General features: G+C 44.5%; 8 protein-coding genes and 2 pseudogenes across 12 annotated transcripts; 5 read left to right on the top strand and 5 right to left on the bottom strand.

Annotated features, from left to right (window-relative positions):
* Positions 1-58,759: 58,759 nt before the first annotated feature.
* CRIPT (CXXC repeat containing interactor of PDZ3 domain) lies at positions 58,760-65,247 on the bottom strand. The gene is made up of 5 exons (XM_040993208.1): positions 65,080-65,247; positions 64,107-64,172; positions 63,379-63,433; positions 59,981-60,084; positions 58,760-59,608 (listed from the first exon to the last, which is right to left on the bottom strand). The coding sequence occupies exons 1-5, from the start codon at positions 65,093-65,095 to the stop codon at positions 59,544-59,546; spliced, it is 306 nt and encodes a 101-aa protein (XP_040849142.1). The 5' UTR covers positions 65,096-65,247; the 3' UTR covers positions 58,760-59,543.
* A 101-nt stretch (positions 65,248-65,348) lies between these two features.
* Positions 65,349-99,529, top strand: PIGF (phosphatidylinositol glycan anchor biosynthesis class F). Of its 2 annotated transcripts, none has more exons than XM_040993204.1 (6): positions 65,349-65,436; positions 66,955-67,201; positions 68,655-68,746; positions 69,958-70,074; positions 89,922-90,030; positions 99,201-99,529. In XM_040993204.1, the coding sequence occupies exons 2-6, from the start codon at positions 66,974-66,976 to the stop codon at positions 99,312-99,314; spliced, it is 660 nt and encodes a 219-aa protein (XP_040849138.1). In that variant the 5' UTR covers positions 65,349-65,436; positions 66,955-66,973; the 3' UTR covers positions 99,315-99,529. The 2 variants fall into 2 exon arrangements, with proteins under 2 accessions (XP_040849138.1, XP_040849137.1); XM_040993203.1 differs by having other exon boundaries at positions 65,349-65,445; positions 66,961-67,201.
* RHOQ (ras homolog family member Q) lies at positions 93,721-129,686 on the bottom strand. Of its 2 annotated transcripts, XM_040993207.1 has the most exons (6): positions 129,670-129,686; positions 129,012-129,154; positions 128,422-128,480; positions 103,091-103,255; positions 102,748-102,843; positions 93,721-99,887 (listed from the first exon to the last, which is right to left on the bottom strand). In XM_040993207.1, the coding sequence occupies exons 2-6, from the start codon at positions 129,151-129,153 to the stop codon at positions 99,732-99,734; spliced, it is 618 nt and encodes a 205-aa protein (XP_040849141.1). In that variant the 5' UTR covers position 129,154; positions 129,670-129,686; the 3' UTR covers positions 93,721-99,731. The 2 variants fall into 2 exon arrangements, with proteins under 2 accessions (XP_040849141.1, XP_040849140.1); XM_040993206.1 differs by lacking the exon at positions 129,670-129,686 and having other exon boundaries at positions 129,012-129,247.
* A 14,407-nt stretch (positions 129,687-144,093) lies between these two features.
* ATP6V1E2 (ATPase H+ transporting V1 subunit E2) lies at positions 144,094-144,953 on the top strand. Of its 2 annotated transcripts, XM_040994000.1 has the most exons (2): positions 144,094-144,368; positions 144,459-144,953. In XM_040994000.1, exons 1-2 carry the CDS (start codon positions 144,094-144,096, stop codon positions 144,772-144,774), a joined length of 591 nt encoding a protein of 196 aa, XP_040849934.1. In that variant the 3' UTR covers positions 144,775-144,953. The 2 variants fall into 2 exon arrangements, with proteins under 2 accessions (XP_040849934.1, XP_040849933.1); XM_040993999.1 differs by having other exon boundaries at positions 144,094-144,953.
* A 16,658-nt stretch (positions 144,954-161,611) lies between these two features.
* Positions 161,612-168,689, bottom strand: TMEM247 (transmembrane protein 247). The gene is made up of 5 exons (XM_040992750.1): positions 168,576-168,689; positions 168,452-168,460; positions 167,662-167,979; positions 164,662-164,899; positions 161,612-161,946 (listed from the first exon to the last, which is right to left on the bottom strand). Exons 1-5 carry the CDS (start codon positions 168,687-168,689, stop codon positions 161,612-161,614), a joined length of 1,014 nt encoding a protein of 337 aa, XP_040848684.1.
* Positions 168,690-187,309: 18,620 nt separating this feature from the next.
* On the top strand, positions 187,310-191,282 carry LOC121164631 (annotated as a pseudogene).
* Positions 191,283-254,201: 62,919 nt separating this feature from the next.
* Positions 254,202-324,013, bottom strand: EPAS1 (endothelial PAS domain protein 1). Its single transcript, XM_040992749.1, has 16 exons — positions 323,958-324,013; positions 291,455-291,645; positions 282,740-282,891; positions 282,275-282,359; positions 280,147-280,265; positions 279,815-280,020; positions 269,362-269,468; positions 263,349-263,496; positions 262,585-262,799; positions 261,116-261,306; positions 260,806-260,916; positions 258,679-259,169; positions 258,013-258,130; positions 257,656-257,830; positions 257,377-257,553; positions 254,202-256,312 (listed from the first exon to the last, which is right to left on the bottom strand). Exons 1-16 carry the CDS (start codon positions 324,011-324,013, stop codon positions 256,161-256,163), a joined length of 2,694 nt encoding a protein of 897 aa, XP_040848683.1. The 3' UTR covers positions 254,202-256,160.
* Positions 324,014-361,655: 37,642 nt separating this feature from the next.
* On the top strand, positions 361,656-362,599 carry LOC121165309 (annotated as a pseudogene).
* A 62,264-nt stretch (positions 362,600-424,863) lies between these two features.
* On the bottom strand, positions 424,864-898,591 carry PRKCE (protein kinase C epsilon). The gene is made up of 15 exons (XM_040993202.1): positions 897,430-898,591; positions 723,252-723,315; positions 602,888-603,047; positions 600,592-600,626; positions 598,884-598,969; positions 594,958-595,087; positions 583,550-583,692; positions 581,157-581,253; positions 577,910-578,106; positions 574,621-574,794; positions 506,917-507,071; positions 454,949-455,087; positions 449,913-450,101; positions 447,299-447,445; positions 424,864-428,060 (listed from the first exon to the last, which is right to left on the bottom strand). The coding sequence occupies exons 1-15, from the start codon at positions 897,775-897,777 to the stop codon at positions 427,914-427,916; spliced, it is 2,211 nt and encodes a 736-aa protein (XP_040849136.1). The 5' UTR covers positions 897,778-898,591; the 3' UTR covers positions 424,864-427,913.
* Positions 898,592-935,077: 36,486 nt separating this feature from the next.
* SRBD1 (S1 RNA binding domain 1) lies at positions 935,078-1,114,742 on the top strand. Of its 2 annotated transcripts, XM_040993200.1 has the most exons (21): positions 935,078-935,135; positions 940,874-940,953; positions 943,716-943,938; positions 945,378-945,743; positions 955,093-955,259; positions 960,021-960,138; positions 961,699-961,837; positions 967,722-967,818; positions 969,592-969,727; positions 971,511-971,614; positions 974,803-974,910; positions 979,674-979,831; positions 981,287-981,377; positions 982,163-982,270; positions 1,022,378-1,022,469; positions 1,028,939-1,029,021; positions 1,084,833-1,084,939; positions 1,086,958-1,087,134; positions 1,090,608-1,090,790; positions 1,109,528-1,109,712; positions 1,113,850-1,114,742. In XM_040993200.1, the coding sequence occupies exons 2-21, from the start codon at positions 940,874-940,876 to the stop codon at positions 1,114,137-1,114,139; spliced, it is 3,012 nt and encodes a 1,003-aa protein (XP_040849134.1). In that variant the 5' UTR covers positions 935,078-935,135; the 3' UTR covers positions 1,114,140-1,114,742. The 2 variants fall into 2 exon arrangements, with proteins under 2 accessions (XP_040849134.1, XP_040849135.1); XM_040993201.1 differs by lacking the exon at positions 1,086,958-1,087,134 and having other exon boundaries at positions 935,097-935,135.
* The last annotated feature ends 313 nt before the right edge of the window (positions 1,114,743-1,115,055 follow it).

The raw sequence follows: 1,115,055 nt of genomic DNA, 5'->3' as shown, positions 1-1,115,055 counted from the left end.
TTGACTTGTGACATTGGTGACCATTTTTTCATAGAATTGTATTTTCCCAATTATGCCTTCGAGTAACTCTGTTAGCTCACTTGCTACAATGTTTCTTAAAAATCCATCTTTCCATTCTCACTTCTTTTTATACATATTTGTTGCCTTTATAACTAGTCACTTTTTTTAAATCTCTGAAGAAATGAATTACCCATTATTAATTTTAAATGCTATTAAAAATTCCTCAACAGAGAATGTTTTAGACCCTTTTGTTCCAACCCTATTCTAGGCGTTAGACATATGGACAAAGAGCAGAGATTTTATGATTCTTAAATTGTAGCAGGGAGTTTGGAGAGGGACAAAAATCACAAGTCATCCAATAAGCATTGGATGTGTGTGTCTAAAGGTGCTACAACAGCGTGGAACTGGAACAGTGCTATAGCCAGAGTGGGCAGGGCCAGCCTCCCTAGGAAGCAACGTTGGAATGTTGTAGTCCAAAAGAGGCAAACACACCAAAATCCAGGAAGAGCATTCCAGTTAAAGAGATGAGCACACACAGAGGCCCTGGGACCAGGGCAGGCAAAGCAGATGTTGAGAACATGAGGGAGTCACAAGTGGTGGTAGTTGCAGAGGTGTAGACTGGGGCTGAATCACATGAGGCTTTGAGGGTCCAGAATGTTTCCACTTGATTCTGAGTGGGTTAGGAAGCCTTTGAAGGGTTTCAGCAGGGATGTTATATGGTCTGATTTGTTTTTAAATGCACCTGGAGGATGCCTTCTGGAGGCAGTGGGAGGGAAGAGCAGAAGCAGACTTATGGTGGTCCAGACTACAGATGGGAGTGATCTGGATTAGGGTGATGTGGCTGAAGGTGGGGAAGAAGAATATGTTACATTGATGGATTTAGTGGGGGTAAATGACAAAAAGGCACTAAATAAAGATGCCCTAAGGATTTTAGCTTATGTAATCAGGTGGATGAAAGTTTGGCTTATAGAATACCAGTTCTGTAGAAGACTTTGTGCTCAAGTCTAGGAATATGAAGCAGAGTAAGACTTTGCCCTTGGGGAAGGCATTTGACCAGTCAAGATGCCTGTGTCCTATATTGGAGAGCCTCAGCCCACTTCCTGGTTCCACTTATGATTCCAGCTTCATGCAGATGCATACCCCAGGAGACTGCAGGTCATGATTCAAGTTCTTGGCTCCCTGCCACCAATGTGGGAGATGAAATGAACTTCCAGGCTCAAAGCTTTGGCCTGATCCAGACCTGGCTGTTGGGGGCATTTGGGAGCTTTTACTCTGACTATGCCTCTCTGCTTTTCAAGTAAGTTAACTGCTTAAAATGAGTAAGATACCTCCCTCGTTTTCCTAAAACTCACCATCTGGAAGGAAATACTACCTCATAGCCTGATCATTTCTAAGGAGTGTTTTCAGCACTGTAGCACAGCTAAGCTCAGGTTGCAAAGACGGCATCAACAGTGAACCCCTAGCCCAGCCCAGCTAGATGAGCCAGGAATGTCACCCTTTAGGAAAGGTAACAAGGGAGCTTCCCTGGCATTTATGGGCATATGCATTGATAAACACTTTAGGTAAGGCTTTGACCTAACTCTTTACTATAAATGAAGGATAATCGTTGTCAGCAACATCTGCCAAGATCTCTCATCTATTGTTTCTTGTTAAGAGAAGAAGAAAAAATAATATTAAAAAAAAAGCCAGAACACTAAAGATGGTAAACAGTGACAAAATACTCACCTAATGAAAATGGGAAGGCTCTGAGCTTCTGTTGCAGCTGGTCACTCCTATGGATGGTATGCTTTGATTCAACATTATTGTTTCATTAGTAACTGTTTTTCTTTTAGTTGCTTTATTTACATTCATTCTATTTGAAAGGGAGAGAGAGAGAAAGACTGAGAGATCTTCCCTCCACTGGTTCAGTTCCGAAATACAAGAGCCAGAACTGGGCCAAGCTGAAGCCAAGACCCTGTCACTCCATCTAGGTCTCCCATCTGGAGGGCAGGGACTTACGTACTTCAGTCATCACTTGCTCCCTCCCAGAGTGCGTATTAGCAGGAAGCTGGATGCAAAGCAGAAGAGCCAGGGCTCAAACTGGGCCTTCCAGTATGGGTGGTGGGTATTCCAAAAGGTGATGTAACTACTACATAAGTGACTTCTGAGTAACTTCTCAAGCTTTTTTCTTTTTTTGTAGCTATTTGTCTGAGCAGCTGATAAGGCTCACATGTTGTACAAATAAAACAAAATAAAAAGGTAGAGTGAAATGTCTTCCTCTTCTCCCTGCCCATCCACCTACTACCTACCTACTCTCTGTAGGTAGAGTAACAGGGTGCTGTGGTTTGGCAGTGGCTTGAGTGTGCCTCACAAATGTTCACATGTTGGCAGCTCATTCCTCTCTGCAGCCACATTGGCAGCTGGTGTGGACCTGTAACAGGTGGAGCTGGAGGGAGGCTGTTTGGTCACTGAGGGTGTTGCCTCAGAAGGCAATAGGATAATTTTGCTAGGAACCAATGGTTGTCAGAGTGAGCCCCGTGGGAGCTCCTCCCTGCACATACGCTCCTGTCATGGGCAGCTGCCATGAGGTGACACAGCCAGTGGGGGCCCTCACCACAGTCTACGCCATGCTGTTTAGACTTTCAGCCTCCAAAACTATGAGCTAAAAACAAAAAACAAACAAAAAGTTTCTTTTCCTTTTAAAATAGCCTGGCCCTTCTTTCATGGGGATAGTACATTGTGTCCCCCGATCTGAATCTTGCTTTTTCCTCTAACACTGTATCTTAGAGACCTTTCCTTTTGGTACTGAGAGAGCTTCCTAGTTCTTTCCAGCTGCCGCAGAGCGTTACACTGTGGGGTATGCCCCAGCTTGTTTAACCATTTCCCCTACTGATGAATACTTGGGTTGTTGCCAGCCTTTGTTATTTGTTATAAACATTATTGTCACGAATCAACTGCACATTTGTATGCATGTATGTCCTGAGGACAAAACCCCTCAAGTCTCCCAAACTTCAACAAACTGTAATAAAATCTCCTAAAGGAATGTTCTAAGATGATGTAACTAGGTTTCTAAATCAGAAATTCAGCTTCCCTAGGATTAATTTTTACAGTCCATTCAGAGTAGTTCCTTATTTTTTTTTTTTTGGCTTATAAATATATATCTGTATTTTTTCCAATGACATTTTTTCAAAATATACTATTTCTCCTGTATCTAGCAATGATTGACATGATGTTTTAAAAATAGAATAAAAGTTGATTTGATTGTATTACAGTTAATGAATTGCAAGCACCAGAAATAACTGAGTTTTTCTAATTCAACTTACAGAAGCATCTCTGGAATGAAATCTCTCTTAGGGATGCTGGGTTTGGGGTTGAGAACATGTAATTGTTCCTGCCCTTGTGTTTCCTGATCTACATCTGCTGCTACACTAGTTCTGAGTTAGACCATTTTTTGTGTTTGTTTGTTTGTTTGTTATGTTTCTTTAGTAGCATCCCTTTTCCTTTCTATTAGTAAATCCTTATTTTCACATATTTCCTTGTGGAAAATATGTTTAAGGACTTCATGAAGTGACAGGCTTTTCAAAGTGTGCTTTCCAACAGGCCATGAAGAGTTAATATTCTTTATACCGGTTTCCCTGCACATACTCCAAAAGATCTTTCCTTGTTTCTTAGAGCCAAATTATAAAACCAAGATGAAATAATTCTAGGTTACTTAATTAACCAGAGGTCTTTGGAAGAATATGTTGAGTTGCAGAAATATATATGTATCTATAATTGATAAAGCAGTGAAGACTGCCTTTAAGAATTTTTTTCTTATTTATTTGAAACGGAAAATGACAGAGAGGGAGGAGAGACAGATCTTCCATCTGCTGGTCACTCACAAAATACCTCCAAGAGCCAGGCTGAGCCAGGCAGGAGCCAGGAGCTCAGAACTCAATCCAAGCCTTCCAAGTGGGTGACAGGAATCCAATTATACGAAACTACCTCCCAGGGTAAATATTAACAGGAAGCTAGAATCCAAACGGCCAGGCCTTGAACCTAGGCACTCTGGTATGGGATATGGGCATCCCGAACAGTACCTAACTGCTGTACCAAGGGCCACATGCAGCTTCTTTTTGGTTCTATTCTGTGTATGTAGAAGGTTTCAGTCCTTCCTTGTTTAATTATAGCATAAGAGAAAGTATTTAAAAATAAAACATGAGGTTAGCAAGGTCCTGCAAATAACCTTTCAGAAAGCTTTTCATAGCATCAAGAATCTCTTCCTCAGGAATCACACAGTCTACACATTGTAGAATTGCTCAAACTCCGAAGAGTATCCTTGTCCCAGCTCTGATTAAGACCATCTTCCATGTGTACATCATCTCACCTAAACCCTCTATAAGTCCTCTTTGCCCTTCCCTGCCCAGCCCCCTGCCTTTTGTGCTTAGCAGGTTAAGATTTAGGCCATAATGAAGATATATCCAGGTTTCTTTCTTAAGTGAAAAATAAAATTGAGGCAATTACTTGTCGTGAGTGTCTGTAGAGAGCACCAGCCAGCTGACCACATCCACATTTTCTTTTGGGGACTCTGCTCTTCCCTTCCCTGGGCTTTGAGGCAGAGGGTGGGAGGAGCAGGAAGGGGCAGTGATGTCTCCATTCCTGGAAGACTTGAAACATTTGATCTTGGTCTAACCTACCCTATTCCCTTGACCGTAGTCATCAATATTGGACCTACTAGAAAAAGTCAACTCTAGATTTGATCTTGAGGTGCAAATAGTCTGCAGGGCAGCTTATGTCCATTCCAGGCACCCAGGAGAGAGCTTGTCTGAGATGGGAACCTGTAGAGTTAAGAAATGGAGACAGAACAATCAGGTATGGGATCACACTGAACCTGACTCGGTGTTCACCTGAACCAGACACTTGCTCTGTAGTGCTCAGTTACAGGAGTCCATCAGTTGACATTTTTGATGAAGCTCCTTTGGATGGTATTTAAAATTTCTGGCAACCAGATTTTTAGTTGGTGTAACATCTTTCAGCAAAATTAGACTGAACTCATGTTCCTACATTTGACAAATGATTTCCACACCTGGTGTCCAGAGCCTCTGTTGCTGGTAGGAAAAGTACTCCCATTGCTGCATGCCATGGGCTAAACAGCAAGCCAAAACTCTCCTCCTTCCCCAAGGACTCTTGCAGTTGTATGCTTAAACTCAGCCCACTGGTGAAGTTAAGGAAGGAAGGAACAGATGGCAACCTGAAGGAATTAAGCCAATTTATTTTGAGGGTCAGATCCAGGTCACTTTCACAGTGAATGAAGTTGTTTGCATCTATTTCTGGCTCAGGCAGTTCATCTGAACTGTTCTAGAATTCTTCACATGGGAAAAATATTTGAGGATTTAAAGTTTTGTTTCAGTTTGGGAGAGTTAGTAACATGAACTAAAGTTATACCTGTTGTATAGGCTTTTTGTATTAAAACAGGTAGCACATAGGCAGGATAAGGTACGACTGATAATAATCTAAAATATGTAAGTCTAGACTGCACCCAAAATGGCTAGAGTCATAATGCCTAACCTTTGGATATGTTTTTTGATAAAAATTAAAAAAAATTTTTTTGTAAGATTTATTTGTTTGTTTGAACGACAGGGTTAACAGGGAGAAAGAGTGAGTGAAAGAAAGAGACAGATCTTCCATCCACTGTTTCAGTTCCCAAATAGCCACAACTGTCTTAGGCTGTGCCAGGTCAAAGCCTGGCACTGCTACTGGGTCTCCACATGGGTCCAGGAGCCCAAGCATTTAGACCATCTTCCACTGCTTTCTGTGGTGTATTGGCAAGGAGCTAAATCAGAAGTAACACAACCAGGACTTAAACCAGTACTCATATAGGATGTTGGTGTCACAGATGGAGGCAGGCTTAGTATGCTGTGCCACAACACTGGCCCATTGATAAAGTTTTAAAATTTTGTTCATTTTTAATTGAGATGCAGAAAGATGTAAAAGAGAGTACTTCTGCATACTGGTTCTTTCACCAAATGTCCAGAGTGAATATGGCCTGGCTGGGCTGGGCTGGGCTTGGCTGAACCAGGGGCCAGGAATTTAATGTATATCTCTTAAGTGGGTGGCAGGGACCCAAGTGCTTGAGTCATCATTGCTGGTTCTTATTCAGCGGAAGCTGAAATCAGAAGCGAGAGCCAGAAGTCAAACCCATACACTCTGAAATGGGACATGGGTCTCCTAAACATTGTCTCAACTACTAAACACAGCATCCATCCCTGGATCCACTTTTAGTATTTCTAATCCACTTGAGAACACATTTTGAAATACATCATATTGTATCCATCAAGTTAATAAAATATGGGTTAAAATATTTTGTAATATTGCTTGTTTTAGAGGAGCAAGAGTTTTATTATTATTACTATTTATTTTTATTTGAAAGGCAGATTCACAGAGAGGAGAGACAGAGGAAGATCTTCCATCCACTGGTTCACTCCCCAAACGGCTCCAGTAGCCAGAACTAAAACCAGGAGGCTCTTCCAGGTCAAGCACCTGTATGGAATGCTGGCACTTGAAGGTAGATGATTAACCTTGAGCCATGCTGCCAGCCTCCAGAGGGACAAATTTTTCAGTAGGTGAAATATTCTAGCCTTTGTTTGAAAACGATTTCTATTAGTTATGTTCTGTCACTGTTTTAGTAAGACTTTAGTGAGTAGTCTTAAGACAGAATTATTATTCTCTGTAAAATGTCATTAAAAATGTAGGCTCTGAATATCAATTCTATCATTTTTTAAATTGCTTCATGTCATCTAATAGATACACTGAAATAGGAAATGTCCTTTGTCTCATTACTTCCATACTTTTATGTCGAAATTTAAGACACTTGGAAAATACGTAACTCATTGCAGGCTAGTTTTTGTGAGTAGGTGGTATGCAAACAAAAGATTGACTGACAGATGCCATCTGCATACTTTACAGAAACGCTGCTTCTGCATGTGTAAGCAGTGGATTTGACAAAATGAAGAGATGGCTTACAGATTGCGCACGTGAGCAGGACAGGTCTTCCCAAATAGATGGTGCTGTAGAAGCAGCAGTCGCACCTGTTCTGCAGAGATATTTATCCCTGTAAATGTTGGGCCAGACCTTCACAGTGAGAGCCCAAGGTTACCTTGTCTCATGCAGCTTTCCATTAGTACAAGGGATACTACGGCCACCAAAAAATGGATTGTGTATCTTCATCTGGTTCTTTTGAGACATTTCTGTTTCCCCTGGCTGTGTGTTATTTGAAATTATAGTTTAATATTTAAATCCTCCCTACTTGGTCTTCAAAAAAAATTGATCATAATTACTGTTACAGCATGAAATGTATTGGCAGTGTGATTTGGAGGGAATAAACTCACAGTCTGCAAAAAGGGCTTGGATGTACAGAATTTCAGTGCTTCGAATGATGTAATTTTCTACATTATTTAGCCTGCCATTTTTAGATTCATTTTTGAATAATAGGAGATTTCGAAGAAAAAGCTAAAGAGGCTAATTTTCCTGGTAGGGCTTTTGTTTCTTTTGTTATTTTAGAATCTAAAATTAACCACCATGTGCAGTGTCAACAAGGACTCCATATGGTATTCAAGTTTGTACTTTTCCTAAATAATGCATTTGAGGCAATGTAATCTGAGAGGAATGCTGAGGTAATAATGAATATAGTGCCTGCTATTGTAGAACGTTTTATAGTTTCAGAGTGGTTTAACAACCAGGACCTTATTTGATCCTCACAACAACATGAAGAGGCTAGGAGAGCAGGTATTTATAGTTTCTGTTGGAACAGAGGAGAATAAAGAGTGACATGAGTATTGAGGAGGCATGACTGTCTGTGGTCAGCAAGCCTGGTGCTAGCACATTGAAGATGAAAGCCAGACCACCTCATTCTCAATCCTGAGCCCTTTCTATTAGGTTTTTGGCAACCCATGTTAAAATAGCTTGTTTTTAGAAGGACAGAGTCCCTAATCAACATTTTAAGGAAATAAAGAAAACTCAATAGTTTCTGATCTTCTACAGTGTAATGGATTTCATTTGCTCAGTGAAATTAGTAGACAGGTTTTTTTGGAAGTTCATAGAGGGGCCGGTGTTGTGGCAGAGTGAGTTAAACCGACACCTGTGATACCAGCATCTCATATGGTCGCTGGTTTGAGTCCTGGCTGCTCTGCTTCCAATCCAACTCCCAGCTAATGCACCTGGGAAGATGGCCTAAGTAATTGGGCCCCTTCCACCCATATGGGAAACACAGAAAAAGTTCTTTGCTCCTAATTTTGGTGTGCCCAAGCCCCAGCCATTGCGGTATTTGCAGAGTGAACAAATGGGTGTTCTGTCTTGTCATTCTGCCTTTCAATAAATAAAATAAGTATCTTTTTTAAAAAGAAAAGTATATTCTTTTTTTAAAAGTTGGTCTAGTCATTCTTTGTAATTCCCTGTTTTACCTTTAAAAGTTACACTGAAACACATTTCTTCCTTGTGAAATTATACCTCATATATCATTATTTGTTATATCTAGAAAATTAAAAAGTCTTTCTGTAAGTTTTTCTCTCATAGAATATATCATGGGATATATTCGCATGTAATTTTTAAAGTCAACTTCGATATTATTTATCTGTCTTATGAGATGAAGTAGATAGAATAGATAAGCTGGTGGAACTGCCATCCACTGCTTCATTTCCCCAGTGCCTGCAGTGGTAGGGACTGAGCCAGGAACTGGGGGCTCAATCCAGCTCTTTCACAAGGGTGGCATGACCCAGTTCCTTGAGCCACCACTGCTGCACTCATGGTCTGTGTAGGCAGGGGAGCTGAAGTCCAGGGCCAGTGCAGAGAATTGTACTTAGGTACTCGGACGTGTGGCATGGGCATCTTAACTGTTTGACTAAATGACTGTCCCCTTTGTTTTGAAACATTCTATTTCAGTGTAAATTTCTGTAAATTTCTCATGGTAGCAATCATGTAGGATTTTTGAGACAAAAGGAAAGTTGTTGATATTTAAAATATGTATTTCAAAAACATCTTGTGTACCCAGTGTTATGGCTCAATGGCTAAATGCTCACCTTGGAAAATGCCAGGATCCCATATAGTGAATCTGGTTCATGTTCCAGTTGCTTCATTTCCCATTCAGCTTCCTGCTTGTGGCCCGAGAAATCAGTGTAGGATGGTATAAAGCCTGGGACCCTGTACCTATGTGGGAGACCCAGAGGAGGTTTCTGACTCCTGGCTTCAGATCGGTTCAGCACTGGCTTTTTTGGCCATTTAGGAAGTGAATCAGCAGATGGAGGATTTTTCTCTGTGTGTCTCCTTCTCTCTATGTATCTGACCTACCTTTCAAAAAAAAAAAATACTTAAGTCTTAAAAAAAACCCACCTAACTTGTGACTGAAATGTAGGTGTAAATTTAGCATGACCCTCAGCTTTTTTTAAAGTGAATAATATTATTTGTAATCCATACTGCATAAAAATCTCTAGCTATGTAATATTCAGAGGTAGCAAAAATTTAAGTACTTCCATTTCTTGAAAGTTTAAGGCTTAAGAGAGTTGGTGATACCAAAGATGCTGGTACCTTCCAAAATTGACAAGGCACATAGATCTCCAGCAAGTAGAAACACAGGACTATATTGTTAGAGACAGTGGGAAGCAAAAAGTTCAATTCTGATCTGGCCTCGTCTATGCTGCTGTGGAAGAAAAAAATTAGTCGAGAGACAGAGATTTCCCACATGCGGGTTCCTTGCCTTCAGCTGGTCTCACCAAATGCCGAACCTAATGACTCCTCTTGCTCTTGTACTTGAATCTCCAACACTGTGAGTTATGTACAGCTTTTCTGTTTCTGAAGCTAGGTGCCTGGGGTGTTTTGCTGTAGAAGTAAAAAGCGAATATGATCATTTCCAGAGATCATCTGATCTCAGAGAGATGGTGAATGCAGAGATGGGGCAGAAGGCAGTCGCATGAGGAGGGGGCGTCAAGCTACCACAGGAATCAGACTGCTTATTTTTTTTTCTTCATTCAGACTTAGTTTTTGACCTCTCCTACCCATCATTGCCACAACTCTGGCCCTTGCCTCCTGCAAGAAAAATATGTGTTCCCAGGCTCAATTTTGTGTAACTTAGTTCCCGTTTACTCACTGAGTGATTTGTGGAGATCCTAGCTGGTAATCATGATGTATCAATGACTTCAGCACTGATCAGTCAGACTTAGAATGATAAACTTTTCCTCCGACTCAGAATCACAGACCTCTCTGTGCTACAACAAAGTGATGCCGCCCCGTGGCTGGGGCTGCGGAGTGGAACGGATAAGAAAGTGTTGGAAGGGCTGATGCACCTCCTACAGTCAGCCAACCCTTTTCTGCCATTTGGCTGGGGAAAAAGCAGCTGATAATGTCAAACCATGTTAGCCAATACCTGCATTGTCTGCCTAAGTTACAAAGCATAATCAGTACATTGTGTTCTGCATTTCACTTAGAAGAAAGAGCTTGGGGAAGTACTGAACCAGGCCTGTTACAGACAAGATGACTGGACAGCTCAGGGCACTCCATTGGAATGTGTCATTTGCATATCAAATACCTCCAAAATCACATACAAAATCACTCCTGTGACCGTCTTTGCCGAGATGACTCAGTGGAGTATCTGGAGGGTCGGAGCCCCTTATTCTCTGGGTTCATGTCTTCTTGGAGTTGCTGAGAAAGCAAACAAACAAAAATGGAAATATAAAAATGTCTTTTGAAATTGTGTTTTGCCATCACTGCTTGCTACTATTGCGTGGTGGGTAAAGAGTACTTTTCTAGTTCACGGCTGTCCTGCAGCTGGAAAGGGGATGGGACCTCAGAGCAAGTGAAAAGCCACACACAAGGGCTGCCAAGTGTTTTGATTTCTGAAGTTGCTTGTTTGATAGTTCATGTCTTCTCAGCAGGAGACATATGACCATATATTTCCTATTGTGGCTTCTCAAGTTATATATTTTAGGAGAAAAAATATTTTTTAGGAGATTTATTTATTTTTATTGGAAAGGCGGATATACAGAGAGGAGAGACAGAGAGGAAGATCTTCCGTCTGATGGTTCACTCACCAAGTGAGCGCAAAGGCTGGAGCTGAGCCAATCTGAAGCCAGGAGCCAGGAGCTCTTCCGGGCCACCCATGTGGGTGCAGGGTCCCAAGGATTTGGGCTGTCCTCAACTGCTTTCCCAGGCCACAGGCAGGGAGCTGGATGGGAAGCAGGTCTTGCCAGGATTAGAACTGGTGTCCATATGGGATCCTGGTGTGTTCAAGGTGAGGACTTTAGCTGCTAGGCTACACTATCATGCTGGGCCCAGAAAAAGTAATTTAAAAAATTTTTTTTTTAAATTTTATTGGAAAAGCAGATTTACAGAGAAACGGGGAGACAGAGAAGGAGTTTCTGTATACAGGTTCACTCCCCAGGTGACTGCAATGACCCTCTGAGCTAAGCTAATCTGAAACCAGGAGCCAGGAGCTTCTTCCAGGTCTGCCATGCAAATGCAGGGTCCTAAGGCTTTGGGCCATCCTTCACTGCTTTCTCAAGTCATAAGCAGGTAGCTAAATGGGAAGTAGAGTAGCTGGGACACCAACCAGTATCCGAATGGGTTGCTGGCTAAAGATTAGCTAGTTGAGTCATTGCGCCAGCCCCCCAGAAGTATTATACATATATATATGTATATACATATATATATATCTTTTAATTAGTATTCTTTTATGTTCTTTTCTATGTTTTGTCTGTGTTCTTGTCAAACCTATGTTCCTGACTCAGTTAAATTAATCTTTGGGTCACTGTATTCCAAACTAAATAAGTTTTTCAAAACTTGGAAAATAAAATGGGATCAAAATTCTTTTTCTTTTCCTTCTAAATTCTTGCATAAAGTCAAGCAGTCATCACTTTGTGTATATATGTGGGAGGGATGTAGTGAATCCCTCTTCTAATTGAAACCCTCCTAAATATGGATGACCTATGTTGCTTCAAAGAATTTACTAATGTGAAGGATTCACACACATAATCCGGCCTTCTTCCTGTACAAACTACTAAACATAGTCACATGATATGCTTCTTAAAGCAGAATGTATTCCTTCTTAATTAAATGAGAAATGAAAGGAAGTTATGCACAAGCTTTCAGACCAGTGACTACAATATTTTAAAAATGTAGTTCTAGCCAAAAAAAAAAAAAAAAAAGGAAAAGAAAATGTTGAGAATGTTGAGGAAGTTAGCAATATGATGTCTGACTCAGCGAGGTCCTTATGCTCTAACCAAAAGCTGGATAATTTAAGAAAAGCTTTAAAGAAAGGTGTGTGGATGTTAACAGGAGAGAAAGGCAGAGGAGTATGGAAAACACATAATAACAGTTTAGGATGATTCTTCACTAAGTCACCTTCAAATTAAAGTTTTCAAATCAAACATAGGATTGAAAAAAATTCATTGCCAGGCAAGGTAACAGAATACAAAAAATTTTAAAGCCAATTTTGATGTAAGAGCCTGCAGAGACAAGGTTGGCTTGTTGGAAAGGAGCTGAAATGAGGAAAATCAGCGCAGATGAATGCGCTTGCTCAAACCCAGGCTGGCTTGGTGCTTGGTTCCATGTGCCAGGTAATGCTCCCAGAGGCAGATCTCTTTCCTTCTGTGTTCTGCTTCCAAAGGGCAGTAGTGGTTCTGTCAACCACAGAAGTTACATGTTACTAAATAACAAGTATCCCACGCTTAGGCTTATGGCTTAGGAAAACAAGGCATGCATTGTTTCTGTGTATCAGGAATCCAGGTGCAGCAGAGCCCGTCCCTCCCACCTAGGTCTCTTAGAAAACAGCAATCTAGGCATGGGGTGGGGGAACAGGTGGTGTGTGTAGAAGTGGGTTGGAGGAGCTTAGTTCTCTCAAGGGTTGATTGTGACAGGAAATAATTCCCTCCTCCCTCAGGTCATCAACCCCTATGGAATTCAGTTCCTCACTGGTTGTTGGCCAAAGGCTGCCCACATTCCTTGCCATGTACCATAAAGGACTTTCTGTGGCTCCCCATAGATTGCTCTGATTTCTCTCAGAACCAGTGAGAGAAAAACAGTGTGTGTGGGAGAAAGAGCCAAAAGAGTGTGCAGGAAGATGGGAGTTGGTTTTTGGTAAGCTCATCTCAGAATTGGCACACCATCGCTTTGCAATGTTGCATTTATTGGAATCAAGTCTCTGGAACCAGCTGTCGGTCAAGAGGAAGGGACTTGATAAGGTGTGACAATCAGGAAGCAGTATCATTGGGAGCCATCTTCAAGGTTGACTGCCACATCAACCCATTTTATTGTCTCCTAGAAATAATTAACTGCTGCCTTTAAAGTCAAACATACTCTTCTTTGGAGAAAAATTTTTCAAAGTCTCTGTGTTTCATTTGACAGGCCTCCAAAAATAATTATGGGGAATGTGTGTTAAGAAAACAAACAAGCAATGAATAGATTTCAATTTTTTTGCATTAAAATTAATCTTTTACCTCTACTTTTCCAGGAAAATTGTTGAAGTACCTTCATAGCTCTTATATTCTTTCATAAATGCCTTTATTTACTTACGTGATTCATATTCTACTTAACTTTCCAGATTATCTCAGCTAGTAAGTAAATAGCAGAATGAATGAAGAAGTGTTCATTCATACATTCTGTTGGAAAGTAAGCGGGCAGGAAGGCAACGACTCTGTCATGCTGTCTGCTGTGTCCCTGGATAGAACCTGTGGATATTCAGTAAATGGCTGTTGGATAAATGATTTCAGCTTTATTTATTGTGCATCTGTCCTATATGTTAGCCACTTGACTATGTTGCTTCAGAAGAGGGGTAGCGGAAGTGTTTGCAATTGTATCCAGAAGAGAAGGAAGAAACTTTTAGGATTTGGAGTTTCCAAAAGCAGTTCCAATCAGTTCCCAACTTTGTAACAATTCCCTCCTCTTTTCTTTCTTCACCTTTGCCTGATAAACACAGTACTTCAGTGGACATGGCTACCTTTGCTTACCTGGGGAGTTAATTGAATAGATAGGGATGGGGAATGTCCAGTCCGTGCGGCAGTTAAGACCTGTGACAGCACCAGACCAACCAAGTTCATAGAAGGCTAGTTTTTAAGTTGGTAATTTTATATGGCCCATGAATGTTGTTATAAATATCCAAATGGCCCTTGGCAGAAAAGTTTTCCTATTCCTGTTTTAGATAAATCCCTACAAGTGGAATTGCTAAGCCCAAGTGTATGTGTATGTCTTGAAGTTTCTTTTTATAATAAACCACAAATACAAGAAAACAAACAGAGCAAATACAGGCCCTCATTAAGTGTTATAGAGCAGAAACTAGACTTGAAACAGCAGCTGTTGCCTGCTGCACCGTAGATGCCCCAGGTGCTCTGCTGTGGTCCCAGTTCCCCCAGCCTTGTCCCCACCTCCATCAGTAACCATCATGAGGACTTCTCTAGAAGCAGCTGCTTCTTCGTAATTTGTGTGTGTGATTTTACCGCCCATTTGGCACCCATAATGTTTGATGTAGTTTGTTCTGTCCATTTCTGAAAACTTTATCTTCTAAATGGCTTACACCAACAGTTCGCTCCAGGCATACTTTTCTTTCCTGTACAATTTATCTGTCAAAAAATCCAGAGCATCTGATCTGTCGTTTCCTGTAGCCTGGAGGCTGGTGGCTCTCTCTCAGCTACAGGAAGCTACTCTTTGTGACTTCAGCAGACTCTGATGTTCAGATACCAGGATTTATTCGTTCTTGTGGGGTACAGAGTAGCACAGTTCTATCATTACCTTTCCGCTTACTGTTGGAAGTAGTTATATAAAAAGATACTTCCCCCTCGGCTCTTATTTGTTTAAACAGGTAGGGAAGGCCAAGTATTTGCTTGTTTCTTTGTGTTTACTTACTAGCTGTCAAGATAATGTTTCCTATAGCTTCTTGTTTTAACATCTTGAACTCATAGGTTCATACAATTATGTTCAGCTCATTTTTAAGTTTTCCAAGCCTTTACCAGAGCCTGTTACACCTTCACTAGAGTCCATTTGACATGATTTCGGTAACGCTTACTAGTTTCCTTGCTGTATAAAGCAGATAGATGTTCAAGGCTTATCTTTGTACAACTTAGACCCTAGACCCAAAATCTGTCATTTCTCTAACAAACCCCATTTTGTTTTATTTTTTAAAGTGGCAAGTAGTATTTTGCAACAAAAATGTAAGCACTGAGTATGCTCATCTCACTGTGTAGTTGCTATATTATCAGTGGTGAGGGCTAGAAGATGGCTATTTATTTTCACAGATAAAATTCCCCAGGAGTTCATTTTGATATTCTACTTCCAATATAATACCCTAGGTTTTATAAACAAGACATGGTTATTAAGATAATACAGTTTTTTATTTGCGCTTTGCATTTGCTTCTGTGTTTAAAAATAATTTCTAACCGTATCTCCATTGTCAAAATACATTGTCATTGGCATGCAAAACATTCTATTAATTTTACAAGTAGCTATTTATTTAATGTTCGCCTCTAGTCTTCACACTGCTATGTCTCTGTGGTTCACAGGAACAATATTCCCTGGGTTTTTAAACATTGATAACAGTTTGTGTCTTTCATATTGAAAAGTCAGTTCCTTGTATGTAAAATCCTCAGCTCATATATATTCTCATGTGCTATAAATATGTTGTTCCACTTCCTTCAGGCATGGTGTTGTAGAAGCATCTCATGCTAAATTAATTTTCTTTTCTTCATAAATCACTGTCTTTTAAAAATTGTGTGTCGGGGGTAGGAGGGGAATGCCAGTACCTATAAAACTGTATCACATAATGCAATGTAATCAATAAAAAAAAAAACCTGAATAAAAAAAAATTGTGTGCCAAAGGACATTTTTCCTTAAACTTTGGTGACTTATTTCCAGGTACCTGATGTGCTCTCTTTACATATGTAGTTTAATATGTATTTCTTCATTTCAGGAAAGTTTCTTGGATACTTTAAAGGAAATATTTGTTCTGTTATCGTGCTTTGAGTTTCTTCATAGAGTCCTATTATTTTGTGTTGTATCTTCTTTATCATTATTTTGTAACTTTTTCTGTAACCTTTTAAATTATTTTTTATTTCATGTAGATGTTTTCTGCTTTTTACTTTATATTTTAAGTGTTATTTATTGTACTTATTTATCCTAGTGTTCCTTCTAACTTAGTTTTATTTCTAAATAAAACTTTTATTTGTAGCTCTTTCTTAAGTCTGTCTTCTCATTACTGAGTCTCTCTAATTTTGATTTATGTTTTTCTCCCATGTGGGATATAACTTTCCTCATTTTTTATTTTATTTTGAAATGGCACACTGTAATTTTGATCTCATTTTGGAATTTGCTTTATTCAGCAGTTATTCTCTTTTGTCCAGTACTGTTTGCATGGAATTTCACCTTGATCTTTTCCTATTGTTCATTTCTATGTAAAATTATTTCCTGAACTTTTAGAAGGAGGCATGGTTTAGTTAAAAGGTATGGACAGCTCTGAAGTTAGAAAAGCTAAATTCTCGAGGTTCCTATTGTGTAGTTTGTAAAATACTCGGAAACAAAGCAGCTGATCTTTTGAAAAATTTCTTGACTGTGTTCTTGTCTTCCTTTTAACCTCACGTTTCTCCTGCTTTGTCTCTGTTGTTGTAATTCAACTCAACTTTGGTCTTACTCACAAAAACTTCTCCTTTGTTTGCAGTCCTGTCCCAATGCCGTGCTTTTCAGCCTTGAGCACTGCTACAGACTGGACTGCTTCTCGCTGTGGGCTCCATGCCTTCATCCCCTCTAGGACAGGACAAGGTCCCTCTGGATCCCACCACTGTTACCACACAGGCTTATTGTGCTCTCCAAGGCTGCCCTCTTGACTGCTGGGCTTTCCTGTTCCCAGATACATTAGCTAACATTGCTCCTTCCCTTTACCTCCTCCTGTATAGATGTGAATAGCATGCGAGTCTTGTGGTTCTCCCCTGTGTGGTATTTTGACGCACATAGAAATACTTTGTCTCCCAGCTTTATCATAGGTATTTTCAAGAATTTTTTTACTTGGGCCCAGTGCAATAGCCTGGCAGCTAAAGTCCTTGCCTTGCACACTTGGGATCCCATATGAGCGCCCATTCAAATCCCAGCAACCCTGCTTGCCATCTAGCTCCCTACCTGTGGCCTGGGAAGGCAGTTGAGGATGGCCCAAAACCTTAGGACCCTGTTCACATGGGAGACCAGGAAGAGGCTCTCTGGGCTCCTGGTTTTAGGCTCTCAGCTCAGCCCCGGCCGTTGTGACGACTTGAGGAGTGATCTGTCTGAGAGGAAGATCTTCCGTCCAATGATTCACTCCTCAAGTGGTCACAATGGCTGGTGCTGCACCAATCCGAAGCCAGGAACCAGGCACTTCTTCTAGGTATCCCACATGGGTACAGGGTCCCAAGCCTTTGGGCCATCTTCAACTGCTTTCCCAGGCCACAGGCAGGGAGCTGGATGGGAAGTGGGGCTGCCAGGATTAGAACCGGCATACATATGGAATCTAGCGCTTTCAAGGTGAGGACTTTAGCCGCTAGACCAGTGCACCGCAAGCCCCCCCCCAAAAAAAAAAATAAATCTTAAAAAAGAAAGAATATTTTATTTTACTACCTATTTAATCTTCTTTTGATGTAGGCGTGTGTGTGTGTGTGCTGCTTAATTTAATTTAAAAGAGAGTGGTGGAGGCAAAGAGGGAAACAGACAAATCTTCCACCTGCTGGTTCACTCCCCAAATGCACAAAAGAGCCAGGACTAGGCCAAGCAAAGCCAGAACTTGAAACTCCGTTTGGGTTTCTTACATAGGTGACAGGAACCCAAGCACTTGGGCCTTTATGCATTGCCCTGCCAGGCACATTGTCAGGAGGTTGGAGTATAAGTGAAGCAGCGGGGACTCTGACTAGCTCTCCAGTGTGGAAGGCAGTCAAGCTCACGTGCCCCAAAACCTTTCCCTCTAGTTAGAAGGGATCAACACCAATGATCCTTCCTAAATGGTGCTTCCTTCTCTCTGTTTTTTCCAGTAGCTTCTGTTTACTTTAAAATTTGAGAGACAACTCTCGACGTTTTAGAAAGATGACATGCTTCCTGTGGAATTTGTCTTAAATTAATAAAGATGACGTATTCCTGAACACCAGATGAAAAATCTGTAAACTTCCCAGGAGGACACTGTTCATACTGTGTATTTTCCTTCTGAACCAAAAGCCTGTGCATGGGTATCAGAGAGTTTTAGAAATACATTCTGTGTAATACACACCACGTCAAGATGGTTAACACAGCTGCAAGACAAAGGCGCATGCTAACTTTCAGAGGCCTGGCCAGGAGGCAGATGCCTGCGAATCCCTCCGTAAGCCATAGCATCTTTGAAGCAGAAACTACAGATCTCTGTTAGGCCAAGCTTGGATCTAAACTGTATTGGAGGAGTTTATTTAGGGATCTCTCAAACTGCAAGACTCATGTCTGTGTTGTTTCAATTTTGTTCAAAAATTAAATCAGCTGGAAAGGACAGTTGGTTTTTATTATAGTCCCCTGTTTCAACAGGCTTCTCACTAACAGCAAGCAGCTTCTGACAGGGATTTCTAATTATATTCTCAAAAATAAATAAAACCTAGAGTTTTTTTTTTTCAGGCCTCCAATTCATTTTACACATACATTATAAAAATGAGTCTAAGGCCTCTGAAATTAGCAACTGACATTGTATTTGTCTAGTCAGTTGGTACAGATGTTTAAGGTATAATGAGAAAACACTCTGTTGTTTGCCTTATCTTTCCTGACTGGTGAGTGGATATGCTTCTAGACATCGACCAATTACATATTCAGGAATATATTAGACTCAGCAATCTCCTTCCTTAAGTGTGGGTCAATATTTGTCCCCGTGAATTTTATGTTCGCTTTCAACTCATTGAAATGTGGTCACCTATTCAGTGGCTCGATTATGTCAAGGTGAGGGTCCCATCTCCATCCCCATGCAGCCCCTTCTAGCATGGAATCTGTCAGTAAAAAATTTCACAACAGAACTCAATAGAGGCTTTCTTTGGTGGGTGCAGGAATCTAGGCCCATGAAACTTCTGTAGAGGCAACTAAATTAAAAGTACCGAGAGTGTGCCAATTCAGTAAAAGATTGAAGAGCCTCTGGAAAACCCTTTACTGTCCGCTTTTATCACTTTTTTGGGGGTTTGTTTCTCCCAGGCAAATAGGCATGATATGACCTTTTTTGTAGGCAATGGAAACACTAAAAAAGCATCAGTTTTTAGAGCTCACTAAATTAATTAAACAGATTGCTATCAAATTTATGTGAATTCTGCAGAATAATAGTCTTCAGATCATCTAGAAGGACTCAAAGTAACATTATTTCCAAAAAACTTAAAACCCTATTCCTCATTCATCTGTGATACCAAACATCTTCATCAAGACATAGAACTTATAGACTGTATTTTAGGATATTTTCATGTAGTCAGTAGAGCATAGACCAGTTAAATATTTACTATTATTTTCTATACATAGCCACCATGATAAATTATGTCCAACATTATAGAGTCTTCTTTTTGAAGTAGTAGCTAGTATGTAAATACGAATCTTACAATTGGCATTTGTGAAATATAGAATGTCAAAAGCTACATTTTAAAATTTCACACACATAAGATACTATTAATTGCTGAAAACTTGTTTCAAGATACCCACTTAATTTACTCCCAATAGCATCAGCTAACCCATTAGATGGAAAATGGAAATTCTTCCATTTTGTTGTTTTGCATATATATAATGTGAAAAAAAATGAGATGATACTCCTGCAGACCAGAAGGAAAAATGAAACTTAGTGAGAGGGTAGATGTAGGTTAAGGAGAAAACAGCAACCTGTAGGGGATAAGAAGAGAGTTTGCTATTTGTTGTTTTGCAGGAAGAAGGATCTGTTATATTGTTTTGTTTTGCCTGTTGTTTTGAGCATATAGATGACTGCTTGTGTATATACAGAAAGTCAAAATTAGGTAAGGAAGTGTAGCAACAGAAAAGGAATTCGAAAGGAATGGGCTAGACAGGTGTTTGTTGAAGGAGGGCTGTTTTGGTTGCTTTTACAATAAGGGAATTCATACAGTGATGGATAAGAAACATGAAATTAGTGAAAACTGCTCATGTAAAATACTGACATGTTCATTACTACAGAACTCTGCAGACATCAGACTGGATATATATGGAATCATGGTGGTCTACACCTTGCCTGCGTATTGCCTGCTTTTCTAGCAACCATACACGCCAATCAAAGTGTGAGCTAGAGAAGTTCCAGAGAGGCCTCAGAAATGACCTAGGCATATGATGACCTACTCTACTACAAGGCATAAATCATTTTGAGAGGAAGACTGAAGAGCAACATGACTGAATTATATGGAAATAAGAAGCTGTATTCTGTGTGATCAGGGAGAGCTCACCAAATTATCCAATAGTAAAACTAAAAGAGAAGGAGCTCTTGAACTCTGACAGAACATGTAGGAGATAATTTTACTGTACTCTTTGTTACAGATTCATCATATTAAGAAGCGCTTAAGAGCTGAACATAAATACTGGAGAGATTTCAGTAACTGCATGATGTATTAACGATGAGTTGTTCAAGAGAGTTAGAACTCGTTAGATGGCCCTTGCAAAGCTGGTGTCCTAAAGATTTCATTCATCCTACAAAGACATTCTTGGTTTGTCTACCACAATAGTCTTCTTAAAAAAATTTTTTTTTAAATTTTATTTTTCATTTTGTTTGCTTTCAAAATAGGTAAAGAGCAAGGGATAGGACTTGATGCAGTTGCTTAGTGGCCAAATACTTGTCTTGCACACACCAAGATCCTATGTTGGTGCCAGTTCCTGTCCTGGCTGTTCCACTTCCCTTTCAGCTCCCTCCTTGTGGCCTGGGCAGGCAGTGGAGGATAGCTCAAAGCCTTGTGACCCTGAACTTGTTTGAGAGACCCAAAAGAAGCTCCAGGATCCTGGCTTTGGATTGGCTCAGCTCTGGCCCATTGTAGCCATTGGGGAGTGAACTACTAAATGGAAGATCTTTTTCTGTCTCTCCTTCTTTCTGTAAAATCTGCCTTCCCAATAAAAATAAGTATTTATTTATTTATTTATTTATTTATTTTAAAGATGTGTTTATTTTTATTGCAAAGTCAGATATACAGAGAGGAGGAGAGGCAGAGAGGAAGATCTTCTGTCCGATGATTCACTCCCCAAGTGAGCCACAATGGCCGGTGCTATGCCGATCCGAAGCCGGAAACCAGGAACCTCTTCCGGGTCTCCCACGTAGGTGCAGGATCCCAAAGCACTGGGCCATCCTCAACTGCTTTCCCAGGCCACAAACAAGGAGCTGGATGGGAAGTGAAGCTGCCGGGATTAGAACTGGTGCCCATATGGGATCCCGGGCGTGTTCAAGGCGAGGACTTTAACCACTAGGCCACGCCGCCAGGCCCAAAAATAAGTATTTATTAAAAAAAGAGAGAGAGAGAGAGAGAGAGAGAGAGAGAGAGAGAGAGACAGGCCTGCAGCAGGCAGGGCTAGGCTAGGCCTAACAGGAACCTGATCACCAGAGCTACTTTCTATTACCTCCCAGGGAACAGTGGAGTTGGGACTCAGCCCCAGGCCCCGGGAGTTGGACCATCCTTTCAGCTTTCTCAGGCCATTAACAGGGAGCTGGATCAGGAGTGGAACAGATGGAACTCAAATCGATGCTCATATGGAATGCTGGCACCACAAGCAGAGGTTTCGCCTGATACACATTGGTGCTGGACCCCAACACCAAGATTTTTATTTAAATTATTTGCTGTCCGTAGATGGTCACTATATGAACTTTCCATACATGCAGAAATAGTGTGTTATTTCTCTGTGTACATTGTCCAGCCCAGTATGGCAGAGAGTGCTTAGTTAATGCTTAGGGGAATAGCAAATAGATGATTAAAAGATTAACATTGGGTCACTTCCTCATTGCTCTCTTTGGTTCATGGATACACCTTTAAGAGCACTCTATTCTCTTATTCCTCATGATGAGATCAATTGAAGTTTATGAAAGGAGGAGGCATCCTTGGGAGCGACTGCTCATTTCATAATAGCCAATAGCACAGGTTCAGTTTTTCAAGCCCAAGCATTCAGACTATTCTGTTCTTTCTAAACAACTCAGTAGGCGTTGAGTTAGTTAGCACCACATGAAACAGCCTAGTTTCAGCCATGTCTGGCTTATAAAGAGGCTAATGATAGTGGAAACTGCAGTGCTTTTAGCATGACTTGGTGGGGAAAAATCCTTGGGAATCAAATATTGTGATTCTGAACTCAAGTCTCAACATTGCACAACTTTGGAGAAGCTACTTCTTCATCCCATGTCTCATTTGCTGACTGAGTAATAGCAAGGATATATTACATTGCAAGACCTGGAAGAAGGCACTAAGGTGCATAAAACACAGTGTTTTTCCTTCTTCAGGTTCGCAGTTTATTTGCGGAAATAAAATTCACATGGAAAGCACTAATCAAAGGCAGAGTAGGATGGTGCCAAAATATGCTCTTTTTCATTCCAAGCAAGAGAAATTACTTCCTGCTGCAATAATCAGGAAGGCATTATGCAAGCGAGGACAGTTGAGCTCAGGATTAAATGATGATTAAGTTTCATTAAGCAGAGAATTGAAGGAGGGCAGTTTAAGCAAGCAACAGGGCAGGAGCAAAGGTGCAGAGGCTGGAAAACACATTCTATTTTGGTATGGGTGGACAGATGGTTTGTGTAGGCTGGCTGTGGGAGATAAGACTTGAAGCCTGTTTTGTCCCTGGCATGCAATAGGCACTTTTTCATCTTAGTTGCTACCCTGGATAAATGAAATGAGGAACATTGGCAGAAGAACCCCCAGAATGGAAATCAGAAGACCAGATGTCAATTTTGTCACCAATGCTCTGGACTCCTTGGACAAGACACTACAAGGCTACTGTGTCCTCAGCTGTCAGGGAGAAGTGATTTGATAATGAATCTTTGCAAGGACAAAGTGAGCAATCAGAAAAGGTTTAGAAAAGGGAAGCTGTTGCCACTCCTCCAACATAAGTTGCTATGGGTTAGAGTTAGTTAGTCTTGCTAGCAACAAGCATGTGTACCTTCTTAGAGTTTTTAATTACATGATAATCTAGTTTTGTGTTTAACAGGCAAGAGGAGATGGAGGAAAAAAGCCCAGCTTCTGATTACTTAGGTGAACTAAGAATGTAACAAAGTCTGTTAGCATGCACAGGGTCAGTGTGGAAACAGCTATTTAATATCAAATACAAAATCATAGGCCCATGTTGGGACTTATAAGCCAGAGGAGAAGCCTCCTGACAGTAGGTGATTGGATGAGAGAATTCATGGAGCTGTAGGAATATTGTCAGACAGCATTGATCTGGTATCTTTCAAAGTCTACACCATACCCTGGCTCCAGCAGCTCATGACTCAAGCACAGTTTGTGGAATCCATACAGGAAGGAGCACTGTTCTGATGGCTTACCTGGAGCCAGACTACTGCCAACCAATCACCCAGGCAGGATGGAAATGCCTGCATCACATCTTGCTGGAAAAGTCTTGTGTTTTTCAGACAACTTTCTCCAGCTCTTAGATTCCAGGTTAGGTTCTATCAGAACAGCTCCACCTTTCCAAAACAACATTGGGTTTGGCAAATTCTCTTTTATTAACGTAGATCAAATAATGTGCCTGCTGAGATAGTCCTTGTGCAGGTCCCAGTAGCCAGGGCTTCTTTGGTGTTTATACCATGTTCGTGTATACCAGGTAAAAGGCTCATTCATCTCTGTGGAATTGCCACCAAAGCTGCAGGGAGGAGCAAAAATCTTCTAGAGAGTTTCCCTTGACACTTGTGATCAAAGTCACTGCCATCCGTTGGGTCAAATGCAGTGAGTTTCCCTAGAAAATCTAGATCAGATCTCCAGACCCTTTAAAAACTCCAGCTTCTGTCATCGAGTAGTTCCCCAAATATCTGTTTTCTAAGCAAACATTGGAGCTTAAGTCTTTGATTGAATTAATGGGCAGTTCAAGGAAGGAAATGGAAACTGGGTGGTCATGAAATATGGGACTGGGAAGAGATGTAGGGCAGCTACTGTTTCTGTTCCTTTTGAAAGGCAACTTGGGCCCGTTTCAGATGACTCTGGGAGTATCTTAAGCTCCTTCACCCCACCTTAGCCAGACTCTGGAGAAGACGTCCATCACAAGGGAATGCACCTAGTATCGTACAATGGAGCAATGTTTCTAGTTACCAGTGCAAGCGAAACAAGGACAGCAAATACCACTCATGTACAGAACTAGAGTAAAATAACAATTGTCTACCCTTTAAGAAGAATCAGGAGGTTACAAAACACTTGTCATTTCCTCGTGTGCCTATCACTTACAACAATATTATTTTAGAAGGATTGGTGGGTGCTCATGATGTGTTTCTGCCACCACAAGGTGGATGAGTTTCAGAAACATACTGTTTATGGCATTCAAGCATCTGTCAGTGTTTTATTATAGTGAAAGAAGATAAGGGTTTGATTCCAAGTCAGCTAGCTTAGAGTGCAGTATGGAGCTGTTAACACGACTGGTATTTCACAGATCTGCCATGAGCAGAATCAGCAGTAATTAGTAATGTCTTGGCAAGCAGCCGAGAGTGGTTTGGCAGCCTAGAAATACCCTCATTGAGGCAGGTGAGGGTCTGTTTGATATTTGGAGTTGAAGGTTTTCATGCTAAGGCATTCATGAGGACCCAGGTCACATTAGGTCTTTGGATAGTGAGGATACTGTTGTATGATTTCTGTAGGCATAGATCACATAGTTACAAGTTCATGGATATGCTGTGTAGGGAGAATATAGCACCTCATATTTGCAGCACATAGGCTTATGTGTTTGATCAAGCGTGTCTTGTTTCTATAAAACAGTATATTTGTAGGTGACATTTAGGCATTGAATAGTATTATTTTCTACCAGTGTAGACTATGCTACCAATTTTCAGAACCATGTTTTTATCATCATTGATAGTTCATGGAGCTTGGAGAAACAGAGTAGTCCTCTGGGTGCCTGAACCCACTGGTAACATCAAAACCTATGTACTCATAAGCAGTGTGATACTAGAACAGTTGATTTGAATCCTGCGATAGCCACTAAGTGACTAACAGCATGTACAATGTGGAGCAGCAGAACAAAGGTTTGATCTGCTCCAAAAGGCAGAGCAGCATGACAACAAGATAGCATCATGCTACTCCACACACCATGCAATTTAAAACTTCAGAATTATTATTTCTGGAATGTTTTCATTTAATATTTTCAGACCAGCATTGGCCATTTATCTCAGAAAAATGGAGCCACAAATAGAGGGAAAGGGCAAGTGTACACAGAAGTTGTTTCCACCTATCAAGTAAGGCCACTTGGGGGATTAATTGGATATGTAAAATCTGATTAATCTGTGAATCATACCTTCTAGATGTGTGTCTAAAATCATTTCATTCATGCCAGATTGTGAAAGCAAGGCAATAGAAGTTGAAGTGGTTGGGCAGAGACATTGCCCTTGCTTCCTAGGTGAATGTCTATGGAGTAGGGAAGGGATTTCTCTCTTCTCTTTCTCTTACTCCCTCTCTTATAGATTTATTTATTTGAAAAGCAGAGACCAATAGCATGATAAAGTGAAGTGGGGGTTGGGAGACCCTCCATTAACTGATCTACTCCCAGTGAAGTCAGGAGCCTGAATTCCATCTATTTTACCCATGTGATGGCAGGGACCCAAGAACTTGGTCCATCTCCTGTTGATTTCCCAAGTGCATTAACAAGGAGCTGGATCATAAATTGAGCAGCCAGATCTTGAACAGGTGCTCATATGGGATGCTGGCATTGTAGGCGGTGGCTAAACAAGTTGTTCCACAAAGCCAGTCCCCAGGGGTTTTCTTCTTCAGCAACTTTTTCTTCCAAATAACTCCAACTTGTTAACTTCTTTGTAGTGTCCTTTCAATAGATATGAACTCTTTTCCATTGAAATCATTCTATACATGCTGCTCTGATATTATTATTGTCCAGTAAGCCAGAAATGCCAAAGCACTGGCACCTGTTGCCTTGTAAACTGGGGTTTCCTGAAAGTCAGGAAATTTTCTTTCCCATTCCACCATGAATGATCATGCAGCAGAGGTGCTTTCTGTCTCCCTGGCCAGATCCCTCAGAGAAGAGAATGCTATTAGTCTACTGAACTCGGGTTACCATTCAACGTCATGGTCCCAACAGGACTGCAGGCTGAGAGGCCAGTTCTGCACAATGAAGGCATCTGTCAGAGCAGAGCAAAGGCACAGAGCATGGTGCTCATTGGGAATTTTCAAGTGACTCATTGGGCTGTCCCTGCTGTGCCCTTTCACGTGCCCACCGTATCCCTTCTGTCTCATGTTTATTTTCTGTAACCTAACCGGAAAGCCTTGAACAGGGAAGAAAAACCTTCTACATCTGCCTTGTACATTTTACACAAGCTAAAAATAAAATGAAAAAGTAAAATACACTGTAAAGTCCTGGCCTTGCCCTTAAGTCTCTATAGTTGGTGGCGTCATTGCTAGCCAGTGAAGTTGGGAGACGGGCAGGGCAAGGGGGATTATATGTATAGTAGAGGCTTTTGGAACCCACTCTCTGAGCTCCACTGTATCATATAGCTCATATAGCTCAAAATTATTTGGATCCACTTTTGGGCAACTGTTTGCTTGGCCAGAAATTGTGCCCCAAGTGCTTTTTTATTTCTCCTTTTTAATGAATTGGCTCTATTTAGTAGACTAAAGTTAGTGTTTTTAATAGCCTGAGAAATAATATCCAGATGCTCAATACAAAGGAGGGGGCCCTTCCCGCTAACTTAGTGCTGCCACAGTGATCCTGAGCTTGGCCCTTCCCATCTGGACAGCTGCCCTGAGCTCTCCGGGGGGCTACCTTGGGAGACTGCCCAGGAGCTCCAACTGGCCTGAAACCCAAAGAAGGAAGGCGAACCATCTGGAATGCATTGTCCGGATCGGCTCCACATTGCCCAGGCACCCTGACAGCTTTTTGGGCCCGTGTGAGACTTGGATTGAATCCACTTGCCTCTCTGTAGTCAGAGACCTCCAGACTTCTCTTTGTCTCTCCTTCCTGAATCTGGATTGCACAGAGGCACAGTTAGACCTGCTAGTCCTTTCCAAGTATAGCTGTCTTAGGAAAAGGACCAAGGTGTCCCCTGAGAGAAAATTTCCAGCAGCTCTTGGACCAGGAGCAAATAAAGGAGGGAGAATGGTTTTAGCAAGGCCTCCTCCCTCTTTGCACGCTCCCCAACATGCCTTCAGTTGCACAGAAATATTCCCAGTCAGCTGCATTGATTGACACTTATTTGAGAGGAGAAAGAAGGCTTATCCGATTCCAGAGTGCTTCAGGGAGGCTTTGTGAAAGTGGTGACCTGGCTTTCCACATCATCTCTCCACTAAGCAAAGCCTGGTTGGGAGAAATAAAGAGATAAAATCCATAGGGTAGGAAGAGGTTTGGAACTATCCTCAAACCAAATTGTAAAAAACACATTGAGGATTTAAGGTGTTTTTTTTTCCCCTCTAAAAACCATAAGCCCAACATTGAAAGAAAGCATAAATCCCTGTGAATTAGCCATGGATCTTATTGCCAGTTGCTTTTTCTGAGGCAATGAATACTTTCTGGTATGTGATAAGTACTGAGTCAATCATTTCTTTACCTCCTCCTTGTCTCTAGTCCGGATTTGTTTCTTCAAATAGGAAAGAAAGTTTTACCCCAAGTCCTTGACCTCAGCAGCATAAATTCCAAGTTAATTGGATCTGAATGAAAGAATCTACTGTGTGTTATTCCAGACTAGTTCTGTCAAAAGGCTAACGTGTAGTGACCCACATAGGATCACCTAGCACCTCCATCTCAGGGTTGTTTCTGAAATCTCCTGCAGGCCTTGCAAACAGGCTGTGTTGCACATCCCAGCCCCAGTTGCCTACCAGGCAGTGGGTCGATTGCATCTTTCTGTTTCTTCCAGCCCTATTCCCAGCTGATACTCATTCCACTGATATTCCCACCTGACACTGGCAACTTGCAGCTTAGAACCAGAAGATAGTGCTGCTGGCTACGCACAGGTCTCAGCAGAGGTGAGTGGAGCAGGCTGCATTGCAATATTATTACCCTGCTGTCACCCCTAGGGCACTGCCACAAATGCTATACTGGTGTAGAAAGATTTGGAGCATGGAAGAGGTCAGGCTGTTCCACTACAGACAAATTCAAATTGAGCAATGAAAACCCCTCCCGCCACTCAGTATCAGGGATCTTTATTGGCTGTTTTCCCCACCTATGTTCCCAGCTCCTTTAGTGTAACTCAAACTTCTCCAGTTTCTCCAGGTTATTCTCCATTTTCTCCACAACCTTCAGGAATAAGCAGCTCTTCATGCAGAATGATTCAGTCCGCTCATTCCAGACCTGCACCTTCCATGTCAAAGAAACAACAAAAGCATTAAAGTCAATTTGTCTGGGGTTCCCCCACCCCCATCCAAGCACACACACTGAAGAAAACCCACTCAAAGAAAACACTTGTCATAGCAGGACACCTGTGTGCTCTATCCCACAGGGCAAGTGAGGGCTGGTGGCTAGTTCGAGATGGAGCTGGGGGATTAGCCGATACACAAGTTGGTCCTATGACAGGCAGACAAGCAGCTCAAGGCCAATCTTAGCTTTGATCTCATACCATGGTGAGCCAGAGGCTTCCAATCAAGCCCTGGGGAATTTGAGAAACAGTCAGAAGATTTCCATGCGGCCTGATACCACCTGGGAAGTTTGAGCCCTGGAGTCAGGACAAATAGAGCAGTTGCTACCACAGGGTTGTCATTCAGAATGGTAGCAAGAGAGACTTAGGTTCTAGGTAAAATATTCAAGTGAATCTCAGAGCCCAAGTTCAAAGAAGAACAAGAAGTGTGGAATGAGCTATTCCTTGGGGCCCATACATATGCCTGGCAGTCACTGCAGAGGTCTCAGATCTCCAGGTCCTTCATCGACATGGATGCTGGGGAATAATGAAGACACTGGACCCTTCAGAGTATGTGCCTGACTATGGGAACATGATTTGACTATAAACTCCACAGATGGTGGGTGAGTGAGCTGGGCAGGCTATTTCTGTTTTGTGCCAGCAGGCCAGTGCTGTTGGACAGGGGAAGGCAGAGGAAGAGGAAACAGAATGGAGACTGGTACTCTTCACCCATAAAGGATAGCATGTTTATTATTAGCACAGCACCTCCCTGACACCCTGGCCATGATCCAGTCTGAAGCAGAGGGGAAGGCACCTGGGCACCAGGAATCTTTATTCTAGCCTGGTTTCAGCCAGTAACCACTTGTGAGCCCTGGCATGTGAATATCCATTAACGGCGGGGTTTTAGTTTTCTCATCTGTGGAATCAGGAGATTGGGCTCATGCAGTGTTCCAAGTATTGCCCTCATATTGGCAGTGCTATGGGCAGGAGAACCCCTGGCTAGATTTTTCCCAAATTCTTCCCTCCACATATGAAAGAAATCAAAGCGGAGGCATAGGAGTGTTCAGGAAAGCTGGACTTACTTTAAGTCAGAGTGGGGAACATCTGGCCCATGGGCCACATAAAACCTGTGAAATCATGTGGTTTGGCCCTGCTAAGACAACCACAGGTGGGACTTGAAATTCAATAAATCTATAGCAGGCTAATTTTTAAGCTGATCACTTTGTATGGCCTGAAAATGATGTTATAAATATCCAAATGGTCCTTGGCAAGAAAAAGGTTCCCCACCCCTAACTTAAAGCAAAGGCACAAATTCAAGAAATAAGTGCAGGCCAGCTGGTGAAAGAGAGAAAGAGAGAAAGAGAGAGAGAATATGACCCAAAAGCCAAATCACAAGATTACTTCAACAAAAGCCCACACAGCAACCTCCCTCACAACAGGGTTGGGATGTCCTTGCATACCATTGGGTGGCATAAGGGACAGCATCTAGTGAGGAGCTTAATTGAATATTCAAAATGGGTGGAGTTTGTGGTGGGGCTTAAGTACCACACATTTCTGTGCCTTTTATGGAAATACTCAAAGTGTCATGGCATCAGGTGCATGATGCAAGTGGGCATGAAAGCCCTGGTAATGTTATTAGGACATTATAAGGACCTAAAGGTCATAGCAGGCATGTGTCCTATAATCGTATCAGGTAGTTCCAGCTAGTGCTGGTCCTTCACAACACGTGGAACTTGAAATTTCTGCCATGGGAAAAGAAGGTAGGCTTTGATGATGCACAGGTAATTCTGGATGGTTCACAGAAAGGAGATTGTCACCTACGCCAGGCCAGGCTATCATGCAGAGGCTCCTGGTCAACTGCAGGAGCCTTCCCACAGCACATTGCACCAGAAGGGCCAAACAGAAGTCCCATACTGCTGCCTGGGTTGCCTGAAGCTGTGCTTCCTCTGTTCTTCTCTCCAGGTCCCTAACTGCCCCCAATCAGTAGCATTAGTGTCCCCTGGTTGCTTGTGAGAAGTGCAAATGCAAAAGCACAGTCCTAGATGTAGTGAATCAGAAACTGTGACACCCAGCAACCTGCTGCAACAAGCCTTTGGGTGATTCCTGTCTAACAAAGTTTGAGAAGCAATGGCGAAGTAACTTCTATGTCCGTGCATGCTCAAATGCTTTGCATTTGTGAGGAGACATGAAATCAATCTTTTCTTCCTGTGTGTGTTTGTGTGTTTGTTTCTGTCTCTGTTTTGTTTGCCTGCACACCCAAATATACACAGACCTCACAAGCTACACATAGCTTGGCTGGTAAAAAAAAAAAAAATCTTCCAACCTCCTAATTAAAAGCTCCCTGAGCTGCTCTTGGCTGCGCATAGCAGAGACCCCCCACACAGCCTTTTCCTCCGCAGCCTGCCACTAACATCGGAGCCTTGCCTCTGCAAGGGATATATTAGCATGCCAGTCAGCAGGTGGCAAATTGTACAGTAAATCCTTGTCTCCTCTACCTCCTGCCCAATTAGCCAGAGGAAAGAAAGAAAGATTCCCTCTGCTTCGCAGGCAAGGTCACAATCCTAAGGGCAGCCAGTTGCCATACTGGCTCTTCCAAGGCTGCCGCAGCCGATTGGCTCATGGGCACAAGGCTCTGCCTGGTAGCAGGGATTTCATAGGCAAAGCAACACAGGGAGGGGAACCAAAAGAGGAGAATAGCTTTGCTAAAGCCTGTTGCCTTCTGCTTAAAAAAAATTGTGGATCTATTTATAACCTGTCTTGCTATACAAAGGGTTTGGGTGGCAGCCTTCTTGTTGGAAAACTCCCTGATGCCCATGCTTGCCATCTGATGAGCTGGACTTGCTGGCTTGGGGCAAGGGACCAAGTCTTCTTTGTCCCCACAGCCCTTGTGGAGGATATCATTGCTGTCCTGGGCAGAGTGCTCTAGAATACACAGCTTCTTTTTGCCCATCGCCACAGAGGCACCATGGTGACCACCAGCCTGTTTGTGTTTAAGCGGCATTACCTGGCTCCTGTTGGCTGTGTGTTTTTCTGCTCAGGCCGAATAAACAGAATCCACAATGAAAATGCCAGAAAGCCCAGTCTGAGCAATGCTTGTCAGAGTCTGCACAAAAGCAAATTCTTTGCCTTTCCTTGGTGACCCTTCCTTCAGGACTTGCCAGTCAAAAGCGTTCTCTGAGTTGACTGAGTGGAGGGTATGGAGGCATTTTGAGTTGATGAAGACGTTTTAAGTGCTCAGAGGAAAACTAGCCCTGTAGTAGGTACTCAGTGAGTGCTACGGCAAACATAATTAACCCCTGCTGTGGCGTGGCTTTGTAGTGGAGCCATTCTAGTCTCCTTCGGAGGATGTGGGCTGCTGTTGAGGGCTCATTGGAGTGTGTCTCCTTCCGGTGTTATTGATCATTGTTGACTCTGAAGCCCCCAACTCTGGCCTCATTTTCCTTTTCACACATATCTGTAGCCTGGAATAGTATTCAACACTTCACCCATTCCTGTTTTCTTCTCTGTTATAATAACAAATTCCAGTTCTCCAATAAATCGCCCCAAAGGATGCTTGTGATGAAGGCTTGATACATCTGTGGTCCTTAGACCACTGTGCTCTTTTCTAAATAAGCCAAATGTTTAAAATCAAAAAATTTCACAGGGCTCAGCCAAGAAAGGACTAGCAAGATTGTTCTAATGAAGAAAGGAGCCTTATCCTGGCACATATAAAGATTTATTTTATTTATTTATTTATTTTATTTTTACTTATTTTTGTGGACTCGGAAGAGAGACATACATACACGTACAGACAGATAGAGAGATTGATCTAATCTGATGGTTTAGTCCCCAAATGCCCTCAAAAGCCAGAGCTGGACCACCTGGCAGCTAGAAGCTGGAATTTAGTCCAGGTGCCCTGAGAGGGTAAGTGCTGCCACCTGCTACTTATAGCATGCATTCTCAGGAAGCTGGAATCAGTGTGAGGCCAGGACTTGCAGCATGCACTCTGATATTGGGATGTGGGTGTCCCAGCTAGCAATCTAAGCTGGTATCCCAGAACTCCACCTGGATCTCCTGTTTGGGAGCAGAGATCCGTTGAACCATCACATTGAACCAGCATCTGCTGCCTCAAAGAGCCTGTGTTAACAGGAAGCAGGAAGCAGCAGCAGAGCTGGGATGTAAACCCAGGCACTCTGATAGAGAACATAGGCATCATACCCACTAAACCTACATGCACAGTTTTATTGGGCCCCTTCTTTAATGAATTCCCCTTAATGACCCACTTTGATGTGCCATCTCTTTCTTGCCAAGGCCTTGATCTGTGTCATGTCTCAGCTCTGCTCCTCATTCCAGCTTCCTGCTAATGCAGATTCTTTGCGTCAGTAGGTGATGGTTCAAGCAATTGAGTCTCTGCCACCCACATGGGAGATCCAGATTGAGTTCTGGAATACCAACCTAGATCTGACACAGCCAGAGACTGCAAGCTTCTGAGGAGTGAAACAGTAGGTGAGAGCTCTGGGTCTTTTTTTTTTTTTCTCTCTTTCTGTCTCTCAATAAATACATAATTTAAAAAATGTGCTAACATAAGAGGTAATGCATACATACTGAGAAAAATATCACCCCAAGGGAGAAAATTAATTGTTGGGAAGCAAAACAAAAACAAAAAACACCAATTTTCATATATAAAACAGAGACATGCACAGTATATGGACAGATTAGCCCATACGTGTGATGAGCATTTCATGACAGGAGATGATTAGGGACAAAAAAGGCTACAAATGCTACCGAGGGGGAGTGAGGAACAGTCATTCAAGGGATCAACAGGGATTGGTGCCATGCCCAGAGCTAGCAACACATTTGGAAGTTTGCCCGTTCTAGGCCTGAAGGCGCCAGGCAGGGCAGGAAGAGGGCAGATGTATGGAGAGGGAGAAGGCTGCCTGCCAGAAGCCATAGCCTTCACAGCTGAATGCAGCCAGCTGACAACAGGCGGCTCAGCAGGGAGGGAACAGTGCCATCAATGCCAGGACCTTGTTCTCAGCCCAGACCAGGCCAGATCTGCTGTCAGTGCCTCACACTGGCCAGTGCCCCCTGGTGCAGGCCAGACAGCTCGCCTTGGGCAGGATAGAGATCGGAAGATGGGTCTGGAGGAGTGGTGGAGATGCATAGCTTCACAAAGGGTGAAGGAACCAGCAGTGCCCATTTCAATGCCCTGGGGTCCTTCTGGAGGTCAGGGAGCACGGCAGGCTGCAGCTAGAGTGGGGCTCTCAGGGGCCTCATTAGCATGGGTACCTTAATTTGGGTACTTACAGGTGCTTGTTTTCATCTTCAAATATGGAAGATGTGTATACAAGGGGTCTTCTGGAAATTCCGGTGTAATGATAAAACCATGGTTTCCATGGATTCTAAAATGAGTTTCCACCCAAATGCGTTGATCTCTTAATTCCATTTTCCACAAATGCTTTGAAGTATCTTCGTACACATTGTATTCATTTGCAGACATAATCCACTTTGTCTAATATTTTTCGAAAGCTGATAAGGCAGTAGTTAGGAAAGAGAACAACAGAGCCCCCAGAGAAAGGAAGCTAGTTGGGAATCCAGGCTTTACCATTGACCAACTTATATTAAAAACAAATAAGTTAGCTGCTTTGGTCAGGGTCTAGGGAACCACCCAGCTCCTCCACAGGGTAAGTACTGCTACAACTGGCAGCCTTCTGGGTACATGATCCTTATCTGCTCCTCAAGTTAATAGAGGTTTCTCACATGGTTGTTATGATTCAATACAATGACACACAGTGTGTGAAATCACGTGCTACACCAAAGGCTACCTAGTAAATATTTTCTCCTCTTCTCTATCCCACCTGTCCAACTCTGTATCCCATAGTGTTTATGCCTTTATAGGCTCCTGTATTCTGACTAACCCTCCACCCCTAGACTCAGCCAGACTCTACCCCACTTGACCCTGAATCCAAGCATGGGTCTGTGCCTGGTGTCCTTCCCTAGCCTGGTACTTCCTCAAGTCAGTCTGCCTGGCTCAAGGCCACCTCTTCAGGAAGCACATAATATCTCTGTATTCTGTTATAAACCAGATGCTAATGCAAAGAGGAATGGAGGTATCATAGAATCTCTTACCAATGCAGTTAGAACTGCAGTAGTCCCCCAACATCTTTGAGGAGTACATGCCAAGATCCTGGAGGACTGCTGAAATTGGGATAGATAGAACCAAACTCTACAGACACTGCTTTTTTTTTTTCTTCCATATACAAACCTGTGATAAGGTGTAATTTATAATTAGGCACAATAAGACATTAATAACTAATAATCCAGCAGAATAATTATAACAATACCCTCTAATCAAGGTTATTTAAAGTTATGAGTTCTTGTTTCTGGGATTCTTTTAATCTAATATTTTCAGACCATAGGTAAGGTAATTGAAACTACAAAAGTGAAAGGACTATTGTATTGTTGGTTGTTTCATTGGAAGGGTTAGTCAGAGCAGAATGATAACCAAGAGCAAAAAACACAGCCACTTTCCATGCCTTATCTTATTTTTTAAAGATTTATTTGTCTGTCAGGCGAAAGCTGGGAGCTAGTTCAGTCTGGGTTTCCCATGTGGATGGAATTAGGCTATCATCCACTGCTTTCCCAGTAGCATGAGCAAGAAGCTGGATCAGGAGAGGAGCAGCCAGGACTCAACCGAACATTGTAAGCAGTGGCTTAGCCTGCTGTACCTCAACACAGAGCTGCACCACCTGATTTTAATTGAAGACACACAGAGGCCTCTCTTTCCCAACCTTCCTGTGAGAAGCCAAGGCCTTTTCTTTGAATGTGAGTTCCTTCTTGTCTTTGCATGGTTGCAGTTTCTGTGAGGTGCAGCAGCAGCACAGTCACAGAAGCCCAAGGTCACAGAGCTTGCAGCAGACCGGGGACCAGAATGACTGTGTTGGTAGGCATGGCAGCATGCCGCATAGCGTCTATAAATTCAGGTGAGCTGCACAGAGCTGCTTGGCTGGGTGCCTGGGGAGGACCTGGGTGGGAACAGAGAGAACAGGCTATGAGAGGCATCAGGGCCAAGAAAAACCCAACTTCACTTCTGACTGTGACTATTTCAAAGTCTCTACTTGGCCCTGGAAGCCCTGCAGGTTGCAGCAGCATCAGAGATCAGAAGCCACCTCCTGGGGCCTTGCATGTCCGTGGGAGACAGTACACATATACACGTCGTGTGTTCTTGTGTGGAATGTGGAGTGTGAGCCTTCCCCTCACTCTCACAGAGTAAGGACATGACCTCAGTGTGGCCCATGAAATTGCAAGATGGGCACAGGCTGCTGTGGATGCCAGCGCCTCCTATGAGTATCATTCCCCTGCAGAGACAGGGCATCCCGGGGGAGGCATGGCAAACAGGGGCCCTTGCCATAGTGCTGGTAGCCTGCTGTGAGGATGCCCTTGGGCTTCTCCCAGAACCATGACAAAGTCACCATCGCACAGGCTATGAGAGCAGGGGAAGGAAGCCTGGCCCCTTCACTACTGTGCTTTCTTTTGTGCCGATGAGGAGTTGGAGCATGCAGGAGAAAGGCAAGTCACCCAGTTGGTAGTCTGTAAGCAGCAATCATTCATTGTCCTAGAGAACCTTGGGAGATGTGGGCTGGGCAAGAGGAAGTCCTCTCTGGAGAACAAGAGCAGCCCATTTCTAAACCTTTATTTGAAAGACAGACATGCATGAGAGGAAGAGGGGACTCTGAGTGGGGCGAAGGAGATACCCTTCTGTGAGAGCAGAACTCCTGAGAATGCCACTGACAGGAGGGACACTCAGCAAGGCCAATGATGATCAAGCAACTGCCTGAAAGTCCTGGAGGAAACCAAGCAGGTCATTGAGGCTTCATTTCCCAAGGCAGGCATGTGTGCAGGGGGAAGGAGGATGGGTTGCCTGGGCAGGAGACCAGAGAGGGACGCCTCCACCTTTGCAGCTTGCCAGCCCCCTACACCAGCCAGACACTGCTCTCTATCCATCATCTTCCCATTATATTCCTGTGCCATAAATGCTTGCCAGGAGGGGACTGGTATAAGAAGTGTTCCTATGCAGCACACCTGAAAAGCAGAAGCAGGTGTTGTGGCACGTGTCATCCGGTGTTCCTGTAGCAGCAGTGGGAGGCATGAAGCTTTTGTTAACATGGCAAGCTCTGTGGGACCTGTAGGACACAACAGAATGTTGGAGGAAAATATTGCATTACTTTTGTACAACCAGGCCAGGTAGTCACTCAGGACAGAAACACGGCCCTGAACACTAACACAAGTGTTCACATCCAGGCGAAGTGTGGAGCTCTTTTAGAAGCTTTCCCAACGGAACCCTTGGAGATACATGGTGACTTTAGCTGTGTCTTTCAAGGTCACATATACCCTGCAGAGTCATCCACTGTGTGGGTTCTCAGGCACCACTTTCCTCGCCTGGGCTCCACTCTGCTGTAGCAGCATTTGGCAGCAGGCAAGATGGAAGATTCTCGGGTAGAAACACAAAGCATCAATGTCCTTATCCACATTGTACACACACTGAGTGCCCCAAGGCCTTGGCCTGAGACAGGATGTAGCATCCAGCCAAGGGGACAAATATGGTTTGCCACAAACTAGCTGCCAATGACAGTTAACCTGGGACTGTGTAGTCCAGCCACAGATCCATAAGGGATTGAGGGAGATGGAACCCTGTTTTCAGGTGAGTGTGTCATTGTAAGAGTTCCCTGAGGGTGACACCCTTGCCCCAGTCCCTTGTAAAGGAGATGAGGGGAGGGACCAAGGCTTGGCTGAACACTCGTTGAGCCCTGCTGTTTCTGCCACTGGCCTCAGCCCTGCTGTTTCTGCCACTGGCCTCAGAAAGGGTTCTTATTGTCTGCCTGCCCATACGGTTCTCACTTCACTTCCAAAATGCAGCCATAGGCCCAATGCAATGGAGAATGTGGAATAAGACCCTGAGCCTCTACCAGGAGTCTCTTAGTTCTTCCCCTCACTGGTCACCAGTCATTTCTCATGGTCCTTAAACTCCCTGGATTGGGACTGGTGGGAATGTCTTGGCTGGGATCAGGGCCAGATGGAGAGGGAAGGGGAAGGGTTGAGGTCAGGAAGCCAAAGCTGAGTCTAAAAGCAGGAAGTCAGGGAGTTATTGCCAGCCAAACAGTGGATTCAAGCTGGGAAGCAGGAGGGTGGCCCCAGCTGGGACCAGGACTCTGCTCAGACTTTGGGCAGTAATAGGTGAAGATGAGCAGCACTGAGGAGCCTGTGCCCAAGGGTCTGTCATTCCAGGTACTCCCACTTTCCACTGTGGGCTGCTGAGGGCTTCTTGCCAGAGCTGGGGCTGGCTTCTGGGCCTCCACTTCAGCTAAGTAACACCTGGAGGTTGGGGCCCATTGTGAACCCCTAAAGTCCTCTTCACCATTCCCAGCAAGGCCCACAAGCTCTCTCGTGCACATGGGACTCTTTAGGCTTGGTTGCCCTCCTGTTTCCAAGTCCCCACAGTGTAAAATGTAACCAGTTGCACCAAAGAATCACACTAGTTTGCTTGTTGGACATTATCTTTAATGCACAATTTCCATTTAGATACTAACAGCGCGTGTGTCTTACCATTGCAGTAACGTGGGAAATTACTTTAGCACTCACTGTGCTGCAGAGTGCTTGCCCAGAGTGTTATAGAGCACGTCTCCTCTCAACTGCCCAACAGTCCTGTTGCTGCTAGGATGTCCTCACTTCACTGGGTGCCGCCTGAGATGCTAGCGCCTCAGTGTGCTGAGCAAGCTACAGCCGTTCTGCATCTTACTCGCCTCACCTGCTCAGTGGGATGAGCAACAAACCCTACTACACAGGATCGCTGAGACTCCAATGAGCCAATAGGTGTAACGTGCTCATTTGTATTTGTTCCATAAATGAACAGACATCATTCTGCAGAGCTGATATTACAAGGGGTTTGGTTCTGCAGCATAAGTTCCCAATGGTTGCCTGTGACTTCTCTCTTTGCTGAGTGTGTGCTGTGTTGTGTTTCTCCTGGGAGGTTTAGCAGGGATTTCAGTGTCCATTTTACAGACAAGAAGACTGAGCTACAGAATATAGGATCCATCCAGGGCCAGACTCATTTCATCAGAGCACTCCATGGTAACCCAGAGACTACTCTGAACATTTCCCACATGTTAACTAAGATAGCTTAACTAGTGTTCTAGGATTTGAGTGAGTTACTCATCCTATATGACAGGGAAGAAGGCTTTGAATTGGTGACTCCAGGACTGAGCCTAGGAAACGCGTGCCTTCTTCTGTCCCACTTCTTCTGCTTTGACCTGTGACCAGGCCGTTGGCTGCGATAAAGCCAAATTTCTGTCATGGTCCTGGCCTAAATTCCGTGGGTTGATCAGATCCTCCCAGTCTGATGCATTGCTATCCACCAGCCATCATGCTTTGCCAGGAATGCTTTGGTTGTAAAGGGGTGTGTGCGTGTGTGTGTGTTCCTCTCCTGGTTACCATGATCTGGCAGCAGCTGCAGTGCACGTGAAATCACACAAGCACAGGGAACACGACTGGGGGCACTTTCTCTGCTGCTGAGGACACCTCTCAGTCTCTTCCACTACCACAGGAGTAGGAGCCACACTCAGCCAGCAGTTTCCTCTCTGCCCATTATGCATGACCCACTGGTCTTTTTTTTTTTTTTTAAATCTTTGCTCATTCCTTTCACAGGTCTGTTCTCTGCAAGCACTTCTCCTGCTGACTTCCTTTCAGCCAAAGGCAAGCAGCATCCAGCACAGGCTTGGCCGTAGACAGCATGAGTAGAAGAAAGAGCATGGATTTTGCAGTCAGAAAGATGCGGGTGTGAGTCTTGTTTCTGGCATCTCATTTTTTTTTTTTGCCTACCCCTCTGAGCATCATCTGAAGTAGGATGAGAACATGAGAAAATCAGTGAGGGGCCTGTGAAGTGATGGGGATAGACACTAAGCGGTTGATGCAAGAGGACATATGGAGAGTCCATGACCTGCAGGATCTAGATTCCATAGGACGCCTACTGTCCCACAGACATGTTCTTGAGTGGCTGCTATCCCCCTGATGTGATTTCTTAGCCAAAGTCTACTCCTCTTGTCCCAGGGGAGCCTCTTTGCAAACTCACAGGAGTCTCTCTACCCATTCTTCAACTGCTTTCCACAAGCTCTCTGCAAGTTTTATTTGAGTAATTATTTACTTTCTATCTGTCCCACCTGACCATTACTCCCTAAAAGCAGGGACCATGTCTCTGTTATTCACTCTTGGTTGTAGCTTCAGCAGCCAAATCGGGGCCCAGCCCCCAGTAGGCGTTCTGTAAATGCCTGTGAACCACCAGGTGGCGCACATGGCCTGCTGCTGAGCTGTGCACCAGCCTTAAATTGGAGCCACGGTTGGCTGGCAGGCTGATGTTAACTTCCGTACTAAGCCATTTATAGTGCATTATGGCAGCTCTTACAACGAACACAGAACGAAGTGTCCCATTTTATAGAGGAGGGGAAAAAATCCCAATAATTTTAAGCAACTTTTCTAAGGACACAGAACTTGCGGGTGATGCTGTAAGTCCCTGAACCCCCAAGCCTGTGTTCTTTTTACAAAGCTGGGGTGCTTCTACCTGAGTGGCCTAATGTGTCCAGGAAGCTTGCTTCCTGCTGTGACAGAACCTTTCCACCCTTCAAGCTGGTGGTCATCTTATCATAGACAATATTAGAGCTCTCCACGTAGACACTGATTAAGTCAGGGAGGATCCATCCGTCAGGAGGGACTCAAGCTGTTTTACCCAGAGGGTGACGTCTTGGGCTCATTGACAACAGCAGAGCATTTTAGGGAAGGAGAAAGTAGTATTCATTGTCAGTCAGTTATCAGCAGCTCTTCACTCAGCGCCTGTGTTGCACACCTGTGCATGCGCAGACACCAATGGGCTCACGCTCTGGGTGGGGATCGAGGACAGGTACATAGGCTGTGGCAGCACACAGCAGTGACTTGTGGGTGAGACATATGTTCTTATTATAAACATAATTACATATGTAGGGCCTGGTGCAATAACCTAGTGCCTAAATCTTTGTCTTGCCTCCACCAGGATCCCATAGGCACCAGTTCTTGTCCTGGCCTCTGCACTTCCCATCCAGCTCTCGCTTGTGGCCTGGGAAAGCAGTGGAGGACGGCCCAAAGCCGGATCTCTGCACTCACATAGGAGACCCGGAAGAAGCTCCTGGCTCCTGGCTTCGGATCAGCTTAGTTCTGGCCATTGCGACCACTTAGAGAGTGAACCAATGGATGGGAAGATCTTTCTCTTGCTCTCTCCTTCTCTCTGTAAATCTGATTTACTAATAAAAACAAATACATAAAAGTAACTATATATGTATAAAAACACACACATACATGTACACATACAGAGAGCAGTAAGAATTCAAGAGACCAGGATTCCTGCGACCAGTTTGGTCACACATTCTGAAAGCCAGGACTGACAGTCACAGAAAACACTTTGAGGGAGACAGCAAGCAGGCTGAGGCCTAGCTGGAGGGTCAGCAGCAGCGGCACTGATGCTCCACAAGGGCTCATTCGAATTGCAGGCTCTTGCATCCTGCCTGATCCAGGCCTCCTGCTCTGGAATCTGAATGGCAACAAGATCCCCAGGTGACTCGCTCCTGTTTAAAAAGACTTCCTGGGACCAGGTGTGTGCACTCACATGTCTTTGAAATGAGCTAGTGCTCCTGAGTTTCGCTGTTGAGTTTTTAATGTAGATTTTGCATTGGCTTTTAAGAATGATGCTATGCGAGCTTCTACCATCCGTCTCTAGAAGCACCTTGGAATCTTTTGAATAACTACATTTTCTCTGGCCAGTTAACTTATTAGCTGCAAGGACGATTCTTATCAGAAGTATCCTTGCAGGTGCTTACACAACAAGGACTGCTGTTGTTCAAGAAATGGGGCCTTGAAAACTCATAGAATAAATGTTTGAATCACTAAAGGAAGTTTACCTAGTGTTCCCTCTGGTTGGAGGACATTCTAATTCTTTGCAGATGGCTAATTCATGTGTCTTGCACGAGGAAATCATAACCATAGATCAAAGGTCTTCCCAGTCACTGTGTACCTCCCCATGGTGAATAAGTGACAGTTGTTAAAGTGTGGACTCTGTAATAACTCTGGAGAAAAGCAGATACCTAAGACCTCAGTGCACCAACAGGAGCTGATTTAATGTCTCAGAAACAAGTGATGGTGGCCCTCGGTCGGCCAGTGTCTGATGCGCTTATTCAGCATGGATGTTAGGTGAGTTCATCCGGAAAGACATGGCGTACAGAAAAGAGCACTGAAAAACTGAGACTGCTTGGATTCAAGGATGACAATGCTACCTATGTGTGCAGTGTGACTCTCTGAGTCCAGGGCGCCTGTCTGGAAACATGGGCGGTAGAACTCTGTCATTATTAAGATCCGTCTCTGGTCTAGAATTACAGGAGCCTAGTTGCCTAGGAGTTGGAGCATGGATGGTTATTCATTAAACCTAGAACATACAGTCCCAAAGAGAAACTGCCCACACTTGCCTTACTTCCAGGGGTAGAAGTTGAAGAATGCTCATTGCCATAGCAACTCACCTTCGCGGAGTCAGTTAGAAATTCGGTTTTGTGAGTGATAATATTACGTCCTGGCACCTGCAGAATTCCATAATGTCTTCATTGCTTCCATTCTTGTCCCAGGCTTGGGTGCCAAGAATTGTCTTCAAAGGAAGAAGCAACCCAGGTTCTCAAGCCGGTTTTGGTCTGCTGGAACAGAAGGTGCTGACAGGGGTGGGAGTGAGAAGGTAGGAAGGCCTCTTCACAGTTTACCCATCCTGCAGCTGCCCTGCACAAACGCCCACAGATATTTTGTGATGTTGCAAGGTATTACAAGAAGTGCAAAGCAAGCTGTGATTCAGCTGGTGTGTAGACTTTGCAAACAACAACAGAGTGATCTGGCTGGCAGGCAACTCTTTCTTCTGCAGGAGTCGGTGGATAGGGGCACCCACAGAGACATCCCTGTTGATACTTTTGTTCCACCCACTGGATTTCCCAAGTAAGACCAACTCAAAAACGAGTTGGTCCATCTGGTCCCAACACGTGGCACTCAGGCCCCCGGAAGCTGTGGAGTTGGCTACCAGGCAATCTAGAAACCCCTATGCGTGTTCTGATGGCACACCGGACAGGAAAGGGCCTGGTCCCAGATAACTTTCCAAACATGCGTTGTGATGAAGAAAGACAGCTGATACTCCATGTCACTAAAGCTACCTTAGCTCTTCTTTATTTCCCTGATACTAAAATATAGAGCTAATATCATAGTTGAACTTAAAAGGATTTTTTCATGTCGAAATGTAGTTGCCATGCTTTTTATATATTTATTTGAAAGGCAGAGTTATAGAATGGGAGAGGCAGTCTTAAGCCTTTCCTCTTAAATCTTTTTCCTCCCCTGAAACCAAAACATAGGAAGATATTGCTAATGCTGTGCTACTTGCTATCTCAACTCTTCTTTGAGAGTGAACATAAAGCAAGCAACCTGTGTGGGTTAGGTGAAGGAACAAGCAGAGTGAAACTAGAGTGAAGCATCCATGGATGCTATTCTGCTATGTAACACCAGTTCACAGAGAGTTCATGGATCCAGGGCCTGCAAGAGGTCAGCCCCACGTAAAATCAGATCAGAAACTGAGATCAGCGCTATTGGGCCCTGATGCTGTTGTGCAATAGGCTCTTAACACTTCTCCACAGTGTGGTCCTAGACTTTTGGACACAGCAAGGCAGAAATTCTGGGATCTTTACTGGAGGTTGAATAAAACGTGAAAGCTCTATCAAGTCCCATGAGCACTGCAGCCCATCAGCCTGGAGCCTTGGCAGAGGAAGGATGGCAGGGAAGGAAGTGAAAGGAGCTGCTCACTGCCAGGGGCAGGCATCCCTCCTTCCGCTCAATCGCTCTCTCTCTCTCTGGAATTTCCCTATCTCAGGGGAAGTTGGCAAGGCACCTGTTTACAACTCCACAGCTTCTGTCCCAGCCAGGTCTGAAATCCCTTCATCATTCATTCATTCAACCCCACTGTATTCTGATGGTGAGTTACATACTTGGGGGAGACAAAGAAGCCTATTTTAGCTGTGTAAGCCTTATTTTAGAGAGTCGTGGATCAAAAAATCAAAACAAAACAAAAATCCATATAGTCATTGGATTTAAAAGTTTTAGAATTTAGTTGGAGCAAAAATTTCAGGGAAAGATAAGTGAACGGCTTGTCTTGGAATGTTATGAAGGCGAAAAGACTGGTTTATAGGGGATTTTGAGGCAGGGCACCTAGCTAAGCTCCAAAGTGTCAGAGAAGGCTTCCTGGGTAGGTCAAAAAGGAATATGGATGCTTAAGAGAGAGTTCCAGAGCTAAGGGGAGCAGGCCAGTTCCAGCATGTCAGCCACTGGCTAGGCAGCTTGTTATCTAGGAGAGGACCCACGGAGCAGTGGCTGTGGCTGTGAGCCAGCCCCAGATTTCCAGAAGTGATCGCTGTATGTTTTAAATCTGCTGATTATGAACACATTTTTCTTATTCCAAAGAGCTAATTGCTGCTTGCCTAGGCAAGACGGTCCCAATTTCCATGTTTCTGAACACGTGCTGTCTGAATCAGGAGCCTGTGGGAGGAACTTAGCGGGTGGAGGGCCCGTACAACAGGAAAATCACGGATGATCTCCCCCGCTCCTCACCCTCGCCTCTTGGAGAGCGTGGCAGCTGCCTCGGAAGACCTTATATTGCAGGCCAGGAGGAGTTTGTTGACAAAACCAAGTAGGAGGCACCAGGATGCTAAATTAGAGCTAGCTAGCTAGCTTGCTTGCTTTCTCTCTTTCTTTCTCTCTCTCTCTTTCTCTTTTCCTTTTCCTTCTTCTTCTTCTTTTTTAACAAGCAATGTGTTTTTATCACTAACCTCTTTGGCCAAAGCCCATCTGTCCCACACAGCATGCCCTAACTATGCTCACACAAATATGGGCAGAGCACCTTAAAACTGCAGTTTTGTTGCAAATGACCCTCTATAAAACCAAGTAGTTAACATTAAACATATAAAAAAGTATGATGTGAGAAGGTGGGAGGCTCCTTGGCCTATTGCATCGTGAGCTCTGATCCTGTTTACCCAGCTGGGAAAAGTGAAGATTAGCATGCTGCTTGGGGAACCCCAACCACATCATCTCCAGGCCACCCATTCTCCTGATGACACAGGAAGCCATTACAGACTATTGCTCCTGAGTGAATGCAGCAAGAACATGTAATCCTTGAGTAAATAGCCAGCATGGATTAAGTATATCTGTGCTGAACTGTAAATAATCATCTAGATCAAACCACTTAATATTCTAGTCTGTGAATGTAGAGTAATATGTGCCATAGCTTATGCCAATAAAACCATCTTTAAAGACATCTGAGTGACATCTGCTCCTAAACATAATCCATAAAGTGATTAAGGAATTAAGAAACAACAAAAATAGCCAGGGAAAGCATTGTACCACCACTGTGCAGCCATTAACCTTTGACATGATGCCAAAGACTCTCAAAGCACCCTGAGCATTTCTAGAATTGTCTAGAACAGGGGTTAACAAGCTTTTTCTTAAAGGGCCATGTTGTCAATATTTTATTGTAATTTTAGTTACTATTTAACAGATTAGATGCAATTCTAAGAACACAATGACATCCCTCCCCCCCCTTTTTTCTTCCCTCCCTCCCATGCTTCGTCCCTCTCCCGACTACTCCATCATTTGTTTTAACCTGTGAGATAGGAAACTCTAACACCACAGTAAAAAGTTTAATACTTGACCAAATAAGAATTTTAACAAATAAAAAGTTAAAAGATTTTAGTTTAGTGGAAACACAGATAATGGCTATAAACAACAATTTAAAATGACCATTTCACTCATATACAGTAAATTATAAAGTAACAACATACCACTAAACCAAAGTAATATAACATCCTTAATCTTACACATTTGAGAAAGGTATAAAACAATGCTTTATGAAATTATGTTTGCCACTTAATACTGGCACACACAAATATTTTTCTGTTTTTTCTTTCTTTCTTTCTTTTTTTTTTTTTTAATTTCAGCTCCCATATATAAAGGAGAACATGCAGTATTTGTCTTTCTAGTTCTGGCTTATTTCACTCAATATGATGTTCTCCAGTTGAGTCCATTTTACTACAAATGATAGAATTCCATTCTCTCTTTTTAATATCTGAGTAATGTTCCATTGTGTATATATACCACATTTTCTTTATCCATCTGGCTAATGATGGACACCTTGGTTGATTCCAAATTTTGGCGATTATGACCAATGCCACTATTAACATAGTGGTGTGGGTATCTCTTTGATTCATTGTATTCAAGTCCTTTGGGCATACACACAGTGAGATTGCTGGATCCTATGGAAAGCCTAGCTTTTTAAAGAACTCTCCACACTGTTTTCCATAGTGGCTAAGCTAATTTACATTCCCACTAACAGTGCATAAGTGTTTCCCTTTCTGCACATCCTCACAGCTTTTGTTATTCTGTGGGTTTTGAGTTTTAACAATTCTGACGTGGGTGAGGTTACATCTCATTGAGGTTTTGATTTGAGTTTCCCTGATGGCTGGTAATGTTGAGGATTTTTTTTCTTTCATGTATTTGTTGACCTGTAGGAGGACATTGTGAGCCTGGAAGGCCAGCGAGCACAGGTTTGCAGTTCATTGGACAGTATTTGCATGGCAATAACCAAATGGCTACCTTTGGTATAAACAGCATGTAAATGAGAACATCTAGCTTGATATACAAGACAAAAGGAATTCCAATCTAGAGTGTGAAAACAGTTGATGGTTTTGTTTATGAGCTTGATACTTCCTCCCCTACCCAATACGGACTTTCAGAGTATAAAGTCTGATGCCCCTAATAAACTTCGGCTTTGACCATCAGTCAGGGTCCACGCGTGTTATTATCAGCTCCGTGCACCAAGTCCGTCGCTGCGGGACAGCGACATTGACCATCTTTTGAAAATGGTTTGTTGAAATCCCTTGCCTGTTTCTCAGCTGAATTTTTTTTTATTGAGGCCTATAAGTTGCTGATATGCACAAGATATTAACCTTTTGTCAGGTAAGTGGTTTGCAAACATTTTTTTACATTTTGCTGGGTGTCTCTATTGATTATTTCTTTTGCTGTGCAAAAACTTCTGAGTTATATAGTCCCATTTGTTTAGTTTTGATTTTGTTGCCTGTGCTTTGGTGCTCTTAACCAAGAAGTCAGCGCCTACCCCAGTGTCTTGGAGTTTTTCCCCTTCATTTTGAGGTGAGGCCACTTGGTTAAGCCAATCCCATAACACCTTGACACTTTCACCTTGATGATTGATTTCTGAGATGGCATAGGGATTCTGTATACCAGTTTATTCACCTGACACCAGCTTCATGAAGACAGGTCTTTCACTTGGATCTGGGTAGGTTCATTTTCCTGCCATATTCATGGTTCCTGGTCAAGAAACGTTGCTGGGTAACCCCCTCCACGAACCCATTCTCTGCTGTCATGGGCTCCTCACACTCATATAGCTTGTACTCATTTTGAAAGATGAAGTTGGGCCCTAATTATCTTTTAGTAGCTGAAGGGTGGAAGAGAAGGTGCAAATGGTGGCAGAGCTGTGGCCAGTAGAGTTATATTGCCTCAGGGATGGAATAGCCACCGATTGGTGTTACATAAGATGTGGTCCCCGAAACAGTAGAAGTAAAATAGAGAAAGTACCTTCTTTCCAGGTCTATGATCCAAGGCGGTTAGTTGTTATTAAGTTGTTATTACATTCTACTAAGACCATTCTGAATTTGTAAGGGCCTCTCTTCCCCTTTCCTTAACTAGTGACTGACTGCTCAATATGCATTCCAAATCACATTGTGGCCATGCAACATTTTATATGAGTTTTAGATCTGACATCTGGTGAACAGCGGTTCAACTGCGATCTGGTTTAACCTCTATATTGTCTGGAGGCAACAAATCCTATAGAAATTTCTTCACCGGTGACAGTTCATCCTTGCAAATAATTTGTCCTTCCCATGCCAGCTCTTCCACTGTGGTCTAACACCTTTTCCCTGCTACCTGGGTTTCAGCCACTGGTTCTTAGAATCCCTTCACCACCACTTACTCCCTGTCCCTGGCATCTGTTGTCAGGATTGTTATAACCTACTGTCCACAAATCACCTTTTAGAAGAAAAGTCCCTGATGCTTTCCCGTTGCCTTCTGGGTTCAATCTCAGCTCTTCATTTCAATTATTTAAGCTTTCGTAATCTGGTCCCAAATAATCTGTTTTATTCTTGTTCCCCATAGGAGAATTTCAACTTCAATCAGGGTGATTTTCCATAGCCTTTGTTACTAACTCTTCATCCCCACCTCTGTCTCTTTCACTTATTTTTGTCCCCATTACTTCTCAGAGTATCTCCTTTCAGTGTCAAAACCTAATTATAACATTGTCTATGGGCAAAGCATGAGGAAGACTGGGAAGAAAGCAACAGTTCATCCATTTTCTTCTACCAAATATGCCACATTTCTAAGTAACAGCCAATATCTGCTGATCATTAGAAACATGACAAAACTATCTAAAAATGTCAGAAACAGAGTTCTGAGAAGGTTTAGTAGAGTAAACACATCAAATTTTTATCCTTCTCAGTTGACCCCAGTGAATTGCCATCAGAAATATTTAGGAGGTGGCAGGTGTGCAGCACAAGCCATGAGGATGAATAGAATGAACGGATGTCAAAGGAGCCCTGTTTCAGGCGGACATAGCAGCAGAACAAGTGCTAGTAGACTCAGGCAACTGAGAAGTGAGAAGCCACACTATGAACGGACTTTAAGGAAGCAGGAGCAGGTTCTGTGTACATTCCAGAATCCTCAAAAGGCTTAGGAATTCTTGGCACCTCCAGGTGGGAATGAGGAGAGCAGGGATGTTGAACTAGGAGACCGGTTCAATGACAGTCCGGGGAATGTCTGGATTTCTTTCTACCCCACTCTGTACTACCAGTTGATTTCCCCTCCTGCACTCAGGCCAAAGAGTGCTCATTTATATTAGAATTGTTCATACATGTTAAGTAGTTGGTTGATGGGGTTGGTGACCGTGAAATAAAATAACATGCAGTGAGTTACGTCTCTCAGCTCAGCAGAGGTGGCAGGAAGTCCTGAGATGGATGGACATGAAAGATGCAGGGGTGTTAAAAGACCCAAGGCACACACACTTTCACACACACACACACACACACACACACACACACACACACACACACACACACACTTCATATAATTCCATGAAAACAGTGTTCACACTGTCCTGGTGACCACCCCTCCTTAAGATATCTTGAAATGTCCCATCTGTCTGATCCCTCCAGCTCTAGATCTGATGGCTGCTCTGGGCAGTAACCACTATAATGTCAGCTCTGTGAGGAAAGAGAGATGGTCCTGTCCACCGCTGTACCCCTGACATCTGTCGCAGGGCATGGCAAATCCTCATCACTCAGACATCCCTGAGTCAGCGGTACTGAGGGAAGCTGGGTTTCTCTGTGAGTGCTGTGAGGGCAAACGTAAAGTTGACAAAGAGTTCTATAAAATTTGAAACATGTAACCTCATTCTTTTAAAAAAATTTATTTTTTTATTGCAAAGTCAGATATACAGAAAGGAGGAGAGACAGAGGGGAAAATCCTCCGTCTGATGATTCACTCCCCAAGTGACTGCAACGGCCAGTGCTGTGCTGATCCAAAGGCAGGAGCCAGGAACCTCCTCCAGGTCTCCCATGCGGGTGCAGGGTCCCGAGGCTTTGGGCCATTCTCAACTGCTTTCCCAGGCCACAAGCAGGGATCTGGATGGGAAGTGGAGCAGCCGGGACTAGAACTGGCACCTATATGGGATTCTGGCACACTCAAGGCGAGGACTTTAGCCACTAGGCCACTGCACCAGACCCCATAACCTCATTCTTACATGTTCTCTTAATGCTTGCCATTCACATCTAGATCCTTCGTTTGCTTTTTATATGAGTAAGCGAGACACCAGGGATTCAGTTAGACTTTATTGAAGAATTTCCCTAGTGATCTACATTGCCGCCTGTATGTGCCTTGCATCAGCTTTCATTGCTGTGTGTATCAACTCTTGGTCTTTGTTTCCTTGTGTTGGTGGCATGCTATCCTTAATACCTCGGCTTTAAATAAGCTGTGCTTCTTGGTAGAGCAAGTCTCTCCAGCTTGTTATTGTTTCAGTGTCTTTTTGCCCTTAGTTCTTCTATATAAACTTTATTATTAGCCTGCTGAGTTTTATCTTGCTGAATAAAATTTTACAATTATTTACAGAAGTGACTTGTAACCAGAGGGGACTAAAAACAGTGCTCTGATATGGCCTGCTGGTGTTACAAGCAGAGGTTTAATACACAGTTCCAACCCTGATAACATTTCTTAAATGATTATAGGATCTTTTGATCTTTAAATTTTTGTGTTTTTTTGTTGTTACACATTGATAAAATGTCACTTTAATAGGAAAGTACAGAAATGATCTGTTTATGCATACTTACCATCAAAGCACCTATTTATATAAAGCAAATGTTGATGGATCTCAAGTGGGTAAAAGGATAGCAGCACAATTGTACAAGATTCTAAAGCCCAAGTTCTAGAACATATAGATCATACAAATGGAAAATTGATAAGGCAACAAAATAATTAAATTGCAAAATAAACCAAAACAACTCAATGTCCATTTATAGAATATCACACAATGACAGCAAACTACATGTACTCTTTTAAAATTTTACTTCTTTTTATTATTGTAATTTTATGATATAGTTCCATAGATCATGGGATTTCCCTTATCCCCTCTCCAATTTCCTCCCCCCTCACTGAGTTCCCCTATATCATTACTATAGTATAGTTCTTCATACACAATCATATGTCCATCATTGCAGGCATGGACAATGGCAGAGTCCAGCATCCTATTGTCAACATATAGTAAACAGCTTCATTGGGAGTCCATCTTTGTCTGAAGTAGAGATGCATACTGCATTGTATCCTCACATCTGGATATAATAGTCTCCATTACACAGCTACTATACATGCCCTTAAATGAAAAGCCACAAAACATAATCAACAACAAGAAGAAAAAAAAGAAATTAACAGTACCATGAAGTTAAATAACATGCTACTGAATGATGAATATGTCGCTGAAGAAATGAAAAAGAAAATCAAGAACCTTCTTGAAGAAAAGGATGCTACTGTATGATCCATGAGTCATTGAAGAATTTAATCAGAAGAAAGTGCTTTGAAGAGATGAAACTAACAAAAAAATCAAAATTCATGAGATACAGTTTCTACTTATCTTTGTTGGTGAAATGTGTCTCCTGTAGGCAACAAATAGATGGGTTTGTTTTTTCAATCCAGTCTACTAATCCATGACGTTTGACTGATGAGTTTAAGACATTTACATTTAAAAAATGATGCTACTGTATGATCTATGAGTCAGTGAAGAATTTAATGAAAGTGATTTAAAGAGATGAAACTAACAAAAAATTTTAAATCCATGAGATAGTTTCTGCTGATCTTCGTTGGTGGAATGTGTTTCCTGTAGGGAACAAATAGATGGGTTTTGTTTTTCAGTCCAGTCTACCAATCTATGATGCTTGATTTATGAGGTTAAGCCATTTACATTCAGGGTTAATATGAATGGGTGGTAATTTGGTCCTGTCATTTTAGCAATGGGTTGTTCATTGATTTAGTCTTCTGTTGTTATTATACTGGGATGTTCTTCACATTTGCTTTTGGTTTTAATAGGTGCTATTCCTTTTCTCTGTGAAGAGAGCATCTTTAAGTATCATTTGCAGGGCAGGTTTCTTCTTTACTGTGGAAGAATTTTATTTCATTTCCAAAGGCAAAGGAATGGTTTGCTGGGTACATTATCCTGGGCTGCCGATTTTTGCTTTTAGAATCTGTAATATGTCGCTCCATCTTCTTCTTGCCTGTAGAGTTTCCTGTGAGAGACCTCCTGAAAGTTTAATTGGCATTCCTTTATATGTCAGTTGATTTTTTCACGTGCACATTTAAGAATCTTTTCCTTATGTTCAATTGAAGAGAGCTTGATTATCATGTGCCATGGTGAAGATTGCTTTTGGTGAACCCTGTTTGGAGAGCTGTGCTCCTCCTAGATGTTGTTTCCCAATTCTTTCTCTAGATGCCTCCAGTTCTAGATCTAGAACTTTTCCCTTATTATTTCATTAAATACATTTGTAAAGCCAGCTTCTGTTTCTGCACCTTCTGGGACTCCCATAACTCTTGTATTTGGCCTTTTAATAGTGTCTTTCAATTCCTGAATACTTTTTTAGCTTGACCATCTCTGCTTCCAGCTTTTTGTTTGCTTCCCCTGGTGACAGGAAATATCTTCCAATACTGAAGATTCTTTCCTCTGCATGATTCATTCTATTTTGGAGATTCTCCACTGTACTTTTAATTTGCTCCACTGTATTCTTCATTTCTGATATATCAGCTTTCATTTGATTCATTTCCTGTGTGACATATTCCTTAAATTCCTTGGACTCCTACATTACATGCTTCTTGGTGTTGATAAGAAGCTATATAACAAATGTTTTGAATTCTGTATACCCTATTTTCTTGACATTTTCCTTAGTGAACTCTGAGCTTGGCAAAGGGTTTTGCTCCTTTGCAGTGGAGTCTTCAGTAATATTCATTGTGCCTTTGTTTCTTCTTTTGCTCGTGGTCATTGTACTTCTGGTTAGCAGATTCTTCCCCTTGGAGCAGATTTCTAAGTTGTGTCACCCACAGGTCTACAGTTCGATTTTACTTATTGCAGTTGGTACATGGCTCTTTGTTTGCAATCACTTGTGCCACTCCCTCCAGCGAGTTCCAGGTCTGGGTTCTTATGTTAGACTTCCACCATGGTCTCTGTATCCCCAGCTCCAGCTCACCATTCACCACCTTCTGTGGTACTGCGTTGAGGCTGCACCATTGTCTGTACAAACTTTCTCCTACTTCCTGTTAGAGTAGTTTCCAGGATTAGGGAGACACTAGGTGTCCTACATAGGTAGGTTGTTAGTGGTGCTGGTCTTGCCGGAACTTGTTGAACATTAGGTCTGGAGGCTACATGGACCTATTTTGACCTGTATGATGCCGAAGTTGGTATTATTTTCCCTGTGGGACCAGTGCAATGCTGAGCTCAGTGAGTTCACTCCCAGCTTAGCACATGTGCAGCTCACTATTGTCCCTGCAGTCTTAAAGCCTTTGCCACACTGTACAAAATGACGCTCAATGTGCCACTACTAGAGTTCTTGATCTGCTGGCAATCAGGTCTGAGGGCTACCCAGACAGATCTTGGAATGGAATCTGTAGGATGCCACGTTATTGTAGTTCACTGAGCTAGAAATGAGTTCACACCCAGCTTTATGCATGTGCAGTCCTGCCCCATCACTTTTGCCTCCTTAAACAAAATGGCACATGATTCGGCTCAGGGGGTGGACTTGTTCGTGAAATCCACCCTGTTTCCGCACCACATGGGATCTGCTGCTTTGTCTCTGCTCTTGGTTCAAATCAAACAGACCATCAGGATGGGCAGTTTTTTTTGTCTGAGTTCCATTCTGTACTATGTTTCAGATATTCATTTTGAGCTCATTTCCATCTTTCTGACATCTTTCGGAATGCCCTTTAGTGAAGATGTTAGTTGTGAAACCATTTAGTTGCCTAAAAATGTTGATTGCATTTGCTGTTTGAAAATTCACTGTTGCAGCCCGGCATGGTGGCCTAGTGGCTAAAGTCCTCATTTTGAACTGTCAGTATCCCATATGGGCGCCTGTTCTAATCCCAGCGGCCCCACTTCCCATCCAGCTCCCTGCTCGTGGCCTGGGAAAGCAGTCAAGGATGGGCAAAGCCTTGGGACCCTGCACCTGCCTGGGAGACCTAGAAGGGGCTCTAGACTCCTGGCTTTGGATCGGTGCATTTCCAGTTGTTGCAGCCACTTTGGGAGTGAATCAACAGATGGAAGATCTTCCTCTTTCTTCTCTGTATATCTAGCTTTCCAATAAAAATAAAATAAATCTTTGGGGAAAAAAAAAAAAAGAAGAAGAAGATTCACTGTTGGAACCAGTGTTGTGGCATAGTATGTTAAGCCTCTGCCTGCGACGCCAGCATCTCAGCATGAGTTCAAGTCCTAGCTGCACCATTTCCAATCTAATTTTCTGCTAATGCACCTAGTAGTGAAGAACCTAGATTTTTCTGCCTTTTGCAATTCCTGCCTTAATTGGTTGGCTGGGGGCTGTGTGAACTCCAGGCCTGATAGTCTATGTGACACCCGGCAGGACACCTGGCAGGTCACACAGGCAGACCACTCCTCAGGAAGCAAGTACCTGGTGTTTGATAAGATTCACCACCCTATAGCTCATCGATTTGTACTTTTTGAAAGTTACTTGCTTCAAACCCACCAATAGAAGCCTGCTAAATCATGACTGTATAAGTAATAGCCTAAAATGTATAAGAACGCTGGGCTGCTCAACTGGGGCCTCTCTCAGGCTCACTCTCTCTTGCTCACCTTCTTTTTGTCCTCCCTGCAGATCCTGCAGCAGCCTCAGTTGTGACTGCCCCTGCCCAGCCATGCTGGGCTGGGGGAGGTGGCTGGGAGACCTAGGTTAACCTGAATAAACCATCTTTATGCCTTAGCACCGACTTCAGACTTGAAGATTTTCTGGGGATTTCAAAATCTGGCACAACAGTAGGACAGTGGAGGGTGGTCCAAGTGCCTGGGTTTCTGCCACCCAGGTGAGAAACCTGGATGAAGTTCTAGCTAGTCCCAGCCCTAGCACTTGTGGCCAATTAGGGAGTGAATCAGCAGACGAAGCTCTATCTCCCTCTCGCCTCTGTAACCGTTCTTTCAAATAAAAATAATTTTTTAAAAACCCACTGTAAAAAAATTTGAATGTAAGCAAAAAGAGAATAGCTTCTTTTGGAAAGCAGGATGGCATAGACCCTCTCCCCTCCACTTTTTGTCTCCATTTCTTTTTTCTTTTCTTTAAGATTTATTTATTTTTCTTGAAGAGGCAGATTTACAGAGAGGAGAGACAAAGAACTTCCATCCGCTGGTTCTCTCCCTAGCGGCTGCAACAGCCAGAGCTGAGCCCATGTGAAACCAGGAGCTTCTTCTGTGTCTTCCACGCAGATACAGGGTCCCAAGGCCTTGGCCACCCTCTGCTCCTCTCCCAGGACACAAGCAGGGAGCTGGGTGGGAAGTAGAGTAGCCAGAGGACAAACCAGTGCTGGGCCATGTCTCATTTGTCTATCTATGGATGTTTTCCTGGTTTTTTGTTTTGTTTTGTTTTGTTTTTAGATTTATTTATTTATGTTGGAAAATCAGATATACAGAGAGAAGGAGAGACAGAGAGGAAGATCTTCCATCCGATGGTTCCCTCCCCAAGTGGACACAATGGCTGGAGCTGAGCTGATCCAAAGCCAGGAGCCAGGAGCTTCTTCTGGGTATCCCGTGTGGGTGCAGGGTCCCAAAGCTTTGGGCCATCCTCGACTGCTTTCCAGGCCACAAGCAGGGAGCTGGATGAGAAGCAGGGCCGCTGGGATACGAACCAGCACCCATATGGGATCCTGGCGCGTGCAAGGTGAGTACTTTAACTACTACGCTGTTGTGCTGGGCCCCCTATCATATTTTTGAAAGAGTTTTTACCCTGTTCCCACTCTTTGCCAGGGTTTAAAGTGAAAACTTGGAAGTTTCTATCTTTCTCTATGTGTCAGGGGTTATTCCAGTGAACCCACTGAAGCTGTTGTGCATGCCTCTGTGATCTGACCTGGCTGGCTGCTGTCCCTGATTCTGTCTTCCATCTGGTGATGCCATTTCAAACAGCGTCAGAGCCTGAGGATCATCACGCACCCGAGGCGAGCACTGGCGTTGGCCATGCCCTGCCCTCAAACGCTTGTCTTTCTGGCCTCTGAGGATCATCGTTGGCATTTTAATTATTTATATTAAGTTTTCTATATATGTAGATTTTATACACATGCATATTTTCCAGCCTTTTGATTGCTGTGTGTTAAGTTTCTCTGACTGTCACACAGTGTTAGGAACCTAAGCCCCATCACTTGACCTTGAAATTGCTACAAATGCAAATCTCTTAGCATGAGAGGGGATTACTAAAAGAAAGGACATTGTTGCCATCTGGTGGAGACACCTGTTGGTACATCTAAGTCAGACTCAGCATGAAGTCCCTCATGGCTATTGCATTTGCTCCTCACTTTGTTGCTGAGTCCAGCCACATCTTCTATCAGGACTTTCAAATCTGTCCTCTGGCATTAGGAGTTTCCATGTTTTCTTTTTTCCCGGAAATCACTGCTGTATTTAGAATTTTATTCATTTGAAAGGCAGAGTGGCAGAGAAGGATCACATGCATACATACATACGTATACACATTCGCACACGGGGGTGGGCAAGGGGAGAGAGCTGCCATCTGCTACTCTACTCCCTGAACATCTGCAACCGCTGGGGCTGGGCCAGGCCAAAGCCAGGAAACCAATACTCTGTCCAGTTTCCCCAATGCGCAGCAGGAACTCAAGCCCTTGGGCCACCCTTGGCTGCCTTCCTGAGTGCGTGAACGGGAAGCGGGTGAGAAGCAAAGCAGCTTGGACTCTGGCACCTTTGTGTGGGCATCACAAGCAGCAGTGTAGCCCACTGTGCCATGAGGCCTGGCCCTAAAAGCCACTGCTTTGATCTCATCTTTTGTCCATAGCTGTTCTTTTTTTTTTTAATATGTTTTTATTTTTTAATTGTTAATAACACTGTATTCCATAGGTGCTTGGATTTCCCCCCATAGCTGTTCTTTCAACAGCTTTTCCCATACTTACTATCACATCTATTTTGACAAATTGTGCACTATTTCCATGGGTTGCATGTGTATCAAGTTGTTGCTTTTGTACAAAAACTTTGGAACCAGTAACAGCCATCTAATTAGGGTGAAAACAATTTAGAGGTCCAATCAATGTTTATGGAATTAGAAAAAGGGTCTAGCGCCATTTGCTCACTTGGTGAATTATGGGGGAGTAGCACAAACCACCGGAGTCCCCAAGCTTTAGCTCATAAAATGACAGATGGAATCCACCTGTGTAACTCTCTGGCGGGCTCACTCAGGAGTTTTTACTTTTAATTACAAAAGGTAGACATACCCAATGTTAACAAAGGTTCACAGCTCTGCTAGGAGCAGTTACCATGAGGTTGGGAGCCAACGTCCTCACTGTGGAAGAAGCGCTTGAAAAACTTGAAATGTTTTGAGTTGGAAAGTGTGGAATTCCTCAGACTAAAATTCCCAGGGTAAGCTTGAAAGGTCTCCCACAACCCAGTGCAACACAATTAGATGTCAAAAATAAGACTGAAAGCACAGGTTGGGTAACATTAACATGAGAAAAAGAGATTTTCTTTACAGTAGAATTCTCCCTAATAAACACAGAATGATACAACTCGAAAATCGCCAGTCAGCAATCACTAGATTGACAGTTAAACACACAAACATCTCTGAGTGCTAAGTATGTGGAAGTTTGTTGAGAAACAGAATATGGTTTCAAGTCTCCACACCAGATGCTTATTCATTTAATTGGAAAAAAAAACTTTATAGAGAAATTAGGGGGAAGCACTGTGGCACTGCTGGCTACGCTGCCAACTGTGATGCCAACATCCCATATGGACACGGATTTGTGTCCTGGCTGCTTCACTTTTGATCCAGCTTCCTGCTAATGTAGCTGGGAAAGCAGCAGAGGACAGCCCAAGTGCTTGGGCCACCCATGTGGGAGACCTGGAGGTCATGACAATAATTGTAATACATGATCCACAACGGGATCTTGTAGCTGAAAAGAAAAAAAAAAAGAGATCTGAAAACCACATGAAATTGGGACAGAGGCTGTATATTACTGTTCCAGCCTTTAATTCCTAGACATGGTCACTGTGCTTAGGTAAGACAGCTTGTTACAAAGGATACACGTAGCATTCATTACACATAAGAGTAGAATGTTTGTAAGAAACATTTAAATGGGTCAAGGAAAAAAAGCAAATGGTGAGAGATGATAACATCAGGGAAACTAACAGGTCAAAGTATAGAACTATATATAGTTTTTCTTACAATTTGTAAAACAAAATTTCATGTAAGTGTGTACTCTGATTATATAAAATTATTATAGCACTTCATGCTACCCCAGATAAGGGAATGCCAAGCTGAAAGCTATTAGGGGGCTGGCGAAAAGACATAAAGGGTTGAGTCTCTCTTTCAACTCTTAGATCAATTCCGAGGAAAAAGATGCTGAAAATGGCAGTGTTTACCACATGGCTGCACAAACTCCAGCACACATATGTAATTCTCCTATCACTTTGCTGACATATATTCTAACATATACTGATTTACTTAAGCATTCCATCAGTTGATTCTAATGTTTTAGAAATATAATTTAGCACAATCTATCATTTTGATATAAAATCTCACTTTTGCATTTGCTTTGATAAAAGCATTTGATTTTTGTCTTGGGGTTTTCCTTCCCATCTAGTAACTACTTCTACCCAAATCTGAACAATTGTACCATGTAGAGAACATAAAGAGGTATGGTAGTTGGTATTCTGAGGTGTAAGCACCCGAGTTGGACTAGCAATCTCTTCTTGGAAGGTGGCTACTCAAGGTACCATGTGGGTTGTGCAAGACCAGATGCCAGCTGATCCCTGAGAAACCTGTTTTTCTCCTCACTGAACCCCATTTTGATGGACCTGGGGCACTCACTGACTGGATCCTATCATGTGTTTCTTGGCGGGATTTTAGTTGAAAATCTCAAACTGATTAAAATGTAAAAGGATAGCTCTTCCCTGCCTCCATCCTGCACTGGAACGCCCAGCCTTGGCCCTTCACTAGCTTCCCCCAAGCACAGGCCCTGGAGGCAGAGCTGATGGATTCTTGACACCTAAGGACCAGACTACATTCCCAGTTCCTGGACTGAGACCGCTGATGTTCTGGGTTTTGTGGGGATCTAAGCTGTGAGCAAGTGGATGAGAGTGATCTGTTTTTTCCCTGTCTCTCAATGTTTTAAAAAATGAAAAATAAGTAATTTTTAAAAGTCACTATTTAAAACACATGGAAAATAAAAACTTACATACTTTTTGTGGCTATTTTAAGACAAATAGAAAACAGAACCTACACCACGTATATGATCACATCTACAGTAGATCTTACAGTGATAGTATGTCTATGCATTTACTCATAGGAAATAGCAGCCTCCCTACCTCTGTGGTCTCCCATAGTAGGTTGTAGGATTGAAAAGCAGAAATCCTGAGTCTCTTAAAGTAGCATAAACAAAAAAGGAGTTGGGATGTTTGCTTTGTTTTATTTATTTCTTTGGGGCTGGGGAGAGACTTAAAAAAAAAAAGTTTGCTTTTGCTTCAGTGTTTCCCTAGGAGTGGAGAATTCATTTTCATGACACATCAACATGGATGAACAGTTTTCATGACAATCTGAGTTCAGTGTCCTCCGTGCAGTATGTGTTTCTGAAATCCAGCATGTGCATATTCAATTGGACATAAAGGTGTTCTTTGTTTTCTTGTTCACACATAGAAGGCGCTGCAACTCTGGCTTTAATAACACATTTCTTTTACAAAGTTCTTGTCTTTGATTTGGTTCAGAACCAAATTTCTAAGGAAGCACTTGGCAATAATGGCCTCAAGCATTTAAATGTCCCATGAAACAGCAATTAATGAAGTGGCTGCTGACTTGAAGAAATATAAATGAGGGAAGAATTAAAAGTTTGAATGTTAAGTTCAGAGCAAAGTATCAAGAACCTCCACCTCTCTTTTATAACATCTATGAGTAGAGGGAGGGCATAGAACTCCATGAATAATGTCACGTAAGCAGCACACACAGGCCTGGGAGGGTCTGTTCTCAGCAACTTTGTCACTGATTCTAGTTCAAAACAATGCTCTCAGGCTGCTGTTCAGTACTACTGAGTTAAAGCCTGAATAACAATCAACTTCCTTGGTTTAAAGTAAATTATTTCTTTTAAAACATGTTATTTTGTAAGCTGAACATCTGAACATCCTGTTTTCCCTTGAAAACTCAAACAAGAAAGTAAAATTACAAAGTCATAAGCTTCATCAACAGAGCTAGACGGACGTTTGCTTGTAGTTTTTGGTATCTAAAACCTTTTTTCCACACATTGCACAGATGCCTGAAATAAAATTAAAACATATGAGCAAACAAATCATAGTATCAATTGTTTGGTTTATTTAAATAAACTCGGCCACTTAAAACACCAGAGAAAAAACACATTTAACTGTGCGCGTAATTTAACTTCTATTTTGTCTTATAACAAAAATGAATTTGGTGAGGAAAATGCAAAAAGTTTGTGGAAAGTATATATTATGTCAAAAAAGGAATGACTGGATTTCAAATTTTTTGGTATCAAAAAACATGCATTTTCCAGGAACTGTTTGACGCAGCCTTGAGGAATTATTAAAGGCTATTCATTTTCTGTTACCCAAATCACTAGTAAATAAAGTGGTTTGTGTATGAATAGAATATGGCGTTAAAAGAGACTTACCCTTTTTGTAGGCACAGCCCTGGCAGTAATGAGAGCCTGGCTGGTGCACAGAACTTTTACAAATTCTGCAGGTGGAGAATTTATTCTTTCCATATGGATCAAACCTAGAATTTTTTTATAAAGAAAAACATATGCTGTAATAGAAATATTCCCAGGTACCCTAACATAAGCAATGCTCAGATTAATCCATTCTTGCTATTGCCATGCCCTCTCAAACTGCACTGCCTCATCTGCCTGGAGAGTGTCTAAAAGGCACCCCCCACCCCTGCTCCCTGGAAGTTGTATGCTTACGAAGAAACTGTACTTATTGCCAATCCTGTTCCTATCAGTCCTATGTGCTGTTCTGTTTGTGTGATACAAACATTACAGAAGAAACCGATGGATTCCATGTAAACTAAGTGACTGCTGAAGGATGACTGGGTAAATGCTCGATCATCCCAACCACTACTGAATTACAAATATGTAAGACAACCGTTCAAAACCAGGGCAAAGTCACAAGTGGAAGGAGTCCACACTAAGTCTCAGCTTTAAAAAAAAAATAACAAAATATATGAATACCAGTTATGATTTGTGAAGGAAAATGCTAAAGAGCTTGTCAGCAGGCTCATACCAGGCCTTTTCTCAATACCAAATGACCAATGACTAAATAGGTATGTGTCTTAATTTAAAATAAAATAAAAGATATGTATATTTTAAAGGTTGCCTGTTTCAATTATATTCATTTTATTGTCTCACTTTGGATCAACAGGTTTCTACTATGTAAAAATGCCATCTTACAGTGTCTGCAGTGCAAAGTAATTCCAAAACATTTCTCCTGAAATTGGCAGCTCTCTGATTCAAAACTGCAAAGTGACTTTCAGTAATATTCTCACACTGAATTACCAATACGGTCCTACACTTGGTGTTTTCCTTTATATAGTACAACAGCCCGCTTGCAAAGGGCTAATTTTCCAAGCCCAAAACAAAATCACTTTATTCCTGTAAAAAAACAAACAGAGATACAAATCTTCCTTTCAATAAACTCAATTTGTTTAGACCTATAGGTATGAAGACTAATATTTGTAAAAAAAAACATACTTTACTATCCTAAAATGAATGGTTCAATCACAGAAAACTTGCAGTTAATTAGCAGAGTTTTTTCTTTGTTAAAGTAATAATGGTGCATGATATAAACATCATGGGTTCAATGCACTATAGCTGTATACTTTCGAAAGCAAGATACTTAGAGCACTCCAAAATCCTAGCAACTTTCTAATGATACTTGAGCATGTTTGCAAACAAAAGGAACTAGAACTATATAAACCAGTAATCTGTTCCAATAACATCTTAATAAAAAAACCGAATGGTCATGACTGTCAATATATGCTGTGACACTGCACTGAAGAGTCAGTCTACTATGTTTTATAAATATTACTTAATAAGCACCTATGATGTGAAAAGCAGTGGAAGCTTTATTTTATTTTAAATCTTTGGGACAATGTTACAAAATAGGTACAGTACATCTGGTACATATATATTGAGTGCCAACTATATGCCAAAGATGAACATGGAACACAACACCACTACTCTCCTCAAGCTGATGTTCTAGGAAGGCAAGACAATTTAAAACAACAAGCTATTCAGACAGTGGTAGGTGTTACAGAGACAACTTAAGCAGGATATGTGGCAGAGAGGAAGAGGAGAGCAGAGGAGGCTAGTCTGATGTTAGCTCAGAGTTCCCTCTGAGGAGGTGACATTCCAGTTGACACCAGCGATAATAAGAAGGAACCAAATCCGTAAGTTCTGAGGGATGCACCCCGGGAAGCAGCAAAGTGCACAAACCTCTCCAGAGGAAGCAGGCGTGGCAAATCGAGTAAGACTAAATGAAGAATGAGGGCAAGTGTGGTCAACAGGGAGTCAGGGGGTGGGTGGCGGGGAGGGTGACAGTCTCATCATGGAGAGCCATGTAAGCACACGGGAGGGAGCTTAGCTTTGGTTCCATGTTAAAAAGCAACAGCAACAAACAAAACGGGGTTTTAAGCAGAGAAATCACATACAATGACCTTTTTCAGGGACTAGTCTGGAGACTGCGAGACAACTGTAGGAAATCAGACAAGCAGGGAGACAGAAAAGTATTTAGGTAATGAATAATTGGTGTGGGGCTGGCATGGTGGTGTGGCAAGCATCCCCTACATGCACCAGTTTGTGTCCTAGCTGCTCTAGTTCCAATCTAGCTCCTTGCTGATGGCCTGGAAAAAGTATCACAAGATGGCCCAAATGTTTGGCCCTCTGTCACTCATGTGGGAGACCAGATGAAGCTCCTGGCTTCAGCCTGGCTCAGCGCTGGCCAATGTGACTATCTCAGGATTCAACCGGCAGATGAAAGACCATTCTCTCTGTAACTCTTTCAAAACAATTAACTAAATCTTAAGAGAGAGAAGGAGGGTGAGATAACTGGTTTGGAATAGCATAATAGCAGAAGATTCAAGTAATGTTTCAGAGATAGTTTCAAAGAAATTGCTGATGGGTCTGGGAAGTGAGGAAAGGTAACAATCAGTGAGGAATCCTAGCTTTCAGGCTTGAATACCTAAAGTGGACAGTAATGCTAGCTACTGTGAAGAGATGGGAGGGGAAAAAAAACAAGTGTCCTGTTAAAGATATCAACTAAGGTTACTCAACTAACCATGAGATATACACCTGGAGCTCAGAGAGGTCAGAACTGGACACATCTTTGGGAACTGTGAACGCATAGTTTGAATTCAAATCAGAAAGACTAAAGCCACTTTTGGAGACTTTATAAGAAAAAGAAAAAGTTGAGTAAGGGTTGAGACACCTGAATGAAAAGGAACAACCAGTGCAGTGCCCAAAAAGCCAGGGGAATAGAGTGGTCAGACCAAGTTAGTAGAGATCAGGTAATATAAGAACAGGGAAGTGGCCATCTGTTTTAAAGGTCACCCATGATCTGGACAAAAGCAGTTTCAGCATGATGGGGGATAAAATGACAGCAGAGGCTGAAGGAAAGAATGTGGTTTAAGGACACTGACGGCGTGTCTGGGTAAGGCTTTTGAAAACACTGCTGTGAAGGGAAGCAAGGAATTAGGGTGGGCAACAGAAGGTTTTCTGGATGTTTTTACTTTTACCTATTGGAAAGACAAAGAGATGAGTGTGAGGGCAGATGGAGGGGAGAGAGAGACAGAAACAAAGACATTGGCCATGTGCTAGTTCATGTTTTCTGGTGAAATTATCAAGACAGAGGTCTGATGTCTTCACGGGCTGACCCAGTGGGGAGGATCAGTGTTCCCTGGCAGGCTGTAACAGACAAGTTGCATGCTCATGTTGTTTCATCACAACAGTGTGGTGACCATCAGGTTCTCCAGTGAGTGGACAGCAACATGACTGTCCTACAGACTCTTACCCACCTTGCTTTTTTTGAAGTCAAAGCTTTATTTTCATTCAGCTTTCTTCCTCCACTTTCTGTATCAAAATATGTAAGTTATTTATGGACATTTAATAGCTAGTCATCCATTGCAAAGTTCATTCATTGACTTTCTACCCTTAGAAGAGCTTATACCAAACATTCTTAAACTCTCATGAAATAGCTATGTTTTTCAGATGTCACTTAGAAAATATTAGGGAGACAATAAAAGTTTGTACAAAATACAGTGACTCAGCCACCAGGCAGTACTTTAGGGAGGAGTTCACATTTACTCTACCCAGTGTAAAACCCACGAGCCATCACTTCAGGAGCACAGACACGGAGTCCAGTGAAACTCCCATTTTCTTTCCTTTGAAAACAAACTTCACTAATGAAGGAGAAAAACAGTTCAAGTGATTTTTTTCCCCCCAAGATGATAAAAACAAAGGGAGGAAAGGGGAAATTAAATACACACTATAAGGTGTGGCATAGTCAACACTTGAAAATGTTGAATCAGTTTGCTGTCTCCTGCTTAAATCACATTAGGAACCTATCACGTAACAGAAAACTAGATGGAAGATACTAAATCCCAGGGGTCCTAGTATGTTCTTTATTGGTAAGATGCCTCAAAAACAAGACATCTCACTTTACAAATCAACGTAAAAGGCAAAGGATGATCCACAGGTTGTATTTCATTCCACTTCTATTTTCCAAAAAAAAAAAAAAGAATACCTGTAGTATTCCTTGCACCATCCTTCCATGTATCTGGAGTGATAACAGTACCAAGTTTCTTTTCACCTGTTAAAATAGTAAAAGGGGAATCAATTTACACCGCATGCTCAAGGTACACAATGTGATCAAAATCATATTACAGTGGCAGCCTGTCAGTGCCGGGTTAGGGGCTAGCAGACTGACTCAAGGTTTAAGAAAATCTTTTATTTGTTTTAAATGCAGGGGGCTGGGCAATGGCCCAGACTCGCACCTGAAGACTCAGACCCAGGCACTCTAATAGGGGATGCAAGTGTCCCAAGTGACAAATTAAACACAAATTACAGACAAGGCCCATGATACAGATTAAAGAGCTGTTCCTAAGAGGCTTTTGATACAAAGCTATTTAATTCAGACTTAAACACAACTAAGTCCAAACAACACCTTATATGCAAGGATTTGAGTTAAAGGTAGACAATGTCAAAAAAGCCGCATGCATCTTTTCTGAAGTGATGGGTAAGTTCCAAATGTGGTCATGACATTGCACGACTCCGTGAAGACACCAATCTCCACCATTTACATGGACAGATCACATAGCATGTGAATTGCATCTTAAGTGATGTTTCTCAAAGCTTTAAGCTAAGACTACAACGGCAAACGGGATCATATCTACAGAGAGAAGCATCTGGGCCACTCTGCTGTCACTCTTGGCGAGACACGTCAGAGAGGACCAGAGCACTTGGCATTGCTTGGACATTACCCTTAATTCTCAAAAAAAAAAAAAGGAACCCCCCATGGGTTATGCCATACTCCCATTTTACACATAGGAAACCAGGGACTGAGAGATACCTACTGACTAAATCGAACTACACAGCAGCCTTGGGGTGCGGGTAGGACAGGGTGTCATGGAGGACCGCGGGGCACACAGGCTAGAACCGCAGACCCGAGGGGAACGGAACAGCCCTCCTCGTCCCGCAGAAGCAGCCCCTGGACTCACATTTCTCGCACACCATCTTCCCGACGAAAACTCTCCTTCTCCGCTGGAGACGCCGCAGCCACCAGAAAACATCAACACTGCCGCCTGCGAAGACGGTCTCTTCCGGGTTGCGTCACTCCACTTCCGGCTGCGAGACCTCCGTTCCAGCCAATCCTACGCCTGGGACGCCGCGGGAGGAATGAAAGCCAGCGGGTAGGCGGGGCTGCCTCGTTGGCCCGCTCCCTCCCTTCTGCGATTGGCTGTGCGGCGGCGAGTCTCCGCCCCACGTACCTGCGCCTGCGCCAAGGTCGGGGCAGCCGGTCAAGCCTGATGGTGGGAGGCCGAAGGTCTCCTTCCCTCCGCGGGCGGGAGCGTTAGGTAAGCCCCGCTGGCTGCACTCGCCTCGGGGACGGGAATGCCAGCCGCCTCCGCCGTCTTCCCGAGTAGTCGCGAGGTTGCGGCGTGCCTCCTGGCCGGCGCACCCCTGGCGGGCCTCCCGGCCGGCGTGCACCAAAGGCTGCATGATGGACCGGTCCGCCTCAGCCGCGTTCCTATTGCCCCTCCTCCCTCACTCTGACAGCGCCGCTGGGCGCGGTCCTGGTCGGCTGAGGGACAGGGTCGGGCGGTAGGTGGGGTGCAGGTGTAGGTGGGGTGCAGGTGTAGTCCGCGGCTCCTGCGCTGGGAGCCCTCGCAGGTGTCTGCTCCCGGGCGGCCGGGCTCGGGGCGCGCCTGGCAGGTGTCCCCGTGGGCACGCGGGGCTGCGTTCCCGGCGAGGGCACACACTTCACCTGCCCGGCTTCCTTCTGTGAGGAAGCGCTGGAGCCCGGGTTCTGCCCCCTACGATTGCGGGTGGCCCCGAGGAAGGCACTAGAGGGCGAGGGGTCTGTTGAGAGAGTGGAGTTACGATGTCCTTGCCCCACCGATCCCCAAGCAGCTCAGAGGAGAGTCTGCGAAACTTTCTCTGTCCATTCCCGGCATCCCGCTTTCTCTTCCGGATACCTCGCGTGCTCCTTTAGGGGACCTTGCAACAGGTCTTCTGACTTACTTTTTTGTCAGTGGAATACTTGCCTTTGAAAATGACCGTATGAATCAAATAAGAGATTTTGGTCTTTCACACTGTTGAGCTCCATCCTTCCCTACCCACCTGTGTTTTTTAGAAAGTTTGTGTTTCATGGAATGTAACACGTTGACTATTAGTAGTCCTAACATTGTAGATAAAATATATTCATTCTCTCTTTGGTTACTGATGTGTTTAGAAACAAAGTTTTTTCTTCCTGCGTGTTCTACTTTTGATTGGAATCCAACTCCTGTAACAGATACAGTCATTTTGGAGTTTCTGGAGTCTTGGGGTCCCTTGGTTTAGCATAATGCCCTGAATTCTCTGAATTGCAGAGGCTGCCATTGAATTATTCAAGTTTGTCCTTAATAGCACTTGGCATCCACTGTGAAGTACTATGTTAGCAAAGGGGGGAGGGGGAAGAAAACAATTTAGCTAAAAGAATATTCATGAGGTTTCTAGACTGTATAGGTTACATTTCCAACAGAGGCAGATCATTTAATCCATGCAGTTGATTTTTATCTCTGATCTTCACCAAAAAAGCCAAATAAATGACTTAGTTGTCCCTAGTCTGTGACTCCTGGCACAAATAAGTCACAGATACTGAAGAAATTAGTCAAGGGGTCCTTTTGAGTCTGACATATTTGTAAAAAAGGTAAAGGTAAAATGGAATGTTAAATTGTCACAGGCATTTACGTGCATGCGTTTTCCGGTGTTTTGAAATAATCCATTATCCTCAGCAAGTTGGCTTTCGTTTATGGATGATTTTTTGAGGTTGAAACGTGGAGGATGGGGAAAGTTGCTCTGTTGCCTGAGGTTGTTTCCTTGTTTTTCCTTAGACGAAGCCAGGAGAGCACCATGAAAGATACTGACATCAAGAGGCTGCTCTATGCCCATCTTTTGTGCATATTTTCCATTATCTTGAGCACTTTTGTTCCATCGTTCTTCTTGGAGAATTTCTCTGTATTGAAAACTCACTTGACCTGGTTGTGCATCTGTTCTGTGTTGGTAACCGTTTTCAATCTAGTGTTGTATTTAGTCGTGAAGCCAAATACATCCTCTAAAAGAAGTTCATCATCACCCAAGGTAAGGCCTACTACTTCCTTTTTAAAATAGAACACATTTCTTTCTTTTAAAAGAGTTGCAGAGTTCCATAGTTTGCAGAGACGGGAGTGTTTCCACCTGTCGGAAGTTGCCCCAGATGGGCGCAGCAGTCAGTGTTGGGCCCTGTTGAACTCAGGACTTCTTTCTGGTTCTTCCAGCTGGGTGGCAGGGACTTCAGACAGTTGGATCATCTTCTGCTGCTTTTCCCAGGCCACTGTCTGGGAGTTGGATCTGAAGCAGAGCAGCTGAGACCCAAAGGGGTGCTCATGTGGGACGCTGGTGACTCAAGGGGGTTGCTGTACGTGCTATGCCATAATAGGATCTTGGTAACTAGTTTGAGGATGGTACCAGTGTTTCTTTTAAAAAAAAAAAAGTGTATGAGTCAAGTTCCCAAGTTTTATTTTTTTCTAGTCAGTAAACTTACATGCTGGAAGAATGCCCACAATAGTTATTAGTTTCTTGCCATGCGTGGAACTGTGGAATTACCACTGCTTCACAGGTAGCATAGCATTGTGCATTTGTCCAGTCTTTATTGCATGCCACCATGGAAGATTACATGTGGCAGCCTGTCTTTAATCCTTCCTTTATAAGACACAGCAGTTTGTTTTCATTTACCTTTGCATTTTTGAAGGACACTTAATGGGTTTGTCAATAATTGCAAAATCAGTCTCCGAGGTAATTGGTGTTTTGAACAAGGCTGTTTTTTGGGAATAGTCACTGTAGTATAATACTTGCCTCTTCCGTGAACCAAGTCCTCACTTAACATTTTTTAGCACTCTGTGTAAATGCTCTGTCAGCTCATCAGAACTCTGGTGCTGTTTTGGGCTAGGGTACACTCCACACATGTGGTTTCCAAGGAGTGTTTCCTAAGCTCGGAATCAAGTAGGTAAAGAAGCTTGTTTGTAGATATCCAGGTCTTTTCTCTCTCCTGTGGCTCAGAATAACTTGGATGTGATGTAAAGGTTTTTAAAAAAGAATTTGTTGGTGTACTTTTTCCAAGAATTTTGTTTTAAACTAATTTTTATAAGTCATTATTTCCTGTAGGTATTTGAGGTTTCATCACATAGTAATCAGTGTGATGTATTTGTGGGGTTTTCTGTACCCTGGAACTCTATTATCAATGACTGTTTCCTGAGTGTTGGTTAACAGTATAGCTCAGTCCACACCCTGGACACAGAAATCGCCGTTGGCTTCAGTGTTGTGGGCGAGTGTGGAGTACGGGAGAGTATACGTGTAACCCTGACCTTGGAGTGTGTTTACAGCCTGTGAGAGGGCACAGGACACGTGATCTGACTGGAGGGAACATTCACATTTACACAGAGTGCTAAAAAATGTCCTCTGGCAGGGGAACGTGTTGTATTTGTAGATAAGATTGAAGAACCCGTTGTTCTGTAGACCTTCTCTTGAGTTTTCAAATTATTCATCTCTCTTTCAGGTAGCCAGGTTTCTGAAATGCTGTATCTACTTTCTTATGTCTTGCTTCTCCTTTCATATAATTTTTGTGCTATATGGAGCGCCGCTCATTGAGTAAGTTTGAATTTTCCTACACATTTATATTTTATAGTACTCACTAAACGTTGGGCTGACATTTTTGAAATTAGAGAAAAATTCAGACATGTTTAATGAGTCAAGTAAGGATAACAACATCATTGTCCTTTGTTAGCACCAGTGTTATTTTCACAAACAGTGGACTAGCTTAATTTACTAAATGCTACGCTTGCCTAGCCTTCTGTTAACAAGTTGTGTGTTGGAAGCAGGGAGAGGAGATGCTGCAGCACGCCAGTTACCGTGCGGCCGGTAGGGAACTGACTATAGTGCCCTGAAACATTTCAGTTCTCGGTGAATGTGACTCTGAAATTACTGAAAACGTTTTTGTTTTATTTTGTTTTTTAAGAAGAGTCGATAGATTTTTGTAGGTTTGTGTACTTTATAAGTCAGAGTTTGTAGTTTAAATGTAAAATCTAATTCAATAGTTGTTCCAGATGGTTTAATTTCAGACCGGTTGAAACCAAGTTCACAGTTGTTTTCTGTAATGTCTATTATGGATTGCCAAATTTCAGTGTAGCAGGGGTCAGTTGTCACAGTGAAATGAGTGGTGATAGATATATATACAACTGTGGGTACCACATACTTACATAATCTGTACATGATTGTATGAAGACACATAAAACGGAGAGGGGATTTTCTAGATGGGGAGGACAAACCCTGGTCTAGGAAGTGGTAGCATCCATCTAATCTTACCTAGAATGCGTATCTGGGGTGATAGCTCTCAGATGTCTGGTCTTGCAACCAGCAGCATCGCGTTTAGGCAGAATGCACAATCTCAAGCCTCAGTCAGAAACTTGGTAGGTGGGACTCCCAGATCTTTAATCTTGCTCTCCTGGTGGTTCCAAATAAGTTAAAGTTGAACTACTGGCTATAGAGAAAGTTCTAGAGACTCTAGTGAAAAAGTTAATGTGTAGAGATGGGATTTCTTACAATAGAAATGTCAGAACGGATCTTTTGGTTTTTAATACTTCTGAAAACAATAATTAAAGGCCAACAATTTGCTAGGTTGCTTTTCAGGGCTCTCATTTTGCTAGTGAAATGGCTTACAGTCATTTTGGGGGGACTAATATCTTTCAAAGTAAAGTATAAGAAAATATTTTCATATTAAGTGTGTAACTAAGATTACATATGTATATGGCTGTACCTCTAACACTTTGTAAAAAAATTAATAGCGGTTTTTCTCTTTGTAGGTTGGTGTTGGAGACATTTTTGTTTGCAGTGATTTTGTCTACCTTTACCACTCTGCCTTGTTTATGTTTGTTGGGACCAAATCTCAAAGCATGGTTAAGAGTTTTCAGTAGAAATGGGTAAGTTCTAATTTTATATTTTAGTGATATTTGAAATTAATAATAATGTTGTGTGTGTGTGTGTGTGTGTGTGTGTGTTTTTCTCTTTGGTGCAGGAGGTAGATTTTTTTCCATGAGTGTTTCTAAGCACGGTGTAGTTCTTAAAGGAGCAGATAGGCTTCGGGGAGCCCTACAGGTGGGGAGTGAGAGGAGTGGATGGAAGGCTTGAGGGAGACCCAAGCAGGCAGAACTATAGGCCCTTTCCCTCACTTCCTCAGGATGAGCTCTGCTTTTTCTTTTTTGTATGGTAGAATTCTAATTAACCTCTTGTTGGAGAAAAGATTTCTACTACCAAAAGAAGGCTTTGAAAACCGTTGTTCTGGAATAAGGCCCTGTGATCATTTGTCATAAATGAAATTGCTTACACATACTTTAAAATGTAGAAATGGAGTCCATAATATAAAATATTTTGTATAGCAACAATTTCATACTCAGCTTTTTTTGTGTGTGTGGTGACACACACAGTACAAGTGTTATAGGATTTCATTTCCCAAGTAGCTATGTATGTTTTTAGCATAGTTAATTAAAAATATTACCGTCTTTGTAAATAAATCTTTGAAAATGTATATTTATTTTGATGTCCTTTATTTCTTAAATATTTACTTATTAGAAAGGCAGAATAACAGGGAAAGAGGGAGAGATCTTCCATCCACTGATTTACTTCCCAGTTGACCATAAGAGCTGAGACTGGGCCAGGCCAAAGCCAGGAGCCAGAATTCATTCTTTCTCTTCCTTCCTCCCTCCCTTCCTCCCTCCCTTCCTCCCTCCCTCCCTCCCTCCCTCCCTCCCTCCCTCCCTCCCTCCCTTCCTTCCTTCCTTCCTTCCTTCCTCCCTCCCTCCCTCCCTCCCTCCCTCCCTTCCTTCCTTCCTTCTTTCCTTCCTTCCTTCCTTCCTTCCTTCCTTCCTCCCTCCCTCCCTCCCTCCCTCCCTCCCTTCCTTCCTTCCTTCTTTCCTTCCTTCCTTCCTTCCTTCCTTCCTTCCTTCCATCCTTCGTCTGTCTGTCTGTCTGTCTGTCTTTCTTATCATAGCTGATCAGGGTGGAAAGGATCGAGGGTTAGGGAGACATTGGTGAAATCATTATTTCCAAATTTGCTGTTTCCTTCTTGTTGTTTCTGGGGGAAGGGAAGAGATAAAGGGGAAAGCCACATCCGGCTTCCCAAATATCCCAGTACCCAGGAATGGGAGACAGCCACCCAATATCCACCCACGGTCCCGGTGTGTGCATGTTCTGAGGGTTCTGCTCAAGTGGTTTGGATAGTTCTGAAATGCCGTTAATTTCACTGATCCAAGGATGATGCAACCATCCCAGTGTCCATTGACTGACATGGTCAGCCCCAAGCCTCCATTAATCCAGGTTTTTGCTGTCATCATTTGGCTGGAATGCTCGTCCAATTTGCTCTGTTCTCATTCTTCTGCTATGGTACCAAATGGGCTGCTATATTCTCCATGCACATCAGGGTCTGTGTCCATTGCTCCACCGTTTTCACTGAGGAGGGCATATTCTTGGAGGGGAGTCCAAGACCTATGCCAGGCAACCCAAGGAGCCAGAATTCTATCTGAGTCTCCCGCAGAGGCCAAGATGGTTGGGCCATTTTCCATTGCTTTCCCAAGGGCATTAGCCAGGAGCTGGATCTGAAGCAGACCAGCTGGGGCTCCAGTTAATCTTCTGATATGGGATGCTGCTGTCCAGGTGGCAGTTTAATCCTCTGTGCCACAGTGCAGGAAAATTATAGACAGTAGCTGTGATGTCTGTAATTTTGTTCTATTTACTGATCAGAGATTTTTGGAAGATTTATTCTTTGCACCATGTTATGCTGTTATGCTGAGTTCTATATGGATTCTGAAGTATTAGGAAGATTTCTTTGGCTGAATATCTTGCATGTTCAAGGATAAGGAGGGACATAAGCAAAGAACAAGGAGACTAAAATTGTGTAAACCCACTGCAAGTATTATAGCAACCCAGAGGACTAGGGGACCATCTGGAGTGTGACAGAGGAAGGCAATGACCTATCATAGATGTGTATTTTCTCAGTGACACCAAGAAGAAAGAGAAAAGACTTTATATGTCAGGAATATGATTGAAGGCATAGAAACCAACATGAATGTGATATTTTTGTGTAATTGGGAGAAGCACAACCCATGGAGAGCAGAGGATACATGCCGGTCAGCTTGGTTTCATGAATAACAGTACACCTTTTGAGCTTAATAGTTCATTCTTTTACGAACTATCTACTATTCATTAAGTCTCTAGAAAACAGAAGTGTAACAACCAAAAGCTTTTTTCCCACATTTTTAATCCCAGATGGGATTAATTTCTTCTACATTTAGTTAGAAATAGTTAAACAGTAAAAACTGGTCAGAATAGTTTTATTGGAATTGTTGATTTCTCCAGCTTTGAATTCTGTGTGTAATACTAATGGTATATTTGCGGGAGACATTGCAAGAATACATGGCTTTAATCTGGTGTTCCCAGAAATCATGGTGCCATTCAAAATTGGGCAGTAAAAGCCACAGAGCCCAGGGGAGAGATGGAATTAGGGCATTGCACTCAAGGGCCTCTACAGTGACACTGAAGGAGGGGGCTCGGACTTAGAAAAAGTGATAGCATGGTTTTACACGTGTTAAATGTTAAGGAATATATATGCATTTTAGTAACTGTAACCCTTTGCTTGGAGAAGACTTTCAGTTTGGTTTTGGAAGTAGATGTGGGAAGGTTTGCCCACATCTAATAAGTAATAAGTTGAGTATCCCTTGTATAAGTTTTAAGATTTCAGATTTTGCAGTAGTTTCATATGTATAATGAGATTTAAGCACGAAGCTTGTTTATATGTCATATATACCTTATATACATAGCCTGAAGGTAATTTTGTGTAATACTTGTAATAATTTTATACACGGAACAGAATTTCATGGTATGGAATTGTCCATTTGTAGCATCATGTTAGTTCTAAAATGGTTGCAGATTTCACAGCATTTGAAATTTTGGATTTTTGGATTAGGGATGCCCAACTATTAAGTGCCAAAAAATGGTAATTGGAGATTTGACCAAAAGATAGGCCACATGAGGACGTATGTGGCTCGTGATGCCTGAGGCACACTGAGGCAGCCAGGAGAGCTTTATGCTTGTGCTGTCGTTCACATCACCTGTTTAAAGTATCCACACTATAATGGCCTTTAGTTTATCACAAATCTAGGTAACCATCACCAGTCATCATCAGGAACATTTTATCAGCTCTTTAGCTACGAGTTCTCTCCGGCAGTACTGTTGTCATGGCTGGTTGGTAGAGCGTGGTGGACACCTGTGCTCTGTGGTGTGGCTGGGTAATTTACACTCACACTGAGTATGTCTCACAGATCGAGTCATTCCTTAATCAGCAGTCCAAAAATCACAGACTTGAATCTTCAACACAAATATTCTCACAGGCTTGACTGTCTATTTAAGTTCCTTTTGCTAGAATGTAAGTTACTAATGTTTTAACATTAAAAGATATTAAATATTAAAACTCAAGAGAAATAAACTGTTCCTAATTGTTCAGAATATTTTATCATAAGTCTTGCTTACTAGTTGGTAAATATTTTTTTTCACTTATTGTATAGTTGACCTTTTAAATCTGAGATTTGATGAGTAAATCCTTTGCATTTTGTTCTCATATCTTCAGCACTTTATCTCTCTCAGAAGGCTCTGTAACTAAAGTGAGATGGAAAATTATACGAAAGAAGATTCGATATTTTAGTTAGCAGATTCATAAAATTAGTAAGTTTGATAAGAGGTAGTGGAAAGGGCTTGGAGTAGAAAGCACCAGCATCAGTGTTGAAACTATAAAGTGTAAGGTGGTCAGACTCTGTGAAGGGCTGTTAGTGATAAAGTTGACTCTCCATATATGTGAACTCCACAGCTTATTCAACCACTAGAGACGACAGTGTTTTAAAACATGGCATCTGCACTGAACATGTGCATATTTTTTCTTATATTTCTTAAATAATACAGTGTAACTATTTACAATGGATTAGGTATTAAAAGTAGTCTAAAGATGATTTAAAGTGTACAGGAAGATATGCGTAGGCTACGTGCACAAGCTATATCATTTTATATAAAGCATTTGAACATCATGGACTGGGGCATCTGTAGGGGGTCCTGAAACCCTTCCATTCTGTGCCAAGGGACAGCCCTGTCTATAAAAGTTACAACTGCACATCTTTGACAATCCTAGGATATTACCTAGGAGGCGCACATACTTGCATACCTGCGAAAATGTATATAAGACTATAGATTTCAGCCTTAGTAAAAACCCTAGATGTCCTTTAGTAAGGGCTATAGTTTTTGTTTTATTTTGTTTTGTTTAAGATTTTTTACTTGAAAGGCTGTGTTAAATACAGAAGGAGAGAGAGGTCTTCCATTCACTGGTTCATTTCCCAAATGGCCACAATGGCTGGAGCTGAGGTCGCAACGGCCAGAGCTGAGCATGCTTGAGGCCAGGAGCTTCTTCTGGGTCTCTCAATGTGGGTTCAGGAGCTCAAGGATTGTCAGCCTTCCTCTACTGCTTTCCCAAGCCTCAAGCAGGGAGTTAGGTAGGAAGTGGAACAGTCAGGACATGAACCGATGCTGCAGGTAAGTGTTTAGCCTACTGTGCCAAGGTGCAAGCCTCTTAAGTTAAATTTTATAAAGAATTATTTATTTGATAAGTGACAGAAACAACAAGTAAGAGAAAAGATAAAGAGATTCCATTTGCTGATTCTGCAATTGGTCACACAGCCAGGTGAACTATGTTGAAGCCAGGAGCCAAGGACTCCATCCTGGTCTCTCACATGGATGGCAGGAGCCCAGGTACGTGGTCATCCTCCGCTGCCTTCCCAGGTACATTAGCTTGGAGCTAGATTGAAAGTGGAGCAGGTGCGACTCCCAGCTATTGCACGTATGGGATACTGGCATCTCAGGTGGTGGCTTATATTGCTTTACCATATGTCGACTCATTAAGTTACTCATAAGATACTGTGCAGCTGGAAAACTACATACATACACACCCACACACCCACACACTCGTTACTACTCTCTGCTAAGTAGGAAAAAGCAAGGCAAACAAATGCCGCTATTTATGTAATACATTGGAGAGGGGAATGGGTAATGCCCGTGTGTCTTCAGAAGGGTTCATCGAACCTTGGTTGCTTGGTTGTCTCAAGAGGAATCAGCAAAGCCAGAAGCCAGGGCGGGGAGAGCTTGCACTGAACACCCCAGCTATTGTTGCTAAGTGCTTATTAGTCAAAATTGACATTGTGGATTTTGCTAATACATAAGTTACTATTTGCTTACTGAAAGTTAGGCTTGTATTGAGAAGTTGAAAGATCTCTCTGATGCTGCCTAAACTTGATAGACAATGAAGATTATTCTTCTAAAAGTTCTAGTTCAGTTGCTAGCGGACTTCTTTTTTTAAAGATTTATTTATTTTCATTACAAAGTCAGATATACAGAGAGGAGGAGAGACAGAGAAGATCTTCCATCTGATGATTCACTCCCCAAGTGACCGCAATGGCCGGAGCTGCTCTGATCCGAAGCCAGGAACCAGGAACCTCTTCCGGGTCTCCCACGTGGGTGCAGGATCCCAAAGCCTTGGGCCATCCTTGACTGCTTTCCCAGGCCACAAGCAGGGAGCTGGATGGGAAGTGGGGCTGCCAGGACTAGAACCGGCGACCATATGGGATCCTGGTATGTTCAAGGCGATGACTTTAGCCGCTAGACCACCCCGCCAGGCCCCGCTAGCAGACTTCTGCTAAAAATAACCCATTTGTAATGCAAAACAGTAGAATTTGTATTACACTGGAAAGGCATAATATGCTAATGCAAAATATATTCACACTTTATAAAGCATTATTGTATATTTCATAGTATTTCTCAGAGCAATCTCGTGAGATCATCCTGTTGCCCTTTTCTAGAGTAAGGTTCTAGAAAACTGCAAATGATTTTCCCAAGCTCTGTAGCCAGTGAGTGGTAGGGCTGGGCTTGAGTCTGGATTATCTGACAGTTTAGAGATTACAATTCAGGGGCAGCAAATGGATTCTTTTCTTCACTATATGTAGGCCAAAGGCTCTTGAACATGCTGCCTAACTTCATGGTTCCACAGATGTACTAATGCGATCAGCAGATGCTGCACTGCCAGTCCTGACTGCAGTGTTTCTCCTTCCTAATCCTCTGGATGACGGATCGACATGGGGAGAGGGGCAGCTTTTTTGCCTAGTTTAATGTGGGGTTCATTTCGCTTTTGCCGTGGAAGGGAAACTCAAAGCTTCATGTTTCTATCATACATGTCTATTAATTCAGTTTTTCAGGAGCTTATACAGAGCATGTCACATATTGAGTGAGCTTGAAAATAGCTAATTTAATGAATTAACTAGCTTAGTGTTAGAGTTGGCCTTCTTAAATGTTCACTTATTTGCAGAAATAGAAAAAAAACTCAAAAACCTCATGATCCTGTAGTGATAATCTGATATAGCCACAGAAATTACTCATGTTATATTGAAATAATTTCAAAATATAGTGTAATAGTAATATTTTACCAAACTCTTAATTTCAAATAATCCTGTAACTTAAGTAGAGTATCCAAAATATATGACCAATACATAATTTTTCATATTAAGTGATTGAGTAGGAATTAAAGTTTAATTTGAAGTTCCTGTGGTATAGTTATAATTTATGAAGATTATTTTAAAATATTGCCAAAAATATTGATTAAGGATTTTTGAGCTTTATTTTTGGTGTTCATGCCATGTTTAGGAAATAAAGTGCATTATGGATTTTTGGTGGGTGTTTCAGTTTAAAGCAAACTCTTTTATATTAAAATATGTCTGGGGCCTGGCGTAATGGCTCAGTACGGAAATCGTTGCCTTCTGTGTACTGGGATGCCATGTGGGTGCCAATTCCAGACGCAGCTGCTCCGGTTCTCATCCAGCTCCCTGCTGTGGAGGGTGTCCCACGTGGCATCCCACATAGAAGAAGCTCCTGGCTTCTCACTTTAGATGGGCTCAGCTCTAGCTGTTGTGCCTACTTGAGGAGTGAACCAGCAGATGGAAGATCATTTTTTCTGTCTCTCCTTCTCTCTGTAAATCTGTCTTTCCAATAAAAAAGAAAGAAATCTTAATAAGTAAATATATCTGATGATTTTCAGTGTGACTGGGCCAACCTTGAATTGACATGACAGTGAATATAGTGTACAGCAATAGAAATGTGTTGCTATATTTAGCAGAAGACTGTATCGATTTTTAACGTATTTGCACACTGATAGACAATGGAATCCTGAGATGATAATCATGCAGGCTGAATACAAAAGCCTTGAGCTTGAGAATGGTGTAGAAGTTACATACTGAAAAGGGTTCAATTTTGGTACTGTCGAATTTACTTCACAGTTAAATGGCACTGTTTTAGCAAGATTTTCCTTAAAGTAAACCTAAAAGTGTTCCAGGAAATCAAAAAGCTGAAGAATACTGTTATAAGGAAAATTGAAGAAAGAAAGGTCATTTGGTTTCTTAAAAGATTGTGTCAACATCTAATGAATGTATTTAATGTTAAATATACTACGTTTGTGTTATTTCAGTTTCTTTTTTGCTTTGGTATTTGTGATTTTTTTTTTTTTTAAGTTTAGTTTTCCTTGTAAGGCGAAGAATAATAATTGGACCTCTGTCGGGCTGTTTTTCATAAAGTTTTCTTTCCTGTTTGTCAGTTCTTTAATGTTACATGAATATGTGAGTTAGACTTCATCATGTTCATTAAACTAAAGAACCAGATACAAATGTGTAGTGATTTTGTCCAAGGGAAAATGACCCATTTTGACCTATTTGTATGGATGAACACAACAAGCCTCTTGCCACTTTTGTACTGAAATGGATTCTATATGGAAAAAATGATTCTGAGCTATTTATTCATATGAAATGGTAATTAAACCTGAATGTGGACACAGAAATGTATTAGTCCAATGGCATTTATTCATTGGGAAAGGGTGTAGTTTTAGAATTCTGTAACATCTCATCACCACTAGGGGGAGTAGTACCATGTCTCTTTTTAGATCTTTTTTGATCCTTTAGATCCTCTTTTGATACTTTACAGCTCAGCGATGTAAAGGATCAAATTCTTTTGAACAGTATTTTGATGGCTGTATATCCAGACCACTAGTGTTTATGTTTTGTTTTTTTACACATTTATTTACTTTTATTGGAAGGTCAGATTTACAGAGATGAGGGGAAACAAAGGTCTTTTGTCCACTGACTCACTTCCAAGTAGCCTCAATGGCCAGAGCTGAGCTGATCTGGAGTCAGAAGCCAGGCGCTTCTTCTAGGTCTCCCTCATGAGTGAAGGGTCTTAGTGCTTTGGTTCATCCCCTCCCGCTTTTGCAGACCACAGTCAGGGAGCTGGATGGGAAGTGGAGCAGCTGGGATAGATGGGATCCTGGTACATGCAAAGTGTGGATTTAGCCACTTGAACCATTGTGCTGGGTGTACCAGTGTTTACTGTGAACTGCCCTTAGGTGCCTGGCACTGTGGCTAACACATTGTGGACACTAAAACGATCTGGTTATTTCAATTTTTTATTTTTTCAAGGTTTATTTATCTATTTAAAGTCAGAGTTAGAGAGATCTTCTGTCTTCTGGTTCACTCCCCAAATAACTACAATGTCCTGGGCTGAGCCAAACAAAAACTGGGAGCCAAGAGCTTTATCTGGGTCCCCCAGGCAAGTGTGCAGGGACCCAAACATTTGTAACATTTCCCACACTGTTACCAGGGAGCTGGATAGGAAGTGGAGCAGCTGGGACTCAAACCAGTGCCCATATAAAATACTGGCATCTCAAGAGATGGCTTTTCTTGCTGTGCCCCAACACTGGCCCCCAGTTAATCTTGATAGAATGAATTGTAGTGGAGTCCAACAATTTGTACTTGGCGCTTGTTGTCACGGAAATTGATTTATAACACTAGTCAGTTTTCAAGGTTGTTTATAGTAGCACAGCAAGCCATACATTCTGCTCTCATCCCTATGGACCTTGTGTTAATGTTTCTTAGTTGTGGAAAAAATTATCCAATAGCATAGAATTTAGGTGACATAGAAATTTACAAAACGGTAATAGATTAATGCCAGTGTGGCCATGAATTAGTTAATAGAAAAGAATTTACCTGTTTTCTTTTTCTTCTCAACATTTCTGTCAACTTCCAGTGAAAGGACAGAGATTCTCCAAAGTATAATGGTGTTTACTTGGGAATAGCAGAGTATGCCGATGGGGATATGCATGCCATCGGAAACTGGGCATGTTCAAACAGGTGGAGACGAGGAGGAGTTTTTAAAAGCAAATTCAAGGAAGGCTACATTAATGTTATGAAAACAGTGGTCTTTGGCCACAGTGATTGATAGTGAGGATGGCATTGGTCTGTGGCTAACAGTTTTTGGGCAGATGTCCTTGTGGACATACTTTTTGCATAAAGTTTCTGTGACCTGCGTTAGGCTCGTGGTCCTGGAAATCTTTGCAGTAGTTACTATAAGGCAGTCATGTGTAAGAACCCTTCCTTCGTAACCTCCTGGCTTTGTTTAATTATTTATTTTGGTTAGGGTTGACACAAATGTTCTAACTTGAATCTGACAACTTTCACATTACAAATGAATGTGTTTATATATAATATATGCGGTACATAAATGTGTGTATATATAACTAAGAGGTATTTCCAGATTTCAGATAATTGCAGAAAATAGAATATTAAGGATCTTAATTCTGTCAGAGACAATAATTACTAACAGATTTTATCTGTTCTATTTTGTACATGTTACATATCTATTTTTTCCCCATATTTCCATCTATTTGAAAGGCAGAGCAAAAGAGAGAGAAGCAGGGTGGGGGTGGGGGAGAAAAGGACAAAGAGAGAGGGAGGGAGAGAGAGAGACACAGAGAGAGAGAGAGAGAGAGATCGATCCTCAATCCACTCATTCACTACAGCATGGCCAAGCCAGGCCAAAGCTGAGTTCTTCCGTCTGAACCTTTCACATGAGTGGCAGGTGCGCAAACATGAGAGCCATCATTTGCTACCTCCCAGGATGCAGTAGGAGAAAGCTGGATCAAAAAGTACAGTAATCAGGACTCAAACCAGCACTTTGATTGGGATGCAGATATGCCAAATGGCAGCTTAATCCACTGTACCACAGCACCGATTCCCATGTCTGTAATTCTGAAACAAAATGGTTAGTCACTACTTTAATTCAGTTATTTATTTATAAGACAGAGGCATATATCTTCCATCCAGTGATTCACTCACCACCCAAGGTTGTTCTGGGCCAGGTTGAAGCCAGAAACCAGGAACCCAGTTTGGGTCTCCATTAGGGGTGGCGGGGGCTCAGCCACTTGTCATTACTACTGTTGTGCCGGTTTTTGAAACCCCCAGATAATCATCAAGCCTGAAGTCGGTGCTGAGGCAAAAAGGTGGTTTATTCAGGTTAGCCTAGGTAACCCAGCGACCTCCCCCAGCCCAGCATGGCTGGGCGGGGGAGGGGCAGCTGCAGCCGAGGCTGCAAGGAGGACAAAAGAAGCGCGAGCCAGAAGAGCCAAGGGCAGGCCCCCGAGCCCAAGCCCCCCAGTTCTTATACATCTTAGGCTATTAATTATACAGTCATGACTTAGCAGGCTTCTATTGGTGGGTTTGAAACAAGCAACTTTCAAAAAGTACAAATCGACGAGCTATTGGGCTGTGAATCTTATCAAATACCGAGTACCTCCTTCCTGAGAAGTGGTCTGCCTACGTGACCTGCCAGGTGTCCTGCCGGGTGTCACGTAGACTATCAGGCCTGAGGTTCACACAGCCCCTAGCCAAGCCATTAAGGCAGAATCACAAAAGGCAGAGAACGCCTAGGTTCTTCACTACTGCCTCCCAGACTGCGCATTAGCCAGAAACTGGACTTGGAAGTTGGGCCAGAACTCAAGCCAGAGCACTCCAGTAGAGCAAATGGACATTCCAAGCAACATCTTATTATTATTATTATATATTTTTTAATTCTTGAAATTTAGCATATAATTCTGTATAGTCTGAGATTTATCCCCCCGTTTTCCACCCTCAGTTGATTTTTCCTACAGTGTTACAATTTCGTAAGTCTGCTATTCAGGTGTGCCCTGACATTTAAGTACAGACAATGTCAGACAGTCCATCATCCCATTGTCTAGATATGTCCAACACTTTCGTTGGGAATCCACCTATTGTTTGGAAGCAGAGATGCATGGTGCATTGTGTCTTCACTTCTGGATATAGTAGTCTGCATTACTCCACCACTATACATTCCAATTTGCATGATGGATTCCTTATATTAAAGAAAATATATGATATTTCTGTTTCTGTGATTGTCTTATTTCACTGATAAGGGTCTCTAGTTGGGACCATCTAGTTGCAAATTGTATAATTTCATTCTTTTTAATGGCTGAATAATATTCCATGGAGTAGATGTACCACGATTTCTCTAACCACTCCTCTTTGGATGGGCGTCTGAGTTGTTTCCGTGTCTTTGCTATTGCAGATTGTGCCCAAGCAGCATCTTAACTCTGTGCCACAGGCCTGTGCCAAACAGTGCCTTGTAACTTTTTCCTGCTGGCCTAATAGGAACATCTTTACCTGTGTGGCTGTTACAGTTCCCTGCAGCTGCATGCTATTCTTAGTGTATCTTGAAGTGTGCGTCCACAAAGCTTCAGCTTACCTTGCTTGTATAGTCAGGAAACTGATGATCTTGCTGAACAAGGTTGGGCAAGCAGGACATAGCTGTTTATGCTTATGGCGAGAAAGGTTGGGGTCACCATGTTCATTTGATCTGATCATGAGTGCTGAGATGAATATCAAGCAAGTTGTCATTTTTGTAATTATCCCATCTGTTGAATTTCCTGTGGAACATTAGCAAATTTTTGTGATTATAATGTTATAATAGAGTATCTTTGTTTCATAGAAATCTTTATATTTGTACCAAGGGTTTCTATAAGCTAGAATCCTGGAAGAAAATTGATGGGCACTGTCAAACTGAAGTTCTAATTTTCAGCACCTGTAATATATTTTTATATATAAGACTACTGTAGGAAGTTGAAGAATTGAATAGAAAGATGTTTATTTTAAGGTGTGAAAATTTTGGAACCCATGCAAATGAGAATGTTTTCAAAAAGTTCGCAGAAAGCTCACAAGAAATCATGCATGAATCTCAAGATTTTTTGCAGCAAAAAATGAACTTGTTTTTTAATTCTTCTTTTCACAAACTTTGAGGTACCCTTGTGTGTTCCTATCAGAGACTGCTGGCTTCCTGACTGCCCATCAGGACTGTTTGTTTTTTAATCAATCTCCTGAGGCTCTTGCCTTCAGGGGCTCTGCCAGGGGGCACTCTGCGCCCTGCAGTCTCCTCACCTGATTCTTAATTGAGTGCATAAACTGTGGGCACTGCTTTTTAAAGATGCAACTTGTGGGACCACAGCTTACTAAATTTCAGTGGGCACTACTGATTAAATCTCAGAGTTAGCAGTTCCCCTGCCCCAGCCTTCAGTCTTTCCCTCTGGCTCCTGTTGGTGTAAACTGGATAGAAAATGATGTGCAGGCTTCAAAAAGCAGCTTTGAAACAGGAAAGGTTGGGGCCAGCTGAGCTCACCAGACATTTCCAAAGATAACTTGCTCATCCTGTTTGAACAAGTAGCCTCAGCACCCCGACCAAGTGAGGGGTGAGCAATATGAAGAGAAATGACCCTAAAACTCACTATTGGAGAAGAAAAATAGGAGAATATGCCGCACCAGGAACCAAACAGCAGTTCACACAGGTGACCACAGCAAAGTGTTATCCAGAGCACATGGACCTCCTCCCAATTCCAGCTTCCTGCTGGTGCGTCTCTTGGCCTTGGAAGGCATCAGTGATGGCTCCAATAGTTGTAAAAGAGAGATCAGGGTGTAGCTTGGGCCTTCCTGGCCTTGTCCCTGTTTAGCTGTGGCTGCTGTGGCTATGGGGTTCTGGAGAGTGGATCAGCAGATAGGAGTTCCCCTTGTCTCTCTGCATCTCAAATAAATATGTTAGTGAAGATCCTGCATTCAGTAAAGTAAGAGCAATGATGAGATAATGAAATAAATAAGTTGAGGAATTACAGAATTAGCAAAATTATACAACTAATGAAATAAAATAATAGCCACACTATTAAAGAAACATCAAGAAACAGAAACACAGATAAGTCAGAAAATCAAGTTTTAGTATGTGTGAAGGTTTGCACCAGCCAAAAAGAATGAGAAAGGATTTATGTTGTGCTGCAGAGTGGCTCCCTGCAATACCAGAATCCCTTGTGGCTGCAGTTAAGAGTCCTGCCTATTCCACTTTGGATCCAGTTCCCTGCTAATGACCTGGAGAAGAAGGGGGCATGCTCTAAGTACTTGGGCTCCTGCCATCCAGGCGGGAGACTCAGTCCCCAGGCTTCTATCCATATGGGGAATGAACCAGTGGATGGAAGATCTCTATCTCTCCTTCTTTGTAACTTTGCCTTTCAAACAAATAGTAGATCTTTCAAAATAACAACAAAAAATGAGCAGTTTGGGAGGCTAATGGGAAGAACAAAGCAGTTTAAGTAGATGGGAGAAATGCAGAGAAGAGACAAAGGAAATTCAAATGGAAGACTAGTTAGTTCTCTGAAAATGCAGACAAGCAGATAACTCAAAGATGTGCTTGAGGTGGGTACTCTTTCACAGATGCTTAGGCTGCCACTTGGGACATCGGCATTTCTACCAAGAGTGCCCAAGATCAAGTCCAGCTTCCTACTAATGTGCAGCAGGTAATAGCTGGAGTACTTGGGTTCCTGCTCCCCGTGCAGGAGACCAGGCTGACTTGTTGGTGTCTGGCTGGGCGTGGCTCAGCCCCAGGTATTGTGGGCATTTGCAAAGTAAGCTAACAGATGAAAGATACCTTCCTGCCACCAAAGTGTCCCTGTCTCCATCTCTTTGCCTTTCCAACATAAAAATAAATTAGCAATTTTTCAAAAAGAGACAATCTAGAAGATATTTTCCTCAAATGAATGAATTGTTCAAATTTGCATATTAAAGGAGTTCGCTATATCAAGAAGATAACTGAATGAATAGGACTGCAGAACGAACAGAATATACATGAAGTAAGGGAGAGGTAGAGAACATGTTAATTGTATCCCTCCAAATCCCCAGTTATTCCGACTGTGCCTGGGTGCTTAGCCTGTTAGGTGTGGCCCCTTTGAGGAATCAGGCTGACATGACATCTGGGATGGGGTCCACCTCTTCTCCAGTTTGACCCAGGATGCTGGCAGCCAGGTTTATGCCATCCAGGTAGGACATCAATACATTTCATTCTGGGGGAACTACACTTCATTCTGGGTGCTGGCATGTGGGGGTCCTCTCGGGAAGGGGCAGGGACCCAGGCAGCTGCTGGTGCTGTGTGGCCCACAGGTTGAATCATTGTATTGAATGCACAGTGAACACCCAGTCAGCGGTTTTGTGCTTCACTTTGTTCTAATTTTTAATAGCTATATTGAGCTGTAACTGCATACCATAAAGTTCACCCATGTGATGTGTGTAACTCATTGGTTTTTAGTAGACATTTATGCAGCCAGACCAGAATCTAGTTCGGGATGTTTCATCATACCGAAACCATGAAACTGTTGTCTTTGCAGCCATTCCTCGTTCTTACCATTCTCTCTCATCCACAGCTCAGGCAGCCACTACTGTGTTTTCTCTTTCTAGGTTTGCCCATTCTAGACATTTCCTATGTGTCATTTTAAACAGAAGAGAAAACCACCAGACATTTATGGACTGCCTCAAATGAAATCCAGAAAGGAGACTGTAGAAATAAAGGCAACACAGATTAAAACAGAACTTTAAATAAATCATATTTTTTATATCTATAAAATGTGAAGAGGAGGCAATCAAAAGAAATATTCAGAGAACAAGAAAGCTCTTGGGAAATTAAAGTACTATAAAAATTGAACAGAAGTAGAGAGTTCGAAAAGATGCTATAGGTCAACAAATAGGCAGATAGGGAAAGTGAATTAAAAACTAAGCTACTGCAGAGAGTAATTCAAAACAGTAGTCCAGCAAAAGAGTGAGGAAAAAGATTCTTAGAAGATTTTAGGCAGACATGAACCTCAGTAAGGTAATTATCACCATGAGCCCAGTAAAGCTGGTTTCCATGTACCTGTGTCGTGAGTGTTCGCGGAGCTCGGGGACAGGACGGGCGTTGTGGTATAGCAGGTGAGGTCACCACTCGGGACCCCCTCCTCGCTTAGCCCAGTGTCTGGTTTGAGTTTGGGGCTGCTCTGCTTCTGAACCAACTTGCTGCTAATGGATCCTGCAGATGATATTCCAAGTGTTGGATTCCTGTCCTGTCTCCTTGCTCCATTGCAGGGGTTGAGGGTGGGGGGCGGACTCTGTCACAGTCCACAGTCTGTTGTGGGTCTCTCTTTGCCTCTCAGATAAATTCATTTTAAATAATTAAGTAAAGGGGGCAGTGAGAAAAAAGAAAAAGGAAGAAAACCAGAAGGAAGGCATGTTGGAATCCAGGAAATAGAACTGAGAAGCAAAAGGAATTTACAGGATGGTAGTGTAGGGCCCTGCCAAGACTACAGCAGTGAATCAGGCCCAGAGAGCAGCCAGCCCAGGGTGGCTGGGGCCCGGTGAGGAGCCTGCAGAAAGCATTTAAACCTACTGGGAAGGTTCATTAAAAATGGTTTAGTGGCAGTAACATTAGCAGAGGGTATGTATGAAGGGATAGGAAGCAAGGGTTCTTTGTTTTTAATGCATATGAAAGGCAGAGATAGAGACAGAAATTTACGTTTGCTGGTTCACTCCCCAAAACGTCACAGTGACTGAGACTGGACTAGGCTGAAGCCAGGAGCCAGGAACTCCTAGGTCTCCCAAATGGGTGCAGGGGCCCAAACACTTGAGCCTGTCTTCCACTACTTTCTTAGGTTTCGTTAATGGAGCAGAACTGAAGGTGGAGCAGTTGGGACTTGAACTGGGGCTGTGGTGTGAGAAACAGGTATGCAAGTGGCTTAACTTTCTGCACCACGATACTGCCTTCAGGGCAGTTCTTAACATCCAAGGAAAATTGAAAATTATGTTAACTGTGAGAATAATTGTGAACTGCAGGGCTCACTGTGATGAATAGTTTCATGGTCATGATAAAGTAGACCTGCTGTTTATGTGGCCAGTGGGAAAGGCAGTACTGGTGAAAAGGGGGTTGTGAGTTGGAAGAAAGGTGGAGGCTTGTGGGTGCTGGGCCTTCTCCGACAGTAGAGCACATAAGGTAACTAAGCCTTGAAAAAACTCTGCTTAAATTTGAAGGCAATAAAAACATGAGAAAAAGAGGTTGGAGATGTCTCAGGAGCGGAGAAGGACACAGAAGACAACTACTGGTTTCATTATTTGTGCTCTTGGTCAAATTGTGGTTCTTGATTTTAAAGATAGCATATCTTATTTTGAAACATTGTTTTGTACTTTTAAAAAGACAGTCTGCAGAGTTTCTGTTTTAACTAGGTCTTTCTTTTTTTCACATTTATTATATGGAGGATCATAATGTGTCCACCCTTGGATACACTAAACAAAATAGAGACGACTTCTTGGAATAGCATAAGATAGCCACAAATGTGCAGGAACAGGAAATATAACCTAGATCTCGCTGCTTATCCCAAGGAACATGGAGTTTAGAAATTATACACACACATATACATAATATACATATATATATATAGTTTTGTTTTGTCTTTGTTTCTTTTCCTTTTTTTTTTCTTGGAAAGTCACATTTTACAATGAGAGACAGACAGATGGATCTTTTATTCTCTGGTTCACTCTCCAATTTGCCACAGTGATTGGAGCTCAGCCAGTCCAAACCACACGGGTGCACAGGCCCAGGGACTTAAGCCATCCTCCACTACTTTCCCAGACCATAAGTGAGGAGCTGGATCAGAGGTGGAGCAACTGGGACACTGACTGGCACCCATTTGGGCTGTTGGCTGTACAAGCAGAGGCTTAGCTACTGCTACCTGCGGTGCCAACCCCCAGAAGCTAGATAATTTCTAAAGTTAGATAATGCATATTAATCCTTTTGAGACAACTCTAATCATTTTACTGCCCTTGATTTAAAAAAAAAAAACCTTTTATGGCTCCTTTAATTTGGCGCTCAAGACTTTTATAAAATCCTAATGCTAATCAGCCACAGTGAGATACTATGATGAAAAAGGAATGACTGTAATCTAAAAAATATTGGCAAGTGTTAGGAGGATGTAGAAAAGTTGGAGCCCTCATACATTGCTAGTGAGAATGTAAAATGGTCCAGTCACCTTGGAGAACAGTCTGGCGGGTCCTTGAGTCGTTAAGCATCAAGTTAACCATGTGACCAAGTGGTTCCACTCCTTGGCTGTAATTCCAAGAGGAATGAAACTGCACGTCCACATAGCAACGTGTACATGAATGTCCATGCCATCTTTATTCATAGCAGCCAGAAAGCTGAAACAAGCCAAATGGCCTTTTGCTGCCAGATAACTAAAATGTGCAATGTCCGTCCACAGGAACATGAGTGAGCCAGAAGAGGAATGAGGCATTGATGGGGGCAATAACTTGATGGAACTTGGGCTTGCTATGTTGAGTGAGAAACAAAGGCAGTTCCCAGTTACTGCCTGCTGGATGAGTCTATTGGTATGAAATTTCCATAACAGACAAATCCACAGAGACAGAGAAAGTATGGTTTTCTGGACCTAGGGAAGTAGTTGGGGATAGGGTGAGGAAGTCACTGCTAATGGTTGGAAGTTTCCTTTGGAGTGTTGTGAGGGTTGCACAACTCTAAATATACTATGTAACTTTGAGTTGTATACTTTGAGTGAATTGGATAGTTGGAAAAAAAAATTCCTGAGATAAGTTTTAACACAGTAAAGCTGATGTTTTAGACCTCCTATCTCTAACCTCCTTTTCCAGCCTTATGAGCTCAGTTTTACCCAAGTTCTCTTAGCTGCCATGTCACCTTTAATGCAGCTCTCCATCCCCACACCTGGTACTACCTGTTTCTTTCAAAGCCTGCTGAATGCCCCGCTCTGCCACAAAGCAGAAAGGTGAACTTGAACAGAGAGCGTAAACTCTGCTCTTCCCCCACCCACACGGTCTCTCCAGGGACAACACTCTGTACTACAACACAGAGGAACTCTGTATTAAGTGGTGCCTGGTGAGCGTTCGCAGCCGTGAATAGTCAGTCACCCTGCAAAATCCTCAGAATTACCTGAGCAGAGCAGTTCTCTTTGTATGTTCAACTTAGCCAGTTTTCTCCCTCCAAGATGAGAGCAGGTCTCTTTTGTTGAATCCTACTTGAAGAAACTGACTTGCATAGATAGTTTATAAATTTAAAAAGAATAAGAAAATACAGCAGACACTACCTATTTAGTGATTGGCTCAAACCTCCTGTCTCCTCTGTTTACCATAGAAACAAATGAGGGCTCTGACGTTTGTACAGGGGAGGGCATAAGATGGGCAGCTGATAGCAGGATTGGTTTATCAACTACAGTATCATTGGGAACTTATTTTAATTCAGTGTACATTTTGTGTGCAATAGTTGGCCTATTTCTAATGAAAGGAAGCATCCAACAAAGCAGACAAATGTTTTCTGGCTAGAACATCCTGCTTTTCATTAACTTCACAATAATTCCACTTTGCATCTTCAAGCAGTCAAATGCTAGGATCCCACTCACTGTGTTGGGGGTGGAGGGTGGGGAGTTTACTGTACTGCACCCAGCCTCTTCTTACATATGACTGCATGCAAGGGACAGGCCACAGCCAAAATCTGCTGAAAGAATGACAGACTTAGGTCTTTTCACCTTTGCACTCTTAGATTCATTTATTGCTTTAAAGATTTGTTTATTTGAAAGACAGAATTAGATCTTGCTTCCACTGGTTCACTTCCTAAGTGGCTAGAGCCAGCAACAGGAAACTTTATCTGAGTCTCCCTTGTGAGTGGGTGACAGGGACTCAAGTGCTTGGACCATTTTCTGCTGCTTTCCCAAGCTCATTATCTAGCAAGGAAATGTATTAGAAATGAGGCAGGTGAGACTCAAAACCAGCACTCAAATGGGATGCCAGTGTTTGAGGCAGAGGCTTAACCACTAATGCACAACACCAGCCCTGGATTGGTACTTTTAGTACATGGATGTGGAATGTAAAATCACTGAGTCTTTTGAAATCTTTTGTTGTTCTCCACCCCTTCCTGGCCTCATCCAGTTGGTTGTTCTAAGTGAAATGTATCATAAGAAGGAATAGTTGAATAAGTGAGTACTATTGAATAATTGAGTGAAATATTGTTGTAGCTGTTAACAAAGAAAAAGAAAATCAAAGTTGTGTTTATAATGTGATGCCCTGGAGTTTGTTTGGAAGGATATGTACGTACGCACATTGCACTTCTGCAAATAGGAATGTATCCTTCAAAAATGAGCCTGTTTATTTGTACATGCATCAAATATTGTTGTAAGCACATGTAACAGTTTGGTAACAGCAGCTGCCTCTGAGGAAGGAAACCAGGAGTTGATGATAGCAGTGTGCGGAAGACTCAGTTGTCACTGCAAGTACTTTTGCCTGTTTGACTTGTATAGAACATGTGTATCATGGAGGTAAATTTATATTTTCTCAAGAGGAATTAATTGTTAATAGTTCTTGGTAAATTGCTGTCTGTGAGTTGGAGTGGTCATTGTAACTGAACAGAAAACGTATGTTCACTTGTGTTATTACTTGTTTAGTCTACAGCAGTTAAATTACCCAAGCACACCACTGATGATTTGCATATTTGTGTTTTACAGAGTTTCATCCATTTGGGAGAATAGTCTGCAGATCACTACAATTTCTAGTTGTATGGGGGCGTGGCTTGGAGCATTTCCTATTCCCCTGGACTGGGAAAGACCATGGCAGGTTGGTCTCAGTTACTTAAAGTGACAATGTACCTGTTTGCACAGTGATAGTAAAGCTTTCTGTGTTTGATTGTTCTCTCTGACTTGCTCTGTCGTATTTGAGGCCTCTTCCTTGGGACTTGTCCCACTGCCACAACATCTAGGTGGCCTTGTTTCTACTACTTGCATTATTTTTCCTACCTGTATACAGGAATAAACAAGCTTATTTTGTGAATACCCAGTAGAGGTTATTAGGGTATAATTTGCAGAAATTCCCCAACTTTTATGTCCACTGCCATTTTGTCTTAGGTTTATATTTTCTTGATTGATGATCAAATTGAATGTTAATCTTGAAATGTTACTGTGATAAAAACCACTGTACTTAGCATCTTTGAACCTATAGCTTTCTAATTGTTTTCTAAGGGTGATTCAATTTTATAGAAAATTGAATCAGAAGGTAAGTTTATTTTGGTGCAAAAGATTTTGAAATCTATGCATTAACTTGTGTATTTTCCATGAACTTTTTAAAGACCCTTGGTAGGTTTGTGTTTTTAAAATTTTAAGGACTATCAATAGTTATAAAGAAGAAAATAAGAACTACTTTTTTAGGAAACCCTTATTTGTGTTTTGATAGTTTTTGCAGCTCCATCTCTCCCTCTGTGTGTATAACTAATCAATGTTGTTTATAATTACTTTTTTTCTCCTTTGATGACAGTGAAAACATATATGTAATATTTCATTATTGGATAAATTGCTATCCCAATTTTATAAATGGATATTTAGATTAGTTCCAATTTTATTTTGGTAATTATGCTTACTGCCGTCCTTAAATCTACATTTTGGCACACCTGTCCAGTTTTCTCCTTAGGGTGAAGAGTGGTAGGATTAAATCTTTAACACACACCTCGCTTGCCAACTTTGGGATCTGGGTTGTGTGCCTTTCTTTGCTTGCACTTGGATCTTGGGCACTTGGATCTTGGGATCTAGGGCAGCCAAATTATCCCTTGCTGTTCAGCAAGTCTGGTGGGTTTGCCCTTCCTTCACTATGTTAGAGAGACCCATAGAGGTCTGGGATGTGCGATGTCACTGGTACCCTTCTCAAAGTTGAGTGCTGTCAGAAGGTTTCCATTTTATTTCCCCCGTGGTCACTGGGAGACTGGGGTTCATCTCTAGTCCAGTGGACATAATGGGGGACAGCACCTGCGCTGAGTCTCTTCATCAGAGTGCCAGTGATGTGTAGTCAAGAGGGCACTCAAGGCCTGAAGAGCATACCTGGACATTTGTTTTACATGGTTAGGGATCACTACTTTCCAATTGTGCAATTAAATCTCAAGACAGGTTATTGACAAATAAAGGACATAAGCCTGATGGATTTGGTGAGCTCATGTATAATTAGTATATCTGTGTGTATACAGATGGTACATTTCACATTGTAGAAGTTTGGTATCTTAGATGTATCTCAATCTTGTGTTTCCAAGTATATACAGGAGCAGAAACTGAATCATGGGAATAAATGTGCCATGAAAAATGTGGGTGTAGGCTTGCTTAGAAAATAGATGTTAATGACTTACAAATCAATTGTCCACTTTTGTTCAGACCGTTAGCTATCGATTCATTTTTCTACCCAATGTTTATTTACAGTGAAGATGAGCTGTAACCAAATCAATATTAGCTTTTAAAATTAATATGAAGTTCCACTTGAATTATTTTCTTCAGCTAGCTGATGTAAATATGTAACAAATGTTGGTCTCATCAAGAATGTTTCATTCTATTGGAAGAATACTGGCTGTGTAATCATCTTAACTGTTGGGTTGTTTTTAAGAGTATTCCAAGTTAATGACCCACTTGTTCACTATAATCTGTTTTAATTACGATACACACTGTTGGGGGAATGATGGAATTGGTGTACAATTAAACATCTTTTATTCATCTTGTGCTCATCTGTCAGTCTTTTAGCAGATACATACTAATCAACTAGAGAAATGAGGAGGCTTCATTCTTTTCCTTCAGCTTTTGTTTTTAGTAAACTAGGTTGCTGTTTTTTATATTAGTAACCCTCTCTGCACAGAACCAGTGCTCAGTGTGGTCCTGATGGTGACAAACTCAACTAGAGAAGAAGCAAGATGAGAGAATCTGGTGTTTCTGAGAAGTGAAGATAATGCCAGAGCCAAATTTCATGAGAAAATATTACTTTATAAACCTTTTTATCTAAAATATAACATGTATTTTAAAAGGCTTTTAGTTCTCCGTGCTTCTTGAGCTAATACATACTGGTTTTTGGTAAGGCAAGCATTTCTGGATTGTGGCCTGGTTTTATTTATAGTCTAGTCAAAGAAACTAGAGTGTGTGGTTAGTAGTTACACTTTCTTTAAGGATATACAGTAGCCCCAACAACTGTTACATGCTTTTATTTCATTTTTTCTACCTTAAAGTAAGATCTGACTATATAGTGTTCCAAAGGCCAAGCAAAAGATTGTTATGGATGAGAAATGAGAAATTCAATAATGAGAACACAATTGAACATTTTTGTATTTTAAAAGATGCTTTTTCATTGAATGATGGAGAAGACCCATTGAAATATATTTTCTCAGTGGAAAAGTTTCTCTTTAGTATGATTTTTAGATTATTCTAAGTAATGACCAGTGCTGAAAGACACTAGGTGTCTGTGTGGTTGGGGAAAGCCTTTCTCTGTAGCATTTGGTGCTACCTGTCTATTGTTAGATATCTCTGTGGATGACTTAAAATATTTTAAAATCTTTTGGTTTCTCTGCATTAAAAATTTCAGTAAGATAATAAACTTTAGGATTTCTCATAATCCAGGTAGCCATTTTTACTTCTACAGAGTCCTTAAAGTTATTGGTAAAATAAACACTGGGACCACAGAAAACCTTTGTACATTAAAACATGAATCTTTATCTGCTCTCAGTAGCTGACCAACATATACAAGTCATGTACAAAGCATATAGTATACATAAGCATAACAGGAGTTGAATTCTGATAGCAGTAATTTAGATTCAGATTGTTATGTATTTTATAATAAGATCTAATATGCTTTAAATATTTTGTAGAAAAAGTTAGCTATGAGCTTTTCACCTGGAAAGTATTCTTTCCTTTATCAAAACACAAGCTAGTATTTCATGTTATAAAAGGAAAAAAAAGTGAGGTGAGCAGTTAAGAAATGTTGATTATTCTGTGCAAAGGAAATTGACCATGAGGTTTTAAACTCACATGTTTTATTAATAGGTACTCAGATAACATGATGATGTAGAGCTCTGGCAGAAGATGGCAGGGTGCCCATTCTGGCTCTGCCCAGTGCTCCTGGAGGAGTCAGTAACAAGATCCGTGTAAAATTCTGAGCTCAGAACCTGCCGCTTGGCTTCTGTGGGCGCGTGTGCTCTGCAGAGCTCATTAAGTAACTGCGTTCCAGCACCCCTTCCCCACACGCGGCTTACCTCAGTTGGGTTCTCCTGTGTGTTGTCTCTACATGTTTTATTTTTTGTGCCCACCAGAGCTTCAGTGAGCAACGTTGACGGTTCCTTTGTTGATTTCTTGTGAATTGTTTTACCAATTCAGGGTATTTGAATTCCACATAATGTACAATCCTGTCTGACATCTGAGATGACAATACAAAGCGTAGCATTTGTAGATCGATGTGTCACACGTGGGGTTTGGCACTGTCCCATGGGCAGCTGCTAAATGCTGACCACTGTGGTGCAGGGTTTCGTTCCCACTCTTACATCCTAGAAAGTCAAAGTGTGGGAGGGGAGGAGTACACGTCTTGCTCAAAACTACTTGGCTGGTGAGATTTAGGACTCCAACCACAGCCCTGCTGCAACATGGTCCTCATTGCCAGAGACTGAAAATAGCTTTTGGTTTTTCAAGGTAGTTATTATACAGCTTTTCTTTGCCTTATTTTGTCCTTTAAATGCCATCACCACCATCATTGTGCCTGTATTTCAGGCCACAGTTTAATATATCTGTGGTCAGTGTATTTTGCGCCCAAAAAACCCACAAATGTGTTTGGATTTCAATGTCACTACCTCTAAAATGATTTGGACCAGCTAATTAGGTCTCAAGATACTTATTTCTTACAGTTAAAATCAGAATAGATTTAATAATAATAATTTGTTACAAGTCCATTTGAAACTTTTGATTATAATCGTTTGATATTATTTTTGAAAAAAATTTTGTTAAATATTTATTTGTATTCCCATATATCAGATAAATGAGGCATTGTCACATTTAGATTTTTCCCTCCAATTTTACCAGAATAAAAATGTAATATTTGCCAAACATACATATTAATTCCTTAAATCATGGATGGCAGATAATGAGTTTGTATTGAATTTGACATCATAGGATTATAACTAAATGAATCCTTGCCAGTGCAGAAAGGAGGGATAAAAGGTTATAGAATTGGTTGATTGAGAAGTTGTGTGTTTTTAGGTTAATTAGTATTTCTGCTTCCCAAAGGGTTATTACTGTTTTATACTCAAATAAAATATTAATTTATATTCATATGATTTATGTTTCCAGGAAGCGGGGTGCGCATAATCCTTAAGTGACAGGCCTGGCCTGAGGGTTGTAGATTTCAAAGCTGCTCATGATAGTAAGCACGTTGCTGATGCTGTGCCAGTGGGACTGACATGTGAAGGGATAATGCCAGCCACGTGAACCCGACTACATGCACTGGGCCCAGCACCAGCTAGTGAGACCCGGAGAAGCATTCTGCCTGGGAGACCCGTGCGTAACACTGCTGAGCTCTGTGTTCTGGCCTTTGAGACGAGGAGTAAACCATGCAGTTCACAGCCAGAAAACTGATAGATTTCATCTGCACATATGCAAGGGGACTGCAGGAAGTTCATGCACAAATGGAATTCAAAGATGTTTATTTTGGCACAAAATTCTTTGAAATCCATGCAGATTTTTCACAGTCCACATTTTTCATGAACTTTTTCAAGACCCCCTGTTTCCCAACACCATTATTTTAAGAGAATAGTGGCCTTTTTTGGCTTCAGGGATAGAAAATATATCACAGAGTCAAGAGGGAAGACAGTGATAATTCTCTCCCAACAGGATGCCGTCCTCTCTGGTTTTAGAAGTTTCTTTTTCATAATATTTTTCTCATTTGTACCCATTTGTGTTGTGTTATATTTTTATGAAACATAGGTTATTCTTTTTATTGAATAATTTTTTTAAACCATTATGCTTTTTAAAAAACTGAATGAAAAGGTTCTCATTTTGGTGGCAAACATTTGTGAATGACTTCCTTTCCCTGAATGTCTGTTCAAACTTTGTCCTTACTAAACAGAATTTGGAGAAATATTTATGACAATGCAGCTGAGTGGTGTGTTTGAAGCCACATATATTTTTAAATACCATTTGTGGCATGAAGAATACTGAATAGAAAAAATTTCCATATGTTAGACATGAAAAATTTTAAGATCAAATTTTATTGTACTCTGGTTAATTCATTTAAAAGGCAGATCTCCTAGCCACTAATTCACTCTTCAACTGTCCATTTGCTGCACAGATTGGGTCAGACTGAAGCTGTGAACCAGGCACCCAATGTATGTCTCTCAATGGGTAGCAGAAATCCAAGTATTTGAGCCACCACCTGCTGCCTCCCAGGGGTGTGAATTAGCAGGAAGCTATAAAGGAGAATGGAGCTGGGACAGAACCCAGGCACAAGTTCATAGGAGTTTTATTGCCATAGTGCAGTTTTTAAATCTTTGAAGCAATAAGAAAGTTGAAAATTGCTCAACCAGTGGTTATTATTAGGCAGTCTCCCTAGTGCTGTTCATTGAGCTGCTACTTTTGCTATTTTTTTAACTTTGCTCTACAAAAAGCAGGACTGTTCACAGGGGACAGTGGTTAAGCTGCCACATGGCATGCTTGCGTCTCATTTCAGAGTGCCTGGTTTTGCCATTTCCGATCCTTCCTGCTAATGAGCACCCTTGGAGGCAGCAGGTGAAGGCTCAAGTACCTGGGTTCCTGCCACGCACACGGGAGGCAAGGATTGAATGCTGAGCTCCTGGCTTTGGCCTGGCCTAGTCCTGATTCTAGCATTTGGGTAGTGAACCAGTAGATTAAAGATGCCTCTTTCTAAAAAAATCTCTTTTAAAATATCTCTGTTACAATCAAGGATTGCCTATATCAGGAAAGTCAAGAGAATATTCTATCAAGTACAAAGATTTATCCATCATTAGCAAACAATCTTAAAAGTCAGTTCTAATCCAAAGGCATGGACCTTTGGGATTTATATAATATAGAATATAAAGGATGTCAAACATTTACCACTCATTAGACAAAAATGTTTTAATACATTGCTTTCAGTTCTGGCAGCCGGTTGGAGGTAAAATAGGGCGATTTAAGTATGAAAGTATGTGTGAGAACAAAGAGCCATGCTGAAATGACAGTGATGTAAACAGCATCCAATAGCCCACACTGGAATCTAGCTGAATTCCCCCGGCACTTGGGCAGTGAGCTTGCCAAGGGAGGGCAGATAGTCATTCTAGGCCAATGACAAGCAGAGACACAGAGGAGAAAGGAGGAAAGAATATTCTTTCAAATGTTTCAATAAGGTGCTAAATACAAACTAAGAAATTCAATGGTATACATAGGAAGTAAACTACACATATTATTTTATTTGTAACCCCCTGGGTTAAGGAGGGACACTGTTAAAGTATCAGTCACTTAAAAAAAGCAACAACCAATAAACCAGTACTTAATTTGTTATTGAAAACTAATACCTAAAAGTCAATTGGAAGCAGTATATGGTAAATTAATTAAGGTAATTCATAACAAAAACCATCAGTTCAAGCTCTGCTTATTGGAAACATGGTAATCCAACACAAACTAACCTAAAATGTAGCTGTAGAGATAGAATAAGTGTAGAGCTTAGCAAAGTATTAAGATTTCAGGGAGTCCTGAAAATTGTTTAAGAGCTGTACATCTCAAGTGCAAAACTGATTAACTGCCAATTTGCATACATGACCTTATTTGAAGCAATGCATTTGCATTCACTAGCAAAGTTCATGTCAATAAGGGATTTTAGAAATATTTTATTTCCCACAGTTCACTAATTTAAAATAGCCATTCTAGTGGTTAGCTTGAATTTCTCTTAAAGCATAAGCCTTCAGTGAAGACATGCTTCTAAAAATAAGGCAATTTTTCTACAATCTGCTTATGAAGAAAAAAAATCTTTGGTTTTTTAGGTAAAGTGGCCAGAAGGATTTTTGCAAAGCTGAAATAGCAAGGAGCCAAAGCAATCAAAACATTCTTAATAAGCAATGGGAAACTCCAAACCCCATCCAGGTCGGTAGAGTACCTAAGGCACCGCAGGTTCGGATGATACAGTCACCTTGCAGAGAGTCCCGATCATCTCAACGGATGATTTTTACCACCCTGAGAACGTGAGACCAAAAGGTCAACGTCCAACAGTGATTACTGTGAATAAGAAAGCAGAAAATCCTAAGGCCGAGTTCTGCCTCCCACTTGTAAAAGTTGAGGAAACAGGCCCAGCCAAGAAACAGAGGTGACACCAGTTTGAACTTTCAGCTTCCTAATCAATTTCTTTTAGAGTAGGACAGATAGATTTTAACTTTCATTAGCTAGTCAACCAAGTGTAGAGGGTTTCAGAGATGTGAATTTGGAAGAAGAAAAAAAATTCCATCAAATTCCCAAAGACAAGTTGGAAATGTATAATACTTTACTGTCTTAATTCCTTTATAGCATGTGTTGTACAACTTAGCTAATACGTCAATTGATTTATATAGTTTTTTTCAATTCTATCTAAAAATATTAGACCAAAAGTAAATGAGAAAGTTACATATAAGATTCCATTTGAGCACATATAAGGCCATGATTCTGAATGTGAACCACCACATTTGGGGAGAAAGAAGACATCAAAAGTTCAGTTTGAAGAGAAAGTTCCCAACAAGTTATCCTGCAGACTCTGTCCACTCTTCACTGGGGAAGATGACGCTTGTTTTTAAAAATCTCTACAAAGCTCACACATGACAAGACAGTACATCCTAGGTTTGTGACTGATAGGAGCACTTAAGGCTGTCATTTTCAAGTATAAAAGTTTAGTGTTCCATTACCCAATCTGTGCAAGAGACATAGCTCTAAGCTCAAGTCAGAAGAATTATCAGAAGCCCACCAAAGACATACAAAATAAATGGTGATTTAGGCAACAGCAGGTTGAAATGTAGGAAAGGCTGGAAAAGAAAACTTATGGATTAGAGGATGCTTTTCTGTGCTGCACTATGCAGTTCAGACAAAGTGTGGCTGACACTGTCGTCTTTTACACAGCATTTGGAGTAAGGCAGAGCTTTACAGCAGAACAAACGCGCAGCTGATCAGGTGAAAGGACTGGTGATTAAGATGGTTCACTCCTACACAGTTCCGTGGCCTGTTCCCCCATAGAGCAGAGAAGGCTCCAGTCTGCCATACTCATCTCCAACTGTGCTTCTAAGCAGAGCCTTTTTACCAAGTGATTAACACGCACTGTTGTGGATGAAATGAATGAACACTATTTACTTCTAGCTTGATGTCACATTGTGAAATGTGATGTGGCTGGAGGAAACTGGGTGTTTGGAAGCTAGTACTGCGTACAGTCTGGGCACTGTGATAATGATCTATAGGTTATAGCCACTAATTCCAGTACTGCATCTGAAAGGTAGCATCAGTTTCACAGAAGCAGCTGCTCTGCTGGAAATCCCACAGCATGCTTGAATTCTACATCCTTCCTCTTTAGCAACATTCACATATGTCTTGGTCTGGTCAGCATACACATTTCTCATTTCATTTCATGTACACAGCTGATATGAAATTCCTTTTTTTCTTTTTTTAAATCACCAACTAACTCAGAAAGCTAAATTGAGTCCAGCATTATGGCAAAGTCTGACCCAAAATTTTAATTTGTAATTTTAGCCTGTGTCTCATGCAATTTGGGGAGCAAACTAAACCTACAATTCCTGGAAGCCTTGATACAATTGAATGCGCACTAACTAAAATGCATACAGTGTTTTAGTGTTCATAATAAATGCAGGTATGACCTTGTTACACTTTTGGCATTAAGAAAGCACAGTAAGCCTTAATATAGAAATATTTAGATTACACTTGTAACTTGTGCTCAAGGAATAATAAAGACATTTGTTCTTTCTGAGTCTCACATTCTTTCTGCAGGTATGGCCCATCTCCTGTACGCTTGGAGCAACCTTTGGCTACATGGCTGGCCTCATCATTTCACCACTCTGGATATACTGGAATAGAAAGCGACTTACATACAAGAACAATTAATAGGAGCCAAGGGGGAAAGATAATTCCTTTGTGCAGATTCCATAAGGGCTGTGCAGAAATGTCCATGGTCAGAGCCAAGCAGTTCATTTACAGCACTGTTTTTTTTTTAATGTAGTTCACAACATGATTGTGATTGTAGCTTTTTAAACTATGAAACCCCTGAGAGATTGTATCTTCTAGTTGAAATAAAGTATTTATAATAGATTGTGGCTTCAGATGCTGTTTGCTGCTGCTTCTTGGACCTTTGAGGAAAATTTTTCATAAACTTTGTAGAATTCTGAGTACAGGCTTTCTCTCTTTTTTTCCCCCTTTCAAGTTTGAAGCTGCTTCCTTATCTGTGAGAGGTCTGGGTACAGCTGCGGCATTGCACACATATTCTCCAAAGTGGACAGTCTCCTTTGTCATGGCAGGCAAATCTCACGTGATCAAGCAACAGTTTATACATCGTGAGCCTATTCTTTTTTTTACTGTGTGTTTCTTTGGAGTTAAAATGGCTATGATAGCCTCATCGAAAACAGTCTTCAATCCCTTCTGGGTTAAAGCGGAACATTCCACATAGCAGCATGCTCCTATCTGCGAAGGAGATAGAAGGAACAGATATTTAAAATCTCTACTATATAGTTGGTATAGGATACAAACACATCATAAGCAAAATTATGAAATACATCTACACAGAACGAGTGAATAAGGGCTAGCTGACTGTGTAGCCCTGCCTACTTCCCAATGACAGGCTGATTCATTCATCACAGGGTCCTTGCTACACATCGAGCACTCTTTAGGTGCTGGGGGCCTGTCAGTGAACCAAACAAAAGGGCACAGTTAACTGTTAGGGTTCTCCCAGGAGGAAGCTATTGAGCAGCTGGAGGGACCTATGAGGGAAGAGAAGTCAAGAGGGGATGATGGGGGCAGAGGTATTGGGAGAGGGGTGAGTGAGGAATGGAATGGAAATCTGGCAGTTGGCTTCAGGGAGGGCCTGGACCCTCACCTCTATTGAGGGGACACCACCTGGCTCAGTGTGTGAACACACTGGGCAATCATCATGCCCCTCGCCTCCTGCAGCTTGCTGCACTGCAGAGAGTTAAGCCCTGGTTAGGGAGTCTGGCTGAGGGCAGATGGGCAGGAGCACACGGGAAGGAGGTCGGAGTACAGGAGTCAGTGCTCTGAGGCCAAAGCACAGCAACACCCTGATCTAGCCTGCTTCCTAGGGCCCACTCCAGCTACTGTTCCCATGGCTCCTTGCGAGTGCACAGTCAGGTGACGGAGTGACCCAAGCCAAACTTGGGAAAGAACAGGGGAATATGGCAAGGAGGAATCAACTGGATTCTGAGTGTGGTCTGAAGGTAGAGCAGCAAGTTTTGCCCAAGTACAAGACCCTGGGTGATTTTGGAAAGTTGGACCTGAGCAGCTGGGAGGATGGGCTTAGGATGGGAGAAAGGACTAAGAATTCTGTCTTAAATATGTTCATGAGCTTCTCAGCCACGCAGGTGGATCTGTAAGCGAACTGCTTGATAACCTGGTCCAGAGTGTGGGCAAGAGGTACAGGCTGGACAAAACCTTGGGAACTTCAGCCTCAACACTGTCTAAGCCACACAACCACTGGAGGCTCCCTATGTCTTGAGCTAGAAACATGGTTACATTGACAGGACTGTTGGGTCGAATGGGAGCCTGAGGTGGAAGGATTTTGTATGTTGTCCAGATTGCTTTTATTCAACAAACACAGTGGTGATAATTCATTTCTCATCTGCTTTCAATTTGATAGATGGAAATTCGGACTTAAATAAGTTAGAGCATATGCCCTACCTAGGGCAAACTATAGTTTTCATTGTTCGTTCTATTGAGGTTACAGCTTTTTTTTCTGATTAATTCCTATTTAAGGGATTCCTGTATACTAAGGATGCTTAGGTTTTTTTTCACTATGCACATGAACTTGGTTTATGTGCCTTCTAGTTTTACTCCTGGGATTGGGATTTGATGTGATAGAAAATTTTTATGAAGGTAAACCTTCACTATCTTCATTTATGACTTTCACCTTTAAGACATTAGAAATTCTCTCCTTACAGTTACAAAACTGAGTATGTGGAATTCCTAAAGCAACAGTGGAACCATTGACACCTGCTTTAGGAAAAACTGTCCTCCAAAAAGCTTTCTTCCTGTCTTCAGCCTCCTATAAGTCTGTTTTAAAAGCCTTTTTTAGATTGTTTCCACAAAAGCCCCCTATTGACGTCACAACACTTGGAAAAAGTAGAATTCAATGATGTTAGGGCCAATGGAGAAAACAGTGAAGCTAGCTCAGGGGTGAGGAAGGTTGTGAATGAAGATACCGCACAGATCACCATATGTACTTGTTGAGAATCCTTATGTTTCCAATCTTCCATTCATAAAGTGATTGGAGGAAATTTCAACACATTTCTTTCCAAACACAGCCGTAATTTTCTGTCTTTAACCGCAAATTAAATGTCGTCCTCTGGCATGCTTCTGCCTAGCACAGTGAGTCAACTAAAGAAGCTGATTTGGCACGGTACAAATATGTACGTAACATGAGTACCACATCAGCACCTGTTTCTGTCGTGTCGTTCTATGCAAAAGCATTTCAGAAACAGATGGAAGACAGAATTAAAAGCTGAGTTTACTTTGGTGCAAAAAGCATTTGAAGGACTGGTGCTGTGGCGCAGTGCATAAAGCTGCCACCTGTGACAGCAGCATCCCATTTGGGTGCCAGTTTGAGTTCTGGCTGCTCCACTTTCCTACCAGTGCAACTGGGGAAGCAGCAGCAGATGACCCAAGTGCTTGAGCCCCTGCACCCACGTAGGAGACCCGGAAGAAGCTCCTAGCTTTGGACAGGGCCTGTTCCAGTTGATGTGGCAATTTGGGGGTGTGAACCAGCAGGTGGAAGACCTCTCTGTACTCTCAATTCTGCCTCTCAAATAATAAATGAATAAGTTAAAAAATATTCTGAAATCCATGCATATGAGATGGTCAGAAAGTTCATGAAAATACATTTTATGAAAAAGCTGCATAGATTAAGAAACAAACAAAATAATCTTATACTTTTATTCCATTTTTCCACAGAATTGTGAAAAGATCTTCGTGTGTAATTTTTGAAGGAAATACTGTAGGCGCTGTAAGATGTAACAGCCTCGGTCCTGGTGTGCCCTGTGTGGGGGGTTCTGGACTGAACTCCATGAGCTGTCGGGCCTGGGGCACATCACTGGTCACCTCCAGGTTTATTTATCTCTGGACAGAGGGGCACACAGTTGGGCTTTCCTTCTGAGTCAGTGCAAGGACTCAGTGAGGCCAGCTCATCAAGCATTCAGTAGAGGGCCTGCGTGGCATACACGAGCAACAGTAATTTCTGTTGCTTTATGCTTATTTTGATACACTTTTGTGAAAGACTTCTTTTATGCTTATTTTTAAACCCTGTAAACATCCATACCTCTTTCGCTAGCTTCTGTCCTTGCTCCACACAAATGGGTTTTTCTTTCATATCATTCAGTCTTGCTAAAGTTTTGGGATCATCTCGGAGATCAATCTACAAAAGATCAATCATATTCCATAATATTATCCTCCCAAAAAATCAACAAAACACTTAAATTTTAGAGCTACTACGTTAATTGAATTCTTTGAGCACTATGCTTTCCAGAAATAGGATAAAACTCAGTCACTTGTGAGATCAAATGCTTAGACCATCTGATAGCCTTGGGAGAGTTTGTCTGATAGCAACCACCCCTGCCCCGAACAAGAACAGGCCATAATACTTGGATAAAACCCAGACATACCTGAGTTCCTATTAGTAAAAAGGGTACATTTGGTGCATATTCCTTAAGCTCCGGCACCCACTCTTCTTTGACATTTTGAAACGAGGCTGGATTTACCACGGAGAAGCATATGAGGAAGACATCAGTCATTGGATATGATAAAGGCCTCAGACGGTCATAGTCTTCCTAAGGAAGAGAAACAAAGCTCAAAGCTCGTGGTTTCCCTGTCGGTGTCTGTAACTTACCAGTCAGCTGTACATCAGGTTCAGCGTTCCACTGCAGCACTTGTTCCGCCATCGTAACCCACAGCACCTCACGTACAATCGTGGTGACTGCACGTGTCTGTCACTCTTGAGGGTCCGGTCAGCAGCAGGGTAAAAATAGGTCGGTATGGTTAACAATAGCAATGGGAACTCAGAGACAGCACCTTGTGGTTCTTCACACTGCTGCCAGAAGCTGTGTATTACAACAAAAAACAGATAGTCACTGCTTTCCCTGCGGCCGGTACTGGCATACTCTTTCACAGGGCTCTTACTTTATCCCTGTAACAGCTGTGTAACGTACACATCCTTTACTCCTGCCTTCATTTCAGTAAACTGAGGCACAAAAAGTTATACCACACGTGGAAAGAGGCACAGCTCTCCAGGGAAGGAGCTGGGATCCAAACTCTTGACCCTACAGCTTTGCATCTCATACTCCTCATTTATTACTTTTCTTGAGAATGTGCCGGTGGGAGTTTAAAGATAGAAACATTAAGGGCATGCCCATCCCTGCGTTCCCTTCTGAAGTCCTCGCCTTGGCCAATGTTTTCCTCATAGCTGTTCTCCAGGGACCTGTGTATCTACACCGTACACACACACACACACACGTCTGAACCCTAGGAGGCCTGCTCTGCTCTACCCTTGCTGTGCCCCATTCATTTCTCTGCAAATCCAGGTAGGGTCTCAGGACTGCCACACTTTCCTGGCTTTGTGCCTCCCTCCAACCACAGAGGAGAAACACGTGGGATGAAGAAATGAGGTTTTGAATGGCATCAAACCACAGAAATGCAACTGAGGCCCTGCATTAGGCCTTTCCCTCATTAGGGAAAGAAACTGCATGCCTTCTCTAAGGGGACATGACAAGAAAGAAACTGAATCTAAGGTTCTCTAGGATCACTTAACCATCTACATCCAAATATTCAGAATGCATACCTGCTACGCAGAACCCCTGCACAACCAGCCCAGCTTTGCTCTGCGACAGGCTAGTGGCCACAAAGGCAGCCAATCTGACCCACGACGTACCAACCCCTGTTCCGTTATAACTCCTGAGAAAGAAAGTAATTTGCTAACAAGGTGTATACTCCTTGGGAAAAGATTTCCAAATCAAACTCCTTCTAGCAACTGGCAGTTACTTCATACAGAAGACCTTTCTGCTTGCATGTAGGCTGAGTTATTGAAATTTAAAAGTACACAAAAAATTTACAAAATGAATTATTCCCTGTAAACACTGTGCCCAGCACTGCATAAGACTTTGTATCCTGGATGAACGCAGGGTGAGAAGTTGGAATTTGAGAACAAGCAAGTGGGAGCAAGAACTTGCTCTTGCCTTGAGCTGTGTAACGGGGACCTGCTCCAGCTTTGAGGTGACCACATGCCCAGCCAATTCTCCAGAGACCTCCTAATCAATAAGCCAGTTCTATCTGCACTCTAATGGAAAAGGAAACGTTGAAACTTATCTTCCGCATCACTGGAACTTGCTGAAGAGCATAGAAGGCAAGGATCAGATGGCAAACCCTTAGGCAACAGGCTGGCTTGCTAGGCTGCCTGGCAAACACGTCAGCTTCTTACCATCTGGTTAAGGACCACAGGTGTGGGTTTCTAAACAGCTGTTCTGGTGGCTCTGTCCACATCATTGATAATGTGCTTGGTCGAGGAAGATGACTGCCTCAGCCCTTGGAACACATCACTCTTGTCACTTGACAAGAATCCATAGGTGAGAGGAGAACAGAGAGGTGCATTCAAGCAGACCCAAGACTGAACTACAACACACAATCTTGGCAGATGCCTGCCATCCCAAGCTCCCAGTGTGTGTCCTGCCAATGGACGCCCACCAGCCAGAGCCACCTGAGCATGTCCCACGGCAGATGCCCACCAGCTGAGCCCCTTGTATATGTCCTGCCATGGACATCTACCTGTCAGAGCCGCCTGTGTCTCACTGCAGATGCCCACCAGCTGAGCCCCCTGAGCATGTCCTACTGGGACAGCAGTGTCCAGGAGCCTCTGTGCTTCGGCTCTCACCCTCCTTGTGTGGACCTGCCACCTCGGTGATCTCTGTGTTACTTCTTACAGATTCCAATCTGCCCAGATAGCTCAGTTGGTAGAGCACGAGACTCTTAAAATACCCCAAACCTGGATTTTACAGGAAACAAGGGACACGGGGAAGGGCCACCTGGGAGCAGCAGCAGGGCTCCATGAAGAGTGCCATGGGGGTGCACAGGCACCTGTAAGGGAAGATCTCTCATTGCACCTGCTGAGGCCTGGGGGTGAGGTGGGAAGCGCAGACAGGTGTTAGGTCTCTGTGCACAGCAAGCGCATAGGAAGACAGTCAAGGTGCGTGTGACTATCACTGTTAGTGAAGAGGTTGGGAAATACCCACAGTGATGATTAGGGGACGCGAAAGGAAAGCCTATCAAATGAGACATTTGAATTGAGCCTCAGAAAACAGAGAACTTGAACACTGGTCATCACTGTGACCCTGGGCAAAGCCATGTGCCCTGGACCCTCAGCTTCTCTGTCTGCCAAATCGGAGGTCACTGCCAAAAGCTTTGAAGACCATCTACCACTCTCAAGGGTCTGGACTTGACCCTGGATTAGTTGCTTCCCAAAATCTACGAGTGCTTTTCTCCCTAACAACTGAGCATGAGGAAAAGTGGGGCCACAGAGAATTCTTCCAAAGGTGAGTGCCTCAGCCTTCCCAAGCCTGGAACAGCTCCCGACCACTTTGAGATAACATGAAACCAGTGACAACAGAGCTGGTGCTAACAACTGGCAGCTTCGTGGTGTAGGTTGCGGTGCCTGTCACCTCCCCACATGGTGGTCATCTCCCTTAGAAACCTGTCTTGAGGGAGAAGCCCCAAACTGACACCAGCATATCCCTGGAAGCAACCCCATCCCCACCCCCACAGCACCAGCATCCATGGCTGGACACTGGCTTCAGCAGGTGGCAAGCTTGACCAGAGTGGCTGACCAAACCTCTTGTCCTTTTTGTTGCTTACTTGCCACATCTGGGTCCATCTCATATTTCAGTATGTGAAATGGAAACACTACATCTCATCACCTTAAAAAAGAACTGATTTTTCAAGGCAACTGAGTTGCATCCCAAGTGGAGACACTGTGATAAGTTTGCTACAAAATCTTCCACGGGTTTAGTGAATTTGCCAACCATCTCTGCCACTGTCCCTCTGTGGATGAAGAAAATTTGGTGAAAATAAAAATTTTTTAAAGAGCTGTGAATTCCCGAGAGGTTGTTGGTTTTCTAATTTCTGCTGTCTTCTTTTCCATCTTCAGTTTGGCTGGGAAATAATATTTATGTGTATGTCACCGGCCTGATTAGATCTCAGTAAATTAAAAAAAATCTTTTAAAGGATTTATTTATTTGAAAGAGTTATAAAGAGGCAAAAAGGGTGAGAGAGAGAGGTTGAGAGAGAGGTTGAGAGAGGAGAAACAGAAAGGAGATTGGGAAAGGGAGGAAAGAGAGCTAGAAGAGGGGAGAAAGAGGATGGAGAGAGCACGAGAGAGAATATCTTCCATCTGATCTGCTGTGTCACTCCCCAGATGGCCACAATGAAGGCAGGGCCAGGCTGAAGCCAGTAGTTGGGAGCTTCTTCTGAGTCTTCCACATAGGTGCAGGGGCCCAAGAACTTGAATCATCCTCCACTGTTCTCTCAAGGTGCATTAGCAGGGAGCTGGACTCGAAGTGGAACAGCCAGGACATGAAAAAGTACCTGCAGATATTGTGGGCAGTGGCTTTACCCACATGCCACAATGCTAGCCCTAAATAAATTGTATTTTTATGTATTTGAAAAGCAGATAACAGATAGAGGGAGAGACAGAGACAAAGATCATCCATATGCTGGTTCATTCCTTTCATGGGCTCATTGGCCAGGGTCGGGTCAGGCCAGGTCAAAGCCATGAGCAGCATCCTGGCTCCCATGTGGCTAGCAGGGACCCAAGAACAGGTGCATTGGGAGAACTCTTGAAATTGGAGATCTCAGCAACTGTCATTCTGCTCTGTTTTAATCAGTTTTCCAATTAATTTAGCAACTATAGAGGAGCTGGCTGCTCTAATCCTGGGTTTCTTTTCCATCACTCCTTTCCTTTGGGTAACAGCTCCTGTTTAGATTGGCAGCAGAAAAAGAGGAGAAAATTTACGTCTGTCATAACAGGAAGGCACCCCGCGACAGGACTGGCCCTCTCTGCTGCCTGACTGCCACACTGCGGGAACAGTGCCTGTGCTCCCACACTTCACCCTGGGAGCAGCCCCAGAAACAGATTCCACGTGGGAGGAAGCTCAGCCTCCTGGCTGAGACTCAAGTTCTGGGCTTCTGTTGTCTCTAAGCCGACCCCATGAGGCAGAGGCCCAAGACTTCGCTAAATATGGCCCTTGGGCAAGCTGCATTTCCCCATCAGTGGAGGCAGAATAAATATAGCACACACATGTTAAGATAAATGAGAGCTGGTCAAGTGTTCTTTAGGCCGGCCGGCAAGACTTTCCAAAAACAGACAAACCACAGGTTCAGCAGTGGCACTGTTTCTCTGGCTGCCTGAGCAGTGCAGGTCCAGCCAGCGTGTCCCTTTGTCTGAGGCAAGAACTGCTAGTCCTTCCCACTTACTCTGAGGCCACCTGTCCCATGGCACACAGAGGCCACACTGCCATGGAATCCGCTCCTTGACAGGTGTCTGGCCCAAGCTAAAGGCATACTTGCTCATTCGTTTGTTCATGTATCCCAACAACCATCTGGCTTTGGGGCTGTCCCATTGGTAAAAACCAGCCTTGGCCCCAGCCCTATTGGAGTTCAGGGTCTAATGGAGGAGTAGGGAGAACTACCCTGCAGCTGAAGGAGTTTTTGGAAATGGAGCAGGGGCTTTGTCAGCTAAAGGCAGGAAACCCTCCTGCATGGCAGGGAGGAGTGGGAGAGGGGTTAGCACAGAGCCAGTGTGCTACACAACCCTTGGTCCCACAGGATCAGTCACCGCAAAGCAAGGCACTCCCAGCAGATGTGAAAACCCTGCGAGAATTACTCAGATGAACCTGACTCTGCTGCATTATATCTGTGAATATGCGCAGTGTTCAGTTTGTTTATGTCCACAATTTTGGTAAATTTCCTGGAAAGGTCATTTCAGTCCAGATAAAAGGAGAGACAGGTGTTGCTGACTACTGTAGCACATTACAGGCCACTGGCAATGAGGCTCTTAGTACCCAAATCACTAATAAAACCCAGCTCCATCAGTCAACAGCCTTTGTCCTCACAGGCATTCCATAAACAGGTACAGGAACTGACTTCTTCATGGCAATTTCAAGATTCCTTGTGGTCCTGGGAATTTAGGTATTAAATACTCAAATCTTCTATGATGAATCACTTTCATTTTTCCTTCATGGTACAACTAGGATGCTACACTTAATTAAAAGTATATGTCTAGGGATGTTTTACCTGTGGAATTCATGTAAGGATAAGGGGAAACGGTGGTTCTGAGAAGAGGGCATGGGTTTGACAAGGTGCAAGTACTGAATCAGACATTAATGACACTGGATGCAAATCAGGACAGATCCTGCAATGAAAGGCAGGAAGTGGCAGGGACATATCCAGGAAGACTAGTCTCAGATTGAGCAGCTGGGAAGGACTGCTCTGGGGGCAATATGGAGGTAATGAGCTGTGGCATAGTTGAGAAGCCAGACACAGGGCAGCTCAGATAGGTCCCTGTAGCTTCTGGCAGCCACGGGGCCCAGGGCGACAGGTGGGGTTGAACAGAAAAGTCACCATGAGGTGAGACCAGGTTGCTTCCCAAGGACAACTCAGTGACCTGTGGGGCCCAGGGCAGCTTCCCATTAGACAGGCTGTGTAGCACCTTCCCCCTATGCATTATTATCAACAGCACCTCCCAAAGTCTCCCAGCTACCCTGGTTAAAAAGGCTCCTACAGCAGCTCAGGGGAGGGAAGAAGGTGGCAGTAGTGGGCAGGCAGAGAAATGGGGCATATCTAAAGCAAATCCTGACCTAGGCCTGGGCTGGAGATAAGGCTGAGGGATCATGTGAATCCCAGCTTGTGCAGTTGCATGCAGAGTCCTTGTCTCTCTTACGCAGATAGGGAGGGCTGAAAGCCAGGCCTGAGCTGTCCCTTAGCACATGCGAGGTGCTCCCTGCCTCTAGTTTCAGGCCCAGCTTTTGACTTTCATTGGGGCTGAACCACAGGCATCCAAGATCCAGCAAGTCTCAACTGGACTTATATCTTCTCCCTCCTAGCCACTAACTCCTCCAGTGGACCTCATCTCAAAAAGCTCTCACAACCCAGTCAGGCAGCACAAGCCGGGGGATCCAGTGGTCCTCACAATCACCTCCAACTGACACCAATAAACCACCACAATCGTCTCACTGCTCCTTTTCCCTCTCCACCTGGGTGGCTCCCACTGGTCTTCTGGCCTTCAATTTAGAAGTAGCTTCATCTGGCAAATCTGACCCAACTCAAATAGAGCATCCTCCACTATGTGCTTGGGTGTCACTGTGGCTTCTCCTTCTCTTACTTAGTAACACAATAGTATCTTGTCTTATCTGTGTCCTCCACAGGACTATTCCTTGGAGCTTAGCCCAGGGCAGCAGCTTATTCAAGTCATGTTGAATGAAAGAGAGCATTCCGTTGGAAAGGTAAGTGGCTTGCATGTCCCCAGACTGCACCTCCTTCATCAACTACAAAGCTGGGGTTCCTGGACCCAGCGTTTGCATCCTCTGGCTAGTTTCCCAGGCTGCTGTGTTCCCATGGTGCACCATGGTCCAATCCACCTGCATGGATTATGTAGGCTCCAAACAGGATGGCCTCAGAGACTCAACATTTTAGTTCCTGCTATTTTTCACATCAGCTGTTTTTCATTGTCCTGAGATTTTACCTAGGGACACAGAACATTGTTGAGAGTTGGCCAGGCATCCTTCTCCTACTTCCTGTTTTCCAAAACCCTGATTTCACTTGAGACTCACACCCCTCCTCCAGCCAGACATGTACCCAAGGACTCCCACCCCATTTTTGGCAACAGAGAGCACCTGTGGGTGGATTAAACCAACCACTGAGGTTTACTCACCTTTCTGGCAAAGTCATTGGCTCGTAAGGAGCACATGACCTGAGTTGTCCAATCAGAAGCAAGCATTCCCTGGATGGCAGCAGGTAGCTCATTCTTCCACTACTGCTGCTCCTGCTGTTGATGGTCTTCCTATTTCTCTTTCTCCCTCCTCAGCTCCTGGTATCTAAGGATTTACCACTCATGGCTCCCACCTCTGAGGCTCACAGAGACTGTTCAAGGCCCTTCTTGACCAGAGTCAGGGCTTAGTCTCCAGGGAGGTGGGGTGTGGGGAACTGGGAACATGTAGTAGCTTGTCCTAGAACATGTACTGACCCCAGGATGGGCTATGCAGAGGGAGGTGGACACAAGCCCCAGGCGTGGCAGCCCTCCACTCCCACCTCCCTGCAGCCACCTCATCCTTTTCCATGCAGGGGCTATGCAGGTAGAGGTCTCCCTCTGCCATACACAGGCTCTCACACCCTCTGCCTAGACTGGGTGGCGGGGCAGCCTAGAAAAATCCCTAGGAGCCGCAGGCACCCTGCCAAGGCCTCAAAGGCTGCCATTCTTCTTGGCCAGCAATGGCCGCCGAGTGGCATGAGGCTGTTAAGTTATGTCTGCCAAATCCATCCTAGACCCTAGCTGCTTGAGCCACCCTCTACTGGCCAATCACACTGGATCCCACCTGCCAGGTGGGGTCAGGAAGGCTCCAGGGCAGGTAGACTGGGTCAGGAGGGCCTGATGTGGCTCACACACATGCACAGAAGAAGCACATACCAATGCTGCTGGGGTCATAGGAATGTTCTGGAACTAGGTAGGGATGAGGTGGCACAGTATCATGCCTGTACGGATGCTGCTGGATTGCATACGCCCATGTTACATGTATGCTGGGTAAGAATTTTCTTGCATTAAAAAGAAACACTCATGAACCCTGGGTATGCAAATAGGTGATGTGACTGGTACTTGTGTGTGCACGTGAACGCACACACGCACACACACACACAGGCACACACTCATGTAAATGTCTCTGGAAATTCAGAGAGGTGCCACCCCACAACACAATCACCCTGCAGGAAGTCCCGGGGGCCCACACCAGCATTACTCACCACTGCACACTTCCCCATGGGTAAGCACAGCACATGGCTGATGACTTCCCGCGCCTGCCTGCTCTGTTACTTCCCTTTGTCTCCCCCTTAGGCTCTGGCCTTTCCGGCCCTCTTGAGGTGCCCAGCGGAGCTCTTCCAGGCATGCAGCATGCCTTATTAAGCTGCGGTGGCTTAGTTCACTTCACAGCCCCATTCAGGATACTTTGCTCTTGCTCCCCCATAGCTTTCCCCTGGCTGGCCTTTCACCATTACCCTGTGAGACAGAGCAGCGCCCACTTTATGGATGTAGACACTGAGACTCCAGGCAGCTCACATCTGTGGCCTCCAATCCCATGGACAGCTGGGCAACACAACTGGAACCAAGCAGGATGTCACTACATTAAATGAGGACAAGGGCTGAAGCTGGGTATTTTATAAAGATACCTACCAAAGACTGCAGCCAGGCTCTGGGGCTGTGCTGTGGTGGATAGGGCTACTGTCTGTGATGCTGGCATGCCCTATGGGTGCTGGCACATGTCCCAGGTGTTCCACTTCTAATCCAGCTCCCTGCTAATGTCCTAAAACCAGCAAAAGGCTTGGGCTCCTGTCACCCAGATGGGAGATCCAGGTGAAGCTCTTGGCTTTGGACTGGCTCAGCCTTGGCTGTTGTAGCTGTTTGGGAAAGTGAACCAGCAGATGGAGACGTGAACTGCACCACCATTGTCAAAGATTTGGTGGTGGGGGAAATACTTCCTGCTGTGGGGCTGGAAAGGAGGAGTCTCCTAGGTGGAGTCAGGAGTGGGGGAGAGCTATTCTTGAATGCTTTCCAAGGCTATAAGCAGGGAGTTGGATCAGATGTGGAACAGCTAGGACATGAACCAGAGTCCATATGGGAACCTGGTGCTTTACAAGGGGAGGATTAGCCAATGAAGCCATTGTGCCACTCCCTCAAACAGTAATTTTAAAAAGACCCCAATCAACACACCTCAAGCCTGTTTATAAAAAACTAGGGTCCCTGGAAGTGAAAGGAGCCAGATGCACCTGGATCCTGTTGTGACCTTGAACCCTCTGTGGTCCTGCTGCACAGATCCACGAGCAGTGTCCAGCAGCTGGCTATAGAGCACTGGCTGGACACGCGTGGACACCAGCACATTCTGTGCTCCAAGACAGTACCTTGCAGCATGTGTTTCCCCAGGAGGAACTTGGCTGGGGACGGGGGTAATAACCATGAGCCAATGAAGTAAAATCAAAGCGGAGGACCGGCATCTAGGCACTGACTCAAAGCTCTCTGAGTTCGAGGTGGCAGAACTACCCTGGCACAGTGGCTGGGAGGGTAGGAGCAGAGTGGAGTGGCCTGTGCTGCAGAAGTGTGCCTGGACACCTGCTGGTTGCAGCTGTCTGTCGGCTCTGTGCCTTGTTGCCCTCAGTGAGCCTCAGCACAGCCTGCCATTTGGAAAACCCAGCAGCACTGCTGTCCATCTCCCTTCAAGGGGCCTGCCAGACACCTGTAGCAGGGGCAGGGGGAGCCGCCAGAAGCATGGGATGGCAGGGGGCTCCCAAGCCAGGGGCCCCAGCCCAGAGTCACCTCTCAAGGGCCTGTAGAAGTTGCTTTGGGGCCTCAGAGCCTGATTCCTTATCCGTTAATAAAATAAATAATTAAGATGAAAAAGTCAGGGGACGGCTGAAGGACATCTGTTCCCTCATAAGGTCATTGTTATGATGAAATGAGTAACCAGGCCCAAAGAGGCCTCAGAGGCTGCACAGGACCTATGACGAAAGACAGACGCTAAGTGTCGCAGGAATGCAGGATGCAGGGCACCAGTGCAGCCTGAGGACCACAGAGGCAGATGGGTACCAGCCGGACTTTCCTTACCATGGCATTGTGTGGACCACACAGCGCCCTCGGCACCCTCTGTGGAGTCCAGAGTCGCAGTCACCACCCCTCCACCGCCTCAGCTCTGGGGCTGCCTTCCCCTATCCCAACTCTGGTTTCCCCAGCACCATCAGTGGACCTGGGCTGCATCTGTGCCTCCCGCCCCCAGCCTCCTGCCTCTGAAAGCCTCGCTCTGGCCTCTTCTCTTAGCCTGTGGCACTTGGTCTTAACCTTGTCCACCCCAGCCCTGACTCCACCTAGGAGACTCCTCCTTTCCAGCCCCACAGCAGGAAGTATTTCCCCCACCACCAAATCTTTGACAATGGTGGTGCAGTTCACGTCTCCAGGGAGACCACAGGACGCCACCTCATGGGCCAGGCTGGGGTTCCAGTTTGAGAGTTAATAGTCATCACTCCCCCACAGTGGGTTGGTCTGAGATGACCGAGATAGCTGGACACACCCACATCCAAGCCAGGCAATCAAGCACGGAGCGGGCGTGTGGGGAGAGCCCAGCCCTCACGCAGTATGTCTTGGACTGCCAGCGTTACAGTCTAGACAGCTTCCACGGTGAGCCCAGCCGAGTGGAAATCACTTAATTAGAGCAGCCCCAGTCAGCCGGCTCTGTCCAGTGCTAAGACGCCACACCAGGCAGAAGCAGGTCTGTAGGCTTGGAAGCCACCTGGAAGAAAAGGGGCCAGCGTGAGACCCCAGGGCCGCTGCTGAGGGAGGCCAGACCTCCCCCAGGTCTGTAATCCCCCTTCTGCTCCAACGCCTCAAGCCCAGGAGGCTGGTGCTGGAAAATACACATCCACCACCATGACTTTGTTCTTGGTGTTTATATTTCTAATTATACAAAAAATGGGGAAAACTGCAGTTAAATACCAGCTGACTAAACACATGCATTTATCTCCAATCGCTCCAAAACTCTGACACAGACAGCAAGTTTTAAAGGAGGGCATAAAGCCACAAGAAGAAAATGAACAGGAAAACAGACATCCCAGGGACAGGGTGGAAGCCAGAAGGCCAAGGAACAATGGACCCCTGAGGCAGCAGCCAGTTTAAGGCAGGCCACCAGGCAACAGGCTCCCTCCCACACCAACAGCCCTCCAGGATGTCCCAGCAGGACATGCTGACCAGCCCCTCCAAGGGCGACAGGCCATGCCCATGTGACAGGCCCCGCCCACAGCAACAGGCCCCGCCCATGCAGACAGACCCTCTCCCAGGCAAGGCCTGAGGAGTAGGGTCTGGGTCCAGTGCACAGCTTACTGCTCAAACGCTTTCCCTATAGGGCAAACTGTCTCTCCAACTGTCATGAAAAGCGAATACTATTTGTTCTCAGGAGAGGGCAGAAGAGGGCTCCCAAAGGGAGGATGCAAAGCCTACATGTTGTGTGCCTGGCTGGTACATGCTGAACACAAAAGGCCAGGTCTTATGTTGCCCCCTCCACCTGCCAACCAGCATGCTGGCAGCTGTGTGCAGGTCCATGAGGCAGGCAGATGGGACATTCATGAGTGCATGACTAGCCAGGAGCACAGCTTCGTACTGGCTGGGCTTAAATATGCCCATGAAAAGCTCAGCGGGGGGCGGGGGATGGCACATTTGGCACTACCTGGAGACATTTTTTCCCTGGTCCCACCTGAGGGCCACACCCGGTGGGAAGTGGCCAGGAACACAGCTAGACATCCTACAGTGCCATGTCCTATAGCCTCACACTGAGCGATGCTGACCTGAGGGGAAGCTGAGGGCCCCAGCCCGGATCTGGCTCCTCACACGGCTGGGCGAGGCTCTCGCCATGAGGAGTTATCCAAAGAACTAACCATAAAAAAGTCAAGATGAGAAACTAGCCTCAAGAAGCAAGCCAGACAAAACCTAGATGAGGTTAAAGCAAAAACCAAACATCCCAGAAAACAGAAAAGGCTCATGTGTTATCAGAGTCCCACAGAACTGGGGGGGAGATAACACAACTGAGGAAGTCTCCCTGCAGGGCAAGTGAAGGACCTTTGGTTGCCTCCCAATAGGACTTTGCAGGACTGCTGGCTCTTGAAGCCATCTGCATAAGATATTACTTTCACAGGCAGACCCTCAGACCATAGGCGGACCCTTGGACCATACTACACCCCAAAGCCCAGCAGGTCCACAGGCAGACCCTCAGAGTTTCCAGGAAGGAGGAGAGGCAGGTTCCTGATGATGAATTGGGAGATCAGGGAAGCAGCAATACCATCCAATGATACATGACAGTGCCTGCAAATTTCTGAAGGAAAAAAAAAAAAAACTTCCCTTCTATTTTCTAGTTGTCTATTATGACACCCTAAACAAAAAAGTTGTCAAAAATTTGCCTACAATTAATCCTTCCTCAGGAAACCCACATTCTACCAAGGTAGAGAAATGAAATCAAGAAGGCGAGAGAGCCTAGAGACAGATCTACAAGCTGAAGCCATTGGCGAAGAGAATCCTGAGGCAGACGAAAGGGAGCCCGAGGGCCACAGCTGGGCGTTTGGCTGGGAGGGGGTTGGCACCGGCCCAGCCTACAGCAGGCAGGCAGGCAGGCTCCGGAGGGCTGTCCCCACTCTCCGGAAGGAGGAACTTAGAATACACACAATGGAAACTGAGTCAGAAGAGAAGCAAGATCATCCTCCACTCTAGCGAAGCAGCAAGTCCTACAGGAACACTAATCAGACGCAGTGCACGGCTCGGCTGTGACCACCAGGTCACATACAAGGGAACACTGAGCCGGGTCGCTTGGAAATAATCACCGACTCCAGGCAAAGGGTAGATGGGAAGCAGAATGGGCACGTGAAAGAGAGCTGAAGCCATCCCCCCACCCCCACCCATGGTGTGAGAGCAACACCTGTGACCTCTGGGCACGGCTGCAGGTGCAAACGGTCCCCAGGGCCGAGGGACAGGCCCTCCTGCAGGGCAAGTGAAGGACCTTTGGTTGCCTCCCAATAGGACTTTGCAGGACTGCTGGCTCTTGAAGCCATCTGCATAAGATATTACTTTCATAAAAGATTATTTTAGAAAAAAAAATATTTTTATTTGAAAGGCAGAGTTAGAATGAGAGAGAGATCTTCTAACCACTGATTCTAACCACTGGAGTTTGGCTTATCTGAAACCAGGACCTTCTTTTGGCCCTTCCACATGGGTATAAGGGCCCAAGCATTTAGGCCATCTCTGCTGCTTTCCCAGGCATATTAGCAGGGAACTAGATGGAAAGTGGAGTAGTCGGGGCTCGAACTAGTGCCCATACAGAATGTAGGCACCAACGCAGCAGTTTTACACACTGCCACAGCACTGACCCCAATGTTAATGAAGCTGGGGGAAGGGTGGAGACAAAATACATTCAAGGCACTTCTGAAATTATTCCCTATCCCCTCCTAGAGCCACCACTTCAACATTTATCTTGCTCTGCTTGGAGTTTCCCTCTGTATACCATACACGTGAGTGTTCTGCAGAGCTGCAATGATGCCATGTACAGTTCTGACACCTGCTTTCTCACACTCAATACATCATTGGCCTTTTCAGTGTGTTTTCAAAAGCACAGTCCTTAAAGGCTGCTATTCTGAGACACACCATGCTCTGGTTGAACAGGACCCTTTGTACCAGGACCAATGTGTTTATAATTTCCCACTACCACAAGCAACACTGTGAAGATTATTGTTTGCTGTAGATCCGTGTGCTCTGATGGTCTTGGCATATATTCAGAAATGAATTGCTACAGATTGGAGGGTCTCCACCCACATTAACCCCAGACTTGTTGAGTCTATTGTTACTCCTAACCACAGCGCAGGCAATGTGCACCTTCCTGTCTCCTGGCTTTCGATTTTTTTTCCCTTCTTGTCCAATCTGATGAAACTTCATTTACATATTTTTCCATAGTGTGCTTTTATTGGATGTTACTTTTCTTCTTTTGTGAGCTATTGGTCTCTATGTGTCTTGTCCATTTTTCCACTTGGGCCACATAGTAGGTTAGCCCTTTGGCAGCCTCATTTATACTTGGATCTTTGATGAGTGACCATGGATCCAGAATCTACGGAGGTTCTGATAAAATCCTTGCCCAACCAAGATGGCCCCATAGGGACACTCCCTTGTCTGTGGGGTGGCACTTTTCTGGCTGTTCACACTATCATTTGTACAGCTCATTCCATTTTCTGCTGGATGGAGGCCTGGACAGAACAAGAAGGGGGATGGGGAGGGGGAGACCGGCTCCCAAGCCTTTTGGGAGCAACAGTTGTGGCAGTACAAGAACTCTGTGATGATAGATCTGCACCCCTAAAAGGGGCCACAGGGCAGAGGGGACAACAGCCATGGTAGAAGCAGAACAGAAAGAGAAGAATTACTGTGGCAAAAAAGAAAGAAATCCTACATGTGTGCTACATCATGGAGCACTCATGAAAACATTACAAGGGAGGGAGACAAATACAAAAGGGCTAGTTGTGCAGGACCCCATCTCTGCAGAATCCACAATGGGAAAATCCATCAAGAGGCTGATGCTGTGGTTCAGTAGGCTAGTCCTCCTCCTGTTAGCACTAGTATCTCACATGGGTGCCAGTTTATGTCCCAGCTGCTCCACTTCTCATCCAGCTTCTTATTTATCACCTGGAAAAACAGCAGAGGATGGCTAAAGTTCTTGGACCCCTGTACCCACTTGGGAGAAGCTCCTTGTTCCTGGCTGCTGGCTTCTGTGACTTTCATCTTCATTTTTTTTTTAAGAAAGCAAAGATGAGGGGTAGGGTTGTGGCATAGTGAGTTAAGGGGCTGCCTATGATGCCAGCATCCCACATGGGTATTGCTTAGACAACTGGCTATTTCATTTTAGATCCAGTTCTCTGCTAATGGCCTGGGAAAGCAATGGAGGGTGGCCCAAATCCTTGGGCCCCTGCAGCCACATGGGAGACCCAGGTGATACTACTGACTCCTAGCTTTGGCCTGGCCCCACCCTGGCCTTGGTACCATTTGGGAGGTGGGCCAGCAGATGGAAGATTCTCTCTCTTTCTCCAACTCTGTCTTTCAAATAAAATAAATCTTGTACAAAAAGGGGAAAGATGAAGAAATTGACAGATCAACAGCTTAGTCAGTGGGCATACTGCTGAATGGCCACCTTCTCACTAACACCCACTTGACTTGTGCTGATGCTTATTTGGGAAGCAGAAGGCATCTAGGTCTACCTCCTGGTCAAAGGGAGGCAGAACCTATCAGCCACTCCAGCAAGTGTCCAACTTCCTCTTTGTCACAGGCTGCCACAGGCCATTCTCAATGCACAGGGGTCCTAGGTATAGCATATGCCCAGGATTCCCACAGGCCTGGACTCACCATAGCAAAGCACCTGTCCCTGGCCAGGGGTTTATCCCAACAGACCCACAGCCTTTCCCATAAGAGCTCCCTGTGCCTGACCTGCACACCCCTCAGCGACAGCTGGTAGATCAAAGGAGCAGAGAGAAGCCGACACAGAGAGGACACAGCCATGGGAGAGGGTCTTCCTGGAGTCACCTGGCCAAGAGTCTCCCCTAAATTCAGCATACCTAGCTCCTACAGATGCTGTGGGCCACAGGCAGTGTCCCCTCAGAGCCCCCACAATCTGTGGGGTGAATTAAGACTTAACACGCAGCCTGGGAACAACTGGCTCTGTGACAATTTAGAGACATTTTAGCTGCAGGGGGCTGCAGTGACAGTTGAGATGGCTTTGGTCCTGTGGTGACCTTCTCTGTTTCTGCAATCAAGCCGAAAACCTGAAGCTGCCAACTGCCTGAGCAGCAGGGCCCTGGCTCCCTCCTCCTTACCCATGCCCTCACACTCAGTCCCTTTGCTGTCCCTGCAGGACAGACAGGTCCCTGGAACCTCCCAGCCCCACCCCCTACGCAAGGCGGGGGGAGGAGGGTGAATGCTGCACCAGTTAGCTGATCTGCCAGTAGCAACAAGAGGAACTGAAGTGCCTTGGACAGGCGGCAACCCTGTGCTGGGGCACAACTCACCCACGCATTAACAAAGATAATCACAAACATTACACCATCTGAGAAGGGATATTTTTTCTAGACGGGGACAAATTTGAACAAGAAAAAAAAAAGGAAAGAGTGAAAGGGGCAATGGGTAGATGACTGGAGGAAGAGGGGGACAGTGCACCAAAAGCTGGGATCAGCATGGGACGGCATGACCCCTGCCCAGTGGGCCTCTTCCCACCTGGGGAGTTTTAGTTCAAAGAGGAGCCTTTGGAATGAACTTAGCACACACCACCCTGCCATCCTGCTGGGGGCAGTGACCAGCCAGTCCTCCTATTTCGCTGCTTAATATGTAGTAGAGAAAATGGCTTGACATTAGGCCACATCGATAAATACACATGGAGCCTACTGTGTGCACAATCTTAGGACAGACAAAGCATGCAGACGGAGCCAAAGCATGCAGCACACAATTCTGCTCTATCTTGTCCCAAGAGTGCCTTGGCCCATGCCCACCTGGCAGGCTGGGGAGGCAGCTCCCATTGACTGAAGAGTCCAGTTCATCCCGACCACTGTGGAGAATCCCAACCACAGGCAAAGAATAAGGGGCAGGGGTGTAGAGGGGTGGTGTTTCATGGGATTAAGAAGAGGAGATTTTAGAAAATAAACAAATCAAGTTCCCTGAGTGCTGGAGACAGGGTATAAGGTATGAGTGCATGGGATGGGGGGACAGAGGGAAGGAAGGGCAGGGGCCATGTTGGGAGTAGGGACGGGGGCTCAGCGCATGTGACTGATTCCGTGGCTCTGACGCCACAGCTTGCATCAGAATCACTTGGGAAATACTGACATGCAGATTCACCGAATCTTTGAGGAGACCTGGGTGTGAAACCTGAGAGTGGAGATCCCTAGGTTCCTAGGAGGCTACACTGTAAGGGTTGGGGGCAGGGAACAGATGGATTCCTGAAGAGCATCTGGTACAGCTCAGTCTCCAGCCTGAGCCCCTTTTCTCCCTGGAGCCCATCCACAGGATTTCCTTCTAAACTGAGTTCTCATTAGCTGTCCATCGCCTCAGCTCCCACTCTTTCTTTTTTTTAATTATTTTATTTTGATAATCTTTATATAATTGTTTAGGGCTCAAAGGGTCAAGGGTTACAGCAAAGTGGGTAGGACCACTGTTTCCACATTTTTGTGTGTATGTATCTGGGGTAAGGAGGGAGATAAATGGAAAAGCCCCACCCGGCCTCCCACCTCATCCCTGGGTCCCCAATGTGGGGCATGCTCTGAGGGCACTGCTCAAGTGGTTTTGATAATTTAACAGTTCTGAATTGTTGCCCATCTCGCCATTCCAAGCACGATGAAACCTCTCCAATGGCTGACATAGTTCACCTTAGAGTTTCAGTTTGCCCAGATCTTCACTGCCAACACATGAAGCACATACTCTTGACCTAACCCCTTCACCTTCTGGCAGCAAAGGAGAGGCTGGCCTTGTGCCTGTGTGACTGTGCCTCTGTCCCCAGCATGGGCCTCAGCCCCAATCTGATGTCAGCAGTGTTTGCTAATGGACTGGATGGACGCTGTTTTCTAGGCTTGAGATTGGAAAACCCATGCAGGAGGATTCAGGAGCTCATTGGGGCAGGAGCTGGATGGGGTGGGCTGGGAAGGCAGGTGAGCAGTAGCAGGTGGCAGTGGGAGTTTTAGGGGTTGGTTCAGGAAATACTCAGATGACAGAGGGATGGGCATTGTTGAAAGAGGAAAGAGAGGCCTGCATGGCTCTTGGGAATAGAAGACACCTGCCACTCGCAGACAAAAGCTACATTCCTGATGTCGGGTCAGGGACTGGACACTGAACATCCATTTAGAGTTCAACACAGGACATTTCCCTGCTCCTCCTGCCCCCACACACTCATGGGTAACATGGCTGTGTGAGTCACCTTTTAAGGAAGAATAGTAGGACATGGACAACTTGACAAGGCACCTTCACTTCAGAAGAGGCAGAAGTTTTTCCAGAAGTCACTTGGGCAACAGCCCCATCTGTAAACCTAATCCTCCAAGGAAACAATTCCTTGGACTCATCCAGAAAAGAATATGATGTGTCTGGAACACTCTATAGGAAACGTTCAACAGTGGGACGCATACCACGGGGAAGGAGGCATGTCCCATGGGTCAGAGTTGCCACACAATTTAACACAAAGAATCCAGCACTTGGACTTGGGTGGGGGCAGGAGCAGAATGGCGGTGGAGAGGAGTGAGTGGCTACCTGTCATCAGGGCTGGGCAGCCTGAAACCTCCTTGAGCAAGCAAATGCCACCTCCTTCCTCCTGCTACACAGCAGGTCCAAGAAACAAAGCGCAGTGCACTCAGAGTGGCATTTGGTGTGGAGGGCATTGAGGGTTGTCCTTGAGCCCCAGTATCCACCCTAAGTCAGGAAGGAGCAGGTCAATCCAGGTATCTTGGAGAGGTAGCTGGCTCACTGCTCACGAAGGAATGGCGACAATCTTAAGGCCCTTCTTGTCTTTCTATTAAAAATTAACAAGCAACACCACACCAGATTAATCTCTCTCTAATTACTAAGTTGTCAGTCACTGAGTGAAAAACTCCATAATTTAGAGATCAAGACTGTTTTGTATGCTGACATCATAGCAGGCATCTGAGGCCTGTAAGGATGCCCGGGGACAGCTGCCCTCCCAGAGCTGTACCCCTCCGTGCCCCAAGGCCTCCTCTAATCCAGTACTGCCCAAGCCTTCACTTCCTGGTCCACAGAGCAACTTCTGGCCCACACAGGATGGTGCCAGGAGTAAGGGACAGAAGCAAGACTGCTCATGCTGGAAGGAGCAGCCCAAGCCCATGGAGTCTACTTTGAGTTTTGTCTGGAAAACCCACTTTATATTTAAGGAGACTGAGGTTTGGGAAAGTCAAGCCTCTGCTTGGGAAGTAGAAAGCTGGACCCAGCAAGTCCCAAATTGGGACTCACACTCTCCCCAGTGTACTACTGCCACCTGCCAGTCTGAGCCCCATGAGGTCCACGCAGCCCTGGATTTCACAAGACAACCACTCCCAGGAGTGCAGCTGTCCCACTTCCTAGCACTCGTCCCTCACAAAGGCTGGATCACCTAGAAGATGCTGAGTGAACAACAACTGGACCAGATGGGCTCGCAGCCCCCAATTAGATCTGGCCTCAGTAACCAGAGGGGGCTCCAGCCACAGTCTCACTACACAGGCGACCTCAAATCTTTACAGCTGTTCCTGTAAGGCAAAAAATCACTCCCATCTCACACAGAGAGGTAGGGCAGGCCCACAGTCTCACAGCTGCAAAGGGCAAGCTGGGATTCCAAGGTCATAAGAAGAACCCCAAACCCACACACTCCAAGACCAACATGCCTTCTCTCCAGAGATGCTAAAGCCTGCTCCAGAGGAACAGTGCTGGGTGATGCCCGCCGCATACCTACATGCCTGGTACTCCGTGGACCTTGGACTTCCCACTGGGAAAGGAGCTGTGCCCCAGGCCACAGTTTAGCCCTTGCTTAGCCTTGAAGAAAAGCAAGACAAGAGTCAACTGAGAATCAGCCATGTGAAGAACACATGTTATATGCCTACCATGCATCAGTCACCAGGCTGAAAATATGGAGAATACTCCCTACTTTTCCATACACCAGGAGCGCTGAAAGCCTAACAGGCCCCAAAGTCCCAGAGAACTCTACCTAGCCTTGGCTGAGAGAGTTGTTGCCCCAGGCATCCTCTGGGCCAGAAACCCAAAGCAGAACAGCAGACAACTGAAGGCAAAACACGCTCCCTGACCAAGGCCAAGCACTTAGCTCCCTGATCAGAGCCTGTCTGCTCAGGGCAAAGCCACGGCCCATGGCGAGAAGACATTCAGCAGGCATCCCGTCTGCAAAGCCCAGGCTGGTGGCTGTCTTGGTCTCATTAAAACTGCACTGCACCCCACGCCAGGCCTCTCTGAAGCACCCCTGCTGCCACCATGTGAGTCCTTGCTGGAAACCGATTGCAGTTTTAACACCACAGGAGTCCTCTCCTGAAATTCTTAAAACTCTACAACAAAACCATAAAAGCCTGTGGCCCAGGAGACTGAAAGTGACATGCTCCCCCACCCATCCCCTGGCACGACATTCACAGCAAATGATCACATGGGCTCAGCCCCTTGAGACTGTCCACTCCCTGGAGCTCAGGGATGGCATCTCAGCAACCCCTGGCACATCCAAGGGCCTGGGAGAGGAGGAGGGTCTGGGAGAGGAGGGTGTCCTGCCACGGCACAAACTGTGGCTCTGCCCCTGCCACAGTCTGTGCTGGCATATCCCAAGCTCACATCTGACTCCCACAGAAGGGGTGCCAAGGTTCCGCTGGAACAGCAAAGGCCATTCATCTTCCCCCAGGCAGAGGAGGAAGCCAGCATTTCCATGGAGGGATGGAAGCTGCTTTGGAAAAAGGTTATTGAGATGCACAAGACGACAGGTCTGCAGCAGGTTACCAAGGGAAACGGGATGTTCTGTGGCAGCATCCCACCTACCACAGCCCTAGTCCCCCCTACCTGTGGGCCTCTAGGGTGGACAGGGGGCACTTCCTAAGACCTTTGCAGGCCATTTCTTTTGAGCACTTCTCTGTCTGGTCCTCTGAAGTCCACGCCACCCCCACCCCACCAACTTCCTCTTCTGGGCATAGTCTGCCTGGAAGCGAGCTGCGAGCAGTGAGGACACCCAGCCCAGCATGGTACACAGCAGTTCCTTCGCCTTCCTCTTCCCCTCCCCATCACAGCAGGAGCAAACTCCCTTCTATGGGGGGTAGGGTGGGGGGAAGCGCCACTCCGGGCACCCAGAGGGGCCCCACAGCTGCTGGGCTGTGTCAAGTGTGAAACAAGTCTCACTTTGCCACTGCAGAAGCCAGCCCAGGAACACTAGAGTAGAGGATATTTATAGCTCTCATGCATGCATCCCTGAACTCGTGTGTTTGAGTGGACAGAAATAGCAACAGCGTGCTCCAAAAGACGCACACGGATTTCCATGCACTGATGCGGTGGCCCAGTCTGCAACTCTAGAGATCCTGGTCTCTCAGCCATCAGGCTCCTGAGGGTGAACCCTGGGACCAGGGATAAGCTGGGCTCCAGGCCTTCCTATGCCAGAGTATTCAATTCTGCCTTCCTGCCAAGGATTAAGAGGCCAGCCTGGAGCCTGCAGCTAGAGTGTGGCTTGCCAGGCAGCTCCCTGCTGGCCTGTCTGGACTGCCAGGGAGAGAACTCTTTTCACTTCCCCCTCGATCCCCACAGCCTAGAGGCCGCAGGAGGGGGATGGACTGTTAGAGGGAGACCCAGCCTCTCCAGGCCCTCCCAGAGCTGGCAGCAGGGCTGTTGCTGGAAGGAGAAGCTCCAGAGGCAGGAAGCCAGCACTCCCCATGAGGCCCCAGTGAGAAAAGGGCCTTCTACCCCCAAACCACGGCTGCCCTCATACCAACCATCAGGGCTGGGCCAGGAGAGGGGAAGGCTTCCCTGGGCAGGTACTGCGAGCTGCTGAGCGTGCTGGGGATGCTGAAAGAAGCCTCTGGCAGAGCAGAGCATGAGGACTGAGCTCCACACACTCCCCCCATCAGTACCCTGCTGATAAACAGCAAAGGGCAAATGCAAAGCAGCCTCATCTGGCAGGCAAAAGGGCATCTCCTAGAAACATTTCTCTGGCAGATTCCCTAACATATAAATGAGCCAGGTGGCTCTGACCTTCACAGGGGTCCATTAGGAGACCCAGAGGAAGCATGCAGATGAGAGGTCCAGCCCCAGGGAGGCAGTCTGCTGCCACCAATGCACTGGGTCCCTGGGTAGACATTTTAGGAAGGGAAGGAGTAAAGTACAGTCCAACGACACACAGAAACTCTCCTCTTGTCTCCCTGGAAGCAGAACCGTGGGGAAACTTTTACTTTACACGCCTTAAGTGTTTCTCACACTCTACCCAGACCTCTCAGTGGCTTCTCTTAACTTCCTGGGAGGTGGAAGCTTGACACGCTAAGAGCTGGCCTTTAATAGAATTTCCATTTGTTCCAGGCACAGTACACGTTGCTCGGCCACCTGTGGCCCCTTTCCCCACACAGCTGCCGTAGCACCGCATGATGCTCCAGTGCACTGTAGAGTATGTGGATGCCTGGAGAACCGCTCAGCTGCCTGCACACGTGCTAAAGAGTCTGAGCCAGCCTACAACCTTGCAGTGTACTCAGACAGCCACAAGTTTCTCTGGATCCCTCAGAAGGCAAGTAACAGCTAGAATCACAGACTATAGCAGTGAACTGAACACATACTCGCCTAGTCCTAGAGCCCCAGAACTCTTTACTGCTGCCTATTAGAGCAACAACTTCTCATATACGAGGAATCACCAGAAAGTTTCTGGAACATGCATATGATGGGAAGAAAAGCCCCTATATGTGAATTTAATAAAGTTTTGGTATAAATTTCTCTGTATTTTATTTATTACTTATTTATTTTCATTTTATATGAAAGGCAAAGAAGACAGAGAGATTGATCTCCCAGCCACTGCTGTTTTACTCTCCAAATGCCCACAACAGCCAGAGCTGGGCCATGTCAAAGCCAAAAGCCTGGAACTTCCATGTGGGTGGCTGGGACCCAAGTCCATCACCTGCTGCTTCCTGCACATTAGCAGGAAGCTGGAATCAGAAGTGGAACTGAGCTTTGAACCCAGGAACCCTAGTATAGGATACAAATATCCCAAGCAACTCCGAATTGCTGTGGCAAACATGCACCCCCTAAACTTTCTGTTAAATCTCATTTTTCCATGAATCTCTTGAATTCCCCATATAGTACATGCATGTATTCCTTTCTCATTATTAGTATTACGATGCTGACAAGAACGTGACACCGATTCACATAGCACGGATTCCTAACGAGCAAGACCAATCGGAATTTCCTGTCCATACATACAACAGGCACCTGATGCGGACACCTTTAGCTCCTGTACCTACCAACATGAGCAGAGGCAGAGCCCTCTCTTCTGCAGTCCCCAGGAGCTCAGCATGGGATCAGGTGCACCTGCAGGTAGTATCAGCTCAACAAGGGCCCACTGGTCTCCTCATTACTAAGCGTGCTCACTCATAACCCTTCAACTGCTGACAGCTGAATCATGATGAAGTCTAACCCATAAGCAAGTCTAGGCACTGGGAGAAACGCCAGGGGGACCTAACATACCCCTTGGCCAGCAGAGCAGGTGTCCCACCTTGGAGTGCAATCTTATTCACAGTTGGGTGCTGCTTGGCATACACCTTAGAGTTCTCCATGGAAAAGACAACACTTCTGACCTATGAAAAACTTAGTGGAGCGGGTTTAACTGTAGTGGCTCTCTGACATGTTCTGCTGTGGAAAGGTGACGCCCCACCTTCACTCAGCGCTAAAGATTCTAAGTACCGTGTCTGTGGGCACACAAACCTCCCAATGAGCCTCGCATGCTGTTGACAGAGACCTCCTGCATGCAAAAGGCACTACCTCTCAAAGTGGAGTGGGCTCACCCAACTGCACCCCCGCCGCTGTGGGATTGCAGATCAGCCCTCTAGCTTCTTCGAGCTTGTTCCCTCATCTGCAGGAATGTAATGCCACCTTCGCACAGGGTGGCTCTACAGAGGAAAGCAGGTGCTGGCCTGGGGCTGCCCCCTACCCGTTAGGTGGAAGGGACTCAGTGGAGATCAGCTGGGCTGGAATGGCACACAGGACGACTGTGACGGAAAGGTGATCACAGAGGATCACAGTGAAAGCCAAAGAGATGAGCAGAAATAAGAAAGTTAAAACAAGAGGCAGATTTGTAAAACTTCCTGCTGGTCAACCAATAAGATATCTGGTTCCCCATGACCGAGTTCTGCCTCTGGGCTCCACACTTTCCAATGAAAGTAGAAGCAGCAGCAACCACCACAAGGCATGCAACGAGAGGGGGCTGGTACACTGAACACTGGCTGGACTAGACCTGGGTCCTTCTTTTGAAAGGGGGTGCATGGCTTCTGGCACCCAGTACTCGGGCCTCCAGCTTAACCTGCTGAGGACCCAGAGGCAAGGCATCCTCTGGCCAACAAGACATTTCTCAGAATCCAGCACAGACTCTCCCCCAGCATCACAGCACTGGCAGCCACATCCAGGTAAGTTCCACAGAGTACCTGCTGTCTTGAGCACCTGGGGTGTGCTGTGCTCCCATTTGGTGCCCTGCAAAAGGTTGGTGTTTTTGTTGTTGTTTGATTGGGTTTTTTTTTTTTTTTTGCCAGTATGTCTTTAGGCCCTTGAGTCTGCATGGCCCATGCAAACTTCTGCCTGATTCTTAAAGTCCAAGCGCTGGGTTATGCAAAACTTCATCACATGCCACTATTCTGTTAGCCTCAGGGCAAAAGTGGACCTGAGGAGAGGGTGGCGCTGGGACAGACAGGCAGAAACAAGTCTAGAGCCCTCCAGGAGCCCAGCCCAGCCCCTCCCAGCTGCCCAGTGGCTGGAGGCTGTAAGGAGAAGTGTGCCTTTTGCTTCTCCACAAATCTCTCCCAGGACAGTGTCACCTAGCGCAGCTGAAGGGGGAGGGGGAAGCTCAGCCTCCCAGATGTACACTGAACTCTTCACCCTTCCTCTCCAGGGAGTGGCTGGGTGCCTGCGTCTCTCTGCTTTTGTCCCCATGGCCCTCTGCTAACACTGCAAGTGACGTTTTCAGGGACCGGAGTCCCAGGGTGCAATGATGTTGTAATAAACACAGCCAGGACCAAACGCCTTCCCCTCATGTTCGATGATGCCATTTCCCACCAATCAGGCTCCTCGGGCAGGCAGACCACTCACCAATGAGGGTCCAGACACAGGCAGCCAGGGGAGACCTGGTCAGTGGCAACTAAAAATAAGGGTGCTTCAGGATTGGCCGCCGCCACTTTGCAACAGGAGTTGGGACCCACACAGAAAGACCCACGCCGGCACAAACTTTCACAGGCCCAGGGCCCTTAACACGCACGGGCTGCGCTGAGCTTGCTGCGTTCATGTTCCTCATTTGCTGACTTTAATGAAAGGCACAGGGCCCAGGTCCAGAGGGAGCCCCCCTCGCAGACACACCCTCCAGCCCACAGCCTCTCTCTCCAGGGTCTTTCGCAGGCCCGCACAACTGGAATATAGGAAGGGTGGCAGCCTGCAGCCAAGGCCACTCACCTGTCCCGCTGTGTCATAGAGTCCCAGGAGGTACTGCTTGCCTCCAACGGTGACGCTCACTGCAAGGACAGAGTGGGGGACAAGGAGAGAGGCTCAACGATGACCTGGGCTTTGGGAGTCCTTCTGTTCCCCTCCCTGCCCAGCCAGCCAGCTGGCAGCACGTTGGGCATTTTCGTCCCCACCTCCTCCGGAGACCGGAGACGTCACCCCTGCTCCCTGGCACCAGGCTCCCTGGGAAGCGGGTCCCCAAGTTGTCCACCCCCTCCCGTGGCTACGTCTTGTCTTCTGTTTCCCCAAAAGTCCGACCCTCTCCTTCCCTCCAGGGGCTGGGGCCCGAGGGAGGAGGCGATGAGAAGGTCAAAGAGGTCGGTCCAGGGCATCGAACCGGGTCGGAGGGCGCAGGCCAAACGGGATGGGTATGCGACCACGGGGTGGCCAGAAGAAGAGCGCGGGGGTGGGGCCGGCCTGCCCAGCCGCGCGCGGCGGGGGAGGGGCGGGAGCGGCCGGTTGGGGAGGCGGCTCGGGGGCTCCGCCAAAGTTGCTCCAAAGTTCCGGCGGGAGCGGCCCTTAGTCAGCAGTTCCCGGCTCACCTGCGTAGTGGTCAAAGACGGTGGGCACGTACTCCTCGGGGAAGGCGTCGTTGGCATAGCTCATGAGCAGGCACGTCTTGCCCACCGCCCCGTCGCCCACCACCACGCACTTGAGCATCAGTGCGCCGGGCCCGTGAGCCATGCTGCGGCCGGCCGGCCTCCGGGCATGGTCCCCCCGGAACCCTCGCCTCGACCCCGGGCTCAGCTGCCGCCCGCCGGGGGGGTCCTCCGCCGCCGTCGCCGCCGCCGCCGCTCGGCACAGCTGAGCCGCGCTCCCGGCCCCATGCAGCGGCTCCCCTCGCGGGAGGGGAGAGGGCGGCGGGCCCGGGGCGCTGCCGCCGCCGCTGCGCTGGCCGCGCGGATCCCCGCCCCGGCCCGGGTCGCCGCGCCCGCGTCCGCTGCCCCCGGCGCTCGGCGCCCGCTGCTGCTGCTGCTGCTGCTGCTGCCCAACCCGGCCTCGGCGGGAGGATCCGCTGGATCATAAGACTGTCCGGACCCGGAGGAGACGGCAACTTTGGGGCGGGCGGCGGAGGGGAGGGGCCAGCGGCTCTCCCCGCCCCGCCCGGCGCGGCCCGAGGAGGAGGAGGAGGAGGGCGGGCCCGGCGCCTCCCGCGAGTGCGCCCGCCGGCTCCGCGCCCGCGCCCCGCCGCCACCGCGCGCGGCCCTGCCGGCTCCGGGGAGCCTGGCTCCGGCGCGGCCGGCCGAGGGCGCGGGGGAGGAGCCGGCCAGCGCCCGGGAGGAGCCCAGGGCTCCTCGCGCAAGTGTCCGCAGCGCCCGGAAGCGTGCGGAGGCGCCGAGGCTGGGAGCAGACGCGGAGGCCTCCTGAGGAACCGCGACGACTTCCACGATGACGCAATGAAGTCATGCAACATTATCCGTATATATTTAAACTGACCCCGGAAGGCAGGAGCCGTCCCAGCGGTTTCTAAGGGCACAACGAAACTAGACATCAGGAAGACCAGGGCAGCTTTAGTAATAATAATGGTAATAATAATAATAATAGTAATAATAATAATAAAAGGAGTACGAGGGGGTGGGGTCGCTAAGCCGGGAGGGCAGGACTCCTGGCTAGCTGCTTGTCATCCCCAACCGTGACGCCACGCCTTTCTCAGCGACAGCTGCTGTCCTTTGCTGTGGAGCCGGGGATAAGGGGAGCACAGCAGTGAAACCATTGGCGCGGCCCCAGCCCTCTTCCTGGGGAGACCCGCTGGCCCTGGTCCCAGCGAATGCACCAGCGCTCTGGTGGAGGCGGCATTCTCCGAAGCCTCCTTCCAACCCCCGAGTGGCCCTTGGAGGAGTTCACTGGGCTGCGTATCATGGAGGCCTCGGCCTCTATGCTGTCTGTCCCGGAGGTCTATTTTATTTTGGACCCCGGGTTTGGGGCGGGCTGCACTTCACGCTTTGGCCTCACCCGCACCTCCAGCTCGCTAGCCTCTCGTGGATTGCACCTTGGAAAATCTGCTTGGAGAGGCTGCTTCGAGGTGGGCTGGGCCTGCCCTGAGCTCACCAATGGCCAGAGCTAGGCAAAGAAGGCATCCTGAAGGCTTTTCCTGTGGGTCACAGATGCAGATGTGCTGCTTTGGCAAATCCCACTGTGACACCACCATACCCCCGGCCGTGTCCCGTTCGTTGCTTGTCATTTCTCAGAGTTGAAACTCTGAATCTGACTCTCCTAGGGAACTTCCAGGGTTCTTGGAAATTCCTTGTAGATTTACCCTGAGCATTTGCCCAGACGAGCCCATTGCCTTTGAGCGTGGGCATCTGCATTGCACTTTGGATGGCGCTGTGGGTCTGGAAGGTACTTGGTGTGTTATGATTGACAAACTGAGGTAGGTAGGGCAGAGTCTTGAGTCAGGACTGGGTTTGAGGGTCTTCTCTGCCATTTCTTCCTAGAGGCTGAGACAGAAAGACTTGTTGTCCCTTACCGTGCCTGTAGGACCCTTTCCAGGGGTAGCATTTGCTGGGACTCGGGTTCTGAAAGGAGTTTGAGAAGCCACTGCGGGGCGCCCAAGCCCAGAGCACTGACCCTGGCCCCAGCTCCCACCCCACCTAGCAGCATTGCCTGGAGTGTGTCTCTTTGTCTCTCCAGGCTACGGATTGCTCATCTGCAGACGTTTGCTCATCCGACAAGGACCTCCCAGCTCTAGAAGTTCTAGGAGGAGCTCTGAGAATGCCAGAGCGCTCTGGGTGAAGGATGAATCACACGGGGGTGACTTCATCAGTGACAGCGACCTCATTCCTTTGGACCACAGAAATGCCAAGCAAACAGCCAGGAAGGCAGTGACCTCGGGGGCCCTTCCCACCCAGGGTAGGTGTGGGGCCGGGAGGAGGTGCCCTTACCCCGAGCCCCTGAGTGTTGGAAGGAGATCAGCAGTTTTCCTATGGAGAAAGACAAGAATTCTTCAAGTGGGAAAAACCAATTCTCAAAAGGCAGATCATGGGGACAGGAAGTAGCTGGGTCCCTATGCACCACAGAGGCTGTCTGCTTGCTTTTTTCCTTTTGTAATAACCAGAGACACCAGTATAGACCCAGGTCTGTGTGAGAACAGTGAACTGGCCACTTAGTCGTCTCCTGTTTTTCCACCCCTCCCTCCTTCCTCCTTGTTAGTTCCTTTCAGTATTTCATTTAACAAGCATCGATTGAAAGGCACGATTCACCAGGCTTTATTCCTGCGCAGGGGCAAATAGCTGGCAAGTCAGGGTCCCCGGAGTTGGGGAAGTGGACAAGAACCGATGCACGAGTGGCCAGTTACTATCCAGTGTGCCTAGAGAACCCAGCCCAGACTCCTGAAATTCAGCCACCCGCTGGTACACAGCTCTGGCGATGCTGAGGAGGGGCATGTGGGAGCGGGTATCCTACACCCAGGGCTTAGGAGGCTCCTAGGAGTAGGGCAAGAAGGCCTGGTAAAGACAGAACCCAGCCCCCAGGGACAAGAGTGTGGGCAGGGAGCAGGCTGACTGGTGTGCGGACCTGGTTTATTGTTCATTAGGAGTCATGCAATGCAGATGTCATGTTTGCTGCACAACACGAGTGTGTTGGCCTAAGGTATTAACAGCTTATACGTTGCAACAATTTCTTGAAGTTTGGTGATCCCTACTGATCAGAGTGATAAATCAGATGGACTCCGTTGGTATTCATTTCCAGTTACATCCCTAGATCCCAGTATCTAGATCCCTTTTTCTGACCATTATTTACCCAAAATTCCAAAGTATGGTCCAGTCTCTGGGAATGTTGGCTTAAGCACCATTAAAGCTATTTTGACATCTTTATGATTCACTGTCTTCTACTGCACATGAGATCAGATGACTCCAGGCACTGCCAGCCAGTGCTAAGCTTTGGAGAGGACACTTTGAGAGAAGCGTGAGGATTGTGCTTGTGACCTGGGAGTGGCCCCTCCCCCAAGGCTCCAGACTGGACACAGATCCCTTTGCCAGAGCTAATGTTAGTGGTTTTACTCAATGCTGCAATCCTAAGGATGCCAGAAAAGCACCCAAGACTCACTTGCTCTGCTGTAGAGGGTGCTCTGGCTCCTGTGTGTAACTGCCATGCTGTGAGTTTGGAGAGCTTTCTTCCTCTCTAAGTGAGAAGAAAAGAGCATCCTTTACATCAGCTGAAAATTACAGACTCTGGCTTTCCTTGTCATACTGAAGAGCTTATGAAACTAGGCATAAATACAGGGCACACTCTTTCTGGAAGTTGCAGCTTCAGGGATATGCAATTCAGCCCCTAACACGTGAAGTGGCACCTCAAGAATAGGTGGCAGTAATGGATTGCTATAATTGAGTTGCTGGTTAAGAAGTGACAGCTGTACACATGGCTTGACGGAAGTTTCGTGACAGTAATGGTACCAGAGTGGCTTTCTCATCACAGTAGTTCCTGAGGCATGTGATGGGTGGCAGTGTTCCTATCTTGAACAGCTCTAGCCTTTAAGATACCTGTTGAATCAGCCGTACTTAGCTTCTATGACTTGCAGCCCAGCATCTTAAGGATTGGAGAAGCAGAGTGTGATACTGAAAGAGCACGATACTGAATGTAAGTAAAGACATTATATGTACTACATGTATAGTATATATAAAACCAATGTTTGCAGAAAATGGACAGCACATAGCACGGGATTGAGAGCAGAGGAGCAAAGATAAACTCTCCTACTACTCTTTGTGCCGGCATCATTTTCTGAGCGTTGGAACTGTAAACCCAAGAGGATAAAGATGGTCTTATTGGGTAGAGGACACAGCTGGGAATAACTTCAAGTCAGAGGGTCAGAGAAGAGGGTATATAGCAGCACAAAGGGCCCTGAGATTGTTTGAACCCATTGCTGCGTGCTAAGTTGCATATGCCTAGGGTGAAAGAACCACCAGACAGCTGGGAGCTGACTGAGTCCCGGGACTCGATAAGACTGGGAGATGTTTGAGTTTCAGTGGGCCAGTGTGACATGATTTTATCAAATGTCCAGAGAATTCAGTAGGCTCTCCTTCAACAGAAGAGCTAAAGCAGCTGTAGAGTACAATACTGGACATCCCCCAACTTAGTTGTGAAATAAACCTCAAAAAGAATAAGTTCATCCACTAGTGCCATAACTGCCAGCCAAAATTTGGCATTTTTGAAAGGACAGTAACATTCAACACCAGAAAATTCAGTATGTAAGAATTACTGGATATGCAAATAAGAGGGGATGTAATTCAAAATCGAGAGAAAACTTAGTCAATAGAACCTCAGAAATGAAAAAAAAAAACCTCAAATGACAGAGGCATGAATTTCATATACAAGGACTTAAAATGAAATTTAAAATGCATGCAAGTCTTAAAGGAAAACATGGATACAATGGAGATAAAATGGATGATAGAAAAAGGAGCAAATGAAACTTCTGTGGTTTAGAAATGTATATGTGAACTGAATGACTCACTAGCTGAGCATAACAACAGATTGGACATTATAGAAGAAAATATGCTTGACATTGAAAACTTAGCAGTAGAAGCTGTTGAAGCAAAGCACACACACAATGCAACATGAGATTTCAATGATCTATAAGACCAAATCAAATGATGCAATATGACTTACAGTTGGATTCCTAGAAAAGGACTGAGGGTGGCTAGTGATTTGAAGACATGGTAGCCATAAATGTTCCAAACTTAATGAAAATCACTTAACTCACAAACTTAAGAAGTTCAACAAGTCCTAAGCAAGAGGAACACAAGTAATATCAAGAGTTCTTCATAACTAAATTACTGGAACCAGTGATAAGTGTGGACCTGAAAGAGAGAAAGATGTAATAGATACAGGGGTACAAAGATAGAAATTACTGCAGACTTGTCAACAACAACAATGCCAACTAGAATTGAATGAGATAACATCTTTACAGTAAGTGATTAGAAGTAAGAAAAAAAGGCATTGCCAACCAAGAATTTTATATCTAGCAAAACTACCCTTCAGAACTGAAGGTTAAAATAAGGTGTTTTTTTTTTTTTTTTTCAGACCACAAAGGTTTAAAGAGAAACTTCCCTGCAAGAAACATTAAAGGAAGGGCTAGGGTTAGAAAAATCATGAGAGCAGATGGAAACGTGGATCTTACAAAGAAATATAGAAAGCCAGAGGGGGAAATACATGGATAAACAGGATACATATTTTCTCTGTTAAACATTTCTATATAAGATAATTTACCACTTAAAGCAAAAACAATAGCCATATATTGCCCGGCTCAAGTCTCAACCCCTCCACTTCTGATCCAACTCCCTGCTAACGCACCTGGGAAAGTAATGAATGTAGCTCGAAGTCTGCAGACTGCTACTCACCACGTGGGAGACCTGGCTAGAGTTCCAGACTCCTGGTTCAGCCACTGGGAGACTCAAGCAGTAGATGAAGATCTCTCTTTCTCTTTTATTCTGCCCTTCAATTAAATAAATAAACAAATACTTTACAAAAAGATATGGCTCTCTAAAAGGATGTCTTCAACAGTGATTTTCAAAGATTTTGGACTGTAATTTACAGCACTAAGTGAATTTTTCATTGTAAACTGCATACGAATATCACGCAGATAAGAGGCATTTAAAATGTTTACTAAAACGGATGTTATTAAAAAAAAAACACATGGATTTCAAATAAGGACAAAGCAATACTAAATTCTAGATTTCCATTTGGCTTCATTTCTGCTACTACAGAGTGATTTCACAGATTTGTTTTCCAGCCAAGCATACTCGCTGGCAATTGCAGGCTCAAGACCATAGAAGGCTAAAGAACTACATCTCAACAGCAAAAACCAAACAATATGGCCTGTGTAGACACTGAACTGAAAAGACATGCCAATTGCCAGTAAGCACAGGAAAAGGTACTTACTATCACTAATCATTAGGGAAATGTGAATCAAAATAAGTAGATACCACATCATACCTACTTGGATGACTCCTACCAAAGCAAGAAACAAGCAGAAAAGGCAGAAAATAAGCATTGGCTAGGACGTGGAGACGCTGGAAAACTTTGGCACTGCTGGTGTGACAGCAAAATAGGCCTGTGGAAAATGATATGAAGAGCCCTCAAATTATTTTCCTAGCCCATTTAGGGTGCTATAACAAAATATCCTAGTCCAGATAATTTATGAAACAATACATACTTCCTTCTCACCATTCTGTAGATTGGAAATTCAAAGTTCCAGGCACTGTCTTCATATATGGTAAAGGCCTGCTCTTCATCTGTACATGATAAGGAGAAATGAACCATCTTGAACTTACTCTAAAAGGGCAGTAATCCCACTCAGGGGGCTCTGTCCTAATAACCTCATCACCTCCTAAAGACATCACATCATTGAGGGTTAAAGTTCAGCAGCCCATATGGGGACATCGTTAGTGAGAATACAGCACATAGGACTCAGCACTTCTATTTCTGGCTCTATCCCTGAAAGAATTGTGAGCTCATTTTTTTTTTTTTACTTTTAAGATCTAGTTTATTCATTTGAATAAATGGGAGTCACAGAGAAGAGTTACAGAGAAAGAGAGAAGAGAGAGATCTTCCATCCACTGTTTCATTCTCCAGATGGCTGCAATGGCCAGGGCTGGTCCAGGCTAAATCCAGAAGGCAAGAGCTTCATCTGGCTCTCCCACATGGACACAAGGACCCAAATACTTGAGCTATCTTCTGCAGCTTTCCCAGCCCATTAGCAGGGAGCTGTGCTGGAAGTGGAGCAGCCAAATCATGAACCTGTTCCCACATGAGATGCTGGCATTTCGGGTTGCAGCTTTGCTTGGGGCCTGTGCACAGGCATTTCCAGATATTTGTACCTACCTGGTTTAGTAGTATTAGGCATTAAAAGGGAAAAAGATCTAAATAAGCTCTGGAGAAAGCAATGCCCACAGGGGAAGGCAAGTAGTGTCAAGGAGAGTGCTGGGAGGGGAAAAGGCACATTTCTCCATCAATAATGTCCCTGAAGAATGTATGACTTCTCTGACACCTGTAGGCAGGCTGCTTCAAAGCAGTGGGAAGGTTGAAAAGGGGATACTCCCTTCTTGCATATGTAATATTTGAAATCCCCAAAAGCAGTTTCCTGAATCTCCTCACCCACTACCCAGGCCCCACGCATTGCCTGTGCTTCCAGCTCTGGAAAGCCCCTTCCTCATTTTGCAGTCTCCCCTCCTCCACCACAGGTCTGGAGACTCAAGTTGTGTGCTGTTTCCTTTCTGCTAGGAGAAAACATCCCATCCCAGGCATGGCTGGCTTCAGACTGGCTTATGGCTCCCAGCTGGAAGGAATGGCAATGGTTTCAGAGGCTGGGCAGGGCTGTAGGCTGGCAGGCTCCTTTCGTCCACTAAGCACTCCTGCCACCTGCTCCTCTCCCACAGTGCTGAAGATGCTCCTCCCCCAGCAGGCACGCAGGCTCACCAAGCGAGGTCCCCAGAAGCCAGCTTCTCCCTGCTCACTCTGCCTGTCAGGGTCCTTCCTGCACCTGAAATGACTGGGTTTGAAGTGCCTCCTTCCTCAAGGCCACAGAAAAGGACTCCTGGGAAGCTGGTGAGGAAGGTATTTGGAATCACATAAGACTGGGTCTCCTAAAGGCAACAACTCAGAGTAGCAGGAACCATGAGCTCTGAGTCACATCCGTCAGGGCAAGGTCTGCCTTGTCTCATCTAAACCTTTCATTCTGGCAAGGTGACGCTGTTCCGTGTGATAAATACCTCAAACAGCACTTATCCCTGCTCCTCACAGTTTGTCTCCAGGACTGCATGACATGAAGGAAGTAGCAACCCATCCGCTGTCAACAGGATCCATATGCAGTCAGGAAACTGCAGCCACTACCTTGATGTAGTCCCTGCTTTCATCCCTCCAGTTGTCCTCCCCAGCCCTCACACGGGGCCCTTTCAGAGCCACCAGAGAACATGCTCCTGGGCAGCCATCCTCACGGCCACTCAGATCGACTCCCTATTCTCATACTCTGTCTCTCAGCTTGCTTTCAGGGGCGGACAATGGCAGTGTCTTCTTTCTTGACATGTGCATTTGCCTCGTAATCATTCATTATGTTCTCATACTTTATCCTTTGTGTCTTATGTTTCATAATAAAAGGAGACAAGAGAAAAGAAAGCCTCCTCGCCAACTCTGAGTCCTTCGTCTAATCAGCCCAGGGTTGGCCAATGCTTTTGCACCCCCATCCTTGCTCTGTGGTAGAGACCCTGCTCCTGAGGAGTCTCTTGGAGCAAGTAATCCCTGAAGCCAGTTCTGAACTGTTCCTGGAAGACAGGCCATGCTGTGGTCATCTTGAGGAGAATCTTAGCGGCCTGAAAGGTGGTAGGACTTCAATTAAGTCTGAAATGTGAGTGGGATGTAGATCGGGGAGGGAAGCAGAGCAGGATGCTTTAGAGTAGAGATATGCATGCATTGAAGATGCTAATCAGAGCTTGGCTAATGTATCTGGGGAGGCAATGGAGAGGACCTGGTCCTGAGTGGTTGTGGGGATAGGGATGTGGCTTGGAAGGCTGTCCCTACTGCCCCCTGTCCTAGCCCTCCGTGTAGGGGTCTAAGCTCTCAGGCAAGAGTGGAAGTGCAGACTTCACATTTCTGGGTTTGTTTGTTGTTACTGTGTTCCAGCCACCGGCTTGTGTGGGCTCATAACCTTCTCCCAGACAGACTGGAAGGTCCATCTGCCAGTCACGTGAGTTTCTACAGTGATACATGCTCAGGCCTTGACTGGATCCTGCTAGCCCTGCAGCTGCTGCTGCTGCTTCTTTCTTCTTCTTCTTCTTTTTTAAATTGGCAAGGCAGATCAGATTTATGGAGAGAAGATACAGAGAGAAAGATCTTCTGTCCACTGGTTCACTCCCCAAATGGTGGCAATGACCAGAACTGAGCTGATCTGAAACCAGGAGCCAGGAGCTTCTCCCAGTTCTCCCACATGAGTGCAGGGTCCCCAAGTTTTGGGGCATCCTCAACTGCTTTCCCAGGCCAAAGCAGGGATCTGGAAGGGAAGTGGAGCATCTAGGACATGAACTGGTGCCCATATAGGATCCTGGCACAATGTAAAGATTTAGCCGTTGAACCATTGCACCAGGCCACTTGCCTTTGAGCCCCTGTACTAACAAATTGCTTGGTGGGGAGTGTGCAGGGAAGGGGCACTGCACAGGTAGGCACAGGGGTAAGTGATGGGCTGTCAGATGATCCTACCCTTTCCTAGCCAAAAGCTCTTGTGATTTTGATGCTCCATTTTCCATTACCAAGGATGTGGGCAAAGGTACCATGAAGTATCTAAGTTTTGTACAAGGAATCAAGACTAAGATATGCTCCCATCTGAGAGAATGGAAATCAAATTGCACATGATAGAGTGGCAGTCACAAGGAAGGAAGCCCAAAGCAGAGGAGGGATGATCATACTTAATTGCAGGAAAAATGGTGATGCAACCATCAACCATGACAATTATCCTCTTTCACTTAGCCCCCACCATACTTTCATAATGTGGGTGATAGCATTATCTCCATTATATAGGTGAGGAAACTGAGGCTTCCAGGGGTCAGCTGCCTTGTCAAAGTCATACAATTGGTCAGTTCAGAATCAGGCTGCAAACTCCAGCACCGTGGGAATAGCCATGCTCACTCAACCCTGTCTGGGCACAGAGAGATGCCTTGTCTCATAGACAGGGCACAGTAGCACCTGGGGTGGGTATTCATCTGGAGAATTTTCCTTGTGCTGATGTCTCATTAACAACCTTAGAATGTGGCTCCCTGTGCCATCCAAATTCAAAGAAAGGAGGCCAATGTCCACCAACCTGACACCTGACTTTTTCATGAGTACACCAATAAACCACCCGGCTGGGAATACACACATCTATTCAGGCAATCCCACCCCAGAGCTGAAGTCAACTGTGAGCCAACTTAATTCAAATTCCAAGTGTGCGAGGAGAACCCCCAGCCAGGGTCCAGGTGCCAAGGAAATCCCTCTTGGCCTCTTCTTGGCAGACTTGGCCAGCCTTCCCCTGTGACAGCCTGTCTCTATGGATGCCAAGTTGCCTGGTCAGACTGTGAGGGTCGTCTGTACAAAGAAGAAAGCAACAGCGCCAGGCTGCAGTGCGTGTTCCAAATTCCACATTCTGTTGTGGACTCCTGGCGCCAGAGCAAAGGAAGGCTGCTGGCTGGGGGCACTGGTAAGGGTTTGTGTTTTGTGCTTTTCCCTCTACGCGCATAAGCTAAGGGCTCCTGTGTCTGATACTCTGCTTTCACAGACAGGTGCTCCCAAGCCTGATGATAGCAGAGTTATCTAAGGACATTCGCATGGTGACCATTTCATTGACTTATTTAGGAATAGAGGATCGTTTGCTGTATTGACAGAACTGTAACTTTTTCTTTTTAAAGTATCTCCCCGGAGAGGGGATAGGCTAAATGATGTTCCTGTAAACTTCTAATGGCAGCTGTGAGGTGGAGCCCAAGGACGTGGCTTTTGTTACCAATATTGGCTTGTGTTTCGCCTTGCTCGGGGTGTGCTATTAACACATCGTTTTGGACCAGGATCCTTTTCCCTCTTTTTGTGGGGGAAGGGTGGTAAAATCACGTGACACAAAAATTTCCCTTCTAAGCATATTTTTAAAGTGCAAAGTCCTGTATTGCCAACTCTAAGCACTTTGTTGTCTAACAGATTGCTGTCCTTCACTCGTCCAGCATGACTGGAACTCTGTGCCCACTCCCTGGGAGCACCCCATCTTCCCTGACCTGGCCCCTGGCCATCACCATAGTGTCTTCTGTCTCCCTTTGACAGCTGCTATAACGTAACCTCCCATATTTGTCTTCTTATGACGGGCTTGTTCCACTTCACATGGTATCCTCAGGATGGACCCATGTTGAAACACATGAGACAATTTCCTTCTTACTGGATCATACTCCCTCGTTCGTATGCACACACCACATTTCCTGTGTCTGTTAATGCATCAATGAACATTTTGGTTACTTCCACCTGTTGCCAAGTTGTGAATGACCTGGCAATGAATATGGGTGCGTAACTTTCTTTTCAAGATTTTGCTTTTGGTTCTTTTGCATAAATACCCATTAGTGGGACTGCTGGGTCATTGGTATTTCAGATTTGTTTGGAGGAACTTTCGTGCTGTGTCCCACAGCTTTGAACACCCTCACTAACACGGATGGTGGTCTTTTTTGAATAATGATCATATAAATAACTGCGAGGTGACACAGCACTGTGTTCTCACTGGCATTTCTTTGGTAATTAGTGATGATGAGAGAGCCTCTTCATGTACCTACGCATCTTCTAGGGAGAAATGGCCATGGCCTTTGCCCATTTTCCTAATCAGGTTATTTGTTCTTGGTTTTTGTTTGCTTGCTCCATTGAATCACAGGAGTTTCTGTTATATTTTGGACAGTAACTTCTTATCAGATATATTGTTGGTAAACATTTTATCCCAATCCTTAGATCATTTTTTTTTTCACTTTGCTCCTTGTTTGCCATCACTGAAGCTTTTAAATTTGATATTATCATGTTTATTTTTGCTTTTTTTTGTCTGTGCTTTTGGTGTAAAATCCAAGCAATTATTGCCAAGACCAATGTTTATGAACGCTTTTCCCTTATATTTTCTTCTCAGACTTTTATGATTTCAGATTTTATGTCCAGCTATTTAAGAATTGATTTTTGTGTATTTATATGATAACAGTTCAGTTTCATTCTTTTGTATGGATATTGAGTTTTTCCAACACCATTTGCTAAGGAGATTATCTGTCACCATTGTATTTTCTTGCTAGAATCACTTGGTGAGTTGATTTCTAGGCTCTTCATTCTGTTCCATTGTTGTTTATGTTTGTCATTTCTAGTCATACTATTTTGATTACTTTATATTTTTACATTTATATTTTAATTAGCAAGTACAAAGTCTTTAATTTTGTTGTTCTTTCTCAAGGTTGTGGCTATTTGGGGCCGCTCGACCAAAAACACCATTGGGATTTTGAAGGGAATTACATTGACTTTGTGGATCATTTTAGTTGATATGTTCATTTTTAACAAGATTGTCTTCCAATCAGTGAACTTGGATTTTCCTCTTACATCTTGCAGATTAACCCACCTCTCATGTGCACGCATTCCACATGAGTGCTGGCTCAAGTTCTAGCTGTTTTGCTTCCAATCTAGTGCCCTGCTGATGTACCTGGGAAAGCAGTGGAAGGTGATCCAAGTACTTAGGCCTCTGCTTCCATATGGGAGACCTGGGTGGAGTGCTAGGCTCCTGGCTTAGGTTTGAATCAGCTTTGGCCATTTTGGTCATTTGGGAAGTGAACCAATGGATGGAAAAATTTCTCTGGTTTTAATTCTGATTTTTTTCCATTAAAAATATTTTATTTTTACTGGAAAGGCAGATTTACAGAGAGAAGGAGGGATAGAAAGAGCTTCCATTTGCTGGTTCACTTCCTAAGTGACTGCAACAGCTGGAGTTGAACTGATCCAAAGCCATGAGCCAGAAGCTTCCTCCGGGTCTCCCACACAGGTGCAGGGTCCCAAGACTTTGGGCAGTCCTCAACTGCTTTCCCAAGTCACAAGCAGGGAGCTGGATGAGAGTAGAGCAACCAGGACACAAACTGACACCCATATGGGATCCTGGCATATGCAAGGGGAGGATTTAGCCATTAAGCCATAATGCCAGGGCCTGATGCCTGATTTTCAAATAAATACCAAATGCCTGATTTTCAAATAAATAAATACACCTTTCCAAAAAGGAAATATAACTAAGTTCTGTATGTTGATTTTGCAAACTACAATTTGGCTGAATTTACTTATTACTCCTACCACATGTAATAGTGGAATTATATATATATATATATATATATATATATATATATTTATGTAGGCTGTGGAAAAATTATGTTTCTTTTTATTTTGGTTGTCTGATGAATTTTTTTGTTTGCCTATTTTTCCTACCAGGGATATTGAGAAACTGAATAGAAGTGGTAAAAATGAGAATTCCAGCTTTGTTCCTAATCTTATAGGAAAGACTTTCACTTCTTTTCCGTTGAATATGATGCTGGTTACGGACTTTCATATTGGCCTTTATTATGTTAAGATCATTTCTTTCTGCACTGAGTTGTTTTTGTTTTTGTTTTGTTTTCAGTCATGGAAGAGTATTACATTTTGTCAAGTGCTTTTTTGGAATCTATTGATCTGATTTTTATTTCTCATCTTGCTATCACATGGAGTGTATCACATGACTTTTTATCCCAGATTTGGGGGGATTGTGACCATTATTTCCTCAAAAGTTTCATGCCTCTTACTATTTTCCTTTTTGGACACTAATTATGTACTCAATGGTTCATTAGATGGTGTTCCCCAAGGCTCTTAGATTTTTTTCACTCTCCCTTAATGCTATTTTTTCTCCTTTGGCTGGATAATTTCCAATGACCCATTTTCAAGTTTGCTGATAATTTCTTCTGCCTGATTAATTATGTTGCTAATCTCTTCTAGTCAATTTTTGCCATTATTATATTCTTCAGCTCCAAATTTTGCTCTTCTTTATTTGAAAAAGGGAAAGAATAAGACCAAGAAATACAGAGAGACACAGAAAGATCTCTCTTGTATTTGTCAGTCACTCCCCCAAATGCTGCAACAGCTGAGGCTAGCTGGGCCAAATCCCTGAGCTCAGAACTCAGTTTGGGTCTACTACATGGGTGGAAGGAACTCAAGTTCTTGGGCCATTATTTGCTGCATTCTGAGATATTGTATTAGCAGGAAACTGGACCGGAACTGGAGTAGCTTGATCTTAAATTGATCACTATGGTATGGGAGGCGGGCATCCCAACTAGTGATTTAGCCACTGCACCAGAAACATTCCCTGGTTCGTTTTTGAATATTCTACCTCTCTATTGCTGTCCTCATTTTATTCATGCAACATTTTTTCTGAGTTCATTAGGCATTCTGGGGAGATTTTTCTAAGGTTCTGGATCTCAGACCTTGTTGGTAGAGATTATAATCTATTAGGTATGGGGTAGGCTTGGAAAGATGTAATTTTTTAAAGATTTCTTTGATGATTCAGGTGTACATTTTGGGATTGGAAAGCACTTCAGTGTTGCCTTCACCCCCTCCCACTTCCCAGCTCTCTCCAAGGTGTCATTACCTGCTTGGGTCTACCACTTCACGTCATTTGCACGATCTCAAAATTCCTCCAGGTAGCCTTTCTGGGTTGAATCTTGCCTGATCATGAGTTTTTGTTGTTGTTTTAATGACTCTCCCCAGCCCTCTAGCTTCAGAATGAGCCTGGGCTTTTCATTTACGGATTAATTTGATATTTCCTCCTTTTTTGGGGGGAGGGGGGTGTTTGCTATCATTGCCTAGATTAGATCTGTTCTAACTAAAAAAACATGTGAGTCTGGCAGGGGTGGAACCCTGCTTCTGGTTTTTCCAGGGGGTGGTCTTGGACTAGTTGCTCTCCCTTGCTGAACGCTCCCCCTTCCCTATCTGTGATATGAAGGGTGTCTGGATGACCCTCATGATTCCTGCCCATGGGCTCCAAGCTTCTCTTTCTTCCTTGTGTGCATTCCACAGGGGAGGAGTAGAATCCTGACACCCTGCCCTGCATCGCAGCCACCCGAAGTACACCAGCTCCTGCTCTGCCTCCTTGCCAGTGCAGCCATGGCCCTGAGCGATGTGGACGTGCAGAAGCAGATCAAACACATGATGGCTTTCATCGAGCAGGAGGCCAATGAGAAGGCAGAGGAAATAGATGCCAAAGCCGAGGAAGAGTTCAACATCGAGAAAGGGCGCCTCGTGCAAACGCAGAGACTAAAGATTATGGAGTACTATGAGAAGAAGGAGAAGCAGATAGAGCAGCAGAAGAAGATCCAGATGTCCACGACGAGGAATCAGGCACGGCTCACAGTGCTGAGAGCCCGAGACGACCTCATCTCCGAATTGCTCAATGATGCCAAGCTAGGGCTTTGCAGGCTTGTGGAGGACCCAGAGGTTTACCAGGAGCTTCTGGACAAGCTGGTGCTGCAAGCCCTGCTCCGCCTCCTGGAGCCCACGGTGATTGTGCGCTGCAGGCCCCAGGATGTCCTGCTGGTGGAGGCTGCGGTGCAGAGAGCCATCCCTGAGTACGTGCTAGCCTCCCGGAAACCCGTGCAGGTTCGGCTTGATGCGGAGGCCCACCTGGCTGCCAACGCAGCTGGAGGCGTGGAGGTATATAGCAGTGATCAGAGAATCAAGGTTTCTAATACCCTGGAAAGTCGGTTGGAACTGTCAGCCCAGCAGAAGATGCCGGAAATTCGAAGGGCCTTGTTTGGAGCAAATGCCAACAGAAAATTTTTTCTGTAAGCTGCTGCGAAGTGATGCTTGCGCGGAATTGCTGAACAACAGAGGCAAATGCTCTTGGGCAAAGGAAACGGGTCTCGGGTCTTCCCCTTTGATGCTCTGATATTATCCTGTCCTCTATTATGAAATGCCCTCTGGACATTAGCAAGTATGAACTTTGGAATAAAGCTCAGCTTAATGCTGAGGAATTGTATGCCAGTTCATCTACCCATCCCACAGCTTCTGATCCATCCTGCACTCTGGGACAGAGAGAGTGATGCTGGCTGCTCTTCAACTTGGCTTTGGGAAAAATTTGAAAGGTAACCCTGTGGATCTGGGTGCTCACAGATTCTTTCACATGCTGCTGATGTGTTGGGTTTCACTTACACACATAATGCCTTGAGGTTCAGAGGTTTTCCTTATGTATACTGGGTCAGTTTCCTGGGTGTATGGCCAGTGCAGTCACACAAGGGTCTATGGGCAGAATAGCCCAACACTGAGAATTTAATGCTCAGCAGCCAATGACTTGAGAGTTTTGATTCTCTCTTTGAATGTACTTTTTTGGAAGTGAAGCCCTGATGGGATATTGGAGCATGCATGGTTTTGGCCCTTGAGGTCCAGCCCACCCCATCTCAGCCATTGCTGCCCTGTGCCTCTGGCAGGGAGGGTCAGACTGGGGTATGTGTGCTCCCCAGAGACTGACGGCCAGACATGGGAGTGGTTGTGCCATTCCAGACTGGGGTGCCGTAGGGCACTTTTAGTAGGCAACTGATCCTGTCTCCTGCTGGATCTGAACATAGCTTGGTGTAGAGGGTTGAAGACCCCAAGTCCCCTGCGTGTGTTGCAGGAGCCAGTGTCCACTGGGCTTCCCTGATTCTGCCCCTACATGCCTGGCACAGGCCTGGCAGCTGGTGGGAGGTGAGTGAGAGCCAGGTCATTCTAGTGTCACTGTGTAGGGGGACACATTAGTGGACAGAGGTCTGGTTAGGGCTTTTATGGGCCTCAGTAAACACTGATTACTCATTCAGCTCTGTGCAGAGGAGGTGAAAGTCACAGAGGTTGGGAGAGATGAGAATCAGCAACCTGTCCTGGCCTGTCCAATCCTGCTTCTCTCCCTGCCCCACCCCAGGGCAGTTTTCCACTGGTCCAGGGCCTCTGGGGTGGGCAGGCTGTTGGCATCTTGCTGAGCTGTACCCCTCTGGGAGTCTTGCTTTAGGGATGCTTGCCCCAGGCACATTCAGTGATGCCTGGGATCTTGTCTTCCTTCCATTTTAGGATGAACACCTTGCCCTCTGTAAGCTATGTTCCTTGTGTAAAAGCCTGGATTCTCAGGAGCTCAAAGAACAAACTGTTGCTACCACAGGCAGGCACAACTCTTCCACAAAACCATTCTCCTCATTAGCACTTCCTCCGGAGGTGCAAGGGAAACTGTGGCTGCTGACACAGAAGCTCTGTGCTTGGCGATACGTGGCTGCTGAAGGCTCCCTCTTCTCTGCTGGAAGACAGCAAGGGGACCTGAACACAGCAGGGAGGCCCTGCCCTGCACAGAAGCTGTCATTCCTCCCTGGGTCACTGGGGGAACAAAAGCATCACTTTGGAGATGCTGTGCCCACATGGCAGAACCCTCAAGAAGGTCTGGAGACCAGGTCTGAAGGACAGAAAGGGTTCCATGGCTTCCTCTGGGTCCCTGGGTTCAGGGGACCCCAGAAATGGGCTGGCAGGTCTGGCCCCAGCTCGGTCTCTGGCAAGTACCTGTGGTCCCTTGTTGGATTCTCTGAGGATGTTGCTCAAAGCTTTGTCTTGTTCCCTCCTCCAAGTCTGTGCTCTTGTTAGTGTTCTTCTCTGAAGCCTTTCCAATTCACAACCTCACCTCTGACGTCATAGCTGTCACTGACGGCACCAGAAAGGACCCTGACCTCTGCCTCCACGAATGTTCAAACCAAGACAAACCCCCACTCCCTGTGGCACCTCACGCCATGCTTGCTGCTGGCAAAGCTCACAGCTCACCCAGGAGTCTTTTCATTTTAATAATATTTTCCATTTTATTTATTTGGAAGGTGGAGTGCTCTCATTCACTGGTTCACTGCTCAAATGCCCATATAATGGCCAGGACCCAATTACTTGAATCATCACTGTTGCCGGCTAGGATTGACAAAAGACTGAGTTTGGAGCTGGAGCTGAGAATGTGACCCAGCAATCCAACATGAGATGAGAAGAGGGTGTCTTAGCCCCTCAGCCGAACTTCTTGCCCTATAGTATAGCAATTCCCTTCACTGGGAGGTAGGTTATTCTAATTCCCTGCAGACATGGCCAAGGGGCACCCTAAGAGACAGTCCTGGGAGGCTCCTGTTCCAGTCACCCCCATCTTCTGTCTCCTCCCTAGAGTCATGGAACTGAGCATGTTGTTCCATTCCTGGGCAGTGAGCCCACCCTGGGTGCTGTGTGATTTTCCCTGGCTACTGCCACACCACATTAATTCAGGTCCCTGGGGATGATGGAAAGCTCAGAACTCAAAGCAGCCTTGGGAACCATGTGTGGGTTGGAGTTTGAAGCTGAGAGGAAGCCAGGAAGTAGACCAGGGCCATAACCTGCTAACAGAGCTCCTGAGACCACAAGCAAAATGCCTGAAAAGATGGGATTGTTGTCATTTTATGAAAAACTTGATGTAGTGAGGAAGCACGGGAGCTTTGGCTCCTGGAAGGACAGATGCAATAGCAGATGCATTGCTACAGCGGGGACCTTGGAGACCTTCCTCTCTGTTTCCCACATGTTCCAACTCTGGGGCTGAGTCATAGCAAAGACCCATAGAAGAGGGGTGTGGTGGGTTACAGCATGAGGGATAAGACTTGAGGAAACCCAGGAGAAGACAATGTGGAGTCAGGGCTCTGGCATTGAGTGAGTGGGAAGAGGGGATCCAGCACATAGCCCTTAGCTCAAGGCTGGCTCAGGATGGGTGCTGATGAACTCAGCAAGACAGAGAAAGAAGTGAGCTGGGGCTCCACTGGTGACAGAACAACAGGAAGTACCTAAAGATTCTCCTTGGGAATTTGAGTCCTGGGTTTTACAAGGTTACATTGAAATCAACAGACCTCTTCATTCATTCATTCATTTATTCATCCCACAAATATCTATTGAGTAGTTTCCAGGTACCAGGCACTGTGCCAGGCACTGCATTGCTGGGGTGGACAGGACAGGCAAGGTCACAGACTTTGCCAAAGAGCATTCTCATAGAGATGGCAGAGGGCAGGGGAGAAGGAGTCAGGGCTCAGGAGGGGACACTGCCCAAGTAGATAGCAGGGTGATTTGGAGTTGGCCTACTTGCTAGGGAGAAGTTATAGTCCAGCAAGTCCTCCTATGAGCCCTGCTTCCAGGGCCCCTTCTTAATTCTTCCTGTTGGAAGGATGAGGTGGAGCCAGCCACATAAACAGAGTGACAGTGGGAGATCTGGGGGGTCTGACATGCATTCAAAGCAGAGGGAACCACAAGTACTTCACCTAGTCAGTTCAGACTAATATGGGAATCCCTTCATGGGGGTAAATTATAAAGAGCAGAAGTGTATTGCTCACCATCTGAAGGGGCTACAAGGTCAAACCCAAGGTCCTGGTAGGCTCCGTGTTTGGCGAGCACCAGACCCTCACTGATGGTAGGTGAACTCCTCATCTGTCTTCCTCCAACCCTTTTCATAAGTGCAGAGCCATCCTCCTTGTCCCTGGCTTCTCCATACTAACATGTTGGGAATTAAGTTTCAACTTGAATATGAAAAGGAGACAGACGCTCAGATCAGAACCACAAGGGTATGTTGGGAAGTTGGGCAGCAATGGGTACCCACAGAAGGCCCAGGGTGGGTTCTCTTTGGGACTGGTGGGGGCAGTGAAGGCATTTGCCTTCATTCTAAGTGCACGGGAAGCTGTCGCTGTCCCACAGAGATGGATTTGGTGCACGGAGCCGATAATAACACGCATAGACCCTGACTGATGGTTAAAGCCGAAGTTTATTAGGGGCATCAGACTTTATACACTGAGAGTCCGTATGGGATAAGGAAGGAAGTATTGAGCTCATCAACAAACCCATCAACTGTTTCTCTACTCTTGATTGGAATTCCACCAGGTGTTCTCATTTACATGCTGTTTATACAAAGGTAGCCATTTGGTTGTTCTCATTCAAATACTGTCCAATGAACTGCAATCCTGTGCTCGCTGACCTCCCAGAGTCACAATGTCCTCCTACAGGAAGCCACTGAGAACTTGCAACCATGAAAAGCACAGGCCTCGTTCTGCTGTGAGGCCTTTTTTGTCAGGCACCCAAAGAAAGCCCTTGACCCACCCTTGCCTTTCTGCCTCAGAAGAAATGCCTGTTGCTCCCTCTACTCCCAGCACACAGCTCTCTCTGTAGATAAGGCTCGTCTTTTTCCCTGTCACATCTCCAGGAGAGGGCAAGCAGGGGACATGGTTGTCACTCCAGGAGGGGACAAATGCTGGCATGGACGATTGCCAGAAGTCCTTTAGGTTCATAGATGACCTTGTCTGGGCATTGCCACCTGTTCTTCTGCTTGGGCATACCCTGCCCTCAGGCCAAGCCCCTGCTCCTCCTCACTCTATCATGAATGCACTTGTTTTCTGTTCTAGTTCCCTAGGTCTCCCAGTCCTCCAGCCTTCCCAATCACTAACTATTCTTTGTTACCTTTGTCCTGTCTACCCAGCCAACTTCAGTGGCATGGGCTTGCCTTGCCACTGGGTTTAAGCACACTCTAACCTTGGGGGTCTCTGCTCTTCTTACCAAGCATCTTGTACCCTGAGGGTGTGAGCCAGAGTGAATTCTACATCTGGCCTCTGTATCCATGGGCAGGGCATGTTCCCCGGGAGAGACAAAGGTGATGTACATGTGTGGGTGAAGGGGTGGCTTTGGAGGGTGGCGGGAATGCTTTAGGCCTTGGGCATTCCTACTCTGAAGACAAAGAACAAGAAGATGGGTGTGCTTCCTGCCCCTGGCTTGTGCCTGGAGAGAGTTGCCCTTGGGTCCTAGAGTTGGGGAACCTGATCATAGCAGTTTGTGTTTTCCAGGCAGCATCACACAGTCCTTTTTGTCCAGGAATCAGTGTGGTGTATGGTCCCAGCGCAGGACTCCCAGGCCTGTAATCTGGTTCCAGGGCTATCAGTCCTTGTGGTTTGCTTCAACTCACTCACTGTTCCTGTACCTTTCTGAGAAGCAAGAGAGGACACTTACTTCTTCTGGTGAGGTGTTTTGGCAATGAAATGAGACAAAGCAGAAATCACTCCAGGAAGGTTGAAGAGATTCCCACGTGTTCCATGCTAATTTTGATACTGCATGCTAATTCAATGACATCATTTTTATTGCAATAGAAAAATGTTGGCGAAGTTCAAGGGTTTTTCAGAAGGTTTTTTTTAATACCTATTTGAAAAATTGAGAGAGAGTGCAAATGTTCCACGTTTGTTCACTCTCTAGAAGTCCCCAACAGTCAGGTTGGGCCAGGTTGAAGCCAGAAGCCTAAAGATCCATTCAAGCCTCCCACATGTGTGGCAGAGACTCAGGTGTCTGAGCCTTTCTCTGCTGCCTCCTGGGGTGCACACTAGCTGGAAGCAGGATCAAAAGGGAGAGCTGGGATTTGATCCTAGGTAATTTAATATTCACAGTTCCAAGCTGTGGCTTAATCTGCTGGGTCACAATGCCCACCCTGGAGAAACATTTTTTGTTTTTAATTGTGTCTGGGGGCCAACTTGTGGCATAGCAGACAAAGTTACCTGCTGAGATGCCAACATCCTGTAAGCCACCAGATCAGGTCCTGACTGCCACACTTCTAATCCATTACCCTGCCACTGTGCTTGGGAAAAGCAGCAGAAGATGGTCCAAGTACTTGATCCCCTGTGTCCATGTGAGAGACCCAGAAGAAGCTTCTGACTCCTGCCTCCAGATTGGCTCAGCTCTAGCCACTATAGCCGTTTGGAGAGTGAGCCAACAGATGAAGATCTTTCTGTCTGTCTCTTCCCCCAACCCCTGCCCTCACAGCTCTCTGCAACTCTTTCAAATAAATTAAAAAAAAAAAATTGTATCTGTACTGAGAACAAATATATTTTCCCTTGTCATCACTCCACAAACCAAATAGTGTAAAAGCTATTTACATAGCATTTACATTGTCTTGGGCACTATAAATAATCCAGAGGTGACTTAAGGTGCATAGTGAGATGTACACAGGGTTACATGCAAATGCTATTCCATTTCATATAAGGGACTTAGATAGCCGAGGCTGCTGCTGTCCTTGGGGGTTTAGGAACCAATTCTAAACACATAAGGAGGGATAACTGCATATTGCTGTTTTGTTTAGTCTCATAATTGGATGGCTTCAATAAAAAGGCAATGGGTTTTGCTTATCTGGAGCCTTTGTCCTAGTTAGGTTTATCTTTATAGGTGAGCATTGTAGAACTGGAATTAACTGGTTAAAGTGTGGTGCCTTTTAAAAGACTCCTGCCAGATTTACTAAATAACTGACCAGAAAGGTTCTTAAAGAACTGGCCTTAAACACAGTTTCCAAACCACAGAAGCAAGCGCAATCTTGGACTTTTCTTCCCTTTGCACTCCTCTCAGTTTGCAGCTTTCCGAGCCACACCTTTCAGATTCCTAGAGTTTTGAGATGATCCCTTGGTAGGAAAGGGGCTGGCTGGAGGCAGAGGAGGCGAGAGCAGGTTTAAATGTCACAAACACCCCTACTGTCTTAGTGATTGTATCACGATTGACAGATGTGCCAGTGATCACGTGGCACAGGGAGCTATGAGCATGACCTCATAGCTCTGGCGGACCCAAAAGCAGCAGGAGGAGGGAAGGGAGGGCATTTCCGTTACCCCAAGTTGGCAAGTTACTTAAAGGGGACCTGGCAGGGGGCCTCCCAGGAAGCCCAGCTTCACTAGCAGCTGGGAAGCCAGAGACAATGTAAGCACAGCATTAGCAAGTGTTGGCTAATTCCAGGGACTCAGTTCTGGCATTGCTTCTCCCTGCATGCCAGTGACCCACTTCCCACTGCTGGGGACACCGAGGCAGGTGCAGACAGACACAGAGAGGGGCTGCCCTGACCTGACTCCCAGCTGAGGGATGCTGAGAACACAAGGGTCCTGAAATGCGACCAGCTGCCGACTGGGAGAACTTCCGGGAAGAAGGCAGGGGTGAGGCAGGCTGGCAAATCATAGATCAAAACTCATTCTGACTTGCCAGAGTCTCTAGAGTGCAGAGAATGTGGGTTTAGAGGATCCCTGAGAACAAAACAAGGGCACAAACAGCAATGAGGAAGTGGTGGTGGTGGGTTGAGGAAGCCCTTAGCTGGCTCCTTGCCCATCAGCCCATCCCTGGGGGAGACATCCCCAACAATGAGATGCTCCTCGCTCTCCTGCCCGGAGAGATGGAGACATGCAGAATCCAGGCACACGCCTCCGATTCCCATGCTATGAATATTTTTCTTGTAGACTCCTAAAGGAATTTTGAAAACTTGTGTACCCCCTTTGCACATTTTTAGGCTCAAACATTTGGCTCCACAGAATTGACTCGCCAGTATTTTGCAAATATTGACATTTTGAAATAACACTGTTACAGTAATCTGAAGCATGTTTCTAAACGCAACACTCCAGTGATGGCAGGATCCCACCAGCATCCCGTTTAAAAATACATGAATGTGTTGGACACATTTCATCTTTCCTTTTTTCATCTACTTTAATTTCCATTTCTACTTCCCCTACAGGATTTTAGACTTTTGTATTTTTGTGATTGAAAGTCTTTCATATGGCCCCCATCATACTTCTCTGAAAAATCTATACAAAGTGAATTTATTTGACATGTTTACTGTGACCATAAACTCTAGACATTAAGAAACACTTTGTTGGAGCAGGCATTGTGGCAGAGTGTGTTAAGCTGCCATCTGTGACACTGGATCCATATTGGCTCCAAGAGTCCCAGCTGCTCTACTTCTGATCCAGCTCCCTGATAATATACCTGGGAACACAGCAGATGCTGTCTCTGCTGCTCGTGTGGGAGACTTGGATCAACTTCCTGGCCCCTGGCTTTAGCCTGGGCCCTACCTTGGCTGTTGCCACCACTTGGGGACTGAATCAACGGATGGAAGATCTCTGTCTTTCTGTCTTTCCCTCTCTGTTACTGCCTTTCAAATAAATCAACATTTAAAGAAAAGTTTGTCTGGTGATCGGTACCATCATGACCAGTTTGCAACCAAAACAAATGCTATTACAAATTATAGTAGATAAGAAGCATAAAAACAAAATTTAATTTGAAATTCATCTCCTAAAGCAATCAAACTTTTCCCCATTTCCATGAATTCACACATCTTTGGATGACTATTGTTTATTACTGGAAGGGGCCAGTTTTCAGCAGTAAAAAAAAATAATTGGTGCAAGAGCTGGGCTCAAAAACTTTTCCCTTTGCCTACAAAAGAAATGCAAGGAGTTCTGGTGGCATATTATCAATTGTACAAACTCCTTTTGAATTACATCCCCTAAGTCACAGGGGCAGATGATTCAAAATCTATTAGCTGACAGCTAGCATTGTTTCTCCATTTTTGATGACAGCAGACTTGGCAGAGAGTTGATTTGCACACACCTGTTCTCAACCTGAGCACAAACGTTTAGACTATTCCCTTGTTGCTTGGGACAGGGCCTCCCTGCTAAGCACCTGCTTAGCTTTAGGATGGGTAAGACACATGCCTGTTTTTGGGAGAAGGGAGAAAAGTGACAGGGGCAGGCAGGACTGAGAACTGGTAGCATTTTCATCACACACACACATGCACAGCTGGGATGCACAGCTGGGATGCACAGCTGGGCCACCTGCCCAAGAGGACCTTGGCAGAAGGTGAGGACTTATTGAAGTCTCTTCAAATGACTGGAGCCAAAGCCTGCACCTTTTTGAAAAATCTCCACATGTTCCCAGGAGACCGTCCCTTGGTCTGATAGGCCATTGCTGAACCAGTGAGCAGAGAGGAAGGTGATGGGGCGGGGCATCCATCAGGTTCTGAAGGTTTGTTTTGTAACAGAAGATGTGGCCTGCAGAGTGACCAGCAGCCTATCCAGCCCTGTGGCAGGCCTTCTCTCTGTCTAGAGTGGCCCTTGCTGCTGCTCGTCTGCTCCAGTGCCCACTCCCCTCTCAGAGCCTGCCTTCTTCCAGTTCAACTTGACTTGAAAGAATCCCTCATCCTTCGCAGCAAGGCTCCTGAAGAGCAGGGTGTGGTCTGAAGCAGGCGGTGAGAGAGGCATAGACAGCTGTCAGCTGGAACCAGTTCTGCAACACCCCCTCTCCCAACTTGCTGGCAGGCCTCTCCTGGCCATCCTGGGACCACTCCTTCTTGGGGCTTCTGCTGGCCTCTGTGGTGCCTTTGTGTTGTTAGAAAACGGTCTTATTTGGAGCAAAGGCAGCACCGTGAGCTCAGGGGCTGGAGAACATAAGACCACCTTTGTCAAGAGGCTGTGGAATCCTTGGCGTGGCTCACAGAACCACCCCAGCTTCCAGCCACACCTCATTACCTGGTCTAACCTTGGCATTGAATTGAGAAGATGTTTAGTGGAGAGGAATCATTAAAGGTCAAAGTTGGAGGCAGACATGTGTCAACTTTCTCATTAGCCTGGAGCAAGAAAATCTGTGAGCCCTGTCTCTCTGATCTGTGAATGCAGTCTGAAAAACCTTACCCTGCTGTCACTAGAAAGCAAAGATTAATTCAATTTTTTTTTCTCTTAAATACAGCTGCCAGACAACCAGCTCCAGACATGGGTGGTACCCAGGGTGGGAGGGTCACCAGCATGTGTTTCCATACGTTGTGATTCTCAAAATGGACAGTGCAATGTTCCAGCCCCATGTCTTAACAAGGAAATGCTAATGAACTGAAAGGTCGGGTTTGAACTTGGAGCTCTCACACTCCTCAGATAGCTAGCTGGAGCATGGTGGTTGAGGGGAGGCCCCAGCTTTTGCCTCTGTGCTGGGCGCCTGTGCTGGCTGCCATACCTCTCTGTGCTTGTTTTCCTGAAGTTCATGTTCTGCGGGTGCCAAAGGGCTCTGCAAGTGGGACTTTGGGGCAGTAAGTAGGATTGCATGAGGTCTTGAGGGTGGGGCCCTGTGGTGGCACTGGTGGCTTTATAAGACCAAGGAGAGAGAAACAAACTAGTGGCTTGCTGTGTTGCCATGAAACATCATCTGCCACCATCTACCCACACCAGATGCTGAGCAGATGTGGATACTGGGCCTTTGGACTTCCCAGAACCATGACCCAAAGAAAATTCCTTTCTTGACTAGTTTCTCAGCCTCAGGTATCGAGGTATAGCAGCAGCAATCCCACTAAGACACCCACTCTCCTCTCACCGCCGACTCTCCTTCCACCTTGTGGGACCTCCCCCTAGGGTTCCAGATCTGTTTCCACTTTCCAAGCCTACCTCTTATCTGCTCGCCAGCCATTCAGCCTTCTGTGGCAGGATGGACTTGGAAAAGAGAACAGCTAGAAACAGGTTCTGGACTTTTGAGGTGAGGAATTTCATCATCTGGCATTTGGTCTGGGAGGAACGGTGTGAGCATGAGTGGACAGTGACATGTCCCTGGGAGCCTGCTAGCTCCTTGCCCCAGGAGGAGGGGTGAGGTCACAGGTGAGCCGGAGTGGAGGCCTTTGGCAATGCCAGCCTGAGCGAGGTCCCTCTACTATAAGTGAGCCTGTATATTTCAATCTTCATCCTAGGTTCTTGCCCCCGCTGAGATGAGCTCAAAGCAAAGGCATCCTACGGTGCACAAGCGAGAAAAGGATTTGTTTGAGAGGAGTGAACATGTACTCACACGTGAGTGAGGGCAACCCCCAGGGACAGACACTCATCAGAGAGTTCTGAGGAGAGAGAGGGAGGAGGTCAGAGAAAGCTCTCTAAGCACGGTCAAGAGTGAAAAGGGGCCCCTCTTCTATTTAGGTAGGTAGCTTCACTGAATACATGAAAAGAGTACAGTTTAGCATACATAAGGCCTTTTGGGATTTTCATGGTGCTTCCACGTGCAGTTTAACTACCATGTAGCCATCGCAGTGTCTCCTCCTTCTAGGCCCTGGAGGAGACACAGCTGCATCATGGGAAGGTAGGCATATTAGAGTGGTAGGTGAAGGATAAAGGTAGAGTTATAATGCGGGGTTGTCAGAAATTCTAGCTCCTCTAACTGGAGCTGTCTGACTCTTGCCCCTGCCTGGGGACAGCACTGCCTCCCAGGGTGGCAGCTGAGACATTGTGACATGCTGTGCTCCAGGCTTGCTGGAGGCTGAGTCACAACTTTATTGAGATACAGTTCATTTGTTGATAGGTACAATTGCATGACTCTTAGTATCAGGTTGCACAATCACCATCATATTCAAGTTTAGACTGTTTCATCAACTGAAAAGAAACCCTGTACCTCCTCACTGATAACTCCCCTGCAAACTCTTGCTCTGCTGAGCCTTGGCCCTCACTAATCTTTCTGTTTCTCCATGTTCCTGTTCTGGACTTTTTAGGTAAATGTCACACAGTACCTTTTGTGACTGGCTTCTTGGGCATAGCGTTTGCCACTCAGCTCTGCTGTAATAGGAATCAGTACTTCATCCTTTCTATGGCTGGATAATATTTTGCCATATTGACTGCCCACATTTTTATTTTCCACCCATCAGTTAATGGGCCCTAGGATTGCTTCTAGACCTTCCCTAGACCCTCTGAGGAGCACAGTGCTCAGTGTGTTGGCAGGGCTTAGCATACTCTTGCTTGTGGAGTTTCCCACTTGTGGTGTCCCTTGCCAGTTCCTTTTGCCCCTCCCTTGTCCCTCCCATCAATGATCCATCTCCTAGAAGTTCTAGAACGGGGCTGTTTTCTCCTAAGAATCAGAGACCTAACTCCCTTCCCTGTGTGTGAGCCTAGTAGCTCTGCCTCTCGCTATGTCTCCCAAACTCCCTTGTTTTGCTGGATTTCCACATTATTCTCCAACAAGCAGATGTCACATTATGTCTTCCATTTGCTCCTGTGACCCCAAGTGCCAACTCTGGAAGAAGTTTTCTACTGGGAAAGCCATCATGGGATTCAGAATTCTTGGTCCCAGTTGGAGGAAACCCAATCTAAATCAATATTAATTGGAAAGCTGGAAGCTGCAAAGCTGGGGTGTCTCTTACTTTAGGATCCAAGAGCTCAGATCACATTCTTCCCCCTGGCTGTGTCTTCTTTTCTCTTGACTCTGCTTTTCTTGGTGTCAGCTTTGTTTCAAGGTTTGCTCTTTCCCAGCAGAACCAGACACCTGCCAGCAGCTCTAGACTTGGGTTCTGCTACCTCAGTACCCCAGGGGAAAAGTTTCTATCTTTCCCAAGAGTTCCAACAAGAATCCCAGGTTGGAGACCCACTAGTCAGACATAGGTGATATGTGTGCCCAGGAACCAATTGTCTTAGCCAGAAGATGAAATTCTGGTTTGGCCAGGGCTTCCTTTGTCCTGGGCCTGCGCTTAAATGGAAATCAACTTACCTGAACTTTATGGGCTCGGACTGTGGGGGAGGGAGCTTCTCCAAAAGAAAATCAGGGGGAACTGCGTGCTGTACACACATTGCTGTACAAACATTGCAGAGGTCATGCAACTGTTCTGGGGACCAGCCTGTCCAGTTATGCCCGGGCCCTGGGTATGAACCTGCCCAGGCTGAAGCTGAGATTGTGGTTAGCTGTAATTACTAATCTTCTCCCAATGTTCTAGAAACTGATAGCTAAGACAGTATTCTTCCTCATGAAGATTTGTAATAGAAATAAACAAAACCTGAGTCCAAGATATGTTGCCCTAGTAGGGGGGTTATAGATTTAATGGCAGGGCAGTGGAGAAAATCTTTTGAATCCAAGAAGACATTTGGAGATCTAGAGCCTCCTAAGCAGGTACCCACTCATTCTGCCTACACTCAGGACCCGCGTGTCCTTGACTTCATTTCAAAGTCATTTATCCATGGCTGGGCTGCACGGTCAGAAGCAGAGGGAGCCCAGGTAAAAAGGAGAGAATTGGTTGTGGGCAGTAAAACAACACAGTTCTTCCCTGAGGTCCCCTCTTCACTCTTTTTTCCCCCTCTCTATCTCCTTCTCCTCCTCTCCCATCACCATGGCAACTAATGATGCTCCCTGCTTCTCTTCCCTCTCCAGCTCCCCAGTCCTCACTAGTGTTTGTCTGATCAACCCTGTGGAGCAGCTGCCAGCCTCTCCCTACCTCACCGTCTGCCTTACGCAGCCTGGGCCCCCACCTCACGCAGGCCAGGCCCCCACCTCAGGCAGCCTGGGCCCCCACGTCACTCAGCCTGGGTCCCTGCCTCACGCAACCCGCCCCCACCTCATTTTCCTGCTCCCAGGCCTTGCACTTTCCTTAACCTTGATGCAGGATTTTACTGAATTTCTGTTTCCCTTCAAGAAACTGCATGGAAATGAGATTTTGCCACTCTAACCTGATTTGAAATGCATTTAGAGTTCTGTCTCTCGAAACACCTCAAGGTGAGGCAGTTTGCAAAGTGAAGAAGCTTCTGTGCTCACACATTGCCTGGGGTGTGCCACGTGCTTTCTTGCACCTGAGTGCACCCCAACATCTGGCAAGTCTCTGAGTGAAATGGAGACTCTCTCATGAAGGAAATTACATCCCAAGTTCAGAAACTGTGAGCTGGGAGTCCTGCAGACATTTCAGTAAACTGAAAGGATCACTTGGCCTTCTACCAGGCACCTGCTCCTTTCTCAGAATAAGCCCAGGCCTTTTGGGCTTCAAAGAAGAAGTCAGGCATGGCTGATTCAAGAAGGAGACCCTGGGTTCAAGTTATACTCTCTTTCCTGGGATGGGAGCATCTCATAGAGAATTGGGGTAGAGTGGGGTGCAGAGGAAGCTGTCCAGGCATGAAATAGGTGGCACAAAGTGTGTTAGGCAGGACACTGTACCCCTGGGAATTTGGTAAAGGTGAGGTCCCTTCTCCAGAATCCTCCATAGGATGCTCTTGCTCATATGGCCTTTCTCAAGCTGCTCTTATATCCAATGATTCTCCCTTATTCCCTGAACACTGATTGAGCTTTTGTGGTCTCCCTGTTGGCTCCCAGCAATGTGGTGGTCCAGAGAGCTTCACTGTCATCAACTCTGTGTGCTCCAGAGCTGGCTTCAGAGAGTTACATCTTGGGGGCAGGCAGCAGGTGCTGGGGTGGAGGCGAAGCTCTTGAAGGACGCCCGCCCCCAACTCCTTGCTCAGCACTTGCTGCATGGCTTCCTGGTGGCTGGTTTCCAAGGTCTGCTCTGCCCCAGGACCTTACAAAGGCTTCTTTGATGACAAGTTGGAGGCAAAGTGACTGTGTCATTTGATACAAGAGGCTCACGGGGGTTAAAGCACGCTTTCTTCTCCTATTTTTGGCTTTTTTTTTTTAATTTTTTGTCCGGAGGGGGGAAAATGGTCAGCTGAATGGGGCTGGGGCGGAAGCCAGGAGGGAAAGGAAATGCCACCAACTTGGAGACCCGGACTTCTGTTAGTTTCGTGATTAGCAGCTGGAAATTTGGAGTGTGCCCTGCACATTAAGAGCTGCCTCCTGCCCAGCCACACTCTGCTTCCAGAGCTGGGTGGTGTGCTAGAGTTCCTTGACCTTCAGGAGACCTTGCCCATTACCCCAAAACTTTCCAAATGCACATGACCTTCCCCTCCCTCCTGCTGTAGGAGCAAGGACCAAGAACAACTTCTCTCAGGCTGGGATTTGAGAGGCGGAAAGATATCCCTGGGCCCGCCTCCAAGGCTGACTCCAAGAATAGCGCACAGGGACCCACACTTGGTTACTACTTTGTTGTCACCATAGTGGAATCCTTAATATATTTGAAACAATGGACCGTGCATGGCTCCTTGGCCTCAGGCTTCACACATTCTGGAATCAGCCCTTCCCCACCTGTCCCAGGTCTGGGAATGCAAGCCAGTGATTCCTTCACTTCTCATCTCTTACTAACACCTCTGACCCATGAACACACTAAATTGTCACCCAACTCAATGAGGGGCTGGCAGCTTCAACTTGTGGCTGTCTGCAGAGATCTGTCCAAGAATGCAGGTTTTTGGATCCCACCTGACTGCTCTCTTTGAGAGACAAAAATGTCTTCTTCCTGACATTACTCTTGTTGAAGTGGAAATCCCTAAGTCTGGGCTGGCACTGTGGGGTAGTGGGTAAAGTCACTGCGACACTGGCATCGTACATGGGTACTGGTTCGAGCCCTGGGCTCTCCTCTTCTGATTTGGCTCCCTGTTAATGACTTGGGAAAAGCAGTGGAAAATTGTCTGAATGCTTGGACCTCTGCCTCCCAAGTCTCCATAGGAGACTTGGATGAAGCTCCTGGCTCCTGGCTTCAAGTTGGTCCAGACTTGGCCATTGTGCCCTTCTGGAGAGGGATGCAGTAGATGGAAGATCTCTCTCCCCCTCACTCTGTGACTCTTCCAAAGAAATCTTTAAAAAGAAATCTCCCTGTCCAGACTCCACTTTGGGAAGCCCACCAGCCCTCAGAGGTTGTTTAATAAGTCCTGGCCACCAACCTGCACCTGCTGTTCCTTCGGCTAATTAAATCTAAAGAAGTCAGACTCTATAAATTATGCAGTAAGCCTTGGCCAGAACAGCTTCAAAATGGAGGAGCCATACTTTTCTGCTATGCCCTGTGGAAAAATCCCATCTTTTAATCATGCTTAACCTTCCTGAAGGAACAGTGGCAACCCTTAAATAATGAATGAATGAATATTAGCAGGAGTTGCCCAGAGCTATAGCACAGGAGCCAGATCAAAAAAGAAGACAGAGGCTGACACTGGCCTAGGAGGTCTGGGTCTTTCTGGGGAGTCCCAGGTGCCAGGTGCAACGGCTGGGTTTCTTAGCAGCTTCAGGCAAGGACAGAGGCAGCAGAGGAAGAACCCAGGCAGGAGCAGGGGCAGGGGCAGTCCTGTGGAAGCCCTGGATCCCCTTCTTGACAGTGCATGGGAAGTTCAGCCACCCTGGACCTGTGTCAGATGCTGATGGGAGCTTCCCCTACATTCTCACAGTCACACACTCAGTCATTCTCTCTGCCTCTTCTGCTGCTTCTTTACTCCCCCAACAAGACTGTCTAGGTCAAGAGCATATCTTCACTACCAAAGGTCAGCTGAGCTGAGTCCTGTCACATGGTCCAGGCTTCTATGTACATCCAAATCCTACTGAATGTCCAAAAAGCACCCGATTCAGGGCTCTGAGTGGGGCTAGGGATGCTGCATATCTAGGAGGCTTCCTAGGTGGGATGCTGATGTTGCTGGCACCCAGATCCCCGGCTGAGCAGGGTCAAGTCTTAGAAGTCTCCCTTGGTCAAGTCTTAGAAGCCCATTAGGATGAACCAGGGTGCTTTGAGGGTGTGGAAGTCGACCCTGGATACCATCTCAGTTCAATGAAAACTCACACTTGGTTGTGGGCCTTTCTCATGTATTTCTACTGAGTTAGAGGATAGATCATTCAGAGCCCAGGGAAGCCTGGAAGGTGTAACTGACTTGCTAGCAGCCACTTGCTGAAGTGGATTAAAAGCAGGAATGGCGGAGAAGTGGCTCTGGAATCAAGCCTGCTGCCCCTGGCCCCAGTGTAGGTGTCAGCAGCCTCTTCAACTCACATCCCAGCCTTGGACTCCGGGCTAGACCCTAGAAAACACCCTTTGGGGAGCAGGAAGTTACCTCCCATGTTTCATACCTTAAGCCTGAAGCTCAGCCAAGCGCACCTCCATTGGGAGTCCCCCGCAGCCTAGAAAATCAAGGCCTTCCTTCTGTGGTGTGTGGTCTGCAGGGCAGTGTTGGGCCCTGCTCAGATTGGCTACCGCCCGAGCTCTACCTGACTACCTCAGCCCTATTCAGCATTCAGGCCTGCAGCTGGGGAAGGAGCTTTCAACATGGGGGGTGGTGAGCACGGTTATTTGTTCCTTTATCCCCTCTACTCGCTGCCCTCCCCTCCTCCCACCGACCAGCAGAATCTTGATTTTCTTCAAGGCTGCCACAGAGTCTGGGTAAAACCTAACACCTGAGATGCTCTGCACCAGGGAGTAGCCACCTGACCTTGTCTGACCAATGAGACGTAAGCACACAGCGGCTGGGTGGGGCTTCTTGGAAAGCGTATAAAGGGCGGTTTGCACCTGGCGCTGCCGAGTTGGTGTTAAGGTAGCCATGTTGACGACGACGGGGGTTGAGGCTGTTGAGGCAAGGGGGAGACCCAGGCTCTCTGGGACTTGGCAGAGCAGTTCCAAGGACGGACCACTCGGTAAGTGAGGAATCTTGGTCTCCATGTGGGTAAGCCACTGAGGCTGGCTTCTTTCGCAGCTGAAAGCAACTCTCAAGCTCAGGCTCTCTGACACAGTATCTCTGCTGGCCGACAGGAGGGAAGGTCCAGGCGAGAGCAGAGTGGTTGGCAGGAGAGGGTGGAGGTGGCCTGGAAGGCTTCCTCCCTCACCCTGGGCTCCCGGGAGCTCTCCACCTTTGCACTCCTCACAACAGGGGAGGCTGGTTTATTCACTACTTTTTTTTTTTTTTTTTTATCACTCTCCTGGGCATTCTGCTTAGCTTTCCTGGAAGGTCGTGGCTTCTCAAGGCAGGATCTTTAGGAGCCTGGCAAGAGCCCAAGCTTGCGGTCCGGTCCGTCCTGGGATGAACCATGGCCTTGGGCCTGTCGGTTACCACTTAGCACCTCAGTGTCCTGATGTGTGAGATGAGGTTTTGTCAACAGAGTTGCTGTGAGCATTCAATGGGGTGCCTGTGCCCTGGAGTGCCCGGGACTGCCTGGAAGGCTGGCTTGTTGCCTGGTTAGCTGTGCTGTTCTCCTATCCTCTGTATCTTTGGCCCTCCTGATTGCTGGCTTTGCATTTGAACCAAGACACCTGTATTACATTTGGGTGGCGTGACCATGACTCGTGTGCTTGCAGGGTGGAGGCGGATTTCATGGCTGTAGCTAATTATGTGAGAGGAGACACGAACTTAATCGCTCGAGGGAGTTAATGGAGTCTTTCTCTGAAGATCAGGAAAATGCCAGGTTTCATCTGGCAACAGTGGGACGGACTGAACTATCTTCCGGCTCAAACTCCCTCTGCGTGCTAACTGCGTCAGCAGGCAGGCCTTAAGCTTTTTGCCAGTCTCATGTCGTCCTCTTTCACCTCCAACTCATGGATCAATTAAGATGCTTGTGACAAGTCTCCCATAGCAAGAAGTTCTAGCACAGAAAGTCTAATGAGAAAAGACAGCTTTATTACTTCCATGTTGAACACCTGCCACATGCTATGCATGGAGGTGGATGTATTGAATCCTGTGCAAAATGAGAAGTTGCTCTGGACTTCAGTGGCATCATAATGTGCTCTGACACTGAAATCCCCAGGTAGACTTTCTCCCCGTGGCTTCACTGAGCATCAGCGGGCCCAGGGGAACAGAAACACATTCTTTCTCTTAAAGGAGAGCCCTAGCCAGGAAAGGGGAGGCCTCCGGATGGGTTGGGTTGATTGCACAGCTGTGTCTAGCCTCATTCAGTTGGCCCTGCTAGCGCTAGAATAGTCTCCTGTATGGGTCAGCTGCCTGGGCTTCTGGGGACCAGCTGACAGTTTGTGAGGGGTGTGTGTGTTGCGGGAGGGCTCCGGAAGCTGGTGACTAGGGCAGCTGAACTTTGTTCTCTGTGAGCTGGGGGACTTTATTTTGTACCTCCCTGTGGTTCCCCCGATGTTCCTTGTAGCTATTTCAGGGTGTATTTGGGAACTTGTGAACATCTCTATTGTGGACAACTTTGTGTGTGAACTGGCATGTTTGCTTTTGGGTTAGCTTTCCAATCAGGCTAGTAGATGGTGGGTGCAAAGGAAGTGGGTGTATGTGCGTGTAGCTTTGAGGGTTGGGTTGTTTGTGTCTACTTTTCTCTTCCCACTTTTCCAGTAAAGTAGCCTTGATGACATCTTTGGGCCAGTTCAGACATTTAATTCCTCTTCCCTCTTCTACCTGCTTCCCCCAAAGGATGCACTATAGTGCACTGGGAGAAAATCCCTTGCTACAAGGTCCCGAGAGGCCTGTTTTGGGCTCTGAGAGCTCTGATGGATCCGATGGGGGGAGTCTACCCACAGCCCCCAAGTCTGCATGGGTGGGGGGTTGTGGCTCTGTTCAGGTCCAGCGCTACGCAAAGCCTTGTCAAGGTAACATGTTGGTAGGAGCTCAGGAGTCTCATTGCTGGCACTGGCTTCCCGTGGTCACTGTGACAGACTGGTATGAGCCATGATTTCTACTCTCCCAGCTGCAGTGCTCAGAGATCTGAAAGGGACCTGCAAGATTGGATTCCTTCCTGAGGTGTTAGGAGAGAATCTGGCCTCTTCAGGCATCAAGAAGCTTTCCACCTTCCTTGACGTGTGGCCTTGCATGACTTTGTCCCTAGAGTCCACAGTCTCATCCACTCTGTCATCTCAGTCCCTTCTTGTAAGGACTTTGAAGATGACATTGGTCTTTACCTGAACAATCCAGGCTCAAGGTCTCTAACAGGGAGGTAACACATGCATTCCCAGTTCTGGGACTGGAGCATCTTGGGGATAGCATGGCAGTTTAGCCCCAGGTCCACCACCATCTTTCTACTCCCAGAAGACCTACAGACATGAGTGTTTGTGGTGGTAGAACCCATGCCAGCTCAGCTACAGTAGGATCGTGTGACCCTGGAAAGCTTTGTTACCCCCTATTCCCCACAGGTGCCCCTCTAACTGGCCACCTTCTTATATCCTCCTCTTATGGTACAGCATGGTGGTATAGGGACCCTCCTACAATGGGCCTGCACGTGTTTCTTCACACTCAGCTGTCATTGGCTGGCAGCAGAGCCCTCTTTGACAGCAGGTTCTGACAGAAGGGAGGTACAATGTACAGGAGCTGGGAGGGCTGGGACTGGTTTGGGTCGTACCCCAATACCACTGGCATGGTGGTTCCCAGGGTAGAGAAAACAAAGATAGCTGGAAGTAGGACCACAGCGTTTTAATCAAACAGAGCAAGATGGCGGCAATACAGAACAGGTAGTGCTTGGAGAAGAGAAAGAAGACCATCTCCTTGGTGACATAGATTGTATGAATAAAGATGAAGCAGTACAGGAACATGACAAACTGGTTCTGAGGGAGGAGGAGGTCCTGGAGGCCTCCCTGGAACTGTGGGGGAAAGAAGACAGTGGAGCTGGCAACACCAGGGCTGCTGCCAGACCGAGCTGGGTTCAGTTCTGCTCTGTCCTTCCCTGCGTGTGCCCTCGGGCAGGTGGGTGTCCACACCTAGGGAAAAGGTAATAGTGCCCCACTTCACGCGATCGGGAGGGAGACAGCCCATGAGAGCTTCCTGGGAAGTGGCTGGCCCACAGAGGGAACTTGTTGTTACTGATTTTACTTCTTGAACCTGTTCTGACCCTCTGCAGACTCACCCTCCCCTCATCTGAGTTACCCATGTGGCACTCTCTCCCTGATGCCAGGTTCCCTGGATTGGGGAAGCTGGGTCCTAGAGTCTTCTTTGCCCTGACACTCCACCTAGTTTTCTGGATACTGGCCCTACAAGAGGCATTAAATGTCAGTAACCCAGTGGCTCTCAGGGTATTGTACATGTCCCCATGAACTAGCCCCTGGTCCTTCAGCCCAGGGTTTGGTTTCCCCTGGGGACAGGTGCCAAGAGGTCTTTTAAGTCCCAAGTGCTCCGAGTGTATAACTTGGGGGAAAGCAGCTTGAATGATCTGGCTAGCTCTGCCTAGGAATTGCTCTTTTCTGAGATGTATATAATTGGGGTCCAGTAGACTTCATTTAACTGTAGAAAGCATAAATGCATATGTAAGGGGAACACTGGTATAGCTATGCTGAGCTATAGTTAGGAAGTCTCATGGCAGACTTTGTTTCTTAAAATATTTTGAAAAATCTTGCCACATTTGCTGAAAGAAGCCTCAGGCAGAGACTGAGATGTGCTAAACATACTGAAAGGAGTAGTTTCAATGCCACAGAGTCCATCCACCCATCCAGAAGAGAGGAAGCCTTCTAAGCTCCAAGCCAAGCCAACTCCCTTATCTTTTAGTATATGCACAAAAAGTAAAACACTTGTGTAAACTCGTAGCAGAGGCCAAGGTCTTGCATATACTGCTGAAAGCATCTTGTAACATGGGCAGGTGACTAAACCTGAAGGGAGGGGCAGCAAGAGATTCCAGTTATGTCAGCTGCAAGCGCATGGCCAGGCATGTGGGGGACCAGAGAGGGGAAACCCTAATGCTCTCCTGGGAACAGAGGGCTGGAGCTATCCAACAGGACTCCATGGGCTAAGTGTGTCTCCAGACGCACAGCTTCTCTGCTCCTTTTGCCATCTACCTGTGCTTGGTGTGAGGTGCTACTTGGGTGTAACTGATTTTGGGAACAATATGCACATGGGAAACCTTAAGACTTTTCAAAGCTACTTGTTCAGTGTGTGTGTGTGCTCCATCCTGACCATCAAGTTGGACACCTTCCTGCACCAACATAAACGTGGGTTTTCAGCCCACCTTTCTGCAAACTTTGAAATGCCCTTGCGCACCATACCGCCTGAGGAGGACGGCTTTCAAATGACCAAGGTGGAGGAAATAAGCTTGTGTGGAAGGAAACCCAAACCAAAGGCATGGTTGCAGCACCATTTCTCTTCCAGTAGTCTCAGGCTCCAATGAATTCTCTATTATCCAAGGATAATTCCCCAAGGGAAACCCAAGTTTGGAAATGGAACTTATCAGAATTAGAAAATCCCAGGAAATATGCCAGAATTGAGAAATGGACAAACTCCAGCTTTGCAAAATTGGGGGCTGGGGGGAGGTAGACTCTGAAAATCACTCAGGATACGATTAAGCAGGTAATTGTTTTGTGAACAAGAAAAAATATCACTGCTAAGAAGCCAGCATGTGTTCATTGAGAGCAAATCATCCAAAAATGAGCCCTTCCTTCATTCTGCTTCCTTCCTCCCCACCCTTTTTTTAAGGTGACTTGTCCATTGGAGAGAGGCTGTGGATAATACCTTCATTCCAGGAAGCTGTCTGACAGTGTGTCTCATGCTACTTTTTGACCAAGGTGGAGAAACGTGAATGGGGTTAGATGTAATTTGAGGGTGCTGGCTGATGCTAGTGGGTAACCCTGGTGAGATCTTCAGTAATGTTTACTTGAGATCAACATTTACAGCAGTGACTGGGATAAAAGACGGAAGGCGAGCTTCTCAGAAATGACCATGACTCAGAGTTGGGAAGCTAATTCGTTACAGTGCAAGTGAAAAGTGATTGCCCTTGGGTGGAAAAGTGGACCACGTGATAAGGGCCAACATTTATCGAGTGCCTACCTAATGGGCTGGATTCGATACAAAGTGCTTGGCATGCACAATTTCTCTTTGCTTCACAACAACCACCCTGTGAGGTCCTCAGAGGTTGCAGGGCTCGGAGCCCAGTCACACAGCTTTTGAACCCAGAGCTGCCTGACTTTCAAGCCCAGGAAATCCCGAGGTGAACAGTAATACCTGGTGGGAGCTAAGTGCATACGCTGCGTTACCTCCAGGGGGCACTTGTATCCCCATTAGGGGAGCTGGACCGATTTTGTGAACAACAGGCTGTTGGGGTAGGCTACCAAGAAGGGCAAACCCACCAAGTCGCCACAACCCTGCGGGGAGGCAGCATCCGTGGACTGCCTGTGGTGATTGTGGGGGGTTCACAGGCCTGGGTTTCAGGTTACCACTGGCCAGGACAAATTGAGAACAATGGAAGGTATTGGAGGAGGTGTGGACAATTTCTCCTTAAGCTATGAAGAGTGTTGTTTGGGTGTGGAGACCTGTGGTGGCCCCAAGAGAGTGGATCTCAGCTCCACTCATCAGGACTATGTGGGGGCACCTCAGGCAGGTGGCCCCTGGATGTACAAGGCAGAGCCCCCTGGCCACCTACCTGACGCACGGCCACCTGCTGCTGCAGCCTCTCCATGGCCTGCTGATGCTGTCGCTGCCGTTCATTCTCTGCGTGCAGGTACTTGAGCCGTGTCAGCTCAAACTCCATGCGCATCTTCTCCAGCTCTACCTCGGCCTTGGACTCCACCCCTGGGGCAGGGGCAGGGACAGGGGCCAGCTCCACTGCTTCAGGTCCATCGCCCGCCTGGCCTTTGGTGGTGGGGCCAGCCTTGGGCTGCCCTGGGCAGCCTCCGTCCTCGCAAATTTCCATCTCCTCCAGGTGGTCATAGGAGGAGCCGGGCTTCAGGGACTCGGCCTCCTGGGAGGCGGCACGAGATCATAGGGGAACAGTGAGAACTCAGGGTCCCCACAAATCCCCTCCCCACCCTCTGGACAGTGGGGTATTTGGAGGAGTTAAGAACAGCAAGGACCCACCCCGAGTTCATTCTGGAAGCACAGGTGCAGGGTGGGTCGGGGTTTGAGAGTGTTTGGAAGGAGCTGGGAAACCCACGGGGGACCAGCACCCTGGAGCTGACCTCCATGGGATGTCAGGCTTGCTAGGGGTTTTCAGGTCTCCCTGCTAGTAACTTCCAGGTCCCAACTTCTAGGCCAGCTAAACCCCAGTTCTTCTGGAAGGGGCTGCAGAGAAGGGAGAGTTGGGAGAACCTCAACCCACAGGGACCTGTGGAGTGGGATGAGGGGAGGCAGGTCCCACCCATCCACAGAGACAGGACAGGGCTGTGCTGGGTAATGCTAGGCAGGCTTTGGGTGTCTTCCCAATTTTGCAGGACCCGTGGGTCCTGGGCATAGAGGGGACACTTGTTGGGATGCAGGTCCCCTGTCCTTACTGACTGTCCAGGACCTCACAGCACCCTGGCTGCAGAGTGGGCAATGGGAGGACAGTCCCCTTACCACAGAGGCCCTTGGCTTCCCTTCAGGCACGGGTTCTCCTTGCAGCGGCTTGGGGAAATGGGGACAGCTCTCTCCTGCTCCCCGGCTTTCCATCTTCTCCCTGTCTTCCGTTGCCATCCAGGGAGCCCCAGCGCTGCCAGCTGGGCCCAGGGGACATCTTTTGAGACACTGATGTTTGGCCTCACCAGGTGTTGCAGCCTGGCTTCCATCACAATCCCCGTCCTCATAATAACCCACATTGTACCAGTTGCTAGGGCTCTTGGGGGGGGTGGGGCTTGAGGGGACAGGGTGGGGGGGTCCTCTCGGAGTGTGGGCTCAACCCTAACCCTAACGACTGCTTTGGTAAGGGGAACAGACACTTGAAACCCAGAGTTTTTCTGATCTGAGATCCCTGCCCTTCCCTGGCTTCTCTTTCAAATGCAGAATGTTGGGGGGAGCGGAGGGGTGCGTCACAGTTGACTCCTCAAGCCCTGTTGCCCATGGAGTACCCTTGATTTACCTAGGGGAGTCCTGACCTGTAGTTTCTCAGCATGTGGTCCCTTTGGAGAGGTCGATGTTAGAATGAGGCCATAGAGTGTGGTGCAGGGAGTAAAGCCACCATGTGGGACATCCGAATCCCTCCTTGGAGTGCTGGTTCTTGTCCTGGCTGCCCTGCTGACCCAACCTCTGCTCACGTGCCTGGGAAGCAGCCGATAGCGGCCCAGGTGCTTGGATCCTTGTCATCCACATGGAGGCCAGAGTGCAGTTCCTGGGCCCTGGATTCAGCTTGGCCCACTCTGGCTATCGAAGTGGAGGAACACCGTGTTGGCTCCTAACTGTTGTGGAGACTTGGAGAGTGAGTGAATCATGAATTAGTAGCTGGGAGATCTCCCTTCCCCTCTCTGTCACTTTGCCTTTCAAGTAGACAAATCTTTGAAAAAAAAAAAATAAGAACACCGAGTACTGGAATGTATAATAGGTGCTAAGGGTGGTTGTTATCAGTTATCAAACAACTGTGAAATCTCTGTCCTCCAGTAATAAATGCTTGTTTAACTCACATGTCTGCAGATCGGTGGATTGAGGCAGCATTCAGCGGGGGTTGGCCAAGGCAGCATTGTTCTCCAAGTGTGTGTCTCGTCTCCTTCCTGGGAACAGGGAGCCAGCCTGAGCGTGCTGTCTTTCAGCATTGGGAGAAGCACGAGAGAGCAGGGAACCAGCCCACGATCACTCCAGTTTGATACTTGTATGCACAGATTTCAGATTTGTTTTTAAAGTTTTTAAATTGGAAAGGCAGAGTAACAGAGGAGGAGACTCAGAGGTCTTCCATCTGCCAGTTCACTCTCCAGAGGACCTCAACAGTCAGAGCTGAGCTGATCTGAAACCAGAACACAGGAGCCTCTTCCAGCTCTCTCTCTCTCATGGGTGCAGGGGTCCAAAGCGTTGGCCATCTTCTGTTGCTTTCCCAGGCCAAAAGCAGGGAGCTGGGTCAGAAGTAGAGCAGCTGGATACAAGCCTTTGAACACATGGGATGCCAATGCTGCAGGTAGAGGCTTAGTCTACTATGCCATGGCACTGGCCCCTGATTTCAAAAAGTTTTCATACCAAAATAGACTTAACAGGTTTAGAGAACAGGGGATAAGAGGTGTGTGTGTCGGGGGGATGTGCTTCTGTCTGCTAGTTCACTCCTCGCATGGCTACAGTGGCTGAGACTAGGCCCCAAACCAAAGCCAGGAGCTTCATCTGGGGGTCTCCCCTGTAGGTTCAGGAGCCCAAGCACCTGAGTTATCTGCTCAATCTGACCAAGACACATTAGTAGGGAGCTGGATGGGAAGTAGAGTAACCAGGACTTGAATCAGTGCCCATATGGGATACTGGCACCACAGGCTGCAGCTTTACCGGCTGTGGCACAGCACCAGACGCTTTCTTTCGCATCTTTTGAAGTACACTTGTGCAGTTCATCCAAGCCAGTCATGTCACCAAATGCAAAAGAAGGCAAAATGTGCTGTATCCTTTAGTGAGTGAAATTGCAAAACCATAGGAGCTTAACAGGCAGGCTACCGAGGAGGCCAAGAGGTCAGCGATGACATGGTTGGAGGAGCTGGGGAAAGTCTGGGGAGAGAGGTGATGAGAGGTGGATGGGTGGGCTGGGGTTAGGGGAGAGGATTTTGACGGCACCCATCTCCTGCCATTCGTTGCTCCTCACGCTTCTTCTGCCGTTTCCCCGGTAGGCTCTCCTCCAGGGGACAAAGCAGGTATAGGTTCTCACTGCCCCCTTCCCACCTGTTCTTCAGGAAGAAGTGCCCCTGCCTCCTCCCCTGTGCTCAGAGGAACAAGGGTGGGCCACGGGGAGCCCAGCTGCCAGGAGCTGAGCCGGCGCTGCCTCGGGTGTGCGGAGGGGGGCCACGCTGACTCAGGACAGGGCTGGTGCACCTTTCCACTCGCTCTGTTGGTTCTGGAGTTTCTGCATCTCTTCCTCTCGCTGCTCACCAGCACCCATCCTCGCTTTTTCCCCCTTCCATCTCCGTTTCAAGGAATGCAGTTACTACTTTCTCCCAGCATCAATTTAACCCTCACTTCAGCCCTGGTTGCGTGGCTTCCCCACGTGCGTACTGTGCGGCTTGTCCAAAGGAGCCGAGTCACTCTGGTTTCCTCAGATTCTTAAAAAGAGGGAAGAATCGAAAGGATTCACGGTTGCTCCCTGAGGACAGAGCTTTCCAAACAGGACACAGTGGAAGAGCCCAGCCCACTCGAATCTGCAAGGATGGGGCGGCAGGGGTCCCGTGGTACAGTGCCAGCCTCAGATCCACCAGTGGGAACTGCAGGGAAGTTGGTTTCCCCAGAAAGGTAGTGGGTGTAGCCATGCTGAAGATGGATGGGGTGCCTTCAGAGGGTTTATATATATAGGTTTGGCAGTTAGCCAGATGGGAGACTGTGTGAGTACAGTCCTCACAGGTCTTTGTGATCTCATTGTGAGGTCATTGAAAGCAGGTGCAGTTCCCGCTGCCTGAGAAACCAGGCATGTGAGTCACGCAGAGAGGAGGTGATTTATGTCTGGGTGCAAAGGCGTTTGGCTGAGCCAGAACTGGTTTCCCCTCTCTACCGCCTGTTTGGTTTTTGTTTGCTTGGCTTGCAGTTGTTGTTTAGTCTTCTTGCTGCTTTTATTTGTTTGAGACAGAGGGAAGACTCCCGTTCTCTGATTTTCTCCTGTGAAATGTCTGTAACAGCTAGAGTTGGGCCAAGCCCGAAGCCCAGAGCTAGGTACTCAATCCAGGAACCTGAATCTTTGAGCCATCACCTGCTGCCTCCCAGAGCCTGCATGAGCAGGAAGCTACAGTCGGGAGTGGAGCAGACACTGTCCTTCCCCCTTTCTCCTTCCCTCTGCGGGTTTTATGTTAGACCTTAAGCTAGTCTGCGGAGTTCCAACTCTTAAGAGGTGAGGTGGGGTCATAAAGAACAAAAGCCAGCACATGCTTAGAGATTTTCCACAGCACTGTTTCTGGGAGGAGATTGGGTATCCAGGGTTTGCTTGGGAGGAAAGGTGATCACATCCTTGGGGCTGTGCCCGCGTCAAGATTACCATGCAAGTTGTTAAGACACAGGAGTAATGAACAAAGGAAGGAAGCTGCATCCATGCCAATATCTTTTTCCAGGACAGTTATTGAGAAGGAAACACTATCACGTATGAAAATATGGAAACCTGTTCATGGTCAGATGGTGCCTGGAAAGGCATGGGCCCTTGTTGTCTGCAGTGGGGAGCCTGAAGGGTCTGGTTCCCCAGGGGAAGGGGGCCTTGGTGTGCACCCGTCTATGCTCTGGCTACAAAGCAATGTGACATTTTCCATTATATTAACACATCACATTCATAGGTTACATTTGCTTTGTTTTTTAATTTGCACATAGAAATAGTGCATTCTTGAGTTGTGGCACAGCAAGCTGTTTTCCTCCTGCTCATCTGAGCGCTGGTTCAAGTCCCAGCCAAGGCATCTGTGAATCAGCACCTGCTGATGCATCTGGGACCTTGGCCCTGACACCCATGTAGGAGATCCTGAAGGAGCTCTGGTTTAAACATGAAAGCTTCTTTTTCTCCCTCTCCATCACTCTTTCAAATAAAAAACTTGGATGCCATGTGCAGTTTGGGTACGTGCACACACTGTTGAAATCAGTAAACACATCTACTCAAACACTTTGCAGTGAAAACATCCAACATACTTTCTCCTAGTTTTTTTCTCTTTTGGAAAAAAAATACTCAGTATATTGTCATTATCTGTAGTCACCCTGCTGTGAGACAGAAGAGCAGAATTTTTATTTCTGTCTAATTATAACTTAGTGCTCATTAATCAACACCCCCACCTACTCTCCCCTCTCCCTGGTAACCACCATTCTACTTGCAATTGCTGGAAGATTGGCTTATTTAGACTTCATATAATGCCACCTTGCAGATCTTGTCTTTCTGCATCTGGCTTGTTCCCCCTAACATAATGACTTCCAGTTCCATTCCTGTGGTTGCATATAACGAGTTCACATCCTTTGTGATGGCTGCCTGGAACCACGGATGTGGGCCATATTTTCTTACTACATTCATCAGGGTCTGGACGCTCAAAGGTTCTTTTCCTTTGTTGGCTGCGTAAATATTGCTATGATGCATGTGGGTGTTCTGATGTCTCTTCATCAGACTGATTTTTTTTTACTGTTTTTGCATGAAGACACAGTCCGGGGATATTCTGGGTCATGTAGCAGGTCTGCTTTTAGTTTTTTGAGGAATCTCTGTACTGTTTTCTACAATGGTTTAATAATTGATATTCCTATCAGAAGCGTGCTAAGGACCCCTTTTCCCACATGCTTGCTGGTACTTTCTGTTTTGTCTTTTTAAAGTTGATTTATCTGAAAGGCATCATTACATGGGTGGAGCATGGGTGCCGTGGAGACACACAGGGAATGAGATGCCACCTGCTGATTCAGTCCCCACATGGCTGCAACTGTCAGGGCTGGGCCAGGTAAAAACCAGGAGCTTCATCCTGGTCTCCTGTTGGGTGTCGGGACCCAATGACTTGATGCCTCTGCGGCTGCTGTCCCAGGAGCCATGCCACAGAGGCTGCCATGCCACAGAGGCTGCCATGCCACAGAGCTGGATCAGGGGAGTGCAGACGTTGCAGTGACTGCTTGGCCCAGCATGGCGCAGTGCCACTCCTCCTGTCACTTTCTTTGCAGAGAATTTGGATGAAATCTCAATTGCCTATTTTTGCTTGGGCTTCCTCTGCTCCGGGAGTCTGATCCTCTCCCAAAATATTTGCCCATTCCAAAGTCCAGGAACATTTCTCCTATACTTTAAGTAGTGTAAGAGTGGCAAGTCTTATCCTTAGGTCTTTAATCCATTTTGAGTTGATGTTTGTACATGGAGAGAAACAGGTGTCCAGTTTCCGCCTCCTATAAGTGGAAAGCTAATTAACTCAGCACCATTGACTGAAAAGTTGTACTGTCCATTGTTCCTTTTTAGGACCTTTGTCCAAAGGTTAGTTAAATAGAGATGTGTGAGTTTACCCTTGGACTGTCCGTTTTTTTGTTCTATTGGTTTTTTTTTTAAGATTAATTTTTTTTTATTGGGAAGGCAGATATACAGGCAGGAGGAGAAACAGAGAAGATTATAGTCTGTCCACTGATTGACTCCCCAAGCAGCCATAATGGTTGGAACTATGCCAATCTGAAGCCAGGAACTTGGAGCCTCTTCCGGGTCTCCTCCTGGATGCAGGGTCCCAAGGCTTTGGGCTGTCCTAGACTGCTTTCCTAGAGTGCAAGCAGGAAGGTGGATGGCAAGTGGGGCTGCCGGGATTAGACTGATGCCCATATGGGATCCCAGCGTGTTCAAGGCGAGGACTTTAGCTGCTAGGTTACCACGCTGGGCTCCAGTTTATTGTTTTTATGCCAACACAATACTGTTTTGATTGCTACAGCTTTGTAGTGTATTATAAGTTCAGGCAATAGTATGCCTCCTTCATGTTTTAAACTTTTCTTTCAGCTTAGTGTTTCTTTATGTATTTGGGATTTTGTGAGTTCCATACAAAATGTATGTACTTTGAATAGTACATTGATATCAATATGTACATATGTACATTGATAGTACATTGAATCTGTGCATCATTTTGAAGAATTGCCCATGGGATTCCTCTAGTGAGGATAGAATGTCCACCTATTTCTTTGTGTCTTCAGCTTTCTTAAATGTTTCATAGCTTTTAGAGATCTTTTATTTTGCTTGGTGAAATGGACTCCTGGGTGTTATTTTTGTAGCTGTTGGACATGACATCGGTTTCTTGATTTTTTTTTTTTTCAGATATTTCACTGTTGGTGTATAGAAATCCTGCCGATTCTCACCTGTTAAATTTCTTATAAATTACATTTTTATTTTTTTAGTGAAAGCTTTCAGTGTCTAAAAGAGCTCTGCACAACACAAGAAGTGTGGAGCTTGAGCTGAGAATGGGCAGGGATCTCCTCCAGGGGACACGTCATTCTTCCCATTCCTGTGCCCCTCTCCAGTCTCGAGTGGCCTTGACCCCACGCAAGCCTGGGTGTCCACTGAAATGTCCTGCTCTCTTGCTGGTAGCTGCGGCTGCAGACTGTCCTGGAACCAGGATTCTTTGGGGGTGCTGGAGCGTTGGGAGGGGTAATGACGGGGATGATCTACCTTCCAGGCCTGGAGGAGTTTGGGAATATCGTTATCTCTTTACAGAAGTGGAATCTTAGCTATAGAGAGGCTTAGCTACCTGTCCACGCAGCCAGGAAGAGAGAAAAGGAGTGCCTGCTTAGATCCCCCCAGGAGTACTTAGGGTGGCTGCCAGGTATTGGCTCTTTTTTTAAATGCATGAAGTTGGCTCTTTGATTTACCCAATCAGGTAAGGAGCAGAATAACAGCTACCAACCAATCAGAGAGCTAGAATTACAGCCAATCAGGAGGCAGGAAAAAGATCCATTGGAGGGCTTGAATTGGCAATCCTAACTGGCTGCTAATGCTAAGTGTTGCTACAGGCTCCTCAGGGGAGAAACAAGAGCTTTGTCTACTCTTATGGGATTCTTCCCCCTCTTCCCACTAAAAAACTGATCCAACAGCCCATTAGCCTGACCAAGTCCCCACATGAGAAAACCTGCCGTGAATTCCATCGGGAAGGGTAGACACTGAAGAATGATTGGCAGTAGGAAATGGACCACTTAGGGAGCCCAGGAGTTAAATGACAGAGAGGACAACACAGGGAGAGGGCTGAGTGTTTGCTGAGGTCGGGAACTGGGCTGGCAAGCCTGCTGGGAACCCAGCAAAACTCGCTGGAAATTTGCCTAAGAGGATTTTGACTTTCTAGGAAGTCACTGGAGAGAACTACTGCTGGGGGGCTGGGGAAGCTGCAGACACTCCTTGGAGGTCAGTGCCCTAGGTGGTCCAGGTGCCCACCCAGCATCGCAGCCAGAGAAAGGGGAGTTGGTCCCCAGACCTGGAAGGGAAGCCCTGCGCCGGCATGTTTCTCTAGCGCCCTCTACCGACAGTTTAGCATTGTGCAGGCTGGCAAGGGAAGTGCTGGCAGGACGGTTCTCAGCTGGGCAATGAGCGGTGGATGAGCAGCCAGAGGAAACACACGTGTATATCAGATACACATGTGTGTATCTGCAGGTCAGTTCCCTTTCAGTGTCCCCGTCGTGTTGCCCAGGGGAGTATCCTGCCTTTTGAGACATCCATTCCAAAACAATATGCCAGCCACCCCTGCTGCTGCCCCACACTCAGGTCTATGCCCCTATGGTAGCCACTGTGGAGACACCCAGCACAGGCATGCATGGTAGCATCGAGGGGGAATTTTGGACACCTGGTACTTGCCTCATGTCCTGCCTTCCTGTCTCCTTGCTTCTCTCTTCAGCCTGGAAAACCCCCTTGGCCCAGGCTCCTCCTGCAATCTGTGGTCCCCGCCAACCCCCAGTTTCTGCCACCTGTTCACCTGGGCTTTGCCGGTTTCCAGCTGCTTTGTGGTCATGTGATGCAGTGCTGTTTCTGCTTCCCCCTGGGTGAGAGGCAGGCTGGGCTGGGTACCAGTATCAGGTGAATCAAGCCGGTGGGAGCGACACAGGCAGACCAGCAACTGGGTGGCAGTGCCTGCTCTTTACCTTGACACAGCCAAGAGAGCTCGGGCCTCGCTTCCAACACACGTTCCTTTTTTGGTTCTCTGTCTTGTCGTGGGTGACCCTGACGCGAATGGACTCTCACAGAGCCGGAAATGACTGAGAAGCCGTGGAGTCTAGCTGCATTTTAAGTGCAGAGAATAGCAATGTGGTGGGTGTGGGAACTGTGCTGTGGAAAGGAAGCTTGCATACTTTAACAAAGCTGTTCTCCCCCAATTGATCATTTATCGTGCCTGCGGGGACACTTACACTGCTGCTCAGATCCGATGCCCTACTGCCCAGGTTCGAGGCCCAGCTTCCTGCCCGCATGCATTGAGAAACAGCTGCATATGCTTCAGGCACTTGGGTCCCTGGCACCCATGGGTGGAAGAGGGGACCTAAATTTGGGTTGGCAGAAGCAACCACTGGATGGAAGCTCTTTTTTCTGCCTTTCAAATAATAACAACAATGGTTTTAAAGGTGCCTCTGTATCCGAACCAAGTGGGGTCTCCCAGAAGAGCCAGGTATGTCAGTGGTAATCCTGGGCTGTCCTCATTCAGAGGGGCTCTGCCTGGGCTCTGGGGGCTCTCAGTGGCTGCTTACCCATGGACCCATCTGAGGTGGTGAGCGGTGCCTGCGGCAGGGGGTGGTGCAGTTGAGACCGTTTGTGGCAGGGCTGGGAGCCCAGATGCTGTGGCCTCAGCCCCTCCATGACCTAAGCTAAGGTCATTGGAACATTCGGGGTCTACAGGTGTGCCCTAGGTCCTAAGCCTTGGTCACTATTGGTCCCTCTGGTGGTACATGGGTTCGCAGTGTGCCTGGGCACCTGCTGTGGGTGCTGCTCCCATGGGTGCCTTCCGTTTCCCCAGCCAGGCCGACACCCACAGTGGATGGTCAAACCTTCTATTCTGACACACTATTCAATGTCGTCTTGCTGTGTTTTAGGGGTGCAATGTGGTATACCAGTCTCCTAGTTTTTCATAGTCCTCAGTGCTCAAACTACCTCATGGAGGTGATCTTGGCCGCTGGTCTCTCTCTCTGTGGTGTGAGAGTAAACATCAGACACACAGGTCCGCCTTCAGGATCTATCCTGTAAGGTTCCAGCCACCCGACCCGGTAACTCTAGGGCACACCGGGCCCTCCAGAAGCTGCTGTTGGCCAACACTGCCCCCTTGTGGCTTTGATTGGTCTTTGCAGGGAGGTTCTTGGCCCAGTTTTCCCTGGGCAGACACGTGAGCCCTCACGACCCTTGGGAGATTTTGTTTTTGTCCCAGAGAAGGCCTGGTGGTGACTCCGATATGTGCCCCTTCCTGTGATGAGGGATGTGTCAGTATGCCAGGGGGCAGGCTGAAGATGGAGAGGGGTGATGCCAATTGGAACACTAAGGACTGAAGAGGACAGGCATGTGGCATTTGGACATTGTGCAGGAAGCAGGCAGGTGGCCCCTGGAAGCTCCTTCCAACAAGCGGGTGGCATTGGCGATCTGGACAGCGGTCATTGGGATTTGTCCTTAGGTCTGGGCTAGGACGTGAGGCCCTTGGAGGAAAATGGGGCTGAGAGCTGGGGGGCTTGTGGGAGAATGACAGATGGGACATGGAGGCAGGGGATGGGAGGGTCTGGCAGGAAACGAAGTCAGGGATTGGGAGATGAAGTGAGAGGATAATAGTGGGTGTCTGGTGTTGGACCCGAAGTGGGTGGGGGTAAGCTAGAGTGGCCCTGGCATTGAGGTGTACCTGGGTCCAAGGTGCTATCTGATCCTGTAGGTGCCACACAGGGAGCTGAACTCCTCAGCAAGCATTGAGGAGCTCTGGCTGGATGCCAGGGGCCATTACACATTTCAACTTTTGGAACCTTCCGCCTGAGACATGAGCTTGGCAAATGCTGGAATATTTAGCGTGTATGTCTCCTTGGCAGGCCCTGATTCCTTCTCTAAGCTCACCCCCCTCACCCAGAGCTTCGGCCATGATGCTGGGGCACAAGGGATATTGTAATCCCAGAACCACAGTGGGCTGCAGGCACTGGCTGGCAAAGCTGCAACGTGCCCCTCCACCAAGCTTGCTTGCATCAGAGCTGGTTCAGAGGCCTCCGAACCTCATGGGCAGAAGCAACTGGAAGGTTCCCTGCACCCCTCATGGCATCATAAGGTTGATGAGCTATTGGCTTCAAATGCAAGCCCTGGATGTGGGACCTGTCTGCTGCTGCCAAGCATTTCCTGGTTGCATGCAGGGTCAGGAATGGCTTGCTGTAATGGGGACTGGGTTATCACTGGGTGCTGCATAAAGTATGTCTTAGGAAAGCCCTGTGCGGTGTGTCAGTCTCACAGTTCCCGTTGCCAGAATCAACCTGTCTTTGAACCCGCGAGGTGAGGTGTCAAGCTCAGGGCAGCGTGTCCCAGGCAGCCAGCCCCGAGGGACGCCTGTTGAGGGGGAGGTTTCTATACTCGGAGATGTGTGGGAAACACCGTCCTGCTCCCCTTGTCAGGAACCCACAGCCTCGAGTGGCCTGTTGCGGGGCTGGGAACCTGATGGGATGTGATTTCTGCACGGCCCCAGGTTCGCTGGCTGCAGCCTCATTGTCCCCTGTAAAACCAGCTTCCCGCAGAACTTGTGGCTAGCCTGTCTTTGTGATGTTGGGGTCATGGCTAGATGGAGCTGCCACCTGCAGAAGCTTCTGGAAAGCCTGTGACCTTTGTGTACACTGCACTGTGTGGCTTCTGTGGCTGCCCCAACCCAGAATCTCCTTGGCTGCTTTTGCTCAGAGCCCCTGTGTGGCACTGGGTATAGGGCTCAAGGAGGGTCAGTTATGATAGTCCTGGGCAGTATTGGGCAACTGTGTTTGGGAGATAACCGGAGATGTGTGGGGATGGCTGTAGGAACAGGTGTATGCCAAGCCCTCGCTGGAAGACCCATGTCCGGTAGTGAATTGATCCAGACTCAGGTGTGTTGTAGTCTGAGGGCTGGATCTGTACTTGACCTTAGTGTTGTCCCATACCTGTGGGCCATGCCAGTGAACCTGTGGGCCCCGTAGGCTGCCTTGGAAAGCATCACATGACCCTTTGGCCTCTCTGTGGTTCCCAGGGACAGGTGTGCTACTTGGCTTACCAGCGTGTTCTTCACGTCCTTTGCGGTTTTACTCAAAATCTTGGGTCCTTTCTCCTGGGCGCAGTACCGCCTCTGTCCAGACGGTGGCGGGCGAGGACAGTAGAAGTGACCAGGCATCATCCTTCAAAACCTATAGATGTGTCCACCGGATGAGGCATGGCAAGCGTGGCTGACCCCAGCGAGAAAGGGGTCTTTGGGAGAGGTGTCTGTGGGGTCCTGAGGAGGCAACCCTTCCCAGGCCTCTGAGCGACGTTCCTGAGGCGGCTCCCGGGTGCACTTGTGGGTCCTGGCCCCTGTCACCAGCCTTGGGTACCCGCTTGTCCTGAATGGCGTTCCCAGCCACTGTCATAGGTGGACGTGAGGTGTGCGCCCCTCTTGGAGCTCAGGACAGACTCATGACCAGAGCCGATGGCTCAGAGGCAGTGGCCCAGAGCCTGGCCAGCGTCCCTGGTGACTGCTGAAGAGAGGCTGCTGACGCTACAAGGCATGCGTGGGTCCTTCCCCAGTCTCATGCTCAAGCCCATCTTCAGAGGTGGCCACCCCCGGCCCCGTTTCCCTTCTGACCTACATCTTCCCTGGAAGCCAAGCTGGGCTGCTGGCCAGGCGGGCAGTGCTGGACAAAGGCGCCCTGTCCCTGGGAAGCGAGGCCTGGCCCGGCCCAGCCGTGGAGCCTTGTTGAATGCAGGCCCGCGGGTGGGTCACCCTGGAGTGTAAGCGAGCGGGGAGATGACCTCAGGCTTCCTGTTGCTACCTCTTGGAATGGGGGACTTTTTTTTTTTTAAAGATTTATTTTTATTTTTATTTTTTTTATTGGAAAGGCAGATATAAGAGAGGAGAGACAGAGAGGAAGATCTTCCGTCCGATGATTCACTCCCCAAGTGAGCGCAACGGCCGATGCTATGCCGATCCGAAGCCAGGAGCCTCTTCTGGGTCTCCCACGTGGGTGCAGGGTCCCAAAGCTTTGGGCCATCCTCGACTGCTTTCCCGGGCCACAGGTAGGGAGCTGGAAGGGAAGTGGGGCTGCTGGGATTAGAACCAGCGCCCATATGGGATCCCGGGCGTGCAAGGCGAGGACCTTAACCACTTGCGCCAATCGCGCCGGGCCCAGGAATGGGGGACTTTTATCTTTCCCATTCCTTCTCAGGCTCCCAGCTGCTCTGCCGTTGGAACTGCAGGTGTCCCAGAATGAAGGGGGCTGAGCCGGGGACAAGGAAAGGGCCTATTGCTTCCTAGCAAATTGGGACAACATGGCCTAATGGCACCTGCAGCCATACATGTGGGGCCAGAAGGAAATGGCCCTGCATCTCATCTTCCCAGGGGAGATGCGAGAAGTTTAGGAGGTGCAGGTTATGGGCGAGGCTGGCCTATGTGGGCTAGTGGTGCGAGCAGTACCCCCAACCACAGGAATCCGTGGGATGTTTCCACGAGTGGGTGCGTTCCCTTCCTGGCTGTTGAAAGCTGCTCATGTGCACACCCCCGTGAAGTGGGTGGGGAACTTAGCGGTCTGATGGCAGAGGAGCCTGGGGTCTTGACTCATGGGTTGTGAGACGGTGGTTTGTTGCCGGGCCGGGACCCACAAAGAGCAGTGCCCGGAAGATGAAATGGCTGAGGATGGGAGGGGGCAGGCAGAGTGCCGGGGAGGGGCATGTTGGGGTGGTGACTCTGTCCTGCACCGGAGAAGCTAATGTGGGCGACAGAGCCGACACTGGGCAGGCCTGTTCTGCAGAAAGACACATCTGAGGTGGAGAGGATGGGAGTTCTGCAGGGGTCGGGGAAAGGGGAGGAGGCTGGGGAGGAAAGCCGGGTGTGGGCAGAGGTGCAGGGCCACCCCGGGTGACTGGATGGAACATGAGTGTATCGCCTAGGAAGGGAGGACAGCCGCGTTTCCTTGTCTCCTCTCAAGGGGCTCACTCCCCTGGCTACACTGGACCCGATTTTGGACTATCCATCTGTTTAGGCAATGGAGCTGCTGGCCTGACTCCCTGTTGACCTTTGACTTTGGCCTCTAAACCTGGCTGCAATGACCCTGGAGCCTGGGGAGAACTCTGTGTCCCTGAGAGTTGGTGTCCTGCCCCTGCAAAGCCAGGTAGTTAGGGGTACAGGTGGAGAACTGGACCACGGTGGAAGAGCAAGACAGGATGGTATAGGACTTCCTGGGCATGCCAAGACCAGCAAGAGGCATCAGTCTCCTCCAGTCCCAAGATCCCCTGTGTACTGTGATCCCATCCCAGAGCTGGGGTTTGTGGGAAGTGGTGGTGAGGAGAGACTAGACTGGCTGTGTGCACAGGGTGGCCTCCGTTCACCACCTCGAGTCCCTCAAAGGCTTTGGATTGACACGGACAGATTCCTGGCCCCATGGGCCTGTGCAGAGCTGCAGTTCTTCCAAAGCCAGTTTAAAAAAAAAAAATGACTTCGAAGAGTGAGGGTTGGGGGTAGGTTACATCCAAGGAAAGCTGGAGGGAAGTTGAGAGAAGTCAAAGGCACTGCTGGCCACTCTGATGGAAGCTCCTAGAACACATTAAGCTGTGCCTCTTCTGGCCCAGCAGACTGCAGGCCCAAAGCAGTGTTACCTGACATGGCTGACACCCAGTGACAGACATGGGGACAGGTGCAGGCCCTGGTCCTGGTGCACATGTTGCTATTGGAGGCAGAGCATGGATTCTGCTTATGTGTGCTGCCATTCACGGGAGAGACCACACCATCACTGCGGTCTCTGGAACACTTCCACGCCCAGGGACTTTTCTGTTTTGCTCATTTCTAAAAGACGTATTTATTCGAGGGGGAGCGTGAGACAGAGGGAGACACATAGAAAGATGTTCGAATCTCTGAACCACTCCAAATGGTGACAGCAGTCAGGGTGGGCCAGGATGAAGCCAGGAGTCTAGAATTTCATCTGGTAGTGCCACGTGGGTGGCAGGGGCCCAAGCACTTAGGCCCCCTTTCCTCCAAACCATCAGTGGGGAACTGGATAGAAGCAGCCTGGACTTCATCTGGCACTCTAATGTGGGATGCTGGCGTTGCAATTGGCAGTTCAGCCCACTGTACCACGGTACTGTATCACGGTACTGGCCCTGACCAGTGTCTTTCAGCAGTTCCTGTAGGAAGTGCCCCAGGGCTGCTGGTCTGTTGGATCTTTACTAAAACAAGCCATCACATAACCAAAGCATGCTCTTGCCCTCTGAGTGGAACTTTCCTACCATAAGCTGCAGAGAGCTCAGGGACCTTCCCTCCACTGGCAGGGAGGGGAGGCCAGAGATGAGCACTTGGGCTCCCCTGCAGACCCCTTCCTGTGGTCCTGCCCCTGAGTCTCCGCCATTGGGTCAGCTTGCAGCAGGAGCTGCACAGGAGGCACCCACGTGGAGTACAGGCCATCTCCACGCTGTGCTGGCCCTTGCTGGGGACTGGCGTGGTTCTGGGGCAGTGACAGTGACCGATGTCCAGCAGCTTGCTGGTGGTGTCATGGCAGACACCCGTAGACACCACCTTGACTCTGGATCAGGGCATGTGGGGCTGGGTGTCCACACTTGGGTGAGTTGAGCTCTGAGTCTCTGCCATCCCGAGACAGCAGAAGTGGCGGTGCCCTTGGTGGGCGGTTGGGTTCGGGTGATCTCTGCTGAAGGCCTCACCAAGCCCTCCTTTCCTGGTGGTCTGTGGTTGACTCTGTGGGTACCTGGCTACCTAGGTGAAGTTTTTCTGCTACAAGAACAAACAAGAGTGGGTTTGGTTTCCTGTGTATGAACCCTGTCTGGGACATTGCCCTCATGGGGATGCTTGGGTGACCGGCTCTTTGTGTAAGGTGCTGAACCTGTCTGGCATCCATTATAATAATTTTGTGGCATCTATAGTGTAATGATCAAATCATGGTCCTTAGTATTTTCATCTTCTCAAACACCTCATTTCTGTGTTGGAAACCTTTAGACTTGTAGTTATGTTGAAGTGCAAATTGTTGAGAACCATGGTCCCTCTGCTGTGCTATAAGAACACTGCTCTGGGGCTGATTGCCCCTGGCTGTGTCTCACCTCTCCTCACCCTTCCTGTTATTGATATGAGATCTCCATCAGATAGAAGATCCTCTCTCTCATCTGTGTTTCTTCCTCTCATCCCCTCTCTCTTTTAAGTAGATAAAAATAAACAAATGTTTGAGGAGGCATGCACTTGTTTCTGGGATGACCAAGGTTGATGGACATGGAGCAGGTGTGCTGCCAAGGAGCCAGTTCCTTGAGGTGGGTGATGATGGACAGGTGCACCTGAATACTGAGTATCACCTCCAACAGGGTGGAGGTAGCACAGAGCGTTCCAGGGCGGAGGTAGCACAGAGCGTTCCAGGTGCACTGGCAGGGGCAGGCACTTGAAGTGTTTTTGTGCAAGTGTTTCTGTGAACTAAGAATCGGGGGCAGCTGAGAGGAAGAAGTTGGAAATTTGGACAGATGCAAGAGTTCATGTATAAAAGATGTATGTTTAGCTTGTCCCAGGATCAGGAGTTTAGGGGTGGATAGCTATGCTGGATAGATTTTAGGATATTTAAACAAAGGTGATTGACAAGGCAATAATGGCAGGCAGGGGAACCCTCTAGGTTCTGGCTGGATGTGGAAGTGAAGTCAGGAGGTTGAACTTGAATGGTGAGCAAATTCTCCATGGTGTGAGGTTGGGAGTTTGAGGACCTGAGGTTGGGGTGTTCCTATTCACAAGGATGCATCAGTCTCCTAAGGTGGTACCAGGAATTGGGGTGAGATGGAAGGAAGCGTGACTGATGCACATCTCCGTCTAAGGTGTGGAAGGTGCAGACAGCCCTCGAAGACTGGGGAGTGGAGGCGAATGTGATGCTTGGCTTGGCCACCACCAACACAGAGGCTTACCCTGAAGCGGAGCAGCCCAATCAGCCCACGCCTCTTTGTAACCCCACTGATGTCCTGTACCTATGTGGCCCCCTCCTGTTACGGGTGTCTGTCTTCCACAATATCGCCCAGTCTTGGAGGACAAGTGCAATGTGTTCCCACCATGTAGATGCTTGTATTGGTGAGACAGCGCGAGGCTGGCTAGGTTGTGATGGACACTGAGGACCTTGCTTGAAGCAGACAGGTGTGATGGCAACATTTTGCCTCTGTTTTTTTGCAGTTTGATTGGGAGCTTCCCATTCCCCAAGGGTCAAAGTCTGAGCACTGCTGGTCTCACGTGGAGAGTGAGAGGGGCTAACTCAAGTGTTTGTCCCCTCCTGAGACCTTGAGATCTGCAAGAGTCTATGAAACAGATGCTTGCTCAGGCCCCCAGTGACCTGCCAAGTGTGAAACACAGAGACCACAGCCTCCACTAGAGGCTTCTTTGTGCAATGACCAGCAAACTATGTGTTAAGGCCAGTATTTAATTTGAAGTGAAGCTTTACTTTCTTTCTACCAGAGTAAAAGAGACCTCCGATCAAAGCCTTTGGAACTAATGGACAAAAATTAAGTTAAGTATAATTAATGTGCCATTCAAAGACTCCTGGGAAGCCACTTGAATAGGTACAGGTCCCTCTGAGTGCGTTCTCTTGGTTGAGACAGGTGCCTGGGGAGGAAGGGGTTGAGCGGGGTAATTGTGTTTGATAAACTCCATCAGCACTTCCCAGCCACTGTCACAGATCTGCTCAAACAGTGGCAAAGAAAGTGCCTGTCATCCCTTTGATGGTCCAGGTGAACAGAAGAAACAACAATGTTTCTAGACTCTGGCAACTTCAAGGCAAGACCAGATCCTAAATGATGGAAGATGCTTCTGGTTTCAGTAATACATGTGCGTTGGGGGGACCCACGTAGCCTGCAGGTGGGCAGCAGATACCTTCATGCCAAGGTCAGTCTGAATGCCAGGGACAGGGGGTTACCGGTCAGCCCCAGAAGGCAGGTCTTGCATTGTACACTCTTCAGTATGCCCCTGCCCTGAGTGCAGGTACTGAGCACTGAGGAACACTCTGTTTTGTTGCCCTGAGGAAGCAGGTCTTAACTGTGTGTGTTTGCATCCTTTGTATCTGTGGTTGCTGTGTCATCGTCTTTGGAGCAGTTCTCAAAGGCACAAGTCCATTCCATGTTAGCTCTTAAAAAGATGCAGGTCAGTAAGGAGTAGTAAGCAAACCAGAACAAGGTCCAGCTTATGCTGCAATGTGTTATGGCCAGGATTGGGTTCATGCTATTCTCACAGCACTGTGAGTTCCAGGAACTACTTGCCTGCCTGTTTCTAAAACCCGGCTCTGGGCCCCAGCTCTTAGGGCTCACACTCCCAGCTGTTGACTTGCAGCTTTCTCGGCCACTGGGACTCAGTCTTTCTTTCCTTCTAAACCATCCCCTTCATCCCACTGTCTTCCCAGCCCAGCTCCTGGGATTAAACCAGGGTCCTCTTGTCTCTCTGTAGTCTAGGTTAGCCACTTCACTGCCTCCCTCAGCCTCCCTCCCTGTGTTTGACCATCACTCGTGTACTATACACATTTCCTTGTGGCCTCCTGGACACCACCTTTTGGCCAACTCATTATCTGTGCTGGTGCAGGATGGCTCTGCAAACAAAACATACCCCACAGGGGTGGTGCAGCCCGTGGTCCTGTGGTGCAGAGCTGGGTTTGGGGGCCTGGTCTTGAGCCCCATAGCTGCTGTACCCTGCTTATGAACCATGGTTGCTTCATGGCTGACACAAACTACGCAGGTGCAGTGGGTGGTGGTGGCTGCTGGAGAGAGTGGGTGAGGAATGTAGTGATGGTGTTGGCCTTGGGAAACCCCTCTGCACTGACCATGGCTGCAGCCTTGCTTGCCCCGGTGCACTGCTGCAGGGGCTTCTGGGAATTCCGAGGAAAGGCACAGTGTGACTTATCAGATCTACTTTTGCTTCAGTTTTTTTTTTTTTAATATTTATTTGGAAAAGCAATTTACAGAGAGGAGAGACAAATTTCTTCCATCTGCTGGTTCTCTCCCCAGATAGTCACAGCAGCTGGAGCTGAGCTGATACAAAGGCAGGAGCTTCATCCAGGTCTCCCACACGGGTGCAGGGTCCCAAGACTTTAGGTCATCCTCCACTGCTTTCCCAGGCCACAGGCAGGGAGCTGGGTGGGAAATGGAGCAGCCAGATCATGAACCAGTGCCCATATGGGATCCTGGTGCTTGCAAGGGGAGGATTAGCCAACTGAGTTATCACACTGGCCCCTTGTTTTATATGAACATTTTAAATGGAAGAGCATGAGTTTTCTTTTAAGCTTACCACACATCTCATAATTCTATTAATATGGCAAGCTTTTAGAATCCACTTTGAGGGAGGTCTGTATGATTTTCACTAAATTATTCAAATTACTTGAAAATCCAATTTTAAGTGCTTTAACAGATTCCTCAACTCCATCTTTTAAAGTAGTCACTTTAAAAGCAAATTAGACATAACTATAATAGCTTTCTACATTCTTTATAAATTCTGGAAAGCATTATTATAAAGTGTAACCTTAGGTACTAAGTGTTAAAGTAGCATACGTTTTCAATTAAAATTGACAGTCTTGATTTGTCAGAGGCTCATATGCAAATTGTCTCAACCATGACGTAGGTTGGGGAATTAAATTGATAGATGGTTCCTCAATGTAGTTTTACTTTTAGACAAATTTGATTCCTTTAGTCATTACTTAATTTAAATCTGCTGGGGTTAGAAAAGCATTTATCGGAAAAGCCGAGTTGCTGTTTCCACCCGAATAGCTTGGCTTCTGACTCTGGGTTCCTTACTGCTCGGGGGGTACCCTGGCCAGCCATAGGGCTTGTCTTGCTGCTGAGGGTGGCGCAGGGCCCAGGTCCAGCTCTACAGGTGGGCACCGTAAGCCCACACCAAAAAACCAAGGCATACGTTGCTTGGTTTTTGGTGACCATCTATGACACAGGAAACAGTGGTGTCGGCTAGTACTAAAGTTTGTTCTCACTTCTCTGGTTTGCTAAAAGTATTTCAGAGTATTTTTTCCTTGGCTCTTGAAAGTCTCCTAAGATCATATGATTGGTTTGGGAAGCAGACCAAGCCCTGTACTTCTTACTCCCTTCCATGTTTTTCCCTTGGGGATGCCTACCACCATGAGCAGTTTGGAAACGCCACTCAGCTCCTTCCCGGTGTGGAGTAGCACGGACAAGATTGACCAATTGGAACAACTAAACATATGAGCAGAATCTGAAACAGTGGCTCTCAGGACTTTGATATCAAGCAGCAAAAGATGGGCACCCCTGAGTGCCAACAGTCAAGTGAGAGGCCCATGATTTCTGGTTTACTACCTGGAGAAGAAGAAAAAAACCCTTAGAAAACACGCGGCGGTGGGGGTGGGGGGAACTCGGGAGCTGTGTCTGCGTCTCCCCGAGTTCAGTGGGCGGAGTTAGGAACCTGGGGAAGCTGGGCTGGCTGGATCTGAATAGGAATAATAGGGAAGAAGAGAATTACTCGGAGAATTCTAGAGCTCTGGAGAGGGTCTGCTCAGTGAACGAATGTGAAGAAGCTACCTGAGGCCTGGGAGATCAACCTGAAAGGACCAGAAGGGGTCAGTGGCCATGGGTCACCCACAGGTGAAAATAGTCCCATAGCTATCCTGAAAACCCTTGTAACATACAGGGTTTTGGGTTGGCTAAGTAGATGCCTCCCTTTGAAAATGGGGAGAATGAATCCTAGACTTGGTGTTGCTTTGGTGCGTACAATCAAGACCTATAAAGAAAGGGTCAGTGTCTTCAAACCATTGTGTTGGAGAACAAAGCTTAGGAAGTATAGGGAGACAAAGATCAGATTCACAGTGTTTGCCGTCTCACCCAAGATTCTCAGGCATGTTCTAAAAATACACCAGGAATGTAATTCATAATGAGGAACGAGATCACTCAGTTGAAATTGGGGAGTGGCACAAATGAAAGCATTAGTGGATGAAGATAAAGCAGTTATTGTAGCTGAATGTCATGGTCAAAGCTAGAGAAAAGATTGAATATATTAGAGACATGGAAGATATTTTAAAGATATAAATTGAACATCTGGAAAGGAAAGATAAACCGATGAAATATATACTAGAGAGAATTAATGACAGATTAGAAATTCCAGCAGAAAAGATTTGTGAACTTGAGATGCCATATTAGGAATGATTCAAAATGAGACAGAGAAAAAGGGTTTCAGAAATGAACAGAACATCCGTGAACTCTGGGAAAACTTCTAGTGCTCAATTATAAATCCAGTTGACATCCCAAAAGAGTAGAGGGGGAGGAATCAAAATATTTAAAAGAAATAAAGGCTTTAAAAGTCCCAAACTTGGGGTGAGCTAATGGCCTGGAAGAGGATGCAGGTTAAAATAGTCATGTCCTGTACTGACATGCCTGCCTCCACTTCCTACATCCACTCGTGATTCCAGCTTGCCACTTAATACAGACCCTGGAAGCAGCAAGTGATGGCTCAGCTAGTTAATGGATGATCCCATGGAGAAGATGGATTGAGTTCCTGGGGTTCCTTGTAGATATCTGGGCAGTGAACCAGCAGATGCAAGTGTGTTTCTCTCTCCGTCCCTCCCTCATCCCTCTCTCTCCACTTCTCTTTCTACATTTGCTGACAATTGTAAATCCACAGACACTCAATGGACTAATTGCAGGAAACGGACAAAGTTAGAGTAAGATGTATTATAATCCAGTTGTTTAATACCCATGATAAAAATTGGACTCAGGGGAGAGAGGGAGACAAAGATCAGAATGACTGAGTTTTCATTGGAAACATTTGAGTGAGAAGACCGCAGAGCCTCATCTTTAAACTACGGAAGTTTTTTTTTTTTTTAAGTGTCAGCCTTGAATTCTGTACTGGTGAGTGACAGTATCCTTACGAGCACATGTGAAGCAAAGGCTTTACTGGTCCTAAAAATCCTGAAAGAGTTCCCGACTCACTTGTGGAGGGACAGTGAGACCAGGAACCAAGGGAAGGGGAGGAACCTGATGGCTTTCTTCCTTATTTAGTTCTCTTTAAAAAAAATCTTCTAAAGCCAAGTTAGTGACAACATAGTGAGGGTGTTACAACACCTGTGGAAGGTGAAGAGCCATCCATGATGACGCAAACAGCAGGAGGGAAGTGAAAGTACCATCAGCCCTTGGTATCTAAGGGTTTCACAACCATGCATTTTAACCAACCACAGACAGGAACTGTTCAGAGAAACATCGCACCTGTGTTAAACGTGTAAAAAACCAAACAAAAATTCTTAAATGCTAAACCCAGTATAATAACCATTTGCATAACTCGATTCATGATTGTAAGTAGTCTTTAAAGGCAAATCTGAGGATGTGCCTAGGTCAAATGCAAGCAGTATGCCATCTTGTTTATGGGACTTGAGAACCCACAGATTTCGGTCTCTGTAGGGGAGCCTTGGAACCAGTCCCCCAGAGAGGGACGGCTGGTTATCTGCTGTCGTAGGGCTGCTTTGTTCTATGTGAAGTATGAAGGGGCCTTCCAAAACTTCATGGGGAATCAGAGAGTGTTTTTCATAAATTTGAAGCCCCATCATAGCTTTACAGCCTTTCAAAGAAGCAATGTATACTTTTAACGAAAGACAAGCTGTTTTCTTCCTTCTACTTTCAGTATTACTAGTATCAGGTGTGTGTGTGTGTTCGTGTTCGTTCCCCTCCTCCCCCATCAGACCTATTCTCCAATTCTCTGGATGCCGTCTAGGTGTCCCAGAATTCAACGCAGTCCTCCTATAGTCTACCTGGAGTTGGTGTTGACCCCACAGATTGAGGATCAGGTCTCAGCAGCTTGCCCCCGCCCTCTCACTGCCTCACTGATGCCTATGTTGCCTGCTTCACCATACTTCTCTTCTGAGTTCTGGGGGACCAGAGCAAGAAGTGGGGATCGTGTCCCAATGCAAGCCAATGGCTCTCAACTACCAAAACCTTAAATTTAGAACCTCTGCTGATTGGCTGGGAGATTAGAAATTTAGATACCACAAGACCAAAGATGGAGGGAATTTAGAAGCATCCACAGCTGTGAGTGGCCCAAAGTTCTTTGGAAAGTTTCTTAGAGATGTTAACTGTCCTTTCAAGATTCAAAATTGACAGGGAGCAATTTATTGGCTTCTTGGTTTAGCTGTTAGACTTGAATATGAAATTAAGGTTGAAAAATATAAGGAATTAGTACCTGATAATGCAGGGAAAAAATGCGACACGGTAACTAGAAACAGAGCCACTGGTCAATTTGGGTGCAGTAATCCTGATTTCAAGCCTGGCTGATTTTCAGATTCAACATCATGATTATTACCTGGGGATGCTTAATAGTTTTGGGGTCAGGAGTGTCTGACACAGGATGCAGCTGCCAAAGCAGACCAAACAGAAGAGGGCTATGTGTTGCTTGAGACAAACCATATTCTTGGTTTTGACAGAGGAGATGCAGTTCTTGATGAAGCAGCTTAGATTCTGTAATTGTTGCATACAGAGTTTAGAGAGCTACAGACAAAAATTAGGTCCTAGTAGCTTTTCAGGCAGTTATTGACGATTCACAGACAGACTGAAGGCTGGGGAAAGTGGGAAGATGAGTGTTTGAGGATTTCATCATTTCCGCTCCTTACGTGTGGAAACTACATAGACTTCTAGAAATTAAATGCTACGTGTTTGTGGGAGGAATCCCAGGAAGCTGTGTTCCAGAGATTTACACCAGCATTTTTTTCCTTCTGTGATGAAGTTTTGGAAAATGAAAAACATATTGTCCCTAACTTTATATGCTAGCTGCAAGTGCTGGGTCCCCAGGTTACAGCCAACCGCTGACTCAGCTATGGACCAGAGGTTCCCACGGCTCCTACTCAGGCTTGGTCATTTGGCTGAATGAAAGATGTCCGGGAAACACTTAAATTTCACCAACCTACAGCGGAAGGTGTGAAGCAGCAGCTGAATGGGAAGTATTTAAGGTGAGGTCCAGATGGAATTCCAGTGCAGGGGCCCTGTTTCTGTGGGGTTGCAGAGTGCCAGTATCCTCCTAGCTGGTGGAATTGTGCCCCAGCCTTGGAGCTTCACAAACTGTCTTAGGGATTTTTAAAATGGAGCTTCATCATTCAGGTATGATCGATTAGTAGCACAATTTCCAACTCCTCTCCCCTTTCTGGAGGATGAGGGGGTGGGACTGAAAGTTCCAAGCTTCTCACTATAGCCAGAAGGCCAGCGAGAGTCACATCATTAGAATGAAAGAACCCTTAGTACCTGGGAATTCCTAAGGGTTTTAGGACCTCTAAGTGAGGACTTGGTTACTAGCCAAATGTCAGAGCAAAAGGTGATCTCGGTGATGCCCTAGTGCTTAGGGAATCCCGAGGACTTTGGGGGTTCTGTCAGGGGCTGGGGACAGAGACAGTTCATGCAAAGATTGTGTTAGTTCACAGTGCAGGTGAAGACCGTAGCAACCACTGTACGTATATGAAACTGATCCTAAAAGGAAGTAACAAAATCTTACAAATAATCCCAAAGAAGCAGAAGAAAGATTGCAAAGGCAAATAGAAAGCAATCATCAGCAATGTAGACTTAAACTCAACCATCTCAATGATCATGTTGAGTAGAAATGCAGATATTGTAAAAAAAAAAAAGCAAGACCCAATTATATGCCGCACATAAGAAAACAACTTTAAATGTTTAATCATCGTATTTAAAAGTGAGCTCAAATATTTGAAACCTGAAAACACAAATAGGTCCAACTATACTTGCTAGGTTAACGTCAGGGTAGATTTCAGAATGATGACTGTTAGAGATAAAATGATTTCATAATGAAAAAGGGTTCAATTCATGAAGACCACTATAAACACCTGTGTATAAAGCAAGACATGGAAAGAATTGCAAGGAGGAATAGAAAAACCCACAAAATAGAAAATAAATAAGGATATGGGAGAGTTGAACAATATTATCAGTGAACTTAATTGATAGTTTCTAGAACCTCCACGTAAGAATAGCAAAATATACATTTAAGTTTTGAAAATTAGCAAGTAGAACGTATTCTTATCCATAAAATCTCAATACATATACAAGGATCCAAGTCATACGTAATACATACTGAGCATAGTGGATTGAAATTAGAAATCATTAAAGATGTTGGGGAAGTCTTCAAATAGTTAAACTGTATAAGATGGCTCCCAATAACACATGGACCCGATAGGAAAGTCAGTCTGAGCCTGCGAAAGGAAGTCAGTAAATCGGCACCCTCGGAAGAAAGCAATCCTAAACGATCATTATCAGCTACAGGACTGGAGTTCATACTCCCATTAGGTCAGTAAGGGCCCGTTAAGGAGAACTTTTAGCCTATGAACTTGGCAGTTTAGATGAGCTGGACACATTGTTGATAGATGTAAACAGTCTTTTGTTAAGAAGAAATGTTATAGAACGAGTTTGTGCAGCTGCACACAAGAACCACAGTTTTAACAATATGGAGGATTCCAATAGGCTGACCTTCTTCAACTTGAGTGTGCAGTTATACATAAATATGCAATACTTAACCATTTTTAGAAATTTTCTCTTTTTTAAAGATTTATTTTTATTGGAAAGGCAGATATACAGAGAGGAGGAGAGACGGAGGAAGATCTTCCGTCCGATGGTTCACTCCCCAAGCAGCCACAACGGCTGGAGCGGAACCAATCCAAAGCCAGGAGCCAGGAGCTCTTCTGGGTCTCCCACACGGGTGCAGGTTCCCAACGCTTTGGCCTGTCCTTGACTGCTTTCCCAGGCCATAAGCAGGGAGCTGGATGGGAAGCAGGGCTGTTGGGATTAAAACTGGCGCTCATATGGGCTCCTGACGTGTGCAAGGCAAGTACATTAACCACTACACTATGGTGCTAGGCCCGAAATTTTTTCTTTAAATATGATTCTTTTAATGGCCGAGTTAGGGAGACAGATATTCCAGCCACTGGTTCACTCCCCAGATGGCTATAATGGCTTGAACTGGGCTAAGACAATCAAGAGCATCTTCTAGGTCTGCCGGGCAGGTGCAGGGCCCATGCCCATGGGCTACCTTCCACTGCTATCCCAGTGTATTAGCAGTGAGCTAGATTGAAATGGAGCAATTGGGGATGGAACTGCTGCCCATATCAGATTCTGGTGTCACAGATGGTGGCTTAAGCCAGGATGCTGGCATCTGTACATTTGTTTTCCTTAAGACTGTCGAGCTTCTGAACAAAAAGGTTTTCTGTGAATGCCAAGTGTTTCAGGGGCGAGGTTTGTCCTTTCGAACAGAGCTGCAGGTGCCACTTTGGAGGGTCCTGTCCCTGGAAACAGCAGCACCTAAGTCACGAAATCACCTTTGTTGACAACTGTTTGCTTCCTGGGTATTTGTTATGATGGAGACTGTACTTCTGTGAGTGCCCATGTGAGGGATACTCCAGGGCACCTGTGAAAGGCCCAGCCCAGTGACAAGGAAGCACCCATATATCCACAAGTCTCTGCTCTGCCCCTCGAGGGGGGGTGGGGGTCTTCAGAGCTGAGATTACATTGAAGTTCCAGCGTGATGCAGGTGGGGCTGTTTCCCCCAGAGTTTTGAGCATCTTGAACTTGGGACCTCTCCATCTGTTCCAATTCAGTCAGTGACGTTCCTTCACTCTGGGTGGTTGCTGACTGGAAACCAGAGTCAAGGCCAGGCTGAAGTATCATTTAGAATCCTTCAGATATGTGTCAGCAGAGAAATAAGGGCATGGTTCGAGGAAGAGACCCAAAGGAGGCCACCATGAGATGCAGCCAGTGAAAGAGATGACAGTGGATTTGGGGAAGCCTTTGCTCCTGGGCCAGGGAGGGGAGGGTCAGTGGGTATCCAGGAGCTGTGGGTGCCCTCAAGGCAGGGACCATGGGGCAGAGTCCATGCTGCCTCTGTGCTTTTGAGACATGTGCTACGTAAGATTTTGTGCTGTGGTTGGAGGCCTCATACTGTATTTCAGAGATGTGTTGAACTGGCAAGGAGGAGTAGGCCAGCAGCTGCATTCCAGATGCTAATGCCTATACAAATTTGTGTGACAAGTTACCTACGGGTGTTGCGGATAATCCCACAGATGCCAGTCCTGTTGGATTATGAAGAATTGTTGGGGTGTTTGATCATATTCCTGTCCACGAGTTGCTAGTGAGCCTATGCCATGTGTCTTCATCAAAGCTGGTGTTTCTCTGGGCTTTGGCCCATCTCTTGGTGAACCACACCCTGTTCTAGTCCAGTGGTAGATGGGACTAATTGGAGGAGAATCAGAAGCACATGAATGACCCTCCCTGGCTTCCCCCTACAGGGAGAACCTGGAGCAGACACAGGGCCAATGTGGGCTGGGGTTTGGGGAAGGACCAACTTCAGCTGAAGAAGGGCAAATCTTGACCTACAATGTCCACTAGGCTTATCCACATTGACTTTTGTGTGCTACAGGGTCCTGCAACTTCTCTGAAACTTGGCATGAATTATAAATTCAGCTGGCAGTGCTCTAGGAATTTCGGCTGTGTGGTGCCCTCCGTGAAGCACTTTGGGGAACATCAATGGAAATGGCACTGGCCCTATGGGATGTGAACAACTTCCCTCCTGTGGCACTGCTGTGTCCAGCAAGTCGGAAGAACCATACCCAGGCACTGGTCTGTAGCACTGGTTACTGGTGAAGTTCCTTAGGTTTTCTCAGTGTTTGGAAGGATCTTTGTAATGATCAGACTGTGGGGCCATTTAGGGTGACAGCCACTTAGGAATTTCTTGGAGAGAGGAGTGCTGCTTGGAAGGCCCAATGGCCACATGTTTATCAGAACTGTGGACATCTCTAGAACCTCAGCTGAAGGAGCTCATCTGAGCACATGGGTCTCCAATCCCATTCTGGGAGCTGCCTTGAGGGTCTCTGTCTTGGGCATGGGGTCAATTGGATGTGAAAGCATGAACAAGAAATGGTGCCTGCTCCTTTCCAAAGGAAGACCCAACTTGGGGCACGAAGAGAAGGGTGTATGTGTTGGCATTGGTGTGAATATCCAGGCTGGAATACCTCTTCTTGTTGTGAGGAGTTGACAGAATGAAGTGTTTCTACCATATGCAGAACCTGCAGAGGGAGCTACCTGTGGCAACCTCAAATGAAGATCAGGTTAGCTGCATCAGTGCAAGTTTGTGCACGATATTCTTGGGAGGAAGGAAGCTTTCCTCCAAGAGCTAATGTTGGCAGTTGAAAAGGGGTGTAGCTGAGATGCTCAAGACATGATTGACCTGAGTTGTTTCTATGTAAGCAACCTTAAGAAATGAGTGGGAATTTAAATATAGGCTGGTGGGGAGGGGAGGGATTGGAAGAACTTGCTCTTCAAAAGCCTCCCCTAATCCAGTCTACTAATCTATGACGTTTGATTGAGCTTAAGCCATTTACATTCAGGGTTAATATGTATGGGTGGTACTTGAGTCCTATCATTTTAGGAATGGGTTGTTTATTAGTTTAGTCTTCTGTTGTCATTTTACTGGGATGTTTTTCCTGTTTGCCTTTGGTTTTGGTAGGTGCTATTCCTTTTCTGTGTTTATTGTCTGGAGGAGACACACTTCAACAAAGATCAGTGGAAACTAAATCACATGGGTTTTGTTGTTTTCTGTTGGTTTCATCTCTTCAAAACGTTTTCTTCTGATTAAATCATTCAATGACTCGTAGATTGTGCAGTGGCATCATTTTCTTCAAGAAGATTCTTGATTTTCATTTCTCCAGCTACACATTAGTCATTTAATAACATGTTATTTAACTTTTTGGTGTTAATTTCTTTTTTCTCCCAGATGTTGATTTTGTTTTGTGGCTCTTCATTTAAGGGGATGTATAGTAGCTGTGTAATGGAGACTGTCATATCTAGTAACATGTCATTTAACTTCATGGCATTATAAGTTTCTATTTTTCTTTCTATTGTTGATTTTGTATCATGACTTTTCATTTGAGGGGATGTACAGTAGCTGTGAAATGGAGACTAATATCCAGATGTGAGGATGCAGTATAGAATGCATTTCTGCTTCCAGACAAAGATGGACTTACAATGAAACTGTTCACCATATCTTGACAATAGGATGCTGGACTCTCTGCCATTGTCCATGCCAGCAATGATGGACATATGACTATGTATGAAGAACTGTATGTTAGTAATGATATAGAGGAACTAGGTGGGGGGGGAGGGATTTGGGGAGGGAATAAGGGAATATGGAACTGTATCATAAAATGATAGCAATAATAAAAAAAATGTATTTAAAAGTAAATAAATAAATCTTAAAATGTCCCCAAAATCTCCCCTAATCTTTTCAATTATTTGTCTTGACTTTTTTTTCTTATTTGATCATTGTACACATGCATGTACGAGAAGATCATGACCCTTATACAGTTTTTTAAAGGGTATTTGAAACGTAGAGAGATACAGAGACGTTCTGCCCATTGGTTCAGTCTCTGAAAGCCCACAGCAGGAGAGCTGGGTTAGGCATAAACCTGGAATTCAATCTGTGTTTCCTGTGTGAGTGGTGGAGACCCAAGTACTCTGTTACCTGATGCCTCCTAGGGTGTGTATTAACAGGAAGTTGGATCAGCAGCAGAGCTAGGCATGGGATATGTGTCCCAAGTGGTGTCTTAACCATTGCACTAAATGCCTGCCCCTGTGCAGTTTTGCTGCTGCTGCTGCTGTTAATCTCGGAATTTCTACAGTTATTTCAGGGTTGCAAATGATCCTGGCTCACAGCCGCCTCAAGTCACAAAACATGAGAAATAGAGTGTAGTGAAAGGTTCCTCTTACGTTGGAGTGATGTGCTTGCCTCCATTAGAAACAGTATTACTATGGAAAGATTTCTTGAATAGCAATATTTGGGGGTGCAAATTAAGGACTGACTGAAGAAGAGAAAGGCAAGGCCAGGGTTCAGAGGGTGGGCGTAGAAACCCAAACCACCATAGCTGAGGATCATTGCTGATTATTAGCTACCTTCCTGGGTATCACTGAGGTTGTATACACTACTGACTGCTGTGCAGCTTGCTCAAAATCCCCTCAGGTCCACTAGGACTTTGTGCGAAGTGATTGTTTTATTCTACATACTAAAGATGTACAGGTTCCTCTCTGTAATACTTTGATCTGAAGAATCTGCAGTTCCACTTTCCTAAAGGATAATGGGCTTTAAATAATTATCTCCATTCCCTCTACAATTTTTATTCTGGATCACACTGGCAGAACTTGTAATGGGGAGAGGAGTGAAAACCTGGGTGACGTTAAGCCAACGGCCTGGGCATCCTTCCCTGTTTTTTGAAGTTCTACAGAAAAGCAGTAGCATATACCCACACATCAAAGCATTTGGCTTGCAGCAATTCAGGCAAGTTTTAAAACAAAGCAGGTGCATGCATTTGCCGCAGTGGTCAAGATGCCATTTGGGATGCCTGCTTCCCACATTGGAGTTCTGGGGGGGGGCAGTTCTGGCTCTTCTCTGATCCAGCTTCCTACAAATGCACATCAAGGAAAGAAGTAGGTGATAAGTCCTTCACACAGAAGACCTAGACTGAGTTGCAGGTGTTTGGAGGATGAGTCAGCAGAGGGAAGATGTCTCTGTCTCCCTGCACTTGAAATCACTCAGTCAGTATACAGGTAATTTAAAAACAAAACTGCTAGAAAGTACGATGTGTGCATGGAATTTATCTACTCCCAAGCGAACTCTACAGTGGAATCATAGGATCTTCAGCCCCTTACTCTGCCCACTGTATGATCCCAAGGTGTCATAGCAGAGTGCCATGGGTCCTGTTGGGTTACAATTATTCCTGAATAGGAAGGTCAACACTCCCGGGAGCTACCTTTGCATGCTCTAATCCTGGGTAAGCTTTTCCACTTGCAATGTCACCTGCCTTCTTGGAGCTTCCTCTGGTAGCTTTTAAGTCTGCCCCCAAGAGCAATATCAAACAAACCCCTGAGTCCTTCCTTCTGCTTCTTGTGGGCTCCTCGTGGTCTCTCCTGTCCATTGCTAATTGTTCTTTTTTGTTTTAAAGATTTATTTTTATCAGAAAGGCAGATCTTCCATCTACTGGTTCACTCCCCAAATGGACAAAATGGCCAGAGCTAAGCTAATCTGAAGTCAGGAGCCAGGAGCCCCTTCCTGGTCTCCCACATGAGTACAGGGCCCCCCTGCTTGTTCTTTATCTGACAAAGTTCTGGCTGGTCTCCCCTGAACAGAGTCCAGCTTGCTAGTGTCTAGCTGGAAGTGCAGAATCCGCTATGTTGACGAGTTTAAAACTTGATGACAAATTCCATTTAAAGACTTGGTGGGTGGAGGAAGCATCCCTTTAGTGTGTTTTTCTTCATGAGAAGTGAAAGTAACACAAAAAGAAATCTCAACTCAGCTGTAATTATTCATCGGTGTGCTCCTAGTGTGCTCTGATTCTTGGATCAACAGCAGTGAAGAGGAAATAGGGGAAGGAGCCCTCACAAAAGGAGATTTGGGCTTGACTTGCCTCTTTGGAACACTTGAAATAGGCACTTGTTTACTTGCAATTCTAAGATGTGAGGGCTGCAGGATTCTGAGGTCACTTCCATCAACCCCTTGAAGTGCTTTAGACAAACATCATGTCCAGAGAGGTTATGCGATCCTCCCAGCATTGTGGCAAGATTAACCTGAGGCTCTCAGCTAGGGTTTCTTCTGTTCCTTTTTGCAACCTCTTAAACCTCTTCTGCCTGTTCTTAGTCTCTCCTTCTGCACCTCCCACAAGCCCCTTTGTCCATTATCCCTCTCGCCATTATTCTTACCTGAAAGCTGCCTTCTGAAAGCACAAGCATCAGAATCCTAACATGCCTTGGCACTCTTTTTTTTTTCCCATGAGAATCTTCTGCACTGTGGTTTATGAAGGAAGCTGACTTTAGTAATCTAGATGATGTGGTGGTTGTTGAGAAAGAACAGTGGCCGTTAAGATAATATATATGTCTAAATATGTCAGCAGGTGCAAAAGCTGTCTTGTCCCGCTGGGGCTACAGGAAATGTATTCACTCAAATGTGCAGGTCACAGATAGGTCAGGGAGATAGCATAGTACCAGAGGTCACACCAGCCACAGTGTGGTTTCTATAACTACATGGTCTCTTTAAGGTCAGGGGAACAGAAATGCCCATCTCCAGAAAACCACAGAGTGGAAACATGGGCACCCAGAGGAGAAAGCTCATTTAGACCGGAATATCTGCAGTGTCAGAGGCGAGCTTTAATTTCAGACTCTGGTCTATTCGTTGACTCTAGAATATTTCTTGAATGTTCTGATTTGTTCTTTTGTTTCTCTGTTTTTCCATTTGTTTGCTCACTGACTTGTTCAACAACATCTTCACTTGATCTTAGCCAAAAGGCCAAGAAGCGATGTTGAAGAACATCTTGAGTACCTCCTTTAGGCCAACAACCCTCCCTCTTTCCTGCCTAGTCCAAATTCTGCTCTGAATCCTATATGCTTCGTCTAGAATCCCACATACCTCTGTTGTCCTCTGCAGCCCATGGATTTCTTCCTCTATTCTTTATACTTCCGTACCCCTCTTGTGCTCTGGGCCCTCCATGGTCTCATGTGTTGGCTTTTCCATCTGACCTAACCAGTAGGGAAAGTTAAGTGAAACGTGTGTAGACATTTTCAGTCAGTCAAGTTCATATGCATTGTGTTGTTCACCCTTACGACATTCATGTAAATATTCGTATCATTTTCATTGCAAAAGTGAGAAGACTGAGGGCTCAGAAAGAGGAACAAACTAGCTTGTCCTGTAGCTAGAGGTGATGGTACAAGACTAAAAACCCAAGTTGGTCCATGTGACTCTAACCTCTCTACTTTCTCTCTTACTATACCTGCCCAGACTTCCCTTTATTCTCTGTTGGGTATTATACATTGTTGGCACTTACCTGCGTTTTCATCGATTGAATTGTAAAGTTTTTCTGCTCTAGCTTAATAGATACAGAAGAGCGTATTCACATGGGAACCATTCAGAAAAATGTGGAAAGGTTGGAATTTCATGTTTTTCAATATTTCTGATGTTATCTCAGTTTTTTAGGCTGAGGAAGATGAAATATTAACATTGCTATTATGAGGCATTTTATTAGTCTTTAACTTCAGGGCTCACATCATGCCCTTTCCATTCCATAATGGAAGTTTGGGGTAGAGGGGAAGAGTATAATCCAATTGGTCTGATCAGAACATGTGGCTAGATCTGTGACATCTAGTGAAATTGTACACTTTTCATTTAAGTGCCTAAAAACATGAATTCAGCTCATCTTTACATTGGGAGTTGGGCTTTGCTTAATCTGTAGTGTGTGTATGTAGACTCTATTCTAGCAGGAGCTTAAGAAATTAAATTGATTATTTTTTAAAAAAAGTTATTTTTTTTATTTGAAAGGCAACATGAAAGGGCAAGACAGTGATCTTTTACCTGCTGATTTACAACCACAAATTGTTGCAACAGACAGGTCTGAGCCAGGCAGAAGCCAGGAGCCTGATCCATCCTGATTTCCCCACGTAGGTGGTAGAGGCCCAAGTACTTGGGCTATATTTCTCTGGCTTCTCAGGTACATTGGCAGGAAGCTGGATTGGAAACAGAGTAACCAGGAATTGATAAGCATTGTGATATGGAATGCCAATGATGCAAGCAGGACGTTATCACACAGTGACATATGCTGGTTTCTAGCCCACACACTTGACTCGCAGTTATGCTATCACATTAGTGACAGAATACAGTAGGTGCCATATTGATCATATTGATGCAGATATTCATACCATCCACGGAAAAAGGTAGTTTCCTATTTCCCTTCTTGTCTGTATACCTTCCCTCTCCCCCCCCCCCCACCCCCCTTTATTATAGTAGCTAGGACTTCTAACAAGATGTTACAATGGAGTGGTGAGATTGGACATTCTTTTTTTTCTCCTCTTAGGGGAATAAGCACATTAAGTACATTGTTAATGGTAGATCTTTTTGTAGATGCTCTTTCCTAAGTTGATGAAGTTCTCCTCTCCTAGTTTTTTGAAAGTTTTTTTTTTCAAAGTGTAAATAGGCATTAGATTTTGTCAGTTGTTTTTTTAGATTAGTTGATACAATCAAATGACTTCCTTTTTGCTTGTTCACATGTTGGATTACACTGATTGTCTTTCAAATGTTGAATAAAACTTGCACACCTGGAATAGATCCCATTTGGCTGTTTTATAGAATAATATTTTTTTTGCACCGTTTTAGGTTCTCTATGTCAGTGTTTTAGAGATCTATTTAAGCAAGAGCAGTGAACAAATAGCTGTTTTCCTAAAAATCCTCAATGACTTCAAATGCAGTCAACTAAGATCCAGATTGCCCAGTCATTTTCAAATCTCTATAATCTAGCCCCAATGTGACTTTCTGTAACCTCTCCCACTACTTTCTGTGAAGTACCACTATTTCCCCAAACATATTCTATGTTTTCTTACCATATTGTGTTTGAAACACCCTGCTTGTTTATTTAGTACTTGGCATAAATTTTTCATCTCTGTTCTCTTGGGGAAAAAACCCTTCTAACATGTTGGAAATTGTCTTTTTAAAAAAACTCTCTTCTGAAACAGAGTATCATACATTAAAGTACTTGATGTACGTTTTTTTAAATGAACCTTGAACTGAACCCTGATGTTATTTCTCAGAATCTTTTATCTATGCTTTTAAAATTTTTGAAGTTGAGATAATGTGGTCCAATTTTTCAACCAGAGTAGCAATCCTCTTTACTTTATCTTAGTTGCTTCTCTGACAATCTGTTCACTTAGGGCAGAAACTATAGCTGGACTTTGTTAGGTGGCTGTGTGTAAACCCACATTTGTCCACATTTGACTTCCTTTTTTGATAGGACACTCACTGGAGGAACTCACGTCAATCCTGAAGTGTCAAGAAGAAGCAAGCCAGGTGGAGTGGGGAGAATTAGGTGTTAGTGTTGGGCAGTCTTGGGCTCCAGGTCTGCTCTGTCACTTTCCAGTTAGATTCTTAGATGGACTGATGTATTTGCTGGAGTCTTGGTTTCCCACATTAAAAACAGGAACCTTTCTAAGAATGTCATTAGAATAAATGACCACATATATGCATGAAAACATTTATGTTAAGTGTCAACTATGGTTAGTTTCTTGAGTAAAGTAAGTATTAGCTAAAGGATAACAACTATTATTAAGCTCCCTTGGCATGTACTATACTCTACCCATTGGCCTGGGGATGGGGGTCAAAAGTAAATAAAACAATCCTCTGTTTTCAGATATTCAGGGCTAATTGGAATTGTGTCCCTAATTGCTACAGGAGATCAAAGGCAGTTGTCCAAGAGTGAGTCTAGCATGCTATGACTTCCAATAGCACCAATGTCATCATATCTTAGGATCAGAGCTGGCAAGCTAGAAGTCATTGATCAGTTCAGTTGAATTTCTCAGTGGTAGTTTGGGAGGCCAAACTATCAGTGTGATGCTTGTGTGGGAGGAAGAAATGAAACAGACCCTCTGGGTTTGTTGGTTGGTTGGTTGGTGAGATGAGTGAGTTGTAGACAGTGGTGCAAAGGGGAAAACAAAGAGTTCCTTAGAACTTTCTTTTCTCATCAGAAGAGGACTTTGTGGGGATGAGTAACATTTTCAAAGCCAATAGTTTATAGTGATATCCAAACCTCTTCTAAGCATAGAACTCTCCCCATCTCATTTTTACGTTCGCACTCTTGTTTTATGATTGTAGTGATAACTGTGTGTTACTCATTTGGACTAAGCTTTGTGATTGCTTTTTGTACCTTTTCAACAGGTGATCATTTTCTAATATCCCAAGCACTTTATTAAACTTTTTTGTTTTAATGGGCAATCAATAAAGGCAGTTTTGAACATTTCCTAAGCTAACTGTTGCTCTACAGACATAGCTTTTGAAACTTTGTCACAGGTTGAAGTAGATGAAGCACTAATTTCTGTGGGAAACTTTGCAGGAGCTCATGGACCTTCATGCTGGCTCCCCTCCTGATTCAACGACCCCTTCCTTTGGCCTAAGGGGACCTGAGTCCCACCCTTTACTTGGTTGATGGCCCAAGCTAATCCCGTCTTCTTTTAACAGGAACAATAGATTATATGAATGTCAGGCTTATGTTTGATAGTGTAACTTTAGGCTCTGCAGCTCTCATTAGAAGCTTAGTTTTAATGTAATGTTCATGGAGGATTGCTCAAAGGATAAGCTATTCATCTCTCTGCATTGTAAATATTATTTCTGGGTCAAGGAAGACTATCAGATGGCTGTGGAGTTGGACTATGGTGTCTTGATCTTTCAAAAATTCATTTTGGTGAATTGAGGTTTAATTTGTGCAAATGAAATCTATTGTATTGCTTGTGAGGCATTCGTGCAGAATTCATTCCATACCACTATATGCAGGTAGGAAGAAAATTCTCCTTCCTTATGCTGTCTCACCTGGCCCTGTTCTTGTGTTTTAGAAAGTGGGAAGCTTGTAACCAGTATTATTCTCTAAATTGGCACGGGGAAGCACACTATCAAACAGTGGACTTCCCTCTCTCTGGCATAATGTCTTGATTTTGCTTTATCTCTTGTGTTTATTTTTCCTTTAGATTGAAGCAAAACTTGAATTGTACTATGTGGGTATGCTGCAAATCCCTTTAGGAGTGAGTCAGGACACGTCTAGATGGTTAAAAGCCCATTATCCTGAGGCAAGGGTCAACATAGCACAAGGGGAATTCCAGAGGAGAGATCAACAGGGGGCATGTTCTCCTTAGAGAGCAAATGTTAGCTACTGTTTGCCTGTCTGTCGTGCAAAGCCCTCTTCCTACCCTCACAGATTGCAGGCGGGATTCTCAGAATGACACATGGTTCAGCTTTCTCAAGAAATCATGGAGGTGTTCCTGAAATGGAAAGTCCAGGCCTGTTCAGCAGAAATCCAGTCATACTTTCTGGGTGACCGGGTTCATAAGCAAAGCCCAAGCATGTCCATTGTTAAGAACCCACAGCCCAGAGGCCTCCCATCTGGGAGCCCCCACAGATGCTCTGACCACAGCCAACTTGTACAGCACATTTGGGAGTGTCTGATGCATTGCATTGTCCTGGCTTTGCTTCCATTCTCAGGCTTGCATTGATTCATTTTAGTTCACCCATCCAAGAAACCAGGGAGCCTGAGAGCTCAAGACAATCCTGACAAAGGGGTGGAGGTTCTTGGAATGACTCCTGGGAGGGGTCAAGGATTCCTCAAGCTGAAAAAACCGTTCTTAGTTGTAGCCTTTGGTGGTCTCTTTGCATCCCATGCTCAGCCGACAGTGGTCTCTCCACTCCTCAAACATTGAAGTATTGTCCTCCCAGGCCTTCCAGTTCTCTCCACCAGCCACTCTGGTCTTTGGTCTTGATCCTGCTTGGATGGTCTGTGGTCAAATGGTCATTCTCTGTTTCTACTGCAGCTGGACGTTGAGCATCTAGACAACAGGGTGTGTATGTCTTAGCCTTAGTCTTAATTTTTCATGGCTACTAATAGGATTCTAAGCGGAAAAGTAAACTCTAATATTTGCCTTCCTTATTCCCATGTGGCTTTTCGTTGTCCTCTTCCTGTTTGTCCTTGACAGCTGAGGGTGGGACTGGAGCCAACAGCTTTGCTGTGGTGACAAAATGGTCCTTACAACTGCAGCAGCTGATCAGGAACATAGAGGCTGCTCGGCTGCTCCCCTTCTCCATGTGTGTTCTTTTTAAGAATCCTTGATTCAGGATGAGCCATGGCCAATAGAAAACACAAGGAAACTGGACAAAACTTTCACATTGCCCCAAGCTATTTTCACTGTCATTTCCTTTCCATTCCTTTGACCCAAACAAGTTAGTCACATGACTGAGACTGATGTGGGCAGGAATGTATATTCCATCAAAAGGGAGTCAATCAAATCACATGGCAGTGGGAGGGATTTATGATCATTTTTGAGGACTGGAAGCTAAGAGTTGGAACAGTGAAATAATTTACCAGACTTGTTCTGGAATCTCCTAGCCATGCTCAATGCCTTAAATATGGCAATGTGTATTCAACTTCAGGTAGAATAATTGTATGAAATTACACTGTTGTAGTTGTATTTTATACCAAGGAAGCAAAACCTTAGATGATTCAGTCAGTTTATGAAGGCCTGTGCTACTTTATGTGTTTCCTGATCACTAATGCCAAAGGTCCAGCAGTGTTTTCCCCGTGCAGAGAGCACTGTCAGAATCAGCCTTAGGATTTTCCCAGGCACCTGACAGAGCCTTCGGTAAGCTCGTTATTAGTTACTGCTTAGACGAATGGAAGGTACTTCCGGAGATGCTCTTGTCCTTAGAGGTGAATCTGATGGAAAGTTCAAGTACCAGCCACATGTTAAGACTAAGAGGATCTTTGACATTCTCCCACTGAATGTCCCACATCACTGGTCCAAAGCATAAATTGTTCTTGACTTTAACGGGTCATGAAAATGTTTTTTACAAACTAAAACACAGTATAAAGTACTAAAATTTATTTCATGTGTAGAAAGTTAAGAATTTGCATCTTCGTAATATATAGACGGTTAGGTAAAATGTGATTTTTAATGAACTGTCCTCAAAGGAGTTTTGAATAATATCTTCTTTATAATGGTAAATTGGGTGTATGTTTTCTGAGACCCAGTGCAGTAAATATAAAGCTGTCACCTGTTGGTCATTTAGGTTACTCCAAATATATTGCTGTGACAAACACAGAGACATGAACACCTTGTGCACATGCTTGTTGATTTTAACAACCTGATTTCCCAAGAATGAATTCATCAAGGTCAGTTTTAGGAATTTGGATGCTCGTTGCCCAGCTGCTTTTCATAAGAATCTTACAAGTCTCATTATGATGAACCTGAATAAGTGTGATCATTTTCTTGCCGTGTTGCCAGTGTAAAGTCCAATATGTCACTGTGGTTTCAGTGTGACATGCTGAGAGCCATCTAGAATTGCAACGTGATCAGTCTGGATCAAAACCCAACATTAGCAAGCTGACCTCAGTAGTCACCTAATCTCTCAGGGCCCTGTCCACATTTGTAAACTTGGGAGAATAGACCCTAACTTTGCAAAATTGTGCTAAAGACCACTGCTAACTGCATATGGTATTGCCACGGATGCTCAAAAAATGTCTCCCTGTGACACGGATCCTGGAAAATGCCATCTCTTTGGTAAAGGATGAGAGGGAAGATAGGAAATGACTGCTTCAGTCCAGTCATCCTAGTAGGTTTCCTCTGGCTGCCTACCATGCTGGAGGATATGGTGTCACCAGAGAAAAGCATGGCAGGTTTATTGTTTGACAGCCAAAATTACCAGACTGCAGGCAGAAATGACAGTACCGAGCAGAACTGTGTGGAAATCTACAACAGGGCTGTGAGTGTACCCTGAAGGAAGGGAGTGCCCGGGCTTTGGGACTAGGAGTGGAAGGCATTATGAGACTTTGGGTAGGCTATAGGTGGACAAATGGTGTGTGTAGTAATGGGTGTGTTGGTGAGTGGTGACAGGAAAGAGCCAAGAAGGGAGAAGACAGAATCAATTCTGAGGGAAACAGTAGTGTGCAGGAGCAGGAAGAGATTGGTGCAGGAAAGCAGGAAGTTGAAGGCTGGTAGAGACAGAACAAGGAGATACAACTAATCCTGCAAATGTAGTTTTGCTGTTGTCAAGTTTGGGGCCAGACATTTGGAAAGGAATTGATAGCTTACTGAGTGGATTAGGAAGCTGTTATGAGCCCAGATCACAGGGATTCCTATGGATACAAATGTCAGAAACCCAGTATGTACAGCTGTAAGTGAAAAGAACAATTATTACTATTTATTGTTTGTGAAGTGAAATATAGACTTGCCATAAGACCCAACAGTTTCACTCCTAGATGTATACTCAGAGGATTGAAAATAGGCCCAAACAAAAACAGCCATGCAGTCATAGCAACGCTATTCACAACAATAAAAAGATGGGAATAACTCAAGTGTCCATCAATGGATGAGTGAATTTAAAAATGTGATGTATATCTTTTTTCAGAAATTCATGGAACCTGCATATTATAAAAAAACTAGACATAGGATTTGCACTGTAGTGCAAGAGGTTAAGCTGGTATCTGCTATGCCAACATCCCCTACAGGCACAGGTTCAAGTCCTGGCTGTTCCACTTTTGATCCAACTCCTCTACTAATGGACAAGGGAAAGCATTGAAATATGGCTTAACTAGTTGGATCTCTACATCCTCATAAGAGACTCAGGCTCCTAGTTTGGGTCTGGACCAGCCCGGCTATTGTAGTCATTTGAGAAATGAACTGGCAGATACAAGATCTCAATTTCTCCATAATACTGCCTTCCAAATGAAATAAATACATCTTAAAAACTAGACATGAAATTCAAATGATTTTTTGCCTCAAAATTTATCTTTGAATTCTACTTTGCTTGAACTTGTTGAGGTTCTTTCATATAATATTCAGGCACAGCAGAAGTATTACTGAGTATTGAAGAATCCTGACGAGCTTATGGTACATGAAAGAAGCCAGACACAGAAGTCACATGTGGTGTGATCCTGTTTATATGACATGTCTAGGAGAGAATTCTTAGGGACAAAAGGGAGGTAAGTGGTTACCAAGGCTAGCAGGAGGAGGACAGAACACTTAATGGGTGCAGGCTTTTCTTGTGAGCTGTGCAGTGGGAGTGTCTGGAAATCCCATAGAAATGTGGTTGCCCAATGTTGTGACTGTTCCAGGTGCCACTCACTCAAACACTTTGAAGTGATGACTTTCATGGTGTGTGAATTTTGCTTCCTTTTGGGTCACTCACACAGGCTCAGGGCCCATTGCTGGAAATGGGCTCAAAGGTGTGTGTGAGGTTCTGTGTTTCCTGCTGCTACTTGCTGTGTGTTCTGCTCCACTCTTGGTGGAGGAACTCAGCAACTGACAGGTCCCAAGTGTACAGTGTGGCTGCCTCACAGTCTCTGTCTCCATTAAAATGCTTCTTTATGGGCCCAGCATCAATCAGCTGTCCAGTCCTGGATCTTTCCAGTGCATCTTGGGTGATGACAAAGAAACCCATGGGAATAATGCTGGGTTGAGGTCAACCAAAGCCCGTATGTAGATGAGATTTCCAAGGGAGAATAAAGAGATCTCTCCAAAATAAGCCCAACTTGCAATTTTAACACAAACCAATTCAGAGTAAAAGAAATCTTTTAGAAGAACATGGAATATTTTCGTCTGTGTCCGTGAACATGATTGAGCTCTATTTTTCTTGCTTACGATAGTCTAGTCAGGTTTTGACATGATGATTAATTATGTCCCTTTTCCGCACTGTTGACCATTTGAGATTTCTCTTTCACTTCAGTCATCTCACTGTCTTTATTTCTCTGTTCTGATGTGAAGGTCTGCCCCAGAAAGCTGTGGAGATTAGGACAAAAACACAAATGGAGGACACACAAAGATCCATATGTAAATATGTATAAATGAATATGTTATATACATATATGGCATGCATATGACATATATTTACCCTACCTTGAAAAATAAAACCATGTGACAACAAAATTGAAACTATGTGAAAGCTATAGCTTTTTTATAGTCAAAGCTGACAATATATCAGAGAAAATTTATATTTTGCATAAATAATATTCTGTATGTTTTGATGAAAATTTCATTTTAGTTTCCCTCTTAAAAATTATTATGTTTTTAGCCAAGTTTTCACATACTTTATGCTAATTGACAGCAATGTCAATTATACTTTCCCAAGTCTTTGTGGTGATTAATTTAAAACATTAAACTAGGAAAACTTCCCTTTGCTTGGTGAAGAGGAACTGAAATTATCAATACAATACTTACACTACTTTGATCTGGAAACTAACTTATGTATAGTACAAACACAGTAATGGAGTTGCCTACATTTGCTATTTTTGAAGCAATTGAACACAGTACTTTGATTTTATGTAAAAAAAAGTTCTTATTGCCAACAATGTAAAGTAATATCTAAATCCCCTCAGTAAATTTTTACCTATTCAAATATTTAGATTTGATAAAAACTTAATCACCTTTTATTTCTTGGTGTTTTTGAAGTTTCCAATCAAGACTGTATAGATCTATAACTGTCAGAAAGCAGACTATACAAACTACTTGGGGGCTTATTTGTAGATTCTGTCCTTTATGTAAATATTTTTGCTTCCTAGTTTAAATTTCTTCACAATTTATTGAAAACTCGTATTTTTGGTCTTTCATGAAACTTCCTTTGACCTTGCCTTGTCTTAAAAGTTGTAGAAGTTTTTAAATACATTTTAGAGTATACTAAGCAAATAGACCTTTTTGAATTTTGGGTAGGTTTTCCTGCATTATTATTAGCAAGAAAAATTCATTCCAAATAACTAATCTGCAAATTGAAAACTATTCTCACCTTCCTGCAAAGATCATAGCTCTTTCTTTATTTGAGGATCTTCTAATGTTTTAACTTATTCAATACATTTCATATCTTCTCTAGATTGAGTCTATTCTAAGAAAATCTATGCACCGTGTCCATCATGTGTCCCACAGTGTCTAGAGATCAATTTGAAATGTGTTTAACCAAGCTTTCTACATAGAAAAAAATTTCAGATCATTCATGGGAAATGTGTACTATGAAAAGCTATGCATGAATCTCAGCATGTTTTGTAGCCAAATAATATTTTAAATGATTTTTTTGTGAACTTTTAAAAGTACTCACACAATTGAATGTAACTTTGAATTGTTCTGAAGAGTGTCGTAAACTGTTAGCACAGCTGAGTCCGTGTTTCGTAGAAAAAAATTTGAACTGTGTTCTGCATAGCTTGTCTAACGTTCCTAGGCTTTTGTACAAAATTCTGGCTTATGATGTCTTTCTGTTTATCAAGCAGACAGTGTGGTGGTTTCAGGCTTGCTCATAGCAAGTTTGGCAGTCAATCCTTCTTCACTGAAAGCTGTTTCTGTAGTTTCCTTCTTAAAATCTGTATTGTTTCATAAAAGTTGAAAATTTTGTCCTAAATATCCCTCTTTGGGTAGTCTAAAATACAAACCGATGATGTTCAACGTAGCTTTTGTCTTTGTTACAGTGCACACTTTTATTATATGCACTCTGTATATATCCAATGAACCTATTTTCCCTTCAATTTAACATCATTTTGCATTCTCTAACTTAGATGGACTTTTGAAAAAAATCATCTCATAGATGTTTCAGCTCCAAGCTCCAAAAGCATTTTTGACAGAACTGTAATGTTTCTTTAAGGATTGTACCATTACTTTAAAAGCCTTAACGTAACTGGTTAGAATAATGAATTCATATGTCTCAACAAAATATTGGTGAGATCTTTATACTAGTGCTCACGTCCCCTGATTGAATACTATTCTTGATCTAGAGTTTATTATTGTATGACATGCAAGGTAGGGATCTTGTCTCATACTTCCATACATAAAGATCCAGTTTTCACAACGCCACTTTTAAAAGACTGTCCTTTCTACAGGAACTGATTGTAGGTTGTGGATGTGTGAATCCGTTTCTGGGCTTTGGACTCTCGTCTACTAATCTACATGTTAATTTTGTGCCAGTATCAGGATGTTTTGATTGCAACTGCCCCATAGTGTGTCTTGAGATCTGGTATTGTGATGCTTCTGGCTTTGTTTTTATTAAGATTGCACTAGCTATTTGGGAATCTTTTATGCTTCTAAATGAATTTTAGCATCTTTTTTTTCTAGCACTGTGAAGGACGTTGTTGGTATTTTGATTGTGATCACATTGAATCTGTAAATTGCTTTGGATAGTATGAACATTTTGATAATATTCTTCCATCCGCAAACATGGAAGATTTTCCTATTTCATGTTTTGATAATTTTCATTGCTGAGATCTCTCACATCCTTGGTTAAAGTTTATTTCAAGGTTTATGATTTTTTGGTAGCTATTGTGAATAGCATTGATCTTACAAGTTCTTTCTCAGCCATTTTTTGAATAATCTGTTTTTACTGATATTTTCATGTTGATTTTTTTGTCCTGCAACTTTAACAAACTGTTTCATGAGTTCCAATAGCCTGTTAGTGGAGTCTTTCGAGTCCCTATGTATAGGATGATGTCATCTGCAAACAGAGGTAGTTTGACTTCTTTCTTTTCAGTTTGTATCTCTCTCGTTTCTTTCTCTTGCCTAATGACTTTGGTTAAAACTAGAAGTATGGTACATAGCAATAGTCGGAGTGGGCAACCTTGTCTGGCTCTGGTTACATTTTAACATTGGTGCAAATGCTTCCAATGTTCTCTGTTCAATTTCGGTTATTTTGAATAATTTAAGTAGAATTCTAATTAGTTGTTCTTGAAGTTGGGTTGAATTCAGCAGTGAAACCATCCAGTCCCAGGCTGTTCTTTGTTGGGAGGTTCTTTATTACTGCTTCAGTTCCTATCTTGAATATTTAGACTCAGTTTTGGTAGATTTTGTATGTTCAGAAACCTGTCCATGTCTTCTGCATTTTCCGATGTGTTGACATACGGCTTGTTGAAGTGCTTTCCGATGATTCATTTTCTCTGGTATCTATTGTCATGTCTACTTTTTCACCTCTGATTTTATTGTTCTCACCCTCTTTTTAGTTAGTTGGGCAATTGGTATATCAGTTTCACTTATTATATTGAAACAGCCCCTTTAAAAAAAGATTTATTTGTTTTTATTGGAAAGCCAGATTTTACAGATAGAAGAAGAGACAGTGAGATCTTCCATTTACTGGTTCACTCCCCAAGTGGCCACCAGTGGCCAGAGCTGAATCGATCTGAAGCCAGGAGCCAGGAGCTTCTTCTGGGTTTCCCATGTGGATGCAGGTCCCAGGGCTTTAGGCCACCCTCGACTGCTTTCTCAGGCCACAAGCAGGGAGCTGGAAGGGAAATGGAGAAGCTGGAGCATGAACCAGCACCCATATGAAATTCATATGGGATTCCGACACATGCAAGGCAAGGCCTTTAACCACTAGGCTACTGCACCAGGCCCTAGATAGTTCTTAACTGATCTTTTGCATTATTTGTTGTGTCCAATTTTGTTTATCCTCCAATTTTAATGTTTCTTTCATACTAGTTTAGGATTTGGTTTGTTTTTGTTTTTGTAGGTCCTTAAACTGCCTTATTTATTTGATGCCTTTCCAATTTCTTGATGTGGGGACTAATTGCTCTAAACTTTCCTCTTAACATTGATTTGTTATATCCTATAAGTTTTGATATGTTGTGTTGTCATCTTTATTTATAGGAATTTTAAATTTCTTGTTTTTCTTTTTCCCACCATTCAGGAGCATATTATTTGGTCTCCAAGTGTTTGCATCTTTTGTGAATTATTAATTTTCAGATTAATTTCATTGTGGTCAGAAAAGATACACGGTATGACGTCAGTTTTTTTGTTTTAATTTGCTTGGGCTTGCTCAATGGCCTAGCATACAGTCTATCCCAGGGAGAGTTCAAAGCACTGGTGAGGACAGGATCTAGTATGCAGCCAAGGAATAGAATGTTCTGTAAGTATCAGTTAGCCCGTGTATAGAGTTCTGTTTCCATGTTGACATTTTTTCTAGTTAATATGTCCTTTGATGAAAGTGGGATATTGAAACCACCCATTATTATTGTATTGGAGTCTATATCGCCTTTTATATCCATTAACACTTGTTGCAATACCCTGGGTTTGGGCACATAAATATTTACCATAGTCATATCTTACTGGTAAATTGATCTCTTAATGATTACATAATTCCCTAAAAGTCTATTGTGACTGACTTTAGGATGACTATTCCTACATTTTTATCTTTCTGTTGTCATGGAGTATTTTTCCATCCTTTCACTTTGTTTGTATCTATGATGGTCAGGTGTGTGTTTTTGCAGGCATCAAAAAAAAAGGTCTTTTAAAAAAATCAATTCAGCCAGTTTTAATTTTTTAATTGGAGAATTTTGGTCATTTACATATGGAGGTATTACTGATAATGATTTGGTCCTGTCATTTCCCCATATGTATTTCTACTGTTTGCCTTGAATTTCTGCTTCCACATACTTTCATAATGATGACTGTCTTTGTGTCTACCACACCCGTAAGTACCATTAAAAGGGTGGACAAGTGGTGACAAACTCTTTCAGTTTCTGTTTTGTAAAGTTTTTATTTTCACTTTCATTTATATATGAGTTTTGCAGTGCTCTGGGATGACAGGTTCTTTGTTTTTCCTCTAGGATTTGGACTGTGTCTCGTTCTCTCCAGGCTTGTAGGGTTTCTGATGAGAAATCAGCTACCAGTTTAGTTGGAGAGCCTCTTAAGGTGATTTGTCATTTCTCATATGCACATTTTAGAAACTTTGTTTTGTTGTTGAAAACTTGACTATCCTTTATTGTGGTGAAGAGCTTTTCTGGTCGTATCTACTAGAATTCTGTATGTTGTCAGTTCTTGGATGTCCCTTTTTGTTCTAATCAGGGAGGTTTTTTTTTTTTTTTTTTTTTTACTATTATTTCACTGAGTATCCCTGCTAATCTATTCTCTTTTATATCTTTAGATCCATATGTTAGATTGTTTGTCCCATAAATTTGGAACACTTTTTAATTTTTATAAATTGTTTGTCTCAGATATATCCAAGGATTTATCTTCTAGCTCAGATAATTATTTACTTCATCAAGTCTGTTGCTCAGACTTCCCACTGTATTTTTATTTGACATATCAAATTCTTCATTTTTAATATTGCAGATTGATTTCTTATGAATATCTTTATCAGCAAAATTTTCCATCCATGTTATATAGGGATTTCTTTAATTCATGACTTTGCCTCTCATTGTTTTGAATAAACTTATGATCATTCTTCTGAACTCCTTTTAAGGCATTTTATCAGTCTCTGTTTTTACATTCTAATGTTGAAGTGTTGTGTTCCCTTGGGAGAGTCCTGCTGTCTTCCTTCTTTGGGTTTCTTGTATTTTTATATTTATTCTTAGGTATGTGTGGAACCACTTGTCATGGTGGCTTTTACCTTTATAATATGCCTTTCTCACTGGAGTGTCTGTTCTTTCAGTGGATATTCAGACACGTGTGCTGGGTGGGGCCAGGACACTCCAGTCAGTTCTTGCGAGTGGTGCAAAAGCCAGGGTGCTGCTCAAGTTGGGGATGTAGATCTCTTCTGTTTTCAGCAGAGGGGAGGGTAGATCATAGCAGCTGCTGTGAGAATGGCCTCACCTCCTCCATGCCAAAGTAGTCAGTGCCTTGAATGAACCCAGAGTGGCTACACACATCATCCACGCAGATGCATGAACTGCACAAAGGATCTGTGTGGCTCTCAGGATGAGCACAGAACCCTGTGCCATGAACCGCCCCAGCATCCAGGCAGCTCTTAGCGCTGGAAGACAGATACAGGGATGTTGAGAGACCCAGGGACGCCTTATGACCTGTCATCAGAGGGGCGCAGAATTCCCACAGTCACAGTGCTCAGGACTCTGAGTAGACACAGAGAATCTGTTCTCAGTCCCAGGGGCCTGCTCCATCCATGGAGACAGCTGAGGTGTTCCCAGAGCGTGCTGCCTGTTCGTGTTGCTCCCAGATTGTGTGAATACGGTTGCTCATGATAGAATTAGAAGGGAGCCTCTTAGGCTTCAGTAGGAGTCCTGTATCCTGCCAGCAGCCCAGGCCAGACTCTAAGTCAGCATGTACCATGGATGTATCCCTCAGAAAAAATCCTCTACTTGCATGTGCATAATGCACAACTGCCTGCACCCCTGTCAAGATTCCGCTTTCCTGCTTGTCGCTGGGAGGCCTCATTGGTGACATGGGAAGCAGGCGATGTACTCTATTCATTGGGTGAGATGGGACACCCTGTCACCTGCCAGCACTCCAGGCCAGACTCAAAGTCCCTGTGGTTTGCAAAGTTCTCTCTCTGAGGCAGTGTCAGCATTTGACACAGGTCACTAAAGGCTTTCCTCCTCCGTGTGTGTGTGTGTTTTAAGACTTAATTTTGTTGGAAAGGCAGATTTACAGAGAAGAGAGACAGAGAAAGACTTATCTGCCAGTTCACTCCACAACTGACTGCAGTGGCTGGAACTGAGCCGATCCAGAGCCAGGAGCTTGTTCTGGGTCCCCCACGTGGTTGCAGAGTCCCAAGCTTTTGGGTCATCCTCAACTTTCCCAGGTCACAAGCAAGGGGCTGGAAGGATAGAAGAGCATCCAGGACATGAACTGGTGCCCATATAGGATCCGGGCACATTGAAGGTGAGGACTTTAGCCACTAGGCTACTGCGCAGTTCCCTCTTCCACTACTATGAAGCTGTTGTTTGCTCCTGACTGGGAACATGGCACTCTGCAGGAGTTGGGGAGGGGAAGGATGCAAGGCCACCTCCCTGCTCCTAGCCTGGCAGTTGCTCAGACTCCAGGCTAAAGTACAAAGAAGTGGGTGATTGTGGGATTTAATCTCAGCTAAAACTGAGAGGTGGGGAATGCAGGAATAGCTGCTGTCTTGTGTGTCTGGCTAAAGTGGTATCTCTGTCTTCTCTTTTCCCACAGAATCATTTTTTTTTTCACTGCTTTGCAAAAACTTTGTTAGATCCCTGGAACCTTGGTCCTTCCCTTTGTTCTTTTTCATATCCCAGAGCAACTGAAATTGATATGGCTACACCCGATTCAGTCATCTTGGAAGACCTGGAATTGTTTATGTGAATCTGAAATCTCCCAGTTTTAGCGTTTGTTCCCTATGTAGTTGCTAATATGAAGAAGTGGAATTACATTTCATGCATATCCCATTCAATAATAACATGAATGAGTTAGTATTGTAAAATACTGAAAGTGGTAATTGGTATACTGATTAAAATATGAGAACATCAAGAAAGTGGACCCCTGATACTACCAGGGGATAATTCTTTTATGGACTAATCTTTTGAATTTGTGCTAAGGCTGGCAAATTAATCAATCAGTCCTTTTACGTCACTGGTTGGTTACTTAAGTCCTCCCCACATCCTAAAGAAGTCTCCATCTCTGAGACTGGCAATGACAACACCCATGCAACTTCGGGCCTTCTGCTGAAGGGAAGGGGGTGGAGGTTTCCTGGGTCACGCGAGTGCATGTTTAGCCTAGGAACTGTTAGAGCCCCGCTCCAGCTCTGCTGTGAATGTGGTGACTGTGCCCTTCAGTAAATGTGCAGTGTGTATGCAGGAAATGGGTGAACGGGGTAGGGGATGTGGAGGAGGCAGGGATGGAGAACTACTTGTTCCAGCATGGTTTGTTATTGAAGTGTGCTTTTCCTACCCAACTATATTTCCATTTTTGCAAAAAAAAAAAAAAGTTCTGTCTCTTTATGAAACTCTCTGTTGTTACATTCTAATGTTCCATGTTTCTATTTTAAACAATGTCCTCATTGCTGTAGTTCATTTCTTGAGAGGGAGGTATATGACACAGTGGTTGTAAGACTGCATTCCATGTTGGAGTGCCAGGGTTCAAGTACCTGCTCCGCTCCTATTCCAACTTTCTGTTGAAAGGTGCAAGTGATAGATAAGTTCTCAAGTCCCTGCCACTCGCATGGCATCTACAGATGCACTTGAAAGAATTAACATCTAACTGATACTGAGTCCTCTGTGTACAAACACAATATATCTCTTTATTGAATTTCTCAGCATATATTCAGTGTAAACTTTGTAAAATTTATTCCTATTTTATATTTTTGTCCCTAACAAGAATACCTTTAAAAACTGTTTGAGAGGCACAGGGGGAGACGGACATACAAAGAGAACACCCACTGGGCGATTCACTCTGTAACTGCTTACAATTGCTTGGACAGGACCAGGTTGAAGTCAGGAAGCAGGGTTTCAGTCCAGATCTCCTATTTGAGTGACAGGTACTCAAGTACTTGAGCCATCATCTGCTGTCTCCCAGGTAGACCATCAGAAGGAAATTGGCATTGAGACTGGAGCCAGGACTTAAACCCATACACTCTAATCTGGGATGCAGATGTCTGAAGTGGTAGTGCATAAGGCTCACCCCAGTCGAACTTTTAATGATGAAGTACTGGGGTCTACCATATCCAGATGTGGGAGTACAATACAGCATGCATCCCTGCATCCAGACAAAAGATGGATTCCCAATAAACTGTTGGAAATGTGTAAGCAATGAGATGCTGGACTGTTTGACATTGTCTGCACCAGCAATGTTGGGGCACACTTAAATAAGAGACTGTTAGAGTTATGATTCCTTATGAAGGACTATACCATGGTAGTAAAATGGGGAAAATCTGTTGGGGGAATAGGAGTTTGGGGGGTGGGAATCCCAGTCTATATGGAAAAAGAAAAAAATAAAAACTGAAAAAAATGTTTTTATGAATAACACTAATCCATGCTTTCCTTCCTTTCTTTTCCCTTTCCCCTTCTTTTCCTTTCTTCCTCCCTCCCTCCGTCCCTCCCTCCCTCCCTTCTTCCTTCCCTTCCTTCCGTCCGTCCATCCATCCATCTGTCCGTCCGTCCATCCGTCCATCCATGTCTTTGGTTTCAGTATTAGAATGATGTTGGATTCCTTTATAATGAACTGGGAAGTATCCCTTTTTCTTCAAGTTTTGGGAATAGATTTTGCAGAATTGCTGTGATTCACATGTCGGGTGGAGTTTATCATTGAAGACGTGGGTAACTGGAGTTTGTTTAAAAGGCCTAAAGCTATGCAGTTTGTTTCTTCTTAAGTAATCTCATATTTTGAGTGTTTCCAAAATTTGCCCATTTCATCAAATTTTAGCTTGTATAAAATTCTGTTGAGTTATCCTCTTAATACACAGAAGTTATAGTACTGTCACCTCTCATTGCTGGTATTGGTTGGTCGTTTATGTCTTCTCTTTCATTCAGGATGGATCTGGCTTAAAATACACTCATTGTATGGACTTTATGAACTAGTTTTGAGCCCATGATATTCTCTATTTTCCTTATTTCATTGATTCCTAATATTATCTTTCTTTTATTATGCTTTGCTTTTAATTTTCTAAGTTAAAATATTTAGCAATGCACAAATATTCAGAGGAGGAAATAGTGGTGTTATGTGAATGTATTGTAAAGATTAAATCAAGCCAGTTGACATATTCATCACTTTATTTTGTATTTTGAGAAGAGCTTTTAAAATGTGTTCATTCAACGATTTTGAAATATATAATGCATTGGTAACTGCTGTTGCCACGTTGCACAGTAGATGATTAGAATGTAATCTTCTCTTTTTTAACTGAAGCTGCGCTCATTGACGGTCGTTTCCTGTCCCCTGTCTTGCCAACCCTCTGCCTCTGGTGAGCACCGTTCTGCTCTGTTTCTGTGAGTCCGGAGTTTTGAGATCCCACAGATAAATAAGACCACACTGCACTTGTCTTTCTGAGCCTGGCATGTATTTAAAATGAAGGATTGGAAAGAGAGATGGATTTCCATTTTAACACTTATCTGCTTAATCCATTTTAATAAGACTTGTGTATGATGTAGTAGAAGGAGCTGCTGTCTTTTTTTCTACATGTGTACGTCTATTCTCCCTAGCATCATTTATTGAAGACTGTTTTTCTGCATACTGTGTGTACTTTGTTGAAAGTCAGTTGCCCAAAAAAGTAAAGGTATAAGTCCAGGTTTGCTACTCTATTCCATTGTGTGTGTTTCATTTTTTTTTTCATTCTGCCCTTACCACAGTAATTTCTTTTCTAACATGTATTGCTTTTACTTAAAAGAATTAGAGGAAGAGGCAGAGGAGGGAGAGAGGGAGAGAAGGCGAGTGAGCAAGCAAGTTGGGATGGGCTGAAGCCAGGAGCCAGGAGGAGCTTCTTTCCTGGTCTCCCAGGTGAGTACAGGGGCCTGAGGACCTGAGCATCCCCTGTCAGAAGTAGAGCAGCTAGGACTCAGACCAATGCTCATATGGCTGCTGGCACCACAGAGGACTAGCTATACCACAGCCCCTTTGTGTCTGTTTTCAATACCAGTCCTATAACATTTTAATTATAATAGTCTTATATATTGAAATTAAAAACTGACACCACTTCGTTTGCTATTTTTGCTCACGATTGTTTTGGTTACTCAGGGTTCTTCCATGGTTTTGTATTTAATTTTTAGAATTAAAAAAAAATTCTGTGAAAAATAACATTGTAATTTTGTTAATACAAAGAATCTGTAGATCACTTAAAATAGTATGGGCTTAAACAACAACAACAAAAAAAGATGTATTGGGGCCAGTACAATAGCTCAACTAGCTAATCTTTCACCTGCCAGAGCCAGCATCCCATATGGGTGTTGGTTTATATTCCAGCTAATCCACTTCTGATCCAGCTCCCTGCTTGTGGCCTGGGAAAACAGTAGAGGATGGCCCAAAGCCTTGGGAGCCTGGAAGAGATTTCTGGCTCCTGGTTTTGGATTGACTCAGCTCTGGCCATTGCAGTCATTTGGAAGGTGAACCAGCAGATCTTTCTGCTCTCCTCTCTCAATAAATCCTCCTTTCCAATAAAAAGAATAAATTGTTAAAAAAAAAGGAGATTTATTTGTTGATTTAAAAAGCAGAATAATAGACTGACAGATCTTCCATTGGCTTGTTCATGCCCCAGATAGCCACCACAGCCAGATTAAGTTCAGGCAAAATTTGAGCCAGAAATTCCATCCAGTCTTCCACTTGGGTAATAGCGGCCCAAGCATGTTGGCCGTATTTTGCTTTTTCTAGGCACATCAGCAGGAAACTGGATGAGAAACAGAGCACCCAGGACTTAATACTGTTCTCTGAGATGCGATTCTGGCACACAAGCAACAATCTAACTTGTACCACAAGCCATATCCTGGGCATTTTAGTAGTATTCATCCAATCCATGAACACAGGCTACCGTTTCAAGTGTTTGCATCACTTTTACTTTCTTTCATCAATGTTTTATAGTTTTTACTTTATAGATCGTAGATTATTTATCTTTGTTAAATTTACTAAGGTTTCTTTTTTTTTTTTGCTGTTATAAATGGACTTATTTTCTTATTTTCGGATAGTTTACTGTTCATATATAGGAATACTACTGGCAGGTGAATTGGCAGGGAGCTGGATTAGAGGTGGAACAGCCAGAACTTGAACTGGCACTTGAACCAAAACGAGATGCTGGCATCACAAGCAGTGGCTCAACCTACTTCATCATTGCTAGCCCCCTTTGAGATCTTAGATTTTACATATTTTTCTTTTCCTGAAATGCATTTTTAATGGTATAGATTGGTAGATTGATGTTTCCCCCCTTTTAGCCCTCTTTTAGTATTTCCAGGATTTTTCTCCATTGGATCTTAGCTGATAGTGTAATTATGATTTACATTGTAATTCTGATGTAATTCTGTTATTTTATATATCATATATTTTCCCCCTGCCCAATTTTAAGATTTTTCTGTTTAAGTAGCAATTATGAAGCATGTTTTGGAAGTAATTATGAAGTCCTTTGGTTAAGTTTCCTTCTCACTTTTTGGGGTTATTTTGTGCAGTTTCTTAGCATATTTTAAAATAAAATTTATGTAAAAGATAAGGAAATCATAGATAACATGAGTTGTGCTCAAGGATGTAGTAAGCTTGGAGGGGAAAGGCGGAAAAGAGGGATGTGTTTCTACCTTCCATGCTGTCTGTGGGAAGATTACCTCTTCCTGTTGCCAGAATTCTTATGAGCCTGAAATTGAGAGTGTCCGTAAGATACTGCCCCAAGACAAACGTGCCCTCCTTCACTGCTGGTGGGAGTGCAGGCTAGTACAACCACTGTGGAAATCAGTATGGAGCACACTTACAGAATTGCAAATAAACCTGCCATATGACCCAGCTATCCCGCTCCTAGGAATATACCCAAAGGAAATGAAAACTACATATGAGAAGGGGATCTGTAATCCTGTATTTACAGCAGCACAACCTAGAATAACAAAGACATGGAAACAGTCCAGATGCCCATCCAAAGAGGAGTGGTTAGAGAAACTGTGGTACATCTACTCCATGGAATATTACTCAGTCATTAAAAATAATGAAATCACCTCAGCTATATGTTGGCAGCAAAATTCTGGACAAATGGAGACTGTATGATGGACTATGTCAATCAGTGGATTCTTCAACAGCCTCATTGTGCCTGGAGTGGCGAGACTGGCAGTGATTCATAACTGTGAACTATCAAAACCACTTGAGCAAGGGATCAGAGTATGCCCCACATCCGGGACCTGGGGTGGGTGGGAGACTGGGTGGGGCTTCTCCCTCAATATTCCCTTTACCTCAGATATATGAAGGAAACAATAGGGAAATAGTGGTCTTACCCACTTTTCTATTGCCCTTGTACATTTTTACCCTAATTAACAATGTAAAGATTGCCAAAAATATAATAGTAAAAAATGAAATCATACCATTTGCAAGTAGATGGTCCCAGCTAGAGACCATCATGTTCAGTGAAATAAGTCAAATCCAAAAGGACAAATACTATATATTTTCTCTAATATAAGGAAATCATCATGCAAGTTAGGCTTTGTGTTTTCGTCACCCATGTGTTATTCAGTGGCGTGTTTTTTTCGACTCTGTGGTGCTGTATTTTTTTTGTTTTGTTTTTTGTTTTGTCGACCTTATTTTGTGGCTTCTCACTTAAGGGAATGTATAGTGATGGAGTAATACAGATGACCATATCCATATATGAAGGTGCAGTGCAATAGGCATCCCAACTTCCAAATCAAAGATGGACTCCCAATAGACAGTGTGATTCTGGACTGTCTGACACTATCTGTACCAGCAATGTTGGGAAACACTTAAACAACAGACTGATGGAGTTATGACTCCTTATGAAGAACTATACCGTTGTAACAATATGGAGAAAATTAGCTGGGGGTTGGGATTTGGAGGGGATGGATCCCAGACCCTACATAATTGTACCATAAATTAAAAAAAAAAAAGATACTACCCCAAGTAGCCAGGTCAGGCAAGGTATGTGTTAGAGGAGGGGTTATTTGATTGACAGGTAAGCAGATGTCATTACATAGGGCAGAGCAGGAAGTGTGGCTTCAATTCATAACTCTAATCTTGCTACCTAATTGTTTTATTTCACTCTCACCCCCTCCCCTGCCCTTCCTCAGAGGTTTCTGACTTTAATCTTAAGGGTTGCTGAAGGATGCAGATGCTATATTTTCTGTAGCTGCTTCCTGCGGATTAGGGAGTAGGGCTTGCCTGTTCTGAGTTCAGAAATCTCTCCCTATCACATCTAATGGATCAGTCTCATGAACCAGAGAATTTCCAATTGGTACCTATGGCTTCACCTCCTGCATTGTCATCTTTACACGGAGGAGGTCTTAGCTTCTGAAACAAATGAACATGTAAGAAGTGAATTGTGGGTGGTGTGCTCCTAAGGGAAGATTGTATTTTATTGTTTCTCAAATACTGGGTGATGATAGATTGTACCTGTGCAGATTGCAAAACCATCTAGCTTCAGTATAAAGATTTTTAATGTCCCTTTCAGATAATGGATTACTGTTACTGTGGAGGTGACAGATTCCACCCATCACCACACAGGCTCCTCCTTGTTCTATAAGGATATTTTCTCAGGGCTGTTGGTCATCCATAATTACCGAAGATAGATTGATCACAGGTTAGGTGACTTGTGGTATAAGTTATTTGAAGAGTAGGCCACGTTGCCTACAGGAATAATCAGGTTTTTAATAATAAGCTTATTATGATGTACCAATATCATCTAACGTTTTTTGGAAGCACTCACTAAAGGGTTCTGCCATTAGGAACTTCCAGAGAGGATGGAGAGAAGAAGTAGGTTAAAACATGTCTATCTTCAATGCAGTAGCTCCTATATGTTGAATAAAGTAAAGGCTGGGGGCCCAGCGTGACAGTGTAGCGGCTAAAGTCCTTGCCTTGCATGCACTGGGATCCCACATGGGTGCTGGTTCTAATCCCAGCAGCTCCACCTCCCATCTATCTCCCTGCCTGTGGTCTGGGAAAGCGGTAGAGGACAGCCCAAAGCCTTGGGACCCTGTCCCCATGCGGGAGACCCAGAAGAAGTTCCTGACTCCTGGCTTTGGATCGGCTCAGCACTGGCTGTTGCGGCTGTTTGGGGAGTGAATCAGCAGACGGAGGATCTTCCTCTCTGTCTCTCTTTTCTGTATTTCCCACTTTCTAATAAAAATAAAAATTTAAAAAGTAAGGGCTTTACTCATCTTTTCACCCTTTGAAGAGGCACTTGAGGTCTTCAGTTAGTTCGCTGGAGTGGGCAGACTTCTTCATGTATACCTCCTCCTCTTTGCGCAGGAGTCTGCAGTGGAGGTGTCCTAACCAGCAACGTGTGCACTGAGGCCAGGCCACACATCCGCCGTGTTAGTTCTTGACACTGGAGAGCTCTGCATGTCTGAGGTCATGCTGGCTGTAGACCCCTTGGCCAGTCCCAGCCTGGCGCCACATGAGTAGAGCCCTTCATGTTTCTTTTGCTTGGAGTTCATTAGATTTTTGTAACTGTGGACTCATTTCATCATTGGTGGACGTACTTCCTCAAGTAGCATTTCTTATCTCCCCTCTCTAACTACTATAATGATTTTATTCACTTAGTTCATGAATATTCTGCTCTTCCTATTTCCTTATTCTAAATCTTCCCTTTCAGTTTTAATTGTTACATTTTTAACTTTGTCTTTTCTACAACAGTGTCTGATTTTTTCTTTTCTAGTGTATATTGCAGTGTATTTTATTTCAGTGTCTATTTTTTTGTTTTATTGAGGCCTTTGTTTTCTTACATTTCCTTAAGTCTTAATATTGGATCTTTACCTTCCTTAACAGAAAAGATAATGATTCTTTTAACTTTGTAAGGATTATTTATTTTTATCTTAAGGACAGAGTTACTGAGAGTGAGAGACAGGGAAAGAGACAGAGGCAGAGAGATCCTGCATCTGCTGGTTCGCTTCCTGAATGGTTAAAACAGCTGGGGTTGGGCCAGGAGCCAGAAGTTTCATCTGGATCTCCCACAAGTTGCAGTGTAGCCTGTGGCGTCACATGCTGGCTCCCAATCGGAAATCTTTTCTACTCGGCATTTTGTAATATTGCATTGACTGTTGTCAAGTTATCCTTTCACTGCTGTAGAACATCAGAAATGCTGTATCCTTGTTTTCATTAACCAGTCTCTCTCCATCCCTCATTTCCTTACGTGCTTCTTAGGTTGTAATAATCATGATTCTTATCTCTGTTTGAGATCAACTTTTTTTGCCCCAACACATGAGTGGTAACGCGTCTCATTTGTCTTCTGTGCCTTTTTCCATTTAGTGTCCTTCAGTTTCATCCATGTTACCTTAAAACACGGAGCTTCATTCTTATGACTGAATGTTATTTTACTGTGTATGTGTGCCACATTTTCTTTATCCATTCTCCACTGCTGCACAATGTAGCTGAAACACACAAGTGCAGACGTAGCTTTCATGTACTGGTTTCAGTTCCTTTGCATAGGTGGCCAGTTGTGGTATTGCTGGCCAGGCAAAGGGTCTATTTCTAGTTTGCTGGAGGTATTTTTATACTATTTTCCGTAGTGACTGTACTAATTCACCTTTCTACAGTACTGTATGAGATTTTCCTTTTCTCCACATCCTTGGCAGCATTTTTTTTTTTCCTTTACACTAGCCATTTTGACTGGGGTGAGGTGGTATTTTCATGTGGTTGTGCTTTACACAGCCTTGATCATTACTGATGTGAAGTACTTTTTCATAAGTTTTGGCCACATGTGTCTTCTGTGGAAGTATCTATTTAGGCCATTTAACTAACTTTTAGTTGCACTATTTGTCGTGATATTGGGTTCCTTGTATCTTCTGTATGTTAATCCCTTCTGGGATGAATAACTTGCAGTTATTTCTCCCCATCTTGTGTTGTCTGTTCACTCAGCTGAGTATCTCCTTTGTTATGCAGACTTTTTACTCTGATGTCATTCTGTTTGCCAATGTTACCTTTGCTTTTGGACTCATATCTAATAAAAGATTTGCCCATATCAATGTCCTGCAGCATTTCCCTATGTTTTCCCCTGACAATTCCATAATTTATATCCTACTTTTAAGTCTTTGATCAATTTTGAATTTTTACATAGCTGCAGTTGTGTTCTGCAGTTGTATGTCTAATTTTCCCAACACCATTTATTGAAGAGATAATCTTTTTTCTAAGGTATACTCTTGCTAATTTTGTTGACAATTAGTTGGCTGTAAATAAAAGTAAATTTTTAAACTGGACTCTCTATTCTGTTTTATTTGTCTGAATGTCTGCTTTTATGCCAATACCATATTGTTTTAATTGTTGTTGCTTATAGAATGTTTTGAAGTCAGATATTGTAATGATTCCAGCTTTTTCATTCTGCTCAGGCTTGTGTAAATAAAGGTTTGTTTATTTTTATCTTTAAAAAACTTGATGTCATTTATTTTTTAGGGAAGGCTTTTAAAATTTTTTCTTATGTTGAGCTTTGCGATTTCTTTTCTTTTGGATTTGTCTTTTTAAATGATTTCCTAAGTTGTATCAGTAGGTCGTTTCATGGAAATATTTAGATTTTTTTTAATATAGATGTTTACAATCATGAATTTCCCTCTTAGTACTGCTTTTGCTGTGTTCAGTAAGTCAGTGTATTGAGTAATTTTTTTCAAGAAAATTTTAATTCTTTTGGGTTTCTTCGTTGGTCCATTAGTTTGAAAAAATGTTCAGTGTCCAGTAGTGCACAATGACTACAGTTCCTCTTGTTACCGCTTGCTAGTTTCAAAACCGTGTTCAGAAAAGATGTATGCTATCATTTCCATTTTTAAATGTTTTGCTATATTTTTGTTTCTTTGTATGCCTGGTAATTTAAAAAATAATTAGATACCAGATATTATGAATTTAACCTTTTTTGGTATGGGGTATTTTTGCAAGCCTGCCAGTACTCTGGGATTTTGTCCTGGGACGCAGGTAGATGTCCGGAAGCTTGGTTGTTAAATTTGGTAGCACCATTGTAATTCTTAGTGGCACTGAATGTCTCTGCACTGCTGAGATGATACCCTTCAGCATGTCCCACTTGACATGCCTTGATGTGTATTTTCTGGATGATGATAACAAGAACAACAATTGGCTCTGTCTGACCCTAGAAGTTTATTTTCTCTCCTCCATGAGTGATTCTTTCCTCTGCCTCAGGTAATTTTCTTACTTGTGTGCACTAATTTTTCTAGTTTCTGGCTGAAAACCCGAGAGGATTTTCTCTAGATCTTTGGATCGCTGTTCTACCCATAAAACAGCTATGCAGTAGGAAAATGCATTATGATGAATTACACACCCAGGGCAGGGCAACTAGCAGAGGATGGAGCTGAGACTTGAGTCTGATATAAACATTGAGCAGCCCTGCTTCTCTGTGTTGGTGGGTTAGGTGGTTTCTATGTTGACATACTCCAGGTCTGGTTTTTGCAGCTGTGTGTTTCAGAGTTCAGGTCCAGTTAGCATACTGGTTTTCATTTGATGGCCAATTGCCACTGATTATGCAGAACAGCATTCTGGTGGATCCCTGGTTTCTCAATGGTCAGTACAATTCCCCAAGAAGATGTCTTGCCCCTGGCTATCGAAGACCACTGAGGATGTTGGGATCCAGTTCCTCCTTTCCTTTGTCCCCTCTATAGGCAAGTTCCTGTCTGGTACAACCTCATCTCTTTGTGTTTTGTGAAGACTTATTTATTCGAAAAGCAGAGTTAGGGAGAGGGAGAGAGAAAGGGGGGTGCTGAGGTAGGTGCGTGGGTGGGACAGACAGGCAGAGAGACACACACACAGGAAGAACTATCCATTGGTCTACACCCAATGGGGCTGCACACCAGGGTTGGGCCAGGCTAAAGCCAGGATCCTAGAACTCCATGCATGTCTCCCATGTGGGCTGCAGGGCCCAGTAACTTGGACCATCATCTGCTGTATTCCCAGTTATTTTAGAGGGGGCTGGATTGGAAGTAGAGCAACTGGAACTTGAACCCACACCCATTTAGGTGGTGGCTTTACCTGCTGTATCACAGTACCAGCCCCACTTCATCCTTTTTTCAAAACTAGTTTTCTATCTCCCCAAATTATCCACAAGTTAACTGAACTTCTGTTCTAATGGGTTCCTTGGTCCATTTTTTTTTCACATACAGTCTCCAGGCACAGTTTTGCTGTTTCAGACCATGCCTTGGATGGAAATCAGGACTAGACTATTAAAAATGAGGTTCTGGGTATGGACTTCTGGCCAGGAATCAGTCATGAGCTGAGTTTATTGGCACCACAGTGGCCATGGCTGAGTAGAGAGACCATCTGAATTTTCTAGTTGATAAGCGCATTGGGACCTGTGCTGTGCTGTGTTTTCTTTTGCTTGATCCACTTGCATTCCCATCTTAAGCTTCTTGGTAGATAAATTCCATCTACATCAGGAAGATTCCAGGAAAAATGTCTTACTATATCAGCTTTCAGAATCATGATTACAACTGTTTCCTTCTTATTTATATTGGTTATTTAAAATTCCTAAATATAGGGGCTGGTGTTAACAGCGTCGTGTGTACATGCATACATGCTGCCTTTAGGGCTGGCATAGTTCGAGTCCTGCCTGCTCCACTTTTAATACCACTTTCTCCTAATATTCCTCGGAAAGCAGCAGAAATGGCTCAAATCTTTCGGTCCCTGCACCCAATGTGGGAGACCTGGGAGAAGATCCAGGCTTTGGCCTGGCCCAGCCTCCAACATTGCAACCATCTGGGGAGTGAACCTGTGGATGGAAGACCTCTCTCTGTCTCACCCTCTCTCTGTGTAACTATGACTTTCAAATATAAATTTTAAAAAATCCTACATATAAAAGCCATTGCCATTTAGTTATAAATTATATAATTAAAAGTCAATAAAAATAAACATACTAAAATAGTTCTATTTTAGATACTACCTAATGTATTAATCTGATTTATTTTATGAGATGTCAAAATAACTTTTGAACTCAAAAAGTCACTATAAATCTGTAACTTTTGTTTGCAAATCATAATTTTAATGTTTGTATATGACTTAGAACAGCTTTTGTCCAATAACCACAAGTTTCTCCCTGCCCAAGGATGGGTATTTTTGCTGAAAACTTAAGGGAAATGTCAATATTTGGCTAGGGAATGAGGAATTTGTATATTTGTTATTTGCACAGTGGGCTTCTTATTTGAATGGTTTAAACATGAGAATGAAAACTCTTGGCTTCCTCTCTCCCTGCCCTTTTTGGGCTGTTCATTTGTGTTTGGCAGAACAGTGAACTTGGAGGAAGAAGCTGCCCAAATGTGTGACCTCGTGGTCTACTGTGGCTGAGCAAGATGGAGGCTCTCCAGGGATGCTCAGCGGTCATCCAGGGACATTCATGGGGGGATAGAGGGTGCCCACCCACCACAAGCCTCTCCCACTGTTGCCCTGGCTCTCACCAGCTGGGCCAGACAGATGCTGGATTTGGTTACAGGACGTGTTGACTTTTACTCCTAAAACTTGGAGGTCAGGGAAGCAAGGACAAAAGCTGTGCTGTGCAGTCTCAGGAGCCTGAGGACAAGGTTGGGTCTGGGCTCTGGGGTTCCTTGTTGGCAAGATCAGGGCCCTGCTGAGCTGACACCAGCTCAGAGTGAGGGTGCAGTCTGAAAGCAAAGGCAGTGTTAAGGAAAGGCACACACTTGGAAGCTGGAAGGTCAGATGGGAAAGATGATTCAGGGACAACTGTCACAGCTCAGAGATGTGTTATCCTTCTGCATGGGGGGACATGTGGGGTAGAGGGAAGTGGGGCACAGAGGAATCTATCTGAATGCTGGAGACCCAACAGATCTGTGCAGGACAAGAGGAAGCAGATTCTGGGTTATCCAGCATGTTTTTCCAAACATGCCTTGGATGTGTTTTGGAATAACCATCAGTCATTCTTGCTGACATGTCCATGGCTTGGCTTCTCTGCTAAGACCTTACACTCAGTGAGGCAGGACTCAAGTTGGTTGGCTCTTAGCTCCTTTGCTACTACTCGTCCCAAGAGAAGTGAGCTATGCCCTGTGGGGAGATGGCCTTAGCAGGAGTCCCAGCTGCAGCCGCACTCCTTCCTGGCTCTTGATTTGACACCTGCCTCCTGTTCCCCAGTGTATTTCTCCAGCCTCTTGGATTGCACCCCATCCCTGGGATGGCATTCCTGGACGGGGGAGCATTCTGGTCATTATTATATCTCTTCCCTAGGTGATTGGATTGGGTTTTTATAGATCCCTTCTGCATTGGACCAGAATCAGTTCTTTATGAGCATTTTCATTTCTGTGTCAATGACTAAGTCCTCTTTCAGTCAGGCCAGACTCTGATCATGGCAAATTTGTTGAGAAATGCCCAGGCCACCCCATTCCAGGAGATCCTTTGTTCCTATGTCCATCCATCTGCCAATCTGTCTCTCCATCTTTGCATTCTCATCTAACAGGGTCAATTTGGCTGCGTTGGTATCTCTGAGTCCTGTGAGGACAGAGCCAGACCTTTCCTCATCACCTCTGTGTCCTTAGTAGAGGTGTTCAGTAATCTTTGGTAAAGATGCATTCTCAGCATTTGTGATTCCTGCTGTCCAAGAAGGTCCCAGTTAACTCCTTTTGGGGATGACATGGTCTGAATGCCACCACCTGTTGGCTATGCTGAGGGAGCTAGGGTATGTGCCCTGGCCAGCTGTGGAAGTAACATTGAAGTCCTTTTGTTTGATGAAGGTCAGGCAGAGAGGTGATCATGGATTCACAACCCTTGATTCCTGGACAGGTGTGTTATGAGGGGAACTTAGTATCCTGAATGCACAGTTCATCAGTAACTTTCAGCCGGAAAAATTCTAGCCTATCTAGTAAAGTTATACACAAAATTTGTTTTTTAAGGCCTATTTTCAATTTTTCATGGCTTCCACATGTATGTGTGACATATTTTGAGGGTTCCAAACACTTGAAAGGCACAGGGAATAAATGTGTTGGCTAGGTAGCCTGAAGACCCTTGAGGAGGAGGTTGGGGGGGCACTTGCTTTAGCCACTTCCAGGGGTGGACATAGAGTGAGGCTTATGGGCAATTTGGCCTCTTCAGGTCATCCTTGCTTGCTGTCTGTGTGATAGAGATAGGGAACTGAGTGGACATTTGAGGGCCTGGGTCCTGCCCCTAGTTTGTCATTCACTTAGAGTGTCCTTGGATAAGAAGTTTTCAGCCAGAAATGAAAGGGGTGGAACAGTGAATGCCTCGAGGATACACACTCTGTGTTCCATGATCCCATGATCCTCACCTGTCCATGTCTGTTCCCTCTTTCGTTTCTGTCACCAGAGTAGAGGACGAAACACGGGCCACTGTGAGATTGGATCTGCAGTGGTGGCCGGGCAGTAAGTGGGGGCTCTAGGGATCTCTCTTGTCTCCTCTCCTCCCCATTTCTCCCTTTCATTTCTACTGTCTATTTCCTCCCCTACTCTCTTTCCCCCCTTATCTCCACTCTCCTATTTCCTCCTCCCCTAGCCCTTCCCACTCTCCTTCACCTCTTCTTTTCCTTTCTCCCTCTCCCCCTCCTTCTGCACCCTCTCCTCCCCTACTGTCATGCTGGAGGAGAAAGTGCAGTAGACAGCTTGGGAATTGATGAGACTCCCTAAGTGACTCACAGAACCCACTCTGTCTCCTCACCTCTGACAGCCAGGTGCTTCCTGTGACTTGGGCTGGATGTGGGTGACTCAGGGGGCTGTCTCTATGGGAGGTCATGTGTGTGTGTTCATTCGTTTGTGGGACAGGACCCAATGACATGCCCAAACAGGACCAAGACCAGTGGGCTGGCTGCAGTAGTAGCTGAGGTAGACTGCTAGAGTCACTTTTGGCCACAGAGCCCAAGCCCTGTCACAGGTAGGTTAGGAGACAGCACTGGGACTACACACTGGCAGGCAGGGCTGTTGTGCTTCACCATGCTTGGTGCCTCTGCCTGAATCTCCTTGTTTCACCTAGCCTTTGGGGAGGAAGGGATGTCCTTCTACCTTCCCTGGGTACTGCCGGGTTATGTAACGGGCTCTCGGCACCTGAGAGGGTCAGGCCTGCCTGAGTTCTCTCTGTGGGTGGCAGGGAGGATGGGCAGGGCAAGAGGCCTGGTCCTGGGGCTGGAGAGAGGGACATGGAAGGCGCCTGCTGGGCCCTGCCTCTCTGCCAGCCCCCACTGCCTGTCCAACTCCTTTCCTCCCCTGTTCCCATGCTCTCGCCATGAGCTCATCCTCCCAGGACTGGGAAATGTACCTGGCTGCCACCCAGGCTGCCCTCAGCTCTGGAAGTCACCATGGAGAGGCACTACATCATGGCTCTGATACTTATAAACTTTTCCATCACCGTAAGCCTCAGTTTTCTCATCCATGAGTAGGGATAATGACTGTAACCTGCTGAAAGGGTCGATGTGGGGTTTCACGTCTCACACCACATCTATGATTTGGTCATTCCTCTCCTCCCTGTCCCACTCTCCCTAGTCCTGATTAATGCTCAGTGTCTTGTGCACCCAGCATACTGCCAACCCTCACACGTGCTTTTCCCAGGCCCTGGAACACTTCCCCTCTCCATTTTTGCTGCTACTCTGCTGGTTTACAGCCTTTTTTCTTTTCCTTTTTTCCTTTCTTCCTTCCTTCCTCCCATTCTCTGTCTTTATTTCACAAGGTCTATTTATTTGAAAGGCAGAGCCACAGAGAGACTCCGTTTGCTGGTTATTTCCCAAAAGAGCACAACAGCCAGGTTTGAGCCAGGAGCCTGAACTGCCAGTGATACAAATACTTGGGCCATGTTATGTTGCCTTCCAAGGCACATCATGGTGAAGCTGTACTGGAAACAGAACAGCTGGGATTTGAACCAGGACTGATACAAGATGCTGGCATTGCAAGGGGCAGCCTAACCCAGTGTGCCACACACTGGCCTTCTTTGTTTCTCTTTCCTATCACAGTAGGCTCTGAGCTGGGTTCCCTCCAATGCCACCTCCTCCATCCAGTATGGCTGTCTCGTAGTCTAAACACTGCATCTGATCATTTCGGACAGGTGGCCAGGAGTACCCTCTCAGCTACAGAATCAAGTCAGTTCCTCCCACCCCCTTTTCTGGCTTCCCTTTCACTGCATAGACCCCTCTGACTTCCCTTTTGAAAACAGGAGAAACTAAAAGCCCCATAGGATGCACAGCTTGGCTCAGTGTTAGGAACTGGGGTGGGTCCAGGTGATTCCAGCAGGTGGCTGTAAGGCCTGGAGGGAATTCCTTTAGCTAAATAAGCACAGACATTGGGCTCAGATGGTGTAAGCTGGGGCAGGTTCCTAACACCCTGAGGCTCAAGAGCTTTGCTTATGAAAGGAGGAGGGGGAGGATCCCTTTCCCTTGACTTTGTTGCTGAAGCTATTTGCCTTTGAATCTGGATTCTCACTAAGTCTTTGTCCTGGGCTTTTTGGTTTCCACTTCCCCTTTCTTCATTCTCTGTCACCCCTTCCCATAAAGGATCAACTTGAGTAGCAGACAAAGTAAGATCAGAGTTCCTTATTTCCAAAAAGGGTTTATTTAGCACACTGGCTGTCTGGACATGTGGGTGGAAGGAATTACAAAAGGGCACTGGGAAACTTTTGGGGGTAATGAGGATGTTTTCTTTCTCAGTTGTGGTGATGGCTTCATAGTGCTGTCATGTCAAATAAATATGTGCAGCTCATCAAGTGTCCATCAAATCATGATAAATAGGGATGAAACACTCAGAGATACTTCAAATAAGCACCAAGAACAAAATGTGCTTTCATGCTAGATTCATCTTTCATGAACCCCCACAGAACATTTAAGGCTACCTTTGTCAGCAGATACCACAACAGAACATGCCTCTGTTTTAATGAGTTTCTGACACAGCAAAAATTCAAATACAGCAGGGTGTGGCCCTGCTCACTGGTACTCATTGCAGAGGCAACTTGGCTGCTGGTTGCTTGCATGCCCTTCTAGAACCATTCCTGTATGTGTAAACATGGACTGTAGCTTTGAGGCTCAGGCCAGGCTTGGTTGACATTCATTTGTATGTCTTAAACATTGATCTTCCATTGTTTAAATGCACCCTAATTTATTCAAGCCTGACAGGCTTAGAAACCATGCTCTATGAATATCCTTGTATTTTATCTCTGTGAACAAGTAGATATATCACTGTAGACATCCTATTAGTAGAATTGCTGGTTCAATTTGTATTGCCATGGAAAATTGCCTTTCAAAGATAGTTTCAATTTTAGCTTCCACCAAATACTAATAATGTCTGTCTTCTTATATACCTATGTCAATATTTAATTTTTTCCATTGAAAAAATTTTATTGAGATGGAAAAGTCATATAGAAGAACGCACAAATTGTGAAGTGCTTAGTTGCATTGATTTTCCTAAGCTGAAACATATCTGCACAAATACCTTCTAGATCAGGAAGGGCGGGGATAAGTAACACCCCAGAGAGGGAGTAAGGAGTGTGGAAGGGGAAATCCCTGAGCCTAGGGGACTGTATGAAACTCATCCAGAGTCTTGCATGTGTAGTCATTGGTTTATTTTCATTGTGGGAGTATGGCTTAGTTCTTGAACATGTCACTGTTTACCTGTCCGTTCTACTGGTGAAAGACATTTGAATTGGCTTTACTCTAGAGCCACTGGAAATAATGCTGCCCACAGGTTTTTATAACAGTCGTTTGCAGGGCTAACCGATTCATTGTTTTTGGCCCAATAAAGGAATATGCTTACGTTCAACTTCCCTACGTTGTGGGGTCTGGGAACCTGAGTTTCTTCAGGTTGTCTCTAGGACTTGGTATTGATAACCTTTTTCAACTTTGGCCTTTCTGAGGGTAGTGTTAATAGTTTATCACTATGGTTTTAATTTTCATTCTCCTAGTAACTACTGGGTTTGAATATTATTTCATTTTCATTGGCTATGAATACATTGTAAAGTATCTATTAAAGTCCTGGACTCTTCCTACCTCATGAAAAAAAAGTCCTGGGCTCTATTGAATTGACTTTTGTTGATTTATTTATAGATCCTTAATACGAGCTGTAGGCCAGTTGTAAATATTGAAAATATCATTTCCCATCTGTTATTGGCTTTTCATAGTTAAGTAGTCTTGCCTACTTTGGGGTCATGAAGCTGTTATTCTATATTACCTTCTAGAAGAGTTATCTTTGACATTTAGCTCTCTAATTCATCTGGGAATTGTAATGTAGGGTGAGTAGCCCAGCTCTGGCCTGTGCTAGTCATTTGGAGAATGAACTAGTGTATGGGAGGTTCTCTCTCTCTCCATTCTTCTCTATGTTTGACTTTCAAGTAAAATGTGTAAGTCTCTTTTTTTAAAAAAAGATTTATTTATTTATTTTTATTGGAAAGGCAGATTTACAGAGAGAAGGAGAGACAAAGATCTTCTGTCCACTGGTTCACTCCTCAAGTGGCAGCAATGGCTGGTGCTGAGCTCACCCAAAGCCAGGAGCCAGGAGCTTCTTTTGGATCTCCCACGTGGGTGCAGGGTCCTAAAGTTTTGGGCCATCCTCTACTGCTTTCCCAGGGCACAAGCAGGGAACTGAATGGGAAGTGAAGCAGCTGGAACACAAACTGGCACCCATGTGGGATCCGGGCACATGCAAGGCTATGCCTTTAGCCACTAGGCTACTGTATGGGGCCCAAAATATGTAAATCTTTTAAGGTTTTTTTTTTTTTCCCCATGTGACTATCCTATTGACTCAGTACACATACTGAAAAGACTGCCATTTCCTCATTGCCCTGCAGTGTTACCTCTGATGTATAGATTGTCCTTGTATGAATGGGCCAGTTTTCAGACTGTTCTATTTTCCATCAGTCTATTTGTCTATCCTTTAACAGTACCAAACTGTCAGAATTATTTGATGTATAGTACTGTAAGTCCTTCATTTTTTGTTGCTTAGTAATTTGCTAAAGAAACTTTTGGACTTAACATTTCTGCATAAACTTTAAAATGATCGATTCAGGCACCAAACAGTATGCTTATCGGGACGGAACTTAATATATAGCTAAACCTAAGGAGCGCTGAGTTACTAGGCGTGTTGACTTTTCTTGTCCATGAACTTAGACTAGTCCTGCATTTGTTTTGGTGTTTTCCTTTTTTAAAGTTTTTTTTTTAAAAATTGTTTAATAATCAAGTCATTTTAATGTATTTATGTATTATAGTCTTTTATATCTATTTATCTTATCTATTTTTATTTTAGTACAAATTATGATTTAAAGGAGGAGTTTATGGTGGGGCCAGCATTGTGGCATAGCAGGTAAAACTGCTGATCTCAAGGTCAGTGTCCCATTTGGTTGCTGGTTTGTGTCCTGACTGATCTACTTCTGATCCAGATCCCTTCCAATGGCCTAGAAAAAGTAGCGGAAGATGGCCCAAGTGATTGGGTTCCTACTCCCCACGTGGGAGACCTGGAAGAAACTCCTGGCTCTGGCCTTGCCTAGCCCGGCAGCAGTAGTATTCAGAAGTGGAGCCAGCTAGGTCCTGAACAGCTGCTCACATGGGCTGCTGGCGTCCTAGGTGAAGGCTTGACCTGTGCCACAATACTGGCCCCAATGATAATCTTTTCCCTCTTGTAATCGTCATACCATTATTTTTCTGGTTTTGCACAGATTAGGTTCTCTAATGCTTTTAAGAATGTGAAATATGTACTCTGGTCTTCATTGCTTTCCTGGTAGCTACTGAAGAGCAAGTCTTCTGTGTGTTAATGATATACCTTGGGGCTGGGGAGCCCTACACAGCTTCATTATGAGCAAGTTTGGACTTTTCAAAGTGTCCAGAAATGAGAAGCTGAAAGGTGCTCTCATCAGGGGTGGTCAATGCTTTAATGCATCAAACCTAACCAGTATAGAGCTTCCAGAAGGTCGACATGTCTAGGCTTAGGAAACTTTAGGGTAATTGAACACATGGAGCTTCCTGGCAGGCGACATGCTCAGAGAGGGAAGTTCTGGACCCCTTCCCTTCTCCCATGTTTCTTTTCTATGAATCTCCTCATTTGGCTCTTCATCTGCATTCTTTGACACATCCGTTTGAACAAATGGGTAAATATAAGCAAAGTGTTTCCAGAGTCCCGGAGCTGCTCTAGCAAAGTAATTGAACTCAAGGAGGAGATGGTCAGAACCTTTGATTTAAATAGCTGATAGATTCCACCATGGGGGGAGTGGTTGGGGGAATCCCAGAGCCTATGAAACAGTGTCACATAATGCAATGTAACAAATAATAATAATAAATAAATAAAAATAGCTGGTAGATCATATGTATACATGGCAGCCTGCTTTCTGAGATAAAGTTGCAGGAAGCCTTGTGGGACTGTCTTCAACCTTTGGGATCTGATGCACATAATGTCAGACATGAATTGGATTGAATTATATGCTGGCCAGTTGGTATCTTCAGGGAAATTGCGGCTGATGAGTAGGAAAATATTGTACAGCTGATGTTGAGAAGTGTGGTGTAAAGTGAGGACAAGAGTGGAGACTAGGAGAAACTGACCTTGCCTCTCCTACTTGATTGAATGTTGCAATAAGGACAGTTCACATCCCTTTCTTGTTTATCTTGGGGAAACTTCTTGGTATTTCATCATGAAATGTGATGTAGATTTTTAATAAATGTTTTTGTCAGGTTGAGGAAGTTACTTTTTGTTCCTACTGTGCTCAGTACCATTTAATAATGCATTCAGATTTTATCAAACACTTTCTTACATCTATTGATGTGAAGTATCCAGCTGTGGAATAAACTACATTGATCAGTCAATCCATGTCCAATTATTGTGCTATTCTTGTAATAGAGCCAGCTGTTTTGGTGTGTTACTAGATTTGATAGGGTTTTTCTTTTTAATTTTTTAGCTGTGTGAATTAATGTTTATGAGAGACATGGTTTCTGTGGATCTCTTTGGATCTCGGGATTTAGGATGTGGGAGCACTGTTACATGAAGCAGACACAGGAAGCCAAGGATCAGGAGTCTAGTGCAAAAAGTTTATTGTAAGCTTCCCTTACAGCTATTCTATCTTGATCTCTAAACAACTTTCAAGCATATAGGCAATCCTAAGAATATTTTGGCTTCATTTATTTTCCAAGGATTAAAAGCAAGCCTAGCGGGGAGTGGCCAGAGAGCACTGCGGTGGAGTCAGTACGATACAGGTTCCAAGGGGGCAGGGGGCTCTCAGTGCTTGTCTCCAGCCTCCCCCACCGCCCCCAAAGACTGAAAGTACTCCCAGGGTTCATGGCTGTTTCTCAGGTCTCCAAGCCCCTCTCGGCTACAGACTTCCTATGTTTCCTTTCTTATGTGCTTGGCAAACATTGGTGTAAAGGGTCTTTTGCATCAGAAATGAGTTCATAGTATTCCCTGCTTTTCTAAACCTTAAATGTATTTGAGTGATATTTCTGAAACATTTGGGAGAATTTAAAGGTGAAGCCATCTGAGACTGAAGTTTCTTAGTAGAAAATTTTTATTTAAGCATTTAATTCTTTAAGAAGCTTAGTCATATTTTCCATTTCTTCTTGGGTTCATCTTTGTAAGTTTAATTTTTCAAGAATCTCATGTATTCCATGAAGCTTAATAGCCCCCAATTATTTCTAATACGTTTCATAACCTTTAACTCTAATTCTGGATATTAATAATTTGTTCCTACTCTTTATTTTCCCAATGAATGTTCTATTTGTGTTTATTAATATTTTCAAGATGCTAGATGTGGTTTTGCTGATTTTCTTGTATATTCTGTTTTTAAGTTTTTCTAAACCTAGCTTTTTAAAATCTAATACACAATTTCAGTTTTTATTGAATACCTTAAGAGCATAGGAAAACAAACATCTATTTCAAATTTGATAGAAATGGAAGTCTTTAAAAATGTGAGGTAATCTTAATTTTTCCTTTTTTTTGCTGAATTTTTAAATTGTTAATACTGTTTTCCATGATACCGTTTTGTAGATATAGGTTTCCACCCACCCCCCCGCCTCAATTTTCCCCTCCCACTATTTCCTGCATATTATTACTGTAGTATAGCCCTTTGATAACAGTTTCAGGTTTAGCATCCTGCTCTTTAAGTGTGTCATGGCATTAGAGGTATTGACAAAGACAGAAAATCTCATGTGCTGTCAAGGCATACTTAACAGTTTCATTGGGAGTTCTTTTATTCAGGAGTAGAGATGCATACTGCAGTGTGTCTTCACTTCCTGGTATGTTAGTCTCCATTATACAGTTAATTTGTGAGAATATATGTATATACTTGTTCACCTGTATAACTTTCTGTTTTGTGTTTTGTATGAAGGCTGCCTTATCTAAGCATAGCTTTAAAAAATTAATATAAAATGGAAAATGCACATTATATTGCCATGCATATTTAGGAACTTACTTCCTGCCCCATCCCCCATGCACCCTTCTTTATCCTCCTCCTTTTTAAAAACAGCATGCTTATATTTCCTTTCACGATCACAGGTCTGATATTCCAATAGGCAAACATATCAACATGTGGCAAGTAGAAAATAACAATAGGGGCTGGTGCCATGGCAAGTTAAGCCTCTACCCACAGCACTGCTATCCCATATAAGTGCTAGTTCAAATCCTGAATGCTCTGCTTCCCATCCAGCTCCCTGCTACTGTGCCTGGGAAAGCAACAGAGGAGGCCTAAGTCCTCCCATGAGAAGAGACTTAGAAGAAGCTCCGGGCTTTGAGCAGGTTGAGCTCTGGCCATTGCAGCCATTTAGGGAATGAACCAGCAAATGGAAGATCTTTCCTCTGCTTTTCAACAATAATAAATCTTTTCAACAAAAATAAATCTTAAATATATAATAACAAAACAAATTTCAAAAGAAAATAAAAACTATTCCTCAGATGTATAGACAAACTATACATAGCAATCCCAGAACGTCACGCTTACATCTATAGACTAAGTTTTTGTACTGTGTTTATTAGTTATCATGATACTCATTTGGGGGGGGGGGATTGTCTTACTTCACTAAGCATAAAAGTTTCCAATTATTCATTTAGTTGCAAAATGTAAGATTTCATTCTTTTTTATGGCTGAGTAGCATTCCATAGTGCATATATTCCAGATTTTCTCTAACCACGCATCTGTGGATAAAGCATCTAGACTGATTCTGCACCTTAGCCATTGTGAATTGAGCTTCTATAACTGTGGGTGTGCAGATGACTCTCTAATATGCTGACTTAATCTCATTTGGAAAAAAGTCATAGGAGTGAGTTGGCTGGGTCATATGGTGCATCTATTTTCAAATCTCAGAGGAATTTCCATGCCGTCTTCCATCATGGTTGTACTAGTTTGTATTTCCACCAGTAGTGAATGAGGGTACATTTTCTCTCCCACGTCATCCCCAGTATTTATTTATGTTACAATTTTCAGAGAGTCATTCTAACTGTGGTGAGGATGAAACCTCATTGTGGTTTTTATTTGCATTTCCCTGATGGCTAGCAAACCTGAGCATTTTTGGATGCTTGTTGGCTGTTTGAATTTCTTCATTGGAGAAGTGCCTGCTTGTGTCTTTTGCCCATCTCTGGACTGTTGGTTTTATTTTCACTGAGTTTCTTGAGCTCTTTATATATCCTGGAAATTAATCCACTATCAGTTGTGTTCTTTGTAAATATTTTCTCCCATTTTGTTGGCTGTATCTTCACTTTGTTGATGGTTTTCTTTGTGGTGCTGAATTTTCTTGCTTGATGTAATTTTACTTATTTTTGCCTCAGTTACCTATGTTTCTGGGTTCTTAAGAAGCCTCTGCCAATGCCTATCTCTTGCAAGTTGTCACCAATATTTTCCCTTGGTAATTTGATGGTATTAGGTCATAGACCTGCATTCTTGAGCTATTTAGAGTTGATATAAGATCTAAAAGATATCTTAAGATGTAAGATATGAGGTGGTGGTCTTGTTTCATGCTTCTGCATATGTAGATTGAGTTTTCCAAGCACCAGTTGTTGAAGAGATATACCTTTCTTACTGGATTGATTTTAGTGTGCTTGTCAAAGACTGCTTGGCTGTTGATGTGTGGTTCATGTCTGGGATTTCTATTCCGTTGATCTTCAGCTCTGTTTTTATACCAATGCCAGGCTACTTTGATTACAGTTGCCAAGTAGTATATCTTGATGTCTGGTGTTTGATGTCTCCAGATTTGTTTGCTTTATCTAGGGCCTGGTGTGATGGCTCAATGGCTAAATCCTCACCTTGCACATGCTGAGATCCCATATGTCACCCATTTGTGTCCCAGCTGCTCCACTTCCTATACAGCTCCCTGCTTATGGCCTGGGCAAACAGTGTAAGATGGCTCAAAGCCTTGGGACTCTGAACTCACATGGGAGACCCAGAAGCTCCTAACTCCTGGCTTCAGAATGGCTCAGCTCTGGCTGTTGCAGCCATTTGGGAAGTGAACCAGTGGATGGAAGGTCTTTCTGTCTCTCCTTCTCTCCATAAATCTGAACTGCATTTACAATAAAAAATAAATCTTTTTAAAATGCTGTAGCTATTCATGATATCTTGTGTTTGCATGTGAATTTCAACATCAGGTTTTCCAGATCTGAGAAGAATGTTGTAGGTAGTTTGAGACTGCACTTAATCTATAAATTGCTTTTGATAGCATAGGCATTTTAATGATATTAATCCTACCAATCCCTAAACATGTTAAATTTTCCCATGTTTTGCTGTCATCCATTTCTTTAATGTTTTATTATTTTCATTGCAGAAATTGGTCACATCCTTGGATTAAACTTTAAAGGTATTCAAAATTTTTTGCAGTTACTGTGAAGGGGGACTGGACTTACAAGTTCTTTCTCAGCCATGGAACTCTTTGTACATACAAAAGCCATTAATTTTATGTATTGATTTTATATCCTGAAACCTTGTCAAATTCTTACAGTTCCAATAGCTTCTTAATGCAGTTTTTTGGTTCCTCTACATATAGAATGTCACTTGCAAACAAGGATAGCTAGACTTCCTCCTTTCTAATTTGTATCATTTTGATTTCTTTTTCTTGTTTGACTGCTCTGGCTAAAACTTCAGGATAATAATGAATAGCAATAGTGAGCATGGGCACCCCTCTCTTGGTTCAGGTCTTAGTGGAAATGCCTCCAGCTTTTCCACTTTCAGTATAATTCTGGTTATGAATTTTTCACATGCTACCTTAATGTGTGTCGACCAACTATCCTTTTGTACTCAATTTGCTTAAGGTTTTTATCATGAAAAATACTGCTTTATCAGAGGCTTTCTCTGCATCTGTTGAGATACTCATATGGTTTTTATTATTTAGCTTGTTAACGGGATGTATGATATGAATCGATTTATGCATGTTGAACCATCCCTGCAGACTAGAGGTAAACCCCTCTTCATCTGGGTGAATGATCTTTCTGTTGGACTTAATTAACTAGTATTTTGTTTTTGAATTTGTTTTTTGCATCTGTGTTCATCAGGGATATTAGTCTATAGTTCTCTATTTAAAAAAAATCTTTTTCTGGTCTTTGAATTAAGTTATACTGCCTTCATAGAAGGACTTTGGGAGGATTCCTTCCCTTTCCATTGTTTTGAATAGTTGGAAAAGAATTGGAACTAGTGCTTCTTGAGAATTTTCATTGAGGGCCTAGTGCGATGGACTTAGCGGCTAAATCTTCGACTTGCATATGCTGGGATTCCATATGGGTACTGGTTCATGTCCTGGCTGCTCCACCCCCCATCCAGCTCCCTGCTTGTGGCCTGGGAAAGCAGTAGAGGATGGCACAAAGCTTTGGGACCCTGCACCTTCATGGAAGCAAGACCTTGAGTAACCTCCTGGCTTAAGATTGGCTTAGCTTTGGCTGTTGTGGCCACTTCGTGAGTAGACCAGCAGATGGAAGATTTTGTTCTCTGTCTCTTCTCTGTAAATCTGTCTCTTCAATAAGAAAAAATCTTCAAAAAATGTTTTTAAGGGAACTTTGATAGAATGTAGCATCTTGGTTTTTAGTGGGAGGGTTTTTATTATTGATTCAATCTTTGTCTTGGGTATTGGCCTATTCCTATGTCATCAAAACTCAATTTATGCAACTTGTATGTGTGCAGTAATCTATCCATTTCTTGTAGATTTCCTAATTTGTTGTCATAGCATTTTGTAGTAATTTTTGATTATTCTTTATATATTCGAGGCTTCCATTGTTATGTTTATGCTTTCATTTCTGTTGCTGTTGATTTGGGTTTTCTTCCTCATTTTTTTTTTATTAATTGGGTAATGGTGTGTTGATTTTTAAATATTCAGATGTGTTGATTTTGATTCACTTTTTTTTAAAGATTTATTTTTATTATTTTTTATTGGAAAGGCAGATATACAGAGAAGAGAGACAGAGAGGAAGATCTTTCATCCAATGATTCACTCCCCAAGTGAGCGCAACGGCCGATGCTATGCCGATCCGAAGCCAGGAGCCTCTTCTGGGTCTCCCACGCGGGTGCAGGGTCCCAAAGCTTTGGGCCGTCCTTGACTGCTTTCCCAGGCCACAGGCAGGGAGCTGGAAGGGAAGCGGGGCTGCCGGGACTAGAACCGGTGCCCATATGGGATCCCGGGCGAGCAAAGTGAGGACCTTAACCACTTGCGCCACTGCGCCGGGCCCGATTTTGATTCACTTTTTAAAATCAGCTCTTCAATTTGCCCATCTATATATCCTTTTTCAGTTTCAATTTTGTTTATGTTCTAATTTTAATCCTTTCTACTAACTTTTGGGCTGCTAGAAACACTTGTGGGTTTTTTTTAAAAAAGACTGTGTTTGTTTAAAAGGCAGAATGATCAAGAGAGAGAAGAGATAGGGAAAGAGATCTTTTACTCACTGATTCTCTTCCCAAATGGCCACAGTTTCTAAGGATGGTGAGGCTGAAGCCAGAAACCAGTAACTCCATCTAGGTCTCCCCTGTGGGTGGCTGGGGCCCAACGTCTTGGGCCATCACTTCCTGCCCTCCTAGGCACATTAGCAGGTAGCTAATTGGAAGCAGAGCAGCTAGGACTCAAATCAGCACTCCAATATGGGTTCCCAGTATTATAAGCAGTAGCTTAGCCTGCTGTGTCACAACACTGGACCCCAAAAGTTTGTGTAATTTTTCTGTGAATCTAAGTTTCACTTCTTTTGGGGACACACTTTAGAGTGAATTTGCAGCATCAAGTGGGAATTGCAACTTTTCTAGAAATTGCCACATAGTTTTCTACAGAACTATAATGCATTCCCACTACAGTGAAGGAAGCTTCCAACTTCTCCACATCTTCACTAGTACTTTTTATTTATTGCTCATGGTTTAGATCTCAGTCATCCTAGTGGGATATGAAGTGGGATCTTATTGTCATTTTAATTTGACTGTGAACATCTTTTTATGTGTATATTGACCATATACATCTCAATCTTTTAGCTATAAGTGTTCTTTGTATATTCTAGGTATTAGTTTCTTTTCAGATACTCCATTTATGAATCTCCAACTTGTCAGTGGTGTGAATGCAATATTTCTTCAGTAGAAAGTGCTATGTTTTTTTTTTTCTGGGCTAGCAATGTGCAGTGCTCTCATAATACTGGTGGGAGAGAGCCACTGCTGTCAGACACAGGAGGAAAGGACAGACTTCGCAGAGGGCTGTGTTGCCAGTGCTTTTTAGATACAGGTTTTCAAAACATCATATGAAATATTCAGCACCTTACTAGAAAACAGGCTTTGGCTAGGTGACTTTGCCCTGCTGGAGGATGCTGTACAGGTGCTGAGCGTGTTGAGGCTGGGCTCAGCTAAGCTCTGTTGTTCACTAAGTTATGTGTATTACACACATTTTTTACTTAGCAGTTTTTATGACTTACAGTGGACTTATTAAGAAGGACTATCTGTATGTGATCTGCAGGGGTTTTCTTCCATTTTATGAGTCGTCTTTATTTTTTCCTGTTTCTTTTTTTTTCTGTTGATGTGATTGAGTGAGGTGTGTTAAAATCCCTTGTGATGATTAAGATTTTCTATTTTTCTTCACAGTAGTATCAATTTCTGATGCTTATTAGGTTATACCAATAGAATTTGAATCCTTCATTATTTTGCATTAGTCCTTTGTTATATTTATTGTTTATTATAATATTATAATTTTAATATTTATTATTATTTATATTGTTAAATGTTGTGCTTTTCTTGGCTATCATTTCTTCCTTAATGTCTACTTGGTTGATAGCTGTGTGCTGCACCCGTGCATTGGGTTAATGTTCGTCTATTAGGTATTTGCATTCTTCTATTTATCACCCATCTAAATCCTTATGTACTCCAAGAATATCTTCTGTAAGCAGCCTATACTTTTAACCTGATCTGATAGCATATGTCACTTAATGGAAATATATGTATATAGTCTGAACCATTCTTATTTCTTCTTTCTTGTCTTTCTCGAAATAATTATGTATGCTTTTGAAGATTTATAAAATTCCCTACACCATTATTTTATAACTTTCTAATGATTTTTCTGTTGATTACAGCGTGTATTCTTGGTTTAAGTCTAACATAATTGAGTGCATTTATCACTTCCCAGACAATAAGAATATGAAAAATCATTAAACTCTGTTTGCCTTTCCCGTTTTTGGGCCATTGGTTTTGTGTACATGAATTCCACATTGATTTTAAACCTCATAATTACCACTGTTTTAACAAGGAAGATCCATTTGAATCCACTCATTTGTGTGTCCCTTTCCTTGCTATGTATTTATTCTATTCTTGTATTTATCTATCTGGAATTATTTAAAACCAAGCTATTCTAGTTTTAGATTTGCAAAAAAAAAAATCACAAAGATAATATAGAGTTGTCATTTCCCTCTATTCCAGTATTCCCTTTGACTAACATCTTATACTGGTATTATATATTTCTTCCAAACAGTGATTCACTATTGTTATCTCCTTATTAACTTATGCTTATACTGTATTTGAATTTCCTTGGTCCTGCCTATTGTTTTCTGTTAGAGATCCCAACTGAGAAACCATGTCATGTTTCTAATGTCTGCCTAAGTTCCTCTTGACCAAGATAGTTTCACAAAATCACTTATAACCTTGACACTTTGGAGGTATCCTATAGAGTTCTGCAGCATGTCCCTGAGATGAGATGTGGCTGGTGTTTTTCACATGATTAGACAGTGATGATGGGTTTTGGGGGAGGAAGAGTAATGGAGGTTGAGAGTCATTTTGTTGTATCATGTCAGGGCATATACTGCATTAACATGTCCCTCCCAGGGTGGTGCCACCTCCACATATTCTTAGAAATGGCCATATGTTTCTGAGCAGGATGAGAAAGAAGCTTTGGATCAGAAGTTTTGTCCCCACAAAGCTCTCAATGAGTGAGCATCTTGCTGTGCTGGGTGCAGTTGTATTCAAAGATGTGTGTCTTCACACAAGCTCTAGACAGGAGTAAGCAAGCTCAACTACTCATCCAAAGAAACTGCCATTGTTCCAACCCTGGGGGAAAGCTGGTCATGCTAGACTGAAAGTGGAGTCATTCGCTTGGCCTGGGGGCTCTCCAGGGTAGCTCTGATTCAAGCATTTATCCATGGAGATGATCTGTCTTGGGTAGCCTGGCTTTCTCCACACAAAGACCCACATCAAGGATTTGAAATTGCATCTTTTCTTTACTTTTACCAGATCACCTTAGAGAGGCATCACAGCTTCTTTGTGGTGAAAGGGAGAGTGTTGTGTCCCAGTTAGGCTGAGCACACTGAAGCATCAGGAAGGTCGTGAACTTGGTTCTTGAGTGCACTTGCCCTGAAATGGACTTTGTCCTCCTGTACCTGCTGGCCTGATTCTGTCCCATGGCTCTATCCAGGAAAATTCTACCCAGTGAGCTTCCTGCCAGGTATTTAAAAGTGGCACTTCAGGGTCCTCTGGTTTTATTTTCTCTGGGACAAACTCAGCGACTCCCACTAATCCTTGTGACATCGCTGAGTCCTTTCACCTTTTATTCCCTCTTTAAAAAAAATCCCTATTTGTATATATCAATTAAAATATGGTCTAGGAGAGAGACAATATGGATTGGAGTACAGCTTTTTTGCTAAGATCTAGTGTAAAATAGACTGAGGTTGCTTCCCAGCCTTTAGTTTTATTAGTTCTCAGCAATGTTCTGTTAATGTAGCTTATAATGTCACCTTATTTCTTTTTTTTTCTTCTTAATTTTTAAAAGTTTGATTTATAGAGTTGAAAGGCAGTGTTACGAGGGGAGGAGGAGGTATTTCTATGCTCCTGTTCATATCCCAGATGGTTGCAACAGCCAGGTCTGGGCCAGCTGAAATCTCCTACATAGTCTCCCTTATAGTCCTTCATGGGTGGCAGGGGCTCAAACACTTGTGCCATCCTCTGCTGCCTTCCCAGGTGTACTAGCAGGGAGCTGGAGTGGAGGTACGACAGCCAGAATACCAACAGGGGCTCTTATGTAATACTGGAATTGGAGGTGGTGACTTAACTCCATCATAATTTTAGCCTCTTCTAATTTTACAACACAATGAGCATCAGCCTGTTTTTCACAACCCCAAAAAACTTTGTGAAAAGGCACTTCTTGGAGTGGTGCCTGCGTTTTCTCGTTGCTGGTTTCTTCAACTCCAGGCAGGCATAATGGGACCACTGTGAGGAGTGGAGCTCAGTAGATGGCGGAGTGGCTGGCTCCTGCAGTAGCCTTTCCATTCTGAGTTCTGTCCCACTGTTCTTGCTTCCACCTCTCCACCTCAGTCCTACTCCTTGGGGTTGATGCCATGAGGTTTACCTGAGGGGATGAGAATCTGCCTTCCAGGAGCACCTGTCTGTTTTCCTTCTTGTTATAAATGTGCCCTCTACTGGCCCCATGGGATGCCTGCAATTCCAGCCTTCTGATTCATTACTGGGCTATGTCCCCAGCCCCCCACGGGTCTTGTAAGAGCTGTAGCAGCCAGGAGCCCAAACCTGAGGCCTCCCATCTCTTTCATAGCTCCCCAAGGTGAGGGGATGAGTGATTGGGGAAAGGAGTGCAAGGGTCTGTTGGATAAGGAGGGACTCAGAGGGCAACTGAAAAACAAAACCAAAAACAAAAAAAACTGTGCGGTTTTCTCCGTAAGTGAGCAGCCCATGGTGAGTCCTAGTGCCTGGCCCAGCCTGACGAGGCTCAGAGTGGGTCCTTGGCAGGCAGAGACACGGGTGATCCATTGTGCCTTCCCCAGTCTGAGTCACAGTTCTGAGCTGGAGCTCAGCCTCAGCCAGCTAGCAAAGCTCCCAGAAGGATGCCAGTGTCCACGCTTGGCTGCTCTTATCTCAGGCAGGCTAATGAGGACAGCAACTGTCCTTTGCTGCAGGCCAAAAGGGACTTCCAGCTAGAGTTGTCTGCCTACCAGTGCTGGGCTCACCCACAAGCTTTCATGCCAAGATCAGTACAGAGCCAGGGAACTGTCCTGCATGCGGTTGAAAGCAGCAAACATATATAGGCCCACTTTGCACTGGGGTGACAGCGGCTGGGCATACAGGACAAGAAGTGGACTGGATAGGTGTGTCTACCTCCTTTATTGCCCACCCCCAGGAGGCCACGGGGAGGCTTTGCCACCTTTGCTCTATCTAGAGTCCAGGCTACCCACTGGCCTCATTCTAGAAAGATCTGCACCTGTACTCATCTGTACCTCCCTGATCCTGGAGGACGGTGGGGGGGATGGAGGTAAAAATCCTGACCTGGAGAACCTCCCCCTTCTCTGGTTGTGTTTTCACCGTGATCCTTGGCTGAAGCCTGCCTGGGCCCATCCCTGGGGTCCTTAGTTGCTGTCTCCTATGGGTAGGTGTCAGGGCCTGAAGGTGAAGGGCATATTCCTGGCTTTGCAAGGCTGCTTCCTTATCTGCCTCCCCCTCCTCCCTGCCATGTGCCTGGGTCTTAGAATATTTTCTTTTTCCTAAAAATGTATTAATTTTAAAGGTAGAGTTGGAGGGAGAGACAGAGAGGTAGAGGTTGAACTTTTGTATGCCAGTTCACTCCCCCAAAAGCTGCAATAGCTAAGCTGTACTAGTCTGAAACCAGAAGCCTAGAACTCGATCTGGGTCTCTCTCATGGGTGCAGGGGCCCAGACGCTTGGGCCACTTTCACTGATTTCCCAGCAGGAAGGTAGACCTGGTGTTCATATGGAATGCTGGAGTTACACAGTGGCTTAATCCTCTGCACTGTGATGCCCTTGTCTTAGACCCTTGATTTTACCCCCAGGCTGTTGGCTATGGCCTCAGCTCACTTGTTGGCATGACTTCAGTCATGCGACTGCAGCACTCACTGGGGCACCTAGACCACATCCCAGCACCCTCACTTCCTCAGACCCCTCCATCCTCGAAAGCTGCTCTTGTTCTGAAATCACTGTATATTTGTGCACAGTAAAATCCCATCTCTAGGCTCCTGCCTGCATTGCATAGTGTGCGATTGCTCAGAGCCCAGCCACTGACAGGCCCAGGCTATGGAGCAGCCCCCAACAGAACTCCCTGTGGCTTCCCTCCACATCTCTCTCCCTGAGCTTCCATAAGAGCGGGCTCTGCTCTGTTCCTGTAGCTGCACCTTGCCCAGTGAAAGGGTCCAGGCTGTGGAGTTTTTGCACTTGGTTGCCTCAGTCCAGCATTCTGGTGACACCTGCTCCAAGTGGCACTCCCCGCATGTCGACACACAATGGGACTTTCTGCCTGGACCATGTTGGAAGCACGTGGGTTGTTTTCGGTTCTTGGTGACTGTGAGTAATGCTGCTTTCAGCATACGTGTGTGTGGATTTTGAGTGAACCTGATGTCTTCCCTCACTCAGGATCAGTACCTAAAAGCCACGGGGCCAGCCCATGTGGGTGGTGTATGAGAAATCTCCACTTGAGTTCTTCTTCCACAGATCCTCTCTTCTCATGGTTCTCTTTCTCTCACCATCGCTCTGATCATTCATTCATTAGAAACCTCCATCTCACAGAGCCTACCATTTTTCCATGGGCCAACAATCTTGTAATGCTTCCTTTTCTTCTCCCAGCACGAAGCTTTCATGGCCAACCTTAAAAGTCCTCTTCGGACAACCTTCCTGACTTCCTCTGATGTTGATTGTCCATCCTCAGTGTGCCTCAGGGTGGAGCAGACAACTATGCCAAGGGGGTCAGCTTGTGGTCATCGGTTTCCCTTGCCCTTCTGGTACTGCCCGTCAGGCTGGCTGTCTCCAATAACCGACCTGTATTACAAATCTGTCACTAATGGCCATCCTCACTCACCACAGAGGAAGAGATCGGATACAGGATAGCACACCAAGTGCACCTGAGTGACCACATCCACATTCTATGTCCTGCTTTCCCACCTTTAAAGTGACAAGCTGTCTCTCTCTGTACACAGCCAGCCCCTTCCCAGGGCACTGGGCAGCACAGGTGCCCATCCTGCATTTCCCACAGCTTTCCTCCTGCCATGAGCCCTGCCCTCTACTGCCTTCATTAACATCTCCCTTTGCCCTCACCAAAGAAACATTCACCTGCATGCCTATGGCTCACCTTCAACAACCATGTTTCCCTTCCCAAAAGATGATTCTTCACAGAGCAAGGTTCCCTCAGCCTAGTGATCAAGGTAATGTCATCAGGGTTGTTGATCACTGGTGACCTTGATAGGGTGCTGTGAGAATGAACTTGATTTCTGTGGTCTTCCTCCCCGAAGCCCAAGGCCCTTCTGAAATCAGAACATCACCAGGCAAACCCAATTAAAGGATATGCAGCAAAATACAAGGGTTTGTTCAAACGTTCATGAGGTAAAATGGAGCTAAAAGATTTATTTCATTGAAAAAATGGAAATGCTTGCATTAATTTGTTTGTAACATGCGTTTTCTATGACTTTGGAAAGAGCCTCTCATACTGTGTTAATAAGGGGCTGTGGGTGCAGGAACTCTGGAATTCTTGCACCTTTGTTAATCTAAAGCTATTCTAAAATTTTGTTAACTATTCACACAGACACTAATGACCCATGTCTTCCTCTAACTCCATTTCTCTGCTGCTCTTCACAGGGAAACTTCATCATGGAGTTGATGTATTGTGATGGTCTCTATTGCTTTAGCCAGGTTGCTATCTGATCCACCTCCTCCCCCTGAGCAAGCTGCTGTTCTTAACTCCCCACCAAAGCTGCTCTTGTTAAAGTCAAGGATGACCTCCACATTGGCAAAATCCACAGGGAAGTTTTTCTGTGTTGAACCCATTGGGTGTGGTGTGACTCTTCCTGCCTTCCTGAAGCATCGTGCCCTCTTGAGTTTTGGAATACTGCACTTGTAGCTTCTTCTGTCGCCGGCTCCTCCACTGCCTGCCATGGGGACATGAGTGGCCTCAGGATCAGGAACTCTGATCTCATTGGTGTCTCATCCCATCCCGGGATTCTGGTTCCTATTGCTGCTTTTCATGCTTGTATTTCCAGCCATTACCTTAAGGGGTCGGTGTTATGACCAAGCTTATCATACAAAGAGCAGGTGCAGACTGTCTGACATTAAGGGGTTCACAGAAGGTTGCACAGCTGGAAGCAGCAGAGTACAACTTTGAATGCAGGTCTGATGATGGCCCCACTGCCCTGCATCCCTCTTGTTCCATCTCAGCCCCCTGGCCTGCCTGCTGCTATGGCATCCTCCATGTGCTGAGGCTCACCTCTTTGATCTCCCTGTTCCCCTCTATCTCTAGTCCAGTCCAGTTCTGGAGGGGCCATGTTGATTCTTCTGATTTCCTCCAAACTCCTGTGGGACTGGGGTCCACCATCTGCATCTACAGCATAGGTAGGAGACATCTGGTCCATGGGCTATATAAAGCTCGTAAAACCCTTTGGTCTAGCTCTGCCAAGGCAGCCGCAGGTGAGACTCAGGATTTAATACATCTGTAGCTGGCAGGTGTTTTTTGTTTAATTTTTCCCCACAAAGAGATTATTTATTTGAAAGGCAGAGTTAGAGCAGAAAGAAACTGATTGCTAAGTCTCCCACTTGCTGGTTCACTCTCTAAATGGCTGCAACTGCTGGGGCTGGGCTAGGCCAGGCCAAAACCAAGAGCCTCGAATTCCATCAGGATCTCCCATGGAGGTGACAGGGACCAAAGACTGGCCTCTGCCCTCTGTGCTGCTTTTCCAAGTGTATTAGGGAGCTGGATTGGAAGTGGCACAGCTGGGACTTCACTTGGTTGCTTACTCAGGCTTAGCCTGCCATACAATGCCTGCTCCTGTGCTAATTTTTAAGTTGATAACTTTGTGTTATCCATAATTGGTATCACAATGCAAATAGCCCTCAGTAGAGAAAATCTTCCCCAGCCCTGATCTATGGTTACAGCACTCTCTGAATCCATGATAGGAGTCCTTTGTCAAACACAGGGGTGTGCATGGGGCACTGGAGCACAGGGGTGTGCATGGGGCACTGGAGCAGTCTCTGACTTGGACTGGGTGGGAAAAGGGGGTCTGGGAACTTCCAGCATGGATGCTGTGGCACACCATGTTCTCAGTTATCCAGGGCAGTCTCTAGTGGTATTTAAAAGGTCAGGTTGCCTCTGCATTTAGCATCACTTGTGTAGAAAGTGAGAGTCTGGGAGGCCCCAGAAAGTTCACTCTGAAAGTGAAGGAATTGAGGTAGAGACTTCACAGGGGTTTCAGACAGGCCAAGCTGTTCCCACAAGAGTCACTGAGTTCATAGAAATACCTTAAGAAATGGGGCTGATGTTGCAATCATGATCATTCTAGAAGAACTGAAACTGCCCTGAGGGAAATGACAAGGACAAGGCCTCAATATAACGGAACTGGGAACTGACCTTGGGCACAAAGGACATCATCTCCTTTCGCTTAGCTGAGATGCTGATGTGTGTTATACCTCAGTCCTCTCACTGTGTGGCTATGGCCAAGTCACTATTTCCATGGGCCTCAACCTTCCTCATCTCTCAAAATGGGTTAAAATGAAGTGATGGACTTGGTTATAGTGTTTTCAGGCTGTTTGTTGGCAGCAAGTCGGCTTGAGATGATGGCTCTGGGGTTTTCTGTGTGACACCCCCCAGCCCAGTCTGGAGTGGAAGAGTCACCAATCATTTGACCACTCACACATGGGCAGGTCCTTTTTTCTCACAAAGCCAAGGGCAGGCAGAGGTCCAAGAAAAAACTGCAGGTAACTGAATTTCACATGCCATAAAGGAAGTGGAAGTGCTCCAGGAAAAACCAGTTTGTTCCCCTTCCCAGGTGACACAGCAGCGGCCTTTGTCCTGTTCGGGTCCTGGGAGGCAGAGCTGACCTTTGTCTAGCGGGGATGCTCTCCTGGTGCTCCAGCTTGGCATGTGACTCCCTGAGGATCTCTTCTCTGGAGGCCATTAACCAAGCTCAATGCTGAGAAGGTTGTCAGCCCAAGCCAGGGTTTGCCAATCAAAGGGAAAGGAATCTTGAGTCAGAGGGGAATCCCAGTGGCTGGGTAACTACCAGCTGTGCCAACTGCAGTGTGGAAATGAAATATGAGGTCCGTGGAATCAACCCAAGGTCTTCACTGGGTAGCCAGAGATGAAACATAGAGGAACAATGGCTTGAGTGGGTCCCAGTCCTCAAGCCTGGGTGTTCTGGGAGAGGCTGAGCTCCCTAAACCTGCAAGGAACAACAATTTTCAAGTGGTGTGTCCCCTTGCTGGAATTAGAAGCCAAAGGAGCTGAGTGCTCCTGACTGCCCCTGGGGCTGGAGGGTACAACTGCAGCCTTTAGTGTGGTAAAGGCCAAAGGATTTTTCCCAAGGCAAGCACTGTGGATATATATTACAGGTAAATCAGAGTTGATGGGAGGCTAAGATGGCCTCCTTCCAGGCCTAAGCCTTGAATTTTCCAGTGTTCTGAAGGGTACAGAACAGCTTCAGAAAAGAACAGGGTGAGTTTTTACTCCAAAATGGTAGGCAAAGGAGGGTAAGAACTGGGTGCAATCCATAAAATCCAACCTGAAGGTCTGGGTACCAAATAAAACCATCAGAAAGGAGCTACAAGCTAGAGTAATAAATTCAGGAAATTGCTGTTTGAACTTGAAAACAAGGCCCTATAAAATACACCTCCCAGCCAGCACAGGAAGATAAGAGAAGGGAGAAGCACAGGCCCAGACTGGGCTCAAGTTCAGTCTCCCCTGCAGGCAAGCTGGGACTTGAGTAAGTAGTTCTATACAGTCTGAGTTTCCGCTGTACAGTAGGTGCTCACAGCCAGGAAACAGAAGGACCGAAGCATTAGGCAAGCAGAGCACGTGATGCCTGGGTGGCTGGTTCTGGGATGGATGGTGCAAGCAAAAGCTGCTGCTGGGGTGCTGCCCTGACACTACCACCCCACCTCCATCATGCCATGATGGCAGCTATCTGGTCAGAAGCATGTTACAGTTTAGGAAAGTAAACCATGAACTTCAGAACTGCTGGGCGATCCTAGTCTTCTTGCCATCAGCTGTCTTGGGTTGAGGTTACACAACCAGTCACAGCCCTCACACTGCCCAGTGCTTTTTTCCTTTGGATTCCCCACAGGACGTGGAAAAGGGCCCTGGAGCAGCCAGACAACGGACTGGAGAGGGACAGTGTGGCCTTCCAGGCTTTGGCATTTTCCAAATAGTCAATATATTCTTTCTTTCCTTTTCCAGTCTCCCGCCAGTTGGCTTCAGTTGTCTGGGCAAGGTCGGTGGCAGTGTTGTGTGAATTTAGAAATACCGCATTTTCCTCTGGTGTGGCCTGCGACAAACCCACAGGAAGTAACAGACTCCAGCAGGTAGGATCAGAATACTTTAATAAGATATCAGTGTCAAAATACATTTCTTTATAAAGTTAAGCTCCCATAGTTATAATGTTGTCAGTAGGAATTTGACAAATATAATAATATTCATGAAATCATTACATAGACAGGCAAGGTTAATACAAAGCTTGGAATATTTTTCAGAGTGTCTTAGTACAACCGCAAGGGTAGAATGCCCTTAATGCTGAGGCAACACACACAGGAAATCAAACACCAGTGCTGACCTGTCAGTAACCCTTCAAGTTCTGCTGCCACATGTCAGGCAAGGCTGTGCTGCTTTTGTGTGCTCTAGGAAGCACACAGCCCAGTCCTTTTCCTCACATACTTTGAAAGTTACTTTGTAATTGGCAGTTTGTCCATCGGGCTTACCAGGTTCTTGGTCTGATGGGCTTGTGGTGTGTGTATTATATTTTATTGTAGCAACTGTACAGTGAAGTTCCATGGGATTGGTATTTAAAAACCAAAAGGTGCTGTCCTTCTTACCCAGTGAGTTACAAAGTGCTCTGAGAACACTATTTTCAGTGCTTCCTACCTATACACATCACTTCAAGTGACAAGGAGATCCCTAGCCAGGGTCCAAGGCTAGGGGCTGGTCCTGGAGGTCTGACTGCTGCATGCCAGCAAGGGGCACTGCCTGCCACCTGGGCCTTGCAGGCTGGGGGCTGATCAGGACCCACTGCCCTCCATTTGGTGCCCTCGCTCAGTCCAGCTCTAAGGTCATGAGCTCAGGAGGACACGGACCAGGTCACTACACCATTTCCAAATCCTGACTTTCTTGCCTCAGCTTCCATCTGAACCATTGCATGACAGTTCTGGAAAGAGCCCAGTGTGCTATGTGAAAGGCTTTTAGAAGTCATGTAGCTCAGTGCACTTGAAGGGCTAGCAACAAAACCTTCCCAAAAATGAAAGCACGTCCCTGCCCCCAGGATGTGGCCCTTGTTGGCTACCATCATCATAGATACACAGAAATGCAGAGCAATGGCAGAAGACAGTGGCAAGTACAATCCCCGGGTGGCCCGTTGTCCCCCTGTCACAGAGGGAGGAAAGGGGAGAGGAGAGCTGTAGCAGGGTTAGTCCAGGCCCATGGGATGACTGCTCAGGGCTGCAGTGTCAGCAATAAAGTAAACTGAACAGCCTGAGAGCAGCTGCCTGAGCCAGGTTCCATTTATAAGCTTTTAGTTACCACAAAGTACCCATATATCTCATAATAAACACTTCACCCAGATATAAATTTTTAAAAAGTTCTCAGTTATGTTTTTTAATAATAACGATTAAAAAAAATCCATCAGAGTGGACAGGGAAATGCCGCAGAGTTTAGCAAGAACCACCCTGCATAACTTTCACAGAAAACCACATGCCAGAGTCCACCTTCACATCCCTGCATTCCTCAGGCAGAGCCCAACTGGAGCAGAGTCGGCTTCAGAAAGACTGTAAAAGCTAATCACTGTGTTGTGAATTTCAAAGAAAACATGAGGGATGCTAGAGGGAGAAGCCACATTTTGGATTGTGAAATCCTTTTAGTCTCTCTTTGGCAACAACAACAACAAAATCTTTTTAGTCCACTGAAGCCATAGCTTTTCCTACAGGAGAGCCTACGTACGCTGAACCTGTTAGAGTGGAGACCACATGAGAGGGAGGGAGATGGAAACCTATGGATAATATAAATTAGAAGTCATTGGAGGTGGGCTGGAAAACAAAAATCTTACAGAATTAAAGAATGCTTTCTTTGTAGGTAAAACGATGTTGTCTTTAAAACAGGGATAGCAGAGTGGGCATCTCAAAGGCCACTGCTTGGTGACCTGGGCAAACCTGCCAGGTAAGTACATCTCATCAAAAATGTGCTGGTGTTAGAAATACCTAGTTGCAAAAAAACAGCCGTAGAGAGTGAATGAAGCTGGCGGGACGGCGTCGGCAGGGCTGTGCCCTGCGGGAGGCCCTGGCTCAAGTGGCTTGGTCCAGGGCCCTCAGCAGGTCCCCTCCCTGCAGGAGCGTGGAGCTTCCAGGCACAGGAACGTTCACCTCACAGTCATATCGGGTCAGTTCGGGCAGCAGGTAGGGCTCAAACGAAGGCCCGAGCAGCCGGCTCGCCAGGCCTGCAAGAGGGAGTGGGCATGCTGTTTATAGGGGCCTGAGTGAAACCCCTGGGAAAGCAATTCCTCCACAGGAAGGAGTAATGTATGCATGGAAAGAGACATATCCAGTCCTTGTGGAGGCTGGCACGGACAGTGGCAGAGGGGATGATGCAAGGGACCCTTAGGGAGGGCACAAAGCCGACCCATCTGGCACCACACGTGTTATGTCCACAGAAAATTGAACTAACAGGTGAGTTTAGTGCAAGATAAATGGGAGAACCAAGCATGTTTTTGCCCTGCATTTCTATGCATTTCCAGGGTTTTCGCCCCTTGCAGGTGCGCACACAGGCCTCCCCCAAGAGTCTAGAGCCTGAGGCATCCCATTCAGCTCAGCACCTCCTTCCCATCCCAGGGACCTTGTGGTTGTAGCCTTTGCTTTCCAGAGCCAGCTTGCTTCTGGGAAGGCCCAGGTAAAGGACAGAGGCTCTGGGCCTCTTCTCATGCAATGGCTCTGGCTGCTTCCCTGTCCAGCGTGAGGGACACATGGCCTCTTAGCCCCTGCTCACTCCTCTCCAGGTAACCACCTTCCTACATCAGCATCCTGGGCCTTGCAGGGAGCCAAGAGTTGCCACCTGGAGATCCTTGTCTCCTGAGCCTTGTCCTTTGGCAGCCCTGCTCTGGCAGTCCATGGCCTTCAGTCTACAATGCAGAACGGTTCTGGGACAGGAGGGAGGGGGCTAAAAACTGAGCAACCTCTCTCCTACCTTAACTTAGTCCCACCTCTCTGCGTGGCTGATGCACTAGAAGTGGGCGCATGGCAAACCCTGGGAGGTGGCTCACTGGGTAAGTCACAGCCCAGGGGCTGCATGGTACCATGCAAGTCCTGAAGGGGAGGTGGGTTGGGTTGTGAGAAAGCCAGCACTGCTGTCTGTGGACAGCGCCTGCTGAGGTCACTGGGCAGAGGTGCTCTTGAGAGAAGTGTTAAAACAGACTCCTGTAAATGCTGGGTTCTCCTGTGGGGGAGCCAGTTTCTCTGCCCTGTGTGTTCCCCCCACCCCTGGGCTGGGGGCCTCCTGAGCACATACCTGGCATCTTGTGAGTCAAAGGCTGGTTGTTGTAGTCCTGGTACGGGGGTGCATAACCCTGCAGGGGGAACCCGCTCTTGACATTCTCCCCGGAGCTCAAAGTGGATGGTGGCTGTGGGGGTGGCAGGTGTCTCAGGGGCTGCCCCAGGCCCCTCAGCGGGTTTTGGATGAACTCATCTGAAAAACCCAAGATCAAAGCCAAGAGTGAGAGGAGCCAGTGTGATGCCTCCAGCACCTGCTTTCCTGCACGAGAGGTGCTTGGAGATGCCTGATGCCCACCTGTTAGAACAAGGCTCTGGCAGGCAGTAGGGGAGCTGGGGTGGGCCCTGAGCCCTCCCCCAGGGGGCATGTTTGCATCCAGCAGCTTGTCCGGCAGCAGAGGGCAACCCCCTCCCCGAAGGCTCTTCATCCGTTTCCACATCAGATGTGAAGCGCTGCTGCCCGGCGGGTCCCCCTGGGTGTAGGAAGGCCAGAGGATAAGGTTGAGGGCCACTTTCCCCCCTCATCTTTCCCAGCACCAGCAGGGGCTCCCCCTCCCCACTCCTAGTGGGTCTGCCTGTGTATGGGAAGGCCACCAACCTTCTGCCCCCAAACCCAGCCCTGGCAGGAGCTCCCTGCCTCTCCTCCCCAACTCACGTCCTGGAAGCCTTGCTTCTCATATTCCAGCTGCCGCTTCAGCTTCAGCTTGTTGGAGAGGGCTGCCACAGCTGGGCTCATCATATCCGCAGCCCCGGGCCTGAAGCCTTTTGCAGATCTGCCCAGCCCAAGAAACCGTGTCATGAAGGGCCAATCCCCAAGGTCCGCCTGCCTGCCTGCCCCTGTTGTCTTGAGTTGGCAAAAGGCTGAAGAGTTCAAGCCCCAGGTATTGCCTACCCACCCAGCCTTAGGGGTGACCTCTCCACCAGGTGATGCTGGTCTGTAGTTCACTCCTGCTCACTGCAGCTTTTCTGGGGTTCTCCTGAAGTTCAAGTGGACACCTGGGAGCCACCCCTGATGACCGAGCCCAGGGGGCTACCATGAGCTTGTTGGGGAGACTGGCAGGGGAGGGAAGAATGGGCAGGGAGGGGATGTGTTTGCTTTTTCTCAATCAGGGTTTCAGGAGAGAATTGAGAAAGGTGCCTCCTGGCAGCTTCCTGTATTCTGGGGCCCAGGGGCCATAGTAGACAGGTGAGTCCAAGGCCCTTTGCCAGCTACTTCTCCCTCTTTACTTCTTTATCCACCCCTCCAGCCCTGAAGCTTTTCAGACAGTTGTAGAGGGATCAGCTGCTGCCAACATTTATCCTGCCTATCCCCACCACTCACCTTGTCTTAAACATGGAGACGTGAGCCAAGGCATCGGGGGGTCCCAGTGGCACCGCTCCCAGGGGTTCTGTGTGCTGAGCCCCAGCAGACCACTTTGTTGGCCCGAACTGTAATGGTGGATCCGGAGGCCATTGGGTGTTGGATCTGCCCCCCATGGAAGACAGAGGGGTGCTGGCCTGGCCACAGCAGGGAGGCATGGCTGTCTTGCGCCCTGCATCAAAGAAGATGGAGGACATGGGGTGGTGCTCAGGCTCTGTCTTCTTGCCCTCCAGTGGCGGTGGGTACTTGTCCAGCAGGAAGGTGCTCTCAGAGGCTGTCGGGACCAGCGGCTGGAAGATGTTCGTCATGGTGCTGAAGCAGTGCTGGGGAGGTGGCTGAGGGCTCTCTGGCACGACTGGTTCCTCGGGGCAGATGGGGCTCAGCTGGAAGTCCTCCCCATCCATGGGGATGTAGGGTGCCAGGGTTTCCAGGTCCAGCTCGTTGAAGTCAGTCTGAGGGGAGACAGAACACAGGGCCGCCAGAGGGTGAGATTGGCTGCCAGGCCCCCTGACCTCCAGCACAGCTTCATGGAGGCAATCCCTACTCTCACCTCCACGGCTGCCTAGGCACTCCAGGGAGCAAGGTCTTCAAGCCACACACCTCAATTCTGCATGCTGGAGTTAGCTCCCCAAACCTCTCTAAATTTTACCTGTCCAAACCTTGCCTTCTTTGTTGCAGCCAGGGAGGTCCTACCTCTTCCACAGCATCCCCCACCATCTGTTCCAGTTGTTGCTGGTATGCCTATTCTCCTGCAATGTGAGCTTGGGGAGCCGAGGAGAGCTTGTCCTCATCATCCACATTGCTTAACAAATAGTTGGTGCCCAGGGATCAGCTATGGTTCTCAGATGGGCATGTGATAGCAGAACATCCACTGCAATCAGCTGCCATGTAGGTACCACTAGGAACACTACCAGGCAGGTGGGGGCAGACAGTGATGACAACTGTGTGAACAGGCCACAGCACGTGGCTGTGGTGCATACCAGGTGAACTTGGTGCCAGAAGCTGCACTCAGGCCCCACTGTGGAACCTTATGAAATGTGCATCCAATCACCACAGCCACATACATGAAGACAAATGCTCTAGCAGATGCTGTTCAATAAATGTGCTCTTAAATGTTGTAAGCAAATGTGCTTGTCATTATTTACAAATGCTTTTCAAATAAGTGGTTCCTTAAAGGAGCCCAGGATGAAGGGACTAACAGTCTTGCCTGATTAGAAATACTTTGTAACACTTTTTCAATGTGAGACTTCCTGCATTGAGGGTCAAAATAGTAGTACTGGGGTCAGCACTGTGGTGTAACTGGTTAAGCCAGAGCCTACCATGCTGGCATCCCATATGAGTACCAGTTTAAGACCCAGCTGTTCCACTTCCCAATCCAACTCCCAGAAAATAACCCTAGGAAAGCAGCAAAGGATGATCCAAATCCTTGGGCCCCTGCACACCTGTGGGAGACCTGGAAGAAGCCCCTGACTTTGGACTAGCCCAGCTCTGGCCATTGTAGCCATCTGCGGAGTGAACTAGCAGATAGAAGACCTCTCTCTGCCTCTCCCTTTAACTCTGCCTTCCAAATAAACTTTTTAAAGGACTTTTATTGGAAAGGCAGATCAGATTTATGGAGACAAAGCAATAAACATCTGTATGCTAGTTAATTCCCCAGGTGGTCACAATGGCTGCTGCTGAGCTGAACTATAGTTAGAGCTGCTTCAGGTCTCCACATGAGTGCAGGGGCCCAAGGCTCTGGGCCATCCTTGACTGCCTTCCCAGGCCACAAGCAGGGAGCTGGATGGGAAGTGGAACAACCAGGTTACAAACCAGAGCCCATATGGTATCCCAGCACTTAGAAGGTAAGCATTTAGCCATTGAGCCATAGCACTGGGCCCCCAAATATATATTTGTAAATAGAAGTGCCGGGTGTGACGTGAGAGGAGGGGAGGAACCTGTGACTGCACTGCTCCTGCATTATAAGGACCTGGACTGTAAAGCCTCACCAGTCTTAGCAATCAGAGGGCAAGGCTGAAAGAAGGGACCTAAATCATTCTTCCCTGCCACACAGCGCCATCCCCGTCCCCCAGGTGCAGGGTCCCCTACCTGGGTGCTGCACTGGTCCTTTGCCTCAGTATCCATGGCAAAGAGCTTCTCGATCATCTCGATCTTCAGGTCATCCTCCAGAGAGGTGTAATAGTCTTCAGGGCTGCTGGGCTGGGGGGGAGAGGGGGCAGGGAGCAATGGGAGCAGGTCAGGGCCATGGCCCTCATCTCCCTGAAGGCCCAGCAGGGAAAGAGTGACAGATCCCACCGTCCTGCCAGGTGGCTCCATCTGAACTCAGCCTTCAGCCACCTGGCAGCAGCGAGAGTAGGAGCCTACCCACACTCAGCATCCAGACGGGCTAGGGGCTCACCGTGGAGCAGCTGCTGTTGCTGCTGGCACTGGGGGTGGTGCTCCCCGGGGCGGCCACCTGGGGCACGCTGAAGGCAGGCAGGCTCCCAGCATCACTCTGAGTGCTGTGGCTCCTCACCTCCGCAACCCACGGCTGGCCTGGGGGTAGGACAGCCTTACCATAGGCTGAGGAGTCCTCAAAGCTCTGATTCCCTGTGGAGACAAGAGCATGGTTGGTGACTGCCCATATGCCACAGGATCACACCCAGAAGGGAAGAAACCCAAGAGTACACAAAAAGCCCTTAAAGGGTTGGGACAAGCCTGCCTGGAGTTAGACCCTAGACACCTTGGGGCTCAGCTGGGACTGGGAGCCATGGCCAGGGCTCCAATTCCATATGCAGACTCCTTTTGTATCTTCAGAAACTATTAAAAGCTATTCTTTCCTAAGAAACAATCTAGAACATAGCCAAGGAAGTTCCATAGGGTGATTTGGGTCATCTGCCTCAGCTTGAGCATACATATAGATCCAAGCAGTCCAAGGGCCTGCACCCTTTACAGTTCTGATGTTGAGACCATTACATGACATCTTCACATATCCACAGGGATTAGCACTGTGGCATAATGGGTTAAGCTGGCACCTGCAACACAGCCATACTATAGGGCGCCGAGTCCAGACCTGGCTGCTCCATGTCCAATCTAGCTCCCTGCTAGTGCACCTGGGAAAGCTGCAGAAGGCCCAAGTCCTTGGGCTCCTGTGACAAGGTAGGAGACCCGGATGAAGCTCCTGGCATTGGCCTAGTCAAGGCCTGGCTATTGCAGCCATTTGGGCAAAGAACAAGCAGACATAAGCTCTGTGACTCCGCCTTTTGCATAATTTGCGAGGGACACGGTGGCAGCAGGTGGGTGCCTCCAAGGTGCGGTTCAAGGTGGTTTTCCCGGATGGGAGTGGGAGGTGCATACTGAGACCTGCAGGAGGTCACAGTACCTGCATACTGCTAGAACAGAAAATGCTTTAATGAATTCATGCATTTGGGGCTCTCACTACACCTGAATTTGTTCTCCATCCATATTCCAGAAGCCTCTTGACACTGTTACTACCTAGCCCTCCATCTAACAGGCAGCCTGTCCTTTGAGACCCAGGTGGGGAATCTGGCTTCCTTCTAAGAGGTCTTTAATCTTTCCCTCCACCTTGGCTCAGATCTGCAGCACCCAAGGTGAGAACCTGCTTTTAGGAGGGCAACCCTCATACTCAGTTCTTGTTCTGCACTTGGTAAAGGCAAACTTGGGGTAGTCTTAGAGGCAGATGCACACATGGGACTTTGGTGCCAGCAGAGTCCGCCAACTAACAGTGATTAGCATGACATGGAGGAGGTCTGGTTTAGGCAAAGCTCAATCTGGGGAGACCAGTTATGGCAAGAACATTCACCCCTGCCACCCCACCCCAACTGCTAAGAGGATTCTGTGAGCCTGGTTCAGCTAAGAAGCACCCACCAAAATCCAGAGAGATGATGGCATCGCCAGGCGTGGGAGCCAGTTGGGCCAGCTCCTCTGGCTCCTCCTTCAGCTTGGTGAACAGGAGATCACTCTTGTCAGACACAACCACCTCACCACTGTTGTCGAAGATGCTGTTCATGGCCATGAGGTGGGGCTTGAATAGGGACTCAGTCTGGTCCATGGAGAACACCACGTCATTCTTTTCGATCTCACTGGCAGGACAAGAGAGAAACTTTTCACAATTTCTGGCATGACCTCTTTTCCTTCCCCAGACATATGGAAACTCCAATGGCTAAGTCTCATGGATAGAAACAGGTGAGGGGCCACTACTGGGCGTTCACAGGGAGTCACGCAGGTGGCAGTAGCAGTGCCCTGCACACACATGGGCCTGACTGAAATGCTGCCTCACTATTGCACTGGGGCTGGCGGTGCCCACAGACCTGAAGGCTTTAATGCTGGTGTTTGTTCCAGCAACAGTTTCCTCCAGAGCTTCTCTCCATGGTGGCAGAGAATAGGGTAGCATATATTTTCTGGAAAGCATAAGTGATTTTCTTTTTTTCCCATTCTGAAAATATGGGTTAAAAGTGATGGCTGTATGCCATCTGTCCCTCATCTGGGTCAGAGATATGGCATAAGGGGCAAGGGAGAGTTCCCAGGGTCCTAAAGATGTATGCTACCGTGAGCTCCTGATGGGCAGCCCTTTCCTGAGCCTGCTTATCCCTCTGTGTACCAGGTCTGGCCCCAGGATCCTCTCTACTCACCTCAGCACGTAGTTGACACACATGATGCACTGGGGCTGCAGGTTGCGAGGATTGTAGATGACAGTACCCTGAGTCTCCAGCCACACGTAGCCCCCGTGCTTTGCTAGCATGCGGTACTGGCCACTCACCACCTGACCCTTGGTGCACACTGCAGAAAAGATACAGAGCTTGGGTCAGCAAGATGGGGCACAGTGTGGGCTGTGGGCTCAGGGTGCACACCAGGGGCAGGGTGGGCTGCCTGCAGGTGGACACAGAGAACTGGGCATGGACAGCAAGCACTAGGGAAGATGGGCTGGCAGGGAGCTCAGAGACCATTTGGACCAGCTTCCCACTTGAAGGAGAGGGCAGAAGAGCCTGAAGGTCTTGGTCAAGGCTGTCCAGGCGTATAGGCCTGCTCCTCAGTGGGTATCACCATGAACAGTCCCTGCCCACCCTTCCTTCCTTCCTTGTGGGGCTCAATGGGAGGAAGTCCCTCCATGGCCGACACTCCAGGTGGTAGGGGCTACAAGCAGCTGGCAGAAAGCCTGACCTCAGATATGCCCTCCACAGTAGCAGCACCAACCCTCAACCCTGCTTATAGGTTAAAAACAATAAGCTTTGTGTGTACTTTTAAGAAACAATATTCTTAATTTTTGCATATCACCTGTGGAGCCTGCCCCCTTTGGGGCCACTGAAGGCTTTTATGACCTCCCACATAGGCAGAGCGGGTCACCCTACCTTGAAGCCGGGGAGCAGAAAAAGACTGGATGCCTAGGAGTCTGCACAGCCCTAGGATAAGTCTTTTACCATTCACTTCCTGCCAAATGCCTAGCCTGGCTGCCTGCTTTCATCTTCCAGGCTGATCTCAGTATCCATTTAGCACACATTCTTACAGTGCAAGAACAATGGGGAAGAGGTCCTACATCCCAGCCTTTCCTCGCCTGTCTAGAATGCTCCCGGTGCCACTATTCAAAAGGAATTGATACACTTCTTACCTTCACATCTATTCATGTTGGAATCTCTAGTATAATTTCCTGAACTGCCCATTTCCTATCATTCCCTGGGCATTCATTCTTTAGAATTCCAGCTCAGAAGCCCCCAGGACTCAGGGAATTGGGAAGAGGCATGCTGGAAGGGCTGGGAAATCCTGCTAGCTTGAGGATTCTAGGAAACAGTCTTTTCTGGACATTGTTTCCTCTTCTGTGAAACTGAATACCAATGGTACAGGTAGTAATGCTGACAACCACCATGGGGAGTCACCCAGAGCACCTCGGCTATCTGCACAAAGGATCCAACGTAACTGTCTGGCCTATTCCACACACAAACACTGACTGCCTACCACTGGCAAATACTGTAGAGGCCAGCCCCCTCCTTCCCAAAGCTGCTAAGAGGTCCTCAAAACATTCATGGACATGCATTATATGTAGAAACTATACCTGGACTTAAAACATGTTTTTGCATCAAGACAAACATCTTCATGAAGTATCTTTGCACAGTTCTCAGCCCACAGATGTGTTATACACTTGCAGATAATGTTATGAGGGGTCCTAGGGGACAATTTTCAGGTTCTCTGCCAACACCAAGAGTCTCCTGTCCACGGTCTTACATTCATGGGACACTTCCCTGGTCCCCAGCCTGGCATGGTTGAGGAGCTCAGCTTGGTTCATACTATTGCTGCTTGTCATTCTTTACAATTAGGTTTTACTTGCACATTTTACCCTCTTAAAGAATGTAATTCACAGTGATGAAATGCAAGGAAACTAACTGCCCATCAACTGATGGAGATTAAAAATCCCACACACATAACAGAACACTCTTCAATTATGAAAAAGTAGGAATCTTGTCAGCTGCAGCATGGGTTGGAGCTTGCCATGTTATGTGCAACAAGCCAAGCACAGACAAGGACAACATGACATGTTCCTAAGTGGAATGTATATATGCTGATCTCACAGAAGTTGAGAGCAGAATGTGGATCACAAGAGGCTGGGGGGGGAACAGGTGCAAGGGGAGGAGAAGGAGAGGTTGACTAATAGGTGCTAGTCATAGATCCGAACGAGATTTTCGTAACTACTGCACAGTAGGATAACTATAGATAATGATAATATACTGTACATTTTCTTAGAATACACAAAGAAAAAATGACTGAGGGGACAGATATATTTACCCTGATTTGAACATGACACGAAGGGTACATGTACCAAAACAGCACTTGGTACTCTCAAATCTGCACAGTGTTCTTGCATCAAACATCAAATTGCACAAGTCAAAATGTACCAAACACCTGCGAGGTGTAGGAATTCCTATCACATGCCTTGTAGTTCCTGTACAACGCTCTGCAGTGTCCCGAAAAGTGTGCTACGATGGGGTCATTCCTGCACAGCACTTAGAACCGTGCCTGGCACGTGATGCATTCAGTGAGGATTAGCAGCATCATGGCTTCATTTTGTGAGCGAGAGCAAGGCTATCTGGGATGATGCCCACTTCAGAGCCAAAGAAACTGAGGGATGGACCATTGAGCGGTTTGCTGAGAAGTCCCTTACAGACAGCATGAACAGGGCTGGACTCTAAGTCAGACTCTTGGTCTAAGCCATATTCGCTTATTTCTCAATGTCAACCAAGATCTAGTTTTCTTTTCACTAAAAACATACTTATTTTCAACACACAGTCTAATGGGTTTTAACAAGTGTATGGAACTACACCACAGTGTATGGAACTAGCACCACAGTGAAGGCGTACAGCTTTGCCCACACTGCCTCTGGGCAATCAGTTTCTATCCCCACCCGATTCCAGGCAACCCCTGGTCTATTTTATGGACTCTATATCAAAATGTTCTCTTCTAGATTTAACAAGAATATGTGCTCCTTTTGTTATCTGGCTTCTTGACACGAGCATGTTCCTGATACGCACCCATCATGTTGTTGCAGCCATTCTTTTTCCTTGCTGAGCAGTATTTCATTAGGCTTAGGCCCAGGTACTGTTTCATTTCCAGTTTGTCCATTCACCTGCTGCTGCGTGTTTTCTGCCTTTGATGATTGTAACCCTGCCATCAAGACCTGTGCACAATTCTTCAAGTGAACATTTGTTTTTATCTACCGTCTGTGGTAGGAGTTCAGCTCTGTGTTTATTCGGTAAGTGTTTGAACACGCTTACAATATAAAAAACTGCCAAACTGTTTGTCAAAGTGGCAGTATCATCCTGATCCACTGCTCTAACAAAACCCAAAGCCACAGGGAGGACAGACATCGGCTTCTAAGACTAAGCCAGTTGAGGGTGTGATTGGTTTAACATCCCACAGGACAACAGCAACCATCAGGGTGACAGTTTGTCTCCTGGCCACCAGTGCATGGCACTCTTGCTCTGTCACCTGTAGCCAGCAGCCACTATCCCAGCCATCATGGACTCTTCCACTGCACCACTGAGGGCCCCTGCTACAGTAAAATGATTCTTGCATGATTTCAAGTGCCTGGTGTTAACTTATTTAGATGGTTCTTAATGCAAATCAAATTCAGGGCCCTGACTCTCTCTGATGAAACAGTGCAATGAGCCAAGGTTTTAACTGCATTTCTAGCAATTGCAGGCGAGGGTCTGCTCCTTCAGGGGAATATAATTAATGCCAGCTCCCTAATCATCTGCTCATTAATGCCAGCCTTGGTGAGGGCTCTGGTCCTCGCAAGAGGCTTTTTATGGCCTTTAATCTTATTTTCCTAAGAGCACATAATGTCCTCGCACAACAAAGAGAAACCCCTCCCCTGCCTCTGAGAGCCACAACGTTTGAATTATTCATCCATCTGGGAAACGTGGCTTTCCAGTCTAGGACTGAGCCACCCCAGACCCTTCACATGTATGACACACACGTATATGTCAACTGACCCTGGGTCAGCCACACGCCCAAGCCTCTTGGTGCTGGACGGGGGAGTGAGTCTAACTCAGCTGTTTGCAGAGTGCCAAAGATGAAAAAAAAAAAAGAGGGGCATCAGTCACAACTGAAATGCACCCATTTCCTATCCTCACAGTGTCCTCTGTGGCCTGGGGCCAGGACCCTGAGCTCAGACTAGCTGTTCCCAGCTCCATCAGGGGCAGGAGGCAGCCTGAGCTTCTGATCTGTGCTACAAACTTCAGTGCCATAAAAAGTACCATATTTTTATGGACCATCAACAGAAAATAAAAAATTTTTCATCCTGGCCGTGTTTATGGATCTATAGTGTCCTAAGAGGAAGGGAAAAAGCCTTTCTATCTGCCTAGTGAGAGTTTCCTTCTGACAGTGGCTCCTTCTGCTTCCCCAAGCCAGAGGATACAGTGCGATTCTGTCCTAGAATTCTCAGAAATGCCTGACATTTGGTCCTGCTTTGGTTTGTGCCTTGACTTCAATGGAGTGTTTGGATTTTCTCCCAGCTTTATATCTAAAGGCAGGAAAGTTGCAAAAGCCACACAAGGTAGGCCTTGGGAGACAGCAGCAGGCTAGGCACCTCTAAGACCCTGGACCTGTCTGGCTGTATCCATCTGTCCTCAAAGGCACATATGACCTTCAGGGAGGGCAGAGGCTAGATCCTACAATCTCAGAATTGGGGCAGACCAGGCACCCCACTCCCCATCATATTTCCCTCCCTCTATTCTTGGGCTTCTAAACAAAGTTTAATCTAGGCTAGGTTTGGCCAGAGAGGAACATCTTTGGGATACAATCATCAGGTTCCACTTACTGTCAGACAAAACCCAAGAGCAACAGGAGAACCAAATGACAAAGTGAAGGTCTCTCTCTCTCTGAGTTCCCTGAGCTGGCATGCAGCTCATGGGGCTGCCTATCTGAGTCACCCTTATCCTTGGCCTCAGAAACCATGGACAGAGCCACACTTCTGCTTTCTGTCATCTCCAGCAGAGCCACCAGGCACCTCTCCAGGCTCACCTTGCCCATCCGTGACCCTCTAGAGTCTCTCGTCACTTACCTGTGTGCAGCACCACAAGCACCTGTTTTGAAGCATTCTTCCCCAGGTCAGTTTTTGCCTGTGAATTCACGATCTAGTCAGTGCTTGCACTGTGCAAGATGCTACCCTAGAAGCTAAAGTTAAGGTGGGAGCCATCTTGCTACCTTGGTCCCCTTTAATCCTCAAGATCCCTTAGGGTGAGGACCAAATCTGCTGATTTCTCCTGTCCCCAGTGGTTCAAGTGCACAACTACAGGTTCAGAGTCCTTGCATGTAAATGGGTTATATAGATTCAAGGACTCTATCTTGGTTCTCCTGTAACTGGGACCCTGAGTAAAGAGTCCAGAGCTGCCCTGTCAGTGAGGATGGCAGCCACAATCTGAGTGCAGGCATTTAAGTTCACATTAAAATTAAATCCCTCAGCTATCCAGGGGTGCTGGCCCTGCTCAGGCTGCAGCAGGCACACATGGACCACATAGATAGCAAGCATTTCCATCCTGGAAGGGTCCACCAGATAGCACTGTTGTGGAACCCTCTAGGCACACAGGTGTCATTCCAGTCCTAGAGCCAATACCAGTGGCCGGATATGAGGCCTGCAGAGCTGTTTCGCAAGTTCTCTGTGAGACCTACAGCTGCCTCAGTGCCTGTACTCTAGTTACCCTCCCTCTCTGCCAAGCTCCAAGGCCTGATCCAAGGGCCCTTTCCTTTTCTTTCCTGAACTGACCTAGCCCTCCTCCTCCATCTGCAGCACAGACCTGGGCTGATTATGCTGTCCTGTGTTTTTCCACATGGGGCAACACCATGTTGTGCAGGCTACTGACTGCATGAGGGTGTGTGCTGGAGTAGGGACTGAGACTCGGCCCACCCTCCATGTCACATGCCTTGGTGGGGATGCATTTCCCCAGAGGAAGCGTTCATTTTCATTGACAGGAAGGCATCACACAAGGCTGCTGGTAGCCTTGGTTCTCCACCCATCTTGGGAGCCCAAGTCCCATGTGCCACACAAGATGTCCGTTCTGTGAAGGAAGTAACCCAATTTTCTACTTCACCAGTCACATCCCACAAGGCCAGCTCCCACAGTCATGGGAAGCTGCACATGGCATGCCTGGAACTTACAGTTCTGGTGGCTTTTGGTCATGTTCTCAGAATCCAGGGCATGATAGAACTCATAGGCCGAACGTCCAAGCAACTCCTCCGGGTGGTAGCCAATCAGTTCTGTGATTCTGCAAAGAAAAGCACATCTCATGAATGGAATAAAGACTGGGGCAGAGCTCACAGGCAGGGGCCTGAGGTGGGAGGAAATCTGAGGACAAAAACCAAATGCATGCATTTGGAGGAGTGGAACCCAGATTGCCTGGCTGTGCCATTTATCTAAGCCAAGAACACCATACTCAACTGACAACTGTGGGTCCGTGCAGGCCCCAATCTGCTCCTGCCCTTCCTAAAATCAAGCCTGGAGGGCGGGTAAAGCACCTCTCCTAAGGAAGGCTCTGTACCAGACCCACTGTCCACACCACCTGCTCCCCACATCTCAGACTTGCAGAAGTGGGGGCAGAAAACCAAAGAGGGCAAAGGCTTAATGTTCATTGGGGTATTTGGGGACAGAGCAAGGACAAAAATTGGGCCTCTTCCTGCTGAGACCAAGCTCATTCTAGTCAAAGGGCTCACATAGGAAACAGCTTGTAGAGCAAGCAGGAGTTACGCAGGGAGGGTCTAGCCCAGCCTTCAATCTCCACTCTTAAGCTGGTTTCTTCCCTCCAGGAGCCACCAGTGGCTCTAGGAACATCAGGGGTGTCTCCCATGGCTTCTCCTTGGTCTCTGGCCATCCCCTTTCAAGCAAAGAAAACAGTACATCTGTGGGGAGCATGAGGAACCACTTCACCCTGGCAGGACCCCACCTGGGTGCTGGCATCATGGAAACCATCAAGAACCAGCAGGTGTGGCTGCTATTCCTCTGAGGAGCATTTCTCCAACTCTGTCATCACACATCCCATTTCTCACACTTCAGAGCCTAGTTTCCTGGGGCCTGTCACAGTGAGGAGAGATGTCTGGTGTTCATCAGGACAGACCCTGCCCCAGAGGATGTGTCAACTGGGGGTCAGCTTTCCCTGAAGCCCCACTGGAGAGGAAGGCAGAGGCTGAAAGCAGACATGGGGGTGGGGCTGTGTGCTTCCCACCTTTACTGCCCCTACATCCCTTTAAGCAGGCTATGTGCATATGTGTGTCAGACCACATGGGCCCTGGTCCTACTCCATCTGGCCATTTCCCTACTGAAGCATAAGCATCAGGCTCTCCCTTGCACCAGCCACATTAAGAGGGAACTCTGCCCCCCTTTGACCTCTACTCCTTCCCACCCCTGCTCCTTCAGCTGCCAAGTGCTTGCCTGTTTACCTGCTTTACAGCCTTTGTTCCCCACTAGCTGAGGTCCCCAAAGCAGGCAGACTTATTCTGTCTATAGGTTCTTGGATCTTCTCTTCACCCCTCTTCTGCAAGCCCCTATTCTCACAGGGTTCTTCCTGGAGACCTAAACAATATGCACAATGTCATGGAGAAATCCAAGGCCAACAGGCCCTGTGCTCAGGGATCACATTCTCCTTCTACAGTGAGGCCCCAAATACCCAAGCAACCAATCCGTGGTTGGAGTTTCTCTTTGGTCCCAAGGTATGAGCACAGCCCTGCCCATCCCTGCACTGCTTTACAGAAGAGCCTGGTACCAAAGCTCTGCCTTTGAGACACTGAGCGCCGGCAGGGGGCACACCCACAGCCTGGACGGGAGCCCTTGTGAAGTGCAATATGTCCCATCCACCACTCTGCAAGGAGTCTGTCCAGCTGAGAGGTGGGCAGAGAAGCGGCAGGTCCTTAGCCAGGGTGAGAGCCATGGGTTAAAGCCTTGGAGCAGCTCAACGGGGCTGAGAGGCTTAGGTCTCAGCTGATTCAGCCCCAGGGAGATTTCCCTGCCATTCAGCTGCAGCCTCAGGGACAGAGGATTTGTCTCCTGGCTGGGCTCTGTGCAGTAACGTCTAGGAAGTCAGTGATGATGAATGTGGTCTCCCATTTAAATCCTGGGGCCAACACACCAGGGTGATGGGAGAGGGGGAAAACAACAAGGAGACATACGGCCACCCTTAAACCACCTTCCTGCTGGGTCCAACGCCTTAGCCTGAGGGATGCTTACCAAAGCCAGCTCCCCATATCTGAGTATGAGTGAGTTCCTACTGCTGTTTCCTTAGCTCCCTGCTAATGCACCTGAGGAAAGCAGCAGTAGATGGTTCACATGCTTGAACCCCTGCATGGGGGAACTGGATGAAGCTCCTGGCCCCAGCCTGGTCCAGACTGGGCTATGGTGGCCATCTGGGGAGTGACCCAGCAGATGAAGATCTCTCTTTCTCTCCCCTTCTTTCTTACTCTGCCTTTTAAGTAAATAGAAAAAAATGGGGTAAAAAAAAAAAAAAGAATGGAAAAAGGCCTTCGTCCAGGGAGTCAATCCCCATTCCCATTCCCCCTGTTGACACTGTGGTGAAGGTTGGGCAGCCTGGCTTGCGAGATAAACTGTTTCTCTTCCTGGGCAGGTCTAGAAGTTTTGAGAGATCCTCAAAAATGAATCTACAGGTATTCTGGGATGATAGAACTCTACTTCCTAAAGGAATTAAATTTCCTTCTCTGATCAGAATCTCTAAATGAAAATGCTCAAGGTAAATATTATAATCAGTCTCATAACACATTTCTTTTAATCTAATGCATGTATCATCCATTCAAAGGCACACAATGGGCTTGTCTTGGAAGCAGCAAACAAGCTTAGACTTCAGAGCTGGCCCGATCACTTGCCGATGGCAGCTGGCATTTATCTTGTCAACTAAAACAAATATTTAACATCTCATTCTTCATGCCTTTAAACAGAAGACTGTAAAACTGGGAAGCACACATACCCCTAACACAATCCAAGAACATTGGCCCTGTCAAACTTCACAAAGCCAGGAAATCCCATCAAAAAACTCCTGGTCACTTGCCCTCACTCGCCCCCACAGGCAGGCCTGGAGACGCCAGTGGGAGGTGAATGAACTGTGCTTGTTTATGGGGTCAAGGCAGTGACAGTACGAAGGGCCTTGCTGCTCCTTTCCCTGCCTCCCAAGGAGCAGCCCCCAGAGCCCAGCTGTGATAACAGCCTCAGCTCCTCTCTCTCCAGCAAGGGCCAGCCAACTCTTATTATTATTTTTTTAAATTTCTAATTAAGGGTACCTGAAGCACTAGGGGAAAAAACCACACTATCTGGGGGTCACCCATACATTTAAGAATCAACTTAGAGAAATGGGAAAAGGCCTAATCAAACAGGCTTCAAAAATGAAGACAGAGGTGCTCTGTAATAGCAACATGGGAAAGGCAACCAAGACAGGACAGAGATTCAGAGAGAGCTGGCCACTCAAAGGCACAAGAAAGAAGTGGAGAGGGTTGGTGTGAACCCACATCAAGGTGGACACTGCTCCAGCTCCAGACCCTGCAGTAAAAAGTGCCTTCAGAATGCAAAATGAGGGGGCCCATCCTCCAAGGCTCCACTCTTCTCAACTCCCGAACCAACCTCCTGAGCCAACATTGCATATAGGCAGTGGTTCAAGTGTCAGCTGCTCCACTTCCCATCAAACCCCCTGCTAATGCGCTCCCCGGGAAAGCAGCAAAAGACAGCCCAAGTCCTGAAGCTCTGGCACCCACATTGGAGGCCCACATGGAGTTCCACCCCTTTCCTCTGTAACTCTGCCTTTCCAATAAATACATCTTTTTAAAAAAGGCACAGTGAGTTATTCTTGGCTCCGGCTGCCCTTCCATCTAACAAACTTTGCAGCAAGCTCCGTTCACAGTGTCTGATCTGCAACTGAGTGCTAGGAGGACATCTGTTCCCTTGGTTACACAGTTAGCACCAGTACCTCAATGGGCAGAGGCAGCCCGGCCACAGCCTTGGCCTGCAGGACCAGCATGCAAGTCCCTAGACTTAGCCAACTACTCAGGAGACCAAGACGGCTGCAGAGTATTTAAGTGATCTAACAGGATCACAGCTTCAAGTACTATGGAAACACCTATTTGTTTTCTAAAGAGTAAATTTGCCAGGCACGGTGTGGCAGCCTAGTGGCTAAAGTCCTTGCCTTGCATGCTCCGGGATCCCATATGGGCGCCAACTCTAATCCCGGCAGCCCTGCTTCCCATCTAGCTCCCTGCCTGCGGCCTGGGAAAGCAGTCCAAGACAGCCCAAAGCCTTGCACATCATATGGGAAGAGACTCTGGGCTCCTGGCTTTGGATTAGTGCAGCTCTGGCCATTGAGGCCGCTTGGGGAGTGAATCAGTGGATGGAAGATCTTTCTCTCCTCCCCTCCATATATCTGATTTTCCAATAAAAATAAAGTAACTTTAAAAAAAAGAGTACATTTTCCACTGAAAACTTACAAAAGCACCTGTGTTCCCCTCTCCTCTCCTGGGAAGGGCCTTGTCCCGGCAACCCTCCAGTCAACTCATTTTGGTTTCCATGTGATACAGCTTTATAAGCATTTATACTTGCGTTTCTTACATTATATAGTCTTTTCACCAAATCAGATTTCAATGCCTTCTGATAACTTTAAATAGGAAGGTGTTTCAAAATGTTCATGAAGATATGGAATTCAAAGATGCCAAGTCTGTTTGGGTGCAAATAAAAAAAAAATCTGAAATCCATGCTTATGAGGTCTTTACCAAAAGTTGATGGAAAGTATATGTATTTTTAAAAACTAAAACTAGGTATGGATTTTTCAAAAGTTTTCACACCAAAATTATCTTTGTGTCCCATGTTTCCACAAACTTTTTGAAGCCCCCTTGATATGACTGTCCAATTTGTTTACTTCAAACAACTGTCCTTAAGCCTTATGTCTTCATCAAATTTGAGATTAACAGCTAAGGATTATAGTTGTATGAAATCCTTACAAGGTTCTGTGCAGTAGTGGAAAGCATTCTGTTCACGTCAACAGGGCACATGTGGGGTAAATTTATACTAGGAAAATGGCCTAGCTCAGTGCCGGGCATAGCCTGTTCCGGGGCCACCCTATGCCATGGCTGCCTTTTTTTATCACTCTGATGCTTACAAGCACAAAGAGGTGAGTTGCTTTGAATTTCTGCAAGAGAGAAGCAGACCATGCAGAAGGAATATTGTTTGAATTGTGAAGCCTGGAAAACCCTGAAATAAAACTCCACAGAGAATTTATAGATTGTCTTCCTCCAGGAGAATTTTGGCAGACTAAATTGGGCAGGAAGACATTTGAGCACTAATCCTTGGGTATTCAACCTCTGGCAGTGCTGACTTCAGAACGCCACAGTCAAGGAGAAATGGGTGCACATTGGGGGCACTGAAAGTTCTTCCTAACTCCAGGATCTATAGAAACACACTCAACTCAGTTGAGATGTATAGAGGAAGGCACATACGTATGCCTGCAAAAACAGGATATTTTGACACTATATGAAAAGAAGATGCATGTGATATATTAATCTGAAAGATCACCTTCAATTTAAGGTTGCATCCAGCCCTTACAAAGGATATTTATCTATTATTAGAGCTCAGCATGCAAAGAAAACATGTAACTGTCTGCTATCAGTTTTCCTGAAGTTAAAACACTTTCCAGCCGTGTTAACATGTGTGCACTTCACAACCCAGTGGATTCTCTGTAATTGTCTTTATTCCATTCTCTTTATGCTATTTGTACTTTCCCATCTTCTTTGAAGGAAAGGAAGTCATCATGAGTTTCAGCCACAGGACGTGGAATGCAGGCACCTAAACTTGTTTCATGAACAGCCATGAAACAGGACTGCTCTCCAGTCCTTGGGTGTAAGGATCACATGACCCAGTTTGTCGCTGAACACTTTCACGCTGAGCTTTACATCTTTCCCTCTCCCAGTGATTCCTACTCCTAGCCGTGTCATTTTTTATAACTTACTCCTATGACACAGGAAGACTCATAAAACTAAGTCCCAGTAGGATGACATGAGAATTCTGGCTTCTGCCCCACTCCTGGATGGTTTGCTTCAGTTATTTCATTGCCACTAGATGGCATCATTACAGGAATTTAAGAGCCAAACTGCTTGGAAACAATTTCTGTCTTGCTTTTGGATGAATGGAATGTTCTAGGTTCTACTATTTACTGTCGTTTCATTAAGTTGCTTGTGTCATCTTTTACCTTGATATGACAGACTCTCTGGCACAGGGCTAAATGGGGAGCACTCTGTGAATAACAGCTCATTAACTGGCTTCTCAGGATGTGAGAAAAACACTTTGGTTTGGCTTACAAGTAAGATGTCACCAATGACATGGATTGTGGACACTATTTCTCAACCTTCCTATCCAATTCTAGTTTCTTTCAGAGCTGTCAATCATATACAGGTTCAACACCCTTACTCAGAAAACAAACTCCAAAACTCTACTAAATGTGTATTTGTTTTCACATTTTCAGATTATCTATGCAAATATTCCAAAATGTACTTGCATTACTAGACTTGTAGAGGTAGTTAGTATGCCTCAAATCATTAATACAGGATTTACCATGATTGTTAGGGTTACCATGTCATTATCAAAGGAATGGCAGATGCACTCCTTCATTCAATTTCCTGTGCTCCCAAAGACATTGGCTTCAGTTTAGCTGTCTGTGGCCTCAATGTAAGCTAAGCCTCAGGATCGGGTCTGTGGATTCTAACTGCCCTTCCTTAGATTCTTCTTGATATTCTTTATAGGAAAACAGGCCCTTTCGTGGGAGGTCATAGTTTGTCTGGTGGGTCAGAAATCAATAAAACTAGAGAATCCTTAGTTAATGTGGAGAGCCTGTCTGCTGTGAGCTATCACAAGTAAGTAATGACTTTTAAAGCACTTATCTCAGAAACGTATTCACTTATGTGTAGGTACACACATATGTACATGTGCATACACACACATTCCTCTCCCCAAGCTATTACAAAGAGTAAAAACAAAACAAGCTACCAAAACAAATCAGAAAAAAAAAAAAACCCTCAGTCTTCATCAAGGCAATTGAGAAGTAGCACTGAAGGATTAAGAACTTAAAATAGTCACTTCATAAACTGTCTAAGCCACATCTGTGCCCTCATTAACTAAGCTGCTAATCGGTTAAACACAACTTGTGTGTGGCGCAGCAGTCTCTGTCTTTGGACGCCTGAACTACCCCAACAGCACCACAGTCAGAGTTGGGGCCATGCAACCAGCTTTCCTGCCAGATTGGGCTGCCGAAGCAGCCTGTCCCCTGAGCCCTAAGTCACAGTGCCTGGGAGCCTGCACCCACACCACGTGCCAGCCCTGCACCCAACCAAGAACCGAACCCAGTGTCCTTGAGGGACCCGATTCCGGCATTTCCCACCTCTTCTTTTATCCAAATGTGAGTGTTTATAGAAAATCATCTGAAACTCACACAATCCAAAACAGTGAATAAGTGATGACCTTGCATTACTTTTTCTAGGGGATGTTTTTTTCTCCTCTTAATGAGAAGTAGTCGTTAAGCTCATCCCCTACCCCTTCTTTCTATCTTCAGGCCTGTGGGGGCTTTCCAGGGCCTACAGAGCTGCACTGTGGGAGAGCCTGACTCTCAGGGGCTCCATCCAGCTTCCCCCACCCACTCCTCCCAACCTGCAAGGTTGAGGTCTCCAGAGCACCACTTCACCTCCAAGCCTGTACCACGTGGGCTGCCCATGGAGTTCCCCCAGTTCCCTCAGCAGTTCACTGAGAGGGTGCACAGAACAAAACCCTATCATCTGCCTAGAAAGTTAATTTGATAAACGTAACAGGATTCCTCTTGCCTGCCCATTGGGAGCTTTTCCTCTGATCACCGTTGTCATCATCACTAGGTAGCAGCAGGGATACTAACCACCATTAAGAATTGTTGATTGTGTTGAAGTTCCAGGATGAGAGGACAATGTCCCTACAGGTGGCTTTACCCCCTCTGACATCAGAGTATCTTCTCCTCTTCCTCCTCAGAGAACTACCCACTCCCTCCAGCAACTCTCAGTCCTGGCCATATGGCAGTCAGAACTGGGAGACAGAAATGACTCAAGGTTACTTTCATCTTTGCAACGGAGCCACTAGTGGTAGCTCATTTCACCAACCAGCAGCAGGTCAGTCTAGAATCAGCAAAGAGGGACTCAGTCTCCCTGAGAAGCAAATTAAACAGCATAAACACCGGGATGCCTGTGAGGCTTCTCGCCACAGCTCCAGTATTATCTCCACCAAGCTATATCCCAACTAACCCCAAGGAGCTGAGATTACTACCAATGGCATTTAGCAGCTGGGGCTGGGGGGAGGAAGAGAGGTCACCAGCAAGAAACCTTGTCTCTAGGTGCCCAGGGAATGGCCGGCTGGCATGGAAGAGGGCCAGGTGGGCCTGGCAAAGCTGCCAGGAGCTGCACAACTAGGGTTGGAGGCTTCCTGCCAGATGGGAGGACAAGGTAGTTCCTTGCTGGTGACCTCTCATGGCCCTTCCAGGCCAAGCAACTGAATTCCTTCAGAAGTAATTGTGGCTCTGAGTGTAGAGATTGGGCTCCAGAGGTGGTCAAGAACAAGAGGCTAACACAAACCAAGAACAAGGAGCCTCATGGTGTTAACAATGTGCCCATTTTCCAAAGTGCCCTCCCAGCCAATACATCATATCTGTTTTAAAGAAGGGGGCCCTGAATAAGCTGATTGGGGTGATGGACGCTGCTGGACCCTATACTGGCAAACTCACACAAGAATCAGGGTCGGAATAATCTCAGATGAAGCTTCTTTGGAGATCCCTCCAACTGAACTGCTGATCTCAGAACCCCAACCATGAAGAGACTATGTCAGCCAGTGGATTCTGAGTAGGTTTCATTGCGATTGGGATGGTGAGATTGGCAACAATTCAGACCTGTTGAACTATCAAAACTGCTTGAGCAGGACCCTCAGAGTGTGTCTCACATCAGCAACCTGGGATGGGTGGGAGGCTGGGTGGGGCTTCTCCCTTTGTTTTTCCCCTGATCCTAGATACAGGGAAAAAGAAATAAAAGAAAAAAAATTTAAAAAATAAATAGGGAGAAAAAAAAGCGACAAGCCAGTGCTCACAGCCTAAAAATGTGAAGTATTTCTTCTACTCCAAACTCGAGGCAGGTCTCTGTCCTACCCCTTCTAGGGAACTTTGGGGTCGGCACACATTCTCTAGGGTGGGGTCATGCTGGGAAGTTGTTTATAGGGGATTGGGCTCAGCTCTAGGATCTAGTCCCAAGTCCCCAGCCTGGCTCAGGAATGATCAGGTATTTCAGGCACGCCCAGGTTAAATGACAGAGGAATTTTACTGCAGGGGAGGGAAGAGTGGGGCGAGCAGAGAGGGAGAGGAATGGATGCTGAGATGGGCAAAAGGTCTCAAGGGCCTTGAAGATCTGATCTTTAGCTCTCCCGAGTGTTCAACATCTTCAAGTTTAGATCTATGTATATGTCAATATATTAAAAATCCAAGAAAAAAAAAAGAAGAAGAAGAAGGGGGCCCTGAGATCTCACTCAGAGGTTCCACAGGATGACCTCTAGGAGGTGACGGGGTTCAGCTCTAAGTTGACTAAGTTGAGCTCAGCCTGGAGATCACAGCCCAGGGACTGCACTTGGCAGCAGCCTGTGTGGCATTCACCCCCATTCCCAGTGGATCCCAGGCCCAGTCTACTTTCCTGGCTTTTCCCTCGCCTGACACCAGTAGCTGCTCGTCTCCTGCTCTCCCTGCCTTCCCTTTCCCACCCCGGATCACTCTCCTCACTTTCCTTCCCCTAGAGAAGCAGGGCAGTGTGGGAGGGGACAGCAGCTGGGTTGCAGTTGAAATGACCTTTCCCATGTCAACCTCGGCCTCTTCCCTAACTGGGTCAGCCCTCAACATGGCTCCCCTCCATGAGCTCTTTCAGCAACTTTAATTAAGTACAACTATGAGTAACAGCCAACACAAAACAGTTAATACTAGATTGGAACCTAGGGTGCCCACCCCCAGCATCCACGCTCTTGCTGCCATCATGTGGCTTAAAGAAATTCCATTTGGATCTGGCAATAGGGGTTGCAGTTTGGCTTAGCTCCCATCATCTGAAAGTCTTTGGAACTAAAGACTGGACCAAGACCAGAATGGAGTTGCACACAGGAGGGGAGAAGCTCAGCCATAGGAGAGGATAAGGGACACTATGAGGCTTCCAGGCCAGAACCCAATGTGTCATCTGGCCTCTGGCTTGGAAGCAGTGTTGGCAACCTCCTAGACCCTTGTCTCCTGGTGCAGGGGAGTGCCCTGGAAATGCCCTTAGGAACCCGGTATGTACACAGAGGAATACATACACACAATGAGGATGACAAAAGAGCCAAATACTGAAACAACACTGCAGACTCTGTCAAATGAAGACCCCAAGTATGGCGCTGGGGACCCCTGAGGTGCTCCAACAAAATCAAACAACACAGGCCTACCAGCTTGCACATGGCACCATAACACCTGCAACCCAGTAACATTCCTGCAGCACAGGCACAGCCATACACAGATGCAGGAAATCTCATCCTTGCACCCACCACGTGTACACTCACAGGCCCTACCTATCATCGCAGTAGGTGAACTTCATGTCCATGCTATGGCGGCTCAGGAAAGTCTTGCTATCCAGGGGGATGTCCATGTGGGATGGGTGCTGGATCGGTTCACACATGATGATGAGGCAAGACATCAGGGGCTCCTTGTAGCCACAGAGACTGTTGTGGGGAGGGCAGTCACTGTAGACCTTCACCTGGCCAGTGCAATGTAAAACCTGGGGGCCAGCAACAGAGGGTCAGACATGGGGCCAAGAGTTCTGGAGGGGGGTGGTGAGATGGTGCTTTAGGTGCCTCCCTGCCCTACGGTGTGGACCCTGCCCCCTGGCCTGATGCTGTCCTACCTTCCAGGTGGCCGACTTGAGGTTGACAGTCCGCCCTCTGTTGGTGACTGTGCACTTCATCCTCATGAAAAAGTCCCGCTCCGTGGACATGTCCTTATTTTTCTTCCCAAAACCAGATCCTGCAAAGGGAAGCAGAAGGGAGTGGACTTAACTTTCTATTTCCATTTACAACAGGGACCTCACTACATACAGTTTTCTGGGCAAGTTCCTGTTGTATCTCCCATGGATCTGCTCTCTCAGCACCTGTAACCTGCTCAGGACACTGAGCCTCATCTCATTTCTCTTCTCCTGCTTATCTTCTCAACCAGAGACAGCACAAACTGCTGCAAGGCAGGAGCTGCCCTGTCGTTTCGTTTCCCCTGCATCTAGCACATTGTCAGTGGTTACTTGATAGTGGCAAGGAAATGGGCTACTATTCGCCGTAATCTTGGCAACTCTGGAGCAGGCTGGGTTCTGCCAGCATGGGTAAAACCATAGTTACTCAAAAGGCACATACGTGTCAGGTTAGGAGTACCCCTCAGATATCCTTGTTTTGTCTTTATAAGGAGTTTCAAAGGAATGTGAAACCTCTTGCTCCCCCCTGCCCCCGCAATAGCTGCATTCAGGATATTAGGCCATGTCCTAGAGGAACATCTTTCAAAGCTTAAGAGAGATCTCAAGGGTGGCTCTCCTAGGATTTAGTGAGCAAGTCTGCTTTGAAGATCAACTCAACAGGGCCTATAGCCTCTTCTCTAAGCCAAAATTAAATAGATCACCAGGATCAGTCATATAGCTTCTCTCTTATAGTCTACAAAGAGTTGGCCCATTCACATCATCTACTTTCTGTAAAACAAAAGGAGTGAATGTGGTGCCAGCAGTCTCTCTTGTTCATTTCTGAAGTCTGCCTACACCAACATCCCTGGCACCCTGCCTAGCATCACAGAACAATCCAGATCTTTGTTTCAAGCAGTCACATCCCTCCCTCCAGGCAAAACCATCAGCCTCTGCACCTAAACCTCCAGACGGCCTTGGTTGATTGATTGATGTACTGCCGCAGAGCTGCGTGCCAAGAGCATGGTAGCATCCCTGAAATGAACTTAAACGCTATGTAGGGAGCCCACTAAGGAACAGATCATATGGTTCCTCTTTTGAGAAGAGAGAAAAAAATTGTTTCCTTGTGCTTATAGCATCCTCTCTCCCATCCTTACTTTCCATTTGCACATTCACAGGTAGAGTTTGCCTAGAATGCTAGGCACCTCTCTTCTTGGGGCCCAGGCCCACTCCCAAGAACAGCCCAGGAGTGAGCTATATATGCTGGGATTACTGCTATGGTCTCCTGACATGCTAACCTCCAGCTTCTCCCCTTTCTGACATCTGCTTATTCTTTCCCAATATGACTCCTAGGTCACCCCAACGCTGGTCAAGAACTTTCATTAGCTCTCCACTGTCTACAGGCTAAAGACCAAGGCCCCCTAACAGGCTTTCAAAGCCTTCCGTTGTCTTCCACATGGCAGCTTTATCTTCCTTCAGGAACCCACAGGAACCCTTTGCTTCTAGGTCACTAGTCCACCCTCAGGCCGGCACCGTCAGTGACCACTGGCTGACTCACCCTGCTTCACTGACTTCCCTGATAGACAAACCAAGAGATCTAAGGTGCTCAGATAACCAGAGTTCACTTGGCTCTGAATCATGGCACTCAAGAGCAGGAAGGTCCTAGACCTTGCCTAACCCAATGCCACCAACTTGGAACAGAGAAGTGAGGGACTTTCTACAGGCCACAAAATCACACTGTGATTGTAGTCAATGGCTACACGGAGCCTGAGACTGCCCCCCACCCACCCCCAGGGCTAACGGGTTCCTGGAGCAGACAAAAAAAATCAGAGCTTTTCTTTCCTAGGCTTGGAGCAATCACTTAGAAAGTGATCCAGAAAGTCTGGCAGCCCCTTGCTCACAGAAGCAAATATTCTGAATGGCACAGACCTTCAGGTCACTTAACTCATGGTGCTGGCAGTGGGAGGCAGCTCTCTGGGCTGGGGATGCTGGGAGAGTAAAGGGGTTGGAAAAGGAGGTTGTCACCCACCCTCCACCTACAGGTAAAGGGAAGGCAATGCTTCCCTGCCCACTGGGCAGAGAGGAAACAGTGTTTTACCGCTTTTGAGGGTCAGGTTCTCCCGGATCTCCTCGTGGTCACAGGGGTGAGTAAAGTCAAAGATGCTGTGCCCCGTCAGCTCCACCTGTTTGGAAAACAGCGTCAGGCCTTGCCATTCCCAATACTGCAAAGACTGCAGGAGACGGCCAAGCCACCTTCCAGAACTAGAGTCAGGGAGAAGAATGGCACCAGTCTTCTCAGAAGCCAAGGCCAGGGTCATCATGTCAGTGAGACCCAAGTCTGAGCAAGGATGGCAGAGATAGGAAGATGGCCATCAGCAATGCCAAATCCAGGGCCAGGGAGTGGCAGGGTATAGTATGGAGGCTCACAGCCTGCAGCTAGGCAAGATCACATGGGCTTGGGTAGGGACAGGTGGTAACCAGCATCTGCTGCTGTTTTCCACCCCTTCCTTCACCCCAGTCATGAAAACATTTTCCCGTATTGAGACATGGAGGAGGGCATCACCTGTGTGAGTCCCATGAACTTGCTGATGTTTTCAGACAGGAAGATCATGTCACCATCTTGGGTTACCACGGCAATGAATCCCTCCAAGGCTTTCAGGTACAAGTTGTCCATCTGCTGGTCAGCCTCGGCTTCAGACTCATTTTCAGAACACACTGGAAAGAGAGGCATGGGCATGAATGGGGTGCTAACACAAACACATGACTGGCATGGACAGATACCTAAAGGGAGATCAAGGGCACTGTGTGGACCTTTTCGGAAATGCACAGTGTCCACTAAGGCCCAGCTCTGGGTCTTGAGTGAGGACACCTGATGAAGGCATGGCAGACACTGTAGTGCCATGGAGCAATCGTGGCAGAGTAGTGCCCTGGAGTCACTACAGTTAAGAAGAAAAATTTAGCTGCTGGTGTATACCAAGTGATTTTACCCATCAGATAGTAATGAAGCATGCTTTGTTATCACAGTGACCTACGAAGTAGGTTCTATCCTTCCATATTACAGAGGAGGCATACAGAGGTGAAGCTATTTGATCCTGGTTGGAAAGGCTGGAAAGGGAGGGGGTCTAGGAAACTGAATCCAGAAGCCACACTCAACCACTAACAGGCTTTGAAGTCAACACTGATTCTTTCACTACATCAGTCTTCTATCAAGCTGTGACTTTGGGTGAGTAAACTTCCTCTTCACTTATCAAGTTCTTCATCAGCTAAAGGAGAGCATTTCTACTGTTTTAATTGTAAGGACTCAATAACAACATGAAATGCTTCAGACAGCATCAACGACTTTGAATTTTTAAACTTGTTTTTGTTTTTAAGGATTTATTATTTTTATTGGAAACACAGATTTTATAGAGAGGAGATATAGAGAGAAGCAGATACAGAGAGAAAGATCTTCTGTCTGCTGGTCTACTCTCCAACTGGCTGCAATGACCTGAGCTAAACCAATCCAAAGCAAAGAAGCCAGGAGCTTTTTCCAGGTCTCTTATGTGGGAACACAGTCCCAAGACTTTGGCCCATCCTCTACTGCTTTCCCAGGGCACAAGCAGGAAGCTGGCTGTGAAGTAGAGCAGCCAGGATACAAACTGGTACCCATATGGGATCCCAGCACATGCAAGGCGAGGATTTAGTCATTAGACCATCTTGTCAGGCCCGATTCTGAATTCTTCCTCTCTTCTGCCATCACAACACTCAAAGCCCAGGCAGGGAATATGAGATTTAAAACCCCAGAGCTGGGCCCAGCGCGATGGCGCAAGTGGTTAAGGTCCTCGCCTTGCATGCCCGGGATCCCATATGGGCGCCGGTTCTATCCCGGCAGCCCCGCTTCGCTTCCCTTCCAGCTCCCTGCCTGTGGCCCCGGGAGGGCAGTCGAGGATGGCCCAGAGCTTTGGCGCCCTGCACCCGTGTGGGAGACCCGGAAGAGGCTCCTGGCTTCGGATAGGCATAGCATCGGCCCGTTGCGCTCACTTGGGGAGTGAATCATCGGATGGAAGATCTTCCTCTCTATCTCTCCTCCTCTCTGTATATCTGACTTTCCAATAAAAAAAAATAATAAAAATAAATCTTAAAAAAAAAAAAACCCAGAGCATCACAACTGGGTACCCAAGGTGGAATGCACACACTTAGGTGGGAGGAGGACTCATTCCAGGGTGACCAGATGTGAGAAGGCTCACAGAAAGCAACCTCACCATGGCTGGTGAAAGCAGCAGGTTTTTCTGTGCCTGACGGAGTAAGCAAGCCCTGGCCAGCACGCAGAGCAGGCTTCCTCTGAGGCCTGAGCTACAAGATCCTACTTCCTAGTCTCAGGGTTAGGTGTGGTGAGTAGCTCCCCTGCCAGACAAAGAAGCATAGCACAGCAAGCACAGATGGAATCTCTACTCAGGGCCCTAGTCTCTAGGTTTCTATCCTGAGATATGGGATTTATTCCTATCTTCTGCTCCCTAGTTCATGACTTGACTCCAAACATACATTTATTTACTTATACACATTCATGTTCATACAGGGTGTAAGCATCAGCCCAAGTATACCCAGAACAAAGGGATTAGAGAGTTATTGGCACCTATCAAACTTAATATTCACTTTAAAGGGGGGGGGGTTCTCAGAGGGAGACTCTTCTAGGGGATGCAAAAACAAGACCAACTATGTGGGCTACTTGACCAGCAATGACTCAATGCTGGGCAGTGTGGCTCAAGTTCAAGGACATTTAGTCTATTCAATTCAAGCTTCTAACTTGAAGCTCTAGACTACCTGCCATGACCCCCAAAGCATTTTAGTTGGGATATATTCCATCCCAGGGGCTTCACTGGCAGCCCAGGGGAGCAGTCATCTTTCAGAGCACAGGCTCAGAGGTTAGGCCAAGTCTCAGCCTCATCGCTTTCTGCAGAGAAACACCACAGGGTGGGCCAGCCCTCAGCACTGGAGCCACTGCACTGAGTTGTACGGCAGCAGCTTGCTCTCTGACTACTACAACATGACACAAACAAATGAGGGCAGGCCTTTCTTCCTCACACCCGGGTTCAGGAGGCCAGCCTTCTGCATAGGAGTCACCTTCCACTCCCTGCAGAGCCAATCCCCATTCAGGGTCTCCAGCTCACATGTCTGCTCTGTCCCAACTGACTGGTCAGCTGGAGTGATACAGAAGCCATGGTAGTTCAGGGTTGGGTGACATGGCAGCTGCTGTTGATGCTCCCAGGTAACGCACATCTCACAAGGGCTGTAGGAGAGCCAGGGACTCAGCCCAGAGCCTTCATAGGTGACTGGCTCAGGACAAGAGCATGAGGGCAAAGGGAACACACGTAGGACCTTCTGTGGAACAATCTACACAAACCCAGGGCCCCAGGAAGACAGAGGTGAAAGGGTCCTATTGCCAGGGTGTCCCATTCAATAAGCCCAGGTGGCCCAGCCAAGTAGCTCCCAGGACCACAGCTGAGAAGCCCTGCCTTCACTCTGGGTCCTGCAAGTGACCCTGATGTTGGGAAATTCAGCTTAAGTGGAAGGTGGTCATTATTTTGGGAACTGGGGAGGAGGTGTGTTGGAGACCATTTCAAAATCACCCTAAATAGGTGACCACCTTCTCCAGACAAGGAGAGGCCAACCAGGTAGTTTCTGGCCTACGGGGAAGATATTTTCTCTCTGATTTCTTTGATCTCAGTAGTAATGCTGACTTCAAAATCTGGACTCATCCCAAAACAACACTGTTTGGGCTAACAAGGCACACAGGAAATAGTTCTGCTTAACACTTCCTGTTTTCAACAGTTCCAGCCCAACCAAACTGGTTTCTACTTGTGCCTAGCATATTTGCTTCCAGGAGGTGGCGAAATTGGTTCTACCGGCCAGTCAGCCCAGTTATGAGAGGGCGGGAGAGGGGTGTGCTGGGGCCAAGGAGGGAAGCCCAGCATTGTGGAAGTGAGGTCACAAGAACTGCAGCCCCGGGGACCGTAAGGCAGCAGCACTAGTGGCTCCCACAGAGCCTGGCCCTTTGGCAGGGAGCCCCACATGAATGCTGAGAAGCCAGGGGGCAGAGCCTCATTGAGGGGTTCACATCATATCTCAGCCTCTTAATCTGTGAACACCCTGTCTTCCTGTGGCTTTACTAGCATCTGAAGTGTCAGACACAGGGGCAAATGCCTCTCTCCACTGTTGTCAAACATCTAGAGCGTGTGTGCTCTGTGGCGGGTGTAAAACCACCTGTCCACTGTGTCAGTTCCTCTAGCCAGGGTGGGGGGCAGTGTCGCAGGGGCACAAAGACTGCTGGAGGTTATACAATCATCAAAAGTGAACCCTGAGTGCTGAATAAAGCAAGCAGCCCATGCTGGGAGCTCAGTCAGCCGCTCATGCGTTATGAAACAGTCCCAGGTTCTGGGGATCATTGCCTTGCTTCCCAAGCCCCTTCAGGATGTCCCAGTGAGGAGGGACAGCCATTCACCCAGGCGGGCAGCACCCTGCTCAGCATGGGGAGCTCGAGACACTTTCATGCTCAAAATAGGCCTGGTAAACAGGCTTTGATGACTTTCCACAGCCAGGATATGCGCGGGCTGAGACTTCGGAGCACTTTTTCCGGAGTATCACTCATTTCCTTTAAGCAGCACCACCCATATGCGGCGGGAGGGCATGGGCAGAAGGAGCTGGGCATCTGGGGTGAGCAGGCAGCCAGGGTAGACACCTCCCACCCAAGTCTCAGACCAGCCTGCTGCTGCCCAGGCTGTCCCAGCAGGACCCTTCCCCCAACCCCTCTAGTCCCAGAACTGTTCCAACTCTCCACCAAGCCTTCCTGTTCTAAGATGTGCCAGCAGGTAGTCAGTCACTACTTAGGCAGCATTCCCAGTAGTTCTTTTTGTGGCTTTGTCTGAAGCCATCCCTTCCCCAACCGCCCCCTACCCCCCACCATCAAAAAAAGAAGAAGAAAGAACTTCTCACAGGCCTAGACATCTGCTTTTCCTACCTGGGTGTGCCAAATGCAAAAACAGGGTTCACTGAGAGCCCAGGGGAGACAAAATAATTTGGAGATGACTTCCTGGATCATCAGACTGTCCCTCTGGTTCTCCCCCCAGCCCTGCCAACCAGCAGGTGTGGGCCATGATCACATCTCAGGCAGAAGGTATGGGAGCCATCTGATTCAGCCCACCCTCAGAGATCATGTCTGCGCCCTTTGCGTGGCTTCTGACTCTATTATCCCCTCTCCCTGCTGGGAAGTCGTGGTGCAAGCCTGGGCCAGGGAAGTCCTACTAATGATCAGACTTGTGTTTTAACTTAGGGAATGATCAGAACCAGGCCGGTATCTCTCCAATATATGTAGCATTCCCAACCCCTGACACCCTTGCAGGAGGCAGCTTGCAGGTCTCTTCCCAAACAGAAGGGGAAAGAGCCTTGGTGTGCAGAGTGAGTGGGGTAAGGGGCTGACATGGTTCACAATTAGGGGCAAAAACTTGAATTGGGGTTTTCATGGGCACTAGAAACCACAGTCCTCTCTACCACCTCACTCTCTTCGCCTCACGTGCTCTGCCAGGGAAGCACATGGCAAAGACGGTGCAAGTGCTTGCCCTTCCTAGGCCTGTCATCCACCAGCCATCACCTCCCATGAAGACTGCGGTCCTCTCCAGGCAAACACCAATGAATCCAACATGCACCTGCCACTGCTCTTCAGAGACCTTGCTTCCTGTCGGTCCCCCAGCTCCCTTCCTGACAGATTGTTTCACTGGGTCTGAGTGCTGCGAAGCCCATTTGACAGCAGAAGGCAGCTTTTGCACAGGCATCACTGCCCTCAGAGGACACCTGTGCTGGTTTATGGGTTTGAGGGCTCCCCCTGGAAGAGGACAGTCTGGTGGGGTTCCCACTGAGGTTCCCGTAAGAGCGTGCTCTGGGCCACGAGTGACATAGGGCTATTGTTTCGCTGGGCTTCCTGAGATACGGATCTTGCTGGGCCGCCCAGCCCTGCAGCCTGCCTTTCTCAGTGCTGAGGCTTCCTCTCCAACATTCCCACACAGAACAGCCCACTGTGAGAATCAAAGGAAAGCATGTTACTAAGTAAAGCAGCAGTGCAGCCCAGGCAAAACCTGGCACTGCTCGGCCTTTTGAACTCTGAGCTAGGCGCACAGCTATTTCCGAGCATGGAACCGACTGACGTGGGTGCTCACCTTGGTGGCAGAGGCTCATCTCACACACCTGGACCTGCCTGCAACTGGGAAAAGCTGAGGGCCACTGCATTGGGACAGGAGTGGCTGAGAGACAGGTGCAAGGACAGCAAAGGGGGACCTCTGGGTTTCCAGCGATGTCGGCATTTTTCCAGCCATCAGCATGCCTATTGGTATCATGTTTGTTCTAAGCTCGCCCTGGCTGAGAGCCAGGTGGATGGTGAGAGCTGCAGGCCCTTCCTCCTCCAGGCCATCTCAGCCTTCACTTGGCCCTGCAGGGCAAGCACGCACTGTCCCTGTGAGCAGAGGAGGTTTTTACAAGGCTGCAAAGAAAGAAAGCAGCCAAACCTGGACCCCAATACAGTTCTATGTGCCCATAATCCCATCTACCTTCTCATTAGGCTACATGCCCTGGAAAAACAAACTATGTGTATTGCTGAAATGGTGTTGTCATTTTTAAAAAGAGTCTGAGTAACCATGTCAACAACCAACCTGAAGAAACATGTGGCAAGAGCCTGAAGGTAGGTGAATAAGAGGCACAAGCAGCAAACCCTGCCCCCACTTCACCATGTTCAGTTCCTGAGACCCTGCCTTTCAAGGACATCAGGACCAGAAGGCCTGAAGCAGAAACTTTCTTTTTGCATCACTCCTTTCCTGGGACAGAAGCCCAGAGCTGCCATGCCCAGGGCTCTGGGCAGGCAGGGGCAAAGTGCAGACAGATGTCAGGCAGTCTGAGTCCATAACTCAGAGGAGCTCCTGAGCTGGGAGAGCTAGGACAGCCCCTCCTGATCTCCACGGGTGTCTCCAGCACACAGGGCTCCACCAGCACACAGGCAGACATGCCTGATGGCTCAGCCACCAACTCTCCCTCTCCCTCAAGCCATCCTCTGGACTATGGAAAAGGAAGACTGGGCTGGGGTGTGGCCAAGCATGGCCCAGGCAGCCTGCAGCCACAGGAAGCACAGAAGCAGGTCTCAGAGTCTGAGCATCTCCTCCCCATCCTGCTGCTCAAGGCCAGCCTGCCGAGTGGCCTCCAGCTGACATTGTTGCCCCAGCCTTCTCTTTTATGGCAACCCTCAGGCTTCATCAACATTCTATTCTGGCTAGTCTACAGAAGGCACCCGCTGTCTTCTGTGTGTCTTTTTTATGAACTTGGCTGTCAAGGGCAGATGGACCATGTGCTCGGTGTATGACTCTGAGCCCCCTTAGCTTCTCTGGGAAATGAGAATGAACACCTAACGGGTCTAAACGCAGTCAGAAAGGCATGCTAGGATCAACAGTTTGGATCTCCAAGGGGTTTCTGTTGGCCAAGGGATGGGAGAGCTGGCTATAAGCCCCAAGGAATTCACGTCCAAGAGCAGGCTTTCAGGTATCATCCGAAGGAAGCAGAAACTAGACTCTGGGTGTGGAAAAGGGGTGTCCACCTGGTCAGTCAAGACTCCACTGCTTACTATGTATAAAGATGGTCCCAGGGCCTGGCATGATGGCCTAGTGTCTAAATCCTTGCCTTGTACATGCTGGGATGCCATATAAGCACCAGTTCATGTCCTAGATTCTCTACTTCCCAGCCAGCTTCCTTCTTGTGACCTGGAAAAACAGTAGGGGATGGCCCAAAGCCTTGAGACCCTGTACCCACACAGGAGACCTGGAAGAACCTTCTGGCGCCTGGCTTGGGACTGGCTCAGTTCTGGCCATTGCAGCCACTTGGAGATTGAACCAGCAGATGGAAGGTCTTTCTGTCTCTCCTTTTCTCTGTATATCTGCCATTCCAATAAAGTAAATAAAATTTAAAAAATATGGATCCTGCTCTCAAACACAGTAATGGTAGATGAATCCCTTTGAAAGAAAGTGCTCTGAGATAACTTTTGTGGTCCTTCTTAGATGGAGCAACCCCAGCTTGGCCAGGGAGTCAGCCACTGCTGCTTCTTTTCAGAGCACCTGTGACCCCTGCTCTACCCACTGGAAAGCATTCACAGGGCATCTGCTGTCCTGAAATGCTGTGCACCGAGTCTCCATGGGTTTACAGCACAGCTTGCCCTGCAGCCCTGGGGTCCATGGAGCTGTTGCCTGCTTAGTTCCTCCCATATCCTTCCTGTGCTGTGGGGCCTAGAATAGCACATGCCGATTCGGAGTCCCCTTGCTTGGGGCCACTGTCCCAGAATAGTCACTGCAGGAAAGGATGTCTGAATGGGCCCTTCTGCAAGTATCTCACTCAATGAATGTGGCCCGCGACAGACCCTCTGCTCCCGGACTTGCCTCCAGCATGCCCATTCCCTCACATGCCACCCATCTGGGGTGGGGCTGGGCACCCCAGTCTTAATAGAACTGCGACAACTCAATGAGCTGGTCCCTGGGAAATTTCTGAAGCCACCTCTTTCAGGTCAGGCCTAACAGGAAATGGCGTGGAAAAGGATGTTAACTTTTAGGAAAAAACAGTGCTTGGTGAGCCCACATGCTGTAGACACTGGGGAGGCTGAGAACTCATCAGTTTTCTGGGGACAGGCGATGTTTTATATGATCACCTGCCAGGGACTCTCCTCATAGCATGAATGAAGGCAGCACGGATGCATCCTGGCCCTATCACACACTCACCCTGGGCAGTCTCATCAACACCACAGTGCAGCCAAAGAGAACCATCGCTCAGAGACCTAGTGGCCTAGCCAGCTGGCAAAGGATAAAGACCAGTGATTGCCTTCTCTGCCATACTTGACAAGCAGTTAGAAGTCAAGACTAACACATTTCCCACAAGTCAACCTGCTTTGTCTAGGGGTCTTCTAACGAGGGGTGGGCAATGAAACTGGGAAACCAGCCAAAACCATCCTTGCTTGTTCTCCAAGACCTTTCTACCCTCCTCAGCGTCCAGGTGCCCATGCACTTGCCTGGTTCTGCCCTTGCCCTCATTCTGCAGCTTTGTTGGTTGCAGAGGTCACCACAGGATGGAAGATGTTGGACACGCAGGGAGGGAGCACTAATGGCATTTGTGCAGGTGCAGGCTTTGCAAGTGGGTTTCATGGCTGGAAGACCTCCATTTCTGGCACAACAGGAACTTCCCTGTGTGTCAGAAATACCAAGGAGGCCTCACCTGCCAGCCTCACCTGAGCTGAGCAGCTTGTGTGTCCGCAGGAAGCTGATGGCCAGCCGCATGATGGAAGCCTTGTCCAGGTGGGAGCTGACACTGTGGGGCAGGGGCAGCTCATGGGCCAACTCGTAGAACACTTCTGTCTCCTTGCTTCGCCGGCACCTTGCTGCATCACGGGACTTCTCCTTCCTCCTCTCCGAGCTACTCCTAAGGTGAGAGAGAGGTGGTTAGTCCCTGAAAGGCCACTGCCATCTTACTGGTCCCCTTCCCCAGCACCATCAAAGCATCTCTAAGCCCACAGTGCAGCCAGAGCCTCCCCTGGGATTGCTCTGAATTTCCCTAAGTCATCGGAACTCCACACAACCTGCTAGCCACCATAAGTGTACAGCGTCTTTGCAACTGCACACCTCCTCTTCTGCGCCTAGAGCCTCCAGTGTGGAGCTTCAAGCAAATGACAGTGCAGCAAAAGACTTGCTGATTAGGTTAACGGACCAGGTCAACTGTGGACAGGGTGAGTATCGAGGATAGGCACCTGCATTCTGTTGCACGGTGCTGTTTCTGGGGAAGACTCACTCAGAAGAGATCAAACCCAGTCCATTTATCCCAGAGACGATTTCCACAGGGAACATGGAAAATGCTGCTGGCACCCAAGAACAGACCCACCCACCAGCCTGGAATCCCATGGCACACACTGTCCTGGTGAACTAGGGCAAGGCCAGACACACTTTCCCCCCAAACCCTTTGAGACCAGGGTTGCCACCCTCTCATGCCCACCTTTCTCAGTGTTGCACGGCATGGCACAGAACATACCCCATACCTACCTCCCTCAAGAAGGTCTACAGAACTCCTGGGTTTTTCTTTTTATGAATCCACGCCACATCCTAACATGGGCAAGTTTAAAAGCCACACAAATGGGCTGAAATTTTGACTTCTGCCCTTGCCAGCTCTATGAACCTCAATCACTGGGACTGTTGACCCCCAATTCCTCATCCAGCATGTACTCCACATTGAGCGTAAGGACTATGTGTCAGCTCTAACAGGACAGCTTCAGCACTGACCTGTGCCACCTGCTGGAGGTTGCTGCCAGAACCCAGTCACAAGATACCTGTCCCTGCAAAGAGTTACAGAACAGTCCTGGATCATCCCCTTCTCAGAATATGAATTCCACACACTAGCGTATAACACAGGAAAAGAGCTGTAAATACAAGTAAATAGCCATTGCTGTCGCTACCACCACCACCCCTCCCTGTGTGTGCATGTAGCGTGTCCTGGCATCTCTTGTGCTTTTTCATGCGACACCACAGTGGCCTCTCCCAGCGGAAGCAGGCAGTGTTATTGTCCCGACAGTCAAGCTGAGCAAAGGGACCCCCCAGAGCCTCCAGCAGAGAAATAGCGATTCTGGGTTTTGCAAGGAGTGGGGATTCCAGAGCCCATGTGTGCCTCCTTAAATGTTGTTCCTCTCTTAAAAATCAGTGTGAGGGGCTAGAATGGTAGCCTAGTGGCTAAAGTCCTTGCCTTGCATGTGCTAGGAACCCATATGGGCACAAGTTCATGTTCCGGCTGCCTGCTTCCCATCCAGCTCCTTGCTTGTGGTCTGGGAAAACACTAGAGGGTGGCCCAAGGTTTCAGGACCCTGCACCTTTATAGGAGACCTGGGGGAAGCTCCTGGCTCCTGGCTTTGGATCGGCTCAGCACTAATCATTGCAGCTACTTGGGGAGTGAATCAGCTGACAGAAGATCTTCCTCTCTCTCATCCTCTCTGTATATCTGACTTTCCAATAAAAATAAATCTTTTTTTAAAAAATTAAAAACCACCAGTGTGAGCCCTGGCAGGATGGAGAGGTGAGTTTTTAATTCCTCAGTGCTTGTCTTTATCATCTGATGTACCCACAAATAACCCCCGTTGGGTATGCCATCAAGCAACAGGTGTATGATTCTGCTGTTTTACAGAAAGGCACCATGGAACTCCTGGTACTCCCAGGGCGCGAGTCCCACCAGCTCCCTTCAGCTCCTTTGTACTGTCCTGCCTTCCAAAACTGCCACAGCCAGTGCCCACTTCTGCCTTTTGTTTATTGGGCAGCCTGCTATCTGCACAGAAAGTCCATATTCTGGGATCCCCAGCAAAACACCTGTTGCATCCCTTAAGGGTTGAGGCAGAAGCACTGTTTGCACTCTACAAAGACAGGAGGGGGCAGCTGCCTGGGCGGATCAAGTGTGCATACCCGAATAGCAGTAGGGCTATCCTGTGGCTGAGGGTGGCCAATGAGAGCCTTCAGTGAGATTAGGAAATAAGGGAGGTCATTTTCCTTGTCCCGACTCCCTTTTCTGTTTCTGGAATCCCTGCTTCCTTCTCACCCTGCTTTCCAGCTCTTATCTTACGCAGCCCCATCCTCTCTAGCCCTTCCCTCAGGGAGTATGTGCTTTTTTGGGTAAATCTTCAGTGGAAGCGTCTCTATTAGTTCCTTCTGTCTGCATTAGTCCTGACCTCTCTGAGGGAGGCAGTGGTAGGTGTGTAGGCTCCTCAGTGGGGGAAGCAGGCAGGGCATACATTTAGGTTAACAGAAATAGATTTCAAAAGCTACTGGATTCTATTCTCTAGTACCAACCCTTGTATGGCCCCACAAACACATCAACACACAAGTGATCCTCGGGGCATCTACAGAAGCCATGCTAGGGGAGTCTCACCCATCCTATGGCAGTAATGGCAACACCTGCCTGCACAAAGCTTTGCTTTGTTTCAGCCTCCCCCTAGAGGAGAAGGGCCAATGAGGCAAAGAGGAAGAGCCAGGGAGCGGAAAGGCCATCTGGAGGCAGGTGTCTGGTCACGACACTTGAGACTGAAGGGCTGCTGTGTTCCTTCAATTGTGTGCCTGCCTTGTGTCTTGCATGTATCATGTCATCACAAGCATAGCCACAGTGCAGCACAGCAGGTGTTGCTTGCATGATTTACAGAAGTGGAGACTGAGGCTCAGCCATAGAATGACATGTGCCCAAAGGCACAAAGCCAGGGTCCACACAAGCACATCCACCCTTGTCGGGCTTGATAATCAAGGAACAGCAGACATGTTGAAGTCTTAAGATATAGGGGTGCTCCCCATTTAATCTGTTCTGACAACCACATGAGGTGCAAAAAACAGGCTTTGGCATTTTCTACATTTCATGCTTTGGGAAGCTGAAAGCCAATCACTTTAAGGGACTTGCCTTGGACAATCCAGCTAACTAGGAGCAAAGTTGAGGCTAGAACTTCCTTTTTCCTAGGCCAACATTCTTTTCCTGATTTACAGGATTGGAATTTTTTGCAAACAGTAAAGAAACAGCAACATCTTAACAATTAGGAAAAAAAGTAAGACTGAGGAGGGGGGCATTGTTGGGAAGACTGAGTTTAAAAGTTAGGAGCTCCATTATAGCTTCCTTGTTTTTTGATAGTTGCACCCTGCGACTAACATGACATTAATTATATTATCCAGCTAACCTTGACACAGCCCAGAGATGTGTCTGATGTCAATTCTGGAAAGAACAGGCAACAATCTGCAACACTGCCATCACCTAATTAGCAACACTGAAGAACAAAAATCATTAACACCAAGTGTGAAAGCAGGAATCACCATCACGCCTGAACCCCTCAGATGGGTATGCACACTTGCTCCCTATGAAAGTAATCACAGACAGCCCAGGCAGGGAGAAGTGCTAGTGTTTCAATTATTAGACACAGGCACATCTCACTGTTTCCAGCCAAGCAAATTTATTCTGCAGGGATTGAAAGTCCCTGCCTCACTCGTGAAAACAGGAGAAATCTTAAGATCAAAGGAGATGAAAGCAAAGGCTGGAAGTACCAGAAAGCTCTCCACCAAAGCAAGCTTCACACCAGCAGCACTCGTGGACTTTTTTCTGGCTCTTCAGGGCTCTGGTCACACTGAGATGTGGCCCAGAAGAGCAGGTTCCCCACTCAGGGCCAGGCATGCGCATCAGGCATGCAGAGCCTTTGAGTCATGGCTCAGTCTCCCAGCTCAACCTGCTTCACTTCTTAAAATACTTGCTCTTTGCCTTCTCTCCTCAGATGGGTCCTTGAATTAGCTACGATAGATCAATTTTGCTAATGATAATTCTAAAATGTACATGATAGTAGAATCCTTTGCCTTATCCTCAGTTTTCAAAATTATGATTTTCTATTGTTATCTACACACTTCCCCTCCTGTCTTTCATGGTGGCCCTGGGGTTCCCACCCGGGGTCCTGACCACATAGGCCACACAGAGCAGGCAGCATAAGAGTGGACCTGGTCCAGGCGTGTGTACTGAGCTGAGTTCACTGAGGAGAATGACCAGAGGCTCACTGCTTGTTCTCTGTGAGTACACAGCCTAGGTGGGGAGCCAATTATGTGAAATGGCTCCACTTACCGCAGCAGCCAGTTCAGGCAACACACACTATAAGAGGTTAGGACAAGAAACACGTTGGTATCATCAACAAGGCTAAGGAAGACTGTTCAGGAGGCTGGAGAATGGAACCTAAGGGATGAATAACAATGTCCTTGTACGGGTTAGGGGTTCAGAAAGCTCTTTCTAGGAACACAGGTTCTTACTTGATTCTCACAATAACCCTAGGCAGTCAGAGAACTCTTTAATACTCATTCCAGGGTGGAAAGATGAAGATTTGGAGAGAACATATAATTTTCCATAGATATTTGTTTCCAACCTGGGCTAAGAACAAATTGTTTTCCACTAGCAGCAAGAGCTACTGCTTGTTGTACAACTCTCACATGCCCATGTCATGTTAGATACCTTCCCATGAAATGGTTGTATGTATATATATATATATATATATATATATATAATATGAGGTGGGTTGATTTGAATATGATGCACAGACAAAGACTCTGCATTTCTGTGTGTGTGGCAGGGTAAGGGAAGGCCCTGTCACCTTCAGAAATGACCTGGAACCTTAGGATTAGCATTAAGAACCACTATTGGAGATCACATGGAACATGAGGGGTAAGAGGAGGATCCCCTGACACTGGCCTTCACAGGTGCACCTCTGGCCAGGCAAGACTGCTTGTGAAGGGTGTGGTCAGATGCCATAGAGCACTCTACACACAGCAGGTCCTGGCCTGCACAGTGTCTATCACACTGCAGGTGCAAAACAAGCCGTTCCTGGCATATGTAACAATTTAAAAAGGTGTTTTATTTATTTATTTGAAAGTCAGAATTAGAAATCTTTCACCTGATGGTTTACTCCATAAATGGTTACAATAGTCAGAGCTGGGCCAGTTGGAAGTCAAAAGCCAAGAACTTCTTCTAGTTATCCTATGAGGGTGCAGGGTCCTAAGGACTTGGGCCATCCTCTGCTGTATTCCCAGGGCATGAGCAGGGAGCTTGACTGGGAATACAGCAGCCGAGAGTCAAACTGGCACTTATATGGGATGTGGGTCCATGGGCAGAGGCTTACTCTGTGATGCCATGGTACTACCACCTACTTTCTTTTCTTTCTTACATTTTCACATGCCCAAATTTACACTTACTTATACGTTGGAAACCTACATTCTGAAACACCCGGGGTCCCAAGAAAATGAAGCAGCCACGTTCAGATCAGGCAGCCAGTTGAAAGCCAAAACAAAACTCTCCATCCAGAATGTCAGCAGACACCAAGGTGATTCAGAAAATTCATGGAAAAGCAGACATTCAGCCTGGTCACGTTAAAATGTCCATGTCCTACACCAAAGTGCCTGGGTCTTGTGTCTGATGGCCAGCTCTGGCTCCTGAATTCAGCTTCCTGCTGGGAAGGCAGCAAGGGCTGGCTCAATTAGATGGGTTCCTGCCACCCACATGGGAGACCAGGTAGTCATCCTGGGGGCCACCTTCAGCCCTGACCATTACAGATATTTGGGGAATAAACCAGGGATGAGAGCACTTTCACTTTCTCTTTCTCTCTCTCTCTCTCCACTTCTCAAAAACAAAGTTAAAGTAGTTTGGGGGGGAGGGGTGGGACGAGGGAGAGTAGCATTAGTTTCATAACTGGACCTATAAACTACTTGAAACCCGTTATCTTTACATTATTAAAAAATTTAAAAATTTTTAAACTTTGTGGAAAAATGGAAGTTAATTTTAGTGTGAACATTTGAAATTCATGCATAAGTTCTCTTATAATGTACATTTTCCAGGAACATTTCCCTCAGACATGCTACAACTCCATCAGGAAAAATCTGTGCAAAGTCCCATTATCTTACAGACTTCTTGTTTGGAGTTATTCACTTCCAGGGCAGCCTTGGGATCCTGATGAATGTTGTCAACGTCACAAAAGATGTGCACTTGGTCGAGGTGATCTTGGTGTCTGACCTCCAGGTGAACAGCCGCCCAAGAAACCAGCAGCAGGACCAAGGAGGAATGGCTGCTTCATGAATTCTAAGCTCTTGCCCTTCTGGGTAATTAAGAATCATGGGTCCATTGCCTTGCAGAGTTAAATTCCAGCAGATCAGGGAGACACAGCACTAAAGCTATTGAGCCAGCTTTTGGAGATGCAAATACTTGTGCATATTCCTTATCAATGGTGTCAGAGGAAGAGGAAGTTGACATTTATTGAGCAGTGGGGTAAGCTAGGCACGTTTCATAAACAATCACTGGACCCTTATGTAAACCGGGCAGTGTTCTCAGTTTCATTTTTTGCAGAGCTCAGGCTCACAACTCAGGCCTGCATCCCAATCCCATGGTGGGTTCATGCTGAGCCTGCAATCACAAGTCATGAGTTGGTTGTGTCTGTACTCTGCCAAGGTGGCTACTGTTCCTTGTATTTGGGGAGGTCTTTTTAAGAAGTGCTATAAGAGCCACACAAGAAAATCAGCTGTAACACTTTCTAGCGCACACTGCATGTGAAACCCTGAACAATATGCTCCAGCTTACCCACCCCTTTAGTCACCAGACTTGGCTGCAGATGGGTGGTGATTGTTCGAAAGAATAAAATGTGCTCTTGGGTGATAAGGCCTTTTGCCACAATGGAAGATATTCTAAAGAATGGTTTTTGGCTCTCAGGACAATCCACAGGATGGCAAAAATGATTTAGATGAAGAAGGTGTTCCAGGGGCCAGTGTCCTGGAAGCACCCTGATGATGGTCCAAAAGCAGTGATTAGCAGGGGGCTCTATGATAGGAGAGGGAAGGGAGCAGTCAACAAAGGAGACATGACAAGATCAACTTCAGGAGGGAGTAGGCACCACAGAGAGAGCTTGGAGAGAGAAAACCAGCATCAGTGTGTTCATGGTCTGTGTGCTTGTCCAGCTGGGAGCTACGGGCTGGTTTGTCCAAGTCTTAAAGGAGGGGACAAAGAAGAGGCAAGACAGTTGAGGGCTGGAATGTCTCAAACAGGAGCAGATGCTTTCACTCCTTCCCTGGAGGAGCACTCCTGGAAAGTGTCTCAACCTCCCAACCCCCACGCCCTCCCCTCCTGTGTTGGGCCCCCAGCTTTCTGAACCACACCGAGGGTCTGGACTGCATTCAGAGATGACAGTAATGTCAGGTGCCCACCCAGCGTGGCCCTCTAATGGTCAATTCTGCTTGGGGCACACTGGAGATGCTTATCTGCAGCCTTCTCTGCTCCAGGCAGCTGGAGAGGAGATGGCAGAAGATTCAATTATCACACAGCCCATCTGGGGCTCCAGATAGCGCAGCTCCTTTTGTAATTTGAGGACAAGTGGAGTCCCTAGCCCTGCTGTGAAAAGCTGTGCGTGTGAAGAAGTAGTTGTGACCAACTGTCCCCGTGTCTAGCTGCATGTGCACAGATCTCAGCAGGTGCTCTGTTCTTTCTGCTTGTGTCTTCCTCACCAAAAATTCCTAGGTTGAAATCTTCAGCACCAGCGAGATGGCAACTGAAGGTGGAACTTTCTAAAGGTGCTTGGGTCATGAGGGAGGAACTATCTCGAAGATTCTTAGGAGATCTAAGACAGATCCTTCATACATACTACTACCTGGATCCATCTATGAACTACTGCAAAGCAAGTCCTACCCAAGACCACCTTGGTCCTGAACGTCCCAGCCTGCAGAACTGAGAGGAGTATACCTCTATTGCTAATAAGCCACTCCACAATATTTTGTAAAAGACATCTCCTTATTCTGTACATTCATGAACTATACCACCAAACATCTGCAACACACATTGCAGTGTATGTGGCCTATTATAAGTGAATCTGTAAATATTCAAACCATCAATCTCCCACAGCAGGGTAGGAGGGGCAGCCACCATCACTACCATTTTAGAAACTGAGAAAAATGGAGACTTGGAAAGATAATGGGGATATAGATGGAAGTGGAGCAAAACCCCTGGGATGCTACTTTTTCAAGGCCACATGAACAGTCGGTGCTTGACAACCAGCACCAGAGACGTAATGCTGCAAGCAGACCTCCATTAGGTCTCTTCTAACCTAGCATTTCCTAACATAATTGTTTTCTTTTCAATTTTGCTTTGGTGGAGATAAGAACAAGGCATATTTGGTATAGGCAGCTTTGAAAACAAAAAAGGTGCAGAGGAAACAAGCTGAGACTTTACTGAAGGATCCTTATTTGGCTCCTTTTATTTAGTATTGTCACATTATTAAGATTTCTTTTAACATATCCACAATAACCAGCAATGTCAGAATGTATAGGCAGTTCACAATGCATTCTACTATTCCCTTACTATTACTCCAGTATGGCTGCCAACGTTTAGCTGTTCTAAATGACGTTGTGTTGATGGCCTCTGCATCAGATAGATATTGCTTTTACATTACTACCATGAAAAATGATACATGTAGCTTGCTGCTGGTTCCCTGGAGTGACCTCACCATGACCCCCTCTGAGAGCTGGGCAGGTGGCTTTGACAGCATCAGCATCTTCAGGGCCACAGACCCCATAGCAAGTGTGGGGCCTGGGAGAGGAGCTGCAGAGGGACACATGGGAAGGAAGGAGAAGGCTGCCGCAGTCTCTCCTCTTTTTCCTGACCCAGGCACCAGCTGCCTTAGCTACCTTTTCTCATGCCATGTGAAGATGAAAACATTTGGGAAAGAGATGATCAATGTTCCTGAACTTGGGAGATTTCATGAACTCTGATCTCATCTAAACAGTGTCTCCCAACCTCCTGCCACCACTACATCCAGAGTAGTGGTGCTCAGGGAAGACTTCATGCATGTACACCCAATGAAGAGGGAGACAAAGCAAGCAGGAGACATCTGCCTGGCTGTCCATAGCTCTCTGTAGTGACCCCTGACCCTATGTACACTCCAGCAAATACACCAGTGAATCCCAGCCAGCCCAGAGTCTGCCAGTGCCGCCACTAGCACCACAGACAATGCTCTTCAGTTCATCAAGAACTGTCATCTTATAGCAATCCTGTGAGGCAGGCGTGATACCACCTGTGGACCCCAGAATGTAATGATGCCTACATCATCACCCGAGCCACACAACAAGATTCATTCCTCCATCACTGGGGCTTAACTCCCACACCCTAGGTGCCAAGAGGCTCTTTATGCAAGTTCAAAAGGTGCTGGTGCATAAACCAGGTGTGTGGTAGAAGCGGAGACCTTTAAGGATACTTAATATAAAGAGTTTTGGAAAACACATACTCTCAGTCTGAGAAGCAACAAAGAGGGCTTCCCTGTCCAGCCCCCTGCTTTAGATCATGGCCTGCCACTCACTGGGATAGCGCTCCTCTGCTGGGAGATGTGTGTCTTTTTACAAACTCTCACTTTGCTGGCAGCGTCTATGGATGCCCGACTCAAGTGCTTCAGTCCTGTCAGTCTTCTCTGGGGCCACTTCTCTGGGATTAAGGGCATTTCTGTTGCCAGATCTGATTCAGGGCTTCCACCTTGCTAGCAGCATTCTTCCTTTGGATTCCACAAGTTTCCAATAGCACTACCTGCAGTTTGGCTCAAACTGTTCTGCATATGCCACCCTCCTGTTCTACAACCCTGCCCTCAGCCAAGAACACACACTGAAATTGTACAGCAGTAGGATAAAGAAAGTCTGTGCCTGGGATGTAAGAGGGACTCTCCAGCATGAAGTGTGCAGTGGTAGAGAGGGGAAAGCTAACTGAGCCCCCTTCGTCTCTCAGTCTAACCTCCCCGACTTCCTGCTGCCATCCCTCCCCAATGGCCTTGGCAGAATACACTGCAGCATCCCATCTGGCTGTCTACACCACACTCACTTTTCTTTACCTCACATCAGCAGCGTGTCATCTGTGCAGACTCTCCCTCCCCCCAACACCCCACTTGAGAGATGCCACACTGCCCACTTGGCCCTTCGTTTCACCCTAACAAGACCATACTTTCTGCAGAGGACCTGACTCTTCTGATGTGCCCGAGAGCACGTAAGCAACACTGAGGGCCATGAATTGAGACCTGGGACAGAAGCCACTTTAGTGATCTCTGCTCTGCAAATTCCTCCAGGCCGTTCACTGTTCTAGATAGAGCTTCCGTAAGAACTTGAACCCGACTCTTAGTGAAATAAAAATTTTCATCTAGGAAGAGTCACTGGGTCAGAGAAACCCAAAGTGTGTGTGTGTGTGTGTGTGTGTGTGTGTGTGTGTGTTTTAACAACTCTTTGAATCAAACTTAGGCTGCTGACAATTTCCTGGAGAGACAGACACCAAACACACACACACACACATATATATACATATACCAGTACTACTCAACCTTTCCTACGTATACCAGTCACCTGGGATCTGTGACAATATGGGTTTCTGATGAGGCAGATCTGGGATGGGGCCTGAGACTCTATTTCTATCCAGTCCTCCCCCCACCCCCGCCCCATGATGCTAATTCTGCTGGCCTTGTGAATTCATGCTTAGAGGAGAACAAGGGATCCAGGGGTCCCTGGGATCTTCATATCAGACACACAACAGAGATGGCATCTGGCAGGGCTGGTGCCAGAGGTTGCTAAAATGCAACAAGTCAGCCCTTCTCTTTTGCCAGAAAGATGCCTACTGGCTTTGCAAAAGCCCTACTGTAAGCCCCTCTCCTCCTTCCCCTGTTCTGCACTTGTATCACTGCACCCCTTCCTGTTTCTTAATGCCTTCTCCATGGCATTTCCTGCCACATGACTCACTGGCCCATGTTAAAGGACTCCCAGCCTTGCTGGCCTTTCTCTGCAAATGTCTTGCTGCTATAACTGGACTTTGAGTTACATGGAGGCCAGAGCGTGGGAGGTTGCAAATACATCTTTTACTTGTGTGTATCCTTCATAGGACCTTGGGTCAGGGCAGAGAAACTGGGTAAATATTTGCTCATGGACTGTAAGGACAATTCAAGTGTGCCCTTTACTCTCCTCCTTTCCCTCTCTGGGAGGAAAGAAAAAGTGATCGCAGCTGCCTTGGCCTCCAGCCCCAGCCCTGGGCACGCTCCTCCCCTGGGAGCTGCAGCTGGGCCAGCTCCTGATTTAATGTTGTACTCTGTAGCTCCTCTTCCTTGAGGGAAGAGTTAAAGCCTGGGGAAGGTCGCTTTCCACTTGGAAATCTCCATTTCCTCCCGCAGTGCGAACAAGAGAACTCTATGGACAGAGGCTGAGAGAGCCAAGCTCACAGGCAGCGAGTTGCTCTGAATGGGGCTGTTCTAACACTGGCCAAGCAGAGTCATTAAGATGCCATCCCTGAGGTGCAGCCCCCAGCGGCACCTCTGGAGAGCTGTGTCTTTGAGCCTGCCGGCAGGGCATGAATGGCAAGCACAGAGCTGGAGAGCAAGCAAGCTCTTTCACGGGCAGGGCCTTGAGGCGGGGGTGGTGCGCTGCATTGGAGGCAAGTGCAGAGCGGGCCTTCCTCTTCTCGCCCACTGTCTCCTCCCCATGGCATCAACTCTCTGGTTTACATGGAGTTGCCCAAAACCCAGTGCTTCTCCTAAGGCCACTGAGGGGGTGGGTGAGTAACAACATTAGAGAAAATATGTGCCATGCCAAAAATAACCCCTGTGTCATGAGAAAGCAGTTGAGCTGCCACAGGGGCCAGCGCCAGGCACACTAGGGAAGGAGGGTCAGAAATTCCCTAGGCAGCGTTGGATGCAACGACATGAAATGAAACACACTGGGATTGGAAGGAGGACAGCAGAGAATGCATCTTCCAGCAGAGATGATGATTTTAAGGGCCCATGCTCTCTTCTTTCACTCAGACACTTCTTAATTGCAAAGAAAATCACAATGGTTTCATGTTTTTTTCTTAAAGATTTATTTATTTTTATTACAAAGTCAGATATACAGAGAGGAGGAGAGACAGAGAGGAAGATCTTCCGTCCAATGATTCACTCCCCAAATGACCACAACGGCCAGTACTGCGCTGATCCGAAGCCAGGAACCTCTTCCGGGTATCCCACACGGGTGCAGGGTCCCAAAGCCTTGGGCCATCCTTGACTGCTTTCCCAGGCCACAAGCAGGGCGCTGGATGGCAAGCAGGGCCACCGGGATTAGAACCAGCGCCCATATGGGATCTCGGCGCATTCAAGGCGAGGACTTTAGCTGCTAGGCCACACCGCCGGGCCTTGATTTCATGTTTTTAACCAGGAGTGAGGCTTGTTCGCATACAAACAGGGAACAATCGCAGATCTTACTTGTCCCACAGTGAGGCCAGGACATCTAGGGCCTGGTGCTTCAAGGCCTTGGAAAGCAGCAGACAGGGAGGAGAAGCACTGAGCCTCTCACTCTCCTGCCCCTATCCCTCAGCCAGGGGTGGAGAATGCCCAGCCTGAAGGTGGTCTAAGGCCTGGATGATCATTTGGTGTGGCCACCCCCACCAAGGCAATCATAGGCAAGACTTGAAATTCAATACATCTATAGCAGACTAATTTTTGAGTTGATCATTTTCTACGATCCATGAATGATGTTATAAATATTCAGATGTCGTCGGGTAGAACAAAGGTTCTCCAGTCCTTTCAGCTTCTCCTTATCTTATTTAAAGAGACAGAATCAGAGAGCCAGAGAGAGAGAGAGAGAGAGAGAGAGAAAAGAAAGCAGAGGAAAAGGAGGAAGAACAGAGAAAGGAAAGAGCCCACAGAGATGCTCTCCTGAGGGACCTTGTCAAATAACGTGAAGTTGCAGTTTATCCCACAGCCACAGGTCCCGCACTGTGGGATCTGATTCATGGCCACAGCCTAAGCACCTGCCTTCTCCTAATCCCACTCCATCTCACCCTGATGTAAAGCAGGATGCCCAACCAGTGAGCTCTACTTCACTCCTGATGAAAGCTTGGGAGAACAAAGTGTACAAGGCTAGAAGTGAGCAGGATCTGAAGGAAGAGCAGGACAGGGGGAGGCACTCAAGAGGGCAGAAGGGATGACAAGGTCAAAGACACAAGGTGCCAGCTCACAGCGAGAACAAACTCATTATTATACAATGCTGAGCATCCAAGAGGTGCCAAGCCCAGCAGAGGGCTTTAAACATCTCAGGGACAGTAGACCAAGTTAGACAAGGGGAGACTTGCCTCCCTTGTGCCCAAGTGGCTAGGCGGTAGACAGTATGAGAGCCCTGCCCTACCACTCTTGTCCCATGTTTTGGCCACCCTGGACAGCAAGTGTGAAAGCCCCACTATTTTTGTTTAGTCCCAAAGCCAGGAGATACAAATCTCTTTGGGAGAAGCTCTAAATATGGCAGCAACACTCTGGGCTGCCATAGACCAGGCGCCGGCTTAGTCCACGGAGACTTCAGCCAGGCATTCCTGCTGAGTGGCAACTCAGAACTTTTCCCACGAGATGAAAAGCCAAGGCGGCCTTCTGCTTACGCCTCCGTGAACTCTACTCCTGCTTCTTTCAACACACCCCAGCCCCTTTTTCACTGCTGATGGAGAGGGCAGTCTGAAACACAGCCTTTAGCCCTCTGCTCTTCCCTTAAGACCACATATGGGGTATAACTGCCCTTTACAAAACCGGAAGTGGTTCTTGATGCCCTCACCAGTGATCCTCTCTCCCCAGCCCAGACTGGCTGTCCAGATTCAATTCCCAGTAAGTCCAGAGCTCCACACCTGCTCCAGCCAGGCCATGCTATGTACTACATCCTCCTCCCACTCCATCTACCACCCAACTGTGTGCTGCCCCTGAAGTGCTCCCCTTCCATTCTGACCTTCAGAACCCTGTGTAGGCCTGGCCCCTTCACCCAGCCCACATCAGCCCAGCCTCTGCACCCCTGCTCCAAACACTAGACAATTAACCCATGCTGTTGAAATCCAGGTTGCCATTGCCTTGTTATTCCATCTTGAAGGGTCTCTCCTTAGAGGGCACAGGCAAAATGGCAAGCTTTCTCATACATCATAGTCTGTGGCCCCAACTATCATGGCATCAGGCAGCTCTTTCAGATGTGCTGGAGGGAGGTGGAATGAAGAGGAAGCTGACCAGAGCACCCCAGGCTCCTCTACAGGTGCCATGGAGGCTTAATGCTTAGTGCTTTCCAGGGGAGAATGGGCAGGTAGTAGCTGCATGGGTCACTACATTATTTATCCACTCAATGAGCCTCATGCCCACACCAAGGAAACAGATTCCCAGACCCTAAGAATGTTCACACACAACAGGCTGGGCCCACTGTCTACATTACAGGTGCATGCCATGAGCCAGCTGCCATTTGTGCCCATGGACACAGGTGAGCAGGCTCCAACAGGGACCATGCCCCACCTACTCCCTGGGAGGCCAGGGCAATTTCTTCCTGGGACCCAACCTCCTTTGCCCAGCACCACCCACAGCCCAAAGTGCTCACACCACATGTGTAGGTGCCATTCTTGGAGTCAAATTTCTGTCAGGGAGGATGCTAGGGCTTGGCTGGGTTTCAACCCCGCTGCTGATGCAACATGGAGGTTCAAAAATGGGCCAAGTGCCCCACCTCTAGAAAAGCTGTCCAACACAAAAAGCTGGTGAAGCAAGTGGAAAATAAAGCAGGAACCCAACAATGACCCTCAAGATCTCGAAGCAAGTGGGCTTCAAGCATGGCCCACACTTTGGAATAAGACATTCTGCATTAGCCCAAAGTTCAGTGGTAAACAGTCTACTCCCCCAGCCAGGAGGCGGTTAACAGAAAGCCTGCTGCTTGGTGCTCTTATCTGGTGAACCTGCTAATGGCCAATCTCTGCTACTGAGGTTCTGTCAGTGATTTCTGCAGATCGCTTTTATTAGAGATAATGTCATTTTTACTTCATTATCCAGCCCAGAAGTCAAGGAGAAAACAAGCCGGTATTTTCTCTGGGAAACACCATGTCTGTCCATTAATGCTGACAGGTGATAGGGAACCCATGCCGTGCGGATGTTTTTCTCTGGGGGTTTTGGTCCAAAGGCTAGACATCTTCTTCGCTATTTCCTATACTGGGCACAGCACACCTGGCACCTCTTCAGGGGCACCACTAAGCCAATGGCTGCTTCTCTGCATGTATGTGTGAAGATCACTGCCCCAACAGCTCAGATGCTGGCGACACCACGGCCAGCCCGCCCGCGCCTCAGCAGATAAAGCGGTTGTATAACACGCAGGAGCACTGTTAGTGCGACTCTGTGGAAAGCAATAATTAACGTGTGAGTCAGCAGTGGAGAAAGACTTTAAGCCTGGGGGAAAAACCACCCCAAAGTCCCCTAGATGCAAGGTAGTGCTGTACCCAATGAAACCACTTAGAAAGTTAGCACAGGGGTGTGTGACTGCTGTGTTATCCTTCTGCTGTGGCTGGATGCTCCAAATCCCGCAGGAAAAGGTTTACTTCTCCAGAATCGGCTAAGAAATGCCTTTTCTGCTTCCCAGCCTTAATGATTCTGGAAACATCAGAAGTAACTCTCATTTCCTGGGAGTGGCTTTTGACGAAGTTGAAGATTCCAACAAGGCCTTTCTTCCTTCTCTGCCTCCTCCCTTCTCCCTCCCCACAGGCCCCAGTCTGCTCATCCCCACGGCTTCAAATCTCCTGGAAAGCCAGTTCTAAAGCACTGGAAAGCACTGGAAAGCAGTGCTCTGGAGAGTCACCCTTCATTACCTCAAAAAATAACCCTGCTCCTTGGTATTGCTTCAAGAAGCGTGGCTCCTGCTTAGCCCCACCCTGGCTGGTCCCACCATTGGCTTACAGGTACCCCTGCAGAGGTGCCAGGTGTGCTGTGAACGGGGAGCTTCTATGTCGCTCAGTGTGCCAGGAGCAGGAGGGACACCAGTGCTCACAGTGTGGGCCGACAGAGCTCTCTCAGCTGAGGTTTACAGCATAAAGGGAGGTGGACAGACAGCTAGGCTCAGCCTGCCAAGGCCCTGATCTCACCATGTGAGGCACACCTCCACAGCAGTCCTGGGATGTCCCAAGGTGCCCTCAGCCGGAAGCAGAATCCCGGGTGAGCTGAACCATGGGGCAACTCTATTGTGGTATTTTCTCCGTTTCTGCATTCCTTGCACTTTGACAATGAGATGATTGTGTGGATATTACAAGAGGTGATTATCTCCACTGGCACTGAGCCTGCTCCAGTGCAGAGACCTCGTGCGCCAGAGCCAAGACTCTGAGGTCACAGCTAAGTTGCCCACTCCACAGAGCCTCTGACAAACCTCAGGGCCACCAGGGAGCTGTGCTTTGCAGGGTGCCTTACGTTAAAGGATCAGTGACGTGAGACAGGGATTAAGCAACTTGCAGCCCAAGCCCAAGACAGGGTCGATGTGGAGGTTGGGGGTGGGCAAGGGGAGGAGAAATGGCAGCCAGAGCTGTCAAGCTCCCACAGCTCAGAAACAGGCTGGAGCTCTAATCCCTTTCTCCGGCTCTCTGTGAGAAAAGTTCATATCCTCAAGGAGCTGTTGGGGCAGTTTCTTGGACTTTGTTGCCATTAGAAGCATGAACATGGAAACTTGGAGGAAAAGTTTCACCAAAGGGGAAACAAAATGTTACTGATTCTTCTCTGTGTTACAATAGGGAGTGAGAAAATATGCTGGAACTTCAATCAGAAAGTTTGCCAGTAACAGTTACATACTTGAGCTGTGCTTAAGTCATCCTGTGAATGATTCATTCTGGTGCCTACAGGTGACCAGTTTAGCTGCGAGCACAGACTAGGGAAAGGTGTGTGATAATCCATGAGGCAGGGGGAGGTCAGACAGGTAGCCACTGGTGCTTCTGCCTTGCACAGGTTTTTTGTTTTGTTTTGTTTTGTTTTCCCACAGAAATATTCCAGAGATCAACAAAGGCCAATGAGCAGGCACCGTCTCCAGGGAAGTAAAATGTTGATCATAGAAAATTCAGTCTTGGTACCTTTTGGCTGCCAGCTTCCCTTTAGTATCTTTCTGTTGTTTTCTTGCTCTCTCCTTACCTCAATCTAGGAGCACCCACAACTTTCTTTTCTGCTTTGAAGGAATCAACAGAAAAGAGCTGAATGGTAAGAGTGTTCTAGAAACGGCACCTCCCATCCTGCTGTTGCCTAGCACCCAGACAACAATTCCTAAACCAGGGTCAGTAAGTAGCCCTGGGTCTCGCCTTTCCGACACGGCCTAGTTGGTCAAGACGGATTTCTAGAACTAGCCTTATTAAGGAAAAAGAAATGTAATGCATGTTCCAACCTAAGAAACCCAGGGAGTTCTACCACTCTATCAAGTTCCTAAGACGTTTTCTTTCCTTCATAATCCTCAGCCAAGTTCAAAGGTGAGCATTTTCCCAGAGCCTCATTAAGAATGATGTTTATCTCATACATGTGGAGATTGTAAAGTTTGAGTACATCTTGCTTATTTAGAAAAAGACAAAAAAAAAAAAAAACACCTTTTTTTTTCTGATCCAAAAGGAGGAGGAAAAGAGGGATGAGACAAGGGTAAACTCTGGGAGAAAGGGAAATGGTGCTGGCAGCACTGTTGGGTCAGCAGACTGCCCAGCAGACCCCACCTTCATGTGGCTCGGAAGGGTCTTCTTGCTCTAGTCACTGCTAGCTAGCAGCAGTCACTGCTCCTTGCAGTATCTGGGACCTGTCTGCCCCAAGCTGTGCTCTCTGTGGGTGTGGGTATTCATAGAAGGTGTGTTTTCATAGCAAATGTTGGATATGCGCCTCTGCCGAGGGTCCTTTATAAATAAAACATCTCACCAGACCATTGAGGGTCTGATTAGGGTAGGGAATTCAGCAGAGAGCTCTATAGGGCTGAGGTTAGCTGACTGAGCTGGCCCATCTAAGCCAGGCCACGGCCAATTCCTCCCAGGTTGAAGGGGGGTTCTCAAAGAGGGTAGAGTTCCTGTACCTCATCTGGCATTCTCATCTCCTTCCTCCCCCAGAGTAAAGCCCCAGGCTGAAACAGACCTGCCAGCTCCATGAGTGTGGTGAGTGGAAGCGCTGGCACTAGCTGGAACAAGGGCAAGTAGTTGGTGCCTCTGCCTGTCTCATATGCAGCAGTGGCCCCCCTCAAGCCTCTGGCTCGCTCATTCCAAAAGTCCCTGGTTGGGGTGGACTCATTCTCTTTGGGCACTTAGCAGTCTCAGCCAAGTATCATTAAGCCCCTCATTGGCCTCCGGTCAGCTGAGGTCACTCACAGCCCAATCTGCATTACAGACCTTGAAGCGCTAAGGCACAGTCAGACTACAACAGGAATGTGAGGTTACTGCCAAGTTCCAGCAGAAGCACACATTGCTGGGGACTGCCTGGAGCCACTCTTAGGTGGGAAACCTTGGGGTGAGTGTGGGCAGGGGACTCCATAGGACCCCCACAACCCCTGACTCTGCATACTGCCCTCTAGAGGTGTGACTAAAGTATCACTAGGGTGGCACCCTGTTAAAGCTGAGTGGCATACGACCCTGCGGTTCCCCACATCTTTCTTCTTCGGGACCCACTCCGTGCCAGACACATGTTCCCAGAGAATCTTAATCTAAGAATGTCTGGGATGAAGTCAACTTGAGCCTTTGGATTGGTTCAGCCCACACTACGATTCTAGGCAAGGAGATTTATAAATTCAGTCTCACCTAAATCCAAAGGGTATCTTGTTTTTCTACAGGCCACTTTAAATATCAACATCCATGCTCTAGGCTTCAGGATTCTGGAAAGGATTAGGTTGGGGCTCCCGTGTAAAGCCTTTGTGCTTCTAAGTATTACACGGGTATTTTGGAAGTCCCAGAGTGTTATTGAATACCCACTTCCTAGATCCGCAGAAGTCTTTGCACAACCATAGAGAGTTAATGAGACACCAGAAGAAAACTAAAGAAACATCAGAGAGGTTGCTGAGTGCTGAACTCCTACTCTGCTCAGGTTCTCACGGTCTTCAGATCACGGCTCCTGGGGGCGGGGACCTTCTGCTTCCTTTCCCCCCTTCTCCTTGATGCCCAGTGCAGTGCTTGGGTACTCAGCAGCCACTTCATACAGCTTCCATCATGGAACCACAGTGTGGCAGAACAAACAAAATGTTAGCCTTAATCCAGCCCAAGCCCTTTATTGTTCAGATGCAGATACTGAGGTGCAGAGGCTGTGAGGCACTGGTTCAGGTCCACACCTTCCCTCCTTCTGCTCTTGGTGAGCACTAACACATCACCCTCCAACGTAGGCATTGCAGGGAGTCTCCTTTTGCAATTGGGAAGACAGAAACACAGTGTGTGTGAATGACATATTCAAAATACCACCAGCAATGGTAGGCCCAGGGCTTGAACTCCAGGCGCTCTGGCAGCTGCAAGGTTTAGCACTGCCCTCTGCTGCTTCTCCTCTCCAGAAACCCTGGACCCATCTCCCCATTTCCATGGCCTGGTATTCACTCTCCTTTGCATGCTTGTCTTATCCCTGCTGGGACCTCCACTAGGTTCTGGCCCCTAGGTGGGCAGGAATATTGGTGTCTCATTAACTCTGCTCTTGAGCCAAGCACAATCCTTCCAGAGGGTGCTTAGCAAACAAAACCCCAAGGAAGCATTCTGGGGAGTAAGGCCATCGATTTCTCCCTCCCAAAATGGTGCACAGATCTTTTAATACTTGTTTTTCCCCATGGATGAGATTAGGATCTATTAGGAGTGCAAATGCCTTGCCAAGGCCTCTCCACCCTGGCCCAACATTGCCTAATTCTTGCACAACCATGAAATCACATGCAAGGCACATCCCCCAGGCAGGTGTTTTAGCCACTCCTTTCTGCACCCATTCATGGTTTTTAACTTCACCCCCATCCTCCCTTATTCTTTTGCTCTGCACTAAAGAATTCATCCAAGACTCCCTATGCACTCACCGTGGGAAATCTTGGTTCCCTTGCTTTTAGGTAGTGGGAACTGGAACCCTAAAGGGAAAAAGATTCCCCACTTTGCAGGCTTCTCCCAGGATCCAAAGTCGGTCCCCTGCTGGTGAGAGTCAGCAACAATGACAAAATTCCCGGGTTTCCCAGATTCACTTTGGGAAGAAACCTGATCATTCCAAGGGACCACCAATGCCCATCAGGAACTACCCCCACCACAGCACCACAGCATCATTTCCATCTCAAACTGAATGTCATTCTTTTTTCAAAAATTCAAAATAGCACTCAGGCTCTGCCTGGGCTGCCCCTGATGAAGAATAACTCAGCCCTATAATTACAGTTTTCTTTGCAGGAAATCACTACAGCTTGGTTATTTTCTCTCTGGGATTTAAATGGGGGCTAAGGGGAGGGGCTGTCAGTAATCTCTATATAGCAGCTTTCTGTGTCTTTCATATTTTGAGTCCTTGTTTTCAAAACAGAAAATCCTCACATGAATTCTGAAGAGCACCATGGCAGTGCAAGGTCAAGTCCCGCACCAAACTTTTCATCCACACAGCGGCAGGAGAGAGAAAGCACACTGGAAGCAAGGGGCAGGGGGCAATATTCTATTATCAGCTGTCAGGGCCAGAGCAGGAATTTATGGGATTCATTCCCCAACACCTGCGGGACCCTAGCAGCACACAAGCCAGAATGCTCCTGCCGAGCACCTGCAAGGGGGGCCAGTAACCTTGAGCACCTGCAAGGGGGGCCAGTAACCTTGCGATTACCCTCATCTGACCTCACTAGCCAGGATTCTTGGCTGAAAGGCGAGGAGGTCAGCATCAGCGTGAGTCACATCATCGCTCACCTGCCCAAGGGACATTCTTACAATGAGGTTATTAGGACTTTTCCACTGGTGGCCTCTCCCTGTTCCTCAGCCCCAAGCAAACAACCACATCAGCAGAATTTTCTTTAGGCTGTTTTGCATGCTCCTCCCATCTCCTTCTCCCTTCAGATCCTACCCGCTCCCCACTAAAGGAGCTATTAGAAAAACCCCAGAGAATGTCAATACTCTAACAGAATAATGGCTCTTAAGACCCTTGTTATTTCAGACTCAGGTCTCGGACATGTAACACCTCTGCTGAAGGCCAGGGGGACCTGCCTCACAATGTCTTTATTTAGGGAAGGGACTCCTCCCAGGGGCCAGAGCTGCTAGGGAAGGGCAATCAGGTGGGGAGTGGAGGTGGGAACCTCCTGGCTCCCAAAAGGCCAAATGCATCTTCCTTTTTCTCTTTCATGTTAGAACAGCAACATAATCCATCTGAATACTAAAATCCTCTGCCCACCCCTGGGGCAGTGCCCACTCCAGAAGTCCCTGAAGGCCTGGACCAGGACTCAGCAGCCCATAAGGCAGGCTCTAAACCCAATCAGGTTTCACTGCAGAGGAGAGACCTTAACCGCTTTGGCATTCCTCTGTCCTTGACTTTTAACCCAACAGCTCCAAATGGAAGACTCCGCGTCTCCTGGTCAGTCAGTTCCAACGTACAGTTTCCCACTGATCTAACAGATTTATGTGCATGTTCTTCTAATGTGCTGCAGAAAAGCCTTGGCATCTGGAAACTGCCCAAGGAGGATCATTTCTCACTCTAATCATTTCACCCCAGTCTTGTCCACCATGGGGCATATCACAGACAAAGCAAGTCAAATCACGGCCAAGGCTGGGCATCAGGGCACTCCCTCTAAATGCGTTCTGTCTGGCTAGAGACAGCTGTGGGCCAATGTGCTCTCATGGGTACTTACCTTCAACAGACATATGTCTATGCTTTGAATGTTCATAAATGAATGGTGTATCTTCAGTTGAGGAGTTTTTAGTGAGCCTCTGCTACACACAGGTCTTCCTTGTACTGTAGGGAGCTTGAGGCATCCCACCCTTGCTTTGAAGCTACTTTACAAATACCAAATTAGATAAGGAATCGCAGCAGACTAAGTGCTTGTTGTTGATGCTGATGAGGGCCAGGAACACATGAAAGATAGCAGTGGGTTCTTTCAAAGATGGGAGCATCACAACCAATGCACATGGTTTCCTTGCCCCACTCCAGGACACAGATCAAAAAATTCCTGATCTGTAGAGAACTCCATCTCGGTTTCCATTAGTTCCATGTGGAAAACAGACAAGGGCATCTTCAAAAAGTTCACGGACAATGCGGAGGATGAAAGAAACTATTAGAAAGATCTCAAGTGTTGGCACCTAAACTCTCTTCATTTTTCTACAAATTGTTAGTCTCACATGAGCAAGGCAAACAAAATGCTCCTCTTGATGAGCTGGATCAGAACACAGAAGAGAACTCTGCCTGTGGATGCTGCTGGGACTCAGAGATGCACCACACACCCCGAGGGTGGCCCCTGGCTCAGCCTTGCTTGGCTCTCCCGTTCACTGGTTAAAAGAACACAGCGCGTGCATGCGTGTGGACACAGCGGCTTCTGGCACCTGCCTCATGTTTGCCTTTCTTCCCAGTGTTTACTATGCACTATTTTATATCTGTCACCAAACATCATGCCAAATAATGAGGTTTTTAGAACAAATATAACTGATGTGAACTAGGCTCAGTATGGCAGCTTTCAAAAAAAATTCTCTTGATAAACTTCAAAGGATTTCAAATTCTGTCAGAGTAAGGACCCTGTATTGCTCAATGAAGACTACTTCTAGCCCAGGAGATCCCAATACAATCTGAGAGCAGGGTGCTTTTCACAACTCCCAATTCACAGCCATTTTCCTCTTAAACAATTCTACTTCTAGTGTACATCCCCAAAGAACTAAAATCAGGGGTTCACACACATGCTTGGAAACCCACTCTCCTAGCAGCCAAAGGTTCAAACAGCTCAAATGTCCCTGATTGGAAAGCTGTCCATACCAACATTGGATCTACAAGCAATGGAAGATTATGCAGCCTTTAAAAAGACTGGGATTTAGGTTCATACAGTTACACCAAGGAACCCTGAAATAAGACAGACACAAAAAGGCAACAGTTTCATGCTTGCATTCATATGGAGTGCTTATAACAGTCAAAATTGATAAGGAACAGTGGTTACCAGAGGCTGGGTAATAGGGAATGATTGTTCAGTGAATATAGACTCTGAAATTAAAAATATACATAGATATACAGTTCTGGAGATGGAAGGTGGTGGTGTGCACATACCTAATGCCACTGAGCTGTACATTTAAAATGGTTCAACTGCTCAGCTTAATAATATACCTGTTTCGCCACAATACGCAGGAAGAGTAGTTAACAACCTTAACTCTGCCCTCACCATGAAGGAAAAAAAAGCCACACATTACAAAGCTTCCATAGCACTCAAATCAAATCTTAAATAAAGAGCAATCTGGAACCTTTGCCAGCTTGAAATCTAAAGTGAGCTTTCAAGATAGCCAGCTCTCCCGACTGACTTTTGCACACCAGCCTTCAAACACATCTATTGCCTTAAAAAAAAAAAAATAGAAGCCCCTCCGTTGGGAAACGGAGCAGGGGCTGTGTGCTCAGTGGTCCCACAGCCCTGTCTTTCTGTTAACGAAGGTTTGCTTGGACCTTTCCATTAGCCCACAAATTACTATTAAAAAAAGCCATTTATCAAATTAACACTGGGGACTGCAAAAGTCATCTGCAGGCAGCGTGCACTTTTCCACGTAGGAGTTGCCATGCCGACCGCGGCTCCATGGTCGTCGTACAGAAGTATCAAATTCAACGCAGTCCTGTCTTGCTGCTGTGAGGACCGATTCAATCTCACTGTTCTTCCCCTCTGCTCAAATGTGCACAAGCTGCATGGTCCTCACTCAAATCAGGTAAAGACCAAGTAAGGGAGCAAGCACAAACTCAACTTGCTCAGCTTCTACACTCTGAAAACTTTGGAAAGTGGGCAAAAAGGATAATTATTTCCTCTCTTATCCCTCTATCCTAAGACCTAGAGAGTCATGGAATTTCATGTAATAACTGTCTTGGCAGTGATTCTAGAAAAAGAAAGCTGGTATGAATAAATTGAAGGAGAAACTATAATTATGCAAATTGCTGTAATAGATCATTTGCTTGGAGCAGACAGCTATAAACAAAATGAAGTAAAATCCTTGGATTTGACCAGTACCCAATTTTGCTGCAAATTTTAATTTGACAATATGCTTGAAAGCTTGTAAATGGATGTGATTCAACGGCCTGGCACATCATCACGGTTTTTTATTCTGACAGACTGAACCAGAGAGCTCGGGAAAGCAATCTGTCTTGACTCAAAAGTCAACCTAAGGAACTATTTCCAACCGCAAGCAATCACCTCCAGCTTCACAGGCAAGCTTCTGATTAGATCAAGGAGAGCTTTGATCCAGTGTGAAAATGATTTGGAAACAATAAGCAAAGGCTGGAGTCATCTGTTTCTGAACTTCACTTCATGTTGAAGTTTACTGTAGATCTATGTGTGGTGTCCAACCATAACCAACAATGGAAAAGAAAAAAGCCAGTGGCCAGCCTTAAAAACATACAGCTTTCAGGGATGGGACTGCAGCTACCTAACTTGTGAATTTCAAAATTCATTTAATGCTAACCAGGTCTGGGTGATATTACAGAGATGCTCTGAAGTTTCTGCAGTCACAGGAACACCACTACACACAGAAAAAAAAGGGCCTTTCAAACACAGGGATTGTGTCATGGACTTGCAGATGGGCAACAGCCAATTAAATGTTAAATGGAGCTTATTTAAAATATTGGGCACAGGAATGTCACAGAAGACAAACTTGTTCTACCGGCAAGTGGGTCCTTGCCCAAAGCACCCACAGGGGCCACACTGGGAGGTCACTGTACCCAATGTGAGACCTGGCCCATCCCTGGGAGCTGTCATCATCACAGCCTCTTCCTATGTAATCATGTGAATTATTCTAAGCCCAGAGAAAGGCCTACATGGAAACACAACCTTTTATTTAGCAGTTATTTCTGGGACAGCCAAGCTCACATGCTGGTCAGAAATATAAGAGCAATGCTGTGCTTCAGGTTTGAAAAATAATCTTTGGGCTGCTTACAGCTTGTTTTCTGGGCCTAGACTTGTCGATGAAGAGGACTTTCAACATGACACACCTGGAAGTGAAACTTAATGCAACCATCTCTTCAATCCATGTGTGGGGAGAGCTAGAGACAGTACCCAAAAGAAACAGTTCCCATATAGTGCCACACAAAATGCACATTCCAACAGCATATTACTGGATAGCATTCTACCACTGCACGTCAGTATTTACTATATGGAAGGAAATAGGTTCACCCAAATGTTAACAGTAGTTACCTCTTGAGGTGGTGGAATCTTGGTGGTTTTTATTATGCCATTTTGGGGGAACAGACACTTATCATCATAAGAAAACATGTACTTTAAAAAATAATTGTCTAGGAGGCGACTCTTGAAGATGTGTGGGGGGAGGAAGGGAAGGATTGGTCATGTGCTTGTGGGTCTCTTTAACTCCTGCAGAGCTAGAATCTTTCAAACATTTGGGGTACCTTCCCATACTGCTCTCAGCCCTGAGGGCCCAGAGCACCCTGGGCGATGCCTAACCCATCCTTCCTCCCACATGCTGCTCTCGGTCCAGCAGCATCGGGGAGCTGCCCCCGCGCTGGGGCCAGCCATTCAAGGAGCACGGAAATATTATGCAAGAGCACAGGAAGTCAGAGGAGACAGGATTCTGGGCAGGCCTGGCAAGGAGTCTGTGTGAACTGGAGTGAATAAGCGGACTTTGCTCAGCAGGGCCGGAGCCAGCAGAGCCTTCCCAGGTCTGCAAGGCCGAGCTGTCCTCCTAGCGTCTCTGGCCAGAGGGTGGCTATCCAGAACGTGATGTACCTGATGGGAGGCAGATAAACCCTGCTCCCACTATTTGGACTTTTTTTGGCCCCAGTTCAAGGTGAATCCCCAAGGCTGCTAGCCCGTGACTCACCTCTGTCCCACATTCTGCACCCTTCCCCCTCTCCCCAGTACAACATGACTTGATTCAGTCACTTCAGACTCACAGCCTCTCAATGTCATGGCTTTCCAACCCGGGCCTCAATTCCTGCTTGGGAATGAAGGAGGCAGCAGCTTTGGAGCTGGCATGTGTCCATCATCTCCAGTCAGCCTCATTCAGAGACAAGGGTACTTCAAAAAGTTATGGGGAAATGGATGGATAGAAAAGCTTATTTGGGAACATTTTTTTTGCATTTTGTGCAAAGCTTTTTCACAATATTCATTTTCCATGGAAATTCTGAAGCATCCAGTAAGCTTGGTGACTGTGCCTGACAGTGATTCGCACAGCTTGGCCACACCCCATGCTAACACAACCTCCTCTTAGAGGTGAATTACAAAGCCCTCTCTTCGCCTTTAACTTTCCACCTGCCCTCCCTAAGGGAGCATCTGGAGACAGGAGTCAGACTAGGTTCCATCCAAAGTTGCCCCTCACAATAGAGCTACAATCCTGCAAAGATCTTTGAGCTTCTCTGGTCTGGTTCCCACCAACTAGCCCATTTTATTTATTTAACTTTTTAAAGATTTTTTTTCCTTTTTTTTTATTTTTTGGAAAGACAGATATACAGAGGAGGAGAGGTAGAGAGGAAGATCTTAGGTCTGTGATTCACTCCAAGTGGCCACAATGGCCAGAGCCATGCCAATCAGAAGCCAGGAGCCTAGGGCCTCCCCCAGGTCTCCCATGTGGGTACAGGGTCCAAAGATTTTGGGCAGTCCTCGACTGCTCTCCCAGGCTACAAACAGGAAGCTGGACGGGAATCGGTCATACAGTTGAGCAGCCCCTACCCTTCCTGGCCACCAAGCCATAGGAATCCACTCGACACATCCACAATTCATTTTCTCAAGCAGATAGATAGGCAGGGATAGGCATGGAGATGGTACTCCTAGCACCCACAATCTCCTCTGTGCTTCAGTGGAGGGGCAGGCAGTGGGAGTTTCCATGCATAGAATTGGCTGTAGAGGGAGAGACACCCACCCAGCCACTGCTCCTGGCCTGACAATTGCTAATTGTGGTTAAGAGCCAACAGTGGCATTCCCTGGGGACTCGGTTGTGTATTTCCAGACGCCACCAATTTCCAGACACAATGGCCCCTACTCCTCCGGTGTAAACACTGCCAAATAAGACAAACAATAACATCACCAGGGCAGAAAAACAAGGGTGCCAAGAGAGACAGTATGGGTCCATGGCAGGGGTCTGGGACCAGGATTCAGCACACATAAGTGCTGCCATTCTCTCCCTGGATGATCACCCTTTCCCCCCTTAATTATGGTATCTGTCTGACCAAAAATGACAACTGCTTCAATCTACATCAAGAGCTTTCAAAGAAAATCAACCACTGAACAGATTTAAGAAATTATAGCATTGACGATTAAAAGCCAGCAACTCTGGATCATTCATTTTAGGTAGCAAACATTTAAGATGCACTCATGACAGGCAGATGGTGTCCTAAACACTGTGGACTGAGCAGAGGGGTGACACAGAGGGCAGCGCAGATAACTGGCAAATAGATGACAATGAGAAAACTGGAAAAAAAGAATAGGGGTAACACTGACCTCAGCAGGAGGCTGGCACAGGATTCCTCAAAGGGCTGGCATTTAAGTTAGGATCTCAGGCTAAAGCCAGCCTGGCAGTGTCAGAGCAGAGAGAAAAACAAGCTGGAGCACAGAAGGTTGTAAGACATATTGCAGGTGACGGACCAGAGGCCAGAGCTGAATGGCCTTCCAAGTCCCATGGGCAGAGTCAGGCTTCCACTGTTGCCAACTCCTGGAAGCTTGCTTGGGCCCTTGGTTACCAGCTGTGATTTCTTCACATCCCAGTGTGTGTGGGAGTGGTGGGGTTAGACTCAAGCCTAAATCCCTCGTGGGCAGCAGCCTGGGCATCTGAAAGGCCTATGGCCAGGGCATTACTTTTCAGTTCTTCTGAATTCCTTTGGCTAGGACACAATCACTTCAAAGTGATAATGTGCCGAATGATCACAGCACTATACTCACCAATACCAGTATCTTGAAGGTCTGCACTTTATACTTTTCAAAGGTCCTTTTATTGAGATAATGCACAGTTTTACCATAACTCAAGCTCATTTTGATCTCACCATATTATTCTGAGAAAGCAGTGGACTGTCCAGGTCTCCAGCCCCTCTCTTCTCAGGGCTGGCAAACAAGCAGAGACAGGTTTACTCTCCTGCACTTCAGACTCTCAGGGAGCCCTCAAGAGTTTCTCTGAACTATATGGGCAGGCTAGCTTTACCAGGGACACCAAAGAAGAGAAGGTAGCCTGGGAGCAGTTAGGATCTGTTTGGCAAGGCAAAGCTAAGAAACACATAACCCTTGTGGTCACCCTGACACTAATTTTGGAGGGAAAGGAATTTGAGTGGGTGAAAGTTTGTCCCTCTCTAAAATAAATACCCTGCCCTGGCCCTCAGGTTCTAACTAAAGGAGAATTCAATTATTATCATCACCCTTGTAATAGCTGGACTGACCTCTACAGGGACCTTCTGAAGTCCAGAGTCATAAGGCTTAGGTCCATCAGGGCACAGAAGATGGTTGGTTGCAAGTATATTCCAGAAAGACTGCTCAGGGTAGCAGGAGTCCAAGTCCATACTCACACCAGACTCCCTTCTGCCTAGGTCCCGTGGTCCCTGGGACTCTCCAAGGCCTTGAACTGATGGCAACTGTGGACCATGTCTCCTACAATGAGCCCAGGTCCCAAGGTCCCAGTAAACAAGGTGGGGAAGAGAACTTGCTGAGAGTTTAATAGAGGAAAAGTGGGGATTTTTCAAAGGGACCTTTTTCTTCTGTAAGGAAGAGAAATACGGACACAAAGGAGCAGACACAGTCATGGCTTCACACCCAACCCATTGGCTAGGACACCTCCCTTTTCCTTCCTGGAGCTGTGAGAAGGTAGAGAGATGCTGGACTTCGATTCTCAGCTGTAGCGAGATCTGGGCAACCATGACATCCTGGCCTGTGGATTTCTCAGGGTGTCTCTGAGGCAGCTTCCTAGGGAATGGCCAGAGCCCTAGACAGCTGCTCAGTCTGCACTGGGCTGCACCAAGCCCCCAAATTCTGCAGCCCTACAGTACCTTCCTGGGTCAGCCAGGATGACTGACCTTCTACTTGGCTCTGCCAGGCCTTTCCTGAGAGCATGAAACTCAGGCCTGCAGCTCACACAGCATGGGCTCACCAGCCAAGCTGAGCACCACAGACCCAGCCAATCCCAGTTCTACCATCATTACTGCTCAGCAAGGGGACAGAAAAGGACTGACAGAGGAGACATGAGCACCATAAGTGCTTCTAAATTGCTCCAGGAGGTGGTATACTATATCTATTGGGCTGGAGGAGGAGGAGGGGTCCTTCACTCTCTTTAGGTAGCATTGGGTGAGAGAGTTTGAGAATGCTGCAGCCACGCAAGAGGAAAGACAAAGACCAGGAGACAGTTTGGCCTCTGTGCTGCACACCAAGTGCTTGGTGAGCCATTATTGGTAGAGAACTACTAAAGGGGTGGTTGGGCGTGTAAGTGCCCATCTCATGCCCTGCAAATAGTAAAGTGTTAAAGGAACCTTTCGATCTTTCTGTAATGACCAAACTCAAAAACCCAGAATCTGGAATGAGGAAGAGTAAGAAGGGATAGACGGCACAGAAGACCTTATGAGATCATCAGGGGATGAAGGTTGTCCCCTTCCAGATCTCACTCTGCATGCAGGAAGGCTCATGTACAGCCCCTGTGGGTTGGTACAAGCCAGGCAGAAATATGTGCCAGAGTGCTTTGAACACAACCATTAATGACCACGTTCCTAAGGCAACTGGGAGCATTTGAGGTCCTTACTGTGGATGACAGCCACGGCCTCCTCTAACCACCCTGGATAGTCACAGGAGAGCCAGGCTCCTGATTGGGAGTGCCCAGGCAGACCCTGTCCCATACTTCCCAATACCAGCCCAGACCTGGTCCCCATGTCCTTACATCTCAGCTACTACCAGAGATCCAGGCTCAGGTGCCGAGGGAGCTACTCACCAGGCTGGACTACATACCCAACTCATTCCCAATTCCATGTTGTTCATGCTGTTCCCCTCTACTGGACTGTCCCTCGCACCTATGTGCAAACCCAAATTCTATCCAATCTTGCATCAAACCTCCCTCTGGTATTTGCTAGTCCCTACTCTTCCTATTCACTTTCAGTTCTTATCAAGGTTCCGCCAATGGTTCAGTGTTCGATCTGAGATAGTTTTGACTTCCTGACAATATGACAGTATAATATGACAATATGAACTAGTTATGACTTCCTAACACCCTAAAGAGCAGTCTTAGGAGACCCACTATCATAATCCATCTCACATTGTTTTAAACAAATCATTTTGAGAACCCTGGGGCAGTGTCCCTTGAATGCCTCTTTGTTACCCCCACTGTACAGAACAGCCCTTGAACAGGGTGGGTAATGTGCACTGAAACACAGCGATGATGCCCGCATCCCTCAGGACACATATGCGGGTGTCTAGTGAGGAGGAGTTCAGTTTATCTGAGCAAAGATTTCTGCCTGCATTTCCATCCTCCTCACACTGAGCTCCCAGAGTTCCTGACACAGAATCATTCAGCAGACAAATAATGACTTAGTATCTCAACATCAACCTCAGTGCTGGGTGCTACAGGAAAAAAAAAAAAAAAAAAAAGAGAGAAATCTGACTGGGTCCCTGTTCTTGGAGGGCTTGTGACCCTAAAGGTAATCAGGAACAGGTACATACACACACACTCAGACCTCACACAAGCAGTAAAGCATGGATGAGACAGCATGCAAATACAGGAGTTAACAAGCAAGCATAGAATCAGGGAAGGCTGGCCAAAGAAAATGATCTCTGAACTGCTAACCTCTCACACACATTTCCCACCTGACTTTTTATAAACTCTGAGACAAGGCAGGAGTGTCTTGTTTGGCTGGGCTTATTGTACAAGGCATTGTTCATTGAAGCTTTGGCGTAATGCTAGCCTGTTCTTTCATTTGGTATAACATCACCTATTTAAAAATCTCTCCGCATTACCCTAAATCTTTTACGTCCCCTAAAAGTGTCAAGTTTACACAATTAGGAAAAGCTGAGCCCTTGACACAGGTTTTCCAAGTAACTCAAGGGACATCTATACAGCCATTCCATGACTTATCTTTTAAATGAAGCATGATTTCAGAGCCAATCAAGAAATGTTACAGAGCACGAGAAAATTAGACACCCATGCTCTTGAGCAACACGCGCTCTTGTTGGAAAGACAAAACCAAATACAATGTCATTAGATAACAAGGAACTATAAACTATAACTGGAGTCTTTGGCAAGTAGAACCGAGAGCCTAGGGAAGTAAGTGCCAGTATGGGAATTACTACAGTACAAACTAGGGAGCTGGGGCTCACTCAAGAGCAATGGGAACTATGTGAGTAGGGAGAGAGAGAGAAAAAAGCATATAAATAGAGGGAACTTTGTGAGGGGACAGAGGTGGGAAAGGCATTCTAAAACTGTCTCTGAGCAGAGGCCGAGGCACTGGGAAGTCGGGTGCCCTTCTGCGTGATGGAGGGACGGGAAGTGCTGGGGCAGGGTCCCCTGTCATGAGACTAATCCTATCACCATGCAAGCTACCCTTAGTGGGGGACAAGGACTCCTGTCTTCATATGCAGTGTCTAGCTAACCTTTGTGATACATCAAGGAACTACTCCAATCTATCCAGGAAGCCCCTCTTCTACTCCAGGATGTGTGCTCCCAGGATACAGCCATCCTGCCAGGAGACCTGAAACAGCAACACCTCTGCTGAGATGCCCAAACTGGCATCTTGGCAGCCGGCTGCTTCCCACCCAGCCATACCCTAGGAGCACGAATTTCCAGAAGACCCGAGAGGACGGGAGAGGAGGAGGACGGCAGAGCAGATTTTTTCTAGACTTCTGGCTATGACAAAGGGGCCTCACCAACTGGGAGGGGCACAGCAGCTGAGTCCAGGCAAGCTGAAACACAGTCAAAAGCCAGAAACGCTGAAAAGGGCTGTGAGTCCCCTGTCCCATGTGCCATGAATCTCCTTAGGTCTCGGGTATAGAATAAAACACAGACTCTTGCCACATAGGGATAGGCTGCATTCATAGAAGTGCCCTGTCACCAGCAAAATGTGACCTTTATACTTTCCTTATCTTCTTATCTGGGTAAACATTTGTTGTGCAAGCACACAAATAAAAGTTCTAAAGGTGAGATGTGGTGTGTCTGGTTACACCAAGGCGCTCCAAGCCCAGACACCAGAAGCCCTTCTGGAGCTGCTGGTGACTTTTCTTTCCCTTTACCCTGGGCACCAAAATTAGCACTGTCGCCCTCAGCCAGGGCTGGAGTAAAGGCTGCCATTCTAAAATAGCATCAAAGGACTCTTGGAAACACGGGAGAGAAATACAAGGATACAGTGGTTGACAGCAACTTACTGAGAAAGCAACTTCACGGGAGTGGGTTTTAAGTCAAATATACAGGAAATACGCATGATCGGGACACACTCTGGGATCTTCCATAAAGCAGATGACACTGCTCTAGCTCCCCATAATCTCACACATGGCACACTGGCTAAAACCTGATTTGTTCTTTGTAGCACATTTTGTTTTTTCTAGAACTTTTATCAATCTACCTAAGCCAAGACCTGAAGTTTCACTTCACTAATCTGCACACTCTTGTTATTTCTAGAATATTCTCTGAAGACATCCTTTGGCCCACGTCTTCATATACTTGATGGTTCAGATTTGATTTTTAAAACTGTTATTGAATTAAGGATTCTCAAACAGCCGCTCCCCAACATAACTTTCTGTCATGTGGACCTCATAAAGTCAAGTAACCATTTTTTTCTTTTTTCCTGTATGCTTAAAGACACCCTTCCTGCAACTGTGTATGACGTATTTTTCCAGTACAATCTTTCCCAATATTCCAAAGGGCTCCAGCAACAGGAAGTTGTAAAGGTAGGAAGGAGGCCTGTAAATATTTGCTGCAATTACTCATTCATAATGAGAAGAGGTAGCAGTGCAGCTAGAGTCAGTTGGCTCATTACCTTGTTTGCAGCCAGAGTCCAGGATGGTACCCAGGAGCCTAGCCTCACTATGGTCACTGGGGCCACCTGTGGGCTCCACTCCAAACACTCTGGCTTGCCTTTCTGAGTAGCTCCGCTTCCAAAACAGAGAATAACTATGATGTGCTGCCCTTCTCTCCCCTGAGGCATCAGAACAAATCTAGCACGAAGCAGTGACAATGTGAAAATCTATGTTATCAAGAGCCAAATATGTGTATTCGTTAATAGGATACAATGAGGGGGTTGAGAGTAAAATAAAATCAGGTTCTGTCACAGGCCACTGCACATGGATTTAAATAATTATTATCAAAAGCTTATAGAATTTAGTTGGTATATTATAAAGGATTTATAAAATTCTTCTGAATTCTCAGACTAAATCCACATGTCATCTTACTGAGATCAAACTACTGACTGTTCCCAGTCACAGGCGAACACCAGGGCACCGCAGACTGAACAGGAGATGAAAAGAGACAACTAAAGCCACTGCAAAGTTGACTTTTAAGTCATCTGCTGGCTACATCCCAAGCCTTTTAGCAGCCAACATGGCAGCAAAGATCCATTTTCCAGTGTCTCATTATGCAGCCCAACCACATAAAAATCACTCCTCCTTGGGACTCCCTACTTCCTAGGATTGACTTTCTATTTAACTTCTCTGGAGGGTGCCATGGGGAAGACACACAAGAACCTCTTGGAGTGAGGTAAGGATCGTTCCAGCAATACACGTCCATGTACAACTGAAAAAACTCCAAGCATGTGTTTTTGTTTTCCTTATTGATCAGCCACCTTTTTTTGAGAAATAACCTTTTCAGAATCATTATCTAGCACATAAATTACTTGTGACTTTAAAAGTGAAGCATCTTAGGTCTGGTGCGATAGCCTAGCAACTGAAGTCCTCTCCTTGAATATGCCAGGATCCCATATGAGCTCTGGTTCTAATCCCAGCAGCCCCACTTCCCATCCAGCTCCCTGCTTGAGGCCTGGGAAAGGAGTCAAGGACCCTGCTTGGGATCCTGCACCCATGTGGGACACCCAGATGAAACTCCAGGCTCCTGGCTTCAGATCAGCTCAGCTCCAGCAGTTGCGGCCACTTGGGGAGTGAATCAGCGGAAGGAATATCTTTCTGTCTCTCCTACTCGCTGTATATCTGACTTCGCAATAAAAATAAATAAATCTTTAAAAAATGAAGAATCTTTTCCTGTTATAAGCAGGGGGTAGGGTTAGGAGTGGGGGAGGATGTGCCTCTTGGGAACACATGAGGCTTTAGCAGTGATGCTACATGGTAGGATTTTTTGCTGACATAAAAGGAGTCCCTGGAAACAGCCTAAGGCAGCCAGACAAACCAGTATCTCATGAGAAATTAGAACAAAACAAGACCATTTAGAAGTAGGTAAGATTCGGGTCCATTCTGCACCTGTCCTTTTGGCTCCAGGGATCTCATGGGGTCCCACCAATCTTCTTAACTTCAGACTTTCAGATGAAAGCTGCAGCTTCCGGCAGAGGCTGTTCATGGCCACACCCATGGATGGCACTGTACACACTGACATGAAGTGTCACCAACCATGGCTTCTCTTTCCATGAAGACAGGTATCTGGGCAATTGTTTGACAGTACTGGGAAAACTTAAATGGTAATGTGGGCTCCCAGTGCGGAGGTCAACGGTGTGACAGCTGGGAAAGCTTGGGGCTCAGCAGAGAAAGGGCTTCATAAAAAGGTAACGTGTTATTCTTGCAATGATCATAAGTTATTCCTTATGCCCCCATCCATTCTTTCCTTCCTGTGCTTGCAGTTTCAAAAGATCAAAAGCGTCAGAGGAAGTCCTGTGCATCTTGATTTGGAGAGGGTCCCTCAGAAGCCACAGAGGAAGAGCCGCTAACAGGTTCTCCTGCATGATGCAGGCTGAAGGCTAAAGCAGCTATTGAAGTCCTGCCACCAGCAAAGGGTGGGAGGTGGAAGGCTTTGAACTTCTTGGGGGCAGTCGAGAACCACCTCCTGTCCAAGCTGAAGAAAATGCATGCAAAATAAGGGCTTCTGAGAGTGCCAAATCTACCCCCTCCAGGTCTTCAAACCCTGTCTGTGTGTGAGGTTTGATACAAATGATGAGTCACACACAAAAAAATAATTATAACAATTATAAAGACAGCAACCAAAGCAGTTATCATTTATAGAGTGCTTACCACAAGTCAAGCATGGTATTAAATGCTTTACAGCTACCTGCGGTAAGACAAGGAGGTATGGCGTCACGGCCAAGAACACAGACCTTTGGGATGCATGGCCCACGTCAAGCTCCCACTCTTCCCATGCTATCCGTGTGATCTTGGATAGTGGGTCTATGTTGCAGTTTTCCCGTCTGTGAAGTGGGAATGATAATAATAGGGCTTATGTCACAGGACTGTTAGGAAGATGGAGAGTTAATTCATGTAAAGTTATGAGGAAGCATCAGTGTTACTCAGACCGTGTTCAGTTTTGCTTATCCTACTTCAAACAGGATCTCCGTTAAGGACACAGTCATTCCTTGTGTAGCAAAAAGCATCATGACAACTGTTGAAGGTGATGGGAAATGCGAGGATACGTTTATTTTCATAGCCATTTTAAGCAGCATCAACACTATGCACCTTGCACAGGATACTCCTCTTGTACAGGAAGGGCTGCTCCTCCTTCCATCACTCAGGGCAGACACACAGGTGGCAGAGACGCCAGCAGGTGCAGGCAAGGTTAGCTGTATCATAGAAGCTTTACTAGATGCACATGCTAAGCCCCTCCCACCCCCAACCTAACAAGACAAGGGAGAGATACATCATTGGCGGTTGGGACGACACTGAAAGGTAAGGCTGCCTTCAAATCAGATCTTCAACAGCCCTGGAAACGGGCTTACCTTTTCCAGACCACAGGGCTTTTGAAAGGCAACTGAGAGCTGATCAGGCTCACTTCAGAAATGAACACACACATACATAATGTGTAACACACAGTTTCAGAGACTCCCAGAGCACCCCCGCAGTCCTTTCCCATAGTCTGGGCTGGAAGCTCCTCTTCTATCTCATGCTTCCTGAAGTCCTAAAGACCTGCCAATCTTACCCTCAGTGGAACCTGAAACTTCTGTCCCTGTCAATCAAGCATCTTCAACCAGGTTCCTCCCTCCACGTCCCTCACCTAAAGCAAACAAGATGACAATAACTGATACAAATCACCCAGACAACAAAGGTATACTGAGTATCCACTAATCTGGATGAAAAGTTGTAACACAACATATGTATATGAAAGGTATTAAGTACCTAACAGCCGATTTGGGGGTACGTCTATCCACGCTGCCCAAGTTCACAGAAGGGAACATTCCCAAATTGGTTTTTTTTTTTTTTTTTTACTCTTCAGGCTCTCCAGACAGCGACTCTCCCATTCAGTCTTTCCACTGGTCCTATCTTGCCTATGATTCCTGGGATGCCTGGAGTCTCCCCAACACACACACACACACACACACACACACTCTGTCTCAACTGTGTGTTTACTACCTAAAGTGCTACTTTGTTATCTTTAGCTTCAAGGTATTTGATCCCTACCTAACAGTCACAAGTAGGCTGCCAGCTACTTGCACTTTCAATTAAGCTTCCCCATTGTAGGTCCTTGTTTTTTCCCACTTAGGCGAAGCAACTTGGAGACTAGAGCTTTCTCCTTCTCAGCAGTCTCTGCAACTACCTGCTCCAGATTAGAAGGAGGTGTCCAACATACAAAATCCGCTGTCTTACTGATTTATATCTTGAATGATCAGTCTTGGTTTTCATCGTAAGAACAGGAAGCATGGATCTAGGGGTAGGAGCAAAGGGTGTTGTGGCCCTCGGGGCAAACATCACCAACGTTACAGTACTGGTCAAGCCAAATGTTTCACACACACCAGCAACGACGGGTCCTAAAGTGAAAGGGAAAACTTACAAGGCTAAAGGGGTCAAGGGAAACGATCAAGTTGGCAGAGGTTAGAACTAGGGAAAATAGAGAAAAGCACATACCACTGAGTAGATACCCTGAAAAGCTCAACACCCAACTCTTGAGATAGCAAATGACGCCAACTGTGTAATTTCAACCGCACAGGCCTAAAATTCTGGGGCACTAAAAAGTATCTAATTGGTTCCTTCTGTTTCTAAAACCTTTCCATAATAAATTCCTAGAAAGTTGAGCAGCACCCTAGAGGTAGAAATTCACACAAATTAAGCTTAGGATTTTCACCTGGAGACCTTGTTAACTCACCTCCTATGAGAACTGACCTGGAAGCTGCTCCAGTGTTCTCTGCTTCGCACGGCGGACTGCTCCACTAGGGTCCTTTGTTAGGTGGGGTCTTCCTACACAGTGGGGTTTTTTTTTTTTTCTCTAACTACAACAAAAAGAGGGTCTTTACAAATTCATACTTCCCCAAGTTTACAGGAATGAGACTCACACCACTGCCTCCTTTTTCTTTCTTAGAATGAGCAAACAAATCCACTCCTTTTGCAACTGGAAGGCTTGTCTGATTAGAAGAGGAAGGCCCCCCTTTGCACAAGATTCGGGGGCTGCAGAGGGGAAAGGGCACTCAATTGGAAATAATCTTCTCTGGCTACAGGCATTTCAGGACTGGGGAACGCTCACGAACCCTAGGGAAACCCACAATCCCAAGCAATGAGCCAGGGTTTGGAGTCTCACCACAACTAATTTTTCTAGTGAGTGAAGAAATCTTCAAGGTTCCAGTTTCCCTTTCCAGAAGGAGAAACATTTGACTCGGTTTCCACGGTCCCTCACGAAATAATTCTAAACCTCCCTTTAGCAACACAGAAAAGACATTCTCGCCATCTTCCCGAAAGTTAGTGAGAATAAGAACTGAGAAGCCCAAACCCATCACCTGTCATGTCAATCATGGAAACCACCTTGCACTTCTGGGGCTGCACTAGAAACACATCAAAGATTGAAGAAATATTAAAATACACGGCAATTAAGAACGGTTGTTAATATGTTGCTAATAAAAGGTTGTTAATATGTTTTCAGAGCAGGAATCTCTGATTTTACTGCAGGGGAGGAACAACCAAGCCATGCTAGCCAGGGGAGGGACAGAGAGTTTGGAAACTTCTGGCCCACAGATCTCCATTTCTTCTTGAGCCCCCTGGGCTCAGCAGAGCAAAGCCAGCATTCGGAAAGGTGCTCCCACCGGGCGCTGGCTCCAGCCCTAGACTTTGATCCAGGATTATCCAAAGATCTCTTCAGAGTGGCCCTTGGCGTCACAAGGCTCTTGTGAGGCACTCAGGGACAGTGACAGAGGCCAGCACTAAATCGGAATGTATTGGCTCACAAAGTTTAATCACATCTTGGTCCACCCCCATCCTCCAAAAAGCCTGCGGCCAGCAAATTGAGCCACACAAAACAATGAGTCCAGCAGGAACTGGACAACTCCTCACGGGACCATGGACGGTGAGGGACATACCGTTGGCCCTGCGGGTTCTGGAACTCAAAGACCCAGACAGGGCGTGTGGGGCAGCTGCCTCCAGGGCTTTCGCAGGCAGACCCACAGTGGTTCTTAAAACGGCTGCTCTCACCGGGACTGTCGCGGAGGGGATTACGCAACCTTGTCCCAGCTAGCATTCCGGCTCCCTTCAGCTCTCGGCTGGCGCTAAGGTGGCACTGTAGTCCGGTGTCGCAAGTGTTTCCCGCTCCGCAGTTTCTCCCCACGGTTAATATTCACACTAGCATGGGAGCTGGCGCCAAGAAACTTCGCATCGCAGCAGGGAAACGCACTGGGCCCCTGCTGCTCCGAGCCCCCTCGCGATCTCCAAGGACCCGCTTAGAGCTTTGCACTTTGGTGCCCAGTCACGCATATCGCTGACATTTTCATCTGGTTCACCAAACGCATCGGAAGCTTCCCCTGGTGATGCCGCCCTCAAAACACGCACGGCCTCTGGGATGCCCCGAGGGCCCTAAAGTTACTCCGTTGCTGTTTCGGCGGCTCCCTCTGTGTCCGAGCCCCGGCGCTCAGGTCCCGAAATGAAGAAAGATGCTGAGGCCGGCAAGGGGCTGCGGGGTTCGGACTTCTCTATTTGGCTCCCCGGGAGCTAAAGGGCCGGGCGCCCCGCCAGGACGGGTGCGATTCGCTCCGGTTTATCAAATCCTTATCGTGCCCCGCGGTGGGAGCCGCCGCTTTCCACCCGAGGATACATTGTTTCTGGTTCCCGTCCTGCACCGAAGCCGGCTCCGGAGCAAATCCGCTCAGGCACGGAGTGCTGCGGGTCAGTCCTCCTATGCCCGCACCAACCCGCTGCCACCTTGTCGCGGGCGCACTCGGCGACGCGGGCCGGCGGAGTGCGCGGGACTGAAAGTCGCAGCTGCCCGGGACAGAGGAGAGGAGTCCGGAGGGAGACGGCCAAGTGGCCGCCTTTGCCGGTGCTGAAGCCATACCCAAGACTGCGCAGTCGCTCCCATCCTGGCCCGCGGAGCCTCGGCCGGGAGTGGCCGGGAGGGGGCAGGAGGGCCGCAAGAGCTGGCCCAAGTTGCCTCTCACCCAGTGCCGGGAGCTTCGCAAGGGCAAGTGGCCGCTGCCCTTTTCCGTCCTCTTGCGAGGCCGACATCGGACCTGCCCAGGGCGCCCGGTGTCACCGTCCCCTCCAAGTCCCCAAGACACCTGTCCTCGCAGAGTAAAGTAGGCAAATCGGAGCCAAGGTGCAGGGAAAGAGACGGGTTCTGCAGGCTTTGGCGGGGATCGGGGGCTGGGGGTGGTCTCCATCCCGCGAGCGGGGCCCTGAGCCGCGTCCCAGCTCCTTGGCGGGGGCGCGTCCCGCAGCCGCGCTCCGCCTCCCGCCCCTTGCCAGTTTGGGGTTCAGCAGCGTCACAGCAACGCATCTGCAAGGAGCTGGGGGTTGCGGGGAAAGAAGTGTGGATGCTACCCCCTCACTTGAGATCACGCAAAGAAAACAATATCAACAATATCAACCCACAGCCATTTCGACTCGCTGGCCGCGGCGGCGCGCGGAGTACAAGCACTCGAGTTTCGGACGACACCGGGGGGCGGGGGGAGCAGGTCCGTCCTCCAAGGCCAGCACCCTGGGCTTCCTCACTTAGCGCAAGCTACTCCAAGGGATCTCAGAACATTCCTCTGCGGAACTCCAGCCCCGCGTCCCTGCTCCGGACACCTGCTCTTTAAACCTCTCCAATCTTCAGCACTCCCATGCAGCCGGGCCTCGGCCCCGGACTAGCTCCCCGAGCAGCCCCGACGTTCCCTTACCTTTTCTTCTCCTTGTCAGCTGTCATCGTCGCTGCGGCCGTCGGGAGACGCCGAGAACCTGGGTTTGGGGTTGGTGGAGGCTGCAGCCGCGGCCTTCGCTTGTGGTTCTCGTGGGCTCCCCGAAGCCCGGGAGTGTGTGAAAGATCCTAAGTGCTCGCAGGTGCCGAGCGCCTCGCGCAGTCAGGTGGCAGCTTGCGGACAAGCTGGCTAGGTGCGGGACCCGAGGGGTGGAGAGAGGTGACGGGGAGGAACCTGCACTCGGAGGCGGGGTCGGGGAGAGAGTGGGAGGACGCTGTCAGAGGCGAGGAGAAGGCAGCAAGAAGGGAACCCGAGTTCCCCTGTCCCTCTAGCAGGGAGTCACTCTCCTGGCTTTTCCAAAAAAAAAAAAAAAAAAAAAAAGATGTGGCCCAAGCGACAGGCGTTGGAAAGAGCCGGGGCCGGGCGGGCGCGGCCGCTGAGTTGACCATACAGTCTCAGGACACTGCCGAGGATTGTACGGCCGCCTCAGGAGGGCTGGGGCGGAGCGCGGCGAGCGCCGAGGCAGTGCAGCGGGCCGCTCCCCGAGTGTGCGCCTCCCGCCGCTCACCGCCCACTTTAAAAACTCTGGCGAGCGGCCGGCGCGCGGGGGCGGCGCGAGGGGCGCGCGCCGTCAGGCTCCGCCTCCGCGCCCAGCCCGCCCTCGCCCCGCGGCGCCGCGCGCCGGGCAGCCCACTGCGCCCCGGCCAATGGGGAGGCGCGGCCGCTGCCTCGGCCCTGACCCCAGCCCGCCCCTGCCCCGGCGCGCGCCGCTCCTCCACCGCCCGCGCGCCCCGCCTCCGCCCTCCGTAGGACGCCAGTTGTTTTTGAGATCTTGGGGAGAAAAGGGGAGACCCATGTGGGGTGCGACCTCCCCTCCCACCACCACTTCACCGTGGGTCATGGCCGGGGAGTCGTAACCTGTGCGAGGCTAAAGGGCACCCCGGGAGCCGGATCTCCGGGTGCGCGGCGAGGAGCGGGAGTATGTCACCGCCTTGACATCTCCCGACCTCGCCGTGCCCTTGAGTCTGGGGCAGGAAAGCGAACGCGGAGGATCCCGAGCCCGCCGAACCTTGCACAACCATGCGCTGTACTGCGATCCCGCATCCTGCCCCTGCAGCCTGGGGTAGTCATTCGGACAACCCCGGCGGCCGCGCTCTTCGTGGCAAAGGCTGACTTGGCGCTGAAATTGAGCTCAGGGTGCGCCTACTCCTGCCCGCCCTGGACCAACACCTGAGCCTCTTGTGGGGTTGTGTTGGGCCACGTAATTGTGGCGGGGCGGTGGGAAGGGCCTTTGAGCCGAACTATCTGCCGCCTCCTACCCTTAGTACCCCGAACCACCTTGCGGATCCAGGAAAAGTTAAACTGACTGGCCAAGTCCGTTGGGGCTACAGACCGCGGCGTCACTGAGGTCACTGGCTTTCGAGCTTGGCCCGTGCGACTCCAGGGTTCAATTACTATGCTAGTAACGCGGGAGGCTACAGGTGTGGAGAATCGGGAGTGCTAAGGGTTCCTGCAGGCGGTGAGAGCAGAGGGGTTGCCCTCGTCCTGGACGCGCTGGGTGTTTTCGCCCCCGGCCGGGCCTGGCCCGCTTGGCATCCAGCTTGCCCAACTCTGCGGAGCGCTGAGCGGCTCCCTCTGGGTCCCTGCCTGCCGTAGGTTATGCTGCGCCAACACTGCGGTGTCTGCAGCCTGCGGAAGGGCCCACGGGCTTCTTGAGTATATGCTTAAGAGGGCCGTCCCGCCCTGGGAGCCAAAACCCCGTGGAACCTCTCTAGAGTCCTTCCTCACATTTTATGTAGGGATAATCTGCATAAATCGATAGGGGAGGGTAGATTTGCTTCCGCTGGGGCACACCTTGTTGTCCTTCGTGTGTGCGGGATACCTGCTAAGGAACCTCGGAGAGACCAGGAAAGTGGAATTGGAATGGAAACACCAATGTTCTCAAGCGACAGTTTGTAGACTTGGAAATCGGGCTCATTGGGCTGGGGGTTGAGCACTGCTTTGGTTTCCTACTGGGCAACTGCAGCCGGCTAGTCCTCATGGACACACTGATTTTATCTTCTTGAGGAGTTCTAACTGGTAAACAGAGCTACACCTTAACTTAAGGTTATTTATCTCACTTGGGACTGGAGGGTGGGAGAGTGCAGTGAACTGCTATGGGTCAGAGCCTCCAGGTGCCTGGAGTCCTAGGCCGGCCTGAGAGTTCACAGAGCAACACCTGTGACGGAGGACAACATGTCAGCAGGGTGGAGGTTTAAAAAAAAAATAGCTTTTTACACGTCAAAAAGAGGTAAAGGGTCACTCCAGCAAGTCAGCCATATTCAGAGGGCTTTTAACCGATGGCCCGCCTATCTGGCTTCCCAACTGGAATTTTGCTCTGAGAGTGAAAGGTCCTCCCAGTAAGATAAACAATGGACAGATTTTGTGGAAATTCCAGGGAATAACTTTGAAGAGTCTAAGGTTTGGCGGAGTCTGAGAGATTCACCAAAAGCCATGTGGAGTTCCTGGAAGGATTAGACCCAGGTTTGCTCATAGCAGCGCTGGGCCCCTCCATGACCTGGGAAGAGTTCTTCCAGCAAATTATGCAGGAAGAAGCCATGGTGTAACTCAGACGCGGCCAAAGGCTAGCATGTCTCCTATGTTAATGTTTAGAGCCCAAGGAGGATTTTGAAGGAGAAGAACTAAGGAAAGGGTTGGTGAGGCTGGGCCTGGGAGTGCAGGAGCTGGGTTCCAGAATTAGCCAGGACTCTCTAGAGACCTTGATGTATTTTTGGCCACTGAGGGCAGCAGTGGGCACAGATAAGCCAAGTTCCCAGGCTGCTTTGAAGCAAAACAAGTTGGCTATCCCCTTCCCTCCCTGTTGGACCACTCACCTGTCTCCCAGGTCTAGGACGGACTGTTTAGAAGTAAAGGCTGGAACCCCAACCTGCCTTGTTTTAACAAGGGATGAAACTGGGTTGTGTAGCTCACTCGTGCTCTCTCTCTCTCTCTCTCTATCAAGTATCCCCTTAGGGAGATGGGACACAGACATGAAGATAAGTAACTTACAAGCTTGCCAGAGAGCACACACTTTGGGTGCAGATGGACGATGGGCCTCAGTGGTCCCCCAAAAGTATCAACCCCTGGTTCATGATGCCATGATATACCTGGAAGGCCAGGTTAGAACAGGTAGAATCTCACAAACTAGGTCATGGAAGGGTAGGGTGTTTCACTAGGACTTGATAGCGTTCACTGTGTGTTCACCTGTGTGGCCTGAGACCATGATGAAGCAAGAGAGGCCCCATGAGTTCAGAGTTGAAGGAGGTGCTTCTGCACTGGGACTGGGGCAGATGCTTTGCTGCTTTGCCCTGGCTCACACTCACCCAACGGGACTCTGCAGTTGGTGTGCGGGTGGGTAGAGCACAGGAACAGAGATGGGAGGGGAAACATCTGGCAGAGGCCATAGCCACTCCACAGCTGAGCAAGCGTTCACTGAGTCACCCCATCCTCACACTGGCCTGCTAACTTCATCCCAACAAGCCATCCCTTCTGTGACTCCACCAGATCAACTCTCCCACTCCCTATCACTGAACTCTAGGACCAGAAAACCATTCGCCTCTGGCTTCCTGCCACTGCCATGAGCCACTACAGATGCATGCTGTAGCTTCTCTTAAACATTGTGACTTTGACTCCACAAATCCTAACCTTGTCATCTTTGAAAAAGAGTTCTGTGTTTCTTTTTTCTTTCTTTTTTTTTAATTGAGGAAAGGCCAAGCTTTTTCTTTTTTTTTCTACTGGAATGCTTAAGTACTGATAGGAAGGATCCAGTGTGAAAGCACCCCAGCATCCCCGTCCTACACAACTGGGTTACTAGTGACTTAGAGGTTTGCATTTACAAAGCAAGAGAATTGGGTGTTGATCTCTCTGTCACCCAGCCTATAGTGAAGGAGTCATTGCTTCATGCCCACCACACTGTGTAGTTTCAAGAGGAAACCATAAGACACCCATCTGGTGGAAGAGGGCACCGTGGCTACCTTCCCTCTGGAAGGCTCAGTCCAGTCGAAAATATACTGCATCTCCCAGATGATCAGCATGTATTAACTCACTCTTTAAGGTTTCTGAATTCCAAAAAGCATGATTTAAGGTGGCCAGGATCCTCTGTACTTTCTAAATTTTAATTAATTTGAGACCCATCCATGCATACACACCAGACACAGACACACACACATATGGTAGGGCCAGGACAGGCAGCAAATCTGAATCTGCCTCCATTGGTTCACTCCTCCAGTGCTGCCCTTGCTGGGGCTGGATGAGGTCAGAACTGGGAACTCAATTCCAGTCTCTAGCATGAGTGGCAAGGACTTAGTTTCTTAATCCATCACCCACTGCGTCCCAGAATCCACACTGGAGGCAGCTGGAATCAGGAGTTGGAGCCAGAATTTGAATCCAGCTACTCCAATATGGACATAAGTACCTTAACCAACTTCTTAACTGCTAGGCTAAATGGCTAATCTACTTCCTTTTATTCCAGAATTTTAAAAAAATGGCAAATATATAAAATCAGCATACTCTTAAAATTCTTAAATATGAAATGTAAGAGTAAAATTATATCATTTAAACAGTAGGTGTGGTAATAAATTTATGGTGGGAGGGTGGAGAAAGTGAACAAACAGAAAAATCTGAAGGCCATGTCTACTTCAAGAACCCAGAGAAGCCTGGCCTAGACAGACCTGGCTGCCAGGCTGATGGGTGTAACCATGGACATGGTACAGTAACACCCATGTGGGAGGAATGGCCAATCGGAAGGACATGCCAGCCCCACCTTGGAGAGAAAAAGGCATGAGCAGAAATGAAGCTGTTCTGTCACTAAAAATAATGGCACCTTGGGCAGCAGCCTCCCTGCCCCGTCATTGCTGGAGGGAGATCTGGACACTGACACAGGATCTGGTGGGGTGCATGACATCCAAGTACAGACATGGAACCCACACGAGGAATGACAACCTGGAGTTTTTATGGAGAGTCTGTGTGCGAGAGTACCTTCAAGGAAACTTCTGGAGGAAAAAGCTGAGGTGCCCCTGCAGGCAGGGTTAATCCCAAGAGGGAAGCTGAAGGAGAAGTTTCTGGACCTCATGGGGCTGCAGTGGGAGTTGACCAGGAGGGGACTGTTCAAGGAACCACAAAGACTCCAAAGAGGGGAAGTGGGGTATGGCCAGAGAAAGTTACACAGAAATTGTACCCATGCTAGAAAAAAAAAACCCTAAGAAAAAAATTTCCTATCCCTCATTTTCCTTCCCTCCTATCCTAGAGGGGCTCAGGCAGCCAACAGGGGATGGTTTGAGGCAAGGAGCGATCTTGACTTGCTTAGTGGCGAACAGGTCAGCGGATGTAAAATGGGCACTCAGTGGGGGAAATGTTTGCCTCTTGATCACTTCCATCTGTACCTGCATCTCGCTGGGGATCAAGGCCGTGTCCTTGGGAGGCATTAGTGATAAGGGAACAAGCACATTTGCAAAATCCACAGCCTGCGTTGACACACTGCCGAATGCACTTGTATGTATGTGTGAATGTATACTCAAGCATCTCTCCAGGTGCCAAGCCAGGAAAGCAGTTCCCACATCAACTTCACTGCGAAGTGCTCGTTTCTCTGGAGTGCATACCTCTGTCTCATCCCTTTGAAGAAAACCAGGGATGCAATGTCGAGAATGTGCCTGTAAACACTCAAGATTTTAAACTCTGAGGATTTTTTTCTCTTGGTCTCCTCGAGGGGGGGTGTCTAATTCATGGTACATGAATCCTGGGGTTGCAGGGCTGGCTGTGCCCATGGTGCTCGGTGAGCTACACCGGGGGAATGGAGATGAAACGGAGGCTTTTCAGAAACATTGGTCGTGGAGTCTTGGCATGCCCTATCTTAATGGTTAATTTTACATCCGAGCAGATTAATTCTATTTTTTCTATTATTTCTGTATTAGGCTTTGTTGAAAAGGATCTTGGCCAGAAAGTAATTGATGACGGAGAGATGCCTTCTGGCCTACAAACGTGCCTGTGGTGATGCCCTCAGCAGATGACTCCACAGCACAGAGTGCACAGGTACGTTATCCACAAGTGAATGACGGTGGAAACGCCTACGCCTCAGGTTTTAAGGAACAGTTGCAAGAGCGCTGGAAAGACCCACAGAAATCTCTAAGCTAATTTGACCTGTCCAGTGTAGGCTGCTCATTCGAAAAGAAACAAGGGCCTGGCGCAATGGTCTAGTGGCTAAATCCTCACCTTGCATGTGCTGGGATCCCGTATGGGTGCCAGTTTGTATCCCAGCTGCTCCACTTCCCCTCCAGGTCCTTGTTGGTGGCCTGGGAAGGCAGTAGAGGATGGCCCAAAGCCTTGGGACCCTGCATGTATGTAGGATACCCAGAAAAATCTCCTGGCTTTGGATCAGCTCAAATTTAGCTGTTGCAGCCACCTGGGAAGTGAAGCAGCAGATGGAAGATTTTTCTCTCTGTATCTCCTCTCTGTATATCTACCTTGCCAATAAAAAAATAATAAATCTTAAAGGGAAAAAAAAAAAGAAATGAAAGGATAGAGCTGACACAATGCAGCCTTTCAAATCCCCTATTCAGATATCATGGTTTATTTTGAAAGGCAGAGTTACAGAGGGAAGAAGAGACAGAGAGGGGAGACAGATCGTCCATCTGCTGGTTTACTCCTTACAGCAATCACAACAGCTGAGGCTTGGCCAGGCCAAAGCCAGGAACTTGGAACTTCATCTGGGTCTCCCACATGAGGGTGGGAACCCAAGCACTTCAGTCATCTTTGCTGCTTCTCCAAGCTCATTAGCAGAGAGCTGGATCAGAAGTAGAGCAGCCAAGACTGAAACTAGCATTCATATGGGATGCTGGTATCCCAGGAGGTGGCTTATCTGCTATGCCACAATGCTGGTCCCTTGTTTTTCATTTCTTCAGCATTTACTGAGTGTCCAGTCCATACTTGTCAATGTGGTTGAAACTCAGCTGAGAAAAATGAATGACAATGGCTCTGTCCCGTAATCCTCACAGTCTACTCTTAGACATCTGAGCAGATAAAATCCCATACCTTACAAGTTAGCATTGTTTTCCTGTGATCTCAGAATGGGAAATGACTCTGCCTGGGGAGGTGGGGGAGATGAAAGGGAAGTTAGAGAAGGCTTCTAGAAAAGTTGACATAACAGGTCAACTTTTTTAAAAAAAGATTATTCATCTGAAAGGGAGACGGTTGGGGGAGAGGGAGAAAGGTAAGGGGTGGGGAAGGGAGAGAGGGAAGAAGGGAGAGAGGGAGGGAGGAAGGGAGGGAGAGAAAGTGAGAGAGAGAAAGAGAAAACGAACCTTTCATCTATTGGTTTACTCCAAATGGCCAAACAACTGGGGTCGGGCCAGGTCAAAGCCAGGAGCTCCGGGTCTCCCACACAGATGTCACAGACACAAGCACTCGGATCACCTTCGACTGCCTTCGAGGAGCGTTAACAGAAAATTGAATCGAAAGTGTGAAGTAGCCAGGACTCAATCCAGATACTGAAGTAGTGATTGTGGGCATCCCAAAAGATAGACCCTTCACAGAGGTGTAGTTTCTGTAGTCCATCTCCAGTTATTAACAGTTACTGGCTTTGCACAGTGCATAGAACATGCGAGCTGGTGTCTGATAGGGCCTTCTGATGACAGTGACCCCTGAGCAAGACATGAATGGGGTGTGACTATCATGGTTTGGCCCTCTCTTTTCAGCTTTCCCATTCCTAATAATCAAGTGGCTGTCAAAGCACTAATGGTGCCACAGCACAATGGTGAGCATTTTTCTGCAAATTCTGGGAGTATGGATGTCCTTGACTATGCAACCCTTGGCTCAAGTTATCAGGTCTCTTCTTCAAATCCTTGAGAAGAAATCATCTTCCTCATTCAACTTAATCTTTGTGGAACCTGACTGGTCTCTTTACTCTGAAAGCATAACCTAGTATGCATTACCACCAGAGCACAAGTCCTGTGAGTTCTAGAATCTTTTAGATTCTTGGGAAAAAGTCCTGAAGTTTGGGGCAACACTGTTGGATATGTATGGCCCTGCAAATATAGACAGGAGGCCATGGCATGTGAAAGAGCATCCAAAGGCAAACTTTCCCCCAGAGTCCAACTTGGGGTTCTTTGCAGGTGTGGACAACACAGGGAAGACCCTTAGAGCGAGCAAGCATGGGCCAGGGAGATTACTTGTGTCTAAGTTTACACCAAACTCATCCTAGGCACCTGCTCTCCAAGCCTCTTTCTTGTCTTCCTTCTTCCTCTTTCTCCATCCCTCCTTCCTAAGGATATGTTCCTTCCCCTGGAAGTCCCTGCAAAGCATGGAAGTTTCATGGCCAGATGTCCCTAGCCATGGTGATGGGAAATGAGAAGGCTGCTCTCATTGCAATCTCATGTGATGTTCTCTGTGAAGCTGCCCTTCACAGAGCAGCTGTTTATGAGGATCCAAAGAGAAAGACGTGCTGGCCTTTCTGTTCCATTCCAGTTGCTGTGTCCTTAAGTCATTTGGACTCATAATGGATCTGTGTTGGGGCTCAAGATGAGCCAGGGTGTGAGGAACAATGGGTGTTAGGGGAGTTGGCAGAAAAAGTTTCAGAGACAAAGGGATCCTGCTTCTTGCTCACAGGGAAAGTAAAAGTGACATGGAATGAACAACAACAAGAAAAGACAAATACAAAGGCTTGAACCCAATTGAGCTGGTGCTGTAGGAGCTAAGATGCTTGGCGGCTGGGGCCCTGTGGCATAGGGAGCAGTTTGAATTTCTGTTGCCCCTTAGAACTTTGACCTTAAGATCCATACACGTAAGAGGAAAGGTTCTGGGGTCCTGACACAATAGCCTAGTGGCTACATCTTTGCCTTACATGTCCTGGGATCCCGTATGGGTACTGGTTCATGTCTTAGATGTTCTACTTCCCATCCAGCTCGCTGCTTGTGGCTTGGGAAAGTGTAGAGGACGGCCCAAAACCTTGGGACTCTGCACCTGCATGGGAGACCTATTAGAAGTTCTTGGCTTCTGGCTTTTGATCAGCTAAGTTCCACCCATTGCAGCCACTTGGGAAGTGAACCAGCAGATGGAATATCTTTCTCTCCTTTATGTATATCTGCCTTTCCAATAAAAAAAAAAGTCTTTAAAAAGAGGGTGCTGGGGGCCCCTGGGGGTGGGAGAAGAGCTCTTCCTGGAGTATTAGCTTTGGTCTCCACCAAAACTGACCCTCATCCCTGACTCAGGCTTTTTGTACCTGCATGACAGGAAATTGCATAATTCTAACTCACAAGCTCAGGGATAGGATCGCCCAGGACCAAACTGCTCCAACCCTTAAGAGGTATACTACCAGTGTGGTCATTACTCTCCTGCTATTAGTACCATGGAGGTATCTCATATCATAGGGGACCACCAATACAAAGTGTTAACAAGACAGAAGAGCCTCAGAAGAAAGGGGAAAAACTGCGATCTTGTCTACCAAGGTAATATCAGTTCAGAATATATGAAAACTCAATATGTATTTCAGATCATTGTAAATCAGTTTAGAGTATGATTGAAAAGCATTTCCTAAGGAGATCTGAGGCTCCTTGCCCCTTACACTTCTGATTTAACTACTCCACAAGGGGCAGGGGAAACCCACTCTTTGCCTTCCCACCTGCCAGGGCAGGGCTGATCCCTTCTGATTTGGGTGGCAGTATGGAAAGATGCTGTTGATACTTTTAAAATAGTGTTGAGAGAGAGAGAGGTGGGCGGCCATGGAGGAGGGCAGAAAAACCTGCCCTTCCTGTCAGGTGAGCCATTCTGCCTGCTCCACATCCAGTCACCTTGTCCTCCCAGAGGAGCTGTCAACCTAGCCCCAGCCATTAGAGGGCGCTGCTCTGAGCTGGCCCCAAAAGGTCCTTCCTATGCACTTTGGTTTTTCTCCAGGCACTCACCTCTCCTACCCATGCCCTGCCCATGCATAGAAACCCTTTCTGTTTCTCCCAGTTCCTACATCCAGGTCCCAGACAGGCTTCACCCCATCCCCCAGCATTAGCTCTGCAGGGAAATGGACAGTGGTCTAGGTTCTGTGCCTGAGATCCCTAGGCAGGCCTGGGTTGCAGGTGCAGGCTATGCTTGGTGCCCTCAGCAGCCCTTGTTCTGATCTTCTCCTCTGAGAGATCCCAACCTCTGAGGCCCGGGCCCCAGGAAGGGTGGCTCTCAGCCCCTCTGGCTTCCCTGTGATGAGCACCAAACCTGTGGCATTGCCCTCTCCCACCTGCTTCATCCCAGCCCTGGACTCTGCCATTTCTAGCTGCTGGTCAGCTCCTTCCTTGGTTTGCCCTCCACTAGGTACAGATGCAGCTGCATCTTGCTCTTGAATTATTACTGGAATACCTCTTGCCTGCCCTGCCAGGTCTTTCACACAGGCCTCAGATAATAACTGCGGCCAGATGGATCATTTGCCATCTCCAAGGTCTGGGCTTAACCTCATTCATCACTGGCCTGAGGGCTTTCCAGGATATCAGGGGTGGGAAGGCTCCAGCACACTCCAGGACGGGAGCCTGAGGACTGGGTAGCCTAGTGCCTTGGTATCGGACTGATTTAGAGTTCATCTTAGAACACTGGGCAGACCCGTAATCTGAGAGTGTCCATTTTTTTTTTTTTTTTTAGATTTACTTTATTTTTTAATTGGAAAGTCAGGTATACAGAGAGGAGGATAGACAGAGAAGAAGATCATCTGTCCATTGATTGACTTCTCAAGTGGCCACAATGGCTAGAGCTGCACCAATCTGAAGCCAGGAGCCAGTAACCAGGAGCCTCTTCCAGGTCTCCCACATGGATGCAGGGTCACAAGGTCTTGGGTCATCCTTGACTGCTTTCCCAGGCCACAAGCAGGGAACTGGATGGGAAGCAGGGCAGCTGGGATTAGAACCAGTGCCCATAAGGGATCCCGGTAAGTGCAAGGTGAGAACCTCAGCCAGTAGGCTACCACACTGGGCCCTAATGTCCATTTCTTTGCCTGTGAAATGGAGATGGCAGTGACTTTAGAAGCATGTAGTGAGCTTTAATAGCTATATTAAGATAGTTTGAAAAGCTCATGGAAAATGGAATTCAAAATAAGTTTATTTTGATGCATGGTGTTTTCATAGCACACACGGTCATGAGAAATATCCTACTACATCTGAGCACATACATCACCCACACCGTCACCCAAGTGAGCATGTGATGGCATCTAGCTTCTTGCATTTTTTTCCCATCTCCCCATTTTTTTGCTTGTTTAGTTGGCTGTTTTTTTTTTTTTTTCCTTTGTGATGTATGTGGTTTAGCAAAACATCTCAAAACATCTTTGCACTGAGAGCTGGCCTTCGGGGCCAGGCTGTGTGCAGGTGAAGGCTTGCTGGCAATACTGAACACCGTGACCTTTGGTGATGTGCCACAGGCTTTATTTCTCAATCCCCTGACGACAGGAGTTGTTATCCCTCAGCAGAAACAACAAAAGAAGCTTTTCAACAACCCCCTGCCCCGACCTCCAGGGGATTCTCTTGACCCCATATCCTCAGTTGCCTCAGAGAAATGAAGTGCCTGGGTACCTGGGCAATGGAACCAGGCTGGAAGGGGGGCCTCTAATCCCAGATATTGCTGCAGTGCCTTGCCTGGGGCGGGGAGCTGCCCCTGTTCTCAGAGGGGTTGGTTGGATCAGCATCATCCAATGAAAAGCTGGCCCTGGCCTGGGAACTGAAAGGACCTTGGACCAGCCTGGGGGTCTTCCAGATGGCATCAGGCTCATGAAGCCAGCAGGCTGACCAATCATTATGAGAGTAATGACTCAGAAGCCACATTGTTCATAGAAGAAGCAAACTAAGTACCATACAGACCCCACCCACTTGGTTGATTGAGCTTAGCAGGTGTCCAATACACAGAGGAAGAGAGAAGAAAACCACAGTGTTTGTTGATTACATAAGCCTTTGTTCCTTACAAGTAATTTTGTTTTAAACAGTCTTCACTAATTCTCACAAATGGCATTGATATTACTAATGGCAGCTTTACAGCGAGATAACCCTGCAGATACACCACTAAGTGGTGTAGCCAAGATCACACAGTGGAGGGGAATCCAGGGCCCTTATCTCCTTCTTCATTGTTGTATTGTTTGGTTTTCTCTCTTGTCACTGCTAGAGCGTGTTCTCTGTGCAACAGCCAGTCGTCAGTGTCCGGGCCTCTCCCTGGCTGGTAGCTGTTTTCCCTATAGAGATAGAATACAATCCAGGTGGCTCACCTGGCCCAACCTGGCTCCTTCCCTGCCCACCTCCCACGTCATGCTGCCTTCCTAAAGCCCCATCTCTTGGCCTCTGCCCAAGCTGTTTCTTCCCCCTGCAAAGGCACTTCTCAGCTGTCAGGTCTGCTCAATCCTGCCAGACAGATGGTGAGTCCCACGGGCTCAGGGACTGTGTTTTGTTCATTGTACAACCCAATAACTAGCATGGGACCTAGCACATATCAAGTACACAATAAAGACTTTTTTTTAGATTACTTATTTATGTATTTGAAAGGTAGAGCAACACAGAAAGAGGGAGAGCGCTGTGGTTCATTATCCCAGTGGCTGTGACAGACAGTTCTGAGCTAGGCCAAAGCTCAGAGCCATCACCCGCTGCTGCCCCCACCCCCCAGGGACATTAACAGAAAGTTAGATTGGGAGAGGAGCAACGGGGACTCAAACTGGCACTCAGATACAGGATACTGGTGACGACGGTGGCAGTTCAACCCACTGGGCCACAACACCAGCCCCAGTAAGATCCAGTTTTGGAATACACAGATATTGCACTAAATTGATAAGAGAAAGAATAGCTGGTGCTAAAAGAACACCAAATCCAACAAAGCAGTGGCAATAAGAGAGTGAGAAGAAAGAGACTGTTAATAACGGGGAATATGCAGAATGTGCACAGCTGACTGCCGTGGAGGATACACAAGCTCCCCAGGGCAGCCTGACCCCACCCAGTCCTGCACTCCTGAGCCTTGGGCTCACCGCCAGCCTGCAGCTCTGACTAGCAGACAGAGTCCAGCAATGACTCCAGAAAGAACTCTGACTCAACTGGCCTCTACACCATGCCTGACTGCTGAAGGAACATCTGTGATGTTAAACCTGCCTCCACATAGTAGCTTAACTTAGTCCTCGGACCTCCAGGCAAATCCACAGTCCCTTTAACACAGACTCAGGAAGCAGCGGGCCCTGTCTTATCCCAGTTGTACCATCTCTGACTCAACCTCGAGTGAGTAGAAACCAACTCACCACCTTTGCTCCTGAGGAGAAGACTGACAGTGGGGAAAGGGCTAAAATCAGAGACCCCCAAAAGCTAGACAAGACCCCAGAAATCAGCTCATTGCTTCCCTTTCAGGAAAATATTGCAAGGAATAAATACTCTCATTTGTTTTGGTCCCAAGTTCTTTGTTCTTACTTGCCACCTTTTGGAACAGCCATTAGTTGGTGTTACATTTCACTGTGTCTATTGGCATTTTAGTTGGACATTTCTGTTGTGTGATTAAAAAAAAAAAAGAAGAATTTTAATGCTGTATCTAAAGAGCCACAAAACAAAATTGCATTCAGTCAACATATGTCTTGGAAGTTCAGCCACACTGTTCTTCCACAGGCACTGTTTTTTTCTTCCATGCTCAGGACACATTCACTTAAGGATTGTCACCAATCACTCCTCTAGTTCTTAAAATTGATTCTTTTTTTTTTTTGGTGGGGGCAGCAGTGCACAGAGTGCTAAGCAGCTGCCTGTGACACTGGCCAGTCCCAGCTGCTCGGCTTCCCATGCAGCATCCTGCTAATCCACAAATGACAGCAACAAATGATGGCCCAAGTACTTGGACCCCAGCCATCCTTGCTCCTGGCCTTCAGTCTGGCCTAGATGCGATGGTTGTGGCCATTTGAGAAATGAACCAGTGAATGGAAGATCTCTTTGTCTCTCCCTTTTCTCTTTATTACTCTGCTTTTCAAGTAAATAGGTCTTTGAAAAAGTCACTTTTTTTCTACCACATCCCTTACTCCGAATTTATCCAAACCATAGAAATGTGTTTTTGTCATCTGTTCCCTAAAATATTTCTACACTAAGATTCATACATTAAGTAGCTTATTTATTGACACATCTCTCAGATTCTGAAGACACTCTGCTCATCTTTGAGCACCACACATCTCCTAGCTTTTCCATTGCTCCTCTTTCCTAGTCTTTGTCTACCCTTCCTCACCCACCATGTGCCTTAGTAGGACCACATTGGCAGGTATATGTTTCAGCTTCTCATCACTACAGCAACATACCTGAGGGCAGCTACTTGCACAGAAAAGACATTTATGTTGGTTCATGGTCTTTGAGGCTCATGGTTCAAGACTGGCCAGCTCTGTTGCTTTCTTTAGTGGTCAGGGGAGGCTGAAGGATGGCAATGGTAGAGTATACATGGGAGAAGGCTCTTACAGGATCCAGACAGAGTAGTGGGCCAACTCAGGCCTCCTGCAAGATCTACCTTGTGAGGCCTCAGCCTCCTGTGACCTGAGGGCTTCTCACTAGGCCCACCTGTTAGATATAATTATTTGGGTTAAATGTTTGCCCTCTCAGTGCCATTAACTGATGACTTTGGGAATTAAATGTCTACCTGTTTTTATGAGCTAAGTCTTGTCTAAACCATCACAATAAGACATGCTTCAGTTGGTGAGTCCTACTTCTTGAGTATATCCTCCTTGGTGCCATGGTACTGCCTAAAGGACTTGGTGGGTGATGTTGCTCAGTCCCCGCAGGCACTGGACCACACCCTGTCCTTCATCAGGCCCTCTTTCCGTATAACCTAATGTGCTACTAAACCCTCAGCCCACCCCCGGACCCCTTTCCATGTTAGCAAGGAAGGCGGTACTAAAGCTGATTGGAGCTCTCAGTCCCTTCTCATAGTCTGGGGGAGAAATAGCAGAGGACGGTGATCATGGCCTGGAGTTGTCTTAATAAGGAAAGTGTCCTGCTATCTCTTGCCTTCACGAGAGAAGCAGAGGGGCAATGGCAGCTCTCTCCCTCGCTATCTTCATCTTCACCAGATGCTGGTTGTGGTCATCTTGAAAACTTACCAGCTGCATGTCTGTCTGTCCTCTCTCCCTCTGTTTCTGTCTGTCTTCACTTTGGCCTTCTCCACTGACTCATGGACTTGTTTCTTAAGGACCATGTGATCGTGGAGGGAATCAGAACTTCTCCTCTAAAAACCCATTGGGGCCAGAGTCCTTTGGTCCAGCTTCTATGTGCAGTCCCTCTAAGTCAATGACAAAGGCATTCAGTTCTTTCCTTTGGGATTTTGCTGGAAAGAGAGCTGTCTCCTTCATCTGGAGCTGAGATAGCAGTAGGTTGAAGTTTCCAGAGCGGCCTTTTGTGCTGTTGGTCTTCATACCCAGCTCATTGTATAGGGACATCTTATTTTCAGTTTGATACTGCCTGGCTTGGCTGAATACCCATGGGTAGTGTAAAACTGGGCTACAGCCCACTGTTGTGCCCACTCTTGGCTGAGGTCACCTACTTCTTTTGTGTTTATTATAGAGCAACAGCAAACATTGTTAGGATTCTCTACCTTGAATTCATATGTAACACCTTCAACCAGGACAATTCCCTTTCACTAGCCCCATCCTTTGTTCTGCAGTTGTCACTGTTTTTTGTTTGTTTGCTTTATTGGAAAGGCAGCTATACACAGAGAAAGAGAAAGATCTTCTATCCAATGGTTCACTGTCCAAGCAGCCACAACAGCCAGAGCTGAACTGATCTGAAGCCAGGAGCCAGGAGCTTCTTCTGGGTCTCCCACACAAGTACACGGACCCAAGGCTTTGAGCCTTCCTTGACTGCTTTCCCAGGCCACAAGCAAGGAGATAGATGGCAATTGGAGCAACAGGGACATGAACTGGTGTCCATATGGGATTCCGGGTGTGTAAGGCAAGGACTTTAACCACTAGGCTAATTTGCTGGGCCCAGTTGTCACTTATCTTAATCCTATGCCTAAGTCCTAAAATACATCAGTTTGAAAATTATCTGTTGAAGACATCAGGAGACACAAACTTGTTCTTTCAAAGTTGTCCATATATCCTTTGATACTGCCCTGCACATGGATTCTCTTGGGAATCATTTTTGTTCAATCTGCACAACCTCCCGATTTCCCACTCATCAAGGACACTGTGGCCTCTCTATCCTTCACCCACCAATATCTGCTTCCATGAAGCTCCAAAATCTCCAATATTTCTTTCTTTTTCCACTGGGTAGTTAATTGTCAGGATAAATGCTAGGCATTTCCAGAGTCCCTAAGGATAGATCCAGCTGGAGTCACATGAAGGAAAGAGGAGGACACAGAACCAGAAGCCTCTTGTCTTGCTGCTTCTTTTACCACCTCCCTACCCTGCAGGGGATCCCCCTGACCCTCAAATGCAAAATTGAAGTTGTGAAGTTATCATCATCACTTTTACCATTCACTTCCTTTTCTTCCTGGGAGAAGAAGAGAGCATTAAAGCCTTTATAGCAGCAATTGGATCTTCTCAGTCCCCTTCAGCTAGCTTTTGAGGCCCCTCTTGGAGTAGGACCTTGCTATGGGGAGAGCAGTAAGGAAGCAGAGGAGCTGCAGGTGAGTTAGGAAGCTTTGAGACTAGTTAGGACCCAGTGTACCTATCTAGAAAATAGTTGGTGACAATGGTATCTTTGTTTCCACTTATTTGAAGAGCAGAGAGACAGGCCAATGCCAGGAACCCAGAATCTATTCTAGGTCTCCCAAATGGATGGCAAGGATAAAAGTCCTTGAGCCATGACCTGCTGCCTTTCATGACACACTCTAGCAGGAAGCTAAACTCAGAAGCAGAGCTGGGACTTGAACACTGACATTCCAACATGGGTGGCAGGCATTCCAAGTGGTGTCTTAAAATGCTGTGCCAAACACCTGTTCCAGGAAATCGGAAATCAAACCTCCTGTCCCCCTACTTTGTCCTACCTTCCCTGCCAATCAGCAAGGATCAGTGGCACTACAGGTTGAAAAAAATACGATTGGGTAAGAAAAGATTATCAAAGAAGTCCTTAGTGTCTGCATTCTGCTGAAGATGCCGTCTGCAAGGCGCCTTCCATCCCCAGATACCAGTGCAAGAGATAACACAGGCCCCCTTTGTAGCCTGGGGGACAGACATGTGAGGACACGCCACAGGTTGTGCAGCTTCATGGAGGCAGATTTGGACATAAAGTGGGCAAGTGACTGCAGATAGTCCTCTGAAAGGTATGAGGGATTGTAGGAGTGTGTCCTTAAGCTAGAGGCAATGATTAGAAAACTACACAGCAGGCACCAGCTCCCAATTCCCAGGCTTTAGCTCCTTCTCCACTAAATACCCTCAACCCTTCCACAGCGGAACTCTACAAAACATCCTCAAGCTCTCCCAGTGAGGCTTCCAAAGCTGCTGCTATTCTTCCCCCTCCTCCTTTTCTCTGTTGTTTTTTTCCTCTCCTCTCCTTTCTTGCCCTCTCCTCTCCGACCAGAGTTCAGATCCATGCATGACCACTTGCCAAGTGGTTGACCTTAGATAACTCACTTCCCTAATTGAGTTCTGGCTTCCTTGACTGTAAAAATGGGGACTTTTTCTCTTGACTTGAAAAAGCCTTCAAGAATGAATGTAATAGGCAGAATGTTGATAGGCTTACAAAATAATTATTTCAACCAAAAAAAAAAAAAAGAAAGAAAAAAGAAATACTCCAAGACAAAGATATCAGTAGGCAGGTGTCATGAACAGGTAATTCCCAAAACTGGACTGCAAGTAGCCAGAAACATTTCAAAACATGTTTACACCTTTAACAACATGGGGGAAACACAGCCACAGTTTGCCTGTGGAATGCTACCATAGTTTTTCATCTTCACTAATCAACATTGACAAGGGCAGATGACCTCTGCTTGTTTTAGGAATGCCTTTGCAACACTTGGGTAATATGTACCAAGAGCTTTAACAATGCTCATACACTTTGACCTAGTCGTTGCACTTCTAGGAATCTATTTGAAGGATATTTTCAGATGAGGGCAAAGATTAATATTTGCAGATATTCAAGATGTTCATCACAGTTACTATAGGAAAGCTTTGCAAAGAAAAATTTAGATGGCCCTGGGTACAAGAATGTTCACATTGGCTGCAATGCATCCTGCAACTGGAAGCGTATAGTTCTTTAAAATAACATTATCAAATGAATTACATGATTACAATGTAATGCTTGCTGCTAAATGGGATGTGGCAGTGTACACAATGTGCTATTCCAAGTCTGTGCAGCTTTATTTACTTACATTTATTATGTATGCCATTAGAAACACCAAAATAAATACTTCCAAAAGCCTAATAACATTCATTTGGAATTCTGTGGGTTTAAAAAAAATTTAAATAAATTTTCTAAAATAAACAAGCACTACTTTTAAAATTAGGAAATAAAATAACTGTTCAAAATCATAATCTCACCATTTGATGCAGCAATTCCTTCTTTTAAAAATCTATCTTTTAAAAAACTCAGAAATCCAGCAGACAGTGTTGGTATAAAAATGACATTGAATCATTATTTATCATTTCAAAAGTCAGAAAAACATACTTGGCAGCTGACAGTTAAGAAGACCATACAATCGGGCCCGGCGCGGTGGCGCAAGTGGTTAAGGTCCTCGCCTTGCATGCCCGGGATCCCATATGGGCGCCAGTTCTATCCGGGCAGCCCCACTTCCCATCCAGCTCCCTGCCTGTGGCCTGGGAAAGCAGTCGAGGACAGCCCAAAGCTTTGGGAACCTGCACCCGCGTGGGAGACCCAGAAGAGGCTCCTGGCTTCGGATTGGCATAGTATCGGCCGTTGCGCTCGCTTGGGGAGTGAATCATTGGACGGAAGATCTTCCTCTCTGTCTCTCCTCTCTGTATATCCGCCTTTCCAATAAAAAATAATAAAAATAAATCTTAAAAAAAAAAAAAGAAGACCATACAATCTCCCCAGAGTAGGCCACTGTGAAGGCTCCCAATATGCTTTGATAGAATTTTTAATGACAAAGATTTTTGTGTTATAAAGTTCATTAAAAATATAAAAGTCTGTATGCAAAGTGGCATCATATATGATGAAAACAAATTTTAAAACCTGGAATATACACACTTAAATACTAACCGTAGTTATACCTTGGTTGTGGAATTATCGTATGTATATATTCATCATTTAATTCTATTTTCCACGAGCATTTTGAAGTGCACTTGAATGACTTTTATTGTCTTCCATGTTTTTTGTGTTTTTGTGTAGATAAGGTAAGGTTTGCATGGAGGAAAGGAGTGAGAAGTGAGTTTCCTCAGGCCTGAGTCCTTTCTCCTCTGTCTAGCCCTGATCCGGGACGACCAAAAACACAGGCAAACAGAAGGAGGGTGGTTCCAAGGAAGGTTTTCTACTAATCTTATTCCCTCACTGAACATTGGCATTTACCATTAAAGTTTCATGGTGGTCACGTGGTGCTCTGTCCAGGCAAATTTGCAATGCTCTAACCACTTGATGTGCATATTTTTTATCAGCTGCCCTGTTGAAGGCATGTATGTGGGAGCCTCAGCTTATGGGAACTGAGCAGGGAATGACAGAATGGCCACACTCAAGCATGGAGGTCTGCACTCTCCAGCAGCAAACCCATACTGAGTCTCCTAGCACGGACCAGGTACCATTTTATTATAGATGATGCAGGCTAAGGGCCAGTATTGTGTGGCAAGTAAAGCTGCTGCCTGTGAAGCTGATGTTTCATATGGGCGTCAGTTCATGTCCTGGCTGCTCCACTTCTGCTCTAGCTCCCTGCTACTGGCCTGCTAAGGTCTCTACTGTCCACATGGAAGATGAATGAAGCTCCTGGTTCCTGGTAATTCTGGCCATCTGAGGAGTGAACCAGGAGATGGAAGTCTACTCGCTCTCTCTTTCTCTCTCTCTCCAAGTCTTTCAAATAAGTAGCTTTTTAGAAAAAAAAAAAAGCAGAAGATACAGGCTGATACAAACAAGGTCTGGTCCTCAGGTTTCTATGGATAGAGAGCTAAAACAAACGTGTGTGTAAAAACAGATGGTAGAATGGAACTGCAGATGCCTTGCTGCTGTTAAGCTTGACCCTCTCAAATCTCTTCAGTGATCCAGGCTCAGAGGTAGGTAGAAGCAGGCCTATCTGGAAGGCCCTGTATGTAGAAGGGTAGTTAGGACTGTACCCAGCTTCAGTAGAGGCAAAGCCCTAGGCTGGGATGATGTTTGAGGGGCCACTGTTCATTGGGAAAAATAGACAAGTGCATACAGAGACGAGATGGCCAACTTTCAAAGGAACCACAAAGCCAGCTTTGAGTATCTGGATTTTGCTCTTTGGACAAGTGTCCCCCATAGGTTCCCGAGGAAAGAAATGACTCAGAGAAGGCCAGTTTCATGATTTTTAACCATGGCAGGAAAGGGTAGGAGCTGGTCAGGGTTGGAAGCAAGATGGGGAGCAGAGACAGGTCCTGCCCTGCAGATTAGAGGACTGACTGAGCAGATGCCAAAGGAGAGGGACAAGAGGTTGTCCAGGGAAGGCTGGGCAGGCATCAGCAGCTGCATGGTGACCAACCGGCTGCCCCTGTACACTCATTAGAAGAGCCTGGGTCTCCACTGCTGAGGAGCTTGGGGGTCCCTGCAGGGACGGGGAGGAAGCACATTTCTGACCAGGGTTTCCAGGAGTTGTGTAGCTGGCCCAGGCTGGCACCCAGGGCCAGGGTGGAGTCAGGGAGAGAGGTAGCTATGCCTATTCTCTTGGACAACAATGCCCCTGGAGCCAGCCATTTTCTATGGCTAAAATGAAGGTCTTTCTTCCTGCCTGGTCATCCCCCACAGGAAATCCACATCCTGGGCGTCCACAGCCATGAATGTAAGTCTGCCACATGGCTAAAGGGAGGGTGAAGGCTATGGGGTCACCTCAGGGGACTAGAGGAGCTCAGCATTGTTCACTCCATCTCATGGAAAGGCTTCACTGAGGACCTACTCTGTGCTGGGCAGGTGCTGCATGCCATGCCAGGAACACAGTCAACACACAAATGTACTGCAGCCAGACACCTGCCAACTGTGTTCTGTGCCAAATCTCCTAAGCTGGCACACCCAGTGGCCACTGAGAAAGGGCTCCTTCACAGAGGAGGTGACGCTGACCAGAATCTGCGTCAGGGCTGGGCATATGACCCCAGAAGGAAAAAATCATCTCAGGATACCTGGGATGTGCCAACAGAGCTCCCACTACAGGGCTTTTACCATCTGTATCCTCATCTGGGAGTCTGTCCTGAACATCTGCTTGGCAGTTCTCTCCCACTGCCCCTGAGATGCACTCCCCACTCCATCCTCCTCTGCTGTCCTCTTTCCTTTCCCTGCCATAGCCCTATCAGCATCAGTGTGCTAGAACGTGAGCTCCAGTGGGCCAAGAATCTTTCTATGTTCTGTCTCCCCAACACCTGGAACAAGGTGTAGCACACTTGGAGGCTCAGTGACTATTTGCAGAGCAGGTGAATGAATTCATGAAGACAGAAACCATCTCTAACTTCTCTGCCCAACACAGAAGAAATGCTAGGTACGTAAGAAGCCCTGGGCTCCCTTACAAATTGCCCAAGGCCTGGCTTCATGTCCCTTCCCTCTCCTCAGTGGGATGCAGGTCCCCACCCTCACTGTCCAGTGGGACACTTGGCATAGCCTGGGGTGAACGTGCCACTTGGAGAATAAGGCGTTTCCTCAGTGGGGGCCGCCCTGCCAGGCTGCCCGGGCCCCAGGTCCCGGAAATGCCTTCCCTGCAAGGCCAGGCTGGCGCGATCCTCCCAGCCAGCTACAATGGCTTGCAGGAAAGGCCTGCAGCGGAAGCCAGGGTGGAGTCTTCTAGGAAGTCTTATCCCGCCTAAACGAGAAAGGACCTGGGGTCCCCGCTGGCCACTGGGCAGGGCCATCTCTTTGCCATGCCACAGGGCTCTGCCAGACCCCAAGGATGCCCTAAACAGGATCCCAAGTTCTGAAAACACTGTGGGATGCTGATATTGTTATTTAATTAAAAACTTACATTAATTTTTATCTAGATAAAAACACAAAGCTACACAAGCAAACAGATAAGTCACAATAGGATTGGGACATGACCACAAGGACATTCGGCTCTCTCTGAACTGTTTATCCCTGTGAAAGGAAATGATTGAAAACACATGTGAGTGAAAAAGCTTTGCTTGCATTTTGGGTGGTGAAAGTGTGGGTACTGGTTGTGTTATTCCTTCTACTTTGCTGTAACTTTAAAAGTGTCACCAAATTGAAAAGAAATTCATAGAAAGAACTGCTAGAATTGATGTCCTTCTGCATGCTGGCTACTTGGGGGAGTTGTTGAATTAATGAATTCCCTGGATTCCAGCCCTGGCATTGCTGGGAAACTCAGGCACCAGGAGAATTTAGTGGGCAGAGAGGGAGATGGGCAGTGGGGGTGGGGAAGCAAAAGTACTTTCTAAGGGTCTCTCAGGCCATGCATAGCGCCTCATGTTCCTCCCATGTTAAGGGCTGACCTTCCTTCCTTGGCTTCCTGCAGGTTTTATTTTCTGCCTCTGACCTAGACCTCAGCTGTTGCCACACAAATCACATGCAGGAGCTATATGGACAGAGAACAGGAGGACCGAGCGGTGGTCTTGGCCAAGGCCATCTCCTGACAATATAGGTCAGAATCACTGTAGGCCTCAAGTGAGCCAGCCAGTTAAGAGGATGCTCATGGACTCGCAAGATCCAGCACTCCAAGCTTTACCCTAAATCACAACCTCCCCATTCAAAGAAAGCTTGAGAAAATTTGACAGATCCCCATGTTTCTAGAATTCAAGGAAAGTATAAATCTTAGGGGTTTCTTGGCTCCTTTCATAAGGAGACAAAGAATCTTGCTTCCCTTTTTTATGGTGTTCAGGGCATCTTACAGACCCGGGCCATGCCAGTGGACAGGCAGCCACATTTCTTGAGTTCTCTAGCAGCGGCAGCCTAGTCACCCTGGCTGATGTAACAAAGCACCATGGACTGTGAAACCTAAACGACAGACAGTCATTTCTTTGTCATTTCCTCTTCCTAGAAAGGCACCAATGCCACCATGGCAGCTCCACCTCATGACCTCATCCAAGTCTAATTACCTCCCAAAGGCCCCTCCCCTCCTGATTTCATCACATTAGGGGGTTGGGAGTGGGGGTAGTAGCTAAGGCTTCAACATATGAATAGGGGAACAAAACAAAATTTCTGGGGAACTAACCCTCCTGAGGACATAAGTGCCCACTTATCTATCCCAGCTAAATGCATATATACTGTCTCTGATCTTCTATATGTCAATAAGCTCATTCCCTTCCTCTACTGGACACAGCTCTGCCCTCTGGGTGCTCTAAATATGTCTGGCCTGTTTGCAGACTAAATTGTTTTTTTCTCTAGAAAGTGTCCTGCCTCCCTTCCTTTCTTGATGGTCAGATCTGAGCAGTGGGAATTACAATGCCAGGAGAACTCTGAAATCCTGAGATATTCCGAAATATCTCACACACATTAGAGGAGGGTTGGATAGGTTTGTCTGAGAAGTACTTTAAAAGTTGGTAAATGATCAATCCTCTAGCTGGGCAAGTGGTGACTGGGGGTTAACCACACTCTGAAATCACATAGAACTCATAGCTTCCCGTTCAGCTGGACCACAGAATAGGGTGAAGATAGAAAGGCCTCCTAGAATTGCTTAATTGGGTGTTCCTGTAGTCTGAGACATTTCACAATTTTAGAAAGATTTGTCCAACCACTGTTCCACAAATGTTGTCCATTGTTAGCTCCTCAGGGAAACAAAGTTAAGAATCTTCCACAATTGGCTGAAAGTTTAGCCTGACCTAAAATCTTTAGGATACGTGTTTCACTGTGGGTCACATGCCTTCCATGTGTACCTATTTCCAGAATTGGCCCCAGAATTTAGCTAATATCTGCTCTGAATAAGGGGTATTGGCCAGAACCATTTCCCCCCTTCCCATAACAATTGCAGATAGTTGGGTCGGGTGGTAGGGGCTCCAATCACAAAGAACAGTGGGTATTGGGGTGCCCTGACCTCTCACTTGGAGCTAATGAGTTCCTGGTGCCTCCTCCGTGCCTTCCCCCTGCCCAGAGATTCCTGCAGGAAAGTGTGGGCAGAAAGAGTGAGGGTTAAGTCTGGAGCTGTTTTGTTTGCTTTGCTTTTGAAAGATTTATTTTATTTTTATTTGAAAGGGAGGGAGAGAGGGGGAAAGAAGGGGAGAGAAAGAGAGAGAGAGAGACAGAGAGAAAGAAAGAAAAAAAGAGATCTTCCAGCTGCTGGCTCATTCCCCAAATGTCTACAATAGCTGGGGCTGGGCAACAGTGAAGCTGGGAGCCTGGAGCTCCATTCAAGTCTCTCATATGGGTGGCAGGGTCCCATGCATCTGGACCATCTTCCACTGCTTTCCCAGACAGATAAGCAGGGAGCTCAATGGGAAGTGGACCAGCCAAGACTTGAAGTGGGGTTCCAATATGAGACTAGTGTTACAGGGAGCAGCTTAACCTGCTGTCCCACAACGAGGGTGCCTGGAGCTGTTTCGAATCCAGGTTGCCTGCTGACTCATTTTAATCCTGGGCTGAGCATAGTGTCAACACTCTGCCACTCCCAGGGCCTAGTCAAGGCTCTATACCTGTCAAGAAGCCGTGGACACTGATATCAACAGAGATCTGGTTTAGAGATCTAGTTAGCCATTCTGGAAAATGGGGCTTGGGGCCCTGGTTACCCAGCTTAACATGTGCCTCTGGCCAATGGGAGAGTTCTTTACATTGCCTCTCTGGTGTCTTTCTGAGCCTGCAGGACCTTAGGGAAGTTAATACATAACATTCATGTTTCCCCATCCATAATTAGCAGATGGAGGTAATGATGTCAGCTCTCTCACAGACAGAGCTGCTGGAGACCAAGTGCTGCTACTGGCTCCTTAAGAACAGTCTTACTGAACCCCACCAGACTTCAGAACCCCCATCAGGGAAAGTCCTTCCCTGATAAACACCCGACTTTCCCAAAGCAGCCGGCCTTGCTCCCTCCCAAACCTGCCACCTGCTTGCTTCTGTAATACAGGTGCCCCCTATACAGATGCCAGGGTGGGAAGTCTCTCCCCTGGAGACCAGAGTCAGAAAGAGGCTCCTCCAACCAAAAACAAAACAGAGCCTCCAGTCATTTCTTTCTGAGTCAAGGAAAGTGAGATAAAGGTGAAAGAATTCTTGGTTAGGAATTGGCTGGGAGGGAGTTGGAAAGCCCTCACCAAGGGAAACCATCAGGTAGAAATGGCAGAGGTGGGTGGAAGAAGTCTTGAATCCGGTTCTGCCACCCTCTGAGCATGTACTTTATGATGGGTACCATACTAGGGTCTAAGAATATCAAGGTACTTCAAGAAGTTTTTAGAAAATTGTATTCAAAAAAAGTTTGTAACATGCAGCCAATGTACATCATGGAAAGAAATGCAAAATGCAAAAAAATTTTTTTGCACCAAAATGAACTCATACTTTTAATTCCACTTTCCATAAATTCTTTTGAAGTTCCCTTACACAATGAGAAAGGCAGGATCCTTGCTTTCTACATCCTCAACCGTACCCACATCGCTTTATGGTACGTGAAGCCTAGTAATAGAATGAGGGCTGAAGGAGAGCAGGGCAGGGAGAGGCTGGAAAGGAGGTGAGTGGAGTGAGCACAGCCCTGAGACAGAAGGCCTGAAGCTTCCAGAAACCCATGTGCTTATACGACATCCTGTGCAGAGGCAGGGGGCAATGCTAAGCAGATCACATTTTAAAATTCCAAACTGTGGACTCTGCATGGTAGCCTAGCCACTAAAAGGCTTTGCCTTACATGCACCAGGATCCCATGAGGGTGATGGTTTTAATTCCAGCTCCCTGCCTGTGGCCTGGAAAAGCAGTCAAGGATGGCTCGAAGTCTTGGGACCCTGCACCCACTTGGGAGACTGAGAGGAGGCTCCTGACTCCTGGCTTTGGATCAGCTCAGCTCTGGCCTTTGTGGCCACTTGGGGAGTGAATCATCAGACGGAAGATCTTCCTCTCTGTCTCTCCTCCTCTCTATCTGACTTCCCAATAAAATAAATAAATCTGGGCCCGGCGGTGTGGCCTAGCGGCTAAAGTCCTTGCCTTGAACGCCCCGGGATCCCATGTGGGTGCCAGTTCTAATCCCGGCAGCTCCACTTCCCATCCAGCTTCCTGCTTGTGGCCTGGGAAAGCAGTCGAGGATGGCCCAAAGCTTTGGGACCCTGCACCCATGTGGGATACCTAGAAGAAGTTCCTGGATCCTGGCTTCGGATCGGCATAGCATCAGCCGTTGTGCTTACTTGAGGAGTGAATTATCGGACGAAACATCTTCCTCTCTGTCTTTCCTCCTCTCTGTATATCTGCCTTTCCAATAAATAAGTAAAATTTAAAAAAAAAATAAATCTAAAAAAAAAATTCCAGACTGTAACTGGCAAGGTGATTATGTTTTAAACAATAATTCCTTAAGGAGAGAGCAGAAATCTCACACAAGTCCCAAATCAATTATTTGGCTTTACTCAGTACATCTGCCCACCTCGCTGCCCTACAGGGTTCTGGGGTGAGGAGCCACTGACACTCTGCTTGAGCATGTCTCTGCCTGGCTTTCTAAGACACCTGCACCCACAGGCTCCTGTAGAAGGTCAGGGTCTGACTCCACCTCCAAACAGGCAAAGGCAGTCTTCCCAACCCCTCGACTGAAGTATTCTCTGGAAAAGGCTTTGCAACCAAGTGGTAGGTCAGTTTTAGAGAAGTTTCTCAGTTTATTGGGATTAGCCCTAATACTATTAGAATTTTCTTTCTTTTGGGACAGTGTGCGCTTGAACCCTAGAGCAGGGACTAACATTTTTCAGTCCCATCTGTCTGCCAGTGTGACTGTCCAGATTTCCCAGGTCCTGAAAAGAGTTCCAGATCATCTAGACAAACTGAAATGCTGGATTCTATACCCAGTGCACAGCCCTGCCCGTTTGCAAAGCCATTACCATTCCCAGCCTCACATGTCAGCTAAGGCCCACCCTGATTTAATAGGAAATTAATGCTGAACAAAAACAAAGGATTAACTTAAGCAAATAGAGAACCCTGGGCTTAGACACTTTGTGTGTCGAATGGATTAGTTTCATTTGGGACTGTAGCCAATTAGAGAGAACGTGGGGCTGCTGAAGTGTCCTGCCTGCCAAGGGCGACTCCAAGGGGAGGTGGGTGATGATGGCAGAAATTATTCATTAAGCAGGACAAGGGCCGCTGATCATCAGCTTAGCAGAGTCAGTCTTCAGCTATATTATACATTTCTAGCAGGGTGTACTAAGTGCTCATCTTTTCTAGCATCTTCTACAGTACTTAGTAAAGTGCTCAACACTTACAAGCCACTCAACAAAACAAATATTTGTTGAACAAATGAATAAATAGGTTTCCTCCCTGCCAGAAATTCCCTATCCCAAAGGGAAGCAAAGTGTTGAGTGAGTCACAAGTATTCCAATTGTTGTGTGCGGGACCTTTCATTTCCATATTGTCTACAGTTCTAGGAATTCGCTGAGAAACAGGCTTGGCTTTATGAAGGAACAATGCTCCCGAGAAGCTGGGTGTAAGTCAGGATTTCACCAAACAATTTCATATTTTAAATGCACAATGCAAGACAGCTATTTTAAGAATGCAGTGAATTGGGATAGAAAGGGAGCCAGGAGAAAGGCCAATCACAGAATAGGTGCCCATTGGTGGGGAGATGTTCACTGCACTCTCCCCTCTCAGTCTTCCTTGCCAAAGGTCCAGTCCTAAAGATTATCTTACATTCTTCAAAAAGAAAAACAAAAAGAAAATTCTCAAGTGCTGTTGCCTTTAAAAATGCAAATGAGTGATAAGTCTTCTCCTTGACTTCCTGGATTGCAGCTGTGGATTCCCAGTAAGGGCAGAGGGGAAAACAGGCTGGGAAGGCAGTCCGCAGCAGATCCCGCTTAGCTCTGGGAAGTCAGTGAGTCACAGGAGCCCCTGGGGGAGCCCACAGAGAAGACTCCTGATCAATGACTGTGGTGCCAATTGAGCAATCAACAAACTGATTCCAAAGGGGGCAACCAGGACCTCTGCACCACAAATGCTAAGGTCTGCCCTCCTGGAGGACATTGAAGGGTTCTTTCTGGAGGGCAAAGCACATCTGGTGAGGGTGGGAGTGAGAATGGGGAACGGGGAGTAAGCCCTCAGACTTACTGCTATGTCTGTGCAAGGATTGTTAGGGAGGCCCAGCAGGAGGTGGACGGGCACACTGTGAACCAATAGGAGACAGTGCTGTCCCTGGGGGAGGACTCTACAAATCTGACTTTGTGTGCATGGGCTCCCATACCCCTGCTCCAATACCCAAATCTGTGTGTGTTCAAGTCCCTCACAGGTGCAGTATTTGCATCCTAAACTATATCAGGATACATTATGTTGGCTCAACTGACTGATCCTCCACCTCCAATGGCAGCATCCCATATGGGTGCTGTTTTATGTCCTGGTTGTTCCACTTTCTGTCCAGCTCCCTGCTTGTGGCCTGGGAAAGCAGTAGAGGATGGCCCAAAGCCTTGGGACCCTGCACCCGTGTGGAAGACCGGGAAGAAGCTCCTGGTTCATAGCTTTGGATCTACTTAGCTCCAGCCATTGTGACCACTTCAGGAGTGAATCAGTGAATGAAAGCTCTTCCTCTGTATTTCCTTTTCTCCATATATCTGCCTTTCTGATAAAAATAGATAAATCTTAAAAAAATCTTAGAAAAAGAAAAAAAAAAAGAACTACACAATCTTCTCACATGCATTACCTCATCTCTAGACTAGAATGCATAATGCCATGCTAATGTTATGTGGATGCTTAGCTCTTAGCCTATTGTTTAGGGACTTGTGCTAAAAAACCGTTCACATTTAGACTTTTTTTTCTCAGCATCTCTGGCCCACAGCTGGCTTAATCTGTGGATGCAGGACTCCTGGAGGGCAGACTGTAATTTCTCTCCTTTGTTAGCTTGTGCTCAGCCGGGTTACATGCTTTAGCCAATGAAACATGTGCAAAAAGTAGCCTGGGCTCCTTCCGAGGCACAGGTGGTGAGAGCCAGAATCCTGGGTCACCACAGTGTTCAGAAAGCGGCTGTCATTTCATCCTAGATCCCAGAGCAGATGGCACAGAGAAGGAGCCCCAGCCAACCTGTGCTAAATGTGACCGATGAAGGAGAAACAGTTTTTTGAGGCTCTCAACTCCTGTGAGTGGGGGCTGTTTATTTCCACAATGTAACCTTGTCTATATGGTTGGGGCCCTGCAGCAACGCAGAGGCAGATGCGAGAAGCATAAATCCCACAGGAAGACCCATTGAATCCACCAACACACAGCCAGGGCTAAGTCCTACCAACAAGATAGGGAAAGAGTGTGGAGAGTGTGCAGGGCATGCATCTCCCAGGTTACCCTTAGCCTGGAGTTGCCAGGCCTCAGAGATCTAAGGAAGGCTCCTCTGGTCTCTGGGGGATTAAGATAATCTTTAGTGAAACCTTGCTAGTGGCTCCTTCCAAACGAACACACACTCAGTTTTCCTTCCTGTTCTCTGATCTTTCTCATCTTCTGTCACTCCCTATCTGGGGACTAAACATGAAATGATACCCAGCCCTATAGCTCTATCTTGCACACCAAGGCACATCCTAGACCCAAGTCAACCAGGCCTGGGTGGGCAGCAAAGATGGACTTGCAAGAAATATATAGAAGCAAGGCAGTACAGAACTAAACTCTGCAAGCCTTTTTTGTATTGAGAATTTTGTCCTTTTTCTCCAGCAGAACATCAAATGGCGGATGACGCTGGTGCAGCAGGAGGCCCGGGAGGCACCCCCTACCCCACCGCCCTCTGCATGGGAGGCACCCCCTACCCCACCGCCCTCTGCATGGGAGGTATCCCCTACCCCACCGCCCTCTGCATGGGAGGCATCCCCTACCCCACCGCCCTCTGCATGGGAGGCTGAGGTAGCTTCCACTGTCGGCTTCACAGCGGCCTGCTCGGGTGTGGCCAGGGAGTGCGCAGCAGCAAGGCCAAGGACAAGGAGTGGATCCTCATCACCAAACTGGGCCGCCTGGTGAAGACATGAAGATCAAGTCCCTGGAGGAGATCTACCTGTTCTCCCTGCCCACCGAGGAGTCTGAGATCATCAACTTCTTCCTGGTTGCGTCCCTCAAGGACAAGGTGCTGAAGATCATACTGGTGCAGAAGCAGACACGCACCAGCCAGAGCACAGGTTTCAAGGCCTTCATTGCCACTGGGGACTACAACGGCCACGTGAGCCTGGATGTCAAGTGCTCCAAGGAGGTGGCCACGGCCATCTGGGGCACCATTATCCTGGCCAAGCTGTCCATCGTGCCAGTGTGCCAAGGGTACTAGGGGAACAAAATTGGTATGCCCCACACGGGTGATGGGGCGCTGTGGCTGCATACTGATGCGCCTCATCCCCTCACCCCGTGCCACTGGCATTGTGTCGGCTTCAGTGCCCAAGAAGTTGCTCATGATGGCTGGCATTGACCACTGTTACACCTGGGCCTGCGGGTGCACTGCCACCCGCAGCAACTTCACCAAGGGCACCTTCAACGCCATTTCCAAGACTTTTAGCTACCTGACCCCCAACCTCTAGAAGTAGACCGTGTTTACCAAGTCTCGGTACCAGGAATTCACCACCTGATGAAGACGTACACCTGTGTGTCTGGGCAGAGGCCTCAGGCCCCCGCTGTGGCTGCCAGCTAATTTTGTACACAAGGATAATAATAATGCAATTTGAACTGAAAAAAAAAGAGTTTTGTGATGTTTCTGTAAATTGAAATGTGCCATCTTAACCATTTTAAGTGTCCATTCTTAGCAGCATTAGGGATCTGTATTGTTGGGCACCCATCCTGACCATCATCCCCAGATATCTTGTGAAACTAAAATTCCTATTCCCTCTTCCCCTTAACCCTCAAATTACTGCTCTCATTTCTGTCTCTATGAGCTGCGGTGTTCTCCCTATTGTCAGTATTTCTGCTCATGTTACAGAAGAATGATCCATAAGCACATTACCAATATATCTACTTATTAATATATAGGTCAATACATTTATACCACTCTGTTAACATACTACATGTATTTAAAAATATACAAAACATAGAAGTTTTTATCTTGAAATAACTTTAGATCTACAGAAAAGTTGTAAAAGTTGTACTGCTTGGGCCTGACATGGTAGCCCAGCAGCTAAAGTCTTCATCTTGCACACACCAGGATTCCATATGAACACAGGTTCTAATCCCAGCTGCTAGACTTCCCATCCAGTTCCCTACTTGTGGCCTGGGAAAGCAGTCCAAGGGTGGCCCAAAGTCATGGGATGTTGCATCTACGTGGGAGAACCTGAGGAGGCTCTAGGCTCCTGGCTTTGGATCAACGCAGCTCTAGTCATTGCGACCACTTGGGGAGTGAGTCATTGAGCGGAAGATCTTTCTCTCGGTCTTTCCTCCTATCTGAATTTCCAATAATAAATAAATAAATCTTTCTTTTAAAAAGTTGTACTGCTCCTCCAGTCTATCCTATACATATCTCTCACCTAATCATAAGACCATGAGCGAAACAGGAACATACATTGGCACACTACTATGAACCAAAGTACAAACTTGATGAGGATTTTTTTTTTTAACTAGATTTTCTACTAACATCCTTCACTGTTATGGAGTTGAATTTAGGATCCCACACTGCATTTAGCTATCCTATCATCTTAGTTTCCTGGTCAAGTCTGTTACACATTTCTCTCATCTCTGATGACCATGACATTTCATAGAATACCCCTCAGTTCAGGTTCGTTGGAGGATTTCTGTTTTTTAATTGTGGTTGCACATTTTCGGCCAGAATACTCCAGAGCCAAGTTCCTGCTGCCTGCACACACCTGGCGACTACAGGCTGTTCAGGTGCTGGATCATTGGGAGTGTTAACTTTGCTCCACTGGAAAAGATGGTATCTGCCAGATTTTCCCACTGGCAAGCTACAATTTTGACCTTTGTAATTCAGAAATGTTTGGGAAAGACGCTTTGAGACACTTTGCAAGTATCTTCTTTCTCCTCAAATGTGCCTCAGTTGTGGATCTTCCTTTCAGTGATTTTTATTGTCATGTTCTAGGGATGATTTTTAGAAAATTTCCGTCATTCCTTCTACATTTATTCACTAAAATTCTTCCAAAAGCTAGAGCTGTTTATTTATTTATTTCAGTTTATTGAGTATTTTTAAGGCTATCCTCTGGTTACTGTTTTATTCTGCATTAGTTCTCCCAAGAGCCCTGTGTCCTTTTATTGGAGTTATGGTGCTTAGATCTGAGTTCTAGTGTGCTCATTGCTATCAGGGCACCTTAGCTTATAGGCCCTTTCTCCAGACAGGAATTAGATGTGTACCTGACCCTCTATAGCCATAAGTTCTGCATCCATGGAGTTTGCCTACCACAGTTTGAAATGTTTTCAGAAACATAAAATCCAGAAAGTTCCAAAAAACAAGACTTGAACTTGCCATGCACCAAGTAGTATGCTGAATATATGTAAATATATGTAGGTTTTGTTTTAGGTATAATTAATGTAGAGATATTAATGTGGTGGGCTTATAAGAAAGTTTGTGGGAAAATGAAAAGATAATGGACATAGTGCACTTTGGAGCCCCTCATATTGGAGGTGGGGATGTGCAGATTGCACATAAATAACACGACATTTTATATAAGAGACTTGAATGCCAACAGACTTTGTTATTTGTGGGATTCTGTCCTGTGGATACATGGAATGGCTGTGTGTAATAACACAGCAATGCACATGTGTCCTTACTTATTTTTATTAATATATACTAAAATGTAAACAGATTAATAGTTAAGCAAAATGTGCTATATACATACAGATTATTTAACCTTAAAAATTAAATAAATTGTGATATACGCTATAAGAGTGGATGAATCTAGAAACCATAGTAAGATACATTAACAAGTCACAGAAGAACAAATGTTGCATAATTTCACTTAAATAAAGTATCCAGAATAGGCATCTCAGAGATCAAGGGTAGAAGAGATACGACATGAGGTAAGAATGATGAGGAGTGAAGAGTTGTCAGTTCATGGCTACAGAGTTGGTGTTTTAGTGATGAAAAAGTTCTAGAAATGAATGGTATTGACGGCTGTATAACACTGTGAATTGTCAGTAAACTTCACAGTTAAAAAGGGTGAAATGCTAAGCTTACGTTATTTATACTTTTTTTTTTTTTTGTAAAAATAAACGTAAGTTCATGGTGATGTCTCTGAATTCAGTCCAACAGCACAGAGGTCATTCTAGCCTTCCCTCTGTCCTTATTTGTAACTTTTTCCAGATGCTGAGAAACCACATTCTCCTTAGTTATATTTAATTATTGTTCAATCCAAGTTCATCCATTTTCAGAATTGCTAAGGTATACTCATATGAGAAATACATTTACTAGCCACACTATTTGTGTAGAATTCATTGTTTCTTAACCTTACAGTATCCACTCAAAATGCTGCCTGCTTTTCTCAGCACTTTTCATCATCACCCCCTTCAGTGTGGTGCTATGGGATCCCAGCAGATGCAAGGTATGGATTTAGCCAGTAGGCTATCACGCTGGGCCTTATTTTGTAAATTATTTTTTTGCTCTCTACAGTTTCTCAACACAAAAGTGACTTTGTTAAAGACTCAGATTATGTCCTTCTCACTAAGAATTATTTCCATCTCACTACAAAGGCAACTCCACCTATGATAAGTATGATAAGGTTCTGAACTTGTTTCCCTCTGCCCCAGCCTGCTGGCACATGCCGGCCAGCATCTTTCTCTACCTCATGTGGGACTCACTTCCTCAGCCTCCTCAGGATTTTACTCAGATCCATCCTTGGAGAGGGTCTACTTGATCCACCATGCCTTCCACACACTCATATTCCCTATTCCTCTTTCCTACTTTGTTTCTCCAAAATACTTTTCATGCTCTGGTGTATGTTATAAACAAGGCATGTTCTTTCTCCATGTGCCTAATGAGGTACCTGTCCTCACCTGCCTTGTTCCCTTCCACATGGTTAGCATCTGGCATATAGGGGGCTCTTGATAGTTTCATGTTGAATGAAGGAAATAACTGAAGCAGGAAGAACACGGTTCATGTTACAGGTGAAGGGCAGAAGAGTTGTCACGGATTTGTCTGGAATAGTATCAGAGGGACTAAGGTCTTCATGAACGATGGGATTTGTAATGGTTTGGGGGGAGAAAAAGACTTAGCTCATAATGCTACTGCGTTTATACACAGTTTGAATTTTTCGAGTACTTCTTCCAAATTCTAGTTTGAAGCACTTAAAATTAGGTTTACAAATATTTGTTTAGGATGGAGGGAGGAAGGAAGGGAGAGAAAATAGAGTGGTAGAGGGAGCAGAGGGAGAGAGGGAGGGAGGGAGGGAAGGAAGAAGGGGAGAGAGAGACAGTTCCCATATGCCTCTGTTCTCTACCCTACCTAATTATGGATTATTGCTAACCCACTTGTACTACCCAGCTGCCTCCCACCTCACTGAGTATGAGAGGACAAGGCAGCTTAAGCCAGAAGTTTCTCCACACAGCAGAGCAAAAGTTCTCTTTGGCCATCAGCTTCAAGCTGAGGTTCTTCCTGTCTTCCTGCTATACTACCATGCTCTGCAGAAGAACTCAGCTTCTGGTACCCATCCTGCCTCCGCCCATCCTTATTTGAGCCCTCCTCAGTCAGGGGGCCACTCACAACCCTGAGCCCCTCACTCAGTACCACAATAAATAACATGTGACCCTCTACAGGGTCTACAGAGACAGATAAGACACATTTTTCTCCCTGTGGATGTCCTGTGGTTTAAGTGAAAGGCCTTACACGTATGTCTTGGGGTCTTAATTTTCAAAGTGCCATCTTGGAAATCATCAGTAAGTACAGAAAAGTTTGGAGTAAGGAGAAATAATTTCAACAACAATAACAAAACAACAAGATGACCCTGAATAAGGAATATATCTCTAGGGGCAGGAAATAGTAGTACAGTCCCTAAATAGTACATCAAAAATACTCCAGGACTTCTTAACATCTTTCAAACACTTCCTACACATTGTCTTATTCTCTGATCACAACATCCCAGTAAAGCAGGCATAACAGGGCCAATTTTCTCCAACTGATGGATGAGGTATTGGAAGATTCTAGGATTTCAAATACCTCACTAAATTTTGGAGAATGAGCTAGTAATAAGGCTACTACAAAATGGGATTTTTTTCTCATTCTCCAATAACAAGCATGCTGTCCTATTACAATCATACGATGCGACGCAAGTATATGTGTCCTAATGAGGTTCATCTTAGCCAACTGGATTAGTCATAACTTTCTGGAAGGCCATGAAGTGTTGCTCTTGTCCCAACTTGTATTGATCTGTGATTGGCTGGCTGATAATGGGCACCATGGAATGGATTGACCACCAATAGTCTATGGGTCTCTGAGTGACACACATTTTTTTCCTCTTTGGTAGAGGTGAGGGGAAGTCATTTTGTATGAGTGTGTGGTTGAAATTCCTAAATTGCTACTTGGGTGTTTGCTGGCAATGATGCACGCCCTTGCAAATATCTTTCCCTAGAAATAATTCAAGTGTATAAATTTATGGTCTTTCCTGGCAGGAAACCCCTCATCTGACTAGGATAGAGCTCTGAGGCAGTCCTAATAGGGTAGGGGATGGCTCACACCCTTCCTAATGAGGCAGCTATGGACAGAGTGACACAGCCATGCCCACAGGTCAGCTGGGCTGGTTGCCTTTGGGGCAACCAAGCATCCCACTAGGGTCCTGATGGTTTCCCCAGAATCCTCTCCTTCCCCTCTTGGAGCCTGATGTGAAGATTCTCCTTCACCAAAGTGTTCGTGCTCTAGCCAGGGGAAGAGCTCAGGCATGGAGCCTCTGTGTAGAGCTAGGGGTCCTTTTAACACTGAAAAAGACCACTTGGCAGCAGCACTTGCTGCCCTGCTAAAAACACAGGGCTAGTATGGCCAGGATTGAGAGCTTACTTAAATAAGTTCAGAAACTAGGTTTTTAAGAGAAATTTCTCCGTTTACATATTGGATCAAAAAAACCTTTAAAAATGTGAGGCCCTAGTACATTTTCATGGGCTGCAGTGATTTCTTCCTCAGTTTTATTACATTCAGAAACTTCCAAATCAGTCAAGGTGACAGCTTAAGATGAGCATCTCTTCCATACAAACATTTCACCTTTGGTTAACATTTCATACACCCTTACACATTTGCTTCACTTCACTCTCTAAACACACACACACACACACACACACACACACACACACACACACACACAACTTTCTGTTGGCAAATGCTTGGAAAGTAAACTGCAAACTTCATGATCCTTCACAAACAAATACTTCAGCATAAGTCACCTGTAAACAAGGACACGCTCTTACCTAATCACTGCATCTCAGAAATAAAGCACGATACAGGATTGCCCAATACACGAGCTGCAGTCACCACTCCCCTAATTGCCATAATGCTTTTTCCTTTTGGTCATCCACTGATTGATCAAGCATTGCTGGTTCTCCAGCACTGGTAGTGTCCATTAATTTTCCTCAGATTCCCTGCCCTCTTTATCTTTGTCAGCAAAGTGTGGAAGAGCCCATGTGGGTGGTCTGAAGACTGAGGCCAGATCTGTCTCATTAGGTCTCCTCATGCTACCAGCTCTGACATGTGTGGCAAGAATAATTGGTGACACTACATTCTTCTCAGTGCATCCTGTTAGGAAGCACGCAGCATCCACTCATCCATTATCTGGAATGAGTGACTTTGAGGTTAGGGTGGTTTTCACTGACTTAAAGTGAACATATCAATGAAAAGTGATCTGGGTTGAGATATTTTAGACTGTCACCTCTGGTTGATTTAGCATCTTTGCAGGTGTTTGAAGAATACAAAAATAGACAATGAGACCAGAGTCACCAGATGCTTGGTTTGCCAGACACTGGTCCGAAGCCAGCTGTGCTGAAACCCTCACGGCTTCTCCAAATCTCTAGTCTTGCGCTAGAGGACTGTGTGTAACCATTGGAAGTGAAGACTGTATTTTTCTTTTCTTAATTTTTACTCCTTTAATTTGAAAGACAGAGAGATAGAAACAACAGTCTTCTGTCTGTCTGGTTCACTGCCCAGATACCAACACCTGAAGCCGAGCCAGGTCCAAACCTCCCATATGAGTGGCAGGGATCCAGCCACTTGTGTCATCACTACTACCGCCCAAACTGCACATCAGCAGGAGCAGGAATTGGAAGCAGAGCTGGTATTCAATATGGAATGTGGGCATCACAAGGAGAACTTAACTGTTGTGCCAAGCACTTGGCCTGGAAGACCTAAAGCAGAGAACATTGTTTATCTAAAACATGACTATAAACCAATATCTTCACGAACTCCTGTGCAGCCACATTGGATTGCAACTGTGAATATTGGGCACCTTGGAACACAGCAGCAGACTTTGGACTTGGAGGAAAGTAGTCACATGAGCTCAAGGATAGCCACACTGGGACGGCCCCACTTCCTTTCTCCTGGTAAGTCTCGGTTTCTCCACCTCTACAGTGTGTTACATGGCATTGTGCCTCTAAGTCCATCTCAGCTACAACATTCTAATTCTCTAGACAATGGGGCATCTCTTAAAGTGCCTTGAATTTTCCCACATTGAGACTTACTCCAGTTGCCAGAGCCCAGTTTTTACCCATGAGGACTCTGTGACCTGAGAAGGCAGCTGAGGAACCTCCCACAGTCAGAAGTCCAGGCAGTAGCTGAATGCAGGGCTGTCATTCACACACCTGGGGACAAGAGCAGCCTGCTGCTCACCACAGAGGCAGACGGCAGAAGAGTGGGGCACAGGGGGCGATGCTGCAGGATCCAGCAGTTCTTCTGGGATTGAGGACAATATGCTGGCAACAGCAGGATGACTGCACCCTAGTGTGAATGTACTAAGTGCCACAAAAAGGGCACTTTTTCATGGAGAAGATTGCATGAATTTCATCTCAATTTAAAGTAATACAAATGTGCTCTTCTCTATAGTCTGTGAGCTTCTGACCAAAAATTAGACAAGAAGTCTGAGCATATCTGGAGAAACACTAGTCCAATTATTTTTTTCACAAAACTGGGAAATAACCTAAGTCTCCAACAATAGCATATTAGTTGAATAATTGGCGAGATAGCACATTAGGGAGTTTCATGGAGCCACTCCAAATTATGCTTTAAAAAATTTTAAGGATACAGGAATGTACTCATGATATACAAGAACTGCTCAGGGAGAGAGCAGAGTGTGCAATGCCACACATAATTACATATGGTGCTTGTGTGTGTGCTAAACGAAGGGGTTGTGATGGAAAAATGCCAACTTGCTCACATTGGCAATCTGGATTATGGGATGGTTTGCTTTCCCCTCTATACTACTTAGTTCAAGTTTTCTCTAGTAAACATTTGTTACTTTTATGATAATAATAAAAAAAAAGTACAGTAAAAGTTGTTCAAGCAAATTTAGCCATGTTTTTACTGTGCTCTCTTGGCTTTGGGCATGGTTCCCAGGCCCTCTCCTCTCTCCTCACCCTGCCCAGATAAATAACAAGCAGATAAATATTTCAAAGGTCCTGGTCTCTGACGCTGCCCAGTTCCAGCTCCAAATTAAAGGGACACTGCCTGCACACAGGCCCCGAGCTGGTGAAGGCCCTGGGACACTCTATTTTTATGGCTGGAAGCTCAGGAATCTGGAAGGGTTTTACAGGAAACAGCTGGCCATCTAAAAGATGGGGGGCAGGGTGGGAGTATGGATGCAGTAGGCCTCAGGGCTCCTGGGTTCAGGCCAGAGATGTCCTGGTCCAAAGCTAACCAGCACATGAAATGTTCTCAGCCTTCGTATGGCCCAGTGTGCCAATCTCCTCACAATGGGTTGGTAAGAAGAGAAGGAAATCATATGCCCAATGATAATGAACAAACCAAAGCTGACTCTCTGGCTGTTTGGATTCTATCTCTGAGAAACAATTTTTAGAAATTTACAAAATTAGCAAGGCTGAGTTCATGGCAAGCCCAGGGCTCTTGGTCCTAGCAGGAACCTGGAAACAGCCAGGAAGGACTAAGACAGTAATGCCCCTTGGCACCCTGATGTCACTGCTCTCGGGAGGGACCCCATCAACACTTTCTCACCTGCCTCTGCTTAGATTCCAACCAAGGTGGAGAATCTGGGTCATATATAGCGACTGCCAATAGGACTGAAAACATGCTGCCCATAAGCACATTTATTAGTGTTTGACATATGAATTCCCTTTATTCCAAGGAATCATTGAGAATGACAAAGTACACCTGAAACTTGAGAATCATAAGGATTCATGGCCTTTGACTCAAAGAAAAGGATGGAAAATGCCAAGAAAGATTGCTTTGGAATTATGCTATTTATAACAATGAATTTTTTTTTAATGCATCTTCCATCTATTTGAAAGGCAGAGTTAGAGCAAGAGAGAAGGGAGGGAAGGAAAGGGAAAGAGAGGGAGAGAGAACCTCTTTCATCCACTAGCTTCATTCTTCAAATGGCCACAATGGGTGGGTCTGTGTTAGGCCCAAACCAGTATCCCGGAGTTTCTTCTGGGTTTCTCATGTAGGGGCACATGCACTTGGTCCATCTTTCACTGCTTTCCCAGGCATATTACTAGAGAGCTAGATCAGAAGTAGAGCAGCTAGGTTCTAAATGAGCGCCATGTGGGATGCCAGTGTCACAGGCACATTACCCAGTATGCCACAACACTGTCCCAACATCAAAGATCTTTGAGACAACATTTTATCTATAATCTTGAGTCTCTATAATCTGGGGCAAGTTGAACTTCAGAAAAAAAGAACTAAGAAAACAAGCAGGTAATGTTCACCAGGATACTCAGCTTAGACTTGGGCATGAGATGGGCACTATAGCTCTCTGTGCCAGCTTGGTCCTTCGCTGGGCAAATAAAGAAGCACAATGAGGCTAACTCAGCTAGTCAGGGGCTTTTTGAAAGGTTATGGGAAAGAACAGGAAACAGCCTCAAATACGCTAAACAGTCAGATCTCAAGGAGGCTGACCTGCCACTTGGAAAACATTTCATTGTTTAGGGGCAATACAGTGGTAGTGATGTAGTCACTTAGTCATCCCCTTAGCATCAGAGCCTAAAGCTCCTGCTGTCAGATGGTCATGATAGTGACTGGGCCACTCTCATAGCACAACTGTAACACAGTTGTCCATTATTGACTTGCTGAGCCCATTCAGGACCGACTGCAGAAGTGCATGGAATCTTTGCTAATGCAACAATGTTTTTCAAATTTTAGAAGCAGAGTTCCCTCATCTTTTGGTTTACTTACAAATGCCTGTAATCATTAAAGTTGGGCCAGGTCAGAATTTCAAAGCCAGAAAATCAATCCAGTGTTCCATACAACAGATTGGGACAGGGAAAGGACTCAGTGACTTGAGCCATCACTGTTGGCTTCTGGAATCTCCATCAGCAGGTAGCTGTAGTCAACAGCAGGAGCTGGAACTAAAACCCAGGCACTCAAAGACAGAACATGGCTGTCTCAAGCTGTGTGTAACCTGCTAGGCCAAATGCCTGTCTCTGTTCTAATAATTCTTAAGTTCATTAAGTCAAGTCATATGATGTATCACACAGGATTTCTTTCAGGTAACAAAGATGGAACACTAAACAAATGACACCAATTTCTATGCTTACAGTGCTTGCTGTTCAGTAAAGAAAAACAACATGACACACACACACACACAGGTGGAATGGGTGGAGAAGGGCAGTTTTCAAATTTCTCCTTTCCATGGTTACAGATATTCCATACTACAACGGTGGTCCATGCACCTGTAGCCCAAAGAAATTCCATGAGATATGTGGCAAGCATCAGCCTGACCATATGACCTGGCATAAGAAAGGCAAAGAGTTCTTTCATGCCCAGAGAAACAGGTGGGAAGCAAAGTAGTGGGCAGAGAAAGAGGTTATCCAGCCTACGATTGTGCCAAGGCTTAAGCATGTTGACCCTAGCTGTGGATTTAAGAGGATGGTGGCCATAGAAGCTGCAAGGTGTCTGAATCAAAAGGAGATGGTAGTAGCAATCAGGTCACACAATCCAGATTGACACTTTGGGGTTTTCTGTTCTCTTAATTCTGATGGCAACATAATGGGAGGAGCAACTCAAAGTCTTGTACTGGGGGAGGCAGGGAAGTGCACATGCTGTCCTTGAGGAAGAACAAAGGGGCTGGTATGGCTGGGAGGTGAGCAGGATGCACGCTGCTAGAGGTCCTTGGGGCCAGGACAGGGACTTTGTGTCCCTGCTCTGCAAGGGGCTGTGGAAGTCTCTGCCAGGCTTTAGAGCAGAGGGGTGATGTAACCCCTCAAAAAATCATAGGTTTAATAGAGCTTTTAGGTTTACAGAAAAACTGATGGGAAAGTACAGGTAGTCCCAATACCCTCCAGACCTCTCACAAAAAGTTTCTCCTATTATTTACAACTTACATTAATGCAGAACATTCTTTATACTTAATGAACTAATCCTGATATGTTAGCTAAAGGTCACCTGTCAACTCTTCCTGTTGTACAGTTTATGTGATTTTTTAAAGGAAATTACTAATTAATGAGTTAATTTGAGAGGCAAAAGGACAGATTGAAAGGCAGAGCTCCTGTCTGCTGGATCCCTCCCCAGACACCCATCATGGCCAGGCCAAGACTGGGCTGAAGTCAGCAGCCAGAACAAAACCAAAGTCTCCCATGTGAGTGGTAGGAATCCAACCATTCCATCCAACCAAAAATACCTTGCGTACACTGGCAGTAAGGTGGAATCTGGAGCCAGAGCTGGGAATTGACCCGAGGTACTCTGATATGGGACATGAGTGAAATGCTTATTCTATGTTTTGATTTGCTTATTTGCTTTTGTCACACGAAGAGTCACTCTGATTGCTGTAACCAGAAGATAACAGCAGGGACATATGAAGAAGAGCGTGGTGAAGCTGTTGCTGTCTCTGGGTATATCATGGGTGACTTGGGACCAGGTGGTGACTTTGACAGTAGTATGAGGTGGCAGATAACATTGACGGGAGTTGCTACTGGGATTGTATAGAGAATTGGGGGCAGGATTAAAAACACTGAAAACTTTGGGCTTGAGTAACCAGAGTGAAAAAGTTGCCAAGATATGAAGCACATATGGGGGCTGCAAGAGGGATGCTAGGACTCTGGGTTTGGATATATTCAGTTTGAGATTTTATCCATGTGGACCTTTTGCATGGAAATTGAATTTGTAAGTGACATTTGGGGGAAAGGTCTGAAATATGCATTGGGATGGGCCCAGCAGCGTGGCCTAGAGGCTAAAGTCCTTGTCTTGAACACCCCGGGATCCCATATGGGCGCCGGTTCTAATCCTGGCAGCTCCACTTCCCATCCAGCTCCCTACTTGTGGCCTGGGAAAGCAGTCGAGGATGGCCCAAAGCTTTCGGACCCTGCACCCGTGTAGGATACCCGGAAGAAGTTCCTGGATCCTGGCTTCAGATCGGCATAGCATCAGCCATTGCGCTCAGTTGGGGAGTGAATCATCAGACGGAAGATCTTTCACTCTGTCTCTCCTCCTCTCTGTATATCTGACTTTCCAATACATAAATAAATCTTAAAAAAAAGAAATATGTATTGGGATCACCAGTATATCCACAGTTGAATATGGAAAGCATTAATTGGGAAGAGAAACAGTCGGGCTGAATTCTAGGATCCTCCCATATTCCTAGATGAAGAGAATGACATGGACCCTGCAAAGGGGAATGAAGGAGCAGCCTGTGAAGCTACTGGGATATCAAGAAACAGAGATCATGGTAGCAAACAACCAGTGCATCTGAGAGGTAGAGGAAGGTGGGCCTGAAAAAAGGGGCCTCTTGACGCATTCTCAGGATGGCAGCTGTGGTACCTCTGACAAGCCAGAAGCCTAACCAGAATCTAGCTAAGAAATAAGGAGAAGAGGGGATTTCCTTGGGGGAAATCATAGGTTTAGACAACTCTCTTGAGACTTTCTGAAATGAATTGCAGTAGGAGGTGGCCATAACTGCACAGGGTTGCAGAGGGCTGTGGAACTGTGGGAAAACTTTGGGTTGGAAGATGGGATCCCATGTGTCAGGAAATAATCAGTCAACATTCCACAGAACATTGTCCATCCTAGCAGCACAGATCTTAGACCTGCTACCTTGCCAGTCTCAGAGTACTCACACTTAACCTTTGTCCTTCTAGCTGTGGCCAGAGTGAGACAACATGGGGTACCAAGCCTGACAATCCTTTAGATGGGAATCTTCCAGGGCATGGGCACTGCAGACATGCAGGCTTGCCCACAAGGGGCAGTGTTCTGATCCACGCTTTATATGCCCAATCTGGATTGATCCTTTTCTTTCCTACAAATGACATACTGCTAAGATGAGTCCAAATACGATATCTCTTCCTTCATGGAACCACATACCTGTTCTGCAGCATCACTGCCTCCTCTCTGCAGTGGCCCAGTAACACCTGCATTGATTCTAAGGCCCTGCTTGGTAGGGGAACTCTGAGGGCTTCTAAAAGCACATTCCACTCAAATCTCTCAACCCTCATAGAGTAGCAAGAGCCTTACTTCCCTTGTTCAGCAGCTGAAGCCCTGAAGTGTTGGTGAGTTGCTTCAGGTGACACAGGAAGCTGGTTGTAGTGATCAGGTGCCCTCATCTAAGGCCTGGGAAGATTGGGTAGCTCCAAGATCTGAAGATGTGACACCAACACAGAAACTCTGGCCAGAATTTGGGCCTCAGGATCCCATAGCCACGTGTGTTGGTACTGAAGTGGCCCTCAGAGGTTGAGTCCAGAGCACATGGCTTGGAAGCTCTGGCCCAGGCAGCAGACGCTGACTTGGGTTTGGAAGGCTTATGAGAACCCTGAAACAGACATGCCTGTTGACATCTGGGACTTACAGACTCAGCAGACAGGGAGCCCAGCTTTATGCTTCAGGTCCTGGGCCAACTGCCTCCCCTATTCATGAGCTCATTTCACTAGCTGCCTCTCGATTCCTTGGTCTTAATCACATCGTGGAAAGTTCTCGGTGTTTTCCAGCTCTATGGTCCGATCCTTCTTTCAGGCCTCCAATCCCATTGTAGGTAGCTTTTTCCCTCCATACTCTTTTATTGGACGAAGTCTACATTTCCATTGTTTCCCTCTTTTCTATACCTCTCCATATTTGTTTCCCAGGATGCTGGGGGCATGGGCCCTGCCTTCTGCCTTGTGGTACCTGTCTCAGCCAAGAACAGTGGCTTTTTCTTCTGCTGGAAATCATCACTTAAAAGGTAGCAGTTCAGAAGGGCCTAATTTATTGCTTTATTTATCTGAAAGGCAGAGAGAAAGAAAGAGACAGAGAGGGAGGCGGAAAGAGAAAGACAGAGGTAGATTAATCTTCCATCCACTGAGTCACTCTCCAAATGGCTGCAACAGCCAGGGCAGGACCAAGCAGAAGCCAGAAGCCTGGGGCTTCATCCAGGTCTCCCAAATGAGTACAGAGGTCCAAGGAGTTGGGCCATTTCCCTTTGCTTTCCCAGGCACATCAGCAGGGAGCTGAATTGAAAGTAGACCAATTAAGACTTAAACCAGCACCCATACGGGATGTTGTCATTACAGGTAGAAGCTTAGAATGTTATATCACAATGCTGAGCTCCAGAAGGGCCTAATGTGTAAAGAGAAAGTTTGGGTGCAAGAGCCTTCCATGGAAAAGGCCTCCATAACAGGGTTCAAATACTTTCTTCATCTGCTTGTGTGTGCTGAGCTTTCCTTGCCAGCACCCCGGTTGGCATTTCCCACCTCTCACCATCTCCCTCTCCTGCCTCTTTCTTCCCCTGGCACAACACAGATTGAGTCACTTGGAAAATGTGAGAAATGACTTAATAAAGAGCTGCCCTGGGGAAATGGACAGGTAAAGGGCTTTAAAGAAATGATTTCATCTCACGCTTAATTTAATAAGAACTATGCCTACAGTGCTTTCACTGGTTAAAGAAGATGGACGGCAGATAAGTAGGCGAGATGAGCCAGCTGCCAGCCCTGGAGCATGCAATTGCCATGAGCTGAAGTTTTCCTGCTCCAGATGCAACAGGGCCAGGCTGGGTAAAGTGGCTCACTGCCTTGCCCTGTAGAGCAGAGCAGGGACTGGGAATCAAGCCAGCCTGACGTCAATTCCAGAACCCACATTTTGTGGCTGTGTGACTTTGTGTACCTCTCTTAATTTCTCTGAGTGACCTCAAGGGAATGAGGGTGTCAATATATAGTGACTCTCTTTCATTGGACAGACATATGTCAAACATGTGGGACATAACAGAAGGACCATATTCAGGAATATTGAAGGTACAGGGGAAGTGGCAAGATGGCTAGAATAACAGGGCAGGAGACAGTTGAGAGGTACTGGAAACTTTTGCCATCCCAGAGGAAATGCTGCCCTTGGCGTTCAACAACATGTGGTCAGAAAAGCTAGGTGCTCAGACTGCTGTCTTGTTAATCATTTCTCTTTTCTTGGTCCCAGGAAGGAACCAGAGCCAAATGGAAATCAAAATTGCACTTAATTGCTGGCCAAGTACAGGTCTTGGGCAAAAGGTGGTTGAAGGATGAGGCTTAGCCACTAAGTCTAATAAGACTTTCTGCTTCCCCTAGGTTCAAATCCAGAATTTATTAGCTTACCAGATTCTGGCATGGGCTGCAGGGAAATCAACAGTAGAAGGGATTAATGTAGCTAGGACTGCAGAGCAAGAAATGGCCCAATTTGCTCACTCAACTTGGCTATGTAGTTGGATGGAGAAAGGCCCTCAGATGCCTTAGATCTAGAACATGCATGGACTCCTGTTTCTTCTCTATAGGACCAAGTCACCATTTGTCAAGGCTGAGTCCTCATAGCAGTACCTCTCCTTGGTTGTGGGCTAAAAAGAAGCAGAGCTGTACTGGAGTAGGGCAGGAGCAGAGGTTACATAATAAATCCTCCATCTGTATGAGTCAGTTTGAGAATGCAGATGCCCAGCAAGTAAGGATCAAAAGGCTCTTGGGCGAGGTAAGTGGCAAAGTAAGAGCTGATGTTTAAGGAGTACAACCTTTCTTTCCTCCCCTGGGAGAATTCATGAAAGTTGATGGGAGAGAAGACTGTGTGGACCTCCTGGGCTCATATGAGTTCTTTTGGTTGGTTGTGTGGGGAGAGGTAGCTCTGGTTTGGGGCTAGATGCAAGCCTGCTCCCATAGCACTCACACCCTGAGGGTAAAGAGCAAGAGAGGAAGGGCTGGCACTCTGATCCACAGAGGACCTGCCTGCATACAGAAGATGCTTCAGAAGTAAAATCAGGGCAGCGCTGAAGCGGAGGGCTCAGACACGTGGGGACCCACCGGCCTCCTCACCTATCCCACCTTCTTCCCACACTGAGGGCTGCTGAGTATTATCCATGCATTCTTCCTAGCACACCAGCCCTGGGCTCCACCGTTGTGTAGTCAGCAGAGATTAACTGTGTCTTCCAGGGTATGGACACAGCTGTATCTTGATTCTAGTGCATCCCAAATCTATTCTTCATAAAATAGATGAACAGTTTTATTTGAAGCCTGCATTGTTATAAAGATCACTATCACTCAGCTGATTCAAAGTCATGCACTGGTGTTTTATCACATTCATTTCTGACTTGTAATAAAATAATCAGTTAGAAAAAATTGTGAGTGCTTTCAGGAATATAACGGGCCCTAGGCATTGTGTGTGCCATGGCTTAGAGGGATAGGATGGGGTTGGAATTGTCAGATGGCTGAGGCCCACCTCAAGCCTTAGGCCCATTCACTGCTATCTCTGTTGTTCCTTGGAATCTTCATGGACCACGCTCTGGCCCTCTCCACTTCATATTTATCGCCTGAGTCAGTGGCTGCTGCCTCTGGGAGAAAATGAGCCCCCAGCCAAAATAGGCAATCCTGTGAAACACTCATATAAAAAGAACCAAGTAGAAATATGAGTCAAACCAAACAGAAATATACCATTTAGAGACCATAATAGATGGGTAAATGTCAGGGTGGTTACAACAGAGACATGATTTCACAAACCTGAAAATGAAATTGAGGAAAACTCTCAAACTGGTAAAGGGAAGACACAGAACATTGACAAAGAAAATGAAGAGAGGTGGAAATGTTAATATCTGGATGATAGGATCTAGCTGGAAGAGATAGATATTAAAAATAAAACTGCTGAAATAAGACAACTGAAGAAGATTAGACTGTAAATACCCATAGAGCACCAAACAAGAGACTCAATCCTAATCACAGGGATTGGCATTGTGGCAGAGCAGATTAAAGTCTGCAATACCAGCACCCCATACCAGAGTTCCTATGCAAGCAGCACAAGATGCCCTGAATGCCTGGGCCACTGCTGCACATGTGGGATGGAGTTGCAGCCCAGTCCTGGTGGTTACACCCACTTCGAGTGTGAACCAGCAGATGAAAGATCTCTCTCTTTATGTCTCCCTTTCTGCCATTCTACCTTTCAAGTGAATTAAAAATAAATATCAAACTATTGATACTGCAGTGTAGTTTTGGACTATCAAAAGACAGATATTCTAAAAGCCTAGAAAACCCATCATGTTATTTGGATACAAAATCAATATCCAGAAGTTAGTTATAGTTCTATATACTAGAAATAAATAATACACACAAGCAGCAAATAACCAGAAAATATAATTACAAATATTATTCACAACATCATTAAAGAATATTGAGTATGCTGGAATAGGTCTAACAATAAACAGGGTTGTCACCCTGTGAAATACTGGAATAGGTGTATGTGTCAATGTGACAGAACAGACAGCAGCAAACAGACTGATGTGTGGCAGGTCAAGTCACCACCTGCAATGCCAGCAGCTCACACTGGAGCAGCTTCAAGTCCTGGCTGCTACACTTCTAATCCAGCTCCGTGCTGCTGCTCCTGGGGAGGCAGTGAAGGATGACTTGACTTGCACCCATGTGGGAAACCTAGAAGAAGCTCCCAACTCCTCGTTTTGGCCTGATGCAGCTCTGGCCATTGCAGCCATGTGGAGAGTGAACCAAGAGATGGAAGCTCTGTCTCTCTCCTTCCCCTTTTCTCTTTTTCTCTATAACTTTCAATTTCAAATAAACAAAATAAACCTTTATTTTATTTTTATTTTGGCAGTTGAAAGGCAGATTTATAGTGAGAAGGAAAAACAGAGAGAGGTTATTCCATTTCCTGGTTCATACCCCAAAATGGCCACAATGGCTGGAGCTGAGCTGATCTGAGGCCAGGAGATAGGTTCCCAAGGACTTAAGCCATCCTCCCCTGCTTTCCCAGGCCATTAGGAGGGAGCTGGATGGGAAGTGGAACAGCCAGGACACAAACCAGTGCCCATACGGGATTAACCTGTTGAACCATTGCACCAGCAGGGTAGGGGCTGTTGGGAGGTTAAAGTAACCAACTCATGCAGCACAGGACTCTGGTGTTTGATAGATGACACAGCAGCAACCAATGAGGCGAGAGCGATTAGTCAATAAAATAAACTGGGAAAAAATAATTACCCAAACTAAAAGGGATTAAATCAGATCTCTTCCTCATAGCTAAGTGTAGATTAAGGACTTAAATGTCCAGAACCAAACTTTGAAATGCTTAGCTGGAAATTTATGTACTATAACTGCTACATTTGGGATTAGGAGAGGGTTTCTTAAAACACAAAAAAAAAATGTTGGCTGAAGTATAAAAGATGAACTCTTTTGACCATATTAAAATGAATTTTTCTCTTTAAAGATAAAATTTAAAGAAAGTAAAACAAGCAAGTTTTTACATTCGGCAGATAAGGTGTCTACAATGCATAGATCCTAATAGGGGTAATGGCAGTAATATTTCTGAATATTTAATCACTGTGTGAAAAGGGAAGGGAGCCAGTCAATCTCACAGGAAATCAGATCAGAGACATCAATGGAGATTTCACAGCACATACAAAAAGGTGCTCAACATCACTGGTGTCAGCACAACACAGACTAAGATCATACTACTGTGAGGAGACACTACACCCACCCAAGCAATAAAACCTTTCACAAGTTTGACAAAGACCACGTTTTTAGAATATGTGGATCTGCATCCACTGAGTATCACATACACTGCTGGTGAAAGTAAAAAATGGTAACACTAGTTCCAAGACAGTTTTGCAATGCTTTCCTAACGTTGAAAAGTAACAGATTCCACATGCCCAGCTTTTACTTGGGAAGCGTGTATAAGAATATTTGCAGCAGTACCATACAGAACAGTAAAAGTCTGGGAACAAATCCTACAGTTGCATTTCAGGGTTTACGTAAATACACTGTAATGTAGGCAATGATATTAACAAACTTTGCCGGTATACTGTCCAATGAAAGGGTTCTCAACATTGTATGCAGTATGACATTTTCAAAAAATAATGGGCCCAGCATGATAACCTAGAGGTTAAAGTGCTTGCCTTGCACAGGCCTGGATCCTATTGGGCCCAGGTTCATGTCTTGGCGGGCCCACTTTCCTTCCAGCTCCCTGCTTGTGGCCTGGGAAAGCAGACGAGGACAGCACAAAGCCTTGGGACCCTGCACCTACATTGTTATCCCTTTGTCCTCTTCACCATTCATCCGTCATGTCTCCTTAATGCAGAATTCTCATTCCATGTTTTGTGCCCCAATGCCCGCGCACATCCACACTTACACTCCACCAACAGTAAACCCCCCCTTACCATCACCCCCCGACCCATCATGAGTAAAACAATATATACCCCCTTATCATTCCATCCCCTTCCGACCTCCAAATCCCTCATCTATCTTCCTCCCCCACCCTTCAACCTTCACAATACACAACATCCACTCAACATGCCTACTAGTTCTCACACAGTATCTCCCCCCTCCCATTACCACCAACCACTACCCACCATAACCCATTAGCACCTTTCACCTTAAACAATGGGCGAATCACCACATAATCGTTCAATAAAAACGCAAGAAAGCACCTACATTGTCCAAGCACTTCAATGATTACCCCCACCATATACCCTCACAACACCTCCCCACCCACAATCCAACCCCATCAACCACAAAATATCCGATCCAAACCATAAAATTCCTCCACAAACCTCCACCACCCCTAAAATTCCACATAATTTAAAACATTACTCCCCACAAACACTTTCCCTCACTACCTCCCACTCACAACATGTAAGAACTCAAAATATTAAACCCCCTACTTTTTCACGTACCTAAAACAACAACAATGTACTATGCACAAGTTATATAGATAACAATGATATTCTGCAAAAAGATACACAAACACCTCCCACCAATCCCACCCACAAATATCACTCATTCCACATCCACATGCACCGTATAAAACTTTACATGAAAACTTTTATGACTGAGTTAAGTGAATAACTTGTTTCCCTTCATATAACCTTTATTATATATTTATGATATAGTTTTAGAATATCTAATTTTTTCAAGTTTTTTTAATATGAGAGAACATATTTTATTTTTTAGAGATTCATTTATTTTAATAGGAAATGCAGATTTACAGAGTGAAGAAGAGACAGACAGATCTTCCACCCACTGGTTCACACCCATTGTAGCTGCAATGGCTCAGGCTGAGCTAATCTGAAGCCAGGAATCAGGAGCCTCTCCGCCTGGGTACAAGGGCCCAAGGTGATGTTAAACACACACACACGCGCGCGCACACACACACACACACACACACACACACACACACACACACACACACACACACACTCCGTGCTCCTTTTTATTTAAAAAGTTTTTAGAAGATGAGGATCAAAATCAAGGATCTCTTTAAAAGAGAAACTAGAAGGGCACCATGCAAACAGGCTAACCACATGTCTGAAGGAGCTAGAAAAACAACAACCAAATAACCCCAAGATTAACAGGAAAAAAAGAAATAATCAACATAAATGGGAGGAAATAAATCAAATAGAGACCAAAGATCAATGAATCGATTAGCTGGTTCTTTGAGTAAATCAACGAAATAGATTCCTCACTAGCCCAACTAATCAAAAGAAAAGGAGGGAGAAAATATGGATCAATAGAATCAGAGATGAAAAGAAAATATAACAATGGATATCTTGGGCATACATGGAATAATCAGGAACTATTATGAGTTAATATGTCAACAAATCAGAAGTCCTAAAAGTGATAGATTTTTGGACACATAAAGTTTACCAAAACTGAATCATGAGGTAACTAAAAATCTAAATAGACTTATAACCATGATGGAGATTGAATCATTAATTAAATTCCTCCCAATAAAGAAAGGCCCAGGGTCAGATGGTTTCACTGCAGAATTCTACCAACCATTTCAAGAACAACTTACCCCCAAATTCTACAAGGAATTTAAAACAATAAAAATGGAGATAATCCATTTAAACTCTTTCTATGAAGGCAACATCACCTTAATACTAAAGCCAGATGGAGGCACAGTAGAGAACAAGAATCACAGATCAATATCCATGATAAGCATAAATGCAAAAATCAATAAAATATTTGTCAACAGAATCCATCAATACAAAATCATTCACCTGGACCAGTTTGTATTTATCTTTGGCATGCAGGAATGGTTTAGCGTATAGAAATCAATAAATGTGATATACCACATCAAGAAGATAATGAGTAAAAACCATATGACAATTTCAGTAGATGTAGAGAGGCATTTGATAAAATCCAACACTGCTTCATGGTAAAAACCGTATGCAAGATGGGCATCGAAAGCATGTTCTACAAAACAATCAAAGCAGGATATGAAGAACTCAACATCAACAACATACTAAACTGGGAAACACTGGAAGTATTTCCACTGAGAATTAGAACTAGATTAGGATGTCCACTTTCATCACTGTTATTCAACATAGTATAGGGAGTACTTGCCAGAAATGTTAGGCAAGAAAAAGAAATTGAAGAAATTTAAATTGGCAACAAGGAATTTATCCCTGTTCACAGATGACATGATTGTACACATATGAGAACCAAAAGGCTCAATAAAGATACAATTGGAACTCATATGCTAGTTTGGCAGGGTATCAAGATACAAAATCAATAACCATGAAGTGATGGCCCTAGTATATGCAAACAACTCCATGGCTAAGAAAGATCCTGTAAGTACAGTCCCCTTTAAAATACCAAAGAAGAACCTTAAATACTTTGGAACAAACCTAACCAAAGCATAGAAGCCCTCTATGATGAAAATTATAAAAGATGCCTATTAAAAGGGTAATGGCTAAAGAAACTATGGTACGTCTACTCCATGGAATACTACCAAGCCATTAAAAAAATTGAAATTCTACCATTTCTAAACAAAATGGTCCCAACTGGAGACTATTATGTTCAGTGAAATAAGCCAATCCCAAAGGTACAAATATTATATGTTCTCTCCAATATAAGGCAACAATCATGCAAAATACAAAAGATACATATAGGTAAATACGTATATGCACATATTCCCATAGATTAACTGTATGATGGAAACTACAATACTAGAAAGTAAAAACATTTTGCAGTATACATCTTTTGTTTAAAGATTTATTTGATTTTTATTGGAAAGTCAGATATGTAGAGAGGAAGAGAGACAGAGAAGAAGCTCTTCCATCCATTGATTCACTTCCCAAGTGACCGCAATGGCCGGAGCTGAGCCAGTCCGAAGCCAGGTCTCCCATGTGGGTGCAGAGTCCCAAGGCTTTGAGCCATCCTTGGCTGCTTTCCCAGGCCATAAGCAAGGAGCTAGAATGGGAAGTGGGGCTGACGGGATTAGAACCTATGCCAGGCCCTGCAGTATGTATCTTTTTTCCCAAATAAAAAGACTCCCAATGAAACTGCTAAAAACACCTTGACAATATGATGCTAGGTTTTCTAACACTTGACTATACCTACAACACCCGTATACACTTGAATAGCAGAATGTCAGCTCCTTGCTTATGGCTTAAGAAATCAGTAGAGGATGGTCCAAAGCCTTGTTTCCCTGTAAGCACATGGGAGATCCAGAAGAAGCCCCTGGCTCCTGGTTTAGGGTCAGCTCAGCTCTGGCTGTTGCAGTCATCTGGAGAGTGAACCAGCAGATGGAAGATCTCTCTGTTTCTCCTCTTCTCTGGTCATCTGATCTGCTTTACTAATAAAGATTAATAAATCTTTAAAAAATAGCAGAATGTTGAACTTGTGACTACTGCTGAAGAACTAGACTATTGTAAAATTATGGAGGAAAATGAGAGGTGAAAAGGGAGGAATCCCTATACCTATAAAACTGTATTCTGGAAAATAATAACAATAAAACAGACATTTCAAAGCTCCGTAAGTGCACAAGGTAGTCATAAACTTTTGGAAGTGATGGTTATGCTTTTGCCATAGACCATGGCAATGGTTTCATGAATATACATGTACAGCATTATAGTTTTTTTTTAATATGTACATCATTTTGTATATCAGGTCTCCAGTTTTTGTAAGTCAATCATATCTTAAATGATTTTGTATAGCGCCTCAAAAAAATTCTGTAAGAGGTAAGCAGTCAACAGGATAAAAAATTGGTCACAAAGTATCTGGCCAGAGATAGGAAGTGAGCGTTAAATAAGCACATGAAAATATTCCTTCATTAGTTACTAGGGCACTCTAAGTTCAAATCACATTGAAAAGCTGTTACTAATTTTAATATGTCTAAGATGAAAATGACTGGATATATCAAGTACTGGGAGAGTTTTAAAACAAGTCCACAAAAACACAAATTCTGTGACAGTCCATCCCCTTCCCGTGAGTGCATGTGTGTGGGGGTGGTGCCTTGGTGATGATGGCTTCTTGCAAACAGCACAGGGTGGGAGTGATGGTGAGTGACGTCAGCAACAAGGTCACCATCAGCAGTGAGGCCTCCACCAGCCTTGCTCCTTGGCTCTCTCACTCTATGGGAATCCAATTGTCATGCTGTGACATTTGAACAAAGCCAAAAGTTCCATTCAAAGTTCCAGCCCTCCAGCCAATGACTGCTGGCTTCTCCGGCCCTTGCCGCCCAGCTCTTCTAAGTGCAAGTGCAGCTCCTCCACCCATGCTGGACCACACACACGAAGGCACAACTCTGTCTCCCCAGAGCCATTCTTGGAACTGAGGCCAGCTCTGTCTCTCTTGAAATTTCCAAAACCATGTCTTGCTTCCCCTCATGATGCACCATAGAGGAAAATGATGCACATAATAAAAAAAATGTAGAACATGCATGATATATAATTTACTATGAGAATCATCTTTAGGTGTGCAGTTTAGTAGCACTGCATTCAGACATGACATTGTCAGTCACCACCAGTATCTTGCTTTGTCAGGGTCCATCTTGTAAAACTGAAACTCCACGCCCATTAAACAGTGCCCAGCCTTTCCCTTCCTGTAGGCCCTGACAACACCCTCCTCCTGTGCCTGGCTTTGATCTGAGACCCTCACACGAGTGCAGTCACATAGGACTTGTCTTTCTATGAGAAAATAAATGCTCTGTGACAGGTGGAAGGCAAAGGACCTAAACAGCACCACTCTCTAGCTCATGAAATTTAGAGAAACTTGATAAACTTCTTACGAGAGTACTGCCTCACTCCAAAGACCGAAGAATCCCCCCCCACCCCACCAGATGACCCTCAGGGGTTCGTCAGAGTCACCCCTGTTTCACAGACGTGGTAGTTGAGTCCTTTAGAAGTGGAGGGGCGTGTCCAGCACACACATGGGAAGGGAGTGGTGTCAGTGTCAGAGCTGAGTCTAGGTGAAGGTAACGCTGGCATGCTGATGTCGAGTTGACCTGGAGGCCCAGCCTCTCCCTGCAAGGAGGGAGGCCAATTCCAGCAAACAGTGTGTGAGCACAGTTGATGCCCTGGTTGTGCTGTACACCTTCCAAATTCCGCAGTCTTCCCCTGGGGAACTGCCCTGCCACGTGCCTGGTATTGCCTTCCCAGACCCCTCTGGCCCATCCTGCTCAGACCTCCTAAACTCAATACCAGGGTTTTTCCAAAAGATCGTGGAAAAGGTATATTATGAGAAATAAAATGTATGACTTCTAATTTTTTTTTGTACCCAAACCAAAATAAATCCCTCTTCTAATTCCATTTTCCCATGAACTTTCTGAAATCCTCTCTTATAGCCCTGCAAAGCATCCAGGCCTGGTCTCTGAATTGATTGCCTTTTTCCTTGCGTGGACACTTTTCCTTGGTTAAGTGTCCAGCATACTTAACCATGGGGTTGAAAATGCGTGCCAAAGACTCTGTTCACCTTGCATGGTGGCTATATTCTTGGTTATTTGCTGAGTCACAGAGAATAGGTCACTACTCTTGAGTCCTTTAGGCCTTGGATACTGGGACATGTGTGTAAGCTGAGGGCTCACAGTGCTGACCCTGCAGCTGCTGTTACACACATCCAAGACCACATGGTCAGGTCCCTTCCAAGGGTCAGCTCCACCTAGCCTGGGCCTCTATGGGAACGGGCTTTCTGAGCATACTGGACAAACCACATATTTTCTTTTGAGCCACCGAAGCTATGGAGGGCCCCCTTCCTTCTCACCCTCTCCTAAAAAAATTCACACATCCAGAGCACAAGGCTAGGGGTGGGGGACTGATGAAGCAAGCTGGCTTCACATTCCACCTGCAGTGATCCTTAGGGCTGTAGGAACCAGGAGTCCTCCTCCCAAGCCACAAAACTCTCATGCAAGAGACAGCAGCAGGAGGAAGCACACAAGAGAAAGGTCCCTCTTGGGTGCCTCCTTCTCTGAAATCTACAAAAGACTTTCATAGCTCCTCTGACATCTAGAAGAGTGATTCATGAAGGGAAGTGACAAAATGAAGGTTACACAGCTAGCCTGTGCCATCCAGGGCAGGGCATACTCTCCAGGCTGCAGAGACCCAAGTGTCAGGCTAAGACGTGGCATTGGGAATGTTCTAAAGCCCTTTGGGATGGCTCATTCACATTCCACAGCCAGAACACCTTCGAATGCTTAGGCTAAGGCTCCCAGTTTCCAAGAATCAGATACAATCAATCTTGGGCCACTTTGTCAAAAGCAAGTGCTCTGGGACATGGGCACACACACACAAGATGCACACAGGCCCACTGGTACCTTTTTTTGCCATCACAGAGGACCCTTCATTTACACTTTATTGCACAGATACTGTGTGCAGGCACAGAGACCCATTGGCAGAGCTGGGGGCTCTTTGGAGTTGGGCTAGCCTGTCTGTGCTTTGTCTCAAGCTGTCACAACAGGTGTCTGTGTGAAGCCTCGCCCAGTGGTCAGCAAGCCAGCCCTTGGCTCTGAGTTCCTGTAGGTGAGTCAGAGCCCTTCTCCACACCACCGTGTTCCTCAAGCGATCCCTTGGATTGAATTTCAGCACCTGTGTTGCCAGGGCCTTCCCCCATCTTGGTATCATCTGCACCTCTGAGCTTGGAGCAGCTCACCCAGGAAGGCAGGTGACATTAGCTCTCTTGGCAAAGGGAGAGAGACTGGCCCTGCGCTAAGCAAGGTCAAACTGCGTAACTGCATGCAAGGTTGCTTCTCCCAGCTGCCTCTCTGTTCTTTCACCCCACATTCCTTTCTCCTCAAGCCTTGCAGTAGTGCCACAAAGCACAGCCTGTGGTAGACAAAGAACTCCAAGAGAAAGGGAGCCATCACAAGAGCTGCAAAAAGACACAGATGAGGCAGCTCAGACATTCCCTTGACTCCCCTCTTTCTCTCCCATCTACTCCTCTCTTGGCAGAGAGCAACCCCAGAGAAGCCCTAGGACCACACACTTAGGACCAGAGCAGCCACCTTCAGGACAACCCTTCCAGGGGGTGGAGGAGTGCAGCAATCTGGGGAGCATACATACACATCACCAATCATTGTCTGTAGAAGGCCAGTGACAAGCCTGATGCTGGTTGTGCCATTGTGAGGGCACTCAAGGTGGCCTAGGAAGAAGGATTGTCTGTGTCTGTGAAATGCAGTATCTGGACCCAGGAAATTGAGATGTGTTAGGAAGGGCCAGAGCAGAGGGTGACACCTGTGGTGTCATTAGTCCTGCTCCTGCTCTCAAAACAAGGTGACAGACATGTCACCAAAAGCATCTGTAAAGCACTCATTGTTGACAAGCAGCTGTCAGCTAGGGTTTCATTCATTAACATTTTCACATGGGAAGAAGAATGATATAGTGGTTAAGACAGCAAGCTGAGATTGGTAGTCAAACACTAACTCAGCGTGCTCTGTTAGACTTGGGGGCAACTTTTTTTTAAACTCCTCTGAGCCTCAGTATTTTTTCATGTGAAGAATGGGCATAAATATTCCCTACCTCTTCACTTGAGGGTTAAAAGAAGTTAGTAGCCTGTCGCGCCTGGCACCAAAGGGGGGTTCAGCATATGCCAATTATTTGTATTCATTCATTTGTTGATTGTGAAAGAATCTAAGTTGGCTATAAGATTGGCCTGAATTCCCAGCAGCCTCAAGGTGACACTGGGGTGAATCCTAGTGTGTAGGTAAGGAACTAGAGTTGGAAAGATCCAATATCTTGCCCCAGCCACCCAAGTTATCCCAGAAACCCTGGCCCAGACCATGGCTCAAGTCCTGTGTCTTTTCTCTGAATACCACTGTCCTGTTGTACAGCACCTGGTATAGGCCAGGAGTTGGAGTGCCTAGAGGGAGGCAGAGCATACCCAGCTGCCATTCACTTCCAGAGGACCAAGTGCTGCTACCTGGTACTATCAATCCAACAGTGTTAGAACAGAAGTACAGTGGAATGGGCTATAAAGGAACTTTGTGGGAAGATGGAATTCTTCCAGAACATGATGGCAGTTGGACCCAAAGTTTCAAAAACGATCGGATCAACTGGTATATTTTCCCAGCTGTTCATTTATCAGATGTCGAGCTTTGATATGATCAATTACATTTTTACAAAATTCAAGCCTACCCTGGGGACACTTTGAGTTTAGTAAAGGGGTGTGACTCCCTCTGTAGCTCTGCCTGTCGCTGTCTTAGGAGGAGTGGTTTAGGCAGCCCCTAAGTGGGCTATCAGGAGTGTAGATCCTTACACACATACATGCCACAGTGCAACACACCCAGCTAACATATGGAAACCACCCAGCTAACTCAATGGAAAGGACAGATGGACACTATCAGCTAAGCTCCATGGTATACTCCTGTCTCTTGTTTATCCCGTGGAGGTCCCTGCCGAATGTGGGGAGGGGGCTGGAGAAGAACGTACCTTGAGCTACAGCTGGAGTGAACTGGCCATCACCCCAACTTCATCATCCCCCCTGGACATGTCCTGGGCCTCCCTCTCCTGGGAGCCCTCCAGAAATCCTGCTGGGCTGAATCGGCTGTCTAGGACCAGGGCATTCATCCATGAATTGAGATGCTAGAGCTGAGTCAGAGGACAAGAGAAGCTTCCAGGACGTGAGGCAGGGCACGCTGGAGCAGCTCATGCCTCCCATCCACCCTGCCTAGGCCCCCAGAAGCAGGCTAGCCACATCCCAGGCAGCCCTGACAGGTCCTCCACACACAGACCTGGGACAATGTAGATTCCCTGAGAGACCTCCAAGGGACCAGGAGGAGGATTCTCTGACTCTGACAGAGGAGAAGCTGGTGCAGGTTGAGAAAGGAACGGGACAGCAGTCAAGCCCTCATGGTCTAAAAATCCCTTCTCAGTGATAAGGAAAATGAAAAGACACACATAACAAAGAGGAGAAATGATTTGGGGGTCACCCATATTGCACTGATTTTTTTGTCTCTTAGCTGCAAGCTGCTCGTACATAGGCTCTGCGTTAGCACTCAAATGGTATACAAAGGTGACTGAAGAAGTCTTCATTTTCATGGTATTTTGACCCAATTAATGAGACAGGCCTTTAACAATGCAACAATAAAGAAAGAAAGAAGGAAATTGGCACTAACCAAGGGACAAACTATTAGCAATATAGACACAAAGAAATTCACTTTAACTAGGGGGTTTCTGGAAAGTTCTCTGAGCAGCAGAGAAAGAAGCAGGCTTGGTCTGAGCCTTGAATGCTGGGAGTGCTTGGTGAGGAAACAAGGTAAGCAACCAGAGACGGGCCCTGCAGGTGTCACGCTGGACCCTGACTGAGCAACGAACTGCTCACCTGTTCAGGACCTCAAGGTCAGCTTCAGACATCACGTAGCCCCCTCCTCCGGGTCCTCAGTTGATTAGAGGGACCTGCTACAGGACCATCCAGGCAAGAACCCTCTGCCCAGAGGAACATTGGGATAAGTGGGATCCATGGATCATCTCCTTGGGGAATCTTGAAGTTGTGACAGGAGTGGAAAGGTAGCTAATGAAGGAAGAGGCTAGAGTGAAGCTGAAAGGGTATGTGTCCTACCGGGAGAGCAGTGTACGCACAGCCCTCAGAGGTGATAGGGTGGTCCAGCTGCTGAGCCCCATTGGATTCCTGATTCCAGGAGCCCTGACACTGCGCTTTATCCCCCTTGGTGACTCTTCTGGCTGCTGCCAGAGGTCTGGCCATGTGATTGAGTTCTGTGTTGCCCGATGCCCCACACTTGCTCTGTCCTATGAGCTCCTAATGAAGGGCAGCCTAAGAGCCAGGGTTCCCATGAGCAGGAGGTCACTTGGGAGATTTATGAGCTGTTAACAACGTGCTCCAGGCACAGCACAGAAAGCAGGGACTGCTGAGGAAGGCTGGAGGTGAGCTAGCAGTCCTTGTGGACCCCACAGAAGCCCATCCTGGAGGGTCTACTGAGACAGAATCTGTGGTAATGTAGCTGGTCTCGGCAACCTGCAGGAGGGGAAGTATATCACGATGATGGAGGACAGAGACACACTCCTGGGTGCAAAAACCATAAGGGGAACAAACGTGGGGAGAGAGTAGATAGAGTTGGAGCACCTGATGGGTCACACAGGTGGGGATGGTGAGGAGCTCAGGAGGGAGGACTAGCAGAGTCCTCAGCCCCAGCATGAGCATGAGTGAAGGAACAGGCACGTTAGCCAGAGCAGTGTAGAGAAGAAGGGGGAAGAGAAGCCAGTTCAGGGAGCCCAGGGCTCCTGCAGATCAGCAGGTAATAGAGGGTTTGCTTGAGATCCAGGAGCCCAGTCAGACAGGAAGAGCACAAGGTGTGTCTGCATTCTTTTTGGTCCACCTGATAGACAGGGAGTGGGGAAAGGGAGTTGCATTCAAGTTTTAGGGCTATCTAACCAAGTATCCCAAAATGAGTGACTTAAATGTCAACAGAAACTTGTACTGCAGTTTCTACGGCTTTCAAGTTCAAAGCTGAGGTGTCTGTTAGTGGTCCAGGTTCCCTTTGGAATGTGGCTGGCAGCTACTCTACACCAACACCTGTTAATACGTTTCCTCCTGGGGGCCAACAGCAACAATCTCTCTTCTCTTAAGGATATCAGGCATATTCACATTCATAGGCACAAGGATTAGGACATACATTTTGGAGGGACACAGGTCCACTTGTTCCAGGGTTATTTTATGACACCTCGGGGTTAACAGGAAGACAAGGGAGATGAAGTTTTGACAAGAGTAGTTCAATGAGGTTACAGGACAGAGAGTTACTCCACTCAGACCAATTGTAGGATTATTCCATAGGCCCACTCATTCTCCTTGGATTGTGGGGTAGGGGCTGGCTTTCCCTTTCCTAAGGCCCCTGAATATTATTGTTGTCAGTGCTGGGTCCAGCCACAGGGATAAATGCCAAAGTTGAGAAAGGAGCTCCTTCTGAACTTAAGATTCCTGCTACCGCCCTCTGAGCTTCCGGGCCACTGCAAAGCTAGATTGCCACGGAGCCAAGCAGCAAAGCAGGTAGGCCAAGATAAAGTCAGAACTAAATGTTGCTGGCTGTAACTCTATCCCAGATGCTGGGTCTAGATAAGCAGTTTTCAAAGGGCTGGGGCACAAAGAGGTGACCAAACCAAAAAGAAAAAAGAATGCACAAAGAACTTACTAAGAGAGGACATCGAAACAGCCCCTCAAACTACATAACATGGTCAACAGGCCTACTTCTAATGCTTGGAGAATCAGAACCATCAAGTCGGGTTGATGGACATATTTCAATATTTCAAAGTTAGTGATCGAGTTAGCAGACTGGTAAGTCAGATGCATTCTACCCCTTCAGCTTCACAGATACACATTCACAGTGATCCAATTTAAGCTTCTCGGATTGCTGGAAGTTTCATGCTGGATGTGGTGATTTGAGAAAAATGCCCCACCCCCAAGCCTGAGATTCTAGCCCACTCCCCTTTTCTTCCTAGCCCTAGCAACATTGTTCACACTCACATGTCACATGTGGGGACACTGCAGTCTATATGTCTACACTGCTGTTTTCTCCTCCTGCAGAATCAAGAGGGTGTGAATTCATAGTACCACTCACCCAGGAGAGCACTCACCCAGGAGAGCACTCACCCAGGAGAGCACTCACCCAGGAGAACAGACCTGGGGCGGGAGGGATATTGCACAGGCCATGGAGTTTGGGGTTTGGCAACAAAGGATGCTAGAGACTGAGGTAGCAGCTGCATCGTTGACTAACTGGATAATTCACTTTCATTAGGCTCGGTTAGGTTACCTACAAACATTCCACCTCTATAAATATTCAATCTATAAAGATTCCCAACCTCTACCAGGTTGATACGAGGTAAAAAAAAACATTATGTAACTCTAAACCCTGATTCAAATGTTAGTCCAATAAATAAATTTAGCGGTGCTGGACTGGGCACTAGCAAGACAAGCTGGCTTAGACTCTAGGGCATCACAGGGCATTAGGTGATAAGTCAAGATGGGGCAAGCCCATAGCCAAATTCCTCTTGAAGTCCCACTGGGGAGGGGGAGGACGTAGACCACTAGCCACAGGCCAGGTGAACACGGCCCTTGACCATGACCTGAGGGTCCCCATGGCCTAAGAACTATCCATGGCTTTGGCTAGGCGGCCTGACTAGGCACTCAGCATCCTGGCACAGGCCCTGAGTTGGGTAACAGGATTCTAACTGCCACAGCTATGTTTGCCAGCTGGGCTGTCTTATAGCCTGGCTAGGGTAGTGCATGCTCTAGAAGTAGGAAGACCTATTTTTGCTCCAGCTATAGGCCTATGTCCAGAGAATAGATTAAATTAACATGACTTTATTTTTTTCTTGGCATATCGACTGTGACTTGGCCTACTTTATTAAACAGAGGTGGTTAAACAACCTCTTCCAAAGGAACAGTAGAGCTTAAATGCAGGTAGGTCTGAAGTGAGGCTGGCAAAGTGGAACTGGGTGTGGGGAAGGAGGAAAAGGGGAGGGGGAGACTCTAGGGCAGTGGGGAGAAAGAGTTCAGGACAGACAAGCTAGGGGCAAGCGACACAGCAGAAATCCATTTCAACTCACCTGAAGGCCTAGGAGAGAGAGAAAGTAGACACGTGAGTAGAGAAAAGAAGTGGGTTTGGACGAGGACTTCCAAGGGAATAAAGAGGTGATATGCACACAGGGACTATCAAAAGTTGGTGGAAAATGGAAATAAAAGGTCAATTTACCCTGGTGCAAAAAGTTTAGAAATCTAGGCATAGTCTTGTCATAATAGATATTTTCACCAATGTTTGCACAACCCCTTCCCCACAGCAGGCATGGCTTTCAAAATTGTTTTGTATTTGGTTGTGACTGCATCTTGGGCAACCATTAGCTAGGTTCTTTACTCATTGGCCCACAGAGGTTCTCCTCTTGATGAACCCAAGCAATATGCCGAAGAAGATATTAGCCTTTATCACCCCAAATACTATCTCCAGCTAGAGGCAGATACTCCTCTAACATCCAGATCGAGTCTCAAGCAGGAGAAGGAGTTAACCGAGAGGAGAGCCTGGGAGACAGGGAAAAAGATCTTTCATCTGTTGGTTCACTCCCCAAAATGGCCGGACAGACAAAATTGAGCTGATTTGAAGCCAGGACTTTCTTGTGCATCTCCTATATGGGTGCAGAGGCCAAAAAGAACTCAGGCCATAATCAGGGAACTGGGTGGGAAGTGGAGAAGTCAGGACATGATGTAGTGCCCATAAGGGATACCGGCACTTGCAGATGGACAATTAGCCTATTGAGCCACGGTGCCAGCCTCCAGATGCCCCATCTAAAATTGTTCATTTTTAACTCACTTCCAGTGCTGCTAAGAGAACCAAACTGGGAATGGATATACACAAGATCATGTCTTGAGTTTGAAGTCCTAGCTCTGCCAACACCTGGTCAGGTGACTCAGGTCCTCTGTCCCTTACCTATTACATGAAAAGAAACAGGGTTGCTATGACAATGAATCAAAGTAATGCTTGTCATAATCTGGCACTAGCTGGTGATCATGGAAAGCACTTATGTAGTTTCCCTAATACAAGCTGTAAATCTAAAAAGCTATGTGTTCCTTTATGTACAGATTCCACATTACGATCACACCCAAAGCTTATGTACCTGGGAGGGAAACACACTTACCTTATTATTGACATCTTTTCACAGATTTTTTCTAATAGGACAGGCAACTAAATTACTCATGTACTATTTTAATAGCACAGGTAGCATTTGATAAAGATCCATGGGACATATGTCCAAAGCTGGGATAATTTCTGAGTTCAAGGAAAGTAGTCCATTTTTCACCTGGAAAGTTCTTACTTGTTCTTTAAGACTCAATATAATTGTCACATTGTAAGTGACACCTTCCGTAACCAGAGGCCGTTTACTCCCTTGAATCTCACCACTTGTTGTTTATAAATATTGGATCACATTCCTCACCGTTCACCTTGGTTACTGGTTTCCTCCACTACCAAACTCTGAATCCTTTGACACCAAGGACTGTGTCCTGCTCAGCTGGGAACCACTATCTCCCAACAGAACACCTGACTCCAACATGCACTCAGAGCATGCTGAAATGATTTCAAGTTTGCCTTTGGTGGTGGGACCAGAAAGCAGAAATACTTCTGAGAAGATCTCCCTGATTATCAAAAATAACAGCCGTTCGTTGGCATGGCCAACAGGGATTACATTACAAGCTTTTACACCTGTTACCTCATTTGCTCTTCCCAGTGGTCTCCTGTGGTGGACAGAAAAGGTCCTATGACCTGTGGGACAGCCCCAAGAAAGGAACTAAGAGACCAAGGAGATTGCTTAAGGTCACACGGCCAGTGAATAGCTGAGCCAGGACTGGCACCCAGGCCTCTGAATTCTAGTCCAGGACAAATCGGCTGAGGTTTTATTGGGCCAGGAATCCACAAGTAGGCTGGAGAAGGAGATAGGGAATATTATTTTCTAAGGGTTGTTTTTAGCCAAAGACTTACATAACCTTTAAAGAAAGCTTGTTTTACATAAGCTGGATAAAATATTCTGAAACATACAAAAACAGAACATTGTAGTACAGTATTTCATGTGTCAATTTATTCAATTGTGATTAAGTTAATCAATGATTTTTTTAAAAAAATCCTGCTGCAAATCACACATGAAAATGTACAGTTAAGAATGTACATCACCTCAGCAGCAAATTGAGCAAATGTGTCTGTATTTTGTTTGGAAATTGCAACCCTTGTTCAGTTTTACAGCTTACATCAGGATAGTAACTAAGTACTTGCCACCGACTATTAAGTAGGTGCCAGAGTATCACAAAAATAACTTTTCTGCATTGGTTGTACAAATGATTCAGGCTAAAATGTCATTTTTTTTTAAAAAAAAAGCTTTTTTTTTTAAACTTTTATATCATCCTATGACTCTTTGAGTGGCTGCTTCTCTTAGTATGTGTAGGATTCCAGAGAAAGGAGGAGTCACTTGTTTAGCTCCCTCTGTACTGAGAGGTATTTGCATTATTTCCAAGGAATGCTTTCAACATAGACAGCATAGCTGTGTGAGTACATCTGTAGGATAAAGTCTCTGAAGAAGGCTTGCTCAATGAGCAGGTGCATGAAACATATTGGTAAACATTCCAAGTTAGTACTCAAGATGACCTGCAGCGTAAGCCAGTGCGATGGATCAATTGGCTAATTCTCTGCCTGCAGGCATCTCCAATGGGCTCTAGCTCATGTCCTGGCTGTTTCACTTCCAATTCAACCCCCTGTTTATGCCCCGGGGAAAGCAATGGAGAATGGCCCCAAACCTTGGACCCTACACCTACATGAGAGACCCAAAAAAGGTTCCTAGATTTTGGTCACCTCAGCTCTAGCCATTGTGGGTTATTCAGGAAGTAAACCAGCAATTGGAAGTTCCTTTTTTGTCTCTTCTTCTCTTTCTAAATCTGCCTTTACCATAAAAATAAATAAATCTTAAGAAGCTCCGCCAATTTATACTCTCTTGCTATCTGAGGTTATCAATTTGCCTCCCCTTTGCCAGTAGTGAGTGTATTGTTTAGTGTCAAAAATTACTTTGATATAGCTTTACTTTGCATTTATTTCATCATAAATGAAATACAGCATTTTCACATGTCTCTTAATAATTCTCTTTCTGTCATGTCTACCTGTATTTTTAAATTCATTTTTTTCTCTAGGTCTTTTTGTCTTTTTTGGTCTTAAAGGGGCTTCTACTCCTGGTACTCCCTTTGTCCTTTGTGGTTTATCTGTTGTCAACTTTATTGACCAGTTCTCTGTCCCTTGGGTATTCAACAGAGTTCAGTACAGTTGGCCATTCTGCCACATTACTTTTCTCAGGCCTAATCATTTTTGTTGTTGTCTGAATGAAAGCTTACATGAGCATAGTTGGGAGGATAAATAAGCCCTAGAAAGATTATTGTGAAAAGTAACACTTGTTTTCTCATATCCTACACTAAGGGCTGCTCAAAAGCAGCAGACGATTTCAGCAACTGTTGAATCAATTGATGTTTTTATGGTTATCCGTTGCTCTCTCCTGTTCTAGATGACCTCTGTTGATTTCTACAGTAGAAAAATCCTGGATTAGCTATGTTTGAATTGCTGACCTTCCCCATCATATGCAGACATATTTTCCATTTCTCTGTCCCCCCAGTATAATGGCATCACCATTTACTTAAATTACTATTATTTTATGGTTTTATAAGTGCAAGTCAGGCTGAGACACTTGGTATGCTTTAGTGGTTTTTGCCTTTTCTGTATAATATTTTCTCTGAAATACATGGCCTATTTTATTTTCCCAATGTCTTACTTTGTGTAATATTTGCACTCGGATAATCATGCCCAATAATTCTTGATTACTTTTGACATGACACACAATTTGACGTAAAGGAAAACATTTCTCTGAAATTCCCTTATCTGCATTAAGACCAGATTGCAAAAGAAACACAGTCATCTTCCCATCCTTGCCCTGAAATCCCAGGCACCATTTCAGTAGAGATGATGGAAGAATCTAAGTGCACCTGACTTATATTCCAAGATAATGCCTGTCCCGTGGGCTCACCCAAATTCCAGAGAAACTATCTCTGAGACTATTCTTTCTCGTAATTATTTACAAGTCCTGAAAATGGTCTGCTTTGCCCATTCTTCCACTTTCCTACAGGAAAATGGTATGCAAACTTGTGAATACTGGTAAATGGTATGTCATCACACTCCTGTGATTTTTTTTTCCCCTTTCACATGTATGTGTGTGTGCTCATTTCTATTTCACCATTGTTTATTTCAGGGATCCAAGAGAGGGCAGAGGGGGAATTTCCTCTTGTTTCTATACATGTCCTGCTCCCCGCTTAACCTCAGATCTCTCCCGGTTATGCAAATCTCCTTCCAATGTGTTCAAGTACATCAGGTGTTCTATCAATGTTACTGGCAATGCAGAACACTCTCCTGGCCTCTTCAAGTCTGTTCTGCTTGCCCTCTGTACTTGGTAGAAAACTGTTGTCTTGAGAAAGCCTTTCTGCATCCTTTTGGGGATTTCCTTTTCTTCTTCCTTGCATTGAATTTCTTATTTCCTGATTGTTCTGCTTTCTCAAGGTTTCTGAGAAATGGTGTGCAGAAGATAATTTTTTAAATTTTCACAGCTTAGTGTCTTTCTCCTTCACTAAAACGTGATGCAAGTTTAATCCTGGGAATACAAGTGTAAGTTTATGATAACTTTTCAAAATTTTAAAGATAGTACCTCATCATACTATACCTTCACTCACTTTGTATGACATGACTTACAATTTTGGCTTTGAGGAACATGAAGTCATACTTTTTTTTAAAGTATGAGACAGGCAGACACATACACACACATACACAGAGCTCCCATCTATTGGTTCATTCCTTCAATGTGTTTGCAGTGCTGGAGGGCCAACAGCAGGAGCTGGACCTCAGTTCTGTTGCCCCACGTGGGCAGCAAGGAACACAAACACCTGAGTCATACCTCTGCCTCACATGAGGCTGAAGCCAGGAGTTAGAGCTAAGTCTGAGACCCAGGCACTCTGCTGGGAGACATGGGTTCTTAACCGCTGAGCCAAATGTTCAGGCCAGTGATAGGATGCTAAATGTTTAAAATAACACCTTGTACCATCCTTTCTAGAAGACAGCCCTTTGACTCTTGTGTTCTGAAATTTCATGATTGTGGGCATTTGAGGAGGGGCTATATTAATCCATTGTGCTAGAAACTCAAGTTCTTTCATCTGAAACTACGTGAGCGTCTATTATTTCTTTGATATTTTGTCTCATCCCAGTGATTTTTGGTAGAATTCATACTCTTGTTTGCTCCTCTACCACAATGGAAGAAATGACCTGCATGACCAATAGACGCTATGAAAGTGAGAACAGATAATATCCAAAGCTAGTCATGACTTTTAGTTCAGCCTTTTTCTTATTCTCTTGGGCCCCTCATACAGGGGAAAACCAGATGTCATGCGATGAAGATGCTCAACTCATCCTGTGGAGAAGCTTGCATGGTGAGGAACTCACATCTTCTGTCAACAAAGAAAACAAACTTGCCAGTCATGTGAGTTAACCACCTTGGAAGCAGATGCTCCAGGTACAGTTCAACTTTACAAAATTGCAGCTCTGGCCAATATCCAGTTGACCTTGGCGAGAATCCCTGAGCCAAAATTATTGAGCTAAGCCACTCATAATTGGCCACAGAAAATTTGAAAGAGATAGGAATATTCATTTTTTTAAAGATTTATTTATTGTTGCAAAGTCAGATATACATACAGGAGGAGAGGCAGAGAGGAAGATCTTCTATCTGATGGTTCATTCCCCAAGTGACCGCAATGGCTGGAGCTGCACCAATCCAAAGCCAGGAGCCAAGAACCTCCACCAGGTCTCCCACACAAGTGCAGAATCCCAAGGCTTTGGGCCATCCTCAACTGTTTTCCCAGGCCACAAGCAGGGAGCTAGATGGGAAGCGGGGCTGCCAGAATTAGAACTGGTGCACATATGGGATACTGGCGCGTGTAAGACAAGGACTTTAACTGCTAGGCCACCACATTGGGCCCTATTATTGTTTGAAGTCACTATATTTTGGGGTACTTTTTAAGAAAACAAATAATGCAGTCTCTCACTCACTCACTTTTTCCAAATGCTTTCTGTAACTTACAGTCATTGGATATTGGATACATCTCCTAGTTTTCTAGTTTTTAAGTTTCTTGTATTCATATCTAACATCTCAGTGTTTCCTGGAGACTTTCATTTTTTAAAAAGTTTGTCATTTATTGTGTTCAACTGAAAGGGAAAGAGAGGAGAGGAGGAGAACATGAAGGAGGGAGGAAGGAAGAAGAGATCTCATTCTCTGATTCACTCTCCAAACGCCTATTATAGCCAGGGCCAGGCCGGGCCAAAACCAGGAAACTGGAATTCCATCCATGCCTCATGTGGAGAGCAGGGATCCAAGTGTTGGAGCCACCAATCACTGCCTCCCAGGATGTGTGTTAGCAGATAGCTCTAGTCAGTAATAAAGCCAGGAGTTGAACGCATTCAATAAGGCATTGGGTATCCCATGTGTTGTTTTAATGGCCATACCAAGCACCTACCTTTTATCATTGTTTTCTGAATACTTCCCTTTAAGGTTATGATAGAGTAGTTGAAATCAGACTGATGCCTTTGTCGCTCTCTCACACATACGGAGAGAAAAAAAATCAATTTAAAAAAATGTTGAAAACCACGAGAAAAGCGTAACACGTAAAGTGAATCCCATGCTTATTCTGGCTTCCATTCAAATGATGGTATAAAGATGTGGAGACCAACATGGGAAGGAAGTCTTGCTGGGGGAAGGAAATGATACCAGAGTTTGGGGTGCAAGGGTGGTGCTTGGATATAGAGGTGCACAGTATTAAAGGCAAGAAGGCCATAGAAGAGAAATCTCAAAATTTTGTGCAAAGGGTTCCCCAGACCCTTTTCCCAATCTTCAGAGGTGCACGCACAAACTGAGATTCCACAAGACCTTAAGAAAAGAGCTCCAGGGTGGAGCTTAGCAATGGAGCAGTTGAAGAGATTACCCTGAGGTGAGAAGATGCTACAGATTCTAGCTGGCCAAACAGAGGAACTTTGATGAATACCCTAGGCATTCAATAGAAAACATGGAGAAGCCACATGCTGAAAGAGTTTGAGCTGTACTCAAAAAAGACAAAATTGAAAAACCTGCTCCAATGGAAGTGAAAACCAAGCCTTAACAAGATCAGATTGATTCACAGTTACAGTAACTGCCTTCTTTTGACCGAGTTTGACAACTAGTCTGTAAAGGTTCAGAGTGTAAATATTTGGGGCTTATAAGTTTCTACAATAGCTGTTCAGCTCTGCCATTACATAAATGGAAGCAGCCATAGACAACACCCAATTCAGTGGGCCTGAGTATATTCTAGCACGTCTTCAATTTAAAAGCAAGCCATCAGTTTTGCTCTGTGAGTTATAATTTCCTGATTCCTGCTTTAGAGAAAGCATACCATAATCCCAAGCTTCTAAAATATGTCATCCAGGTGGTTGTGCATGATTAAGAACTTAGTGCCAAAAATCAAAAATTGAGGAAACAGAGCTTTGATGAAGTGATAGAAAATTTGGTATGAATAGAGACAGAGAAAGATAAAGTCATTAGAGTTAGCAGACAAGGATTTGTAAATAACTGTAATTCATATAATAAAGGAATATGGGATAAATAATGTGTTACAATATAGAAATAGGATCGTGAGACAAAAGTGCTAGTAACTCTATAATGAGTATCTGAAATTGAAAGAAAAATCCTATTGATTAGATTATCAAAAGAGGCCAATCACCTACAATAGGATGGAAAGCTGACTACATTGTGGTGACCCTTTTTTTTTTTTAAAGCTTATTTATTTGAAAGTCAGAATTAGAGAAATCGAGGAAGTGAGATATTCAGTCTACTCCTAGTTCACCCCTGTAACAATTGGGCCAGGCCAAACTCCCACATGGGTAGCAAAGCCCTAAATAATTGAGCCATCTTTCACAGCTTTCCCAGGTACATCAACGGGTATCTGCATCAGAAGAGGAGCAGCTGGGGCTTGAACCAGCGCCCACGTGGGATGCCACTATCACAGGTAGAGGCTTAAATTACTGTGCCACACTATTATGCTGTTCTTACAAGGCAGAGTATTCCTGGGAAAGTTTTGTTTGTTTGTTTTGTTTTACAGATTTTGGGGAAGGTTAAATGTCAGTATTGACAGGCTTTTAGAAGTTGTTGTGTTCAGGATACAATCATCCTTTCATACAGAATCACAGATTTTAGGACAAGGTTGTTTGATGCACAGAAGCCTGGGTTACTAGCACCAGTTGTAATCGGTTGGTAAGATGGATATAAAACCAGTTTTAGGTGATTTTTTTTAATTGTTGGAAGGCACAGTCTCTTCATAATAGGAATCTGTCCTCCAGATAAGCAGCAGACTAGACAGCAAGTAGACTTAGGAGACTCAGGGGTGGGAAGAGATGAAGAAAAGGATAAGCAAGTCGAAGAACAGAAACCAAAAGGGAATGGAATGGTAAAAAATAGAAAAGAACATCAGGAAGATATAACACACGGTAACAAAGATGCAACACACATGTAATTAGAATTCCTGAAGGAGAGGGTAGTTAAAGTGAAGAAAAAGCAATATTTGAAGAAATAATGTCTAAGAATTTTCAAGTCATTCTGCTATTTATTCTTTTCTGCAACTCTTATAAAAGTTTAAGTCTTTTTTGGTAGTTGTTGTTCTTTACATATACTTTACTTTTGTTAAAAGTAATGAAATTCTTATAAAATTGCAAATTCTTATCTTTCCCCTTTGGGAATGTTAAGAATAATACTTCTTGTTTTGGGAAAGTTTTCTTCTCCCTCCAAATACATTTTATTTCTGTTTATTTCTAAGACAATCTGATAAACAGTCCAAGGATTTTTAGGATACTCCAGTAACTGAAGAACTTAATTTTATAAACATAGAAAAAAGTGGACAAAAATAAGTCAGTTACAGGTGGGTATAAAAAAAAAAGATCTGCAACACTTAAACTCCTAGATTATGAGCTGCAAACCTTTGTAAATCATTTGGTAATGAAACTTAAACAGAACTTACTTCTTGTAAAGTCGTGTTATAAACGGACTGACATGAGTTTATTTAAGATCTTTCTGGAACCTACTCAGTATGAAAATGTACATGATTTGCTCTGGAGGGCTAATACATTTGAACAAGATATGCCATTCCAAACTTGTCTAAAGATCTTGAATGGTAGATGCATGTTCTAAAATCTGTTTCTGAAATATATCTGGCCTAAGACGTTCAGATAACCTATTGTAAATCCATGTGATAAATGAAAAGAAATAGACATTGAAATAAATAACTTATATAGGGGTTAAATTTGAGAGAGCACAGTTAAGGAGACAACTGACGAATCTGAATAGAGTGTGAAATTCATTGAATTTGCCACACATGAAGGGAACAAAGAGCTAAAAGACCAGAAGACTTGGGATAGCTCAAGACTGTCAAAAACAGTCCTAAAGGAATTTTTTTAAAGTAGGAAACAGGTACAGATGGAAAAATAATATATAAAAGACAATAGTTGAAAGTAAAATTTTTTTCAACTGGGGGATGATAAAAGTGCAAGATCAAAGATAGAAAATATGTGAAAGAAAAATAAGCCTTTGTGTAAATGTAGCAAATTTGCAAAATATCAAGAATAAGTTAAAAAGATACTAGATGGAAAAGACAAATTGCCTCAGTTTTTGGCAAAGTCAGAGAAAAGTTCTGCAAAGCTCACAAGGCGTGGCACATGTAGGGAAGCTCAGCATGGGAGAGGGTGTGTTCAGTAGCCTCATTAGAAGCTTAGGCCAGAAGGAGGTCTTAGGTTGAAAGTAATAAACTTCAATTTTAAAAACCCACCTCCCCCAGAGATAAAGATCTTTGGGATTTAAGGAAAATAGTGGCAGGTTGAGCAGGAGCCCCGTGGTGGAAATGTATAACAGGTGAGCAGATAATATCCAGGTATCTCAGGGGCTGAGGGTTTTAGAAACTCACTTTGCCAAAAACATTCAGCCAATGATTAGGATTTTACCCTGCTGTGATAGCTGTATATTCTTAAATACAAGGTTGGGGATCTGAGACAGAAGTCCGGGGTAGGTGGCAGTGGCGTAGGGAACATGAAGCATGAGGGAAATGCAACAAAGCATGCAGAGAATAGTGTAACAGCCTCTGCAGCTTGCAGAGAATTATCTGCAAGAACAATTCCATGAACCTACCTCTTTATTGTAAGTAGCTAGACCAAGAATACCCAACTGCTTTGGGAAAAGGCTGCCAACATTTAGTAAGTGCAGAGGGACTCATCAGCATGATATTGCAAAGGGAGAAATCATGGTTCTGTTAAAACAGGTGACTACCACTAACAAAATGAAGTAATGAAAGCATTAGTCTATTTGCAGAAGAAAGAATTCAAGTAAAAATGTTCTCATTTGAATATAATTTGCTTCCCCAAGTCCTGTAGACATTGGTTGGTGGATGTCATAGGTTGATGGATGAGGGGTAGTGGCTCGATCCAGTAATGGTGTCTGAAGAGGAGCTCATCGGGAAGCGATTGAATTGCCTTACGTTGTTAAAGTGGAGCTCCTGATAAACCATGGTGGCTTTACAAGAAGGACCACATAGAGGAAGGCACTTGCTCCCTGTCTCTCTGCTTGCTGGTTTCTGTGCAATTGTTCCTCCATCATCCTCTGGCCTCACCAGGCGCCTGAAGCAATGGGGTTGCCCAATCTTGGCCTGGGAACCTACAAAACCATTAGGTAAAATACACCTCCTTCCTTCCTAAGGAGTGCCTCTGAGGTGTTTGTTACAGTAAGGAAGAGCTCAGGAATACAAAATGATAAACAATCAGGAGTTGATGGGGAACGAAAGAGGAAACCTGAGCTAGTAGCACTCAGAAAAGAAAAAAAAAATCATGGAAACTATGAAGTTAAAAACAGGAACAAAGCAAGACAGGTGTGGCAGAAACTAAGTAAGCAACATTATCAGACATTCTAAACCTGTGACCAAAGTGAAGCAAAAATAAAACCCTTCAAAGAGACAAGCAGAAGACAGGCAAATGAGATCAACATGCACATCACTGGAGTCACTGATGACCAAAAGGAGAATAGGGACGGGACAGAGATTTCACTGATCTAAAGATAGAAAACAGAGTTCTGGAAAATGTTGAAATCTAAAAAAAAAAAAAAAAAAACAAAAAACACCAGGCAGCTTGCGTCTACACATTAAAAAGGCACCCACTGTCTGCTAGAGCAAATGGACACAGCAAGACATGGATGTCAAGTCAGCTTCAGACAGAGAGAAACAGAATACTTTCAGCTAGCTGTGGAGAAAAAATCCATTTGTAAAGGAGAAAAAAAGATCAAATAGGACCATAGTTTCCCATAACACTATATGAATCAAATCTTTCAATCTACAGACAGGATTAGTTTTTTTTTTCTTTTTCAAAATAATCTATTTTTTAAAGCTTTTAGTTTTCTGTTAATAGTCTTAACTTTTGTTTTCTGTTTAGTAGTATATACACTCATATATAGTATATAATGATACATAGTAAATAAAACCTGTATAGTAATACATTTTTGAATACTGAATTTGTATGGAGAATTTTGCTAAGTTCCTTATCTACAGATTGCTTTGGATTTCACATTTAATCCTCTGTTTTGGTACTGAATTCTTTCTCTGCATGTCCTGCTCTTTATAAATGTCATTTCTTTTTCACTTATTTATTTGGTCAGCTACTTTGCTTGATTGCACAACAAGGACATCCTTGTGCAATGCAAAATAATACAACAAACTATTGGCCTTCTTCCCAATTTCAAAGAGAAAACTTTAAGCATTTTACTTATCAGCTATCATGTGTTGCCACACTTGAGGAATTTCCTTCTATCCCCCATCTACTAGCAGGTGATTAATACTATTGAATTGCCATTTTCCACTAAAGGCAAACTTTATTAAAGGCCCAGTCCTTCTTGGGGCACAGAATCTGTCTCAAGGGTTAAGTGCTTCTGCCATAATGGTTGCTTATTTTTAGCCTTTTCTGCATATATTGAATTTATTTGAGGGGTCTAACTTGTAATTCCCCTGATGGTGAATTCTATCAATTGCTTTTTCTGTGTTGATCATTGGTTCTCAGTTGGGGGCAATTTTGTAAGGGATCATGTGGCAACATCTGGAAGCATTTTTGTGTGTGTGTGCTCCCAATGGGAGTATGCAGTGTGTGCAGGCCGGTGGTGCAGCAGAAACCTACTGTGACGAACAGGTTTGCTCCCTACAACAGCAAATTACATGGCCTCAAATGCCAATGGTATCCAGGTTGAAAATTTCTGTTAAAACATCTCACACTACTAATGTAAACCCATGTTTCTTTATATATATCTTAAAGGTTTGTCCATTTATTTGAAAGAGAGAGATACAAAGAGAGATATCTCCTCCATTTACTGGTTCACTTTCCAAATGGTTACAATGGCCAAGGCTAGACTAGTCTGAAACTGGAAGCTGCTGCTGGGACTCACATGTGAGTAAAGAAGGCCCAAGGACTTAAAGCCATCTTCCACAGCTTTCCAAGGCACATTAGCAAGGAGCTGGATCAGAAGTGGGGTGGCCAGAATTTGAATCAGCATCCATATGGGATGCTGGTTGGCACTGCAGGTGATGGCTTTATCTGCTGCCACATTGCTGGCCCCTAAACATTTATATGTGTTCCTGAATTCAATTTGTTTTTATTTTGTTCAATACTTTTGTGTCAACAGCTCTGGAGCAAGATGGGCCTATAAATTCCTTTTCCTCATTATGCTTGTCTTATTTTGCTATCAAGATTTTGCTAGTCTGCAAGAATAAGATGGGGTTAACTCCTTCCTGTTTCTGGGAAGATCTGGATAAATCTGCAATGTCCTAATCCTTAGACGCCGAGCAAACCCGTCAGTGACATTCAGTTTGGGCTGACTTTGTGAAATCCTAGGAATTTATTTCATAAAATTTTCGAACTTGTTGACAAAATTTTCTAATTACCTTGTTTACATTATCTTCAGAACAAATAATGTACTTTTTACTCGTGTTTTTCTATGCTTTTATTTTGAACTGTATATTACCAGTTCTTTCAAGGAATTACATTCAATTTCATGAACTTCTGCTTTTTGAATACTTCCTATTTTCTTAATTCTCTTGTGATCATTTTTTTTCTCCCTCCTTTCATTTGGTTTATTTTGCTATTCTTTTTTGTTTTATCTTGCTGTAATGAATGGGTGGTCTATTTATGTTGCTTCTTTCAATTTTCTTATTTTCTTGTGCGCTATATTCTTTTTGCTACATGGCGGTAGTTATTCTGAGGAATAATGTTATGCCTAGAATGATGTTACCTTTCCTCTATGAGGGACTTTTGTTTGCTTCTTCTAGAAGTTTGCTATGCACACCACCTGTCTCTGACCACTCTAACCCAAGTTAAAGATATGAGACACGAGGGCCTGGATGAAAGGGAAGGGGGCCAAACCGCTGCATGAACTGTTTCAATTGGATTATTTTTGATTTGTCCAGCCCTGAAGACAGAGGGCTTTCCCCAGTGCCTACTCCCCAGAGTTCTCAACTGACTTCTCTCTCCTTTCCCTGCTTTCCTTAGGTCACCAGGAGTTCAGATCTGCTTCCCAGCTGTGGATGCAGCAAATTGATTCAGGGTAAGCATGGCTTAGAGTGACTCAGCTGCACCCCCTGGATTTCTCTGGCTCCTAAGAAGATTTTCCAGCATACTGTATCCTCCTTTAATTATGCTAAGCAGAGGATGGGGGTTGGAGTTTGTCCACTTTAGCAGAGGAACTCTTATTTTCAACTTTTTAAAAAATATTTTATTTTTATTGGAAAGTCAGAAATACAGAGAGGAGGAGAGACAGAGAGGAAGACCTTTCATCCACTGGTTCCCTTCCCATGTGGCCACAATGGCCGGAGCTGAGCTGACTCAAAGCCAGAAGCCAGGAGCTTCTGTGTCTCCACACAGATGCAGGGTCCCAAGGCTTTGGGCCATCCTCAACTGCTTTCCCATGCCACAAGCAGGGAGCTGGATGGGAAGCGGGCCTGCTGGGATACAAACCTGCGCCCATTTAGGAAACTGGCGCATGTAAGACAAGGACTTTAGCCACTAGGTTACTGCGCCTTGCCCTCATTTTTAAACTCTTTATCCCCTTTGGCCTAGCAGCCTTGTTAATGCCTCACTAACATAAAAACTTAAGTCAAAATTCTGGATTCAGAGTCCAGAGTGCTCACCATTACACCATGGAGCCTGCCCCTAAGTCAAAATTCTAATGATGTGATTCTTTTCCTAGAACAATACAAATTGTAAGGATCGGTTCATGAAAGCATGAAAAAAAGACAAAGTGAAAGAAGATGAATTGGTCACCAAAAGTCTTCTTCTCCCAAAGTGCCAAACATAGATGATTTTACAAGGAAGCTTGTTTCAGATGATAGGAAATTACATAAAGTGTTTCATAGAAAACAAAGAGAAGAGTCCAACTTGACTTTATACAGTATATTACTCAGGTTTTGCATTCCAGGCAACAAATCAGATGCCAAAATCTCACACCATTTCTCCCTTGGTTGTCTCTGGATCACTAAGCACCATATGGAGTTTTTTGGAGTTGATAAACAATATATTTAATAAACTCTGACATTCACTTGTGGTAAAACAAAAAAGACCTCAGAGAAAATCAGTATTGGGAAGAAGCAGAAAAAGAAGTATATATCAACAACCTATAGCTATCATTATACCTATAGCTGTCATTACACTTAAGGTTGAAGCTACAAGAAAATGGCCCACTAAAACAAAGAGCAGATAATGAAAGTCCTCTGTGAAATGGAGGCCTAGTGGTTAAAATGCAGATTAAGGGGGGCCCACCACTGTAGCATGGTATACTAAACCTCTGTCTGAGGTGCTGGCATCCCCTTGGGTGCTGGTTCATGCCCAAGCTGCTCTACTTCTGGTCCAGATCCCTGTTTATGGGCTGTGAGGGCAATGGAGGATGGCTCAAAAGTCCTTGTGTTCCTGCAGCCATGTAGGTGACCCAGAAGTTCCTGACCCCTGTCTTCAGATAGGCTCAGCCCCCACCACTGCGGCCATTTGCAGGAATAAGCCAGTAGCAGGAAGCTCTCTTTGTGTCGCTCCTTCTCTCTGTGATTTTGCCTCTAAAAAGTGCTCGTGAGGATGCCCATGTCCTATATTGGAGCGCCTGGGTACTGTGCTCAGCTTGGTTCCCGATTCCAGCTTCCTGCTGCAGTGGACTCATAGGGGCAATGTCATTGGCTCAATTAGTTGGGTTCTTACCACACACATGGAGGACTTAGATGAAGGTTCCCACTTCCAGCTTTGGCTTGGCCCAGTCCTGGTCAGTATGGGCACTTAGGTTGTGCACCAGCAGATGGAAACTCTCTGCCTGTATGTCTCCCAAACAAAAAAATTACCACTATAATCATCTACTCAAACTATTTCGGTCCTTACCAAAGAGGATGGATAATTGATTATGGCTTTTATTTTTTCCGTGAACCACAAAGTCAATAACTAAACATGGTAAGAAGAGGCCAGTAATTGTCAGAAGTTTGACTGCAGGGGAAGGAATTGAAAAATCATCTGAGAAAGATATTTGGAAAACATTATCAGGAAAACCTAAACCTCTGCCATGCTTTGTAGTACAGAACATAAGGGGAAACCTGGAGACTAGAGTTCCTGATTTTGCTGGTGTAACATTCAGTTTCTTGGGACTAGTCACAGTGTCACTGTTGGGTTGACCAAGTTTAAGATTCTTCCTGATAAGTAACTTGATTCCTAAGGAGCCTGAAAGTGTTTGAGAGGTGATGGGATCTTAGCTGGGATCCACCAAGAGCCAGGTGGATCCACGAAAAGGAGAGTAAAATCACCATGGATTTGATTGACTGACAGTCTGGCTGAAGTGACAACTTGTTAGCAAGAGGGGAGGCTGTGGTTGAGTTTCAGCGGTATTGCAGTCACTGGTGCAATAACGCTTTCCTGCGGTAGGAAGGAGGTGACCATGGGGTTGGAGGTGACTAAGTAGCAGAAAAGGTGGCGGCAAGAGGACCTGGGAGATCAGAGGGACGGATGAGGTGGCCAAGTGACAGTAAAGTCTCATGTGAACAAAGTCTGAGCTAAGGAGGGGAAGGGAGGTGCAGGAATTGTGGCTCAGCAAATAAAGCCCCTGACTGTGATGCCAGCATCTCATACAGGTATACCAGTTCATGTCCCAGCCACTCCACTCCTAACCCAACTCCCTGCTCCTGGCCTGGGAAAGACAGCAGAAAATGGCCCAAGTGTCTGGGTCCCAGCCATTCACATGGAAGACCCAGAGGGAGTGTCTGGCACCTGGCTTTAACCTACCCAATGCCAGCCATTGCAGGTATCTGTGCAGTGAATGGAATATTTCTGTCTCTCCCACTCTTTCAAAATAAATATTTAAAAATATATATGTATATGTGTATATATATACACACATGTGAGCATATATGCACATGTATATATGTGTGCATATATGTATATATACATGTATATGTGTATAAATTATATATGTATATGTGTGTGTATATATGTATATATATGGAAAGAGAGAGAGAGAAGGGCTGAGAGACCACAATTGAAGATGATATGATGAAAATCACAAGAGTCAGGATGTTGAACAAGGGCCTTTGGAAGCTTAGGAAAGTCAAAGAAGGCCCAGGAGACACCTGCCTGAGGGAGCTGCAGGGCACAAGCAGAGCTCTATGAGGTGTGAAGCAATGGGGAAGAGGAAGACAGACCTGCTAACAGTGGGCTGGTGGTCCCCAAAGGCCCAGTGTGAGGATTTAAGGAGGGAGGAGGCAGGAAACTAGGTAAAACCAGCCAAGGAATGATAAGAGCAGAAGACTGTGCCGTAGGGCAATGGGACTTAGGTATGCTTGTGGGAGGGCCAGCCGAGGAGAAAACCCTTTCATCTCCCACCTGAAGTCCTTGTCCTGAGTGGTGGGGCCTAGAGGGATGAGCACCTGATAAACAGAAATGACACTGCATAGTGGAGGGTGAGCTGATTTGGTCCAAGTTCCCTTTAAGGGGTCCTGAAGGAAATTTCCCGAGAGAAAGGAAAATTCTCTGGAGGTGAATGGAAAATTCAACAGGCGACGGCCCAGTGCCCTCCGCAGGCTGTAGCAGCTTCAGAGGGCAGCAGCCTCCAGGGCAGAGGTGCTGGGCAGAGATAAGGTCTAGAAGAGATGGTGCAACTCACAAGCAGTGGCCTGTCCTCTTATCCCTGCTAATAAACAACAGATTCCAGGAATGCTGTCTGCTTGGGCTGAGCCGACAGGAACAATCCCAGCCGCATAAACACAGATTCCAAGCAAGCTCCTCTGGCCAAGGCAGGGTTAGGGGGTGGGGAAGGAAGCTTTAAGAAATGGCCAGTGCTGACCGTCCAAAGCTGGGCTGAGAGATGCCCCCTACACACCCTGGTCAGACAAGGTGTGTTCCCTTGGCTAGTGCAAGACCCATGCTGAGTGTCCTACAGCAAGTGACAAATCCCTTAGATTCAAGCTCCTTGCCTCTCTTTCAGTTCTCCAGGCATCTTTGGTTGACCCTGCCACACAGTCATCTAGCTAGCAACCGAGGACACCCTGTCCACTGCTGGACAGAGTTCCACGGTGTGCAAAACAGATCACTGTTGAGCAATGCCCTTGCCACACCCCAGATTATGACCTTACAAAGGTGGGACCCAAGAGCCACATCTTCCCTTGAACATATTTGAACATGATGATGTCTGCCCAATTGTAAAGGGGGATGTTCTTAGACGATGGGTAACTACTGACGAAGACCTCGCTCCCTTCTGGGCTGGCCAGAGAAGTGGTGTTGTCTACATTTGGTCTCTAGTAGATGGGCAGGGCTTGCCCTAAGGCCCAAACGAAACTTTACTCTCCACCCCATCTCCTCCAGGATTCCTGCAATTTGCACCATCAGAGATTGTTGGGTTGGTCTGTCTGGGTAGGCAGGAAAAGGAGGCTGAGCCATTAGCAGCGGAGCAGGCATGAGTGGATCAAGACATGCATTCTTGGAGGAGCTGAAACAATCAGCACACCCTAAGAACTGACAGGCGAAATCCTAGCCCAAGTGGATGGAAGCTTCTGTGAGGATCCTGACAGGCACCTGCCTTCTGGGAGCTTCTAGAAAGCAGTGGACAGATGAGAGAAGTCAGTTCACTGCTGTGGTGCAGCAGTAGGGTCTGAAGGAAATCCAGAAATTACAAAAACAAGGAAGGCTTGGTTATAGGAGCAGCCACAGCAGAGAGGGCGGGGGGTGATGGTGAGGGAGTCTGGGGTGGACTAAGGCATGAAGGGTGGGGTGCTTCCCTTGGCCTGGGAACACAAGGGAAGGCTTTCAGAGGAGGCCTGTGCTGGCTGCTGAAGAACTATCCAATGGCCAGCCGGTGGGTAGGTGGCATGGGAAGGGCACCAGCAAGGTCACGGCTGACATTGGACTTGGCAAGGTCCATTCTTTGGGAGCAGGGAGGCCAGTGAAGAATGAGGCTGGGCAGAGGCTCCAGGGTACAGTCGAGTGGATACAGCCATTTAACTCTGCTCCTTTCTGTGCAGGGAAGAAAGGCAGCTGGGCTGAGTCTATGGGGTCACTGTGCCCTGCATCACCCCTTAGGGCAGATTGCTGCCTTGTGCTGGCACACAGCAGGCAGGAGTCTGGAGCCTTTTTGCAGCATGAGTTGGGGTTTGAAAAGAGGAGTCCATTCCTGGGCTGTTCTGGGAAGCTTTAACTCCAACCAAGGAGCTGGCCCTCCCTGGCAGGATTTCTGTCTCTCTCTCTCTCTCTCTTAGCAGTGACTGGGGACTACAGTGCCTGTTTGGGAAGAAAAGAATTACAACCTTAAAAAAAAAAAGCCAACTAGAAAAGTCCAAGAACAACAGGAAGTTGAACAGGAAGTTCCCATAGAAGATGAAAATATTTGAGAGTTGTGCTGAAGGCAGAGGGCAGGGGAGGGGAGGCTGCCCGGGATACTCTACCCTGGGGGAGGTGGTATTGCCACCCACCCCCTCACCACATGTTCCTTTGGCCCAGTAACCCGTGGCCAGCCCTGCCCACTCCCAAGGCCTCCAGGCACATGCATACCTACATACGCACACATCCCAACTATGATATGTGCTTGCTCTGATGTCCCCATGACGCGCCTGCTGACGTACCTGCTAATTGACACAGATGCGTAAGAGGGAACCCAGAGGTGTGCAGATGCAGAAGACAAGTAAGCTCAGATACACTGTGCGTGCTGACTGCAGAGACCGCAAGAGCTGGCAGGCACGCCCTTCCTCTCACTCCCTGACATGGGGCCACCTCTCTCCCAGGATCTGACCTCTGGTCCAGTTCAGCAGCTATGCGACTTCTCTGGGCTGCCTTGTCCCATGCCTGCCCATAAACAGCTCTCCATGGGCAGGACCCCAGCTCATTTGAGACCTCAAAATGTCTTTTTTTTTTGTAAATCTTAGGATCTTCTACACCTTAAAAAGTTATGGAGACCCCAGAGACCTTTTGGATGTACTATATCTGCCAATAGAGTGGCATCATCTTTCATCTCTAGAAGCCTCTTTAGTGCACACTGCAATTGGAGACAACTGGGATCTCCATCGTGCCTCCCCATAAGCTCTCTATGGCATGTCTGGTTCCAGTAGTTGAAAATCTAGCACATACATACATACAGCTGGAAAGAAAAGATTTCCCTGGTCCCTGTAGCAGGCAGTCTCCAGACTACCTCCAAATGACCCCTCCTGCTCCCTGCCAGCCTAAAGCTCATCCCATCAGGATGCCTTCCTTTCATGGATGAGTACCTGGTGATCCACTTTCAAGAAGCAGGAGAGCACTTTAGTTTGTGAGAAAGTGAAACTCAAAGAGAAGTTTACTTTGGTTCAAAACAACTTTGAAATCCATGCATAGCTTCTTCCTAACATGATTCCTCAAGAAGCTTTTCAAAGACCCTCTCGCATGTAGCACAAGTGATGGGATAGTACTTTAAAGATGACGTGGCAGATGGGCTGCAGGCTCCACTCTTGGGGCTGCCCTCTCCTGGGAAGCCAGCTGTGCTCTTGAGAAAGATCCCCCTCCCTGATCCCGTCCGTCCATTGGGAAGGGAAGGAGCCTGCTGGCTAATGCCTGTCGAGGCCCGAGGTCCTTTGGTGGCAGACAGAATCCTAGCCACAGCCGTGGCAGTGAACTGGAAAGCTGGTTTCCCCTACTTGAGCCTTCGCCAGGTCTGTAGCACCAGCTGACACACTGATCACAGCTCTGGAGAAACGGAGGCATATGGCTAAACCACACCCAGCTTCTTCTTGGGAGAGCCTAAGTGGCAGGTATGTGCTCTTTCAAGATGCTGAGTTCAGAGGTAATATGGGCTTATCTTTGGGAACTGTTGTGCCAGATGTAATGACTGACTCCCCATCAGAATCGGCCTCTTTCCTCAGCAGCCTGCTAGCAGGTAGTACAGAGAGAGCTGGATAAAGAGCTGGGCCCTGCGTGGGTTATGGCCTTACCTTTCCCGGGGACAGGGAAGTACTTGCATGTGGCCATTGCTCCTTCCCAACAGTGAACTTGCAGGCAGCCTGCAGTTAATAGGGGGATATGACAGCAGATGGGGGATAGGTGGAAGCCATATAACCTTGCATCTCCCAGGCCTGGTCCTGAATGGCCCTACTCACAAGCGATTCTATTTTTTGTGCCTTTTTGGGTAAACACAGAGGCAGACAGACTCCAACTTTGCCTTGCATCCAATGAAGCCTTTTATCTGAACTGGCACACATTCACACAGGCTTGTCCATCCTTTGGCATCTACAGTAACCAGCCAGGGCCTCCCATCTCATGGTGGGACCAGGAAAATGACAGCCAAAGGGATTCCTTCTACCTTCTCATCACACACACAGCTGTAGTTCCTCCCTGAGCCTGCTATTACTATTCCCAAGATACATTCTGCATAGCTTCTGGCTTTTCCTGTGTTGGCAGGCATTCCTAAAGATGGTAAGGTTCAAGGTCACCTGGGGCACATGAGCCCCCTGAAGAGGAACGCACAGAGACCTTGGCCCAGGGGAGGATGGTAGGCCCCTCCAGAGGGTGGAGACAGCACTGGGACTTCTAAGGATCCATCCAAGCCCCTCCTCTCCGCTCACTCATCATCAGTTTTGTGCTTGGAACCTACTGTTTGTTTACAATGGGTTACAATGGGCTGTGTTGGGCTCACTGCACCTGCCGCTCCCTGGAACCTCAACAAATTTCAACAACCAAGGAAGCTGGTGCTCGACTCTGGTCTGTGGCTGGGGTTAGGTTGCTATGATGAGAGGTTAGCTTCTGGCAATGTCTGAGCGACAGGGTCAGTCTACAGCTGAGGGTTGGGGGTGGGAAGTCAGTCACAGGAAGGAGCTAAGGCAGCTGTGTTTGCTGAGGCTGCGTTTGGGCCTGGGGTGAGATTTTAGCACTTCCACATAGCTCCCTCTGACCCCGCACCCTGCTCCAGGGAGTCCAGTGTCCTAAGTGGGGGTGGAAGAAGCCAGCTCTGAGCATGAGCAGCAACAGGGACCACCCCATCGGGACTGGGGCTCGGGGAGGCCTTGCTTCTAGGCCTGTCGCAAGACACAGACCCTCCCTGAAGGGCGCAGCAGCTCCAAAGCTCCCAGACCCTTAGAGGCATTTCCTGTTTTTCAATGAACTGAACCCCTGCTTCCTGCCTAGAATAGTCCTCAGGGATGGTTGCTTTTTCTGATGGTGGGCGGGGTGTCTGGGCTGGAGGTTGCTGCCTTGCCTTGGACTTGAGGACTGGCTGTCACCCGGCTGGGCCAGGGGTGGCACCAGAAGAAGGGTGGGCAAGGAGGGAGAGAAGCATTGATGGTTTGACTCTGTTTCCTGACCATGCCTTTGGGGTCACATTCAAAGCTTCAAGAGACAGACAGAGCAATGTGTCTGTGGCAAACAAGTGTGTTTACATGTGTCTCATGTGCGGGTAACATTCACCTCCCCTTGAGAGAAAGGAGCGTGAGTGCAGGCTGTGTGCGGGGTTGACAGTGACCAGGGGCATGGCAGAGGGAATAAGTCTCTGGTGCCAAGTAGACCTGGATTCAGAGCTGCTACTGGGTCGTGGGCTGTGCGATCTCTTCTGTTTCCTGAGACCCAGCATGGAGTGGAGTGGGCTGCAGAGGCACACATGGTCCTAAGGGGCTCCATTAGTGCCTCCTTCAGGGATCCTGTGAAAGCCATGTGAAGCTCCCCACCCTGCAGGCCCACTTCCCACCCCTGCACACCAGCTCTGGTCAATTGCATGGCTGGGTGGGAGAACAGAATTTCCTGCCCAGCCCCGCCCACTTGCCTTGGTCCCGCCTGTCCTTCCCAGACTGGACTCTATCAATTCCTGTCCACATGTCAAGGTCATCCAGGCCCTCTCCTCCCCTCCCACTGACAGCCACACAGAAGGCAGATTTCAGTCCCCTCTCCCCAACAATGTGGGGCAGGGAAGAGGCAGTAGCAGCTCAGGCCATGTGCAGGGGGAGCCTGACACCAGATTGCCAGACATTGTCGGCCAAGCAAGGCCCACATCTCTGACGAGCTGCACAGGGGCCAGCCTTGGCTACATGGGAGGGCTGCCAGGATGGCTGGGAACGGGACAGCCAGTCCCTGCTGTGCTTAGATGTCATCTGGGCTCCTGTGTGCTGCCTTCTGTTTCACTGCCCTTGCCTCTGTGCTCAGCATCCGCTGGGCGGGGACCTTGCGAATTGTTTTTTTTTTTTTTTTTTAATTTTTTGTTTTGTTTTGTGAGGCGGTGCCTCCTAGGGCTGCTGAGCCACTGAGGCCCAAACTCATGACCAGGCAGTCACCTGAGCCTGGTACCTCCCTCATCCTACATCTCTACCTCCCACCCTCCTCCCCTTCTCTTCTCAGGACAATAAAGTGGGAGCAAAGTAGGCTTGGTCAGTTGGCAATGATGTGGACATTTCTAGATGCCCAATAATACAGATATTGGGTGTAATCAAAGCCCAGGCCTGGTGACCTCCTGATGAGTAGATCCCTGGAAGAGACTGCAGGAAAATAGGCTGTCTGGGCCCTGCTGGATTCAGAGCCCAGGGGACAGTAACGACACTGCTACAACATGGGTCTGCTGCAGAAAAAGCACTGTGCAGGTGGAACGAGCGTCGGGGCGGTCAGCTTGGCCAGGGTCCCCAGCTGAAGACAAAGGCTGGCTGAGGCTCTGCAGGCCCCGGGTGCCCCTTCTCCCACGTGGCTGCTTGCTGGCAGCTATGGCGTTTCTCCCCCTGCTTCTGTCCTTCCCGTGCTCCCCATGAGCCCTCCTGAAAACTGCTGCCACCTGTCCCACTCTGGTAACTCTCTCAGCCTGGCTCCAACTCTGCCGGTGGCACCTGTGACTGCCTTAGGGCACTCCTGGACCAGATCAGAGGGGAACTGTCAGGTCCTGTGATTGAGAGGGTGCTCATGGTCCATCCTGCAGGTCATTCTTCAAGTACCCAGGTCTTTAGTTCCCTGCCAGTGGAGTCTGGCGGCCATTGGCAGGGCCAACACAGACCTTGTCCTTGAGTTCAGTCTCCTAGGGTGACAGGCCTCTCTGTATTCATGCCTTGGGATCAGGGGACATGGATGGGATCTGGACATGATGCCCACCCAGGGGGTGACACAGAGCTTGGGGCAGTGGGAAGAGAAGGAGGGGCCTGCAGGCAGGGCCAGCTATCCCAGGCAGCTGTGTCCTGGGACCTGGGACTCCAAGGAGTCAAAGTACAGACAGTCCCTGACTTACATTTTTAACATTATGATGCTGCAAAAGCAGAGGAAAGCAGACTTGAGGTTTTGAAGGCCATTCCTTTCCCAGGCCAGTGATCCCTGGTCCCGCAGATGTGGGACAGATAAGGAGCTAGGGGCCGTGAGCCCAGCCCCTAGCCAGCCCCGCCACCACAGGGGAAACCTGGATTCTCCCCAGGAGTGAATGTAGCTAATATTTTTAGTAATTGGCAATATTTACCTACAATATTTACAATATTTTCCATTTTGACAACAGTTTTATATCAGGAGGGAACCCCACCCTAGGCCGAAGAACATCTGTGCTCTAAATTCAAACCTGGCCTCACTGGCTGTTCCACGTGAGGAATTTGCCAAGACACAAGCTAAGAAGTACTTCTTTTTTTTTTTTTTTCTACATGGATATAAGACCTAAACCTACATCCAGAAACCTTCAAACTCTTGCAAGAAAATGTAGGAAATACCCTGCAAGACCTAGGAGTAGGTCCCGACTTTCTAAGAAGGACACCAAAAGCAATAGCAGTTGAGAACAGAATAAACAAATGGGACCTCATCAAACTAAGAAGCTTCTGTACAGCAAGGGAAACAATCAACAAAGTGAAAAAGCAACCCACAGAGTGGGAGAAGATCTTTGCACACTACATAGGCGATAGGGGGCTAATTTCCAGGATATACAAAGAACTTCAAAACAACCAAAAAACCAAAACAAATAAGCCACTCAAGAGATGGGCACAGGAAATGGGCAAACATTTCACAAACGAACAAGCCCAAATGGCAAACAAACATATGAAAAAATGCTCCAATTCCCTGGCAATAAGGGAAATCCAAATTAAGACATTGATGAGGTACCACCTAACACCAGTAAGATTGGCCCACATAAAAAAGAACACCAACGACACTTGTTGGCGAGGATGCGGGGAAAAGGGAACCCTACTCCACTGCTGGTGGAGCTGCAAATTGTTACAGCCTTTATGGAAATCAGTCTGGAAAACACGCAAACAACTCAAAATCTGCATACCATATGACCCAGCAATAGCACTCCTAGGAATATATCCAAAACACCTGTTTCACGACAAACCAACATGCATCCCTATGTTCATAGCGGCACAGTAATTGCAAAAACATGGAAGCAACCGAAATGCCCATCAGCAGAAGATTGGATAAGAAAGCTTTGGTTCATCTACTCCATGGAATACTACTCAGCTATTAAAAAAAACAAAATGCAGTTGTTTCTTTGTGGCTAAATGGGCCCACATGGAAACTATAATGCTAAGGGAAATGAGCGAATCCCAAAAGGTTAGATACCACGTTTGCCTTGATTTAACCTGTAATTTTTGTTTGGTTGTTTGTTATTTTTTGAACCTGTCATTGATACTGTCTCAACCCAGATGTTTTGAAGAATTGAACTTGCATTATTTTTTTTTTTTTTTCATTGGAAAGGCGGATATACAGAGAGGAGAGACAGAGAGGAAGATCTTCCGTCCGATGATTCACTCCCCAAGTGAGCGCAACGGGCCGATACTATGCCGATCCGAAGCCAGGAGCCTCTTCCGGGTCTCCCACGCGGGTGCAGGTTCCCAAAGCTTTGGGCTGTCCTCGACTGCTTTCCCAGGCCACAGGCAGGGAGCTGGAAGGGAAGCGGGGCTGCCGGGATTAGAACCGGCGCCCATATGGGATCCCGGGCGTGCAAGGCGAGGACCTTTAACCACTTGCGCCACCGCGCCGGGCCCTAACTTGCATTATTTTTTTTTTTTGATTTATTTTTATTATTTTTTCATTGGAAAGGCAGATATACACAGAGGAGAGACAGAGAGGAAGATCTTCCGTCCGATGATTCACTCCCCAAGTGAGCGCAACGGGCCGATACTATGCGATCCGAAGCCAGGAGACTCTTCCGGGTCTCCCACGCGGGTGCAGGGTCCCAAAGCTTTGGGCCATCCTCGACTGCTTTCCCAGGCCACAGGCAGGGAGCTGGAAGGGAAGCGGGGCTGCCGGGATTAGAACCGGCGCCCATATGGGATCCCGGGCGTGCAAGGCGAGGACCCCCAACCACTTGCGCCACCGCGCCGGGCCCGACTTGCATTATTTTTAACATATTGTTTACTCAATACTATGTCAATTAATTCCATAACGTTGTATATTGATGCTGATGTTTTGTTGGGGCTTTTAACTGACCAGAACTTTACTCTGTTAGACCTACCTTCAGACCAGAGAAGGTCTCCCCAAGAGGCCACTGAACTTATCTGGACAATAAGATGCTGGACTTTATGCTAGGTATATGCTTGCAATGAAGGAATCTCAACTGAACTTGAACTGTGGTTATGCAGCAAGGTGGAGGAATCCACTATGGGGGGAGGGGTGTGGGAGGGGTGGGGGGAATCCCCAGTGCCTATAAAACTGTATCACATAATACTATGTTAATAACAATTTAAAAAAAAAGCTGATGGGCTAAGAAGTACTTCATTGGGTAATAGCTTAATTCATAATTTAAGAAAATCTAGCCCTATACTCAATTGATATTCGATTGATACTCTTACTTAAAAGTGAAGGGGTGCTGCAGCATGACAGGCCAGGCTGTTGCCTAAAGTGCCTGCACAGCACGTGGGTGCCAAGTCAACCCTGGCTGCACCACTTCCAATCCATTTCCCTGCCAACACACGTGGGAAAAGCAGCAGATGCCCCAAGTGTTGGGTATCTGCATTCACATGGGAGCTGGAAGAAGCTCCTGGCTCCTGGATTCAGCCTGACCCAGCTCTGGCTGCTGTAGCCATTTGGGGAGAGAACCAGCAGGTAGACGTTCTCTCTAGCTCTCCCTGTCTAACTCTGCCTTTAGAGGAAATAAATAAGTATTTAAAACATGAACTATGTAATTCAGCTATTGGTCAAGTCCACTGTTAGTTAATATCTGTTAACTGTCCTCTCCCTGCTCTATGTTCTGCTAAGGACAGGGTCAGTCGGTTGGTATCTCTAAGATTTATTTGAAAGGCAGAGTTACAGAGAGATCTTCCTCACCTGGTTCATTCCCTAAATGGCCACAACTAGGACTAGGGCAGCTAAACCCAGGAGCTTCCTCTGGCTCTCCCATGTGGGAGAGGGGTCCAAGCACTTGCGCCATCTTCCCCTGCGTTCCCAGGCACATTAGCAGGGAGTAGGATTGAAAGTGGAGCAGCCAAGTCTTGAACTTGTGCCCACTGGGATGCTGGCCCTGCAGGTGGTGACTTGACCTGCAACTCCACGGTGCCTGCTCCAAGGGTAGGGAGTTATGTGGGTTTTGTAACTGCTGGCTGATGAGGATGAGTGGATCGGTGAATGAATAATTCTGTGTGTCATCTGTTACATTCTAGTTGGTCTGTGTCACACAGACCTAGCCTGTCACTGGAAAATTTAAAGGATCTGGGAATATGGGCAGTTTTAAGTTTCTGATCCATAGAATGGAATGTGGATGTAAAGGCATCATGCAATCATAAGGCCTAAGTAAGTTTTGGAACTTATGAACCTCGGTTTGCTTGTCTATAAAATGGGTGCAACTGAATGATCTACTTTGTGTGGGATGCACTTAGGCCAAAGTTTGGAACAAAGATGATGTACCATAGTGAACACAAATGGTCAGTAACCCATAGGGTCTTTCCAGGGCCTCTCTGAGCTGCCAAGAGGGGGCCAAGCTCACCATGCAGGAGGTTGGCAAGGCAGAGAAGTTCACACCTGGGCCCAGAACTAAGGCTGGTCTGGGTCTCACCAGCATTCCCTCACCCTCTGGAGAAGAGGCAACAGTAAAATAGGAACTTGCCTTTCATTCCTGAGGACAAGGGTGCCTTATTGAAGCACTGGAACTGGGCTCTCTCAGCTATTCTCCCACCTGCAAATTGTCATCAAACCTCATTAAATGCTTATCTTGACCCTGACAAGCTCAAATGGATACACAAAGTTGAAGGCTGCTTCCGTACTACCCTTGGGGGCAACCTCTACCCACCCAGCTTTGCATAACAGAGGAGCCATAAATCCTCCACCCCCATTCTGTGCCCACTCCCCCTTGCCACCTTTCCTTGTGCTGCCCTGGTCACTGGTGGAGTTCTCTGTTTCTTTCATCCATTTTGCACGCTGCGCTTGCATAGGACTGGTCTAGTCTCCTGCTGGTTGTAACTTACTGAGGGCCAGACCTGGTCTCCACGATTGTGTTCCCTTCTTGCTCCTCCCTTGACGGGGACTGGGGGTGTCATGTGCCTCCAGCAGCGAGAGGGCCAGAGCAGCTACAGAGGAGGAGGAGAGCCAGTCTCAGGGAGAAAGGAAAGGTTGTTGTCAGCACTCCCTACCCTCTGCCCGTGGCTCAGGCTGCACAGGGCCAGGCGGCTGCAGGGAGGACTCACAGCACGGGACCACACACGGGGCCGTGGGGCTTTCCACCCTGGCATGTTTCACGGCAGGCTCCTGACATGGTAGGCCTTGCTGACACCAATTTACAACTGTGGAGGGACGCGAGTTTAAAGAGTTGCAGTGACCTGGCTGAGGAAGAGCTGAAACCAAGGACCACTTGTGCCGGCTCCCTGTGTTGGTTGCCTGGTGCACGCACCCCGACCTCTCGGGCCACACCTGAGACCTGGCACGAGTGTGAAACAAGCAAGCCTCTTGTTCTGTTTCCTGTAGTCCCAGCAGTACACCAAGGCGAATTTGTAAATGGAAATTTTAAAGCAAAAAAGTACATTTTACTTACAGTTCTGCAGGCTCCAAGTCTTAAGAGCAGAGCAGCGAAGTGTGGCGGAGGTGCACATGAGAGCAAAGGCGAGGAGGCCAGGCACAGGTGAACTTTATAACAAGCCCTTCTCGTGCTAACCCACCACTCAGAGACACGTGGCCTTCTTTTTTAACAAGCCAATCATGTGTTAAAGGCCCCACCTCCGGACACGGTCATCTGGCAACCAAATCTCAACATGGGGTTTCGGAGGGGACAAGCCATGTTTGACCCATAGCGAAAGATCATACCGTGTTCTGGGGAGTAATTGTTTTGGGGGGATTGAAGCACAATGCACATGAAGTACATACATAGATTCTAAGGGCCAAGTTCAATGACTACTGCCAGGTGAACCGCTTGTTTCCAGCCCCCAGCTCAGGAAGCAAAGGGAACTAGCACCCCAGAAGCCCTCCGTGCTCCCCTATCCACCTCTCCTCCTGACAGGAACCGTGAGCCTGGTTTCTGGCTGCCGACTGGTTTGCATTAACACATGATAGAATGGAATCGAACCACGTGTAAGTCATCCTGACTTCTTTCAACTGTAAAGCTCAGCTGTGCTAATGCGTGTGCCTGTGAATCATTTGTTCTCCCTTCAAGATGGTCATTTCTTCTGTGAAAATCACAACTCACACATCCGTCCTCTAGCCGACACACACATCAAGGGCACACAGATGTGACTTTAGTGGCTGCTGCTACAGTTTTCCAAAATACTTACCAATCTCATACAGTGAAGGTTCCAACCTTTGCTTCTCTTGTGGCTGCTTTTTGGCAGGTGTGAAGTTTGATTTAACTTGCATTTCTCTGGTAACTAGGGAAATTAATGGTTCTGAGCTTTTATTATCTGGTGCTTTAAAACATGGAAATTTATCAATCTCCTTACCTATCTCAACCACTACTAATGTCACACATCAAACATCCTGTAGGCTCATGAAAAAGCCACCATTTTCCTGGACAACAACACTTCCTGGTATTCTTTCTGCTAATAACAAATTTTTCAGTTGTCCTGGGAGGCAGACAACTGTCAGGACCAGACTCCTGGAGCCATCACTGCCCGCAGTGTGCATCAGCAGGAACCCAGCAGAGAGAGCCAGGCAGAGCCTCAACCCAGGCCTTTGGACATGGAATGCTGGTGTCTTCAAGTGGCATCTTAACAGCCATATCAAACCCATGCCTCTCTTTCTGTTTTTGCTTTTGATTATTATTACTTGTGAGGCAGGAAGTTGGAATGAGGACCCAAATACAAGTGCTCCAAGGGGTGTCCCCACTGGCATCTTAACTGTTAGGCTAACCACCTGTCCCAAATAGCTTTGTGAATAAACATCGCCTGCTTGTTAGCCAGCTGTCCATCTTTTACAGCAGATACCTCAGAACAATCCTTTAGCTTAAAACCAACACAGCACAACACACTATCCCATTACCTGGGATAAAGCGCTTTACACTGCAGTTGGATTTCACACAGTGCCTTTGCCTTCTGGCCACCTCACAAACAGCCACTACTGCCAGCATGATGGGCTGACACTCCTGGGGAACTTCTGAGTATCAAACATTCTTGAACAACCTGTCATGGAGAAAGAAGCAGAGGAGCCTACAGGAGTCAAGTGAAAAGGATGAATGGCAAGAATAGAATCTGGTGTGAAAGAAGAGCCCAGAGAGTCCCAGGACAACCAGGAAGGACCAAAAAGGTGGGCTGAAGAGGAAACCCCAGGCAGCTTTCTGGGGATCCCAAAGGCACGGTGAGCTGAGCAGCAGGCCAGGAACTGAGTCTCCAGGAGGTTGCAAAGAAGTCCAGCACTTGCTCCTTTGCACTGACAAACTCATAGATGCCACCTGCTTTCTTGTCCATCTCCCAGGATTCTAAGATGAACAGGATAGTTCCCCTCCAGGCCAAGGTAGCTGGGACCACGTCTGGTCTGCATAAATCTCCTTAATCCCTTGGACTGGCAGCCCCAGAGACACAGAGCCCAGGCCAGGCGAGAATGCAAACAGGACTACCTATAGTCAGGTGCATCTCCCAAGAAGGAGAAGGCTCATCCAATATACAGTTTGGAATCTTGGACTCGCAAATACAAGAAAGGCAAAGGCCTCACTAATGCCCTTTGGCCTCTCATGAAGGCAAGAATGAGCCCTCCTGGAACTGGGACGATTCAATGTCATTGTATTTATTAGGTTCTGAAACAAATACACATTCACATCCTTTTGAATACAGTACATTTGGCACAATAATGTTTACAATGAAATAACACTAATGAATGGCAAGATATTAAAATTACATCCAGAAAGAAAATGTACAAATAAAGCATCACAATACAAAAAAAATCCCTAAAATTGAATACACTTTATATTTAGCCAGAATTATTTTTGCACATAATTTAAAAAGAGGTAATTTTTTAGCTTTCTTTTTTTTTAAAGCAAGAGTGCGTGTTTTTTTTTTTTTTCTTTCTCACCATTGGAGGAAAAAGTTAGGTTACCACTTCATAAAATCCATAAGAGAACAGCTATCCTTCATATATTTTTTTGGCATTTTTGGACTCATTTTTTTTTATGAGAGAGAGGGAAAAGTGGCAGAAAGGCTAGAAGGAAATAGAAGGAAATGGCAGAAACTGAACATCGTGTCTGCTTCCAAATGCTTATTGAAGATGGAAGAATGAATACTCAAGGGGCACACCAGCCTTTCTGTGCAGACTTACGTTGATCTAAATTCTACTGATGTGAGAACATTAGTAGAGGCATCTCAGCCAGCCAGGCTTTGGGTGCTAAGAGGGAGCCAGGCTGCCCAGCTGTCCAGATCTGCTGGATGGAATGTATTTGTTGACTTCCTAGCGAAAGTGCCAATTGTCCCATAGGAAAGATGCAACACCCCACTGCCTGGCAAATACCAAGTGCTTGGAGTAGGCCCTTTGGCATTGCATTAGAACCTGTTTGGTTGTCCAAAGTTCATCATGGTGCAGGAAGCAGAACAGAAAGAGAGAGAGAAGAGAGGGAGAAAATGAGCGAGCAGTAGTTATGCATGAATATGATGGGCAGTATTGTCATGTCTCCCTAAAAAATGAGATGATGCCACCATGAAGATGTTTCTGTGCTTGTACTCAACTCCGGAAGAAAATCTCTCCCTAGGATGTCAAGTTACCGAAGATAAATTAAATTAGTCTAAAAGTTCTTCATCACTTCACTGGTATGCCAAACACATGAACTGATACAGCATAATATTTAATATTTGCAACTATCGTAAGAATACATAATAATTACACCTGAGTTTAAAAAACAACAATAACAACAACAAAATGAAACAAAAGAGAACTGAAGGTCACCACCAGGAGTGAAGGCTGAGACCAGCCCAGATGCAACAGGGACACAAACTCTCTGTGGGCTCAAGACGGTCACTACCTGAGCTTTGGAATCCCATCAGAATCACCCCTTTCTCTCTGAGTCTAACAGAGCACAGGAGAGCTGTGTGTGAGACTTAACATAGCTTAATCTATGTGTGCATCTTTTAAAATAAACCCAAATGAAATAAACAATATGGAGGACCCCTCCCCTTCCCCCTCAAAGAAACACATTTATCTCTCGGTAACTTGAACCAATACAGAGTATTGCACCTGGACATTACTATAATTATTCTTTCATACATTGAAGTTTTATAATATGCCTGAACATGCAGCAGTTGATACCTCTATATTCAATGAATGAATTCCACAGGCCTTGCAGCAAACACTATATACAAAAATCTCAAATGTACAAAAAGGCAGAAAGCTTCATTCGTGCCACTTTGCCACTCACAAGTATATATATTGAGGGAGTGCTGGGAGATCCACGTGCAATAGGTGGAATGGATTCCATTCCCTGCTCAGCCAGTTCAGGAAGATAGGTGATCCGATGACCTCTGGGAAACATATACACAACGCCATAGAGACCCTTGAAAATCAAAGAATACAATGCTGTTCACATATCTACAGGAGGTAACATCACATCCATGAGATGGTGTCCATGTGTGTTGGCACCATGTCACCCAGAAACAAAACTCTGAGTGCATCCTGCCACACGGTCAGTTTTCAATCCCATTGCTCTTCGGTCTCCTGTCCTCAGCATCACCCATGTTGAGTCTCATTCTGCGTGTTCCCAAGGCAGGTATTTCCTATTTCACTTTACACGTTTAAGGTTGAAAAATCACAACACAGTAGTACTACCATTTTGTAGAAGTGCGCAAAAATAACACACTGCTGCAGAACACAAATAGCATTGGTGCTGGGAACACAACATGACTCTGGAGAGAGAAACTGGGAGGTGAGCTTGGTTAGAACTCAAGGTGGTGGCCAGTGTTGTGGGGTGGCCTCCGTGTTCAGGCAGAACTGCAGTCATGAAGACCACCATTTGTCTCTTTTCCTCTCGATTCCTTCATGTACCACGAGAACATCGATGGCAAAAACCTTGAACAAATGGTTTCTCACTGTGTATTAGCCCTTGAATATATATCTACCTGTTAATATCAGATATTCATAGTGGAATTGATATCTTGTGGCCAATTAAAAAGCAAATTGGATAATATGTTACCAAATGTTAACAGAATTCACAATCAGATCTCATTTCTTTTTTTTCACGAGATGTTGACTTACGTGACTTCAACATGCTCCAAAGCTGAAACCAAAGCAAGCAAGGAGTAGCCACTGCCAAGCAAACCAGCACAGCTAGCCAGCCTGTGTTTCTCCCTGTCTCCCTCCACCACAGGGATGCCGGGGGAGGAAGCATTAATCTCCTGTCCTGGGAAGAAGAGCAGGGATGACAGGCCAGTGGGGACAGTGGTGACAAAGCGACAGGTGTCAAGACTCTATGTCAGATGGCAGAGCCACGGCTTTTTGTTTGCTTGCTTTCTTGTTTTTCTTTGTGGTCAAAGAACTGCAGTTGCTTTGCCACCAGGAGTCCCCCAGGTATAGGCCCTGGCTTGGCAACAGTTGCACACAGCAGTGTGCACAGCCAAGCCCTGACCTATTGTGAGTCTACATGAACCAAGAGTGCCTTTTGGTCACCAGGTGGGAAGGGAAGGGTGGCCCTGGGTAAAGGGGATGCAATAAATAGAGAATGGACACGGGGCTGGGACTCCAGGGAGAAGTAGTTCGAGACCTTCCAAGCCTCCAGAACACAGGAATCTTGTGGTTGTCTCTTCTTTCAGCTTCTGCAGACTCCAGCTGGAGTAGCCTCTCAGGGCATCAGGTCTTCACCAAAGTAGGAAAAGCCTTTGAATTCCTCCTGGTTGATCTGCTTCACAATGGCTTCGTCTACCAGTGTGAGCACTGGCTCTTCCCGCGTAAAGTCTTGGTCAAAGTTATTGACGTCTCTTTTGGTTTTCTGTGGGAAGAAAAGAGAAAACCCTGAGTGGCAGCTGACCTCCACCCTGAGGCCCACCCATGAGGAGTGAGCATCGCACTGTCAGTCTCTCGCCCACGTGGGCCTCTAGCTACTGGGAGCAGACACAGGGCTGTTCCAAATGAGGCAACGATGGATGGCCCCAGGACCCAGCGGTGACACAGGAGAAGAGGAAGAATGAGTCAAGGTGAGAAGGAAGAAGGGGCGAGAGGAATGATGGAAAAGCAGGGAAGTGGGATTCCCATAGACTCAGGGGTGTGTGTGTGTGTGTGTGTCCACACACACTCACACTTGGGCAGAGTGGGACACAACCCTCCCATCAAATTCCCTTCCAGCACTGGCTGGAATGTTCTGGCTCCATTAAGATTTCCCTCCTTGTGACCCAGGGAACAAACTTGAAGTCCCTGGAGGCAGCATGCCCTGCTGCTGCCAGGCCTGCTCCCTGTGATACCTGTGCCTGCACCTTAAGGCTGGACTGCTTCCTGGGATGCTCCCTTCCATCCCTACCTGCTCTCACCATGAGCCCTGATTTGTGTTCCGTTGCTATTTTCTGTTATTAATCCCAATACATTGATTTGCCATGATGTGTTTTTGCTTCGGTTTTGGCCAAGAGCTTCTTAATGGCAGGGGCCTTATTTTATTCAATTATGGATTCCAGCCAAATCCTCAGCTCTAAGCATCCATTGAGCAAAGCCAGAAAACTCATCGCTGACTCCAAACCTCGGAAGGAGCTTCACCTATTTGGACGTTCAAGTCCTTTGCGTATAACCATGCTGTGGCATTATGTATACATCTCCAGGAGGGTCAATGGATGGCCTAGCTTACAGAACTGATTTAGTAGGGAATAGAATCCATTCCATTTGCTGCATGTACATTTCCCAGCACCTGCTAAATACATGAACTAAGTATAAATCCTTCTGTGCCTGCAGGGTAATGGTGAAGAGCAGCAGTCAGCCAAGCTACACACTAAACCCGAATTCTGGAGAAAAGCAGAATGTGTAAAATACTGTCACCTGTCATTCAGTGGAGTTGAGAAGCAGAGTTTTCCCATCTAGAATACATTTCTTGGTTAGGAAGCATTTCACAGAGAAGACAGGACTTGGTCTAAGACATGAAGAATGGGGTTACAATTGTGTTGGAAGAGATGGGAGGAAGGCAGCACTTGACAGGAGGAAAGAAGGAATGAGGTGGGGGCAAGAACACAAAAGACAGATACGTAAGACAAGGTGTTTGCTGAGTTGCCTGGGGCAGAGCCAGATGGGGACATTAGCAGGGCAGAGTGGAGTCAAAGTTGCTCTGCACAGGCCTTTAATGCCAGTCCTCTCCCCTCTCCCAATGTATAAGGTAATGTGGAAGGACTGGATACTCCATCGTATTTTTCAGACCCTGATGGACTGGTATTGCCTCAGATTAGTGACCAGGAGGAGGGAAGAAATTCTATGGAAAGATGAACATTACTGTTTGTAGGAGGAATTAATAATACATCATGCTCCATGGAAATAAGAAACCTCAAAGATGCTACTTACTAGTCCAGGATAAAGCTAATTTTGAGGCAAAGTTGTAGTTCATATGCTGCTCTTGGAAATATTCCAAGCACATTGGCAAATAAAAGTTCTAGAGCAAGAAACCCAGGTTCCCTATTTAGGCTTACCTTTCTCAAACTTGGCACAACTTTAGTTTTTTCCTAAAAAGTTTATTGACAATTGTTCTGACTGCAAAATCATGAAGAACATGGCCTAGGAAAATGCTGGTCTATAGTTTGCAAAATTTCATCATGCTCATTGCACCTCACTCAGTGTTTTAGAATGGGTAGGCTTCTGACCCTGACTTTGTAGGTGAGGAAGCAATGGCCCAGAGAGGTTCAGTGACTTGTGTTGGAGGAGCAGTCATCTAAGGAGGAAACAGCAGAGCCCAGACTCAAATCTTGGTCTCAGCCTGTGCCTCTCATGGTGTGGCAAGGTTGGAAAATTAGGCACCAAAGAAAAAGGAGAGGCATGGCAAGTGTCAAGTTCAATTAGGAGACATTAGATAAAGACATGGGGTTAAAGCAAAGAGAAAGGCCTACCAACAATGGCAGGAGGGGCTGCGGATCACCAATGCAGTAGGTAAGAAGGTGAACTGGGCCTCTGTTTCCATGTGACCCCAGGCAGGATGGCACAGGGATGAGTTCATCTCTCCTATATTTCTACACCTTCAATCTGGCTTGGCCTCTCATCTCTGAGCTTGGATAACTTAGTTAAGTAGATCTCAGAAGCTTGGGAGGAGGCAGAAGGGAGTCACAGAAAACCCAAAAGATTTCCAGAAGGAAGATCTGCAGCTGAAGGATGCATATGTTGTCCTCCCACCCTTCCACCCCTGAACCCGATATAGGAAAGCCCCTGTGCCAGGAGGGCTCTCTGTGCTTCTGTGGTTTGTACAGAGCCAGAGGAAAAGGGAGGCCTTGAGCAGAGTGGGACTCCAGAGAGGAACAACAAAGACCGTCCCCAGAATGACACACATGGGTGGGAGGCTGGGGCCTGGAGAAAGGGTGTGACTATGCCTCTCTGGAGATTCCTATCGAAGGAGGGAGGGATCCACTGACCGACACTCACAGCAGGAGCCTGCCTGCCTGCCTGCCTGCCTGATGGGGTGAAACAAGTCCAAAGGAAGAGTTAGGAGGGGAGGTTGGCACCAACTGGGAAGACCTGGGGATGGTTCCAGAAAGCAACCAGGGGCCATCCCTGCTGGGAGCTGCAGTGCAAGGCCAGGGGGACATAAAGAAGAGAGAGAAAGAGTAGGGCAGCAGCAGGGAAACCCTCCAGCTGCCCTGGCTAAGGACGGGTCATGCTAGAGTCTACAGTGTTCTCAGGGGTACCGTGACCTCCTTCCTGGCTCCCTTTCTACCGACCACTACTGAAGTCTCTATAAAGAACTCCAGCAAGAACTGGGCTTCTCTGGCCTTGGTTTTCCATGCATAGTTACTGATCTATGCCATAGCTATCGGTCAGCAGAGAAATGGGGACTTGCTTTTGGTTCCTGAGGCCAACCAAGCACAGTCATGGACCCAGATGCTCTGAGGATAAGGTGTCTTAATTTTACAACCTGCTAGTTGTGCACCAAGTTGCCAGGCTACACAGACAAGCCAGGAATTGCATGCCCAGAGGACTTCTTGGGGTTCCAGATGCCTCTGTAGCATTCTAGAGAGCTCTACAGACTCAGTTTGCCCACCCACCGCCTTGTTTGATTCAGCTGGCATCCTGAGGAAAGCCTCTTCTGGAGCTACTTTAGGTGGATGCCAGTTACCCATGTCCAGTTATAACTCACGTCCTTACTATGTGTAACTCTCGACTTGTCACCTTAGAGGTTCCAGACAGCCCTCTAACTGTGACACGTAGGCACCCAGCACCCTCCAACATGGAGAAGAATGGAGATTCTATCCTTTGCTCATTGACTTTGTTCTTGGACAAGCAGCTGTCTCCATTCCAGAGCAGGTTCTAGCAGGCCAGCTCTGTAGGAGACTGTCCTGAGCCTTGGTCATCCCACATACCTCCCCTAGGACACAAATGCCAGACTCCTTGGTGCACACGTGCAGCCTGAGGGTAACACTGATCCAGGGAGCGAATTTGTAGCCCCCCCCCCGGGGGCCTCACCCTGCAGCCTTTCCCATAGCCTTTGGCCTACATTTAGGCAAGGCTACATGAGGGAGGAGAAAGGTCACTCGTTCCACTCTTACCCTAGGCAGGCCCTTCCTGGTTATGGGACATCATGAGGCTAACTTCTCTGAAACTTGTCCTTTGCATCTGTAAAAAGGGGGTGATCAGTGGCATTCCATAGGTTGCCTGGAATACTAACTGAGAGGCCAAATGTCAGGCACCCTGTTGTATACACTGACCCACAGCATGCACCCAGTGGACAGGAATTCCTCCCCTGCCTCTGAATCTTAGCACCTGTACGCTATGGGCATGCACCAGGGATGGCTCCCCTGGTTACCCTGCACTATCCATGATAAGCTTTATGCAGGCAGGGGCTCAGTCTGGATCTTCTCCACAGGCCTCCAACTCCTGAGCCAGTGCTGAGTGGGATCTCTCCAACCAGCCCAGTGCTCCCCCCAGCGATTGAGTCTTCTAGTCAGTTGCTGCTCACTGCTCCTGGCATAAAGTTCCCACACACCCATATTTCTGAAGCCCTGTGGGATCTTGCCCAAGCTGATTTCCCAGCCTCATCTTCCTGATGCTGTTGAGCCACGTGGTTCTCCACATCTCCTGGCTTCTTGCTTGCCAGCCTTTGCACAACACCTCCTCGCCTGCACTTCCTTGCCTGCAGCTTCCTCCGCCTTTCCCCATCTTGGTGTAGAGACTCTGCCTGCAGGAAGACTTCTCTGTCTGCAGGAAGACCAATGTAAGCAAAGCATCTCATGACTACCTCCGTCACAGCTCCTAAATGATCACACCAAGGCTCTCCTTTTAATTTGCTTCTGCAATCACACATCATTCTTTCCTCAGTGAGCCAATGCCCAGCACATGTTAGGTACTCAGCAGACACCTGCTGGGCAGGAATACATGAATATACTTTTTTTCTTGCTGCCACTTGATCTACAGCCAGGGAAGTGATTGGAACTTAGGGCCAGTGGCTGCTGTTCTGCTAGAGAGCATTTTTTTTAACTCTGAGAAAAAGAGTTGGGAGGGTTGAAGACAGGCGGAGGTTTGAGTCACAGAGGACCTACAGTGAGAGAGGAGACAACTTGCCCATCACAAAGCCCTAGGGGCCTGCAAAACAAGGCCTAATTAATGGACACTCTTCTCCCAGCACTTTGGGCATGACGGTTCTCTAACTGCTGGTATGAGATGGAAAGAGCCGGGCTTTGGGAAAATTCCATTGCATTCCGGCAGCCGTGCTGAGGGACTTGGTGGATTTGTCCCTGATCCCTGTGCTGGGTGCTAGGGGAAAGAACATCCTGGCCTCCTCTGGCATCCCTTCAGAAACAGGGCCCTGGACCCGAGAGATCAGGGCTGACCATGAGGGGGATGGTGTATTTCTGGGGTGTGCAGTGGAAGAGGGATGTGGAGTTTGTGTAGACACAAAAGTGCTGGGCTCCCTGTGAGGCTGTTGTTGAGAACTGAAGCTCTCCCAGGGTGGGTGGGATGGGGGGGGGGGGAGGAAGGAGTCGGCCTTCTCCATGGGGACAAAGAGGCTCCATAGGGTGGCAGTGTTGGGACCCCGAAAGCTTGCTCCCTGTCTGGTTACTGCAATTCTCTTGCCACTCTCTCCGTGCCCAAGTCATAAACACAAGCTCTTGGGGATCTAGGGATTGCTGTCTCTGTCCTTATCTGATCATCAGGAGATTAGCAGATGTCTTGGCTCTGAAGTGCCCAGAAAACTCCCTGATCCTTCAGGCATGGCCTCGGGGCTGCCTTTCATGTGGCTGCCTGGCACACCCCACCCACCTCTTCCCCTTTGCTTGGCATGACAGCAAAAGCACTGTGACCCAGGCCAGGGTCCTCCAGCTCCTGGGTGTGATCAGATCCAGGGAGACAAGCTGCCTTTCCACGCCCCCAGAGGCCACACACCAGGCTCTGACACCCTCTTAAGTCTTGATACCAACCTTAGCCCACCTCACCCTGCTCTCTGGGCACAGGATGCTCCCTCTACCCCATCACGGTCCTCTCTTAGCTTGTATGTCTCCAACCCTGCTCCGAGAGCCCTCAAGGCACCTCCTAGAAAGCAGGGTTTATAGCTGATGCTTAATGATCACCTGCATGAAATAATTTTATTTCTGGGATCAGTCAAAAACCCTCAGTCCCTTCCTAGCTTTAAAATACCAGCATTCTTATTTAAGTTCCAGTTTTCTCCTTCAAGTTGCATTCTAAAAATGAGACCAAGCATTTAAATGAAGTGTTTATCCAACATTCACTGAAGCTTTATATATATACATATGCATTACTCATTATAGCCATATGTCCTCATTCACACAGCACATGTGCATATATGTCACAAATGCACAGGAAACAATGCTGTTTCAATACATAGCATCTTGCCTGGAAAAAAAAAAATTGGGTTTGGAATCAAATTTCAGGTGAACTCACAAGTCAGAAATATCTCTAAACCTGATCCTTCATCCTTTCTCACCCTTTATAATCTTCTTGGTCCAGGACGATTTAGAATTTGTATTTCCTGTGTATAAAGCAAGACAAAGCAGGCGGTATTTGCCTGGCACTGTCTACCCCATGGGACTTTCGGCAGGACCTGTCTTGCCATGAACTCTCGGTGCTGACCTTTCACTTCCTTAGAAGGTGGTAACCAGTGCCGAGTGCTGGGCTCTTGGCTGTGATCTACACAACACCAACTGCAGTGGCAAGGCACTTTACCTGGTGAGAACTCTTAAAACTCCTGTTGTCATTTCTTAACAGCTGTGGTAAAATGTCTCTGCTATCCTAGTGGTATCCATTCAGCTGAATCCTAGCATGCACTGAAAGGTGCACTTTTTTTTTTTTTAAAGATTTAAGTATCTTTATTGGAAAGGCAGATGTTCAGAGAGGAAGAGAGACAGAGAGGAAGATCTTCCATCCAATGATTCACTCCCCAAGTGACCGCAATGGCCAGTGCTGCGCCGATCCGAAGCCAGGATCCAGGAACTTCCTCCAGGTTTCCCACATGGGTACAGAGTCCCAAGGCTTTGGGCCATCCTCAACTGCTTTCCTAGGCTACAAGCAGGGAGCTAGATGGGAAATGGAGCTGCCGGGACTAGAACCAGTGCCCAAATGGGATCCCGGCACGTTTAAGGCGAGGACCTTAATCGCTAGGCTATTGCGCCAGGCCCTGAAATGTACATCTTAAGAGAGACATGCAAAGTGCTGACCCCTTGGCCCTCAGAATATGACACTGTTTGGAGACAAAGTCTTCACAGGTATCATCAAATAAAGATAAATCTATGCAGGTGGGCCCTGATCCAACACGACTATATCTCTGCTGGGAGGGGAATTTGGACAGAGAGACAGCAACACACAAGGAAAACTCGAGATGAGAGTCAGCTCCCACAGGCCAAGGCCTGTCTGTCTGGAGCTCCCAGAGGCTGGGGGAGGCAGAGCAGGTCCTCCTGAGGCTGGGTTCAGAGGGAGCCAGGGCCTGCCAGCATCTCGATTCCAGACATTCAGCCTACATAACACTTGCGTGGTTCTAAGCCATCCGGGGGTCATTCTTGCGATGTAGGCCTAGGAAGTTAACACCCACCCACTCCATCTCGCTGAAATGGATTTTTCTGAAACCAAATATAACTCTTTGCAAGTAACTTTGATTTATTTGGAAATGTATTGCTAGCCTGTTTGGGAGCACTATACATGGTGATTCTACAACCCATCTCCCAGAATCGGATTTAGTTACCTACAAAACAGGAGCAACAAACACCCTGAGGTTCTGGAAGTTTCTAAGAGAACATGGGCAAAGCCTAATACATGCTAAACCACCATGTAAGGGTCACTGAGAAGCTGTCAGTCTTCGGTTTAATAAGCACATTCCCAGTCTCTGCATGAGGATGCTCTTGAGTTCCATAAAGGACAGCCTCAGGCCCTGGCACTTTGGCCTGGCTTCCACAAACAGCTATAAGATGTTAGAGGGTAAGAGGGACACATCTGCTGGGTAGCAAGAAGAAAAAATTTTATATAATTTTATATATGATGATGCACTGCACAGCCCCCACCCATCACTGCAGGAGGAGTGCCAGCGAGCTCTACTTCATGCTATGTGTGACACGTTCTGTGTTCTATGTAGTGCATTTTCACTTCACATCTCCTGGCTTGTAAGATGTTTGTTTTTTTTGTTGTTGTTGTTTTAAACCAAAGATCTCCTGGCCCAGTGGGCTGTATAATTCTCCAGTCTGTGACCTCTGCTCTAGTTAGTGCAATTACTTTGACCTTCCAGCGGAGATGAAAATGAAGATGTTTTCCCAGTACCAAGGATTTACTTCAGAGCAGTTAGAACTCTTCCCTCCTACGTTCACTCCCAGCCTGCCATCAGATCCTCTCCTTTCTCCAGCCCCATGGGGAAGCCCAGCATCTTTCTGGGGAGTCTGTGGACATTTGCTTTTTGAAATGGACCAAATCCCCTGGGGCCAACAACACATTCTGGATAACTGAGGAGGGCATTCAATCTTCCTACTCCTGCCCCCCTTGGCAGTGCCAAACTATAAAGATACAGTTTATCCTGATTCCTGCAGAAGAGTTAACTCTGGAAAAAGAAAATAGCTCTCAATTTCCAGGGAGGAGCTGACATCAACCTCCTCTCCCCCTAGACATCAACTTCCTCTCCCTCTAGCACTTCAAAGGAAGTGGCCAGCTGTGGTTTGTCTGTAGACACTATCCTCAAGGGGTCTTCAGTAGGAGAAAGGGCAGGTGTCCCTGGGATAAGGAAATTGCATCCAAAGTTCCACCACTAGCCATGATGCTTTTGAAAGAGAAACACAAGGGCGACCACCAGAAAGTTTATCTGGAAGCTGGCACCAGTGTGGAAGCCTACAGAGGTGGGGGCATGTTCTTCACTTGCACCACAGCAGGTACCAGAGAACCCCACCTGGGTCTGTGTGTCTGTCTTCAATGAATGAATGGATCATTGAGTGAATCCATCCATCCATCCATTCTTTAATTCAATTACTTCAAGCAAGAGTAACAAATTTAAAGCAAGCCATCTCTACCTGGATTCTTACTCCTACAGCAAGGGTTGGCAAAGTTTTCTATGCAAGGTCTGCCCCTGGCACCTGACAATGCTGTCTGAAGTCTATGAGTGGCCTAGAGGTGTCAGCTCTCCAATGAGGCAAGCAATGCCAGGGAGTGAGGGAGACCTACCACTGGCATATCCAGCTCAGCTAAGCTGCACAAGCTCCCAGTTAGCCAAATGGATGCTAGTCTCTGCATATCGTGCCCACCCTCTAAGCACATAACTGGGAATAAAGGTGGATTCTTCTCCCTCTTCAATACTGCAGGCAAGCAGCTTGGAAACTGTTCCTGAGGTCCCTCCCACAGTCCCTGATGCCCCTCCGGTACTTTGATGCCCTGAGCATCTCTTTCCTGGCACTCCCTGTACCTGGGGCTGGGCGCTGGTTCAGGCACTGTCCACATGAGCACCAGCTTTGTGTTTCCACCCAGCACATTGCCTGGGGCAGCCTTGACTTTTTCCTGGGGAAAACAATGAAGCTCATAGATGTAGGCTTGGCCAGATGCTGCCAAGGCAGCATCCATGTCTGATTTCTGGGACTGAAACACCCATCCAACAGGGAAGCAGGTGTCGTCACAGCCCCACTGTGACCATGAGACACCAGCTGAGGTGCTAAATGGTTTACTCAAGGTATATACAGGCCAGCCACCACAGGAGAGTCAGGACTCAGATTGACCTGGAGGCAGATGTACTGGGTGGGTGCCATGCCACCTGCTACCATGAACTCTGGGAGGGGACTGCAAGTGAGGCCACCTACTCAGACACAGAGCACCAAGCTGGGCACAAGCTGCCAGGGCAATGGTGGTTTCTGCCATGGCTGGTGATGCTGTTCCAAACACTACCTCTGTTCCATGTCCGTGCACTGCACCCCATCCCTGCCCAGGCATCTGGGACCATTCTTAAGATGTTAGAGGGCAAAAGGGATACATCTGCTGGGTAACAGGAAGAAATAGATTTTATATATGATGATACACTGTACATCCCCCAACCCATCACTGCAGGAGGAGTGCCAGCAAGCTGTTCTTCATGTTATGTGTGAGGTGTTCATGTAGTCCATTCCATTCCATTCCATTCCACCTTATATTAATTTTTTCATGCTGTCCTCAACTCACTAAACCAATTTGACTAAGGAAACCCTGGAGCAGGGTCAAGGGCCACCAGGGGATGGGTGGTAGGCCTGCACATGACCTGGGGAACACAGTGCTGATGCTTTATTCCAAGAATACAAAGCCTTGGGAGGAGACTGAACCCTGCCTGTCATGGCCTGCCCGGGGTCTGAGCTTGCCAAGTCCAGCTGTGCAGTAGGCTGGGCCCACGCAGCAGGACATGTGGTGACAGGGGCTAGGCCTTGACATGCACCAGGAGTCCATGGCTCCTGGGAGCAGGTAGGCCCAAAGTTGCAGACTGGCCACACTCTGTTTCTAGTCATTCAGGCCTTTCATTTATCATCTACTTTTCAAAGCAGGGTCACTGCTGACAGCTCTCGGGTGTCAAGAACTATCCTAGAGATGTTTTTAGTGCACAAAGAATAAACTCCAATCTCTTCCACTCACCAATCTTTCCTCACTGTTCTCTGACAATGTTCTAGAGAGAGAGAGAAGAGTTTTCTTGGCCTGGGATTTGCTTTGGTGCTGCCAATGGCATTGAAACAGAACCCCTAAGCATTCTTATAGTGCCTTTTGAGTTAGCATGAGCTCATCCACCTGTTCTCACTGCTCAACAAGTGTGGGATACTGCCTATTCAGGATCTCATCACCCCAAATTCTCAGGCATACACTAATACTGGAATCAATCTTAAGCCATAAAAGATGAGAATTTAGATACAAAGCTGTGAATGAACAAATCTCTGGAAAAACACTGCAGACCCCTCAGTCAGTCATTCACTGCACAAAGACAGACAAACTGAGTGTCTCTTCTGTGCCAGGAATTCTAATCGATGGGGATGCACCTGCAAACAAAACAGATAAAAATTCCTCCCTTGATAGATTAACCATACACGGTGGGTGGGCATATGGACACATGGGGATTCACTCAACATTTCTCTCCACTGATAAGCAGCCTTAGAAGTTTCCATAGCAAAAAGTAGAAATATAAGTCCAAATCTCAAAAGCATGATGTTGCAAGAAGAAAAAGTCAGATGCGTCAGAGTACACAGTGTGTGGCTCCACTTACTAGACACTCTTGAAAAGACCAGTCTAATCTGCTTTGACAGAAAGCAAATTTGGGCAGGGGGCAGTTAAGGGCACTACAGAACTTTTGGGGAGGATGGGGTGCTGGGGATACATGGGCTAGACTTTAATAATTAGCTCCTCCATCTGCCTGCTTACCCCTTTAATGCCTGCAACCACTAGGGCTTGGCCAGATCAAAGCCAGGAACCAAGAACCATGTGGGTGGCAGAGACCTAAATGCTTGAGCCATCACCTGCTGCATCCTAGGGCATGCATTAATAGGAAGCTGGAATTGGAAGAGGGGCTGGGATTTAAGCCCAGGCATTCTGATGAAGGATGCGGGTGTTCCAAGCAGCAACTCACATACTATGCCAAACATTCACCCTTTGCACATTTTTTTAAATGGACCAACATGTACACTTTGCATTTTAGTCTATGTAGATTTTACCAAGATGAGGTTGATTTTAAAGTCACACAAATCCCTGTCCTCGAAGAACATTGAGGAGTGGGGAAGAAATCTTAGGGATTACTCATGTTTCATTTTATAGGAAGGAAGCAGCTCCACAAGGGAGTAGCCACAGATTCTGGAGTTTAGTGGGGAGTGGCCTGTCTTCTCACTTTGAAGAGGCTGAGGCCAGTGATGCTCATCCAATCTTCAAAAACCCAATTTACATTCCACAGCTCCCAGAATTGTAGAGTAGCATTTAAATGTCCAGTTTAGGCCCAGTCTGGTTCAGTCCCAGCCTCCCAGGAAGGCAATGGGGTTTGGATGTGTTCATGTGCATAGCTGGATTCTCCTTACAGCTCTGGAGACCAAGGGTCCTGTGTGTGGAGGCTGACACAGGCAGGGCAAGTCTGGGAGGGCACAAGGTTCCTAATGCCCAGATTCCCCAAAAAGTTCAAGCTACAGGACCACTCAGCTGCCTGGGAAGCTCCTATGTAGATATTTATAACATGGCCTCTAATCACTGTCCCCATACTCCTGGCTGCTGGCTGCTGGACAGGCAGATATTGCTTGACACAGGCTTCTGAGGCCCATAGGACCCAGCCTCCCATCCCATGGAGGGAGGACCCTCCTGTTGTCATTCTGTAACCTGGAGAGCACAGCCTGAAGTCCTCCACACTGGGAACCAGACCTATGACTGCTTGTTATTCTATACACAAATATCATTGCAGAGTCTCCTCTTGCCATCTGACCTTGTAGAGGTGGCGACGTGAGGGTGACAAAAGGGGAATGCTTGTCCTGCTTTTGTCAGCCTTCTCTTCTAGGGCTCCACAGGGGCACCAAGTCCATACTGAACACGTGCCTGCTGAGTTAGACCTGGTCTGAGTTCTGCCCTACCACCACCCCTTTCCACATCTTTCTCCAGGTAGCTCTTTCTTCTTAAACTCTCCAGCTTTCCCTACCTAGGCCCTTCTGCTCCAGGAAGCCACCTCTGACTTCTACTGTTCTTCTCTCGTATTGGGCTCAGCCTTGCAAATCCTTGCACACCCTTAGGCAGGTTGTATGTGTATGTGCATGTGCACGCGTTTGGCCAAGCGATTCAATAAGAATGGTAAACGTAGGAGATTACAGAATGCTCAACCAAGCCCAGCGAGCCCTGTCTAGGACTCAAACTCTTCCCCAAGGTAGAAGTGAGGATAAGGGATTTAAAAAAAAAAAATGATGTGCTGGTCAGAACCAGCACTATAGATAGCAAGGCTGTAATTCTCAGATGATGAAATCTCTAGAGTGAGTTACAGATGCCCCACTGAGTCCACCTAGCTGGGTGCTGTCTTGGTACCTGCTAAGTGAGCTGGTATCACAGAAGTGCTGACTGGCACCAAGTCAGGAAAAGGCCCAGCAGAAATGCTCCTGAGAAGCCAGCAGGAAAAAAGGAAAATGGAGACAGTTTGCAGAATGGGCCAGGCCTTGTCTCAGCTTCTTTGCACAGGCAGCGTTACAGGCCTGTTTGTCCTCACTATTAGTACCAACAGCAGCCTAAGCACTCACCGGGCATTAGACATAATGCTTATCACTCTGCCTCCCTGTGTCAGCTGTCACCCTCATGGCAATGCTGACAGCAGATCTATATTAGGCCCACTCTACAGATCAGCAGACTGAGGTCAAAGAAAGGAGTTACCCATGATCCCACTGCTCAGACTGGCATCTATTGCATCTGATCCCATATCCTGGGCTCGGAGCCTCACACCACTTTCTGTACTCTTTAACTGTGGCACCTTGGAGCCTTGGGATAAGAAGGGGAGTTACCCAGCTGGGGTGAGGGTGGTGAATGCAGGGGTTGGCACTGAGTTGCACTGAGGGTCTGGGTTACACAATGTATCTCAGGTTTGTCATCCTGTCCTGTCTTTGCTGCTACAGGGGGAGCATCCTCAGCCCTACTCCAGGAGTACAGTGGGGTCTCAGGATCACATGACTCTCCCTGTGACAGCAAGTTCCTTCTACCCCAACTTCTGTGTTGTCAAAGCCAGTACCTTGCCCACTGTACTATGCCACTCCAAGGACCAGTTGCTAGAAAGCATCCTCCTAGACTTGTTCCATGGCCCTCTGGTCCTGCTCTGCAAGGGACCTTGTGGCTCCCGGATGCTGAGGGCATTCACTGTGGTGATGACATAGCCTAGGGACAAGCCCTCATCCGGGGGCTACTCCTGCCCCACCCAGGATGGAGGCTGAGGACAGAGGGCGTCCATGTGGTCCCTGCCATCAGGTGGTCTTTGAGCAGGTGGGTTGGCTTCAGGGACTGGGGGAAGGGGCCGCCTGCTGAGCAGGACTCCTCCTCAGGCCGCTTGATTGGTGAGGGTGTGAGGTCTCGAGCCCACTTCCCGGGTTTTGTCTCAGCACAGCCCGGTCATGCAGGAGCATGCAGGGGCGGCCTTCCGCGGGGTCCCGCCATGCAGCGTGGATGGCCGGATGGAAAGGGAACATGACGTTGGGAGGAGCCTCTATGTGTGTGTCACCGGCCTGAGGACTCACCTACCTGCACAGACTCCCCACTCTGGAGACCTTACCTGACAGAGGGACATTCACACTGACGCAAACTTGAAAAGAGAGAACACGTACACAAAGACAAGTTTACTCGGCCAGCAGTGCCATCCTTGCCTCTGGGGCCGGTTAGGTTTTGGGGGTCGGGGTTGGGGGGAGGTGACGATCTCTCATCCTATATTGGCTTCACCCACTCCGGTGCTGAAGCCCAGGGAGCCAAAACCTCAGAGTCTGATGCTTTTGATGGGAGGGGATGGGTACACAGGGACAAAAGCCACTAGTGAGCAGAACACCCTTAAGGTCTGTGACACGATGCCCTCAGCCACTCCAGATTCAAGGCTCTGTTCACTAAGGGCCCCACAGAAACCCATCCCACTGCTAACACAGCAAGCCAAAGGGGAAACGTCTATGGGCAAGTGGACAATATCACCTTCTTGGGAGGGAATTTCCAATGGATCCAATTGAGGAATTCCAGGTCAGCAGATCTTCTCCTGGGACAAAGGTTTTTAGCTCTAGGCTTGCTGGTTCGCCTAGCCCACCATTTGCACCACTACTAGGGTCCCTGCACCAAACCTTTCCCCTCTGGACATCTTTGCTCTTCAAAGCAAGCCACACCCAGAAAATGGACTCACACAAGACAACATGATGGTTCCAGTTTGATGTTGATAGCACATTGCTAGTGCAAAGCCTGTTTTGTACATGGCTGGGTATAGGGGTCGGTGGGAAGACCAACAGACAGGATATGGAAAAGCAAGGACAGAGAAGAGCGCTAAGGGGACTAAGGAATAGCACTGTCCACAATGAAAGCAGAGGCTACTGAAGAGGGTCCTGGGTGGGGGCCAGCACAGAGGGACACCAGCCCCACAGCAGGAGACCCAGCTGCACTGTTGACGGCTCAGGAGCCTGGGCAGTTTATAGATAGGGAGCTCAGGTGCTAGGGAGCAGGATTCTCAGCTCAGTAAACATCTCAGCAAGGCAAAGGCCTGGCGGGGCCAGCAGCTCAACATGTATGTAATGCAACCTGACTCCAAACCAGACTCTAGCTCTGAGACTGTACAGTTTCCTCCTCCTCTGTGAGTTTCATCCTCTGCGGGGCCATGCTTGCTAGGGTCAGGTGGTGGAAGGCAGGCCTAGGAACCAGATCTACTGCATCCTTGAGTCCCGTGGGGGAGACCCAGGGACCACAAGCCTCTGGTGAGCTCATCTGGGTGGAGCAAGAGGCTCACTGTGCCTTGGGGGTTTCTGGGCAGTGGCAGTGGGGAGGACCAGGAGCTCTGGGCAAAGCTACTGCTGTATCTGTGTACCTAGTCCTGGACTAGACAACATGCCCTCTCTCAGCCTCCCCTGCAGCACCTGATGAGCCACCTGACAACCCCCATGTCTTCCTGGATCAGATAGGCAGCATGCCCCTGTGTGCCCTAGCCTCACAGGCAGCTCCTCAGCAGGTTCCTGGCACAGGTGGCATCCTGCTGTGATGTCAGCAGGATATGTTTGGGAGCCAGGAGAATTGACCTGGGCTAAGAGGAAACTGCAGGCTTCCTCATGGACCCCAGGCATTTAGACTGAATTACCCTGGAGGGGTATGGGCATCTGATTTCCTTGTGTGTTCAAGCACAGGTTGAGGCCATTACCAATTGCAAAATGGGTGGTGTTTTCTCATGAACTCAACCCCTTCTCACAAAGTCTTTCCTTTGACTTGGATTTCCTAAGACCCAAGAGTCACAGACCTCACACTATCCCTGGTGGTTGTGATTTGTTGTCCTATTTCTTCCCATCAGCTTTCTTCTTCCCCTGTCAATTCCCTGTCCTACCAGCTCTCCAAGCAGGCGTGCAAGGTGACCTTGAGTTCTAGGATGCTTTAAGCCCAAGCAGTGCCTGTGCTAGGACAGAACTCCCTGTCCCAGGAGAAGGGATCAGTTTCCTCGGGGATAAAGCTCAGCTTCCCAGTTCCTGCCCCAACCTTTTGTGGGATATCACCCCTCTTGTCTCCAGGAAGGCTGACTCTGGTCTGTGAGCTGGTGAACACCCTGTCTTGGTAAAGAGGACACTGATGGTCCAGGGAAGCCTCTTGTGAATCCTCACATGAGCCTGGGAAGCTTCCTGAGATGAGAAATGCAGGCTAGTCATCCCTGCAATGGCTTTAATTCAACTTCAAATTCACTTCTGCTATGCACACGCTCAAGGATGACTCAGGCTGGTGCAGCTAATGTTTCCCAAGAGAAAGTTTTCTACTTAGGGCCAGACTTGGGACACCTTTCCCACCTGCTAGCAAGACTTGGCTTCTCCTTTCCTTTCTCATGGTGATATTTCTCCAAGAGAGGTCTCTGGTCTCAAGGGCATTCATGTGATGGGTGATCTAGTTACATGATAAGTCTCCAGGGCCTGGGGCTGAGCGCCCTCCAGGCAGCAACATGAATCAGCTCACAGAGAACAACCTCCCCTACAACCTCCCTCCCATCCCCATGCGGTCAGCTTCCTGTCCTCCTCAGCCTCCCTGCAACATTCTAATTCTCTCCTCCTGACTGACTGCAAACCAACCTGAGAACCACCACCTCCCCCAAGGCCGGGCCCTGCCCAACATGGAGGACAATGTGCAGCTCCAGCATGGCTGAGGGGTATATGCCCGGAGAATGACTCCCAAGGTAATGATGAAGTTTCTCTTGGAGAACTCTGGGAAAGACACTTCTGAAGGTAGTGGGAGCTCCTAGACAGCCCTGGGCTTGCTCCTAGCCAACTGCTCTTGTTGGGAGTATTGGCAGAGGGGAGGCTGGGGAGGCCCACCTGAGCCTCTTACAAGAAACCCAGCAGGGTCCTGCCCTCATATCCCAGGTGGGGGCTCCTGAGAGGCCCCAGGAAGGGAAGCACTGGCATCTTGTGCTCCATGAGTCCAGGTGGAGGTGGAAACACACCTGACCCTCCCAACTCATAGCAGGGGTTCCTCCTGCTGGTTTCTAGGGCTTCCCACACCCCTGCCTGCAGGAGCAGCAACACTCCTGGCTGAGCACAGCTTTAAGGGACACCTGACATATCTGAATTGCAGTCCAGGCTGCACATCAGTGGAGGAGCAGGGCATGCATTGGCTTCCCTCCTACTTCTCGCTCATTCTTCTCTTCCACCCTGTGTACCAGATGCCCCCTCCCCTTCATGCACAGGCCAGCTATTACCACTCACCCTGCCTCAACTTCCCCAGCTCTGTGGGGGAGCAAGTACTGCTCAGAGTGTGCTCCTCTCAGATGGCATTACAGCTCTAGTGTGCAGGACTTGTGAGACCCAAGCTTCTCCAAACTCTTTCCATCCCAGAACCTGTACCTCCCCCTGGGCATGGGTGGATAAAGCCTTCTTTGGGAAACACCTCCAAGCATGTCACCTGTGCTTCCCCTGCCCACCCTCCATGACTGCCTATTTGACAATGTCCTTGGTACCTTTGATGATGAAGCACTTCTCTCATTGTTTCGTTCCAGAAGGCCTCTCAATTAGGATCCCTGGCCTACTCTACCCACACGGGCCCTTGCTCCACTTCATACCCCTCACAGATGGTCCCTTGGGATCTTGCCTGGGTGTTCCCACTTTGCACCAAGGGGTCTACTCTTCTGTCCCAGCCCAGCCTCATGCTGCCCAAGCCCCCTTCTAAGTGGTTTTCTTCTTCACTCATCATCTCCATCTAAATATAGCCTGTTTGAGTCTGGATATCTGCTGTTCAGGCCAGATGCTCTACTTGTCATTTTGCTTAAGGGCAATTGACTTACAAAAATCCATGCTCAGATGGGAGCTGTTAACCTTCCTCCCATCCCATTCTTGGCCTCTGGGCTCTCCTACCCACACAGGCTCAGGGATTCAGCCAGTGGACTGTGCCCTTGAAGATCATGTGTCTGAATCAGCAGCCTGGCAGCTGTTGTGGGGCCTGTGGATGGCAGGGGACTGACTGGTCACTCCAGGGAGCCTGCTTCCCAAACCCTTTTGCTTTAGCCCCCACAGCACAGGCTTGGCAGTGGTGATGTGGGCCGGAGCACAAGTGATATTAGAGACAGAAGGTGAGCTGAGCTTAGCCTGACCTAAGCAGTGCACACCACGCAAGCCACATGATGCTTAAGGACAGGTGGTAAGCCACCTCTCCCCACTGGGGCTCCAGTGTGGGTCACAGCACCAGCTGTAAGTCCCTGGATCCGTGGGTTATTCCTAAGAACCGCAGCATAATTGGTCATGTACCCCAAGACCTCCTGTAATAGAGTGGGACTCCTTTGGATGAGTTACAAAGCATGGAAGGAAGGTTTTTCTTTCTTTTCTTTCCTTTCTTTCCTTCCTTTCCTTCCCTTTCTTTCTTTTCTTTCCTTTCTTTCCTTCCTTTCCTTCCCTTTCTTTTCTTTCTTTTCTTTTCTCTCCTTCCTTCCTTCCTTCCTTCCTTCCTTCCTTCCTTCCTTCCTTCCTTCCTTCCTTCCTTCCTTCCGTCCTATTCGGAGGCCAGAAGGAGGGCTCAGCTGACAGCAATGAGGGCAGCAAGAAACCAGACAGGCTGAGACCTTGTCTGCCAGAGACCCCAGGTCCCACTTACCTCCTAGTTCCTGCAGCTCCCATTGGCTGCTGGCCACAGGCCCAGGCTACACACCTGTGTGTTACCTTGGGCTACAAGGCAGAACTTGGATGTGCCCCCATTCATCTTCTGCCTCTGAGCAGGACTTCCCTGAGCCTCACTCTATCCAGGCTGCAGACCATCACCAGGACATGACCTTGGCCCTCTTCTACACCTAGCCCTGATGCAGCTGTTTTCCTCCCAAGCCCCAGCTCCCACAGGCACCACGACAGGCCTAGATTCTGGAAAGAAGCATGTGCTGAGACTGTGAGGAGGAGGAGGGAGTGTGGACAGAAATGGGGACCTCAGAAAGGACTCTGAGATCCAGCTTCTGGCACCTCGGGCCTCCCCAAGGGTTCCTAGGAGGACTGTCTTCTTCCAACTACAGCCAAAAGGCCCCAAGCACGCTCTGTCCTGCTCCCACAATCCCACAATCCAGCTTAGTCTCTCTCTATTAGCCCATTTGAAAAGCAAGCCCACCGATATGCCAAGAACTCTGATTTCTCTACCAGGTCCATTCAGCTCACACCAATGGTTATTTTTGATCACACATCATCCAACCCGTCTATCAGAACAGAAAGCATCCCCTGGGGTCCACACAGTGCAGCCTTTTGGCTCAAGGTTTGAGTGACATCATCCTGAGCCAGCCAGAGCCCAGGGAGTCTCTGCCACACCCTCTCCCCACCCCCAGCTTCTGGGGCCGGGGCTGGGGGAGTCCTCACAGGGCCTCTTGACCACAACAGGGAGCATGTGCTCAACGGGCACACTGTACCCTGGTCTCACACATGTGTAGAAGGCATGGCAGGGGGACCAACTTACAATCCGGGGCTTGAAGGGTGGCTTGATCTTCTTTTGTTCCAACAGCACCCAGTCAATTTCCTTGAAGAAGGGGTGCTGCTTGATGGCGTCCTCTCCGTTCTGTGCTGCCACACAGCCCAGGCGCTTGTGCGGGTTCTTGGTCATGAACTATGGGGATGAGGACATGAGATAGTCATTGACAGGCTTAGTGGACCAGGGCTGCGAGGGGGACGCCCAGACAGCCCAGGCTCATGCGTCCATGTTGCCTCTCACACCTCCTGCTTTTGAATGTTTTATTCAGGTTTCCTGTGTGCTAGTCATCATGCTGCCACCTTAATCTGTATATGAGAAGGTCCCACTGTCTGATCCCCCTGAGTCCTCATAGCTCCTCATCAGGGAAACTCACTGACAAGGACAGATGGAAAGCCTTTGAGCCTCAGAGGATCTGGCATCCTGCAAAGGCCAATGAGTGACTGTATCTTCTGTCCCTTTGCTTTTTCCTGGACCTGGCCTCTGTCCACATCAAAACAAAACAAAACAAAACAAAACAAAACAAAACAAAACACTCCTTAGATTTGCAATCTCTATTCCAAATGCCCCTGTAGATCTGAAGATGTTTAGGGGAAAAAAAGAAAAAGAAAAAGGGACAGTGCCTTCCAACATTTAAAAGCAAAAAACTACCCTGCTGCAGCTTGTACTTTCTGGGTAGCTACTTGGGATCCCCTCTTTCCAGATGAACATTTTTTTTTCCTTTCCTGTGAATCTGGTCTGCCTGTAAATCTTCATTTACCTGCGCAGGTGTACTCCCCACGACCTCATGGCAGAACAGTGCTAAAAGGCACAGCTATCTCTGACGGCCAACCACAAGATGAGGATGAAGGATGGGGTCGGAGGTGTGCATGCATGTACGTGCCAGAGACAAAGGCTGAAGGCTGAGTGCCCATATCTAAATCAAAGAATCTGAGTTGACAAAGTAGCAGAGGAATCTCTAATGGTAGAATTTTATGCCTCTCAAGAAGGTAGAGCTTTCTATTTCCTCACTGGTACCCTTGAAATCAAAGCACACGGGCATGGCCTCAGTGCTGCTGGGAAGGGGGCCAGGGTCACAGCTCACTGGGCAAAGGGATGCGGAGCAGAGCGAGTTAGGAGTGGTTCCCATGAACTTTGTCTTTCCGTCCTACTAGCCAGCCAGCTCACCTCTGCTCAAGTGCCTAGGATGGTCCACATAATGGCACCTGGGGACCTTCAGTCTGCACCCTGTCTACTTTGCAACCTTATTCCTTCTAGATGATTGCTTCTTCAAGTTTGCTGTCTCCTCTGTGAAGCCTCCCCAGATTCCCTGCTGTACTGCTACCCTGAACTCCAAGTTTTTAGTTCATTTGAATTAAAGTTTGTCTAGAAATATCTTTTGGTGAGGCCTGCAATGTAGAAGTCAGTTCTTTGCACCCACCACCAGGAGCAGTGCATATTTTCCAACTGTAACAACCAAACAAAAGGCACTGAAGGGTTGGTTGCTAAGAAAAGGAGGCAGCAGGATGGCCACTCACAGTTGCCATTTGATTCAGTGATGCAAATGGCCCTGCCTATGGTCGGTTCTGCACCAGGCTCACACAGGCAGAAGTCCTCAGGGACATGGCTCAGCAACCAGGGTCATGGAAAACCTGGCCTGGCCCTGGAGGCAAGTGACAATGTGAGGAAGTGAAGTGTTTCAAGGCCAAGGGAGTGGAAGACTCCTCCTCACTTCCTCAGCTCTTCCTGTCCTCCCTCCTCTGGCAGGGAAGCATCAAGGCTCGGGGTAAACACACAGGTTTGCACATCTCTGGAAGCTGCCCCCGAGCCAGCGGGCAGACGGTCTCCTCCGGGAGCCTCCACCCTCACCTACCACCCAGCACAGCTTGGCTGTCCTTGACCTTTTGGGATTGGATACCTGCAGCCTTCCCGGCCTCTGCCTGCTCCAGGCCAGCAGTAACTCCTCCCCGAGGTAAAGACAACCAACAGCAGCTCCAGTTGTTGCTCAACATCTCAGGGGCAGATGGACAGCAATCCTACAATCCTACCCAGCTGAAAAGCCCGGCTTTGGGTGATCTTAAATGCAAGGGTTTGGTGGGTATGCCAGCAGGAAGACACCCAGGGCTGGTGTTAGGGCATGGTGCAGCGGGGCACAGTGTTCTGGCTATCCCTCGGTGACTTCACTGTCCTGGAACAAGGCAGGGCTGTGGGACTAAGAGTGGGCAAAGGTTTCCATCGCTATCCTGAGTCAGTGACCCAGGAAGGAGGGGCAGGTGGCAGCACAGAGGAGCACTACAGAGTGGCTTAAAGCAGAGCTAGAATGCGCAGACACACATATGTTGATGAGCCTAAAGAGCAAAGACATGTGAAGAGGACAGAGAAGGTGCACCCAGCTGGGATAAAAGAGGTGAGGAACTACACACAAGTGTCTCTGCCTGTAAACACTGGGAAATACCCAGGGGGCGGTGCAGAACAACCAAGAAACAGAGCTTATGCATGGGGTAGGGTATGTGAGACATAAGGCAGACACAGCAGCAAGGAGGTACACGTGTGTGTGTATTTGTGTGCTCACATGTGCATGCGTGAATGTGTGTGTACGCAGGGGAGAAGGGCAGTGAGCACTCACAGCTTTGAGGATGCTGACGGCCTCCTTGCTGAGCCAGACCGGGTACAGCACGTCATCGTGCAGGATGGACTCAAACAGGTCGTCCTCATTGTCGGCTTCAAACGGGGGCTGCCCGGCCATCATCTCATACATCAGCACGCCGAGGGCCCACCAGTCCACGGAGGGACCGTACTCCAATTCCTGCAGGATCTGTGCAGAAAATGCACATCAGGCACTACCAAAGGTGTCTGCACTAGCCAACCCAAGTCACAGATGCTCCAAGAAAGGATGGCTGTGTCCAGCTGTCTGCTCCAAAGGACAGAGCTCCATGTTACGGGGGGAGGGTCCCAATCAGCACATTCAGTAAGAACTGAGTTGTGGGGTGGGCCATTGGGGACCAACTGTCACTCTACAGGTCAGAATGGACATCTGTCCTCCAGTGGGGGCATATTGCTGTTTCTACTTGAGTACCACACACTCCTGACTTATATTTAGGGCCATGTTGAGAAATAATGTTTAATTTTTTTAGTATATAAATCCACAAATTAGTTTATATGTATCAAAATTTTTAAGAATCGGGGTTATATGGGAAAGTATCTGTTTTACAATGGAGATTAGATATTCTCTTTTTCAAAATGCTTATTTTTATTTTTTAACTTTAAAATAATCACAGATCATTAGAGCCATAATAATGTTCTTAGCCATTGGTTTGACAAAGGTACAAAACAAAAGTTTTTGTCCTGGTGCAATGGTTCTATCAGCTAATCTTCCCCTTGCCAGTGCTGGGATTCAATATGGGTGCTGATTTGTGTCCTGGCTGCTCTATTTCCCATCCAGCTCCCTGCTTGTGGCCTGGGAAAGCAGCAGAGGATGGCTTAAAGCCTTGGGACCCTGCACCCACGTGGGAGATCCAGAAAAGGCTCCTGGGATTGAATCAGCTCAGCTCTAGTCACTGAGACCATTTGGAGAATAAACCAATAGATGGAAGATCCTTCTGTCTCTCCTTTTCTCTGTAAATGTGAATTTCTGATAAAAATAAATAAATATTTTTTATTTATTTATGTTTAATTGTTTTTTATGATAGAGTTCCATAGGCTCAGGGATTTCCCCTTCCACCCTCTCTAATTACACTCCCGCCTCCCACTGCTTTCTCCTATATGATAACAATATATTAAAAAAAACCAAACAAAAAATCCCACAAAGCTTCACAAAACCATATTTGCACCAATACTGATACACGCAGGCACTTCTTTTGAATTTTAGATTCCAAATACATTGGAGAATATGCAGTATGTGTCATTCTCTGTCTAGCTTACATTATAAAGACATTGTAAAGAAACTGTGACCAAGGGGGCAGAAAGCTCATGTCTCTCTTCCACGCAGAGCCCAGGGCTTGCTCATGTCCCAAGTGGCAGGGTGAGCAGGCTCAGCTCTGGCGTGGGGACATGTGGAATCTGAGTTCCTTGCTCCCAGGACAGGACAGTTCCTAAACCTCCAGTTGTAAGTTTGACTCACAAAGGAATCCAAGGAACGACTCACTCCCATCATTTTTCAAGATGCCCATAAATCTCAAATGAACCTCTGTCTTGAGCATTTGCTTCCACAGAGCATCAGGCCCCTTGCTTTTCTGACACCATCCTCATTCTTTGACAACGGGTACTTGTCTTATTGAGGCTCTCTTTGTCTCTTCTTCCCACTGGCCAAATACGTAGTGTCCAAATCACTCAGGTTCAAGGTATAATGACATCAAGCTTTGTGCAACTGGAAGATGGTAGAAAATCCCGGCTTTTTTTTTTTTTTAACACTGGATCTGGTCTCTTGGTTCATGTACAGGATCTGCAAGGTCAGGGGTATGGGTTCCATTGTCCTGTGGTGTCAGAGATTGCTCTCCTTTCTGAAGCAACACCAGCCACTCTCTCTGCTCAGAAAGATCCAGAACCCAAGGTGGCTCATTATGGACTACCAATTTCTGTCTTTCAATGTCTGGAGTACAACCTAACTCCTCAAGAAAGCTTTATTGGATTTCCCCAGTCCTTTTTGCTATCCTCTGACATTCCATAGCACTTGCCTATTTCTAAAATTTGCAAACATTTTGGTCACACACTGCCAGTTTTGGTTAATGTTTTCATGTCCAACTAGTTCCTCCTCAGTGTCAATAAAACACTTAAAGTAGGGGCATTAGCCTTCTTCAGAGTTCCCTACTGGAACTGGCCCATCCACACCTGACTGGAAGATATGTCCACTGTGCCACTTTTCTGGGCTGTGTTCCCTTCACACCTGCGCTCAGGGACTCTGGGTGCTCAGGTGGTCACTTAAGAGCCTAAGGGAGGTGAGACTCTACGGCTCTATGGCCCTGAGGTATATAGAGAAGGAGACCTCTCTGAGCTCAGATTGGATTGCTCTGTGGCAATCTCAGGGTGGTCCCGCCCACATTTCACCACAGACCCTTTCCAGAGTCTTCTTGTTTTGAGAGACATCTATTTAAAACTGCTTTCAGGCTTGGCCTAAGTGAATCACCTTTCCAGCATTGGAACTGGTAACAGGTGCAAGGCTTTGCTTGCTTCTAGGAGGTCATCTAGTATAGCAGCCAACCGTTCAAGTGGGCAGAGCTGGGAAAGAAGGGCAGGGCTTGGGCCTGATAGGGCCAGAAAGGGCGTGGAGAAAGGAGTGGGTGCCATGGGCGTTAGTCAAGGAATAGAAAGTTCCGGAGCAGGGCCAAGACCTCAGAAGATATCTCCAGTTTTGGGTTAGCCTCTCCTATTTGAGGACAGGCTTATGGTTCAGAAGCACCTCTGTGCTCTAATCGCATTAGAGTCACCCCAGCTTGGTGAGGTGGGTAGGGTAGCACTTGTAATTCCCATTTGAAATACAAGGAACCCAAGGCTCAAGCATATTCTGTGACTTCAGCAAGATCAGGTTTGGCTCAGCCCTGGGTCTCAGACTGGTGCTGTCCCCACTGCATATACAATTAAACAATGAAAACAGGGATGGAACCACCATCTAGCCAGGTTCCCTGCGGCCATGCCTTAAGTGCTCTAGAGTTATCATCTCATGTCATTTGCCATTTAGTGCTTGATGAAGGCAGAAACAGCTTTATCAGCTGTAATTTTCCTACAGGAAAAGGAGGGATCATGGGCCATTTCTAGTGCAATGGTGAATCTACCTGGTGGCCACAAAGGCTGAAAGTGAAGGAAGACACCAAGCTCTTCATAAACAGAGAGCAGAGCAGAGCAGACCTTGGTGAGTCTTGCCCATGGATGGCTTTCCATGAAAGTGCAATAAGAGCTTTGTTTATTGTAAAGTGAACATTTGTTCTGGGCTAGTTCCTTCACCACCTTGCTGGGCTGTTAATGCTTTGACTCTGGCCTCAAGTCACAGGAGGACTGGAACTGAGCATTTGGATAGCAAGCAATGAAGGAAGATGATGAGAAAAGTAGGTCCGATTCAGAGGCTTCTTATTTCTTTCCTGGAAGGTTGAGTTCTGGGTATGCTTGCTAAAGAAACATGCTAGCAGGAACACTAAAGTGGCTTCTTTTCAGGTCTCTTGGGAGATAAAGGAATTCTAAAAGGAATTCACCTGTACACTCCTAAGATACCCTTCATCCCCACCACAGGCATCTTCATGTCTTGTCTGGCTGGTGGAAATATGTTCAATTATCTAATCCTTCCTCTGCTTTCTGATCTGCAGACCTACTGTTTAGCTTCTTCCTGGCCATTTAGAACCCTCCTCCATGACAGCAGCTCGTGGGTTCACAGACTCTACAGGATTAAATCTATATCCCTTAGTCTGTATCCTAATCTCATTTATGACCAGCAGAACCAGGAGGCTCTGTTCTAGCTGCTCTGCTGAACATGGCTGAAATGGGACAGGCTGTTTCCACGCCTTAGCTTTGCTCACATTATAATGTCACAGGTTCCTGTTTATTCATTCCACCAACCATTACTAACAGTCTGATTTGTGTGCTGGATTTTAGGAGTACCCAGGTTATAAACATCAACAGTGCTCTCACAGGATTCCGATCCTAGACATGCCATGCCACCTCCTCTGCTCTGCCCCTTTTCCACACCACTCTGGGGTTTTCAGGATGCCTTTCCCAGCTTTCCCACTAATGAAACTCCTTTATTCTTCAGAACTCAACTCACCATGTGCTCTAATAAGCCTTCCATGATCCCCGAGGTATCCCTTTTTATATACCTACTCATTGGTTGGCTACTTGTTCACATACGTGTTACTCTGTGTAAACTAAAAATTCCTTTAAAAGAGGGACCCAATGTTTCAGTCAATTCTTCATCCCCCATTACATTGTATTTGGCTCTAACAATGCCCACTGAAAAGAAATGAAATCAGAATGTGCTACAACCTGTCCACCCCAGATAAGGTTTATTGGGAATTGACCCTTCTTTCCTATCTTATGTGATTCAGAGCTATCAAGGTCATGCTTGTTAAACGTCTATGATAGGCCATGTCTTACAGCTGCACATCACACCAGGTGATATGACCTTCCTCAGTTTGGGCAACATTAACCTTGAGGAGCTAAAGGTAAACTTGACAACAAGCAAAATATCCAAACAATGTTCCCAAGGTGGCCCACTGTCAAGGCTCATGGTGAACATTCCTGATCCTTTTTGATGAGGCAAGCTCATTCCCACTTCCTGCTTTGTCCTGAGTGCCCCCTGCATAAAACTTGACACTACACTGGAAATGGCCAACCACTGCTGGTTTTACAGTGCTCATTTCAACTGATCAAGCTAATTCCTGCTTAGTCTAACTATCAAGAAGTAGAAATGATGGCACAAGTCAATACATTTCAACTGGCCTCAGTTGGTTTGGTTATTCTGGTCCAAACCTGGGCAGTGGCCCTGTTCTCTCCCCAACTGCTGTGACTTCCTCAGGAGAATCAGCAGGGCTCTGGCCTTCCCTTTCTTCCCTCCTTGTTAGGGTTAATCCTGGGGTTCCAGAGTCTTTGCCGAGCACCACTCCATGGCTTTGGTGCAGGGGCTGAGACCCCTGACCCAGCCCTCCAAGGGGAGGCAGTGCCTCTGTTCCAGTGTCTTACCTCTGGAGCTATGTAGTCAGGGGTACCACAGAATGTAGTGGTGGTCACGCCGTTCAGAATCCCTTCCTTGCACATCCCGAAGTCGGCCAGCTTGCAGTGACCTTCTGCATCCAGAAGGATGTTGTCCAGTTTCAAATCCCTGCAAGAAATACCAGGGCCATTTGGTGAATGCTTCACTGGCTCCAAGATGGTCTTGTGGAGTTGCAGAGTCATGCCCACTCCAGGGAATGCTGCGGAAACAGAAGTCTGAGGGAGGCTTGACCTTTTCCATACCCATCACAGTCCAGGAGTTCTCTCTGGTGATGCTCAACCCACCAGGTGCTTCCACTCTTTCCCAGTGTGAGGAAGGAGCTTCTGTCAGCCCAAGAATATATGAAGACTGCTATCACTTCATAGATTGAAGTCAGTGTATACCAAGAGTTTATTGTGTGCTAAAACTCCCATTATTTAGACTCTGTTGGGAGAGAAAACAGCAGCTCACCTACCATCCTCTGAGTTAACCCTAGAATCCTCAGGCTGACATATATTAAAGTCATAACACTGGACAAAATTACCTGGAAATTGGGTGCTGCTTGCAAGGGCACAACTATGCAAACTGCTCTGTTTCAGAGAGGGAGACCACAGAGAGCTGGTGTGGGCACTGAGTGACCCCAGAAAACAGTGACACTGAAGAGGAGTATGCAAAGCAGGTCAGACTCAGATAGACCATGAAGAAAGAAGGCAGGAAAAGAGGGGAAGGCAATACAGCCAACACACAAAGTAGGGAGAAGACGGGCGATGTGGGCCCCGGCGAATAGCCCAACAAGACATGTGCTGAACCAACCTGGGAGAGACTAGAATGCCAATGAGAAGGGCTGGGCATTCATGCTAAGAGATGTGGGAGCCCTGCCTGCACCAGCCTGAAGCATCTACAAGAGCAGACATGTAGGTATGGGCAGGCTGGTCAGGAGCAAGGCTGAAGGGTGGGGAAGCAGGCTAGCTGGTTGCACTCATCTGGTCCTGCAAAGCTCAGGTGGTTCCTGTAGCATGTCACGGCTAGGATGTCATGCTGGATTCAACTTGTGCCCTGTGATAAAACAGTGTTAGTAACAGTCACTATGCCTGCTGTCCTCCAGCCTGGCCCCTTAGGGCTTAAGACTGCCCAGACAGAATTCCCCATGCTGGGCCTCCTTGGCAGCTGCCCTGGGCTGAGAGGCCTTACAGAGAAGACCCATTGCCTCCCACATACCAAGCAGCAGGGACCACATTCCCAAGCCTGCTAGTATCTGTACATGAACTCGAGTCATCACCCAAGCCTGAGTAAAAAGGGGAGACAGAAAGCATTTTAGGACCTGCCTGTATAGTATGATGACCCTGCTTTCATTTACTGCTGGGGACTCCTTGTGAAAAAAAAAACAAATTCATCAATGTGCTGCTCTCAATAAACCCTTGCCAGCTACAGCAAAAACAATGAGCCCAACAGGGCCAAGCTGCTAGGCCCTGGCCACAGTGCAGGTGGCCACAGTGCAGCCCAGGCTGGAGTTAGCAGAGAAATGAGACTAGGCATGGGTTTCACCACTGCCATGGCTCAGCTCTGGTAAAGACACCTGGCCATCTCTACCACTCCCGCTTGGGGGGCTCATGGGATACTGGGTGTGAAAGCAGAAGGTCTTCAAAACTGCTGCATTCACTTCTTTCATGAATGAAATGAGCTACAGAGGGAACTGGGCACCCTGTCCCCCTACTGGCCTATGTGTATGGCATCAGGAGGCTGACATTTGGGGGCTGAGTTACATGCCCTGTCACGCCCTAGTATCCAAAGGAACATTGCCAAAACCCACATGGCATACCCAATGAGGACACTGGCAATGCTATTCGTAAAAGCAGTAATGCCTCATTCCTCATGTGGCCTTTAAGTCATACTTCACACATACATAAGAGAATGGGAATCAGTGTTCATTTCTCTCCTTTCACTAAATCAAGGCTTACTATCTACATTCTTTGAGGTCTTCTTTTCTTCCTCATTCCATACCACAGCTCTTTCTGTCATGGCACATAAAAAGCTCCCTGATTCTTCAAAAGGCTCTATAATACTCTATCATTCTATTCTGTGGGATATTTAGGATGCTGCCCATATTATGCTGTTAGAAACAGCAGTGCTGGATATACTTCCACACGAAGGCACATTTCCAAGAAAAATTTCTAAATCAGCTACTCTAGAGTTGTGAATTTTCTATGGAGGTTGTTTCAACTTCTCCATATTCTTGCCAACATGTTTAAGTGATAGGTGAACATACATCACTATATTCTTAGGTTTCTCTGTAAGTTTGAGCATTCCCCTTATGCTTAAAAAGTATATGCATTTTTTTCTAAAGTTATTTTCTTATTTTTCTCTCACAGTGCCTGTATTTTGTTGATTTATATGAGCTTCTTCCTTATCAGAAAATTAACTTACGTGGGATAAGAAGAGCAGATACCTTTTCCAGGATTCCCAGCAGCATCTGCCTCTTGACATTGCTTATGGTGGTTCTGTCATGCTTCTATTATGTAATTGAATCAATGCTTCATTTTATGGTGTTTGGATTTTATCTCCTAATTGAGAAGACTCTATTCATTTCAAAATGATAAAAACATTTGCACAAGATTGTTCTTAGTACTTTTATGCTTTCATCATATTAATAGAAAGTGTCCAATGTTTTAGGATCTGTTCTAAGATTTATTTAATTTGGTTGAAAGGCAGAGGGAGAGGGAGAAACACATTTTTCCATCTGCCAGTTCATTCCTGAAATGATCCCCAACAGCTGGGGCTGGACCAGGCTGAAGCCAGCAGCTAGAAGCCCCTGAATCCATGGGCCCAAGGACTTAGGCCATCTTCTTCTGCTTCCCAAGCATGCCAGCAGGGAGCTGTATTGTAAATGGAGAAGTACGGATACAGACTGGGATCCATGAGGGTGGCTAGTATCACAGGTGATAGCTTAACCCAGCATGCCACAATGCCAGCCCTTAGATTTATTTTGATAAAAGATATGGGGTATTTGTCTGACTTTGCTGCTTTTTGGATAGCTCCTAAGTTGCCCAAATCCCAGAGGATGAATGGCTCACTCTTCCCCACTGGCTGAAATGCCACCTTTATGCAATATAGGCACTAAACCTGCATAAGAACTTGGACACTTCCATAACCTTCATTCTATAACAATGCTTTATTATATTCGTTTAATTACTGCAGGTTTATAATCTGTCTTAACAACCAGGGTTGGTCCCCTATCTCTTCTCAAAATTTCTTGGCTATTCTTTTGCTTACGTATCTGCCATATGAACTTTAGAATCATCTGTCTAAGTTAAGAAAACTCTGGTGCTATTTTTATTGGAAACATATTTGAAGTTATAAATTAACTTGGGGAGAGCTGATATTTTTACAATGCTGAGTGTTCTTATCCAATAATATTGTTTGTCTTTCTGTTTTCTCAAGTCTTATCTGTTTCTTTTAGAAACATTCTAAGGTTTCTCATACAGATCTTGAACATTTCTAGATTTATTTTTATGGCACACTGCTGGATGCCCCAATATCTATTTTCACTTTCTTTTAGTAAGACAGCATTATTTTTTCTTTTTAGTCCATGCACACAGAACCTAGCATTTATAAACTAGAAAGTCTGCCTTGATGCTTAATATGGCTAAGTGACTAAATTTGAGTTGATCAGAGTGTGGAAGTCTCCTTAAAAGGAATCACCTTCCTCTTCATTTACTTTCCTTCCTCTACCTGTTGCCTAAGAAGGATATGATCAATGGACTCTTAACAGCTATCTTCCACCACAAAGACAAAGAGCAGCATCTAGGAATCCCCTCTGGACTGCCCACTCCCATGCAGATTTTAGATGAATAAGACAGAAACTTCTATCTGATTTAAAGAACTGTTTATTGCTTACATATGAATTACAACTAAATCCTTCTCTAGATGATCCAAATTATTATCTTACATTTTAAATTCCTATTGTAAACGAGCTCATTTCTCTCATTATATCTTCTATCTAGTTGCATATGATGAAAAATAAACTATGTAAGGCTTTCAATTTCTTTGTGCTAGCACATTTATTTCGTTCGTTTGAAATACAGGGTTAGAGAGAGAGAGAGAGTCTCCCATCTGCTGGTTCCCTCCCCAAATGGCCACTATGGCCTTGGCTGGGCCAGGCTGAAGCCAGGACCCAAGAATGTTCCCTGGACCTCCTGTGTGAGTGCAGGCCCTAAGCACTTGGCTGTCTCCCACTGCCTTCCCAGATGATCTGCAGGATACTGGGTGGGAAGTGGAACAGACAGGTCTCAAACTGGAGTCCATGTGGCATGCTGGTGTTACAGGAGGCAGCTTGATCTGAAAAGCCATGGCACGAGGCCAATTCCACTTCCACTAACTTTTTGAAGTATCTTTACATTTACCATTTTGTACCTTGCCACTCCATCAAACTCTTTCGATCACTGATTTTCTGAATTTTCCAAATTATATACAAGTATCATTTTACCTCTTCCTTATTTCTGGCTCATTTCTTTTAATTAGTCTGCACTGAGTGGCACCTCAAGAATAATGCCAAGTAAACTGGGTGATCATGAGCTTTTCTCTGACCCTGTCCTCAGGAGGGCCACACCCAGCATTTCTCCTCCTATATCCTCATCCCTGTCTCTTGCACCTGCACCAATGACTATCTTATTATATTCTCCACCAGCCTGAAGACTTCCACGGGACCAACTTTCTCCTTCATGTGCCAGAGGGATAAAAAAAAGATACAGCAGGAGAAGAACAGGCCTTCTTCTGCCTCCTGTCAGATGGGGCTGTTTGCTATGTCTATGTGAGTGTGATGGGGAGGGGGCGGAGAGGAGTTGCCATGCATACTGCATGCTTAGTGGAATATCTCATCTCCTGTTACATGATATGAGTGCCTTTCTCCAGTTGAGCTAGCAAAAAAGTTTATATCCACTGCAAGGCCTTGGGCTGATAACTCCTGCTCTACTCCAAGTCTTAAGCAGTGATTAAGACTCATGTGACCTGGCCTGGGTCATTAAGAAAAACAGAGCTTGGGAGCAGTGCTCTGGTGGTAAGGAAAACATACACATTCCTGGAGCATCCTCTGCCAGATGGGAGACAAGATCCTGACCAACCCTGCTAACATCAGTACCTGCCTTTGAAAATTACTAGGGAGCTCAAGAAGGTGAATAACTCAGAGAAGTCGCACACCTAATAATGACGTGGACTAGGCAGGAAGCTAGTGTGAGACAAGGAGCTAAGAGGTTTTCATCAGAAGTTTCTGTGCTGTAGCCCTGTCTGCTAATACCTCTGCCTCCTTTCATGCCAATCCAGCACTGCTGTGCATCCATGATGCACCTGCGCTTCCTCCATCATGCAGAACACGCCACGATGAACACACATAGGAACATATGGAGATGCCATAAAACCTTCCCAGAGATCATCACATGCACTCCACCTCACTTGTATATTCAGTAAGGGCACCACTCTGTACCCAACCAAGGGGTCATGGAACTGGCTGCCCCCAGGTGACTGCCTTTTAATTAAGGCATGTCAGATACAAATATTGGATAGCTCTAGTGGAAGCATGGACTCACATTTCTCTGGGTTGGGAAAAGAAGGCTTTGTGGTGAGCAGGAGCCCACAGAGCCCAGGAGGTCAATGCCAACAGCAGGGACAGGCTGATTTAGAGGCCGGATGTTGAAATCAGGGTTCCATGGGTACAGCACAGATCTCTTCCAGAAAATCACAGGGCACCAAGAGAAGAAATGACCCAAACATTGCACTCCAAAACACTCTACAGGAGGGGATGGCTGGTCGGGGATACACACACACACACCACTTAGTTTCAGGGGAAACCAAAAAAAAAAATTTGAGTTCTTAGACGGATTCCATTTATTACATGGAGGTGGGACCAAGGAAACAGACCCAGGATTACAGAAAAAAAGACCCCTGAAATGAGTTGGCTATGAAATGAGAGAGAAATGGTCCAACATGAAGGAGAAGGAGGCTGTGACGGAGACTTGGTGTCAGCCATGTCTGCTGCAGGCAGCACGAGAACTGTGAGGTCAAATGATGCTTTCAGAAAAAGCACCCTTTCACCCTGACGGTGAGCCCGCTGTTGTTAATTCCAGCAGTAGTCTAGAGTAATCTGAAAGGCAGATTTTGACTTCTAAGCACTGTCTGCCAAGAGCGGCTATGTTGGAATCTGTTTCTATGTCTAGTGGTTTATGTACCAGAAGGTGCCAGGGCTTAGCTGATGTGATCTTGGGATTCATCCAGATGATGTTAGGCTCAACTGAAAATTTCTTGGAGACTGTTTTCCTGTCCATTATGAGGGGAGAATACAGTCGTGTTCACAAGATGTACTGTATGTGAAAGCTCTAACACAGTGCCCATGGAATCGTCATTTCCTCCAGAAATTCTGCCTTCACCTGGAGTTCTTGGCTATCACTTCTTAAAATACACAGCCCCTGGTAGGGGCCAGTTCCTAAATCCCCAACGGCTCTTTTATTTTGGAAAAATGCTTATTACATCTCAGTCACTGAGATGGCGCCTGTGGAATGACAACTATGAAGCATGTGCTACTGTAATGCATGGGAGAAACTGACAAATGATGAGACGATGAGAGATAGGCAGACACTGAAACTCCTTACAGCCTAGTGAGGAAATCGTGGATTCCTTTCCCTCGGGACTGGGAAATGACATAGTGCACAGGAACACAGAGTTCCTGAAGGAAGAAAGCCAGAGTGAGGGGTACTGGTAGTGACAGCACGGAGCTGCTCAGACATCAATAACCAGGACCAACTTGACAGCTTCTGGACATCCAACACACTCCTCAGGATCCGAGATCTCCCATCTGGGGGAACAAATGGGATCCCCTTCACTCCCTGAAACTGCCCTGCCCAGCTGATGACTATCACAATCCCAAATTATAGATAAAGGACTCTGGCTGGGGTGGAGTAGGGAGCAGCCTGGATGAGCAGAGGCAGCTAGGATGGCCCGGGGACCTGCACTTTGGCTTTCAGTGGAATCCTGATTTCCCATGAGTGCACTTCAGCTGTCTCAACTGAGTTTATCCTTTCCCAACCGGGTTCTCCTAGGGTGAGGGTAGATTCCCAGGACCAGAAAAAACAAAAAAAATATATATATATATATATTACACTGTGTGTGTGTGTGTATTATACACACACACAGAGTATCCTGACTTGAAATTTTGCCCCACTGCTGCCCTTGCACCCACCACCCAGGTCTCTGTTTTCAATGCCCTTCCCCACCCGCCCAAGGCTTGTTCACTGCACAGAGCTCAGGGCCCAGAGCCACATACAAGACAGCAATCTCTCCAGTTATTTGAAGATAACAGATCAGAAAAAATTACTCCAGGGTGCCAAGGACATGGCTCATCAGAGCACAGGGCCTGGAGGGAAGTTATGAAGAAACTCTGCTTGTTTTTTGAACAAGCAGAGGAGACTTGGAAATGATGGTGGTTAATCAGATGGGGAGAGAAACTCTTCTGGCAGATGGTTCCAAATGCCTCCATCAGTTTAACAAGCTAGGGAGGCTGCCATGGCTCCCCTCGTTAAAGTCAAACGCCCCTCAATATGGCATGATGGTGAAGGCAGGTGGCACCCTCACATGGCATTCTCTGCCATGGTGCCAACACCTTCCTTCTCTCAGAGTGACCAGGAATGCCTGGTGGAAGGCATACTTACCACCTCTGCATCAAAACAAAAGGTATCATTGGTTTCAGTCAACAGACATGACCTTCAAATATTACAGTGCTAATATGGAAAATCTTACCCAAATCTTCTCAGAGAAAATTTCAATCATTTAAGAGAAAGATAATAACTAGTTTTTCTTTAAAAACAAGATCTCCTAATGCTTTTTTGCATGCGGGTCTCAGCGTGAAGTCTTAGATATCCAATATCTCCTTTAATCACACAATAATAGTCTATGAGTTTAGTAAGACTCTGACCCCATCAACTGGAAGGAAAAAATGTATCTATGGGGTTATTTAGCTGGCCCCCGATGCACAGGTGATGAGGCAGTGAGAGCTGGTCTTGCCTGACCTCACTTCTATACTCTCAACCATTTAGCTATGCTTCTTGAACAGGAAGAAAAAAGTGTCCACATTCCCACCCTTTTATGGGCTTGAAGACACAGATGTTGCTGCTTGGGTGGTGATTCTTGCTGACTCTCAAGACTCTTGGAAGATGTGACTGATAAGCAAGACAAGACTATGCTGACCAAGCAGAGGGCCCCTTGTCTGGGGAGAACTACTACATCACTACATCGACCACTGGAAATTGGAGCAATCAAACAGGCATTCTGGTTCAAGGCCAAAATAAATAGCCTGGGGCTGTACCTGGGCATTAAGACTCGGAATGACTGCAGAATAATTTATCTGATTCCATGGCTGTCCAATTACTTTTTAAAAATTTAGTACTAAATGTGCATTCTTATACTTAATCTTGATCCCTGCCAGTGGGAAATAAACCCTGACTGTGTCCCCAGTAAGGGAACAGGCTGATGATCATGTCATATTGAATCCTCCACCCCTCTTAGGCTACCAATCCACCTGCTCCTCAAAATAGATTCTTCGGGCTGAATGCATAGACTGGAGCCATGACTGACTTTCTTCCCTAGGGCATTACCATCCTCAAATACAAGAGAAGATGGCCAAATGAGTTTATTTGCAAGGCTCTTCCAAACTAAGATCGTGGGGGAATAACTAGACAACTGGAGCTTACAAAGCTTAAACTTGCAAACCTGGCCACAGCATACTAAACATGGAGTAAGCCTTGGCCAGCATGGCCTCTTATACAACACAAAGACTACACAATGCTGGTCTTCCTCCCACTCACATTCTTCAGAGGTGCTCCAGAATATGGCTTCTTAGCATGGCATGCATGATCCTTCATGGTCTCCTTCAACCTGGCCCTCTAGCCTCACAGCTCAACCACACCCCTTCACAATCCACAATGAAGCTTGGAGTCTTCAGGTGTCTCCTGCCCCCACATCCCAGCCCCGGCTCCACCATGGGTGTCCTTCACAAAGGGTCATTCCATGAGGGCAGGATCTCCAAATCTCCCCAAAGTTGGATACTAGCTATCAGCTCAACATCTGTTCACATGTTTGCAGGAATTAAGGAAGATGAATTCACAGATTACGGAGGAAATAAAATGGCCTAAGCACACATTTCTAGAAAAACATAGAATTCTAGGAAAACATTTTTAATGAAAACTATTAAAATCAAGTCCAAAATAAAAAATAAAATACAAAATTTAAAAAAAATCAAGGCCAATGGGGCTGGCTGTCACTGTGCAGTGGGTTAAGCTGTTCCCTGTAATACTGGTATTCTGTATAAACTTCTGTGTTATCCCACTTTGGATACAGCTCCCTATTAATGCAAAAAGCAGCAGATGATGAAGTGCTTGGCTCCTGCCATCCAATGTGGGAAACACAGATGGATTTCCTGGCTCCTGGCTTCAGCTCTGCCCAGCCCAGCCTCAGCCACTGCCTGTACCTGGGCAGTGAACCAGTAGATGCAAAATTGAATGTGCTCTCTGTCTTTCTCTCTTTCACTTTGTAACTCTATTTTTCAAACAAATAAACAAATCCTTAAAAAAACAGTGCCCTTCACCCTAGATCCCTGTTGTCTCACAGATGCATCTCTGTGTTGCAACCAAAAGCCCCACCACGGCAGCCCCATCGTGACCTGCCCCTAATCCTTAATTCAATCTCAGTCATAGCACCTTGGCCATTTTCAGCACAGCACTGATAATGACCACCATAATTTTGCTCTCATTTATTCCTTTGGGCATTACTGGTTTCCTTCCCACGCACACCATGACAACAAGACAGCACCTTCATGTTCACAGTGGGGACCCAGAGTCCTGCAAAGTGCCTGGAAATCAATACTCACTGACTGCCAAGATGAAGCCATGAAGAGGGCCTTCTGTCAAGTCCATTTGCAGGACAGTCTACTGAATGGCAAGTTTACACCTGCGAATATATTCATGTATCATCTCCAACTATTCTCTAATTCCACAATCCTTACTTGCATTTTATCTCAGAGTCTATCTTTATGTCAGGCATTGACGATGGAAGAGAGAGAAGACACAGTCCTCAAGACTTCACAGGATGAGTTTGGGGTCCAAAGGGACAGATGGACATACACACACACACATAGAACACTTGGGATGCTAAAGTTCTACATCAGAAGGACAAACGGTGAGTGCATCATCACTGCTCCTAGCAGGCAGCAGCTACTGGTTTTGTGTTTTTGGTGGGGGATGTGCAATAATTTTCAGCTTAAAGTCTAGCTAGTATCCTGTCATCCCAAAAAGGGCCACTCTACCTAAAGGACTAAGAATAACATTTTAGGAATGGGAGGGACCTGGGAGCCTGGCAGAAATGGACAGCAGAACCGGAATCAGATCTTAAGAGTTCTGGGATGGGAAGGCCAGGAAATCGCCCTTCAAGCTCCCTTTGCCAGGACCATCAGCTGCCAAAACTGAAAGTACAATTTCCATATCCAGCTACACAGGGAGCCTCGTGCTTGGAGAGTGGTTGGCCACTCGCAGGTCATCCTAGCCCAGATAAAGAGCTGAAGAAACACACATGCAGCTCTGCACAAGCTGAGGGGGATGTAGGGGAAGCACGTCGCCCTGAAAATTTGGGGGGTCACCCAAGTTACTTGGAGATCGGAAACCTCATGCGAGGCCAGGGGGCCGAAGCAGACTGACCTCAGAAGGGACAGAAAACAGATTTCATTCTTTTTAAAAAACAAGTCTTACATTTGTATTTGTTTAATTTGGCCACAAAAAAGCATTTGCTTTAAGATCACATGGGTTCTTCAGCTGATCAGAAGTGTGTATGTTTGTGTGTATGCATGCATGTGCTTTGTACATACGTCATGAAAAAAGAACAGGATTGCTCATATCCACACATATGCTGATAGAGGTATGCCTGCAGGAGTGGGGTATATCATACCAAATCTGGCATTGCCGAGGCAACGACCAGCAGAAATCAAAATTCAGTGAATGTCTAGCAGGCTGATTTTTAAATGGATAGCTCTGTATAGCTATAAATGATGTTTTAAATATCCAACTGGTCCTGGGCAGAGGAAAAAAAAAAGGTTCCCCATGCCAGGCTTAGAAGGATGAGGTAGATGAAAAATTTTCACTTTATTAGGGGGGAAATGGCAGAACAAAGACAGTGAGAGCTAAAGCAGGCTCCTGGTGCTCTTTGGGAGGGACACTGAAGTTCCTACAATGAATCAGGGAGCCCCAAGGAACCCCAGAGCTTGCAGTGGGCTCAAGCACAACGCAGAGGTTCAACTCCTGGCAGCTGCTGAGGCAGCAGAGCTGGAAGTCCCCCCAACTGGGACACACTGACCAGGGGATTATCTGTGAAGTTTCGGGTTGGAGAAAATAATGTACCTGCCCGTGTGTATGTGTGCTTGTGTTCATGTGAGTGTGAGTATGAGCATGAGATTTTGAGGTAAGAAGTGGTAAGAAAAGAAAATTGCAACTGATTGGTGAAGAAGCCTGACACGGAAGGGCCAGGACTTGCAATAAGAATACTAAAGAAGAAACTAGGGTAATCCCAGCATCCAAGGACCCAGGCAGAGGGCAATCTCCACCACAGCTCAGTCAGCAGGGAGCTAACAGCTCTCAAGCTTCCTAACTCAGAGCCCAGGGAGATGAAGTCTCTTGCCTTAACCTAGATATATTTTTTCCGTTTTATGTTTTACCACTGCCATTAAAAACTAATCATAAGTAGATGTAATCATTGTTGTGTTTTCAAGAAAAGACTTTGCCACTCAACAAGGGGTTGGCCAGTAAACAGCTTTAGTAAAGGAAACCATGAACTTCTTATTTGCCAACAAGCAACAGGGAGGGAATTTCCAGAATTCCTTTCAGGGCAAAAGAAAAAAAAAAAAGCTAAGAAAGCAACAATTTTGCAAGTGACCCTAGAGATGTGACTTTAGTCAAGGCAGTAGGTCCGCCACAGGGGAACAACCTTCACCCACGTGGGTTGCACCACATTCTGTGTGAGCTGCTAATCTTCCTACCAAGGAAGATCCAGAAGTTTATCCTATGTTCAACCCAGGTAGTGCCCAACCCAAGTGTTGCTGTCTGCATTCCCAATGCCTCTAGCTGCCCTCATCAGCCCTGCCTCATCTACCTGCACCTTACTCATGTCTTTCCATCCTTCTCCTTAAAAAGAACCTTCCCTAAAATGAGAAGAGCAGCAGAACCACTTCACATCTGTCTGAGGTCCACTGAGCTAAGGTGCCAACTCATTGCTTGGAACGCATTCTCCCCCAGGGAACGTGCATGGACTGTCCAGGAGACAGGAGGGTCTGCAGAAGGTGATAGGATCTGGGGGCACAACTTTCACATACTTGCCATATCCTGGCTGGAGGGAGCAGCCATTTAGCTCTCCTGCTTATTCCTAGTGGCTGCTGCCTCAGCCCTACCTCCAAGTCAGTCCTGGGTCAACTGCTCTCTTCTTACCCAATGACCATTCTTGGAGTAGACTTTAGGGGTGTTCTGATATCAGCCACGACAGAGAGTGTTGCTGGATGAAGTTAATAAGTTATGTGTTTCTGCTTTGGAGGCAAGTCAGTTTCAACCATTGCTGAGATTACACACATGTCTGGACAACATGAGGGTGCATGCTCAAAGCGCAGAGCAGACCCTCTGCCTTTGGAATTCAGAGTTTTCCTGTCTTTGAGCCATCCTGAGGAGCCACAAGCAGCTGTCACTACCAGAAGGGAGTCCCTGTTTCAATGAAGCTGATGTGTGGGCTGAGTCTGGGGACCCAATACTAGGCAGAGAGAGCATTCAGGTCTGTGAAAGGGACACCGTCCAGCCAGAAATCACTTGCTTTGACCACACCAAGAGGAATGTGTTGGTGGTTCTGAACTGACAAAAAGCCCTTCATCTCTTCTGTTGTGAAATAAAGGGATTATGATAGATTTCTGTTAGTGTTCCAGCAAACACAGACTTCAGAGGATACTAAGGAAGTAGCAGCATGGGCTATGAGGGTGTGCTCAGGCCACATGGAGCTCTCACCCTCACTTCCCAGCTACATCTCTATGATAGGTGATCATACTGTGCATTTATCACACATATACCTAGGGGGCTGTTGGTTTGGACTAAGTTCCTACACCAGGTCTGATGGATCAGAGCAAAATGGAGTTAGTCATGCTGGCATTTCATGTCTCCAAGAGGAAACAAAATCATTTTTCTCATCTTTCAAGAAAGCAGGAGAGAGAGAGAGAGAGAGAGAGAGAGAGAGAGAGAGAGAGAGAGAGAGAAAGAAAACAAGCAATAAATCTCAAATAAACCCATGTTAGCTGGCATGAAAAAAGTCCTTTCTTTTTTAATCTTTAGATGAAAGGAAGTCATTTGTTTTCGTGTTCCTACCTTATAAAACCCACTGGTTGCCATCCTGAGTAGGAACTCTCATTCTCTCATTTTATTCAGTAGATCAAAAATGGCCCTGATTCATGAGTCTCAAATAAAAGCCAATTATAATTTCATCTTTTTGGACACAAAATATATATACACAACATGACAGAATAGAGTATATAATGGTTAATGTAAGATAAAAAATAGTTACGAGAGCAATATTGAGAAAGACATGTTGGTTTTATATGTAAAATGAAGCAAATATACAATAGGGTGGTTATGCAGCATGAGAATAAGCCCAGGTGACAGTAAATCAGTCTACTTCTTTGTCTCATCAGTTAACACTAGGGATGTGTTCTGCGAGATACATCATTAGCAGACTGCGTGGCTCAGCACACATCATAGAATGTATTCATACAAAGACGGCCATGACACTGCGAGATGATATGATCTGATGAGGCCCCTGTTGTCTGTGTGGTCTGTTGTTGGATTAAATGTCATTATGAGGTGCATGACTGTGTTTTATGATTGATAAAAAGATATGTATGAAATACAGAACCTGTGTAACACAGTGTGTATTTTATTATTAATATATAACAGATGTGAGGCTACTTCAAAAACACTGTGAAGATTGGATTAAAAGAGGCTTACTTTGGTGCAAAAAATTTCTGAAATATACAGTGCTTTTATAATATGCATTTTCCATGATTTTCTTGAAGATCTCTCATATAGAGATTGTGGGAGCTACATGTTGCCTTATACTTATAAAGTTTGCAGGAAATAAAGTATGATCAATATAGGCCATGAATATTCAGTGTAAGTGCTTATATATGTTTATATATAATAAATGAGCTTGTATAGTATAATATGTGTACATGTAGTATCCATAAAATCAACACACTTAACTGAAATGACTGATTATACTTGGTGTTGTTGGTTTCTTTTGCTTTTATCAACCCAATACTTATGAGGACAGAAATGGAAACAATAACTCTTGAAACCTTGGGAGACTGCAAAACTTACACTCAGGCTCAAGCATGTGGCACAGCAGTTAAGGCAGGCTTGGGATGCCTGGGTTTAGCATCAGACTGTCTGCTTCAAGTCCTGGCTTTGCCTCCACTTCCAGTTTCCAGCTAATTTTCACCCTTGGAGACTAGATAATGTCTCAAATACTTGGGACCCTGCAACTCACATATGAGACCCTTTGGCATAGCCCAAGCCAGCCTGTTGTATGCATCTGGGGAATGAACCAGCAGAAGGAAGGTCTACCTTCTCTGTGTTTCAAATATATATATATATTTTAAAAAACCAAAACCAGTTACTTGAGGCTAAAAAGAAATGACTATTTTCATGTGCTAAAAGTCCCTAATGGATGATAATTAAACAAATGCTAATTTCCTCATCTGTTGATGATTGTCAAGTAGTTTTTATTGCCAGAGATTAGCCATTAAGATATACACCCACAACCCTACCTGCTCTTTTTGAAAACATAAATGTTCTGATTTAATGGAAAATCACTGCAGGGCACATGTATAGACTATAAAACAATTAAAGTCATAAATCCAAGTGGCAGCAATCCCCAGCGAGTCTTACAAAATCAAACTAAGCAGCTGCCAATCAGCAAAGCTGTGCCCTGGGCCCTACAGGTGCTGGGGCAAGGAACAAGCATGGGCAGCTTCCAGCCAGTAGCCTGCAGCAAAAACCTGACGCTGGCTTGCGTCCCAGGTGGGAGAGGTAGATGGTCAGTTTCAGTCTCAGCAGGTCCCAGGTCCAGAGCTGCCCACAGGTTCCTAGTCAGCTTGTTTCTTTCCACCAGAATAAAACTCACTCATGTGCATATCCAAATGTTTACAGGGCAACTACTTCATGCTATCCACTGTTCCTGGCACTGTGCAAATACGTTTCATACATTCACAGAGCTTACACTCTGATGCCTTTGTGAGATGAATTTTAGGAAACAGAATTTAAGAGTCATCTTTTGGTATTCACACATTAAAATGTAGAGAAAACCATAAAGGCATCATGCTCAATGATAGAACCTGTGAGCTCTGACTAGTGCATCTCCTGTGGATGATCTGGTCTATTTCTCCTCCAGACTCTGCACAAGCACCACTCTCATATGAGCGAGAAAAGAAACTGAGAACTAGAGAAGGTGAATATCTGGCCCCTAAGTCCACAGCTAGCAGGAGGGTAGAGAAGCAAGATTTGAACCTTTCAGAGTCAGCTCTCAACCACAGTCTCTCTGTGTGCCCAGGCTGGCTGGAATGAAAGAGGTCCAGAAAGCTGCGAGGCCCTACATTACAAACCCACATTGGCTACATGGTCTGTCTTCTCCCCAAAGCCACAGAGCATGCTCCTCATGGATGGGCCGGAGTAAGTTTGGAAAGCCGCCCTGTCTGAGTGCTTGCTGGTGGTCTACTTCAGTACCACTAATATGGCCAGGCCAGAAGGTTTTCAGGGGTGTGCTGATCAAGCTGCGACTTCTAGTAACGATAGAACATTGGTTTTAAGATGCTCTGGACTAAGCAGAAGACTGTTCCATCTTAAAGACTATGACTCTACCTTCCTACTGATGACAGGTGACCACAGTGACTTAATGGATCCTTGGGCTCCTGATCTGCAAAACAGGAAATAAATAAACTCATTTCAAAGGTTTTTGTGAAGCTTAAATATTCTGCCAAGGGAAGGGATTGTAAGCAATTCTAAAACTTAATCATTCAAACTATTTATTTCTTATTTCTCTTTCAAGTACAGCAGATACCCTGCTTATAACTTAAATGGATTAGTATAGTTTCTCTTTTATAAGAAGACTAACTACAGCACAGGTGACACTGTAAGAAGCAACATAATAGCAAACAATAATGACAACAAAAACCAGAAAACATAACCAAAATGAGGAAAAATAAACAGAAGAGCAACTGAATAACCAGCCAAGGAATTCTAGAATGTTGGCTGTGTCTGGTTGCATTTATTTTATGTTGATTTATCACAAAAGAGATTTTGCCATGGATGGAGGTTTACTTCGGTGCATGAGTTGCAGAAGCATATGGACATCAAAATCTGGCCATTTTAATACTCTTACAATTTCAGAGGCAATGGCACAAAGGTGAGGAACAGTAAGCTGAGCAGGCTGAGGTCTCTCATGGCTATGTCTATTTAGTCTGTGTTTGTTCAACCTCCTTGGTCTCTGTCCATTTTCCCATGGAATGCATCTGTGAGCTGCCACATGTCTTTCTGGCAGATCTCTCCTGGGCAAGTTAGCCAGAACTGTTTTTACTTCTAAAAACTCACACCCGTTCCCTAATTCTTAGTCCAAAGTCCTTGCTTGTCAATAATGGCACACTGCACATGATGACAGCCACACACACTGTCAAAGGCTTAAAAACCGAGTAATCTTGGGAATCAGCCAGCATGTTTGAGTGGAGGGACTCTGCTGATGATCATACAGTCACCACGAGTACCTTGAGTGCTTCACATCAAGGGTAGGCCAGTGTGGCTGAGCAGAAGGCCATGTGCTACAGGGCAAGGAGCTGGAGTTCCATCCCAGGAAGATGGTCTGCTATGCACACCACACTGGTGGAAGGCAGAGACCCACCCCGCGAACAGCAGTCAAGGGCAGCATAACCAGCATCACCTAACACATTAGGTCCTCCTTCTTTAAGACAGGACTAGGGCAGAGGTTAGCTTGTCAATGCATACCAATGTGACCCATGCACACCAACCGGGAGCTTAGAGGCCGATGCTGGCATAGGGCATGCTCTTCTTAAAAAAGTCTACATTGCTGTCTCTAACCTCAAGATAAGAAAAAAAAAAAAAACACTAACCATATTATTAAAACCTGGGGGAATCAATCCAAGAATTCAGTGATATGTGAGGAAAATATATTTTTGTTTAAGGGTAAGGATCAGCAGTTTTAAAATGAATAGAGACTTGAACCTCAAGTGGTACAGCTGTCTGGGAAGCCCCCAGTCTGTCAGCGTTCTGGCCCACAGTCTTTCTGTTTCCATGTTTTCCTTCAGTTAAGGGCTTGGAGCATGAAAACAGCATTCACTTCAACTGTTAAGCTCAGCAATAACCCATATGTGAAGGAGCTCATGGAAGAGTGGTAAGAAAATGAATTCACCGAGGCATTTCTCATGATCTGGCCTTTCCTCCTCTCACACTTGCCTTGCCTTATATACCGGTTCTGTGTAAGAGCCATGAGGAGACATGAGGAGTCTAAGAAAGAATCATGACTGGGAAAAAGCTTTTAAAACTGATAAAATAGGAAACATCTATATCTAATAAATATATATGCTTATATAAATCAAGGACATAAACATTTTCCTTTGGGCTTTTGCCTGCATTGCTCCCTCTGTCTGGGACACTCTTCCCCCTCTCCATCGGCCCCCACTCATGGCTCTCTTCATGAGGTTTTCATGGATTCTCCTAGTTAGGTCCTGTATCCTCCTTAAAATGGTCCCAAGGGTCCCTGCTGCCCTAGTATTCATCACAAGGAAAGCTGAGTTCACTGCATAGTGATGTCCACAAAGGGGGGAACCGATGGTTCACTAATTTGTCTTCATGGCATGTGGTAGGCACTTAATATCTTACATTTTTTTCCAGGCAGTGCCAAGCAACATGCATCTCTCATGACAACTGGTACACCATGACGGGATCCAATAGGAAAGCCCTGCCATATGAAGAAGTAGGAGCTGGGTTACTTGGCTGTCCAACACTAACATTAGTTCCACCTGCACACATACAACCCATGTGACAGGTAACAACAAGAAGCACCATGCCTTGAGGCTGGACATGGGAACTTCTCACGGGCTCCGAATGTAGTCCCTGCAAAATACGGATCACAGACATTGCCCACAGCATCTCCATTAAGGTGCAGGTCACACGGAGAGCCTGGGGAAGAATTGCAAGATGTTTCTCTGCCAGTTTCCAATATCCTACTGCACAATGCACACTGTTGCAACAAAAGTGTCAAGTTGAGTGCCAAGGAGGAAGAGACTTAAACTAAAAGTGATCAAATAAAAGCTGGAAGAAATATGGTGAAAGGAAAGAGAATGCCAACATCAGCAGTCTTTGGGGGAGCAGTTTGCTCAGGGCAAGCTACTTGTGTGCGTCACATCAAGACTAGGTCAGTATGGCTCAGCAGGTGGCTTTGTATTCCAGGACAAGGAGCTAGAGTTCTATCCCAGGAAAAAGCACAGCTTGTGATCAAGGTACTTACTGTTCAAAATAAATATCTTCTGGATGAGTAAGAATGAACACAAGGATCATGTACAAGGAGCTGCAGGGAGCCCTCTCTAGGCCAAAGCGGTCAACTTCCAAGATAGCAGGTTCCTTAAACTACTACTAAAGGCATATCCATTATGCAATATTGCTCTGGAAACTTAGTGTTATCTGTGCCATAGCTTGCCTGCTAAAATGACTAAGCCACACTGCCTGAACCCCACGCGGCAAGAACTGACCTGCTGGGTTGGGTGTTAGTATCTGGCTTGGCCGTGTCAACCTTGCTGCTGACATATGTCATGCTGTTTGCTCAGATTAGCTTGTCTCAAATCACATTTAATCATTTTAAAAAGGTCCTTCATTTAGAAACAATGAAGACATGTGCAATTGGATTTTGGTTCACACTCCATTTTGTTATGCAGCAATTGTATATGCAATGAATTTTGATTTTCATGCTTGCTTAAGCCTCAAGGGAATTATGAATGACTCACCAGCATAGGCTAAGCGTTTATTTTCCTCGGAAGGTCCTCCCTTATGTACCTACTAGGTCTCTCTATATTGTTAATTTTTTTTTTAAGAAAAAGCAATGTATTTATTGACACAGGTGAATTTAAAAAGAAACTATTCAAAGACACTAAAAAGTTAAAAAAAAAACCTCTAATCAGTTATATTTGGCTACATGAAGGGGATGACCAGTTCATTTCCCTCCTGATGACTTGCAATCAGACACATGCAGGAAATTGATTTCCCAGTAGTCCAATGTGTCAACCTCATTATATTCCTTTTCTCCAGATAAACTGATTGCCATAAACTCAAACTTTTAGTCTGTAACCTAAAGTGTCTGCAAAAAGTCATTGTTACAACCTGTTTCTCAAGAACTTTATACAATAACATAGTACACTGGAAACAAGTCTTTTTTGTCAACCATGTAACAAGCATTACATCTGTCTTTCCTTTCCATCAGTTTTGCTCACTGAGCTTATCAGAATGGAAGAACCATGCAGTTGATCAGAAATTCATTTTCCCAAATCTCTTCCCCAAAACATTTCTATTAATATTTAAATATAATTTCAAATCAATAATTGCCATTTTTTCTACATATACACTTTAGAAAATTTGAATTCCATTTAATTTGTCTAAGAGTTACAGTGAAGAAAACCTTGAGAAATTGCTATAGGGAGAAAGTATCGATGACTAAAGTCAATGAGGCACCACTGGTCCATGTTTTTTGTTCCACAGACATCTGATTTTTCATCCACTGTTGGCAACTGGACTGAATGCTTGGAGAGGCAATAATCCTTATTCCACACATCAAAGAAGGTTGAAGGGAAAGATATATTATAATATAAAACCTATCTCACTATCTTTTAATCTATGGGATACAGACCAAAATTCTTAAGGATTCCAGGATAAAGAGGCCAAGCCATTCAGTCCCTTGGTACATGTAACTCCTGGCTTTTGTGTAATGATTTTTACTGTTCTTGAACTCTCTTATCTTCATTATCACATTGATCTTCATTTTAGCCTGCTTCCCAGTTATTGTCCTACAACTGGAGGTAATGGTTAAAACATGAAAGTATATGATTTGCTTATCTTTTTATTCTCAGTTTCCTTTAAACAGTGAGTAGACAAAAATAAAAAAAAAAGCTCTCCCTTATTAAGCTTTTGCTTTCCTTATTTTTATATACTCTTGCTAGAGAACTTGAATAAACTCACATACCTCGAGATAGCCTTTAGAAACCACTGCCAAGATGCAAGGTCCCCTGGCAGTAGATTTTTAGTCTTTTCTTGGATTTTACCAAGGAAACACAGAACTGAACTTCATGTGGAAGATATATTAGGTTCATGGGACTCTTCTACTATAATAGGGGCAAATGCTTACTGATGCTAAAGAAAACAGAACCAAGTCCAAACCTGCCATCTGTGTACTGGCCATAGAAACTCTTGGCCTCCTGACATGAATCAAATCCTCTTCTTCATCTATAACATGCAGACAGAATGGTCTGCCCCACAGGCTATGTTTGTGAGGATCTAAGGAGGGAGTTTACAGAAAATGCTTGTTGCCCAGCCCAGGGAGCCCTTATATAATTATTATTAGCAGTTGTCCAAGTAAGGACATCATTTTATGTTTGAACCCAGATCAAGGCAAGGGCAGAGGAAGTCAGGGGTGGAGGGATGGGAGCTCTTTATGGAATTTCATCTCTAAGGTCAGCTGCCAGGAGACTTGAATGTAGAATTTATCCAGGGCCAGAATGGTGCTTGCCTCTTCTGGGAGAGGGTATTGAAAGGGCTATGGAGGAGTCTCCTGGGGTGCTGGTAATGTTCTCCCTTTTGACCTGGGTTGTACAGTGGAGGAAGGGTTGTCTATTCATACAAAAATTTACCAATGGTCCAGTATTGTATGCCTACTCTAGCTGTATTGTGTCTCCATAGAAAAGAATGACAAGAAGGGAAGGAGGCAAGGAGAAACAGAGGGGGTGGAGGGAGGGAGGGAAGAAAGTATAAAACAAAGTAAGGGTGGGAGGTGAGCATAATTGCTCCTTTGGCCTGATTTGCTCCTTTACAGTTCTGGAGAGGCTGTCTCCCAACAGGTGAGCAGAATACATGGAGAAATGATGTCATGTTGATTTTACAAACAGACGTCAGTTCTTGTACACAGGTGCACACAAGCATCATTTTGGCACATATTCAGGTGTATGATGCTACAAGGTCATGCAGGCCTATGAATTTTTGATCCAAAGGTGCTTAGTGACATGGGCTAAAGGCTCAAGGCTTTGAAATCTGTGAGCATCAATCTAAATTTCTTTTAACAAACTTTATTATGTTTTTTCATTTCCACCTTATGCCTCAATTTCTTTATCTTTAACTTCATATATTTGAGAAATGGTTCCTTTCTTTCTGTTTGTTTGCATTTTGTTTATTTATTTAATGATACAGTTGCATGGCCCTAGGATTTCCCTAGCTCCCTCCCAAGTCTCATCCCCTCACTGCTTGACTCTATATTATTACAATAATATAATTATTCAAAAATGATCATAAGTCTATCATTCTGCTATCTAAATATATCCTGACATTGTAGGAATGGACATTGGCAGAAGAGTCCAGCATCCTATTGTCAGATATATTTAATATACATTTCATTAGGAGTCCATCTTTGACTTCGAGGTAGAAATGCATACTGCATTTATCTTCACATCTTGATGTGATAGGCTATTATACAGTTCCTCTGGATGACTACATGTGCCTGCATGTTTACCTATGTGTCTACTGATCTGGAATTTTGCATGAAGGTTGCTTTATGTCAGAGAGAACATATGATATTTGTCCTTTTGGGACTGACTTATTTCACTCAACATAATGGTATCTAATTTGTTGATGAACCATTTTGTTACAAATGATAGAATTTCATTCTTTTCATTCTTTTGGCTGAAAAATATTCCATAGAGTAGATGTACCACAGTTTTTTTATCCAGTCCTCTTTTGGCAGGCATGTGGGTTGTTTCCATGTCTTTGTTATTATACATGGTGCTGCTGTAAATATAAGATTACAGGTCACTATCTCAAATATAATGTATCTTAAAGCTCAATACAACCTGTGAAGTTAAACTGCAGGAAACGGAGAAAAGTGGCAGATGGAAGTCTTTCCCTTATGCCTTTTCTTGACTTCAGAACAGTCTGCAGCATCCCCACCAACTCCATCTTATTTCTGCAGGATCTGAAAAATCTGTGAATCTGCCTGGACTCCACTGTAAGACTAGGAGCACATCAGCAAAGCCCCTGCTGCCCAAACCTAGGACTTGTTAAGTCACCACCTCTCAGACCTCCAGGTCACAGAAGTATCAAAATTTAGAGTAGCATTTTTCAGCATCACAACTATTGCCTCTCAGATTGGGCAATGTTTGGTTGGTGGGGGCGGGAGTCCTGTCCTGGGCTTTGCAGAATGTATAGCAGTATCCATGGACTCCACTCATTGCCTGCCTCTCCTCCAACAATTCAAAGTGTCCTGGAGGGCACCATTGCCACCAGGGGTTGGGAACTGTACCAGAAGAAGACAGTATCAGCTGGTCTCATTAGGGAGAAGAAACCATGGCAGAACAAGACCTGAACCCAACCCAGCATTTTTCTTTCTAAACAATACTGCCTACTTATGAACCAAATTCTGTTTCTTAACCTAAACTGGGGAACAGAGTTTTCTCTCATCCAGAATGGCAACATCTTTTGAACTTATGGACAAAGGGAGTTCAGGCCTTAGCAGGCACAGAATAGTATCTTTTTAGGGGTGCCCAAGGGGCCTTCTGGCTGCAAAGTCCCATTGTGATACCTACCAGTGGAAAGTGAGGAGATGCCAACTTCAAAAGACATGATATCACTGTAGGATTCAGTGGTTTTATCTAAATCCTAGCAATAAAATTTCAGAGATTTCGGGCCCGGCGCGGTGGCGCAAGTGGTTAAGGTCCTTGCCTTGCACGCCCGGGATCCCATATGGGCGCCAGTTCTAATCCCAGCAGCCCCGCTTCCCTTCCAGCTCCCTGCCTGTGGCCCGGGAGAGCAGTCGAGGACGGCCCAAAGCTTTGGGAACCTGCACCCGTGTGGGAGACCCAGAAGAGGCTCCTGGCTTCGGATTGGCATAGTATCGGCCGTTGCGCTCACTTGGGGAGTGAATCATCAGACGGAAGATCTTCCTCTCTGTCTCTCCTCTCTGTATATCGCCTTTCCAATAAAAAATAATAAAAATAAATCTTTAAAAAATTTTTTCAGAGATTTGGGCCACAAAGGAAGAAAAAGGAAGAGAGAAAGAATGGAAAGAATAGAAGGAAGGAAGCAAGGAAAGAAGGAAAAAAAGGAAGAAAGAGGAAAGAGAGAAAGAATGGGAGGGAGGAAAAAAGAAATTAAGAAAGGAAAGAAAGAGAAGGAAAGAGAAAGAAAACAAAAGAAATAAAGAAAGGACAAGGGGTATTAAGCTTAATACTCAATGAAAAGTATTAAGCTCCAGTAGGTTTTCTCTATGCTGTTGGAACAATGAGCTTTTCAATCAAGTTTGAGAATGTCTCTGTAGTTGTGCCCTTACTTACAAGCAGCACTGGTTTCTGGGCAATAATTTGCTAGAAACAATGCTACCTCTCACAGTCCTAAAGCAAAATGTATTGCCGAGCGAGGCTTTAGACTACAAACTAAATGCATGATACTTAACCAGAGAGCTCAGAAACTGGAGGAATTTAGGAAGCACTACCAATTCCATAGGCCAATGAACCATCCCTAGAACACTGTATGTATATTTTATTCTCATAGGAATTTCATTAGTGATGCAAATCTAAACGTCTCCTTTCCTCTCCCTTCATTGTCGAGATTAAGTGACATCATGTCCTAGGGAAAAGAATGTCCTGAAAAGAACTAGTACCCAAGTTGTTTCTACTGTTTAGGAAAAGAAGCGTTCATGTGCGCGTGCACACATATACGTGTGCACACATATGCATACACACACACACACACACACACACACACAAACCTCCTAATAGTCCCCACCCCCACCCTTTTTCCCCTCCACAAAAATAACAGAAGGCAAACTGCTACTGTAATCAGCAGTGATTGCAGGCATTTCCTGTATTTTTATATCAAGCTGGTTGTTTTTTTTCCATTACATACCCAGTGAACTCCAGTTAGGTCACTACTAGAGAAAAACAGGACCAATTATGCCTCTAAACCCACAAATCTGCCCACTTAGCTCTGCTGATTTTGTTGTGTAGATTCCCTGGTTCTGAAGGGCAGAGGTAGGAAAAGCTCCATGAGCCCTCCATTTGTCCTCCCTCTGCAAGAGCAAAGTCCTATGATCTCCCTTCTCTTTCTAGCCCAGCTGATCTCCTATATGCCAAAATGAGACTTCTGCTCCTTCTTGCCACAGGTTGACCCAGAGAGAGGCCCAGGCTCCCTTGAGTCAAGGCTCCTGTCTTGCCTTTGAACCTCTAGATGCCACAGTTACTCTTGCCCATTGTTAGGAACTGTCACTCTGATTCCCTCCAAGTCTTGTGCTTCAGCTCTGCTCTCTTTGGCTTTAAATCCATTTATTCTGATTTTGTCTTCTATAGTTACAAGACAACTTCAGGAGGCTCCTTACTGAAGCTAATTACAACTCAGTCATAATCAAATAATAGCATTACCTCTTTCATAGCAAAATTCTTCAAGGCTTTCCATGAAAAAAATGTACACTACAGTGTTTCTGAATTTCTAAAATAATTAAACATCTTGCTTATAATACCCGATCACAATGTTTCTGTATTTAGTGTCATGCTTTTACAGTTCTCTCTGCTTGACGTTTCTGAAGAGCTGTGAGCCCCTTTACTAATTTGGGATCACGAAAAATAAGGGACAAGGTCTTGGTTCAACTTTGGGGAGTTTCTCCACCTCATCCCACGGTTACTTAAGTGCTTACTCCCCGTGGTATGTGCAGTTTCAGGTCAGTTTCCCTCTGAGGATACTTCTCATGGCCCAGATAAACAGTGATGTCATCATTTCAAACACTCAGACCACAGAGGAGTCAACCCAATGGACATTTCCACAACACTTGCTCTAGGGTGAGTTGGCTCTGATGATTTTTGCTTCAATTATCCATGCCACTTACCAACGTGCTTTTCTTGTTATTCATATTAATCCTATTGTCTTATATAATCCAGTGTCATAATTTCATAGACTGTTAGAGCTGGGCCAGACCACAGAGGTCAACAAATACCCATTATGGAATAGTTTTACGGTTCTGATCATTTGAAATGCCTTTTGAGTCTTTGTGTAATCACCTTAGATGACCTCATTCTTCAAATACAAATGTGCTTTCCAGTTAAAATCTGACATCCAGGGCCAGCACAGTGACCTAACAGGCTAATCCTCCACCTCCAATGCTGGCATCCAGTTGGGTGCCTGTTTGTGTTCTGGATGTTCCATTTCCAATCTAGCACCCTGTTTATGACCTATGAAAGCAGCAGAAGGTGGTTCAAGTCCTTGGGCCCCTGTACCCATGCAAGAGAACCAGGAAAAGATTCTGGTTCCATCAGATCAGATCAGCTCTGACCATTGCAACCATTTGGGGAATGAACCAGTGGATGGAACACTTGTCTCAGTAAATCTATGTTTTGAATACAAACAATATTTAAAAACATCTTGACATCCCTAAGTTCAACTTTGTAGCCAAGAGATGCATACTTTCGTTAGTGATTACCTACCATGCACCTGGCTCCACATTAAGATATTACAAGGGAATAATAGTGATTACTAAGCCTTTCCTATGGGTTTCTCAAGCATCACCTTCTTTAATATCTACAATAGCCCATGGTTTCAATGAGAAGACTGAGGGTTTAGGGATAAAGAACTGGACTAGCTAGGATCACCAGATGGAGCTAGGATCACCAGGTGCATCTGACTCAAAGGTACCTATGACCTAATCAGGCTACATGTTGGTTTCCCAAATCTTCAGTTAAAATTTTCTTCAGAATCCATCATTTCAAAGTCACTCAGAAAAACCAAGCTTCTTTATTTATCTTGACATGGTATTCTTTTATATACCATAATTGTTCAGAAATCCAGTTTACTCTTAAAATAGGGTTGGCTGTTAGCCACAAGATACTATTCAAATAAAAACCTTGATAATTATAAAAATATTTTTAAAAATGCAGCACTCTTGCCCTGAGAATAAAGTCTCCTGAGAAGACAATACTCACATGGATGTGTAAACTTTGAAATGTTTTTTTTTTTTTTAAAAAAAGAATCAGTCTACTTCCTTATGACAAAATCTAGAACCCCATCCCACTCCCCCATGCCCCTCAGTTGCTTTCAGGAAGACCTACTTTGGCTGATCCTACTATACCTTAGATGGTTGGTTTCTTCAACCATCAAATAGGGTTCTTGGCTATTAGAAAGAAAAATTTTTGCTTCATGTTTCTTTTCATATAAAATATGACCTATCATGTTTGGAGCCACTGGCTTCCCTTTAAACAACAGCAAAGAAAAGCCACACCAGATTCTTTACATTCCCCAAGTTTAGAGTCTTCTGCTATCCGTTGTTTGGTTTCCTTATCTCTATACTTCATCACGGAAGAGTACTTCCCATCTGCTATTCTTGAGATCTTCCCCTAATTTCAGAACAAAATGCTTTTACCCTTCCCATTTCTTCAGTCATCGTTTCCAGGAGGATTTCTGCTTTTATATGGGATCCTTCTGACAAACATGTTATTTAGGATTATTGAATTGACATCTCCTATCTAACAGAGTGGGCAGCGGGAATAAGGATGTGGACCATGAATGTGGCCAGGAAACAAATGGAGGCTGTCGGGTATTCTGTTTTCAGCACAGATCAAATCCAACAGTGAAATGTCCCATTTGAGTTCAACGATGACCACAGAGTGGTAGCGGCAGTAAGTAAGACCCACAGGAAAGGTCTATACAGAGTTCACAGAAAATGTGCATTATGAAAAAGCAGTATGGATTTCAAAATGTTTTTGTACCAAGAGACTTAGCTTTGAATTCCTCTTCTATGAGCTTTTTGAAGTCCCTGCATACCCAGGATAACCCTGCCTTCTCATTTCATAACTGCTCCAAGGAACTGACAGCAGCAGCCACGCCAACAAGCAGCCCAATCTCCCCTTGCATTTTTTCGCAATCATTTTATTCGAAACTAGAATGACAGTAACCAGGTCACAGTGAACTGAACTGTTTCCTTCTTGGTTGTGGGGATGTTTTTAGGTTGTGATCCTGTGGATTAGAGTTGTAGTCATACCGTGTCCCTGCCCTCTCCCTGTGCACTCTGGTCTGAGAGGTTCTGAAACGCAGCTCTCAACTGACCTTCTCCACCATGGAGGGCTAGGGCACCTCCCTGAAAAAGGATCACCCCAAACACAGCCCCAAAATGTGGATGATGAAAGGAAGACTGTGGTCCTAGGCTTCAGAGAGACACACAATTGAATTGGGAAGTCAAGACTCACAAAAGCAGAACTTCCCAAGACTGAGGCAACACCAGCACCTTACCCACATGCCAAAATCCCACAACCCTCTGGGGAAATAGAGGAAGAACTCATTCACTGCTTGGGGGCAACTCCTCCCAGTCCTTTTGCCCTGTAACATTACAAAGAAAGCATTCTCCGCTCTCCAACTCCAAGCCTTGGCTTGACAGGAACCACCAATTCCTAATAGAAAAGAATTGTGCTTGTTTGTACTTCACTGAAAAAGTAAAAATAAAAAAAAGAAAGCATGAAGAATGAAACAAAAGAAGGTTAATGGTGGGAATGCTCTCTCTGAGGCCAATTCCCCAGTGTATGCTCTGTGACGGGGCAGCCATTACAGAGCCCACATGTGGCTCCAAGTAGGTTCTAATTATAGCTCTGAATCTTGCTCTCATCTACAACACTGATTTATAATTCTGACAAACATACCAAAAGAACGTGGTAGCTCTGAAGTAAGTACTGATGCACTTAAGAGATATTCCCTAAATTTCAGGGTCTTGAATGCAATAACGTGACTCTCACCAGTGGCCTGATACTGTGAACACATAAGCATGCCCTTAAACAATAAAGGGGCTCCTACTGGACAATGCTGGAGAACTTGTGAGTAAATGGGACTGTTGGATTCTTTATACTCCTCAGGCTCATATCTCTGGGCAAGACAGACTGGGTAGAAACTTTTCACTGTAACTTGAATTTTCCTTGTGTATAAGTGAAGTTTTCTCAAACTCTTGCCAACAGTCAACACCATTGCAACCTCACAGGCACCTGGAGAGATGAAAGTAACATCTTGGAACAGGCCTTAGGGAAACACAAAAGGCCCAGTGGTGAGAGTACAAGGTGGCAAATGCCATGACTAGCTGCCTGAGTCCTGGGGAGGAGCACTCAGGAGAAGTGGGCAGCCTTGGTGGATCTGTCCCTGTCCTTTCTTAGTAGCCCACCACACCAGGAGGAAGGATTTTCTGGGGTCTTCCAGAACATATCATCTTGGGAAGGGGGATCCTTAAAAAGATGTTGCTAAGATCTCAATGCTTTTTTTTTTTTTTTTTTTTACTCTGTGTGTGTATGTGTGGTGGAGTGTTCATAAGCTTCCCTTTTCTTGGCTTCAGAAATATAGATTTACTACACACACACATACAAGAAATTCAGGTCTCATTAGAATTCTCATAGAATCACAGGCACTGTGAAGAGGTTCTCTTGAAGGGTAGGGTTCTGGATCTCCCGAGAAGTCTTGGGTCTGTCTCTAGCACTGTTAATGAGGTGATGCCTGGACTCTGGGAAGATTGTAGCCTTGACTCAGAAAAACCGTGCACAAAGCTCCCTGACACAGGAAACTCAGACAGACACACAGATTTCCTCTTAGGGCAGGCCTAGCTCTGCACATATCCGCTAGTGTTATGAACCAGAGCCAAGCACCACAGACGTCTCCCTGTTCTTTCAGGTCCAAAGGTCCAGCCTGGGAGTTTTCAGACATTAAAACTGTTTCTGAGGAATGAAGAAAGAGGGAGTGATTCATTCCCATTACGCCAAACTGCACACTCAAGAAGCAACAGTTCACAAGAAAAAAATAAGGAAGATGAATGAACTAGAAACATCTAGAATATTCTTGAGTGTAAAACTACAGAGATGAGTGTAATCACTCACCTAGGATTCCCACAACAGCCAGGGCTAAGACAATTCAGTGGTTTGAACTCCATGAGGTGTTTATAGCTTGACAGAGGGTTTGAGAAAGGGTAGTTGTTTGTCTTGTTGTCCCTGTGGCTTCAGCACAAGTATTGAAAATCCAGCCCTGACCAGGGTTATATAACCTGGACAGGAGGCATACTAGGAAATAATACTGTAAGGTTCGCTGACCACCAGGGAAAGAAAAAGGCTCGGCAGAATGATGACAAGAGGCCTTTACTAAGGGGAAGTCTGTTCTTGGGCGTTTTCTCCGCATGTTGGAGAGGCAGAGAGAAAGCCGGAAGCAGCGAGGATGAAAAGGCACGCAAAGAAGCGTGCAGGAGGCTTTTATACCCGCCTGCTGATGTGAAAACTGGAGCGGGTGTCGCTCTGGTCCTTATTAGGAGAGGAAATGCTGGCCTGAGTGCTCCACTGGTCCGCCAGGGCTCCGTTGCCCTGGTGACATGCCAGATCTACATCACTTCTTCCCCACTTCCATTGCCATGGTAACCATCAAGTACCATCTCCCTTCCCACTGCCAAATCAGTGGAGGAAAGCTCTCACCTGCAGAAATTTATTTCTGATGTAAGACACTTTCTTGCTAATGTACACGTTCTTATATGCAGCCTCTGCCTTCTCCAGGTCCTAAGTACTCTTGCCCCAGTTATCAGCTCAAAAGCAAAGACTGAGCCACAGGGAGCACCCTGGTTAGAGAATGAGACAATAGTGACAACTGAGAAGAAAAATATATCTGCGACTTGGGCACCTGCTAGGATGGGGCCACATTTTTTGAGGAAGGTATTAGCATAAATATCTCACAGGTAAGGGAACAGAAACTTAGATGAAGACACTTCCCCAAGATTAGACGTCTCTAAGTCTGGAATTTCAACCTAGGGCTATGTGACTTCAGGGTCTTACATTTAGGCATGACAAGAAGACAATGACGCAAAAGGAACAGGTTTCTGGTAAGTAACTACATTAAAGACAGTACTTCTAAAAGAAACTTGTGGAAAAATCAAGTTAAAAGCTGAGCTTACATTGGTGCAACAAAAAAAAAAAAAAAAAAAAGAAAAGAAAAGAAATCCTTGTACACAATGGATCTTTTGAAATCTCATGGGAATATGCACAGATAATTTTTGCACTAAAATAAATGTATATCTTAATTCCAATTTCCATGTACATTAAGTACTTAGCTTTGGTATGAATTCATATTTAGAATAGTTATGCCTAATGCTTGTGCATGGGATTCTGATGTCAAAATTAGCTGTAGGTTTCATAAAGCAATTAGGTAGTACAATGTTTTACAATAATTATTATAATTCCATATACACAATAATATTGTAACAATAATTACAATAATAGTTAAGATATGTACTTATGCCAAGCCAAATGCTGTGCTCATTACACTTTGAAAATTTTATATTAACATGTAATAGCTGTACATTTTAAAGGGTACAACAAAAATTTTCAAAACAAATATATAAAACTTCACTTCACCACATCAGGAAACTCACCTTTCCCTTTACTTAGATTTTCCTTATGTTTGGAGCTTATCAACTTTGCTTTTCCAGATATTTCTACAGGATATTTTATATCATGATGAAGATAGTCATATCACTGTGCTGTAAAACACTAGAACGTGTTAAATTCACCTGCTGTGTTTCCATATCCATTGTCCAACCTCTGCCTCTTCCTACTTCTTTCCCCCAGCCTTTCCAGCTCCTAGTAATTACTATACTAAATTCAGAGAGTGTGCGGTTGTGTGTGTGCATGTGTGATTCTTTTAAAAAATCTATTTTATTTCTTATTGGAAAATCAGATATACAAAGAGGAGGAAAGAGAGGAACATTTTCCATCCATTGATTCACTTCCCAAGTGGCCACAATGGCCGGAGCTGAGCCAATCCAAAGCCAGAAACCAGGAACTTCCTCCAGGTCTCCCACATGGGTGCAGGGTCCCAAGGCTTTGGGCTGTCCTCAACTGCTTTCCAAGGCCATAAGCAGGGAGCTGGATGGGAAACAGGGATGCTGGGACTAGAACTGGTGCCCATACGGAATCCTGGCATGTGTAAGGTGAGGATTTTAGCCACTAGGCTACCACACTGGGCCCTTTGTTATATTTTATAGCATAATAAAAAAATACGCCACTGTGCAGGTATGTCACATTTTCCTTATCCATTGATGGGCCTAGGCTGACTTCAAATTTGGCAACCGTGTTTGCAATGAACAAGGGGAGTGCAGGTATTTTTCTCATGTGCTGATTTTATTTTATTGGGATATATGCTCAGGAGGGTCAAATAGCAAATGTATTTCCAGGTTTTTGAAGAACTCTAAACTGTTCTCCAGAATGGTTATACTAATTTATAGTCCCACCAGCAGGTGTGATTCTCTTCATAACTTTACCAGTATCTTTATTTTTTGTGTGTCTTTTTGATAGTATGTGCTGAGTATTTTAATGCATTGCTCCTATTAAAACACCAGACCTCTATGTCATGGAATGAATATAGAATACGCTTTATACATTTTAACAAATTTAAAATAAGATATCTGCAAATTTGTAATAACTGGCCAATTTATTGCTTTTAAGAAGAAAAAAAAAAACCAGAAAATATCTATGAAGAGGGCAGGTAGTACTAAGTATACCAATTTAAATGTGAGTGGTCTAAATCGGCCAATTAAAAGAATTTGCCAGAACAGATAAAAACACAAACAGGCAAACCCAACTCCCTCCACAAGTTCCAACATTATAATGTGAACAAAAAGTCACTTAAAAATAAAGCTTCATGGGCCTGGCATGGTAGCCTAGTAGCTGAATTCTCACCTTGCACATGCACTAGGATCCCGTGTGGATGCTGGTTCATGTCCTGGCTGCTCCACTTTCCATCCATCTCCCTGCATGTGGCCAGGGACAGCAGTGAAGAATGGCCCAAAGTCTTGGCACCCTGCAACTGTGTGGGGATACCAGCAGAAGCTCCTGGCTCCTAGCTTTGGATAGGCTCAGCTCCAGCTGTTGCAACCACTTGGGGAGTGAACAAGTGGACAGAAGATCTTTCTCTGTGTGTCTCTTTCTCTCTGTAAATCGGACTTGCCAATTAAAAAAATATATATTTTTTAAAAGGGATTCATAAAGCTCAATAGGAAAGGAAGGGAAACTGAACACCCATACTGTCACTAATCAGAAGAAATCCAGAGTACCTTTATTACTTTCATACAACACAGACTGTAGGATGAGGAAAATTACCAGGGTTGGGGGAGGAAGTAACTGATGATAGGGGTCAGTTCTTTCAAAGGACCAACGACTCCTAACTATGTCTAGGACTCCAAAGAGTGTCACAGTGGACAGAACTCAAGCCCACAGAGGAATATACATCACATCCACTCAAATATAGAAGACAGATAATGACAAGAGTTAGCAGGGATCTGGAGCCATCAGAAGCTTTACATGCTGCTAGTAGGAATGTAAAATAGCAGCTTCTGGCTGCTCCTCAGTCAAACGTGCAGTTGCCATGTGACACAGCAATTCTACTCATAGGTATATAGCCTGAGATATATAAACATGTATCTACTCAAAAACACGTAGACTAATTTTAGAATGGAAAAAAAGAATCTACAGAGAAGGTAGATTAGTGGATGCCCAGGGTTAGGAGTGTGTATAGCAGGATAGGAGATAATGCCTAAAAAGGATGAAGTTAAGGCCAGTGCCACGCAGAGCAGGTAAAACCACTGCCTTTGGCAACAGCATCCCCTATGGGTACTGGTTGGAGTCCCCACCTCCAATTCAGCTCACTATTAAAATGTTTGAGAAAGCAGCAGAATACAGTTCAAGTGCTTGGGGTCCCTGCACCCATGTGGAAAACCGGGTAGAAGCTCCTGGTTTCTGGTTTCCTACCATTCCAGCTCAGGTTATTGAGACCATTTGGGGAGTGAAACAGTGGATGAAAAATCTTTCCCCACCCATTCCCCACGCTGTGTGTCTCCCATCCCTGTGTACTGTACCTTTCATATAGACAGAATAAAGGTGGATAAAGAAAGAGATGTTTTGTTTTAAAGAATGGCATTTTCTTTCTGAAGTGGTTTTAAAAAGTAAAAAAACTTCATTGTTATGATAGTAAACCATTGTCTGACTATTAAAACCCACTGATTTTGTGGCTTAGTAAGGTAAATTGTATGGTGTATCAACTCTATCTCAATATAGCTATTACATAAAAACTAATTAAATACAAAGAAGAAAGAAAATCTCTTTCAGTGACAGAACAAGTAAATCCAAACTCAACAAGAGCATTGCCAACTGGAATAGCACTATGAGTGGACTTGATCTGACACTGTAAAATGCTCTATCCAGCAACATCAAAATATGCATTGCTCTAAAGCTACTATGGACATTCATCAGGACAGATCACACCTAAGCCAAAATAAAATTCTCAAACTAAAAATAGAATTAATGGGTCAAAGAGGAAGTCTCAGGAGAAATTTTTAAAATATAAAATTAAATGGAAATGAAATTGGTGGAATATAGTTAAATCAGGGCTGACAGACAAATAGTATTAAATGCATATACTAGAAAAGAAATTCTAAAGAAAATTCTCAAACTTCCACATCAGCAGCCTAAGACAGTAAGTTCAAGGGAAGCAGAAATAAGGAAATAAGAAATCAGTAAATTTTTTCAGAAGGCACAAGAAATACTTTCTAATTCATTGCAGAATACCAGTATTACACTGACAGAAAAAAGACAACACACAGAAATGGAATTATACGCTAATAAACCTCATAAAGATGTTCATAGTCTTAATAAAAAAAACCTAAATGTGACAAATTCAGCAATTATTGAGGAGAATAAGACATTCTAAGCAGCATTTGTTGACAGGAATGTAACTTAAAGCTAAAAACAAATTCAAATTTGGGGCCCTACTGGGTTAGTATCACCGAAAATGCTGTCATCACACACTGATGCTGGTTTGAGTCCAGCTGCTCCACTTCTCAAAATATTATTTTACTTTGAATGTTGTTCACATAATTGAGAGGGAAGTATGCCCATGTGGGCCACTGACCAGGGTGGAGAGAGTTGAGATATGGAGGAAGGAGGGTGGGAAAAATGTCTCCAATTATTTCTACTTTTCTAGTATGGTTAATACTTTGTATAATTATTCTATCAATTACACTAAATTTAGGTGAGTGCTAAAAGTTGCTAGCTGTAGTTGTAAATTTATGTTTTTCCTGTTTGATTAGTTTTTGTCTCATGAGTTTTACAACTCCATTGCTTATTGCATGTACTTCCAGGATTGTTTTGTCTTCTTTGTGAAGTGACATGTTTATGATTACATCATGTGCCTCTCTGTCCCCAGTTATTTTTATTATCTCTTCTGTAATTTTATCTGCTATGTTTTTGTTTCCCCTCAGTCCATATCTTCACATTTTTTCCTTTTTTTATTTGTAGCCTGTTTATATTGTTAAATTTGAAATGAATTTAAGTATGTGTATATGAATAACATAATCGGATTATGTTTCTAAATTAGTTTTGTGAAGCCTATACTTATTGAGATGTTGGTTTAAAACAAAAAAAACAGTACTTCTGGGGCAGCAAGGTAGCCTAGCAGCTAAAATTTTCGCCTGCGTGCACCAGGATCCTATATGGACTCAGGTTCGTGTCCCGGCGGACCCACTTCCCATCCAGCTCCCTGCTTGTGGCCTGGGAAAGCAATGGAGGATGCCCAAAGCCTTGGGACCCTGCACCTGTGGATCTCTCCTCTTCTCTGTATATCTGACTGACCAATAAAAATAAAAAATAAATCTTAAAAAAAGAAATGTATATAACTGAGTGCCTACATTAAAAAATAAGAAAGACTGTCAATCATTAAACCAAGTTTTTACTTTAAGAATCCAGAAAAAGCAATTTAAAGCTAATGTAAATGGAAACATAGACATAACAAAAATTAAAACATAAATCAATAAAGTTTAAATTGAAATGCAGCTGATAGAATCAGTGAAATTAAAGCTGGTTCTTTGAAAAGGTCAATAACATTAAGAAACTTCTAGACAGGATAACCAAAAAAATGAAAACTAACTGCACTAAAGTTGTAAATATTAGAAATGCAAGAGTTTCATCATTACTGATTATATGGGCACAGAAAAATTATGCTTTTGTATTTTCATATTTACTTGACAAAATGACACAGACTAACCTCTTGAAAAATACAAACTACCAAGAATCACACAAAATCAAAAATACATATCTACTGGATCAAGAAGTTACATTAATAATTAATAGCTATCTATGACAGTATAAGGCCCAGATACTCTCACTGGTGTACTAACATTTAAGGGAACAATGATACCAACTTTATTTAACCTGTTTCAGAAAACAGATGCAAAAGGAATGCTTCTAAATTCAGTCTGTGGGACTAATACCAGACAAAGATATTACAAGGAATAAAACTACTCAGCAATATTACTCACAAGTATACATTCAGAAGTTCCTCAAGAAACTAGCAAACAAAATAATGTACTAAATGCATAACAGGACACAGCCAAGCAGTATTGATTCAACCTACGCAACACCAGTTCCTCATTTGACCCACTACATTAACAGCACGAAAAAGCAGTTGATAAAAATCCAGTATCCACTCTTAGTAACTTAGGAATAGAGGGAAGCTTCTTGAACTGGTAAAGATCTTCTACAGAAAACTTTATGCGTTACCACTAAAATCAAGATAAGAATGTCTTTCCTCATCACTCTCATTTATCATTGGAAAACAAGAAAATAAAATATCATGTGTGTAGACTCAGAATGAATAAAGCTGTCTTTATTTATGGATGACATTGATGGCTATGATAAAAAAAAAAGAGAAAGGAAAAAAAAGAAAACCTCCTGGAATTAACAAGCACAGAAAAGTTGCAGGATAAAAAAGTAATATATGCAAAAATGAACTTCCTACATGCTAATGATAACCAATTAAAGTTTTAAATTAAGAAAAATACCATTACAAATGGCACAAAATTAAATTTTTAGGTATAAACATAACAAAAATGACTACAAAATCCATATACAGAAAAATATAAATCCCGGTTGAGAGAAACCAAGGGAGATTCAACAGGAAGCTATTTCATGAATTGGAAGGTTCAATCAAAACTGTTAAGACGTCAGTTATCCGACTTCATCTATATACTGAAATTTGTCCAGTGCAATTCCCAGCAGATGATTTACAGATATCAGCAAACTTAACTCTCAAGTTTATCTAAAGGCTAAGACAGAGGAGAGCCAATACAACACTGAGCTGAGGAACTCAACACCATCCAAGTTCAAGACTTAGGCTAAAGCTGTCGTGATCAAGATGGCCTGGGATTGAAGAAAGAGCTTTCGCAAAGATCAGGGGAACAGAATAGTGAGCCTGGAAACAGATTCCAACAGATAGCAGCCAAATGGTTTTTGACAGCAAAACAGAGGCTGTGCAATGTGGGGAAAGGCAGCTTTGTTACTGAATAGTACAAGCCTGCATCATTAAAACCAGGGCAAAAAAAGACATGGGCACAGATTTTATGCTTTCCATAAAAAGTATCTGAGGACAGACCGCAGACCCACAAACTACAAAACTGAAAGAAGAAACAGGAGAAATTCCAGGCAACCTCAGAGTTGGTGACGAGTTTTTACATAAAATGCTAAAAGCACAATTTATGAAAGAAGGCAAGTGATCAGTTGCACTTTATTAAAGTAAAGAACCTCTGCTCCTCAACAATGAGGCAAGCCAAGAGAAGATATTTGTGAAGCACCTATCTGATAAAGGACTTGAATTCAGGGGTGGGCACTGTTATGTAGAGAGTTACACTGCCCCTTGGGATAGACAACCCCTGTGCTTGGGAACGTGTATCCTCATGGGAGATGAGGAAGAGGCTCCTGGCTCCTGGCTCCTGGCTTCAGATCAGCACAGCTCTAGCCATTGCAGCCATTTGGGAAGTAAACCAGCAGATAGTTTATCTTTCTGTCTCTCCTTCTCTCTGTAGATATGCCTTTCCAATAAATGCAAACGAATATTTTAAAAAACAACAGGATTTGAAACAACAAAAATGCTCATTGACTGTTGACACAAATGCAAAGTGCTATTTTATAAGATAGTTTATCCATATCTTACAAAGGGCAATGTGGTCTACCCTAGATGCAGCAATCATTTCCCCTAGCATTTACCCAGCTGATGTGAAATGTACGTGTGTGTTTACTAAATCTGTATGTGAAAATGTATAACAACTTTATTTGCAATCACCAAAAGAAAAAGTAACTGAGATGTTCTCCAATAAATGAATGAGCAAGCAAGTTGGGTACATCCAGAAAATAGAATATTATTCCACAATAAGAAGAAATGAATTGTAAAGTAGAAAAAAAGACATACATATCTATATGTCTAAATGCATATTTCTAGGTAAAAGAAGCCAGTCTGAAAAGGTGACATACAACACAATTCTAGTTCTATGATATTCTATAAAACACAAAATCACAATGTTGGGATGACAAAAGAGGTTACGAGGAGCCTAGAAAGGAAGACAAGTTGACTAGGGGAAGCATGGGAAGGTATCTTTCTAATCACTCTACAAGATACTGAGTGTTGGATATATGATACCATGCATTTGTCAAAATCTGTAGAATTTTACAGTGGGAAGAGTGACAAAATGATTTATCTGTCTTCTAAACACGTGAAGCATCTTGCTTAAACAATGTGGAGGGAAAGGTGCTGGCCTAAGTATGGTTGGGAGCTAGGGAACTCTGTAAGATTATATATAAAACAAACTGTGTACAAGCATTATACCTCTTCTAGGCCGAACTATGTGGCCCCAAAACCAGAATATGACTGAGTTTGGGAATAGGGCCTCCGGAGGTCACTGTATAACGTAAAAAGCCATCAGGATGAGGGTCACATCCAATCTTCCACCTCTGTAGGAGGACATTTAGGACACAGGAATGCAGGCATGCAGCATGCAGATGGAAGTGAAGCAGCACTGAGGAACCACAGGAAAGCCAAGAAGAGGAGCCTCCCCTGCAGCCCCAGGAGGACACCAACCCAATCAACTACTTGACTTTGGACATTCAGCCTCTAGAATCATGAAGAAACACATTTGTGTCACTAAGATCGCACAGGCTGTATTTTTCTATGGCAGCCTAAGCAGACTAATACGGAGCTTGAACTTCCTTCAGTGATCTTTAAAAACTCACGTTGTGATTTCATTGCCACTGTCATGGTATTAAAAGGTGTGGGGGGGATGGGGAGTGTAAGAGATACTCAGGCCCTGGGTGTTTGTTGCCCCAACTCTTACTTTCTGTCTCACCCCTGCTCACTACCCTTCCTTCCAGCATGGTATGATGTAGTAAGAAACCCATCACCTTCCCAGAATAGAGAAATGTGGGCCAAAGATACTTCCACCACTGGTAGCTCACTTAAGTCTATAAGATTCCGCCACAGTTCAGAAAACAGACTAACAGTATCATAACTGACAATGTTGTTTCCAGAGTTAGCATGGGTTAATAATTCTGATGTCACTGTGCATGTAGAATGGAAATGAACAATTACATAATGTGTGGCAGATGGCAGGAACCAGATTTCTTACTGCCAGAGTGGAAGTTAACATATAAGCAAAGGGGAATGGGCTAGGATGAATCGTGTGGTAATAGACTAGCACTGGAGATAACAGTTTGAGCTTGTATTTAGTCTAATACAGACACAGACTGTTTCATGTAGAAATATTTGCAGATATGTGGCTATATATGAATAGCATCTATAGGATTCCTTGCTCTGTCACTTGAGTGGGCCTGAAAGAAATGATATTTCTATAGCTATCAGTACACTCAGCACGCAGGTCCTGGTTCCTATTACTATTCTCTATAAAAGCAGCCAGAGACTCTTAGAAAAAACGGCTGATTCTGGGACCAGTGTTGTGGAACAGTGGGTAAAGCTGCTATCTGTGATACCAGCATCCCTTCTGGGCACTGGTGTGTGTCCAGGCTACTCCACTTCTGATCCAGCTCCCTGTGAATGGCCTGAGAAAAGAAGTTAGTGATGGTTCAAGTGCTTGGGTCCTTGCCACCCATTTAAGAGACTCAGATTAAGTTTACCACTCCTGGTTTGGGCCTGGCTAAGGCAGATCTTTCTCTGCTTCTCACTCAGTATAGCTCTTTCAAAGCAATAAACGCATCCCTAAAATAAAAAAAGGAAAAATGACTGATTCTAGGACTAGGGCAGGAAATATACAAGCTAAGCCTAAGGCATTTTATAGCACCAGAAAGAAAAGAAATGCTCAAAAGTGATTCCCTTTCCTTAAAGTATGGGCTTTTAATATTGACTTTCTTCCAAAGAACAGACACTGCATGAAAAAGGGTTGAGTATGGGGAGGACAGCAGTCTTACAGTGGAAAAAACTGGTCAGCAAACAGTCCCTCAGCCAGGTGATGAGGTCAACAGTGGCAACAATGGGTTTGGTAGATAGCATGTTCCCTTGACGTGGACTGATGAAATGACACTCTCCCTCTGGGGACAACCTCTCCCAATCCTATCTTCATGGTCTAATCATAACAACACAAAACACATCCCCACTGAAGTACAGCAAAATACCTGGGCAGTACTTCTCAAATGACTGAGGTTAACCAAACATGGGAAGTTGGAGAACCAAAGAACATGACCACTAACCCCAGATGAGATCTCCTGGGGCGAAAACACATCAAGCAGAGAGGAAGACATTGAGTAGACTTAGGAAAACGAATAATGTCATTCAAGCAAGTGCCGGTACTGGTTCCTCAGTGGTGGCAAAGATACCAAACTAGCGTAAGATGTGAAAAATAGAGGAAAGCAGGTGTGGGGCATACTGGAACTCTCTGCATTATCTTTACTCTCTTGTAAGTCTAAAATTCTTATAAAAAATAGAAAGGAAAACAATGGTGTATCTTCAATTTACTGCAGGTTTACAGAATTCTAACACCTAAACCATTTGGTGTATCCCGCCTTCTCCACCAAAGCCTCTACGTACCTTTTTACCTTTTTTTGGCACACTCTTCCATGTCCTCTTACCCTGGTCAACCTACTTACCTCATTAGGCCTCTCTGGCAGAAGGTCATTTCCCCCCTAAAGCCGTCCAACTTTTCCCTGCTAAGTGTTAAGCTGGCCACACACCTCTATCTTTCCTAAAACAACTCTTCACAGCATTTATTTTTACTGCTTGTTTTATTGACTGCTGCCCCAACCCAAAAGTAAGTGCCAAGAAGGCAAAGACAGTGTCTCTTCATTACTATGGCATCTTCAGGACAGACACCTGGCACCCTCAGGAGACCTGACAACCATTTTTGACCAAATAAATGGACATGTGCCTAGCCACACTGTTCTCCAAACGTCAGACCATTTTTTCTTGGTTACCACTCAGGACAAAAGTACAAACCTGAACAGAAATCCCCTTGAGATGAATCTTTGCCTAAGCAGATTTCCAGTAAGGGATTGCTTTTCATCAGAAAACAGTCCTGCTCCTGACATGGTGTTGACACATGGGCATGGGAGCCCAACATCCATGGGGTCAGGACTTTGTAAGAAAGCTTCCATGCCCCCTGGCCAGCAATTTCCACTCCCATGGTCAGTTATAGTCCCTCAAGGACACTTCGCTCACCACAGACATAAATACTGAACTTGGCAACATCAGAATTTTGGAAGGCCACTCACTTTGATGAGGAGGTAGAACTGAGTATAAATGGGAGGAGAGAACACACAAATGTTGGGGAGAGAAACAAAGATGCTTTAAAACACACAGATCAGAGCCCAGGACCACCTGCCAACAAAGTCTTAGCTTCTAAGGAATCATGAAAACTTAGGGGTCAGAGATTCTCTGAATGTACTTCTGACTACTCAGATGCTCTAACCATTCAGAGCCACCATGAGGTAGCACTTCTGAGATTCTTCTCTAGATCTTGGACAAGGCATTTGAAGAACAGACTATCTTGGGAGCTCTGAGCCAGACCATCTCACCTGGCCATGATATTGTGTATGTAGGAAGATGGAGGCCTGGGGAGGACAAGTATTTTGCTCAAGGTTACCCAGCTAAGGCAGAACTTTCTGGAGTTTTGGCCCTGACTGCAGCTTGGTATTCTAGTACAAAAATTCAGTAACCAGACATTGTCAAAAAGAAAAAGATGTGTAAGATGGTTAACATGCAGTGGTGCACACAGAAGGTAGGTCAAGGGAAAATCTGATCCAATAAGAGTCCTTTAGAAAATGTGTCCAGCAGTTAAGTATATTTATAGGATTCTCTACCTCCCTGAAGGTGTTTTTGTGATACATTGGATTAGGACAGTCAAGAAATCAGGGGTTACTAGATAAAAGCATAGCTTTATAATTACCAATAGAAGCCCTATAAGATCATTCAATCAAGAAAGGCTATAATACCATGAGAGAAAAAAAATATAATAATGTAAGACAGTTATTGTAATGGTAACAGGATAAAGAAATGGCTGAAAAGAAAAGGAATGATGTTTTAGGAAAAGGTATGGTATTCCCTAGCTAAGGTATGGATAGGTGGAAACATCTTGTGACTGTTAATGTTCAGAATCTAGGTAATACGCTTACACTGTGTATGGACGCATAAGAGGACCACCAATGAGCACACCTGGGAAGAGGCTCCAAAAGTGATTCCGAGATGATCTCCCATGCAGGCGAAGCACTTGGCATGACAGAAAAGGTAGAAAGAGACCTGTGTGCAAATCCCAGAGACGTAACCAGTGAGAGAGTCAGCTTGTGGGTGGTTTCATATATGAAGAAGAGCATAGAAGTTACCTTCAGATAACAGAGTTGCTACAAGCTTCTGAGAAATTAACTGACCCAACTCCAGTTTTGTGAGAATGAAATCAGCCAGGAATAGCAGGAGAGATCTAAAAACAAGGAGTAAGGAGGCAGCAATCACTAGTATTAAACCTTCAGCCTATTAGCTCCCAACCAGAGAAGAGATGCAAAGCCAATTCAAAGCAGCGCCTCTTGCTTCTACTCACTGTGATTTCCCACAGCTCCCCTCCCTGCCCTACTCCAGCTTGCATCATCTTGGAACAAATCCAACCAACTGGGGTGGGGGTGGGGCATAAAGACCAGCCTCATGTGTTCACACAGAACTCGGCTTACCAAAGCAAACCCACTGATCATTTGCTAAAACAGTTCCCTTCTTCAGTAGCTCTAACATTACCCAAAGGCATTGAAGAAGCAAAGTCTATGACTAAAGCTGGGACAATTCCGTTGCTGCTATTAAAATACATTGCTCTAAGATTCCTACTTTTTATGGAACACTGTATCATGATAAAATAAATGTGAGCCACAGAAAACCAAATTCTCCTTCAAGGAAAGCTCCTGATTCCTCAAGTTAGCCCCTGTTCTCGAAGACTCTAAGCTGAGCAGATGTCTTTATCAGTTGCCAACTTGCAGGATGCAGTCTTGGTGACCTTTTTAAGGAAGATGAAATGAATACTGTTAATAGCATATTCAGCCAGGAATTGGGAGCATGGTCTCTGCACTAGACACAGTTGTAACTGATTCCAAGGTAATCATTTGATTCTCACATTATCTTGGCTAAAGCAGTGATATCCCCATTTCCCAGATGAAGATGAATTTTAGAGACATTCTCTGTCCAGCATCACGGAGGCAGAGTTCATACCCAGGTCTTGGCTTTTAATCACCACAGTGGGTATCATAATTCTAGGCTGGGTACCATGTGAGGAACTAAAGTATCAGATCACAGAGTTGCTGATAACTTTTTCTTTGAACACACATTACAAGCTGAAACACTCAAACAAATTGAATCAGGAATTTCCCTCCGGCTCCAGGCTTCCTGTTTGCTCTGAAGCCCCAGTGTCAATGGGAGTCAGAACTCTGCTTCTGATCTGGTCAGCAATAACATGGCTTCCTTAGAAGAATGTAAACTTGGCTTGCATCCCAACTAGCTCTGTGCCTGATCTCTCCCTTGACCCTCCCCTCTCTCACACCACAATGATTCCAATCCCCATTGTTTTAATAGGTATCAGGACATGAAACCAGCTTGGGGTAAAGATAAGTCTCACAAAACCAGTTGGGGTAAATCTAAGCTCACAAAACCAGTGACTATTCCAGAAAAATCCAAGCTAGTACTCAGCACTCCTAAACAAAGGACCATGTCCTTCAGTTATACAACATGGCAAAGAGGCAAAATAACACTCCTTCCTAAAATGCACATTTCCCACATCAGCTTCCTGCCTGAAACAAACCAGATAGCTGGACTTCGTAGCTTTCTGAGTCAAGCACACCTGTTGAGCTATTCCAATCTACTGGCTACTGTCTCATGCACTTAGCAATACAGTCATCCACTGTACCTACAGGTTCTGCATTTGTGCCTTCAACCAATCAAAAATGTTTTAAAAACTATGTATATACTGATCATGTATAAATTGCTTTTCTTGTCACTATTCCCTAACCAATGCAATTATGTACACAGCATTCACATAATATTAGGTATCATAAGTAATCTAAGGATGAGTGAAAGCATGTGAGAAATTGTGTGTACACTGGATATACCATGCCATATTATTCAAGGGTTTGAGCACATATGGATTTTTTGGGGATTCTTGGGGCAGTCCCCAAAGTACAAGGTAGAAATGAAGCTACATTTATTTATCCTGTTCCACAGTGCTCACAGGAATGGAATACTGCCATAGAAAGCCTCCTGTCTCTGGACTATTGTGAGGTCCTGAGCCCCGGCTTTCTTTAGATGCACAAAAGACACAGACTTGTATGTCCACCAAGCTGCTTCTCCCAACTACGGTGCTCAGCATAGCACTTGGATCTACAGCTCCTTGGACACTAGGCAAGCTCCCCAAACCACCCCCAGAGGCATTATTTTGTAACTCTTACAATCTATGCCAAGTCCAAAAGTCTTATGATTTTATTAAATGATATGCTCAAGGCTACATAGTTAATAAATGCTAATACTGAGATTTGAAATCAACTCTTGTATCAGTTTGTCAGAGCTGCCATAACAAAGAGCTGGGTGGCCTAAAAAATGGAAATTCTCTTTCTCCCAGCTGTAGAAGCTAGAGGCCCAAGAACAAGATGGCAGGGTTGGTCTCTCCTGAGGGTTCTCTCCTTGGCTTGCTGATGACTGTCTGCTCTTGGTATTTTCAGAAAGTCTTCCTTCTGTGCTTGTGCTTTCTAATCTTGTGTTACACGGATATCGGTCATATTTGATTAGGACCTACCCCCATGATCTCACTGTGCCTTAATTGACCCACTAAAGATTCCATCTCCAAATACAACCATATTCTGAAGTACTAGGGAGTAAAAAGATGAAAGTGTGTGTGTGTGTGTGTGTGAGAGAGAGAGAGAGAGAGAGAGAGAGAGACCTTTTGATCATGAAACCTTACAGCTTTTCAGCCATTCAATTGATGCTGACGGGCAGGGATTGCACTTAGCATTTCAGCAAATGTTTCCTTTCACATAATCTTTACAAACAGTCCACAGTACAATGAAAAAGCTACATTTCAAACTGATTAATTATTCTATTCTGAAAAGCACATCAAATATGAAGCAGACCCTGGATTCAACCTCAGACCTATCATCCTTAACTCAGCACTGTCTTCACTAGACAAATTTGCTTCCCAGGCAAAACTGTGATGTTCACAAAAGCAACAGGGTGATCTGACAGTGGCAGTAAAGGTGGTGAGACATCTGGCAAGGTCTTTTCATGTGAAGAGATCATGAATCTTGTGAATAATAATGTAAATACCTCATAGACTTGGCATTGATGCTGCTGTGGTTGCGGCTGTTATTACTGACTTCCAGACTAATTTTTTCTCCTTTTCTAAATTATACATACACAAGATGGGGAGAACCAGAGAATAGCAACACAATGTTAGAAGCTGGAAAGAAAATGGATGAGTGGGAACTGACTTAACAGCTGAGAATGTTCAATACCAAAACAACAATAGGACAGTCAAGAAAAATTTATGTTGTAGAATTCCACTCCCTATCATAAAGCTCAGGGATAAGCTATAACAGCTAGCTCTGGAAATGAGGTTAATGTGAAAAGAGAAAAAAAATTTTGATGTTCGAGTTGAAAAGTAGGTAGAAATCTGAATTTTCACCTTCATTCTACATTTTTCATCCCATTCCCTTCTGGAGAAGAGAAACAGACTCTACATCTGGCAGGGAAAGGCACCAGAGCACAGCATTGAATATAGGGCAGGGAAATAAGCATTGTACTCTGGAAGCCATCCACTTCCTTCATTTGGTGCCTACCATGTTGCCTGCCAGGTCTCCTTTCTTGATGCAGGACTGTGGAAGAGTGCTCCCAGAGGACTCCAAGCACCAAGAAATAAATAAACAGAAAAATGTTTTTAAATCACCAGCAGAGGTTTTCCAACTAAGTAGGTAGCCTTTTAGTCTATAATGACAATATGTGACAGTCCCAGAAAGATAACACATTAGTAAAGAAATTATTAAACATTTTCCAGAAGTAAAAGGTTTGATTTTCTAAATCTGAAAGACCTATTCAGGGTCAAAATGCAATAGATGAAACTAAACTAACACCACATCATTAGAAATAGAGGCCAGTGCAATGGCTCAACTGTAATTCTCAACCTACTAGCACTGGCAACCCACATGGATACCAGTTCAGGTTCTGGCTGCTCTACTTTCCATCCAGCTCCCTGCTTGTGGCCTTGGAAAGCAGTAGAAGATGGCCCAAAGCCTAGGGATCCTGCACCCACATGGGAGACCTGGAAGAAGCTCCTGGCTCCTGGCTTTGAATTGACTCAGCTCTGGCCATTGCAGCCATTGGGGGAGTGAGCCAGTGGTGAATGGAAGATCATCTCTCTCTCTCCTTCTCTGCTTTCCAATGAAAATACATAAATCTTTAAAAAAAATTTAAAGTAGCAGAGCAAAAAGCTATAACACACTTCTTAGAAAGAAAAAGTAAACCCATGCAAAAGATCGAAAGTCAAAGTGACATCAGACTTCTTTCCAGCAAAAGTGGGGGTTAGGACACAATAGAATAATGCCTCTGGTGGTAGTCAAACTAGACCTCTATACATAGCCAATCTCTTCACCAGATTTGAGAGCAAGATGTAAAGGATTATAAGCATAAATAGAAGATTTCAAAGACCTACTTCCCATTCTCTTTCTCAGAAAATCGCTGATGATACTTTACTAAATCAAGAGATTATACCAAGAGAGATGCAAGGAACAGGAGCTTCCACCCAGGAGAGCTGGGAAAGGCAGCTCTTGAGAACGGTGAAGGGCATTGCTCTGCGTAGGGCAGAGAGCAAAGGGCAACTGCTTATTCTGGAACTGTTAAGACTCCAGGAGAAGTTTATCCAAGAATTTGAAATTGGCTGAATATCAGCTACATTTATACATCCTCTGTGGAGATGCAGACAACACATGGAGAATCTATGGTTGAACTAACAATAAGTCTACAGAAAGACAAAGAGGTAATTATTAACTCCAAAACAAAAAAAGTATGAGTATAGAATTGTAACTACAGCATACCACATGACTTAGTCCCAAAGCATAACTACAGCTATAATAATGTCTACACTATGTATTCATTTGGTCAAATTACAGTAAGGCACATGGAGAAACCAGGAAGTTGGGAAAGCTATATGCATGTCATGGGGTAGTGAAGATGAGAAAAAAACTGAAGTCTCCATAATGAAATATCACTAGATAATGTTCAGAATGAATATACTTCATAAAAATAAAATAAAATAACATTATTTAGAAAAACAATGCTCCACATCAAAAGAGTTATGTCAAAAAGTCTAAAGTGGCTGCCTGTTTGGGAGGGTAAATTGAGGGTAAGGAAGGGAAAAAAACTGTCTTTTGCTCCCCTAAACACCTTGTAGAACTGTTTGACTCCTTATCTATCTATCTATCTATCTAATTAAAATAACCTCTAAAATGCCATTTTCTATATGAGATGGGAGAAAGTTGACAGCTGAGAAAAATGCTTTGAGGAAGGTGTACACCCAAGGACTTGCCATGAACCAAATCCTAGAAGACTGGGAAGGCAAACAACAGGGTCCCTACCACATCTCCTCCCCTGCTTATGTTTGCTTTAAGCAAACTGGGAAGGCATGGGAAGGAGATGAGCTGCTGAAGGCGAGATTTTCTGACTACAAAACCAGGTTGAACTGAGGACCTCCATGTGGTTGGGGCATCCCTAACTATGCCAATGGCAGGGAGCATTTTAGAAGTCAAGCCTTGCACTTCCCCCTTAGAAAAGCAAGCTTACTAAACTGGTACGTACTTCCCAGGAAGAGCTTGTCTGGAAAGCACAGCTGCTGGCCCGGAGAGCAGAGTTACAGACCTCTATATTAGGTACGTCCCCAGTCCCTCCTTCTAGGGATTGTTTCCAGACATTAAAGATATAGGTGAACATTGTTTTCCTGAGGTCCTAACTTGATGTTTGTTTCCCACTTTGAATTCTCACTTGCTCTTTTATTAGTATTACGTTCACTGAGGAAAGCTCCAACAGGCACCCAGGGTAGACTGACTCTCAGGGAGTGGGGATGATGGCTTCAGAAAGAATGGAAGACTTCAGGGGGGTTTATGAGCAGGAACACCTTATAACCTACAGCTACCACCTCTGTGGATGAAGACCAAATGTTGGCCCTCCAGATGACAATGCTGACCACTCATGATGACTTGCATAAACAGTCTCCTTGGGCCCCACCTGCATTCATGACCTCTGCCACAGTCTGATTTTAGCATTTCTCTCAGCTCCATCATGAAAGAAACCAGGCAAATAGTATCTCAACTTCACTCAAGGGAATCAGACATGAAGATTTCTTGGAGGAATCTCCAGGCACTGCTCAACTCTTTCACCCTTGGGTAGCTAAGAGATTGCTGAAGGAGAAACTGATTTTACAACTTTTCTTATTGGTTGCATTTTCATTTGTCCTAGGATGACGACTTTAAAAAATGTTTATGCACTTATTTTTCTCTACTTGAACAGCAGAGAAACACACGCACGCATGAGAGAGACAGAGACAGAGAGAGAGAGAGAGAATCTCTTCTATATTTTAGCTCACTCCCAAATAGCAACAGTCAAGGATAAGCCAGGATGATGCTACAATCCAGAAACTCCATCCAAGTCTCCCATGTAAATGTCAGAATCCCAAGGACTTGAGCCATCACTGGCTGCCTCCCAAGACGTATTCATAAGAAGCTGAATCAGAAGCAGGTTAGCTGGAATTCAAACCAGTACTCCCAAAGGGGACAGGGATGGCATGAGAGGCATGAGAAACAGCTTACTATGCTGCCCCACAATGTCTGTTCCAGGACAACTACTTTCATAATTTCTTTCTTTTTTTTTTTTAAAGTTCAATTGTATCATAAGGGAGGATGGGAAAAGAAAGCAATCAGCAATTCGTACATGTGATTCCATGAATTCCTTTTGGAGTCTAGGCCAAATAAAAGATCTCTAATTTTTTTTCCAGTATATCTTAGTAAAAAGCAATTCTGGGTAAATATGTGTGGTTTGGAGCTGAATTTAAGTGTCTCACAAAGGCCTGGATGTTAAAAGCTTGATCCCCCGGGTCTTACCTGAACAGTACTAAATGGAAGCTTAATTCAATTATGGATTAAGATTCGGCCTCTGGGAGGTGATTAGATTGAGTCTTTTGGGTAGAGTCCTGGTAATCAGACCCTGGTGGTTTTACAACAGATACAGATGCACTTAAGCAGCATCCCCTTTGTTGGAGATCACTCTGTGTTGCCTCCGGATTGCTTACATCAGGTGCTAAACAAATGGGCAGCTGCTCTGGGACTGTGAGCCTCAAAAACTATGATCCAACGAAAACATTCCCTTTTTACATCCAATGTATTTCATCCTACTAACAAAAGATTGACTAATACATGAGAATATTCAGAAAATTACTGGAAATGGAATTAAAAGATGTTTATTCTGGAACCAGCATTGTGGTGTAATGGGTTAAGCCACTAGCTGCAATGTTGGCATCCCATTGGCAATGGTTTGAGACCAGGCTGATCCGTTTCTGATCTAGCTCCATGCTAACGAGCCTGGGAAAGCAGTGTGTAAGAGACCCAGAAGCAGCTTTGGCCTGGGATAGTCCTGGCCATTGTAGCCATTTGAGGACTGAACCAGAGGATGGTGTCTTTCTCTGTCTTTCCCTCTTTCCATATAACTGTCTTTCTAATAAACAATTAAATAACTTTTTACAAAATAATGTTTATTTTGTGCAAACATCTTTTGAAATCTGAGCAAGGTTCTTTTATCACATACAGTTTCGTGAAACTTTTAAAGAAACCCCTCATTCATGCACATGGCCTTCATGAATTCATAAAATCAGAAGGGGTGGGTGTCTTTTAGAGTCAAAGACATTAGACTGGAAGGCTATAGACCAACACAGATGTGACAAACAGTGACTGCAAGCAATATTGCTCTAGGCCACCTGGGGAAGCACTCCCATGTGAAGGTCTCAATGATGGAACAGGCACTATAACTAAAGCACAACATTGCCAGGGAGAACCCATTCATTGAATGGTATGGAGCCATGCTATGTCCATTGGTTCCTAAGAAAACACTGTCTTACAGAGCAGATAGTCTTTTCACACACCAGCTACTTCCAAAGATTAATGGAACATAGAATTAACAAATAAGTGCATTTCAGTGCAAAGAATTTTCAAATCCATACGTAGGGTTTTCATAATACATATTTTCCATGAACTTTTAGGAAACAACCTTGTATGTAACACCTGTATCCCTAACTTGCCTGGAAATTGCTCTGAAGGCAGTGATCATTTCTTGACTTTACTATAGGTAGAGAGTATATAACGAGACTGCTGGTTTAAAAAGGAGGACGAAGAAAGGGCTCTTTAGAGAATAGACATAGATGCCTGTCTTGACAATGGTGAACAGGGGCCATGCAGTAGGAACTCTCCTCAACTGCAATGCGTTCACCAAAGAAAGCCGAAGCAGCAAGATTCACACTCGTGGATGGGACCAGGTAGACTGTGTGGCATAAGGCTTCTGGGCTAACCAAGAAGTGGGTCAGAGAAGAGCAAGAACACAACCAAAGTGGAAATCAGCAGGTGAGCTTGAAGAAAGCTAAGCAGCTCAGTGAGTCCAAAATAAAGGTGTTTCAGAGAGTGGGGAGAGACAGGCTTATCGGACTGCTGTGGGCACAATCTCATCATTCTTCCCCTTAGCTCAGAAGAACCTGTGACTTACCTCTAACCAACAGACTAGGGCAAAGGTGATGTGATTTCCCTACTGAGATGAAGTACAAAGATCATTTGCAAATGTGATCAAGACTCCTAAGTATGTAGGTCTGGGTCACTGAAAAGGACATCATCTTGGATGAGGCTAATGACATTCCTTTAAAAGAGAGGCTGGGCTTTTCCTAGAGTTAGAGATTCATAGAAGACTTTCCCTTCTTCTGGCGTTAATGCAAAGACTGTGAGTTCTGAAGCTGCGAGGAGAACTCTGCCAACAAACTTGTGAACTTGGAGGAGGAGGCCAAGCTTTGGATGAGAATGCAGCCTGGCTGACCGCTCAGTGGCAGCCTGGGGAGACCCTGAACAGGAACCCTGACCCACAGAAGCTGGGAGCTAATAACCTGATGCTGTCTGTCACCTCCAAGTTTGAGGTGAAACAAATGCACAGACCTCCCCATCGTGGGGAGCCACAAACAGCAGCCTCAAGATCACGAGCTCTGTTACATGGGTTGTAGGAATGCTAGTTATTTTCCCTTGCTTTAGGCACAATGAAGGAAAGGAGAACCTTGGTTGGAGTTACCCCAAACTCCATGAAGAAATGGTGAGCCGCCTTGCAGAGTGTAGGCAGGCAAACTGCATTCTAGGGTAAACCAAGTCAGTTCCTCTTCTATCCATCTTAAAAAGATCAAAAGGAGCAAGAGGCAAAGACCAACTAAAGAAATTGACAGTCACTGAAAACCCTTAAGGACTTTTAGTGTCCTTGTTTCTAATTATAAATATTTACTCCTCCCCCAAATTCCTGGCCTTGCAGAAAAGCCTGCATAAATAGTCCTGCTCCTTTACTGGAAAATGAGTGTGTGTGTGTGTGTGTGTGTGTGTGTGTGTGTGTGTGTGTGTGTGTGTGTTTCTTGGAACCAGACTGGGCAGTAACAGAGGACTGGATGATCCACAAAAAGTCACTTCCTGTTGGATATTGTCTAGTTCCCATCCCCCACCCCACCCTTCTCCCAGTTAATAAACCCCCAGACCCCAAGCAACTCCTCCTTCCTTGATTCTATCGCTGGAGACAACTAAGCCAAACAAACTCAGGAAGTGGCAAGAGATTGGGAAGGGGAGGAAGTTCATGGCACAGAAGGGAAAGAAAAGAGAATGCCCTGATGTCCAAGAAAGGGGGAGGGAGAGAAGGAGAGAAGACAGGGTCACTCCAAGGTCACTCACCGTCCTGGACCTGGGCATTCAATCACAACTGGCACAAACCATAGGTCGAATCTCCTGGGGCCATTTGAATATTAGCATTCACAGTGATAAACAGCCCTCAAAAAAGTCCTCCATAAGCAAATTGGAACAAACAACTCATCTAAAATATGTTGCTAAGAGACAAGTGGGGCAGAAGCCAAAACCAGTTCAAATGTCTGGAGAATTCTTTTGTGTGTGTGTGCGTTCACATGCTTTCAGGAAACAAAAGCGAGGCCAGGCTACCTGTAGATGACTCCATGTTGGTGAAGGAACATGAGGGCTGATGTCACTTCTGCGGCGTAGAACCGGGAACGAGGCTCATCGAATTTTCGGGAGCGCTGGATCTGGAACATGAGGTCTCCGCCATTGACATATTCCATGACAAAAAAGAGGCGGTCCTGAAAAGAGAGAAAATGCCATTGAGCTGATGTCATCGCAGCTGCCTCCATGGGTCTGCAGTTGTGAGCCCACTGTGGATGGCCAGGATTCGAGGTGGAATGCTCAGGTGTGCATGGGGCAGGGGAGAGGAGCGAACTTGGTAGCACCTGCTCCAGAAAGGAAACAGAGGAGTAAAACACACATTTAGGGTGTGAGGGTTACTTTAACATCCTTTCTCTTTTTTTTCCTTCCCTCCCTAGATATATCTATTTTTTTACTTGAAAAGCAGAGCTAAAGAGAGAGAAGAGGGGACACACACACACACACACACACGCACACGCACATAAACACAGATTTTTTTCCATCTGCTGGTTCATTCCCCAAATGGGCACAATGGTCAGGAACAGGCTAGGTAGAAACCAGGAGACAGGACCTTCATTAGGATCTTCCATTTGAGTGCAGGGGCCCAAGCACTTAGGTCATCTTCCCTTGCTTCCCCAGGCACATTAGTAGGAAGTTGATAAGGAAATGCAGCACTTGGAACTTGGGATGCTGACACTGCAGGCAATTGTCATTAGCAGCTATGCCACGATGCTGGCCCCTCTTGCTTTTGTGGGCATCCACTTGATCTAGTGAATGAAGAAGTATGGTGCTGAGAGAAAAGGAGACCTGGCACTAATCTGAGGTGTGACCTAGGACAAGATTGTCCTTCTGAAGGCTCCAGTTAGCTTGATACACGGGGTAGACTGAAGAGTCGTCTTCCAAAAGATATTGAGGTCCTAATTCCTGGCATATGTGACTGTTCCCTGACAAGGCATGAAAGAATTTCACCAATACCATAAGATGATTGATGTTGAGACTACCTTGGATTACTAGAGTAGGCATTAAATGCAGCCACAAGTGTCCTTGAGAGAGAGGGAGACAAAGGGAGATTTGAGAATCAAGAGGCAAGATGATCAGAGGCCGAGACCCCATTTTGCTGCCCTGAAGCACCTGGCTAAGCCTCCTTCACAAACATGGCTGAATCACAGATCTAATACTGCCTCTGTCTAGCAACCTGACACTATCACAAAGGGCCAACAAGAGTGCCTGTTTCCAGTCACTGAACTTGCACTTGGGCTGGCCCAGCCAGGGAGCATTTCCTTGGTCATGTTTGCAAAAATACAAACATCCCTTCCCCAACTCTACCCTGGATGCCTTCTATCCCACCAATACTGGACACGCAGCATTTGGGCCAGGGGCCATGGGGAAGAGACAACATTCACTCCACCTTCATCACTTACCGGCTGTGTGACCTCACCCAGATGACTTCATCTCTTTGTGCTCAGTAACAATGATTATAATAGGATCTGCCTTCTTAGGAGGATTAAAGTCCATGTTGCAATGCTTGGCTTTGGGGCAGACATTTGAAAAAAATGGTTAAGATGTCACTTAGGACATCTACATCCCATTTCAAAGTGCCTGGTTCAAGTCCTGGTTCAATTTCTGAGTTAAGTTTCCTGTTAAGATGCACCTCGGAGGCCGCAGGTGATGACTCAAGTACTTGTGTCCCAGCCACCAAAGTAGGAAACCCAGGAGTTCTTGGCTCCTGATTTTGTTTTGGCCTTGACCTAGTTGTCATGGGTATTTGGGGAGTGAATTCAGTGGGTGAAGATCTCAATCCATCTTTCAAATAAAATGAAAATAAATTAAAAAGAATTTATTTGAGCACTGCCCGGCTCAGAACTGGTGCCCCATAAAGATGGCCACGAACACTGTCACTGACAGTTGCATGGCTGTTATTGTCATTACCGACTCTTTGCCTTTTTCTGACCTCTCAGCAGCTTCCTTTCTTGGCCACCTGCTGTTGCTTCCCCCAAGCTGATCTTCTCTTGTTCTGCAGGATATTTTCTGCTCCTGTTATTGGCTTCCCCTCTCCTGGTCATTAAGTGTTGGAATTCCACCAGGCTGGGTTCGAGGCCCCTTTCATCACTCTCTGCCCACCTAGTGATCTCATCCACAGCCATAGTCTCTAGTGCTGCCCATACCCATGACTCACAGACCCAGACTCTCCTCCAAGCACTGAGCCCACTTATCCTCCTACATATCTGACCTCCCTCTGGATGCCTCAAAGGCACTCAAACCCAACATGTTCAAAACTGATCCCAGAATCTTCTTCCACAAACTGGTTCTCAGCCGGGTTTGCCTGTTTTGGGCAACACTTCACCCTTCAGTTGGTTTTACAAGCCAGAAACCTGGAACTCCTTTTCATACTTCCTTCAACCCTTGCATCCATCAAGCCCTGTCACCTTTACCTATTATATCTCTGCACTTGCTACCCTTGTACCTGCTACATTTGTCTATTTTTCTCGCCCTTCCCCTCAAACGCCTGGTCCTAATTTGTTGCCCTGGTTTGTGTAGATCCTTGCAAGTGCCCTGTTGAGTATGTCTCTCTCCAAACACCAGTCATATCTCAGGCACAGTGACCCTGCAGAAATGCAAATACAATTGTCACTCATCCCGTTTCCTCTTCTCCACTGTCAATTCTTTCTTTTAAAAAGATTTACTTATTTGAAAGGCAGAGATTTATATATACATAGAGAACGTGGTGGTCTTCCATTTGCTGGTTTAGTTCCCAAGGCCATTAGCAGAGAACTGGATCTGAAGTGGAGCAGAGACAGAAAACTTGCTAAACACATCTCAAGGCCAGCATGGGATCTTCTGAGCAGTGTCCATTCCAACTTTGTTCTTTATTCATGCTGTTCTCTCTGCTCCTGCTGCTCCCCTGATTAATTCCTCCTCATCCTTCAGGTTTCAGCAAAGATAGCTTTTCTTCCAGGAAGCTGGCCTTGACTTTTCTTACCAGGCTACATGCCCTCTAATGTGCTACCCTCCCTGGTGCAGCAACTAGCACAATGTAGGTTTTATTTGTATAACTGAACTATGACTTCATCCCCTAGTATGCTTCATGAATGCAGGAACTGTTAGTAATTCTGGCTTCCTGGTTAAGAGGAATTTCTATTAATTCCATCTAGATATTTATTTTTATTTGGAGTAGGGCAAAAGAGAGAGATCCCTTCCAACTGCTGGTTCACTCTCCAAATGCCTCAATACCCGTGGCTGGGCCAGGAGTAAGAGCTAGAAATTCAATCGAGAGCTTCCGTGTTGGTGGCAGGGTCCCAACAACTAGTTCCTTTTACATATAAGCACTACATGGATGCACAAAGCAAAAGGGTGATGGGTTGTAAGAGAAAAACAGAACCAAAGGACAGTCTACCACCCTTACTGCCTAGTGCCATAAAGATGAGTCAGCATGATGTTTGAGCCCCTTGCCAGTATCCACTGTAAACTTATCGGCCACAGAGCATCTGCCTGCACCAGCAGCTCAGTATTTGGCTGCATCCTTGAGTGGTTCTCTTGTCCTGTGGAGAGATGTCTTCACTTCCCAGTGACATGATCACTTCTTTGAGGAACACAACTATTTTTTCCCAACAGCCCAATCAACAGCAGCACAACACTCGGCCTCCTTGGCACTCAATAAAAACCTGTTCACACTCCCTTTGTTGCCAAGAGCACCCTAAGAGAAGGCACTTTGGCTGTTTCAGTCCCTATTGTACCTCCAGCCACTAGAACTGGTCCTGGCAAACAAAAGGTTCCTAGCACATCTGTTGAATGCTGTAGTCATTGAACATTGACCCCGGATGAGGCTCTGGTTGCTAGAAATGCAACCAAAACCCCAGGGTGGAATTCCCAAACACCTTACTTCTATTGTTAACCTCATTTGAACTCCCCCAGCTGCAGCCCAAGCTGAACTTCAGTTCTCACCTGCTTTCTGTTCACTACAGTTCAATGAATTTGGCCCCAAAGCATAGCTAACCCTTTTTTTTTTTTTAAACATATGAAGGATGTTGTAAAGAAAGGTTAAGCTTTTCGCTCCTTCTCCCTCTGTACAGCAGGCTGGGGTTGTTTCTGATCTCCAACTGGAACACCTTTGAGAGACATGTTTTTGATGCAGAGTGAAAACCTCGAGTCATTCTGGGAATGGCTTAATTACATAAACTGAAATCCAAAGAAAGCTGGCAAACCCAGCAGCTACTCATTAATCCCCTCTTGGCATCCGTAGAAAACAAAACAAAACAAAACCAACTTCCTGGTAAAGTAAGTAAACACATTTTCAGAGAGAATCAAAGATTGTAAAAGCCTTAGTCCACCTCTCCTCCCTTAATCTCATCTGAATGTCTAAAAAGTTACGGTTTTATGATTGCAAGTAAAATAATAAAATTAGAAAAGAGATTATGTGTCATGGCCATTTAGGGTAAGAATAATGAATAACGACCTACAAGCTGGAAGGGTGTCTGAAATTCCCACTGGGCTCCGATTTCCCAGAGCACTAACTTTTCCTGCCTTTGAAGGGAAAACTAGGTCCGCCCTGTTCATCTTTGAAGGTGTGATGGATAGCTAGGGGCTTCCTCCCAGGAGCACTGCATGTCCTGCCAACTGAATTTGTTTGGACACACATTCCCCATCATTTGTCAGCTGTTTATATGTGCAAAGATTCTATCACTTTTAAATAAATTCCACATGAGTGTCCAACAAAAGACTGGACTTGGGATCATCTGCTTTGATGTATCAGGGATGGCACCAACAGTTTTGCCAGCAGATCCAAGGCAATCATGGGTCCTCATTCCAACATGGAAACACTGCCTTTTGTCCTCCATGACTGCACACTCCAGCCTCTTTACAGACCTTTTTACGGTGCCCAGCCCCTGATTAGGTAACAGGGCACATAGAGAGCAACATCAGCTATGGTGTTGTTTTCCAAGGATTAGCAGTTGAACAGAGAAGACCATACAAAGCAATACAACATGCTGTATCACCATGTGCTAAATGCTTCTGTATTGAATTGGGCTGTGAAACCTACATACCGGGATTGTACCATTTTAGCCTGCTGGAGAACAGCCATCTGCGATGCTTAAGTTAACACTTACAAAAGACCACTGAAAGAAACAATCATTAAGAAACCTTTCTCTACATTTTCTACAATGCACAATGCATTTGAGGGAACTGGACATAGCTGAAGGAATTTGTTTGAGAAAAAGCTGGATTGGGGAAAAGACTATTACATCTTGAACAAGAGATGGGAGTAGAATTCCCAGCAGGTTAGAAGCACAGTCTCAGAGGAAAGAGGTGAGCAGAAGTGAACACTGCATGTGGGAAAGTGGAAAGCAGAGTGAACTCAGTGAAAACTTACCTCCTAGGAAATGATGCATAAACCCAGGACACAGAAAGGAGACAACCTAGTGCTAGAAGTGGCACTGAAAACACACACGAGAAAGAAAATCCTTCAACTATTTTGAGTTGTATAATGGTATTTTCACAGCTGATTTTGAGTAGAACCCTGCTGGAGGCAGAATTCCAGATGGGTTGGAAGAAAGCAATCTCAGGTTCTTCCACCTTTCCCCCATGGACACTGCCCTAAGAGTTTTAGCAGCTTTGACAATGAAAGCACAAACACCCCTCCTTCCTTGCCATTTCACTTCCCTGGTGGAACCAAAGCAAACATCCAGCTAGGCTTGGAAATGTAATCAACTTAATTTCATTCCCTATTTCCAAATAAAAGTCTCAAAGAAATAATAGCTCTCACTAGAACAAATGAAAAGCAGTAATAGGTGAGACTGTGGAGGCTTTATGCTATATACGTATACACCATGTTCAGTGTAATGGTGTCATAAGACCCGATAAGTTGTTACTGTTAAAAGGTTACCATAGATAATTGAAAAGAAGCCATAATTTATTTTCTTACTTGAGAACTACATGTCAATTCATAGAGAATGAAAGCTTCCTCTGAGTAATAATTATTGTTAGTGATATAAAATTTCCAATTCAACACTAATCACCCAAAATAATGTTAAAAATCATTTTCACATGTTCTCAACCCTTGCTCTTGGAGGTCTTTTCCTTCCCCTACCTCCTGTTTTTCAAGGCCTTCCTCATGTGTAAACAGCTTGTAAAATTCAGTATTGTAATATCTTTGAAATTCCTATAGCAATGGCCAATTCCACGAACAACAGTAGTAGTATGAGAAATATAAAATGTTTTCACACAGCTGTTTCTCTTTTCTAAAATGATTGATGTATTTACTTAAAAAGGAGAGAGAGAAAAAAAAGACATTATCCACTGATTTACTTCCCAATTGGCCCAAATAGCAAGGGTTGAATGAGTTTAACTTAGGTGTTAGAAACCAAAACTCCATCAATGTCTCCCACCTGCATACCATGAGTGCAAGGACATGGGCCATAATCTTCTTCCTTCCCAAGCGCAGTAGCAGGAAGCTGGTTAGAAAGTGGAACAGCCAAGATTCAAATTGGCACTATGATATGGGATGCCAGCAGTATAAGCAGTGTCTTAACCACACTGTGCCACAGTGTCCGTCTTTGTTTCCTTTCTCTTCTCTGTTTTTTCTAACATTCTAAATGCAATGCTGCTGGGGCCAGTGGTTTATTGTAGTGGGTAAAGGTGCCATCTGTGGTGCTGGCATCTACATGTATATTGATTTGAGTCCTGGCTGTTTCATTTCTGATCCAGCTCCTGGAGAGAAAGCACCAAAGCACGACTCAAGTCCTCTGTGCTGGAGAAAGCAGTAGAGGATGATTCGAATCTCCTGGTCCCTGAACCCACATGGGGGAAGAAACACTTACTCCTGGTTTCAGATGGACCATATCTGGCTGTTGCAGCAGTTTGGGGGAATGAGCCAGTGGATAAAAGACTTCACTCTCTGTCATTCCCTCTCTGCCAATAACTCTGCGTTTAAATAAATATATAAATCTTTTTTTAAAAAAAAATAGATGCAATGTTGATTAATTTTTAAAACCTCACTTCCTTGATATGCACCTGACAAAAAGCACTTTCCATATTCATGTATACAATGATGAGCTTGGAGATAAGCACACACCAGTGAAATCACCAGCACACATATACACCAGAACATATAACTAAGACTTATCCACTTGCTAAAGTGTGAGTATATAACCCAGTGCTTTTAACTCTTGGCACCAGATTGCCTAGCAGATATCTAGGACTTACTCATCCTGCAGAACTGAAACTTACTACCCGTTGCTGAATACTACCCATTCTCCTGTAGTCCCTGGCAACTGCCATTGTACTCTCTGCTTCTATGAGACTCTTCCTCTTGTGTATCTTTGTGACAAAAAATAATGTTCTTCACTTTTACCCATGTTCTTTCTTTTGCAAGACTAACTTACATTCCACTATATACAGACACGGTTGTATCTAACAGGGATCTTTCAGAAGCCATAGGTGATACAGTCAACTCTGCTTTCAGGAAACAGGGAGATAGTTTTTTTCCCTTTGGGAGAAGCCTTAACCCAATTAGAATTGGCTAAATAGTCAAGGTTTCCCATTACAGACTATTTATTGAAAAGATACTACTCACATACATAGGCACATCTTCCCCATTTCTTACAACTACCATTACTTAAACAGTGTCCCACGTTTAAAGTGAACTAAAGCTGCACCAAACTGACTCATCCACTAAATATCAAATAAACATTTTCCATTCTGATTAAAGTTACAGCTAGCCCAGGGAATAATCACAGAACACTGCCACCTTGTCCCACATACTTCATCAGGGGAAAAGAGGGAGCATGGTTCTCATCGATCAGACAATACTTTCCTTCACAGAAATACTTAGCGTCTTATAGAAAAAAGGTGCTTATCATGTGGTAAGTATTCACGGGCCAGGCCCCAACAAGCTACATTTTGATAATGCTGACCACAAGAGTAATCTCCTGCATAATAATAGCAGTATCTAAAGTTAAAGATTACTGGCATGTCATTAGTTTTTTCTAGGAAGAGGACAGAATTAAGAGGTTCCAGGTGGGGAATCTGGTCACTGAAAAGGACACTGGTCCTGTTTTGTGGAGTCTCTTCCTTTATTGTGTGACCAGCAGCAATGTCCAGGCTGAACTGTAAACTTTCCAGGATTGTGGCTTCCTCCTGGTTTCTAGTTGCTACACATAGAACATTGAATCTGGCCTCTGTTCTTTGTCCCCAGGTATTCACACGCACTCCAGAAAAGTGCAAAAGCTTTAAAAATCTCCAATTACCTGCCCAACTTGGTGGCCAGCTTGCAAAGGTTTTATACTCTATGGTAGGGCTATGGATCACTCAGAATTTAAACTGCCTGTTCTGGACAAGATGATGGGATAGACCAAAAAAAATTCTCTGTGTATTACCACAAAGCAATTTAAACAGACATAGAAGCAATGAGTTGCTCAGTGGGGACCATTGGCATTAGTAGGTGCCTGTTTTGGGCCAACATCAGTGACCTAGGGAATGTTCCTTGTCAATCTCTTAAAGTATAAGACTAAAAATATTCTAATCCCATTTCTCTGACCAAGGCCCAGAGGATGGCTTTGCCCTTTACCAACACTCTGCTTATGAGCCCAGACTGTTCCTCACAGCCCATAATGCCAGCCACATTGAGCACTGCTTGTTCTTACGTGAGACTCTCCTGCATCCCCAGCCCAGGGTACCAGTGGCCAACAGCTGGTGTTCACGATATCCCTTTCTTGTGCCACCTGTCTTTCTCCACGTGTGTGGCTCAGGATAGAAGACATGACTGAGACTGAGCCTCTCTGGTGTCCCACTCATTGATGCTGGAGATGACCTCCACATAACAATGAACCAGCCCATGAAGCTGCTAATCTGATTCCAGAAACAGGTGTCACTCTATCCCCCCACCTGCCAGGCCAGGAGCGAGCTCATGGTGCAGTTCTGATTCCTGGTGAACTCAGAGGTTGAATGCAACTGCACAGCAGCACCGCAGTCTGGCTGAGGCCAGTCCTTATGTCATTTCATTGCCGTAGTTGCTGTTATTATTTTCTCTTTGTCCCTCATTTTTTGCTAAATTTTAATCATAAAGAAATCCTAACAATCAATCATGGGACTAGACCATATCCACATCTGTGTTACAAGTCAAGTCAGTGAAAAGCAAACGTGACATTTTTGTCCAATCCTGTATATATAAAACAACAGGCTAGTTAACTGAATCCTTCATGGAACAACCAGATGTCCACACTACAATGGTTCTTTCCTTATTCTATTTTCTTTCTTAAGAACATGCAAAGTTCTTGTGACAGTTTTAAAGGTAAATAAATGCCAGGAAGCTGACCCCAAATAAAGAAAGTGCACCAATATTTCTTTTCAATTGTGGGAAGGAAACATAACTGGCTTAACTGAAAATATTTAGGTTGGTCACACTATACAAAGAGGGGAAAAAGAAGACCCCCTCATCTCCATCTGGTTCAGTATAGTGGTCAGGGTAGATCCTTCTGATAAGAGTGAGATGCACTGAGAACCTGTTTGGCCTGCAGATGACATGTGCAAAATTTGGTTTGTGCAGCAACCAATCCTGTTATCCCATGAAATGTTATTTTTCCATTTAGAATACTGGGAGAGTCATGCTTGTCCTCCATTCTAAAGAATATTAAATTCACCAAGCTCTTGCTCACACCTGGAACATTCAGCCATGGACCTTCCCTACCTGCCTTGCCACGGTTTTCTGTCTGTATAGTTTAAGTCTTTGGTTATTCTCAGAACAGTCTTGTGGAACCAGATTAAAATCTAGATTGCAAAAAGTCACTGGTGCTCCTTTAGGAGTCTGCTGTTCGGATCACATGGTCAGTCTGATTCTGGCACTGGATTTGACACTGACAAACTTGAATTCACCCAGAAGACAGTAAAGCAGTGTAGAGATGTAGCCAAGACCTACGGAGAAAGGTTGAAGGAAGTAGCAATGGTCAGGGAAGACATATGGACTCATATGATCTCAGAGGCAGTAACTACAGAGGGCCTCTCTCAAGAAATTGAAGCATTTCCAGGTTGTTAGTAGCTTCAAACCATGCTTCTGCAGAGGGCCAAACAAACACAAAGGGATAGAAGACAGTGCAAAGCTCCTTCCACTGCAGTACAGGAAGGCCTTCTGGTAGCTCTAATCCATTGCCCAATGTTGGATCGTGCACACTTATTCTGGGGTAGGTTCCTTCTAATCCAAGGGGTTCCAGCCTTATTGGAATGGTCATTTCAGAGTTGTCAACAGGAACACTCTTTGTCCCCTGAGAGATTAGCCCAGAGAAGTGTCACAATCCTTACAAGCATATAAAAGCACACAGACTTCAAGACCCCTATAGCAGAGCTTCTAACTCTGTAGAATGTCCTGGGAACTGGGTCTTTATGTTTAAATCTCCCAGCTAGCTACGGAGGATGAGTGAAGCATGGGAATCTAGGACTAAGCAAGTGTGAGGTGTCTTTAACATTAAGGTTTGGTGAGTCAACTACATTTTGTTCTGCATCTTCTCAACACTTTCATGAGTTGGTAAATTCCACAAGAGTGTAAATTCTTGGACCAGTAGCTTCTAAGTATTCTTCTAGCCAGCACACTGATGGACAAGCTGTACTCCCATCAAACCAAGCCATCCTACAACAAGAGGAATCTCTTGGAGTTACCAGGGCCATGTTTCCTGCTTCTGGCTGTATTGCTTAACATCATGCTGGGCTCATCAAGACATTCCAAGAATGTCATAAAAAAGCACTTAGTGTGCACCTAGTACAATGCTACATTGCATATGTGCAACTGTGGGGCCATGGAAATTCAAACCAGAGTCCTTAGGTGCTACTCCTGGGAAGGTAGCCATGGCTTGACCACACAATCATAACTCTTGCCCCACTTGGATGCCTCAATTCATACACATGGCTGCTCCAAACCAAATAAACCACATGGCGATAGCAAGAGAGGATGGCTGACATTTCCACTCTTCTAAATCCCCTTTCATGTTGTGATTCCTTCAATCAAGCCAGAATAAAAATGTGCTAATCTGAGGGAAACCGGCAATTTGTAAACAATACACCAACACACACATTTCAACTCAATCCTGGGGTCCCAAACACTCAGTTACATTGTTTTTTCAGTGACACAGTGGAAGATGGCAGGCATGCTGAAGAGGATTTCCGTGCCATTTCACTAACACCTTCATTTGATGACAGATAGGGTGTGAAAAGGGTTTTTGATTACTAAATTCTTTGATCTCCGTATTTTTGCCCAGGTTTATTCTGAATGCTGAGCAACGTGGTGAGGTCAACTTGTAAATATTTGATATGACAGCACAACATCTTCTGCAGAGAACTGTTGAACCCTTGATAGGTAACTGGTGGATTCATGCAGATAGTAGTTACTTAGAATAAATGAGCACAACCTCCAGTCAACATATGTAGTCCACGTTAGGCTGAAATAGGTGTTTGTAGAAGCAGAGTGAAAAACAGCCTGACTTTCTTAACTACCTGGAAAGGTGTGCTGACACAGCAAGATGGAGTTGCAGGGACAAACAGAAACTCTGAGGTGGGGTGGAGTGAGGGCCCACACTTTGGATGGCAGGCTCTACCTCTGCTTGTAAGAGTCTACATTATTTTTTATTTTCAACCCATTGGAAAGTTAGAGTTACAGTGGGAGAAGTAGGGAAGAGGAAAGACAGATTTTCCATGCATTTGGAAAAAGAACAGTGAAAGTCAGACCTAGCTGTTCGCACCACACTTCACCTTGGCCTTCATGTTTTTTAGAAGATTATATTCTAAGGTGAAGGCGAAGACATAATCAATAAGTAGAGACTAGCAATGGTCATTTATCGAGCACTCATTTATGGTAAGTTATGAGCTTCTCTTCCATTTATGGAAAACTCTAAAAGGCAAGTACTAACACCTATCCACACTTTACATGAAGAAGCAGAGGTTCAGAGGAATGTGTCGACTTGCCCAGGGTCAAAAAGCCAGTAAGGAATAGAATGAAAGCTGAACCCAGATGTCACCATCAGCATCGTTCAATAAAACTGTCAAATCAAGCTCATATTTTATCCCGCAGAGAAAGAGACTCACAGGGCCAGGCTGAAGCATACATGGCTGGCTCTGCACACACAGTCTCTGATCAGATTTCTTCACAGAGGGGTCCCCGAGCAACAGACACAGACTATGCTGCTGCTGAAGGAGCAGGGCAGTTCTTCTCCCTAGGACCATGTGACTCTTGGCCTTCAGTGTTGATCAAGAATGAACACGATGTCCTATCCTTTTCACAGTGGCCAGCTTTCTGGGACATTTCCTTCTACCTGCCAATGTAAGGCTGTAAGACAGACGGCCCTCCCAGCAGGAAGGGAAACACCACTATCAAATAATCGCAGTTCTCAAATCCATTTTAGTGAAGTAAAATGGATTACTTTGTAGTCCTGGAGGTAGAATTAAGGTTAGGACTTTAACCTGAAGAAAATTCCATTCTTCCCAGCATATTGGAGCAGTATGACAGGGAACAAGCACAGGGGTTGTTATAAAATTTCCAGATTGGACACTGAATAACAAGCCTACTACTGATAGCCCTCAGGCTGTTATTACAGCAAAGCTAAAATAATATTCAAAGTTCTTTTTTATCAAGATCTTTTAAATTGTGCCAATTTTGTTATCACTACAGTGATGCCACTAGTATTAATGATTATATAACAATATTCAAAATTATTTTCCCATCAAAATGTCTAGTGGTTTATAAGAGGCTATTTTTTTTGTAGAGTGGAAATCAAATAAATATCAGGTAAATTAACTGATTCACAATGGTAGGAATTAACCATCAGAAATTATATGAATAAGACCTATATTTTAAACAACAATGCAGATATTTGTTTTTGCTAATTTGTTTTAAATGCATACACTGTCAAAATTTTTACATGGGGTCAGTACAGTAGCAGGCTAATTCTCTGCCTGCAGCATTGGCATCTCATTTCAGCACTGGTCTGAGTCCTGGCTGCCACACTTTCCATCCAGCTCTCCGCTGATGACCTGGGAAAAGCAGTGGACAATGGTCCAAGTGCTTAGGTCCCTGCATCCACATGGGAGCCCTCCAAGAAGCTCCTGGCTCCTGGTTTTGGATCAGTTCAGTCCTGCCCATTGCAAGCATTTGGGAAGTGAAGCAGTGGATGGAAGAATTCTCTTTCTCTGATTCTGCCTTTCAAGTAAAATAAGTAAATCTTTTTTAAAAAGCTACATACAGAAATATACCATAAATATACCATAGTGCATATCCAAGTATCATCCAGATAGGCCCTACTCTCAGTCTTTGGAAATCATTTCAGAGTACAACCATGACAATCAATACTTCCACATCTACAAGATCTGCAATTGGACGAGTTTCATTTCACAGATGAACAGTGGATGGGAGAGAAGACTGAAGAAACAACCATGTGAAGCACAGCCTTCAGAATGCCCCAATGGGTCACTTTACTGAACAACATGCACCTCTCTTTTTCCAAGGGTCAAAAAAAAAGCCCAGAGTAGTATCAGCAGTACTTTCCAAAGTTTACTATGCAGAAAAACCAACCAGATAGTTTGTGAAATTACAGATTCAATGCCCAAATATTGTGAGTCTGTAATATTCTGTCTGTTAAGCAAACTTCCAGGTGAGGTGGTGTTGGTGGACTCAGGGCCATCATCTGAGCTGCATGGGTCAGACATCCCATAATCTTGTAGCAACTTCAATTCCAATATGCAAGAGAGAAGCTTCAAAAAGTTTATAGAACACTGACATTATCGTTTAATTCCATTTCCTATGAACTTCCTTAAGCCCCCTTTCATTCCATAACTCCCTGATTGAGATGATCTACTTTCCTATCACAATCATTCTTTAATCCTGGTTCCTTTGGACTCATCCCAGCAATTGCTCCAAGTTTCTCCTCTCTACTCACCAAGCATTTCCTAGTCTCTTCCTCATCCTACATGATGCTTTTTCAAGTGAAGACAGTCCTTAAAGAATTTTTCCATTTTAACCTGCTCATCTAATGATATGGTATCCTCAACAATCTTGCACCATTGCTTTTTGCTGCTAAATCAGAGATGGTTCTTTAATTTTGTGTTATTGCTGTACCCTATATCTTTAGTTGGACTTTCTCAGTCCTTGAGAACAATAATTATGCCATATAACAATCAACCAATAAAGCAGGGGTGGGGGATTTCTGGCCCATGGGCCACAGAAGGCCTATGAAATCATTTGGTTTGGCCTTGCCAAGGCAACCATAGGAAGGACTTAAAATTCCACTAACTGATAGCAAAGAAGTTTTAAGTTGAAGATTTTGTATGGGGCATGTATGTTATAAATACTCAAATGCTCTTTGGCTGAGAAAAGTTTCTCAAATCCTGTGAATAATTACTAATTAATGCAATATGTCAATTACCACATTTAATATGACATTGGTTCTACTCAGCTGTCTGAATTATCAAGGTGGGTAAGCACCACTGTATTTGACATCATAATGTAACATTCTTTCATTGGCTCGATTTCCAGGGCAGCCCTTAATGTTTCTTTTTGAAATCTTTACTGGACCTACCAGAGAAGGCACACACACACATGAGATGACAGATCCCCTAAGTGACTTGACTAAATCAATGACTTCTCTTCTTTTAGGATACAGACTAGCTATAGCTATACTTATTCACAACCCATCTCTGAAGACTCCCCAAGGGGAATTTCTACCAATCACATAGTAATGGAGGTAAACTATCAGTGTCCATCTCAAACACTTTTAGTTTCCAATTGCCTTTGTGACTAATTCTTTAGTTGGAGCTAGAATTACTAAATGCTGATGAGGAAACCCTACTTTTCACCCCAGGATTATGCAAAATGTGTGTATGCTCTTGCAATACTGACCAACAAGCAAGCCAATGCCAGGAAACTAAACAAATATCTGGAATGCTAGTTTCTTTCCAGACTCATATGACTTTTACTATACCACAACCTTGCGTCACATTCTTGGTTTGCCAAGCATGGGGACAGTTAAGTAATCATTATCAAGTGAAACAGCTTCAGAAGGATGGCCAATGCCTCCGTTTTGAGTAAATACTTTTTCCTTCAAACAAACCATAAGTTCAGTAACTAACTTTTAATGAACACCAGTCAAGCACTGGCAGGTATTTCATGAGTATCTACCAGTGGCAAGCAGTATGCCTCCAACACACTAACTGCTCATTTTTCATCTCTTTTTCAGAACTCCCAGATGCTGACCCTGAAATCATATTTGGAAGTTCATTTTGCACATACAAGCTCAGTCCAAATTTGAATGTGTGATGAAAATGTAGAAAAAACAAACAATGCCCCAAGCCAGCCCAGGCCAGGTCAGAGCACAAACTCACTAGTACACTAACAGTTCTCCTCAGGCTCTCAAGCAGAGGTCAGACTGTCTCTCCCAGGTTACTTCAGATGCTTCCTCATGACTGTAATCCTCTGTTCTAAGAATCCTTCTTTTCCATTCAACCACACTCTGGTGGGCGAATAAGGCTCATTATGCAATGCATACCATCCATCTGGCTCTTGTTACAACAGGACGTAAAGATGTCTTTAAGATCAACTTGGAAATTGAGCTTAATAAACAAATGCATTGCTTGGCCATCTAAAGGCCAATATGAAAATTTTAATAATTTGATAACATGCATTTTGGAACATATATGAACACCTATTTGTCAAATATGTTCCTTAATATTTCCCTCAACTTTTTGTTATTGTTGTTGCTTCTCCCAGCAATAATTTGTTAGCAATCTAACTCTTGCCCAGGCACAGAAGTAATGTAGTATTATCTCTTTGAACATACTCCATGTAAGTCATATTAGCTACCAATCCTAATGATTCAGATTAGTTTTCTTTTGCCATGTGCCTCTGTTTGGATAAGATAAACCTCTGCCAACCTGTTCCAAATAACAGAATCAACAAGAGGATTAGCAAGAGCTTCCCACAGACCCAAGGACAGGGCTCACCCCTGAATTAGATCTCCTTCTGCCTGGGAAGCTCAGGGTAGAGTTCCCACATTCTCACAATCAAAGGTCAGCCAGTGACAACAGTTGCCTGGAGCCCGAGAGCACAGAGAGAAACTTCTGCCCTGCTCTGATCATCTGCATGGAAAACTTAGGAGATACAGACGGATCTGCTCACAGACTGTGCCTCAAGCACCAGAAAGAACTTATTTTCATAACTCACTTGAACAAAATGTACTAGGCAACATTAAGTTGTTCAATGAGTATGTCTAGGTTTCCTAAATGAAGTAGGTGGCTTTCTGCTCTCTTTCCTCAGCATCTGTAAAATCAAGATGCAACCTACAGTTGTGGCCAGTTCAACTGCTATTTATCGATTTCCACTCACGAGTTTTGGGGAAGAGAAAGGAAGGGAAAGAAAGTGGGGAATAAATTTTAAAAAATGAGGTAGTAATGCTTATTACTTCAACACTTCCTTTGTGGTGACTTGAACCAAGCCAGCGTTGAGATGGGTGTGTTGGAAGAAACAGATACAACAAAACAAAAGAAAGGAAGTTTAGAATGTTCCACCTCACCACACATTGCACAGGGCTATCTCACCCTGCAGCCCCTGAAGTCACTCCCCACTTCCATGTTCTTCCTCCAGGTCACAGCCTGATACTCCCACTCAATCTTCCAAGGGAAACGCCAAGGTCAACATGGTGGCTGGTCTATCAGCAGTTAGGCATCGAAGGTCTATGAAGAAGTGCAGCCACCATTGGGACACTGGGCCTTTGCAGATGAAGAGCCAGGAGGTGGTCTTAGAAGCAGCTAAGAGATATTTCTGCCAGTGCCATATGCAGCAGGCACGAGTGCTTCTCTTTCTCAAGAGACAAGAACTGATGCTGACCCATTCTCTTTTCTACACTTAGAGGAATGCTTTCCTGGAATCAGCAACATGAGTCAAAGCATCTGTGATCATTTATGGCTTGAAAACAAAGATATTTTAGGACAATTTTCCAGTTAGAAAATATTTAAATGATCTGTTTTATCTATGTTTCTGACATCTGGTGGCATCATACTGTGATCATCAAGATAAGGCCAGGGGCAGAATGATCCAATTCTAGAACAGAAAGGTAAACGGCATTTTAAGAAAATATGAAAGGTAATTTCTCCACATTTAGTTAGAACCAGTCTGAACTGTGGTCCTCACACACAAATAGTTTTTGGTTAGTCAAACAACAAATCTTTGACTAAAGTGACTGCAACCTTTTCCTGATTCTGAAGTTAACTGGACAGAAGAGACCATGCTATGGAGTGTGAATACAATGAAAGTCTTTGCAACCCATATCTGCTGTCACCAAGTGGGGCACAGAATATTTCAAGAGGACATTAGAGACCATGATAAACCCACATGCTGTTCTCACTGGTCATTCTTGAGGGGTTGCTTAGTTAGCCAAAGACACACTCCCTCACCCCTGGGACACTAGAAAAACAGCATTCCTTCAAAGTACAGGACTTCAACTGCCATTTCCTCCTTTTTCTCTTTCTTAATAGCAGGTTTTTAGGAGAAATTTTCTAAGATTACATCACCATGTATTCCCTCTACACCTCTTGCCTGTTTGAATGAAAGAAGCTTGAGGAATTATTATCACTTAATTTCTGACCCATTTCTAAAGTATGGGAGAATTGAAATAAAATATCTGGAAGACTGAAGAATGTACAGGTATCAAGTAACTTTAAGGTTATGGCTTTGCAAGTTATTCAACACATTTCGTTTCGCTCTCTGGTTGAAAATGGAGGGCAGCATCCCAAGAAAACTTCAGCTCACCATTAAAAAACAACAACAACCAACAAACAGTGCTCCTCCTACCCCATCTCTGCTCCCTACACAGACACACAGAGCACAACAAAGCCCACAGGCAAATGATGCAGGCAAGGAGAGAGCAGCTAACGAGAAAAAAAGTAGTACTGAAGAGCTCACAAGGAAAGCCCGAGAGAATTACAAACACTTCCAAAAGTCGGCCTTCTCTACTCATCTATCACGTTGCCGGTTTTTGTCCAACAAGGCTGGTCCAGTTCCCACAGTTTTTCACCAAAATCAAAGTAAAGTCATTCTCAGAAAATGCTCCCTTGTGTCTCCCTGATACTTTGTATCTAATCTAGAAGACAGAACTTTCAGTGAGACTGGCTTCGGCCACTAAGTTCTAAACCCCCTTGGCCACAAATTTATCCTCTGTTGTCAAGAATTCCCTTTATTAAAGAAACTGTTGGTGCAAGGAAATCTGACCAATTTGGGGTGGCCCATTAGTTGGTATTGCTCATTAACTGAAAGCTAACTGAATTTCCTTTCATAAACATATTTAGATGACTTTGGGTGTCAAAAGAACAAGACTGCATGTTAGAAGGGCTGATGACAATTTTTATAGATAATAAAACACCAGCAGCAAAGGTGACATGATCATTTGTATCTTAAATGAGTTTGATAGGAAACTGCTACTCTATTTTAAGCAGAATTATTGTTGGAGAAGAGAATTAGGCACAGCCTGGGTACTTCCCCCAAAACATGGGCACGGTGGCAGAATCCTGCGTCCTGAAAGCATGCTTCACTTCCTTTGTCAAGTGTGGAGGAAAACAACTCCAGCTGCTGCACAGGGCATCCAGGACCTTGTCCCAAGGAGGAGCTCCAGCCTTCACTGGGAGCTCTGGGGAGTACAGGCCACAGGGACTGTCTGGGAGTCTTGTCTGTGTGTGAAAGCCCAAAGCAATTCAGAAATTATGTCAGTTGTTTTCATTTCAGAAGTAAAACACAAACACTAAGGAGGAATGAACCCACGCAGGCTTCTTTGTGTCTATTTTTGAAAGAAAGGCAGCTTTACTCCTGACTTTCCCTCAATTTTTTTTTGTCAAACTTCAGGGGGCTGCATATAAAAGAAAGCATGCTAAAATGTTAGTTCTGCAGCTTCGCCTCTTACAACACCTTGAATTTGCTCACCTAGTTAACCCTAGAACATTTGAGGACTTTAGCTGCCTATTCCTCAATCCTGACCGGCTCATCCTGGCCAGCCCCTGTCTCATTGCCCTCTAGTGTCTAAAGTTGTTAACTGCATGCTGCTCAGGAGCTTGGTGTTAGAGGAAGAAGGATCAGCTTTGCATTCCCATGTGATTCTTAAGAAGGCTTTTAATACCAGCAGGGAACTACTTGGAGTAGTGCAGATTTCACGTATATTCCCAATAAGAATTTTTCTGAAGAAAATCAATTAGCACTAAATTGAAGAAAGTCTCAAGCACCAGTCTGCCCAACTCTCACATTGGCCTCGCCATCCCCATAATAGCTAGTTCCCTGGAGGAGGGGAGGTCATAGTCACAGTAGGGTGTTCTTGACACGCCAGCTTGTCCTGGCTCCATAATGGCAAGGCTGGTACAACTAAGATATATCTCAGAAGACAGTGCTCATGGGGTGCAGGGACTGTCAGCAGAAGACACAAACACCCCATGCACTAGGCCAGATTTTGCTCCCCAAAGTCTACGACTCTATTCTCAGCAAGAGTTCGGGGCATTGACTGGTGCTTGCATCCCCAGCATCAGACACTGGACTTTAACACCCAGCAGCGAGAGAGCAGTGGGGAGGGATGAGAGCATTTTAGGAGTACAGGGAGCTCCCCTGGGGCCCTCGTGTTTTCCCCAGATCAGTGATGCCATAGTGAAGGACCATGTTAGGCCATGCCTTCACCCTCTCTGGTTTTGCCCCCTTCCTTCTGGATGCCTGTTTTGTCTTGATGAGCACATGGGACATGCAGGGATGGGGTGGCTCTGGGAAGACTCACTTTGCTCACCACAAGTCTCATTCACAACAGAAGTCGGGAAGCATTGGAGGAACTCTTCTCTCCAGGCTCATGGGCTGTTTGACCTTGTGGGGTCACTGTACATGACCTTGCACCTCAGTCATGCTTTCCGTCACCATCACTGAACTGGGGGCTAAAAGCACAGTCTAAGCTTAAGATAGTGCCTTCCCAGAGCAAAGACACACACATGACACTTTCTTCTGCTCTCAATAGCAAGCAAGCCACAGCACGATGCACTTCAACAGAGTAAAGAATAATTCACATCCAGTCTATTTTTTTCCTTAGCCTGAACTTTAAAAAAGTTCATTGGTTTTAATCATGTATAAACATACACATATATAGTAATGATGTAAATACATGACCTTAGATATAGAGCAAAAAGGAAAGGTTAATTTAGTGATATGAAACATCCTTGGCAAATCTCTAAAATGCTCAACAGCTCTTACAATTTTGTTTCAAAAAATGCTGGCTTTGATGAGCAAATAGTAACGGCCTAAACTAGATACGAGGTTACAAGAATGTTTAAAGGCACAAGTGAGGTAGGAATAACTTCTTGATGGGTTGTCCTCCGGAGCCGGCTTGGAAACATCAGTAAATCACTCATTTTTGCAAAAGCAAGCTAAATGGTAACGTCCTCAAAATCTGGCGGGGAGAGGGGAGGGAGAGGAGGGAGGGGAGGGAGGGGAGCAAAGAGGACCTCAAGCAGTTAGGGCTGGCCAATCGCTTAGGCTGGCATTGAATACTTAAAGGAGTTGAGCGATAAGAGTCATCTCTGGTTAAGGAAGTGATTAATGTCGACACCCCGTAAGTTAGCAGTTCCAGAAGAGAGTATATTTTGGCCACAGCAAAAGAGTAAAAGAAGAAATAGCCATTGAGTTCACTCTGTTTTATTGAACCATATCATTTTAACTGGTAGAATCAATGTGACTTAAGCTCCAGCATCTGAGACATCTGGGAAGCTGTCTGGCTCAAGCGACCAGTCCAGTCCTCCTCCCCGGGGCAGGGGGATGCAAAGGATCCTGCATGCACATCTTTAACTATAATGCTTGGATTTGAGACAACTCTGCTCTCCCCTCCACCACTGTCCATTGTACACATGCCAAGTTCATGGGATTTAAGATTCAGATTGCTAGACTCCTTAAGTTGAAGTTTTGTTGGTCTAGTAAATGTTTGGCATCCTGAACCTCCTTTGCAAACAGTTCATTCCACTCCCACATAGTGAGCACACAGGTCCCAGCCAGTCCTGCTGCAGCCTGGCAGCATGGGTTGGCCACTGGCATGGTCTCATCTGTTCTGCCTTGGGCTTCTGGGCACAGATTCGAGCTGAGGCCTCCCCACAGCCTATTCTGACATCTCCAAGAGCTCAAGCAGGCTGCCTGACCTGGGGGCATGAACCACACCTCCCCAGGGTCCCGTCAGGCTCTAACTCCTGAGGCCATGAACATACCCACGACTTTGTGGGTGTCAATGGACAAGTGCAGGCAGAGGAAGCAGAATTGTGAGAGGGAGCCATGCCTGAAATATCCATCTAAATTCCACATATCATTGTCCCAGGCGGATGAGTGTTGGCTGGCCTGTCTGCTGGTGGGAAAAGACCCACAGGGACATCCCTCACTGCTGAACTGTTTAAGTAAAAATCCCAAAACATAAGGTCTTGCAGCCATTCAACAGATTCAAAGAAGTCCTGATACAGACAATCTCCCTATTTTCATCCATGCCACTCGCTTTCCAACCCTAGGTACCAACACGGACCCTTAGCTGGTGGGGTAGGGAGGTACTCTGAGGCCACCATATCCTAAGCAAGATCAAGTCTGAGACAGCAGGCAGAAACTAGACCCTATGCAGAATAGGATAGCTCCCTGGCCCTACCCCCAGCTTCCTCCCCTCCCTACCACACAAGCAACCACCTACAGGCCCCTGAGTGCTGGGTGACTTATTTTACAGCAACATGCACCAATGGCCACCCCCATGTCCCACCCTTCAATCACAGCAGCAGCCTTCTCCCCTGTTTTATACCCTTGGGTTTTCCCATGACTGTTAAGAATCACAAATGCCATCACTTAGTACATAGACTGAAGGGGCAGGGGTCATTCCAGCCCAGTTACCCGCTCTTGAAGGATAAAAACAAACACTATCTCCAGATATGTCTCATGGCGTTTGGCTGACACACTGGGTTAAAATGTCCCCTGTGAGGCTGGTGTCCCAAACTAGAGTGCCCTGCTGAGCCCTGCTCACTCTGCTTCCAATCCAGCTCCCTGCTAATGCTCCTGGAAAAGCAGTCAAAGATGGCCCCAGCACTAGGGCCCCAGAACCACTGCAGGAGACCCGGATGGAATTCCAGATTCCTGACTTCAGCCTAGCCCAGCCTGAGCTGTTGTGGATACTTGGAAAGCAAGCCAGCAATGAAAGAGTACCTTCTCACACTCTGGCTCTCATTCTCCTCTTTCTCACTGCCTTTTAAGTAAGTAACTAAAGCTGTTTTTTTTTTTTTTAAAAAAAGGAAGTTACTTATACATAGAAAAGCTCTTAATGAACAGATTCAAAAGGGTATAGCCTAAAATTTGGAAACACTAATTACTGCCCAGTTTTGTCTTAACATAATGCCTTGTGAGAAAGGAGAGAAGAAAGGGTTTAGGAAAAATATCACATAGTCCCTTCCAGATAATATATGAAAAGTTCACGTAAAAAATGCAAAAAAAAAGTTTTGAAAGCCAGACATACTTTTTTTTTCATAAGATTATTTTTCCATGAACTTCTGGAAGCATCCTCATATGACAGACAGCTTATCAGAAGGATAAACTAAAACCACATAAACTTGACTGCACTGTGCTCACACCAAGGGGGTGTGACTGAGTGTAGCTTTGACTCCTGTCATTGGGAGAGACGTTTGAAGACAAAAAGCTCACATAAAGAGAAGGTAGAAAGAGTTGTATGTCACGAGGTGCAGGTATTTGGCATAGGGGTGAAGAGCTGCCTGGGTTCATGTCTGGCTCTGCTCCTGAACCCTGGAGGCCTCAGGCGATGGTTACAGTAGCTGGATTTCTGTTACCTACATGGCATACCCACGCTGAGTCCCCAGCTGCTGGCTTCAGCCTGGTCCACCCAAGGTGCTGTAGGCATTTGGGAAATGAACTAGCAAATTCAAGAGCTTTCTGCGTTTCTTTCTTTTTCTACCTTTCAAATACAACAAAACAAATTTTTAAATGGGTCTAAAGGGCAAGAAAAATAGTGTATAAAAGAATAGGATACTGAACTATAGATTTTAACAGTAAAGAAGTAAGTTTAATAAAAAATGTGATAAATACATATAAACATGGGAACAATGAGCAACTGATTGAGTTCCCACTGTGTTGGTATTTCCGATTTCATGCTTCTATTTTAGAGATTTTTTTTTTATTTGAAAGATGGGAGAGGGAGAGAAGACAGGAGGAGACAATGAGAAGAGAGGAGTAGGGAAGAGAAGAGTGGGGAGAAATAGCTGATCTGCTGCTTCACTCCTGAAATGTCCACAGCAGCCGGTCCAGAGCGGGCCAAAGCCAGGAGCCCTGAAACCAAGCCAGGTTGCCCATGTGGGTACAGGGAATGGAGTACCTGAGCCCTCACAGCTGCCTCCAAGAACACATCAGCAGGAGGCTGGAATTGGGAGGGAAGTAGAGACTTGAACATAGGCAAAAACATGACACAGGTACCTCATGATGTATTTTCACTGATGGCTGTACCAATTGTCCCAAGTCAAGCCTCTAAACAACCAGTCTCCAGTTTATACATTAGAAAGCAAAGGCCTGATGAAACAGCTGGGATTCAGACCTAGGAGATTAGACCTGAGTCCCAAATGCAAAACTTAGATGGACTCAGCCTTGCTCCAAAGGGCAGGACCAGGATGAAACACAGAAGTCACGGCAAGGCCAAGGCTGGTGCTGGCTCAAAGAGGAGGCAGGGTTTCTCTGCAGACTATAGGAGGATTGGCAGCCACAGGCAGGGAGTGTCTGATAGCAGAAGACATGCAAGCCAGGTCATGGGTCGCCATGGGTTTCAGCTCTGAGGCTTTTCTTTAGGTTTTCTAAGGACATTGTAAGCTCTGGGACGCTGTGCACAGCTAAAATGGCAGCCACCTACATTTGGATGTTCGTTGTCCTCAGGACTGAAGAGTTCTTCTGCTTCTGTAATTCTTCTCTACCAAACATGTGGTGCATATGGAAGTGTGGGTATGCATTCTTAGCGGGAAGGAGTCAGGTTAGTGTCAGAAACACACAACACCAGACAAAGCATTGGGAGACTTAACTCACAGCAAAATCAGGAGGGTGCCGCCTCGCATCCCTGCACTCTGGTTTCCCGAGGTGGCATGGATGAAGCCAGGCCCGCCACAACACACCCTGACTTCTCACCCAGCCTGCAGCTTGCAAGCTGCAAGCCATAAAAACACTGCCTAATGTCTAATAAATTCCAAGCAACGTTCTCTTCCTAGCAGAGATTCTGTTGGTGACATTTTCTGTCCCAGTCCAACACTGAGGTTCTTGACCCAAGTTTTTAACTCTTGTGCCTATCTCTTCAATCACCATCTGCAGCAGCAAGTTTCATGGCAGGCTCTTACCTGTAGGTCCATCATTACGGGTATGATGTAACAGCAAGGGCTAACTGTCTCAGCTGAAAACAATCCTCTTCTCATCAGCTACTCTTGGCACTCTTGTTGAAAACCAATAACCTGCAACTCAGGGTTCAATCCTGGTCTCTTTACTCCACACCACTGATCCATACCAGGTCCCTCAAACAACCCATGGACAAAAGGAATGAAAAGAAACTGCTTACCTGGTCCCCCTGCCTCCCAAATTGAAATGCATGCATACCCACATAAACAAGAACACCAACGACGCTTGCTGGCGAGGATGCAGGGAAAAGGGAACCCTACTCCACTGCTGGTGGAGCTGCAAATTGGTACAGCCTTTATGGAAATCAGTCTGGAGAACACTCAAACAACTCAAAATCTGCATACCATATGACCCAGCAATAGCACTCCTAGGAATATATCCAAAACACCTGTTTTACGACAAACCAACATGCATCCCTATGTTCATTGCAGCACAATCAGTAATTGCGAAAACATGGAAGCAACCGAAATGCCCATCAGCAGAAGATTGGATAAGAAAGCTTTGGTTCATCTACTCCATGGAATACTACTCAGCTATTAAAAAAAACAAAATGCAGTTCTTTGTGGCTAAATGGGCACAACTGGAAACTATAATGCTAAGGGAAATGAGCGAATCCCAAAAGATTAGATACCACATGTTTGCCTTGATTTAACCTGTAATTTTTTGTTTGGTTGTTTGTTATTTTTTGAACCTGTCATTGATACTGTCTCAACCCAGATGTTTCGAAGAATGGAACTTGCATTATTTTTAACATATTGTTTACCCAATACTATGTCAATTAATTCCATAATGTTGTATAATGATACTGAGGCCTTGTTGGGGCTTTTAACTGATTGGATCTTTACTCTGTTAGACCTATCTTCAGACCATAGAAGGTCTCCCCAAGAGGCCACTGAACTTATCTGGACAATAAGACGCTGAACTTTATGCTAGGCATGTGTTTGCAAGCAATGAATCTCAACTGAACTTGAACTATGGTTATGCAACAAGGTGGAGGAATCCACCATGGGGGGAGGGGTATGGGAGGGGTGGGGGGGATCCCCAGCGCCTATAAAACTGTACTACATAATATAATGTAAGCAATTAAAAAAAAAAAAAAGAAAGAAACTCCGAAATGCATGCATAGCTTTTCCATAACAGGCCTTTCCTCTGAAGTGTTTGAGAACTGCTCGTCCTCGATCCAGTGCTGGGCTGTTCTGACTGCTGTACTTTATGGTCAGTTTTGAAATCAGGAGGTGTGAATCCCCCAATTTTGTCAAGATTGCTGCCACCCATCTGAATCATTCCCATTCCCATATACACTTGAAGACCAGCTTGTCTTTATCTGCAAGGAAACCTGAAGTTACAGATTCTGAGGTAATTTTCAGTTTCAAGACAAAAACCGGAATCTTCTGATCCACAAACGAGTGGGTTTATATAGATCTTTCCTGATTTCCCTGAGGGACTCTTTTTAGAACATACACGTTCAGCTTCCTCTGGGAAATTTACTCCTGAGCATTTAGTTTTTTGTGATGGTCCTGTCAACTGACCTATTTTCAACTGTGACAAGGGCCTCAACTCTAAAAATGAAATATGATGCCTGCCCTGGCTGTGACTTCCCAGCTTCTCTCCACATATATGTCTAACAGAGAAGGTGATATGGAGAAGGGCCATTTCCCCACTGATATGGCACAGACTGTCTTTCCATTGCCTTTGCCTGACCCACTGGGCATGGGACAGTGCAGGGTGGGATGAGATGACCATCTAGCGTCAGGTCTTACGGACCCCTCTGCTGATGGCCAGGAGATATTCCACCCAAGGCAGGCACTAAAAAATTTTTTTTTCTAAAAAATTATGAAGTTTTGACCAAAAGGAAGGTAATAAGATGATGTATCCAAAATGAGTCCAGCTGACTTGGGGTGGCAGAAGAGATGAAGATTCTCCCACATCACATTCATTCTGTGCAGGCCAAGGGCAGCAGTGTCCTGAAATGGCCCCTGGTGACTCTTGGAAGCTCTTCAAGGGCCAGTGCTAGGAAAGGAAAGCCTGTTTTCCCTCCCACTTCACAGGTCCTGCCTCAGATTGTATAATCCATTCAGGTTACAAGGGAGGGACAAGGGGTGAGGGAGGCAGGAAGGGAAGCCAAAGACTAGAGATCATACTCTCTCTCCTGCGCAACCACAGGGTTTAAACCCATTAAACTCTGAAGTGATTGCAGAAATCAGACACCTTTTAACTAGCAGGACACTGAAGCCTAGGTGTGCCATGGCACAGGCATGCCGGGACAGCTCAGCAAATAAGCCCTCCGACGGCTTCTCACGGCTCGGGGATTAGGAAGAAGACTGTTTACTTAAGTTTCATAAACTTTACAATCACAAAAAGAAACCACTAGTGCCAGAGTCATGGTGGCAAGTGCCTCTGCCAACCTCTCCTGATTTCTTGAGAAAGGTAAACATGACTTCAGGGGGAATGGTTTTACAGATCTGAGGGTGCAGGGGGAGGCTACGTCTGGGGCCCCAGCAATGGAGTTAGCAATGGGGAATCAATGAAGGAAATGCCCCCAGCTCTATCAAGACTTTAGGTTTCCCCATTAGCCAAAGGAGCTAGGCTAGCTTTCGTCCTCCAGCCTTTGCACTATCTGGGATAACAAGGCTTCAGATACCTCTCGGGGGCTCCCTGGGGGCCAGTATGGTGACGGATATGAGACACAGAGGACTGTTCTGATCTTTGTCCCAGAGTTTTCACAGTCATTAGGGAGAATGTAAATACCATGAAAGCAATGGCATAGCACCAAATGCAAAATACACAGTGGCTAAGCTGACATGAAGCATCAACCATCAGACAGAAGGAAACCCATGATAAGAGACCAAGAAGACTTTTCTGGAATAGGTAGAACTTGCAAGACTTCATTGGTAAGAGACAGAGGGAAAGGCCCTTATGCTGAGTGATCTCCATGTACACAGGTGAGCATGCTTTCCCCCAGTTACAAGGGAGCCTGATGCTTCCTGCAGGAGGGAGGACAATGAGCCAATGCTCAACCCCCACACCATCACCACAGGACTTCACAACTCAGGCATCAACCAGCCTGGCAGCTATGGACACTGCTCTAGACTCACAGGGGATCACATAATCTATGCGTCAAAGACTTTTGCATCAATCTGGTACATGCAGGCCCATCTCCAGCTTCCATCCTTCAGGCCACTTTAAGTCAACAGAGGCTTAAAAGATCTGTAGGTGCAAGCGAGTAAAGTTGTGTACATTGTCACAACTGGAACAAAAATCAGGTGCACCATTAATCCAGGGAAGTGGGCACTTCCATTGCACTCTAACCCCATTCTTCTGTACCTGATTGGTTGGGACGCTCCTAAAAAGAAACCCTGAGGCCCCTGGAGATCATCAGAGAGGGTAAGACTTATGTAAAAAAGAGTTCAGGAAGGATGGACCTGGATAATCTTTCTCCAAGCTCAGTTAAGCAGGGGAAAGAAGGGCCTGGTCTCTTCTGCCTTTTCAACTCTGACTACACAAGTCAGAGTTGTCTGCATCAGGAGTCTCCAGAGAAAGTCCTGGGTGTCTAGACTGAATTGCTTATAGAACCTTTTGGGGATTCTTCCTATGCAATTCAGAAATCAGGCAATGCTGGAGACTCATTACCACCTATGTGACTTGTGCCACCCATGGAAAAACATACAAGAGGGCATTCTCTTGTGGGAAGGAGAAGGGAAGTGGGCAAGGTCATAAGTAGTTGGGTCTTTTAGGAACTTCAGTATTTCTCAGCTGGAGAAAATTCTGAGCGTATTAAGCTCTCTATGTTGCATTTAAGCCCCACAGGACAATGCTCTCCTATCAGACACATTGGTCCCCCACAGTCACTTACTCCCTCTTGACCAGAGAGGAAAGTGACCAGAGATCCTATTCAGAGAAGATAATGCCCAGCTAGCATCTGGTTACCCCTGGAGAAAGGCCACATGTTGGAAGAGGGGAAAAGGATCAAGATTACTGACTGCTCATGACCCTGGGCAAACCTACCCTCTGTGCTGAGATGCAAGGACTGGCCCAGAAAGTCATCTGTTTGCTTGCTGGAAGGTACTAGCAGAGCAATGCTGATGCAACAGCAAGTCTAGTGACTTCCACATGGTCTCTGTGCAAAAGGAAGATGAGAGTTCCTTGTTTTACTAATAAGCTGTTGCACTTTTCAATGAATGTAGGAGGGAAGATGTTCTGTCTCCATTTCACAGATGACGGAACTGAGGCTCAACAAGATCACACAGCTGTCCTCAAGTCCTATAGCTAATCAGGGAAAAAAACAGAACTTGATTCTCCTTCTCACCCCCGCCCAGGTACCTATGAGGAAGTCACTTCACCTTACTCTAGTGAGCAGGAGTGTGTATGCAGTTCTTGATCACCGAGTAGAAACAGGTAAGCAAGGGTTGGCATTATGGAGTACATAGGTTATGCTGCAATCTGCAACACAGGTATGCATATGAGCACTAATTCAAATCCTAGCTGTTCTATTTTCCTACTCATGCGCCTGGGAAAGCAGGGCAGGATGGCCCAAATGCTTGGGCCACTGTACCCATGTGGGGGACTCAGATGAAGCTCCTGGCTCTTAGCTTCAGCTTGGCAAATCCTTGGCCATTTTAGCCATTTAGGAAGTGAAGCAGTAGATGGATGAACTGTTTTTATACCTCCCCCACCGCCACCTCTTTCATATATATGAAAATAAATCTTAAAAAACAAAACCCTGATTTTATGGCTATTGATAACTAACGTATGTATTGTCCTTTCCATTTTCAAATAACTGTAAGCGTTCAGCAAGCGATCCTGCTAGTCCTTGAGAAACCAAGAGAAAATTATATTTTAAAGTGTCATTCAATTTTCCAGGATTCACTTGCTACTAGACAAAAAGCTTTCTACATGCAGGAAAAAAGCTTTGATGGGCCACAATATCCTCTTCATCAATATTTTATTTTGCTCAAGCTTTTGGTTTTGATTCACTAGATGGTCTCATGCAAAAAGAAAGGAACTAAATAAGTAAACTGGGCCAGGAAAGCATGGTGATCTGAGTTGTGGAATCTGTCGAGATCCAACCCAGCACGTGAAAAGCATAGCTTCTCAACATTTAGCATATGACAACTAGGGATAAGCACCTATGTGGTCAGCCACTTATACAAGATACACCTGTTACAACTCTCAGCAACTGACTTCATAACATCACAACTCCAGCAGCCTGCTGAGTCGGGGAGGCAGTGATAACCTCCCAGACAAGGTCTTCCCTTACGTTCGCATTCTTGTCTTCCAGCCACGTCTTCTCTGGTCTACAAAGCAGCACTTGCATCACCAGTTTTCAGTTGTGCTTATCAACCCCTAATGAGAGCTTGTCCACCTCTAATACCTGCTGTCCCAAGGCCAGCTAGAACCGACACTGCTGTCCCCATCCTCTGATGAATACTGAGAAAACAGGAGATGCCCACAAGTGACACAGATGAGTGACTGCCTAAGCTTGATCCCATATCTGCACCTTCTCTCAGGAATGACAAACATGGCCAAGAAGGCTGGGTCTCTGGTAAGAAAAAGCCACAGGAGTCCCCTCTTAAGGAATTCAGGGACATCAGATCCATGACTCATGGCCTAAAATGTAGGCACTTCAGAAAGAAGCTGAGAATGGCCTTTGGTGCTAAGTCCAGGAAAAAGGTAGCAAGCTCAGTGTCTGGCACCTGGTCAGCTTTGAAGAGCAGCTTGTTAACTGGCAGATGAAAAAATGCAAACAGGTCAATGTTCACTGAATGAATACATTGCAATGAAAATAAGAGCTTGGAGCCCTCCTGGAACTGCATTAAAGTAAGAGCCTGGCACCTTCCTGGAACTGCACTCAAAAAGACTCTATTCAAGTGCTACAAGTTCAAGAGCACTGCTAAAAGGGCTTGTCCACAGGACAGACCACAAAGGCAGTTCTGTGATGGTTCTGTTGCAGCCACACAGCTGACCCTCCCATCCTTGAAACATTTCAATCAGCTATATGAATGCTGACAAAGAGAAGGGCCCATAATTAAGTCATTTTAATGTTTTAGTTAAAAGTGGTCCATGCTTAAAATGTCTCTGCTTTTCCACATGGCATGATGTAGGAGGACATTGTGACCCTGGAAGGCCAGCGAGCACAGGTTTGCATTCATTGGGCAGTATTTGCATGAAAACGACCAAATGGCTATCTCTTGCATACCTGTTGGGAGATAGTTCCCACAGGTCGAGTAAACAGCATGTAAATGAGAACACCTAGCGCGATGTAAAGACTAAAGGAATTCTAATCTAGAGTGCGATAACAGTTGATGGTTTTGTTTATGAGCTCGATACTTCCTCCCCTACCCAATACGGACTTTCAGAGTATAAAGTCTGATGCCCCTAATAAACTTCGGCTTTGACCATCAGTCAGGGTCCACGCGTGTTATTATCGGCTCCGTGCACCAAGTCCGTCGCTGCGGGACAGCGACAAGTGGCGCCTGAACAGGGACCTGAAAGAAGAAGAGAAAGTGCAGCGGAGACCCCCACAGAAAGTGGTGAGTGGGACAATGGGCCAGAAGCAGTGTAGAGCACAGTCATTTATCTCTCTTATGCGGAATTTTTTAGTGAAAAGTGGAGCAAAGGTAACTAGGCAGCAATTGCGTTCTTATTTAGAGCTTATTGGTGAATATAATCGCTGGTCTCAAGATGAATGGACACTAGAAACTGGACTTAAGAATTTTACTCAGAAAAATGCTGAAAAAGCCGGAAGGATAGAAGATAATCAAGTTAGTTTTTGGATTATATCAGCTTTAATTAGAGCTGTTATTATAATTTTAGAAGGGGAATGTGCAAGAAACTCCTTTAAGAGGAGACACCCCCAAAATGCAACCAAAAAAAGAAGTGTTTCATAATATGGACAAGGAAGAAAGAGAAAGAGGACTCTTAAGAGGTCCACCTAACAGGAAAGGCTACCGTAATATTTCTAAAAAAGAAGCGCTTCATAGTACAAATGAGGAGGATGGCAAAGAGCAGCCTGTGAGAGACTTCCCTAACGGGAGACGCCACCGTAACGTGGCTAGGAAAGAAATGGCTTATACTACAGATGAAGAAGATGAAAAAGAATGTGTTAGAGATCCTCCTGTGAGGATATGCCACTGTAATGCAGCTAAAAGAGAAAGGCCTTATGCTGCAGATGTGGAAATTAGGAAAAGAAAACTCAGGAGAGATTCTCCTAATGAAAGATGTTACCATAATGTGACTGAAAATGAAATGAGAACTAAGAAAAAGAGGAAAATTTGTAGTGTTAAACCACAGGATTTCTCTAGTGAGGTAAACAAGGATAGGATAATGGAAGAGTTAAATATCAGCCCATGCCATCTCACTCTTAAATCTGATCAAAGACGTTTCCAAATGTCTGATGTTCCCCGGAGACCTCATGAACTCCGATTGCTTTTTCCAATCATACTTAGTCAAGAAAACCATCAACCTACGTATGAAAGCTTAGATGTTAATGCCATCACAGCTTTTAAAAAGGCTTGCGTGTCCTATGGACCTACTTCCTCATACGTGTGGGAATATTTAAATGGCTGGAGCCAGGGAGCAAACTGGATTCCTTATGATTTTGAAGTAATAGCAAAAATAGGACTTTCTCCTTCTCAATATTTACAATGGAAAATGTGGAGAAGCGATATGGCTAAGGAAAAATTGCGATCCTTAGGAGCATCAGGTCGGCAACTCCCTGGAGGGGCGCAATTGACTTATGATATGTTAGTCGGAGATGGACAATGGGTTACTACAGAGCAGCAGATACTGCTACCTCAAGCTGCGTTCATTCATATACACGACGTGGCATTGTTGGCATGGGAAAAAATTGAAGCTGGGTCTGAATTTGCAGGCAGTTATACAAAAGTCTTTCAAGGAGCCAGAGAATCTTATGCTGATTTTGTAAGGCGTTTGACAGACTCCATAGAAAAACAAGTTAGAGGAGAAGGCACTAGGAAATTGTTATTAAAGCAACTGGCTTTTGAGAATGCAAACGAGGACTGCCAGACTGTTATTCGTCCTATAAAAGAAAAGGAAGATATTTTTGGTTACCTCAAAGCCTGTCGCAACATAGGCACATTTAAACACCGTGCCCACCTAGCAGCACTTGAAACCTTTGCCATTCAAAAGCAAATGAATGCTAAATGTTTTAACTGTGGCAAGCGAGGACACCTGAGAAAAAATTGCCGGATGCTTCCTACAACTCAAAGATACCATGTTGATACTTTTAACAGTCACTGGAAAAAAGAATGTAAATCTAAATTTGATCCTGGTGGCAGACGTTTGTGGCCAGAAGGCTTCTGGAGAAGCCAGCCCCAGGCCCCAGACATTCAGGAGTTTACAAAACAGGAACATCCTATTCAATTTGTGCCTGCAAAGAAGCTTCAAACTTAAAACAGCCAGCAAGTAAATCCTGGACACAGCATTGCTTAATCATGTATGCCAATTTTTAAGTACAAGTTTTGTATTAAGTTATGTTCTCTGTCTCATTAAGTTCTTACTGTTTAAAATGAACAAAGTGATGTTCTTGCTTTAAAGAGTATTTGGGTGACGGCATTATATCGTTATAAGGTGAAAGTTTGCTGTTTTTGTGTTAATGTACCCAGGTTGTAACTGCATGTCTTTTGGAATGTTTTATCCATTGTAACTTTTGGGAACTTGGAATTCAAAGAAAAGACTGGGCTTTTGTAAATCTTGAAGGTTTTTTTGGGAGACATTTTTAAAAAAGGAGTGAAATTTTATCGTAATTTTGGTATAGAATTGAACTGTAACACACTGTTAGATTATTTCAAGCTATAAGTTAAATTAACGTGATGTCGTCTACAAAGTGTTTGCATGTATTAATGTGATTCTTATGCTTTTGGCTAGTTATCAAATCTCTCATTGCCTTTAATGTGTCAAGGTTTTGTATTTGTTTTAAAGATATTTGAGTGATGTTCTCACATCGATAACCAATTGTAATGTATAATGTGTCATGCTAACTTCAACAACAAATCTTTCAGATATTTTTAGCTACCTTTAAAAAAGCATTTAAGTATTCAAAGGTTTCAAATCCTAGGGCTTCCCTTGGTATTCTTACGAGGCCTCAAGAATGCCAACGGATCTATCTCCTGTTTTGTGGAGACAGTTGACCAGGCTATTGAATTATATTAAGATTATTGCCAAATGCAAAATGGAGTAAAATTTTATTGTGTCAAAATGGTGTATGCTTCCATGGAATTGTGAAGGTTTAAATTTTAGTTTACATGCTTTTAATGATTTAGCTCTAAAGTTATATCTGGTTGTTTACTATGCATTTTTAGGATGGGGAAGACTGAAATTTGCATTTTTAGATTGACAGAGGGATTTCATAGCGGCGATCAATGTTTTTCACTGAGTTTCTTGGTTCAAGATTATTAATTTAATATCATTTCACTTACAGATTTCTGGTGAACACTGCTACTAAGCTTGGTTGAGAATAATATTTTAAGTCTCCAAAAGTGTGTGTGTCTGTGTGTGTGTGCGCACATACATGTGTGTCTTAACATTTTGTCTTTTGTAAAAGTTGTTTAAAATTGTTGTCATGTGTTGCTGTTTGTTTATCAACAAGAGCAGGTTGCTCAGAGCTTTCTGATAGAATTGTAAAAGTATCTACATGATTTTAAACTGTTACTAAATCTAATTTACTTTGTCCGACAATACATGTTTTAAAATCAGAGGGGGGAATATCCCACCCCTGTGTGTGCATTAATTTGGTCTTATTTACCTTAAATTTTCTCCAGATTTTGCCTTCTAGTAAGCAGCAGCTCTGTATTACTGGAGGCAGTTTGCAGGCCCAACGCAGATGTCTTTGGTTTGATGGAGGGACCTAGCCACTCACAAGTGTAGAGGTCCTGACCCCTTGCTAACTGTGGGAAGAGGATATGCTTATTTTCCCAGAAACTGAGCTGCAACCTGTGTGGATGCCTACTTGTAAAGTCCTGGACTCCATTCACTGGAGGAAGCTCCTGCGGTAAGACAGCTTCACGACCTCATCCTGAAAGATCCATCACCATCAAGGAAATATTGGAGAAGGACAAACCCCTCCCAATACCAGATCTTCAAAACTGTGGTTTCCCTATGGCTCATCTGACCTTGGAAGTGCAGCAACTTCAACGCAACGCTGCCCCTGGAGAAGATGGAAGCCCCAGTAGAACTGCCTCTAAGAACTGAAAACTAAATTGGTTTAATATTCCTCTTGTTCCACTACAGGTCAGGAGTGCAGAGAAATTCTCCACCTTCTTAGGATGTTTGAGGAAGACTTTAAGTGTAAATTATTATTCATAGATAATAAATTCTTAACTGCCTTAGACATTAGAAAAGCCATATTAATTTGTGGTGGGATCCAAGGACGACTCTGACACCCTCTTAAAGGAGGTTGTGTGTACAGAGCAGGAAGGGATCTCAAGGCGGAGCAGGAGGATAAGAGGAGCTCTCTATCCTAGTCCCAGAGACCCCCGGAGGTCTTTCATGTGCTTTCACTACAGAAGCAGTGGATGCCTGCCTCATCAAGGAGGACCATATCCCGACTTCCAAGGGGATTACAAGGAAGGTGAGTGCCCTTGGAGGCCAAGAACTCTGAGGTCAGTCCTTTCCTAGTGAATTTCCCACACGGGATTGAAGTAGCCCAGTTCCCTCGTGATAGGGTCTGGTGACATCGGAACTTCAGCCAGGAGCCCCGGGTGGCACTCAGAGAGAAGTGGACTCAGAGGAGGAGCTTGCTCTAGTTCTGACCTAACTCCAACCTTGGCTCCCAGCCCTCTCTCACACTGATCATCAGGGTTGCTTGTGAGCCCCAAAATTATTTTAGATACTAGACACTAATAAAGATCAGCTAACTGATAATCACCCAACTTGTACCTAACTGATCAGGCTACAGAGAGACATGGATATAGAACATTTGGAACAGTCAGAAAAAAGGCCATTAACTTATAATCGCTCAGCCTGTACTTACTGGTCAGGCTCCCTATTTGCTTTTCATGGACTTTACTAGGTTAGGATATAGAGTTAAATTCTTCCTCATTCACTAGGTTGTTGGAGATTTCCCTGCTTACCTGCCTAACGCTTTTCTATGATTTGGTAGAATTATAAGACTGTTTTGATTATCCTAAATGCATAGAAATCTGTAAAATCACACTTCAATTATATAAATGGCAAGGCTTAAATTGTAAGTTGAGATCTTCTCCAAAACTTTCATCAACTGTTAATACTAACTGTATAGAAACTATGATGATAAGTTTATACTCAGTTGTTACATATGATGGATGTTAACTGTTCACTGTTCCTGTGCAACTCTGATTTAGGTTGAATTCAAAAACATGTTAGCTCGGGAGAAATTATAGCTGTTAATATATATAACATTGTTTCTCCCCATTCTTCTGCTCTTCCAAGAGCATGTTCCCCCGGCTACAACTTTCAGGCCTAATTTTATTAAACACAGAAGGGGGATTTGTAGGAGGACATTGTGACCCTGGAAGGCCAGCGAGCACAGGTTTGCATTCATTGGGCAGTATTTGCATGAAAACGACCAAATGGCTATCTCTTGCATACCTGTTGGGAGATAGTTCCCACAGGTCGAGTAAACAGCATGTAAATGAGAACACCTAGCGCGATGTAAAGACTAAAGGAATTCTAATCTAGAGTGCGATAACAGTTGATGGTTTTGTTTATGAGCTCGATACTTCCTCCCCTACCCAATACGGACTTTCAGAGTATAAAGTCTGATGCCCCTAATAAACTTCGGCTTTGACCATCAGTCAGGGTCCACGCGTGTTATTTTCGGCTCCGTGCACCAAGTCCGTCGCTGCGGGACAGCGACAGCATGACATGTCAGAAGAACTTATAGAACTTATAGAATGGAGTTAAAAGTTCATTCTAGTGCAAAAAAATTTTTTGACATCCCTGCATATTTTTTTCTGAATACACATTTCCTGTGAACTTTCTAACGAACACTTTTATATCAAAGCTACCCTAGAGCTGAGATCCTCAAACTTGAACTTGCAGGCTATTCCTCTCAAAGGCTGGCAAAACCCAACCAGGTCTTAGTCTAAAGGTTCTGCTTCCGTTGGTGACTATGATGAGAAGTGAGAGCTTCTCATTCATGAGACATGCAGCCCTGTGGAGCTGGGTCTCAACACATGCAATTGCTGGGGCACACGAGCTCTAGCCCTGGAAATGGAGAAATCCCTGGAGCCCACACCAGACATTGCCAGGGCAGCCTGGGGGCAGGAGAGCAGCTGCCTGCAGCACCTGGCTTCCTCTGAGCAAAGGGTTCTAGTGGACCCACTAAGGACTCAATCCCATGGTTCTCTGCCAGTGCCTCCACCAGCAATGCTCCCAGCCATGGCTTGCTGTATGAATGGTGGCACGAGCTCTCTGGAAGAAGGGTAGCATTTGCCATCAGATGCCATCTTCGCAGCACATCTGGGGAAGGCCACTGTGACCCAGGCCTCCTTCAGGGGCTGTCTTTGCCCTCCACGGTTGCTATTTTGGTCTCTTATCTGCTGATTCAGTCCCCTCCCCTCACTACCAGGGCACCACCTGCAGGTCAAGACCTAGAATCTAAGTCACTCCAGAACAGAATGGGCATTCCTTGATTCCCTTGGGAGCAGAGGAGAGGTAGTAAAATAACATGTAGTCCTGACTTGCTAGAGTCCAAGAAGTCCCGAGCTTCTCTGTGTCAGGCAGAAATCATGCATGCCAAAGGCCAGCCCAAATTGCTTTGAATATCCCTTAAATTACCATTACTGTGGCCAATTTTAAAACTGCAAGAGGGATTGTGTATAGGTAAGTATGAGATATCCATGCACTTGTGCACACACAAACACATATACACACAGTAACTGACATGAAGTATTTATGGCAGGGACGAGTAGAAAGTACGCCCGCTCCGGTTTTATTGACAATGACCTTGGAATAAATGAGCATAAATTTTAGCTTAGTGTATGGGAACCTCACAGTCTTCCTGCTGTTATTAGGTGATGTGAAACACTTTGCATCTAAAATACTCACAGACATAGACCCTACTTGTAATGACAGCACGGTCAGTTAGCAAGCCCTAACTCTTCCAAGAGCAAAAGTTGGAAAATCCTGTGTGCCACATAAATGGGACTGTACCAGTTAAGTGTTCACACTTGAACCAAAAGCCCCAAGCACCAGAGGAACTCTTACAGACTCAATTAAGCTCAGATCCAAAACATCCTCCCAGCCCAAAATCTGCATCTGTACTGAACAGGTTCAGACTTCCTGTCAAGGCCATTATTCCCAACCCATTACAGCAGAACAACTATTTACATAGCATCTACATCGAATTAGGTACACTAGGGAACCCGCAGATTATTTTAACAACAGGAGAATGTGTGTAGGTTACATGCAAATACTTGGGCATTCTATGGAATGCCAAAACCATGCCATTGCCTGTGCTGCTGGCATCCCCTATGGGTGCTGGTTCACGCCCTGGTAGTTCCACTTCTGATCTACCTCCCTGCTAACCAGCTTGTGAAAGCAGTGGAGCAATGTTCAAGCACTTGGGCCTTTGTATCCATGTAGGAGACCTGGACAAGTCTCCAGGACCCTACTTTTGGCCTGACTAGGCTCCAGCCATTTGGGAAGTGAATCAGTGTATGGACTATCTCTTTGTGTTTTTCCCTTTCTCTGTAACTCTCTCAAAGAAATCTAGGGGGAAAAAAGCAGTGAGATAAAAATGTAAAATTGCTATATTACTAAAATCAGAGGAGAGTGCGCAAAACAATGTTAAAAGTGCTGTGCACGTGGATCCATAATCAGAAAACCTCTAGGAATACAGGCCCTTTGACACTTCATCGCATTGCCTAAAACCCTTCCCCAGCACCCACCTCCCCTCTGCCAAGCACACACAGCTTGTGTGCTGACGAAGGAGCTGGGCAGCTGCATGTTTTGTATTATGTATTATACACACAGAACACTTTCCAACCCTCTGATCCACAGGGGACCCCCTACAGCTGCCCTTCAGGGAGGAAAATGTTAATGTTATACATTTTTAAAAAGATAGCAGCTGGGCATTTCCAATGTTACTTTAAAAAAATAAGAATGATTACCGCATGTATTACTCTTACCCTCCCAGTTGGACTTGAAGTTATTTTTCTTGCCATGTAAGCATGTCTATAAGAAGTCCAAACAAGCTCTGAGTTATATAACATAGTTCACATTTTTGGGGGCTATAATTAGAGTGATAAGACTGTGGCAATGATCCTAGAACAGATTAAGGACACAATTCTGATGAAAGAAGGTTTGGGTCAGTAAAAGTACAGATTTGAAACTCCTGGATTTAGTGTGATTTTGGCGCAAGGACCCATAATAACCTCAGGTTTACAGAAACCTTCAGGAAACGTTGTTTAGCAGAAAGCCTCACACAGTCTTTCCACTGGCAACCTTTAACTCAGAAGGGAAGCTGCTACAAGTTTGAGATGGTGTAGTCAACAAGGATTCTCAAGAAATCGACCCAACGGCAAAGGGATTGGAAGAGCATCTCTTGGAGGGTAGGGGGTGGGAAGGAAGAAAGGGTGGAGGGGAAATAGCAACAAGCCTTATGAAACTTTCCGATGTTCCTCTACCAAAAACACTACGACACAACAGCAGATCTGGTGAAGCCAGGTCTGAAAACTCGACAGCAGACCAGTCCAGCACTGGGGAACAAGGAGGACCATGACTGAGCCCACTGGCTAGTTGGCCATAAGCAGAAGGGCAGGGGCTTCTGGAGCTGGGTTCTAGAAGCATGCCTAACCTTGGGTCCTGGTGCCTTACACTACAGAGAGAAACCTGTCAGGCAAAAGGTCCCAGGGAGATTTCTTCACCCTGAGTCAGTCAACAGAATAGTTTAGGGCTCTTGCCATCCCCTGAGGGCCAGCCAACAGCAGCACCACGAGGGCTTGGCTTTGTAGGCTTGGTTTTACCCTGTAGGGTGGGGAGAGGTACAGGCCTTGGCCCTCCAGCGGCAGGGATGAAGATGGCAGGCTGGCCAGCCCAAGTGCTGTGAATCCCATCAGGCAGATCCTGGGGCTAGAACTCATATCTGGTACAGATTCTCAGACTCTTGCCTCTCTCCTTCACTCGTGTTTGTCTTCTGCTCTCACCGATGTTCCTTGTCATAAACCCCAATCCATTGACTTGGTAGACAAACAAGAAAAACTTTTTACTTGTCCTCCTTGGCAGTACAAAGTGGCCACCCCATCCACAGCACCTGTGAGATGAGAACACTGGAAACAGTGAACAGAGAGTAGGCATTTGCCAAGGCTGAACGTGGTGGGAGCTACTGATGATGCTTTTAGCCTGGGAATCATGCCGACATCATGCACTGAATACTGCCAAGTGTGGCTCCTTAAATCTGCTTCTTCAACAATCCTGATCTGTTCTTCTTGTGATGAATTACAGCCTTTAACACTGCAAATATAAACTTGCTAGTAATCCCCAGCATCAACACGTGAACATTAGCTATAACTCATCTCTTTAGTAATGCCACAGAAATAAGATGGGAGCCCTCAAAAGCAAACTTCCAGACCAAGAGATACTATAGCCTGTGACTGACGAATCGCATAAGGGGTCTTCAAAAAGTTCATGGAGACGGTGTCTCACAAAAGCCATATACAGATTTACCCCCAAACACCTTTTTGTCCCCCCCTAATTTTGGCACCTAGATAAACGAATTCTTGAACTGTGGAAAGGACCCTGGCATATTTTAGTAATTAAAAGCTAAGTACAGGAAAACAAAGCTCATGTTATATGTTCAGAGTGGAAAATAACAGTATTTATGCTGAAATATGAAAATGGCAGCTGGCTTTTCCAACATCCAAGTGTTGGCAGCAGCAAGGAGTTGTAGGGCAAATACCTTCAGTCTCAAGGATTCTGGATTTCACTAAACATTGTGTACACTGACCTGTGCTTTGTTATGATGCACAGGGAAAGGTATTCACATGGAAACACATTAGCGCTATGTTGATCATTCCATATTAAGAAAAAAAAAACGCTATAATTTGTGACTTGGCAAGCAGATTTACAGCCATTACCTACAGGGTTACTGGACTGATCCCTGAGAAGCATATTTCAGATCATATGCTGAGGTTCCCATAGCTCTTGTACATACAGCAGCTGCATGGCACAGCTTTCTGCTGTCTCTCTAGAAGCCAGCTTGGATGTGACCTTGGTTAGGACGGGGTGAAATATGTTTATGTGTTTTTCTCTTTTTAAAACTCGGTGTGTTCCCCTGGGGAATGTGTCTGGCTTGATAACTGCCTGTAACTTCAGAAGCCACAGCACCAGGAAATGACGTAGAGAAGGAAAAATGAACAGACCACTCCTTCCCTTAACAGCATTTCTTACGTTTTTCTTTCCATCACACGTAAATGAATACTCTAAGATCGAAGGGAATCATTTGTGAGTTTGAGTCCATCCCCTTAATTACTAGTACTGTTTGAGAGAAGCTCCAGACTTAGCCCCGGCTGTGGACTGGGAGAGGTGTGGACTGCATCGCCTTGTGAAATGAAGACCTGATGCCACTCACAGACAGGAAGGATGCTCACAAAGTCAAAACACGCAGGTAAATGAAAGAACTGCACTGGATGCTGGGAACACAAACAGTATCCTAACTAACCAGCAAAGGCATTGTTCCCAACACCTAGCATGGATTTTGCTGTGACCTAGAGAGACTGTAAATTCTGAACTACGGTTAAAATTGGTACAAGTCAGCTTGCAAGGTTTTGGGGCATGAGCAATTTTCAGATAGTAAAGGCTATCACTAAGGGAAAGGTAGGGGTGGTGAGGTCTAATGATGTCTTTAGAATACCTGCACTGATCTCTTCTAATCTTTAGTGGTAATTCTAGGATTCTTTTCTTTCTAGCTTCACTCTAAAATCCTAAGATTTTAAGAGGCAGATTCTGTCATTTGTCCTCACGCGTGTTCATCACTAACATCAAGAAAGACCTCCCTAATGACTCTGTCAAGAGTCCCTGCAAATCCTGGGCAGTGGCTCTCATCACCTCCCAAAAGGAACTAATGCTCATACACAGAGATTAAGTTTAAATGAACTTGGGTAAGGCCAGGAGGTGATGTGTTTTTCTAGTAGTTACATGATTCTGACCTGAAATCAGGGTAGACCACACTGACTTTAGGATGTTCAAGGTACTCTACCATGTCTGTTCTCCAATGTTGCCACCTGTGTCTAATTAAAATGCAATCTGACTGTCCTTTACCTTTCACATCTGGCATCTTGCCCACATCCTCTTCCACGTTCATCCTTTCCCTAGAACACCCTCTTGCTTCCCAGCTGTCCTTCAAGCCCCAATACCTGCTGCATTTCCCAGCACCTGCCTTGAGCCAGCACTGGCTCTGGGAATACAGAAGTACATGAGACATGGGTCCTGCCTGCAAAGCACTTCCAGCCATAGTTGATGGACACTCTGACCAGGCTGAAAATTTGAAATTTGCTAAGACAGTTACTCAGCTCGAATTTCCCTCCTCAGCAGGTAAAATAAGCCATTCAGGTCAACAAGCCCAGAAGTGCAAGCACACATCAGTCCAAGGAGAGAATGAGGCAATTGGGTGTGTGTGGGGGGGGCGTCTCAGGGCTCCATAGAGCATGGCAATGAGAGCAGTTGGTAATGCCAGTCCAGCTCTTCCTCCTAGGCCAGTGGGGAGAGAACTAGAGACAAGCCTTGTGTGTCAGGGCCTTCATGGGTGCCTCAGCCAACATGCCAACACTGTCATCCTGAGCTATTTCTGGAATAAACAACAGGAAAAATAAAAGGAAACATCCTTCAAAGGTTATTACCCAGAACAGGCCTCTGTAAAAGCTAAGTCAATCCCAACCTCTTACTTAGACCCTCAAGCAAAGCTTGTTCCATTTTTTGGAGAGGAAGGGGAGCAGTTTCTAAAAAAAACATTCTGAATCAATCAGGCATCCAGGGGGAAAAAAAAGACCACCAGCAAAACTAGAAGAACAGGACCAGGTCAAGTTTTCTTCAGCAAGAACAGTTTGGAATGTTAGAGTGGAGTTTAAAGCTGTAAAGCGTCAAGTGCAACTGTGCAAAAAAACATGGCAGTAGAACTGACAGCTGGGTTTCCAGATCCCTTAAGACTCTGGCAGGTGAGCTAGAGCTGATAAGAAGGGAGGGACCGAAAAGCACAACCAAGAAGGCATTTCATGTGTTTTACTAACTAGTTCACACTGGCCCCATTTGTCTAATCCTCCCAGTTAGGCCAAGAGGGGCTGTTGCTGTCTTTAGTTTTCAGATGAAGGAACTAGAGCTGTACAGCAAAGTTAGGTAGCCACACAGCTAGTGAGGGTGGAGGTGGGATTTAAACCACAGTAATCGTTGGCAACTGTCCTCTTACCACAGCACTTTCACAGTTTCTGATGCCTAAGGAATGAAATCAATTATTCATAATAAGGCATTTTCTTAATGTGTACTGGAAGCCAGAAGCTTTAGTGGGCATTCCATGTGTGTTTAGTAAGTTCTGATTTCCAATGGGAACATGGTCACAATCGCCAGAGTAGAAAAAAAAAAATCAGTATATATATAAAAAATCAAACTCACTCCCTTGTTTCTGTCCTTTCCCTATTTGGAGTTAGCAGAGCAGCTCTGTTTTATCATTCTGAAGGGTGCCTAGCACTAACAGTTTGATGTCATGGAACAAGACCGTTACAGGGAAGTATCTGGAAAAAGAATTCCGTAAGGCTGTGTGTTGCCAAGGGAAGCTGTTATCACTATGCCTTCGCTCCATTTTTCTAGATACTTAAAATCATATCACCAAAGACCAGGACAAGTACTGGGGACTACTTAGCAGGCAGGTGTGTCTGTGGTCAACCCATGTTTCAAGCCTTTTTTGAAGCTGGTTCATTGTAAGTTCACACATCACTCTGGGGTGAACAGTAGTTTGAACTTTTGGCCTGTGAAATATCCTTCCCATTGGTAAGTAAACATGCACAGTGAGGACAAACAGTTTTTATACAACTGTTCACGATACAATGATAAGATCTTAAATTTCTTTTTTCAAATATCACATTCAGAAAATTCCCCATCTTGCTTTGCCAAGACCCAGCATTTGCTCTCTTGTCTAGGAACTTCAATCATTTGGCATTTGCTGCCAGTATGTCTTTAAAAGGAAATGTCAATGCTGTGTAGCCTCTTGATTTTGGTCTCCCTAAAATTATACCAAAAGTTTATGGCTTCTAAATATGATGGATACAGACAAAGGGTACCCACACCCTGCCACTCCCTCTTTACTCTGCAGTTGAGACTGGACGGGAAAGAAGGAAGCTTGTCCTAAGATCATGCATTCCCGGATCCCAACCTTCAAGCAATGCTAACAGGTGGCCCTTCTCACCTCTACTTACTTTGTGTAGATGAAGAAACTCAGTTCAAGGAATGTCAGTAATCCTCCCAATGTCAACTAGCACCTCCAAATTGGAGGCCATGTGTATCTGGCTCCAATCCAGCCATCTTGCCATCTTTGCTTGGACTAGGATGCTTTCTTTGTAACAACTCCCAGGCTTCCAGTGGGCCCCTAATTCCTGCTGTTGATATGACCACAGCCCAGGCCAGTTTCTCTGGATTACAGAGTGGCCTGAGAAGGAACAAGAGCCCCACAAATGTCTGGGCACTGTGGTTTGTCTCCTTCAAGAAGTAGCATTACCAGGCTGAAGAACTAGCCACAGGATTTTGCCTCCCTCTCGTGAGAAATGGCAGGTAACATAACACTTGGTGATAGTGTTACCAACCTGGGGATGCAGGCATTGGCCCAGGGACATTTGGATGTCTGCTGAGCATGTTATGTAATTGTGCATCACAAAACCCAGTGCCATTAGCAGGTAATCCCTTTTTTGCCTTGCCACAGAGTAACAATGCCTCCAGATTTTCTAACATATGGGTAATGACGGATAGGAGAGTGGGTGAGCAGGTCCCCAGGTTTCTTGCAGGTATGCCTGGTATCTAGGACAGGGATCACCCTTGTCTTGAGCTAGAGAAGAGGCTTGTAGTCCTAAAGCCAACACCACTTTTTGCAAGAGCTGCCCATTCCCATGCCTGTGGGATCCCAGTAATTCCAGAAAGACAGCAAGAGAATGTCCACAGACCAATGAGAGTTCTGTCTGGGGTTGTGGGGTGAGGGGCTAGGTGTGCCCCAGCAGAGCTGTGATCATCACTGGGACAGGAAAGTCTGAACCAGCAAGTGGATGGGTCAACCTTGCGGCTCTGGGCCCCAACTATAAGGAGCCAGGTTGCAGGGAGAAGCCTGATCTCCATCATCATGTAGAAGTTTTGGGAAGCTGTTGCTCTCACCAGCCACGGCCAAGCTGCCTGGTTAGTGAGAAAGGGTATTGGATAACCAGGATCCTGATGGATTTATACAACCTCTGCCTGTCCTTTAAATACAAAACTCACCTCCAACTTTGGTTTTATCTTTGGTGAAACCCCATACCAGCCTTTTCTGGGCTGTGTTGACTTCCTACCTCCCAGGGACACCCCCATGCACACACCTGGCTTGCAACATCCTCACTAGCTCCAGCCCTCCTTTTCCAGGAAGCCTTCCTTGAACACCCCAGCCCAACGAGGATGTCTACTGACTCTCAGGGTCTTAGAGGTTTTAAAATATGCTTTAAAAGTTTTAAAATATGCTTTTAAATTTACTTGAAAGGCAGAAAGACAAAGAGAAACAGGTAAACACAGAAAGCTTACATCCACTGGCTCACTACCGAGTTGTTCACAATGGCTAGGGCTGAGCAAGGCCAAAGTCAGAAGTTGGGAACTCAATCAGGGAGAACTACAGAGGTGGCAGGAATGTACCACTTGGGCCATCACCTGCATTAGCCAGGTGGTGGAACGAGGATCAAAACTGGGCACCTCAAAATTGAATTCAGGACATCTTACTGGTAAGCCCCTACTCCTACCTAAGTTTTCACACAATTCTATCTTTTCCTTTCTAGGATGGTCAAGTGTGTGGCTGCTCTCCCGCTGACCATATCTCCCACCCTCCCCTTGGCTTATTTTACCCCCAAGCACAAGGATCTCTTTCACTGTTTCTGAGAAATGTCTGCTATATTCCTGCCTCAGGGCCTAGACCTCAGGGCTTGCAAGCTACCTGTAAACACTTTCCCCCATCCGCTACCCCCCTCCCCCGACCCCCCCCCCCGCCCCGGCATCTGAATGGTTCTCTTCTTTGCTTCCTTCTAGACACTGTTCAAATGCTACCATAAATGATCGGGGAGACTTCCATAATCCTCCGCTAGATGAGAAGAGTCACCCTTTCCCAGGACTCCCACAGTCTCCTGCTCTATGGGTCTCATCACCACCAGATATCATGGATTTCCACAACTGGTTCATTGCTTTTCTCTCCCTACTTTATTGCAATCTCTGTGAGGAAAGGTTTCCTAACTGTTGAGTTTGGAGACTCTTCTTGGACTGAAGAAGGGAGTTAGAGGATTGGGCAAAGCAAGCAAGGTCTGGGAAAGACTTAGCATCCTGCTGTTATACTTCTAGCACCACAGTCTCATAGCCAGGTTAGGCTCATGCTCACAAGACAACCCTTGAGTCACCCACTTGACAGCCCATTCAAGGATAACTACGTGGCCGGGAGTCTAAGCCAAGGGCAAAAATTCTCAAGTTATATGGTCTAATCATGTGAAGCCCTGTTCCACTGTACTTGTTGCCTGCCCAAGATGCTTGTACCTTATTTTCTTCATGAGAAAGCAGCTCTGGTGTTTGGGGCCCCAGAAAAGGTTCTGTGCTTCCAGCTACCTTCAATGCTAATGTGACTGGAGAAGTATCCAATCAGCCCAGATGTGCTGGCTCACAACTGCAGTCTGCACAGCCTTGCAGGTATGTGGGAACTTGACACTGTGGCTGATGCAGGCTACAAGCATCCCCATTCAGAAATTCTCTGTTCATCCCTGCCATGTCTGAAGGAAGAGGGGTGGGATTTTGAGTTCCTGGAAACAACCCATGTGACCACAGGCTCCTCCTTCTGGGAAGGGGCTCTCAGGGTCAAATTCAGATGTGTGGTCCATTCTCCAGCACCAAAAGAGGTCACTCACAATAGGGTTGTCATTGGCCTCTTATATACAGGCAGAATACGCCAACAAGCAAACGGCCCTCTAAGTTGCAAATGTATCTGAGTAAAAATTAATCAAGCTACTGTTGATTTAGTCCCTGTGACTTGCCTGGCACTACCCTAGTCATAGCTCTAATCTTCTCACTAATACTAAAAGAAAGAGTGGTTAACTTGCTAAGGTTCCCTGGCTGGGCAGCAGCATCTAGACTGGAATCTTGATCTGAATTCCTTCCAGTATCCCAGGCTGTCTCCCATAACCCTACAGACTTGGAGTGCTCCCTAGGCCATCACAGGGGTACATATGGGGAAGAAGCAGTCACTCCGGAGTTGCTTTCTAATGGACCCATGGCTGGGAATCTCTAGACAATGTTTTCAAACCCAAGAGCTGGAACAGAAGAACACAATACCAAACACACGGGCACACAGCATCTCCTTGAAAGAACAGGGAGGAAAGCCCTAAGGATGGCTACTACTTCCTGCCTGCTTCCCATGATCCTGTTGCTGCCGGGTGCTCCAATAGACAACTCTGTTTAATACTCCTTGCAACCCTGGGCAGCAGGTGGCAACCCCCATAAAATTCACATGTGAAGTGAGGGCATTGCAAATCTGTAAAACTCTTAACAGACAGTCATAAGGTAAGGCATTAAGACTCTGAATGTTCATACAACAGTCTTGGCTGTTGGCATACCCCAAGACACCCTTCATTTCTGAGCAAATTTTCTGTAAGTCTAGAGTGTTAGTGACCAAAACGATCAATTCCAGAGTGCCCTAGGCTAAGACCTCACCCACTGTTGATGGGCTTCTTGGGTTTGTACCAGGTCCAATAATGTCAGACTTTAGGAAACCTTAGATAATGCCATGTGGGCATATGGCTTTCTCCAAATTAAAACATACCTTCCAGTTGGCAAAGCCATTAAGCTCAAGGCTGCCCTTGTGCTGGCATCCCTTGAGTTTGTTCTTCTCAATAATAAAAGGCAATCCCAGTGCTCCAGTGGTGAGACCTATGATTTGTCATCTCACCAGCTCTCTGGCAAATACAACTCACAGGACTCCTGGAGAACCATCCCATGAGGGACAGCACAATAATCAACTCAGCAAGATCCATGTCCAAGGAATTATCAGAAGACCAGCTGTGGAGATCTACTGGGGAAACCAAAGAAACCTCCTACTTGAGTGGGACTTCCTAGCACCAAGACTACTGAAGAAGATGAAGAGCAATGGCTGCTGGAACCCTATCTTACACCCCCAGTGATAATATACACTCATTGCTGTCCATGAAGATACAACTAAGTTCAGCTCTAATGTTTGGTTCATCTTTTCTGGTCTCAAATCTTCCTCCCAGACAACTAAGATCACTGAATACTCCATGCTGGTTTCCCATCATCTCATGGTGACTAGAGGTTCCAGTTCATGCTTCTACACCTTTCACGTCGATTAAAGAGCACAACAGGTCCTTTTCTTCCAATGGACGGTTGTCATTCTACAAATGAGACCTTGCCCTTTAGAAGCCACAATGATACTACCACTTGAATCCATATTTTCCTGTTTCCAGGACATGTTGAATTCTTGGCAAAGAGCTCCCTTCTCACAGCTGAAAACAGGCAGGCTGCCGATGTGGAAGTCTCAGCTGGGAAACATGCAATTTTTGTATATCCCCAAAAACACACACCTTGAAACTTTACCCATGACTAATAAGAGTCATTCTTAATAAGGAAACTATGGAGAGGATTAAAACGCCTTATTCCTTTCTCTTAGCCTCCTGATTAGAACCTTCTAGGGTTACAAGCTTCTCATAAATCACCCCAGCCAACCTGACTCCAAGTATCAACATACCCAGCGTTGCCTGGGCATTTTTTTAACCTAGCCAATAAAAACTCCCAAGCCATTCTGGAGCTTCTGAGATGACTGGGATGCAAGAAAAATACATGATATCCCTTAACAAATTGTAGAACTGGAAGCAAACAGTGGGAAGGTTCCGGAAGGCCTGGGGTAAGGGGTGGCCCAACTATAATTAAGGGCCAGTCCTACCCGCAAATTCATGCTCATGTTGAGACAGAGATGGCTGTTTTCTCAGTGAGAATCTGGGGCTTGTTATAAAGGCAAAGGTGGCCCTCTCTCCCTCCCCAATATGAACAATTAGGAAGAGAGGGAACACAGGGGTATGCTAGGAAAGATCTTAATTCCAGTCCCAGTTGTTCTTGAATCAGGGGCCCTTGAGCAAGTCCCATCACCGATTCATGCCTGCTGCCTCATTTGCCAAAGAAAAACATGCCAGCTCCCTACCAGCCCTAGTGGTCCTGGGGAAATAAACAGAGATAATATGTATCCCAGGAGTCTGTAAAAACGTCATCCTTATGGTTCATGCCAGGTGCTATGCCAAAAGTCACACGCATGTATGTTCTCATTAAATTCTCAAGGCAGCCCTTGGAGGGAAGGATGATTTCTACTTTGGAGAAGAGAAAACCAAGGTTCATTGGCATTCTGAGTATTTGTTGAAAATTTAAAAACAACAAAACATGCAAATAGATCTGCTGAAAACTAGAGGCCTGGTCTTATTCCTAAACAGCTGTGAGATGAGTCTGCAAAAAGTAGGGGGAAGGCTTTTCCCATGCTGACTGCAACCCACGAGCAGAGGCCAGGAGGAACACATGAGGCATGCAGCAGTCTGTCAAGGCCATGTTCCCAGAGGGAGAACCACAGATTTGCAATGAGACAGGAGCTCTGAAACCAACTGGTATGAATTCCAGAAATTATTCCCGATGGATGTAATCAAGCTAGCTTTCAACACCACCCCTGCAACACAGAACTGATGTACTGAGCACTCGCTCTGGGTAGGTGGGCTTTACCTGGATGGTTGTATGTGTGAACAGAGAAGGGTGTGAAGGGCTAGAAATGTGTGTGCCTGCCTTCGGATGCTTACACATGCTGAAGGAAGACAGGCACCCATGCACACGAATATCACCAGCTCATCAGCAGACATGTGCTGGACGCTGTATAGAAAGAGCCACTGCACTAAAGGGGCTGGGATGAACAAAACAGCTCACGGGATTCGAGAGGGGTTGCAGGAAGCCAGTATAACCAGAGAAGTAGAGCTGGGTCATCTGGGGTCAAGGCAGCAGGCAGGAATTCACAGGCCGGAATTTCCAGAAAGTGGGTGGTGAAACTTAAGAGGGCAGGTTGAGCTCTAACAAAGAGCACAAAGAGATTGACATTTCATTTCACAGGCCTAAGGGTGGTGTCCAAAATCTCAGAAGAGGGTGGTGAACGTGGGAAAGCACTTTAGGTCTATTGGAAACCTCCTTCCACGGGTAAAATTAAAAAAAATCAATAACGCTATGACAAGGGTTGGTCTTGTTATTCTCCACAATAGTGTTGAGAGGTCCACTCGACTACTCATGTCTACTCCTAAGCAGCTCACTACCTCATCCACAAGGAAATTGTTTAAAACCAGGATGCCCTACAGGAAACGAATTTGGACTACATAGGACACAAGCTCCCACATAACAGAAAAGGCAAAACAAAATGAAGACTACTTTCAGGGAGGAAAAAATATGCTTATTTTGGGGAGACAACATTGGCAAGGATCTTGGAGTTGGTGGCAAAGGGAGACAGGCACTACCACTATAAGAAAATAGTGAATTAGGAAGATGGAGGGGGTTCAGCCATCCCAGACTGAGAATTAAAAATGTGCTACAGGAAGGGTTACTACAGCAGCTTCCACAAGAGGTGTCCCACTAGCACTTATGCATCTTAGGCCTGCCCCAGATCACACTGGGAAGATGCTTCTAAGAAGCTGCAGTCACAGGTAAGGGCAACACAATGCCTGGATGGGTACTCTGCCCAGCCATGGGAGTTTGATCATTATTTGCTGTTCTTCTAGTCCAGCACCCTCCTGATGTCACTGTCTGGAGATATGCTGGGATAACAGGCAAAGAGTAAGCTCAGCCAAGGGGCAAGGAAAGTCTCCCAGAGTCGGCCACTGTGGGATTAAAGGATATAGGCCTGAGACAAGGAGGGGTGTGTTGGCTATGTGGCTGATCAAATAAACTTGCTTGCAACAGGTCTGCTGGGAGTCCATAAGGCTCTCTCTAGCCGGAAGGTTCTGCAAGGGCAGTCTCCCCAGATACCTCAGGGATGTCTAAATGCTTCTCGAGTTCTCAGACACTACAGTGAGCAGGCTGTACCACCAGGATATAACAATCTCAAAGAGGCAGTCAGCTCAGCTGCCTAGCAGTTTTGCAAGTGAGGGCTTCTCACCATCTCCTGATGAAGTAGCTGAATTTTCTAGTGGGTTTATACATCCTTCTAAACTATCTGTGGAGAGTGGATTTTTCTCCTTACATCATAGAGAGGGCACTTAGCAGAAAGTTGGGTGTGGAAACATTGAGTCACTGACACAGCTTGGGAAGGGGATCATCATCAGCCACAGAGTCTCCTATTACAAGGACCCCAGCCAGTCTTCCTAAACATTTCCTCCACTTACATTTACAAAAATAAGAAACGTTGCTGCAGGAGTTTGATATTTTCTTACAGCTTCCTCTTCCTGACCCTCTGTACAGGATGATGTAGTTGTTTACTTTCGGGCTCAGGAGTCAGCCAACATTGTATGAAAAGCTTTCCCACAAAAAGGCCTATAATAAGACAAACCCCTTTCCATGAGGCTTAAGCAATTAGCAATACATGAGCAGGCTTGCTTGTGGTCCTGTCCTGACTCTTAGCATAGGAGCCACACAGTCCAGCACTGAGGAACACAGGAAGGCCTTCTCTTGTCAATGGCTATAGGGAGGATCAGGAGCACCAAACAGACTGAGTGTTCACTGGGTCCATCACCCCCAAGCGACTTTTGAGGTGTTCTCTGCTGTTCACAGGTACCTGAAATTCTGAGTCTCAGTATGCTGATCCATCAAATGGGGTAATAATAGGGGTGCCAGAGTACTGGAGAAGACTAGGTGAGAACTGTGAGGTTGCTGCTCTGGTATCCGAGGCCATAGAGTTGAATGGGGAGCACCAAGACAATGGGACAGAGTCTGACTCTGTTCAAATCACAGTTCTCCCACTTCCCAGCAGTGTGATCATTGAAGTCATTCTAGTTCTCTGTCTTGTGATTCCTATTTCCCAGGACTGATGCAAGGATTAGTCAGTACGTCAGGAGCTTTAAAACAATGACAAGTATGCTGTAAGTGCTCGCAAAATGTCAGTTGCTGTTAGTCAAGGCTTGCAGAAAAGATTCTAGAAACGCTAGCTCCTGGTGGTGGCATCAAGGAAAGCAGGGCTCACCACCTGGCTATAGGAATGGGGAGGTGGAGGACAGCAAGGGCCATGTCTCCCACAAAGGCTGCGCCAGAATCTGGGCAAGGACCAGAATATCTAAAGCTTCAGAGGAGGTTTCATTGGCAACATAACTTTCTAGAAGAAAGGGGAAGATGACTGTAGTTCTCATAATGTAAAAAGTCAAATAAAATGATTCTGTGTTCTTTGCTATAAAATATGGCTAAACAAAAATGCTGGAAAGTAGGAATGAGTTCTACCCCTAATCAGAGCTGTGTACCCAGGGAGGTGGGGTTGGGTTACTTGTTGAGAATTCTCTAGAGTCAAGAGGGAGCTTCCAGTGCTGCTGCAGGTGGGCCGGCATTGCCATGGGTAACCCACAATCTTCAGCCCTGTCTTGGCCTGAGGCTGAGCTCCATCCTCCAGCTACAGAGAAGCCCATGTGACCAGTCACAGCACTTCCTGTCCTTGAGACAGAGCTTGCTGCCAGCAACAACAGGAAAGTTGAACTTTAGTGGCAAAATAATCCTCCTGTAAACTGTCACCAGAACATTCTGGAGAGCAGCATTGAAACCATTAACATCTTGAATGATACATGGAGTAATCTTTTTCTCGGCCCATCCTCAGCTAAAAGACACATACAGAAGACTCTATCAAGTGTTCAGTTGTATTTTTTTTTTTCAAATCATCACATAAAACAAGGTCCCTCTTAAGCCAGACCTATGGTAACACATCAAACATGATAGCGGGATCTCTGTCACTCCCTGACCTGCACTCCCAGGGCAGTCACCACAGCTACGTCTTTGGTCTCCATGGCCACTCTTTCTGTCATAGCTTCTTTGCCCAGAAATTCACCTCTAATGTGGGTGTTGTGGGGGCTTGCCTTACAGGCAACTTTATCAGTGACATCACACAGCATATGTTTCTCTGGGACCTGCTTCTGCTCTTTATTCTGCTCTCTGTCCTCCCTTCAATCACCAGTTCTTCAGGTTCAGGTCAGTGCATTCCTCCAAGATTTTCCCCACTTCCCAACTCTCAGGACACAGCAAATCCATAGTCATTCTGTTCACTTGGACGTACACTGCTCCATTAGATGGGCTCTAATCTGCTCCTCCCCCTTTCAAACCAAATTTCATTACCTTACATCTAAATGCCATTTTGTGCAGACCTATGGATCAAAGGAAATGCATGCCAAGTCTTCCAAATAGCACCTTCCAGGACAGCAGTTTCCATGGGGGTATCACATCTTGAAGAACTTTGCACAGTCTTGCATGTTGCTCTTGTATCTTCTCTGACTGTGCACATTCCCTGTTATTTTTGTCTGTCTTTATTCATGAAATCTCTGTTCTCCTTTTTTGGGATTTTGAAGTTTCCTATCTTTAAACGCAGTCATCTGACTTTGTTTTCCTCTTACAAACAGGTCTGTTTGAATCAAATAGCCTTTTCACACTCAGAATCCTGCAAACTGTTAGGATCACTTCCCTAATGGAGGTGCAATGAATATCTTCATTTTACAATAAAACTGGTGTTTTCAGACTTGGGAACTAGCCATTTGCCTAAAGAGCTAAACAATACTGTGGATGCCAGGAAACAACCTTGATTCAAGCAGGAAAAATATCATCAAATCATCACTGGAAGTTTCTAGAAGGTCCTGGATTGTTCCTGCCAAGGACATTCCCCAAGATGCTGAATTCCAGTGTCTATCTAGTGCCGAGCAGCAGGCTTTCTTTGGTTCCCATGGTGACGGACTAATTTATTTTTCTAGATGTCAGAGCAGCATGGATCAGTTCTGGGACAGACAGCAGGACAGGAGGATCAACCTCAGTCAGCAGTAGATGCTTTGGACACAGCGGGACACCCCCATAGAGCCTGTCTCCTCTATCTCACCACCATGCTCCTTTGGGATGACAAAGTCCTCGGCTCATGAGAAGAGAGTGCTCCTCAGGCAGCACCACAACAGCCACAGCTCCGACACCTGCCATAGCAGCCCACTCATCTCCTCTTTCTCATATTCCCTTGGGCAACTTCCATATCACTTGTTTCTGCACAGAATCATTTTATGCTCTGGATCACTCACCGCTGTGAACTAGATGTTCTTTGGACAACAGTTGTATCTTCTTATGTTCCTGGAATACCTGGTACTAAGTTGAAAATGAGCAAGGTATTTAAAAAACAAAAAACTGTCCCAGGAACACACCCCTGACTGCTGGTCCAAATGCCAGGTGGGTTCAGATAGCCCCACTGCCAGTGCACTATTTTGAAATGTGTCAGATTCTGGCACAGAATCTGATACCCCACAGCACAACCATCTCACCGGCAAATCCAAAATGAAATTCCCAAACCTGAGAATTCTCTAGTGAATTTTTTGATAAAGGTCTTATAATAAGAGCTGGCTTTTACAAAGTCAACAATTGCAAGGTTTAAGAGCCTACTTAGATTTCATTGTGAAGTTTCTCTCCAACTTACACACATTAAACACTCTTCCTTAGTACTCTCACGAATTCTCCTGCAGGAATACAACTCTGGGTGAGCCAGGCTGTGGAAGGAGACCTGAAAATTAAAGTTCATGTGTTTTATTTGGTTGTTGGCTTCTAGCATCAGCACTGGGGAATTCAGAAAGACTTCGGTAAATAGGGTTTTTATAAAGGAAGCAGGTGGAAAAATATTATCTTAAAAAGAAAATTAAAACAACAACAACAACAACAACAAATGAGCACAGGTAGGGTAAGTAAGGACAGAGCACTTCAGATCCGAGACCACTTTCCCCAACCTCTCTCATCCTTGGACTTTGCTTGTGGAAGACCCTGGAAGGCTGTACGCAGTGAGGCCCAAATCCAGCCTTCTAATCAGCAGGCTCCACTCAGACAGCCAGAGCCAAGTCATGAGCTCAGTTCCCTAGTAACCCGCACGCAAGTGTCCCTGATAAAGTGGATTATACATTGCTGATGAATCCCGAGTGAGCAGACTACCGGCCCGACAAAGGAGTTAATTTGTAGTTCCTGTCATACATGGGGTCTGACTGGGAGATCTCTTTTTGCCAGCATTCTCCCTTGAACATCACAGCAAAAACAAAATGCTCTAGTGGGGTCAAAAATGAATGCTTAACTTTCCATGCCCTCTACGACAGCTGTTCTCATAACAGGAGGCAGAGGGTCTGCTTTTTCTTCCACTGTGTTCTCAGAACTACTCAGGTTGACCCAAATCCCATCCCACCAAGAGTCACTCCATGGTGCCTGGGCAGTACATATAAGAGGTCCAGTCACCCCCTGCTACATCAATCCACTGCTGTTTTCCTTACACCTTGGTCTCCTGGGAGTTTGGTTCATGAACTGGTGCCCACATGGGATCCCAGTGGATGCAAGGTAAGGATTTAACCATTAGGCTATGGTACCGGGCCCAAATTTGAGCAATTACTGCTGTCACTGAAACAGGAAGGTATAACTAGTCTTTCTTGATGAGCCCTCTCTTGTCCCAGACCACCCCCCCCCCAGGGGAACAGTTTCATCCAGATGTTCTTCTCTGGAGCCTCCTTTTCCCATACTGTGAGCCCAGCCTCAAGCAGGGACATATCCTGCCCACCTCAGTGAAAGAAAAGAGACAAAGCATCCTTCAAGAGTCCACTGGCAACTTGTACAGAAACAAGGCCTGCAGAAGAGCCACAGGAAGAAGCCTGTTCTGATGTCCCTCTGTGCCAGCCCTGGACCAAGCTACGGGTGGACCAGTCAGAAAGATTAATCGCCCAAAGTTCTAGGACCCACAACCAAAGGTGTGGCCCCCACATTAACTAAGCAACTCACTACATCTGTGAACAGAGACACCAACAAAGCACCCACCTTCTAACTGAGTGTAACCTCGCCCAGGAAAGGTGATGACTCTTAGTGACTTCTAGCAATGCTGTATTCCTCATCAAGCCCTTAGAAGATGACAAGTAAAGGGGTTGGGCCATAGCAGCAGTAAAAGAAAGCACAGGTGCAGTTTAGAGGATAGGCAGCACAAATTTAAAATCTTGATAAAACTAGTATGTTTAGGAGTCAAGTCTACCAGCAACGGCTTCTCAATTTTAATTCATGAGCAGTTGGGAAACAGCAAAATTCTTAATCCATTCAAAAAGTTCCAAAGAATTGGGCCCGGCGCGGTGGCGCAGTGGTTGGGGTCCTCGCCTTGCACGCCCGGGATCCCATGTGGGCGCCGGTTCTAATCCCAGCAGCCCCGCTTCCCTTCCAGCTCCCTGCCTGTGGCCCGGGAAAGCAGTCGAGGACGGCCCAGGGCTTTGGGACCCTGCACCCGCGTGGGAGACCCGGAAGAGGCTCCTGGCTTCGGATCAGCATAGCATCGGCCGTTGCGCTCACTTGGGGAGTGAATCATCGGACGGAAGATCTTCCTCTTTGTCTCTCCTCTCTGTATATATCCGCCTTTCCGATAAAAAAAATAAAATCTTTGAAAAAAAAAAAAAAGTTCCAAAGAATTACAAGCTTTATGTGGGGGGGGGGGGGTGCTGCATTGAGGTATAGCGGGTTCAGCTGTGGCCTACTATAACGGATATCCTGTACTGCAGAACAGGTTTGAGCCCTTACTGTTCAGCTTCTAATCCAGGTCCCTGCTAATGCACATGGAAAAGCAGTGTAAGACGGCCCAAGTACTTAGGCTCACGTCACTCATGTAGGAGTCCTAGATGGAGTTTCAGGAGCATCATTTAGATCTAGCCTTGCCCCAGCTGTTGTAGCCATTGCGGCGATGATCCAGCAGACAGAAGATTCCTCTTTCTCTCTCTTTACCTCTTTCCATATTGTTCTGCCTTTCAAAGAAACAGGTAGGTTTTTTTTTTTTTTTTAAGTATATGGATGTGGCAGGCTAGGCCTCTGCCTGTGGTATCAGCATACCTGGTTTGAATCCCTTTGCCTCCACTTCTGATTGTTTCATGCTGGAGGCCTTGGAGGACAGCAGAGGAGAGCCTTATCCTCTGGGCCACTGCACCCATGTGAGAGACCCAGAGGAGAATCCTGGCTCCTGGCTTTGGACCAGCCCAGCTCCTGCTATTGTGCCCATTTGGAGCATAAACCAGTGGATGGAAGATCTCTCTTTTTGTCTCTCCTTCTCTCTCTGTAATTCTTTCAAATCTTAAAAAAATAAAGTTTATTTTGGTACAAAAATTTCAAATTCCTGCAGTTTTTTGCATAATATGTATTTTCATAGTATGTAATTTTGGCATAAAAATTTCTGAAATTTGTACATGTTCTTTCATAATAGTAATTTCTAGGAGCCTGCATACATAAAGGACCCTGAACCTGCTACCTGGTCAAGATAAAAGCAAAATGTGCTATACTTGATATTTGCTAATATCTGTGCTTTGGGGCCTGGCACGGTAGCCTAGCAGCTAAAGTCCTTGCCTTGCACACACTAGGATCCCATATGGGCATGGCTTCTAATCCTGGCAGTCCCACTTCCCACTCAGCGCCCTGCTTGTGTCCTGGGAAAGCAGTTGAGGACAGCTCAAAGTCTCGGGACCCTGCACCTGTATAGGAGACCTGGAATGAAGAAACAATCGCTTGAGAAAGGTCTCTGAGTGAGCATCAGTAGCAGAAGCCAGAGCTATAACTATGATTTCTGGACACCGGGTGCTTTCTTTATTGTATCCTTTGTTCTCTACAAATCAATGAGGCACTCCAGAACCCAAACAGGAGCCAAATGCTAACCTAGTGGCTAAAGTCCTTGCCTTGCATGTGCCAGGGTCCCAGATGGGTGTGGGTTCATGTCTGGCTGCTCCGGCTCCCAGCTTGTGGCCTGGGAAAGCAGTCTAGGATGGCCCAAAACCTTGGGACCCTGCACCCATGTGGGAGACACAGAAGAAGCTCCTGGCTCCTGGCCTCAGATCAGTTCAGTTCTGGCTATTGTGGCCACTTGGGTAGTGAACCAGCACACGGTCGATCTTTCTGTCTCTCCTTCTTTCTGTAAATCTGACTTTTCAATACAAATAAACTAAATCTAAAAAAAAAAAAAAATCCAAACAGTCTGATTTCCAAGGCCCCAGCAAGATCATGAAAGTCACAGCAAGAAGGGCCATAAGGGTTATCTAGGATATCAGAGACCACCAGAACGTCAACTCCAGATCATAGGAGGAGAATCTCTTGCTTCTGTGGAGTAGAAGCTTCTCTACAAAATGTCCCATGGGACTTTCCCTATTGAAAACAACAGAGACCACTATCAACATTCAACATGAACCTAAAAATAGATTCATTCCAGAAGGGCGAATCCTGCAATCCAGGCAAATGGGCAACCTGACGTCAACTGTGAGGAAACCAGCTTTGTTTGGTTATATAACTTAGACCACTGGTCTCAGGTTTTAAGATGAAACTTTTCACTTAAACCAGACCTTTATACACCCATTCAATTGTGGGCAAATGACATAACTGTGGAGATGTGGAGATCACTTACAGAAATTGGCAGCAATCTAACTTGTCATTTCTAATCAGCCCAGGGCTACACAACAGATACGCCCATGGGCATTAAATGAACTAGGTTGTTTTCCTCCCAAGCAGGTTGGCCTTTTCAGATGTAAAGAGAAAGGGAATGGCACAGGGTACTCCCTTGTTCCCAAGTTCATCCCCTCTGCCTGAGGACTCCTGGGTTACCGAGACTACCTCCTCCCTTCTATCTCTGCTTTTTAGTTTTCGCTCTAATCAATGCCACAGCTGGTAGCTAGACAGTGCTCATCCGAATCTTCTCACGATGCCAACTTTCTCCCAACTTTCCACTGCGACAATGAGAGCATTGCACTCCCTGAAGTAGGGGCCTGCCCCAAAACCTATGGAAGCCCGTCCCTCCACTTCACTTGTCAGCAACTCCATGGACCACACTTCTCATCTGTCTTGTCCCACAGTGGCCCTTCTCTTCCTCCAGAGACAATAGGGATGATTGGTCTAAATCTTGGCTCCATCACTTAACTCTGTGTGAACCTGATCAAGAAGCAGCTTTCTCATCTGTTCAAAAAACTGGCAAAAAACTGGCAACAGACCCAGCACAATGGCTCAGTGGCTAAATCCTCACCTTGATCCAAGATCCCATATGGGTGCCGGTTCGTGTCCTGGCTGCTCCACTTCCCAACCATCACCCTGCTTATGACCTGGAAAAGCAGTAGAGGATTGCTCAAAGCCCTGTGACCCTGCACCCACATAAGAGGCCTAGAAAAAGCTCCTGGTTCCTGGCTTCGGATCAGCTCAGCTCCTGCCGTTGCAGCCACTTGGGGAGCAAATCAGAAGACAGAAGATCTTTCTCTCTGTATCTCCTTCTCTTTCTGTAAATCTACCTTTCAAATAAATAAATAAATAAATAAATCTTAAAAAAAAAAACACTGACAACTATTATCATACTCAATGGGACTTATGTGAGACTGACGAAGCTAACTCTTAGTCACTTTGCATAAAACTTGCAAATAACATATGTTCGATGTCTTTCCTTCTTCTTTTGACTTTATTCTAAGTTACTGTGAAATGTATAAGATGCCATCTCTTCTTGAACATATGAGCCCCAATCCCTGCTGTCTCCCAGTGCTGCTCAGAAAGGTCCTGGCACAGAGCAGATTCTCAGCATCATAGGCCTTTTTCAATTGGAAGGCAATTTGATTAGTAAGCCAACCAGATTAAAAGTAGCACTCGTGTGGAATACATGAAATATGAGACTTGAATCTGCTCCCAAAATTCATTCTCTACACAAATCTAATAAATGTGCCTGTGGTAATAACAAATGACCTCTGTAAACATATGAAAATGCCTCAAAAGCTTGTGAACAATGGAATTAATAGACAAGTTTATTTTGATGCCCCAAATGTCTGAAATCCATGTATACAAAGAGCCTTCAAAAGAAGAAATCATGGAAAATGCATACTATATAATATAAGAACACTAAAACAGACTTAGCTTTTAATTCATTTCCCATGGACTTCCTGGAGTTCTAAGTAGGTAAAAAGTAGTCATCAAGACTACTTCCAAGTTGCAATAGACATAGTAGTGGCTTTAAAGTTTGGTTTTTTTTTTTTAATCACAAAGTGAAACCCTTTGTTAAATGTCTTTGCACTTGGGATGCTAATGTGTGAAGCTGCTGGGAATGGTGCAGTTCTGTGGGATGCAGCCGAGCAAACATGTAAACGTCCTCCTTCCACAGCACATGCACATACATGCACAAGCCCATGTCTGTTCACACTGGGCAGCACTGAAGACAGTTCCACAACACCAAGAGCTCAGAAGGAAAAGCTAAACACCCACTGGAGAACCATACATACCACATACAATGTCAAACACCTATGCCCTTGGCAGGTATTTACAACCTGTACCACAAGGGCACTACAAAAAGGGGCAGGCAGTGCCACTGCAAGATGGCAAATGCCCTCAGCTGCTGCTATATGTGCCAATTTTAAAACCTCCTTGTTAAAGGCCTGTAGATACTGCAGAAGTGGAGACACCAGCAGGTTGAAGAAGATTTAGTGAAAAGGGAAGGTTAGGCTATGTTTCCAGGTGAAATACCTTGCCAAAGTCTAACAGTTTCATACATATGAATGGGTGAACAGATAAAAACTTTGACAGAACTGTAGGGAGAAGACACAGCAAAATGTGAGCAGTGGTTATCGGAAATGGTCTTTCTTTTTCTTTTTTTTTTTTTTTTTTTTACTTTTTCAGAAATTACCAATTTTCTGCTGCAGCCAACATATATTCTTTGTGATTTGAAATTCAATATTGTTTGTAGGGATATAGTCACCAGGTAGAGGCCAGCACAGTTCACATTGTGATGGCACAATCATGCCCCCATGAGGCCAGGTCACATTCCTACTCTGCTTACCATGGGATCTTGGCAGGTAATGTGCCTTGTGATGCTCTGTGGCATGGCACATAGCAGTTGCTCAGAAAACTGCTGAATGGGCAAATATAAGGCCTTCATTTCTGTTCCAGTTACTTCTGCGTAACATTCTGTGCCAAACCTCCCTTTCTCCTCTCCTCCAGGACCTTTCAGGAAGCAGAAACACGTCCAGAAAAAGGTTGACAGTCTCCTGTTCTTGTCCAGCTCACAGGGCATGAATTTCATTTTTAAATCCCAACCTCATTGAGTCCAAAAACAGAACTGTCATCCATTGACCCTTTTCCATGTGTGTGGGAGCAAATAGATTTCAGAAAGGAGACTTGGAACTGAGACATGATCCAGGGATTCTACTTCTGATTATGCAGCCAAGATAACTGAAAACAGGACCTCAATGTGGTTATTTGCATATCCTTGTCTTTCACAGCAGCTACAATGTGGAAGGAAATCAAGCATCCATCACAGATAGAGGAATGAGCAACATGTGTTATCCATGCACAGGGCAACAGCATTCAACCTTAAGGAGCTTCGAGGCATATGATACAGCATGAACGAACCTGCAAGACATTATACTAAGTGATATCAGCCAATCACTAACAGATAAATATTATGAGATAACATTTATATGAGGAGACTGTCAAAATTCTAGAGACCAAAAGTCAAATAGCTGCTGCCAGGGGCTGGGGTAGAAGGGAGAACAGGGAATTGCTACTTGACAGGTGAACGTTCACTCTTTTAAAAGATGAAAAGCAATGGAGACGGATGGCTGAATGACATTTTGAATGTGCTTGCTATCACTCAACAGGACACTCAGAAAATTGTGAAGATGGTAAAATTTACATGTATTCAACCATATCAAAAGATTCTGAAAAAAAACAAGGAAGCTAATGATAATATTTATTTTAGTTCATTAGGGAGATGTGACATGACTGTTTTAAGTGAAGGCACTTTTCAAAGATCTATTTATTTGTATGGGAAAGGCAGATTTGTAGAAAGAAGGAAAGAGAAAGAAACTGATTTCATCTTCTGGTTCTCTCTCCAGATGGTCACAATGGCTGGAGCTTAGCCAATCTGAAGTTGGGAGCCAGGAGCTTTCTCCTGATCTCCCACATAATTGTAAGGTCCCAAGGACTTGAGCCATCCTCCACTGCTTTCCCAGGCCATAAGCAGAGAACTAGATCATAAGTAGGGCAACAGAGACATAAACTGGTACCCATCTGGGATGCCAACACCATAGTTGGCTTCAGAGAGTGCATCTTGCTAAAGTCAAGATTTCCTTCCATATAGAGAAGTCACAAGAGGCAGCCACATCCAGATTAAGAGTCAACACTTGACCCTATCGCCCATAGGACGCATGAGCACTTGTGAATGCTAAAACCTGGGGTCTCATCACCCAGAATGAATTCTGCTCTGCCCCTAGACCTGAGTGAAGGCCTCTCCCCACAAAGCCTCACTTGACTACTTGTCCATGAAAACCTGTGACTGTCTTCTGACTGAATGGAGCATTCCTGGCCAGTCTTCACCTGGAATTTTCTACGAGGTATACTCCACTGACACACCCACTAAAGAAAGTTAATTCTTCTAACTCCTTTGACCAAAAACCCTCCCAACACCCTGCAGGGATGTACACACCACAGGACTTCAGACATGCTGGCTGGCTGATGGCAAGAAAAGGCCTTATTGAATAGCCCTCTGCAGCTGAGAATGGTCTTCCAGAAAAACAGAGGTGGAGCTGGCCGATATGTGAGGAACTGAGATAACACCAAGCCCCCATGGGCCTCATTTCCCTGAAATTTGTTAAAACTTACCGAGGCTATCTTTATTTGAGATCTTATATCCATAAGCACGCTAACTGCCCAGTGCCTGCCTCATGTACCAGCCATGGACTAAACATCTACCCTCATGTGGCTCCCACAAATCCAACCCACCCCTCCCCCTAAATCCTTCAGCCTGATTGTGGTCAAACAGGAAAAGACCCATGCTTCATCCCATGGCCTTCTCAGCTCTGAGATTTAATCTGCAGCCACCTCTTTTAAAAAATAATCTACCAATGGCCTAATTTTTTTTTAACTTTGTTTTGCCTCCATGTTTACTGTTCTTCAGAATTAAACGATCAAAATAAACATCAGAGTTCCTGAAGTGGCCAGTTTCCTCCATCACTGTGGACACTCCCCCTCCTCTCTCTCCTGCTCACACAGATGAGTCAAACACATTTAAAAGCTCTGTCCAGTTGCTTTTTAAGGATTTTTCCATGCTACACTTCCCCCAGGAGAGTGGGGGCGGCTGGCCAGGGAGCTTGCAGGAGGAGTTCGCCCTCTGCTTCCTTCTCAGCCGGGCCTTCCAAGACTTGGCTTCCCAGGCCTGCCAGGAAATGCCAAAAGGCGGGGGAGGGTACAATTGTGTGCTGAGCTTCAAATTTGTAAGGAGGGGGAAAAAATCATGAGTGCAATGATTCAAGCCAGGGTTTGTGGGATGCTGTGGAAGGGGACAGTTTCACAGTGGGGATCACAAATACAAATAGACAGAATCTAAAAATGTCTGGGAATTTTATTTCCTGTGGCCACAAACATAATATTGAAAAGCAAACAGAAGGCTACCTCTCAGGGGCTTTCCTATCCCAAATCAGCAGTGGATGAATGGGAAGCAGGAAGAGCCAATTCCTGAAGCCCTGACCTTGACCAAGCTAGAATGTAGCAGTGTCTCAGCCCAGAGTAGGGGGCGCCCAACATTTTCCATGCCTTCACTAACAGCCAGCATCTGATCTCACAGACCCAGGGGTTTCTCTCCCTGTTTTCTAATCCCTGCGCCCTGCTTTTTTCCTCTTCCTCCTTATTGTGGTTCAGTCACGATAATTTCCTTTGAAGAAACAGGACACAGCAGAATTGAAATTCTAACATTGAGAAAATAAGGGAAACGGGACTTGGAGATCAGGGCTGGGCTTCACTCACTTCCACTGGCATCAACCCTCTTCCAATCGCCACCCATGCATCAAGGTCTAGGTTAGTTATTACTTCTGCCAGGAAGTTTTAAATGCTAAAATTTCAGTTTTTCTTCCCCATGAAAATATGGAATGCTGGGACTGGCACTGGGGTGCAGCATGCTGGACGATGATGTGTGATGCTGGCATTCTATGTCATACAAGTGCTGGTTTGGATCACAGCTGATCTACTAGTGATCCAGCTGCCTGTGAGGGTACCTGTGAAGGCAGCGGACAATGGTCCGAGTGCTTTGGCCTCTGCCACCCATGTGAGATACCCAGGAGGAGTCCTGGGTTCATGGCTGTGGCCCGATTCATCCATGGCCACTGCAGTCATTGGGGAAGTAGATCAGCAGATGGAGATGTCTGCCCTACACCCTTCTCCTTTTTCTTCTAGGTTGTTCTGCCTTCCTTGTAAGTAAATAAATCTTTAAAATAAAAAGCACTTTTTTTTTTTACTGACTAGCTATGATGGGCATATTATCTTCATAAAAAATTATGGCTATAGTTTTATAGTTGCAGAGGGAAGGACCTGTGAAGATTGAGACTACTCCATCTTGTCTAAAATTGGAAGTCCCTCACCCACAGCCCAAATCTTATATTTTGTGATTTTCCTAGTTAGTTCAGGCAATAATAATATCCCAAAGAGCAAACTCCCTACTGGGAGCTCAAGTCAAACACAGTGGTTAAATTTGATTGAAATTTAAATTATTGCTTCAGCCTGTTGTTCTTAGTGGAGAGCTAGGGTCAGTTCACTTGACTTTTTGTCCTTCTAGACTGCATGGAGAAAGATCACAGGAATGAGTTGAGAAAAGTTCAAAGGACTCTTTACCTGTAATTTGGTCACTTTGTGGGCTGCAGTGAGCAGATATAACTACACCATCACAACTGATGTGATAGGTTTGCACAACGGTTCCCATGGTCCCCATATCAGATATGGTTTCCTCACAACACATACTTCTGTGTCCTGCCAGGCAACCTACAGGTGGTATGCAGCCAAAAGCTAGGTGTAGCAGTTATTCAAGAATGTTTCTGAAATCACTATTTATTCCCATGCATGGAAAAAATAAAGGCTTACCTGAAAATAATTAAACCCGTCTTAACATTCTTGCCACTCTGGGTGTCATAATTAATTAAAGGAGGATGAAAAGAGTCTTAATAGGATTGCAGTCAGCTCTCTGCATTCCTAACCATGCTGTGGTATTTTAGGCAAAGCAAATACAGGGTACCTCAGAGGAACCATCTGATCAGGGAAGTAAAATTCAAGCAAGACTGAATGATGGCAGCCTATATTTTATCCAAATCCTCGCTCCACTCCCAAGCTTGACTTGAGCACCTGAAAAGTACTCCTGCACTGAGCCCTCCTGTCCTGGAATACCCCTACTCAGACCCTCACTGCTCAGTGTTCCTTTCTGTTCTCTGTTAGCCTGTGCAAGTTGGTATAACCTCATTATTACTCCGTAAGTCCTCTCATTCAACAACCATCTTCCTTTTAGCAGATAATGTTACCCCTCACACCCATCCCTTTTATACTACAGGTGTGTCCAGGAAAGGGCACACTTTTTAAAAAGTCGAGTTGGGAGATTTATAACTCTTCAAAGGGTTCTTTTTATGAGCAAGTTAAGGTCCTTCAGTGAGATTAACATATTTGTCTTAGAAAGCTTAGATGAAAATACATCTATTGTGTAAAGTAAGGTGTTCCATCAAATAGTGGCACCATGGACGAGGTGGTACAAGACCTGTACCCAATATTGGCCTTAGAAAAGTGCTCATAAACCTGTCAGCTGCAGAGGTAACTCCTTCTTACTCCATCTTCACCTTCCAGGAACCCAGATCCCCAGAACCATAGGAGCTCTGTCATAAACAAACCTAGGGAACCATGCAACAGCATTTTGTGCTGCTGTCGAAGGAGGAAGCCAAATCCCGGCATTCTGTAATGCATGGGGGAGGTCACTACCATGCCTTCACCCACTCGCCAAGCTGAACACTTCAACTGTGACTGCCCCAGACTGACTCTGCAGGGGCTCCCCAGGGTCCTTAAAGCTAGACGGACACTTCTCCAGTGCCAGACCTCTGGGCAACATGTCCAAAGAAAGAATGTCAGCATGGCTCCCTGTCTCAGAAGCTACCCCCAGACAGTGAGAGAGATGTTTTCTGCTGGGGGTCAGGGAAGATGGAGGGTCCCTTTCCAAGAGGACCCTGTTCTGAGTCAACACAACAGAGCAGAAAAGTGACATCAGAGCAAGAGCTAGCAGATTGGGGATCCCTGAGAGCACATGAGATGCCAGGTCTGACCCTGCTTATATGGAGTGACTGGAGGCCCAAGGCTTTGGGACGTCTCTCAAACCCAGTTTTCCCACTGGTGAGTAGAAGACGAGTTCCAAACAATCTTACGGATCTTTGATTGTGATCGTGGGCTTCCACTAAGTGCAAGGTTTTATGTAGCATGGAATATACAAGTCAGAAACAATCCTGCCTCATTTATCTCTCTGCCAATGACCACAGATACCCACATGCTGCTACTCGTAAATACAAAGTATCACAAGACACACCCAAAACAGCTTAGGTGACAAGTCCTGTGCTTGTGCAGAAAGAGGATAGGTCTTACTGAACAAGAGTCTTTGCGCAAAGGTTTACAGACCCAAAAAAGGGTAAGCAGGATAATTTTTAGACTTCTCAGAGGATGACATTTCTGATTCCCCTGCAAGGGCAGAGGGCTAGGAAAGCGTGTCTGAGGTCAGTGGTCCTCTGTGTGGAATAGGTGCGGTATGTTTGTGGTGCTGAGTCTTGAGATAAAATAGGTTGGGAAAGAGTAGATTAAACAAAGATAACCTTTTTTTTCCACTGCAGTTCTTCTCAGGGACACCAATAAACACATGTGTGTTGAAACTCAGTAACAGAGGTCAAGACTGCAGTGTCCCAAACTGAGGGCTACAGAATGTTTTATTCTTCCAGCTTCTCAAGGGATTTGGGCTCTGAGAAATACCCTGTGGGCATGCACACCCCCCATCCAAGAATCTATAAACTTTCTGGGGGTTGCTTACCACGGAGCTCCAGCTCCCAGCATAGCACCACCACACGACACAGATAGAAGTCAATGAGAGATGAGAACATACACACGTGCTGAATGACCAAAGAAATAACTGCTGAGAGTCGAGTGGAATTCAGCAATATGGTGGCAAGTCTGCCCAAGAGCCACTACTCGCCTTTCATGATGCCCCTGCTCCAGCCAGGCTCCAGAAGTGGACAAGCAGGGGGGCAAAGGTGATGGTCATTTCTGCTTTTTCAAGATGTCAAACCCTACAAATTTGGAATGCAAACTAAAACACCCTTCCCCTGACCAACCACCACCACCACCACACACACACACACACACACACGGGTAGCAAGATAAGAGCTTCATGAGGAATAGTGGTTGGCATTTCCTCACTTTCCTAACACATACATCACTTATTAGAGCTCAAACTTTTCGGAGGATCTTTGTCTCTTTACTGCCACCTTCTGGTTCCCAGGTAGCAACAAAGGAGTACATGGGCGCGTGGGGGGGTGGGGGGGGGGAGAATTCCCACCTCATGTTTCTTTCACTATGGAATTCAAAGCATTTGCTTAGATCCTTTACCTCTTCTGACATTACACAAGTGAGACACAATTAGGGTGGCCTTTACTCTTTATTAATCTGACCTGAAATTAACTTCTAAGGTAAACTATTTGAGAAGGACTAAAAACTCAGGAGAAGCACAAGGATTAGCCACATGTCTGTTGGTTTTTCCAAAGGGCAGTCCCTGGGTTGAGCAACTTGGCTTGGTCCAGCTCTATTTGCCAAGTTCCACTGCTCTTTCTGCCCTTCCCAAGCACAACTCTGAATGGAAAAATCCCATGTCCTTAAGAAAGGATGCTCATCAAATCCACCCTGGTCTTTCTAAGCACCACCTCCACTCCACTCCACTTGACCAAGTTTTGAGGGAAGAATGTAGGAGTGCTGAAGCTGCTACCCCATCAGACACTCAAGAGATCCCATTGTCCTACAGCGCTGCCCCAGGCTTGGGACCACCCAGTTCTTTCTAAAACTACCTTGGTCTGAAAGCAGCAGTAGAGTTGGGTTAGGTATGGGTGTTTCCGTGCCAGAGCCAAGATCCTCTTCTCGGTCATAGTGCAGTCCACATCATCATCCTGGAGGATAACGTCCTTCTTTAAGACCTTCACAGCGTACACTTCATCTTTGCCCTTGAGCTCGGCCAACATGACCTGCAACCAGAACAGCCTCCTTCAAATTGAAGCAGTAATACCGACAGATCTGAACACTTTTTAAAAAATGAATTTCTTTCATTTGACATATGGCAACAGATTAAAATCTCTAGGAAACTTTTCATTCCAATATATTTACTTTTATCTTTGGGTCAACTCAAAGAAATGAACAGCTCAGTGCACATATGTTAAATGATCACCTATTACAATTATAAGGTAAGATTTAACAAGACTATTATTTTATAAGCGTTTTTAAGTCATGGTTGCTAATAATAAAAAGTAAATAAAGCACAAGTTAGCTATTTATTTCATGCTATATACTTATTAAATATTACATAAATATTTCCACACGTAAAATTTTTTAACTTCTTTAGAAATTCTTAGAATTACATTGGAGGATTATAGTTAACCTTTTGACATTTCCTGACTTTTCAAAAGCGTGTTTAATACAATGTGCCACCAGGAATGTGGTAGTATGCTAGGTTTGTTGTCATATGCCTACGTTGGGTCCTTTCACTTAAAAACACTTTTACAAGTCTGGTGCCATGGTGGCTTGAGCATCTGCTTGCAATGTCAACATCCCATCCCCACGCCAATGTGAGTTCCAGCTGCTTAATTTCTGATCCAATTTTCTGATAATGTGCCTGGGAAAGCAGTGGAAGAGGGCCCAAGTCTTTGGACTCCTGCATACATATTAGAAATCCAGAAGAAGCTTCTGACTGACTCCTAGCTTTAGCCTGGCCCAAGCTCATCTGGAAAATGAGTCAGCAGATAGAAGATTTTCTTTTTTATATAAAAGGTGTATTTATTTTTATTGGACAAGCAGATAAGATTTACAGAGAGGAGAAACAGAATGATCTTCTATCCACTGGCTCACTCCCAAAATGGCCACGATGGCTGGAGCTGAGCCAATCTGAAGCTAGGATCTTTCCCAGGGTCTCCCATGTAGGTACAGGGTATCAAGGTTTGGACCATCCTCTACTGATTTTCCAGGATATAAGTAGCTGGCACATCAACAGGTACCCACATGGGATCCTGGCATTTGCAGTGTAAGGATCTAGTTATTGAACCATATTAGGCACAGAAGATCTGCTTTCTTTTTCTCTCTCCATGTCTCTTCTGTTTGTAAATCTGCCTTTCAAGTAAAAATAAATAAATCTTAAAAAAAAATTGGGCTCATTTACAAGGTATAAAATGTTATTTCAACACTGTTATAACTTGCCATAAAGCTTTAAAATGTTAGCTTTTTAACTCTTTTTTGGGGTGAATTACTTGTCTTCGTTGCCTAGTGATTGGCTGTAATATTATTCCACATATGCTACACATGCATACTGACCTTCCACTCTTTGCCTAAGTCTGCTTTCCAGTTCTCTGCATTAGTTTTCTATTGAGCAGAATCATTGATTTCGATGAGGTTAAATTTGCTTGCCTTATGGTCTCTTCCATAGCTTTATAGCTGCAACCAGACTCCTACTCTAGTGAGCCAATTCACACTGCCATTTGCTTCAAGTTTCCCTAATCTTTTGATATTTTATAATCACTAACCTAAAAGGCAGGAGCCTTTCTCTGCTTAAAAAACGAAAGCTAACTTCAGTATTCCAACGTCAGTTGTCAGAGCTACAGCAATCAAAGACATAATAAGGGGATTCTGGCATTATTCTTGAAGGCTTCTCACCACCCACAGGTAATATAGATGCTTTAAAACTGACTCAAATGTTGGCTGCAGCTTTCTCTAAGGAACAATCTAATTTGGTTCTATGGCTATCCTGTCTATCCTTTATGGAAATATGGCAACTCTGGAGTCAGCTCACTTCCCTGGAATCTTGCTCAAAATTCAACTGAGTTCTGCTCACATCACAAAGTCACGCAATGCCAGAGAACTGGGGTCTGCTTCTTATTTAGTCAGCCTTGAAAAAATGTGATTGCATAAGCTTTTTCCTTAAGGGAACTCCTGGAGCTTCAAGGCAAGGTGAGGTCAAGGTGAGGTGCCTGGGAACCTGGTCCTGTAATGTAGGAGTCTTTGTAGAGCCCTTCCCGTCAGAGAGAGGTGGAGTGGGCCTGAGTTTCAACCAGATGACTGACCTACTCGTGTGGCTTCTTCTAGAGTCCAGAGCATGCAAGGGCAGGGAGCTTCCAGGAACTCTCTGGTCCCTAGAGAAAAGCTTCTCCACTCCCAAATGCCCAGAAGGGCAAGTCCCGGGGCCTCCCAGGCACAACTTTGAGAAGATCCACAATTCAGGGCTCATGTCTGAAATGCTAACCAGCCTCCAGGATTCTCTGCCTCTCTATTTTCTTTCTCCCATTCAAATACTAAGCAGACCTGATCCTGCTTAGCTTCCAGATATCAGAGGACATAGTGTATACTCAGGGTGGTATTGCCATAGACCCCTCCCTGCCCCACCAATCTTCTTTTTGAAGTGAGCTGGGCTTGGTTTTTCACTTTGCCAGTTATCACATAGTGGCTGATCAGTCTGGGGGCTTCCCTAACACAAAGGAGGGTAAACCCCAGCCCACTGTGCTGGTCTTGGGGGGGGGGGGAGGAAGTGGGTGTAGAAAAAGGAGGGCACAGGACTGAGACCCAGAACATACGACGGCATTTCTCATTCTCTTGCCACTTATAGAGGACAAACTCAACATTCAGTAGGTGCTAGAAAAACCAGACAATAACATTTAATTTTCATCAGAAATTCCTTGAGATTTACTCTGAGCCTTAAGTTTGTTGAGGGCAGAGATTTGAGACTTCATTTTCAAAATCTTCATAATGAATTAACAAAAGAATTCTAGATAGACCTCTGAAGGAGGCAAGAAATGTGTTGATAACATCTCTGATCATGGGATGGAGAGTACTTACACGACACTTTAATAAGTGTTTTCTCATCATCACACTTGAGGCCTGTCCCCATTTGCCAAAAGTGAATCTCAAAGAGGCTAAATGACTACCTTGAGGCTCCACAGCAGGGCTCCTATCTGTGTGGGCTTGATCCACTGCCATTCACCAAGAAAGAAAAATGTAACCAGACCAGGCTGAAACGTTCCCTCATTTAATCTCAGATCAGATGAGACCATGTCAAGGCCATGAGAAAAAGCGGAGGCTCTACCCTTGCATGCCACAGACCTTGCCAAAGCTGCCTTTGCCCAAAACCTTGATGAAGTTGAATTCATCCAGACCCAAGCGCTTGGCCTGGCCTTGCCGCACTTCACCATTCTCGGGACCTCCCAGCTGGCCATCGGTGGACGAGGCTGCCCGGTGCTCCTCCCCTCGGTTGTCAAATGACAAGGCCTTCCGGATGTTGTTTTCAAGTTCTTTTATTTCTAGGGCCAAGGGAAACAGGATTTTGCATTAGTGCACACCCATGAGCTGTTATCATTAGCACTTAGGGCTTGGCATATATCCCTGTGAGCTCTCAACCCCTTTCTGATTCTTTATATCCAATGAGGCATCCTCTCATGTATTGCTTCTTCTATTCAAATCATTTTCATTGGCATTGTGTGTATAGGGGAGACTTGGTATGCAAAGGAGGACACACATAGATCCTGCCCTTGCAAACTCCTGATCATACTGAGCCTGGCCATCTTGCAGCAAGCTGCCTTCAACTAGTAACTATTTCATCAGTGCAGGTATAGTAGGGGAATTTGGCCCTTTTTCTTTCAATCTGCAGAGTTGCAAAGGCATGGAGTCCCTTTCAAGTGTCATTTAAAGATGAGAACAACAACTGAGCAACTGAGCAGTAATCACTGATGATAGCTATTTTAGCAACCAAGACTAAGAAGGTTTCACCTTCTAAAGATCTTTATTTGGCTTTCTTGCTGGATTTATCAAAAACACCCATCCCACACAAGACTAGCTGATAAAATGAGCAGCGGGCTTATCATTAACAAAAGAATTGTTTCCCAGAGTGGCATGTTGCACATTTATCTCTGATGGCACAGGAATTCCTTGGGACAATTTCACAACTCTGAGACAGTCTTGTGCCTCTCCAGAATATGTGAACTGGGGAGTGATAATGCTGGGCAATCCTTCGACCTCTTTTATTTGAAGAAGCTTCATTGTTAGCTACTTATTCACCAAGACAGGCACGCCTCTCTGTAGCAATAAGCACCAGCAGCAGAATCTGATGTTAAAGATGCTCATGAGTAACTGAGAGTCCAGAAGGAGAACACCAGCTCTTAACTCTTGGAGATCTGAATGTAGCATGAGTGATCGTGTGCCACTTGATAGAAAACTCCACCTGTTTCGTTAGCAGAAGTGGGACCTATGAGCACTCACTCAAGATTTCTGGAGGTCTCTCCTAGACTTGGCAGTTGGCTCTTCTGAGAGGTGTTAGGGTGGTGGGTGAAGGAAGGCTGGGAAGAGCCTCTGAGTCCACAGATATGCCCCATGCTGACCTAGCAGCTGGCTTAACAAAGCATAACTTCAGTCTCACCAGAGAGCCAAAAGTCTCAGTTAGGAAATGGATTTTGTAAGGCAGACCTTCATTATTTAGGAATATCAAAGTTGGAAGAAGTGATGTGCTTTCCAATGGAAGAATGAGAAGCTATGTCTTAGTTCTTTTCTTATAACATGGCTTTATTGTTAGCTCCTCATTCGTCCCTTGTGTGGGTGCTCACATCACTTGGGAATATACTAGTTCCTGCATTTGACTGGGAGTAAACAAAGGCCTTGAGGGGTACTATCTCTTGCCCAGGTCACACAGCACAGTGGGCAGAAGTCAGGCCTCAACTCTCTAGCTACCTCATGATCACTCTGGGTCTCCTTAGCATAAAACTTCATATCCTGAAAGTCTCAGCTTTGAAACAGACACACCAAGATAGGCACAGGATGACATCTGCAAGTTTGGAGGTCCTGGCTCAGCAATAGATTTCTTACGAATTGGGAATATCTCTCTTGGAATGAAGTTGAGTTGTTGTAAAGACACACAGAGAACTAAGCAGAGCAATAGGATCAATTGAGATCAACTGCTGTGTGGCCTCAGGGTTGACATGTGACTCCTGAAGCTGTACTAATTTACTTCTGGGTTAGCAGGGCTGGTTTGGGCCCAGCACAATGGCTCTGTTGACTAATCCTCCTCCTCTGAGAGCCACGATCCCATATGGGTGCTGGTTTGTTTACTGGCTGTTCTACTTGCCATGCAGCTCCCTGCTTGTGGTCTGGGAAAGCAGTGGAGGATGGCCCAAAGCCTTGGGACCCTGCACTCACGTGGGAGACCTGGAAGAAGCTCCTGGCTCCTGATTGGCTCAGCTCCGGTCATTGCTGCCACTTGGGGAGTATACCAGTGGTTGGAAAATCTTTCTGTCTCTCCTTCTCACTGTAAATCTGCCTTTCCAATCAAAAGAAAAAAGGGTGGGGGGGCCCAAGCCATGGCCTCCAGGAGGGTTTAAGAGCAGATCCTCAGAGTGGGTCTCTAGATATGAAAGAGATCACACGTCTTCTGTTTTCTCTGCTTTAGCCCTGGATCTTAGGACAACAAATCTTTTTCAGTTCCTGGACCTTCCACACTCTCTCTGAAACGTCAGGTTTGTAAATAGATCAGCAACACAGAACTAGGATAAACATATAATTAGCATTCCAACCACAGGAGGGGCTACAGCAAATCTGCCAACGTGAGGCTGTGATGACCACTCCTCCTCAGCAGATGTGTGTGCTCCTTCCCAGGGAGGCTTGGTACTGCTTCCCAGAGGCAAGGTTTTAAATGTGTGTGTCACTCCTCAGCCTAGTGTTCTCAGATGCTTATAGCACAACATCAATGAGGATGCAAATTAGACCTGCAGAATGTATTTCCTATTGTAAGTACAATTCTTAGGCATATCCAGGAGACAGCCAGAGCTGAGCTGCAAAAGGGAATCTGGTCCAGAGCTGGTTCCTACTCACTCCTGTTTCTCAGTTTCTCCTGCAGCTTTATCTTCTATCCTGCCTTAACCATCCCCTCACTTAACCTGACCAGGTTTACAGTATGATGACTGGAGTCAAGGGCGGAGGTGATAAATGCAGGTGCGTGGCCCTGATGAGGCTACAGCCAGATGCTGGCATGGTGTATTAAGAGAAGAAGCCAAGTGTATCTTTCTCCTTCTCTTGCCTCTAAACCTGAAGCTAGTGCAAAAGTCCAGGGAACATAAAGAACCATATCAGCATCACACACCTGCTCTCTCTTATTCCAGCCTCAAGGGGATCAAAACGAGGCACAGCCAGTTAGAACCCAGTTTTTAAGGGAACCTTATAGAGGGCAAGAGAGACTACCTGAGCATAACAGGGAACGTGTGTATGAAGACCACCCCGCCCCACTGGTTATTACAGCTAGCAAGGTCATGCCTAGGCAGGAAGGTCTCAGGCAGTTCCAAGTTGAGGGCCGATCTGAGGGTCTTACCCTGGTCACAAGGGGAGGTAGGGGCCGACTTAGACCGATCTTCCTCAGACGGTGAGCTTCCAGAAGCAGGCTGTGGGGACTCAGCACCCGCGATGAGCTGCAGAGGAGCAAAAGAGAAGAGGGATTTGTTAGTTTCCTTGAGGTCACATGGATCAAGGCTTTCTTTCGCTCAAGAGCTAAAAGAGCCCTGTGCCCAGTAACTGCTGAATTGACCTTCTGAAAGCACAGCATTCCTTCAAGGTCTCATTTGCTGATTAAAGGGAAGAAACCCAGAAAACTTCAATTTGTTCACTTTCCATTCCATCCAAATCCAACTGACCTTTGTAAGCACAGTTCAGTTTGAGCTCTTGCATAAAACTACCTCCTGTTTCTCTGAACAACACATCTTATCTCATCCAAACCAACAGGACACTGTGTCCAATGTCTCTGACATTTATGCATTATCTCACTCAGCTTTATGTGGTTGATAATATCTGTCTGCATATATTGTGTGTGGGGCTCTGCACTTACGTGGACTATATGCTCTTTGACGATAAGACCTCTATCTAGTTCTTTTGTCACACCTAGTGATTTGTACACAGTCCTATGTATAATAGATGCTCAATAAGTTGCTATGTGTTGACAAATTTTAATGGAAAACACTGAGTGAAGTCTATTCAAAGGACAATTGGAGGGGAAGCAAAGTTGCAGCAAGTCTGACACTATTGCAAGAAGACCTTTCAGCTTGCATCAAAGCGTTCTTGTCACCCATCCTCTCATACTGACTTAAGCTACTACTAGCATTTTATAAGCTTTTGCATATCTGAACACGGCAGTAAAAATATCAAGTTTGGAGTCCCTTATCCTGTTGTCCTGATCCTTCCTGAATGTTCTTATGTGGGCTTCGATTGCTGGATTCCCTCAAACATTAGATGGGCAGGTCAGGTCTAAGCAGTGATGCTTAACTTTAGTATTTACTAGAAGCTTTACAGCCCCCACAAACATGGGGATAAGGGCAGGGCTGAGGGTTTTTTTTTCAATGCTTAATGGCCACAAAAGATTCATTTACATCGTGTGTGTGTGTGTGTGTGTGTGTGTGTGTGTGTGTGTGTGTGTGTGTGTTGGGGGGACCATGTTTCCAGCAAGGGTCTCTGGAACCCATAAAGGCATCCAGCATCATCTTCCTGGGGTGTTTGTTCAGTTTGCCTCTTCAGTGGGGCCCTCACGTTCCCCAGGGCTGATCCTCTGCTTGCAGTCCCCACGCCTTGTGTCAATAGCTTAAGTCTGATTTCCATCAGTGGGAGTGAACTGAGAAGAGCCACCCACACCATGACCTTTCAGAGTAAAACAAACCAAGGAGGACTGAAGCTTTTCTGCAACCATTATGCAGATTAATTTACTAGGAATGGAGAGGGGGAAAAAAGGAGATGTTTAAGAAGATGAAACTAACCCAAACCCTCCTTAATCTAGGGGATAAAGCTCTTCTGCAAAGCACCAGAAGAAAGACCTGGGTAGGGTCTAAAACGGAAAGATCTAAGGAAATACAGGTCTCTTCAGGGCAGGTATAGGGGGAACACTGAGGAGCAGAGACATCCAATTTGCTTTCCAGTAACAGGCTGGGGGCACTTGACACTGCTCAACAAGCCCACTTCCATTCCACCCTCAGCAGGATATCTTGTCTAGTCAACACAGTTCTGATGAGAGTCCCAGAATTTACCTTCTAAAGACCTTTTTAAAGTCTTGCAGACTTAAAGTAAGGCTAAGGATGAGTCCACAAACTAAAGGCTTTGAATGTCTGTAGTTCTACCTGCCAGGTGTGGGTCCTGTCTCACCACAGTCACATTTTAGCCAATGAATCTCTTAATACCAACTCTCAGACTCGGGTAGAGCCAGGGCTTAGGTCCCCACACAAAGGCCTACATGGCTCATGCTGGGTGACATTAGCCATATCCCTGAGGCAGCTCAGTGCTGGTGCGATCATGCATCCTCTTGGCTTCCTCCACAGAAAACAATGTGATTCCCACTCCTCACCCATTTGTTCTCATTACAATGATGCTCCAGTGAACTTTAGACATGGACATTGCTTTCAGGTCAGTGCTGGAGGCTGCTAAGCTTATTCCTCATCTAGAGTTAAGATTTTTTTCTGGAGGGAATTCCAAAGCCCCCATCAGGAGCTTAAGTTTCTCTGACAAACACAAAACTTGAGGCTTGTTTTGTCATGCCACCACCTTTGGAGATGAAGGGGACTTCAATATAACCTGCTTGGCCTCCTTTTCTTTTATTTAAGCGCAACTGAGTAAAATGCCTCAAACCCAGGCATTATATAGCCACACTGCAGAGCACTTCCCAGAAGCCAGTCTGGAGACACAAGCCATCGAGAGCTCCAGAACCACCACCCAAATAAAGTCAGTTACCTTTTTCCTCCTCTGGCCGCTGTTAGTGATTTTGTCTGGAGTGACACCCAGGTCAGCCAGCACTTTGGCAATTCCTCTGGCATCTACCCCACAATTGGGAGCTACATTGGTCTCACATCGACGATGAACATTCATTTTGCAGACTATAAAGAGACATGGGAACAAACATCTGAGTGTTCATGACCAACAACATGCAATCCCCACTACCTTTTCTTCTGATTATAAAAGCAGTACAGGTTAGTCTGATACAACTTGGAATATGCAGAAAAACAAATTTAAACAGAAACATCACCCTCATCCCACCACACAGAACTAAAAACACTTTCAAATCACCTTCTAGAGATAATCCTTGTGTATAGTTACTGCCTTCCAACTTTTCTTTATACATATACCAACTAAGACCAAATAAATAAATATCAGACTTTAATTTTGTCATGGTGGTTGGTGTTCTGGTACAGCAAGTTAAACCACTTATTGCCATGCCAGCTTCCTATATAAGAATGCCAACTACATGCCCAGCTGCTCTGCTTCTGATCCAGTTCCCTGCTAACGCACCTGGGAAAGCTGCAGAAAATGGCCAAAGTGCTTGAGCCCCTGCTACTCCCATGGGAGACCTGGATGGAGTTCTGGCTCTTTCAGCCTGGTCCATGTCTCACTATCATACAGGACAGAAGACCTCTCTTTCTGTCTCTCCTTTCTTAACTGCTCTGTCAAATAAAATAAATCTTCAAGCAAATTTGCTTTAAAAAAAAAATTTTCTCTTGTCGGAGCACAGCTCTTCCTCTAGAAGAACTTAATTCTGTTCTTTGAAAAAAAGTTGATTTGGGATTCTAGATCTAAACTTGTCACATAGTCACAATCCATTCCAGTACTCTACTGAAATACTGGGATATTACTGAGCGAGGAATGCCCATGGAAGGACTTCTCAGCATCTGTCAGATGTCTGGTTTGATCTTAAAGAAAGCCCTAGCTTTGCCCACGTGTCTTGGCTATCTATAGTACAGGACATAAGAGACAAACACAAACTGCTTGAGCTTCTGGTCTACCAGACGAGGCACGTAGAAGTCATCACTCCATTCTAACAAGGAAAACTTGTTAAACAAACTGAAAACTCAGCAACTCTTCTTAGATCAAGGAAGTGAAGTCACAGGGCCAGCTGGACAAATACAGAGGGCAACAACTTACTAGAGCTTAAATCTTCCAGAGAAACCCTGGCAGGAACAGCAGTGGGGCAGGAAAACCTGAACCATGACTTTGGAGCTGGTGAAGACTCAGTGTGGACAACCCAGAGAGTCAAAAATAAGGTGAGGATCAAGTCACACAGGGCGGGTGCATGGCTCCGCAGGTTTCCCCTCCGGGAGTTTGATCAGGTTGTCACATGGAAACATCCCCTCACTTTCAGCAGGCGATGGAAGGGGTTCAGATACAAACAAGCATTCTGCCTTCTTAACAAAGCCTGCTTTTCACAGAAACTATTTTACCAGAGCTTAAACTAATTTTTAAAACTAGATCCTAACCAAACAACAGAAAGGAAACACACAACCCCTGCTTACTGTGGCCAGGCTGGCCCTTCTGGGACCTGGGACGCAGCTGTGACGTTCACAGCACAGAGTACCAGCTCCGTGGAGGACCCAGACTGACCCACAGAGCTACAGCATGCTTTCCCTGCCCCCCGGACCTTACCACCACATGAGTCATGACTTATTTACCACAGCTCCTTTTACCCAGTACATCATGTCCCACAACCGAGAAAAAAAAATATTACAAGGTATGTTAAGCCAACAAATAACCACACACGTAGTCTGAACAGAGAATAAGCATCAGAATTAGATAAGGAAAGGATGTTGGGATTTGGAGACTCGGAATTTAAAACAGCTATGGCTAATAACCTCAAGGCTCTAATGTTTAATGTTCAACGCATGTGAAAACAATGGGCCATGTAAGAAAGAAAGAAGTTCTAATAAAGGGGAAAATGCTAGAGAAAAAAAAAACGCTGTAAAGGAAAAATACCTTTGATAGGCTTATTTGTACACTAGACATGGTAGAAGAAGCATTCTCCAAGCTCAAGGATGCTACCTCAATAGAAACTTTGAAAACAGAAAAAACAAAAAAAACAAAGTCAACAGAGCACCAACTCCAAGGACTCCCAGATAACGATAAATGGTGTAACATCTGCGTAATGGGAATACCAGAAGAAAGGCAGGAGTTTAAGTTTAGAGATTTCTCCCAAATGAATGCCAACACCCAGCTGCAGAGGCAAGCGGCTCAGAGAGCACAAACCCAGAAAATGCCCCCAAAGCCACATGTGGGGATTATGTTTTACAAACTATAGAAAATCAAAGATAAAAGAAAAATTCTTAACTGAGCCAGAGGGAAAAAAAACATCACATCTGCAGAGAAACACAGATAAGAATTGTGCCTGATATTTCCTCAGAAACCAGACAAACAAGAAAGGGAAAGAAGTGAAACATTTAAAGTGTTGGAAAAACTCGCTAGTGCAGGATTCTATCCCTTGTAAAATTATCCTCCAAACATGACAGAAAAATAAACTGCAGACCACAAAACTGGTGGGATTTGTGGGAAGCAGATAACTGCCTGCCCATAACTATGGGAAGAGAAGATAATGATGTAAGTCAGAAACTTTGGGTTACATGATGAAATGAGGAACACTGGAGAAGGAGTAAGTGAAGAGAAAATAAAAACTCACTTCTCTTACTCTTTCTTGATCTAATCATAAGCAGAATGCTCAAAATAATACCAGCTATCTATCACATTATATTTGATCACATAATATATTATCATTCTCCAAAAAGACACAAACTTCAATGCATTTACACCTATGAGAGCATCAAAATAGATCGGGGCTGGCACCATGGCATATCACGTTAATCCTCCACCTGCAGTGCCAGCATCCCAGATGGAGGCTGGCTCTCAAGTCCCAGTGACTCCACTTCAGATCTGGCTCCCTGTTAACAGCCTGGGAAGGCAGAAGTGGAGGGCCCAGATCCTTGGGACTCTGCACACACATGGGAGACCTGGAAAAAACTCCCAGCTGCTGGATTCAGATCTGCCCAGCTCCAGCCACTGCGACCATTTGGAGATTAAACCAGTGGATGAAAAATCTTTCGTCTTCTCTCTCCTCTGTGTATAACTCTGTTTTCAAAAATAAAATAAATCTTATATAAAGAAAATAAAAACTACACAAAGTTTAAAAAAGAGAATTGCAGGGAGAAACAATTGACAGAACATCCCTCTATTAGAGCCAGCCAAAATCCACACAATAGAAAATGGATAATATGGGCAAGCCTATATCTAGTAAAAATTAATTCAATATTAGTAACTATCTAAAAGCAGAAAACACTAGGCCCCAAATAAAAACTCTAACAAACATTAAGGAAAAATTAAACCAATTTGCTATATCCTCTCCCAGAAATTAGAAAGAATATTCATATATTCTAACCTATTTTATGAAGCTCTCATTATTACCTCAACGCCAAAGAAAGCAAGAAATTACAAGAAACAAAGCCTAGTGACTTTCATAAACACAGACATAAGAGTCTCAATAAAATACCAGCAAAAGGAAACCCAACAAAATGTACTAAAATTAGATATTATGACCAAATGGAATTTATCCTAGGTTCACAAGACTGGATCACATTCGAAAATCAATTGATGTCATCAATCATGCTAATGGACTGAGGGGAAAAATTAAGTCGACAGATGAAGAAAACACATTTGACAAAATCTAATGCCTATTTCTGACCAGATATTTGCACCTGGGAAAGAGAAACTGTCTCAAGTCATGAAGAAAGTGTTTTTTTTTTAACACCCCAGTTTACTTCATATTTAATGCCAAGGAACAAGGATTTTTTTCCCCATCACTCCTTTTTCAGCACTGTGCTAGCAATCCTAACTGACAGAGCAAGACAGCTAAAGGAAGCAAAGGGGGGTCCTTGTGCTGGTGCAGCAAGTTAAGCCATGGTTTGCACTGCAAGCAGCCTGCATTGGAAGTGCTGGCTCAAGTCCCAGCTGCGCTGCCCTATGACCAGACTCCTGCTAATGGGCCTGGGAAAGCTCAAGATGATGACTAAAGCACTTGGGTCCCTGCCATACACACACCAACATGGGAGTCTTGATAGAGTTCCTGGCTTGGCCGTGGCCCAGCCCTGACTGTTGTAAGCCATCTGGGGAATGAACCAGCAGATGGAATCTCTGTTTCCCTCAGTATCTCTTTCTGCCACTCTACATTTTAATTAACTACCTAATTTTTTTTTTAAGGAAAGGAAATAAAAGGTAAATTGATTGGAAAGGAAGAAATATAGCTGTCTCTGTTAGGAGATGACATGATTATACGGGTAGAGCATATGAAAGACTGGGAAAAAGAAAACACCCTGGACTCCATTAGTGAATACAACAAGGTTCCAGGATACAAAGCAATGCCTACAAATAGAAAAACTCAGTAGTATTGAGATGCCTGTTCTTCCAAACTTTTTTGATAAAGCCAAGGCAACACAATCAAATCCCAGCAAGTCACTCTGCAGTTTATATACAGAAGGAAAGATCCAAAATACCAACACAATACTGAAGGAGAAGAACAGAGCTAAAGGGCCTGGCGTGGTAGCCTAGGAGCTAAAGTCCTTGCCTTGTATGCACCAGGATCCCATATAGACACTGGTTCTAATCCCACCTGCCCCACTTCCCATCCAGCTCTCTGCTTGTGGCCTGGGAAAGCAGTCTAGGATGGCCCAAAGTCTTGGGACCATGCATCCATGTGGGAGACCTGGAAGAAACTTCTGGTTCCTGGCTTTGGATCAGATCAGCTCGTGTTGCAGTCACTTGGGGAGTGAATCATCAGATGGAAGATCTTCCTCTCTATCTCTCCTCTATCTCTCCTCTATCTCTCCTCCTCTCTATATATCCGACTTTGCAATAAAAATAAATAAATCTTAAAGAATAAAGCTAGAACACTGACACTATCGAATGTCAAGACTTCCAGTCATCACAGCAGTGTGGAAGTAGCAGAAACCATAGGCAAATCCATCAATGAAGCAAAAGAGACACCACTAAACATGCTCACCTAATCTTTGATAAAGAAGCACACACAATAGAGCAAAAGCATTTTTTTTCAACAAGCCATGCAGGAGAAACTATTCTTACACATGCAAAAATTTAGAAAAAGAACATAGGCATCCAACCTACACACTTTACAAAAATTAACCCATAATGAATCACAAACCTAAACATAACAACAAAAACTGCAATTCTAGAAGATAACATAGCAGAAACTCTACAAGACCTCAGCTTTCGACACGACTTTTAGATAGTACACCAAAGAGATGATCCATTCCACAAATGACTGATAAGCCAGACTTCATTAAACTTATAAAATTCTGCTCTGCAAAGTGATAAGAGAACAAGAAGACAAAGCATGACTGGGGGAAAAAAGGGTTTGCAAAAGATAAATACAACAAAGAATCATAACCCAAGGTAGACATATCTTAAAAGTCACCACTGACAAAATGAACAATTCAATTTAAGAATGGGTCAAAGACAGAAGATGTGTCATCAAAGAAGATATTCAGATGGCAAATTAGCCTAAAAGAAGATGATGCATATCATATGTTGTTAGAAACTTGCATAGTTACACAAGACACAACCTCCCATCTGTAAGAATATCTGCAACTGAGCACACTGCCAACATCAACTGCTGGCAGCAGGAACTCCCATTCATTGCTGGTGGGAATATAAGCTATAGCCAGCAAACGGCTTGGCGGGTCCTGACACAACTCACCATATGACCCAGCAGCTCACGTCTGGGATTGACTCCAGTGAGTTGAACACTTAGGAGAAAAGATACCCTGGTTGTACGCTGAGGAGCTGTACCCCTGTGACACTCTGAGAAGGACACATACAGCATAAGGATCACTGCTTGGTAGGGCTCAGGACACAGCAAAGGTCACCATGCCAAGCCCAGGGAGTTTTGAGGGCAGTGACACTGGGCTTATGCCATCGTAGTGGATCCATGCCATTCAACACTCGCCCAAACTTAGGACTTGACAACACCAAGAGTGAATGTGAAAGTCAACTATGGGCTTGAGTGATCACAACGTGTTGATACAGGCTCATCAACAAACAAAGGTCCTGCTCTAGCCTGGGACACTGATGATTGCAGACGTCAGCAGGGGCAGGGGTGAGATGGAAATCTCTCTACTTCTGCTTGATTTTACTCTAAACTTAAAACTGCTCTTAAAAAAAAAACAAGTCTATTAAAGCAGTTTTAAAGACTTTTCCTGGAATAAAACCAGGTAGGCTGGCCAAACTTCCATCTTGCCCTGCATAACCTGGCTACTGGCCTGGACTTGGCAACAGTGCAATGTTCCCCAGTGCAGGTTGGCAAAGTGCTACTATGCAGAGGAGTCTGTGGGGCTCGTGGCAGGAGTGCAGGGGTGATGGTATGAGAGTGGCTTTCTCAAGACAGTAAAGCCCACTGCTATCAGACTTACCTTGACATGGCTACCCTGAGTTCTTATTAACCCAGCCTGATGCTATGCGAGCACTCAGGCAACGGCATTTTGCAGGCAACTCAGTCTCATTCCCCATGGAGTTAGTCCTTGACATTCAACTGCCCTCCCTGCTTTACCCACCATCCCCAGGTAAGCTCTCTTCTGCCTCTCTGAAGTCACTTAATGGACAAGAATACAGGAACCAAATTAGGAGAGAATTTCCTGGCACGCACAACCAACTTATTCCCATAATTTAACTATTAGCGCCCTCTGGTGCTAAAATGCTAGATGCAGCCTTCCTGACAAGCAAAGCAGGGAGCTGTTTGTTTTTGAGGACTTTACTTCTCAAATTATTTTGTATGTTACAAACTTAAACAACTTGTTTTAATTTTATTTGAAAGACAAGTAAAACAGTCAGAGATTGATCTTCCATCCTCTGGTTTACTCCCCAAATGCCCACATCAGCCAGAGTTGAGCCAGGTTGCATATCACACCTATAGCCTAGGTGCACCCACATCCCTGTGAGCCTCTGGAGTCCTCCTGCCTGTTAGAGTCGGCAGCACCAAGGCCACAGTCAGGCATCCCTGGCCACCCTCTATGGCTTCTGTCTCCAGGATGCCTCTCATTCACTCCACTGGCTCCACTCGGGGGCGGGGGGGGAGTACGTACTGGGGAGACAGAGCAGCATGGCCAAGGCTCCCATGAAGGGAGAAGCTGACTCAACTCCTGTCCAGCTACTCCTCACATATCTGGGAGCACTCACTATGTGCGGGGCAGGGCTGCATGGTAGACTGAGGCTCAGGCACATGGACTTTCAGCTCCCATTAACACCCCACCATCCTGTGAAAAAGGGTTTCTTGTCTGCAGGTCCATCCTTTACCAAGCTAAAATTAAATCTGGGATTGCAGCGAGGTGAGTCAGTGCACCATCAGTGCTTCCAAAGGACAGTGACAGAGCCCTGACCCAGGAGCTCCATGGAGATTTTGCACGCTAAGGCCATTCGGGCAACGGCTTGCTTTCCTAATAGGTTGTGGTCAGTCATGCTCAGAGACAGAGAACAAATGACTCTAACAGGCAGCTGCATACTTGTGCAATGGAGGCTGGCTGGGGTTGGGTGGGGGGAGCCTGCAGGAACAGGAGGCATACAAAGGTTAGTCTTTAGGCCCCGTGGCCTCTGGTATAGTCAGAAGCGGCTACACAGGATACTAAATCCACCATGAACACCATGGCCTGTCAGCACTGACACTGAACTTCCCCTTCCCACCCACCCCACTCCCCTTTCTAGGTCATTCCCTCCATGAAAGTAGAGCTTGAACTTCTCTCCCCCAAAGTCTTTTCTGACCCTGCTCCCCTAGCCCTGCTGGCTTCTCTTGTGGCTGACTTGCTCATACTCATTTCAGATTTACTTATGATTTAATTTACCATGTTTACCAGCCCAGTAGCATGCAGCTTTGTAGAAGACTGAAACAAAGCACAGGGCCTATCGGAGCTGGAATGCCTCTCAGGTCTGCATTCCACTTCAGAGTTCCAGGTTCAAGTCCCAGCCCTGCGTCAGAGGCCAGCTTCTTGCTGATGCCCACTTGAGAGGCGTGAGAAAAGCTCAAGCACTTGGGTGCCTGTCATTCATGGGAGAGACCCAGAGGGAGTTATTACGTTCGCACCAGTGGCCTGGCCCAGCTCAGCAGCTCTAGGCATTTAAGAAGTGAACTAGCAGATGGGTGCTTTGTCTGTTTTGCTCTTCCTCTCTCTCTGCCTCCCAAATCAATAAACAGACATTTTAGAACAAGATAAGCAGGGTCCAGAGTGCAACTACTTAGTATGACACTACAATGACAGACACACATTCTCTGCCTTTGTCCACAAGTGAACATAGCACATCGGGAGTGTTCTCTTGTGAGGACTCTGCCTGGTTACGGTAATGTGGCAGCAAATGCACCACAGTGGGCTGGGTGACCAGTGGTGGGGCTGTGGGAATGCTCTGCCCCTTCCAATCAACTTGGCTGTGACCCTAACACTGCTCAGAACAGTCAAGTCTCTTCATTGAAGAGCGAGGGGGAGGAAGACGATAGGGATGGCCAGGGGACACTGGCCCAGTCACACATCCGAGGGACAGGAAATGAGAGTCTGTGAATGTGTCCTAGGGATCTTAAATTCAGACCAGCCTTGGCCCTCCAGCCTCCATGAGGCCTGGCTCCCCAGGAGCAGACACCCTGCTCTGCACTCCTTCCACCACCCCGCCCCCATCGTTGCTACAGCAGGTGCACAAGTCTTCCCTGCCCTAACCACTCGGCCCCTGCCTTCCTCCAGGGTCATCCAGGGGCTCAGGGCCCCAGTGGCGATGTCTGGGTGTCTGGGCTGCTTTCTTAAAATATCAATATTTATGAGATGATGGTGTCCTCTCTAAGCTTCCCTAGAAAGATCAATAATTAATATATTTACTAAAAAACCAGACATCACCTCATCAGAGGCCCATCCAGAGCAGGCGCCACACTTCCCAGCAGTAATGCTTGGCTTTCCAAAAACACGTCTCCTGCTTCTGCAAAACACACCCCACATACCTGCTCCAGCTCGCGCTCTCTCTTGTTTTCATCTCTCCCTAAAGCCAAGGAGGACATTCCCTTCTGCCTTCGAGGTGCTGTGCTAGAAGGAATACTCAAAAGGGAGGCTGAGACAGCTATAGTCCCCCATCACGATCAGAGAAGGCTGCTGAGGAGCATCCAGGGGCCCTGGCCATGTCTATCCTTGCTGTCTGCACTTCCTCCCTCCCCCATCCAGGCCATCTTCTGTCCTCCAGGAAAGCTCTGTCCAAGCTTTGCTGCCCTCCCTCTGCCTTTCACACCCCAACTTCTCTCCACTTTCACAAGCACCTCTCATTTCAGCAAATAAGAGAACTCACCTTGCATTGCCCTCAACAGATACAAGATTTAAATGATGATCCTGCCTATTCAGCTCTCCAGATTGCTGTCCCTGACACCGGACACGGGTTTGTACCCATCCCCGGCATTCTGGCCCCCACCCCGCCTTGGAGGATAGGACCAGTGCCTCCTCTGTGACCCTCTTCTCCTCCCTGGGTGGATCATTTCTGCCTTTCTACTGTCTTTTTCCGAATAATCCAAGACGTTCACTCACTTGCTGTTGTCATTCCCATCTGCTGCACCTGTGCTTCTAGCCCACTGTCCCTCTCAGCTCCTGCCTGGACCACCAATGGCCTCCTCACAGAAGTCCAGCCTCAGGTTTCCCATCCCACATTCAGTCACTTCCTGGTATACCACTAGCTTTCTATTTTTAATGCCTCTCTTCCTGTGGCTCCCCAGGTTGCCTTCCCCTGGCACCTTGGTGGGCTGGGAACCTCCCTCTCTCCCACCCCAACTGCACAAAGTGTCACCTTTGACTCTTCTCCCTTTACACTTCAGCCCTCACCTAGGAGGATGACAGCTACTTCACAGCTTTCACCGCCACAGAGGTGTGGATCAGTGCTAAATTGAAATGTGCACTGTAGATCTCTCCCTTCCTTTTTTTTTTTAAATTTATTTATTTTTTTCATTGGAAAGGCGGATATACAGAGAGGAGAGACAGAGAGGAAGATCTTCCGTCCCATGATGCACTCCCCAGGTGAGCGCAACGGGCCGATACTATGCCGATCCGAAGCCAGGAGCCTCTTCCGGGTCTCCCACGCGGGTGCAGGGTCCCAAAGCTTTGGGCCGTCCTCGACTGCTTTCCCAGGCCACAGGCAGGGAGCTGGAAGGGAAGCGGGGCTGCCGGGATAGAACCGGCACCCATATGGGATCCCGGGCGTGCAAGGCGAGGACCTTAACCACTGCGCCACCACGCCGAGCCCTCCCTTCCCTTTTAATAAGCACCCATGGTAGGATGGCTCCAAGTAGGAACCTTCAGTCACTTCCTGGCACCAAGTAGGAGATGCCTGAACCTACAGGCATCTCAAGTTCACACAACCCCCAGCTCCACTCCACCACTTCTGTGTTCAACACATTCCCTCTTATATTCTCCATCTTGGTGAATGGCACTAGCAGATTCCCAGTTTGGTCCAGTCATGGTGCCCAGTAAATCACTTCTCATGTCTAAGCTTTTCTCCTCTGTATTTCCAGCGCAGCTGTTACCTTTCTTCCAGTTGTCATCATTTCCCATTGGAATCTACCCAAAACTCTCCCATGAGTGATTTGTTCACATCTTCAGATTTTTTCTTATACTTTATGATTCTAATCTCCCCATGATGGGGATTTATATGTAACATATTCGGTACAAACAAGCCAGTGTTTCTGAATGATGTCCATGCCGTGCACCATATGAGCAGCTGGACTAGCTTTTAGCCCTGAGCACTTGATTGGGGCCTGAAAATATGTTTCCAGGCTCCTAAATACTGTACTATGCACTTCTCCCTTTGCCCCTCTACCCACACCTTTGTGCTAACAACGCACAGGTGGGGTAGAAGAAACAGAGAGAGGAACCCAAGACTCTAGAGTCAAGGTTCACACCCTACTGGCACAGCTCCTCCTAAGAACATGCTTGGGACCAGGATCACAAGCAGGGCCCCCATTCATTCACATCTACTCAAATGCACTTCAGAACCTCTCTTCCTTTAAACGAGCTCTATGCTTGGTGTAGACTCTGCCTGTCTCCCCAGTGTAACCATTGTTGGGAGGTGGGTTGGCACCCTTTTCCTCCTTTTTCATTTCCTCCTCTCTCCACACAGTCTTGGATCATGCATGCACAGAGCATTCTTAATATGACAGGCAGGAAGGGTCAGTAACAAGGCATGTGCCCAACCCTCTGGGCTCAATCCAGAACTTCCTTTCTAGGCCTTCTGAAAACAAAGAGGTTTTCCAAAGAGAAGCGCAAAGGGGAGAGGATAGAGTGGATCAGGGGAGATCATGGAGGACTACTTACCTTTACATTGCAAGCCTTGCCGCAAGAGGCCCCAGAGCAGGGAGCCACAATGGTCGCAGAAGGTGGGGACCTTGTAGTTGTGGATGCCAAACTTGTGTGGCATGTTGACACTAAACCGCTGGGAGCCCACCTGCAGGGAGGGCAAAACAGAATGTTAGCACCTGGCCTCAGCACTCACAGAAAGCACATGTCAGTGTAGGCCCGGGCCCAAAAGCCAGAGAAGTGCATCTCTCTGTTGTACCCAGCCTCTGCTCCTGATACCCTTACCTCGTGGTCAGCTGCACTTGCTCTTCAGGACTTCAGACCTCTAGTCACACAACTGCCCTACACTTGAGCCACTCCTGAGACATCACCATGAGCTTTGCATACTGCTCACTGGTGTAGGCTCTCAGCTGCTCAACAGCAGACATGGGATTCTGGAAGGCAGCATGTGAACCCAGAACAGTGTGCTGGAAACTGCTCTCAGAATAATCATTAGGATGCAGCTGGCTGATGAAGGAGCATGGCTGCTGAGCATGCCAGGGGCCTAGTGCCAACCACGTGTCCCAACAAGACCTCACCAGCACCACCCTATGGGACCACTGTGAGCCCAAGTTCACAGGTATGGCAATGAAGGCACAGGAGATGAAGAAAACATGCTTCTACATAGACAAAAGTCAAAGCCAGGTTTGCAACCCTCTGACTCTGTATTCAGAACTCAGTTTTCAAGGCAATGTGGTGCCTTGTGCTGAGTAAGTCAAAGTAAGGAAGAGAAAGGGACAAAGACAGAATAGAAGTGTGACCAGGAACCCCTGTGTGTGGACCTGGGGCTGCCACAAATCTCCCGTGAGGTCCCAGGCTGTTTTCCTCCTGTGTACCCCGGTTTCTCATCTGACAAATGAAGACATCAGTCCTGTACTCTTCAATCACAGGGTCCTGGGGCCACCGAACTAACAAGGAAGAGGTGGGCATCAAGAAGGATTTCACTGGACAATCGGGCATCAGGGCTATTTCCCACCTAGGTTTCTATTGGAGCAGGTGTATGACCCAGGTCTCTCTCCAAAAGGGCCACTCCTGGGGACAGCTGCTCACAGGAACTGGGGAAGAAGTTGCTCTTGCTCCTCTGGGAACAGAAGAAGAGAGCTCACAGCTCACCGGCTGATTAGTGAGTGAAAGGCTCTGGTGGTAAGCCAAGGAAAGGAGAGAGAGCAGCTGACAAGGATTCAGACACAGACACAAAGGCAGGCCCACACTCCTGCACTTGCATCTACGTGGTTTCATAAACTCTCCACTCCCCTCCAAGGAATGCCTAGGCCTTCCACAGGATTTGACTGATCCCTGCCTGAAACACATGGCTATCAATTAGAGTGCTGGAGATGAAACTCTCAGATGTAGTGAAAAGTATCGCCTCCAGCCCTACTGAGATTCATAACTTAAAATGTCTATCTGCAAATGGGCACACCTAATTCTACAGGTGCCTTTTGCATACCTAAGGACATAGGAGATCACTGCACCCACTGTATTTGTACAAATCAAGAGGCCATGTTACACTAATACTGAGGACCCAGTTGGGATCTCCCTAGAACAGTCCTAGAAGGATATGAATAACAAACTTTGCTGAAAAGGTGGGGATCTGCCCCAATATGGCTAGGACATTCCATGTGGGTGTGGAAAGTACTGCATGACTTAGGATAACTAGGACTCTGAAGCATCAAAGAACAGCAGGGAAAGAGGAAGGAACACACACGAGAACATGCCACGGCATCAGAGTGAGAAGCAAACATGGAGAGCACACACAAGTGGGTAGAATGTGTGTGCATGCTAGTATAGATGCTCCTACTATAGACAGAAACAAGGAAATGAGTGCAACTCAGAGAGAACATGGGGAGGAAGAAAAGGGCAGAGGATAGAACAGTAAGATTCAAGAAGAGAAGAGAGGGAGCAAGGTGACAGAAAGAGACATGGAGCCTTCCTTGCTTACCCCTCTCCCCCAGAAGTTCAGGGAGGGAAGAGTGTGAGTCCTAAGTGCCAACACACACACACACACACACACACACACACACACACACACACACACACACACACACACACACACACACCTAACACACAGCAATCACACTGGCCAAGAACTTGTAGTACAAAAGATTCAAGGAGCTCACGGGCAGAGTACCCAGTAGTGAGAGAGAGGGCTTATAGAAGGGTGGTGGTGTTTGAAGCTATGTGTGCTTGCAGCATGTATGTATGTAGATGTGTGCATGTGTGCACCTGCTTCACACCTGCAGATGGGCCCACAAAGTCACCAACTCAAAGGGTGGTTTCTACTTGCTGGCTGTGACCATCAGGCTGAGCACTCATCTCCATCAAACTAGAAAGTCTCAACTCCCCTCTTCATAAGTCCCTGCTGGTTTGTTCCTTGGCACACATGCCACATTTGGGAACACTCCTCCTTGCAAATTTCCATTGCTCAGTAGGGCAGGACAGTCAGAAGAGGTAACAGATTAGAGCTGGGGGCTGCACAGTCATAGCTCAGCCCTCCAGTCTGCATGGTAGGGTCTTTTCCAGAACTGTTCCCTCTGAGGAAGGACCAGAAGCTTTCACAAAACCTGTAGAGCCAGGCCTGCAGGCAGCAAGGCATCATCTGTGTTGCCATTCTCTTCAGTTTCCATGGGCACAAGGTCTGTCCTACATGAAGTGCCAAAGGCCAGGAAGGGAGGAGAGGAATGTGGGGTGGGAGGGAGGGAGCGATGCAAGAAAGACCATAGGCCAGTTATCATTTTCTCTTTACTTGTGGAAGTAACGATACTGGGCTGGGAGCTTGGACCTGGAGTCAGGAAATCCAGGCACCAGCTTGAAACTGTCCACACAAGAGAATATCTACAGAAAACCGTGTTGCTCTGGGCTCAGTCTATCCTTCAGGGACATGGGAGGCATGGAAGGCTCAACCTAAGCCTGCCTCTTCCTGCGTCCTGGAGACAGTATGAGAACAAAGGGTGATAACACATGGGAGATGCCTCAGACACCATGGTATTTGGCTGAAGTATTTTTAAGTAGATAAAAGGTCTCTATGAATCATTCACTTCGGAAGCCTGAGTGTAAATCCACCCAGAAGACTGTTCTCCAACCCTCCATTTCAACTGGGCAGGATTACATTGTGTTCATTCTCCTCGCATTAAAATTATGCCTCTAAATCCAGCATTCTGAACACAGGTAACACCTCTTTAACACCTTTCACCTGCCTTGAAAAGAGAATTTCGCCTTTCAGGGATGCTAGTGTTCTTTCGATCACTCAGTTTGGAGAAACCTGGCCTTGCTGTTGTAGTTTCTTGCTTCCTTACCCCTGACCACTTCTCTAAAAGCCATCTGATACTGGTCTCTAAGACCAAGGACAATGTAATACAGCGGTTACAGGCTCAGAATCTAAAACAGATACATGAGGACACCCACATACTGGCTGTATGACTGGGGCACAGTCATTTGACCTCTCCATGCTTCCGATCTCTGCATTATGGAATGACAATATTGACCTCTTCCTCACAAAGGCCATGGAATTAGAGAGCTTCATGAAAGTGATTGGTGATTTCCAACTCCAAAGCAGTCCTTGGGTTAATTCTTATCATTCCACCACCCCACCTTTCCTGTTTGCATGTTTTGTATCTTTCTGTTTATTACCCCTATGGAGTCACTGACACTGATGTGATCAGATGAGATAATGAAATAAAAGAATTCACAGTTTCCTTCTAGGCTTTTGTCCCAGGGCCATCTAGCTCTGTGAATGTTAGACATCACATCACAGGTGTAGATCTCACTGGGGACCATGCTCATTCCTGGAAATTGTGCTTCATTCAAGGTGCATACCCTTCATTTACAACCAACCCAATGTCCAAAGCAACAGGATCTCAGAGAGATCAGGTTCTCCCAGGTGCCACAGAGAAAGAGGAAGTATTTACCTCGTCTGGAGTTTCCTGTTTCTTCAGCCCAGCGCATTTTGTAATGATGAGCTCGTGGCATCGTTTGTGGACAACACAGGTGCACACTGCAAAGAGAGATAACAGAAAGGCTGAGGGACAGGTGAGGGAAGAAAACTTTTCAGCCCAACATGGAATAAGGTCTCAGTTGGAGATACAACAGGAGCTAGGCTTCTCTGTCAGTCCCTGAAGCCCTCCCGGCTGTTATTTGAAAAGGCATTGCCTCCAGAACACTGCAGAAGAGTGAAGTCCTTCTACCCAAAGGTACTGGGAGGGCTCTCTAGTGTTGCTTACTGATCAATCTATTTGCTTTGATATGTCAAGGTCAGAAACAACTTCCTTGTCAGCCCTCCCACAGAGCATTGCCATTGTCTCCTATTGCACTCAGCAGCATAATGCCAAGGTAGCTGATATGAAAGGAGGAGCTGTAGCAGGTGGCACAAAAGTTCCTGGACTTAAAAATCTTTCACACCACACTTGAGAATTCCCATTGAATTTAATACAAGAGTCCTTCAAAAAGTTTGTGGACTATGCATACGATTTCAATTTTTTTACAATAAACTTGCATTTTAATTTGTATTATTTGAAAGTTAATGAGAGAGAGAGAGAGAGAGAGAGAGAATATCTCCCACATTCTGGTTCATTCCCCAAATGCCCACAAGACTGAAGCCAGAAACTTGGAACTGATCTGGGTCTGCCACTTGGGTGGCAAGGACCCAGTCCTGAGCCATCACCTGCTGCCTCCAGAGGAATATTAGGAATCCTGTGAAATGTACTCTGTTGGGAAATGCATGAATTCCAAGTGATGACTTAACTTTCGTGCCAAATGCCAAACACTAAAACTAATCTCTTATTGTATTCTGCCATGAGCTTTTGGAAGTACCTGTGTATGTCCAAGGAAGTGGCATACAGCCATCTGTAGTATCATGGGGCAACATGGGCAACAGGTGGCAGTGGAGATAACTGTGCACACAGGCACAGCATCCTCCAACGGTGTCTCCCCAGGTTCTCCAAGGCTGAGCCCCATGTCAAACTGTTCTGTGAGGAGCTAGGCAGCCTCCCTGCTCTAACCACAGAGAAACTTCAACATTAATGCATTGCATTCGCACCCTCTGATTTGTGTACAGCTTAACCTTGCATTTAGAAGCCATTAATTGGAGGTAAAAATCATCTTCAAGGCCTTCAAGTGAGTTTTAAAGTTTTAAGAGCTAATAATTCCAGAGGAGATAAAAAGAGAGAAAACTGGCAAGGGTCCTTCAGTGCTATTCACTAACCAAGTAGGTGAAGGAGTAGGAGAGTAAGTAAAGTGAAGGAACAGGCAGCCCTGGTCCACCACATTGCAGCAGGGCTTCTAAAGAGCTCCTCAATGATGTGTTCTGTGTCACTATCAAAGATGCAAGAGCTACATGCTCCAAGTGTCATGAAAAAACGGGGGCAGGAGAAGGGGGCTGAAGGCTTCTGTGACTACTGGAATATAGTTGGTACCTACAAGGCACTGTAATATGAGTATGTGGAATGATGGCTGAGGCAGGGGTGCAAAGAAAGCAGCACTTGTGGGAGAGGAAGGATAAGCCTACAAATGGACAGAGCCTTTCAATTGTCATCAGACCCAGCACAGCCTCCTTTGAGCATCAGTGATCTGGACCTCGCCATGGGCCTTCAAAACTTTTGTTCACAACATTCCTCTTACCTTGACATTGGTACCCCTGCTTTCCTATGACACCCCTGAAAGGAAGAACACAACCTTTTAAGAAAGCGAAATTCTACCAAGTCAAAGTGGCTAGCATACAAACCCACCCACCGCACTGTGCACCACCACACTGCATCAAGGCCCAAGGACTGCACTGCTCAGCACAGTCACAGGTCTGCTTGATGTTGGGACTTGTTGTCCTGTACCAATAGCCATTTCAGCAATGATCTTGATAGCTGCCAAATGGCTCTGCTGGCTTTGATCATATCCATCCTCACGGATAAGAAAGGTATTTCTCATTTCCTAGCACCATGCTCCACAGGTTCTCTGACTGTGGAGGAGGGATGTAGCTGGTAGGTGTTTCTCTCGGCACTCCCAAGACCACCAAGGTTTGGGGGCCAGTCTGTGGCCAGCACTGGGGGCTCAATCTACAGTTTAGATGAAAGTCAGTATTAGAAGTTAATGACTATGGGAGAGACCCTAGGGCAAGCTTGAAAGTCAGCATGGACACAGATCAAAGCACAATGGCCTTATCCCAGCCACAGTGTGCCAACAAGTGGGCTGGAACCCAGTGACAGGATCCAAAAGTCTTCCAGGACCACATCCTAGCAAACCTAGCAAATCTTCATTGGATTAGTGAAAATGTGGGATCCAAACTTAGATAATGGGCATGAGATGACTGGGTCAGACGTGGGAAGGAGAAGCAACTATGGCTGGGAATGGAGCATTAGCTTCTGCTACTGTATGGCTGCTCTGCTCAGAGCTGTGTCCTCAGATGTCCATGCCAAGCTATGTCACAACACCAGAGGACAGGGATTCCTGGACACCACGGGAAGCCAGGGTTCTCTCAGAGCCCAATTCACACATTCCCCAGCTAGGTTCACACTGAAACTCAGCATCACTTCCTCCTCCTCACTGCATCCAAAGAGATCAACTTGCCAGCAAGACTAATGGGATGTTAGGAAAAGCATCAAAATCAGGCCAGCCCAGGGTGGACAAATGCCTTTCACACTCCCTAGCTAGAGGACATCATACAGGCTTTTGGTCATTTCTAAGCCTTGGTACTCCCAGGAGAATGACATTAATACTGCATAGCACATAGGATGCCCAGAAGATTCCACTTGACATTTCCAGTGCCTAAGAAAGACACTGGCCTGTGAAGGATATTTATTAAGTTTTCCAATGCCAGCGTTAGTGTCCTGTATCCACCCCTATAGCCCAAAAGTTCTGTTACCCATTCCTCTACATCAAAATTCCATTCATCAAGAAATTAAAAATGCTACTTCCCCCAGGAAGCCTTCCCTGTCCATTCCAGCTGGCATTGCTCTCTCAAGCACTGAAGACTCAGCATCCTAGCAGCATCCTTATTGGACCAGTTTCTTAAAAAATGCTTTGTGCTACAGATATTGGCAATCAAGTGTGGTTTAGCTTCACTGAAGACAATGCAAATCCATGTAAAGTAAAGGGATAACCACCATGCACCCTCACACAACCATCAGCAAATTTTTTAATTACTAACTGTAGCCCTTTCTCCCCCTCTTTCCAGCATGAGCTTTAAACAAATCCTAGACATAACTGTACTTCCTTTCTAAACAATGTATCTTGTCTTGAGGAAAGGTAATGACTCCTTTTAAATACAGTATCATTCTTGGTTGTAAAGTCTTAACTCCTCAATAGAGTCTGACCCTGGGTCCTAAGCACTGAGAACCATGGTTAACTGTTTCCATTCACTTTTCCCATGCACCATAGACCCAGGTAGCAGCCCTCCAGAGATATCTTCTACAGCCAGCTAAAGAATTAAGGGTGCACATCAGTGATTTTTACCTTTCACTATAAACCATGGAATTTACTTTTATTTGAAACTAATTTCATTGGAAGTTGAGCATTTCAGGAACTCTACTGCAAGCTGTTTACTTCATGGAAATGCTTCCAATATCAGATGGGTAAAGATGTGATGCCCACTCCGCAAGGTGGCAACACTCAGAGAAGGTAAGATTCTTTTCTCATTGAGGTTAACCTCTCAAGCTTCCAAATTAGAGTTCTAAAAAGATTCCAAAATTACACAAAAGGGTCTTCCCTCCAAAGCCTGATAATGTAAGCATGCTTTGACAGATATCTCTTCTTTGTTTCAAATGAAAATGCAATGGCTTTTGACTGGAAGAAAACAGACAGTCCCACCAGGCATCAAGTTTTAGGATCAAGATTATATTTGTTAACATTCTTTAAATTAAATTTCTAGTCCTCCCCTATTTCAGAAAAGTGTTCAGAACTAGAGGTTCCCAGGACAAAGACTTACCAGATGAAATCCCTGCAGTGGGAGCAGTAGGTGGGCTGCCGAAGGTATGTGGCCATGAACTTGTGACCGTTGACCTGGTGGACCCTGCGACGGACAGCTCCCTGCCGCTTCCTCGGCCGCATGCGCTCCCGGAACACACGCTCTTCATTGTCTTTGGGTGCTGGGAAAAGATTAGAGCAGAAAAGGAAATGGAGTCTGGGTTAGTGTGTTTCAGCTACGATCTCCAGCCACCCACTGCCCCCGGGGTAGAAATGGGGCTGGGTGGAAGGCACCTTTGCCACCAGAGGGACTTGGGGGTCTCATTGCTCAGCTGCTGTGAGCAAGCCTACTGGAGGTGTGGAGACCCTGGATACACATTTTTCCCACCACATCCCACGTGTAATTTCATCCCAGAGCAAATTTATCTGCCAGAGGGCGTCTCCCTCCTCCCCACACCACTACAGAAATATGTTGGTCATCATGCAGGTCTGTAAGTATAAGTGATTTTTACTTCATCTATATTTAGAATGTTCTGTTTTCATGAGCAGAAAAAAATGGGGACAAAAAATCAAATGTCATCAGGAGCTCCTTCTAGTCACAAATGTGGTCCATAGAAGTCCAATTCAGAGACCCAAGTCCTGGGCAATGCAGGTTAGGCAGGGGTGGGAGAATTATTTTTGCAAAATGTACCTCTCTTGGCTTTTTCACAACAGAATTCAGGCCAGAACACATTTAAGCAGTTACGTCACCCCCTAATGCATTTATAATGTAATTTGATTTGTAAATTAGCTAGTCTCTAAAACTGATTGTAATGATGGTTATACAACTACGTGATTACACTAAAAACTATTGAAGCATATCCTTTAAATGAGTAAAATAAGTGACTTGTATGATACATGAATCATATCTCAGAAAAGCTGTTATAAAAAATTAGCTAGTCATTTGCATCCTGGAAAATTCCATTTTCGGAAAAAATGGTGATAAGAGCAATTGAATTTTCACAAATGGAACACCGCTGAGATTGTGGATGGAGTCCCCTCTGAGTACTGCATTTCTTGGCTCCTTACGGAAACAGCCAGCAGCTATACCAAACGTTCTAGACTATGTAGACACTGACAGGACCAGGTGGTGGCCAGGCATTCCAACCCATGCCCATTTAGATTTAGTGCCCTTTTAGTAGTGTGATTGACACCTGGGTCAAAGCTGTTGAAATTGAGGGTGGAGGTGGTTCTGTTCCTTTGGTATAGGTGGGCAAGGATGCCAAGGCTGGCTCCTGGAAGTCAGTGTCTGTCTGGGCTGAGCTGCCTCAAAGTTTGCATTTCTCCTTCCCTGCTACACATAGGTACTGGCTTTTGAGCTAGGTTTTAAGTCGACAACCCGCGGGAACAGAAGGAGCAGGCCCTGACCCCAGGTCAACTCTGTTTCAGATGAGATCTCTGCGAAGCTATGGAGCTGGTGACAGATGTGGGGTTGGAACCCATGGTAGGTGAAAACATCTACAGTTCACAGACTCTGGACTGGTCAAGGATCGGATTGGAGCATCCCAGGCAGAGAAGAAAGTGGCCTATATGATGTGAAGAGCGTCCCCATGATGCTACAGCCGCCCTCTCCCCAGGGCCTCCATGCCTGGAGTCTACTACCAGAAATGGATCTCTCGGCATTCCCACTGGTGTCCAGGGTTAGTCCCCACTTCACACACATGCATTCAGCTGTACCACTAGGTTCCATCTTCTGTTTTGCTGCCCATCTGTCTGCTTTTATGCCAGCATCACACGGTTTGGTGACTGACGCTTTGCATTATATTTTGGCATTAGGAAGTTTGATCTCTCCAGGTTTATTCTCCAAGTTGCTTCAGCTTTTCAAGTTTTTTTTTTTTTAACTGAGGGGGGGTTGGGGAGGAAAGAGGGGCAATTGAATGCTAGGATGACTTTTTATGCTTCCACAGAAAACACCTGTGGACTTTTGATAGGAATTACATTGCATTTGCAAATCACTTGGACAAGTGTGGACATTTGAACAATATGTGTTCTTCCTTACCACGAAAAGCAAACTAATGCCAAAAATACACAATAAGAAGACACTTTCTTCAGCATATAGTGCTGGCAAAACTGTATACTTCCATGCCAAATGATCGAATCAGGTGCCCATCTTACATCCCAACTCAAAATGGAAGATGTGAAATCACAAACCTCCTAGGGGAAAAGGGAGAAACTTGACATTGGTCTTGGCAATGATTTTTGGATATGTAATAAAAGGACAGGCCAGAAAATAGACAAGAGGGACAGCATCCAACTAAAATGCTGCACACAGAAAAGGACAAAAATGAAAGGGTAACCTACACAATGTAAGAAAAAAGTTTGTAAGCCATATATATGATAGTTGATATCCAAAATATAAAAAGAATGTCAAAAAATGCAATAGCCGGGTGTGCTAACCTAGCAGCTAAAGTCCTCTCCTTGGATGTGCCAGGATCCCATATGAGCACAGGTTCTAATCCCAGCAGCCCTACTTCTCATCTAGCTCCCTGCTTGTTCCCTGACAAAGAAGTCAAAGACGGCCCAAAGCCTTGGGACCCTGTATCTGCAAGAGAAACCTAGAAGAAGCTCCTGGCTCCTGGCTTCACATTGGCTCAGCCTCGGCCATTGCAGCCATTTGGGGAGTGAATCAATGGATGGAAGATCTTCCTTTCTGCCTCTCCTCCTCTCTGTATATCTAACTTTCTAATAAAAATAAATAAATCTTTTTAAAAAATCACGATCTTTGCTTTGATACCCAAGAGACAGTGTTAGCTAAAACAAACAAACAAACAAAAAAAATTGTGTGATTTGCTATTGGCATTGCTATGAAACTGATTTATTCACTCACTGTTGGAGGTTATGTCAATTTATCTATGATTTTCAGAAATCAGTAGTAGAAAACATAGCAAAGAAAAAAAAAAGAAAACATAGCAAACAGATTCACACTCTAATCTTCCAATTCCTTAGGAATTAACCCAAGGTTAGTGATCAAACAAACTCACAGCTAGGCACTTATAAATATTCCTTAACGCATATGTATATCAACCAACTAGCAGAAATAAGTAGAAAAAGCATTAGGAGAATGGGGTCTTCCATTCACCACTAACATTACATGTATAGTAATTTAAAAGTGATAAGGAGGAGGTGTTAAGATATCACTTAGGGTGCCTGCATCCCATAGCAGAGTGCCTGGATAGAGTCCTGGCTCTGCTTTGATTTCAGCTTCCTGCAAAGTAGTAAGTGATGGCTTGGGTAGCTGAGTTCCTGCCAGCCACATGGGAGACACAGATGGGCTTCTGGGCTTCAGGCTTCTGTCTGGCCTATCCTGAGGTCCTGTAGACATTTGGAAAGTAAATCAGTGGATGGCAGATCTCTCTCTCTCTCTCTCTCACTCTCTCTTTCTCTCTCTTAAATAAATATAAATATATCAATTTACAAAATTTAAAGTGATGAGGAAAGGTCAGAGAAACCTATGGAAATGTGCTCTAATACCATGAACAACAAAATGCACAACAGCATACATACATCTCTATGTAAGTTACCTGCAGGTGGAAAGTAACATTAAAAAATTACGCTACAATATAATGATAGGATGATACATATTGATATTTGAAAAAAAAATGTTCTCCAAGGTTCTTCAGTGACCAGGTTTTTTCACTGTGTGGAAACTACATTAGGGAATGGGCAGCTCTCACATGCTGCAAGAGTTGGAGGATACCTGGCAGGAAGAGGAGAGTGTCCTGGAGGTTGCCATGGAGATCAGGTGAAATGGACAAACTTCAGCTCTGACCTGAGTGAAGGCTGGCCCACTGCACAGCCCCCATCCACCAAACCTTTGACGAACTCTGAAGGCTGCTCACTGCTGTCACTGGTGTACTCAGCCACGCTTGGCTGGTAGGGTTTCATTGGCCACAGCCATGGAGGCAAAACCAACATTGGCTGCTCTCCCAGAGGACCATCTGGCTCCGGCAGATCCCTTATTTCATGGCTGCACCTGCCACACAGCAGGAGGGATGGGGAAGTCAGAGAAAGACCAACCAAGAGCCAGATCACTTTTTGGAAATTCTCTGTGGAAATGTTGATCATGACAGTGAGACAATGGCCAGAATTCACACAGGCTCAAGCAGGGAGACCCTCCAAAACTGCTCCAAGGTCCACAGGAGCCTTCACCATCAACAACACTACAGACATGATTCCTAGCTGGGTCCATGAACCTAATAAATCTCACACTCCTAGGAACTCATATCAATGAACCCATATTTAAGATTTTATTTATTTACTTATATGAAAGGTAGAGAAGGGGGATCACCACTAGTCATTGGATTCATTCTCAAGAAGCCTGTAACATCTGTGGCTGTAGTGGACTGAAGGCAAAAGCCAGAAACTCAATCTGGGTCTCCCATGTTTGTGGCAGGGACTTAAATACTTGCATTATCATGACTTGCTGCTTTTCAGGGTGTGCTCTAACAGAAAGTGGGCTTAGACTAAGAGCCCTGACTACAATCCAGACACTCCACTATGGGACACAGTCCTCCCAAGGAGCATCTTTTAACCACTATGTCAAATGCTCACATCAATGAATATTTCACAGTCCCAGTGTGCAGAATTCATGACAGGCTGCAGGCAGGTGCAGGAACAGTTTCTCTACTCTCACCAGCTCCCTACCCTTTGGGATTGAGACTTGTCAGTGTAGATTAGAAGAATATACAAAGATTCAGGAAGAGGCAGTCCTGGCCCTCGGGCCTATGCCACTCTTCTGGCCAATCTTGCCATTGAGGGTTTGCTACTCAACTGCCAATGCCTCTACCAGCCACATCTCCTACACAAAAGTTGAGCTGACAGATGGACCATCAGAACTGATGACCAGCCCACACACAAGGTAATGGGCAACCTGAACTTCACCATTCTCAGGATGCCTTTGGTTGAATCACATCTAGGCAGGAATTTCTCATAGTCCCAGACCTATGGACTGCTATAGGCTAGTATCTTCTGGAATAGCTGTAACAGTAACTATTAAACTCAACAGTCGTGTCTGCCTGCACTACACTCACCAGTGGTAGGCATGTGCAGCCAGCTTAGGCACACTGTCCTTCCTGACCACCAACGCTGCATGCATCCACCAAAGTTGCAGCCTCAGTCATCTGATTCTGATTTCCAGAAGCTTCCATTTACTTGTTTATCTCCCTGCACCCAACACAGACCTTTACCTCCAGAGGGACAGTGAAAGGCTTCACACCCCAGATTGCATAGCCTGTTTTGAAGCCCCTCTGTTGCTTGCACCCTGCTGGGGTTCTTTCTACTGCCTCTAGATGTCACTCAAACACCCACTACCTGACAGCCAGTTTGCTTTTGACTCTGCTCATCCCACCCATCAAGCAACCTGAGAAAGCTGATTGCATCTCCAGGTTTGGAAAACTGTCAAGAAGACTGAGCTAGGCCAGGAACATTCAAGCTCTAGAACAAAGGCAGTGAGAAACATGGCAACTCTTGAACAAACGTTGAGGGTCTCCTAAAAGTCTGATCTTGGAGCCCAGAGAACAAATTCTAGCCCACAAACCAACTTCACTGCACAAAATAATGCAATCATCCTAGCTTCTTTATCTGTTTAGCTGTCCGACATTGGACATTAAAAATAATGGTCAATGTTTGCCAGGCCCCTGATATGTGCTGACCACAACTGCAAGCAACTTCTGTTCAGTAGGTACTATCATGAATACATATACAACAGTATGTCAAAAGTTGGTGGAAAAGTGGAATGAAGAGTATACAGTGATACAGCAAATACTGAAACCCATGCATAGTTTCTAATTCACATTTACCCTGAACTTCTAGAAGATACCAGTGCCAACCCGCTATAACTCTAAGTTCTGCATTTGCGGTCAAGAATGGGTTGAATATGCCTTCAAAAATTACATCTGTACTAGACACCTATAGACTGTTTTTCTCACTATGTTTCCCTAAAAGATAGGGTGCAACAACTATTTACACTCCATGAGGTATAAGTCATCTAGCATACTTTAAGATGTATGGAGGGATATCTGTATGTTGTCTGCAAATACCACATTGCTTTATGTACATATTTGAGCGTCCACAAATTTTGGTATCTGAAATGTGTGGTGGGGGGCAGTGCTGGAACCAATGCCCTTCACAGATTGAGGATAATGGTAAATGGGATAGGTAGGCACATATGTATCCTCTAACAATACCACTAGCAGTGTTATTCTCATAGAAACCCAGGCTCCACATGGCAAAACAGCTACTCTGCTGGAGGCTTGCAGGCAATAGTAATAGCTCCCCAAGGACAGCAGAAGAGGCTGGGTCCCATTTGAACCCAGCAGTGTGAACAGAAGACTCCTGCTGGTTGCAGATGGCTCACCTGACTACACACCTGCCCTTACCCTCCATCAGAGACTTAGAGAAACAAGCCAAAGGGGACTGCCTGGATCCACCTAATGGAAGTTAACACAGTGGCTGAATGAAGCAGGTATGCTAAGTCCACCAAGAAACTACAGAGGAAAAATAATTCAGCATATGTCCATTTCCATAAAATGCAAAAAAAAGAACAGAATAAATACACCCAAGTACACAGAAGCCAGACTGCAGGGGAGACCTGCTGCAAGGGTATGTGATAAACTGCTCATCTATCAGATGCTTGGTGCCGGGGATTGTTCTGCCACAGACTAAACTCTTGGCCACAAAGCAATGGGAACAAGCCCACACTCTCAAACATTGTGGAATTAGTGGTGACACAAATAAACCATGGACCAACCAGTGCTGTTTTTGATAGCAGCAGAAAGGAGCAGGAGATGGTCCTGCTAAGATGGACCCTTCTCCATTCAACCTTTGGGGAGTTGACCTAACTTTCCCTTTCAATAATTCTTTTTGCTTGATGTTATGAACTTATTGGTAGCAAAAAAAAAATGTAAGGTCAGTGGAAGGAAACTAAAGCTATGTACTGCACAGCAAAGCAAGAGTGCTTTTGCAAAAAATTCTTATACTCTATTTTTCTCACAGAAAATATTTTCAAGTGAAATGAATGCTGCACGGCAGTGTTTTAAACATTAAGTAAATATTTATGAGATGCCAGAGATTGCATTTTCCATGTTGTTCTCACACAATACATTAAAGAAAATCTCTGCTGAAAACAGGAAAGAGGAAATGGTGATTAATTCCTTCAGGGAGATGAAGTTGAGCTATCCATATCTCTGCAGAGTCCCACGTGCATCAGAAGCATCTAAGAGATTTGTACCACCTGCTTGATTCTTGTGCAACCCAGCCAAAAGAGCCCTGCCCGTGTATCTGGACCAGCATCTCAAATACAAACTGAGTTCTCTTTCCTTTCTGGATCTGCTGTCCTGCACTGGGAACAGAGCAATGAAAACAAAACTGTAGCCAGCTTGTGCTTGACAGGAAAAGGGCATGAAAACATTGGACATTGATGGGGTTGGACGGGCAAAATAGGGTAGTATAAACTGAAGCCAAATATGGCAGCTGCTGGACAATAGGGGGAATGGGAAGCAACCCCTGACACCACTGCCCCATGCTCTGATGCCAAGCACACCACCCTAAACACAGAGAATATCTTACCCCCTGCCTTCCTTCATTCGTTCCTTTACATACTGGAGTTGCAATGGAACTTGCCCGCAGGCTCTGGTACCCAGGAAATGTCACTCCTTCCAGAAGGAAACCACAAGGCAAAATCCCTCTGGGCAGACTGCTAAAAGCTCAGAGGGCTCCCAGCCCAGGAACTCTGCCAAGTGGGGCACCAGGGGCAGAGGCTCTGCTGGTGCCAAGACAAAGTCCACATGAACCACAGGACATGGAGCCATTGCAGAATGCCAGGCACCTGAGCACTGGAGAACTCCCGGCATGGAGTGAAGCTCTGTCCCTGGCTTTCGGTTCTAAGATGCTGCCTTAACACACACCTGTGAAAAGCAGCAAGGTGTCTGTGTGATCCAGGCGGGGTGGGGGGTTGTGCGGATGTGACAGCATCAGTGCCAAAGGCTGTCTGACATTCACCCACTCCTCCCAATATGAAAACATACACCTTTCAACAGGCTATGGGCTTATTAACTGAAAAAGCCACACCTTCCACTTGTAGTTTACATCAGCTGTTCTCCATCAGCCTGTGAGCAGCAGGCAGAGTCTAAGGCCAAAGCAGAGCGAGCCAGCCATGATCCTAAAGCCCGTCTTCCTCGCCTCCAGCTCCAGAGAGCATCTCAACATTAAGCACTTGTGTGGGTTCCCAAACTACAATAAACTTTTTTCCCTCAAACTCATTTTTTGCTATGGCAGTTTTGAGCCCTCACTCATCTTCAAAGTTCAAATTAAAAAGAAAGAAAAGAAACAAACATGGCTTCTTCCAAAGACACCTGGAATTCTGGGCAGTGTCCAGAATTGATCAGGTGAAAATTTTTATGAGATTGCCAGAAAATTAAGGCGAGCTCTGGCAAGGCAGAGTCCAACTCCTAGAAGAAAATGGGAGCAGGTGTTAGCTTCACGGTTGAGATGCTCACATCCACACTGGAGGACCTGGATTCGGTTCCTGGTGCTGACTCTGCAGCCCAGGTTCCTGCTACTATAGACGCCAGCAGACCAGGGTTCCTGGTACTCACGTGGCACACCTGGACTGAATTCCAGTCTCTCGGCTTTAGACTGGAGTTCTGTAAACATTTGGGGAGTGGAGCAGCAGATCAGTCTTCTCCCTCTCCTCTACTCTCACCCTGTTTCTTGGGAATGTGGTGTGTGTGTGTGTGTGTGTGTGTGTGTCTGACTCTCAATATATACATAAACATTTTTATAAGAATTCAACAAATCTCAAAATAACAATGAAAGGAAATAAGAGGTGAAAAAAAAGACATAAAGGGTGATTAAGTCAGCAAATTCAGGTTAATAATGGGTCAACTGAACCTTCCCAGCAAGCAGACATATTTGATATAACAAAAGCTCTCCCAGGTCCTTGGTTCCTAGCGACCAAGGAGTGACTTCCCCCGCCTTCCACGCTCCTTCCTATTAACTCAGTCTTATCACTGGGGAACTGCACACATTGAGTAAGCCCAAGCTTTCCACACATGCAGCTATACTGGTCCCATCCTCTGATGGAACTTCTCCTCTGGCCTCAAAGTCTACTTAAACCAAACCTTTTCTTAGACATTCTATGTTCCACTGGGACTGTGACCAAAGCTCTTCACAAAGAGGAACAAGAAGGTCAAAGCAGTGACACTTTTAATAGCTGAAAGCACCACTTCACCTAACTAGTGCTCCTGCAGGGTGCAGAGGCTCTGACTCGCAAACACACATGTCCACCATGCTTCCTTTATTGCTGGCACCCTCTCCTTTGCCAAAGGGACCTGAAGATCCAGGGCACATGCCAGATCCCTAGTTATTCAGGCTTAGGGTCTCAATGACTCCTTTCTTCCCTTGAGCTGTCTCCCATGGTGATCTGAGAACATGAGGCAAGAGCAGCTGCGGTGTGAGGAGGAACATCCTATCTAATAGCACTGCAACCGACAGAGACCACAGCTAAATGTCAGCTGCATCTCCACAAACCCCTGTGCAAAGAAGATGAAAACTGCCAAGAGAAAAAGAGAAGAAACTCCCCCAGCTTTGTAGTTTAATGAACCTAAGGAAATATTCTAAGACCTTAGAGGTTTAAAGGAGCTCCAATCAGCTTAGTTCTTGGTGCTAATGCAGAGATCAAATTTCCCAAATGAATAACTTATCTTTGTCCAGAAGGAAAATACTGCTTTGAATCTCAGCCATGTTCTAGTGGAAGAAGAAAGAATGGCCTGACATTACCCAACTTCTCTCCAGCTAAAATACAGCTCCTATGGAACGCCTATGGACTTCAAGGCAGCCCAAGAGTTGGGTCTTTGACTTACAGAAGTCGGCACATGATCTGGAAATCTGGTACCTGCTCACACCTGTGCGGCCACCAATACCTTTTGGTAAGTTATACTTTAAGCAGGAACCAGTCCTGCACAAAGCAGGCTACCACTTTCCTGAAACGCTAGCAAATCTGGTTGCCTCCAATAGATGGTGAAGTGCCTAAGAAATAACAGAGATCTCCTGGGAAAAAGAGGCAAGGAGAAGCATCACAGCACCTGGAAGAAATAACAGAGTTAAATAGGAGACAAAGCAGCCAGCCTCCACACTGAGCCCTGGCAATCCCTGTCTGCTGCGTTTCACACTCTGGCATGGTCACCTCCTAGAGAGACACCTGCTGCTTGTGAGACCAAAGTGATCCTACAGAAAAAATAGAGTGGATTTCTGCATAGTGGCTTCTGCTTTGCTGTCTCTTGAGTCAGCAACTGTGGAGAAAGCCTGCGGTGGCGTGATCCTTGTCCCAGAGGAGCCCTTGGGAAAGGCCCCTTGAGAGGAAGACCCACACTGATTTGTGAGCCTCATACACCCACCACATGAGAACCCTCTCCTGCAGCCCTCCTGTCAAACCTTCAGATGACCAACACCCAGGTCAATGTCCTGAGCCTCTTGGAAAGACTGTGAGCCACAGCCACCCCACTGACACTGACTGATATTACCCTCAGATGTTTAAATTTGAGGCAATTTATCATGTAATATTAGGGACTTAATTCAAGGGGGGTGACAGGCCAACAAGCAAGACAGACATAGGAACTTTTTAAAATCTTATTATTTGTTTAAGAAGGGGAAAGAGAGAGAGAGAGAAAAAAAAATATTTTAAGTACGTAACTGCTCACTCAACCAGAGTTTACTGGGTGCCTCCTGGGTCTTTGGTGCCTATACACCATATAGGAGGGAGAGAAAGAATGAATTCTACAAAAGGCAAGCTTATTTGAGATACCCCATCACCTGGAGAGTAGTCCCCACGTAAAAGTGAGTTAGGCTGACCCAGATCATGAGAACATGGAGTTAGAGATGCTGGCAAAGGCCTGGTATCCACCAACACAGACTGACTCCTGCTGCCGCCAGCTCCTCTGTGCTTGCCTTAACCTTTGCCTGAGGCCCCAAGCCCCAAAGAAACACAAGTCCTCTGGAAGGCCATGAATATACAAAGTTCATATATTCATCTCCATACCATTCTTGAAGAAAATTCCTGTCTTATCTCAGGAGAAATTGGGGGCAAAATGCAATGATATGGGGAAAGTCGGTTGGGGGGAAGAAATTTGGGGAGGAGGTAAGGGAAATCCCAGGAGCTATGGAATTGTATCATAAAATTAAAAATAAAATAGAAAGGAAAAAAAGAAAAAACAAATCAGAAAAAAACTTAAGAAAATTCAAGCACGCTATCATATTTTTCTTATAGGTGGTTTATAGATGTTTTTTAAAGCAACAGATGCAAAAATTACATGAAGATTGGCGGACTGGAAGAAGAGAAGGCAACACCTTTTCAGCGCATACGGGGTTTGATGAGAAGTAGTAGAGTTTTCCCTTTTAAACAAGACTACTAGTACCAAAGCAAAAAAGAAGTTACACAGATAGCCCCTCTCATTCCACAATACACACGTCCCAGGAAATGGCACAAGCACATGGGGGAAGGACACAGGCCCTACTTTCTGCTCATTTGTACTGACGTGGGTCATTTCATATGAGATTGTGAGAGATGGGGGGCAGATAAGGTGACACAGGAACAAACAGAATCACCATACGGGCAGCAGCCCCTAGGAACAAAGAGTTCATGTCTGCTTGAGTTGAGCAGGAAGGATATTTCAGATTGCAGCATTTCTGAAATTTGGTGCAAGCCACCCCACATCCTCCAGAAACAATCCATCCATGAAAGAGCTGCCTTCCTCTACTCTGGGGCTACAGAAAATGAAGTCAATGTCTGTTTTTTTAACGAACACTATTTACTTTCTCCAAACTGCAGCTTCCAAAGACCCAGATCAAATCTATTACTGAAGAAATTAAGTGAGATGCTAAAACGTGTGTGTGCGTACACAAAGCAGAGTAACTAAAATAAGGTCACAACATGACACTTTCTGTTCTTCCGAATAACTTTCATGAGGATAAAAGATGTAAGTGTTCAAAAAGGCAAATGTCCTTCATTCTAGACCTGCCCTTGCCTCCCTGGCTAGCCGCCAAACCCAAATGCCTTACTGAGAGGACAGCTCATCTTTGCACCTGCTGTCTTCCATGGACAATGACCTTCCTCTTACACTGGGTAAGTTTAGGGTTTTCCTAAAGCTCATGTCACATTCTCCCCCTTGCTTGTGATTTAAAAGAACTCCTGATGACTTTGGACTGAGGACTGCCTGAAAATGGACAAGCTATTAGCACAAGGACTCCAGGTTTATTCTCTTCTTATCATCCTGAAGGGCACACCCATTAGACTACACTCACATCCTGGTCATAAGTTCACACCCAACCAGAAAACCTTTCTAGATCTCACAAATCAACCCTCCTTAAGACTCCTTAGGGGGAAGTCTTGGTCAAAGGATTCTAGGAAACCATTTTTGAAGGCCAGAAGGAGGGAAAATAGAGACTTGGGCATAGTCATTATCCTCATCAAGACCAAAATAGCATTGGAGACCATTGACATTCTAGCACCTGTTTCTTCAAAGTGAACTGTATTCTGAGCAAAGTAACAGTGCAAAGTTCGGCACACATCAGAGTTACTTGGAGGGCTTGTTTAAACACGTGCTTCTAGACCTCATCCCCCAACTGCCTGGATCAGGGGTGAAGGGAGAGGCTGAGTTTAGTTTATCACGTGTTCTGAGACTGATGCTGCTAGTCTGGAATGACATTCTGAGAACTCTGCAGACCCCGCTCTCTGCCTTACCTGAATCACCTAAAAGTGGCCAAGTTACTCAAAAGTCATTAAAACCTACTTGGGACATAAAAGCCAGAGCAGACCATCACCCCATTACAGAACAACAGACATCGGGGGGAGGGTCAACTCAACAGAATACAGTCCAGAAAGCAGTGCTAGTAGTCAACCCAACTGATTTTAAACAAAGACACAAAGACAATTCAATGGAGAAAGGAAAACCTCTTCAATCCTTAGTACTGAAAAAACTAGATGGCTATATGTAAAACATAAGCACAGATACATACTTTGCAACTTGTGCAAAAACACTCAAAATGTATTGTACATGTAATATGTAAAACCTGAAAAAAATGTCTAGAGAACAACCAACAAAATGTTTGTAACCTTGGGGTTAGAGAAAGATTTATTAGCTTTGACTCGGAAAACATAACTCACCAAAGAAAAGATTGATAAGTTAAGCTTCTTCAAAATTACTAACTTCGGCTGCTTGTAAGAAATTGCTTAGAAAATAAAACAGCAAATTTCAAAATGAGACAAATACATGCCAATCACACACTGAGTAAAATAAAAATCTACAATATAGAAACAACTCTCAGAATTCAAAGCGAAAACAACCCAATAAAAAATAAGAAAAGGGGGCCCAGTGTGGTAGCCTAGTGGCTAAAGTCCTCACCTTGCATGCTAGGGATCCCATATAAGTACCAGTTCATATCCTGGCTGCTCTACTTGCCTTTCAGCTCTCTGCTTGTGGCTTGGGAAGCAGTCAAGGACAGCCCAAAGTCTTGGGACCCTGCACCCACATGGGAGACTCAGAAGAAGTTCCTTGCTTCTGGCTTCAAATTGGCTAAGCTCTGGCTATTGCAGCTACTTTGGCAGTGAACCAGCAGATGGAAGATTTTTCTATCCTCTCTTCATTCTATAAATCTGACTTCTCAATAAAAATAAATAAATCTTATTTTAAGAAGGAAAGACTTTAAAGAAATTTCATCCAAAAAAGATATATGGAGGTAAATGCCTGAGAAGACTCTTAATGTTAGTTGATGGAAAATGCAAGGTTAAACAAGATGGAACTATTGCTATGTGCCCACCAGGATAGTTACTACAACAAAACCTGAAAATGTGGAGAAATGGTGACGCTATCAGGTCGATGGAGCTTGCATACTTCATTGGTCAAGAGACAGAATAACTGTCACTTAGGAAAACAGTTGGCAGATTCTTTTAAAACCAGACACACCCATTTAGCTCACACAGTCTAGTAACCTCATTCCTAGCTGTTTATTCAAATGGAACAGAGACACATTCACACAAAAACTGATATGCAAGTATTTACAGAAGCTTTATTTTTAATCACCAATTGCTGAAAAGAATCCAAGTATCCCTCAGCAAGGGTACAGCTAAATAGACAAATCAGGACACACCTACACTGAGAATTTTCTTCAACAAAAACAAGAAATGAATTATGGATACAGACAACAGAAAGATGACTCTCCAATGCACCATTCTAACTGAAAAAAGGGTGAGCCACTTCCAGAAGACACATACACTATGCAATTCTATCCCAATGACATTCTGGGAAGAACAATGTTATTGGCACTGCAAAGAGGTGGGTCATTACCTCAGGCTGCATAATAGGATTGACTAAGGAAAGGAAATGAAAGAACTATTCATGTACACACACACACACACACACACACATATATGTGTGTATATATATATATTATATATATGTATTAATTTATTTATTTATAATTACAGACAGTGCTACTTCATCTATTGATTCACTCCCCCAGTGGTCACGACAGCTGGGGCTGAACCATGCCATGCCCAGAGCCAGGAACTCCACCCTGGTCTCCCATGTGGGCTGAAGAGGTCCAAATACTTGGGCCATCTGCCACTACCTTCCCAGGTGCATTAGTTAGCAGGGAGCTTCTGGGAAGTGGAGCAGCTGGGATTCAAGCTAACAATCAAATGGTATGTCAGTGACACAAGCAGTGGCTTAACCTGCTGTACCCCAATGCCAGATGGGAATTACTCTACATTTTGATAGTGATCTTGGTCACATGAATGCATGTATTTGTCAAAATTGTGCCCTAGAAAGGGCACATGTAAATAAATTAAATTTTTTAAGTAGAAAAATAATTAGGGTCCTATTATATCCTCAGCCCTGTCAGGAACTACAAAGGAATGTAGCTTAGCATAGTTGAAAAGGAGCATCTGCCAGAGGTATTTAAATACCTGCCCCTGAGAGCCCAGCTGGGCAAAAAAGACTGCAGTAGTGCCAGAGAACTACACTGTTATTTCTTTTATTTGAAAAGCAGAAAGAGAGATACTGACTGTGTACACGGAATGCAATCTGGGTTGGGTCAGGCTGTAAACCGGGAACCTGGAGCTTAATTTGGGCCTCCTGTGGAGGTGACAGGCACCATTTGCTTGCTGCCTCCCAGGCTGTACACTAGCAAAGAAGTTGGCACTGGAACCAGAGCCAGGACTCAACCTTGGACCCTCTATTGTGGGATGCAGGCATCCCAAGTGGCGTCATCATGCCCACTTCTGCTTCTCCCTTTAAAGCATGGACTCTCCCTCCTCCCACTACGCCCTGCTTTTCACTTCTCTCTTCCAAGCTCCTTCACACATTGCTCCCCTACACTCACCTAAATCTCCTTCACCTTTTAAAATGAACTCATCTGTGAAAACTTCCCCTAGGAAACCAGAGCCACAGGGATCCCCTCTGTCTTTGAACTACTCTGTCCAATTAAACATTCATCTGGGTAACAATTATGCTCTTTGTGAGCACTTGGCATGCTGTTTGAATTGTCCCCTCCCAGACTGCTGGTTACTTCAGGAAAAAGAGCCCCAAAGTTCACCCTGCAACCCACCTCACCGCCCATCACTCCCACCATCTAGTGCCAATCACCATTAGTTGAATGAAATGCCAAAGCATCGACAATAGGTTCCAGAAGCAATGTGCTTTCAAACACATACTAATTCATGCACTTACAGTTCAAAATCACTGTATTTTTCCTTGCATACAATGATATCAAAGCTTTTTTTCACATATTAAAAGCCGCCCCTAGTTTAAACAATTTATCAATCCATAAAGAAGCCACAAGAGCCCAGCAAGCACATGCATTTCTTGACATACAGTTGTTTCCAAGTATAAGGTTCCTTTCATGTTTTGGCACATTGAAAGCAGAGTCCCCACGCTCTTCTTTTTAACACTAATCAAACAAATTCTATATATTTCAGAGTTCTATGGCCAGCCATCTTGAGTTAATGTGTACCATCCATGGATATTTTCTGTTTCCATGCACATTTCTGCTTGCTTTTGATATGCCAGTTTAATTCAGCTCATAATCCTAGAGAACTGAGTCTGCAGAGGAGTCATTGCATTTGGAGTCTCACATTCACTTTCACTCTAAGTTTCAGTGATTTTACAAAAAAGGATAAATCGTCAATGTAATAATGAGAGTTGTTGGATCACAAATAATCTCTCCTAAAAATTTCTAACTGGCACTTCAACAGTCAGCTTTTTGTGAAAAGAAATCATCAGGGTTCACAGACATGGTTGGAAAGGTTCCACAGACAACCCCATTGACATGGTGGTGAACTGGACTGTTTCCTCCTGTGCTCATCATCACAAGCACCAGACAAGATCCTGTGTACCCATGATCCCATTCAGCAGGAGAGGAGATCATGGGAAAGGCTTAAACCAATAAAGTATTAGAAGGCCACTTATCTTTTTAAATTATTTATTTGAAAGCAGAGCTACAGAGACAGAAACAGCCCATCTGCTACTCTTAAAATAGCAACTGCCAGAGCTGAACCAGACCAGAGCCAGGAGCTTCTCCTGGGTCTCCCAAGCCATTGGGCCATTCTCTACTGCCTTCCCAGGCACAACAGGACAGAGCTGAATGAGTGGCAGAGCAGAGGGGACTCAAACCAGTGCCCAAACAAGATGTCAGCATCTTAGGCAGCAGCTTTACTTGCTATGCCACAACATCAGCTCCTAGTTATTCCTTTCCAGTTCTGGCCTGAATTGAGCTTATCCCTAGGTAGATGAAACAGACATTCAGCTACTATAGCAATGTGTGTCAGAAACACAAAAAATGCCAGGCCAACACTGCTCACACCCAAGTGTGCAACAGAATCTCCTGGAGACCTGCTAAAGCACGCTCCCAGGGAATCAGCCTTGGGGCACAGCAGGGAGAGCAGCCACTAGGAATGCCAGATTCCATACAGGAGCATCGGTTCAAATCCTGGCTGCTCTACTTCTGCTCCAGATCCCTGCTAAGTGATCCTGGCATGCAATGGAGAATGGCCCAAAGACTTGAGAACCCTGTCATCCGCATGAGAAACCAGATGGAGTTCCTGGGCCCTGGTTTTGGCCTGGGCCAGATGTGGCTGTTGGGATCACTGAGGGACTAAGCAAGGGGATAGATTCTCTCTCTGTTGTTCTGCCTTCCAAATAAATAAATAAATAAATAAATAAATACTTTTTATTGTGGGAGGTGGGAAGCAGATTACCTGGCCACACCCAGAAGTTCTATTCAGCAGGTCTGGGTTGGGGCCTGAAACATACTTCTAAGGGGCTCCCAAGGGATGTAGATGGGTTCAGAACTAAGTACACTTTCAGACACACTGCTCTCTTGGGTGACCAGAACCTCCAGGGAATTCTGTGCCAAGAAATGGGAACAAGCCCAAGTGGGGGTTCCCAGGCATGGCCCCTCCTATTAAGGCAGCCCCAAGCCCTATAAGGAGAGAGGCTGCCCATCAGGTGTTTCTGAAAGAGGACCATAGGTACACAGGGAGTCCACAGCCCCTACAATCTCTGAGCCCAGCTCCTCGCCTCCTGCTGTGGGACTGAGCTACCTCTCAGGGCATCAGGAACATTCCAGAACTGAGAGCGGATGGCTGGGTGATGGGAACACAGAAATAGGCAAAAGGTCTAACTCCATCCCTTATCCCTAGAACACTTGCTGCGAGCCAAGAGTAGATGGACACAAAGCCTATCCTAAGGCTATTTATGCCAGAGAGAAGGGGCTGGGGACCTGCCTGCCCTTTCCTGGGGTCACATGGGTTCCTCCTCCACCCCAGAAACAAAGGAAATGCCTTAGTCCAGGGTCAGCTGCTTCCTGCATCCCCTCTGTGAGAGGCCCAAGGGAACCTCTTCCCAAGCAGAAGTACGAACTTTGAAAGGTGTTGGGCCCTGATCACCTGTTCCCACACAAAGGGCCCCAGCACAGTGTCACAGGAGGAGTTTCACAAGTTTCCTGGGAGATTGTCCCAGAATCAAAACTGAGAACCACTAAACAGGAGGATCTGGGTTCCCTGGCCGCTAAGCAGCTCCTGGAGTCCTTTCTTCCCTCTTTTTACATGGGGATGAGGGAATTTTTCACAGTAAGATTTGCTTCCTTGCAGGAACTAGCTAAGTTTTAGAAAATACTGTAGAAATACGATTTGTAAAACTTTTTGTAAGAAATGTTAATAGGCAACAACAGCAGGGGTATACCACACAGGAGTCTCAGGAAACACTTCCATGAAACTACTCAACTCCCACAATGGCCACTCTCTCTGAACTTTGCCCACATCCACTGGAACCAAGCTTCAGCAGGTACCCAAAAATAATTAGAATGACTAGTGCATGATGCTGCTAGCTCTTCACCCCAACTGCACATCCGACTCACCTGGACAGTGCTGAACAAAGCCTGAATTCAAGGGGTCTGGCCTGGGCAGCTGAGTCACAGCCTCTGGGGGCAGAGCCCAGGCAAAGGGGTTGCTTTTTAAAGCTCACCAGGGGATTATAATGTGCTGCCAGCATGGAAGAACACTAGCAGAGAAGAGTGGGTGGGGTGGCAACTCAAAGCCAGGAGAGGCATCAAGGGACCACAGCGTTGATCTAGCCAGTGGCTTCCGACTCAGCAGTAGCCAGTGACATCAAGCAAACCTTTCAGTTCAATGTTGTTTTTTTAAGAAAAGTGTTTGTTTATTTGTTTGTTTGTTTGTTTGTTTCTGGACCCACAACTCAGTTTGGTTCTTTGGGTGGAAGAGAAGGGAATTGGATATTTAGGGAGTAGTTCTGTTTCAATTGAAAGGTGTGTGGAAGTGCTCTCCAGAGATGCTGGTGAGAGAGGTGAAGTCTTGGTTCTGGCACTTTTTAGGATAAGTCATTCCTGCATCAATTGCCTCCCTCACCTTTGCTTCATCTTCCTCAAGTTAAAATTACACAGGGGACCTGCATTGTGGCACAGTGCATTAAACTAAAGCCTGTGACACCAGAATCCCACATGAGCTCTAGTTCAAGTTGCACCTGCTTCACTTTCAACCCAGCTTCCTGCTAATATACCTGAGAGAACCACATGGAAGACCCGGATATAGATCCAGGCTCCTGGCTTCTGTCTGGCCAAGCCCCCAGGTGTTGTGGCCTTTTAGGGAATGAATCAGAGGCTGGAAGATCTTCCCTTTATCTTGCTCTCTCTTTGTCACTTGGCCTTTCAAATAAATAAAAGAAATCTCAATAACCAAACCAAACAAACAGAAAATAATAAAAACATTAGATGGTTCTGGGTTTTCAAAACTCAATTTTGTTCTATCAAAGTCCAGGTTGTTAAATAAATGTGCATTTGCCCAATCCCAGGAACTCCAAAGAACAGTATTGCATGAAGAAATGAACGTAAGTGCTCAAGAGCTCAAGGGTCCCTAGACCCATAGGTCCAAGGTCACGTCCAAGCACCTGTGCTTCAAGAACTCCATTATCTCAAACATGGCACAATAATAAACGAGAAAAGCTCATTGGCAAGACTTTCCTGCCCACAAAATTAACTACCAGGGTGAAGTCAGCCTATGGTGTAAGCAAATTCTCAGCCTCAGTCTGCAGGCAAGATGCTGTCCCCATGTTTTAGAAGCCCCCTGAAAAGGGGAACTGACTGCCTCGTAGGGTCTTGATATCGTGTGGCCCATCACAAACTTAAGCAGCAATGTGTTCCTGGAAGGCTGTGTGTAAAGGGGCTTTCCACCAACCAAACCCAATTTTAAATGTGCATTAAATGTTCCACAGGGGATCCCTACTGCAAATGCTTTTGAAGTTTGACTATACTGTTTTTGGTAATGTTAATGATTATACCTTAACTCAACCATTTGGTAAATCTACATTTTTAACACTGCAATGTCAAGGTAAAAATAGAGATTGCTTTGTGCCCCTTTAATTTAAACCCTTAGCAATAGGAGCCTGGGGTATTTGATAATAAGTTCTGCTGGTACTTCATGCTTCCTTGGAATGTACACTTTCAGTAAAAGGAGGAATGTTTTAATGGATTAAATTCTAGGATTCTTTTCTGTGTTGAACCAATTACGGCGGGGACAGAGGCAGGGGGTGGGAGAACAACACAGAGATGACCTGCCTGTGTGCCCACCAAGTCCAGGAATAGCATGGGATAATAACATGTATACAATGCTTATGATCTGGGACCCTGAGTTCCTCTATTCAACCCCACTACTGCCACCCAGCTATGGGTTCTTTTTTTATTCTCAGCTTTGTTTTTCTGAGTGTTGGAACTAGCAGATCAGGTGAATTCTAGATCTTCCTTTCAGCTTTACATTACACATCTTTGTAGTCTGCATCAACTTTCAGTCCAGCAGCCATTCTATTTGTGCTTTGATCTGACAGGGCACAAACTCAGGAAAGATGAATCATGGGAGGATCAAGTTCACCCTGTGTGGTTCTGCAGGTTTCACACAGCACCAAAGCTCTCAGTCTTTGCTCGGTACATTTGTCCCTGGCACTTGGCTTCATGGGGGCTCCCATTTGGTTGGGCACTAGGTGGCCTAGTGTCGCCAGGGGAAGCAGGGCAGAAATCGCTGAAAACCAGCAGTGGCCCCAGGTTCAAAAGACCTTCCTTCTGGGCCCAATGAAGCCTTGACCCAGGTGTGAAGACCATGAGCACATCAACCTTGGCTAGATTCAGCAAGCAAGTCATGTTGGGCGAGGCAGGGTGGAAATACAGAGGCCATAGTGAGGCAACTGGGACTTGCAATGCCGCCTCCTCCATAGTCTCTATGATTCCTAGTTAATGTGAATCTAGCCCAAACCTTAGGCTACCATTGTCTAGAGTGCCAGTTCCTTGTCAGTCACATGGGCAGCTGGTGCAACCACTCCCCAGTTCCCTGGAGTGAGGTATGATAATCTTATTCCAATCAGCTTCTAGGAATTGGATGCAGCCAGAAAGCACCGATGACACATCAGCATTCAGAGACCGCAGGCTAGAGAGATGGTCTAGACACCAGGTAGGGAAGCCTAGGAATTACAGCCACAACCAGAGACAGGTACCACCACAGGACAGGCAAGAACACTGTTTCTTTGGCAGAAAATCCAAGCGAGGATGAATCAAAGAAATGAGACTTGTAGTAGAAGGACACCAAATCAGAGGAGCAATATCTCAGAGTAACCAGGAATAACAATTGACCCACTTGTCCATCAACTGCTGTGCCTGGTTCCCAAACATTTCTTACCTGGAGCCAACAGCAGCATGAACAATAGAGACTGGGCAGCATTTGGGGCTGATGCGTGCTCACCCTCCATATCCCCATTCACGGCCCTTCCTTCCTTCCGGGTGCTCTAAGTCATCTTTTTTATTCCATGGCTTATTAGACTCTTGGCTTGGGCCATGAGTAAATCAGGCATCTGATAATCCCTGGGGAAACCAGGGCAGAGTTGAGAATAAACCCTGCTAACGACCTTGAAAGCTGTTTTCTCCTCACTCAGCCAGAGTTCCTCATGCAAATGCACTGTGACATCTTTATCAGCTCTCCTCAAAATTAGAATGTGAGAAGCAGAAATAAATTAACTCTCAGTGAATGTAACTGAAATTCTGCCAGAAATTGTCAAGACAAACCTTCTCATAATAAAATGTGAAAATCGAATAAACTCATCTGAAGCCCAGAGACTGGCTGATGTCCATTTCATGGTTATAAATTTCCTGATCTATAAAGCAGTTCCATTTTTTTTTCCATTCCCAGTGTTAAAATTAAGTGGTAATTTTTGTTAAAGAAACAGCTTAGCTAAAGTGTGTACAACAGTTCTAGCATTAGTAAAATATTCAATAAGGTTAAAAAAAACTAAATACTCTTGTTATGTGTACTAGGAAACCCATTAGGGACACATCCTCCAAGGATTTATTGTAGGAAACTGCTTTGCTTTATAAAACTCAGGAAGAACTTTAAAACTTGAATAGATCTATAGTTGGTGGGAAGAAAAATCAATAATTCAAAAATCAATGCCTTTCTAATTTAAGAGCTAATAGGTATCTCATGGAATTGAGAAACTGATCCTAAAATTCAAAGAAAAGTGGTCAAAAGTAGCCAGTGAAAGTTAACAAATAGAAATAAAGGACAGTAACCTGCTATGTCAGACATCAAAGTTTATTTGCCAACCAAAGCTCAGAAAACATGGACAGAGCAAAGGAATAAAAGAGATCAGAAACAGGTTTTAGTTGAATGCACAAGCCTAGGTCCACAGGTTGCCAAACTAGGACAACAAGTAGTCCCCAGGGTCAAAAAAATTCATTTTAGAAGTAAATAAGAAGGTATTTGTGTTAGTTATAAAGGGAAAAATTATACAAAATGCAAAAACCATAAGCCATATATAAACATATTAAAACAGAAGACTTCTGAAAAGCAGAATATACCATAAATACATGATGATGACCAGCCCAACCACAAAGGGCAGATATTTGCAACAGATAACAGGCTCAGATTTTTGCTCAATGTGTGCCAAAAAATTCTGTACAAAAAGGGAAAAATGAATAACCAGAAAGGCAAATACGCAAAAGAGAACAGTTCCTTCCTGGTGGATATAAAGCTGACCAATAACCCTACACTTTAAAGGTAATCAGAGAAATACAAATTAAAACAATAAAGGGGGGCCACATTATGATTTTTGGTTGGCAAAAGTTAAAAAAGCTGATATAACTAAGTGTTGGCAAGAATGAAGCAAACTTTAGGTCCTTTCTGAGTACTTCTTGTAGGGAAGCTTGTATGCAAATATCCCAAAGGTGTTTACTGTAACACTGTCCAAGGTTGGATAAAAAGCAGAAAATAACTGAGCACCCATTCAAAAGTGAGTGAATATAAACTGTGATACTGTCAAAGAAACTCAGGAGGATGTGGCAGCCCATTGAGCCCTGCAGGGGACATCTGTACTATCCCAGAGGAAGGAAGACAGAAGAAACTGGACAACTACCCCAGCCAAACGATGACAGCAAATACCTGGATAAATGGAGATTCTGAAGTTGATTATGTCAGCCAATGGACATTGAAAAGGTCTCCTCATGTAGGGATCGGTAAGATGGATCACATTCCACAACTATCAAAACCACCAGGGCAGAACCCTCAGAGTGTATGCCGCTTTAGGACCCCGGGTTGATATCAGGTGGCCAGTCCCCATACCTGGGGACTGGGGCAGTTGGGATGCTGGGTATGGCATATCCCCTTATTCCTCCCCCAATCCCCAAAACAGGAGGGAGAAATAGAAATTTTGGAAGCAATAATCACATTCACTTTTTCCCTTGATCCATCCCACTCTGATCAACTACATTAACAACATCTAAAATAAAATAAACAACAACAAAAATGAACTAAAACTACCATATCAACACGGAGAAATCTTTACAATGTTTCCTTTAAATTTTTTTTTTTTTACGAAAGAATATGGGCAGTAGGCCATTTATATAGAATCTGAATCACAGAACAAACATGTTCTAAAATCATACCCATGTAAAGGGGCTGAACCCCAGCTTTAGCCCAGCACTTCTGTGGAGAGAAAGCAAGAGCAGAAATTCCCTGACAAGACAAGGCAATTTCAATCAGACATGCCTGATGTTTCAATTCTTTAACAAAGCAAGTGATTCTTCTCTGAAACATATGAGTTAGGAGGGGGTTAACTAGATGGCCACTCAACTACTCTCACTTTTCCATTTATGTCTGCAATCTTTCCAACACTTTAAAGGTTGTGGATGTCTGGAATGTGCCATGGGAAGGACTTCACCTCAGTGCACAGAACTGAAGATACAGCACATGAACTGTACCATGTGATTGTCAGGCACCCAAATGGAGGCAGGTGTTTGGCTTATGGTTAAGCTGCTGCTTAGCATCCTTACATCCCAAGTAAAAGTCCCTGAATTTCTAGCCCTGGCTCTGCTCCCAAGTCAAGCTCCCCAGTAATGCAGACCACGGGAGGTAGCAGGAGATAACTCAAGCAATTGGGTTCCTGCCGTGCACATGAGAGGCCTAGATTGAGTTCCTGCTCCCGGTTTTAACCTGGTCCTCCCTGGCTGTTACCACCATTTGGGAATTGAACCAGTACATGAGAGGTCTCTGTCTCTACATCTTTCAAATATAAATTTGAGAGATGCAGTTTACAAACTTAGCATTTTCTCAAAGCCATGGTGATTAGCAAGTGCCCAACATTTAGACAAAGACATTTATGTACAGGAGGGTGTTCTAAAAGTTGATGGAAAAATTAATTACAAGTAGCTTGTTTTGGTGCAAAAAATTTAATTCCATGTATATACAGGGTCCTTAAGAGGTTCATGGGAAATATGTATTATGACAAATGATGTGTAGATTTAAAATCTGTTTAATATCAAACTGAAACACTTTTTTATTCCATTTGTCCCAAAATGGTCTCCTATGAGTGACAGGTCCAGGATGATGGAGGAGTGGAAGCCTTATTCCTGTTTAAAGACAGCACAGCTGACTTCACATAGCCATTGCTATCTAATTTTTCCTCCTTCTCAGCCATGTTTACACTTCCAAACTATTGGTCAGGACATGTTAGAAAAGGAATGTGAATTTCACAGTAAAGAATTCCAATTTTGTAGGCCCACTCCCAATGCCCCTAACCAACCTGTGTGGTTCATTCTGGCAGCACTGTCTGTTACCACCACCGCCACTACAGCAAATATGGAAAGCTGGCTGCCTCCCAGCTGGAGAATAAACAACATAGCAAACTGATGGAACACAAAGGATCAAGACCACAGGGCAAGAGGGACAACTGTTGGCTAAAGAGGCAACTGAAAAAAAGCAAACCGAATATGGACACACTAAGAGGTATCTACAGATAGCCAAAGGTCAGACAATATGTAAAACATATTTTAATTTGAATGTTGATACATTTTAGAAAGAACTTACATCTTTATTAGTTAATCATCTTTTTAGATAGCAGTTTGAAATATTACTCACATGGCATATAGTTCACATTGAAAATATATCCCTAATGGTTTCTTACATGCTCTGAACCTGCAAACACCCCCTCCAGAAGCAGCTCCCTACACTTGAACAGACATACCCTTTACTTATTTTTTTTAATTTATTTGAAAGGCAGATTTAGAGAAAGGGAAGTTACAGAGGTAGATAGTCCATTCACCAACATCCAGAGCTGAGCCAGGCCCAATACAGGAGCCAAGAGCTAGCAGCCAGGAACTTCTCCCAGTGGAGCTTCATTGCATGTGGATGCAGGGGTCCAGCACTTGGGCCATCTTTCACTGCTTTCCCAGGCCATTATCAGAGAGCTTGATTAGAAGTAGAGCAACTAGGGACACTAATGAATGTCCCTACGGGATGCCAGCATTACAGGATACTGCATTACAGCATACACTATTCCACAACGCTGACCCTAAATAGGTACCCTGTTCTCCCTCTCACTTCCAGCCCCAGGCAACTGATCACTAACTTTCTGTCTTTGTGTACCTGCCTATTCCAAACATGTCACATTTACGAGATCGTACCTTTTTCACTCAGCACAGGATTCGAGATTCACCGCCATGGACTGGCCAGCATTCTGAATGTTCTGGAATATGATCCCATGCACATGTGCTCAAAGATTTTTTTTTAAAAGGGGAGGTATTCACGTCACCCATTGTGTTGGTACAGTCCAGTCTCAATGACTTTTCATTGCTCCCCTCCTCCATGGCACCCCACCAGGAACCACCTAAAGCTTTTTACTTCCCATGGATTCAGCACGGAGCATGCCAAGGAGAGGGGTAACGGTTGAGCAACCTAGTCCATCACTCACTCACTGTCACTAATCTTTGAATGAGGGCAGGAAGGCCAATGTCTTCTGTCTCCAGGCCTTCACTGCCTTCTCCTGCCATGATAGGCAGATGTTCCATCTGCACCTGCTTCCCCCTGCACAGCCTGGGAAGTGCTGAGCCAGCAGGTCTCAAGGTTCTGATGTGGGTCATTTATAATCCATATCATTTCCATAAAATTTAAATGGAAAGTAGATTCTAGTGAAGTGAGCCAGAAAACAAATGGGAAAGCAAATGAGCCACATGGCCTTCTCACAGGGTCAGTCATGGTTGACCAAGCATGACTCACATCCACCTACAATCTCCAGAGCCCAGGGCTGGCCAGGGACTTAGAAGATGAATTGCTCTGTCTGATTCTTTCACAGAATGCCTCTACAAGCTCAGACCACAGTAGTGGGTATTCTGTGGGGACTGGACTCCAAGCAGAACCTCTTCCACATACATAATCAGCTGGGAGCCCATGAGCAACCCTGCTCAATAATAAACACAACTCTCATGCATCCAAAGCACTGGAGCCATGTCACGTGGTTTGTCACCATCACTGTGTCATGGAGGCATCAGACACATTGGTCCCTCATGAGCCTTGTTCGAGAACACAGAGAAGGCCTTAGCCCAGTGCCTGGCACTCCTCCCCTGAGAAGCCAGTCTTTAAAGAGACTGTACAGCAGAGGAGTGTATTCCAAGCTCTTGGAAAAATGGAATTCAAATTCTAGTCTATTGCAAACTAATTTAAAATCCAGGCATATGAATGAAAAGTTTTCAAAAAGTGAATGCAAAAACATTTATGCGTGGATTTAGACATTTTTGCTAATAAAACGAACTTATCTTTTAATTTTTCCACAAATATTTTAAACTGTTCTCCTAGCCAGAAGAGCCCTTGCTTTCAGGTCAGCTGCTTAGATCCTAACTGTGGCCCTTCCTGCTGGGCACATTGTGAAGTCTCTCTGGATGTCATCTGTGAGGAAGGGGGGACCCACCATGCCCACCTTATGGGTGACCATGAGCGGTGACTGCAGTGATACCTTGGAGAGCGCTCACCACAGGCCCTGGCATGTAGTGGGTGCTCAGGAGATGACAACTGTAGCTGTGTTTGTTGCACGGCATCGCCCTCTCCAGGTCTACGAGACTGGCATTTCCCCACTACCCACCCTAATCTCAGGACACTAGTATATGACTCTACCTCTTCTACCAGGATGGAACCATAGCTCAGGGAAGGGAAAGGTGGCAGAAGAACCTCTCCTAAGGAGGGAAAGGGCATGGAAATGGCAATTTGAGAGCAGGAAGACTACAGTGATGTGCCCTGAAATCGCCCACTGTTGCCTTGGGTCTCTCCACCCCTAACTAAGCATCATGCTCACTATGACTTTGAATAAATCACAGCATAGAAGCTCAGCTCTCAGTTTCTGAACCCATCCAATGACAAGTGAACTAGCCTCCTTGTCTTTCCTGGTTCCAGTCACTGGAACAATCCCTGCTGATGATCTCGGCAGGGCACTCTCACTGCATGGTAGCGCCATACTCTCCAGTGTTTACGCAGCACCAACGCCAACCACTGCTACTGCCTACTGCCCCCAGCACATGGGACCTCTCATGATAACTAGAATGCAGGATTGCTGGCTCTGGTTACTCTGAGATGGCATAACTCGGCTAGCACCTCTGAGAGCCTGGCGTCAGGTGAGAACTGTATATTCCTGTGTCCTCCTCAAAGACACCTGGAATGGCAGCAAATGAAAATATTTTTTTAAAAAAAAGGAAAAAAAAAAACCAGCCCTGGAAAGAAGACTTTGTGGCCTGTGTAACTGTAGTTTAAGTCATTATAGGAAAATCAGTTCTCAACTTGTGACCCCAAATTCTCACAGACCCACAAGGTTCCAGTTCACATGTTACCCTTCCCCCCAACCCTCCCTGGGAGTCTTTGTTGAGCCCTTTGCTAGCAGAGTTCAAGGAGAAGTGGTCCCTTTCAGTAGCCCTCTTTCAGTACACGCCACCTGGACTGCAGTCCCTGCGGTAAGTTCTGAGCCTGGTTGAGCTGTAATTCTTGCCATCTTTCCCAGGCTGGCTAAGTGCTTTTGCATGTCATAAGTGCAAGATCCCTATTTTTAGTGGAGGAAATCAATGAATGAATGTTGGTCAGGCTTAGGGTAAATTTAATTGTGTCATTTAACAAAGGCATTTACCTCCTACAATATTTGAAAGCAGAAAATTGCCTAAAATGAGCTCTTCAAGCTTCCTGAATCTCAGCCTCAAGATACCACAATTCTCTTTGGCTGAAATGATTTTTAATGCACAAAATGCTGTAAAAGTTGAAATGTCATCTGAAATAAGTGGCAATTATTAATCCATGTACTTGTGCCCACTTCAAAGGACACCAGCAGCTGCTAATTCACACAGGGAGGGGTGGGTGGATATAAGAGGTCAGAAACTTGGGGCGACCTGTTCTACCCCTTAAAGCACTGTCAGAAACTGTTAAATGTTTTACTAACACTTGAGGGCTTACTATTGAAATAATGTTTGATTAAAGAAGTTTACAGGAATGTTGATGTGCTAGCAGCAAAAGATCATGCATGGATTTCCAAAAATTGTTTGCACCAAAATAAGTTTATAAATAAGTTTATCTTTTCCACTTGATCTTAGCCAAAAGGCCAAGAAGCAATAAGTTTATCTTTTAATTCTACTATGAACAAACTTTTGGAAGTATATCCTCCTTTATATAAACTTATCACATGTACTATCATACTAATAATGTATTATAATGCACTGCATATTTCTAAACTTTTTGTTTCAGGGAGAGACAGACACATATAGAGCTTCCATTTAATAGTACACTTCCCAAATACTTAGACTAGACAGAACTGGAGTAGTCCAAAGCCAAGAGCCAGAAAGTCATTCCAGGTTACCACATAGGTGTCAGAGACCCAGTTACTACAGCCATCCTGCTGCCTTTCAGGGTACATACACACCAGCAGGAAGCGGAATCACGAGTGAAGCCTATTTACTCTAACACAGGATGCAGGCATCCCTACTGGTATCTTCATTGATAGGCCAAACATCCACCCCAAAGCATCCATTATCAAGATAAAACGTTGATTCTCCAGTGCATTCAGAGATTCCCATTGGTTAATCACAGAATGAGAGGCCAGGCCAGGCTTCTGTAACCATGCAGAGGAAAGCAGGGAATCTGCATTCCATTTGAGACCCTATCATTGGACCAAGGGTAAATAAGTGCACAGCAAGGGCCAGCCCCTTTGTGTCCCCATTGAGAGCCACACAAATATTTCAGATCACAATGGCTGAGTGACTCTCACACTTGACACAGTACATGTAACATGGCAATCCATATTAGTGTGACAAGGGAAGGTATATGAGACTTGCTTCTATAACATTTAAATGGACTCTCAGATTGAACACATCACCTACCTTTCAATATCTGTCTCACTTGTACAATTTGGAAATCATCAATAAATAATAGCAAAAGATGCTAGCATCCAACTCCACATGTCAATTTCTCAAGGCATCTCAGGGGACATTCAAATCAGTATTATCTTTGGCCACAAATGCTTCTTTAAGTGGTGTTTTGGAACTTCACCAGCATGACTCATTCTGTCAATTGTAGAGAGGGAAAACCAGAATCAAGGCTTTTTAGAAACTTCCTTGGATGCATATGAAAAGTCAGACCCACCTGTTTATAAGGTCTGGCCCCTACATCTCTCCAAGCAAGGGTACTCACATCCCCTAGCACCATGCCACAGGAGTCACACCTCAAAGAGAAATAATGACTCCATATCAGCAGTGAGGTTTGCTTCCAGGAGTAAGTTTTAACAGCTCTTGGTAAAGTCAGAGAAAATTTCAGCTAACAAACTGAAGTGACAGCTCCTTGCTTGGGTTTTCTATTTTCATCAGAATAGAAAATGTAAACCTTTTCAGCACCAAAGGGTCTTGGATCCCACTGAGCAACCTTCCCATAACCAACGAATTTATGACCTGTTAGCCTAAGCCTATCAGGGAAGGTTGCCATGTAATCATAGAACCCTAGGACTCAAGTATAGCTTTACGAGTTCCTAGGCCAATAACTCCCTGTAATTTATAGATCACCCTGAGTCCCTCCAGTGCATGTTTGAATTGTCCAGTGACTGAGGTACCCCCCCCCCATCAGGATATGTGAGATTAGCACAGATTCTGGGGCCTTCAACAGGTAGAACTGTGCAGGATCAATCCTCCTGCCCTCTCCCTCCTTGACTCAACTCTTCATCTTTCAGAAGCAAGCTACATCCTGCACCCGCCCTCACAGTCATCCCATGAACAACTCCATGACTATTGGGGGCACTGACAATTTCCTGCCCTGTGATTGGCCCTTTGCCCTGATTGGTGTGCCTTGGTGATCTTTAAGCTGATTGGGCAGGTTTGGCAGATAAGCGGGGGGTATGGCGGGGGAAGGGCTTCAGCGTAACGGAATTAACGGACATAACGGTTTTTAACAGAAGGTCTGAATAAAGCGCCTCGGAGACTCTCTCAAGTGTCAGGTGATTTCTTCCGCGGGACGGGAGACCCCAGACATAACCTTCCTTCCTTTTGGCTGTGCAACTGGTTTCCTGAGACTGGGGCCACGTTTTTTACTCTCTTCTTGTCTCAAACCACCTGATCCACAAATAAATCACACAGAGTGTCCACTCCATCACAAGTTGATGGTGCATAAAATACCCTGGTCACTAAGCCCTAGTCATTGTGCACATCCTATGAATGGGCTTCTTGAGGCTTAAATCAGACTCCAGCCATCAGGATGAGTTAAGTCAGCCACTAAGTATTGCTCTAAGGTATTAACCATGTCCCTTTCCACTCCCAGCAACATACATCCCCGCCTTTCATTAAAATATAAGTCATGTGCTCAGCTGGAAATAGTATTTGTTTCCAATTATTACAGGGGTTTCAATAGAAGATGCACAACTGTGTTTGAACATAGATGTGGCCTGTACCAGTACAAGCAAGGGGGAGTATGAGAACACACGAGTGTGCTGATGTGTGCTGTATGTCCAATGTGTAAGTATGATGTGCACTCACAAGTATAGAGCCATACTCCTAGCTAGTCTATCATCTCTGCTCTTGGTTCCACTGACATACTCTTTTGTTCTTCCATTTCCTGGATTTACTGGGATCTACTTATACCAGAAGTCTCTGAGTATTTTTGGCTGCAAATACTGACAAGTTTTTAAATATATATGTATGTTTTATTTCTTGTAAATTATAGACCTGTACTGCCAGCAATTGACATATTAAATATTAAAAAGAAATCACTTTATTTCTTGGGAATGAAAGTGAATACAGAAGGAAGACATACTTTTTGTTGTTGTTTCCTCAATTCCAGCAGCACATCTTGCCTACTGAGTGCCACTACACACCAACTCCACTTGGTAGGATACTCCTCAAAGCCACAATGTTCTTTTTTTTTTTTTTAAGAAGCATCTTAAAACATCTTTTTAAAAATTTTATTTTATTATCACAACTGTTCCTAACCTTCCTGCCCACTCTTGGACATAAGCATCCCGTTGAGGGTTAGTGTTGGGGTACTGCCAGCAAATGACAAATGCTGCATTAGAAACAGGGTTTGCATTCTTTGGCACATGAGGACAAGCCGCAGCTTGCACTGCCAATGCCAATTTCTAGGAGGCGGAAATTTCAGGAGGAAGGAAGGAAGGCAGGAAGTCAGAGAGATGCATTCTAAAACACCAAGTAAGCAACTCTTGGCAGCTCTGTCTGAGGCAGGGAAAGGTGCTGACGAGCTTTCTGCAAGTCTTTGCTGGAAGTTCACTGCCAGTCCTGCAGGAGCTGGGTGAGGTCCACATCTCAGAAAGGGCAGTGGACTCCTGCCACAATTTACAGCGAGTGCTCTCTCAAGTGCATTAGCTAACTGCTGCTGCAGTCACTTAAGTGAAATGGTTTTTACTTCATTCATTTTCTCTTAAGGATTTGGAGCTGAAAATGCCTCTGTTGAGTCTTAGAGCCTTATCCAGGAGAGGTGCCCAGATGCCATTCCCAGGAGAACATGGGAAGAAATGATGAATGAGTAGCAAGAGTAGGGTCATGCTGGCTCTGAGCCCACAGCATAGCAAGCCTGCTTAGGGACTGAATCGGCAACACAGGGAAGGTGGCAGTACTGCCTTTATGTAAGGTTGGTCTCCTGCCTGTCAGTGCTGTGGTGCTTCCAAAACACACTCTCCAGATCTGTAATCACAACACTCTGATGTGACTCAAATCCCTCTTTCCCAAACCTACCTATGGACACCTGTAAGGGTCCCTGTGATTCAGAATCAGAGGGGTTTTGTTTTGGGTTAGTTTCAGCTTTTTCACATTTCCCAGGGAGGGTTCCAGATGTCTTCCCCAACCCGTGGTGTGGAGTTCACCAGGACAGCAGGGCTGGATGAGGCTGGAGCCCGTGCAGAAGCTGTCTACTGTGCTGGTGGCCTGAGTGTTGACTCAGTCACAAAACTCCTCGAGGGCAGAGGGTTAAGCATGTATCAGCGAGTAACAGAGGAAGTGTTCACACTGAGCATAACTGGATGAGAAGACCCAGCCTCTGCCCTCGGGAGTTTATGGCCTAATACATAAAGAAAAAGGCCTGCTTTTGGGAGACTGTGAGTGAGGAAGAAAGCCAGCACATCGTCAACATGCACTGTCTCAACGGAAGCCGATTTGCACATTTGTTTACTGTTGTGCCAGTTGCTGAATAAGGCATGATGCAATGAGCTTGTGGTCAAATAATCAAGGAAAGGCAACATTTGGCCAAAAGAGAAGGGATCTGCTAGTTGGCAAAGAATGCAAATTGGTAGCCAGAGAATATTTGCTAAATGAATAAATGACAGCTTCAGGGATTAGCCAGAGTGAGGGGGTGGGCACCACAATGTGCAAAGGGCCCCCCAAAAAGTGACCATGAAAGCAAGATGGTAAAATCAGAGATAGCTACTGAGTTGGGAGGGGGCGTGGAAGGGCAGGCTCAGCTTAGTGCTAACTTTTGCCTGTTTCCTCAGAATGTTGGTGAATAGCACCATTTCTTATTTTCAGTGGAGCCCTACCTTGGAGGCTAACCTAAGTGGCCACTGGAGTTTTCAGAAAGCCATATCAGGCATTGAACTGCCAAATAGCATCTACTCACCCCCGGTCAAGATGTCTATACTGGCTTCCACATTCATACAACCTCACTAATGGACTAAATACCACTTCACCTAGCCTGCCGTGAGGCAGATAGCTGTGGTATACCCTAAGCAGACAGCTACATATGAGTGTGGACAGAATGTGGTCTTTATTTCTGGGCCATATTGGCTCCTCACAACACAATAGGAACAGAGAGAGAAGAGGAGAGGAGAGGAGAGGGAAGGGAAAGGGAGGGGAGGGGAGGAGAGGTCATGTGTTAGCTCCACTCATGATATGGCCTTGGGCAACTGACACAGAAAGTTGCAGGGGGCCTGGCGCCATAGGCCTAGCAGCTAAAGTCTTTGCCTTGAACACATCAGAATCCCATATGGGTGCTGGTTCTAATCCCGAAAGCCCCGCTTCCCATCCAGCTCCCTGCTTGTGGTCTGGGAAAGCAGTCAAGGACCCTGCACCCACATGGAAGACCCAGAAGAGCTCCTGGCTCCTGGCTTCATATTGGCTCAGCTTCAGCAATTGTGGTCACTTGGGGAGTAAATCATCGGACGGAAGATATTTCTCTCTATCTCTCCTCCTCTTTGTATATATCTGACTTTGTAATAAAAATAAATTAATTAAAAAAAAAAGAAAGTTGCAGGAATATTCCATGAAGAACTCTGAGATGGGACATGGCTTTGGCTAGGACACCCACAGGCTCAACAACCCCCAAACAGGGATGTTTACTTCGGAGTCCTCACAAAACCATAAGCCAAAGGACATGATTTTAAAAGAGCAGAGAACAATGCAGCTCCGGATAGAAGCCTAATCTTCACTTCCTAGCCAGGGGGTCACCTGGCTCATGCCCTGGGTATGTCCTTGAGCCAGGATTGCTGTTTGAACAATCCATGAAAGGAGGCTTAGCATCTGTGGCATTCAAAACCCATCTCTGACATCTAGTGCCTTGTGCAGGCTCTGGTCTTGATGCTAGAGACTCTATACTGACGGGTTCTTGGCAAATGCCTGCTCACTATGGCTTCATAGTGTCAGAGGGACAGACAGAGCCTGCCTGTTCTAATCCATGCACGTGCTGGGCACCTGGGTTGGAGAAGTCTCTCAGAACAGGGAAGGGGCACTGCAGAACAGGGGAAGGCGACATATAGCTATGGGCTGCGTAATGCCTACCAAACCATTTGGTCTGGCCTTGATAAGGCAGTCAGAGGTGGGAAATTCAATAAACTCAAAATTCAATAAATCTGTAGCAGGCTTCTTTTTAGTCTGTTTTTGCCTAGATGGCTCCTGACTGGGGTATAAATACCCAAATGACCCTTAGCGGAAAAAAGTTCTGCTAACCATGCCTGATAGAAAAATTCACTGATCCTCAAAAACCACGTTTAATAACTCAAACTAAAAAGACCCTGTGGTTGCAAAAAGAGATAGGTGTAAGGGCTGCAGACTGCCTTGGTGGCAGGTGGGGAGAAAACAAGCTGTGTTTTATGCATCCACGCACCATGGCCACATGGGGGCACCCAAGTCAATGCCTTAGCACTGGCCTCCTGCCGGCCTCCCAGAGCCAAGAGGAAGGAAGAGGTAGAAGAGAAGGTGGCAGTAGAGAAGGTGATGGTGGAGAAGGAGGATGGTAATGGTGAGGGCAGAGGTGATACTCAATGATTTGTCATTTGACCCACAGCCACCAAGGCAGGGACTCTGGGGCCTGCCCTGGGCTCTTCCAAACCTGTGTGGGCGCTGGCTCAAAGGTTTTCACTCACTTTCTAAGCATGTTTCTGGCACCTGGGGCACAGGATGCTGAGTTACACACGCAGAAGTAGAGGAAAGTAAATCAATATCTGTAATTTCCAAGAAAATAGCCCCAGCTACCAGGGAGCCAATGAATAACCCTAAGGGAGCCCCTTAGAGGAGCACAGGCTGGGGACTTGGGGGCACTGCAGAGCAATCACCCTGTCTTCCAGGATCACGCTGGTGTCCTGGGCCTTTAGGCCCGTCCTCCTTTCAGGGTGAGGGACTCAACCATGCATGTGGAGCCCTAGGCAGCCCCCCAATAGCTTTGTGCTGGGCTTCGACAATGGATTTCCACAGGCAGTTGGCTCCACATCTCCCCAGTAGGAATTCCAGGTTTCACCCAAAAATCACAACATCAGCAGGCACCAAAAGGCCCAGTGCATCTGCCTGTAGGCTCTGGAGTCATTTCAATTTTTCTTTATTTTCACTTCATTTCAAATGCAAAGAGATGGAGAGAGACAATGAGATCTGTCCTCTCATTCATTTCCCTCAAATGCTTGCAACAGCCAGGACTGGGTCAAGTTGAACCCAGAAGCCCAGAACTCAATCCAGGTCTCCTGCATGGGTAACAGAAATCCAAGCTCTTAAGCCATCATACAGCTGCTGTTTAAGGTGCACACCATCAGGAAGCTCCATGGGAAGAGGGGGTGGGTGTACATTGATAAGGGATGCAGGCAATCTACATTGTGATTTAACTGCTGCACCAAATGCCCCTGATGGCTGCATTGTAAGAATGAGGGACCCAAAGGCACTGACTCGGTAGGTAACCAAAGAGACGGTTTTCTTCCTCACTTGCTTGTATGAAAGGAGAGTTAAGCTACAAATTTATTTGAAGATTTTTGGAAAACAAAAAAAATCCATTTAGTTTATAAATATGAAGTGGAATGCAAATTTTCAAATATCAAGATCATTGTTTTTCTAGATAAAACAGTACTTCAAAGACATTCTCAGCTTAACAGCAACTCAGGATATGATCATTTTCATTTCCCTTCTTATTTGTAAATGGAATAGTGATTAACAAGAAGGCATTGAGGCAGGGACGCACGCAAAAGAGGACAAACTACTTTAAATACTTTAACTGGAAACACACATGCAAAATTAAAACATTTATCTGAAAACAAATCTGTGAATTCAACTGCCAATAGCTAAAGACCGAGATCTTTAAGGTACCGTTCCTCTTTGGAGTTTAGCATTTCTCCCTCAGACCGTGGATTATTTAATTTAGGTTTCCAATGTTGATTTCTTTCTGGCAGAGCAAAAAGCAAGACGTTTATGCCTTCATCTAAGTTCAGAATCTTGACAGCTTTATTGTCCAACTCCTAGCATTGTATTCTCTCTCGTGTGCATGATTAGTTACTTTATTAGCAAGTCAAGTTTGACTCTTTCTATCACATGCATTTTAGCTTTCCTAGAAAATGTTTTCTTTCCACATTCAAATCTCAGTAGCTTCAATAAGGCTTTGTCAAAGTTACGTAATCACAATAAGGACAATTAGCAAACTACTTTCCATAAATGTACAATTAAAATGATGGGACAGAGAACACAGATTTGGGGTTACGCTAGGGCTGAGAGCTTTCAGCTATGCCCTGGGCATCAGACCAAGGGAACAGGATGCAGAGTTAATCTAGCAAATCAACTAAAGTGGAGGCTGGTACACAAAACATTTTTTACATTCTGCCAGAAATGTCTGAAAAGCCACTGACTTTGCATTTATTTACAAGGTCACATTTGCAGGTAGAACAAGGAGGAGCACCTGCACCCAGGCGTGCTTCTAGCAGCCCTCTGCCCACGACCACTCATCAACAGTAATGTGCCTTCACACCAGTGCTGTTCAAATCCTAGGTCCATGCAACAAGCAGCTTCTTTATCTAGGGTCAAAATGCTACCACCAATGGAAAAGGCAGGCACACTAGGCAGGAGGGGAAAGAGCAAGCTTTTAGAATATAATATATGCAAACGTACTTATAACTGTCATGCAAAAAGGAATAAATTCAACTATACTAGCTGGGAAATTTTGCTCAGCAAAATATGTTGTTAAGGACTAAAAAGGGAAGTTATAGATTAGAAGGAGGTATTTCTAAGTAATTCATCTATTCAACAAGGACTCGTATCCAGAATTTATAAGGATATACTATAAATCAGAAAGAAAAGGGAAGATAAACAATTAAAAATGGGCACAAGTCTTGAGCAGGCATTTCTGGAGGAGAATATCCAAATACACATATAAAAAGAGACCTAAGAAATAGAAAGTCATCAGGAAAATGAAAATTAAAACTAAAATGAAATCACTAGAATGGAAGAACAGAACATGGTATATCCATACAATGAAATATTATCGAGTCTAACAAGGGAAATTCTCATACAATGTAATACAGACGAGTCTTGAAGATATGACACTGAGTGAAATAAGCCAACCTCATATACCACCCCCTCATACACATATATACAAATACCAGATATGCCAAAAAGCATGTGGAAAGACAAAAGAGACAATTTGGCAGAAGAAATTAAAATCTATGCACATGTTTCACAATACTTATTTTCCATGAGCTTTTTGAAAGCCACTCATCTCTTTCACCTTCTTTAGTGGATGCCTTGAGTGGTCAAATTCAGATATGAAATAGAACAATGGCTTCTAGGGAGCAGGAGGTGGAAGCAGAGGAATGGGGAATGAGTATTTAATGGTTATGAAGCTTCAATTTGGGAAGACAAAAAAGACACTTATGGAAATGGATATTGGTGATGGTTGCTCATTAGTATGAACATACTTACTGTCACTGAACTTTACACTAAAAATGGATAAAATGGTCAGTTTCCTGTTTTGTATGCATTGCCACCATAATGAAAAAAATACAGTGAAATACATCCTACCCAGTAAAATAGCTAAAAATAAAATAAAAAAAAAGAATAATGCCACATTTTTTTCAGAGTTGAGGAGCACTGGAACTCTCAGAGCATGTGGGTAGGGTTCAAATAACAATTCTTTAGGAACACAACACAACTCTCCAAGGGGAGAGCTGTTAGCCTGCGACTCAGCAATCCTGTTCATGGGGATGCTCTCAGTACCAATACACACATGTTTTCACCAAGAGACACAGCTAGACTCTTCAGAGCAGCATCTGGATTGCCCCTAACCTGGAAAGAACCACTGGCTCATCAGGAACATGGCTGCCTTTTTTTTTTTTTAATAATTGATCACTCTACAGCCACACCAACACAAACCAACAACATACTACATGGATGAGTCTCAGAAATACAATGTTAAATGGAAGAAACCAGATAGGAAAGAGTGCATTTACTTATTCAAAATGAAAGCCCAAGAAAATCTGCTTTGGGAGTAGGGTTTGGTCCTGTTCCACTCCTTCTGGATGCTGGTCACATGGCATCTTCATTTGGGGAAAAGCCAGTGCGCTTCACATTAACAAGCTATGAAATATCTTGTGTGTCTGGGCTACTTTCACAAAAACAAGAACAAAGGCAGCCATCTGCAGAGTTGCACAGACTGAAGAGTTCAATTACAGAATATTCAGGACACCAGAACATGAGAATATTAAGCCCTAATGGAACAATGGTGAAGCAGAGTAGCCCACTCACATCAAGGAAAGCATAACGCCCCCTCAGGGAGATGTTTAGAAGCGGGGAAATGTAGGCCAGTGAGCTGATGACACTGAGAGGTGCTGTTGGAGCACTGACTACCTATCCCATTCATCCTGGCATCAAATCACATGGAGCCTCACGGGTGTGTAACCTTAACTATAAGCTCCCTGAAAGATCTCACTAGCATAAATCACAGCCCCCAACACAGAGCAAGGTATGCAATAAATATCAAAACAACTCATTTAATGTCAGCACACTATCATACTAGGACCATATGGTATTCACAAAAAGCTGTCCTCAGCAAATATAGGGGCAAATGGAAGAAAAAAACAAACAAATGGCCAACCAAGACAACTTTATTATAAACCAAGCACTTGGGCTATAAAGCATGGTAGATCTCAGGCATGCTAAACAATGTCCCTGGAATCTGCTTTGCAAACTCAGAGTGGAGTTAGTATTGGCCTCGTGGGATGGGTGTGGAGATGACCCAAATTCCCTGAAGCAGAACTAAGGAAAGGAGTGGAAACATCAGGGACACAATTGTATGTCCACAGCACTCCAGTGCATATGATGAGTTGCCTCCTTAAAGCACTGTTTAACACAACTCTGAGCAAAAGAGAGGCAGTGGAGGAATCTAAAGCCAGTTGCTGGGAGGAGTGCATACCCAGCCTTTCTGACCTTATCCCTAGAATCCCTTCCACAGTCACAGATTCTTGAGTGAGACAAAGCCAAACAAGCAAAAGTTGCATTAGGGGATTCTACAGTCTGTAGGTCATAAAGCAACAGTGATCTGTTCCCTGCTGAGAGGCAGCAGGGTGACTGCCATGCCCTTCACAGTCCTCATACCTACATTCAAACTAGAATACAGGCAGCAACAGCCTTCCTTAGAGCTGCCTAGAAGAGAATGGGAAAGCCACCCTGCATTACAAATCAAGAGGTGCCCCTTGTCTCACCACTCAGAGGCAGGGCAGTCTTAGAAGGCTGGCTCAAACAGACTTGGCTTGTGTCCATGTGGAAGATTCATCAAGCATCTAACACAAGCCATCACTCAGATTGTCCTGAACTCACCACTAACCAACCATGTCATTCTGGTCATATTTTCAGGAAACTATTGGTTTTGGTTTCTTCATTTTTAATCTAGTGATTGCTGTCAGGTCATTTCCAAAACTCTTATCAGTTTATGCTTCTCAGATCACAAAGTGAACCTTCATCTATTTCAAACTCATTCCTGACATCTTGTTCTGCTATCTTTAGAGTGTTTGTGTTCACATTTGTGGGGTGTCACACAGAGCAGTAATCAGGTGACAGATGAGTTAGATGGAATGTCATCTGACTGCCAAAGGACATCAACATAAGCCTGAATAATAAGAGTGAGGCTCATTTCTCACATTGACTTTTCAGAAACCATCACATGCCACCTCTGGCCTGTCTATTTATTGATTCATTGAATGATGCATCTGTTCAAGCAAGTATTTGGTGCCATCTTGGCTCAGGCACCACACTGTGCCAAGAGGTGATATGAAAATGGGTGAGATCAAGGCCCTGCCCTCTGGGCACTCATGCTGGGAAGGAAATGGAGAAGTGGGCTTGGACCACACACAGCAGAGCACTGAAGAGAAGGACGGAGCATGCTACAGGCAGAAGCTAAGAGCTAAAGATGCGAGGAAAGAGGGGAGACAACCGGTACAGCGAGAGTCTGGGCATGGGAGCCACATGGGGATGGAGCTTGGAAGCAAACAATAGTTTGGGGAGTTCTTAGAAAAAACCGCAATGGACCAATTTCCAGAGCAGAAGGAACCCTCTGATAATTTTAGGTTTCCAAGTGTCTGTCTTTGGGGAGAAGTAAGAGTGGGAGTTTTTTTGTTGTTGTTGTTAGCATCTTAACACCTGGCCTCCCACCTGACGCTGTCTCCTCCTGCCCTGTGGTGTAGCTGGTATCTGCATCTTTTTTTTTTTTTTTTTTTTTTTGATGCTCCCTTCTTGCTTTCTGCTGGCCAAATTCAATCCCGTGGAGTGGAAAGAGTGGTCGGTGAGTGAGAACTGAACATGGTTAAAAAGCCAACAGAAACAAAGAGTACACACAAGAGTAAAATTATACACGGGCATCTTCCATTGGGAGGAATGGCTCCCCTACTGCTCTCTGGTATCTCTGACTAAGACGAAAGCCCAACTCATTTTTCGCTTTTCCATTCCAATTAGCTACATATTTTTAGCACGTGTTACATAAGCCTCATCTGCCCAAATTTGTTGGCTGGGGGCCCTTTCTCTGCTCTGATCTCACTGGTGGATGGACCCACGTGGTAGGATGACAAGCGGACCATGACAAGTCTGTAAATAGCCTGCCCGAGGAGGGGTGGATAGGAAGAGAGCTCTCGAGATGAAGTGAGGGTTTGTATTTGGCATGCCAGAGCTAAATCCATCCTTTCTAAAAGGGGAAAGTAGAAAGAACGCACAATTCCAAAGCGAACGGCAGCATGTTAGGCTGCGGCTGCTCCACCTACAGTAAGTATACAAGGATGGGCAGCACAAGGCTGCAGGGGGCCCCTGGGCAGCCACAGAGGCACCCCTAGACTTGTACTGGGATGCTCAGGAGCTCTGGTGGCTGTAGACAGGCCTCATCCTGGCATGTGAGTGTTGTATGCATAAACCACAGGCCTTTCTAGGAAAAATCATCCATTTGCATTGCTAGTTAAAAGTAGGAAAGGGCACCAGGTGGGTTTGAGCAAAACTTTGCCTCAACCTAACCCCTGTTCTATCATAAATTCTTGCCATTCTCCCAGAATCAGCACCCTGGTGTTAAAAATGTCTACCTTCACTTCTCTACCCACAATTGAGAGAAGGCTACAATGGAACAATGCACGTGTTCAGAAGAAAGTCAAGATCCATTCCAGTGTAAAGCCTTATCATCTGAATCTGAACCATGCCTGTGACTGCATATCCAAAATTCAAATCTGCAGAGATCACAGGGGCTAAGCCACCTCTACATATCAAACAAGTTACACAAAGAGCTTAGAGAGACATGGAGGGAGGTAAGAGTAGAGCCAGGAGGTCTAGACATCAAGCCCAAAAGAGCCTATGGAAGCTAGGCTCCCTGTCTCAGGTCCTGAGCTCACTGAGGAGAAGTCTCCATACACTAGGCTCCATCAAATGTTTTTTCCTCCTAATCTTCTGTGCCTCTCAGCCAAAATAGGGGATGCCATGGGCAACAGCTACCCCACAAAATACCCATCTGCATGAAACCTTGGGTATCCCAAATATTATCTGATGTCCCCATGGGGAAGTCACTCTAAAGCCAAAAGAAGACAAAGTTGTGTCTTTCATCAGCATACAACAGCAGTTAGCAATTATGTGTTCATTTATTTAATGGGAAGACCAGCATTCCTATCTGCTGCAGGAGAGGGAGCCAGTCTCTATGGACAGATCTGACCGCCTGTTGACTTACAATGGTGGAGTTGAAAATCCTTGTCCAGTGCCTTTGGCCTAAGCAGTAGCATTAAGTCACAAAAGCCAGACTGCTTGGCTCTGGGCTGGCAGCTACAGACCAGTGTTTCACACTTTCAGTTCTGATTAGCCGCTAGGGTGCCAGACAGTCATGGTTCTTGGGTCAGACAGACCTGGATTCACTTGGCGTTAAGATGTGACCTTGAGGAAAGTATTTTCTCTGTTTTTGCATCAGTTTGCAACTGTGTAAAAGGCAGAAAACCACATGTGCTTCACAGGAACACTATGAGGATGGAATTAGATGATCTGTATAGAAACACTTAGAACACAGCCTGGCATACTGAGGGAGGTCCGTGACTATATGTTTCCTTTCCTCCTCTGGGTTCCAACTCCAAGGGAACCCAACTGAACTTGCTATCTCACCAATTGTAATTTTTTAACCTTTGCTTTAAAAATATTTATTCATTTGAGACATGTGCACACATGAAGCTTCCATCCATTGTTTCACTCCTCAAATGCCCTCTCCCCTCCAACAGCTGGGGCTGGGCCAAGGTCATGGCTGAGAGCCAGGAGCTCAATTCAGGTTTCCCATGTCAATAGCAACTGCTTGAGCTTTCACTGTCACTTCCCAGAGCATATATTAGCAGGAAGCTGGAATGGAGAATGGGGCCAGGACTGGAACCCAGGAACTCCAACAGCAGACACAGGCATACAGGTGGTGATGTCACTAAAGGGTTGCAAGCATGCAGGTGACAAAGCCACTGATAGAGCAAACACCTCCCACTTTGTCCCCCACCCCCTGTCTTTACTTTCTCATCTTCCTCTCCTTTGCCATGCTCATCTGACAGTATTCCCAACTACCATCTCTCTCTCTCTCTCCCTTCACTTCCCTATATCCTACCTTTCAGACCACATTTCTCAGCCTAATTTCTATTTCCAGAAATCCTTTTTGTGCCTCTCCCTCACTGCTTCTGAATGTGTCTAGCTATGCCTGCCCTGTCACTCATCTAACACTCATAATAAGAGACATAACAGTTTAATTTTTAAAAGGTATCCCCCCAAAAAGCACAGGATTGAACATCCTTGGGAATCTTAGTCTGTCTCTTTCAACCAGATGCATTACCACTCTGTCAGCTGCACTTTTGGGCCAATATGATCACCACAATGAAAGAACTAAGTTTTCTGCCAGTACTATGAATCTGCACAGTCTCTCTTTTTAAAAAGTTATTTGAGAGGCAGAAATACAGAGAGGGAAGACAGATTAGACGGTGAGCTTCCACCCACTGGTTTACTCCCCGAGTGCCAGCAACAGCTGGGCTGATGCAGGACCAAAGATGGGAACTAAGAACTCAGTCCAGGTTTCCCACATTGGTGGCAGGAGCCCAATCATTTGTGCCATCACTGTTGCACCTCAGGGTCTACATTAGTGGCGAGATGTACAGGTCAAGTCTCTTTCAAAGTGGATAAGGTGTTTGTCTCCTCTCAGAGGCTGCCTGAAGCAACATTTATACTGCTTTATCATGAGCAAGGTAGACAAAGTTACCAATCTCAACCTCTTTGATGCGTTCTGTCCTTGCCTATGATTGGTTGTTATCCTAGCCTCTGTTATTCCAGTCTGTATTCATTATCCCAGCCCTGTGACAGGTTGTTAGATGTTACCCTTCTTCTCCTCTGATTTGTAATTCCAGGTAGCCATTTGTATATAGAAGACCCAGCTCTGGCAAGTTTCCTGGGCACTTCCTTCCTTGCAGCCTTCCTCTCCTGACTACCACAGCAGATTTCTCCCTTAAGTAAAACTCTCTTTACTCACGGTCCCTGTCTGCATGAAATTCTCATGAGACAAGAACCAAGATTTCCATCATCATCTGGTTACAAGAGGAAGTTAGACACAGAAGCAGCAGCTGGGTATTGGACCCGAGCATTCCAACATGGGAAGCAAGTATCTCAATCATGATGCTGAACACTTTGCTACTTTGCTATCACCACCATCTTCATCATGATAGCAGATCCTGAAATAAAGTTGTGAACTGTCCTCTTGGCTCCCAAAAGCACCAACCCTATCCAGGGATATGGAGAAAGGAAATGCAAAAACCCAAGCTCTGGGCATACCACTGTGATCCCCAGTACTCAGCCATTATGCAGCAGGCTGGAAACTCAGGCTTGTTAATCTTGTCACTTCTCAACATTTCCAAGTTATTTATACTGCTCAAATCTGTGGGAAATAAGTCCCCCATTTTTTGAAATGTAGAAGAGATTGGCAAAATTCCTGACATATGGTGGATGGACATATGGTGAATATTCTGTTCACTGCCTTCTCCCAGTTCCAAGTCTACTCACCCATAGGAGCCAGGCTCCCCAGTAAACCCTACTCTCAGATAATCCCTACAACCAAGCCAGAAACGATAACTTGAACAAGCACCTGCTTGTGTAATACCTCTAAATCTCACCTCAAGCTCTAGATCCACTCCAAGTCTGCCAGGTTTCCCCAGCTACAACCATGGACAGCACCCTTCTCACACAGATGTCACAGACCTAGTTCATAAAAGGAATTGGCCCTGGCCCAAGAAATCCTTGACCAGCCGCTGAGATCTCTGAGCTGACCTTGTAGACCTCTCTGGCTCAGCTGAATGTATTGGAGGGATTCAGCAGATACTTGCAGAGAATAACAGAAATGCAGATTGCTGAGAGGGGTGAGCTGAATGGGAACTGATACATGTGGCTTCCTCGCCGGACCTGCAGGGGAGGGCTAGACAGGGACATACTCTTTGCCCTTCTGTACAAGACTCTCAGACATGAGCCACTGGACATCTTAGATAACAGTCCTCAAGTCCTGGTTGCCCAAAATGAAGCTCCAAATGTTTTTCTCCCTCACCCAGCCCCCACCTAAAGACTTCAGCAATATATGCTCCAGAAAGCCAGATAGGTTTCAGTTACAATGATCACTGGGTCCCACGTCATGTGCCTGGGCTCTTTAGCATTCTTCAGTTCTCCCCACCCTCTCTGAGCCTGTCTCATTTTCCAGCTGCCAACCCTGCTGCTGTGAACTTCAGCTGGATGTTTCTTCTCAAAGTTGTCCACGCTCCAGCTGGCTGAGGATCCCTGAGGCATTCAGGGTTCTGCAGCATTCTGTGCAGCAAGCATTCTAGCACACCCATGATGTATGTCGACTTCTTTAAACTTTGCAGAGGTGTGTCCTATTATATTCCCATTGTGTGAATATCAAGCCTTGGGTCCCACTGCTGGGATGGCAGAGCTGGAATTCCACCTGGCAGAGGAGTCTGCATGTCCAGGCCCTCCCTTCTCCCGCCTCTAGAGAACACCACAGCTGGCAAGTCCCATCCCAATCATCCTTGTCTCCTGAACAAGTCTCCTTTGCCTGCTGTCCCTCAACTTCCAACACAAAAATAACTGGCTCGGTAAAGGAGGCATCAGAGTGGGCATGAGGATTTCTTCCTTCTGGCAATGCAGGTATTTGTTTTACTCCCCAGTCAAAAATAATGTCTCTCTCCCTGTTATCAAGGGCAAGAGACAAATTTTCTTAGCCAACTAATTTGCCAATCCAGGCACAACCAGGCAAATCCATTGCCCATTCCCCTCCTGCAAGGAAAGTTTCCAGGGAAAACTCCAGCAACAACTAAGTCACAGAAGGGAGAAAAGAGCTGGTGAATAGGTCTAATTATTTACTGGGAATCAAGGCCTGTGGTAGGGCTGTACTCATTGGTTTCTCACAAATACTTCATCATCGAAACCCAGGATGCAGTAAGTCACAGTTTACTGTTTTAGTCACAGCCTCTTCCCCAGACTTACAATATCATCTCCCCTTTACCACCTGCTGCGCCCAAGAATACTCAGCTCTGGTAGCCTTGGCTCCCCATCTCCTGTTCAACCACTGCACCTTGGCTTCCCCAGCCTCTCCCAGATCGAAATGTTCTCACCCACCTCCCTGTTCACAGAAACCTCTCTGCTGTCCCACCTCCCCTTGGACCCTCTTGCAAAAGGAGTTAGAGCTTCCTGTTGTGCCCTCCTGTAGCACAAAGCCTGAGCTACAGAAGTCAGCATTCATGACATACCCTTGTTTATTGCTCCATGCATGTCTCCTCAATCACTTGCAAGCAGAGAGCATGCATCTATTAGTCTTGCAGCCTTGCAGGGTTGTAGTCTAAGGCAGGGTTGAGCACATAGCCAAGGCTATGATCATTCTTAGCCACGCAGCCAATCCTGCCAGATGTCCCTGGGCCCTGCTCCACTGTCAGGGCTCAAGAAGGCAATGACAGGTCAGAGCCATTTGTCATTTATTTGGGCTCAGAGGTATCAATCCTATTGACCCCAACTGGCACCTCCTCTCTGCAGGAGGAAAAATTAAGAACCTCAGACTCTGAGCCCCAACACATGGGTTTCACTCTGGATACACAAACACTGTGGGCAAGTTGTCTGGTTAAATCTTCCCCTGTTATTCAGCTCCTCTTTCCAGCTCTGAAAGCAGCCCAAACTTCAGCAAGAGTTAAGTATGCCTCTATGTCAGCCCAGGGAACCAGGGATCTGCAATCTACATTTTCTAGAAGACTTTTAGTATCACAGTCTCATCTATAGGAGCTTTCTCAAATGCTCATCACTCTGTGAGCACCCCACCTCCTTCAGATACTGCACTCCCCCCAGCAAGCAAGCAAGCACAATTCCAAAGCAGATTTCCTTTCTTCCACTCCGAGCACAAATGCTCACTCAAAGTTTCTTCTCTGCTTTGTTGAGCAAGTATGTTAATATCTCTTTTCCTACATCCTTAAGAACGAATATTCAACCTCTGGGAACCAAAGGCTTTGGGAACTTAATCTTTGGTGCACTTACTATTTGCAATGACTAATTAGTGAAAGATGTTCCCTTCACGTTACAGGGATTGAACCTAAAATCAGAGCTGCAAGAGTAAGGATTGGGGGCATTCAGGTCTTTGAGCGCATCCTAGTGCCAGATGAGATACACACGCTTGCACTGCGTTTTTCAACTCCACGATAATCTCCAGGCAACCCAAAGCCAGCTGCTTAGCAACAGGCTAGAAGATTCGCTCATACATCTCTATTAAAGGGCTGCTGCTGCTGCTGCTGCTGCCTCATTCTAAACGCAGAACTGGGCTGGAGGTTCCCTGGGCATCTGCTGCCAGTTGGAGACTGGATTCTATCTATCTGGAGGGTGGGACAGGCTGGAAGAGAGGAACAGCACAGAGAAGGCAGTCAGAAGGAAGGGAAGGGGTGGCAGTTTATGCAGGAAATAAAGGAAGAAGTCAAGATGTTCACAGTTTACAATGCCAGAGAAGGAACTAACCTGCTCCTGGAAACCAGAAGCACTTGCTCTTGCTTCTCTGTTTCCCATTCTTGACATTCTGACCCTTGAGGATATAAGGGGTGTTTAGCTTTGGAAATACAGTGTAGCCACCTGCTCAATACAGTTGGCCCTCTGTGCCCACCTGAAAATTCAGCCAGCTGTAGATGGACACTATTTGAAAAAACTATGCTGAACATGTAGACTTTTCTCTTGTCATCATTCCCTTCAGTGTAACACTGCTTATATGCTACTTATATTATATTGGGTATTGTAACAATCTAGGTAGAACTTAAAGTACACTTAGGAATATGTACATAAGTTACATGCCTATAATCTATCCTTAATACACAGGACTTGGGCATTATCAAGTTTGGTATCCATGGGGAGTCTTGAAATCAATCCTTCATGGACAGCAAGGGGCAATGATCCAAAGAATTTGGGAGGGGGACTCCTTTTCACCCAACTGCACTGAATATAATAGGGATGCAAATGGGGATTTGTAAAAACAAACCTGATAAATCTCCAGGACACAGAAGCAGGATTACTGGACCAGAGAGGCTACAGGGAAGGACTCAACCCAGGCTACCTGGGCTGGATCTCAGGTGCTACCAAAACCCCACTCTGAGGCCTCATCTATAGAAGAGGATACTAGTACCATCCTGTTCACCGCAGGGCTGCTACTGAGAAAATATGCATCTGAAAAGGTTACATCTCTCTACAGCTGTAGTATTAATATTATGACAAATCAAGGTACCTCACCCAAAACACAGTCAAATGGGCCTGTCAGGACATAGAACAACATGAAATGGTAAATGGCTGCATGGCAAAGGCTTCTCAAAAAAATAATCATGAAGCTAGAGTTTCTTTTTACAACTGCCCAGCTCTCAAGCTTCTTGCCTGAAACCAGGGTGGAGCAAAGGCAACTGAGACTAATTCAAAGAGATGCTTGGGGACAGCTCCTCGGCAGTGGGTCTTCTCTGCTCTGTGTCCTGAACCAATTCTGTGGATTTTAATTACACAAGATTCAGCAACCCCCAGCATCAAAGATAACCTCACATTGATGTCAATGCAGACATTTAGGACATCTCCAGCCCAGATCTTTCAATTTGACCTCCCAGAGGAACAACAGCTCATTAGCGACCACAGCCACACCATGGGTGTCCTTAAGAAAATCCAGCCCCACAGAGGAAGTCTACTGAGCAGAAACAGCTTGATTTTGTGATTATAGCCCACCTGTAAGCCGATATGAACCTTAGCTCATTTTCCCTACATAGGAAAGTAGGTGGATATGTTTATTCACTGACAGTTCTATCCCTCCTATCACTAAAATCAAATATCAGTAACAATCTTTAATGAGTTACCCACCTCTTAATATACATCCAAATTTATTTTGCCCAAGTACACGCTGAGTCCTCTTTATAACCCAGCAAGTCTCACATCAAGAAGAGGTCCCAAACTGAAGGGCCAAAGCTCAGCCCCCTTCATCTTTTCAAAACAGCACATGTGGAAAACATCTGATCAGCACTTTGGGACAACTGGAGGAAGCTCTTACAGCCAATGACGATGGAACCAGGGCTGCCTTGTCCATTTGTCATGGTTCTGCCACTTCCCAGGAATACAACCTCAGACAACCCAGTTACTCAGTAACTGACTTTTCTAATCTGGAGAATGGGAATAATAAATTACTCAAGGATTAATGTGATGAGCAAGCAAGCTAACAGATATAAAGCTTTTTAAACAGTACCTATTAATGGTACATGCTGTAGTCATAGTCAATGGTTTTTACTATGGACACATAATAAACAGTCACTTAAAGGCAAAAATTATTTATTGTTCCCCTTTTAAGAGGGCTCTGTTAGTTCTTTATATACAATCCCTTCCATTTCCTAGCATCCTTGTCCACATTCTCCCCCAGAGGCCAACATCATTTCAACAGCTTGGACTCCACATCCCTTTCTCCTCCTCTTCTTCACGGAAATTTCAGGAACTCTGCTAGGGCTCCCCTCTGTAAACAACCCACCTGTCACACTCCTTGATCTGCCCCACAGCCCTGAGTCTCTTTGTGAACACCCAGCTGGCTCCTGTCTGCTTCATGAAAGTATTTTGTAGATTAACTGTTTTGCATGATGATCATATACATATTCCTTGAATCCCATTGTATGAGCTTTCTTTAGCACTTCTGCTCACCTCTTTGGGAGGAGCATAGAGCCTGGTGGGCTGGTGGGAAGGCCTGACATGTGGGCATGGGAATGGGGCATGGGAGACAAACGGAAGGGAGCAGGAGCAACTATTTGGTTACCTTTTCATACAACAGCTGACTTGACATGTAAGCCACATGCCATAAATGTGCCCATTTCAAGTACAATCTAGTGGTGTTTAGTACACCCTCAGGTGTGGCCAGCATCATCACAGCTTGTTCTAGACAATCCTCATCACCTCATGAAGAAGCCTTTATACATTCCCTATTATTCACTCTCTGTCCTCCAATTCCCCACTCCCACCCTTCTACAGCCCTAATCTACTTTCTGTCTCCATGGATTTCCATATTCTAGACATTTCATATGAGCAGAATCACACAATATGTGGTGGTTGCTTGTGTCCAATGTTGCTTACTTAGCATGGCCTTTTCATCCAAGTCAGTGCTCCATCCCTTTGATGGCTTAGTGATAAGGAAAACTACACACTGACCCACTCAGCACTGATGGACAATTGGGTTGCATCTCTTTCCTGAATGTTATGAACAATTCTGCCACAGATACTCACCTGCAGGTTTCTGTGTAGACACACAACTGCATTTTTCTTGGGTTATACTCAGCAGAACAGATGGGTCATACGGCCATTCTACATTGGACCATTGGAGGAGCTGCCAGTTTTCTAAAGCAGCTGCATCATGTTGCATTCTCACACTCATACTTAGTGAATGTGCAGTTGGAGAGCTCAGTGTCCACTCCACTGACCAAATTCAAGCTAATGTGACTTTATTCTCCTGCAGGAGACTTGAGGGCATATTTTCCTCTTATGGGAATGAAACACAACTGTGAGCTTTTTCAGAACCTTGTATCTTAGCTTGCCTTCAGGTCCACCAATTACAGAGACGAGAGTGGCAGAGGAGTACTTGATCAGACCTGTGTGGGTTCATGTGCACCTTTGATACAAGGCCACTTAGCAAGAGGAGGGTCCAGGGTGAGGGGTCCCTGCCACTTGGGTCCCCAACCCCTGCCACTTCCCCTGTACCTGTCATCTTCCCTTCATCCAGGCATCCCCTTTCCAAACCTGTGGTTGTCTAGGCAATGGGAATGTCCCACATGTGTGTTTGCCTCTTTGGAAGAACTTCTCACAATTGATTCCTTCCGCTTTCATCTTTCACAGGGGACCTCAGGCATGTCCCAGGGTGTCCTCTGCTATTCCCCAGCCCCACCCAAAAGCCACAGAACGCCCAGATTTTATTCTATCTGAAAGCAAAGACTTAATCTCAATGACATATGATCTCTTGGGTCACTTTCCTCAGCTTTGTCTCCCGCTATCCTTCCCTTTCCCAGATTTGCTCAGTGTTCTCCAAGGTATGGACCAAACTACCCTGAGCACATTTTGCACACCAGATTGGCTCACAAAGTCCAGCCCACCAGGAGCTGCATGCACACACCTCAGTGGAAGGCAGGGCACAAGCAGTGGCTGGAGACACAGCCAGCTCTCTGGAGTTCTCAACTGTGGCAGACAATGCGCCTGGCTGCTCCTGCTCTCTGGACAGGGTGCCTGCAGTGTGTCATCTCAGGAGCCCTCGTCATCCTCTCCTTTCCCCACTCCCCAACCCACCCCCTCTCCTTGTCTCCTCACTCCTTGTGCTGTTTTCAATTAAACTAAAGTGAAAACAGCTGAGTCCGTATAACCATTTTGATTTACATCAACCTTGTCAAGCCCACATGGGCTGGCCTCTAGCCCAACTGTCCTGACACCCTCTTCAGAGTGTGGGCTTTTTATTCCAGCTAAGACATCATGGCCATGGCAAGCCAGCTCTGCTAGATGGGCACCTGAAGAAGCTTATGTGTTCCTCCCTCCACATGCTCTTACCAGCCACAACTCTGCCTTTCAGCCTGGCTCTTATTGTCAACACACAGTAGTCTTCCTGCAGCCTGGCTCCATCCCACTCACACAGCACTGCCACTAGAGCTGGTGTATGTCTCCCCAGGGTCTGTGATGTGTCTTGAAATGATATGTGGGATGACTGCCATCATAAAGAACATCTGGCAAAAAAAAAAAAATCACTCAAATTTTTACCATCCAAATACAACCTGGTGAGTCTGGAGTTATTACCTTCCAGGGATGAGTGTGTTCATACCGCAGACACCCCAATGTTCTTGAGCTTTTCACTCTGCCCTCCCAGGCTCCTACTTAGAAATGAAGTTCCTTGAACTGCCTGGCAGCCAAGAAACAAACCATGGACAGTGGAGGTTGCTGGGAGACTTTCCACCTCTACAACACAGTAGGAAACACCACCATGAGTGGTTCAGGCCTCAAAAATGGACGCTTCTGTTCCCCTTGCTGAGCTCAGCACCCCGACGTTCCCAAGCCTTCCATGCAGGACTCCAGTCTGTGAGCAGCATCCTTTCTGCACCTTAGTCTCCAGCTGGTGGACAGACGAACTTACTACACACAATCATGAAGGCTTCAGGGATTTGGGTTGAATTTGAATCATCTGGCTTTAAAGTAACTACAGAAACCTAAAAATGATTTATATGGTGATTTTTTTTCCTCTTGAATTGCATTCATTGTCTGAGTCCTTTCTTTGGTTGTTAATCCCATGGGATTCTTCATGACTGTCATCTAAGTATGTATGTTTACCCATATAGGCCTTAGCAAGCAGCAGCTGCGACAGCAGCTACCTTCATCTTTTTCCTTAACATGCCCAATGGTTTCCTAACTCCAATCCTGTTCTCTCTACAGACCTAACAAAAGACAAGTGCCACAGCAAAGACTTAATCTCAAAAGTGGATTGTTGATAACAGTGTTTGGTACAAGGATCATAGCATAAGTAAACATAAATGAGCTACACCTTTGGGAAAGCGATAAGCCCTCTTACAGATGACACAGCAGCTGAAGCTGAGGCATGTGCTCAAAGTTCATGGCATGGAAGGACACACATTCCTGCCAACCCCTTCAACAGGCAGCAGGGTCAATTTATAAAGAACAAGATACATTACAAGAGAGCTTGATTGGGTTTGGAGATGTGCTCTTTTAGAAGCACAGCCTAGAGAGTGCTGATATCAAAGATTCAATTTGGATAAAGAAATAACTTGAGAGGATTAAAAAAAAACCTGTCCAAATAAAACATGACAGCAGACTTCATCAAATAAGAGCGTTCCTCAATGCATACAGAAGACAAGAACCATGTGTCTCTTCAGGCTTCCGAACACTAAGTCTTAGCCAACTCTAAAGGAAAAGCAAATAGCCACAGAAAAGACCAACATAAAATGCCCCAGATCTTATTCATCCTTCTGAGCTTACAGATTTCCTTCCCAACACAGCCATCTCTGTCACAAACTCCAGAGTCACTTTCAATGTTCCAAATGCTACCACCTTTCACAGGAAGTCAAGGACTACCCAAGAAAAATACCTTGCATTCCTTTAAGTTTTCTCCCTGCTCTGGATTCTGTTCTGTGGGTACAGATCCTGCAGAATTGACCATGATGAGAGAGGTGGAACATGCCCTTCCAAGTTCTCTTTCTGGATTCCCTTGCCACTTTCCCCTCAAGATCAAGGACATGCATCAACACAGCCAACACCAAAACGAGGCCATGGTTCCACCACCTCCATCCGGTTAGTGTGGGGAATACTGGGTTTCTCTGGAAAACCCTGGGGAACTAGAAAGTCTCCATCTACCATGAAGAAGTTTCAACACCTTTTCTTCTGTTCTTTGTTCACCCTTCAGGTAGAAAGGACTGGGCTCCTAGAAGACCCCATGGGTAGCTGAATCTCTAATGAGGAGTCCTTGAGTGACCTTCCGTGAATTCTAAAATCCACACACAAAACATCCAATCCCCAATCTCATGAGTATTTTATTCCTTTCTTTCCGCTGAGCGCCTTCAGGATGTGCTCAAAGGCTAACCAGGGATACAAGATTCACTGGCTGAACACTTTAAAAAGAAACTCCTCCTAAAATCCAAAATCTGAGAGCTGTTGTCCAGACTCTCCCACAGCTTTATAGTATTTTGTACTTCAAGAAAGAACCAAGAACCAAAAATATATATATTTTTCTTTAGTCTGAAATCCAAGATGGTTCATCCTAGCAAAAGCAAATGTGTTTTCAGCGTCTCCCAGTAAGGTGAGATAGAATTTGGGGGAGGAAGGACCAAGAGAAAGTTCCTAATGGACATGCCTTGTAATCCTCCCTAAGGCAGGTGCCCAGGAAGAGTTATACATGGTATCTTCTACTTCCCAGAGAACCAATAAAAGCAACACGTGATTAATTGGTTGATGCTATGTACTCTAAAAATTCCTTGTCTGATCATGGCTCAGTGATTTCAACACAAACATAGTAATAATCCATGCTGTCGAACCACACACCTGTCTTTCATGTAATGAAACTACGCTGGGTTAAGTGATTCGCTCAACCAAATCACCTCACCTTACAAATGAGGAAACTAAGGCCCAGGGAGAATAGGTGCCTCTCCCAGGTCACCTCACCAGTAGCAGCAGCAGCCCAACTCCCCATCCACAAGGCTGCTTATGTTATATTTAATGTTTTGTGTTCTCTCTCTGACAAAAGGGTAATGCAGAGATGCTCAAGAAAGATAAGAGAGGGTGTTGCTACATAAGCAATAAAGGATGGCTTAGGACCCAGAGTTGCTTGCTTCGGAAAAAGAAAGCTTTCCAGAGACACAATAGCTGCTTTTCATTCTCTGAAGGGCTGTCAGCTTGCAAGACATGATGGGTTTATTTGTAGAGAGCTCTAGGGGATTGACCAAAGCTGGTGATGGTGAAAGCTAGGAGCAAGCAGGGTGTGGGGCAGCTCCCAAGAGTAGCTTGTAAGAAGATGATGTATCCCACCAAGGAAAGGGCTGCATTTAGTTCTGTGGGAAGGGAAGCACACGTACAAATGCCCCCTCTCCCCTGCTATGAACAGAAGGCTGACATCTAAAGACTTGATTATCACCTGCCAGAAATAATAGAAATGGTGGGAGTCTGAACCCGATTAGTGGATCTTAAACATGGTTGATGACTGGAATCTTTGGGAATGCTTTCAAATATACAGATGATTGAAACCTGTGGGTGGCAACTGGCTTGGAAATAGACAAAAAAAAAGCCTCTATATTATTCCATGTTTGGTTCAAAAGGGAATCATTGGAATGGGCCAGTGACTCTCATACATTTCTTAAAATTCTTATTTCTTTGAAAGGCAGAGGAGACAGAGAGTGATAGAGATTTCCCACCCACCGCTTTACTTCCTGAGCCAGGCTGGGGCAGACAGTGGCAGCTGGGAACTCACTTGGGGTCTCCCATGTTAATAGCAGGGCCACAAGTGCTGGAGTCATCGTCTGCTGCCTCCTAAGGCACACATTAGCAGGAAGCTGGAATTGAAAACAGAGCTGGTACTCCAACCCAGGCACTATATGGTAGATGAGCAACTCAAGTGGCGCCTTATCCACTAAGCCACTTTTTGGCCAGCACTCATGGCATGTAAAACATAGAACAGAAACCTAGGATGCATACCTAGTTATATAATTCAGATAGAAGCTTCACTTAACAATTGCTGTCCTTAGTGAGCATGATACACACTGATAGTTTCTTTACACATGGTTAGTTGAGATTCACTAAACTGACTTTATGACTCACTAATGAAACACTCTGGGAGATACCACACTTTGAGTAGTTCTTGTATAATCTCCAAGAACTCAACAAACAGGAGCAATGGTGAGAAAAAAGACTGTGTCTACAGGGAAAAAAGGAAGCAGGGATTTAGTCCCCCCTCCCCCCGATGTCTTACATGTGGTTTGGTTGTTTTTTACTGAAGATGAGAAGGCAGACAGAATCTTCAAAAGAATGTTCATTCAAAAAACACAAGTGTCCAAAGACCTGGTGGTTGTAATCAGAAACCATCATGGGTAGGCAGCTCCCTGGTTCCTTAGAAGCCAACACCTGACAAGACCTCCAAGCTCCTGCACTGTCTTTCTTCGGAGACCTTTGGAGAGGCAGCGAAGATCAGTTTCCTTTATGCAGCTTAATTATTCTGGGGACCCAAAGTATGTTTCCTCCCTCTGTATCTGTACGACTACTGGAAAAAATGGTTGCTCATTAAAAATGTGATCCATCATCCTATGGAGAGAGACGACCCTGGTTGGGGTGGAGTCGATGTAAGGACTCCAGAAATCAGTGGTTGCCCTTCTCAGGGATGGGCAGCTGTTCAGTGGCAGCTAAGGACACACAGATGTCCAGTTCCATTGAAAGGAGGTAGTTGCAAGTCATCTCCACATTTATCCACACTCCTGTCAACCTGGTCTCAGGTCTCCTCAACTTAACCCATACCAGGGTTACAAAATCATAACAGAGAAGAAAGGGAAGCACAGGTTTCTTATACTATCAAGTACAAGGTAGGGGACCTTGCTTAAATGAAATTTCTGATTCAGGAGGCCTGGACCATGGTCCTCAAGTGTGAATTTCCCATTAGGCCCCAGGTCTCTCTCTCTCTCTCTCTCTCTAACACACACACACACACACACACACACACACACACACACACACACACACCACTAAGTGCTGGACCATACTTCATGAATATCTGGGATCTAGACTTTGGAGTCAAGTCCACTGGGACTTGAATTCCTACTCCACCACTCTCTACTTGCAATATTTTTGAAAAACATTTCTTTCCTGGGAAGAGGTGAGTTTCTGAGGATAACAGTAATGTGGAAAGGGGCAGATTACTTTACCACCCTGAGCTCTGTCTCCTCTGTAAACAGAAAACCAGCAGCTCCTTCCTGGGACTCAGACCATGAAAGCCCTCTGTGTGTATGCTCCACCTACTTGTAGTTCAGGGTCTCCCTATACAGTTTCCCTCCCCTCTACTGTGACAGCCCCTCCATCTCATCAGTCAGTGTGGTGAGATCTGATCTCCACCTTCAAATTCCCCTTAGCACCACCTGGTCCCATAGACCCAAGATCTGAGACTTAACTACTCCCTTGTTTTTAGAAGGCTTTGTTTGGGGACCAGATACCATCCCTCCAACTTTCCTTCAGTTTTTCTGGCTGATCCTCTTCCATCTGACCATAGGTTCTCATTGCTCAGCCCATCCCATGCATTTGAAACTTCCTCAGGCTCTGTCTTAAGCTTGGTTTTCTGGCAAACATTTTCTTCACACACTTCCTAGATCAGCATGGTTTGGGGATTACCCATATGCTGACAACCCCCAAATTTAGATCTACAGCATAAAACACTCTCATGAGCTCCAGACCCAAATGACCAATAGCCTTCTGGACAGTGTGCCCTCCAAAGATGGCACATATCCAAACAGACTTACCATTTCATCTGGGGATCCCATGCTCAGTTACAGGACCCCTGCACCCACCCACCCACTTACCCAGGTACTCTGGCATTTTCACTCTGCCTGGTTTATGCCAGTACTTTTTTGACTTCACATATGGGCTTACGATTGTGTCCCTAATTCCATAGTAAACACCTCACTGCCCTCCCAGCACTTGTCATGAGACTCCAGGCATGGGTGTGATTTAAGTCACCAGCAAGTTATTTCAGGACTAGAATGTGAATTACACTGTTCTGTAACTGCAGAGAAAGCTGCCTTCACTAACAGCTCTTGGCTTTGCTAATGGTTTCTACCCTAGAATCAAAGTGCCAGTCTCCATTAGGTATGTAGGCCACAAAGAAACCCCTCATTAAATTCAGCAGGAAGGGAAAGTAACATGTGGAGGATCCCTGTGTTTGTCATCTTTCAGGAATACTTTTGTTTTGGCCAACCAACCTCAACAGAGACATCTCAGGGTATCATGGCTGAAGGCTTAACTCCATGGCATAAGCACCATACTGTTTCTACTTCATACTAGGCTCCTCTCGCTGACCAGACACCTGTATGGTATGGCTGAGGGCTGCAGGTTCTGCTTACCAGCTAGGGACTGTTGAAGGTGGAACAGTGAGCAAGTTGATGGACAGCCGGACAGAAAGGCCAGTGTACTGAATTGATGCATGAGTCCTGAAAACTAGGGCTGCCTAGATCAGACCAGGCCACAAGCTTTCAAGCAGCTTTCCAAGCAGACACCAGAACCCAGAACTCTCAGAACTGAGAACCTTTGTCCAGCTAGACACAAAGGGAATCCGTTTCTCACAAGCATCTGCTCACTGTGTGGTGGTGTCTTCTCTTCCTCAGAGTGTCTAAGACCCTGCCTTGCCTCTGTGTACATCTGCAGGCCACAGAACACAGATCTCATGATGACACATGCATCCTCTTGAATTGCACCTGCATGCCAATTCCAAGCATTTCTCCCACCACCCCTGGCTTCCCAGAGCAGCCCAGGAAGTGTGCACTTCATCAGGACATTCACTGTGGGCTCTGGCATAGGTGGGCTGGCACCCTCAGAAGGTTGCCAGTGTACATGTGGCTCCTTTCTGGATAGCTGAACTAAGTTTTTCTTATCATTTCCAAGCTCCATTGCTCACAGACTCTTTTTTTAATTGAGAGACAAAAACCAGTGTATTTACTACCTAACAATTCACCTCCCAAAGCCCACAATATCTGGGACTGGGCCAGGCTAAAAGACAGGAGCCTGGAAACCTCAATCTAGGTCTCTCACATGAGTAACAGGAATCCATGCACTCAGAGTCATCACCTGCTGCCTGGCAGGTGAGTATTATGAAGCAGCTGGGATCTACAACAGAGCAGTGACTTAAATTCAAATTCTGATAAAAGATGCTTGCACTCCAAGCAGCGTTTTAATCTCTGTGTCAGACACCATCCTCTCACAAACTCTTTTCAAAGCTTTTTCTTTGCCATCTACTCTAAGTCAGTAGCCCCTAAGTTCCTCCTGGCTGAGATCTGAGGTCAAGAATGGGCCCTGGATGTTCCAAGGGAAATTTCTGGTGAACAAAGTTTCAGAAGTGCATTCCCAAGGTCCTCCATGCATCCTGTCCAGCCCATCTCTGATCATCTCCAGTGAGGTTGCTTCCAGTTTCCTGAACTACCTCAACTGCCAGTGGCTGGCAAACACCTCCTCGAGGCTCTTGAAGAAGGTTTCAACAGTCACAACGGGAACCTTCCAGTTGAAGACAGAATCCTTGCCTGTACCGCATAGGTAGGAAGTAGAGCAGTCATCCACTGCTACACCTGAAGATGACGCAGGCCCAGGGCAATGGCCATGTGGACTTTCCATCCTCCCTTGCTTTTGGAGCTCCCCTCCAAGAGCAGTGCCCAGGCCTTGCAGCTAAAGAGGTACAGATCACAGGGCTGCTCCCTGCCACCAATTACCCATAGCCTACAGCAAGACCTGAACCCTCATCTCACCTGTTATTCAGAACAGCTCCTTCTCTGCTATCTGCTATCTAAGAGTTCTGCAGAGGTCTGGCAAGACCATAACAGTATTCTGCACAATGCTTGCAGTTACTACCAGTCTTCTTGATTAAAGGATTTATCTGATTTTATTTGAAACACACAGAGAGAGAGAGGAGGCGGGGGGGGGGGGGGAAACAGACACACAGAGATCTTCCATCCACTTGTTCACTCTCCAAGTGGCCACAAAAACAGGAGCTGGACCAATCTGAAACCAAGAGCCAGGAGTTTCTTCTGGACCTCCCACACAGATGCAAGATCCAAAGAACTAGGATCATGTTCCACTGCTTTCCCAAGTCACTAGAAGGGAGCTGAATCAGAAATGTAGCAGATGGGACTAGAACCAGCACCCACATGAGATAGCATAGCATAACAAGTGGAGTCTTTGCTAAGGCACAGCACTGACCCCAAACTACTGGTATTATTCTTATCACCATGACTGCTATGTCCCAAGACTAAAGACAGGAAAAAGTCTGTGAAACACATTTACACAAAGTGATTGGGCCACATTCTCCCAGCTCCCTGGCAAACTAGAAATCTCTATTTCCCTTTGGTTTGTCTTTTTAAATGAAAACAACAGCAATAATCACACAGTAAACATCTACAGTACCACCCAGCAGCAACTGTGTTTGCACACATATCTACGGGGATGACACTTAGGTGGGTATGGTATACATCACAGCCATTAATACTCATTAACAGTCCTACCAGGTAGGTATCCAAGTCATAACAAATGATGGCTGCTACATGGATGTATCAAACAAAACAATTAAAATGTGGAACAAAGTAACAGAGCTCTGAAGTGGCGGGGAGGACTGGATGCAGACTCCATTTAATTCCCTTGTCTGTACCCAGGCCCCTCACACCTCGATCCTGGTGGTGTCAGCCAACCTCAGCCTAGGCACAGGCATGGATTCAGAGCAGTCCCCTCTTCAGCACGTCCTTCTGCCTCCAGACTTGAAGGTTCAGCAATAATCTCCCAGAGCACTTTCTGATCTAGCCTCCAGGGTTTAGAAGAAAGCAGACCTTGGGGAGCCCCAGGGCATGGCCCCTTGGAAGTGACAGTCAGTCCTGGCTGCTTCCAGCTACATTTGAAAGTCTCTGACCCACTGTGCCCTGGGACTCTGCAAGGCTCTGCCGGCAGCATGCAGTGCTTCTGAGAAGGACAAACACCACACACAGAGCAAACAGGACAAACACCACACACGGAGCACAGGGTAGTTGCACATGTGCTTAGCACCTTTTGCTTTTTTTTAGGAATGGTAGGAAAGGTTGTGCAGCAGGCCTGGGCAGATATGGGCGATGAAGGAAGCATTTTTAAGAAATAACTTATCTCTTCCTAGCAAGGATGGATAAGCACTTCCCTCTGCTTTTTGAGGGGATCTGTAAAGAAAACACTTCTAGGCTGAACATGCAGAGTGATCTGGATCTCTCAGGTTAACACAGAAAGCTCAAGTCTTTGCTTGGATTTGAGCAAAGGCCTAGCAGATCTACTCCAGATTTTCATTCTATCACATCTTGATCTACCCTCCATGCCTCTTCCGCACACAGAGAGCATTTAGCAGATAGCTCCACATACTTCCGAGGACCTGCAGGCTGTACTGCAGGATCAGTGTGGTGTACTCTCCAGATGGCCAGTGCTCCAGGTCCCCTGACCATGACAGCAGCTCCAACCAGCAGGGCTTCCCTGCTCCCCTTCGTCACTGGCTCACCCTCTTCTAAAGGAAGAAAAAGAACAGAGCAGGACCTAGCATTTGCTGAGTACCTGCTGCACTGATCTTGGCCATGTCCATCCTCTCATTGAAAGCTGATTGAGAAGAAATGAAGCAGCAGAAGTTCCGGGGTATCAAGGCCACTGCTCAAAGACCCCAAGCTAATAAATGCAAAGTTAAGATTTGAACTCTGGGCCAAGCACAATAGCCTAGTGGCTGAAGTCCTCACCTTATATGCACTGTGATCCCATATGGGTGTCTCGGCTGCTCTGTTTTTCATCCAGCTCTCTGCTTGTGACCTGGGAAAGCAGTGGATGACACAGAACCTTGGGACCCTTCACCCACGTGAAAGACCTGGAGGAAGTTCCTAGCTCCTGGCTCCTAGTTTCAGATGGGCTCAGCTCCAGCAGTTGTAGCCACTTGAGAGCGAATCAGCAGACAGATCTTTCTCTCTGTATGTCCTCTCTGTATATCTCCCTTTCCAATAAAAATAAGTAAATCTTTAAAAAAATTGAATTCTGCCCTGTTTGAACCTACGGTGCTCCTGAGTTACCCTAACTTGTACCCCAATGTCACACTGGGACAGATAAAACATACTGGAGTATACAAATCTCTCTCTGGTGAATGGTAAGTACTTTGGGAACATGCAAGGCACGAGTTTCAGCATTCTGAAGATTTCTCACCACCATCTCCTCCTCTTATAAGTCACTGTTAGCCTGGAACTCTTCATACAGCCCTTGAGAGTCCAGATCAAGGAATGTACGCTAACAGTGACCTCCAGTGACACTTTTAGGATCAAGCTCCAGTTGTGTATAACCACTTAAAACACACACCACACACACACACACACACACACACACACACACAGCTATTTAGCAGTGGCATTCCTAGAATCATTAACCACAAAGGGAAACCTGGCCATTATTCTAGGTGCTTTGTTTCGCTTCCAGCATCTTGCAGTGTGAGTTCAGGTGTCCTGCTCCCACATTCCTGGGCACTCAGCTCGGGCTCCATGACTTTACTGGAAAGGGCCACTTACAGAAATGTCACTCTGTCACTTCTACCTTGCAGAAAAGCAGAAGTGTGATTCCGGTTCTATTTGAGGGAGAAGGCAGTAGACTGTCTCCATGGCAACCCTAAGCAGCATGTGGAATTAGAGCCTAAATAAGGTTTGGGGAAAATTAAGTTGTGGTTGCCACGTGTCTTCCTGCTTGTCACAGGCAGTTGGAATGCCTGCCTGGAGGTAGGAGACAGGTGTGGTGACCTGGAGCAGACATTCTAGGAACAATTCCAACAGGCACTGCCCCCTGGACTGCTGCCTGGCTGGCTTTGCTAAGTGCCTCGCTGTGAAATGTGAGCCTCAGCAGAAAAATTAAGGAATGAGTATGTGTGTGTAAAAGAGAGAGAGAGCATTTAAAATACACTTCTTAGCTGATTTCTCTATTTTTTGCTGATTGTTGTTAACTTTGTTTGCTATTTTAACACCTTTTTGAACTTGAGAGAATTCTCAACTATACACTTTAGGAACCATGTGGCTTGTGTCATTTCATAAGTTTTATCTGGCGTTGTGATACATGTTAAGCTGTTACATACAACCCTAGTCTCCCCTATAGGACTACCACTTCAAGTCCCAGACACTCTGATTCCAATCTAGCTGATACACCTAGGAATGCCACAGATGATGACCCAAGGCCTTGGACTCTGCCACCTAGGTGGCACCCAAGGGCCACCCAGGTAGGAGACCCAGCAGGAGTTCCTAGCCCCTGGCTTCAGCCTGGCTCAGCTCTGGCTGTTGTGGCCATTGGGGGAATGAATGCGCACATCTCTCTCTCCCTCTCTCTCTCTCTCTCTCTCTCTCTCTCTCTCTCTCTCTCTCTCTCTCTCTCTCTCTCTCTCTCTCCCTGCTTCTCTATCAATCTGTCTTTCAAATAAACACATAAACCCTAAAAAGAGAACAAATTACTTGTTTGGGATGGAGCAAATCACCACCTTTGTTGTTGGCAAATCTACACCATAGTCAACCTCAGCTGCAACAAGAAAATGAGCATCTGCCCCATTTCTGTTTCTTACCCTTGTGATCTTCTGAGAGCTCACAAACCAATCTCAGCCTCAGTTTCCTGGGCATGGTAATCTCCTTTCATCTCATAATGGTGTTTCAAGGATCAAATAAGATAATGACTGTGAAAGTGCTTTGTAAAACAGAACCTAATCCACAGATGGAAGAAATGGTATCATGTTATTAAAACAAGCAGGGTTTAATGCAAAGGAGCTGCATTACCAATCATGATGCTATTCTAGCAGAACAGTCTGGTGTTTTTCTCTGCCAACCCTTTTCTAAGTTTCAAGAAGACAGTGAAAGACAGAAGTGTCCACGGCTGTCTGGCTTCAAGGTCAAGGCTCAGTCATGCATTTTGACGTGGCACCGAGAGTGGCCAATCGATTGGACATAGAAATCAGAGCACTAAGTAGAAAGCTGCGGGAACAGATGACTCCTGGCTCTGGGAAGGAGGAGGAGGGAGGGAGCAGCGGGCTCCGACACACAATACCTGCTCCTTTTTCTGTGATTTTTGCCCACCCTGGAGGAGCAGGCTTCCTGCACAGCCCTCTGGGAGAGAGAGGTCCTCCATGCGGCCCTCAGGAGGCCTCATGACCATCACCCAGCCCCAGCCCCAGCAGGGTGGTACTGAGAAACATGCAAGTATGAGAAGGAAAATAGGACCCATTCAAAGAAGTGATGACCCCTCACTGAAAAAAGCATTGAGGCTGTGCCTGTGTGTGCTCAAGGGCCTTGCTACCTAAGGTCCCTGAGCCCCACTCTCAGTAAGGCTGGAAATGGGTAAGAAATACAAAATCCATGGCCACACACTCAACCTGCTGATTCGGACCCAAAAGTGACACAGCCTCCTGGCAGCAACTGCATGCTCACTGGAGAAGAGCCACTGGTCCACAAAGTGAGCAAATCAGGTAGAAGGGCCACTCCCAGTCACATGTCATCAGTGCTTGGGAACAACTAGACCCAGCAGTCTCTCCAGCCCTTGCTTCTTTCCAGCCCTGAGGAATGACTTAATGACTTCATCATCTGTTCCTGCTGGGTCTTGAAAGTAGATCTGCTCAGCCAATGTTAAAACTGGAAAACTGAGGCAGGAGGTGGCAACACAGCAAGGGACCCCAGGAGGTGAATGCAAATCCTCTCCCTGGGTGGATGACATGTCCAAGGGCTGGGTTAGGGGAGGAAGGTTGGCTTCTATCCCTGCTCATCCATCAACCAGACAGTGCACTCTGCAAAATCACTCTGAAGTCTCTTGGTGCTTTCCCTATCTCAAAAATGCAGGGATAATGGCCTGCTTGGCTTCAGAGACTTAACGAAGATAAAATGAGATAGACTCCTAGAAAGCAGAAACTAGGAGGGCTGTCAGAGATGGCGTTAGAGCGGAGCTTGCTTTGGAGGCCAGACACTACTCTAGTATTTTGCAAATGCAAGTCCATTCAATGGACACAAGGCTGTGTGGTATACAGTTACTGGGTCCATTCTAGACTGAAGACCAAGAGAGTCTACGAATTAGCTCATGACCATTGGGCTGGTAACATGGCAAAGCAGGCAGGTTCTTTCGGGCATGAGGCAGGAGCCCTGGCACACCTGGGCCTTGTATTCCATTTCCACTGGCAAGCTGGTCTATGAAATTATCGAGTCCCAAAGACTGGCCCTGAGAGGAATGGCCTCTGGGGCTGAGAAGAAGGCTGGGCTGCCGCTCACAGGTAGTCTCTGCTACCTCAACAAGCTACACAGCAAGATGCTTCTTGGTCTGTGACCTCCCTATCAAAAGCGAATCAGTTTAGCCCAGCCTTGCTCCTCCCCCTCAATCCCCAACAAACTGCCACCAGCTGTGCCTCCCAGTATGTGGGCAAGGCCTCCTCCTAGAGGGGCTCCACCCCAGATCCCAACAGTGTCTAGCACACTCCAGTGTTTCCTCACTGTTCAGCCACGGCTGCTTCTCATTCCAGAAGGTCTCTCAACAGCATGTTTCTTTGCTTCTATTTTGGCAGCTGTGGGTCCACTTAAAACTCTTCCACTCCCAGCCACCTGCTCTGCGATCTTGAAGCTTTTCTATTCTCTCAGCCCTTTCCTTGTGCCTGAACCCACCTCATGGACCATCCTGTCATTTGACCTCTGCTGCCTGGAAGCTTTCCATTCCCCCTTGGGGTCCCAATGCCCCTACCTAATACCTCTACTACATTCTGGAGCTGCCCTTCCCAACACCCACAGGGTACCATAGGGGACAATGTCTGTACCCCAGTACCCCTCAGCCTCACTCACTGGACCCCACTAAGCAGAAGCCCAGTATAGCCTCCAAGAGAAGGATGCCAGACAGGGACCCTGCAAAACACTGCCTAGCACATGAACAATGTACGCAATCTCCAGAGAGGATCTGAGAACTACACAGAAGCATCTGTGAGGGACCTCCCAGGTCTCACACATATAGCTGAATACCTCACAAGCTGATGGACCCCTGACACTCAGAGCTCTCATGTGATAGAAGGTGGGCCCAGCCAGCAGCAACAGAGGAAGGCCCATACCCCATAGCCTGAGCATTGACATGGAAGAGCATGTGGCATTGCTAGGCCAAGGCGGCTTCTGCTGACTTTGCCCAGCAGTGAAAGGAACACAAGATGACCCTGGAGTCACAAGAATCAGGCAGAGGTGCTCAGAGGGCACTAGAAACTCTTCAGGCTCTTAACCCACCCTTAAGTTGAAATGAGGGGTGCCCAGCACCATAGGCAGAAAAGGCTCACCTTCGCTTAACTGTGGGTGTCATGGTTCTATTTCAGTGAATGCATAATTTTCAATCTGAAGATCTGTCTGCAGCAGGAGACCTGCAAGGGGGTTCCTAGTCCCACCGTCTTCAACCTCCTGCCTCGAGAACCTATTGCCTGTACCCTGGCACCATCTTGCCTAGAGCAGAGCTGTTTACTTCCTAGACACAGGATGGACTCCCAGACTTGGCCTCACATGCCCAGCAGCAATCAAATGATCAGGAGCTGCCCAGCTGTGCAGGAGGTGCCTAACCTGCAACTTAGCCTTAACGACCACACGGTGTCCCCTCACTGGCTTTGGCAACCAACCTTTCACTGCCTGGTAGTGGAAAGCAGCAGAAGAACAGCTGGCTTGGGAGCTGATGATGATTCAGACCAGAGTCCAGCATGCTACCAGAGCACCAAGTCATAGTTGGGACATGTGGGTTGGGGAAGAAGGTCAAAGTACATCAGCACAGCAAAAGGGCCTTCCAGTCCCCACTCCACATGTGCATGCACACAAATACACTCTCTTCCCAGCCAGCCTCTTGGATAAAGATCTTAAAGAAAACTGCTTCTTCTATGAGAGCCACATCTCCCCCAATCTAGAATTAAGTCATGTGAGCAAAGCCAGGTACATAGTTCGGGTACATGTGTGTTCTCAGACTGATGACAAGGGCACATTCAGTCCCTTGATCCAACTTGCCCTTTTACTGCTAAAGCCTCTGGCTGTCTCCCTCTGCTCAACCCAGCACCAGCACAGGTCTCAGTGGGGCTCCTAGCCAGCCCATCTGTCCCTAAGGAAGGGCCAAGCATTCAGGCAAGCACACAGAGCTCCTATGGGTTTTAGCTGTTTTCGATCAGATGGCAGGATGTCTTCACTGAGTATTAAAGTCACAGTCTACTATGGCCCATCAACAACCAATTTGGCCCCGGGAAAATAGATTCTAATTCCCTCAGCACTAGTCTCCTAGCAATCAGCTCATCAATAAACATAATGTTTAGAAGCTAGGTATTGATTGTGGAATCTAATGGACTCATGCTTCAACATTCAGCTTGACCTCTAAAAGAGCATTCTATTGGAGCTGCCCCTCTTCCTAGTATCAGCTTCCAGGGTGGGGCACGCTGAGGAGGAAGTAAAGAGCTTGCAGGCGCTGAGTAGTAACTCAGGGATGTTGGTGACCCAGGGTTTAGCCCAGCCAGTGTGAAGGGTCAGGATTACCACCTGCCCCCCAGCATGGCTGAATGAACAGCGGGCTGCCAATATCAAGAGAGACAGCCTGGGCCAGCCTGAGACACTGCCAGCAGCCAGGGCACTCATGCCACTCTGCCTGCTGGAGTGACTTGGAGCCCCTGCCAGTGTTTGCGCCATGCTCACTCACCACCAGTACAGGTTATCATACTCCTTACTCCGAGCCTCATATGGGCTTCGAAGCCCAGTTCCCCTCATTCTCTTGGTGCCCAGCCCAGTACCAACCCACAAAGAGGCTGGAAGTGTGTCCTACACAAGGCTGGCAGAAAGTTGGGCTTTTCAGGCAGAGGATAAAGGGGGAACAGCGGGGGTGCAGGCAGTGCTGTCAACCAGCCAGGCACAGGAGATCTTTCCCAGAGGGGTCTTATCCCAGTGAGGACCCTGTGCCCAGGTGCTTCCCATACTCAGTGGGAATCCTGAAGCCAGGACATTCCTTGGCTCGGCAAGGAACAGCCAGAGTTTCTAGTGCTCCCTTCCCCAAATGCTGCTCAGCCAAGCTCAGAGACCCCATTGCTTTTTTATATGGAAGGCAAGCTGGTGTCTCCATTGCATCTTAAATTCCCCAAGCAAGGGGAGGCAATGATAGGACACAAAGTCTTCTCTTCCTCCACACTCCAAGCCAGCCATGATGCCTGTCCCAACAGGTTCCTTGCCAGCAAGGAACTTGGCAATCCTGTGGATTGTAAGACTTTGAGGTTCACACTCTGCTGGTTTCTTTCTAGGAAGCAATGCTTCTTACATTTTTAAGAGAACACAGAAAGCTGAAAGGCTGCTTTGGTAGAATATTGGATCTCACATTCATCTTATATAAGCCATGGTAAAACACTAGCCAGGCTTCAACCCTCTCGTACAAATTCTCCTGAAGTAAGCATGCTGTGACAGAAGGAAGCAGGACAAGCTGGAGGGTATATTAACCCATCTCCTGAGAGGGATCTACCTGGGCTGTTGAGAACTTGGAAACTGTCTTGCCATCTATCTGTCTTGCACATTTCTCTCACTTTCCGGTCTGCGTGCTGGAGGTTCTATGGACATTTTGTTATGGGGCTGACAGATCCAGAGCAGACAAGATGCCCAGTTAAACTTCAATCTCAGAAAAAAATCTGTTGTGTGTCTCAGGCAATACTGGAGCAGAGCTGTACTCCAAACTTTCACTGAATTGCTGTGAAATTCACATCACTGTTTCACCTACCAGCTCTGGGACCTCCCCTTTTTTTACCACTCCAGCTGCTGCAACCAGGATCTGTCTCAGTGGAAATAGAAGCCAAGCTGTGGACACAAATCCTACCCTATATCTCAAGAGGAGAGGAATGACATCACCAAAAGTGTGTGTTAAAACCCAGCTTGTCCAGGAATCCCTTCTGAATGGAAGTGGCCCAAGGGTATTTTCTACCAGGTTAGGATTCCCTGGAGGACTATGAAGTCCCTGAGGCATTTAGACCCCTGAACCCCTGACTCCATGTATAATGACTTGCACTTAAAAAACCACAATCCCTTAAACCAACATCTCCCCAACCCAATTATGTTATTTGCAATTCTATTCCTTTAGGATCATCCTGGATAAAGTACCTGGGATGAGCAGGAAAGGTCCCATGGGAAAAGCCAGTCTTAGAATAACCACTATGAAGATGAGCATTTCCAAGGCTAGACAAGTTCACAGCAGGGAAACTCTCCCCAGAATTATCCACCAAGCTCTCAGGATGCCACTTCTCCCTTCTGCCGATGAACCCACAGAGGTCACAGACTTTAACTTCGTAGTGTAAGATGGGTTAGGCATCCAGCAGGCCTCTGGCAGAGGTTTCCAAACAGAACTATGTTTAACCGTTAATGCACCTCACATTTCTGTGATTGCAGGTTTTAAAAACAATGTTTTTAGCTTGTTTGTTTGTTCATTTGTTTTCTAAGAGAGTCATGAGTTGACTCCTCACATGCAGGGAAAGAAGAAAAACCAACTCTGTAGTGGCCTGCTGAGCTGCATATGACCCACACATCACACCGTCACAAAACAATTCATTTTACATCTCCAAACAGCCAACTCCAACCATTTCTGGGAGAGGGGAAGGACTTCAGAAGTTGGAGATTTCCATGAAGATGAAATAATTTCACAGTTGGTTTAAAGGCAAAATTCCCAAAAAGTATGGGATCTACAACTAAACATTCAACTGAGTTCAATTCTTCTGTCCTGGGAAGCACCATTTCATGACCCTAAGGTAAAGACAGCCATGTGTTCTCATAACAAGACAAGATTGCAAAATGACCTGCTCCCCAAAGCTGAAGCCACGTTTAACATGCCTAGCTGAACTTGTGCCTGGGCTTATAGAACATCATGCTGTAAGCTTCACTATGAACAAAGCCTGGTGTGATACCAACTGTGAAGGAGCCGACTGCATTCCCATTTTTTCAAGAAGCTCCTTTATTTTGCTAAACCCTAAACTCCAAAAGAAAACTGGGATGCTCAACAGGGGAGTCTCTAAAACACATCGTGGGTTATCTAAACACATTGTACAAATCAACCATGCACATGCCTTGTCATCCTGGGAGCCTATTTCTTTTCATCTCAATTATATACCAAAAAAAAAAAAAAAACCCACGAAAATTTAAAACAATTTTGAAAGAGATCAGTCTTCAAATAAGTAACAAGTAACCAATACATCATTGAACAATTGATTTTTTTTTTCAGTAAATCAATTATGCTCTGAAAAGCACAAGCCTTTCCACCAAGGCCCAAGGCAAGCCTTACTGAATATAGTCCTTGAATAAAAGTGAAAAGCTTATGAACCAGCTAATGTATTTCCTGGGAGAAAAAAAAAAAAAAACATGCCAGATCTGAACATTTGGGATCCAGTAAAAAACACTTTAACTTTCTAAATCACAATGCTCTATTTGTCCCCATCTCTATCCTTAAGCAGCCAACTAGAAATATTCAATACACACATTTTCCTTTCACAAGCACACATGGTAATAAGTTGATGGCATCGCAATTTCCCTCTGTGTCACAAATCTCCAGATTTCTGGTTAAAATGGAATCCTAACACATTCAGTAGGGTGTGGTGGACTGAATCATTTCTAAGCATTCAGGACTTAATGCAGTGTCAATTTTCAGTGGCCTTCCACAGCTGGTGATTGCATTCCCGATCTGAACAATATGACACAGCTCTCTACTGACTGAGTTGCCCGACTCTGCATTCTCCAGCATCGTCACAGTTCCTGCCCTGCCTTAGTAGTTCTTGTCATCTGAGGAGAGATGAGCATTAAACACTGAATAAAGAACCTCCTTACAAATGAGGCCTTCTGCTGGGTACAGTGTCCTATTGAGTGCCTTGATTGCTGTTTGGTAGCATGAATTTGTAAGCCAATCACATTCTTTTTAAAATATTGCTTTATTGTGGTAAAATATCCATTACCTACTTTGCCACACTATTAATTTTTCTTTTTAAATTCTTACACTGAGGCAGAGGTAGAAGAAGAGACACTGATCACATTTGCTGGTCCGCTCTACAACTGTCTGCTAAAATCTGGACACAGGAACTTAGTCCTGGTCTCCTAGATGGGTGGCAGGAAACAAAGTCTTTGAGTCAGGATCTGCATTAGCCAGAAAGTCAAATTAAGAGCTGAGATCAGAGGTAGAACCAGGGCTTGAACCCAAAACACTCTAATACAGGACACAAGTGTCTTAAACACCAGGCCAAAGGTCTGCTCTGTAAGTATGCAATCCAGTGGCATTCAAAACATTCACATTCAACTATTACCACCCCATGCATCTCCAAAACTTTCTAAAATCTTCTCCTACTCTATACTCATTAAACATGATTTCTGTCTCCCTTCTCTCTTTGCCCCATCATTCTACTTTCTGCCTCTATGAATCTGTCTTCTCTAAAGTCTCATAGACGTGAATTATACAGTGTTTGTCGCATTATGCATGGCTTATTTCACCTAGTCTAATGTCTTCAAGTTTCATCTGTGTTGCAGCAGATGCAACAATCAGAATTTCCTCCCTTTTTAAGGCTGAACAATGTTCCTCTGACTATATGTATGACATTTTGTTTATCCACCCATCTGCTGAGAGACATCTGACCAGTGTCTTCCTTTGAGCTAATGCTTCCACAAATATTATTCATGCTTGAAAATACACTGAATTCCCTGCCTTCAGCTCTTTTGGGGGTACACAGCCAAATACTGGCATTGATTAATCTTACAGTAATCTATTTTCTGTTTTTTTTTCCTCCTTTTCTTTATTTCTTGTTTTTTTTAATTGTCATACTATTTCTTGCAGTGCTAGCACTATTTCATGTACTCACTATTAACACATACAGATTTTAATTTTTCTACAACTTCATCAATACTTGTTTATCTAGTTTTGTTTTTCACCAAACATTTCCTAAAGCAACAGTTGCCAATCATGCTCTTGGAGTGAATCTAATGAAAAGAAACTATGAACCTATTTGGTTTATCAAATAATGCACAGTCAAGATCATAGACAGTTGGGGGGAAAAAAACCCTTTGTTTTCACAGCTCATCCTGGGATAACAACATATGAGTTACCTCTGAAAACTTAGAGTTGTCTCACATTAGAAATGCAAGTGAACAAAAGAAAGAACCAACAGAGGAGCTCTCTTCCCAGGCTCATGCAAGGCTCTTCTGTAAGTGGTTCCAATCAACAGGAGCTGCTCTGTACAGCTCTGACCAACAGACCTGCCACTGCAGGAAGAGCTTGGAAGGGCCTGTGGAAACCACAGCAATGACCACTGAGACTTGGAAGGAAGGAACAGTGGGAATTACATTCATCTGAATGCAGTTGCCTGGCTTTCTCTTTTCCCAACATTCTAAGAGCCTATAGACATCAGTGGGGGTGGAGAAAGGCTTAATATCCAAAGACATACAATTTTCAGAGCTTTGCGACCTCTGAGGGTAAAAGGCCATCTGAGAAAACTATTTCCTGAAGCTGAAACCAGGCTTAGGGAATGCGGCCCCTAGCCAAAGCCTGTTCTTTGACTCCAAATGTTTGCACATTAGCCTGTCTTGGAGGACTGGGATTCCAAAGGGAATGAGCTGGGACTTCCTATTGAACTGTGTCTCCCTAGACGCTGGCTCAGGATATGGGCATGGATCCAGAAAGCTGTATAGCTTCCTGAAACAAGCAAAGGATATAGAACTCTTCAGAAGACCTCTTGGGACAACCTGCCCTTGGAACTACTGTCTCTCTTGTGGCCTAGTCCTTTGTGTTCTGGCAGAGTTCCCAACAGTGGTCTCTCTCAGAAAACCCTGCAGTCTTCATGCATGTTCACGGTAAAGATGGGTATCCCCAGCCCTGTCTCAGAACCAGCCCAAGAAAACACTAATCCAGCTAGCTGCGATTGCACTGCCTCTCTCTGCCCCACCATCTACTTCTGTGTTCCACCCTTCGCTGTCTCCCACACTGGTTCCCCTGCCCAGTAAGAGCCGGAATGGTGATGGTTAGCATTGTTCGCTATTCTACAGTATATGCACATTCCTAGCACTGCATGAGATTATCAATCCTCAGCATAACTCACTAGAAAATCCAAGAGGGGCTTTGAAAAAGTGTGCAAGCTTCCACACTTCAAAGACTGAGCTCTGTGTCTACTGATTTCTTGTTCCTTAAAACTTACCCAGTCAGAAGTTAATGTCAAAGTCAAAACTCCCATTATCTAGGGCAGTGTGCACATACCCATTGACACACAGGAAGAAGACCAGACTCAAAAATGGCTTCTATGGCAAGGAACTCCCCAGGGCAGGGGAGAGTGCTACTTGAAAGTCCCAAAGCCTGCAGCCTCAGTCAAACATTGAGATGACTGTGGTGCCACCTCATGAGAGTCCCAGAGTCAGCAGTGCCAAGGCCATATTTTGCCTGAATTTCTGACCCACAGAAATCGTAGCAGAGTGTGTATTTGGTAAAAGCAAATAATTTATGGGCCTGGCACGGTAGCCTAGCACCTAAAGTCCTCACCTTGTACACACCATGATCCCATATGGGCACTGGTTCTAATCCCGGCAGCCCACTTCCCATCCAGCTCCCCCTGCCTGTGACCTGGGAAAACAGTTGAGGATGGCTCAAGCCTTATGACTCTGCACCCGTGTGGGAGACCCGGAAAAAGCTCCTGGCTCCTGGCCTCGGAGAAGCTCAGGACTAGCCATTTCGGCCACTTGGGGAATGAATCAGTAGATGGAAGATTTTCCTCTCTGTTTCTCCTCTTCTCTGTATATCTTACTTTCCAATAAACATAAAATAAATCTTTAAAAAAGCAAATAATTTGGGGTAATTTTTATGCTTCAGTATGTATGAGGTATAGTTTTATATCATTCAGGGAATATTTATACATAAAGGGAGGTGATCTTTTTTAAAAATCTATTTAAACCATTTAATTGATACTTATTGTATTAAAATCTGAATTATAGGTAAGACAAAAGATAAATTTTAAGAATTACCCACATTCTTATTGAGAGATAACTAATTTAATCACTCTAGCATAACTTTGCTTATACTTTCAACGTGCACATGGATGTTCTTTTAAAATATGTGCTTTCTATTCTATTTGAAATCTACTTTTGTCATTCAATAATATTGGCTATTATTTAAAGTCACCAAATAAAGAATGATGATATTTGGTATAGCCACAGTAATGTACTGTATACCAAAATACATTTAACAATCCTTCATTCAGACCTGGAGTAACAGTCTACTAAATAAAGTCCTCCCCTTGCATTGCATGCACCAGGATTCCATATAGGTACAGTTCGTTTTCCCAGCTGCTCCACTTCATATCCTGTGGCCTGGGAAAGCAGTAGAGGACGACCCAAAGCCTTGGGACCCTATACCTGTGTGGGAGATCCAGAAGAAGCTCCTGGTTCCTGGCTTCAGATAGGCTCAGCGATAGTTATGGCAGCCACTTAAGGAGTGAACCAGCATATGGAAGAACTTTCTATCTCCCCTTCTCTCTGTATATGCCTTTCCAAAATAAATATATAAATAAACATATTTTTTTTAAAAAATCCCCCACACAAATGTTTAATTTTAGTGAAATGCACATAGAGACAAACAGTAAGAGATTTTCCATCCAGTGGCTCAATCCCCAGACACCTGCAACACCCATGGCTGGACTAGGTTAACATCCGAAGTCTGATACTCAACCTGGGTATCTCTTGGGAAGAGCAAGGACCCAAGTCCTTGAGCCATCCCCTGCTGCCTCACAGGGTGGAATCACCAGGAAGCTGGATCAGGAGCAGAGCCAGGACTCAAACCCAGACATTCTGATATGGGACGCAGTTTTCCCAAGCAAGGTGTTAACCACAGTGCCAAATTGCTATTCCTCAATTCTCCCTTTTAAAAACAGGATTTACTGTGTCTCTCATTCAGATCAATTTTGAACAAATTAAGGTTTTTAAGGGAAACCTGCAGTGGACACGGTGGTTGACATTGGTTAGAATGCCCACATGCCACATCATAGTGCTTGGGTTTAAGTGCTTGCTTTATTCCAGTTCCAGTTTCCTAATAATGCACATCCTGGGAGACAGCAAGTGATGACTAAGTATTTGAGTTTCTGCCTCTCACTTGGGAGGCCTGGGTGCAGCTTTGGGCTCTGTTGGGTTTCATCTGGCCCAACCCTGGATATTACAGGAATTTGCAGAATGAATTAGCAGATGGAAGTTCAATCTTCTCCTCACCTCTACTTTCCTCTCTCCCAAATAAATAAAAAATGAATTCTTTTAAAGGATATTGAGGCTATTAGCTGTCATCCCTGGCACACAGTGAAGAACCATGCCTGTGCTCTTGAGTGCTTTTCCTCACTGTGTGCTACATTGATTGAAAGGAGAAATGCTGGATATGAAAAGATACATACTTCTGAAACAACCATCATGCCGTTGTCACATTATACCAAAGACTGGGAAAATGAATATCCCAACAGGATATATCTGCGCCCTTCTTATCACACCCCATGCCAGCAGTGATTATTTAAAAATCTGATTCTTAACTCAAATTTTTCTTGTGACAGCTGTGGGTAAACCAAGGGAATGATATATGGGTGGCTAAATCAGCGTATCTCAACTCACACACAACATGGCAATCTTCCCTCCAGCTCAGTGTCTCCAAATGGCCTGCAACTCCTCTTATTTCAGTCCAGTAGGGACCAGGGCAGGAGGCAGAAACCATGCAGCCACAAAAGTCATTGGCATCATATAATATCAACTTCTTACTAGACTCCAGATACTCAGCAATGACCTCAGGCAAAGTGCCATTCCCCCCTAAAGACCCTCCAATCCTTTTCATTCTATAACACGAACTACATTCCTTCGTCCCTTCCACCTATATAGACTTAGCCTCAATTTTATAAAGGAAATCATAAAATAACAGGATGGCCTATTTCTATCAGCATCAGATAGCTGGGTTACTACAGCCCAGATGCACCAGTAGTGTTGTCTCCAACACTGCTGACCAAGGTGAGTGCCTCTGAGGTCTAAAGGTACCAAACCCCATTACCTTCCCCGTAACACAGTCTGAGCAAGGCTGGCCACAATGGCATGGTGGCCTGATGAGCCAAGCAATGGGTGGCTCGTAAAATGACATCAACACTTGTACTTTTCATTCAGCTAGAGAACAAGTTTCTAAATGCTGTGAATGCAGGTTAGTGTATAATTTTAGATATTTCAAAAACTTTTAAAAAATAATATCACTGATACAGTTATTAATAGTCATTGTTTTTCATCATGCATCCCCCACTTTGAAAGCTATTCCCAAAGCTCTGGGCACAGGTGGGCTCCCTCTGGTTACATATGAACCCGTGCAGGTTTATGCATGGTCATGTTGATTTGCCAACTGCACACATTTTCTCTGCTTTCCATTCAAATGGAGACTGGTGTACTTCACTACATGGATAAAGGCATAGCGACTCTTTTTATTATTATTATTATCATTTTATGATACAGTTCCATAGGCTCCTGGAATTTACCTTATCTCAGCCCTAATTCCCTCACTCCCCCACCTAGTTCCTCTCTATCATTACTAAAGTATAGTTCTTCATACACAGTCATATGTCCATCATTGCGGGCATGGACAATGGCAGAGTCCAGAATCCTATTGTCAAAATATAGTAACCAGTTTCATTGTAAGTCCATTTTTGTCTGGAAGTAGAAATGCATACTACATTGTATCCTCACATCTGGATATGTTAGTCTCCATTTCACAGCTACTGTACATCCCCTCAAATGAAAAATCATAATACAAAATCAAAATTAGAAAAAAAAAAGTAGAAATCTACAATGCCATGAAGTTAAACAACATGTTACTAGATATGACAGTCTCCATTACATAGCTACTATACATCCCTTAAATGAAAAGCCACAAAACAAAATCAACATCATGAAGAAAAAAGAAATGAACAACATCAAGCAGTTAAATAAGATGCTACTAAATGACTAATGTGTAGCTGAAGAAATGAAAATCAAGAACCTTCTTGCAGAAAATGATGCTACTATATGATCTATGAGTCATTGAAGAATTTAATCAGAAGAAAGTGTTTTGAAGAGATGAAACCAACAGAAAACATCAAATCCCATGCAATATAGCTTCCACTGATTTTTGTTGGTGAGATGTTTCTCCTCCAGACAACAAATAGATGGATTTTGTTTTTTAATCCAGTCTACTAATCTTTGGTGTTTGATTGAGCTTAAGCCATTTATTTTCAGGGTTAATATGTATGGTTGGTACTTTGGTCCTGTCATTTTAGGAATGGGTTACTCATTGGTTTAGTCTTCTGTTGTTACTTTACTGGGATGTTCTTCACATTTGCCTTTGGTTTTGTTGGTTGCTATTCCTCTTCTCTGTCACAAGAGCATCTTGCAGTATCATTTGTAGAGCAGGTTTGGAAGAGGCAAATTCTTTTAACTTTTCTTTACTGTGGAACAATTTTATTTCATTTTCAAAGGAAAAAAAAAAAAGCTTTGCCGGGTATGTTATCCTAGGCCAACAATTTTTTTCTTTTAGAATCTGGAATATGTCACTCCATTCTCTTCTGGTCTGTAGAGTTTCCTTTGAGAAATCTCCTGTGAGCTTAATTGGCATTCATTTATATGTCAATTGATTTTTTTCACGTGCACATTTAAGGATCTTTTCCTTATGTTCAATTGAAGAAAGCTTGATGATTATGTGTCTTGGTGAAGATTGCTTTTGATCAGGCCTGTTGAGAGTTCTGTGCCCCTCCTGGATCTTGTTTCCCAATTCTTTCTCTAGATTACGGAAATTTTCTTTTATTATTTCATTAAATATATTTGTAAAACCAGTTTCTCTTTATGCACCTTCTGGGACTCCCATAACTCTTATGTTAGGCTTCATAATTGTGCCTTTCAATTCTTAAACACTTTTTTTGGCTTGATCCAGCTCTGCTTCCAGCTTTTTTGTTTGCTTCCCCCTGATCACTGGAAATACCTTTCAATTCTGAGATTCTTTCTTCTGCTTCCTTCATTCTAGTTTTTGAGACTCTCCACTGTACTTTTAATTTGCTCTACTGTGTTCTTAATTTCTGATATATCAGCCTTGATTTGCTTTATTGCTGCTATTGCTTGTGTAAAATATTCCTTAAATTCTTTGAACTCTTGTATGTGCTTCTCATTGTTGAATAGAAACTTAAAAATGAATTCTGAATTCTGTATCCCCCATTTTCTCGATTTCTTTCTCAGTTAATTTTGATGTTGGCAATGGGTTTTGCTCCTCTGCAGGGGAGTTTTCAGTAATATTCATTGTGCCTTTGTCTCTTCTTTTGCTCCTGGTCATTGTACTTCTGGTTAGCAGAGTCTTCTACTTGGGGCAGTTTTCTAAGCTCTGTCACCCACAGGTCTGCAGTTTGATTTTACTTATTGCAGTTGGTACACAACTCTTTGCTTGCAGCCAATTGTGCCACTCCCTCCGGCGAGTTCCAGATCTGGGTTCTTATGTTAGATTTTTCTCCTTGGTCTCTGTAGCCCCAGCTCCTGGCTCACCAATCTCCACTTCCTGTGATACCATACTGAGGCTGTACAACCATTTTCCCACTTCCGGTTGGAGCAGGTCCCAGGATTATAGGTGTCCTATATAGCTAGGTTTTTGGTGGCGCTGATCTTGCCAGAACCTGTTGGACGTTAGGTATGGGTGCCACACGGACCTATTTTGACCCATACGATGCCACAGTCGGTATTATTTTCCTGTGTGACCAGTGCAATCCACGGAATTCAGCGAGTTCTCATGAGCTCAGCACATGCACAGTTCACTGTTGTCCCCTGCAGTCCTAAAACGTTTGCCACACTGTACACAATGGCTCCTGACATACCACTACTAGAGTTCTTGATCTGCTGGCCATTAGGTTTGAGGGCTACACATACCTGTCTTGGGTGGAACCTGTAGAGTGCCACATTGCTGCAGTTCACTGAGTCAGAAATGAGTTCACTCCCAGTTCAGCGTATGCTCAGTCCTCTCCATTGCCTTTGCCTCCTTATGCAAAATGGTGCCCAATTCGGCTCTAGGGGGCTGACTGGGCTGTGAAATCCATGCTGTTCTCACACTGCCCGTCTGTGATCTGCTGCTCTGTCTCTGCTCCTGGTCAAATCAAACAGACCAGCAGGACAGATAGTTCTTAGTCTGGGTTCACTTCCCAAGCTCCCAATGAAAATCCCTTCCCACTTTGTTGTTGGTGGAGTTCTGGCTGCTGGTGGAGTTCAGATCACCGTTAGCAGTATGCCACTGGAATATTGGTCACTGCAACACCATACCGTGTGTCCGCTGCTTTCCTGTGTCTGTCAGGTACCCCTCTGCTGTTGTTCTGTCCTCTCCTATTTTCTGGAATGTGTCCTTTCTGCTTCATCCTGATTGTTTCTCTGTTTAAACGTGTCCTTACCCTATTCCATCATCTTGATTCTCCAAGGCATAGCGACTCTTGAGAAGAAAATACATACTTTCTGCTGTCTAGTCCACCAGGAGAGACACAGGCTATGAGAGGGGAGGAGTCCAGAAGCAATGCAGAGGAGAAAGAACATGCATGTGGGCTGTTCAAACATCCCAATTTCAAGGGGAAAAGATGGAGCAAAACAGGAGCCTGAACTGCTTGTTGGCCACATCCATTGCAATACATAACTTGTAAATTCTTCCCCTGGAGGCTGAAGGCTGGGCAGAATAGGACCAAGAAGAGAAGAGGTAAATGCTTTTACATAACCAGTATGCCATGTGCCCTGGGCAGCTGATATGAAGCTGAGTAACTGTGACCAAGCAGCATGGCCAGAATGAAGTAAGACTCAAGACCTGGTTCTCCTCACACCACAAAGGGACAGGAGCAAGCTCAGCCAGCATGTGTTTGCAGTGATGCCCCCAGCTTACATATACCAAGACAACCCATGAAAAACAACCACCACTCCCTCTGAGGTTCTGATTCACTAGTGAGCTACAGCCACAACCCCATTGCCAGCTCTGTCAGGAAGCCTGTGTTCACAGAGGTGCCATGTGATGGTTTACTGCCCCTCTTGTGGAGTTAAGGCCACTGCAGCTCAGACAAGTTAAGGAACTCACCCAAGTGCACCTTCCTACTGTCTCGTTAGCCACTTCATTTTGTACTGTTGATACAGCATGTTCTATCTTCTAGAGCATTCCACCTATTCCCTTCCACCTTAAAATTTATTCTATAAATTTTTGTTCAATTCATTATTGAACTCTGAACTTCCTTTCTCTTAAGATACCTCTGCCTGATATTTATTGCTCAGCAAATAATCAGTATCCCTGATTCTTTTATCAAACAACCTCTTTCCTTAGTCACTCTGAATAAGGCAAATCCCAGGCTTCCCTCGGTGTTTCTGATACTAAGAGCTTGCTGGGTAAACTCAGAGCTCTCAACAAGACCTTCGAGGGCAGCTATTATGACTTTCACAGCCAGGAACAGACATGCATGTACCAAACATCTATCATGTGCCAATCCTGTGTGACAATGTGGACGGACCGCATGGTATAAGAAGGTTTCTTGAGTGCATCTATGCCCAGGATCATTGCCTCTTTAATCTGAGGTGTGTTTATGTACTCTTTTCACAAACAGGCAAGCTAAGACTTACATTAGAAGCCACTTGCCAAGAAGAAGAGAGGGTGGCTTTCTTGCTTCAGAACACCAGTCTCTCCACAGGTTTCCCATATGGTTTGTAACGTCCTTGGACATAATAAGACAGAAAAGCTCTCATCATCAGAAGTTCTCAGTGTAACTGGTAAACCTGGCTGTTCACTAGGACATTAACCTAGAGGGGTAGGTATTTGGTGAAGCTGCTGCTTGGGGTATTCACATGCCACACCAGAGGACCTAGCTTTGAATGCCATCTCTACTTTCAATCCTAGCTCCCTGCTAATACACACTCTGGGCATTAATAGGTGAGGACCCCAGTTCTTGAGTCTCTGCCACCCAAACGAAAGATTAAGTTTCTGGCCTCTGACTTCAGTCTGGCCCATCTCAGCCATTGCCAGCATTTGGGGAATGAAACTGCACGTGGCAGATAGCTGTTTCTGTCCTTCGCACCATATCCATAACTGTGTCTCTGCCTTTCACATAAATTAAAAAAGAAATAAGACAAATTTACCATTTGTGTATTTTCAATGCGATCAAGGCATGCCCAACAGAAACAGCCTGACGGAGGGGAGTTTGGGGAAGCTCCAAGCAGAAAGGTTTGAGCTGAGCTGCAACGAGGGAGGGGGATGGCTCAAAGAGACAGCTTCTCCCGGGAGCCCTGAACATACAGACTCTGGGAGACAGCTATTTTTTCTGCATTGCCAGTCTCCACAGATTGTCAGGGCCACTCACATTCTTCCTTTCCATTAAACTCTTGGTTGAATGCCCTCTATGTGACCTGACCTTCCCAATTCTCCTTTCTCAGGCTTCTGATTTGAACTTTGCTGTACACTCGGCCTTTGGGGTGCTGCGAGAGACACAAAAAGCCCCAACTTTGGGACTCCTTTCAACACTTCTTTGAACAACTAAAGAAGTTAAAGGGGAAATGGGCGGGAGGCCTAGGCTGGCCTTCATGATGAATTCCTTGAGAAATCGTCAATCAACAGTGACCCCAGAAATGTGCTGATCAGAGTTTCTGCGAAGAGCACACCAAACCTGTCAAGGCTGCATGCTGTGAGACAATGCATGTGGTATCCACACATGTTGGTTAAAGAAAAAAAAAAAACCCTGTATCACTGAGCAGCCAGTATTGCTAAAATACATGCCACTCTTATCTCTACTTACAGAGATAGTAGGCCTTCAGGAAATGCATCAGAAAATGGAACTCAAAGATGGGTTTATTTTGGTGTAAAAAATGTTTGAAATCCATATTTTTCATAGTGTACATTTTTCATGAACTTTCTGAACACCTCTCATATGCATTAACTTCAAAACATGCTTGTACCAAAATAATCTTTCAATGGCACTTTCTGGGAACTTTTTGGAGCCCCCACACATACACATGCTGGGGTTCCAGCTACTTGGGACTTAGCTATTCTAGAGTACCCTCTGAGCCAGGCAAGTGCTCAGAGCACCCAAAGGAAGCCTGGGGGGGGGGTCTTCAAAAACTTCTCAGAAACTTATGTTATAAGCAGGAATGAATGTGATCTCAAAATTCTGCACCAAACTAAACATCCCCCCATCAAGAGCTTCTGTGGGTAACTTCATATAACCAAGGGGTCTCTGGTTAATCCCACTAACTAAGCAAAAGCATAACTGCTTCATGCTCCCTAGTTCCTGCCCAGCCCACTCCAGCTTGTCTGCACTCAAATCACAACCAAATCATTTCCACCACTGCATTTTACTTTCATTGCTCCTAGTTCTTTCCTTCTGTTCTCCCCCATGGAGAAAAGGACAGACTTAAGTACCTGCTGAGCCCCATGTCATGGGCTCAACACCATGCTGGCTTAGGAAAAAAAATCATATAGGGCTATATATTCCAAGGAGTTCTTCTGTCCAAATGAAATGGATATGGGGCATAAGTGAGCCATGCACACCTGAGCCACAGGAGTTGAGGCAAGTGGGGCCTTCCCTGTGGGACAGTCAGCAGAGCCCAAGTGGGAACAGAGGCTTTGCAAGGCCAAGAGCAGAAGAGGTCCTGTGGACAAGGGAATTATCAAAGTAAAGTGCACAGGGCTGACGAGCTCCAGAGTACATCAAGGCTCTGTATAGCTGCAGAGGAGAGCTTCTGCAATGACAGATAAAGCTGAACACAGAGGCAAGATGTCAACTGGGGCAGGCAGGCCAAGGTCAGCACATGGTATTTATCTAACAGCACACAGAAGGCCCTCAGAACTTTGCACCACCTTGCTTCCTGGACCAAGAGGAGTCCAGCAGCAGTATTGTGCTTGAAGGACTGCAGACGGCAGACAGGAGCGACCAGACAGGGGAAATCTGTGCAGGAGGTTCAGAGGCACCTGACAGCAGAGTATCCGGGCTCTCACAGTTGCCATGGGGACAGAAATGCAGAGTGGCAGATGCAAATGGCATTTCCAAGGAGAGCAAAGGCTCTGTGCCTGCTGAGTGCAAGGGAAGGGAACCAGTGTGAGATGAGTGACATCCAGAGTGAACACTCATCCCCTTGAGTGTTAGGCATCAAGAACCCCCTCTCTCTGAGCAGACCCCTGCCTCTCTCCATGTGCATGGTTCTCTGTGGCGGTCAGAACCATGTCTACCACTGAATCTGCAGGCTTACAAGCTTTCTGTCTGCCTCCCCTGCCACACACACACACACACACACACACACACACACACACACACCCCTCCAATGTGAGACCCATCCGAATCACACAATCCCATTTGGACTCAGGAACCGAAGGAGGGAACAAGGACATGGAAATGACTTGGGATTCTATCCAGGAGGTGGCATTCTGTGCTGGCCACAGTGGTAGCTTCTGCAGTACTCCTCCTGGGACTGAGCTTCTTGTGGATTAGCAGCATATGGCTCTCTAGCCTGGTGATTACTCAGGTATCCAGTGGGTTCCCTTAATCAAGAATCCCTTTCTGTGGCTTACTGATAACTCACTCACTAATAACAGCTTTTAATAAATCTCTTCTCCAGGTCTCTCCTTAAAACTCTCACCCCCAAACATGCAGACTTCACAGTTACAGCTTGCTTGAATCACTGGAGCACAAATGGGCAGAAACACTCACCAATCACTGACTCTGAGTTCACTTGTCCCAGCAGCACTTTCAGGACCAACCACAGTGGTAACCTGGCCTAAATCCATTTGGGTCATCTCACATCACTGCAGTCAACCAAATGTGCCCTGAGCCTGCCCCAACACACCACAGTTCCTGGGGTAGTGTGGGAGCTCTGTATTCTGACAGAGTGACTGGGATCTACTTGTTCCAGGAAAAACTTTTTTTTAGGATTTATTTATTTTTATTGCAAAGTCAGATATACAGAGAAGAGGAGAAACAGAAAGAAAGATCTTCTGTCTAATGGTTCACTCCCCAAGTGACTGCAATGGCCAGAGCTGAGCCGATCTGAAGGTGGGAGCCAGGAGCTTCTTCCAGGTCTCCCACACAGGTACAGGGTCCCAAGGCACTGAGCCTTCGTTGACTGCTTTCCCAGGCCACAAGCAGGGAGTTGGATGGGGGTCTGCCAATGTTAGAATCAGTGCCCATATGGGATCCTGGTGCATTCAAGGTGAAGACTTTAGCCACTAGGCCACTGCACTGGGCCTTCTAGGAAAATCTTACAAGTCTCCTCTCATGAGTAAAAAGTCCTAATTGCTGCAATGTTTAGAAAATACTGTAAGTTCACTGAGAAAGAAGGAGAAGAAACAGAGGTGGAATACATTCAAGCGTATCTTTTTAATCATGATTTTTGTTTCAAAATATTCCAGGGAGAAAGGAAACAGGTACCAAGTATATATGGAGCAAATGCTTTTTTAAACTGAATAGAGCAGGTGGGTATTATAGGTGTATTATACTATCTCCTTTGCTTTTGATATTCAGAGTCCCCATACTAAATGTATAAAGATTGAATCATAACTATCAGAGTGAATCATAACTCTCAGAGTGACTATCCTTGAAATTTCAAGCACACACGAGGAGGGTGATTCAAATCTCTGGTGACTGTGTGATAACTAACAGCCCCAGGGTAGAGTAAGCACTGAGTGTCATGTTATTAGGGAAAGCTGGTGTTTAGCAATGATGCCATGTCCCCACTTACTAGGGTGCTTATGGGTGTGTGGGGGCGGGGTACGGAGCATGGCATTTCAGTTAGGGAACCAGCACTGACAGATCTGAAGCCAAAGAGCACAGAAGGGAAAGGGACTGTGATCCTACACCCCCTCATCCCCTCCCCATGCACAGCTTGCAAAGCTCCAGCCCACACTGGGATCTGTGTGCTAACTGGGAGGAGTGTCAGTGATAGACCTTCCTATACAGACGAAGCTGCTTCCAATCCTGTAACTTCAAGTTCAGAACATCAGAACACACAGATACTGAGGCAGCCTGGAACACGCCCACAGCTCGGAGCAGACATAACTTCCACCTGCAAGCCGGCTAATCTAATTCTAAGGAAAGCTGAGTGTCAACCTATATAAGGCATGTCTGATTTCCTCTGGGACCCCACCTAGCACAAAGAAGCAGAGTACACACTTGGAGCTCACTGCTTTTCCCACCAGCCAGTGGGACCCTGTTTAAACGCCTGAACTAAAGCAGCTATGTGAGAATGACACACACATGGACAAATGTTTCATTCACTGGTGAAGGTGGACAGCCAAACTCAATGACAGATGTGCTGTAAGATCTGAGCTCCTATTTAGAGATGTTTTCTATTCTCTCTGCCCTAGCAGGTTCCTGGAGGACACTGAATTAACCACGTTTACTCCTAGTCCTGTTTTCATCACCATCTCTGGTGTTGCACTGTCTTGGTGGGAAATCCCCAAAAGATGAGTGATGTTGTCTTCTCCCTTCCTCTACACAGTGGATGCACTGCACAGGTCAGCAGCTGACACAGTGCATCACCCAGGAACTCACAGACTCCTCCTTCTCTGCCCTACCATCTGCTTCTGTAACCAATCCACACAAATGACACATGGTCTGCAACTGATGAGCACATTCTTATCCAAGCAATGTCTAAAGGTGATCACAGGCTCTCTCCCTGGAAGACCAGCTGGTCTCACTGGCCAGGGTCTTCTCCCTTTTGGTGCCCCTGGAAGGTCAGGGTGCCAGCTGCACTGAGGAAATCCTACCATCTTAATCAGAAGTTCCCCTGACAAACACTACTGAAGAAGTCAACTCCCTAGAAACAAAACAACTCTCTTTTCCATGGGACTCCCTGCCTTCCTTTTTGCAACAGTGGTTGCCACACATACTGGGAAGTTACTGTTTTCTTGAATGGGGTTTTCCTGAGGTCAACAGATTTGGGGATTCCTTCTATGCCATGTTTCCATCTAGAGATTCACCATCAACACTGACATTGTAAAATCCTTGCAATCATTTTTAGCATGTTGCTTTCTCTAATAACACCCAAAGAAAACAGAGATTTTGATAATCCCCCTTGGGACACTGCAATCTCCATTCACCTGTCCTTCAAGAAGCTAAGGAGAAATCAGAGGACAACATTGTGACCCTTTGTTGCTCTTAACTCTTTAGTGCCTATTTCTGGGGTCATCCACAGGGAAACAACCTTGCATGTTCCATGCTTTGGCCATCATATCGAAGGCTCTTATGAATATAGAAGTCAAGATCTATTTCTAAGGATCTTAAAGCCCCAGGACATATAGCAACTGATTTTTAACATACATAAGAACTTGGGCAATGGCATCAAAAAATAAAGCTTGGTGCAGAAAAAAAATTAAAGCTATGTATCATTTTTATAATGTGTATTTTCCATTAATTCTGTGAAGATTCCACTTAGGAATGGATTTTTATTTATGCATTTTAAGATGTATTTATTATTTATTTCAAAGTCAGAGAGACATAACTTTACTCCACTGGTTCACTTCCCCTATGGCTACACAGGCAGGACTGAATTAATCATAAGCCAGTAGCTTCATTCAAGTCCCACACAGGAGTGGTAAGGGCCGAAGCACTTGAGCCATCTTTCGCTGCTTTTTCCCAGGCCATGAGCAGGGAGTTGGATCAGAAATAGATCAGCTAGGACACAAACCAGCATCCATATGTGATGCTGTCATCACAGCTGGCAGCTTTACCTGCTATGCCATACCATCAGTCCTGGATTTCAACTTTTTTTTTTTTTACACCACAATAAACTTTTAATTTCAACGTCTACAAGCTTTGTAAAGCAATCCCACACATACTGCTTTCCATCTTGGGTGCCCACCTGCTCAGCTTAAGTCCCATTTCTCAGAGCCCTTGTGGCTCGGGTTCCAGATGTGCTTTAAGCTTAGATAATTATATGCACTTTTGTGAAATTTGAAGAGCAAGTGTGAGCCAGCAAGCATGCATCAGCAGCAGCTGATGTCTGCTCAGCAAGCAAAGTTCAGGAGGCACCTGGTTCTTCTGCGGGCATCTCATCAGCCAGTGTTCTGGTCTGCAGATGATGGCTCCATTCTTCATCTGGCAGGATCAGGACATCGATTTGCAGGTGCTGATCCTAGCAGATAAGTGCTGGGACTGAAACCATCAAATTGTGGCTACCTGACTTGGACCATCTTGATCAGGGCAGAAGCCCCTTGGTGCCAGTTACCTCATGAGTACAGAAGAGTAAGTTGTTTCCTTGGTGACCTAAGCTGGGGATGGGAAAGGAATACTTTCTTTTTCCTGCTAAGGACCACTTGGATGTTTACAACATCATCCATGGGATGCATGAAAGTCTCAACTTACAACTCAACCAGCTACAGATGGAGTTTTAAGTTATGTGGTTGCATAATGGGTCAGACAAAATGACTTTTTTGTGGGCAAGCCTTATACAAATGTTCCTGACCCTTGATATTTTAGGGAATTTAGTTCCCTATAATAAATTATTCTCTTGTGAAGTCTGTTACAGGGGACTCTGCTTTCCACCACTGATTCTTGGTCCACACTTCCCAACTTAAGCAAAAATTAAAAAGGAAACTTCCTGGTTCCTCAAGACAGCGATTGTTAAATTCCAAACATATATCTTTGCCTACATTGCATTCAGGTGCGGAGTCATCTACCTGGCTGACAGAAGCCCAAACCCTGGACGCACAATGTGCAAAGCTGGCTTTCAGCAACCAATCTGAAACCTGGAACTCGTCAGCTCAGACATTAGCCTCTGTAGTAACAATGAAGCTAAAGTTTCTCTAGGGGCAGCAATCTTATGTGAAAAGCCAAGTTAACATCTTGTACAGACCCAGGCAGCAACGTTCAAGCAAAGCAGCCACACACCTGGGTCCCAGTGCCAGCCCACCGTGACATGTGGGAAGAGTGACATCACATACCTCACCGAAAGTTAGCACTGAGGAGGGTAGAGCTAAAGGATCTTGAGGGAAAACTGTCCTCTATTCAAGGATGAGATTTATGATGACTAATATTATTACTAGCACCAGGAATCTTAAACAAGTAAAAAGGAAGCTTTCCTCACACTTTTAGAGATACTTGCTAAATCTTTAATACTCTCAACTTTTCAGCACATTGGCATTTAGACACAAAGCTTTATGAGCCTCATAAAAAGTCAGAGCACTGAACGTGTAATGCCTCCTTTAGATTACAGCCAAGCCCTGCAAAAACGTTAGAAAGATCATTTCACTTCAACAGTATCAAGACTCACTGCAAAGGGGCCTGCTTTCACGTCCATTGCCTTTCTATGCTGTGTAACCAGATGGCTGATGTAGCTCCTGGTTCTGAGTGGTTACATGGCTCTGGGTGCTTGCTCTTGCTATCAGTTGAATTTTGAAGTTAGCATCCCTTAGGTTTCTTCAGCTTTTGATGCAACAGAAATCAGTATGGCCTGAAGATGTCATACACTAAGCCCTTTCCAAATACTCTCTAACTGTGCTAAGGCGGGAGATGGCCACCAGGCAGGGTTCTCAGGAAGAGGTAGTCAAAGAGGTAGTCACATGGGCAGGAGAGCCAGCAGCAGCCATCCAGAGACCCAGGTACCCAGAGCTTTCGGCATGCAGAGCTGAAGTGGTAAGGGACAGGGACAAGTGAGAGGCCAAGGCCAGAGCCAGAGCTCTTAGGCTGACAATGGTTCTGTAACCAACTCACTACGAATCATGAAAAGCCAAAGGACCAAAGTCCCAGCATGTGGGGTCCAGAATCCACTGGCAATGAAGATAAGAGCTGCACCTGCCAGCATGAGTTGGATCAGTGGCAACAGGTCTAGGCAGATCTTCTAAGAAGGAGGAGCAGAAGGAGGAAGACAAGCAGATGAGGAGGAGGAGAAGGGGGTGAAGAAGCAGGAGGCCACTAATCAGGATCAAAGGGCCAAGGATCCCGGTCCTGAAGAGAGGTGAGCCCAGCATCCCTTTCACCTGTGATTTTTGGATTTATAGCACCAAAAGAGGCTTCATTACAACCAAAGGCACAGTTCCATCAGATTTGTTTGAAAGCTCTCTCTACTTAAAATACATTTAAGCTCTTTAAATGGTCTCACACATGACACTGGAAATACATCAATAGGTCAACATCAGAAAACAAATCACCAAAACCCTCATATCGGTGGGTTCTTTTATTTAACTAGAATCTAAATCACTTCAAATGATGACATGAAATCAGAACCCTAAAAAATTCATTTTAGGAACTTTGAAGTGTTTGCTTTACCTAAGAACTAATTCCCTATGCAGTCAACAATAGGCAAAGGAATTCTGATAGAACATGAAAACGCCCCAGTAGCCAGCCACGCCAAATGCCACCAAATGGAGATAGGAGCTCAGGGAGACAAGCTGTCCTGTGGATAGATGAACGTGCTTAGTGTGCAAGAAGATGTTTTTAAAGACATGCATAACCACCCCTATAACCTGATTAGTAGCAGCGGTTTCCTCCAAGGATGCCAGCAAATGAACTAAAGAGAGAATGTCCCAAGCAGCAGGGCTCTGAGACCAGTGTCTGCAGAAGACAGCCCTGCTGTATTCCCGGATTGCAGAGAGAAGGGGAGCTTTGTCAGGTTCCTTTCCTCCAGACACATGCATCCTTTATTTGGAAGTCACATGGTGTGATTGAATGTAACTGGGTGGGGTAGTGGAAAACCACAGTATTAACAACACAATTCTTTGGGAGGGGAAATTCATACTGCCAGTGGAAAGATCTGGGCTACTAGGTACGACTGTTAATGTTTTAAATCCAAAGGTACTAAGCTAGAGGAATCTGTATCTCTGTCCCTATAGCATTGTTTCTCAGTTTTTATTTATTTTTATTTTACTTGGAAGGTAGAGGTAGAAAGAAAACGGTCTTCCACCCATTTGGTTCACTCTCCAAAGCCCTTAACAGCCAGAGATCACAGCTCTATCTGGGTCTCCCATGTGGGTGGCAGGGCCTTCAGTACTTGGACCACTGCCTGCTGTTTCCCAATGCATTAGCAAGAAACAGGAGAAGAAGTGGAAGAGCCACTGTCTGCATCTTCATCCATTGAGGTCTTAGGGGGGAAACAACAGTTTATATATAAAAGAACACAAGTAGTTTTTACTCAAGGAGTTGTGCATGTCTGTGAGTTCATGTGCAGAAGGGGTCTCCAAAACATTTATGAAAATGCCTATGATTAAAGAAAAACTTGCAGGATTTTCAAATTCCTTTTCACCAAAATAAACTTCTCTTTCAATTCCACTTTTCCACAAACTTCCCCTCCTATAGGGATGAGCACAGAGATGACTTCTGGAAAGATAGAAATCTGCCCTCTGGGGAAAAGAATTGACAGTAGGAAGAGTGTTTTTCACTCTGTAGCACTCTATGTCAGCTGAAGTTTTATTGTGGGATGGCTTTTATAATGAGAAAAATTGGGGGCCAGCATGGCGGCATAGCACGTAAAGCTAACACCTGCAATGAAAGCATCTCATATTCAGAAAGCATCTCAGTTCCAGCCCGGGCTGCTCCAATTCTGATCCAGCTCCTTGTTTTATGGCCTGGGAAAGCATGAGAGGATGGCCAAAGTCTTATGTTCCTGCACTTGCATGGGAGATGCAGAAGAAGCTCCTGGCATCAGCCTGGCCCAGAGGTGACTATTGCATCTATCTAGGGAATGAATCAATGGATAAACAATCTCTTTGTTGCTTGCTCCCCCTTCAAAACAAATAAATAAACTTTTAAACAAGAAGGAGGAGGAGGAGGAGTAAAAAAAAAACAACTGACCATGAAAACATTTTCATCAACACTTTAAGAACCTCCACCAGGGACTCTGGAGAGCTCACTGTTCAAACGCCCGCTTAGTTCCCAGCAAGCTTTAAAAGTGGGAACATTTGCAGCTACAACCCCCCTCATGGTTCACAAGGCATATGCTACCACCCTTGGTTTTCATTACATTGTCACAGGATTTCCTGTGATAGTTACTGCTCCCATTTTACCTGTGTGGAAATAAAATGTTTTGGAGGCTCAACAACCTGACCAGGACCCTAGGGGCCTGTAGCAGGAGAACCTGAACTTAACTGAACCTCTCTTTGCCCTATTCTGTCTTTCTACTGTAAAACTCGAACGGGCCACTTCTGGTCTTTGTCTACCTAGCCATAAAATAGCACATTACTAAAGGCATCCTTTCAGTAAGAGAATCTAACAGAGCATCTCTATTTGACCAATGAGGAAACAATTCTGGTTAACTAACTTGCCCAACCACAGCCAAGGAATTCAAACCTCTCACCCCCACCTGCAGGCTGGATTCCAAGCTGCCATTCCACACACTTTCCCTTCCTCCAAAAACAGTGCTGGATTCAGGCTGCTAGATGTAGACCACAGTCCTGATGTGTGACAATTTGCAATAATTGTTGTAGAAACTGTGTGGCAAAAACAGGGGTCTGTGGCAATCCACAAAGCCACCTGCCGTCAAGGCATTTGCCAAGACCAGTTCCATGCCCCCAGAAGCCTGCCACAGCCTCAGGCATTCTGCTCTACAGAAAGAAAACAGAAAACCAAAACCTCAGCTCTGCAAAGCAATGATGAGGGAAGCAGCTTCCAAGGATTGAGTCCTAGGACCTCTCCCCAAAGCAAGCCTGAGCACCCCCAAGCTCAGGGGAAGGGATGCCCTGGCCATGTTCCCACAGTGACTATGCCGAACTGCCTGAGTCAGGCCAGCTTCCTCCTGCCTTCCTGCAGTGTCACGAGTTGTGAGACACCATTTTGTTGGCTTGGTAGAGTGCTTACAGGAACTTACACTCACTTTCAGCATCCCTATGCCCACAAGTGTGTACAAGCTGAAGGACATTATTAACTCCTCCACCCCTGAAAAACATGCACAAAACAGATGAGCAAGAGGTGGAGGCAATCAGACTGGTAAATGCAGTGGGCAGCTCTGCTCTGCCTATGGCCCTATCATTGGAGAGTTCATTTCTAGGAATCTTCTAGACATGACACCTGGTTCCTGCAGGGCAGTAGCTGCTGGCCACAGCTGAAACTGCAGTAGGGGCTAGAATGGACCTCATTAGGGTATTCACCAGGCCCTGGGACCAGCCAGGTTCCCCCTGCAAGGATGCCTTAAGGGGTCTCTGCAGATTGCTCTGCATTGCTGCAGCTTTCTTTCTAATTGCAAACTCAAACTCTACAGCATGGGAATCTGCCTTTGGCTCCACTCATGAGCAACCCGCGTAAAGTAGTCCTGAAGTGGTAGTCTGAAGCACGAAGTGATACATAGAATGAATACCCAGTGTGGCTAGTGGAGGAGTGAGAGTCGGTACCCACAAAAAAAGAGGAAAGTGCGAATGTGAATATCTGAAGACTCCTCCGCCCCATCTGCTACAATTCAGCGGACACTGGTGGCTGCACACCTTGATATACCGGGCCTCATATGTCCTAAGTGGTGGCTGCAGTGACAGCTGCCAAGTTTTGAGTAGGGCCTGGTCACCTCCACTGGGGCTTACCCTGACAGAGATGGTGACAAAGCCAGAGCTGGGGTCTGTGGACTCTGAGATTTTATGCACACACTGAAGAGAGAGCTCAGTGTAGGTCCCAGGAACGAGTGAGCTCACAGACTTCAGCACTGGGCTTCGTTTTTTGCTCACTTTCTTATTTATCCTTCCTTCCCATTGTGGACAGGTTCCCAGAGTTACGCAGTTACTAATAACTTCTTGGTTATCTTGGAAAAGATGTCTACCAAAAGCAAGACACAAAGAAGCATATAGAACAGAGTCAATCAGTGACTGGCTACATTACAGTGACAATTGCCCAAATAGCGCTTTTCTCTGGAGTCATTGAGTCCAAGTTCTTTGACTATTTTGCATTTTGCATTCCTAGCACCACTGACTCATTCATCCACTGAGGCCACAACCACAGCCAGTGCCTCAGACCACTGTGTGGTTGAGAGCAGCAGAGCAAGGATGTTGTGTTAACTCATGTGTGTTGCTGGCTTACCAACAAGACACATAGCAGTGGCAGCAAGTGCCCTGAGTCACAAGGGCTTAGGGAGTAGTGCAGCTTTATGGCAATGCAGCATTAAAGACAGCTAACATGAAAACCACTTCCCAACTCCTACATGTGGATATACATGACACCCTAGCCCCAAATTCAGAGCTTGCTCTAAACATATTAATTGTAAAAGCAGACACGTGAGGAACAGTCATAGGTGAAATTTGTCACCAATGCATAAGAAATAGCTACAATATATTAATTTCATCTCTACACTTCAAAAAAATGTGGACTGTTTCATGCCATGATTTTCAATGGAAACATTTTTCCCCTTAAGCTGGTCAGATCCAAATCACCAGCTTTTTGGAAATAACCCAGTAGAAATCTTGGAAAGCTCTTTAACAAGGCTATACTACAATCATGCTCAGAACTCCACTGAGCTTTTCATTTCCAGTTCACCAGCACAACTCCACACAGACATTGCAAGCCTTCAGAAAGCCAACTGTAATTGATTTTGTTCCTTCAAACAGCAGAGTGTAAGATAAAGAGCTTACACTTAAAAACAGCTGAGTTGGATTCTTGCCTCTACCTGTGGGACTTATGGCAGGTTCCTGATCTATAAAAATGAGGACGATAATAGCACCTCCCAGACAATGATGTTGCAGCAGTTAAATGAATTAGCAAACATCACATGGCTAAAACACTTCCTGGGACACAGTGAGCACCATTTAGAAGGGGCTAATTGTGGGTGTTTGACCACATTGGTTGAAACTCCAGTTAGGATGGCTACATTCCATATCAGAGCAACTGGGCCAAGCCTCATCTCCGCTCCTCATGCTAGTGTCCTGCAAAGCAGCAGGTGATGGCTCAGGTAACTGCATCCCTGCCAACCCAGTGGGAGACCTGGACTAAGTTCTAGGTGCCCAGCTTCAGCCTGGTGCAACATTTGGGAAGTAACCCAGTATATGAAAGATCTCTAGCTAGCAAATAAATAAAAACAAATGAAAAACATTTTTAAAGGGTTGACACATTTATAAATTCTTGACTTAGGTACATAGTATTTATGTTACATATAAGGAGAACATAGCAACAAGGTCCAGAAATAATCATGTCCATCTAGATGCTTAAAAATAAATATTTACACTGAGATGGCAATGTTACTGTCATCTTTGTCTAGAGGAGTAAAGGACAGCCTAATATGTGCTGTATACAGACTGCATCAGTTCTGAGGTTTTGCTTCTCCTGGCAGATACCAGTACCACATACAGCAGGACAAGATGTGCACATGACCGTGCCCTCCACAAACCCCAAGGGCAGAGGCACCCTGAAATCTCTCAGAAATACTCTTCTGAATTCTTAAGAGCTACTTCTTATGTACCATTCTCTGCAAATGGAACAATGAATGGCCCTTAATAAGTTGATAAGCAATTTCACACAGACACAGGTATAGCAAGAACCAGATGAAAATCCTAAGAGCAGAACCCAAAACTACAGGAGTTGGAGTTATCAGATGAAAAATAACCATGTATGGAAGCATAATGTTTAGATATGTGTGCATACATATGTATATGAACCCAAGTTTGAAAACACATGAGGAACAGAAAACCTAATAATCTTTCTCAAAAAAGAATCAAATAGAACTTCTGGAATTTAAAAATGTTAAGATTAAAAATGGACTAGGAAAGTATAATGTCATGATCAGAAGCACTCAACCAGAGTGAAACACCCAAAGACACAATGATGGAAAACACAGCAAAGCAGACAAGGTGCAAAAGAGTGAGAAGATAAATCTGTCTAATGAGGATCCCAGAGCAGAATCAGTGGAGGAAGATGGGCTGAAGAAAGAGTACTGACCATTTCTGAATACCAATCAACATGTAAGTTTAAGCCTCCTGGGAGTCAGTCTTTGACCTGGTGGCTAAGGCACCTGTGCCGAGGCTTGGAACCTGGCTCCTGACTCCTGCTTCTGCTAACAAGGGTGCTGTGAGGTAGCAACGGGGGCTCAGTTTCCTGGTTTCTTGCTACTCACATGGAACACCTGGATTGAGTTCTGGCCTCAACACTGCAGAAATCAGGAAAGTGAACCTGCAGATGGAAGCTCTTCTGCTCTTGTCTGTCTCTGCCTCAAATAAATAAATAAAAGCCCACTGAATTCTAAGAAAGAAAAATAAAAGCCACACATAAACACTGTTGTATGAAAATACATACCAACAAAAGCAAAAATAAAAATCTTAGGGATCCTAAAAAAATCATATAATCTTCAAAAGCATGACAGATTGACAGCTGATTTCTCAATGGCAACCAGTGGAATGATATTCGCACTGTACTGAAAGAAAAGAACTCCTAACCTAGAATTCTATACTGGAAAACAACATAATCACCCAAGAATACGTTGATTGAAAATGTTTTCAAATGGTTTCCCATCTCCCATTTCAATGCAGGAATTTCTAAAGGATGTACTTCAAGAAGAAAATTATCCCAAATGAAGAGTCTTAAGTATAAGAAAGAAATAAGAGCAAAGAAAGTGGTAAATATGTGATTTACCAAGATATTGGTTATATAAAACAGTAATTATGTTCTGTGGGTTTCTTTGAATATAGTTAAAATCTTCAACAATATCATGTAAGATGATTTTAGGGAAACTAAATGAAATTAAACCATGGTAAGGTCAAAGTTTTGATTAAAATGTGATTAAGGTAAGTAGAAGTTATAATTAAAATTGTGATAAGGAGGCAAAAGTTTGAAACAAAATGTGAAACAGAAGCACAAATATATTTAAGCTGCAATTCCCAAGGTAATCACTGATCAAAGGTACAGAAATAAAATGCCTATTTTCCTACTAGTAAATGAGAGGAGGGGAAGTTAACCCAAAAGAAGTCAAGAAAGGAAAGAGTTCAGGGCATACATAAAGAAGGGTGAGATTTAAACCCAAATCTCTTGGAAGTTACACGAAATGTAAATACATGATTGTCACATGAGTTTCCAAACATCCACCAGTATGTCCTTAACAAGACTTAAAGGAAACATGATAAAGGAGCTATTAAGCTGGTTAAAAATGGCTATCCAGTTACAAGGAACAGCATCTGTGAAGGCCCAGAAGTTGGATGGTGGAACTGACAAGTGGTCAGTATGGTGATCTCAGTAGAGATGAGAGAGAAATGTGGCCTGGATTGAGCCTGGAGGGATAGGCCGGGCCAGTCCACAGGGAACTGGTCAGAACTATTAGAGAATTTATCCAAGTGGTTGAAAAGCTTTAGAAGAGACACAGATGACATTATCTACCACCTCACACTGCCATACAATAGACAAAAATGGATATAAGAACTAGTGCTTGTAAGCATAGAGAGCAACTTGGACCATTGGGAAATGATGTAGCTGAAGTGTAATTTTAAGGTGAAGATACACTAGATATGATCTGGAAGAGACCACAGGGGCCAGCTGGCACAGGAGTTTGTCTTCTCAAGATGTATACATTGGTGGGAGAAGGGTAGTAGAGAGGGAGTGGAAGAATGTCTTCCATCTACTGGTTCACTCTCCCAGAGGGCCTCAACAGGAAGGACTAGTCAACTGACATCAGGAGCTAGGCTTTCCATCTGGGTCTCCCACATGGGTAGCAGGGAACAAGTTCTTGGGCTATCTTCTATTGCCTTCCCAAACACTAGCAGAGAGTTGGATCAGAAGCCAATCAAGACTCAACTGGCATTGTGATATGGGTTGCCGCAATTCAAACGATGGCCCCAGAGAGGTATCTTCTGATCAAACAATTTAAATTTGTATCTTGCAGATGGGGAAATGCTGAAGAACTTTTAAGAATGGGAGTGATTTGATTAGATGGACATTTAAAACCACTCAGACAAGAGTGAGGAAGGTGAAATGAGGGGGAATTGGAAGCAGGGAAATCAGACCACTGCTTACTTCAGAGTCACTAATTTCATATACAGGTGGTCAATGAGGTACAGGAAGTGAGATTCTTTTCCCCCCATTTCACAGATGGAAAGACCAAAATCTGGGAAACAGATGTGGATGCTCAGCACCCATAGAAGGTTCTACCCATCACTGTCACCAAACACGTTAGATATGAGCTTATTTTGAAATGACAAAAATAGTCCCAACTGCTATTAAACAATGAAGAGCTATTTAGCATCTTTGAAGACTAGGCGTGTCTCATACTGTGGAAAAGACTCAGGACCTTAAATTTGGAGCAGATATGAGGCCGCTCACTTTACAAAATTTCTGTGATCAGTTTGCAAATCCATTGAGTCTAACCTCACAGGTACTGTTGGAGCTCCAACAGGCAGGTCAACTGGCTCCTGTGAGCAGGCATGCTCCCAGAGAGGGAGCTCAGTGTTCCATAGAGCAGCCAGGTGGGAGGTGCAAAAACCTCTATCTTGAGCTTACATTTTACCCTACTGCCCTCTCTGCTTTCTGAATTCAAAAAAAATTAAAGCTTTTCTACAAAACATCCCTTCCAGCATGAAAATAACATGCAAGGTGTCTCTGCCAGAAGCATCTCCCTTCACTCCCTCTCTTCTCCCCATCCAAGCATCCACACCCATCCGTTGGCCCCTCCAGATCTGAACACTGGTGTGTCAAACATCCTACTAGGCAGGTGACATCAGAACTGATCCCCAAGATGGAGACACTTCCATAGGATGGTGCACATTGGTGAAGAGGGTAGGCTTCAGACTGCAACAACTTGGGGCACAGATAAAAATGCTAACTAGAACACACAGATGTGCAGTAGCAGTCAATCATCCATGGTTGGTACTGCCGACTTAATCCAGGGCTCGAATGCATGGCTTTTACCCTGAGTGTGCCAGGACACTTTGTTGCTTCTTCCCCATTGGCACCTCTTCTGCTCTGGGTCTCATCTAGAGGAGTTGCCCAAGGGTCCATGCGTCCCTTGGATCCAAACCATCCCTATGCTCAATTCAGTAGCATCCTAGAAGACTGGGAACACCAACTATATCTATTTGGGCTTATAAATGAGTATGTAGGTTCTACATATGGGTCTTTACACAAGAGATTTTCAAACAGTTAATGTAAACACAAATTCTGAAGAAAAAAAACTATGCACAGATTTCAAAACCAAAATTAACTTATCTTTCGCTTCCATTTTACTTTTTTAAAATACCCTTGTACATACACACACACATACACACACACACACAAAACACTCCCTTCATAGCCACTGTTGTATCTGTATCTATTTCCCCTTTCTGAAATAAGAAAAACAAGCTACCTTTACCTGCTTGAAACTCAGGCCTGATAGATGTCAGCTACAGCACCAAATTAAAACAAGCCAGAATCAGACAGATAGAACGAGGTACTTAATTCTTAAATATCCCCAGCTGCCATCTGTTTAGTGGCATATTCTGAAATCTGAGACCTAGTGCCAGCAACAAGCAGAAAACAAGAACCTTCTCTCCCTGTAAACAGCAGATTGCAGCTCGCTGGGATGAGAAGCCATCAGTTGCATATTAATCACTGGGAATTTAGAACCTGAAGGCAAGGAATACTTAAGACACTTCTTTAAATAAAACTGTACAGGTGGTGCACCTGAACAACATCTTTGACACAATTCACAGCCACCTTCTCCACCTGACTCCTCCAAAGACTCAAGACTCAAGACAGAGAGATGGGGGAGACAAGGAACCCAGACAGGGTGGTAACTGGAAACATGTCTCAGCATTTAGTGACAAGTTGGGAAAACAGCTCTAGGAGGCACTGCCCAAATGTCAGGAGGACCCAGGAAAGAGCTGGCTAAGTAGTCTCCTGTCTTCTTTAGCAGTGGGCACCAAAATGGAAGTCTGAGACAGAAAGGAGGCCAGGCAAATTTCAGGGCAGACCTTTGTTATCAAAACAGCAGTAGTGGAACGCCCTGGTGTTGTCGGTGAGAACAAAGGCTGCAGCAAGTCCAGCAATACCAGAATCTGTGTGTGGACCAAAAGGTGTTGGAAGGCAGAGAAAGAACCATGGCAAAAATCTCAGAAGAGTCTTAGAGATGGAACACAGTGACAGGACTGGATTACTCAGCTGAATGTTATCTCTTAAGGATGACTTCATGGAGTTTCTGCTGCCCATCCTTAGGTACTCGAACTACCAGGAGGTGGAGGACTTGCTCCATGTTGCAGGGAAGGGAAGGTTAAGACTCCAGAAGGTTAACAGCAGTATTTGTCAAGGTCTCTCTTGCTTTCTACAACAGCTCACACTCTACTGAAAGCAGAGCATATCTCATCCTAGGTCAGTGATGTGAAACGAGGGTCAGCTCCAGGGAGCTCCAGGCAGTCCTTGGTCAACATGGCTGAGCTCCCACTTTAATGCAGGTTAGAATCGCTGGGAGAAGGGCCCTTAGAGAGAAGCTTAATGGACACGAGCAAAGCAAAATGTGGACTCCTCGTAGGGGAGGCAGTGAAACCATAGGCCTCCCGGAGGAGAGAGATGGGAGCAGAGATGCCCAGAGGGTCAAAGGTCAATGCTGACATCATTGAGCAAAGTGCAGGACTAGATCTTAGACATCAGGAGAATGAACACGTGTTCCCCAAGGGACCCTCACCATCCTGGGGTTCTGGCAGTGAAGAAGGCGCTAAGAAAGGACCTCTCAAACTAATGCAGTGAGGGAAGCCTGTTTTTGTTCTCTGCTTCCTTTGTGGTATACTGTCATAGTCCTATTATGCATGATTCATGTAGCTCATGCCACAGACATACCCTGCTGAACTTGCCCCTGGTGGTGGTGGCAATGCCAAGTCGTCCTGGGGATCTCTAAATGCTCCTCTCACAGTTTCCGGTCTTAGTCTTTCACCTGGAAGATGAGCAGATATGCAACACCCAGCCAGCAGGATGCCCTCCAGTTTCCAGGTGCCTTGGTGCTCCATAGACCACCTGTGCGGTCCCTTCTCTCTGGGCACTGTCATGGGAGGTGTGGTGCAGAAAACCACATGTCACCTCTCAGATCCTCACTGCCCTCAGGATCAGCTATTCTGCTCCCTCCTCTTTGCAAAGGAAAACACCTCCAGGAGGCCATTTTAAAAACGTAATCCCAAGTAAACCCTTCAGCTGTTTACCTGAATCCTCTTTAATCTCCTCAAATTACTTCTAAATCATTTGCTCCCAAGATGTCTGGGGGAAGCAGGGTGGGCTGTGTGGGGATGGGCAGCCTGTTCCCTTAAACGTCTTTATCACTGTTGCTGCTGAATAAACAAACTTGGATTTCTATCCAGAGCAAAAGCACATGACAATCAAGCCATTTTGTAGAGTTCTCTCTCTGGTGCTAGATTATCTAACCATAGCTTTCCCAGAGTACTTAATCTCCAGCAGGTAAAAGTCTGATCCATTTAAATGATCTCTAGACAAAGACCTTGGGTCCCTTTGCTCTGCAGTTGAGAATCTGATGCTCCCCAGTCCCATTTGTCCCTAGAGGGAGTGTATGCAGTGTTCTCAAATGGCACACACAGACGAGGTTGGTCTGGAGCCAGGGAGGGGCCAGCAGGCCCAGCTCTCCACTGATGGACCGGGCTTCCACCTCTGGTTCACTGTGGCCAAATGAGGTTGCTGCTTGATCACTCAACCTTCAACCACAACCCCCTGAAAGCAGCAACACTCCCTGGAGCTTCTGAAGGTCCCCACAGAGGGGTGCTGCTCTGAAAGGCTTCCTCCGAAGCAGCCCTGACAACCACACCCTGTGTTTGCCCCAAGCATCTGGGGATGGGAGGAGACAGCAGGCGTTCATGCATCATTTTCTGGGCAGCCCGGTTTCCCTGACACCATTGGAGCACTGGGGTTTAAACCCCCAAGGGTCCAAGGTCCTTATTGAGTGACCTCCATGGGTCAACAGTCAATACCACAGCCCTGGACAGACTTTTCATCCCCCTCCACAGGCAGAACATTCAAGGCTCTGAGCAGTGCAAGGAATCTGCTGAAGAGGATATTGCTGAAGCAATCAACAGGGAAGGGCACTGCAGCCTGGAGATGAGCATGCCCACGTAAGGTCACGAGCTAGCACAAGACCACAGGTCAAAATAAGACTGCCCAGGTAAGCAGCTAAAGCAAGCTGCCTAGGTATGCTTTGTAAGGTAGCCAACTACTCATCCTTTCTCTGCTTAGGACAGTGTTTCCTTAGGATCATTACTGGTGTTTTGAGACTCATTGGTATTAGCAGTATTATTAGCAGTTGTTTCAAATAAGACGCAGACATGATTCCCTCATCTAACTTTTCCTTCTCTAAAGACATGGTCAGAATGTATAGTAACTTGGTCGCTATAGCAGTGACACTAACAGCAGTTAACATTTAGCACATGCTGTATTACTCCACAGCTGTTAACAAATCTGAGTCATTAATTTTCAATTTCTAAGTTTTATAGAGGCACAAGCTAGCCAGATATTCTCGAAAGTGTCTAACACTTTCACCAGCTCCTTAACCCACCTTTCCAATGGATCCCCCATCACAAGAAGCCCTGCAGGGTCACAAACAGGCACACCTTGTACACCAAGTAAGCAATTCCTTTCCATCTGATCCCACGGTTGTATCCATGCAGCTAAAAGGTCTATCTGTTATCCAAAAAAGCAAGTGCTCTTGGGGGAAGGGGGAAAGGACAATGATAACAACAACAGAAACAAAACTCCACTCAGGAGAGCTAACCTAGCAACTCCTCCGCTAGGGGAAGGCCATCCGTTCAACACCCCTTTCTGACTTCCTCATCGCAGATGGCCGAAGTACCCTGAAAAACCACACCTGCTCCACACACACAACTCACAGGAGCTTCACAGGTCATTTCCACCTGAGGCCAGGACTGAATACACAGCTCTGGGAAGCAGGGGCCAGCCAATGTCACAACAGAGCTGTGGCTTGTGGATCCATGGCCGAAGGGTCCAAAGGAGGGAAATAAAGAGGAATGTTTTTATTTTTTTTAACAAGTGAATTTCCTTTGGCAAGAAGGATGTGCGGGGTCCCCTGAGGGGCTGTCCCAAAGATAGAGGCTGGGAGGAAGGGGTAGGGCCTACACCAAAAGGCCCCCATGGTTGAGCTTTGTCAGGTCCTTTCCTGCAAGGCTAACACACAGAAGTGGGTTGCTGCTCTAGGAAGATGTAGATTATGCAGAACTTAACACATGGAGTTGGAAGTTTTAGTATGAAAATAAACTTCTAGTCCCATTTTCTATAACCTTCTTGGAAATGTGCTCATATTCACTTAGGATTTGAAAATAAAAGCACATTAGCACCAAAAACCACCTCTGGAATAACTCTCATGAAATATATGCAGGACCTGTGTAAGAATTAAGCAGAATCCAAGGGCCCACATCAGAGCTTCTGATCGAGAATTTTCATTCAAACAAGATCCCTCAGGTGTCCTAAATGCACATAAAAGCTGGACAAACCTGAGAACAGGGGTTCTCCAAAGCCTGGCCTCCCAACCAAAGTCTCAGATGACTTGGGAAATTATGAAGGACCCCAAATCCCGACCTCATCTCAAACCTTTAGACTCACAGGTCCAGGCATAGGGCCCACCAAGCTGCAGCTTCACCAGCCTCTCACTGATGTTAACCCATGCTAAAGTTGGAGACCCATGGCTCTGCAGCCTGGAAGCCAGCTCCACACTGCCGCTCAGGTGGGGGGTGTTTAGAAACACAAGTGCTTTGCTGTCTAAGAGGAACTGAAGCCTTCCCTAGGTTCCCACATGAACAAGTATTCGGAAAACAAAATGTTTCTTTAAACCTACAGGAATGGCGGAGAGAAACCAAAGAAGAAAGAATGCAAGCTGGGGTCCTCTGGAGTAGAGACAAACCCTCCAGCCTTCACACTCCTTGGAAGAACATGGGCAATCATGCAACGCTTACATTCAGCACCTTCTCTGCAAGAAGACAGCTAGGTTTACATCTTGGGAATATTGCCATTATAAATGTCTTACATGTTTCCTGCAAGTGAAAAAAAAGAAATGTTTTTATGCCAGACAATCAGTTGTGTCACGAACTTTGTGCCCAGGAAGGGAACAAGGATGGAAGGAGGCAAATCCTTGCTCACAGGCTGGTTGTGGTCTTCACTTCTTTGAAGTACTTGGGCCTTCTTCCCTGAAAGTGGTTAAATGAGACACAAAAATCTGTCTTTGACATGAGAGGACTCAGAACCCCTGGGTCAAGGGTCTGATGCTGAGGACACTATTGTAAGTTGGAAAGCAGGCGGGAAAGACAGTGTGACTTTCAGTGTTGGTGGTAGCACTGGGCCCATGGCTGATCCTGGCTGTCTCTCCAGCCAGTTAACTCACAGACTGCTCTGCCCAACAGTAGCTGTGGGTAGGGTAGTTTCACTATTGTTGCCAAATCAGGAAATGCCACCCCACAAAGGCCACATTGGACTTCAAAGTGTCAGCACCTGAGGAACATCGGATGGGAAGGTGGCTTTCCCGAGCTCCCCTTATCTACGCAAAAGCAGGACCACCAAATACACATTAATATGGAAAACTGCAGGTCTAGCTGGTTTCTCCCACAGCTCCTCGCCTAGGCCTCCCTCAAGATACACCCACAGTTCTGAAACCTTCTCTCCAATGTTGGGGATGCAGCAAGCAGAGATGGTGCAGCCTGCACACATCAGGAAAAAGACAAGTGACCACTGGAAAGGCTGTTTTCACTGAAGTTCTCTGCCAGAGTGCTCTGACCTGAGGCTAGCAGAGCTGACAGCGCAATCACAGCTCTGCCAAGTTGTGAGGCAATGGCACAGCACATGGGGATTACAAGGCCAGCCGTGTATGCTCATCTTTGCACTATGCACAGCATAGAGGTAGGACAGCATGGACTTCGGGTACCAAGATGCCTGTGCAGAGTCCCAGCAGTCTCCAAAGCCCTGAATATGACAACCACATCCATATCATCTGTGAGGGTAATAACATGTCAAGAGATGTCCCAGCATAATAGCCTTCAAGGGTAAGAAAACAGGGATCAGGGCTTAGAGCCCAGCTCCAGGGAAAACAAGGAGCTGAAAGAGCCAGCTAAGGCAGCCCCAACCTCAGGCAGCACAAGCAGGGTATCAGGCGCACAGCTTCCCTCTGACAGCTGCTGGAGGATCTGATATGGAATCATCCTGGAGGAGCCTAGCACTACCACTCAGCTGCTCCAGCAGGGTGGTCCATAGCACTGTAGAGGGTTGTGGAGGGGACATGGAGGGGTGAGGCCTGCGAAAGAGGAGCTGCTTGTTGCAGGGAATAAGCCTAAAAGCTAACAGGGGTTATTGATTGTTCCATGCTAGAAAGGCACAAAATGCCCCTTAGCTTGTTTCTAGCTTTTCATGTGAGCAGTTTGTCTTTGCAATACCTGAGCAAGTGTACCACCAGAGGGGTGAATCTGCAGCAGAAGGCTTGAGTCAAGCAAAACCCCAGGGTCATCAATGGTTCAAATGGTAACTACCAAATAAAGACAATGTACAAGAAAGAGATACACATACCAGAGCTTTGATTTTAGTGATACTAGAGATAGGTTAGTCTCAGAAATCTGATCCCAAGTGCAAAGAGGCATGGGTTCAAAACATTCTTAGTTGGTCATTTCCCCCATGTATGAGCATGTACATGTGCATTTGTACGTATGTATATTTACATGTATGACGATTATAAAATGCACAGCCTCATACACAGGTTATACAACATTCCTGCAGAACAGGTAATTACAGTCTTAGAGCATAAACTTCTTTCACTATGCTCAGCACCATTCAGTGTATTCTAAATTATGTACCTGACTGTCACCATGAACCTTTGCAGAATGTGTGCCAGGGCTGCCTGTGGAGGTTAAAACCAAACTTCTCTAGCCTCACACCTATCTGACCCCAGTACCAGCATCAGTAGGAAGCAGCAGAAACAGCAGGGCCACAGCTCAGCCTGCTGTTTTCCCAGCAGGAAGCTAGGATCCCCACTACAGTTCTGATTTCCTGAAAAGCCAAATTCTTATTGCTCATTATCCCCAGGTTCTTTCTCTACCCCTATCCTTTTTCTCTTAATCAAAAATGAAATTGTGACTATAGCAGCACATGAACCATGGCATCCAAATTCTGTCCTCCTTGCCGATTCCCAGAAAAACACTTGCCTGGGACACAGGCTGAAGGAGCAGCCAGGAAGAGGTCATGGACTTCTGTCTCCAGGGTGCATCAGCTTTGGCACAGGGAGGAGCCACAGCTCTTCAGATGTTCCACTGAAGGCTGGACCCATGCCAGGGTGCGCTGTAGATCTACAAAGGAGTGCCTGTTCCCCAAGTTTGTACCATGAAAAATCAACTGTTCTCTCAAGGGAGTGCCCTCCTAAGTGGACAGGGTCCTCCAAGAGGCTTCCATGGGGACCATCTTCTGCTGCCCTCACTCTGTTCACATCCATATCCACCACCTCCATTAACCCCCTTCGCTGGTACTCATATACACACACCTTTCCCCCAAAGTATGGGTTCTGGTTTCTATAGCAACAAAGCTACAGCCAACCAGGCTTGAAAGTACAGCAAACCTGACAGCAACCATTAAAAAGGGCAAAGAAAATTGCTTGGAAATGTGTGGTCCCCCCAAAAAATCCAAAAGCCTGTTGGGGGGTTCACTATAAGTCTAAAAACTGTGCTTCCTGCCTCCAAGGGCACAAACCCCTTCCTCTTGTTCCACCAACTCTTGCTGGAAACAAAAAGCCAGAGGCCCACTCAACAACACGCTACCCAAGACTTCAACCAAACCTCTAAAGGCTGCAGTAGGATGATTACACAGTAAACAGTGACACAAATGTCATTCCCACCTTTGAGGTAGCACATCTCCCCACAGCTATTCACTGAGCACCTATAATGTACCAGGCACCAGTGCAGATTGCCAAGAAAGCAATGATAAAACTCCTACTTCAAAGAACTTACATTCTAAGGCAGCCATGGATAATAAGTGAACAAACAAGTGTCTTGAGGTACTAATTCACAAAAGCAGCTTCAATAACAAATATATACATACACACACACATATATGCAGCAAATGTATTATGTGTACAAATGGGGGTCACATACAGTATGATGATGAGGCCAAAGACCCTAGTCCATGCATTTCATATTCTACACACATGGAGGGCTTCAACTCTAAAACCCAGCTTGCAGGCATTGCACTCCAGTTGTCACTGCTCACTGCTGGGTTCACAGGAGGAACATATCTTTCTGCTCACTGACCCATACGGAAATACATCTAGAAGCTGTTCAAGATTCACAAGTCCCCATATGGATGTTTGTGTATCAGCTAACCAGAGAAAGAAAACCACCACAAATTAGAGGAAGATACTTGCTCCAAATAAGACTACTGCTGAAATCAAGAGAAAGAGAAAAAAAACCTGAAAACTACAAAAAAGAAGTTCCTAAGAAAGCAGTACACACATGAAGAGTCTCAATGTCATTAACAATCAGATAAATACAAATTGAAATTGTAATGGTGTATCCCTCACTCACTCTACTGGCCCACCATAAAAGTCTGACTATATCAAACATCCATGAAAGATATAAAGTAAATGGGGACTGGCACAGTAGCCTAGTGGCTAAACTCCTTGGCTTGCATGCGCTGGGATCCCATGTGGGTGCCGGCTCATGTCCTGGCAGCCCCACTTTCCATCCAGCTCCCTAACTGTGGCCTGGGAAAGCAGCAGAGGACAGCCCAAAGCCTTGGAACCCTGTGCCCAAATGGGAGATCCGGAAGAGGCTCCTGGCTCCTGACTTCAGATCGGCTCAGGTCCTGCCATCGTGGCCACTTGGGGAATAAATCAGCAGATGGAAGATATTCCTCTCTCTTTTCCTCTCATATCTCTGACATTGCTATATTATATTAAAATTTAGTAAATATTATTAAATAAATGTTTAATTAAATACATAAATATTTAAATACATACATATATATAAAGTTAATGAATATTGGAAGCATGTCTGGTAGAAGCATTAAGTAATCATTATGCAAACAATTAAACATTACTTTGAAGTTGAACATACACACATCAAGTGAACAATTAATTCCACACCTATACAATACACCTACAGATGGATGCAAGTATGCCTACATAGTATTGCCCCCTCATAGAATACTTTAAAAAATAATCCAGATGTCTATGAATAGGAGAATGGATAAAAGACAGGGCTGTATTAATACAGCAGAATCATATACAGCAGTAAAAATGAACGAGCTGCAGCCACACACTCACAAACATGAATGAACCTCAATTGTGTAGCACTGAGTGAATCACAAAGAATTGATACAGAATAACAGGTTTTCAAAACCTTTATGGACATAGGTGGAAACAGAGAGAAATATATCCTTACGCATGCAGTACAAGGATGGACTACATCGTTGGGAGACACCTCAGTGGCAGCATAATGGACTTGTGCAAGTTCACAAAAGACATCCATTGTAAGACTGGGGGGGTGGGGAGAAGGATAGGAAAGGGAGGGAACTTGGGAAGGGAGAAGCAAAACCCCAGTGCCTATTAAATGGTGTCAGGTAAATAAACAGGTAAAGAATAGTTTATGAAAAATGTGGAATGCTGAGACAGAGTTGGCCATAGTGGTTGCAATGGCCACATTCCATATTGGAGTGCCTGAATTTGAGTCCTGACTCTGCTTCCAATTCCAATTTCCTGTTAATGTCATGCTGGGAGGCAGCTGTGAGGATTCGTTACTTGGTTCCCTGCCTCCCATCTGGGGAAACCATGATTGAGTTCCAGGCTCCTGGACTTGGCCTGGCCCAGGCCTGGCTATTACAGGCATCTAGGAAGTGAGCCAAGTAGGCATAAAATCTCTGTCCATCTGTCTCTATCTCTCTGTCTTACAAGTGAATTTAAAAATACATATTTCATATTTTATTTTTATATATACATATTTATATACTTACATTTGTATATTTATTTTTATATTATTTATATTATATTATTTGTATATAATTTATTTTATATATTTGTTTTTATATTTATTTTTCTTTATTTTTATTTTTTATATATTTTGTTTATTTATATTTTCTTTATATATTTTATATATATATTTTAAAATAAAATGTGAATTGTGAAAAGTATGCATAACTATTTTAATTGCACTAAAAATAAATTCATCACTTCATTCCATTTTTCATGAGCTTTAGAAGTCCCTTCATAGTATATAGTGATACCTGAAAGACAAGTTAAAAACAAAACGATACATTATTTATGAAAACATGCATGCATGCAGTAAAACCCATGAAGAAATGCAAGAAGATGATTGATACAAAATCCAGGAGCGTAGTTACCTCTGGGTACAAAGACAGGAGGCAAGGACCTCTCAGGGACCAACCCCTTTGGCCAGGGGGTACTGCAGTCACTGTATCTCAAGGCACGTGACCCACGAAGTAATTTCAGAACCAAAAGAATGGGAGGGAAGACAAGGTTGTTTTAAATGAAGCTCAACCGAAAGACTGACAGAAAGGAAACAAATCACAAAGAGTATTTTTTTCCCTTATCCAAATAAAGAAATCACCAGTTGTTCATATTCTACGGACAAAAGGAAAAAAAAAAAAAAGCCTAGGAGAGGCTTCATGCAGTATAGGAAGTGAATGCTAAAGGCTTTGACTTTGCTGAGATTTCTGTTATTTAAAATTAAAAATAAAGGCAAAAACAGGTTCCTCTCCAGGCAAGCCAGGTGTCTCTGGCTGCCCTAGCATTAAAGTGGCCACTGAGGCCATAATTACAGGCAGGGAGCAGCCAAGCCACTGGAGGGACATCTGTAATTAAGCAGGTGAACTCTGTCTTTCAAGCTGCAGCTGCTCTGCCAGTGGCCCCACAGACCCCAAATCCACCTATCCCAGGCGGTAGCGGACTTGTAGCCAGTCAGCCTTCAAACAGCACATAGGCCACATGCCAATGCCAGCCACTAGCTACCCCGTGGTGCTGTGGGCCTGCCAGGTAACTCTGCCCTGTCCACTGCTTGGCACACCCTCACTCCTTCCTATCCTAAATCACTTCACAAATACTTGCTGAAGTGCCGCTGTATCTTGGCAGCACCTCAGGCCTTGGAGGTACAGTGGAGAGCTCCAAAAACCTTGTGCAATTGCTTGAATATTTCATGGTCTCCCACCCTTTAAAAACAATCAGAATAATGGCTTCAGAAAGGAGCAGGGAGGAGGAGCAGGGATGGCCTGCCTTCCAGAGGACAGAGGCTGCTGCAGCAGAGCACTGGTTCTGCGTTCTCCTGAGCAGCACTGAGCAGTCGACAGGCTATCCAGATGATCCAGTGGAAATTTTACAAGTCCCTAAGATTTTCAAAAGAACAAAATTCCAGACATGCTGCCAAAGAGTGTGTCTAAACAATGAGACACAGTGAGAGGATTTTTTATAAAACATTTTAGTTCTGTGGTCATGACATCCCCCATGATGATGTGGAATTCAATTACTCAACTTTCATTCCTTAGACTTTCAATTGCTTTTGGAGAAAGCACCATGTGCAAACTTAGGGAACTGACAGCCTACAAGCCTGGATTATTCATTTTTCAAGCACATGGAGGTTCAAAAAAGCCTGCCAGAGTTGGGCATCGTGGCATAACTAGGCAAAACTGCCGCATGCACTGCCAGTATTTCACATTAAGTGCCAATTCATATCCTGGCTGCTCCACTTCTGACCCAATTTCCAGGCTAACATACCTGGGAAAAGCATCCGAAGTGGACAGAAGTATTTAGGTACCTGCCACCCACATGGGAAACCTGGAAGCAGCTCCCAGATCCTGATCCAGCCATTGTGTCTGTCTGGGAAGTAAACCAGCAGATTGAAGCACACTCTCTCTCTCTCTGTAATTCTTTCAAAAGTAAATAAATACATCTTTCTTTTCTTAAAAAAGAAAAAAATCTCCCACCTAGTTTCGTGTGAGGTTTGACCTTTCTGGTTTGTTTTGTTTTGAGGGAAGGAAAGGTTCACCTTTTTGTGAGCATTTACAAGTTAAATCACCATCAATGTGAAAATTCTGAAAGCAATATGTTCAGACATAGGCAGGTCTATGTCAATGGGGGAAGGGGCAGCTCTCTTTTTTTTTTTAAAGATTTATTTTTTTATTATTTTTTATTGGAAAGGCGGATATACAGAGAGGAGAGAGAGGAAGATCTTCCTCCGATGAGTCACTCCCCAAGTGAGTGCAACGGTCGATGCTATGCCGATCCGAAGCCAGGATCCAGGAACTTCTTCCAAGGCAGGGAGCTGGATGGGAAGCGGGGCTGTCGGCATTGGAACCAGCACCCATATGGGATCCCAGGCGTGCAAGGCGAGGACCTTAATCACGTCACGTCGGGCCCGAGGGGCAGCTCTCTTAACAGCCCAGCCTGTCTATGTAATACGCCATCTACTATAATGACAAACTTACAACTCAAAAGGAAACACCCTTGTTGACAAGCAAATTAAGCTCTTCTCAAAAAGATTTTCATCTCCTCCCATTTCTGTGGCTGCCATGCAATACTCTTCTAAATTACAAGTAGAAAATCCCTACTTCACACCCCACATGAGCAAGCATGATGAAAGGCTGTGCCCCTCAAGTTGGATTTTGTTATCATTTTCCTTTCTCCCAGGACCTGTTCATAAAGGACTCCATCTGACCACTCTTTAAACAAACATCACACACATAGAAACATGAGAAGCTAAGAAGTGAGTATTGACATTGTAGGACATCTTTTCACTTAATACAAAACCTTCAGAGGAGGGGTCCACACAATTAAATGCACATTCAAAAAGATGACTCCCTCAGTGTTTTGGGAACATGATTCAATTTTGTTGTTTTTATTAAAGAAGGGGCAGTCCAATGCTTTATTCCTTAAATGCCCCCAAGCGCCAAGGCTGTACCAATACCCAGCCAAAGAACAAAACTGAGAACCAGGAGCTGGGAACCAATCCAGATCTCCCATGTAACTGTTTGGAACCAATCGAGCCATCACTACTGCCTCCAGGATCTGTGTTAGCAGAAAGCTGGAGTCAGGAATCAAGGTTGGGAATTGAACTCAGGAACTCCAATGTGGGACGTGGCTGCCTTAAGTTCTAGGTTAAATGTTTGTCCCAAGCTTTCAGCATTTCTATTTTGCCTAAACTTTTCAGAAATATGAAAATGATTTTAAAATTGCATAGAAAATAAATATTATAAAAGTTAATATTTTAATTTCATTTTAAACATACGTTTTGGAGTACCTTTGTGGAAGTATTCTGGGAATAGATGCTAAGGCCCAATTTATTCCCTTTTCATTTTATTTCTAACAGTTTATTTTCCCTATCTTTTTACAATGCAAGTCCTAGATTTCTTTCTTTTTTAATTTATTTTAAAAGATTCTTGTTTACTCTTATTGGAAAGTCAGATATACAGAGAGAAGGAGAAAGAAAGATCTTTCATCTGCTGGTTCACTCCTGATTGGCCACAATGGCCAGAGCTGAGCTGATCTGAAGCCAGGAGCCAGGAGCCTCCTCTGGCTCTCCCACGCAGGCACAGGTTCCCAAAGCTTTGAGCTGTCCTCGATGGTTTTGCCAGGCTATGAAGGGAGGTGGATGGGAAATGGAGCAGCCAGGATTAAAACTAGCACCCATATGGGATCCTGGCACATGCAAAGCAAGGACTTTAGCCACCAGGCTAAGGACCGATTTCTTTTTATTAATAAAATAAATAACGGCCTTTTAAAACTTCCACTCATATATTTTTCTGGAAGCCATGTGTTACAAATATTCAGATCTTACAAAACCGTGAGAAGAATGAAAGCACTTGTAGGTTAAAATCAGAAAAAAAGCCCCTGCAATTATCCAATCCAGCCTTCAGGCTAACATGAATCTTTTGTAATGTTCGCTCCGTCTCTAGGTGAATACCTCCAGAGATGAAGCATTCTCTACGTATTGTTCAAGTATATTTAACTGTTGGCAAGGTCTGTCTTATAGAGGATCTTCCCTTATTCCACAGGAGCTTAAATCACCTTGCTGTACCACCCTGCCATCCCTTTTGTCCTGAACAGGCCCTAGGACACTGTAGGAGAAGTTCTCATCCATCTCATGAAACCACACACCTTATGTTTACAGATCCTCATTGTGTCTCACCCACTGTAAGGCTACTGCTTTTTGGCCCAGAAGAACTGGGTCTGGCTCTGTGACGGTAAATGGAGGAGAAATCAGGAAACTGCCCATACCTGCTTTCAGAAAGTCTTCAATCTAAGCATCAGAAAGCCTAAGCATCTGATGAATCACAGCTGACTAATGTTGTCAATGCGATTGAGCTATGGGCCAGAATTATCCAGTAATTTGTCCACCTGTGATGGGCTGGCTAGCGCCAGGGCTAGGAGCAGAATCCAAGCTGCTGGCTTCTGTAAAGGGGCCATTTAACACTGACTTCATCCAGGGCTTGGCTGTGCATTAACTTCACTAGGACTGCTATCATAACCTGTTCCATGCTGGCTCTCAGTAGTCTGACTGCATGTGTGCTTCCCCTGAAGCGAGAGGCTGCAAGTACAGAGATGGCACCTGCTCCTAGCATCGTTTCAAATACTTAGAGAGACAAGTTGCTGCCGCTCCAAGCTCTACCCTGTCAATGCATAAGGTCAGCCTGCTTGGGGCTGGTTCTTGGCTATGGGCCATATAACAAAAATTTCTGTCTTAGCATGGCTATGACTTAAACGGGCAGGAAGGGCATGGCCTGAACTCTAGCTATACAAACATGAGTACATGTTTGTAGAATGGCACAGAAGCACATGGGGCCAATACAATGTCAGTGAAGCAGAGGGGTGCGGGTGGGGTGGCCCAGTGTGGGCAGGTTCTCAGGAGGAAGCAAAGCTGAAATACAGTTTTAAACAAATAGAGACACAGCTGAATACAGAGGGAGGAGACAAGGTATTATAACTGGTGATGTGGTGTGTGAAGAGGCACTGCAGCAGCCCCAGAAAGCCCCTAATAAATACCCAGCACAGAAAGCTTCAACATTCAGACCCACATCCACCCACGAAACTGTACCTTGGAATATGAAACAGTCGATTATCCCAAGCAAAGCTGGTCCAAACACCTTGTTTATCTCTATAGTTTGCTTTAGAAGTGACACTTTTTCCTGTTATTTTCATTTAGTCATGCATTCATTTATCCAACAAGTAAAAATTATGCCCCTATGGTGTACACAGCACTTAATCCAGAACTATATTTCCCCTCCATATAAAGCAGGTGCAGCTTGCCTGGCCCAGAAAAAGATCACATAGAGGTACGTTCTAGCAAGGTCCCTAGGTGAGTGATTTTAATTAAAGCCCCAGGAACCAAGAGAAAATTAGCACAGCAGGATCAGATTCAAGCACCACTCAATACTTCATGGTATTTATAGAAAAACAAATACAAAACCCCCAAAATCCAATATCCTGACTGGCTGCTTTTAGAAGGGTTACTTGATGCTTTATTTTCCTAGTGTAAATTGGTTTTTGTGCTCTCCTCAGAAGATGGTATCCAATTTTACCTTCTGCGGACAATTAAAGTCAGGGTTGAAAACCACAGCTGGGGTACTGCCCAGCTTCCCTGTGAATGTCAAGTATCTTCTTGATGCCCTTCCCCAGCAGAAAGGACAAGAGGGAAGGGAGAACATTCAAATCAGAGGACTCAGAAGTCCTGACTCTAACAGGAACTAACTGATTAGGGGCTGGGAAGATGGAAGTCAAATTTCCCTGGTACTTTTCAATCAAATAGAAACAGGCCTGCTTAGCATGGTCCAGGGGAGAATCTCCAGAACTATCATCCCAGGAGACTCCAAGAGGGTGTCGGGACAGCAGCAGCACGGCTACCTCCCAGGAGCTGGGCAGTAACACGGTCCCTTAACTCACGGAGTCAGAATCCGCTTTGGCACAGAAATCCTGGGGTGATTCACAGACCTGCATTCCTGAAGTTGCCACATGTGAACCACAGGTGGTAAACACACCTGGCAGATCCAGGGCAACTGAGATACAACCATCTCTGTCCAAAGAGCTCTCTTGGAGAAGGTCCTCTTCCATTTCTTCTTGCTGTGTGTAAAATTCTCTCGGCTTTGACATAAAACTTGAGAGCAAGGAGGATCCTCCCTTTACCAGCACCCAGTCTCAGTGTACAGTCAGCCACCTGGGCACAAATATTCATTACTGGATGTCCCCCACTCAGGAGCTTACAGACAATGAAGACTATGTATTCATCACCCTTGGCATAGTGCCTAGCACACCGGTGGCTCCCAGTGCACCTCAAGGGGAACTGCACTTGCCCTGAGTTCACTGTTACTGATAGTTTCAAAGGAATTCCCATTTGGCTATTATGAGTAATGATCATGCACCATTATTTTCAATGTCAGGAAACACACCAATGAGAATGCTTGTGAACTTGGTATGATGCTCTGGCAGCCTAAGGACAGAAGGTGCCAAAGCTCAGTTTGCAGGGATGAACAAGCTTGGGAGAATGCTGCTATTCACATGTCACAGTGGGGTGGTGCAAGGTAAATGCAGGGCTGGCAATGGACTCCCTGGAGTTCATGTACTAAGGGTGCCTGGCATCATCCATGCTGAGGGTCATCCAGAGCATTGAACCCACCTTCCTATCCAGGCACAGTCTGTGTAAATCCTTGCTTCCAGTCTATTTCCACATTGGCAGGATCTGCTGAGAAATCAAGGAGTAGAGGGTGTGATTTTGGAGTTTCCTGTCATTACATTTAGTTCTGGGGATTCAAAGAACCACTGCACTTAGACAGAGATTCAGTTCTAACCTTTGGCCATGAGGTCATTGTCCCTAGAAGAATGATGATATATCCACCTAATTCCTTTATGATTTTTTTTAAAATCTCTAAGTGATATTTAAATGTTCATACACATATGTACACAGGACAGAGAAACATAATTACAGACCTGAGAAAAATACTTGCTTCTTCCCAAATTCCTAGAGGCAACCACTGTTCCCAGTTTGCAATGGATTGCTGCAAGGAAGGCCAAGCACACACCTGTACAGGAGCACATACACACACAAATTCACTGGAATGTACAGCCCACCAGAGAAAGGATTTCTGTTTACGCTGTCCATGGCTTTTCCCTTGGCCCTGAGGAGCTGCTAACGTGCAGTAGGTTACTGTATGCATAAATGAATTAACAGACGAATGAATCACATGTATCCTTGAAAAGTTCAAGCTTGGGCACATCAATCCCTACCCTCCCTTTATTTTATCTTCTGTTCAGATTTTTCCTCATGAAAGAGCATATCTGCTATTCCTAGCATGTCATGGCTGCTATGTGGAAACAGAACGATCATGTGAAGATGTTCATGGCTGTCATGGATTGGCTGCCCACTCAAGGGGGACCCTTAAATGCGAGGGAGTCTCCTCACTGCCCTCCTCCAAACATTCTTCCTACCAACAACTACCCAATGGCTAAAACACACTATTGTGCTCACTAGTCTGCTGCTTGCCTTCTTCTATCACAGCATGAGCTTTCTGAGAATAAAGGTCAGGATCAGTATACCTACATCCCCAAGGCCTGTTAGGTAAGAAAATAAGTGATGCTTCCAGGGAAGGAAAATTAGCATGAATAGGTGTCCAAATAAGTAATTCAGAGTCATTCATTTTTACCAGGTGCACACAGGCACCCGCCTGCCCTAGCTCACACCAAAGGTTTATAATAAAGGAGGAAGATGAAAGCCCCAGTGTGAGCAGCTCAATTAAATATGGTGAATGCACTTGATCTTGAAAATGTGAATGTTCCAACAAAGCCAAGTAATAAGGGAAATCAATAAAACTGTCAGCACTAGCCAATTTCAACTGGATAGGAGAACAGAGTAATTGATCCTGAAAGACAACTCACTCAATTAGTTTAGATGAATGCAAATACCTTTTTTTTTTCCAAAGGCAAATCATGGGGACATCAACAACAGTAAATGATTGAATTACAGGCCACTCTGACCAAGTATGATCTGAGCTGCAAACAAACATTTCCCATAACCAATCTCCTTTATCAAATGCAGAACTAATACACAGAAAGACAACAGGAAGAAGAATTAGAGGTTTTTCGAGGAAATGTGAGCCCCTCTTCTTGCTCAAGGTCCATTACAATGAACCCACCCTCTCCTTACTCTACTGCTTCAACATGATGATTGCTTCTTGAATTACTTCATTAGTAAAACAGGCACACGAGTCAACAGAAAGTATCTGCCTTGGCTCCCTTAACCGCAGAGAAGGAGGCTCTCATAGTGATTGTAACGAGCTCTGCTCTCCAAACACTCAGGCTTCAATTCTGTTTCTCATCCACTAATGGTCGGCATTTGGTGTTTTTAACCACCCATGATTCATTTCAGAGGAACTGCTGTGCATCCAGAGGCAATTTGGAAGGAAATGAGGGTTTCTTGGCTTATTTCTCATCAAGTGTTTAAACGATGTCTCTTTGTGACATGAACTCCTTAAAGGTGGCTTCATGCTCGCTGCTTTCAATCTGATTCCCTTGTCTCGCTGGTGCAATATGAATAATTTGAGCAACAAGCCTCCTTCCATCAGAAGAAAGGATGGACTAGAAAGCTGGAGAATAAGGTACCTGTTCCTTACATCTGAGTAGCAACAGCAGCATTAAGTAGTTATGCTGGAGGGTGGGTAATGTGGGAAGTGTGTATTAAAACAGCAACATTTCAGGACATCTGGACCATGTTATTTTATTGTTGTCCAGACTCCAGGTCCTACTGAAGGAAGTGACATGCCCATTCAAGTTTGTGGGTGGAGCTTCTCAAATGAACACAGCCGGAACCTTATTGCCTAAGGTACCTCACTGCAGGGAGATAGGTCAACACTTTGAGCTGGAGACTGGCTTCAAAGTCAGGGAACCGGAGGCTCTCATTACCTCTCTCTCTTAAAAGAGGCTGAGCAGAACTTAAGGAGAGAAAGCCTAAAAGTTTCCAGCTTGAATTTTTAGGTTACGTATATATGTGTGTTTATGTGTGTCACACACACACAAACACCACAAAAGGTCTGCATGTGGGCCTGTCCTTCTGAATGGATAAGCAATGGCACTGTAAGATGGACTCCACCCTGCACCTTGGGTTTAACCAAATGTAGCCTAGAACACTGCTGCTCCTTAAGCGTCTGGGTAAGAAGCCGTGACTGTGAAGTCACACCCAGAGGCTCTGCTTCACACTTCTCACACAGATTCAGATTTCAGGCATTTCATCTTCCTATCTGCACAGCACAAACACTTCTGCTTACAACCCCAATGCTCATGCTTGTTGTGTGCTCCTTGGGGACACACACACTGCATCTCTTTAGCTTATCCTGTCTTCCAACCATACCTAAAATAAGAACTTCGAATCTGTCTTTTGACAATGGCAACATGAAGTTCTCTACTCACCATGGCCTCTTGACTGTTTTATGAATCCAGATTGCCCATCCCTCCCTTGCCAGACCATGCTATGCCTCTTTCTTGGATTTTCCTGAGTTATTCCAATCTCAATTTATTCTCAATGGAATTTAAAAATCTGAAAGAATTACAAAGAGAGGGAGGGAGGGATCTTCAATCTGCTAGGTTAGCCCTTCAGATGGCTACAATGGACAGGAATAGACCAGGCCAATGCCAGGAGTCAAGAATTTCTCCAGGTCTCCCACGTGGATGCAGGGGCCCAAACACTTGAGTTACCTTCCACTGCATTTTCCAGGCTATTAGCAGGGAGTTGACACTGGAATAGCTGGGACTTGATCCGGTGCCCGTATGGGATGCCCATGTGGCAAGCAGCAGGTTAACCTACTGTAACACTACAACGTGGGCCCCAGGAACTTTTAATAGCACTGAACACCCTTCATGACAGTGCCCTATTTTACTCTCCAGTGCTTTCTGTCAGTTAGTTTTGGGATCTAAGATGACTGACTGCAGAACTCTCTGGATGAGCACTACACCTGCATGAAAGGAAAGGGAGGAGGGTCCTGTAACTCCCCAGGTCAGGCCCTCATCCTTCCTCCCCAGGACACCCGTGAATGATGGTATATTGCTGGCTTGTTAAAAAGAATGAGAATTATAAATAATGCTATAGCAAAGGAAGAAATAATACTACATTACACTCAGTTTCACACTTCAATACCACTAGCTTTGCTTCTGTTACCTGGAAGGATTATGTTGTAAGTACACAGCCAGCCTGCAGGGTCACCTTTTGCTTACCAGGAACTATTGTGATGATAGTAGCAAAACACTAAACACTGAGAAATTGGACGCTCCCATTGGAATATTTCCAGGAGATTTGCTACTTGGGATAATGTTGATCATATCTGCATCAAGCCTGTCAGAAATTCCATTTATTTCTACTTACTATAGATATTATCCAGTCCTTGGCTGTGAGTTGCACCATATATCTACACAGATTATGCATGAAGACAAGATCCCATGACCAGAAATGGCCTTAACTGTTATCCAATGTGACCCGTGTGTCTGGGGTTAGGTTGCCTGGTTTAGCAAAAGCATATACCAGTCAAATCCCATTATGGTGACCTGCACAGGACATGCAAGCCTTGGAATTGTATTAGATAGCTAAAAATCGCATTAGTTCTCACTTTAGCAGACGTCAACGCCCAAGCTTGCTAATAGTATGTCAGGAAAAGATAGAATCTGTTGGCACTCCTAGAAGAAGGCAGTGTTTTCACGCTATCTCACCCCCACACCTTTCCCTGAGTTCCTCAGAATTTGCATGTGTTTTAGTTTGTACGATTTCATGAATATATCTTTACCACTGATGAAGCTGGGGCATTTGATGTAGAAGGAATTGAAGAGATGCTAGATAGCAAGGAGAGTGGTGAGGCTTCAGTTAGGCCTTATTTCTACTCTCTTTCCATCCTTTCACAGAATTCAGAATCGGCTACATTCACTCAGGAAAGGGACTTCAACAAGAATGTATGAATGTTCACAGTCTACAAATCCAATAGAGTTGCTCTGTCACCTGCTTCACCCCAGATATTTCCCACACTGGCCAGGAGGCTGGGGTTGGGTTTTCACACTTTCCAGGGACTTCTCTTCACCTTCCAACCCTTCCAAAACCCAAACCACTTCTGAACCAGAAGTTCTACAGTACAGGCTCAGGAGTGTTTGCCCCACTCAAAGAAAACACAAGATCAGCCTCCAGGAGGAACTATTCAAAGTCCTCCCCACCACCGACAGAAAGGGTCCCAAGACCGGAGGAGCAAGAAATGGAATGAAAAGATGCCTGGGCCCGGCGTGGTGGCGCAAGTGGTTAAAGGTCCTCGCCTAGCACGCCCGGGATCCCATATGGGCGCCGGTTCTAATCCCGGCAGCCCCGCTTCCCTTCCAGCTCCCTGCCTGTGGCCTGGGAAGGCAGTCGAGGACGGCCCAAGGCTTTGGGACCCTGCACCCGCGTGGGAGACCCGGAAGAGGCTCCTGGCTTCGGATCGGCATAGTATCGGCCCGTTGCGCTCACTTGGGGAGTGAATCATCGGACGGAAGATCTTCCTCTCTGTCTCTCCTCTCTCTGTATATCCGCCTTTCCAATGAAAAAATAATAAAAATAAATCTTTAAAAAAAAAAAAGAAAAGATGCCTGCCTTTCCGCAGAGCAACATGTGTTAGCACTTGCCAACTCTGGCATGTGTCAGAATTTCTGAAGTAAACTCTATTTTCTTTAGATGAAAGAGATTTAAAACAAAACAAAACAAAAAAGAGACTCAGAATTTGGCCTGATGGAAATAGCTTGGGCTGTTCACATGCAATAAGCCATAGCAGCAAGAAGAAAAAAAAATCAATTGCTTCTGATTTCTTCATTCATTCATTTGTCCATCTCTTTTTCCTCTAATGTAAAAGGAGGTGCCTTCTGTAATTTTTCAAGTCATTTATCTTTTCAACAGAAACGAGAATAATCTAAGCCCATTGCTGGTTGCCTGCATCTTGGCACAGGAAACACATATTCAATTAATTATCATTCTGCATAGAGAGTGTGGAAGGAAAATGGGGGCTCCTTTTGCCTTCAGCTGTTTCACCAGTGTCTACAATCAGGAGGCCATGTAAAACCTGAAGCATGCCACATCTGAAACACATGTGGAGCTGGAAGCTGCTATGAGACTGCACCTTTTTGGTGATTATATTTCCTGATCCAGGTAGTGGGTACACTGGCTCTCCTTTTATTTTTCTTGGGTCCTTTTGTAGGTCTTATGTTCTTCATACCAAATATTGTTCAAATCCTCAAGTCTTCTACAACCAATGCTATTCTCGGCTGTTTAGAGTTGAGAGCAGAGAAGAGGAGTTGGGAATGCCAAAATGGAAATTGCAATAGAGAGCATAAAATGTAAGCAACCAATTCAGGGAGGGTGTTTAAAGTTTTAACCCTATACCAAGTCACAGAAATCTGTTCTAAGAGGCATAAGAGGCATGCATTGTATGATGCACTAGTATTCTTCCAACCCCCTATGGAGAGTGGGTGATCCATTAGCTCAGTGAAAATAATCAGGCACCACACTCAAGTGCATTACCTGACAACACCTTTGAATTTGCTTTCACAATCTCTCTTCACATCCTTTAACAAGAGATTCTATGGGAGGCTGCAATTCTGGGTTTGGGATCCTCGTATTCTGGGAAGATTTTATAAAAGACTCAAATGTTCCATCCAGGAGAGCAGAGTGTACATCTTCCTTTCCCCTCGGGAAGCTGCTCCCAAACCCAGGGTTTTTTTTTTATTTGTTTCTTTGTTTGTTTTTTCTCATTGCCAGAGTAACCAGCTGTGGTCTCCCTACCTCTCTACCATGCCATTAAAGCCAACTGTTGGTCCTCCTACTGAAAGAGAAAGACAAAGTGAGGGGGTGGCAAGGAAAGATTGTCCCAATAATTAAATTTCAAGCCCTAATTCCCAACCTTCTCCAGAGTCTCCTGCCATCACCTTATTCCTGTTTGGACAAGGTTTTATTTTCTAGTCTTCTTTTACCCTGACTGCTCAGTCCTCACCGCCAAAAAAAAAAAATCCTTAAGAGGTATTAAGTGAGCAAAGGCAGGATCAAAAGAAGACAGTTTAAGAAGAGAGAAGGCAAATCCAAGTCTCAGAGAAAATCTTACACCATCTAACCAGCCAGTGAGGAGCAGGTGTTCCCTCACCCCGATAATGTCTCTTTAAGAGCACAGCTCATGCTGAATAGAGAGCTGTGCGAGAAGCAGCACTTCTACACAGCTCCAAAGAAGCAAGATCCTGATGTTTAACACCTTTGCTGTTTCATTTCTGAGCACCGTTAGACCAAACTGTTTTACTTCCTTTCTGCAGTGCACCAAGCACTCTACCCCCCAACCGCCCACGCCCAACACACACACACAGACACACACACACACACCGTCCCCAGGAGAGGCTGCTACTGTGCCCAAGTCCGCCATGCACACAGCATGCCAAAACGCCTGTTTTATTGGCCTCACTTAGTAAGTCACCAATCTTCCCTCTGCTTCACCAACGTTAACAGATGGCTAGTCTCTTTTGGTACACAGGCGTAAGCATCTTCAAAATAACCTTTTCCTTTAAGGCTTGCCAATTAATTAAATGTCACTGTAATACATCCCAGCCAAGCAGAGATGGGAGAGACCTGGAAGACAAAGACAACAAGAACGAGAGATCACATCCTCCTACCTTCACCTGATGACCCTGAAAGATCGATGATCACATAGACTTTTCCTTCTGGCTCCAGATCAATCTGCAATTGAGAAAATGACAGTGATTCTGTTAGTGCATCATATGGGCAACTGGAAAGTCCCACATTTCTACCCCAAACGGCTACAACTTAAGACTCAGCTCCATGAAATTCACCAACATCAAATGCTAGGTGAATCAGGAATGAGGCCAGAGCCTGCCTACGGTGTTCCTACTGCAGTCCTGGGAAGTGTGAGGCACAGCCCACGATTAGCAGCAAAGAATAGCTTTGTTCCACAGGAGACACTTGATAAACATCCAAATGTATTTTTAATTAATATGACTGGACAGAGTACGCACAATAGGCAGAGGCAAAGGACATGGTTAAACCTTGCACAGCACAGTTCCTATAACAGTCATCCAACCCAAAATGTCAATGGTATCACAGTTCTAGAAATCCTGTGTGATAAAGACACAACTTGTGACACCCACATGCCATACAGTGCCTGGGTTCTGGGCCCAGCTCTACTCTCTATTCCATCTTCCTGCTAATGCATACCCTTGGTGGCAGCAGCTGTTGACAGCTCAAGTGCTTGAGCCACTGCCATCCATGCAGGAAATCCAGATTGAATTCCCAGCTCTCAACTTTAGCTTGTCCCAGTGTCGCCTGTTCCACACATTTGGAGAGTGAACTAGCTGATGGAAAGTCTGTTCATCTACTGTATCTATATCTCTCTGCCTTTCAAATTAAACAAAAATTAAACAAAAACATAAAGCCCTTATGTGATCGATTTAACAGATAAGAAAACCATGCCCAAAGTTCAATGCAAAGACTATCCTAAAGAAACCCATGTGTGTTGAACTGCACAAACAGCTACCAGGGGAACAAGAGAAGTATTAAAAACCACCCTTGTTCTTAAGGTGTTTACAACCTCATAGGGAAGTTAAAAACAGAGAACCACACTGAAGCAAGGTTAACGATGAGGGGCAGAAAACAACTGATGAAATATCTCAAGAGCTTGAAATTGGTGCTAAGAGAGAAAAAGGCATTCAAGCTACAAGAAACAACCTACACACCGCTGGCAATATGTGGGGCTCCTGCATCATGCTGGGACTGCCACTGACACTGTAGGCTGCCTGCACAAGTGTTCTGCAAAACCCCACCTTTTTTTTTCAGATGATGGAGGCAGAGCCAGCACTGCTCTGGGCGGGACGCTAGCCCTCTTTCCTCTCTGACTTCCTCCCTCCCCATTGCAAGCCCAGTGGAATCCAATTCTACAGAACCAGGCTGTTGAAAGCCTTGTTTTCTCCAATTGTAGAAAACTCACAGACCAGCTCTGGCAACTAGAAGTTGAGGCATCTGTGCAGCATCCGAACTATCTCTACAGAAACTGTGTCCTCTCTGACCAAGATCCTGGATGACTAAGTACCCCTGCTAGCTTTCCCTGCCTCCAGCTGTCAACACGGAACATTCATAAATTCACAAGCTTTTGTCCACACCCCCACCCCCAGAAAACTGCGGACTTTTAAAAAGGATGTATTTATTTTCATTGGAAAGCCAGATATATAGAGAGGAAGAGAGACAGAGAAGCTTTTCTATCTGATGATTCACTCCGCAAGTGGTCTCAATGGTCAGAGCTGAGCCAAGCTGAAGCCCAGGAGCCAGGAGCTCTTCCAGGTCTCCCATGTGGGCATAGGGTCCCAAGGCTTTGGGTCATCCTGGACTGCCTTCTCAGGCCACAAGCAGGGAGCTTGTGGGAATGGAAGCGGAGCTGCTGGGATTAGAACATGTGTCCATATTGGATCCTGGTGCATGCAAGGCAAGGACTTTAGCCACTAAGCAATTGCACTGGGCACCCTGTGGATATCTTAAAAGCAGGGATCGTCATCCTCTCAGGTCCTTTTCCCTTGTCCCCAGCAAAGAACAGACAGACACACATTTAACAACTAACACTTGTGAAGAGTCAGTCTGGTGGACACAGCCTCCTTCAAGGCCAAGGTTAGTTACAACCTCTTCTTTGGAAGGACTCTTCTTTGGGATGCTTGCCCTGCTCCCATATTTCCAGAGCATACAAGATAAGTCATACCCATGGCATCTACTCAGCTGTACATACCATACTGTCCACGATTCTCATTCTCCTACTATACAAACCACATTTAAATCTGGACTCTTGGCTCACTTTTTACAAGCCAGGAAGCATTCAACACAGATTTGTGGAGGTGGGAGAAGGTGTCATGTGCAGAACTTTCAGAAACTATTCCGGGATCACTCACCCCTCCAAGTGCAGCTTGGTCCCCCAAGAAGAAAGGCAAGCAAGTGATCCATGCTAAAATAGCACTACAAACTAGCAGGGAGGAAGAGGATGATGAGGGAGTGCCATTATAAGCATCACACACTCCTTAGATGGCAAAGACACTTCCAGGAGGACCAAAGCTCTCCAGCCCCTTCCAGCATCTCCCTCAACATATGACCCCACTTCTAGAGCCACTAATGAGTGAGCGCCACTTCATGTCTAGACTCAGCCTTTAAGGGCCGGGCACATAAGGTTTCCCTCAAAAGGCATCTTTGGTGCCTCCCAGGGAAGGCCACTGGAAGATACGCAGGGTCTCCATCAGCACTCAGGAGATGGGGTACAGGGATCAGACCTGCATTGCTCCCCAGGACCCCAGAGGAGCCTCTCCCCTCACCCCCCCCCCAAGTTTGGGAATCTTAAGTTTGGAAAACAGACAGGAACCAAGTAACAAGTGGCTCACTCCATGACATGACTCTCCTTATCCCTTCTGCCTCTAGAGTCCATGATTTTAAATTTCTGGATTTAAAAAAAAAATGCTCTCCAGAGCTTTCCACTCTAGGACTGGCCCACACCACAAGTCTGACCCAGCCCTGCAAGCAATTAAAAGCAGGAAAGCCAAGAGTTGGCTCTACTGAACAGAGCCAAACCAGAATCCCATCCCTGCCAAAGTTCAAAACTATCAGGGGCCCTCTTGCCCCCAAAGCATGGAATTTAAATCACGTATGCCTTTTAGAGATTAGATCATCCCTACAAAACCCCGCTGGCAAAATGAAACGCTTCCTCATAGCCTCCAAGTCAAAGATTTCCCACGACTGCGGACTTCACTGGCCGAGTACAATGCTATCTGTGAAAAGCAGGAGGAAGACAGCAAGGGAATGAGCCAGGCAGCGAGGCCTATCCAAGCCAGGCAGCAAGCCTATCTCTGCAGCAGGGGAGCGAGAGCTTGGGGCTGGGCGGACAGGTCATCGACGATAAAATGTATTAGGATATTAACATTCAAGATAGCAATCAGAAACCATTTGAGCACCCACTGCTGTCTCAGAACCGGGCAACTGCATTTCCCAGAGAAACACAGAAATTAAGCTGTTAAACACGCCCAGAGCAACAAAGAGCTTTGCAGCCTGCCTGGGCAGATCGCCGCAGAGCTCTGGCTGGGTGCCTGCCAGCCAAGACAGGAGGCTCTGTGAATCCAGCAAAGGTAGTGGGATTTCAATGTCGCAGACGGCTGTACATAAAGGGTTCCGGGGGGTGGGGGACATGGAACTACTTCACGGCCAAATGAGTTGAATCACAAATTCTGCTTATGACTCCACTCGGTAGTGTGGGTACCGAGCTGTGCATAACCCTGCGGGCTGTCAGTGAGCATCAGCCCCAGGCAGCTGGCAAAACTAAAAGGGTGGGCTTGCTGTCTCAGCTGCCCATTCCCAGAGTTAGTTCTGTGCCCTTTCCCTTGAGCTCCACATGCCTCACAGCTGTCCCAGATGCAACCCAGTATCTCAAGTCTCCTTGGACAACAGAGCCTGACTTGACAATCTTCCCAGGTCCTCATTCTGTTTCATTGGATTGTGAGGTCCTTTCCAGCCAAGAGGCCTTTGACTAGCCCTCCACATAAGGGCAAAAGGAAACCCCAGAAGATGGGGGAAGACAAACACAGCCTTCAGTCTCAGCCTCCTCAACTGTGAAATGGGTTCAGAAAAATTGCTGAAGACACTCATGCATACCTGACCCTTAGGACACACTAAGTATTTGGGAACGTACTGGCTACATGGCCTGGAGCAAGCAACTATCTGCCAGAGCAATGCAGGTTATCAGCCTGGGAGTCATTTTGGCTGGTGTGAAGTTGATGAGATCATCTATATAAAGCGCTTACCACGGTGCCTGGCACAAAAGAATTTTTGTTGATGTTATCGATTTTCAAAATCCAAGTCTCCAATCTTCTGCTTCTTAGTCAAGTGTTCTTTCTAAAACCTTCCTTGCTCAAACAAAAAAGGCATTTTGTGCCTCAGCTGATAATAACTTGTGTTACAAGTTGTCCTAGGACATCTAACGACTTTATAGTGTTGCTGCGGACAATAAATTAAGTACCAAAGGGACAGACCTTTTGGCTAGCAGTGAAGATACGCATACCTCCTGTCAGAGTGCCCGGGTCCAATCCTCACCTCCAGCTCCTGTCCTGTCTTCCTGATAATGCAGACCCTGGGAGGTACTGGTGATGATGCAAGGGACTAGGTTCCTGCCTCACATGGGAGACCTGGATTGAGTTCCTGGCTCTCAATTTTGGACTTGGCCCAATCCAGACAACTAAGGGTATTTGGGAAAAAGAACCTGCACATGGGACCAATCTCTCTCTCTCTCTCTTTCTCTTTCTTAAATAAATAAATAGCGAACAAGAGTACTGTCCCAACTCGAAGGACACCAGGAATAAGGTAGGCTATACTGCCAGACATTAGAAGGCCTGAGACACTCAGAAGAGAAGGGAAGGGAGAAGAGTGCATTTAATATCCCTGATTCCCAGATAAAAAGAAAAGCCTGGGGTACGGCGGGCTTTCAGCAGGGGACCCCACTCAGGTCTGCCAGGTGCTCTGAATGTCTAGTTCAACACAGCACCCCCAGGGCCCCCTACTAGGTGCCTTTCCCTTCCTCCCTTTTGTCTAACTGCCCTGTTCAGGCATGATGGGCTTCCCATACAAGGCCTTTCCAAAGTATAGTATACAAGACCAGGGGCAAGGAAACTAAGTGGCCAATACATGGCATAGTACACAAGAGTAGGTACACAATTACACGCCTCCAAGATACAGACCTTGGCCCTGCCCATCCATGGCCTAGTGCTGGGCAGCCCACAGGTACCTGACAGAGTCAAACTCACAGCTTAGTCCAGTATTCCTTCCACCACACTCCATGCGCACAGGGGGAACTGTGACACCCTGGAGAGCAAATTCAGAAGAGTTCCCTGCTTCTGTGTTACTATCAGTGCCAGGGATCCACAGGCTGCTGCATGTCCTGGTTGTATGAGTGACCAGGTTAAGCGAAAGCAGGCCAGACATTCAAAGCTGCCTCCTAACCACGGGTTCAACTTTCACCTGAGACTGATGAGCAAATGTTTCCTCAGGACCGCCCACAAAGGCTGCACCTGCCCAGTTGGAGTTTCACTTCCCTTTCCAGCACTTATCAGGCAATAAGAGCTCAGAGAAAGGCAAAAGGTAGGGAGGGGGTGGGAGTGGAGAAAATGATGAATCCAGAGAGATTAAGGAGGACAAAGGGTTTGCACCACTCGTGTCCTAAATGATCTAGTGAAGCAGCAGGGGAAGCAACAGGAGAGAAGATTCAGAATTCTCTCTCCAAGCAGGTCTGCTGCCTGAGTCTCATAGCTGCTTCATGGCTGCCCAGGCTTCCCAAAAGCACACTCTGGTCCCCAAAGCCACCTGGCTCAAGCTGTAAGAGCAGGAGATACCCAGGCTGCTCCAGCATTTGGAGCACTTGCAGTATGGAGGCATGATAGCGGGCCAGGGAGGCTTCAGCAGCTGCTGGGTGTTTTTGAACAGCTAATTAAGGTAAAGGTGCTTCGTTTGAGGAGGAAGTTGTTATCTAGTCTGCTAGTAGACAGCACTGACTAGTCAGAGACAGAGGGTACACACGAGATCATATTCAGGATTATGCTGTAAGCTGGCCTACAACAGCACTTTCTCTCATCAGATCAGAGCAGAGAAAGATAACTTCTTTTTTTAATACCTCCTCTTGCAGTGCCGAGATCTGATGCAGCCTCTGGTGCCCATCTCTGTGGGGCAGTGTCCTGTGTGGTCAGTGTATGGCAGGGACTTAGTGCACATTTGGATGTTTTGGTTCAATGAATAAATGGCCTTATTTCAAGCTACTTCAATAGTGTTCTTAAAACTTCCATCAGCATGGCTCAATCATGGAGATGTTTCCTTGGGAAGTCATCAACCCACACACCAGTGTGCACAGCAGCTTCATCCCTTACAGACCCACATTGGAAATAACCCAAATGTACAGTAACCAGTAAATGAATAATCAAACCAGGCCAAATTTATAGAATAAGATGTGATTCAGCAATAAAAGTGAATGGATCACTAAACCAAGCAATAACCTGTGACTCCACTCATAGGATGTCCTAGAATGTTCTAGTGCTCTAGAACAAGCAAAACTAACAAAGCGTGACAAAGAGCAACCAGCAATCTCATAAGAGGTGAAGGGAACCAGCGGATACCAAGTGACGCTGGGGACTTTAATGAGGCGGATGAAGAGAACTCACCTTACCTAAAGGGTAGTGAGGGCAACAAAGTGTGCATTTGGTAGGACACTGAATTTTATGTCAATCACACTTCAATGGAATAGTTTCCAAGAAGAGGAAAGGAAAAAAAAAAAACTAGATCCTCCTCTCACATAAAGGCTCCTCCACACACCTCCTTTAAATAACACTTTGTCTTCCCACCCTCAGAGCAGCTCACATCTCAGATTTCAGTTTTAAAAATAAAAGCATTCATTCAGAGTTTTTCAGGAGCACATCTGTCACCCAACATAACGTACACCCACCTCCCCGTGTGGGCGACACATTCACACACCTACCCACGCGTGCAAACACACTCACAGGCACACAGCTGAGACTTCTTCCTCTGCCTTCTGAGATCAAAATACAATCGTGGCAAGAAAAACACACCCAGCATGTAGGCTCAAAAGTCTGCAGACATATTTAAATCTGCCATCGTTTAGAACAAAATCATTAGGCCCAGTGTTCTAAAACATTTCTTTAAAGAAATAGTTAATTTATTTGAAAAGAAAGAGGGGCGAGAGATTAAGAGAGATCTTACATCCTCTGGTTTACTCCCAATGGCCAGGGCTGAGCCAGGCTGATTCCCCAAGTCCAGAACTCTATGTTGGAATCTCTCACATGGTTGACAAGGGCCCAAATATTTGGTCCATCTATGCCTTCCCAGCCACATTAGCAGGAAGCTGGATTGGGAGTAGAGCAACCAGGACTTGAACTGGTGCTTATATGGGCTGCCAGGGTCTCAAGCTACAACTTAACCCTCTGCAGCACAACACCAACCCCAACAACCTTTTAATGACTGAAATACACGTAAATAGGGATAGCTCTACTCAACTGGACTACATTATATGTAAGCCCTAAGTAAAAACTAAAATCATTGGTATAAAATTATTAACAGGACATACTCAGAAGAAGAAGAAAATGCCAGACACAACATGTTAATCGTACTACACTGTCATGTGAGTAAAACAGGTGAGTGTGCACATGGGCATACGCACACATACTTGCTCCATACAAGTGATTTCTAGGAGTGTTAACAGGACATAGGAACTGCCCCAGGAGGTGGTCACTCCAAGAAGAGATCAGAAACGGGGAGAGGGCTAATTCTCTCCCAAGAACCCTTGGGAGCCACTGGAGTTGAACAATTATATCTTGAATTAACCTGCTACAAAATACAATATCTTTTTAAAAACAATTAAAAGTCCTTTTTAGTCTCCCACAATGCAGCTGGCATATGTCACCAGGCACACCTTCACGAAAGAACTCAACCCCAGCTGGCATGTTTGCTGTCTACCTGTTACCAGCAGCCAACACAGAGGCAGCCACCAACCCCTCGTGGCACTGCTATTGGCTGGGCCTATATTACAGGTATGAGCTCTTAACAGGCCACCCTTGGAGGCAGCTCAACTAAACACCTGCTTCCTCCTTTTAACAGGCCCAGAAACGGTCCCAGAGAGCCAGCCTCTTCTGATGACATAAGTGACTCAAAACAAGCTGCTCTGGGTATCTGCACACCCAATAATGGCAAACCCAATACCAAGAGTATGCCATGACTGACAAAGCCAGGATCCCACCTTTCTTTTTTTAAAATTTTTATTTATTTTTATTGGAAAGGCAGGTATACAGAGAGGAAAAGAGATAGAGGAAGATCTTCCGTCCGATGGTTCACTCCCCCAAGCAGCCGCAATGGCTGGAGCTGAGCCAATCCGAATCCAGGAGCCTCTTCTAGGTCTCCCAAACAGGTGCAGGGTCCCAAGGCTTTGGGCCATCCCCGACTGCTTTCCCAGGCCACAGGCAGGGAGCTGGATGGGAAGTGGAGCTGCGGGGATTAAAACCGGCACCCATATGGGACCCCAGTGCATCCAAGGCAAGGACTTTAACCTCTACACTATTGTGCCAGGCACACCCCCCCCCCCGACTTTTTATATGCTTTGAGGGAAATGCAGGACCAGACTGCACATCCATCTGTAAGAGGAGGTGGTGAATAGAAACTGCAAGAAATGTAGCCACCTATCAGGGTGCTCTGATGTAAAACACTGCCCCCTCCGTGCCCCCAAACTGCCTTGCCATTTCACATTATGCTTTGCAATGTCCTCTCTTGCTGAGCACATCTGGACATGTGTTTTGTTTTACATTTCCTATATCTTACACTAAGCCACTTTAATGATCAAGAGCAGACTTCAAAACTAGCCTACTGTTAGCAAAGGTGTGGCACCTGCTTCTGTTTCATCTTTCAAACTGAAAATGGTGGGAACACCTGCTTGGTAGTATTGGACAGGAGATGGTGAAGCGCATGGTTTAGTGCGTGGCACACAGCTAATTCCCTTCCTTCTATAAACTCCCCACCCAGGCTGTGAGTACCTCTGCAGCAAAGCCAAGTCCTTATTTTGAGGGTATCATAGTTCTCAATCCAGGCAGTCAGAACATCAATAGCGTCTCCCAAAGAAAGCTGAATGAGACCACATGGAACAGAATCAAGCTCAGTAAAGAACTCAGGTTTTGTGAATAAGGACGTTACTGTCATGCCAGGAATTTCCATTGCTGTGGTACTGCAACCTAGAAGAACCTTCTACCAATGTCTGCTCATTCAGGTGCTGCTTTTGACTTACTTCAACATCCAAGACACTGGAGTGGGTGCTCTGCCTACTGGCTAAGACAGCCATGTCTCCTATCAGAGTGGCTGGGTATAGTCCTAACTCTGGCTCCTAATTTCAGCTCCTTGCTAAGGTGCACCCACAGAGGCAGCAGGTGACAGCTGAAATAACTGGGTACATGTCACCCATGGGGAAAACCCAGAATGAGTTCCCAGCTCCTAGCTTTGGCCTGATTCAGTCCTGGCTGTTGCAGCCATTTGGAGCGTTGAACAAGCAGATGAGAGCTTGTTCTCTGTCTCTTAAAGTAAAGACCTGACACTTTATCACTGTTATCCACTACTCTCTCAAGAAGAGAGACTCGTCCTCGTGATAATAACAGCTTCAATAAACACCCTTGATTACTCACGCTCCATGTTTTATGTATACGAGGGAGACAAATGCTCATTCTTAACAGTTTCATGAGTGATATAAGTAAGGCTTAGAGACTTAAGTAACCTCTTCCCATTCTCACAATATGAGGATAAAGAGCAGGATTTACAGAAGGGTTCTCAACTCCAGACCCCATGCTCCTCATGCAACCCTTGACCTGGCACACTGGGAGGTTCTGTGGGAAGGACATGTATGAGATAGTCATTGATTTCACACTGGGTATGTAAGAACAGATCTGCCTGTTGGATACGGGAGTCATGAAAGTCAATACTTCCAGGCCTGGCGCAGTAGCCTAGTGGCTAAATCCTCACCTTACATGCACCAGGGTCCTACATGGGTGCTGGTTCATATTCCGGCTGCTCTACTTCCCACCTAGCTCCCTGCTGTGGACCTGGGAAAGCAGTAGAGGACAGCCCAAAGCTTTGAGACCCTGCACTCATGTTGGAAACCTGGAGGAGGTTCCTGGCTCTTGGCTTTGGATCAGCTCAGCTCCAGATGTTGCAGCTACTTGGGAAGTGAAGGAGCAGATAGAAGATCTTTCTTTCTGTCTCTCCTCTGTGCACATCTGACTTTTGATAAAAAAAAAAAATAATTACAATTTTTTTTAAAAAAAGTCCATACTTTTTCCCCTTCAACCTCTTCTCACGTGCGCGCGCGCACACACACACACACACACACACGCACACACACACACACACACACTCTCTGTCCTGGAGCCCACAGCTCAAAGCACCTCTGCAACCCTCAGCAAAAGAGCAGGGAAGCTGCACATTCCAACACCTGTGTGATCCAGGCCATTAAACTGCAGAGAAGTAGTGTCCCTTGGAGAGCACCTCTCCTGTGACACTTTGCCTATTATGTTCTATTTGCCATTACATCTCATATAGTTGCAGCCATATTCTGCCATAGAGAGGATGCCTTTATAAAAATCATAGTGCATGAAACATGGGAAGAGGACACAAATGAAAAACACTACACAATGGTAAATATTTTTTCCTTTTCTTTTGCCTAAAAACCTTACCAGAGTTTCCATCTACGTTGTTCACTTATTAAAACATAGCCAGAATGACTGTGATAAGTTCCACTTAAAGAAAGTAAAAGCTAAATGAAATAAGTAGTGCTGGGTCCACTGTACCATCACTCCCCAGAGGGAACCATCTTTAATAACTGGTATTTGAATTCTTCCGCATGTCACCAACACACCCCTAAACAAAAGTGTGTATCTTAGTGCCTGCACTGTGGCATGGCTGCTAGTTTGAAGCCCTATCGCTCCACTTCAACCCCAGCTTCCTGCTAATGCACATGGAAAGGAAGATGGCCTGAGTACTTGGGCCCCTGGGACTCAAGTGGGAAAACAGGATGGAGCTCCAGGTTCCTGGCTTCAGCAGCCCCAGCTACTTTGGCTATGAATCAGCAAATATAACATCTCTCTTTCTCTCTTTTTCTCTCTCTCTCTCTCTTTCTCTCTCTCTCTCTCTCACACACACACACAGAGTCATTATCTCCCTGCCCCTCTTCCCCTTTTCAAACAAATAAATCTCTGAAAACAATGACTGCATCTCCATTTCCTGATTTCTTATTTGGACATTCTCTTTTACCTGGTTATAGTGATAGATGAGGATTTAGTTCATTCACTATCTCTTTCCTCTATACAAAACAATTACACATCACTGTTATCAGTTCCTTTTCTAATCTTTGGTATAACTGTGACAAGAATCCATTTAAAGTGTCAGTTCCTCATGCCATCAACTGCAGACTTCACCTTGTAACTAGAAGACATCAGTGCTTCCAGCATGGCCCCATCTTCTGCTTACCCCAATGCCTCAGTCATCTGTGTCTGTGTTGTTGGATCTGTGGGGTGCACAAAACTGACCTCCCCCTGACCCTTCTCTAATCTGCTTAGTTTCATATTTTATGCATTCATTGGTTCTGAAATCAGAAAACTGATAGCATTTGCGTATCGTGATTTTGTGGGACAGGTATTTGATGTAGTGGTTGAGATATTGCTTGAAAGGCTCACTTTCCATACCCAAGTGCATGGGTTTGGGTCCCAGCTCAGCTCCCTGGTTCCAGCTTCCTGCTAATCTACACCCTTAAAGGCAGCAGGCAATGGCTCAAAATACTTGGGTCCCTGCCACCCAAGCACCCTTAGTGCTCAATTGGCACACAAATTTGTAAAGATGGTGTTGGCATTGTTTAACAAAAATCCTTTGACCTCCAAATTCCACTCTGGGAATTTTTCCAAAATTGCACATGTGCAGAAAGATTTAGCTGCAAAGAAGATCACTAAAGTGGCTTTAAAAAAAAGACCAGTAAAATTAGAAACTGATCATTCAATAACAGCAAATTATTTAAATAAATTGCTGCATATTCAAACCATACCAATGTGGAAAAACAACATAGAATTATATTAGTAGCATGGAAAACATTAACAACATGGTATTAAACAGAAAAATAACATTAAGAAGGAATATAAACTATCATCTAATTTTGCAGAAACAAAATGCACATGAGGTAGGTGCATGCACAAACGAAAAACAATGGAATACAGTGGGGTTTCTTTGTCTTTTCACAGATCTATAACTTCTAAACTTTCTGCTTGTTACTTCCTACTGCAACTCTTGCATGAGAAATCAACAAGTCTGGTGTTGCCTTAGGAACACCACGCAGCTCAATACCCTCATTTATAGAGAAGGCACCTGAGGCACAACGAGGTTAAGCAGCCCATTGGGTACCCCAGCAGACGGCCCAGAGCTAACAAAAGAAAAAGGAGAAAATCATCCTGATTTCCAGTTCTTTAAGGCATAAACTAAATATGTGAAAAATTATTTCAAATTTGCATAGGTCTTTAACAGTGTAATTTTCTGGTCAAATGGTAATAGCACTGTTCAACCCTGGTCACCAATTATGAGGGATGAATAGCTGGTTATATTCCTCTCATGTTTAAGGAAAAGCTTTAAAGGCCCAACAGGTTTTTTAGTGTAGTTTAAAAAGCCCTTATTTGATCAAATTTGCTTCTCTTTATGATTTCATTCCTTCATTCTTGCATAATACAGACCACATATTATATTTTATACAAAGATATTTTAAAACTGCCTCTCATGTGTAAAAACTATCCCAACAGCATATTCCTAGAGCAGGATTTGTGAAACACACTATGACACAATGCCCATCTCCTGTCTATACATTGTCACCATCTTTGTTCCTAAAAGGTAACCTTGAGAATACATTCTCCAATCTGTTTTCTTTTAATAGTGAAAGGAGGTAAAGAGTGAACACGTCTCAAAATGCACACGTCATCTGGAATTTAATAGGGATGTCAAACGTTAAATGGCATTTAACCCTCAAATTGAATATTCATCAGTTGACAATGCCACTTTTCCCTAACCTTTGATCCTTCCCACCCTGATCAACTACATAAACACATCAAAACTAAAATTGAATGAAAACATCAAGTTTTTGAAACTAAGATTATATATCTCTAAACAGCGAAGTTGTTGTCAATGAGAAGTGTGCTATAATTGACTGTTTTCTGAGATACAATCATCCTTAACGTATAATCTACTGAGTGTGTCTGAATAGTCAACTGGCTTTTTCTCCATAACTAAATGATCATGTTGGGTTTTAGGTACAAATTACATATGAAAGTAGGAACTACCTGCTCTCTGGGCAACTCTCCTTGTATGTTCTGAGCCTGTTTCCTCTGTCAATATGAATTTCAAGCCTTTAAAAATGAACAAGCTAATGCAACTAGACATACAAATTAGACACCCATGTGCTGAAGCCCACACCAACATCTTGATTAGAGCAGACGACACTTCCTGACGTGCACAGAAGGGGGTTCTGAAAATGGCCCCAAACCTGCACATCTCAACAGTTCCTTCCAATGAGGCCTTCTACGCTGAAGCTCAGATTTCCACTTGGAACTCTAGGCAAGGTTAGGTAAGAGTTACTTACGTGATGTGTTACAGACCGCATGAAAAGAGGTTCAATGAATGCACATCCAGTGTGTGAGGACAATTTAGGACCATTTACAATCATTAATTAATTAAAGGAGCATGGGCAAGGTTTGAAATAATTGAGGAAATAAATCACCACCTCCTCCTCAAGCATAAAGCAAGCTCTCAGTCTTTCAAGACATCAAAGGAAAACAAAGGTTAAAAGCAATCAAGTCTACCCATAAAAGAGTCAAGATTTCACTTAATGCCCAGAGTGGATGTAACAACAACACAGCTTTCTGTTAATAGATCTTTTCCACTACATGGACCCTTCTGTTGGTTTTCATTTTCATAATAGAGCATTTCATGTGTTATTTGCAAAAAAATCAGGTATAAAGTTGGGGTTTGGAGATTGTGGTAATCTAAAGTCATCTAGGAAAGCCTTGTAGGTACCCTAAGGAACCAACTTGATGAATATCTGGTGCCAGAGAGAGGATGGAGTGTGAAGGCTCAGGGGTTGGGGAGTACTTTGACTTCACATTGAGTTGACAAAGATTGGCAGGACTGCAGTAGGTGAGGGGAGCAGCTCTAAATGAGGTTGGGGATGGAGTACTGCAGATGTTCTAGCACTAGCCCTAAGTAAAGTAGGTCCAGAATATAGCATGAATCAAACAGTGACAATATGTCATTCCCACCTGTGGCTGCTGTGTGCAAAACATTAGTAAGGGAGCAGGGAGATCACTAAGAGGGCTGTTACAGTAATCCAGGCAATGGGTGAGATGGCTAGGAAGGGCTGTATTGGCAATCCAGCTTCTGGAAATATTTTGAAGGTAAATCCATTTGCTGAGGAATTACGTGTGAAATGCTGAGAGGAATCAAAGGCGGTATTGAGATTTCTGGGCACAAGAATGTGGATGCAAGGAGCATGGGTGGACTGGGCCCCAGGGGCAGTGTTTGCTCATGCTAAGTTGCAAAGACTTAATAGACAGCTGGAGGTCACCGGTTACCTGAAATTGAAATTAAGGGAAAAACCCTAATCATTTGGGAGTCAGTAACAGACAGAGGGTGCAGATTCACAATCCAAAGCTCTAAAAACCAGACTTTTTTTAATTCAAAATTTGATCCAAACTGACACAAGAATATTTATTGTCTACATTTACTACGCTTCATGTGAGTATCTGAATATTTGTGACATGATACTTCGTTTGATCATACAAGGCTATCCCAGAATCAATTGAGGGACGTTACATCATGCACAGATTATTTATCATATGACCTTCTAAACTTCAACACATTCTGGGTTTCAAAATAAAGTTAGAAGCAGGGGTCTCAGAGAAGGGATGTGTGGATTTGTACTTTGAGCCTGGAAATGAGAGGAACAAGGCCTCCAACACACAGAGATGAGGAAGATGAGGGCAGACCTACCCGAGTGCCTACAAAGACCAACACCTGACTACTCTGACTTCACCCTTTCTTCACTCCAAACCACCAACTAACATACTCATCACAGAGGCACAGCTCACAAGAGCCTTCTGGGGTTAAGCTTTCTCCATGTCTTCAAAAGAAATGACACAAGAAATTACTCTCCTCCTCACACCGATTTTTTTTTACATCCCGTCATAACACTGATGCCATGCACCACTGAACTCACTCTCTGTGGCTTTTGTAAGATGGGCTTTGCATGATGAGAAAAAAAAATCCCCAAAAAACTAAACTGATGCCTGAAGTTCACATCAGGACTTTGCTGGGTAGCTTGTTTGCTGATGATGAATTAGCATTTAAGGGTCCCAGTCCTGACCACTAAATATCTCCAGCCAAGAATTCCATCAGGACGCAGTATGGGAGGAGCACGGGACACCTTAAGTCCCAGGCCTCTTGCAGGAAAACACTGGTGCAAGAAAATAGCACCCAAATCCTCCAGCCAAGATGTCCACACATGCCACAGGACCCAGAGGAAGGGCCAGACGCTTTAGAGCCAATTCCAGACCAAGAGGACACTGTCCAGCTGCTGTTAGAGGAGCTGTGATTCCCACAGCCATTCCTGAGAAACAAAAGTGTTTCAGAACTGACAGATTTCCTGAAGGTAAGTGGCTTTGTAGAGAGTGGAAAACAAAAATGAAAAGATCACCCGACTGCTCCAACCATCCAGTCCACCAAATGCAGCCATGTTTTGCTGTCTTTTCCAGCTCCCACTGCCCAACCTCCTTCAACCCACCAGCACTGTAGGCCATATCCACATCTACAGATCTCTCTCCCCACATCCAGGAGCCTCTTCATTCACCAACAGACAAGCAACACATAGCAAATCTGAGAATCCATCCAGATGGAGGGGGTGTAATCGGTAAATATCAACTTGGGTCCCTGGGTCCTAATGGTCAGGACTGTTAGGGTGGTAGACACAGTGAAGGGTGAGAGTGGGAGGGATTATGGTGCTCCATTTATGTATATGTTTGAACCTTTTCATAACAAAATAATCAGAAAAGAGGAAGGAAGAGAACTTAAATATGCCACTGATGCCAAGCTTGTAAGTTTTCTCAACGGACTGGGGTTTTCTTAAAGCTTTCCCTGGGGGCATGGGGTTCTTGTCACCAATCCTACCCCTCTAGGTACACGGGGGTGCCAAGAGGAACAGGAATAAACTCAAGCCACAGCCATCTGTTCTGAAAAGAGCCCCTCTAAGGAGACTCCTATGCAGATCCAGCTGCCAGTGGCTGCTTTAACATTGTGTTCAGGATTCACAGCAACAAATACCTTGGACAAAAGAATCTGTTTGCAGCATCCTTGACCACCTTCACAAAGACTTTTTCCCTGCTTTCAAAGCAAGTTTACCTCAGATGAATGTGTCAGGACTGACAGTTCCAATTGTGTTCGGGACAGAACTGTACCGTTAAAACCTGCAAATGATCCCAGATTCTCTGTGAGTGCCTCAAGAAGACCTCACCACCACCAAGTCTGTTAAACTTCCACTAGGCTTGGCCAGGAGTGCAGAGTCAGCACCGTGGAGGCTGTGGCAGCACCCAGGGTGTGGAATGGGTATGACAGTCTCCCAACAGGGCCAAGAAAAGCAGGCAGCAGACCCAGATGTAATGTCCTTGCCCATTCCAGGAGCTGTGACCCAGGGCAGGCCTCTATTTATGCCCAGGGATGCTTCCCATCTGTACCAGAACCAATCACAAGCATTTCTGATGCTGCTGTGACACAGGCAGACAGAAGCTGCACTCCTGGATAGGCTGCAGACAGCACTGAAATAAACCAGCTGGGTGCTGCCACCTCACCTACTAACGGCTTCCTTCCTGTCTTTCTCTTCTGGCAGACTGTTGTGAATGCCTGTCCTGGTACTCAGGTGGTCAATGATAAGAATGACTAACAGTTACATCTTCTCGAAAACCGTGATTCTCTCGCATTCTTTAATTCCTTAACTACAAGTGAATGGCAGGTTTCCTGATATCCTGGCATCCAATGGTCTCAGAAGCTTGTCTGAGAAAGCAAGATCAACAGCTCAGCTCTTTGGTGTGAAAAGTTTTCCTACCAATTCTTGTCTCTTTTCATCCAGAAACAGCAGAGGATCAAAGTCACTGAGAAACGTCAGGGCCCTGATGCGCTGACTGAAGCAGCTGGCTTAAGAATTCCAGCCCTGGTAGTCAACTGCAGTCCTGAGAACCCTTGTAGAGTCTGCTTCATTCATGTCAAAGTTACTGAGGACACAAGCCTGGGCTCTCTGGGGACAAGGCCTCACTTTTCTTTGTCTCCCCTGGTACAATACAAAGTCAACTAGGTTGAGGGAGGAGGGTGGCTAACATCTGAAGTACCTAGAAGTGAATAGCAGAACTGAGTAAGAAGACTAAATAGGTAATCCCTTATCTACATTTACAGGTTGTTTTTGGCCGTTGGGTATTAATCACAGAACCTTTCTTGGAGACAAAGGTCATTATCCTTGTGAGTTTGTTTTTTGTCTAAGGGAATTGTCAACAAAAAGGTAAGAAGCAACTCTCCTCACACAGGGAGAATATTAGAAAGCACTCCTAGCCCTTGACTATGCCACTCATCCAGGGAGGAACACAGCCTTGGACTTCTTGCTCCACCTATCCCCAAGTGCACAGAAAACCACCTACATTGCCAAGGCATCCTAACCACTGCCCAGTGACATGCCACCGCATGCAAACCAGGCCAAAGGAATAAACCCCAGAGAGGTGAGAGCTGCTGGTAGTTCCGTCACTTGCACCTCAAACAGCTCACATTCATCCACAGACAACACTACCCCTGAGGCAGGAATTAGCGTACCCAGAATCTGACCTCATCTGCTGGGGCTGCCGTGGGTGGCAATCCAGGCTGCTTTCCAGCTGTTTCCAAGGGCCCTTAGCAGCACTCTCCAGGAGTGACTCAAGTTTCATCCTCTGTCGATCAGCTGTTCTTAAAATGCCAGGGGCATTCCCCAAGCTGCAAAATCACTTCTCTCCCTTCTGAAGAGGACAAGAATTTTGTGCTTCCCTGCCGCCTTATACATACTTACTTTATAGCCACAATAACTGATTTAGCCAATCTTTTCTGAAGAGATATATTCAGAGAACTCAGAAGAGAAAGACAATAAAAGAGATGACTGGACAAATGTCAGAACATTCTGCAGTTTGTTCTCATCTGAGCTACTACCATATCTTCCTGTACTCTGCACCCTGGTTCTAATTGGTCACTAATGTTCCCTCCAGTTCCTCTTCACAGGCTGTTGTGCTGCCTTTGGTTCCATTCTTACTTCTGGTAGCAAGCCTCACAGCCTCTGGCCGCACAGCTCCTAGATCTTCTCTTGCTCTACCCAGCATGTAGAAACACAACTACCCATCTACAACACAGCCTTGGGCCCTAAAGCCTGCCTCCATCCACAGAATGACGCAGAGTTCCTCGACATGGCAGCCTCCACCCTCTGCACCAGACCCACATCCTGGCCAGATTGTTTCAGTCTCAGGCTGTCCAGGACTCAGTATTCCCATGATGCTGGTCGGCCTCATGCTGCTTCATTAGCATTCCATTCTGGGGCCCATTGGCTCAGCTCAACAGCTTAGTACCCTGATGTGGGTTATATAATGAAATAGCAAGAACTCCACCATGTTTCTATCACATTCTACTGGAATATCCTACTGCAGTTCACCATTTTGGTCCAACCCATTGAAAACATTCTCCTCTCATGTTCTCCTCCAGCCTTCACCACCTCACCTGCTCCATGGGTGTCAGACATACTGCAGGTAGTCAAGAACTCTCAACTCTCTTATAATACCAGTCCCCAGGTAGCTAAGTCCTCAGGGTCATCATCTCTCCTATAGCCCTACAACCCATGCCAAGGGCCCCTGTCCACCCAACCTCCTCCCAGCAGCAGTGGGGAGAGGGGTGGAGGAATGGACTGTTCCAACAACATCTGTGGCTTTCCACAGCCCCAGCCTATAAGGCCTTGGTGTCCTGCAGCATCTGCAATTTATAGTAGAGAAGGGCTTCAGTTTCTAAATGTTTAATATTGGATACAGCAACATTAGAAATAATACTCTAAAAATGTGGTACCCACTTGCCATCAGCCAACTAGTATATAGTATTACAAAAATGATATTGGAGTGCACTTACAGCCCACCAGATTATCATCAGGCACTGGGATAAAGCACTACAGATGGGATCTGCATACAGTGCTCTTATGGGATTGAATAAAAGCACCTCTGCCCTCCCCTTCCTCCACCACTCTGTCTCCTCTGCCTCAGGATAATAGCCCTGACCCTTGAGGCTAAGAGGCTGACTCTGTGATGTCCTGGGAAAGGTACACAGTTACCACACCTAAGCGAGTTTTCTGAAGGTGAGGACACCTCTGTGACATTTCAGCTTGTTGTCATGAGAATGGGCCCAGAAGGCCAGGTTTGTGCTTTGTTTTTGCCACTAAGGTCTACATGATCCCAGATCACTACAACTGCAGGCTCTTGCAGAAGTAGTGCAGAGTTATGCTGCACACACGCACAAAGCAGAGCATAGAGAATGACCAAGAAACTTGACAGTGAGAGAGAAACACTTCTGGTTTGAAACAGTCAATGGCTTTCTGAAAGCTTCACTGCTAAATAACAAAGAGGAAGAGTTCAACCTCTAACTCCTACTGCTATGTGCAAGTTACTTGCTGGCATTTAAGATCCTCCAAAAATCAGCCCCATCTGAAACTTCCAGCTCTCCCACCCCCTTATGCTGCAGCCACATTGCCCTCCCACGACACCAGGCCTTTCTCATTCCGCCCTTCCCTACAACAACTTGTTCTCCCACCCCCTGGAAAGTCCAAGGGAAATCAACCCCAACTTCCAGGCCAAGCTCTAACCGGAGTCTGCTTTCCCTCTTGATAGTGCTGGAACTCCACCCAGGAAGATCTACACCTATATGTCCTTGTCCATCCCAGGACTGTCCTTTCTCCCTGATCAGGAGCACATGACACATTGCTGGGACTTAAGGAGTGCAATGTATGCTGCTGTGAGTTACATAATGAAATAGCAAGAAGCACTCCAGTGCCACGCAATTTCTATCACATTCTACTGGAAAATCCCACTGTAGTTCACCCCTTTGGTATGACCCACTAGAAACATTCTCCTTCACTTTGCTGCTCATCTCATCTCAGACCCAGAAGAGCACTGTATGCAGATCCCCTCCATAGTCACCAGACCAGGGGTCCCAATCCAAGCCCCACTGGACTCATTTTTGACATCATAAAGCCACAAAGTCACCCCACATCCATGTGTTACGAAGGCAGACACAGTCCAAACTCATCCTGATGCAATGATTTCCTTGTATTGTGGCTGCCCTGTAGACCTCTCTTGATTCATCACATACCCAGAGAGCTATGTTTGAAGCTTTACAGGAAAAAGGAATTGTGAGTTGCTTTACATCCCACACTCTGCTGTGCGCACCAGGATTCCAAGCCTTCATTAGTATTCTCAGGGCTCTGAGTCAAATAGCGTTTCACAAGGCAGCTGGCCAGGCAGTGTCATCCAGAGCTGGCCTCCATCCTTTACCCTCCCACAACCCACCTGTATTTTGAATGTGCTGCCTTTCCATCAACTGGAGTCTGAATCTGGGCCCAGAAACTGGAACACCCACCTGCTTACAAACAGCAAGCTTGGCAGGGAGCAAGCTGGAAGTAGACAAACATCCCTGCATCCACCAGCGTAGAGGCATGGAAGGGCCACTCAGCTCCATGTCCACAGCTGATCACGAGCCCTCTTGTGTCCACATGACAGATCTTGACTCATAGGAGTGTAGTTTTCCACAACCATCTCCAAGGAAAGGCAGCTGGTGAGTTCTTGAGACAAGAGAAAAGGCGTCACACTAAGTGGGGCGGGGGGAGCACGGATGATGTGGGAGCCATGCTGCCTGCACTCAGGTTCTACTAAGCAGCTTATGACCATGGTGAGTCAAGCACCCCCTTCATGCCTCATCCTCCATCTGCAAACTGTAAATAGCAACAGCTCTCACCTCACAGGTGGAGAGGATCTGAGGGGTTCATCTGATGGAATAGCTCTTCTCACTCCCAGACCTGACTGTGACTGTCCCCTTCTCTTCATGTGGGAGAAAAAGGCTGCACTCTCAGCACAGAGCTTCCTGCCACAGGGGCCACCACACTCCAAACACCTTTCCTCACCGTCTCTATCTCCTCGTGCCTCCAACACATGAAACATCAAATATCCACTCCAGCACTCAAAAGCTCACACTCAATAGCTCTTCCTGGCTTTCTCTCCCAGTGAATGCCCCAGACTCTCACAAGCCTCTGGATACCCCTGGTGACCAAGTGAAGACTGTGTGTAGGTTTTGACGATTATGTATTGAAAACGGCTGTGGGGAGTGCAGAAGCAGGGGAAAGTAGAGAACCAGGCAAGAAAAGATCAAAAACGGGATTCCAGCTTCTCAGAGTGAAACTGCGGGGGTCTCTCTTGGTTCTAGCTGAACACTTGTCTGCCTGTTCAGCTCTGAGCGTATGCTGTCAGCTCCAAGACCTAGCCTGGGAAGGAGATAAGGCAGATGGAACAATCCCCAGATGAGAGAAGGGTAGAATGAGTGAACCCTGACGTGAAAGATGATCCCTTTAGATGTTCTCATAGTTTCTAAATGACTTGCCCACAGAAGTCTGCCTTTGTCAAGTAAGCATCTGTTAGAATGATTGACAACCAGCGTAGTTTATCCTTCCTCTGCTATAACTTCCGGTACAGCATTGATCTCTTAATGTTACCCTTTGATACAAATGGAAGTAAACTTTCAATTCCAGAAGATGGTGTGGGGCAGCCAGTCTAGACACCTTTTGAAGCTAGAAAGATAGATATCAACAAAATTACAAGATTGATATTTATGCTTTCCATCCAAAATATTTGGATATATTTTGATGTAACAAAAACATAACCTGTGCATGCTAAAATATTAAAAACAGAATCTAAATTTCTATGCGACAGATGACAAATGCTAACATATGGGCCAACTGGTTATGTAATATGATTGTGACATCTCTGTTGCACTGAAAGGGACAAAGTCACAGAATCACAAACTCATTATCCTCTTCTCTCTTGTCAAACTCTAAAGACCAACTGATTCACACTCCAGAGTGTGGAGCCACAGAGCCTGATCTGATGACTTCCATAGCTGGAGAAAAGGCCACTGCTAGATCATGCAGACAAGTCCCTCTCTCCAAAGGCAGGTGGACAAAATGAGCCTTACAAGGCCCAATTCCATTCTCAGCTTCTCTTGTGTACCAAGTGGCCTCAGGCCCCAGAGCCTTGCTGACCCTCAGCCTAAGCACTGTTTCAGAGTTACTGAAGGCTGTTCAGACACAATAGTTGAAAGTTGAGGCACAATACTCCATAAAGCCCTACTACACAGGGAGTGTAAAAGCCCATGAGAAGTGAGCATGTGCTATATTTAAGATTTGTCTTTATGTATTTGAAAGTCAGAGCTACATAGAAACAGGAAGAAATAGAAAAAGATCTTCCACCTACTGGTTCACTCTCTAAATAATTACATTAGTTGAGGCTGGGCCAGGCTGAAACCAGGAGCCTGGCATTTCTTCTGGGTTTCCCCTCTGGGTGGCAAGGGCCAAAGCACTTGGGCCATCTTCTGCTGTTTTCCCAGGCACAGGAACAGGGAGTTGGGTAAAAAGTGGAGCAGTTGGATTTTCAAACTAGTGCCCATATGGGATGCCAGCCTCTCAGGCAGTAGCTTAAGCTGCTACATCACAACACAGGCACCAGGCTCATGCTATTCTTATGAAGAACAGCATTGCAGTTTGCCAGGCAGAGGGTGTCAGAAAGAGGTCCCTCCCCTTGAGGCAGGATCTTCCCCAGCACACATACCTAACTACGATATCCACAGATCTCCTGTTGCTTGATGGAGGAAATGGGGCAGAATGCAGAATAAGGATATTCCAAAGACAAAAGTGTGAGACTTGAAAAATCATCACACTGAAAGTACGGTGGGAATCTACAGACCAGCAAGAAAGATTAAGTGACACAAGCAAACAAAAAGCAAACAAAAGCCAGGAGTTCCACGAGGTTTGGAACAGGGCCAGGATTAGATGGTATCAGTCTTTGTGGTCGGCCAAGAGCAAGAAGGACACCTTTGGGTATCAGGGACTGCGAGAAGTACTGCTATCCACCCACATGAGGCATCCGGGAGGATGTCCACACATCTCATCCACAAGAAAAATCATTCATCCACCTATTTTCCAGATCCACCAGCTCAGAACATCCTGATAACTTGTGGCCTCTCTGGCATCTAGGGGAAATGAGCAATCCCCAGTCGGCCTGGTCATCAGGGACAAACTACTTCTGCAATTAGAGGTGATGTGAAGCTACAAAATCCTGAGATCTGCACAAGGAGGTTTCAAAACTTCCATGGAAATTGGAATTCAAAGGTAAGTTTGGGGTAAAATATTTTTGAAATCTATGCATTACAAAAAGTTTTCAAAAAATGCAGATTAAAATATCTGTTGTGAAAAAGGCACGCATGAATTTCAAAAGATTTTTGCACCAAAGTAAACTTATCTCCTGATGCCATTTTCCTACAAATGTCTTGAAGAATCCTCATATTACACAATTGCTATAATAGAAATTTTAATTTATGTGATAAAAAGGCATAGAAACAGATAGCAAAATTCATGAACAAGGTGTATCTTTCTTGTACTCACAGACAAAGAGAAAACAGTGGAGAGTCTCATGGATACCTGGGATGTGTCTTACCAGACGGATAAAGTGGCATTAACACTCTCATCCCCTCCTTAGTGCTCCATGGCATTCACACTGTAGTACCAAGGTTGGTGTAGAATTGGTGGGGTAAATCCTGTGGCTCCCATATTTCTGATGAAAAGCTAAGACTTGAAGATAACTGACAGGAGGTCATCTAACAAGGCAATGACATGGGTAGAGCTAGAACCTGCTATTTGTTCTATTCATAGGCTAGTAGCACAAGCAGATTGTGCATGTCACTCCTCAGCAACATCCCTAGTTCTTCCTGATGAATATAATGCAGAAAGTAGTGTATTTGCTGGAATGTTTGATCAATAAAACCCTCTTCCTGTGGACAGAGTCCAGACCAGGGCTGAAGACATCTGGTTCTCTACAATTGCCTGAGGGATTCAGATTAGGCTATCTACTCACTGAAGCCACTGGGCAGAAAAAACTTATGCCTTTGTGCTAATGCAGGGGGCTCTGGGACAAAGTGCTGGGAGTAGGAAGATGACAAGAAGACAACCGAGCAGAAAACAAAAACAGGAGGATGAAAGCCAGGGTCAAGGGAGAGAGGATACCTGCAGCCTGGGAAGGCACTGTTCAACTAACCTGCCACCACAGCTCAAGCAACACACCTTCTTTCGGCTCTCCAATCAACAGTTTGCGAATAACATTTCTTGATAAACACTATTTTAAGAACTTCTATTATTGACCCTCAATTATAAAAGAGAGACCCAGGAAGGGGGGGGGGGAACTGGTATATCAAATTTCCTGCATAATCTTCTTATGAGATTAGCGCCTTCTTAGCTAGTAATGAGGTTCTGGCTTCAGGACTAAATTATATCACAGCTTGATTTTCCGACCAGGAGGATGCCTGGTTACATGAAACAGGGCAGGAATAGGAACCTCTGACCTTCCGTCCGGAACCATTTCAAGCCAAGAGCATTCAGCTTTACGCCCTGTCTTGTTGGTTCAGTTTTGGAGGAGTCAAAAGCCTGGAATGTAGCATGGAATCCCAAGACTACTTCTCGGATCTTTTCTCATCAAAGCCCACAAGGCCAACTGCAGCATGTGGCTAAGGTACTAGGAAAAGCACCACCCTCTTCTCTCTCCAGAGGGAGAGGAAAAAAAAAAACAACACTCTACAAGACACTGTCCAGGGCCAGGACATTTCAGCAACTCTGCCACACTCAACATTCTTGGCGCCAAGTTACCTCCTGAACGCGCCCAAGGTCTGAAAGAATCAAGATGCTTGGCTCCCACCTCCAGGCAGCTCAGAGCCCAGGAGAACTGGGACTCCTCATTTCCTTCCAAACCCCCTGGTGAAGAGAAATTAATCATCCCTCCTCTCCACACACAACCACATATTTTGTCCATGAGTGTTATTTGCTTTCCTGGTTTTTGGAGGGAAGATTCCTAAAATCCCCCTGGAGAAGGAGTGGCTTTGGACCCCAGCAGCAGTGCCAGAAATGCAAGGAAGATGTGGACAGAAGCAGGGCTGCCACCAGCATCTGTCACCTTCCATGCAGGGAGCACCTCTGTCCTCCCACATCCCCCAGGGCTGTGTGGCCAAGGGACAGGGGCAGTCCATGACTCAGGTCTGCAGTTCCCCAGAGCAAGGGTGCTTCATCATTCCTCATGGGCTTAACAGGGTCAAGTCCATCCAGGCTGCCATTACCAAGCCCCAGCTGTGGCTTCAAGTCTCGTCAACCTGTCACACTTGGGTCCCTGTCACAGCAAGCCCCATCATAATATCTGGGGTGAGGGGGAGCTCTGGGAGATGCTATGTCACTCCTGGAAATCCACTTGCCCAGAATCCTTCCTTTTCTCAATCCAATGCCCTCTGAGGACCTTGTCTGCTGATCCTGCCTACTCTGTGGCCCAGTTCCCTGATGACCATCAATGGACGTGATTCGTATTGGCCACACACTGACCATATGCAGCTTTGAGTTTACTGTGTGTGCTCTCAGGGGTTTGGATTTTACATACATTCAGCTCATGTGGTTGTGTCTTTGCCCTAACAGAAGAGACCTGATGCAGACATTCCACGACAGGTGCTCCATGAACCTTGAGGGGCTCCCCACACACCTGCGGAAGAGAATCTGCATAGGCTAAGATGTAGACTCTGCTCTCCCCACACTCCCCGCCCTCCCATTCCCCCCGCCCCAACCACTGCATGGTGTGGTCTCCATGAAGGGGAATCTGAAGTCCTGAGACCTGGATCTGGCTTGGTGAGGATCTCTGGTAGAACCCCTAGCATCTTATGAAACAACAAGGTTGGCTCCTACAGATTCCTAGGCACAGGGTGGGAAAGCAGGGGAAAGAAAACACCACTGCCTCTTTCTCCTCTCCTGCCTGCACCTGCCTCACACCAGATGGACATCAAGGAAACACCAACACCATCTGCTTGCAGCCTTTGAGCTGGGTGTGCCTCCGGTGGCTAATGGGGTCACTTAAAAGCCCTTCTTGCAATAATGAATGGCAGTCCACATAGTTCTGGATGCAAGAAAGCCAGCAGCCCAGCTCAGACCCTGGGAAGCAGCCATCCTCCTGAATCCAGCTTAGTAAGTGCTTTGGGAAGGTGAGAAGGCTCCAGTGATGGAGATTAGGACCCAGGATGAGATAATGCAGGATTTCCTGGAATGACACCAATAACCGAAACCAGAATGCTGGCAGGGCTGGGAAACCCCAGAAACAGAATTCTCAATAGCTTTTTTTTTTTTCAATTTTTGTTCTTTGTGTTCCTGCAAAATCAAGTAGAAAATTCTCCTTAAAGTACTCATTAACCTGCCAGGGCTTAATAACTTTAATATGTCCACCCCAAACTGCAGTGTTCTCTCAGGATGCTATCATGTTTGTTAGTTTCCATAACTGGATGGCAAGTTATGCAAGAGCAGAGAACAATCATGCTGACCAGTCCACTTCTCCTCCCGCCAGAACCACTGCTGGGCTTCCACCTCTCCACACTCTGGGCTCTGCTCTGACTGCTTCAAACATTGATAGCATATTTAACTTCTAAAACCCACTGAGGCACATAATATTATTATCAATTCAGAGCATTTACTATGTGTCGGTAATGCATTCAGCCCTCATAAGAAGCCCCTGGTGCACTCATTGTATAGAAGACATTGAAGCTCCAAGAGGCTAAGTCACCTGCCTAAGGCCATGCAGGAGAAGGGCTCAATCTTAACCATGACATTCTGTTGCCTTCTGCATTGTCCCAAAACAGGGCTCAGCATACACACCTGCTCTGCAAGTGTTGATCCTTCAGATAGATAGTGGCTTGACGACGGACTTGCCAGGTTCCTTCTTTCAAGTGAGCTTTCTGCCACCTAGGAGAGGACTTCCTATACCAGATCAATGGATTCTCTCCTGGTGGGTGCCTTTGACCAACACTTTCCATTTGTCATAATTGCTAATGCATTACCTCCACTAAAACTAAAATCCTGAAAATGCCCCTGGAAGGTGAGTGGAACAGGTGTCATTAAACTCACCTCACAGATGCAAGGAGCTAGAATGGCTCCCCAAAGTCACACTGCTGGTCAGGTTGACGCCACTTCCCATGCTGCCTAATTCCCAGATCACTCTTCTTTCCCCTTAAAGAAAAAATGACTGTAAATTTTGCCAAGAGATTTTTCTGTAGTGGCGTCTCTTAGACAAAAATGAATGAATGCATGAATAAATAAGCAGGATTGAGGTGTCTGCAAAAATCTGAACATGCCTGCAGGTACTACCATGATTTTAAAATTTATATAAAATACCTTGACATTTATTAAGGTCTTATAACATTCAATCTAAGTGGTTTAAAACTCAATAGTCACAGATATAATATATATATTAAATATTATATATTATATCTCTATCTTATCTCTATATCTACATCTGTATCTATATCTATATACAGGGAAGACTCACTACCATGGACTTCTCTTTCAGGGCTCCTGCATTCTCTCCAAGCCTGCCACCTCTCCCCATGAGTGGACAACCTATTCCAACAATTCAGAAACCTCGCCCTTCTCAGCCTCAGACCAGTTCCAATTTTCTTTCCAGCCACTCAGAGGTAGTGATTCTTATATCATCCTAGATTTTTTAAGACAGTGCAGAATCACAGCACAAATTCAAAACAACCCAAAGAGTTCGCAACATGAAGCCAATCTTTTCATCCCCTTTTCTCTGGTCTCCACAAACTTAGAGACTGACTTTCCTTTTGGAAAGAATCTAAGTACTCACAAGCATATCTGTCAATGTTTCTTTCAATTCTGACAGTAATCTGTCCTACACACACTTCTGCAAGTGTCTTCTCACTGCCCACCGCATCCCAGCAATCTTCACAACAGAACTCAGCTGCCTCCTTTCAATGGCTACAAAATAGTCCATCCCCCAGAGGCACTATATGTCGCTTGATCAGCACTGAGCTGTCCCTGGCTGACGGCAATCAACCACAATGCTGCATTCATGACAGGTGGTGGCTGGCACAGACTCTGGTCTCCACCAATACCTGTGTACTTCTCCTCTTATACACAGAGCTCATAAAGACTGCATTCCCCAACCTCCCTTACAGCTAGGTATGGTCAGGTGTCTCCAACACTGGCCTTAGAACACAAGCAAATGTATCTGAGGTCATTTTCAGAAACTTTCCTTAAGGGTAAGTACAGCTACTTCCTTCGCTCACCCACTCATCAGAAAAACTGTGAGACTCTGCAACAAACACAACCATTGTCCCTTCTACAGCATGCTTCAAGTGATATCTCAGACTTTTGTTTTCTTTAATCCAACAACTCTGTCAGTGAAAGAACCTGGCTCATGATGCAAATGAGCACTCTCCCAAACATGCAAACGGTGTCCAATGGGAGATGAGGCTGATGGCACCAGTAAATACTGATCCATGTTGCCTCTAGTTGCTAGTTTATTTACTGTTTTGTTTTCTAATGCCATGTGTGTATGTGTGTATGTGTGTGTAGTTCTCCTTAGAACCAACTGTAGCATATTACTGCTTTACTCAGTAATTACAGAGAAATCTTGATCATGTGTTTCATTTCTATTTATTTGACAATCATGATTTTACCTCTTTGATAAAATAAATCATTCTTTAACAATTCTTTTCTCCCTCCTGCTGCAGCAACATACATCATCACTAGGGAGAATAAGATCTAGGCTGCCTGCAGGTAGAAGGATCCCAAGGTCCCGTGTTCTTGCAGCACCATCCCCACCTTGACAGTCTTCTTAGAATTTCGCCTGCAAAGAAAATGCTTGTCTACCTCAAGCAAGTTGCTGTCACACAGAGTTTTCTGTGATCATCAAGCAGAAACATAAAATGACTTCTTGGAGAAGTCTTTACCAAGAGAAGACACAATGAGTTCATCTTCACACAGATGCAAGTTCTCCCTTACAGGGTTCTTGGCAAACATCATTCATCAAGCATGTTGCTTTTTCTCCCTTCCTACTCCACCCCCAGAGCTGCTCCTTAGGCTGAATTCCAGGCGGTCATTAATATCAAAAAGAATTACGAACCACAGTTCCACATCACTCCTGCCACAGGATAACAAATCAGTACACATTTCTCAATTGTTCAGATTCTAATACAAACATACAAATGTTTATCCTGTCGGACTTCCAAGAAGGTTCACAAAAGCCAACTGCAGGCAGGTGGACAAATGCCTCCAGAGCTCCCAGACCCAGAGTAGCCTACTGCCCTGCCCCTCAACTGAGGATGCACCCTGCCCTAGAGTCTTCTGGGAACTTCCAATAGTAACACCCACTTGAGTCCAAGAGGGCATGAATCTTCATGTTGGATAGGCACTAACAGGTGTTGGATTCTGAGCAGGTGCATAACAATTTAAGAAGATGGGCCTTAGAGTGGGAGAGAGTAGGATATATTAAAGAAACCCCCAAATTTCCATTGTTCCCAAGCCAATCCCAGGTGCAGTTGGAAAATCTGGCTGAGAAAATGTGGAAGTCAGTGTCCCCTCCAGCTCTGCTTCTGATTGGGGTCAGAACAAGGCACTTCCTCATCTGAGACTAGGCTAGATGACTAAAGCTGTATGAGTGGCTACTTCTTTCTACCTAAGGATATAACAGTCTCAGGAGCCCTGAGAACAACATCTTCTCAGCAGGCCAGTTGTAGACAAGCCTCCCTTCCTCCCCGACGCCCAGACTGGGGGTTGGTGGAGGAAGCAAGGGCTCCAATACTGGCAGCTGCTGAACTGCTAAGTCCACTAACTCCAAGGCAGAGAAGAGGACTGGCAACATCGGTGACTTTGGCACTTTCTAGACTGTACACACACAGGAAGCAGAGAGGGGTGATAATTGTTTAATCAGCACTCCAGCAGCACCTGTGGAGTTACTGCTAATGATGTGAAAAGTCAGGCGTCCAGGGAGCCACAGTTTCTGCTAGTTGTTTGTGCTGATGGCAGTGCACCACCCAAAATGGCAACACCAGTATTCCCCTGGTTGTTCTTTCTCTCTAACCTCCACATGTCACTTCCTCCACTCAGTATATTTAAAGCACCCACCAGGTACCCATCACGGGTGCTCATGACAACCAACTGCACAAGGAATGTCAAGGACAAACAATGTTTGAGCCACTCTGTCAAGCAGATGCTCATAGCTCTGGTTTAGGGTACAAGACCCACTAACTGGCCAGGCAAAAAGCACCCCCTTGGACTTTGAGAAAGGAGCCCAGGGCCGCAGGAGCAGAGGGTGTGGTGAGTAAGAGAGACAGTAATGTGGGTGGAGAGCGGACTGGAACACTCACACTTGAGCTTGCATGAGAATCACCTGCAGGTCTTAGGAAACCACAGACAGCCCCACCCTAGAGCTTCTGATGGGCGGAGCTGAGGTGGCAGGAGGGCTCTCAGGTATGAAGTTCCAAGCATGTCCCCAAGGACACTGCTGCTGCTACAGATTCAGGGCTTCTTTGGAGAAGCCCTGGGCTTGGTCATGAGGGCCAGGATTGCCGGCCTCCAGGAGTCCTTCTCCCAAAGAAATGGCATGGAATAGGAGTAGTGATGTTGTGCTTTGGACTCCATTCCATTGTTTCTACAAATGGAATGTCTGTTTCCAAGTAGACAAGCATGAGAGACACTGACCACCACCACCCACATCTTTTCACACTCCTACTTCCCATGTCGGTGGCAGATATGTGGATTTTTCAGAGAAATCAGCAGCTGTGATTCTGGGTTATGAGCAGAGAGCAGAAAGCACCATGTGCCTAGTGCTGTCATCTCTTTCTGAGATGCTGAGTCTGTGAAACTCTTCTCTGATCATGCCATTGTCAGTCTGAGTACCTGCTTTATGCCAGACAGTGTCACACATGCTGTACCCATTAACACTGCAAGGGAGGGATGCTCAGCCCATTTCACAGGCTCAACTGAGGCAGACAAGTATGTGCAAAGTCAGACCTTGCCTACAAGGTAGAGCCAAATATTCAAAATCAGGGTATATCTGCTCCCCAACCCATGCCAGATAGCACGCAGCAGCCTGCCCTGCTTTATCTACTCACACCTGCAGGCAGCTCTTGGAAGCCTCTTCAGGGCAGTCCTGTGGGCCTCAGAGAGGTCTACCTGCTGTGGCTCTCCAAGCAACATGGCCTTTGGGACTCACTAACTAAACAAGCTGCAAATGGCAGGCTCAAACCCAACCTTACAGGCCCTTGGAATCTCAGAGCATGTCTGGTGCTTTCCATCTCCGGTCCCTTCTTGCACACTCACTTCCTGACCCAACCTCAAGGCACTCTCTCATCTGCCCTCAACCAGAAGATAACTGAGGGCTCAGTATCTATAGCTGTAGGTAAGATAATACCAGCCACAGGCCAATGTTGTGTGATGCTTCTTAACCAGGGCTCCTAGACTCACAGAGACACAAGACAGAAGGGAGGTTGCCAGCAGCTGGAGGGAGAGGGGGATGGGCAGCTGGGGCTGAACCATGTAGGGTTGCACTTTGCCATACCAGAAGAGTTTTCTAGATGGATGATGGTGATGATAACCCAGCAACCTGAATGACACTCATTACACACATATCAAACTGGAGGGAGGGAAAGTTCAATGCTATATATGTGTTATCATAATTTTAAATTTTAATTAATCAAATGAATCAATCAAATGAAAAAAAATTCTCCTTTCCTTTTCAAACAAAAATGAGCTCTCTTGAGTCCCTTTTGCAATCAATCTGTCTCCTGTGTCCATTGTTTGCATAGGTACAGCAGCAAATAAACATGACTATGACCTGAGTCAGAAAGGACGAGGCCAGAATAGGGGCAGAGCTGCTGACATGCAATGCTTTTTTTTTTTAAGACTTATTTATTTTTATTGCAAAATTGGATATACACAGAGGAGGAGAGACAGAGAGGAAAACCTTCCATCTGATGATTCACTCCCCAGGTGACCACAACAGCCTGTGCTGTGCTGATCCAAAGCCAGGAGCCAGGAACTTCTTCCAGGAATCCCACATGGGTGCAGGGTCCGAAGGGTTTGGGCCATTCTGGACTGCTTTCCTAGGCCACAAACAGGGAGCTAGATGGGCAGCAGAGCTTCCAGGATTAGAACCAGTGCCTATATGGGATCCCGGCAATTCTAATGCTGCTCGTCGCATTTCAATTCCCAGACTTTCCGCTCTTCAGTAACATTTTGTTGATGCATCACCTGGGAATCCCAGACATACATGTGGATTAAGAACTATTGGGATGAGGGCTCCAGTCTCATTGCCTCCAATTCTCAGGTTGGCTAAAAGCTTGCAACACAACCCCTAACCCTGGAGCTTAACTCTGCCAACAGGCTAGAATGCTGTGCAATGTTGGGCATGTTCTGTGGCCTCTGTAAGGATCATTCCTTCCTGAGTCCAACAGCAGGAAAGCTGAGATAGGAGAAACAAAATACACTCAACACCTGCTTAGCATGAGTTTGTGTCAGTGACTGATGCTCGTTCTTCAAGGATCTTTATCCACCAACACCTGTGCTATAGTATTCATTCCTGTCTTCTAGAAACCAAAGCCTAGAGAGGCAAAGACATCAAGGGCAGCCACAAGCACACATACTGCACAGTCCCTTTGTGAGTTGGACACGAACTGCCTTCTAGTTGGGAAAGTTTTCCTCACAAGCCCTAAACTTCTCCAGGGGCTTTGTGAGTAGTGCTTGAGAGCACAAAACCATGCTGCCAGAGTGGATGTGAACCCAAAGGTGTGACCTTGGGCAAGCCCACTGCCCTCTTTGTGTCCCCATTTTCTGTAAAGAGGGGGAAAGTAATAATACTGTTTACTAATACAACACCTGTAGAAATCAGATAAATCACTGTTCAGAATAGCACCTGATAAGGGAATAAGGTATTTGGGATCAGCTGCTCTACTGGACCACGTGTTTTCTTTGTTTCCATCCTCTCTGGTAACATTCTAATAAGGATTTCTAGAATGACCATTTCTTGATATAGAAAACAGAATATCAGGGTTATACTTTAAAAATGGCCAATAAATTTAACTGAGTCTTTTAAAACGCTTAAAACAAAAGCCTATTCCATAGAAACAAGCAGACAGAGAAGCCTTTTGAAACAATCAAACTCTATTCCCCTATGTTGGTTACCTGATAATAAGGAGGAGGTGGTTACCCTCCTCTCTGAGGTTCTGCATCCAGGTTACAACACAACCAGGCCTGCTGCTGGGGCCTTGTCGCTCACGCTCACTAAGTGATCAGGGAAGAAGAAGAGCTAGCCCTCTTCTCCCCCAGTTGGAAAGCCGAGCTACTTCTGAGTGGAACCAAGCTGCTTTCCCATGAAGTCGGTTCCCACCAGAACCTGGCCTTCTGTAAAACCCAGGCTGCACCATATTTTCTGGACCAGGGCTTGACCCTGCTCCTACCCACATCCTTTAACAATTCAGTGTAGGAGCCGCTATCTCCCAACTTGCCTTGGTCACTGGGAGTCAGATCACAAGGACTGGGACAGGGTCTGGTCTTTGGTGTATTTAAAGCTCCTCTAGATAGTGCAGATGCTTCGGGGTGAGACGACTCATGGCTGTGGCTACCGTGCATTAAGCCTGCATCAACTAACTAGAGAGAGCATCTTCATAAACACATAAGGCGGGTGAGACACCAGCCAATGCAAACTGGCTGCAGGAAGTTCAGTACCCAGTGCAGTCAGTGACAAGATAGTGCTGGGCTTCCCGCAGCCAGCTTGTCCTCTGTTACCACTACCGCACAGCACTGGCCAGTGTCTCAGATAGGATAAGGATGAGGACCTGAGAATTCTGACTTGCAGCTTTCCCCATGACCCAACATCCTCTGGAGAGAATCCCTGCCAGTTTGGACAGACCATTTTACGGGATCCCCCACAAAAGCATAACACATTTTATAAAATGAACCAGATTTACAGTGTATATAGTATTCGGGAGGGAAGCACTCTGTTACTAAGACATTTCAGAAACAATTTACTAAACGTTTATTCCATTGACCTACATACAGCATAACCCACAGCAATGGAGCCAGCACTCATTACTGCTGAGGATGGTCACAGACCCATGAACGTCCAAATCCAAGCCACCAATACATATTACAGGCCAATTTATAGCTGGGGACCAGGAAGGGATTAACGTTAAAAGCATGCCGGTGACCACTTGCTGAAGCCAAATGTGACAAGCAGGGCCAAAGGGATTCCAGCAAACCTCTCCCACTGCTTCTGATGACACTGGTGGGAAAGGCACAGTCCCAGGCTACCTTCCAGGGACAAGCTGCGCACAGGGGAGCAAAAATCCCAGGGGAATCCAACATGAGGGATACTTGATCTTTCTCAGGGAGAGCTCCTGTTCTTACAAAGCCAAGTAGACCCTAGTTTTCTTTTTCTCCAAGGCTTGTGCTATTTCTTTGTATGATCCATCAATGTCTACAACATTTTAAATTGTGACTTCCCATTTAGATTGTTTAGAAATGTTGTTCAGAAATCAAGTGCCAATTTTCAAGTCATGTTTTACTTTTACTATAATTAAAAAATACAAGCAGCTATGGCCACAAAGCTACATTTTCTAAAACCTTTCATATGAAGGTACTTCAAAAAGTCTTGTTTTTCTGCAAAATAAAATAAAATATAAAATAAAATCTGCACATAGTTTTCTATAATATGTATATTTCCATGAACTTTTCGAAGACCTCCTCCTATGCCTGGCTTTTGAAATTCTTTTATACCAAAACAAAGTCTTTGACTCATTTTTCACAAACTTTGTTAAGCGACCCTGTACCATGAGCCAAGGGTTCCTAATGGGGTTGTTTAACATTTGTGTAGCACTTGAGCCCTCCTCAGTACACAGGCAATGGTCACAGCAGCAATACAGTATATCCAGATGTGAGTCATGCAGCTAGAAGTTAAAAATGTAGAATGGTAGTCAGTTATCTCAGCAAACTTCAAGTCACTCATGGAGCATAGTGTACACATGGCTTGTGCATTTTAAGATCTCTGTCCAGATTTCTGAATTCTCACTGAAGCCTGAAAGACACTGACCTGGAGTGCCTTGGCATTCAAACCTTCTGCTCTCAGAGAGTAGACAATCCCTTGGCTCTGAGCAGGGATTGAGTGAACCATGCTAAAGTGGTCTGACTTCTCTGCAGGTATCTCTGCTTTTAGAATTGTGACTTCACACATTTAGTCTGTTGTTACGAGGGCTAAGCCAAAACTCAGAACCTCACCCTCAATAGGAGGTGGATTGTGAAAGACCTTACATAATCCATTCTGTTGAGATTTACAAAACACACATTCATTACAGTAGTCCACCTAACCAAAGACATCACTATGGGACAGACTGTTATTTTATGGGCCATAAAGAAAGAAAAAGATGGTGCTAATTGAAGTATAAAGGCTACCCTTGTAAGATATATCCGGAACTCGTAAATGTTAAAGGTGAAAACTGTCTCAGACTCAGTGATATAAAGCATTGCTGCTAAGCCTCAGCCAAGAGTGTAAATTCTGCAGAAATGGAAAGAAGTGCCAGACTGACCCTCAGCAACACTGGAACCCTAACATGGGTTTATGGACCAGTTCTGGACACCTCAGACCCATAATCACTGGGCTTGGGTAAGGCCACCACCCGTATCAACCCCCCAGAGGCAACACTGAAAGATGTCCTCCCTGGTACTTGACCTCCTTCTCTAAAAAGCCTCCCCTTTGGTTCTGCCTTGAAGGCCTCATTTCCACCTGGTTCCTGAACAGCATGCCTTGTCTAGCACCACCCAGAACTTCAACCCAAATATCTGCCATCTTGAATGTCACCAGAGTGGGAAAACCAGGGAGATTCTGTATTCCTCCATCCCCTCCAACACTCATCCATCACTGAAGTCTTATGGATCCTAACCACTAAACACACTCCATTCCTTCCATTTCTCTTTTTAAGATTAATCTATATTTATTTGAAAGGTAGTTTATCCTACCAAGCCACAGCATCAGTCCCTCCTCATTTCTAGTCTCATCACTTTTTGTCAGAATTGTAACACAGCTTCCCAACATGATTTCCCTCTTCTGGCCTCTTCTTCAAATTCATCCTTGAAGAATCTATCTTTAAGTCCAGTCTCTAATGAGGCATTAAAAGAGGTCTTTCTAAAGTCTCAATGTTTCTGGCCATGCTTCAGTTTGAAACTCTTCCGTCATCACCTGTGTGATTCAGGGGTTACTCAATAAACTTGTTGGTCCTTCTCTATCTACTTCTCTTCACACCTTCCAATGACCTTTACACCTGCAACTGCCTACAGGCCCTGGAGCACACCAAAAGTGTCCCTCAGCTCCTTGCTTTTCTCACTACCTGGGTGCCTTCCCTTTCTTCTGAGACCTACTGAGCAATTTTCTCTGATCCAGGCATTAAACACATTTCTCTTACTGCACTGGTCTCAATGTTTGGGAGTGAGCTGGACTCTTAACGTGTACAGTGTATGGGCATCACTCTGTGAGGGCCCCACATAATGCAGGCAGCCGAGAAGACAGTTAACGGTCAGTGGCAGAAGGAAGGAAGTCAACTGCACCACTGCCTCTACACAGATTCCTTCCCCAATTTCCATTATGGCAGTTTTAGTTGGTTCTTCTGCCTTGAGCCACATAGGATGAAACTGATATAAGACGGGCAAGTAGCTAGTTAGGTCTGTGAGCTAGAAGTCACACACATCTATGTAATCCATCTTCCTTCTTATCAATCAAAATATCCCCTTCCTCTTCTATGGGTGCATCTGTCATAGCCTGGGACCTAGGGACAAGCATTATGAAAACATTGGGCCCCATGTGGAATTGGTGAAGGTGACATACAATTTCCAGGAGGCTTCATGCCTAGAGATACTACCCCCACTTCATAAAGAGCAACAGCTGGGGGTGGTCACTCTTCTACTGCAGACCAAAGCTAGACAAGTTTTTCTTTTTATTTCCCCTATTCCACTTCTTCTCCTTTTGGGTTCATGTTCACCCTAACAGGTATTTCTCTGTGTAGGGTAATCCATGCTCTCATCTTACTTACTTTCTCATCTTTTTGATAAAGTGTGTCACTCTGCACATATTACACTGTCAACACTTGGAATGCATGTCTTGCTTGACAAGAGCCTGGAGAGAAGTTAAGACATCACTTGCTCCACACTCCCCATGGGACTTTCAGCACAGACTCAATGCCCTGCCCCGCAGCTCAGTGTTGCCAAGAACTGGTCCTTCTCTCCACCCCTGAGTCACCCCTGGGTGATGGGCGCTGTGCTGGAAGTCAAGCCCAAACTCAGTGCTTGTCGCTGCAGCCTACAGCCAACATCCTACTAGAACCTCCTGGAACCTGCCCAGTATTGAAGTCAGTCTGGGCTTCTGCCACTCCCAGACTGGGCCTGGGACCCTGACCTACTTCGCAAGTGGTCCAGGGACCCTGGGGAGGAAAAGCCCTGAATGTGGGGTTTTAGAGGGGTGTTGCTGCCAGAGAAAAGGGAATCAGGCCCAGGAGTCTACAGTTTCTTAAGGCCCTGTTGTTTTCAGAAACAGCCTTTCAAGCCCCATCCTCTCCAGTTGCCTATGGCCTGACCGTGGGGAAGTTCAGAGCTCTGCTTCACACCTTTACTTTTTATGATTCATTATTTTTTAAAGAATTTTATTTTTTTTTAAAGATTTATTTTTATTATTTTTTTTATTGGAAAGGCAGATATACAGAGAGGAGAGACAGAGAGGAAGATCTTCTGTCCGATGATTCACTCCCCAAGTGAGCGCAACGGGCGATGCTATACCAATCCGAAGCCAGGAGCCTCTTCCGGGTCTCCCACGCGGGTGCAGGGTCCCAAAGCTTTGGGCCGTCCTCGACTGCTTTCCCGGGCCACAGGCAGGAAGCTGGAAGGGAAGCAGGGCTGCCGGGATAGAACCGGCGCCCATATGGGATCCCAGGCGTGCAAGGCGAGGACCTTTAACCACTTGTGCCACCGCGCCGGGCCCAATAATTTTATTTTTTTAATCGCTGAGTAGTAGTCCATGGAGTAAATGAACCATAGCTTTCTTATCCATTCTTCTGTTGATGGGCATTTCGGTTGCTTCCAAGTTTTTGCAATTATTGATTCTACACATGTCCAACAGTTTCATTGGGAATCCATTTTTCGTCTGGATGCAGGGATCCATGTTCCATTGTACCCCCACATCTGTAAATGATAAACCCTAGTACTCCATCACTCTACATTACCATAAGTGAGAGGTCATGAAATGAAGTCACAACCGGTATGAGTTAGGACAGCCACATCAACAGCAACAACATCAAAAACAAATTGTAGCACCTTGAAAAACTAACGTGCCATTGAGTAATCAACAGATGAGTGACAAAAGGAAACACAGAAGTCTCCTGGGAAAAATGATGCCATCATACAATTCATGAACACGTAATGAATTCGACTGGAGAAAAGAGATTATTTGGAAGGAATCAAACTGAAATAGAAACATCAAAACACATGGGATACAGCCAAAAAAAGCAAACAACCAATCAAAAATATTAAAATAATTTATTTATTATTTGAAAGTCAGAGTCATGGGAGAGGGAGATATATCTGTATCTATAGATATATACACACATATAAATAGTTAACTTTTGAAAAACATCAAAATAATATATCTATACACACAGAGAGAGGGGTTTTTCATCCACTGGTTTACTCTCTAAATGTCCACAACAGCCAGGGCTAGCCAGGCTGAAGCCAGGAGCTGGGAGATTCTGCAAGGTCTTCCATGTGGTTGCACAGGCACCAGCAGATGGATCATCTTCGCAGGAATATCAGCCAGGGAGCTGGATTGGAAGTGGAGCAACTGGGACTTGATCAATACTGGGATGCTGGCATTGTAAGCAATGGCTTAACACATGATGGCACAGTGCTGGTCCCTATGCCTTTGCTTTAACATACCATACAGTCTGGATCCTGTGCCTCCTCACCCAACCCCACCCCCTATGACTCTATTTCCACGTACTCAGTCTTTTATAACCTGGAGAAATCGCTCCCCAGGGGCCAGTCTGGAAGGGATGACCCACATCTCAGTCCTCACCCTCCATGTGCCATGTCATGGGAACACAGAATAGAACAATGGCATGAAAGATAACTTTACTTTGATGCTCATTAATTTTACAGTCTATGCATGCTTTTTCATTACATAGTTTCCATGAACTTCTGGAAGATACCAAGGAGCTACCAGCATAATCTTTCCTCATCTTACAGAAGCAGATATATACACAAGCTAATAGCTTGCTTTGTAAGTCTCCATGCTGCAAGCCTGGTGACATGAGTATTTCTATCCCACCTCTGCTACAAAGCCTTGACCCACAGCAGAATCCAAATTCTGCTAATGACTCCATTCACTGCCTTGAGCAAGAAGTCACTGGGTCTATCCTTGGATAAGTGAAATGTGCAGGCTGATCAGTCCACAGACTTGGGTCTCATACTGCCCTGAGCCCTGGATCTTAGACACCTGTACATATTGCAAAACATAAAGCAGCTGATCTTAACAAATACCACACAGAGCTCAGCACAGGTACAGTGAGAGCTATTGCTCTCACGTATAGGACAGGCCTGAGGAAGCATCTCTCCACATGGTTTGTCCTCAAATCCAAAGACAACTCCTGTGAATGTCAGGTGGTTCAGGGTTGTGCTGCTTCAGAGTGTGTGGAAGATCTGGCAGTCAGAGCAGACTGCTTGGGTCAGAGAAGATCTTTCTTTCAGATGCACCAATAATGAATCACATCTCGCACAACTGAACATTTCTTAGGAGTGCAACATGATCCTTTTTTTTTTTTTTTTTTTTTTGCTTCTCTTTGCACTGCAACTCAGTTGCAGCTGAGAATCAGCATTGCCCCATGGCTGAAACACATTTTGCAGTATGACTGTTAAATGGATATAAGCTGCACCCATGTGGTGATGTAGAAGGCTAATCTTCTGCCCCATGGTGCCAGCATCCCACCTCGATGCCAGCATGCCACATTGGTTCGTGTCCCGGCTGCTCTATTTCCCATCCAGCTCTGTTTACACTCTGAGAAAGTAGCAGAGGATGGCCTAAAGCCTTGGGACCTAGCACCCACATGAGAAACCCAAAAGAAGCCCCTGGATTCGGCTTTGGATCAGCTCAGTTCTGGTTGCTGTGGCCGTGTTGGGGTGTGAATTAGTAAACAGAAGACTTTGTCTTTCATCTCTCCTTTCTCTCTGTAAAATCTGCCTTTCAAATAAAAATAAATAAATCTTTAAAAAGTTAATGCCAATGTTCAGCTACATTTAAGTCATTTTACTTAAATTTTAATATGCATTAATTATCTGGGCACCTGCCATTCAGTTTTCAATAGTTTGGAAGAAAAATAACTTTTAAAAAAATCAAAATAAAATTATTGGGCCCGGCGCGGTGGCGCAAGTGGTTAAGTCCTCGCCTAGCACGCCCGGGATCCCATATGGGCGCCGGTTCTAATCCCGGCAGCCCCGCTTCCCTTCCAGCTCCCTGCCTGTGGCCCGGGAAAGCAGTCGAGGACGGCCCAAAGCTTTGGGAACCTGCACCCGCGTGGGAGACCCGGAAGAGGCTCCTGGCTTCGGATCGGCATAGCATCGGCCCGTTGCGCTCACTTGGGGAGTGAATCATCGGATGGAAGATCTTCCTCTCTGTCTCTCCTCTCTGTATATCCGCCTTTCCAATAAAAAATAATAAAAATAAATCTTTAAAAAAAAAAATCAAAATAATTTTAATTGTTTAATTCTTACATTACTGCAATTTGCATACCTATAAAACATTCTAGACTTTTGTTTACTATGAATATAATTGCATTTTCTCATATAATTCTTGGGATTACTGACAATAAATAGAAGTTGACACTATGATAGAAGCAGAAAAGAAAGTATAGCTGGGGGTCTGTTGTGTGTTTTATTAGTTAAAGCTGTTGCTTTTGATACTGGCATCCCACACAGGTGCTGTTTTAAGTCCTGGCTGTCCCAATTCCAATCCCGTTCCTTGTGACTGGCTTGGGAAATTAGAGGAAGATAGCCTTAATGCTTGGGACCTTGCACCCACATGGGAGACCAAAAAGAAGCTCTTGACTTTAGTCTGGGCCAAGCCCCGGCTGCTATAGCTATTGGAATGAATCCACAGATATTCATTCTCTCTCTCTCTCTCTCTCTCTCTCTCTCTTTCTCTTCCTCCTTTCCTCCCTCTCTTTTCTCTCAAATCCCTCTCGTCTTTTCCTCTTTCCATGACTGTGCATTTCCAATAAATACAATCAATCTTAAAAAAGAAGAAAATGGAGCTAAAACAGAAATTAAAAATCAATGAGTGAAAATGCTGATATATAAAAACTGAAAATTAATAAAAGAAAACTTGCACATGACCCACATACAATTTGAAACAATATCACTAATTCTTGAGTTAATGAAGACTCAAGACTTAATTACTGCTCAAAACAATGAAAATCAGCAAAGGAAATGCCACCATGAGATGAAAAACTTGAACTCTACATTCTGCTTTCCATTAAATAACATTCTATTTTCATTCTGAAGGTGCATTTGTCAGGCTAGGAGATTAGAAAATATTTTTAAACAGTCTGCTGGACTTCTCTAACTTCTTACAATTTAGATTCACAGTATGTACATTTCCACAAATACCTACACTAGGTCCACAGTGGATACAAGCATGTACAGGAGACAAAGCAGTGGTAAGAACTTAGCTGCCAAGTCCCAGTCGCAGCTCGGCTACTTACTGCTCGGATAACTTCACTTTTGGGAGCCTCAGTGTTTACCTCTGTGGAGTGGGCATAGTAAAGCTAAGCTCATGGTATAAAAAGATAAATTTCTCTTTCTATTCTGTACCTACTTTTCCATTTTTGCCTTTTACCTATTATCGTCTTATTTCACCAAATTCAATGGCTAAAGAGACTTCACGCGCACAAATGACTTTGCAAGGCTCTGAGATCAAAGTGACACAATGACCTCATTAAGTCACCTTACTGCCCAGGACAACAAGGAGCAGCTCCTAAGTTTATCATGTTCTTAAGGAGGCTTCATGGGAGTCTTGAAGGATGAAAGGAGAACAAGTCGACAGCCCTGAATACCCAGAAACTCTAAGCCTAGTGCCTGGTTTCTCAGAGTTGGAAACCTGCATTTTCCCCAGGAGGTTGTCTTACTCCATCTCTATCACTAGCACCCGTGAGAACTGCAGCATGTAACAGCAAAAGCACCAAAGATATCAACTCGGTGTCTATTGATAAAGTCGGCCTTGGAGCAGAACAAAACCAGCAGGAGCAGCACAGATCTTCCTGGGTGCAAGGATGCAGCCCTCCAGGACAAAATACTGCTGTCGGAGCTGTGGAACCCCTACAGCCTGGGAAGATAGCCTGCTCAGAGTGTCAGTGGTCCGGGCTGCAAGGTATCACTGACACAGGTTCCATAGGTGTGACCTGAGATGGTCTAAGAGCACCAGGATGTGAGGGTACCACAGTTCAGACAGAGGGATTTGGCTCAGAGAACATTCAGCAATGTGGCCAGGGTAAGTACTCGGGGGCTATATGATGTGGTAAAATGAGCTTGGGCACAGCTTCCTGACCTGGACTAGACAATAGTAACACATGACCAGCCTGCTACATCGAGGGAGTCAGGGGCACTTCAGATGATGTCTGCTACTATACAGACACTCCATTCCCTACCAGATTCAGGCTGTTCGTCTGACATCTCATGCATTTCTCTAACACAGAGAGATCATCCATTTGCTGGTTTGCTCTCCAGATATTTGTAACAGCCAGGGCTGAGCCAGGCAGAAGCCAAGAAACAAGAATTCTAACCAGGCCTGCCACATAGGTGGCAGAAAATCAAGTGCAAGAGCCACTATCTGCAGCTTCCCAGCATGCACATGAACAGGAAGCTGGTTCAGATGGCAAAGGCTAGCCTTGACTTGAACCAGGTACTCCAATATGAGATGTAAGCATCTCCAGTGGTGACTTAACACAAAATAACTTAAACAACCACTGTACTTAAAGAAACAGTGAACAAGGATCTATGACTCTTCACAACTTCCTAACTACTTTTGAGTCCTTATCTGTGAAGTTAAAAATACATTATAACCCTTGAAGTTCTCTGCGGTTCTGCTCGCAACTCAGAGTCCTGAGAGACACAGTGGCATAATGCCAGCTGACCCTTATCTCCCACACCACACAACAGGTGTTGCTCTCAGCACTTTGTATCTGTTTGCACCAACCTTCCAGCCACCAATGAAGCAGAGGTCAGATCAACCTCATTTTGTGGATGGGGAAGCTAAGACCAAAGAAGTTAAACTAATTTCCCCGGAATTAGACTAGTAAAGTTAAGACAGGACCTCCTCTTAAAAAGTGTCAGTGTAGTGATGACTTCAGTTTGGCAGCACTAAACACTAACAGAAGGGAAATAATGGGAGCCAATGCTCACATATGTGGCATGTACTATGTGCCAAGCACTATTCTTAGGACATATATTAACTCATCTTTCAACACCCCTTAGAAGTGAAAAGTCATCTTATTTTCTGTATACCTCTGCAAACCCTTGGGGAAATCCAGGCAGGGAAGGCTGGGACCCTGGGGTCTCTGAGCTGATGAGAGAGCAAGGGTAGGAAACACAGGTCACCTTGCTCTGGTTTTCCAGCAGTCTATGACAGTAAATACACCTGTGCTTTGGCTAGGCACAGGAAAGCTGACCTGGTGCTGACATTCAGGGGAGATCCTAGAGAGGACATCATGTTAGCTGAAACTGAGTAAGTACAGCAGGAAAGAGCATTCTGCAAGGAAGTAACAGTCATGAAGGAGGCACAATGATCTGAAGAATCAGTGCTCTCCGAGAGATCCAAGTAAGGCTAAGTGAAGGAAGATGAAGAATGGGAGAACTGCTGAAAGATAAGGAGCCCATGTATTTTTCTTTCCTTTACAACTTTTCTGAATGCTTGAAAAAATTTTAAAAGCCCCATCATACTTCAGTGGGGGTCATTTCATAGAATGCTGAACAGCTGAGGCTTGTGCTGTGGTGTAGTTCGCCAAGCTTTCACCTGTAATGCCACCATCCCATTTTGGCACAGTTTGTGTCCCAGCTGCTCCACTTCTAATATAAATACCCCACTATTGCTCTTGGGAAAACAGTGGAAGACGGTCTAAGTCCTTGGACCTCTTTACCCACAGGTGACACCTAGAAAAATATCTAGGCTCCTGGCTGCAGCCTGACCTAGCCCTGACTGTTGTGCTAGTTCAGGAGTGAACCCCTGAATGGAACATTTTCTCTCTCTCTCTCTCTCTCTGCCTCACTCTGGCCTCTGTAATTCTGCCTTTCCAATAAATAAACAATATATCTTTAAAAAAAAATAGTGACAGCTCTGTGGGGAACAGGGACACGGGACCCTCAAGTGACATCCAGCTTGAGTGCGTGCCTGGCAGGCAGTAACATGACAAGGGTCAAAAATGATAGAAGGCCAATCACCCAGATGCCCCTGGTGAGGCCATGAGAGCTCAGACAGCCAGTCTGCAGGGTGTGAAGCAGGTGGTCCAGAGTGGACATCCACTGTGGACAAGGCAGCAGACTGAAAAAACTACAAATGTTCTAGCATTTAGGCTTTGTGGGAGATTGGGGCCTGGACAGGAGAGAGCAGCAGAGGCCCAAGCAGAAGGTAAGGAGTGTGATGTCAGAAGAGACAGGTGTCACGGCTCATTAAGGGGTAGAGGCTCTGGAAAGGTCTAGTCCACTACGGCAGCTGCACCTGTTTCAACAGGGACCAGCAACAACATAGCCGGGAGCACACTCAGCTCTTCTGCATAGATGAAGCAGTTTTGGGAAATCCCAGCCAGAGACCCTGCAATTATGCCCAGGTCCCTGCAAACTGATGGGGTAGGTAGCATAGAAATGGAAGGAAACAGCTTGGAAAGCAACAACAAACCCACAACTGGGTCTGAATCACTCTGCTCTTCTTAGCTATGTCATCTTGAAATGCCAACTTCTTTGAGGTTCATATTCTTCATTAAAAAAAAAAAAATCAGAGGTGACACTATTAGTCCCTCTTCCACAGGATTCAATAGGCAGTAGATAAATGATGGCTATAGTTATGGATAAATTTTCAAATAATTAGAAATGGGAAGGGCTAACCTACTGGTCTCCAATTGGCACTGGCAGAAGCGGGTAGGAAGCTGAAGACCCTCAGAAGGAAAAGGAAAGAGGAAAGATGGTCCACTTCTGCTCCAGGGACAGGCTGCCAGGCCACAGTTAAGCTTTTCCTGGCATTTCTTGAAACTGGCAGGCCTTGTGTCTGTCCAAAGCCACTTCACATTGTGGAACAGGCTTGCGACAGGAACTATACGGGAATAAAAATCTGCCTGGCCTCGTTGGGGCTGGGTGGGCCCTCCCTCCCAGAGCAGGAGGCTCCTTCCTGTCTGTCTTGGCAATGCACTTGCCACTCTCAGACCCAAGCCTCTCTCCCTGAGTCATTCCTTATTCAAAGGAAATGCCAATTCCAGACTGCTGCACTATACTGACTCTGGCAGAATTGCTAATCTCGGGCTGTGTGTGTGTTTCTGAAAGGGATATGCCTGAGAAATCACTTTTAAAATGTCAGTATCCAAGAAGGCTAGTGAAAAGTATGAAAGAGCCATAATTCATACAACAAGGGTGCTACCCTCCCAAACAGGAGTCCCTCAGGGACTGGCCAAAATTCCCACTTGCAGAGCAATAAGATGCCCATGCCATCATCCCCTTGGATCATCAGGCAAGGCCTAAGACACAGTCAGCATCATGATCTTGGGGATTCCAGCTTGGGGATTCCAGCCTGAGAACATGGGATTGCTGTAGATTCTATCTAAAGCTATTCATTTCTGCTCATGTCCCAGTAAACACAGCCAATCAGAAACAAGCCCAAAATACTGGTGATTCTGTCTAGTGTGTTAGCAAGGCTGTTCTTGAGTTAGCAGGAGGCCCCCATCCTTGCCCTGGCCAAGCACCAGCACAGGTTTCAACGGTGTCCAGGTTCCAGTTCCAAACACACCTACAGGGAAATGTAAACAATCAGTATTGATGACAGTTCTGGTGGCCTCTATTACAGCAGAGTGTTTGGCCTTGAGCATAGCTGAGGAAGCAAGAGTTCCACACCTGGGACTGGCCAATGGCCTGACATATGTTTATGCAGAACTGAAAGCGAGGGCACCAGAGACAGAAACCAGTAAGCTGAGACACGTTCAGACACAAACCCCAGCCCTGTTCACAGGAAACTAACCCAAAGCTCTGAGTGCTCAGAAATTCTCCCTGCAGAGAATCAAGAGCTAGAACACCTGTCAGCTCTCAGGGCTGCCAAACACCAGGGCTTGGGGGAGATGGAGGTAGAATTTCTGCTTCCTTCCTCCTCTCTCAGGCTTCCCTCCTCCTGAGCCAGCTAACCAAACAGAACACACCATGCAGGAAGAAGAAAGAGAAGAAGTGAGGAAGAAAAGCAGTAGCCCAGGAAACAGACAGGGAACAGGGAGGGGTCGGGGGTGGCGCAGGGATTTGGGGTTTTCACAATTCCTCCAAACTCATCAGCAAAAAAGGAGAGTCCTCCCCTCCACCTCAAGCTAGGGCTTTCCAGGATATTTTGTTTACTGAATGTTTCTTCTGTGCCCAGATCAAAGCAATCCTGGAGCAAGGAAGGGCAAACAAAGTCTTCTATCACCCAGGGACTGGACCTGGTACATGTGTGTACAGCAAGCACTGTCACAGTTCATCTTCAGAACAATCTGGGAAAAGGAATAGACCATCCTTAAGCCCATTTAGCACATGAGTAAACCCAGGCACAGAGAGGCTGAGTGGATGGCCCGAGGTTACACAACTAAGTGAGAGAAGACAGTGGGACCTTGGCTTGCACAGTCTGACACAAGATGTCACTTCCAGCCACCTTATTCCCTAGCATATGACCCGAAAGTGCATACAGGTGACTGGGGTGAGGTTCAGGAGGCCATCTCCTCAGATGTGTGTGGGGGGTCAGGGAAAGCTGTTGCCAACCATGCAACACTTTCCAGGGCTTACTTTGTACCATGAAGCTCTCACGGGCATTCTTCACATCACCCTCTGAGGATGCAGGATCACTGTCCCCATTTGATGGATGGAAAAGCACAGACCCAGAGAGATCCTGCCTCCTGCAGCCAGGACTCTGACACAGCAGCAGGGTCACTGGATCTTAGCCGCTACACTGTACAGCAGCATCTGTCCTGTTGGGACAGCCAGAACAGGCAATGCATGGAGCCTAGGACAAGCAGAGGCCATCTATGAGCAAAACACAGGCACACTGCGCAGCCACCTCCAATGAGTCTGGATTCCAATGAGTGTACAGGAGTAAATCCGGCATTTAGTTAGGTTTCTATTTAGTTATCTGCAATCCAGCCAGCTCACTCTTCAAAATAAAGAAGGACAAGAAAAGGGTGTGGAAGGAAGGAAAGAAAACAAGGGGCAAGAGAGACACAGTGCAGTTCCAAGCCCTTGGCCCACAGGAGTGCCAGAACCAGAAAGAAGCAAAGCCCAGCAGACAGAGGATGGCTTGTCATCTCCATGGGAGCCCAGGGGAGTCTGCTTTGTGATCTCCATGAGGCAAGGGCTCTGGACAGGGACTGCTGCCTCCTTGATAGTGACCACTCACCACTGAACACCATCACTGTATCAAAACTGTAGCCTCCTGCATTTAGTACAGGGGAAATCTTGCCCAGAATGCCTAGTGGTACCCAGCCTGAGTATAAGGGAGCTGATTGGATAGGACTGCAAGCCAGGACTACTGGTCATTTTCTCCTCTTTCCAGTTCCTCACACCTTTCCCTTGTCACCACTGGGAGTTGCTTACAAACAGCAAACATACATGTGCAGAGGCTGGAGGGGCAGAAGCAAGTATCTGCTGTCCCAGGGCAATGCTGGTGTTGCTTCCTTGGGAGGCCTTGGGAGGTCTTAAATCAGGTACAGGCTTCCTCCCTCCCTCCCACCTTCCCTCCCTCCCTCCTTGCTATTCCCCAATTTCCCCTGACATCCCTAGCCAGGACCACAGAAATTACACCATGTCTGCTTGGTTAGAGGATTCCCAACTTTGCAAAGTCCCAAGGATGGGACTAAAAGAGATATAAAGTGCATTCACAAATCAATTTCCCAGAGCTCAGTGAGTGCATCCCTTGGGCAGCCTTAGTCTGCAGAAGATGCAGCAGGAAGAAGTGGAGGCCTACCCGAGGTTGCAAGCACAATGGCTAGGACCTGTGTAAATACTAGAGCAGCCTGAGTTGCTGGGCTTCATGAGATAATGGCCATTTCCTGTGCCCTGTTTCCTCTCATTGTATTTCAGTGGAACAAAAATGTTAGAGTGCACAGCTACTCAGTCACACAGGTTATTTTAATAGATACATCCTACAAACCTTGAAAAACCAGCTCTAAGCACTGATAACATAGCTAAAAATACCATGGGCCCTATTAGTGAATTTGAGGATCGCAATCTGGGAGGCTGGAACAAATGAACACACACTTGCTGTCCTCAGTACACCCTGCAGGTTCTATCCTGCACTGTGCACCACCCGGACACAAGAGCACAGGTTCTCACCCTACCCTCATTCTCAACTTAAAGCTCTGATTCCATGCAATGCTGGGGCATTGCTGCTTTAGTTCTTAGGGATCCCTCTCTAAGTGGCACATTTTGTGGGAGACTGAAGCATGCTTTCCTCCACAGAGCTGTTTTGTAATTCGCCCCATCCAACCCCATGAAATATCTGAGAAAGTCTTCTGAAAAGAAGTGGCCTGGCCCTGCTGCCCACAACTGGATTTCCCCGCCCCAGATGCACCTGCAGGCCCAGTCCTACTCAGCAGTCCACATTGTCCAGTGTTGATGATGTGCTGCAGTCCAGCTGCTAGTCCAGCCTCTCTCCACATTCCTTCTGATTCCCACTGCCCTGCTCCTCTTCTCAGCTCTCTCGTTCTCACTATATTTTATCTACTTTGAGCTTTCTATTCATTCTCCAAATCCATCCTATAATCCATCTAAGTCTGGTAATTGAGTTGTTCCCCATTTCGGAAGCACTGCTGTGACTGGGCTTTATTCCGGGCATCAGAAACTCAAGTCAGAAAGCCCAGTGTTCCTAGCAGGGGCTGCAGCTACAACCAGGCTCTACCCAGCCGGCGGGGCCAACTTCACTTCAAATGGTCCAGGGGAGATTGTTCTAAATCTGCCAACAGGTGAGAGTCACTTAGGGTCCTTACGGTCCTCTATGAGCAGATTCCTAGACCACAGTCTACAGTAGAAAACAGCTAGCAGAACTTGTACTTTAAACAAAGCCATAGGTGATTCACAGAGCCTGGTAGTGAGACACCTGCTTCAAGTTCTGGAACTAGGGGGCCTGGATTTGAATCCTAGCTCTATCATCCCCATGTGGTTTTGTGCAAGTTTATCGAATCGCCTGAACTTTCAGTTTCCACATTTGTAAAACATGGGTAATAATTGGCTCCCTCAACTGGGCTGACGGAAAACCAGGGTACATAAAGAAATCACTGTGGGGGCCCGGCGCAGTGGCGCAAGTGGTTGGGGTCCTCGCCTTGCACGCCCGGGATCCCATATGGGCGCCGGTTCTAATTCCGGCAGCCCCGCTTCCCTTCCAGCTTCCTGCCTGTGGCCCGGGAAAGCAGTGGAGGACGGCCCAAAGCTTCGGGACCCTGCACCCTCGTGGGAGACCCGGAAGAGGCTCCTGGCTTCGGATCGGCATAGCATCGGCCGTTGCGGCTCACTTGGGGAGTGAATCATCGGATGGAAGATCTTCCTCTCTCTCTCTCTCCTCTCTGTATATCCGCCTTTCCAATAAAAAAAAAAGAAGAAGAAGAGCCTGTATTGTGGCCACCACCTGCAATGCCAACATCCCACGAAGGCGCTGGTTAAACTCCTGGATAATCCACTTGTGATATAGCTCCCTGCCTGCCTATAGCCTGAGAAAATCAGCAAGAAGTGGCCCAAGTGTTTACGTTGCTGGTCCCAGTGAGGAGATCCAGCTGAAACCCTTGATTCCAGGTTTCTAACTTCAGCCTGGCCCAAAGCTGGCTACTGCAGTCATCTGGAGAGTGAACCAGCAGATGGAAGATTCTCTATGTCGCTCCCTCTCTGCAACTCTTTCAAAATAAATAAATAAATCTTTAAGAAAAAGAGGTGGGGGAGTGAGCACATAAAATTCACTCAGCCTGTAGTGGAACTCAAACAATTTTGCCACTACTGAACACCTGCCACCTTGTCCCCATCTCTAACTTTTCCTCCAAATCGCCCTTTTCCCAACTGAACCTCCAGTCCCAAGACAACCCTCCTGTGTATCCTAACCCATGCCCAGCAGTGGGGCCTGGCTGCTTCGAGTGTGTGTGCCTCATCTTGTCTCCAAGAATTAAGCAACATACAGATGGAACCCAAAGATAACATGGCTGAAAGCAGATACTAGGAGCAGCCAGTGAGAGAGACAGAGTGGGTGGAGACATAAATGGAAGCTGGGGAAAGGAATTACGAACCTCACCAATGTCACAGTTTTCTTGGAACCCATGGATGAGGCAGTTAAACAGCAACTGTCATTTGAACTGTCTCTTCACTGTGACTCTGGGTAGATTCTGCCATGTGGGCAGGATGGGGATACATGGATACACTGGACAGGCAGCCTGGAGCATAGTGCTCCCTTAGGACCCAGAAGGCAAAGAGCATCCTCTAGCATGTCGGAGTCTGGAGAAGACTGCAATCCACGCCCTGGGCATTGTCTGGTTCAAACAGGGACCCCCAGCATGTGTCTCTGGAAGGCCACATGGCAACATCTGTTCACATCCATGAAGGCCCAGCAAAACTGTTTGACTCTTGTCCCCAGGTGCCAACAATGCCACAGGGATACTGAGCCTCACTTGGGCCAGATGAGTAAGGGCTGAAGGCTCAAGGCAACTTCTTGATTCTGATATCTCCAGTTTACTCCAGCAGACAGCACAGGCTGCCTCGCAGTCACCTGGTACTCAAGAGAAGACACAAGTTTCACTTCCTTGTAGGACAATGTACCTGCTCCATTTTCTATGGACTGATTCGTCTCTAGCTCCCCCACAGTGGCCCTAACCCTGAATGTCATTGCCCAAAGCCACTGACTCTGATGAATTAGTCACCATGAGTTTGGGAAACAAAAGCAAGCCCAACAAGTCAAGTTAGAGTGGTGCCAGTCACAAAGAACGGATGGTTTTTCAGTTGGACCCTCATGTATCATACAAGGATACTCTGAAGTGGCAATTCCTCTCCCACCAGTGCCCTTCAAACCCCTGCCAGTTTTCACTGCATAATTCTACCCCTAATGAGTGTTTTTTTTCTCCTTAAATAATTTCACTTCTAAAGAAAAATGATTATAATACTGAGACAAATTAGTGTCACTGGCATTAAACAATTATCTTTTAATACCATGATAAGTAAAATAATACTGCTCAAGGGCCCTCTGCCTTTACTTGAAAAGGAAAATAAGCAAGTGTTTCATGTCAATGACACTCTGGCCCCAAGAAGAGAGTTTCTCCTTGGAGTGATCAGGATGGAATGAAAACTAGAGTGGAAGGAAGAAGAACAGCTTCTATTCCCTGAGGTTTAGTAAATATACACAGTACAACACTCAGATCTCCCATGACCTCCACAAAAACAAGAAACATTATCATCATTGCACAAAGTTTCCACTGCCTCTAGCATGCATAAGCAGGAAGCTGGATTTTAAACCAAGTAGCTGGGACTTGAACTGGCATTCCAAAGTAGGAGGTAGGTGTACCAGGCCGTGGTTAACTTCCTGAACCATAATACCTGTTTCCAAGAAAGTCTTCTCAGGCCAGTTCCCAGCAAGTGCTCTCTTCCTCTGATCAGAGGCAACTACCATCCCGATTTTTATCCCCATAGAGCAGTTTTTATGCTGTTCAAATTGCTGAACCAGGAGGATGGCTTTTCCATTTAAAAGTTACAATTGTGTTTTACTTTTGTGTTTGGAACCCTTCATAATAAAATGTTTGCTTTTTTATTTTATTTTTCAGTTGAGGGATACTTACTTGGCTGTGCTTTGAATAAAACAGCCTTCTCCAGAACCTTCATAGGATGAACAGCTATGATTTGGGGCATTTTGAACTAATGAAATAGAATGATGACAAATTAGGAAATTTGATTTTAACTGTGCAAATCCCAACATGACACTGTTCATAACAATGATTTCCCAAAGTTTCTCCTTTAAATTTAAATTAATCTGATTATCCTTTCATCCTCAAAAAGCACTATTTTTCCTAAATCTACAGCCCTTTAGAACCCAGTCTTCCTGCTTCTGTGGCAGGTCTAGCTGCACATGTCACCAGAATAACTTGAGCCACTGTCTACACCGATCCCCATCTAGGGGCTGCTGTCCTCACTACCTCCAACCCTACTACCATCCTTTCCCAGGATCCTGCTCAAGGTCAATGCCTCTCTTCTGCTTTAAAATCAAGTGTATGACGTAGCAAGTAGATCATACCATAGGAGCACTGGTTCAAGTTCCAGCTCTTCTATTCCCAATCCAGCTCCCTAATAATATACTTGAGAAGGCATTGGAGGATAAGTCTTTGGACCCCTGCACTTGAATTGGAAGACCTGGAGGAAGCTCCTGGATCCTGGCTTTGGACTGGTCCAGTGTAAGTTGTTGTGGTCATTTGGGGAGTAAACCAGCACATGGAGGTTCTGCCTCTGTCTCTCCTTCTCTTTTTGCAATTCTGTCTTTCAAATAAATCTTCTAAAAAAATAAAATACTACTAATAAAAATTAAATAATACACTACACATTTGTACTTGGCCTTCTTTGTCTTGTACAAAGGTAGCTTCAAAATTTTGTGTAAAATGGAATTGAGAGATTATTTGGAGACAAAATATTTTTAAAGTCCTGGCATAGAAGGAACTTCAAATAGTTTATGGAAGATGCATATTATGAAGAAAACTATGCATGAATTTCAAGAAATTCTGCACTAAAAGTTATAATTCCATATTTTCATGAACTTTTTGAAATATGTTCCTTGTTTTACTTTTGTTTTAATATAGCTCTTCAGCTCCTTGAGGAAAAACACAGAATTAAGTTGACAATGATATTGAAGACGCAATGATAGTGGCTAGACATGTGTATGACTGAAACAAAATGAAAACTGCCTGTTAATTAGACCCTAACACAACGTTCAAAGGCATGGCCTTAAAAGTAAAGACAGGAGTTTGAGAGGGGTTTGGGTCTTAGGGATGGGAGCATCTGCCGCTCCCTGCAGTGTGGCAACTGTGGGGGGTGCCCCTGCCAGGTCGGACCCAAAGTTAGGGACTCTCGCCAAAGACACTGTGGGAAGGCAGTGAACAAGTCCTCGGCCTCCCCCAGGACCCAAGAGAGCTCTTCCCTCAGGACCACAGAAAGTCTCCCCAAGAAACCATTGAACTTATCTGGACAATAAGATGCTGGACTCTATGCTTGGTATATGCTTACAATGAAGGAATCTCAACTGAACTTGAACTGTGGTTACACAACAAGGTGGAGGAATCCACCATAGGGGGAGGGTTAGGGGAGGGGTGGGGGGAATCCCAGTACCTATAGAACTATGTCTCATAATACAATGTAATAAATAAAGAAAAAAAAAAGTAAAGACAAAAATAAGTAGAGGCAGAAGTAGAATTTTGAGAAATGGCATTTTATACACAGATCTATGTTTCCCTGTCACTTTTCTAGCCCAGATTATCGAGCTCCACCACTAGTAATTCAGATTCAGGTGCCAGCACTGTAGCAAAGTAAGTAAAGGCTCTGCCTGTGATGCTAATATCCCACATGGGCACTGCATATTGTCTCAGCTCTGCCACTTTAGCTCCCTGCTGATGTACCTGGGAAAGCAGTGTGAGCTGTTTCAAGTGTGTGGGCCCTACCACCCATGGCAGGGATGGGTGAAGCTGCTGGTAATAAACCAACCAGCAGATGGAACATTCTCTCTCTTTCTCTCTTTTTCTCTCTCAATTTTGACTTTTACAATAAATAAGTCTTTAAAAAGAGTAGGTTCAGATTCAACAAGTGTGCACTAGGGCTCAAGAGTTTGCATATCTCTCCCCACTCCTCCCCTGGAAAATGGTAATGTTGGTACGCCATGCAACACACAAGGTGAAAGGTCCCCTGTGCCAGAAAATATTGGAGGCTGGATAATGAAGATTTAGAAGATTTAGGAAAAATATGCCTCGCTAGCATAGAATAGAGGCTGTACTTCTATAGTTAATTCTGCTTCTCACTAGAAATGAGAATTTTTTTAAAAAGAAGAAGAAAGAAAAAGAAGAGCCACCCCATAAAACCAAAAGTGATTAATAAAAAGACTGAAGTAGATTCTCAATGAGGAAAACATTGGGACTCAGAAAAGACAATCATCACAGTTCCCAGCCTAGGACTGCATCATCTCTTGCTTACAGTGTTATCCAGTGGTGTATTTCTATTCCTGGAAAGAAAACCAACAGTCAGGGAACTCCAGGCTGCAGCCTCTGAAGCAGAGAATGCATACAAATGCACACAGCAATTAAAAATTTTAGTAAAAAGATTAATCACTAAACAGCAATGGGGAGGATGATGCCAAAACAACTGGCATTCTTACTACAGTTAATGGCAGCCCTGAGTCCTTGTCCCCCACAACCAGGGAACAAAGGAGGATTTTGGAGAGGAATGTGTAAAAAGGAGGTGGAAGTCTTCCCAGCACTGGAGCCTCCGTTGAAAACAAACAGCCCCAGCCTGCCCCATGGGCTGGGCTGCCAAGCACCGGCCTGGAAGCATATGCTGGCTGCTGGGACCAGTGCATGGCTATTTATATGTGTAATCCAATTTGGATGGGGAAGGCACATAAAAATAAATTGATTATCTTGAAACTGTAAGAGTAGAATTCGCCGAGACAAAAACTAATGAAATAATAAAGAGGAAGTACCTGGGGAGGTCAACTGAGGGAAGGTGGCTCACATTGTGTGTCTGCTCACCGGGTTCAGACGGGTGGGAGGGAACGGGGTGGGGGGGGGGGAAGAGGTGACGACCGCCTGTGGGGAGAGGCTGGCTGACTTCCTGCATGTGCGTGGAGTGTGTGTGTGTGTGTGTGTGTGTGTGTGTGTGTGTGTGTGTACACATGAGATTTCAAAACGTTCACAGAAAATGGAATTTTAAAATCTGTTTATTTCCATGCCAAAAAAAAACCACGGAAATTCGTGCAAAGTGTTTCCAGCATATGCATTTTCCATAGACTTTTTGAAGACACTCATATTTGTATGTATACATGATCAATCAACCAAGAAAACAAAGATGACACAACAGAGTTGATTATTTCAACTCAGTTCATAGCCTATGAAGAAGCAAAGTGGACAGATCATGAAAAATAACCACTGCTCCCCTTCTAAGGGCCAGACAAAAGTGTACATTATCCTGCAGACACTACTCTTCTGTCTTAGCTCTCTCCCAGCCCCTTTACCCTAGAAGCTGGATTCAACTCTGTCTTTCCACAGTTACAATAGCAACCATTTATTTAGCAAAAAAGTCATGGGCTTGAGATGCAAAGTCTGAAACAGTCATGTCCATCCTGACTTAGGGATTGCCAGTCCATCTTAAAGGTAAAGAAATTTAGGATGATGATGAAAGTGATTTGCCCAACACCACACTGGTGTGTGCACTATAAATAAAGACTCAGGATTTGAATTTTATACTGTCTGGGATTTATATAGTTGCCTCCATGAAAGAACCAAGTACAGTCTCTAAAATCAACATGGATTTCCAGGAGATGAGCAGCTAAGCCCAGGAAGCCTTACTGGGCCAGAGTAGGAAGAACCAGGTAGACGAGAGGACAGCAGGAGGCGGCTGGTGAAGCACTGGGAGCTGAGCCTAGGCAACACAGATGCTCCAGAGCTGTGAATGCAAACTGAGACACACCTGCCATTTCTGTGCAGACAAAGGATGTCCTTTAGTAAAATTGGCTTTCACCATACAGGTAAAAAGACAAAAACTAAGAATTGTGATCACACTCAGGGAAACATAACCAAAGGCTAGGCTCAAACCTCACCTCCATGTCTTGCCTGCTCATTACAAGGATGGATGTAACGTGTGGAATTCAGCTCCTGATTTCCTTATAAAATAGAGTGGGCTGGGAGTTATCTTTTTTTTTATTTCTCTTTTTTAAAAAGTTTTATATACACTTTTATTTTATTTGAAATGCAGAGAAATAGAGAAGCAGCAGAGAGATAGCTTTCAACCACTGATTTGTTCCCCAAATCCCACAACACCTAGGGTTGAGCCAGACCGAAGCCAGGAGCTAAGAATTCAATCCAGGTCTCCCACCTGCTGCCTCCCAAGGTGCACATCAGCAGGAGGCTCGGGTGGAACCACAGGAGCCAGGATTCAAATCCAGGCACTCTGATACATGATGCAGATGTCCCAAGAGACATCCTAACCAAACAGCATTCCTGGACCAGGTGATCCACTTCCTGCAGCTTTCTCCAGCAATGAAGTTGCTGATTCTAACAATTAAGAAAAGTGACCCCACTCTGCAGAACCTCAGACCCCTGAGGAGTCAGGAAACTGACCATAAGGAACGATTGTTAGTATTTTTTAAAACCTAAAGAATCATTTCACTGAGATGGGACTACACAGAAAATTAAATGATCAATCCCACTGGCTTGATCCTATGTGTTATCTGCCAGTGACAGGATGCCTTGCTCTGAGCCTTTAATGATTAGGACAGTCCCCTAGTGGGGGAAAGGACACTCAGTTAAAGCACTGGAAACTAGGTATGGTGGCTTAAGAAGAGCGTGGCTGCCAAGAGGGTGGAATATGTGGCCCAGGGTTAGTCCTCTGACTTCTGAACGGAGTGCTCCTTCCTTTGGAAGTGGGAGTACCAGCAGGAAAATGGTCATCAGCATGGGCAGCCTCTGCAAACATGCTCCCATTCCTTGTGGCTCTGAGCTCCAACAGTACAGCTGTCTTGATGGCTCATCAATGAACATGAACTGGCTGAAATGGGAATGAAAAGCAACTTTATGTTGTATATTTGGTCAGCAGAGATGTGTTACCTATGGGAAGAAAGGAAGAAAGCGTAAAACCTTGAGGATAGTGGGAAGGCCTCACTAACCATAAGAATAAGCTGCTGGCATCAGACAGCCTCTGAGCCTGCCTGAAAGGCTCCCTCTGATGAGATGTACCCCTTCCCAGCCACTGAACACCCTGAAGCCAATCGTACAGAGGTTTGGGGGTGCCCACTGGGTCCCACCTACACATCAAAGGGGTTAGCTGGGGAGGTATGGAGATTCCCCTTCCTTTCCCAAAGCCACTGCTCCTACCGTGCTCAACTGGTGTCCCAGAACCTCAAGCCCTTCTACCCAAAAATCACATCTGACTCTGCCCAAGCCCCTGCAACACACAACCAGATGACAGAAACACAGGAGCAGGTGCACAACTTGAAAGATACCGTGGGGTGTTGGTACTGTGCTGCAGTAGGTTAAGGTGCCATGCCAACATCTTTTTTTTTTAAAGATTTATTTTTATTATTTTTTTATTGGAAAGGCAGATATACAAAGAGGAGAGACAGAGAGGAAGATCTTCCATCCGATGATTCACTCCCCAAGTGAGCCGCAACGGCCGATGCTATGCCGATCCGAAGCCAGGAGCCTCTTCCGGGTCTCCCACGCGGGTGCAGGTTCCCAAAGCTTTGGGCTGTCCTCGACTGCTTTCCCAGGCCACAGGCAGGGAGCTGGAAGGGAAGCGGGGCTGCCGGGATTAGAACCAGAGCCCATATGGGATCCCGGGCGTGCAAGGCGAGGACCTTTTTAACCACTTGCGCCACCGCGCCGGGCCCCCATGCCAACATCTTATATCAGAGCACCACTTAAGAGTCCTGGCTACTCTACTTCCTATCCAGCTCCCTGCTAAGGCACCTACAAAAGCAGTGGAAGATGGGCCAAACAGCTGGGTCCCTGCTATTCATGCAGGAGGCCCAGATGGAGTTTCTGGCTCCTGGCTTAGGCCTGGCCCAGCCCCATTTGGATAGTGATCCAGCAGATGAGAGATCTCGTTCTGTCTCTGTCAGTCTGACTTTCAGATAAACAACATTAAATCTTTGGGACAAGAAGATAGCATGGAAACAGCAACATACAAAATGGGGACTGCTTTAAAGGCAAAGTAGTCTTTTGTTAACAAAAAAGGTGTCAAATAAAAAGGAAAAGAATTGAGTAAAAATCGATGAGTCAAACAGACTTTCAAATCAATTAGGGACATTATCTGAATCACTACTCAAACACATGTGCTGTTTAAAAACAGTTTATAACAACATCTGCTGTTTGCAATGGCTGTGTCAGGATGGAATATTTTGACAATAGGATTCCGGACTCTCTGCCATTGTCCATGCCCGCAATGATGAACATATGACTGAGTATGAAGAACTATATGTTAATAATGATATAAAGGAACTGAGGGGGGGAGGGAATTGGGGAGAGGATAGGGGAATATGGAACTGTATCATAAAATGATAGCAATAATAATAAAATGTGAAAAAAAAAACAGTTTATAAGACAACTGCAAAACTGAACACTGATTAGCTATTTGATGACACCAAGGCATTCACACCTCCTAAATGTGGCAATGGCATTGTGGTTATATATGTCTTAAAAGCAGTCTTATCTCTTCAGATGGATACAGACATATTTACAGATGCAATATATGACACTAGGTGTTGTATCAAAAACATACACTTTGGGCAAACCTGTGGAAAGGGACAAAAATGAAAGAAAAGTGGCTGGCTGAAGCTGTAGGAGTTGGATCTACTTATCTTTGTGAATGTCTAAAAACTTCCATTGTAAACCTTTCCTTCTAAAGTCAAAGGAAAACTTAATTATATTTTCAAATTTTTTGAGACAAAGAAAAATAAACTAGGAGTTAAATCCTGTTTAAAATACATCACACTAGATAGACAAAGATGTGTGTGTGAGTGTGTGAGTGTGTGTGTGTGTGTGTGTGTGTGTGTGTGTGTGTGTGTGCAGGCATCAATAGTTTTTAGGCACAGAAACTCCTGAGGAACATGTATAGAGCTCCTCAGCTTACAAGGGGTTCCATCCTGACACAGCCATTGCAAACAGCAGATGTTGTTCAGTCAAAAATGCATTAAGACCCTTAATCCACCAGGCACTACAGATCAACCATGCGGTACACAGTAGACTCCTGGTTTCTACCCAGAATCACAAGGCTGATGGGGGAGGCTGTGCTCATGGCCACTGTCCAGCCTCGCTAGAGAGGGCTGGTCTGGGGAAGGATCAAAATTCAGAGCTCAAAGCATGGCTTCTGCTGAATGCCTACCACCTTTGTACCACCTGCAGGGGTGATGGGATTGACATTTTCGTTCAATTCCTCTGTCATCAGGGATACCTTCCTTTTCAGCTCACAAATGTAGAATTAGAACAGACACAGCAACTGCCTGGAGCTTCCAACCCAGTTCAGGGGTTCTGTATGGAGGATCCCCACCCCAACCCCACCATCCATGACCCCTGATGTGGGGCCTTTCCTTGCCCATTGACATCCCTATAATCAGAGATATCTCCTTTGCACTGCTTCTATCAAATGTTCCTCTACCCCATAGCCTTTCACACCCCTACTGCATATCTCCTCTTGCATGCAGGCAGCCTGTCTATGCTGGCCAGCACCTGATAGCACTTTGTCATCATGTCTGGATGGTGGTACATTTGTAAGAGACAGCAGGTTCAAATCTCCGGACTACTTGGGTAGCCAAAGACCCAGCTGGGCACATGTTAAATTCTCAATCAAGTCTCAAGTCCTATGACTTTCCTAAGCTTTAACTTCCTCATCTGTAAAATGGGTTTGAAAAACAGCCCCGAGAAACAGCCAACAACAAACAGGTAAAGCTCCCTACACCTGTTTCAAACACTGTCTGATATACACAAAACAACCCCACTATGATATATATCTGAAGGTTTTAGGAAATGAGATGGAGGCCTGCAGTTCCCTGGGCACAACACTGGGTCTAGAATGGACCACTTGTTTATCTTCTCCTAACAGAAACCATGGGATCAGGAGGAGGGGCTCCAAAAGCCACACTTTGAGCTCCAACTAGATGATAGAATGGTTTTCTCAACTTTATGCAAATAGAAGAGAGAGAGGGACATCAGCAGGGGCAAACAAATATGTCTCTGAAATGGAGGACCCAAAGGAACAAGAGTAGTAGTAGTAGTGGAACAGGACCCAAGAGTGGAGTGGGCTTGCTGCTGGCAGTCATCCCCCAGTGCCGAGCTGCATGTCACATGTACCCCACAACTGCCCTGCTGCCCACTTTGAGAGTTTCCTGGGCTAAGTATTCTGCCCCACCCCAAGCACCCTGTGTTGGTATCTGTGTTGAACTCCTGTCATTTTTTTTTCTTTAAAGACCACAGGGCAACGCCATGGTTCGCACAATTACTACCATGGAGTGATGAGGAATGGGAAAAAGGGCTACTCCTCAGTCAGACTGGGTGCAAGCCCTGACTCCACTCTGAGTCTAGGGCTAGGAAGGACACAAGCCTCCCTGGGCCTCAATTTCTACATCTGTAAATAAGAAATAACTCTTACTGTACAGAGTTCTTAGTGAAGGTTAGACATCAGACATGTAGAAGTGGCTGGCAGACAACAGGAACAAACCTGACTGAACAAAACCTGAACAAAACCTCCCAGTTCTGCTGCTCATCAGCTGGGCTCCTGGGAATGTCACATGACTACTTGGGCTCCTTGTTCCTCCTGGGCAACAGTGAGGAAGAGAGAAGGGAGGCGGGGAAGGGTCACAGAATGTTCCCTGAAATCCACTGCAGCTCGGAAATTCCATGCTTTTCTGGGACACTGCTCTCATGTTTCCCCTCAGGATGTAGCTCGCATATGAGCATAAGCAGAGAGGAATCCAGGTACTGACTCTGCGTATTTAACCCTAGCCATCCACCAAACCCAAGTCAAACTAATGCCTGAAAAACTCAGGAGAGTTTTCCCTGGAAAACTGTATCATCTGGGTTAAAAGTCATTATCATTATCATTATTTGAGAGGTAGATACAGAGAGAGAGAGAGAGAGAAAGAAAATGTAGACAGCTTCCATCAAGGGTCCGGTCTTCCACATGGTGTCAGATTCAACTACTTGAGTCATTGCTGTTGCCTCCTAGGATCTACATTAGCAGAAAGCTGGAATCAGGAACTGGAGTCAGAACTTGAGCAGAGCTCTTCTGATCCTAGATACGGGCATCTCAAGAACCAGGCCAATGTCTGTTTCTATTCTACTGTTAATGTTCTCCTAACATCATATATTTTGCTCACCACTGCATGTTGCAAATATCCACTGAATTATCAATGGTGAATTGCCATCTCCATCCTGCAATTGAGCAAACCAGGGTTCTGGGAATCTTTCTTACTCATCTAAGACCTATTCAGCCAGCAGGCCACAGAGTGAGATTCAAGCCCTGATGTATTGAACCATAGATCCTGCAGGGTCTCTTTCTTATACTTTCATACAGCATGCTACTTAACATCTGATACATACCAGTGGATTTTTATGTGCATGACTGACAGAAGCACAAGAATTCCAAGGAGCAAACCATGCATCCAACTCAAAACTTAGCACTTCTCTTTCATGCCATCATCCAACCTGCCCTCACCCAAGACAAGCATGCACCTGGTTTTGTGTTCATTATTCTTCCACTTATTTTCTCTCTTTACTCTGGATGCAAGTGGGACATACTCACAGATGAGTGCCCTGAGGGATAACAGCTGTGTAACCCGTGCCACCATCAAAAAACTAAAATCACAGCCCCCCCAGTAAGGCCCTGGAAGTCCCCCCACCCCAGGCATCAGACTCTGAACTCTGCTCACTATGGCACACTGCACCAAAAGGCTCCAATGTCCTAGCTGAGAAGAAAGTTCCTAGCAAGGTTACGGTCTTCCTCTCAGAGGATACAGAGATCAGAAGGAAGCTGGCACTCCTAGTTTGGGGAGGCATTTGCGTAGAGAGTTCTGATTCACATATGAAGCAGAACCACCTGTCCCACGAGGCCCTGAGGCTGTCTCCTCCAGTAGTCTCCTCCCAGGTCCTGGAATCACATGCATGCATCTTTAAACCGAACCAGGGTACAATGGATGGGGAGGGTGAGAAAGAAGCAAGGGCAGAACAGCATCACTAAAACTTCATGGGGATTGACTAGATCATCTGAATACTAGTTCTTGTGGGCAGGTCTTGATTAAAAGCAAATAAATTTGCAAGCAGACCATCTAATAGAAAATATTCTGAATCTAAGAACATCCCTGGTGGAAAAGCACACAAGATTATGAGTGAGATTTTGGCTTGGTCCACCTTTGAGAACACTCAGACAAGTGGCCTTTCCTCTTTCCTCGCACATTCCTGGAGGTTTGTTCTCTTCAACAGACAATAGCAGGTTCAATCCCTTGGATGTCAACCAGTCCCTATGCACAGGGAAGTGCTGAGTCTTATAGGTGAGTCAAATAATTGTGCCCAATCCCTGACCTCGAGAAAAAAAATTGCCAAAGGAGCAACTTAGAAAGAAAGGAGAGTTCAAGCCAGAATTCTATCACAGTGCTTCTTCTCAGAAGCTCCAGAAGCCTGTGCTATGGGCAGAATTCATTGTCTAATGGATTACACTAGAGGGCAGGACTATAAACCTGCAACAATTCCAACACTAAGTAAACACCTAGCCCTGCAGGAAGAACTTGCCCACAGCTGCGGGGCTCTCATCTGGCATGCCTTCACACATTCACACTTACCGTGCCCACTCTCCATGCTCCCCGTAGTCTCCGAGGAAGTCCAGGCTCTGATATGTGAGGGCCTCTGGGTCCTTGATATCTAGAACTGGGCAGGGATGAGAACCATCCCCTGCATTATCACTTGAAGCTTAGGGAGCCCTTTCTGTCATCATAGAAATTTCCAACACCTTAATTTCAAGGGAAGCCAATGTTCTGGAAGGCATGTCCAATGCTCCCATCCACCCCTTCTTAGTGGCCAAAAAGAAGGCTTCTCATGGCCTCTCTGGACACCACACTCCCTAAAAGCATAAACTGTTGCAACCCTGGCTCCTCAAAGTCAATGCTGCCCTCCCTGTCCCAAACACATGTGGCCAGGAGTGTGCCCTCCTCCCTCCATGATTATGGACAACTCTGTCTGCCCTACTTGCCTCACGTTTTTCTCTTAAAGAATGCATCTAGTTACATGGTGCTATTGTGTTCCAAATTTCCAACTGAGAAAACATGCAGAGCACAAGGCTCATGGATCACATTCATATCTTGATTGTGGGATCTGTAATAGTGTATCCGCAATTGAATACAGCTTAGTCTATGTCAGGGAGTAGAGCAGACTTTCCTTGCATCACAGAAATTAATTCATCATTCCCAGCATCTTCCAAGAAAGAATCTTTCTGTATGGGTGTGCACTAGTCCAGGCAGAAGCCAGCAGGTCAATGGCAAGTCTGCCTTGACCACCATCCAACTTTGCAGCCTCAGTTTGCAGAACCAATAACCAAGCCTGGCCAGAGAGAGGGAAGGAAGGCCAAGAAGGGGCCTAGGGTCCGGAGCTCAGTGATGGACAGACCCCGTAGTGATCAGTCAAACTCTACAGTTGCCTTTCTGCAACTTCCTGGCTTGCGTTAGCTGCAGCCTAGGCAAGCTCCAGCCTGTGATTAATGAGTGCCCATATGGATGCAGTCATGGCCACCCAAGACTACAGAGGAAAGGAAAAGCAAGGCAGAGGAGCAGCCCACATGATACGTAGGGAGAGACACAGGACCCAGAAGACTTGGCCTCGGCACCAAGTCTTGGATCCCACACAGCTGGGAAGAAAACGCAGAGCAAACAACCATACTCTCAGTGCTGTTTTTCCCCAGAGGGATGCAGGAAGAAGGTGTGGAGGCCAGCAGACCTGGGGTTAACCCCAGCTGTGTCCCTCAGGAGCTGGTCAGGAGTGCACCCTGTGTCTCCTTTGAGACTCACTCTGCTTTAGGGAGAGATGTGCGGAATGCATGAGACCACGTGCAGGCTGAGCTTGGCATGGACTGCCTAGAGTGTCCTTCCTCTGCTGTCTGGGTCCATGTTAATTTTTTCAGAAAAAAAAAAACTGTCTTCTAACATGAAACACTTGAGGGGGAAATCCCTGTTGTGACAGTAAAACACAAGTTTCCTCTCCTCATGTCCCTGCTAGCAGATTCCAGTCACCAATATTTAGTAAAGTGCTTAGCTCTGTATCAAGCACTGCACTGAGTGCCTGGCATGCTTCTGTGAATAAGAGAGGGGAGAAATTCCTGTCCAAGAGTTTCCTTGCAAGCAATCAGCAAACCAGATGACACTTTAGGGTGTGATAATCAGCGTGCACAAAAGCGCAAATACAGGCTAAGGAGGATCAGATGGGGAGGGCGGTACACAGAGCAGGATGTGCAGGGCACGCCTCGCAGTGTGGGCCCTGGAACAAAGACTCAAAAGAAGAGGCTGAAACATAAGAAGGGATCCAGGCAGAAGGAACAGCCAGCGTCCCACATTTCCCTGTATCTCTGAAACAGCCAGGCCAGTGGAAGGGGTAAGGAGGCAGGAAGGAAAGAAAAGGCAAAATGAGATCAGCAATGAGAGGGCTGGAGTGTAGACCTCTGGAATCTGTAGAAAGGCTTTTATTTTGGGCCCAGTGCGGTAGCCTAGTGGCTAAAATCCTCACCTTGCATGCACCAGGATCCCATATGACCACCAGTTCTAATCCCAGAGGCCCAGCTTCCCATCCAGCTCCCTTGCTTGTGGCCTGGGAAAACAGTTGAGGATGGCACAAAATTTTGGGACCCTGCACCCAACATGGGAGACTGAGAAGAGGCTCCGGGCTCCTGGCTTCAGATTTGCTCAGCTTTGGCCACTGTAGTCACTTGGGGAGTGCATCAGTGGCCAGAAGATATTCCTCTCTGTCTCTCCTCCTCTATGTATATCTGAATTCCCAATAAAAATAAAATAAATCTTTTTTAAAAAAGAAGGTTCTTGTTTTTGTCCACGACAAAAGGATTCAGAGTGAAGGGATTACATCACTAGATCTCACTGTCCAGGGCCACAGGGGCTGTGGCCAACCAATGAGGATTCAACCACAACGAACCCAGCAGGAGGTAACAGAGGCTTCAGCGGGCCCGCTGGACACAGAGAGGATGGGTCAGCTTCTGCATGTTTTCCTTCTTTGGTCCCCAGTTTCCCAACCTGTTACAGTTCCCACCCCTTGTGCCTGCCTTCCAGACAGGCAGGGAAATAAGCAGCATATAAATGAAATTCGGAGCTGTTGCAGGCTCCTCTGACTCAGCCTTGCAAAGTTATAAGCAAATTCTCATGCTGGGGAAACCTCACAGGACTCAAGCTGATGAGACCAAGGGGAGGGGATGGTGCATGGTGTCCACCCATCCACATGTGTGCCCCCTGCAGGCCCACACATGCATACAAAACAGGAATACAATGAGATAGACATGCCAATAGGCTAAGACAGTTACTAACCAAGAGCAAGTTGCACAGAGTCCCAGAGTCTTAACTCTTTATGATAAATGATAGGAAAATACAGACCAAGGAGACTGGGGAATGGTTGCAAGGGGGGCATCACAGAAATGATTGTACCCAACTCAGTGACACCACACAGTTTCAACACATCTGTGCTCTTTCCTGCCTGCTGACCCCTCTGAAAGCCAAGCCCACAGTGGGGATGAGAACACCGCCGATCTTCTTGAACACGGAGAAGTCCACATGTAAAGGACTGGGAAGGGTCCACGCCCCTATTGTTGCTTTACTATCCTGTTTACCCACTGGTAGAAACAACTTCCTTCACCACACCCAGCCAGGACGCTGTCACCCTGCTTCCTCGGGTCAGCGTGATAGCATGCACTTGGAGATGACCTCAGGAATGGGAGGGGCGTGGCCAAGGCTCAGACATACAAGGGAAAAGCTGTGCTGGCTCTGGGGCTGGCAGTGCTGAGTGCCCCGTCCCACTGTGTCCCATCACAGTGTGATGGGGATGTCCAATTTCAGTCAGGGTGGCCGGGTATCTTAGCTGAATTCCTCTACCAAGAGGCAGGCTTGGAGGCCACAGGAACCCAGAGGGCAGGAACAGGAACCCCAGAGGGCTAGAGAACAGCCCCCTTGGCACCATGCTTGCCTCTTGACATCCAGTACTCACCATGACAGAATGCATGTGGGTGGAGAAGCGGGCGCTCTGGCATAGTAGACAAAAGAGACAGGTTAGGAGGTACAGGAAGGGAAGGGACCTTGGTGGAAGAGTAAATGAGTACAGACTCAGTCCACAAAGTTCTGCCAAGTCTACCTTTCCAGCCCTCTCCTAGTGCGATCCCACCCAGTCTTTGTTCACAGCCCAGTTTGGGGTAGGCCAGCAGCTACCAAAGGCATAATGAAGCACCTGCCAGCCAACATCAAGCCCCTTTGTGTGCTCCTATGAGGCAACCACCAAGACAGGGGGTAGGAGGCTTTGGAGCCCAAGAGCAGCCAACTGTCAAACCCGAGCAAGGCTGTTACCGAAAGCACCCCAGCCTAGTACAGCCTGAGTCCACCAGGCTAACCATCCCTGGCTTCTTCCAGTCTTCACCAGCAAGGGTAGCCCAGACAGGTCCCCACCTGAACAGCAGCCGAGTAGGAGGGGGATTTCTATTTCTAACCAGCTGTAGCAGTCAGCAGCAGCTGTGGGATGGTGGCAGCACATAGCTCTGACACGAGTGGGTGTCACTGAGACTGCCTGTGGAGAGCCCTTCCATGAGGAGACAGCCTCAGGCAGCTCGTTCTTCTCCTCCTCTCCCCTTCTCCCAAGAGTGACAGCTTCAGACTTAAGCACTCCAGGGCTTAGTCAGGGTATCTCCCACAGTGCAGGCTGCTGTGGGTGGCCAGAGTGGAGAAAGGATTTGAGAAACAGGTCCTGAGGGCAAACAAGAGCTCTGCAATAAGGGTCTCCTCTTTCTCATCATACTAAAGCTCCATCATTCCAAAGGCCAAGGCCTTTGCCCCCTGGGAGACACTCCACTTTAGAATTCTGGTATGTAAAGCCAAGAGGGACCCAAGCAGTTGCCTTATTCAAGCCTTGATTTGCTAGAAGGAAAACAGCTAAAGAGTCTGACCCAGAACAATGCCAAGGCCCACCATCAGCACTAGGTCTTTGGAGCCAGAGTGAGTGGGTCTGAACCCCAACCCTGCCTCACAGAACCCCCAAGCTTCGGTTCCTTCATCTACACCAGGGGGCCAGCAGCATCCACAACAGACTCTTGCGAAAGATGGATGAACTGACATTACTGAAGTGTTGAGCCCAAGCACAGGCCTGTGAATGGTGACCAATGCTGGCCCTGTCATCAACACACCAACAAACTGGACCAGATTGCCTCAGCTACCCTCCCGCAGGGATACAAAGGTAGCCTCTTGGGCCAATCTGGTCACTGGAGAGTGGAACTGTCCGGCTGTGGGTCCCAGAAACTAAAAAAGATCTCCATAGGTCCACCCTGAGCACCTACCTGTTCAGCATACATCCCACAGGGGCTATCCAGCCATTACCCTACACCCCCCCCCGAAAAAAAAAAAAAAACTGAAGTGGAAGGGATAGAGAACTACCAGGGAAAAAACTGGATGAGACTCACACCCTTGGGGAATGAGCCTTCCCTGTTTTTATATGGCCTGGAGACCCTATCCAGACACCTGCGAGCACTCCTCCACTGAAGTAAGCTAATCCTAGACATCTAAAAAGTAGGGCCTCGTGGGGAGTAACAGGGACAGCGCACTTCACATATATCCATTGCCTACCCAGGCTGGGAACAAAGGAGATACCTCCTCCTAGGTCCTGCTAAAGTCACTCCCCAGTTCCTAAATGCCTGACCACTGTCCCTTCTCACAGTCTCAGAATCCACTGCTTTGTCCTCGGCAGGAACCAATATAGAGCAGATGCTCAACTCACATTGCTGCCACAACACCTGCTTGCTATCACTGAACTCCCAGCATAGTTGCCTGGCATGGGCTGTGAGCTCAATACACAAGGCCCTGCCCCTCCCGAGACTTCCCAACGAGCCCAAAATCATGTAGACTGCTCAGAAGAGAGTCAACTAAGCAGTAAAAATAATGGAGAAACACCAGGCAAGCTGAGAAGATGCACATTTACTTGGAGAGGTGCACCTGTTTTCCATGAGTAACCCTTAAACCCCTCCCTGGTTCTTTCTCCCATCTCTCCGTTCCTCTCTCTCTCTCCTTCAGATACATTGACTCTCCCCCCACTCCCCTTCTTTCTTTTCTCTCCAGCTTTTGAAGAAGACACTGAATTCAGTGCTGACACTCACTGGTATCCAGACGATCTGCTTAACCCGGCTGGACAAGCTGGGCCTCAGTTTCCCCTGCTGTTAAGCGGGGATGATGGTACCCAAGGAAATGAAATAAAATGCACAATGGTGAGCTACCACCACCTTCCTCCTCCTCCCACTCAGACCCCATGCATACTCTGGGAGTTGGGGGCTCCGGAGTGATCTGGTGACAGCAATCACACCTGCCTCTCAGAAAGCCGAAGTGAAACACACAGCTTCCAATCTACTGCCACAAGCAACCTGTACAAGATGAGAGACCCTGGGAGAGCCTTTTAGTAGGAGCAGCTAAGGGCTGGGGCATCTGGAAAGGAAGGGCCACTGAGAGGGGGCAGTGCTGCCACCACCATACCCCTAACAACTACTCCTCATGTCACTCCATGTCCCTGCATCCTAGGCAAGCACAAAGCCGGAACAAAAGTTCTAAGAAAAGACAAAGGAGTAGGAAGGGGAAGATGACCAGGACTGAGTCCACGTCACACGGGGCGGCTCTCAGCAGGAGGAAATCCTGGGCCGCGCAGCAAGCAATGCGCTGTGCCCAGACAGACCGCGTGGGGCACCGTGGGGGGAGTGAGGTCAACCTGAGGCTAACAGGTTCCCCATGACCATCCAGTCAGAGAAGGGAGGTGTAGCACCCGCCTGCCTGCGGGAGGAGGAACCTCTCATTAGCTGTCTGAGAGGTTCTTCCCAGCAGACCGCCAGCAGTTGCTGCCAGAAAACGACTCTGTTTACTGCACACTCGCACAGCCCTACGTAAACAGAGCCTGCCTGCTCCTTCTAGCTTTGCCTGCTCAGCTTACGGACCCCTAGGTCATTACCCTCTTTGCCAACACAGGACAGGAAAGCATTTTACCCTGGGAGGGGAAGTCTGAACTGACCAACCTCTTCCCACACCATGCCCTACTCTGATAACAAGATTCCCCGGAAACACTAGGGTGCCCTGTCCTCATTGAACTCATGAAGCCACCTGCCCTTAGCACCCCAGAGCTAAGAGGACACTTGGCAATAACACGACAGCTGTATCCAAAAGTCAATTCCTAACGTAACCAAAGTGGCCAGCTAAACAATGGCCAAACTTAAATATTTTCCACCCACATTAATCAGTGCAATAATTATTTAATGACTTCCTAAGAAAAATGTGAACAGAAAGCCCTGGTTTGTTTTGATTTGCTTGGTCTTTTTCACCCTGACTTGAGAAGTTCATTGTCTCCACGTGGTAAGAAGTAGCTTGGATTTTTTTAGGAAGGAAGAAATAATCTGCTGTCCACAAGGCCAGCTTGGTGACCTGCAGGTCACAAGGGAGGGTGCAGGGAGAGAGCTTGCATCCTGGCCGGCCTGTGGGCTTCTCGCTGACTCCATTTCATCATCCACCTATGAAGGAAAGGTCACCACAACTGCCATTTGCCTAAACCACAGGGTGCTTCTGCGGCTTGGGGGTGGGGGTGGGGCCACGGCCATGCCCAGTCCTCCTCTGAAAGTGTGACCCTTGACCGATACTTGGATCACCATGAACAAAGTCCATTTTCCTTCTCTGCATGCCCCAGCACCAATGGAGAAGGGACACCTTGGAATGAACATCCAAAACCACAATCTAGATGCACATGGAAAGCAAGGCCTGGTCATATTTTGGAAACTGAAGGGCAACATCATGTCCTAAAATAAGAAAAGTCATAGCTGGTGTAGTGTTTCCAGGCAGAAGACAGAGGATTTTAACCGTTTCGATGATGAACATGGACTGAGTCAAGACTGGACTCAACTGTGCAACACCTGGCCCCAGTGGAGCGAAGCCACTGCCTGGAGAGAAAGTTGGCAGAACACCACCCACAGGACTGCAGTGTGCAAGAGAGAATTGAAGCTGTTACTGCATCTGCTGCTACAACACTGACTGGGGGCGGGCGAGAGAAAGTACAGGGCACAGGGAGCTGACTTCCTGCGGAATCACCAGTGCTCCTGAGGGTGACCCCAGGAGCATCCCCTGGGCACCCAGAAATGTGGTTGCCAATGAACAAGGGACAGAAGACAGGAAGTGCAAGTACCTGCTCTATATCCCGGCAAGGTGGGACTAGGCTGGATACATGTTTCTACCTATGTGTCCTCGGAAAGGTTCTGCCTCACACCTCACCCCATTTTATCCAGAGTGCTGCATGAAGCCTGAGGATTTGTAGAAAAATGCTCTTAGCAAAGAAAGATCTCTAATCCTAGCTGAGACCTCAAAAAGCAATGCACCCCATAACATGTGAAAACAGAATACAAAATTCCTGTTAAAAATGAACTGACTGACTCAGGAATAGAATCTCTACCATTCCATAGCACAGCTTTAACAAACAACAGATCAGTGAAGAATGAGCTTTAGTCTCTGGTTGGTTTTCCATGTTTCTGGGTTCCAAGAAGCTGGTCCACCCAAGGCCATGTCACCACTCAGAGACCATGCAACAGCAATTGTGTGTGAATGGGTACGTGCCCAGAGGCACTCAGATGTACATACAAACTCCCACACACATGTGTGCACATGCATACAAATGTGTGGATAAATCCAAGTATGGATGCACAGATGTATTTCCACATGTACAGGTGCACACACACATGCAGATGCACACACTCCTCCCAACACTGTCCAAAAGGAAATAGCACAACACTGAAGCAAACGAGTGGAAGAGAACGATAACACCAACGTTTCCATGGACAGGAAGGGGAAGAGAGCTCCTTGAAACACAGCTTGACTCCCAGCTCTTTAGGTGTGAGGTGGGCGAGGATGAAAGACCTTCGTCAAAGGCAGACAAGGCAATTCAATGGATCAGTTAAGCCTCGCCAGCTTCCACACAGAACAACCCCAGCCAGACTCCTGGTGATTAAAAATGAGCTAATCTGACTGGAGAACTATGCAATGGATTCATCGCCCACTAACACAGGGAAACAAATACCTTAAATCTTGCACCATAGCTCTGCCATCTAAATTTCCCAGAAACCAGCTATCAATGGGATACAGCTGTCAGCGGCAGAACATTTAAGGAGTCAATAAATACATATGGCAAAGCCCTGTTCTGGAAACTAGATAAAAACTGTGCAGTGGAGATCCAACATCCAAGTTTAAGAAAGCATAATCCACAAACAGGTGCCAAAAGTATGTTCAAGTTATGTGCCAGGAGCCAGCACTATGGTACACTAGGTTAAGCCACGACCTGCAATACCAGCATCCCATATGGACACCGGTTCTAGTCCCAGCTTACTCTACTTCCAAAGCATCTCCCTGCTAATAAATGTTCCGGAGAACACAGTGGATAGACCCCTGAACCCAGATGGGAGACCTGGAAGAAGCTCCTGGCTCCTGGCTCTGGCCTAGCCAAGTTCCTAGTTGTTGGCTGCCTTCTAGGGAGTGAAACTATGGATGAAAAGGGAAATTAATCTCTCTCTCTCTAACTTACCACATAAATAAATCTTCGAATAAATATAGTGCATGATTAACACTGACACTGCTGTAGATATTCAGAGAAGGAACAAGTAACTATAGGTGGAGAAGAGTTTTCCTTCACCCAGCCTGAATCTGCAAAAACGGGAAGGGAAACACACCAGCACTGGTCAACATTTTTTCCTACTCATCTCTTCAGCCTGTTTTTCAAGAAGGGCTCCAGGGTAGAATGTAAAGAAGCCCCTGAGCCATTTCCCAGCCCTGATCACTGCTTCTTAGCTCTCCTACTGTTTCAATTCCTTTAGCCAACTATCAGTTTCTTAAGCTCTTGTGGAAGGAAAGGAGGCAAAACTAAATTATCTGTCATTTCTCAACCATACTGGAGAATGCCGTGAAATGGGTCCAACTAATGAAACATGATATGCTTCCAAATGATTCCTTCCAAAACCCACCCCCTTGGGACTCACACATAGACCATTTCATTTGGAGTTAATCAGATGTCTCAGTAGGTAATTAGAGCCAGGCCAGGATAGGGCAAAAGAAAAAAGCATTCCCGTAAGTACATTTAGCAATGTGACAGCTTTTTGAGGTTCTTTAATGATCTTGACTTATTTCTACTACCAAAATTGCCAAATTTTGTGCTCACTTCAGCACCACATATACAAAGTTGTCAAATTTCCAGAGAGGTCACATTCACCCACCAGAAACCTTCTGGGTGAGAAAGGTGTGAAAAGCTGGTCCATCCCAGGGTTTCTTCCAGCTTCTGCACTGGGATAATCATCCAGAAGACCTGGCCAATGTTATTGATACCCATCAGAGTGTTGGGACTGCTACCATGGCACAGCTGCTCTGTAGCTTCCAGAGGCTGGGTCCTGGGAGTTTTCACACCTCCCAGTTGAAGGTGGCAGGCCAGTTTGCTCCAGGGGACAGTTTTACATAGATCCGCAATTTCCACAAATGTTTTCTCATCAGTCCTCATCAATAGTGTTCCTGGTTTCCCACAGTCTGGGAGGGAGACACCTTGAAGGGTAGCATGTAGGATGTCCTCAAACTCCTAAAATATAGGCTTAAGTCTTCCTGTGGAAAAACCACCATTAAAGAACGCAGCCTGTGGCTCCTTTCCACTGGACACCCGTGCTGGATTCAACACCAAGCCCACAGAAGTTCTGCTCAGTGTTGATGTGTTCCATCTAAGGCTGTTTTATCATCCTTGATAAAACTTGGGGGGGGGGGGCAAGGATTACAGAAAAAGGACCATACCAAAGCCTGAGTGTTTGGACTATGAAATTCTTCCAGATATATGGGCTTTATGAAGACAAGCACTATGTCAGTGCCTTCCTTGATAAACTCTGCAGCATGATCTTGGTTGACTACATAACTTCTTTTCACATAAATACCTTTAGAATGAGAAGAGGCAGGAACATCAAAACTTTGGGATAGAATGTAACAAGGATGCTAAGACAATACACATTTCTGGCATAAACACTGTGCCAAAGTCTGAAAGTGCTTAAAATGGTTCATTAAGGAGATAGTTAAAAGGGGACATTGCTGTGTAGGCTTTTTGATTTCTTTTCCTTTCATTTAAATAGTCATAAAGAACATAAATATATTAAATTAAGAAGGTGGATTAATTCATGTCCTCCCTCCTTCCAGGAGAGTATTTGAGAATGTTGCCTCCACATTATTTTTGTGAAAATTACTTGTATAAATCCCTTCAAAGAAAAAAAAAAGTACAGTCCCATTGGAAGCAAATTCAAAGAATGTAGGACATGCCTATGCTGTTTCTCCAAATTCACTCACAGGAAGACCTTTTTTTCTTTTGTCCTACCATAAGGAATGTGAATTAAGCAGAGAGGGCAATATTAGAGTATGTTTCTGGAGGTCCCATGTACGCTTACAACTCCAGCTCAAAAGACACCATGTCCATCTGGCCATCCCAGGGCCTAAAATTCGATCCTGAGTTCAATACTATGTGTTAAGCAGCAGCATCTCAGGATCTCCCTGCTGTCCTACTTTTGTCACACTCTCTCACACCCCACTTTGTCTCCCTGGACCTCCACAAGTTCTGCAGAAATGTCTCTGGCCTTATACACGGTGAAATACAAACAAGAGAATAGTGCCAACCTAAAAGTGGCCAGATTGGTTTCTTACTTAAGTCTTGCAGCTGAATTGATGGACGGCTGCCTAACACTCAGGACAAGAAGGTCATAGAACATGTGTGCAAACTCTTCAGGCTAGTAAGCAGGATCTTATTTTCCTTGATCATCTTCGCCTGGAGTTTTGGGATTAGCAGGAAACTTAACTTACTACAAGGATCTGTAGCTCCCCAGGATTCTATCTCCTGCATCCCAGCATTACAAACCCCCAAAAACATAGATCAACCTGCGTACTTGCCAGCCACACAAGCAAACTACTGGGCTTTCCAGGGTCCTGAAATCATCTCTCCCATCTCCAGAACCCCCTCTAACTTTCCTCTTACTGCTGCCTGGAGATGGTGGTGGGAGTAACCTCCACACTTTCAAGTTCACTGCAATAAGGTTATTAGTTCTTTCTACTATCTACATGATCCAGTGTAATTCCCTATTCTAAACTTGGGCATGCTCTTCTGGTTGAAGTGGGAGGAGTGAAGGTGTCAGGAAGAAGGGGAAGTCCCCTTCTGTGCCTTCATGCTCTGTGTTCTATGAGGCAAACTGCCAAAAGCTCTGGGGGCAGCCTAGGATCCCACTATGTGGTCTCACAGTCTGGTCGTGGTGGGGTGTTGGGGTGAGGGGAAGAGGGGGCGGGGTAATTCACAGGTCCAGAGTCCTATTTCTGTCACCATCATAACTTCAGCCAAAAAACTTGACCTCTTTTTCTGAAACCCTTTTCCCTAAATGAAAGGGACAAGTGGGACAAGCAGGAAAGAAGTAAAGCAGGAAGACAGCACTACACTGAGAAATATGGTACTGAATGAAGACCCAAAGGATGGCACTGCACAGCACATGAGCAGGATGAAGAAAGGGGAATGAGGCCAGTTTGCAGATGGAGGCCCTGCAGCTTTGAACTTGCAGAGCTCCCTAGGAAACTCGTCTTTAGAAATCACTCCACAGCCCATACTGCACAACCCAACCTGGATGCCCAACAGACTTTGGTCACCAACTCCTCCCTTTCAGTAAACACATGCATGACTTTTGTTGTCAAGAAAACTTCTTCAGAAAGCTTAACCATTATGTGGATTCTTATGTAAAAAAAAAAAAAAAGAAAAAGAAAAAAAAAAGGAAGAAGAAGAAGAAAGCAAACACTGAAGAATTAAGTAAAATTAATGAAAAGCACATGGTTCCATTTCTCCTAAAGTTATGCGTGGTTTAAGAACACACAAAGGGCAAAGTATTTCCTCTAGGCAGGCTTGCAGATCTGCTGAAAACAAAGTCCTTGTGAGTGGGGAGGTTTTGAGGGTCTGGCACTTAGAATGGTCCCAGGCCAAAGCCATCGGAGGTCAGCCTGCGGGCCCCAGTGGGTTCTGGGTTCTTCAGCCCCTCTGATTCTAATGCCAAAGGGCGATCTGGGAGATGCCAGAGGTCCTTCTATGAGGACGGCTTTCAAGTAGACCGCTTGGCAAGACTTAAGGGCTAAATCACAAAGAATGACGGGACGAATTACAAGCATTTTTTATAGATGTGATTTTAATTTTAATTCTTGAAACACATATAGTCTCACTCATCTCCAGCAGAATGAATGGAGATTTTTTTCCCACTCCAGAGATGCTGATAACTTCTATCTTTAGCCTCTGATACGAACACAATCATTTGGGTTTATTTCTAGACAGGCTTACTATATGAACGAACGAAATTTTTTCTCAACTTCATAGTACATTCAAAATGGACAAAGAAAAAGATAGAGGGTGGCAGCTTGCTGTCACCTACCTTTGTGATTTAACCTCAGATCAAAAGTTGGGTTTTTGGGGCCATGCCTATCACCACACATGCTTGAGTTACAGATACTTCCATGCACATGCATAGACTTGAGTCATGCCTAAAGACTAAACCCTGGTTGCAACAAAAACCTATTAGTAGATTCATTAGTTAATTATCTAATGATTCAATTAAACTTTAGGCCCTATTTTGGCTCTTCTTACCAACCATATCATATCTTTCTTTTTTTAAAAAAAAAAAAAGATTTATTTTATTTTTATTGGAAAGGCGGATATACAGAGAGGAGAGACAGAGAGGAAGATCTTCCGTCTGATGATTCACTCCCCAAGCGGCTGGAGCTGATCCAATCCGAAGCCAGGAGCCTCTTCCGGGCCTCCCAAGTGGGTGTAGGGTCCCAAAGCTTTGAGCCATCCTCGACTGCTTTCCCGAGCCACAAGCAGGGAGCTGGATGGGAAGCGGGGCTGCTGGGATAAGAACTGGCGCCCATATGGGATCCCGGGTGTGCAACGCAAGGACCTTAACCACTATACCATCGCGCTGGGTCCCCATATCTTTCTTTGATTTAAAATCTCCCACCTTCTCATATAGGTTCTTAGTAAAACACATGTTTGAATTTCCTCATGTAGTCTTTTCTCTCCCTCACTGACACATGAGGAGATTAAGCCACATGATCTCTAGGTTCTTCCTGATTTCAGGGCTCACCCAAGTGGGCTGTGAAAGAGAGTAAAAGGTGAGAATGTAGTGCAATAGTAAGATGCTGCTATCCAAAATCAGAGCACTTGCTTCAAGCCCCAGCTCCTTCTCTTCCAATCTAGTTTCCTGCACCCTGGGAGGCAGCAAGTGATAAACACGTGGGTCCCTGCCTCCTGTGGAGGAAACCTGAACTGAATTCCAACTCCTGGCTCCAGCCTGACCCCGCACTGGCTATTACAGGCATTTGAGGATTCACTTGCTCATTCATTCATTCTATCTCTCTCTCTCTCTCTCTCTCTCACACACACGCACACACACACCCTACAAGTAGCAGTAAGCTTTGCTGCTAAGGACATTGACGACTCAAGTCCTAGATGGCTAAGAGTCTTCAGAGAAATCAATGTGAGATGGGGTTGTTTGACAGCAAGGGAGAGAGGTGGGATGTGCCCACAGCCTTAACTTGGCTTTGCATGCAGCAGCATTGCACTAGGTGTGGATTCGGATGAGGAAGAGGAGGAATGCTGTGAAATCTTTTTGGTCCCTGCCTTTTACCTTAATCATGGCCTCATTCATCCACCAGATGCATCCCCATTGATTTTCACTGAACGCTTTCCTTCTGGGAGGAGAAAACATCCCTCCCATTCACAGGCCCAAAGCAAAGCACATCCAAGAGCTACACTAGCAGAAAAAGGAATATCTCAACAGCAAACAGCTTTCTCGCTGCACCTGCAGCGATCCATCCGGATCCTGACACTTTCTCATCTCTAACAGGTGTTCACCAGGCTGCTATGTGGCTTCCAGGAGCAAATGCCCTAAGCACTTAGTCCTGGGCCTGACATAAAATGAACACTCAATGCAGTAGCCTCCAAGCTGATGGGATATATGAAGCTGTCTCTGTCATTTCTGCAGGGCTATCCCAGAAAAGAGCCACTCACGTTGTTATCTCTCAGGCAACTATGCCCTCCCCTTGCCTATGCTAACTCCAGATAGAGTCAGGCATAATAGGTCATGTTGATGCTATGGCAAATATTATCCTTCAGAAGTCTCAAATGATCAACAAGAGCCTTGCTTTTGATCCTCCGAGAATAGGGGTCCACCTATGCTGTTTCCAAGCCATAAGGGTCCATCTGGGAGCACAGGAGAAGGCTTGGGGCGTGGGCAAGAACTGCAGCACAAATACCAGCTTTCAGCACAGTGGAACTCATGTGCCAATATAGCCAGAGGCACAATCCCTGCCAACAGAACTAAATGTATCCTCACCTAAGGGGCTAAAGGTGGCAAGAGTCAGCTCCTCAGCAATGAGAAAGTTGGATAAAAATATCCATCATCTCCTTTGCCCTTACTCCATGGGAGCCAGCAAAAATCTTACTGTATGTTGAAGACAGCTTTCCTACAACAAAATGACACTCACGTGTAGCTGGTAGTGCCCTGGAAAGTGGCTGAGCAGAACATACCTACCAAAGGAATACAGAAGACAGGGTGGATGAAAAGCCAGGCTGAGCTTGACTCCTCACCGTGGCTGGTCCGTGGGACCTCCCAGAATGAAGCAGGAACTCTCTGGGTGGTCCTGAAGGGAGCCCTGGCTTGAGAAACAGGGAGATCTGGGCTCAGTATTCATGGTTCTTGGAAGGGCCCAGTGGGATGTAAACAGTACTGGCTCAAGGAGAAAGGGCAAGAAAGGGAGTGACTCGGAGGCTAAGCACGGCAGCAAGAGGCTCAACTGGAACTTTGAAATCCGGCGTGAAAGTTCTTATCTCATTCCAGAGGCCAGGGACCTGAAGGAAGCTTGGAAAAGACCTGCCAGAGAGGAAGCAGTAGAGGCAAGAAGAAGAAGCACAGCTGCACAGACTGGAAGCCAAGTCTGCATCCAGCACATCCAACAGGGGCCCACCTGAACCCTTCCTCAGACTAGGAAATCTCTACAGGCCTCTGACACAAGTGAGACCACCACAGCACAGACTTTGAGACAAAACTGTCAGGTGCCATCACATCACACAGATAAATTACTTGGGCCAGAATAAATACTCAACGAGTGGCAGTTATTGTTGCAAAACCCACTTACCAAGATGGACAATGTGGCACAGTAGGTTGAGCCACTGCTTGGAGGGAATGCCTGCATCCCATATTGAAGTGACTATTCAAGTCCTAGCTACTCCACGTCTTATCCATCTCCCTGCTGATATGCCTGGGAAAGTAAAGAATGATGGTGAAAGTCCTTAGGCCCCTGATCTCCATTGAGAGAGGAGGACGGAGTTCTGGGATCCTGGTTTCAACTGGCCCAGCTCTAATCATTGCAGATACTTGAGGTGTGAATCCACCAATGAAATCAATCTCTCCACCCTCCTCTCCTTGTCCTCACTCATCTCCTCCTCCCTCCCTCTCGATCCCCCTCTTTTTTCTCTCTCCCTGTCACTCTACCTTTCAAAATAATAGTTTTTAAAAAAAGAAAGCTCAGCTGATAGCATTTAATCCTTTCTGTACTTCAATTTTCTTTCGCTAAATTGCCCTTTTTGGTCTTCAACCTGCTTAAGAATGTGTCAAGACACAAGACATGCTGTTTGGTGCTTCAAATAAGACACCACAGGGCATACCATGCCAAGGACTGTGGGTGAAAGAGACAAGTCTAGTGCTGGACTCTGACATCCAATGCAGGTTTCCTCTTTGTCCACATCTGACACCCAGACCGGGAATCAGAGGATGCAGAGCAGGATCCAGGGGTAAGGAGTAGCTGCATCCATTCATGCCCAGGTGTGATCCCACAGGGCCAAAGAACTCTCCTTCCAGATTTCTACCATAAAGGCTGTGTAAGAAATCTCTCCTTGTGTTACTCTGCTAGCCAGGGGCTCTAAGTTCAATTACTCCAAGTCAAAGACCCCACAGGCCATCAGACAACCTCACCAGTGGAGTCATAGGCTGTCTTATCCTATGGCACTCCACTTTGGAGTTCAACATTCCACATTTATACAGGCTTGCTATCACAGGACTCAGGTTTGGTATTTCACTGTGTCCTTTATGTCAGCTCCCAACAGAAAATTATTTCAGAAAAGTGTACCAGCAAGGATCCTGCCTCCCCTTTGGAACTGGGAGACTTTCCTATGTGGTCAAGAGTCCCATGTGCTAAACCTGGTTTTCATGATCATTGGCTGCTAGGAAACACAGGGCAAATCCAATGCTCACTGAGAGCAGCCAGTTTCTATCCTTTTTGTGTGCTATTTGTTTGCTGACTTTATTGCATAAGGTGGTTTGCAGGACTATACCTCTATACTTTCATAGACAGGCTAGAATCAAAGCAAAGTCATCAACCTCTATGATCTTCATCTTCCCATGTCCTGCCTTCTCCAGGAAGTCTTCCCTGCTCACCCCAGTCCATGGAGATCACTCCCTCCAATCCCTAAGCTCTTACAGCCCTTTCACGCAGCATTTTGAAACACACACTCTTACCTCTACTTGCTTCTGTCTAGCATCTCAGAGCCAGGATCCAGGAACTAGCCATGTGCCTTTTGGTACTTACCATAATACCTAACCAGAGTCACATATTAGGAGCTCAAAGCATGGCCAGGACTTGGTAGGGCAGATGGATCAGAAACCATGAGGAAAGGTATCCCAGAACTTCCTAACAAAGTCTATCACTTGCACCCCACCTCCCATGCTTGGTCCCAGGAGCACTGACAGCCCTGCAGTGGCACGGAATGCCCCAGCTGGGAAGACCCCTGTGAGGTTTAACAAGATGACTCAGCAGCAAGGTCCAGCTATTTCTGTCTTTCTCCAGAGAGCCTCTCTGAGGTGCCTTTATACTCAAATCAAACGATGTAATCACTGACATTTCGGATTAGAGCTAAGCAGGCTGCCCCCCAGAGGGAGGGTGCTAATTGCTGAGTTTCAAGAACCACTGGCATCTCCCAGCCTCTGTACTGTTGCTTCCTCTGGGAGCTCAGGCGTGAGGGCAAAGGCCCAGCTGCCCCAAGAGAGGGCTGATTGGCCCAGCAAGCCAAGCCGCACACTCACCCAGCCCTGCACAACCCGGGTCATCCTGGCCATCTGGCTGGCTGGCTCTTCTGACACCCACATCAGCTCCTCTTCCGGCATTTCTGCCCCCAGCTTATTGCGCTCCTGATGCACATAACCTGGCATCGCTCCCTTTCAAGGCAGACCAGCTCATGACATTTGTCTTTCATCCACACTGCTGTGTGCCAGTCTGTTCTTTTCCTGCACACATTCAGAGCCAGGAATCTCGAAGCTGGGCCAGGGCAGGAAAATAGCATAGTGCCCTCATGACTTTGGAAAATCCTATTCAAAGTTACATGCCTAAAACTCAGTAAGTCTGAGTTGTAGAGGTTGGGTACAGTGGGTCAACTGACCAATCCTTTACTTCCAAGTGCAAGAATCCCATATGGGCAACAGCTTCATGTTTTGCTTGTTCCAATTCCCATCCAACACTCCTGGCTTCAGATCAGCTCAGCTCTGGCTATTGCAGCCATTTAGGGAATGAACCAATGGATGAAAGATCTTTCTGTCTCTCCTTCTCTCTGTAAATCTTCTTAATAAAAATAAATAAATCTTGGAAAAAAAAAAAAAGTCGGAGCTACTGGGTACCAGTGGGACATGCACAGCAGGCTTGGGCCTCTACCTGAGACATTGGCATCCCCTATGGGTTGTGGGTTCATGTCCTGGCTGCTCTATTTCCAATTCAGTTCCCAGCTTATGGCCTAGAAAAACAGCAGAAGATGGATCAAGTTCTCGGGCCCCTGCAACCATGTGGAAGACCTAGAAGAAGGTTCTTGGTTTCAGATCTGCTCAACTCCAGCCATTGCAGCCATTTTGGGAGTCAACCAGTGGATGGAAGATCTCTGTCTCTCCTTCTCTCTGTAACTCTGCTTTTCAAATAAAAATAAAATCAATCTAAAAAAAAAAAAAGGATGGGACAATGGCCAAAACGATGGCATAGAAAGTTAAGCCTCTATCTATGGTGCCAGAATCCCATGTGGGTGCCCATTAGGGTCCTGGCTGTACCACTTTCAATCCAGCTTCCTGGCCTGGGAAAGCAGCAGAGGATGGTTCAAGTCCTTGGGCCCTGCACCTATGTGGGAAACCCCTAAGGGGGCTCCCGGTTCCTGGCTTCAGACTGACCCATCCTCCCCTATTATGGCTATTTGTGGAGTGAACCAGCAAACAGAAGATCTCTCTGTCTCTCCTTCTCTCTATGTAAACCTGCCTTTCAAATAAAAATAAAAGTATCTCTTAAAAAATAGAGGATGGGACAGGAATCAGACACAGAAGACATGTGTTGCCTGCTTTCATTGGCACAAAATGTTCAGAACAGGCAAATCCACAAAGACAGAATACAGATGGCTGGTTGACAGGGATGAGGATGAAGGGACTGAAGAGTAATTGCCCAAGGGTGTAGGCTTTCTTTCTGGAGAGAAAATGTGACTCGATTAAAAACCACTGACAAGTGCATCTGAGATGGATTTACTGTGTAGTAGCAGAATTGTACCTCAATGCAGCTAGTATCCAAGGTTGAGAGGTAGGAGCCACATGGTCTAAACCAGGGTACTCTGTGGCCAGGAAGGCATGCCTCCTCTCAGAATCCCATCCTTCCCAGCAGAGCCCCAGCTGCAAGATGGACTGCCAGCCCCTACATCTACTCACACACAACATGGGGCAATTTACATATCTCTGCTCACACACTAGGTCCTATTGGTTATAGCCATGGCCCTCTCCTGTTTCTTGGTCTTGGAAGCCCTATCACTCCTCCCCTCCTTAGTCTGCAAGCTCATCTTCTCCCTACCACCCTTGAAGAACCTCCACCGGCCTCCCCATAAACAACCTCTGTGTCCCTAGTGAGTAGACATGGGGTGAAGGGGGAGTGGTCCTAGAAGCAAAGAAGCACAGGAAATTCTTCATGGGACATAACTTAGGAACCTTTCAGGTCACAAATATGGAGTGCCTCCCATAGCCCAGGGGGTGTTCTGGGCTTAGGGAATACAGATGTGGATAAAGCAAAGTCACTATCCACTTGGAGCTTACAGAACTTACATCTGAGATGGGGTGGAGGGAATGAGCAAATACAAATAAATGTTCATCTATGTTGGGTTGGCAGAGAGGGTAGTGAGCAAGCCACCATTTTCAATATGGCAGCCAGCAAGGCCTCTCTGAGGGAGTGACATTATGCACCAATCTGAAATGTACAACTGTATCAGACATGCACAGACCCTTCTCTTCCCTTTATTCTCCGACCAGTGTAATAAAACAATTGTTTATGGGAAAAAAATCACATTATATTAAAAATCAATAATCTGGAGATGACTTAAAGTACATGAGAAACTGTGTACAGATTACATGCTAATACTATACTACTGATGCAACTTTATATAAGGAATGGAGCACATAACGATTGTGATATCAGTGGAGATCTTGGAAGCAATTCCCTGTGGCATTGAGGGACAGCTGCACTAAATTCAGAGGAATGGCTTGTTTGGGACCAGTACTATCATACAGTGGGTTAATCACCAGCACACCATATTGAAGGGTCAGTTCAATTCCCAGCTAGCTCTGCTTCCAAACCAGTTCCCTATTAATGTAACTGGAAAAGCAGGGAATGATGTTCCAAAAACTTGGGCTCCTGTCACACATGTGGGAGCTGCCCCAGACGGAGTTTCTAGCTCCTCCTAGCCCATCCCCAGCCACAGTGGCTATTGAAGGGACTTGAATCCACATATGGAAGATATTTCTGCTGCTCTATCTCTTCATCTCTCTATTGCTCTGCTTATAAAATAAATAAATCTTTTTAAAAAAACAGAAATAATGCCATGTTTTACTGAATTGCATTGAATCATTCAGTCACCACTAATATTTAATTTTAACAGGTTTATCAAGGAATAATTAACAACAAGCTGAATATACCTCAAGTGTGGACTTTGCTAACTTTGCCAGACATGGGAACTTGGGGTACTGCCATTGGATCAAGATTACAAACACATCTTTCACCAAAACTTTCCTCTTCAACTCTGGCCCCTCTCTTCCTGCTTCATTCAACCAATCTCCATCCCAAAGCAACTACTGCTATAACTTCTGTCACCACAGATTAGTCTGAAGCTACTAAAACTTTACGTGAATCATATAGGACACACTCTTACTTGTGTGGCACTTCTCACTCAGCTTCTTTTTGTTTTTAAATAGTAATCCACTGTATAGATAACCCACAATTTGTTTATCCATTGCCTCATGATGGGTTGTGTCCAGTGTAGGGTTTTAAAAGTTGAGCTGCTGTGAACATTTGTGTACAAGACTTTGAATAGACAAATGTTCTCATTTGTCCAGGGTAAATCCCTAGGAGTAGAATGACTGGATCACTGGCAGGTTTCTGTTTAACTTTTTAAGAAACTGACCGAGCCCATATAATCATTGCTTTACTATGTCTGAACTGCATGCTTTCCCATGCCTTTCCATCCTCTTGCAGCCTAGCATCTCCTTTCCAGACAAACCATGAAAGCCTAGGAGGTAAACTCCCCCTTGATCCTCCCACCTCTCCATGCTCCATCCTCTGCACCGAGAAACACTTTTTTTTCACATCCCAAGACTCTCAGAAGTAGAGAGAGTCTTCCTCTGATAAGCAAAGGTTTGTCTCTGTCTTCACCTGACTCATCCCCATCAGTCTCACCAACGACTGGAATCAGTGCCATGTTTTCACAGCCAACCTTTCCTGTGGTCAATCTATACAGTCCTTGGCAATTCCCTGTATATCTAGCAGATGCACAAAAGCCAGGACTTGCAAATTGATTACACCAGGCAGTAGAGATCGAAAATCTCCCAGATCTTCCCAAGACAGAAACTGCTCCCCGCTACCTGACCCCCCTCCTACCTTCTCCACTTTTCCAAGTATCAACCAGGTCACCCACCTTGAGGACTGTTCATCTGATGACTTCAGTGCCAGGGGACTCTCCCTCCTTTGAACTCAAATAAAGCCCCTCTCTTTAGACTCCCTAAACACAGATGCTCTGCATTTCATTGGGCAAATAGTCTGGAATCCCTGTTAGTTTGTGCAAACCACAGAGCAGGGACTATGGAGAATGGAAACAACGCAAATGGAAATACTACTATCATGCAGTACCTAGGTCAGACATAAGACAGAATCACAACCGAAATAACATGTGGCTCATCTGATAACTGTTGCAAGACATTTGAGCTGCACATACTGCCAGACAGGAAAATGTGAGGGAAACAGGACATTTTAGTCTCAGCAACACAGCAGTTTGAAGTGGTCACCAAGGAAAAAGAGCCATGTTCTGGGCATACTACACATGAACCATGATACTCACCACCTTCTCTGACTTACTCTCGTGTTGTGTGCTTAACCCTACAAACACATTTCACCTCCCTCCCATTCCTCGATGGCAGGAAAATACTTGCTGCACCTTTATCAACTACTTTTATATGCCAACAGGAGATAGCAATCTCCCTGCCCTGAAGAGGAGAAGTCCAAGGCAACAGCCCATTGTGATACAGTGTGGCAGTGCCCTGATGGAGCAAAGGGAGAGCCACCACAGAGGTGCAAAGCAGCCTGGGAGCCCCATCCTTAGGGGGTCAGCATGGAGGCCTAAGGCCCTCAGCTAAGCACATTCCCCACTCTGTCTTGCATCCATATACACAAGATCACTGCTGCCCCACTTAGACCAGGGGTGAGAAGCCCCTGGAAGCCCCTACTCTTTAGGTCCCTGCCCAGAAATGTCCTAGCCTCCTGCCAGCCTCCCCCCTCAATTCTCGGCCCAGTGTGACACTGGCAGCCTCTCCTGGCCCCACATGGTGGACCATATGGCAGTACAGCTGATGCTATGTGGCACAGAGCAGCCTTGCTCTTCCATCCTCGTCAGCCCCAGTCACGGATACATTATGGTATTTAAACTGCAGTGAGGGACCTTTGATTTGGATGGAAACGCTAAATTAGAAGCCTGGGACATGTTCAAAACACCTACAAGAGACATGAGCACAGGGGCAGGACCGCGAGGGGGCGGGCACGGCACATCGATATTTATTTATCATCCTCTTGGCAAGAAACCAGGCCACCCAAGCAGATAAGGGGAATGTGCAAGCTCTCACAGCCTGGAGTTTAAGGGCTATTTTTCCTCAAACGAAGCCTGGCTGATGAACAGAGGGTGAAACAAAAGAGAAATCATGGAGCCTGAATGAAGGTACAAATCCTAAGTGTTCTAGAACTGCTGTGGCCAGGCAGGACTTCCCAGGCACACAACTGCTCCTCACCAGTGCTCCACAGACACATGTAACAGACAGACACACACACGCACACACACACAGAGGAAACCAACATATTGATCTAGAAGTCACATACCTGGCAACTTTGCCTCTCCAAATCAAGCAGTATAATAAAGCAAAACCACTTGAGATGCCTGCAGGACCCAGACCTCCCCACTACTCACACACTGCACCTCAGAATCTGCCTTGGCTATGATTTCATCAGCTCCAGGGAGCCACAGCAATCATCTCTCCTCAACCCAAGCACATCTCCTCTAGTTCCCCGAAAAGCAAGTTCAAGGGAAAAATGTGTGCCTAACAGTCAAAGACAATGTGAACAGGGGCCTGTTTGTCTCTCAATTCACTGCAAAGACTTTTCTGCACTAGGGAAATCTGATGTGGGATTAATATTTGATGACCCCTGGGAACTATTGTTGGATGTGTTAGAATCATGGCTTTGTGGTTGTTCAAGAAAATGTCTATTTTTCAAAGGTGCAGTTGAAAATATTTGGAATGTTAAGATGTCTGAGATTGGCTTTTATAAGAAAAAAAGGAAGCAAAAAATGATAAAAATCTCAATGATGGGTATATGAGAGTTTATTGTTCTACTGTTGCTATTTTTATAGGTGTGAATATTTTAATTAAACAGCAGAAAAGAATGCTTCAGGCATACCAGCTAGGATATGGGAGACAGCCCGATCAGAAAGGATGGGTTTGAAAAGGCAAAATACAAACCAGTGTCTCAAACAGCCTGGTTCAATCTCCAAGGGGTCTTGGGCATTCTGATTTAGGCTAATCATGAGCAGCCTTAATTATAGCTGTGTACATCAAGAATACACACAGTTATTTGCTCAGTATGTCATAAGACAAGTGAATCACTTTGACCCAGAATGCTTACTTAGACTTCAGTAGAGAATGTATAGGGATGCACAAGTGTTTGTAAGAGTTCTTTGGAACAGTGGCTGCCAATTTGTGGTTGGTGGCCTGGCAGTTGTAGCATCACATGAATCTTGCTAGCAACACACTCTGCTCAGGCCCAACCTAGAACCACGGAATCACTATACAGTAGGTGAAGCCCCACACTCCTTCATAACAAACCTCCAAGGTGACATTGACACTGAAATTCCTGGGGTGCTGGTGACCTAGACATTACCACGCACTTGCTACACACCTGCTATACACACAGAGCACATGTGCAGGCATGCACACATCAGGCTCAGAGAAACTCAGCCACTCCATTTGCCCTGACTAGGGAAGCTGGGAAGAGGAAGAAGTGAACCACTTAGCCCCACATTAAAATGTGTGCGCCATGGAGAAGCCACGATTAACCCCCAGGACCCTCCTGTTCAAGCCCAAGCCCTGGGAAGCTTCATAAACAACCGGGCTCCATCTGTGGTTCAAAGGATGCCAACTATTAAAACAGACTAATGATAAAGGGCTTATATAACCACTTAGTCCCAACCACTCAGGAAACCCCACTGATGGTTTGCACTACCCCTGCTGGCAGCTCAGCTTGGCTTCCACAAGCACACTGAGGTGGAGGAGAAAACTGGGTCAGGGCGCTTCGACCTCTTGCCTGCAGGGTAGAAGAGATAATATGTCTCCAGGTGCAGACGATGAGAATGGCGGGGGTGGAGGATGAGGCAGGAAAGCAAGTCACAGCTTTGGTGTTTAATTCATAAAATCACAGAATGTTCTAGCTGAATAATAGAGTGCTGAATCCAGTGCCCAGATTCACAGATGAGGACACAGGCTCAGGGGGATGAACTGATTTTCACCATGTCACAAACCAGTAAGTGTATGTGGCACAGAATGGAACTCTGGCCTCCCCAGGGCCTCAGGGCTGAGTTCTCTCCATAAAATATAGGGTGGAAGTGGACAGGAAGAACTCTGTGGGTGTGGGAGGCAAGCAACTGATCCAGAATACAGACCCAGAAGCCCCAGCACTTGGTTTTAGAACTCAGCTGCTCTATGCCTAAGCCTCGTGACTTTCACAAATGAACATCTATATGCATTGGTTTCCCATTCTGCAAAAGGGATTATGGATAACATCTGCTTCATGGTGCACTTAAAGTTAACTACGAATAAAATCAGATGACTCTGGAGCACACAGCTATCTCCCGTACACGTTGACTAGAGCACGGGTTATTATGTACAGCAGTGGGCTTCAGAGTATAGAGCTGACCATGGTATCAGAAGTGGATTATGAGAAACTTTCACTTTCTTCTTTGTACTTCTCAAAAATATATAATTCACTGTTTCAGTGATTAAAGTCCCTGACATAAATCAGGTGCATATTAATCAAATTCTGTCTGCATGATCTGGCACTAAGTGCTCCACAGGCTCTCCTTCAGCGCCCTGGCTTCCTTGACCTCATTAGAGGCAGCAGTGTTCAACACAGGAGCTGTTTAGAAACCAAATTAGTCCCCGATGCCAAGTGGAGAGTACGTGGACAAGCTCAGCACTCGGGTCAATGGTGGGCCCGTCAGGTACTAATTTGGTTTCTGACAGTTCCTGTGTTTCACAGTGCTGCCTCTAATCAGATCAAAGAAGTCAGATCTCTAAAGATGGCCTGTGGGTATTATAGCACATAACATAAATGTAGAATACACACACACACCAGTATCCCACAGAACCCAATGAAGATTGGTGCGAAAATTCAACCCAGATACCAAAATCAATGGATGTTCAAGTCCCTTATAAAAGTGGTTTAATATTTGCATAAAATTTACACATATCCTCTCCTTCTTTCTATATGCTTATTATAATACCTAAGAAAATTTAAATGCCATGTGAATAGTTGTCATATTGTTGGAGAATAAGAATAAAAAAAAAATTGTATACCTCTAGTACAGGTTCATTTTTTTAGTATTTTTGATCTGCAGTTGTTTAAATTTACAAATGTGGAATCCACAGATACAGAAAACCAAATGTATACAAAACAGACGTGTGCACATGCACACACAAATGTATACATATGCATGCATACACACATGAGTACTTCAAAAATTCATTGAAAATGGAATAGAAGATGATACATATTTTCTATTGTCCTTTTGAAAACCCCCTCACTTAGGTCTGCTTAGCACCCTGGGTTCAACAGTGGATAGCATCTTAATTCAATTTAATTAAAAGTTACATAATTGTTCTCCACGCAGGGCATTTTTCTAGGTCTAAGTGCGCACATAGAGATGAACAAAACATGGCCCTGACCTCAAAGTGTCCACAATCTAGTAGGGGAAGGCAGGTACACACAAACAGCCCTAAGATAATGATACAATGACATCATATAATAAGATACTGAACTAGCAGAGCTACCCACACACTGACGCTTTATGACCTCAGCCACATTCTGTGTCAGTACATCCTCAGAATAGCAAATGGAGACCAGCACTATGGCACAGCAAGGTAAGCTGCCACCTGCAGCACTGGTATCTCCCATGGGCGCCCATTCAAGTCCTGGTTGCTCCACTTCTGATCTAGCTCTCTGCTAATGCACCTGGGAAAACAAAGTTTTTGGCCCCTGGACTCATGTGGGAGACCTGAATGAATCTGACCAAGCCCTGAGTGTTGCAACCATTTGGGGACTGAACTTACAGATGGAAAATATCTCTCTCTTCCTCTTCCTCTTTCCCACTCTCTCTCTCTCTCTGCATTTCAAATCAATACATGAATCTTTACAAAAAAAAATCAGCCCATGATTGCATACCACCACAGCAGATGAAAACTGAAAGGTCATTCCCTAAAGAGGAAAGAATATGAACAGACACAGGACCCTGGGAAACCATAGATGGCCTAGCAGGGGCAGCAGGAGAGCAAAATCACAAAAGAAGGGTTAGATGCAGAAGGCCTTAAACTGAAAGCTAAGGAATCAAAAGTCTACACCATGTAGCAGCGAGTCATGGCAGTTTCCTGAAACAAAGAGTGACAGAGCAGCACTGTTCTGGTGACATTCAGTCTGTCTATGGGAACAGACTAAACAGGATAAGAAAGAGGTCACCTGCAGGGCCTGCGTCACTGCTCCAGTGACTGGAGTGGAGCCCAGTGTACAGCACCACACATTTATCCAGCATGTGATCCTAACACCTCCTAATCCTTCCCTAATCTCAGTCCTACTCCCTCCCAAACGCAGGCATATGCTCTACCTACTACTTCTAGGTACACCCTCACCTAATTCTGAGAATGACCCCTGATGTAACACATCTTCCATCTTACAAAGGAGGAAAACTGAGACACACATTTTAAATATCTTTCCTGGGGCCAAAAATAAGGATCTTTGCATCTTATCCATTAATCCTACCAAGAACCTCAAACTTAACTGTCTCAGAGAAATCACAAAACTCATCCAAACCCTTGCACAATGCAGTCTTTCTTATCCCAAAGTTGTACCCTCCCAGGGACGTAACTCCCAGGACTATGACGCGGCTCTATGCCAGGGCAGTGGCTCTTCAAATTTCAGGACTGAAGGGAGAAGCCATGAGTGGTGTCACTGACAGAGCACATGCAAAACCATGTGTTGTATGGTTCTATCTAGGTGAACTCCTAGAGTCAGCAAATCCTTAGAGGACGAAAGCAGATTAATGTTTGCTGGAAACTAGGGGAGGGAGAGATGGGGAGAGGCCATGTAAGAATGACAGTTCCTACTGGGCTGATGATAATACTTTAGAGTTAGAGCCGATTGACAGCTGCACAACCCTGTGAATGCACTATATACCCCTAATGATGTATATTATGTTATGCGCATTCTTTCACAATTCTATAAAATCTAACAGGACGGAAAATTATCTGGCATGAGGAGGGAATTGCTGAAGAGGACCCATTATTCACATTGTACTTAAAGTCTGGAAAAATCAGCCATGTTGCAAGATCTCTGGCTACAAGCAAGGTTTCCTTTAATATGGATTACACATTTTCCCCAGAAAAAGCCACATTCTTCCACATATCCTTGATCCCTACAAATATCTCTAGAAGAACTGCTATGTGTGAGCAAGGGTTAGAGACATTGCTGTTGACTTCTCTTTATCAATGTATGTCACAGTCTGCTGTGGCACCTGAGATGAAGAAGTGGCTTCAGGCAGCTTTGGAAAGCAAAGTTTCCAGAAACAAGGCTGAGATGCACCATTCACCAGTGGACAGCCTCTGGAGAAGTCACCTATCCTCTTCAGGACAGTACTTCATAGCATCTAGAGGGTTCACAAAACATCTGTCAGTTAGCAATCATGATCTGTGCTATAATTTTCAAAGTTGGCAATCCAAACTGCAACAATGCCATTCTATATTGGGATGTGGTAAAATCCAACCCCCGCTCATTAAAATTGTGCAAGCCCCCCCCCCTTTTTTTTTACTGGAAAGTCATGAATACAGAGAGAAAGAGAGACGGAAAGGAAGATCTTTTGCCCTTTGGTTCACTCCCCAAGGGGCCTCAATGGCCGGAGATGAGCCAATCCAAAGTCAGGAGACAGCAGCCTCTTGTGGGTCACCCATGCAGGTGCAGAATCCCAAGGCTTTGGACTATCCTCTACTGCTTTCCCAAGACACAAGCAGGGAGCTGGATGTGAAGCGGGGCTGCCAGGACACGAACTGGTGCCCATATGAGATCCCGGTGCATGCAAGGCAAGGACATTAGCCACTAGGCTACCACGCCAGGCCTGCAGAAGCCCACTTGTAATCATTTCCCTTAGTATGGGCATTCATCTGAGCTATAAAACACTATGCTGGGGCCCGGCGGCGTGGCCTAGCAGCTAAAGTCCTCACCTTGAACGCACTGGGATCCCATATGGGCACCGGTTCTAATCCCAGTGGCCCCACTTCCCATCCAGCTCCCTGCTTGTGGCCTGGGAAAGCAGCCAGCTCCCTGCTTGTGGCCTGGGAAAGCAGTCAAGGACGGCCCAAAGCTTTGGGACCCTGCACCCGTGTGGGAGACCTGGAAGAAGTTCTTGGATCCTGGCTTCGGATCGGCATAGCATTGGCCATTGAGCTCACTTGGGGAGTGAATCATCAGACAGAAGATCTTCCTCTCTGTCTCTCCTCCTCTCTGTATATCTGTCTTTCCAATAAATAGATAAATCTTTAAAAAAAAAAAACACTATCTTGTAGCAGAATTGCACCCTCTGTGCTGCTACAAATCACGTGCCAATGATGCTCATTTAATTTCCAATTAAACTGAAGCCCAGGACTGGACCAACGCAAGCTACAAAGACTGCACCTCTTATCTCTGAACTATGTTGTGCCACATGCTTGTGGCATATATCCATGCTAAATATATTTTGCTCAGCTTGATATTAAATGGATTAGTTTTTCTTTCCTAAGATTCATGCATTTATTTGAAATGCAGAATGATGCAGAAAGATCCTCCAACCTCTGGAGAATAAATGAACATTTATCAACCTGTGTAGGTAAATGGCAGATGTTTGATAAATGAACATTTTACCAGAGTTGAGCCAGGCTGAACCAAGGATCCAGGAACTCCATTCAGGTCTCCCGCATGGGTGGCAGGAGTCCAAGCCCTTGGGCCGTCTTTTAATGCTTTCTCAGTCACATTAGCAGAAAATTGGATTGGAAGTGGAACAACTAGGGCTTCAACCAGCATTCTTATATGATGTTAGGGTTGCAGGTGGCAATTTAACCACCCACACCACAATGAAAGTCCCAGGCTGAGTTTTCTGAGCTCAAGTTGCTTTGAGACAAATGCTTCAGGAAAACATGAACTTCCTGATCCCTCTTTGTCTTTGAGTCCTGACAGCCTGCACTCCTCTACACATGTGGCCTGCCAGGCCATGACATCTCTCATTGTTCTTCAGTGTTTGCTGCTCAGGACCTGGAGAGTCTACTCCTGCAGGGCAGAGACTGTGCCTTTCCCTTCCTCCTGTGTCCAGCACAAAGCTTCACCTGCCCAGCATGAGCTTCCTGCAGAATCCAATTGATGAATGTGGGCGATCAGCTCCAGGAGAATCTACCCCAGGAAGAATGAAGGGGAGATGGGACTTTGAAAAGCCACAGTATCTGCCCTCTTAGACAACCAGGTGTGTGAGTCATGTCCAGGGCCTGACCTGGAGAAGGATGGTATTCTGCAGAGTCAGGGATGCTGGCAGCAGCCTGCTTGCCAGACGCAAGGGTTTCTTTAATGAAATCCAGAGGCAAGGAGCAATGAGCAACACATGTGTAGGACTGGCTCACACTCTCTCACGCATCCTGAAGGTTTGGGAGGCAATGTGGGGAGGCTCCATATGCTGGTGCTGCCACTACAAGGCGCTGTGTGTGTGTGTGTGTGTGTGTGTGTGTGTGTGTGTGTGTGTGTGTAGGGGTAATATGTATATGTGTGTGTGGAGGGGGTAGCTCCACTGCCATGACAAGGCTGTGTGCATGCATGTGTATAGGGGGTAGTGTGTGTGTGTCTGTGTGGGTGGGTAGTTTATAGGAGGACAGTGTGTGTGTGTGTGTGTAGGGGGTAATGTGTAGGGGTGGGAGTAGCATGTGTGAGGGAGTATGTGGATGGGGTAGTATGTGTGTTTCTGAGTGGGGGGTGGGGTGGTAGCTCTGCTGCCACAATAAGGCTCCCTGTGTGTGGAGGGGGTAGTGTGTGGGTCAGTGTGTGTGGAGGGCATAGTGTGTATGTGTGTAGGTAGTATGTGTGTCAGGGATAGTGTGTTTGGGGGGTTTTGTGGATGGGGTAGTATGTGTGTGTATATGTGTAGAGGGGATATGTGAAGGGAGTAATTGTGTGGGTGTACATGTGTGTGCAGAGCGGGCAGTGTGTATGTGTGCATGCCCATGTGTGTGAAGGGGTAGTGTGTGTGTGTGTGTGTGCATGTGGTGGGGATTGTGTGGATGGGGTAGTGTGTGTGTGTGTATGTGTAGAGGGGACAGTGTGTGCATGTGAAGGGGTAGTTGTGTGGGTGTACGTGTGTGTGCAGAGCGGGCAGTGTGTATGTGTGCGTACCTGTGTGTGGATGGGGTAGTGTGCGTGTGTGTGTGTGTGTGTGTGTGTGCAGAAGGGGGAGCTCTGCTGCCACAACAAGGCTCTGAGTGTGTGGAAGGGGGTAGCTCTTGAGCAAAGTATACAACTTCTCTGAGCCTCAGTTTCTTCTTCTGAGAAATGGAAGTGATCCCACATACCTTACAGGTTGTTGCGAGTTTTGTATAAAATTGGTTCTGGGAAATTCCTGGCATATAGCCACACATCCAAAAAAAAAAAAAACCTTTCCAACTGCCTGCCAGCTGGCATTTCAGGACCTTGAGGGGCAGACTCTGACAGCAGTTAGTGGCTATCCATGAGCTGCCTATCTGCAGCACCAGCTGCTACCAAACAGCTCTAAGGACAGCACAGAAAAGAGCATTATGAGAAAGAGTGGCCTGCATTTCAAAATGTGTGCATAAACATTTCATTGTCCATAGATCTGTAAAAGCATTCACATAACTGATAAAAGGTTAAAATCTAGAATATCCTGCAAATTCAAAACACCCCCATAACTCAGTAATAGCAATAAAACCTAATAAAAAGTAGACAAAGGACTTGAGCATTCTCCAAAGAAGTACAAATGGCCAATAACCACATTAAGATACTCAGTATCACTAACCATTACAGAAATGCAAATGGTGGCTTCTTCTCCCCAATTAAAAAAAAAAGGCAGAAAATAACAAGTGTTGACAATGATGTAGGGGCAACTAGAACCCTGTGCATTGTTTATGGAAATGCAAAACGGTGCAGCTGCTATGGAAAACAGGAACAATAGTGGTTCAAAAAACTTAAACATAGAATCACCATGAGATCCAGCAATGCTGCTTCTGAGCATAGACCCTAAAGCGGTGAAATCAGGATCCCAAGAAGATGTTTGTGCCTCCATGTTTGTGACAGCATTTTTCATAAATCAGAGGACAGAAGCAGTTCAAATGTCTATCAATGAAGGAATGGGAAAACACAATACAGTGTATTCAGCTACCAGAATGTTGAATAGCTTTATAAATAGGAAATTCTGACATGTTACAACATAGACAAAGCCAGTTCCAGAGAGACAAACACTGTATGTTCTCACTTCTGTGAGGCACGCAGGGTAGTGAAATTCAGTGACAGAGAGCACAAGGGTGGTTTGCAGGGGCTAGAGGAGGGCAGAGTAGGGAGTTAGGGTCTAATAGAACTGCAGATCTGTAAGATAAAAGGAGTTCTGGAGACTGGCCACAACAACTTGAGTGTACTTAGCACCATGGAACTAAAAATATGGCAAAGGTAAGCTTCACCTTAAACATGAGGACCATACCATGATTTCTTTTTCCATTTCCAAAACCAAGAAAGTACTCAGTTGTTTTAAGGGATGTGGTATGGAGCTGCAAGAAAATGAAGAACAAATGCCTTGGCCTCAAGAGGTTACAGTCTCAGAAGATACAAGATGAACATACACAAAGCAAGCCAGGATGAACCAATGTGGGTCAGTCTTGGAGAAGGCAGAGAAGCCTGCAACTGCCTGATGGGGGGCTCTGCAGGAGGCCTGGTGAGGCAGAAGAGTCTAGAAGGACCTGGGGAATAGAGGAGAACATTCCAGGCTTGGGACCAGGAGAAGAGACTTCAGAGAAGGAATGCAATGACATATTTCTGAGACAATGCGGAAGTCTGACTCCTTGGAGAGAGAAGCACATTGAGAAATCATTTGGGTAGATGGAGATGTGCCTGCAAGCAGCCTTGGATGAAAGCTGGCTATAATGTCTAAGTAATGTCACAGGAAGAGAGGACCATGAACACCATGGAGATGGTACATGTCAGAATACCCTGCACAATTCTCACCTCATGTTCTGGTGCAAATCTGATGGGGTCAGTGTTACTGAGACAGAAAATGAAGTAGAGAGGGTTGAGCAACTCCCCTTGACTCACCTCTCTCATTGGCAGTGCAGTTAGGACTGGAGGTGCCCTCCCAACTCTAAACAGAAAAATATGAACCCTTCATTTACTTACTTCTTGTTCCACAAATGAGGCATCTTCAAAAAGTTCAGGGAAGATGGAAATATCATGCATGGATTTCAAATTCTGTTGTACTCAATTCAAGGTAACTCTTTTACTATTACTCATTCAAAGACAGACAGAAACACAGACAGACAGACAAGAGCTCTCATCTATTAGTTGATTTCCCAAATGTCCTCAACAGTCTGGGCCACAGTCAGGAGCAGGGAATTCAATCCAGATCTCTCACATTATAGTCAAGGACCCAACCACTTGAGCTGCTGCATCCCAGGGTCTGCATTAGCAGAAAGCCAGAGCCAGGGGCCAATCCAATCTGGGACACGGGCATCCCAAGCAGAATTCTAGCCACTAGACTAAACATCTGCTACCTAAATTCACCTTTTAGTTTCACTTTCCTATGATCCTTTCAAGGTCCCTTCCTATTTATGAAGCTCCCAGTATGTGCCCGTCACCCTGCTCAACCCTGAAGATGGGTGAACTATGAAAGGAACAGATATGGAAAGTAAAAGCAGAAACTCGGTGTGAACTGAGGACAGGGGGTATGTGAGAAGCCTATCAGTTGCACACAGTGCAACACAGTGCTCATCAAAGGAAAAGGCCAGAGAGAAGCAAGCACTGAAGAACCATCAATGGACAGGAGGGCCTGAATGCTGTGGGAATGGAGCCAGTGGAGAGCTTTCTCAACAAATACACATCCCATGAAAACTGGAAGAACAAAGGAGACGAGTGATGGGAAAGGGAAACAGAGAATATCTTGGAAAACAGAGAGAGCATATGTGGGGATTGCTGCTCAACTTCCTCTACTCATCTCTTCAGTTTCTTTAAGCTAGCACTCCTAGGTGTGTGATAAATGGCACGCAAATCTATGAAGGAGAGAAAATATCTTAGCATGGCAAAAGCCTATGAGCTTGGAACACCATTGATGAGCTCTTAGGTCGCTCACCTAAATCATCATAGTGACCCAGACCTAGAGGGAGTTGAAATCCTGTGGAAAAGTTACATGCTCAACAAACAGATACAGAAAGTGCAGCTCTGAGTCGTCTCATCACCATTCTAATACTGGGTCCACTTCCAGGGCTGGCCCACATGTGTTGTCTTGTGCCCAGGGTCTCCTTGGGAGAGAACTTGAAGGGTGCTCAGTGGGTCCATCTTCTATCTCAAAGCTACTCTGTTAACTACGGAGGAGAGGGGGATGGGAAGGAACTTAGCTGGGATTCTAAATGTGAAATGAAAATTTATACCATCACCAGTTCCATTTGACAGCAGGAACCTAAGAAAACCATAAATACCAAAAGGCAAAATCCGTGCCTCAGTCTTTCCCAACAAGAGAGTTTCTTGGAAACAGGTCCAGAGGCCAGACTCCCACAGGGCACAGCCAAGGGGAGGAGAAGTTTGGAACAGGGTGAGAAAGGGGAACAGCACACAACTGATGGGAAAAAAGACCTGAGTCTGGGAGTCTGGCACAGTTCCGGAGGGCAGTGAGGAAAGGTGGGACAGGCCTGTCAGAACACAAGAAGCTGAGGGCATCTGTTCCAAGCCTCTTCTTCCTCCCATAGCCCTCCCTATCACCATCTCCCTCGTCACTGCTGGAAGGAGAACTCACAGCGGAATGATTTCCAGGACTTCCATGTCACCTGTGGACACTCAGAGCACAGAACTGATCTCAGAGGCCCAGAAAAACTCAGCACCCTGCTTCCAGCTCCGAGTATCCTACACCACTGCTGAAATCCTGCACAGGTCAATGCACTCCTGTGGGTTAAATATGAAATCACCCAAAGAATTTTGAGAAATTGGCCCTGCAGGGCACCACCAGTCAGGATTCAGAAACCAGCATGGATGGGACTAGAGAGAGGTCAGTATATCCAGTGAAATAAGCCAATCATATGATCTTACTCCCATGTGGAGGATTTTTGTTGTTGTTTCGTTTTAAACAGTGATAGAGGTTAAGAGCTTAATGCTGTTCGCCAGAGGTGAGTGAGGGAAGTAGATGGGAGGGATGGGGAAGGTTTGATTAATGGGTACAAAGTTATAGTTAGAAAGAAGTAAGCAACGCCGAGGTCCTATGGCACAGTACAGGGACTATGTATAATGTTAATAGATCATGCATGTCTATATGTTAAAAGCCTAGAAAGATAGGCTTAGTGAGTGCTTTCACCATAAAATGCTGCAAGAGTTGGCATCCGTACTGCCTGTTAAGACATGACTTTGGGGCCCAGCGCGATGGCACAATGGATAAGGTCCTCGCCTTGCACGCCCGGGATCCCATATGGGCACCGGTTCTATCCCAGCAGCCCCACTTCCCTTCCAGCTCCCTGCCTGTGGCCCGGGAAAGCAGTCGAGGACGGCCCAAAGCTTTGGGGCCCTGCACCCGCATGGGAGACCCAGAAGAGGCTCCTGGCTTCGGATTGGCTCAGCTCCAGCCGTTGTGGCCGCCTGGGGAGTGAATCATCGGACGGAAAACCTTCCTCTCTGTTTCTTCTCTCTGTATATCCGCCTTTCCAATAAAAATAAAATAAATCTTAAAAAAAAAAAATCAAAGACTACCAGAAAAAAAAAAAGACATGACTTTGGATACCAGCATCCATATCAGAGTGCCTGTATTCAGGTCCCAACTCTGTTTCCAGTTTAGGTTCCTTTTGATGTGTACCCTGCGAGGTAGGAAGTGATGGATTCAGTGGTCGGTTCAAGTAGCAAGGAGACATGTATGAGTTCCTGGCTCCTAGCACAGCCCTGACCACTATGAACATTTGGAAAGTAAGCCAGCAGATGGGAGACATTTCTTTATATCTATCTTCCTCCCTCTCCCCCTTCCTTTTTTGATTTCCCTCCCTTTTTTCAAGTAAACAAAAATAAAATAAAATAAAAAAGAACTAACCAAATGCTAAGAGGATGGCATTATGGTACAATAGGCTATGCCTCCACCTTCAATCTGCAATGTCAGCGTATATAAAGGCGGGTTCCAAACTGAGTTGCTCCACTTCTGACCCAGTATCCTGCTAATACTCCTGGAAAAGAAGTGGAAGATGACCCAAGTTTTTGACCCCCTGGACCCCTGTGGGAGATCTGAAAGAAATTCCAGGATACTAGTTTTGGCTTGGCCCAACCCTGGCTGACGCAGCCATTTGGGGAGTGAACCAGCAAATGGAAGTTCTCTCTCTCTGTCTCTCTTCCTTTTTCTGTAACTCTGTGTTTTAAGTAAATAAAAAATAAATCTTTTTTAAAAAATAAAAGTAAATGCTATTTAAGGAACTGGATCTGTTTGTTTACCCTGACTGGACATTATACAATGCATACACATACTGAAACATAAACATGTATAATTACATATATTAAAGACGTTTAATTTTAAGAACATGTTTTGAAAATAGGCAAATGTACTTTGAGGGAAAAATGCTGCCTCCTGTAGGGAACTTTTGGAAACCCACAGTTGCTGGCTATCTGGATAGACGGTCCTCACAACAATCACTCACTGAGGAGCAGCCTCCTAGGTCCCTCTCCATTCCTGCTCTGTCTATACTATGCCTCACAACCAGTGACATGGTGGCTGTCCTAATTTCTGTTTTACAGACAGGAAACTAAGCTCATAAACATAAAGCAAGTAATCCAAGATTGCCTACTCTGTGATGGCTCAGGATTTGAACCCAGGGCTAGCAGCCTCTTTCCCGTATGCTATTTTTTATTAGATGCACTATCCACAACCCACCTAGCTCCCAGGAGGCAGTCGCCTTCCTGTATATCCAAGCCGGGGGATGAGGTCACTCTGGCACTCAGGCACGCTCTGACCGGGCCAGCTTCCTAGTTCTGCAGTCTGAGAGCTGACAGCACGGCACAGCCGTGGGGACCAGAGCTGAATCCAGCCCTCTGCAGAGTCTGCTAATGTGGATGTGTTGGCTCAAACTATTTGGACTAAACACAGTCTAGAGAGCCTCCTGCTTGGGGCAAGGTTTTGTAAGAAGCAGTCAGAGGGGGAAAATACCCACGCCCACAGCACGGATGTGAGGAGTAAGTAAATGTACACAGATGTGGCAGGCAGGGCGGGGTTTGAAAGATAAAGCTGAGCTGGCTCAGTGGGAAGGGATGAGCTAACTTCCTGCATCAGCTCCTCCTGGCTCCTTTCTCCCCAGCAACTTCAAAGGCAGAAAAGGATGGGTCTAGCCTTGAAGGCTCCTGAACCAATGACTCCGAGAGGTGGGAAACTGCCACAACAGAGAAAGGCATCCATCCAGCTGCCCTCGGCTGGCTGTCACCCCAACCTTAGCAGGGTGTAATGGACAAATACAAACAGAATATTCAAGGTGTGCACACCATGTTTTGACAAATGCCTACCCTGTGTAGTGACAGCAGCAATCAAACTAATACACAGATTTTACTCCCCATAGTTGCTTTTTATTTTGAGAACATCTATGATTTAGTTTCTTCAAGAATATCAAGTACACATTATATTAGCTGTAAGTCACTAGGCAGTACACCAGGCCTCCAGAATTTATCTGATCACTGTAAATGCTTTGACATACATCCTCTCATTTCCCCCAGATCCTTTGCCCCTGGTAACCTCCATTCTACTCTGTTCCTATGAGTCAGACTACTTTTGATCCTACATCCAGGGAAATTCAGGCATGTTGGCTTTTCTATGACCAGCTTATTTCATGGAACACCATGCCTATGGTCACAAATGGCAGGATTGCATCGAGTGTATGGCTCTCCCACTTTCTTTACCCATTGCTCTATCAACAGCCACTTGCATTGTTTCCACATCTGGGTTAGTGTGGATAATGCTGTGACTACAGAAATTCAAAATTTCTGTGATTTCATTTCCTTTAGCTATCCACCCAGTAATGCAACTGCTAGATCACATGATAGTTCTATAGTGAATTTTTTTGAGGAACCTCCTCCATACTGTTTTCTACAATGGTTGTAACACTTAATATTCCATTTACTATCCCTTTCTGCCACATCCTCACCAACACAGGTTATCTTGAGTTTTTAATAATATTCACCTGAACAGGTTGAATAGGTGTGATGTGACTTCTTACTGTAATTTTACTTTGCATTTCCCTTACAATTAGTGATACTGAGCACCTTGTCATACCTGTTGGCCATTTGTAGATCTTTTCTAAAAACAATTCTATCCAGGTCCCTTGTCCATATTTTAATCAGGTTATTTGGTTCTCTACTAAGGACTTGCATGATTTCTTTATATGTCATTTGTGTTAACTCCTTATCAGACATACAGTTTGTGAATATCTTCTCCCACTCCATGGGTTGCCTTTTCATTTTGCTGCTTCCTTTGCTGTGCAGATGAATTATTCGTTTTTGATGTAGTCCCACTAGTTTATTTTTGCTTCTGCTGCCTGTGCATTTGGCAGCATCTTCCCCAAATCTCTTGGAAGGAGATGGAGAGCACCTGGGAGCAACAAGTGGGAAGGTCCAGCCCTGTCTCCCCCAACCTGTCTTCCCCAAACCTGTCCTGCACAGAGCAGGACAGACATAAACATTCTGGGGCCTCCAGGTCTGCAGGGAGCTTTCCTCAAGCACACAGCTCTATGCTTCAGCAGAAAAGACCGCGCTGAGTTTTTCTGGTCACAGTGGCTGTGATGCTGGCGACCTTCCCAGGTAATCCAGTTCAGGCTGCATTAGCTTCAAGCCACCCCCTGACCCTGACCTTCTGAGACCATAGCCCACAGCCTGTCAGCAATACCGTCCAGCCTGGGCACAGGCCCAACATGTTCCGGTGCCCATCTGCTGGGCTGGCCTGGGCTGGGCTGGCATCTGACTTGGGAATCCTGCCTCAGCGGGACTAGAAAGCAGAATTCCTTCTGCCTGGACATTGCTAACTCTGTCCAGGGCAGCCATACTCAGGCCCCTGGAAGATCCTGATATTTGTCTCCCTCCCCATTTCCACCCCATCTCACTCCTGACAACCGTCAGGGTGTTTTGTGCCTATGAAGCCGGGAAGGGTCAGATCCATGTGTGTACAAAGCAAGCTCTAAATGACAGAAATGTTGCTAAGAAGCTTTACTGCAGCCAATGTCAGCTTAGACTTCACTCCCATGACAGGTTGCACAACCTTGTGTTCCAAGACATCAAAAATATCCTGGTGTTGCTGAACACACAGTGGTCTGCAGGCTCCAGGTCTCGCCTGCAGCCTAGCACAAGCCTGTTCTGTAATCATGACTTCTTCATAGCCACAAACCAAAGCCATCACATTTGGGATTGCTGGCACCAGCCTCCTAGAGCCTCATTTCCACTACCAGAACTTCCTGCATTTAATTTTGATAATTGGTGAGCTGCATAATTTTTTTCTGCAAGAGGGCCATTTCAGAAAATTGCTTCCATCTCATATATATTTTTAATCAGATGTTTGAAATCAGAAAATGTGATACAACAAAGTAGTTATTACTTTCCTGTTTGTAAAGATTTTTGTTGAGCAAAAAGTTACAAACACTTTGGAAACCACTGTGTAATTTGTTTATTATAAGGCAACTCCTGTTACAACACTGCTGGACTCTCAGAGGTCTGTGAACTGAGAGAAGCTAGGTAGAATGACAATAGCACAGGGAGAAGGAAACAACAACGAGGCAAGGGTTTGGTGCTGGGAGGAGTGGTTGCCAAGTGAATCATCAGACCTACATGAGAAAGCAAAAGCCCAGATCATAACAAGATGATCTCTAAGGGACTTGGTGGGGGGTGTCTAACAGCAGGGGGTCTCCAAAAACTAGCATCCTGGGAGACCCCTGGAGCTGAGGCTGGATGGGGAGGAAGGACTTGCACTGGTTGTGGGCAGGCAGCTTCCTGGTGGATCCAAAAGATATATGGGGAAGGGGAGCAGGAGCAGGAGAGGAGGCAGAGAGGCTTGGGAAAGGTTACCCTCTGACAGTGTTGCACTTTGTCACCCTCCCTCTCAAGCTCATCGCAGCTGAAAAAGGACCAGGCTTGCTGCCATGTGCTGACACTCCCTTCCAAAGGGAGTTTTGTCACCATGTGCTGTGCTCCGGGCCTCTCCCTCAATCTCAGAACCCCACCTTCCCTAAAGGAGTCCCCACTCCCCAGACTCAGCTGTTGGCAAGGGAAGTCGTCACACAGTTTCACTGGGTTAGGCCAGCTGACAGCAGCAAAAGCTGTTACTTTCCGCAGCTCACGGATGGCTTATGTACTTCCCGGTAATTTTGCTGTTCTTAATAGTAGATTATAATGATGCCTCAGTTCATCACTGCCAATAGCTCTAAAGTTCATTAAGATGAGTAACCCATTGTCATTCAGGCCCCAGCAGATACAAGGGGTCTGTTAAGATATGATCCCTCTACTGTAAAATGTACCCTTTTTAGCATATCGTTCAGGGATTCCAACAGATACACACACTCTAACAGCCATCCCATCAAGATATACAAGAGTCTGTTACCTTGAAAGACCACCTGTACCTTGTCTACTCATCCCCCACACTCATCCTGGAAGCTGTTGATCTATTTCCCAACCCCAGAGTTCTGTCTTTTTCAGAACACCACATACATGGCATCCTCCAGTAAATGACCTACTGATTCTGGCTTGTTTCACCTCTGAAGTCACCAGGTTTTCAAAGAGGATGGTGAAGAAAAAATTTGAGGGGTCTAAACATCTGATGAATCCTCAGGTCACAAAAAGGTAGAGGAAAGGGGAAAACAAGAGTACTGAAGGCCACCTTTGTAGGTGACCAAGGCTGCTCTGAATTGAAAATGTGGCCACGCTTAGATGCAGAAAGGTCTTGCCTGGCCAAGCACAACTCAGGGCGAATCAAAAAGGGTAGGCACTTTGGTCAGTAGACAGACATTTCAGTCGTCTGTGTGGCCTGGAATAGGTTGCTTAGCCTTTCTGAGGTGCCTCAATCTTTCCTCTGCCCTTGAGGCTCAGACCCAGCAATGAGACCACCATGTCTTCCTGGCCACAACAACAAGTTCAAAGATGCACTTTCCCTGAGACCGCTGCTGAAGCTCTCAGGAAAGATACTCTCCACCTCTTGTTATTTGTAGGTCCCTGAAACATTAACAGCTGCGTTTAAGCCTGGGACTCCTGGTGGTCATTGCTGCCCTGATTTGGGAAGATCTTACCTGAGAATACAGCAGCCTGAAAGGACAAACGCAGCAACCTGCCATCTATCCCCAGGCCTATAAGTGAGGCAATAGAGTCCCTTAATTTGCAGAGTTTGGACAAGCTATTACCTAGAAGTGCTACAGTGATTATAAAATGCCACCTGTGATAGAACCCATGTAAAGTACATGTATGTATGACATTACAATTCATCTACTTCAGTCTCTAGAAACATAATTTCCCAAGCCTATACCTTTAAGAGTTGTCACATCTTAATTTCTAATAGCACTAAGGCCAAAGGCAACACATTTGTTATGCCACATGATAAGGAAATAATAAGACTTATGAGCACCAGTTAGGCTTTCATTAAAGCCCATGCACTCAGTTCAGCACGTTTCAGCCAACACTGAGAACAAGGTAAAAGGCTAGGATCTGCAGTTACATAAAGACTAACAGGGGTGCTGGATCTCTGTCATAAATGCAGTCCAAAAGAAGGAGAAAGCACATCTGGCTGGGAGAATCAGAAAACAGACCCTCAAAGACATGAGATTTGAGAACGGATGAGCTTTCAAACAGCAGCAGACAAGAAAGTGCATCTAAGGAAAAGCAAGGCATAAGCAAAAGCATGAGGAAGGAAATGCACAGGTCATTCAGATAAGCACTTCTGGCTGAGCAGGATCTACAGGTGCACAGAAATTAAGTCAGAAAGACTGAGCAAATACCATAAAAGACTCGGGTTGCCGAGCAAGAACTCATTATTTAATCCTACAGCAAAGAGAAGACCTGCAAAGATTTGAGCAGGAAAATAACATAATTAAAACGATGTTAATCAATGATTTGAATTAACATAATTAAACATATAAATCTGCTAATACTTGTACGATGAAGCTAGAGCTGGAAAGAATTGGCAACAGGGAGATCAGTTAGGAGGAAACTGAAAAAGCCCAGCGGAAACTTCAGGTGCCTGTGGCAGGCTGCAGGAAGAAGGATGTTGGTACAAGAGGCTGGTCAGGAAGCAATAGACAGACTTTGCAAGTATCATACACAACAGAAAAGGAAATGAATGATACAGGAGGTCTGAGCCAGGGAGACCGGAAGAATGGGGGTGCTGCTATAACCAGGAAAGGATGCTGAAGTCAGGGGAAGAATACAGGTTCATTCCCAACTCTGTTGAATTTGGGGTGCTGGAGTGGTCTCTAAGAAGGGCTGTGAATGCACACACTTAGTGGGTGGGGTGAGTGTCAGGACCCAGACAGATGAAGGACAACTCTGTGAGGCAAGAAGGGCCCAGCAAACAGGGCAAAGAGAACAGTCAGGTGGACACTGGGAAGACCAAGAGGGGTGTGGTGCTGAACTTGACACTTTCAACCTTGATATGGTACAAGGTGGGTTTGAAAAAATTCATGAAGGGGCCATTGTTGTGGTATAATGGATAAAACCACCACCTGCAGCATGAGCAATCCATATGGGTCCCAGTTCCAATCCCAGCTGCTTCAGGTGCCTGCTAATGTGCCAGGAAAAGCAGTGGAGGATGGCCCAAATGCCCACATGGGAGACTCAGAAGACGCTCCTCCCTCCTGGCTTCTGGTCTGTCCAGCTCCAGACACTGTGGCCATTTGGGGAGTGAACCAGAGAAACAAAGACCTCTCTCTGTCTCCCCCTTCCCCTGTAATTCTCTCTCTCATAAATAAATAAAAAAACAAAGAAATATTTTTTAAAAATAAAAAGTTCATGGTAAGTGGAATTAGAAGATAAATTTGGCACAAGCAATTGGTGCAGCTGTTAAGCTATGTGGGAAGCCCGCATCCCATACTGAAGTTCCCAAGTTGAAGCTTCAGGTCCTCTCAACATCCAACTTCCTGCTAATGTGTACCACAGGAGAGAGCAGCTGCTGAATCAAATGGTTAGTGCCCTTCCACACATATGGAAAACCTGCACTGATGGAAAACCTGCACTGAGTTCTAGGCTCCCGGCTTCACCCCGGCTGCAGCCCAGCCCCTACCATTGCCATTCTCTCTCTCTATCTCTCTCTCTCCCCCTCCCTCCCTTCCTCCTTCCAGCTCTTCGCCTTTCAAATAAATAACACTTTTTAAATAATAAAAGGTAAGTTTATTTTGGTGCAAAAAACCATCTGAACCCCATGCTGGTTTTAATAACACATATTTTCCATGAACTTTTTGAAGACTCTGCATGTCTGTTACAGCTCAAGGGAGAGGACACCCAGTGATGGCAGATGCTAAGGGAACAGTTAGAGTCTGTGGGAGGAGACACACCCATGAAGAGGCAAAAGAAGCCTAGAGAAGATTCTTGGCAGCCAGCTGCAAGGAAACGAGACCCTTGGTCAAACTCACCCTGTTCTGGATCTCCCACCATGAGAAGGGGGCCGCCACGTCCCCCTCTGCCTGCTGGGACCACCCACATGAGCTGGACAGGTGATGCCTCTCAGTGTGCTGGGAGGAAGGGGAGGAAGAGCACAGCATGTTCCAGGACAGGCAGCCCTGGATTCTGCCAGGCCTGGGTGGCGGGGGGGTGGGGGTGGGGGAATTTCACAGCAGTGTTTGGGAGCTCCTGATTTATGGGAAAGCTGAGCACAAGCTCCAGCAGCCAGGCAGCCTGTGAGGCAGTCAAGACATGGGCCTTTGGTAATCCACATTTGCCTGCCTATTCACCCACCTCCCCAGAGGGGCTGCATCTGGAATACAGCCCCAGGCGAGGAACATCTGGCCTCAGCTGGTGAAGCTGGCACAGCCACACTCCACTGGGGAAACTGCCCAACCCCAAGTTGCACGCCATGAGCAAGTCACTAATGGCCAGGCCAGGGCCCCGCCAGACACACCATGGAGTAGAACACCTTTCCCTCTTTCCCCAGCTCCTCTGGTCACCCTGTTGTGGCCATCCTCCAAGCTCAATGTGGTCCTCATCTTCATTCATTCTTTCCATGAAAATGCAGGGTACTGGGAAGGGGCAACCTTCCAACAATGAGAGAAAACAGGCCCAGTGTTCTCTAGTCTCCAGAAACAGGAACCAGCCCCAAAGGTGACCTCAATCCCTGACAGAAAGTGAGAGGAGGTTGGAACAGGACAGATTCAGGCAGCATCAGAGAAGTCAGAACAAGGGATAGACTCCAGGGCAGGAGAACTCAGGGAAGCCTGCCTGGAGGAGCTGGCTTATCAGGGGTCTGCTTTGTATAATACATTTATCTGTCTGCAAATAATTTCTCCCAGGGTCCCCCCAGCTCTGGCACATAGTGACATTGAGGAGATTTGCCCTGTTGTCACACAGACCTGTCCTCCAACCCCACCTGTCACATAGAAGACCTCTGATTTGGGGCACCTGACTTCAGGGCCTCTGTGACTCAGTGTCCCCTGTATGAGACAGGAATGAAGTGTGTATGTCCAGTGTCAATGGGAAAGAGTACATCAACAGATGGAAAGACTTGGCACAGTGCCTGACACACAGTTGGTGCCCAATTAATGTCAGTTCCCTTCCCCAACTCCCTCAACAACTCTAGGATCAAAACCATGCCCTCCTAGTAGCAACTCTCCTCCTCACCTCCAGCCTGGCATCTACAATCCCTGCCCTCCACACTCGTTGTCATAAGCATAGACAAAACATACCCAAGGTTCCCATCTCTGTTGTTTTTCTCTATGAAAATCTGGCACTGACGTTCCTGCCCCTTCCTGACTCCCCTGAGCCCTTCTCCTTTCCAGTAACTCTCCTAAGAGCCAACACATGCACCGAGACCTGCCAGGCACCCAGCTTCATTTGCAAAACAACTCCATGAAGTGGCAAATGGCTATTATCACTGCTAATGACACCACAAAGCTGTGAGGCATAGACCTGGGGACCAGAGCTAATAGGAACAACAGAGGCAGCTATAATGCCAAAGTGTAAGGGATCCACACCAAATAGTACTACAGCTGTCTTACAGCTTCTCTGAGAACTTTCTAGAACTGTCCTTACACAGCTTGGAGATCCTGGTTTGCTTGGAAGGGACAATCGCTGAAGGCTGAAGCAAAGGACAACCTGCATCCAAGAGGACAATGATTACTGGGAGATGGGGCACCAGGACACAGCAGCCATAGACATGGGCCCAAGCCTCAGGATGGAAAGCCGCACATGGCATTGTGACTACAACAGGTCCATAGGTGCCACAGGAGCTGCCCACATCACAGGCTGCTGCCACCAGAAACCTCCCAACCCTTGTAACTCTAATTGGCACACGGGAGTGTGACTGGAGGTTGCCCTCAAGATCAATCCCCATGGTCCAAGTGATATGGAAGCAGGATTGAGAAGGTGAGAAGGTGATGTAGGTACAACCAGTCTCACCAGTGTACACAGGGAGTGCTCTGAGCTGGGACAGCCTACCAGAATTGCTTCAAACTGGGGTAAAGGATGTGGGGTTTTACTCCCCAAAAACTGTGTGTGTGATGCCCTGGGGAAAGAGCAGTCTCTTCCATCAAGCATAATGGTCTTAGGGAAGTGGGGCTTAGAGCAAGCTGTCCAGAGTCAACATTCTCAGCTGCTGGGGTATGAGGGCTTTGGACCTCTGTGGGTACACGCATCACAGAACCCACCCTACTCAGCCCAGCATGGCCTTGGCAAGGCAAGAGGCTAGGGCCCAAAGTGCTGTTATTCTAGGCAGGCACAGAGCACCCCACCGGGGTGCCTCACCTCTTTTAGGGTTTGTCTGACTCCCAAGCCACACCATAAAACCTCCTCTCTTCCCACAGACCTCTGCTTACTACCACAACCTCAGTCATGTGACACAGATAAACCCACATTTAGATGCAGGTAAACTCTATCTTTCAAGATTGCAATCCTTAGGGGAAATGAGGTTCAACTACAGACACAGGGTGATGATTTTCACCAGCTGCTCTTCCTAGCTATGCTATGTAAGAACAGAAACCATGTACCTCTTAGTATCAAAGCTACCCAGCCTCAACAGCATGTCCCACATGCTTTCTATACAAAGTAAACATGGAGTGGCCCTGACAATAAGGAGATTTTCCAAAGCCTGGTTTTCCAGACCACCCCACCAAAAAAAAAAATTTACGCAGTGACACCTGGCGCAGTCACCAAGTGAACTCACTGCTCTAAGAAGGCAGCACTCAGCGGGCTCTGAGAGGCTTCAGGCTTCAACAGAGTGGACAGAGATGCCAGAAGTCCCCAGTGGGGTCAGGATGGAATTCGAGGATTCTGCTGTCTCCTGCAGAGCCTCTTAGTTGAGTAGAAGGAAGGCTGAGCCATAGAGATGGAGGAGAGAGGAAAATGGGCATTTCCGGCCAGCTGTGAGACCCTTGCTAAGCTCTCACCCTCCCCAGCAGGCCAACACCAACCGACCTGCATACCCCATACCATCCCAGCAACCAGAACCCCTCTCTTGTGTTTCCTTTTCTCCATGTTCTTCATCAAGTCATCCCATAGTACATTATTTGTTCTTTCCCATGTTTACTCTCTATCTTTTTAAAGATTTATTTGTTTGAAAGGCAGAGTGACAGACACACAGAGAAAAATCTTCCATCAATTGCCTAACTCCCCAAATGGCTACAAAGATCAGAGTTGGGTCAGGTGGAAATCAGGAGCCTGGAACTCCATCAGGGCTTCCCATATGAGAGTAGGACTCCCAAACACTTAGGTGCATTAGTTGGAACTGGATCAGAATGGTATAACTGAGACCCAAAAGAATATTCATGTGGGATGCTAGCATCACAGATAGTGGCTCAACCGACTAGGCCACAATGCAGTCTTTGTTTATTGTCCACTATCTGCTGCTAAAATGTAAGCTTCACAAAGGTAAGGATCTTGATTGTTTTGTGAACTGCTTGATCCCAATCCCCAATGATAGGTGGACTACAGTAAGTACTCAAGAAATAGTTATGGAGTGAATGAATGCTGGTGCAGAAGCTGGCATTTCTTGGGCACTTACTGTTACCAGTCACAAAGGAAGAGGTGTTCAGCAGGTTGCAACCCCAGCTCTCATCAAGCACATGGTCAGTCCCTCCAGCACTTTCTCAGCTAGGTCAATCTCTGTCCCAGGACTCAATCCTTACCATACTGCCTTTGTTTGCAAATAAATTCATTGATTTTCATTGTCTGTGATTGCTCTTATGCTTCCATGGTACGCAGGAACTGTGTTCACAGATTGTATGGGCCACAAAGCCAGAAAATAACTCTCTGGTTCGCAAAAGGAAGCTATCAACCCCTGCTCCAGGGCACTGAGGAATTACAGTGAGTTAGCTTCTCTCCTGTTCAGCTACAAATGCACATTAGGCCTCATCCTTTGAAGAACTGTTAAAAAAAAAAAAGATAAAATAAACACATGACTCAACCTCTCTAATTTTAAGGACAGATGACAATAATACCTTCTTCATACAGTTGTTAGGAAAAATGAATGACATCATGCATGGAAAACACTTAGCATGAGGCCTCAAGGTGGATGAAAAAACTCAGCCCAGACTCCAGAAACTAACAAACAAACAAAAACCATGAGGTGGCATTAAGAAAGCCTTGGGCTTACTGTCAGACACCCTGGGTTTTCAATTTCCATTTATAAGAACAAGGTTTAAAATGAAGGTTCCTTGGGACTTGAGCATTCTAGACATCTGTGACTAAGATGGAAAGATCACATTGTCACATGTAAGACAAATGACACCCAAGAGCACAGCCACCTCCATCAAAGGCAGCAACAGGCCTGAAAGGATCATGTGAAGAGTGTGTTCGGGGTGTAAAGTGTTGGGGTAAGGTTCTGGTCAGGAAGACGGTGCTTAACCACAACTGTCACTGCTTCTATTGTTACCATTTGGCTTGCCAGAGCAGCCTTCAGGAAAGTCTCTGGCCATGTAGGTATCAGGTGGCCAGCTAGGATCTTTTTTTTTTAAGTTTTCCCTAAAACCAACCCCAAACAATTTACCCTGTCCCCTAACCTTGATCCTCATCCTTTAAAGCCAAAACTGATAGTACATCTAATTTATACAGAATAACTTCTCAACCATCATCTTACTCCCTTGATGGGCTGCAAAATGCCTTCTAAAAATAGATGAAGTCATACTTTAAAAAATGTTCTTCCACAGAGAGTAGGCATGGTGTTTAGATAACACACCACCTCCCTCTGCCGAGTTTAAACCAGTGACGGCTTCAGCTACCCCTGTGGCTTCCCAGTGTTCTTGGTATGTTCTGAAAATACAGAAGCCACATGTGGATCCAAGGGGCAGAGATCAACACAGTGGTGAGAAACCGGTGTCAACGGGGCCCAGCTGATGACAGTCAGCTCCTCTGGGTAAAACAACAGATGTCACACAAAAGCTTGTTCAAATCCTCTAAGCTACCTGGAGGGTCTTCCCTCCTGCTCCAAATCCTCTTAGCCTTCTAGGCAGAACTCCAGTACCCTCCTCCACTGACAACACAGCACTCACTGGTGTGTTCCACCCGGGTGCAATGGTTAGACACAGAGAACATTCTGCCATGCTATTCTCCATCCTCGTTACACATCCATTCCCAGAGGGTCTCACTGTATCTCCCATATCACCTTGCACTTGGCTCATGTTGAATAAATGTCTGTGGCCTAAACAGGTGAGTCAACCATTCTTATATACACATAATTTTCTTCTCAAGATTGTTTTGTTTGCCTAATAAAAATTAACTAGGCCCAGCTGAATAAAATTAATTTCACGTTGGGTGGATAGGGGACTGTATTATGGTGAGCATCCCTGTATACATCTTTATCCAGGAATATTTGCTCAGCAAATGGAAGACCTATTAATAAGAACACAAAGGCCAAAGCAAAAAAGCTTGGCAATACTAAACCTCCAAATACATTATTAATTTTATTTTCCTATGAGGAAAGTGAAGCCTAGGAATTTGAATGGCTTGTCCAAGATCAACCAGCTATAAGCTGCAAAGTCAGTCCTGGCATTCAGTTTGAAGTCCCCTTCTACTACCCAACTGTCATCCTACAAGAACCTCTGTGTCACTTAGGAAAACAGGATGGCTGGCTGACAGGCAATAGTGATAGAGTCCAGAGTCTCCAGGAACATACTGAATTCTTGAAATCAATAATATTCTTTTTTTAAAGATTTGTTCATTTTTATTGAAAAGGGAGATTTACAGAGAGAAGTTCAGACAAAGAGAAAGATCTTCTGTCCACTGGTTCACTCCCCAGGGGGCCGCAATGGCCAGAGCTAAGCCAATCCAAAGCCAGGAACTGGGAACTCCTGGTTCTCCCACATGGGTACAGGGTCCCAAGGATTTGTGCCATCCTTGACTACTTTCCCAGGCCATAAACAGGGAGCTGGAAGGGAAGTGGAACAACTGAGATACGAACTGGTGCCCATTAGGGATCTCAGCACATGAAAGGCAAGGACTTTAGCCCCTAGGCTATCAAGTAGGGCCCATCAGTCATATTCTTTACAAGGAAAATACAACCTGAAAATCAGAACTATATGGCTGAGATGCCAGCATGCTCTGAAGCCACACAGCAGTCACTGGATACACCAGACTGGTTAAGCTATTCCAGAGAACTAAAATCAGGGTCTCCTGAGAGAATGCAGGAGCAGGCCATGTCATCACAGGATAAGGACATGAACAGATATGTGTTACAAAGGTCAACCTGAAGTCAAAGAGTTGTCCTGAGTAGCAGGACATAGGGCTGAAGGGAAAGATGAATCATGGCCTTTAAGAGGGCAAACCGGTTAGGAAAAGGAACCATGACTTCCCAGTGCACAGCTCCAAGTCAAGTTACTTACCCAGGAATTCAGGATCCCAGAAGCACAACTGGGTTGAACATTAACACTTAAATGGTCCTGGAAGACTCCCAAGATTCATTGCAGTCACCCTCTCATTACCACCTTGGAAACACATGTGATCTCACTCTGGGCACTCACAGGGCCCGCTCTTTCCCTCTTGCATATTTCAACAGGGAGGATTGACTGGCTGGCCCTTTCTACCAAGCAGCTGCGGGAAGGAAATAACTCCATATGTACACCATGCAGCTTGAAAGAGCAGGGCAGGCAGAAGTGGCCTCTCCCGCCCTGTGCGTTCCCCACCATCTGCAAACACAGATTAAACACTGTTCACCTGTCTCCTGGTTGACGACACTGCATTCCTGAGTTTCTATGAATTTAGTCCTGCAGTGACTCTGGAACAAGTACCAGGTGAGTTTAGAACTCCAAATGGAAAGAGGCCGGAACCGTCTCAGCACTAACACACGTGATCAGCAAACTCACACTCAGAGAGCCAGATAGCAGGGTCACCCGAGGAGGGAACAGGATACTGGCCCATCTGCTCTCCCTCTTCTCCCAGTTTCGCAAGGGAGGGCCATGGAGACATAAGTTCAGCATCCTTTTTTGCTAAGGTTGTTGCCACAGTGTGTTCTAGATCTCCAGGGGAGTGTAGGGTCTTCTCAGCTGTCCTGCAAGGTCAAAGTTATTTTCACAATAACACTAACACTTTTTGTCTCTTTCACTCTCCAGAGCTGCAGGGGCTGCTTGACATGATATCACAACATACTAGCTGCAGAAGCAGTTAGAAGAACGCAGGTGACATTCAAGCTGAACGCAACAAAGATCCACCGAACTATAAAGCAACACCATGCTTTGAAGATGGTCATCTTGGAAAATACAGTTCCATTTCATAGTGGTGTGCTCTTTGCAAGTTATCTTTTATCAATCCACTTATAATTTTCTCAGTTTTCATCTTAATGTTGTAAATATTGACAGATAAAACCAATGCACAAAAACTCTTGGGGTGGGGACTCTTACTATATTTCAAGAATTTAAGTTTTGATCTTGAGTCCCAAAAGTTTGAGAACCACTAACCCCTAACTAAGGAAGATGCTGTCATCCCATTTGTTCCTTTGGAAACTACACCTGAATCACACTGATGCTTTTGGTCCATCAGACCCTGTCACTCAGTGTCTGGTCCAAGCACCCAGTCCTGTATGAAATCTGGGTGACCTTACCCCAGCTCCCTGGGCATTCCACCTTCAGAACTCCTCTGACAAGAAAGTTTTCCATCTTACCTAGCATTTCATAGTATGCTGCTCTGTGACATCCTCTGTGCTGTTGTCCTGAATTATATAACTTCCGTTGTTATTTAACTTTTCCCGTGGGTGTGTCTTGCTTCCCCAAGGCAATGCAGGAACTCTGTAAATGGGTCTGAATCTCAGCTCTGCCTCTGAACTACCCAACTGATACTCAGCAAGTGACACAGGCTTAATTTCCTTGTTCCTGAGAAGTCGAGTGGGCAGCCTCCCTAAGAAAACCAGTCTATTAGAAACATGGCCATTGCTCATTCAATACCACCTAGTTCAGGATCTGGGGGGAGAACTTGAATCTAGAGCACTAAGGAAGATGCTGATCTACAGAAAGCAGACAATCTTCTTCCCATCTACATAGCCATGATATACAGAACCAAGTTTATCTATCACCTGAGTGAATGGTTGGATGAATGAATGAATGAATGAATGATGCATGAATCAATAAGATCAAGTTCAAGTCTTACCAGAGAATAGCACTGCCTTCCTAGGCAGACATCTGAAAATGAATGCTGAATGGGAGACAGAGTGCTGGTGAACGAGAATTACTGGCATTTAGTGGGCAGGGACATCGCTAAGACACCAGCCACCCAAATACGACAGATTTCTGTCTCAAGCACAAAGTTTACAATCTGATACCTCTTACTGAATCTCTCACCCACTCACAGAAGAGGGTCCCTGTGTCACTCCTGAAACCACCACTGGGCTCTACTGGGAAGCCTCAACTCCGACCTCCCATGTACTTCTCTTACCAGCGATAGGTTGAAATGACAGTTTGTCCATATCATAACATCTCAGTCCCCGCAGTCTATCTTAACTTCCCCGAGGGTGGGAAACAGACTGCTGGCTTCTTCCACCTAGAGTATGCTGTTACAACTCTGCTTGCTATTGCAGTCTCTAACCTGCTGTGTCAAATCAGATTCCACTGCTTTGGGCTATAATCCCTAAGAAGGTCCACCAAACAAACCCATGGGAACTCCTTACTAACCATCTGCACGTTTTCATTCTTTTGTGTATGAGAGGGACAGTTTTTTTTTGGGGGGGGGGGTCATAATTTTATTTGCTTCAGATTATACAGAAAGGAGAGGACATTTCTCATTTCTCTATATAGCAAATACTATGTACATATGGACATACAGCAATCAACTGAGCGAGCTGAGAAAGAGGAACATCCCCAAACATGCAATGACAGTACCCATCCTGTAGGTGAGAATAGCCCATGACAATAACAGATACCTTCAGTCCTCTCCACCTTCTGCTAATAAAACCACGTTTTTTTTTTAATTTTTAGATGATCAGTAGAATCAAGAGATATTCCATGAGTTTTAACCAATTTAGCCAACATTGAATATCAACTCTGTAGGAGACTTAACTCACACTCATACATTAAAGACACTGGGGAATTCAGAAATAAAGAAATGTGTTTAACTTTTAACTTAGTATTCCCTAAACATTCTTTATCATAGAAGCCTTTCTTTCTGAAACAACCAGTAATAGCTCACAGAATTCACTGGTGCTCTTTGGAAGTCAGGATTCATCCTTGGATTCACAGATCTCATTTTCCTGACTTGGACTCTGGCCTTTAAGAGCTGGCTTTCTGTAGAGCTTGCCTCCAGATCTATCTTTGAAACCCAATTGGCATAACACACAGTTCTTGTAACTTGAATAGACACACTGACTTTGTACAATGATGGCAAGCTCCTGATTATTGTTAGGTCTGCACAAACAGCTGGCAACTTTCTCATGTGCAAACCTAGCAGTGGGCAACTGGGGACAACTTTGCTTTGGCAGGTGCAGAACCAGTTAGTAATGTCTGAGATTGTGTGACAATCACAACCAGATGGTGAGTATCTGGTGGTCAGAGACCAGAGACATTGCTTAGCAGCCTCTATATAAAGAGCTCCCCAGTCCAAACACCAGTGGTACTCAGACCAGGAGCCCTGCAAACACACACTCTTGCTGATATTCTTGGTAAGTTACTGAAACAATGACTGTTGCCCCCAAAGGATTCTTGCCAACCAATCAACTTCTCCAGGGAGCCCATCTCTGCTTATGAGCCTAACACCTCCTTTAACATGCACAAGAGACACAGCTGGGACTCCAATGCTGGTCACTCAGAGAGTAAAACTGTGATGTCACAGCATTCTCTGTCTAAGTCTCTACCCAGAGTTAACAACCATATAAGATCATTCATACACTGTTAATTTCATGTGCCCCAAAATTGCCTATTTGTGTGAAAGGAGCCAGGTTAGCTGCCTCCTTACCTATCACAAGGGCAGAAGAAGAGTGTGGACATACCTTGTAGATGACTTAGTGGGGGCTCAGCAGCAGTAGCAGCACTATTATCATAACAGACAAAGCTCCTGAGAAAGAAGATTCACAACCCTCTTTTTGCAGTAAAGACAGATGAAAGAACTCAGGAAACAAAACGGAAGTGCAGTGCTCCCAAATTACTGTGCTTTAGGGCGAGGCTAAGGTAGTTTTCCTTGTGCAAGCAAAACTCCCCAAAATATATACACATTTACACATATGTGTTTAAACATAGATAAGTTTATAGAAAGAAAATGGATGATGAATATGGAGTTAGATGGCTGACTGACTAAGTGAGAAATTACAACAGCATCTGAGTGCAACTCTCCTGATCATTCAATATTTACAACCTGGAAGCAAGAGAAGCTATATGGTGAGTGGACAGTGCAAGGATTAAGCTCCTTCCTCACTGTAGTCACATCACCCTTATCCAGGCCATGCCAGGGGGCCCACATAGTGGAATCCCCTGCCTTTCATTCAAGGACCTTGGGCAGGTTCAAGTCCCCAACATTAGCCCTGATCCTGGAAATCTGGGGAAATGGTCCTTCTTAGGAATTCTAGTCTTGCTCGGGTACCTGTGACCCCTAAAGGTTAAATACCAGTCAAGTGCAAAAATACAAAGAAGGAAAAGCAAGAGTTTGCAGATCTCCAAAGTCACTGTGGAAGTGAAAAACTAAAACAGGACATGAGCAGCGAGGACTTGGCTGAGAACAGGGAACAGGGCCCTTTGACCCTCTGTCCAGCATGAAGGCTTCAGGTATGCTTTAAGAGGCAACAAGGGAGGGAAAGACATAGAAAAAGATTTGGGGGTCTTCAGTTTGCCTTCAGCCAACACTGCTCAACCTGTCCCAAACCATCAGAGCCCAAAAGGCTGCATAAATCAGAAAGAGACAAAATAACCAACAAGTCACCACATAAAAAGCAGTTTGTACGGTGGGACAAGTGGCAAGAGGCACAAAAGTACCTGAACTCTAGCAAGGAGCTAGAACTGGAGAAGAGACAAGAGGACATGGGCCACACTGAGCAACACAGCAATTCCTCCTCCAGGCCAGAAGTCCCTAGAGGCCAGGGAGCACACCCAATATTCACAGGAAGTGAGAGGCACCACCATATGCCATGGCCTGGACAGGTTCTGCAGCCCAAAGACCCTGCCTTTGTCCCTGAGAAGCTGAGTGACCTGGGATAATGTGGCTGTGGCTTTCACCGCCTTGTCCCCAAGGTTAGAAGGGTTCAGGAAGGACAAGGATGACAAGGGACTCTCAGACTCCATCCCTGCACAAACCTGCCTTCCCTACTAACCCCTTCCTCACCCCTTACCATGAAGATTTTGTTTTTGAGATGAATCCAACTCTTTACAATATACTTGCCTGTTTCTATAGAGACAGTAGACCGACACTTGTGGAAAATGCCAGAAGCAGCCAAGTCTCTGAAAGGGATGGGCAAGAGGTTCTGGCTTCTGAGAAGCCCCAGGAGAGTGGAAGACAATGGGAAGATGAGGAAAGCAAGGGTTGGGGAATTCCTCTGAGAGCAGGAGGAGCCCAGAGTGGACTGGGAGCAAAACCAGCTGGATCTTTAAGGACTCCTAGTTTCCCAGCCAGCATAAACATAACTCAAGGAGCACTTGCATCTACTGGGGGGTACCAAGGGCTCAAAACAGGAGTCAGTGGGTTTCCTCTCACCAGGAGCTTCAGCCTGGCTAAGGTAACAAGAACAATATACTTGAGGACAGTCCAAGGCCAAATATGCCACCATATGAAGTCCCATATGAGGGACTTCCCATGGCAAGCATGGCTATACTCCCTATTCATAGCTGCACACAGTTGCAGCTCAAGAAAGATCTGGAAAGTGAGTGAAGGAGAGCTTCATTTGCCTCCTAGTTTGGAGCTACTTGCCTGTGGGAACAATTCCAGCCGTTTCAGGAAAAGTAATGAAACCCAGGGAGGAACCTGCAGATGCTGGAAACCTGAGGCCAGGAGGTAAAATGTCTTGTGGGTGGTTTGCTCGCTCAGACACCCAAACCGCAAGCACTGGCATACTCAGCCACAAAAGTCATTACCACCATCAGGCCACAGACCCAGGGCTCCACTCCACCTGGGTTCTGAGGAACGTGGAAAATAGACTCTAAGAATGCCATAGCGATTCCAGGACAAGCTCAGCAGCCCCTGGGGTAGGGAAGGCATCCAAGTCTAACCTGGACCCCCCCCCCCTGTTCTCCCACACAGCACAGGATCAAGAGTGCTGGGCCAGGAATGTCTGTCACTACGGACACAGGAGAAACCTGGAGGGGACGGGACAGAAGACAGGCAGACACTGCTCTAAGTGTTCACAGAGCTGGATATACTTAAGGAGCTATCCTTTATTTCAAGGTTTGTCTGTCCTACTTTGGCTTCTGTTGCCTGGAACATGCTGCGTCTCTTTCCAAGTCCTACTTCCCTCTTCCACCTACATCTCAGGCCATCTCTCCCGTCTACACAGGGTCCTTCCCTGAAGACAAGCCTCCTTAGCACACCTTGAGGTTCTTTTATTTTTTCCCTGACCTTTTTTGCACAAGTGTTCATATATGAGTGTGCAGGTGTTAGCTTGTTTCCTATCTGACTCTCCGCTCTAGGTTAAGTCACATCCTGGAAGGAGACATGCCCATCTTGTCTTTCATTAATCAGTCACTACAAAGCATGGAGTCTGGGTCACTCTGGTAAATATGCATCCAATTTATTGAGCTAAAAAAAAGTTCTGTTTGTTCCCAAAAACAACTATATTAGTAAATTTACTATTAAGTCATTACTTGGAGAAATTAACCTACCTCCAGCATAATCCCCTTCCCCTCTTCTGGGGTGAGGGAGTATGGTATGAGGAGAAGGCATTTTACTGTTTTAAGAGATGCAGACACTTGCAAACAAATGTTTTACAGAATAAAACTCTCTTTTATTATGGGGGTCCTTCTATGAGAACTATAAACCTTCTTCCACAACAGCTACCTATCAAGAGAATGCCTTCCAGCCCACATCTATTTCCAGAACACTAACACCATCGCTTTCAGCTTGTCTGCATTCTCTTTTCCTGGCCTGCCAGGCTCTTTATTATGCAGGTTTTAATTTTTCAGCCTATAAACATTCATGGGGTTTCTATTTAAAGAAATGTCAATGGATGCTTTCTTCAAGCAAAAAAAAAAAAAAATCGCTTCTGGATGCATTAAGAACTCCTCGCTGGTTGGTTCACACAAGCACACACCTAGGCTTTGGACAGCAGATTTCTCATGCATGTGCCTGGGACAACTCCACCTGTGGGCTCAGCCTCCTGATCAGGCATCCCTGCAGCTACACAGGACAGAATGAGTCTTTTCAGCCACGCAATGCCAATAGGCAACACACAACTATGTAGGGCACAGAATAATAGACATTGTCAGCCACCTCAGGCTTATGCTCTCTTGCGGCTGCTCCCATCTGCCACAGTGATGAGCTGCTGAGTCCAAGGGCAAGATGCAAAAACAACAACGTCCTCTATATGTTTAGAATTTGAACCTAAACTCATTCTTCAGCCAGCACCCACTTCCCCTAGACCAACTTCTAGAGGTAAAGTGACTGTACCTCATTCATAGGCAAACAAACTAAGGCCCAGAAAGCGGAGCCAGTGGAGAGCAGACAATGCTACAAGTCAGCACAGAGGTGACAGCCATGATGTGCATTCCAGATGCAAGGTGACAGTGTGGAAATGATCATTGCCATTCATCCATTCATTCGAACTCTCTGAGCATTTACCATATGCTCCATGTGCTTTCAAGCTCAGGGACGGATCAGTGAGGGGTGAATACAAAGATCAATGATGTGTAGTCCCTGCTCCTTAAGACAAGGGAGATGCACTGGAGGAGCTGTCTTCTAAACAAATGAGAAGGTGCAAGGGAACTGGAGTCGAGCAGATGGGAACCCCTCCACCCCCCGCTGCCCCAAGGAGGCCAGCCCTGCTCTGTCTTTCGGAACAAGGAGAAGCTGGCATTACAGCTGGATAGAGAAGAAGCCAATCGTCTCTGCAGGCCGAGGAAACAGCATGCTCAGGTCCCTGGAGGTGTGATGGGTCATTAAGGTGCTAAAAATACATGTGAGGTCAAGTCCACTTTGCCAAGAGCCTCCCAGGCCTTGCCATGGAAGAGAATCTAGCTCCTTAGGAGCACTCCCAGGCTGGGCCTCCATTAGTGATGTGTCTAACTAAGGAGAATGGGATGATCAGATTTGGGCATCAGTGCAAGAGTCAGGTGGTAAGAGGTGATTTGGGCACAGAGACCAGTGAGGAGATGTCACTGTTTAGACAAGTGACAGTGGGGAGAAACTGGGCCTATGCCCCCGTCAGCCCTTGACCTGCAGAGTGTCCTGTCTTCTAAATAAGGCTATTTTAAAGTCATTATCGGGCCCGGCGCGGTGGCGCAAGTGGTTAAAGGTCCTCGCCTTGCACGCCCGGGATCCCATATGGGTGCCGGTTCTAATCCCGGCAGCCCCGCTTCCCTTCCAGCTCCCTGCCTGTGGCCCGGGAAAGCAGTCGAGGACGGCCCAAAGCTTTGGGAACCTGCACCCGCGTGGGAGACCCGGAAGAGGCTCCTGGCTTCGGATTGGCATAGTATCGGCCCGTTGCGCTCACTTGGGGAGTGAATCATCGGATGGAAGATCTTCCTCTCTGTCTCTCCTCTCTGTATATCCGCCTTTCCAATAAAAAAATAATAAAAATAAATCTTAAAAAAAAAAAAAGTCATTATCAGCAATCAAAAGATAATAAATTTAATAATGTACATATACCAAGCACTTACGTTTTTTCTCTCACAAATTTTTAGCATGTATAGGCAACTAGGTACAGCTCTAAGACTTTCAAAATATCAATTCACTTAATCCCTGCAATAATCCTATGAAATCAGGGCCTTCAATAGGTCTACTTTACAAAGAAATTGAGAGATGATGACACAAAGTCATTAGCTTCAAGTCTCACATAGGTAGCAACTAGGAGAGTTGTGACTTGTAGCCCAGCAATCATGTCACAAGACACCTGCTCCCGGGCATGGTGTACACAGCTCTAGCTTGTTCAATGGCCAGCGCTGTGGTAAGGGTCTTGCCCCTATCACCTATAACTCTGGTATACATGAAAGTTCTACAAAGTAGGTGCTCCTTTTCCTGCTTGTTTTACAGGTAAGGAAACTGAGAGGACAGGCTCCCAAACCACAGCTATATACCTAGTCAGTAGTCAGGTGACAATTCAGTTTGTGTGACTACAAACATCATATGTGTAATGGCTCCTCCACTCTCTGTCTTCTAAAAGTGTGAAAACCAGAGAAATGGAACAAAAGCCAAACACGGAAAACAGTGGGCAATCAGATGGAATATGTTTTAGTTTGGGTTCATTTTCCCGTCCACTCTTCAGCAGTGGCAAGAAAAGACAAAATCCCCCTTGATCCCAGCACCCCAGTTTCAGCTTCCAGATAAATCAGGCAGAGTTCAGGGGGCAATAAAACACTTCATTCCCTGGGGTAGGGGGAGTCAGGCTCTGCCAGCCTGGGACCTGGGAAAGGGGAGGGCAAACAACAGAATCTCAACAGAATCTCAAAATCTCGGAATTCTCAGGCCTTTTTGAGAAGTCTCAACAATAACAAGATGCTAGTTGAACCCAGCAATAAATCCCCAAGCCCAAGGCACACTCAGGGCTGTACTGGAGCCACAGTGGCCAGGGCCTTTTCCTGCCACTTCTTAGGTTTGGCAGTTTTGGCTTGGGGCCTGGCAATGAATGCAATGGGCCTGCATACCAATAAGCATGGCATAGAGGAAAATTTTACAGATGAAAACATATTTAAAAATAAATTCACCAAAGTTCCACTGAACCCATACCATCTAGGACTTTGATTCTGAAGTTAGAGAGCAAAACCTCAGAGGGACACGTGACCAGCCATAGAGGAGCATTCACAAGGACGTGGATTGTTGAGCTCGATTGAGGGCTTAGATGCTGAAGTTAAACTCACTGGGTTCCAGTCCCAACTTGGCCTCATACAGAAAGATCCCTCTCACCTGTCACAGCAGGACAATGTCAGGACCTAAATCAGGTTATTACAGGAATCCAAAGCATAAAAGTTTGGAGAAGAGCTGGATACCTGTGCAGAGCTATGCACTACACATGTGTTCATACCAACACAAATGGGTCCAGGCAAACAGGGGGATATCTCTTCCAAGGAAATGCTATCAAAATATCCAAACTAACGGAGATGGGAGTTGGGGGAGTCCTATTCCTTCTTTTTTCCTAAAGATTTTCTTATTTGAAAGGCAGAGTTATAAAAGAAGGAGAGGTTTTGCTACTGCTGGTTTATTCTCCAAATGGACATAGTGGCAAAAGCCAAGAGCTGGGGAATTCTTCTGGGTCTGACACACAGTGACAGGAGCCCAAGCACTTGAACCATCTTCTGTTGCTTTCCCAGGTCCATTATCAGGAATCTTGATAAGAAGTGGAGCACCAGGAACACCAATCAGTGCCCATATTGAATACCAGCACATCTACTACACCAAAACACCAATCCCCATTCACTTGAACAGAGTTCAGATTTGGTAGTCCAAATCAGAGAATGTCAAAGTGCTAGTCAATAACGCAGCATAGCAACTACACTAAGGCAGAGCCAGGGACTAGGATGTAGGAATGGGGTGGGGTGACCCAGGAACTCGAAACACTACAATGGGGTAGCCTGGACCTGTCTGGACTAATCCTTCCAGAATTGACATACATACCTGGATCACCTAGCCACCCCAGCCACTATAAACAAGAGGAACGGCCACTGATGGGCCTTGTCTGAGATAGTATGACCAGTGTGGGGATGGAGTGCCTTCCTCTGCCATCAGCCCCCTGGTCTTGCCCCACGCTAGCTGAGAGTCCAGCATAGAGGTACTACCCTTGCTGAAGCAGCTGAAACCTTGACCTGACCAGAGCTTACCAGGCATTGGTCCCGGGCTAGGGTGCTCCTGACCAGCACCTGACACCGTACTCAGAGAGTCTCTTGAGTATTCAACCCCAATTTCCTCTTTCAGAAGTAAGAACTAGAGTCCCTCACCTCCTGCACTTTCATACCTGGAAGTGGCTCCAGGTCGGGACACTAACCTGAAAGAGCAGCCAAAGAAATGCCACAAGTCTCACTTGTCAGCATCCCACTGATTGCAGCAAGCCAGGTCTCTGTCCCTGAAATCAGCATATTGGGATACCAGCTCTGTCATCCAGGGACCAGTGGCTCATTGTAACTTGAGTCAAAATGGTAGGTTGTGGTCCACATGGGCTCTTGTCCAAGTAGGGATTTGGAGAGTCATATTCCTTCCAGTTGTAACTCAGCCACCTTTAGCTTATGGCCTACAAAACCACCATGACTGGATACTTAAGGCTGATAGAGAAGGCATGGGTATACATTAGGGACATGGGTTGGCTGAAAAGACTCTTGGGGCAGCACCAAAGGAGGCACTTAGTCCTTTCTCACATTCCACACTTGGCCACGTATGGCCACACAAGGGAAGGAGAGGGCCTGGTTGGACATGGGGTTTAGTGGACATACAGGTTGTCTCTGCCAGGGCTGACCTCATTCACAGCTGTGCTCAGCAGCACTCACTGGTTCTGGACTACAGCCCAGATTTGAAGTCAGCAACTTGTGGGGCCCAGGAAGACGCTAAAGGGCATCTGATGGTCCACAATGTGGAGGGAGGAAGATGGAACAGACCCGGGTAACAGCCTGGTGCTTGTAGAAGGCAAAAACTGGCACAGTTCCTTGCAGCACACCCAGCATCACTGGCACGCTGCCTGCACACTGGAGGTTCCTGATCTGTGTCTGCTAAAAGTGGGGAGCAGGGACATGAAAGCAACGTGCAGGGCACCAGGCCTAGTGGTGCTGCAGGAACACCGAGCCCTGACTAACTGGTGCTTCGTGCCTAGCACTTCCAGGTCCACTTCCTGGCTTGGCAGCTGAGAACCAGAGAGAAGGGACAGCCAGAGCCACCTCCCCCTCCAGGCCGGCTCTCACGTCAGAGGCAGACTCTCAGCTCTCCTGTGTGGGAAGGAAGCAGGCGCTGTTTCCATTTTATTTCATATTTGTCACGAACTGTGTCCCACAGACGTGAGAAGCCATGAAAGAAACTCCCTCCCTCTCCCACAGCAGCTCCTCAAAAGCAGGGGTGAGTGGAACACCCCTGACTTCTGGGAGCATAGGAAACCTCTCCACTCAACCCTCAACACAGACCAGCATGGAGCAAAGAGCAAGAACAGCCCCAAGTCTGCATGGTGACCATGGGTGTGTGATAACTTCTCTGGACCTCTACCTTTTCCCCATCTGTCAAATGGAGATAATACAGGTTGGTCTGAAGTTCAAATGAGATAATCAACGCTTATGTGGCTCTAGACAATACAAAGTTTAAATGGGAATATGTGGTATTATTGTCCACTCATCCTTCCTGCCTCTCTGGTGGATCAGATGTTTGGTAACAATCAGACCCAGCCTGGATGAGCAGAAGAGATGCAGTAGCCTCTATGCTTGAAAGACAAGGACTGAACCATTCCCAGACCTGGTATGTTCTGGGACACCTGCTCCAATGAAGGACTAAATGCATGTGAAGTCACGATCCCTGAGAGATTCACAAGGGACTCTCATTACAATCATCAAAAGCCAGTTTTCCAAGACACCAACACTGTGTCTGATTCACTAGATGGAATGTGGCAATCACTGCATGAGACAGTTACAGAAGCTACTGTCCCTGGGGAAATTAGTTTGTTCCTAATGGAAAGTGGAAAACCAAGTTAATTTCCCATGGACCTGTGAGAGGTGAAGCAGGTTTCTATCATCACTTACTTGACTTGGGATATAGAGCAAATCACTTAGCCATCCTCTACCCTGCTTCCTCCTCAAAGGAGGAACTAGAAGGTAAGTTCAAATGCATTCCTTGCTCTTGAAAATTAAATCTCTTACATATGAATCACCTGCAAACGATCTCAGATTCTCTCACACACAAAAGACAAAGTTGCTCATCTTCCTTCTGCTGGAATTTAACTCACATGATGGGATCAACTAGTCACTCCCTCAATAAAAAAAAAAATCTACCTTGGGCTGAACAAGCAAGAAAATACTGCTAAGAAGAAATACCACTGAAGATAACATGTGCAAACGATTTACTCTTGCAAAGCAAGGCATGAGCAGTAGGATCATCCTGGATCTTTTGACTCCTGCAAGGGCATAGCCCAGCTTCCCAGTCTCCTGTCAGGACCTGGGGAAAGTCACTAGCAGAACCACAGAACCAAGTCAGAAATGAGGACAGAAAAGATTTGGGGGGTGGGGGGGAGCAAAGACGAAATGTGAAAAAAAAAAATGTGACTTGAAGAGCCTAATTTTCTCATGAGCATTGGGTGCATTTTAATCCTCTGCTGGAAGAGGAAACCTGTTCCACAGAGAGACTAGGGCAATCTGGAGTTATATTATATCCCTTCGGAGCCTCTCCTGCCAAGTCCAACAGCAGCTAGTAAGCACCCTTTTCCTGACCAGTGCTTGGCATTTCCAAGGGCAAAATCTACTCCCCCCGGATCTTCCCCACATTTGCATCCCATCCCATGTCCCAAGTCCCAAACCGGCACCTGGCCATGCTTTTATTCCCAGCAAAAAAAAAAAAAAAATGTTTTCTAATTCTCAGACAATGGAAATTCAAGGGCCACCTGCAGAGGACTGAGATCTCTTTATATGCTAGTGACCCACAGAGCCAGGGGAACAGGGACGGGGTGGAGCAGGGAGCAGAGGGTCAGACACGGAGCTCCAGGAACACACATCTGACTTGCAGGCTCTGCAGCTTCATCAAAACCCCACTCTGCATCCCAGCTCAGAACGACGGTCAAAAAGCCCCAGGGTCCCACAGCTACTGCACCGGACAAATTTCATTATCCTCAGCTTGAAGGAAAGACAGAAAGCTTAATCAGGTCAGCAGCGTTTGATCTGAAAATAAGTACCTTCTTGACACTCAGCAGATTATAGGAATTAGACCTGGTAAAGCTACCTATACCACCATCATGTTGAAAGATATTCCGGGATATTCAGCTGAGAGGAATGATTACACAGTCAAATACTATGAAACTTACAAAATAAAGGCAAGCCCGTCTATTATTCCAGAAACCAGAATGTTAAGGCTTATGCAGTAGTGAAAAAAAAATTAATCCCAAAGCTTTTTTTTTTCTCATGTCTCCCTTTCTCTACTGAGCCTTAACCTCTAGGCAAGGAAAACTGGGAGGTAAAACTAGGGTATGAGGGCAGGGGGTGGTCAGTTAGGGTCATACCCAGCCCTCTCTGATAACCAACTCTACCCCAGTTTGCAGTCGTTGCTGTTTTCTGACACTCCATTTGTCAGCTAAAATTTTCCACTCCTGGATGCAGCCCAAAGGTAAATTTATTTTGGAAAGTCTGAGCCAAATTTTTCTGTAACTAGAGTTTTCAGCAGGTGAAATGGAGATCACTGCTTCTCCCCACATACAATTATGTCCTAAGAGTGCAACCACAGTTCAGGCCTCTAGCGTTACCCAGAGCCAAGCTCCACAGATCCAGGGACAAGTATGCATTAGATGTGGTGTTAAAAGACATGCCTACAAAATGATACTGAGCAAGGAGCAGACACTTAATGGAGACATGTCCAAACAGGGCTGAAGGACCAGCCTCTGGCATATATAAGCTTCAGACAACTCAAAAAATATTTCAACCTCACTATGTCACAGCTGTCCTGGAAAACAAGGGCTACCTTTCAGGTCCCATCTGCCAGATGGTAAAATGAGTGCAAAACAGGGGACTCCAAATCACTAAGGTCACATTGCCGTTTAGCAAGGTGAAGACCACCTTCCCTATCCATGGTCTTCCCTGGATCAACTGACTAGCCCCCTTTAATAAGAGTTCAAGAGCATTGAACTGTGTTAACACAGCCTCATTTACATGACACCTTTCATCTATGATCCTGAGAAACCAGAGCAGGAAGGAAGAGCCTGCCACTTTCCCAGCAAATGCACATGTGAGACACAGTGTCAAGCATTCTGTCCTCTCGATAATCCCACAGTGATACGGGTCTTGTGATGCGCACTTTCAGAGAGCTCCTGATGGAACTAGGATTAGGAATCAAGAGCACCAACCGACAAGGGCTTACTGAGTGACATATGCTAAGGGCAAACTGACAAAGACCACATCACTATACCCCAATGCCAGCCTATAAAAACCTCAAACACCTCCAACACATGTTTGGTACAAGAAAGGCATGTTAGGGTCAGAGTTCTGACTAGTCTTCAATCAGAAATGCCAACATAAAGCAAAAGAGAAAGCTTCCCCCATCTACCCTGTCCCTCTTCAACTGCCCACTCACTAGGAAGGTAGGATACAGAAGAGGCAACATGCTAGAGGATGAAAGAAAGAACGAAAAATGAGCAATCCCCAAGCCAGGAAAATCAAACCCTATACATTAATCCCCTGAGCTACAATACGCTGAAGAAGCACATCTAAATTTTTCTCTATCCTCAAAAACAAAACCTCAAAACAAAGAAAGATAACAAATGGAGACCAAATGCTAATAACCCCACATTCCCTGTGCTATTTCCTGCCTTGACTTCCTTGACTATTTTCTGTGTGGGGCTGTGTCACTCCTGAATCTCTGGCTTTTGCCCTAAGCAAATGCTCAACAAATACTGGCTGCGTGGCTGGCTGGGTAGATGGATGGTTGGATGAAAGGATCGGTAGACAGATGGGTGAAATGATATGGTAGTCAGAAATAATGCCTACTAATCCAAGTAGAATTTAAATATGCATGACTATCCAGTTAATATTTAGAGATATATTCATAAGTTTAATACCAGCAATATAAAACAAACTATTTTAGCTTTATCCACTGAGAGCATATGGATGAAAAAAATCATGAATTTTGTTTTTATGAGTGAACAGGCTGAGCAGTTGAAGATAGACTTCCAAAGAATGTGACAGAAGCCCAATTATTGTCTTTTCAACAACAAAACAAAATATTCTGAGAATGTTTTTAAGACCAAGTGGCCATTTCTATTTAAGACAATAAAAGAAAATCCAGAGAAAACTCAGTTGCAAACACAGAAGGTCCATGTTTATCCTCAAAGTAGGAAGAGTTCAGGAGGTTTTGAACAAGGTGCATCTATTGAGCTGTTCTCAATGAGAATACCTGGGGACAACAGAATAAAATATAGGCAGAGATCACACAGTCCATGACCTTTGACCCAAGTTGAAGAGACATGACAATGAACATTAGGTACACAAGAAATAATTACACAGAAGATGAGAGCCAACCTGTCACACCTCCGCTACTCCACTAAGGACAAATAATGATAGGACTTCCCACTGGGGACAAGGACTGGCTTCTGGGGTGGGGAAGGAGAGAGTGGACAGAATGTTTTTATTTGTAGGAGCTATTGATCCTAACCTTACCTGACCTCAGAAATCCTAAGGTCTTCAAGACTACCTGTGGAATTGTTAGTGTTTCTACTCCTAGCTTAAGGGGTTCAAATGGCTCTTCCTGGAGCACTCTCTGAGGGACATAAAGAGGTGGTCTAACCCTTGCTTTCAACAACAGAAGCCTCTCTTAGACTTTGGACATGCCAGGTGTACCCCTAGCTTTAATTTGCTGAAACATGAGGAGCTTGTACTACAAAAGAAATATGAGTAAGGATACCACCTTTAGAGAACATTGGTTAGCTATCACCCAGGAATCTTTCAGCAACTATGTATGGAACAAAATGGAGCTAGGCACTTTAATCCAACAGGTCGTTCTTTACAAAATCCCAGCTCAAGATGGTTATACCCACTAACAGTCCTCATGCTAAATGAGCTCCTACTTGTAAGCCAGACAACCAGTGAGGCAGCTGGAAGGTGCTACGGCACCAGATCACCATCACAAGAACTCCTTCTAGTATTTAGGTGAGATCCCCCTCATTGTACAGATGAGGGATGAAGAAGCTGCCACTGAAGGAAAGGCAAATAACATACCCAAGAGAGAGCCAGAACTAGCTCTCCAGGCGACCTCACAACCAAACATCCTCACCTGTTATACAAATCAAGTGGATGCCCATACTTGTACCTCACTGGGTGACTCCACATTTGGAGCAGATAACTCACCTTTACCTTTGTGATGTTGAGTCCTAAATTTCAGATAAGATGGGGGAAAGGATGTTGCCAAGAATTCAGGTGTTTTCTAAGATGCATGTCTGGCAATCAGGCCTTTGTCAGCCATAAAATACTAAGTGGAAATCGGATTCAGCCTTGACCAGTAGGATAAATTCTGCCTTCATCTGGGACCATGCCTGGATGTTGCTTTCTTCACTGGTACCCCTTCCAGAATTCTCTCCCCTGAACTTTAGGCCTTATTATCTGTAGGCTCTGGACCTAATCCTCTCCCCAAAAATAACCAACCATTTGCCTGTAAATGGGTCCTCAGTGCCTGAAGCCACTCTACCCTAGCCATCTTGCCGTAGGTCTGTCTTTCTGTCCAGAGTCCTCTTTCTGACAAGGACTCCAGCCATACCTGATGACAGCCATCCTAGCGTGCTCACCGTGACATTATAACACCTGCAGGGACCCTACTCCTTAATGAAGGCCCTTTCTGCAGTAGACCGTTTTAAGGCTTCAACATATTCTTTGTTCAGGGGACACGGTTCAACTCGTAACACCCACCCACATGGACAGTGAGGAACTTTGGCACATCCAAGATGTCATCAAAGTAAAGTTCAGGTTCATCTCCTAATTATCCTCAGGCAGGCAGAGGCAGAGACTGCAATGCCCTGGAGAAATCTATCCCTTCTGAGAGTTGACAGTGCTTTGCTTATTCCTGTTGTTCCCTCAGCTTCAAGCACCTTCCCTCCCCTCAGACACAACCTGCTCTTATGCCTCATGCACATCCAGCTCAAGTACTCTGCCCTCGGGAACCGTCCCAGAACTCCCAGATCAGTTTGAAAGCCCTCGCAGTAGGACCTTTGCACACCAGCTCCCTCCTTCATTGTCCTCATCCTCACCTTCGCCGTCTTCCACGTCTTTGGTCTCTCTACTGTCTTCTTACCCTGTTCATAATTGCATTCTCAACTCTCAATAGAGCACTTGGTTCTCAGGAGGGACTCAGAGGTGAGTATTTGGCCATTTAGAAGAAAACTCAGGCACACATTTCATCCTCAGTCCAAGTGGCCTGGTTAGTCAACCAAGGCATTCACCCTGTGGCCCATGCTTTCCATCTCCCATCTACCACCTGCTCTGGACAATCTAAGTCAGGTCTGGCAATCACAGGAGAACTGGTGTGAATGTCACTTGGATGGACTCCACAGTTCCTCACTCTACCTTCATTCCTCAGCAGTATTTGCAATGAGTGGTTTACTCCCACTAGACACCAACCTTACATCCACCTGGTGTCTGTACTTCCCACCTTCTCACATCAGCCTACATCAATGACCTCATCCATGCCATTAGGCATGGGGAGCCAGACTCACACCTTGACTACCCCATCTGGTACAATATACAACCCCAGTCTGCTTCGGAAAGCCTCCAGGTCTGTCCGCAGCATGGCAGAAATCAGTTTTAAATAGCTATCGTGGCTAAGACAGTGCATGTATGGACAGGGGCAGCAGAGCTATGTCTGCACGGACCCACTCAGCAGGGGGCTGGCCCCAAAACCTATGAATGTGTTCAAGAACCAACTGAAAACAATGGAGTTGATTTTAAAAAGAATTAAAAAGGGAGAGCTGCATGGTGGGGAAAACAGAGGCTCTACATCCAGCACCTAGGCCTTGAGAATACACAGACAAGGATGCCAATAACAAGAAGGGAGTGGGTAAATCCCCTACAGAGGTCGGCACAAAGGCCTCTGGGGAGGAGGGGAAGCCCCTCCATGGCCCGCCAAGGACAGCAAGACCAGGAGGAGGATGCAGCAGGCAGCAGGCAGCAGGATATGAGACCGAGGGAAAGAAAAGCCTATGATACAAACAGTAAACAACACCATGTGTCTATCACAAATGGAAATGGGGGAGGGGCATCTGGCACAGGGGCTAGGACACCACTTGGAACGCCTGCATCCCCTATCGGAGTGCCTGGGTTCAGGTCCTGGCTAACTTCCTGTTCTAGCTTCCTCCTACTATGCACTCTGGGAAGCAGCAGGTGATGTTTTCAAGTACTTGGGTCTGCTAAGTAGCTAAGCAGGCATAATCTGTCACCACTCTCTTAACACACATTTCTAACCTACTAAGCCAATGGTGAGTTTCTAAATGCATGGATGTTAATTCTGTAAAAGGGAAAGGCAATCATACAGTCCTTCTGCATCTAATTATGCCAGTTCAGTTCACATCCACACAAGCAAGCAGACCTCAGAGTCACAGACGATTCCCTTAGCACAGTTGCCTTGGGTCACTCTGGCTAGATGGGCTCCTGAGACACATGTCACTTGCAACCACACCTGACACAAAGATCAGGATTTCAAAAACCAGATCTCATCTTTGTTCCTGCATACACTGATCACCTCCCTGCCCCCCTTCCTCTCTTTCCTCTTCCTTTATAATTTTTTTTTCCTGCACTCACTGTTATTTGCAACAGCTGCTGAATTTCACAGATCTGGGAAGTCTATCAGCTTGCTGTTTACTTGTGCTCTGCCTCATTAGTGGAAATGCTGGGCAAAATCAGGCCCTTAAGCCCCCAGCACCACTCATGTCCCGAGGGAGTCATCACCCCCCAAGCTGGGGACACGGCTCCTCCTGAAGAGTCCCTATTCTTCATTCATATCTCCCAACTAGAGAGCCGAATTTCCTATCAAGCCAGACATTTATCTTACTTAAACAGAATCCTAAATATGACTTAGGATTTTGATAGAAAATGATGCCATCAAATTCACTTCCTGGTATTCTGGGTTTTCCATGTGGATCTTACAAGCCACTGATCACAGACAGAACCTGATTTGAAAAACTTCACTAGAAGTCTGCCCACAAAACAAGTGCACGCTGCCTGACCTGCACCCAAATGTTGCATTTGCACAGGTCACCCAGCAGAGCATTTGTGGAATGTAAAGGCAGCACAGAGGGCCGCTCAAATAATAGCTGCCTGGAAACGGACAATAAATCTACAAGGAGATGACACACACTCGGCAGCTTGCTGGAGATTGGTGTCTTTCTTTGGTTGAAAGCCTGTTTCCCATTCATTCTGACTGGGAATGCTGTGTGCAAGAATTTTCATTTTAATATTCCTAATGTCTTTTATAAATAAATAAATATATATATATATATATATTATTACAATGTCAGATATACAGAGGAGGAGAGACAGAGAGGAAGATCTTCTGTCCGATGATTCACTCCCCAAGTGACCACAACGGCCAGTACTGTGCTGATCCGAAGCCGGGAACCAGGAACCTCTTCTGGGTGTCCCACGCAGGTGCAGGGTCCCAAAGCTTTGGGCCGTCCTTGACTGCTTTACCAGGCTACAAGCAGGGAGCTGGATGGGAAGTGGGACTGCCGGAATTAGAACCAGTGCCCATATGGGATCCTGGTATGTTCAAGGCAAGGACTTTAGCTGCAAGGCCACCCCACTGGGCCCCTCAATGTCTTTGAGTATACAAAACAAATACATACAAGCTGAGCATCCGTAACCTGAAAAACTAAAATCCAAAACATTCTAAAATCTGAAGCTTTTTGATGGTTGAATATCAGTTTTCAGGGAAATTTGGATTTTGGAATTTTAGATTAGAAATACTAAATGCATAAACTGTACACCAATACTTCAAAATCCAACTCATTGCAAAATTTGAAGGGTTTCTGGTCCCAAACATTTTGGATAGTGGATATTCAATAGTCCAGGAACAAATTCCAGCTACTTCCAGTATAACGAGGTGCTGAATCACCCAGGAGAACTCACTGGGGACTGGGCTTTGGGGTTCAGTAGAATTAGCTGCCATTTGGGTGATCATATCCCATATCAAAGTGCAGGTTTGAGTCCAGGATACTCTGCCGCCCATCCAACTTCCTGTAATACATCCTGGAAGACAGTACATGATGGCTCAAGTGCTTGGGTCTGCCACTCAGGAGGGAGACTCAGATGGAGTTCCAGGCTCCTGGCTTTTGCCTGGCCCAGTCGTAGCTACTGTGTATTTGAGGAATAAATCAGAAGGAATCAGAAACAGCAAGTCCCAGGCAGTTTCTGAAAAATCAGCAGGTGGAAAACAAATGTCTCTGGGGGGAAGACGATCCCTAAGGGAGACTACTTAAGGAGTGAGGCCATCAAAACCAGTGTGGGTGACGCCACCTCCTGAGACAAGACACAAGGATGCTCTCGCCCCTGTACTTCCTGGATTTTGTTGAGAAAACTAAACGTCCTAGTTAAATGAAGAAAAGAATGAATTTTCACCCATATTTTGGACAATATCATCAGAGGGCCAGAGCAGATGGGGAACCCAGAGCTCTCTACAGCCCCAGGAAAACCTCAGGACCAGTTAAGCAGAAAGTGGGCAGGCAGGAGGGCCAGCAGGGGGCGCTCCCCCACCTCACCTGCACAGGTGGATCCTTGGCTCTTTGAACAGAGGATAAAGGCCAGCCAGAGGCATCTCCTTGAGGACCAAAACAACATCTAATCTGCAATCTACCTGCAAACTCCAGGATAATTCTCACCTCAAGGGCCAATGTCCAGTACTATCACAGGCACAAATGGTGCTTTGGGCTCTGCACCAAATGTAGTCTTTGTAGGCAGGTACAAAAGCCAAGGGGGATAAGAAGGCCCAGAATAAAAACACTAGGAGTGTAGGGCCATAAAGGGAGGAGAGACTTGTGAATGGAGCTCTGTGCACCTGGCCACTCACAAGATGAGCAGAGCCCTGCACATCCTCCTCCTGATTCTCACCTACCCAGTCAAGGCTCTTTGCATGGCTCTGGGCTCTATAATGAACCTCCCAAAACACCTGATTGTGGGACAACAGGCTGCACGGAAATCAGATTTCCCCACATTCTGAGCTTTCCTTGAAAAGATTCTAGATGAATGGAGAAGCAGATATTCAAGTCTCTTAGCCTCCTCTGGCCTCCACTTGGTCTGAAGTTGTCTGTCTTGCTTTTGGCTTACCTGGAAAGGCCTACATTTCTAGGAGTATGGCAACAGACACCAATACCCACTATGCACACAGCCTCATGTGGGGTGGATAATTCCAGACCTCAGGTGTGAAATGCAGAAGTCAGAGCAAAATCACAGGGCAGGAAGACCGTGGATATCCTTCCACCACTTCCTGCCAAAATTTCCAATGGAGTCTGAGACAACAAGATGTCTCTCCCGGCATCCCAGAAAATCAATCGCAAAGAACTATAGCTGGGATTTAACAGGGCCCCCAGAAATTCCCTTTCATAATGTTTTTCAAAAAGTCTATAATTTAATCATGGATGCGTATAAAAACCCCTTGTCAGGATGACATTAAAATCTATTTCTTTCCTCTATTCCCCACCCCAAAAGTCGTGTATCCTATGAGCATGGCACTTGTTCTATGATCGTTATTTTGGAATTCCATCAAGGAACGTAGTCACAGGCAGTTGTTGAGAAGCACATTGATCTAACACACACAGTATCTCCTCACGGTCAAGTCAAAGGCACACTGCAGTGTTGTCAGCCTCTCAATCTCCAGCTGGGGCTGCATGGAAGCAGTAGCACTAAAATCACTGTAGGAGATGGCAAAATCCAAAGAAGGTGTTACCTGGGTTCCCAGACACCAAGAGCAAGAGAAAGAGAGAAGAGAATGAACAGGTTTTCTTCCTGAACTCTGCATAGTTCTGAAGGAATAAATGCAAGTTCATCAAGTAAAAGTTCCCAACTCCGTGGGGGAAAAACAGGCAACAAGAACTGCACTGCCTGAGTGTGATCTGCATGAGGGCAAGAACATATCCACACATCCTGTAAAAGGTGACCAGCTCTTCACAGCCAAGCTCAGGAAACAAAACACTGATTCCTCCCATGACCCCTTTTCATCCAGAGGCTCTCAGCCATTAGCAAGCATTAAGTCCACAGCATCCAACAGGATAGGCATGCCCCTCCACCACATAGGTTCATCTTGCCTGATCACAGTTCACTCCCAGACGCACTGCCTGGTGACCAGCTACGTTGCTTCAAAGATGACTGCTGCTGGCACATGGGCATCTACCTAGGATGCTATTCCATTTCTAATCCATATATCCCATTTAGTGTCCCACTCACATCCTCCACGGACCTTTCTTAGCTTTCCCAACACTGGTTTAACCTCTCCTTTCTGAAGCACACAATTAGTTCAGGTATATATGAATTCCCCACGGCTCTAGTAACCCTCCTTGGATAGCCTTAAATCCCAAGAAGACAGGAAACCTGTTCCTGCTGTACCCCTTAGCACTCAGCATAGGGCTAAACTGACCTGCTGCTTTTGACACCCACTAAACACAGTGAGAGCTAGAGGTCATACACCCCATGATTCCTAATCCCAATTCACTTTACTGACCCATTCCCCAGAGGCAGAAATTCCAACCCAGAGAGAGGCAGGAACAGAGGAAAAAGCATCAAGTTTCCCCAGAGTGATGAAGAGAAGTAGCTCTTTCTAGGTCAAGGTTTCTACATGTTTATCTCCCAGCTAAGACACTGAGACTTGGCTATTGTCTGTGCTTGGGCTAGAAAAGTTTCATCATCTGGAATTCAAGAGGCCTTCCTGAATTTCTGACTGAGTCCTAGAAAACTTTGGGGGTACCTCTTGGGATGTGAGCCTTCAGTCCCCTCATTGGTAGGGTAACAGCAGAGACCAACAACCAGACTCTGGGTCCACAGGAGCATTCTTCAATCTGCAGTCTTCAGGGAGAGTTCTGGGGTGTAGCTGCAAGGGTGACCCTTCAGGGGTTAAAAATGTCCACAAAAGGGCACGCCCAATAGCCTAGTAGCTAAATCCATGCTTTGAAAGTACCATGATCGCATATGACTGCCGGTTCATATCCCGGCTGCTCCACTTTCAATCAAATTCTATGCTTGTGCCCAGGGAAAGCAGTAGAGGATGGCCCAAAGGCTTGGGACCCTGCCTGGCTCCTGGCTTCAGATGGCTCAGCTTCAGCTGTTGAGGCCACTTGGGGAGTGAACTGGTAGATAAAAGATCTCTGTCTTCATATCTCCTCTCTATAAATCTGCCTTTCCAAGAAAAATAAATCTTTTTCTTAAAATGTCCACAAATTCTAGGTACAAGAACTCCCTGACATCATTCCCCAGCATAATCTCAGATAAATTCTTTCTCCCTGTTATTGATCCCGTAACCAAACGTCTTTTCCAGAGCTTATCTCATCAATTAGTTATCCTCTCTTTTTTACCTCCTTAATGAACTAAAGTTTCCTTCTCTTCCTCTCTCCTCCCTGCTCAGGTGTCCACTCCTTGTTGCTTCTCTACCAAACCGTTCAATAGCAGCAGTCCCTTCCACAGCCCCCTAACCTTTCACTGCTGCCACAGGTTCAACACCACCTCAGACCCTTTCCTCTCAGCAAGGCAGGACCAGCTGTGGGGTGCACCCTCCTATTCTCATCTCATCCTTCTGCCTTTCCACACAGTTTCCTGCCCCATGTCTGCCCCATGGGTATTTCCCACACTTTGGTTCTCCCTGGTTTCTCTTCAGCTTCTGTTCACTTTCTCTCCATCTCACCTCAGCCACTCCTATGGTATCAACTGTCATCCTGACGCCCTTGCCTCTGACCCTGACCTCTCCTCCAGAGACCCGCTGCAAGTGTCTAACTTTGTGCCAAGTGCCTACTCTGCAAGCAGCAACGATCAGTCTCCACACATTCACATGCAAGCTTGTCATCCCTTTCCAACCCACTCTCCTCTTCAGTGCTACCTCCCCTCCAACCACTTTCCCCACCCCACCCAACACCATCTTCCATCAACCTCATGCCTTCCCAGGCCCAGTCCCTCCCAAGCAGCCCCAGCCACCCAAACTATCTCAGGACTGGCCTCTGGTCTCAGCTTTCCAGCCCTTGCCTCACTTTTCTAGTGGAAGCATCTTCCTGGCCCAGGCTTGACCACAGATGCTTTCAGGACTCTGGTCACACTTTTGCTATCATTGTCCTTTCACCTGTAACTAAAAGCCCACCCATTCTTCAGGACAGGGATTTGAACCACCACATCCTACACTTCATCTTAGCCAAAAGGCTGGGAAATAAACCACAGCGTTCTAAGATAGACAGAATCAGAAGTCCCTAGGAGCTAGATTTTGCTTCCTCTGAGAAACCCAGAGATGAGATGACACATGTATCTTCTTTACCTGGCATCTCCATACCTCACAGAAATGCCAGCCAAGCAGCTGGTTGGACCTAAAGGTGTCTTTTACAGGGAAGAGTGTGTCCTCTAAGCAGAGCTGTGACCTTGTCCTTCTTAGCACAGGAGGACAGGCACATTAGATTCATTCAAATAGACATGCAGAGAGGGGCTGATAAACCTTGTGTCCCCTCCAGACCCAAAGTGAGGCATAGCATAATTATCAAGGTGTCAATAACTGCCACTGACACTTTCCACTCAACCAAGGGGACACTAGAACCAAAAACCTTTTAGGAATGAATAGGCTAGGAGGAAGGCTGCTGGAGGTGCCACATGATTAAGTCTTCTTTTTCCTTTCTTGGACACATACCGAAAACCAGCATGTGGGAAGCCTTCCAGAAAATCTGTGGATGGACACAGGGGAAACACTCAGAGCTTGTCACTCAGTCCGTCTGTTGGTCTCCACCAGTGTGTCAGCCAGAAATACTACTCATGAGTCACAGTGAAAATCCACCAGCTCTCTGGAGACACAGCAGCCGGCAACAGGTGCACCCGGCCTGCTCCTGTGCCAAAATCAGATCTGGGGGTAGCAAAACGATGGCTTCTGCTGTGAATGGCAAGCAACTTATTCCGCCCTGCATGGGTTGGAAGGAGAAGCTCAGCTCCCTGGTTTCCAAAGGCCTGAACTAGGTCCAGAAACTTGATGCTTCCATGTGTATCATTTTAAATAAAATTACCACTAGGCCATGAGAGAAGGAAGTCTAACTTCAGGCTTATTCCCATGTTGACTGTTTTGAAGCTTTTAGGTAAATGTTAAACATAAACTTCTTTTCAAAATACATGCAAAGTAATCTGATTTCACAGGCACCTGGAGTTATATGTCTGTGTCCATGAGGAATGTAGAATGGCCTGGACCATGCAGCTCCTAAACCCTAGGAGCTCCTAGATGCTCTACAATTGCCCGGCCACTGTCCCCTACTCTAACCCTAAAGGGACATTAGCCTTGTCATTTGGCATTGTTAGATACAGAGAAAAGCTTGTTTGCTCCTTTCCTCCCTAAGCCTAGGAACTCCCTGGCTGTCAGCTCAGCAACTCCACACTCAGCCCCCTCCTTTTAAGGAGTTCATCTGTAACCATGGGTGATTTTTTTTTTAATTTTTAAAACTAAAAAACTCTTACACAAACATACTGTTTTAAAAGAGATTGAAACTTGTGTCTCTTATCTTCACTCTAACCACTGAATCTTTTATCAGGTACCCAATCGTCTGGAGCAACAGCAGGCATCATGTGAGTAAAACTGAAAATGCAGGGGCCAGCACTGCTGCAAAGCAAGTTGAGCTGCCACCTGTGCACCCCCCAACCAGCTTCTCATTTGGGCTCTAGCTCATGCTCCAGCTACTTCACTTCCAGTCCAACTCCATGATAATGGCCTGGGAAAGGCAGTGGAAGACAGCCCAAGTGCCTGGTCTCTCCTCTCACAAGGGAGACCCAAATGAAACACCTTATTTTGGCCTGGCTCTGCAGTGGTCATTAAGGCCACCTGGGAAATAAACCAGCAGATGGAAGCTCTCTCTCAACTCGGACTTTCAAAAGAAACAAATGAATCCTTTAAAAAAAAAAAAGATTCCAACCTGAAAGTCCAAACCCCTGTCCACACCATGAACAAACATTGAGGGCTCCATCCCTGCCCCTGCTGACATGTAGACAATTATTCCATCCCATCTCCTGCCCCATTCAGGACTGATAACAGGTAGAAGGAGCAGCCCACATGATTTGCAACACCTTTGCTTACTCGGATGTCTTGGACACCTTGGTAACTTAAAAAGTAGTGACAGAAATTCAGAGGGAACTAAAGATGGATGAAAAGAAACAACTACTCATCAGCAGGCTCTCTTCAATCATGGATCACTGCAGAGTCTTCACAAGGAGGAAGGTAGATCAACAGGAGCCTGAGAACTTAGAAGACAATCTCCAAATTCAAGTTTACAAAAACAAAAGCGGGACCATAGGATGTCTGATTACTGCCCTGTCTGTTTTCAGAAATAGGCAGACCACATGTTATTTCTAGAATATGTAGAACAGGTTTGGGAAGACAGAAGGAAAATGGGAGAGCTCACTTCTAACCTTTGTGCTTTTACTGTTTAAATTTTTTCTATGTGTATTTGTAAAGTCAGATATACACAGAGGAGGAGAGACAGAGGGGAAAATCTTCTATGCACTGATTCACTCCCCAAATGGCCACAACAGCTGGAGCTGAGCCAATCTGAAGCCAGGAGCCAACAGCTTCCTCTGGGTCTCTCCTGTGGGTGCAGGGTCTCAAGACTTTGGGCCATTATCAACTGCTTTCCCAGGCCACAAGCAGGAAGCTGGATGGGAAATGGAGCTGCTGGGACACAAACTGGCGCCCATATGAGATCTCAGGGCATGCAAGACAAAGACTTTAGCTGCTAAGCTATCGTGCTGGGCCCGTGGTCCAATTCTTTATTCTCTTCCATCGCACCACCTGATTTGTGATTTTGTTCTAGATGCCAGGTTCTGCTCCCCAGTTCAACATGGCCTGAATGTATTCATGGATAGGACATACTTTCAGCAGAACCTGGTTTTCACATTTTTTGGCAAATCGCATTCCCTACTTAATGTGCTACAAAATATGTGCCTCACTCACTCAGTTTTTCTCCCTGTTTTTCTTCCAAGAGGCTGGCCTAAAAAACATCACACACCCAATGGCTTGTTTGTGCCTGCGTGACTGTTCATTTTCCTCTGGTGTCCTTCTGTTCTGGCCACATCAGCACAATCTGCTTGAAACGTGAGCTCCCAAAAGGCCGGCCCAGCGAATGAGGCCTCATGTAGGTGGACGGAAAGCCTTCTGATACCACAATCTCTCCAGCTAACATACACTGACCACAGGCCCAAGGTGTGTTCGCCACCATGGTAATTGTCATAATTTACAAAATTATCACAATGACTAATTCGATAAGGTATTTCTCCAACCCACATATTGGAAACCCAGTTCTCTGTTCCTTGTTTGTCTTGACTTAACCAGTGTGATAGTTGACATGTTACATAAGCCAGGGAGAGAGCCTAAATACTTGGTCTCTTTCCAGAAACCCATAAAATCAACACAATCATTTGGTGGTTTAGGCATCTGCCATTAACCCAGCCAAGACTGATGTTGTTTCATATGTATAATGTATTCATCCTAGTTGAATTCTCTTTATTTTGCTAAAATCTAGCCTCTGCTGTTTATAAGCTCCCAGAATGGCTGTTTTATTACACCTTCTTTTGAGGTTTTAGGGGAAAAACAAAGGAAACTTAACATGGCGTCTTTTCAATATTAAAAGTCAAAGTCTTGAACACTCACAAATCTCAGCTTTGCTTCTTCTGATAACCTTTTCTGAACAGCTATGACATCTTCCTCTGGAGCATTCTTAATTTTTTTTAATAATAATAATTTTCTCTGTCCACCCATTAATTAATTTAAAACATTTCCTTCTGGATTCTGACTGCTCAGGGACCTCTCTTAGCAATTTCCTCACCTCTAATTATGCACATAGGCTGTGCAGCAAGTTGCATCATTATCTGAGTAAAATTCAGGTTAGTATGAATGTCCTATAAGTCCAACCTCAGGGTTCCTCACTTGCTGGCACCAAAAATGGCCCTCAAGGGGCTCCCCTCACCCCCAGAAGCAATGCCAGAAGCCCAAAGCTTTGGTCTGGGTAGGGGGAAGGACTCATCACACAGTTGATAATACTCTGCCCCCCTCTGTCTAGGGTCATGAAAGCTGCCAGCCACTCCACTGCACACAGTGGCACTAGCACACAGCACACACTAACACTGCAGGCTGCCTCTGCTCCAGTATTTCAAAGCACTGGGCAGTTACCTGATCATTGGAACCCCTCCCTTTTTCTGGAACACCAGAATAATCTACTAAATTGAGACAACAGCTTTTTTCTTTCTTTCTTGCAGTATTCCAAAATGGTCCTCTGCCAGCCAGTTAAGGTGTCAGCATTCCCACTCCCCAGATGAGCAAAGCCTCAATAGACAGGACAGAGAAACATCGAGAAGCTTCAATAATCACTTGCATGTGTGCCTCTGCTCAGAACCACTCCTGGAGGGCAACACTGGTGAAAGTGGGATTACCGAGTTCAAGGGTACAGGTAGCTTTTATCGAGTCATTCCCTATGGGAGTTATTCCCATCTGTACTGCTATTATATATGCATGTCTCATTCTCTCTACTCCCAATGATTTTTTTTAAATATTTACCATTTCAACGATATTTTAAAATGATAACTTAGTGTGAGGTAACTTTTTTGTGACCTACCTGTTTGCTTGTCTTTTCCTCATTTTTTCATTGTTATTTTCCTCTGAATTTAATAGAGCTCTTTATACCTGAATGAGATTTGTTGCTTCATTTTTACATGTGATTCTAAGTTCACTGTATGTCTTTTGACATTGATTGTAGGGAGGGGGTCCATGCAGCTTTATGGATCAATTCTATGCAATGTATGTTTTTAAATTTTTTTAATTTTAGTATTTCTTTAGTTGTTTCTGATAGGCTTTCCAGTTTGTATATGCCTAGGAACATTGTGTTACCACAAGAGTTTTTTTTTTTTTTTATTTATTCTGTTTTCTTGTACTAGCTTAATATCTAATTGACACATCTTGACCCATCTGACATTTATACTGGCATAAGAAGCAAAGTGTGGATCCCACTTTTATTATTCCAGGTGGCCACTCGGGTGTCCCAAGCCATTCATTGAATATCACTTCCTCATGAACACAAAATGCCACCAATGACAAGTTGTCTGTGTATATTAGTGTTTAGTCTGGGATTCAGTCCTGAACTACCAACGTCTCTGCTTCTTCAAGTGTTAATCCCAATTTATCTCAATATACCCAAGGGGTCTTCAAATAACTACTAGAAATTTTATTATGACACAGCTAGGCTTAATTTTCTGAAAGTTTTTCTACCCAAATAAACTTGTCTTTTAATTCCATTTCCATAAACCTTTTGAAATTCCTTAACAGACAATCTGGCAAGGATAATTCATCTTAATTATTCTCATTTATCTTTACCATGAGTGGAATCTTTGTTTCCACTCTGCTTTCTCACTAGTTGTTTTCTCCAAGACTATATTTGCATATCAAGTCTATGCCAAACCACCTCATTACATTCTCTTAGTGTTGGTAATAAATAGCACATAATATAGAACATAAATATATCATATCCATATATCAATAATCATGTCTTGCTTTCTATTTTGTTATTTTTTAAATGTTTAAACTTCTTTTTTTCATTTACATAAAAAAGTGACAAGGAGGGGGTTTGGTGGAAGGAATGAGATCTTCCATCTGATGGTTCACTCCAAAAGTACCCATAACAGATAGGGCCAGGTCATTCCAAAGCCAGGAGTTCCATCCAGGAATTCCATCCAGCTCTCTCCCATGTCTGGCTGGGACCACTGTATGCTTCCCTTCCAGGTGCTCCAGCAGAAAATGGATCACGAGTGGAGCAGCTGAGACTCTTACCAGCCACACTGATAATGGGATGCTGGGTACTAACACTTGAGCCATCACCTGCTGCCTCTCAGGACGCGTACTAGCCGGGAGCTGGAAAAGAGGCTGAATAGCCAGGACTCAAAACCAGACACTGGCATTCCAAGTGGTGTCTTAACCAACTGCATGACAATGCCCACCACTCTTTTGATGTCTGTTGCCCAGGTGCCTCAGGTACCTGTAGCACAGTGTTCAGTAAAGGCAGTGGGAGGAGACCTGATCCTAGTAGTGTGACTCTTTAAAACCCAGGCAAGCCTGCTGGCCCTATATTTCACAAAGACTCAGGGGAGACACAGAGAGGGAGAGCATCAGACTTCTGATTTCTACTCTGGGATCCCAGAAACACAAAAGCAGCAAGAAAATAATGAAAAATAAGACCAGTTTTTCTCTGGGTGCCTCCAATTGCATTTTCCTGCAAAGGCCTCCTGGCTTTCTGTTTGCTTCCCGCCCCCCCCCTTAAACTTGCCACCAGTTATAAAATCACTGTATATTTTGTGAAGGATAAATGCAAGCTAAGGGATTAAGATCCGATTGTAAGAACATCTATATGTGATTATCTGCATTATTCCTACAAAATCTATACTCAGATTGCTAAGTAATAACAACCAAGACCTCTTAAGCTATGACTTGCCAGTTTGTCTGTTGGCTGGACAGGGGCCTATAGATGGGTAGCCAAGGACCATGCTACAAAGAATGAGGCCTTTCCAAGCTTGAAAAGACATCTCCTCTGTCATGTACAGGGTATCAGTTATCCATGAAACCCTGAATCATGCATGGGCCCAGTGCAATGGCTAAGTGGCTAAATCATCACCTCACATACCAGGAACCCATACGGACACCAGTTCATATCCGGGTTTCTCCACTTCCCTTCAGCTCCCTGCTTGTGGCCTGAGAAAGCAGTAGAGTACAGCCCAAAGCCTTGGGACTCTGCACCCTGTGGGAGACCCAGAAGAAACTCCTGGCTTCAGATTAGCTCAGCTCCAGCCATCGCAGCCATTTGGGGAGTGAACTAGCAGATGGAAGATCTTTCTCTCTGTATCTCCTTCTCTCTGTTAATATGCCGTTCCAATAAAAATAAATAAATCTTAAAAAAACAAACAAACAAAAAAAAACCTGAATCACATCCCTAGCTGTTACAAGGCTTTCTCTCATCCGCTAAACCCATTCCTGGAAGAGAAATAAGACGCTAGCCAGTCTCTTTTTTTTTCCCCCTGGTAATAAATAAGCCTCTCAACTTTTACGTGTATACATGGATATCTTGAAGATGTATAAGCTTCCTTGATAACGGGAACAAATGCTCTTCTTCTCCTTTCTCTCGGAGTGAATACTGATGACTGTAGTTTGGCAGCCATATCAGATGGTGTGAATGAGGGCTATGTTCTACAGATGGTACACTAGAAGGCTGAATAGTGCTTGAAACCCTAAAGGCTTCTTGGAACACCATATTAATCCTGGTTAAGACTGGTTACTCTTGAACAAAATTAAAATCTCCTGTCTTTAAGTCATTGTTAGTTTGAACTTCCCATCATTTTCAGATACACTGAATCCTAAGTGGTGTAAATTGGGTGAGACCCAACCTGACGCACGTCTTATCTGTAAGCCTGCACCCCGGGAGCAGGCTCTGTCAGGCCTGCACCACCCTGCTGCTACGCAGTGTAAGGCACACACATTCTCTGAAATGCTGTGTCGTACACGATGTTATCAACAGCACCAGGAAGAAAAAACACTCTTTTTCTTACCCTAGGAAATCTGGCAATTGTTTTGTTAGTTTTAATTAACTCCCTGTTACTCTCTCCTGGCACCAAGGTCACTATTTGAATTCTAGTAGCTGAGATTCTGCTGTTTTCAAGAAAAACATGCAGAGTGATGAGCTAGAAGTGAAGACAAGTCACAAGATTCCCAAATTCCGAAGACATTCATGCAGATGTGCAAATCTCATCTTTACAGAGCAGAGAAATGAGTTTACTGCACAGTGAGTTAAACAACAGACTAACTGCCTTAGCCCAGAAACAGAGAAAGTTTTCAACAAGCGTCTGTTAATCAACATAGGGACAGTGTTGCCCACATTCAACAGAGAACTGATCTGCCTTTCATTGTCCAGACAGAAATCCAGTCCTTCCCTCTGCCTAGTCGTGGCTACCTAAAAGCCACTAGCCAGTGTCTAGATCACACAAGTCCTTCTCAGCACCTTCCTGGTCTGTTGGCCTATTTTCGGATCACACAGAGCAGGGGAAGTAGACCTAAGCAACAAGCCAGAAACCCAGACTCCCACCAGTGCCCCTGATCTCTGGTGCCTCCTGCATGAAGCAGGCTGAGCTAACCATGCACAGATCCCCACATCATGGAGGCATGTGAATCCCAAGTGTCCTATCTGCAGACACATGCCACACCCTCGTGCATGTCACAGAAAGCACCCCTATATCAGGCAGAGCCAGCCTCAACTCTGCTGCCCACTTGACTAGAGAAAAGAAAAGCTAAAGTTGAGCCCCAACTTGCCCTGACTAGGTGCCCAAGTTCAGGAAGCTCAGACAGCAGCTCTGCCTGGTTTAAGTGCTAGGTACTATAATAGGTTGAAAATCAGTGTAGTGACTACATACATGAGAGAGTGCTCAAGTAATCATTGTAAACAGTGCTCCTTGAGCTCTCATGCGGACCTCAGGTAGGTCCAGGCCAGATATGGGAGAACCCAGCCTCCAGTCTGCCAGTGGTACTCCTAGGAGCACCATGCATCAGGTGTATGCTTCTACTAATACAATCAGAGTCCCACGTGCCTATTCCACCTTTCCATGGGGTTCCCTAACCACATGCTGAGGCCCTGCCACTCACCTAAGAGGCCCAAGTTTGACAGACAAATTTTCTGAGCCAAGGAAGACACTGACTGTATTCACCCTGGGCTGTAAATGACTCCTTGCAGATGCGCTTAAGAGCAGGTGTCGAGGGTGAGGAGACTACAACACCAACAGATGAAAAGGAGGAAAGTGAAGATATCCTCCTGAAGTGTCACCATTCTGCCCAGCTCTGGCACATCTTCTCCTTCTGTCCCATCCCTATCACCCCGACCCCACCCCCTCAAAATGTTTTCTGAAGTTGCTTATGAAATTCAACAGCAGAGAAGATTGAAACTACTGATGAAGAAGGTCTTGGATTGATCATGAACTCAGCTTCCCATCCATTTCTATTCCCTACCACTACTCCACCTCTTTGAGAACTGGGTACAAATCCAACGCCTATGCATAGGAAGCTGGTGTGCAGCCAGAGGATGGAAAGCAAGAGCAAACACAGCTAATGGATCCCAGTGGAGTGGGACCCAGGAGAAACAGCCCTGGGCATTCTCTGGGGATTGATTTTTGAGACATGATTATTATTATTTTATTATTGTTATCAGTTCCAGGAAAGAAGATGCTTTTGAAACAAGTATGAAGATTGTTCCCGAGGAACACGTTCCCAGTTTACCTGTGCTTTCATTCCAACTCAAGCCAAAAGGCCTTAACAACCAAGACTGCAGCACCCTCTCCCCGCTGCACAGAGCCAACATGTGGGTCTAGAATGCACTCAACTCAGCACCTTGCTCCCCAGGTTTTCGCCCTTATCTCACTTCCTCCCTATTTCTGAGAAAGACAAGATTGGCAGAGGGTACATCCAAAAATAGCTTTGCCCCTTGGATGATTCCAAAGAAAGATGTCTCACATTTCCTAATGCCATTTGGCTGACTACTTGGAGAAAAATGTTAGTCTTATAAGGGTGCTAATTAGAATCCATTAGAACTCATCTGGCCTGGCCTGGTGCAGCATTGTTTCACAGGACTTGCTCAGCCCGTATGAGAATCAGAGAGAAAGAAATTGTGCTGCCACAGGTAGATCAACTTCTTTTTCAAACCAGCCAGAGCCAGGAGGATCTCTTCACTCAGGAAGTGAAATCTTGGCTGGATTTGCCAAGAGGATAAACTGCTCTATGTTACTGAGGCCATAATAAACACTCCCCCATTAAAATATAAACAAAAGATGTGAAATAATCTTTTTTGTAAAAGGCAAAGATGGAGACTGGACAGCTACGAACACATGACCTTCCAAGAGCAAGCTTTACTATTTCATTCCAACTTCAATGCTGACTACATGTCAGACACCCCTGAACGCCCCTGGCACAAAAGTCATCTGGCAGCCACATGACCACCTATGGCCTCACGAGGGTCAGCTTACAACTTCCAACCTCACACTGACAGAAAGGCAAGAGAAAATGAATGCTCATTCAATGTCCTTTTTAAAAACTGGATAATCAATGAAGTTGTAGAGGTGGGTGTTCTAGTGGGTGGGACATTGGTTGGAACTCTGACCTCCCACATCAGAGTACCTGGGTTCAATCCCTGGCTTTGGCTCCCAACTCCCTTTCTGCTCATTCAGACCCTGGGAGGCTCAAGTACTTGGATTTCTGCCACCCATGTGGGAGACCAGACTGAGTTCTCAGGTCCTGGCTTTAGACTGTGCAGTCATTTGGGGAAAAAAAAAAAAAGCCAGGAGATGGACTGACTTTCATTCTCTCCCATTATCTCAAATAAATCCCTTTTAAAAAAAGAAAGCTATCAAATTACCAAGTTCAAACTTACCGAACAGTGACGCTTCCCTGTTTTAATAAGCTAAAAAAGTCGGTGTATAATCATGTGAATAAACAGTCGTGAGATTTTAATAAGTTAACAATCACCATCTCATAATGAAAACACAAGTCAAGTCTGCTACCCATAGGAGCATCGGTGAGGACTCTGAATGGGGAAGAAAACTCTGTGTCTGCACAGTGGGGCAGAGCAGCTGGGCAGGAGAAATGAATGCATGCCACAGCTACTACTAACACAAGACAGGATGGAGCAAGTGCCAAACAAGTGACTCACGCAATACATGGTACACGAGTGCTGAGTGCTGACTGTGCACTGAGGGAAAGCCAAACCTTCTGTTGTGTTAAATACCAGGGATGCATTCCCATCCTTACTGTTGAGATTCCCATAGGCGGCGTCCACTTGTGTCCAGACGTGGGGGCGTGGCAACTGTGTCACCAAGAAATAGCCCCAGCTTTGGTCTTACCCACAGGCCACAGAAGAAGTAACAAGGACAGCCAGAAGCATTTTTGGAAGACAGATGAAATTGCTCAAAGGATCCAATAAGGCATTCAACACAGATATAAACACTAAAACCAGAACAAAGCTGACCGCCCTCTATGCCAGAACATCATAAATTTCTACCTGGGCTCTCTGGAAACTGCATGACTCAGTTTATGGATAGCTATAATGGGGCTATTTTCCATAAGGCAATTTGAAAATCACCTGGTTAAAGTTAAGGATAACCACCTCACCCTAGATGATCACAATTACTTCCCACCACGAGAAAAATGAAGGGTGGCTACAGGAGCCATGTAGAGAAAATACTACATCTCTACATGACATTTATAGATTGTTTACAAGGACCAGAATTCCCACATCTCTGACCTCTAGTGCAGGGCCTGGGACATGGTAGGCAATCCTTAAATGACTGTTGAATAAAGCACAAATATGGCATGGAAGAATTCTGGAACATCTAAGATAACTCTAATTATTTTCTATGTGTTCATCTGGTTTTCATTATAAGCACCTTGAGACAAACCATATCTTTTTATTTATCTTTGTCAGTAGAAAGGTAGAGGCTGTTGGAAGGTCTCTAACATGTACATTTGCTAAAAGGTTTCTCTGTTCCCCTAAAACTCACTTCACAGCAAGCCATCTCAGGTCTCCATGGATGAGTATGTCTGCGAGTATGTGAGCTTGGGCCTACTGGCAGAAATCGGCTGTGCTTTATCAGCTTGTCTTTATCTTCCTTTCCCAGTTTGGCTCTCCATGTCCTGAGCATGTAAACAGTCCAACTTTAATGTTTAACCCTGGGCACCATAAAACTATCACTCAAAGAATCGGTCTTGGCCTAGAAGGCCGGCAAGCAACCCCCTCCACAGTCAGGTCTCCTATTTGGGATATCAGGAGCATGATCTTCTTTTTCCATCCTCACTCCCAGTGGTAGAGTGAGGGACACACAGACAGCAGCATGCTCTTCCACTCTGTGAGCTCTAAGCAACCAGGACTCCCAACTGCCACACTTCCAGAGACTGCTGCAGCTCACACTATTCCACCCCCACAGCCACCCCACCAGGCCCTGTCAACTTACTTTTATTGTCTGTACAACAGCCAGTGCTGGCCTGTAGATGCCAGCCTGGAATCTGTACCCTCACCTTTCATGCCAACACATCCTTGTTTATCTCTAAGTCTTCTCTCCTTGCCTCTCCCTCGGTTCTTACAGCAATCTCCCAGAGTGCTCTACTCACAGCAGAAATGCTAAACCACTCTTCTCAAACCAGCACAAAACCAAAAATATAGACACAAGCAAGGCCAAGGCTTGGAAAAGAGATTTCTTCTGCTCTTTGCCCCACTACAACTTCACCTTCACGTTGCATAGACCTTTGGTTGGACCTGGAAGAGCCAAGCTGAACTAGCCCTCTCTGCCCTAGCTGGAAGGAATCCAGATGAAAGAAGTTCAAAGTGCCTGGAGAGCACAATGCACATACACAGCAGAGCCCTACAGACACCCAGACACCCATAGAGCCCAGGCTCCTTGCACTTGGCACTCAGCAGCTCTGTGTGAATATTCCACAGCACCCTTCCACTCCACCAGAAATGCTTCTCTGATGTAGCAGTCTGTGCACACATTGCTGGACCTCCTCACTTCTTCAGCACTTCTGGTGTGCACCACCCGGCTGAAACAGACTATAAGCAAACTGAGGTTAGACGTGAGCACTTGCCTTGCCCGGTTGGGTTGCAAACAGAGGGCAGCTTAGCCCTACGTAGCACCACCTTGCACAAAGCAGGCACACCATAAAAATGTGAGGAACTGAGGAAGAGAACAAAGGAGGAGCCCTTGCCTGCTCCAGGGTAGATCTTAGAGGAACTAATTCTCACTCCCAGCTTCCAGGCTGTGTTTTCCTTTTAGAGCCAGTGACTTCAGTGTTGACAACAAGGTATTGTCTGCAGAATCCAGGGGCAGATGCTGGTACAGTCACATTGCCATTTGCTGCTTGCATATTTATGAAAAATTATCCCTTCAGGAAGAAATTTTCCATGACTGGCTTTGGATCCAAAATAAGGGTGTTTCTCTCTGTGTCTTGTTCGTTCTCTCTCTCTCTCTCTCTCTCTCTCTCTCTCTCTTTCTCTCTCTCTTCTTCTTTTGGAAAATTTGAACAATATCCAGTCAGCCATGTGGAGGTTGGGCACTTATGAAAAAATTTAAAAACAATGACATGTTTTGTCTCTCAAAGTCAATGTAAGCCTTTCTTTTGCAGGGCCAACTAAAAACAACTAACTTGAAAATGAGAAACTTTCCACTTGTCTGGGTCTCACCAGGGATGAACCTCGCTGATAAAACAGACTTTTTACAAATTCCTGAAGACGCATTTCTCATTCCACAACTCCTAAAATTCAAAAATACACTGCATGTGGGAAATCTCAGCATCCCCTGAGCTAGGTTAGAGCTCAAAGAAATGAAAAAGAGTTCACACATAAATCCAGGACACACTTCCAGACAAAAGAATCAGGTAATCATCCATAAAATGTTCTCTCCAAATTTTCCTTAACATAGACTCTTATACCTTCTAGTTTTTCATTCATTCTCACATATTGGCTTTAGTGCTCTGAATCAGGCATTTTCATCTTACACACCATTATAATCAGATGAATGTTTGGAAATGTCTGCTCATCTTTCCTAGCAAATACATCTTTAATTTGGCAATAGCAGTTGCAAAACATTTATAATCTGTGGAAGGCAATATTGGAGAAATGCTTTAGACTTGGTCTCTTATGAACATTACCAAAATTATACATGACAACCAAACAGAACCAAAAATCTTTAACTCTGGTCTCTTACTCTTTTAATTAAAAAAAGAAAACACTTTAAGAGTAGTTGACATTATGCAATTTTAAAGCACTGTATTGTAGTTTCTGAGTACACTTGAACACAGAAAGAATATCCAAAGATCTTAAAAAAGAAAACCCAAAATTTCAATGTGACAGACAATCTGCTCCCAAGAAAATGAAAAATAAGTGAAGAAGGACAAAAGATACATTGGGGTACAAATACACTTAAAACAACCACAACAATAAGCTTTCCCTGGGATCCGTGGGCAGATATACCACCAGTGTCTATCACTGGGTTCTTCAAAGACATCTCAGTCCTATGAAAAATCAAATGTACATTTGCATTTGGAAGGAAGACAAAGGAGCAAGAAAACCCACAGGTGCCTTGTTCATCCCAATTCCTACTCCCTCTTTGGACCTCCAAGGAGTAATCAGCCTCTTGGTTGTCCTCCTTACTGCCCATACTAAACAACCACATCTAGGAAGCAATTCCCATGGCAGATATAAAGCAGTCACCAAGCAGCCAGCACCCACCTCCATCAAGGGCACTGGCCTTCATGCCACAGCAACTCTACTCAGCTAATTAACATTCTCTCTCTCTCTCTCTCTCTCTCTCTCTCTCTCTCTCTCTCTCCCCCCGTGACTCCCCCATCCCTTTCTCCAACATGCTAAAATTATACTCTAATCATACTATTTCCCTGCTGAAAAATCCCTCACTGGCTCCCCAGTACCTTCAGAAAAACTTCCAAACTACTATTCACCTAAAGGAGTCCCTGATGGATCCTGAACCAAATCAGCAAGAAGGAGGGAAGGAAGGGCAGACAGGAGACAGCAGTTAACAGAGACTTCACTTGCCCCATGTCTCCCACCCACCGCCACACTACACAATGCAGTCACATTAAGCTCTTTATCCTTCTGTCAGTCCTCCACTTAACTGTCACCTTCTCCTAAAAGCTTTCCCAACCCCACACATCTAGCTTGGGATTCCTTTTCAGTGTTCCAATGGTACATATCACAGCGTTTTTCATGCTATACCAGGATACTTCAACATGGCCACAGAAAATGTAAAATATTAAGTTCATTTTTGGTAAAAAAAAAATTTGCGGGGCCAACCTTATGGTATTGTGGTTAAGATACCTTAATCAAGGGCCAGCATCTCTTGTTACAGTGCTGATCTGAGTACTGGCCTCTCTGCTTCTGATCCAGCGTCCTGCTAATACAGCTGGAAAGTCAGCAAAAAAAATGGCCCAAGTACTTGGGCTCTGAAGCTTGACACAGTTCCTAACTCCTGGCTCCTGCCTGGCCCACCCATGGCTACTACAGTCCTTTGGAGAATGAACCAATAAATGGAAAATCTCAATCTTTCTTTGTCTCTCTGTTGCTTCGTCTTTCAAATACATAATTCTTGGGAAAAACACCTGAAGTCCATGCACAGTTTTCTCATACATATTTTTATAAAGTTTTTGAAGCCCCTTCATATGCAAGGATTTCAATGATTTTTTGCATTAAAAAGAAACTTATCTTTCAATTCCACTTTCCATAAACTTTCCCAAGTACTCTAGAAGAATAATTGCTCTTCTGTTTATCTGTCTCAGGATTTGTATGTTTGCCCTCCAAGCTTAGGGTTCTTATCTACCATGCTTCTACTTATATCCTCAGGGATTCCCTAATGATTTCTTGAACAAATGCATGATCTAGAAGCTAAGAAGAAAATAAGGAAAAATATGAAGATGCTTGAGCCCTTTCCCAGCCCAGCTGTGATGACAGAGCACAGCAGGACTTCCAACCTGCTTGGAACCTGCTTGGGGCTTTCCATTCCCCTCTGCATTAATAATAACCCTAGCTTCCAAAGGAGCAATCTCCACTGCAGCAGGCCCCATGGCAGTGGGTGTCTGTGGCAGTCATTAAGACAGCACTTGGGGGACTGGCGCAATAGCCTAGTGGCTAAATCCTTGCCTTGTGTCCGCCAGGATCCCATACGCATGCCCATTCATATCCTGGCTGCTCCACTTCCCTTCCAGCTCCCTGCCTTTGGCCTGGGAAATGTAGTAGAGGATGGCCCAAAGTTCCCAGCTTCTGTTCTCAGCCTGGCCCATTTGGGGAGGAAGCTTTCTCTGCATCTCTCTGTTTTTCAAATAAGTAAAAGCAAATAAATATTTATCTTTAAAATAGAAGATAAGAGGCAATCGTTTTTAGAACTCTCTCTCCTCTCTCCATTTTAGCCTTAAACTTGGTTTTCCTTTTCATGCAAAAATGCCATCCTGAATAATACCATTCTGAACAGCAGGGGTTAAGAGAGGAAAAGGCTTTGTCTCCTCTAAGGAATTGTTAAAATGTTTGATATTGTTTTGTTGCTCTTGGTTGGGTTTTGAAAAATCTCTTTTGTAAAGCAACACTTCAATCATGGAAAGACTTGCTGGGGAGCTGGCACAGGTGAGCTGTGGAATGTTAACGACATTGAGCAGAGACTCAAAGACAGCTCCATCTTGAGAATGGGATTCATAATAAGCCGCTCACGACACCTCCAGTGATGCCGTCTTGGATCCCTTGAACTTCCTAGGACCAAAAAGATCACCACTCAGGGGACACCCAGCTTCTCAATGCACACAAACCAAAGGCAACACCAACCCAACAGCCGGCATCCATGAACTACTATGACTGTAGGGCTGAGGAAAACAAAATCACTGGGGAACAGCTATAGGAACTCAAGAGTCTCAAGGCACAGCCTGCAGTGGAGGAGGCAGCAACTCCAAAGCAAGGAGGATGAGCAGGGGCTCTCCCAGCCTCAGCCTCCCTCCCCACCCCACCTCTACCAGCAGCTGGAAGCTTCCTGGTAGCTGGCAGCTTCCCCACCCCCCAGGTTCAGGCCTGTCTGTGAGCTGCCGGCCAGTTCCTGAGATTCTGAGGACTTCTGAGCCAGGTCACTGATAAGCAGAGTCATGAACTTTTCTGGTATGGACTTCAGCCCAGCCCTTCCCAACCTCCCCTCCTCCCCAGTGAAGATGTGAAAGATAACCTACACTGAGTAGATCAGCACACAGGCCATGAAGCCAAGGTGGAAGGAAATAAGGGGGTGACCACATGGGGAAATGCATCTGCATATCCCCAAATCACAGGGGCCTTCAAACTTGTCAGACCGGTTTACAATTAGCCAATACCCAGGAGAATAATTATAAAATGCAACTGCTATGATTCATTTAGATTCACTCCAATTCTGCAAAAGGTAAATGACAGGGAAATAACAGCACTTTTCTCCTCCAAACTGGTGGCAAATGCCCTTTATGCTTCTAAATATGATTTCAGCCAAAAGCACAGAGGCAAAGACGTAGAAAGAGCCTCATTTTTATTCACTGTGCAAAGAAGTGAGATGAGAAGACTCAAAGTCATGGGGCAAGATGCCAAGGGGCACACTGGGAATTCCCGGCCTGAGGGAAACAACAAGGTCTTCGAAAAGTTCATGGGAGATGCATATGCTTGAACTGCAAGAATCCACCAAAAGAAACATCTCTGGTAAGTTCCTTTCTCCAAGAGCTTATGACATACCCTGGCTTGTCTACAAAGTACCTTCCCAATGTTGTTCCTACTTTGTTTTGCAATTGGCAATGTTCTGGATTGTCCTGTTTGTAATCAGTGATGAACTACAGTCCCCAGGATCTGCCTGCCTTCATCCTCTTCTGCCAGCCTCGGAAACTCCCACCTCACCCCTTCCTTCCCTTTTGCAGCATTTAATGAACGTTGAGTTGGAATCTGGTAGATGGACAATCCGAAGTAAAAAGAAATAAAGATACTGGATTGATAGCAAAGTACAAACCAAACATACACATACACCTACCCACAAACACACACACAAAATCTTGCTTCCAGAGAGAATCTCTTCTTTCATCCATTTCCCAAACAGCCAGATGCCTGCTTCATTTTGTCCTCAGGCAACCATGATGAGGCCTAGAACCTTCCTTGAAAATTTAAGGACAGCAGACCAGGGCATTCTAGAGACCAGTTCTACATCCTCTCACCCCCCAGGCTGTGGCCCTTCTTTGTTCAGGAAGCAATCTCTCTTTTCCATTTGACTTTCCATAAAGCAGCAAGAGTTTTATTTTTCCTTGGCTTTCAGTCTGTGCCGTGGATGGTGCCATAAAATTCCTCAGTAATTTATGGCTTGTTTTTCCTTTAAAGTAGAAAAGCACTAATCCCTTACAGAGCAGGGAGACAGAGTTACAAATATGAGGTCATCTTGTAGGATGTCCTTTTAGCACAAGTGAGGTGGACCCTAGCCACTGCTGAAGGATGGCATGAATAACCCAGTCATGGAGGTGATATGCTCTTGGGGAAGAACCCTACCCACAGACCTGCTGAGACAGAGACCTCCTGACCAACACCTGGATCTCTACCTATAGCCACATCTGAAACTCCAGGTGTTTGGAGTATCATCTTCTGGGTGAAGGATGGGATTCCCAAATGTAAAGACAGAGACTGGAAACCTGAAATCAGACTTGGTCATTTTCACATTTTCACTGCAAGGCAACCTCTGTGACCACACTCCTCTCTGTGTAAACAGCCTGTTCACCATCTTTTCCAATGAACACAAGGAACAGAAATACTGACATACACTGTTGGGACGCAGTTGACTAATTAGCCAAGAAACTAATGATTTTCAAAGAGAAAAAGCAAGGAGAGAAAGAGAAAAAGCAAGAGTTCAATTGTGCTTGGGTGTTTGTCACCTCTACCTAACTCAGGAAGGAGGTGAACCTCCAGCTTGAGCCCATGTGATCCTACATGAACAGTCTCTGGAACCACCACGTTGGCTTTACTTCATAAATGTCACTGGCTAAAGACAGACCAAAAATGAGTTCTCAGAACACCATTCTGAGAATCCTGCTAATGAAGGTCCCTACAAATATTTGCTCAACCCAAGCTTTTCTCTCTTCTTTAGATAGTGGTAAACAACACTTTAGATTCTATTTTTAAAAGGGAAATTTTAGTGCTTATGACAAAAAAAAACCGTTACTTAAAAAAGACAATGATCCTTTTCTGATCACCACATTAGTCTTCCTTGCTCAACAGCCCTATGTATGTAACACAACCATTTTCTTTGAACAGCAGGGCCAGAGTCTAATACGGTGCTTCTTCATTGATAGTGAGAGATGTGTAAGTATTGCCTCCAAAATAGAATTGCATTTCAAATGAATTTAGAAACTACTCACTCAATTGCCATGCAGGAAACTGGGAAATTAGTAGCAAGTGTCGCTGACCTACCCTAATGTTTTGCTTAGCTTAATCCAGTGTTTTCCCAACTCACTCAATTATGGCATTCACTGCAGAGTGCATATGACCCATTGGTCTCTTTCATTTTGTGGAACACATTTTGAGAAAACTTGCTGCAAGGACAGAGCTCCAGTCCGAAAGGAAGATTTACCACTGCAGTAGGCTGACAAAACTACATAAGGAAATGAATTCTGACACTCCAGAGAGTTCTGGAAGTAGCAAGGAAGAAAAGGGACATCACCAGAAGAAAAGAGGAAGTCTTAAAAGAAAAAAAAATCCCTCATTACATTTTTTATCATCCTCTTGATTGGAAAAGACTGGTGGCAGGAAAATGGTTCTCTCAACACACAGATGTCAACTTTTATCACCACAGAGGTTGGTCTAATTGATTGCCCCATCCTCAGTGAATATCTAAAGAGCAAATTAAATAAATGCATAAGTGAGCCTCCATCACTAAAAATTCTAGACATGTGGTTCTGGCGTTATATGACAGATAATGGGACAGGCAGGTAAGTAGCTAGGCAGGCAGGATGGACAAACAGGTGATGGATGATGGATGGATGGAGGATGATTGATGGAAACATGGTGGAGGAGGATGACTGAATGTAGTACAGCACTACCCTGCTGAAAACCAAGCAAACTGGTTTCTCATCTTTTTCTCATCTTTCCACTGGGTTTTTCACTTGCAACAAATCATTTCATTTCTGAGGTCATATTTTTAAACTATTAGTGAGGATTTAACAAATACCTGTTATTTATTAACTGAACAGCAGTTTTTATATTCTTATGATTAGAAGGAAAACATTTCATAACCCTATACCCCATCATCCCTAAAAGAGAGGTAGAGGAGAAAGAGAAAAGGGGGTAAGAGAGGGAAAATAAGAAGAAAAAAGTGAAGAAGGAATTTTGATTCATTTGCCTGCCTTTTTAATTTAATTCACATACATAAATGTATAATGGTAATAAATGTTAGTGGTACAAATACCAACCAATACCTTCTGCCCCAGATCCAAGGTCCCATGGATCTAGTGTGTTTATGAATTTCCATGCATGTGCAGCAAACAGCACTTCCGAAGACCAGGAGAGCCTGGCACTAGCTCATTTGCCTCAGCCACCACTTTAAAGTTCTCTGATCACATTGCCCACAAATTTCAGATTAAAAAAGAGAGCACTCTTGTACAGTGTAGATACTTAAAAGTTTATGTGCATTTGTACTTTTAACATGAGGATATATACCTGCATACTCACTAACATACAATTTTGATGGGAGAACTAAGAGAAAAACCAGAACTGTTGAATGAATGTCCTGACACTGAGTATTCACATAAGGGGCAAAGACAAAGCGCCCTATCTTTCAAAGACCCCTTGGGCTGAATCTTAGGTACTAGAAACCCACCACGTATCAAAGGACACATGATCTGAGCTCTCTAATCTTGAATCCTACAGTTTTACCCCACGGACCTTGCTGTACCACTGTCCAATGTTGAAGGCCACTGGCATATGTTTCAAGTACAGGGACTCTGGGGGAACTCATGGCAAGGCTGCACCCCTTTATGTCATGAACTCCTTTAAAGAACAGCAGCCAAGAGTACCTTCCCAAATACACCTTCCCATCACATTCATTTTTTAAGGATTTATTTATTTTTATTGAAAAGGCAGACTTACAGAGATAAGGAAAAACAGCAAAAGATCTTCCATCCGCTGATTCACTCCCCAAGTAGCTGCAACAGTGGGAGTAGAGTTGATTTAAAGCCAGGAGCTAGGATCTTCTTCCAGGTCTCCCACATGGGTGCAAGGACCCAAGGCTTTGGGTCATCCTCTGCTGTTTTCCCAGGCCACAAGCAGGGAACTAGATACGAAATCCTTCCAGATGCAGGCGAAGACTTAGCCACTAGGCCACCACACCACGCCCACAGGCAATCTATTCTTAAGGTCCAGGTCTCAGCCATCTCTTTTGCAAAGCCTCAACTGGTCTTCTCGTGGCTACTCACAGTACAACTACCCTTAAGGAACTGTTTAGGTTGCCATTTGTAAACTCACTACATGCAGAATCATCTCTACTTTCCTGTCTCCACCTCTCAGGTACTGACTAAATGTACAATGGATGACACATTGTGTGCTAGGACGATGTTTCTTAATTTTGTTTCTACTGGGACCCACAGTGAGAATCAAGAGCGTACAAACTGACATAAATAAAACTAGAACCAAAGTTTTGCAGAGCAGTATTTACCCTAATAGCATGTCATGCATCCTGGTCATTTCTACACTGTTTGTTTCCATATTTAAAACTGTGGTTTGAGAGCCACTTAACTGACCAAGTGATTTTAGTGGGAAATCCTGACCCATAATGTAAAAACAAGACCCTACTCAAAATGTGTTTTTATTCTCTTACAGTTTCCCCCACTCAAAAAAGCAAAATAGAGTCTAAATAAAAATCACACAAACCCAACAAGCTAGTAGACTTAAACTTGCAAAATGACAAATGATGCTCACTGTTCTCAAATCCAAATCCCATTAGAGAAGGCATACAGCATCCTCAGAGTGTGGGAATGTCTACGGGGCCACCCCTTTGGCCAGCAGGGAGAGGGAGATGTATTACTACAACACACATACAGACACACATGTGTTTGCATGCTACATAAAACTGGAAACAAACACCCTAGAGTTCCAAAAGTTTGTGGAAAAGTCTTCAGTGCAAATATCTCTCTCTCTCTCTCACATATATATATGTGTGTGTATATACATATATATATATATATATAAAGTCTTCAGTGCAAATCTCTCTATATATAGAGACTTTATATATATATAGAGAGAGAGAGATAAATAGATAGATATAGATATCTCTATATAGAGATGTACATATAGAGAGAACACCTAGTACTGAGCACCTAGCATTTAAGGCACCTGCATCCTGTATCAAAGTACCTGGGTTCCAGCACAAGCTTCCACCAATGGAGACGCTGGTAGGCAGCAGTGATAACTCAAGTGAACAAGGAAGCGTTTGCTGTGTGGAAGAGTGAACCTGTATACCTGCTCCTGCTCCAGGCCCCACTCCAGCAAGGCAGCATTTTGGGGATGAACTAGAGACAGAAGCTAGCTTGTTCGCGCTCTCTCTTATCCTCTTTCTCCCCCTCTCTCCCAGTCTTTTGTTCTCTTTCTCTCCTGTTTCTCTGTCTCTTAAGTAAGAAAACTTTTTTTTTAATTTTGAAATCTATGCATATGAAAAGTCTTCAAAAAGTTCATGAAAAAATATGCAAGGATTTCATAATTTTGCACTCAAACTTTCCACTGCATTTTAATATAAGGTTCTTTAAAAAAAGGAGAAGAAGAAGAAGATCTATTTCTTCCTTTGAAATGTAGCATTAGAGAGAGAGAGGGAGGAAAAGTCAGAGATTGAGAGAGATTTCCCATCCACTGAATCATTTCTCAAATGCTATAACAACCAGGGCTAAACCAGGCTAAAACCAGGAGCTTCTTCTGGGTCTCCCACGTGGGTACAATGTGATGAGCAGTTTTGCCATTAGCATCTGCTTCATCCAAGGCACATTAAGAAGGAGATGAACTAGAAGTGGAGCAGCTGGGACAAGAGCAGAACTCATATGGAAGGCCAGCATCACAGGTGACAGCTTAACATGCTGTGCCGCAAGGCCAGCTCCTCCACACACTTCCTGAAGTGGCTTTTTCCACCTTTTCTACTGCCTGGATACAGACACCAAGATCTGTCCTCTACAGCCCCCACTCTCCAGTCCTATTGCAGGCTCAGAGCAGGGGTCCCATTCCCACCAGAAGGACAACCAAGCACATCCTGGCACATAGTCAAGGCCAGGGGCATATCCTAGACCCTGTCTACTCCTCTGCTGCTGTACTCTTCTCCTCCTCTCCACCCAATTCTCTCCTGCCGGGCCTAGCTTCCTCTGCAAACACTCAGGAGGCTGCCACAGCCTACAACTCTGCTGTCATCCCACCCACGAGGGGACAGCTACCCGGTTCCATTTGCCTGCTCGTTTCTGAATCACTGTCTTATCTGTCTTCCTCCCCCTGTTCCCCTTAAAATAGCTGGCTGTGCGGCTGTCTGTGTAGTCATATGATAAGCCATGATAAAGACCAAGTTTTAAAGAGCCAGGCAAGGACAAGAAGTAAAAAGAAAGAGATGCATTCGCTTGTATGAGGGGGTGGGCTCCTAAGACACTAGTTTCCTAGAAACAAAACCCACAGATCAGCCTTTAAATCTTCAGGCCCAACAACGGGAAAGACTGAGGCAGACTGTCTGCCTTCGAAACTCAACTGCAGCTCTGTGTGATCAGGGACTTGGTGAGTTAAGGTCTGTGCACCACACTGGTCTCCCCCATCAGGTACCTTCTATGCTCTATATCCTCATTTACAAACTCCAAAAACACTAGCCCCTTCCCTGAATACAAAATTGGTGCCTCTGTATCATTTAACACGCCAGAACAAACTCTTCCCATATTTCATGACACTCACAACTCACAGGGGTAAGCAGAGCCAATGGCATTATCCCCATTTTGCCACTAAGGAAGCCAAAATTCAGAGATTATGGTTCTTCCCTGAGGTCACACAGCTCATGGGTGGGGGAGCTGCGTGGGGTCCAAAATAAATAGACAAGCAGAGTGCAAGTGGGGTGCTTTGTCAATACATACTGATCCATCATGTCCGAGAGTAGGCAGAAATATAAACTTGGCAAACCCCAGCCCCTTCCCATGGAGCGCATCATCCTGAGAACTACGCTGTATCTAAGACCTACCCTCAGAGAAAAAGCAGCCCCAACCCAAAGTGACTTCAGACACAAAGCCTTAAATCAAATGGACTCTGACAACAGGCTCTAACCACATAACCTACAGCTCATTTTTTTTTCTGTTTCATTCATTTGAAAAGCAGAGAGACAAAGAGAGAGACAGACACACTCCCTGACACTGGTTCATGCTCCAAATGGCCATACAACCAAACCTGGGTCAAGCTGAATCTGGGTCTCTCATGTGGGTGGCATGACTCAATCAGCTGAGCCATCATCTGCCACCTTCTGGGCTGCACATTATCAGGAATCTAGAACTGGAAGTGAAGCCAGGACTCAAACCCAAGCAATCCCACAGGGGGATGTTGGTTTCCCAAGTGGCTTCTTATCAACTATGCCAAGTATCTATGTCATAGCAGTAACTCACTTTTCATAACAGAATTACAATAGTTAACATTTGTGTTATTATGTGACAAGCACTCTTATAAGTACTTTACATGTAGTATATTATTTCTTTCAAAGAATGAGATAGCTATAATTGACTCTGTGGAACTGACCCTAAAGAAATGAAGGCTCAAGAGAAGTTGCGTAATTTGTGAAAAGGTCATACAGTTGGCTCAGTGGCTAAGCTACCTGCTTCAATATCTGGCAGCTCCACTGTATCTTTTCTTTATTTTTTTTTCTTCTCATTAAAAAACATATAGTAGTGGGTATTTAGACAAGCACTCACATCCCACCTCAAAGGACCTAGGTATCATTCCTGGGGCAACCACTGACTCCATCTATCTGCTGAGGCAGAACCTAGGAGGCAGCAAGTGTTGGCTCAGGCAGAGTGGGAGACTTGAACTGGCTCCTGGCATCCAGCTTTGGTTCCAGCCCAACTCTGGTCCAGCTCTGCCCATGGAAAGCATTTGGGAAGTGAACAAATGGATGGGAACAACTCTCTTGCTCTCATTTATCCACTTCACCCTATTTCCCTCTCTCACCTATTCACTCGAAATGCAGACAGAGAGACAGTCTATGCACTAGTTTGCTCCCCCGACATGCCCATAATAGCCAGGGCTGACTAAGGCCAAAGCCAGGAGCCTGGAAATTCATCCAGCCCTCCCATGAGGAAGGCAGGGACTCCAGGACTTGAGCCAGCAACTGCTGCCTACCAGCCACATTACCAGGACGCTGTGCAGAAGGTGAGGGCGAAGCAGGACTAGGTGCCAGGCATTCCCACACGGGAGGGGAGCACGCCCCCACAGTGGCTTAACTCACCTAAATGCAAGCTTATCATTTAATTCCACCTTTCCAGGAACTTTCTGAAGTCTGCAATACTACGCATGACTGTGATTTCAAGGGTCAGCGGAGCTGCAACTTGGATTTGGGGGAACGACGGCCCAGAGAGGAGAGATGAGATTATGCTGGGAAGGTGGTGTGGAGAGCAGAGCACAAAATAAGGAAAGAATAATGCTGGGCTGGGGCAGAAATTAGCAAAATCTCAATTCCAGCTCAGAGCTGAGGGATCCACCTGGCAGAGAATGGAAGCAGGGTACATAAAATGCCGGACCAGAGCACCTGGCAGGGCGAGGAGCCTAAGCTATTCCTCAGGACTCAGGAAAGACAACCACTGTCTCTCAACACCCTGCAAGGGTATTCAGTGCCCCAACACCAGTGGGAGACCAGACTAACAAAGATAAGAAACCCAGTCCTAAAGTTATCACAGTGAAGCTTAAATGAGGCACTCTTTTCTCAAATGAAGTAAGTATTTTTAATAGCCAGGGATTAGGCACCCTCTGTGACAGCTCTAACAATCTCCACAGATCAGGAAGAGATGTGGGATTATGGGCGGAATGCATGTCCCAACCTTAAGGTTAAAGGCCACTTCCATAAGTCTAGGGGTTCTAGCTAAGGCTGGAATTATCTTCAACAGGAGGCTAAGTTTCTTCCTCTGCCCTCAAAAGGAGCAAAGGACAAGCAGGTTCACTGATGGGGTGGTAAGGAACGGTGGGCTAGAGTACCCGCACTAGCAAGCAAAAACAGGGGACCTCTCAGTTCATTCTAACTTCAAATAAATAATGAGTGCTTTTAGCACAAGTATACAATATCTACCCCACCTATGTTTTATCTAAGTGTTCATGATTTATGTGAAATTCAGGTTGAACTGAGCATGCTATATTCCACCTGGAATGGCAGGCTTAGGAAATGGGGCAGGTGTCACAGGGAAGCAAAAGAAGGAGTTTGGGTACCACAACAAATGGTATATCTATAGATGTTCACACTGGGTCTGGAGCAGCATCTAGGAGATATTTCAATGGCCAGGCAGTTTCACCTCCATTCACAGCAGACTCACGCTATGACTCGACAGGCTAAGAAGCACGGCCAATATTAACCTTCTTCCTAAAGGAGAAACTAGAAGTGTGAGGCAGATAAGTGAATTTCAAAGTCACAAGCTACACAAGAGAAAAACCAGGCCTCCCACTCTTGGAGGAATTCTGAAGAAGACTTAGAAGCAAAAAAAGCATTCCCATGAGCATGGGTGAAGAGGAGAAGGAAAGCAGTGTCCAAGCACTGCTCCCAGTGAAGGCCACATGGGCTGTTGGCTACGTATATGTTCATCACCTAAAATCCAAGCTTCAAGATCAACGGTCTTCATGGACACCTTCCAAGTATATGTACAATTCGCTACAGGAAAATATTGAGAAGGATACCTCAGTTTCAATTCCTTTTACTCCCAAGCAATCTTGACTTCATAGTCAAAAGCAAAGTACCACCGGACACCAGCAGAATGCAAGCAAGGACAACAGGACAAACGGTGTGTGTGGCCCTAGGGACTGGGTTCAGAGAAGACATACACTGCAGAAAAGTGAAGTTGATTGCCCAGAGGACATGGGGTGTACACACAGACCACAGCAAAATGAACTTCAAAAACAAAAGCCTCAAACCTCAGCGTCCACACAAGAACTACAGCTAACAAAGACAATGCTCAGATGCAAATACAAGGCTGTCTCAGTACAAGAGGTAACAAGGCATCAGATGCCCACAGAGACAGAAGTCACCCAGAGGGCAAGAGTGAGGCTCCTCTCACTTCCCACCCTAGGAGCTGCCTAAGAAGGGCCAAGTGAGGAACTGGAATTCAGCAAACCTGATACCTCCTGCTAGCACATTTCAGAGAGCAGAAAAGTAGAGACTAGAAAAAAGCTTTGCCAGTGCCTCCCAGGTGGTTATTACAAGTGACATTTCCAGACAGAAGTACAATGTCACCTGTATCTAGTAAGAAATGGTAATGGCAGATAACTACCAGTAATAACAAGTTACCATTTACTGGAAACCTGCTCTAAGCCAGGCACTTTTACATATCTCCTCTTGTTTTATAATAACTCTGCTAGACCGTGATTACTGCCAGGTCACAGACAGCAGACAGAAACACATAGGTCAGATAATTGGCCCCATGTCATGCAGGTAAAACTGCTAAAACTAAAATTTGAACTCAGAACTGGCTGCAAAGCCCAGACTACTCTTTCAGATCCATAAATGTGGACAAATCACCCTTCAATGATGAAAAGGAGACTGCATATTTATTCTCCATCCTTATAGATCTATCAAGAAACAAATGGACAACAGCTGGCAATGCAGCATAGCCAACAGAAGTTGGCCCCCAGGAGAGATCTCCCTGATAGCCAAGAGTTCAATAAAATCATGAGTGATTTTGTTCTGCACTTTGCTCCAAGGAAAGTTCCTAGAACACTGAAAATATTCAATGTATATGAATAGAAGTGTTGAGTGGCTGGCTAAAGAACAGCCAGGAGAACAAACAGCTCTTCCATTATACCTTCTGTTTCTTTTCTTGGGATAATTTTTAACTTTTTTTTTAATGATGTAATTTTTATTCGTGGCTTGCAGGCCTACTTTAATCTGACTAGTCTTCCGCCTCTGCTCATAACCCAAACACTAAAAATCACTTGTCTGGCATTTTTTTATTCCCTTCACTCAGTGCAGGGGGTTCCCTTCTCTGTCATTCAGATCCATTTTTTCCCAAGCCTGGCTCTAAACCTTACTAAGTAGCCTCTCCTAGAACTCACATGAACTTCCCACTTCCTTTGAATTCCCATAGTTCCTCCAATTCACTGTTTCCTAAAACAGTGTTAATCTTGATTCCCTAAATGGCTCACTTGAGGAAAGTCCGTTTCCTCTTTCATCTAATTACGATCTAATTCTCAATATAGGCCTACGAAACACAGATCTTTCATATTTCACCCATAAGAACATTCTATGACATAAAGTGCTTAGGAAATATGTAATTATGCAGAAATAGAATGCCCTTCGCTATTGACCACCTCGAAGTCCTTAATTCACCTACATGCATTTGCCTTTGTAACACCTTCCCAACTCCAGAAAACCTGAAAATTACCACAGGTCTCCTCCTTCTTGAAAGGCAGTTGGCAAACCTGGCTGATGACACACTCCAACCTTGATAGCTAATGGATATATTCTCAGCTACCTGAAATGGCTGAGATAAGCATCAGTACAATAGTAGATGGAGAGGAAATGGATTCATAGGCTTTTTGCATTCCAGAAAGTCTGCTTTGCTTATTCGTTTGTCTTTAGCATATCCTTTAGGTGGTTTGATGATACAGAGGCCATCATTTTTTAAATAAATTTATTTGTCGTGGTCCTTGAACACTCTAAAACAGCTTCAGGATTTTGATCACAAGGATAGAGAAGGATAAAGAAGAAGAACAGGAAGCTGACAGCTTTGCTGAGGAAAGATGTGGCTTCACGGAGAACAACAAACATCTATCAAGAACCAGACTGAGCACTGCCAAGGCCTAAACCATAGGGTGCAGACGGTTGAGTCTGGGTCATTGCAACATGATCCAGAGCATCTGGAACCTAGACTAAGCTAACTCCTGTTTCCACGCCTGGATTCCAAGGTCCAACACCACCAATTAATGGGAGTCACTGAGTATGTCCTCAGAAAAGAAAAAGGCATGAACCAACCCAAACTTGAAGAAACAAAGTCTGGCTGACTCCAGGGTCTGCAAAGATGATGACAACCCCTCCTAATCAGTTATAATTTTTGCTGACCAGTATGGCTATGCTTATTCCCTGACTAGTATTGTGTCTCCTAATAAACTGGCTGCCTCAAGACAGCAGGGAGCCGCTCTTGGCCTGGTGCCTGGTCCAGAAGATATTCAATAAATATCTGCTCACTGGACAAAACTATAGGCAGAATAATGAAGGTTTACACCTTCCACTCTGTCCACTCCTTAGGATCTTGGATTCTGCCATTGCTCTTTTCAGCAGTATTTCAGACGATGAATGTCTAAGTAAAAAACCCAAGGCAGTCAGATTACACAATATGGGCTAGTTCAGCTTTCACAGGACAGATCCCAGAGAAGCAACTTTTCAGTCAGTCAACCAATGAGTAAAGAGTTTACACAGACTCTCTGAGTACCTCACACTCTAACTGCACAGAGAAAGGCACATACTGCTCACAGGATGTTTCTGTCTACCCTGGAAATGAGGACTGGCACCAAGATCTGGACAAACAAATCCACTCAAGAAAGACATGCACGGGCTCAATGCCTGGGATTTTCATCAAGACTTACGATTGTCATAACTTCCAATCTCTTCCTGAGCTTGGACATCATAGTTCTACTTACCTCTTGGAGGTCAGAAGCTTAATGAGTTGGGTACTCACTGGCAAATAGGTGAGTAGCAAAGGTGACTTTCACCATCTTAAAATTACCTCTCTCTTGGGGCACATACTGTGGCATAGCGCATAAAGCTGCCACGTGCAGCACCAGCACCCCAGGTAAGTGCCAATTTGAATCCTGGTTGCTACACTTCAAACTCAGCTCCCTGCTAAGGTGCTAAAGAAAGCAGCAGAGCAAGTCTTAAGTGCTTAGACCCCTGCACTCACATGGCAGACCTATAAGAAGCTCCTGGCTCCTAACTATGAATGGCCCAGTTCATAGTCGGCCCTTGCAGTCATTTGAGGAGTGAACTAGCAAACAGATTTCTGTCTCTCCTTCTCTATACATAACTCTGTCTTTCAAATAAATAAATATTAAATTTAAAAAACCCTACCCTCTGAGACTTGAACGTGAAGTAGAAGGGATGGGAGGGAAGAGGGGAAAGGAGGTCCTAACTCAGCACTTGCACTGGGAGGTGGCGTGGGTTTCTCCTCCAAGCACAGTGCTAGGGAACGCAAAGGCCTTCCCCCTGGTGTTTCAGTTCTGCTGAGATGTCAGTGAGCTATAGCAGCAGTAGGCTCAGTACGGACTTTCGGCCACTTCGCATGGTTGCTGCCAGAAAACTAAATTTCAAACAGGTACAGCCCTGCTGATTAACATTATAATCAGTTGTAATTGCTTAACAAGCCCATGTGTACCCTGAGGAACTCGGAGGGAAGTACCATTTGCCAAGTGTAAGCTTTTATTTATGTAAAATACTGCAGGCCTGCCTGCTCTGGGGTTCTTTCAGCTGAAGTGAAACCCTGGAAGCTTGGCCTGCACATGCTTCAATGAGCTTGGGGAGTTCAGGGACTAGAATGTGAAATGTCATTTCTTCTTGCCACCCAACACAAAGGGTATTATATCTAAAACCTGCGAAAATTCAAGCTTGATTTTAAACTCTGCAAATGACAAACATGAAATTTTTTCTTTCTCCCCCCACCATGGCACCTTTCAGGGATCCTGGGAAACCCACAGGCGCACAATTCCTACTTCTAGAAACTTCAGACTGGACAGGGGGAGATGCTTCTGCTTGGTACAAATTGTCACAGAGGATTCTCTCATGAAGATATCTTTAGGGATCTTACAGATTTTTATAAGATATCTTTTTTTTTTTTTCTTTTTCCTCTTCACTCTTTCCAATGGTACAATGTTGTTGAAGAAACCCATTCCCAGCTGTTGACTGCCCTGGATAACCAAGCTCAATTTCAATCTTGGATGTCCTTTACTGGCCAAGAATTCTACAGTCCATAGCTTACATTTCACTGAGGCCCCAGTATCCACCACACCTCTGGAGCAGAGCTAATGTACACTTGTCTCCTTACATTCATAAAGTCAACAACACCCCAGGCAATGTTTGGAGTGCCACAAATACCGAGGGTGAACAAAATCCTGTGTTTATAGGGCATCTGTTCTAGCAGTAGAGAAGAACACTAAAGATAAATAAGAGCAATATGCAGCCACTGATACAGAGGTGAGAGCTAGGGAACAAAAACAAGAAATGAAATACAAGTTGGAAAGGAGCATAACAGGAGCCAGGGAAGAAGGTGAGAGGTCAGAGATGTCAGAAAAGGCCTTACAGTAACACTCAGAAAAAGACATGACCCATGAAGATATATGGAGAGGAATATTCCAGATACATTTTATCTTTGGGATATCTCATTTTTACTGTTCTGGGACCTGAAAGAGAGGTACAAAGGACAGGAGAGTGCAGTAGAGGGGCGGCACTAACTCAACACTTGGGTTAGGTAGCAGTGATGGGTTTCCCCTACTGCCCACAAGCACAGAGTTAAGGGGCTCAAAAGCCTTGCCCCTGCTGAGTTCTGCTTCAGTTCTGTTGAGATGTCAGGCTAGTAGTCTTTCACCATCCTCTCAGGGCTAGAAAAACTAGTAAAACAACCAAGGTGTTTCAGGGCTCTCTACTGGTCCAATATGGCTAGAGAAGGGTGGGTGACAGGTCAGAGAGGCCACAGCAGGACATCCGACTGTGTTGGCCTTGTGGGTTATGGTCAGGACATGGGTGAGCAATTTATGAGCAGATTGTGGCAAAGTAAAACCAATTCAGAAGCCATTGGAGTAATCCAGGGGTAAAATGACAGCAACTTGAACCACAATAATATTAGCAGAAGTATGGGAAACGAGTAGATTTAGATATATTCCTGGAATTCTCAAAATAATGTCATTTTATATAATTCTATTATTTTCAAAAAAGCTATTTTTAAAGTGTAACTAAACTAACTTTATTTTTAGTCCATGAAGACTATTCATATGAATACAATCACAAATCAAGCAATTGCAAAAAATATTTCACTACCCTAAATATTCGACTCAAGATGCTAAAACCACAAGCACACACAATAAATGTTAAAATATCCATGAAAATTCTGAAATATGACCTTCTAAGAACAGCATTACAATGGTCCCATATTTAATCATCACAACTCTAAGAGGTTAGAACCACTCCCATTTCTCAGGTGAAGAAGCACACTTCAAGAGCCTGGGTCACATACCCAAAGACACACAACCCATGGGTAGAAGAGACAGCTGATAGCTGTAACTCAATAATTTCAGAGATGGATTCAGGGAGGATCCAGGGGCATGAGGACCTCCAGTGTTCCTGAGCAGGCCTGGTGTCAGAGATACCAAGAAGGAGAATAAGGAAACCCAGATAAGGCCGGGCTGCTCATGAGGCCAGAGGCTGATTACCCCATGCTCTTAACTCTAAGACTTAACACCAGGAGGCTGTCTGAGATAGCACTGGGCCAAGAGTTAACCCATAGCCCAGCCGTTAACCCACTGCTAAGTACCAGGGCAAGCAGCAGTCAATGAGATGGCTGGTGAGTGTGCTAGGAGCAGAGAAAGTTCTGGAAAAGAGCTGCTGCAGATGCCAAGTCAAAGCAGAAGCACCCGTGGGAGTAGCAGGTGTGGGAAGATTACTTCCGGTCTTTTCACAGTTCCATTTGCAAACCCTTCCCACTCACTCTAAATGACACCTTGAGGCTTTAGAGACCCTCAAAGTCTCTGAGACAATGTCCTAAAGATGAAGCCACACCTTGCAGCAATGATACCCGCCTAAGGGCCCATCCCATGGGGTGAGGCTCAGCAGGGGTCCTCATGGTGAGCCTAACATCTGGCTGCCAGTTCCCACTAACCAGGATCTCAGCAGCCCAACAGCTGCGGGCTGTGCCCTGGCCTTTGCATTGTAAGATGCTCCCCCATGCAATCCTAGTGATCCATGGAGGGGTGAAGCAGCCCCAAAGTCCGACCTCTCCCAACAGTGTGTAGGCATTTCTCCTGGCCCATCAGAGATGCATGCCATCATCTTGAGAAGATGGGCCTCCCCAGAAACAAATCCACTTTCTTATTTCTTGTCCAGTGAGACTGTACAGCCGAAGAGCGCCACTTGACAGCCTATGAGAAACCTGTAACTCAGTGAAGAACCCTCTCCAGAGCAGCCTCATGCTAGGACTAGGGGACCCAGTCATGACAACTGTAGCAGTTAATCATTGACTAAGCAGTTACTAAGAGCTATCGGTCTCTGCACTTGACACGGATTTACTCATTTAATCCCTGCAGTAACCCCATTTCATTATAGGTAGGGCCTTTTAGTGTCACCCATGTTTCATAAAGGAAAGAACATCTCTACTGAAAGGTGACATCGTTCAACAAAGGTCAGAAAGGGCAGGTGAGGGACACGGCATTCAAACCCACAAAGTCTGCCTGCAGAACTACCTCTCCTGTATGGGGAGGACCTCTCCAAGGATGCCTTTTTGTCATCACCACTGTTCTATGAGCAGCTGCGCTCCAGAGAGCCCCGTGACATCAAGGCATCTTCAGAGATGGAGCCCCGGAACAAAGCACAGGATGAAAAGCAAGGAGGTAACAGCAGCACAAGCCCAGAGAGTGAAGCAAGCAGCCAGCTGGCACCTGTTTGCCGGCAGCCCTGGAAGTCCACTCCCAAGCTCTTCTTCCAGATGCAAATGCCACTCCAGCCTGTTTACACTCAACCCCTGCTCCCACCGCAAATCCCATACAGGCATCCTTACTAATCTGGCGTTAGGCATTAGGACACTCAACAACATGATTGCAGGACAATCCTGTATGTGAAAAATCGGATCCATTAATTTTCTAGAACTTCCCCTGATGGCAATTTGTCTCTTAGCTGACATTTCTCAAAGTAAGCAGGGTAAGATCAGAATCCCTGAGATGACAACTTGTTGTAAAGGCCCATTGCCAGTACTCATCCTAAACCACAGCAACAAAAGCCCTGAACCTGGGGTCAGAGGCCCTATGCTTTAAAAATCGTTCACTAGCAGCTGCCAGGCACACTAAGATCTGAGAAGCACCATTATCTGGTTCTTGGAAAACCTAGCCACAGCAACGCTGTGATCATGGATTCTGCCACAAGCAGAAGTGAAATCTTTCCTTCTCTGTAATGACTTTCCTCCAAAGCGGCCCTCTTTGTCATCACAACTGAAATATTTCTCATTATCTGGAGGATCATTATCTCAGCCTGGCTTATAAATGCTTGGGAATCCTCCTCAGTGTCCTAAACTTTTCCCTACTCTGGTGTTTCAAAAGTGTAAACCTCACATCACTAATGCTGATAAGAGGCACCTGAAGTGAACTTTTTGTTTTCGCTTTGTGAAGACTTCTATCTGAACAAAGAGAGCCTAACTATTTAAGCCTATGATGTTATGAATAGTGGGACTTAAGATTAAGTGGAAAATAAAAGAATTGTGTTTTTTAAAACTTCAATAAGCAGCACAGGCTGTACCTAGGGGAAAAAGCGGGGAAGGGGTCTGTCTAAATCGAGGAAATCTTATACTGCCTGGTAATTTCTGACAGGTGCCTCTGGTGTCAACCCTGCCAGCCTCCTCTGCAGCTCTGGCAGCAGGCACTCTCTGCCTTTATCTCAGCCCACTGCACACTGTAGCGCTGCCTGCTCTTAAATATTATCTACTCTTTCCTGTCCAATTCGTGCCTCCCTCCAGGACCCCCCTGGATTCTCCCAGCTCTCCAACTATATGACCATGCTGAATCTTTTTAACACATTGACTGGCACTGCTCATTTGGCTTCTAGTTGTTCCTGAAGGGGCTAAATGGACCTACAGTGGTGTCATTTCCCTAGTGAAATGCAGGCCCCTGGAGAGCAACCCACAGCCCCTTTCACCTCAGAATTGCCTCCCAAGCTAAGTACCACCAGCTGGAGCTGAGCACGGAACAGAAGCTTCCTGAATCCGCATGACTGCAGAGCGGAGTGGAGTGCGATGTTGCACTGCAGGGGCAGAAGCTCCTGTTTCCCACTCCCCTGACACCTGAGAAAGGGTGTGTCCCCTTTTTGCTTCCAGGTAAAGAGGCCTGAGCCCAGCAAATTCTACCCACAGGTGTCATGCTGTGGGTGTACCCTGGATAATGGGAATGGAAAAGGTGGCCTGAGTCAGCCCCGTTGCAATTAAGGTCTGTGTGTCAAGTGGCACAGCCTTCTCCAGGAAAAACAACCCCAGATGAGTAATAAGCAGCAGTTCCTCTCCTCCATTCTACGACTCCGGGCTTCCCTGTGGCTCATGCTTTTAAATATGTGCAGTAGCTGTCATACCTAACTCACACTGGCTATCGGGCAGAAAAGATAATGATTTTGAAAGCACTTTAAGTTATCACACGCAATAAAAATGTCATGGACACAGCAATGAATCTGCAGGCCGAATAAATAGATGAGGAAGCCAGATGGGCTGCAGTAGGAGGTAGAAGGAAGAGGGGCCCTGCTTCCTACCCATCTTGGCGTGCCATATGACCTTGGGTACCCGGTTAGTGCCTCCAGAGCTCAATGACCTTGTCTATGAAAACTTGCCTGTACCTTGGGTGATCTGGTCTAGAGCCAAGTCCAAGGTGAATTTGAGATCCTTAGAGGATGATAAGCAAGTAATTCCCACCGCACGCTTCACTAGGCATGTTGAAATGGTGTATGGGTGCTCTGATATGCCCAGGGTTGAGCAGACCCCACGAAGCTTCACCAGGGATGCTCCAGCACAGGCTCTCCAGCCAGTGCCCACTCTGTGCTGCCAATCTGCCCTGCTCTCAGCAGAAGACAGCCAGCTCCTTAAGGCCACGGTTAAGGTGGGTTTCTTCCTTCCCCTTTCTGGTCAACAACAAGCTCAAACACAGCTTTTGAAGTTGAAGTTTGGCTTTGAAATGAGCGATTCCTTCAGCTCTCCCACATACAAACTGCCTCCAGGAGTGAAAGGGAAGGCAACAGGGGATCATGTGGGAGCACCTGTGAGACGCCACGGGAGGCCGCTGAGTGCTCTGGGATGCTACCAAGGTCTGTCTGCTTCTCAGAGAAGCCACCAACCTCCTAGGGCTGTGCTTGTTAGCGCTTCCCTGTAAGCCCGGTAACCATGGTTTCAGGCAGACTACACCAGAGCCACGAGCACAAGAAGAAAAGGCTCTTTCCTATTAAGCCCTAAAAGCTCCATGTCCTAACAATAAGTAAATAAAATGTAAAAATAACAGGGGAAAACGATGCACCAAGGTGATTCCAATGCGACCTCAGACCCCTGGGGCATCCACCAAGTTGCTCTGCCACCCAAAGTGACCCCTCTGTGTCTCCTCCCCAGCCCGACGCCTCTCTTTGCACGCAGACCAGAGAACCCTGAAAGCAGCCACATCAGTGTCAACAGCTTCTCTCAGTGGACCCAAAGAACAAACCAGAAAAGGCAGAACTCCATCTCCCAGCACAACACCTGCTCCAGAAGAGCACCTCAAACCCAACCTTGCTTCTCTCTGCTTGTCCAAATGCCAAGGTATGCATGTGCTTTCCAGAATAATGACAAGGCCCATTTCCAAGTCCCTAGTGTTTTGACAAGGTAATCAATTCACCCAGACCTCTCAACGGGCAATTCACATCACAGGGCCTCCACACGTGAACCAGGACATCGATGTAACTTCGAGATTCAAAGCAATGACCGCCAATCATATACAAGCAGAATCGTCGTTGGAAGCATCGCTTTCATGCCGGACACATGGGCAGGGCAGGGCCAGGGCTTCCCTGAACTGGGCTGCTGTGTCTGGGGCCCCTCAAGTGGACATCCTGAGGAGGTGTTTTTCTCCTCGAATGTCAGAAGTAGAGCTGACCACTGTGCAAGGCAGGAGAACACAAGCAAGCTTCCCTCCAGAGGGGAAGAATAAAACAAGTGCTCACTCAGGAGGCCTGACAGGACAAAGCCAGGACGCAGCAAGAAGCCTTCAGTCCTGCTCTCCACGTGCCTCTCCAAGGACGGAGGGGCCCACCCACGCACAGTCACACACGGCCAGGCCACCACGCGCTGCGTCCTCCACCAGCCTTCAGCACCAGCACACCGGACTCTCCCAGCTGGCGAGCTCTCGCCATCCAGAGGGCAAGAGGGAGGGCAGAGGGCCCACAGCCTCTTCCCAGGTCCCCTCTTCCTCACACGCACGCTTCTCCGCGCTCTCTCTCTCTCTCTCCCAACCACGGGGACCCCATGTCGAGTACCCCGGGCACGGAGGTGCGAGACTCACCCAGTCCTCGAAGTGGCGGCTCCCGTTCTGCAGCAACTCCTCGAACTGGATGGTGCAGTTGGCCACGAAGTCGTCGTAGCCGATGGGGGCATCGTGAAAAACGGCCAACTCGATCTTGCGCCCATTGCACACATCAGTGACAAACTCGTCGTGCCAGGCCGGGCTGTTAGTCTTCTGCTTAGTGGCTGTCTGGCCGATGCGCGAGTCGTCCACGTTGAGGGCGATGTAGGGGTCGAGAAGGAAAGTCTGCGGCCGGGGTCCCACTGCATGGCGCAGCGACCAGGCTGTGGGCTTCAAGCTCACGGCCTCGCAGATTTTGATCTTCAGAAGGCCATTGAACACTACCATGGTCAGGGAGTAGGGGCCGGGGTCACTCTGTCCGCCCCGAAGGCCGGAATGAAGAACCGACGGCAGCGGCGGCGGTGGACTCCTGGGGCCCCTGTCGCCCCTCCCCGCACACTCCTTACACCTTGTGGCACTGCGCCCCGGCCCTGGCGAGTCTCAGAGAGGGCATGTAGTTTCTCACCAGGCTTCTCTAACGGAAAGCAGCCGAGGGGGGGAGAGCTGGGGGCGTCCGCGTTGGAGCGAGTCTCTCCCCCCCCACCCTCGCCACTGGCTGCACCTCCAGCCGAGGAAACGGAGCTGACTCTGCTCGCGGCGCGAGCCGAGGCCGCCGGGCCGGCTCTCTGGGTCCGGGCTGCGCGGAGCGGGCACCGCGCCCGGCGCTTACCTACCTTTCCGAAACATAATCCCGGGAAATTTCGACTGCGGGAGGGGGAGGGGGCGCCGGCACGGGGCGGGGACGCGAGCCGGGGGCGCAGATTTCAACCCGGATCCTCTTCGCGCACCCAGCGCCTGCCTCTGGCCGCTCCGGGCGGGGGTGGACCGAGGGATGTTCAGTCTATCCAGAGGGATGCATGTCGAGAGGAAATGGTCCTCCTCCTCCAACTCCTTCGAGCCAAATTTAAAAAAAAAAAAAAAATTTTTTTTTTTAAATCCACAAATCGCACAGCCAAGCCCGGTCCTTTGCTCTCGGGCCAAGCAGCGCAGCGCCGCGCCGCAGCCGGCGATCAGCAGGCGCCAGGAGCCCGGAATCTCACATCCGCGCGGGCGCGGGAGCCGGGGCGGCTGCGCTGGGGCTCGGGGCGCAGGCCGGCTCGGCTCCCGGCGGTGCGCGGCGCGGCGGCGGGGCCGGACTGCGACTTGCTGCGGCCCCACCTCCCGGGCGCCGGCGCCCGCGCGCCCGCTGCCCGCGTCCCCGCTCTGGGCCGCCGCTCGCTCGCCGCCCCGCCAGCCCGCTCCACCCCGCGGTCTCGGCTCCGTCGGTCGGTGTGCGAGCGCGGCTGCCTCCTCTAATGCAGGAAATGCGCAAAAGACGTCAGTGTGTGTGTGCGCGCGTCTGTGTGTGTGTGTCTGTATGTGTCTGTGTCTGTGTGTGTGTCTGTGTGTGTCTGGGTGTGTGTGTGTGTGCACGCGCGCGCGCGTGCACGCCCGTGTTGGGGGAAATAGAAAGTTTTGCCGGTTGGGGGAGCAATACCCGAAAAGTGAGCCGAGCCCAGAAGTGGCAGACAGCGAGCTAGCCTGCCCAGGTCGCGGCGGCGGGCGGCGGGCGGCGGGCGGCGGGCGGGGACCCCCGCGCCGGGTGTGAGGGAGCGCCCGGGCCGAGGCGCGGATGCCGAGCGCTGGGGCTCAGTCCTGCGGACCCGGACCTGAGCGGCGACGTGCTTCTCGGAGCCTCTGAGGGCCAGCTGGTCTCACAGAGTCCCGGCATGGGGGAGTGGTGGCGGCCCCGAGGCCCCCCGGAAGACCCGGGCCCGTCTCTGGCCCCGGCCCTGGCCCCAGCCCCAGCTCGCTCGGCCAGCGGCCTGCGGAGTGACCTGGCTGCCCCGGCGTCCCGGGACGCTGAGGCGGCCGCGGGGCTGGAAAGCGAGCCCGCCTCGGCCTGCGTTTGCGACGCGGTTTCTGTGGTCTCCTTCTCGGGGTGAGGGGGACGCACCCCTCTTCAGGACCTGCCCGGGACTTGTTGGGGCTGCGGGAATTCTTGGACAAGTGAAAGCTTGGCAGCGCCCCGGTCCGCCCCGTGTCTGTTTACTTTTCCCCCAAAGTGACTCTTTCCGACGTGCGCCGGCAGCGTCTGCGCCCCTGAGGGCCGCGGGGGCGGCCGTGTGGGCTGCGGGAAGCGGGGCGCGCCCTCGGGGACAGGCCCCTAACCTTTCAACCCTGGCCGGGAGCCGCGGCGGCGACTGGTCACGTGGGGCGGGCCCTGGGCTGCGCGGGAGGGACGTCCCCGGCGGGAGCCGGCGCGGGGAGGGCTGCGCGGCGGGGCGGCCCGCGCCGGGGACCGGGAACCTGGGCGGGCGGAGCTGCGAGCGCCGGAGCCGCCGGAGCCGCCGGAGCCGGGGCGCGGCCCTGCCGGAAGGGGTCGCCGCCACCTGGGGCTGGGGCGCTGTGCCACTCTGCGCCCTCGCCTGGGTGCCCGGGGAGTCGGGGTTTGTGGGGCTCGGGAGTAACCCAGTGTTTGGCGGGCCTGGGCGGTGCGGACCGAAATTTATAACCCTCCTCCCTGTCACTTTTTCCTGGGTGGAAAAAAAGGAGGGGAGAGGGAAGGTTGACCATTTATTTGCCTGTGGCTGAAAAGCTTTCAGAGGCTTAAAGGTGAGAGAAGAGGCAGCACCCCGGAACAATAGGGGTGCAAGTGCATGTGGCACCTGGGTCCCCAAACCATGACAGGAGTCCCATCTCAGACGCCGTCCTTCGGCTTTTGCGGGTTTCCCCCACGCACCACCCCGCGCCCCAGCCCTCCCGGCTGCAGGAGGCAGATCAGGACATCTTTGCCATCTTGGGAACCAGAGGCAAGGTTTCCCTAAAAAAAAAAAAGTGAAGTGCGCTAAAGTGGCCACTCCCACCGGCTGGACGCGTGATATTTTAAACCGAGTCCCTGTGACAAAGCCTGAGCGGGCCTATCAGTGTCTTTGCTATTTAATGTTTATCTCTCTTTGATGATTGGACTGTTTTCCTCATTTGCTTCTTGTTCCCACCCATCTGCTCCGGTGGCGTTTTCCCTCTCCATGGTGGCAAGTAGGGCTTGATCTTCTGGCACATGCATTTGGGAGGCAGGGCCCACCTGGGAGGAAGGGGCCTGAGATACCCTTGGGAGGCAAAACCAGAAGTCAAAGTAAGTAACTGTACCGCAATGCTCTTTCAAATAAAAGCTCACATAAAAATCCGGGATGGCTACACGATCTGACTTGTACGTAATTTTAAGTGTTGCACTAAAATCTTCACTATACTGCTGCATTGGGGGGGGGGGGCAAGCCCTTCCGTTTCTGTACATGAGCTGAGGGCTCTATGTATCTGCTCCTATCGCCGCCTCTTGAATCACACTCAGTTAGGGATCCTCAAGGAAATGGTGTGTCTGCCTCTCCTTGCTCTCAGTGACTAGGTTGGCTTGAAAAGCGTCGGTTAAGAGTAAGCATCATGGAGCTGTGGCTTAAGCTGCTGCTTGGGAAAGCACATCCCATATAGATAGCAGTTGGAGTCCTGACTACTCCACTTCCAATCTAGTTTCCTGCCTGGGAGGGGAGCCAAGGACACCCTAAGTTATTGGGTCCCTGCCACCAATGTGGGAGACCCAAAAGAAGGCCTGTTGGACTTCTTTTGTTGGAGAGTGAACCAGTGGGTGGAGGGCATCTTTCCTTCTTGCTTCTGTCTTCTAAATAAATAAATATTCAAAAGAGCAAAAGCATTGGCCTAAATCCCTCCTTTTTAACGTGTTAAACAGGAAATGCATTTACTATTAAGGACACATTGCACTTCAGCTTTTTGCATATGCTATGTTCATGTTCCTGCCTTCCCCAGGGAAGACCCCCCAGCTGCTTGTAGCAGGGCCTACTGCTGCAGTGACTTCAGCGGTGTCAAGAGGATGAGCCAAGCAACACGCATGCTTCTTGTTAGAGATTTTTTTTTTTACATAGAAACAGGGCATGTTAGGACTCTGTACACCAACGCCACTGGTTTCCTATCCTCAATGTATCCTTATTTCTAAACTGATGTCTCCCATTGATAGTCTCAGATTTGGTCAGATGAAAATATGTCTTCCTCGGGGACACCAGAAAGATGCCAGGTATAACCTTGTTTATGGGAAACCCTTACACTCTTCTGAGGGACACCTCTCCTGCTGCAGATTTCAAACGGAATCAGAAGCCCAGGGGGATGGCTTAGAAGACAGACACGGCTCCATAGTTCTTGCCTGCCTCGTTCTTCTTTTGGATCCCCTGTATAATCCTGAAGCACAGGACAGCGATTGGCAGGTACATTGAGTAAAAGTCCTTTGGATTTCAACAGTAGTCTAGTGATTTCCTAATCGTGGGGAGAGGAAAGAGGAAGGGAAGACAGTGGTGGAAGAATTTAGCACGAATTGTCAAGATAAGGCTCCTCTGCTTTTGAAATGAAAACTGCTGTGGGAATGGACTGTTGGAAAGTAGCACACACGCCCAGGGCAGCGCCACCCGGGCCACTGGGAGCCACAGCAAGAAGGAACCATCCTCTGGGACCACCTGAGGAGGGGCAGCGTCCTAGGAACCATCTAGCCTTCCCCCACTAGCGCTCATCCAGCAGTAAAAGCGAGGAGGAAGGGTACTCGAAGGCAAAGTTAGCCGAGTGTGCGGGATACAGGTGGAGCCAAGTACATGGCCAAGTGTGACAGGGATCTGGTTGTCTGGCCTTGTAGGATCTGTATGTGGGCTTGAATTTCCTTCTGCAGAGATACCTATAATGCCAGGGGGGCAATGGCATAACTGGGGGTCATACTTTATCAGAGCAATTCTGTGGTGAATGAATCATTTTCCCAGAAGACTCACCTCAAGACAGGATGTTAGAGAGAGAGTGAGAGAAGATAGACCCAAATCTGGGGACTAGCACAGTGGCATCCCATATGGCCACTGATTCATACACCAGCTACTCCACTTCCCATCCAGCTCCCTGCTTGTGGCCTGGGAAAGCAGTCGAGGATGGCCCCAAGCCTTGGGACCCTGTACCAGCATGGGAGACCCAGAAGAAGCTCTTAGCTCCTGGCTGTGTATTTGCTCAGCTCCGGCCATCAGCTGTTTGGGGAATGAACTAGTGCACAGAAGATTTCTCTTTCTGTGTTTCTCCTTCTATCTATAAATCTGCCTTTCCAGCAAAAATAAATAAATCTTTAAATAAAAAATCCAAGTCTGGGGACAACTTACACTGTGATCAACACTGAGACAGGCTGCCTGTTGTTTGGGTCAGCCCAAGGAAGCAGGCAGGGCTGGGGGCCAACCCAAGCCAGCATGTGTATATTCAGGGTGCTAGCGCTGGGCTCAGCGTGGCCCTTTCTGGAAAGTTAATGGACTATCTGGTCAGGATCCATCAGACTTTGCGCACCTGCTCTGAGGACAAGAACTCAACACCTGGGGCAGGGATCGGAATGCGCTGCAGCACCATGACACAAACACCTTCCAGCTCCTCCCGCCCTGCAGCTGTACTCTCGCTTGGCCCCAGGCCACTCTGGCCCATGGTTGACTCTTATGTGGCCTGCCATCACTTCCTCTTTTGGTTCTTGTCAGGGAATGCTGTCGCAGTGACTTGGAGGCTAGTGACTATCTCACTTGCATAGAGGTGGAGGGCTCGGGGTGGCCCCCACCAAGCTTAGAAACACGCAGGAAGGAGATGGCCTGGTGTCCTGTAGTCCCCTTGGCCCTGAGGCCCACAGCACTGGACACCCTGTGCGCAATACCATCTCATCCCTTATCTTCTTGTATTCCTTTGTCTTGGGACCTTTGAGACGAGCATTAGTCCAAGGGTCTTTACATCTGGAATCTTTTTATTTTTATTTTTATTGGAAAGTGAGACATACAAAGAGGAGAAGAGACAGAGAGGAAGATCTTCCATCTGATGATTCACTCCCCAAGCATCCACAATGGCCAAAACTGAGCTGATTCAAAGTCAAGAGCCAGGTCTCCCACGTGGTTACAGGGCCCCAAAGCACATGTCATCTACTCTTTCCCAGGCCACAAGCAGGGAGCTAGATGGGAAGCAGGATTGCTGGGAATAGAACCTGTGACCACATGAGAACCCAGCATGTGCAAGGTGAGGACTTTAGCTGCTAGGCCATCCTAGCAATTCCTGAAGGTCACTCACTTACGGGCTGTCACGTGACCCCACCCAACCACAAGGGGACTGGGAAGGACTATCACAGCTCAGCTCAGACAGGAGCTTGGATACCTGGACAGCAGTGAAGACTGCCATCCATGCTACTGCCCAACAACTGGTGCAGAAAGATCATTCAAGGCAATGCACAAGTGACCGACAAATGGCCCACTCCAGGAGCACCAAAGAAATCCAGCAAGAGTAGGGCTGTCTGACCCTTGTCACTGACCCTGGGCCACTGCATCCAGAACTCAGACCGCGTGGAGACCCGCTGGGAAGCACAAGTAGCAGCTTCCAGCTCCCGCCTCCCCCACAACAGGCCCAGCTCATAGGACCCTCAGGGACTCAAAGTCGCTATAAAGCCAAACCAGCACAGCACCCAGGAGGCTCTGGACACAGAACTGAGTGGACACCTGAATCCCGTTCTGCATCTCGTCCATCTTCTCCCCTGCTAGCTCCCCTGTTGCTCTTTCTTCCCAGGAACAACCACTTGGGCATAACAGAATGTATGCCCTCGGCTGTTTAAATTCACAGTCTTGCAGCACAGACAAGGATTCTTCAGAAAGACTCATGGGAGGGATGGGCGCTGGAGTGTGGCCAGTTAAGGCCTGACTTGGGATACTCACGTCCCATATCAGAGAGCGGGGTGCAGTGCTGGCTCCTGCCTCCAAACCGTCTTCTTGCTAGCGCATCCCAGGAGGCATGGATGACGGCTCAGGTGCTTGAGACCTGGGAGATGTGCTCCTGGTCCAGGCCTGGCTATGGCAGGCATTTCATCTCTCTCCTTTCTCTAACTCTGTGTATATGCATGTGTGTCGTTCTGCCTTTCAAGTAGATGAAAACAAATCAAATACATATTTTTAAAACTTTTGAGAAAATGAGATTCAACGTTAAGCTGATTTTGGTGCAAAAGCAAAAAAATATTGAAACCCACATTGATTAAGGGCCTTCAAAAAGTTCATGAAAAATCCATGCACAGACAACAAGAACTGTTCGCACTAAGAGGAGCTTAACTTACCCTTTCATTCAGTTGTCACATGAACTCTGGAGTCCCCAGCATGTAATGCAGGGTGGCAAAGCTTTTCCTGCCCACCCCCACACCCTCCCCGACCTCCATCTCCTTGCCTGAAGCAATAATGTCTCCTCCTTGAATTTTCCCCACCCCTTGTCCTCAACTTTTTATTTGTTTCATGATGTCTTAAAATGTATTTCTTGTCTGAAAGGCATGTTTACAGAGAAAAAGAGATCTTCCGTCCATGGGTTCACTCCCCAAATGGTTACAATGGCTGCGGCTGAACTGATCTGAAGACAGGAGCCAGGCACTTCTTACAGGCTTCCCAAGTAGATGCAGGTCCCAAGACTTTGGACCATCCTCCGCTGGTTTCCCAGGGCACAAGCCAAGAACTATATTGGAAGTGGAGCATCCAGGATTGGAACCAGCGTCTACATTGTATCTCCCAGTGCCTCAGGCAGGGATAAGCCTGTTATGCACTGCACCAGTCCCCATCCTCATTTCTTAGAACCCTTCCCTCTTCCTACTAGATTTAGCACAGTTGCTTGTGCCTCTCTTTAGTCTTCAAAATAAGTTATTTTACTTTTCACTGGATTTGAGAGACAAAGCAAGCCTCTGTCTTCCTTGGAGAAGGCTAGGTCCTGGCTGGTGGGGTGCAGGACTCTCCGAGCTCTGCTCCGCGAGCCGACAGCGCCCTCTGGCGGCTAGGATCCGGAAGCCTCCGGGGGCAAAGAAAAACCTTGGATTTCTAGGGGGTCTGCGCGGAATGTGGCTCCTGGGATCCGCGGCCAGGGTTCGCCGGGTTGCGGGTGGGGAAGCGGACAGGCGGCGGCGGCCCCCGGAACTCATATCAGCCCTGGGAGAAGCTTCAAGATCCAGCGCCAGGACAGGGACAGCGACTGGAAGGGAGAGCACGGCGAGCGGGGCGCAATCCTGGGGGTTCTCCCAAGGCCTCCGAGCAGCAAAAACTGCAGCAGGAGACGGGGCAAAAGGGGGCGGCCACCGAAAGGGGCGTGGAGGAAAGGGGGCTCGCGCTGCCAGCGCAGGTCCAGCCGCGTGGCGAAGGTCAGCGCCCACCCTCCCAAGGCGCCCCTCAGTGGGGCTGCACCTCTGGGACCTGACCCTGTGCTTTGACCTTGCAAGAAGGGAGGCCGGGTGGGAGGTGAAGTCCTGGCCGGCTAGAAGGAGCGGCCATGGCTGAGGCCTGTGTCACCAGCCCACAGGGAGCCCTGGGCACCAGCAGTGCCCAGCTGCAGGGAGTTCTGGCTCCCTGCTAATGGCTTGGGAAAACAGAAGCTGGCCCAAGTGCTGGGATCCCTGCACCCACGTGGGAGACTGTCACTCCTCTCCACTCCTCCCCCCCCCATCAACAGCAAGTCGCAACTGCTTTTTTGTTTGTTTGTTTTTTGCTTTTGTTTGTTCAGGAAAAGGTAAAATGTTTGACTCTGCAGGTCAGCAGCAGCAGCAGCAGTGGAACCTGGCTGTAGCAGGCATGTTCATGCAAGAGTCGTTTAAAAGATTGACTCACACAGTGAACAATCAGAATTTCAGAGTTCAACTCTTTATAACAGAGTATCACAAACAACAGGGAGCATGACTAACACATGTGCAAGATCCCAAGGCTTAAGAATTGCAAAGGGTTTCAGAGTAACAAGGATGTTGCTTCAAAATGCAAATGTTTTTATAGCTTTGATTACTATGTAAAAATTGCACATATATATGGTGTAGCGTGTGTTGTTTTCTTCGATTTTTTTCTAAAGATTTAGTTAGTTTTATTATATAAGGCAGATTTGCAGAGAAAAGGAGATACAGAGAGAAAGATCTTCCATCTGCCGGGTCACTCTCCAAGTGCCACAATGGCCAAAACTGAGCAAATCCGAAGCCAGGAGCCAACAACTTCTTCTGGGTGTCCCACCCTCCGCTGCAGGGTCCCAAGGCTTTGGGCCATCCTGCACTGCTTTCCCAGGCCACAAGCAGGGAGCTGGAAGGGAAGTGTAACAGCCAGGATACCAACCTACAAACCCAGAGCAGAGCTCCTATGGAATGTTGGTGCATGCAAGGGGAGGATTAGCCAACTGAAGCACTGCACCAGGCACTGGCCCCTCCTTCCCCCTCCAGGAGCTGCTTTCACACAAGTGCACTGCGTGTGCTGCTCAACTCCGGCAGTCAGTGCTTCCACCTGCTTATCATTGCCTCCAGCTCCTCATAAAACAGAGATGTGTTGCTTGGCACTCCAGGCACCATTACTCCTTGTAGCAAGAACGTTTGGGTTCACTCCAGCTCCCCAAGCCCTTCTCGGTATCAATAAATCTGTTTTTGAGTGCGTTTATTTTGAGTGGGAAGAAAGAGAATACCCCCACATCGATTCATCCCCCTCCTCTGCCACCAGCACCCCCTGTTCCCCCAAATGACAAGAACAGCCAATGGGACTGAGAGCAGGATCCAGGAACTCAATGCTAGTCCCCTCTGTGGGAGCCAGAACAGCCCTGCTTGGGTCTACACAGGCAGGAAGCCAGAGTCCGTATCCAGATGATGATGAGAGACGCTGCTGTCCCTGCGGGCAGATTCACCACCAGGCCCAGTGCCCACAGTATTGGCGCGTCTTCACTTCCCGCTTCTCTGTAGCTACCATCCAACGCTCCTCGTTCTCTCCCCAGACGTTCTCACATGCGACTTCTTTTTCTTGTCCTCGTTCCTCCGAGCAGACCACTGGGCTCACGGGCATTCCTTGGACACCATTCCATCCTACAAGAGCTGTGAGACTAGCGGAAAAGGCAGGGGCCCTGAATAAAAGTGCGACCACAAGCACAAGGAAGTGCCGCAGGCCGCACCCCTTGCAGCCGCAGGTTCCTCTGTCTGAACTGATGCTGAGCCACAGCCCTGGTGCCTGTCCTTGCCGGGCTGCTCACAGCCTCCGAGCCCTGGTGCTTGTGTACACACCACTCAGTTCAAGTTCCTGCAGCCTCGCTACTGGAGGAGAACTGGCAACACTCGGACATGGAGCTGACCCCATCAGCACCCCGCCCAGTGTGCCATTTGTGGCTTTTTCTTCAGCAAGAATTGAGAAGTGGTCAGTGTTTCTGTCCATATCTTCTGTGTTTCCCTGTGCCAGAGCTGCGAGTTGTGCAGCTCAGTGAGCTGGGCCTTTGGAAGGGGGAGGGTGGGTGGGAGGTGGGCGAGACGGGTGTGTTACAGTCCATTGCAACACAATAATAAAATTCATTTCTTGGAACAGGGCTAGTGGTAACAACAACAGAATAATAATCACTAGCAACTGCTGGTTGGGAGTTTTGTGCCAGGCATTAACTTTTAACCACTCTTTCATCAGCAAAACAGCTCCAAGAAATAAATATTACCATATTTCTCCAATTCTAAGGCACATTTTATGAACTGTAAGCATTCTACAACCTGTAGTAAGAAAGTACTATAAAGATTGGTGAGTTTTCTGAGAATGTCTTGATAGTAGATAAAATTAAGGAACATTTTATAAAAGAGATGACTAAGGCAAAAAAAAAAATCTGAGTGATGTGGCTAGGGTATTATTATTATTATTATTCACTTGAAAGGCAGTGTAACAGAGAGGGGGAGAAGCATAGCTGCTGTTCGCTGGCTCATCCTCTAAATGGCCATAGCAGTTGGGACTGGGCCAGGCCCAGCGTCTTGGCCTCCTACGTGGGGGCAGGGGCTCAAGCAGGTGGACCATCATCCCAAAGATCCAGAACGGGATTCCGGAGTCCTAAACAGAAGTTTAACTAACTGTGCCATGATACTGGCCTCCTTACTGATTGTTCCATTTGCTGTAAGGAGCAGGTACGCTGAAATTCATTTCACTTTTCTTTTTTAAGATTTTTTTTTAATTGAAAAGTCAGTCATACGAGGAGAGACAGAAAGGAAGATCTTCCATCTGATGATTCACTTCCCTTGTGGCCACAACAGCCAGAACTGAGACTAACTGAAGCCAGGAGCCAGGAGCCTCTTGCAGGTCTCCCACGCGGATGCAGGGTCCCAAGGCTTTGGGCCATCCTCAACTCCTTTCCCAGGCCACAGGCAGGGAGCTGGATGAGAAGTGGAACTGCTGGTACATGATCCAGCGCCCATATGGGCAAAGGTGAGTACTTTAGTCGCTAGGCTAATGAGAAAGATCATCCAACCGATGGTTCACTCCCAAAGTGGCCGCAGTGGCTAGAGTTAAGCTGATGTGAAGCCAGGAGCTTCCTCTGGGTCTCCCATGTGGGTGCAAGGTTCCAGGGTTTTGTGCCATCCTCTGCTGCTTTCCAAGTCACAACCAGGAAGCTGATGGAAAGTAGAGCAGCCAGAATACAAACTGGTACCCATATGGGATCCTGGTGGATGCAAAACAAGAATTTAGCCACTCGGCTATTGCCCTTTAAGCCCTTTCTTGAGCGCCACAATCCTGACCCGATAGGGCCTTATCACAGGTGGATAATAGAGCCTGGATTCATTGACAGGTGGTTGAGTCCTGAGCATCCATTTGTTTACTTGTCAGTTTATTCTGGAATCTCAGCCATCCTGCAAATACCTGTTCTCTAGACAGTCCTGGGTTTGTCAATCAGGAGACAGAGCTTGTTGATCACAGCACTCCCAAATAGTGGAGACACACACATACACACAGTGCTGTCAGCTGTCAGCTATAACCACCGTTCTGTTCTTTCCCAAGAATCGTTGAATCTAAATATTCCCCAAAGCTAAATGGACACCAGCTTAGCCCTGGCTGGGCAGGCCTTGTGTTAGGTCCCCCTTTGGTCACAGTGTCTCCGACTGAACAATGAGGAGAGTACAGCGGCTCCGACATGTCTGGTGATGCCTGTACATCCTTTTAGTAGCCACCTCAGATCCATCTTCATATAGGTGTCCATTTTCTGTTTTTTTTTTTTTAATACAATTTCTAGTTTGTGCATATGTGCAGTGCTCTGAGCTTTCGCGTGGACAGATTCATCTAACTGCCATCCCAATCAGAATACAGAACAGTACCATCACTCCCCCAAAAGTCCCCCAGGCCATCCATGTACAGTGAAATCCTGCCTCCTCTACTGTGCTACCTCTGGCGGCCCCTGACCAGTTCTGCATCCCTGCGGTGTGATGCTGTCTAGAAGGTGGAGCTGCCCCGCAGGTAACCTTGAGAGAATAACCCACTCGGTAGAAGAGCTCTGAGCTTTATCCGTGTTTTGAGCAAAGTCTATAAAAATGTGCTCCTCTTGACTGCTGAGAAGTGATTTGCTGAATGGTTGTGCTTGAGTTTACTTGGTTGTTCGCGCATGGAGGGGTATTTAGGATTATTTCTGTTTCTCATAAGTATGAATGAAGCTGCTGTAAGTATTTGTACAAACTCTGTATGACCATTTATGTGTTCATTTCTGTAGGATACGTATCCACAAATGTCAGAATAGAGAAGGGGATAGAGGGAACTTCGAGACAATGGGAAATTCATGCTTTCAAAATATCAATGCACGGATACCCGATATTTTAAAACCAAAATGAACTTGTAAATCTGTTTTTCCAGGACTGCTTGGAAATACCCTCTGAGATTGACCAAAAGCTGGCTGTTTTCATGTCCACCACTTGTTTTCACATCAGCACTGTGCGGGAACCCCAGCTGTTGGCAGCCTCCCTGGCACCCGGTGTCGTCTTTTGGGGTACCCGGCGTTGTCTTTTGGGGTCGGCGGTGATGTTTTCTGTCATCGGGTGGATGTGCAGTACTACCCCACGTGGCTTTGGTTTTCATTTCTCTGCGGCTGCATACTTTGAGTATCTTTTCAGGTTCTCTTCTGTGATCTTTATAACTTCTCTGGAGAAATGTTGCTTCAGTTATTTGACCTATTTTAAATAGCTTTCCCCCCCCATTTTCCTACTGTTGAGTTTTGAAAAGTATTAGTGTATTTAAGATATGAATTCTTGACTGTTTATGTGATTTGCCAATAATTAGTCTCAGGTAGGTCTTTTAATTTTTAACAGGTTTTTTTTTCAGGAAAGGATTTTTAATTTTTAGTGAAATGGAATTTATCATTTTCCATTTTCACATTGGCTTTAATGTCATGTCTAAAAATACTGCAATAACTCAAGGTCACTGTCATTTTTCTCTGCTTCTAAATAAACATTTACAGCTTTTGGTTTTATTTATCCATTTGTTTATTTTATTTACTGGAGAGAAGGAGATACAAAGAGAAAGACCTTCTATTCTCTGTTTCGCTCCTCAAATGGCTGTGATGGCTGGAACTGAGCCAATTTGAAGCCAAGAGCCAAGATCTTCTTCCTGGTCTCTGATACAGATGCCAGGTCCCAAGGCTTTGGGCCGTCCTCCACTGCTTTCCCAGGCCATTAACAGGGAGCTGGACGGGAAGTGGAGCAGCTGGGACACAAAGTGGCACTCATATGGGATCCCAGCACGTGCAAGGTAAGGATTTAACCACTGAGTCATTATGCCAGGCCCAGCTTTTGATTTTACATTTACTCTATTTGAGTTTTCAGTAAATTATATATTTATTTATATATGTTATATATATGAGAGAGTACTTCAACGAATGTATAGAAATAGAATTAAAGGAGATGTTTATTTTGATGTAAAAAATTGGAAGACATGTATACATAAGATTTATTATTTATTTGTTTGAAAGAATATCAGAGAGACAGAAGGCGAGAAAGAGAGAGAAATCCATTCCGCAGAGGCTCACTCCCCTGCGACAGCTGTGCTTTGTGGCTTTCAATGTGTCTGTTTCCTTTTCAGAGGTTGCTCTAGATACGCTGAAACACAGATCAGCTTTGGTAACCCATGCAGAGATAATATTTTGTCACATCAAGTAAGATGTATAAATCATGATACCACACAAGTCTTTGTTACCCTTCCCTCTTATATCTGAGTTTTATATCTTATAACTTGAAAGTATCTCAAGGCAGTATTTTTGGCTTTTAACTGTCCTATATGTTTTAAAGAACTTTCAAAAGGGAAAAAAATTGTCTATTACATGTATTTAGATTTTTACCATTCTGAGCCTTTTCATTTCTGAACATAGACTTTTCCGTGTGGTATTATTTCCTTTTACCTGCAGTAACTCCTATAGATTTTATTTGTTTGTCAAAACAGCAATATTGGTGACAAATTATCTTAGTTTTGCTTCATCTGAAAATATCCTTATATTAATGCCCAAAAGGTATTTTTTACTGGCTGTGGAATTCTGGGACAGTAAATTATTTTTCTTTTCAGCTTTAAAAAAGTTGGTGTACTGGGCCTGGCACAATAGTCTAGTGGCTAAAGTCTTAGCCTTGTATGCACTGGGATACCATATGGGTGCCGGTTCACATCCTGGCTGCTCCACTTCCCATCCAGCTCCCTGCGTGTGACCTGGGAAAGTAGTCAAGGACGGCCCAAAGCCTTGAGACCCTGCATTTGCATGGGAGGCCCAGAAGAAGCTGTTGACTTCTGGCTCCTGGCTCCTGATCAGCTGGCTCAGCTCTGGCTATTGTGGTCAGTTCCAGAGTGAACCAGCAGACTGAAGATTTTTCTCTATATATCTCCTTCTCTCTATAAATCTGCCTTTCCACTAATAAATAAATATATATATATTTTAATGCTGGCCTACTGCATTCTGGCCTCCATATTTTCTGACAAGGAATTCACAGTGTTGGAGCTGGGTGAGTCTTGCATGGAAGGTGCACATCTCTCAGTTGCTTATAATATTTTATCCTTTCAAATTATTTAAAAATGTTTCAGTTATGGAAATGTCATTGGTTCTTTTTGTTGCTTCCGTTGCTCTACTCATTTTTTTTAAAATCAGGAAGAATTATTAAACTTATCTATTGGAGTGTAGTGGTAAGAACCTCTTTTTTTTTTTAGATTTATTTTTATTACTTTTTTTTTTATTGGAAAGGCGGATATACAGAGAGGAGAGACAGAGAGGAAGATCTTCTGTCCGATGATTCACTCCCTAAGTGAGCACAACGGGCGATGCTATACCAATCCGAAGCCAGGAGCCTCTTCCGGGTCTCCCACGAGGGTGCAGGTTCCCAAAGCGTTGGGGCGTCCTTGACTGCTTTCCTGGGCCACAGGCAGGGAGCTGGAAGGGAAGCGGGGCTGCCTGGGATAGAACCGGCACCCATATGGGATCCTGGGCGTGCAAGGTGAGGACCTTAACCACTGCGCCACCGCGCTGGGCCCAAGAACCTCTTGAAAGTCTGCACAATTCACTCACTGTGTCATCTTAAGACACGTGTCTACTGAGTCCCTTTTGCTCTGTTAGCTAGTGACCTTGTCCTGATTATTCATAAGTTGGGATTAAAATTCAAAATATTTGAAATGACATTTTAAACTCATTCTGTGAAACCATAAAATTCAGTCTCATGTACACCTAGGTGGAAGATTCATTTTTGTCTCTTTCTTTTTAACATGCAAGAAGCCTGCAAGTTCTAACCTGTGTTCTGTGGGTTATGACTTCAATGTCTATTCAACTTTCAAACATCTTGCTGTGTCAGGGAGATCTAACCCATCTGAATTCCAACCCAGCAAACAGTCTGAGCTGTGTGTAATGGCTGCTCCAGTTCCTTCCTCTGTGTCTTTGGTGTGAGTTCAGGACCAGAGCCATGCATGTGCAGGTCTTTTGTGACATCTCTTTCCTGAACTTCTTCCTCTCTGGTTTCCATGGGCCCTCTTTTCTGGCCTTTCTACTAGAAAGCCAAGGCATTGGTCTCCTTGATTTACCATTTATTTCCTGAAAAGGGCTTTGCCTCTTGGGACAAGGAGCAGGAGGACAAGGTGGGAGGGAACACAGTGGGGATTCCTTCATGTTTTTAGGATCACTGTTTGTGTGGTCAGAGAGAAGCAGTTCTCTCTCTCTTCTTCCCTCTCCGGATTTTAGGTGCCTCTTGGCAGTCATTTCCATCACTGTCCGGCTGCCGTTCAGCCATTGCAGGGTCGAGGTTTTGTGTCTGGATTTTGTCTGAAGCTGGGATAGGAGAACAAGTTAAAGGCAGGAGGGAATTTCCCCCAGTCCTTATATTCTACAGGGTTTTCCCTTCTTGATCCTCAAACCAGCAGAAGACTTTCCTTGCGATATGGCTGATTGAGTTGTTTGTTGGATCCCAGACTGGAAGCTATGGTTGAGAGAAAAATTAAGAAAACATGCCACCAGGCTATTAGTACTTGCAATCTCATTTTCCTTCCCTGAAATGTCTGCCAGCATTTACTTCTCAGTTGTCACACAGCCTCTGCAAGTATTCTGTCCTGGGATTTAGTTGCCTTTTCTATCCTTTCAGATCTAGAAGCCCCAAGCCATGTACGTTTAATTTTAAAGACATTTGTAACATGCTGTATTTTATTATATCAAATAAAAAATAAAAGTGAAATCTAAAAAGAGCAAGAAAAACTTTCATTTTCAACTGAGATGAAATAAAAGAGACAAGAATTACCTTCTCATCTGAACAGCCACAAAGGAGATTGAAATATATGAAGCAATGAGTTTTGCAAGATGTTGGCACCAGGTGACAATGCAGGATCCCCAGGTTGGGCAGAAAAACAAGGTGAGCCCTACCACTGACTCAGGTCAGTGTGTTCAGTGAGTTTCCAGGCCATGCCACAGTGGGGAGGAATCTAGGCTGAGCCAGAAGAGATGGAGCTGCCAGGCTGGGGAGCCCGCAGTGCAAGAGTTCGTATGATTGTTCTCTTTATAGTAATAAAAATAAATAAATACATAAAGCCAAAATCCCCCCAAAAAAGGAGTTTGCATGACATAGTACTGCCTAGGTGAGAATAATAAAGAAGACTTCCTCTGGATATATGAAGGTTTTCTTACGTACTCATCTGTGTATTCACAAGTGCATGCATGGGAGAAACTACTAGAATATCTGGGAAAGAGCTACCATAAGAGACCCCAGGCAATGGAACCTGCTGATCTCGCAGGGCCAGGGATCATGCCTGTTTCCACCAGCTGGAGTAGAAAACCTTGTAACTCACAGGACACGCTAAATACTCACAGGAGTATTCAGAAAGACCTTACCTTACTAGGCTGGACTGTGTAGTGGTGTAGCATAGCCTAACAACTAAAAAAAAAAAAAAAGGCTCAAAAGCATCCAACCGTACTCCAGGAAAAAGTTTAGGATGATTTAAGGAAGTGTAAAAGCATCCATTGTGCAACAGGTTAAATTTCAAAATGTCTGACGGAGGATTAAACTAGCGCAGAAGTGGCATGAATGTTCAATTCAGCAGCAAAGGCATTAAAACAGTTATTATCACTGAATCTCAAATGTTCAAAAGATTAAAAGTAGATAGAAAATATACGTAAAAGATCGAAGTTTTAAACATCTAGAGATTAAAAACACCTAGAAATGATCAAAATGAACCACACAGAGAAAAAAATTATATTTCATGAAAAGGCAATCACTGAGCCATGGAACAAACTTGAAACAGTTTGCTGTATAATATATTTGGGATTCAGGAAGGAAAAGGGAAAGTGGAAGACAGGACAAATATTTACACCCACACCTTCCTCTTTTTATTTGGAAAAAAAAAAACACAAAAAACCAACACCTTTAATGTAGGTAACTAAGAAAAAAGTTTTTAAAAAAATTTCAAGCCCAACATAGGTGGGGAGCTTACAGGTGGGAAGTCTCTGGCAGAACGGCATAAGTAAGGTAAAAAAGGAGTGCCTCCCATGGCTGCACAGTTGTGTACTGAAGTGATGGTTTCCTTCCAGCACTCTGTCGGCTGCACCTGCACTCTTAACAGGGTTGTTCAATGGGTAAGATGCCAAAAGTCTACTTTAGGCTTTGATAGAACGTGAGGTGGACTTGAAAGGCAAGAGGAACAAGAAGAAGCCAAAGCGGTATCTCCTAGGATACAACATGTATTGCATCAAATGCTAACAGGAGCCCCAAGAATGTGGGGCTGGTGAGAGGTGGGTTCCTGGCTAGCACGAGGCAGGGCCGGCCCCCAAGAATCCTGCAGCTGTGACACTTCTCCAGGGGGAATGCTTACTTTTCAAGATCTGTCGGTCACTGTTGAGAATCAAGTAGAGTCAGAAATGGCTAATTTCCTCCAGTCCCCAGGCTAATATAAATGCAAACATCTTGATCTTTCTTCCTCTAAATTCTTGCTCAGCCTTTTTCTGGCTGTATCCACATAGGTGATCATTTCTAAGGAGAGATTTTAAGGTTCGAAAAGAGCTTTTCCTCTGGTGCATTGCCTTCGTATTTTTAAAATACTGAGTGGACATGCTTTCGCTACTTAATGATATGATAGGTCTCTGTCTTCCTCTTCTTAATCATCCTTTTATCACTATTAAATACCTGACTTAGGAAGAAGTAAGCACATTTCAGCTCCAAGATCAGGTAGCCCCATGATGAAGGCGGTGACTGGCACAATGCCTCAGAAGAAAGGTCTCGTGGTGATATAGGAAACAGAAAGAGGGCCAAGGAACACACTTAACCAGTGTTTCTGAAAAAGCAAAAACAAAAACCCACCATGATTGAGCAGGTGAGCTCCACCACAGCGTACTTCAACACAAAGGCCTTTGGGAGACACAGAAATGAATACTCTAACCTTAACAGAGTCTTTTGAAAGAATATTGAAAACAATTTATATATGCTGTTGTGCTGGGGTCCGTGTGATGGATGTGGAAGACAGGAGGAATGTCCCGCTGTGTGGCAAGGCCCAGTGGATGTCTCTACAACACCTGATTGCAGCTCTGCCTCCCTTTGCATGGACACCGGACAACCCCACTGCGATTTCTGTAATCCATTTAGGCATTGTCTGCCTCTGCGGAGTTACTGTTAAATATCAATGGGAGCTTAGAAGCTAATGTTGCTGTTGCCGTTTTTAGCCAAAGAGCTGTTATTGCTGTTAGGGCTGCATCCTGTGGCAATATGTTAATCAAGAGTGTTAAATCCCCCCCTTTTGATCCTATGCTAATCAAGGGTGTTCTGTCTTCAGGTGTAGTGGGAATCTATTCTTTCCCTCTTTCTTTGATCTTTTAGGCCCCTTCCTTCCTTGACTGTCTCAAGACCAAGCTGTAAAGTAATTGTGGTAGGAATGTGCTACTGACTGATGTGCATCATCTATTGAAAACCTTTTCCTAGCCAGGCGCCAGGTGCCAGGTGAATAGCAACCTAGCCTTAGGTAAAACAAATGGCAGAGTTATCTTTAAAAACCCCCGCTTGAGCGTGACGTAAAAACCTGAGCCAGAGTTTGACTGATTTTGTATAAATAAAGCGTACAGCTTTTGTGCGTCGTCCACGATGGTCAAGAGTTCCTAGTGGTCCGTCTCTTTCTTTCTTTGCGCCTCATCCACGCACCCTTCACGAGTTCCGAACTCAGCTGGAGCTGGACTCCGGCATTGTTGTTCCTTAAAATGCCTTCTTCCACAGCCTCCTATATTTCAGATGTAGCTGAACAGCACATTGGGAAATGTCAGATGCTTCCTCCTGTCTTCCAGCCAAGAACTCACAACTAGGTGCGTTCTATACCTTAGAGCCATGTGCCTGGCACGGCTCAGCCCCATGGGGAAAAGAAGCATAGACACTCGAGGCAGCCTTTCAACAATCTGCTCTTTGTGATTGTTTTGTTCTGGTATAGATGGGCTGTGGCATGTTTTTCAGTGTCTGGGTCCTCCCGCATCTGCAGCCCCAGGAGTGAGTTCCTAATCAGCTGAAGACCCTAAACTCATCATGACAAGTACAATGTATCCCCTTATGGCTGTGATTAATTTAGGAGCAAGACTGATGATTCAGAAATACACGGTGAGACGTGGAAGTGGGAGGGTCCCTTGGTGAGTTGTCTGGGAAAAGCCTTCACACTATTAATAAAGAAGTGAAAAATGACGAAAAGAAATGATTCCTTGCTAGGATCAGAAACATTGCTGTTAGTGATTATTTTTCCTTTTGGATTAATCATTGCCCTTTTCCTGTTGGTTAGTATGACATTTATGGTACAAATACTCTGGAAGAAGTAGTACATGGACCCACATTGCTGCAAATTAGTTGACTATGGGAGCTGTGCCTGATACTTTATTTGGAAAAGGAGTTTCTGCAGACTTAATAAAGTTAAAGATCTACAAATAAGGTCTTGCTGAAAGGCCAAAAGACAGGTGGTCCCCAGGAGGAGTGCTGGGCTCTACAGGTTTGTTGATGGCCAGGCTTTCTTCAGAGGTTCTGAGTGGGTCAAAGACCAACCAGCCCGTGAGTCCTGTGAGTGTCACAGTGTGTGCCAACCCTGCTGTAGGATATGGGTGGTGCTCCTCATTTGGTCACTGATCTTTCAAGGAAACCAGGTAAACAATATAGTAGGTTTCCAAGACAAATTTTTCTCATTCTTGGGGTATACAACTCACAGGGCCTATCTCTATAAGCTTTTAAATTGCCTAACAAATGCACTTTGGGTAGATTCATGTGCCTGGGGAAACCTGCCCAGATAACTGGCCTAGCCAGAGATGCTAGTAGAGCCAGGCATATTTACATAAGTTGAAGGCAAAATATCATGAGTCAGGATCAACCACACACACGTCTTGCTCAGTCCCCAGGAGAATCTCAGGGGTTAAGTAGAAGCATGATTCCATTTTAGAGATGTGGACCTGAAGCTCAGAGTAGATATAATATGTCCGTGATCATTTAGCTTGTAAGTGATGGAAACAGGATTCACAGTGGTCCTTTTGGCTCCAAAGCTTCTGTTTCCCACACTAGGCGTTGCTAACCTCCCTGTGGAAGTTAGAGAAGGCTCAAGGTGGCAGGCTAAAGGTGAGTAAAGCACCAGATTCACCTTTCTCTGCTGCTCTTTCCTATCAGAGTTCCTGGAAAGGAGTCACTGATTCTCCCATGTTGATCTGGGTTGTTCATTTCAGGAAGAAGCTGACACAGAGCTTCAAGATATGTCCCTGCAGGCCCGAGCTGCTCGGCTCCTCTGGGTCACGGATCACTCAGAAATAAATGCTCCCATGAGTATTGGCAGACCTTGGGCTTCAGGCCTTATTTGTACCCAGAGCTGGTGACAAGCACAGGTGTGAATCAAGAGTTTATTTGGGAAAGGAGTTGAGGCTGCTGACTTTTCCTGTCCTTCCCCATGCTCTAGGTATACCTTCCCTCAGCCTGCAGAACACAACCTCCTGGAAATGCAGTATTCATCTTGTTTGAAATGAGCCATGGGCTGTCAGGGATCCCTCAGCTAACAACACCAATCCCCTTCTCCCTCCAGTCCTTCAAAGAAACGCCCCAGTTCACAAAAAAATGAACTTTAAGGGAAAAAGAAAAAGAAGAGTTTTCACCCTATTCCCTTCCATATTCTGATTCTTATCATAAATTTCTCACCTGCACCACACATTTTTTTGGGGGAAATCACACTCTCTTTTCACTGCCTGCTTCCTTCTTTAGGAGGTAATTGTCCTTTTCCCAGGAATTGGAAACTGTCCAAGTGTGCAATTTCCAAATCAAGCAACCACGCACTTGTTCTTTTAGTTAATAAGCATGCTCAGAAAAGACAGGTAGAAGGTTGTGGTGGCCAAAGTGCTCTGGGAACACATTAGGTTGGGTCTGTCCCTCACTGTTATGTTTGCTCTAATTCGCACTGAAGTTAACCAAAGTCATCTTTGGTCCAGCCCCCACCTGCCCTTGCCTCTATTCCAGGGCCCACAGGATTCATTGAACTGTAGTTCAGCTGAGTGGTGAATTTCGTCTGGAACCTACTTGTCCAGTTATCAGCTGTGTGACTTGCAGTGAATCTCTGACAGGCTCTGAATCTCTATGCCCTTATGTGTGCCAAAGGCAAGAGTCATTGCTGCCTCCTACTCCCAGTGTGGTCTCCACTGGGAGAAAAGTGGTGTGGGGAAGCGGAGCACACAGAGAGTATTAGAGGCTGGTGCAGATGCTAGCCAGTCCTTGCCCCTCCTCACCAGCTCTGCCTGCAGCAGTCTCAGAAGTGCCACTCGGAGCATGGATGAAGTGCACGGGGCACCATCATATAATTTCCTGCCAAAACAATTGTCTCCTTAGTTCTCACAATAGCCACCAGCTAGCCAACATTACAAAACTCCCAATGAACATGTTCTAGCTCCTTATTTTCACCCCCTTTTCTTATTATAAAAAAAGTATGACATTTTTATTCTTCAAGCGTTAACCATCTGTTTATAAAGTACTCCTTTGGGGGGAGCTTACTTATTCAAGAGGTAGATGAAAGAGAGAGAGAGAGATCTTCTAATCACTAGTCCACTTTCTTTCTTTTTTTTTTTTTAATTATTTTCATTGCAAAGTCAGATATACAGACAGGAGGAGAGACAGACAGGAAGATCTTCCATCCGATGATTCACTCCCCAAACAGCTGAAATGGCCAGAGCTGTGCTGATCCAAAGCCAGGAGTCAGAAGCCTCTTGTGGGTCTCCTACATGGATACAGAGTCCCAAGGCTTTGGGCCATGCTTGACTGCTTTCCCAGGCCACAAGCAGGGAGCTGAATGGGAAATGGGAAGTGGGGATTCCAGGATTAGAACCGGTGCCCATATGGGATCCCAGCGCATTCAAGGCAAGGATTTTAGGTGCTAGGCTACTGCTCCAGGCCCTACTAGTCCACTTTCTTAATGCCTCAATAGCTGACCCTGGGCCAGGCTGAAGCCAAGAGCCAGGAACCCCACAAGAGTGTTAGAAACTCAAACACTTGGGTCATCATCTGTTGTTTGCTGCATTAACAGGAAGCTGGATCAGAAGCAGAGGTTGACTTTAATTCCAAGCACTCTGATATGGAACTCAGTGTTTCAAATTGTTGCTTCACCCCACTGCCCCACAATGCTTGCCTCTAACAATGTATTCTAAACCTATTGTTTATGGGAAATTTTATTCTTCTGGATTTCTTACAATTTCCATTTTCCCTTGATAGTAACATTCTTTGACCTCTTCTTCAGTTCTCTTTTCATTATTTCACAGAAATTGCCAGGAATGAATTTGTCACATCTGTGTTTCAGTGTCAGGGTCTTCACTTACTCAGATTTGGAACCTAACTTCTATAAACTGTCTCCACAGCATCTTCATCTTTTTTTTAATGACAGACTTGAGTCCTTCTTTTTTGTAGTTTGTTTCTACACTTTCTAATGTGAAGATTTTTAGTCTTAGAGAATAAAGAAGGAAATTAAGGTTTATCGAGTTTTTCTTTTAGTCATCTGTAGTATATTCACTATTTCTTCCAACAATTTTTCTTTTCTTTCTAGCTTCATTTTTAAAGATTTATTTAATTTTATTGGAAAGTCAGACATACAGAGAAGAGAGACAAAGGGAAAGATCCTCCATCCACTGGTTCACTCCCAAGTGTGCACGATGGCTGGAGTTGAGCTAATCTGAAGACAGGAGCCAGGAGCTTGTTCTTAATCTCCCATGCGGGCACAGGGTCCCAAGGCTTTGGGCCATCCTCCACTGCTTTCCCAGGCCACAAGCAGGGAGCTGGACGGAAAGTGGAACAGCTGGGACATGAACCTGCGCTCATATAAGTTCCTAGAGAAGAGAGGGGAGGAAAAGAGAAGAGGGGGGAAGGGAGGAGTGGAGACGGAAGGAGTGGGTAGGAAAGGAAAGGACAGAAAAGGAAAATAAAAGAAAGGAGAGGAGGGAGAGAAGAGAGAGGGAGGTAACTTCCATCTGCTGGTTCCCTCCCCAGTGGCCACAACACCTGGGACTGAGAACGCAATCCAGGTCTATAATGTTGAAGGCACGTACTCAATTGCTTGAACCATCACCTGTTGCCTCTCAGGAAGCTGGGCCAAAGGCAGAGCCAGGACTTGAACCAGATATTACTGTTTGGATACTGGCAAATGATGTGACACCCTAATCATGAGCCAAGTCATGCGTTTTTGAAGTGATTTTGTGTGCTTTAGCTATACAAAGGAGGAGGAGATGCTCCAGGTAACAATATGAAAGAAGCTTAAACAGATAAATCAGATGAAATTAGAATGCATTGCATATCAGTTGGTTGGCAGGAACTTTTAAGGAAAGAGTCTTTTGTAGTAGTATACCTAAAAATGCATTTTGCAACAAATGGCACCTTCAGCTTGATAAAATATGATATTTGTATTTGTTCAACATATGTTAAACTTTCTCTGGTAAGACTTTCAATATACTGATTAAACAGGTTGCTCACTGGGAGACATCCTGAGTCTGTTTTGTGTTGCTGTAACAAGATGCCTGAGAATGTGTGATTTATAAAGAAAAGAGGTCAATTATTTAGCTCCAAGTTCTGGATGTCCAAGGGCAAAGCATGGGCACCTGCTTGCTAATGGCAAGACATCTGATGAATGGTGTCACCTGGGAGGCAATAGGCAGGATGTCAGGGGTAATCTTACTTTATAAGAACCAATCCTTGCAGTAACTAACCCTGTTCCATGAAATAAAATTCAACTCTCATAAGACCTCATCTAGTCAGGACAGACCTAATCTAGTCTCTTTAAAAAAGGCATTAATCAGTTTATCAGCCCTTACAGCCTAACTACCTTTTAAAGTTTCCACCATAGCTCAACATTAACACCATGGAAGTAAATTTCAACATGAGTTTTGGTGAGAACAAAATATATGTAAATCACAGAAAGGGAACTAGGTAACTGGGGAACAGGAGTGATAGACAGTCTATTGCTGTTTCCTTTAGAATCTTTCCCATTTTTGCATAATACAACCATGTTAAAAGGAACGTGAATAATTCATGCAGATGCAGAAAGTGCTGCTGGACTTCAGTTCTTTAGACATCACTAGACATGTGCACAGTTTCGGTGTTTGTGCCTAGTAGCAGGTGATTAGCACCATGAAGGCAGGGCTGTGCCAATATGTACACCACTCCCAATCTAGAGCCCCGAAAGAACTGACCAGGACTAACTCTAGCTGATAGCCTGGCTCTCTCCCAAGGGGTTGGTCACTTGTAAATAATTAGTCAGATCTTCTTTGGTTGAAATTAAGTTCAACATAAACTGTTTCCCTCATGGCTTCCTTTACCTTCCTGTTGATGAAACTGCTCTATGAGGCAAGGCATAAATATATCACATCAGATGTTCTGCTTTTATTAGATTCTGACTTCTGAAAGAATCATTGAACAGCATCTCGGGAAATGAGAAGAGAAACATCCAAATAAGGAAATCAAAAATAGTTTTGTTGGCACCAGTGCACTTGACAACAACTAGGCTACCACGATAGCTAGTAGTACACTGCTCACGAAATAAAGCAGGGACTACAGGGAATGACTGTAAAATGTTGGCAGTGATGCATGTCACTAAAACAGCACTGCAGATTCATTTTTACTGATGATGATATTTAGAAGTGCAAATAGCCGCTTCCCAGATCATTCTGGATGTTCTATACACAGTGAAAGTCATATGTAACTTCAAGTAAGGAAGATGGCATTTAGCAGTCCTGGGTGATAAAGAATAACTGACAACCAGTGCAGAGTGAATGCATCAGTTTATTCCTTAGCATCTCCTATGGACTAGAGATAGAATTTTCAGGACTAGAGGTTTCAAGTCGTAAGAGATGGGCCCCAGACTAATGCTGATGGGGAAAAGGACAGGTTCCAACCTGATCTCCATCCTGCCAGCTCACTCGCATTAGTGGACTGGTACAGGCCACAGTTAGGGCCAAGCAGTGAAATGATCACTTTCTAGTGATTTGTGTCCTGCAGCACAGGTAAAGTAAAAATATCCTAACACTGGGACAGACTTACTTTTATATATACAGTTATTCTTCAATGAAACAGATACTTTAACATACAACATAAAACCTTCCATGAAATAACCTGCCAAAGGAAAAATACACTTCTTTTGCTAATCTATGCCCAGAAAAATGGTTTTCTCATTTTCATACCAGATTGCAAATATTGCTCCTGATCATCTTTCATGTAATTTTCCTTCAAGAATTACTGAGGTACCTGTTTGCTTATGAATTTTCTTTCTCAGTCCTACATTTTCTACTCTTTAGTACGATTCTTCCACTGGTCCCATATCAGTGCCTTATTGGTCCCTCCAGAACAGTTTGCCACATTTCTCCACCCTGCACTCTGTCCCTGGATGCTGACCTCTGTGGGTCAGCATTAGATGACTACTTCAATTTGACTCATGGAGATCTCCGGCAGGAAACCAAAGGAGGAGAAGGAAGTCAGGGTATTTATTCTCCACTACACAGGACTCTATCCAACTACATGACAGTGAGTCTCGGCCCTCATTCCTTTGGGCCTGCTCAGAGGTTGTAGTCATTCTCTTATGAAAACAGTTTATCTTAATTTGAATGGAACATTGTCTACTTTTAGAACCCTGACTGATAGATAGACTGCCCTTCAGGAGATCTAGCTCACATTTGACCAAATGCCCTCCAGACCAGAGTTTTGTTTTTGTTGTAAGGTGGCTTGTTGACTGCTTCCATCATAGTCACCTGGAACTTGATTAACAAGGCAGATTTCCAGGCCCCACTCACTCTATCTCTGGAAGTCAGGCTAGGAAATCAGGGATTTAAACAAGCTTTTCAATGAATATCTGGACGCATTAGAATGGGAGACTTTGTCAACAAGAGCTGATGATTTCTAAATTTTGCTAATAAAAACCAAGGTTTCTTTGTTTTTTAAAATCTTAGCAAGGAACTAGAACATAATCACAGTCTCCCACTAGGATTCTCAATCGCCCTCCAAATCTCATCAAGCAGCCAAAAATAGACCTACAAAAGCTAATGCAAGATAATGACTAGTGTGAATTGGTCATTTGGTGACTAAGAGACCTCTTAGCATGAGAAAATCCTTCACAAGCATGGCATAAATCCCAAGGGTCAGCTACATAAGCATGGAACAATTGTGATGGAAAAATAATTACAAGAAAATGTAAGAAACAAATGGGGAAAATACTTGCAATAATAGGTTACAGGGTATTAAAATGTTCCCTATGACAGCTTTTTCTATTTTTACTTTTTTTTTTTTTTTTTTTTTTGGAATGGGAAGGTGGTAGGGGAGCCACAGAAAACAGATTGGCTGTGCCTAGCTTTGAAATCTATGTGACTTCTATAATCAAAGCGGTTAAATCTAAGTTATTTGTCCTTCCCTTCAGTTTTTCCTTCTTCAATTGAGTTCAAGCTTATTGTGTTCATTTGAACTGTATACTCTGTAGGTCTAGTATACTTTTTAAAGGTTTATTTATTCTTATTGGAAGAATAGATTTACAGAGAGAAGTAGAGATAGAGAGAAAGTTCTTCCATCCATTGGTTCACTCCCTAAATACAGCTGGAGCTAAGCTAATCAGAAGCTAGGAGCCTCTTTCAGATTTCCCACATGGATGTAGGGTCCCAAGGCTTTGGGCAATCCTCTACTCCTTTCCTAGGCTATAAGCAGAAAAGTGGATGGGAAGTGGAATGTTGACAGGAGGATTTGCCAGTTGAACCGTTGCATTGGACCTGGGTCTAGCACACTTTTTGCCCTTTGAATAACACTATCAATATAATATGACTTTCTTATGCATTACCAGCAAAACCTTGAATAGCATTATTCTGCTGCTAAGATGAGGCCAACTTCTTTTAAGTTAAAAATACAAAAACAACCAAAATTATCTAACTGAGTGATGAGATAGTTTAGGGATAATGCTATTGATAAATATTTGAGTTTGCATTCCTGTTATTTGACTGATGGCTTTCTTAATTCCATTGAGTTTTTCTTTCAGACAACTGTAGTTTATTCAAAATATTAATACTCCCCTTTTAAACATGAAGGTAACAATATGGAAAACATACTAGTATTATCCACTTTCCTGTAGCCCTTGAACCTTCTTACTCTAACTAAGTATGTAAAGAATATCAAAATAAATTTTATTAAAAAAAAAACTATGTATTTTTAAATAACATCCTTGAATATCAAACAGTTATATATGTACCTCTATGCGACTTTTCAATAAATCTAGTATTATTCCAAAAAAAATATTTACAACATTAAAAATAGTTTGCAGCAGCAGATATATAATACATGTGAGTTTAGTTGAAATAGATATTGTATACAAATTTTGTTTTCTTAGCTTTGATACATTTATTTAATGATGCTAATTTTTGGCTAAACTCTCCAGACTTCATTTTTATTATCTTCAAATGGGAATAAATACATCCTCTATTTACTTCCAAGGGTTCCTTTAAAAATTAAAAACCAAAAAAATAAGAGTATATAAGGCCCTTATTATAGTATTTTGCAAATATTAAGCAACTGATAAGCGTTAGCTGTTTTAATTAATTTCAATTAGTAACTCAAATCATAGTAATTGCTATGACTCACATGACTCACAGGAACTATAAATAGCTAGCCTACCATTTCAAAAGCATGCTTTGGTTCAAGTTCCATAGAATTCTATAGATAGAAACCATACTGCTAAAACTCAATACTTAGCACACAAGGAAATGCACGCATCTCTACTCTCGAATAAAAGGGGATTCCCAATGAAACTGTTAAGTAGACCTTGACAATATGATACTAGGTTTTCTAACATTGCCGATACCTACAATGCCATGAATCACTTAAATAACAGAACGTTAGGCCTGTGAATATTCCCGAAAGATTATATTATTGTAATAATATGGGGGCAAATGATGCGGGGGGAATAATAAGGAGGGAGGAAGGGAAGATGAAGGGCGGAATCCCTATACCTACAAGACTAGACTATATCATGCAAAATAATAACAATAAAAATACAAAAAAAAGAAAGCTCACTCCTCTAAACTTTCTAAATCAAGCACACACTAAAAATTAGCCTAGTACATTAGATTCATCTGGTATCTGCAAACATATGCACAGACCATGTTACACTTACCCATTTGGAATCTTAAGGGATAAGGTTGGGAACTGGTATTTTTTTGTTTAAAAAAGGTATTTTATTTATTTGAATGGAAAAGGGGGGCAAGGGGGAGAGAGAGAGAGAGCGGAGAGAGGGGAGAGTGGAGAGAGGAGAAAGAGAAATCTTCTGTCTGCTGGTTCACTCCCCAGTGGCCCTGGGTGCTGAGGCAGAGCCAGACTGAAATCTGGAGCCAAAAGCTCTGTCTTTGTTTTCCCACATGGGTGGCAGGAGCCCAAGCATTTGGGCCATTTTCCAGTGCTTCGTTATGTATAAAGCATGGAAATGCATTGGAAGCAGAGAAACTGGAACTAGGATCAGTGTCCCAAAATGGGTCACAGATTTCTTAGGTGTCAGCTTAGCTTGTTACACCACAATGTCAACACTCTGATATTTAAAAGCATCTCTTCTGGTGATTTCTATAATCTTTAAAAACAGGTGTAACATTATAGGAGTTGCAGACCTGAGGTTTCTTAACAAACATATGCTCATGGTAGAGTTATGAAAGGCCCCTATAGACACAATGACTATTCTGCTAAACTCACTTACACAATGCACTAGTAGTTTCTTAGTAACCTATTTGGATGTTCTTGTACTCAGGTCAAGGTTTAGTCTAAACAAATACCCACTTATCAAAAGAACACAATGGCTTAGCTAACTTTCCACATTATTTGCTAAAGTTTATGGATGTCATGTCCTCAGTCTTAAAGCATTCCTATAGGATGTTAAGTTCATGTGTATAAACTCATAGTTTTATCATTCACTGTAAAGTTAGATTATTTTCCTATGAAATATTTTTCTGTCCGCAGTAATGTTGGTGTCAGGAAAATTAATGCATCTAAAAATGTTGTTAGCTTTGAGCCTGCTTGTCAGGTAGCCTCTTGAAAATATACTTGGATATGGTAGAGTTTTCTCTGTGATCAGTTAAATGAACGATATTTCTGTGTGTTTTTATGTTGGTAGCTGCCTGTGATAACAGTTTTTTTAGAAGTCTATCTAGTCACCTATTTGGAAGGCAAAGACAGAGAAACAAATAGAAAACTCTAATCTGCTGGCTCCCTCCCCACATGTCTGCAATGGGCACATACTGAAAGCTGGGAGCTGTGAATTCAACCCAGGTCTCCCACATGGGTAGAAAGAACCTAATTACTTAAACCATCACCACTGCCTCCCAATGCCTATATGCAGGAGGCTGGAATTGGTAAGCCAGAACTGGGACTTGAAACCACATACTCTGAGTTGGGATTAAGGCATCCTCACTGGCAGAGGCTAAATGTTCAAATCCATAAATCCATAACTTAAGGCCAGGAATCATATTTGATAAAGGGTCAGCATCCACAAAATATAAAGAACCCTTGTAATTGAATAATCTAAAAGTTGAGTTAGAAATTGACAAGATATTTGGACAGATATTTCACCAAAGAAGATACAGAGATAGTACAGAAAAACATCACTAATACATATTATGAGTCATTAGGGAAATACAAATTAAAACCCCACCTAAACATCCATATATGCTGTTCAGAATTGCAAAAAGAAATTTCAAAATCCTGAAAATATTAACTTCTGCTTAGAATATGGTATAACTGAAATACTCATGCATTCCTTTAGAAAGCAATTTAGTAGTAATTTTTAAAATTAAAACATACATTTATGATGACTTAGTGATCCTGTCTCCAGAAATTTATTTACTGAAGAGAAATGGAAACATATGGCCACATAAAAACTTGCACATGGATGTTCAGAGTTGCATTTTTCATAATGGCCATAAAGTGGAAATTATTTTAATGCCCATCAACAGGATAAACTGTGGTATAGACCCACAAAAGGATGCTCACTGGCAAGAAAAACAGAAAAGAACTACTGGTATGTGCATTAACCTCAATGTATTATACTAATATAAGAAACTAGACTCAAACAGCTACATACTGTATGATCAGTTTACAGGACATTCTGAAGAGAAAAGTCATTGGGACAGAGAATAAATCAGTGTTTGCCAGCGGGTGTGAATTGGGGAAGGCACTGGCTACAACAGGGCATTTTTGGTGTGGAGAGAAGGGGAGGTGATGGAAATTTTCCATGCCTCGACTGATTACGATGAAAAGTTGAGTTTTGCCATGCATAAATTATGTTCCAGTAAATCCAACTGAAGAAAAAAGCACGTGCCTAGTTGGACATAGACAGATATGATACCAATGCTTTTTCTACAGTTGATTTCCAGTCAGCGTGTGAAGGTTCTAGCATTACAGTTCAGACTATCACCATTCCTGAAAGACTGTTTCAAACAAGCATTCACAATATAGTTTCAGTTTTTAAGCTGTAAGATGGACCAAAGATACCAGACGTAAAATCCAGCTCTGATGTATCAAGTATCCAGACCTGGCTCCTTGCGGTTAGTCTAGATTCGATCAAAGTGAATCTGACCTCACTGTGCTGCCATTCATCATTTTCTTACAACCCTACCACTATGACATTATTAGTTTCTCATTCTATGGGATTTCCATATTTGATTCCAGGTGGACTACTGATGAGAGTCACCAGGAAAAAACTGTGTACTGTGTTTGCACATGAGCCATTGCCTCTTAGCCAGGGAATTTTCAAGTGAGTGATGAGTAGGCGATTGGACTATGCAATCAACAAAGCCTTTCATTAAATAGTGCTTTTTATGAATCTTGATCTTGGTTATAATATCATTCATTACAAAATGCCTTGGAGATTTACTTTCAACAGAAGTAAGTGGGATAAAACATTATAAGTTTTAATTTTCAGCTAAAAATAGAAATCATATTCTAGTTCAACACGTGGATCCCGTGACATAAAGACATTGCAGTCTCTTTAGTTCTAACTCCTTGAAAAGTCAGTACAATTAATTTCTCAGATTCAACTGATGCTCCTTAAGATCCATTCAATATTTAATCAAGACTCTGGATTTTAATCCTTGAATCCTTCTTTTATTAGAAAGTCTGACAAACATATAGACTTGGGCTGGAACAAGTTTCTCAGAATTAGATTATGGGATTGCGTTGCTTCCTCAAGCCATTTTGAAAGAATAGGACAGGCTAGCAGGTTCTATCTCACTTCATAAGAAAGTTTGGAAAAGAAGGCAGTCCCTTCTATGCAGGAAATAGAAAACTCCTGGGTAAATTATTTAGAGAAGCTCATAAACCTGATAAATTTTAATATTTTGGAATGAACTTATGATGGCAGGAAAAAAGCAGAAAATAATATGCAAATTAATGAACCAGGGCTATTTCAGTTTGTAGATTCTCCATAAAAAAGTCTGGCATTCTTGCTAAGTATATTAGTCAGAGGTTTCCACAGAAACAACCAATAGGAGATAGAGATAAAGATGATTGATAGATGTTAGGTATATAAGTAGATCGAGATAGATCAAATATTATTAGGAGAAGTGGCTTGTTTGATCATAGAGATGAAATCTTACAGCAGTCCATTTGCAAGCTTAAGAATAAGGGAAGTTGAAGGTTCTAGAATCGGAAAAACTGATAGTATAACTCAGCCCCAAATCAAAGGTCTGAGAAACAGGTGAGTTGTTTACAAGTTTTAGAGTCCAAAAGCCAGACAATCTATAGTTGATGTCCAAGCATACAGTAAACAGGATGTTCTGGTTGCAGGAAGAAGAATTTACCTTTGCTCTGCGCGCGCGCACACACACACACACACACATACATATATAGAGAAATTTTTTTATTTTTGATGTTTACATAGTTGCTCAGGGTGGGAAGGATCAAGGGTTAGGGAAACTGGGTGTGATCATCGTTTTCAAATTTTTTATTTCGTCTTCCTATAAATGGGGGAAGAGGAGAGAGAAGGGGAGAAGCCATACGCAGCTTCTCAAATGCCCCAGTATGAATGGCTACCTGATATCAACCTAGGGTCCTCAATGTGGCACATGCTTCAAGGGTTCTGCCCACGTGGTTTTGATAGTTATGACATGTTGATGTCACTGATCCAAGGATGAGGAATTCCTTCCAATGTCCTTTGGCTGACATAGTTAACGTTAGAGTCTCCATTCACCCATATGTTTGCTGTCAACATCTGGCTGGGTTAGTTGTCTAATTTGTTCTGTCCTGTTTTCTCTGTTATGGTACCAGATGCCCTCTGTTGGCCTCGGTGGGCTGCCAATCCTCCATGTGCTACTGGCTCAGCCATCCACTGCTCCATCTTTTCCACTGAGGAGTCCTAGTTCTGACACATGAACTCCACGATCAGACCACCAATCCTGGACGTGAGACCCCATGCCTCCGCACACCCCCATCTGTGCCATCCTCAGACCCCTGCAAGCCCACACAGTGTCTCCAGAAGCATGCTACCAGGAGGCCAGTGAGCTTCTCCTCATGCCATTGGCATCCTGGGTTGCCTGACCTACACCCTACCCCACCCCTGCCTGCCGTCCCCTCACCTTCCAGGGTACACAAACCTGGTACCCACTACACACAGGCAAGACCAAGGACAGAAACATACAAATGATAACATAACAGTTAATATCATGAGAAGAGATATATGTTGTGGAGTGATAAATAACCTCTAAGTGAATCCAAAATGCTTTTTTTTATTGCTCCCAAACTATTGTATAGTCTTGGGTGGGCATCCAGATTACTCCAGGCTGTGAGTCTACACCCATGGAGTTCTTACAATTCAGTACTGGAGATCCAAAAGTAAACAGATTGAGGAAGGTCTGACATAGAAGAGGCAGTTACAATAGTGGAGCTTGCTTCATACTGACGTGGTTACAAACTTCCCTTGACAGCTTGCAGTGGGAGTGGCTCTTTGTACAGTCTTAACTTGCATTTGGGGTAGGCCATCACCTACATAATTTAATTTTAGAGAACCCTGTCCCAGATTTTATTTTATTTCAGATGTCTGATGTATAAAAATCTCACTAGGTTATTTATTTTAGCTCAAAAATCCTGTTTCTTGCTCTGGTGAAAGATAAATATTCCTGCTGGGAGAGAGGAGACTCAAGGGGCCAACTATGCTGGCACCTCCTATTTTCCCTCTCATTGTGTAGTGTGGTTTCTACCTGCATAACTCAATTCTTGAATCTAGTCTTGTTTGGGTCTATCTTCTTTTTTTTTTTTTTTAAAAAAAGATTTATTTATTTATTTGTTACAAAGTCAGATATACAGAGAGGAGGAGAGACAGAGAGGAAGATCTTCCATCCGATGATTCACTCCCCAAGTGAGCGCAACAGCTGGTACTGCACCTATCCGAAGCTGGGAACCAGGAACCTCTTCCGGGTATCCCACGCAGGTGCAGGGTCCCAAAGCTTTGAGCTGCCCTCGACTGCTTTCTCAGGCCACAAGCAGGGAGCTGGATGGGAAGTGGGGCTGCCGGGATTAGAACTGGCACCCACATGGGATCCTGGGGTGCGTTCAAGGCGAGAACTTTAGCTGCTAGGCCACACTGCCGGGCCCGGGTCTATTTTCTATGATTGTATCTAGATTACTTCAGTCACATTTATAAATTCCTTTAGGATAGGAATATGTCAAAACATTTTGCTGAAATCCACCCTGATCCTTACAACCTTCACCTTACATTTATCTGCTGAAATGTTAAATGTTGGTGAATAGTAAGTAATAAATTATCTTTGCTGACTTTCATAATCCTTCTACTCTTCTAATCTTGGACTATAATGTGTTCTCTATTATTCATTTAGGATTATAAATCATAGAGCAGATTGTGAGTGTAGCAGATAGTCTTACACCTTCTGGAACCTTTGCACAAGGCAACACTTGGCAAATTAGGAAAGGAAAAAAAAAATCTCTGAACAATCTTTGGAGTGACCAACGATCAATGCCCTTTCCCAGGTCATTTCAGCATCTCATGGGCTCTTCAGTTCTGAGTCTTTGGAAATGAGTCATCAGCATCGGGGGTTTGATATCTGGCAGGTGAGAATTCTACCACTGAGCATTCCATGCACTGGGGGTTTGGTGTCTGAAGGTCTAACCTAGACTAACAGTCCTCCCCCTTCCCAATTACTCAATCTAATGTCACTGGTTGTTTTTGTAAGCTTAAAGTGTAGTATGCATGGTAAAACATACAATACAAAAAGAGCCATTTTTCATTTCTACGGAGAACTGATTTTGAGTAAATAGTAAATAATTGTTGGGAAGACTTTTTACTAGTTTTTAAAATTATTTATGGGTCTGGCATGGTAGCCTAGCGGCCAAAGTCCTTGTCTCACGGGCCCGGCAGCGTGGCCTAGAGGTTAAAGTCCTTGCCTTGAACGCCCCGGGATCCCATATAAGAGCCGATTCTAGTCCCGGTGGCCCCACTTCCCATCCAGCTCCCTGCTTGTGGCCTGGGAAAGCAGTCAAGGACGGCCCAAAGCTTTGGGACCCTGCACCCGCGTGGGAGACCCGGAAGAGGTTCCTGGTTCTTAGCTTCGGATTGGCATAGCACCGGCCGTTGTGGCTCACTTGGGGAGTGAATCATCGGACAGAGGATCTTCCTTTCTGTCTCTCCTCCTCTCTGTATATCTGACTTTGTAATAAAAATGAATAAATCTTAAAAAAAAAAAAGTCCTTGTCTCACACATGTGCTGGGATTCCATTTGGGCACCGGTTCTAATTCCCGGCAGCCCCGCTTCCATCCAGCTCCCTGCTTGTGGCCTGGGAAAGCAGTTGAGGGCGGCCCAAAGCCTTGGGACCTCGCACCTGCGTGGGAGATCCAGAAGAGGCTCCGGGCTTCTGACTTCGGACTGGCTTGGCTCCAGCCGTGGTTGCTTCTTGGGGAGTGAATCAACCAATGGAAGATCTTTTTCTGTCTCCCCTCCTCTCTGTATATCTGACTTTCCAATAAAAATAAAATCTAAAAAAAAAATTATTTATTTATTTAAAAGGTAGAATGACACAGACAGAAGGAAAGAGGTTGAGAATGAGAGGGGTGATGGGGTGTGAGTAGAGGAAGTACGATGTGGAGGAAAGCTATATCCCATCCTTTGGTTTACTTCCTAAATACTCATCACAGGCAGTGCTGGGCCAGACCCAAACCAGGAGCCAAGCACCTCATCTGATTTCCATGTGAGGAGAAGGAACCCAACTACATGGATCCCCATGTGCCGCCCCCAGGGCTATTAGCAAGAAGCTGGGACATAGTGCTGAGCAGCCAGTACTCTAATTAGCAGTCTGATACGAGATGCAGACATCCCAGTGAACATTTTAACCTGTTATACTACAACACTGGTCCTCTGTATAATTTCATGTTCGGTTAAAAACAAAGCAAAACAAAAAGGTGAAGTGGATCTCTGGGAATGAAGTGGGGCTCAGGTCAGGGTCAGGCCTGATTAAAATAAAAAGCAGAGCTACCTTGTGCTTTGTGAGAAGGGGAATGGAAATCCTGGACCTGCAGAAAGGTCCACTTAGGATACTAGCCTACAAGGAAATGAAGTCATAGAACTTCCCAAGAATCTGGCAATAAAATGGGATAGTTTTCCCATTCTTGCTCAAAAAGGACAGGCTACTGGGACTATAAAGTGGACATCTGGGGGTCTTGTTGGCATGAGGTCTCGCCACATTTTCAGCCTCAAGTGGCAGTTGCTCTGAGAAAGCCGTTATTTACTTGTGAGAACAGGAGAGAGTAGGAAGGTACAGTTCTCTGAGGAAACTGCCTCTCTGAGATGCAGTTGGTCAGAGCTTTCACAGTGAGGGCTAGAGGGTCCACAGTAGAGCAGAAGAGGGAGACGGTCTCTCCTGCTCATGAAATGTGACAAAAAACTTCATGCTTCTTTATACTTTGTGTATTTAGAAAATGGTGGCAATCCCCTTCTTTAGGTGAATTTAGTACTATAACGAGGAAACTTCAGCTTAGTTGGTAAAGATCTTACTCAAACTGATTTCTCACAGCTTTTAATTGCTCCTTGCTTGTAGCAGTCCATCCTCTCAGAGTATGGGGGATGCCCCTTTCTGCAATATTCTATGAAAAACCACGTTCAACAGAGTTCAGATTTTCTATTCATCTTCCAGCGTGTGTGTGTGTGTGTGTGCTTGACTCATCTCCATTTGTCTAAATCCTACACTCTCAGTTACAGGACTTGTCATTGCCTCAAGTAGATTCAGTATTGATCCCTGACATGTGCCGGGTATCTTAATAGGAAAGTGGTGGTGGGATTGAGGGAGAAACAGAAACAGCTCACACATGTAGAGCGATCGGCCCAAGACTAGGAAGTTCCTGAGAGAACCAGATTTTTCGAATGGGTGACCAAGCAGCCTGAGAGACCAAACTGAGGCGTTGATGATGGCTGAAGTCTCCTCTTAAGACAGAGCCCATCGAGGGGCTGAAGGAGGGTGCAGCGGGCAAGATTTGGACATCACCACAAGACTGGCGCGAAACCCTTAAACCAGGCATTAGGAAATAAAACACGCCAGAAACACCCTACTTCACAATAACTAACTCCATGAAAAGAAACATCCTGAACTGAAAGAAAAATGGGAAGGACTCACGATTCCAAATCCCCAGCTCCAACTCCTCCCGGAGCCGGGGAGAGAGCTCCGCCCGTGACCAACCCAGGGGAAGGGCTTGGCACCCGCGTTCCCTTCCCGACACCCATCCACTCAGCGCGCGTCCATCTTGGCTCCGCCCTCGCCCATCTTGGCTACTCCTCGGGAGCGCTAGGCGGGACTTCCGGGGTTTGAAAAACTTCCGGCGGGACCCGGAAGGTTCCGTGATTCCCCGGGCTCCCGGTCCACCGAGACGTCAGGCGGGAAGGTGAGCTTGCGTGTCCGTCTCGGCGACCGTCCTGCGGGCTCCGGTGTTTCCGCGGCCGCTTTACCACAGTCGGAGCGTGCGTTTGGGGAGAAGCACACCCCGAAGTGTCATGCTTAGTGTCACCTGTCCGTGCTCGTATCTCAGCCCACACCCAGGGAACATTCCTCACTGCCTCCTGGCAGCCGCATTGTCAAACTGTGGCAGCTCTTAGCGCTCAGGGGGAAACCTAGGGTTGTTATTCCAGATCCGGAATCGGGCAGGATAGCACCCCTTTCCCCGTCCAACGCGTTTCTAGCAGCGTGCCTAGAGGAAAGCAGTGAACTGCAGCTTTTCCTCCCACCTCCCCCGCGACGTGTCGTTAATGCGACAGGTGTGGAATGGGAAACAGCCCGTCTTGGTGTTAGGTCTGGTGCTGTGTGGTGCCTGTTTCTGTGGATCATTCCACTTCGTTTGAGCTCAGGCTCTTCTCATTCATAGAAAAGGTAACGGCGGGACTCTCCGAGGCTCCAGCTTTTGGGTGTTTGGTTCGGATGCCTTTGGTACCCATTCCTGCTCACATTCCAAGTCCTTTGTGGGTGCTTCATGGGAGAGATTTCTTTAGGTGTCTCTAAGGGAATTGTTCCCTTTGCTATCCTTGAGTTTTTAGATTATTGTTCAACTTCATTATTTGTCAGTGCAGTTCCTCTCATCCTGGCCCCCATAGTTCACTTGCTGTAGTTTGTCTGTGAATAATCTCATGGCAATCGCTAAATGATTGATTTAGGATTTTCATGTATGCATGAATAATGATATCTTGGGAGGAGGGAAAATCCCAGTATCAAAAACTACCTGCCTCTTGTTCCAGAAAGCATTGCCTAGGAATGGTGGAAATTGAGTGTGCTTTTCTCTTTAGCGGCTGTGTTTGTGTAATTCTTATATTTGTCTGGTTATAGCGCAGCTATCAAGTTCCAAGCTCTGTGTGATGGGATAATGAATAAGTATTTCCTGTTTTCATGGTGTTTATCACCCAAAGGGGGGTACGCACAGTAAATCAGTCAATATAATAATAGCTTATGTTATGTACCACTGTATAATGGAAGTTGGACTTTTAAAAATTTTTTTACTGATTTTTTTTACATGCTAAATGCACAAATTCATGTATTGAATAAATGCAATAAACATACACAATGATATAATAAGTAATCAGGTAAATACAAACATTGCAAGGATTTAAAATTTTTAAAAGTAAATGCTTGGCAATCAATACTAAAATACTGTTATTTTTCCAAAATATAAAATTGGCTCCTAACAAAACACTTTTAATAAGGCACAACATTTGAAAAGGCATAATTCATACATATTGTTAGTTAATATTATTTTGAGTGATGGAAGGAGAGACAGAATTGTCTTCCATCTAGAGGTTCCCTTTGCAAATGGCCACATCAGTAATATCCGTCCCTGGCGGAAGCCAAGGACTGGGAACTCCATTGGCTTCTCCACCCTGCATGGCAGGAGCGAGAGCTTGAGCTGTCTGACATTGCTTTCTCAGCTGCAGTAGCAGGACGTTGGGTCTGAGGTGGTGCAGCCAGGGCTTGAATCAGCGCTCTGATACGGAATGTTGTTACCCTTAGTGGCAGCTTAATTCTTGTGCTGTATTATCGGGTATAGTAAATAGATTGTTTTTCAAGTGTAACGGAGAAGCCCATTTTATGTTGAAGAATGTTGAGTTCTGAACAGTAAGCCAGCTAACTGATGATCAGGAGGGAGAGTGCTCCAGGGAGTGTGAACCTGAGGTGGGAAAGAATTTTGTTTGTTACAGGATCTTAGTAGAACAAAGGAGTTGTAGCAAATGGTGAGTGTGGTTGGAGTGGCAAGCATTAGTCCTGTAGGGCAGTTTTGAAGGCTGAGCTAAGACGTGGTTTGATTCTAAGTGAAGGATGGTGTGGGAAGTGACTGGGTGCTCTTTAAAGCATTTTCTAAATGATCTTGTGGATTGATAAATGGAGGATGGGTTGTGAGGGTGAGAGGAAGAAGGTGGGGGCAGTGAAGAGTCTGTTGCCTCATCCAGGTGAGAGATGGGGGCTGCTGTGCAATTACTGTGTTCCCTGCCCGAAGTTCATGCCCTAGAAACTTAATCCCTGAATTCCTGTGTTGGTTGTGGAGATGAGGCATTTGGAAGGTGCTTAGAGTTTGGTGAGATCATGGGGTGGGGCCCCAGGTTGGAGTTAGTGCCTTTGTAGGTTGAGGGAGAGACCTGAACTCCACGAACCCTTTCTCTTGGCGTACAATGTTTGGCAAGAAGGATTTCAGGGGATCTGGCCACTTGGGCTTCCCAGCCATCCAGAGCTGTATGAAATGAATTTCTTTATATATTCCTCACTCTGTGGTATTCTGTTATAGCAAAAGGAAAATGTGTTTAGACAGATGCTAATGATCCATTGGAGATTGTGGAGATGTAAGACATTTTGAAGAAAGAATTTATGTGACTTACTAATGGAATGGTCGTGGGAGATGAAAACAAACTGGATTTGCAATGTTGTAACTTAGCGAATGGCTCTTTTGAGGATGATGGATGTGCTCATTATGTTCATTGTGGTGTGTTTGTGTGTGTGTGTCAGAACTTATCCAATTTGTAGGCTTTAAACACATACAGTACTATCACCTGTCATTTACACCTTAATGAAGCTGTTAAGAGAATTTTCAAGGTTCTGTCTTAGCAAATAAGCGGTTGGTGGTGCTGTTCAGTGAGAAGGGAAAGACTGGATTAAGGATGGATTCTGTGACAAGAAGTGGTTACTGGAAATTCCATTGTGGATATGTTATATTTTAGGTAGCTATGAGGCATCTGAATAGTTTCAGAGGCAGTTTGTTAGGTAAAGCTGAATCTAAAGGCAGGATGGAAACGGATAAAATTTTAGTTAATCTAGCAAGTTTTATGATGTGGAGTAGGAAGCTGTGGGAGGAATGGCTACAGGAAAGCAGCATTGACCTTTACATTAGTTGTTATACTCCTGGGTGTGTGTTTGCCATTGTCTTAAAGAAATAATTCCGGGACCAGCTCAATGGCTCAACTACTGGCAAATCCTCTCCTAAGAAGTTCTAGGATTGGGCCTGGCACAAAAGCTCAGTAGTTAAATCCTTCCCTTAAATATACCAGGATCCCTTATGGGCGCTGATTCGTGTCTTAGTTATTCCAGTTCCCATCCAGCTCCCTGCTTTTAGCCTGGGGAAACAGTAGGAGATGACCCAAAGCCTTGGGATCCTGCACCCATGTGGCAGACTCAGAAGAAGCTCCTGGGTCCTGGCTTCGATTTGGCTTTGCTCTGGCCACTGTAGTCCTTTGGGAAATGAACCAGAGGCTGGAAGATCTTTCTTTTTGTTTCCCCGTCTCTCTGTGAATCTGCCTTTCCAATAAAAAAAAACAAATTAATAATTCCTATTGCCAGTTTCTGTATATACTTTTCAAAAGATTTATTCGAAAGGCAGAGTTGCAGAGAAATAAATACACACCCACACACACACACTCACAGATACAGTTCTTCCGTCTCTTGACTCATTTCCTAAATGACTGAAATGACCAAGGCTCATCCAGACTAAAGCCAGTAACTTGTAGCTTCCAAGGGCCTGAATACTTGGGCCATTTTCTGTTTTTTTCCTCAGGCTCATTAGCAGGGAGCCGGGTCAGAAGTGAAGCAGTTGGGTCTTAAATCAGTTGGTGTAGTTGGTACAACTGTTACCCACTATGCCACAACACTGGCCCTCTGTATCTGGTCTTTATGTATTTTATTTATTTTTACAGATTTATTTTTTTATTGGAAAGGCAGATACACAAATAAAAGGAGATGGAGAAAGAAACATCTTCCAACCTCTGGTTCACTCCCCAAGTGGCAGCAACAGCCAGAGCTGAGCCCATCCAAAGCCAGGAGACAGGAACTTCCTCTGGGTCTCCCACATGAGTGCAGGGTTCCAAGGCTTTGGGCCATGTTCTGCTGCTTTCCCAGCTGGAAGTGAAGTGGGGCAGCCGGGACATGTACTGGCGACCATATGGGATTCTCTGGTGTATGCAAGGCAAGGATTTAACCACTAGGCTATTGCGCCAGCCCCTGCAGCTTGCTTTCCCTTCCATCTTCTGAGCAAGTGCTCGCCTGCCCAGGTTTGCTTTTCTTGATGCAGCTAGCTGGTCTGCTGGAAGAGCAGGCTTGGTTTGGTGACAACCTTGTCTGTGTTTCTCCACCAGACTCTACCTCCTGCTAGAAGTGAGTGCTAAAACCAGAGTAATGCTAGTATCCAACTGGCCTGGGAATTTGGGTTCTAAGCATGTCAGAGTTTAATGTGGTTTTTATGACTTTTCACATATTTTTTAGGTAATTAATCTTACCACCTAAAGTAAATTCCTTTACTTCCTGTTGCTTTTTATCTAAATTGTTTTAGATCTGAGCCTTTGAATTGGTGAATATTTTCAGTTGCTAGGTGATTAATCAGTTTACTTAAACACACACAATCATAATTTTTCTCAATAGTGTGTGTCAGGCTGTTTTTTTTTTTTTTTAAGATTTATTTATTTTTATTGCAAAGGAAGATTTACAGAGAAGGAGAGACAAGAATTTTTATCTGCTGGTTCATTCTCCATATGGCCCCAACAGTGGGAGCTGAGCTGATCAGAAGCCAGGAGCCAGGAGCTTCTTCTGGGTCTCCCACACGGGTGCAGGATGTCAAGGCTTTGGGCTATCCTCCACTGCTTTCCCAGGCCACAAGCTGGGAGCTGGATGGAAAGTGAACAGTTGGGGCATGAACTGGTGCCCATATGGGATCCTGGTGTATGCAGTGAGTACTTCGCCAATAGGCTACCACACCAGGTCATTAAATACGATATATGTTTAATATTTAACTATTATAAGGGAATGTTTCTGTTACTTTAGGAGTAGCCTGACTCTAACTCAGTTATTTATCATGATTTCCCAGCTTTGCATCATGGTGTCTATATTGTAAGAAGATACAGAAGGGATAAGATACTTCTTTTGGGATATGGTTTAATAAAGGACTTTATAATTTACTATCTAATAGTACCACTGTCAGGTGATGTTTGAAGAATACTGTAGCATATAGTTCTGGAAAGTCAACAGTTGTCATACTGTGGGAACCTATCATTTTAAGAGGTAGTCCACACCCATAGGGCTGTTGAAGCCATTGGAAGATTTGTCTATCGACCTCCAGTCCTTCTCCTTTTAATAGCATTTACTAGCAGTAGAGCTGTTGGAGTGTTTGTTTTTGTTTTGCTGCTGCTATTTTTAAATGTTTCTTTCCTTTTAATTTATTTAATTAATATAATTTTTATTTTTCATAATACAGTTCCATAGGCTGAGAGATTTCCCCTCCCATCCTCTAAATGTTTATTTTCATTTGCTTGAAAGGCAGAGCATACACAGAGATAGACATAAGGAGATCTTTGGTCTGTTGTTTTGCTGTCCAGAGGCTTGCAACAGCCAGGGCTGAGTTTGGCCAAAGGCAGGATCCCTGAACTCTGTTCAGTCTCCTGTGTGCGTGGCAGGGGCTGACACACTTGAGCCATCAGCTGCTGCCTTTCAGGGTGCTTCAGCAGAAGCTGATTGGTAGTGTAGGTCCTGCGATGATACGGGCTTGCCAGTTGGAGCTTAACCTGTTGTGGCGCGGTGCCCACCCCTGCAATGTTAGTTTTGAGTAGCCAGATAAAGTGCTGAGACTATATAAGCCATGTTGATTTCATGTTCCATTTCTTTCAGATGTCATCATTGCCAAGAAGAGCAAAAATGCAGGCCCAGACCGTGACATTCAAACATGAATTTTCTTCCTCCTCTGAGTTGTAAGCATACTGATTTAATATGACTGTAGGAAAAGGATGAGTATTTTAAGGAGTAATGTGTTTGTCGTTTAAATGTAATGGATCTTTTTTTTTATTCATTCGGGCATTGAATATTTGTTGAACTCATACTGTGTCCCAGGTCCTATCTAATGTTAGTGATAGAGTGTTGAATAAAGAGAAAGCAATCCAATACATGTGTAATGTAAGATTTACAGATTATCAGCTGCATAAGAGCAGGGAGTTTTTTTTTTTTGAGCAGGAAGTTTTTAATATTGCTTTTAATTAGGATTTCTTAACCTGTGCGCTATTGTTGTTGTGTGCAGGATAATTCTTTATTCTGAGGGCTGTCCTGTGCTTGTAATTCATTTGGCAACATCTTTGCCCTTACCCATTAGATACCAGCCGTAAGCCTCCCTCTACTTTCCTTCCCCCCAACCCATTTCTGTTTACCTAGACACTGGGGGAGGGAGGTATGAAGTTGTTCCCTGTTCTGAATTGCTGTGCTCTGAAGTTATTTGTGAGTGAGTGGCTGCTTAATACTGGAGGACAATAAAGCAGGGTAAGGAATGGAGAGCACAATAGTTGATTTCGGCTGGGGACATCTTATATAGAGTAGTCATGAATTTTTCTTGGAGATTTGACAAGCAATGTAGATGGAATTTGGGAGTGTAACTTATAAAGATGGTATTGTAAGTAGACAAAGCTGCAGGTGAAAAGACCCTGAGGCAGGAATGAATTTGATATGTTCTTGGGACATCAACAAGAGTAGTGTGGCCAGTCCTGGGTCATTAATGCAGAGAGTGATAGGAAATGAGACTGGATTGGGGAAGATCTAATAGGCTGTTTCAGAGTGTTAAGATTTTATGTGAAGTAGGAACCACTGGAGTATAGTAGGCATGGATGTGACATCATCTGATTTACGTTAGTTTTTTGTTGATGCTACAGAATAAGAATGGAGGCAGGAAGAATGAATTCAGAAGGCTATTTTAGAATCCTAGTGGTGAAAATGTTGAGAAATGGTTTAATCTGGGGCATATTTTGAAGGTAGTATATTTTGATGGGTTGAGCAGCTGGGTTGGATTTAGGGTATAAAGGAAATTGGCACTTTGGGAAGGTTGGAAGAGGAAGGAGTGTAAGTGTGATGCAATCACGAGCTCTAGTTTGAACTTGGTAAAGTCAAGGTGATTGCCAGACAAAGTGGATATGCGAAGTCCTGAATATAAAAAATGTAAAACTGATTCTTTTACTGAGCCATAGGAGAAGAAAAGTGAGCTGGCAAGAGAGCATAGAGAGGAGAGGGCTGAGGACTAAGCCTTGGGAATTCCCACAATGGAAGGTTGAGGAGAGGGGGAAGGGACCAAAGGAACTAAGGAGAAGCTGCAGGAAGTAGAAGGAAAACAAGGAAAGCTGGTAAAGGACATACTCTAAAGGGTGAGCACCAGATGTTGCCAGAAACTGGTGTAAGATTGGGAATAGAGTTGACCGACTGCCAGAGCACCTCATGATACCTGTGCTTGTGTTTTCCTCATAACAAAAAACAACTCCATCTTGACAAAGTAGTAAATAAGGTTAGTCTGGACATTGTTTTTCTAGGTGAGTATAGATGGGACCTTGATTTCCCTAGATCCTTTTTTTTTTCTGGTTTATTTATTTTTATGAGAAAGAAGATGAGATTTACAGAAAAGGACAGAAAGACCTTCCATGCCCTGGTTCATTCCCCAAATAGCCAAAATGACAGAAGCTGAGTGGGACCAAAGCCAGAAGCTTCTTCTGAGTCTCACATGTGGGTGCAGGGTCCCGAGGCTTTGGGCCATCCTCCACTGCTTTTCTAGGCCACATCTAGATCCTTTTGATTTCAGTACTGTTGTGTTAGATCATCTTGTGATTTTTCTCTTTGTTTTTTGCTTGTTCTTGGGCTTAGCATCCACCTCTCAGTAGTGCTCACTTGGAGAATATCAGTGGTTTGACCTGTTGAAATTCTGCTCTCCCACAACTTAGCCAAAAGTTATTCAGTCATGTTTTTGCCTGCAGGCGGAACTTAAAACACCAAACCCCAGATATTCATTCATTAGTTTTCTGTGAAAGAAATGGTCTTCCTTCCCACCAATATTGACTTAACTACATTAGGGTAGAAATAGGATCAATCACATTGGCAATGGTGTGATACTTCCTTCACAGGTCTCTGCTGTTTCTGCCAATCCAATCCTTGATTGGTGGGAAAATGCTATAGCTGCACCTGATTTAGTTTAATCAAGAATGCAGTCCAGTCTGTAAAAGAAAGAGGCTAATAACAGCAGTTGGAAGGATTTTGGTACTGACTTGTATAATTTAGAGTCTTTCCTAGAGAAGTTTCCTTCTTCATTCATAGATTTGGCTAACTTAATGCATTAAATACATTGATTATCATTTAGGAACAAATTTAGGCACTCTTCACTGTTAATTTTGAATGTCTTAAGCTAACACTTACTGTGATATGACATGACTTGGTAAATTACTTAAGATAATAAATTATTTCCCATGTCTTGAAAGTATGCACATGTGTGTGTAGATTAACTGAGAAGAGAATTCAGTCTTATGATGTACAGTGTATAGTGATCTTTATTGTTTCAATTTTTACCAACTACTGTTCTTAGTCATGCACTTAGCATTCTGTTTTATGTGGACATCTCCTACCTTACCATTTTCCAAAAAGCACATATCTTTCTTCTATTGAAGACATTTGGTTCATTTTTACTGAAATTCTTCTGTTAATTTATACCTAGATTGTCAGACTCTGAAGATGACAAGGAAGATAGCATCTGGGATCCCCAAAAGAAAGTCCGCAGGATCTGTAAAAAGCCCATTTCTAAGGAACCCAAGAAACCCAAGGAACCCAAGAAACCCAAGGAACCCAAAGAACCCAAGGAACCCAAAGAACCCAAACCAAAGAGAGTGCCTCGGGCAAAGAAGAACACATCCAAAGATGTGGCTGTCAAGGAGGAGCTGGTAGGTGTAGTTGTATAAAGGGGAATGCTGGACCATCTTGACTGTTGACATTGGTGTTTTCTGCCTTTGTGTAGGTTGTTCTAACAATTTTCTGCTTATTGTTTGCTTACTCTGGGGCTTCTACTTCCGAAGGGAACTCGCTTTGAGAATGGCTTCATCAGTGGCTTCACTGATGCTGTGTCCTAGAATTATGCTTCTCCTTTGCCAAGAAGGCATCCAGTCAGGTTTTTACTGTTAGGAAGAACTTAAAGTAGGACAGCTACATAAACAGCAGAACATGCCAGATGGTGGTATACCCTGCAGTGGGTATACTATTTACAGTCCCATCCACTGTGTTTTGTCTGCTTCACATTTTTCCTAGGAAGTAGTTCGTGTCTGGCAGTAGTGGTAATGATGTGAGTATTTGCAACTGTTCTGAGTGCTTATTGTTAGGCAACATGATCAACTTTTCACTTGCATTATCTTCCTTAATCCTTCCAAAGACTATTGAGTAATTGCTGTTATTCTTTTAGATGAGGTTTCTAGACAAAATATGATGACTTGTTCATGGTACACAGATAATAAATAATAGAACTGAGTTTTTAAGACAAGAATGAGATTTTGTCAGCATTTCAGGAACCAATATATTTCTCATGGGTGTTTTTGTATCTGTAATCTCACAAGAATGATGTCTGCTATCAGAGTACTCCTTCAAAAATTAATGCTGTGAAGTAATTATCACAAGAACTTTGAAATTTTTTGTAGCTAGCAGTTTTTCTCCTTGTAGGCTGAACTAAGTAGTGATTACTTAGTAATCAGGAATTTGATGAGTATGGAATCATGAAATTCAGTCATTCACTCATTTGGATTGAAAATGCTCACTGTGGTTTAGCCACTGTATTTCTGCTAATGACAGTTGAATTTTCTTTCCTTATAATGTTTATTATTTTTGAAAGGCAAAGATGGAGAAAGGGTAGAAGAAAGTGTGGAAGAGAGAGAGCTCTTCCACCTGCAGCTTTGTAACCCCAAGTGGTTACAAAGGCTGGGGCTTGGTCGGGATGAAGCCAGGAGCTTAGAATCCTGTCTGATCTACCACAAGGGTGCAGGGCCCAGGTGCTTAGGTTGTCTTCCACTGCTCTTGCAGGCGCATTAGGTGGAGTGGGATCAGAAGTGGAGCAGTGTCCATGTGGGATGCCGGTAGAACAGTTTAATCATGCTATCCTCTCAAAGCCATGCATTGCCCTTCTACCCTCCTCTTGTCATGTCTGACTCCTGACAAGGTTTCAACTGTTCTGAAACATTATATGCATGTAACGTAGGGTATGTAAGTGAGTATAAAACACAGCATAATTTTGTGGCGATTCTTCCAAGTCTTTGTGTATATGATTAACTTGTTCCTTATTCCAAGGTGATTGGTTCTTATTTCCTAATTCTCTTATGTTCTCCCTGTGGTTTCACAGAATACTTCTGTGGCTATTGCTGATGTTAATTTAGAAAACAGAAAAAATAAATTGGATACTGCCCGGACTCTCAAAACAGCAAAGATGAAGCAGAATTCAGCTCAGAGGACTAAGAAGTTGAAAGTTGAAGAAAGCAACAAAGCCAGTGACTTGGAGGGTGTTACTAACAGGACAGAGACCCCATCCACAAGCACCGTATGGGAAGGTACCTGCAAAAAGGAGGAGAATGAAGAAGACTTTACATTTGGCCAGTCCCCTTTAAAGAAAATGAAGACTGAAACATGTCCTCAGGGGCAGCCTGTCAAGTTCCCAGCAAATGCCAATAGTATCAAAGAGGAGGTGGACATGAACTGGGACATAGTACAGGTGTGTGCCGCCTTTCGGGCCAGGGACTTGGTTTGATTACCTTTTGGCTAGCGTAGGAGTTCTGCTGGCTAAGGTGAGATCTTAGGCTGTGACGTAAGCCTAGGTAAGTCTTTGAGAACGTGTTTCAGTGACCATACCCTGTGTCGATAGAGTACATCAACAAATTGAACCCTCAAAGGTACCTTTTTAAGTTTTGGCAAATGAGTAGGTTATTGGCCATTTGTACATCTGTGTAACCCTTAGTATAATAGAACATATGCTGAAAAAGATCTAACAATTTTTCAAAGGAAAATTCTATAAGAATTCCAGCTCCTTTGGCTGTCCTGACACATGTGGAGACCATTTCAGCCTTCCCTGTGGCTTCAGCCTGTCAGGGAGGGTGGGGTGACCTCCTTCCCTCTGGGTCCTGTGGTGAGTCTGCTGTGTCCTCCTTTTCTTGCTCTAAATTGTTGCTGCAGAAACTGGGGCCTCTTCTGGATGCTAATGCTGCTCCTCAATCTGTGACTGCTTATATGTGTTACCTTTCTTTAGGACTGTCTTTGTGCCTAATCTACCTTTTCCATTACCTATTTATTTAAGAATGTCACTGGAGATTTTTTTAAGAGTTATTTTATTTTTACTGGAAAATCAGATATACAGACAGGAGAAGAGACAGAAAGATCTCCCATCCGTCGGCTGATTCATTCCCCAAGTGGCCGCAATGGCCGGAGCTGTGCCAATTTGAAGCCAAAAGCCAGGAGCCTCTTCTGAGTCTCCTACATAGTTGCAGGGTCCCAAGGCTTTGGGCCATCTTCGACTGCTTTCCCAGGCACAAGCAGGGAGCTGGATGTGAAGCAGGGGCCACTGGGACACAAACTGGTGCCTATATTGGATTCTGGCCCATGCCTTGCGAGGACTTCAGCTGCTAGGCTACCGTGCTAGGCTATCAGTGGTGATTTTTTATATCTGTATATTTAATTTATGTGATAGGCAATGTTACAGAGGGATGGGGAATGATAGATATCTTCCAATCATTGACTCGTTTCTTGAATGTGCACAGTGGCTGGGGCTGGGCCAGGACAGGGCCTGGTTTGAGATGCTTTGTCTAGGTCTCCCATATGGTTGCTGGATCATCTTCTCCTGCTTTCCCAGGTGTATTATCATGGAGCTGGGTAGGTGATGGAACAGGACCTAAACTAGCCTGCACCAGTGTGTTTTATTCATGATTTTACTTCTCTCTAACTCACTAAAGCAAACAATGTTGCCTTTCATTTTTGCTTCTGAATTAAGTTTAAATAGTCCAGGAAAGGCTACTGGAGAAACAGTATAATTGGGCTTCTTTAATTGCCTTCTTAGGATTCCTTTATTATTATTTTTATCTGCTAGTGGTTCTTGGATCACCTATTTCAGATTCAACTTGAAGGTTTTGTTTTGTTTTAAATAATGTAGAGTCCTTAATCTTAAGCTAGACATCTGAGGCAAGGGACATGTCCCACCTCTGTCGCTTTGCTAGTGCTAACGCTTTTTAGCTATTTTCCCAACAGCCATAGATCTACCTCTGGTAGCTGATAATTGTGCAAGAGAAAGGGAAACAGGTTTAAGCGAGTCTTGGATCTCTGATCGTGGTTCAGTCAGGAGTTACTTATAGTTCAGTCAGGATTTGCTTTATGACACTTTGCTATACACCTCATCCCTATCTTTGTCACAGAGAAAGGTGAACATAGACCTCCGTTAGCCTTTTGTCTCTAGGTTATAAGCAATAGAAACTTACTTCTAGTGATCTTAAGCAGAAGAGTTTATTATCACATTCCTGGACCTTTCAGAGGACAAAAAGAGACAGACTTTGATCTGGTTTTCAAAAGACTTGCCTCAGGAATTGGAAAATTGTGAGTACTCACAGAAGGTACTTCAAGTTTTCTCTTTCTCCCTGGGAGTCTTAGGATCATTTATTTCTGCTTTGAGTTATTGGATATGGTATTTTCTTTTTTTTTTTAAGATTTATTTTTATTATTATTTTTTTATTGGAAAGGTAGATATACAGAGAGGAGAGACAGAGAGGAAGATCTTCCGTCCGATGATTCACTCCTCAAGTGAGCGCAACGGCCGATACTATGCCGGTCCGAAGCCAGGAGCCTCTTCCAGGTCTCCCACGCGGGTGCAGGGTCCCAAAGCTTTGGGCTGTCCTCGACTGCTTTCCCAGGCCACAGGCAGGGAGCTGGAAGGGAAGCGGGGCTGCCGGGATTAGAACCGGCACCCATATGGGATCCCAGGCGTGCAAGGTGAGGACCTTAACCACTTGCGCCACTGCGCCGGGCCCGGATATGGTATTTTCTTAGTAGATTTCTCTGCTTGTTTCTAGAGAAGGGAAAATGATAGCTCCACATTTTATTTGCCACTGGTTTCATTCTTTGCATGAACTGACCTCTTCATTGTGCATTTTAATTCCAAAGTTCAGGAAGAGAGACACATTCCACAGAACTTGGACAGGTATCTTTTGAGCTGCTGCGTGGAGCGCAGAGGCCTCATTGTATTGTAGCGATGGGATTACCAAGACTGCATCTGTATATATGTGTAGGTGTGGTAGTGGCGGTGGTGGGATTTTGAGAGAGGAGGAAGTTTGTGGCTCATCTGACAGTGGCTACTTATAGGTCCAACTTCAGAATGTAAATTCATAAATATCTGAATCAGGATTACTGTCACTTAAAGATTTATATAGCTTTTGGTTTTTACCATTGCCATTGTACCTTACAGCATTTGTTTACAGATAATTGACAGGGGATAATACCTGCCATTTATTCAAAGATGGCTCATGACTTGACTGTACCAAGCACTCACTGTTGCATATTTTTATTCATTATCATGATGTAGTATTAGGAGTAATTGAAACTCCAAAACTTGTTTTTAGCTAAGGTTAGAATAGAATGCACTTTTCTTTGTATGGTAAGAACTAAAGAGATACCATCTTTTTTTAAAAGATGAATTTTTATTTGAAAAGCAGACTTACAAAGAGAAGGAGTGCCAGAGAGAGATCTCCCACCTGTTGGTTCACTCCTGAAATGGCTGCAACAACTGGAGCTGAACCTGTCTGAAATAAGGAGCTTCTTCCATGTCTCCCATGTGGGTGCAGGGGCCCAAGGACTGAGCCATTCTCTGCTGCTTTCCCGAACCACAAGCAGGGAGCTGGATTAGAAATGGAGCAGCAGAGACATGAACCCACAGGGATGCTTGCACAGCATGTAGAGGCTTAGTTTACAATGTCACGGCACTGGACCCGTGAGAAACCATGTTAAAGATAAAAATTACTGAGAATTGACTCAAGGTATGTTTACTGTAAAGCTATAACTAAACCTCATTTCAGAGTTTTGAGAGAAGAAAGCTTGTCTGAAGTGAGTTCTGTACAGATAGTAAAGTAGCAGCCAAGGAAAACCTTTTGGAAAATGGTTTTTGGAGAGAGAGAGAGAGACAGAGAGACAGAGAGACAGAGAGACAGAGAGACACAGGTGCTCAGGCAGCAGGATGTAAGTGGCAGAAGCTCCATTAAGGAGCCAACAGCAGGGCTTTGCATTTGTTTTGTTCTGGGCGTAACAGATGGAAAATATGCTTGTGTGTCCTTTCAACTTCATACAGCCTGTTTCCTCTTTATGAGCAGTTACTCGAGGCAGGTGGAAGCCTGTTCCCTGGATCTGGGTGCTCGCAACCCACAAGCTGGGTGAAGTGATTGCTCCAGCTCCCACCTGTGCTCAGTATTCTCATGGCAGCTTCTCCAGGTCACTTAGAGAAATTGCCTGGGAATCTGTTCTGTTTGGGTTCTTTTCATGTAACCAGATACAATCACCGTTTCCTAACGTTAGCTTCATTTTGTAGACAATTCTTGTAGTATGTATGAATTGTGTTTCCTAATTTTTATAACCCCTTAAAGAGGAGACACTAATTTTTTTTTTAAGCAAGTGACCAGGTGAGGGATATGAGGAGAGAGAGGCAGACAGATTGCTCTTATCTGCTGTTACATTCTGCCTGCAATAGTTGGGGTTGGGCTGCGAGCTAGAAACTAAATCCAGATCTACAGGTGACAAGAAGAACCCAGTTATTCTGATCATCACTGGTGTCTCCCAAGGTTTGAATTGGTGAGAAGCTAGAATTTGGAGCTTGGAATTCAACCCAGGAATTCCTGTATGAGTGTCTAAACTGCTAGGCAAATGCCCACTCTCAGGAGACACTTTGAAGAATATATGTATATGTGATTTGCTTTATGTATTTGAAAAGCAGGATTAGAGAGTATTCTGTCTGATTGTTCATTTCTCAGATGGCTGCAATGGCTGTAGTTGGGCTAGGGAAACTGAAACTCCTTCTTGGTCTTCTCCATAGGTGATGGGACCCAGATACTTGGGCCATCTTCTGCTGCTTTTCCCAGGGACATTAGTAGGTTGCTAGATTGAAATTAAAGCAATGAGAATTTGAAAGTGCCTGCATATGGAATGCCAGTGTAACAGGACAGTGGCTTACCCCCAGCCTGCCACCAATCATGGCTCCATGATTGAGAAGTAAGCTTTGAGAAAAGTAAGCTTTTCTAAAGTTGTGGTTGCTATTGTACACTGTTTATTTTGAGGTTGGTGGGTGTACGGAAGTGAAACAACCATGTATAATTTCTTAATTTCATTTGCAAATGGAAACCTTTTTATTAGCCATCTCCCTTTGTTTTGAAAGATGATATATAGAAGTATATAGGTGAAGAAGATCATGGGTGACAAAGATAGGGGAAGAAGTAAGTGAAAAGGTGGTAAGTGTCTTGGAAATGAGCATCTTTCTCAAATCCTGCATTTAAATGTGGTTCCATTTGTTGGGTTTAACCTGTTTGTCCTAGGAAAGACTAAGTAAAATAAATTATAACAGCTTTTTTTTTTTTTTTTACTACAGTATAGCTGATAGTATGAATTGAAAAAGTTGTTTTAAGTTTAGCATGCTTGTACATAGAGAAAATTGTGCTTGAATGTGTAACTAAGAAATATTGCAAAGTGTAAGCATGAGTGTATAGGCTGGCAGTTACATTAGCCGTGGTCTCAGTGGAGTATATGAGCTGCATTCCTAGCTCTGGCTCCTGACTATAGCTTCCTGTCAGTACAGATCCTGGAAGGCAGTGGTGGTGACTCAGATAATTGGTTCCTTGCCACCTTGTGTAAGGCCAGGATTGTGTTCTCAGCTCCAGGCCTCAGACTTGACCCAGTCGTAGGCATTGCAGGTATTTAGGGGAGTGATCCCTCAGATTGAAGCTTGCATGGTCTTTTTCTCAAAGAAAAAAAAAATCGTGCAACTAGCTTCCAAATCAAAAATCAACATTACCAACCCCTCTGAATTTCCCATGACACTTTTTCCAAATCCCCCTTGACTCCTATTATTGCTTGTGATTTTTCATGGCATAAACTAAATTTTCCTTCTGCAATCTTTAAGTTTTTTGATGTGACAAAACAAGTGCTATAATAAAATGATTAGGTAAAGCTAAACTGAATAGCAGGAATCACCAGCTTTACTGTAGGCAAGTATGTGTAGGTTTGGAAGAGATTTTGAAGAGCAAGTCCTCTGAGTTGTACTCACTGGATTCATTTTCTTTAGCTGTTCCTTTAAAATTCAGATTAAGGCTAAAGGTTATTTGTTGCTACTTGAGGAAATGTGAGTATGTCTTATGACATTTGGAAGATGGCACTTAGTTGGGAGGGGGTTGACAGGCAGAGAGCTCTACTGTTCTGCAGTAGAGCTTAGGAGGAGGAGTGAAGCTGTTTGATTAATTTGTGTTTTTGCCTGAAAAATCATCTTGCTTTGTACATGTATTGTTTTCAAAGATTTATTTGAAATAAAAGAGAGGAACAGGGAGAGAGAAGTAGGAAGGAAAGGAGGGAGGGATGGGAAGAGAGGGAGATAAAAGAGAGAGGTAGGAAAGGAGGGGAAAATAGAGAATTTCCAGGATTTACTCTCCAGATGCCTACAACAACTTGTATAGGGCCAGGCAGAAGCCAGGGGCCAGAACGCCATCTGGACTTCCCGTGTGGGTGGCAGGAAGGCAGATACTTGGGTCATTGTGTTTGTCTGCTGCCTCTCAGGTGCATCAGCAGGAAGCTGGATCATAAGTACAAGTGCAGAGTGACAGAGTCTTGAAGCAGGCACTTGGGTAGGGCAATGTGGCCATCCCATGCAGCAGTTTATTTTTAAACCTCTTTTTAAAAAATTCTGTTTTATTTATTTAAAAATCAGAGCTGCAGATAGAGAGAGAACTTCCATCTGGGATTCATTCCCCAGGTAGCTGCAAAGGCCAGGACAAAGCTAGAAGGCAAGAGTTTTATCTGAGTCTCCCACATGGGTGCAGGAATCCGAATATCTGGGCCATGTCTCACTGCTTTTACCAGGCCATTAGCAGGGATCTGGATCAGAAGTGGAGAAGCTAGGAAATGAACCTGCAGCTATACACGGTGCTGTTCACAGGTGGCAGCTTTACCCATGGTGCAACAGTGCTGACCCCTAGCTGAAACTCTACAGAATTCGCCATCTGGCCCCTTTACCTTTTCATTTCTTACCTGATCTTTACACTCCTTGTACAGTTTAGCATGACTGAATGTTGGTCTTTTAAAACTGCAATTGTTTCTGGTCTCTGACTTTTGATATCCCATTCTCTTCCTGGAATTCCTGCCCATTCCCCACACTACCCCCAAACCACCCTTATTTAAATATCTGGACATACCTATGTTTTCGTATCACTGTAGTGTTAGGTGTTCTAACTTGTCCTATGCTCTTGAAACATTGCATATCAACTCCATGAGAGTTCATGTCACACACACTGTTGTTTACTTCTGTGTCTTAGCTTGTTAACTCCGTTAGAAGACATACTTGATTTTATACATTTTGGTTATCCCTGCCCTTGTATACATATTGGCGTGGAGCATGAGCTAAAACAGTTGTTTGACTAAAGCAATGTAGTAGATATACGGTGATTTGGAGGCCCCAAAGTGATGACTGCCTACAGGTAGTTTTGTTTGTCCTAACATATGGAACAAATTTGGAGGAGCAAATTTACATAGGTATCAATGGGTGCTGTCTGTGTCTGTACTGTTCAGAAGATGATCTGGAGTCTTAGCTGTCTTAGGTTCTCTCTACCAGTAGCTGTGATAGTTTAGGGCAGTAGGAGCCCTGGGGTAGCTCGGATAGTCTTATAGCTCCAACATGAAGAGTGCTTCGGTCATTTCCACTTCTCATCTCCTTTCAGAGTTTTGTCAGCTCCCTAGAGATCTTCCTCTTCTCCGAAAGCGTAGTCAGTGCCTGGCATGTGCTGCTTTATTTGTACTATACTTGTATTTGTTTTATCTTCCCTTGTGGATTACTAACTCCTGGAGGGCAGTGACAAATCAGGGCCAAGCTTGAATGGGGACTTTAAAACTCTAATAAAGTTGTTGGACTTTTATTACTAGGTAGATTACAGTTACTGGAGCTACATTCAAAACCAGAAAAGAAAAAAAAATGGGCTTTCTTGCACTGAGTTTTAGAAAAGTAAACAGCAATAATGCAGAGAGGTTGAGTGAGTGGCGGAGAGAGCAACAACCAGAAGCCCTACCTTATGGTCAGATGAAAGATATTAGTGGAAAGGGCATTTGAGGGGAAAGAACATTTCAGAAGTTCTGTTTGCCTCCTTAGTAATAGACCAGATGGATGTGATAGAGAACTTGCAGTGATGCTGAGGCTGTTGATTAGAAAGCTGTTGGTTACAATAAGGTAAAACCCGTCTCAAAATAGTTTACGCAATAAAGATTTATTGATTTTGGAACAGGAAAGTTTAGATCAGTGCACTGAAACATAAAGCAGTCCCTCTACTGTTTTCTTAGCACCATCTTTCTCTTAATAGGAAAAAAAAAAAAACGGTGTAGCTTTAGCTTTAAGTTTCTGGCTCTGTAAATTATATTTCTCCAGAGGAAGATGTCATAATCATACTCAGATCTACTATTCCAGCCCCAGTCCTGAACTTTATGCTGCTTTTGCTAATCTACTTGGTCAGGGCAGCGTCATATTTTGGCTGTGTATGTTTTGTGTGTGTGTGTGTGTGTGTGTGTGTGTGTGTGTGTGTGTGTGTGTTAACATTTATTTTATTTATTTGACAAGCAGAATGACAGAGGAAGGAAGAGAAAGAGGAAATGGCTTTTGATCCATTGGTTCACTTCCCAAATGGCTGTAACTGTCAATGCCAGTAGCCTGCATCTCCCATCTGGGACTGTGGGGGTCTAAGCAGTTGGGCCTTCTGCTGCTTTCCTGCACATTACCAGGAAGTTGTATCTGAAGTGAAGAAGCTGGGACTTGAACTGGCGCTCATATGGCATGCTGACATTTCAGGCTGTATTCTAACTTGCTGTGCCACAGTACCAGCACAACTGGTTGTTGAACCAGATGTTATGGAACTGGAGTTACATGAAGTACTGTCAAGTGACACATACCTAGTGGGCTAGTATCATAATATTGGAGGAGGTAACCACAGTACTTCCTCAAAGACTGTAGTAGATGGTGATGATGACAATGACTGGGCTACAAGTCAGAAAAAGGTGCCAGTTTGAGAGAGGAAATACTAATGGGTTGGATTTTGTGGAGGTCAGAGAGGATAACAAGGAGTGCTTCTGCAGGAGAGCAACCTCTGACAAGAGGTCGCTGGTCACTGAGGGAAGGCACTGAGGCAGCCTGCTAATCCTGCAGAGATCATGTGGAGCTGGGGAGGAAGGCTGCTCTCTTTTGGGTCAAGGTAAGGAGTTCAGAGTCCAGATATAAGGAGGGGATTAGCACCATCTTCTGTCTAGTCAAATGAGATTGTCCAGTAAACATCTTGCAGAGAATATTCTTACTGCTTTATGAAATTGGACTGCGTGGGATTGGAATGGATGCAGGGAGAGCAGTTGGCCTTAGTTCCCTCAGTTGAGGCTGGAGCTGTAATGGACTGTGGGGTGGCCGGAATGAAGGACAGTGACAGCCCTTCTTGCATAGAGCAGGCTGTTGTGCCTTCCCTTGGAAGTGGAATAAACACCTTCCCATGTACTTGAGCCAACACCGGGAGCTACCAGTTCCTAGCTCTTTGCCTCCCAGTTTAAGAGATGAAAGGCTGTATTGTTGCTTCAGTGAAAATTTTTCTTACTGAGCACTGTTGGATTTGAATGATGCAGTTATTCTGATTGGATTGGATTGCATTAGTAAATTCCGCATTGTCGATGTGTGTTTCATATAGGATTAAAAAAACCATAGCAAGCAGCTTTTAGGAGATTGGAGAACATTATTAGATAAATATTTTTAAGGTATGCATTAAAATCTAGATATTTAGTTTTTAGTATTTAAACTCACTGAATGTATTTTGCAGGTTTTAGCTGAGAGAACTAATAATGAAGTTTGGGTTTGTGCCAACATCATCCGTCTCTTTAATGATGATAACACAATTCCCTTCATCATACGTTACCGGAAAGAGCTCATTAATGACCTTGATGCTGATTCCTTAAGAGAAATTCAACAAACCCTTAAGGAGCTTCGGTAAGAAACCTGGGAGGGGATGAGGCCAGTGGGAGGAGAAAAGCTGAACCAGTAAGAAACGGGGAGAATATGAATTTACAGTATGTTTTGATAGTTCCAAGCTTTTGTTCCAAGCTTTTTTTTTTTTTCCCAAGCTTTTTGTTTTTTGTTTTTTGCATATCCTTCTGGCACAGAATCAACTCCATTTGACTTACTTTGAGGTGTTTGGAGTCCCTCTGCTGGTGTGTTTATGTATAACTTGGAGCATTTTTTCAGCAGTAAGGTGGTTTGCAAGGAGAGTGAGTGCCTCTGAGGTGGACTCTTTTCTTCACTCACAAAAATGATGGAGCAGAGTGTCAGGGTTGTGATTGCCAGCAGGAAACTCAGAAAAATACATTGTAGTCTAAATAATCAAAGCTGCCATAAGGCTGTGTTATTAATGTCCCTAAATGATTTCTTAGTAGAGTGGAATATGATAGAAAATATGTATAATTCTTTTTTTTATTCTTTTAGAAGTTAATGATAATTTAATGTTAGGTTATAAGCTTTATATGGTTTTTAGAATGGAATGTACTTATGAAAAATTATGCCTCTGGCATAATGTTAGAACTGAAAAGTATATGTAGAAAAACCATAAAATTGACCATATTACTCAGTAGAATCTGTTAATACCATGTTCACAGTTTACACATTAGCCACAGGCATACCACAGGCCCTGTGTTGTTGATGTGTATGTTCTACAAGTCTACAACAGGGATCTGATAAAAATTGAACATAATCCTATCATCAAGCCATTCTAAAATTCTAAGAAGGGTTATTTTTACAGTAAGCATGATAAACTTTCTGTAATTTTTGGGAGATTTGTGATGTTCTAACTTTTCTATCCAGTTTGTTAAAGTTCTGTTGCATCCAAGAGAACAAATTAGTGATAAGAGCAAGGTTGTGTTTCACTGAGAGACCGAATCTGTTCGCCAACCTGGAATTACAAATGACCTGCTAACCAAATGATCTCAGATGCCAATCTTCCAGGGCCAGACTATTTAAATCAAGCATTGGTAAATAAGAACTGGAGATTTCAAATCCTGATAAGAGAAGCAATCCTAGTTTGCCTCCACTATACTACTTACATGTAGGGCCAGTTATAGTCTTTTTCTAAAATGAAGCTGGTTATTTAGATTTTGTGCAAAAAAATTATTTGGAAAGCTAGCAGTTTGCATATTACAAAGGGAGCTGCGTATTTGGGTGGAGACAGTGTAATGAAGAAAGTTGAGAGTTTTGGGACTTGAAATTGGGGAAGATATCACAAGGAAGAATGGTTTACTTAGGTATTTTAGGTGTTCTGAAAATTGTTATGGTTGACAAACAGAAGCTTTATGTTTTAAATTTTTATTATGCTTTTTGTAAAAAAAGTTTCATGGCAAAAGAGGTTTTTTTTTTTTTTTTTTTTTTTAATTGTAAAGGCAGATTTACAGAAAGAAGGAGACACAGAAAGAACTGTCTGCTGGTTCACTCCCCAAGTGGCTGCAACAGCTGCAGCTGAGCTGATCCAAAGCCAGGAGCCAGGAGCTTCTTCTGGATCTCCCACGTGGGTGCAGGGCCCCAAGGCTTTGGGCCGTCCTCTACTGCCCTCCCAGGCCATAAGCAGGGAGCTGAATGGAAAGTGGAGCAGCCAGGGCATGAACCAGCACCCATATGGGATTCTGGTGGCTGCAAGGCAAGGATTTAGCTACTACACCATTGTCCTGGGCCCTGCAAAAGAGTTTTAATCCTTGTATTTCTATTAAGGAATACATTGAATATTAGTAGGGAAATATTCCTTGGAGTAAGAGGCGATATTGACTGGGACTTAGAAGATCTTTTCCCCAATGGAATTTTTATTTATTTATTTATTTTTTTGCTAAGAAGATATGATCTCTACATTGGTGTGGTTATGTGAGGAATAGTATATTTCTTCTTTTTTTTTTCAAAGATTTATTTATTTATTGGAAAGGCAGATATACACAGAGGAGGAGAGACAGAGAGAAAGATCTTCCGTCCGATGATTCACTCCCCAAGTGAGCGCAACAGCTGATGCTATGCTGATCCAAAGCCAGGATCCAGGAACTTCTTCTGGGTATCCCACGCGGGTGCAGGGTCCCAAAGCTTTGGGCCGTCCTGGACTGCTTTCCCAGGCCACAGGCAGGGAGCTGGATGGGAAGCAGAGCTGCTGGGATTAGAACTGGCGCCCATATGGGATCCCGGCGGGTTCAAGGCAAGGACTTTAGCTGCTAGGCCACGCCGCCGGGCCCTTCTTTTTTTTTTTTTTTTGAAGATTTATTTTTATTGGAAAGTCAGATATACAGAGAGGAGGAGAGACAGAGAGAAAGACCTTCCGTCCAATGATTCACTTCCCAAGTGAGCGCAACGGCTGGAGCTGAGCCAATCTGAGGCAAGGAGCCAGGAGCTCTTCCAGCTCTCCTAAGTGGGTGCAGGGTCCCAAAGATTTGGCCTGTCCTTAACTGCTGTCCCATGCCACAAGCAGGGAGCTGGATAGGAAGTGGAGCTGCCAAGATTAGAACCGGTGGATCTAATGGGATGGGATATGGGATCCTGGGCGTTCATATGTACTTATGAAAAATTATGCCTCTGGCATAATGTTAGAACTGAAAAGTATATGTAGAAAAACCATAAAATTGACCATATTACTCAGTAGAATCTGTTAATACCATGTGGATATTGGAAAGTCAGATATACAGAGAGGAGGAGAGACAGATGGGATCCTGGGCATTCAAGGCGAGGACTTTAGCCACTAGGCCACAGTGCCGGGCCCAGGATATTTCTTCTTATGGGTCACTGTTAAAAAGTGAATTAAAGAGGATGATCTGATTAATAAGGAAAGTTTCTTGCATTTTTCTTTAAAGGGTCTTTTTTCTTATATGTAGGACAATAGGATCTTGGGCTTTTGTCAGAATGGCCATGGTAGACTTTAGCCCTTGAAAACAGCCTTGGACTAATAGGACTATGGAAGACATCTCGGTTGTAATCTAAGAACTATATGTTCTTCCTTTTAATTGATAATCTTTTTTTTTAATTAAATATGTTTAATTTTCTTTTTCATCACTCATTTTTAGTAATTCGTATTATCATCTATAACTTTGCCCGTCCTTTCAGCAGATACCATGATTAGGCCATTTCTGTAAATAATGACATGAAGAAACAGGACATATTAAATGCATAAATGGTTTTATAGATTCACAGTGTAAAGGGTAAAATGGGGCAACTACCACACCTGCCCCTCCCCGTGTCCAATCTATATATTGATCTGTGTGCACTGATTGCTGGAGTTTACTTTCTTACAGGGAATTCTAGTACTTTGTAGTGGACAATAGGATCTGGAGACCAACCATAGGAGCTGGATGTGCCCATATTGAGCATTGGTACTTTGGTAACAATGAACAGCATCTAGTATCTGTAACTGTGTGAAAGTCTTATTTGCTGATTCCAGGATTGGGGCAGGGAAGGTAAAAGATGATCCCAGGGGCCTGGCTCTGATGGCTCAGTGGCTAAATCCTTCCCTTGCAAGTGCTGGCATGCCGTATGGGTACCAGTTTGTGTCGTGGCTGCTCCAGTTCCCGTTCAGTTCCCTGCTTGTGAACTGGGACCAATGCCTTGGGACCTTGCACCTATGTGGAAGACCTGGAAGAAGCTCCTGGCTTCTGGCTTTGGTCAGCTCATCTCCAGCTTTTAAGGCCACTTGGGGGGAGAACCAGCGGATGAAAGATATTTCTGTGTCTCCTTTTTTTCTGTAAATTTGCCTTTCCAAGGAAGATAAATAAATCTTTAAAAAAAAAAAAAAGATCCCAGAATGTCTTAGGCTATGAGAATGAGAAAGTGTTCAGAGAACAATAAGGATGTGTTAGAATTGCATAGGAAGTAGATGAGAGAGTTCGGAGAAATTTTGAGCTTTTTGAGCATTAAAATAAGTGATAGCAATGGATTTTGACCATTAGATTAAGTAAGAAACCACGAGTCTGTAATGAAATATGTAAACCAGTGAGTAAATTGGAAGTTTAATGTGAAAGTTTAAAATATTTGGAAGTTTAAGACAATTACACAGTCTGAAAGTACCTCTACACAACGTACTTCGTAATTACATAGGGAATATGTGTGGATTATAAAGAATGCCTGTATTGTGAAGAAACAGAGATACTGCTTTAATTAAATGACCAAAATTAATGGGTCAACTAAAAATTACTTGTAAGCTAATAGTGATACAGTGAGAAAAACACAGCATCGCCTGTGTGATAGTTTTGCCCAAAATATACCCTATGGATTTTGGTTTGAGGAAAGGTCACAGGAATGTGCACAGTGGGACATCCCACAAACTAACTGGCTATGGCATTTCAAAGTTTCTAGATCTTGAAAATCAAGGAGAGGCTATAATTCTGTTTGAGGTGGAAGGAAACTGTGGATGCAACGAAACCACGAGCTACCTAGGATTCTGAACTGACACTATTAACAACAATATTATTGGGACTATTGATGAAACTTAAAAAAGGTCTGAGGATCAGATGGTAGTGTTACATCAGCATTATTTATCTGGTACTGTTGGCTACATTGATGCTATTTAGCAAAGTCTTGTTTATGGGAGAGGCACTTTAAATTATTGGTAGGTAATTATTCTCAATGAAAGGACAAAATAAACATTCTTTTTATTTGCAACTTCTCTGTAAGTTTGAGATAACTTCAAAAAGACAGCCTTGACAAGTAGATCTTGGATGTTACAACAGTGTTTATTTTCAGGTCCGTTGCCAAGAAGGTTCATAGTACAATCCAGAAAATTAAGAAGGAGGGAAAGATGTCTGAATCTTTGTTAAATGCTTTGCTGAACTGTAAAACTTTTGAAGAACTGGAACATGTGGTAAGGAGCTTGGTTGGTCATATAATCCCTGAAACTGTTAGGATTTGAATCTTTTTTTTTTTTTTCCTAGAGATTGATTTGTTTTTATTTGAAAGTCAGATACATAGAGAAGAGGAGAGACAGAGAAAGATCTTCTCTCTGCTGATTCACTGCCCAAATGGCTGCAATGGCCAGAGCTAAGTTGATCTGAAGCCAGGAGCCTGGCTCCTCCTCTGGGTCTCCCACGTAGGTGCAGGGTCCTAAGGCTTTGGGTCGTCTTTGACTGCTTTTGCAGGCTACAAGCAGGGAGCTGGATGGGAAGGAGGACTAGTGGGATACGACCCGGTGCCCATATGGGATCCCGGGTGTTCAAGGCAAGGCAAGTACTTTAGCTGCTAGGCCACGCCACTGGGCCCTATGATTTTAATCTTTAAGGAGACTAAAATAAAAAAGTGAAAGTTATTAGTAGCTATTATGAGTTAATTCTACAGAATATTTATTTTTATTGAATGTCTTGTTCATGCAAGGCATTTGAAGCATTAGAGATGGGTAATTCGGAGTCTATGTCCTTGAGGCGTCCGCAGTGGAGTGAGGAAGGTGTACACAGAGGGAAAGGCAGAGCTGGCGACTCTGATGGGAGCATCTTCAGCCTGCAGTTGGTGTTTGAAAACCTGAGGCTGGAAAAACCCACTGAAGTGGAATTTGGTGGAACAAATAGGTCAGGAGCACCAGCTTTTGAAGGCTAGAAAAATCATAAGTATAGCAAAATTCTGGAGATGATTGTGTAATGGGACAGTAGGGAGGAGGGCTTTAGAAGGAGGTCATGATCAATAGTTACAAAGAGTAGGAAGATTCGTCAAGGGAAAAACTGTAAAAAAAAATATGCTTGGTAATAAATAGGGGTCATCACGGATTTCTGTATGACTAACAAACCTGCAGGTGAGGAGTGAGTGTGAATTAAAAAGAAGCACTGTGGGCCCTGCGTGGTAGCCTAGCACCTAAAGCTCTTGCCTTAAACGTGCTGGGATCCCCATATGGGCACTGGTTCTAATCCCGGTGGCTCTGCTTCCCATCTACCTCCCTGCTTGTGGCTTGGGATGGCCCCAAACCTTGGGACCTTGCACTCACCTGTGTGGGAGACCCGGAAGAGGCTCCTGGCTTCGGATTGGTTTAGCTCTGGTCGTTGCAGCCACTTGGTGAGTGAATTATTGGATGGAAGATTTTCCTCTCTGTCTCTCCTGCCCTCTGTGTATCTGACTTTGCAATTTTAAAAACAAAACTGAGTAAAGACAAAGTTGAATGAGCTTGATTGTGTTGAGGAAAAGATGCTGTGGTTCAGGCAGTTTTTAATTTGCATGAAAAAAAATGAATAGCTAATTAAGCACATCGAAAATAGTACTAAGATAAGACACATGCCATCTTTGTACTGTAAGTATTTATTTAGTATTAATTCATCTCTAAGGAAGGGAAGGGAGAAAATGGGTCTTTAGTGTTCTCAGCATGTTCTGCAGTCTTGTGTCCTAGTTTTAGCATTTTAAACATAGATTATGTGATATGTTTTCTGCCCCAATTTTTCTCTAGTCTGCCCCATATAAAACTGGGAGCAAAGGCACTAAAGCCCAGAGAGCAAAACAGTTGGGATTGGAAGGAGCGGCGAGGACACTGCTCGAGCGGCCAGGCGAGCTCAACCTGCTGTCTTACATTCAGCCCAACGTGAAAGGTACCAGCTTCACCCACGGAGATCAGACCCGTTTCTTCTTTTTGCTTACAGTCCAAAGACTTCTGTTTAAAGAACTAAGTAGGGACTGTGTAAAAGGACATGATAGCATTTGGGGAGTAATTCTAATAAAATAAATCCTGGCATGTCTAATGCTTAGTCATTTAGCTTTCCCGTTTTGATGAAATACCTTTCCTGGTCCTTTGCCCATTTTCCTACTGTACTGTCTGGCAAATATTACTCTCTCAGTGCATAACTTGTCTTCACTTTGTTTATGCTGTCTCCTGATAAATAGGCCCTCGTTTCATAATAATTTTTAATCTTTTCTTTTAAGTTAATTGCTTTTTTCTTTCTAAAGAAAAACCTGCATATCTCAAAGTTACAAAATTTCTTCCACAGTATTTTTAAAGCCTTTATTCTATTTTTAGCAGTTTGTTTCATTATGTAAGTCACAGCTTTCTTCCTTAAAAAGGATTTCAACAGTTCTGACAAGCATGAAGTATTAAGTGTAGCCTCACTCCCACCCTTCTACTCTCTAGCAATAAGTGTCTTTTTCTGAACATTTATTTCTTTGTGTATCTTCCTATTGTATGCATGCACTCGTGCATGAAGAATGAGAATGAGGAAGAGATATTGCTAAGTAAACCTGAGGACAGTGGCAGTTAATTCATGTGACTGTGCATTGGTTTCATTGTCCAAATAAACCTTAGTGGGAGAACTTTCTGGGCAATAGGAGCTTCTTCCAGGAGTTTTCGGTTAGGACTGGGAAGATGGATGCTCTAGTGAGCTCTGCTTTTTTTTAAAAAAAAGTGTTGATTTTTATATTTTAAAAATGTATATACATAAGGGTGGGCAGCATGATATTTTGATAAAAGCATACACAGTTAAATGTTTATTTGATCAGGTAATGCTGTATGTAATAATCGGGCAAATTAATGTGGCCTGTCATTTTACATACTTAATTTTAATTTTTTTTATAGTTAATAGTATATACAGTTACTACTCTGTGTGAATGTCCAATATACTATACAATATACTGCCTGTAGTCCTCATTATGTTTGTTGCAGCTCTAAAATTATTCAGGTTTGTACTTCAGTACATACTTATGTATAATGCTCAAGTGTGTGCCCCATAGCCTACATGTCCTCCTGGATCCCCTAACCCTGATTCTGGTTGCTTTTGACCTTCTGTTAATTTTGAAATAATCTGGGCTATAGCTGTCTGTAGGGGGCAGTCTCTGATAACAAAATCAACACAATGTACTAAACGGTAAGAATTATGTACCATACCTGTTTCTGTTCTAAATAATCCACCAAATGTGAATTTTTTTATAATTAAAAATATTGAGAATGTATCTATAAACTATAGATTAGTGTCTAATGAGGAATGATAATGAAAAGCGAGATAGGATTATTTGAATTTGGACATGGGTCAAAGAGTAAAATTCTGCTTTCCTTAATTTTTCATGTGTGTTAATAGTTGGACTTTCAGTGGTCACAGTGTTTATACCTTCATAGTAGCTGAGAATGTATAGCCAAGTATTAAGCTTAACCCTGGAAGGAAGTGTCTGTGCCCAGTCATGGTACAGTTCACACTTGACTGAAATGTTAGAGCTTTTAAAATGTTGTATGTGCATAGGTATAATGGTTGATTTTCTTTCCTTCTACTTCCCATCGTTTTTCGTGCAAAGGTCTCTTTAGTTCTCATGGATTCTGTGTTGTTCACAACCATCTCTCTTGGTTGTTGTCCATGGTGATCTGTGGGATACATGATAATGAGTGCTTGGTGATACCTCTGATCATTTGGATAGCTCAGGGCCCGGCACAGGCATTGTAGTATTAGCAGATACATCAGGACCTTACTTCCTTAAATGTTTTTTTCCTGTGCCCTGATCAAGTATGTAGGAGAGTTCATTATTCTTCCAAACCAGTTACAGCTTTTTTTCTTTTTTTTAAGGATTTATTAATTTTTAATGTAAAGTGAGATATACAGAGACAAGGAGAGACAGAGAGGAAGATCTTTCATTTAATGATTAACTCCCCAATTTGCCACAATGACCTGAATTGAGCCTATTTGAAGCCAGGAATCTCCTCTGGGTCTCCCACATGTGTGTAGGGTGCCAAGGTTTTGGATTGTCCTCAACAGCTTTCCCAGGCCACAGGCAGGAAGCTGGATGGGAAACAGGGCTGCCAGGATTAGTACCAGCACCCATATGGGGTCCTGGGCTGTGTATGGTAAGTACTTTAGCCATTAGGCTGCCGTACGGGGCCCAGTTACAGCTTTTTAAAGTTAGTTTAGAATGTTTCCCACTCTGTCTGGTCATTCTCTGTGATAAACACATAGTCTTGATCACCTTCAATCCTATTGTTGTGTTTTCTTTTTTTTTTTTTTTTTTTTTTTTTTTTTAATAATCTTAGTTTATTAGGGTACAAAGGGTCACGGGCTACAGGGTGAAAGTGGGTAATATCATTGTTTCCACACTAATATAATCATTTTGCCCTGTATCTAGGGTTAGGGGAGTAACAAAGGGGAAAGCCCCACCCTACCTCCCACTCATCCCCGATCCCCAACATGAGGCACGCTCCAAGGGTCCTGCTCATACAGTTTTGATAGTTCATCAGTTCTGGATTGCTGCCAATCTCTCCGTCCCAACCGTAATGAAACCTATTCAGAGTCTACTGGCTGACAGTCTCTTGATGGTTGGGGTTCCAAGATCAGCAGTTCAGTTGGAGAAATATCCAAAGAAACTTCATCTGAGTTGATCCCAGATCTGATTCTTGAGTGAGTTTGCTAGTACAGACTCCAACACTGTTCGTCACACCAACCAGCTTATGCATATGCTGGTCGTTGCGATTGCTGGGTCCGTTCGGCTTCCAGCCCTGTCTTCCTTGTGAACCAATGGGTGTTGTAGTCCAGCTCGATTCTACCCACTTCATACTCGGTCTTCATGCAAACCAGTTGGAGCTACAGCCTAGTTGGGGCGACTCCCCAAAACCCCTACCAGTTCTGCCCCCTACCCTGGTTTCCATGCTTGCCAGTATGCACTGCAGGCTTGTCCAGTCTGTCCCACATCCCAATTAGCTCTCGCACACGTCAATGGACATTGAAGCCTGGTTCAACCCAACCAACCTATTATCCAGCCCATACACCCACTGGCAGGTGCCTTTCTGTCAAGCCACCCCTGCTCCTAGCCTGGGTTTCATGCTGTCCAGTGAGGGTGGTAACCCTGAGGGAGGTGCCCACTATTTCCCTACTAGGTCACACCCACTCCCAGAGTATGCCGTCTCCAGGTAGTTTTGGCATTTGACTTGTCAGAATTGGCTCCTAGTACCAGCCTCTGCCAGTTAACGCTGTGGCTAAGCCCAAACACCCCTCAACCCACTCTAATTTTAACTTGCACCAGTCAGAACAGTCAGCTCACCGTGAGGCCCATAGGTGCTATAGCCCTGCCTAGTCTGAACTGCCCCCATCCGTATTCACTTTCCAATGGAAGTAGTTATCCAGCAGGGGTGCCCACGTTCTAAATCAGATACTTCAGTTTTTTTCTCAGTGGAAGACATTCCCTCATTGTCACAGATTAACCAGAATTTAATCTGAATCGGAAATCTACACTGTGCCACAAAATGGACATGTTCTAGGTGATTCTGAATATCTTTCTGTTGCGTGCAAGGGGGTAGTAGCTAGTGTTGTATTAAGTGTAAGAAGAGCTAGCCTAAGTGCTGATGAAGTGAAAAGTAATGTTGGCTTTTCCACCTGTGTTGTGCGTCTGGAGCTTTGGAGAGTCTGCTCTCAGAAAGGTTTCATTATAAGGAAAAGGATGTGATTTACTGCCTCTGTGCACCTTGTTTGCTCTGTATTTCATTGAGATGCTAAAATTTTGGAACTCTTGTTATCCTTGGCTGTATTAAGCCACAAAGAACAGGTCTCTTTGATGAAGGAAGGAGGTTTTTCAAAACACACAAGACTTTGTTTCTAACCCTTTTTCACCCTGGTTGGACTGCAAAAGGGAGTATGATATTTGATTGAACTTCTCAAATGACTCTGTTCATGTCTACCTCCCACTGAGCACCACTGCTTTAAAGGTAGCTCAGAGCTCCTTCTGAGGAGTAGTGCTTTAAAGTTTAATGAGTATCAGAAGCGTGCCATATAGAAATTTATAGGTAACAAGTACCCAGTATGATTTTATTTTTGGATCCTTAGATTATATGAAACATTTCTCTAGAGCCCTAGCACACTTTTAGTTACATAAGGTACATTGATTATTTTAGGTTTCAAATTGTTTTCCATAGTGTCATGGAGGATTTCAAAGGCCTTTTATTACAGCAAAGACTGTAATTCCTTCTGTTATCTGCTTCTATTAGTTTTTCACATGGTAGGTTTAATCCTCGCTACTGATTTTCATTCTTGCCATTGAATTTTGTGTAGTGTTGCTGTGTGGTGCTTTGGGGCTTCAAAACTTAGCTCACACAGTTCTTACCAGGAGACTTCTTTAGGGAGATATTTTACACAGGATGAATGTTTATTAAATGCTGACTATGTGCCACAGCCATTTTAAAACCCATATATGTGGCCCTGCCACAGTAGCCTAGTGGTTAAAGTCCTTACCTTGTGTGCCTGGCATCTCATATGGGCCAGTTTGTGTCCTGGCTGCCTTACTTCCCATCCAGCTCCCTGCTTGTGCCCTGGGAAATCAATGGAGGATGACTGAAATTCTGGGGACCCTGTACCCACATGGAAGACTCGGAGAAGGCTCCTGGCTCCTGGCTTCGGATCAGTGAAGTGAACAGCGGACGGAAGATCTTTCTGTCTGTTTCTCCTTCTTTATATATATATCTGTTTTCTAATAAAAATACATAAATCTTTAAAAAATGAATCCATGTATGCAACTGTCAGGTAATTTTTAAATTTTCTTAAAATGTGGATACAATTCCTATGAATTTGAGTGACCAAGTTTCATTTTTAAAATTAGAAAATAAGTAATTTTAAAAGAGTAATACATTTACTTTGGTAATTAACATTAATGTTACCTTTTTTCTTTACTAATTATGCTTCAGTAAATTTATTTTCTGGTTCTCTTTAGCTTTTGTACCTATTGTCCATTAAGATTATACTCACAGAAAAACGTACAGTGCTTAACTTAAGCTTTAATTAAAGAAATTAAGCTTTAATGTAAAAAGTAAAAACAAAAAAAACACAGCTTTGATGCAAAAAGATTAAAGGAATGAAGAAGCTACGCAAATAAATCTCATTGTGTAAGTTAGTGTCACAGGGGGCATGATGTTCAAAACTCTTTACTGTAAATTAGCAAAGCAAAGCATCAGTAGGGGACTTAGTGTATCATTTATAGACAGATTAACTGTGAAAATGAACAAGTGTATGATTGTTTATGAGATTTGAAAAATTTAAATAGTTACTATTTGGAGTATTTGAAAATTGTTTTGTAAAGGAAAGTTTTTGTTAATAGGTGAGAGAGTGTGCTTGGTGATATAATTCTATTCTCCATATTTCGTATAACATACTTGGTTGTTGCAGCTACTTCATGAATGAGGTAGTGGCATTATCTGATTTTTATAGGGAAATGAGGTACAAAGAATTCAAAAGCGTACAGGATCCCACAATTGATAAATGGTAGAGCCAGGGTTAGGCCAGGGAGCTGGTTCTGGAGCTGCATTGTTCGCACTAGGCCATATAACATGTGAAGTGTCTCTAGTATTGCTTTGGAAACATGCTTTTTGTTATAAGCTAGTCACTGCTACAATATCTTTCTTCAGTTTTTTCCCCCTTAGGATTTTATTTTGACTGGAATTAATTTAGTGTGATTTCATTATAAACATTAAGATTAATCTTAGCACTTTTTGTGTTTGTTCTTCCTCTTACCCTTCTAAAGGGCTTTCAATGCTGCAGGATGTTGAAACAGGAGTGCAGCATATTTTAGCAGACATGATTGCAAAAGACAAAGACACACTTGACTTCATTCGGAAATTGTGAGTAACTCTTTCATGGAGTTCTCTGCTTTGTGGACTCGTGCTGTTAAGAGTCACATGGCTAATGCTAATGCCAGTGTTCGCAAAAACCTTTTCTTTTTGGCTTTTTAAAGTATCAGAACTTTTTGTTCAAACAGCAGAACCCTAATATATAATACAGATAAAAGTAGTTTTAATTGAATTCTGGGCAGGGAGCCTGAAACTCTGCCTACTCATCCTCTTTATACTGAGACACTCAATGATGGGTTCTAAAGAACAGTTTAAAAACCACTGCCTTGCACAGTATTTACCAGGCAGAGATTCATGTTTACGGTACACTTTGTTTTATAGTGAGCTTCGTATTAAGCATATTCATTTTGAGGTATGTGCTTAATTTTATAATTCTCATTTCTGGTGTTGACTGTTGGTTGAGTTGACTTGATAATGTATGATATCAGGTATGGGTCGGTGTGTTGAACTCATTGTTGACTGTTGGGGAAAGCAGCTCTTCCATGCATCCCGGAGCCAGCTCTGAAAAGATAGATCTTTGACATGGAGCTACTTGGGCATATGGCTTTTATACCTCATTTAAAAAAAGAAATTAATACAAAATTCTTTTTATGTGTATCTCTTTCCTGCTATGTATCAGAAGAGAAGGCAAGCTGCCTCTTCAGGGGCTCTCCTCTTCCTTTCACTGTCTCCACAACCCTCACCCCTCTCCAGAGGAGAGTGAAAGAGAGAGTATATATCTGTCTTCTAAGTAGTTGACTACTGTGCTGGCCAGTGGTTTTGTCAATATAGGGTGAGAACGTTTCTGTTTTTGTAGTGCTCCAGAAGGAGTGAGTTGAAGTATGAGAATTGCTTAAGTTTCTCCCTCCCTCCCTCTCTCTCTTTTTCTTTCTTTCTTTCTCTTTCTCTCTTTCTTTCTTTCTTTCTTTCTCTTTCTTTCTTTCTTTCTTTCTTTCTTTCTTTCTTTCTTTCTTTCTTTCTTTCTTTCTTTCTTTCTTTTCTTTCTTTCTTTCTTTCTTTTCTTTCTTTCTTTCTTTCTTTCTAACATAAGTTTAAAACCTGTTTCTATAGCTACTTATGGTGTTGCACTTTTGCTCCATTTTATAAATTGCTATTGAAAGCCATCTGATATATCCTTTTATTTCCCTCCTTTTTGACTTTTAATTCACTGTGACTAACTATGTGGTAAGGAAAGGATAATATTTAGATGAGAGCCTCTTGGCTGCCTACAGATGGAACTTGAAATCTGAATTCATTTGGGTATTTTATGGGGGAGATTGGGTTAGTATATAAAACTGTGGAACCTATGAACGCTTGAGTTCTCCTTTTTCAAAACTTAATTAATATATTTGTTTGAGAGGCAGACGAAGAGAGAGACTGATAGGAGAGAGCTCCCATATGTTAGCTTATTCCCCAAATGCCTAAAGTGCTGAAGTAAAAAATTGGGAACCCAGTCCACATATCCTACTTGGGTGATGGTAACCCAATTACCTGGGTCATCACTGTTGCCTCCATGGTTTGCATGGAGTAAGAAGCTGGAATCAGAGCTGGGAACCGAAGTACACTGCTATGGGACATAGGGGTCTTGATTGCAAGGCTAAAAAGCTGTTCCAAACTCCTTTTTTAATAGGTTAATAACTTTGTTTTCATAGTTGAGCATCATTGAACATATTTTGCTTGATAATGGATTATTCTTTTTGTTACTCATACTTCAGTATGTCATATTCTAAAATACAGGTTGATAACTGCTTCTTTTTTTTTTTTAACATTTGTATGTTTGGATAGATGCCAAAATAGATATATTTGTATACAATCGTCTCTGGCAAAAGTCTCCTCAAAAAAAGTAAATGAGAAAGATGTTGACAAGTTTCAACTCTATCAAAATTTTTCATGCAATATAAGAAATATCCAACATCACCAGGTAACTAACTGTTCATTCATGTTGATAGTAGTAATAATAATACTTTGAGTTTGCCTATCTACTAGGGGTTTAAGGAGATTTGTGTATTTTATTTTCTTCGTTATAAAGATTCTTAAAATTGCCAAATTCTTTCCATATCACAAGTGATGATTAGAGAAGGTGGTGACACTGAGAATTACTAGCCGAGTTTGATTATATTGCAACTTAGGTATATTGACTTTCTGGGTGGTATTTCTCTTATTAGACTTTGCTTCCTAGAATACTTGGATCTGAACTCAATTTGGGATTATTTCTATGTTAAATAAATACCTCTGATTTAGTCTCAGTTTTCTGATTTCATGTTTCAGTTCAGTGATTTTTTTCCTAAGTGTATTTACAGGCTCTATCTATATTCCAGAATGTGACTTTGTAAATCATATGGTGGAAAAAAGAGGGGTTATATATTATATATGTATGGCGTCATATGTATATGTTTAATTATATATTATATATGTATTTGTACATCTAGCTAGCTTTACCAATATTCTTTACTCCTGGTATGTTTGTGTTCTTTCACTTCAGCCTGAAGAAGTTTCTGTAATATTTCACGCAGGGCAGGTCTTTCAGTGTCAAATTCCCTTGATTTTTGTTTATTTAAGGAGTCTTAATTTCTCCTTTAAAATTATTTTCAGTTGTGTCATAAAGTGAATCATTCTAACCACTTTCTGGAATATAGACCTGTAAAGCTGAGTATATTTACATTGTTACTTAGCCGGTCTCCAGGATGTTTTCTGAATGTTAAGTTTTGTGGATATGAAATTCTTGGTTGATATTGTTTTTATTTTAGCACTTTGAGTATGTCACATTCTCTGTCTCAAGCTTGACCTCTGTGGTTTTTCCTGGTAACCAACTGTTAATGGTATTGAACCTCTTTCATGATAATTCATTCTTTCTTATTGAGTTGAAGATTTTTTTTTTTTTTGCCACTGGCATTTTAATTTACAAATTGGCATCATTTTGGTCAACAAATATCCAGATGCTGTTTTATACTGCTAATAAGAGTTGCAGCAGAAGGAAAAAAAAAAGATAAAGAGAAACAGCACGATTTCAGATTTTAATCGCACATTTTTTCTGGAATTTCGTGTGAATTAAAGATGCCAGGGACAGACATCTAAAGCTTATGCTTCTCTTCCTGAGCCTGTCGTAGGGCTGTTTCTCTTTCTTCCAACAACAGATCAGATGGGTCTCTCTCTCTTTTTTTTTTTCTGCAGAAACTGTGGTATAAAAACAAATAAATTTATTTATTTGAAAGGCAGAGAGAGAGAGACAAAGAGACAGACAGCAGAGATAAATTTCTTCCACCCACCAGTTCTTCCCATGAATGCCCAGAACAGGTGAGGCTGGGCCAGCCTGAAGCTGGGAGCCAGAGCTCCATTTGGACCTCCTTTATTAGTGATATAAGTCAAGTATGTGGGCTGACCCTGCTGCCTTCCAGGCTGTGCACTAAAAGGGGAGCTAGAATTCAAACCCAGACAATCTGATAGGTGATGAAGATATTCCAAGATTCCTTGCATCAAACACTTACCTCAAGATCATCTATCTTTGCGTTTTCTTAACACAAATATAGCTAAACATACGTGTTTATCTTAAATGGATCATCTCATACTGATATTGAAATTCTTCGTTCTTCAAACCTGGACAAGTCTGAGTCATTTTTCTCTTTACAAATTCCTTCTGCAACTTTTTCTCTTCTCCCTTATATATATTGGGTGTGTTTAATAGTGTCATATATTTGTTCATTCAGATTCTGGCAATTAACCGTGGAGAAAATTTGAAGATACTGACAGTGAAGGTTAACATTTCTGATGGAGTGAAAAATGAATTCTGTAGGTGGTGCATCCGAAACAGGTCAGTTTATAGATTTTTTACAGAATTTCTTCTCTTTTCTAAAATACTCCATAGATTCCTAAATATGATTATGTGGAGAAATGACTATTATGTAGCATAACAAAATGCAAGTGACAGGCAATATAGAGACACCCTTTTTTGCGTTAATAGTATACATGTTGTATGTGTTTAAATAGAAAATAACTGGGAAGACACAGAAGGAATAGTTAGTAATGATTATTTCTAAGAAAAGGAACTTTTGCTTGAAAGCTTTATGGTACTGTCTATATCTTATGAAGAGCATGCCATCCATTGTGAGAAAATAAATGGAAGCATCTTACTCTTTGTAGTGTAGTTGAAATTTTTTGTCCATTCAAGTCTGATTGAGTGAAATAGTGTATTGAATATTATAGTATAAATCTCTGAACATACAGTATGTAACTTATTTGAAATATTTTCTGCGTTCAAGACAAAGTTAACACTTGGATTTTTCAAAAAAATTGATGAACATATAATTTATTAAAAATAGTGTTCATTTGTATAGCACTTTTAATGATTAGCTTTAGCTTTTTGGAATGTTAGGCATAGTAAGGGACTAATAAAATAGTTGTGATAAAACATGTGAATGTGTTCTCCATTTCATGAGGTATCTTTTTTCTGAATTGTGTCTTCCTATTTTAGTTTATTTTTAATTTTAGATGATGTTCACATAATTGATCAGAGTGGGATGGGTTAGTGAAAAGTGGGTGTAATCACTGTTTCCAAACTTTTTGCTTCTCTTTGTTGTTTTAGGGAAAGTGTTGGGGAAGGGATAAGGGAAAAAGTTATACCCAGCCTCCCAGTAGCTCCAGAACTCAGGGATGGAGAATGGCCACCCAATATCAAGTCAGGTCCCAATGTGGGGCACACGCCAGGATTCCGCTGAATGGTTTCAGTAGTTCTGAAATGCTATCAATCTAACCGATCCAAGGATGAGGAAACCCTTTCAAAGTCCATTGGCTGACACAGTCCACCTCAGAGTCTGCATTTGCCCAGAAATTTCTGTCATTGTTTGGCTGGTGTAGTCCCATTTGCTCTGTCTTCCTTCCTTTGGGATGGTACAAATGCCTCCTGCAGGGCTCAGTGGGCTTCCATATCTTCCACATGGATCTGAGCCAGTTGTATCTGCTACTCCATCTTAGGAGGAGGACCAATTCTCGCAGGTGGGCCAAGGACCCTAGCCAGGCGACTAGGGCCCTGCCGGATCCCCACCCCTGGGGCTCACAGACCCAGCTCCACCGTGCATGAGGGACAAGAATCCAGACCAAGTGACCCGGATCCTGCTGGATCCCCAGCCCCAGGGGTTCACGGACCCAGCCCCCACCACCAGGCAGGCCAAGGACCTTGGCCAGGCATCCAGGGCCTTGCCAGATCCCATGCACCTGAGGCTCATGGACCCAACACGCACTGCACATGCAAGCCAAGTATACCCAGGCCAGGCAACTTGGGACCACCCGCCCCTGAGGCTCATGAACCTGGCACACACCATGCAGGTGGGCCATGGACCTGGGCCAGGTGACCTGGGCCATGCTGGAACTCCCACCCCTGGGGCTCATGGACCTGCCACTTATCTTGCAGATGAGCCAAGGACCCAGGGCAGGCAACCCAGTCCCTGCTAGACTCCCACCCCTGGGGCTCATGGACCCAGTACCTACCTCCCCCTGACTATCATAGCTCACCTCACCTTGGTATCCACTAGTGGGTACTCCAGCCTGATTTAGTCCAGCCTGTCCCCAGTTCCAGCTCAAGCTGGTGGATTCTGCAGCCCAGTCAGACCCAGCCAGCCCGTGCCAGCCTCCAGTCCTGGCCCTGATATGAACTAACTGGTGTTGTGGCCTCTCCTGGCCCCTCTTGCATCCAGCCCTGGTTCTTAGATCTGCCAATGGATATTATAAACTGACCCAGCCTGGCCCACTCCCAGACCTGACCCACATATATGCTGGTGGGTATTATAACCTGGCCCAGTCTAGGCTTCTGCTTGCCTTGATTCTTTTGCTCATCTGCAAGGATTTGAATGGAAGGAACAATACATGTCATGCATAAAAGCATCTTCTTAGAAATGAAAGAGTGAAACTGTGTTTGTGCAGGAAGAAATTTAATTAGTGTTCTAAAACCTTTGGTACAACACATCATACTTGCTTAAATGTTTGTTTCCTGCAGTTTAGTTTATTACCTAAACTGAAATAAGTAGGGAGATTGAATATCCTTTGAGAAAGTATATTAATTTTTTATTAGAACACATTAATATTTTAAAACATCAATATTTTCAAGAACTACTGAAGGGCAAAGAAAGAGGAATTGCATAAAAACAGAAAGGACAGGGCTGAATTTGTCTTCTCAGCTTGCATTTTTCTGTTTTGTCTACTAACAGTTGGTTCTATGGTGTTTACATATTCTATAATATGCATGCAGATGCTCCACAGTGTGGCCCGAACAGAAGAATATCTTCTAGCCAAGAATGGCAAGAAGCCACAGCTGTAATAGTTTGTCCTTTGTTCATTCTACTTTGTCTCTCAGTAAGAGATAAATAGGAAAAGGTGCAGTACTTGTCATAGCTCCCATTGCCATCTCAAAATGCTACAAGCTGGGTGGCTTATAAAACAGAAATTTATTTTTTTCTGGCTCTGGAAGAGGAAGTGGAGTATCAGGGTGCCAGCTGATTCATTTCCTGGCTGTCTTTCTGGCTTGCTGACAGCTGCCTTCCACCCATGTCATCGTATGATAGAGGGGGAGAGAAAGCGAGCACTGTTTGGTATCATCTCATCTAAATCTAATTATCTCCTAAGACTGTCAAGCTGATGACTGACATTTACTCTATGAATTTGAAAAGGGATGTAATTCAGTCTATAGCAGTGTTGTAGTGATTCTCTGGTGACTTACTTATATTTTATGATTTTAGCCATTGTTAATAATGCTTTGGGGTCTCTTCCCAGAAGAGAAAGTTTTTGCGTTGAATTTATGTCGACTGTATTTACCAGGTTTTTAAAAATAAAACCTCGAGATGTTACAGCAATAATTTCCAGACACCATGACCGTCTCCTCACAGGTTGGGTTACTTCAGCTTCAATATCAATTTTCCTCCTCTATATTTTATCCTCATTCTTCCAGGATTCTATTAGTGGTCTCGTTTTTATGTCGATTTTAGTATGAGCTTTTTTTTTTTTTTGCAGGTGGAGACCACGTGGTTTTGCAAGACCGGAGTTAATGAAGATTTTATATAATTCACTGGATGATTCCTTCAAACGCCTCATTTATCCTCTTCTCTGTAGAGAGTTCAGGTATGTGTTGTGTGGGTTCTTGTCATTCACAAGGTAATCCTAGATTGAGTTCTCTGCTCCCTTCGTTACCCCTAGCCTTGGGCTGTTGTGGTCAGTTGCAAGAGTGAAGCAACTGATAGGAACTCTGTCCACCTCATGGAACAGCAAAAGAGAGAGAGAACTCCATTGTCCAGTGTCCTTTTTAGCAATGTCATTTAATCTCATTTTCATTTTAGTCTAGTAGTCTCCCTAAAACAGTTTTCCCTTTGCAACTTACTTCATTGTATGTCAGTGTGAAGAATTATCTCCTTTAAGTGATAGTGCATAAATTTTGAAAATAAAAATTTCATTCTTAAGGAAGGGAAAAACTAGCTTCTCTTGTAGTATTTTTCTTTGTTTTCTTCTATTGCTTGCAATAATCTGTTGTTACTTCTGACCTTTTTCCATGTATTTGGTCTGAGTATCTTCATTGCTTGTGGGATAAGTTGATTAACATGTGATATACAGAATGGCTTGGGAGTATTATACTTCTTTCCTTATTTCCATTAGCAGTAGGCAAGCAAAAATTCTTTTCTTTTTAAAAACGCCAGGGGTTAAAAAAATACCTTATTTCATTCAGAAGTTAGTTTGCAGACATTGTCTTCAGTTATCTCTCTTGACAGAAACATTTACCTAAATAGTAGTTGAGAGGCAGAAATGCCTAATAGTCTTTTTAAACCAAAGTATTTCCCAAATTCATAAGAAATTTCTCGAGTGGTAGAAAAATTGAAAAAGTTGGTAAGGCCTGAAGGGAAAAACTGAAATAATTTCACTGTTTAAGATAATCATTTTGGGCCCGGTGGCGTGGCCTAGCGGCTACAGTCCTCTTGTTGAACGCCCCAGGATCCCATATGGTCGCCGGTTCTAATCCTGGCAGCTCCACTTCCCATCCAGCTCCCTGCTTGTGGCCTGGGAAAGCAGTTGAGGACAGCCCAAGGCTTTGGGACCCTGCACCTGTGTGGGACACCCAGAGGAAGTTCCTGGATCCTGGCTTCAGATCGGCATAGCACCGGCCATTGCTGTCACTTGGGGAGTGAATCATCGGACAGAAGATCTTCCTCTCTGTCTCTCCTCCTCTGTGTATATCTGACTTTCCAATAAATAAAGAAATCTTTAAAAAAAAAAAGATGATCATTGTTAACTGATACTTTCCTGCATTTTAGTGCGTTCACTAAATTACATAGACTATATCATTTAATCGTTTCATTTAGTTGACTACAGAGCCTACTTCTGCCTTGCTTATTTCTGTGGCTCTCATGAGCTCTCACCCATATGTTATTTTGCACATTTACTTCTCATCAATCTTAGGTTTTCTCTATTTTGCTATATTTTATTAAAAATATATGTTGAATTTTACTTTCTGTTGCTATAGTCTTAGTTCAGGACATAATTTAAAAAATATTTTAAAGGATTTATTTGCTTATTTGAAAGAGTTACAAAGAGAGAGCTCTTTCATCTGTTGGTTTATAATCTCTAGGTGGCTGCAATGAAGGCAAGAGCCATGAGCTCCATCCTGGGTCTACTACATGGGTGACACTGGGCCATCTTCTCCTGCTTCTCCTGATCCATTAGCAGGGAACTGCATGGAAAGCAGAGTAACCAGGAGATTAACCAGCCCTCATAAGTGATGCAAGCAGAGCAGACCATGGTTTTACCCACTATGCCACAGTGCCAGCCCCAGAAATCATTATTTTTTTGTCTTGATTATTCTGCTAGAATAATACAAGATCTCTATGTTTTGTCTTGTCTTTACCTACATATTCCAAATTGGCATTTGAACATTTCTGTTCCGTTGTTTCATGTTTGTTTGTTTGAAGTTTCTCAGTGGACTTTGTTTGCAGATTAAAATCCAGACTTTTTAGAGGAGTACATGACCCTTTTATTTTTTGAATTTTTATTTTGAATTTTTTGAATTTTATGGTACAATTCTATAGAGTCTGGGATTCCCCCCTCTCAATTGCCAACCCCCTTCTCCCCATGTTGTTTCAATAGTATATTCCTTCATAACGAGTCATGATTCCATCAGTTGTTAATGACTCGTTTTAGACCTGTTTTTTCTTTTTTTTTTTCTTTGCCTCTCTAGCTATAAGGGAACTCCAGAAAGAATTAAAAGGTACGGTTATTGTGGTACAGACATTGAAAGTTCATACGTTGATATTTTCTAATACCCTTTTTTTTTTTTTTTTTTGCTAATTTTGTGAGACTCTCATATCTTTTTGTTTTAGCATGTGAGATTAGTTGCTCCCATTATCTAGGGTGTCTTCTCCCTACCTCTCATGTCTTGTCCCACTCTCTAGTCTAGTAGGCTCGCTCGCTCTTTCTTTCTTTCTTTCTTTCTTTCTTTCTTTCTTTCTTTCTTTCTTTCTTTCTTTCTTTCTTTCTTTCTTTCTTTCTTTCTTTCTTTCTTTCTTTCTTCCTTCCTTCCTTCCTTCCTTCCTTCCTTCCTTCCTTCCTTCCTTCCTTCCTTTCCTTTCCTTTCCTTTCCTTTCCTTTCCTTTCCTTTCCTTTCTTTCCTTTCTTTCCTTTCTTTCCTTTCTTTCCTTTCTCCTTCCTGAATTCTCTGTGCAGACATCTCTTCTACAAAGTTTTCCTGGTTTATCTGCCTTCCCACTGTTTAAGGCTTGCCTTTGCTCGTCTGTTTCTTTGACCAGACAGTGGCTTACAGGATGGAGATCTTGTCTTTTTTTTTTTTTTCCCTAACATTTATTTATTTTCATTTGAAAGGCCAATTTTATAGAGAAGGAAGGAGATACAATAGAAAAAAGTCTTCCATCTGCTGATTCATTCCCCAAAAGGCCACAGTGGCCAGAACTGAGCTGATATGATGCTAACAGCCAGAACTTCTTCCAGGTCTGCCACATTGGTGCAGGGGCTCAAGGACTTGGGCCGTCCTCCACAGCTTTCCCAGGGCATAAGCAGAGAGCTGGATCAGATATGGAGCAGCCCACGTGGGATGTTGGCACTACTAGATGAAGGATTAGCCGGATATACCACCACACTGGCCCGAGATCTTCTTAGTTGTATATCTCTTACACCTATCGTGGCATCTTGTGTAAGACTGACAGCCCATGTGGGCTGTTGGGCACTACTAGGTGAAGGATAAGCCAGATATACCACCTCACTGGCCTGAGATCTTGTCTTTTTAGTTGTATATCTCTTACACTATCATGGCATCTTGTGTAAGACTGACAGTAAAATTAAAAGTGAAGTTTGAGAAATACCTGTAGTGACTAATAGCAGGTAGAAGTACAAAAACCTTAAGAAACGGAATTAAGCTAGAAAAACATTAGTTGGCTATTTTCATCTTTATTTATGTAAGCAGTTATTTCTCAATAATGATATAAATTGAGCTTTGAATTGCCATTGTACTCTCAATTTTCTAGTAGCCAATTGTGTGGATTTTTTATTTGGTCTAATAGCAAAGACATGCTTTTTTGTTTTTAGAAGTTTGGGGAGATAATGCATTGAGAACTTTTAAGGAGATGAATTTAAACCCATCATGAAATATATATATGCACATATATATATATATTTTTTTTTCCCCCTGGAAAGTCTTAAAAAACTTTAAATAAGTTTGTTAGTGAAACTTGAAAGTGATGTAAGATGTAGTTTTGGATTGTCTGTTAGTTTTATGGTCATGTTTCCTTACTGTTAGAATGACAGAAGGGATAGATATGGAGAGTGGATTAGGGTGAGAAGGTGACATTGAAATATCTATTGATGAGAGTGAGACAAGGTAGAAGCAGGAGTCACAAAATAGAGAGCCTTGTTGACCTCTTTAAGAACCTGTCTCCCACCCTAAGTCCATCTCTGACTATAGCTCACTTCAAGCAGCTTCAGAGGAGTCAGGAGCAAGGAGTGTACACACTGTGACCACAAAGGACCCCCTACTCCCTGTGCACATGCAAGGAGCCTAGTGCAGTTGATGTGTGACCTCCCTGTGGTGGCAGTAGTGAGCAACACCTTGATTTTGAGCATGTCCTGTATAACAAGGGTGAGTTGGAGTCCTCTGCCGAGAGGGTGAGCCAGAACACTGGGCTAGGGACAGATGGGAGTTGAGTGTGCCAAGTGTGTCCTGCTAACAGTTGTGTTCACCTCTTCTCTTTGAGCCAGTTCGTGGAACCTCTGCTAGCCATGCTGTGTCTCATGTTTGGGTATTAGCCTGTAATAAACCTTGTTGTGTTATACTTTCTTTATTAGCCTGTAATAAACCTTGTTCTGTTATACTTTCTTTATTAGCCTCTAATAAACCTTGTTGTGTTGTACTTTCTTTAGTTTCCATTGCAAGAGAGTCAAAGAACCTAGAAAGGATTTAAACTCCTTTGATACCAGTTAATTTTGTTTGTATTTAAAAGAAATGGATAAACTTGTATTTGTCATCCCAAGTGGCATCCAAACTGTATGTACTCTGTCCCCTCACCATCCCATTCCAGATTCACACACTCACTGTTATAGCTGTGGCTTTTGTGCATGATGCAGAGCTGATAAAACAGGAATGTAGGTGTGACAAGGTCATATGGTTTGTGTCACAGTTGTGTGTGATGTGGTATATTACTGGGATTAGTAAAAAGTAGACTCAATATAATTTCATTGTATGATGTTTTTCCTTGAATGTCATTTTGTTACAATGAATGCTCCGGTGAGGAATAACTATACAAAATAGTTTCTCCCCTTTTTGAGGGATAAAGAAAAGAACTCCCTCAAGTGAAAAACTCAGTACTTCTTTTCTTTATGTATTTCTAAAGAGCCAAATTAACATCAGATGCAGAGAAGGAATCAGTATTGATGTTTGGACGGAACCTTCGCCAGCTCCTTCTAACAAGCCCTGTCCCAGGTCGTACTCTGATGGGAGTGGATCCTGGTTACAAGCATGGTTGCAAATTAGCTATAATTTCTCCTACCAGTAAGTTGTCTTTCAGGTTGTATTCTGCATGGTTCTGATGCACACAGCTAGTGGTGCTTTGTACACATCTGCTCCATTCTGCCTTGGGTTCTGTGGGGACGTCTTGCTACATGTATGTACACTATAGATAAAATTCTGGGTTTTTGGTTTGGTTATCTTTTTATGGTGCTCATTTTTGTAATAAGTGAATAGCATCTTTAATTTTTTCTTTTTATCAGAAGAGCATCTGGCATTTATCCTTTACTGTGTTATTGTGATTAAGTTATATTATTAGATTTTTAAAAAATAATGTCCAGTCACTTACTTTTCTTAGATAACCCAACTGAATATATTGCTAGATCAGTTTTAATCATTATATTGCTTTTAGGATAAATAATTTTAAATTTTATATATACATGTATTTTCAGTCAGTTTTGATAAGATTATTCTAGATATTTATCCATTTCACTATTCAATCTCAATTACTAGGAAGATGCTTATTTTAATCTTTGTGTCTTTTTAAGTTATACTCAATCTCTAGTTATGGCTCCTGTTTATTTCCAATATAATTGTACCTCATTTTTATTGAAAGTATGCTTCTCTTTAAAAAAATTTTTTCTGTTTCTTGATTTTAAAATGTATTTGAATAGTAGAGAAACAGACTGATAGGACTCTTCCATTTGCTGCCCTCCATAGGCCCAGAATAGCCAAAACTGGGTCAGGTTGAAGCCAGGGGTATACAATATTCGGAGTAGAGCTGGGACTAGGACCTTTTATCTCCATTATGGAATGTGGGTATCCAAACAGTGTCTAAATCACTGTTCCAAATTGCCACTCTGATTTTTCTTATAAGTAATTTTAACTTTAAGCTGTGTTGTTATTGCTTTTATATATATGTTTAGCTGCTTAAAATTTTTTTCCTTTTTAACTTCATCATTTTCTACCTCTGCTTTTTCTTTATTCTTTTGCTATTTTCCAAATGTCCTAAGTCAGTCCCTCAGTTCATTTTTTCTATTTAGATGGTTACCATCAAATATAAAAACAAAAATCTGTTAAAATAGTTTTAAAGAAAACAGATATTTAACTAAAATAAGCATGTTTTACATAATGTAATACAGAAAACCTAAATCATGAATGTATAGCTCAAAAACTTGAGAAGAATAGAGTATCACAACAGTGTCTGCTGAGCAGTAAGTGTTTAGTAAATGGTGTAGAAAACCACTTTTGTTTTAGATACTATGTGGCAAATAGTGGTTTTCTGTGACAAAGTTGAATCTTGGACTTGGCAAGTAACAGCATTTCAGAGTGCTTAGGGAGGATCTGATTCAGGGAATAGGAACATTTTAAACTGTTTTAGAAGACAAACCAGTCTCCCTTTCTGTTGTAACTTGTTTAATCAGATCATTCATGTGTCATTTTTTTAAATTTCTTGCAAAATGGCTTATTTTCATTTTTATTGTTGTGTTTGTTTTTAAGGTCAGATACTTCATACTGATGTGGTCTACTTGCATTGTGGACAAGGCTTTCGAGAGGCAGCGAAAATAAAGCAGCTTTTGCTGAATTTCAAGTATGAAAATAAGTAATCTTTTGAGTACTACAGTGGCTCGGTCAATCAGAGATACCTATGACGCCTGTAATTTGGAGGGGGGGATTAAGGGAAGTCAAAGAGAAGGAACCATGTAAAATAATGCTGGGGAAATTGCTGGAGAGCTTTACATAGGGAGACTCCAGAAGAATGATGCTCCTTCCTCTGCCACCTTGACATTAAAGGTGGTCCTAGTGGCACATGTGAGCATTTCATTTTTCTGTGTAGACTTCCTTGCTGTGTTTTTTCTGCCTTCCTCCCTCCATCCTGTATTCTAGTTTCCCTTTCTGCCTGCCTGCCTTCCTGCTGTCCACTTCCTTGCATGGTTCTCCGTGTGCCTTTTACCCTCTCTGCTTCCCTCCTTCCTTATGTGATCTAAAGCATGGCTCTGGTGATAGTTAGAAGCTTTAGAAATTGGTAGCATATCATATAATTCCATTTTAAATGCCTTTGATCATGGCCTAGAATGCTCTAGATTTTACTGACTCATATCTAATTTTATTTCCTTCCTAGCTAGGAAGGAAATTGATGTTCTTGATTGTGTGATGTGAAATGTTTCTGAATAGCCTCCTATACCAAGTATAGGGGCAGTGCTTTATTCTGCATAAATTGGTGTTTCTCTCATGAAAGAATGGAAAGATTGCTTGGATATATAAAAGGATCAGAGCATGATTTAATAGTATTTGTGCATGCTGGACGTTTTCACCAGGTGATTTCAAAGCATGTCCTGAGCTCATTCAGTTTCTCATTCTGTTTCTCCCTTGAAGCTGCAGCACAGTGGTGATTGGAAATGGAACTGCCTGCCGGGAAACAGAAGCTTACTTTGCTGACCTGATAATGAAAAATTACTTTGCACCACTGGATGTTGTTTACTGGTAAGGATGCTAGGAATGTTTGTTTTGTTGAAGAGGAATGGAAACTTCTGAAGTTCTTTTTTATGATGAATTCAGTCTTCTCTTTGTAAGACATATATCTTGTTTGTCCTCCAAACCACCTCTTGCTGTTTCTAAGAGCTTTACAGGAAATAGTGTCTGTCTCTTGGAGAAATTTGAGACAGGAATGATTAGAGCCAGACACTGAAGCAGCATGTTAAGGCTCACTCAGTTTCCTGGGCTTTTTCAGTTTGTGCATCATGTGAGGGCTCTCATTAACTCATAAGTAGGACAGTATACCTAGCACCTACAAGCTGTAGGTAGTTTAGACTATTTCTCCCAAAGTTTTTAGCCAATTAATTGTCTCCTTTCAGAAATGAGAATCAAGGTAAGTCTTAAGAATTTAAGAATTCTGATGTTCCTTTTGTTATCAGAAATGTCTGGTGGGTTCTTTCCTCAGCTCAGCATAGAAATAAAAATCCGGGAATCTATTGCAGACAGAAAAGTCCACCTGCGAAGGGACCAGGTGAGCAGGGAAGGGAGAGGAAAGGGAAGAAAGCCGGGAGATGGGGAGCCTCTGGAAAGAGGAGGGAGATAGAGACACCAAAGGTCTGAGGAAGGGTGTTGGGATTTTAAGCATTTCCAGACCCTTCCTTGTTGGGCGGGGAACCTACAGGTAAGATGTTCCCCATTGGTGGCCTCTTATTCAGTTAGGAAATGGGTGGGTAATGCTGGTGCCGCCCATCTGAAGGTGTGGCCAAGACCTCAGCAGGCCTGGATGTTCTTACCTTTCTTGTCTCTTAATTTTAAATAAATTTTCATTTTATATAAGCAGACAGATTATTTCTGAATAACTTTGGACTAGTGCAACTCAATTTTCTAGTCCCATCTCTGCATCTTTAGTAATTGCTCTCATTCTGCATTGTTATTCCAGAAGGCCTCCGTTCTCTAAATCTAAAATACCTTTGCCTGCCTTTTCCATACTGCAGTAGAATATTTAAATCCAATAGAGTTTAAACCTGAGAAGAGGGACAATTACAATGAATGATGCTTAGGGCTAAGTGCTCAAAAGTCACTTGATGGTTTAAGATGTTTAGTGAGAAATCTGCTAAGTAAGAATTGTCAACTGATGAATAGCCAGCTAGTGAGAACAACAATACAGAAGGAAAAACCTTGGTTTGGAAGACTTCTAGGATTCCTTTATGTATCCCAAAAAGGAGTGTAGTAGTGTATGTGCTGCGAACAATCAGAATGAATGAGGAAAGTATACTCATGGTAACCAAAAGGTATGAGAAAATCAGGATTAAACAATAGGTGTCTTGGAATGAAAATTCAGGGAAGTACACGTTTGAGAATTTGTGTCAGCTTTTTCTCTCTCCTTGTTATTCCAGTTGGCCTGGGGAGTGTTCATTGCAGAGCTTCCCCATTCTCAGGCTTGCAGATGTGTCCCCAGTCCTTTGAGAGAAACTCATAAAATATCTAACAGATTTGATTCAATTTAAGGCAATTTTTCTGATTTCCTTTTAACCATTCATATTGATTTGACATAAATATGTTGGATATATATGTAGTGATTTTAAACACAACTTGCGAATCTTAAAGGAAATATTTAGTTGTGAAGATGCATAGAATTTCACCTACGTTTGTTTATAGAGTAGCCCTATTTTGAACTTGAGACAATGTATGCTAGTAGACAGAATGTATATTACTAGACAAACACATTTTAGTTCTTTGATTTTCAACATTTACTTGTTAGGCAATTTTGTAACAGTCAGTTATGAAGTTATAAAGAGTCAGTTTTTTCCACTCTACTTCATCCTTAAAATCATTAGATTTTTTAGGAATATTAAAAGATAGTGTATGAGATAATCAGTGTTAAGAGAAAACATCCAACTTTGATATTTTGCCTAGGTTTATGAATGTTTTGTATTCACCTACATATTTGTGTTAGCATAAATACCATTTCTATGTATTTAAAATTATTGCTGTGAAGTTTGAGGCAGTGTCTTGATAATTGTTATACACGCACAAGTACTTACATATAATACACATTTGTGGTGGATTTTTTTCAGCTCACCATCCAGCTTTTCTTATGCTCAGAATGCTGTAAACAAACCTACAAAAAGAAAACTATGTGCGAATGTGATAGATTCTTTTTCCCAATATATAATGAGTTCCTAGAAATTAATAGTAAAAAAAAGAATGCTTGTTAGAAAAATGGCCAGATCAAGTTGTTAAAAATGAACCAAATCTGACTTCACAATATATGAAAAGAAGTTTTTGTCTTTTTACAGTAAAAGAGATACAAATCAAATACTTAATAAAATACTGTTTTATCTACCTAATTGGTAGAAATAAAATGTTTGGTCACATATCATGATAGTGTTGTGGTATAGATTGTTTATTATAATGGAACTGAAAACTGTTACACACTTCGTTAGAACTACACGTGCACACGCCGTTTTACTTCCACTAAACTAAATATATAAACCATTGCATGCACAAAATGTATACAGGAGTATTCCTTGTTTGAATGTTTTAAAAATGTTGATACTAATATGGGCATTATGGAGCAATTAGTCAAGTGCTGGATGTGACACTCAAACCCTCGGTCACTGTGTCACTTTTATCCCTGGCTACTCTGCTTCCAATCTTTCTGTCACTCTGCCTTTCAAATAGATTAAAACAAATTGTAAAACACCGTTCCTATTTTATTAAGTTAAAAAGAATCAGTGTGAAGTTGTGCTTTTTTAGAATTTTGCAATGATCACGTGGATTTGTTTATTTTTTGGGGACTGAATGTATTTATTCTGAAATATTTATAGTGGGAGAGGCAGACAGGCAGACAGAGATCTTCATGCACTGGTTTATTCCCCCAGGTGCCTGTAATAGCAGTGTCAGTAGTTTGATTCAGGTCTCCCACATGGGTCATAGGAGCCTAAATACTTGGGCTGTTTCCTGTTGCTTTTCTCCAGTTGTCCAATTGCTGAATTGGAAGCAGAACTGGTGCCCGTATTCAATGCCTGCATCACAGAGCATGACCTACCCGATAGGCCACAATGCCAGTTCAATCACATGGAGTTTTTCACGTGTGGTGAATTATAAGTGATTTCTAATAGTTGCGCCATCTTTGCAGTTCTGACTCATATGCCATTTTGTCCTAGTGAATTACTCTTTTAGTGTGCTCCTTGCTGATATTTTATCATGTGCTATCAAAATCCTTAAGTGATGCAAATGGCTGATTGGAATTTATACTGATGGTTTCAGGAAAATTAGCTGTTTGATTTAATTTTGTTATCTTTGCTGGTTTAAAGTGCCTGTTTTAAGAAACCATGCATACTCTAACACTTTGAAGTTGCATTGACTTTGGAATCACTTATGCTATCTTGGGCCATTATCTTAACACCTTCTGAACAGATAATCCGGTGAGCATTTCCATAATCCTGTCAACCATTCATCTTGAAAAATCTTTCTCGGGCACATAACCTCTTCTATGACTTTCTAACACTACTATATGATAACATATATGACTTGTATCCTACTTGTAAATGCTTATGTACAGTGATGCATCTTTTTTACATTTTTTCTCATTCATTTTCTCTCCATATCCTTAGACTGCTTTACATCTGTACTTGTGTATATCATGAGGAAAATCATTTGGACCTGAAGTATTACTAACAAGCAGAAAAAAAAATTCAGCTGGAATCAAGTTGTAGAATGTAACTATCCTAATGTTCAGTTAGCCACGTGTTTATAGTTGGAAATGTCCGTGAAAAATTGTGTAGTGTTCAGTGTCATTTGTTTTAAGTGTGTGCTAGAATGATTTGCTATTTCCAGTCTTTCATATGCATTTTTTAAATATCTGAATATTTGTTCATATATATGATCATTTTCTCTGCTTGATTATTTTCTAATCTTCCTTCTCTTTTTTTCTTTTATAAAACTGCATTCTTTTCTTGAGCAATGATGAGTTTTATTGAAATGAAAATAGCTTGGGCTCTTTCAGTTGCATTTTTGTTTATATTTAATGTATCCAATTTCTTTTTTATTGCTATTTTCTTGAAGCATGCTATGTTTTACTTATCTCTGCCTGCTTGGCATTAAGCACATTGCTTATTGGTGTGCCTCTACAAATACATATTAATTTGAAGTCTATGTTAAGTGAAGCTTTTTATTCAGGCATGTATTTTCAAGACCAGAATTATCTGAAATGCTTGGGTCTAGAAGTGTTGTAGATTTCATTTTTTTACTTTTTTTTTTTAAATTATTTGCATGCATCAGGATACTTCTTAAGTTTGTAGAAAGTTGAAATCAAAGATTTATTTTGATGTAATTTTTTCAAATCAACGCACATTAAGGGATCTTTTAAATGTTTATGGAAAATTTGTATACAAAAAAACTGCATGACTTTCTGTATCAATATTATTGCGAAATACCTATTGCAAACTGCATTTGGAAGAAGGGGGTTTATGGCTCCTTTTTGGGATTCCTAGTTCTAGACTGTGTGGCTGTAGTTGTTTGGCTTGTTGTGATAATGTTTTTGCCAGCAGCTTCTCAAAATTTTGTAAGAGGTAGTGAGGGTACGTCTCTCCTTATAAAGCTGCCATCATTTAAAATTCGGTTCCACCCCTAACCTAATCCAATCAGATCACTTTCCAAGGTCCCACTGCTAAAAGCGGCCAGTAGGTTAGATTTCCACATGGTCGGGCTGACTGGGCTGGCTGAAGCTGGGGGCCAGGAAAGCAACCCATGTTTCCCATGTGGATTCTAACTCCCTGAGCTATTATTAGTGCTGCCTAGCAGGAACTTGTGATGGGGAGCTGGAGGCTGGAATTGAACCCCGGGCACCCTAAAGTGATACCTGAGTTACTAAACTGGTGTCTTAACCACTAAGCTAAGCATCCTTCCTGAACAGAATATTTTGAGTAACATAAATTTTTAATTTAGATAAAATACGTGTGTGTGTGTGTGTGTGTGTGTGTGTGTGTGTGTGTGTGTGTAGTTCTTGGTTTTTGTCTCCTGTTAAAACCAAAGGCACTAGCTTTTTCTTCTTATATTCTAGAAGTTTTGTACTTTCACCTCTTAGGTCTGAAATTTTTGGAGAATGCTCACCACCCATTCAAATTTTAGTTTGTTATATTTCTATTTTTGCAAATTCGATTTTTTGCATATCATTTAAAAGTTTGTTAACTAAGTTGATTGTCGTATGTGACTGTCGCTGTGGTAATATTAGGGTCTAAAATCTGTATATGTCTCTGCCAACTCTTGTAGCTACTTGATCTGTTTTGGCAGTTCTTTGTTTTCTTTTCTGTTCAGTTTTTATTGTAAGCTCCTTGTCTTTCATGAGAATTCATTGAGGCCTGGATTGATTATGGCTTGCTTCAAAGAGGATTTGATTGGCTTCTGTCCGGCTCCCATAGACCCTATCCATCAGTTTGGGATCACTTAAATTCTCAGCTTGAGTTTTTCCTTGATTACCACGTAGAGTGAATTTAGGCTTACAAACCAGAGAGAAAGTTTCTAGTTCCATATTCTCATCAATAATTCTCCCCACATCAACCTTTGACAATGTTTTAGATAGTCCATTTTCATTGTGATGTCCTGGGGAGACGGTATATTGACTTTATTTCTGTTTCATCCTTACCAGAGGGTTTAACTCTCTTGAGTCCCAGCTTTGCCTAGCTGAGGAAAGATTGGGAGAATCTCTGATACATATCCATCTTAGCTGGAACCTCTATTTCACACTCTTCCTTTGGTTTTGTAAATTCCCTAATCCAACAAGCTAAAAGATAAAATCTTCCTTGATCCAGTAAATGCTCAGGACATACACTTGAGTTTTCAGCGACCAGAGGTCCTACAGTCATTGCCTTTTTTTGTTGTTGTTTGCATATTTGTTTCTTGTAAAAGTGATATACTTAAAAAGATATATTTAAGATATATCAGGATATTATATGTGATATCTAGTGCTTTTCAGTAAAAGATCAATCCATGCAGCCAATCTGTCATTTTACTGGGAGAAAGAAGTCACTACTTGGTTTTCTATTTTAAATTTCCTTTAAATTTAAAATTTAATATTTTCAGATATGAAAGACATAGACCATAAGAAAAAATTAGAAACTGAGCATTCAAAAGCATCTCAATGTATATTTTCAAGTTAAATATTATTTCTTTCTCTTTTCTCATCAGGAGAAACGTGCTCATGATATAGCCTTTAATCTCTGGCAGCTAGTTACTCTCTTTTATTTTTCTGTTTTTAAGGTTTGCTTACAAGAGGGATTTTTCAAATAAAGATTTTTATTGGAAAGTCAGGTATACAGAGAAGAGTACAGAGAGGAAAATCTGCCATCTGCTGATTCACTCCCCAAGCAGCCGCAACAGCTGGAGTTGAGCCAATCCAAAGCCAGCAGCCAGGAGCAACCTACAAGTCTCCCACATGGGTGCAGGGTCCCAAGGCTTGGGGCCGTCCCCAGCTGCTTTTCCCAGGCCACAAGCAGGGAGCTGGATGGGAAGTGAGGCCTCTGGGATGTGAACTAGCGCCCATTTGGGATCCTGGCACAAATAAGGTGACAACCTTAGTCGCTAGGCTACTGTGCCAGGCCTGCGAAAGACATTTGAAACATCAAGGAAAATACCTTGGATGCAGTCTCTAATGCCTGCCATACATTTCCTCATTCAATCCTTGTTACCTTGTCTAATCTGCCCATCTCAAAAATCCTTTTCTTATCATGCCTAGATATTTGAGAGGCTTCAGAGATAGCCCCTTCTCTTCATTTTTTAAAGCACGTGTGGCCGCTCATATTCAGGTAGCATATTTGGAGCTCACTGTGGCCTCATTGAAGTCTGACTCACTTGGTCAACAATGAATGATATTCCCTTCCCCATCAAGTGTTGAGGCAGTAGGAGAAGTATCATCATATTCCAACCATCTTCCTAAAGAAATTTTCTCTCCACTTTTAACTCTGTCCTGTCCATCTTCTCTGATACATACCAAAGGTTGATGATTGTTACTGTTGCCTAGACAAGTGTTTTGGGCTTTATCTGTAGCACAACCATCCCATTCCCTGTGTTTTCATGTAATCAGCAGTGTCACTGAGCACTCAGACTGTGTGTCAGGTGTTATACTACGCACTGGGATTAAGAGCAGTGACAGGCAAATTCATTGTTCTCCAAGCGCTTTCATTTTGGCAGGGTAGTAATTGTAAATAAATATGTATGTGTATGTAACCTCTGTGTCAGTTAGTGATAGGGATACCTGGAAGACAATCCAAGAGAGACATAAAGCAGAAGACAGCCTGTGTACATGCATGCAAAGAGCTGACCCCAGACAGATTCTGATATTTTGTTGTCACTTGGAGTGTTGCCTGATTCCTTCTTCCCACAGTAGAGCTACTTACTTACCCTTTGATTGGAACTGTTATAGGCTGCTCTGACCTTGTGGAAATTCAGCTAATCTGTGCTCCATTCATCTGCTTTCCCATTTGCAATATGTTTTTGTGAAAGTATAAAAATTCTCCCTTTGTTTGTTTCGGTGCATCATCCTGTGAGAGGATGGCCGCCCTGCCACAGTTCTACATGACCTTTTACGCTCTCTATCAATTCGTCTCTGACAGTTAGTAAAAACTTCTGTGTAGAGAATTAAAAGTAGCGTCAGTAGTGACAAAGTTATGATGTTTACACAGATACAGGTGTTGTAAGTGTTCTTATATTTCATGATAGTATTTCTTTTTGTGTGTTATGTATTATGTGAGATACATTTGAAGAAAATCTCCCAGAAGGATATCACGTGCGATGAACTAATGTCCTGGCTTATCGATGCACACATCCCCAATCTGTGTCCTCATTGTGCTAATTTCTTTATTGTGTGAGGTCTCTAGAGCTGGGGTTTTCATATTTTTAAAATTGTAGATCTTAACACATTGGTCAAAGGTGAAATCAGTTTAGTAGATTCCAGTCAACCAGAAATAGAGAGTTGAAACTAGCGAGTATCCCAGATAGTAGGCAAGAGTTGTCACGTACTTCACATGCATGTATTGTGTACTGAGTTATGTAAAGTTTATTTCTTGTTGATAAGAAAAGTTTGAGAAACATTGCTTTCTCAAATTCCATTTTTTAACTTTTAAAATTGTAATTCAAAGAGAAAATTTGCCTGTGAGAGTCTCTTATGAGACTTGAGGAAGCTGTCAGAAATATAATACAGAGTACCTCAGTAAAATTGTAAAAGATATTCTTACAGGAAGAAAATAGGGCAACAGTTCTCAAAGCGCATTTGGGTGTGCAAGCAGAGCTAATGTGTTTTATCAGTAAAATCATGATCCTTGATCTTTTCCAAATTCTCCGGAAAAGGTTAAATTAGTGGTTAGAATTTTCTCAATTAAAATTCCTCATGTCAAAGAAAGTTTTCTGAACACTTAAGTTATTAACATAAATCAAAGTTTTCTTATAGTCTTATTGGATGTAAAAGGCCGAAGCCAAATGAAAAAACCATATTTGATTCTATGGAAAATTGGGTTTAAAACAGTTGCAGTAGAAAAAAAAAACCCAAATGTTCAGGTTATTGGTTTGCAGTATAAGTGTTATATCAAATAAAATATGTAATAAAATTGCTTAGGCAGTTTTCATATTTTTAGAAGATTATAAAATATGTTAACAACCAATTTTCTTACAATTTCTGTTTTACATTTTCATTAATTTTGATGTCACTCTTATCTGATTTAGCACGTGCATATTGAGCCATATTGTTTAAAACACAAATGCTTCATTGTGCTCTGAATAGAGCACTTTGACTTGTAGGGACTGTGCCACCAGAAAAAGATGGGCAGTTAAAAGTAAATCAGTTTGTGTGTACTGCCTACAGATTCCCTGCCAAGTGGGGATGTCCTGAGGACGTATGCAAAGCTGGGAGAAGTGCGGAGAACTAAGGCAGTGTCTAAAAGGGGAGTCATTGATCTGTCACACATGGTATGGGAAGACTGAATCTGAGAGTCTGGAACCTTCCATTACCTGCTTCTCCCCAAGTGCTAAGTAGCATAACAGGCTTTTAATGATACTATTTAAGAAAAGAGAGTGAGAAAAGGTATCCCATTGCTTGTAGATAATCCCATTTTCTTGTCATAATCCTCATTACTGGCAATGAGAAAATGGGGTTGCTCAAGTCCTCTTCTGATTTGTGAATTGAAAAGAGTATTTGTCACTGAAAGAAAGCTAGGTTGTAATTAACATAAGATGATATTATGTGAGATTTGTTTATTTTATGTTCTGATCCAGATGAAATAATTTCTGAAACTCTGGATGCATTTATGAATCAAATTTTAATGCCACTGTGATTGTTAAGAAACAGTGGAAGCTTAGAGAGGAAAAGGTGTTCTTTTGATGTTCCCAAGGGGGAAATTGAATAGATTTACAAGGAGCTGTTGAGGATGATCTTGATCAGACAAGAAAATTATTATAAAAAATTGACTTGGAAGAGTACCAATAGCCACTGAAAATTAGCTTGTCTTATAACCATTTTGGTCATTTCCTATTAGGAACACTGGGTTATTGAATGCATCTGGTTGTCAGCACAGTGTTTGCTTATCTCTTACTACTCTTTTTTTTTCTTATTTAAAAAAATATTTATTTGAAAGTTTGAATGAAAGAGAGGAGTGATAATCAGTTCTTCCATCCACTGGTTTCCTCCCCAGATACCTGCAATGGTAAGAGCTAAGCCATGTTGAATCCAGCAGCCATAAGTTTGATCTGAGCCTTCCACATGGGTGTCAGGAGCCCAAGTTCTTGGGCTATGTTCTGCTTTTCTCAGGCTAGTAGCAGAACTGGATCTGAAGTTGAGCTGCAGGAAGGTGAACTAGTGTCACATGCAATGCTTATGTCATATATGAAGACTTTACCTGCATGTCATAATGCTAGTCCCTAATCCCTTTTCTTTCTTTCTTTTTTAAAAATTTAATTGCTTATTTTATTATTCCATATACAGTTTGCATAGGCTCTGGGATTTCTCCCCCCTCCCCCCCTCAGATCCCTGTAATAACTTTTCCCATGTCATTACAGTAGTTATTCACAGTCATAAGTCCCATCATTCTGCTATTTAAGTGTATCCTGACATTGTAGGCATGGACCATGGCAGTGAGTCCATTATGCTATTGTCAGGATACATTCAACAGTTTCATTGGGAGTCCATTTTTGATTTGTAAGTAGAGATGCACATGACATTATATCTTCACATCTGTATGTAATAGTCTCTACTACACAGTTACTATACATCCCCTTAAATGAAAAGCCATAAAACAAAATCAAAAACAGAAAAAAAAAATAGAAAATTCACAGCAATATGAAATTAAAAAATATGCTATTGAATGATCGATGTGTTGCTGAAGAAATGAAAAAGAAGGGCCCGGCACGGTGGCGCAAGTGGTTAAAGGTCCTCACCTTGCACGCCCGGGATCCCATATGGGCGCCGGTTCTATCCCGGCAGCCCTGCTTTCCTTCCAGCTCCCTGCCTGTGGCCTGGGAAAGCAGTCGAGGATGGCCCAAAGCTTTGGGAACCTGCACCCGCGTGGGAGACCCAGAAGAGGCTCCTGGCTTTGGATCAGCATAGCATCGGCCGTTGCGCTCACTTGGGGAGTGAATCATCAGACGGAAGATCTTCCTCTCTGTCTCTCCTCTCTGTATATCTGCCTTTCCAATAAAAAAAATAGTAAAAATAAATCTTTAAAAAAAAAAAGAAATGAAAAAGAAAATCAAAGACCTTGAAGCAAACAATGCTATTGTGTGACCTCTGAGTCGGTGAGGAAATTAATAAGCAAAACAAAAAAAATTATTTTGAATTAATGAAAATAAAACAAAAATATCAATCTCCCAGTGATGTGGCAAAAACAATACTGAAAGGGCTATTAATCTTGTATTTTGCATGAAAGTTGCCTTATATCAGAGAGAACATGATGTTTGTCCTTTTGAGATTGACTTCTTTCACTGAGCATTGTGGTCTGTGGTTGGGATCAGCTGGTTGCAAATGGTAGAATTTAGTACTTTTCAATGGCTAAGTAGTATTCCATCGAGTAGATGTAGCACAGTTTTTTTATCTGCTCCTCTTTTATGGGTATCTGGGTTGTTTCCATTTCTTCGCTATTGTGAATTGTGCTGCTGTAAATGTAGGAGTAGATTCCTTCCTCATATGCAGATTTCAGGTCAATTTTAAGTTCACTGTCCATACTGACTTCCATAATGGTTGACTAGCTGACACTCCCACCAACAGTGAAGGAGGGTACTTTTCTCCCCACATCCACGCCAGCCAAGTATTGTTAATAGAGTTCTGAATGTAGGCCAATTTCACTAGAGTTAGGTGGAACCTCAGTATCGTTTTCATTTGTATTTCCCTGATGGCTAGGGAGCCTGTGCTTTTTTTCATATGTCTATTAAGCCATTTGAAGTTGCTCTTTTGAAAAATGTTCATTTCCTTTGCCCACTTCTTTCAGGTTCCCACCCTCCCCCCCCATCCCCATGGCTGAGCTTCTACAACTCTTTGTAAATCCTGGATATTAGTCCTGAATTGATTGTACAGTGTACAAAGATTTTCTCCCATTCCATTGGTTGCTTCTTCATTTGTTGATCATCTCCTTTGCTGTACAGAAGCTCTCAGCTTGATGTATCCCCATTTGTTTATCTTGTCTTTGTGCTTTTGTTGACTTTTCTAAGAAGTCTTTCCCATTTCCTGTGTCTTAGAAGTGCTTCTCTATGGTTTCCTCTAATAATTTGATGGTTTGTAGGTGCAGTTCAGGTCCTTGATACATTTAAAATTGCTTTTTGTATAAGGTGGCAGGTGGGGGTCTTGCTTCTCAATTTTTTTTAAGATTTATTTATTTTTATTGGAAAGATATAAAGAGAGGAGGAAAAACAGGAATATCTTCCATCTGCTTTTGCGCTCCCTACATGGCTGCAATAGTCAGGGCTGGGCTAAGGTCAAGACAGGAGCCAGGAAGGCATACAGGTTTCCTGCATGACTGACTCAGGCCCATGTACTTGGGATGTGTTCTGCTCTTTTTCCAAAAGCCTGAGCAGGAAGCTGGGTGAAAGTGGTGTGGCAAGGACTCAAACCAGTGCTCTTACAGAATTCCAGCATCACAAATGGTGTTTAACTTGCTTGGCCACGATGTTAGCCCCAGGAAATTTCTTCAAAGACTTGAATCTTGACTTAATGTAACAAAATGAACTGTCATAAATATGTAGAATAACTTGAGTTGTTAAAGGGAATCTTTGTTAAAAAGTTTGAGATGATTTCTAAGGTTATTTTTTACATCACCTTCCCAATTCTGATCTATATGGGCTGTTTTCTTTTCCTTTGGTTTGAAGAAATTTACATTCCAGCAAATCAGTTAGCTTAGCCTTGCAGCTTAGGCTATATATAACGTTGTAAAACTCCTTTTCACTACATGAATAATGTTTTATATAGAGAATGTTGTGATTATTTATTTCTTGTGTGTATAAAAACCTGTTTTTTATATTTGAGTATTCTTTTCTACCACTTAAAATTTTCTAGTGAGGATAAAATACATGAATTAGCCTGTGGGAGAGCCTAACTTGTTTTCTGAATAGTAGTTTGATTTTTATACTTAAAACAGATTAAAGTGATATGGTCTTTAGATTTCTCACTATTGTCTATAGAAACAGAAGATGCCCTGTGATGTCTTAAAATTTTTTTGCCTGTCAACCATCGGTATTCCTCTGTTTTAGTAAATAGTGAATTCTCTAAGATTTTCTTTCTGGGATGTTACCGATATTAAGTAAATTTTAATTAAAACTGATTTATAACCTGTGTAATTTGTGTGTGTTGTTTGAAAGTTTGGAATGTTTTTAAGACTGCGTATTTAAATAGATTTTTCAATGAAGTCTGTTGCAAATGGAGGCATAAAGAATGAATAATTGGAGTGTGAGAGAGATTGGTTTTAAAATACTTTTTGGATTTGAATCCAGTTTGACAGTTTTTGATCAAAATAAAACATGTTTTGCCAGTTTTGTAACCCATGTGTTTTTGTGTCCCTAAGTCCAATTTAAATATCTGCAGGAGTTACTTCAATCCACTCTTAGCTGTAGCCCTTCTTATAGATCTTTGTTTATTGACTTAGATTAGAACTGGCCTAGAGCCCAGTGATGGTCATTTCTCCTCCTTAGGTTTTTGGTTACAAATCTGCTTTTGTTGCCAGATCCAATACAGACTCTTGATTGTTTTTGTTAACTTCTTGCCAAAGATACATTGTATTATAACCAAAACAGATGTTCTGTTTAGATAAGTATAAGATATAACAGAACCTAAAATGTAAATTAAGCAACAGCATGTTCAGCATTGATAAAGCAGTTGGTGAACTTGGGGCTTTTATGGGTATTGTTGTTAACCATTAGTAATGGAATAAGTAAGTCTGTATTTTGAGCAAGTGTTTTATGTTTTTTCTCTGTCTGTTCATATTTTGTGAATGTACAGATTTACATTCTTGGGTGATCCTCCAAATTGATACTTTATTGTGGTTTATAAAATCGAATAGAGTTTGGTAATTTCATACATCCACAGTTCTGTTGGTTCTTAAAGGACATACGTTAGATAAACAATATTTTAGGGACATCAGTGGAGTAGAAAAAGAACAGTTTTTAGGAGTTATGTTAGTAAGTAAGCAAGTGAAATACTTACATAAAGAGCTCTATATTAGTAGTGTTTTGGGTGAAGTTCGGAACTGTACTGATGTAGTGTTCTATTTTGGGGGATTTTTAGTAACTTTGTCTGTTAATGAAGTCTGGAACAGTTGTGATTTGTGCTGAATTCTATATTGTAGTTAGCACAGACATTCATTAAAGAAAAGATGAATGTATTGATATTAAAATAATCTTAGTCACTTTTTTGTTCAGAGTTCCTGAAGTAAATTATATGTGTACAAGTAAGACTGCATCATTAGTGATTACCAATAGAACAATTTTTACTTTGATATTGTAAATTTTTGGTCTATTCTCATTCATATTTTGTTCATCTCTTTGGTGTTAAACAGCTTGCTGTTTACCCTAATCTTTGACCAATACCTTTTTTGTTGTTAAAAGAGTTATTTATTTTTATTTAAAAGGCAGGTTTTATTAGAGAGAGAAGGAGAGACAGAGAGATCTTTCAGCTGCTGGATCACTCCCCAAATTGCTGCAATGGTTAGTTTCGCTGATCTGGAGCCAGGAGTTTGTTTCTGAATTTCCCTTGTGTGTGCAGGGGCCCAAGGACTTGAGACATCCTTGCTGTTTTCACAAGTCATAAGCAGGGAGCTGGATCGGAATTAAAATTGCTGGGACATGAACCAGCACCTGTATGCGATGCCAGTACTGCAGTTGCTGCTAGAGTACTGTGTTGGCCCATGGCCATTACTTTTTTTAAAATGCACTCAAGTTAATTATTGAGCATTTGAAGTTTTTTCTCACTAGTCCTGTTTGGGTTGTGCAGAATCACTGTCATTTTTCCTGTCATTTCAGTTGTATTAGAAGAATTCAAAGTTGCTAGAATCCTTTGTTGATATCTTTTTCACATGGGTATTTAGGCATCGGAGATTTGGGAGTTAGAAATCGATATTTGAAAATAGCATTCCTTGAATCTAACGCATTTGTGTTTTATATGCTTTTTTGTTTTGTTTTGTTTTGCGGGGGGACAGCCCTTTGATTTTAATGTATTTTGTAAGGCTAAATCTATGTATTTTGCTGTTCTAACTTATTGAAATAGCACTTTTAAGTTCCCCACATTAATACATTTCTAAGGTTTCACCAGCTTAATTTGCACTACTTTTCCACTTCATAGCACTTGCATTTTGAAGGAACCCTAACATTTGCGTTCACATTATGATAATTAGGTTTTAGGGGTATAGAGGATTAAAGATGTCTCAGGTCTCTCTGCAGAATAAAGTTCACAGGCACTTGTAAAACCTGCTTGATTGGTGGGTAGAGGTGCTTTTATTTATTCACTACCCATGCAGCATTAATCCGTGTTTCATCAGGTACCTACAGTGCTGTAATTCTAGACATGACCTTGGGTCTTGATTTACCTCAGCCCCGCTTTCTTTATTAATGTGCCATGAAAGAGGTACATGAAAGATAGCCAACATCAAAGCAGCTTTTAAAGTAAAACGGTTGATAGGAATTCCCTGGTATTTAACACTGTCTGTCAAATGTTTCAGCTGTTTTGCATCCTTTTACAAGCTTTTGCTTGCTATGCTAAAAGAAATCTAAAGCAGTTGTTTTAAGGTGGGGTTGCTGGGAGGAGTCACATTGATGTAGTGGCTATGGGGATGAGGGGGGTGGTGGTGATGGGGTGGCAATAGCTAGCCAGAAAGACTAGAATGAGACTTAGAGCTTCACTATTTTGCATCCATGCATCTTCTAGGATTGTTTGGTACTCTTTTCCTTTGAGCTGGGCAGTGTTGAATCCAGTGCTGTGCATATAATGGGAAGAAGGCGCGCCTTTGGATTGTCACAGCACTGAAGGGTGTGGCCAAAGGAAAGCATTAGTCTCTGTGGAAGAAAGAATACAAGATACAGCCAGTATCTTAGAGATTGCTTGACTAGTTTAACTTCACAGCCTGTTTGCTCAGAACTGGAGCCAAATGAGCCAAAGCTGCTAGATGTAGTAATGTAGGCAGCACTCTGAAGAAAGAACAAAGGAGACAAGTCTCAAGAACTCCTGCCCTGGTGCTGAAGAACATTTGCTTTCCTGTGAGCACATGTTCAGAGGCTGTTGTCTCTTCTGGGCTGAAGAGATGGGGGTAGAACTTCCTGTAGCTGATTTTTGGAATTCGCATTTCCTTTTTCTCCCCCATAAACAGAGGCTGGTTGTTTCTTCTACTTAAAAACTGTTTAAAAGTATTTTACTGTTTAGCTAGTCACCAGGATTATCTTTGGGTTTATTCTCATCATCTGTACCATTGAACATTCTTAAACAGTAAAAAAATAAAGTGTATTTGCCTTCAAATTGGTACTTTCAGTTTATAAACATAACCTAGACTTGTAGAGATCTTTCAAGAGATATTGTAATAAAAACTTTTGTTACTGTGTATTTGAACGGCAGTAAAATGGTTGAAAAACAGCATATTTTGTTGATAGTCTGTAATTTTGTATTTCATTTCTTGCTTCTCTTATTTTTTATTCATAAATCTTGGGAGAATAGACTTCAGCTCAGATCTGGATGTCTTAATGTATCGAGCCAAATATTTTGGTCTGTGAAGTGTAAGGAACCAGCAGTACAGTGGATGGAGAGTTCAGTAGTGGCCTTGTTAAGGAAAGCGGATATTTGAGACATTCTAAATAGCAGTAAGAATATGCTACAGCTTGATTGACAAGGGTCACACAACCAAGGATAGAAAATGGTATTTATTAGCTACTTAGTGATAAGCAACTTGTAGGTGATTCACCAGTTTAGCAGTTAGGGAATATAACTTTTACTGAGTCTTTATGCTTTCTCAGTTGCCTCATTTACTTAAAATTCCGGTTATTCCTCAAAGCTTTTTCATTTTTCTTTTAAACATAATGATTTTATAAATATTATACTAAAAGGACCATAAGATTTTTGCTAAATGGCCCTCTTAACTGTAGATTGGAATTCAGATAATTACATTTTTTAAACCATGCCTCTGACATCATTGAAGTTATCATGTTTTGTTTCTATAAATTATACTCTTCATACTGTTCTGGCCCAGAATTAAATCATTGATGTTGCCAGATTTCATGGGCTATAGATACAAAGAAGTCTCTGTAGTGATTTTGGTAATGACAAAAGACCTTGGGATGTCCTTTTTTATTCACACCATCTGCTCTATTTTCTAAGATTTAGTGGCTTCCCATAAGGTCCCAAGCTTATTTTGAGTTACAATTCATGATGTTGGGTTGCTGCTCGTACCTGTTTGCTTGATCTCCTTGCCTGTTGTGGGGCACCTCTCCCTCTCACGACCCTTTAAGTTCCGATTGTAAATAGGAAATACCACTGTTAGATGGTTTAGACTTTGGAGGGAGAAGTAGCAGTCTTCTTTTCAGTGGATTTTTGTTGGTTATAGAAAGTCAGGCAGGGTAAGTGCTTAAATTTCCAGATCTGAATCAGGACATTTTTCTCATTCATGATTCTTGAAGAGGAGCTATGGGAAGTGGATAAACAAAGCTGAGGATACCTCATGAGCGATTGGGCTTTTGAAGTGTCTTAGGTCTTTCTGGTCTGATTTGACTACTCATCTTCATTGGTTTGTTAAATTTAATTTATTTTTAAATCAGTTTTTCCCTTTTTTTTTTTTCTGATTACCTTTCCTTAGTGAGAAGAGACAGGTTTGAGCTTAGTGGAAGATGTATTTGTCTTATTGAATTTAATATCTTAGGAGAAAATTTGAAAAATTTGAAAAATTAGTATATATCCTTTCCTGACATTACAAAGGAGTGACGTTTCATTTAAGCTTTCCTTCATAGATAGAAGCCTTAGATCTTACTATAATAACATAATTATTGTCATTTTCACTACCATGTCCCATAATCTGTTTATGTTGGATGATTCTCTTCCCTTTGACTATACATTTTTTTTTAGGTTTTTGAAAAATTATTGGAGACTCAGATTTATAGGAGAAGGAAAGACAGAGAAAGATTTTCTGTCTGTTGGTTCATTCTCTAAATGACTAAACTGAGCTGATCTGAAACTGGGAGCCATGAGTTTCTTCTGGGTCTCCCATGCAGGTGCAGGATTCCAAGGCTTTTTGGACCATCCCCCAGTGGTTTCTCAGGCCATAAGCAAGGAAGTGGATAGAAAGTGAAGCAGCCAGCACCCAAACTTGTGCCCATATGGGATGCTGGCACTTGGAGGTGGTTTAGCTAGATGAGCTATTTCACTGGCCCCTATAAATTTTATTCATCATGCATTGATTTTAATCTGTGCTATTCTCCCAGATATTCTCCCACCTGCTTGTGATGATTTTTCTTGTTATTTTATGTATTTTTTCTATTTATCCTATTACCAGTTCCTTGCTCTTAGACTACCAGATTAGTTCCTCAGTACCTTTTGTTTTTCATTATTTTTCATTTCCTTGATAATTTCTTCATCTGCTTTTGGAGCTTTATCTTTTGCATTTGTGATGGTTCCATGTGTGTATTTTTAATTTGTTCTCTCCAGACTCTCAGGCTCAAATTCAGTGCCTGTGCTGGCTCTTTTTCTCACCTAGATGTTTCAGGTTCAGCCATGTTTATCTGCTGGGTTGACTCTCAGACTTGCTCTTTTTGTTTGTTTTAATATGTGTGTTTTAAATATTTATTGATCGATTTGCATATTTATTTTAAAGCCAGAATTACAGAGGGCGGTTGGATTGCAGTCGCCCCTGTGGGAATGCTAGAAGCAGCTCTGGCTCCTGGCATTTGCTTGGCCCAGTCTTCCCTTCATCTGGGCCTCCTACACTGTGTTTTTTGTTGTTTTTGTTTTTGTTATTTTTTTATAAGTCATATTTTGTTGATGACTTTTCTTGGGTGCAAAGTTTGTAATTTTGAATTTTTTTATTCTGTCATATACTTCATTGAAACTGCCTTTTGTCCTGTTGATTCTCTGGATTGTTTATCCCACATCTTTTATATATAAAAAAGACCTTCAGATTTGTTTAAGGTTAATCAATGGGAGTTTTCACTCACCCATAGGCCCATCAAAAATAGAATTACTAATATTTTATCGTGTGGGTATAATAGGTAACAATACACATATAGCAGTTCACACTTCACAACATGTACAACACAGACTTTAGGAGACACTTGACAAAAAATGCCCGAGTACGCTTAGCCTGGATTCCAGCCTTACTTAGTGGTTGATTAGGAGCACCTCTGCAAGTCCAGCTCAGTTCTCCCTCTGGGCAAAGTTTTCCCTCCTATGGTCCAAAGAGCCAGTGCATCGAACCAATAAGGTACTGATCCAAACCTGAGAGGGAGTAACTGAGACCTATGAAAACGCCAACCATGAAGGCAAGGAAGGAGATAATTTCCATGAGGTGGGTCACTCAAACCAGGTTTAAAAACCAGTTTGACAAGTCACATAGCAGTCTCTGGCAGTTCTCTAAACTGCCCAGACTAGCTCAGGAGATAATGTCCTCACACCATCAGTACTGCTACTCACCAAGGATATTTCTCCAACTTTCAAACTAAGTAAAAAGTTAGTTAGCTTAGTTTCTTACACCCAGCAGGTATATCAAACCAACTATACCTTGTCCTCAGTCAACTACTTGAAGGAATCTAGCCCCTTTTGTTGTAGAACAACTCCCTCTGCTCGTTGGAAATATTGCTGAATAACTCCAAACCTGAATCTTCTCACCTGATGTATAGAAAGGTAATCACTTGTGTCAGGTTGATAGAAGAAAGTAAGTATTTATTTGCAATATGCAAAGAATTGGGGCAGTTGTTGCTTCTTTCCCAGGCCCCAACATTAATTTATTGATGTATTTGAAAGAAAAAGGGAGAGAGCTAGAGACTGATCTTCCATTTGACAGTGACTCCACAAAGCGCCCCCAATGGCCTGGTGTGGGCAAGGCTGTGTGCTGGCACACCCCAAAACGGTTGCATTGGCTGATGCTGTGCTAAGCTGGAGCCAAGAGCTTCTTCCAGGTCTCCCAGGTGCGTGCATGGTCATAAACACTTTAGCCATCTTTTGATTTCCCAGACACATTAGCCGGGAGCTGAGTCAGAAATAGAGCAGCTGGGACTTGAACTGACACCGTATGGGATGCCAACACCACAGGCAGGGGCTTAATGTGCTGCAACACTGCAGGAGTCCCCCAAATTAGTTTCTAATCCTAGTTGTAGAGTGATTATAACATTTTTTTTTTTAAATTGGCCTTTGTTAAGTGACTTAGTCTGTGGAGGTTATCATACATCTGTGTTACTCTGTGTGTTGGTTGATCTCTCTTTGATATGGTCTAGGCAGGCAGCCAGTTCAGGGTCACAAGTCTGGAAGCTACACCTCCCCCATCTGTGTAATAGTTTTTGCCCACCCATGCATCAGAGAATGTGTATCCATCGCTACCTAGAACCTGGGTGGGGGGTGATGTTGCATTGTTACAAGCCATTCCTCTCTCAAGCCCTATAAAAGCTGGTACACGAAGGGTTCACTCTTTTGGTCATGAACTTCATTTTATTTTGATGTAATAAGTTTGAAATTCATCCAAATGAGAGGTCTTAAAAATATATGTTATGGATTTCAAATTTTTTATACTTAAATAAAATGACCTTTTATTTTCGTTTTCCATTAATTTTATGAAGTACTAACATAAGTGTGTTGAGTGAATTTAATGGAATAGAAAGAGCTTGAATCACTTAATCTTGCACAATGAAAATAGTACTCAAAGATACCCTTCCCTCGCAGACTCCTTTTAGTTGGACCCTGGCAGGCATAATAGGTCACAGGAACATTTTGTTTCTTTTTTATATTTTGGTAAAGGCCCATGTGTCCCTGGATTAGTGGAGGTCAGAGTTTCAAAGGTGCAGGGTATCAGGTGAGTTGTGGTTGAGGGTTAAGGAGAACATGTATTCACAGTTGAGGACCTCTTGGCTGGGAATGTACAGCTAGTGCTGTAAAGTGGTTTCCTTTTCCTTCCTGGGAATAATTGATATGTTTACTTATCTGTATTTGAGGAGGCCAAACATTATGTTTCCTTTTTCAGTGTTCTTAAAGTAATATCTGTCTAGTTGAGCCTTTTTAGAGCTATAAATATGACTTGATTAAAAAAATCACAACTTTGTGTCATTCTCAGGATAGCTTTAATTTTTTTTTTTTACAGCTTTTTGTATTATCAATTTTCCAGACTTTCTAAGGATTTGCTAGAAATTCTGTGAGACACAATTGGAGCAATTTCTGTCTTTCTTCTTTCCCTTTCCATCCTCCATCTTTCCCCTTCATTCTTCCCTCTTTGTTCTCCTCCATCTTTATTCCTTTTTAGTAATTCATCCTAAGAAGTCACATAAAATACTTGTGTTTGAAGTAATTTGGTTATTCCAATATCCCTATTACCTTTATATCTAAGAATTTCAGGTCACGGTTCTGTTTTCTGATCTTTTCCAAACGTCCAAATCATAAAGATGTTCCTTAGCATGTTCACATGGAACTTTGTCCTTAGCTGAGGTTTCCCAGTGCCGAAGGAAAGGAGAGGTCTGTGCTGGGGCTCTGAGGCAGCACCAGTCGTTCAGTTCTTTCCTTCTTCTCCGTTCCCTACTTAGCAAATGATTGGATTGATAAGCGCTGCCAGCCAGTTTGGGAATTATTGTTCAGTACCATCCTGTCATTCGTTCTGCTTGCAGTAATCCCATAAAACAGTGCTGAGTAAGTTTGGAGGTGCTTATGGCAAATAATTATGTAAATATTCAGCACACTCTTTGGGTGGGCAGTATTGTATGGCAGAGCAAGATGTCTGATTCCAAGTTGACTGTGATATTTTGCTGGTTTGATACTCTTGGGTGTTCTAGTTAATTTTTCAGTTTTCTTATCTGTAACAATGATGATTATCATAGTGCAGGATTGTTATGATGACAAAAAGTATTATTGTGTTTGACTGCATCTAAAATGTTAACAAGTTTAAGACATGACATTTCAAAGTGCTTGAAAAAACCCTGCAAAATTATGACATTTTCTTATCACACAGAAAGAACTTTTTGATTTATTTAGACATAAATGTTAACTGCCAGTTATTCTTGCGTATATATAATAAATTAAATGTAAACTAAATAAAATTGAGTAAGTTCTTTTTTTCTTTTTTTTCTTTTTTGAGTAAGTTATTTTTGAACCCCCTCTATTCAGTGGCTGAGTTGAGAGTTAACTTTTACTTAAAGTCAGCAGGATATTTCTGACAAATTAACACTGTGATTTAGTGTGACTTGCTCAGAGTTTACTGCTCTGAAATAGTTTTCATGTATTCTGAGGGATTTATCACTTTTTCCTGCACTAGTTGTCTTGTCTTATAGGTTTAATTTGGTATCAAAACATAGTATCATGAAAATTCTCATAAAATAGAAATTGAATTTTAATTTTTAATTAAACATTATAAAGCAGTGTCACACAAAAATAGGAATAGAGATCAGTAAATACAGAGAATGTAAAAACAGAACTGGCAATTTAAAGCATCTAATAATAAACTAAAAGGAAGACACTATGGTTTAGTAATATCTGAGTCAATTTTTAAAATGTGTGAGTAATTTTTAATGATGATAGATGGGCAATGAAATACCAAGCCCTATACACTGCAGATAGATTAGTGCCATGTTTCTTTTTCAAAGATTTATTTTATTTATTTGAAAGGTAGAATTAGAACACAAAGAGAGATATTCCATCCTTGTTTCCTCCTTAAATGGCAGCAGTGCTTGGGGCAGGGCCATACTGAAGCCAAGAGCCAGGACTTTCTTCCAGGCCATCTCCTACGTGACTATAGTGGTTCAAGCACTTAGGCCATCTTGTGCTGCTTTCTCAGGTATTTATTTTACTGGAAAGCTATTATTATTTGAAATTTTGAATTACCTTTTCATAAGATAATGTGTAAATTAGTATGTGGGTAAGATTATCCTTAATGGGTTAAGGGTTTTCTTTTCATTAAGTGAGGAGTATTCCCGAACTAACCTGAATCGAAAGTGTCTGAGTCCAGTATTGTGATTAGCATCAGGGATCTGAAATCAGGTATATTGAGTCATACAAGTATGGAACCTAAGGAAGTACGATCTATAGGCAGAAAACATGGAGATGTGAATGTCAATGTTAGGAAGTTCTTTTTCTCTCTTGTTTTAAATAGCCTTCAGGTTTGGAAGCGCACTTGGGATAATAGTGTTTTAACCGTGAAAATCCCCTTGTCAAAATTCTTATCTTGACAAAACTCTGCCAGTCTGCATGCTGATTTGCATAAGAGATGGATTTGGCTATAAAGATGGGAGAGGAGAGAGAATTCCAACATCCTTGAGCCTCTTTGCTGAGTAAGGTAAAGCAAAGAAAATAGCCATGCTGTGTGCCTCAAAGGGCCTTGTGTGGGTATTTCAGTGTGAAAGGAGATTAGCATGGGAAGCCTGTGATAATATCAAGCATTTGTAATTGAAGGTGGCTGTTGAAAATAATTCTTTATATAACTGAGTTTTAACAGTCGTAGTGATGAGGAGGTCAGTCGAATGGGTGAGAAATTATCCATTTGTAATCACAAAGGCAGCAGGCTTGTTATCTGGCAATGGAGACTTCAGAAACCATCAACATTAGATAGTGTTTGAGAATTCAGTTTTAAAAGGGTTTTAAAAAATAAAAGTGCAGAACATAGGCATGCGAATATACACCATTAAAGCTTTGCTGTTGACACTTTCCTTCACTACGATTAAAATCTAACCTGTTCATTAGTAGTCAGAGGCCAGCTGTAAGTGTAGGCATCTCAAATGCACAGCTTGTGTAGACAATCTTACTCTTCAGGCTGATATGTCCTGTTGTGGCTTTGTAACCTTCATAACAGGGTTTTAGAATTTAGAGGGGAGGGGAGTTCATGGGCAATCACAGCTCTTTTTTGTAGATGTGCATGACTCTGCATTTGACGGCAAGTTATACAGTGACTGGAAGGAGAAAAAGATGTATGATTCACTGCCATTTCTTTTGTCTGCCACTTATATATAGTACCAAATGGATAAATATTTCTTCAGGGTAGCTGCTTAGGAATAATTGTGCATTTGGAAAAAAACACAATGGAACAGGAAATTTTTTCTTATAAGATTATATTTGCTCATCCGAAACAATAAGGAAACATTAAAGACTTGGTGGAGGATTTCAGTCACTTGATTTCAGTTGGTCATTGTGCTAAGGACATGGATGCACTAACCTTGTCAGAAGAGTGCGAGAGGGTTTCGCTTGACTTTGGTGTGTTGCTTCACAGTGCTCATAACCAGCTAGATCTGTAACCTTGGCTCTTTATAACACTAATCTGAGGCAGTCATTCACTATGAAAACACTGCTGTTTCTCTTTTTCCTTTGTATTTGTTCATTTGAAAAGCCTTTCAAAAGGAATTGCAGTCTGCATGTGATTATAGCTATCAGTAGCACTTAAACTAACTGCTGAGATGAAACTTTCTCTTTTGGACCCCACTAATTTCGCATATCAATAGAAAAAGAAAAAAAATTTCCCCCTCTTAAAAGGCCCGACTTTACTAATTGGTAGCTGCTCTTTGGATTGAGCTAGATTCCTTAGGGACAGCATTTGATAGAATAATTTTTGACATTTTAATTTGATGAGAAACAGTTCAGGGAAGTGAGTTAGATGTGTGCCTGCAGTGGAGTCTTCTCTTGCTCTGAAGAGAGCCGCTGCTCAGGGAGTGCCTCTGACAGCCTGCAGCGCCCAGGGAGCCCTGGGACTCCCTTCGCATGGATGCTTGGCAGGTGTTTTCTAGGAGCCTCACCTTTGTTCCCTATAGATATGGTATTTGGAGGGTGATGCTATAAATTATAATCTTTGTGACAAAACCCCAGCTCTGTGAAAGGGCAATAAATTAAAAATTTAAAATGGATAAGCCCCTTTATTCTTTGATCATGTTGTAGTCTCTGTCTTTCTAACTTTTAAAAGTTGTCTTCTAGCAATTGAAAACAGTAGAATAGACTAACTTAAATTGTGATTTTTTTGAATATGTTTGCTTCATATTTGCATATAGTGGAAAATGTATGTTTTGAAACAGTGAAGCTGAAGCTTAAAGCAAATATAGTATGTTCACACATACAAACTTGCCTACTGATTCACTTCTGAAAATTATCTTGGAAAGCTGTTTCTTTCCTGGAACACTTAAATAGCCAGATTGAAAATGAAATAGGCATTTGAGAAATAGCTGATCACAGAAGTCTGATTTCTCACCTTGGGAGTTTTTAGTTTTTAGTTTCTTTGTGGGGAGTGTATCTTTTCTTAGTTTTAAAGATTTATTTACTTATGTATTTGGAAGGCTGAGTTGCAGGGTGGGGAGAGACAGACAGGTAGTGAATGGGAATCTGTCTTTCCAAATGGCTACAACAGCTGGTTTTGAGCCAAACTGAAGAAAGAAACCAGACACCTTCGAGGTCTTCCATGTGGGTGACAGACCCAGGATGTTGAGCTGTCATCCTTCATGTTCACATTAACAGGGAGCTGGATGGGAAATGGTGTGGCAGGCACTTGAATTAGTGTTCTGTTATGGAGTGGCATTGTCACAAGGGGTGGCTTAGTGTGCTGTGCCGTAACAAGTCCCTCAAGTTTTCCTCTCCAGCCGCTATATAAGGTTGAAAGTTGATACTCTCGGATATCAAAAAATCTTTCATTATCATTGTGTAAAGGGTATATTAATGAAGACAATCTTATGAATCACTCATTCATTCATTTTTAATAAAATTATCTACTACATATACTTGGTTAAAAATAAACAGCATTAATTTTCTTCTAAGGAAAGAAAAGGGTCTTTTTAAACTTTCAAATCAAAGTGATGTTAGATTATCACTGCCTATTTTGTGGTTTCCAACATGTAGATTGTGATAATGCTACATGAATTGTACTTTGTAGATTATAATGTTGCTTACACTCTTAGCTGTCCTAAAATTTGAGTACAATACCTTGAAATTAATCAGAGACACTCATTGGAGCCTTTTGATTATAGAATGTCATATTTTCAGGACAGCATTTAAAGACAATGTTAATTTGGAATATGGACCCTTTGCTTCATACAGACTTAGGGGAGACAAGATAATTTTAAGAGTTCTTTTAGTGGTTGTGCAGTTACTGTCGGAGTTGATTTCCAGCCCAGGGGAATCAGGAAGTCTGCAGTTTAAATTCTTCAGGATCAGATTATATTGCAGATTTTAAAAAATTTTTTTCAGATGGTGTTAAGTGCCCATTCACTAAGTAAGGGCTCTAACTTTGCGTTTCCTTTCTTACCTTTTGGAATTTCAAGAACCTGGCTTTAACCTCTAGTTTGTGTTATTTTTATATTTGTTTTTGGCTTTCAAGAATAGATGCCTTAAAAATTACAGCAAGACTAAATAATCTGAACTCCAACATTTTTCAGCATATTGTGCTTTGTGAACAACTGTTGACTAGATTTTATGAATTAGGGGTAGGAAGCTAAGAAGGAATGAAGGAGGTATACTCTGGGTCAGATGATCCCCACAAGGTTATCTTTACTTATTTGTTGGCTCTTTTTTCCTTTGCCATGTGTGATTTCATTTTAGCAGTGAGATTTGATAAGGTAATATATACTGACCAAAAATTAGGCCTAACAGTGATGCTTAAAAACCACCAAGGATATCAAAGGAAATTTTTGAAGATCTTGGTGGCTTGAAAGGAAATGTAACTGAATATGAATTTACTTTTAACTTCCCGGGAAGATTTCAGTGACTAATAAGCCTAGTCTTTTGTGCTTTAGTTTAATTAAGGAAATTGCAGTGAGTGTGTTTAGCCAAATGGCATGTAAGAGTCCTAGTTTGCTTACGCATTGAAGGACTGAGGGAAACTGATGAATGTTGGTGTGATTCAGCATTGGAGATTATGAGATATTTGTGCCTGACTTGGCCTCATCCTTCTTGTATTTTGGGTGGAATATGTATTAGTTCTTTCCTATACAGAACTGTCAGTTTCCTGTATCTCTATCATGTGCATGATTTCGATCAATAAACATTTCTTGTTGGCAGCACCACTGCTACTAGCAGTCATTGAACATGAACACATACTGGTTTGCATCCATAATGATGAAAAAACAGATTTCTATGTTTTAATATGTGAAACAGAAAAGCAGGAAAATCTGGGACGTTGGGAATCACTGAAAAGTCAGATATATATGTATATCAAAAAAGAGCAGACCTGGAAATTCTATCAAAGTTGCATATTTTACAGAAGTGGAAACCAGCAAACTCAATGGTTTATTTTATTAAACTTTAAAAAAAATTTAATTAGGTTTTATTTTATTCAGCATGCTTGGTTTTCAAACCATAGAGTAGGTATGAGAATACTTAGTCTTTATATGAATGTGGGTCTGTATTAATTGGTGTTTTTGTCCTTTTCATACTGTGTATTTTAATCAGCCTTAGAAGATGTAAGAAGTATGAAGATGGGAAATTACTTGAGCTACTGCACAAGAGTAGAAGAGCAGTACTGGCCCGTGGATTAGAAGGCAAAGCAAGATCATTCAGGCTTATTACATTGTTTAGTGTGAAGATAGGCACAGATAAATAAAGGTCAGCATGTAGTCATACTTAGTAGAGTAAAAGATGGAGAGGGAAAATACTTTTGTGCAAGAATTAGGATTATGCTTGTTCTAGCTGCTTTCACACTTTGATACTAAAAGATTACAAACTTGAATCCCAGTGAAGTTCTGGCTATTGCATATGCTTCCTCTGAGCAGGTAGGAAAGGAAATCAAATAGTTCTGGATAACATTGGCCCAGTGATCCCTTTGTATATTCCAGTAGAGCCTTAGGCTTAAGTGATGGTAAATTTGCTTTTTCTACGGATGGCTTGTATCATTAACCATGTACTCTTGGGATAGTCCTAGATTGTTCAGATGCTGTTTGAAGTTGACCAAATGGCTTGATAGTGACTGTTCCTCCCTAAGAACATAACTTATTTGTATACTGTATCATCTTCTGCTTGGAGTATCCTTTAGACATCATTATGTTTCTTAGACTTGGGTCTGAGGGAAGTCAAAGTAGTCGTCCTGCCAGTTATGTTAACACATGGAAACAAAAATGCTGCTTGATTCACCTACACATAAAACCATCAAAAGTCCACGAAACTACATTCTTGTGAAAAAAAACTATATACAGATGATAAGGAGAAGTATGGGGAGAGGAAAGGTATCGTAATAGAAAGAAGTCTGGCATAATAATCCAGAGAATAGGTTTTGTTTTTGTGTCTTGGTTTTACTGCTTGGTTTTGGAAAATCTTGGCGTGGTTGTTTAGTGTTTCTGATTCCATAAGTAAGATTATTTACTGTCATGACTTCCACATAAGTCTATATGTGTTAAAATCGGTTAGTTTGAGTCAGTAGAGCTGAGAGATCTGTAAGTAATTATGCCCTAAAGAATGACATCTTTAGTCATTCATGGACTGAGTAAACAATTGTCCATTAAGATTGCATCACACTGACCTCACAACTATAATAGTTATGTAAATGGAATCTATATGCTCGCAAAATGATGAAATCATCTAATGATACATTTCTTAGAGTGTTTACCTTTTGTCAAGTGACACATGGCTGCATTATGTAAATGCATGTGGTTGACTTTAGCTAAAACTGACTTTAATAAAAATAATTCTTATAGACTGGGAGAATGAGATGGTCATTTTCTTGTCCTTTTTATGCAGAGAGGAGAGGGACAGGTGCCACTGAGCTCTGCCATTTCACCTATTGCGAGAGTCTTGACTGGAATGTTCCACCAGAGAATCCCTGGCAGCACAGTTTTGTTCTGATAGTGACGTCTGCCACTGGACTGGTTGAACTGAGTCTGAGGTTTGCTCTTTTCAGAATGTGCTCTCTAGGCAGGCGCTGTGTGGCTCTGATGTGACCACTTGCTACTGCTTCTGCCTTCTAGCACCATGTGAGGCTAAGACCTTCTGACACCTGCCATTTGGAACCCTTACTTGGTGAAAAATGGCAGGATTTTCAGACAAGTGGGAGACATAAAACTGCTCACTTTCCCCTTTTTCAGAAGGAGGCTGCAAGCATTCATTCATAGATGGCTGTATTGCTCAAGCAATGCAGGGATTTTTTGCAGAAGATTCAAATGCTTATTTGGCATGATAGTAATTTGCTTTTTGTAGCAGCAAAGATTTTAATGATTATTTCCTTGGTATTTCTAACTGATAAGGGTTGTGGGAGTTTTCAGTGCTACTTATCATTTTTAGCATAAAATTCGCTAGGGAATTGTGGAGTTTCTGCTATATTGATCTTGCCATATGGAAGCATGCACTGAGAATTTCAGTCTTAAATTGCCAGGATCTTATTGAGCAGCATCTTATTGAGATGCTTGCTACTTCATCTTCTCTTTTTGCCCTTCAGCCATTTAGGTGTTCTGTGACCAGAAGATTAATGGGTAAATAAAGGACTGGAAGAACTAACTAGAAAAATTTATTCTTTCTAAATTATTGGTATCTAACAGATTGAAGAAGATTTGAACTTTGGCATAAAATGAATCCTTAAAAATTAGTTTTTTTTTTTTTTGCTTAGTTTTATTATTTGAACTCATGGATGTTCAAATTGACTGTTGTTTTTGAGTAAGTAATTTCATTTTTCACATGCTAGTGGTCACTTGGACTCATGGGTTCAATAACATCAGAGATGGTACTAGAGTTATCTGGTCTACCTTGGAAAAGAGTTCCAATGACTCCATTCTTTTGAATTGCAAAGAAAGTAAAGAGATTGGATGAGAAGATCCTACAAAAGGTTTCTGTTGGAAGCCAGAACGTGATAGGACTCGTTCATATGTGAAATTGTTTCTTCCAGCTGCTTAGAAAGATGCTTGTCAAGTGATAGTAGGCGATACAGTGGAAAGTGGAGAATAAATATTGGCCAATAGAATTGTTCCCTGTAGTCTAATTGACTAGTCTGAAGACTATTAGGATAATGTAAAGACTAACAGAAAATGGGAGAAACAATTCCAAATCACGTGTCTGATAGAGGACTTGACTGTATGTAAAGTGGCTCAAGTACTTGAGTTCCTGTCTCCCTATGGGAGGTGTAGGGATCCTGGCTCTTGGCTTTGTCTTGACTGTTGGAGATATTCGGGGATCACTCCCTTTCCCTCTACCTTTCAAATCAAGAAATAAAAGCATGCCCAAGAACACCTCTTGCTCATGAATTGGGAGACAGGCCAACTAAAAGTGGGCCAAAGGGGTGACTGTTTCACTAAAGAAGATTAGGGAAGGCCAACAGAAGTATATTGGATAAATGCCCAGGCATCATTAATGATTAAGGAAATATAAATTAACTCTAAGTAGTACCCCTTCATAATCACTAGTTATAGTGAAAAAGCCAAAGTAACAAAGAAAGGAACTATGAACCCCCATTAATTGCAACTAGACAGTTGCTATAAATGGTAAACTTAAACTTACCGCTCAGCATTTCTGCTCTTAGGAGTCCATCCACAAGAAATGAAACCTAATTTACAGAGTTTTCCAGGAGTATTTGAACATTATTCATGATACCAAAAACGAAAAACCAACCCCAAAGTCCATTAGCAACTAAATGAATAAGAAGGATATGATGGGCATGTCCATATCATTAGAATACTAGTCAATAATAAAATAGAAATGTCGATGCTGTGGTTTGGATGGATTTCAAAAATATTATGTCAGTTGAAGAATTATAGAAGATTATACATTGTATGATTCCATATGTAGGAAATGCCCAGATGTGTACGGAGGATCTTTTAGAAATTAGAATATTCTGAAACTCAGTGTTGATGATGACTGTCCATTTACTTACAAGTCATTAAATTTTACATCTAAGTCAGGTGAATTGTGCAAAATGTAAATTGCCCCTCAGTAAAACCACCAAAACACAGAGTGCAATCCCAAGACAGATAGTGTCCACATTGTGAGTGAATTGGTTAGAAATACAAATTCTCTGTTTTCAGGGAAACAGAAACTCCAAGGGTGGGGCCCAGCAGTGTGTTCTGACAGTGCCCCCCCACCCTCCTGTCCCCCCCAGCTGATCCTCTTGCGGAGTCTATCTTGTGCAGATTCACTGCTCTAGAGTCACGGGAAGCCAAGTGGAGATGTGGCTAGTTTTTGGTAGAGTATGTGTATGTCTGTTCACTCTGTACTGTTGCTACAACTTCAGGGAAGGTTTGAATTAAGTGCTATTCTAGGAGAGTTAACGGGAATTACAGGGCAACGGGAGTGAAAACAAACTGTTCTTTCATGTTCTTGCTGTGTCCCTGTGAGAAGCTTTATGATTGTGATGTTTGTGTACCACATATGTTAGTAAATTCCTGTGTTCTTTTAGGCTTGCTGTTAACGAACGTAGCATAAACAGGTTCATTTGCCATAACGACAGTGGAAGTTTAGATCCTTGAAAGGAATTATTTCTCCTAAATATTTACACAGTGTAATATAGCAGAGCCAAAAATGTGCAGTGATCCCAAAAAAGTGAAGATCTGACTAGTGATAAAACAGCGCAGCGCCAGCTGAACGGAGCAGCTCACTCTCTATCCATCTGTTCCATCACTTTAAAACCAGAAGTAGAGAAGGGGTTTGGCTGGAGAAATCCTAGGCATAGCATGTCCCTTCAGGACTTTTTTGGCATTAGCTGGAAGGGCAAAAGTGATTCTACAGTTGAGGATGCTGCAGAATAGAGCTTGGAGACCCAAACTGGATGGTGTCGATTAGTGAGTGTGTTCGTGTGGTTTGCAGATAGGGATTGCCTTGACTTTGGGACTAATGACTTCTGCCTTGGGTAAATGCACCTATTAAGGAAGCAGAGATTGTTGGTGGAAGGGGAAATAAACAAGGGGAGAAGAATGAGAGCAACTCAGAGGGTGCAAACTGGTAAAAAGTTGTCACCGTTTATTGGTGGAATTCTTTGATACTGATGGGGCAGTTAAAAAAAAACCTTTGGGATTGTATCACAAACAGTTGTTTCCAAAGCTTGGTTTAGCTGCTGGTAAAGAGAACTAGGCTGTTTGTTGCTAGCTCTGTCTTTCAGCTCTTTAATTTTCTGAATTATTTACTCGGAAAGCAGAGTGACAGAGTGAGATCCGCTATCTACAGACTCACTTCTCAAATAGCTGCAGTAGCCTGGGTTAGGCCCGACAAAAGCCAGTAGCCAGGAACTCCATTCTGAGCTCCCACCTGAATGACGGCGGCCCAGACAGCTGGCATTCTTCTGCTGTCTTCCTAGACACATTAGCAGGAAGCAAAGTGGAGCAGCCAGGACTTGAACTGATACTTGAATATTGTATGCCAACATCACAAGCAGTGCTATAACCTGCTGTGCTGTACGGTGGCCCTCTAATTCCTTTAAAATTAGTAACTTCATCCTTTAATCTCTTTTTGTATTCTTTAAGGCTCCCTTTTTGCTGTGTTTTTCTTGTAGTTTTAAATCCTTCTAGTATTTGATATTATAGTGATACATGCTGAGTAGCCAAATACTAGCTATGGTGTCTTGTGAGTTGGTTGGTCGGATTCTGCCTTATGTTATTGAGTAGATAATAATGCAAGTAGAATTATTTGCAGTAAATTTCTTTCTGAAAGATCTTTGCCATAGCAATCTGAAGTCCTCATATTTCTGGCAGGAAAACTGCCATATTTGTATTTAAACTTTAAAAAGTAATGTGGGGGGGCAAAATGAATAGTAAATAAAGTTGACTTTTCACTTTGAAAGAAAAGTTTGTTTATAGTTTCTATGCCAATTTCAGATTTACATCTGAGTACAACTGCAACTGAACAAGGATAAATAAATACAGATAATCTGTTACTATGTGAGTAAATACAAATTGAGTACATTAAAAATTGGATCGTTTTGGAGTTGACTGCCAGAATCAGGACAACCATAGTTTTCCTTGGGGCTGAAAGGATGGAGTTTTCAATGGGTTGAGACTTTTTCAACAGCTGACCAGAGAACATTTGATGTGTAACGTTAAACCAGCGTTTTCCCTGGCTTCTCAGTTACTGTACCTTGCCTGCTGGGGGCATGGAGTGTTTATGGTCCAGCTGCAAACAGCTCTTCTTGCCTTAGTGCTCTTCTTTTCCATCTGGCTCTTCCTGTCCAGAATCATCCGGGCTCTTGTCCTTGGCCTTATTCAGGGATAGGGAACTTTTTTTTTTTCCTACCAAGGATATTTTTCTGCTGTTTGGGTATTCATAACATAGTTCTCAGGCCATACAAAAACTGTCAATTTAAAAATGAGCCTGCTGTAGGTTTATTGAATTTCAAGTTCTGCCTGTTGTTGCTTTGGCAGGGCCCATTCATATGATTTTTCAGGCCTGTTATGTCCCGTGGACCTGACATTCCCCACCCATGGGGCTACCATTACACCACTTGGGCACCAGGTCTTATGCTTAGTCCTCTGGCTGTTTTTCTCCCAAGGTCGCTTAGTGCTGCCTTGTTTCCTTTTGGTCTCAGATATAGGTGGGGAAAAAAAGAAAGAAATGAGTGATTTTAAGAAAGGAAAGTAGATATGAAGAGAAGGAGGAGAGAATAAAAGATACGATTGCTGTGAATGTTGATAGAGAATGATCATTTCTGCCCATGCTTTTATGTGTGAGAAATTGCTTCCACTTTAGTGGAGACTTCACCTACAGATAGGAGTGAGCCTACCAGACGGGCTCTTTGTCCTTCAGTTTGTCGGATTTAACTTACTATAACATTTGAAGATTCCACCGTTTCTCATCTGTCCTTGAATGGTCCACTGACAGCTGTAAAAGGGATTTCAGTGTAGTGCTTGAGCCTATTATGCGACATTGTTGACGCTCAGCATCACTGTGGATATAAAACTACATTGCTAAGCAAGAGTCATTCCTGGGATGAATGCCCTTGTTTGGTTTAGGATAGGATAGGTAGCTGATGCTTTTCAACCCCAAACTCTAATTACAATTCTGCTTGGTAGTTGCTAATTTGAATCTGTCTTTGCATGTGTTTTTTGTGACCAAAAAGTGTTTTATTCCTGTTGTGTGATATGGGAGATTCCATGTGGTCCAGTACTCTAAAGGAAAAGAGAATGTTGAAAACCTGTTGTGTAGCCAGTGTGGTAGGGTGCCTTCCTGGGATTACATGCACATGCTCCAGTTGGCAGGCTGTTTACATCCATCAGGATTGTTGTGAACACTCTGTGATACTCTCTAAATAATGTTAATCTTTTTTGAAAGGTGGCTTATTCTTAAACACAGTGATACTTGAAGAATTGCTGTCAGCTAGTATTCCACCAGATGGCGCAAGTACCTTTGGAATACTGTGGTATTTCGTTTTTCTCTGCTTTGCCATATTTGGCCCTCAGAGAGAGGAGAGTAAGAGAGAGAGTGTGTGAGTATGTTAATATTAACCACTTCACTGATATACTACTGCATCACCTAACTTTTTTTTTTATATCGTGGACAGTCAGTTGATGGTGCAGATCATTCAGGACGCCAAAATAAATTTTACAGATATGTAATTTGTGCTTAAGTTTTATCATGCATTTGTTTCTCATCCACCCCACATGTACAAATTGGGGTATTTTGGCTGACTTTTCTACCTATCTTTTAAAACGTTTTATCATAACAATATCACAGTGTTACTATGGAAAGGTCTTCTAGAAGCCATGTTCAGAAGTCATCATTAGCAAAAGATATGTTAACTACTCAGCTTTAAAGTCAAAATAACTTTAACAGAAAGTTTGGTAAGACTTAAGAATATATTTATTATTGTATTAGATTTCCAGATGCTTAAATTTTAAACTTATTACGATTAAAAATAAATATTACAATAAATATTACATGGCTTTTAGTGGAAAATCTGAAGAAACAAAAATATAATTAAGGAAATAAGTAACATTCGGGTTTTATTAACATATTGCATGGAATCCATTTCTTTTGTCTAAACATGTATTTTAAAATACCAAAGTTGATGTCATAGTTTTATTACCGCTTCTTGACTTAATATTTTACCATGAATATTCTACATGAGATCGAAATGTCTTACAGTAATAATTTTTAGTTACATTTAATGAACACTTTTATGATAGCTTCTTCTGGACACAACTGTACTATTGTGGTATATGCTCATTAAGATTTTTGTATTTTGGTAGTTATTTCATATACATTTGTAGCATAACTGGTCCAGAGAGAATGTACATTATTGTGACTTTGAATCTTACTTTTTAAAGTGACCATCCAAGATTTCTGCAACTTAGAAATCTTCAGTGGTGTGCACTCTTGCTTGTTTCCCTGTGTCCTCTTTGCCACTAGATTTAGTTTTAAGAACGGCTTGATACTGCTCAGTGCAGACTGCCTGAAATGCTGTTCCTCATTGAAGCAATTAAGAACAAGAACTTAGGGCAGCTTTGTGCTGTCTTAGCACTAAGCTGTGTATTTCAGGCATTCATGTTTTCATGCCCTTCTGATGCTGGTGGTTTGGATTTTGACTTTGCCTCTTCTGCTTCAGGAAAGATCATCCTTGCAAAGCACAGAGTTAGGATTTGTACTGGTTTGTATTTTTAGCCCTTTTTGTTGTTTAGAAAAATAGCCTGAATCATTTACCATCTCTTGATTGGAGCGTCTTGCAGTTTGAAAAGCAGGAAGACTGGATTTTCGATAAAGTGGTTTTTCAAAGTAAGTGCAGTGGCTAAGCATTTAGCATAGTAGCTGTTTTTAGTATATGCTTTTTGGTAGGCAGAAGGAAGATAGAAAGTTCAGAATGATAGGTCTTGAAGAATTCTAGTAAAATTTGCTAAGAAATTAAAAAAAAACAAAACAAAAACAAATAAAAAAAAAAACAACTCTTCAAGGCCAGGCACTTGGGACATGGGCACATTGTGCCCAAGTGTCTTGTGTCTGGTCGCAGCGTCCTGGGTAGAGTCAGTGAGGCGCTGCCGCCAGCTTGGGAGACCTGCTGTGGGTTGTGGGCTCCTGGCATCAGCCTGGACCCAGTCCTTACCATTGCAGGTAGTTGGGAAGTGAACCAGCAAATGGGTGCATGTTGTTTCTCTCTGCCTTGCAAATAAATAAGTCAATACCTAAAATTTAAAGTTACGGTTCAAAATTTTTTTTGCTGAGCAAGAATGTACTAGTCTGTATTTAAACTGTCTAGTTTAGGAAATATATCCTCATTTTTGGTATCTTATTAGCTGTGTTTTGAGTAAATTCCTCAGTCATGCGTGTAGTTTGTTTTAAAATCAGAACAACAACAAGACAAAGCAAAACCAGGTAAAGCTCTTGTCATGTTTGAGAGCTGGGGAGATGGAAGGAGATGGCTGCAGTCTTGCAAATGAAAAGTTTTAATAGCCCATTCCCAGCTCTGTAGCAAACAGCCACATGGAAAAGCTGGTTTCCTTGTGAAGAGAAGCTCACCCTCTCGTCTTGATTTGGTGAAAAAATAAAGCATTCCCTTACCGATAGAATGAATAGTCACTGTAAGAAAAATGCTCGCAAACTAGGTTTGAAAAGGTTCATTGACATACAACCTGTCATGGTAGAAGAAACTCAGAACCTGTGGAGATAGCTTCTGTAAAGTGAGCACATACCATTTTAAAAGAAGATAAATTGCATTGTATTGATTATTGATCAATTTTATTCAACATCGTTATATTTTACTAGAGATAATAAAATTTAACACCTTTAACTGACGGAATTCTTGTCTGTTTTAAATGACTAGGAAAGTGAATACATCTGTTCTGTAGACACTGTGCCTGTGATTTGGATTCTGATGTGTGATTTGTTTTTGCTTAGCCAAAATACTTCAGATACATCGTAATTAAGTGAAATCTTAAATAACCCTGATTTAATTCTAGTAAGTCCAAGGAGAGCGTGTAAGATCTTCTTTCTTACATTTAAACCTGAAGATGCCGTATGTGTCTACTTGGGCATTCGTCTAAGCCGTACCACTTTGAAGGGCATCTGGGATATGGCAACAAGCTTAAAAGAGTAGTCTCCTTATGACTGTGCCCCTTAAATTCCTCGCAAGTAAATTCTGCCCAGAGTCATGTCTACCTTATGACAAAATGCAAAAAATAATCCAGTTGCTAAGATTTTGAGCCTGATTTGTTTTTGCTGAAGAGAAATCACTTTCTGAAATATAATACGTACTCAATCATTAAGGTATATAAATTCTGTATGAAGTTTATTTTTACTTTCTTCAAACTATATCAGAGATAATTAGAATAATTTCCTAATCATTTTTCGGAAACTTCCCATTAAATAGAAATTGATTTATAAAGCCAGCATGTTTTCTGTTAAACATCTATCCTCGAACTCTAAACAGAAATTAAAAAAAAAAAAAAGGCAAGGAAAGAGGAGGGGGCATACCAGCTTTTCTTTTTAGCAATTCCTCCTGGAAAAAATCATCACCACTTTCAGTTTGATTTGTTTCATTTAATTCTTGCCACATATACTTCTTATGTCCCTATATGTTTTATATTGAAGTAATCAGCATTGAGGGTTTTTCTGTTCATTTAGATTATTTAAGCTTTCTGATCTATGCTTAGTCCTGAACTGTTTATTGGACCCATACTATTCAATAAGTAAAGCATATAAAATTTACTACATTTTGTATTGATTTAACATTAAGGTTAATCTAAAATCTTTGGGTGCAATGTGTCACATCTGTTTTGTATTCTTCTGTTTAAAAGAAGTGGCAGTGTGGTATTTGGAGGAATATTTATTATCTGACTGTTTTTCTTTGCAACAGTTTCCCTCAATCTAGTGAGAATTATAACCTCCAAGAGACAGTGAATCACCCAGCAGATTCTCAGGTACCCAACAGCTAAAGGGCACAGTTAATTAGAATTTCTATTTGTCCTTTCGGTTCCCTTTCCTTAAATAGTAACTTTGGAGCCTTTGGAAATGATAGAAAATAAATTTACAGTGAGATTAAAAAAAAAAAAAAAGAAAAATGTAACTTTTCTGTTAATAGTTCCAGCTTCTGTACTATACAGATTTTTTGACTTATTTTTTCAGAAAAGACTTTTTTAGATTGTGACTTAACTGTTGTGTTTGAAATGGAATTTTCCATGGCTGGTGATTGAATATTCATATCCTGTGGTGGTGTTTCTTAACCTTTTTTGGGGTCATGGATTTCTTTAAGTAATCAATGAAAGTTATAGCTTTCTTTTCCCAGGGGGGAAAGATGCATACACCAACCATTTTGCATGTAGTTTTAATTAATCGTGCCTTTCTCTACTCAGGAGTCTGAGGGCCCCGGGTTAGGAAGCACTGCGATTATGGAACTAAAAAATCTTCCAGTGTGGGGGCTTTAGCATCAGGTTACGCCTTATTGAATGTCTTCACTTCAAGCATTACTTAATGTTACATTTCCTCCTTGATTATTATATAGTGAAAGATACCTGTAATCTAAGTCTTACTTTGTAGAAACACAATTATCTTTTGATTTTAAAATTAGTCTCTGAAACTATAAACCATATTTGACCTTGCATATGTATATACTTTAGGTCCTACTGTACGTGCTTAAGGAAACAAAACTTACTTCAAGTTTGATTGAGAGGTCAGGGCAATGGAGAGATAAGTTCTTACAAATGTATTGTTTAAGAAAATAGTTCTTTAGAAAACAAATGTTAAATTTGTTACTTGGCAGAAAAAAAAATAGAGGTTCTCATTTTAATGATAGGTTGTGAAGATTTCAGAATTACCTGGTTGTTTATGGGTTGAGAGAAATCTAAATCTGTAAGGGTTACAATCAAATCTAGTTCAGTAGCTTAACCAGCTCTGTGACGTGGGGCCTGATGCTTAAGTATGAAATGGAACCTACTCTTTTAAATGAGAGAATATCCATAAAGTACTTGGTTTTGTGTTTTGAATATAATTTATACTTAATGACCTCTTACACTATTATGACGATAGTTCTGATGAAAATCAAGATGTGTAGCTTTGCTTTTCAAATCTGATGTCCATTTTTTTTTAAAATTGCAAAATTTAGAATAGATCTTGGTTGCAAACAGGTGAGTCTTCACATTTCCTAGAATGTTTTTCTCTAGATTTAGTGGCTTATACTTGTTGTCAGATTCCAATGTGGAGTTCTCTAAATTAGATGGGGGTGGTAAATAACTTTTCTGCTATTTACTTTTCAGGTTCAGTTGTCACAGTAGTACAAAATATTACAGTTGTTCACTGAATTTGTTTCATGTAATTGAAATATTGCAGCAGAGGAAAGGAGGCACTGTTTAAAAGTAAATTATAAATTGAATTTGTTTTTTATTTCTGACACCCAAATGGTGCTATTAGTAGTTTGTTTAGGTAGGATGGATGATGCTTTTTTGCCTGTTGTAAAGAAGAACTATAAATTTTAGTTGTTTGATAAATTGTGCAAATGTCCACCAACATACAAATGTCAGCTGTAGTAGCATGTACCCATTGTTGATTGTTGAGTATTTGGAACCAGAAAGAGAAGGAAAGAGAGTGAATTGAATAATATTTTGATTATATTACGGTTATAGTGAAATGGTTTAGCACCTGTCTGAAGTGAAAGGCTCAAATTCACTAAAAAATGATTTCAGACAACCCCGCCTCCAAAAAAAAAAAAAAAGAGGTGGGGTAATGTCTTACCTGATGCTTCTCTTTGCGTGTTGTGATTGTTAGTTACAACAGTAGTTGTGACCATGGTTTATGTGTTTTATGTTTGTTTTTACAAGCATATAGTATCCATACTTATGCCTGTATGCTTTCCAAGATACCTCAGAATGATTAATTCAGAAAAGAATCATGGGTCCAGTGTGGTGGCCTAGCAAAGACATCGCCTTGAATACGCTGGGATCCCATATGGGCGCTGGTTCTAATCCTGGCAGCACTGCTTCCCATCCAGCTCCCTGCTTGTAGCCTGGGAAAGCAACTGAGGATGGCTCAAAGCCTTGGGACCCTGCACTGCATGGGAGACCCAGATGAGGCTCTTGCCTCCTGGTTTTGGGTCGGGTCAGCTCTGGCTATTGCGGATTGTTGTGGAGTAAATCAGTGGATGGAGGATCTTTCTCTTTGTCTCTCCTCCTCCCTGTATATCTGACTTGCAATAAAAATAAGTTGTTACAAACAAAGATAAGAATCATAAATGTCACTCAATATTGGATTGTAAACAGGAGAAGCTAAGTATAAAATAGCCTCAAAATTGTCATGTTCTTCCAGCTTATAGTGTTCATATGCAAACCATCTTTTGTTACCAGTATTAGACACATTTCTTGTTACCATTCAGAGAAAAGAAAGAGGTGAATTCACCATAGGCGTAAATTTTGTGTATTTCCTCGAAGGAAGACAAATGTTATTTAATCACTTTATGTTAATGAACTGTTACAGGTGAAGAGGACACGCCACTGTGATTAGATAACACATTCATTATTTAATGAATGAAGAGGACCCTGTTTGTTTTTTTCTTGTGACATTCGTTTCATTCATGCTTTTTCTTTGACCTGGCAAAAACTTGTGAAGTGATACTTCCTGTTCTTTCTCTTTTTCAGCATTGTGAGTGAGGCAGGAGCCTCCATCTACAGTGTCAGCCCTGAAGCCAACAAAGAGATGCCAGGGCTGGACCCTAACTTGAGAAGTGCAGGTAAGAAAGCATGGATCATCACACAGCATGTGATTTTGTATTTTGGACTTACACATGTGGTGAGCTAAGTATTTTAAACATTCAAGGACATTTAAAAGTTATACCACATTCATAAAAACATGAAGTCATTTGGTGATTGGCAGGGTTCTGGGGGAAAAACATGCCTGAAGAAGGCTTAGTGGAATGTGCTTACAGCTTTTAATCTGGCACACTGTCAATGTGTTGAACTTGAGAGAGATGGTGATGACCTAATATTGTAAAGTATACTAGGCAACACTCATTTCTACACTTCCAAATGGTTAATTATGTAAATTTCCCCTTAATAAAAAAAATGAACAATAGTTAGACCTCCTCTTCCACCTGATATAATTGTCCTTATGCTCCGTGTGCAGAATTCTGGGAATTTATTTTCTGGAGAGGATTAAATAGTGGAATAGGCAGCGTACAAATGCCAGGAGGGAATACCTGCTGACAAAGGGGTGGGATTCATGAAATGCTTCCTGTTGTAGAAAAGACCTTGGAGGAGAATCATCCTGTGCAGATTAGAAGAGCCAACACCTAAGCAAGCTGAACTCTGCTCCCACAAAGAAACTCGCAGAGCACCTTTCAGTGAAGCCAACAGTTCCCAGCCTTCCCCGTGAGCTAAACAAAGTAACTGAAGAGTCTTGTCCCTAGGACAGTCAGGAGTCATCTAGCATGCAAGGGAAACCTAGACTGTTAAAGACAGAAGCCAGACTTGCCCTGGAATGGGGTGGGTGTAGGAAGAGTCAGAAGGCAAACAGGAAAAATTAAAAGCTTAATATTCATGGATAAACAAAAGATGTTGTACTCATTTAGAAATACATTTCTATAAAGCAACAATCACATTTTTAGATAGACACGCTATTTGAGTTTTGCAAAGTTTTTACTGGTTTTGTCACCTTAATTATCTTTATCACAGTCAAGATGAAGAGTCTTTTATTGTCATCGTATTTGTCAGACTCTTGTTCAGAAATTTATTCACTGGTTAGTGGGTCAATACTTTTATAGGTTTACTTCAAGTACTAAAATTACATTTTAGTAAGCTTTATAGTAAATGAAATTCTACTTTGGAGTTTTTGAATGAAAAAGATGGCATAGGAAAGTTGTGCTTCCTTTCCTGTGTGCTGTTTTGTGGCATGAAGAATAATATTGGTCTTTAAAAATACACACCTCCGCTCTGAGATTGTTAGCAGCAGTGTAGGGCAGATATAGCAAGGTACTGTCTTTGGGCAGTAAATTGGCTTGCTACACAAGTTTTGGGATACAGACTTTCCGTAGAACTAAAAGGCCAAACTCAAGGGAAATGAAATTATATTATTTAGATGCAAAATTTTTTTAATCCCTGCAACTTTTTTTCATAATACACATTTTTATGAACTAATTTTAAGCCTTGGAATACATGGATTTCAAAATTTGTATTCCAAAATAAGCTTACCTTTTAATTCCATTTTCCGTAAACTTTCCAAAACATCCTTGTATGTCCAAACTGTACCCTTCATTTAACATCTCCCCATTTCTTTTTCCACTCTCTGACTTGTCTTACTGATTTTTGATGACATATGATAGACTATCAGTTTTTGTTTACATATCATTTTAAAATCACTCAACTAATAGAATCTTACTCATTTCGGTACTTTTCAGTTGCTTAAGTTTTCTAGGTAGACAGTCATCATCTACAAATAATAACAGTAATTGTCTAGTCTGCCATTTCAGATTTTGAGGATAGGATCTTCAAAAACTTCTGTGAAAAAGAGTATCATGAAAAGACTCCGCATGGATTATAATAAGTGTCTTTGGTACATCAAAAGAAATTTGTGCTAACTTGCAACATTTGGTTTGAGGCACTGAGAAAGGTAAGACACATCGCTTCTCAGCCTTTTGGCTAAGATCAAGTGCAGAAAGTTAAGACACAATTTGAAAAGAACTCCTGTCAGAGCAACATGGATTCTGCTAAAATGTAAGGAAGAACAACCATCAAATCTGGTGAAACCTGAATGGTAGACTGGTCAGATTGTTCATGAGGATAACACTCCCCAAAAAATCAGCTTTTTGCCAATGATGGGACAAAGTAGGACCAGAATTGTGGCACAAGGAGTTAAACTGCCACTTAAAATGCTGGCATCCCATCATGGAGTGACAATTTGAGTATCAGCTGCTTTCCTTATGATTCAACACCCTGCTAATGCGCCTAGACATGCAGCAGAAATTGGCCAGGTACTTGGATTCCTACCATCTATTGTGGGAGAGCAAAATGGAGCTCCTGGCTCCTGGCTTTGGTCTGGCTTAACCCAAATCTGGTGTTTAAGACCATCTGAGAAATGACTCACCAGAGAGAACCTCTTCCTCTCCATATCTCTGCCTTTTAAATATATAAATTTTTTAAAAGGGATAGGGGATAGAGCAGCATTGAAAAAAAAAAAAAGCCTGCAGTATCAAACTATTCATTAATTTGCAAAAAAAAAAAAAAAAAGTTGATCTTGTTCGTGTCCTGATTGAAGAGGACCAGTAATTCATAGTGCAGAGAGCAATCAACATGATACTGATTTAGCTTATGCAGTTATGACTGAAAATGAGAAAAACTTCCTGCTCTGTGGGTACGCAAACTGTTGTGCTTCAGTGAGATAAAAGCAGAGCCGAAACAGAAATTTTAAGCAAATGAGATGGAGATTCTGAAGCATTTCTTCAAGGAACTGCAAAGTAGAGGGAACGTGGGGTTACCAGTGGAATCCTAAAGACAAAGCGGTGGCTGGCCATAGGTAGACGTGGTACCGTCAGAGTGGATGTAGACTAGCCAGAGGTTTTGAGGGATACTCACCATCACTGTTAGCTTTCTGGAAGGCTCAAGAATGATAGCATCTGAGAAGAGAGTGCAAGCTTTACCAGAAGGCCACTGAAGGAAGAAACTTCTCCACAGATTCCTTGTCTACCACAATAATGTTCCCACACATCCCCCTCACCTAGCCAGGATAATTTGTCAATAGTTACGGTGTAAAGTCATTAAGCATCTACCCTTCAGCTGATTTAGTTCTGATTTCTTTTTCTTTCTTGTTCTGAGGGTGCTTGCTTTCCTTCAGTTAATAATGTAGAAATGAAAGGAGTACAAGAAAGGTATCATCATTTCCAAAATGGTTTTGAACTTGATGGAGCTTATATTTACAAATAAAGTTTATGATTTTGTTTTCATCTTGTAACTCCATTTTCTACAAGCTTTTAAAAGTCTCCATTTTTTCCTTTTTTGACTGAATTGTGTTCACTAAATTACTGTGTCAAATACTAGCTTTGACACAGGAAATTATTGGTGTCATGTGTAAATAATAGTATTTAGCATACATTTGGGCAACCTACATTTTAAAAATATATGACTTCTATATTCAAATACAATTTGTGTGGCATATAATTTACCCTTTTAACGTGAAGAAGTTCTCATTTTTTATTCTATTCTGAGTTGTACAACCATCACCATAATCCAATTTTAGTACCCAGTCATCACCTCAAAAAGAAAATCAGAAATCACCTCCATTCTGAATCCTGTTCTGTATATTTCAAATGAATGGATTTGTATCACATATAATCTTTGGTGACAGGCTTCTTTTACTAAGCGTGATGTTTTCAAGGTTAACTTATGCTGTATGGTTTGTTTTTTTCTTTTTTGCCAAATAGCATTATATGGATATGCAATAGCTTGCTTATTCATTGGCCGATGGATGTTAGGGCTGCTTTTACTGTGCCGTTATACACAGTGGAGTAGAGATTTATGTATAATGTTTTATGTGAGCCTGTTTTTATTTCTCTTGAGTTTATCTCAAAATTAAAATTTGGGTGCGTTTTTAAACTCTGTTTACATTTTCCAGAGATTTTTTTCATCATTCTCTTCCTCTTTCATTGTTTCCTCCTTTTTTCTTCTGTCTCCAGACTTCAGCTCTTGACTCTCAATTCCCTGTGTTAGTAATGTACTAAACTGTCTTGTCCTAAGCCACCTCTCTTATTTGCAAGAAACTGCTGTCTGCCTGATCATGCTTGACTTAGAGCTCATCACCATTACTCCCAACACCCTCATTCTTGGTTATCCTGCATTTGGAAAACAGCACCATCTTTCTAAAGGCTGGACACATGACTTTAGAATTCTTCCATGCTAGGATTTTTATGCTGTGAACATCTGACAGAAGAACACTTTTATTAGAAATTCTCTCAAGGCTGTTTTCTGGGGGACACTGTTATTCGAGAGATTCTCAGAACTTATTTGAATTAAAACTGTTATTGTAACTTAGAATTAATACATATGCCACTTAGAAATCTTCATTTCTAGTCTGTTGTTTGCATATAATGATAGTACGGTCAAAAGAGAACACTAGCAGAGAAGCGATTAGAAGGGTGCCAGGTAGAAAAGAATTTAAAATTCTTCTGTGTGTATTAAAAATGTTAAAATAATTGCTTACCCAAACTTACCAGATTATACAAGTGTTCTAAACTATGTCTAAATTCAGATTTTCAAAAATGTGTGTTTTCTGTGGGGCTAGATTTGAGGACTTTCCCACTGTTGATCTTTTTATTGGTTTTCTAATATTGCCTTCCATATACAGTACATATTCTGATTGTTTTTTATGTTTGTTTGTTTGTTTTTGGGTGGTGGTGGGTGGAAATAGGAGGAGGAAGAGAGGTATCATCTGGTAACTGGTTCACACCCTGGATGCTGCCTTCAGCCAGGGCTGGACCAGTTCACCACAAGCATTTTGAAATTCCATCTGGGTCTCCATGTGGTGACAGAGACCCAAGTACTTAGACTACCACCTACTTTCTCCCAGGAGGTGTGTTAACAGGTAGTTGGAATTAGAAGTGGAGTTAAAACCTGAAACCAGTCATATTGATATGGGATACAAGCATCCTAAACAGTTTCTTAACTGCTGTGCAGACACCCATTGCAGTATGCCTCTGTTGATAGTTTATATCAAGAGCTTTGCCTCGGAAAATATTTTGAGTGAAATGTGTTTGAAAATCATTTTTACTGCATAAGCTTAAAGGCTAGGGCAAAGAAGTAATGTTTATATTAGAGAATTTCAAGCAAATCTCTGACAATCTGTGATTACAAATTATTAGTGCTTATTGGAGGAAAACATTTGACCTGTTACCAGTTTTTGGTAAGGAGTATCCAAAGACCTCAAAATTGTCAGTCTCACCTGTATGAGAACTAAGTAGATCATTTGGTAATGACACAAAATTGTTTTTTAAGCTTGTTTGTCAGGCTGCCACTGTTAGTGTAGGTTAGACATAATAATAAATTGTGTGAGAAAGATCTGAATAATGGGCAGTTAACATATTCACAATAGCTCCTCACTTTGGTGAGAGAAGTGGTGTAGATCAGTGACTGGATCATGCCTTCCAAGAGGTAGCTTCCAATGAACTTAATGTTTCCACTTAATGAAGTTACATTCCATCAGGCAATGTGAAAGGATGAAATTGATTAGCTTTCTCATGCTTGGAAAGTGGAAGCTGTCCATATGTAAGGATTCAATGTAACTGTGCTATTTGAATGTGGAGAGAAACATCATTAAAAATTTTTGTTGGTTACATAAATGTTTTTCTCACTGGATGTTTCTTAAAAACTAACTTAGGAGGTTATATTAATATTTGGTTAAAAGTTGATGACAGTAAATTGTAATCTGTTAAATAATGGCATAGATAAGAAGTAATTGGAGTAAAGTCTAAACTTTCTTTATCATGGATTGTGCTGATCAAGAAAGGAGCGTGACTGGAGATACATGAGTGTTAAGAGACAAGCAATTAAGACTCAACATTATTCTCATTGTCATCATGCAATCATATTCAAGGCCATAGATGTGTGTTCACTGACCAGCTTAACTTGGTCTCTGGTCATGTTAGATTCCATCAGTTATTACTGAAAAATTGCAATTAGGGGATGTAGTCCTAATAAACATTTGATTATAAATTTAAATCATAAGGGCCCAGCTAGGTATCTCAGTGGCTAAAGTCTTCACCTTGCACACTCGGGATCCCATATGGCAGCCAGTTCATATCCTGGCAGTTCTGCTTTCCTTCCAGTTAGCTGCTTCTGGCCTTATTTAAATAGTTTAAATTATTCAAATATTTATAATTAATTTAAATAAGTCAAATTATTGTTGTGGCTATTATTTAAATAATGAATAGAGAAGTATATTTAACTATAGAGTCTGGTTATTCCATTCATTTTCCTAAATCTAAAATCTGTTTTGTTCAAGAATCCTAATTCTGATCATGTGAATTTTTTACATTCACTTTTTGTGGGGGGGTAGGATATACATAACTTTGAAACTTAGTTAAATTGTCTTTTGAAGGAGTTAGGTAGCAGGAAGGGCAGGATTAGGTACTTAGATTTTAAGAAACCAATGTAAGTAATTATCTGAATCCTGCTTTTCACATTATGTCATACTTGTTTTCTGATTTTGTTTTTCAGTTTCCATAGCAAGGCGTGTACAGGATCCATTAGCCGAGCTAGTGAAAATTGAACCGAAGCACATTGGAGTTGGAATGTACCAGGTAAAGCATTGTGGGTCATTTAATTTATCATTAATACAAATCCATCAATACAAAGAGCAGTACTCAAAGCTGGCCGAGTAATGAAGTGCCACTGGGAATAGATTCCCATTTTCAAAGGTTATACATACAGCCTGTGGGAAGGTAGTTTAGAAAATTGTTTAGGAGAGTATCACATCAGTCCAAGTAAGAGATGATGGTTGCTTGGGCAAAGTTAATGCCAGTAAAGACAGAAGAAAATTAAGTCTACTTTGTAGGAATTACTTGGTATTCAGTGAGGAAAAAATTGTCAAGAATTTGCCCCATGGATTCTAGTAGATGGATATTGGCTAAATAGGGCAGATTTGTTGGAGGAAGATCAGTAACTCAGTTTGGGGAATGTTAAGTTTAAGTTACTTTCAGCAGTTCAGGGGAAGGTGTCAAATAGGAGTTGGCCCTACAAGTCTGAGATGATGGGAAACAACTGTATTAACACTGGAAAGCACAGCACATTGCTTAGCAGAGAGTGAAACAGAAAATATTAAAATAGTACTGAGCTCATGATAATTGTATCTATATTACCACAATGGTAGCATATTCAGAACCCTGAATTCCATGAGATAACAGAAAAGGTTTTTATTAATGTGTGGAAAATATGCTTGGAAAATGGTTCCCATCAGTGAATAGAAATCTCGGGAATTTCTAAAGAGCAATAAATATGAGAACCACAACCACAGAGAAATAAAAATTTGGTACAACTAAAACTTGCAACATTTACAGACCAATAATGTTCATGAAGCAGATGCAGTTTCAGGTAAGTCAAACCAGAATCAGGTTGAAGTAATGCCAAAGGAGATGTGTATAAACTAGCCAGGTCCTTTGTAACCCCTTCCTTAGCATAGCGTGAATCCTAGCTGCAACACTAGTTTATCTGCCTAGCAATACTGGGAGAAGCCTCAAGAGGCTTTGGATTGTCAAGAATATCAAGGAGCCCCATCCTGAGCAGATAAATTCCTGACATGCACTTGACACCTAACAGGCATGCCTGCATTTTCGCTGAAGGCCAGAGCAGAAACAGCATAGACAGATGCATGGCAATTCTGAAATGATCTTACTGTCAAAAACCATTTCACATTTAAAGAAAACCTACACTCTCCCCAAGATGAGGCACCAAACTTAACAGAAGTAGTGAAATAATGAATTGGAAGTAGATTTTTATTAGAGAAATTAATAGTCACAGAAAAGAGATTTTGTATTTATAAAAGTTAACATGGCAGAAGGAAGTTAATCTGTTTAATTATCTTAGAATTTTAAAGAATGATGGTAAAAAACATTGAAGGTATAAGATATGAATTCAAATTAAGAAAATGGAGGGAAGGTACAGTTACTGATAATAAAAGAAAAATTCCCCAAACTGGAGACAGGTCTCTTGAAAACTTCTAATGAATGATGAATAAAAGAATAACCTAAAAGACCTGCACTGAAAAATCTTATGAAATTTTAAAATACCAGTAATAAGGAAGAATTGACTAAAAATAAACATTAAGCAAACATAGTTCATCTACAAAGGAAAGCATCAGATTGACCCCAGTGATATTATTGAAAAAATAAGTAATAGGCAGTATTAATGCAGTAGTTTTAAAGTTGTAGGATAATTGTTTTTGAACTTGTAATTTTGAAATCATAATTTTGTAATCAAGCCAACCATCAATTCAGTGTGAAAGGAAAGCAAAAAATGTTTTTAAACATGCTGTAACTCACCCTATGTGAATGTTAGGCTTTCTTTGAAAGAGCTTATGGAAGTATTCCAGCCAGAAAAGGGAGGGGTGCATCCAAACATGGGAAAGACACGTGAGACAGCGACAACCATTGAAACAGACATATGTGTGGACATAGCCAAATGTCACGCTCAATTCTCACATTTTTAACTGTATACTGTTAATATTTAAATCATTAAATATCTGTTTAAAGATATTTGTTTGGAAGTAAAACACACGTAGAGATCTCCCCTTAGCGGGTTCATTCCCCAAAACTCATAATAACTGGCTGGGCTGATGCCAGAAGCTAGGAACTCAGTTTGTAACTCCTATGTGGAGGACAGGAACCACCTGCCGCCGCTTGGCATGTGCATTACCAGGAAGCTGAGATTTGGGCCTTGAACACAGACTCTTTGGTGTGGGGTGCAGAAGTTGCAAAAAATGTAGTACTTGCTGTGCCAATGCCTATTGGTCTTTGAACAAATACCCCTTATCTGAAATACTGTGATCAGAATTGCTTTGGAATTTCCCAAATTTTGGAATATTTGCTTGTGCATACTGATATATCTTAGGACTGAGACCTAAATGTAAACACAAAATTCATTTTTTATACACCTTGGGCAAATAGCCTGTAGGTAATTTTATACAGTATTGCAGTAGTACTGTACATGAAACAAAGTTTTAGAATGTGAAACTTTTCCTCTTATGGGAGATTTCCCTCCTCAAAAAGCTTCCAATTCTGAATTATTTCAGATTTCTAGTTTTCAAATTAGCGTTGTTCTCTACCTATGATTGTCCAGATCAGATCATATCAGCATGGGACAGTAAAAGAGGAGGAGGAGGTAAAATACTAAGATTTTTTTTTTCAGGAAAAGGATTTAGATATAAATTTATTCTAGAATTTGTGAAGAACAACTGGAATACATTGAGGAACCACCACAGTGATTTAATATAAAGCATTATTATCCTTCCAAACAAAAGCTGAGTAAAGACAGTGAGAAAATATAGTACAGAAAAAAAGCATAGTATAGCTAAACAGCAAGTAGTATAAAGAATAGTGGATGAGTTAACTTCCTATAGTAATAGAGCTTTGGACATCATAAAGTAAAATAGAGTTCTAAGCTATATATGTATGAAATGGTTATTTCATAGTAATAAAAATTGTTTCCCCAAAAATATATATGCTTAAGTACCTTGTATTATCAAATAATCTAGCATCAAGAAATATACTGTATAACCATCTTTTCTGGACATTTGAGAATTAGGACAAGTAATTTTTTTTTTGCATCAATAGAGCATTATGCATTAGTGCATAACAGTTTTATTGAGATGTAATCACATGTTCTAGAGTTCACTCATAATTGTTCAAATCTTTGTCATCCTGTTAGCAGTCACTTCCTCCTTTCCCTCCGCGTCTCAAGGCAACCTCTAATCTACTCTCCTCTTAACATTTCATACACCCAAAATGATACAGTATGTGGTCTTGTGTGATTCACTTCTTTGCCTTCTTTCAAGGTTGGTCCATATTGTAGCATGTATCACTAGTTTATTTTTAAAAAATGATCACATAGTATTCCATTTTTATATGTGGAGCTTTCATGCACACAGATATATCCTATACATGTGTGTATACACACACGTATCACATTGTGTTTATCCACTCACCAATTTAATACATGTAGGTTAGTTCTATTTTGTAGCTGTTATAAATAAATAATACTACTTTGAATAATCGTGTGCAGGTTTTTATGTTGCATGTGTCCATTCCCCTTAGATTTGTACTCGGAATGAATTTTTTGTATCATTTTTTTTAGCAGGTATATTTAAGACCAGATGATGGATTGGGAAAATTATTGGCCACAATTGTATATGAATATGAACTATTAACCTTTTTCTTGTTGATCTGTATGAATTTATATGTTGGTTTATATAAAACCTTTACATGTAATTTTTAAAGAACCTAAACTGTTTATCAAATATAAGTTTCTCTTAAACTCCAACCAATTGTTAGTTCAGTCTAACATTTCAGTAAAATTATGATGAAAAATGAAAAATCTGTGCAGATGAGGAAAGAATAAAATGAGCATTCATATGTGTTGCAGGTAAAGTATAAATCTGGTAAGCTTTATACACAAGTAAGCTGCAATAACAGAATTATAAAAGTATCTTTGATAGAAAGTTATAGACTACCCATCAGTTGAAATATTAACCATTATAAACTCAGGCGTCCAAGATTTTAGCAACATGAGAAATTATTTTAGTATTTTTAAATTGCCATAAACTTTTTGATGCAGGGTAAAACTAATTTTGCTTTTATGTATGAGTATAAAGAAAATGTGAAGAAAAGAAAACGTGGCCAGTGCCTCATCTGTATATCTTTACTTGATGTAATTGGGGGAATGTTATGGTCTTTTTTACTACCCTCTCAAACTTTCTATAGTGAATATGCACTAAGAAAAATTCCTGTAAAATGTGTACCCATTTTATGTCTCAAACAGTTGATACTTTGAAATTCCAGTGCAACCACAGTGGAACTGAATTTCCTTTTTAACAGGATCTTCTAGGTGCTTTTGGTATAAATTTGATACTTTCATTGTGAGTTAAGATAAGAGTAATGGATAAATATTGCTGATTTAAAGAATAAAAGCTATTCAAAGAAGGAATGCTTAATAGATGAAATAATAGAAGCTACAACAGTGTCATTTCAATAGAAACTAAGATACTTTCAGTTTAATAACAGCTAAAATGCTAAAGGCAGCACTCTAGTCCTTGTCTTAGAGAAAGGGGAGAGTTGATTTTAAAAACACATGTCTGTCATTATTTCTGGAGAGAGAAGCAGCCAGTGTGGTCGAAGGACAACATATCCCTAACTGAACCCTAAAGACTTTGCTGGAAAAGTGGCTTGGTATTACTCCCAAAAAAAACACTCTAGGGTGAGGGCAGGATGAGGCAGGGGTTGGCTGGTTTGAGTTCTGTGGGACATGGGAATGGTGGTTTCACTTGGCCCTGTCATACCTTAAAAGCACAACTTAACTCAGTTGGATTTACTTATATTTATTTCTTTTTTGGGCTATGTTTTAGACACTTTTATGCTCATTAACACCTCCATTCGGTAATGAGCATAAGCAGTAACGTGGGAAAGATTCAGAACAACTTCTTCGTTCCTTTCGTGTCTCTCTGTTAGATCATTTGACAAAGCAAAGAATAAAATGGTTATCCAAAATAAGTTTTTGGAATGTGTAGTGGCTTCTATATCCAGGCCATCTTTATTCCTCATTATCGTGGGGAGTGAGGAGTTACTGGGCAAGGAGAATCATCTTTCTAGCTGAAAAGGTTCATGGTAAAACCTCAGAGATGAGAATTTGCATTTTATTTCACCACCCCCTGTGTGAGATCAGTTGTGGCTCAAAAGCATAAGAACAACTCTTCAGCTTAGAGATAAACGTCTGAAAGATGGTTTTATTTAAAATTCAGGGATTATTAATTTTAGTATCAGTTTAGGCTTGTAAAATATAACATACTTCATCTTTTATATTGTTTGCTAAAATCTTTTAGTGAATAATGCAAAGGATTAAAATCTTCTCATCTCTAAGATTGTCACTGTAAAGGGACACAGGGATGGTCTGTCTTATGGCTAGTCTCTTACCTAACTTTTTTTTTTTAAAAGATTTATTTTTATTACTTTTTTTTATTGGAAAGGCGGATATACAGAGAGGAGAGACAGAGAGGAAGATCTTCCATCCGATGATTCACTCCCCAAGTGAGCACAACGGGCCGATACTATGCCAATCCGAAGCCAGGAGCCTCTTCTGGGTCTCCCACGCGGGTGCAGGGTCCCAAAGCTTTGGGCTGTCCTGGACTGCTTTCCCAGGCCACAGGCAGGGAGCTGGAAGGGAAGCGGGGCTGCCAGGATAGAACCGGCGCCCACATTGGCTCCCAGGCGTGCAAGGCGAGGACCTTAACCACTTGCGCCACCGCGCCGGGCCCTCTTACCTAACTTTTGTTTACATTTTTGTCCCGATCCTAAAGTAATATTTTCAAACACAAAGGTGAAACAGGAAACTATTCTAAACTGACGCATTATTCACATAGGGGAATTCTCTGCCAAAATCATTTTGTAACCTTACTCCTCAGGATAACAGGCTGCGCCTGAGTCTCTGGTTTGCAGAGTATTAAGAGTGAAATTCAAACTTAACCTTGCATTTCATGCATCTCTGACGATGCAGAGATCAGACTGAGTGGAAACAAGTAATTAACTGTGGCGGGGAATGTGAACCAAACTCATTAATAGAATTTGCTAATTATCCTTTTAATTTCAAGTTTTAAGTTTCCTATCCTGGATATTTTTTGCCTTCACATTGAAATGTTAGTTTGCCTCCATTGAAATGTTAGTGTTCAGATTCTTAGAAGTCACCAACAGTGAAGTAAGTCATATGCATGGATATATGTACCCTATTGCAGCCTCAATACTCATCTTTGAAAGAAGTGTGGTATGTTAGTATGATTTCAAGGACCTTTTACCAATAATACTTTAAATTATTAATAATGGCATATTTAATTCCCTTTATCTTTTGTTTGCTTACTCTTTGCACATCATTGACCTTGGCAGTGAAACTAGATCCACTTCAGTTTTTATTCAGGTTCACCTTCCAGTTCGCATACATCAGCACAAAAGTCCTTGTTACTATAACCTTAAGGAATTTTCTCTCTAAATTATCATGATGATTGGAAAAATCTACATATGGTGTTAAACTGTGACCGTTGAAGCTGGTATTCAGCCTAGTAGTTAGAATTCTGGTTAAGATGCCTGAGTCCCACATTGGAGTACCTGGATTTGATATCCAAGTCTTGCTCCTGATGGTAACCCCTGGTGATCCCCATGTTGGTAGTTCACTACTAAGCCCTCTTGCAGTTATAGCTCAAGTAGTTGGGTTCCTGCCACCCACATGCAGACCTGTGTTGAGTTCTCAGCTCCTAGATTTGGCCTGACCCATTTCCAACTATTGCAGACATTTAGGGAATGAAAAATAAAGGAAGAGAAAGGATTACTTCTGTTACTCTAGAATCAGAAATAATTCACACAATGCACAGACAGGAAGAAGGGATTTACAACATATAACGTGTAAGTAATCCAAAATATATAACTATCCCCTACAAATAGAGAAAACTCAACAGAAAGAAAAAGTAGACAGAGGATATGAGTAAGTAATTCACAGCAGAGAAGACACAAAATACCACTAAATTAAGAGGGAAAATAACACTTCCACCAATAATAGGAAAAATACAAACTAAAATCATAATGAAAACCCCTTCGGATTGTGGTTTAATGCACTGAGCCACAACAGTCCCTAAAAATGTAAATCCTTGCACCCTTTCCTCAGACTTGCATGATTAGATATTCTGGAAACATTGCTTCCTAATCTGCATTGTGTTGGTTTGAGAACCGCTATCAAAACCCCTTCTTGGTCTTGTTAAAATACAGATTCTGTTCCAATTGATCTTGAGTTGGAAATCAGCAGGACATGCTAGTGTCTAAGACAGTTTGAACAAGCAAAAATCAACATGTGTGGAACCTGTGCTGTGATATATCATGTTAAACCGCTTCCTATGGCTGCAGCAGTCCATGTGGACACAGGTTCGAATCCTGACTCCTCCACCTCTGATCTAGCTCTCTGCTAAATGTGCTTGGGAACACAGCAGAGGATGGCCCAAGTGCTTTGGCCCCTGCATGCACTTGGGAGACCTGGAAGAAGCTCCTGGCTCCTGGCTTCTGTCTTCAGGCCAACACAGCTCTGGCCTTTGTGGCCAAATGCGAGTAAATCATTGGATAGAAAATCTCTCTCTCTCAATCTCCCCTGTCCTTCCCACAATTTTACCTTTCAAATAAATACAATAAGCCCTTTTTAAAAAATCAACGTTGTGGAATACTACAAAAACAAAGGAAATACATAAAATTATATAAAATATGCCCACTGAAATGGTAGAAGTAGAAATGGAATAAAAAAATATATAAGAATAAAAGAAAGGTGAGCACTTAAAAAAGACACATATGTACAGATTGTTCCAGAAGGGAGCCTTTTTAATTTTTTTTTACAAGGAGACCAGGATTTAAATGGCTTTGTATCCACATCTGTTGGAGGAGGTAGAAATACAGAAGGAGAAATGTGACAGTCTGGAAATGGCATAAGCTTGGTACTTGGAGGAGAGATGGCATCTCCAGAAGGTCTGCAGAAGACCTCAAAACAAAGACTATGCAGTGGTGGAGGGTGGCAGGGCTGTGAGGGATGGTCCTCTACTTGTTAATGTTCATTCTTCTGTAAGAAATAGCAGTCTACTGTATATGCTGTATCCCTCCCACCCCCCAAAAATAACAGCTAGTATATACATTTCTGGAATCACAGTATTTGTTCATTGTCTCTTTCCTCTAATACAATATAAACCCTTGTAAGAAAGCAGGCTGTTTGCTTTGTGCACTCCCAGGAACTGACACGTGGTATACGTTCCAATTTTGCTGATTGAATGAATGTTAGAGTATCAATATGGTTGATCTTTATTGTATTTGTTCTGTTATGAACACATCATTAAATTTTCTAGCTTGTTGCTTCAAATAGTTTGTTGGGTAAACCCATATTTTTGACAATAGTATTGCTTTTTTTAAAAAAAAATATTTATTTTTATTACAAAGTCAGATATACAGAGAGGAGGAGAGATAGAGAGGAAGATCTTCCATCCAATCGTTCACTCCCCAAGTGAGCGCAATGGTCGATGCTATGCCGATCCGAAGCCGGGATCCAGAAAATTCTTCTGGATCTCCCACATGGGTGCAGGGTCCCAAAGCTTTGGGCTGTCCTCGACTGCTTTCCCAGGCCACAAGCAGGGAGCTGGATGGGAAGTGGAGCTGCCAGGATTAGAGCCAGCGACCATATGGAATCCCAGTGCATTCAAGGCGAGGACTTTAGCCGCTAGGCCACAGTGCTGGGCCCAATAGTATTGCTTTTTAATTAAACTAATTTAAGGAAAAATACCTTAAATGCCTTGTCTTCCTTTCCAGTCTTCCCTTACTCTTACACTTGGGTCCTTAAAGTTTTAAGTTCTTTATGTTCAAATAAAAAGAAATTTGTTCAGTTCTTTGGCCAGATAGGGGTCTCTTCCTGCAGTTTGGAAAATTTCTAATCAAAATTTTGGCTTGTGTATATGTACATACATGTGCACATAAATGCGAACATATATAATGTAATCATTCTTATATGCACAAGGACGCTTCGAAAAGTGTGGAAAATGAAATTTAAATATCTATTTTGATGCAAGAAATTTGAAATCATGCAATCATGCATACTCTTCTCATCATATATATTTTTAATATATTTTTCCATGCACTTTTGAAGACCTTTTGTGTATAACTTTAAACATACCATTTTCTTATTAACATATAGCATTGATACTTGAAAACAGTTCTATTAAAGGTTTAAAGATGCTGGTAAAATGACTTTACTGTTTCATAAATAGCCTATTTTCTTGTTTTATTTTCTTATTGTATTTGGCATATTCTTTTTCAGAATCATATGTTAAGACCTAAGTAATTTGAAAACATTTTGTCTCATTTACAAATGCTTGAATCAGTCTCTAATTTTGTGTCTCAGTATTTTGTCCCAGTAGGAGCTTCCTATTTGGAGATGACCTTATTGTGAATTACTGGCCTGGTGGAGGATTTGATACATTGTTCAAATGCAATCTTTCTGATCAGAATAACCAATGCCATACATAATTTTTACTGTTCTTTATGACAGAATGCCTTGTGTAGTCTTGATGGGCTCTTTCCTGATCGACCTTTTAGAAGACTGTTACTTTTTTACTGTACTTCTGTGCCAGTCAGCCAGTCATCTCAGAGCATGGAATGTGTTTTCAGAAGATTCCTTAGCACACTATTTTCCTGTGCTGAATTTTAATTGAAGTTAGGCATTGAAAAGTAAACAGTGCTTGCTGATTATCTGTGTGGTGAAACATCAAATGAAAAACCTAATGAGAAGCGAGAGCTGTGAGATTGTTATTTACGAAGCAACTAGAGTTCCTTAATCCGCACACTTCTCTTCATTTCTTATCTGTATGGTGTCTAATCTGTTCTCTGTAGAAATAGTTGTTATCTGGACAGGTGAGAGGGATTAGTTATCTAAATAAAAAGTAAAGTTATCTGTCAGAATGAGTTTATGAGTGCTCCTGCTAATCTAATCTTTGTTACTGAACAGTAAGGTTATTGTTTGTATACTGGTTAGATTTCAGATTCTGCATAGAAAGTCTGCCAACTACCAAGGATGGAGTAAAATTACTCAAAGTTTTTAATTCTGGTACTCTTTCTGTTTTGGTGTTTTTTTTTTTTTTTGCTGTAATTAAATGTGGATTATAGTTTAGCATATTGATAGAGTCTTGTGATTTTTTTTTTACTACCATTTAATAATATTCACTATTGGGAAAAAAAAAATTGTTGAAAACCCAAGTACTACAAGACTACTAAAATGTAAAAATACTAGGAGGACTGAGTCTCTGTAGTTGTTCCAGAGTGTTGATTGACTCGCTCCCTTATATGCATGTGTGTGCTCATGGACTTCTGAAAAGGCACAGGTACATTTAATTACTTCTAAGATTGCGTTACACTCTCAAGAGTAAGGTATCGCCATCATAGTGACGGCATGACCCTGCAGAAAGGTTAGAGGGTTGAGGTGAGCAATGAGCCCTGCCTGCAAAGTGACTGTAACATGGTACAGCAACAGGAAAACCAGCCTGCTCAAGTCACAGTGCCAGTTCACACATGGCGCGTTTCCTCACCTAGTCTGTCTTGTGCTATAGACGGTTGTATTGCAGTGTCCTTTTTTCTGGTGATCATGGAAAAGAATTTGGGGGCCAGAGAGGGGAGAGTCCGTGCTGAGGAAAAATTATATTGACAATAGAGTCTCTCCCCCCTCCCCGCTTTGGTTATTCTCAATAGTTTAATATCATTACCAGATTATGAAAGTTAATTTTCTGGATTTGTATACAGCGAAGATTATTTCTAAGAAAAAAAAAAGGCATGTTATGGTTGGTGGTTTTGAACAGCTGATTTTAGAAAGTATCTGTTTGGGGATGTAACTCAACTAGTACCCTGTTCACTCTGGCATTGTATTTTTTTTTTTAATAGTCTAGATCAGAGTGCCCAAACATCTTGTTGTACTGTTACTAAAAACTGTGTGTTTTTCTCAAGTATATAATTGAATGGCATTTTTTTCCTGATATATACAAAGCTTTTGTTTCATTATTTATTTGAAATAAATGGGGCCAGAAGGTATGAGTACAGTTAGGTTTTGTTGGAGGGGGGCTTGCAAAACCTTTTTGAGGCATGATGTGCAAGTGAGTGTTTTTAAGTCTCAGAGGTGTGATTATGTCATAACAGCCATAACCTCTGGGCTTGCTTTATTACTTTTATTAAAACAAATCTGTATGGGGGTGCTATGTATATTTTGGTGATGAAGGAAATGAGGTGGTTAATTTATTATGTGAACAAGCACTTTCAACTAACCACAGCGTGATTCACTGAGAGTGCAGTGGAAAGGCCTTGCTCTTTAGAAATGACTGCGTTTTGATTTGTAGACTTTAACTTTCAACACCAGAACACGAGTTCTGTCTCTAAAATGATTCTTTTTCTTTTTCTGTAATGTTTTTGTCTAACTTCAAACTTGAAATTAAAAATTTTTGTTTTTAAGTTTTGTTATTTGAGGAACAGAGACAGGTGGGGAGAGAGAGACAGAGAGACATAGAAACAGACAGCTCTGATCCACAGACTCACTCTGTCAAATACCTGCAATGTCTGGTACTGGGCCAGGCCGACCTGGAAGCCAGAATCCCCAGCTAAGTCTCCCGTGGGTGGCAGGTACTCAAATCACTTAAGCTATCACTACTGTATCATATAGTATGCATTAGTAGAAGGCTGAAATGAGAAACAGAGCTGGGAATTGGATACAGTGATGTGTTATGAGACATCTTTACCAATGTCTCACCTCTAAACTTGAAATTTTTCCCTTCTTAAGGTGGTTGATTTACTGGGTGTCAGTGATATAAACAGTCTTTGGCAGCAAGATCAGTGGAAAAAGAAGTTGAAGATCCGTGTGTTTGGGCATCAGAGTAGTGAGTAACATCCTTAACTGTCTAAGTAGCATCCACATACACCTCAGAATATAACTCAATAATCTAAATTAACATTCTTAACCCTCAATGAAACGGGTGAATGGAGTCAGAGAGCAGTTAAGGAAAAATGAGGTACCAGTTGTTCCTCCTATTTTAGGATGTCTGAACAGATCCTAGAGTGGAAAAGAAGGTCATTCTGCAGGAGAATCTCTGTCATGCATTCGTTTAGTGGTAGGGGTCGGTTATGGGCAGGATGAACATGTACTACCACACGAAACTGCACACTCTGTAGAGTGGGATTGTAAGAGGACTTGACCATCTTAACAGGCTTGTAGTCTGTGTAAAGCAATTGTTGTATACTCATAAACAGCCCTTGCAAAAACCAGGAGGTTATTTTCCTTGGAGCTGAGCCATGGAGCATCCTCTGAAATGTGAACTTGCCTAGAGAAAGTAAAAATTGGTCATCTTCCCAGAACTACTGAAAAGCCCTCCTTCCAGATGTGCCCGGTACCAACCATGATAAACTGAAAGACTTAGCAATGAGTGTAACTGTAAGTGGCAACAATTAATTAAGACATTTTTTGTGTCTGGAACATCATGGCTTTATGGAAGTCAAGATAACAATCAATTTTATGTGTTATCTGTGCTGCTTTGGAAAAGAGCACTAAGTTTACTCTGAAATTTGTGCCATTCCTTCATAGCACCTCCCAGGGTGAACTGGCAAAGGCCACGACAAACATTATTTGTGTAGTTCAAAGGCAGTGTGCAGAGGGGAGGTCCAGACCTGTGGTTTCTGCGTGCAGAGTGAGTTGGGAGGGAGCAACGGCCTGCCCTGGTTCACAGTCACCATGGTGACAGCATGGCCACTTGGAGACTGCCTTGGCCATGGTGACTGGAAACGGTCATCCACAGTCCCAGATGTGGTAGAAATTTAATTCTAAACGGAAATGGGCATGTAGGCGAAGCTTCATGTTAGTGATCTTGGTGGATTTCTCACACTTACCGGTATGCTCACTGGTGGAGTAACACTGTGTTTTAGGTATTCCAAGAGAAATCCTTGCCACTGTACTATGTGAGGTAGCACTTAATTTGCCAAAACTGGTTTTGTCTTTATAACAGTATAAGATTGAAAATTAAAAATTATTCTTGAGAGTTGGATTTGAATAGTCTGGTCCTCTTCCTCTCTGAAATTCGCACGCAAACCAATGGACAATTCCACAGCAGTTACTTTTTAACGTGTGGCCAAGAGAAGTGTCTAAGTTCCAGATACGCTCGTCATCCTGCTTGGCTTTGTTGTCTTTCCTCCTGCTTTGCATGCTTCTGTGTCTCTCGCCTTGTCTCCTTCAGTCTCCTATAACCTGCTGTTAGAGGAGATCGTTTGTTCACAAGCTCCTCGTGTAGGGCCCCTTCCTGGGGTGTGAAGTACAACCAGGCTTCTAAAAAATGATTCAACCCTCGTTTACCTCTTGAAGCCTGCTCACATATGCATTGACAAACAAAAGCAATTTTTTGAATGTTCAAAAATACAAGATTATGGGCATGCTACCAAAGTTAACATTAAGTGAACATAGACCCAGTACTGGTAGCAAAACACAGAAGTCATTCAGCCCGCTCTGTCGGATGATAAGGACATGATTTTAAATAATGAGAAGATTGTAGTTGACAGTGATGTGGAGGGTAGCTTGTTATGAAGAGATGTTATGCTTAAAATTATTGGCAAAAGGAAATTCGGATTCCAGAGCCAAATATTTGATGAATCACATGTAGGGCACCTGCTGCTCATTGACCTCACCTGTGCCCATCATTGCAGTTGAGTAGTTGCAATTCAGGATGTGTTTAATCAGAATTTTCCTGACAAGTAAAGCTCAGTGAACAGCAAGGCTGCATGAAACTCGACTTAGATCAACTCTGTGACTGGCATCCTCACCTTGGTGTGCTTCAGTAGGAAGAGCACACCCCCTAGAGGCCCAAAGGAGATCCTCCTGCCTTGGTGTCTCTGTTGTTTACTGTGTCATCTTGGGAGAATCATTTTATTTCCTCATGTTTATTGGCAAGTAAAATGAGACTATGTATATTCTTGCTGGGGAAATGTTAAAGGGGGAAAAAAGACATGAAAATGCTTGTAGATACAGGGGTGAAAGTGATCTGATTTCACCTGATGAGACCGTCTTGCAAATGATTGCTGTTTGCTTTAATGGCTGGTTTTTAAGTTTCAGTGGTAACGACGTGTTTACTCCTGTTGTTTAGTCATCATGGTAAGCTTATCGAGTATTCATAGAATCACATAATTTCAGTTACAGGGGATCTTCAGGGTCATTTGGTTTGCACTGGTAGCTATAAGCAATTTCATTTCCTTCTGCTAAACCGGAGGACCCAGGGAGCTGTTGGGAAAACTTCCAAAACAAAAGACAGGAGTGACAGCGCCGCTGTGGTCATAATTCTGGAATGAGGAAGTGGAGGTCCAGTGCCTGAGCTCCCTCTCAGAAATAGTCATGACAGAACGTGTTGCACAGGGGAAGATGGGCATTTGAAGTTGAATTGGAAAGTACACTTTAAACCTGTTAGTTATTAACTGCAGAACTTTTTCTGTAAGTCAGTAGTGTTTTAACTTGATTTCCCTGCGTATCTGATTCCTGTGTTGTGGTTTGCATCTAGTGTTTAAATGGACCCAGCATTTTGGGGGTGGGAGTGGGAAAGAGTAAAGCAGTTAAAAACAAACATGGCAGCAACAACAGAAGCAAAGTCCTTAGTTTGTTGGGACGCTAGATCTGCTTATGAGCTGGAACAAGAAGCAGCTGCTTGTTTGCTGACAGCCTGCCCTGCCGCTTCCGTAATCAAGCTGTTTCTCATCATGTAATTACTAACTCTTTAGTATTTGAGACTTGTTGTAGATTTATATTTGGTTATCTAATGTTTGCCAAACGTCATAGTTTAGATAAAAAATTAGTGATTCCCCTGCAGTTATTCTACTGAAATATGAATGCGATTATAATAAAAGAAAGATGCCTAAAGAAACTCCTGAAATTCATTTCAAGTGGAAGGGGATGCCGAGGGTGTTTCGTGTGAGCTGCAAAGGGAGGAACAGCGCAACTGGCCTTAGAGATGCGATTGCCAGTCTGTTTTCTGTTGTCGCGACTGTAGTCAGACGAGATTTACTTTGTGCTCAGCCAGGAGGACAGGATGGCTTGCTAGTCTTTTGTCTTTTTTTCTTGAAATACAATTTTAATGTTGAAGCCAAAATGAAAGGAAGTCTAGTTGAGTTCTGAAGACTCCCCAGTGACGGCTCAGCCTTCTGGGTTGCTTTACTAGCTGGGGGGAAAAGGCTGAGTAGGTCCTTACTCTGAAGAGACTTATCTGAACCGTTTATAAACAGACCCTTTGAACCTGGAACAAGCTGAGTGAGGCCCTTGTTGAAATAAGAGTAACCCTGTGTTTTAGGCATACACGCTACAAAGGTAGGGCTTGTCTGTTGCTTCATTTAACGTTAACTCTTCAAAACACAGCAGAAATGTCTCTTAATTATCTTGAGTCATGGGTTCTGCAGGACTGGAGAAGTTTCTGCCCTTAATTTTCCTTTTCACAGTGCCAAGTTACTTCTGAAAAATCGTTAAAAGACAACAATGCCAGGAATTCTTACTTTCACAAACTCCAAAGTAACATCACAGTTTGTTCTTGGCTTTATAGGTATAAAATGACAAAGGACTCTAGAGTATTCTTAATAATTTTCTTTCTTTGATCTTAGAGGCAGCCTACAAACAGTTTTTCTCTATATAAATATTTTAAGAGAGAGCAGTATATGTCTAGTAAGTGCCTTTTTGTGATAGGTATGACTAAAGGGAATATTTCACTTTAAAATTTGTAAGAAGTCACATTCTAATAAAAAACCTTTGTAAGTATAAATTTTCCATGTATGTTGTGTTCACACAGTCTCTTCCATCTGAATTGTCTCAGAAATATTTTTCTTTTAAACTATTTGTCAGTATTCTTCCTCTCTCCTAGCCAAGTGATCCCCAATGTTAGCAAGAGGCAGACTATCAGATTTCAGCAGGTGACCGGTGACAGTGAATACTTGAGGTTATTATGAGAATATGACATATTCTTCTTTTGTGAGGATTTTTCTTTTTTTTCTTTTAAGCTATGCTGTTAGAATGACATTTCATAGCTATTTTAAACTATTTAATTGCTCTTAATATCAGGGCAAGATTTCACTCTTTATTTTTAAACATTAGCCATACCATGAAATTGCAATCCAAAATTAAAAGATTATGTCTGGTTTAATTGGAGCAGTTGGGAGGTAATGGCGTGTGAAGGTGAATATTTTCATATGTGCAGCTGTGTGTTTATTCGTAGACGTCTGTTAGCCGAGTTCTGTCGCGTCAGTAGTGCTCAGGTGCATCGTTCAGGCAGATGAATCACAGATGATCTGTTCTAAAAGTGCTTCACTGTCTGGGTGTTGGAAAGAAAATGCAGTTTAATATGAAGAACTTCAGCCCCAAATCATTTAATGGTTATGTTTAACTTTAGCTTCTCAATCTATATGTATAAAAAGTAGTCATTTGTACTTTGCAAATGTACAAATCTGTACTCTACTGGAATTTTGATGGGGGAAGGATATTAGTTAATGTTGCCTGCTGTTATTACAGCCTTCTATTTTGGTCTTCTGTTAGACGTTTTCATTCAGTAATGCTTTCTCAAACTATGCTAAAATCTAGTTTTACAGAAAAATTTTAAACACTGGTTTATTATCGGGTGATTAATATCCATGACCTTTATTTTTGGATCAGCTTGATCGCCATGTACATTTTTCTTTGTCAGTCATTGTCTAGAATTTCATTTTTGTTCTGCTTTCCATTACATACCATGAATTATATGAAATTAATTTAATCGCTACTACAAACAGAAATTAAATGTGCCCTAATCCAGAGTTACGTTGTTTGCTTTTACAACTGTAAGTCATAAGTAATTAATTTTCCTTGGAAAATTAATTCACTTACCATTCCCAGTAGCATCATATGTTGACACAAGGTTATAGATAGTTTAATATTTTTCTTCAGCACACTGGCCTCAACTTTAAAAGACCTTAAATGAAAACAAATTAAAATTTACTTGACTGTACATAATTTGGGGTTATTTAAAATAAGTGTTGTTGTTATTGATGTCATCCAGGTGATGACTCGAAAATTATATTCCAACTTCACAAGATCTGCATTAGGATGTTAACAGGTCTGGAGCCGCATGTTCTCAGAAAGTTGTTCACCTGACACTAGCCATTAATATTTCCATCTTTCAATTCTGAATAAACATTTTCTATGACAGCCATCTGATAGCAGTAGCTCGGAGAGTTTTAACATTACGCGACTGATAGGAAATTAAAGTGCCTAACTTCCTTGCTGGACCCTTTGACCTTCTGGGACAGGAAAGAGATCGCCTTGTCTGATTCTTATAGAGCTTACTTCTAATCTCCAACCTCAGTCAGTAGAAGGATTTTCATCAAGATCATTGTAAAATCTGGACTACGAAAGATGTCTCTTCAATGCCAAAATATTTTTATTGTATTAATTACTTTTCTCTCATTCTTTCAATCTTTTCTGCTTGATGCTCTCCCCCCCCCAACCCCCCATTACTTTACAGAAAGGTCAGTGTGGAAGAAATAAGCACAAATCTTTCAGTTAAAGAAATTAGGTCTCCCCCACTGCTTCTTATATTCTGGGCACTCAGAAAATATGAGCATACCAAATTTAGCTTTTGCCTTTGCCAAGAGGTTATTTAGGAAGGTGATTTTGTTTCTTGGTTCATAGAACTCTATAAAACATATAGTGTTTATTACTTTGTTTATATTTATTTAAGTCACGAAGGCGAAACTCTAGTGATGGTGGCAATGTTACAGCTTTAACAAGTGAGGGCTTATTTTATAAATGTGCCTTTGTGGCCTTAGTGTTCAGCAATGCACAAGGCTGGCAGTGACATACTCTATGTCTTTTGGAAAGAAAATTGGCTGTCTAATTCCTGTGTAAAAGCACTAGCAGAACACAAGATCACCTCTGTTATTTGTTTGTTACTCTTCATTGTTACATGCAGTTGGCTTGATGTGTGCTCACAGGGTTTAAGCATGTCCGTTCTACATGTGTGTTAGGCAGACACTGATGCTGTTCTTGCCAAAGGAGGATGTCGAGCATGTGCCTGAGGGGGTTTCCCCGCCATTGCGGCCTTCAGAATTAGGATAACAGCCCTTTTCTGTATCCTCATCTAACAAAATGAAAAAACTGCATAAATCAAGTCAATGTACACTTAGGTTTATGTATTCACTCCAATATGGATTATTATACAGATTTAGAAAAATAACTTACCTAGGCATCACAGGCAATGATACATTCTAAAAATTTTATCCCTAAATCTACCACCATGTATGTGCTGCACGATTCCACAAAAATATGCATATGCTAATGCTGCATGCATCCTTATACAGCTTTAAAAAATTTCTCAATGTTGTTTTTAAAATGACCCCAAACAGGATTCTTATTTTAAAGTGGAAAATGTAAATGAGACTTTACAGAAACTTACTTTTATTAACCTCCATTTAATTTCATAAGCTAGTCTTTCAAAAAATTCAAAGGAAAGGAACTTGTATTAATTCTTATTTTATGTCAAAATAAATACTTTTTAGAAAAATATTTAATTTTTTGTTGAGCTTTGAAGTGTGGAGTGGTTCTGTGTGTTCTATGTATACAAAATGAAGTTTCAAGAGTGTGGAGAAAAGAGGTGCTGAATGATATTTACTCTAAACTGCCAAATGAGAACTCTGTTCCAATGTGGAAGAATTAGAAATTCAAGACACAAAGTTTGGAGAAGTAAAAAATTTTCCATGATTCACGTTCCTTGATTTTAGAAACAGCAAGACTTTGTGGTAGAAACGTAAATATTCATTATGAGAAATGTATGCTGTTAAGATGGTGCCACAATTGTATTTTGCTAAGTCATGGTTGTGGCCAACATTAGAAATACTTGTGCTAAGTAGGTAAGCAAGCACATGTACATTGTGAGAACTTTGAGGAACTTCAGGCAGAGCTTGGCTTGAGTTTGATTTCTAAGATTTTCTTTTAATCTGCAAGCAGAGTGTGAGAAGTTATAATTATTCCTCACTTGCTCCCTAAAGAACAATAAAAATGGAATTTGCAGACTGCTGAGACCTATTGGAGAACAAGGTTGAGATTTTATCACATCTTACTCTTCATTGGAGTACTCCCAGTAGCATTGTAGAACGTACCTTTACATCTAAGGAAATGTACAGCTATTAATTTGCACTCTATTCCACATGATTCTTTCAGAAGACTACATTTTAATGTGTTCTTACTTGTACTCACAAAGGTACTGATTTGATGAAGGTGCTATTTGGACAGAAATAACGGCAGTTTCTCCCTACCTGAGGCTGACAAAACTGCCGTGTCCTTCAGAGTGACTGGTGCTCTAGATCATTCCCCTGCACAGTCTGGATCTTGCACATTGATCATAATCAGTTGGATTACATTTTTGCTTGAGCTCAAAACTCCGTCAAATGACAGTCAAGGTAGTGAGCACCACATCAGACTATCCTGATGCTGTTCATCTGTTAGGGCCCCAGAGCAACCCTTGGCTTTCGAGGCCATCCATTCTGCCTAAATAGGGACCTTTGCTTTTGTAGCTCCATTTGCTAATTTTGGGCCATCTTCATCCAGATGAGAATCCTGGTTGTATGTGTGTGTGTGAAAGAATAAGAAGTTAATTTCATAGTCACCTTTTGATAGCTTCAAAATGCAGTAGTTTAGTTAATTGCAGTGAATGGATTGCCAAAGTTGTGTTAAGGCTGCTTATCCAAAGTTGAAATGAAGCAGAACCTTTAACTAGCATCTTGTCTCCAAATTGTTTTTTGTTTGCTTTTTAATGTGGAGCATTTTCTCATGTATGTATGGGTAAATAATTTTTAAATTGTAATTTTTATTGAATTTGCAATGAAAGGTTAAAAAAAAAATCTGACTCTATTCCTGCTAAACACTGTGTGTAATTTTTAAGAAGCTTGTAATTTTTTAGAAGAAAAGAATTTTACCTAGGAACTGGTGTTTTTTTCTTTTGTTTTGTTTTGCTCTTTGCCGAATTTATTGACATGCTTAACACGTTATTTTTTAATTTTCCCCTCCATATATATAAACAGAATAAAGTTAAATTTAACATGTAATCCCTACTCTAGAATTATGAAAAGTAATATGCTTATTAGTAACAAACAAGTTTATTTTGACATTGTGCATTATGAATGCTATAACATGGAAACAATAAGGAATATTGAAATAGACTGTTCTAGCTAATAAGGGTGCTTAACTCTGTAGGGGCCACCAAGGAGTCGGTCATGATTGACAAGCATTCTAGCAGAGTCTTTCTTTTTCCTTTTTTCTATAGCAGTGTTGAAGTCAGTTAAAGTATATATACAAAGCTGGGTGAATACCAGTTTCCCCAGTACAGGGGCTATTTTTTCAGGAAGTCTAACTCAAACCAGATGTTTTGCCTAGACCTAGAGTTTGTTGCTGCCAAGCATCTCATCAGAGGTCAGAGTTCTGGGCTCGGGGCCCTGCTAGAATTCTTTCACAAATTGCTATTCGGTGAGGTTTTAATCCTAATGGAAAGAATAATGTGCTTGTAAAATCTGCAGTTATTACAAACACAGTATACATATTGTGGACTTCAAATGACTACATATTTCATTCTCATAAACAGGGAATGCAGAAGAACGTCTTGTGTGATCGCTTTAGACATTCTAACTAAAACCTGGTATACAGTTTATACCACACAAACTATTTGCATTTGTAATTCCTCAATAAAAGCAACTATTAGCTTTGGGTGACAACTGGTAACCAGTTCATGCTGTCTACCACAGCCTTTTTTTGTCTTCCTTCCTTCCTTCCTTTCTTCCTTCCTTCCTTCCTTTCTTTCTTTCTTTCTTTCCTTCCTTCCTTTCTTTCTTCCTTCCTTCCTTCCTTCCTTCCTTCCTTCCTTCCTTCCTTCCTTCCTTCCTTCCTTCCTTCCTTCCTTCCTTCCTTCCTTCCTTATTTGTAACAAGTTCTACAATCTTAAAAAGCTGTTTAAACACAGAAATTAAAAGCATTCAGAACTGAATATTGGATATTATCACAGGAAGCTCAGTCCACAAATGCTACAGGATTGGACCAAAGGTTCTTGAGGTAAAGCAAAAGACACCATTGTGTTAAGACTTAACTATGCCTTATTTAGAAATAAATATATTTAAGACTAATTTATTGGCTCAAATTAAGATGAAATATGTTTTCCCTTGTAGCGGAAAATGCAATTCATATGTAAGTAAACATGATTGTGGCTGTTAGGGAAAGGTTGAGGAAGATTACTGAGGTTTCTTAAATCCTTGCTTAATCATGTTATATATAAATATTATAGATACTAATAGATACTTATAAAGGGGTTCTGCTCTTGTTGATTGTTAACCCCACAGAAATCCCCAAGTCAATAAATGTGTATAAAACCAATGACTACTTATCCAAGAGATAATTATGTCTAATTAACAATATGCCTATACCTATAAAATTAAATAAATCTGTATTTGGGTTAAATTTGGCACATTTTTGAGTTAACAAAGAAATGAAAATCCAGATTTAAAAAAAAAAACTTGTTTTAAAAATTTAAAAGGACAAATTCTAATATCCTTGACTTGTCAAATTGTGTAATACCAAAGAATAAAAAAAAATGCCTTTTGGTTTGAACAGATGTGAGCATTTTAGGGTAGGAATCTAATTTCTAAAAAACAGCCGTTTCCTCATATTCTATGCTAATATAGGCTATAATAAATATGTAAGGGACATTCAGAAAGTTCATGGGAAAAGGCATCAAACTTTATGAAGTACCTTTGTAAGAGCAGAGGTCAACGGGTTCTCTTAAGTTTTTCAAATAATTAAAAGCTGGTTAAACTTTGGGAGCTCCCAAAATTCTGATAAAATCTCACAATGCAGATAGTGTTTTTCACACTGCAGTTTTGATTTTTATCTTTCATATCTGTAAAGAACACCTTGAAATCAGCTCTGCTATACAGTTGCATTGGTATTGAGGAGTTATTTCCGTGAACCTAAATTCTCTTAATTGCTGCTAGATGACAAGGCAATTTGTCTAAGTGTGTTGTTAACAAAGAAAGAAAAAAAATGGAGGATGTATGAGCTACACTACTTTCTTATCATTAATGGATAGTGTCAAGACTTATTTTCTGATGACTCTTGTTGCTGCTGTGTGCTTCTAGAGTTAAAGCATGGCGGCAGATGGCGTGAAGTCTTTTTTTCAGATGTTCATCTCCCGAAGTGACGCCCTAGAACTTTCCCAGTACATCAAATTTAGTACTCTATCATTTAGTTTCACTTTATTGTATAATTGCTTACAAGGGACTTTTTCTTGGAGGAAAGTTACAGTATAGAATGTATGTTGTTTTTATTATTGGTTTTCTGTTAAGTCCAACAATACATCTTTTTTATATGCTCATAAAGCATAATTAGTGGATTCCTCTATGTACAGTTGTGGTGTACCATCATCAGTTTCTATAAAGAAGTTAAAAATAAATGTCAAGATTTTGGACTGCATTTTGTCCTATATAGCGTAATGATTCAAGCTCAATTTTAAAAATAGTCTGAGACTATGATCACTTAATGAGAAACAAACAATTTCATATTAATAAGTTCCAATTTGTCAATAATTCTGTCATTTGTAACTTGAATCAGTCATCACCACCGCAAATAGCCCTTTCAAGACATTATTTGCAATTTTGTCCTCTGTTTTCTGTCCTTGATGTTGTGAAAATGGCCGTCTACTGTTACAGGAATGAAAAGAGATCCCATTCAAACATCTTTTGTGTTTCCACTTTCAGTGAAAAATGTTTTTCAAACCTGCAGCTGGTTATTTCTGCAGGAGTTCCCACTTATGCTCAGATTTGATTGACATTTTGAAATGGCAGCTTTTCATGAAAAGCTGTTAACTTGTAGAATTCAGTTATGGTACTAAGACAGACTGACTTTGTTCTGTGGCTGGGACCTGTCCAAACTAAATAGAACCCTGCATCTGAATTTAATAGTGCTGCTCAGTCAAGATAGGGCACTTTTGCCCCTTTTTCTCCTCCAGAACTCCGATGCTGCTTATGTGTTCTAAAACTAACTTGATAGATATTCATTCCAGCATCTTTCTGTTCTGTAATTGCTTTAATTGACATATATAGTCATTTGCTTGTTCCCTTCCTTGAATACCTAATAGAGTTGGACAGTGTTTCATTTTAAGCTATAATGCTAATTGAGAAGAACTTCTTAATTTGCAGCTAATGTTACAGAACACAAAAAAATTAAAAATATTGTTTCTATTTTTTTCTCATGTAATGGATTGACATTTTGGGGTGAAGTTGTAGATTACCCCTAGGGTTATGAGTTTATTATGTGAAAAATACTTTGTTGTATGGTGTTTTATACAAACATTTTGTATATTATACAGATTTCTCATATTATTCTCATATTATTAATTTCTCATTATTTCTCATATTATTTATTCTCATATTGTTAATTCTCATATTATTAATTCTTATACTCTGGAACTAATTATACCCACAGGTTTCAAGGGCAATGTGCTATAAAGTAAAGAACTCACCAAATTTCTGACCCCTGCCCTTAAGGAAGCTTGAATTCAGTATATTTGATGTACTCAACTGATAATTAATGCTTTTAGTACTGTAGATCTTTTATACTTTTTGATGATTCTATGTTGTGTGCTGGGAATGGTAAAGCCTAGTTTCACTTCAGGTGTTTCAATTCTCCTTATGGAGTTTCATGGGCTATTAGTCCTGAGTGTGTATTTGTAATGCCTAGCTTGTTCTGTATGCAGGCAACTGGGACTGACAGTGTAGAACCTGATCGTCTCTATGAAGTTCCGATCCTTGCCTTCCCTGTTTACACACCTGACGTTTCATTGAAATAGCTGATTCAGAATGATTATCTAATTTGTGTTAACTAGCTGTTGGAGGTTTGAAGCAAGGACCACTTGAATTCTAAACTGATACTTTTAATATTTAAGGTTATGTATAATGATCTCACACTAGCAGTACTAGCAGTACTAGCAGTCTTAAAGTATGATGTTTAGATTCTTGAAGAATGCTCCATGTAACAATCGCCTTTCTTGTTTATGGTAAGGCATCTGATATCCTTTATACTTGAATCAAAAAGCTGTAACTTTTGTTTTTAATTTATAATTCTACATTGTATCATAAGACATAGGGAGGAAATACTGGAGCTTATTAACAGAATTGGTATAAATACTGTTTTCATGCTAAAACAATATCCCTATTCTATAAAATGTTAGATTCAAATAAGCAATTCTAATATTCAGCTCCTGTTACCTAACATATTCAGAGACGTACCCCTACCCTCTGCAACAACTCTGTCATAATAGGTGTATTAAAAACAAAGCTTTTGGGTAAATGCTTTAATATACAACTTTCACATTTATATGCATAATGCTTCTTCTTTTTTTTTTTTTTAAAGATTTATTTTTATTATTTTTCATTGGAAAGGCGGATATACAGAGAGGAGAGACAGAGAGGAAGATCTTCCATCCGATGATTCACTCCCCAAGTGAGCGCAACAGCCGATACTATGCCGATCCGAAGCCAGGAGCCTCTTCCGGGTCTCCCACGCGGGTGCAGGTTCCCAAAGCTTTGGGCCGTCCTCGACTGCTTTCCCAGGCCACAGGCAGGGAGCTGGAAGGGAAGCGGGGCTGCCGGGATTAGAACCGGTGCCCATATGGGATCCCGGGCGTGCAAGGCGAGGACCTTTAACCACTTGCGCCACCGTGCCGGGCCCGCATAATGCTTCTTACACATTTTTCTTTTGTTTATCTTGGCAAAGAAACCAATATTGAGGATTCTAATTAAGGGAAGATAATTGACTTCCAGATGGAATGAAAGTGTGTATTCCACAGTTTTTAATAGCCTCATGAGGATTAAGTCATTTATCCCTTGATGGAAAAAGAAAGTCACTGAAATAATCTGTTTTAGTATCTTTAGGGATAGGGCGTTTAGTAAGCAAACCCAAACCACTTATTATACAAGTAGTTTGATGAAAATGATATGAGGAATAAGCAAGTAAAATCCACCACTAGTGGGGAACTGTTTGGAGGTGTGAGAATGTGCTGAGTCCATGCAGCTCAGTTTTCTACTCTCATGCTGGAGTAATAGTTTCATAAGATGTGGACTGTTAAGTTGGAAATCATTTTTTATTGGAGCATTTATTGCATACATTTAATTGTCTTCTACCATCCAGTGATAATGATTCAGGCCTCCTTATTTTGAGTGCAACCTGTTTTTTGTTCCTTCCTTTATAACCTAGGTGCTTGGTTTTGTCCATTTGTTGAGCTAGATATCTATGTATTTTTGTAATCTGGAGATGTCCTTCTCTTTGCAGAAGGTATACTTTGCTGTATATTTGATTTCTTAACCCTATCCTTTTATCACCACTAATTTGGATGTTGGCCTTTGTCTCATCTTTTTTCTAGAATTTTCAGCTCTTGATTTGTGTTGTTATTCAGAAGGAATTCCACAACTATGGCTTATAACAATTTCATTTTGGATATTTCACTTTCAGATGCTTTTAAAAACACTCTCTTGACTTCTAATACTCCTTTCATGGTATTATGTTTTCATTTGTTGTTTTTAACTAAAACATATCTTTAATTTTTATAAACATATTTTAATTTTTCTGAACATGTAAATCTGATGAATTTCTCCTTTTTAGAGACTATGCCACATGAAGCTGAATGGAGCTTTGCTGTGTGTTGGTAGGGGTTGTTTCACTAGTGGGTTTTGCTCTATCAGCATCTCTAAGGGAAGTGGCTGTTTCTGAGACTAGGGAGTGACTAAGGCCAGACTTCAGAGAATATTTTTTCCCTGGACGCTTCCCAGTTGCCTTACTAAAGAATCCTGTGATTTTTTTTTTCTTCCTTTGGTGCAGGAAAGTGAAATAAGTATTTGACTGTATTTTTGACTGTATGTCAATAAATGCAAATTATTTGAATAAATAACATTCAAATAAATAATTTCAATAAATATTTTGATTCTGTCTGTGGTGAGTTTGGGAGTGTGCTGGCAGAACATCCTGCCAAAATTCAGGCCTTCTCCTAACTGTGGAATGCAACCTTATTTACAGATAGCTGCAGTGAGGCTAAGGTGAACTGGAATGGTCCTTAATCCAGTACTTGACACCTTCAGAAGAAGACAAAACAGCAGATATGCAGTGAGGGGACATGTGAAGACAGAGGCACTGGAATGATGCAGCTTCAAGCCAAGGAATGCCAGGAATTGTCAGCAACACTGAAAGCTAGGAGGGTATGGGATCCTTAAGACTTGCTGTTCCACTACTGGGGACATGATGGAGCAGAGATCTGGTTAGTGTTAGCATTTGTCTGCTGTTCCATGGCATACTGTGAAAGGCTGACTCCTACTTGTGTGAAGCCAGCTTGCCTGGAAACAGTCCTGGATATGCTAACCTTTTTCTAGATAACAATAATAATTTATTTGAAAGGTGGACTTACAGAGAGAGGAGAGTAGACAAAGACACACACACACACACACACACACACACACACACACACACACACACACACACACAGAATGAGAATGGAAGGGTCTTCTATCTTAATTACCCCAAATAGCAGAAATGGACCAGGGCTGGACTAGGCCAGAGCCAGGAACAGGGAGCTTCAACTGGGTTGTCTGGTATTGCAGGAGCCAACAGTGTACCATAATGAAGACCCCATGGTAACTCTTAATCTTTCATAGTAAACAACTGTTTTACAGTCTGGTTTTGGATTAATATCCTAGGTTTTATCCAGTATAATCTCTGACATATCCCAAGCCAAAGCACTAAATAGGTTCTGCCTCACTTAGGAGTTTCCTCTTCAACTGTGTCCCCTGTATGTATGTACATGTCAGCCTGTCATACAACTTGACTCTGGACTTCTCTTCTTCAAGACACCTGACATTAAGGCTTTGACTCAGATGTCTTCTTCAGGTAGGAGCAGATGCCTCAGAGGATTTGACAAGAAAAAATACTAGCCTTTTTATTATTTTCTTAAACTTCACTAATAAAAAGCTGGAAAACTCAGGCCTGTGACTTCAGCTCCTGTTGAGATGCAGATGTTTCAGAAAAATGTCATTGGTATTTGGGAAGTGTGCCTGACTCTTAGTGATAGCTGTTATTAAAGCTGCGAGCCCAGGCCTGGTTGAAGTCACTGACATCACATGGTTTTCTGTGTTGTCTGTACATAGGTTTCTTTTTAATGTGTTACTAACTTTGTTCTGTGGCTTTACAAGCACTAAGTCTTTTCTCTACCTTTTCTTTCCCTCTAGGAAGGTATTGCTTCTGTAGATTTCACATTGGAAAGAGAAACTTGCCTCACTGTGACCCTTAACCTATGTAGTAAATCCTCTGAAATTAATTTTGGTTCTTTCTGATCTGTGCCCCACATGACTCTCCTCAAGATTTCATTATTAGATTTTGACAGCCTTTTAAATTTGTAAGTGCCACAAATTTGTCACTAGAGATGAATGGATAGAAAGAAAATTCCTTGCAGTAGAGGATATGGGTAAAATATTTCAAGTGACAGATCTGCATCAATAATGCTAATGTTTATGGGGTGATGAAAACCATCTAAGTCTTAAGCCAGAATCTTGTTTCAGCTGAGTCCCAGAAATTTTGACCACAGAAGCCAAAGCACATTCCATTTATTCCAACAAATTTTTTTCAAGTCCTTCCTTTCCAACTGTCTAAAAGGCAGTTGTTGTTTTTTTTTCTAAACTTTTTAAAATTTTATTTTTGATAATTTTTACATATTTGATTAGGTTGTGAAGGGTCCAGGGCTAGAGGAAAATGGGTGAGACCATTATTTTCCCAATTTATTTTCCTTCCTGTATCTTGGGGGGGGGGGGCGGGTGGAGATAAGGGAGAAGTCATACCCAGCCTCCCAACCATCCCAGGTTCCCTGATGTGGGGCATGCTCTGAGGGTCCTGTTCAAGTGGTTTTGATAGTTCAACAGTTCTGTATTGCTGCTGATCTCGCCACTCCAATCACAATGAAATCTCTCCAGAATCCACTGGCTAGAGAGTCTTCATTTACCGAGGTATTCACTGCCAACGCATGGTTGGGGTAATTGATGAGTTTGTTCTGTTCTCTGAATCTTATTCTTGTACCAAGTGTCCTCGGCAGGCTCCAATGTACTGCCGTATCCTCCATGTGCACCTGGATGTGCTAGCCACTGCTCTATCTGAGCAACTGAGGAGCCCAGCTCTGCAACATGCATTCCACGGTCAGACCATGGAATCTGCAATTCTCTCCATGGTTGAGATTCTGAATCCTGTAATTCATTTGGGGGAAATTGCCAAAGAATCTTCATCTGAGGTAATCCCAGACCTGATTCTTGTATGTGCATGCCAATACAGGATCTGGCACAGTCTGTCACCCAAATCAGCACCCCCACACACTGGTAGTTGCAATTGCTGCGTCAGTTTTGTCTCCAGCACTGTCTTCTTTGCAAACTAATGAGTGTTGCAGTCCAGCCCATTCCTGCCTACTGCACACTTGGCCCTCATGCAAACCAGTGGGAGCTGTAACCTAGTTGGAGCAACCTACAATAACTCCCACCAGGCCTGCCCCCTGCTCTGGTTTGTGTGCTTGCCAGTGTGAACAGCAGACTGGTCATGTCTGTCCCACATCCCATTCAGCTCTCATACATGTCAATGGGCATTGAACCCTAATTCAGCCCAACCAGGATAATTATCCCGTCCGTACTGGTGCCGTCAGGTGCCACACTCTGTTTAGCCATGCCTACTGCTAGTCCTGGTTTCCATGCTCACTAGTGGGAGTTGCAGCCCATCACAGAGGTACCCACTATTTCTCTAATGGACTTACTTCCACTCCCATACCTTGCATTTTCCAAGTGGTACTGCAGTTTAGCTTGACGGAGTTTGTCTCCTGTGCCAGCATCTGTGGCATAGCCCAACCAACCCACACCCACTCTGACTTATGCATGTAACAGTAGGAACAGTCAACCCAGCCTGGCTTTCCCCCAGTCTAGCTTACATGCAGACCAACAGGTGTTGTAGCTCTCCCTGTCTTCGTCTGCCCCCAATCCCAGCTCCCAAGCTCACTGGTGGGAATAGTGGTCCAGTAAGAGAGCCCCCACACAGTCCCCCTACTGGGTTTGCCCACCCTCCCCAGTTTTCACATGTGCTGATTGGATGCTGTGGCCTAGTCTGGCATGGCCTGCTTCACTTTGGCATTTGCCAGTGGGTGCTGTAGTCTTGCGCGGACCAGCCCGCCCCCAATTCTAACTCAAGCTGGTGGGAGCTACGACGCAGCCCAGCCAGCCCCCAGTCTCGGCCCAGATGTGAACTGGCTGGTATTATGGCCCAATCTGGCATGACCCATACACCATTCTGGTTCTCAGATTTGTCAGTGGGTGATATGAACTGGCGTGGTCTGGGCTGCTCCCTACCATAGTTCTTACGCTAACCTGTAGGGATTGTGTCCCGACAGAGGAGTTGCCTAAGCTCCTCCATCAGAATTTCTCAATGCCAGATCTTGCACATACCGGTGGGTCTATGGGCCAGCCCTACTTAGTCCACCTCTGTCCTAGCAGGAACAGTAGCTTCCCCTAATGTGTTGACATTTTATGTTAATATGTTTGTCAGAGTCCATAAACAACATCCACCTTGCCCCTCCTTTTTTTATTTTTTTATTCCAAAATCCCCCTGTTCCTCCATCTCTTCCAGCCACTAGTAAACAATATTCTGTATTCATATTGAGTTGTCTTTCTTTTTGGCTCCCACATATGCTGTATAGGAAATATGGTAATTATCTTTGTGTCTCTGACTCATTTCACTTAGCATGATGTCCTCCAGCTCTTTCCATTTTGTTGAAAATCACATTTTATCCTTTTTGTGGCTCAATCATATTATTCTGTATCTGTGGGAGTGTGCACACCCATGCATGCACACCCACTGTGTTTTTTTTATTCATCTGATGATTGACACCTCGATTAATTCCATTATTATAATGGAGCAGGTATCTCTTTGATATCATGATTTCATTTGTTTTGGGATTGCTGAATCATGTGACAATTCTATTTCTGTTTTTTTTTAAGAACTCTGTTTACCATAGTGACTGTACTAATTTAAACTCCCACCAGCAGCATGTACGTATTCCCCCTTTCTCTATACCCACACCAGCATTTGCTGGAGATTGTTACCATTTTTTAGTTTCCATCTTTTTGGTAATAGCCATTCTAACAGACATGAGAAAGTATCTCATTGTTTTGATTTGGATTTTCCTGATGGCTGGTAACACTGAATATTTTTTTGTTTTCTTTTCTTTAAAAATTTATTTTACTGGGCTCGGCGCGGTGGCGTAAGTGGTTAAAGGCCCTCGCCTTGCACGCCCGGGATCCCATATGGGTGCCGGTTCTAATCCTGGCAGCCCCGCTTCCCTTCCAGCTCCCTGCCTGTGGCCTGGGAAGGCAGTCGAGGACGGCCCAAAGCTTTGGGACCCTGCACCCGCGTGGGAGACCCGGAAGAGGCTCCTGGCTTCGGATCGGCATAGTATCGGCTGTTGCGCTCACTTGGGGAGTGAATCATGGGACGGAAGATCTTCCTCTCTGTCTCTCCTCTCTGTATATCCGCCTTTCCAATAAAAAAAAATAATAAAAAATAAATCTTTAAAAAAAATTATTTTACTTGAAAGAGTTTCAGAGAGGGAAGAGGGGGAGAGAGAGAGATCAATCGATCTTCCATTCACTGGGTCACTCCAAATGGACTTTCAGGGAGGGAAAGACAGAGAGATCATCCATCTACTGGCTTTTTCCCAAAGTAGCTGCAACAGCCAGAGATGGCCTGATCTGAAGCTTGGAACCAGGAGCTTCTGCTAGGTACAGCTTCTGCCATGTGGGTATAGGGGCCTAAAACCTGAGTCATCCTCTGCTGCTTTTCCAGACCATTAACAGTGAACAAGATTGAAAGTGGAGCTGGCAGAACTAGAACCAGTATCCGTATGGGATGCCAGCTGCTTGAACCTTTTTCATACATCTGTTCCATTTATATTTCTTTCTTTGGAAACTATCTATTAAGACCTTTGGGGCCCAGCACCATGGCCTAGTGGTTGAAGTCCTCGCCTTGAATGTGCTGGAGTCCCATATGGGCACCGGTTCCAATCCCGGCAGTTCCACTTCTCATCCAGCTCCCAGCTTGTGGCCTGGGAAAGCAGTCAAGGATGGCCCAAAGCCTTGGGACCCTGTACGTGTGTGGGAGACCTGGAGGAGGATCCTGGCTCCTGGCTTCAGATTGGCGCAGCTCCGGCCGTTGCAGTTACTGGGAGAGTGAATCATACGACAAAAGATCTTCTTTGTCCCTCCTCCTCTATGTATATGTGACTTTTCAGTAAAAATAAATAAAGTCTTTAAATGAAAAAGACCTTTGTTCGTGTCTTCATTTCAGTTGGTTATTGAGGGTTCTTTGGGTTTTGTTTTGTTTGTTTTTGCTAGATGCCTCTTTACCATATTGGTTGTTTCCTTTGTTGTATGGAAACTTGTAAGCTTAATATAATCCCAATTGTCTGCTTTTGCTTGTTTCCCCTGTGCTTTTGGGGTCTTATCCTAAAAGGCATTGCCTAACCAGTGTTTTGGTGTTTGCTTGTTATTTCTTAGCAGTTTCACATTTGTTTAGGCCTTTGATCCATCTTGAATTGAGTTCTCATATGGTAAGACGCAGGAATCTCTGTGCATTCAGTTTTGCTAATACCATTTATTAAAGATGCTCATCTCCCCAAGTTGTATTCTTGGCACTGTTGGCAAAAATCATTTGTCTTTGTGTGTATAGATATATTTCTGGGTTCTGTTCTGTTTTACTGATCTGTGTATCGGTTTTTATGCCATTACCCTGCTGTTTTGACTAATCTAACTTTTTTGTGTGCTTTGAAATAAGGGCTTGTGATACGCTTATTTTTGCTTTAGGATTGCTTTGGTTATTCTGAGTCTTTGTGGTTCCATATGAAATTTACTATTTTTTCCTAATTCTGTAAAAATTTGTTTTTTGGTAAGGAATGTATTAAATCTGTAGATTTAGTATTATTGTTAAGCTGTATTTACCAGTTTTGTTTGGGGCCTTCTTCTTTTTGGGAGTAGAAATGCATACTGCAGTTCTTTGTTTTCCAGTGCTTTATTGTCCATTACACCATTTATTTATGAGATTACAAGTATGTATTTGTTTACCTGTGTATCTTTTTGTTTTGAATTTTGGATGACAGTTATATCAGAGAGAACATATGATATTTGTCCTTCTGGGATTCGTTTGTTTGATTGAGCATAATGGTTTCCAGTTGGGAACACTTTGATGCAAACAGTAAGACTTCATTCTTTTTAGTGGTTGAGTAGTATTCTACGGAGTATATGTACCACAGTTTCTTTATGCAGTGTATGGTCATCTGTGTTGTTTCCATGTCTGCTATTGTGCATTGTGCTGTTATGAAGATAGGGATACTGGTTGCTTTCTCGTGTGTGTGTGTCACTTCTTTTGGATATATTCCGAGGAGTGGGATTGCTGAGTCATATGACAGATGGATTTTCAGTTGTCTGAGCACTCGCTGTACTGACTTCCATAGTGGATGCACAAGTCTACAGTTCCCACCAGCAGTGGAATATAGTACCTTTTTTCCCCACATCATCGCCAGCAGGTGTTATTAGATTTCTGTATGTAGGCAGTTCTCACTGGAGTTAAGTGAAACCTCACTGTGGTTTTTATGTGTATTTCCCGTATTGCTAGAGAGCCTGAACATTTTTTCTTATGTCTGTTAGCCATTTGAATTTGTTCCTTTGAAAAATGCTAGGCTTTTCTTTGATAGGAAAGTTTAAATGTGGTTTCCATCTCATTACTTGTTATGGGTCTATTTAGATTTTCTGTATCTTGTTGTTTTAATTTTAATAGATTTACTATATCTAGAAGTATATTTATTTCCTGCAGTTTTCTAATTTATTAACATTTAATTGTTCATAGTAGTTTCTTACAGTGCTTTGTAGTTCTGTGGTGTCTGGTAATGTCTCCTTTTTCATCTAAACTTCTATTTGAGGTTTTTCTTTTTTTCTATGTTAGTTTGGTTGTCAGTCTATTTATCCTGTGAGAAAAACAGCTTTTTTGTTGATCTTTTGTTATTGTTTGCTTTTTGTTTTTTTATTCCGATTTATTTATTTCTGCTGATTTTTGCTACTTCTCATCTTCTGCTAATTTGGGGTTTGATTTGCATTTTTTCCCTAAGTCTTTGAGATTCATCACTAGGTTATTTGAATTTTTTTCAAAAGATAATTATTTTGTTTTTCTGGAAGGAGTTAGAGAGAGAGAGAGTATCTTCTGTCCATTAGGTCATTTTCCAGATGGCCACAATGGCCAGAGCTTGGTGGATCCAAAAATAGGAGTGAGGAATTTCTAGGTCTCCTATTTGGATATAGGGCCCCAAAACTTGGGGTCATCCTCCTTTCCTTTCCCAGGCCATTTGCAGGCAACTGGATCAGAAGTGGAGCAACCAGGACTCAAACCAGTACCCATATGGGATGGCTTCATTGCAGGTAAAGGATTAGCCTACATACCTGCCCTTTCTGTTTTTATGTGAGCACTTGCATAAGCTTTTCTCTGAACACTACTTTTGCATCTTTTGCATTAGTCCACAGGCTTTTTTTTTTCTTTCTTTCTTGAAAATCAGAGCAAGGAGGAGGGAGAAAGTGAGGAGAGAGTGAGAGACAGACAGAGATTTTGCATCCACTGCTTCACTCCCCAGGTGGTTGTCATGGCCAGCAGAGGGCCTGGAGAAGCCAAGAACCAGGAACTTTTTCTGTGTCCCCTTGTGAGTGGCAGAGGCTTAAGCAGTTGGACCATCCTCTGCCATTTTCTCAGGCACATTAACAGGGAGCTGGATTGGAAGTGGAACAGCCAGGACTCAAACCAGTGCCCATATGAAAAGCCTGTATTACAGGTGGCAGTTTTACCTTCTAAGCCACTCACAACTCCAGCACCTTTTCCCTCAGGTTTTGATATGTTGTGCTTTAGTTTGTACTTGTTTGAAGAAATTTTCAAATCTCTCAATTTGATTCAATTTTTTTTTCAGGAGTATATTGTTTAGTTTCCATGTATTTTTAAAGTTTGTGTTGTTCTTGATATCTGATTTTATTCATTTGTGATTTGAGAAGATACATGATATGGTTTCTACTTTGCAAAATCTATTGAGGCTTGGAGCTGGTACCATGGCTCAATAGGCTATTCCTCCACCTGCAGGCACCATTGTTCCATATGGTTACCAGTTAGAGTCCCGGCTTCTCCACTTCCCAGCCAGCCCCCTGCTTGTGATCTAGGAAAGCAATGGAGGATGGCCCAGATCCTTGGGCCTCTGCACCCATATGGGAGACCTGGGTGAGTCTTCTAGCTCAGTCTGGGCATTGTAGTTATTTGGGGAATTAACCAGTGGATGGAAGGTCTTTCTGTAAATCTGTGTTCCAAATGAAAATAAATATTTAAAAAATTTATTGAGACCTTTTTTGGTCTAATATACGTCCTCTCCTATGAGGATGTGTTCTCTGTAGCTGCTGGTGAAATGCTCTTTCAGTGTCTGTTTAGTTCCTTTGCCCTGCAGAATGGTTTAACTCGGCTAGATCTTCCATAAATTTCTTTCTGGATTATCTGGCCATTGATGTCAGTGGAGTATAAAAATTCCCCACTATTATTGTATTGGAGTCTGTTTCTCCTTTCTCCCTTCATATCTAAAAATATTTGCTTTAAGTAGTATCTTTAATTGTTTTTTATTTAAAGTCTTTTATCTGTTATGAGTATAGCTTACTCTACCGCATTTTTTTTTTTTTGGTTTCCATTTGCATGTTTCTTGGCAGTATTTAGTTGAAACTATGCATTAGAAGGAGAGGGAGTGGACAAAAAGCGATTTCTTCCATCCATTAATTGTCCAGGGGGCTGCAAAACAGCCAAAGTTGGCCAAACCAAAAACCATGAGTCAGAATCCATCCTGGTTCCGCACATGGGTGACAGAGGTCAACAAATGAAAGTTATCCCACTTCCCACAGGGCATGTAAGGGTGATGCTTGGGCTTGTGCCCTGCACCACATGCTGGGAGACACAAAGCCTTCCTCAGGTCTAATTCTCTTGGATTTGTAATGGACCACTGCGGAACCCCAGGAAGCTGATGATATGTCTTTGGACATACCGGTTGAATGAGCAGGGACCTGATGCTGATGACCAGAATTCCCACAGCTGCTGGGTGCAGGAGGTCTGCTGTCTGTCCAGGAAGGTGCCCTGTCTGTTCTGGCAGATGCTGGTAGAAGTGAGGCTGCTTCTCTCAGATTAGAGTCTGGCAGATGCTCTATTGCAGCAGCTTAGAGCCTGTGCTTTGGGGGACAGAGGAAAGCAGTATAGGTTTCTCTTCTGGAGAGAAATGGTCACTCAGCCCTTAGTCAACTCTCCAGGCAGGATTTAAAGTTGACAAGGGCTGTGAAATTCTCCACTGTTAGGGCCTATCAGTCTGTGATAGGGGCAGTAGGGAGTGTTGGTGACTATGGCCTTAAAATGTTAACAGGATGCCATCCACTGGCCAGGGACCCAGCAGAAAAGCTGTCGGGGCCTGCGCTGTGCTTCCTTGCTTTCTTTCTCTCCCACATAGTTTCTCCCTCTGCTGGCTTCAGTGTTCTGCCCCTTCTTTATTGAAATTATCTCTTACTCAGCCCCTTGCAAGAGAGGTCTTTTCTTTGTTGTTTTGCTGTTCATTGCTGACCAAGATGAGTAAGGTTTTTCTTTATTCAGCCATCTTAGTCTCCATTCCAGTTGCCTGAAACTTGAAATCCTTTTTCTACCATGTCAGTTAAGAACGTTGGAAACATCATCTCCTTTGTCCAGGCTTACTGTTGTCTTGCCCTGAGCTCCTCTAATGGAGGGCAACTTTGACTGTGTTGTTATGGCTTCTGTGCTTAATGGGTCCCCTCTGGCAAGGTTTTCTTCTGAACGACTTATGGCCTTGTTTTCATGCCAGTTACCTTTACCAAATCTATACTGAGCCATCATGTGACCGTTTAGGCCTTCCTCTAAATGTCAGAGTTAAAGAGAGAGAAAACAGGGTATATGCCTGAGAAAGAATCTTCCATACACTGCTTTAGTCCTGGGATGTCCACAGTGCCTCTCACGCAGCCAGGCTGATGCCAGGAGCTTCATGCAGATCTCCCATGCAGGTGACAGGGGCCCAGGCCCTTGGGCCATCTTCACTGCTTTTTCCAGGCTGGATAGCAGGGAGTTGGATTGTAAGTGCAGCTGCCAGGATTTACATTGATGCCCATGTTGGATGTCACCATCACAGGTGGTGGCTTTGCCTTCTGTGCCACAATGCTAGAAAACAATGTTTTTAAAAACACTTATGGTGTTAGAGCCAAAAGTACCTAAGATACTGTCAAGCTCAGCACCCTTATTTCCTTTTTTTGTCTGCCTCCCCACTTTCCCTCTCTTTTGGTAATAGCCTTAATGGGAAATAATGTCCATACCAAGTAATTCACCATTTTACATTCTATGATTAAATGGTTTTTAATACAGCCAAGGTTCTACAAACCTCATCCTGTATCAATTTTAGAACATTTCATTAGCCTAAAAAGGAACCATAGCTCTAGCTATCTCTTCCCAATGCCTTCAGCATTGAAAATCACTAATCTGCTTTCTATTGCTGTGACTTTACCAATTCAAAGCATTTCACATACATAGAACTATGCAGTTTAACTAGCCCTGTGATTGTCTAAAGAAAATGTGAAGCCTGAAAAATTAACTTTTAGTTTCTGTGTCATCTTTACCACAATAATAGTTTCCAGATTCTTGATTTTATGGACTAGTGAAATAATTTTGTTTGTTGTAGCCAGCATCTAAGACAATTCTCACTTATCCTTGCCTCCTGATCTTCACACCATGGTCTGGTTAGCTTCTGTGTCGCACTTGCTGACCAGTGGCAGGGAAAGAAACATCACTTTTGAAGTTAAGTTCTGAATGGTGCTGTGACTTCTGTCACAGTTGCTTCAGTTCTCTTGATCACAAGTTGTGGGGCAAGCCATGTCGTGATTATCCTTGAGGTGAACTCCATGTAGAGAGAAACTGAGGCCTTGGTCAGTAGCATCTGAAGGGTCTGGGCTTTGTACCTGCAGGTATGTGAGTGAACCATCTTGAAAACAGCTTCTTGAATTTGCTCAAACTGCAGCTGGCACCTTGCCAGCTCTTAGGAGACACTCTCCTGAGAGCCAGAACCACCTAGCTAAACTGCTTCTGGATTCTTGCTCCTCAAAAGCTGTGTGAAGTAATAAATACGTATGTTGTAAGTAATCATTTGTTTCAAAGGCAGATCTATAGAGAGAGAAAGAGGAAGGGAGAGACAGAGATCTTCCATCTGATGACTTACTCCCCAAATGGTTGCAGTGGCCACAGCGGGGTGCTTCCGAAGCCAGAATCCAGAAGCTTCTTCCAGGTCTCCCAGGTAGGTGCAACAATCCAAGCACCTGAAACATCTTCCGTTTCTTTTCTGGGGACATTAGCAGAAAGCTGTATGAGAAATGAAACAGCTAGGACTCAAACTGGCATCTATCTTGAATGTGGGTGTCACGGGCAGAGATTTTACCAGTCAAACCACAGCACCGAGTGTGTGTGTTTTAAATGATTATGCTTTGCAGTAGTTTTATTACACAGTAGTGGATAACCAATATAGGAGGGTTATGGAGGAATAACATATAGTCATATGCTACATAATAATAGATCACATTAACATGGGATCTGGAAGCAAGCCTGATGTGTCTCTTGCTCACTGTGTCTCGTTACAACCCATTTCTCCTGGTGCTTGATTTAATCTTGTGCTATTTTGTTTATCATGTGTCCAGTTGTCTTCTATGAAATGGAAAGGTTATAACCGTAAGCCATTCCAGTCTGAAAATTTTGAGATTCATAATGAGCTTTGGATATTATTCTGTTCTCCTATACTGCTTGCCCACAAAAAAGAGAGATAATAGCCAAGAAATATTTTAAAAGGGCAAATCTTATCACAACAAGGATAGCTGATTAGCCAGGAAGGGAAAGAGACCAAACGACCAGGTGGAGGAACATGTTCCTTGTCTTCTGACTCTGATGACCCATGTCTAACCTCCACGCTTCCTGTCAGGGAATCAGCCGGTAATGGAAATGTCCCAAAGCAGTGAAGTCTCCTTTGAGAGACAAATGCATCTGTCACTCATGGCTGAGCTGGTTAGGTGACAAATCATAATTATTTTCAGTGTTCATATAAAACGGTGCAGTTTGATCCTTCTCAGTGACAGGAGGATTGAAAAATTAGAGGGGAGGGGAACAGGAGAAAGTAAATTACGGTTTTATAATGGGAAAAATTCCAGCCCTGTCAAAGCAAGTTGCCAGGTGTTTTCTTAGAATTCTCTTGCCTTTGTGTTCTGAGATTGCACAGACACCAAACTCCTTCCATAAGGTCGGTAATAAGAACAATACATTATAGAATTTTAAAAGTGTATTTATTTTGTCAGAGCATTTTTAGTCATGAGAAGCCACATGAATAAGTAGAAAATATTGTAAGAAAAAAAAAAAAAAGAAACATGTTCGTGATTGTTACAAAAATTTTCCTTAGAAAATAAAATAGGTAAAGTCAATGAATTTCTTTGTAACCCAAACAAGGGAGATGAATTGCATTGTTCAGGCAACACTACTTTCCTATTAGAATCAAAACAGTGTAAACGTATTTTTAAAAAGGCTCAAGAGTTAGGTCCTCTGTGTTCACTTCGGCAGTATGTCCCTCAGCAACTTCTTTTACCTCAGTTTCCACTTCTGTATAAAATGGACTTAATAGTAGTTGCTGTTCCAGCAAGTTATAAGGACAAATTAGCTTGTCTTTGTAAAATTCCTGACCCATTCTAGCAACAAATATAAATATCTTTGGGAATTACTGTAAAATTCATTTTCTTCTACAGGGATTTTGAGAAACTTCAACAACTTAGTATAAATTCTGAAAAGCATTTTGAATTTTGGCCACTTGGGTTCAAAACAATTGCATCAAATTGTGAATTGTTAACTAAAAAATTCAGGCTAGTCACATTTACTTATGAATTACCTGTCATTGGAGATGAAGCACTTTGATGAGATTGTTAGGCATCCAGGGAAAGGATTCTGAAGGCAACCCATCTCACGGATTAGGAAGGTGGGAATCTCTTCCCTTTGCTAGATGAATTTCAGTTATTTGTGTATGGCAACTGCAAGAGAGTTGTGTTCAGCCTTTGCTTACATAACTGCCTACAACATTCACCCTCCTGCTTGTTGGTTTTTCCGCCTCCTCTACCGACTGTGCTGTGTTTCCCTTCTGAGATTTTAGATATTTGTTCCCCGCCAAAACTTCATCCTTTCCCAAGCCACAGACTCCATAAGCATTCACTGGCCAACTTGGCCTTTCAGTTTTGAAGTCTGGTAGACTCCCAAACTTGAAATGCCTAGAAACGAACTCTTGACCTCCCTCCACTAACCATCTCCCCACATTAAAGTAAAAACCACTGAACACTTTCTCTCCATCCTTCCCCACATCTTTCTATCTTTCTATCTTTTAAGATTTATTTTATTTTTATTGGAACAGCAAATATACAGAGAGTAGGAGATACAGAGAGAAAGCTCTTCCATCTGCTGGTTCACTCCCCACGGACCTGAGCCAATCTGAAACCAGGAGCCAGGAACTTCTTCAAGGGTGCAGGGCCCCAAGGCTTTGGGCGGTCCTCAACTGCTTTCCCAGGCCACAAGCAGGGAGCTGATAGGAAGTGGAGCAGCAGGGACACAAACTGGCACCCATATGAAATCCTGGCAAATGCAAGACGAGGACTTAAGCCACTAAGCTGCTGCACCGGGTGCCATCTTTCCATCTTTTCATTTTGGCCACCTGACTAGAGAGCCAGCATGTCACTGTTGATACAGTGAAAAACTCTCTTGTTGGGACTTTATTTCCACTTTTTACTTTTTTCAAGCCATTTTCTCCAATATGATTATTAAAATAATAATAATATAACAGCAACAACAATAATAATAAACGTATACCATTTGTATTTTTGTTGTAGTTGGAGTAAAATTCAAGCACCCTGCATAGGCACCTATAACAACCTTGTCCACTTCTCCAGACTTATTCTGACCCCTTTTCTGCCTTGCCTGTTCTGTCCACAGCACGCTGACCACCTTTCAGTGTCATGAATAGTGTGGTTTGTTCCTACCTGCAAACCTTTGCACATTCTCTTCCCCTTCCCCCAAACTGGAAATGTTATTATGGCTGGGTGTATCTTTTACATGTTAGTTTTAATTTAAAGCTTCAAAGAATCAATTCCGAATCACCCAAAAGACTTCGCACTCCTTTGATTTTCCTAGTGTTGTTTATATTCCCATTATAGCATTTATTTGAAGTGGTAATTTTTGTATACCTAATTGTATGAAGGCATATCGTATATTTCATGGAAATGGAATTAAAGGTTGCTTATTTTGATGCAAAAAAATTGAAATCTTTACATAGTGTTTCCATGATATGCTTTATTATTATTATTATTATTATTATTATTATTTTGATACAGTTTCATAGGCTCTGAGCTTCCCCAAACCCTCCCCCCATATTGAATTCCTCCATATTGTTACCGTAGTACAGATCATAACCAGTCATGATTCCTTCATTGCGGGCATGGACCATGTGAAGAGTCCAGAATCTTATTGTCCAGACAAATTCAACAGTTTCATTGGGAGATCATCCTTGGTCTGAAAGTAGGGCTGGCAGGATCTCATCTCCTCCAATGAGATACCACTACACAACTTCAACAACAGGAAGAAACAAGGAAATTAATGAATTTTTAACACCCCTTGTATATTTTTTTTCTGTTTGCTGCTGCACTCACAGTACTATGAAAAGGGGCAGGTACAAAGCATGCACTAAGCAAATATTTGCAATGTTTATTGAATGAATAATAAATCGTATAAGTTTGCAGGATTCTTTATTAGCTTGCCTTCGGATCTATCCACGACACACAGGGATTGTTTTAGAAAGGTAGCAGGAGGGCCCGGCGCGGTGGCGCAAGTGGTTAAGGTCCTCGCCTTGCACGCCCGGGAGCCAATGTGGGCGCCGGTTCTAATCCCGGCAGCCCCACTTCCCTTCCAGCTCCCTGCTTGTGGCATGGGAAAGCAGTCGAGGACGGCCCAAGGCTTTGGGACCCTGCACCCGCTTGGGAGACCCAGAAGAGGCTCCTGGCTTCTGATCGGCATAGCACCGGCCGTTGCGCTCACTTGGGGAGTGAATCATTGGACGGAAGATCTTCCTCTCTGTCTCTCCTCTCTGTATATCTGCCTTCCCAATAAAAAAAAATAATAAAAACAAATCTTTTTAAAAAAAAAAAAAAAGAAAGAAATGTAACAGGAATTAATGTAACAGCACTGAATTCTAGTGTTAAGCCAGCAGCATCAGCAGCATCCAGTAAAGGCGCCAGTTCAAGTCCTGGCTGCTCTACTTCTGAACCCTGCTAATGCACCTGGGAAAGCAACAGAAGATGGTCCAACTTCTTGGACTCCCCCACCCATGTGGGAGACCCAGAATAAGCTTCTGGCTACTGGCTTCGGACTGGCCCAGTCTCAGCCATTGTGCCCATTTGGAGTGTGAATTAGTGGATGAAAGATTTCTCTCTGTGTCTGTGTTTTTCTCTTTGTAACTCCACATTTCAAGTAATTTTTTTTAAAAGAAAATTATCTTAATAGAATGTAAAGTGACAAACTTTCAAAAAAGCTAGACTCAAAAGAGTTGCTGGTATTAACTGGTAAATTGAAAGTGAGCTTTACATCTCCAAAGGACATTGAATAACTAGACACTGGATGTTGAGCAAGCGTAGATACTTGTACTGTTGTCCTGTTGCCGCAATAACAAATGACCACAAATGGAGCAGCTTAAAACATGACATTTGTTACTTCAGTTTCATTGTTTCAGGAATATAGACCTTAATTAGATGGATCCTTAGCCCAGGGTCTTACCAAGCTGCAGTCGAGGGGTTGGCCAGGCTGCATTGGCATCTAGAGAAACTGGAAAAGATTTCACTTCTGAGCTCATTTTGGTTGTTGACTGGATCCTTTTCCTAGTGGCTATCTGTCTGAGAGTCCCAACATTTTGGTAACTATTAGCCAGAGACCACTCTTGGGTTTTCTCATAGCCATCCAGAGTTCCTTGACACGTGGGCTTCTTCAACATGACTGCTTACATTAAGACAGGAGCATTACCCCTATTTACGCTGCCATGTGATCAAATCACAGGAATGACATTCTGTCCTCTTTGCCCTAGTCTGTTTATAAGGAAATCACAGGTATTGCTTACTCCAAAGGGGAAAGGATGACATGAGAAAGAATGCTAGGGACTAAGTGTCACTGAGGCTCGCCAAGGATCTCACTGCTCTAGTAATTTGTGAGAAGTGTCAGTTTCCCAAGAGAAACACATAAAGAAGACAGACTGCTTGTTCCTCCTATTTCTTCTCAAAGTGTGAGGGCAGAGAAAAGTTTTTCAACTAAAATATAAGAAAAAAGTTATTTCTTTGGGTCCAGCACAATGGACCAGTGGCTAAATCCTTGCCTTACCTTGCATGCACTGGGATCCCATATGGGTGCCAGTTCTTGTCTCAGCTGCTCCACTTCCCATCTAACTCCCTGCTTGTGGCTTGGGAAAGCGGTGGAAGATGACCCAAAACCTTAGGACCCTGCACCCACATGGGAGATCCAGAAGAAGTTCCTGGCTTCTGGCTTTGGATCAACTTAGCTCTGGCCATTGCAACTCCTTGGGGAGTGAACCAGCTGACAGAACATCTTTGTCTCTGTTTCTCCTTCTCTGTAAACCTGCCTTTCCAATAAAATAAATAAATCTTTTTTAAAAATTATTTCTTCATTTTGAAACACAAACTTATTTAAAATAAACTACTGCTTCTAAACTAAGACTTACTCTATCAAACTGTTCCCCTTGTTGGTTGGAAGGGCAAGCAAGTCCCCAGTATCTCGTTTTATTTTTGGGACAACTGTTAAACCTAATTCTCAGCATTAATAGAAGAATCCAAAAAATTGGAACTGCTAGAAATTTGCCAATAGTTGTTCCTCCCTTTATCCAGTTTTGTTGGTACCTACCATTTACTAAAAAGCACGCTGTTGGAGCATCAAATGTTAAACAAAATCTAAGCCGGTAAACACACAGAGATCCTCACAGAAACGAGGACTCAAACAGAGGCGGATTAAAACAATATTCTGATTGAGAGCTTGCTGTGGTCCAGGGTACAGCAAGCAACCAAATGTACTTATTTATTTACCGCTGAACACATTGTGTGCACCAGATGATACTGAGTACAGAACATAAGGACAGGACTGGCATGAGGGAAGAGTTTTGAAGTCCGGTCTCATTCCCATCAATGCCATAGGGTAGGTGAGGAGTAACTATTGCAGGTCATGTGGAGCACCTGGGCTCTCTGATGCATTGATCGTGGAGACACTTCACACAGAGAAAAGGAAACCTTACCTTTGTGAGTCCTTGAAAACACACTGATGTGGAGCCCATGGAGCCAGTACCAGCCTCAGCTCTAATTGAGAAAAGTTCATTGTCTATGGTGATACTGGGCTGGAAGCCCATTCATGTCTGACTGCATGTGTGGCCACAAATGTGTATATGTATGTGAGGATGGAAAATATGTTCTTAAAACATACTTGGAAGAATTGACTGGGAGCTTATTTCTACATTTTGTGAAGAAAAGGCTTTTATGTTACTTTGCATTAATATCCCTTTTATCAGTAACCTCTGCCCCTCAAACAGTTCCAGCGCTGGGCTGCCTGTGCATTAGAAGGGGATGTGTGTCTCCTCTCCCTGCCTAAGACAACCACAGTTACAGACTAGATTTTTTGCACACTGTTTTAATTTTATTAGAAGGAAAATTCTCTCTTGTGGCTAAATCTTTACACTCTAAATTTTTCTAAAATCCACTTTTATGCTTAAGCTATAAATCTAAAAATAGGTTTACAGTGGAAATGTTGACTTTTTTGTATTATGTGTGGTCAAAATGTGTAGCTAATTGATGTGCATCTGTTCACGCATGTGTCATGAGCCGAGATTATGTTTTTAACGCAGTGACCACACATTGGATGGGAAGGTGTGGTCTAGTTCAGATGTATTAATGTTTTCTCTGTTTATGGTAAGTTAGATAGTTCAAGGCATTGGTTTGCAAAAGTATATGGCAAGGCAATTGTTTAAAATTTATGTGTTTTCCCTTAGCCAATCCTGCTGCTGTCTTTCCTCTTCCATATCAACCTGTATCCACTAGAGGACATGAGAGTACCTGCTAGAAGACAGGATGAAAATTGCACTAGATTTACTAAATTTAAACACTGGACTGGTACAGTAACAGATGGAAAAGACTCATTTTTTTAAGCTTTGTAATTCACAAAAAAGTCACATGTTTTGTTTAAATTTCAGTCATTACAGGAAACTCTAAAGACAGGATCAGGATGTTATATTGGTAAATAGGATTGAAACCCAAACAAACAGCTAACTAACAAGTGTGTATCTAGCTGCATGCTCTTTTCATTAACTGCTGTCCCCCCACATGATTTAGTGAAGTTATGCTGAAAATGATTCTGAATTTGAAAATTACTTTCCATATGAAAGAACTTTGAGCATCAGAAGGTGAAATAGCTGGAGAGGACAGCTAGCGCATTTCCGTTCCAGTGTGCAAAGCTCAGGAGCATTTTGAATTGTGTACCCCAGCTCCAGAAGTATGAAACCAGAGGAGCAGAAGCAGTGCTGGGCATCACCCCCTTGAAAATGATTATCTGGCCCAATCATTTAGACAGGTTGAGCCCTCCTATCCTTTCAGTTCTTTTTAAAAAGTCTGCTCTACACACACACACACACACACACACACACACATACACACACACACAGAGGCTTAGGTTATATAGTGTTTACTGATAATCTTTGCCTTTTATGGAATACTGACATGTCAGCTATACCTTTTGCAGCATTTTTTTTAAGATTTATTCATTTTTATTGGTAAGTCAGATTTACAGAGAGAAGAAGAGACAGAGAGAGAAAGCTCTTCCATCCTCTGGCTCACTCCCCTAGTGGCTGCAATGGCCAGAGCTGAGCCAGTCCCAACCCAGGAACCAGGAGATTCTTCTGAGTCTCCCACGTGGGCACAGGATCCCAAAGCTTTGAGCCATCCTCTACTACTTTTCCAGGCTACAAGCAGGGAGCTTGATTGGAAATGGGTCAGCTGGAGTACGAACTGGCACCCATATGGGTTCCTGGCACATGCAAAGTGAGAATTTTTGCTGCTAGGCTACCTTGCCGGGCCCCTGCAGTATTTTTTTAATGGTTACTCTAGGGGTTTTTTGACCTTTTCACAGACAACAGTCATTAGCATTGTGTCATGTCACCATGTTCCTTGGGCGTGAGCGCCTTTATTCTACAATACTATGTTGTCATTTTTACTTTAATAATCATGTCATTTACATAAAGTTAGGATACATACACATGATTTTATATTCATCCACATGTTTTCCACCTGTTGCCGGTTTTCTTTCATCTGAAAAATTCCATTGAGCATTTTTTAGTGCATGTCTGTTTGCCAGTGAGTTCTCTTTTATATAAAAATGCCTGTAGTGTTGTTCCTCTGTGTAGAATGTGTCTGTTCTCTATTTCTCTGGTTTTCTCTTGATCCAGCAGTGTGACTGGAATGCTCCAAAGTGAGGTTTTCTTTTCCCCTGTATGTTCTAGTGGGTCCTTCCTGGGATTTACTGGGCTTCTTTTGTCAGCACATTTTGTTTGAAAAAAGAAAAGAAAAAGTGGGGGTTGGGAGAGGAGCCAGTGTTATGGAGCAGTAGGTTAAGCCTTCCTGCCTGCTCCACTTTCTATCCAGTGTCCTACTTAGTGTGCCTGAGAAGGCCATCCACATGGGAGACCGGATGGAGTTCCGGGCTCAGAGCTTCAACCCAGAACAGTCATAGATGTTGCGGCCATTTGAAATGTCAAATAGCTGATGGAAGAGAACTCGCTGTCTTTTTCAGTTATTCTCTTTCAAATGAATGTGAGTTTTCTTTAATGAGATTCGATTGTTGTTTCTGCCCTGACCTATTTTTTCTCAGGATTCTATTTGCACAGATACGTATTTTGATCTTATTCTTCACGTCACTTGAATCTCTCTGACTTACGCCCCCGCTCACCCTTTTTTGTTGTCTGTTCTGATAGGATCATTTCTGCTGATCCCTCTTGTTTTCATTTGTTATTTTTTTCCCTTCACCAGTTCACTGTTACTTATGTTTCGTGAATTTTCTCATTTCAGATACTGTATTTCTTGATTTATTTTTTGTTATTTATGATAGCTTCCATTTCTTGGCTGCTGTATATTTTCTTCGTTCATTTCTGGCACTATTTTAGAGTCGTCCTGGAGCTGTTTTATAGTTCTTGTTCTAGTTCTATACTCTAGTTCTACCAATGTAGCCGTCCTGGGTTGGATTTGGTTGAATGACTGATCCCTGCTCCCATTAGTCTGCTGTGGGTCACATTTCCCTGTGTGGCTGTTCGTCTACTTGAGTTTCATTGTCTGGTGAACTGAGTTATATTGTTGAGAATGTAAATTTTGTGGTCTTCCTCCAAAGAATGGCTGTCAAATAATTTACTATGAGAACAGATTGATTCTTACAGGCTTTTAAAAATACTTAAGAGCAGATTAATTAATATTAACAACAAAATTAAACAAATGTGGCCTATTCTCCCCGTATAAGCATGGCCTCTCATGTTATCAACATACCAAACCAAAGTGGCACATTGGTCACAATCTGTGAATCTGTACACATCATTATCATCCATACCCATAGTTTACATTAGGGTTCAATGACATTCACCATACTTTGAAACTGCAGGTCACACCAATATTTCTTTCCCTCCCATTTTTGCTGTCTTCTGTGCTCTGTTCCTGAAAACTTTACTGTCTGCATAGTTTTACCTTTTCCAGAATGTGATAGAATTGAAATCACATATTATGTAGCCCTTTCACTTTTGCTTCTTTTGATTAGTATCATGTATGAAATGTTCTTCCCTGTCTTCGTGAATTAATAGCTTTTTTTGTTTGTGCTAAATTATATTCTATTGTTTAGATGTGCCAAACTTTTTCGATCCGTTTGCCTGCTGATGGGCATCTTGCTTGCTTCTGTGATTTGGAAATTATAAATGAAACTGCATGAATTACATTTGAAATTCAGTTGTATAAATACCAAGGAGCACAGTTCCAGGGCATTACCAAGTGTATACTTATAGGAATTCCTTTTGCTTTTCATACTTGCCAGTGTTTCATGTTGACAGTGCTTTGGATTTTCCAGTTTATTCTCATATCTCTCTATATATATATATTAAGATTTTTTTTATTTGAAAGAAATTTTAATGGAGAGATAGAGACAAAGAGTGAGATCTTTTATCCACTGGTTCACTTCCCAAATGGCCACAACAGCCAGATCTGAGCCAGTATGAAGCCAGGAGTCAGAAGCTTCTTCCAGGTCTCCTGTATGGGTGCAAGGAGCTGGATAAGAAGTGAAGCAGCTGGGACACAAACCAGTGCCCATATGGGATGCCAGTGCTTGCAGATGGAAGATTAATGTGCAATACCACTGCACTACCTTCGTGGTAGTCAAGTCCTGAAAGATTAATTTTTATTATTTAGTCTTCCCCAGCTGTAGGCACCTGCCTAAGTTGCTTTGTACTTATGCAAGTGTTACACTGCTAAAAGAAAAGCAGCTAAGGCTGAGGGGCATTCTGGGCCTGGTTAATGTCAAATTTGTATTAACTAAACCAGTGTGCCAGCATAGTTGTTTCTTCTTTTTTAGATAAGTGGAGAAGACAGGGAACACCAGGCTGGGATATGCCACCCCAGCCCCCAAGTAGGGGGCGCTGAAGATTGCTGAGGGAAAAGGGCTTGGAACATATTCACATAAGAACTGCCAAGGGTATTTTTGACAGGGGAGGAATAACTTCCATAGAGCTAGCCATTCCATTCACAGGTAGGTGAGAGGGCTGAGATGGAGTGTTTAGAGAAGGGAAGCTGGAAGGTATGTCTGGGCCAGGCCATGGCACCTGCCTATCTGGAAAATCTGGACTGGGCTAAATAGCATCACCCAAGGCCCACTGACTCATGGATAAGTAGGGGCTAAGGAACATGCCTGGCTGTATTAGGCCACTGTACTTGCCCATGTGTGTCTGAGCAGGAGGTGTGCCACATCAGGCTCAGCTGTAGCACCCAGTAGAATATGAGAACCAGATCAAAGGGTAGATTCTGTAGGGGACTGATGGGCTTGAATCTGTGGGACTGCACTGGTTGGTGTGGTGAGCTGAGGTGGTCACTCTCTGAGCCAGGCTGATCCACTGAACTCACCTGACACATTAGCCAGGGCTGAGAGGAAGCTGGGCAGGGCCAGGCTGTACCTCCTGCTGTAGAGAACAGTAGCTGGGGTAGGCGGGGAGGGCAGAAAGAAGCCCAGGCCAGTCATTTGTTTGGGCCAGATACAGAGACAGGTAGGATTGGACTATTCGCATGCATGAAATCAAAATAGGGTGTGAGCCATCCCCAGTTGGACTAGGCTGCAACACTGGCTAGTGAGAGCTGAGACTGCAAATGGGCCATGCTGGGCTGGGTTGAATCATATGCCGGCACACAAAAGATTCAGTAATGCAAGTGGCCCTGGTAGGAGAATTTAGGGGACTCCCCTACTAGGTTAAAGCTTCCATTGTAAGTGTAAGAGCCAGGGCTGGGGCAGACCAGCTGGACAAGGCTGTAGCATATGTTGGCATATGGTTAGGCTAATTTTGATAACTGACCAGATTTGGCTAAGATTCAGCACCTGCTGACACTCACAAGAGCCAGAATGAGTATGGGACAGGCCAGGTATTACTGCAGCTACCACCAGTTCATGTGAGAGCCAGGTCTGGGGTATATCAGGTTGGACTAGACTGTAGAGAGTCGGAATGGGTACAGGCCAATCAGGCTGGGCTGCAACACCCACCAGCACATGTGGAAATCCAGAACTGGGAGCTGCCTTGTTCAGGGAACTTGGAGAACTCCCCTGCCAGGCTGTAGCTCCCACTAGTGAGTGAAAGAGCCGGAGCTGGGACCAGGCTAGGCTAGGCTGTAGCACCCATTGGCGTATGTGAACTCAGTGAACCAGGACTGGGGTTGGACCATCCTCAATTGCTGATGCTTGTGCAGTGGTCGTCATGTGCAGAGGCACACAGGGGACGTGACAACCAGCTCATCTAAACTGACAGAGATCATTGAGTGCCTTGTCAGAGAATGGAAAGCAGAACAGGTGGGACCACTCTCCTGGCCAAGCTTTGCAACATGTTTCTGGGCCTCTGGATACACTAAGGTGGACTTGGTTAGCCAATAACCTTAGAAAGGTTTTTCTAAACTCTGGTGCAAGAAAGCCAGACTAACAAGTCAGAACTATCAAAACCACTCAAGTAAAAACTTCAGAACATTCTTCCCCCGACATCACGGTCTGTAAGGGGTCATCGGAGTACCATCCTCCTATCCCCAGGTGTTGATGTAATGTAGAAGCAAGGAATAACCCCCTCCTCTGCCATCCCTGCAGACACAGGAGAAAAAATGGAATCATTTGTCCCATCCATCTTTATTCATACCTTAACCCTCCCTACTCTGATTGGTGACTTACATGGGGGGAGGGGCATACTCTTCTCAACTAGGTAAAGAATGTTAAATATCAATCAAATCTGAAAAAGGGATTCAGTTTTTTACAGGGCTTATTGAGTGATTGTCCAGGACCTTTCTGTCTGGTTCGCTCACACAACCAGTTTACATGGAACAGTGCTTTAAGTTCTTGCAATTTGAGTATGCAGTAAGTGTACCTTCCCTCAAAGGGAGGGAAATTGGCAGTGAGAATCTCCCTGCGTTGTTTTTCCCCTGTGAATTGATCGCTGGATATACTGCAAGTCTATTGCCAGGGTTGGAAAAAAATTCCCTCTCCTGCTTAAGGCCTAATGGCCTTTGCCATTTTAATTCCAGCATCCCATGAGCACAGTGAGTTATTGATTATGTGGTTTCTTCACTTAAAAAGTAAGTGTTCTGCTGGTTTTTGAAGAGTGTGCTTTTAAAGGATTGTGCTTATGAAAAACTCCATTTCAAGATTATTTGTTCCATTTTAGCTAATGATCTGTGCTGAGTTAAAACTAAAACAGGTTGTAAATTCTTACACGAAGTATTTCTCCAGTTCTTAATATTGTTCTGGTCTTTAAAAGGGGAAGTATATAAAGAGTTCCTGTGTACTGTAGTTGAAGAATGGAGGAGGAGCTTTTCTTAAGTACAACTGTCTTCCCTTTCTTCCATCAGTTCTATCTTTCCTGGGTCATTCAGTATACCATCTCTTGAATGACTCTTAAACTGTCACGTATCATTCAAGGAAAAGGACATACAAGAGATCAAACTGGTTTTCCTTAAAATCAAGCAGACTTTCCCTGTAAAGCTTTTTTACATCTTTAATTTCTGACTTCATTGTGTATTTAGGTAATAGGAAGGGGCAGGAAGGGATATGCGAGAAATGCAGAATACAAGACTCAAGTTGGAATCAGGGAATAAATATGTTTAGCGTGGAATATGTATAGTAAAATTGTGTTGCCATAGAAGCTGTAGTCCACAGCATTGTTTCATCTGAAAAGACATATTTGTTTTTAATAATTGTGAGGCAACATTACTGCTTCAGAACAAAATAATTAACACAGTATTTTAATGTGCAGTTGTTTGGAGATTTGTATTAGTAATAATAAAAACATGTATTCTGACCTCAAAAAGCTGACCAGTATAAATGACTGCTTATATTTCTTAAAAAAAAAAAAAACTCAAAAAATAAGGAAATATAGAATAACCTAATATGTTTCCTTAATTTGAAAGTCTGCTCATACAGTTCCAAAAACTTGCTTTAAAAAAAAAAAACAGTTGGGTAACTTCTTTTTAAAAATGGAATAGTTCATTTTTCCTGGTGTTTAGTCCTTGAGAATCATTAGCATAGTCGTCTTGTAACAATGACTGCCAACAGTTGGTGTGTCACATCTGAGCTTTCAGCAGATCATGAAGACATGGACCCATCTGATTTATCCTATACGTTCAACACCTAGCACAACTAGCACAGTGTCTGGCTCGTAGTAGTTGCTTAGAAAATGTCTGTAGAAAGGTGAAATGAATGCTTCTAATGTCAGACATGCTTATGGGGACAATACAGAACTTTGCTTAATATTCCCTCTCAAATGTATGTATGATATTTGCTTTTAGAAAATAGTGTTCATCCTTTAGTACTTTCCTAAGCAAGAATTTGGGGAAGAATATAGGCAAAATCCATGATTACAGCCCACAGCAGCGATTTTTAAATTTTTTCTAGTAAAGTAGGTGTTAAAAGAATAGCTAGTATAATTTTAGAGGAATTAAATATTTAACTAGTGTGTTATCTTAGGTGTGTGGTTTTTTGGGGGTGGGGAAGATGTTTTGATGAAATGGTGTGTCTACCACTTGTTTGTGGTAGTTCACAGTTCATGGCATGGCTACACCGTAATTTATGAATGAGTCTTCTCTGGGTATAGGTTTAGAATGTGTATATGTGCACATGCACACACACCTACCTTTCCGTACATGTCTTGCTGTTTCCTCAGAGTAAATTATAAATACACATACTGTATACAATCACATATGCGTTTCGTTGTGCATACCCAGTTGAGTGCTGTTTTAGAGGCAGCTTATGACCATGCCTGGCAATAAAAGCTCAAGGATTTACATATTGTTGTCTTCATTGCCTACACTTCATTGCCCAAAGTAAAGTGACTGCTTTGGTTAAAATAAATACGTTAGTGAACACAAAGTGGCTTGAACAATAAAGGAATTTATTATTCCTTATCAAACAGCTGGTAAATTTCATTGAAGGAGGAAAGGAAGAGTGAGTCCATAATTATTAATTCAAGAGCTTCATGAAGAACTGCTTTCTCACATCTATCACTTGCCATGCTTAGTGAGCCCGCTGTTCCCTGAACTAGTCACACTGCACGATACAGTGCTTACCCTGGTTTCGGGAGTCATATTCGAATCAAAGGAAGAAAGGGCCAACTCTTTATTAAGGTTCCTGTTTAAGAGAAGTGAAGTGTTTTTGTGAAGTACTCAGGAAATTTGCACTCACATTTTATTTTCCATAATTGAAGAAATAGAATGGGACCACCATAACTAGCTTAAGCCATTGCTTTTCATTAGTTTTGAAGATGAAACACACTAGGAAATGCATGTTACATTATGACCACAGCACTCATCACACATGTATGTATTTGAGCACATATATGTCTGTCTTTACAACTAAATATAATTAAAACCAGGCGTTTCTTAGAATAATACTTAACTTTTGCATAATAATTAAGTCAAATTTATTCCATTTATATTTAAATGTCTTTAATACCACAAAATAAAAATTAGAAAGGTGTTAATATATAGGCATAGACTATTTTTTAGGGTGTTTTTATTTTTTGGTCCAGAGCATGAGGACAGTACTATGTCCATAAGTGAAAGTGTCCAGAAAGTTTCTGGAAAATCTTTTACTGAAAATAGCATATATAGATTTCAAATAGTTTTTACCAAAATAAATGTGTCTCTGTTTTTTTAACTTGGATTAACTTTTTGAAGTCATCCATATAGGTACCTGATTAACCCTGTCTTTTTACATTTTAATTGAGTGAAGACTTAGAATACTATACAGATCAGTCATTGTGCCTGGTAAAATGAACTTAATAATAATTGATTCAGAAAAATTAATCGATGAATTCTATGTTCAATGGAAGGGAATCACATTAATAGACAAATCTAGAATTGGAGGATCTTTGGGAACCATCTTTGAGAACATGCCTTGCTGAAAGTATGAAAAGATACAACTGAATGCTGTATATGATCCTGGATTGAATTCTAGGTTGTGAAAAAAATTCTGTAAAGAGTATAATTGGGGCAATTGTTAATATATAGGGTGTAGATTTTGATAACATTGTTAGACTTGTGCATTTCTTAATTTAAATAACTATGGATACGTAAGACAATGTTCTTGTTACTTAGAAATAAATGCTGAAGTACCTATTTGCAGGAAGGCTATGTGGGAGTTTTTTGCACTACTCTTAGATTATTTTTTAATTAAATTTGAAATTACTTCAAAATTGTTTTTATTGGAAAGGCAGATTTACAGAGAAGGAAAGAAAGGTCTTCTGTCCACAGGTTCACTCTACAAGTGGCCAGAGTAGCCAGAGCTGAGCCAATTCAAAGCCAAGAGCCAGGAGTTTCTTCCAGGTTTCCCATGTGGCTACAGGGTCCCAATGCTTTGAGCCATCCTCCACTGCTTTCACAGGCCACAGGCAGGGAGCTGGGAGGGAAGTGGAGCAGCAGGACATGAATGAGCACTCATGGATCCCGACACATACAAGGTGAAGATTTAGTCACTGAGTCATCACGCTGGTTCTTGAGTTCACCCAGAATCTGGTTCTTGAGTTCACACATGCTAAATACATCATGTGTGTTTTATGGTATGTGTCCTTTTAGTATGATCTTGGAGTTAGCATGAAAATATTTTGCTGAGAATTTTGTGTCCATTCATAAAGGTACTGTCTGTAGCTTTTTATGATGTTTTTAACTGGCTTTAGTGTGCTGGCCTCATGGAATGAGTTTGGAGGCATTCCTCTTTTATTTTTTGTAAGAGTTTGAGAAGAATTGGTGTTAATTCTTCTTGAAATGTTTGGTAAATTCAGCAAGGAAGCTGTCTGATCTGAACTTTTTTTTTTATTGAGAGACATTCTGATTATGGATTGAATTTCTTGCTAATAGGTCTGTTCAGTTTTTCTGTTTCTTCTCTACTCACTGCACCACAGTAACACTCTCACTTCGTAATTCTTTATTTCCTACAACCAGGGACCAAATTGATCAGCGGGTACAAAAGAGATACCAGTAAGCAAAGCATTCTGCCCCATTCTATATTTTATGCTTTTCACATGATAGTTTCAGTATGCAGTATTATTTATTCTAGTATTAGTTCCATGTTAAGGATATGTTCACCCTGCTCTGGGCAGGGTATTCTATTTCTTTCTTGATTTTTCCTTTCTAATGGAAAGTATTCAAATTAATTTTAATGACTCACTGTTTACCCTTCAACCCTCAGTTTACAAAACCACTGATTTAACTAATGGATATCATCTACAAGAAGTGAGGCCAGCTTCTCCAAAGCATGTGGCCTACATAAATAGAGGCATGAGGAGCTGACATTGTGGCACAGAGGGTGAAGCTGATACCCATATGGTATGCCTATGACACTGGCATCCCTCCTGCTCCATTTCTGATCTGGCTCCCTACTAATATACCTGCAAAAAAAAAAAAAAAAGTGGAGTAATGCCTATGTGCTTGGGCCCTTGCCACCTACATGAGAGAACTAGATAGAGTTCCATTGCTGGCTTCAGCCTGGCCCCAGCCTGGCCCAGCTTAGCCATTGCGGCTATGTGGGTGTGAACCTGTGGATCAGAAATATCGGTATCCATCTGTCTCTGGGTTTTTGCTTCATAACTCTGCCTTTTAAATGAATAAGTCAGGGGAGAGAGAGAGAAGAAAAAAGGGAGGGAGGGAGGGAGGGAGAGAAAGAAAAGCGCTGGTATTGTGTACTGAGCCTCTCCCTGTGGGTACCAGCATCCCATGTGGGCACCTGTTCATGTCCCAGCTGCTCCACTTCTAGTCCAGTTCCCTGTTTTTGCCCTGAAAAAGCAACAGAGGATGGCTCAAGTCCTTTGGCCCCTGCACCCAAGTTTCATCTGGGTCTTCCACATGGCTGACATCTTCCACTGCTGTTCCCAGGTCATAAACAGGGAACTGGGTCAGATGTAGAGCAGCCAGAACACAAATCACTGCCCATAAGAGATGCCAGCATCACAGGTGGTAGGTAGCTTTATCCACTATGCCACAGCATCATCTTTGTTTTTTCAGGCTTTATTTATTGACACACAGTGTGGCACAGACAGAAGGAGGAGGAGACGGAGATTTTTCATCTATTATCTTGCTCCCCAAATGGCCATAACAGTCGAGGCTCAGCAGCCCAGAACTCTATGCTGATCTCCCACTTGAATGACGGGGGTGACTTGTTTGATCCATCTTCCTCTGTACACTCTGATAAAGGATTCCAGCATCACAGATGGCAGTCTAACCTGCTGCTTTACAATGCCAGCTCCTTTGTTTTTTCTCTTAAAAGAAATTAAGGAATCAAATACATGTGCAAGTTAGGATAACACCATGATGCAGGCCATGAATGAAACAGATCTGTATGCCTCAAAGTGACCCTCAGGCCACATTCCCTCGAACTTGCTTCAATGGACAATTCTTAATCAAACAGCTAAATCTAAGGCCAAACAATCTGAATATTAACAAACTGTACAGATGACACTGAGACAACCTCAAGTTGGAGAACCACTGTGTTAGTAGAAATTTGAGCAAAGGGGAAAAAAAATCAGTGTTGTTATATTCAATTCAGATATCTGAATATCTTAGAAAGTAAGAAAACAAAGATTCCTGAAGTTCAGCTCAATGACATCTGCTAACAATGTTTGAGAGGATGAAGAAATTGACCATGGTGTCTGTTAGCCAACTACCAGCATTTATAGACAGAGTAATGGCATAGTCCGTGCACTGCATCTCCTTCAGTGTTGATTGATATTTGATCTTTGTCTTTGCAGCATGATGTATCCCAGACGTTACTCAAGGCAACACTGGACAGTGTTGTAGAAGAATGTGTCAGCTTTGTGGGAGTAGATATTAACATCTGTTCAGAAGTTTTGTTAAGGTGAGACAAGAAGTCTGTGGCTGAAGATCACAGAATCTCAAGTTTAACTGCTCCCCATCCCCCACCAGTCCAACCTCAGCCATAACAGGGAGACACACATGTGCAGAGCTGTCAAGCACAGGAAAAGTCAGGCCTTACACATTGCTTTGGATAATCAGTCAGAGGGGAAGACATCATTTAAGAAAAGAATTGTAACAATTCACATTATCATTTTTAATATTGCAAATCTGAAGTGAAGAGCATATGGTAACCATTGAGTGCATTAGTTTCGCTAATAGAATTTAAATAAGGTTAACATGGAAAAGAGCTGTTTCCCACCACATGAGAATAGAGATTTTTCCTAGTTCAGTCTCTTGCGTGCATCTGTCAAAATTGGCAATATCCAAGAGATAAATTCTGATGGTTTCAAGGTATAGTTGCCATAATTTTGCCCTGATTTCACAAGTCACCTGTCAAAATTTCCATCATACAATTACATCTTACATTTTTCTCGGTTTCTTCTGTGTGGTTACAGGAGAGCTGCTTTTGGTTGTTGTTGTTGTTCCTGGCTTTGCATTTATTACCCAGGTCTGCTGATACAGCAGGAAATTTCCTGATTTGGACCTTTTTCATTGAAACTGATACGGCAGAAGGTACTGCTTCTGCCTTAAGGTATTGCTTTTCTACCACAGTTATACAGACATTTCATAGTTATGCAAATTTAGTTACATAATAAGAATTAAGATTCTTGGAAATAACAATGTTTTTACCCCTTGAGTCCCAGTTTTTCCATTCTATAAATATTTCAATGTTTATTTTAGAGTTAGCACCAAAAGTGTGTTTGTGGCTCCTATGTCCAAGTTCCTATATATAGGATGATGGGACATAGTGGGTTTATTGCTACCAAACAATCTCCCTAATGTCAGTATTTTCATACTAACCATGGCATTCATGGGTAAGTGCCTTTCTGTGTTTTAGCTCTACATTCTTCAGTACAAAATAAGAGTAGTGACACAGTTGTGAACATTATAACTTTAATTGTTAATTGTCTTTACAAAACTAAAGGAAAATATGCAGGATTCTTTCTTGAAGTTAGTTTTATGGTGTAGTGGATAAAGCCACTGCTGGTAACATGGGCATCCCATGTGGTCAAGTTTGATTCCTGGCTGTTCCACTTCCAGACCATGCTCCCTGCTAATTGGCTTGGAAGAGTATCTGAGAATGGCCTAAATCTTTGGGCCACTGAACTCAGGTTGGACAACTGGCTCCTGGCTTTGGCCTTGCCAAGTCCTGGAAGTCGTGTGGGAACTAAAAAAGTGGATGAAAGATCTTTCTCTTTGTCTTTCTACATCTGCTTTTCTCTTTCTGCATCTAGACTTTTTAATAAATAAGTAAATCCTTTTAAAAATTTAAATATTTTTGAGGGGCGGCCCAGCTCGGTGGCCTAGCAGCTGGGGTTCTCACCTTGAATGCACTGGGATCCCATATGGGTTCCGGTTCTGGTCCTGGTGGTCCTGCTTCCCATCCAGCTCCCTGCTTGTGGCCTGGGAGAGCAGTCAAGGACGGCCCACGGCCTTGGGACCCTGCACCTGCATGGGAGACCCAGAGGAAGCTCCTGGCTTCTGATTGGCTGCTGTGGTCTTTTGGGGAGTGGGTCATTGGACAGAGAATCTTCCTCTCTCTCCTCCTCTCTGTATCTCTGACTTTGTAGTAGAGGTGAATAAATCTTATAAAAATATATTTTTTGGTTCAGAAGTACAAGGAATCTGATTAGCTCAGAAATAGTGTAGGTCATGGCTGTTTTTCTTGTGTAGTATTTTACCTGCATCTTTATGACAGATACTGATTTTGTTATTGTTTTGGTTCAGTTGTCCTCTCTTCTTAGACATCTTTTTCCTCTTTGTCCTTTTTATTTAACTCTAATTTGATTAACTTAGAGTGTGGGTGCAGTTGTTTTTGTACTCCCCATGTTCGTGTCACTCTCTCCAGGTGAGGTATGGGTTGTTTTCTCATGTTATTTACTTTATTTTTTTTTTAAGGCATATTGCAGGACTCAATGCCAACAGAACCAAAAACATTATTGAATGGCGAGAACAAAATGGGCCCTTCATCAACCGAGAGCAGCTGAAGGAAGTGAAAGGGCTGGGTCCAAAATCCTTCCAACAGTGTGCTGGGTTCATCAGAATCAACCAGGATTACATTCGAACATTTTGCAGGTGATTATTTAAGTGTATCGTTGTAGCTACTGATTCCAGATGTCCACTGCCCACACCTTCATTTAATATGTCCAGAAACCTTTGCTAGTTACTGATAGCAGTGAACAAGTTCGCAAACAAACTGGATACGTAGTTTTTGTGTAATATATAATACAGAAACTGTAACAGGGAACTCTAACACTGTCTTGGGAAACAGTTTTATTGAAACGCTATTTGAGCATCATTTTTAGTAAATCAGAGAAATTAGCTGCACGGAGATTGGAAACATCACAGGAAGGTCATCATTAAGTGTGCAAAGGCCCAAGACAGGACCAAGAAAGGAGGGAAAGAAATGGGGCCAAGGTCTGCAGGATTGGAGCATAGCAGGTAGGAAGAGTGGGTGAAGCTGAGGTGACAAAGGTGACTTCACAATGATGACTTCACACTGAAAGCTATTCCCTAAGCATGGAAGGGCTCCCCTACTTTTCCAAATTCTTAATTATCAATATGCAAATCAAGAGCTTCTTTTTTTTTTTTTTTTAAGATTTTTATCTATTTTTCTTGGAAAGTCAGATTTACAGAGAAGAGAGATGGAGAGAAAAATCTTCCATCTGCTGATTCACTCCCCAAGTGACCACAATGGATGGAGCTGAGCAATCCAAAAACAAGAGCTTCTTCCAAGTCACCTATGTAGGGGCAGGATCAAAGGCTCTGGACCAATCCTCTACTGCTTTGCCAAGCCACAAGCAGGGAGCTGGAAAGGAAGTGGAGCAGCCAGGATGCGAACTAGTGCCCATGTGGCATCCTGCAACATGCAAGGCAAGAACTTTACCCACTAGGCTATCAGACCAAGCCCGCAGGCTCGTACTTTCTATTCCTGCTGGAACAAAAGCTAAGAAAGTGGGTAAACGTGTTATCTTTAAAAAAACAAAAAAAAAGGAATAACTTTTATGTATCTGTTGATTTGGGACTAATCTGTTTTATTCATATGAGTTATTTTTCTTTTTGACAAGATTATAATAAAGGCCTCATGGAAAAATAAACTTCTTCTAGAAAAGACCGAAGGAAAATCAGTCCCACAAGACAGTAGAATATATTATAAAACAATAATAATCAAACAGTTGGCATAATGTTGAAATAGACCAGACTGAAGTCTGAAATACACGGAAACAGAATTGGCATTTAATTTATGATAAAGGTGACATTTCAAAGTAATAATGAGATATCTCATAAATGATATTATGATAACTGGCTAGAATTTGGTATGTGTGAAGGAGGCTGTAGTATTTACTCATAAGTTTTACCAGGATAAATCCCAAATGCATTATAGACTTAAATCTTAAAGGTGCGACTGTAACAGTACAGGAAGAAAAGCCAGTGCCACAGCAGATCAAACCTGTCACCTGTGGTGCCAACATCCCATTTGGACATTTCTGAAAGACCTGGGTACTCCACTTCTGAGCCAGCTCATTGCTGACAGGCCTGGGAAGGCAGCAGAAGATGGTTCACGTGCTTAGGAGCCTGCCAATATGTGGAGGAAGCTCCAGGTTCTTCCTTTTGGCTTGGTGTATAAGTAAAAAAATGTATCTTTAAAAATTTTTTAAATGCCAGAGGAAAACTTGGACAAAGTTTATGAAACATTGGAGTTGTGGTAGATCTTTGTAAATAGGTCACAAATCCCAGAATGAAAAGTCAAAATATTGAGGATAAAGTAATCCTATAGTTGTTAGTCTGTATGTTCTTTAATACCAAGTGTAAAAATTTAAATAGAATGGAGAACAAAAGTAAAATGTGTGTAAATCTCCCATTTCAAAATAATTTCTTATATGTTGTTCCAGAAAGTAGGTTTATTACTTTGCATATGTGTTCATTTTTAAAATGCACACCAATTCAGAGCCTGGTGTAATGGCCTAGTGGCTAAATCCTTACCTTGCATGCCCCAAGATCCCATATGGGGATCCCATATGGGTACTTCTTTGTGTTCCGGCTGCTCCACTTCCCTTCCAGCTCCCTGATTGTGCCCTAGGAAAGCAGTTGAGGGCAACCCAAAGCCTTGGAACACTGCACCTGTGTGGGAGATGCAGAAGAGGCTCCTGGCTCCTGGCTTTGGATCAGCTTGGTTCAGGCGATGGCAGCCACTTGTAGATCTTTGTCTCTTCTGTCAATCTGACTTTCCAATAAAAATATAAAATCTTTTTAAAAAAAGATCATGCTCTACAGCTATTTGAAACTTACTTTATTTAAGTCTTATATTTTGGACCTCTTTCAAAATTATTACATGTAAGTTTTTTTGTGTGTGTGGCTTGTTTTGTTTTTTTTTTTTGTTTGTTTGTTTTTGTTGTTACTCTGTGTGTCTGCACAATTCAGGTTGTTTTTAGTCTCTTTTTTCTTTTTTTAGAGATTTTATTTATTTGTGTTGGAAAGGCAGATATACAGAGAGGGGGAGAGACAGAGAGGAAGATCTTCCATCCGGTGGTTCACTCCCCAAGCGGCTGCAATGGCTGGAGCTGAGCCAATTTGAAGCCAGGAGCCAGGAGCTCTTTCGGGTCTCCCACATGGGTGCAGAGTCCCAAGGCTTTGGGCTGTCCTTGACTGCTTTCCCAGGCTACAAGCAAATAGCTGGATGTTGAGTGGGGCCACTGGGATTAGAACGAGTGCCCATATGGGATCCCACTGTGTTCAAGGTGAGGACTTTAACCACTGTGCTATCGCACTGGACCCTAGTCTTAAATTTTTCAGCTGATAATTTGACACTGGAAGATTCATTTCTTGATTATTATTATTTTAATTAAGTGTAGACTACTACTGTTTCACTTAATGATTTTTGCTTTGAAATTTATTTTTTTTTTACTAGTAATGCTGCCTTTTCAGAATACACTAAGTGGTTTTTTCTTTGTTTTAATGCTTTCTATAGCATCTGGTATTTGATGCATTTTATGTCAGAGAACTTTTAAGATATTGCCTTACTATGTTCTGACATCTGATGTTTGCTAGTGAGAAATCTGGTGCTTATATGATTCTAATTTCTGTTGAAGCAATTGATTTAATTTCTTTCTGTCTTGACAATATTTTTGAATTTTAAAAAAATTGCAAAGTTTTCATATGGTATACCAACATGAGTCTTTTCAAATTTGTCCTGTTCTGTATTCACTTGGTTTTTTTGAGAACCTATATTTTTCTTCAGCTCTGAGCAGCCTCATTATTTTGTTTTCCTCCAGTTTTCTGTTTGCTGCTAGCATAATTGGCAAATTATACAGATCAAATCAGTTAAAAATGTTTTTGGCTTTAAGTAACAGCCCTGTTAACAGTGGTTGAAGCAAATGAATGATAATTTCTGTAAAATGAATAGTTACTGTTTGTGTATATTTGTATGGCAGAGAAATGAGCACAGTTTAAATTAAAGCACTCCTCTTTATCACCCAGCCTCCCCCCCCCCCAATCTTTTTTGCCTTTTGTACATTCTTCGGTTTCTTTCTGGTTTTAAATTGCTACAGCAGTCAGCAGACTGATTCTTCAGGCCAAATTCAGGGAGCTGCTGTGACATCTTCAGCAGGTGTTGAGATCACAAATGAGAAACAAGGCAAAAAGAAGAGTAAAACTACAGTGAATGTTGTACTGAAGCCAAATGCATTGGACCAAACTTGTATTCATCCGGAATCATATGACATAGCAATGAGGTAAGTCTGGGGCCCGTGGGGGGAGGCCACATGCCCAGAGCGAGTTCTCTGCTGCAAACGGCCTTTGTTTTGGCATAAGGGAACCAGAAAAGTATGACCATGTTTAACATGACAACATTTTTCAGAAGTTCCGCATTGCCGAGTTATGTGGCACATTATTTTGTTTCAGTGAGAAATGAAACCATTATTCCTGGAGCAATGTCAAGCTAATAAACCCTGCTTCTAATGGGGAAGTGTGTGTAATGGAAATTGCATGGCACTCTCTTCTGTTTGTTTTAGAAATTAACAAGACGCAATTGACTAGCACCTGGCATAATGCTTGTGCTTTTGGAAAGATAAAGCCTTTTTAGAAAGTAAACAGCCAACTCGGGTTTCCTGAGAAATATCAGCCTGATGAGTTATAATGGAGTCTAAAGAGTGGTGCAGTCGCAGGGAATTTTTATTTACACAAACTGATATGAAATTTTCAGTCATAAGGGGAGCCGTATGTGTGTGAAGCCTTAAAAGAGAAGAAAATGCTTTTTAATAGCACATTTATTTAGCTTTAAAAAATTTTAATTAGTCCAAACAGAGTGGCATGTTACATAACCAAAAATTCTTACTGAATTATACAATAGGTGATACTAAAATAGTGAATATTTTAATTTTCAGCAAGTCTAAATGAGATCTTTTGTTTTAAAATCATTTGATTATTTTAGTAAATAACTCATTTGCTTTCTTCTGGAAATCTTTAGAATTTTAAAAACTGTAACACGCAGAAAAAAAGAACAGAAGAGTAAAGCATACTAATCAACATCAAAACATTGCTTCATTTTCTCCCCAGGTCATTTCTTATTAGAAATAAATATGCAGGAAAGTTAGAAAACTTACAGTATATTCCTCTGTACCCACACTTCATTTTTTTATCACTAACATTTATCATTAACTGCACCTGTTTTTCCATCTGTTTATGTGTTAGTCTGTATGTGAAAATTTCAGAAATCAACTCACTCCCTACTAAATACCTCAGCCTGCGTATGATTGACTACAGTTAAATAATTTTTGGTAGTTTTTTATATATGTTTTTGAGTTAAAATTCAGATGCCATTGAATTTCATGAATACCAACATCTGTGTGATACAAACCCCCATCTAGGTAAAGAATATTACTGATGTCACTAAATGCTTCCTTGTTCTCCTTTGTTCTCACTCATAGAAGTAACTACTCATTGTGATTTTTTTCTACCAAAGATTATTTTGTTTCTAGACTTCATGTAAAAAAAAAAATCAGTATTTTCTTTTGTCTCAAGCGTCTTTCAATAAATGTGTATAGGTTTATCCATATTATAGTTCCTTTTTTTAAAAAAAATATTTATTATTTATTTGTTTATTGCAAAGTCAGATATACAGAGAGGAGGAGAGACAGAGAGGAAGATCTTCCATCCAATGATTCACTCCCCAAGTGACCACAGCAGCCGGTGCTGAGCCGATCCAAAGCCAGGAGCCAGGAACTTCTTCCAGGTCTCCCACACGGGTGCAGGGTCCCAAAGCTTTGAGCTGTCCTCGACTGCTTTCCCAGGCCACAAGCAGGGAGCTGGATGGGAAACAGGGCCACCGGGATTAGAACTGGCACCCATATGGGATCAAGGCGAGGACTTTAGCTGCTAAGCCACCACACCAGACTCACTTGTTCCTTTTTTATTGCTAAGAATATTTCATTGAATGATTATAACACAGTTCTGCTGATGGAATCTAAGGGATACTGGAAAACCCAGTTTTTCCTGTTCTGTACTCTCAGTACAATGTAGAAAATTTCTCTGATTCATAGTGTTCAAAATATATGGGAAGTTCTCTCTACCAAGACCCAGTCACTTCCTAGCATATCCTCCAGCAGACCCCAGGTAGCTGATCTCCAATTCCGTTTAGCTCTGACACTGTCTACTTGGCAGTAGCATCAATCTCACAATTTGAGGGCATAATATCAAAAGTCAGACCTCTGTGTCTTCAGAACCAGCCACAAGCATAATTGTGACCTATACTTATAAGAGACCTGCAATAATCAAGGTTCCTTGATCCTTTCCCTATATTCCATTAATTTATCAGCTCATAGAACTCGGGAATCACATGTTATGCTTACGAGTTTTTTATAATGAGATATAGAATCAGGAGGTCAGAGCTTCCATACTCTGTCAAGGGTATGCCATCTTCCTAGCACTTTTGTGTTTTCAGCTTTCTGGAAACCTAACAAGACCCTACCCCTTTGGAGCACAGTTGCCTATTTCATTGGCCAGTGAACAGCTCAGCCTCCAGCCAGCCAGCCCCTCTGCCTGCCTCAGAATTTGGGGGCTGGGGTTGAAAATTCCAGTGCTCTGTGACATGATTGGTTTTCCACCTGCAGGCTCTTGAAGCTATCTAGGAACACCAGCCATTCATTATTTTGCAGTTTTAGGTGTTTTTGGTTTTTTTTCCCCCCTAGAAAGGGAAGAACAAATATGTATTTCCCAATATCACATGGAACTTTGACTATTTCCAGTTTTGGAGGGGGTGTTTTAAGTAGAACTGTTGCGAACATTCTTGTATAGTATTGTGTTGCTGTTTATATTTGTGTTCATTTATCTTGGGGAAAAATACCTGAGAGGAGTTGCTGAGTTATAGGCTACATGGTTGTGTAGTTTTCTGATCAACTTCAGTTATACCATTTTGGATTTTTCCTGTGCTATTGTAGTATATGTAGTAGTAGCTATGTAGCTTTAGTGTGCATTTTAAAGATATTCTTATTAACCACCGGAGTATCTTATTTTTAAAAATAGTCTCGTCATGTCACTTGGCTGTTTTCTAATTGGGTTGTTCAGTTTTTATATTAATCTTTTGCAGTTTTTTTAATAATAGTTTTTATACATTAGAAAGCTCCTTGTCAAATATGCTTCACAAATCTTTTTTTCCAGTTTTCATTTTTGTAGTGGTATCTTGTTGAATAGAAATTATTAGTTTTATTGGTGTCTGATTTATCAATTTTTGAATATTATAGTTACTGCATTTCATTTTCTAAGAACCTAAAATCGGACCTTTCTCAAGTTATAAATGCACCTACCATTGATTTCTTTTTTTTTTTTTTAAGATTTATTTATTTATTGGAAAGTCAGACATACAGAGAGGAGAAGAGATAGAGAGGAAGATCTTCCATCCGATGGTTCACTCCCCAAGTGAGCACAACGGCCGGTGCTATGCCGATCTGAAGCCAGGATCCAGGAACTTCTTCCAGGGCTCCCACACGGGTGCAGGGTCCCAAGGCTTTGGGCCGTGCTTGACTGCTTTCCCAGGCCACAAGCAGGGAGCTGGATGGGAAGCGGGGCTGCCAGGATTTGAACCAGTGCCCATATGGGATCCCGGGGTGTTCAAGGTGAGGACTTTAGCCACTAGGCCATGCTGCCGGCCCCTACTATTGATTTCTTATAATAATTTGATGCTTTTAGCCTTTACATTTAGTGTGTAGCACATCTGAAATTCCTTTAGTGTATGATTTGAAGTAGGAAGTCATGGTTCATTGTCTTTTTCCATTATGATTATTCTGTCATCTGAGCACCATATTTGGAAAAACTAATGAGGCAAGCATTTGGCACAGTGGTTAATACCCCACCTGGGATGCCTGTATCCCATATTAGAATGCATTGCTTTGAGTCATGCTTCTACTCCCAATTCATCTTCCTTCCAATGTGTACCCTGGGAGTTGGCCAGTAGTAGCTCAAATACCTGAGTCCCTGACCACGTACCAGGAAGTCCCAGATTGAGTTCTGGATTCCTAGCTTCAGACTGGTCAACCCTAACTGCTGTAGGTACTTGGACAGTGAGCTAGCACATGGAAAATGTAAATTAGAGGGGAAAGCTTTTTTTTACCCATGCTTTGAAACCCTTGTTAAAAATCCAATGACTAGATGGTTGTGGGTCTGTTTGTGGCTATTCTATCTTTTGATCTAATTTTCAATCCTTATATCAACTACATTTTATTGTGATTTTCTCATTGTATTAAGTTTTGAGGTTAGATTTGTTACTGCTTCATTTTTTTTCTTTTTAAAAACTGAATCGAATATTTTAAATGTTTAGTGTTTGACTCAGCTTGTCATTACCGTTTTTTTAGAAGCATGGAATGTTGGCACCACAGGCAGCTTTACCCACTGTGCCACACAGTAACTCCAATATTCTTTATGAGTATAGTACTTTGTATTTATGATGATTCTGTTTCATCACCAATCATAATGTGCATGACACTGTGGCAAGAGTTGAATATAAAAATGGAGGTGGTTTATTCCCTCAAGGAGCCCACCATAATAGGAAGGATACAACTTATACTCACAGATACCAAAATAGAGGACAATAATTACTAAGTGCCCTCTGTGAAGCACGACGGTTATTCAAGGAGAAAGGGTTTCATTTCAAGATAGAGGAATCCTGTAAGATTCTATAGAGAAGGTTACATTTGGTCTAGATCTAAAGACTTAGAATTTCAGTCCATAGAGGAAAAGAAATGTGTTAAAGTAGGGGATAGGAAAATATAGTTCAGGTCCATTGGAGAAGTAGTTGATGGTCCAGTAGAAGTAAACATTTACTATGGACCGTGTTGATGTGAGGTGTATGAGGAGCATCATCTTGTTTAAAGCTCACAGCACCTGTGAGGTCAGTGCTGTTACCATCCCCACTTCCATAGAAGCACAAGGCCTTGGATGGGCTGAGTGAAGTGTTTAAGACAACTTGGCTAGTTGAACCAAGATGTGAGCCGGTATGTGTTATTTCAAAGTCTGGACTGTTGAGGAAGTTACAATTGAAAAGCTAGCTTAGAGCCAGTTTTGAATGTGACCAAACTTGTCTTTCAACTTAAGGGCAATGTACCTTTAAAACAAGTGTATGTTGTTCAAGGTGGAAAACAAAATTGTGTGCTTCTTAAAGAAGAAACCTTAAATCCTGGGACATGCTGGTTTTGAGTGCTACTCTGTATCTTTGCATGACTGGAATTAGATTCTGCCTTTCCTCTCAAGAAAACACGAGTTCCTCCAATAAATATAAATATATTCAAGAGTGAGGAGAGAGAGATCTTAAGCCAAATGCCAAGAATTCCATCCTGGTCCCCCACGTAGATGGCAGGGATCCAAGTACTTGAGTGGCCAGATGTATTAGCAGGAATTTGGATTGGAAGTAGAGCAGCCAGGACTGGAACCCACGCTCTAATGCGGGATGCTACAGTTGCAAGCTGTGGCTTTACTTGCTGTGCCACATCACCAGCTCCCTGAACACATCTGTAAGTCAGGATGGTTGAAATATCAATGATAATAAGACAATAAGATAAGGTAATCTAAATAAAGGTAACATGGGATTAGGAAACCTTCTATAGTTGCTGTTAGATTTTCCTTCATAATGATTTAAAACTGTTTTATTCTGATTCCATCTTACTTGTTTTAAAATCTCTGCTTGCCTGGTAACTTCCTATTCACTAAAAATATTTTAAAACCGGCTTACCCCCACTCCCCTTCCTCAGATTGTCCCCATATCTGTACTCATTTTGTCTCATCATTCCCTAAGATAGATGTCCCTCCATTTCCTTCCTCTGTTTTCCTCCTCACCTTCACTTCTAGCTTGCCACGAGAATTCTTGACCTTAGCCATTTTCTTGATCTTTGTACCTTACCTCTAAATGTAAGAGGGAAAGTGGCAGATAAATGAATAAGGTCTTTCAGCTTTCTTTAATTTTGTGACTGTCTCTGTATCTTTCATATCTTCTGTTCCTGTCATTTTAGTTCTCAGGCCCATTATTGCTGTGACCTTCTCATTCTCTGCTCCCTAAAAGCCTAAAGCAGCAGCCACCTTTGATCTAACTTTCCCTTGTGACATCTAACCCACTGCTCCTTCTCAGCAGCAGACTTGTCAGAGAACCCATCGGTCTCCAATTCTTACTCTCTGCCTTCTTCCAGTTCCTTACAACTTGGCTTTCATTCTTAGCCTTCTTCTGATATAACTGTTTTAAGTAATGACCTCTTAATTGTCAAAACCAATGCTACTTACCATCCTTAAGCCAGTTACTGATGAAGCCACGTTTGACGCCATCCATTTGCTGACTTCTCATGTCTTCATATTCTGTCTTCTGTTAGCCCACCAGAGGAAGCTATGCAAGTGTTTTGCCTTGATCACTTTTTCCTCTGACTCTGTCTGCACTTTTGGATGAATGCATCTGCTCTCCCAATTATCTTCATCCTCCACAGAATTCTAATCCTTAAACCCTGCTCTATTCAAGGTGCTTGTCCTAGGCTCTGGATATATACCTGTGTCAATGAGATTCCTCATGAACATGTTAGCAATTCAAAGCAGTATATCTAAAACAGGCGTGCGTTTCAATAATTTTATAATTCTGACCTCTCTTCTCATCAGTTCACTAATTCTACATAAAAACAAGGTAAACAAGAAGGTTTGACCTCCCTTTATTGTACCTTAATGAATAGATAATGACACTACTGTCTTTAACTGACAGAATCATTCATTCATTAAACAACTGTCTTTTAAGTGCCTGCCTTAATCCAGGCATTACTTGATACAGTTTTGGAATATATCAAGATCTGTGCTTTTAAAGATACAGACATTGTACAATCAGGGGAAAAAAGGATTAAAAAATCTGATAGAAGTGTTGAGTGCTGTCAGGTTCGGGGAAAGACAAATGGGCTCAGAATTACCAGAATAATGAGTAAGAGCTTGAATTTTTAAATATGGCAGTCAGCATAGGCCTCATTGACAAGGTGACATTTAAGGAAAGTTAAAGAGAATCTAAGAAGGAATGTGGAAAACAGATCCAAGGAAGAGGGACCAAAGAATTGAGAGTGGAGAAAGCAAGGAAGTGAAAGACAGATCAGGTCAAAACGGCATGAGAATGTCGTGAAAGGGATTTAGAATCATTTCTGAGTGAAATCAGGAGCCCTCACTGGAGTTTGAGCTAGAATGCCATGTCTGATGTACACATTAAGAGGATATCATTCCCTGCTATGATAATTTAAAAAACCATAAGGGGAGTGGTAGAGACGGGGAGATAGACTAATTCCAGTCATCTCAGTGCGAAATGCTGATGACTGAGACCTAGATGATGAGTGTTGGAGTGTTCAGAGTCTAGTATATTCTCAAAGAGCCAATAGATTGTGCTGACAGACTAGATGGAAAAGAGTAACTGTGGCTGTGAATAGCAAAAATAATATGAATACTCAAGATGCTCTGGAATATGAAGTGGAAACTCACCATGTAGGAGGAGGAGTGGGGAAGGGAGAAATTAAAGCTCCAAGCAGTGATCACTCCCTTGGTGCTTTCTTCTGATCTCTTAGCGCTAGGGATTCTTAAACTCTTACTCCAACCACAGAATCCTCACCTCAAATGATTTCATTTCATTCTTTCAGTTTTTCCATACAAATACTTTGAAGCTATCCTTCCTTATGAGATACCTTCAAGTAGAAATCACCTTCCATGAGCATACTGAATTTTTCACAGGGCATTTAAAGAGAATGACCTTTATTATGGTTTCTGTAAGTTGCACCTTCCCTGTTTTGGTTGGCTCTTTGAGGCTTTAAATCTCCTCCATTTATTTGTTTAATTTTTTTAGATTTTTTAAAAAGATTTATTTATTTTTATTGGAAAGGCAGATGGATATACAGAGAGGAGGAGAGACAGAGAGGAGAGACAGAGAGGAAGATCTTCAGTCCGATGGTTCACTTCCCAAGCGGCTGCAACGGCTGGAGCTGAGCCACTCCGAAGCCAGGAACTGTTCCGGGTCTCCCATGTGGGTGCAGGGTCCCAAAGCTTTGGGCCGTCCTCAACTGCTTTCCCAGGCTACAGATAGGAAGCTGGATGGTAAGTAGAGCTGCCAGGATTAGACCCAGCACCCATATGGGATCCCGGCACGTGCAATGTGAGGACTTTAACCACTACACTATCATGCCGGGGCCAGATTTATTTATTTTTATTGAAAGGCAGATAGACAGAGGGGAGCAGAGACAAAGAGGAAGATCTTCCATCCATTGATTCACTCCCCAAGCGGCCACAACAGCCAGTGCTGAGCTGATCTGAAGCCAGGAACCCAGAGGCTCTTCCAGGGCTCCCATGTGGGTGCAGGGTCCCAAGGCTTTGGGCTGTCCTCAACTGCTTTCCCAGGCCACAAGCAGGGAGCTGGATGGGAAGCAGGGCTGCCTGGATTAGAATCAGCGCCCTTATGGGATCTCAGTGCATGAAAGACGAGGACTTTAGCCACTAGGCTACCGTGGCAGGCCTTAATTGTTTATTCTTTAGGCTGTGCTTCATTGCTCTGTATTTGCTAAGTTATAGATAAATCATCACCAGCAACATTCATAAATATTGAAATCATGAAAATATAAAAAAATAAAGCGACCTTGAACTGATCTTTGAGTCTGAATCTTAAATTAAGACCTACCTTGCATTAAAGCAACGAAAATAACAATACATTGAGAAAAAATTTAATGAAGTAACTCTTTTTTAATATAGCCTTCCATATTTCTCTTTACCCTACTTATTCATAATAGATTTGGATGGTCAAAAAAAAATGTGACAGAGAATATGATGAAGAAAGCTCTGAACCTCTCTGTTTTGTCCTCATCTCTGCCAAGTAAATCATGCATCTAAAAGTTTGACATCCAACTCACTAAGAGTAGTGGAAGCCAAATTTGACATTAATATATTGCTGTAGGCTGCATACGCTAGTAGCACAGGGACCAGAAGATACTGGGTCATTACAGTGCTACCAGCACCCGACAGTGACTAAAATGACATCATTTGAAAAACCAAATGATAGAGAATAAAACATCATTGAGAAAAGAGAGCTGCTCAGGAATACAACCAAGAGAGATATTTAGCTTTCCCTCAGTGCAAACATTTTTCCTGAAGTCTTAAGTTGGCTGAGGTGAATACAGCTGTATAGGCAAAACTGTTGTTAGTACATGTAGGTCAAGCATTCCTGGCATTGCCTTATTCCCATGTTGAATAGGTGCTTGCTTTGGAATCCCAGTGGACTGAAAGGATTTTAGGACCTCTCCAAATTGAGTTCTCATTTGCTTTTGCGAATGATTGTCTCCATTAACTTTACAAACTAGAGTGGCAGAAACAGGCAGACTGTGCAAGAGAATTGCTTCTCATTTTCAGTCCTCTAGAAGTTGTCACAGGGTCTCTACATGTGGATGATTTATTTCATTGTGTAGATACTGTAAGCCATGAGTGAGAATGCTGCCATGGTATCAGTAAAGTAAGGCCCCAAAACAGCATATTTAGGGATTACCCACCCCCATGGGTCCAGTTTTTGTTCTAGCATTTTGGTTGATGGGGGTTAAGGGGAAGAGCCAAGGCAAGTATCAGATATCGGATTTTTCCCTCTTACTTGAGTAAGGTGCCAGGAGGTAGTGCTTTGTGCTTCAGATTATACTGATTTGTACATGTCACAGTGAGACTTGGCACTCTCCCAAGGAGTCTGATGCATTAAGAATTTGATTCACTCCAGATAGTTAAGCTTGAAAGTTGTTGTGCTCTTCATTTAACTTGAAAAATGCCAGGAAATTTAATGTCAAGACTGTCACTCCGCACTCATTTCAGTAAGACCTTAGCTAACATTTGTTATTTCCAGTTTGGCCATTAGGGGGAAATTTTGAAATGCTAGCTTGCAGTAATAGTAACAGGCTGTGTAGCAGCAATATGTGCAGTGCCGTTCTAATGGACAAGGTAAATGTATATCAAGGCCTGATTTGTACTGAACTGTAAGATTAGCACTGTGGTATTTCCTTTATTGCTATTGAGGTGAGTGTTTCTGACCCTTACAATCATGGTTGAAAAGTATATGTTCGGAGGGTAGACAACCATGAATTTAAAATGTAGGCCTGGGACAGAAATAACAACTTGATGAAAAATCTGGAGAGAGGAGCTTCTGTGCAGAAGTCAAACAGTGTTTGCCCTTAAATTACTGAAGACTTATGTCAGATTTTTAATAACAAATGTAGATTTAACTCAACAAAGGTAGAAGATTCTCTGATGAAGTTAATGGCTCCTACCAGGTGCCTCTGGTTTGAAAGTGGTTGGGGGTGCAATGAGCCTCTTCAGGGACCCTGCTGTTTCCCTGCCATGGAGGCAAAACCAAGTTAAGCCTGGTAGACGGGAACACCCAGGACTGAAGACCCAGATTGAGTTGGCACATCTCAATCTGTGTTTCTCCCTTCTTGTTCAACAAATTAGCATCTGTGAACTCCTCTTTCCAGACAGTGTCCAATCATCCAGTCTCCTTCTGTCCAGCTTAGCTTGCTACCCAGCAATGAAAGAAGTCTTCTAGCAAATAAACAACTATAACACAGGAAGCTTAAATCATTTTGGTTTAAATCAACAACAGTAGACCTGAGACAATCACAGATTTGATATTCATAGTTTTAACTGTGAGCTACCAAATGGCCCTGACTTAGGATTTGAAATTTTTCTGAGCAGTAATTTCCTTGGCCTACAAATGATGTTGAATGCACCTCTTCACATCTAAAATCCACCGCAGTTTTGTTCCGTATTGGCGTGCCAGCAAACTCCTCCTGCAATGATAAAAACATGTTTCTTTGTGGGAAACTTGCCTGAAGAGAAATCCAGCTGCAAATATTGTAAAATAAATGGTGATTAGGCAAACAGACCTAAGAGATTATTTGCAAATTTGAAAGATCTCAGACTTTTCTGAACTTGCCTCACAAGAGTTGGGCAGCATTTAGACACAAACATTAAGGCAGAATCGTTTCTGGCATTTGATAAGTGATGACTTAGGAGGTGTACCAGTTAGTTATCCTGCATTAACTTCTAATCCTACATTAACTTCTAATGGAGCTGTGGTGAGACTATATTAAATTGCCTTTTCTAAAGAGATACAGTATCGTAAAAGAGAGAAGGCTGACTTAAAATATGAAGGTACTAAATGGGAAGATTACTGAAAGTGATCTTTGTCTTTTGTTTGTTTGTTCTCTAATATTAGTAGTTAAAACCAAAACATCTTATTATAGCTCCCAGGAATAGACTCACAAAAGAGAATGATTGAAAGAATTTGCCCATTTGGGAGTTAGATGAGGCTATGGGTTCTTAGGAACTGATTGGCATATCTGACATCTTAAACCCTGTTCCAACAAAGCCCACACAAAGTTTCTGGCAAACCCAGTTGAAGAAACTGGAAGTTTAAGAAGCTGAGGCAGTGCATAACTTTGCCCTGGCTCAGCCTACCAGCAGTGTCCTGTCAGACTGCCTGACCTCAAAGCATGGGAATGTTACTTAACCTCCCCTGCACCTCGGTTTTCTCGTCTGTTAAGGGGAGAGGGTGGTGTAAAAACAGTGCAGATCTCATTACATGAGTTAATAAATAGGCTCTTGGAAAAGTTTGTGGAAAGTACCCATTATGAAAATCTGTACATGGGTTTTAAAAGTTTTTGCACCAAAATAAATTTGCCATTTAATTTCATTTTCCATGAATTTTTTAAGTTCCCTGGTATACATATTTATTTTAAAAAAATGAAATATAGGGCCTGGCGGTGTGGCCTAGTGGCTAAAGTCCTCACCTTGAACACGCCGGGATCCCATATGGGCGCCAGTTCTAATCCCGGCAGCTCCACTTCCCATCCAGCTCCCTGCTTGTGGCCTGGGAAAGCAGTCGAGGACAGCCCAAAGCTTTGGGACCCTGCCCCCATGTGGGAGCCCTGGAAGAAGTTCCTGGTTCCCGGCTTCAGATCAGCATAGCACCGGCCGTTGCAGTCACTTGGGGAGTGAATCATCGGATGGAAGATCTTCCTCTCTGTCTTTCCTCCTCTCTGTATATCTGACTTTCCAATAAATAAATAAATCTTTAAAAAGAAATGGTAATAAAGGTAAGTTTATTTTGCTGTAAAATAAAATTTTAAAATCCTTGAAAGGAAATGCATAGGTTTCTCTTAACATGTATTTTCTGAAAGTCCCTCTTTCACAAAAAATACTTAGCACTAGAGACAGTTGGCTGGTCACCATCACTGTGGCCGCCTCCACAATGATTCTTGTCAGCTTTCCTGTGATTCAGACAGGGCTGTCCAGCTGAGCCATCAAAGAACAGCAAGGGCAGGTCACAGTGGTCCATCCCCAAGGAAGGGATATGCAGGGTTTGTTCTTGTGGTCTAGTTATAATTTGGGGCATTTAGCATCATTGGTTAGCTCTGATCCTAGCCCTGGACATTGGAGAAAACATTAGTTTCTCTCCTGCATATCTGGAGCAGCTTATAAGTAACCCACAGAGGAGGGGTGAGAAGGAATTGTCAGCCTACCGTTAAGTTATGCTTGCTTCAGTCTTCTCCGTCTCCAAAGTCTGCCCTTCTCCTTTTTTTATTCAAGTTTAGGCCACTCAGTCTGGAGTCTGAAACTCCAAGGGTATTGATTTAGTTTCTAATTACCTGTCACCTCCTTCCTGCCCCAGTTTCTCTGTGGAATTTAGTCTCAGCCTGTCTTCTGTTCCTCTTGTCATCATCAACAAATCACGGTACTTCCATTGCCTACTCTTTAAATGCAACAACAAAACCTCTGCCCATCCAGAGGCTGCCAAGGATGATCCATAGTGGCAGATATTAAGTGTTTTCAGATTTCAGTAAAGAAAGATTGCTTGTGGGGTCAACATTCATGGTGAAAAGACTACTTCCCCAGGAAAGATTGCTCTACCCGCCTACATGGGTTTTGCCTCTAGTAGCCAAGAGCCATCCAGTTTCAGCCCCTCTGTCGCTAGTCTATGGTTCTAAATACCACTTTTCTATTTGCCCTACTCCTTCAAATATTCACAGGCACTAATCCACGTTATGGCTTTACAGGCAGTAAATTAAATTATATTAATTCTAAACACAGAGTTTTTGAGCTGTAGAGAATCTGCAGCCTTTGAAACCACTAACTTAATTTTGTCCAACTCTTACTCAGTAACTCAAAAAGAGCCAACATTTTTTTCTTTTGAATTTAGTTTAAAAAATAATAATAAATTGCTCCCAGCAGTGGTCCTGGGTGCCACATTTTATCTGAGATCTAAATCTTCTGTCTGCATTGAAAATCCCCTGCAGTTGGGGGTTAGGGGTGCTAGCGAAGAGGTGATATGTTGTAACTGTTAACCTTAGCTGCAGCGTTATGGGCTCAGTTGTGTGAGTTTGGACAGATTGGTCCGTCTCTCTGAGGTGTTTTTCTCTGTCTGCAGAACTATACTCACAATATTTTTGTTGAGAGAATTCAGCGAAATCATCTTTATTGAGTACTTTCAAAGCATTTATGCATCTGCACATGAGATCCTGCCTCTGTAAGAACAGATACAAGTGCAGGACCATGTGTTTCAATTCTAGACACCAGCTCTGTCCAGTTTCAGAGTCTTTCTCCGTACCAGCTCAGCAGCCATGGACTACTAACACACAGTATGCCTTCCTAAATGGTTCTCAGCTAGATTCAGCATATTGTCACATTACTTTGAAGCGCTTTGATTTTAGTAGATTTTTATTGTTTGAGGATGAGGTGGAAGAGTTTTAAGCAACCAGATTCTGGGCCTGGCATGATACCCTCGTAGCTAAATATTCACCTTGCGTACTTCAGGATCCCGTGTGGGCATCAATTCATGTCTCAGCTGCCCGACTTCCCATCCACTGCCTGTGGCCTGGGAAAGCAGTAGAGGATGACCCAAAGCCTTGGGACCCTGTACCCACGTGGAAGACGCAGAAGAAGCTCCTGGCTCCCAGCTTCAGATCAGCTCAGCTCTGGTTGTTGTGGCCACTTGGAGAGTGAACCACCAGATGGAAGATCTTTCCATATTTGCCTTTCCAACTTAAAAAAAGAGAGTGAAAGATTCCCTTGGAAAGGAGATGATCAAATGATTACACTGCCAAATACTGGATTGTAGATTTTTACCTCCCAGATCTCTTTTAATTAAAATGGTCTCAAAAATGAGAAACAACTCATTTTTTAATGTCACTTGCAAAATGGATTTGTAAGACTGTTTCTGAAACAGGAGCCTGGAAATCTTTGCATTTCAATATCTATATACCTATTTTTATATTCTCATTTGGGTACATATGTGTATATGTATTGGTTCCTTAAATTATAGTTTGTCATAGGCTAATTAACTGTATGTATTGTACATACATCAGATAGTTCTGAAATAGGAAAAGCTGCATAAATTTTTATGTGAGAATGTTTTTGACTGGTACTTTCTTATATACAAAATAAATTCCCTATAACAAGTTGGTAAAGATTATAATTTTAAGATGGAACATCTTTCCAAGATTATGTTCTGCTGCATACTGTAATGCAGCATGCAGTGAGTATCTAGGTTCTGTGCATGTATTGCAGATTTTTGAAAAAAAAAATTAAGTTTTTCAGATGTTAGAAATAGTTAACTGATGCTTATAATAAACCAAGTCCTTTGCAAGAAAAAACCTGCATTCCTTAATCAGTGGCTGCTTATCCTTTTTAGTTGTTCTTTTTGGCTATTTCTGCTGCTCTCGTGAATGTAGGAGATGTTCCAGTGATATTCCAGATGGTAGCCAGCAATAACATTGCGCCATGTTCCCTGTCCCCCAGCCCAGAGAGCTGCTTCCCCAATCAGCCTTTAAGAACTTCCAGAGTAATCCCTTCCCTTTTTGAAAGGATTACATGTTTTAACTGTTTATTTGCATTGTGTTGGTTTTCACAAGTCAGTTCATTCTAAATTCTTGTAGAGGATTATTTTACTTTTTCTGAGACTGTATGCTAAGAAACCAGTAGATATGTTCACCAGATATCTACTAGCTTCCGTAATTAGGATTGAGCCAGGGTTCAGTGTCTTGGTTTAACAAGGGGGCTAGACATTTATCAAGATTCTGGCATGCTGAAGGGAGTGAGTTCCCTGGGCTATTTCTATGGGCTGCCTGCAGGCCCAACAGATGAGGAGGAGCTGTCACTCTCCAACATGGACCCAGTGGTCTCGCCTTCTACCCACCTGTATCAAGGCAGCTCCCCTGCAGACAGTGTAGAAGGAGTAGCAGGTTTTGGCCTTCATCACATTTCAATTTACTAGGCTTTACTCTTTAGAGCAGTATATTAGAAAATAGCATATAGTGTCTGTATTTTTTATAGTAACAGATTACTCTTGAACTTTCCGTTTGTGTTCCACCACTTCATCTACAGTCACACTTTTAAAGGCTGGGCTTTCTCTGAGCGCAGAAGCCCTCTTTTTAAATCTATAAGTGTTTGCCTGTATCACAGATTACTCCTTGCTGCATCTTGACATATTCATTTCCAAAAATGACCATGCACTTGCATTTACTTTTTCCCCCTTTCTTATTGAGGAGGTTACTTTAAAACTAGTGGATGAAAATAAGATAGTATGAAAGTCTCTTAAAATGTTCCGAGTAGAGGACTTAGAAGTGCTTTGCCTTCAGAGCACAGTTCTTAGTGGAGTTATAAATCATCTGTGTTTTGCCCACAAAGCACATGCTAATATTAAGTTGTTTTTAAAGTGATTGTGTTGCATCACCATGGCTCTCCTGTGTTCTGTAGGGTATCATGTTGCTTTAATGTAATGAACCAGGTCCTCAGCTCCTAAATCTCCGTGCTGGAAATGATTACAGAAACTGACTGGCTATGTCTGAAGTTTTATGAATCTTGAGAATTTCTTCTTCTTTAAAAAGAGAAAAAAAAAATCTTACAAAGACTTTTCTTATTCTTTGAGGGGAAAGTCCTGTGTTTCTACCATGTTCTGTTGCAAATATCAGTGATTTTAGGTTATATACCATTCTGTTTGAAAAATAAGCATTATCTCTACTGCAAGGTCTGTGTTTTAACTTGGTGCAGATGTGTGCTAAAAGAACATGATGTGCTTATTTGTTGCATTTATGCTACTTTCTTACTTTAAGTAAGATGGATGAAATTACATATTAAATAAAAACAGCAGCTCAAACAGCAGTCCTTAGCAAACTGAAAAAACCTTCCAGAGAGAGTGGAGAAAATGAGAATATGACTGTAATAGCTCATTGGCTTTTGAGAGAATTGTCTGTTTAAAAGCATGTGTGTAATAATTTATCTGTGGCATTTGCTCAGTGTTAACTGTCTGTTGTTTAAAAGCAATCTGCCATTTAATTATATTGGTAAAAATAAAAAATATTATCCCAAATACTGTGTTTTCTATCATAACCAAATGTAGTCCATTATCTTTTACCCTCCTTTAGTTCTACACAGACACACACTAGTGGCATTAAACTCCAGTTAGTGGAAATAGCTGCATGGCCTCGGGCAGGTTATTTAACCTTCTTGAACCTCAGTTTTCCTTCTCTGTATAATATGATGCCTTGCTTTTCAGATTATTGTCATTGGTTCAGTGAGAATATCCACACAGCATCTGTAGTGTCCTGCTGGCACACACTAAGCATTCTGTTCCAAGCTTCCCACATGTGTTTTCATTAGGGACTTCTGAGCTACAAAGTACATTGCACTGAATACAGCTATACTCAGTCCCAAAGTGAGACTTTTGAGTGTACCAAATGAGCTTTACTTGGGATACTTAGCCAGCATATATTTGTTGTGTGGCTGCTAAACATATAATATTGCTTGCTGTCATAAGCAGTCCAGGGGATTTGAAATCCAGGAAGGGAGAGCCCTGTCCAAGTGCTTATAGTCCCTTTCACCTTTTGTTTGCTACTTCTCTTTTTCTGTGACTTTGTAGTTAATTTTAAGAAAGTCCCTACCCCCACACCCACAAAAAGCACTTGACTTTCTTCTGTGGACAGTTAAAAATAGAGTTGATCAATATGAAACAGTAGTAAGAGTACAACTTGGTGCTTTTTGTTAATTGATTTTAGTTTCTAGTGCCCTCAGGCTTGTATGTGTGAGAATGAAAATGATATATGAAATCCATACCCAGGTTAAACAGGCCAATATATTTTTCTTACATCTGGAATCATCCTGTACTAAGACTCCAAGTAGCAAGCCGTACTGATTCTTTTGTCATTGAGCCAGAAATTGTATAGGGCTTGCGTATGTTTCTTCCATTTGGTTGCTTTTATTAATTATCAAATGCTATTGGAAGTTATAGATTTACAGGGATGAATATAGTTTTTGGCATTTAAACAGATGCTTGTAAGCCAGAATCTTGAGGATCTGAAAGACGTTTTGCTAAAGAGCCAGTTGCAGACCAGTAAAGCCAAGAGGAAAAATACCAGGGAAGCCTGCTCAGCAGGGTGGGAATTATTTAGAAAGTTGTCTGAGGAAGTTGGCTCTGGACAGAGGTTGTCATGTGTCGTCTCTTCTGTCAATCAGAGCTCCAACAGCTGTTCCCTGTCACCAGGGCCCTTGTTTGCTACTGCCCATCCATCAGCACTAAGAGCGGCTGCCACTCCCCTGACTGGGGAAGCCTCATACACTCAGACTCACAGTGGGTCTTTTGCTGGCCAGCAGTCTGGAAGTTCATTCCTAAAGAGAGATGCCCCATGGTCTTTTGTAGTTGGATTAGTTGGATGCTGGAGAGATCTGGTTTTGACCCAAAGTAGGTTGTAGAAATGTAAAAGGGTGGCACATTTGGACTTGATAAGGTGCTCTAGTTAAATCAAAGTTACAGGAGCTTTCTCCACCAAAACCAGATTATCAATGCCATAGTGTCACCTAGGAGGCCTCTTCTAGTTGAATATAATGGTGGAAAAAGACATTGAATCACAAGCATTCCTTTTGTGATGATGCAGCAACCTGCCAAATGGGATACGTCCCACTTCTGATTATAGAAAAACCTTCAGCCATTTCCTTTTTGCTTTGTATTCAAGAGACATCCTTAGAGGAAGAGGATTTGAAGGCATTAGTATCACTATCTGTCTGATTACTGTGTTGACATTTTTAAAGTGCCATTAATCATAGGAAATGGAACTTAATGATGTAAAAAAACACCCAGCCAAGCGATGTCAAGAAAGTAAGCTACAGCCCAATATTCACATTAAATAGAAGGGAAATGCATCTTAACCCTTTATTTGTTTTTATTCCTTATTCCTAAACTCCAAAGTTCAATAATTGAGAGCAGCTGAGCGAACCAGGAAAATAGTAAACAGCAAAAGGACATTTTTAAAGACCAATGTTTTATTTCATAAATATTGCAGCTTTATAATATGTAAGGTATATGAAGATAATATTCATCTTTAGATTATGATTGAAATCTTGCTGGGTTCACTTAGAAATAAAATTACCCTTTGTTTAAAAAAATATCTTCTCCCATATTTTCTCTGTTGGCAAGATTTTCAGTGTACTTGATGTAAGGTAGTCAATAGAGTAACTGTTGAAGAAATTTCAGTTATTGGAATAATAGTGTACTACACAGGCAATACTCCTCAATAAGGTGATTAGAAACTAATATGGGCCCAGCATGGTAGCCTAGTGGCTAGGGTCCTTGCCTTGCGCATGCCGGAATCCCTTATGGGTGCTGGTTCTGATCCCAGTGGTCCTACTTCCCATCCAGCTCCTTGCTTCTGGCCTGGGGTTGAGGGGCAGTTGAGGATGGCCCTGGGCCTTGGGACCCTGCCACCCCTATGGGAGACCCGGAGGAGGCTCCTGGCTTCAGATCGGTTCAGCTCCAGCTGTTGCAGTTGCTTGAGGAATGGATTAGCGGATGGAGGGTCTTCCTCTCTGTCTCTCCTCCCTCTGTATATCTGGCTTTCCAATAAATAAATAAATAATAATAATAAAAGTAATATTGTTCATGTGTTGCACATTTTTTTTTCTGCTGCAGGTTTTTATCATCCTTTGGTGGTACACTGTGTGAGATTGGAAAGCCTGAAATGAAACAAAAAATAAATTCATTCCTTGAAAAGGAAGGAATAGAGAAAATCGCACAAAGGCTGCAAACAACAGTTCCTACCTTACAAGTCATTGTGGATGGTCTCAGTCAGCCTGAAAGCTTTGACTTTCGAACAGGTAAGCAGTTGAAAACCAGCACCTGGCATTTCTATAGCTCACATTATCTCTTCTGGTCCCCGCAAAAACCCTATGCCATCAGCAAAAGAGATTTTATCCTCCCATTCCATACTGAGAAAATTGAAGCTTAGTGGCCTACCTTAGAGGTCATTAACATTAATATCCAGAAACAAAGCTAGAAGCCTGGTCATGGAACTCTTTGTCCACTGTTTATTCCCTGGAATGAATGTGCCATGCACATTCGGCTGTGTGCATAGAGGCACGCACTTTTCGTCCTTTATAAGCTGTTTCATCTAGGAGCCAGAAACCCAAGGGAAGGCATTCCATTCACAGGTTGAAAGTGAATCTTCCCCCTGTATTCCAGCCTTCGAATTTTGTGGATTCTGTGTCAATGAAGACATTCAACAAATTAGATAATATCTCTTTGGTGATTAAAAGTGTTCTAATTAAAAGTGTTCTCAGTTTTCGAGCACAGGTAGTAGATGAGGGAAGTATAACAGCCATAGTTGTTGAGAGCAATGACCCGGTGAAAAAAGAATTAAGGTATCAAATGACCTGCTTCCCAAGGAAGTTTGAATAGGAACCCCTGAGATTTCAATGAATCTGCATACTTGTCTTATAACCAGTTCTGGATGAGACCGTATTTAGGTTTGGCTGTTTTCTCTCCCAGTTGGTCTTTGTTGCAGTGGTTAGACATGCTTCTTTGGGAAAGCTAAGGAAATTTAAAAGCACTGCCAGCAAGTACCTTGTCCCATTCTCTCAGCTCTTCTGTATGTTTTAAATTAAACAAAGAAAAATATCAAGACAACACCTCAGTAGAGCAACACCAAAGGTGTGGAAGCAGAAGCTTTCCCCACCCCTAGCAGCCTGTGCGGTGAGCACATCCGTCTCCACCTAGAGGCCGGCTGCCTTTTATGTGAACTCCATGGGCCTTGTCCAGCTCTAGCTTATACACTAAGTCTTTGAACAGTATGGTATTTAGTGGTGATAGGCCTATACCACCTGCATTCAAGGGCTCACAAATGTGAGTGTACCTCAGAAGGTCTTGGAAAATGAAATTAAAAAGTGAACTTACATTGCTGCAAGAGCAAATTTTTTTAAATCTATGTATAGTTTCTTCATAACAGGTATTTTTTCTTGAATCGTTTGAAGTACCCTTGTGTACAATGGTTTCAGATATCCTGTAATAGATATTCTTGTTTACCTTTGTTTTTTGTCATGGTGTTGATTGTTGCATTATTTTATTTATGCTGTAAACTAAGAACAAAAATCAGTACTTAAATTACAGGTCCAATTAAGCAGGCTAAATAGTGTGACAGTTCTTTTCTGGGTTGCCTTTAGTTGGACAGAAGCACAGGTTTATCCATGCTCTGGTCTGAACTCTCCAAAGCTATTACAGTATTTTAGTCTTTAATGAAGGATGTGTTTATTTATTTATTTGGAAAGCATAACATTAGAGTATGAGACAGAACTTTTTCCTCTGGTTCACTCCTCAAATGCCTACAACAGCCAAGTTAAAACCAGAAACTCAGTCCTGATCAACCATATGGATGTTGGGGACTCAAGCACTTGGGCCATCTTCCACTGCCTTCCTCGGCACGTAAGCGGGAAGCTGGATCAGAAGTGGAGCAGCTGAGACTTTAGCTCCTTTATGGGGTGTTGGTGTTGTGAGCAACTTACTTTGCTGTGCCATAACACTGACTGTAACTACTAGAGTGTTTTTCAATATGACATATGAAATTCCAATTAGACTCCACCAAAAATTATTTATTTTCAAGGCAGAATGACAGAGAGGGAGAGACAGATCTTCTGTCTACTAGTTCTTTCCTAGAAGTCTGCAATACGCAGGGTTAGAGCCAAGGGCAAAGTCAGGAACCAGGAACTCCATCCTGGTCTCTGAAGTAAGTGGTCTATACCAAGAATTTGGACTATATTCCACTGCATTTCTAGGCACATTAACAGGAAGCTGAATTGGAAGCAGAACAGCCAGGACTTGAATGGCCCCCTGATGTGGAAAAACCAGCACAGCAAGTAGCAAGTTAGCTTCCTGTGGCACAGTGCCAGCCCCTCATACACATCTCTTTAAGTAAACTTAGGAACTAACTTTTGCCCTTCTGTAAGTCACAATTTTTCAAGATAATTTGAGAATTTTGTTTTATTGCTAACCTCAACCCCAAAAGGGAAGCAGCCAAGAGCCAGCCTTTTGAGAGGGTGCATAGTATTTTGGGAATCTCCACAATATAGTAGTATTTCTGTTAAATATTTTGTCTCAATTTACTCAAAAATATTTCCTTTGCTAATGCCTCTTCCTTTCTTTTCTCACCTTCATCCTGTATTCCATTCTCCCCATTATGTAAGCAATTCCATTTTTATTAGCACTGTGGGTGCTAGTTAGTTTCCATAATTGGGTTCCACAGAAGGAGCCTAGTCACCATGTGGATTGCTGCCTTGGTTATGAAAGTGTTAAAGTTTGCATGGTATGAGGAGGATTTTCTGATTTCTCAGTGGCCCAGACTGTCTTCAGGAACATGTTAAGTAGTTCCTGACTCTGATTTTCCATGCAAACTTAAACTAAGCAGCTGATCAGGAACCCTTGGGAAATCTGCAGCAGCTGGGCCTCTGCAAGAAAATAGAAGGAAAAAAAAAAAAAAACCGTTTCCAAGCATAAAAACCAAGACTTTCTGGGCCCTCAGAGTCCATCTTGCCTCTGGCCCTGGGCAGCGACTTAGTTTCACTTTGCTTTGACACAGCCCTCACCAAGTATAATATTACATTACAGTAGGTTGCTTGCCTTTTTGAATTCACTACTTCAGCATCATGTGAAATTCTGCAAAACCAGTTCCAGTTTTCGCCTTTTTTTTTAATGACGAAAAATGAGATTCAGAATTTAAGCATGGTTTTTGGTTTGTTTTACAGGGGGAAAAAAGGCTTAATTTTTAAGAAACCCTGCTTTCAGTATAGTTGGACTGGGGGAGGGGAAGGAAGAGGTGACCAGTTGTTAATACAAATGTAAAGGATAGCTTTAACAAGTAATCAGGATAAAGCCAACAGCTGTGGAGGAAAAGGAAATGGACTGGGTGGAGGGGAAAATGAGGTCTGAGTAAAAAGAGATCCAAGCAGAGAATGTGTTCTTTGTTACTAGAGTCAACACTCAGTAATCCTAGGAAAGGGGCCAAGAAGAGCATGGAGTCCGCAGAGAATTCACCAGCCCCGTTGGCACTGTCAGTTCTAACCATCTTCCTCATAAAACCTGTGTTGTTGTTTTAACAAAAGCCGTAGCGATTCCTTGGTGTACTTTATGCCCACCTTTTGGAGGTTAGTGTTAATGAATGGAGAAATGTACACTTTGGTAAGCAAAAAAAGAGGGCGGGGAAGGAACTTGAGAGAAGAGATGCAAGTGTCTTCATCTTTGAATCTCTAGCACCAGCAGAGTGTCTGGCTGGGAGATAAGAACAGGAGTTCATCAATGTTTGATGAATTGAAAGAAGAGAAAGAAGATTAAGCTCTAGCTGGGCTCAATTCCTGAACCATAGATAATCAAGAAACCATAGATAATCAAGAAATTTATATTGGATATATATATTTGAAATTGATTAAAAAAAATTTTTTTTTGATTCCTGAGTTCCAAATGTTGTTGGAAGAAGTCAGAATGAAAACATTTAAATTTCACCCACATTTCACCAAAAGTTGATACACTTTTTATGGCCTTGAAACAGTGTCAGCATCCAGAAGACTCCCTCCCGGTTATCTGCCTCCAGAGTCATACATTCTTGATTTGTGTGATTTAGCCTGTGTGTATTGAGATTGATGTCTTCTCATCACCTAAAATGGAACTCGTCTCCTCAGTCTCCATGTATTGCCCTAATGTTCATGTGTTACTGGAGTAGAATTGGGGGAGAAGGAAGTGTTTAAATAAATTTCCCAGAATTATTTCTATACTGGGAAAGCTGTTTTTCCTACATCATGCCTTTTTATAAGCAGGCCTGTGTCTTCAAATCCTATTCTGTCTCTTTTCAACACTTAATTTTGGTCTGAGCATATAATCAAGATATTGTAAATCCTTCTCACTATGCTGTGTTGTGTCTAGGACATACAGTGTCTTGTTTATTACACTAACTTGTTTCCCTTTCCATGCAGATTTCAATAAACCTGACTTCAAGAGAAGCATAGTTTGCCTGGAAGATCTGCAGGTTGGGACAATTCTTACGGGCAAAGTTGAGAACGCCACTCTGTTTGGAATTTTTGTGGATATAGGAGTAGGAAAAACAGGGCTGATTCCAATTCGAAATGTAACAGAAGCAAAACTTTCCAAAACGAAGAAGAGAAGGAGTCTTGGTTTGGGCCCTGGAGAAAAAGTGGAAGTCCAAGTGCTCAACATTGACATCCCCCGATCGAGGATCACTCTGGACCTCATCCGGGTGTTGTGAGTGCCCTGCTGCCAACCAAACACTGACTTGACTTCTTTATTTGTACAGATTGACAAAGGTAGCTGCGTGTTTATGAATTCTAGATAGTAGATGAGAAAGAATTCACTTAATATTAGGAGCCTTTTCCACGCACTTATTTTTCCTTTTGTGTAAACAGAAAACTAATAGCTTCATTTCCTTTTCCCTCAAAGAAAGCAACTAGTAGAAACCCTTATGGTTTCATGAGCTACTGGTTTTCTGACTCAAATTTTATTTTTTATAAATTTATCTTCAACTCTTTTTGAATTTTGCACAGCAGATTTTTGAGTTCTATTTACCAGCTTCTCCTCCCATGGTTTTCTTGATTTGAACTGTACAATGTTTGTTGACACAGGAGGGCTGGCATTGTTTAATTTTCCCATTTTATATATTTTCTATCAGGCCATTTGATTCAATTCATGATTTTGCAGTAATCTTGATTTTTTTTTCCCTTACTAAGCAACAAATTATGCCAGTAAAATCAAGTCTGATGTGTTTGCAACCATCAAGTGAGTGGCTGAAGACATACAATGCCTTAGTATGATATTTGTATTGATTCCAACAATAAAGCTTTGTGGCTAATGATCTGTTTTTGCATTTTGTTCAGTGAATGACCTAGAAGTCAGTCTTGATTAAAGAAGATGTGATTCATACAGCTGTACCTTTGGGGAAGAAGAAAGTTCTGAAATTTTGAAGAATGGCTTTCTTTGACTTAGCATTTCTTTTTTTTTTTTTTTAAGATATATTTATTTATTTATTGGAAAGTCAGATGTACAGAGAGGAGGAGAGACAGAGAGGAAGATCTTCCGTCCAATGATTCACTCCCCAACTGAGCACAACAGCTGGTGCTATGCCGATCCAAAGCCAGGATCCAGGAACTTCTTCTGGGTATCCCACT

This window comes from Ochotona curzoniae, unplaced genomic scaffold (genome assembly GCF_017591425.1).
Source record: "Ochotona curzoniae isolate NIBS_2020 unplaced genomic scaffold, NIBS_Ocur_1.0 contig_883, whole genome shotgun sequence".
NCBI lineage: Eukaryota > Metazoa > Chordata > Mammalia > Lagomorpha > Ochotonidae > Ochotona > Ochotona curzoniae.
Note: the sequence above shows the minus strand (reverse complement) of the source record. Positions and strands in the feature narration are given on the sequence as shown.

What these genes read in the sequence shown, in the direction of transcription:
- CRIPT (XM_040993208.1), bottom strand. An exon ending in TGGTGCAAGGAATACTACAG is followed by an intron (nt 63,434 to 64,106) that starts GTATTCTTTTTT and finishes ATTTTGATACAG; the next exon opens with AAAGTGGAGGAAGAAAGCTG. An exon ending in TTGACTTCAAAAAAAGCAAG is followed by an intron (nt 60,085 to 63,378) that starts GTGGGTAAGAGT and finishes AAAAAATTCTAG; the next exon opens with GTTTGATCCATATGGAAAGA.
- PIGF (XM_040993204.1), top strand. Translation starts at nt 66,974, where the DNA reads ATGAAAGATACTGACATCAAGAGGCTGCTCTATGCCCATCTTTTGTGC. An exon ending in GAAGTTCATCATCACCCAAG is followed by an intron (nt 67,202 to 68,654) that starts GTAAGGCCTACT and finishes TCTCTCTTTCAG; the next exon opens with GTAGCCAGGTTTCTGAAATG. An exon ending in AGAGTTTTCAGTAGAAATGG is followed by an intron (nt 70,075 to 89,921) that starts GTAAGTTCTAAT and finishes TGTGTTTTACAG; the next exon opens with AGTTTCATCCATTTGGGAGA.
- RHOQ (XM_040993207.1), bottom strand. Translation starts at nt 129,153, where the DNA reads ATGGCTCACGGGCCCGGCGCACTGATGCTCAAGTGCGTGGTGGTGGGC. An exon ending in TTTTACTAATAGGAACTCAG is followed by an intron (nt 102,844 to 103,090) that starts GTATGTCTGGGT and finishes GATCTTTTGTAG; the next exon opens with ATTGATCTCCGAGATGATCC. An exon ending in GACAGAAGCTAGCGAAAGAG is followed by an intron (nt 99,888 to 102,747) that starts GTATGGATGTTT and finishes TCTCCTTCGCAG; the next exon opens with ATAGGAGCATGCTGCTATGT.
- ATP6V1E2 (XM_040993999.1), top strand. Translation starts at nt 144,094, where the DNA reads ATGGCCCTGAGCGATGTGGACGTGCAGAAGCAGATCAAACACATGATG.
- TMEM247 (XM_040992750.1), bottom strand. Translation starts at nt 168,689, where the DNA reads ATGGCAACGGAAGACAGGGAGAAGATGGAAAGCCGGGGAGCAGGAGAG. An exon ending in AGCAGGTGGCCGTGCGTCAG is followed by an intron (nt 164,900 to 167,661) that starts GTAGGTGGCCAG and finishes TTTCCCCCACAG; the next exon opens with TTCCAGGGAGGCCTCCAGGA. An exon ending in ACCATGCCAGTGGTATTGGG is followed by an intron (nt 161,947 to 164,661) that starts GTACGACCCAAA and finishes TTGCCTCAACAG; the next exon opens with CCTCAACCCCCGTCGTCGTC.
- EPAS1 (XM_040992749.1), bottom strand. Translation starts at nt 324,013, where the DNA reads ATGCGTATTTCCTGTATATTTGACTTAAAACCCACTCCCGTGAAGTTG. An exon ending in ACACAAGCTGCTCAGCTCAG is followed by an intron (nt 282,892 to 291,454) that starts GTGAGGCTGGCA and finishes CTCTCTTTCCAG; the next exon opens with TGTGTTCTGAAAATGAGTCT. An exon ending in GTCTCCATGTTTAAGACAAG is followed by an intron (nt 258,131 to 258,678) that starts GTGAGTGGTGGG and finishes TGGGCTGGGCAG; the next exon opens with ATCTGCAAAAGGCTTCAGGC.
- PRKCE (XM_040993202.1), bottom strand. Translation starts at nt 897,777, where the DNA reads ATGGTAGTGTTCAATGGCCTTCTGAAGATCAAAATCTGCGAGGCCGTG. An exon ending in TTCAGGGTCATCAGGTGAAG is followed by an intron (nt 603,048 to 723,251) that starts GTAGGAGGATGT and finishes ATCTTTTCCCAG; the next exon opens with CACCCAAAGACAATGAAGAG. An exon ending in CCGTCAGCATCCTCAAAGCT is followed by an intron (nt 447,446 to 449,912) that starts GTGAGTGCTCAC and finishes TCATCCCCATAG; the next exon opens with TTCATGACCAAGAACCCGCA.
- SRBD1 (XM_040993200.1), top strand. Translation starts at nt 940,874, where the DNA reads ATGTCATCATTGCCAAGAAGAGCAAAAATGCAGGCCCAGACCGTGACA. An exon ending in CTTGACTTCATTCGGAAATT is followed by an intron (nt 967,819 to 969,591) that starts GTGAGTAACTCT and finishes ATGTTTGGATAG; the next exon opens with ATGCCAAAATAGATATATTT. An exon ending in CCACTGGATGTTGTTTACTG is followed by an intron (nt 982,271 to 1,022,377) that starts GTAAGGATGCTA and finishes TCTCTTTTTCAG; the next exon opens with CATTGTGAGTGAGGCAGGAG.